The sequence below is a fragment of the Phyllobates terribilis genome, unplaced genomic scaffold, assembly GCF_046119375.1.
Source record: "Phyllobates terribilis strain yellow unplaced genomic scaffold, ASM4611937v1 Scaffold_4__5_contigs__length_816908805, whole genome shotgun sequence".
NCBI lineage: Eukaryota > Metazoa > Chordata > Amphibia > Anura > Dendrobatidae > Phyllobates > Phyllobates terribilis.
Genome location: NW_027362764.1, coordinates 11,188,497 through 12,193,545, shown reverse-complemented (window position 1 = coordinate 12,193,545; position 1,005,049 = coordinate 11,188,497). Strand labels below are relative to the sequence as shown.

The following is a 1,005,049-nucleotide window of genomic DNA, read 5'->3' as shown; positions in this document are numbered from 1 at the left end:
TAGCATGACTCCCACAGAGCTCCTGATCTTTCTTTCCTATTACTGCTTCTCTTCTTCTCTCTACTCTTCTGACTAACCCTGCCTCAGCCCCAGGTTTATATAGGGGAAGTCCTTCCCCTCCCAGGACTGGGCAGGAGGTGTGGCATGCATAGGATTCCTGACCAAGAGACCTCCCACCTGCTCTCAGACATAACATTGCTGTTACTGTGGAAACCAGACCCCTGGGGTGCCACATTCCCCCCTAGTGAAATTTAGTACTCCGGGACTAAACATATTTTTAAACATAACAAGGTATAAACAATAATAGTACAATAAGAAAAACATATAAAGATGGTCACGGCGTGTCCGCAACCGGGTGCAGTTTTTTGAAGAAAAGCAAGGTGTCCATTTCACCAAAACAGGGAGACGTAACCAGGTAGGGGTCTGTCCTGCCCCGAGTCCTTAACAGTCTTTAGTCCGTCCTGGGTTACGCTCCAACTATGTACAAAGGATTCCCGGTAAATCCACCAAAGACTCCCATAAATTACTAGAAACACATAATTATTTACAGGATATGGCCGCTCTCAGTCCTCGGCCAGTGGGGATAAGGAATGGCTGCTCACAGTCCTCAGCCTGGTTTAAGATAGGGGCACATGGGGAACAATTCACTAATCCCAACGGGGACCATATTTTAATTAGCAGCAGTCCTTGTACCCTTACGGGTAACTATTTACAGCTCTTTATTCACGCTACTTCCCTTCAGTAGCTATGTCCTCTTTGTGCTCCCTCCTGAGGGTAGTCCTCAGACCGGTCCGGGTCCTCTTGGCTTTCCTCGTATTGGTAGTACTGCAGCTCCTCCTCGGTTAGCTGGGTTAGTATCTCTGCGACAGTCCTCCTCCCAGGTGGCCAGGACTTTACCTCCCTTTGGGCTGCCCCGGTTAATTGGGCCACCAGGATGCTCACTTTTTGCTCCTCTGTGAGGGGGTACACCTGGAAGAGGCTATCCAGCTTTTCTCTAAAGTCATGCAGGGTATGTGACTCCCCTGAGTACTGGGGTAGCCAGGCTGCCCCCGGGATATAGGGCATGGTGAAAGGCATGACCGCAACAGCGGTGGCGCTGGCGGGGGTTGAAGCGGTGAAGCTCTCCTCCGTATCCGACATCTTCCTCCCCCCTAGTGGACCGTCGCCTACCTTGCGATGATCCTCTTCCGTAGGCCGCGGCTCCGCAGTGGATCGTCAGGGTTGAGGACCTTCCGTCGCGCTCCTGTGACGTCAGCGTCTGCTGGGCTCCTTCCAGGACCTTACGCGACGTCTGGACGTGAGGCGGAGCTTCAGTTCTCGCGCGCTTTCGGAGTCCACGCCCCTCTTCTTCCCGCGCGGCGTCTTCAAGATGGCGTCCAACGGCAGGAAAACTCCACGGATGGCGGGAAGAAGGCAAAAGATGGCGCCGGATGGTGGGAATCTTCACGGATGGCGGGAAGATGGCGCCGGATGGCGGGAATCTTCACCACTGGTAAGTTTGAACAGTCTTTTTCAGGCACGCAGTACCCGGTGGTTGCGGGCACGAAATCCTGCCGACTACGCCAAAAGTTGACGCGCCCCTGGGCCTGTGTCGCGCTGCGTTGCGCACGCGGGAGCTTACCCGGAGCCGGATCTCTTGAGGGTTGTAGTCTCGTGGCGGTGACCCGGTCCGTGCCCAGGGAGTCAGACTAAGTGGCGCCTGTATTAGCAGTAGATGTTGGACGACTACGCCACCCGTTGAATGCAGCGAAGGAGCTGCCGCTGCAGGGCAGACCGCTGAGGCCGGTGGTAGGATTGTGCAGCGTGATAGTATCACCCCCAACGGGAGGGGTATGGCCTCAGGGCAGCCGACGTGGATGATGGGGGTAGCAGGAACCACTCGGAGACGGTACGGTGTAGTTCAGGGTCTTTACTGGTGACAAAGATAGACCCTCCCGGAGTACTGGCTAGCGATTGGGGCCTGGTCAGTCCTTGAGCAGATGGGATCTCCCCTGGCCAGGCGGAGTTGTAGGCCTCCCAAACTGACTGTACTCTTCTGGCTACCTTGCTAGAAGCGAGTATAAGTAGCCCACGTCCCTGAGTGTACCGTGTGGTGCTCACCCGTATGGCCGGTGACTCGGGGCCTTCTAGTAGCTTCCGCTCCACGACGGCGGTGCTGGTCCCATGCGTGTGACCGTGCCTTCGGGTTTCTTGGCCAGAGGACCTGAAATCTCCTGCCTGACGGATTCTGCTGCTGGGTAGGAGTTGGTCCCCACAGCCTCGGACTCCGGGTCCGGCAAGAAATCTTCAATCAGGGCGACCTCTACAGCTTCCAGCCCTGACCTCCTCTTAGCACGACTCCCACAGAGCTCCTGATCTTTCTTTCCTATTACTGCTTCTCTTCTTCTCTCTACTCTTCTGACTAACCCTGCCTCAGCCCCAGGTTTATATAGGGGAAGTCCTTCCCCTCCAGGACTGGGCAGGAGGTGTGGCATGCATAGGATTCCTGACCAAGAGACCTCCCACCTGCTCTCAGACATAACATTGCTGTTACTGTGGAAACCAGACCCCTGGGGTGCCACACCCCCCCGCGTCCTTTGTTTGTGCCCTGGTGACTGCTGTACCACCCCCGCGTCCTGTGTTTGTGATCTGGTGACTGCTGTACCCCCCCCCCCCCCCCCGCGTCCTGTGTTTGTGCCCTGATGACTGCTGTACAACCCCCCACCCCCACCCCGCGTCCTGTGTTTGTGCTCTGGTGACTGCTGTACCCCCCCCCCCCCCCCCCGCGTCCTGTGTTTGTGCTCTGGTGACTGCTGTTCCCCCCCCCCCCCCCGCGTCCTGTGTTTGTGCCCTGGTGACTGCTGTACCCCCCCGCGTCATGTGTTTGTGCCCTGGTGACTGCTGTACCCCCCCCCCCCCCCCCCCGCGTCCTGTGTTTGTGCCCTGGTGACTGCTGTACCTCCCCCCGCGTCCTGTGTTTGTGCTCTGGTGACTGCTGTACCCCCCCCTGCGTCCTGTGTTTGTGCCCTGGTGACTGCTGTACCCCCCCCTGCGTCCTGTGTTTGTGCTCTGGTGACTGCTGTACCCCCCCCCTGCGTCCTGTGTTTGTGCCTTGGTGACTGCTGTACCCCCCCCCCTGTGTCCTGTGTTTGTGCCCTGGTGACTGCTGTACCCCCCCCCCCTGTGTCCTGTGTTTGTGCCCTGGTGACTGCTGTACCCCCCCCCCGTGTCCTGTGTTTGTGCCCTGGTGACTGCTGTACCCCCCCCTGCGTCCTGTGTTTGTGCTCTGGTGACTGCTGTACCCCCCCCCCCCCTGCGTCCTGTGTTTGTGCTCTGGTGACTGCTGTACCCCCCCCGCCCGCGTCCTGTGTTTGTGCCCTGGTGACTGCTGTACCCCCCCCCTGCGTCCTGTGTTTGTGCCCTGGTGACTGCTGTACCCCCCCGCCCGCGTCCTGTGTTTGTGCCCTGTTGACTGCTGTACCCCCCCCTGTGTCCTGTGTTTGTGCCCTGGTGACTGCTGTACCCCCCCCTGCGTCCTGTGTTTGTGCTCTGGTGACTGCTGAACCCCCCCCCCCTGCGTCCTGTGTTTGTGCTCTGGTGACTGCTGTACCCCCCCTGCGTCCTGTGTTTGTGCTCTGGTGACTGCTGTACCCCCCCCGCCCGCGTCCTGTGTTTGTGCCCTGGTGACTGCTGTACCCCCCCCCCTGCGTCCTGTGTTTGTGCCCTGGTGACTGCTGTACCCCCCTGCGTCCTGTGTTTGTGCTCTGGTGACTGCTGTACTCTCTCCCCCCTGCGTCCTGTGTTTGTGCTCTGGTGACTGCTGTACCCCCCCCCCCCCGCGTCCCGTTTTTGTGCCCTGGTGACTGCTGTACCCTCTCCCCCCGCGTCCCGTTTTTGTGCCCTGGTGACTGCTGTACCCCCCGCGTCCCGTGTTTGTCCTCTCCTCTGGTGACTGCTGTACCCCCCCCCCCCCGCGTCCCGTGTTTGTGCTCTGGTGACTGCTGTACCCCCCCCCCCCCCGCGTCCTGTGTTTGTGCTCTGGTGACTGCTGTACCCCCCCCTGCGTCCTGTGTTTGTGCCCTGGTGACTGCTGTACCCCCTCCTGCGTCCTGTGTCTGTGCCCTGGTGACTGCTGTACCCCCCCCTGCGTCCTGTGTTTGTGCTCTGGTGACTGCTGTACCCCCCCCTGCGTCCTGTGTTTGTGCCCTGGTGACTGCTGTACCCCCTCCTGCGTCCTGTGTCTGTGCCCTGGTGACTGCTGTACCCCCCCCTGCGTCCTGTGTTTGTGCTCTGGTGACTGCTGTACCCCCCCCTGCGTCCTGTGTTTGTGCCCTGGTGACTGCTGTACCCCCCCGCCCGCGTCCTGTGTTTGTGCCCTGGTGACTGCTGGACCCCCCCCTGCGTCCTGTGTTTGTGCTCTGGTGACTGCTGTACCCCCCCTGCGTCCTGTGTTTGTGCTCTGGTGACTGCTGTACCCCCCCCTGCGTCCTGTGTTTGTGCTCTGGTCACTGCTGAACCCCCCCCCCTGCGCCCTGTGTTTGTGCTCTGGTGACTGCTGTACCCCCCCTGCGTCCTGTGTTTGTGCCCTGGTGACTGCTGTACCCCCCCCTGCGTCCTGTGTTTGTGCTCTGGTGACTGCTGAACCCCCCCCCCTGCGTCCTGTGTTTGTGCTCTGGTGACTGCTGTACCCCCCCTGCGTCCTGTGTTTGTGCTCTGGTGACTGCTGTACCCCCCCTGCGTCCTGTGTTTGTGCTCTGGTGACTGCTGTACCCCCCTGCGTCCTGTGTTTGTGCTCTGGTGACTGCTGTACCCCCCCCGCCCGCGTCCTGTGTTTGTGATCTGGTGACTGCTGTACCTCCCCCTGCGTCCTGTGTTTGTGCTCTGGTGACTGCTGTACTCTCTCCCCCCTGCGTCCTGTGTTTGTGCCCTGGTGACTGCTGTACCCCCCCCCCCGCGTCCTGTGTTTGTGCCCTGGTGACTGCTGTACCCCCCTGCGTCCTGTGTTTGTGCTCTGGTGACTGCTGTACTCTCTCCCCCCTGCGTCCTGTGTTTGTGCTCTGGTGACTGCTGTACCCCCCCCCCTGCGTCCTGTGTTTGTGCTCTGGTGACTGCTGTACTCTCTCCCCCCTGCGTCCTGTGTTTGTGCCCTGGTGACTGCTGTACCCCCCCCCCCTGCGTCCTGTGTTTGTGCTCTGGTGACTGCTGTACTCTCTCCCCCCTGCGTCCTGTGTTTGTGCCCTGGTGACTGCTGTACCCTCTCCCCCCGCGTCCCGTTTTTGTGCCCTGGTGACTGCTGTACCCCCCCGCGTCCCGTGTTTGTCCTCTCCTCTGGTGACTGCTGTACCCCCCCCCCCCCCGCGTCCCGTGTTTGTGCTCTGGTGACTGCTGTACCCCCCCCCCCCCCGCGTCCTGTGTTTGTGCTCTGGTGACTGCTGTACCCCCCCTGCGTCCTGTGTTTGTGCCCTGGTGACTGCTGTACCCCCTCCTGCGTCCTGTGTCTGTGCCCTGGTGACTGCTGTATCCCCCCCTGCGTCCTGTGTTTGTGCTCTGGTGACTGCTGTACCCCCCCTGCGTCCTGTGTTTGTGCCCTGGTGACTGCTGTACCCCCCCGCCCGCGTCCTGTGTTTGTGCCCTGGTGACTGCTGGACCCCCCCCTGCGTCCTGTGTTTGTGCTCTGGTGACTGCTGTACCCCCCCTGCGTCCTGTGTTTGTGCTCTGGTGACTGCTGTACCCCCCCCTGCGTCCTGTGTTTGTGCTCTGGTCACTGCTGAACCCCCCCCCCTGCGTCCTGTGTTTGTGCTCTGGTGACTGCTGTACCCCCCCTGCGTCCTGTGTTTGTGCCCTGGTGACTGCTGTACCCCCCCCTGCGTCCTGTGTTTGTGCTCTGGTGACTGCTGTACCCCCCTGCGTCCTGTGTTTGTGCTCTGGTGACTGCTGTACTCCCCCTGCATCCTGTGTTTGTGCTCTGGTGACTGCTGTACCCCCCCCCCCCCCCCGCGTCCTGTGTTTGTGCTCTGGTGACTGCTGTACCCCCCCCTGCGTCCTGTGTTTGTGCCCTGGTGACTGCTGTACCCCCTCCTGCGTCCTGTGTCTGTGCCCTGGTGACTGCTGTACCCCCTCCCCCCGCGTCCTGTGTTTGTGCCCTGGTGACTGCTGTACTCTCTCCCCCCTGCGTCCTGGGTTTGTGACGCGCCCCCTGGGCCGTGTTGAGGGGAAACCCGGAGCCGGATCTGGATAGGGGTAGTAGTCCTTGTGGCGGTGACCCGGTCCGTGCCCAGGGTGTCAAACTCAGTGTGTGGCAGTCTTGATAGGTGTTATTTGAGTGTCGACTACGCCACCCGTTGATTTGCAGCTATGGAGCTGCCGCTGCAGGGCAGACCACTGAGGCCGGTGTAGAATTGTGCAGCGTGATAGTATAACCCCCAACGGGAGGGGTATGGCCTCAGGGCAGCCGACGTGGAAGATGGGGGTAGCAGGAACCACTCAGAGACGGTGCGGTGTAATTCAGGGTCTTTACTGGTAACAACGATAGACCCTCCCGGAGTACTTGCTAGCGAACGGGGCCTGGTCAGTCCTTGAGCAGATGGGATCTCCCCTGGCCAGGCGGAGTTGTAGGCCTCCCAAACTGACTGTACTCTTCTGGCTACCTTGCTAGAAGCGGATATAAGTAGCCCACGTCCCTGAGTGTGCCGTGTGGTGCTCACCCGTATGGCCGGTGACTCGGGGCCTTCTAATGGCTTCCGCTCCACGATGGCGGTGCTGGTCCCACGCGTGTGACCTTGCCTTCGGGTTTCTGGGCCTGAGGACCTGAAATCCCCTGCCGGTCGGCTTCTGCTGCTGGGTAAGAGTTAGTCCCCACAGCCTCGGACGCCGGGTCCGGTAAGAAAGCTTCTCAGTCAGGGCGAGCTCTGCAGCTGCCAGCCCCTGACTCGTAGTAGTATTGCTCCCACTGAGCTTCTGCTGTTTCTTCCTATGACTGTTTCTCGTCTCTACTCTCCTTGACTCCTAACCCTGCCTCAGCCCCGGGTTTATATAGGGGAAGTTCTTCCCCTCCCCAGACTGGGCAGGAGGTGTGGCATGCACAGGATCCCTGACCAAAGGACCTCCCACCTGCTCTCAGACATAACATTACATTACTGTGGAAACCAGACCCCTGGGGTGCCACATTCCCCCCTAGTGAAATTTAGTACTCCGGGACTAAACATATTTTAGGAAAACATAACAAGATATAACAACAATAACAGTACAATAAGAAAAAAAAACACATAAAGGTGGTCACGGCGTGTCCGTAACCGGGTGCAGTCTTTGAAGAAAAGCAAGGTGTCCATTTCACCAAAACAGGGAGACGTAACCAGGTAGGGGTTTGTCCTGCCCCGAGTCCTTAACAGTCTTTAGTCCATCCTGGGTTACGCTCCAACTATGTACAAAGGATTCCCGGTAAATCCACCAAGGACTCCTACAAATAACTAGAAACACAAAATTATACACAAGCAACAATACACAGATAAACATAAATAAAACAATTTATACACTTCAAATCCTCCAACGTGCGGGTAACTGGCCTCTAGTGGCCCTAGTGGACCTACGGAGCTGACTGTCTAGCCCTGAACTACAGGGTGTAGGAGCTGTCAAGGGTAAACTGGGCAGCTGTCTACCGGCTCTTTGGCTCACTAGGGATATGGCAGGCTCACTGCAAGCAGAGGGTTGATCCTCCTGGTCTGCGGGTGTGGGGTCTTCTGCCTCCTGGACCGGCTGTTCTTCCAGCTCTACCTGTTGCTCCGTAGGTGCTTGGGATGCTGGTTGGAGGAAGGTGAGTACGGGTACCACAACTGCACCATTGACTTGAGTCCAAGACCGAGGGAAGTCCCCGAGCACAGTACTAACCATATCTTCCCTTTCCTCTACGGGTCGATGGTCTTCTTGTTCCTCTTCAGGGTTCCTCAGTTGTTCGGGACACTTCTTCAGGTGGTCCCGGGATACAATGGCTGTGGTTTCCCCTCAGTCTTTACTGATGGTACAAACCTTCGGGTTCTCGTGGCTTGAGGGCAGTACGGTGTACGGGTCCTTCTCCCACTGGTCGTCCAACTTGTGGAGCCGTCTCTTCCTCTTCAAGACCTGCTCTCCGGGTACCAGGGGAACAGCGGGAGCATACTGGTTGTAAGTTTTCTCTTGTTTTTCCCTAGCCTGACAGAGACTTCGCTCCACGCTCTCCTGTACTCTCCGGTACTGCTGCTGCCTTTCTGTGTCCCAGTCTGTTTCTGGTGAAGTGTCCTCGGGTGTCAGGACTCCCATTTCCAGGTCAACAGGTAACTTACCAGGTCTTGCCCTCATTAGGTAAGCCGGGGTACAGTTGGTGGAACCTACCGGGATATGGTTGTATAGGTCCACCAGATCGGGCAACTTCTCAGGCCACAGACTGCGTTCTTCCAGGGGCAACGTTTTTAGAAGATCCATTACCACCTGGTTCATTTTCTCACAAAGTCCATTAGTTTGCGGATGGTAGGGTGTCGTCCTTATCTTCCGGCAGCCATACAGATTGCAGAATTCCTGGAAGACCTCCGCTTCAAAGGCAGGTCCCTGGTCCGTCAGCACTTGGTCCGGGTACCCGTGTGGACGGCAGAAGTGCTGCTGGAAGGTTCTAGCTGCTGTTTGAGCCGTTAAGTCCTTGACGGGGACGACAACCAAGAACCGGGAGTAATGATCCACGATGGTTAACGCGTAGACGTAGCCACTTCTGCTTGGGGTCAGTTTTACATGATCCAAGGCTACCAGTTCCAACGGTTGCCGGGTGACGATGGACTGCAGGGGAGTCTTCTGGCTGGCACGGTCCTTCCTTCTCAGGTTGCACGGGCCACAGTCTCTGCACCACTTCTCAATGGTTCCCCTCATGCCTACCCAGTGGAATCGCTCGCGCAGCAGGAACTCCAGCTTCTTCCACCCGAAGTGTCCAGCTCCGTCGTGGTATGCCTCCATCACCATGGCTGCGTCTCTTCGTGGCACCACTACTTGCCAGAGTAGTTCATGCGTCCGGGAGTTAACCATTCTGCGGCACAACTTCCCCTTGTAAAGGAACAGTCGACTCTTCTCTGCCCATAGTTGTTTGGCTTCCTCCGGAGCGTCTGGTTCAAGGCAAGCCTCCGGGCGAGTCAGCATCTCCTTCACCAGTCGGACGGCAGGGTCGCTGTCTTGCGTTTCCGCCCAGTTGTAGTGAGGTAAGGGGTTCAACGTAGCAGTCTGCTTACTCCTTACCCGGTGGGAATACTGGATAGTCCCATGACGGTGGAACGCAGGGAGTTCAACTTCTTCCAGTCCCTCCGGATCTTCTCCTTCGTCCGGCAGGTTGGGCATCCTGGACAGGGCGTCCCCGTTGGTATTGGAGCGTCCGGCCCGGTATTTGATTGTGAACTCGTAGTTGGACAGACGGGCCATCCACCTCTGTTCCAGGGCACCGAGTCTTGCCGTGTCCAGGTGTGTCAACGGGTTGTTATCCGTGTACACGGTGAACCGGGAAGAAGCGAGGTAATGCTTAAAGCGCTCGGTGACTGCCCATACTACGGCCAGGAACTCTAGCTTAAATGAGCTGTAATTCTCGGGGTTCCTTTCGGTGGGTCGCAGCTTTCGGCTGGCGTAGGCGATTACTCGTTCCTTCCCCTGCTGGATCTGGGACAGTACGGCTCCTAGCCCGATGTTACTGGCGTCGGTGTAGAGGATAAAGGGCTGGCTATAATCCGGGTACGCCAGGATTTCGTCCCCTGTGAGGGCCATCTTCAGCTGGCGGAAGGACTCTTCTTCCAGCTCCTCCCATTTGAAGGGCGGCTTCTGGTTCTTGGCCTTCCGGGACTGGCATATCAGGAGGTCATGCATAGGTGCTGCCTTTTTGGTGAAACCGGGAATAAACCTTCGGTAGTAGCCTACCAACCCGAGGAACTGCCGCACTTCTTTTACGCTGGAGGGGCTTGGCCATTCCTTAATTGCGGTGATCTTATCAGGGTCGGGAGCCACTCCGTCAGCGCTCACCACGTGTCCCAGGTACTGCACCTTTGGTTTCAGGAGGTGACACTTGGAGGGTTTCACCTTTAGGCCGTAACTCGCCAGAGCTTCGAACACTTCCGCCAGGTGTTTCAGGTGGTCCTCATACGTCTTGGAATATACGATGACATCGTCCAGGTACAACAGGACCGTCTCGAAGTTTCTGTGGCCCAGACAACACTCCATTAGTCGTTGGAAGGTTCCTGGTGCGTTGCAGAGTCCGAACAGCATGCAGGTGAACTCGCTAAGTCCCATCGGGGTGGTGAATGCGGTCTTCTCCCGGTCCGCCTCTGCTACAGGAACCTGCCAGTACCCGCTAGTGAGATCCAAGGTAGAGAAGAAGTTAGCAGATCTTAAAGCAGCCAATGACTCCTCTATCCTTGGTAAGGGGTACGCATCCTTGTGTGTGATACGGTTGATTTTCCGGTAATCTACACACATCCTCATGGTGTTGTCTTTTTTTCTGACTAAGACTAGTGGAGCTGCCCAGGGGCTACAGCTATCCCTGATCACCCCAGCCTCCTTCATGTCTCTAAGCATCCCCTTGGCGTGTTGGTAGTGGGCAGGGGGTACGGGTCGATACCTCTCTTTTTTATAGGAGGATGGTCTCCCGTGGGGATGTGGTGTTCTACCCCCTTGACTCGCCCGAAGTCTAACGGGTGTTTACTGAACACTCTCTCGTACTCTTGAACCACCCGATAGACTCCTTGTTTCTGGTGTGCGGGAGTGGAGTCAGTACCCAGATGTAGTTGCTGACACCAGTCCTCCATGTTTTTCTTAGAGCCGTTACCTTCCTCCGGGTGAGATGGAGGCAAGGGTTCCACAGATTGTATAGAATTTTGGTTAATGGTATATAATTTGGCTAGCGTGGCATACCGGGGCAGGTACACTTCCCTCTCCCCGATATTTATTATGCGAACGGGCACCCTCCCATGGCGTACATCAACCACCCCCCCGTGCTGTCAAAATGGTGGGCCTACTGTCCGAGTAAACTGGTTCTACCATTGCCTGGTAATCCCTACCTCTCAGACCAATAGCTGCCCGACACCAAATCATCATTTCACTTTTCGGGGGCATGGCAATAGGAAAAGGGTCACACATTCTTACGCTACCAATCTCACCGCCGGAGAGTTCCACCTGTTGCCGTCGCATCAGTGCCCGGATCTCTTTCTGGAGCACCCGCTGCTCGCCGGAGCTGGCGTTCTTGGCAACCTGTTGTAAAAGGAAAATCACCTCTGCAAGACAATTTTCAATTACATTAGTTCCTAGCGTTATCTTTGGGTGACTCTCGTGTTTGTCAATATCTACAATGATCAGTCCCTGTGCTGCTAGTTCGACTCTACCAATTTTAATGGTCGCCTCTTTAAATCCGATCTGTGGCACGGGCTGACCATTGCTGGCGATGATACTCAAGTCGTCGTCAGGGTAGCGGGTTATATCCGAGTCATTCCAGTACTGCTTGAAGAGCACGTACGGGATGGTGGTGACCTGTGACCCGGTGTCCAGTAGGGCACTCATAGGGATGCCATCCAGTACCACAGGCAAGACTGGACGTCCTCCGACATATTTGTCGCGCCAGTTCGATGGGCCTGGTGATCTTTTTCCTGGGGGTTGGCCCTCTACCCCCAGGTTGTGCCAGTTTAAAGGACAGTACCTTGCCATATGTCCGGGTTGATTGCAGCGGCGGCAGATGGGTCGTCCGTCCTCGTTGTACCGGTCACTGGGTCTTCCTCTGGCCGGTGGGGCCCTCCTTGGTCGACGCCACGGGATGTTCTCCGGTCCGGATGCCAGCTGGATCTTCCCTGGAGTGGAAGCCTGTAAAGACTGCACAGTTCGGGTTAACGCAGCAACGCTTTTAGCTAGCTCTTGGACCTGATGGTGCAGGTCTGGAGCCGGGTCATTGTTCAAAGCCTGCGCATCAGCCCCTACAGGCCCTGCCGACAAGGGCGCCGCCTCCTGGTGGTAAGTGATAGCTGGGCGCCTGTGGGTCACAACGCCATCCGGTGCCGGTTCTCGGAGCACCCGGATGGCTCTGTCCTTGAACTGTGCAAATCCCAGATGAGGGTCCTGTAGGGCCATTGCCCGCAACTGGGTTCGGTGGGCATTGCAATATAAACCCTCTATAAATTGTTCAGTCAACAGCCTGTCCTCGTCTCCCACGCCGTCAGGGTCGGTCTGCTTAACGGCTCTCAGGGCCTCTTGTAGGTTCAGGGCATAGTCCCTTATACTCTCATGGGCCCGCTGTTTGCACCCGTAGAATCTAAGCTTGATCTCGGCTGAGGTGCGGGTATCAAAGGTGTCCCTCAGCCGGGTTAGTATCCCTGCGACAGTCCTCTCCCCAGGTGGCCAGGACTTTACCTCCCTTCGGGCTGCTCCGGTTAATTGGGCCACCAGGATGCTCACTTTTTGCTCTTCTGTGAGGGGGTACACCTGGAAGAGGCTATCCAGCCTTTCTCTAAAGTCCTGCAGGGTATGTGACTCCCCTGAGTACTGGGGTAGCCAGGCTGCCCCCGGGATATAGGGCATGGTGAAAGGCATGACCGTGACAGCGGTGACGCTGGCGGGGGTTGAAGCGGTGAAGCTCTCCTCCGTATCCGACATCCTTCTCCCCCCTAGTGGACCGTGGCCTACCTTGCGATGATCCTCTTCCGTAGGCCGCGGCTCCGCAGTGGATCGTCAGGGTTGAGGACCTTCCGTCGCGCTCCGGTGACGTCGGCGTCTGCTGGGCTCCTTCCAGGACCTTACGCAATGTCCGGACGTGAGGCGGGGCTTCAGTTCTCGCGGGCTTTTCGGAGTCCACGCCCCTCTTCTTCCCGCGCGGCGTCCTCAAGATGGCGTCCAACGGCGGGAAAACTCCACGGATGGCGGGAAGAAGGCTGAAGATGGCGCCGGATGGCGGGAATCTTCACCACAGGTGAGTTTGAAAGTCTCTTTTTCAGGCACGCAGTACCCGGTGGTTGCGGGCACGAAATCCTGCTGACTACGCCAAAAGTTGACGCGCCCCCTGGGCCGTGTTGAGGGGAAACCCGGAGCCGGATCTGGATAGGGGTAGTAGTCCTTGTGGCGGTGACCCGGTCCGTGCCCAGGGTGTCAAACTCAGTGTGTGGCAGTCTTGATAGGTGTTATTTGAGTGTCGACTACGCCACCCGTTGATTTGCAGCTATGGAGCTGCCGCTGCAGGGCAGACCACTGAGGCCGGTGTAGAATTGTGCAGCGTGATAGTATAACCCCCAACGGGAGGGGTATGGCCTCAGGGCAGCCGACGTGGAAGATGGGGGTAGCAGGAACCACTCAGAGACGGTGCGGTGTAATTCAGGGTCTTTACTGGTAACAACGATAGACCCTCCCGGAGTACTTGCTAGCGAACGGGGCCTGGTCAGTCCTTGAGCAGATGGGATCTCCCCTGGCCAGGCGGAGTTGTAGGCCTCCCAAACTGACTGTACTCTTCTGGCTACCTTGCTAGAAGCGGATATAAGTAGCCCACGTCCCTGAGTGTGCCGTGTGGTGCTCACCCGTATGGCCGGTGACTCGGGGCCTTCTAATGGCTTCCGCTCCACGATGGCGGTGCTGGTCCCACGCGTGTGACCTTGCCTTCGGGTTTCTGGGCCTGAGGACCTGAAATCCCCTGCCGGTCGGCTTCTGCTGCTGGGTAAGAGTTAGTCCCCACAGCCTCGGACGCCGGGTCCGGTAAGAAAGCTTCTCAGTCAGGGCGAGCTCTGCAGCTGCCAGCCCCTGACTCGTAGTAGTATTGCTCCCACTGAGCTTCTGCTGTTTCTTCCTATGACTGTTTCTCGTCTCTACTCTCCTTGACTCCTAACCCTGCCTCAGCCCCGGGTTTATATAGGGGAAGTTCTTCCCCTCCCCAGACTGGGCAGGAGGTGTGGCATGCACAGGATCCCTGACCAAAGGACCTCCCACCTGCTCTCAGACATAACATTACATTACTGTGGAAACCAGACCCCTGGGGTGCCACATTTGTGCTCTGGTGACTGCTGTACCCCCCCCTGCGTCCTGTGTTTGTGCCCTGGTGACTGCTGTACCCCCCCCCCTGCGTCCTGTGTTTGTGCCCTGGTGACTGCTGTACCCCCCCGCGTCCCGTGTTTGTGCTCTGGTGAATGCTGTACCCCCCCGCGTCCCGTGTTTGTGCTCTGGTGACTGCTGTACCCCCCCCCCCCCCGCGTCCTGTGTTTGTGCTCTGGTGACTGCTGTACCCCCCCCCCCGCGTCCTGTGTTTGTGCTCTGGTGACTGCTGTACCCCCCCCCCGCGTCCTGTGTTTGTGCTCTGGTGACTGCTGTACCCCCCCCTGCGTCCTGTGTTTGTGCCCTGGTGACTGCTGTACCCCCCCCCCTGCGTCCTGTGTTTGTGCTCTGGTGACTGCTGTACCCCCCCCCCCCCCGCGTCCTGTGTTTGTGCCCTGGTGACTGCTGTACCCCCCCCCCCTGCGTCCTGTGTTTGTGCCCCGGTGACTGTTGTACCCCCCCCCGCGTCCTGTGTTTGTGCCCTGGTGACTGCTGTACCCCCCCCCCTGCGTCCTGTGTTTGTGCTTTGGTGACTGCTGTCCCCCCCCCCCCCGCGTCCTGTGTTTGTGCTCTGGTGACTGCTGTACCCCCCCGCGTCCTGTGTTTGTGCCCTGGTGACTGCTGTACCCCCCCCCTGCGTCCTGTGTTTGTGCTTTGGTGACTGCTGTTCCCCCCCCCCCCCCCGCGTCCTGTGTTTGTGCTCTGGTGACTGCTGTACCCCCCCGCGTCCTGTGTTTGTGCCCTGGTGACTGCTGTACCCCCCCCCCCCCCCCGCGTCCTGTGTTTGTGCCCTGGTGACTGCTGTACCCCCCACCCCGCGTCCTGTGTTTGTGCTCTGGTGACTGCTGTACCCCCCCCTGCGTCCTGTGTTTGTGCCCTGGTGACTGCTGTACCCCCCCCGCGTCCTGTGTTTGTGCCCTGGTGACTGCTGTACCCCCCCCCCCGCGTCCTGTGTTTGTGCCCTGGTGACTGCTGTACCCCCCCCGCGTCCTGTGTTTGTGCCCTGGTGACTGCTGTACCCCCCACCCCGCGTCCTGTGTTTGTGCTCTGGTGACTGCTGAACCCCCCCCCCCTGCGTCCTGTGTTTGTGCCCTGGTGACTGCTGTACCCCCCCCCCCTGCGTCCTGTGTTTGTGCTTTGGTGACTGCTGTACCCCCCACCCCGCGTCCTGTGTTTGTGCCCTGATGACTGCTGTACCCCCCCCGCGTCCTGTGTTTGTGCCCTGGTGACTGCTGTACCCCCCCCCCCGCGTCCTGTGTTTGTGCTCTGGTGACTGCTGTACCCCCCCCCTGCGTCCTGTGTTTGTGCCCTGGTGACTGCTGTACCCCCCCCCCCTGCGTCCTGTGTTTGTGCTCTGGTGACTGCTGTACCCCCCCCCCCGCGTCCTGTGTTTGTGCTCTGGTGACTGCTGTACCCCCCCCCCTGCGTCCTGTGTTTGTGCTCTGGTGACTGCTGTACCCCCCTGCGTCCCGTGTTTGTGCCCTGGTGACTGCTGTACCCCCCCGCGTCCCGTGTTTGTGCCCTGGTGACTGCTGTACCCCCCCCCGCGTCCCGTGTTTGTGCTCTGGTGACTGCTGTACCCCCCCCCCCGCGTCCTGTGTTTGTGCTCTGGTGACTGCTGTACCCCCCCGCGTCCTGTGTTTGTGCTCTGGTGACTGCTGTACCCCCCCCCCTGCGTCCTGTGTTTGTGCCCTGGTGACTGCTGTACCCCCCCCCCTGCGTCCTGTGTTTGTGCTCTGGTGACTGCTGTACCACCCCCCCCCCCCCCCCGCGTCCTGTGTTTGTGCCCTGGTGACTGCTGTACCCCCCCCCCTGCGTCCTGTGTTTGTGCTCTGGTGACTGCTGTACCCCCCCCTGCGTCCTGTGTTTGTGCCCTGGTGACTGCTGTACCCCCCCCCCCTGCGTCCTGTGTTTGTGCTCTGGTGACTGCTGTACCCCCCCCCCTGCGTCCTGTGTTTGTGCCCTGGTGACTGCTGTACCCCCCTGCGTCCTGTGTTTGTGCCCTGGTGACTGCTGTACCCCCCCGCGTCCTGTGTTTGTGCTCTGGTGACTGCTGTACCCCCCCCCCCGCGTCCTGTGTTTGTGCCCTGGTGACTGCTGTACCCTCCCCCCCCCCCCCCCGCGTCCTGTGTTTGTGCTCTGGTGACTGCTGTACCCCCCCGCGTCCTGTGTTTGTGCCCTGGTGACTGCTGTAACCCCCCCCCCCAGCGTCCTGTGTTTGTGCCCTGGTGACTGCTGTACCCCCCCCCCCCCGCGTCCTGTTTTTGTGCCCTGGTGACTGCTGTACCCCCCCCCCCCCCCTGCGTCCTGTGTTTGTGCCCTGGTGACTGCTGTACCCCCCTGCGTCCTGTGTTTGTGCCCTGGTGACTGCTGTACCCCCCTGCGTCCTGTGTTTGTGCCCTGGTGACTGCTGTACCCCCCCGCGTCCTGTGTTTGTGCTCTGGTGACTGCTGTACCCCCCCCCCCGCGTCCTGTGTTTGTGCCCTGGTGACTGCTGTACCCTCCCCCCCCCCCCCCCGCGTCCTGTGTTTGTGCTCTGGTGACTGCTGTACCCCCCCGCGTCCTGTGTTTGTGCCCTGGTGACTGCTGTAACCCCCCCCCCCCAGCGTCCTGTGTTTGTGCCCTGGTGACTGCTGTACCCCCCCCCCCGCGTCCTGTTTTTGTGCCCTGGTGACTGCTGTACCCCCCCCCCCCCTGCGTCCTGTGTTTGTGCCCTGGTGACTGCTGTACCCCCCTGCGTCCTGTGTTTGTGCCCTGGTGACTGCTGTACCCCCCATCCCCCCGCGTCCTGTGTTTGTGCCCTGGTGACTGCTGTACCCCCCCCCCCGCGTCCTGTTTTTGTGCCCTGGTGACTGCTGTACCCCCCCCCCCGCGTCCTGTGTTTGTGCCCTGGTGACTGCTGTACCCCCCCCCCCGCGTCCTGTGTTTGTGTTCTTGTGACTGCTGTACCCCCTCCCCCCTGCTTCCTGTGTCTGTGCCCTGGTGACAGCCGTACCCTCCGCGTCCTGTGGTGGTCATTCCCCCACGTCCTGTGTTCACCCGGGTGATGGCTGCTGTTCGGGTGTCTCATCTTTTAATGTTGTACTGGACTGTGAGATTTTCGTCGAGGACCAGTGGAGGGGGACGCGTTTGCTTCAGGGGAGCTGGTGCCATGTTAGGTTACCGAATATTACAGACTGTGCTGAGGACGGGATCTCTCCAGCCATAGTGTTTGATGGCTGGATGGTAGGAACATGACGCTGCGTCTCTGCTGCCACTGAATGAAAAACCCACAGCCAACACCAGGGGGCAGCATCTTCTGTCACCCTCATCATCGAGTGGGTGCCATCGCTCCTATGACGAGTGAGGACTGCAATGCTCCGGACCACCTCCCACCGTTTATTGGTAGTGCGGGGCGATCTGGTGTTGCCGCAGTCTCGTCCTTACGTTGTTGGTGACGGTTCTCGGTGTAACGTGGTTGTTCTAATCCCACCACGTTCCTGTCTCTGATCACATTGTTGCAGGGATTATACTTCATCCTTTGGATTTACTCCGTGGTCCTCCTCAGCCACCCACACACACTAGACCTCATCTTCACCCGCCTTTGCTCCCTTTCTAACCTCCCTCCTCCCCCTATCTGACCACCACCTACTCACCTTCTCATCCCTGTCCTAACCTGTCACCCATGTCTAGCAACTGGCACACCCCCATAGAAACCTTGCACATCTAGACACCCACACACACACTCTGACTCTGTTCTACCACTGACATCCATATCCTCACTCCATGACACAGACAGCGCCACTGCTTTCTACAATGCCACCCTCGCATCAGCTATTGACTTGGTCGCCCCTCTTGTGTATGGCAGAGCGCGACGTGTCAACAGGCAACCCAGGCACAACAACCTCACTAAACAGCTCCGACAAGCGTCCAGGGTTGCGGAGCGGCGTTAGAAGAAAACACATTCGCAAGATGACTTCACTGCATTCAAACAAGCAACACTCGCATTCAAATCAGCACTCACCTCTGCTAAACAGGCCTACTTCACAACCCTCATATCCCCCCTATCCTACAACCCCAAACAGCTATTCAACACTTTTATCTCCCTCCACTGCCCCCTCCGACCTCTGACATCTCTGCTGAGGAGTTTGCCACACACTTCAAAAACAAGATTGACCAAACAAGCAAGTCTACTGTCCGACCACCACAACCCTTTTGTTTTCCACACCATTGCCCTTCCCCCATAATCTCCCTTCCCAACATCAGGGAAAGAGACCTTACTCGTCTCCTCAACAAATCACACCTCACCACATGTGCACTCGACCCCATCCCACCTCCTCCCCAACCTCACCCCCACACTCATCCCATCCCTAACCCATCTCTTCAACTTATCACTACTGGTACCTTCTTCGCAACCTCCAAACATGCCACAATCACGCCCATCCTCAAAAAGCCATCCTTCGACCCAACCGCCTCGTCCAGCTATCGCCTCATATCGTTGCTCCCATTCGCCTCCAAACTCCTTGAGCAACACGTTCACGCTGAACTTTCCTCCCACTTTTCATCTAACTCTCTCTTCGACAACCAACAATCTGGCTTCGCTTCCACTATTCCACCGAAACTGCCCTTACCAAAATCACCAATGACCTACTCACAGCCAAAGCTAACTGACAATTCTCTGTACTACTTCTACTTGACCTGTCCTCTGCTTTCGATACATTTGACCACTGCCTCCTACTACAGATCCTCTCTTCCTTTGGCGTCAAAGACCTTGCCCTATCCTGAATCTCCTCATATCTTTCTAACCGCACATTTAGTGTCTCCCACTCCCACACTACCTCCTCACCCTGCCCCCTCTCTGTTGGAGTCCCTCAAGGCTCTGTCCTAGGACCCCTACTCTTCTCAATCTATACCCTTGGCCTGGGACAGCTCATAAAATCCCATGGCTTCCAGTACCATCTGTACGCGGATGACACCCAGATCTACCTCTCTGGCCCAGACGTCACCTCTCTGCTGTCCAGAATCCCAGCATGTCTATCAGCCATATCCTCCTTCTCCTCCCGCTACCTCAAGCTCAATGTGGACAAAACTGAACTCATCATCTTTCCCCCATCTCGCATATCTTCCCCACCTGATCTTTCTATCACAATAAATGACATTACTCTTTCCCCTGTACCGACAATCCGCTGCCTCAGAGTAACCCTCGACTCTGCCCTGTCCTTCAAATCCCACATGCAAGCTCTCACCACCTCCTGTCGCCTCCAGCTCAAAAATATTTCCAGAATCCGTCCTTGCCTCAACCCTAACTCTACTAAACTGCTTGTGCATGCCCTCATCATCTCCCGCCTCCACTACTGCAACATCCTCCTACCTGCTAACACTCTCGCACCCCTCCAGTCCATAACTCTGCTGTGTGACTGGTCCATCTCTCGCCTCACTACTCCTCTGCTACCTCACTTTACAAATCCCACCACTGGCTCCCAATTGCCCAGCGCATCCAGTTCAAACTACTAACACTGATCTACAAAGCCGTCCATAACCTCTCTGCTCTGTACATCTCTGAACTAATCTCCCGATACATTCCCTCACGTAACCTCCGGTCCTCCCAAGATCTCCTTCTCTCCTCCACACTTATTCGTTCCTCACCCAATCACATCCAAGATTTCTCCTGATTATCCCCCGTCCTATGGAATTCTGTGTCCCAACACGTCCGATTATCCACCACACCTGGATCATTCAGAAGGAACCTGAAAACCCATCTCTTCAAGAAAGCTGCAACCTGCCATGACCCCGCTGCCTCCTCAACACCGGAGCTACTGCAACCCCCTCAACCTACTATCTCCTTCCCCGTTCCTGTAGCATGTAAGCCCGCGAGGACAGGGCTTCCCTCTGTACCCGTCTATCATTGTTAGTTTGTCTACTGTAAGTGATATATGTATTTGATATGTAACCCCTTATGTACAGCACAATGGAATCAATGGTGCTATATAAATGAATAATAATTATTTATTTATATAGCACCATTGATTCTATGATGCTGTACATAAGGGGTTACATAATTATACCGATCAGCAGAGAAGTCCTGACAGACATGAGGTTGTTGCGTCATGTGAGCCCCGCGCCGATCAGCTGGCGTCACTGTCCTCACCTCCGACATATTGGTAATCAGGAGGAAGTGATCTGCGGCCCCGTCTCCTCCCCATCGGCTGCCGCGGCTCCCGTCTCCTCCCCATCGGCTGCCGCGGCCCCCGTCTCCTCCCCATCGGCTGCCGCGGCCCCCGTCTCCTCCCCATCGGCTGCCGCGGCCCCCGTCTCCTCCCCATCGGCTGCCGCGGCCCCGTAGAACAAAGGAATCTGAACATTGGCTGCTTGGAGATTCCATTGCTGTAGCCGGGAACCTAAGAGCTCAGCATTACAGCTATAGCCCTGGGAACCTAAGAGCTCAGCATTACAGCTATAGCCCCGGGAACCTAAGAGCTCGGCCTTGGAGCTGTAGCCCCGGGAACCTAAGAGCTCGGCCTTGGAGCTGTAGCCCCGGGAACCTAAGAGCTCGGCCTTGGAGCTGTAGCCCCGGGAACCTAAGAGCTCGGCCTTGGAGCTGTAGCCCCGGGAACCTAAGAGCTCGGCCTTGGAGCTGTAGCCCCGGGAACCTAAGAGCTCGGCCTTGGTGCTGTAGCCCCGGGAACCTAAGAGCTCGGCCTTGGAGCTGTAGCCCCGGGAACCTAAGAGCTCGGCCTTGGAGCTGTAGCCCCGGGAACCTAAGAGCTCAGCCTTACTCATGGGCAGATTTAAATCTCTAACAAGTTTGTTCAGTTCACTTTTGTGTTATAAGGTTTGGTTCAGATGAGATTGCTGACAAAAAGTCGGGGTCATAAGAGGAAGATCCTTCATGACACCAAGCGTCCTCTTCTTCCTCGCTTGACTGGACTAAAAATGTTCAGAAATGGCAATTGGTAGTATGATCGATTGGCTCTCCAGATCAATAGGACTGCAAAAGGCATAGTTTGCCTCTTTCCATGCAACCACTGGGTGAGATGTGACGCACATATGCATGAAAGGCTCCACCCAGAATCTCGGTCTGAGTTTTAACTTAGTTTAAATTAGTCCTCACATGTGCACAAACCCGCTGATTGGTGGCTCCACAGCATAAATGGTTGCGCTTACTACTGTGATGACAACCCCAGAAGAAGGCAGACGCCGAAACGTACGTCGGGGTTTTTTGGGACCTGGGATTGGCACCACACTCCCCTACAGGTATTATACCCTATTTTTACAAGGTTGAACTTACAGGTGGTTACGGGCTTTATCTGGCAATGACGGCGGGAGTAATATCAGATTGCTAATGGGGTATATACTGAGCACCAGTGCAGTCACTTGCCCATTCAAATCAAATGAGGTGAGGTTGTGGTGCCACCTAGTTGTTACCTAATTGTTCATATGTCTTTTATGTGATTTTTAACTTTAGTGTAATTTTTCTAAAAGAGTTGATATGGTTACTTTATTTATGTGTTGTTGTTTTTTTGTACATGTTTGTCTTATTGGATATATAAGATGTGATGCACATTGTAGAGGATAACATCCAGGGTGGTCGCACAGATCCCACCACTGTCACCAGTTTGTCCAGGAAAGCAACTCCGCTGCCGCCAGTCGTCAGGACAATTACACAATTGACTGACGAGTGATGGAAGAGGCCGCGGCTGCTTCCATTACTAGGCCAGTTATTGGGGAACTCTGTGAATGTATGGTATATACACTTCCAATTTCAACACATATATATATATATATATATATATATATATATATATATATATATATATATATATATATATATATATATATATATATATATATATATATATATATATATATATATATATATTCTATATACCCTGTGCGGTTACTGCCAGCTCCACAATAACAAAGGAAGCAGTACTAGCTGCCACCACCAATCGTTTACGAGGGGCGTTTATTAAAGATTTCCCCTGACCCACTTCTATTTATCACAGGATGCTGAAACTTCACATGTGTAATGATAGAAGTCTTTATAGGTTACGTGTAGTGATGGGCGAGCACTAAAATGCTCGGGTCGAGCACATTGGAATACTCGGGTGCTCGACCCGAGCAACGAGCCCAATGTAAGTCTATGAGAAACTCCAGCATTTATCCGGCAGCTCCCCCCGGCGGTCTGCAGAGGACCTAAAAAATTGCCCAAATCGATGGGAACAGTGCTCAAATGACATGGGAACAGCATGGGGAAGACCCCTGGAAGCATCTCTGACTCCCAGGTCACTGCTGTGAACAACGTTGTCAGAGTATTACGCCACTTTTACGGACTCACAATAAAACATACAAAAACGAAACCAAAATGCATTTTCCTGGGAAATATGTTAAGGAACATCCTTTCCAGGGTAATGACTTGTATATAAGGCAAAATAAATAACCAAAAACAAAAATACTCCTCCACACCTTGGGCTATGTTCACACGTAGCGTTTTTGATGCGTTTTTGCACTTTTGCATTGCTTTCAACGGAGAAAAATGCATTCACTGGGAAATGTCATTTTAACATTTTACAACCTTATCTGGCCATGTGGTGCATACAGTGCTGAAAAGACATGGGAACAGCATGGGGAAGACCTCTGGAAGCATCTCTGACTCCCAGGTTACTGCCTAAAAGTGTGCCCATCAGAAGTGATCCTTGCCGCATCAGAAGATGCCTCCCACCATGCACCTGTCATTGCAGACTTGCAACAATCACCGTCCACGTCCTTGTCCCAGTGCAGCGTTCAGTTGTCCCTACCCCATTCCTTGGAATGCAAGCGCAAGTATGCAGCCAGCCACCCACCCTCCCACAGGCTGCAATAATATACTACCAAATTTTTGACAGCTGCTTGCACTTGAAATGTGGCCTTTTAGGCTCGTGGAGGCGGAAGCTGTCCACAATCTTATGGCAGCGGCGACCGGGTATCCATACTCGGTTCGCAGCCACCACTATTTGTCCCGGTGTCGTCTCCGCCTTCCACAAGCACGGGTCCCACAACATTACCCGTACTCTCCCCAGTGCACTTACTGGGAAGGACCGCCTAACCACAAACACGTGGACAGGTGAATGTGGCCAGGGACGGTACGTAGACAGTCCACAGCTTGTCGGTGAGTTGTATTTCACCACAGCCATTTTCTTTAGCTTGGTGAAAGGACTTGGGAAACCGTATCTACCCAGCTGTGATTTCTCCCAGGAAGTCCTCTAAAGCTGCTTTCACTTGAAATGTGGCCTTTTAAGCTCGGGGAGGCGGAAGCTTTTCACAACCTCATGCCGGCGGCGGCCGGGTGTCCATACTCGGTCCCCAGCCGCCACTATTTCTCCCGGTGCTGTCTCCGTCTTCTACAAGCGCGGGTCACTGAACATTACTGCTGGTACTTTTCTGTGGGAATTTGCTTGCCTCCTACCAGCCTGGAATATTTCCAGCAAACTATGGTACGACGCCATGGTGTTAGCACTGCCCCCAGTACCAGTAGCGAAGCCATCCCCAATTTCCTTCTCAGGAATTTTATTTGGTAGACTGAGTGGCTGCCCAAATACATTTTCTCACAAAGGAGCTGAAGATAGAGTGGCAGTAGGTGCAAGTTTCTCCAGCCTGTTACATATTAGAGGGTGAACGGCAGCACATTGGATCAGTGGTTAGCACTGAAGACTTGCAGCGCTGGGATCCTGGGTTCAAATCCCAGCAAGGACAACATCTGCAAGGACTTTGTATGTTCTTCCCGTGTTTGCGTGGATTTCCGCCTCAGTAAGAAAGCAGCCATAGAGTGTCCGGGAACCTTCCCACACACTTTTCTTAGCCAGGACTGCTTCTCGGCAGGGTTGGACTGTCCCACCAGAGAATCCTCTGGTGTGCCCTGGCTTCTACCTCAGGAGAGTTCATGATAGCGCTAACTTTGCAGCTGCTATGGGGTAGGGGAGAAAGGTGAGCCCTCAGAATCAAATCCTCTGGTGGGCACAATATTTTTCAATCTGATACAGCTTCTCAGTGGGAGTTGTATTTCACCACAGCCATATTCTTTAGCTCGGTGAAAGGGCTGGCATAGAGGGAAACCGTATCTACCCCGGCTTTCGTTTCTCCGTCACCAGGTTCCGCCCATTGTCACACACGACCATGCCTGGCTGTATGTTCAGCGGTGAGAGCCACAGATCAGGCTGCTGTGCTACAGCTTTCAACAACTCTGCAGCGCTGGGCGGTTTGTCACCTAAGCATTAAGCATGTTATCTTCAGCACAGCCTGTTGCCGCTTGGCCAAGGCCGTGCTGCAGTGCTGTCAGCTTGTGACTGATGTGATCAATTCGGAGATGGAGGAGGACATGCAGCTGAACAATGTGATTACATTGAGGTTAAATTGGCGACTGTTTTTTATACTAAAGAAAGATCCTACTGTTTGTTTTTTTAAGACAAATGCATTCACCGGGAAATGTCATTTTAACATTTTACAACCTTATCTGGCAATGTGGTGTGTGACACATCATCAGGCACATCCTGTTTTATTTATGATGGAGGGACTCTGAAAGTCACAAAGCCTATTTTTATAGGGCCATCAGATGGCCCTTACTATTCTTAAAAGGCCAGCAGTCGGCCCTCGTTATTGTTAGCCATCAGCCGGCTATGCTTTGTTGTTCTCATTATTAACAAGTGGGTCTCCTATACGGTTATTGCGTATGCAGTGACTGCAAGGGCTGCCAAAAATTCGGACGCAACCCAATACCCCTTTGAAGAGACATAGAGGAGGGTCTCAGTAAAAAAAATGTTCCCATTATAAAGGAGCGGGTCTCCTATAGTGGTAATGCCCATGCTGTGACTGAAAGGGCTGCCAAAATTTGGGAAAAACCCCACTAAGAATTTAAAGACAAACAGAGCGGGGCCACAGTAACGACAAATTCCCATTAGAAAGAAGCGTGTCACCCATAGTGTTGGCCTATGCAGTGAATGCAAGGGCTGCCAAAAATTGGGAGACACTCCAATGCCCCTTGGAAGAGACGTGGAGGAGGGCCTCATAAAAAATGTTCCCATTAGAAAGGAGCGAGCCTCCTATACTTGTAATGCTCATGCACTAAGTGTATGGGCTGACAAACATTTACCCCTGGGGGGTATACATGAACATACTGTATAATTTTTTTTTTTTACGGGCATCATAAACACCCTTTATAAAAATGATGCGGGTGTTGCATCACGGACCACGGTCACCCTGGTGATATGGTGATGGAGGATGAGGAGAAGGAGGAGGACAAGAGCAAATAGCCAAAATCAGGAATCGTATACCCATGTCTGGGTGTGAAGAGGTGCATGGGAATACACCTCCCAAGAAAAGCCACTGGATTGGAGTTTATGTTACGCTGCTGTCATTCGGTGGTGTTGAGAAGTCTGGCCCAATCCAGCCCTTGTTCATTTTTATAAGAGTCAGCCTGTCAGCATTTTCAGTTGACAGGCGGATGGATCAGTTATAATTCCACCAGCGGCACTAAATACACGCTCTGATAAAACGCTGGCGGCAGGGCAGGCCAGGACCTCCAAGGCGTAGAGAGCCAGTTCATTCCACGTGTCCAGCTTGGATACCCAATAATTATAAGGCACAGAGGAATCACGGAGGATGTTGGTGCGGTCGGCAAGGTACTTTCTCAGCATCTTCCCAAACGTTGCTCTCCTTGTGAGAGTACCCCGCGCCTCAGTGTGTGTGCGATGGGAGGGTCTGAGAAAACTCTCCCAGAACTTTGACAGTGTTCCCCTGTCTCTGCTGGATTGAAGTTGTGTCTCTCTCGCCTGTACTCCTTGGTTGTCCAACGAACTGTGACCTCTGCCGCCAGCGTTTTCAGATGGAAATTTTTTTTAATAGTTCTGCAGCAAGGGCCATCTCGTACTGCCCCATTTTTGTAGACCTGTCCGCCTCAGGAATAAGAGATATAAAGTTCTCCTTGTAGCGTGGGTCTAGAAGTGTCACCAACCAGTAATGACTGTCACCCAAAATTTTGAGAACGCGAGGGTCATGGGAAAGGCAGCGTAACATAAACTCAGCCATGCGTGCCAGACTGCTAACAGGCAAGACTTCCGTGTCCTCAACAAGAGGACGACTGACCATGCTCTCCTCCTCCTCCTCTCTGTCCTCCGGCCATCCACACTGAACAGACGGTATGACAGTTGTGCAGGTAGTACCGTCTATAGCGCATGAAACTAGCTCCTGTCCTTCCTCCTCCTCCTCCTCTTCATTGTCACCCAATCCACGTTTGGATGAGATGAGGCTGGGTTGTGTGTAATCACCCTGTATGGTTCCTTGCTCCATCTCACCATGCTCCGCCTGCAATGCATCCTCTTTGATTGTGAGCAGACAGCGTTTCAGAAGACAGAGAAGCAGGATGGTGACACTAATTATGGGTCATCGCCGCTCACCATCTTGGTGGAGTCCTCAAAGTTTTGGAGGATGGTACAGATGTCTGACATCCATGTCCTCGCCTGAGGTGTTATGTGTGGAGTCTGAACTGAATACCGACGGCCTTGTTGATGCTGGTACTCAACAACTGCCCTCTTCTGCTCACAAATCCTTCCCAACATCTGCAGTGTAGAGTTCCAATGCGTGGGGACATCACACACCAGTCGGTGAGCCGGAAGCTGCAAACGCTGCTGAAACATGGAAAGGGCGGCGGCAGCTGTAGCTGACTTTCTAAAATGGGCACACAAGCGGCGTACTTTAACAAGCAGATTCGGCAGCTCCGGGTAGGTTTTGAGAAACCGCTGAACCACTAGGTTGAGCACATGGGCCAGGCATGGTACGTGTGTGAGCTCGCCTCGCCTCAGAGCCGCCACTAGGTTCCGGCCATTGTCACACACGACCATGCCTGGATATCCAAGGACACGGCTGAACTTTGTGGTTTTGGTGCTTTTTTTTCTCTCTCGTCTTCTATTTGGAGCCTAAAAAAAAAACGCAGATACTTCATTAAATGCGGAATCCAAGCTTTTCTGTACTATAAAAAGCACATTAAAAACGCAGCTTCACATCTGCACCAGAAACGCATTAAATAAGGGGGAGAAGATGGTTATTGAGGAGTTTGGTGCGGATCCTGCAGAAAACAAAAAACACAGGATTTCTGTACTGTGTGAACACGGCCTTACAGAAGCCGGATGTCGTATAGTGACGCTACATAAAGATGAGAAAGTTCTGGCGGCTCCGACTGTGAATGAGGGACAAGAAATAATCCGAGAGATGAGCCGGACGCACAGAGGACGTCGCCCCGGCCCGGAAGATAAGAGATTCGCGGCCTCCTATCCAGTCGCCGGGGACCACTGACCTGGACGCTGGACCGGAGACCCGGGAATCCATCCGCTTATCTCTAGGCCCAGCTGTCCTAGATACAGCGGACAGTCCTGGATTTGCGTCTGCACCCTGCAGTCTCGGGCGTCTGCTGAATTTCCCTCACTGCCGGCGTCCCTCTGACAACTCCTCCTGGCAGGGGAGAAATATAATGGTAAATGGGCATGGATTGGGGTGTGGCCAGGGGCGTGGTCAAAATTAGCTGGGTATGTGCTCCATGTACAGACCCCTGTAATACACCTGTAACTATTGTTAGGGTCCATGTTGCAACCACAATTCCCAGCCGCCAGACGGTGGGATTCCCTAATCGGACCTGCTAATACAGATGTGTGCTGCAGTCTTTACCTGGTGCGATTATATAGTCAAGAGACCCCCGACATACGAACATCCATAAAGCCTGATCCTGCTTCCCCCAACATCTGTTGACATCATTAGAGATGAGTGAACCTTTCAAGGTTTGATTCCTTTCAGGTCGGTGAACATCCCGAATATATCCAGATCCCACTGCATTCAATGGGGGGCAAAACCAAACGCATACGCAACACCTTCAAAGGGGCCCAAAAGCTGCCAACACAGCTCAAATTGGGGGCAGACACCAGGAAAGTGGCATCAATTGACCCCAAGTACAAATTTTATAATCGCACAGCAGCAGTCAGCCACGGGCCACGCGTGAGGCATCAGGGTCTGGGCCACGCCTGAGGCATCAGGGTCTGGGCCACGCCTGAGGCATCAGGGTCTGGGCCACGCCTGAGGCATCAGGGTCTGGGCCACGCCTGAGGCATCAGGGTCGGGGCCACGCCTGAGGCATCAGGGTCGGGGCCACGCCTGAGGCATCAGGGTCGGGGCCACGCCTGAGGCATCAGGGTCGGGGCCACGCCTGAGGCATCAGGGTCTGGGCCACGCCTGAGGCATCAGGGTCTGGGCCACGCGTGAGGCATCAGGGTCTGGGCCACGCGTGAGGCATCAGGGTCTGGGCCACGCGTGAGGCATCAGGGTCTGGGCCACGCGTGAGGCATCAGGGTCGGGGCCATGTGTGAGGCATCAGGGTCTGCCCAGCATTTACAGCTTTGTATTGAACTTCACGTTAAGAGGAGGTGGGTGAGGGATCGGTGTAGACCTGCGGTGCTGGGAGCCCTGATGCCTCATGCTACAGCTCAAGCTGCTTTTCTGCTCAGCTGCACTCAGACGGCAGAAAAATCAGTTTTGTAGATGACTAATGTTAGAAAAATGTAAGGATAGTTCCGCGGGTAGTTGACTGAAAGTAAGTGCCGGCCTGCCAGTCTGGGAGCCCCACTGCTACAGGCAACACACATGAAGGAGACCCAACCACGAGTCCAAACATTTCCAAAAATCATTGGTACAGCAACAGCAGCAGGCGCCGAGGCCACAACAACGGTATCACAGACTGCAATAACACGAGATCAATGCAGCACACTATAAACGACACCATCGCCTCGTATGCACAGTCTGCGACTGGGGTGCAAAAGTCATTGGAGATCCATGACTTGTTCATCTTTATGAAAGTTAGGCGGTCTACACTTTCAGGGGACAGCCTGTTGCGCTTATCCACCAAAATGTAAAAGGGTCCAAATCGTCCCTGATGGTATTGATATTGACTAACAATAATTTGTTAGTTGTATATAGAGGTAGCTGCTCCTAGTAAGCACCTGTTCACACCTATTTCTTGTTTTGGAAGTGCCGGCCAGTTTTCTCTGTTTCTAGGTATTGATATTGAGCTTGAGATACTCCTCCACCATCCTCTCCAGTCGTTCACCACGTGTCAAACTTGTACTCTGTTGTGCTGGTGCACGAGCTGGTCTAAAAAATGTGTGAAACAACTCACAAAAATTGCTTTTGCCACTTACACTGCTGCTGCTGCTAATGTTTTTGCGTTGACGAATTGACGTTCCCGAGGTTGGAAGTCTACAGCTGCGATGCACACTGTGTGCCTCACTCCTATCTTGGGGAACACCTCTCTTACGGTTGCTTAACAGCTTGTTTCGATTCTCCAACATAAGTGGGTCCTTTTCCAGGGCGGGAAGCATCTGGCAAAATTTACTCTTATAACGTGGATCAAACAGGGTGGCCACCCAGTAGTCAGCACTTTTTCTAATCCTAACAATACGAGGATCATGTTGCATGTTTAACACTGATGCTTGTTTCCTCTGTCCCCTCCTGCCAACCACGTTCAACAGAGAGGGGATGATTATCCTCTTCATCTCCTGACTGCGGCTCTCCCATCATCTCTTTCTCCTCCATTTGTTCCTCGGCTCTTGCACCTTCACTAACAGTTTGTCTGGTATCAACAGCCCCCTCAATCAAGGTAATCCACCCTCCCGCGACACCCGCCTGTGTGAGGACAGTCTGGAACTTAGAGACATTGTTATCCCTTCGGCATCCCCCTCTTCTTCCTCAGGGACCACCACCTCCTTCCGCAGACTATTCAAACTGTGCTCCAGCATGTAGATGACCGGAATAGTGAAGCTGATGATGGCATCGTCAGCGCAAACCATCTTAGTAGCCATTTCAAAACTGCAGAAGGATGCAGACGTCCTTAATCTGTCCCCACTCCGTAAACGTGATTTGTACCACATCCGTACTGCGTTTGCCCAGGCTATATGACATGATATTCTGCATCAGGGCTCGTTGCTGCTGCCACAGTCACTGAAACATGTGCAGAGTGGATTCCACCATGGCGGCACATCACATATCAATCGGTTAACTGGCATGGAAGCGGAAGTGAGCCCACAGCGACCGTGCTTTCTGCAGCAGCTCATCCAGACTGGAATAATGGCGGAGAAATTTCTGTACCACCAGGTTGAGGACGTGAGCCATGCAAGGCACGTGTATGAGCTGTCCTGGGCGTAGGGCCGCCAACAGGTTCACACCGTTATCGCACACGGCCTTCCCTGGCTCCAGGTGGAAACAGCTACTGCTCAAACTCTGCCTAGAGAGCTGTCCACAACTCTTCACTGGTATGACTGCGATCTCCAAGGCATATTAATTTGAAGACTGCCTGACTGCGGTGATCCCTGGCTGCGCAGTACGGAGGTGGTGTGGATTCATTCTGCACTGTTGGAACGCGTGTCTTGTTAAGGCAGAGGTTGATTGCGCAGGTGGAGGCTCTAGAGGAGGTGGAGGACGCAGAAGCTGTGGAAGAAGTGGGAAATGCAGAGGTTTCTTCTAAAAACCTTGGGGATTCCAAGATTTGTGGAGCAGCCCCTTCCCCGCCTGCCCTCACAGCCACCAGAGTCACCCAGTGCCCAGTCAGTGAGATGTAACGCCCTTGGCCATGGTTACTCGTCCAGGTGTCTGTGGTGAAATGCACCCTGGCACACGTAGATTTAGACAAGGAACGGGTGATGTTGTCTGCAACATGCTGGTGTAGCGCAGGCACAGCTTTCATAGAGAAGTAATGGCGACTGGGCAACTGGTACTGGGGGACTGCGACGGCCATCAACCGTCAGTATCTACCAGGCGGAAAGGCAACATTTCCGTGGCCAACAGCTTGGAGATGGTGGAGTTCAACCTCTTCGCTTTCTCATGTGTGGGAGGAAACAATCTTTTATGTGACCACAACTGTGGGACCGAGGGCTGACTCCAGTGCTGAGAGAGAGCGGAGTATGGGGAACCGGACAAACTGGTGGAGCGTGAGTGAGGTGCCGATGTTACGGTGGATTGAGAAACATGTGGTGTGCTCGGTGAAACAAACACAGCAGGCGTGTCCGCTTCCTTTACAGCTGACGGGCTGTCACTCGGCCTGACTGGAGCGGGTAAAGAAGTGGAGATTTTGGGGCCAGAGACCTGTCTGAGAACACTTGGCACAGTGACGGAGGAGGAAGAAGCAGCAGATGCTGTTGATGGGACGGCCGGTGGTTGGCGAGGTCCCGCTAGTCCGCATTTTATCGCAGTGAGATTGCCAGTGTAACACATGTTGATTGCGCATGTGACGGTTCATTGCATGTAGTAGTCAAATTATTATAATTTTTGCCTCTACTAAGTCGTTTTTTGCAAAGTGTGCAGATAACACGAGTTGGCTCATCCTTTGCGGTCTCAAAAAAGGCCCAGGCTAGGCAACCCTTGCTGCCCCTGCGAGCTGCAGACCCGCGACCGCTGCTGGCCACGGCCACAGCTGTGGCTGAGGATGCAGTGCTCCTCCTGGTTGCATCACTTCGTGTCATCCTCTCTGTTCTCCCACTCCTCGCCCTGAGAGTCACCGTCCTCCTCTTCCTGCCCTGACAGCACAGTACAGTCCGCGTGCGCCTCAGGTATCTGAATCTCATCAGGATCACCTCTCCCCAGGGGGTTAACGTCTGGTGACGGTGCAGATGCTTTCCTCCTCCTCTTGACTCTGTGAATCTTTGGATCACACTTCTGATGCCCATGGTGTAGAATGGGTGAACAGTTCTACAAACTCACCCATCTGTGTTTCCCTACAGTCATTTGGGCAGTTAGAGAGTTGTGACATGGGGGGAAACAAGGGTAATCGGGGTGCCACCTCTGAGGACTGTACTGCATGTGATGAAGAGGAGAGGCCACTTGAAGCAATGCTTGCCATCCATTGGAGCACAGGCTCTTTCTGGGCCTTATCAACAAGGCGTATCGCTGTGCGGCTGCCAAAGAAAGGGAGTGGAGTAGCCCGTCCAGTAACAGAAGTTGACAGTTGTCTTTGGATAGGACATGACGGTGTTGGTTCACTAGTGTTTTCACTAACATTACCACCTACCCCACTTACACCTTGAACACCAAGCCTATTCCCCCCTTCCACCACGACCTCGCTTTTTCCCACTTATATTGGATCTACCCTTCTCCTCTTTTAACCAGCTGTTTAACAAACCTATGCCCAGGCCTGAGAGTCACCTGTCACTAAATTACCAATCACTATTTATTGGCTCAGATAGTGTGGCTGGAGCACGCTATTAGCAACAAACGTTTAGATTTTTGACTGTGGAGTCCTGGATACAGCAGATTCTCAGCGCAAAACAATTACAAGGTCAGATGTGGCCTGCTTTATGTAGCATGGTACGAACAGGAAAAATTAGAGTTTCAAAGGTGTACTCCTGCATGGAGCACAATATCAGCACAACAGACTTCTATGCTGAAATGTGGCCTGGTGTCTGTGTCTGGACCTCACTAATAGCAAAAATGATTGATCTGCTGCAAGGTCGATTTCACAGCCACACAGGATCCTATCTATGTAAACTATCTGACTTAGAAGCAACCGCCCAGCTAACTATCTCACTCAGGATCCAGGAGCAGCCGCTCTACGCTGTTATACTGACAAAATGGCGCTAAAACAACATGTCCGCTATTTATATAGAGAGGCACATGTGACTTCAGCAGCCAATGGCACAAGCCCTTGTGTCTGGACATTGTGGATGCTTCCTGCTCCCTGATTGGCTGTCGGAATCTCCACACACTAACTTAAGAAAATAAAAAGTGTAAGATTAACAGTCCGCCGCTCCTCTGACCTCTCCCCACTCCCCATGAGGGGATCATCCTACAGCACCACTATCCTAGCCAAAGGGATAAAAAATACAGTCGTGGTCAAACGTGATCATTTACCGCACTTTGGCCGAATGTTGCCGATTTTGAGTAAAAACGCCCGGCTGTCTGAACACGAATCCGAATGTGCAATGTTCCTGCGGAAATTAAAAAGATGGAATATTTTCTGAACGTGTTCGCTCATCTCCTGACACCACCATCGCTGCTTCTACTTAATGCTGATGGTCATGAGAAAATATCACTTCTTACATTTTCCAAAAGCCCAATATCCCTAACGTCTTGTGCGTGGTGAATAATTCCATCCTTAGAAGCCCGGGTTATACCAGCACCGGCCAGTCTGTTTCTATTATGTGGGGGGCAGTTACTTTTCCGTTGACATGTTCATCCCTTGGGGGCTCAGAAAGTCTAATATTGGAGGATCTGTGGGGTCGGATCCTGGTGACGGGGGATTGTTTGGCGCGGGGGGTAATCCTGACATCCTGGTTACGGGGGGATCTGACATCTCGGCTGCTGTCACTTCTCATCTGCTCAGTGACAGCAAATATTAGCTGGCTGCTGTGTGCGGGGTGACAGCTCCGGATCCGCGCCCCTTGTCTCCAGCTACACAACCAAACAAGCCTGTGTACAGAATCCCCCACCAGCTGCGCTCCCCTCCCCCCGAGGCTGAGCCCCCACACAGCTCTGATCTCTGATCGGGGGCTGTACTGCTGTATACTGCTGTATACTGGAGCTACACCATCATCACCAGTAACATCCATCAGTGATCATAGTGACCATCACTGATAAATCCACAGATAACCCGTCATCGGAGCAACCACCTCCACCAGAAATGACGCCTCCAGTAGTGGGAGCGCAGTCACTGCTTGTACCCCGTTATCAGGGGCAGACACAAGGCTGCTGCCCCCTGATGATCTACGATGTCAACCTGACACCCAAAACATCCGACAACCCATCCATCAGTAACATCATCAATAGCAGCACAAGCCTGAGCTCAGGGGCAACAGCAGCATCCAGAGCGTATCACACAGGCTCAGATACACCAGCGAAAGATCACACAGGATTAGATACACTCAGACTGAAATTAAAGATAATAAGCTTAGATACACCAGAACAGTATCACACTATTGCCTTAGATACTCAAAGAAAGTATCACACCATGGGCTTAGATACACCAGCACAGTATCACACCATGGGCTTAGATACACCAGCACAGTATCACACCATCGGCTTAGATACACCAGCACAGTATCACACCATGGGCTTAGATACACCAGCACAGTATCACACCATGGGCTTAGATACACCAGCACAGTATCACACCATGGGCTTAGATACACCAGCACAGTATCACACCATCGGCTTAAATACACCAGAATAGTATTGGTGGTTTATTACAACTATGTTGCATTGTAGCGTTCCAATCAAAACTAAATTCAGACAAGACCTGATGACCGCTGCAGAAGAAAAGAGATCAGAGACTGAGGAGGAAGGAGAGAGATCAGAGACTGAGGAGGAAGGAGAGAGAGATCAGAGACTGAGGAGGAAGGAGAGAGAGAGATCAGAGACTGAGGAGGAAGGAGAGCGAGATCAGAGACTGAGGAGGAAGGAGAGAGAGATCAGAGACTGAGGAGGAAGGAGAGAGAGATCAGAGACTGAGGAGGAAGGAGAGAGAACAGAGACTGAGGAAGAAGGAGAGAGATCAGAGACTGAGGAAGAAAGAGAGAGAGATCAGAGACTGAGGAGGAAGGAGAGAGAGATCAGAGACTGAGGAGGAAGGAGAGAGAACAGAGACTGAGGAGGAAGGAGAGAGATCAGAGACTGAGGAGGAAGGAGAGAGAGATCAGAGACTGAGGAGGAAGGAGAGAGAGATCAGAGACTGAGGAGGAAGGAGAGAGAACAGAGACTGAGGAGGAAGGAGAGAGATCAGAGACTGAGGAGGAAGGAGAGAGAGATCAGAGACTGAGGAGGAAGGAGAGAGAGATCAGAGACTGAGGAGGAAGGAGAGAGAGAGAGATCAGAGACTGAGGAGGAAGGAGAGCGAGATCAGAGACTGAGGAGGAAGGAGAGAGAGATCAGAGACTGAGGAGGAAGGAGAGAGAGATCAGAGACTGAGGAGGAAGGAGAGAGAACAGAGACTGAGGAAGAAGGAGAGAGATCAGAGACTGAGGAAGAAAGAGAGAGAGATCAGAGACTGAGGAGGAAGGAGAGAGAGATCAGAGACTGAGGAGGAAGGAGAGAGAACAGAGACTGAGGAGGAAGGAGAGAGAGAGATCAGAGACTGAGGAGGAAGGAGAGAGAGATCAGAGACTGAGGAGGAAGGAGAGAGAGATCAGAGACTGAGGAGGAAGGAGAGAGAGATCAGAGACTGAGGAGGAAGGAGAGAGAGAACAGAGACTGAGGAGGAAGGAGAGAGAGAGAGATCAGAGACTGAGGAAGAAGGAGAGAGAACAGAGACTGAGGAAGAAGAGAGAGAGATCAGAGACTGAGGAGGAAGGAGAGAGAGATCAGAGACTGAGGAGGAAGGAGAGAGAGATCAGAGACTGAGGAGGAAGGAGAGAGAGAGAGATCAGAGACTGAGGAGGAAGGAGAGAGAGAGATCAGAGACTGAGGAGGAAGGAGAGAGAGATCAGAGACTGAGGAGGAAGGAGAGAGAGAGATCAGAGACTGAGGAGGAAGGAGAGAGAGAGATCAGAGACTGAGGAGGAAGGAGAGAGAGATCAGAGACTGAGGAGGAAGGAGAGAGAGAGATCAGAGACTGAGGAGGAAGGAGAGAGAGATCAGAGACTGAGGAGGAAGGAGAGAGAGATCAGAGACTGAGGAGGAAGGAGAGAGATCAGAGACTGAGGAGGAAGGAGAGAGAGATCAGAGACTGAGGAGGAAGGAGAGAGAGATCAGAGACTGAGGAGGAAGGAGAGAGAGATCAGAGACTGAGGAGGAAGGAGAGAGAGATCAGAGACTGAGGAGGAAGGAGAGAGAGAACAGAGACTGAGGAGGAAGGAGAGAGAACAGAGACTGAGGAAGAAGGAGAGAGATCAGAGACTGAGGAGGAAGGAGAGAGAGATCAGAGACTGAGGAGGAAGGAGAGAGAGATCAGAGACTGAGGAGGAAGGAGAGAGAGATCAGAGACTGAGGAGGAAGGAGAGAGAGAACAGAGACTGAGGAGGAAGGAGAGAGAACAGAGACTGAGGAAGAAGGAGAGAGATCAGAGACTGAGGAGGAAGGAGAGAGAGATCAGAGACTGAGGAGGAAGGAGAGAGAGATCAGAGACTGAGGAGGAAGGAGAGAGAGATCAGAGACTGAGGAGGAAGGAGAGAGAGATCAGAGACTGAGGAGGAAGGAGAGAGAGATCAGAGACTGAGGAGGAAGGAGAGAGAACAGAGACTGAGGAAGAAGGAGAGAGATCAGAGACTGAGGAGGAAGGAGAGAGAGATCAGAGACTGAGGAGGAAGGAGAGAGAGATCAGAGACTGAGGAGGAAGGAGAGAGAGATCAGAGACTGAGGAGGAAGGAGAGAGAACAGAGACTGAGGAAGAAGGAGAGAGATCAGAGACTGAGGAGGAATGAGAGAGAGATCAGAGACTGAGGAGGAAGGAGAGAGAGATCAGAGACTGAGGAGGAAGGAGAGAGAGATCAGAGACTGAGGAGGAAGGAGAGAGAACAGAGACTGAGGAAGAAGGAGAGAGATCAGAGACTGAGGAGGAAGGAGAGAGAGATCAGAGACTGAGGAGGAAGGAGAGAGAGATCAGAGACTGAGGAGGAAGGAGAGAGAGATCAGAGACTGAGGAGGAAGGAGAGAGAACAGAGACTGAGGAAGAAGGAGAGAGATCAGAGACTGAGGAGGAATGAGAGAGAGATCAGAGACTGAGGAGGAAGGAGAGAGAGATCAGAGACTGAGGAGGAAGGAGAGAGAGATCAGAGACTGAGGAGGAAGGAGAGAGAGATCAGAGACTGAGGAGGAAGGAGAGAGAGATCAGAGACTGAGGAAGAAGGAGAGAGAACAGAGACTGAGGAGGAAGGAGAGAGAGATCAGAGACTGAGGAGGAAGGAGAGAGAGATCAGAGACTGAGGAGGAAGGAGAGAGAGATCAGAGACTGAGGAAGAAGGAGAGAGAACAGAGACTGAGGAGGAAGGAGAGAGATCAGAGACTGAGGAGGAAGGAGAGAGAGATCAGAGACTGAGGAGGAAGGAGAGAGAGATCAGAGACTGAGGAGGAAGGAGAGAGAGAACAGAGACTGAGGAGGAAGGAGAGAGAGAGATCAGAGACTGAGGAAGAAGGAGAGAGAGATCAGAGACTGAGGAGGAAGGAGAGAGAGAGAGATCAGAGACTGAGGAGGAAGGAGAGAGAGAGATCAGAGACTGAGGAGGAAGGAGAGAGAGAGATCAGAGACTGAGGAGGAAGGAGAGAGAGAGAGATCAGAGACTGAGGAGGAAGGAGAGAGAGAGATCAGAGACTGAGGAGGAAGGAGAGAGAGAGATCAGAGACTGAGGAGGAAGGAGAGAGAGAGATCAGAGACTGAGGAGGAAGGAGAGAGAGAGAGATCAGAGACTGAGGAGGAAGGAGAGAGAGAGATCAGAGACTGAGGAGGAAGGAGAGAGAGAGATCAGAGACTGAGGAGGAAGGAGAGAGAGATCAGAGACTGAGGAGGAAGGAGAGAGAGTGTAATGCAGGTGCCGGAATGCAACGCACAGAGACACAAGGCGAGAACAGTCAGATGTTTGTAAACAGTTTTATACAGCAGGTACACTGAAACAAGGGATTAGCAACAAGGGTAATGAACAGTCATTTGAAACATCAGAAAAATACGAAATTTCTCAAAGTAAGGCGCAGTCTCTCAAAGTAAGGCGCAGTCTCTCAAAGTAAGGTGATGCCCTCAATCATGGGAGACACCACACAAGTTCTTTAACTGTGCATTTGGCCCTAGCGGGGGTCACCAGTTATTCCCGCTAGGCCGTGAGTCTCTTCCAAACAAATTCAATTAGATCACGTTGTGCTACTTTAGCCCCAACCGTTCCCCTCCCAACCTGAGTACCTAAACCCAATTGTCCCCAGTACCATGGGTAAACAGTGGAAGTGACGGCCCTGCTCACGTATGCAGCTCCTCTCTGCTTGGCCGTTGGAGGCAGTCTCTCGAGCCTTGGATAGGGGGGTCCAGGCCTCGTCTGTCGGCGGGCGACGTCGGGTTCCGCGAACTCACTCAGCACCGATCAGGTTCCTAGTATCCTCAGCAGGCACAGCACTCGGGTCACAACTGTGATGGATCCGGAGCGCTTTTACCGGTGCCCGGCTGGAGCACCTCTCAGGCCTCTGGATTTGGCCTGTCACGCGGGGTTTCTCAGGACGCAGGGAGCACGTCTGCTCCTTTCTGCTGCTTGGCGCCAAAGACCCCTCAGGTTTGGCGCGCTGGAATCCTATCTCCCTGAACTCCTTCCTGGAAGTCACCTGATCGGGTCCAGCGTCTGAACCTGCTCTCCCTGCAACTTCCCTTGCATATTTTGTTTCCGCTTGACTGTATCTGTCCAGTAGCTGGCAGTCTCGCACCATCCTTGAAACGTCATGTTGAAGTTCTTTTACAAGCTTTCTTGCCTGTTCTACAAGAGCAGAGACTGAGGAGGAAGGAGAGAGAACAGAGACTGAGGAAGAAGGAAAGAGATCAGAGACTGAGGAGTAAGGAGAGAGAGAGAGATCAGAGACTGAAGAGTAAGGAGAGAGAGAGAGAGATCAGAGACTGAGGAGGAAGGAGAGAGAGAGAGATCAGAGACTGAGGAGGAAGGAGAGAGAGAGAGAGATCAGAGACTGAGGAGGAAGGAGAGAGAGAGAGAGATCAGAGACTGAGGAGGAAGGAGAGAGAGAGAGAGATCAGAGACTGAGGAGGAAGGAGAGAGAGAGAGAGAGAGAGAGATCAGAGACTGAGGAGGAAGGAGAGAGAGAGAGATCAGAGACTGAGGAGGAAGGAGAGAGAGAGATCAGAGACTGAGGAGGAAGGAGAGAGAGAGAGATCAGAGACTGAGGAGGAAGGAGAGAGAGAGAGATCAGAGACTGAGGAGGAAGGAGAGAGAGAGATCAGAGACTGAGGAGGAAGGAGAGAGAGAGAGATCAGAGACTGAGGAGGAAGGAGAGAGAGAGAGATCAGAGACTGAGGAGGAAGGAGAGAGAGAGAGATCAGAGACTGAGGAGGAAGGAGAGAGAGAGAGATCAGAGACTGAGGAGGAAGGAGAGAGAGATCAGAGACTGAGGAGGAAGGAGAGAGATCGGAGACTGAGGAAGGAGAGAGATCGGAGACTGAGGAGGAAGGAGAGAGAGATCAGAGACTGAGGAGGAAGGAGAGAGAGATCAGAGACTGAGGAGGAAGGAGAGAGATCAGAGACTGAGGAGGAAGGAGAGAGAGATCAGAGACTGAGGAGGAAGGAGAGAGAGATCAGAGACTGAGGAGGAAGGAGAGAGAACAGAGACTGAGGAGGAAGGAGAGAGAGATCAGAGACTGAGGAGGAAGGAGAGAGAGATCAGAGACTGAGGAGGAAGGAGAGAGAGATCAGAGACTGAGGAGGAAGGAGAGAGATCAGAGACATTATATATGGATATCCTCTGTATAAGGTTGTGTCTTCCTGTATATCGGGCCGGCCTTGCTCTTGTGCTGGAGTTAGACGCCTCTGCTTCTTGGAGATGTTCGCGCCTCTTCATGATTGAGCAGCATCTGACGAGTGTCGTTCGCCTCCGAACGCTGCGCGATCTCATTGCAGTCAGATCCTGAAGTGACATTTTTGGCGTAGGGAACATCACCGATTGTTATGAATTAGTCAAGATGTGGTGTCTCGCTCCCTCCGAGCCTCCATCCAATCCCCAATGTGTCCCACCTCATCGCGCCTCTCCTATACCAGCCTCCATCCTTTCCCATCTCCACCCATTTCGGCAGAGTTGTGAAAAACCGAAGACGCCAAAAGATGCAAAATTTCGTCGCAACTCTGATTCGTGCCTAAATCTTGTGAGTTTTCAAAGCTCGTAACCCAGAAATCTGTCTAGAAAGCTGTGATGAAGCGAGGCCGAAGACTCTGGAGGAGACGTCTGAGCAGTGACGGATCACACGTCTCTATCTGCGTCTGATGGAGGGGTCCATCAGGAGGACGTTACCCCCCGACACCACTGTGCTGTACAGATGGTGGAGGAGAATAACGCTATGGGCTGTTATCAGGGGGCGGCCGCGGACCCTCAGCTCCAGTGATGGGAAATCTTCATCTTCAGCACAAGACAATGGGGACAATTGTAGCTTCAGCTTTGTGGGAACCGTTTGAGGAAGACCCTTATCTGTCCCCCATGTGCCCAGTGCAGATGAAGGACAGAGAAGCCCCCGGAGGTGGATGTGGGGGGCACATACTTTTCTCCATATTAATGTCTATGGATGTAGATGAGGACAGAGAAGCCCCCGGAGGTGGATGTGGGGGGCACATACTTTCTCTATATTAATGTCTATGGATGTAGATGAGGACAGAGAAGCCCCCGAAGGTGGATGTGGGGGGCACATACTTTACTCCATATTAATGTCTATGGATGCAGATGAAGGACAGAGAAGCCCCCGGAGGTGAATGTGGGGGGCACATACTTTTCTCCATATTAATGTCTATGGATGTAGATGAGGACAGAGAAGCCCCCGAAGGTGGATGTGGGGGGCACATACTTTCTCCATATTAATGTCTATGGATGTAGATGAGGACAGAGAAGCCCCCGAAGGTGGATGTGGGGGGCACATACTTTCTCCATATTAATGTCTATGGATGTAGATGAGGACAGAGAAGCCCCTGGAGGTGGATGTGGGGGGCACATACTTTACTCCATATTAATGTCTATGGATATAGATGAGGACAGAGAAGCCCCTGGAGGTGGATGTGGGGGGCACATACTTTTCTCCATATTAATGTCTATGGATGTAGATGAGGACAGAGAAGCCCCTGGAGTTGGATGTGGGGGGCACATACTTTACTCCATATTAATGTCTATGGATGTAGATGAGGACAGAGAAGCCCCCGGAGGTGGATGTGGGGGGCACATACTTTTCTCCATATTAATGTCTATGGATGTAGATGAGGACAGAGAAGCCCCTGGAGGTGGATGTGGGGGGCACATACTTTTCTCCATATTAATGTCTATGGATGTAGATGAGGACAGAGAAGCCCCCGGAGGTGGATGTGGGGGGCACATACTTTTCTCCATATTAATGTCTATGGATGTAGATGAGGACAGAGAAGCCCCCGGAGGTGGATGTGGGGGGCACATACTTTCTCTATATTAATGTCTATGGATGTAGATGAGGACAGAGAAGCCCCCGGAGGTGGATGGGGGTGGGGGGCACATACTTTTGGACATGAGGATGTATCTGTTGTTTCCCACCCCCTCATTCCCATCACTTATCCCCCTAGTGGAGATGAATGCGGCCCCATGACAACTCCAATAGTCCGGCCCTGCGGGGGGTGAGCTCAGGTCCGGGCTCCTGTGGACGCAGCTGTGCCTGGAGCCGACGACCAATCCCGGCTGTGACATCTGCTGCGGCTGCCGGGATATAAGAGCGGAGCTGCCAGACCCCGAGAGAGGAGAGCGGCCGACAGGTGAGTGCTCACTGTACGCTATATACTCACCCTGTGCGCTATATACTCACCCTGTGCACTATATACTCACCCTGTGCGCTATATACTCACCCTGTACGCTATATACTCACCCTATATACTCACCCTGTATACTATGTACTGACCCTGTACACTATATACTCACCCTGTACGCTATATACTCACCCTGTGCGCCATATACTCACCCTGTGCGCCATATACTCACCCTGTGCGCCATATACTCACCCTGTACGCCATATACTCACCCTGTACGCCATATACTCACCCTGTACGCCATATACTCACCCTGTACGCCATATACTCACCCTGTACGCTATATACTCACCCTGTACGCTATATACTCACCCTGTACGCTATACACTCACTATATACTGACCCTGTATACTATATACTCACCCTGTACACTATATACTGACTATATACTCACCCTGTATGCTATATACTCACCCTGTGCGCTATATACTCACCCTGTGCGCTATATACTGACCATATACTCACCCTGTATACTATATACTCACCCTGTGCGCTATATACTCACCCTGCATACTATATATTCACCCTGTACGCTATATACTCACCCTGTATACTATATACTGACCATATACTCACCCTGTATACTATATAGTCACCCTGTATACCATATACTCACCCTGTATGCCATATACTCACCCTGTACGCCATATACTCACCCTGTATACTATGTACTGACCCTGTACACTATATACTGACTATATACTCACCCTGTACACTATATACTCACCCTGTACACTATATACTGACTATATACTCACCCTGTATACTATATACTGACCATATACTCACCCTGTATACTATATACTCACCCTGTGCGCTATATACTCACCCTGCATACTATATATTCACCCTGTACGCTATATACTCACCCTGTACACTATATACTGACCATATACTCACCCTGTATACTATATACTCACCCTGTATGCTATATACTCACCCTGTACGCTATATACTGACCATATACTCACCCTGTGCGCTATATATTCACCCTGTACGCTATATACTCACCCTGTACGCTATGTACTCACCCTGTACACTATGTACTCACCCTGTACGCTATGTACTCACCCTGTACGCTATGTACTCACCCTGTACGCTATGTACTCACTATATACTGACCCTGTATACTATGTACTGACCCTGTATACTATATACTGACTATATACTCACCCTATATGCTATATACTCACCCTGTGCGCTATATACTCACCCTGTGCGCTATATACTCACCATATACTCACCCTGTATACTATATACTCACCCTGTATACCATATACTCACCCTGTACACTATATACTGACCATATACTCACCCTGTATACTATATACTCACCCTGTATACCATATACTCACCCTGTACGCCATATACTCACCCTGTACGCCATATACTCACCCTGTACGCCATATACTCACCCTGTATACTATGTACTGACCCTGTACACTATATACTGACTATATACTCACCCTGTACACTATATACTCACCCTGTATACTATATACTCACCCTGTACACTATATACTGACCATATACTCACCCTGTATACTATATACTCACCCTGTGCGCTATATACTCACCCTGCATACTATATACTCACCCTGTATACTATATACTCACCCTGTATACTATATACTCACCCTGTACGCTATATACTCACCCTGTATACTATATACTCACCCTGTATACTATATACTCACCCTGTATGCTATATACTCACCCTGCATGCTATATACTCACCCTGTATACTATATACTCACCCTGTATACTATATACTCACCCTGTACACTGTACACTCACCCTGTATACTATATACTCACCCTGTATGCTATATACTCACCCTGTACGCTATATACTCACCCTGTACGCTATATACTGACCATATACTCACCCTGTGCGCTATATACTCACCCTGTACACTATATACTCACCCTGTACACTATATACTCACCCTGTACGCGTCTATACTGACCATACACTCATCCTGTATACTATATACTGACCCTGTACGCTATATACTCACCCTATATACTATATACTGACCCTGTACACTATATACTGACCATATACTCACCCTGTATGCCATATACTCACCCTATATGCTATATACTCACCCTATACACTCACCCTGTACGCTATATACTGACCCTTTATACTATATATTGACCCTATATACTATATACTGACCATATTCTCACCCTCTATACTATATACTCACCCTCTATACTACATACTCACCCTCTATACTACATACTCACCCTCTATACTCACCCTGTATACCATATACTCACCCTGTATACCATATACTGACCCTGTATACTATATACTCACCCTGTACACTATATACTGACTATATACTCACCCTGTACACTATATACTGACCATATACTCACCCTGTATACTATATACTCACCCTGTATACCATATACTCACCCTGTACACCATATACTCACCCTGTACACTATGTACTGACTATATACTCACCCTGTACACTATATACTCACCCTGTACACTATATACTCACCCTATATACTCACCCTGTACACTATATACTGACTATATACTCACCCTGTATACTATATACTCACCCTGTACACTATATACTCACCATATACTCACCCTGTATACTATATACTCACCCTGCATACTATATATTCACCCTGTACGCTATATACTCACCCTGTACGCTATATACTCACCCTGTATACTATATACTCACCCTGTATACTATATACTCACCCTGTACGCTATATACTGACCATATACTCACCCTGTGCGCTATATACTCACCCTGCATACTATATACTCACCCTGCATACTATATACTCACCCTGTACACTATATACTCACCCTGTACACTATATACTCACCCTGTACACTATATACTGACCATACACTCATCCTGTATACTATATACTGACCCTGTACGCTATATACTCACCCTGTACACTATATACTCACCCTATATACTATATACTGACCATATACTCACCCTGTATGCCATATACTCACCCTGTGCGCTATATGCTCACCCTATATGCTATATACTCACCCTATACACTCACCCTGTACGCTATATACTGACCCTTTATACTATATATTGACCCTATATACTGACCCTATATACTATATACTCACCCTCTATACTATATACTGACCATATTCTCACCCTCTATACTATATACTCACCCTCTATACTACATACTCACCCTCTATACTACATACTCACCCTCTATACTCACCCTGTATACCATATACTCACCCTGTATACTCACCCTGTATACTCACCCTGTATACTATGTACTGACCCTGTATACTATATACTCACCCTGTACACTATATACTGACTATATACTCACCCTGTGCGCTATATACTCACCCTGTGCGCTATATACTCACCCTGTGCGCCATATACTCACCCTGTATACTATGTACTGACCCTGTATACTATATACTCACCCTGTACACTATATACTGACTATATACTCACCCTGTGCGCTATATACTCACCCTGTACGCTATATACTCACCCTGTACGCTATATACTCACCATATACTCACCCTGTATACTATATACTCACCCTGTGCGCTATATACTAACCCTGCATACTATAAATTCACCCTGTACGCTACTCACCCTGTATACTATATACTGACCATATACTCACCCTGTATACCATATACTCACTCTGTATACCATATACTCACCCTGTATACCATATACTGACTATATACTCACCCTGTACACTATATACTCACCCTATATACTATGTACTGACCCTGTATACTATATACTGACTATATACTCACCCTGTATACTATATACTCACCCTGTACACTATATACTCACCCTGTACACTATATACTCACCCTGTACACTATATACTGACCATATACTCACCCTGTGCGCTATATACTCACCCTGCATACTATATATTCACCCTGTACGCTATATACTCACCCTGTATACTATATACTCACCCTGTATACTCACCCTGTATACTATATACTCACCCTGTATGCTATATACTCACCCTGTACGCTATATAATCACCCTGTACGCTATATACTGACCATATACTCACCCTGTGCGCTATATATTCACCCTGTAGACTATATACTCACCCTGTACGCTATATACTCACCCTGTACGCTATATACACACCCTGTATACTATGTACTGACCCTCTATACTTTATTCTGACCCTGTATACTACGTACTGACCCTCTATACTATATACTCACCCTGTATACTATGTACTGACCCTCTATACTATATACTCACCCTCTATACTATATACTGACTATATACTGACCCTGTATACTATGTACTGACCCTGCATACTATCTCTGTTTACTATATACTGACCCTGTATACTGTACACTTATCCTGTATACTATATACTGACCATATAGTGACCCTGTATACTATATACTGACCCTGTTTAATATACACTGACCATGTATATTATATACTATATACTGACTCTCTATACTATATACTGACCCTGTATACTCAATACTGACTTTGTATACTATATACTGACCATACCCATGCTCCCAGGAAGAAGTGATTGCAAAACGCGCGTCGGGGCTTTTTTGCCTACCCCAGCAGACACATCATCTTACAGGTATGCCCTCTATGCCTTTGATCACTTTTGACTTTACTATCCACCTCTTGGATCCGATCCCTCTACTCTTTGCATGAGAACTTTATTGTCTACCATCTCATATATATATTTGTATACTTTTACCTTTGCACTTTATACTTCTGATATGATTATGAATGGATATTAGCTTTTGTGCTGCTGGGCATTTGTATATTTTCCTCTGCATTGAAATCTCAGCATATTACCATATCTGTGCGCTGTGCTTCTGTTTGCAGCCTCATTAACGTTGTAATGTAAACTTCATCAAACGCATCTATCCCCGATAGATATATATGGTGGCTTCACTGCATAATTTAAGATTTACTTTTTGATATGCCGTACCCCAATATAACATCTCTCGGAATAGTATTGTTTTTTCACTAGTTGTCCACTAGATGGCTCCATCTCATCACAGTAATTTTCTGTTGGCAGCTTTTACTACCGGAGGATTTACCTGCGCTTATTACATTGTGATGGTGATGGTGGTGGTGATTGGTGGATGGTGATTGGTGGATGGTGAATGGTGGTGATGGTGATGATGGTGATTGTGATGGTGATTGGTGGTGATGGTGATTGGTGTATGGTGAATGGTGGTGATTGGTGGATGGTGATGATGGTGATTGTGATGGTGATTGGTGGTGATGGTGATTGGTGTATGGTGAATGGTGGTGATTGTGATGGTGATTGGTGGATGGTGATTGATGGTGGATGGTGATGGTGATTATGGTGATTGATGGTGGATGGTGATGGTGATTGGTGGTGATGGTGATTGATGGTGGATGGTGATGGTGATTATGGTGATTGATGGTGGATGGTGATGGTGATTGGTGATGATGGTGATTGATGGTGGATGGTGTAAGGCAGCGCTTGTCATTATCCTGGGGGATACTCGCTTCGCTGCGTTAATTTAAAACACACCAGCCATATTTTCCGGTGTTTCTCAACTCCGCAGTTTATTAACTCCATAAACTGCTGATTTCCGGGTCCAACTCCGTGGCCCACCGACACACATAGAAAGTCCACGAGCCCAAGTGGCAGACCGGCCCACTTGGCTCTAGTTACAGCCTCCCGCAAGGTAATAATAAAACAATGTCCATGACACAAATAGTATTACCTACGTCGGGCTTTAGCTGCTTTGGTCCATTTGTTTCCCAGATGGGGTCTCTAGCCTCTGGCCCTCCAAGGCTTACTGACATCCACACAGGATCCAGGCTTCAGACAAACAGTGTCCAACCCACCCGGGGAACAGGCCTCAGGCCTCTCTCACAGGAACACTGCACAAATCACCAGGGCTTTATATCCTGTAGAAACAGCCACAGGACCTGTGCTTATCTCACAGTCACGTGTCCATACCTTCTGTGAGCAAAAGGACCTGTGTGATGTCACAGTCATGTGACCAGTCAGCTGAGGGGGAGGAAATAGCATAAACAGACATACTAGATCATTATAGCAATGCTACTGCACCACGATGGTGATTGTGATTGGTGATTGGTGATGGTGATTGATTGTGATGGTGATGGTGATGGTGATTGATGGTGATTGGTGATGATGGTGATTGATGGTGATGGTGATTGATGGTGATGGTGATTGATGGTGATGGTGATTGATGGTGATGGTGATTGATGGTGATTGTGATGGTGATGGTGATTGATAGTGATGGTGATGGTGATTGATGGTGATTGTGATGGTGATGGTGAATGGTGATGGTGATTGGTGATGGTGATGGTGATTGGTGATGGTGATGCTGATTGGTGATTGATGGTGATTGGTGATGGTGATGATGGTGATTGATGATGATTGTGATTGGTGATTGTGATGGTGAATGGTGATTGGTGATGGTGATGCTGATTGGTGATGGTGATTGATGGTGATGGTGAGTGTGATGGTGATTGTGATTGGTGAATGGTGATGGTGATTGGTGATTGTGATTGGTGATGGTGATTGTGATGGTGATGGTGATTGATTGTGATTGTGATGGTGAATGGTGATTGTGATTGATGGTGATTGTGATGGTGATGGTGAATGGTGATGGTGATGGTGATTGATGGTGATGGTGATTGATGGTGATGGTGATGGTGCCTGGCTTCGCTCTGCTCTGAATCCCCCTCCTCTTATAATATAATATTTTATTGGGTTTGAAAAGAATTGTTCAATAAAGATTGTTATACTTTACTCTTTGGGGTCATGCGCTTCCTTTTCTTTCTCTTGGTTCTTATATACTGACTATATTCTGACTCTTTAAAAGGCTGTCAGTCACAGCACATATATAATTAATTACCAAAGACAACCTAGTGCCGAGATATCTGCATGGAACAAAGGCCAGGTTCAATCCCATACGAGCATCCTGTGCCAGCCATGTTGGCTTTGCTCCTGGGGCCTCCAGGTCACATGTGCCGGGTAGAAGTTCTGTATGTACAGCTGCATCTCACTAAATTAGAATATCATCAAAAAGTGACACTCCTATATTATATAGAGTCACTACACGCAGAGGGATCTATTATATAGTCATTACACACAGAGGGATCTATTCTATAGAGTCATTACACGCAGAGGGATCTATTCTATAGAGTCATTACACGCAGAGGGATCTATTCTATAGAGTCATTACACACAGAGGGATCTATTATATAGAGTCATTACACGCAGAGGGATCTATTCTATAGAGTCATTACACACAGTGATCTATTCTATTGAGTCATTACACACAGAGGGATCTATTCTATAGAGTCATTACACACAGAGGGATCTATTATATACAGTCATTACACACAGAGGGATCTATTATATAGAGTCATTACACACAGAGGGATCTATTATATAGAGTCATTACACACAGAGCGATCTATTCTATAGAGTCATTACCCTGAGAGGGATCTATTATATAGAGTCATTACACACAGAGTGATCTATTATATAGAGTCATTACAGACAGAGCGATCTATTATATAGAGTCATTACACACAGAGGGATCTATTGTATAGAGTCATTACACACAGAGGGATCTATTATATAGAGTCATTACACACAGAGGGATCTATTATATAGAGTCATTACACACAGAGGGATCTATTATATAGAGTCATTACACACAGAGGGATCTATTCTATAGAGTCATTACACACAGAGGGATCTATTCTATAGAGTCATTACACACAGAGGGATCTATTATATAGAGTCATTACACACAGAGGGATCTATTCTATAGAGTCATTACACACAGAGGGATCTATTATATAGAGTCATTACACACAGAGGGATCTATTATATAGAGTCATTACACACAGAGGGATCTATTATATAGAGTCATTGCACCCAGCTTGTCGTCCTCCTGAAATGTCTGTTCAGTAAATGCCTCAATACTTGGTCGGCTCCTTGTGCATCAATTACTGCATCAATGCGGCAATGTGGCATGGAGGGATCAGCCTGTGGCATGGAGGGATCAGCCTGTGGCATGGAGGGATCAGCCTGTGGCATGGAGGCGATCAGCCTGTGGCATGGAGGCGATCAGCCTGTGGCATGGAGGGATCAGCCTGTGGCATGGAGGGATCAGCCTGTGGCATGGAGGGATCAGCCTGTGGCCCTGCTGAGGTGTTATGGAAGCCCAGGTGGCTTTGATAGCAGCCTTCAGCTCGTCTGCATTGTTGGCTCTGGGGTCTCATCTTCCTCTTGACAATACCCCATAGATTCTCTATAATAGATCCTCTATGGGGTTAAGGTCAGACGAGTTTGCTGCCAATCAAGCACAGTGATCCTGTTGTGTGTAAACCAGGTACTGGTTCTTTTGGCCGTGTGAACAGGGGCCAAGTCCTGCTGGAGAATGACATTTCCATCTCCATAAAGCTTGTTGGCAGAGGGAAGCATGAAGCGCTGTAAAATGTCCTGGTAGACGGCGGCGCTGACTTTGGTCTTGATAAAACACAGTGGACCTCCACCAGCAGATGACATGGCCCCCCAAACCATCACTGATGGTGGAGACTTCACACCAGACCTCCAGCAGCTTGGATTGTGGCCTCTCCACTCTTCCTCCAGACTCTGGCACCTTGATTTCCAAAATAAATGCAAAATTTACTTTCATCTGAAAACACCTTGGACCACTGAGAACAGTCCAGGTCTTCTTCTCCGTGGCCCAGGGAAGACGCTTCTGGTGTTGTCTATTGGTCATGAGCGGCCTGACACAAGGAATGCGACACTTGTCGCCCATGTCCTGGATACGTCTGCGTGTAATGACTCTATATAATAGATCCCTCTGCGTGTAATGACTCTATATAATAGATCGCTCTGTGTGTAATGACTCTATATAATAGATCCCTCTGTGTGTAATGACTCTATATAATAGATCCCTCTGCGTGTAATGACTCTATATAATAGATCGCTCTGTGTGTAATGACTCTATATAATAGATCCCTCTGCGTGTAATGACTCTATATAATAGATCCCTCTGTGTGTAATGACTCTATATAATAGATCCCTCTGTGTGTAATGACTCTATATAATAGATCCCTCTGTGTGTAATGACTCTATATAATAGATCGCTCTGTGTGTAATGACTCTATATAATAGATCGCTCTGTGTGTAATGACTCTATATAATAGATCGCTCTGTGTGTAATGACTCTATATAATAGATCGCTCTGTGTGTAATGACTCTATATAATAGATCCCTGTGTGTAATGACTCTATATAATTGATCGCTCTGTGTGTAATGACTCTATATAATAGATCCCTCTGTGTGTAATGACTCTATATAATAGATCCCTCTGTGTGTAATGACTCTATATAATAGATCTCTCTGTGTGTAATGACTCTATATAATAGATCCCTCTGTGTGTAATGACTCTATATAATAGATCCCTCTGTGTGTAATGACTCTATATAATAGATCGCTCTGTGTGTAATGACTCTATATAATAGATCGCTCTGTGTGTAATGACTATATAATGGATCGCTCTGTGTGTAATGACTCTATATAATAGATCCCTCTGTGTGTAATGACTCTATATAATAGATCCCTCTGTGTGTAATGACTCTATATAATAGATCCCTCTGTGTGTAATGACTCTATATAATAGATCCCTCTGTGTGTAATGACTCTATATAATAGATCCCTCTGTGTGTAATGACTCTATATAATAGATCGATCTGTGTGTAATGACTCTATATAATAGATCGCTCTGTGTGTAATGACTCTATATAATGGATCGCTCTGTGTGTAACGACTCTATATAATGGATCGCTCTGTGTGTAATGACTCTATATAATAGATCCCTCTGTGTGTAATGACTCTATATAATAGATCCCTCTGTGTGTAATGACTATATAATAGATTCCTCTGTGTGTAATGACTCTATATAAGAGATCCCTCTCTGTGTAATGACTCTATATAATAGATCCCTCTGTGTGTAATGACTCTATATAATAAATCGCTGTGCGTAATGACTCTATATAATAGATCCCTCTGTGTGTAATGACTCTATATAATAAATCGCTGTGCATAATGACTCTATATAATAGATCCCTCTGTGTGTAATGACTCTATATAATAGATCCCTCTGTGTGTAATGACTCTATATAATAGATCCCTCTGTGTGTAATGACTCTATATAATAGATCCCTCTGTGTGTAATGACTCTATATAATAGATCCCTCTGCGTGTAATGACCCTATATAATAGATCCCTCTGCGTGTAATGACTCTATATAATAGATCCCTCTGCGTGTAATGACTCTATAAAATAGATCCCTCTGTGTGTAATGACTCTATATAATAGATCCCTGTGTGTAATGACTCTATATAATAGATCCCTCTGTGTGTAATGACTCTATATAATAGATCGCTCTGTGTGTAATGACTCGATATATTGAATCCCTCTGTGTGTAATGACTCTATATAATAGATCCCTCTCTGTGTAGTGACTCTGTATAATAGATCCCTCTGTGTGTAATGACTCTATATAATAGATCGCTGTGTGTAATGACTCTATATAATAGATCCCTCTGTGTGTAATGACTCTATATAATAGATCGTTCTGTGTGTGATGACTCTATATAATAGATCCTTCTGTGTGTAATCACTCTATATAATAGATCCCTCTGTGTGTAATGACTCTATATAATAGATCCCTCTGTGTGTAATGACTCTATATAATAGATCGCTCTGCGTGTAATGACTCTATATAATAGATCCCTCTGCGTGTAATGACTCTATATAATAGATCACTCTGTGTGTAATGACTCTATATAATAGATCCCTCTGTGTGTAACGACTCTATATAATAGATCCCTCTGTGTGTAATGACTCTATATAATAGATCCCTCTGTGTGTAATGACTCTATATAATAGATCCCTGTGTGTGTAATGACTCTATATAATAGATCCCTCTGTGTGTAATGACTCTATATAATAGATCCTTCTGTGTGTAATGACTCTATATAATAGATCGCTCTGTGTGTAATGACTTTATATAATAGATCCCTCTGTGTGTAATGACTCTATATAATAGATCTCTCTGTGTGTAATGACTATATAATAGATCGCTCTGTGTGTAATGACTCTATATATTAGATCCCTCTGTGTGTAATGACTCTATATAATAGATCCCTCTGCGTGTAATGACTCTATATAATAGATCGCTCTGCGTGTAATGACTCTATATAATAGATCCCTCTGCGTGTAATGACTATATAATAGATCGCTCTGTGTGTAATGACTCTATTTAATAGATCCCTCTGTGTGTAATGACTCTATATAATAGATTCCTCTGTGTGTAATGACTCTATATAATAGATCCCTCTGTGTGTAATGACTCTATATAATAGATCCCTCTGTGTGTAATGACTCTATATAACAGATCACTTTGTGTGTAATGACTCTATATAACAGATCCCTCTGTGTGTAATGACTCTATATAATAGATCCCTCTGTGTGTAATGACTCTATATAATAGATCCCTCTCTGTGTAATGACTCTATATAATAGATCCCTCTGTGTGTAATGACTCAATATAATAGATCGCTGTGTGTAATGACTCTATATAATAGATCCCGCTGTGTGTAATGACTCTATATAATAGATCCCGCTGTGTGTAATGACTCTATATAATAGATTCCTCTGTGTGTAATGACTCTATATAATAGATTCCTCTGTGTGTAATGACTCTATATAATAGATCCTTCTGTGTGTGATGACTCTATATAATAGATCCTTCTGCGTGTAATGACTCTATATAACAGATCCCTCTGCGTGTAATGACTCTATATAATAGATCCCTCTGTGTGTAATGACTCTATATAATAGATCGCTCTGTGTGTAATGACTCTATATAATAGATCGCTCTGTGTGTAATGACTATATAATAGATCGCTCTGTGTGTAATGACTCTATATAATAGATCCCTCTGTGTGTAATCACTCTATATAATAGATCCCTCTGTGTGTAATGACTCTATATAATAGATCGCTCTGTGTGTAATGACTCTATATAATAGATCGCTCTGTGTGTAATGACTCTATATAATAGATCCCTCTGTGTGTAATGACTCTATATAATAGATCCCTCTGTGTGTAATGACTCTATATAATAGATCGCTCTGTGTGTAATGACTCTATATATTAGATCCCTCTGTGTGTAATGACTCTATATAATAGATCCCTCTGTGTGTAATGACTCTATATAATAGATCCCTCTGTGTGTAATGACTCTATATATTAGATCCCTCTGTGTGTAATGACTCTATATAATAGATCCCTCTGTGTGTAATGACTCTATATAATAGATCCCTCTGTGTAATGACTCTATATAATAGATCTCTCTGTGTCTAATGACTTTATATAATAGATCCCTCTGCGTGTAATGACTCTATATAATAGATCGCTCTGCGTGTAATGACTCTATATAATAGATCCCTCTGCGTGTAATGACTATATAATAGTTCCCTCTGTGTGTAATGACTCTATTTAATAGATCCCTCTGTGTGTAATGACTCTATATAATAGATTCCTCTGTGTGTAATGACTCTATATAATTGATCCATCTGTGTGTAATGACTCTATATAATAGATCCTGCTGTGTGTAATGACTCTATATAATAGATCCCTCTGTGTGTAATGACTCTATATAATAGATCCCTCTGCTTGTAATGACTCTATATAATAGATCCTTCTGTTTGTGATGACTCTATATAATAGATCCCTCTGTGTGTAATGACTCTATATAATAGATCCCTCTGCTTGTAATGACTCTATATAATATATCCCTCTGTGTGTAATGACTCTATATAATAGATCCCTCTGTGTGTAATGACTCTATATAATAGATTCCTCTGTGTGTAATGACTCTATATAATTGATCCATCTGTGTGTAATGACTCTATATAATAGATCCTGCTGTGTGTAATGACTCTATATAATAGATCCCTCTGTGTGTAATGACTCTATATAATAGATCCCTCTGCGTGTAATGACTCTATATAATAGATCCCTCTGCGTGTAACGACTCTATATAATAGATCCCTCTGCGTGTAACGACTCTATATAATCCCTCTGCGTGTAATGACTATATAATAGATCCCTCTGTGTCTAATGACTCAATATAATAGATCCCTCTGTGTGTAATGACTCTATATAATAGATCACTCTGTGTGTAATGACTATATAATAGATCCCTCTGTGTGTAATGACTCTATATAATAGATTCCTCTGTGTGTAATGACTCTATATAATAGATCCCTCTGTGTGTAATGACTCTATATAATAGATCACTCTGTGTGTAATGTCTCTATATAATAGATCCCTCTGTGTGTAATGGCTCTATATAATAGACCCCTCTGTGTGTAATGACTCTATACAATAGATTCCTCTGTGTGTAATGACTCTATATAATAGATCCCTCTGTGTGTAATGACTCTATATAATAGATCCCTCTGTGTGTAATGACTCTATATAATAGATCCCTCTGTGTGTAATGACTCTATATAATAGATTCCTCTGTGTGTAATGACTCTATATAATAGATCCCTCTGTGTGTAATGACTCTATCTAATAGATCCCTCTGTGTGTAATGACTCTATATAATAGATCCCTCTGTGTGTAATGACTCTATATAATATAGGAGCTTCACTTTTCGTATTGAAGAACTGAAATAAATTAACTTTTTGGTGATATTCTAATTTAGCGAGATGCTCCTGTATATGGTGGGGCATATCTCACAATTTTTCAGTCCTTACAAAGACATTTTTCTCCTATTGAAGCCCCTAGATTCCCCTCTAATTACCCTCATAAAGTATGATGCCAACAGAAGTACCCCCAAACACAGTGTGATACCGCCACAGTGAATTCTTCCACATGCTCAGTATGATGAGCCTTCTGTACCCCTCTCACTCCCTGACAAAGTTTGCTGACCCCAACACAGTATGATGCCCCAACTGTGATCCTAACATATTCCTCCATTCAGTATAATGGCCCCACTAAGTCCTCCATACAGTATTATGGCCCCACATAGTCCTCCATACAGTATAATGGCCCCACTAAGTCCTCCATACAGTACAATGGCACCACATAGTCCTCCATACAGTATAATGGCCCCACATAGTCCTCCATACAGTATAATGGGCCCCACATAGTCCTCCATACAGTATAATGGCCCCACTAAGTCCTCCATACAGTATAATGGCCCCACTAAGTCCTCCATACAGTATAATGGCCCCACAATTCCACAGGCAATCTTGGGAACCGGCACCAGGCAGGAAGTCTTCCATAGCACTGTTACTCTCTTTGATTGTAAGCTCTGGTTAAAGAGTTGCTGGAAGACAGTACACAACTCATTTGCACACACTCTGAGGACACGTGGACTGAGACTGTCAGGCCCTGCTGCTTTGCCAATGGCCAGCTTACTAAACTGGTCACTCACGTCATTTTTGGAGACCGAGAAATGATCTATTTCACCCCCTGTTAATTTAGCTAGTTGTTCCCAGGCCTCCTCCCCCTTCCCTGCTGCTACCGCACCTTTATTGCTGAATCTATTGAAGAACTTATTCATTTCATTAGCCATTCTAAGTCCACCACCCCCCTGCTCCGACCTTGCCTTAAACCCAGTCACTATCTTCATTCCAGCCCACACCTCTCTGGAGCTTTTTTTGTGCAAATTGATTTTCTAATTTAACTCTGAATGCCTCACGGGCAATCTTAATTTTCCCCTTTAGGTCTCGCTGTATAATTTTCAATGCCTCCTTGTCCTTCCTTTTAAAAGCCAGTTTTTCATGTTTAGTAAATGTTTCAACTCTTTTGTAATCCATGGCTTATTGTTTGCATAACACAGAATCTCTTGAACAGGTACTACAATGTCCATACAGAAGTTGATGTAATCAGTAACTCTGCCAGTAATCTCATTAACATCACAATTCTCTTTCATGGTACACAACACCTCCCAGTCTGTACAATCAAAGCAGTCTTGTAACTCCTCCTCTGCTGCTGGACACCACTTCCTTATCTTTTTAATTGTCACTGGTTGTTTGCGGACGTCTGGTTGGTAAGCAGGAGACAATAGTATGAGATTGTGGTCAGATTTCCCCAGGGGGGGTAATGCAGCCGATGAATAAGCATTCTTAACATTAGCAAAGAGGAGATCCAGTGTGTTGTTGTCCCGTGTAGGACATTTGACATATTGATAGAACTTTGGTATTGCAGATGAGATCTTTACTCGATTGAAATCCCCAGAAATTACAGTTAGAGAGTTTGGGTGTTTAGTCTGAAGCCGGGCCATCACCCCTGACAACACATCCCCAGCACCCTCTGGGTTCGCAGATAGTGGTATATACAGTACAGACCAAAAGTTTGGACACACCTTCTCATTTAAAGATTTTTCTGTATTTTCTTGACTATGAAAATTGTACATTCACACGGAAGGCATCAAAACTATGAATTAACCCATGTGGAATTATATACTTAACAAAAAAGTGTGAAACAACTGAAAATATGTGTTATATTCTAGGTTCTTCAAAGTAGCCACCTTTTGCTTTGATGACTGCTTTGCACACTCTTGGCATTCTCTTGATGAGCTTCAAGAGGTAGTCACCGGAAATGGTCTTCCAACAATCTTGAAGGAGTTCCCAGAGATGCTTAGCACTTGTTGGCCCTTTTGCCTTCACTCTGCGGTCCAGCTCACCCCAAACCATCTTGATTGGGTTCAGGTCTGATGACTGTGGAGGCCAGGTCATCTGGCGTAGCACCCCATCACTCTCCTTCTTGGTCAAATAGCCCTTACACAGCCTGGAGGTGTGTTTGGGGTCATTGTCCTGTTGAAAAATAAATGATGGTCCAACTAAACGCAAACCGGATGGAATAGCATGCCGCTGCAAGATGCTGTGGTAGCTATGCTGGTTCAGTATGCCTTCAATTTTGAATAAATCCCCAACAGTGTCACCAGCAAAGCACCCCCACACCATCACACCTCCTCCTCCATGCTTCACGGTGGGAACCAGGCATGTAGAGTCCATCCGTTCACCTCTTCTGCGTCACACAAAGAAACGGTGGTTGGAACCAAAGATCTCAAATTTGGACTCATCAGACCAAAGCACAGATTTCCACTGGTCTAATGTCCATTCTTTGTGTTCTTTAGCCCAAACAAGTCTGTTCTGCTTGTTGCCTGTCCTTAGCAGTGGTTTCCTAGCAGCTATTTTACCATGAAGGCCTGCTGCACAAAGTCTCCTCTTAACAGTTGTTGTAGAGATGTGTCTGCTGCTAGAACTCTGTGTGGCATTGACCTGGTCTCTAATCTGAGCTGCTGTTAACCTGCGATTTCTGAGGCTGGTGACTCCGATAAACTTATCCTCAGAAGCAGAGGTGACTCTTGGTCTTCCTTTCCTGGGGCGGTCCTCATGTGAGCCAGTTTCTTTGTAGCGCTTGATGGTTTTTGCAACTGCACTTGGGGACACTTTCAAAGTTTTCCCAATTTTTCGGACTGACTAACCTTCATTTCTTAAAGTAATGATGGGCACTCCTTTTTCTTTACTTAGCTGCTTTTTTCTTGCCATAATACAAATTGTAACAGTCTATTCAGTAGGACTATCAGCTGTGTATCCACCTGACTTCTGCACAACACAACTAATGGTCCCAACCCCATTTATAAGGCAAGAAATCCCACTTATTAAACCTGACAGGGCACACCTGTGAAGTGAAGACCATTTCCGGTGACTACCTCTAGAAGCTCATCAAGAGAATGCCAAGAGTGTGCAAAGCAGTCATCAAAGCAAAAGGTGGCTACTTTGAAGAACCTAGAATATAAGACATATTTTCAGTTGTTTCACACTTTTTTGTTAAGTATATAATTCCACATGTGTTAATTCATAGTTTTGATGCCTTCAGTGTGAATGTACAATTTTCAAAGTCATGAAAATACAGAATAATCTTTAAATGAGAAGGTGTGTCCAAACTTTTGGTCTGTACTGTACATCACAACTACAATAACAAGAGTGAATTCTCTAGGCAGATAGTAAGGCCTGAGGCCCACTGCTAACAGTTCAATATTTGGACAGCAATGTTTCTCCTTAACAGTTACATGCCCCTGATTGCACCATCTGTTGTTAATGTAGAGTATCACTCCTCCACCTTTTTTCTTGCCGCATCTAACTCTCTCTCTATCAGCCCGAACCATTTGAAACCCTGGTACCGAGACACATGAATCTGGGACCTCCTCATGCAGGCAGGTTTCTGTAAAGCACATGAGACTGCATTCCCTAAACTCCTTCTGGGTCTTACTCAGAGCCAGCAGTTCATCCGACTTATTTCCCAGCGATCGTACGTTACCCATGATAATGGATGGGACCACTGGTTTAAACCTTCTCCTCCAGGACTTGATCTTCTTGCCTGCTCTGCAGCCTCTGAAAGGTCTCCTTATTTCCCGTGGAACATTCCGTATTGCCACTGCTGGAGAAGACTATCCTGCGCAGTTCCAGAAGACGATCCCTAGAATACACTGCTCGTTTAGCAACAGACCTAGGGTCCACCATCCCGTCATTGTTTCCACCCGTCACACCAGTCCTCTCCATGGCAAATCGTATGCAGTGACCTCCACCGCTCACATATGGCTGTATCCCTGTCACAGGCTGTGGGTAGCAGCATGCATCCTTCAGTAGCATTAGCTGAGATGGTCCGTATTGCGTGCCCCAGAGTGTCTGTACCTGCAGGAGACTTGTAAGTGGTGGAAGAAGATCCAGGTGCAGATCTCGTGCTGTGTGCCCAGCAGCAGTTGATAGTGTGGGAAGTGTTGTATCTTCCATCCCCAATAGACGAGTATACAGGAACGCTGCAATCCAGAGAAGGTAATAAAATAATAAAATAAAATAACTGTAACAAAACTGTAACTGAAATAAAGTAGAAGCTTCTGCTGCTGCAATGGGCTGCCAGTAGTCCGGCGCCGTATTGTCTCCACAATCTAGCAGAGAGGCAGACAGGCATGTCCACACCCTCCGGAGTCAGCCCCACTAAGTCCTCCATACGGTATAATGGCCCCACTAAGTCCTCCATACGGTATAATGGCCCCACTAAGTCCTCCATACAGTATAATGGCCCCACTAAGTCCTCCATACAGTATAATGGCCCCACATAGTCCTCCATACAGTATAATGGCCCCACTAAAACCTCCATACGGTATAATGGCCCCACTAAGTGCTCCATACAGTATAATGGCCCCACTAAGTCCTCCATACAGTATAATGGCCCCACTAAGTCCTCCATACAGTATAATGGCCCCACTAAGTTCTCCATACGGTATAATGGCCCCACTAAGTCCTCCATACAGTATAATGTCCCCACTAAGTCCTCCATACAGTATAATGGCCCCACATAGTCCTCCATACAGTATAATGGCCCCACATAGTCCTCCATACAGTATAATGGGCCCCACATAGTCCTCAATACAGTATAATGGGCCCCACATAGTCCTCCATACAGTATAATGGGCCCCACATAGTCCTCCATACAGTATAATGGGCCCCACATAGTCCTCCATACAGTATAATGGCCCCACATAGTCCTTCATACAGTATAACGGCCCCACTAAGTCCTCCATACGGTATAACGGCCCCACTAAGTCCTCCATACAGTATAATGGCCGCACTAAGTCCTCCATACAGTATAATGGCCCCACTAAGTCCTCCATACAGTATAATGGCCCCACATAGTCCTCCATACAGTATAATGAGCCCCACATAGTCCTCCATACAGTATAATGAGCCCCACATAGTCCTTCATACAGTATAATGGGACCCACATAGTCCTCCATACAGTATAATGGCCCCACATAGTCCTCCATACAGTATAATGGGCCCACATAGTCCTCCATACAGTATCATGGGCCCCACATAGTCCTTCATACAGTATAATGGGACCCACATAGTCCTCCATACAGTTTAATGGGCCCCACATATTCCTCCATACAGAATAATGGCTCCACATAGTCCTCCATACAGTATAATGGGCCCCACATAGTCCTCCATACAATATAGTGAGCCCCACATAGTCCTCCATACAGTATAATGAGCCCCACATAGTCCTCCATACAGTATAATGAGCCCCACATAGTCCTCCATACAGTATAATGAGCCCCACATAGTCCTTCATACAGTATAATGGGACCCACATAGTCCTCCATACAGTATAATGAGCCCCACATAGTCCTCCATACAGTATGAGCCCCACATAGTCCTTCATACAGTATAATGGGACCCACATAGTCCTCCATACAGTATAATGGCCCCACATAGTCCTCCATACACTATAATGGGCCCCACATAGTCCTCCATACAGTATAATGGGCCCCACATATTCCTCCATACAGTATAATGGGCCCCACATAATCCTCCATACAGTATAATGGCCCCACATAGACCTCCATACAGTATAATGGCCCCACATAGACCTCCATACATTATAATGGCCCCACATAGACCTCCACACAGTATAATGGCCCCACATAGACCTCCATACAGTATAATTGGCCCCACATAGTGCTCCATACAGTATAAGGGGCCTCACATAGTCCTCCATACAGTATAATTGGCCCCACATAGTCCTCTATACAATATAATGGCCCCACATAGTCCTCCATACAGTATAATGGCCCCACATAGTTCTCCATACAGTATAATAGGCCCCACATAGTCCTCCATACAGTATAATGGCCTCTCAAAGTCCTCCATACAGTATAAGGGGACCCACATATTCGTCCATACAGTATAATGGCCTCACATAGTCCTCCATACAGTATAATGGGCCTACATAGTCCTCCATACAGTATAATGGCCCCACATAGTGGTCTATACAGTATAATGGGTCCCACATAGTGGTCTATACAGTATAATGGGTCCATGTGGTCCTCCATACAGTATAATGGGCCCACATAGTCCTCCATACAGTATAATGGGCCCACATAGTCCTCTATACAATATAATGGCCCCACTAAGTCCTCCATACAGTATAATGGCCCCACATAGTCCTCCATACAGTATAATGGCCCCACTAAGTCTTCCATACGGTATAATGGCCCCACTAAGTCCTCCATACGGTATAATGGCCCCACTAAGTCCTCCATACGGTATAATGGCCCCACATAGCCCTCCATACAGTATAATGGCCCCACTAAGTCCTCCATACGGTATAATGGCCCCACTAAGTCCTCCATACGGTATAATGGCCCCACATAGTCCTCCATACAGTATAATGGGCCCCACATAGTCCTCAATACAGTATAATGGGCCCCACATAGTCCTCCATACAGTATAATGGGCCCCACATAGTCCTCCATACAGTATAATGGGCCCCACATAGTCCTCCATACAGTATAATGGCCCCACATAGTCCTCCATACAGTATAATGGCCCCACTAAGTCCTCCATACGGTATAACGGCCCAACTAAGTCCTCCATACTGTATAATGGCCCCACTAAGTCCTCCATACAGTATAATGGCCCCACTAAGTCCTCCATACAGTATAATGGCCCCACATAGTCCTCCATACAGTATAATGGCCCCACTAAGTCCTCCATACGGTATAATGGCCCCACTAAGTCCTCCATACGGTATAATGGCCCCACTAAGTCCTCCATGCAGTATAATGGCCCCACTAAGTCCTCCATACAGTATAGAGGCCCCACTAAGTCCTCCATACAGTATAATGGCCCCACTAAGTCCTCCACACAGTATAATGGCCCCACTAAGTCCTCCATACAGTATAATGGCCCCACTAAGTCCTCCATACAGAATAATGGCCCCACATAGTCCTGCATACAGTATAATGGGCCCCACATAGTCCTCCACACAGTATGATGGGCCCCACATAGTCCTCCATACAGTATAATGGGCCCCACATAGTGCTCTATACAGTATAATGGCCCCACATAGTCCTCCATACAGTATAATGGGCACCACATAGTCCTCCATACAGTATAATGGCCCCACATAGTCCTCCATACAGTATAATGGGCACCACATAGTCCTCCATACAGTATAATGGCCCCACATATTCCTCCATACAGTATAATGGCCCCACTAAGTCCTCCATACAGTATAATGGGCCCACATATCCCTCCATACAGTATAATGTGCCCCACATAGTCCTCCATACAGTATATTGGGCCCCACATAGTCCTCCATACAGTATAATGGGCCCACATAGTCCTCCATACAGTATCATGGGCCCCACATAGTCCTTCATACAGTATAATGGGACCCACATAGTCCTCCATACAGTATAATGGCCCCACATAGTCCTCCATACAGTATAATGGGCCCACATAGTCCTTCATACAGTATAATGGGACCCACATAGTCCTCCATGCAGTTTAATGGCCCCACATAGTCCTCCATACAGAATAATGGCTCCACATAGTCCTCCATACAGTATAATGGGCCCCACATAGTCCTCCATACAACATAGTGAGCCCCACATAGTCCTCCATACAGTATAATGAGCCCCACATAGTCTTCCATACAGTATAATGAGCCCCACATAGTCTTCCATACAATATAGTGAGCCCCACATAGTCCTCCATACAGTATAATGAGCCCCACATAGTCTTCCATACAGTATAATGAGCCCCACATAGTCCTCCATACAGTATAATGAGCCCCACATAGTCTTCCATACAGTATAATGAGCCCCACATAGTCCTCCATACAGTATAATGAGCCCCACATAGTCCTTCATACAGTATAATGGGACCCACATAGTCCTCCATACAGTATAATGAGTGTAACAGGTCTGGGAGGCGGCAGGTAAGGGAGCGGGTGGCGACCAGGCAGGCAGTCACAGCAGGTGACCGGGACAGTCTCTGGGTGTACGGGCAGGAGGTCACGGCAAGTGATCAGGGCAGTCTCTGGAAGAACGGGCTGGAGGTCACGGCAAGTGACCGGGGCAGTCTCTGGAAAAACGGGCTGGAGGTCACGGCAAGTGATCAGGGCAGTCTCTGGGTAAAGGGTAGGTACGACCTGTGATGGCTGAACCTCCAGGTAGGCTAGCAAGGCAGATGGAGGATGTGTGCTCCCAGGTGAGCAAGCGAGAGTCTCTGGAATAGCAGGTGGTCACAGCACGTGACGGCGGAGCCTCCAGGTAGGCAAGCAGGCAGGTAGCGGAGAAGCGCTCCCAGGTGAGCGGGCAAGAGTCTGGAATAGCTGGTGGTCACAGCACGTGACAGCGGAGCCTCCGGGCTGGCAAGCAGGCAGGTAGCGGAGAAGCGCTCCCAGGTGAGCGGGCAAGAGTCTGGAATAGCTGGTGGTCACAGCACGTGACAGCGGAGCCTCCGGGCAGGCAAGCAGGCAGGTAGCGGAGAAGCGCTCCCAGGTGAGCGGGCAAGCTGGTCCATAGACAGACTGACCGGAGTTGTAAGGCAGACCGTCGGACCTCAGGCAAGCAGGCAGGTAGCTGATGTGCGCTCCCAGGTGAGCGGGCAAGTTGGTCCTTAGACAGACTGACCGGAGTTGTAAGGCAGACCGTCGGACCTCAGGCAGGCAGGTAACAGGAAATCAGGCAGTATTAGGACAGCAAGCTGGCAGGAATCTGGCAGGTAACTGGCAGGTAACTGGCAAGGGACCTGAGGGCTGAAGCAGAGTAGAACGGTGCAACAACATTGCTCGGGCACCTCCATTTTGGAGGAGGTGCCTTATATATGGTAAAGTCCTCCGGCCATTGGCCGGGGACTCCTTAGGACGGCGCGCGCGGCCCCTTTAAGAGGGAGGGAGGGCGCGCGCGCGCGCCCTAAGCACAGTGGCCGGGAAGGAGCGCGCGCTGCCAGCAGAGCGGGAGAGGGACGCCGGGCACGGAGCAGAGCGGTGAGGGGAACAGCGTCCCTGCCTAGCAGAGGGCAGGGACGCCGGCACTACAATGAGCCCCACATAGTCCTCCATACAGTATAATGAGCCCCACATAGTCCTTCATACAGTATAATGGGACCCACATAGTCCTCCATACAGTTTAATGGGCCCCACATAGTCCTCCATACAATATAATGAGCCCCACATAGTGCTCCATACAGTATAATGGGCCCCACATAGTCCTCCATACAGTATAATGGGCCCCACATAGTCCTCCATACAGTATAATGGGCCCCACATAGTCCTCCATACAGTATAATGGGCCCCACATAGACCTCCACACAGTATAATGACCCCACATAGACCTCCATACAGTATAATTGGACCCACATAGTGCTCCATACAGTATAAGGGGCCTCACATAGTCCTCCATACATAATAATGGCCCCACATAGTCCTCCATACAATATTATGGCCCCACATAGTCCTTCATACAGTATAATGGGCCCCACATAGTTCTCCATACAGTATAATGGGCCCCACATAGTCCTCCATACAGTATAAGGGGCCCCTCAAAGTCCTCCATACAGTATAAGGGGCCCCACATATTCCTCCATACAGTATAATGGCCTCACATAGTCCTCCATACAGTATAATGGGCCCACATAGTCCTCCATACAGTATAATGGCCCCACATAGTGGTCTATACAGTATAATGGGTCCCACATAGTGGTCTATACAGTATAATGGGTCCATGTGGTCCTCCATACAGTATAATGGGCCCACATAGTCCTCCATACAGTATAATGGGCCCACATAGTCCTCCATACAGTATAATGGCCCCACATAGTCCTCCATACAGTATAATGGCCCCACATAGTCCTCTATATAGTATAATGGCCCCACATAGTCCTCCATACAGTATAATGGGCCCCACATAGTCCACCATACAGTATAATGGCCCCACAGAGTCCTCCATACAGTATAATGTCCCCACATAGTCCTCCATATAGAATAATGGCTCCACATAGTCCTCCATACAGTATAATGGCCCCACATAGTCCCCCATACAGCATAATGGCCCCACATAGTCCTCCATACAGAATAATGTCTCCACATAGTCCTCCATACAGTATAATGGGCCCCACCTAGTCCTCCATACAGTATAATGGCCCCACATAGTCCTCTATATAGTATAATGGCCCCACATAGTCCTCCATACAGTATAATGGCCCCACATAGTCCACCATACAGTATAATGGCCCCACATAGTCCTCCATACAGTATAATGAGCCCCACATAGTCCTCCATATAGAATAATGGCTCCACATAGTCCTCCATACAGTATAATGGCCCCACATAGTCCCCCATACAGTATAATGGCCCCACATAGTCCTCCATACAGAATAATGTCTCCACATAGTCCTCCATACAGTATAATGGGCCCCACCTAGTCCTCCATACAGTATAATGGCCCCACATAGTCCTCCATACAGTATAATGGCCCCACATAGCCCTCCATACAGAATAATGGCCCCACATAGTCCTCCATACAGAATAATGGGCCACATAGTCTGGAAAACAGTATAGTGGCCCCCACAAGCTCTCTAAATAGTATAATGGCCCCTGAATAGCCTTCCATATAGTAAAATGGGCCCCATAATGTTCTGATTGGTTTAAAATAAAATAAACAAATACTCACCTCTCCCCGGTACCCCGCTGCTCTGGTTTCTTCAGCGTGTTCTCTGCAGCGCTGCATTGTCGGCACAGCTGGCACAAACTAGTGACATCATTGCACCCGCTGCGCTGAGACGTCAGTGATCAGACATACAGGGAGGATGATGGAGGAGGGCGTGGACGGTTCCCTCTGTCACCATTGCTTTCCACTGTGTCGGCATCCAGGATTCCAATACAGTGGGAAACTGGAATACCGGGTGCTAAGGGGGTGGTGCGACTCATGGGCGCCATAGCGGGCATGTGGTCCGCCACCATTGGTACGACACTGTTATACTATGTTCTGCCCTGTTTACCACAATGACTTCTTTTTATTCCTGGACTTTTTATCACCAGAGGGTTAAAGCTTTCAACAAGATTCTCTGAGGTGGACATATTATCCAGCCTGGGCAGCCACACAGGGGCCCAAGAGATAGGGGGCCACATCCTCCTCCACAGCAGATAGACATGTGCATTATGAGGAGCCATTGGACTGACTTGTTCTTGCACCGGGGCCTCGTCTGTCTGTGACGGCACTGACTATTCCAGCACTAAATGTATACACGCTCCCCATCTATGTCCCCAGTTGCCAGGACCATTGATTTTGGTCGAGGCGGTGACGGTGGAGCGATGCGGAGAAATGTCGGGCTGTAGGTTGTGGAACAGCGAGTTACAGTAGATTAAGTGGGAGGAAAGTTCAGCCCGGACAAGGTGTTTGAGGGGTTTCAGGGGAGGACACCACAGTGAAGGACCCCTGTGCATGACTTGTGTCTGGGCCCCTATCAAGCCACATAAACACACAGATTAACAAGTATATTAACATTCAGCACAATATAATAAAGTATGCACATACCCATTTACACATTATCATTGTGCACAGTACACACATGTATAAAAGCATACACTGTATACTGTATAATATGCACATACACATTGCGACAAAGTCACTGGCACAGTAATGAAGGGGAGATATGTAGCACTGAGATTATTAGCTCTGGTAATTAAACATAGGGAAAAGGTTCCAGCACACAAAGGAATAAGGGGTTAATCAGCCATATTTAGTGCTAGGGTGATTAAACACCTGTAGAGACTGAGGAGGTCAGAGGATAGATTCCCAGCCTTTTAGAGCATTTCGTGTGGGGTGGGCCTGGAGTTGAAAGCTGTGGAGCTGATTTGTCATGTGAAGGAAAGATAAACCTTGGGTTGTTTGTTCCTGAAGCGGGCCATTTCCCATAGCAACAAGGACTGTGCCATATGTTATGTTTTGTTTTTCCTGTTAGGCCGGGAAAGAAAGAGACAGTATTCCTGTGTCTACCTCTATGTTCAGCGAATGAGCCGATCTACCACACCATTTACACATTATTATTGTACATAGTACACCCATGTATAAAAGTACATACTGTATACTATATAATATGCACATACACATTGACATTATTGGGATGCACTTGTTCACTAGGTGTTTTTTTCGATTCATTCATAGTTGTAGCAGCCACCTTTTATTTATGTAAGTTTCACTACATAAGGACTTGTTTTTTGTGAGATGAGCTGTAATTTTGTTATGTACCAGTTTTACAAACACGTATATAAGTTGCCAGGGATCACCACAGGGACGACACCGGGGAGATCACGCAATATCTCGCTGTTGCCGTCACGCTATCAGTATTTCGCCCAGAATCGTGAGCACACAATCCAGACTACTCGCTGCGTAGGTAAGTGACCAGTGAGCATATGGCGTCACACCTCTGAGTTCCAAAGCATGGAATATGTGTTTACGCCCTCCGTACGGTCACTGTCAGCTTCACGATAGCCCGATCATTAATATTATTCGCTGCCGAGTTTGAAATATAATACAGGCCTGGCCTGACGCCTGCGTTTTGGTAACGTATATGGCTTTGGGTAAGGGAACAATTACAGGACAAAAGAAACAGAACTATTACATTTTATATTTAATCCAAAAGGGAGGCAGTGTTTAAGAAAAACATATACAAGATTGTTACAAAGGAGACATTAAAATACATAAGCAGTTACATAAATAAAACAGGATAAAAAAAGAGACACTTACACTATAAAGACCGCTACGATGATTCAATATAGGTGGAGGGGAGACGCTCCGTTTACTGTTATCGAACAGGGTCCTCCGCTATGATAGACATATACTCCCGGGGAAAGAACACGGCTGCACTCTCAACAAACTATTTTATGCTGAAGGGAGAGACCACACCCCAGTGATGACATCACAGGGGCTGGGCTCCACCCTTCAGATTTGTATTAAAAACCTGTTTTTTTGGGATAACTCATTGCGCGTTGATCCCAGAAGCCCAAAAGTGATATAATATTTTCTATTATGATTTTACCCTCATTTAGAGACCACACATCGCATAGTTGCAGTCTGCTATTCTGGTGTTTTTGCGCTACAGCTCCCTGATTTTGCTCCAGCAATGAAAAACTATGCATACGTCCCTTGGTTGATCCTGCCACTAAAAATATAGGTCCCGTTATTGCCGGATGTATGGAACTCACAATATTTCATATTTCGTTTCGGAGTCAAAGTGTCTTTAAACTTCTTTTTGAAGCTCGGGAAACCAGCTTTCCCAGTTACACGCAAATTATGGCAATCCTTCGTTTTAATCACCTGCTGCGTCTTCCAGGGACAAGATGCTCGCATGTTAACTAAGTTATAACACTTCTTCGCTGCCACCAGTTTGTTTAAGGCCTTACTCATGACTGTGTTAATTGGGGCTTTGTGCTGGGATTTTTATAGAGACAGCTTTGTACTGACCAAAAGGGGAATAAGGGAGAAATGGTCAATATCTATTACAGACTTTCAATATTCCTCAATATTTCCCTGACATAAGTGTTGCAATTTTAGTAACTTTATTATTCATTGTGAAGGTTTTCTTCTCATGTGGTGGCTTTTGAGGTCGGCACAGGAAGTGGTTTCAGTAAAACGTCCGGGCTGGTTTATTAAGACTCCATAAACCACTCAGGATAACAAACAAAACAGCATTTTTTGTCACAAAGAGAAAACCTAAAATTAATAGTCCGTACAGGGGTGCAAGTTCGCTCACTAGGGTTAATGACCAGCTCTTAAGTACTTATCAAAGTCAAACAACACTGGAGGTCTGCACACCTCCACACACAAACCCTGAATGAGACAACTAGTCTTCTTTTTATTGGCCGTACCATGCCGCAGGGTGGGGATATGTGAGCAGCCAGTCCCACCCATCTCTCTGACTGCTCGGAAACCCTGCCCTATTAACTCTCAGCACTATACATGCTGGAGCTTGCTTTTCCGGGCTTACATCATTGAGGCTACCAGCCTTGATGATACATATCTACCCTTGAGGACCTGTCCGAGGGCCACCTTATATAATGTAATGGAATAAAAAAAACATAAACATTTTTTCCGCAATTTACCAATCAATCACAGTAAACATATCGTTATTTGCTTACTTTATTGCATAGGTTGTTATGATTATTGGGATGCAAAAGTGTCCTTCTTATTTTCTGGTTTGTAATGTTTATTTTTAAAAAGTGTATTAAAAATGTGATTATTACTATGTTACAGGCACACAGAGATACCCTGTTATATAGAGTTGTATCTCTATGTACCAGTACAATGTGTCTTAAAAAGAATCTGACAGGTCCCCCATACTCCCCAAACCGCCACCATGTGTTTATCCTTATGTTAAGAAGGTGGCTGTGTCCACCGACCACCGAAACGCGTTGTGTGTATTAATAAACCAGTCCTTTTAATATTTTTGCCCTGTTATTGGCGCTCTGGTACCGCTATTCATATTCACTGATTATTCTTATGTTAAGGGCTCGTTCATATGGCCGTATGTTCTCTTATGCGAGAGAATCGCACCGATTATGCTAATGACACTTGGATTAACCTCTGTCAGCATCGAGTGTGATCCGATTCTCTTGCATGAGAGAATCACAGCTCAGGTACAGAGAAGACGGAGAACTTAATTTCTCCATCCTCTGCATTCTCTGTGTTCGTGGATGTCGCACTGTGATAACATCCAGGTGTGGTCCGATGTGTTGCATGCTCCCATAGATTTGTATGATCCGATGATCCCTTACACTCTGCCTTAAAAGCCCTTTGTACAGTATAAGTGATTGCAAAAAAGAAAGTTAAAAATCCATTTCTAATTTGTTAATTAGTTTCAGACTAGTTGAGGGGGCATTGGTTTGCCCAGACTAGTCGCCCCTGTAAATCATGCTACCGATCCCCTGTGGGCGTGTGGCTTTCCTCCTTTCATGTCAGCGTGCAGTGAAGCCGGGGGACATTCCCAGCATCATCGCCGCCCACATCAGTGTGACTGAAATCCAGCATGTGCCGGCAGGAGGAAAAGAGGGACCAACATAATACCGGCATGATTACCGAGGTTATTGGATATCAGAAGGCTGGTGAAGCGCTCCTTTTAGTGTTAAATCATTTCAGGTTCCAGTAAAATTGTGAAAAAAAAATGGGACCCTTAACGTTTTATTTTTCCATTGTTGCCCCTGGGTGAGGGTTCGTTTTCTGCATGGCGAGTTGTATTTTCTATTGCTATTATTGTTGGCAGAAGATGGTTTGATCACTTTTTATTGCATTTTCTTTGAGAATGTTTTGTACGAAAAAAGTCTTGTTGGAGTCTTGTTTTTTTTCTTTTTACTACATTTTCTCTTCATGTTATATGATAGCAGATCAGTAATTTATTGTACCAGCAAAACCAAATATATATTTTGCTGGCAAAAAAAGTTATATATATGTGTATATAAAATATATATACAGTCATATGAAAAAGTTTGGGCACCCCTATTAATCTTAAGCTTAATGTTTTATAAAAATTGGTGTTTTTGCAACAGCTATTTCAGTTTGATATATGTAATAACTGTTGGACACAGTAATGTTTCTGCCTTGAAATGAGGTTTATTGTACTAACAGAAAATGTGCAATCTGCATTCAAACAAAATTTGAAAGGTGCATAAGTATGGGCACCCTTATCATTTTCTTGTTTTAAATACTCCTACCTACTTTTTACTGACTTACTAAAGCACTTTTTTTGGTTTTGTAACCTCATGGAGCTTTGAACTTTATAGCCAGGTGTATGCAATCATGAGAAAAGCTACTTAAAGTGGCCACTTGCAAGTTGTTCTCCTGTTTGAATCTCCTCTGAAGAGTGGCATCATGTGCTCCTCAAAACAACTGTCAAATGATCTGAAAACAAAGATTATTCAACATAGTTGTTCAGGGGAAGCATACAAAAAGCTGTCTCAGAGATTTAACCTGTCAGTTTCCACTGTGAGGAACATAGTAAGGAAATGGAAGAACACAGGGACAGTTCTTGTTAAGGCCAGAAGTGGCAGGCCAAGAAAAACATCAGAAAGGCAGAGAAGAAGAATGGTGAGATCAGTCAAGGACAATCCTCAGACCACCTCCAGAGAGCTGCAGCATCAACTTGCTGCAGATGGTGTCACTGTGCATCGGTCAACTATACAAGGCACTTTGCACAAGGAGAAGCTGTATGGGAGAGTGATGCGAAAGAAGCCGTTTCTGCAAGCACGCCACAAACAGAGTTGGCTGAGGTATGCAAAAGCACATTTGGAGAAGCCAATTTCTTTTTGGAAGAAGGTCCTGTGGACTGATGAAATCAAGATTGAGTTATTTGGTCATACAAAAAGGCGTTATGCATGGTGGCAAAAAAACACAGCATTCCAAGAAAAACACTTGCTACCCACAGTAAAATTTGGTGGAGGTTCCATCATGCTTTGGGGCTGTGTGGTCAATGCTGGCACTGGGAATCTTGTTAAAGTTGAGGGACGCATGGATTCCACTCAGTATCAGCAGATTCTTGACAATAGTGTTCAAGAATCAGTGATAAATATGAAGTTACAAAGTGGATGGATCTTTCAGCAAGACAATGATCCAAAACACCGCTCCAAATCTACTCAGGCATTCATGCAGAGGAACAACTACAATGTTCTGGAATGGCCATCCCAGTCCCCAGACCTGAATATCATTGAACATCTGTGGGATCATTTGAAGAGGGCTGTCCATGCTCGGCGACCATCAAACTTAACTGAACTGGAATTGTTTTGTAAAGAGGAATGGTCAAAAATACCTTCATCCAGGATCCAGGAACTCATTAAAAGCTACAGGAAGCGACTAGAGGAATATATTTTTGCAAAAGGAGGATCTACTAACTATTAATGTCACTTTTCTGGTGAGGTGCCCATACTTATGCACCTGTCAAATTTTGTTTGAATGCAGATTGCACATTTTCTGTTAGTACAATGAACCTCATTTCAAGGCAGAAACATTACTGTATCCAACAGTTATTACATATATCAAACTGAAATAGCTGTTGCAAAAACACCAATTTTTATAGAACATTAAGCTTAAGATTAATAGGGGTGCCCAAACTTTTTCATATGACTGTATATATATATAGTCCACTATCACTAGTGATTAGATAATGCTGTATGTTACACGCACGCCGCTAGGTTCAGATAGGGGCGAGACGGGTTTCATGAATTCTTTGGAATCCTGGGGGAACCGTTACTCAGGGCGACCATAGGCTGCTGCTTCTCTCAGGCACATGATAGGTTCAGTTGCTGACCAGACACATCTGACAAGAGTCTTCATAAATGCTAAAATACTCCCCTTCTCCTGTGACTATGTTAACCCCTCTAGTTGCTGGATGCTTTTAAAGCAACAGCACTACTTCTGCACGTCACACTCTTCCCTCCTTTTTGAATGTCGTCTTCGACATTCGTCTTAATTGGTCAATCTGACCAATTCTGAGACAGTGGTGAAAGTTGGATAGCTTTATATACAAATTGGCATTGTGAAATTGGTATAACATTCATAAACATTGATAACAACCTATTCTTACGACCTTTTTCTTGTAGGACGCCTGTAAGAAATAAACAATTAACACAATTAAAACAATCAGCATCTCTTCAGCTGGAGCTTTTCGTACGTCTTCAACCAGCACTCTCTCTCTCTATGCTTTAACAGTTCTTTGTTTCTACAAAGTCTTTTAAGCAAAATCAAAGCATGATAACAAGTCTTTCCACCAGGCAACATCTTCCATACTGCCTCTCGGTGGTGAATACCACTCAAGTGGGCTTACCTGATCCACAGGCAGAGATACCTATTTCCAGTCGACAGTCCTTGGCACTTGACTCGGTTCACCAAGTGTCTCATACGTCAGCATCACGGGCCTCCTCACTTCTCGAGCCGACATCCCCCTGGTGGGTTGTTCCTCAGAGACCGCGGGTTCTTTGGTCACAGAAGTTTCTTCCGCCGCACTCATTCCCCGTGCTTCCTCAGATGCTCTTGGAGCTGCCTCTGGAAGTTCCTGTACTTCTCCTGAGTCGCTTGTTTCCACACGGTCTGGTAATTCCGCTCCTCCTGAGTGTCGATCAGTCTCTTCAGGGGCCGGTGTTCGATCATCAGATCGGAACTGGACTTCATCTGTACTCCTTGTTGCAAACTCTGAAGCCTCAGGACTTAGTCAACTCTCCTGAGGATGGTACATCCCTCTCCTTGCCGGTCTGAGAAATACAACGGTGTGTTCTTCTCCATCGAAACTTTCAAGGTCACTATCCACCTCCGGATCTTCAGTCTGTGGTGGTCCCTTAGTCGATCTCGGACGATGTCGGTCTACTTCTGGAAAGTCTTGTTGTGGTGGGAGATAATCACAGGGTAGTAGTAAATTCCGATGAACTATTCTGGTTTTCTTGTCTCTCATTTCCAATCGCATTTCATACACTGGGCTGTCATCAGCTTTTCTCATTATGACCACATACACCTTGTCTTCCCAGTACAAACAAAGTTTTCCTGGACCGCCTTTCTCACGTACATTCTTGACTAGCACCTGGCTTTTAGATCATAGTACTCCTTGCTCTTGCTCTGTCCTTGCATAACCACTTTGGACGCTATGTTGTATGCCTCTGCCATCCGTTCCTTCCATTTCTGAACTTACTCCGGATACGTTCTGGAAGTCTCTGACACCGGAGTATTGAACATGATCTTGGCAGTCTTGGCGATCGTCCATACAACAGAAAAAAGGATGAAGGGTGAGTAACCTGTTGCATCGCTCTTTGTACAGTTATAGGCATGTACCACTTTTGACAGCGAACTCTTCTAGTCTTTCTTCTCATCAGCTGTTAAAGTGCGCAACATCGGCAATAATGTCCAGTTAAAATGTTCCACTTGTCCATTACCCTCTGGGTGAAAGGGTGTTGTGTGGGATCTCTGAATTCTACAGTACTTTCCTAGCTTGGCAAAGAGCTGGTTATCAAATTCTCTTCCTTGGTCGTAGTGTAACCTCGTAGGGAACCCAAACCTCAAAGCAAAATCATTGAAGATCTTCTCTGCCGCTGTTCGACCAGCTTTATTGGTGGTGGCATATGCTTGGCCAAATCGAGTAAAATGGTCCATCACCACCAATATGTATTCGTAACCACCCTTGCACATCTCGAGATGTAGAAAGTCTATTGAGACCATCTCAAACGGATACGTAGTTTGGATGTTGCCCATAGGGGCCCGGGTTGATGTGTTGGAACGTTTATCTTTCAGACACCCACACTGTCTGGTCATGTACCTCTCAATATCTCTCTGCATGTACGACAGAAGAAACGTTCACGGATCAAATTTGTTGTCCTTTCCACTCCCAGGTGTCCAATGTTTTCATGGAGTTCTTTGAAGACAATCCTACGGAATACTCTGGGTAGTACCAACTGCCGGTTTTGTCCTCCTTTACGATACAGGAAACCTTCTTCACTGAGGTAGAGCTTCGTCCATTATTTAACTAAAACAGATACTGATGGTGACTCATTATCTCTCTCCCGTTTACTTGGAAACCGATTTTGGTCCACATAAAGTAGTATTCTACCAATTATCCGATCTTCCCGTTGTGCTCTACAGATTTTCCCTTTTTGTAGTTGTTGAATAGACCGGGGGTGGTCTTGTTATTTTTCTGCGAGAGGTTAATGAGTCGATGGAACAATTCTGAAGTAGTCTCTTCTTTATAGTGCCCTTTTAAAATCATCTTCAACTGTTGCAAGGTCAATTGACTCTTCATTTCTAGCATACTACGGAGGTTCAGTCCTGGGCTGATCGCTTTCACCACCCCCACAACGATCTCATCTGGCTGGTAACCTTTCTGTAACCCTGCATCAATCTGGTGCAACAAGTTCCTATAAGACAGTCTCTTTTTCTGTTCACACTCTCCAATCTGTCGCAGGATCTTGAATTCTTTCCTTATGGTGATTTGTGGTGTTAGAGAGGACTGTCTTCCTGGTATATCTAACCCGAGCAGGTTAAAGGTCCTGTCTGAGTCTGTCACCCGTTCAGAGGTTTTGGTTGATTCCTGCAGGGCTGTTGTTAGGGCTTTGAATTGTTCTTTCCTGTAGTTCTGTCTGTGGATGGAGATTCCCGCTTTTGGTAATTGGTGCCGCCCCTCCATCCTCCAACTTCAACCTAATTAGAAACTGTGTTAGTTCCTAAAGGAAAGTTCCCAATTACGTCTTCAGCTTCTTTCTCCCCCAGCTCATCCATTTTTGCATTAATGGCAGCTAACAGTTGCCTGCGGTTGTGCGCTTTAGAAATCTGTTCTTCTGACATCTTTATATGTTCTGCTACTGTTCTCAATTCTTCACAGGTTAACTGAAGAAGCAGCTCACTAATTCTGTCCATTTGTATTTCCACATCCATTGCTGCTAGTGAGTTTTCTTTAGGGCTGGTCCCCTTTAACTGGTGTAGCAGAGTTGAATTGAGGTTCTGTGCTGCTGTGTTTTTCAAGACACTTTTCCTCTTCTCCCTCTACACGCTAATTCCTGCTCAGGATTCCCCGTACGGGCCACCAATGTTACACGTACGCCGCTAGGTTCAGATAGGGGCGAGACGGGTTTCATGAATTTTTTGGAATCCTGGGGGAACCGTTATTCAGGGCGATCATAAGCTGCAGCTTCTCTCAGGCACACAATAGATTCAGTTGCTGACCAGACACATCTGACAAGTGTCTTCATGTAATGCACACGCCCGGGCTGAGTGGCGTGTGCGTGTGTATGCAGTGATTCCACTGTGCCATGAACCGGAGAGTGCCTGGAGGGGCGTAACTAAGTATCTGCCCGATCCGACCAAGGTTGCACGACGGCATGCGACGCCAGTGCACCAGGGAGGAAACGGGCAGAGGGACCAGGTGCTACTCCAGGTCAGACCCCGGACATGGCTGTTGACCCACATAGGGGAATACTGGAACAGGCAGGTTAGGCTGGCACACAGACTGGTGGGTATAGGCAGACACGGCTGGAATACAGACGGGTGGATGCTGGCGAGCACAACTGGTATGCAGGCAGGGAGGTACTGGCTGGTATGACAGGTTGGAGCACAGAGTGGATAGGACCCAGTTCAGACTGGGACTCAGGAACAGAACCGCAGATGCAGCGGACAAACACAGCAGAGTGAGACCACCCGGAGCGGCGAGCAAGAGCAGAGCAAGACGAGGCCGCCAGTAGCGGTGAGCGAGAGTAGAGCAGGACAAGGCCGCCTGGAGCGGTGAGCAAAGGGTCAGAGCAGAGCGAGACTGCCGGAGCAGTGAGCAAGGAGTCAGAGCAGAGCGAGACTGCCGGAGCAGTGGGCAAAGGAGTCAGAGCAGAGCGAGACGACCGGAGCAGTGAGCAAAGGGTCAGAGCAGAGCGATACTGCCAGGGCAGTGAGCAAAGGGTCAGAGCGGAGCGAGACTGCCGGAGCAGTGAGCAAAGGGTCAGAGCGGAGCGAGACTGCCAGAGCAGTGAGCAAAGGGTCAGAGCGGAGCGAGACTGCCGGAGCAGTGAGCAAAGGGTCAGAGCAGGCCAGAACCGCTGGAGCGGTGAGCAAAGGCAGAGCAGGCTAGAACCGCTGGAGCGGTGAGCAAGGCAGAGCAGGCTAGAACCGCCGGAGCGGTGAGCAAGGCAGAGCAGGCTAGAACCGCCGGAGCGGTGAGCAAGGCAGAGCAGGCAAGAACCACCGGAGCGGTGAGCAAGGCAGAGCAGGGGGGACAGGGCTCTGTGCACACGGAACAGACAGGATGGGAAAGGCAGAACCAGATACCCACAGGGTACTTGCAGTGAAGTAGCGAGGGGACCACTAACTCCCAAACGGAAGTACAGTGACAACGAACAGGAGTTAGGTACGAGTTCAGACTCTGCAGAAAAAGGGAAGGTACGGATATAGAGAAAAACAGGAAACAGGCTAGGAGAGTATTCAGACAAGAACAGACACAGCAGCAAGATACAGGAGCGGGTCTAGGTATGCGGCCCCTAGAAGGCAGAACGAACAGGCTAGGAGCGTGTTCAGACAGGAACAGGCAAGATACAGGAACGGTTCTAGGTATGCGGCCCCTAGAAGGCGGAAAGAACAGGCTAGGAGCGAGTTCACACTGGCCTGGATATACAGCCTCCAGGATAGGCAGAAGACAACAGGCTAGAAGATAGTTCAGACAGGACACAGTTCAGACATGGGAACTGATACCGCAAGGCAGGAAACATAGACAGGACCTGGCACATCAGTGACTAAGCGCCAACTGACAGAACACAATGCTCAGGCATGGATTCCAGGGAGGAGCTGGGTTAAATACCAGGTGACAGACAGCAATAGGCTGAGGATCCACAAGGGGTGTGCCTGCAGCAGATACGAAAAGCAGGAAGTGATCGGGCGCCGCCCTTAAGCAGCAGAAACAGAGGCAAGCAAACAGCATGGAGGGAAGCCAGGCTAGCAGACTGGACTGGAGATCAAGTGCGCGCTCTTGCACAGTGGTAGATGGACCACTATGCAAGGACGCCGCCAGATATGTTACAGTACCCCCCCCTTACACCCCCTCTTCTTCAGGCCTGCCAGAATGTTCCGCAGGGAATTCGAGGGCCAATCCTTCACTTCAAGGAGATCACTTCCACTGTCCACCGGAAAAACTGGTCTCCTCTGAGTAGCTAGGATGCTACCTCCTATCCAGCCATCCTCAGCAACAGACGAAACGGGTGGAGTACTAGGAACAGCACACAAGGAAGTCTCTCTCCACTTATTATCAGGTAGCACCCCAGAGGGTTCAGGAGACAACTGGAAGTCCTTTGCCGGGTTGGAGGGGTGCAGAGACTCGGGAGTAACCTCTGCTTCGGGGTACATCTTGTCAAGCTCACAGGATGAAATGGGCGAGGTATCAGGTACAAGGTGTAAAAAAGTCACTGTCTCTTGGTTATCTGGTGGTACCCCGGAGGATTCAGGAAACAACTGGGGGTCCTCCGCCGGGTCAGAAGAGTGCAGAGACTCGGAGGCAACCTCTGCTTCGGAGTACACTAGGTCGGACTCACTGGAAGAAGCGGGCGAGGTATCAGGTACCGAGTATAAGAGAGTCCCTGTCCATTCGCTATCAGGTAGCACCCCGTAGGGTTCAGGAGACAACTGGAGGTCCTCCGCCTGATCGGAGGGGTGTAGAGACTCGGGGATAACCTCTGCTTCGGAGTACACTAGGTCGGACTCACTGGACGAAGCGGGCGAGGTATCAGGTACAGAGTATAGGGAAGACTCTGTCCATTCGCTACCAGGTAGCACCCCGAAGGATTCTGGAGACAACTGGAGGTCCTCCGCCTGGTTGGAGGGGTGTAGAGACTTGGGGTTAACTACCGCTTTGAGGTACCCATTGTCAGGCTCACAGGACGGAGCGGACGAAGTATCGGGTGTAGGGAAGTCTCTCTCCATTTGTCATCAGGTGGTATCCCGGAGGATTCAGGAGGCAACAGGGGGTCCTCCGCCAGGTAGTAGAGATGCACAGACTCGGAGGTAATCACTGCTTCGGAGTACCCTTGGACAGGCTCACCGGTTAAAGTGGGTGAAGCATCAGATACCGGGTGCAGGAAGTCCTCCTGTGTGGATTCTAGGTGGGCAGAAGTCTCTTCGGGCAGGAGAACTGGTGCACTACCCACGCACATTACCCGTCGGGGCTGCTCCGGGATACTGGGAAGTGAAGCTTCAGCAGGGACTTCAAGGTTGGGGTCAGGAGGTCTTTGGGAGGACAGACCCTGGCGTGACGGCTTGCCTCTACGCCTAGCACGTCTGGACTGCCTCTTGAGGTTGGGAGAAGTATTCCGGAGAGCGTAGTCATCCTGTGTGTATTCTGGGTGGGCAGTAGTCTCTTCGGGCAGGAGGACTAGTGCGCTACCCACACACATTACCCAATGGGGCTGCTCCGGGTTATTGGGAAGTGAAGCTTCAGCAGGAGCCTCTGGATTAGGGTCATCGAAGACCTTTAGAAAGGCCACCAGGAAGGCCTGAAGGTCCAGGAGGATAGGATCCTGAGCTTCCCATAGGGGGTTGATCCATTCCAAGGCATCACCCTTAGGTAAGACATCATGAATCCCACCTTAACCCGATCGGTGGGAAAACAAAGAGGGTAGAACTTGAAGTGTAGCATGCATTGCTCCACAAATGCACGACTCAGTCTTGGATCCCCATAGTACTGTGGCGGATCCGCAGGAACGAGTGCTGATAGATCCATCTGGACGGATGCGTAATTCACCTGGAACTCAGCTGGTAGCAAAAAAAAATAAATTTCTTCTAGAAGCACGTATTCGCTGGAAAACGTCTCAGAGAGCGAAGGCCGTGGGACTCAACGGGAACCATGGCCTGAGCATGCTGTAATGCACACGCCCGGGCTGAGTGGCGTGTGCGTGTGTATGTAGTGATTCCACTGTGCCATGAACCGGAGAGTGCCTGGAGGGGCGTAACTAAGTATCTGCCCGATCCGACCAAGGTCGCACGACGGCATGCGACGCCAGTGCACCAGGGAGGAAACGGGCAGAGGGACCAAGTGCTACTCCAGGTCAGACCCCGGACACGACTGTTGACCCACACAGGGGAATACTGGAACAGGCAGGTTAGGCTGGCACACAGACTGGTGGGTATAGGCAGACACGGCTGGAATACAGACGGGTGGATGCTGGCGAGCACGACTGGTATGCAGGCAGGGAGGTACTGGCTGGTATGACAGGTTGGAGCACAGAGTGGATAGGACCCAGGTCAGACTGGGACTCAGGAACAGAACCGCAGATGCAGTGGACAAGCACAGCAGAGTGAGACCGCCCGGAGCGGCGAGCAAGAGCAGAGCAAGACGAGGCCGACAGTAGCGGTGAGCGAGAGTAGAGCAGGACAAGGCCGCCTGGAGCGGTGAGCAAAGGGTCAGAGCAGAGCGAGACTGCCGGAGCAGTGAGCAAGGAGTCAGAGCAGAGCGAGACTGCCGGAGCAGTGAACAAAGGAGTCAGAGCAGAGAGAGACTGCCGGAGCAGTGAGCAAAGGAGTCAGAGCAGAGCGAGACTGCCGGAGCAGTGAGCAAAGGGTCAGAGCGGAGCGAGACTGCCGGAGCAGTGAGCAAAGGGTCAGAGCGGAGCGAGACTGCCGGAGCAGTGAGCAAAGGGTCAGAGTGGAGCGAGACTGCCGGAGCAGTGAGCAAAGGGGCAGAGCGGAGCGAGACTGCCGGAGCAGTGAGCAAAGGGTCAGAGCGGAGCGAGACTGCCGGAGCAGTGAGCAAAGGGTCAGAGCGGAGCGAGACTGCCAGAGCAGTGAGCAAAGGGTCAGAGCGGAGCGAGACTGCCGGAGCAGTGAGCAAAGGGTCAGAGCAGGCCATAACCGCCGGAGCGATGAGCAAAGGCAGAGCAGGCTAGAACCGCTGGAGCGGTGAGCAAGGCAGAGCAGGCTAGGACCGCCGGAGCGGTGAGCAAGGCAGAGCAGGCTAGAACCGCCGGAGCGGTGAGCAAGGCAGAGCAGGCAAGAACCGCCGGAGAGGTGAGCAAGGCAGAGCAGGGGGGACAGGGCTCTGTACACACGGAACAGACAGGAAGGGAAATGCAGAACCAGATACCCACAGGGTACTTGCAGTGAAGTAGCGAGTGGACCACAAACTCCCAAACGGAAGTACAGTGACAACGAGCAGGAGTTAGGTACGAGTTCAGACTCTGCAGAAAAAGGGAAGGTACGGACATAGAGAGAAACAGGAAACAGGCTAGGAGAGTATTCAGACAAGAACAGACACAGCAGCAAGATACAGGAGCGGGTCTAGGTATGCGGCCCCTAGAAGGCGGAACGAACAGGCTAGGAGCGTGTTCAGACAGGAACAGGCAAGATACAGGAACGGGTCTAGGTATGCGGCCCCTAGAAGACGGAAAGAACAGGCTAGGAGCGAGCTCACACTGGCCTGGAAATACAGCCTCCAGGATAGGCAGAAGACAACAGGCTAGAAGATAGTTCAGACAGGACACAGTTCAGACACGGGAACTGATACCGCAAGGCAGGAAACATAGACAGGACCTGGGACATCAGTGACTAAACGCCAACTGACAGAACACAATGCTCAGGCAGGGATTCCAGGGAAGAGCTGGGTTAAATACCAGGTGACAGACAGCAATAGGCTGAGGACGCACAAGGGGTGTGCCTGCAGCAGATACAAAAAGCAGGAAGTGATCGGGCACCGCCCTTAAGCAGCAGAAACAGAGGCAAACAGACAGCATGGAGGGAAGCCAGAGTGATAGTCTGGACTGGAGATCAAGTGCGTGCTCTTGCACAGTGGGAGATGGACCACTATGCAAGGATGCCGCCAGGTATGTTACACTTCATAAACAGTAGAACAGTAACATTTAATGAGGCACGACCAGTGCAATGCAGATGTCTCTTTGAGAAACAGGCTCCAGTAATCACAGTACAGTCTCCTTTGCAGCACAGCAGTATACAGTCTATTATCCGGTAGCACAGTACAGCACAGTTTTAATGCATACACAACCACAGGCTTTTCCTTCACAAGGACTCAACAGTACACAGCATTCTTTATCCTGTATGGAGATGGAGTGGGGAAGGGTGTGATCAGGCAGATAATCTCTATGACAGGCTTCCTTCCAGTCCTTATCTTCCTGGCCGATAATACTCCACCCTGTTATCTCAAGGAGTCTAACTGACCTTTGTTTGGCTTCCCTCCTGACCTGAATTCTGTTCTCTTGCCTTCTGTGAGATACAGATCATAAACCACCTTTCTCTTTGGCTCCAGACAGACAGTAAACAACTTCCCCACAATCCCCCTGGGGCTCTGCTAAAACACTCCCTGTCTCATGTGACTGTGTTAACCCCTTTAGTTGCTGAATGCTTTTAAAGGAAGAGCACTACTTCTGCATGTCACATGTAGTTTACTATCACTAATGATCAGATAACGCTGTAGTCCACTATCACTTGTGATCAGATAATTCTGTAGTCCACTATCACTAGGGATCAGATAATTCTGTAGTCCACTATCACTAGTGATCAGATAACACTGTAGTCCACTATCACTAGTGATCAGATAATTCTGTAGTCCACTATCGCTAGTGATCAGATAATTCTGTAGTCCCTATCACTAGTGATCAGATAATTCTGTAGTCCACTATCACTAGTGATCAGATAACGCTGTAGTCCACTATCACTAGTGATCAGATAATTCTGTAGTCTACTATCACTAGTGATCAGATAATGCTGTAGCCCACTATCACTAGTGATCAGATAATTCTGTAGTCCACTATCACTAGTGATCTGATAACACTGTAGTCCACTATCACTAGTGATCAGATAATTCTGTAGTCCACTATCACTAGTGATCAGATAATGGTGTAGTCCACTATCACTAGTGATCAGATAATGGTGTAGTCCACTATCACTAGTGATCAGATAATTCTGTAGTCCACTATCACTAGTGATCAGATAATTCTGTAGTCCACTATCACTAGTGATCAGATAATTCTGTAGTCCACTGTCAGGAATGGCACCGGCAGCATCACACAGTATCCCACCGCTGCCGCCAATTTGTCAGGAACGGCACCGGCAGGATCACACAGTATCCCACCGCTGCCACCAATTTGTCAGGAAAATGCCGGCCAGTGGGTGCAGCTCTCTGGCGCCCCCTTGCCTCTCAGGTCAGTCAAGGTACTGCACCTAGAGTAAGTAGTGCCAGGAAACTGCTACCAGCGGGGGAAAACACGGTGGTGTGTTGTCCCTTACACGTCACCAATCTGTGACGCCACAATACAGGCACAACTCTCTGGCGCCCCCTCGCCTCTCAGGTCAGTCAAGGTACTGCACCTAGAGCGAGTGGTCGCCGGAGAGGCCGTCCTGTAGCCCACTGGGTATTTGAGGCCCTCTGCAGTGAGGGCAGTATATATATATTTCCCTGGCTGCGCCAGTAATATATATCCACACCTCCGACCGTCACTGCCTGCCTTCCTCAAATCCCCCAGATGGTATGCTGCCACCAGTTCTGGTTTGATACAGCCCGGTATTAATGGACTTGTATCGGGTCAGGAACCAACCCGGTAGCGTTTATGGCTTCGGGGAGGAGAACGATTACAGAACAAAAGAAACAGAACTATTAAATTTTATATTTAATCCAAAAGGGAGGCAGTGTTTAGGAAAAATATATACAAGGATGTTACAAAGGAGACATTAAAATAAATAAACAGTTATATAAAACAGGGTAAAGAGTGAAAATTACTTACACTACACGATCGCAGAGACGATTCAATATAGTGGGGGGGGGGGGGGTTCTCCAGATTGCTGTTATTGAACAGGACCCTTTGTGTATAATTCGTATTCCCCCCAGCAATGAGAGCCCCTGTCTTCTCCATAGACTCTTTTATGCCTAAGGGAGATCTGGCCACACGCCCCTTGTGGTGACATCATGTGGGCCGGTCTCCAGCCTGTACATTTTTATTAGAAAATGCTAGCTTCTGTGATAACTCATCGTTTGTTGATCGCAGAAGCTCACAAACTACGCCATGTTTTCCCTCACAATTTTATCTTTCTTTTGATATCACACATCCCACAGCTGCAGTCTACTATTCGGGTGTTTTTGCGCTGCTGCTCCCTGATTGTGGTTACAGCCGTGGAAAAATACCTGCATATTCTGGGGCTGATTTGGTCACTACCCATTTGGGTCTCGTTATTGTCGGACCTATGGAACTCATATTATTTCATAACTAATATCGGAGTCAGTGAGTCTGCAAATTCCCCTTTGAAGCTCGGGGAAGATCCTTAACAGTTACACACAAATTAGGGAAGCCTGCATTTTAAGTACCTCCTGCGTCTTTCAGGGACAAGAGGCCTGCTTCCTAACGAAGTTTTCACACTTCTTCCCTGGCCGTGTGTGAATAACTATTTATCAGTCGTGCGTTAATTGGGGCTTTTGTGCTGAGCAGAAAGGGAATAAGGGAGGGGGGTGAACATCTGTGTCACGCAGGTGGAAGGACATTTTCCTGATATTAATATTTTCCTTACATCCACTATCACTAGTGATCGGATAACACTGTAGTCCACTATCACTAGTGATCAGATAATTCTGTAGTCCACTATCGCTGGTGACTGTGATCATAGAACGCTCTAGTCCACTATCACTAGTGATCAGATATTATTATTATTTATATAGCGCCATTGATTCCATGGCGCTGTACATGAGAAGGGGTTACATACCAGATACAGATATCACTTACAGTAAAGAAACTAACAATGATAGACGGGTACAGAGGGAGGAGGACCCTGCCCCTGGGGGCTTACATTCTACAGATACATTGTATATTATTATTATTTATATAGCTCCATTGATTCCATGGTGCTGTACATGAGAAGGGGTTACATACCAGATACAGATATCACTTACAGTAAAGAACTAACAATGATAGACGGGTACAGAGGGAGGAGGACCCTGCCCCTGCGGGCTTACATTCTACAGATACATTGTATATTATTATTATTTATATAGCGCCATTGATTCCATGGTGCTGTACATGAGAAGAGGTTACATACCAGATACAGATATCACTTACAGTAAAGAACTAACAATAATAGACGGGTACAGAGGGAGGAGGACCCTACCCCTGGGGGCTTACATTCTACAGATACTTTGTATATTATTATTATTTATATAGCTCCATTGATTCCATGGTGCTGTACATGAGAAGAGGTTACATACCAGATACAGATATCACTTACAGTAAAGAACTAACAATAATAGACTGGTACAGAGGGAAGAGAACCCTGCCCCTGGGGGCTTACACTCTACAGGATGGTGGGGACGGAGACATTAGTTTGGGGGGTTGCGGTAGCTCCGATGTTGTTGAGGTGGCAGCAAGCAAGGTCATGGCAGGCTGTAAGCTTAAGATAAGGCTGTAGTCCACTATCACTAGTGAACAGATAATGCTGTAGTCCACTATCACTAGTGACTGTGATCAGAAAACACTGTAGTCCAGTTTCACTGGTGTCTGCGATCAGATAATGCTGTAGTCCAGTATCACTAGTGATCAGATAATGCTTTAGTCCACTATCACTAGTGATCAGATAATGCTGTAGTCCACTATCACTAGTCATCAGATAATGCTGTAGTCCACTATCACTAGTGATCAGATAATGATGTAGTTCACTATCACTAGTGATCAGATAATGCTGTAGTCCACTATCACTAGTGATCAGATAACGCTGTAGTCCACTATCACTAGTGATCAGATAATGCTTTAGTCCACTATCACTAGTGATCAGATAATGCTGTAGTCCACTATCACTAGTGATCAGATAATGATGTAGTCCACTATCACTAGTGATCAGAAAATGATGTTGTCCACTATCACTAGTGATCAGATAATGATGTAGTCCACTATCACTAGTGATCAGATAATGATATTGTCCACTATCACTAGTGATCAGATAATGCTGTAGTCCACTATCACTAGTGATCAGATAATGCTTTAGTCCACTATCACTAGTGATCAGATAATGCTGTAGTCCACTATCACTAGTGATCAGATAATGATGTAGTCCACTATCACTAGTGATCAGATAATGATGTTGTCCACTATCACTAGTGATCAGATAATGCTGTAGTCCACTATCACTAGTGATCAGATAACACTGTAGTCCACTACTACTAGTGAACAGATAATGCTGTAACCCACTCTCACTAGTGATCAGATAACGCTGTAATCCACTATCACTAGTGATCAGATAACACGCTATTCCACTCTCACTGGTGTCTGTGATCAGATAACACTATAGTCGATTATCACTAGTAATCAGATAACGCTGTAGTTCACTATCACTAGTGATCACAAAATGCTGTTGTCCACTATCACTAGTGATCAGATAACGCTGTAGTCCACTATCACTAGTGATCAGATAATGCTGTAGTGTATTACCAATAGTGATCAGAAAACACTATAGTCCATTATCACTAGTGATCAGATAACACTGTAGTTCACTATCACTAGTGATCAGAAAATGCTGTAGTGTATAACCAATAGTGATCAGATACCGCTGTAGTCCATTATCACAAGTGATCAGATAACACTGTAGTGTATTACCAATAGTGATCAGATAACGCTGTAGTCCATTATCACTAGTGATCAGATAACACTGTAGTCCACTATCACTAGTGACTATGATCAGATAAGGCTTTAGTCTACTATCACTGCTGACTATTGATCAGAGAACGCTGTAGTCCACAATCACTAGTGATCAGATAACACGGTTATCCACTATCACTAGTGATCAAAGAACACTGTAATCCACTATAACTAGTGATCAGATAACGCTGTAGTCCACTATTACTAGTGATCAGATAACACTGTAGTCCACTATCACTAGTGATCAGATAACGCTGTAGTCCACTATCACTAGTGCTCAGATAACACTGGAGGCCACTCTCACTGGTGTCTGTGATCAGAAAACACTATAGTCCTTTATCACTAGTGATCAGATAAAGCTGTAGTTCACTATCACTAGTGATCAGAAAATGCTGTAGTCCACTATCACTAGTGATCAGATAATGCTGCAGTCCACTATCACTAGTGATCAGATAATGATGTTGTCCATTATCACTAGTGATCAGATAACGCTGTAGTTCACTATCACTAGTGATAAGAAAATGCTGTAGTCCACTATCACTAGTGATCAGATAACACTGTAGTCCACTATTACTAGTGACTATGATCAGATAAGGCTTTAGTCTACTATCACTGCTGACTATTGATCAGATAACGCTGTAGTCCACTATCACTAGTGGTAAAAGAACACTGTAATCCACTATAACTAGTGATCAGATAATGCTGTAGTCCACTATAACTAGTGATCAGATAACGCTGTAGTCCACTATCACTAGTGATCAGATAATGCTGTAGTCCACTATGACTAGTGATCAAATAACATTGTAGTCCACTATCACTAGTGATCAAATAATGCTGTAGTCCACTATAACTAGTGATCAGATAACGCTGTAGTCCACTATCACTAGTGATCAGATAACACTGTAGTCCACTCTCACTGGTGTCTGTGATCAGAAAACACTATAGTCCATTATCACTAGTGATCAGATAACGCTGTAGTCCACTATCACTAGTGATCAGAAAATGCTGTAGTCCACTATCACTAGTGATCAGATAATGCTGTAGTGTATTACCAATAGTGATCAGATAATGCTGTAGTCCATTATCATTAGTGATCAGATAACACTGTAGTCCACTATCACTAGTGATCAAAGAACACTGTAATCCACTATAACTAGTGATCAGATAACGCTGCAGTCCACTATAACTAGTGATCAGATAACACTGTAGTCCAATATCACTAGTGATCAGATAACACTGTAGTCCACTATAACTAGTGATCAGATAACACTGTAGTCCACTATCACTAGTGATCAGATAATGCTGTAGTCCACTATCACTAGTGATCAGATAATGTTGTAGTCCACTATCACTAGTGATCAATTAACACTGTATTCCACTATCATTAGTGACTGTGATCAGATAGTGCTATAGTCCACTATAACTAGTGATCAGAAAACACTATAGTCCATTATCACTAGTGATCAGATAATGCTGCAGTCCACTATCACTAGTGATCAGATAACACTGTAGTCCACTATCACTAGTGATCAGATAACGCTGTAGTCCACTATCACTAGTGATCAGATAATGATGTAGCCCACTATCACTAGTGATCAGATAATGCTGTAGCCCACTATCACTAGTGATCAGATAACGCTGTAGTCCACTATCACTAGTGATCAGATAACGCTGTAGTCCACTATCACTAGTGATCAGAAAATGCTGTAGTCCACTATCACTAGTGATCAGATAATGCTGTAGTGTATTACCAATAGTGATCAGATAATGCTGTAGTCCATTATCATTAGTGATCAGATAACACTGTAGTCCACTATCACTAGTGATCAAAGAACACTGTAATCCACTATAACTAGTGATCAGATAACGCTGCAGTCCACTATAACTAGTGATCAGATAACACTGTAGTCCAATATCACTAGTGATCAGATAACACTGTAGTCCACTATAACTAGTGATCAGATAACACTGTAGTCCACTATCACTAGTGATCAGATAATGCTGTAGTCCACTATCACTAGTGATCAGATAATGCTGTAGCCCACTATCACTAGTGATCAGATAACGCTGTAGTCCACTATCACTAGTGATCAGATAACGCTGTAGTCCACTATCACTAGTGATCAGATAATGATGTAGTCCACTATCACTAGTGATCAGATAACACTGTAGTCCACTATCACTAGTGATCAGATAACGCTGTAGTCCACTATCACTAGTGATCACATAATGTTGTAGTCCACTATCACTAGTGATCAATTAACACTGTATTCCACTATCATTAGTGACTGTGATCAGATAACGCTATAGTCCATTATCACTAGTGATCAGATAATGCTGTAGTCCACTATCACTAGTGAACAGATAACACTGTAGTCCACTATCACTAGTGATCAGATAACGCTGTAGTCCACTATCACTAGTGATCAGATAATGATGTAGTTCACTATCACTAGTGATCAGATAATGCTGTTGCTCACTATCACTAGTGATCAGATAATGATGTAGTTCACTATCACTAGTGATCAGATAATGATGTAGTCCACTATCACTAGTGATCAGATAATGATGTAGTTCACTATCACTAGTGATCAGATAATGCTGTAGCCCACTAGTGATCATATAATGATGTAGTTCACTATCACTAGTGATCAGATAATGCTGTAGTCCACTATCACTAGTGATCAGATAATGATGTAGTCCACTATCACTAGTGATCAGATAATGCTGTAGCCCACTATCACTACTGATCAGATAATGATGTAGTCCACTATCACTAGTGATCAGATAATGATGTAGTCCACTATCACTAGTGATCAGATAATGATGTAGTCACTATCACTAGTGATCAGATAATGCTGTATCCCACTAGTGATCATATAATGATGTAGTTCACTATCACTAGTGATCAGATAACGCTGTAGTCCACTATCACTAGTGATCAGATAATGATGTAGTCCACTATCACTAGTGATCAGATAATGATGTAGTTCACTATCACTAGTGATCAGATAATGCTGTAGCCCACTATCACTAGTGATCAGATAATGATGTAGTCCACTATCACTAGTGATCAGATAATGATGTAGCCCACTATCACTAGTGATCAGATAATGATGTAGTTCACTATCACTAGTGATCAGATAATGATGTAGCCCACTAGTGATCATATAATGATGTAGTTCACTATCACTAGTGATCAGATAATGCTGTAGTCCACTATCACTAGTGATCAGATAACGCTGTAGTCCACTATCACTAGTGATCAGATAATGATGTAGTTCACTATCACTAGTGAACAGATAATGCTGTAGTCCACTATCACTAGTGATCAGATAATGCTGTAGTCCATTATCACTAGTGATCAGATAACACTGTAGTCCACTATCACTAGTGACTATGATCAGATAAGGCTTTAGTCTACTATCACTGCTGACTGTTGATCAGATAATGCTGTAGTCCACTATCACTAGTGACTATGATCAGATAAGGCTTTAGTCTACTATCACTGCTGACTATTGATCAGATAATGCTGTAGTCCATTATCACTAGTGATCAGATAACACTGTAGTCCACTATCACTAGTGACTATGATCAGATAAGGCTTTAGTCTACTATCACTGCTGACTATTGATCAGATAATGCTGTAGTCCACTATCACTAGTGATCAAAGAACACTGTAATCCACTATAACTAGTGATCAGATAATGCTGTAGTCCACTATAACTAGTGATCAGATAACGCTGTAGTCCACTATCACTAGTGATCAGATAATGCTGTAGTCCACTAAAACTAGTGATCAAATAAAGTTGTAGTCCACTATCACTAGTGATCAAATAATGCTGTAGTCCACTATCACTAGTGATCAGATAACGCTGTAGTCCACTCTCACTGCTGTCTGTGATCAGAAAACACTATAGTCCATTATCACTAGTGATCAGAAAATGCTGTAGTCCACTATCACTAGTGATCAGATAACGCTGTAGTCCATTATCACTAGTGATCAGATAACACGGGAGGAGTCCTGAGGAGATAATTTGCATATTCCCACTGCATTTTGGGGTAAGTGAAGAGTCTCCGCAAGCTCAAAGAACACTGGATTTTGGCTGTTGAAGCTGAAAAGAGGACATCGGTAAACCAGGGAAGGAGTCCTGAAGAGATAATTTGCATATTCCCACTGCATTTTGGGGTAAGTGAAGAGTCTCCGCGAGCTCAAAGAACACTGGATTTTGGCTGTTGAAGCTGAAAAGAAGACATCGGTAAACCAGGGGAGGAGTCCTGAAGAGATAATTTGCATATTCCCACTGCATTTTGGGGTAAGTGAAGAGTCTCCGCGAGCTCAAAGAACACTGGATTTTGGCTGTTGAAGCTGAAAAGAGGTCATCGGTAAACCGCGCGCCGGTTTTGATCAGATAATGCTGTAGCCCACTATCACTAGTGATCAGATAATGATGTAGTCCACTATCACTAGTGATCAGATAATGATGTAGCCCACTATCACTAGTGATCAGATAATGATGTAGTTCACTATCACTAGTGATCAGATAATGATGTAGCCCACTAATGATCATATAATGATGTAGTTCACTATCACTAGTGATCAGATAATGCTGTAGCCCACTATCACTAGTGATCAGATAATGCTGTAGCCCACTGTCACTAGTGATCTTATAACACTGTAGTCCACTATCTCTAGTGATCAGATAACGCTGTAGTCCACTATCACTAGTGATCAGATAACTATGTAGTTCACTATCACTAGTGATCAGATAATGCTGTAACCCACTCTCACTAGTGATCAGATAACACTGTAGTCCACTATCACTAGTGATCAGATAACACTGTAGTCCACTACCACTAGTGATTAGAAAACACTGTGGTCCACTATCACTAGTGATCAGAAAACAATGTAGTCCACTATCACTAGTGATCAGATAACACTGTAGTCCACTATCACTAGTGATCAGAAAATGCTGTAGTCCACTATCACTAGTGATCAGGTAATGCTGTAGTCCACTATCACTAGTGATCAGATAACACTGTAGTCAACTATTACTAGTGACTATGATCAGATAATGCTGTAGTCCACTATCACTAGTGACTATGATCAGATAATGCTGTATTCCACTATCACTAGTGACTATGATCAGATAATGCTGTAGTCCATTATCACTAGTGACTATGATCCGATAACGCTGTAATCCACTATCACTAGTGACTATGATCAGATAATGCTGTAGTCCATTATCACTAGTGACTATGATCAGATAATGCTGTAGTCCACTATCACTAGTGACTATGATCAGATAACGCTGTAATACACTATCACTAGTGACTATGATCAGATAATACTGTAGTCCATTATCACTAGTGACTATGATCAGATAATGCTGTAGTCCACTATCACTAGTGACTATGATTAGATAACGCTGTAATCCACTATCACTAGTGACTATGATCAGATAATGCTGTAGTCCACTATCACTAGTGACTATGATTAGATAATGCTGTAGTCCACTATCACTAGTGACTATGATCAGATAACGCTGTAATCCACTATCACTAGTGACTATGATCAGATAATGCTGTAGTCCATTATCACTAGTGACTATGATCAGATAATGCTGTAGTCCACTATCACTAGTGACTATGATTAGATAACGCTGTAATCCACTATCACTAGTGACTATGATCAGATAACGCTGTAGTCCACTATCACTAGTGACTATGATCAGATAACGCTGTAGTCCATTATCACTAGTGACTATGATCAGATAACGCTGTAGTCCATTATCACTAGTGACTATGATCAGATAACGCTGTAGTCCATTATCACTAGTGACTATGATCAGATAACGCTGTAGTCCATTATCACTAGTGACTATGATCAGATAATGCTGTAATCCACTATCACTGGTGACTATGATCAGATAATGCTGTAGTCCATTATCACTAGTGACTATGATCAGATAACGCTGTAGTCCACTATCACTGGTGACTATGATCAGATAATGCTGCAGTCCATTATCACTGGTGACTATGATCAGACAATGCTGCAGTCCACGATCACTAGTGACTGTGATCAGATAATGCTGTAGTCCATTATCACTAGTGACTATGATCAGATAATGCTGTAGTCCACTATCACTAGTGACTATGATTAGATAATGCTGTAGTCCATTATCACTAGTGACTATGATCAGATAACGCTGTAGTCCATTATCACTGGTGACTATGATCAGATAATGCTGTAGTCCATTATCACTGGTGACTATGATCAGATAATGCTGTAGTCCATTATCACTGGTGACTATGATCAGATAATGCTGTAGTCCATTATCACTGGTGACTATGATCAGATAATGCTGTAGTCCACGATCACTAGTGACTATGATCAGATAATGCTGTAATCCACTATCACTAGTGACTATGATCAGATAATGCTGTAATCCACTATCACTAGTGACTATGATCAGATAATGCTGCAGTCCATTATCACTAGTGACTATGATCAGATAATGCTGTAGTCCATTATCACTAGTGACTATGATCAGATAATGCTGTAGTCCATTATCACTAGTGACTATGATCAGATAATGCTGTAGTCCACTATCACTAGTGACTATGATCAGATAATGCTGCAGTCCATTATCACTAGTGACTATGATCAGATAATGCTGTAGTCCATTATCACTAGTGACTATGATCAGATAATGCTGTAGTCCATTATCACTGGTGACTATGATCAGATAATGCTGTAGTCCACTATCACTAGTGACTATGATCAGATAATGCTGTAGTCCACTATCACTGGTGACTATGATCAGATAATGCTGTAGTCCACTATCACTAGTGACTATGATCAGATAATGCTGTAGTCCACTATCACTAGTGACTATGATCAGATAATGCTGTAGTCCATGATCACTGGTGACTATGATCAGATAATGCTGTAATCCATTATCACTGGTGACTATGATCAGATAATGCTGTAGTCCACTATCACTAGTGACTATGATCAGATAATGCTGTAGTCCACTATCACTAGTGACTATGATCAGATAATGCTGTAGTCCACTATCACTAGTGACTATGATCAGATAACGCTGTAGTCCACTATCACTAGTGACTATGATCAGATAATGCTGTAGTCCATTATCACTGGTGACTATGATCAGATAATGCTGTAGTCCATTATCGCTAGTGACTATGATCAGATAATGCTGCAGTCCACTATCACTAGTGACTATGATCAGATAATGCTGTAGTCCACTATCACTAGTGACTATGATCAGATAATGCTGTAGTCCATGATCACTGGTGACTATGATCAGATAATGCTGTAATCCACTATCACTAGTGACTATGATCAGGTAATGCTGTAGTCCATTATCACTAGTGACTATGATCAGATAATGCTGTAGTCCACTATCACTAGTGACTATGATCAGATAATGCTGTAGTCCACGATCACTGGTGACTATGATCAGATAATGCTGTAATCCACTATCACTAGTGACTATGATCAGATAATGCTGTAGTCCACTATCACTAGTGACTATGATCAGATAACGCTGTAGTCCACTATCACTAGTGACTATGATCAGATAATGCTGCAGTCCATTATCACTGGTGACTATGATCAGATAATGCTGTAATCCACTATCACTAGTGACTATGATCAGATAATGCTGTAGTCCACTATCACTAGTGACTATGATCAGATAATGCTGTAGTCCATGATCACTGGTGACTATGATCAGATAATGCTGTAATCCACTATCACTAGTGACTATGATCAGATAATGCTGTAGTCCATTATCACTAGTGACTATGATCAGATAATGCTGTAATCCACTATCACTAGTGACTATGATCAGATAATGCTGTAATCCACTATCACTAGTGACTATGATCAGATAACGCTGTAGTCCACTATCACTAGTGACTATGATCAGATAAGGCTGTAGTCCACTATCACTAGTGACTATGATCAGATATCACTGTAGTCCACTATGCATTACCCTATGACACGTATGATACTTTCCTGGTGTATCTAAGCTTCTCATCTATGACGTGGCTCTCAGAACCATAGAGTGGTACATTCTATGGTGGTGCGGTGTATCTCAGCTCACTATTTCCCATTCCAGGTGAAGTTTGGATCGTCCTCAGCAGACTAGATGATGAGATTCACGCTGCTGCTTCTGGTTCTGTGGATGAAGGTGACGTCCTGCCGTGGGTGAGTCTGATATTTGATGTGTCAGTAATGGGGATGACACTGGAGCCAGAGATTCAGACTGTTCTGATTCACGAGTAGCGATAATGATAATCCAATCCTGCCACCAATACAATAAAATATGTAGATTATAACCGCTGTGTATGTATCATGCGGAATAAACGCTTTATACCACACTCTCTTTAGTCAGTGCTGTGAGATGGTGTTTCTCATGCTGGGCAGCAGATTGTGCGGAGTCTTGTGCATCTTACAGCACTACTTTACCTTAGAACAGAAGGCATCTCTGAGGGGGGAGTTGAATCATGGGAACCAGAGGTGATCCTAGCCTGTCGTGTATATACCAGGGCAAATATCTAGTTTTCTGCCCCTATACGCTTTTTTTTTAATTGCTTGTGTTCATATCTTTTACTGCCGTGTTGCATTTTTTGATGCACTAGAAACGTAATATTTATTGGAGTGATTTTGAAAAAAATGGTAAAATGATGTGTCAAAAAAGTGAACATAGCCTTAAAGGTAACCTGTGAGGTCCCTCATGCCCTCCAAACTCACCAGCTTTTGTGTATTTATTGCTAAATTCCCAGCCTCACCGGCCCTTTATCTTGATAGTCACCTAAACACATGCTGAAAAAAAGTATTTATAGGCTCCGTTATTCTTATGCTTATTAAGCCTAACTAGTCAATGAAGCTTTAGTTTCCCCAGAGGAGCCGTTCCTTTTTGCATTTTATCCCGCCCCCGTGGGCGTAATAACATGATTTGCAAGAGCTGGTGATGACGCCAGCTCTCTACAAGCCTCGCGCATGTGCACGGTCTTCTTCAGGCATGTCATTGTGCCTCTGAAGTCAGGTGTAAGTTTCCTTCCCTGCTTCGGAGGCGCACTGTGCATGACCGGCAGTGCAGAAGATGGCTCACGTACACCCAGCTTCAGAGGCACACTGTGCATGACTGGAAGTGCAGAAGAGGGCTCACGTGCCCCAGTTTCAAAGGCGTACTGTGCATGACTGGAAGTGCAGAAGACGGCTCACATACACCTGGCTTCAGAGGCACACTGTGCATGACCGGAAGTGCAGAAGACGGCTCACGTACACCTGGCTTCAGAGGCTCATGGTGCATGACTGGAAGTGCAAAAGATGTCTCATGTACACCTGGCTTCAGAAGCGCACTGTGCATGACCGGAAGTGCAGGAGACTGTTCATGTACATCGGGCTTCAGAGGCGAACTTTGCATGACCAGAAGTGTAGAAGATGGTTCACGTACATCGGGCTTCAGAAGCGCACTGTGCATGACCGGAAGTGCAGAAGACGGTTCATGTACATGGGGCTTCAGAGGCGCACTGTGCATGACCAGAAGTGTAGAAGATGGTTCACGTACATCAGGCTTCAGAGGCACACTCTGCATGACCAGAAGTGCAGAAAACGGTTCCCGTACACCGAGCTTCAGAGGCGCAATTTTCATAACCATAAGTGCAGAAGACGGTTAACGTACACCCGGCTTCAGAGGTGCACTTTGCATGACAAGAAGTGCAGAAGACAGCTGACGTACACCCAGCTTCAGAGGCGCAAAGTGCATGACTGGAAGTGCAGAAGACGGCTCACATTCACCCGGCTTCAGAGGTGCACTGTGCATGACCGGAAGTGCAGAAGACGGCTCACATACACCTGGATTCAGAGGCGCACTGTGCATGACCAGAAGTGCAGAAGATGGCTCACATACACCTGACTTCAGATGTGCACTGTGCATGACCGGAAGTGCAGAAGATGGCTCACATACACCTGGCTTCAGAGGCGCACTGTGCATGACCAGAAGTGCAGAAGATGGCTCACATACACCTGGCTTCAGAGGTGCACTGTGCATAACTGGAAGTGCAGAAAACATCTCACGTACCTCCAGTTTCAGGGGCGCACTGTGCATGACCGGAAGTGTATAAGACTTCTCCTGCACTTTCGGTCATGTGCAGGGCACCTCTGAAGCAGGGGAGGGTACACCTGGCATCATAGGTGCAATGACGTGCCTGAAGAAAGTCACACGAGGTTTGCAGAGAGCTGATGATGACAATGATCACAGATAATGTGGTGATATTGCTGATACAAAGCCAGTTTTCTGGGTCACGCTGTTTTGCCTTCCGTCTATGTCTTGTCCCCCAGCAGCTTCCATAGCTGCAGCTCTGCTGTATATCGATGTATGACACAGCCGCAGTGTATCGTGTCCTCTCTCGGACATCTAGAGGGGTCTGTCCTGCCTCAGAAGGGTAACAGAGTAAGCTGTTAGCCCCTTCCTGACTGGTCACTTTGGTTTGTCCTCCCCTTCTTCCCATAACTTGTTTTGTTTTTTTCGCGGCCCTTTTGTTATTTACAAGACATTTTGCACTTTTAAGTTCCAAGTTTGGTAAAAATCGCGGTAAATTCTGCATTTCTGCCGGCGTCTTTTGAGTTTTGTTTTACATTGTTTATTGTGCAGTAAAAATGAGGTGGTAACGTGATTCTTCAGGTCTGCACAATTACGCCGATACTTGTACAAGTTTTTTTTAAGTAGTGAACAAAAAATTCATAATTTTGTAAGAAAAAATAATTTTGATTCAGGTCAGCATTTTCTGAGTCCTGATCCGTTTCATTTCTCTGTTGACAGAGCAGGGTCGGGGCCTGTTTTTTTTGTGGCGAGCTGATGTTTTTTATAGAAGGAGAAACACAGACACACTGTCCTTTTAAAAAAATTGTGTGCTGATGTTTTTATTTTGATCACTTTTTATTGCTTTTTTTTTCAGATTTGTGTCTGATAATTTTAGATTTTGATAGATGGACTTTTATGGTTGCTTCGATTCTAAATATGTTCATTTTTTTTCTTATTTCTTTATTTTTAATGGATGATTTAAATTTATTTTTTGTTGTTCCTTCGGTTGTCTGATCACTTGTACTTTCTACTGAAATACGTGGTGAAAATGAAGCTTTATTATCTGACACCTTCTTCAGCTCATTGAAAAAGACAGAATCAGACAAACTCTGTAACACGAGGACCAAGATGTTAGAGCACTGGCCCCACCAGACAATCAGTAGGCTCCGAGCACTGGGCGATCAGTAGGCTCCAACTACTGGGCGATCAGTAGGCTCTGAGCATTGGGTGAACAATAGGCTCCGACTATTGGGTGATCAGTAGGCTCCAACCATTGGGCAATCAGTAGGCTCTGAGCATTGGACGGTCAGTAGGCTTCAACCATTGGGTGATCAGTAGACTCCTACCATATGGCAATCAGTAAGTTCTGAGCATTTGGGCGATCAGTAGGTTCTGAGCATTGGGCGATCAGTAAGCTGTGAGCATTTGGTGATCAGTAGGTTCTGAGCACTGGGTGATCAGTAGGTTCTGACCATTGGGTGCTCAGTAGGCTCTGAGCATTGGATGATCAGTAGACTCTGAGCATTGAGCGATCAGTAGGTTCTGCACATTGGGTGATCAGTAGGCTCTGAGCATTGGACGGTCAGTAGGCTCCAACCATTGGGTGATCAGTAGGCTTCGACCATTGGGTGATCAGTAGGGTCTGACCATTGGGCAAACAGTAGGCTCTGAACATTGGGTGATCAGTAGGCTCTGAGCATTGGGTGATCAGTAGGCTCTGAGCATTGGGTGATCAGTAGGCTCTGAGCATTGGGCGATCAGTAGGCTCTGAGCATTGGGCGATCAGTAGGCTCTGAGCATTGGGTGAACAATAGGCTCCGACTATTGGGTGATCAGTAGGCTCCAACCATTGGGCAATCAGTAGGCTCTGAGCATTGGACGGTCAGTAGGCTTCAACCATTGGGTGATCAGTAGACTCCTACCATATGGCAATCAGTAAGTTCTGAGCATTTGGGCGATCAGTAGGTTCTGAGCATTGGGCGATCAGTAAGCTGTGAGCATTTGGTGATCAGTAGGTTCTGAGCATTGGGTGATCAGTAGGTTCTGACCATTGGGTGCTCAGTAGGCTCTGAGCATTGGATGATCAGTAGACTCTGAGCATTGAGCGATCAGTAGGTTCTGCACATTGGGTGATCAGTAGGCTCCGAGCACTGGGCGATCAGTAGGCTCTGAGCATTGGGCGATCAGTAGGCTCTGAGCATTGGACGGTCAGTAGGCTCCAACCATTGGGTGATCAGTAGGCTTCGACCATTGGGTGATAAGTAGGGTCTGACCATTGGGCAAACAGTAGGCTCTGAACATTGGGTGATCAGTAGGCTCTGAGCATTGGGTGATCAGTAGGCTCTCAGCATTGGGCGATCAGTAGGCTATGAGCATTGGGTGATCAATAGGCTCCAAATATTGGGTGATCAGTAGGCTCCAACCATTGGGCAATCAGTAGGCTCTGAGCATTGGGCGATCAGTAGGCTCTGAGCATTGGGCGATCAGTAGGCTCTGAGCATTGGACGGTCAGTAGGCTCCAACCATTGGGTGATCAGTAGGCTTCGACCATTGGGTGATAAGTAGGGTCTGACCATTGGGCAAACAGTAGGCTCTGAACATTGGGTGATCAGTAGGCTCTGAGCATTGGGTGATCAGTAGGCTCTGAGCATTGGGCGATCAGTAGGCTCTGAGCATTGGGCGATCAGTAGGCTCTGAGCATTGGGCGATCAGTAGGCTCTGAGCATTGGGCGATCAGTAGGCTCTGAGCATTGGGCGATCAGTAAGCTCTGAGCATTGGGCGATCAGTAGGCTCCAACCATTGGGCAATCAGTAGGCTCTGAGCATTGGGCGATCAGTAGGCTCTGAGCATTGGGCGATCAGTAGGCTCTGAGCATTGGACGGTCAGTAGGCTCCAACCATTGGGTGATCAGTAGGCTTCGACCATTGGGTGATCAGTAGGGTCTGACCATTGGGCAAACAGTAGGCTCTGAACATTGAGTGATCAGTAGGCTCTGAGCATTGAGTGATCAGTAGGCTCCAACCATTGGGCGATCAGTAGGCTCTGAGCATTGGGCGATCAGTAGGCTCTGAGCATTGGACGGTCAGTAGGCTCCAACCATTGGGTGATCAGTAGGCTTCGACCATTGGGTGATCAGTAGGGTCTGACCATTGGGCAAACAGTAGGCTCTGAACATTGGGTGATCAGTAGGCTCTGAGCATTGGGTGATCAGTAGGCTCTGAGCATTGGGTGATCAGTAGGCTCTGAGCATTGGGTGATCAGTAGGCTCTGAGCATTGGGCGATCAGTAGGCTCTGAGCATTGGGTGATCAGTAGGCTCTGAGCATTGGGTGATCAGTAGGCTCCAACCATTGGGCAATCAGTAGGCTCTGAGCATTGGGCGATCAGTAGGCTCTGAGCATTGAACGGTCAGTAGGCTCCAACCATTGGGTGATCAGTAGGCTTCGACCATTGGGTGATCAGTAGGGTCTGACCATTGGGCAAACAGTAGGCTCTGAACATTGGGTGATCAGTAGGCTCTGAGCATTGGGTGATCAGTAGGCTCTGAGCATTGGGTGATCAGTAGGCTCTGAGCATTGGGCGATCAGTAGGCTCTGAGCATTGGGCGATCAGTAGGCTCTGAGCATTGGGTGATCTGTAGGCTCTGACCATTGGGCGATCAGTAGGCTCTGAGCATTGGGCGATCAGTAGGCTCTGAGAATTGGGCGATCAGTAGGCTCTGAGCATTGGGCGATCAGTAAGCTCTGAGCATTGGGCCATCAGTGGGCTCTGAGCATTGGTTGATCAGTAGGCTACGACCATTGGGTGATCAGTAAGCTCCAACCATTGGGTGATCAGTAGACTCCTACCATATGGCAATCAGTAAGTTCTGAGCATTTGGGCGATCAGTAGGTTCTGAGCATTGGGCGATCAGTAAGCTGTGAGCATTTGGTGATCAGTAGGTTCTGAGCATTGGGTGATCAGTAGGTTCTGAGCATTGGGTGCTCAGTAGGCTCTGAGCATTGGATGATCAGTAGACTCTGAGCATTGAGCGATCAGTAGGTTCTGCACATTGGGTGATCAGTAGGCTCCGAGCACTGGGGGATCAGTAGGCTCTGAGCATTGGGTGATCAGTAGGCTCCAACCATTGGGTGATCAATAGGCTCTGAGCTTTGGATGATCAGTAAACTATGAACATTGGGCAATCAGTAGTGTTATGATCTGCTACAAGCACTAAGGAAAGACAGGAGATCTGTCCCTACAATAGAACTAAGCTGGATCCCTACGATGTAACGGGGAACCTGATCCTGCGATCAGACCCGCTAAAGTCCTCAGCTAGTCTGTACGAAGACCTATAGATGCAAGGGAGGGATCCCTACAAGAACTAGGGACTGGGATAAAGTTGGACACCTCCTAGCAGAAATTGTAGCAGTCAAAGACAAACACACAACAAAGAACATAGAGGTCCGAAGACCTAGCACAACTAACAGAGAACGGTAACAGAGCACCAAGCTAGCTCAAGAGTAGTAAATACAATGAAGTCCAGCAAGGCCAGGAGGGCGGAGCCGGATTAAATAGGTAAAAATGGTCATGTGACCAGCAAACTAGAAAAAACCTAACAGGAGAGTTCTAACAAGTAGGCTCTGAGCATTGGACGATCAGTAGGCTCTGAGCATTGGGCGATCAGTAGGCTCTGAGAATTGGGCGATCAGTAGGCTCTGAGCATTGGGCGATCAGTAAGCTCTGAGCATTGGGCCATCAGTGGGCTCTGAGCATTGGTTGATCAGTAGGCTACGACCATTGGGTGATCAGTAAGCTCCAACCATTGGGTGATCAGTAGACTCCTACCATATGGCAATCAGTAAGTTCTGAGCATTTGGGCGATCAGTAGGTTCTGAGCATTGGGCGATCAGTAAGCTGTGAGCATTTGGTGATCAGTAGGTTCTGAGCATTGGGTGATCAGTAGGTTCTGACCATTGGATGCTCAGTAGGCTCTGAGCATTGGATGATCAGTAGACTCTGAGCATTGAGCGATCAGTAGGTTCTGCACATTGGGTGATCAGTAGGCTCCGAGCACTGGGCAATCAGTAGGCTCTGAGCATTGGGCGATCAGTAGGCTCTGAGCATTGGGCGATCAGTAGGCTCTGAGCATTGGACGGTCAGTAGGCTCCAACCATTGGGTGATCAGTAGGCTTCGACCATTGGGTGATAAGTAGGGTCTGACCATTGGGCAAACAGTAGGCTCTGAACATTGGGTGATCAGTAGGCTCTGAGCATTGGGTGATCAGTAGGCTCTGAGCATTGGGTGATCAGTAGGCTCTGAGCATTGGGTGATCAGTAGGCTCTGAGCATTGGGTGATCAGTAGGCTCTGAGCATTGGGTGATCAGTAGGCTCTGAGCATTGGGTGATCAGTAGGCTCTGAGCATTGGGTGATCAGTAGGCTCTGAGCATTGGGCGATCAGTAGGCTCTGAGCATTGGGCGATCAGTAGGCTCTGAGCATTGGGTGATCTGTAGGCTCTGAGCATTGGGCGATCAGTAGGCTCTGAGCATTGGGCGATCAGTAGGCTCTGAGCATTGGGCGATCAGTAGGCTCTGAGAATTGGGCGATCAGTAGGCTCTGAGCATTGGGCGATCAGTAGGCTCTGAGCATTGGGCGATCAGTAGGCTCTGAGCATTGGGCGATCAGTAGGCTCTGAGCATTGGGCGATCAGTAGGCTCTGAGCATTGGGCGATCAGTAAGCTCTGAGCATTGGTCGATCAGTGGGCTCTGAGCATTGGTTGATCAGTAGGCTACGACCATTGGGTGATCAGTAAGCTCCAACCATTGGGTGATCAGTAGACTCCTACCATATGGCAATCAGTAAGTTCTGAGCATTTGGGCGATCAGTAGGTTCTGAGCATTGGGCGATCAGTAAGCTGTGAGCATTTGGTGATCAGTAGGTTCTGAGCATTGGGTGATCAGTAGGTTCTGAGCATTGGGTGATCAGTAGACTCTGAGCATTGAGCGATCAGTAGGTTCTGCACATTGGGTGATCAGTAGGCTCCGAGCACTGGGCGATCAGTAGGCTCTGAGCATTGGGTGATCAGTAGGCTCCAACCATTGGGTGATCAATAGGCTCTGAGCTTTGGATGATCAGTAAACTATGAACATTGGGCAATCAGTAGTGTTATGATCTGCTACAAGCACTAAGGAAAGACAGGAGATCTGTCCCTACAATAGAACTAAGCTGGATCCCTACGATGTAACGGGGAACCTGATCCTGCGATCAGACCCGCTAAAGTCCTCAGCTAGTCTGTACGAAGACCTATAGATGCAAGGGAGGGATCCCTACAAGAACTAGGGACTGGGATAAAGTTGGACACCTCCTAGCAGAAATTGTAGCAGTCAAAGACAAACACACAACAAAGAACATAGAGGTCCGAAGACCTAGCACAACTAACAGAGAACGGTAACAGAGCACCAAGCTAGCTCAAGAGTAGTAAATACAATGAAGTCCAGCAAGGCCAGGAGGGCGGAGCCGGATTAAATAGGTAAAAATGGTCATGTGACCAGCAAACTAGAAAAAACCTAACAGGAGAGTTCTAACAAGTAGGCTCTGAGCATTGGACGATCAGTAGGCTCCAACCATTGGGTGATCAGCAGGCTCCGAGCACTGGGCGATCAGTAGACTCTGAGCATTGGGTGATCAATAGGCTTTGAGTGATCAGTAGGCTCCGAGCATTGGGTGATCAGTAGGCTCCGTGCATTGGGTGATCAGTAGGCTCTTAGCACTGGGTGATCAGTAGGCTCTGGCCTCTAGATGGGCTTAGGATGTATCACAGAGGAGCTACATATTTATGAACCCGCAGCATGACGGGATCTATATATGATACTCTACTATTTCTCTTGATTCCACGTCATTCACAATGACAATATCGGATGATTCTATAATCGATGGTTCATTATAACGATTCACCTCTGTTTATAACATATCATATATGTCAGTAATGTCGCATCTAAGTAGACTGACCGTCCTCTGTACTGTGTTCCGGCTGACAGGCGATGGTGCGAGCGCACAGTACAGGTGATGGAGGAGGAGGTGGTCATCCCCCGGAGGGAGAAGGAGGTGCCATGTCACAGCCTCTATCAGTACAACATGGAAGGCTGGAGACTGGACCAGGAGAAGATGAGGCTCCAATATGGAGGAGACGCAGCGCATGGAGATGCCGGCATGTGCTTTATATACAGGTCAGTATAATGTGACCCCCAGAGGGGCAGATCTTCCTATATACCTCGCCCCTCACTCATTATATAGTACCTGTCTGTTATACAGTGTCTCATATATCATGTGCTCACTGCACCCTCTGCTGGTGGTTTGGTGTGGTACTGGTCATCTTTACATCAGCATATTGCCCTACACCCATACCCCATATATATTGTACATGTTTATAACATCCCTCTGTTCTCATCCTAGTCCACAGTCCACCAAACCAGCTGTTGAGAACCGGAAAATACTGGCGTGCTGCGAGGGCTGGACGGGTGAGGACTGCACACAAGGTATGGTATTAGGGAACATGTTTGCTGCTGAGTGCTCTACACACTGAGCTGCAGGTACAATGCTCTGTGCTGGACGCTCATCGGCTGAATGGTCATTGCTGGATATATGAGATTGGATCATTGGTGCTGGGCATTCTGGTTTACACGCTCAGGGATGATACTTGGTGCTGGATGCTCATTGCTTGGCACTTGGTGCTGGGGACTCTGGGGTGGGTGCTCAAGGCAGGACGTTCATGGATGACACTTGGTGCTGGATGCTCATTGCTTGGCACTCGATGCTGAGGACTCTGGGCTGGGTGCTCAAGGCTGGACATTCGTAGTTGATACTTGGTGGTGGATGCTCATTGCTTGGCACTTGGTGCTGAGGACTCTGGGCTGGGTGCTCAAGGCTGGACGTTCATGGATGACACTTGGTGCTGGATGCTCATTGCTTGGCACTCGATGCTGAGGACTCTGGGCTGGGTGCTCAAGGCTGGACATTCGTGGTTGATACTTGGTGCTGGATGCTCATTGCTTTTCACTTGGTGCTGGGGACTCTGGGGTGGGTGCTCAAGGCTGGACATTCGTGGCTGATACTTGGTGGTGGATGCTCATTGCTTGGCACTCGATGCTGAGGACTCTGGGCTGGGTGCTCAAGGCTGGACATTCGTGGTTGATACTTGGTGGTGGATGCTCATTGCTTGGCACTCAGTGCTGAGGACTCTGGGCTGGGTGCTCAAGGCTGGACGTTCATGGATGACACTTGGTGCTGGATACTCATTGCTTGGCACTCGATGCTGAGGACTCTGGGCTGGGTGCTCAAGGCTGGACATTCGTGGCTGATATTGGTGCTGGATGCTCATTGCTTGGCACTCGGTGCTGAGGACTCTGGGCTGGGTGCTCAAGGCTGGACATTCGTGGCTGATATTGGTGCTGGATGCTCATTGTTTGGCACTTGGTGCTGGGGACTCTGGGCTGGGTGCTCAAGGCTGGACATTCGTGGCTGATACTTTGTGCTGGATGCTCATTGCTTGGCACTCGATGCTGAGGACTCTGGGCTGGGTGCTCAAGGCTGGACATTCGTGGCTGATACTTGGTGCTGGATGCTCATTGTTTGGCACTTGGTGCTGGGGACTCTGGGCTGGGTGCTCAAGGCTGGACATTCGTGGCTGATACTTGGTGCTGGATGCTCATTGCATGGCACTCAGTGCTGGGGACTCTGAGCTGGGTGCTCAAGGCTGGACATTCGTGGCTGATATTGGTGCTGGATGCTCATTGCTTGGCACTCGGTGCTGAGGACTCTGGGCTGGGTGCTCAAGGCTGGACATTCGTGGCTGATACTTTGTGCTGGATGCTCATTGCTTGGCACTCGATGCTGAGGACTCTGGACTGGGTGCTCAAGGCTGGTCATTCGTGGCTGATACTTGGTGCTGGATGCTCATTGTTTGGCACTTGGTGCTGGGGACTCTGGGCTGGGTGCTCAAGGCTGGACATTCGTGGCTGATACTTGGTGCTGGATGCTTATTGCTTGGCACTTGGTGCTGAGGACTCTGGGCTGGGTGCTCAAGGCTGGACATTCGTGGCTGATCCTTGGTGCTGGAGGATCATTACTTGGCACTCAGTGCTGGGGACTCTGGGCTGGGTGCTCAAGGCTGGACATTCGTGGCTGACACTTGGTGCTGGATGCTCATTGCTTGGCACTCAGTGCTGGGGACTCTGGGCTGGGTGCTCAAGGCTGGACATTCATGGCTGATACTTGGTGCTGGATGCTCATTGTTTGGCACTTGGTGCTGGGGACTCTGGTCTGGGTGCTCAAGGCTGGACATTCGTGGCTGATACTTGGTGCTGGATGCTCATTGCTTGGCACTCAGTGCTGGGGACTCTGAGCTGGGTGCTCAAGGCTGGACATTCGTGGCTGATACTTGGTGCTGGATGCTCATTGCTTGGCACTCGGTGCTGAGGACTCTGGGCTGGGTGCTCAAGGCTGGACATTCGTGGCTGATACTTGGTGCTGGATGCTCATTGCTTGGCACTCGATGCTGAGGACTCTGGACTGGGTGCTCAAGGCTGGACATTCGTGGCTGATACTTGATGCTGGATGCTCATTGCTTGGCACTCAGTGCTGAGGACTCTGGGCTGGGTGCTCAAGGCTGGACGTTCATGGATGACACTTGGTGCTGGATACTCATTGCTTGGCACTCGATGCTGAGGACTCTGGGCTGGGTGCTCAAGGCTGGACATTCGTGGCTGATATTGGTGCTGGATGCTCATTGCTTGGCACTCGGTGCTGAGGACTCTGGGCTGGGTGCTCAAGGCTGGACATTCGTGGCTGATATTGGTGCTGGATGCTCATTGTTTGGCACTTGGTGCTGGGGACTCTGGGCTGGGTGCTCAAGGCTGGACATTCGTGGCTGATACTTTGTGCTGGATGCTCATTGCTTGGCACTCGATGCTGAGGACTCTGGGCTGGGTGCTCAAGGCTGGACATTCGTGGCTGATACTTGGTGCTGGATGCTCATTGTTTGGCACTTGGTGCTGGGGACTCTGGGCTGGGTGCTCAAGGCTGGACATTCGTGGCTGACACTTGGTGCTGGATGCTCATTGCTTGGCACTCAGTGCTGGGGACTCTGGTCTGGGTGCTCAAGGCTGGACATTCATGGCTGATACTTGGTGCTGGATGCTCATTGTTTGGCACTTGGTGCTGGGGACTCTGGTCTGGGTGCTCAAGGCTGGACATTCGTGGCTGATACTTGGTGCTGGATGCTCATGGCTTGGCACTCAGTGCTGGGGACTCTGGTCTGGGTGCTCAAGGCTGGACATTCGTGGCTGATACTTGGTGCTGGATGCTCATTGCTTGGCACTCAGTGCTGGGGACTCTGAGCTGGGTGCTCAAGGCTGGACATTCGTGGCTGATACTTGGTGCTGGATGCTCATTACTTGGCACTCGGTGCTGAGGACTCTGGGCTGGGTGCTCAAGGCTGGACATTCGTGGCTGATACTTGGTGCTGGATGCTCATTACTTGGCACTCGATGCTGAGGACTCTGGACTGGGTGCTCAAGGCTGGACGTTCGTGGCTGATACTTGGTGCTGGATGCTCATTGCTTAGCACTCGATGCTGAGGACTCTGGGCTGGGTGCTCAAGGCTGGACATTCGTGGCTGATACTTGGTGCTGGATGCTCATTGCTTGGCACTCGGTGCTGAGGACTCTGGGCTGGGTGCTCAAGGCTGGACATTCGTGGCTGATACTTGGTGCTGGATGCTCATTGCTTGGCACTCGATGCTGAGGACTCTGGACTGGGTGCTCAAGGCTGGACATTCGTGGCTGATACTTGGTGCTGGATGCTCATTGCTTAGCACTCGATGCTGAGGACTCTGGGCTGGGTGCTCAAGGCTGGACATTCGTGGCTGATACTTGGTGCTGGATGCTCATTGTTTGGCACTTGGTGCTGGGGACTCTGGGCTGGGTGCTCAAGGCTGGACATTCGTGGCTGATACTTGGTGCTGGATGCTTATTGCTTGGCACTTGGTGCTGGGGACTCTGGGCTGGGTGCTCAAGGCTGGACATTTGTGGCTGATCCTTGGTGCTGGATGATCATTGCTTGGCACTCAGTGCTGGGGACTCTGGGCTGGGTGCTCAAGGCTGGACATTCGTGGTTGATACTTGGTGGTGGATGCTCATTGCTTGGCACTCAGTGCTGGGGACTCTGGGCTGGGTGCTCAAGGCTGGACATTCATGGAAGATAATTGGTGCTGGATGCTTATTGTTTGGCACTCAGTGCTGGGGACTCTGGGCTGGGTGCTCAAGGCTGGACATTCATGGCTGATGCTTTGCGCTGGATGCTCATTGCTTTGCACTCGGTGCTGAGGACTCTGAGCTGGGTGCTCAAGGCTGGACATTCGTGGCTGATACTTGGTGCTGGATGCTCATTACTTGGCACTCGGTGCTGAGGACTCTGGGCTGGGTGCTCAAGGCTGGACATTCGTGGCTGATACTTGGTGCTGGATGCTCATTACTTGGCACTCGATGCTGAGGACTCTGGACTGGGTGCTCAAGGCTGGACGTTCGTGGCTGATACTTGGTGCTGGATGCTCATTGCTTAGCACTCGATGCTGAGGACTCTGGGCTGGGTGCTCAAGGCTGGACATTCGTGGCTGATACTTGGTGCTGGATGCTCATTGCTTGGCACTCGATGCTGAGGACTCTGGACTGGGTGCTCAAGGCTGGACGTTCGTGGCTGATACTTGGTGCTGGATGCTCATTGCTTAGCAGTCGATGCTGAGGACTCTGGGCTGGGTGCTCAAGGCTGGACATTCGTGGCTGATACTTGGTGCTGGATGCTCATTGTTTGGCACTTGGTGCTGGGGACTCTGGGCTGGGTGCTCAAGGCTGGACATTCGTGGCTGATACTTTGTGCTGGATGCTTATTGCTTGGCACTTGGTGCTGGGGACTCTGGGCTGGGTGCTCAAGGCTGGACATTCGTGGTTGATACTTGGTGGTGGATGCTCATTGCTTGGCACTCAGTGCTGGGGACTCTGGGCTGGGTGCTCAAGGCTGGACATTCATGGAAGATAATTGGTGCTGGATGCTTATTGTTTGGCACTCAGTGCTGGGGACTCTGGGCTGGGTGCTCAAGGCTGGACATTCATGGCTGATGCTTTGCGCTGGATGCTCATTGCTTTGCACTCGGTGCTGGGGACTCTGAGCTGGGTGCTCAAGGCTGGACATTCGTGGCTGATACTTGGTGCTGGATACTCATTACTTGGCACTCGGTGCTGAGGACTCTGGGCTGGGTGCTCAAGGCTGGACATTCGTGGCTGATACTTGGTGCTGGATGCTCATTGCTTGGCACTCGATGCTGAGGACTCTGGACTGGGTGCTCAAGGCTGGACGTTCGTGGCTGATACTTGGTGCTGGATGCTCATTGCTTAGCACTCGATGCTGAGGACTCTGGGCTGGGTGCTCAAGGCTGGACATTCGTGGCTGATACTTGGTGCTGGATGCTCATTGCTTGGCACTCGATGCTGAGGACTCTGGACTGGGTGCTCAAGGCTGGACGTTCGTGGCTGATACTTGGTGCTGGATGCTCATTGCTTAGCACTCGATGCTGAGGACTCTGGGCTGGGTGCTCAAGGCTGGACATTCGTGGCTGATACTTGGTGCTGGATGCTCATTGTTTGGCACTTGGTGCTGGGGACTCTGGGCTGGGTGCTCAAGGCTGGACATTCGTGGCTGATACTTTGTGCTGGATGCTTATTGCTTGGCACTTGGTGCTGGGGACTCTGGGCTGGGTGCTCAAGGCTGGACATTCGTGGCTGATCCTTGGTGCTGGATGATCATTGCTTGGCACTCAGTGCTGGGGACTCTGGGCTGGGTGCTCATGGCTGGACATTCGTGGCTGACACTTGGTGCTGGATGCTCATTGCTTGGCACTCGATGCTGAGGACTCTGGGCTGGGTGCTCAAGGCTGGACATTCGTGGACATTCGTGGCTGATACTTGGTGCTGGATGCTCATTGCCTGGCACTTGGTGCTGGGCCTCTGGGCTGATTGCACAAGGCTGGACTTTCGTGCCTGATACTTGGTTCTGGATGCTTATTGCTTGGTGAATAACCTGTGCTTGATGGTTCTTTACTGTATGCTCAAGGTTAGGCGATTGGTGCTGGACGCTGAGTGCTGATGCTCCTTGCTTGGTACTTGTGCCTAGATGCTTGTGACTGCATGCTTGTGTTGCAATTGGACTCTCGGGACTGGACACTCAGAGCTGGGCACTTGGTGCTCAAAGCTCTGTGGTCGGTGGTGGAAGTTCTGTGCTCGTTGGTGGAATCTCTGTACTTGATGTTGGACACTGTGCTGGACACTGTTTGGTCATTGCTGGTCACTCAGTGGTGTTAGCTCTGTGCTCAATGCTGGATGTTCTGAGCTCAGTGGTGGGCTTGAACTGGTGAGGTGACCTTTTGCTGTTTCCCTCTCTGTTGAGCCACAGCCTGATGTTTCTTTCATCCTTGCTTTCCTTTTCTTGGTTTGCTTCACTTCAAGTGTTTTCCATTTTCTCTTTTAATTCTGTCCTATCACATTTTGGGATCGGGTTTATATAATTGTCTCTCACTGACTTTCTTTGCTGGCTACACATTTATGTAGATTGTGTTAGGAGTTCCAGCTCCTCGGTTAGGGATTATCTTGCCTGATTAACCCATGTTGCTTTTCCTGCTGCCTGACTGTGAGTCCTCCTCCCCAGCACCCTTTCCTTTCTTTTATGTTTTGGGGTCTGGGATTTTTTTCACCTCTGTTTATTACAGTTAAATTAGATAAAATGTACAATTGGGGGAGGAAGGTTGAACTTGATAAACCTAAGTAACCTATGTTACTATGTTCCCTGTATTTTTTCCTGTCTAACCTGTGTGAACATGTTTAGCTCCTTACCCTGGGTTCTCATGTCTCCCTACACGCTCTCCTTTCCCTTTGTAGGATTTTTGTTGCGGCCTCCCCCTTTCTTTTTTTTTTTTAGTTATGTGGTTAGGGACTTTCTTATTCTGAACAGGGACCAATTGGGTGCAGGCATGGTGTCTCTCTTGGTAAATCCTTTCCTTCTACTGCTACTCTGTGCTCAGTGTTGGACACTGTGCTGGAGACTCTTTGGTCGTTGCTGGACGCTCGGTGTTGGACGCTCGGTGATTGGTGTTGGACACTGTGCTGGAGGCTCTTTGGTCGTTGCTGGATGCTCAGCATTGGACACTGTTCTCAGTGTTGGACTGTGTGCTAGAGGCTCTTTGGTAATTGCTGGATGCTCGGCGTTGGACACTGTGCTGGAGGCTCTTTGGTCGGTGCTGGACGCTTGGTGTTGCACACTGTGCAGGAGGTACTCTGGTCGGTGCTGGACGCTCGTTGTTGCACACTCTGTACTCGGTGTTGGAAAAAGTGCTGGAGGCTCTTTGGTCAATGGCGGACACTCCAGGACAGCTACTCACGTGTTGCTGAAGCTCGGCCACCTCCAGAGACAATCCCTGCAGGCGTTGAGCCAAATCCTGGACAGAAACCATACTGATCCCCGAATTTCTTTCCATTTAGCTTTTTTGTTTTTTTTTGGGCTGGACTTACTGTTACAGTATGATCTGCAACAAAACTAAGGAAAGATAAGGAAAGCTGTCCCTACAATAGACTAAGCTGAATCCCTACGATGTAGCGGGCTGCCTGTTCCTTGTGAACAGACCCGCCTTCGTCCTCGGCTAGTCTGAACGGAGACCTATAGAATTAAGGGAGGGGTCCCTAAAAGAACTAAGGACTGGGACAAAAATGGGACACCTCCTAAACAGAAGTTGTTGCAGAGCAAAAAGGACAAACTGACAAAAAGTACTAACGGTCCCAGAGGACCAAGAACTGACAGAGATAGGCACCGAAGCCCCTGGCTAGAGAGACAGTCAAAACAACACTGAAGTCCAGCAAAGCCAGAAGGGCGGAGCTGGAATATATAGGCATCTGGTCACGTGACCGCAAAATACAAGATAGCAAAAACAGGAGGGTTCTAACACTGTGTTGGACACTGCGCTGGAGGCTCTTTGGTCATTGCTGAACGCTTGGCGTTGGACTTTCTGTGCTCGGTGTTGAACACTGTGCTGGAGACTGTTTGGTCATTGCTGGACGCTCAGTGTTGGATGCTCGGAGCTCGGTGTTGGACACTGCGCTGGAGGCTCTTTGGTCATTGCTGGACGCTCGGTGTTGGACGCTTGGTGCTTGGTGTTGGACACTGTGCTGAAGGCTCTTTGGGCGTTGCTGGATGCTCAGCATTAGACACTGTGCTCGGTGTTGGACACTGTGCTGGAGGCTCTTTGGTCATTGCTGGATGCTCGGTGTTGGACACTGTGCTGGAGGCACTTTGGTCATTGCTGGATGCTTGGTGTTGGACACTGTGCAGGAGGCACTTTGGTCGGTGTTGGACGCTCGTTATTGCACACTCTGTGCTCGGTGTTGGACACTGTACAAGAGGCTCTTTGGTTGTTGCTGGATGCTCAGCAATCGACACTATGCTCGGTGTTGGACACTGTGCTGGAGGCACTTTGGTTGTGCTGGACGCTTGTTGTTGCACACTCTGTGCTCGGTGTTGGACACTGTGCTGGAGGCTGTTTGATCATTGCTGTACGTGCAGTGTTGGACGCTTGGTGCTTGGTGTTGGACACTGTGCTGGAGGCACTTTGGTCATTGCTGGATGCTCGGTGTTGGACACTGTGCTGGAGGCTCTTTGGTCATTGCTGGACACTCTTTGTTGCACACTCTGTGCTCAGTATTGGACACTGTGCTGGAGTCTCTTTAGTCATTGGTGGACTTTCGGCATTGGACACTCTGTGCTCGGTGTTGGACACTGTGCTGGAGGCTCTTTGGTCATTGGTGGATGCTCGGCATTGGACACTCTGTGCTCTGTGTTGGACACTGTGCTGGAGGATCTTTGGTTGTTGCTGGATGCTTGGCATTGGACACTCTGTGCTCGGTGTTGGACACTGTGCTGGAGGCTCTTTGGTAATTGCTGGACGTTCGGCATTGGACACTCTGTGCTCTGTGTTGGACACTGTGCTGGAGGCTCTTTGGTTGTTGCTGGATGCTTGGCATTAGACTCTCTGTGCTCGGTGTTGGACACTGTGCTGGAGGCTGTTTGGTCATTGCTGGACACTTGTTATTGCACACTCTGTGCTCAGTATTGGACACTGTGCTGGAGGCTCTTTAGTCATTGGTGGACTTTCGGCATTGGACACTCTGTGCTCGGTGTTGGACACTGTGCTGGAGGCTCTTTGGTCATTGGTGGACGTTCGGCATTGGACACTCTGTGCTCTGTGTTGGACACTGTGCTGGAGGCTCTTTGGTCATTGCTGGATGCTCGTTGTTGCCCACTCTGTGCTCTGTGTTGGACACTGTGCTGGAGGATCTTTGGTTGTTGCTGGATGCTTGGCATTGGACACTCTGTGCTCTGTGTTGGACACTGTGCTGGAGGCTCTTTGGTCATTGGTGGATGCTCGGCATTGGACACTCTGTGCTCTGTGTTGGACACTGTGCTGGAGGATCTTTGGTTGTTGCTGGATGCTTGGCATTGGACACTCTGTGCTCTGTGTTGGACACTGTGCTGGAGGATCTTTGGTTGTTGCTGGATGCTTGGCATTGGACACTCTGTGCTCTGTGTTGGACACTGTGCTGGAGGCTCTTTGGTCATTGGTGGATGCTCGGCATTGGACACTCTGTGCTCTGTGTTGGACACTGTGCTGGAGGATCTTTGGTTGTTGCTGGATGCTTGGCATTGGACACTCTGTGCTCGGTGTTGGACACTGTGCTGGAGGCTCTTTGGTAATTGCTGGACGTTCGGCATTGGACACTCTGTGCTCTGTGTTGGACACTGTGCTGGAGGCTCTTTGGTTGTTGCTGGATGCTTGGCATTAGACTCTCTGTGCTCGGTGTTGGACACTGTGCTGGAGGCTGTTTGGTCATTGCTGGACACTTGTTATTGCACACTCTGTGCTCAGTATTGGACACTGTGCTGGAGGCTCTTTAGTCATTGGTGGACTTTCGGCATTGGACACTCTGTGCTCGGTGTTGGACACTGTGCTGGAGGCTCTTTGGTCATTGGTGGACGTTCGGCATTGGACACTCTGTGCTCTGTGTTGGACACTGTGCTGGAGGCTCTTTGGTCATTGCTGGATGCTCGTTGTTGCCCACTCTGTGCTCTGTGTTGGACACTGTGCTGGAGGATCTTTGGTTGTTGCTGGATGCTTGGCATTGGACACTCTGTGCTCTGTGTTGGACACTGTGCTGGAGGCTCTTTGGTCATTGGTGGATGCTCGGCATTGGACACTCTGTGCTCTGTGTTGGACACTGTGCTGGAGGATCTTTGGTTGTTGCTGGATGCTTGGCATTGGACACTCTGTGCTCTGTGTTGGACACTGTGCTGGAGGATCTTTGGTTGTTGCTGGATGCTTGGCATTGGACACTCTGTGCTCTGTGTTGGACACTGTGCTGGAGGCTCTTTGGTCATTGGTGGATGCTCGGCATTGGACACTCTGTGCTCTGTGTTGGACACTGTGCTGGAGGCTCTTTGGTCATTGCTGGATGCTCGTTGTTGCCCACTCTGTGCTCGGTGTTGGACACTGTGCTGGAGGCTGTTTGGTCATTGCTGGACGCTCGTTGTTGCACACTCTGTGCTCAGTATTGGACACTGTAGGAAGCTCTTTGGTCATTGCTGGACGCTGTGTGCTGGACGCTCTTTGCTCCATATACGAACTTTGCAGCTGGGAACTTGGGGTTGGATTTGCGATGCTTGGTGTATGGGTTTTGACTTCTTTAAATTTCTTCTGTTGAACTCATCTATTTCCTTTTTTAGCCGAAGGATTTTTGGGCCGATGTTTCTCCAACTGGAACTGTCAGGATATCGGGGTCCCCAATAATGTGACCCTCATGACTATGGCTGAATGCTGCCTTCTCTCCTGGAGCCACAGCTGGAATAATGTCACCTCTGAGCTCTGCTTCAGCTGCTCCTACATGTCGCCCACTGGTGAGAGCTAAACCCTTCACTACTCAGTGATGTCAGTGGGGCTGACAATCTGTCACACAGGTGGGTTGTCAGCAGTAATAGGTGAATTACATCGGTGATGTAATATTGGGGTGTTGTATCTTCTCATTGTCTGCAGAACTGCCGTCTCCCTTCCTGATGAGGCCGTATCTCTCCACCGCTCTGATTGGTGGGCCCTTGCACAGACCTTTCTCCACTTGCGTCACGTGGGGCGGTTTCCATTATCGGACGTTTGATGGGCGACATTATAACTTCCATGGGCAGTGTATGTATAACCTGGCGTCCTCCTCTGATGCCAACTGGGCCGTGTTTGTCTCTGGGGAGCCATGCAGCGGAGCCGGTGTCTGTCCCAAGGTATGGAGGTTCATAGTCCTGCACTGATCCAGCAGTGAGCCAGTGTCCTCTGTGCTGCTGTGGATCATACACTTACCCGCACCTCTGCAGCTTCTCATCCTCTGATCTGTCGGCCTCCAGGTGCTGAAGATGATCTTTGGGTTGGATCAGGTTATAATGAAGGGGCGGTCAGTGATGGTGAATGATGATGTGGTACCAGACGGAGACCCCCATCTGCAAAATGGTGAGTTTTTGGAGCTTCTTGGGGGGGGTCGCAGGACGCCGTATTGTTAAATATCAATTATGGTAATTCATTTTTTACTCTCAATTCTGTACTGGATAGATTGTATTAGCCTCGTGGTAGCTTTTAGCTGACATGACATGTTATTTCTGTACTTAGCTCAGGCTAAATGGTTAAGGCCATATATAGAAAAACAGGTGCTATGTGGGACGTATATAACCCCCGTGACACATCGGGGGGTCGCTTCACTCTTCACTCACTTCATTCTATGTGCAGCAGCTGAGATGTGTTCCTCTTGGATAAAGTCCTAACCCACGTGTTCCTATTCAGCAACGTGCTTGACACAGACAGATGCAGTCTACCATTCAGGAACCCAGGAAAAGATAAATGAACTTCAACTAATAAGCTAACTATGGACAAATTGACAATCTCTTTGTAACTACTTCACCTATTTTAAGTTTTGCTGCAATTATTCTTTTTAATGGACAATCCAAGAATAAGCCGCTACATTTTTTATAAGATTATCGTGATATGTTCTTTGGATTATCGCATCTGGTAAACGGTCCTATATAAATAAATATACAAAATTAGCATATTTAACATTTACACGGGGGAATTCCCCCTTTTGAGGGTGACAGACATCAATTGGAACCCTCAAAGTAGATAAGTTTATTAGGATAACAGAATATTCTTAATTCTTTTCTTCTTCTTTGGCAATATAATTTAATGTGCATAATAATATTAATAATAATAATAATAATATCATTATCAGATTATTGTTATACTTATTCAATAGCATAATGGTGTGAATTCATGTTATTGTAAGCTGTGGCTAATATTCATTTAACATGTATAATTATACTTTCCTAAATCTAAATCAAAGTCAATCCAATCGTCATCATGTGATGTCATCGGGTCTTCTTCTCGTCTTCTTCTTTTTTATAACAGTCTTTAGATGAAAACTCCTTTGAAATAAATTATAACATGTAGATATTGTACAGTCCATAGTTGTATTCATTATTGTTCAGTCCATAAACTGTATTCTTTAATGGAAAGTTCATATGTGTCAATCAGTGTCCACAAATTAAATGTGCATGAAGCTTTAATATCTGTGCAGTGTCACCTGAACTTACATGGGACTGCCTTGAATATTTCTGGAATCCCTCCATGTCATCTGCACTGGACTTGTGTCAGTTTTGGAACAGATGTGACGTCTTTGGTCAGAAAAGCAAGGGTTAACTTGACATTTCCCTGCTTTATATCGCACCATAACCAGTAATTAGTCCTTAATGCACAGGACACATGTCAGGGTGGAAGAGTCCTGACACTCCTTTATTGTTCACCAGCTTTCATTGAAGCTTTGGAGGTGATAGAAAACCACTAGAACTTGCCAAAACTTGAAAACAACCCAGTTCCTTTAGAATCATAGGATCATCGTCTTCTGCAGTCCTGGTGGTCAGTGAGATCCTCGTCCTCTGCAGTCCTGGTGGTCAGTGAGATCATCATCCTCTGCAGTCCTGGTGGTCAGTGAGATCATCATCCTCTGCAGTCCTGGTGGTCAGTGAGATCCTCGTCCTCTGCAGTCCTGGTGGTCAGTGAGATCCTCGTCCTCTGCAGTCCTGGTGGTCAGTGAGATCCTCGTCCTCTGCAGTCCTGGTGGTCAGTGAGATCATTGTCCTCTGCAGTCCTGATGGTCAGTGAGATCCTCATCCTCTGCAGTGCTGGTGGTCAGTGAGATCATCGTCCTCTGCAGTCCTGGTGGTCAGTGAGATCCTCGTCCTCTGCAGTCCTGGTGGTCAGTGAGATCATCATCCTCTGCAGTCCTGGTGGTCAGTGAGATCCTCGTCCTCTGCAGTGCTGGTTGTCGGTGAGATCATCGTCCTCTGCAGTCCTGGTGGTCAGTGAGATCATTGTCCTCTGCAGTCCTGATGGTCAGTGAGATCCTCATCCTCTGCAGTGCTGGTGGTCAGTGAGATCATCGTCCTCTGCAGTCCTGGTGGTCAGTGAGATCCTCGTCCTCTGCAGTCCTGGTGGTCAGTGAGATCCTCGTCCTCTGCAGTCCTGGTGGTCAGTGAGATCCTCGTCCTCTGCAGTGCTGGTTGTCGGTGAGATCATCGTCCTCTGCAGTCCTGGTGGTCAGTGAGATCATTGTCCTCTGCAGTCCTGATGGTCAGTGAGATCCTCATCCTCTGCAGTGCTGGTGGTCAGTGAGATCATCGTCCTCTGCAGGCCTGGTTGTCAGTGAGATCATCGTCCTCTGCAGTCCTGGTGGTCAGTGAGATCATCGTCCTCTGCAGTCCTGGTGGTCAGTGAGATCCTCGTCCTCTGCAGTGCTGGTTGTCGGTGAGATCCTCGTCCTCTGCAGTCCTGGTTGTCAGTGAGATCCTCATCCTCTGCAGTCCTGGTTGTCAGTGAGATCATCGTCCTCTGCAGTCCTGGTGGTCAGTGAGATCATCGTCCTCTGCAGTCCTGGTGGTCAGTGAGATCCTCGTCCTCTGCAGTCCTGGTGGTCAGTGAGATCATCGTCCTCTGCAGTCCTGGAGGTCAGTGAGATCCTCATCCTCTGCAGTCCTGGTTGTCAGTGAGATCATCATCCTCTGCAGTCCTGGTTGTCAGTGAGATCCTCGTCCTCTGCAGTCCTGGTTGTCAGTGAGATCCTCATCCTCTGCAGTCCTGGTTGTCAGTGAGATCATCGTCCTCTGCAGTCCTGGTTGTCGGTGAAATCCTCGTCCTCTGCAGTCCTGGAGGTCAGTGAGATCATCGTCCTCTGCAGTCCTGGTGGTCAGTGAGATCATCGTCCTCTGCAGTCCTGGTTGTCAGTGAGATCATCGTCCTCTGCAGTCCTGGAGGTCAGTGAGATCCTCATCCTCTGCAGTCCTGGTTGTCGGTGAGATCCTCGTCCTCTGCAGTGCTGGTGGTCAGTGAGATCCTCATCCTCTGCAGTTCTGGTGGTCAGTGAGATCCTCGTCCTCTGCAGTCCTGGTTGTCAGTGAGATCATCATCCTCTGCAGTCCTGGTTGTCAGTGAGATCCTCGTCCTCTGCAGTCCTGGTGGTCAGTGAGATCATCGTCCTCTGCAGTCCTGGTTGTCAGTGAGATCCTCGTCCTCTGCAGTCCTGGTTGTCAGTGATATCCTCGTCCTCTGCAGTCCTGGTGGTCAGTGAGATCATTGTCCTCTGCAGTCCTGGTGGTCAGTGAGATCCTCGTCCTCTGCAGTCCTGGTGGTCAGTGAGATCATTGTCCTCTGCAGTCCTGGTGGTCAGTGAGATCATCGTCCTCTGCAGTCCTGGTGGTCAGTGAGATCCTCGTCCTCTGCAGTCCTGGTTGTCAGTGAGATCCTCGTCCTCTGCAGTCCTGGTTGTCAGTGAGATCATCGTCCTCTGCAGTCCTGGTTGTCAGTGAGATCCTCGTCCTCTGCAGTCCTGGTTGTCAGTGAGATCCTCGTCCTCTGCAGTCCTGGTTGTCAGTGAGATCCTCGTCCTCTGCAGTCCTGGTTGTCAGTGAGATCCTCGTCCTCTGCAGTCCTGGTGGTCAGTGAGATCATTGTCCTCTGCAGTCCTGGTGCTCAGTGAGATCCTCGTCCTCTACAGTCCTGGTTGTCAGTGAGATCATCGTCCTCTGGAGTCCTGGTTGTCAGTGAGATCCTCGTCCTCTGCAGTCCTGGTGGTCAGTGAGATCCTCGTCCTCTGCAGTCCTGGTTGTCAGTGAGATCATCGTCCTCTGCAGTGCTGGTGGTCAGTGAGATCATTGTCCTCTGCAGTCCTGGTGGTCAGTGAGATCCTCATCCTCTGCAGTCCTGGTGGTCAGTGAGATCCTCGTCCTCTGCAGTCCTGGTTGTCAGTGAGATCCTCGTCCTCTGCAGTCCTGGTGGTCAGTGAGATCCTCTTCCTCTGCAGTCCTGGTTGTCAGTGAGATCATCGTCCTCTGCAGTCCTGGTTGTCGGTGAAATCCTCGTCCTCTGCAGTCCTGGAGGTCAGTGAGATCATCGTCCTCTGCAGTCCTGGTGGTCAGTGAGATCATCGTCCTCTGCAGTCCTGGTGGTCAGTGAGATCATCGTCCTCTGCAGTCCTGGAGGTCAGTGAGATCATCGTCCTCTGCAGTCCTGGTGGTCAGTGAGATCATCGTCCTCTGCAGTCCTGGTTGTCAGTGAGATCATCGTCCTCTGCAGTCCTGGAGGTCAGTGAGATCCTCATCCTCTGCAGTCCTGGTTGTCGGTGAGATCCTCGTCCTCTGCAGTGCTGGTGGTCAGTGAGATCCTCATCCTCTGCAGTTCTGGTGGTCAGTGAGATCCTCGTCCTCTGCAGTCCTGGTTGTCAGAGAGATCATCATCCTCTGCAGTGCTGGTGGTCAGTGAGATCATTGTCATCTGCAGTCCTGGTGGTCAGTGAGATCCTCATCCTCTGCAGTCCTGGTGGTCAGTGAGATCCTCGTCCTCTGCAGTCCTGGTTGTCAGTGAGATCCTCGTCCTCTGCAGTCCTGGTGGTCAGTGAGATCATTGTCCTCTGCAGTCCTGGTGGTCAGTGAGATCCTCGTCCTCTGCAGTCCTGGTGGTCAGTGAGATCCTCGTCCTCTGCAGTCCTGGTTGTCAGTGAGATCATTGTCCTCTGCAGTCCTGGTTGTCAGTGAGATCCTCGTCCTCTGCAGTCCTGGTGGTCAGTGAGATCCTCGTCCTCTGCAGTCCTGGATATCAGTGAGATCATCGTCCTCTGCAGTCCTGGTGGTCAGTGAGATCCTCGTCCTCTGCAGTCCTGGTGGTCAGTGAGATCCTCGTCCTCTGCAGTCCTGGTGGTCAGTGAGATCCTCGTCCTCTGCAGTCCTGGTTGTCAGTGAGATCATTGTCCTCTGCAGTCCTGGTGGTCAGTGAGATCCTCGTCCTCTGCAGTCCTGGTTGTCAGTGAGATCCTCGTCCTCTGCAGTCCTGGTTGTCGGTGAGATCCTCGTCCTCTGCAGTCTTGGTGGTCGGTGAGATCCTCGTCCTCTGCAGTCCTGGTTGTCGGTGAGATCCTCGTCCTCTGCAGTCCTGGTGGTAAGTGAGATCCTCGTCCTCTGCAGTCCTGGTTGTCAGTGAGATCCTCGTCCTCTGCAGTCTTGGTGGTCGGTGAGATCCTCGTCCTCTGCAGTCCTGGTTGTCGGTGAGATCCTCGTCCTCTGCAGTCCTGGTGGTAAGTGAGATCCTCGTCCTCTGCAGTCCTGGTTGTCAGTGAGATCCTCGTCCTCTGCAGTCCTGGTTGTCAGTGAGATCCTCGTCCTCTGCAGTCCTGGTGGTCAGTCAGATCCTCATCCTCTGCAGTCCTGGATATCAGTGAGATCCTCGTCCTCTGCAGTCCTGGTGGTCAGTGAGATCCTCATCCTCTGCAGTCCTGGTTGTCAGTGAGAACCTCGTCCTCTGCAGTCCTGGTGGTCAGTGAGATCCTCGTCCTCTGCAGTCCTGGTGGTCAGTGAGATCCTCGTCCTCTGCAGTCATGGTGGTCAGTGAGATCATCGTCCTCTGCAGTCCTGGTGGTCAGTGAGATCCTCGTCCTCTGCAGTCCTGGTTGTCAGTGAGATCCTCGTCCTCTGCAGTCCTGGTTGTCAGTGAGATCCTCGTCCTCTGCAGTCCTGGTTGTCAGTGAGATCCTCGTCCTCTGCAGTCCTGGTGGTCAGTGAGATCCTCGTCCTCTGCAGTCCTGGTTGTCAGTGAGAACCTCGTCCTCTGCAGTCCTGGTGGTCAGTGAGATCCTCGTCCTCTGCAGTCCTGGTTGTCAGTGAGATCCTCGTCCTCTGCAGTCCTGGTTGTCAGTGAGATCATTGTCCTCTGCAGTCCTGGTGGTCAGTGAGATCCTCATCAGCTGCAGTCCTGGTTGTCGGTGAAATCCTCATCCTCTGCAGTCCTGGTTGTCTGTGAGATCCTCATCCTCTGCAGTCCTGGTGGTCAGTGAGATCCTCGTCCTCTGCAGTCCTGGTTGTCAGTGAGATCCTCGTCCTCTGCAGTCCTGGTTGACAGTGAGATCCTCGTCCTCTGCAGTCCTGGTTGTCAGTGAGATCCTCGTCCTCTGCAGTCCTGGTGGTCAGTCAGATCCTCATCCTCTGAAGTACTGGATATCAGTGAGATCCTCGTCCTCTGCAGTCCTGGTGGTCAGTGAGATCCTCGTCCTCTGCAGTCCTGGTTGTCAGTGAGAACCTCGTCCTCTGCAGTCCTGGTGGTCAGTGAGATCCTCGTCCTCTGCAGTCCTGGTTGTCAGTGAGATCCTCATCCTCTGCAGTCCTGGTGGTCAGTGAGATCATCGTCCTCTGCAGTCCTGGTTGTCAGTGAGATCCTCGTCCTCTGCAGTCCTGGTGGTCAGTGAGATCCTCATCAGCTGCAGTCCTGGTTGTCGGTGAAATCCTCATCCTCTGCAGTCCTGGTTGTCAGTGAGATCCTCGTCCTCTGCAGTTCTGGTGGTCAGTGAGATCCTCGTCCTCTGCAGTCCTGGTGGTCAGTGAGAACCTCGCCCTCTGCAGTCCTGGTGGTCAGTGAGATCCTCATCCTCTGCAGTCCTGGTTGTCAGTGAGAACCTCGTCCTCTGCAGTCCTGGTTGTCAGTGAGATCATCGTCCTCTGCAGTCCTGGAGGTCAGTGAGATCCTCATCCTCTGCAGTCCTGGTTGTCAGTGAGAACCTCGCCCTCTGCAGTCCTGGTGGTCAGTGAGATCCTCATCCTCTGCAGTCCTGGTTGTCAGTGAGAACCTCGTCCTCTGCAGTCCTGGTGGTCAGTGAGATCCTCATCCTCTGCAGTCCTGGTGGTCAGTGAGATCATCGTCCTCTGCAGTCCTGGTTGTCAGTGAGATCCTCATCCTCTGCAGTCCTGGTTGTCAGTGAGATCATTGTCCTCTGCAGTCCTGGTGGTCAGTGAGATCATTGTCCTCTGCAGTCCTGGTGGTCAGTGAGATCCTCATCAGCTGCAGTCCTGGTTGTCGGTGAAATCCTCGTCCTCTGCAGTCCTGGTTGTCAGTGAGATCATCGTCCTCTGCAGTCCTGGAGGTCAGTGAGATCCTCATCCTCTGCAGTCCTGGTTGTCGGTGAGATCCTCGTCCTCTGCAGTCCTGGTGGTCAGTGAGATCCTCGTCCTCTGCAGTCCTGGTTGTCAGTGAGATCCTCGTCCTCTGCAGTCCTGGTGGTCAGTGAGATCCTCATCCTCTGCAGTCCTGGTGGTCAGTGAGATCATCGTCCTCTGCAGTCCTGGTTGTCAGTGAGATCCTCATCCTCTGCAGTCCTGGTTGTCAGTGAGATCATTGTCCTCTGCAGTCCTGGTGGTCAGTGAGATCATTGTCCTCTGCAGTCCTGGTGGTCAGTGAGATCCTCATCAGCTGCAGTCCTGGTTGTCGGTGAAATCCTCGTCCTCTGCAGTCCTGGTTGTCAGTGAGATCCTCGTCCTCTGCAGTTCTGGTGGTCAGTGAGATCCTCGTCCTCTGCAGTCCTGGTGGTCAGTGAGATCATCGTCCTCTGCAGTCCTGGAGGTCAGTGAGATCCTCATCCTCTGCAGTCCTGGTTGTCGGTGAGATCCTCGTCCTCTGCAGTCCTGGTGGTCAGTGAGATCCTCGTCCTCTGCAGTCCTGGTTGTCAGTGAGATCCTCGTCCTCTGCAGTGCTGGTTGTCAGTGAGATCCTCGTCCTCTGCAGTCCTGGTGGTCAGTGAGATCATCGTCCTCTGCAGTCCTGGAGGTAAGTGAGATCCTCATCCTCTGCAGTCCTGGTGGTCAGTGAGATCCTCGTCCTCTGCAGTCCTGGTTGTCAGTGAAATCCTCATCCTCTGCAGTCCTGGTGGTCAGTGAGATCATTGTCCTCTGCAGTCCTGGTGGTCAGTGAGATCATTGTCCTCTGCAGTCCTGGTGGTCAGTGAGAACATCGTCCTCTGCAGTCCTGGTGGTCAGTGAGATCCTCGTCCTCTGCAGTCCTGGTGGTCAGTGAGATCCTCGTCCTCTGCAGTCCTGGTTGTCAGTGAGATCATCGTCCTCTGGAGTCCTGGTTGTCAGTGAGATCCTCGTCCTCTGCAGTCCTGGTGGTCAGTGAGATCCTCGTCCTCTGCAGTCCTGGTGGTCAGTGAGATCATCGTCCTCTGCAGTCCTGGTGGTCAGTGAGATCCTCATCCTCTGCAGTCCTGGTGGTCAGTGAGATCCTCGTCCTCTGCAGTCCTGGTGGTCAGTGAGATCATCGTCCTCTGCAGTCCTGGTGGTCAGTGAGATCCTCATCCTCTGCAGTCCTGGTGGTCAGTGAGATCCTCATCCTCTGCAGTCCTGGTGGTCAGTGAGATCCTCATCCTCTGCAGTCCTGGTGGTCAGTGAGATCCTCATCCTCTGCAGTCCTGGTGGTCAGTGAGATCATCGTCCTCTGCAGTCCTGGTTGTCAGTGAGATCATCGTCCTCTGCAGTCCTGGATATAAGTGAGAAACTCGTCCTCTGCAGTCCTGGTGGTCAGTGAGATCCTCGTCCTCTGCAGTCCTGGTTGTCAGTGAGATCATCGTCCTCTGGAGTCCTGGTTGTCAGTGAGATCCTCGTCCTCTGCAGTCCTGGTGGTCAGTGAGATCCTCGTCCTCTGCAGTCCTGGTGGTCAGTGAGATCATCGTCCTCTGCAGTCCTGGTGGTCAGTGAGATCCTCATCCTCTGCAGTCCTGGTGGTCAGTGAGATCCTCGTCCTCTGCAGTCCTGGTTGTCAGTGAGATCATCGTCCTCTGGAGTCCTGGTTGTCAGTGAGATCCTCGTCCTCTGCAGTCCTGGTGGTCAGTGAGATCCTCGTCCTCTGCAGTCCTGGTGGTCAGTGAGATCCTCGTCCTCTGCAGTCCTGGTGGTCAGTGAGATCATCGTCCTCTGCAGTCCTGGTGGTCAGTGAGATCCTCATCCTCTGCAGTCCTGGTTGTCAGTGAGATCCTCATCCTCTGCAGTCCTGGTGGTCAGTGAGATCCTCGTCCTCTGCAGTCCTGGTTGTCAGTGATATCCTCGTCCTCTGCAGTCCTGGATATAAGTGAGAAACTCGTCCTCTGCAGTCCTGGTGGTAAGTGAGAACTTTTTCTCCCCTCATGGTTATTGGTTGGGTGAAGCCATTTATTGTCAAACTACTGTGTTTTCTCTTTTTAAATATTAATGACAATCAAAAACATCCAAATGACCCCGATCAAAAGTTCACATACCCTGGTGATTTTGGCCTGATAACATGCACAGAATTTGTCACAAATGGGTTTGATTGGCTACTAAAGGTAACATCCTCACCTGTGACCTGTTTGCTTGTAATCAGTGTGTGTGCATAAAATCTGAGTGAGTTTCTGGGATCCAGACAGACTCTTACATCTTTCATCCAGCCACTGATGTTTCTGGATTGTGAGTCATGGGGAAAGCAAAAGAATTGTCAACGGATCAACGGGAAAAGGTAGTTGAACTGTATAACACAGGAAAGGGATACAAAAAAATATCCAAGAAATTGATAATCCCAGTCAGCAGCATTAAAACTGTGATTAACAAATGGAAAATCAGGAGCTCTGTAAAAACCAAACCACGGTCAGGTAGACCAACAAAAATTTCGGCCACAACTGCCAGGAAAATTGTTTGGGATTCAAAGAAAAACCCACAAATAACATCAGCTGAAATTCAGGACTCTCTGAAAACTAGCGGTGTGGCTGTTTCAAGATGCACAATAAGGAGGCACTTGAAGAAAAATGGGCTGCATGCTCCAAGAAAGCCATTACTGCACAAATGCCACAAAGTATCTCGCCTACAATACGCCAAACAGCACAGAGACAAGCCTCAAAACTTCTGGAACAAGGTAATTTGGAGTGATGAGACCAAAATTGAACTTTTTGGCTGCAACAATAAACGTTAGTTTTGGAGAGAGGTCAACAAGGCCTATGATGAAAGGAACACCATTCCTACAGTAAAGCATGGAGGTGGATCGCTGATGTTTTGGGGATGCGTGAGCTACAAAAGTCACAGGAAACTTGCTAAAAGTTGAAGGAAAGATGAATGCAGCAGGTTATCAGCAAATACTGGAGGCAAATTTGCACTCATCAGCCCGGAAGCTGCGCATGGAACGTACCTGGACGTTCCAACACGACAACGATCCAAAACACAAGGCCAAGTCGACCTGTCATTGGCTACAGTAGAACAAAGTGGAGGTTCTGGAGTGGCCATCTGAGTCTCCTGACCTCAATATCATTGAGCCACTCTGGGGAGATCTCAAGAGCGCAGCTCATGCCAGACAGCCCAGGAATTTACAGGAGCTGGAGGCTTTTTGCCAAGAAGAATGGGCGGCTTTACCATCTGAGAAAATAAAGAACCTCATCCACAACTACCACAAAAGACTTCAAGCTGTCATTAATGTTAGAGGGGGCAATACACGGTATTAAGAACTGGGGTATGTGAACTTTTGATCAGGGTCATCTGGATGTTTTTGGTCGTCATTAAGATTTTAAAAGAGAAAACACAGTAGTTTGACAATAAATGGCTTCACTCAACCAATAACCATGAGTGGAGGAAAAGTTTTTTTTGTTATCATTCATATTCTCGGAAACAATGCCAAGAAAGGAAACATTCTGCCGGGGTATGTAAACTTTTGAGCACAACTGTAGGTGTAATTATCTTTTCAACCCATAGGTGTCAGTGCGTTTTGATGTAACAAGTGTTTATATCTTTATTACTCAGACTATATTAACTAGATATATTTATTAAACCAATAATACTAAAGAATGTATGATCATGAACCAAAATAAATATATGAACGAATGAATGAAAGAAAGAAAGACTTGTTGTATTTACTCAGAAAATTGGAACATTTTTCTTCTAGTGGAACCAGATCATTATATTTAATGAAGCAATATTATTATACCAGACATTACTTAAATATTGACGTGTTTCATCTTGAGATGTTGAAATGAAATAAAATAAAACATGAGAATTAAAATTAAAAATGAAAAATAAGAATAAGAATAAGGCCTTTATATATTAATGACTAATGCAAAGTAGTTATATTCTCAGTAACCCATAAATAAACACGTGAAATAGATCCCTCTGTGTGTAATGACTCTATATAATAGATCCCTCTGCGTGTAATGACTCTATATAATAGATCCCTTTGTGTGTAATGACTCTATATAATAGATCCCTCTGTGTGTAATGACTCTATATAATAGATCCCTCTGTGTGTAATGACCCTATATAATAGATCACTCTGCGTGTAATGACTCTATATAATAGATCGCTCTGTGTGTAATGACTCTATATAATAGATCCCTCTGTGTGTAATGACGCTATATAATAGATCCCTCTGTGTGTAATGACTCTATATAATAGATCCCTCTGCGTGTAATGACTCTATATAATAGATCCCTCTGTGTGTAATGACTCTATATAATAGATCCCTCTGTGTGTAATGACTCTATATAATAGATCCCTCTGCGTGTAATGACTCTATATAATAGATCCCTCTGTGTGTAATGACTCTATATAATAGATCCCTCTGTGTGTAATGACTCTATATAACAGATCCCTCTGTGTGTAATGATTCTATATAATAGATCCCTCTGTGTGTAATGACTCTATATAATAGATCCCTCTGTGTGTAATGACTCTATATAATAGATCCCTCTGTGTGTAATGACTCTATATAATAGATCCCTCTGTGTGTAATGACTCTATAAAATAGATCCCTCTGCGTGTAATGACTATATAATAGATCGCTCTGCGTGTAATGACTCTATATAATAGATCCCTCTGTGTGTAATGACTCTATATAATAGATCACTCTGCGTGTAATGACTATATATAATAGATCCCTCTGTGTGTAATGACTCTATATAATAGATCGCTCTGCGTGTAATGACTCTATATAATAGATCCCTCTGTGTGTAATGACTCTATATAATAGATCACTCTGCGTGTAATGACTATATATAATAGATCCCTCTGCGTGTAATGACTCCATGTAATAGATCCCTCTGTGTGTAATGACTCTATATAATAGATCACTCTGTGTGTAATGACTCTATATAATAGATCCCTCTGTGTGTAATGACTATATAATAGATCCCTCTGTGTGTAATGACTCTATATAATAGATCCCTCTGTGTGTAATGACTCCATGTAATAGATCTCTCTGTGTGTAATGACTCTATATAATAGATCCCTCTGTGTGTAATGACTCTATATAATATATCCCTCTGTGTGTAATGACTATATAATAGATCCCTCTGTGTGTAATGACTCTATATAATAGATCACTCTGCGTGTAATAACTATATATAATAGATCCCTCTGCGTGTAATGACTCCATGTAATAGATCCCTCTGTGTGTAATGACTCTATATAATAGATCGCTCTGTGTGTAATGACTCTATATAATAGATCCCTCTGTGTGTAATGACTCTATATAATAGATCCCTCTGTGTGTAATGACTATATAATAGATCCCTCTGTGTGTAATGACTCTATATAATAGATCACTCTGCGTGTAATGACTATATATAATAGATCCCTCTGCGTGTAATGACTCCATGTAATAGATCCCTCTGTGTTTAATGACTCTATATAATAGATCCCTCTGTGTGTAATGACTCTATATAATAGATCCCTCTGTGTGTAATGACTCTATATAATAGATCCCTCTGTGTGTAATGACTCTATATAATAGATCCCTCTGTGTGTAATGACTCTATATAATAGATCCCTCTGTGTGTAATGACTCTATATATTAGATCCGTCTGTGTGTAATGACTCTATATAATAGATCCCTCTGTGTGTAATAACTATATAATAGATCCCTCTGCGTGTAATGACTCTATATAATAGATCGCTCTGTGTGTAATGACTCTATATAATAGATCGCTCTGCGTGTAATGACTCTATATAATAGATCACTGTGTGTGTAATGACTCTATATAATAGATCCCTCTGCGTGTAACAACTCTATATAATAGATCCCTCTGTGTGTTATGACTCTATATAATAGATCCCTCTGTGTGTAATGACTCTATATAATAGATCCCTCTGCGTGTAATGACTCTATATAATAGATCCCTCTGCGTGTAATGACTCTATATAATAGATCCCTCTGCGTGTAATGACTCTATATAATAGATCCCTCTGCGTGTAATGACTCTATATAATAGATCCCTCTGTGTGTAATGACACTATATAATAGATCCCTCTGTGTGTAATGACTCTATATAATAGATCGCTCTGTGTGTAATGACTATATAATAGATCCCTCTGTGTGTAATGACTCTATATAATAGATCCCTCTGTGTGTAATGACTCTATATAATAGATCCCTCTTTGAGTAATGACTCTATATAATAGATCCCTCTATGTGTAATGACTCTATATAATAGATCCCTCTGTGTGTAATGACTCTATACAATAGATCCCTCTGTGCGTAATGACTCTATATAATAGATCCCTCTGTGTGTAATGACTCTATATAATAGATCCCTCTGTGTGTAATGACTCTATATAATAGATCGCTCTGTGTGTAATGACTATATAATAGATCCCTCTGTGTGTAATGACTCTATATAATAGATCCCTCTGTGTGTAATGACTCTATATAATAGATCCCTCTTTGAGTAATGACTCTATATAATAGATCCCTCTGCGTGTAATGACTCTATATAATAGATCCCTCTGTGTGTAATGACTCTATATAATAGATCCCTCTGTGTGTAATGACTCTATATAATAGATCCCTCTGCGTGTAATGACTCTATATAATAGATCCCTCTGTGTGTAATGACTCTATATAATAGATCCCTCTGTGTGTAATGACTCTATATAATAGATCCCTCTGCGTGTAATGACTCTATATAATAGATCCCTCTGTGTGTAATGACTCTATATAATAGATCCCTCTGTGTGTAATGACTCTATATAACAGATCCCTCTGTGTGTAATGATTCTATATAATAGATCCCTCTGTGTGTAATGACTCTATATAATAGATCCCTCTGTGTGTAATGACTCTATATAATAGATCCCTCTGTGTGTAATGACTCTATATAATAGATCCCTCTGTGTGTAATGACTCTATAAAATAGATCCCTCTGCGTGTAATGACTATATAATAGATCGCTCTGCGTGTAATTACTCTATATAATAGATCCCTCTGTGTGTAATGACTCTATATAATAGATCACTCTGCGTGTAATGACTATATATAATAGATCCCTCTGTGTGTAATGACTCTATATAATAGATCGCTCTGCGTGTAATGACTCTATATAATAGATCCCTCTGTGTGTAATGACTCTATATAATAGATCACTCTGCGTGTAATGACTATATATAATAGATCCCTCTGCGTGTAATGACTCCATGTAATAGATCCCTCTGTGTGTAATGACTCTATATAATAGATCACTCTGTGTGTAATGACTCTATATAATAGATCCCTCTGTGTGTAATGACTATATAATAGATCCCTCTGTGTGTAATGACTCTATATAATAGATCCCTCTGTGTGTAATGACTCCATGTAATAGATCTCTCTGTGTGTAATGACACTATATAATAGATCCCTCTGTGTGTAATGACTCTATATAATATATCCCTCTGTGTGTAATGACTATATAATAGATCCCTCTGTGTGTAATGACTCTATATAATAGATCACTCTGCGTGTAATAACTATATATAATAGATCCCTCTGCGTGTAATGACTCCATGTAATAGATCCCTCTGTGTGTAATGACTCTATATAATAGATCGCTCTGTGTGTAATGACTCTATATAATAGATCCCTCTGTGTGTAATGACTCTATATAATAGATCCCTCTGTGTGTAATGACTATATAATAGATCCCTCTGTGTGTAATGACTCTATATAATAGATCACTCTGCGTGTAATGACTATATATAATAGATCCCTCTGCGTGTAATGACTCCATGTAATAGATCCCTCTGTGTTTAATGACTCTATATAATAGATCCCTCTGTGTGTAATGACTCTATATAATAGATCCCTCTGTGTGTAATGACTCTATATAATAGATCCCTCTGTGTGTAATGACTCTATATAATAGATCCCTCTGTGTGTAATGACTCTATATAATAGATCCCTCTGTGTGTAATGACTCTATATATTAGATCCGTCTGTGTGTAATGACTCTATATAATAGATCCCTCTGTGTGTAATAACTATATAATAGATCCCTCTGCGTGTAATGACTCTATATAATAGATCGCTCTGTGTGTAATGACTCTATATAATAGATCGCTCTGCGTGTAATGACTCTATATAATAGATCACTGTGTGTGTAATGACTCTATATAATAGATCCCTCTGCGTGTAACAACTCTATATAATAGATCCCTCTGTGTGTTATGACTCTATATAATAGATCCCTCTGTGTGTAATGACTCTATATAATAGATCCCTCTGCGTGTAATGACTCTATATAATAGATCCCTCTGCGTGTAATGACTCTATATAATAGATCCCTCTGCGTGTAATGACTCTATATAATAGATCCCTCTGCATGTAATGACTCTATATAATAGATCCCTCTGCGTGTAATGACTCTATATAATAGATCCCTCTGTGTGTAATGACACTATATAATAGATCCCTCTGTGTGTAATGACTCTATATAATAGATCGCTCTGTGTGTAATGACTATATAATAGATCCCTCTGTGTGTAATGACTCTATATAATAGATCCCTCTGTGTGTAATGACTCTATATAATAGATCCCTCTTTGAGTAATGACTCTATATAATAGATCCCTCTATGTGTAATGACTCTATATAATAGATCCCTCTGTGTGTAATGACTCTATACAATAGATCCCTCTGTGCGTAATGACTCTATATAATAGATCCCTCTGTGTGTAATGACTCTATATAATAGATCCCTCTGTGTGTAATGACTCTATATAATAGATCGCTCTGTGTGTAATGACTATATAATAGATCCCTCTGTGTGTAATAACTCTATATAATAGATCCCTCTGTGTGTAATGACTCTATATAATAGATCCCTCTTTGAGTAATGACTCTATATAATAGATCCCTCTATGTGTAATGACTCTATATAATAGATCCCTCTGTGTGTAATGACTCTATACAATAGATCCCTCTGTGCGTAATGACTCTATATAATAGATCCCTCTGTGTGTAATGACTCTATATAATAGATCCCTCTGTGTGTAATGACTCTATATAATAGATCACAGTGTGTAATGACTCTATATAATAGATCCCTCTGCGTGTAATGACTCTATATAATAGATCCCTCTGCGTGTAATGACTCTATATAATAGATCCCTCTGCGTGTAATGACTCCATATAATAGATCCCTCTGCGTGTAATGACTCTATATAATAGATCCCTCTGTGTGTAATGACTCTATATAATAGATCCCTCTGTGTGTAATGAATTTATATAATAGATCGCTCTGTGTGTAATGACTCTATATAATAGATCACTCTGTGTGTAATGACTCTATATAATAGATCCCTCTGTGTGTAATGACTCTATATAATAGATCCCTCTGTGTGTAATGACACTATATAATAGATCCCTCTGTGTGTAACGACTCTATATAATAGATCCCTCTGTGTGTTATGACTCTATATAATAGATCCCTCTGTGTGTAATGACTCTATATAATAGATCCCTCTGTGTGTAATGACTCTATATAATAGATCCCTCTGTGTGTAATGACTCTATATAATAGATCCCTCTGTGTGTGATGACTCTATATAATAGATACCTCTGTGTGTAATGACTCTATATAATAGATCCCTCTGTGTGTAATGACTCTATATAATAGATCCCTCTGTGTTTAATGACTCTATAATAGATCCCTCTGTGTGTAATGACTCTATATAATAGATCCCTCTGTGTGTAATGACTCTATATAATAGATCCCTCTGCGTGTAATGACTCCATATAATAGATCCCTCTGTGTGTAATGACTCTATATAATAGATCCCTCTGTGTGTAATGACTATATAATAGATCCCTCTGTGTATAATGACTCTATATATTAGATCCCTCTGTGTGTAATGACTATATAATAGATCCCTCTGTGTGTAATGACTCTATATAATAGATCCCTCTGCATGTAATGACTCTATATAATAGATCACTCTGCGTGTAATGACTCTATATAATAGATCCCTCTGCGTGTAATGACTCTATATAATAGATCCCTCTGTGTGTAATTACTCTATATAATAGATCACTCTGCGTGTAATGACTCTATATAATAGATCCCTCTGCGTGTAATGACTCTATATAATAGATCACTCTGTGAGTAATGACTGTATAATAAATCCCTCTATGTGTAATGACTCTATATAATAGATCCCTCTGCGTTTAATGACTCTATATAATAGATCCCTCTGTGTGTAATGACTCTATATAATAGATCCCAGTGTGTAATGACTCTATATAATAGATCCCTCTGTGTGTAATGACTCTATATAATAGATCCCTCTGTGTGTAATGACTCTATATAATAGATCACTCTGTGTGTAATGACTCTATATAATAGATCTCTCTGTGTGTAATGACTCTATATAATAGATCCCTCTGTGTGTAATGACTATATAATAGATCACAGTGTGTAATGACTCTATATAATAGATCCCTCTGTGTGTAATGACTCTATATAATAGATCCCTCTGCGTGTAATGACTCTATATAATAGATCCCTGTGCGTGTAATGACTCTATATAATAGATCCCTCTGTGTGTAATGACTCTATATAATAGATCCCTCTGTGTGTAATGACTCTATATAATAGATCCCTCTGTGTGTAATGACTCTATATAATAGATCCATCTGTGTGTAATGACTCTATATAATAGATCCCTCTGTGTGTAATGACTCTATACAATAGATCCCTCTGTGTGTAATGACTCTATATAATAGATCCCTCTGTGTGCAATGACTATTTAATAGATCCCTCTGTGTGTAATGACTCTATATAATAGATCCCTCTGTGTGTAATGACTCTATATAATAGATCCCTCTGTGTGTAATGACTCTATATAATAGATCCCTCTGTGTGTAATGACTCTATATAATAGATCCCTCTGTGTGTAATGACTCTATATAATAGATCCCTCTGTGTGTAATGACTCTATATAATAGATCCCTCTGTGTGTAATGACTCTATATAATAGATCCCTCTGTGTGTAATGACTCTATATAATAGATCCCCCTGTGTTTAATGACTCTATATAATAGATCCCTCTGTGTGTAGTGACTCTATATAATAGATCCCTCTGTGTGTAATGACTCTATATAATAGATCCCTCTGTGTGTAGTGACTCTATATAATAGATCCCTCTGTGTGTAATGACTCTATATAATAGATCCCTCTGTGTGTAATGACTATATAATAGATACCTCTGCGTGTAATGACTCTATATAATCGATCCCTCTGTGTGTAATGACTCTATATAATAGATCCCTCTGCGTGTAATGACTCTATATAATAGATCCTTCTGTGTGTAATGACTCTATATAATAGATCCCTCTGTGTGTAATGACTATATAATAGATCCCTCTGCGAGTAATGACTCTATATAATAGATCACTCTGTGTGTAATGACTCTATATAATAGATCCCTCTGCGTGTAATGACTCTATATAATAGATCCCTCTGCGTGTAATGACTCTATATAATAGATCCCTCTGTGTGTAATGACTCTACATAATAGATCCCTCTGTGTGTAATGACTCTATATAATAGATCCCTCTGTGTGTAATGACTCTATATAATAGATCCCTCTGTGTGTAATGACTCTATATAATAGATCACTCTGTGTGTAATGACTCTATATAATAGATCCCTCTGTGTGAAATGACTCTATATAATAGATCCCTCTGTGTGTAATGACTATATAGTAGATCCCTCTGTGTGTAATGACTCTATATAATAGATCCCTCTGTGTGTAATGACTCTATATAATGGATCCCTCTGCGTGTAATGACTCCATATAATAGATCCCTCTGCGTGTAATGACTCTATATAATAGATCCCTCTGCGTGTAATGACTCTATATAATAGATCACTCTGTGTGTAATGACTCTATATAATAGATCCCTCTGCGTGTAATGACTCTATATAATAGATCCCTCTGCGTGTAATGACTCTATATAATAGATCCCTCTGTGTGTAATGACTATATAATAGATCCCTCTGTATGTAATGACTCTATATAATAGATCCCTCTGTGTGTAATGACTATATAATAGATCCCTCTGCATGTAATGACTCTATATAATAGATCCCTCTGCGTGTAATGACTCTATATAATAGATCCCTCTCCGTGTAATGACTCTACATAATAGATCACTCTGCGTGTAATGACTCTATATAATAGATCCCTCTGCGTGTAATGACTCTATATAATAGATCACTCAGTGAGTAATGACTCTGTATAATAGATCCCTCTATGTGTAATGACTCTATATAATAGATCCCTCTGCGTTTAATGACTCTATATAATAGATCCCTCTGTGTGTAATGACTCTATATAATAGATCCCAGTGTGTAATGACTCTATATAATAGATCCCTGTGTGTAATGACTCTATATAATAGATCCCTCTGTGTGTAATGACTATATATAATAGATCCCTCTGTGTGTAATGACTCTATATAATAGATCACTCTGTGTGTAATGACTCTATATAATAGATCTCTCTGTGTGTAATGACTCTATATAATAGATCCCTCTGTGTGTAATGACTCTATATAATAGATCCCTCTGTGTGTAATGACTCTATATAATAGATCCCTCTGTGTGTAATGACTCTATATAATAGATCCCTCTGTGTGTAATGACTCCATATAATAGATCCCTCTGCGTGTAATGACTCTATATAATAGATCCTTCTGTGTGTAATGACTCTATATAATAGATCACTCTGTGTGTAATGACTTTATATAATAGATCACTCTGTGTAATGACTCTATATAATAGATCCCTCTGCGTGTAATGACTCTATATAATAGATCCCTCTGCGTGTAATGACTCTATATAATAGATCCCTCTGTGTGTAATGACTCTATATAATAGATCCCTCTGTGTGTAATGACTCTATATAATAGATCCCTCTGTGTGTAATGACTCTATATAATAGATCCCTCTGTGTGTAATGACTCTATATAATAGATCCCTCTGTGTGTAATGACTCTATATAATAGATCCCTCTGCGTGTAATGACTCTATATAATAGATCCCTCTGCGTGTAATGACTCTATATAATAGATCCCTCTGCGTGTAATGACTCTATATAATAGATCCCTCTGCGTGTAATGACTCTATATAATAGATCACTCTGCGTGTAATGACTCTATATAATAGATCCCTCTGCGTGTAATGACTCTATATAATAGATCACTCTGTGAGTAATGACTCTGTATAATAGATCCCTCTATGTGTAATGACTCTATATAATAGATCCCTCTGCGTTTAATGACTCTATATAATAGATCCCTCTGTGTGTAATGACTCTATATAATAGATCCCAGTGTGTAATGACTCTATATAATAGATCCCTGTGTGTAATGACTTTATATAATAGATCCCTCTGTGTGTAATGACTCTATATAATAGATCACTTTGTGTGTAATGACTTTATATAATAGATCCCTCTGTGTGTAATGACTCTATATAATAGATTCCTCTGTGTGTAATGACTCTATATAATAGATCACTCTGTGTGTAATGACTCTATATAATAGATCACTCTGTGTGTAATGACTCTATATAATAGATCCCTCTGTGTGTAATGACTCTATATAATAGATCCCTCTGTGTGTAATGAATCTATATAATAGAACACTCTGTGTGTAATGACTCTATATAATAGATCCCTCTGTGTGTAATGACTCTATATAATAGAACACTCTGTGTGTAATGACTCTATATAATAGATCACTCTGTGTGTAATGACTCTATATAATAGATCCCTCTGTGTGTAATGACTCTATATAATAGATCCCTCTGTGTGTAATGACTCTATATAATAGATCACTCTGTGTGTATTGACTCTATATAATAGATCCCTCTGTGTGTAATGACTCTATATAATAGATCCCTCTGTGTGTAATGACTCCATATAATAGATCCCTCTGCGTGTAATGACTCTATATAATAGATCCCTCTATGTGTAATGACTCTATATAATAGATCCCTCTGTGTGTAATGACTCTATGTAATATAGGAGTTTCACTTTTTGTATCGAAGAACTGAAATAAATTCACTTTTTAATGATATTATAATTTAGTAAGATGCACCTGTATGTATACTGTGTATATATATACAGTACAGACCAAAAGTTTGGACACACCTTCTCATTTAAAGATTTTTCTGTATTTTCATGACTATGAAAATTGTACATTCACACTGAAGGCATCAAAACTATGAATTACCACATGTGGAATTATATACTTACCAAAAAAGTGTGAAACAACTGAAAATATGTCTTATATTCTAGGTTCTTCACAGTAGCCACCTTTTGCTTTGATGACTGCTTTGCACACTCTTGGCATTCTCTTGATGAGCTTCAAGAGGTAGTCACCGGAAATGGTCTTCACTTCACAGGTGTGCCCTGTCAGGTTTAATAAGTGGGATTTCTTGCCTTATAAATGGGGTTGGGACCATCAGTTGTGTTGTGCAGAAGTCTGGTGGATACACAGCTGATAGTCCTACTGAATAGACTGTTAGAATTTGTATTATGGCAAGAAAAAAGCAGCTAAGAAAAGAAAAACGAGTGGCCATCATTACTTTAAGAAATGAAGGTCAGTCAGTCCGAAAAATTGGGCAAACTTTGAAAGTGTCCCCAAGTGCATTTGCAAAAACCATCAAGCGCTACAAAGAAACTGGCTCACATGAGGACCGCCCCAGGAACGGAATACCAAGAGTCACCTCTGCTTCTGAGGATAAGTTTATCCAAGTCACCAGCCTCAAAAATCGCAGGTTAACAGCAGCTCAGATTAGAGACCAGGTCAATGCCACACAGAGTTCTAGCAGCAGACATATCTCTACAACAACTGTTAAGAGGAGACTTTGTGCAGCAGGCCTTCATGGTAAAATAGCTGCTAGGAAACCACTGCTAAGGACAGGCAACAGGCAGAAGAGACTTGTTTGGGCTAAAGAACACAAGGAATGGACATTAGACCAGTGGAAATCTGTGCTTTGGTCTGATGAGTCCAAATTTGAGAAATTTGGTTCCAACCACTGTGTCTTTGTGAGACGCAGAAAAGGTGAAAGGATGGACTCTACATGCCTGGTTCCCACCGTGAAGCATGGAGGAGGAGGTGTGATGGTGTGGGGGGGCTTTGCTGGTGACACTGTTGGGGATTTATTCAAAATTGAAGGCATACTGAACCAGCATGGCTACCACAGCATCTTGCAGTGGCATGCTATTCCATCCGGTTTGCGTTTAGTTGGACCATCATTTATTTTTCAACAGGACAATGACCCCCAAAACACCTCCAGGCTGTGTAAGGGCTACTTGACCAAGACTGAGAGTGATGGGGGGGCTACGCCAGATGACCTGGCCTCCACAGTCACCAGACCTGAACCCAATCGAGATGGTTTGGGGTGAGCTGGACCGCAGAGTGAAGGCAAAAGTGCCAACAAGTGCTAAGCATCTCTGGGAACTCCTTCAAGATTGTTGGAAGACCATTTCCGGTGACTACCTCTTGAAGCTCATCAAGAGAATGCCAAGAGTTTGCAAAGCAGTCAGCAAAGCAAAAGGTGGCTACTGTGAAGAACCTAGAATATAAGACATATTTTCAGTGGTTTCACACTTTTTTGTTAAGTATATAATTCCACATGTGATAATTCATAGTTTTGATGCCTTCAGTGTGAATGTAAAATTTTCATAGTCAAGAAAATACAGAAAAATCTTTAAATGAGAAGGTGTGTCCAAACTTTTGGTCTGTACTGTATATATATATATATATTTTTTTTAACCCAAAATTATTGTATCCTAATTATCAATGCACATTGTAAACTATTAAATTTAATATCTTTATATTTCTTTGAATATTCCCTGAATACACATAACATAAGTTTTATTACTTTACAAACCCAAAACCAGTCTATAGATACAAGGACACACAAGATGAATGGGTATAGCCTGTGACTATAATTGGTCCAGGGTTGCAATTGTATCCGAACCCTGAAACTTAGGAGGCTTAAAAAATACCTTTTATTTGCAAAGATTGAAACTAGCTTTAAGCTACACAACTGAAAATTGGGTGAGTGGGATCCTTATTATTAGCCCAAAGTTCCAATGTCACATGCTGCACCTGTCACACATGTCATGCCGCAAGATTACCTTACTCTGCAAAACACCACTCCGCAGACAGAAAATATAAGCAGCACAAAAAAAAATTCATAAATGTTACACATAATATAATTCAATTAGTTATATATTATTATTATTTTTTTAAACGTTACATACATAAAATCATGCAGTTATTACAACTTCCTGTGTAAATAAAGAAATAAATCCATTTAATAGGGTTTGACCAAATCCTGCTTTGAAATGAAAATTCTAAGGAAACATAAAAGATAAGATTAAATATCAAATTCATACACAAACTTAACAATTTAAATATCTTATACATATATATTATATATACTGTATATTGGTTCTAATGTAATTCAAAATATTGTTTGTTTAGTTTATATATGAAATCCTAATTTATTAATGAATTAAACTTTAACTATATGAGACTATAAATATATAAATACAGTTATACACAATCTCTACTTATACAATTATACTGTCTATACTATATAAATATATATATATATATATACTTACAGAAAACTATTTAAAAACACAATTATACTGTATAAAATAATTACAAATAACTATATGATACATGGTATAACACTTTTATACAACATATAATTACAGGGTTTTATTTATCACGGACATTTTTACATTAACGGATTCTTTGAAGAGCTCAGATAATTGAGTCTTCAGTTTACACCCCATGATGTCACTCTGAGATCTCACCTACTTCTGTTTGTTAATTTCTGCCATTTGTCTTTTTAGAGAGAGAAGGTCAGAACTTTGAATTTTTAACTCTTTCTGTGAAGAAATTGACTTTTGAATCATCTCATACGGTTTATAACATACAGTGGGGGAAATAAGTATTTGATCCCTTGCTGTTTTTGTAAGTTTGCCCACTGACAATGACATGAACAGTCTATAATTTTGAGGGTGGGTTAATTTTAACATTGAGAGACAGAATATCCCAAAAAAATCAAGAAAATCACATTGTATAAATTAGATAATTTTTTTGCATTTTGCAGTGAGAAATAAGTATTTGATCCCCTACAAACCATTATGAGTTCTGGCTCCTACAGACCAGTTAGACGCTCCTAATCAACTCGTTACCTGCATTACAGACAGCTGTCTTACATAGTCACCTGTATAAAAGACTCCTGTCCACAGACCCAAATAATTAGTCAGACTCTAACCTCTACAACTTGGGCAAGACCAAAGAGCTTTGTAAGGCTGTCAGGGACAAGATCATAGACCTGCACAAAGCTGGAATGGGCTACAAAACCATAAGTAAGACGCTGGGTGAGAAGGAGACAACTGTTGGTGCAATAGTAAGAAAATGGAAGAAATACAAAATGACTGTTAATCGACATCGATCTGGAGCACCATGCAAAATCTCACCTTATGGGGTATCCTTGATCATGAGGAAGGTGAGAGATCAGCCTAAAACTACACGGGGGGGAACTTGTTAATGATCTCAAGGCAGCTGGGACCACAGTCACCAAGAAAACCATTGGTAACACATTACGCCTTAAAGGTTTAAAATCCTGCAGTGTCCACAAGGTCCCCCTGCTCAAGAAGGCACATGTGCAGCCCATCTGAAGTTTACCAATGAACACCTGGATGATTCTGTGAGTTATTGGTAGAAGGTGCTGTGGTCAGATGAGACAAAAATTGAGCTTTTTGGCATTAACTCAACTCGCCGTGTTTGGAGGAAGAAGAAGGATGAGTACAACCCTAAGAACATTGTCCCAACCTTGAAGCATGGTGGGGGAAACATTAATAATAATAATACTACTAATAATAATTGTTATAGCGCCAACATATTCCGCAGCACTTTACACATTTTAGGGGGGACATATACAGACAATACAGGATAAGCATATCTCATATCGAAAGGAGTGAGGGTCCTGCTCGCGAGCTTACAGTCTATGAGGAAATGGGGGAGACACAAAAGGTAGAATGTACATATATTGTATAATGCAGCCTTGATATACTGAATAAGATAAATAATAAGGGGTGCTTTTCTGCAAAGGGGACATGACGACTGCAGCATACTGAAGGGAAGATAGATGGGGTCATGTATCGCGAGATTTTGGCCAACAACCTCCTTCCCTCAGTAAGAGCATTGAAGATGGGTGGTGGCTGGGTCTTCCAGCAAGACAATGATCCAAAACATACAGCCAAGGCAACAAAGGAGTGGCTCAAAAAGAAGCACAGTAAGGTCATAGAGTGGCGTAGCCAGTCTCCAGACCTTAATCCAATAGAAAACTTATGGAGGGAGTTGAAGCTCCAAGTTGCCAAGTGACAGCCTCAAAATCTTAATGATTTAGAGATGATCTGCAAAGAGGAGTGGACCAAAAACTCCTCCTGACATGTGCTCAAACCTCATCATCAACTACAAACAACGTCTGACTGCTGTGCTGCCAACAAGGGTTTTGCCACCAAGTATTAAGTGTTGTTTGCCAGAGGGATCAAATACTTATTTCTCACTGCAAAATGCAAAAAAAAAAATTACCTGATTTATACAATGTGATTTTCTTTATTTTTTATTTTTTGGATATTCTATCTCTCAATGTTAAAATTAACCTACCCTTAAAATTATAGACTGTTCACGTCTTTATCAGTGGGCAAACGTACAACAACAGCAAGGGATCAAATACTTATTTCCCCCACTGTATATTAAATCTCCTTTTTACTTCATAGATTTCATTACGGGGGTGACTCAATTTAGGAGAGTTTGATATGGGCTTCTGATTCGATTTTACTCTTTCTGATTTTACAAAATTATCTCTAGTTATTTTCCTTTCACGATTCTCATGTTTCCTAGCAGAATCCTGAAATTGTGATCATTTAAATAAAGAACTCGAGATGCCGAATTCAAAAATTGAAATTTGTTTACAAAAGTTTTTCTCATTTGCTGCGATTTCCCACTTTTAATGAGAGTTCCGTAAAGTCGTTCAAACATGGACATGAATGTATACGTACATTCTTTCCGACCAATCCTTAATTGTCTTCATGTCTCCATGTTTCCTTCTACGTCAGTTTCTCATGTGTCCGTCCCTATCATCAGACACCAGGTCACCTTTAGTAGCTGTTACAGACACGCGTCTCACATCTTGTTGAATTTCCTCCTTACAGTCACAATCAGTAACATCATTCGTATCCTTTGACGCTATTTCTACACAGTCGTCCTGTTTAGATTTCTCTGACACAAACTTGTGAAATACGTCAACCAACTTTAAAATATTTTTCAATTTCTCTTTTTCTCTATTGACCCCTTCCCGACGCGCGCCGTACATGTACTGCTCTGCGGGAGTTGCGTTCCCGCAAAGAGCAGTACATAGAATCATAGAATCATAGAATCATAGAATGGTTGAGTTGGAAGGGACCTCCTGGGTCATCTGGTCCAACCCCCTGCTCAAAGCAGGATTCACTAGATCATCTCAGACAGATGTCTGTCCAGCCTCTGTTTGAAGACGTCCATTGAAGGGGAACTCACCACCTCTCGTGGCAGCCTGTTCCACTCATTAATCACCCTAACTGTCAAAAAGTTTTTTCTAATATCTAATCTGTGTCTCCTCCCATTTAGTTTCATCCCATTGCTTCTAGTCTTTCCTTGTGCAAATGAGAATAAAGATGATCCTTCTACAATGTGACAGCCCTTGACATATTTGTAGACAGCTATTAAGTCTCCTCTCAGTCTTCTTTTTTGCAAGCTAAACATTCCCAAATCCTGCAACCGTTCCTCATAGGACATGGTTTGCAGACCAGTCACCATTCTGGTCGCTTTTCTGTGAACTTGCTCCAGTTTGTCTATGTCTTTTTTAAAATGTGGTGCCCAAAACTGTACACCGTATTCCAGATGAGGTCTGACCAAAGAGGAGTAAAGACCGATAATGACTTCACGTGATCTAGACTGTATGCTTCTGTTAATACATCCCAGAATTGTATTTGCCTTTTTTGCTGCTGCATCACACTGTTGACTCATGTTTAGTCTATGATCTATTAGTATACCTAAGTCTTTTTCACATGTACTGTTGCTTAGCTCTATTCCTCCCATTCTGTATATGCTTTTTTCATTTTTATTGCCCAGATGTAGTACTTTGCATTTTTCCCTGTTAAAAACCATTCTGTTGGTTGCTGCCCACTGCTCCAGTTTATTTAGGTCTTTTTGAATCCTCTCTCTCTCTTCTCTAGTATTAGCTATCCCTCCTAGCTTTGTGTCATCAGCAAATTTAATCAGTTTACCCTCAATTCCTTCATCTAAATCATTGATAAAGATGTTGAACAATACAGGTCCCAGGACGGAGCCCTGTGGTACCCCACTTGAGACATTCATCCAGCTGGATGTGAAGCCATTTACAACCACCCTTTGAGTCCGATCACTAAGCCAGTTATGAATCCACCTAACAGTTGCCTGGTCCATTGCATACTTGGTCATTTTTTCAATAAGGATGGTGTGAGATACTTTGTCAAATGCTTTGCTGAAGTCAAGATATACTATATCTACAGCATTTCCCTGATCCACCCAGTCAGTGATTCTGTCATAGAAGGAAATTAAGTTAGTCTGACATGACTTCTTAGTTACAAACCCATGCTGACTCTGGTTAATCACTTCATTCTTATCCATGTACTTACATACATGTTGTTTAATAATTTGTTCAAAGATCTTTCCTGGTATACAAGTCAGACTCACCGGCCTATAGTTCCCTGGGTCCACCTTCTTCCCCTTTTTGAAGATAGGAACAACATTTGCTCTTCTCCAGTCTTCTGGGACTTCTCCTGTTCTCCAAGAATTTTCAAAGATTATGGAGAGTGGTTCTAAAATTTCTTCTACGATCTCCTTCAGTACTCTGGGGTGTAATTCATCTGGACCTGGAGACTTGAACTCATTTATGTTAGCTAAATATTCCCTCACAATCTTTCTGTTTACAGATAACTTTGATTCCTCTATTCCTTTAAAAGGACAGTGAAGATCAGTTGATGTTACATTTTCTTTCTGAGAGAAAACAGATGCAAAATAGGAATTAAAAAGTTCGGCCTTCTCAACATCCTCTCTTACCATTTCTCCATTTTCATCCTGTAAAAATCCTATAGCATCTTTGACTTTTCTTTTACTTTTGACATACCCCCAAAATCCTTTTTTATTGCTTTTGACATCTCTTGCAAGCCTTAATTCATTGTCAGCTTTAGCTAACCTGATACGTGCCCTGCAGGATCTGCAGACTGCATTATAATCTTCTTTAGATATGCCTCCCTCTTTCCATTTAATAAACATTTCTTTCTTTCTTTTTAGCATGTGTTTAAGTTCTGTGTTCATCCATCCTGGTTTCCTTAAATGCTTCCCATTCTTCCTACTTTTCGGGATTGTTAACGATTGTGCTTTGAGAATCTCATTTTTAAAAATTTCCCATCCTTCCTGGACATTTTTGTCCTTAAGGACATCCAGCCATTGGATCCCTCCTATTCTCTTTCTGAGTCTCTTAAAATCTGCCTTTCTAAAATCTAACCTTGAAGTTTGAGTCTTCATGTACGGCACAGTGATCGGGCGGGCTCACGCTGAGCGCCGCCGCGATCACATGCAGGTGTCAGCTCTGTGTGAGAGCTGACACCCCGCAGCAACGCCCACGATCAGTGCTAGCACCAGTCGTGGGCATTTAATCCCTCTGATGCCGCTGTCATTAGTGTGTGTCTCCATGGTGACCCCCGGTCCCAAGATGGCCGGGGGGTCTTTCAGGGTCCTGCAGGAAGGTGGCCACTCAGTGCCTGCTCAGAGAGAAAGAGCTGAGGCGCCTCCTTCCTGCCTGTCAGACGCTGATCTGATGCTCTGCAGTGTAGATGCATTGCAGAGCATCAGATCAGCGATCTGAAAGTTTGATAATGATGTCCCACCCTGGGACAATGTAGAAAAGTAATAAAACATTTAATAAAAATTGTAAAAATATAAAAAAAAAAATAATCACAAAATAAAGAAAAAATATTAATACAATAAATATATCCCACTAGTTAACCCCTTCCGTGATCACCGTAAAAAAAAAAAGAGTAAAAAACAAGGCAAAAAACTATGCTTTATCATCATACCGCCAAACAAAAAGTGGAATAAAATGCAATCAAAAAGACGCCTGTAAATAAATATGGTACCGCTGAAAACATCATCTTGTCCTGCAAAAAAACAAGCTGCCATACAGCTCCATCAGCCGAAAAATAAAAAGTTATAGCTCTCAGAATAAAGCGATGCCAAAATAATAATTTTTTCTATAAAATAGTTTTTATTGTGTAAAAGCGCCAAAACATAAAAAAGATATAAATGTGGTACCGCTGTAATTGCACCGACCCGATGAATAAATCTGCCTTATTAATTTTACCACACGCGGCACAGCATAAAAATACCCAAAAAACAATTCCTGAATTGCTGGATTTTGTTCATTCTGCCTCCCAAAAAATGGAAGACAAAGTGATCAAAAAATGTCACATACCCGATGGTTCTTTGTGCCTCCCAAAGATCGCAGTATAGCTTGGCTCACATTTATCCTTTGCTCTGCGCTGAGCGCTTACACCGGGGTTTCCGTGTAAATCTCTGAAATATGTGATTCAGACCCCCGGTGGAAGATTCCCTGTAATGAGGCAGATGAAGGCACTGTGGATGCCGTCTCAGCACGTCTGATACTTGTAGTACATCTGTTACTTGTAGTACTTTTGATACTTGTCAATCCAACTGGTATGTCTCTTAGTCCTCACTCATCTGTAGGTTCTTTCTGATTCTTGTGACTTGAAGTTTGGTGGATTTCCTGACGCTTGGACAAGTTCTTATCAAAGCTCTCTTCCCTTGTGTACAAGGCAGTATAGGTACCGTCCCAATTTAGGGTCACCTTGCCGCTGGTGGGACGGCTTGTATACTTTTTTTGATCAAAAATAGTTCACTAAGTACCCTATATTTATTATGCAATTTTGCTTTACATTTATATATAATTATGGTAGGGTATGAGATATATTTTTGTCTTGCTTCTTTTTTGTTAGTGTGAACATGCCTCTGTTTCTTGTATGTCTGCCATCTTAGACCTCAGTTCACATTGTCTGGTTTTTTGACTTGTTTGCATTCTGTGCAATTTAAGGGTGTGGCATGCCCTTTGTTGAGCTGATTGGTGTATATGTAGCTTACCACGGGCCTAGGTGGTCTGGAGTTGGGACCCTGTCCTATTTGTCTACCCTTTTATATGCATTACTTCAACTTTGATATACAGTAAGGTTTTTAATATAGGCAGTATAGGTACCGTCCCAATTTAGGGTCACCTTGCCGCTGGTGGGACGGCTTGTATACTTTTTTTGATCAAAAATAGTTCACTAAGTACCCTATATTTATTATGCAATTTTGCTTTACATTTATATATAATTATGGTAGGGTATGAGATATATTTTTGTCTTGCTTCTTTTTTGTTCTTGTGTACAAGGAGAAGGAATCCACATAAAAACACAAAAAACAGGACTGGCTGGCACGCCAAATGTTAAATATGCTAATTTTGTATATTTATTTATATAGGACCGTTTACCAGATGCGATAATCCAAAGAACATATCACGATAATCTTATAAAAAATGTAGCGGCTTATTCTTGGATTGTCCATTAAAAAGAATAATTGCAGCAAAACTTAAAATAGGTGAAGTAGTTACAAAGAGATTGTCAATTTGTCCATAGTTAGCTTATTAGTTGAAGTTCATTTATCTTTTCCTGGGTTCCTGAATGGTAGACTGCATCTGTCTGTGTCAAGCACGTTGCTGAATAGGAACACGTGGGTTAGGACTTTATCCAAGAGGAACACATCTCAGCTGCTGCACATAGAATGAAGTGAGTGAAGAGTGAAGCGACCCCCCGATGTGTCACGGGGGTTATATACGTCCCACATAGCACCTGTTTTTCTATATATGGCCTTAACCATTTACCCTGAGCTAAATACAGAAATAACATTTCATGTCAGCTAAAAGCTACCACGAGGCTAATGCAATCTATCCAGTACAGAATTGAGAGTAAAAAATGAATAAGAAAAATTGATATTTAACATGTGTCCACACTGATGACTGGTGTCTAATATCTGGTAATGGATCCTATTGCTGTTGATGGATCGTATATGTGTCAGCATACAGTACTTGATGCCTTGAGCGGTGTTGATTGATCTTGTTGCTGCTGATAGATTCTGCTTTGGTCATCGGTGGCCACTTCTCTGAATGAAACAGAGTTTGGCCATCTACTCAGTGTCATGAATACAGTGGGGTATGTCCTTTTTGGACTTGGTCTATTGTTGGGGGTGGTATGAGGGTTGTGGGGTCAGTAAACATCCACGACCTCTCACATCAGGTATCAGCATCCTCTGGCTCGGAGACTTCGTCTTCATAGAGAGTGGTCTGGGGATCAGGGTGAAGTTCGATGGCAGACACGACATTTATGTGACGGTGAACTCCGACCTCCAGGGCAGAACCAGTGGACTGTGTGGGACCTACAATGAGAACACAGAAGGTGGGTATCTGTGCGGCCTGTGTGTGGCTGGTGGGGGGGCACTGGGACCCTCACTAACAATGTCTCCTAGATGACTTCACCATGGCCGGGGGTGCCGTGTCTCTGAATGCTGCCGGGTTTGGGAACTCCTGGAAGATCCAAGACATCCACAGCAGGGTGAGTTCAGAAAATGCAGACCTCCAGGATGAGCGGAGGATGGGAGGAGTTATATATATGATGGGTGTTGGATTGGAGGCGTTATGTGAATGATGGGGGTTGTTCTTATACTGAGGCCTCCTGACTTCTCTCTTTCCGCCCGGAGCAGCACACATGTTCTGATGTTCCTGAGTTCGGTCACAGCTGCGAAATTCCTGGAAGAGATGCCATCAGAGCAGAGGCAGAATCTGTCTGCAGGAAGCTCTTAATTACCCCCTTTAGTCACTGTCACCACAAGGTAAGGTAGTCGGAGTAGATATAGGGTGCCCGCGTAGTGCACCACGATGATTGTGCCACTAATGGTAAGATCTCTGGGCTTCCCACCATCACTCTGATTGCCAGTGGTCTGGGCTGTGCCAGGCACTCTGCCATTACTGGTCGATCTCGGCGCTGCCCATCATCACTCTGATAGTTACTGTCTGGGTCTTTCCAGGCACTCGACCACAGCTGGTGGATCTCTGGGCATCCCACTGTCACTCTAATTGCCACATCAGGGCTGTGCTGGGCACTCTGCCATTGCTGGTGGATCTCTGGGCTGCCCGCCGTTACTATTCTTATTGACACTGGTCTGGGCTATGACTGGCACTCTACCATTTTTGACGGAGCTCTGCGCAACCCACCGTCACTTTGATTGCTTCTGGTCTGGGCTGGGCTGAGTCATTCTGCCATTACTCGGCCCTAATGTCTGTCCCGCTGACTGTTCTCTGGTCTGGACAGTACTGATGCTCTCTGTCATTCATTAATAGGTGGATCCCCGCAGCTTCTATGACACATGTATGTATACCTACTGCCAGCACAAGGGCCAGAACAGGACTTCCACCGTGTGTCCAACATTTACCAGCTACTCCCGGGAGTGTTCCCAGCACAAGATTGCAATCTCCTGGCGCAGGCCTGACTTCTGTGGTGAGTACGGTGATGCCACTCACCAAAAAGCACATAAAATGTAAAAAAAATGACAGAAATAAGGCGGCTGTACTCACCAACATGACAAGACTAATGCACTGTGTTAAGGATCACAACCAGGGGGGTCGCGCTTAAGCTACCACGCTGTTACCTTTTTTTCACTGTCAGGGATCACCACATCAAAGACACGGGGGAGATCACGCAATATCACGACCGTTGCCGTCACGCTGTCAGTATTTCGTCTAGAATCGCAAGCACACGATCCAGACTACTCGCTACGTGGGGGGTATGGCGTCACACCTCTGGGTTCCAAAGCATGGAATCCATGTTTACGCCCTCCGTACTGTCACTATCAGCTTCACGATAGCCCAATTATTATTATTCTCTGCCACCACCGGCCGAGTTTGAAATATAATGCCGGCCTGGCTGGACGCCTGCGTTTTGGTAGCGTGTATGACTTCGGGGAAGGGAACGATTACAGAACAAAAGAAACAGAACTATTAAATTTTGTATTTAATCCAAAAGGGCGGCAGTGTTTAGGAAAAATATATACAAGGGTGTTACAAAGGAGACATAAAAATACATAGGCAGTTACACAAAATAAACAAGATAAAAGAAGACAACTTACTCTATAAAGATCGCTGCGACGATTCAATATGGGTGAAGGGGAGACGCTCCGTTTAAACTGTTTTCGAACAGGGTCCTCCGCTATGATAGACATATACTCCCGGGCAAAGAAACGGCTTCAGTCTCAACAAACTATTTTATGCTGAAGGGAGAGACCACACCCCAGTGATGACATCACAGGAGCTGAGCTCTACCCTTCAGATTTGTATTAAAAACCTGTTTTTTGGGATAACTCATCGCGCTTTGATCCCAGAAGCCCAAAAGTGATATAATATTTTCTATTATGATTTTACCTTCATTTAGAGACCACACATCGCATAGTTGCAGTCTGCTATCCTGGTGATTTTGCGCTACAGCTCTATCTAGCCTTTTTTCAGCGCCAGAAAAATATCCCTATCATCCCTAGCTGGTCCTACCCCTAAAAATGTGTCCCGTTATCATCGGAATTATGGAACTTCAGTTATTCCATATTTCATATCAGAGTCGAAGTGTCTGGAGATTTCTTTTTGAAGCTCGAGAAACAAGCTCCAACAGTTAAACGTAAATTATTGCAATCCTGCCACTAATTACCCCCTGCGTCTTTCAGGGACAAGATGCTCGCATTCTAAGTAGCTTGGTGGCACATCTTGGCTGCCATTTGTTTGTGTAAGCTCTTACTCATGGCTGTGTTAATTGGGGCTTTGTGCTGGGCAAAGGGGGAATGAGGGAGAAATGGTCAATATCTATGACAGACTTATTCTTCAAAATTTCTCTGACATCTCCCCCTCTTTGAGGTGGAGTAAGGGGTGATTTACCAATCACCCCTTTAAGCCCACTTCCTGGCCCACCCTTCCTGCTGATCCAACAAGCTGGGGATCCAGCTTTCCGATCACCCTGACAGGTTCGGGATACTTTTTCCCCATACCTCTGACAGGCTATGGGTGCCTTCCTCCTACCTTGCCTGGTTGTGGGGCCTACCCTTCCTGCCATCATTTACTGTGCTCTCTAGGGGGGAGCTATGACCGGCCATGTCACAGTCCGTCGTGACACTGGTCGTCGGCACGGGACCACTTTCCTTATGATCTCCGTGCTTCCCCCCATCCTTCCTCATCACCTCTGGAGCCGTCCTAATCATGGGGCAGCTACCATTGACCTTGCCACTATCTGGTGTGACACTGCTCACCTGCATAGGACGACCTGCTTCCTGGTGTCTGTGCCTGCTCACCTTGCCCCTAGCACTTATGCTGGCTCGCTTTAATGGATCCTCAGCAGCGGGGTGAGGTTGCTGAGTTCCCCTTTACCACAACACACATTTTAATTATACATCACATTGACATTTTTGACAGTGGCATTATGTGACATATCAGATCTGGGAGGGTTGTCAGGAATGTTTCGGGCAACCAACCGTCCCAGATCAGTTCTCAATAGCACATTAGTGGGGAAAATTCTCAGACACCCCCACTTCCCTTAACCCCCTCCCCGCACCCCAGTCCAGGAAAACTCGGGCCATCGGTATAGGACGGCGAACACCCCCAAACTCGGTGACAGTCAGGGTCTTCCCAGGAATGAGTTCCTCTGGTAACACAAACTCAGGGAGGATGAGGGTACTTTCTGCACCAGTATCCTTAAGGCCGACAGTGACGGTGTTGCCCACAGCAACAGATTGTAAGTTCTCCTGGGCCCGGCCAACCTCCCCACACACAAAAGAATGGCTGCAGTAGGCCCTGAGTCCTCAGGTGTGGGGTTCATCTTCTGCCTCTCTGGGCAGACAAGGCTGATGTGACCCGTTTGGTCACAAGTATAGCACTTACGGGAGTCAAATGCAGTCCAGGTGCTGGAAGATGGGGCAGAACCTGCTGAGGGCCGGCTGGCTGAAACACTGGGGTTGGTTGTAGACTTACCCCCTTTCAAGATGGCGGCGGCTGACTTCCGCACCTCTGGTGTGCGGTTGGCCTCATAGGTATCCGCGATCTGGGCTGCTTTGGCGCTTCCTTCGGCTCCCGGTCCAGCACAAACTGTCGCACTTCCACTGGGCAAAGATGAAGAAACTGGTCCTTCACGATCAGATCCTTCATGTCCTCGAAGGTGGTGACTGACAGTCCTTGGATCCACTGCTCAAAGTTGGTTCTGAGCCCGTCTACCACATCACTGTATGTGTCATGTGGTCCACGTTGGAGGGCTCTGAACTTTTCCGGTAAACCTCCGGAGTCAGCAGGAACTTTCTTATCAGGGCCTGCTTGACGGCCTCGTAGTCTCCATCTTGTTTTCGAGGGAGGGAAGCAAACACCTCCAGAGCTTTTCCTCGGAGCCCTGGAGTTAAGTACCTGGCCCACTGGTCCGTGGGCAGCTGATACTGCCTGCAGACCTTTTCAAAGCCTCACAGAAATATGTCCAAGTCCCCATCCTTTTCCATTACAGAAAAAGTCTCAGGACGGGGTTATAAGCAGTTGACACAGTTGGACTCACAGGGCTGTGTGGAAGATGACTCCTTCTGAATCCGGGCTAGCTCCAGCTGGTACTGTCGCTGCTGCTCAGCAGCCTGTCGGTCAGCTTTGGTCTGGCGCTCCGCTCGGTCAGCTTTGGCCTGGCACTCCTCTCGGTCAGCTTGGTCCTGGCACTCAGCTCTCTCAGCCTCTCGCTCCTGGAATTTCAGGATCAGCTGCAGTCGTCCGTCATGATCGTCTGCGGTGAACTGCTCCAAGCCCATCTGCAGATGCTGGTCCACACTATCCTGCTGCGGGTATGGCTGGCAATCACAGGTGGGACCCCTGCAGCAGTGCCATCCGGGCCTTGGCTGGCCTCCCCATCATCAGGGCTCTGCTGTCAGACGGGCTCTGTGGCACCTTGCAACAGTTCAGCAATCATCTGGGCCTTGTTTTTTGCCATGGGGTCAATCTGCCTCAGCTCACAGAGGGCAGTGAGAGTGGGCTTCGTCTGCTGGTGATACCAGGGCTCTCCACGTGTAGCCATCATTGCCAAATAAAAGATAGGACAGAAAAACAAGAGAAGGGGGGATGCAACTGCTACACATACAGTAATGTCCCAGATACAGAAATATTAAAACACTGAGTTTGATTTCTTAAATCTCAGCATAGAATTCTCGTATGAACCGTGCAAGTTTTCAGTGACAGAAATGATTGCTTAATCCAGCCACTGATGTTCTGTAATATCCCACCGCTGCCACCAATTTGTCAGTGATCACCACAGCGACGACCTCAGGAAGATCACGCAATATCTCACCTTTGCCGTCATGCTGTCAGTATTTCGTCCAGAGTCGCGAGCACACGATCCTGACTACTCGCCACGTGGGTATCGGCAAGCGACCAGTGAGCATATGGCGTCACACCTCTGGGTTCCAAAGCATGGAATCCGTGTTTACACCCTCCGTACGGTCACTGTCAGCTTCACGATAGCCCAATTATTATTATTCTATGCCACCCCCGGCCGAGTTTGAAATATAATACAGGCATAGCTGGACGCCTGCGTTTTGGTAGCGTATATGGCTTCGGGGAAGGGAACGATTACAGGACAAAAGAACCAGAGCTATTAAATTTTATATTTACTCCAAAAGGGAGGCAGTGTTTAGGAAAAATATATACAAGGATGTTACAAAGAAGACATTAAAATACATAAGCAGTTACATAAAGTAAACAGAATAAAAGAAGAAACTTACGCTACACGATCACGGAGGCGATTCAATATAGATGAAGGGGAAATGCTCCGTTTAAACTGTTATCGAACAGGGTCCTCCGCTATGATAGACATATACTCCCAGGCAAAGAAACGGCTTCAGTCTCAACAAACTATTTCATGCTGAAGGGAGAGACCCCCCCCCCTGTAATGACATCACAGGGGCTGGGCTCCACCCTTCAGATTTGTATTAAAAACCTGTTTTTTGGGATAATTCATCGCGTGTTGATCCCAGAAGCTCAAAATTGATATAATATTTTCTATTATGATTTTACCTTCATTTAGAGACCACACATCGCATAGTGCAGTCTGCTATCCTGGTGATTTTGCGCTACAGCTCTATCTAACGTTTTTTCAGCACCAGAAAAATATCCTTATCATGCCTAGCTGGTCCTTCCCCTAAAAATATGGGTCCCGTTATCATCAGAATTATGGAACTTCAGTTATTCCACATTTCATATCGGAGTCGAAGTGTCTGGAGTTTTACTTTTGAAGCTCGGGAAACAAGCTCCAACAGTTACACGCAAATTATTGCAATCCTGCCACTAATTACCCCCTGCGTCTTTCAGGGACAAGATGCTCGCATTCTAAGTAGCTTGGTGGCACCTCTTGGCTGCCATTTGTTTGTGTAAGCTCTTACTCATGGCTGTGTTAATTGGGGCTTTGTGCTGGGCAAAGGGGGAATGAGGGAGAAATGGTGAATATCTATGACAGACTTTCAATATTCCTCAATATTTCCCTGACAGTCACAAACAGCTCTCTGCTGCCTCCTATTGTCAGGACAATTACACAATTGACCAATCAACAGAGGAGGCCGCAGACTGTTTTCACTAATAGACCTTTTATTGGAGCACTAGCAGTGAACGTATGGTATATAAACCTCCAATTCCAACGCATGGAATATATGTATATACCCCATATTATCACTGCTAACGCCACAAAAACCCAAGAAAGATTATTAGCTTCTACCACCAGTTGGGTTTTATACAGGCTGACTGGAAGCCTGGTTCTGATTCTGGTAGCTTATGGCTTTAGGGTGCGGTTTACCAAACAAGAGGAACAGAGCTATTACATTTTATATTAATAATCCAGAATAATAGGCAGTGTTAATAAAAAAATATACAAAAGATTTTACAAAGGGAACAAAACAATACAGAATATACAGTTACATAATATAAAAGGATAAACCAAGGAAACTTACTAAATCTGTCATCACAGCAATGGTTTCAGATTTATGGAGGGAAGCACTCCGGGGAAAATGGACAGGGACAGCACCCACAGTGAACTGTGCCTTCAAGTACTGACGACGCCCAAAAGTTGCATTTGTCTTTTATTAGCTCCTAAGTTAAACCCACACAACGTCCCTTCATGACTCTTTAGAGGGTTGGACGTGGGATGTACGCCTGCGTCTGGGTAAATTAAACATTGACAAATGCCCAGATGGTATTCATCCACGGATACTGAGGGAGCTGAGCTCAATAATTGACAGACCGCTGTATCTCATATTGTTAGACTCTCTTTATAACAGGGGTAGTGCCACAGGATTGGAGGATAGCTGATGTGGTACCGATATTTAAGAAAGGTAAGAAGGTGGATCCAGTTAACTACTTTGTAGTAAGTCTGACATTGGTAGTGTGCAAAGTTTTTGAGGACATCATACGAGGTGACCTGCAGAGTTATATAGTGCAGAGAATAATATAATAAATGATATTCAGCATGGGTTCATGAAAAATAAGTTGTGTCTGACAACATGTCGGGTCTATGAGGAGGTGAGTGCAGATCTGGATGGTGGATGCAGCTGATGTGATTTATCTGAACTTTGATCCTGTACCACATAACAGCCTTATACTGAAGCTACAGAAGTCAGGACTGGGGGAAACTATATGTAGATGGATGAGGAATTGGCTAAATGATAGGAAACAAAGGCTCGTCATAAATGGTACGTTCTCTAAATGGGACATAGTCAGCAGTGGGGACCGCCGGGATCTGTACTGGGAGCAGTGGGGACGTATTATTATACAAGGATTTCAGAAAGGGGACATTTACAGTTCAAAATATACAGTTACACAAAATAAACAGAATTAAAGAAGACTTACTATAAAGATCGCTGAGACGATTCAGTATAGATGGAGGGGAGGCACTCCAATTTGACCGTTATCGAATGTGACCCCTTGCTATATGAAATATATACTACCGGCAATGAGTATTGATCCATCCTCAGTGGGGTCTTTTATGCTGAAGCGGGAGGCCGGCCCACACACCCCTTGTGCTGACATCATGTGGGCTGGGCTCCAGCCATCACATTTTTATTAAAATCGCTAACTTCTGGGATAACTTATCGCTTGTTGATCGCAGAAGCTTGCAAACTACACCATAATTTCCATTATGAATTTGCCTTTCTTTAGAGACCACACATGATGTAGTTGTGGTCTGCTATTTTGTTACTTTTGCGTTACCACTCCTCAGAGGGGCTTGCAGCTACGGAAAAATAAGCATATTGTTCCTTAGCTGACCCTGCAACTAAAAATATAGGTCCCGTTATTATCGGACGTATGGAACTTGAGATATTCCATATTCTGTATTGGTGCTGGCCCGGCTACATATTGCAGCTGGAAATTGTTCTGGTTATTGCGAGTGTATTTGAAGCCTAAACAAGCTTTCCTCCTCACCCAGGTGTAAATTATCGCAGGCCTGCGTCAGTGAAAACTACCCTCGCATTTTAATTGGATTGATAGCACCCTTTGTGCTAGCATTTGCTTACAAGGCACTTCTCATGTGTGTGTTAATTTGCATACAGACAGATGGTAGATTGTCAGCTCTTCTCCTCTGACAAATACTATAGGGGAGGGGGGATGAAGAGGAGTCTGGGAGGGAGAAATTCTTAATATTTTTCTTAATATTTTTCTGACACAGGGCTGTATCCTGTAGTACATCAGTATATACCCTATGCTGCCTCATCCTTTATCTTGGGCTGTATCCTGTATACATCAGTATATACCCTGTGCTGCCCCCTCATTTATCCTGGGCTATATCCTGTAGCACATCAGTATATACCCTATGCTGCCTCCTCATTTATTCTGGGCTGTATCCTGTAGTACATCAGTATATACCCTGTTCTGCCTCATCCTTTATCCTGGGGCTGCTGCATCCAGCAGGGCATTAGTATTGTGTCCGGGTGTTGGTAAATGCCTTATTTTGTGATGCTTTTTGAGTAGTGTTGATGGTGATGGGGTGATGCCCCTCTAGATTATCTATGACATCCTATGGTTTTCTCTCTTCCAGAAAAGCGATGTCTGATGGGTAAGCAGTACTCAGACTGTGTGTCCGCCTGTCCCGCCAGCTGCACCTCGGTAGGGAACTATGAGGATGGTCAGTGCCGGGATGAGTGTGTCAGTGGCTGTGAGTGTCCGTCAGGCCTTTACCTGGAGGATGGGCATTGTGTCCGGAAAGAGGAATGTCCGTGTTACCACCGCAGACAGCGATATTCCGCGGGGGAGGTCATCAAGCAGAGGTGTAACCAATGGTGAGCCCTCCCTTCCGTCCACACCAGACCTCTCCAAACGCCACGCCAACAGGGTCTGTGCTGATTGTCTTGTCTTCCTCTCTACAGCACGTGCGGGGGTGGACGTTGGCGGTGCACTCAGGACCGGTGTGCAGCTGAGTGCTCGGTGGTGGGAGATTTGCACTATGCGACATTCGATCGCAGGAGGTTTACCTTCCTTGGCTCGTGTGAATACGTCCTGGTTCAGGTGAGAACTCTCATACGTGTCTGGTTGTGTAGGTGTCCAGTCACATGCACCCTCCCATGTAGGGATGAGCGGACCCATGGAAGTTCTGGTTCGAAAATTCCTCTCTCCCGTCCCACGTGTCTGTGCCCTGTAAAATGGACTACCAGGAGAAGTCTGTGTTCGGAGTTCAGCACCGGACATTTACAGTTCGGGTTCGCTCATCTCTACTCCCGTGTTCTTCCGCTTCCCACTCTCTTCCCGCAGGATTATGTCGATGGAAAACTGCTCATCTCCACAGAGAACGAGGGCTGCAGCAGTCGGGGGTCTGTTGGCTGTCTCCAAGCCGTCACTATAACCGTCCACAAAACATCAGTCAGACTCCGAGCATCAGGTACTTTTGGGGACACATGTGCATCATGGCATATGCACATCATCATCTGTGTCCTTTGTGAATGTATAACCCCTGTCCTCTGTGTCCCGGGTGTAACCCCCAACCTCTGTGTGCCCCAGGTTTAATTCCCGTTCTCTGTGTGCTCTGAGTGTAACCCCCGACCTCTGTGTGTCCCGGTTGAAACCCCCATCTTTTGTGTGTCCCGGGTGTAACTCTAGGGGGTCAGCCCCAGCCAGGAACTGAATTGCACTGACTTTGAGAGACGATGCTCCCTTCTGATTTGTGTGCACTTGGACTAGTCCTTTTCCCCCTGCAGTTTGCTGTGTGTTGGTTTGAGCAAGAAGCAGGAATTGTCTGTTCGGGAAGTGAAGCGAGACTCATGCCTGTGTCAGGGAGACAGGACAATAAGTGTGTCCTAACACTGAGAGAATGGTAAATGAACTATTGGCTTCAAGGGAGAAGATAGTGCCCCTTTACTGCAGCACCGTGGCATAAGGAAAGAGTTGTGTTATGGATCCGGGTGATGGAACCTCTGTGCTGCGGTGCAAGGAGGGAACAGAGGGGCATAACTAGGAATCAACTCGGACTAACCAAGGTCGTAAGGCGGCTCAATCGACTCCGTGACCAGGGAAGGACCGAGCAGAGGGACCAGGTGCTACTCTGGGCCAGACCTTGTATGAGAGCAGGTGACTCCCACGGGTCAGAAGGCAGGGACTGACCGGTACAGCAGACGAGCACGGCAGGCAGGCTGACGGGTGATCTGGATAGACGGACTGGCAGAAACGGCAGGTAACAAGCAGGAGCCTCCAGGTAGGCTGGCTGGTAGGCACGGCAGGTAACAGGCAGGTGCTTCCAGGTAAGCAGGCTGGCAGGCACGGCAGGTAACAGGCAGGTGCTTCCAGGTAAGCAGGTGGGCAAGGCCCATAGACAGACTGGCGGACTGGACTGTAGACAGACTGTCGGGCTGGAGAGTAGACAAGCTGGCGGACAGGACTGGTAGTCAGGCTGGCGGACTGGACTGGTAGTCAGGCTGGCGTACTGGACTGGTAGTCAGGCTGGCGGGCTGGACTTGTAGTCAGGCTGGTGGACTGGACTTGTAGTCAGGCTGGCGGGCTGGACTGGTAGTCAGGCTGGCAGCGGGACCTGAGGGCTGAAGCAAAGTTTAACACACAAAGCTACAACCTTGCACGGGCACCTGCATTTTGGAGGAGGTGCCTTTTATATCAGAGGTCCTCCGGCCATTGGCCGGGGACTTCTTAGGATGGCGCGCGCCGGCAGCAGCAGTAGCAGGAGCGGCAGAGGATGCCGGGCGGGGAGCGCGGCGGTAAGAGGGATGGCATCTCTGCCTGTCAGGGGGCAGAGACGCTGATACTACAGTACCCCCCCTCCTTTACGCCCCCTCTTTTTTAGGCCTGAAAGAAATTTTTTAAGGAGAAGCGGGGTGTGAATGTTCTCCCTGGGTTCCCAAGTTCTCTCCTCTGCCAAACCCCTTCCAATCCACCAGAAAAAAAGGTTTTTCCTCTTACCCTCTTGGTGGCCAGAATGTTCTCTACCTCATAGATGTCCTCAGCGGAGACTGGAGCTGGGGAGGTACCTGGATTGTCGGAAAAAGAATTAAGCACAACTGGTTTGAGGAGAGATACGTGGAAGGAGTTGGGAATCCGTACGGTGGCCGGGAGTTTTAACTTGTAGGCTACTGGGTTGATTTGTTTGAGGACTTCAAATGGACCGATGAACCGAGGACCCAACTTGTAGGAGGGTATTTTGAGAAGAACATGTTTGGAGGAGAGCCAAACCTTGTCTCTTGGACGGAATTGAGGTGGATCCAGACGTCTCTTATCAGCATGCTTCTTCATCCGCTCAGAGGATTGAAGAAGTGCAAATCTAGTGTCCTCCCAAATAGTGGAAAATTCGCTGACCAGAGACTCCGCGGCAGGGTTGTCCACTGAAGCGGAGACGGGAAACAGAATCCGGGGATGTTGACCGTAGACCACAAAGAACGGGTGTAGTATCGGCGTCTCTGCCCCCTGACAGGCAGAGACACCGTCCCTCTTACTGCCGCACTCCCCGCCTGGCGTCCTCCTGCTTCTGCTGCTGCCGGCGCACGCAGCTTCCCGGGCACTGTGCTTAGGGGCTGCGCGTGCCGTCCTAAGGAGTCACTGGCCAATGGCTGGAGGACCTCTGATATAAAAGGCACCTCCTCCAAAATGGAGGTGCCCGTGCAAGGTTGTAGCTTTGTGTGTTAAGCTCTGCTTCAGCCCTCAGGTCCCGCTGCCAGCCTGACTACCAGTCCAGCCCGCCAGCCTGACTACCAGTCCTGTCTGCCAGCCTACCAGTCCTGTCTGCCAGCCTGACTACCAGTCTAGTCCGCCAGCCTAACTACAAGTCCAGTCCGCCAGCCTGACTACCAGTCCTGTCCGCCAGCTTGTCTACTCTCCAGCCCGACAGTCTGTCTACAGTCCAGTCCGCCAGTCTGTCTATGGGCCTTGCCTGCCTGCTTACCTGGAAGCACCTGCCTGTTACCTGCTGTGCCTGCCAGCCCACTTACCTGGAGGCTCCTGCTTGTTACCTGCCGTGTCTGCCAGTCCGTCTACCCGGACCACCCGTCAGCCTGCCTGCCGTGCTCATCTGCTGTACCGGTCAGTCCCTGCCTTCTGACCCGTGGGAGTCACCTGCTCTCATACAAGGTCGTCCCCAGAGTAGCACCTGGTCCCTCTGCTCGGTCCTTCCCTGGTCACGGAGTCGATTGAGCCGCCGTACGCCCTTGGTCGGTCCGAGTTGATACCTAGTTACGCCCCTCTGGTCCCTCCTTGCACCGCAGCACAGAGGTTCCACCACCCGGGTCCGTAACAACGGGGACTTGGAAAAATATTCGCTCTCATGGTTGTTATAGGAGAACTCGGCCCATGGTAGGAGCTCCACCCAATCGGTATGGTGAGCGTTGACGGAGTGCCGGAGGAAGCTGGTAAGGATCTGGTTGATACGTTCCACTTGGCCATTGGACTGTGGATGGTGAGCAGAGGAGAAATCCTGGGTGACATCCAGCAGCTTACATGTAGCTCTCCAGAAGCGCAAACTGACCTGGACCCCCCGATCAGACACAATGTGGAGGGGTTGGCCGTGGAGACGAAAGATGTGATGGATGAAGTCCTTAGCCAGCACAGATGCAGATGGGAGACCAGGCAGAGGGATGAAGTGGGTCATTTTAGAAAAGCGGTCAGCGACCACCCAAATGACCATACAACCAGCAGAAACAGGGAGATCAGTAATAAAGTCCATAGCAATGTGTTGCCACGGGGCAGCAGGCACGGGAAGAGGCAGGAGACGGCCGGCTGGAAGATGTCTGGGAACCTTGTTGCGGGCACAGGACGAACAGGCCGTGACGAAGTCTACCACATCCTTGCGCAGGGAAGGCCACCAGTAATGCCGGGTAATGAGCAGGAAGGTCTTCTTCTGGCCAGCATGGCCGGCTAGTTTGGATGAATGACCCCAGTGAAGAACCTTCTTATGATCCGGAACCACTACAAACGTCTTACCGGGTGGGAAACGAGACAGGTCCAAGGGGGCCACATTCATCACTTTGGAGGGATCGATGATATGCATAGGCTCCTCCTCTTGTTCAGAAGACAGGAAGGATCGGGACAAGGCGTCGGCTTTAACGTTCTTGTCCACCGGGCGGTAATGTAGGGTAAAGTTGAAGCGGGCGAAGAACAAAGACCACCGGGCCTGGCGCGGATTGAGTTTTTGGGCATTCTGTAGATATGCCAAGTTTTTGTGGTCAGTATAGATGATCACTGGGTATAGAGCCCCTTCAAGCAGGTAACGCCACTCCTCCAGCGCCAATTTGATGGCTAGCAGTTCTTGGTCTCCTATGGAGTAGTTGCACTCAGATGAGGAGAAGAGCCTGGAGAAGAAGCCGCAGGTTACCATTCTCCCGGAAGGAGATTTCTGGGTGAGCACCGCTCCGGCTCCAGAAGAGGAAGCATCAACCTCCAGAAAGAACTGTTTGTTGCTATCCCGACTGTGCAGGACGGGGGCAGAAGAGAAGGCTTGTTTAAAGGAGAGGAAGGCCTCCTCTGCTTCGGACTGCCATTCCTTAGGATTTGCTCTCTTTCGGGTGAGCACAGAGATGGGAGCAGTCCGGGAAGAGAAATGTGGGATGAAGAGACGGTAATAGTTGGCGAAGCCCAGGAATCGCTGAATCGCCTTCAACCCCTCCGGACAGGGCCACTTTAAGATGGCAGAGACCTTCTCAGGGTCCATCCGTAAACCTGCCTTAGAGATAATATAGCCCAGGAACGGAAAAGAGGTCTGCTCGAAGAGGCATTTCTCAAATTTTGCATATAGGTGATTCTGTCTGAGCCTAAGCAGGACCTGACGAACATCCCTCCGGTGTGTGGGAAGGTCCGGAGAGAAGACCAAGATGTCGTCCAGGTACACCACCATGCAAGAATATAAGAGGTCACGGAAGATGTCGTTAACTAATTCTTGGAAGACGTCTGGAGCATTACAGAGACCGAAGGGCATCACACGGTATTCATAGTGACCGTCCCGGGTATTGAATGCTGTCTTCCACTCGTCTCCTTGGCGGATCTGGACCAAGTTATACACCCCAAGAAGATCGAGCTTGGTGAAGATCTTCGCACCTTTAAGGCGGTCGAACAGCTCAGAAATGAGCGGCAGGTGGTATTTGTTTTTGATAGTAATTTGGTTGAGTCCTCTATAATCGATACCGGGGCATAGTGAACCGTCTTTCTTTTTTACGAAGAAGAATCCTGCTCCAGCTGGGGAGGAAGATTTCCGGATGAATCCCCTAGCCAGATTTTCTTCGATGTACTCCGACATGGCCCGGGTTTCGGCCAATGACAACGGGTAAATACGCCCAAGCGGTGGAGTGGCACCGGGTGCCAGGTCGATAGGACAATCATATGGCCTATGAGGTGGCAGTGTCTCTGCCTCCTTCTTGTCGAAGACATCAGCATAGGACCAGTAAGGTGCCGGTAGACCAGGTAAATTAGCCGGAGTCGATGGAGGTCAAGCCGGGCAAACCGGAACCAGGCAGGTCTCATGGCAATTCTGCCCCCAACGGAGCACCTCACCGGATTGCCAACTCAGAACGGGTTCATGTCTCTGTAGCCAGGGTAGACCTAGCAAAAGTGGGTGAGAGAGTCTGAAAAGGACATGGAAGGAGATCCTCTCTGAGTGCAGCATTCCCACCTGCAGGGTTACGGGCTCTGTGACGAGCAAGATGGTCACCGTAAGGAGTCTTCCATCCACGGAAGCGACTGCCAATGGTTCAGCCAGAGGTTTGGTGGGAATCTAATACTTCTCTACAAGGGACTGGGAAATGAGATTCCCAGCGGCTCCGGAATCCAGATGTGCGGTTTCAAAGAAGCGGTTCTCTCCACAGGAGATAGAGATGGACAAAGTCAAGAACGGAGAGGATTTACTCTTGCCTAGGACGACCTCTCCGAGCGGTCCTAGACACTGGAGTTTCCCTGCTTCACCGGACAGGAACGGATCAGGTGCTCCTTACTACCACAGTAGAAACAGCTCCCCTCGGCTCGGCGTGTTTCTTGGCGAGACTTGACCATCTTGGTCTGGTCGATCTGCATAGGTTCGGGCGAGCATGACCGGGGAGTTGCTGGTTGGGAAGACGGTTTCTGGAAAACAGGAGCAAGACGAGGAAATCTTCTCTCCCGGGTAGTCTCCTTAGCACGTTCTAGGAAACGGATGTTAATCCAGGTAGCTAGTGACACCAGGTCATCCAGGGTGGTAGGAATGTCCGGGCCAGCTAACTCGTCCTTAATCTGACCGGAAAGACCCTCCCAGAAGGTGGACACCAGGGCCTCGTTGTCCCAGGCAATCTCAGAAGCGAGGGTACGGAACCGTATGGCATACTGGCCCACGGTGAGACTCCCTTTGCGGAGACGGAGCAAGGCAGTAGAAATCCTTAGTCCGGGTTCATCGAAGACCCTCTGGAAGGCAGTGAGGAAAGCCGGAAGATCGGACACCAGGGAATCCCCTCTCTCTCATAGAGGTATGTCAGGATGGTTTCCTGTTGGGATCTCTGACGAGAAACCTCCTGGTACAGGTCAGCAAGCGAAGGGGCCTGGGGGCCACCGGGTTCCATGGCCCGTGCAAACTGTTACGGATCCGGGTGGTGGAACCTCTGTGTTGCGGTGCAAGGAGGGACCAGAGGGGCATAACTAGGTATCAACTCGGACTGACCAATGTCATACGGCGGCTCAATCTTCTCACTTGAAGCCTGTCATGGAAGTATTAAGAAAATATTAACAATTATTTCTCCCCCTGAAGCCCCTCTCACGCCTCCCCTATAGTATTTGTCACAAGAGAAGAGATGACAATCTAAAGTGGCTCCAATGCAAATTAACACCCACAGCAGAAGTGTCTTAGACAGATGCTAGCACATATAGAGGTGCTACATACCCATTTAGCAGACAAGTGTGTTTTCCTCACAGAGAGGAGGACGCAGCTCGTTAAGATCAAATGCACTCACAATAATTAAGACAATTTCCCAGCTGCAAACGGCAGGATTTTCAGCTCAGATATGAAATATGGAATAACTAAAGTGCCATTCGTCCGATAATAACGGGACCTATATTTTTTAGTGGCAGGGTCAGCCAAGGAACAATATGCTTATTTTTCCTTAGCTGTGAGCCCCTCCGGGGAGTGGTAATGCAAAAGTACCAGAATAACGGATCGCAGATACACCAAGCTTGGTCTCTACGGAAAGGTAAATTCATACCGGAAAATATGGCGTCGCTTGCAAGCTTCTGCGAGCAACCAGGGATAAGTTATCACGGAAGTTAGATATTTTAATAAAAACATGAAGGATGGAGCCCAAACCCACATGATGTCATCACAGGGGTGTGTGGGCCGGTCTCCCCCCTGGCATAAAAGAGTCAACTGAAGATTGATCCATATTTATTACGAGAGTATATATTTATTATATGCAACGGATCGTGTTCACTGAACGGTCATAGGAGAGCTCCCCTCCAGCTTTATTGAGTCGTCTCTGTGAACGTATAGTAAGTCTCTTCTTTAATCCTGTTTTATTTGTGTAACTTCGTATGTATTGTATTGTCCTCTTTTGTAAAATCTTGTATATTTTTCATAACACTGCCTCCCTTTTGGATTAAATATACATTTTTATAGTCCTGTTTCTTTTGCTCTGTAATTGCTCCCTACCCTGAAGCCATATATGTTACCAGAAAGCAGACGTCCGGCCAGTCCAATATTATAATTCAAACTTGGCCGGTGGTTGCAGCGAATAATATTAATTGGGCTATCGTGAAGCTGGCAGAACCATACGGGGTGTATACACATATTCCATGCATTGGAATCCAGAGGTGTGACGCCATATGCTTTCTGCTCGCTTGTCGATAGCGGCGTAGTGAGTAGTTGGGATCGTGTGCTCGTGAATCCCTGACGAAATCCTGACAGAGGGATCGCAACGGTGAGATTATGTGTGATCTCCCTGGTGTCGTCTCTGTGGAATCCTGACAAAGCCAATAGTTAATTTACCAGTCTCTCAGTGTTGGGACACACTTATTGTCCTCACATCCTGACACAGGCACGAGTCTATCTCTTTACTTCCCGAACAGACACTTCCTGCTTCTTGCTCAAACCAGCACAAAGCAAGCTGCAGGGGGGGGGGGGGAAGGACTAGTCCAAGTGCACACAAATCTGAGGGGAACATCTTCTCAAAGTCTGAGTGCAATTCAGTTCCTGACAGAGGCTGACCCCCTACATAACCCCCATCTTTTGTGTGTTCCGGGTGTAGCCTCCGTCTTCTGTGTGTTCTGATGTCAGAATTCCTGTTGCCGTTCTACATTTTGACCTCTAGTGGCTGCTATTGTTCATCTTAATAATTGTGCTGCAATCCCACTCCTTACCACTGGAGGCTGTGTTGTGTTGTGTTCTGCAATTGCACTTTACTAAGATGGCAGATTGTGAACCTGTGGAATCCATCTTGGTTCCTGTTTGGGCCTACTTAAAGCCACATTGATCTCTCACTCATTTCTTGAGTATTCTGTCTAGCTGTTAGCCTATTTCCAGTCTCCAACTCCAGGACTGTCTTACCCAGACTGTTCTCACCTATCTACGGATTGTTTCCTACAACTCCTTTGCTATATCCAAGTACATCTATAAGAGCTTGCTGTTCCTGCTCGTGCTTCTTTGGCCACTGGTTTACAGCAGTGCTACGCCAGTATCGTAAAACTCGGGTGTAGCTCTCGTCTTCGGTGTGCCCCGGGTGTAGCCCCCATCTTATGTGTGCCCCGGGAGTAGCCCTCGTCTTCTGTGTGCCCTGGGAGTAGCCCTCGTCTTCTGTGTGCCCTGGGTGTAGCCCTCGTCTTCTGTGTGCCCTGGGTGTAGCCCTCGTCTTCTGTGTGTTCCGGGTGTAGCCCCCATCTTCTGTGTGTCCCGGGAGTAGCCCTCGTCTTCTGTGTGCCCTGGGTGTAGCCCTCGTCTTCTGTGTGCCCTGGGTGTAGCCCCCATCTTCTGTGTGTCCCCGGAGTAGCCCTCGTCTTCTGTGTGTTCCGGGTGTAGCCCTCGTCTTCTGTGGGTCCCGGGAGTAGCCCTCGTCTTCTGTGTGCCCTGGGTGTAGCCTTCGTCTTCTGTGTGTTCCGGGTGTAGCCCCCATCTTCTGTGTGTCCCGGGAGTAGCCCTCGTCTTCTGTGTGTCCCGGGAGTAGCCCTCGTCTTCTGTGTGTTCCGGGAGTAGCCCTCGTCTTCTGTGTGTTCCGGGAGTAGCCCTCGTCTTCTGTGTGTTCCGGGAGTAGCCCTCGTCTTCTGTGTGTTCCGGGAGTAGCCCTCGTCTTCTGTGTGTCCCGGGAGTAGCCCTCGTCTTCTGTGTGTTCCGGGAGTAGCCCTCGTCTTCTGTGTGTTCCGGGTGTAGCCCTCGTCTTCTGTGTGTTCCGGGTGTAGCCCTCGTCTTCTGTGTGTCCCGGGTGTAGCCCTCATCTTCTGTGTGTTCCGGGTGTAGCCCCCATCTTCTGTGTGTCCCGGGAGTAGCCCTCGTCTTCTGTGTGCCCTGGGTGTAGCCCTCGTCTTCTGTGTGTCCGGGGAGTAGCCCTCGTCTTCTGTGTGTCCCGGGAGTAGCCCTCGTCTTCTGTGTGTCCCGGGTGTAGCCCTCGTCTTCTGTGTGTCCCGGGTGTAGCTCCCATCTTCTGTGTGCCCTGGGTGTAGCCCTCGTCTTCTGTGTGTCCCGGGTGTAGCCCCCATCTTCTGTGTGTCCCGGGAGTAGCCCTCGTCTTCTGTGTGCCCTGGGTGTAGCCCTCGTCTTCTGTGTGTCCCGGGTGTAGCCCCCATTTTCTGTGTGCCCTGGGTGTAGCCCTCGTCTTCTGTGTATCCCGGGAGTAGCCCTCGTCTTCTGTGTGCCCTGGGTTTAGCCCTCGTCTTCTGTGTGCCCTGGGTGTAGCCCCCATCTTCTGTGTGCCCCGGGTGTAGCCCTCGTCTTCTGTGTGTTGCGGGTGTAGCCCTCGTCTTCTGTGTGCCCCGGGTGTAGCCCCCATCTTCTGTGTGTCCCGGGTGTAGCCCTCGTCTTCTGTGTGTTCCGGGTGTAGCCCTCGTCTTCTGTGTGCCCTGGGTGTAGCCCTCGTCTTCTGTGTGCCCTGGGTGTAGCCCCCATCTTCTGTGTGCCCCGGGTGTAGCCCTCGTCTTCTGTGTGTTCCGGGTGTAGCCCTCGTCTTCTGTGTGTTCCGGGTGTAGCCCTCGTCTTCTGTGTGCCCCGGGTGTAGCCCTCGTCTTCTGTGTGTCCCGGGTGTAGCCCTCGTCTTCTGTGTGCCCTGGGTGTAGCCCTCGTCTTCTGTGTGCCCTGGGTGTAACCTCCGTCTTCTGTGTGCCCTGGGTGTAGCCTCCATCTTCTGTGTGCCCTGTGTGTAGCCCTCGTCTTCTGTGTGTTCCGGGTGTAGCCCTCGTCTTCTGTGTGCCCCGGGAGTAGCCCTCGTCTTCTGTGTGCCCTGGGTGTAGCCCTCGTCTTCTGTGTGCCCCGGGTGTAACCTCCGTCTTCTGTGTGCCCTGGGTGTAGCCCTCGTCTTCTGTGTGCCCCGGGTGTAACCTCCGTCTTCTGTGTGCCCTGGGTGTAGCCCCCATCTTCTGTGTGTCCCGGGTGTAACCTCAGTCTTCTCCCCACAGGAGACCCCACAGTGGGTGGACACGTGGTGACACTGCCTTTTCTCAGCCCTGATATCTCCATCAGACGTGTCTCGTCCTCCCTCCTCCTCCTACAGACGTTCGGGGCTCATGTCATCTGGAACATGGAGTTTCCATCGGTTCACATCAATCTGCAGCCGACATTTGCCAATAAGGTGACGCCTGCAGGGTATAAGGAGTGTGTACACTGCCCCGGGGGAAGCGCTGCAGACCCCTTCATCTTGTACATTTCCACATAGGTCATTTCAGAAAAAAATAGGGCAAATGATGGGAGACGTGTATAATGGTGTCACATCACTGAGTCACAAGGACAGCAGGACAGGTGACAGCATCAAAGATGACAGTAGTACAGGTGACAACAGAGCAGGTGACGGCAGTGATAGCAGAGAAGGTGACGGCAGTGATAGCAGAGAAGGTGACGGCAGTGATAGCAGAGCAGGTGACGACAGTGATAGCAGAGCAGGTGACGGCAGTGATAGCAGAGCAGGTGACATTAGTGACTGCACAGAGGGTGACAGCACAGCAGGTGATGGTAGTGATAGCCGAGCAGGTGACAGCAGTGATAACAGAGAAGGTGACATTAGTGACTGCACAGAGGATGACAGCAGAGCAGGTGACGGCAGTGATAGCAGAGAAGGTGACAGCAGTGACTGCACAGAGGGTGACAGCAGAGCAGGTGACAGCAGTGATAGCAGAGCAGGTGATGGCAGTGATAGCAGAGCAGGTGACGGCAGTGATAGCAGAGCAGGTGACGGCAGTGATAGAGCAGGTGACGGCAGTGATAGAGCAGGTGACGGCAGTGATAGCAGAGCAGGTGACATTAGTGTCTGCACAGAGGGTGACAGCAGAGCAGGTGACGGCAGTGATAGCAGAGCAGGTGACGGCAGTGATAACAGAGAAGGTGACGGCAGTGATAACAGAGCAGGTGACGGCAGTGATAGCAGAGCAGGTGACGGCAGTGATAGCAGAGCAGGTGACGGCAGTGATAACAGAGCAGGTGACGGCAGTGATAGCAGAGCAGGTGACGGCAGTGATAGCAGAGAAGGTGACGGCAGTGATAGCAGAGCAGGTGACGGCAGTGATAGCAGAGCAGGTGACGGCAGTGATAGCAGAGAAGGTGACGGCAGTGATAGCAGAGCAGGTGATGGCAGTGATAACAGAGCAGGTGACGGCAGTGATAACAGAGCAGGTGACGGCAGTGATAGCAGAGCAGGTGATGGCAGTGATAGCAGAGCAGGTGACGGCAGTGATAGCAGAGCAGGTGACGGCAGTGATAACAGAGCAGGTGACGGCAGTGATAGCAGAGCAGGTGACGGCAGTGATAGCAGAGCAGGTGACGGCAGTGATAGCAGAGCAGGTGACGGCAGTGATAGCAGAGCAGGTGACGGCAGTGATAGCAGAGCAGGTGATGGCAGTGATAGCAGAGCAGGTGACGGCAGTGATAGCAGAGCAGGTGACGGCAGTGATAACAGAGCAGGTGACGGCAATGATAGCAGAGCAGGTGACGGCAGTGATAGCAGAGCAGGTGATGGCAGTGATAGCAGAGCAGGTGACGGCAGTGATAGCAGAGCAGGTGACGGCAGTGATAGCAGAGCAGGTGATGGCAGTGATAGCAGAGCAGGTGACGGCAGTGATAACAGAGCAGGTGACGGTAGTGATAGCAGAGCAGGTGACGGCAGTGATAGCAGAGCAGGTGACGGTAGTGATAGCAGAGCAGGTGACGGTAGTGATAGCGGTAGTGATAGCAGAGCAGGTGACGGCAGTGATAGCAGAGCAGGTGATGGCAGTGATAGCAGAGCAGGTGATGGCAGTGATAGAGAAGGTGACTGCAGTGATAGCAGAGCAGGTGACGGCAGTGATAACAGAGCAGGTGACGGCAGTGATAGCAGAGCAGGTGATGGCAGTGATAGCAGAGCAGGTGACAGCAGTGATAACAGAGCAGGTGACGGCAGTGATAGCAGAGCAGGTGACGGCAGTGATAGCAGAGAAGGTGATGGCAGTGATAGCCGAGCAGGTGATGGCAGTGATAGCAGAGCAGGTGACGGCAGTGATAGCAGAGCAGGTGATGGCAGTGATAGCAGAGCAGGTGATGGCAGTGATAGCAGAGCAGGTGACGGCAGTGATAACAGAGCAGGTGACGGCAGTGATAACAGAGCAGGTGACGGCAGTGATAGCAGAGAAGGTGATGGCAGTGATAGCAGAGCAGGTGATGGCAGTGATAACAGAGCAGGTGACGGCAGTGATAACAGAGCAGGTGACGGCAGTGATAACAGAGCAGGTGACGGCAGTGATAACAGAGCAGGTGACGGCAGTGATAGCAGAGAAGGTGATGGCAGTGATAACAGAGCAGGTGACGGCAGTGATAACAGAGCAGGTGACGGCAGTGATAGCAGAGAAGGTGATGGCAGTGATAGCAGAGCAGGTGATGGCAGTGATAACAGAGCAGGTGACGGCAGTGATAACAGAGCAGGTGACGGCAGTGATAGCAGAGCAGGTGATGGCAGTGATAACAGAGCAGGTGACGGCAGTGATAACAGAGCAGGTGACGGCAGTGATAACAGAGCAGGTGACGGCAGTGATAGCAGAGAAGGTGATGGCAGTGATAGCAGAGCAGGTGATGGCAGTGATAGCAGAGCAGGTGACAGCAGTGATAACAGAGCAGGTGACGGCAGTGATAACAGAGCAGGTGACGGCAGTGATAACAGAGCAGGTGACGGCAGTGATAACAGAGCAGGTGACGGCAGTGATAGCAGAGAAGGTGATGGCAGTGATAGCAGAGCAGGTGACGGCAGTGATAGCAGAGAAGGTGATGGCAGTGATAGCAGAGCAGGTGACGGCAGTGATAACAGAGCAGGTGACGGCAGTGATAACAGAGCAGGTGATGGCAGTGATAGCAGAGCAGGTGACGGCAGTGATAGCAGAGCAGGTGATGGCAGTGATAGCAGAGCAGGTGATGGCAGTGATAGCAGAGCAGGTGACAGCAGTGATAACAGAGCAGGTGACGGCAGTGATAACAGAGCAGGTGACGGCAGTGATAACAGAGCAGGTGACGGCAGTGATAGCAGAGAAGGTGACGGCAGTGATAGCAGAGCAGGTGACGGCAGTGATAGCAGAGCAGGTGACGGCAGTGATAGCAGAGCAGGTGACGGCAGTGATAGCAGAGAAGGTGATGGCAGTGATAGCAGAGAAGGTGACGGCAGTGATAGCAGAGCAGGTGACGGCAGTGATAGCAGAGCAGGTGACAGCAGTGATAACAGAGCAGGTGACGGCAGTGATAGCAGAGAAGGTGATGGCAGTGATAGCAGAGAAGGTGATGGCAGTGATAGCAGAGAAGGTGATGGCAGTGATAGCAGAGAAGGTGATGGCAGTGATAGCAGAGAAGGTGATGGCAGTGATAGCAGACCAGGTGACGGCAGTGATAGCAGAGCAGGTGATGGCAGTGATAACAGAGCAGGTGACAGCAGTGATAGCAGAGAAGGTGATGGCAGTGATAGCAGAGCAGGTGACAGCAGTGATAACAGAGCAGGTGACGGCAGTGATAGCAGAGAAGGTGATGGCAGTGATAGCAGAGAAGGTGATGGCAGTGATAGCAGAGAAGGTGATGGCAGTGATAGCAGAGAAGGTGATGGCAGTGATAGCAGAGCAGGTGACGGCAGTGATAGCAGAGCAGGTGACGGCAGTGATAGCAGAGAAGGTGATGGCAGTGATAGCAGACCAGGTGACGGCAGTGATAGCAGAGAAGGTGATGGCAGTGATAGCAGACCAGGTGACGGCAGTGATAGCAGAGAAGGTGATGGCAGTGATAGCAGACCAGGTGACGGCAGTGATAGCAGAGCAGGTAACAGCAGTGATAACAGAGCAGGTGACGGCAGTGATAGCAGAGCAGGTGACGGCAGTGATAGCAGAGCAGGTGACGGCAGTGATAGCAGAGCAGGTGACAGCAGTGATAACAGAGCAGGTGACGGCAGTGATAGCAGAGCAGGTGACATTAGTGACTGCACAGAGGGTGACAGCAGTGATAGCAGAGCAGGTGACGGCAGTGATAGCAGAGCAGGTGACGGCAGTGATAGCAGAGCAGGTGATGGCAGTGACAGCAGAGCAGGTAACAGCAGTGATAACAGAGCAGGTGACGGCAGTGATAGCAGAGAAGGTGACGGCAGTGATAGCAGAGCAGGTGACGGCAGTGATAGCAGAGCAGGTGACGGCAGTGATAACAGAGCAGGTGACGGCAGTGATAGCAGAGCAGGTGACAGCAGTGATAACAGAGCAGGTGACGGCAGTGATAGCAGAGCAGGTGATGGCAGTGACAGCAGAGCAGGTAACAGCAGTGATAACAGAGCAGGTGACGGCAGTGACAGCAGAGCAGGTGATGGCAGTGATAGCAGAGCAGGTGATGGCAGTGACAGCAGAGCAGGTGATGGCAGTGATAGCAGAGCAGATGACGGTAGTGATAACAGAGCAGGTGATGGCAGTGATAGCAGAGCAGGTGACGGCAGTGATAGCAGAGCAGATGACGGCAGTGATAGCAGAGCAGGTGACGGCAGTGATAGCAGAGCAGGTGACGGCAGTGATAGCAGAGCAGGTGACGGCAGTGATAGCAGAGCAGGTGACGGCAGTGATAGCAGAGCAGGTGACGGCAGTGATAGCAGAGCAGGTGACGGCAGTGATAGCAGAGCAGGTGATGGCAGTGATAGCAGAGCAGGTAACAGCAGTGATAACAGAGCAGGTGACGGCAGTGATAGCAGAGAAGGTGACGGCAGTGATAGCAGAGCAGGTGACGGCAGTGATAGCAGAGCAGGTGACGGCAGTGATAGCAGAGCAGGTGACGGCAGTGATAACAGAGCAGGTGACGGCAGTGATAGCAGAGCAGGTGACAGCAGTGATAACAGAGCAGGTGACGGCAGTGATAGCAGAGCAGGTGATGGCAGTGACAGCAGAGCAGGTAACAGCAGTGATAACAGAGCAGGTGACGGCAGTGACAGCAGAGCAGGTGACGGCAGTGATAGCAGAGAAGGTGATGGCAGTGATAACAGAGCAGGTGATGGCAGTGATAGCAGAGCAGGTGACGGCAGTGATAGCAGAGCAGATGACGGCAGTGATAGCAGAGCAGATGACGGCAGTGATAGCAGAGCAGGTGACGGCAGTGATAGCAGAGCAGGTGACGGCAGTGATAGCAGAGCAGGTGACGGCAGTGATAGCAGAGCAGGTGACGGCAGTGATAGCAGAGCAGGTGACGGCAGTGATAGCAGAGAAGGTGACGGCAGTGATAGCAGAGCAGGTGACGGCAGTGATAACAGAGCAGGTGACGGCAGTGATAGCAGAGCAGGTGACGGCAGTGATAGCAGAGAAGGTGACGGCAGTGATAGCAGAGCAGGTGACGGCAGTGATAACAGAGCAGGTGACGGCAGTGATAGCAGAGCAGATGACGGCAGTGATAGCAGAGCAGGTGACGGCAGTGATAGCAGAGCAGGTGACGGCAGTGATAGCAGAGCAGGTGACGGCAGTGATAGCAGAGCAGGTGACGGCAGTGATAGCAGAGCAGGTGACGGCAGTGATAGCAGAGCAGATGACGGTAGTGATAACAGAGCAGGTGACGGCAGTGATAGCAGAGCAGGTGACGGCAGTGATAGCAGAGCAGATGACGGCAGTGATAGCAGAGCAGGTGACGGCAGTGATAGCAGAGCAGGTGACGGCAGTGATAGCAGAGCAGGTGACGGCAGTGATAGCAGAGCAGATGACGGCAGTGATAGCAGAGCAGGTGACGGCAGTGATAGCAGAGCAGGTGACGGCAGTGATAGCAGAGCAGGTGACGGCAGTGATAGCAGAGCAGGTGACGGCAGTGATAACAGAGCAGGTGAAGGCAGTGATAGCAGAGCAGGTGACGGCAGTGATAGCAGAGCAGGTGACGGCAGTGATAGCAGAGCAGGTGACGGCAGTGATAGCAGAGCAGGTGACGGCAGTGATAACAGAGCAGGTGACGGCAGTGATAGCAGAGCAGGTGACGGCAGTGATAGCAGAGCAGGTGATGGCAGTGATAGCAGAGCAGGTGATGGCAGTGATAACAGAGCAGGTGACGGCAGTGATAGCAGAGCAGGTGACGGCAGTGATAGCAGAGCAGGTGACGGTAGTGATAGCAGAGCAGGTGACGGCAGTGATAGCAGAGCAGGTGATGGCAGTGATAGCAGAGCAGGTGAAGGCAGTGATAGCAGAGCAGGTGACGGCAGTGATAGCAGAGCAGGTGACGGCAGTGATAGCAGAGCAGGTGACGGCAGTGATAGCAGAGCAGGTGACGGCAGTGATAGCAGAGCAGGTGATGGCAGTGATAGCAGAGCAGGTGACGGCAGTGATAGCAGAGCAGGTGAAGGCAGTGATAGCAGAGCAGGTGACGGCAGTGATAGCAGAGCAGGTGACGGCAGTGATAACAGAGCAGGTGACGGTAGTGATAGCAGAGCAGGTGACGGCAGTGATAGCAGAGCAGGTGATGGCAGTGATAGCAGAGCAGGTGACGGCAGTGATAACAGAGCAGGTGACGGCAGTGATAGCAGAGCAGGTGACGGCAGTGATAGCAGAGCAGGTGATGGCAGTGATAGCAGAGCAGGTGATGGCAGTGATAGCAGAGCAGGTGATGGCAGTGATAACAGAGCAGGTGACGGCAGTGATAGCAGAACAGATGATGGCAGTGATAGCAGAGCAGGTGATGGCAGTGATAACAGAGCAGGTGACGGCAGTGATAGCAGAGCAGGTGACGGCAGTGATAGCAGAGCAGGTGATGGCAGTGATAGCAGAGCAGGTGACGGCAGTGATAGCAGAGCAGGTGACGGCAGTGATAGCAGAGCAGGTGACGGCAGTGATAGCAGAGCAGGTGATGGCAGTGATAACAGAGCAGGTGACGGCAGTGATAGCAGAGCAGGTGATGGCAGTGATAGCAGAGCAGGTGATGGCAGTGATAGCAGAGCAGGTGATGGCAGTGATAGCAGAGCAGGTGACGGCAGTGATAGCAGAGCAGGTGACGGCAGTGATAGCAGAGCAGGTGATGGCAGTGATAACAGAATAGGTGATGGCAGTGATAGCAGAATAGGTGACGGCAGTGATAACAGAGCAGGTGACGGCAGTGATAGCAGAGCAGGTGACGGCAGTGATAGCAGAGCAGGTGACGGCAGTGATAGCAGAGCAGGTGACGGCAGTGATAGCAGAGCAGGTGACGGCAGTGATAACAGAGCAGGTGATGGCAGTGATAACAGAGCAGGTGACGGCAGTGATAGCAGAATAGGTGATGGCAGTGATAGCAGAGCAGGTGATGGCAGTGATAGCAGAGCAGGTGACGGCAGTGATAACAGAGCAGGTGACGGCAGTGATAGCAGAGCAGGTGACGGCAGTGATAGCAGAGCAGGTGACGGCAGTGATAGCAGAGCAGATGACGGCAGTGATAGCAGAGCAGGTGACGGCAGTGATAGCAGAGCAGGTGACGGCAGTGATAGCAGAGCAGGTGACGGCAGTGATAGCAGAGCAGGTGACGGCAGTGATAACAGAGCAGGTGAAGGCAGTGATAGCAGAGCAGGTGACGGCAGTGATAGCAGAGCAGGTGACGGCAGTGATAGCAGAGCAGGTGACGGCAGTGATAGCAGAGCAGGTGACGGCAGTGATAACAGAGCAGGTGACGGCAGTGATAGCAGAGCAGGTGACGGCAGTGATAGCAGAGCAGGTGATGGCAGTGATAGCAGAGCAGGTGATGGCAGTGATAACAGAGCAGGTGACGGCAGTGATAGCAGAGCAGGTGACGGCAGTGATAGCAGAGCAGGTGACGGTAGTGATAGCAGAGCAGGTGACGGCAGTGATAGCAGAGCAGGTGATGGCAGTGATAGCAGAGCAGGTGAAGGCAGTGATAGCAGAGCAGGTGACGGCAGTGATAGCAGAGCAGGTGACGGCAGTGATAGCAGAGCAGGTGACGGCAGTGATAGCAGAGCAGGTGACGGCAGTGATAGCAGAGCAGGTGATGGCAGTGATAGCAGAGCAGGTGACGGCAGTGATAGCAGAGCAGGTGAAGGCAGTGATAGCAGAGCAGGTGACGGCAGTGATAGCAGAGCAGGTGACGGCAGTGATAACAGAGCAGGTGACGGTAGTGATAGCAGAGCAGGTGACGGCAGTGATAGCAGAGCAGGTGATGGCAGTGATAGCAGAGCAGGTGACGGCAGTGATAACAGAGCAGGTGACGGCAGTGATAGCAGAGCAGGTGACGGCAGTGATAGCAGAGCAGGTGATGGCAGTGATAGCAGAGCAGGTGATGGCAGTGATAGCAGAGCAGGTGATGGCAGTGATAACAGAGCAGGTGACGGCAGTGATAGCAGAACAGATGATGGCAGTGATAGCAGAGCAGGTGATGGCAGTGATAACAGAGCAGGTGACGGCAGTGATAGCAGAGCAGGTGACGGCAGTGATAGCAGAGCAGGTGATGGCAGTGATAGCAGAGCAGGTGACGGCAGTGATAGCAGAGCAGGTGACGGCAGTGATAGCAGAGCAGGTGACGGCAGTGATAGCAGAGCAGGTGATGGCAGTGATAACAGAGCAGGTGACGGCAGTGATAGCAGAGCAGGTGATGGCAGTGATAGCAGAGCAGGTGATGGCAGTGATAGCAGAGCAGGTGATGGCAGTGATAGCAGAGCAGGTGACGGCAGTGATAGCAGAGCAGGTGACGGCAGTGATAGCAGAGCAGGTGATGGCAGTGATAACAGAATAGGTGATGGCAGTGATAGCAGAATAGGTGACGGCAGTGATAACAGAGCAGGTGACGGCAGTGATAGCAGAGCAGGTGACGTCAGTGATAGCAGAGCAGGTGACGGCAGTGATAGCAGAGCAGGTGACGGCAGTGATAGCAGAGCAGGTGACGGCAGTGATAACAGAGCAGGTGATGGCAGTGATAACAGAGCAGGTGACGGCAGTGATAGCAGAATAGGTGATGGCAGTGATAGCAGAGCAGGTGATGGCAGTGATAGCAGAGCAGGTGACGGCAGTGATAACAGAGCAGGTGACGGCAGTGATAGCAGAGCAGGTGACGGCAGTGATAGCAGAGCAGATGATGGCAGTGATAGCAGAGCAGGTGACGGCAGTGATAGCAGAGCAGGTGACGGCAGTGATAACAGAGCAGGTGACGGTAGTGATAGCAGAGCAGGTGATGGCAGTGATAACAGAGCAGGTGACGGCAGTGATAGCAGAGCAGGTGATGGCAGTGATAGCAGAGCAGGTGACGGCAGTGATAGCAGAGCAGGTGACGGCAGTGATAACAGAGCAGGTGACGGCAGTGATAGCAGAGAAGGTGATGGCAGTGATAGCAGAGCAGGTGACGGCAGTGATAGCAGAGCAGGTGACGGCAGTGATAGCAGAGCAGGTGATGGCAGTGATAGCAGAGCAGGTGACGGCAGTGATAACAGAGCAGGTGACGGCAGTGATAGCAGAGCAGGTGACGGCAGTGATAGCAGAGCAGATGATGGCAGTGATAGCAGAGCAGGTGACGGCAGTGATAGCAGAGCAGGTGACGGCAGTGATAGCAGAGCAGATGATGGCAGTGATAGCAGAGCAGGTGACGGCAGTGATAACAGAGCAGGTGACGGCAGTGATAGCAGAGCAGGTGACGGCAGTGATAGCAGAGCAGGTGACGGCAGTGATAGCAGAGCAGGTGATGGCAGTGATAGCAGAGCAGGTGACGGCAGTGATAGCAGAGCAGGTGGCTCTTCTTTCTGTTGTTATTTCACTGTTTGGAGCTGGAGTTTCTGTGCTGGAAACCTCCGGGTGGTCCGCACCTCCCCACTCTACAGCCTATAATAATCACTCTCTTCCTATATAAAGGTTCGGGGTCTATGTGGAACATACAACTGGAACCAGAACGATGATTTCACCACGCCTGAGGGAGACATTGAGAGCAGCCCCTCTGACTTTGCCAATAAATTCAAGGTTTCTGCAGACTGTCCGGATGTGGGGTCCCGAAGCTTTGACCCCTGCGGGACCTACACTCAGCAAAGGGAGTTTGCAGAGGAAGTGTGTGCCCTGATATCAGGACCCGTGTTTCAGGTAATGGCCGGGGCGCACATAGAAATCATGGGGCTCCATAGCAGAAGTCCTAATTTCTCCCACCCACAGAAAGAATAATATTCAGGGGGGCAATAGAGGAGTGTAACTCAATACTTTGCGGTCCTTACAAAGTAATTTTCCTCCTATTGTAGCCCCTTAGTGTTCCTACACAATATACCTCTCTCTTGGACCCCATGGAGTATGATGCCAATAAAAATGTTTCCTAAACACCGGAAGATACCCCCATTGTGAATTCCTACACAGCACCCTCCAGACGCACAGTATGATGAGCCTACAGCACCCCCCTGCAAAGTATTGACGCGCCCCCAGGGCAGTGGGGTACTCGGTGTCCGGGCCTATGGATGCTGGGGGGGGAATATGTCACAGTGGCTGGCCCGGTCCGTGGCCCAGGACGGTCAACAAAAAGGGGAAAGTTTATATGGGATTTGTAGTTTGAGCGTGACGCCACCTGTGGTTTCTGGTAATTTGTACCGGCGCTGCTGCAGACCTCTGAGGCAGTTGCTAGGGCAGCTAGGATGGAACAGCTCCCCACAGGTGGAGCGGGGATCAGGGCAGTGTAAAGTTTGATGGTGGGTGGTGATGCTGGGACTTGTGGTGCAGAAAGGATGGCGCAGCTTGAAATAACTGACGGAGGCAGTGGAGTGCAGTCATCCGAGTTTTACTCACAGTTCTTATTCATGGTTCTCAGGTACACTGTACGGGTGTCCACCTCCGCGTAACACTGCGTCTACCAGACCAGGGGTTCAGCACTTTCTCAAATATATCAGGAGCACTTGATGGAGCCACGATTTCTTTATGTTCCTAACTAGACCGACTTCCCGCGCTGGGTCTTCTCCCTCCTGCCCTGCGCTTCCCACACACAGTCCCGATCGGGTGCTCTGAAGTCCCTCTGGGCAACCTGGAGTTCCAGGACCTACTTGACCCTCACGGTGACTAGGTTGAGACTGTGGCGACTGCACCATGGAAGTGCAGAAGCCTCCGGTTTTTCCAGCCGAGACCTGGAGTAACACGGCTAGTCCAGGGGCCGGTCCCCTTCTTGCGGCCTGATCCCTCTGACACCTGGCAGATTCTGGGCATACGGGTGCCGTCCTGCACTCACCGTACCCCCTGGGATCCCTTCTGTAGAACGGAGAATTCCTCCTCTGCTCCCCTCCTGGGCCTCTATCACTAGGCCCCACTTGTGGAGCAGAGCTCCTAACGAGACTCTGCTCCCTGACTGACTGTCCTCACTCACTGATCTATCTAGCCTGCCACCCTAAGATGGCTTCCCTTTAAATATACCTCCTGTAAAAGTGCTCCCCTAAACTGCTTCCTCCACCCACACCCACTACTGGTCCCCCCTACCTTTGGTTCCCCCACTCCAGCCAGGGACAGGGCTCAGCAGGAGACACAGTGCATCTTGCCCTTCCAGCCGGCCTGGAGTAGTGTAGTGTTGAATGTGGGTGTTGGGGTTCCGGGCAGCACTCCCTCCTTACCTGAGAGAAGAGAGACACCACACCTCTGGGTGAGGTGCAGTACCTCTGTGGCGACTGAACCCTCAGGGGCGCCATACTCCCCCCTGGTGAAACACAGCACGTCCGAGGGCTGGAACTGAGCAAATACACGGTATTTAGACATACAAAATTTTTAGAATGCATTCCCATATAAGATTATAAACAAAACATTTCTTCCCTTTATGGGAGGCACTTTTCTTTGAACGTTACAGGTTACCATTATTACAAACATTATAAACATTTTCAGCTGACTACAGCGCGATTGGCAGCCAGGTGTCCATTCCTTTTTCAACCTGGTGCAAAAGTAGCAGCTTGAGGGACCCGTCCGAAAACCCTCAACGGAGGCTCTGGGCGTGGCTGCAGGGCTTAAGTGATCCTGGTGCTGGACCACGTCTTCGGCCACGCCAAACGGGTTTTTGTTCTGAGGTCTGCGGTTGCAATATAAAACCAATAGAGAGCACTTTAAGAAGCGCAAACTATATACAAAGTCAGTTCTTGGCTGCTCACAGTCCTCAGACTGAAGTCTGTATACCCTGACGGGTAATTATGCACACAAAAAAAATGAAACAAATTTTCTGTTGGTACCCTTACGGGTAACTATATACAATGTTCAGTTCCACTTACTGTTATCTAGTAGTGGGGTCCCCGTCGGGGGTACTTTTGATTTTTGCTGGCTGACCCAGCCGGGTCATCAGCCATGAACTGCGGGGGCATGTCCTCTTCCTCCTTGACCACGTGGTATACCTGGAGGACATACCACCCGCGTTCCCCGTGGTGTCTGGTATAGGTGACACGGTCTCCAGGGTACAAATTCCGGTCGGGATGGCCCTGCTCCAGTTGGGGCTCAACACCTGCCGGTTGACAAAGATGTCCCTGCTGAAGTGGGGATCGCGGATGAAGCCCCACCCAGCCTTCAACTTGAATTTTACGACCAGTCCCTCTTCACGGGGACTAGGATGGGCAGATTCCGCTTGCCGGACCTGGGCTTTTGCGGCCTTGTTCAGGGCCTCCAACTGCCCGCAGCATGCCCACCGGGTGCGCCGCTCCTTCTCCAGTTGTAGGAGCTCCCGTTTGCAGAACTCCTTTCTCACCAGCGCCTGGGCTTGGGTCTCCTGCGGGAACCCCATCAGGTCCCCCCCTTGGTTGTCCCAACTAAACTCTTCTCCTCCGGGGCAGGCAACCAGGGGCGCTGGTGTCGGGAGTAGTGGGCACTGTTGCTTGTCCTCAAACCTGGCGGACCAGTCGAAGGAGGGCGCGCCGTACACCCACTCGGGTGCCGGAGGTGGCTGTTCCGGGAGGGAGCCGAGCAAGAGGTCCACGGAGTCATCGCCCAGGGCTGGAGGTTCCGGGAGGGAGCCGAGCAGGAGGTCCTCGGAGTCAGTGCCCGGGGCTGGAGGTTCCAGGCTTAGCAGCTGCTCCAGGGTGTACATGCCTGGGTACGTGGGGTGCTGCTGTAGGAGGCCCAGGAACAGGTCGGCGCTTGCAGCGCCCAGGACAGGGGATCTCTTCCTACCTGCTCCTGTGCTGCACACGGCCTCCTGGTGCTCATCTGGCTCCGCCGGGGCTGGGGCGCCGCTGATGGTACCCGGGGCTGGCTGCCGCCGAGCTGCTAACTTCTCCAGCAGCTCCTTCTTCCACCTGGCGACCGCTGCTTGCTGGGCCCATTCCACCTGCTGGCTCAGCTCATGGATCTCGCTCTGGAGGAATTCAGCATCCTCCAGGGAAAGTTTGTTTGTCGCTCCCTCCAGGGTGAGGGGGGGCACTTGCTGCTGCAGGCCAGAGGTGGAGGCTTGATCCTGGCTTCCGTCCAAGCTGGCTGGTGGGTGCGGTCTGTCTAGACTTGTTAAGGTCACACCCTGTCTCCATTCCTTCTCTCCTCCTCCCCTCCCCTTTCAGGGGCGGTTCCATGGCAGCCTGCTGTCGGTCACTCCCAGGGACGTCCTCCCCGCCTTGACGGACACATCTATGTTAACAGTCACAGTTGCAAGAGGCGGGTTGTGCTTTTGGCGCCATTCTGGGACCCGGCCCACGATGGGAGGTTCCATATTGTTGTCTTTGATCACGCACATAATGGCGCCCGTTCTTCCGGGGCAGGCGCCACATTCAATGTGGAAAAACAGTCCATGTAAGGGACACAGTACCCGGTGGCAACGGGCACGAAATCCTGTTCGTGACGTCAGAGTTGACGCGCCCCCTGGGTAGTGAGGTACTCGGTATCCGGGCCTATGGAAGCTGGGGGGGGGAATATGTCACAGTGGCTGGCCCGGTCCATGGCCCAGGGCGGTCAACAAAAAGGGGATAGTTTATATGGGATTTGTAGTTTGATCGTGACGCCATCTGTGGTTTCTGGTAATTTGTACCAGCGCTGCTGCAGACTTCTGAGGCAGTTGATAGGCAGCTAGGATGGAACAGCTCTCCACAGGTGGAGCGGGCCTCAGGGCAGTGTAAAGTTTGATGGTGGGTGGTGATGCTGGGACTTGTGGTGCAGGAGGGATGGCGCAGCTTGAAATAACTGACGGAGGCAGTGGAGTGCAGTCATCCGAGTTTTACTCACAGTTCTTATTCAAGGTTCTCAGGTACACTGTACGGGTGTCCACCTCCGCGTCGCACTGCGTCTACCAGACCAGGGGTTCAGCACTTTCTCAGATATATCAGGAGCGCTTGACGAAACCCCGCTTTCTTTATGTTCCTAACTAGACCGACTTCTCGCGCTGGGTCTTCTCCCTCCTGCCCTGCGCTTCCCACACACAGTCCCGATCGGGTGCTCTGAAGTCCCTCTGGGCAACCTGGAGTTCCCGGACCTACTTGACCCTCACGGTGACTAGGATGAGACTGTGGCGACTGCACCATGGAAGTGCAGAAGCCTCCGGTTTTTCCAGCCGAGACCTGGAGTAACACGGCTGGTCCAGGGGCCGGTCCCCTTCTTGCGGCCTGATCCCTCTGACACCTGGCAGATTCGGGGCGTACGGGTGCCGTCCTGCACTCACCATACCCCCTGGGATCCCTTCTGTAGAACAGAGCCTTCCTCCTCTGCTCCCCTCCTGGGCCTCTATCACTAGGCCCCACTTGTGGAGCAGAGCTCCTGAAGAGACTCTGCTCCTCAGACTGCTCACTGACTCTTCTCCACTGACTGCTCTGCCACCCTAAGATGGCCTCCCTTTAAATATACCTCCTGTAAAAGTGCTCCGGTAAACTGCTTCCTCCACCCACACCCACTACTGGTTCCCCCTACCTTTGGTTCCCCCCACTCCAGCCAGAGACAGGGCTCAGCAGGAGACACAGTGCATCTTGCCCTTCCAGCCTGCCTGGAGTAGTGTAGTGTTGAATGCGGGTGTTGGGGTTCTGGGCAGCACTCCCTCCTTACCTGAGAGAAGAGAGACACCACACCTCTGGGTGAGGTGCAGTACCTCTGTGGCGACTGAACCCTCAGGGGCGCCACGGTATCATACCCACACAGTGACCCCCACATAGCCTTCCACACAGTACAATGGCCCCACACATAGCCCTGCAAACAATATAATGGCCCACCACACACTGTGTCCTGCAAACAGTCTAATGGCCCCCATATAGCTCTCCAAAAATTATAATGGCCCCCACCCCACATAGACCTACAGTACAAACACAATAATGACTCTCACATAGCCTTCCAAACACTATAATGTCCCCAGATTAACCCTGCAAATAGTCTAATGGTCCCCACATAGCCGTGCAAGCAGTCTGATGGACCCCACATAGCCGTGCAAGCAGTCTGATGGACCCCACAATGTACTCATCGATAACAATTTATAAACTAAATACTGACCTCTCCTCGTCCCACCAGTGCTCTGGTCTCCGCAGCATGTGGTCTGCAGCTCGGCATTGCTCGGCACTGCTCGGCACAGTGGGTGTGACGTAGTGATGTCATCGCGCCCACTGTGCTGAGACGTCACATGCACCTGGAGAATGATGGAGGAGGGAACGGACGGCTCTCTGTTCCATCATTGCTTTCAACTGTATCCGGATACAGGATGATACAGCCGAAAGTGCGATTCAGGGGAGGGTGGGCGGCGCCAACGTGGCTGGGTGGTCTGCCGTTATTAGCAGAAAGCCATTCACTACTGGGGTCCTTTAAGAGACCCTGTCACTTGCCATAAACATGTAATGTTTTTCCCGGCCTCCATGCGTCCGTCTGTATCTGCCCGGCTCCTCTCCAATCTGAAGATTTGGGCCATAAATGTAAATCTACTCGGTGAAGGGGACGTGATCCTCAAGAAGTCGTCACAGAAGAAAAGACGAGGATGACGCTGCCTTCACAAAAAAGGTGCAGAAAGGAAGAGGAGCCATGTCTCAAAGACTCTACATAGAAATAGTGCAGACATGGGACGTGACCATCGGGGAGACATCAGGACGAAAATCCAGGAAGTGACAACAAAAAGCAGAAAAATGGCGGCATCACATGTGTCACCACGGGAGAAGCACTAATTACAGATATACTAGCCAGTCTGTAATTACTGGGGTCCTCCATGTTCACCAAGGTGTAGAATATTGCATTACAATCCCTGCACCTGCAGTCACAATCCCTGCGCCCGCAGCCACAATCCCTGCTCCCGTAGTCACAATCCCTGCCCCTGCAGCCACAATTCCTGCGCCCGCAGCCACAATCCCTGCGCCCGGAGCCACAATCCCTGCGCCCGGAGCCACAATCCCTGCACTTGCAACCACAATCCCTGCGCCTGCAGCCAAAATCCCTGCGCCCGGAGCCTCAATCCCTGCGCCTGCAGCCGCAATCCCTGCACCTGCAGCCACAATCCCTGCGCCCAGAGCCACAATCCCTGCACTTGCAGCCACAATCCCTGCGCCCGCAGCCACAATCCCTGCGCCCGGAGCCACAATCCCTCCACTTGCAGCCACAATCCCTGCGCCCGCAGCCACAATCCCTGCGCCCGCAGCCACAATCCCTGCGCCCGGAGCCACAATCCCTGCGCCCGCAGCCACAATCCCTGCGCCCGGAGCCACAATCCCTGCACTTGCAGCCACAATCCCTGCGCCCGGAGCCACAATCCCTGCACTTGCAGCCACAATCCCTGCACTTGCAACCACAATCCCTGCGCCTGCAGCCACAATCCCTGCGCCCGCAGCCACAATCCCTGCTCCCGTAGTCACAATCCCTGTGCCTGCAGCCACAATCCCTGCGCCCGCAGCCACAATCCCTGCGCCCGCAGCCACAATCCCTGCGCCCGCAGCCACAATCCCTGCGCCCGCAGCCACAATCCTTGCGCCTGCAGCCACAATCCCTGCTCCCGTAGTCACAATCCCTGCGCCTGCAGCCACAATTCCTGCGCCCGCAGCCACAATCCCTGCGCCCGGAGCCACAATCCCTGCACTTGCAGCCACAATCCCTGCGCCCGGAGCCACAATCCCTGCGCCTGCAGCCACAATCCCTGCGCCCGGAGCCACAAGCCCTGCGCCTGCAGCCACAATCCCTGCGCCCGGAGCCACAATCCCTGCACTTGCAGGCACAATCCCTGCGCCCGGAGCCACAATCCCTGCGCCTGCAGCCACAATCCCTGCGCCCGGAGCCACAATCCCTGCGCCTGCAGCCACAATCCCTGCGCCCGGAGCCACAATCCCTGCACTTGCAACCACAATCCCTGCGCCTGGAGCCACAATCCCTGCACCTGCAGCCACAATCCCTGCGCCCGGAGCCACAATCCCTGCACTTGCAGCCACAATCCCTGCGCCCGCAGCCACAATCCATGTGTCGATAATCACAATCCCTGTACCCACAGTCACAATCCTTGTACTTATAGTAAAGTTAGAAATTTATTAGGAAGGAGGGTCACGACTTAACTGAACTTTTGGCAAAATATTTGGTGAGGTGGTGACTGGCATCGGCCTATGCACTCTAACACACATAATTACCGCCAGGGCCAGGCTAGGGCGAAAAAGCAGCCGTGGCACAAATCCCACCAGCCCCCATTTTACAACACGTCATTGTCAAGGATAACAGCCTGGGGGGTCACGCAGATCCTACCGCTGCCACCATTTAGTCACAGATGACACCAGAGAGATCCCACAGATCCCACCGCTGCCATCAGTTTGCCAGGGTAGCGCAACTCCGCTGCCTTCAATCGTCAGGACAATTAGGCAATTGTCTGATGAGTAATGGACAAAGCCGCAGCTGCTTCCACTACTAGGCCAGTTATTGGGGAACTAACAGTGAGTGTATGGTATATAAACCTCCGATTCCAACACGGGATATGGAATATATGTATACCCCGATACGGACACTGCCAACTCCACAATAACGAAAAGAACCACTAGCTGCCATCACCAATTGTTTATACGGGCCGATTGGACACCCGTTACAGGTGGCATATGGTTTCAGGGGTGCGATTTACAGAGCAAGAGGAACAGAGCTATTACAATTTATATATTTAATCCAGAAAGATAGGCAATAAAAATATACAAAGATGATACAAAATGGGAACAAACAATACGATATATACAATTACACTAAATAAAAGGGATAACTAAAGAAAATTACTATTTTCCCAATCGCTCAGATTGGGAAAATGGACAGAACCATAGCGAATCATGTCTTCCAATATGAACAATGACCCAAACCCAAATTCAGCTTTTTATTAGCTGAATGCTACACCCACATACCTCCCCTTGATGATCTCATGTAGGGGATGATTGTGGGATATGCTAGGTCTATTAGAATTTTAGAAGATTCCCAACTTACAGGATATCTTTTCCCCTGGAGGTCCCAGGTGGTAGATATTGTCGTCACATGTCTTAGCGTGATTTTACGTTTATATAGAGATCAAACATGGCCTGTATAGCATCATCCATCAATCCGATAGGCCTTACAGTGATGTGAGTGAATGCGTTCTATTCTTCCCTTTGCTACGATGCCAAAAAAAGTATCTCCCATAATTATCGGATAAATGCAAACCCCAGTATTCATCACTGGACATCGGAGACAAAGTGTCTACGAAAGATGCTTTGATGAGCGGAAGTTTATGCCTGGGAAGGCAGTTCTCCTCCTCTGCATAAACGAATCTCAGACTGGTTGTCTCTTTCCCTGCGGTAATTACCTGGCCACTCCAGGGGGATGCTACTTCAATGGAGATGGAGGTGTTAGCTCTCTTTACCTCTTCCCATGTTATAATTAGTTTTTCTCTCTTTCCCATATGTTCAATATGAAGGTGATGTGTCCCCTTCTCTGGAGTGTCTGTATGGATTTTAATTTTTCTATATGACAGCCATCAAGGCATAACAAAATGTTCAGTGAATTTTGTTTTAGTTTGGAAGCTGTTACCTACCCATGTATATAATGGATAACATTATATATGTTGGTGCTGTGTATCAGATAGGAGATGCTGGGACTGCTGTATATGCATCACATAGGAGACACTGAGACTGCTGTATATATATCACATAGGAGATACTGAGACTGCTGTCTATGCATCACATAGGAGATGCTGAGAGTGCTGTATATACACTACATCACATAGGGGATGCTGAGACTGCTGTATATACATCACATAAGAGACACCGAGCCTGCTGTTTATAGCACATAGAAGACGAGCCTCTGAGACTCGAGTTTGCAAAAAAGTACGAAAAGTGAACAGTAGAGGATTGGAAACGGTGATTTGGAGCGATGAGATGAAAGTCGATGGACTAGGCTCTGATGGGTGCAAATGGGTCTGGAAGAAACAAGGGGAGAAAGGGGCTAATGGATCGAGAGATTGAAGGAACTGTCAAGTTCGGTGGAGGAAGTCTGATGATATGGGGTTCTTTCACAGCCAAAGGCACTGGATACTTGACCAGGGTCGATGGTGGTCTCAATGCTAAGCTACAGTATATGTGAGTATCTTACTAGACGAGTTACTTCGTACTCTCGAGTACTATGGCTATGAAAAGGACGACATAGTTTTCCAGCAGGAAAATGACCAGAAGCATATGTTGAGAGGGGAGAAAAAATGGTTCAATGACAATGAAGTAGAGATGCTGGATTGGCCCCCCACAGTCCCCAGACATCAATCCAATCGAACACTTGTGGGTAGAATTGAAGAAAAAACTGTATACATACCCAAGTGGGTCGACCAGTCTGCACCAACTTTGGGAACGTGTAGAAAAGACCTGGGATCAGATTTCTGTTGAGACATACTTGAATCTGATTGTGAGCATGCCAAGGAGGATTCGGGTGTGTTGAAAGCCAAAGGTGGATTTACAAAATACTAAGAAAATAATTAAAATTTTATTTTGATTTTTAAAAGCAAAACAGTAACAATGCAGTGACATGACAAGAATCTGCATAACTAATCATATGCTAAATAGCTGCAAGTCAAATTTATGTATGAGATAGTCAAGATGATTGTCTGTAAAATTATGGTAGTCTCATGTTCGAAGCAGTAGTGGATGGTGAGATATGGAGCCTGAAAGTCAAAAGTTCAAAACATTGTTACCCTTTTGCTCATCAGTGTATATGCATCGCATAGGAGACACCGAGACTGCAGTATATACATCAAATAGGAGACATTGAGACAGCTGTATATACATCCCATAGGATACACTGAGACTTCTGTATGTATCTCATAGAAGACACTGAGACTGCTGAATATACATCACATAGAAGACACCGAGACTGCAGTATATACATCAAATAGGAGACATTGAGACTGCTATATATACATCACATAGGAGACACTGAGACTTCTGTATGTATCTCACAGAAGACACTGAGACAGCTGTATATACATCACATAGAAGACACCGAGACTGCAGTATATACATTAAATAGGAGACATTGAGACAGCTGTATATACATCCCATAGGATACACTGAGATGGCAGCCCACACGACGAGCGGTGGATACCGCGTCTATTGCCTTCAGCTCTTCAATCACACCACAGGACTCAGTCCAGATACAGAGTCTGTCCTCACTGCCTGTTTATATTTCCCTCACGCAATCTGCACATATTGAGGAAGGTCTACCATTTTGTTGTGCCTAAGCTGCTATTAAAATTTATGAAATTCATCCCTCCTGAGTGCCCAGTTTTACTTCATATAGGCTACACTGAGACTTCTGTATGTATCTCATAAAAGACACTGAGACTGCTGTATATACATCACATAGAAGACACCGAGACTGCAGTATATACATAAAATAGGAGACATCGAGACTGCTGTATATACATTCCATAGGATACACTGAGACTTCTGTATGTATCTCATAGAAGACCCTGAGACTTCTGTATATATATCACATACAAGACACCGAGACTGCAGTATATACATCAAATAGGAGACATTGAGACTGCTATATATATATCACATAGGAGACACTGAGACTGCTGTATATACATCACATAGAAGACACCGAGACTGCAGTATATACATCAAATATGAGACATTGAGACTGCTGTATATACATCCCATAAGATACACTGAGACTTCTGGATGTATCTCATAGAAGACACGGAGACTGCTGTCTATACATCACATTGGAGATGCTGAGACTGCTGTATACACACTACCGTTCAAAAGTTTGGGGTCACCCAGAAAATTTTGTGTTTTCCATGATACTTTTATTTATCAAATGAGTTGCAAAATGAATAGAAAATATCGTCCAGACATTGAGAAGGTTAGAAATAATGATTTTCATCTGAAAGAATAATTTTCTCCTTCACACTTTGCTCCTTTGCAGCAATTCCAGCATTGCAGACCTTTGGCATTCTAGCTGTTAATTTGCTGAGGTAATCTTGAGACATTTCCCCCCATGCTTCCTGAAGCCCCTCCACAAGTTGGATTGGCTTGATGGGTTCTTTTTGTGCACCATACGGTGAAGCTGCTCCCACAACAGCTCAATGGGGTTGAGATCTGGTGACTGCGCTGGCCACTCCATTACAGATAGAATACCAGCCGTCTGCTTCTTCCCTAAATAGTTCATGCATAATTTGGAGGTGTGCTTTGGGTCATTGTCCTGTTGTGGGATGAAATTGGCTCCAATCAAGCGCTGTCCACAGGGGATGGCATGGCGTTGCAAAATGGAGTGATGGCCTTCCTTATTCAATATCCCATTTACCTTGTACAAATCTCCCACTTTACCAGCACCCAAGCAACCCCAGACCATCACATTACCTCCACCATGCTTGACAGATTGCGTCAGCCACTCTTCCAGCATCTTTTCAGTTGTTCTGCATCTCACAAATGTTCTTCTGTGTGATCCAAACACCTCAAACTTTGATTCGTCTGTCCATAAAACTTTTTTCCAATCTTCCTCTGTCCAATGTCTGTGTTCTTTTGCCCATATTAATCTTTTCCTTTTATTAGCCAGTCTCAGATATGGCTTTTTCTTTGCCACTTAGCCCTGAAGGCCAGCATCCTGGAGTCGCCTCTACACTGTAGACGTTGACACTGGCGTTTTGCGTGTACTATTTAATGAAGCTGCCAGTTGAGGAGCTGTGAGGCGTCGGTTTCTCACACTAGAGACTCTATTGTACTTGTCTTGTTGCTCAGTTGTGCAGCGCGGCCTCCCACTTCTCTTTCTACTCTGGTTAGAGCCTGTTTGTGCTCTCCTCTAAAGGGACTAGTACACACCGTTGTAGGAAATCTTCAGTTTCTTGGCAATTTCTCATAAGGAATAGCCTTCATTTCTAAGAACAAGAATAGACTGTCGAGTTTCACATGAAAGTTCTCTTTTTCAGGCCATTTTGAGAGTTTCATAGAACAAACAAATGTAATGCTCCAGATTCTCAACTAGCTCAAAGGAAGGTCAATTTTATATCTTCTCAAATCAGCCAAACCGTTTTCAGCTGGGCTAACATACTTGTGCAAGGGTTTTCAAGGGTTTTCTAAACATCCATTAGCTTCTTACACAGTCAGCAAACACAATGTACCATTAAAACACTGGAGTGGTGGTTGTTGGAAAAAGGCCTCTATACACCTATGTAGATATGGCAATAAAAACAAGACGTTTGCAGCTAGAATAGTCATTTACCACATTAACAATGTATAGAGTGGATTTCTGATTCATTTAATGTTAGCTTCATTGAAAAAAAACGGGATTTTCTTTAAAAAATAATGACATTTCTAAATGACCCCAAACTTTTGAACGGTAGTGTACATCACATTGGAAACACCGAGACTGCAGTATATACATCAAGTAGGAGACACTGAGACTGCAGTATTATATACATCACATAGAAGACTCTGAGACTGCTGTATATACATCACGTAGGAGATACTGAGACTTCTGTATGTATCTCATATAAGACACTGAGACTGCTGTATATACATCACATGGGAGACTCTGAGACCACCAGGAATCTTCCCGGTCGGGCATATGGCCAGTCCAAACCTGACTACCGCTCTCTGCAGAGAACTGTCAGAAAGGAGACCATAGCCTCTGTCATTAATTTACACTGGTGTGGAAAACTCAAAACTGAGCTCTGATTGGTTGCTATGGATCACTGTACATTTAGCATCATCCTTACAAGCTGCACAGGGCTGCACTGCCTGCACTGCAGACATTACTAGTAGTTGTACTATTATTATATATCACTAAGGGTATATCCAGCATTCTCATCACCTTGTTTTCCCTTATTCTGTGTGACCCTCAGCCTTGTCATCATGTTGTGGACTGGGAACCCTTTCTTCAGCTTTGCCTCTATGATGTATGTAGCTGTTCCTTCAGTGAGAACTGTCTATGTAGTCCTGTCTCCACCTATGCCAGGCAGTGTGCCCAGGAGGGGGTGCCGATATCCTGGAGGAATGAGACCATCTGCCGTAAGTCTGGATTATCACCGCTTCTTTGTTGACACAGTCCCTCCCTGTCATGTCGGTGGGCCCTCTCCCTGTGCTGCTGATGACCCTCTCACTTTCTATTGCCAGTGGGTCCCCTTTCTCTCTGTGTTGCCGGTGGGCTCCCTCTTTCTTGCCGGTGGGCCCCCTCTTTGTCTTGCCGGTGGGCTCCCTCTTTGTGATGCTGATGGGTCCCCTCTTTGTATTGTTGGTGTCATCCCCTCTCAGCATTGTCAATGGGACCCCCTCTCTGTGTTGTCGGTGGGCCCCTTCCATGTGTTGGTGGGCCTCCTCTCTGTGTTGTCAGTGAGTCCCCCCTGTATTGCTGGTGGGCTCCCTCTTTGTGTCTGTGGACCCCCTCTGTGTGTTGTCGGCGGGCCCCTTCCCTTTGTTGTCATCGGTCCCCTTCCCTGTGTTGTCGGCGGGCCCCTTCCCTTTGTTGTCATCGGGCCCCTTCCCTGTGTTGTTGATGGGCCCCTTCCCTGTGTTGTCGGTGGGCCCCTTCCCTGTGTTGTCGGTGGGCCCCTTCCTTGTGTTGTCGGTGAGCCCCTTCCTTGTGTTGTCGATGGGCCCCTTCCCTGTGTTGTCGGTGGGCCCCTTCCTTGTGTTGTTGGTGAGCCCCTTCCTTGTGTTGTCGGTGGGCCCCTTCCTTGTGTTGTCGGTGAGCCCCTTACTTATGTTGTCGGTGGGCCCCTTACTTATGTTGTCGGTGAGCCCCTTCCTTATGTTGTCGGTGGGCCCCTTCCCTGTGTTGTCGCCGGGCCCCTTCCCTGTGTTTTAGGCAGGCCCCCTCCCTCTGTTGCCGGTGGTCCCCTCTCTCACTGTGTTGCCGGTGGGCTCCCTCCCTCATTGTCTTATTCTCCTATTTTCCATGTTCCACGTTTTTTTCAGTTTCTCTATAAATCTTCTGCTTCTTCTCCAGCTGCTGAGTGCTCCGGAGGACAGGTCTACCAGGAATGTGCTCCTCCCTGTAAGAAGACCTGTGCTGACCTTCGTATGGCAGATTTGGGATCCTGCCAGGAGCTTGCTGGCTGTGTAGCTGGATGTAACTGTCCAGAGGGTCTAGTCTTGGATGACAATGGACAATGTGTCCAACCCTCAATGTGTCCGTGTCTTCATGGAGGACAAACCTATCAACCTGGAGGCACCATCAAGCAAAAGTGTAAAGACTGGTAAGACAGTGGTGAAGGGGGATATTGACGTATAGATCAAATAAACCTGAAAAATTCAGAGTTAGGGATCTCATCTCCGGCACAGCAGACATGGTGGAAGCAGATGCATGAAGACAGTGCTCTCTACAGACATCATATGTGATTGACTTCAGCTCTGAAGATGTATTATATTGATCCAGCAGATGAAATCACCAAATGATGGAGGAGTGGTGGGAATTGTCTGATAATATCACTATATGATGGAGCAGGTGGTGAAGATGAAATTAATAATGAAAGACTTGATCTAAGATCTCTGATGACATTGCCCTGCGATGAAGGAGGTGGTTGGAGGTGTCTGATGAAATTATCCTATGATGGAAGAGGTGGTGGAAGATGTCAGATGAAATTGCCCTATGATGAAGCAGATAGTGGAATATGTCGGATGAAATCACCTTGAGGTAGAAGAGGTAGTGGGAGATATCTGACGATATCACCCTATAAAAGAGGAGGTGGTGGGAGACGTCTGATGAAATCACCCTATGACCTGTTTACTCTTCCTCACAGGATAGGTTGATTTCATTGAATGTCTCAGCCACATGACCATGTTTCACCCCTTACAGAACCTCATACGACTCGAAAGGCAGAAATCTTAATGTAAAAAGGGAAATTACCCACAATGTCTTGAACTACAAGATATTGCAAAAGTGGATGCATCATTGCCTATCTGAGATAAATTCAGCACTGGTGGTACAGTATATATGTGTTGAAAGATGGAGAGTGTATCTTGGATTCTCTCCATCCACGATCTTCTCCTGTCTTCTCATGCTTTATGGTCTTCTTCTCTGTTGTCTTGTGATTTCTGGTCTTTTGCTCTGTTATCTCATGAATTTTGGTCTTCAACCTACTCATCTATTGATCCCGAGGCTTCTTCTCATGGTTTCAAATTTTCAAAGTTATTTCATGATATCCACAGTTCTTATTTTCACTTGATTTCTGGTTCTCTTCTGTTATCTCATGGTTTATCGTCTTCTCCTCTGTAATCCCATGATTTCTGGCCTTATCTTCTGTCATCTCATGATATCTGGTTTTCTACTTTTGTAATCTACTGATATCTGGCCTTCTAATCTCATGATTTCCAATTTTCTCTGTCATCTCATGATTTCAGGCCTCATGCTCTGTTATCTCTTGATTTCTGGACTTCTCTGTCATCTCATGGTTTGCAGACTTCTCTATAATCTCTTGTTTTCTGGTCATCTCCTCTATCATCTCATGCTTTACGATCTCCTCCTTTGTCATCTAATAATATCTGTCCTTATCCTCTTCATCTCATAATTTCCAGTCTTCTCCTTTATCATCTCATAGTTTCCTGTCTTCTCCTCTGTAATCTAATGAGGTCTGTCTATCTTGCTTTATCCACTCTCATCTCGTAATTTCCAGTCTCCTCAATTATCTCATGGTTTCCGGTCTTCTTCTTTATCATCTCATGGTTTCCGGTCTTCTTCTTTATCATCTCATGATTTCCGGTCTTCTTCTTTATCATCTCATGGTTTCCGGTCTTCTTCTTTATCATCTCATGGTTTCCGGTCTTCTTCTTTATCATCTCATGATTTCCGGTCTTCTTCTTTATCATCTCATGGTTTCCCGTCTTCTTCTTTATCATCTCATGGTTTCTGGTCTTCTTCTTTATCATCTCATGGTTTCCGGTCTTCTTCTTTATCATCTCATGATTTCCGGTCTTCTTCTTTATCATCTCATGGTTTCCTGTCTTCTTCTTTATCATCTCATGGTTTCTGGTCTTCTTCTTTATCATCTCATGGTTTCCAGTCTTCTTTTTTATCATCTCATGGTTTCCGGTCGTCTTCTTTATCATCTCATGGTTTCCGGTCTTCTATTCTGTTATCTCATGATTTCTGATCTTCTCATGATTTTTGGTCTTCTCCTCTATCATCTCATGGTCTCCAGACTTCTCCTCTGTTATCTCTTGATTCTGGTCTTCATCTCTGTGTCATTATTTTATTATTATTTATTTATATATCGCCATTGATTCCATGGTGCTGTACATAAAGGGTTACATACCAAATACAGATATCACTTACAGTAAAGAACTAACAATGATAGACGGGTACAGGGGGAAGAGGACTCTGTCCTCGCGGGCTTACATTCTACAGGATGTAAGTGTCATCATGATTTCTTGTCGTCTGTGTCATCTTATGATTTTGAGTCTCCTCTGCCATCTCATGATTTCCGGCCTTCTACTGTTATCTGATGGTTTCTGGTCTTCTCCACTGTTATCTCATTACTTACATAGTTACATAGAATGAAAAAAGACCTAGATCCATCAAGCTCAACCTTTCTCCACCAATTATACATTTTGTCTCTAATTTAGCAATAACCCGCAATATTATTTGACGTGAGGAAATCATCCAGCCCTTTTTCAAAAGCCGTTATAGTGTCGGCCCCTGTATAAAGCTGTTATAGTGTCGGCCCCTGTATAAAGCTGTTATAGTGTCGGCTCCTGTATAAAGCTGTTATAGTGTCGGCCCCTGTATAAAGCTGTTATAGTGTCGGCCCCTGTATAAAGCTGTTATAGTGTCGGCCCCTGTATAAAGCTGTTATAGTGTCGGCTCCTGTATAAAGCTGTTATAGTGTCGGCCCCTGTATAAAGCCGTTATAGTGTCGCCCCTGTATAAAGCTGTTATAGTGTCGGCCCCTGTATAAAGCTGTTATAGTGTCGGCCCCTGTATAAAGCTGTTATAGTGTCGGCTCCTGTATAAAGCTGTTATAGTGTCGGCCCCTGTATAAAGCTGTTATAGTATCGGCCCCTGTATAAAGCTGTTATAGTGTCGGCCCCTGTATAAAGCTGTTATAGTGTCAGCCCCTGTATACAGCTGTTATACTGTCGGCCCCTGTATAAAGCTGTTATAGTGTCAGCCCCTGTATAAAGCTGTTATACTGTCGGCCCCTGTATAAAGCTGTTATAGTGTCGGCCCCTGTATAAAGCTGTTATACTGTTGGCCCCTGTATAAAGCTGTTATAGTGTCAGCCCCTGTATAAAGCTGTTATACTGTCGGCCCCTGTATAAAGCTGTTATAGTGTCGGCCCCTGTATAAAGCCGTTATAGTGTCAGCCCCTGTATAAAGCTGTTATACTGTCGGCCCCTGTATAAAGCTGTTATAGTGTCGGCTCCTGTATAAAGCCGTTATAGTGTCAGCCCCTGTATAAAGCTGTTATACTGTCGGCCCCTGTATAAAGCTGTTATAGTGTCGGCCCCTGTATAAAGCTGTTATAGTGTCGGCTCCTGTATAAAGCTCTTATAGTGTCAGCCCCTGTATAAAGCTGTTATACTGTCGGCCCCTGTATAAAGCTCTTATAGTGTCAGCCCCTGTATAAAGCTGTTATAGTGTCGGCCCCTGTATAAAGCTGTTATAGTGTCGGCCCCTGTATACAGCTGTTATAGTGTCGGCCCCTGTATAAAGCTGTTATACTGTCGGCCCCTGTATAAAGCTGTTATAGTATCAGCCCCTGTATAAAGCTGTTATACTGTCGGCCCCTGTATAAAGCTGTTATAGTGTCAGCCCCTGTATAAAGCTGTTATAGTGTCGGCCCCTGTATAAAGCTGTTATAGTGTCGGCCCCTGTATACAGCTGTTATAGTGTCGGCCCCTGTATAAAGCTGTTATACTGTCGGCCCCTGTATAAAGCTGTTATAGTGTCAGCCCCTGTATAAAGCTGTTATACTGTCGGCCCCTGTATAAAGCTCTTATAGTGTCAGCCCCTGTATAAAGCTGTTATAGTGTCGGCCCCTGTATAAAGCTGTTATAGTGTCGGCCCCTGTATACAGCTGTTATAGTGTCGGCCCCTGTATAAAGCTGTTATACTGTCGGCCCCTGTATAAAGCTGTTATAGTGTCAGCCCCTGTATAAAGCTGTTATACTGTCGGCCCCTGTATAAAGCTGTTATAGTGTCAGCCCCTGTATAAAGCTGTTATAGTGTCGGCCCCTGTATAAAGCTGTTATAGTGTCGGCCCCTGTATACAGCTGTTATAGTGTCGGCCCCTGTATAAAGCTGTTATAGTGTCAGCCCCTGTATAAAGCTGTTATACTGTCGGCCCCTGTATAAAGCTGTTATAGTGTCGGCCCCTGTATACAGCTGTTATAGTGTCGGCCCCTGTATAAAGCTGTTATACTGTCGGCCCCTGTATAAAGCTGTTATAGTGTCAGCCCCTGTATAAAGCTGTTATACTGTCGGCCCCTGTATAAAGCTGTTATAGTGTCAGCCCCTGTATAAAGCTGTTATACTGTCGGCCCCTGTATAAAGCTCTTATAGTGTCAGCCCCTGTATAAAGCTGTTATAGTGTCGGCCCCTGTATACAGCTGTTATAGTGTCGGCCCCTGTATAAAGCTGTTATACTGTCGGCCCCTGTATAAAGCTGTTATAGTATCAGCCCCTGTATAAAGCTGTTATACTGTCGGCCCCTGTATAAAGCTGTTATAGTGTCAGCCCCTGTATAAAGCTGTTATAGTGTCGGCCCCTGTATAAAGCTGTTATAGTGTCGGCCCCTGTATACAGCTGTTATAGTGTCAGCCCCTGTATAAAGCTGTTAAACTGTCGGCCCCTGTATAAAGCTGTTATAGTGTCAGCCCCTGTATAAAGCTGTTATAGTGTCGGCCCCTGTATAAAGCTGTTATAGTGTCGGCCCCTGTATACAGCTGTCATAGTGTCGGCCCCTGTATAAAGCTGTTATACTGTCGGCCCCTGTATAAAGCTGTTATAGTGTCAGCCCCTGTATAAAGCTGTTATACTGTCGGCCCCTGTATAAAGCTCTTATAGTGTCAGCCCCTGTATAAAGCTGTTATAGTGTCGGCCCCTGTATAAAGCTGTTATAGTGTCGGCCCCTGTATACAGCTGTTATAGTGTCGGCCCCTGTATAAAGCTGTTATACTGTCGGCCCCTGTATAAAGCTGTTATAGTGTCAGCCCCTGTATAAAGCTGTTATACTGTCGGCCCCTGTATAAAGCTGTTATAGTGTCGGCCCCTGTATAAAGCTGTTATAGTGTCGGCCCCTGTATACAGCTGTTATAGTGTCGGCCCCTGTATAAAGCTGTTATAGTGTCAGCCCCTGTATAAAGCTGTTATACTGTCGGCCCCTGTATAAAGCTGTTATAGTGTCGGCCCCTGTATACAGCTGTTATAGTGTCGGCCCCTGTATAAAGCTGTTATACTGTCGGCCCCTGTATAAAGCTGTTATAGTGTCAGCCCCTGTATAAAGCTGTTATACTGTCGGCCCCTGTATAAAGCTGTTATAGTGTCAGCCCCTGTATAAAGCTGTTATAGTGTCGGCCCCTGTATAAAGCTGTTATAGTGTCGGCCCCTGTATACAGCTGTTATAGTGTCGGCCCCTGTATAAAGCTGTTATACTGTCGGCCCCTGTATAAAGCTGTTATACTGTCGGCCCCTGTATAAAGCTGTTATAGTGTCAGCCCCTGTATAAAGCTGTTATACTGTCGGCCCCTGTATAAAGCTGTTATAGTGTCAGCCCCTGTATAAAGCTGTTATACTGTCGGCCCCTGTATAAAGCTGTCATAGTGTCAGCCCCTGTATAAAGCTGTTATAGTGTCGGCCCCTGTATAAAGCTGTTATAGTGTCGGCCCCTGTATACAGCTGTTATAGTGTCGGCCCCTGTATAAAGCTGTTATACTGTCGGCCCCTGTATAAAGCTGTTATAGTGTCAGCCCCTGTAAAAAGCTGTTATACTGTCGGCCCCTGTATAAAGCTGTTATAGTGTCAGCCCCTGTATAAAGCTGTTATAGTGTCGGCCCCTGTATAAAGCTGTTATAGTGTCGGCCCCTGTATACAGCTGTTATAGTGTCGGCCCCTGTATAAAGCTGTTATACTGTCGGCCCCTGTATAAAGCTGTTATACTGTCGGCCCCTGTATAAAGCTGTTATAGTGTCGGCCCCTGTATAAAGCTGTTATACTGTCGGCCCCTGTATAAAGCTGTTATACTGTCGGCCCCTGTATAAAGCTGTTATACTGTCGGCCCCTGTATAAAGCCGTTATAGTGTCGGCCCCTGTATAAAGCTCTTATAGTGTCAGCCCCTGTATAAAGCTGTTATAGTGTCGGCCCCTGTATAAAGCTGTTATAGTGTCGGCCCCTGTATACAGCTGTTATAGTGTCGGCCCCTGTATAAAGCTGTTATACTGTCGGCCCCTGTATAAAGCTGTTATACTGTCGGCCCCTGTATAAAGCTGTTATAGTGTCAGCCCCTGTATAAAGCTGTTATAGTGTCGGCCCCTGTATAAAGCTGTTATAGTGTCAGCCCCTGTATAAAGCTGTTATAGTGTCGGCCCCTGTATAAAGCTGTTATAGTGTCGGCCCCTGTATACAGCTGTTATAGTGTCGGCCCCTGTATAAAGCTGTTATACTGTCGGCCCCTGTATAAAGCTGTTATAGTGTCAGCCCCTGTATAAAGCTGTTATACTGTCGGCCCCTGTATAAAGCTGTTATAGTGTCAGCCCCTGTATAAAGCTGTTATACTGTCGGCCCCTGTATAAAGCTGTTATAGTGTCAGCCCCTGTATAAAGCTGTTATACTGTCGGCCCCTGTATAAAGCTGTTATAGTGTCGGCCCCTGTATACAGCTGTTATAGTGTCGGCCCCTGTATAAAGCTGTTATAGTGTCGGCCCCTGTATAAAGCTGTTATACTGTCGGCCCCTGTATAAAGCTGTTATAGTGTCGGCCCCTGTATACAGCTCTTATAGTGTCGGCCCCTGTATAAAGCTGTTATAGTGTCGGCTCCTGTATAAAGCTGTTATAGTGTCGGCCCCTGTATAAAGCTGTTATAGTGTCGGCCCCTGTATAAAGCTGTTATAGTGTCGGCCCCTGTATAAAGCTGTTATACTGTCGGCCCCTGTATAAAGCTGTTATAGTGTCGGCCCCTTGTATAAAGCTGTTATAGTGTCGGCCCCTGTATAAAGCTGTTATAGTGTCGGCTCCTGTATAAAGCTGTTATAGTGTCGGCCCCTGTATAAAGCTGTTATAGTGTCGGCTCCTGTATAAAGCTGTTATAGTGTCGGCCCCTGTATAAAGCTGTTATAGTGTCGGCCCCTGTATAAAGCTGTTATACTGTCGGCCCCTGTATAAAGCTGTTATAGTGTCGGCCCCTTGTATAAAGCTGTTATAGTGTCGGCCCCTGTATAAAGCTGTTATAGTGTCGGCTCCTGTATAAAGCCGTTATAGTGTCGGCCCCTGTATAAAGCCGTTATAGTGTCGGCCCCTGTATAAAGCTGTTATAGTGTCAGCCCCTGTATAAAGCTGTTATACTGTCGGCCCCTGTATAAAGCTGTTATAGTGTCGGCTCCTGTATAAAGCTGTTATACTGTCGGCCCGTGTATAAAGCTGTTATAGTGTCAGCCCCTGTATAAAGCTGTTATACTGTCGGCCCCTGTATAAAGCTGTTATACTGTCGGCCCCTGTATAAAGCTGTTATAGTGTCAGCCCCTGTATAAAGCTGTTATACTGTCGGCCCCTGTATAAAGCTGTTATAGTGTCGGCCCCTGTATAAAGCTGTTATACTGTCGGCCCCTGTATAAAGCTGTTATAGTGTCGGCCCCTGTATAAAGCTGTTATAGTGTCGGCTCCTGTATAAAGCTGTTATAGTGTCGGCCCCTGTATAAAGCTGTTATAGTGTCGGCCCCTGTATAAAGCTGTTATACTGTCGGCCCCTGTATAAAGCTGTTATAGTGTCGGCCCCTTGTATAAAGCTGTTATAGTGTCGGACCCTGTATAAAGCTGTTATAGTGTCGGCCCCTATATAAAGCTGTTATAGTGTCGGCCTCTGTATAAAGCTGTTATAGTGTCGCCCCTGTATAAAGCCGTTATAGTGTCGGCCCCTGTATAAAGCTGTTATAGTGTCGCCCCTGTATAAAGCTGTTATAGTGTCGGCCCCTGTATAAAGCTGTTATAGTGTCGGCTCCTGTATAAAGCTGTTATAGTGTCGGCCCCTGTATAAAGCTGTTATAGTGTCGGCCCCTGTATAAAGCTGTTATAGTGTCGGCCCCTGTATAAAGCCGTTATAGTGTCGGCCCCTGTATAAAGCTGTTATAATGTCGGCCCCTGTATAAAGCTGTTATAGTGTCGGCCCCTGTATAAAGCTGTTATAGTGTCGGCCCCTGTATAAAGCCGTTATAGTGTCGGCCCCTGTATAAAGCTGTTATAGTGTCGGCCCCTGTATAAAGCTGTTATAGTGTCGGCCCTTGTATAAAGCTGTTATAGTGTCGGCTCCTGTATAAAGCCGTTAAAGTGTCGGCCCCTGTATAAAGCCGTTATAGTGTCGGCCCCTGTATAAAGCTGTTATAGTGTCGGCCCTTGTATAAAGCTGTTATAGTGTCGGCTCCTGTATAAAGCTGTTATAGTGTCGGCCCCTGTATAAAGCTGTTATAGTGTCGGCCCCTGTATAAAGCTGTTATAGTGTCGGCCCCTGTATAAAGATGTTATAGTGTCGGCCCCTGTATAAAGCTGTTATACTGTCGGCCCCTGTATAAAGCTGTTATAGTGTCGGCCCCTGTATCCAGCTGTTATAGTGTCGGCCCCTGTATAAAGCTGTTATAGTGTCGCCCCTGTATAAAGCCGTTATAGTGTCGGCCCCTGAATAAAGCTGTTATAGTGTCGGCCCCTGTATAAAGCTGTTATACTGTCGGCCCCTGTATAAAGCTGTTATAGTGTCGGCCCCTTGTATAAAGCTGTTATAGTGTCGGCCCCTGTATAAAGCTGTTATAGTGTCGGCCCCTGTATAAAGCTGTTATAGTGTCGGCCCCTGTATAAAGCTGTTATAGTGTCGCCCCTGTATAAAGCTGTTATAGTGTCGCCCCTGTATAAAGCTGTTATAGTGTCAGCCCCTGTATAAAGCTGTTATAGTGTCGGCCCCTGTATAAAGCTGTTATAGTGTCGGCCCCTGTATAAAGCTGTTATAGTGTCGCCCCTGTATAAAGCTGTTATAGTGTCGGCCCCTGTATAAAGCTGTTATAGTGTCGGCCCCTGTATAAAGCCGTTATAGTGTCGGCCCCTGAATAAAGCTGTTATAGTGTCGGCCCCTGTATAAAGCTGTTATAGTGTCGGCCCCTGTATAAAGCCGTTATAGTGTCGGCCCCTGAATAAAGCTGTTATAGTGTCGGCCCCTGTATAAAGCTGTTATAGTGTCGGCCCCTGTATAAAGCTGTTATAGTGTCGGCCCCTGTATAAAGCTGTTAGTGTCGGCTCCTGTATAAAGCTGTTACAGTGTCGGCCCCTGTATAAAGCTGTTATAGTGTCGGCCCTTGTATAAAGCTGTTATAGTGTCGGCCCCTGTATAAAGCTTTTATAGTGTCGGCCCCTGTATAAAGCTGTTATAGTGTCGGCCCCTGTGTAAAGCTGTTATAGTGTCGGCTCCTGTATAAAGCTGTTATAGTGTCGGCCCCTGTATAAAGCTGTTATAGTGTCGGCCCCTGTATAAAGCTGTTATAGTGTCAGCTCCTGTATAAAGCTGTTATAGTGTCGGCCCCTGTATAAAGCTGTTATAGTGTCGGCCCCTGTATAAAGCTTTTATAGTGTTGGCCCCTGTATAAAGCTGTTATAGTGTCGGCCCCTGTATAAAGCTGTTATAGTGTCGGCCCCTGTATAAAGTTGTTATAGTGTCGGCCCCTGTATAAAGCTGTTATAGTGTCGGCCCCTGTATAAAGCTTTTATAGTGTTGGCCCCTGTATAAAGCTGTTATAGTGTCGGCCCCTGTATAAAGCTGTTATAGTGTCGGCCCCTGTATAAAGCTGTTATAGTGTTGGCCCCTGTATAAAGCTGTTATAGTGTCGGCCCCTGTATAAAGCTGTTATAGTGTCGGCCCCTGTATAAAGCTGTTATAGTGTCGGCCCTAGTATAAAGCTGTTATAGTGTGGGCCCCTGTATAAAGCTGTTATAATGTCGGCCCTGTATAAAGCTGTTATAGTGTCGGCCCCTGTATAAAGCTGTTATAGTGTTGGCCCCTGTATAAAGCTGTTATAGTGTCGGCCCCTGTATAAAGCTGTTATAGTGTGGGCCCCTGTATAAAGCTGTTATAGTGTCGGCCCCTGTATAAAGCTGTTATAGTGTCGGCTCCTGTATAAAGCCGTTATAGTGTCGGCACCTGTATAAAGCTGTTATAGTGTCGGCCCCTGTATAAAGCCGTTATAGTGTCGGCTCCTGTATAAAGCCGTTATAGTGTCGGCACCTGTATAAAGCTGTTATAGTGTCGGCCCCTGTATAAAGCTGTTATAGTGTCGGCCCCTGTATAAAGCCGTTATAGTGTCGGCCCCTGTATAAAGCTGTTATAGTGTCGGCCCCTGTATAAAGCCGTTATAGTGTCGGCACCTGTATAAAGCTGTTATAGTGTCGGCCCCTGTATAAAGCTGTTATAGTGTCGGCGCCTGTATAAAGCTGTTATAGTGTCGGCCCCTGTATAAAGCCGTTATAGTGTCGGCACCTGTATAAAGCTGTTATAGTGTCGGCCCCTGTATAAAGCTGTTATAGTGTCGGCTCCTGTATAAAGCTGTTATAGTGTCGGCCCCTGTATAAAGCTGTTATAGTGTCGGCCCCTGTATAAAGCTGTTATAGTGTCGGCACCTGTATAAAGCTGTTATAGTGTCGGCCCCTGTATAAAGCCGTTATAGTGTCGGCACCTGTATAAAGCTGTTATAGTGTCGGCCCCTGTATAAAGCTGTTATAGTGTCGGCTCCTGTATAAAGCTGTTATAGTGTCGGCCCCTGTATAAAGCCGTTATAGTGTCGGCACCTGTATAAAGCTGTTATAGTGTCGGCCCCTGTATAAAGCTGTTATAGTGTCGGCACCTGTATAAAGGTGTTATAGTGTCGGCCCCTGTATAAAGCTGTTATAGTGTCGGCCCCTGTATAAAGCTGTTATAGTGTCGGCCCCTGTATAAAGCTGTTATAGTGTCGGCCCCTGTATAAAGCTGTTATAGTGTCGGCCCCTGTATAAAGCTGTTATAGTGTCGGCACCTGTATAAAGCTGTTATAGTGTCGGCCCTTGTATAAAGCTGTTATAGTGTCGGCCCCTGTATAAAGCTGTTATAGTGTCGGCCCTTGTATAAAGCTGTTATAGTGTCAGCCCCTGTATAAAGCTGTTATAGTGTCGCCCCTGTATAAAGCTGTTATAGTGTCGCCCCTGTATAAAGCTGTTATAGTGTCGGCCCCTGTATCAAGCTGTTATAGTGTCGGCCCTTGTATAAAGCTGTTATAGTGTCGGCCCCTGTATAAAGCCGTTATAGTGTCGGCCCTTGTATAAAGCCGTTATAGTGTCAGCCCCTGTATAAAGCTGTTATAGTGTCGGCCCTTGTATAAAGCTGTTATAGTGTCGGCCCCTGTATAAAGCTGTTATAGTGTCGGCCCTTGTATAAAGCTGTTATAGTGTCAGCCCCTGTATAAAGCTGTTATAGTGTCGCCCCTGTATAAAGCTGTTATAGTGTCGCCCCTGTATAAAGCTGTTATAGTGTCGGCCCCTGTATAAATCTGTTATAGTGTCGGCCCTTGTATAAAGCTGTTATAGTGTCGGCCCCTGTATAAAGCTGTTATAGTGTCGGAGCCTGTATAAAGCTGTTATAATGTCGGCCCCTGTATAAAGCTGTTATAGTGTCGGCCCCTGTATAAAGCTGTTATAGTGTCGGCCCCTTTATAAAGCCCCTGTATAAAGCTGTTATAGTGTCGCCCCTGTATAAAGCTGTTCTAGTGTCGGCCCCTGTATAAAGCTGTTATAGTGTCGGCCCCTGTATAAAGCTGTTATAGTGTCGGCCCCTGTATAAAGCCCCTGTATAAAGCTGTTATAGTGTCGGCCCCTGTATAAAGCTGTTATAGTGTCGGCCCCTGTATAAAGCCCCTGTATAAAGCTGTTATAGTGTCGGCCCCTGTATAAAGCCCCTGTATAAAGCTGTTATAGTGTCGGCCCCTGTATAAAGCCCCTGTATAAAGCTGTTATAGTGTCGGCCCCTGTATAAAGCCCCTGTATAAAGCTGTTATAGTGTCGGCCCCTGTATAAAGCTGTTATAGTATCGGCCCCTGTATAAAGCCCCTGTATAAAGCTGTTATAGTGTCGGCCCCTGTATAAAGCCCCTGTATAAAGCTGTTATAGTGTCGGCCCCTTTATAAAGCCCCTGTATAAAGCTGTTATAGTGTCGGCCCCTGTATAAAGCCCCTGTATAAAGCTGTTATAGTGTCGGCCCCTGTATAAAGCCGTTATAGTGTCGCCCCTGTATAAAGCTGTTATAGTGTCGGCCCCTGTATAAAGCTGTTATAGTGTCGGTCCCTGTATAAAGCCCCTGTATAAAGCTGTTATAGTGTCGCCCCTGTATAAAGCCGTTATAGTGTCGGCCCCTGTATAAAGCTGTTATAGTGTCGGCCCCTATATAAAGCTGTTATAGTGTCGGCCCCTGTATAAAGCTGTTATAGTGTCGGCCCCTGTATAAAGCTGTTATAGTGTCGGCCCCTGTATAAAGCTGTTATAGTGTCGGCCCCTGTATAAAGCTGTTATAGTGTCGGCCCCTGTATAAAGCCGTTATAGTGTCGGCCCCTGTATAAAGCTGTTATAGTGTCGGCTCCTGTATAAAGCTGTTATAGTGTCGCCCCTGTATAAAGCTGTTATAGTGTCGGCCCCTGTATAAAGCTGTTATAGTGTCGCCCCTGTATAAAGCTATTATAGTGTCGCCCCTGTATAAAGCTGTTATAGTGTCGGCCCCTGTATAAAGCTGTTATAGTGTCGGCCCCTGTATAAAGGTGTTATAGTGTCGGCCCCTGTATAAAGCTGTTATAGTGTCGGCCCTTGTATAAAGCTGTTATAGTGTCGGCCCTTGTATAAAGCTGTTATAGTGTCGGCCCCTGTATAAAGCTGTTATAGTGTCGGCCCCTGTATAAAGCTGTTATAGTGTCGGCCCCTGTATAAAGCTGTTATAGTGTCGGCTCCTGTATAAAGCTGTTATAGTGTCGGCCCCTGTATAAAGCTGTTATAGTGTCGGCCCCTGTATAAAGCTGTTATAGTGTCGGCCCCTGTATAAAGCTGTTATAGTGTCGGCCCCTGTATAAAGCCGTTGTAGTGTCGGCCCCTGTATAAAGCCGTTATAGTGTCGGCTCCTGTATAAAGCTGTTATAGTGTCGGCCCCTGTATAAAGCTGTTATAGTGTCGGCTCCTGTATAAAGCTGTTATAGTGTCGGCCCCTGTATAAAGCCGTTATAGTGTCGGCCCCTGTATAAAGCTGCTATAGTGTCGGCCCCTGTATAAAGCTGTTATAGTGTCGGCCCCTGTATAAAGCTGTTATAGTGTCGGCCCCTGTATAAAGCTGTTATAGTGTCCGCCCCTGTATAAAGCTGTTATAGTGTCGGCTCCTGTATAAAGCCGTTGTAGTGTCGGCCCCGGTATAAAGCTGTTATAGTGTCGGCCCTTGTATAAAGCTGTTATAGTGTCGGCCCCTGTATAAAGCTGTTATAGTGTCCGCCCCTGTATAAAGCTGTTATAGTGTCGGCCTCTGTATAAAGCTGTTATAGTGTCGGCCCCTGTATAAAGCTGTTATAGTGTCGCCCCTGTATAAAGCTGTTATAGTGTCGCCCCTGTATAAAGCTGTTATAGTATCGGCCCCTGTATAAAGCCGTTATAGTGTCGGCCCCTGTATAAAGCTGTTATAGTGTCGGCCCCTGTATAATGCTGTTATAGTGTCGGCCCCTGTATAAAGCTGTTATAGTGTCGGCTCCTGTATAAAGCTGTTATAGTGTCGCCCCTGTATAAAGCTGTTATAGTGTCGCCCCTGTATAAAGCCGTTATAGTGTCGGCCCCTGTATAAAGCTGTTATAGTGTCGGCCCCTGTATAAAACCGTTATAGTGTCGGCCCTGTATAAAGCTGTTATAGTGTCGGCCCTTGTATAAAGCTGTTATAGTGTCGGCCCCTGTATAAAGCTGTTATAGTGTCGGCCCCTGTATAAAGCTGTTATAGTGTCGGCCCCTGTATAAAGCTGTTATAGTGTCGGCCCCTGTATAAAGCTGTTATAGTGTCGGCTCCTGTATAAAGCCGTTGTAGTGTCGGCCCCTGTATAAAGCTGTTATAGTGTCAGCCCCTGTATAAAGCTGTTATAGTGTCGGCTCCTGTATAAAGCCGTTGTAGTGTCGGCCCCGGTATAAAGCTGTTATAGTGTCGGCCCTTGTATAAAGCTGTTATAGTGTCGGCCCCTGTATAAAGCTGTTATAGTGTCCGCCCCTGTATAAAGCTGTTATAGTGTCGGCCTCTGTATAAAGCTGTTATAGTGTCGGCCCCTGTATAAAGCTGTTATAGTGTCGCCCCTGCATAAAGCTGTTATAGTGTCGCCCCTGTATAAAGCTGTTATAGTGTCGGCCCCTGTATAAAGCCGTTATAGTGTCGGCCCCTGTATAAAGCTGTTATAGTGTCGGCCCCTGTATAATGCTGTTATAGTGTCGGCCCCTGTATAAAGCTGTTATAATGTCGGCCCCTGTATAAAGCTGTTATAGTGTCGCCCCTGTATAAAGCCGTTATAGTGTCGGCCCCTGTATAAAGCTGTTATAGTGTCAGCCCCTGTATAAAGCTGTTATAGTGTCGGCTCCTGTATAAAGCCGTTGTAGTGTCGGCCCCGGTATAAAGCTGTTATAGTGTCGGCCCTTGTATAAAGCTGTTATAGTGTCGGCCCCTGTATAAAGCTGTTATAGTGTCCGCCCCTGTATAAAGCTGTTATAGTGTCGGCCTCTGTATAAAGCTGTTATAGTGTCGGCCCCTGTATAAAGCTGTTATAGTGTCGCCCCTGCATAAAGCTGTTATAGTGTCGCCCCTGTATAAAGCTGTTATAGTGTCGGCCCCTGTATAAAGCCGTTATAGTGTCGGCCCCTGTATAAAGCTGTTATAGTGTCGGCCCCTGTATAATGCTGTTATAGTGTCGGCCCCTGTATAAAGCTGTTATAATGTCGGCCCCTGTATAAAGCTGTTATAGTGTCGCCCCTGTATAAAGCCGTTATAGTGTCGGCCCCTGTATAAAGCTGTTATAGTGTCCGCCCCTGTATAAAGCTGTTATAGTGTCGGCTCCTGTATAAAGCCGTTGTAGTGTCGGCCCCGGTATAAAGCTGTTATAGTGTCGGCCCTTGTATAAAGCTGTTATAGTGTCGGCCCCTGTATAAAGCTGTTATAGTGTCCGCCCCTGTATAAAGCTGTTATAGTGTCGGCCTCTGTATAAAGCTGTTATAGTGTCGGCCCCTGTATAAAGCTGTTATAGTGTCGCCCCTGTATAAAGCTGTTTTAGTGTCGCCCCTGTATAAAGCTGTTATAGTGTCGGCCCCTGTATAAAGCCGTTATAGTGTCGGCCCCTGTATAAAGCTGTTATAGTGTCGGCCCCTGTATAATGCTGTTATAGTGTCGGCCCCTGTATAAAGCTGTTATAATGTCGGCCCCTGTATAAAGCTGTTATAGTGTCGCCCCTGTATAAAGCCGTTATAGTGTCGGCCCCTGTATAAAGCTGTTATAGTGTCGGCCCCTGTATAAAACCGTTATAGTGTCGGCCCCTGTAAAAAGTTGTTATAGTGTCGGCCCCTGTATAAAGCTGTTATAGTGTCGGCCCTTGTATAAAGCTGTTATAGTGTCGGCCCCTGTATAAAGCTGTTATAGTGTCGGCCCCTGTATAAAGCTGTTATAGTGTCGGCCCCTGTATAAAGCTGTTATAGTGTCGGCCCCTGTATAAAGCTGTTATAGTGTCGGCTCCTGTATAAAGCCGTTGTAGTGTCGGCCCCTGTATAAAGCTGTTATAGTGTTGGCCCCTGTATAAAGCTGTTATAGTGTCAGCCCCTGTATAAAGCCGTTATAGTGTCGGCCCCTGTATAAAGCTGTTATAGTGTCGGCCCCTGTATAAAGCTGTTATAGTGTCGGCCCCTGTATAAAGCTGTTATAGTGTCGGCCCCTGTATAAAGCTGTTATAGTGTCCGCCCCTGTATAAAGCTGTTATAGTGTCGGCTCCTGTATAAAGCCGTTGTAGTGTCGGCCCCGGTATAAAGCTGTTATAGTGTCGGCCCTTGTATAAAGCTGTTATAGTGTCGGCCCCTGTATAAAGCTGTTATAGTGTCCGCCCCTGTATAAAGCTGTTATAGTGTCGGCCTCTGTATAAAGCTGTTATAGTGTCGGCCCCTGTATAAAGCTGTTATAGTGTCGCCCCTGTATAAAGCTGTTATAGTGTCGCCCCTGTATAAAGCTGTTATAGTGTCGGCCCCTGTATAAAGCCGTTATAGTGTCGGCCCCTGTATAAAGCTGTTATAGTGTCGGCCCCTGTATAATGCTGTTATAGTGTCGGCCCCTGTATAAAGCTGTTATAATGTCGGCCCCTGTATAAAGCTGTTATAGTGTCGCCCCTGTATAAAGCCGTTATAGTGTCGGCCCCTGTATAAAGCTGTTATAGTGTCGGCCCCTGTATAAAACCGTTATAGTGTCGGCCCCTGTAAAAAGTTGTTATAGTGTCGGCCCCTGTATAAAGCTGTTATAGTGTCGGCCCTTGTATAAAGCTGTTATAGTGTCGGCCCCTGTATAAACCCGTTATAGTGTCGGCCCCTGTATAAAGCTGTTATAGTGTCGGCCCCTGTTTAAAGCTGTTATAGTGTCGGCCCCAGTATAAAGCTGTTATAGTGTCGGCCCCTGTATGAAGCTGTTATAGTGTCGGCCCTTGTATAAAGCTGTTATAGTGTCGGCCCCTGTATAAAGCCGTTATAGTGTCGGCCCCTGTATAAAGCTGTTATAGTGTCGGCCCCTGTTTAAAGCTGTTATAGTGTCGGCCCCAGTATAAAGCTGTTATAGTGTCGGCCCCTGTATAAAGCCGTTATAGTGTCGGCTCCTGTATAAAGCTGTTATAGTGTCGGCCCCTGTATAAAGCCCCTGTATAAAGCTGTTATAGTTTCGGCCCCTGTATAAAGCCCCTGTATAAAGCTGTTATAGTGTCGGCTCCTGTATAAAGCCGTTGTAGTGTCGGCCCCGGTATAAAGCTGTTATAGTGTCGGCCCTTGTATAAAGCTGTTATAGTGTCGGCCCCTGTATAAAGCTGTTATAGTGTCCGCCCCTGTATAAAGCTGTTATAGTGTCGGCCTCTGTATAAAGCTGTTATAGTGTCGGCCCCTGTATAAAGCTGTTATAGTGTCGCCCCTGTATAAAGCTGTTATAGTGTCGCCCCTGTATAAAGCTGTTATAGTGTCGGCCCCTGTATAAAGCCGTTATAGTGTCGGCCCCTGTATAAAGCTGTTATAGTGTCGGCCCCTGTATAATGCTGTTATAGTGTCGGCCCCTGTATAAAGCTGTTATAGTGTCGGCCCCTGTATAAAGCTGTTATAGTGTCGCCCCTGTATAAAGCCGTTATAGTGTCGGCCCCTGTATAAAGCTGTTATAGTGTCGGCCCCTGTATAAAGCTGTTATAGTGTCCGCCCCTGTATAAAGCTGTTATAGTGTCGGCCTCTGTATAAAGCTGTTATAGTGTCGGCCCCTGTATAAAGCTGTTATAGTGTCGCCCCTGTATAAAGCTGTTATAGTGTCGCCCCTGTATAAAGCTGTTATAGTGTCGGCCCCTGTATAAAGCCGTTATAGTGTCGGCCCCTGTATAAAGCTGTTATAGTGTCGGCCCCTGTATAATGCTGTTATAGTGTCGGCCCCTGTATAAAGCTGTTATAATGTCGGCCCCTGTATAAAGCTGTTATAGTGTCGCCCCTGTATAAAGCCGTTATAGTGTCGGCCCCTGTATAAAGCTGTTATAGTGTCGGCCCCTGTATAAAACCGTTATAGTGTCGGCCCCTGTATAAAGCTGTTATAGTGTCGGCCCCTGTAAAAAGTTGTTATAGTGTCGGCCCCTGTATAAAGCTGTTATAGTGTCGGCCCTTGTATAAAGCTGTTATAGTGTCGGCCCCTGTATAAAGCCGTTATAGTGTCGGCCCCTGTATAAAGCTGTTATAGTGTCGGCCCCTGTTTAAAGCTGTTATAGTGTCGGCCCCAGTATAAAGCTGTTATAGTGTCGGCCCCTGTATGAAGCTGTTATAGTGTCGGCCCTTGTATAAAGCTGTTATAGTGTCGGCCCCTGTATAAAGCCGTTATAGTGTCGGCCCCTGTATAAAGCTGTTATAGTGTCGGCCCCTGTTTAAAGCTGTTATAGTGTCGGCCCCTGTATAAAGCCGTTATAGTGTCGGCTCCTGTATAAAGCTGTTATAGTGTCGGCCCCTGTATAAAGCCCCTGTATAAAGCTGTTATAGTTTCGGCCCCTGTATAAAGCCCCTGTATAAAGCTGTTATAGTGTCGGCTCCTGTATAAAGCCGTTGTAGTGTCGGCCCCGGTATAAAGCTGTTATAGTGTCGGCCCTTGTATAAAGCTGTTATAGTGTCGGCCCCTGTATAAAGCTGTTATAGTGTCCGCCCCTGTATAAAGCTGTTATAGTGTCGGCCTCTGTATAAAGCTGTTATAGTGTCGGCCCCTGTATAAAGCTGTTATAGTGTCGCCCCTGTATAAAGCTGTTATAGTGTCGCCCCTGTATAAAGCTGTTATAGTGTCGGCCCCTGTATAAAGCCGTTATAGTGTCGGCCCCTGTATAAAGCTGTTATAGTGTCGGCCCCTGTATAATGCTGTTATAGTGTCGGCCCCTGTATAAAGCTGTTATAGTGTCGGCCCCTGTATAAAGCTGTTATAGTGTCGCCCCTGTATAAAGCCGTTATAGTGTCGGCCCCTGTATAAAGCTGTTATAGTGTCGGCCCCTGTATAAAGCTGTTATAGTGTCGGCCCCTGTATAAAGCTGTTATAGTGTCGGCTCCTGTATAAAGCTGTTATAGTGTCGGCCCCTGTATAAAGCTGTTATAGTGTCGGCCCCTGTATAAAGCTGTTATAGTGTCGCCCCTGTATAAAGCCGTTATAGTGTCGGCCCCTGTATAAAGCTGTTATAGTGTCGGCCCCTGTATAAAGCTGTTATAGTGTCGGCCCCTGTATAAAGCTGTTATAGTGTCGGCCCCTGTATAAAGCTGTTATAGTGTCGGCCCCTGTAAAAAGTTGTTATAGTGTCGGCCCCTGTATAAAGCTGTTATAGTGTCGGCCCTTGTATAAAGCTGTTATAGTGTCGGCCCCTGTATAAAGCCGTTATAGTGTCGGCCCCTGTATAAAGCTGTTATAGTGTCGGCCCCTGTTTAAAGCTGTTATAGTGTCGGCCCCAGTATAAAGCTGTTATAGTGTCGGCCCCTGTATAAAGCCGTTATAGTGTCGGCCCCAGTATAAAGCTGTTATAGTGTCGGCCCCTGTATAAAGCTGTTATAGTGTCGGCTCCTGTATAAAGCTGTTATAGTGTCGGCCCCTGTATAAAGCTGTTATAGTGTCGGCCCCTGTATAAAGCCCCTGTATAAAGCTGTTATAGTTTCGGCCCCTGTATAAAGCCCCTGTATAAAGCTGTTATAGTGTCGGCACCTGTATAAAGCCCCTGTATAAAGTTGTTATAGTGTCGGCCCCTGTATAAAGCCCCTGTATAAAGCTGTTATAGTGTCGGCCCCTGTATAAAGCCCCTGTATAAAGCTGTTATAGTGTCGGCTCCTGTATAAAGCCCCTGTATAAAGCTGTTATAGTGTCGGCCCCTGTATAAAGCCCCTGTATAAAGCCCCTGTATAAAGCTGTTATAGTGTCGGCCCCTGTATAAAGCCCCTGTATAAAGCTGTTATAGTGTCGGCCCCTGTATAAAGCCCCTGTATAAAGCTGTTATAGTGTCGGCCCCTGTATAAAGCCGTTATGGTGTCGGCTCCTGTATAAAGCTGTTATAGTGTCGGCCCCTGTATAAAGCTGTTATAGTGTCGGCCCCTGTTTAAAGCCCCTGTATAAAGCTGTTATAGTGTCGGCCCCTGTATAAACCCCCTGTATAAAGCTGTTATAGTGTCGGCCCCTGTATAAAGCCCCTGTATAAAGCTGTTATAGTGTCGGCCCCTGTATAAAGCCCCTGTATAAAGCTGTTATAGTGTCGGCCCCTGTATAAAGCCCCTGTATAAAGCCGTTATAGTGTCGGCTCCTGTATAAAGCTGTTATAGTGTCGGCCCCTGTATAAAGCTGTTATAGTGTCGGCCCCTGTATAAAGCTGTTATAGTATCGGCCCCTGTATAAAGCCGCTGTATAAAGCTGTTATAGTGTCGGCCCCTGTATAAAGCCCCTGTATAAAGCTGTTATAGTGTCGGCCCCTGTATAAAGCCCCTGTATAAAGCTGTTATAGTGTCGGCCCCTGTATAAAGCCGTTATAGTGACGCCCCTATATAAAGCTGTTATAGTGTCGGCCCCTGTATAAAGCTGTTATAGTGTCGGCTCCTGTATAAAGCTGTTATAGTGTCGGCCCCTGTATAAAGCCCCTGTATAAAGCTGTTATAGTGTCGCCCCTGTATAAAGCTGTTATAGTGTCGGCCCCTATATAAAGCTGTTATAGTGTCGGCCCCTGTATAAAGCTGTTATAGTGTCGGCCCCTGTATAAAGCTGTTATAGTGTCGACCCCTGTATAAAGCTGTTATAGTGTCGGCCCCTGTATAAAGCTGTTATAGTGTCGGCCCCTGTATAAAGCCGTTATAGTGTCGGCCCCTGTATAAAGCTGTTATAGTGTCGGCTCCTGTATAAAGCTGTTATAGTGTCGCCCCTGTATAAAGCTGTTATAGTGTCGCCCCTGTATAAAGCTGTTATAGTGTCGGCCCCTGTATAAAGCTGTTATAGTGTCGGCCCCTGTATAAAGGTGTTATAGTGTCGGCCCCTGTATAAAGCTGTTATAGTCTCGGCCCCTGTATAAAGCTGTTATAGTGTCGGCCCCTGTATAAAGCCCCTGTATAAAGCTGTTATAGTGTCGCCCCTGTATAAAGCTGTTATAGTGTCGGCCCCTGTATAAAGCTGTTATAGTGTCGGCCCCTGTATAACGCTGTTATAGTGTCGGCCCCTGTATAAAGGTGTTATAGTGTTGGCCCCTGTATAAAGCTGTTATAGTGTCGGCCCTTGTATAAAGCTGTTATAGTGTCGGCCCCTGTATAAAGCTGTTATAGTGTCGGCCCCTGTATAAAGCTGTTATAGTGTCAGCCCCTGTATAAAGCCGTTATAGTGTCAGCCCCTGTATAAAGCCGTTGTAGTGTCGGCCCCTGTATAAAGCTGTTATAGTGTCGGCCCTTGTATAAAGCTGTTATAGTGTCGGCCCCTGTATAAAGCTGTTATAGTGCCGGCCCCTGTATAAAGCTGTTATAGTGTCGGCCCCTGTATAAAGCTGTTATAGTGTCGGCCCCTGTATAAAGCTGTTATAGTGTCGGCCCCTGTATAAAGCTGTTATAGTGTCGGCCCCTGTATAAAGCCGTTGTAGTGTCGGTCCCTGTATAAAGCTGTTATAGTGTCGGCCCTTGTATAAAGCTGTTATAGTGTCGGCCCCTGTATAAAGCTGTTATAGTGTCCGCCCCTGTATAAAGCTGTTATAGTGTCGGCCTCTGTATAAAGCTGTTATAGTGTCGGCCCCTGTATAAAGCTGTTATAGTGTCGCCCCTGTATAAAGCTGTTATAGTGTCGCCCCTGTATAAAGCTGTTATAGTGTCGGCCTCTGTATAAAGCTGTTATAGTGTCGGCCCCTGTATAAAGCTGTTATAGTGTCGCCCCTGTATAAAGCTGTTATAGTGTCGCCCCTGTATAAAGCTGTTATAGTGTCGCCCCTGTATAAAGCCGTTATAGTGTCGGCTCCTGTATAAAGCCGTTGTAGTGTCGGCCCCTGTATAAAGCTGTTATAGTGTCGGCCCTTGTATAAAGCTGTTATAGTGTCTGCCCCTGTATAAAGCTGTTATAGTGTCGGCCTCTGTATAAAGCTGTTATAGTGTCGGCCCCTGTATAAAGCTGTTATAGTGTCGCCCCTGTATAAAGCTGTTATAGTGTCGCCCCTGTATAAAGCTGTTATAGTGTCGGCCCCTGTATAAAGCCCCTGTATAAAGCTGTTATAGTGTCGCCCCTGTATAAAGCCGTTATAGTGTCGGCCCCTGTATAAAGCTGTTATAGTGTCGGCCCCTGTATAAAGCTGTTATAGTGTCGGCCCCTGTATAAAGCTGTTGTAGTGTCGGCCCCTGTATAAAGCTGTTATAGTGTCGGCCCTTGTATAAAGCTGTTATAGTGTCGGCCCCTGTATAAAGCCGTTATAGTGTCGGCCCCTGTATAAAGCTGTTATAGTGTCGGCCCCTGTATAAAGCTGTTATAGTGTCGGCCCCAGTATAAAGCTGTTATAGTGTCGGCCCCTGTATAAAGCTGTTATTGTGTCGGCCCCAGTATAAAGCTGTTATAGTGTCGGCCCCTGTATAAAGCCGTTATAGTGTCGGCCCCTGTATAAAGCCGTTATAGTGTCGGCCCCTGTATAAAGCTGTTATAGTGTCGGCCCCAGTATAAAGCTGTTATAGTGTCGCCCCTGTATAAAGCTGTTATAGTGTCGGCCCTGTATAAAGCCGTTATAGTGTCGGCTCCTGTATAAAGCTGTTATAGTGTCGGCCCCTGTATAAAGCTGTTATAGTGTCGGCCCCTGTATAAAGCCCCTGTATAAAGCTGTTATAGTGTCGGCCCCTGTATAAAGCCCCTGTATAAAGCTGTTATAGTGTCGGCCCCTGTATAAAGCTGTTATAGTATCGGCCCCTGTATAAAGCCCCTGTATAAAGCTGTTATAGTGTCGGCCCCTGTATAAAGCCCCTGTATAAAGCTGTTATAGTGTCGGCCCCTGTATAAAGCCCCTGTATAAAGCTGTTATAGTGTCGGCCCCTGTATAAAGCCGTTATAGTGTCGGCTCCTGTATAAAGCTGTTATAGTGTCGGCCCCTGTATAAAGCTGTTATAGTGTCGGCCCCTGTATAAAGCCCCTGTATAAAGCTGTTATAGTGTCGGCCCCTGTATAAAGCCCCTGTATAAAGCTGTTATAGTGTCGGCCCCTGTATAAAGCCCCTGTATAAAGCTGTTATAGTGTCGGCCCCTGTATAAAGCCCCTGTATAAAGCTGTTATAGTGTCGGCCCCTGTATAAAGCCCCTGTATAAAGCTGTTATAGTGTCGGCCCCTGTATAAAGCCCCTGTATAAAGCTGTTATAGTGTCGGCCCCTGTATAAAGCCGTTATAGTGTCGCCCCTGTATAAAGCTGTTATAGTGTCGGCCCCTGTATAAAGCTGTTATAGTGTTGGCCCCTGTATAAAGCCCCTGTATAAAGCTGTTATAGTGTCGCCCCTGTATAAAGCCGTTATAGTGTCGGCCCCTGTATAAAGCTGTTATAGTGTCGGCCCCTGTATAAAGCTGTTATAGTGTCGGCCCCTGTATAAAGCTGTTATAGTGTCGGCCCCTGTATAAAGCTGTTATAGTGTCGGCCCCTGTATAAAGCTGTTATAGTGTCGGCACCTGTATAAAGCCGTTATAGTGTCGGCCCCTGTATAAAGCTGTTATAGTGTCGGCTCCTGTATAAAGCTGTTATAGTGTCGCCCCTGTATAAAGCTGTTATAGTGTCGGCCCCTGTATAAAGCTGTTATAGTGTCGCCCCTGTATAAAGCTATTATAGTGTCGCCCCTGTATAAAGCTGTTATAGTGTCAGCCCCTGTATAAAGCTGTTATAGTGTCGGCCCTTGTATAAAGCTGTTATAGTATCGGCCCCTGTATAAAGGTGTTATAGTGTCGGCCCCTGTATAAAGCTGTTATAGTGTCGGCCCTTGTATAAAGCTGTTATAGTGTCGGCCCCTGTATAAAGCTGTTATAGTGTCGGCCCCTGTATAAAGCTGTTATAGTGTCGGCCCCTGTATAAAGCTGTTATAGTGTCGGCCCCTGTATAAAGCTGTTATAGTGTCGGCCCCTGTATAAAGCTGTTATAGTGTCGGCCCCTGTATAAAGCCCCTGTATAAAGCTGTTATAGTGTCGGCTCCTGTATAAAGCCCCTGTATAAAGCTGTTATAGTGTCGGCCCCTGTATAAAGCCCCTGTATAAAGGTGTTATAGTGTCGGCCCTTGTATAAAGCTGTTATAGTGTCGGCCCCTGTATAAAGCTGTTATAGTGTCGGCCCCTGTATAAAGCTGTTATAGTGTCGGCCCTGTATAAAGCTGTTATAGTGTCGGCCCCTGTATAAAGCTGTTATAGTGTCGGCCCCTGTATAAAGCTGTTATAGTGTCGGCCCTTGTATAAAGCTGTTATAGTGTCGGCTCCTGTATAAAGCCGTTGTAGTGTCGGCCCCTGTATAAAGCTGTTATAGTGTCGGCCCTTGTATAAAGCTGTTATAGTGTCGGCTCCTGTATAAAGCCGTTATAGTGTCGGCCCCTGTATAAAGCCGTTGTAGTGTCGGCCCCTGTATAAAGCTGTTATAGTGTCGGCCCTTGTATAAAGCTGTTATAGTGTCGGCTCCTGTATAAAGCCGTTATAGTGTCGGCTCCTGTATAAAGCCGTTATAGTGTCGGCCCCTGTATAAAGCTGTTATAGTGTCGGCTCCTGTATAAAGCTGTTATAGTGTCGGCCTATGTATAAAGCCGTTATAGTGTCGGCTCCTGTATAAAGCTGTTATAGTGTCGGCCCCTGTATAAAGCTGTTATAGTGTCGGCTCCTGTATAAAGCTGTTATAGTGTCGGCCCCTGTATAAAGCTGTTATAGTGTCGACCGCTGTATAAAGCTGTTATAGTGTCGGCTCCTGTATAAAGCCGTTGTAGTGTCGGCTCCTGTATAAAGCTGTTATAGTGTCGGCCCCTGTATAAAGCTGTTATAGTGTCGGCCCCTGTATAAAGCCCCTGTATAAAGCTGTTATAGTTTCGGCCCCTGTATAAAGCCCCTGTATAAAGCTGTTATAGTGTCGGCACCTGTATAAAGCCCCTGTATAAAGTTGTTATAGTGTCGGCCCCTGTATAAAGCCCCTGTATAAAGCTGTTATAGTGTCGGCCCCTGTATAAAGCCCCTGTATAAAGCTGTTATAGTGTCGGCCCCTGTATAAAGCCCCTGTATAAAGCTGTTATAGTGTCGGCCCCTGTATAAAGCCCCTGTATAAAGCTGTTATAGTATCGCCCCTGTATAAAGCCCCTGTATAAAGCTGTTATAGTGTCGGCCCCTGTATAAAGCCCCTGTATAAAGCTGTTATAGTGTCGGCCCCTGTATAAAGCCCCTGTATAAAGCTGTTATAGTGTCGGCCCCTGTATAAAGCCGTTATGGTGTCGGCTCCTGTATAAAGCTGTTATAGTGTCGGCCCCTGTATAAAGCTGTTATAGTGTCGGCCCCTGTATAAAGCCCCTGTATAAAGCTGTTATAGTGTCGGCCCCTGTATAAACCCCCTGTATAAAGCTGTTATAGTGTCGGCCCCTGTATAAAGCCCCTGTATAAAGCTGTTATAGTGTCGGCCCCTGTATAAAGCCCCTGTATAAAGCTGTTATAGTGTCGGCCCCTGTATAAAGCCCCTGTATAAAGCCGTTATAGTGTCGGCTCCTGTATAAAGCTGTTATAGTGTCGGCCCCTGTATAAAGCTGTTATAGTGTCGGCCCCTGTATAAAGCTGTTATAGTATCGGCCCCTGTATAAAGCCGCTGTATAAAGCTGTTATAGTGTCGGCCCCTGTATAAAGCCCCTGTATAAAGCTGTTATAGTGTCGGCCCCTGTATAAAGCCCCTGTATAAAGCTGTTATAGTGTCGGCCCCTGTATAAAGCCGTTATAGTGACGCCCCTATATAAAGCTGTTATAGTGTCGGCCCCTGTATAAAGCTGTTATAGTGTCGGCTCCTGTATAAAGCTGTTATAGTGTCGGCCCCTGTATAAAGCCCCTGTATAAAGCTGTTATAGTGTCGCCCCTGTATAAAGCTGTTATAGTGTCGGCCCCTATATAAAGCTGTTATAGTGTCGGCCCCTGTATAAAGCTGTTATAGTGTCGGCCCCTGTATAAAGCTGTTATAGTGTCGACCCCTGTATAAAGCTGTTATAGTGTCGGCCCCTGTATAAAGCTGTTATAGTGTCGGCCCCTGTATAAAGCCGTTATAGTGTCGGCCCCTGTATAAAGCTGTTATAGTGTCGGCTCCTGTATAAAGCTGTTATAGTGTCGCCCCTGTATAAAGCTGTTATAGTGTCGCCCCTGTATAAAGCTGTTATAGTGTCGGCCCCTGTATAAAGCTGTTATAGTGTCGGCCCCTGTATAATGCTGTTATAGTGTCGGCCCCTGTATAAAGCTGTTATAGTGTCGGCTCCTGTATAAAGCTGTTATAGTGTCGGCCCCTTTATAAAGCTGTTATAGTGTCGGCTCCTGTATACAGCTGTTATAGTGTCGGCCTCTGTATAAAGCTGTTATAGTGTCGGCCCTGTATAAAGCTGTTATAGTGTCGGCTCCTGTATAAAGCTGTTATAGTGTCGGCTCCTGTATAAAGCTGTTATAGTGTCGGCCCCTGTATAAAGCTGTTATAGTGTCGGCCCCTGTATAAAGCCCCTGTATAAAGCTGTTATAGTGTCGCCCCTGTATAAAGCTGTTATAGTGTCGGCCCCTGTATAAAGCTGTTATAGTGTCGGCCCCTGTATAAAGCTGTTATAGTGTCGGCCCCTGTATAAAGCTGTTATAGTGTCGGCCCCTGTATAAAGGTGTTATAGTGTCGGCCCCTGTATAAAGCTGTTATAGTGTCGGCCCTTGTATAAAGCTGTTATAGTGTCGGCCCCTGTATAAAGCTGTTATAGTGTCGGCCCCTGTATAAAGCTGTTATAGTGTCAGCCCCTGTATAAAGCCGTTATAGTGTCGGCTCCTGTATAAAGCCGTTGTAGTGTCGGCCCCTGTATAAAGCTGTTATAGTGTCGGCCCTTGTATAAAGCTGTTATAGTGTCGGCCCCTGTATAAAGCTGTTATAGTGCCGGCCCCTGTATAAAGCTGTTATAGTGTCGGCCCCTGTATAAAGCTGTTATAGTGTCGGCCCCTGTATAAAGCTGTTATAGTGTCGGCCCCTGTATAAAACTGTTATAGTGTCGGCCCCTGTATAAAGCCGTTGTAGTGTCGGTCCCTGTATAAAGCTGTTATAGTGTCGGCCCTTGTATAAAGCTGTTATAGTGTCGGCCCCTGTATAAAGCTGTTATAGTGTCCGCCCCTGTATAAAGCTGTTATAGTGTCGGCCTCTGTATAAAGCTGTTATAGTGTCGGCCCCTGTATAAAGCTGTTATAGTGTCGCCCCTGTATAAAGCTGTTATAGTGTCGCCCCTGTATAAAGCTGTTATAGTGTCGGCCTCTGTATAAAGCTGTTATAGTGTCGGCCCCTGTATAAAGCTGTTATAGTGTCGCCCCTGTATAAAGCTGTTATAGTGTCGCCCCTGTATAAAGCTGTTATAGTGTCGCCCCTGTATAAAGCCGTTATAGTGTCGGCTCCTGTATAAAGCCGTTGTAGTGTCGGCCCCTGTATAAAGCTGTTATAGTGTCGGCCCTTGTATAAAGCTGTTATAGTGTCTGCCCCTGTATAAAGCTGTTATAGTGTCGGCCTCTGTATAAAGCTGTTATAGTGTCGGCCCCTGTATAAAGCTGTTATAGTGTCGCCCCTGTATAAAGCTGTTATAGTGTCGCCCCTGTATAAAGCTGTTATAGTGTCGGCCCCTGTATAAAGCTGTTATAGTGTCGGCCCCTGTATAAAGCCCCTGTATAAAGCTGTTATAGTGTCGGCTCCTGTATAAAGGTGTTATAGTGTCGGCCCCTGTATAAAGCTGTTATAGTGTCGGCCCTTGTATAAAGCTGTTATAGTGTCGGCCCCTGTATAAAGCTGTTATAGTGTCGGCTCCTGTATAAAGCCGTTGTAGTGTCGGCCCCTGTATAAAGCTGTTATAGTGTCGGCCCTTGTATAAAGCTGTTATAGTGTCGGCTCCTGTATAAAGCCGTTATAGTGTCGGCTCCTGTATAAAGCTGTTATAGTGTCAGCCCCTGTATAAAGCTGTTATAGTGTCGGCTCCTGTATAAAGCCGTTGTAGTGTCGGCTCCTGTATAAAGCTGTTATAGTGTCGGCCCCTGTATAAAGCTGTTATAGTGTCGGCCCCTGTATAAAGCCCCTGTATAAAGCTGTTATAGTTTCGGCCCCTGTATAAAGCCCCTGTATAAAGCTGTTATAGTGTCGGCACCTGTATAAAGCCCCTGTATAAAGTTGTTATAGTGTCGGCCCCTGTATAAAGCCCCTGTATAAAGCTGTTATAGTGTCGGCCCCTGTATAAAGCCCCTGTATAAAGCTGTTATAGTGTCGGCCCCTGTATAAAGCCCCTGTATAAAGCTGTTATAGTGTCGGCCCCTGTATAAAGCCCCTGTATAAAGCTGTTATAGTATCGGCCCCTGTATAAAGCCCCTGTATAAAGCTGTTATAGTGTCGGCCCCTGTATAAAGCCCCTGTATAAAGCTGTTATAGTGTCGGCCCCTGTATAAAGCCCCTGTATAAAGCTGTTATAGTGTCGGCCCCTGTATAAAGCCGTTATGGTGTCGGCTCCTGTATAAAGCTGTTATAGTGTCGGCCCCTGTATAAAGCTGTTATAGTGTCGGCCCCTGTATAAAGCCCCTGTATAAAGCTGTTATAGTGTCGGCCCCTGTATAAACCCCCTGTATAAAGCTGTTATAGTGTCGGCCCCTGTATAAAGCCCCTGTATAAAGCTGTTATAGTGTCGGCCCCTGTATAAAGCCCCTGTATAAAGCTGTTATAGTGTCGGCCCCTGTATAAAGCCCCTGTATAAAGCCGTTATAGTGTCGGCTCCTGTATAAAGCTGTTATAGTGTCGGCCCCTGTATAAAGCTGTTATAGTGTCGGCCCCTGTATAAAGCTGTTATAGTATCGGCCCCTGTATAAAGCCGCTGTATAAAGCTGTTATAGTGTCGGCCCCTGTATAAAGCCCCTGTATAAAGCTGTTATAGTGTCGGCCCCTGTATAAAGCCCCTGTATAAAGCTGTTATAGTGTCGGCCCCTGTATAAAGCCGTTATAGTGACGCCCCTATATAAAGCTGTTATAGTGTCGGCCCCTGTATAAAGCTGTTATAGTGTCGGCTCCTGTATAAAGCTGTTATAGTGTCGGCCCCTGTATAAAGCCCCTGTATAAAGCTGTTATAGTGTCGCCCCTGTATAAAGCTGTTATAGTGTCGGCCCCTATATAAAGCTGTTATAGTGTCGGCCCCTGTATAAAGCTGTTATAGTGTCGGCCCCTGTATAAAGCTGTTATAGTGTCGACCCCTGTATAAAGCTGTTATAGTGTCGGCCCCTGTATAAAGCTGTTATAGTGTCGGCCCCTGTATAAAGCCGTTATAGTGTCGGCCCCTGTATAAAGCTGTTAGAGTGTCGGCTCCTGTATAAAGCTGTTATAGTGTCGCCCCTGTATAAAGCTGTTATAGTGTCGCCCCTGTATAAAGCTGTTATAGTGTCGGCCCCTGTATAAAGCTGTTATAGTGTCGGCCCCTGTATAATGCTGTTATAGTGTCGGCCCCTGTATAAAGCTGTTATAGTGTCGGCCCCTGTATAAAGCTGTTATAGTGTCGGCTCCTGTATAAAGCTGTTATAGTGTCGCCCCTGTATAAAGCTGTTATAGTGTCGGCCCCTGTATAAAGCTGTTATAGTGTCGCCCCTGTATAAAGCTGTTATAGTGTCGGCCCCTGTATAAAGCTGTTATAGTGTCGCCCCTGTATAAAGCTGTTATAGTGTCGGCCCCTGTATAAAGCTGTTATAGTGTCGGCCCCTGTATAATGCTGTTATAGTGTCGGCCCCTGTATAAAGCTGTTATAGTGTCGGCCCCTGTATAAAGCTGTTATAGTGTCGGCTCCTGTATAAAGCTGTTATAGTGTCGGCCCCTGTATAATGCTGTTATAGTGTCGGCCCCTGTATAAAGCTGTTATAGTGTCGGCCCCTGTATAATGCTGTTATAGTGTCGGCTCCTGTATAAAGCTGTTATAGTGTCGGCCCCTTTATAAAGCTGTTATAGTGTCGGCTCCTGTATACAGCTGTTATAGTGTCGGCCTCTGTATAAAGCTGTTATAGTGTCGGCCCTGTATAAAGCTGTTATAGTGTCGGCTCCTGTATAAAGCTGTTATAGTGTCGGCTCCTGTATAAAGCTGTTATAGTGTCGGCCCCTGTATAAAGCTGTTATAGTGTCGGCCCCTGTATAAAGCCCCTGTATAAAGCTGTTATAGTGTCGCCCCTGTATAAAGCTGTTATAGTGTCGGCACCTGTACAAAGCTGTTATAGTGTCGGCCCCTGTATAACGCTGTTATAGTGTCGGCCCCTGTATAAAGGTGTTATAGTGTCGGCCCCTGTATAAAGCTGTTATAGTGTCGGCCCTTGTATAAAGCTGTTATAGTGTCGGCCCCTGTATAAAGCTGTTATAGTGTCGGCCCCTGTATAAAGCTGTTATAGTGTCAGCCCCTGTATAAAGCCGTTATAGTGTCGGCTCCTGTATAAAGCCGTTGTAGTGTCGGCCCCTGTATAAAGCTGTTATAGTGTCGGCCCTTGTATAAAGCTGTTATAGTGTCGGCCCCTGTATAAAGCTGTTATAGTGCCGGCCCCTGTATAAAGCTGTTATAGTGTCGGCCCCTGTATAAAGCTGTTATAGTGTCGGCCTCTGTATAAAGCTGTTATAGTGTCGGCCCCTGTATAAAGCTGTTATAGTGTCGCCCCTGTATAAAGCTGTTATAGTGTCGCCCCTGTATAAAGCTGTTATAGTGTCGGCCTCTGTATAAAGCTGTTATAGTGTCGGCCCCTGTATAAAGCTGTTATAGTGTCGCCCCTGTATAAAGCTGTTATAGTGTCGCCCCTGTATAAAGCTGTTATAGTGTCGCCCCTGTATAAAGCCGTTATAGTGTCGGCTCCTGTATAAAGCCGTTGTAGTGTCGGCCCCTGTATAAAGCTGTTATAGTGTCGGCCCTTGTATAAAGCTGTTATAGTGTCTGCCCCTGTATAAAGCTGTTATAGTGTCGGCCTCTGTATAAAGCTGTTATAGTTTCGGCCCCTGTATAAAGCTGTTATAGTGTCGCCCCTGTATAAAGCTGTTATAGTGTCGCCCCTGTATAAAGCTGTTATAGTGTCGGCCCCTGTATAAAGCCCCTGTATAAAGCTGTTATAGTGTCGCCCCTGTATAAAGCCGTTATAGTGTCGGCCCCTGTATAAAGCTGTTATAGTGTCGGCCCCTGTATAAAGCTGTTATAGTGTCGGCCCCTGTATAAAGCTGTTGTAGTGTCGGCCCCTGTATAAAGCTGTTATAGTGTCGGCCCTTGTATAAAGCTGTTATAGTGTCGGCCCCTGTATAAAGCCGTTATAGTGTCGGCCCCTGTATAAAGCTGTTATAGTGTCGGCCCCTGAATAAAGCTGTTATAGTGTCGGCCCCAGTATAAAGCTGTTATAGTGTCGGCCCCTGTATAAAGCTGTTATAGTGTCGGCCCCAGTATAAAGCTGTTATAGTGTCGGCCCCTGTATAAAGCCGTTATAGTGTCGGCCCCTGTATAAAGCCGTTATAGTGTCGGCCCCTGTATAAAGCTGTTATAGTGTCGGCCCCTGTATAAAGCCGTTATAGTGTCGGCCCCTGTATAAAGCCGTTATAGTGTCGGCCCCTGTATAAAGCTGTTATAGTGTCGCCCCTGTATAAAGCTGTTATAGTGTCGGCCCTGTATAAAGCCGTTATAGTGTCGGCTCCTGTATAAAGCTGTTATAGTGTCGGCCCCTGTATAAAGCTGTTATAGTGTCGGCCCCTGTATAAAGCCCCTGTATAAAGCTGTTATAGTGTCGGCCCCTGTATAAAGCTGTTATAGTATCGGCCCCTGTATAAAGCCCCTGTATAAAGCTGTTATAGTGTCGGCCCCTGTATAAAGCCCCTGTATAAAGCTGTTATAGTGTCGGCCCCTGTATAAAGCCCCTGTATAAAGCTGTTATAGTGTCGGCCCCTGTATAAAGCCGTTATAGTGTCGGCTCCTGTATAAAGCTGTTATAGTGTCGGCCCCTGTATAAAGCTGTTATAGTGTCGGCCCCTGTATAAAGCCCCTGTATAAAGCTGTTATAGTGTCGGCCCCTGTATAAAGCCCCTGTATAAAGCTGTTATAGTGTCGGCCCCTGTATAAAGCCCCTGTATAAAGCTGGTATAGTGTCGGCCCCTGTATAAAGCCCCTGTATAAAGCTGTTATAGTGTCGGCCCCTGTATAAAGCCCCTGTATAAAGCTGTTATGGTGTCGGCCCCTGTATAAAGCCCCTGTATAAAGCTGTTATAGTGTCGGCCCCTGTATAAAGCCGTTATAGTGTCGCCCCTGTATAAAGCTGTTATAGTGTCGGCCCCTGTATAAAGCTGTTATAGTGTTGGCCCCTGTATAAAGCCCCTGTATAAAGCTGTTATAGTGTCGCCCCTGTATAAAGCCGTTATAGTGTCGGCCCCTGTATAAAGCTGTTATAGTGTCGGCCCCTGTATAAAGCTGTTATAGTGTCGGCCCCTGTATAAAGCTGTTATAGTGTCGGCCCCTGTATAAAGCTGTTATAATGTCGGCTCCTGTATAAAGCTGTTATAGTGTCGCCCCTGTATAAAGCTGTTATAGTGTCGGCCCCTGTATAAAGCTGTTATAGTGTCGCCCCTGTATAAAGCTATTATAGTGTCGCCCCTGTATAATGCTGTTATAGTGTCGGCCCTGTATAAAGCTATTATAGTGTCGCCCCTGTATAAAGCTGTTATAGTATCGGCCCCTGTATAAAGGTGTTATAGTGTCGGCCCCTGTATAAAGCTGTTATAGTGTCGGCCCTTGTATAAAGCTGTTATAGTGTCGGCCCCTGTATAAAGCTGTTATAGTGTCGGCCCCTGTATAAAGCTGTTATAGTGTCGGCCCCTGTATAAAGCTGTTATAGTGTCGGCCCCTGTATAAAGCTGTTATAGTGTCGGCCCCTGTATAAAGCCCCTGTATAAAGCTGTTATAGTGTCGGCTCCTGTATAAAGGTGTTATAATGTCGGCCCCTGTATAAAGCTGTTATAGTGTCGGCCCTTGTATAAAGCTGTTATAGTGTCGGCCCCTGTATAAAGCTGTTATAGTGTCGGCTCCTGTATAAAGCCGTTGTAGTGTCGGCCCCTGTATAAAGCTGTTATAGTGTCGGCCCTTGTATAAAGCTGTTATAGTGTCGGCTCCTGTATAAAGCCGTTATAGTGTCGGCTCCTGTATAAAGCCGTTATAGTGTCGACCCCTGTATAAAGCTGTTATAGTGTCGGCTCCTGTATAAAGCCGTTGTAGTGTCGGCCCCTGTATAAAGCTGTTATAGTGTCGGCCCTTGTATAAAGCTGTTATAGTGTCGGCTCCTGTATAAAGCCGTTATAGTGTCGGCTCCTGTATAAAGCCGTTATAGTGTCGACCCCTGTATAAAGCTGTTATAGTGTCGGCCCTTGTATAAAGCTGTTATAGTGTCGGCTCCTGTATAAAGCCGTTATAGTGTCGGCTCCTGTATAAAGCTGTTATAGTGTCGGCCCCTGTATAAAGCTGTTATAGTGTCGGCTCCTGTATAAAGCTGTTATAGTGTCGGCTCCTGTATAAAGCCGTTATAGTGTCGGCTCCTGTATAAAGCTGTTATAGTGTCGGCTCCTGTATAAAGTTGTTATAGTGTCGGCCCCTGTATAAAGCTGTTATAGTGTCGGCTCCTGTATAAAGCCGTTGTAGTGTCGGCCCCTGTATAAAGCTGTTATAGTGTCGGCCCTTGTATAAAGCTGTTATAGTGTCGGCCCCTGTATAAAGCTGTTATAGTGTCGGCCCCTGTATAAAGCTATTATAGTGTCAGCCCCTGTATAAAGCCGTTATAGTGTCGGCTCCTGTATAAAGCCGTTGTAGTGTCGGCCCCTGTATAAAGCTGTTATAGTGTCGGCCCTTGTATAAAGCTGTTATAGTGTCGGCCCCTGTATAAAGCTGTTATAGTGTCGGCCCCTGTATAAAGCTGTTATAGTGTCGGCCCCTGTATAAAGCTGTTATAGTGTCGGCCCCTGTATAAAGCTGTTATAGTGTCGGCCCCTGTATAAAGCCGTTATAGTGTCGGCTCCTGTATAAAGCCGTTGTAGTGTCGGCCCCTGTATAAAGCTGTTATAGTGTCGGCCCTTGTATAAAGCTGTTATAGTGTCGGCCCCTGTATAAAGCTGTTATAGTGTCCGCCACTGTATAAAGCTGTTATAGTGTCGGCCTCTGTATAAAGCTGTTATAGTGTCGGCCCATGTATAAAGCTGTTATAGTGTCGCCCCTGTATAAAGCTGTTATAGTGTCGCCCCTGTATAAAGCTGTTATAGTGTCGGCCCCTGTATAAAGCTGTTATAGTGTCGCCCCTGTATAAAGCTGTTATAGTGTCGCCCCTGTATAAAGCTGTTATAGTGTCGCCCCTGTATAAAGCTGTTATAGTGTCGGCCCCTGTATAAAGCCCCTGTATAAATCTGTTATAGTGTCGCCCCTGTATAAAACTGTTATAGTGTCGCCCCTGTATAAAGCCGTTGTAGTGTCGGCCCCTGTATAAAGCTGTTATAGTGTCGGCCCTTGTATAAAGCTGTTATAGTGTCGCCCCTGTATAAAGCCGTTGTAGTGTCGGCCCCTGTATAAAGCTGTTATAGTGTCGGCCCTTGTATAAAGCTGTTATAGTGTCGCCCCTGTATAAAGCTGTTATAGTGTCGGCCCCTGTATAAAGCTGTTATAGTGTCGCCCCTGTATAAAGCTGTTATAGTGTCGCCCCTGTATAAAGCCGTTATAGTGTCGGCCCCTGTATAAAGCTGTTATAGTGTCGGCCCCTGTATAAAACCGTTATAGTGTCGGCTCCTGTTTAAAGCCGTTGTAGGGTCGGCCCCTGTATAAAGCTGTTATAGTGTCAGCCCTTGTATAAAGCTGTTATAGTGTCGGCCCCTGTATAAAGCTGTTATAGTGTCGGCCCCTGTATAAAACCGTTATAGTGTCGGCTCCTGTATAAAGCTGTTATAGTGTCGGCCCTTGTATAAAGCTGTTATAGTGTCGCCCCTGTATAAAGCTGTTATAGTGTCGGCCCCTGTATAAAACCGTTATAGTGTCGGCTCCTGTATAAAGCTGTTATAGTGTCGGCCCTTGTATAAAGCTGTTATAGTGTCGCCCCTGTATAAAGCTGTTATAGTGTCGGCCCCTGTATAAAACCGTTATAGTGTCGGCTCCTGTATAAAGCTGTTATAGTGTCGGCCCTTGTATAAAGCTGTTATAGTGTCGCCCCTGTATAAAGCTGTTATAGTGTCGGCCCCTGTATAAAACCGTTATAGTGTCGGCTCCTGTATAAAGCTGTTATAGTGTCGGCCCTTGTATAAAGCTGTTATAGTGTCGCCCCTGTATAAAGCTGTTATAGTGTCGCCCCTGTATAAAGCTGTTATAGTGTCGGCCCCTGTATAAAGCCGTTGTAGTGTCGGCCCCTGTATAAAGCTGTTATAGTGTCGGCCCTTGTATAAAGCTGTTATAGTGTCGCCCCTGTATAAAGCTGTTATAGTGTCGGCCCCTGTATAAAGCTGTTATAGTGTCGCCCCTGTATAAAGCCGTTATAGTGTCGGCCCCTGTATAAAGCTGTTATAGTGTCGGCCCCTGTATAAAACCGTTATAGTGTCGCCCCTGTATAAAGCTGTTATAGTGTCGGCTCCTGTATAAAGCTGTTATAGTGTCGGCCCCTGTATAAAGCTGTTATAGTGTCGGCCCCTGTATAAAGCTGTTATAGTGTCGGTCCCTGTATAAAGCTGTTATAGTGTCGCCCCTGTATAAAGCTGTTATAGTGTCGGCTCCTGTTTAAAGTCGTTGTAGGGTCGGCCCCTGTATAAAGCTGTTATAGTGTCGGCCCCTGTATAAAGCTGTTATAGTGTCGCCCCTGTATAAAGCTGTTATAGTGTCGGCTCCTGTTTAAAGCCGTTGTAGGGTCGGCCCCTGTATAAAGCTGCTATAGTGTCAGCCCTTGTATAAAGCTGTTATAGTGTCGGCCCCTGTATAAAGCTGTTATAGTGTCGGCCCCTGTATAAAGCTGTTGTAGTGTCGGCCCCTGTATAAAGCTGTTATAATGTCGGCCCTTGTATAAAGCTGTTATAGTGTCGCCCCTGTATAAAGCTGTTTTAGTGTCGGCCCCTGTATAAAGCTGTTAGAGTGTTGGCCCCTGTATAAAGCCGTTATAGTGTCGGCTCCTGTATAAAGCCGTTGTAGTGTCGGCCCCTGTATAAAGCTGTTATAGTGTCGGCCCCTGTATAAAGCTGTTATAGTGTCGGCCCCTGTATAAAGCTGTTATAGTGTCGGCCCCTGTATAAAGCTGTTATAGTGTCGGCCCCTGTATAAAGCTGTTATAGTGTCGGCCCCTGTATAAAGCTGTTATAGTGTCGGCCCCTGTATAAAGCTGTTATAGTGTCGGCCCCTGTATAAAGCTGTTATAGTGTCGGCCCCTGTATAAAGCTGTTATAGTGTCGGCCCCTGTATAAAGCTGTTGTAGTGTCGGCCCCTGTATAAAGCTGTTATAGTGTCGGCCCCTGTATAAAGCTGTTATAGTGTCGGCCCCTGTATAAAGCTGTTATAGTGTCGGCCTCTGTATAAAGCTGTTATAGTGTCGGCCCCTGTATAAAGCTGTTATAGTGTCGCCCCTGTATAAAACTGTTATAGTGTCGCCCCTGTATAAAGCTGTTATAGTGTCGGCCCCTGTATAAAGCTGTTATAGTGTCGGCCTCTGTATAAAGCTGTTATAGTGTCGGCCCCTGTATAAAGCTGTTATAGTGTCGGCCCCTGTATAAAGCTGTTATAGTGTCGGCCCCTGTATAAAACCGTTATAGTGTCAGCCCCTGTATAAAGCTGTTATAGTGTCGGCTCCTGTTTAAAGCCGTTGTAGTGTCGGCCCCTGTATAAAGCTGTTATAGTGTCGGCCCTTGTATAAAGCTGTTATAGTGTCGGCCCCTGTATAAAGCTGTTATAGTGTCGGCCCCTGTATAAAGCTGTTATAGTATCGGCCCCTGTATAAAGCTGTTGTAGTGTCGGCCCCAGTATAAAGCTGTTATAGTGTCGGCCCCTGTATAAAGCCGTTATAGTGTCGGCCCCTGTATAAAGCCGTTATAGTGTCGGCCCCTGTATAAAGCCGTTATAGTGTCGGCCCCTGTATAAAGCTGTTATAGTGTCGGCCCCTGTATAAAGCTGTTATAGTGTCGCCCCTGTATAAAGCTGTTATAGTGTCGGCCCCTGTATAAAGCTGTTATAGTGTCGGCCCCTGTATAAAGCTGTTATAGTGTCGGCCCCTGTATAAAGCTGTTATAGTGTCGGCCCTGTATAAAGCCGTTATAGTGTCGGCTCCTGTATAAAGCCGTTATAGTGTCGGCCCCTGTGTAAAGCCGTTATAGTGTCGGCCCTGTATACAGCTGTTATAGTGTCGGCCACTGTATAAAGCTGTTATAGTGTCGCCCCTGTATAAAGCTGTTATAGTGTCGCCCCTGTATAAAGCTGTTATAGTGTCGGCCCCTGTATAAAGCTGTTATAGTGTCGCCCCTGTATAAAGCTGTTATAGTGTCGCCCCTGTATAAAGCTGTTATAGTGTCGCCCCTGTATAAAGCTGTTATAGTGTCGGCCCCTGTATAAAGCTGTTATAGTGTCGGCCCCTGTATAAAGCTGTTATAGTGTCGCCCCTGTATAAAGCTGTTATAGTGTCGGCCCCTGTATAAAGCTGTTATAGTGTCGCCCCTGTATAAAGCTGTTATAGTGTCGGCCTCTGTATAAAGCTGTTATAGTGTCGGCCCCTGTATAAAGCTGTTATAGTGTCGGCCCCTGTATAAAGCTGTTATAGTGTCGGCCCCTGTATAAAGCTGTTATAGTGTCGCCCCTGTATAAAGCTGTTATAGTGTCGGCCTCTGTATAAAGCTGTTATAGTGTCGGCCCCTGTATAAAGCCGTTATAGTGTCGGCCCCTGTATAAAGCTGTTATAGTGTCGGCCCCTGTATAAAGCTGTTATAGTGTCGCCCCTGTATAAAGCTGTTATAGTGTCGGCCTCTGTATAAAGCTGTTATAGTGTCGGCCCCTGTATAAAGCTGTTATAGTGTCGGCCCCTGTATAAAGCTGTTATAGTGTCGGCCCCTGTATACAGCTGTTATAGTGTCGGCCCCTGTATACAGCTGTTATAGTGTCGGCCCCTGTATCAAGCTGTTATAGTGTCGGCTCTTGTATAAAGCTGTTATAGTCTCGGCCCCTGTATAAAGCCGTTATAGTGTCGGCCCCTGTGTAAAGCCGTTATAGTGTCGGCCCCTGTATAAAGCTGTTATAGTGTCGGCCCCTGTATAAAGCTGTTATAGTGTCGGCCCCTGTGTAAAGTCGTTATAGTGTCGGCCCCTGTATAAAGCTGTTATAGTGTCGGCTCTTGTATAAAGCTGTTATAGTCTCGGCCCCTGTATAAAGCTGTTATAGTGTCGGCCTTTGTATAAAGCTGTTATAGTGTCGGCCCCTGTATAAAGCTGTTATAGTGTCGGCACCTCTATACAGCTGTTATAGTGTCGGCCCCTGTATAAAGCTGTTATAGTGTCGGCCCCTGTATCAAGCTGTTATAGTGTCGGCCCTTGTATAAAGCTGTTATAGTGTCAGCTCCTGTATAAAGCTGTTATAGTGTCGGCCCCTGTATGAAGCTGTTATAGTGTCAGCTCCTGTATAAAGCTGTTATAGTGTCGGCCCCTGTATAAAGCTGTTATAGTGTCGGCCCCTGAATAAAGCTGTTATAGTGTCGGCCCCTGTATAAAGCTGTTATAGTGTCAGCTCCTGTATAAAGCTGTTATAGTGTCGGCTCCTGTATAAAGCTGTTATAGTGTCGGCCCCTGTATAAAGCTGTTATAGTGTCAGCTCCTGTATAAAGCTGTTATAGTGTCGGCCCCTGTATAAAGCTGTTATAGTGTCGGCCCCTGTATAAAGCTGTTATAGTGTCGGCTCCTGTATAAAGCTGTTATAGTGTCAGCTCCTGTATAAAGCTGTTATAGTGTCGGCTCCTGTATAAAACTGTTATAGTGTCGGCCCTTGTATAAAGCTGTTATAGTGTCAGCTCCTGTATAAAGCTGTTATAGTGTCGGCCCCTGTATAAAGCTGTTATAGTGTCGGCCCCTGTATAAAGCTGTTATAGTGTCGGCTCCTGTATAAAGCTGTTATAGTGTCGGCCCCTGTATAAAGCTGTTATAGTGTCGGCTCCTGTATAAAGCTGTTATAGTGTCGCCCCTGTATAAAGCTGTTATAGTGTCGGCTCCTGTATAAAGCTGTTATAGTGTCGGCTCCTGTATAAAGCTGTTATAGTGTCGGCCCCTGTATAAAGCTGTTATAGTGTCGGCTCCTGTATAAAGCTGTTATAGTGTCGCCCCTGTATAAAGCTGTTATAGTGTCGGCCCCTGTATAAAGCTGTTATAGTGTCGGCCCCTGTATAAAGCTGTTATAGTGTCGGCCCCTGTATAAAGCTGTTATAGTGTCGGTCCCTGTATAAAGCTGTTATAGTGTCGGCCCCTGTATAAAGCTTGTTATAGTGTCGGCCCCTGTATAAAGCTGTTATAGTGTCGGCCCCTGTATAAAGCTGTTATAGTGTCGGCCCCTGTATAAAGCTGTTATAGTGTCGGCCCCTGTATAAAGCTGTTATAGTGTCGGCCCTTGTATAAAGCTGTTATAGTGTCGGCCCCTGTATAAAGCTGTTATAGTGTCGGCCCCTGTATAAAGCTGTTACACTGTCGGCCCCTGTATAAAGCCGTTATAGTGTCGGCCCCTGTATAAAGCCGTTATACTGTCGGCCCCTGTATAAAGCTGTTATAGTGTCGTCCCCTGTATAAAGCTGTTATAGTGTCGGCTCCTGTATAAAGCTGTTATAGTGTCAGCCCCTGTATAAAGCTGTTATAGTGTCGGCCCCTGTATAAAGCTGTTATAGTGTCGGCCCCTGTATAAAGCTGTTATAGTGTCGGCCCCTGTATAAAGCTGTTATCGTGTCGGCCCCTGTATAAAGCTGTTATAGTGTTGGCCCCTGTATAAAGCTGTTATAGTGTCGTCCCCTGTATAAAGCTGTTATAGTGTCGGCCCCTGTATAAAGCTGTTATAGTGTCGGCCCCTGTATAAAGCTGTTATAGTGTCGGTCCCTGTATAAAGCTGTTATAGTGTCGGCCCCTGTATAAAGCTGTTATAGTGTCGGCCCCTGTATAAAGCTGTTATAGTGTCGCCCCTGTATAAAGCTGTTATAATGTCGGCCCCTGTATAAAGCTGTTATAGTGTCGGCCCCTGTATAAACCTCCTGTATAAAGCTGTTATAGTGTCGGCCCCTGTATCAAGCTGCTATAGTGTCGGCCCCTGTATAAAGCTATTATAGTGTCGGCCCCTGTATAAAGCTGTTATAGTGTCGGCCCCTGTATAAAGCTGTTATAGTGTCGGCCCCTGTATAAAGCTGTTATAGTGTCGGCCCCTGTATCAAGCTGTTATAGTGTCGGCCCCTGTATAAAGCTGTTATAGTGTCGGCCTTTGTATAAAGCTGTTATAGTGTCGGCCCCTGTATAAAGCTGTTATAGTGTCGGCCCCTGTATAAAGCTGTTATAGTGTCGGCCCCTGTATAAAGCTGTTATAGTGTCGGCCCCTGTATAAAGCTGTTATAGTGTCGGCCCCTGTATAAAGCCCCTGTATAAAGCTGTTATAGTGTCGGCCCCTGTATAAAGCTGTTATAGTGTCGGCCCCTGTATAAAGCTGTTATAGTGTCGGCCCTTGTATAAAGCTGTTATAGTGTCGGCCCCTGTATAAAGCTGTTATAGTGTCGGCCCCTGTATAAAGCTGTTATAGTGTCGCCCCTGTATAAAGCTATTATAGTGTCGCCCCTGTATAATGCTGTTATAGTGTCGGCCCTTGTATAAAGCTGTTATAGTATCGGCCCCTGTATAAAGGTGTTATAGTGTCGGCCCCTGTATAAAGCTGTTATAGTGTCGGCCCTTGTATAAAGCTGTTATAGTGTCGGCCCCTGTATAAAGCTGTTATAGTGTCGGCCCCTGTATAAAGCTGTTATAGTGTCGGCCCCTGTATAAAGCTGTTATAGTGTCGGCCCCTGTATAAAGCTGTTATAGTGTCGGCCCCTGTATAAAGCCCCTGTATAAAGCTGTTATACTGTCGGCTCCTGTATAAAGGTGTTATAGTGTCGGCCCCTGTATAAAGCTGTTATAGTGTCGGCTCCTGTATAAAGCTGTTATAGTGTCGGCCCCTGTATAAAGCTGTTATAGTGTCGGCCCCTGTATAAAGCTGTTATAGTGTCGGCCCCTGTATAAAGTTGTTATAGTGTCAGCCCCTGTATAAAGCTGTTATAGTGTCGGCCCCTGTATAAAGTTGTTATAGTGTCAGCCCCTGTATAAAGCCGTTATAGTGTCGCCCCTGTATAAAGCTGTTATAGTGTCGGCCCCTGTATAAAGCCCCTGTATAAAGCTGTTATAGTGTCGCCCCTGTATAAAACTGTTATAGTGTCGCCCCTGTATAAAGCTGTTATAGTGTCGCCCCTGTATAAAGCCGTTATAGTGTCGGCTCCTGTATAAAGCCGTTATAGTGTCGGCTCCTGTATAAAGCTGTTATAGTGTCGGCCCTTGTATAAAGCTGTTATAGTGTCGGCCCCTGTATAAAGCTGTTATAGTGTCGGCCCCTGTATAAAGCTGTTATAGTGTCGGCCCTGTATAAAGCTGTTATAGTGTCGCCCCTGTATAAAGCCGTTGTAGTGTCGGCCCCTGTATAAAGCTGTTATAGTGTCGGCCCTTGTATAAAGCTGTTATAGTGTCGGCCCCTGTATAAAGCTGTTATAGTGTCGGCCCCTGTATAAAGCTGTTATAGTGTCGGCCCCTGTATAAAGCTGTTATAGTGTCGGCTCCTGTATAAAGCTGTTATAGTGTCGGCCCTTGTATAAAGCTGTTATAGTGTCGGCCCCTGTATAAAGCTGTTATAGTGTCGGCCCCTGTATAAAGCTGTTATAGTGTCGGCCCTGTATAAAGCTGTTATAGTGTCGCCCCTGTATAAAGCCGTTGTAGTGTCGGCCCCTGTATAAAGCTCTTATAGTGTCGGCCCTTGTATAAAGCTGTTATAGTGTCGCCCCTGTATAAAGCTGTTATAGTGTCGGCCCCTGTATAAAGCTGTTATAGTGTCGCCCCTGTATAAAGCTGTTATAGTGTCGCCCCTGTATAAAGCCGTTATAGTGTCGGCCCCTGTATAAAGCTGTTATAGTGTCGGCCCTGTATACAGCTGTTATAGTGTCGGCCCCTGTTTAAAGCCGTTGTAGGGTCGGCCCCTGTATAAAGCTGTTATAGTGTCGGCCCTGTATACAGCTGTTATAGTGTCGGCTCCTGTTTAAAGCCGTTGTAGGGTCGGCCCCTGTATAAAGCTGTTATAGTGTCAGCCCTTGTATAAAGCTGTTATAGTGTCGGCCCCTGTATAAAGCTGTTATAGTGTCGGCCCCTGTATAAAACCGTTATAGTGTCGGCTCCTGTATAAAGCTGTTGTAGTGTCGGCCCCTGTATAAAGCTGTTATAATGTCGGCCCTTGTATAAAGCTGTTATAGTGTCGCCCCTGTATAAAGCTGTTTTAGTGTCGGCCCCTGTATAAAGCTGTTAGAGTGTCGGCTCCTGTATAAAGTTGTTATAGTGTCGCCCCTGTATAAAGCTGTTATAGTGTCGGCCCCTGTATAAAGCCGTTATAGTGTCGGCTCCTGTATAAAGCCGTTGTAGTGTCGGCCCCTGTATAAAGCTGTTATAGTGTCGGCCCTTGTATAAAGCTGTTATAGTGTCGGCCCCTGTATAAAGCTGTTATAGTGTCGGCCCCTGTATAAAGCTGTTATAGTGTCGGCCCCTGTATAAAGCTGTTATAGTGTCGGCCCCTGTATAAAGCTGTTATAGTGTCGGCCCCTGTATAAAGCTGTTGTAGTGTCGGCCCCTGTATAAAGCTGTTATAGTGTCGGCCCTTGTATAAAGCTGTTATAGTGTCGGCCCCTGTATAAAGCTGTTATAGTGTCGGCCCCTGTATAAAGCTGTTATAGTGTCGGCCTCTGTATAAAGCTGTTATAGTGTCGGCCCCTGTATAAAGCTGTTATAGTGTCGCCCCTGTATAAAACTGTTATAGTGTCGCCCCTGTATAAAGCTGTTATAGTGTCGGCCCCTGTATAAAGCTGTTATAGTGTCGGCCTCTGTATAAAGCTGTTATAGTGTCGGCCCCTGTATAAAGCTGTTATAGTGTCGGCCCCTGTATAAAGCTGTTATAGTGTCGGCTCCTGTATAAAGCTGTTATAGTATCGGCCCCTGTATAAAACCGTTATAGTGTCAGCCCCTGTATAAAGCTGTTATAGTGTCGGCTCCTGTTTAAAGCCGTTGTAGTGTCGGCCCCTGTATAAAGCTGTTATAGTGTCGGCTCCTGTTTAAAGCCGTTGTAGTGTCGGCCCCTGTATAAAGCTGTTATAGTGTCGGCCCTTGTATAAAGCTGTTATAGTGTCGGCCCCTGTATAAAGCTGTTATAGTGTCGGCCCCTGTATAAAGCTGTTATAGTATCGGCCCCTGTATAAAGCTGTTGTAGTGTCGGCCCCAGTATAAAGCTGTTATAGTGTCGGCCCCTGTATAAAGCCGTTATAGTGTCGGCCCCTGTATAAAGCCGTTATAGTGTCGGCCCCTGTATAAAGCCGTTATAGTGTCGGCCCCTGTATAAAGCTGTTATAGTGTCGGCCCCTGTATAAAGCGGTTATAGTGTCGCCCCTGTATAAAGCTGTTATAGTGTCGGCCCTGTATAAAGCTGTTATAGTGTCGGCCCCTGTATAAAGCTGTTATAGTGTCGGCCCCTGTATAAAGCTGTTATAGTGTCGGCTCCTGTATAAAGCTGTTATAGTGTCGGCCCCTGTATAAAGCCGTTATAGTGTCGGCCCCTGTATAAAGCCGTTATAGTGTCGGCCCCTGTATAAAGCCGTTATAGTGTCGGCCCCTGTATAAAGCCGTTATAGTGTCGGCCCCTGTATAAAGCTGTTATAGTGTCGGCCCCTGTATAAAGCGGTTATAGTGTCGCCCCTGTATAAAGCTGTTATAGTGTCGGCCCTGTATAAAGCTGTTATAGTGTCGGCCCCTGTATAAAGCTGTTATAGTGTCGGCCCCTGTATAAAGCCGTTATAGTGTCGGCTCCTGTATAAAGCTGTTATAGTGTCGGCCCCTGTATAAAGCCGTTATAGTGTCGGCCCCTGTGTAAAGCCGTTATAGTGTCGGCCCTGTATACAGCTGTTATAGTGTCGGCCACTGTATAAAGCTGTTATAGTGTCGCCCCTGTATAAAGCTGTTATAGTGTCGCCCCTGTATAAAGCTGTTATAGTGTCGGCCCCTGTATAAAGCTGTTATAGTGTCGCCCCTGTATAAAGCTGTTATAGTGTCGCCCCTGTATAAAGCTGTTATAGTGTCGCCCCTGTATAAAGCTGTTATAGTGTCGCCCCTGTATAAAGCTGTTATAGCGTCGGCCCCTGTATAAAGCTGTTATAGTGTCGCCCCTGTATAAAGCTGTTATAGTGTCGGCCTCTGTATAAAGCTGTTATAGTGTCGGCCCCTGTATAAAGCTGTTATAGTGTCGGCCCCTGTATAAAGCTGTTATAGTGTCGGCCCCTGTATACAGCTGTTATAGTGTCGGCCCCTGTATACAGCTGTTATAGTGTCGGCCCCTGTATCAAGCTGTTATAGTGTCGGCTCTTGTATGAAGCTGTTATAGTCTCGGCCCCTGTATAAAGCCGTTATAGTGTCGGCCCCTGTGTAAAGCCGTTATAGTGTCGGCCCCTGTATAAAGCTGTTATAGTGTCGGCCCCTGTATAAAGCTGTTATAGTGTCGGCCCCTGTGTAAAGCCGTTATAGTGTCGGCCCCTGTATACAGCTGTTATAGTGTCGGCTCTTGTATAAAGCTGTTATAGTCTCGGCCTTTGTATAAAGCTGTTATAGTGTCGGCCCCTGTATAAAGCTGTTATAGTGTCGGCCTTTGTATAAAGCTGTTATAGTGTCGGCCCCTGTATAAAGCTGTTATAGTGTCGGCTCTTGTATAAAGCTGTTATAGTCTCGGCCCCTGTATAAAGCTGTTATAGTGTCGGCCTTTGTATAAAGCTGTTATAGTGTCGGCCCCTGTATAAAGCTGTTATAGTGTCGGCCCCTGTATACAGCTGTTATAGTGTCGGCCCCTGTATAAAGCTGTTATAGTGTCGGCCCCTGTATCAAGCTGTTATAGTGTCGGCCCTTGTATAAAGCTGTTATAGTGTCAGCTCCTGTATAAAGCTGTTATAGTGTCGGCCCCTGTATAAAGCTGTTATAGTGTCGGCTCCTGTATAAAGCTGTTATAGTGTCGGCCCCTGTATAAAACTGTTATAGTGTCGGCCCTTGTATAAAGCTGTTATAGTGTCAGCTCCTGTATAAAGCTGTTATAGTGTCGGCCCCTGTATAAAGCTGTTATAGTGTCGGCCCCTGTATAAAGCTGTTATAGTGTCGGCTCCTGTATAAAGCTGTTATAGTGTCGGCCCCTGTATAAAGCTGTTATGGTGTCGGCTCCTGTATAAAGCTGTTATAGTGTCGCCCCTGTATAAAGCTGTTATAGTGTCGGCTCCTGTATAAAGCTGTTATAGTGTCGGCTCCTGTATAAAGCTGTTATAGTGTCGGCCCCTGTATAAAGCTGTTATAGTGTCGGCTCCTGTATAAAGCTGTTATAGTGTCGGCCCCTGTATAAAGCTGTTATAGTGTCGGCCCCTGTATAAATCTGTTATAGTGTCGGCCCCTGTATAAAGCTGTTATAGTGTCGGTCCCTGTATAAAGCTGTTATAGTGTCGGCCCCTGTATAAAGCTTGTTATAGTGTCGGCCCCTGTATAAAGCTGTTATAGTGTCGGCCCCTGTATAAAGCTGTTATAGTGTCGGCCCCTGTATAAAGCTGTTATAGTGTCGGCCCCTGTATAAAGCTGTTATAGTGTCGGCCCCTGTATAAAGCTGTTATAGTGTCGGCCCCTGTATAAAGCTGTTATAGTGTCGGTCCCTGTATAAAGCTGTTATAGTGTCGGCCCCTGTATAAAGCTGTTATAGTGTCGGCCCCTGTATAAAGCTGTTATAGTGTCGCCCCTGTATAAAGCTGTTATAATGTCGGCCCCTGTATAAAGCTGTTATAGTGTCGGCCCCTGTATAAAGCTCCTGTATAAAGCTGTTATAGTGTCGGCCCCTGTATCAAGCTGTTATAGTGTCGGCCCCTGTATAAAGCTATTATAGTGTCGGCCCCTGTATAAAGCTGTTATAGTGTCGGCCCCTGTATAAAGCTGTTATAGTGTCGGCCCCTGTATAAAGCTGTTATAGTGTCGGCCCCTGTATCAAGCTGTTATAGTGTCGGCCCCTGTATAAAGCTGTTATAGTGTCGGCCTTTGTATAAAGCTGTTATAGTGTCGGCCCCTGTATAAAGCTGTTATAGTGTCGGCCCCTGTATAAAGCTGTTATAGTGTCGGCCCCTGTATAAAGCTGTTATAGTGTCGGCCCCTGTATAAAGCTGTTATAGTGTCGGCCCCTGTATAAAGCCCCTGTATAAAGCTGTTATAGTGTCGGCCCCTGTATAAAGCTGTTATAGTGTCGGCCCCTGTATAAAGCTGTTATAGTGTCGGCCCTTGTATAAAGCTGTTATAGTGTCGGCCCCTGTATAAAGCTGTTATAGTGTCGGCCCCTGTATAAAGCTGTTATAGTGTCGCCCCTGTATAAAGCTATTATAGTGTCGCCCCTGTATAATGCTGTTATAGTGTCGGCCCTTGTATAAAGCTGTTATAGTATCGGCCCCTGTATAAAGGTGTTATAGTGTCGGCCCCTGTATAAAGCTGTTATAGTGTCGGCCCTTGTATAAAGCTGTTATAGTGTCGGCCCCTGTATAAAGCTGTTATAGTGTCGGCCCCTGTATAAAGCTGTTATAGTGTCGGCCCCTGTATAAAGCTGTTATAGTGTCGGCCCCTGTATAAAGCTGTTATAGTGTCGGCCCCTGTATAAAGCCCCTGTATAAAGCTGTTATACTGTCGGCTCCTGTATAAAGGTGTTATAGTGTCGGCCCCTGTATAAAGCTGTTATAGTGTCGGCCCTTGTATAAAGCTGTTATAGTGTCGGCCCCTGTATAAAGCTGTTATAGTGTCGGCCCCTGTATAAAGTTGTTATAGTGTCAGCCCCTGTATAAAGCCGTTATAGTGTCGGCTCCTGTATAAAGCCGTTGTAGTTTCGGCCCCTGTATAAAGCTGTTATAGTGTCGGCCCTTGTATAAAGCTGTTATAGTGTCGGCCCCTGTATAAAGCTGTTATAGTGTCGGCCCCTGTATAAAGCTGTTATAGTGTCGGCCCCTGTATAAAGCTGTTATAGTTTCGGCCCCTGTATAAAGCTGTTATAGTGTCGCCCCTGTATAAAGCTGTTATAGTGTCGCCCCTGTATAAAGCTGTTATAGTGTCGGCCCCTGTATAAAGCCCCTGTATAAAGCTGTTATAGTGTCGCCCCTGTATAAAACTGTTATAGTGTCGCCCCTGTATAAAGCCGTTATAGTGTCGGCTCCTGTATAAAGCTGTTATAGTGTCGGCCCTTGTATAAAGCTGTTATAGTGTCGGCCCTGTATAAAGCTGTTATAGTGTCGCCCCTGTATAAAGCCGTTGTAGTGTCGGCCCCTGTATAAAGCTGTTATAGTGTCGGCCCTTGTATAAAGCTGTTATAGTGTCGCCCCTGTATAAAGCTGTTATAGTGTCGCCCCTGTATAAAGCCGTTATAGTGTCGGCCCCTGTATAAAGCTGTTATAGTGTCGGCCCTGTATACAGCTGTTATAGTGTCGGCCCTGTATAAAACCGTTATAGTGTCGGCTCCTGTTTAAAGCCGTTGTAGGGTCGGCCCCTGTATAAAGCTGTTATAGTGTCAGCCCTTGTATAAAGCTGTTATAGTGTCGGCCCCTGTATAAAGCTGTTATAGTGTCGGCCCCTGTATAAAACCGTTATAGTGTCGGCTCCAGTATAAAGCTGTTGTAGTGTCGGCCCCTGTATAAAGCTGTTATAATGTCGGCCCTTGTATAAAGCTGTTATAGTGTCGCCAATGTATAAAGCTGTTTTAGTGTCGGCCCCTGTATAAAGCTGTTAGAGTGTCGGCTCCTGTATAAAGTTGTTATAGTGTCAGCCCCTGTATAAAGCCGTTATAGTGTCGGCTCCTGTATAAAGCCGTTGTAGTGTCGGCCCCTGTATAAAGCTGTTATAGTGTCGGCCCTTGTATAAAGCTGTTATAGTGTCGGCCCCTGTATAAAGCTGTTATAGTGTCGGCCCCTGTATAAAGCTGTTATAGTGTCGGCCCCTGTATAAAGCTGTTATAGTGTCGGCCCCTGTATAAAGCTGTTATAGTGTCGGCCCCTGTATAAAGCTGTTGTAGTGTCGGCCCCTGTATAAAGCTGTTATAGTGTCGGCCCTTGTATAAAGCTGTTATAGTGTCGGCCCCTGTATAAAGCTGTTATAGTGTCGGCCCCTGTATAAAGCTGTTATAGTGTCGGCCTCTGTATAAAGCTGTTATAGTGTCGGCCCCTGTATAAAGCTGTTATAGTGTGGCCCCTGTATAAAACTGTTATAGTGTCGCCCCTGTATAAAGCTGTTATAGTGTCGGCCCCTGTATAAAGCTGTTATAGTGTCGGCCTCTGTATAAAGCTGTTATAGTGTCGGCCCCTGTATAAAGCTGTTATAGTGTCGGCCCCTGTATAAAGCTGTTATAGTGTCGGCTCCTGTATAAAGCTGTTATAGTGTCGGCCCCTGTATAAAACCGTTATAGTGTCAGCCCCTGTATAAAGCTGTTATAGTGTCGGCTCCTGTTTAAAGCCGTTGTAGTGTCGGCCCCTGTATAAAGCTGTTATAGTGTCGGCCCTTGTATAAAGCTGTTATAGTGTCGGCCCCTGTATAAAGCTGTTATAGTGTCGGCCCCTGTATAAAGCTGTTATAGTATCGGCCCCTGTATAAAGCTGTTGTAGTGTCGGCCCCAGTATAAAGCTGTTATAGTGTCGGCCCCTGTATAAAGCCGTTATAGTGTCGGCCCCTGTATAAAGCCGTTATAGTGTCGGCCCCTGTATAAAGCCGTTATAGTGTCGGCCCCTGTATAAAGCTGTTATAGTGTCGGCCCCTGTATAAAGCGGTTATAGTGTCGCCCCTGTATAAAGCTGTTATAGTGTCGGCCCTGTATAAAGCCGTTATAGTGTCGGCTCCTGTATAAAGCTGTTATAGTGTCGGCCCCTGTATAAAGCTGTTATAGTGTCGGCCCCTGTATAAAGCTGTTATAGTGTCGGCCCTGTATAAAGCCGTTATAGTGTCGGCTCCTGTATAAAGCTGTTATAGTGTCGGCCCCTGTATAAAGCCGTTATAGTGTCGGCCCTGTATACAGCTGTTATAGTGTCGGCCACTGTATAAAGCTGTTATAGTGTCGCCCCTGTATAAAGCTGTTATAGTGTCGCCCCTGTATAAAGCTGTTATAGTGTCGGCCCCTGTATAAAGCTGTTATAGTGTCGCCCCTGTATAAAGCTGTTATAGTGTCGCCCCTGTATAAAGCTGTTATAGTGTCGCCCCTGTATAAAGCTGTTATAGTGTCGCCCCTGTATAAAGCTGTTATAGCGTCGGCCCCTGTATAAAGCTGTTATAGTGTCGCCCCTGTATAAAGCTGTTATAGTGTCGGCCTCTGTATAAAGCTGTTATAGTGTCGGCCCCTGTATAAAGCTGTTATAGTGTCGGCCCCTGTATAAAGCTGTTATAGTGTCGGCCCCTGTATACAGCTGTTATAGTGTCGGCCCCTGTATACAGCTGTTATAGTGTCGGCCCCTGTATCAAGCTGTTATAGTGTCGGCTCTTGTATAAAGCTGTTATAGTCTCGGCCCCTGTATAAAGCCGTTATAGTGTCGGCCCCTGTGTAAAGCCGTTATAGTGTCGGCCCCTGTATAAAGCTGTTATAGTGTCGGCCCCTGTATAAAGCTGTTATAGTGTCGGCCCCTGTGTAAAGCCGTTATAGTGTCGGCCCCTGTATACAGCTGTTATAGTGTCGGCTCTTGTATAAAGCTGTTATAGTCTCGGCCTTTGTATAAAGCTGTTATAGTGTCGGCCCCTGTATAAAGCTGTTATAGTGTCGGCCTTTGTATAAAGCTGTTATAGTGTCGGCCCCTGTATAAAGCTGTTCTAGTGTCGGCCCCTGTATACAGCTGTTATAGTGTCGGCCCCTGTATACAGCTGTTATAGTGTCGGCTCTTGTATAAAGCTGTTATAGTCTCGGCCCCTGTATAAAGCTGTTATAGTGTCGGCCTTTGTATAAAGCTGTTATAGTGTCGGCCCCTGTATAAAGCTGTTATAGTGTCGGCCCCTGTATACAGCTGTTATAGTGTCGGCCCTTGTATAAAGCTGTTATAGTGTCAGCTCCTGTATAAAGCTGTTATAGTGTCGGCCCCTGTATAAAGCTGTTATAGTGTCGGCTCCTGTATAAAGCTGTTATAGTGTCGGCCCCTGTATCAAGCTGTTATAGTGTCGGCCCTTGTATAAAGCTGTTATAGTGTCAGCTCCTGTATAAAGCTGTTATAGTGTCGGCCCCTGTATAAAGCTGTTATAGTGTCGGCTCCTGTATAAAGCTGTTATAGTGTCGGCCCCTGTATAAAACTGTTATAGTGTCGGCCCTTGTATAAAGCTGTTATAGTGTCAGCTCCTGTATAAAGCTGTTATAGTGTCGGCCCCTGTATAAAGCTGTTATAGTGTCGGCCCCTGTATAAAGCTGTTATAGTGTCGGCTCCTGTATAAAGCTGTTATAGTGTCGGCCCCTGTATAAAGCTGTTATAGTGTCGGCTCCTGTATAAAGCTGTTATAGTGTCGCCCCTGTATAAAGCTGTTATAGTGTCGGCTCCTGTATAAAGCTGTTATAGTGTCGGCTCCTGTATAAAGCTGTTATAGTGTCGGCCCCTGTATAAAGCTGTTATAGTGTCGGCTCCTGTATAAAGCTGTTATAGTGTCGGCCCCTGTATAAAGCTGTTATAGTGTCGGCCCCTGTATAAATCTGTTATAGTGTCGGCCCCTGTATAAAGCTGTTATAGTGTCGGTCCCTGTATAAAGCTGTTATAGTGTCGGCCCCTGTATAAAGCTTGTTATAGTGTCGGCCCCTGTATAAAGCTGTTATAGTGTCGGCCCCTGTATAAAGCTGTTATAGTGTCGGCCCCTGTATAAAGCTGTTATAGTGTCGGCCCCTGTATAAAGCTGTTATAGTGTCGGCCCTTGTATAAAGCTGTTATAGTGTCGGCCCCTGTATAAAGCTGTTATAGTGTCGGCCCCTGTATAAAGCTGTTACACTGTCGGCCCCTGTATAAAGCCGTTATAGTGTCGGCCCCTGTATAAAGCCGTTATACTGTCGGCCCCTGTATAAAGCTGTTATAGTGTCGTCCCCTGTATAAAGCTGTTATAGTGTCGCCTCCTGTATAAAGCTGTTATAGTGTCGGCCCCTGTATAAAGCTGTTATAGTGTCGGCCCCTGTATAAAGCTGTTATAGTGTCGGCCCCTGTATAAAGCTGTTATAGTGTCGGCCCCTGTATAAAGCTGTTATCGTGTCGGCCCCTGTATAAAGCTGTTATAGTGTTGGCCCCTGTATAAAGCTGTTATAGTGTCGTCCCCTGTATAAAGCTGTTATAGTGTCGGCCCCTGTATAAAGCTGTTATAGTGTCGGCCCCTGTATAAAGCTGTTATAGTGTCGGTCCCTGTATAAAGCTGTTATAGTGTCGGCCCCTGTATAAAGCTGTTATAGTGTCGGCCCCTGTATAAAGCTGTTATAGTCTCGCCCCTGTATAAAGCTGTTATAATGTCGGCCCCTGTATAAAGCTGTTATAGTGTCGGCCCCTGTATAAAGCTCCTGTATAAAGCTGTTATAGTGTCGGCCCCTGTATAAAGCTATTATAGTGTCGGCCCCTGTATAAAGCTGTTATAGTGTCGGCCTTTGTATAAAGCTGTTATAGTGTCGGCCCCTGTATAAAGCTGTTATAGTGTCGGCCCCTGTATAAAGCTGTTATAGTGTCGGCCCCTGTATAAAGCTGTTATAGTGTCGGCCCCTGTATAAAGCTGTTATAGTGTCGGCCCCTGTATAAAGCCCCTGTATAAAGCTGTTATAGTGTCGGCCCCTGTATAAAGCTGTTTTAGTGTCGGCCCCTGTATAAAGCTGTTATAGTGTCGGCCCTTGTATAAAGCTGTTATAGTGTCGGCCCCTGTATAAAGCTGTTATAGTGTCGGCCCCTGTATAAAGCTGTTATAGTGTCGGCCCCTGTATAAAGCTGTTATAGTGTCGGCCCCTGTATAAAGCTGTTATAGTGTCGGCCCTTGTATAAAGCTGTTATAGTGTCGGCCCCTGTATAAAGCTGTTATAGTGTCGGCCCCTGTATACAGCTGTTATAGTGTCGGCCCCTGTATAAAGCTGTTATAGTGTCGGCCCCTGTACAAAGCTGTTATAGTGTCGGCCCCTGTATAAAGCTGTTATAGTGTCGGCCCTTGTATGAAGCTGTTATAGTGTCGGCCCCTGTATAAAGCTGTTATAGTGTCGGCCCCTGTATAAAGCTGTTATAGTGTCGGACCCTGTATAAAGCCCCTGTATAAAGCTGTTATAGTGTCGGCCCCTGTATAAAGCTGTTATAGTGTCGGCCCCTGTATAAAGCTGTTATAGTGTCGGCCCCTGTATAAAGCTGTTATAGTGTCGGCCCCTGTATAAAGCTGTTATAGTGTCGGCCCCTGTATAAAGCCGTTATAGTGTCGGCCCCTGTATAAAGCTGTTATAGTGTCGGCCCCTGTATAAAGCTGTTATAGTGTCGGCCCCTGTAAAAAGCTGTTATAGTGTCGGCCCCTGTATAAAGCTGTTATAGTGTCGGCCCCTGTATAAAGCTGTTATAGTGTCGGCCCCTGTATAAAGCTGTTATAGTGTCGGCCCCTGTATAAAGCTGTTGTAGTGTCGGCCCCTGTAAAAAGCTGTTATAGTGTCGGCCCCTGTATAAAGCTGTTATAGTGTCGGCCCCTGTATAAAGCTGTTATAGTGTCGGCCCCTGTATAAAGCTGTTATAGTGTCGGACCCTGTATAAAGCCCCTGTATAAAGCTGTTATAGTGTCGGCCCCTGTATAAAGCTGTTATAGTGTCGGCCCCTGTATAAAGCTGTTATAGTGTCGGCCCCTGTATAAAGCTGTTATAGTGTCGGCCCCTGTATAAAGCTGTTATAGTGTCGGCCCCTGTATAAAGCCGTTATAGTGTCGGCCCCTGTATAAAGCTGTTATAGTGTCGGCCCCTGTATAAAGCTGTTATAGTGTCGGCCCCTGTAAAAAGCTGTTATAGTGTCGGCCCCTGTATAAAGCTGTTATAGTGTCGGCCCCTGTATAAAGCTGTTATAGTGTCGGCCCCTGTATAAAGCTGTTATAGTGTCGGCCCCTGTATAAAGCTGTTGTAGTGTCGGCCCCTGTAAAAAGCTGTTATAGTGTCGGCCCCTGTATAAAGCTGTTATAGTGTCGGCCCCTGTATAAAGCTGTTATAGTGTCGGCCCCTGTATAAAGCTGTTATAGTGTCGGTCCCTGTATAAAGCTGTTATAGTGTCGGCCCCTGTATAAAGCTGTTATAGTGTCGGCCCCTGTATAAAGCTGTTATAGTGTCGGCCCCTGTATAAAGCTGTTATAGTGTCGGCTCCTGTATAAAGCTGTTATAGTGTCGGCCCCTGTATAAAGCTGTTATAGTGTCGGCCCCTGTATAAAGCTGTTATAGTGTCGGCCCCTGTATAAAGCTGTTATAGTGTCGGCCCCTGTATAAAGCTGTTATAGTGTCGGCCCCTGTATAAAGCTGTTATAGTGTCGGCCCCTGTATAAAGCTGTTATAGTGTCGGCCCCTGTATAAAGCTTGTTATAGTGTCGGCCCCTGTATAAAGCTGTTATACTGTCGGCCCCTGTATAAAGCTGTTATAGTGTCGGCCCCTGTATAAAGCCCCTGTATAAAGCTGTTATAGTGTCGGCCCCTGTATAAAGCTGTTATAGTGTCGGCCCCTGTATAAAGCTGTTATAGTGTCGGCCCTTGTATAAAGCTGTTATAGTGTCGGCCCCTGTATAAAGCTGTTATAGTGTCAGCCCCTGTATAACGCTGTTATAGTGTCGGCCCCTGTATAAAGCCGTTATAGTGTCGGCCCCTGTATAAAGCCGTTATAGTGTCGGCCTCTGTATAAAGCTGTTATAGTGTCGGCCTCTGTATAAAGCTGTTATAGTGTCGGCTCCTGTATAAAGCTGTTATAGTGTCGGCCTCTGTATAAAGCTGTTATAGTGTCGGCCCCTGTATAAAGCTGTTATAGTGTCGGCCTCTGTATAAAGCTGTTATAGTGTCGGCTCCTGTATAAAGCTGTTATAGTGTCGGCCCCTGTATAAAGCTGTTATAGTGTCGGCCTCTGTATGAAGCTGTTATAGTGTCGGCCCCTGTATAAAGCTGTTATAGTGTCGGCCCCTGTATAAAGCTGTTATAGTGTCGGCCCTTGTATAAAGCTGTTATAGTGTCGGCCCCTGTATAAAGCCGTTATAGTGTCGGCCCCTGTATAAAGCTGTTATAGTGTCGGCCCCTGTATAAAGCTGTTATAGTGTCGGCCCCTGTATAAAGCTGTTATAGTGTCGGCCCCTGTATAAAGCTGTTATAGTGTCGGCCCCTGTATAAAGCTGTTATAGTGTCGGCCCTTGTATAAAGCTGTTATAGTGTCGGCCCCTGTATAAAGCCGTTATAGTGTCGGCCCCTGTATAAAGCCGTTATAGTGTCGGCCCCTGTATAAAGCTGTTATAGTGTCGGCCCCTGTATAAAGCTGTTATAGTGTCGGCCTCTGTATGAAGCTGTTATAGTGTCGGCCCCTGTATAAAGCTGTTATAGTGTCGGCCCCTGTATAAAGCTGTTATAGTGTCGGCCCTTGTATAAAGCTGTTATAGTGTCGGCCCCTGTATAAAGCTGTTATAGTGTCGGCCCCTGTATAAAGCCGTTATAGTGTCGGCCCCTCTATAAAGCTGTTATAGTGTCGGACCCTGTATAAAGCTGTTATAGTGTCGGCCCCTGTATAAAGCTGTTATAGTGTCGGCCCCTGTATAAAGCTGTTATAGTGTCGGCCCCTGTATGAAGCCGTTATAGTGTCGGCCCCTGTATAAAGCTGTTATAGTGTCGGCCCCTGTATAAAGCTGTTATAGTGTCGGCCCCTGTATAAAGCTGTTATAGTGTCGGCCCCTGTATAAAGCTGTTACAGTGTCGGCCCCTGTATAAAGCCGTTATAGTGTCGGCCCCTGTATAAAGCTGTTATAGTGTCGGCCCCTGTATAAAGCTGTTATAGTGTCGGCCCCTGTATAAAGCTGTTATAGTGTCGGCCCCTGTATAAAGCTGTTATAGTGTCGGCCCCTGTATAAAGCCGTTATAGTGTCGGCCCCTGTATAAAGCCGTTATAGTGTCGGCCCCTGTATAAAGCTGTTATAGTGTCGGCCCCTGTATAAAGCCGTTATAGTGTCGGCCCCTGTATAAAGCTGTTATAGTGTCGGCCCCTGTATAAAGCCGTTATAGTGTCGGCTCCTGTATAAAGCTGTTATAGTGTCGGCTCCTGTATAAAGCCGTTATAGTGTCGGCTCCTGTATAAAGCTGTTATAGTGTCGGCCCCTGTATAAAGCTGTTATAGTGTCGGCTCCTGTATAAAGCTGTTATAGTGTCGGCCCCTGTATAAAGCCGTTATAGTGTCGGCTCCTGTATAAAGCCGTTATAGTGTCGGCCCCTGTATAAAGCTGTTATAGTGTCGGCCCCGGTATAAAGCTGTTATAGTGTCGGCTCCTGTATAAAGCTGTTATAGTGTCGGCTCCTGTATAAAGCTGTTATAGTGTCGGCCCCTGTATAAAGCTGTTATAGTGTCGGCCCCTGTATAAAGCCGTTATAGTGTCGGCCCCTGTATAAAGCCGTTATAGTGTCGACTCCTGTATAAAGCTGTTATTGTGTCGGCCCCTGTATAAAGCTGTTATAGTGTCGGCCCCTGTATAAAGCTGTTATAGTGTCGGCCCCTGTATAAAGCTGTTATAGTGTCGGCCCCTGTATAAAGCTGTTATAGTGTCGGCCCCTGTATGAAGCCGTTATAGTGTCGGCTCCTGTATAAAGCTGTTATAGTGTCGGCCCCTGTATAAAGCTGTTATAGTGTCGGCCCCTGTATAAAGCTGTTATAGTGTCGACTCCTGTGTAAAGCTGTTATAGTGTCGGCCCCTGTATAAAGCTGTTATAGTGTCGGCCCCTGTATAAAGCTGTTATAGTGTCGGCCCCTGTATAAAGCTGTTATAGTGTCGGCCCCTGTATAAAGCTGTTATAGTGTCGGCTCCTGTATAAAGCTGTTATAGTGTCGGCCCCTGTATAAAGCTGTTATAGTGTCGGCTCCTGTATAAAGCTGTTATAGTGTCGACTCCTGTGTAAAGCTGTTATAGTGTCGGCCCCTGTATAAAGCTGTTATAGTGTCGGCCCCTGTATAAAGCCGTTATTGTGTCGGCTCTTGTATAAAGCTGTTATAGTGTCGACTCCTGTGTAAAGCTGTTATAGTGTCGGCCCCTGTATAAAGCCGTTATAGTGTCGGCCCCTGTATAAAGCTGTTATAGTGTCGGCTCCTGTATAAAGCTGTTATAGTGTCGGCCCCTGTATAAAGCCGTTATAGTGTCGGCCCCTGTATAAAGCTGTTATAGTGTCGGCCCCTGTATAATGCTGTTATAGTGTCGGCTCCTGTATAAAGCTGTTATAGTGTCGGCCCCTGTATAAAGCTGTTATAGTGTTGGCTCCTGTATAAAGCTGTTATAGTGTCGGCCCCTGTATAAAGCTGTTATAGTGTCGGCCCCTGTATAAAGCTGTTATAGTGTCGGCTCCTGTATAAAGCTGTTATAGTGTCGGCCCCTGTATAAAGCTGTTATAGTGTCGGCTACTGTATGAAGCTGTTATAGTGTCGGCCCCTGTATAAAGCTGTTATAGTGTCGGCCCCTGTATAAAGCTGTTATAGTGTCGGCTCCTGTATAAAGCTGTTATAGTGTCGGCCCCTGTATAAAGCTGTTATAGTGTCGGCCCCTATATAAAGCTGTTATAGTGTCGGCTCCTGTGTAAAGCTGTTATAGTGTCGGCCCCTGTATAAAGCTGTTATAGTGTCGGCTCCTGTATAAAGCTGTTATAGTGTCGGCCCCTGTATAAAGCTGTTATAGTGTCGGCCCCTGTATAAAGCTGTTATAGTGTCTGCTCCTGTATAAAGCTGTTATAGTGTCGGCCCCTGTATAAAGCTGTTATAGTGTCGGCCCCGGTATAAAGCTGTTATAGTGTCGGCCTCTGTATAAAGCCGTTATAGTGTCGGCCACTGTATAAAGCTGTTATAGTGTCGGCCCCTGTATAAAGCTGTTATAGTGTCGGCCCCTGTATAAAGCTGTTATAGTGTCGGCCCCTGTATAAAGCCGTTATAGTGTCGGCCCCTGTATGAAGCCGTTATAGTGTCAGCCCCTGTATAAAGCTGTTATAGTATCGGCCCCTGTATAAAGCCGTTATATTGTCGGCCCCTGTATAAAGCTGTTATAGTGTCGGCCCCTGTATAAAGCTGTTATAGTGTCGGCCCCTGTATAAAGCTGTTATAGTGTCGGCTCCTGTATAAAGCTGTTATAGTGTCGGCCCCTGTATAAAGCTGTTATAGTGTTGACCCCTGTATAAAGCTGTTATAGTGTTGGCCCCTGTATGAAGCTGTTATAGTGTCGGCTCCTGTATAAAGCTGTTATAGTGTCGGCGTCTGTATAAAGCCGTTATAGTGTCGGCCTCTGTATAAAGCTGTTATAGTGTCGGCTCCTGTATAAAGCCGTTATAGTGTCGGCTCCTGTATAAAGCCGTTATAGTGTCGGCCCCTGTATAAAGCTGTTATAGTGTCGGCCCCTGTATAAAGCTGTTATAGTGTCGGCTCCTGTATAAAGCTGTTATAGTGTCGGCCCCTGTATAAAGCTGTTATAGTGTCGGCCCCTGTGTAAAGCCGTTATAGTGTCGGCCCCTGTATAAAGCTGTTATAGTGTCGGCTCCTGTATAAAGCCGTTATAGTGTCGGCCCCTGTATAAAGCTGTTATAGTGTCGGCCTCTGTATAAAGCTGTTATAGTGTCGGCCTCTGTATAAAGCCGTTATAGTGTCGGCCCCTGTATAAAGCTGTTATAGTGTCGGCTCCTGTATAAAGCCGTTATAGTGTCGGCCCCTGTATAAAGCTGTTATAGTGTCGGCCTCTGTATAAAGCTGTTATAGTGTCGGCCTCTGTATAAAGCCGTTATAGTGTCGGCCCCTGTATAAAGCTGTTATAGTGTCGGCCCCTGTATGAAGCCGTTATAGTGTCGGCCCCTGTATAAAGCCGTTATAGTGTCGGCCCCTGCATAAAGCCGTTATAGTGTCGGCCCCTGTATAAAGCCGTTATAGTGTCGGCCCCTGTATAAAGCCGTTATAGTGTCGGCTCCTGTATAAAGCTGTTATAGTGTCGGCCTCTGTATAAAGCCGTTATAGTGTCGGCCCCTGTATAAAGCCGTTATAGTGTCGGACCCTGTATGAAGCCGTTATAGTGTCTGCCCCTGTATAAAGCCGTTATAGTGTCGGCCCCTGTATGAAGCCGTTATAGTGTCGGCCCCTGTATAAAGCCGTTATAGTGTCGGCCCCTGTATAAAGCTGTTATAGTGTCGGCCCCTGTATAAAGCCGTTATAGTGTCGGCTCCTGTATAAAGCTGTTATAGTGTCGGCCCCTGTATAAAGCTGTTATAGTGTCGGCCCCTGTATAAAGCTGTTATAGTGTCGGCCCCTGTATAAAGCCGTTATAGTGTCGGCCCCTGTATAAAGCCGTTATAGTGTCGGCCCTGTATAAAGCTGTTATAGTGTCGGTCCCTGTATAAAGCTGTTATAGTGTCGGCCCCTGTATAAAGCTGTTATAGTGTCGGCTCCTGTATAAAGCTGTTATAGTGTCGGCCTCTGTATAAAGCTGTTATAGTGTCGGCCCCTGTATAAAGCCGTTATAGTGTCGGCCCCTGTATAAAGCCGTTATAGTGTCGGCCTCTGTATAAAGCTGTTATAGTGTCGGCCTCTGTATAAAGCTGTTATAGTGTCGGCTCCTGTATAAAGCTGTTCTAGTGTCGGCCTCTGTATAAAGCTGTTATAGTGTCGGCCCCTGTATAAAGCCGTTATAGTGTCGGCTCCTGTATAAAGCCGTTATAGTGTCGGCCCCTGTATAAAGCCGTTATAGTGTCGGCTCCTGTATAAAGCCGTTATAGTGTCGGCCCCTGTATAAAGCTGTTATAGTGTCGGCCCCTGTATAAAGCTGTTATAGTGTCGGCCCCTGTATAAAGCTGTTATAGTGTCGGCTCCTGTATAAAGCCGTTATAGTGTCGGCCCCTGTATAAAGCTGTTATAGTGTCGGCCTCTGTATAAAGCTGTTATAGTGTCGGCCCCTGTATAAAGCCGTTATAGTGTCGGCCCCTGTATAAAGCCGTTATAGTGTCGGCCCCTGTATAAAGCTGTTATAGTGTCGGCCTATGTATAAAGCTGTTATAGTGTCGGCTCCTGTATAAAGCCGTTATAGTGTCGGCTCCTGTATAAAGCCGTTATAGTGTCGGCTCCTGTATAAAGCCGTTATAGTGTCGGCCTCTGTATAAAGCCGTTATAGTGTCGGCCCCTGTATAAAGCTGTTATAGTGTCGGCTCCTGTATAAAGCTGTTATAGTGTCGGCCCCTGTATAAAGCTGTTATAGTGTCGGCCCCTGTATAAAGCTGTTATAGTGTCGGCCCCTGTATAAAGCCGTTATAGTGTCGGCCCCTGTATAAAGCTGTTATAGTGTCGGCCCCTGTATAAAGCTGTTATAGTGTCGGCCCCTGTATAAAGCCGTTATAGTGTCGGCCCCTGTATAAAGCCGTTATAGTGTCGGCCCCTGTATAAAGCTGTTATAATGTCGGCCCCTGTATGAAGCTGTTATAGTGTCGGCCCCTGTATAAAGCTGTTATAGTGTCGGCCCCTGTATAAAGCCGTTATAGTGTCGGCCCCTGTATAAAGCCGTTATAGTGTCGGCCCCTGTATAAAGCTGTTATAGTGTCGGCCCCTGTATAAAGCCGTTATAGTGTCGGCTCCTGTATAAAGCTGTTATAGTGTCGGCTCCTGTATAGAGCTGTTATAGTGTCGGCCCCTGTATAAAGCTGTTATAGTGTCGGCTCCTGTATAAAGCTGTTATAGTGTCGGCCCCTGTATAAAGCTGTTATAGTGTCGGCCCCTGTATAAAGCTGTTATAGTGTCGGCTCCTGTATAAAGCTGTTATAGTGTCGGCCCCTGTATAAAGCTGTTATAGTGTCGGCCTCTGTATAAAGCTGTTATAGTGTCGGCCTCTGTATAAAGCTGTTATAGTGTCGGCTCCTGTATAAAGCTGTTATAGTGTCGGCCCCTGTATAAAGCTGTTATAGTGTCGGCTCCTGTATAAAGCTGTTATAGTGTCGGCTCCTGTATAAAGCTGTTATAGTGTCGGCCCCTGTATAAAGCTGTTATAGTGTCGGCCTCTGTATAAAGCTGTTATAGTGTCGGCCTCTGTATAAAGCTGTTATAGTGTCGGCCTCTGTATAAAGCTGTTATAGTGTCGGCCCCTGTATAAAGCCGTTATAGTGTCGGCTCCTGTATAAAGCTGTTATAGTGTCGGCCCCTGTATAAAGCCGTTATAGTGTCGGCTCCTGTATAAAGCTGTTATAGTGTCGGCCCCTGTATAAAGCTGTTATAGTGTCGGCCCCTGTATAAAGCTGTTATAGTGTCGGCCCCTGTATAAAGCTGTTATAGTGTCGGCCCCTGTATAAAGCTGTTATATTGTCGGCCCCTGTATGAAGCCGTTATAGTGTCGGCCCCTGTATAAAGCTGTTATAGTGTCGGCCTCTGTATAAAGCTGTTATAGTGTCGGCCCCTGTATAAAGCCGTTATAGTGTCGGCCCCTGTATAAAGCTGTTATAGTGTCGGCCTCTGTATAAAGCTGTTATAGTGTCGGCCCCTGTATGAAGCTGTTATAGTGTCGGCCCCTGTATAAAGCTGTTATAGTGTCGGCCCCTGTATAAAGCTGTTATAGTGTCGGCCCCTGTATAAAGCCGTTATAGTGTCGGCTCCTGTATAAAGCTGTTATAGTGTCGGCCCCTATATAAAGCCGTTATAGTGTCGGCTCCTGTATAAAGCTGTTATAGTGTCGGCCCCTGTATAAAGCTGTTATAGTGTCGGCCCTTGTATAAAGCTGTTATAGTGTCGGCCTCTGTATAAAGCTGTTATAGTGTCGGCCCCTGTATAAAGCTGTTATAGTGTCGGCCCCTGTATACAGCTGTTATAGTGTCGGCCCCTGTATAAAGCCGTTATAGTGTCGGCCCCTGTATGAAGCCGTTATAGTGTCGGCCTATGTATAAAGCCGTTATAGTGTCGGCCCCTGTATAAAGCTGTTATAGTGTCGGCTCCTGTATAAAGCTGTTATAGTGTCGGCCTATGTATAAAGCCGTTATAGTGTCGGCCTCTGTATAAAGCTGTTATAGTGTCGGCCCCTGTATAAAGCCGTTATAGTGTCGGCTCCTGTATAAAGCCGTTATAGTGTCGGCCCCTGTATAAAGCTGTTATAGTGTCGGCCCCTGTATAAAGCTGTTATAGTGTCGGCCCCTGTATAAAGCTGTTATAGTGTCGGCCCCTGTATAAAGCCGTTATAGTGTCGGCCCCTGTATAAAGCTGTTATAGTGTCGGCCCCTGTATAAAGCTGTTATAGTGTCGGCCCCTGTATAAAGCCGTTATAGTGTCGGCCCCTGTATAAAGCCGTTATAGTGTCGGCCCCTGTATAAAGCTGTTATAGTGTCGGCCCCTGTATAAAGCTGTTATAGTGTCGGCCCCTGTATAAAGCTGTTATAGTGTCGGCCCCTGTATAAAGCCGTTATAGTGTCGGCTCCTGTATAAAGCTGTTATAGTGTCGGCCCCTGTATAAAGCTGTTATAGTGTCGGCCCCTGTATAAAGCTGTTATAGTGTCGGCCCCTGTATAAAGCTGTTATAGTGTCGGCCCCTGTATAAAGCCGTTATAGTGTCGGCTCCTGTATAAAGCTGTTATAGTGTCGGCCCCTGTATAAAGCTGTTATAGTGTCGGCTCCTGTATAAAGCTGTTATAGTGTCGGCCCCTGTATAAAGCTGTTATAGTGTCGGCCTCTGTATAAAGCTGTTATAGTGTCGGCCTCTGTATAAAGCTGTTATAGTGTCGGCCCCTGTATAAAGCCGTTATAGTGTCGGCCCCTGTATAAAGCTGTTATAGTGTCGGCTCCTGTATAAAGCTGTTATAGTGTCGGCCCCTGTATAAAGCTGTTATAGTGTCGGCCCCTGTATAAAGCTGTTATAGTGTCGGCCCCTGTATAAAGCTGTTATAGTGTCGGCCCCTGTATAAAGCTGTTATAGTGTCGGCCCCTGTATAAAGCCGTTATAGTGTCGGCCCCTGTATAAAGCTGTTATAGTGTCGGCCCCTGTATAAAGCTGTTATAGTGTCGGCTCCTGTATAAAGCCGTTATAGTGTCGGCTCCTGTATAAAGCTGTTATAGTGTCGGCCCCTGTATAAAGCCGTTATAGTGTCGGCTCCTGTATAAAACTGTTATAGTGTCGGCCCCTGTATGAAGCCGTTATAGTGTCGGCCCCTGTATAAAGCTGTTATAGTGTCGGCCTCTGTATAAAGCTGATATAGTGTCGGCCCCTGTATAAAGCCGTTATAGTGTCGGCCTCTGTATAAAGCTGTTATAGTGTCGGCCCCTGTATAAAGCCGTTATAGTGTCGGCCCCTGTATAAAGCTGTTATAGTGTCGGCCCCTGTATAAAGCCTTTATAGTGTCGGCTCCTGTATAAGGCTGTTATAGTGTCGGCCCCTGTATAAAGCTGTTATAGTGTCGGCCCCTGTATAAAGCTGTTATAGTGTCGGCCCCTGTATAAAGCTGTTATAGTGTCGGCCCCTGTATGAAGCCGTTATAGTGTCGGCCCCTGTATAAAGCTGTTATAGTGTCGGCCCCTGTATAAAGCCGTTATAGTGTCGGCCCCTGTATAAAGCCGTTATAGTTTCGGCCCCTGTATAAAGCTGTTATAGTGTCGGCCCCTGTATAAAGCCGTTATAGTGTCGGCCCCTGTATAAAGCTGTTATAGTGTCGGCCCCTGTATAAAGCTGTTATAGTGTCGGCTCCTGTATAAAGCTGTTATAGTGTCGGCTCCTGTATAAAGCCGTTATAGTGTCGGCTCCTGTATAAAGCTGTTATAGTGTCGGCCCCTGTATAAAGCTGTTATAGTGTCGGCTCCTGTATAAAGCTGTTATAGTGTCGGCCCCTGTATAAAGCTGTTATAGTGTCGGCCCCTGTATAAAGCTGTTATAGTGTCGGCCTCTGTATAAAGCTGTTATAGTGTCGGCCCCTGTATAAAGCTGTTATAGTGTCGGCCCCTGTATAAAGCTGTTATAGTGTCGGCTCCTGTATAAAGCTGTTATAGTGTCGGCCCTGTATAAAGCTGTTATAGTGTCGGCCTCTGTATAAAGCTGTTATAGTGTCGGCCCCTGTATAAAGCTGTTATAGTGCCGGCCTCTGTATAAAGCTGTTATAGTGTCGGCTCCTGTATAAAGCTGTTATAGTGTCGGCCTCTGTATAAAGCTGTTATAGTGTCGGCCCCTGTATAAAGCCGTTATAGTGTCGGCCCCTGTATAAAGCTGTTATAGTGTCGGCCTCTGTATAAAGCTGTTATAGTGTCGGCCCCTGTATAAAGCTGTTATAGTGTCGGCCCCTGTATAAAGCCGTTATAGTGTCGGCCCCTGTATGAAGCCGTTATAGTGTCGGCCCCTGTATAAAGCCGTTATAGTGTCGGCCCCTGTATAAAGCTGTTATAGTGTCGGCCTCTGTATAAAGCTGTTATAGTGTCGGCCCCTGTATAAAGCTGTTATAGTGTCGGCCCCTGTATGAAGCCGTTATCGTGTCGGCCTCTGTATAAAGCTGTTATAGTGTCGGCTTCTGTATAAAGCTGTTATAGTGTCGGCCCCTGTATAAAGCCGTTATAGTGTCGGCCCCTGTATAAAGCTGTTATAGTGTCGGCCTCTGTATAAAGCTGTTATAGTGTCGGCCCCTGTATAAAGCTGTTATAGTGTCGGCCCCTGTATAAAGCCGATATCGTGTCGGCCTCTGTATAAAGCTGTTATAGTGTCGGCTTCTGTATAAAGCTGTTATAGTGTCGGCCCCTGTATAAAGCTGTTATAGTGTCGGCCCCTGTATAAAGCTGTTATAGTGTCGGCCCTGTATAAAGCTGTTATAGTGTCGGCCTCTGTATAAAGCTGTTATAGTGTCGGCCCCTGTATAAAGCCGTTATAGTGTCGGCCCCTGTATAAAGCTGTTATAGTGTCGGCCCCTGTATAAAGCTGTTATAGTGTCGGCCCCTGTATAAAGCTGTTATAGTGTCGGCCCCTGTATAAAGCCGTTATAGTGTCGGCTCCTGTATAAAGCTGTTATAGTGTCGGCCCCTGTATAAAGCTGTTATAGTGTCGGCCCCTGTATACAGCTGTTATAGTGTCGGCCTCTGTATAAAGCTGTTATAGTGTCGGCCCCTGTATAAAGCTGTTATAGTGTCGGCCCCTGTATACAGCTGTTATAGTGTCGGCCTCTGTATAAAGCTGTTATAGTGTCGGCCTCTGTATAAAGCTGTTATAGTGTCGGCCCCTGTATAAAGCTGTTATAGTGTCGCCCCTGTATAAAGCTGTTATAGTGTCGGCCCCTGTATAAAGCTGTTATAGTGTCGGCCTCTGTATAAAGCCGTTATAGTGTCGGCCCCTGTATGAAGCCGTTATAGTGTCGGCTCCTGTATAAGGCTGTTATAGTGTCGGCCCCTGTATAAAGCTGTTATAGTGTCGGCCCCTGTATAAAGCTGTTATAGTGTCGGCCGCTGTATAAAGCCGTTATAGTGTCGGCTCCTGTATAAGGCTGTTATAGTGTCGGCCCCTGTATAAAGCTGTTATAGTGTCGGCCCCTGTATAAAGCTGTTATAGTGTCGGCCCCTGTATAAAGCTGTTATAGTGTCGGCCCCTGTATAAAGCCGTTATAGTGTCGGCCCCTGTATAAAGCCGTTATAGTGTCGGCCCCTGTATAAAGCCGTTATAGTTTCGGCCCCTGTATAAAGCTGTTATAGTGTCGGCCCCTGTATAAAGCCGTTATAGTGTCGGCCCCTGTATAAAGCCGTTATAGTGTCGGCCCCTGTATAAAGCTGTTATAGTGTCGGCCCCTGTATAAAGCTGTTATAGTGTCGGCCCCTGTATACAGCTGTGATAGTGTCGGCCCCTGTATAAAGCTGTTATAGTGTCGGCCCCTGTATAAAGCTGTTATAGTGTCGACCCCTGTATAAAGCCGTTATAGTGTCGGCCCCTGTATAAAGCTGTTATAGTGTCGGCCCCTGTATAAAGCCGTTATAGTGTTGGCCCCTGTATAAATCCGTTATAGTTTCGGCCCCTGTATAAAGCCGTTATAGTGTCGGCCCCTGTATAAAGCCGTTATAGTGTCGGCCCCTGTATAAAGCTGTTATAGTGTCGGGCCCTGTATAAAGCCGTTATAGTGTCGGCTCCTGTATAAAGCTGTTATAGTGTCGGCCCCTGTATAAAGCCGTTATAGTGTCGGCTCCTGTATACAGCTGTTATAGTGTCGGCCTCTGTATAAAGCTGTTATAGTGTCGGCCCTGTATAAAGCCGTTATAGTGTCGGCCCCTGTATGAAGCCGTTATAGTGTCGGCTCCTGTATACAGCTGTTATAGTGTCGGCCTCTGTATAAAGCTGTTATAGTGTCGGCCCCTGTATAAAGCCGTTATAGTGTCGGCCCCTGTATAAAGCCGTTATAGTGTCGGCCCCTGTATAAAGCTGTTATAGTGTCGGCCCCTGTATAAAGCTGTTATAGTGTCGGCCCCTGTATAAAGCCGTTATAGTGTCGGCTCCTGTATAAAGCTGTTATAGTGTCGGCCCCTGTATAAAGCCGTTATAGTGTCGGCCCCTGTATAAAGCTGTTATAGTGTCGGCCCCTGTATAAAGCCGTTATAGTGTCGGCTCCTGTATAAAGCTGTTATAGTGTCGGCCCCTGTATAAAGCTGTTATAGTGTCGGCTCCTGTATACAGCTGTTATAGTGTCGGCTCCTGTATACAGCTGTTATAGTGTCGGCCTCTGTATAAAGCTGTTATAGTGTCGGCCCTGTATAAAGCTGTTATAGTGTCGGCCCCTGTATAAAGCTGTTATAGTGTCGGCTCCTGTATACAGCTGTTATAGTGTCGGCCTCTGTATAAAGCTGTTATAGTGTCGGCCCTGTATAAAGCTGTTATAGTGTCGGCTCCTGTATACAGCTGTTATAGTGTCGGCCCCTGTATAAAGCCGTTATAGTGTCGGCTCCTGTATAAAGCTGTTATAGTGTCGGCTCCTGTATACAGCTGTTATAGTGTCGGCCTCTGTATAAAGCTGTTATAGTGTCGGCCCCTGTATAAAGCTGTTATAGTGTCGGCCCCTTTATAAAGCTGTTATAGTGTCGGCTCCTGTATAAAGCTGTTATAGTGTCGGCCTCTGTATAAAGCTGTTATAGTGTCGGCCCCTGTATAAAGCTGTTATAGTGTCGGCCCCTGTATAAAGCTGTTATAGTGTCGGCTCCTGTATAAAGCTGTTATAGTGTCGGCCCCTTTATAAAGCTGTTATAGTGTCGGCTCCTGTATACAGCTGTTATAGTGTCGGGCTCTGTATAAAGCTGTTATAGTGTCGGCCCTGTATAAAGCTGTTATAGTGTCGGCTCCTGTATAAAGCTGTTATAGTGTCGGCCCCTGTATAAAGCTGTTATAGTGTCGGCTCCTGTATAAAGCTGTTATAGTGTCGGCCCCTGTATAAAGCTGTTATAGTGTCGGCCCCTGTATAAAGCTGTTATAGTGTCGGCCTCTGTATAAAGCTGTTATAGTGTCGGCCCCTGTATAAAGCCGTTATAGTGTCGGCTCCTGTATAAAGCCGTTATAGTGTCGGCCCCTGTATAAAGCTGTTATAGTGTCGGCCCCTGTATAAAGCTGTTATAGTGTCGGCCCCTGTATAAAGCTGTTATAGTGTCGGCCTCTGTATAAAGCTGTTATAGTGTCGGCCCCTGTATAAAGCCGTTATAGTGTCGGCTCCTGTATAAAGCTGTTATAGTGTCGGCTCCTGTATAAAGCTGTTATAGTGTCGGCCCCTGTATAAAGCTGTTATAGTGTCGGCCCCTGTATAAAGCTGTTATAGTGTCGGCCCCTGTATAAAGCTGTTATAGTGTCGGCCTCTGTATAAAGCCGTTATAGTGTCGGCTCCTGTATAAAGCTGTTATAGTGTCGCCCCCTGTATAAAGCCGTTATAGTGTCGGCCCCTGTATGAAGCCGTTATAGTGTCGGCCTCTGTATAAAGCTGTTATAGTGTCGGCCCCTGTATAAAGCCGTTATAGTGTCGGCTCCTGTATAAAGCTGTTATAGTGTCGGCCCCTGTATAAAGCCGTTATAGTGTCGGCTCCTGTATACAGCTGTTATAGTGTCGGCCTCTGTATAAAGCTGTTATAGTGTCGGCCCTGTATAAAGCTGTTATAGTGTCGGCCCCTGTATAAAGCTGTTATAGTGTCGGCTCCTGTATACAGCTGTTATAGTGTCGGCCTCTGTATAAAGCTGTTATAGTGTCGGCCCTGTATAAAGCTGTTATAGTGTCGGCCCCTGTATAAAGCTGTTATAGTGTCGGCTCCTGTATAAAGCTGTTATAGTGTCGGCTCCTGTATAAAGCTGTTATAGTGTCGGCCCCTGTATAAAGCTGTTATAGTGTCGGCCCCTGTATAAAGCTGTTATAGTGGCGGCTCCTGTATAAAGCTGTTATAGTGTCGGCCCCTGTATAAAGCTGTTATAGTGTCGGCTCCTGTATACAGCTGTTATAGTGTCGGCCCCTGTATAAAGCCGTTATAGTGTCGGCTCCTGTATAAAGCTGTTATAGTGTCGGCTCCTGTATACAGCTGTTATAGTGTCGGCCTCTGTATAAAGCTGTTATAGTGTCGGCCCCTGTATAAAGCTGTTATAGTGTCGGCCCCTTTATAAAGCTGTTATAGTGTCGGCTCCTGTATAAAGCTGTTATAGTGTCGGCCTCTGTATAAAGCTGTTATAGTGTCGGCCCCTGTATAAAGCTGTTATAGTGTCGGCCCCTGTATAAAGCTGTTATAGTGTCGGCTCCTGTATAAAGCTGTTATAGTGTCGGCCCCTTTATAAAGCTGTTATAGTGTCGGCTCCTGTATACAGCTGTTATAGTGTCGGCCTCTGTATAAAGCTGTTATAGTGTCGGCCCTGTATAAAGCTGTTATAGTGTCGGCTCCTGTATAAAGCTGTTATAGTGTCGGCCCCTGTATAAAGCTGTTATAGTGTCGGCTCCTGTATAAAGCTGTTATAGTGTCGGCCCCTGTATAAAGCTGTTATAGTGTCGGCCCCTGTATAAAGCTGTTATAGTGTCGGCCTCTGTATAAAGCTGTTATAGTGTCGGCCCCTGTATAAAGCTGTTATAGTGTCGGCCCCTGTATAAAGCTGTTATAGTGTCGGCCTCTGTATAAAGCTGTTATAGTGTCGGCCCCTGTATAAAGCTGTTATAGTGTCGGCTCCTGTATAAAGCTGTTATAGTGTCGGCCCCTGTATAAAGCCGTTATAGTGTCGGCTCCTGTATAAAGCCGTTATAGTGTCGGCCCCTGTATAAAGCTGTTATAGTGTCGGCCCCTGTATAAAGCTGTTATAGTGTCGGCCCCTGTATAAAGCTGTTATAGTGTCGGCCTCTGTATAAAGCTGTTATAGTGTCGGCCCCTGTATAAAGCCGTTATAGTGTCGGCTCCTGTATAAAGCTGTTATAGTGTCGGCCCCTGTATAAAGCTGTTATAGTGTCGGCTCCTGTATAAAGCTGTTATAGTGTCGGCCCCTGTATAAAGCTGTTATAGTGTCGGCCCCTGTATAAAGCTGTTATAGTGTCGGCCCCTGTATAAAGCTGTTATAGTGTCGGCCTCTGTATAAAGCCGTTATAGTGTCGGCTCCTGTATAAAGCTGTTATAGTGTCGGCCCCTGCATGAAGCCGTTATAGTGTCGGCCCCTGTATGAAGCCGTTATAGTGTCGGCCCCTGTATGAAGCCGTTATAGTGTCGGCCCCTGTATGAAGCCGTTATAGTGTCGGCCCCTGTATGAAGCCATTATAGTGTCGGCCTCTGTATAAAGCTGTTATAGTGTCGGCTCCTGTATAAAGCTGTTATAGTGTCGGCCTCTGTATAAAGCTGTTATAGTGTCGGCCCCTGTATAAAACTGTTATAGTGTCGGCCTCTGTATAAAGCTGTTATAGTGTCGGCCCCTGTATAAAGCTGTTATAGTGTCGGCCCCTGTATGAAGCCGTTATAGTGTCGGCCCCTGTATAAAGCCGTTATAGTGTCGGCCCCTGTATAAAGCCGTTATAGTGTCGGCTCCTGTATAAGGCTGTTATAGTGTCGGCCCCTGTATAAAGCTGTTATAGTGTCGGCCCCTGTATAAAGCTGTTATAGTGTCGGCCCCTGTATAAAGCTGTTATAGTGTCGGCCCCTGTATAAAGCTGTTATAGTGTCGGCCCCTGTATAAAGCTGTTATAGTGTCGACCCCTGTATAAAGCCGTTATAGTGTCGGCCCCTGTATAAAGCTGTTATAGTGTCGGCCCCTGTATAAAGCCGTTATAGTGTCGGCCCCTGTATAAAGCCGTTATAGTTTCGGCCCCTGTATAAAGCCGTTATAGTGTCGGCCCCTGTATAAAGCCGTTATAGTGTCGGCCCCTGTATAAAGCTGTTATAGTGTCGGGCCCTGTATAAAGCCGTTATAGTGTCGGCTCCTGTATAAAGCTGTTATAGTGTCGGCCCCTGTATAAAGCCGTTATAGTGTCGGCTCCTGTATACAGCTGTTATAGTGTCGGCCTCTGTATAAAGCTGTTATAGTGTCGGGCCCTGTATAAAGCCGTTATAGTGTCGGCTCCTGTATAAAGCTGTTATAGTGTCGGCCCTGTATAAAGCCGTTATAGTGTCGGCCCCTGTATACAGCTGTTATAATGTCGGCCTCTGTATAAAGCTGTTATAGTGTCGGCCCCTGTATAAAGCCGTTATAGTGTCGGCTCCTGTATACAGCTGTTATAGTGTAGGCCTCTGTATAAAGCTGTTATAGTGTCGGCCCCTGTATAAAGCCGTTATAGTGTCGGCCCCTGTATAAAGCCGTTATAGTGTCGGCCCCTGTATAAAGCTGTTATAGTGTCGGCCCCTGTATAAAGCTGTTATAGTGTCGGCTCCTGTATAAAGCTGTTATAGTGTCGGCCCCTGTATAAAGCCGTTATAGTGTCGGCCCCTGTATAAAGCTGTTATAGTGTCGGCCCCTGTATAAAGCTGTTATAGTGTCGGCCCCTGTATAAAACTGTTATAGTGTCGGCCCCTGTATAAAGCCGTTATAGTGTCGGCTCCTGTATAAAGCTGTTATAGTGTCGGCCCCTGTATAAAGCTGTTATAGTGTCGGCCCCTGTATAAAACTGTTATAGTGTCGGCTCCTGTATAAAGCTGTTATAGTGTCGGCCCCTGTATAAAGCCGTTATAGTGTCGGCTCCTGTATAAAGCTGTTATAGTGTCGGCCCCTGTATAAAGCTGTTATAGTGTCGGCCCCTGTATAAAGCTGTTATAGTGTCGGCTCCTATATAAAGCTGTTGTAGTGTCGGCCCCTGTATAAAGCTGTTATAGTGTCGGCCCCTGTATAAAGCTGTTATAGTGTCGGCTCCTGTATAAAGCTGTTATAGTGTCGGCCCCTGTATAAAGCCGTTATAGTGTCGGCCCCTGTATAAAGCTGTTATAGTGTCGGCCCCTGTATAAAGCTGTTATAGTGTCGGCCCTGTATAAAGCTGTTATAGTGTCGGCCCCTGTATAAAGCCGTTATAGTGTCGGCTCCTGTATAAAGCCGTTATAGTGTCGGCCCCTGTATAAAGCTGTTATAGTGTCGGCCCCTGTATAAAGCCGTTATAGTGTCGGCTCCTGTATAAAGCCGTTATAGTGTCGGCCCCTGTATAAAGCCGTTATAGTGTCGGCTCCTGTATAAAGCTGTTATAGTGTCGGCCCCTGTATAAAGCCGTTATAGTGTCGGCTCCTGTATACAGCTGTTATAGTGTCGGCCCTGTATAAAGCTGTTATAGTGTCGGCCCTGTATAAAGCTGTTATAGTGTCGGCCCTGTATAAAGCTGTTATAGTGTCGGCTCCTGTATAAAGCTGTTATAGTGTCGGCTCCTGTATACAGCTGTTATAGTGTCGGCCCCTGTATACAGCTGTTATAGTGTCGGCCTCTGTATAAAGCTGTTATAGTGTCGGCCCCTGTATAAAGCTGTTATAGTGTCGGCCCCTTTATAAAGCTGTTATAGTGTCGGCTCCTGTATAAAGCTGTTATAGTGTCGGCCTCTGTATAAAGCTGTTATAGTGTCGGCCCCTGTATAAAGCTGTTATAGTGTCGGCCCCTGTATAAAGCTGTTATAGTGTCGGCTCCTGTATAAAGCTGTTATAGTGTCGGCCCCTTTATAAAGCTGTTATAGTGTCGGCTCCTGTATACAGCTGTTATAGTGTCGGCCTCTGTATAAAGCTGTTATAGTGTCGGCCCTGTATAAAGCTGTTATAGTGTCGGCTCCTGTATAAAGCTGTTATAGTGTCGGCCCCTGTATAAAGCTGTTATAGTGTCGGCTCCTGTATAAAGCTGTTATAGTGTCGGCCCCTGTATAAAGCTGTTATAGTGTCGGCCCCTGTATAAAGCTGTTATAGTGTCGGCCTCTGTATAAAGCTGTTATAGTGTCGGCCCCTGTATAAAGCCGTTATAGTGTCGGCTCCTGTATAACGCCGTTATAGTGTCGGCCCCTGTATAAAGCTGTTATAGTGTCGGCCCCTGTATAAAGCTGTTATAGTGTCGGCCCCTGTATAAAGCTGTTATAGTGTCGGCCTCTGTATAAAGCTGTTATAGTGTCGGCCCCTGTATAAAGCCGTTATAGTGTCTGCTCCTGTATAAAGCTGTTATAGTGTCGGCCCCTGTATAAAGCTGTTATAGTGTCGGCTCCTGTATAAAGCTGTTATAGTGTCGGCCCCTGTATAAAGCTGTTATAGTGTCGGCCCCTGTATAAAGCTGTTATAGTGTCGGCCCCTGTATAAAGCTGTTATAGTGTCGGCCTCTGTATAAAGCCGTTATAGTGTCGGCTCCTGTATAAAGCTGTTATAGTGTCGCCCCCTGTATAAAGCCGTTATAGTGTCGGCCCCTGTATGAAGCCGTTATAGTGTCGGCCTCTGTATAAAGCTGTTATAGTGTCGGCTCCTGTATAAAGCTGTTATAGTGTCGGCCTCTGTATAAAGCTGTTATAGTGTCGGCCCCTGTATAAAGCTGTTATAGTGTCGGCCTCTGTATAAAGCTGTTATAGTGTCGGCCCCTGTATGAAGCTGTTATAGTGTCGGCCCCTGTATGAAGCCGTTATAGTGTCGGCCCCTGTATGAAGCCGTTATAGTGTCGGCCCCTGTATAAAGCCGTTATAGTGTCGGCCCCTGTATAAAGCCGTTATAGTGTCGGCTCCTGTATAAGGCTGTTATAGTGTCGGCCCCTGTATAAAGCTGTTATAGTGTCGGCCCCTGTATAAAGCTGTTATAGTGTCGGCCCCTGTATAAAGCTGTTATAGTGTCGGCCCCTGTATAAAGCTGTTATAGTGTCGGCCCCTGTATAAAGCTGTTATAGTGTCGGCCCCTGTATAAAGCCGTTATAGTTTCGGCCCCTGTATAAAGCTGTTATAGTGTCGGCCCCTGTATAAAGCCGTTATAGTGTCGGCCCCTGTATAAAGCTGTTATAGTGTCGGCCCCTGTATAAAGCTGTTATAGTGTCGGCCCCTGTATAAAGCCGTTATAGTGTCGGCTCCTGTATAAAGCTGTTATAGTGTCGGCCCCTGTATAAAGCTGTTATAGTGTCGGCCCCTGTATAAAGCTGTTATAGTGTCGGCTCCTGTATAAAGCTGTTATAGTGTCGCCCCTGTATACAGCTGTTATAGTGTCAGCCCCTGTATAAAGCCGTTATAGTGTCGGCTCCTGTATAAAGCTGTTATAGTGTCGGCCCCTGTATAAAGCTGTGATAGTGTCGGCTCCTGTATAAAGCTGTTATAGTGTCGGCCCCTGTATAAAGCTGTTATAGTGTCGGCCCCTGTATAAAGCCGTTATAGTGTCGGCTCCTGTATAAAGCTGTTATAGTGTCGGCCCCTGTATAAAGCTGTTATAGTGTCGGCCCCTGTATACAGCTGTTATAGTGTCGGCCTCTGTATAAAGCTGTTATAGTGTCGGCCCCTGTATAAAGCTGTTATAGTGTCGGCCCCTGTATACAGCTGTTATAGTGTCGGCCTCTGTATAAAGCTGTTATAGTGTCGGCCTCTGTATAAAGCTGTTATAGTGTCGGCCCCTGTATGAAGCCGTTATAGTGTCGGCCCCTGTATAAAGCTGTTATAGTGTCGGCTCCTGTATAAAGCCGTTATAGTGTCGGCCCCTGTATAAAGCTGTTATAGTGTCGGCCTCTGTATAAAGCTGTTATAGTGTCGGCCTCTGTATAAAGCTGTTATAGTGTCGGCTCCTGTATAAAGCTGTTATAGTGTAGGCTCCTGTATGAAGCCGTTATAGTGTCGGCTCCTGTATAAAGCTGTTATAGTGTCTGCCCCTGTATAAAGCCGTTATAGTGTCGGCCCCTGTATAAAGCTGTTATAGTGTCTGTCCCTGTGTAAAGCTGTTATAGTGTCGGCCCCTGTATGAAGCCGTTATAGTGTCGGCCCCTGTATAAAGCTGTTATAGTGGCGGCTCCTGTATAAAGCCGTTATAGTGTCGGCCCCTGTATACAGCTGTTATAGTGTCGGCCTCTGTATAAAGCTGTTATAGTGTCGGCCTCTGTATAAAGCTGTTATAGTGTCGGCCCCTGTATAAAGCTGTTATAGTGTCGGCCCCTGTATAAAGCTGTTATAGTGTCGGCCCCTGTATAAAGCCGTTATAGTGTCGGCTCCTGTATAAGGCTGTTATAGTGTCGGCCCCTGTATAAAGCTGTTATAGTGTCGGCCCCTGTATAAAGCTGTTATAGTGTCGGCCCCTGTATAAAGCTGTTATAGTGTCGGCCCCTGTATAAAGCCGTTATAGTGTCGGCCCCTGTATAAAGCTGTTATAGTGTCGGCCCCTGTATAAAGCCGTTATAGTGTCGGCCCCTGTATAAAGCCGTTATAGTTTCGGCCCCTGTATAAAGCTGTTATAGTGTCGGCCCCTGTATAAAGCCGTTATAGTGTCGGCCCCTGTATAAAGCTGTTATAGTGTCGGCCCCTGTATAAAGCTGTTATAGTGTCGGCCCCTGTATAAAGCCGTTATAGTGTCGGCTCCTGTATAAAGCTGTTATAGTGTCGGCTCCTGTATAAAGCTGTTATAGTGTCGGCCCCTGTATAAAGCTGTTATAGTGTCGGCCCCTGTATAAAGCTGTTATAGTGTCGGCTCCTGTATAAAGCTGTTATAGTGTCGGCCCCTGTATAAAGCTGTTATAGTGTCGGCCCCTGTATAAAGCTGTTATAGTGTCGGCCTCTGTATAAAGCTGTTATAGTGTCGGCCCCTGTATAAAGCCGTTATAGTGTCGGCTCCTGTATAAAGCTGTTATAGTGTCGGCCCCTGTATAAAGCTGTTATAGTGTCTGCTCCTGTATAAAGCTGATATAGTGTCGGCCCCTGTATAAAGCTGTTATAGTGTCGGCCCCTGTATAAAGCTGTTATAGTGTCGGCCTCTGTATAAAGCTGTTATAGTGTCGGCCCCTGTATAAAGCCGTTATAGTGTCGGCTCCTGTATAAAGCTGTTATAGTGTCGGCCCCTGTATAAAGCTGTTATAGTGTCGGCTCCTGTATAAAGCTGTTATAGTGTCGGCCCCTGTATAAAGCTGTTATAGTGTCGGCCCCTGTATAAAGCTGTTATAGTGTCGGCCTCTGTATAAAGCTGTTATAGTGTCGGCTCCTGTATAAAGCCGTTATAGTGTCGGCTCCTGTATAAAGCTGTTATAGTGTCGCCCCCTGTATAAAGCCGTTATAGTGTCGGCCCCTGTATGAAGCCGTTATAGTGTCGGCCTCTGTATAAAGCTGTTATAGTGTCGGCCTCTGTATAAAGCTGTTATAGTGTCGGCCCCTGTATAAAGCCGTTATAGTGTCGGCCTCTGTATAAAGCTGTTATAGTGTCGGCTCCTGTATAAAGCTGTTATAGTGTCGGCCCCTGTATAAAGCTGTTATAGTGTCGGCTCCTGTATAAAGCTGTTATAGTGTCGGCCCCTGTATAAAGCTGTTATAGTGTCGGCCTCTGTATAAAGCTGTTATAGTGTCGGCCCCTGTATAAAGCCGTTATAGTGTCCGCTCCTGTATAAAGCCGTTATAGTGTCGGCCCCTGTATAAAGCTGTTATAGTGTCGGCCCCTGTATAAAGCTGTTATAGTGTCGGCCCCTGTATAAAGCTGTTATAGTGTCGGCCCCTGTATACAGCTGTTATAGTGTCGGCCTCTGTATAAAGCTGTTATAGTGTCGGCCCCTGTATAAAGCTGTTATAGTGTCGGCCCCTGTATACAGCTGTTATAGTGTCGGCCTCTGTATAAAGCTGTTATAGTGTCGGCCTCTGTATAAAGCTGTTATAGTGTCGGCCCCTGTATAAAGCTGATATAGTGTCGGCCCCTGTATAAAGCTGTTATAGTGTCGGCCTCTGTATAAAGCTGTTATAGTGTCGGCCTCTGTATAAAGCTGTTATAGTGTCGGCCCCTGTATAAAGCCGTTATAGTGTCGGCCCCTGTATGAAGCCGTTATAGTGTCGGCCCCTGTATAAAGCCGTTATAGTGTCGGCTCCTGTATAAGGCTGTTATAGTGTCGGCCCCTGTATAAAGCTGTTATAGTGTCGGCTCCTGTATAAGGCTGTTATAGTGTCGGCCCCTGTATAAAGCTGTTATAGTGTCGGCCCCTGTATAAAGCTGTTATAGTGTCGGCCCCTGTATAAAGCCGTTATAGTGTCGGCCCCTGTATAAAGCCGTTATAGTGTCGGCCCCTGTATAAAGCTGTTATAGTGTCGGCCCCTGTATAAAGCCGTTATAGTGTCGGCCCCTGTATAAAGCTGTTATAGTGTCGGCCCCTGTATAAAGCTGTTATAGTGTCGGCCCCTGTATAAAGCCGTTATAGTGTCGGCTCCTGTATAAAGCTGTTATAGTGTCGGCTCCTGTATAAAGCTGTTATAGTGTCGGCCCCTGTATAAAGCTGTTATAGTGTCGGCCCCTGTATAAAGCTGTTATAGTGTCGGCTCCTGTATAAAGCTGTTATAGTGTCGCCCCTGTATACAGCTGTTATAGTGTCAGCCCATGTATAAAGCCGTTATAGTGTCGGCTCCTGTATAAAGCTGTTATAGTGTCGGCCCCTGTATAAAGCTGTTATAGTGTCGGCTCCTGTATAAAGCTGTTATAGTGTCGGCCCCTGTATAAAGCTGTTATAGTGTCGGCCTCTGTATAAAGCTGTTATAGTGTCGGCCCCTGTATAAAGCCGTTATAGTGTCCGCTCCTGTATAAAGCCGTTATAGTGTCGGCCCCTGTATAAAGCTGTTATAGTGTCGGCCCCTGTATAAAGCTGTTATAGTGTCGGCCCCTGTATAAAGCCGTTATAGTGTCCGCTCCTGTATAAAGCCGTTATAGTGTCGGCCCCTGTATAAAGCTGTTATAGTGTCGGCCCCTGTATAAAGCTGTTATAGTGTCGGCCCCTGTATAAAGCTGTTATAGTGTCGACCCCTGTATAAAGCTGTTATAGTGTCGGCCCCTGTATAAAACCGTTATAGTGTCGGCTCCTGTATAAAGCTGTGATAGTGTCGGCCCCTGTATAAAGCCGTTATAGTGTCGGCCCCTGTATAAAGCTGTTATAGTGTCGGCTCCTGTATAAAGCTGTTATAGTGTCGGCCCCTGTATAAAGCTGTTATAGTGTCGGCCCCTGTATAAAGCTGTTATAGTGTCGGCCCCTGTATAAAGCTGTTATAGTGTCGGCCCCTGTATAAAGCCGTTATAGTGTTGGCCCCTGTATAAAGCTGTTATAGTGTCGGCTCCTGTATAAAGCTGTTATAGTGTCGGCCCCTGTATAAAGCTGTTATAGTGTCGGCCCCTGTATAAAGCTGTTATAGTGTCGGCCCCTGTATAAAGCTGTTATAGTGTCGGCCTCTGTATAAAGCTGTTATAGTGTCGGCTCCTGTATAAAGCCGTTATAGTGTCGGCTCCTGTATAAAGCTGTTATAGTGTCGCCCCCTGTATAAAGCTGTTATAGTGTCGGCCCCTGTATAAAGCTGTTATAGTGTCGGCCCCTGTATAAAGCTGTTATAGTGTCGGCCCCTGTATAAAGCTGTTATAGTGTCGGCCCCTGTATAAAGCTGTTATAGTGTCGGCCCCTGTATAAAGCCGTTATAGTGTCGGCCCCTGTATAAAGCTGTTATAGTGTCGGCCCCTGTATAAAGCTGTTATAGTGTCGGCTCCTGTATAAAGCCGTTATAGTGTCGGCCCCTGTATAAAGCTGTTATAGTGTCGGCCCCTGTATAAAGCTGTTATAGTGTCGGCCCCTGTATAAAGCTGTTATAGTGTCGGCTCCTGTATAAAGCCGTTATAGTGTCGGCTCCTGTATAAAGCTGTTATAGTGTCGGCCCCTGTATAAAGCCGTTATAGTGTCGGCCCCTGTATAAAGCTGTTATAGTGTCGGCCCCTGTATAAAGCTGTTATAGTGTCGGCCCCTGTATAAAGCTGTTATAGTGTCGGCCCCTGTATAAAGCTGTTATAGTGTCGGCCCCTGTATAAAGCCGTTATAGTGTCGGCCCCTGTATAAAGCTGTTATAGTGTCGGCCCCTGTATAAAGCTGTTATAGTGTCGGCCCCTGTATAAAGCTGTTATAGTGTCGGCCCCTGTATAAAGCTGTTATAGTGTCGGCCCCTGTATAAAGCCGTTATAGTGTCGGCCCCTGTATGAAGCTGTTATAGTGTCGGCCCCTGTATAAAGCTGTTATAGTGTCGGCCCCTGTATAAAGCTGTTATAGTGTCGGCCGCTGTATAAAGCCGTTATAGTGTCGGCCCCTGTGTAAAGCTGTTATAGTGTCGGCTCCTCAGTAAAGCTGTTATAGTGTCGGCCCCTGTATAAAGCTGTTATAGTGTCGGCCCCTGTATACAGCTGTTATAGTGTCGGCTCCTGTATAAAGCTGTTATAGTGTCGGCTCCTGTATAAAGCTGTTATAGTGTCGGCCCCTGTATAAAGCTGTTATAGTGTCGGCTCCTGTATAAAGCTGTTATAGTGTCGGCCCCTGTATAAAGCTGTTATAGTGTCGTGTCCTGTATAAAGCCGTTATAGTGTCGGCCCTGTATAAAGCTGTTATAGTGTCGTGTCCTGTATAAAGCTGTTATAGTGTCGGCTCCTGTATAAAGCTGTTATAGTGTCGGCCCCTGTATAAAGCTGTTATAGTGTCGGCCCCTGTATAAAGCTGTTATAGTGTCGTGTCCTGTATAAAGCTGTTATAGTGTCGGCTCCTGTATAAAGCTGTTATAGTGTCGGCCCCTGTATAAAGCTGTTATAGTGTCGGCCCCTGTATAATGCTGTTATAGTGTCGGCCCCTGTATAAAGCTGTTATAGTGTCGGCCCCTGTATAAAGCTGTTATAGTGTCGGCCCCTGTATAAAGCCTTTATAGTGTCGGCCCCTGTATAAAGCTGTTATAGTGTCGGCCCCTGTATAAAGCTGTTATAGTGTCGGCCCCTGTATAAAGCCGTTATAGTGTCGGCCCCTGTATAAAGCCGTTATAGTGTCGGCCCCTGTATAAAGCCGTTATAGTGTCGGCCCCTGTATAAAGCTGTTATAGTGTCGGCCCCTGTATAAAGCTGTTATAGTGTCGGCCCCTGTATAAAACTGTTATAGTGTCGGCCCCTGTATAAAGCTGTTATAGTGTCGGCCCCTGTATAAAGCCGTTATAGTGTCGGCCCCTGTATAAAGCTGTTATAGTGTCGGCCCCTGTATAATGCTGTTATAGTGTCGGCCCCTGTATAAAGCTGTTATAGTGTCGGCCCCTGTATAAAGCTGTTATAGTGTCGGCCCTGTATAAAGCTGTTATAGTGTCAGCCCCTGTATAAAGCTGTTATAGTGTCGGCCCCTGTATAAAGCTGTTATAGTGTCGGCCCCTGTATAAAGCTGTTATAGTGTCGGCCCCTGTATAAAGCTGTTATAGTGTCGGCCCCTGTATAAAGCTGTTATAGTGTCGGCTCCTGTATAAAGCTGTTATAGTGTCGGCCCCTGTATAAAGCTGTTATAGTGTCGGCCCCTGTATAAAGCCGTTATAGTGTCGGCCCCTGTATAAAGCTGTTATAGTGTCGGCCCTTGTATAAAGCTGTTATAGTGTCGGCCCCTGTATAAAGCTGTTATAGTGTCGGCTCCTGTATAAAGCCGTTGTAGTGTCGGCCCCTGTATAAAGCTGTTATAGTGTTGGCCCCTGTATAAAGCTGTTATAGTGTCGGCCCCTGTATAAAGCTGTTATAGTGTCGGCTCCTGTATAAAGCTGTTATAGTGTCGGCCCCTGTATAAAGCTGTTATAGTGTCGGCCCCTGTATAAAGCCGTTATAGTGTCGGCCCCTGTATAAAGCCGTTATAGTGTCGGCCCTGTATAAAGCTGTTATAGTGTCGGCCCTGTATACAGCTGTTATAGTGTCGGCTCCTGTATAAAGCTGTTATAGTGTCGGCCCCTGTATAAAGCTGTTATAGTGTCGGCCCTGTATAAAGCTGTTATAGTGTCAGCCCCTGTATAAAGCTGTTATAGTGTCGGCCCCTGTATAAAGCTGTTATAGTGTCGGCCCCTGTATAAAGCTGTTATAGTGTCGGCCCCTGTATAAAGCTGTTATAGTGTCGGCCCCTGTATAAAGCTGTTATAGTGTCGGCCCCTGTATAAAGCTGTTATAGTGTCGGCTCCTGTATAAAGCCGTTGTAGTGTCGGCCCCTGTATAAAGCTGTTATAGTGTTGGCCCCTGTATAAAGCTGTTATAGTGTCGGCCCCTGTATAAAGCTGTTATAGTGTCGGCTCCTGTATAAAGCTGTTATAGTGTCGGCCCCTGTATAAAGCTGTTATAGTGTCGGCCCCTGTATAAAGCCGTTATAGTGTCGGCCCCTGTATAAAGCCGTTATAGTGTCGGCCCTGTATAAAGCTGTTATAGTGTCGGCCCTGTATACAGCTGTTATAGTGTCGGCTCCTGTATAAAGCTGTTATAGTGTCGGCCCCTGTATAAAGCCGTTATAGTGTCGGCCCTGTATACAGCTGTTATAGTGTCGGCCCCTGTATAAAGCTGTTATAGTGTCGGCCCTGTATACAGCTGTTATAGTGTCGGCCCTGTATACAGCCGTTATAGTGTCGGCCCTGTATAAAGCTGTTATAGTGTCGGCCCTGTATACAGCTGTTATAGTGTCGGCTCCTGTATAAAGCTGTTATAGTGTCGGCCCCTGTATAAAGCTGTTATAGTGTCGGCTCCTGTATAAAGCTGTTATAGTGTCGGCCCTGTATAAAGCTGTTATAGTGTCGGCCCCTGTATAAAGCTGTTATAGTGTCGGCCCCTGTATAAAGCTGTTATAGTGTCGGCCCCTGTATAAAGCTGTTATAGTGTCGGCCCCTGTATAAAGCCGTTATAGTGTCGGCCCCTGTATAAAGCTGTTATAGTGTCGGCTCCTGTATAAAGCTGTTATAGTGTCGGCTCCTGTATAAAGCTGTTATAGTGTCGGCTCCTGTATAAAGCTGTTATAGTGTCGGCCCCTGTATAAAGCTGTTATAGTGTCGGCCCCTGTATAAAGCTGTTATAGTGTCGGCTCCTGTATAAAGCTGTTATATTGTCGGCCCCTGTATAACGCTGTTATAGTGTCGGCCCCTGTATAAAGCTGTTATAGTGTCGGCTCCTGTATAAAGCTGTTATAATGTCGGCCCCTGTATAAAGCTGTTATAGTGTCGGCCCTGTATAAAGCTGTTATAGTGTCGGCCCCTGTATAAAGCTGTTATAGTGTCGGCTCCTGTATAAAGCTGTTATAGTGTCGGCCCCTGTATAAAGCTGTTATAGTGTCGGCTCCTGTATAAAGCTGTTATAGTGTCGGCCCCTGTATAAAGCTGTTATAGTGTCGGCCCCTGTATAAAGCTGTTATAGAGTCGGCCCCTGTATAAAGCTGTTATAGTGTCGGCTCCTGTATAAAGCTGTTATAGTGTCGGCCCCTGTATAAAGCGTTATAGTGTCGGCCCCTGTATAAAGCTGTTATAGTGTCGGCTCCTGTATACAGCTGTTATAGTGTCGGCCCCTGTATAAAGCTGTTATAGTGTCGGCCCCTGTATAAAGCTGTTATAGTGTCGGCCCCTGTATAAAGCTGTTATAGTGTCGGCCCCTGTATAAAGCTGTTATAGTGTCGGCCCCTGTATAAAGCTGTTATAGTGTCGGCTCCTGTATACAGCTGTTATAGTGTCGGCCCCTGTATAAAGCTGTTATAGTGTCGGCCCCTGTATAAAGCTGTTATAGTGTCGTCTCCTGTATAAAGCTGTTATAGTGTCGGCTCCTGTATAAAGCTGTTATAGTGTCGGCCCCTGTATAAAGCTGTTATAGTGTCGGCCCCTGTATAAAGATGTTATAGTGTCGGCTCCTGTATAAAGCTGTTATAGTGTCGGCCCCTGTATAAAGCTGTTATAGTGTCGGCTCCTGTATACAGCTGTTATAGTGTCGGCCCCTGTATAAAGCTGTTATAGTGTCGGCTCCTGTATAAAGCTGTTATAGTGTCGGCTCCTGTATAAAGCCGTTATAGTGTCGGCCCCTGTATAAAGCCGTTATAGTGTCGGCCCCTGTATAAAGCCGTTATAGTGTCGGCTCCTGTATGAAGCCGTTATAGTGTCGGCCCCTGTATAAAGCTGTTATAGTGTCGGCTCCTGTATAAAGCTGTTATAGTGTCGGCCCCTGTATAAAGCTGTTATAGTGTCGGCCCCTGTATAAAGCTGTTATAGAGTCGGCCCCTGTATAAAGCTGTTATAGTGTCGGCTCCTGTATAAAGCGTTATAGAGTCGGCCCCTGTATAAAGCTGTTATAGAGTCGGCCCCTGTATAAAGCTGTTATAGTGTCGGCCCCTGTATAAAGCGTTATAGTGTCGGCCCCTGTATAAAGCTGTTATAGTGTCGGCTCCTGTATAAAGCTGTTATAGAGTCGGCCCCTGTATAAAGCTGTTATAGTGTCGGCTCCTGTATAAAGCTGTTATAGTGTCGGCCCCTGTATAAAGCTGTTATAGAGTCGGCCCCTGTATAAAGCTGTTATAGTGTCGGCTCCTGTATAAAGCTGTTATAGTGTCGGCCCCTGTATAAAGCGTTATAGTGTCGGCCCCTGTATAAAGCTGTTATAGTGTCGGCTCCTGTATAAAGCTGTTATAGAGTCGGCCCCTGTATAAAGCTGTTATAGTGTCGGCTCCTGTATAAAGCTGTTATAGTGTCGGCCCCTGTATAAAGCTGTTATAGTGTCGGCCCCTGTATAAAGCTGTTATAGTGTCGGCCCCTGTATAAAGCTGTTATAGTGTCGGCCCCTGTATAAAGCTGTTATAGTGTCGGCTCCTGTATACAGCTGTTATAGTGTCGGCCCCTGTATAAAGCTGTTATAGTGTCGGCCCCTGTATAAAGCTGTTATAGTGTCGGCCCCTGTATAAAGCTGTTATAGTGTCGGCTCCTGTATACAGCTGTTATAGTGTCGGCCCCTGTATAAAGCTGTTATAGTGTCGGCCCCTGTATAAAGCTGTTATAGTGTCGGCCCCTGTATAAAGCTGTTATTGTGTCGGCCCCTGTATAAAGCTGTTATAGTGTCGGCCCTGTATAAAGCTGTTATAGTGTCGGCCCTGTATAAAGCTGTTATAGTGTCGGCCCCTGTATAAAGCTGTTATTGTGTCGGCCCCTGTATAAAGCTGTTATAGTGTCGGCCCTGTATAAAGCTGTTATAGTGTCGGCCCCTGTATAAAGCTGTTATAGTGTCGGCCCCTGTATAAAGCTGTTATAGTGTCGGCCCCTGTATAAAGCTGTTATAGTGTCGGCCCCTGTATAAAGCTGTTATAGTGTCGGCCCTGTATAAAGCTGTTATAGTGTCGGCCCTGTATAAAGCTGTTATAGTGTCGGCCCCTGTATAAAGCTGTTATAGTGTCGGCCCCTGTATAAAGCTGTTATAGTGTCGGCTCCTGTATAAAGCTGTTATAGTGTCGGCCCCTGTATAAAGCTGTTATAGTGTCGGCCCTGTATACAGCTGTTATAGTGTCGGACCCTGTATAAAGCTGTTATAGTGTCGGCCCCTGTATAAAGCTGTTATAGTGTCGGCCCTGTATACAGCTGTTATAGTGTCGGCCCCTGTATAAAGCTGTTATAGTGTCGGCCCTGTATAAAGCTGTTATAGTGTCGGCCCTGTATACAGCTGTTATAGTGTCGGCCCCTGTATAAAGCTGTTATAGTGTCGGCCCTGTATACAGCTGTTATAGTGTCGGCCCCTGTATAAAGCTGTTATAGTGTCGGCCCCTGTATAAAGCTGTTATAGTGTCGGCCCTGTATACAGCTGTTATAGTGTCGGCCCCTGTATAAAGCCGTTATAGTGTCGGCTCCTGTATAAAGCTGTTATAGTGTCGGCCCCTGTATAAAGCCGTTATAGTGTCGGCTCCTGTATAAAGCTGTTATAGTGTCGGCCTCTGTATAAAGCTGTTATAGTTTCGGCCCCTGTATAAAGCTGTTATAGTGTCGCTCCTGTATAAAGCCGTTATAGTGTCGGCTCCTGTATAAAGCTGTTATAGTGTCGGCCCCTGTATAAAGCTGTTATAGTGTCGGCCCTGTATAAAGCTGTTATAGTGTCGGCTCCTGTATAAAGCTGTTATAGTGTCGGCCCCTGTATAAAGCTGTTATAGTGTCGGCCCCTGTATAGAGCTGTTATAGTGTCGGCCCCTGTATAAAGCTGTTATAGTGTCGGCCCCTGTATAGAGCTGTTATAGTTTCGGCCCCTGTATAAAGCTGTTATAGTGTCGCTCCTGTATAAAGCCGTTATAGTGTCGGCTCCTGTATAAAGCTGTTATAGTGTCGGCCCCTGTATAAAGCTGTTATAGTGTCGGCCCTGTATAAAGCTGTTATAGTGTCGGCTCCTGTATAAAGCCGTTATAGTGTCGGCTCCTGTATAAAGCTGTTATAGTGTCGGCCCCTGTATAAAGCCGTTATAGTGTCGGCTCCTGTATAAAGCTGTTATAGTGTCGGCCCCTGTATAAAGCCGTTATAGTGTCGGCTCCTGTATAAAGCTGTTATAGTGTCGGCCCCTGTATAAAGCTGTTATAGTGTCGGCCCCTGTATAAAGCCGTTATAGTGTCGGCTCCTGTATAAAGCTGTTATAGTGTCGGCCCCTGTATAAAGCTGTTATAGTGTCGGCCCCTGTATAAAGCCGTTATAGTGTCGGCTCCTGTATAAAGCCGTTATAGTGTCGGCTCCTGTATAAAGCTGTTATAGTGTCGGCACCTGTATAAAGCTGTTATAGTGTCGCTCCTGTATAAAGCCGTTATAGTGTCGGCCCCTGTATAAAGCTGTTATAGTGTCGGCTCCTGTATAAAGCCGTTATAGTGTCGGCTCCTGTATAAAGCTGTTATAGTGTCGCTCCTGTATAAAGCCGTTATAGTGTCGGCCCCTGTATAAAGCTGTTATAGTGTCGGCTCCTGTATAAAGCCGTTATAGTGTCGGCTCCTGTATAAAGCCGTTATAGTGTCGGCTCCTGTATAAAGCTGTTATAGTGTCGCTCCTGTATAAAGCCGTTATAGTGTCGGCCCCTGTATAAAGCTGTTATAGTGTCGGCTCCTGTATAAAGCCGTTATAGTGTCGGCACCTGTATAAAGCTGTTATAGTGTCGCTCCTGTATAAAGCCGTTATAGTGTCGGCCCCTGTATAAAGCCGTTATAGTGTCGGCTCCTGTATAAAGCCGTTATAGTGTCGGCTCCTGTATAAAGCTGTTATAGTGTCGGCACCTGTATAAAGCTGTTATAGTGTCGCTCCTGTATAAAGCCGTTATAGTGTCGGCTCCTGTATAAAGCTGTTATAGTGTCGGCCCCTGTATAAAGCTGTTATAGTGTCGCTCCTGTATAAAGCCGTTATAGTGTCGGCTCCTGTATAAAGCCGTTATAGTGTCGGCTCCTGTATAAAGCTGTTATAGTGTCGGCTCCTGTATAAAGCTGTTATAGTGTCGGCCCCTGTATAAAGCTGTTATAGTGTCGGCCTCTGTATAAAGCTGTTATAGTGTCGGCTCCTGTATAAAGCTGTTATAGTGTCGGCCCCTGTATAAAGCTGTTATAGTGTCGGCTCCTGTATAAAGCCGTTATAGTGTCGGCTCCTGTATAAAGCCGTTATAGTGTCGGCTCCTGTATAAAGCTGTTATAGTGTCGGCCCCTGTATAAAGCTGTTATAGTGTCGGCTCCTGTATAAAGCTGTTATAGTGTCGGCCCCTGTATAAAGCTGTTATAGTGTCGGCTCCTGTATAAAGCTGTTATAGTGTCGGCTCCTGTATAAAGCTGTTATAGTGTCGGCCCCTGTATAAAGCTGTTATAGTGTCGGCCCCTGTATAAAGCCGTTATAGTGTCGGCTCCTGTATAAAGCCGTTATAGTGTCGGCTCCTGTATAAAGCTGTTATAGTGTCGGCTCCTGTATAAAGCTGTTATAGTGTCGGCTCCTGTATAAAGCTGTTATAGTGTCGGCTCCTGTATAAAGCTGTTATAGTGTCGGCCCCTGTATAAAGCTGTTATAGTGTCGGCCCCTGTATAAAGCCGTTATAGTGTCGGCTCCTGTATAAAGCCGTTATAGTGTCGGCTCCTGTATAAAGCCGTTATAGTGTCGGCTACTGTATAAAGCTGTTATAGTGTCGGCCCCTGTATAAAGCTGTTATAGTGTCGGCCCCTGTATAAAGCCGTTATAGTGTCGGCTCCTGTATAAAGCTGTTATAGTGTCGGCTCCTGTATAAAGCCGTTATAGTGTCGGCTCCTGTATAAAGCTGTTATAGTGTCGGCCCCTGTATAAAGCCGTTATAGTGTCGGCTCCTGTATAAAGCCGTTATAGTGTCGGCCCCTGTATAAAGCTGTTATAGTGTCGGCTCCTGTATAAAGCCGTTATAGTGTCGGCCCCTGTATAAAGCTGTTATAGTGTCGGCCCCTGTATAAAGCCGTTATAGTGTCGGCCCCTGTATAAAGCCGTTATAGTGTCGGCTCCTGTATAAAGCTGTTATAGTGTCGGCCCCTGTATAAAGCTGTTATAGTGTCGGCCCCTGTATAAAGCCGTTATAGTGTCGGCCCCTGTATAAAGCCGTTATAGTGTCGGCTCCTGTATAAAGCTGTTATAGTGTCGGCCCCTGTATAAAGCTGTTATAGTGTCGGCCCCTGTATAAAGCCGTTATAGTGTCGGCTCCTGTATAAAGCCGTTATAGTGTCGGACCCTGTATAAAGCCGTTATAGTGTCGGCTCCTGTATAAAGCCGTTATAGTGTCGGCTCCTGTATAAAGCTGTTATAGTGTCGGCCCCTGTATAAAGCCGTTATAGTGTCGGCCCCTGTATAAAGCCGTTATAGTGTCGGCCCCTGTATAAAGCCGTTATAGTGTCGGCTCCTGTATAAAGCTGTTATAGTGTCGGCCCCTGTATAAAGCTGTTATAGTGTCGGCCCCTGTATAAAGCTGTTATAGTGTCGGCCCTGTATAAAGCCGTTATAGTGTCGGCTCCTGTATGAAGCTGTTATAGTGTCGGCCCCTGTATAAAGCCGTTATAGTGTCGGCTCCTGTATAAAGCTGTTATAGTGTCGGCCCCTGTATAAAGCCGTTATAGTGTCGGCTCCTGTATAAAGCTGTTATAGTGTCGGCCCCTGTATAAAGCTGTTATAGTGTCGGCCCTGTATACAGCTGTTATAGTGTCGGCCCTGTATACAGCTGTTATAGTGTCGGCCCCTGTATAAAGCTGTTATAGTGTCGGCCCCTGTATAAAGCCGTTATAGTGTCGGCTCCTGTATAAAGCTGTTATAGTGTCGGCCCCTGTATAAAGCTGTTATAGTGTCGGCCCTGTATAAAGCTGTTATAGTGTCGGCTCCTGTATAAAGCCGTTATAGTGTCGGCCCCTGTATAAAGCTGTTATAGTGTCGGCTCCTGTATAAAGCCGTTATAGTGTCGGCTCCTGTATAAAGCTGTTATAGTGTCGGCCCCTGTATAAAGCTGTTATAGTGTCGGCCCCTGTATAAAGCCGTTATAGTGTCGGCTCCTGTATAAAGCTGTTATAGTGTCGGCCCCTGTATAAAGCTGTTATAGTGTCGGCCCCTGTATACAGCTGTTATAGTGTCGGCCCCTGTATAAAGCCGTTATAGTGTCGGCCCCTGTATAAAGCCGTTATAGTGTCGGCTCCTGTATAAAGCTGTTATAGTGTCGGCCCCTGTATAAAGCTGTTATAGTGTCGGCCCCTGTATAAAGCTGTTATAGTGTCGGCTCCTGTATAAAGCCGTTATAGTGTCGGCTCCTGTATAAAGCTGTTATAGTGTCGGCCCCTGTATAAAGCCGTTATAGTGTCGGCTCCTGTATAAAGCCGTTATAGTGTCGGCTCCTGTATAAAGCCGTTATAGTGTCGGCTCCTGTATAAAGCTGTTATAGTGTCGGCCCCTGTATAAAGCCGTTATAGTGTCGGCCCCTGTATAAACCTGTTATAGTGTCGGCCCCTGTATAAAGCCGTTATAGTGTCGGCCCCTGTATAAAGCTGTTATAGTGTCGGCCCCTGTATAAAGCCGTTATAGTGTCGGCCCCTGTATAAACCTGTTATAGTGTCGGCCCCTGTATAAAGCCGTTATAGTGTCGGCCCCTGTATAAAGCCGTTATAGTGTCGGCCCCTGTATAAAGCCGTTATAGTGTCGGCCCCTGTATAAACCTGTTATAGTGTCGGCCCCTGTATAAAGCCGTTATAGTGTCGGCCCCTGTATAAAGCTGTTATAGTGTCGGCCCCTGTATAAAGCTGTTATAGTGTCGGCCCCTGTATAAAGCTGTTATAGTGTCGGCCCCTGTATAAACCTGTTATAGTGTCGGCCCCTGTATAAAGCCGTTATAGTGTCGGCTCCTGTATAAAGCCGTTATAGTGTCGGCCCCTGTATAAAGCTGTTATAGTGTCGGCTCCTGTATAAAGCCGTTATAGTGTCGGCCCTGTATACAGCTGTTATAGTGTCGGCTCCTGTATAAAGCTGTTATAGTGTCGGCCCCTGTATAAAGCTGTTATAGTGTCGGCCCCTGTATAAAGCTGTTATAGTGTCGGCCCCTGTATAAAGCCGTTATAGTGTCGGCCCCTGTATAAAGCCGTTATAGTGTCGGCTCCTGTATAAAGCTGTTATAGTGTCGGCCCCTGTATAAAGCCGTTATAGTGTCGGCTCCTGTATAAAGCTTTTATAGTGTCGGCTCCTGTATAAAGCTGTTATAATGTCGGCCCCTGTATAAAGCTGTTATAGTGTCGGCCCCTGTATTAAGCTGTTATAGTGTCGGCCCTGTATAAAGCTGTTATAGTGTCGGCCCCTGTATAAAACTGTTATAGTGTCGGCCCCTGTATAAAGCTGTTATAGTGTCGGCTCCTGTATAAAGCCGTTATAGTGTCGGCTCCTGTATAAAGCTGTTATAGTGTCGGCCCCTGTATAAAGCTGTTATAGTGTCGGCCCCTGTATTAAGCTGTTATAGTGTCGGCCCCTGTATAAAGCCGTTATAGTGTCGGCCCCTGTATAAATCCGTTATAGTGTCGGCTCCTGTACAAAGCCGTTATAGTGTCGGCCCCTGTATAAAGCCGTTATAGTGTCGGCCCCTGTATAAATCCGTTATAGTGTCGGCTCCTGTATAAAGCCGTTATAGTGTCGGCCTCTGTATAAAGCTGTTATAGTGTCGGCCCCTGTATAAAGCCGTTATAGTGTCGGCTCCTGTATAAAGCTGTTATAGTGTCGGCTCCTGTATAAAGCCGTTATAGTGTCGGCTCCTGTATAAAGCTGTTATAGTGTCGGCCCCTGTATAAAGCCGTTATAGTGTCGGCCCCTGTATAAAGCTGTTATAGTGTCGGCTCCTGTATAAAGCTGTTATAGTGTCGGCTCCTGTATAAAGCTGTTATAGTGTCGGCCCCTGTATAAAGCCGTTATAGTGTCGGCCCCTGTATAAAGCCGTTATAGTGTCGGCCCCTGTATAAATCTGTTATAGTGTCGGCCCCTGTATAAAGCCGTTATAGTGTCGGCCCCTGTATAAAGCTGTTATAGTGTCGGCTCCTGTATAAAGCTGTTATAGTGTCGGCTCCTGTATAAAGCTGTTATAGTGTCGGCCCCTGTATAAAGCCGTTATAGTGTCGGCCCCTGTATAAAGCCGTTATAGTGTCGGCTCCTGTATAAAGCTGTTATAGTGTCGGCTCCTGTATAAAGCTGTTATAGTGTCGGCTCCTGTATAAAGCCGTTATAGTGTCGGCTCCTGTATAAAGCTGTTATAGTGTCGGCCCCTGTATAAAACTGTTATAGTGTCGGCCCCTGTATAAAGCTGTTATAGTGTCGGCTCCTGTATAAAGCCGTTATAGTGTCGGCTCCTGTATAAAGCTGTTATAGTGTCGGCCCCTGTATAAAGCTGTTATAGTGTCGGCCCCTGTATTAAGCTGTTATAGTGTCGGCCCTGTATAAAGCCGTTATAGTGTCGGCCCCTGTATAAAGCTGTTATAGTGTCGGCCCCTGTATAAAGCCGTTATAGTGTCGGCTCCTGTATAAAGCCGTTATAGTGTCGGCCCCTGTATAAAGCTGTTATAGTGTCGGCTCCTGTATAAAGCCGTTATAGTGTCGGCCCTGTATACAGCTGTTATAGTGTCGGCTCCTGTATAAAGCTGTTATAGTGTCGGCCCCTGTATGAAGCCGTTATAGTGTCGGCCCCTGTATAAAGCCGTTATAGTGTCGGCTCCTGTATAAAGCTTTTATAGTGTCGGCTCCTGTATAAAGCTGTTATAGTGTCGGCCCCTGTATAAAGCTGTTATAGTGTCGGCCCCTGTATAAAGCCGTTATAGTGTCGGCTCCTGTATAAAGCTGTTATAGTGTCGGCCCCTGTATAAAGCCGTTATAGTGTCGGCTCCTGTATAAAGCCGTTATAGTGTCGGCCCTGTATAAAGCTGTTATAGTGTCGGCCCCTGTATAAAGCTGTTATAGTGTCGGCCCTGTATAAAGCCGTTATAGTGTCGGCCCCTGTATAAAGCTGTTATAGTGTCGGCCCTGTATAAAGCTGTTATAGTGTCGGCTCCTGTATAAAGCTGTTATAGTGTCGGCCCCTGTATAAAGCTGTTATAGTGTCGGCCCTGTATAAAGCTTTTATAGTGTCGGCTCCTGTATAAAGCTGTTATAGTGTCGGCCCTGTATAAAGCTGTTATAGTGTCGGCCCCTGTATAAAGCTGTTATAGTGTCGGCCCTGTATAAAGCCGTTATAGTGTCGGCTCCTGTATAAAGCTGTTATAGTGTCGGCCCCTGTATAAAGCCGTTATAGTGTCGGCTCCTGTATAAAGCTGTTATAGTGTCGGCCCTGTATACAGCTGTTATAGTGTCGGCCCCTGTATAAAGCTGTTATAGTGTCGGCCCCTGTATAAAGCTGTTATAGTGTCGGCCCTGTATAAAGCTGTTATAGTGTCGGCCCCTGTATAAAGCCGTTATAGTGTCGGCTCCTGTATAAAGCTGTTATAGTGTCGGCCCCTGTATAAAGCTGTTATAGTGTCGGCCCCTGTATAAAGCTGTTATAGTGTCGGCCCCTGTATAAAGCTGTTATAGTGTCGGCCCTGTATAAAGCTGTTATAGTGTCGGCCCTGTATAAAGCTGTTATAGTGTCGGCTCCTGTATAAAGCTGTTATAGTGTCGGCCCTGTATAAAGCTGTTATAGTGTCGGCCCCTGTATAAAGCTGTTATAGTGTCGGCCCCTGTATAAAGCTGTTATAGTGTCGGCCCCTGTATAAAACTGTTATAGTGTCGGCTCCTGTATAAAGCCGTTATAGTGTCGGCTCCTGTATAAAGCTGTTATAGTGTCGGCCCTGTATAAAGCTGTTATAGTGTCGGCCCCTGTATAAAGCTGTTATAGTGTCGGCTCCTGTATAAAGCTGTTATAGTGTCGGCTCCTGTATAAAGCTGTTATAGTGTCGGCCCCTGTATAAAGCTGTTATAGTGTCGCCTCCTGTATAAAGCCGTTATAGTGTCGGCTCCTGTATAAAGCTGTTATAGTGTCGGCTCCTGTATAAAGCTGTTATAGTGTCGGCCCTGTATAAAGCTGTTATAGTGTCGGCCCCTGTATAAAGCTGTTATAGTGTCGGCCCCTGTATAAAGCTGTTATAGTGTCGGCCCCTGTATAAAACTGTTATAGTGTCGGCTCCTGTATAAAGCCGTTATAGTGTCGGCTCCTGTATAAAGCTGTTATAGTGTCGGCTCCTGTATAAAGCCGTTATAGTGTCGGCTCCTGTATAAAGCTGTTATAGTGTCGGCCCCTGTATAAAGCTGTTATAGTGTCGGCCCCTGTATAAAGCTGTTATAGTGTCGGCCCCTGTATAAAGCTGTTATAGTGTCGGCCCTGTATAAAGCTGTTATAGTGTCGGCTCCTGTATAAAGCTGTTATAGTGTCGGCCCTGTATAAAGCTGTTATAGTGTCGGCCCCTGTATAAAGCTGTTATAGTGTCGGCCCCTGTATAAAGCTGTTATAGTGTCGGCCCCTGTATAAAACTGTTATAGTGTCGGCTCCTGTATAAAGCCGTTATAGTGTCGGCTCCTGTATAAAGCCGTTATAGTGTCGGCCCCTGTATAAAGCTGTTATAGTGTCGGCTCCTGTATAAAGCCGTTATAGTGTCGGCTCCTGTATAAAGCTGTTATAGTGTCGGCCCCTGTATAAAGCTGTTATAGTGTCGGCCCCTGTATTAAGCTGTTATAGTGTCGGCCCTGTATAAAGCCGTTATAGTGTCGGCCCCTGTATAAAGCTGTTATAGTGTCGGCCCCTGTATAAAGCTGTTATAGTGTCGGCCCCTGTATAAAGCCGTTATAGTGTCGGCCCCTGTATAAAGCTGTTATAGTGTCGGCCCCTGTATAAAGCTGTTATAGTGTCGGCCCTGTATAAAGCCGTTATAGTGTCGGCCCCTGTATAAAGCTGTTATAGTGTCGGCCCCTGTATAAAGCTGTTATAGTGTCGGCCCCTGTATAAAGCCGTTATAGTGTCGGCCCCTGTATAAAGCTGTTATAGTGTCGGCCCCTGTATAAAGCCGTTATAGTGTCGGCTCCTGTATAAAGCCGTTATAGTGTCGGCCCCTGTATAAAGCCGTTATAGTGTCGGCTCCTGTATAAAGCTGTTATAGTGTCGGCTCCTGTATAAAGCTGTTATAGTGTCGGCCCCTGTATAAAGCCCCTGTATAAAGCTGTTATAGTGTCGGCCCCTGTATAAAGCCGTTATAGTGTCGGCCCCTGTATAAAGCCGTTATAGTGTCGGCTCCTGTATAAAGCTGTTATAGTGTCGGCCCCTGTATAAAGCCCCTGTATAAAGCTGTTATAGTGTCGGCTCCTGTATAAAGCCGTTATAGTGTCGGCCCCTGTATAAAGCCGTTATAGTGTCGGCTCCTGTATAAAGCCGTTATAGTGTCGGCTCCTGTATAAAGCTGTTATAGTGTCGGCCCCTGTATAAAGCCGTTATAGTGTCGGCTCCTGTATAAAGCCGTTATAGTGTCGGCCCCTGTATAAAGCTGTTATAGTGTCGGCCCCTGTATAAAGCTGTTATAGTGTCGGCCCCTGTATAAAGCCGTTATAGTGTCGGCTCCTGTATAAAGCCGTTATAGTGTCGGCTCCTGTATAAAGCTGTTATAGTGTCGGCCCCTGTATAAAGCTGTTATAGTGTCGGCTCCTGTATAAAGCTGTTATAGTGTCGGCTCCTGTATAAAGCTGTTATAGTGTCGGCTCCTGTATAAAGCTGTTATAGTGTCGGCCCCTGTATAAAGCCGTTATAGTGTCGGCCCCTGTATAAAGCTGTTATAGTGTCAGCCCCTGTATAAAGCCGTTATAGTGTCGGCTCCTGTATAAAGCTGTTATAGTGTCGGCTCCTGTATAAAGCTGTTATAGTGTCGGCTCCTGTATAAAGCTGTTATAGTGTCAGCCCCTGTATAAAGCCGTTATAGTGTCGGCTCCTGTATAAAGCTGTTATAGTGTCGGCCCCTGTATAAAGCCGTTATAGTGTCAGCCCCTGTATAAAGCCGTTATAGTGTCGGCTCCTGTATAAAGCTGTTATAGTGTCGGCCCCTGTATAAAGCTGTTATAGTGTCGGCTCCTGTATAAAGCTGTTATAGTGTCGGCCCCTGTATAAAGCTGTTATAGTGTCGGCCCTGTATAAAGCTGTTATAGTGTCGGCTCCTGTATAAAGCTGTTATAGTGTCGGCCCCTGTATAAAGATGTTATAGTGTCGGCTCCTGTATAAAGCTGTTATAGTGTCGGCCCCTGTATAAAGCTGTTATAGTGTCGGCCCCTGTATAAAGCTGTTATAGTGTCGGCCCCTGTATAAAGCTGTTATAGTGTCGGCCCCTGTATAAAGCTGTTATAGTGTCGGCCCCTGTATAAAGCTGTTATAGTGTCGGCTCCTGTATAAAGCTGTTATAGTGTCGGCCCCTGTATAAAGCTGTTATAGTGTCGGCCCCTGTATAAAGCTGTTATAGTGTCGGCTCCTGTATAAAGCTGTTATAGTGTCGGCTCCTGTATAAAGCTGTTATAGTGTCGGCTCCTGTATAAAGCTGTTATAGTGTCGGCCCCTGTATAAAGCTGTTATAGTGTCGGCCCCTGTATAAAGCTGTTATAGTGTCGGCCCCTGTATAAAGCTGTTATAGTGTCGGCCCCTGTATAAAGCTGTTATAGTGTCGGCTCCTGTATACAGCTGTTATAGTGTCGGCCCCTGTATAAAGCTGTTATAGTGTCGGCTCCTGTATACAGCTGTTATAGTGTCGGCCCCTGTATAAAGCTGTTATAGTGTCGGCTCCTGTATACAGCTGTTATAGTGTCGGCCCCTGTATAAAGCTGTTATAGTGTCGGCCCCTGTATAAAGCTGTTATAGTGTCGGCTCCTGTATAAAGCTGTTATAGTGTCGGCTCCTGTATAAAGCTGTTATAGTGTCGGCTCCTGTATACAGCTGTTATAGTGTCGGCCCCTGTATAAAGCTGTTATAGTGTCGGCTCCTGTATAAAGCTGTTATAGTGTCGGCCCCTGTATAAAGCTGTTATAGTGTCGGCCATCTCTTCCTCTTGTGGTCGGTATTCCGCAGTCTCTGCTCTGACTGTAGAGAATCCTTTCCTATTTAGCTGCAGGAATCTCCTTTCTTCCCCTGTAATGAGCCCCCTGGTCCTTAGTGGGGTCTATAGAAGGAATAAGTCCTGTGCCGTCCTCTGTACTGAAACCACATATATTATACATGTAAATGAGATCCACTCTGAGACGTCTTTTTTTCCCTGCGGTCCCTACTGCTCCCGGTACAGATCCCTGCAGTCCCCACCGCTCCCAGTACAGATCCCTGCGGCCCCCACTGCTCCCAGTACAGATCTCTGCGGCCTCCACTGCTCCCGGTACAGATCCCTGCGGTCCCTACTGCTCCCGGTACAGATCCCTGCAGTCCCCACCGCTCCCAGTACAGATCCCTGCAGTCCCCTCTGCTCCTGGTACAGATCCCTGCGGTCCCCTCTGCTCCCAGTACAGATCCCTGCGGTCCCCACTGCTCCCGGTACAGATCCCTGCGGTCTCCACTGCTCCCAGTACAGATCCCTGCGGCCCCCACTGCTCCCAGTACAGATCCCTGCTGTCCTCACTGCTCCCAGTACAGATCCCTGCGGCCCCCACTGCTCCTGTCACAGATCCCTGCGGTCCCCACTGCTCCCAGTACAGATCCCTGCGGTCCCCACTGCTCCCAGTACAGATCCCTGCGGTCCTCACTGCTCCCAGTACAGATCCCTGCGGTCCCCACTGCTCCCAGTACAAATCCCTGTGGTCCCCACTGCTCCCAGTACAGATCCCTGCGGTCCCCACTGCTCCCAGTACAGATCCCTGCGGTCCTCACTGCTCCCAGTACAGATCCCTGCGGTCCCCACTGCTCCCAGTACAGATCCCTGCGGTCCTCACTGCTCCCAGTACAGATCCCTGCGGTCCCCACTGCTCCCAGTACAGATCCCTGCGGTCCCCACTGCTCCCGGTACAGATCCCTGCGGTCCCCACTGCTCCCAGTACAGATCCCTGCGGCCCCCACTGCTCCCAGTACAGATCCCTGCTGTCCTCACTGCTCCCAGTACAGATCCCTGCGGCCCCCACTGCTCCTGTCACAGATCCCTGCGGTCCCCACTGCTCCCAGTACAGATCCCTGCGGTCCCCACTGCTCCCAGTACAGATCCCTGCGGTCCTCACTGCTCCCAGTACAGATCCCTGCGGTCCCCACTGCTCCCAGTACAGATCCCTGCGGTCCCCACTGCTCCCAGTACAGATCCCTGCGGTCCCCACTGCTCCCAGTACAGATCCCTGCGGTCCTCACTGCTCCCAGTACAGATCCCTGCGGTCCCCACTGCTCCCAGTACACATCCCTGCGGTCCCCACTGCTCCCAGTACAGATCCCTGCGGTCCTCACTGCTCCCAGTACAGATCCCTGCGGTCCCCACTGCTCCCAGTACAGATCCCTGCAGCCCCCACTGCTCCTGTCACAGATCCCTGCGGTCCCCACTGCTCCTGTCACAGATCCCTGCGGTCCCCACTGCTCCCAGTACAGATCCCTGCGGTCCTCACTGCTCCCAGTACAGATCCCTTCGGTCCCCACTGCTCCCAGTACAGATCCCTGTGGTCCCCACTGCTCCCAGTACAGATCCCTGTGGTCCCCACTACTCCCAGTACAGTTCCCTGCGGTCCTCACTGCTCCCAGTACAGATCCCTGCGGTCCCCACTGCTCCCAGTACAGATCCCTGCGGTCCCCACTGCTCCCAGTACAGATCCCTGCGGTCCCCACTGCTCCCAGTACAGATCCCTACGGTCCCCACTGCTCCCAGTACAGATCCCTGCGGTCCTCACTGCTCCCAGTACAGATCCCTGCGGTCCCCACTGCTCCCAGTACAGATCCCTGCGGTCGCCACTGCTCTTGTCACAGATCCCTGTGGTCCCCACTGCTCCTGGTACAGATCCCTGCGGTCCCTACTGCTCCCAGTACAGATCCCTGCTGTCCCCTCTGCTCCCGGTACAGATCCCTGTGGTCCCCACTGCTCCCGGTACAGATCCCTGTGGTCCCCACTGCTCCCGGTACAGATCCCTGTGGCCCCCACTGCTCCCGGTACAGATCCCTGTGGTCCCCACTGCTCCCAGTACAGATCCCTGCGGTCCCTACTGCTCCCAGTACAGATCCCTGTGGTCCCCACTGCTCCCAGTACAGATCCCTGCCGTCCCCTCTGCTCCCGGTACAGATCCCTGCGGTCCCCACTGCTCCGGGTACAGATCCCTGTGGTCCCCACTACTCCCAGTACAGATCCCTGCGGTCCCTACTGCTCCTGGTACAGATCCCTGTGGTCCCCACTGCTCCCGGTACAGATCCCTGTGGTCCCCACTGCTCCCGGTACAGATCCCTGCGGCCCCCACTGCTCCAGGTACAGATCCCTGTGGTCCCCACTGCTCCCAGTACAGATCCCTGCGGTCCCTACTGCTCCCAGTACAGATCCCTGTGGTCCCCACTGCTCCCAGTACAGATCCCTGCTGTCCCCTCTGCTCCCGGTACAGATCCCTGCGGTCCCCACTGCTCCCGGTACAGATCCCTGTGGTCCCCACTGCTCCCAGTACAGATCCCTGCGGTCCTACTGCTCCCGGTACAGATCCCTGTGGTCCCCACTGCTCCCGGTACAGATCCCTGCGGTCCCCACTGCTCCCGGTACAGATCCCTGCAGTCCCCACTGCTCCCGGTTCAGATCCCTGTGGTCCCCACTGCTCCCGGTACAGATCCCTGCGGTCACCACTGCTCCTGTCACAGATCCCTGTGGTCCCCACTGCTCCCAGTACAGATCCCTGCTGTCACCTCTGCTCCCGGTACAGATCCCTGTGGTCCTCACTGCTCCCAGTACAAATCCCTGCGGCCCCCACTGCTCCCGGTACAGATCGCTGCGGCCCCCACTGCTACCGGTACAGATCCCTGCGGTCCCCACTGCTCCCAGTACAGATCCCTGCGGCCCCCACTGCTCCCAGTATAGATCCCTGCGGTCCCCTCTGCTCCCGGTACAGATCCCTGCAGTCCCCTCTGCTCCCGGTACAGATCCCTGTGGTCCCCACTGCTCCCGGTATAGATCCCTGCTGTCCCCACTGCTCTCAGTACAGATCCCTGCGGTCCCCACTGCTCCCGGTACAGATCCCTGTGGTCCCCACTGCTCCCGGTACAGATCCCTGTGGTCCCCACTGCTCCCGGTACAGATCCCTGCGGTCCCCACCGCTCCCAGTACAGATCCCTGCAGTCCCCACCGCTCCCGGTACAGATCCCTGTGGTCCCCACCGCTCCTGGTACAGATCCCTGCGGTCGCCACTGCTCCCGGTACAGATCACTACGGTCCCCACTGCTCCCAGTACAGATCCCTGCGGTCCCCACTGCTCCCGGTAAAGATCCCTGTGGTCCCCACTGCTCCCAGTACAGATCCCTGTGGTCCCCACTGCTCCAAGTAAAGATCCCAGTGGTCCCCACTGCTCCCAGTACAGATCCCTGCAGCCCCGCTGCTCCCAGTACAGATCCCTGCAGTACAGATCCCTGCGGTCCCCACTGCTCCCGGGACAGATCCCTGTGGTCCCCACTGCTCCCGGTACAGATCCCTGCAGTCCCCACCGCTCCCAGTACAGATCCCTGCGGTCCCCACCGCTCCCGGTACAGATCCCTGCGGTCCCCACTGCTCCCGGTACAGATCCCTACGGTCCCCACTGCTCCCAGTACAGATCCCTGCGGTCCCCTCTGCTCCCGGTACAGATCCCTGCGGTCCCCTCTGCTCCCAGTACAGATCCCTGCGGTCCCCACTGCTCCCGGTACAGATCCCTGCGGTCCCCACTGCTCCCAGTACAGATCCCTGCGGCCCCCACTGCTCCCAGTACAGATCCCTGCGGTCCCCACTGCTCCTGTCACAGATCCCTGCGGTCCCCACTGCTCCCAGTACAGATCCCTGCGGACCCCACTGCTCCCAGTACAGAGCCCTGCGGTCCTCACTGCTCCCAGTACAGATCCCTGCGGTCCCCACTGCTCCCAGTACAGATCCCTGTGTGCCCCACTGCTCCCAGTACAGATCCCTGCGGTCCCCACTGCTCCCAGTACAGATCCCTGTGGGCCCCACTGCTCCCAGTACAGATCCCTGCGGTCCCCACTGCTCCCAGTACAGATCCCTGCGGTCCCCACTGCTCCCAGTACAGATCCCTGCGGCCCCCACTGCTCCCGGTACAGATCACTGCGGTCTCCACTGCTCTTGATGCAGATCCCTGCGGTCCTCACTGCTCCCAGTACAGATCCCTGCGGTCCCCACTGCTCCCAGTACAGATCCCTGTGTGCCCCACTGCTCCCAGTACAGATCCCTGCGGTCCCCACTGCTCCCAGTACAGATCCCTGTGGGCCCCACTGCTCCCAGTACAGATCCCTGCGGTCCCCACTGCTCCCAGTACAGATCCCTGCGGTCCCCACTGCTCCCAGTACAGATCCCTGCGGCCCCCACTGCTCCTGGTACAGATCACTGCGGTCTCCACTGCTCCCGGTACAGATCCCTGCGGCCCCCACTGTTCCCGGTACAGATCCCTGCAGTCCCCACTGCTCCCAGTACAGATCCCTGTGGCCCCCACTGCTCCCAGTACAGATCCCTGCAGTCCCCACTGCTCCCAGTACAGATCCCTTCAGTCCCCACTGCTCCCAGTACAGATCCCTGCGGCCCCCACTGCTCCCAGTACAGATCCCTGCGGCCCCCACTGCTCCCAGTACAGATCCCTTCAGTCCCCACTGCTCCCAGTACAGATCCCTTCAGCCCCCACTGCTCCCAGTACAGATCCCTTCAGTCCCCACTGCTCCCAGTACAGATCCCCGCGGTCCCCACTGCTCCCAGTACAGATCCCTGCGGCCCCCACTGCTCCCAGTACAGATCCCTGCAGTCCCCACTACTCCCAGTACAGATCCCTGCAGCCACGCTGCTCCCAGTACAGATCCCTGCGGTCCCCACTGCTCCCAGTACAGATCCCTGCGGTCCCATCTGCTCCCAGTACAGATCCCTGCGGTCCCCACTGCTCCCAGTACAGATCCCTGCGGCCCCCACTGCTCCCGGTACAGATCACTGCGGTCTCCACTGCTCCCGGTACAGATCACTGCGGTCCTCACTGCTCCCAGTACAGATCTCTGCGGTCCCCACTGCTCCCAGTACAGATCCCTGTGTGCCCCACTGCTCCCAGTACAGATCCCTGCGGTCCCCACTGCTCCCAGTACAGATCCCTGTGGGCCCCACTGCTCCCAGTACAGATCCCTGCGGTCCCCACTGCTCCCAGTACAGATCCCTGCGGTCCCCACTGCTCCCAGTACAGATCCCTGCGGCCCCCACTGCTCCTGGTACAGATCACTGCGGTCTCCACTGCTCCCAGTACAGATCCCTGCGGCCCCCACTGTTCCCGGTACAGATCCCTGCAGTCCCCACTGCTCCCAGTACAGATCCCTGTGGCCCCCACTGCTCCCAGTACAGATCCCTGCAGTCCCCACTGCTCCCAGTACAGATCCCTTCAGTCCCCACTGCTCCCAGTACAGATCCCTGCGGCCCCCACTGCTCCCAGTACAGATCCCTGCGGCCCCCACTGCTCCCAGTACAGATCCCTTCAGTCCCCACTGCTCCCAGTACAGATCCCTTCAGTCCCCACTGCTCCCAGTACAGATCCCCGCGGTCCCCACTGCTCCCAGTACAGATCCCTGCGGCCCCCACTGCTCCCAGTACAGATCCCTGCAGTCCCCACTACTCCCAGTACAGATCCCTGCAGCCACGCTGCTCCCAGTACAGATCCCTGCGGTCCCCACTGCTCCCAGTACAGATCCCTGCGGTCCACTCTGCTCCCAGTACAGATCCCTGTGGTCCCCACTGCTCCTGGTACAGATCCCTGCGGTCCCTACTGCTCCCAGTACAGATCCCTGTAGTCCCCACTGCTCCCGGTACAGATCCCTGTGGTCCCCACTGCTCCCGGTACAGATCCCTGCGGCCCCCACTGCTCCCGGTACAGATCCCTGCGACCCCACTGCTCCCGGTACAGATCCCTGTGGTCCCTACTGCTCCCAGTACAGATCCCTGTGGTCCCTACTGCTCCCAGTACAGATCCCTGCTGTCCCCTCTGCTCCCGGTACAGATCCCTGCGGTCCTCACTGCTCCCCCTGTGGTACCCACTGCTCCCGGTACAGATCCCTTCGGTCCCTACTGCTCCCGGTACAGATCCCTGTGGTCCCCACTGCTCCCGGTACAGATCCCTGCGGTCCCCACTGCTCCCGGTACAGATCCCTGTGGTCCCCACTGCTCCCAGTACAAATCCCTGCGGTCCCTACTGCTCCCAGTACAGATCCCTGTGGTCCCCACTGCTCCCAGTACAGATCCCTGCTGTCCCCTCTGCTCCCGGTACAGATCCCTGCTGTCCCCTCTGCTCCCGGTACAGATCCCTGCGGTCCCCACTGCTCCCGGTACAGATCCCTGTGGTCCCCACTGCTCCCAGTACAGATCCCTGCGGTCCCTACTGCTCCCGGTACAGATCCCTGTGGTCCCCACTGCTCCCAGTACAGATCCCTGTGGTCCCCACTGCTCCCAGTACAGATCCCTGTGGTCCCCACTGCTCCCGGTACAGATCCCTGCGGTCCCCACTGCTCCTAGGACAGATCCCTGCGGCCCCCACTGCTACCGATACAGATCCCTGCGGTCCCCACTGCTCCCAGTACAGATCCCTGCAGTCCCCACTGCTCCCAGTACAGATCCCTGCGGTCCCCACTGCTCCCGGTACAGATCCCTGCGGTCCCCACTGCTCCTGTCACAGATCCCTGTGGTCCCCACTGCTCCCGGTACAGATCCCTGCGGTCCCCACTGCTCCCAGTACAGATCCCTGCTGTCCCCTCTGCTCCCGGTACAGATCCCTGTGGTCCCCACTGCTCCCAGTACAGATCCCTGCGGCCCCCACTGCTCCCGGTACAGATCCCTGCGGCCCCCACTTCTCCCGGTACAGATCCCTGCGGTCCCCACTGCTCCCAGTACAGATCCCTGCGGCCCCCACTGCTCCCAGTACAGATCCCTGCGGTCCCCTCTGCTCCCGGTACAGATCCCTGCAGTCCCCTCCGCTCCCGGTACAGATCCCTGTGGTCCCCACTGCTCCCGGTATAGATCTCTGCTGTCCCCACTGCTCCCGGTACAGATCCCTGTGGTCGCCACTGCTCTCAGTACAGATCCCTGCGGTCCCCACTGCTCCCGGTACAGATCCCTGTGGTCCCCACTGCTCCCGGTACAGATCCCTGCAGTCCCCACGGCTCCCAGTACAGATCCCTGTGGTCCCCACCTCTCCCGGTACAGATCCCTGCGGTCCCCACTGCTCCCGGTACAGATCCCTACGGTCCCCACTGCTCCCAGTACAGATCCCTGCGGTCCCCTCTGCTCCTGGTACAGATCCCTGCGGTCCCCTCTGCTCCCAGTACAGATCCCTGCGGTCCCCACTGCTCCCGGTACAGATCCCTGCGGTCCGCACTGCTCCCAGTACAGATCCCTGTGGTCCCCACTGCTCCCAGTGCAGATCCCTGCGGTCCCCACTGCTCCTGTCACAGATCCCTGCTGTCCCCACTGCTCCCAGTACAGATCCCTGCGGTCCCCACTGCTCCCAGTACAGATCCCTGCGGTTCTCACTGCTCCCAGTACAGATCCCAGCGGTCCCCACTGCTCCCAGTACAGATCCCTGCGGCCCCCACTGCTCCCGGTACAGATCCCTGCTGTCCCCACTGCTCCCAGTACAGATCCCTGTGGGCCCCACTGCTCCCAGTACAGATCCCTGTGGGCCCCACTGCTCCCAGTACAGATCCCTGTGGGCCCCACTGCTCCCAGTACAGATCCCTGCGGTCCCCACTGCTCCCAGTACAGATCCCTGCGGCCCCCACTGCTCCCAGTACAGATCCCTGCGGTCCCTACTGCTCCCAGTACAGATCCCTGCTGTCCCCTCTGCTCCCGGTACAGATCCCTGCGGTCCCCACTGCTCCCGGTACAGATCCCTGTGGTCCCCACTGCTCCCAGTACAGATCCCTGCGGTCCCTACTGCTCCGAGTACAGATCCCTGCGGCCCCCACTGCTCCCGGTACAGATCCCTGTGGTCCCCACTGCTCCCGGTACAGATCCCTGCGGCCCCCACTGCTCCCGGTACAGATCCCTGCAGTCCCCACTGCTCCCAGTACAGATCCCTTCAGTCCCCACTGCTCCCAGTACAGATCCCCGCGGTCCCCACTGCTCCCAGTACAGATCCCTGCGGCCCCCACTGCTCCTGTCACAGATCCCTGTGGTCCCCACTGCTCCTAGTACAAATCCCTGCGGTCCCTACTGCTCCCAGTACAGATCCCTGCTGTCCCCTCTGCTCCCGGTACAGATCCCTGTGGTCCCCACTGCTCCCGGTACAGATCCCTGTGGTCCCCACTGCTCCCGGTACAGATCCCTGCGGCCCCCACTGCTCCCGGTACAGATCCCTGTGGTCCCCACTGCTCCCAGTACAGATCCCTGGGGTCCCTACTGCTCCCAGTACAGATCCCTGCTGTCCCCTCTGCTCCCGGTACAGATCCCTGCGGTCCCCACTGCTCCCGGTACAGATCCCTGTGGTCCCCACTGCTCCCAGTACAGATCCCTGCGGTCCCTACTGCTCCCGGTACAGATCCCTGTGGTCCCCACTGCTCCCAGTACAGATCCCTGCGGTCCCCACTGCTCCCAGTACAGATCCCTGCTGTCCCCTCTGCTCCCGGTACAGATCCCTTTGGTCCCCACTGCTCCTGGTACAGATCCCTGCGGCCCCCACTGCTCCCGGTACAGATCCCTGCGGCCCCCACTGCTCCCGGTACAGATCCCTGCGGCCCCCACTGCTCCCAGTACAGATCCCTGCGGTCCCCACTGCTCCCGGTACAGATCCCTGCGGCCCCCACTGCTCCCAGTACAGATCCCTGCGGTCCCCTCTGCTCCCGGTACAGATCCCTGTGGTCCCCTCTGCTCCCGGTACAGATCCCTGTGGTCCCCACTGCTCCCGATACAGATCCCTGCTGTCCCCACTGCTCTCGGTACAGATCCCTGTGGTCCCCACTGCTCTCAGTACAGATCCCTGCGGTCCCCACTGCTCCCGGTACAGATCCCTGTGGTCCCCACTGCTCCCGGTACAGATCCCTGCAGTCCCCACCGCTCCCAGTACAGATCCCTGTGGTCCCCACCGCTCCCGGTACAAATCCCTGCGGTCCCCACTGCTCCCGGTACAGATCCCTACGGTCCCCACTGCTCCCAGTGCAGATCCCTGCGGTCCCCTCTGCTCCCGGTACAGATCCCTGCGGTCCCCTCTGCTCCCAGTACAGATCCCTGCGGTCCCCACTGCTCCCGGTACAGATCCCTGCGGTCCCCACTGCTCCCAGTACAGATCCCTGCGGCCCCCACTGCTCCCAGTACAGATCCCTGCGGTCCCCACTGCTCCCAGTACAGATCCCTGCGGTCCCCTCTGCTCCCAGTACAGATCCCTCCTGTCCCCTCTGCTCCCGGTACAGATCCCTGCGCCCCCCACTGCTCCCAGTACAGATCCCTGCGGTCCCCTCTGCTCCCAGTACAGATCGCTGCAGTCCCCACTACTCCCAGTACAGATCCCTGCAGCCCCGCTGCTCCCAGTACAGATCCCTGCGGTCCCCACTGCTCCCAGTACAGATCCCTGCGGTCCCCACTGCTCCCAGTACAGATCCCTGCAGTCCCCACTACTCCCAGTACAGATCCCTGCAGCCCCGCTGCTCCCAGTACAGATCCCTGCGGTCCCCACTGCTCCCGGCACAGATCCCTGCGGTTCCCACTGCTCCCGGTACAGATCCCTGCGGTCCCCTCTGCTCCCAGTACAGATCCCTGCGGATCCCACTGCTCCCAGTACAGATCCCTGCGGTCCCCACTGCTCCCAGTACAGATCCCTGCGGCCCCCACTGCTCCCAGTACAGATCCCTGCGGTCCCCTCTGCTCCCAGTACAGATCCCTGCGGTCCCCACTGCTCCCAGTACAGATCCCTGCGGCCCCCACTGCTCCCGGTACAGATCCCTGCAGTCCCCACTGCTCCCGGTACAGATCCCTGCGGCCCCCACTGCTCACCGTACAGATCCCTGCGGCCCCCACTGCTCCCGGTACAGATCCCTGCGGCCCCCACTGCTCCCGGTACAGATCCCTGCAGTCCCCACTGCTCCCGGTACAGATCCCTGCGGTCCCCACTGCTCCCAGTACAGATCCCTGCGGCCCCCACTGCTCACCGTACAGATCCCTGCGGCCCCCACTGCTCCCGGTACAGATCCCTGCTGTCCCCACTGCTCCCGGTACGGATCCCTGCGGTCCCCACTGCTCCCGGTACAGATCCCTGCGGTCCCCACTGCTCCCAGTACAGATCCCTGCGGTTCCCACTGCTCCCAGTACAGATCCCTGCGGCCCCCACTGCTCCCAGTACAGATCCCTGCGGCCCCCACTGCTCCCAGTACAGATCCCTGCGGTCCCCTCTGCTCCCAGTACAGATCCCTGCGGTCCCCACTGCTCCCAGTACAGATCCCTGCGGCCCCCACTGCTCCCAGTACAGATCCCTGCGGCCCCCACTGCTCCCGGTACAGATCCCTGCAGTCCCCACTGCTCCCAGTACAGATCCCTGCGGTCCCCACTGCTCCCAGTACAGATCCCTGCAGTCCCCACTGCTCCCGGTACAGATCCCTGCGGCCCCCACTGCTCCCAGTACAGATCCCTGCGGCCCCCACTGCTCACCGTACAGATCCCTGCGGCCCCCACTGCTCCCGGTACAGATCCCTGCTGTCCCCACTGCTCCCGGTACGGATCCCTGCGGTCCCCACTGCTCCCGGTACAGATCCCTGCGGTCCCCACTGCTCCCAGTACAGATCCCTGCGGTTCCCACTGCTCCCAGTACAGATCCCTGCGGCCCCCACTGCTCCCAGTACAGATCCCTGCGGCCCCCACTGCTCCCAGTACAGATCCCTGCGGTCCCCTCTGCTCCCAGTACAGATCCCTGCGGTCCCCACTGCTCCCAGTACAGATCCCTGCGGCCCCCACTGCTCCCAGTACAGATCCCTGCGGCCCCCACTGCTCCCGGTACAGATCCCTGCAGTCCCCACTGCTCCCAGTACAGATCCCTGCGGTCCCCACTGCTCCCAGTACAGATCCCTGCAGTCCCCACTGCTCCCGGTACAGATCCCTGCGGCCCCCACTGCTCCCAGTACAGATCCCTGCGGCCCCCACTGCTCACCGTACAGATCCCTGCGGCCCCCACTGCTCCCGGTACAGATCCCTGCTGTCCCCACTGCTCCCGGTACGGATCCCTGCGGTCCCCACTGCTCCCGGTACAGATCCCTGCGGTCCCCACTGCTCCCAGTACAGATCCCTGCGGTTCCCACTGCTCCCAGTACAGATCCCTGCGGCCCCCACTGCTCCCAGTACAGATCCCTGCGGCCCCCACTGCTCCCAGTACAGATCCCTGCGGTCCCCTCTGCTCCCAGTACAGATCCCTGCGGTCCCCACTGCTCCCAGTACAGATCCCTGCGGCCCCCACTGCTCCCAGTACAGATCCCTGCGGCCCCCACTGCTCCCGGTACAGATCCCTGCAGTCCCCACTGCTCCCAGTACAGATCCCTGCGGTCCCCACTGCTCCCAGTACAGATCCCTGCAGTCCCCACTGCTCCCGGTACAGATCCCTGCGGTCCCCACTGCTCCCAGTACAGATCCCTGCAGTCCCCACTGCTCCCCCTGTGGTACCCACTGCTCCCGGTACAGATCCCTGCAGTCCCCACTGCTCCCGGTACACATCCCTGCAGTCCCCACTGCTCCCGGTACACATCCCTGCAGTCCCCACTGGCCTCAGCCAGAGCCGCTCAGTGAGCTCTAGACTCCTCTCCAGGTTTACAATGCCCCTGAGTGTTGCTCGCTGCACATTTAGATCCAGTATCTGGGCTTCAAACATGTAACTCGCTGACATCGAGCGCGGACATATTCACCCTCAAACGGCTGCTCAAGGCCTGGAGACATCTCACAAGACGCAGCTGGTAGCATCGTCCATGGAGCTCATATTAAACGGGGATGAATGGTACAGATAAAAAGCAGAAAAACAATGGAAAACCAGTGAGGAAGACACCAAACTATGCTCTTGTGTTACATGATGATATTGTGCGTAATCTGCAGCCCCCGCTCCGCGCAGCAGCCTCACTTAGAGTCACTGAATCTTGTAGTTCTCCAACCAGCATCTTCTGGCCTTCTTCCATTATCTCGTGATTTCCTCTCTGCGTCCCTTTCCTTGGTTATAATGTCTGATTTTCATGATTTTTTACTCCTCTTTTTTTCAGTGCCTGTGTGAATGGTTTGTGGAACTGTACTGAGAACAGATGTCCAGAGGTGGCTTTCTGCCCCGGTGACTTAGTCTATAAATTTGGGGCATGTCTGCTCACTTGCGAAAACCTGGAGCTGAACAAGAGCTGCTCTGACAATGGTTGTGTGTGCCCAGACGGAACCGTGTTCCTGGTATGTATCCCCTCACCAACATCACCCACTTATCGGGCCACCTCACCAACATCACCCGCTTATCGGGCCACCTCACCAACATCACCCGCTTATCGGGCCACCTCACCAACATCACCCGCTTATCGGGCCACCTCACCAACATCACCCGCTTATCTGGCCACCTCACCAACATCACCCGCTTATCTGGCCACCTCACCAACATCAGCCGCTTATCTGGCCACCTCACCAACATCACCCGCTTATCTGGCCACCTCACCAACATCACCTGCTTATCGGGCCACCTCACCAACATCACCCGCTTATCTGGCCACCTCACCAACATCACCCGCTTATCGGGCCACCTCACCAACATCACCCGCTTATCTGGCCACCTCACCAACATCACCCGCTTATCGGGCCACCTCACCGACATCACCCGCTTATCCGGCCACCTCACCAACATCACCCGCTTATCAGGCCACCTCACCAACATCACCCGCTTATCGGGCCACCTCACCAACATCACCCACTTATCTGGCCACCTCGCCAACATCACCCACTTATCGGGCCACCTCACCAACATCACCCGCTTATCGGGCCACCTCACCAACATCACCCGCTTATCGGGCCACCTCACCAACATCACCCGCTTATCTGGCCACCTCACCAACATCACCCGCTTATCTGGCCACCTCACCAACATCACCCACTTATCGGGCCACCTCACCAACATCACCCGCTTATCGGGCCACCTCACCAACATCACCCGCTTATCTGGCCACCTCACCAACATCACCCGCTTATCTGGCCACCTCACCAACATCACCCGCTTATCTGGCCACCTCACCAACATCACCCGCTTATCTGGCCACCTCACCGACATCACCCGCTTATCTGGCCACCTCACCAACATCACCCGCTTATCTGGCCACCTCACCAATATCACCCGCTTATCTGGCCACCTCACCAACATCACCCGCTTATCTGGCCACCTCACCAACATCACCCGCTTATCTGGCCACCTCACCAACATCACCCGCTTATCTGGCCACCTCACCAACATCACCCGCTTATCGGGCCACCTCACCAACATCACCCGCTTATCTGGCCAGCTATAATGTGACTTGTTCATTACTGGGGCAAATAATTCTATAATAATTCTCAATGTAAATGTTCCGGTTGACTTTTGCTGGTTTATGTTGGTCCTTGGTGTTGTAGCACTATAAGAGTGATGGGATCATGGCTACTCATTTCATTTATCTATGTTATCTATTTATCAATGTATTGTTGTCACAGATGGACAGATGTCTTCCACCCGAGGAGTGTCCCTGCCACCACCATGGGAAACTCTACCACACAAATGAAACCATCACCAAAAATTGTAATACCTGGTGAGAAAATCTTTATTCCCATAGCTTATTCCATACTAGTGGGCGAAGACTAAGGCCAGGATAACTCATTTAAGAATCCTCCAGTGGACTGCTGCTGTTCTCGGTAATGATGGATGTGGAGGACAGTGGAGATGTTCACTGTAGTGATTAATGAGGAGGAGGATGGAGAAGATCTCTGTAGTAATTAATGTAGAGGATGGTGGACATGATCTCTGTAAGGCCACGGCCCCACTATCAGTATTTGGTCAGTATTTTTTCTCAGGAGTGGGAACCAAAACCAGGTGAGGAACAATCAGAGAAAAGGTAGAATAGAAACAAGTCTCCAATTTTGCATTTATCACCCACTCCTGAGAAATAATACTGACAGAACACTGACCAAATACTGATAGTGGGGCCGTGGCCTAATGATGGATGTGGAGGATGGTGAAGATGTTCCCTGTAATGATGATGGAGATGATCTTTATAATGATGGATGTGGAGGATGGTGGAGATGTTCCCTGTAATGATTGGTGTTGAGGATGGTGGAGATGTATCCTGTAATGATGATGGAGATGATCTTTACAATGATGGATGTGGAGGATGGTTGAGATGTTCCCTGTAATGATTCATGTGGAGGTTGGTGGAGATGTTCCCTATAGTGATTAATATGGAGAACGGTGAAGATGTTCCTTGTAATGATGATGGAGATGATCTTTATAATGATGGATGTGGAGGATGGTGGAGATGTTCCCTGTAATGATTGGTGTTGAGGATGGTGGAGATGTATCCTGTAATGATGATGGAGATGATCTTTACAATGATGGATGTGGAGGATGGTTGAGATGTTCCCTGTAATGATTCATGTGGAGGTTGGTGGAGATGTTCCCTATAGTGATTAATATGGAGAACGGTGAAGATGTTCCTTGTAATGATGATGGAGATGATCTTTATAATGATGGATGTGGAGGATGGTGGAGATGTTCCCTGTAATGATTAATGTGGAGGATGGTGGATATGTTCCCTGTAATGATGATGGAGATGATCTTTATAATGATGGATGTTGAGAATTGTGGAGATGTTCCCTGTAATGATTGGTGTGGAGGATGGTGGAGATGTTCCCTGTAATGATTGGTGTGGAGGATGGTGGAGTTGTTCCCTGTAATGATGATGAAGATGATCTTTATAATGATTGGTGTGAAGGATGGTGGATATGTTCCCTGTAATGATTGGTGTGGAGGATGGTGGAGATGTTCCCTGTAATGATGATGGAGATGATCTTTATAATGATGGATGTGGAGGATAGTTGAGATGTTCCCTGTAGTGATTAATGTGGAGGATGGTGAAGATGTTCCCTGTAATGATGGATGTGGAGGATGGTGGAGATGTATCCTGTAATGATGGATGTGGAGGATGGTGGAGATGTTCCCTGTAATGATGATGGAGATGATCTTTATAATGATGGATGTGGAGGATGGTGGAGATGTTCCCTGTAATGATTGGTGTTGAGGATGGTGGAGATGTATCCTGTAATGATGATGGAGATGATCTTTACAATGATGGATGTGGAGGATGGTTGAGATGTTCCCTGTAATGATTCATGTGGAGGATGGTGGAGATGTTCCCTATAGTGATTAATATGGAGAACGGTGAAGATGTTCCTTGTAATGATGATGGAGATGATCTTTATAATGATGGATGTGGAGGATGGTGGAGATGTTCCCTGTAATGATGATGGAGATGATCTTTATAATGATGGATGTGGAGGATGGTGGAGATGTTCCCTGTAATGATTAATGTGGAGGATGGTGGATATGTTCCCTGTAATGATGATGGAGATGATCTTTATAATGATGGATGTTGAGAATTGTGGAGATGTTCCCTGTAATGATTGGTGTGGAGGATGGTGGAGATGTTCCCTGTAATGATTGGTGTGGAGGATGGTGGAGATGTTCCCTGTAATGATTGGTGTGGAGGATGGTGGAGTTGTTCCCTGTAATGATGATGAAGATGATCTTTATAATGATTGGTGTGGAGGATGGTGGAGATGTTCCCTGTAATGATTGGTGTGGAGGATGGTGGAGATGTTCCCTGTAATGATGATGGAGATGATCTTTATAATGATGGATGTGGAGGATGGTGGAGATGTTCCCTGTAATGATTGGTGTGGAGGATGGTGGAGATGTTCCCTGTAATGATGATGGAGATGATCTTTATAATGATGGATGTGGAGGATGGTTGAGATGTTCCCTGTAATGATTAATGTGGAGGATGGTGAAGATGTTCCCTGTAATGATGGATGTGGAGGATGGTGGAGATGTATCCTGTAATGATGGATGTGGAGGATGGTGGAGTTATATCCTGTAATGATGGATGTGGAGGATGGTGGAGATGTATTCTGTAATGATGGATGTGGAGGATGGTGGAGATGTTCCCTGTAATGATGGATGTGGAGGATGGTGGAGATGTTCCCTGTAATGATTGGTGTGGAGGATGGTGGAGATGTTCCCTGTAATGATGATGGAGATGATCTTTATAATGATGGATGTGGAGGATGGTGGAGATATTCCCTGTAATGATGATGGAGATGATCTTTATAATGATGGATGTGGAGGATGGTGGAGATGTTCCCTGTAATGATTGGTGTGGAGGATGGTGGAGATGTTCCCTGTAATGATTGGTGTGGAGGATGGTGGAGATATTCCCTGTAATGATGATGGAGATGATCTTTATAATGATGGATGTGGAGGATGGTGGAGATGTTCCCTGTAATGATTGGTGTGGAGGATGGTGGAGATATTCCCTGTAATGACGATGGAGATGATCTTTATAATGATGGATGTGGAGGATGGTGGAGATGTTCCCTGTAATGATTGGTGTGGAGGATGGTGGAGATGTTCCCTGTAATGTGTTAGAACTCTCCTGTTAGGTTTTTTCTAGTTTGCTGGTCACATGACCTTTTTTGCCTATTTAATCCTGCTCCGCCCTCCTGGCTTTGCTGGACTTCATTATAATTTCTACTCTTAAGTTAGCCTGGTGCTTAGTTACCTTTCTCAGTCAGTTTAGCTAGGTCTTCGGACCTTTATGTCCTATGTTGTGTGTTTGTCTTTTACTGCTACATTTTCTGATAGGAGGTGTCCAACTTTATCCCAGTCCCTAGTTCTTGTAGGGATCCCTCCCTTGCATCTATAGGTCTTCGTACAGACTAGCCGAGGACTTTAGCGGGTCTGATCGCAGGATCAGGTTCCCCATTACATCGTAGGGATCTAGCTTAGTTCTATTGTAGGGACAGATCTCCTTTCTTTCCTTAGTGCTTGTAGCAGATCATAACATAATGATGATGGAGATGATCTTTATAATGATGGATGTGGAGGATGGTGGAGATGTTCCCTGCAATGATTGGTGTGGAGGATGGTGGAGATGTTCCCTGTAATGATGATGGAGATGATCTTTACAATGATGGATGTGGAGGATGGTTGAGATGTTCCCTGTAATGATTCATGTGGAGGATGGTGGAGATGTTCCCTATAGTGATTAATATGGAGAACGGTGAAGATGTTCCTTGTAATGATGATGGAGATGATCTTTATAATGATGGATGTGGAGGATGGTGGAGATGTTCCCTGTAATGATGATGGAGATGATCTTTATAATGATGGATGTGGAGGATGGTGGAGATGTTCCCTGTAATGATTAATGTGGAGGATGGTGGATATGTTCCCTGTAATGATGATGGAGATGATCTTTATAATGATGGATGTTGAGAATTGTGGAGATGTTCCCTGTAATGATTGGTGTGGAGGATGGTGGAGATGTTCCCTGTAATGATTGGTGTGGAGGATGGTGGAGATGTTCCCTGTAATGATTGGTGTGGAGGATGGTGGAGATGTTCTCTGTAATGATTGGTGTGGAGGATGGTGGAGTTGTTCCCTGTAATGATGATGAAGATGATCTTTATAATGATTGGTGTGGAGGATGGTGGAGATGTTCCCTGTAATGATTGGTGTGGAGGATGGTGGAGATGTTCCCTGTAATGATGATGGAGATGATCTTTATAATGATGGATGTGGAGGATGGTGGAGATGTTCCCTGTAATGATTGGTGTGGAGGATGGTGGAGATGTTCCCTGTAATGATGATGGAGATGATCTTTATAATGATGGATGTGGAGGATGGTTGAGATGTTCCCTGTAGTGATTAATGTGGAGGATGGTGAAGATGTTCCCTGTAATGATGGATGTGGAGGATGGTGGAGATGTATCCTGTAATGATGGATGTGGAGGATGGTGGAGTTATATCCTGTAATGATGGATGTGGAGGATGGTGGAGATGTATTCTGTAATGATGGATGTGGAGGATGGTGGAGATGTTCCCTGTAATGATGGATGTGGAGGATGGTGGAGATGTTCCCTGTAATGATTGGTGTGGAGGATGGTGGAGATGTTCCCTGTAATGATGATGGAGATGATCTTTATAATGATGGATGTGGAGGATGGTGGAGATATTCCCTGTAATGATGATGGAGATGATCTTTATAATGATGGATGTGGAGGATGGTGGAGATGTTCCCTGTAATGATTGGTGTGGAGGATGGTGGAGATGTTCCCTGTAATGATTGGTGTGGAGGATGGTGGAGATATTCCCTGTAATGATGATGGAGATGATCTTTATAATGATGGATGTGGAGGATGGTGGAGATGTTCCCTGTAATGATTGGTGTGGAGGATGGTGGAGATATTCCCTGTAATGACGATGGAGATGATCTTTATAATGATGGATGTGGAGGATGGTGGAGATGTTCCCTGTAATGATTGGTGTGGAGGATGGTGGAGATGTTCCCTGTAATGTGTTAGAACTCTCCTGTTAGGTTTTTTCTAGTTTGCTGGTCACATGACCTTTTTTGCCTATTTAATCCTGCTCCGCCCTCCTGGCTTTGCTGGACTTCATTATAATTTCTACTCTTAGGTTAGCCTGGTGCTTAGTTACCTTTCTCAGTCAGTTTAGCTAGGTCTTCGGACCTTTATGTCCTATGTTGTGTGTTTGTCTTTTACTGCTACATTTTCTGATAGGAGGTGTCCAACTTTATCCCAGTCCCTAGTTCTTGTAGGGATCCCTCCCTTGCATCTATAGGTCTTCGTACAGACTAGCCGAGGACTTTAGCGGGTCTGATCGCAGGATCAGGTTCCCCATTACATCGTAGGGATCTAGCTTAGTTCTATTGTAGGGACAGATCTCCTTTCTTTCCATAGTGCTTGTAGCAGATCATAACATAATGATGATGGAGATGATCTTTATAATGATGGATGTGGAGGATGGTGGAGATGTTCCCTGCAATGATTGGTGTGGAGGATGGTGGAGATGTTCCCTGTAATGATGATGGAGATGATCTTTACAATGATGGATGTGGAGGATGGTTGAGATGTTCCCTGTAATGATTCATGTGGAGGATGGTGGAGATGTTCCCTATAGTGATTAATATGGAGAACGGTGAAGATGTTCCTTGTAATGATGATGGAGATGATCTTTATAATGATGGATGTGGAGGATGGTGGAGATGTTCCCTGTAATGATGATGGAGATGATCTTTATAATGATGGATGTGGAGGATGGTGGAGATGTTCCCTGTAATGATTAATGTGGAGGATGGTGGATATGTTCCCTGTAATGATGATGGAGATGATCTTTATAATGATGGATGTTGAGAATTGTGGAGATGTTCCCTGTAATGATTGGTGTGGAGGATGGTGGAGATGTTCCCTGTAATGATTGGTGTGGAGGATGGTGGAGATGTTCCCTGTAATGATTGGTGTGGAGGATGGTGGAGATGTTCTCTGTAATGATTGGTGTGGAGGATGGTGGAGTTGTTCCCTGTAATGATGATGAAGATGATCTTTATAATGATTGGTGTGGAGGATGGTGGAGATGTTCCCTGTAATGATTGGTGTGGAGGATGGTGGAGATGTTCCCTGTAATGATGATGGAGATGATCTTTATAATGATGGATGTGGAGGATGGTGGAGATGTTCCCTGTAATGATTGGTGTGGAGGATGGTGGAGATGTTCCCTGTAATGATGATGGAGATGATCTTTATAATGATGGATGTGGAGGATGGTTGAGATGTTCCCTGTAGTGATTAATGTGGAGGATGGTGAAGATGTTCCCTGTAATGATGGATGTGGAGGATGGTGGAGATGTATCCTGTAATGATGGATGTGGAGGATGGTGGAGTTATATCCTGTAATGATGGATGTGGAGGATGGTGGAGATGTATTCTGTAATGATGGATGTGGAGGATGGTGGAGATGTTCCCTGTAATGATGGATGTGGAGGATGGTGGAGATGTTCCCTGTAATGATTGGTGTGGAGGATGGTGGAGATGTTCCCTGTAATGATGATGGAGATGATCTTTATAATGATGGATGTGGAGGATGGTGGAGATATTCCCTGTAATGATGATGGAGATGATCTTTATAATGATGGATGTGGAGGATGGTGGAGATGTTCCCTGTAATGATTGGTGTGGAGGATGGTGGAGATGTTCCCTGTAATGATTGGTGTGGAGGATGGTGGAGATATTCCCTGTAATGATGATGGAGATGATCTTTATAATGATGGATGTGGAGGATGGTGGAGATGTTCCCTGTAATGATTGGTGTGGAGGATGGTGGAGATATTCCCTGTAATGACGATGGAGATGATCTTTATAATGATGGATGTGGAGGATGGTGGAGATGTTCCCTGTAATGATTGGTGTGGAGGATGGTGGAGATGTTCCCTGTAATGTGTTAGAACTCTCCTGTTAGGTTTTTTCTAGTTTGCTGGTCACATGACCTTTTTTGCCTATTTAATCCTGCTCCGCCCTCCTGGCTTTGCTGGACTTCATTATAATTTCTACTCTTAAGTTAGCCTGGTGCTTAGTTACCTTTCTCAGTCAGTTTAGCTAGGTCTTCGGACCTTTATATCCTATGTTGTGTGTTTGTCTTTTACTGCTACATTTTCTGATAGGAGGTGTCCAACTTTATCCCAGTCCCTAGTTCTTGTAGGGATCCCTCCCTTGCATCTATAGGTCTTCGTACAGACTAGCCGAGGACTTTAGCGGGTCTGATCGCAGGATCAGGTTCCCCATTACATCGTAGGGATCTAGCTTAGTTCTATTGTAGGGACAGATCTCCTTTCTTTCCTTAGTGCTTGTAGCAGATCATAACATAATGATGATGGAGATGATCTTTATAATGATAGATGTGGAGGATGGCGGAGATGTTCCCTGCAATGATTGGTGTGGAGGATGGTGGAGATGTTCCCTGTAATGATGATGGAGATGATCTTTATAATGATGGATGTGGAGGATGGTGGAGATGTTCCCTGTAGTGATTAATGTGGAGGATGGTGGAGATGTTCCCTGTAATGATGATGGAGATGATCTTTATAATGATGGATGTGGAGGATGGTGGAGATGTTCCCTGTAATGATTGGTGTGGAGGATGGTGGAGATGTTCCCTGTAATGATGATGGAGATGATCTTTATAATGATGGATGTGGAGGATGGTGGAGATGTTCCCTGTAATGATTGGTGTGGAGGATGGTGGAGATGTTCCCTGTAATGATGATGGAGATGATCTTTATAATGATGGATGTGGAGGATGGTTGAGATGTTCCCTGTAGTGATTAATGTGGAGGATGGTGAAGATGTTCCCTGTAATGATGGATGTGGAGGATGGTGGAGATGTATCCTGTAATGATGGATGTGGAGGATGGTGGAGTTATATCCTGTAATGATGGATGTGGAGGATGGTGGAGATGTATTCTGTAATGATGGATGTGGAGGATGGTGGAGATGTTCCCTGTAATGATGGATGTGGAGGATGGTGGAGATGTTCCCTGTAATGATTGGTGTGGAGGATGGTGGAGATGTTCCCTGTAATGATGATGGAGATGATCTTTATAATGATGGATGTGGAGGATGGTGGAGATATTCCCTGTAATGATGATGGAGATGATCTTTATAATGATGGATGTGGAGGATGGTGGAGATGTTCCCTGTAATGATTGGTGTGGAGGATGGTGGAGATGTTCCCTGTAATGATTGGTGTGGAGGATGGTGGAGATATTCCCTGTAATGATGATGGAGATGATCTTTATAATGATGGATGTGGAGGATGGTGGAGATGTTCCCTGTAATGATTGGTGTGGAGGATGGTGGAGATATTCCCTGTAATGACGATGGAGATGATCTTTATAATGATGGATGTGGAGGATGGTGGAGATGTTCCCTGTAATGATTGGTGTGGAGGATGGTGGAGATGTTCCCTGTAATGTGTTAGAACTCTCCTGTTAGGTTTTTTCTAGTTTGCTGGTCACATGACCTTTTTTGCCTATTTAATCCTGCTCCGCCCTCCTGGCTTTGCTGGACTTCATTATAATTTCTACTCTTAAGTTAGCCTGGTGCTTAGTTACCTTTCTCAGTCAGTTTAGCTAGGTCTTCGGACCTTTATATCCTATGTTGTGTGTTTGTCTTTTACTGCTACATTTTCTGATAGGAGGTGTCCAACTTTATCCCAGTCCCTAGTTCTTGTAGGGATCCCTCCCTTGCATCTATAGGTCTTCGTACAGACTAGCCGAGGACTTTAGCGGGTCTGATCGCAGGATCAGGTTCCCCATTACATCGTAGGGATCTAGCTTAGTTCTATTGTAGGGACAGATCTCCTTTCTTTCCTCAGTGCTTGTAGCAGATCATAACATAATGATGATGGAGATGATCTTTATAATGATAGATGTGGAGGATGGCGGAGATGTTCCCTGCAATGATTGGTGTGGAGGATGGTGGAGATGTTCCCTGTAATGATGATGGAGATGATCTTTATAATGATGGATGTGGAGGATGGTGGAGATGTTCCCTGTAGTGATTAATGTGGAGGATGGTGGAGATGTTCCCTGTAATGATGATGGAGATGATCTTTATAATGATGGATGTGGAGGATGGTGGAGATGTTCCCTGTAATGATTGGTGTGGAGGATGGTGGATATGTTCCCTGTAATGATTGGTATGGAGGATGGTGGAGATGTTCCCTGTAATGATTGGTGTGGAGGATGGTGGAGATGTTCCCTGTAATGATGATGGAGATGATCTTTATAATGATGGATGTGGAGGATGGTTGAGATGTTCCCTGTAGTGATTAATGTGGAGGATGGTGAAGATGTTCCCTGTAATGATGGATGTGGAGGATGGTGGAGATGTATCCTGTAATGATGGATGTGGAGGATGGTGGAGATGTATCCTGTAATGATGGATGTGGAGGATGGTGGAGATGTATCCTGTAATGATGGATGTGGAGGATGGTGGAGATGTATCCTGTAATAATGGATGTGGAGGATGGTTGAGATGTTTACTGTAATGATTTATGTGGAGGATGGTGGAGATGTTCCCTGTAATGATTGGTGTGGAGGATGGTGGAGATGTATCCTGTAATGATGGATGTGGAGGATGGTGGAGATGTTCCCTGTAATGATGATGGAGATGATTTTTATAATGATGGATGTGGAGGATGGTGGAGATGTTCCCTGTAATGATTGGTGTGGAGGATGGTGGATATGTTCCCTGTAATGATTGGTGTGGAGGATGGTGGAGATGTTCCCTGTAATGATTGGTGTGGAGGATGGTGGAGATGTTCTCTGTAATGATGATGGAGATGATCTTTATAATGATGGATGTGGAGGATGGTTGAGATGTTCCCTGTAGTGATTAATGTGGAGGATGGTGAAGATGTTCCCTGTAATGATGGATGTGGAGGATGGTGGAGATGTAATCTGTAATGATGGATGTGGAGGATGGTGGAGATGTATCCTGTAATGATGGATGTGGAGGATGGTTGAGATGTTTACTGTAATGATTTATGTGGAGGATGGTGGAGATGTTCCCTGTAATGATTGGTGTGGAGGATGGTTGAGATGTATCCTGTAATGATGGATGTGGAGGATGGTGGAGATGTTCCCTGTAATGATTGGTGTGGAGGATGGTGGAGATGTTCCCTGTAATGATGATGGAGATGATCTTTATAATGATGGATGTGGAGGATGGTGGAGATGTTCCCTGTAATGATTGATGTGGAGGATGGTGGAGATGTTCCATGTAATGATTGGTGTTGAGGATGGTGAAGATGTTTCCTGTAATGATGATGGAGATGATCTTTATAATGATGGATTGGGAGGATGGTGAAGATGTTTCCTGTAATGATGATGGAGACAATCTCTGTAATGATGGATGTGGAGGATGGTGGAGTTGTTCTATGCAATGATGGATGTGGAGGATGTTGGTAATGATCTCTGTAGTGATGGATGTGGAGGCTGATGGAGATGATCTTAATAATGATGGATGTGGAGGATGGTTGAGATGTTCCCTGTAGTGATTGATGTGGAGGATGGTGGAGATTTTCCCTGTAATGATGGAGATGATCTTTATAATGATGGATGTGGAGGATGGTGGAGATGTTCCCTGTAATGATTGGTGTGGAGGATGGTGGATATGTTCCCTGTAATGATGTGGTGGATAGTGGAGATGTTTCTTGTAGTGATTAATGTGAAGGATGGTGAAGTTCCCTGTAGAGATTGATGTGGTGGAGGGTGGATATGTTCCCTGTAGTGATTATTGTGGAGGATGGTGAAGATGTTCCCTGTAATGATGATGGAGACGATCTCTGTAATGATGGATGTGGAGGATGGTGGAAATGATCTCGGTAGTGATGGATGTGGAGGCTGATGGGGAGGATCTTCATAATGATGGATGTGGAGGATGGTTGAGATGTTCCCTGTAGTGATTGATGTGGTGGACAGTGGAGATGCTCCCTGTAGTGATTGATGTGGTGGACAGTGGAGATGTTCCCTGTAGTGATTGATGTGGTGGACAGTGGAGATGTTCCCTGTAGTGATTGATGTGGTGGACAGTGGAGATGTTCCCTGTAGTGATTGATATGGTGGACAGTGGAGATGTTCCCTGTAGTGATTGATGTGGTGGATAGTGGAGATGTTTCCTGTAGTGATTAATGTGAAGGATGGTGAAGTTCCCTGTAGAGATTGATGTGGTGGAGGGTGGAGATGTTCTCTGTAGTGATTATTGTGGAGGATGGTGAAGGTGTTCTCTGTAATGATGGTGGAGATGATTTCTGTAATGATATGATCTCTGTAATGATGGAGTAGATATTCTCTGTAATGATTGATGTGGAGGATGGTGGAGATGTTCCCTGTAATGATGGAGAAGTTCTCTGCAATGATCCATGTGGAAATGTTCTCAGTAATGGTGGATGTGGAGATGAGCTCTGTAATTGCAGATGTGTTTTTATGTTGGGTTGGTTGGGTCAGGCACATAGTTATTTGCTCAGCACAGCAGTTCTTGAGAATTTTTGACTCAACCTGCACATGTTAATGACTTGGGACACCACTAATTTCTGCAGTGGGTTAAGTTCCTGATTTTTAGTCACAGCAAACTCATTCTTATTGTGACATGCAGAAGTAGTGCTTTTTCACAGTGTGACATGCTGAAGTAGTGCTGGTGCTTTAAAAGCATCCAGCAATTAGAGGGGTTAACACAATCACAGGAGAAGGGGAGTGTTTTAGCAGAGCCCCAGGGGGATTGTGGGGAAGTTGTTTACTGTCTGTCTGGAGCCGAAGAGAAAGGTGGTGTGTGTGTTCTGTATCTTACAGAAGCGTCCCTGCAATTGAAAAGGATTCAAGTCAGGAGTGAAGCTAAGCACGGGTCAGGTATAGTTCCTGAACTAGCAGTGCAGAGTATTCTCAGGCAGAAAGATAAGGACTGGAAGAAATGGTGTCACATGGATCATCTCCCTCAGCAAACCCTGCCCCCTCATCCATCTCACTGTGCTGTAAAGAATTCTGTGTTTATTAATGTGCCTTTGCATTAGAACTGTGCTGTCCTGTACTACTGGGAAGACTGTGAACTGCTGTGCTGCTAAGGAAACTGTACTGTTTGTCACTGGAGCCTGTTGCTCATAAGACTTAACTTGCACTGGCTGTGCGGCTTCTTATTAAATGCTACTGTTCTACCGTTTATGAGGACTCTTGTCAAGTGTGTCTGGTCAGCAAGTGAAACAATCTACGTGTCTGTGCCTGAGGGTCAATACCCCTGTGTGCGCCTGAGGGTCAATACCCCTGTGTGCCTGAGAAAAGCTGCAGCACATGGTCTATGGTCGCCCTGAGTAACAGTTCCCCCAGGATTCCAAAGGATTCATGTAACCTGTCTCACCCCTATCTGAACCTAGCGGCGTGTGCGTATTATTATGTTGATCCCCTTTCCTTGAATCATTGTTCTCCCTCTACTCTAGTGTGTGTAAGAACCGGCGCTGGGAATGCACCAATCACCAATGTCCTGGAATCTGTACCGCCAGCGGGGACCCCCATTACATCACCTTTGATGGGCGCTCTTTCACCTTCCTGGGAGATTGTCAGTATGTTCTGGCCAGAGAGAAGGATGGACTCTTTACAGTCACTGCAGAGAACGTACCGTGCGGCAGCAGTGGCATCACCTGCACCAAGTCTGTGATTGTGAAAATCCAAAACACATTAGTGCATCTGCTGAGAGGTAAATGATAATAGTAGGGTTATAGTAGTGCTCAATATGATGGTGGTTGTACTGGTTGTATTGTTACTAGTGTCTTCTTACTGCTCCATAGCTGCCTTATGCTTTCTGCTGCTTCATAGCTGCCTTATGCTTCCTGCTGCTTCATAACTGTCCTGTGCTTCCTGCAGCTTCATAGCTGCCCTGTGCTTCCTGCTGCTTCATAGCTGCCCTCTGCTTCCTGCTGCTTCATAGCTGCCTTGTGCTTCCTGCTGCTTCATAGCTGCCCTGTGCTTCCTGCTGCTTCATAGCTGCCCTGTGCTTCCTGCAGCTTCATAGCTGCCCTGTGCTTCCTGCTGCTTCATAGCTGCCCTCTGCTTCCTGCTGCTTCATAGCTGCCTTGTGCTTCCTGCTGCTTCATAGCTGCCCTGTGCTTCCTGCTGCTTCATAGCCTCCCTGTGGTTGCTGCTGCTTCATAGCTGCCCTGTACTTCCTGCTGCTTCATAGTTGCCCTGTGCTTCCTGCTGCTTCATAGCTGCCCTCTGCATCCTGCCGCTTCATAGCTGCCCTGTGCATTCCTGTTGCTTTATAGCTGCCCTGTGCATACTGCCGCTTCATAGCTGCCCTGTGCATTCCTGTTGCTTCATAGCTGCCCTGTGCTTCCTGCTGCTTCATAACTGCCCTGTGCTTCCTGCTGCTTCATAGCTGCCTTGTGCTTCCTGCTGCTTCATAGCCTCCCTGTGGTTCCTGCTGCTTCATAGTTGCCTTGTGCTTCCTGCTGCTTCATAACTGTCCTGTGCTTTCTGCTATTTCATAGCTGCCTTGTGCTTCCTGCTGCTTCATAGCCTCCCTGTGGTTGCTGCTGCTTCATAGCTGCCCTGTACTTCCTGCTGCTTCATAGTTGCCCTGTGCTTCCTGCTGCTTCATAGCTGCCCTGTGCATCCTGCTGCTTCATAGCTGCATTGTGCATTCCTGTTGCTTCATAGCTTCCCTGTACTTCCTGCTGCTTCATAGCTGCCCTGTGCATCCTGCTGCTTCATAGCTGCCCTGTGCTTCCTGCTGCTTCATAGCTACCCTGTGCTTCCTGCTGCTTTATAGCTGCCCTGTGCTTCCTGCAGCTTCATAGCTGCCCTGTGCTTCCTGCTGCTTCATAGCTGCCCTGTGCTTCCTTCTGCTTCATAGCTTCTCTGTGCTTCCTGCTGCTTCATAGCTGCCCTGTGCTTCCTGCTGCTTCATAGCTGCCCTGTGCTTCCTTCTGCTTCATAGCTTCTCTGTGCTTCCTGCTGCTTCATAGCTGCCTTGTGCTTCCTGCTGCTTCATAGCTGCCTTGTGCTTCTTGTGGCTTCTTAGCTGCCTTGTGCTTCTTGTGGCTTCATAGCTGCCCTGTGCTTCCTGCTGCTTCATAACTGTCCTGTGCTTCCTGCTGCTTCATAGCTGCCCTGTGCTTCCTGCTGCTTCATAGCTGCCCTGTGCTTCCTGCTGCTTCATAGCTGCCTTGTGCTTCCTGCTGATTCATAGCCTCCCTGTCGTTGCTGCTGCTTCATAGCTGCACTGTACTTCCTGCTGCTTCCTATTTGCCCTGTGCTCCCTGCTGCTTCATAGCTGCCCTATGCATCTTGCCGCTTCATAGCTGCCCTGTGCATTCCTGTTGCTTCATAGCTGCCCTGTACTTCCTGCTGCTTCATAGCTGCCCTTTGCTTCCTGCTGCTTCATAGCTGCCCTGTGCTTCCTGCTGCTTCATAGCTGCCCTGTGCTTCCTTCTGCTTCATAGCTGCCCTGTGCTTCCTGCTGCTTCATAGCTGCCTTGTGCTTCCTGCTGCTTTATAGCTGCCCTGTGCTTCCTGCAGCTTCATAGCTGCCCTGTGCTTCCTGCTGCTTCATAGCTGCCCTGTGCTTCCTTCTGCTTCATAGCTGCCCTGTGCTTCCTGCTGCTTCATAGCTGCCCTGTGCTTCCTGCTGCTTCATAGCTGCCCTGTGCTTCCTGCTGCTTCATAGCTGCCCTGTGCATCCTGCTGCTTCATAGCTGCCCTGTGCATTCCTGTTGCTTTATAGCTGCCCTGTGCATCCTGCCGCATCATAGTTGCCCTGTGCTTCCTGCTGCTTCATACCTGCCCTGTGCATACTGCCGCTTCATAGCTGCCCTGTGCATTCCTGTTGCTTCATAGCTGCCCTGTGCTTCCTGCTGCTTCAAGACTGCCCTGTGCTCCCTGCTGCTTTATAGCCTCCCTGTGGTTCCTGCTGCATCATAGATGCCCTGTGCTTTCTGCTGCTTCATAGCTGCCCTGTGCTTCCTACTGCTTCATAATTGTCCTGTGCTTTCTGCTGCTTCATAGCTGCCTTGTGCTTCGTGCTGATTCATAGCCTCCCTGTGGTTTCTGCTGCTTCATAGCTGCCCTGTGCTTCCTGCTGCTTCATAGTTGCCCTGTGCTTCCTGCTGCTTCATAGCTGCCCTGTGCATCCTGCCGCTTCATAGCTGCCCTGTGCATTCCTGTTCCTTCATAGCTGCCCTGTACTTCCTGCTGCATCATAGCTGCCCTGTGCTTCCTGCTGCTTCATAGCTGCCCTGTTCTTCCTGCTGCTTCATAGCTGCCCTGTGCTTCCTGCTGCTTTATAGCTGCCGTGTGCTTCCTGCAGCTTCATAACTGCCCTGTGCTTCCTGCTGCTTCATAGCTGCCCTGTGCTTCCTTCTGCTTCATAGCTGCCCTGTGCTTCCTGCTGCTTTATTGCTGCCCTGTGCTTCCTGCTGCTTCATAGCTGCCCTGTGCTTCCTGCTGCTTTATAGCTGCCTTGTGCTTCCTGCAGCTTCATAGCTGCCCTGTGCTTCCTGCTGCTTCATAGCTGCCTTGTGCTTCTTGTGGCTTCATAGCTGCCCTGTGCTTTGTGCTGCTTCATAGCTGCCCTGTGCTTCCTGCTGATTCATAGCTGCCCTGTACTTTCTGCTGCGTCATAGCTGCCCTGTCCTTCCTGTGGCTGCATATCTGCCCTGTGCACGCCTGTTGCTTCATAGCTGCCCTGTACTTCCTGCTGCTTCATAGTTGCCCTGTGCTTCCTGCTGCTTCATAGCTGCCCTGTACTTCCTGCTGCTTCATAGCTCCCCTGTGCTTCCTACTGCTTCATAACTGTCCTGTGCTTTCTCCTGCTTCATAGCTGCCTTGTGCTTCCTGTTGCTTTATAGCCTCCCTGTGGTTCCTGCTGCTTCATAGTTGCCATGTACTTCCTGCTGCTTCATAGTTGCCCTGTGCTTCCTGCTGCTTCATAGCTGCCCTTTGCATCCTTCCGCTTCATAGCTGCCCTGTGCATTCCTGTTGCTTCATAGCTTCCCTGTACTTCCTGCTGCTTCATAGCTGCCCTGTGCATCCTGCTGCTTCATAGCTGCCCTGTGCTTCCTGCTGCTTCATAGCTACCCTGTGCTTCCTGCTGCTTTATAGCTGCCCTGTGCTTCCTGCAGCTTCATAGCTGCCCTGTGCTTCCTGCTGCTTCATAGCTGCCCTGTGCTTCCTTCTGCTTCATAGCTTCTCTGTGCTTCCTGCTGCTTCATAGCTGCCCTGTGCTTCCTGCTGCTTCATAGCTGCCCTGTGCTTCCTGCAGCTTCATAGCTGCCCTGTGCTTCCTGCTGCTTTATAGCTGCCCTGTGCTTCCCGCAGCTTCATAGCTGCCCTGTCCTTCCTGCTGCTTCATAGCTGCCTTGTGCTTCTTGTGGCTTCATAGCTGCCTTGTGCTTCTTGTGGCTTCATAGTTGCCCTGTGCTTCCTGCTGCTTCATAGTTGCCCTGTGGTTCCTGCTGCTTCATAGCTGCCCTGTGCTTCCTGCTACTTCATAGCTGCCCTGTGCTTCCTGCTGCTTCATAGCCTCCCTGTAGTTCCTGCTGCTTCATAGCTGCCCCGTGCTTCCTGCTGCTTCATAGCTGCCCTGTGCTTCCTGCTGCTTAATAACTGTCCTGTGCTTCCTGCTGCTTCATAGCTGCCCTGTGCTTCCTGCTGCTTTATAGCTGCCTTGTGCTTCCTGCTGCTTCATAACTGTCCTGTGCTTTCTGCTGCTTCATAGCTGCCTTGTGCTTCCTGCTGATTCATAGCCTCCCTGTGGTTCCTGCCGCTTCATAGCTGCCCTGTGCATTCCTGTTACTTCATAGCTTCCCTGTACTTCCTTCTCCTTCATAGCTTCTCTGTGCTTCCCGCAGCTTCATAGCTGCCCTATGCTTCCTGCTGCTTCATAGCTGCCTTGTGCTTCTTGTGGCTTCATAGCTGCCTTGTGCTTCTTGTGGCTTCATAGTTGCACTGTGCTTCCTGCTGCTTCATAGTTGCCCTGTGCTTTCTGCTGCTTCATAGCTGCCCTGTGCTTCCTGCTGCTTCATAGCTGCCCTTTGCTTCCTGCTGCTTCATAGCCTCCCTGTGGTTCCTGCTGCTTCATAGCTGCCCTGTACTTCCTGCTGCATCATAGCTGCCCTGTGCTTCCTGCTGCTTCATAGCTGCCCTGTGCTTCCTGCTGCTTTATATCTGCCCTGTGCTTCCTGCTGCTTCATAGCTGCCCTGTGCTTCCTGCTGCTTCATAACTGTCCTGTGCTTCCTGCTGCTTCATAGCTGCCCTGTGCTTCCTGCTGCTTTATAGCTGCCTTGTGCTTCCTACTGCTTCATAAGTGCCCTGTGCTTTCTGCTGCTTCATAGCTGCCTTGTGCTTCCTGCTGATTCATAGCTGCCCTGTCGTTCCTGCTGCTTCATAGCTGCACTGTACTTCCTGCTGCTTCCTAGTTGCCCTGTACTTCCTGCTGCTTCATAGCTGCCCTTTGCTTCCTGCTGCTGCATAGCTGCCCTGTGCTTCCTGCTGCTTCCTGCTGCTTTATAGCTGCACTGTACTTCCTGCTGCTTCCTAGTTGCCCTGTACTTCCTGCTGCTTCATAGTTGCCCTGTGCTTTCTGCTGCTTCATAGCTGCCCTGTGCTTCCTGCTGCTTCATAGCTGCCCTTTGCTTCCTGCTGCTTCATAGCCTCCCTGTGGTTCCTGCTGCTTCATAGCTGCCCTGTACTTCCTGCTGCATCATAGCTGCCCTGTGCTTCCTGCTGCTTCATAGCTGCCCTGTGCTTCCTGCTGCTTTATATCTGCCCTGTGCTTCCTGCTGCTTCATAGCTGCCCTGTGCTTCCTGCTGCTTCATAACTGTCCTGTGCTTCCTGCTGCTTCATAGCTGCCCTGTGCTTCCTGCTGCTTTATAGCTGCCTTGTGCTTCCTACTGCTTCATAAGTGCCCTGTGCTTTCTGCTGCTTCATAGCTGCCTTGTGCTTCCTGCTGATTCATAGCTGCCCTGTCGTTCCTGCTGCTTCATAGCTGCACTGTACTTCCTGCTGCTTCCTAGTTGCCCTGTACTTCCTGCTGCTTCATAGCTGCCCTTTGCTTCCTGCTGCTGCATAGCTGCCCTGTGCTTCCTGCTGCTTCCTGCTGCTTTATAGCTGCCCTGTGCTTCATGCAGCTTCATAGCTGCCCTGTGCTTCCTGCTGCTTCCTGCTGCTTTATAGCTGCCCTGTGGTTCATGCAGCTTCATAGCTGCCCTGTGCTTCATAGCTGCCCTGTGCTTCATAGCTGCCCTGTGCTTCCTGCTGCTTCCTGCTGCTTTATAGCTGCCCTGTGCTTCATGCAGCTTCATAGCTGCCCTGTGCTTCATAGCTGCCCTGTGCTTCCTGCTGCTTCCTGCTGCTTTATAGCTGCCCTGTGCTTCATGCAGCTTCATAGCTGCCCTGTGCTTCATAGCTGCCCTGTGCTTCCTGCTGCTTCCTGCTGCTTCATAGCTACCCTGTGCTTCCTACTGCTTCATAGCTGCTCTGTGATTCCTTCTGCTTCATAGCTGCCCTGTGCTTCTTTCTGCTTCATAGCTGCCCTGTGCTTCCTGCTGCTTCATAGCTGCCCTGTGCTTCCTGCTGCTTCATAGCTGCCCTGTGCTTCCTGCTGCTTCATAGCTGCCTTGTGCTTCCTGCTGCTTTATAGCTGCCTTGTGCTTCCTGCAGCTTTATAGCTGCCCTGTGCTTCCTGCTGCTTCATAGCTGCCCTGTGCTTCCTGAGGCTGCATAGCTGCCATGTGCTTCCTGCTGCTTCGTAGCTGCCCTGTGCTTCCTGCTGCTTCATAGCTGCCCTGTACTTCCTGCTGCTTCATAGCTGCCCTGTGCTTCCTGCGTCTGCATAGCTGCCCTGTGCTTCCTTCTGCTTCATGGCTGCCCAGTGCTTCCTGCTGCTTCATAGCTGCCCTGTACTTCCTGCTGCTTCATAGCTGCCCTGTGATTCCTGCTGCTTCATAGCTGCCCTGTGCTTCCTGCTGCTTCATAGCTGCCCTTTGCTTCCTGCTGCTTCATAGCCTCCCTGTGGTTCCTGCTCCTTCATAGCTGCCCTGTACTTCCTGCTGCATCATAGCTGCCCTGTGCTTCCTGCTGCTTCATAGCTGCCCTGTGCTTCCTGCTGCTTTATATCTGCCCTGTGCTTCCTGCTGCTTCATAGCTGCCCTGTGCTTCCTGCTGCTTCATAACTGTCCTGTGCTTCCTGCTGCTTCATAGCTGCCCTGTGCTTCCTGCTGCTTTATAGCTGCCTTGTGCTTCCTACTGCTTCATAAGTGCCCTGTGCTTTCTGCTGCTTCATAGCTGCCTTGTGCTTCCTGCTGATTCATAGCTGCCCTGTCGTTCCTGCTGCTTCATAGCTGCACTGTACTTCCTGCTGCTTCCTAGTTGCCCTGTACTTCCTGCTGCTTCATAGCTGCCCTTTGCTTCCTGCTGCTGCATAGCTGCCCTGTGCTTCCTGCTGCTTCCTGCTGCTTTATAGCTGCCCTGTGCTTCATGCAGCTTCATAGCTGCCCTGTGCTTCCTGCTGCTTCCTGCTGCTTTATAGCTGCCCTGTGGTTCATGCAGCTTCATAGCTGCCCTGTGCTTCATAGCTGCCCTGTGCTTCATAGCTGCCCTGTGCTTCCTGCTGCTTCCTGCTGCTTTATAGCTGCCCTGTGCTTCATGCAGCTTCATAGCTGCCCTGTGCTTCATAGCTGCCCTGTGCTTCCTGCTGCTTCCTGCTGCTTTATAGCTGCCCTGTGCTTCATGCAGCTTCATAGCTGCCCTGTGCTTCATAGCTGCCCTGTGCTTCCTGCTGCTTCCTGCTGCTTCATAGCTGCTCTGTGATTCCTTCTGCTTCATAGCTGCCCTGTGCTTCTTTCTGCTTCATAGCTGCCCTGTGCTTCCTGCTGCTTCATAGCTGCCCTGTGCTTCCTGCTGCTTCATAGCTGCCCTGTGCTTCCTGCTGCTTCATAGCTGCCTTGTGCTTCCTGCTGCTTTATAGCTGCCTTGTGCTTCCTGCAGCTTTATAGCTGCCCTGTGCTTCCTGCTGCTTCATAGCTGCCCTGTGCTTCCTGAGGCTGCATAGCTGCCATGTGCTTCCTGCTGCTTCGTAGCTGCCCTGTGCTTCCTGCTGCTTCATAGCTGCCCTGTACTTCCTGCTGCTTCATAGCTGCCCTGTGCTTCCTGCGTCTGCATAGCTGCCCTGTGCTTCCTTCTGCTTCATGGCTGCCCAGTGCTTCCTGCTGCTTCATAGCTGCCCTGTACTTCCTGCTGCTTCATAGCTGCCCTGTGATTCCTTCTGCTTCATAGCTGCCCTGTGCTTCCTTCTGCTTCATGGCTGCCCAGTGCTTCCTGCTGCTTTATATCTGCCCTGTGCTTCCTGCCACTTCATAGCTGCCCTGTGCTTCCTGCTGCTTCATAGCTGCCTTGTGCTTCCTGCTGCTTCATAGCCTCCCTGTGGTTCCTGCTGCTTCATAGCTGACCTGTGCTTCCTGCTGCTTCATAGCTGCCTTGTGCTTCCTGCTGCTTCATAGCCTCCCTGTGGTTCCTGCTGCTTCATAGCTGCCTTGTGCTTCCTGCTGCTTCATAGCCTCCCTGTGGTTCCTGCTGCTTCATAGCTGCCCTGTGCTTCCTGCTGCTTCATAGCTGCCCTGTGCTTCCTGTGGCTGCATTGCTGCCCTGTGCTTCCTTCTGCTTCATAGCTGCCCTGTGCTTCCTGTGGCTGCATAGCTGCCCTGTGCTTCCTTCTGCTTCATAGCTGCCCTGTGCTTCCTGTGGCTGCATAGCTGCCCTGTGCTTCCTTCTGCTTCATAGCTGCCTTGTGCTTCCTGCTGCTTCATAGCCTCCCTGTGGTTCCTGCTGCTTCATAGCTGCCCTGTGCTTCCTGCTGCTTCATAGCTGCCTTGTGCTTCCTGCTGCTTCATAGCCTCCCTGTGGTTCCTGCTGCTTCATAGCTGCCCTGTGCTTCCTGCTGCTTCATAGCCTCCCTGTGGTTCCTGCTGCTTCATAGCTGCCCTGTGCTTCCTGCTGCTTCATAGCTGCCCTGTGCTTCCTGTGGCTGCATAGCTGCCCTGTGCTTCCTGTGGCTGCATAGCTGCCCTGTGCTTCCTTCTGCTTCATAGCAACCCTGTGCTTCCTGCTGCTTCATAGCTGCCCTGTGCTTCCTTCTGCTTTATAGCTGCCCTGTGCTTCCTGTGGCTGCATAGCTGCCCTGTGCTTCCTTCTGCTTTATAGCTGCCCTGTGCTTCCTGTGGCTGCATAGCTGCCCTGTGCTTCCTTCTGCTTCATAGCTGCCCTGTACTTCCTGCTGCTTCATAGCTGCCCTGTGCTTCCTTCTGCTTCATAGCTGCCCTGTACTTCCTGCAGCTTCATAGCTGCCCTGTGCTTCCTGCTACTCCAATTGTTGCGCTGTGGCTCTCTTTTGTTGCTCCCCTGTGCTTTCTTTCATGGCTGCCCCATGCTTTCTTTCATGGCTGCCCCATGCTTTCTTTCATGGCTGCCCAGTGCTTTCTTTCATGGCTGCCCCATGTTTTCTTTCATGGCTGCCCAGTGCTTTCTTTCATGGCTGCCCTTTGCTTCCTGCTGCTCCATTGCGGCCCTGAGCTTTCCCTCTTGGCTGCCCTGTGCTTCCTGCACCACCATTACTGCCTATGCTTTCCTTCATGGCTGCCTGGTGCTTCCTGCTGCTTCGTTGCAGCCCTGTGCTTTCCGTCATTGCTGCCCTGTGCTTCCTGCTGCACCATTGCTTCCCTGTGCTTTCAGTCATTGCTACCTTGTGCTTCCTGCTGCACCATTGCTTCCCTGTGTTTTCAGTCATTGCTGCCTTGTGCTTCCTGCTGCACCATTGCTTCCCTGTGCTTTCAGTCATTGCTGCCTTGTGCTTCCTGCTGCACCATTGCTTCCCTGTGCTTTCAGTCATTGCTGCCTTGTGCCTCCTGCTGCACCATTGCTTCCCTGTGCTTTCTGTCATTGCTGCCTTGTGCTTCCTGCTGCACCATTGCTTCCCTGTGCTTTCAGTCATTGCTGCCTTGTGCTTCCTGCTGCACCATTGCTTCCCTGTGCTTTCAGTCATTGCTGCCTTGTGCTTCCTGCTGCACCATTACTTCCCTGTGCTTTCTGTCATTGCTGCCTTGTGCTTCCTGCTGCACCATTGCTTCCCTGTGCTTTCAGTCATTGCTGCCTTGTGCTTCCTGCTGCACCATTGCTTCCCTGTGCTTTCAGTCATTGCTGCCCTGTGCTTCCTGCTGCACCATTGCTTCCCTGTGCTTTCTGTCATTGCTGCCTTGTGCTTCCTGCTGCACCATTGCTTCCCTGTGCTTTCTGTCATTGCTGCCTTGTGCTTCCTGCTGCACCATTGCTTCCCTGTGCTTTCAGTCATTGCTGCCTTGTGCTTCCTGCTGCACCTTTGCTACCCTGTGCTTTCCGTCATTGCTGCCCTGTGCTTCCTGCTGCACCATTGCTTCCCTGTGCTTTCCGTCAATGCTGCCCTGTGCTTCCTGCTGCACCATTGCTTCCCTGTGCTTTCAGTCATTGCTGCCTTGTGCTTCCTGCTGCACCATTGCTTCCCTGTGCTTTCTGTCATTACTGCCTTGTGCTTCCTGCTGCACCATTGCTTCCCTGTGCTTTCAGTCATTGCTGCCTTGTGCTTCCTGCTGCACCATTGCTTCCCTGTGCTTTCAGTCATTGCTGCCTTGTGCTTCCTGCTGCACCATTGCTTCCCTGTGCTTTCAGTCATTGCTGCCTTTTGCCTCCTGCTGCACCATTGCTTCCCTGTGCTTTCTGTCATTGCTGCCTTGTGCTTCCTGCTGCACCATTGCTTCCCTGTGTTTTCAGTCATTGCTGCCTTGTGCTTCCTGCTGCACCATTGCTTCCCTGTGCTTTCAGTCATTGCTGCCTTGTGCTTCCTGCTGCACCATTGCTTCCCTGTGCTTTCAGTCATTGCTGCCTTGTGCTTCCTGCTGCACCATTGCTTCCCTGTGCTTTCAGTCATTGCTGCCTTGTGCTTCCTGCTGCACCATTGCTTCCCTGTGCTTTCAGTCATTGCTGCCTTGTGCCTCCTGCTGCACCATTGCTTCCCTGTGCTTTCTGTCATTGCTGCCTTGTGCTTCCTGCTGCACCATTGCTTCCCTGTGTTTTCAGTCATTGCTGCCTTGTGCTTCCTGCTGCACCATTGCTTCCCTGTGCTTTCAGTCATTGCTGCCTTGTGCTTCCTGCTGCACCATTGCTTCCCTGTGCTTTCAGTCATTGCTGCCTTGTGCCTCCTGCTGCACCATTGCTTCCCTGTGCTTTCAGTCATTGCTGCCTTGTGCTTCCTGCTGCACCATTGCTTCCCTGTGCTTTCAGTCATTGCTGCCTTGTGCTTCCTGCTGCACCATTGCTTCCCTGTGCTTTCAGTCATTGCTGCCTTGTGCTTCCTGCTGCACCATTACTTCCCTGTGCTTTCTGTCATTGCTGCCTTGTGCTTCCTGCTGCACCATTGCTTCCCTGTGCTTTCAGTCATTGCTGCCTTGTGCTTCCTGCTGCACCATTGCTTCCCTGTGCTTTCAGTCATTGCTGCCCTGTGCTTCCTGCTGCACCATTGCTTCCCTGTGCTTTCTGTCATTGCTGCCTTGTGCTTCCTGCTGCACCATTGCTTCCCTGTGCTTTCTGTCATTGCTGCCTTGTGCTTCCTGCTGCACCATTGCTTCCCTGTGCTTTCAGTCATTGCTGCCTTGTGCTTCCTGCTGCACCTTTGCTACCCTGTGCTTTCCGTCATTGCTGCCCTGTGCTTCCTGCTGCACCATTGCTTCCCTGTGCTTTCCGTCAATGCTGCCCTGTGCTTCCTGCTGCACCATTGCTTCCCTGTGCTTTCAGTCATTGCTGCCTTGTGCTTCCTGCTGCACCATTGCTTCCCTGTGCTTTCTGTCATTGCTGCCTTGTGCTTCCTGCTGCACCATTGCTTCCCTGTGCTTTCAGTCATTGCTGCCTTGTGCTTCCTGCTGCACCATTGCTTCCCTGTGCTTTCAGTCATTGCTGCCTTGTGCTTCCTGCTGCACCATTGCTTCCCTGTGCTTTCAGTCATTGCTGCCCTGTGCCTCCTGCTGCACCATTGCTTTTTTCTCTGGGCACCTCTCTTTTCTCTCCCTACTTTGCAGCTAGTGGGCAGCAGCTGGTGATAATCTTGGGTTTTAGCATCTGCGCCTTCTTATGTGAGATCTGGCACATAGGGGATCAGTGCTATAAGTGAGCAGGGCAGGGAGGCAACGAGGGACCGGCTGCCCCCACAGTCAGATCACATAGACTGAACCCTTATTATGTATCTCCCCTTATCCACAGGTCAGGAGGTGATGGTGAACGGTGCAGCCGTGCGACTTCCCAAAGTCTATAGTGGTAATGGGATCATGCTGGATCAGGTCGGGTTATTCACCGTCCTCATCGCACACCTGGGATTGACGATTCTGTGGGATGGAGGTAAGAACACGGATGTGTTTTTTTTGTCCGAAGACCCAATAATCTGTTAATATCCTTAACCCCTTCTCCATGGTTCTTCACCGTTTTCATCAGGGCTCAGCACTGTGCTGTGTGACAGTTCATACAACGGCCTCTAGAGGCAGACTCTGAACACTTCTTGTTTACTAGATCTCACTTTCTGGTGTGCTGTAAAGACTGAATATTGTAATGTTATCACACAGACAAGGGGGAGTATCTCAGGGCCTATAAAAGCAGCGCTATTTTAGGATTTTTCCAGCGTAGAGATAAAAGGTCAGCGTGCTCATTCCACATCGGGATAGAAAAGGCCCTAGTCTGACTGTGCTCTACTACTACAGTGCTGAAGCAGGTTGAAAATGGGAGTGGTAGTCTCAGTCTGCAAATAATAATCCAAAGTGATAGGGACGATGTGGAAAATCCAGCAAAGATCCAGTCTTCACATGTGATACGAATAAAAGGAAATATATTTATAATAAAGTCACAATTAAAAGAGATAAAGATACGATAGAAAAGGCGTAAACGGGGACCCTATCAATATGGGAGACGGCTCTGACGTGTAGCGGAGGGGTGCAGGCCTGGAGCTTCTGCACGGGGCCAGACCGGAGAAGGTTGAACATCAGTAATAATTAAACAATTATTAAGGAAAACATAAAAAATTATTCGTTTTCAAGAATATTTCTGGCGCAGGAGACCTCCAGACGCCTGGTTTCTGTGAGAATATCCTATCTATGAAACAACATCTTACAAAACCCTCGGACGGTATCTGCAGGTTTAGCCGTGGTTTCTTATATCAGATATCAAACATTGATTTTATAAAGCTGACAAACTACTCACATAGGGGTTGATTAATACCCCTCTATCCTAATTTTGCTTCTGAAGAAAAATCCTGAACCCAAGGCTTGTGTGTCACAGAAAGTGTCCTTCCCGGCTTGCGAGACACCATTTTATGTTAAAAGACAAAAGAAAAATCTCCACATTCCAGAAATATGAACGCAACGATCAATCTCAAAGTGTGAAAAATGATTTTTATTCTTATGCACACTTGCATGTTGTAATAGTCAAAGCTTTGACCCGTACACGCCTCTCACATACAGCGGCCCATTGATGATGATTGTTTTTGGGATATGAAACTATCTAGGTTTTCTTGTACCATCCATTGTTTCAAAGTCCAGGACCGTTATTCTTTTTTTTATAAGTCTTTTAAAGGAAGGCCATGTTTTACTATGTGAATACCTGTCTTAATTGTCCCGCATCCCATTACCATATTGCATGTTGTTGCCACATGTTCATTTCCGGGTGGGAACAAATGTGTAGCTGCCTCGCAACGTATCCTTTTAGGATTACAGAAGTTACATTGCCTTTTTGTTCAAGCGTCGATAAGGAAAAAAAATTATAAAATAAGATATAAAAAAGTTAAGGTTTTGCAACTGTTTTACTGGCTGTACGCACCACAAGTTCCATGCGTGCATCTACCAAGCAATGTAGCATTCATGGTTCCGTTTTTTATTCGGGAGGATAATGGTGTTTTATAAAGTATATACACATTTTACTTGTATAGCTGTTTTAATATTTGGCAACAGTACAACCCAGAACTATACCGTGGGCTGTTGCTCCATTTTTAGGCTGCTTTCTTGCCTCCTGTCACGTGTTGTTGCGTCGTCCTTTTTGGTCAGGAGAAATTCATCTATTTTAACCTAAAATCTGCAAAAAATGAATACAATAGCAGGAGACATTTAAGATCCAGTTCACACTGATTTACTGCAGTGCGTCTGGGGGGGGGGGGTCCGTCTGAATACCTGTGAAAGATCACAGCCAGTGAGATCACGCAGATCCCACCACTGGGAGCAGCACTTTGCTGCTTCCAATCATCAGGACAATTACACAATTGACTGATACATGATGGACGAGGCCACGGCTGTTTCCACTAGTAGGCCGGTTATTGGGGACTCACAGTGAGCATATAGTATATACACATCTGATTCCAAAGCATGGAATATATATATATATATATATACATATATATATATATATATATATATATATATATATATATATATATATATATATATATATAAATATATATATATACAGTGGTGGCCAAAAGTATTGGCACCCCTGCAATTCTGTCAGATAATACTCAGTTGCTTCCTGAAAATGATTGCAATCACAAATTCTTTGGTCTTATTCTCTTCATTTAATTTGTCTTCAATGAAAAAAACACAAAAAGAATTGTCCTAAAGCCAAATTGGATATAATTCCACACCAAACCTAAAAAAGGGGGTGGACAAAAGTATTGGCACCCCTTGAAAAATCCTGTGCTGCTTCTGTAATTGGTGTAATTAACAGCACCTGTAACTTACCTGTGGCACCTAACAGGTGTTGGCAATAACTAAATCACACTTGCAGCCAGTTAACATGGATTAAAGTTGCCTCAACCTCTGTCCTGTGTCCTTGTGTGACCACATTGAGCATGGAGAAAAGAAAGAAGACCAAAGAACTGTCTGAGGACTTGAGAAACCAAATTGTGAGGAAGCATGAGCAATCTCAAGGCTACAAGTCCATCTCCAAAGACCTGAATGTTCCTGTGTCTTCCGTGCGCAGTGTCATCAAGAAGTGTAAAGCCCATGGCACTGTGGCTAACCTCCCTAGATGTGGACGGAAAAGAAAAATTGACGAGAGATTTTAACACAAGATTGTGCGGATGGTGGATAAAGAACCTCGACTAACATCCAAACAAGTTCAAGCTGCCCTGCAGTCCGAGGATACAACAGTGTCAACCCGTACTATCCATCGGCGTCTGAATGAAAAGGGACTGTATGGTAGGATACCCAGGAAGACCCCACTTCTTACCCCGAGACATAAAAAAGCCAGGCTGGAGTTTGCCAAAACTTACCTGAGAAAGCCTAAAACGTTTTGGAAGAATGTTCTCTGGTCAGATGAGACAAAAGTAGAGCTTTTTGGGAAAAAGCATCAACATAGAGTGTACAGGAAAAAAAAAGAGGCATTCAAAGAAAAGAACACGGTCCCTACAGTCAAACATGGCGGAGGTTCCCTGATGTTTTGGGGTTGCTTTGCTGCCTCTGGCACTGGACTGCTTGACTGTGTGCATGGCATTATGAAGTCTGAAGACTACCAACAAATTTTGCAGCATAATGTAGGGCCCAGTGTGAGAAAGCTGGGTCTCCCTCAGAGGTCATGGGTCTTCCAGCAGGACAATGACCCAAAACACACTTCCAAAAGCACTATAACATGGTTTGAGAGAAAGCACTGGAGACGTCTAAGGTGGCCAGCAATGAGTCCAGACCTGAATCCCATAAAACACCTGTGGAGAGATCTCAAAATGGCAGTTTGGAGAAGGCACCCTTCAAATATCAGGGACCTAGAGCAGTTTACCAAAGAAGAATGGTCTACAATTCCAGCAGAGCATTGTAAGAAACTCATTGATGGTTACCGGAAGCGGTTGTTCGCAGTTATTTTGGCTAAAGGTTGTGCAACCAAGTATTAGGCTGAGGGTGCCAATACTTTTGTCCGGCCCTTTTTTGGAGTTTTGTGTGAAATGATCAATGATTTGATTTTTGCTTCATTCTCTTTTGTGTTTTTTCCTTGCAAGAAAATTAAATGAAGATAATAATACCAAAGAATTTGTGATTGCAATCATTTTCAGGAAGCAACTTAGTATTATTGCAGGGGTGCCAATACTTTTGGCCACCACTGTATATATATATATATATATATATATATATATATATATATGACGCGCCCCCTGGGCCATGTTCAGGGGATACCCGGAGCCGGATCTGTATGGGGGTAGTAGTCCTTGTGGCGGTGACCCGGTCCGTGCCCAGGGTGTCAAACTAAGTGTGTGGCAGTCTTTGTAGATGTTGTTAAGTGTCGACTACGCCACCCGTTGAGTGCGGCTTTGAAGCCGCCGCTGCAGAGCAGTCCGCTGAGGCCGGTGGTATATGTGCAGCAGTGATGGTATAACCCCCAACGGGAGGGGTATGGCCTCAGGGCAGCAGGTGTGGATGATGGGGGTTGTGATGATGCAGGAAGGAGAGGCAGAGTCAGGAGATGCAGTTTCAGGGTTTTTACTCACTGATGTTGCTTTAGTCACTCTGGCCTTGAGTGATCACCCGAGTCGTGCTGCGTCCACCAGGTCCTGGACTCGGCCAACCCCCAGGCAGTCCGGAGCGTGGTCCTGAGCTTCCCTGTCTCTCTCTCTTCCTCCTGGCCGTTCCCACCAGGGATCCACCTTTGGCCGGCTCCCTCGGGTCTCTTGGTGGTCAAACCTCCTCTGGGTTCCCTGGCCCTATGCTTGGTGTGCCTTTCTGGTGGATTTGGTGAGGGTCGTGGCAAATCTTGACCACGACCTCCGGTTCCTGGCTAAGGGTTACTTCTGCCTCTGCCAGCTTGGGTTCCGGTACCCGTGTCCGCCAACCCCTCACCCTTTCTGGTCTGTTTCTGGGTTCTTGGGGTTCCTTCTGTCTTTCTCTCTGGGTCCTTCTGACTCCTCTCTCTCTCTCTCTCTCTCTGCAGGCCTTGCTCTGGAGCTGGGCCCAGCCGGAGCCACAGCTCCCTGTCAGCCCTCCTGGCTGAGCTCCTCTGCTCTTCTCCTCCTGCCTGAACTGAACTGAACCCTGATCTAAGATGGTGCCCACCTTATATACTCCCTCTATGTGTGAGCCCAGGTGACCAGCACCCAATGGGCTCCTAGCTTTACCCAGACTACTCCCCCTATCTGCCCCTACACTACTGGGATGTTCCACCCCCCCTCCCACTCCAGCTAGGGACAGACGCTGTCGTACCTGCACATTTACTTGGTGGGAGTACCGTAGTTCTGTCCCCCGGAAATGGGATGTATGTAGTGCATGCAGCCTACTAAGCTCAGTTCCACACTCCATCCTTACCCGGGAGTGGAATACCACACCTCTGGAGTGAGGTGCAATACCCCTGTAGCAGCCGAATCCTCAGGGTGCTACATTCCCCCCTGGTAAATCACAGCACGTCCTTGGGCTGTAAAAGAATAAACATTCCAAAACATACAATTTTTTTCAAAACATCATAAACATATTAAACATTATAAACATTATCAGCAGCAATAAACTCTTCATATAAAACTTTTCATTATAAACATTCTTGTTCCTCCGGCCACGGTGCAACTTGTGACCGGATAAAGTGCAACAGTCTCTTCTGAAAAAAACACAGTTTCCTATAAAACCAGTAGGGGGCGCCTTAGAAAGCGCAACTATATACAAGGGAGGTGGCCGCTCTCAGTCCTCGGCCAATGGGGAACAGGAATGGCTGTTCACAGTCCTCAGCCTGTGGGGAGATGGGACACACTGGAACAGTTCACACTTGTCCCAACGGGGAACTCATTTTAATTAAGCAGCATGGCATATACCCTTACAGGTAACTATATACAGTTTCAGTTCACCTCTTAATGGTGACGATGCCCTCCTGCTCCTTCCTGAGGGTAGGCTTCAGACCCGTCCGGGTCCTCTTGGGTGAACCCGATGAGGTCTTCTCCAGTGGGGTCCCACGCGAACTGCGCCTCCTCTAACGAGAGCGGGGTCATCTTGACGGGCGCCGGAGCCGGGATCAGGGGTTCATCCAGAGGTCTTTCTTTCCGGAGTCGGGGATGGTGGTACTCCGGTGGCCACACAAAGGGCTGCCCATCCGGGCAAGTGTGCTGGGCCAACAAGTCCTCACCCAGGTGCGGCACAGTGGAAGTTGAGGGCGCGGTGGTGGTAGCGGCGCCCAGGTTTACCAGGCCTTGCGACCAGGCTTGGGGCACCCTGAACGTAAAGGGCACCGTGAAGACGGCGGCGCCCGGGGTTACTTGACCTTGCGACCAGGCCGGTGACTCAGCAGAGGTAGAGGGCGCTGTTGGTACTGCGGCGCCCGGGGGTACTCGGCCTTGCGACCAGGCCGGTGGCGTCTCCCGCTTGGCCGCGCTCAGGGTTGAGGCGCGTGACGTCAAAGGGGGCGTGGCCGCGGCTTCTGTTTGAGGCCTAGTCGGGAGCGGCGACGGTGCAACGACGGGCACGGCAGGGGAAATTTCGGGCTCTGCGACGGGGAGCTGGGGCAGGCTCACGGCTTCTGGGCTCGGGGTAGTGACGTCCCCTTTACCTGCCTCCGTTTCTTTAGCTCCTTCCTCGGCGTCGTCTCCGGCCTTGATTCCTCCTGCGCCATCCTCAGAGGCGGTCTGACTCCTCGTCTCGGGTGGCGTGCTCCGTTGGCGGGTTCCTGCCTGCAGGGCCATCTCTCTGCTCCATGTGGCCAGTACGTCTCGCTGCACTCGGGCCATCCTCTGAGCCAAGCCCTCCAGTGCGGTCCGTGCATGCTCCCGATCTCTGGGAAGCTGCGCCAGGATCTCCACCAGGCCTTCTGGGGTTGTCGCTTGCAACAGGCTCCTGACCGCTGGGTCGGTGCTGCCTGCCTCCCCCTCCATCTCCGGGTACGACTCCTCCAGACTCCTCCAAGCTGCTCCCATCTTCTCTCGTTTGTTCTCTCTCCGCCCCCATTGAGGGCGGTCCTGGGGCAACTTGGTGATTGTCAGTTCCAGGGGCAGACCCCCCACGCTGATGGACATCTCAATCATTGCAGTCTCTGCTGGTGGGGGCGGTCTTCGTTTTTGGCGCCATTCTTGGTCCTGGCCCACGATGGGAGGTGGCCTCTTGCCACCCTCTGGCACGCCCATAATGGCGTCCGCTCTGCCAAGGCGGGAAATCTTCTCAGATGGCGGGAACCGCTTCCCAATGGCGGGAAACTCTGTGGATGGCGGGAAAAGACTGCAGATGGCGGGCAAACGGCGGGAAATGATCCGAGATGGCGTCCGATGGCGGGGACCCTCCGGAATTGGCGGGAGACTTCTTTTTACGGTAAATATGAACTTTTCTTCAGGCACGCAGTACCCGGTGGTTGCGGGCACGTTATCCTGCCGACTACGCCAAAGTTGACGCGCCCCCTGGGCCATGTTCAGGGGATACCCGGAGCCGGATCTGTATGGGGGTAGTAGTCCTTGTGGCGGTGACCCGGTCCGTGCCCAGGGTGTCAAACTAAGTGTGTGGCAGTCTTTGTAGATGTTGTTAAGTGTCGACTACGCCACCCGTTGAGTGCGGCTTTGAAGCCGCCGCTGCAGAGCAGTCCGCTGAGGCCGGTGGTATATGTGCAGCAGTGATGGTATAACCCCCAACGGGAGGGGTATGGCCTCAGGGCAGCAGGTGTGGATGATGGGGGTTGTGATGATGCAGGAAGGAGAGGCAGAGTCAGGAGATGCAGTTTCAGGGTTTTTACTCACTGATGTTGCTTTAGTCACTCTGGCCTTGAGTGACCACCCGAGCCGTGCTGCGTCCACCAGGTCCTGGACTCGGCCAACCCCCAGGCAGTCCGGAGCGTGGTCCTGAGCTTCCCTGTCTCTCTCTCTTCCTCCTGGCCGTTCCCACCAGGGATCCACCTTTGGCCGGCTCCCTCGGGTCTCTTGGTGGTCAAACCTCCTCTGGGTTCCCTGGCCCTATGCTTGGTGTGCCTTTCTGGTGGATTTGGTGAGGGTCGTGGCAAATCTTGACCACGACCTCCGGTTCCTGGCTAAGGGTTACTTCTGCCTCTGCCAGCTTGGGTTCCGGTACCCGTGTCCGCCAACCCCTCACCCTTTCTGGTCTGTTTCTGGGTTCTTGGGGTTCCTTCTGTCTTTCTCTCTGGGTCCTTCTGACTCCTCTCTCTCTCTCTGCAGGCCTTGCTCTGGAGCTGGGCCCAGCCGGAGCCACAGCTCCCTGTCAGCCCTCCTGGCTGAGCTCCTCTGCTCTTCTCCTCCTGCCTGAGCTGAACTGAACCCTGATCTAAGATGGTGCCCACCTTATATACTCCCTCTATGTGTGAGCCCAGGTGACCAGCACCCAATTGGCTCCTAGCTTTACCCAGACTACTCCCCCTATCTGCCCCTACACTACTGGGATGTTCCACCCCCCCTCCCACTCCAGCCAGGGACAGACGCTGTCGTACCTGCACATTTACTTGGTGGGAGTACCGTAGTTCTGTCCCCCGGAAATGGGATGTATGTAGTGCATGCAGCCTACTAAGCTCAGTTCCACACTCCATCCTTACCCGGGAGTGGAATACCACACCTCTGGAGTGAGGTGCAATACCCCTGTAGCAGCCGAATCCTCAGGGTGCTACATTCCCCCCTGGTAAATCACAGCACGTCCTCGGGCTGTAAAAGAATAAACATTCCAAAACATACAATTTTTTTCAAAACATCATAAACATATTAAACATTATAAACATTATCAGCAGCAATAAACTCTTCATATAAAACTTTTCATTATAAACATTCTTGTTCCTCCGGCCACGGTGCAACTTGTGACCGGATAAAGTGCAACAGTCTCTTCTGAAAAAAACACAGTTTCCTATAAAACCAGTAGGGGGCGCCTTAGAAAGCGCAACTATATACAAGGGAGGTGGCCGCTCTCAGTCCTCGGCCAATGGGGAACAGGAATGGCTGTTCACAGTCCTCAGCCTGTGGGGAGATGGGACACACTGGAACAGTTCACACTTGTCCCAACGGGGAACTCATTTTAATTAAGCAGCATGGCATATACCCTTACAGGTAACTATATACAGTTTCAGTTCACCTCTTAATGGTGACGATGCCCTCCTGCTCCTTCCTGAGGGTAGGCTTCAGACCCGTCCGGGTCCTCTTGGGTGAACCCGATGAGGTCTTCTCCAGTGGGGTACCACGCGAACTGCGCCTCCTCTAACGAGAGCGGGGTCATCTTGACGGGCGCCGGAGCCGGGATCAGGGGTTCATCCAGAGGTCTTTCTTTCCGGAGTCGGGGATGGTGGTACTCCGGTGGCCACACAAAGGGCTGCCCATCCGGGCAAGTGTGCTGGGCCAACAAGTCCTCACCCAGGTGCGGCACAGTGGAAGTTGAGGGCGCGGTGGTGGTAGCGGCGCCCAGGTTTACCAGGCCTTGCGACCAGGCTTGGGGCACCCTGAATGTAAAGGGCACCGTGAAGACGGCGGCGCCCGGGGTTACTTGACCTTGCGACCAGGCCGGTGACTCAGCAGAGGTAGAGGGCGCTGTTGGTACTGCGGCGCCCGGGGGTACTCGGCCTTGCGACCAGGCCGGTGGCGTCTCCCGCTTGGCCGCGCTCAGGGTTGAGGCGCGTGACGTCAAAGGGGGCGTGGCCGCGGCTTCTGTTTGAGGCCTAGTCGGGAGCGGTGACGGTGCAACGACGGGCACGGCAGGGGAAATTTCGGGCTCTGCGACGGGGAGCTGGGGCAGGCTCACGGCTTCTCGGCTCGGGGTAGTGACGTCCCCTTTACCTGCCTCTCCGTTTCTTTAGCTCCTTCCTCGGCGTCGTCTCCGGCCTTGATTCCTCCTGCGCCATCCTCAGAGGCGGTCTGACTCCTCGTCTCGGGTGGCGTGCTCCGTTGGCGGGTTCCTGCCTGCAGGGCCATCTCTCTGCTCCATGTGGCCAGTACGTCTCGCTGCACTCGGGCCATCCTCTGAGCCAAGCCCTCCAGTGCGGTCCGTACATGCTCCCGATCTCTGGGAAGCTGCGCCAGGATCTCCACCAGGCCTTCTGGGGTTGTCGCTTGCAACAGGCTCCTGACCGCTGGGTCGGTGCTGCCTGCCTCCCCCTCCATCTCCGGGTACGACTCCTCCAGACTCCTCCAAGCTGCTCCCATCTTCTCTCGTTTGTTCTCTCTCCGCCCCCATTGAGGGCGGTCCTGGGGCAACTTGGTGATTGTCAGTTCCAGGGGCAGACCCCCCACGCTGATGGACATCTCAATCATTGCAGTCTCTGCTGGTGGGGGTGGTCTTCGTTTTTGGCGCCATTCTTGGTCCTGGCCCACGATGGGAGGTGGCCTCTTGCGACCCTCTGGCACGCCCATAATGGCGTCCGCTCTGCCAAGGCGGGAAATCTTCTCAGATGGCGGGAACCGCTTCCCAATGGCGGGAAACTCTGTGGATGGCGGGAAAAGACTGCAGATGGCGGGCAAACGGCGGGAAATGATCCGAGATGGCGTCCGATGGCGGGGACCCTCCGGAATTGGCGGGAGACTTCTTTTTACGGTAAACATGAACTTTTCTTCAGGCACGCAGTACCCGGTGGTTGCGGGCACGTTATCCTGCCGACTACGCCAAAGTTGACGCGCCCCCTGGGCCATGTTCAGGGGATACCCGGAGCCGGATCTGTATGGGGGTAGTAGTCCTTGTGGCGGTGACCCGGTCCGTGCCCAGGGTGTCAAACTAAGTGTGTGGCAGTCTTTGTAGATGTTGTTAAGTGTCGACTACGCCACCCGTTGAGTGCGGCTTTGAAGCCGCCGCTGCAGAGCAGTCCGCTGAGGCCGGTGGTATATGTGCAGCAGTGATGGTATAACCCCCAACGGGAGGGGTATGGCCTCAGGGCAGCAGGTGTGGATGATGGGGGTTGTGATGATGCAGGAAGGAGAGGCAGAGTCAGGAGATGCAGTTTCAGGGTTTTTACTCACTGATGTTGCTTTAGTCACTCTGGCCTTGAGTGACCACCCGAGCCGTGCTGCGTCCACCAGGTCCTGGACTCGGCCAACCCCCAGGCAGTCCCGGAGCGTGGTCCTGAGCTCCCTTCTCTCTCTCTGTCTCTGGCCGTTCCCACCAGGGATCCACCTTTGGCCGGCTCCCTCGGGTCTCTTGGTGGTCAAACCTCCTCTGGGTTCCCTGGCCCTATGCTTGGTGTGCCTTTCTGGTGGATTTGGTGAGGGTCGTGGCAAATCTTGACCACGACCTCCGGTTCCTGGCTAAGGGTTACTTCTGCCTCTGCCAGCTTGGGTTCCGGTACCCGTGTCTGCCAACCCCTCACCCTTTCTGGTCTGTTTCTGGGTTCTTGGGGTTCCTTCTGTCTTTCTCTCTGGGTCCTTCTGACTCCTCTCTCTCTCTCTCTCTGCAGGCCTTGCTCTGGAGCTGGGCCCAGCCGAAGCCACAGCTCCCTGTCAGCCCTCCTGGCTGAGCTCCTCTGCTCTTCTCCTCCTGCCTGAACTGAACTGAACCCTGATCTAAGATGGTGCCCACCTTATATACTCCCTCTATGTGTGAGCCCAGGTGACCAGCACCCAATGGGCTCCTAGCTTTACCCAGACTACTCCCCCTATCTGCCCCTACACTACTGGGATGTTCCACCCCCCCTCCCACTCCAGCCAGGGACAGACGCTGTCGTACCTGCACATCTACTTGGTGGGAGTACCGTAGTTCTGTCCCCCGGAAATGGGATGTATGTAGTGCATGCAGCCTACTAAGCTCAGTTCCACACTCCATCCTTACCCGGGAGTGGAATACCACACCTCTGGAGTGAGGTGCAATACCCCTGTAGCAGCCGAATCCTCAGGGTGCTACATATATATATACCTTGGTACAGTTACTGCCAAACTCCACAATAACAAGAAATTTTAGAAAATTATGGGATCCCTAACTTCTACAATATCTTCACCCCTGGAGGGAGGTCCCAGGCGGGAGATATTACTGTCATGTTTCCTCCCGCCTTACATAGATAAGAAACATGGCATGGATGGCATCATCCATCTAATACTTTGGAGGTGCTGCCACAACCATCCAGTGACATAAGACAATATGTTACTTTCACCACAACGTCAAAACATGTCTTTCATAACCGTAGGACCTTTACTGTTCATAATAAAAACTCACTATTCATGACTGTAATTGATAAAAGCAGCTTAATGTAGTTTGCCTGTCAGTTATGGTCACGCTGAGGCTGAGGCCATAAATCTGTCACCTCCCTCATTCTTCTGCAGTTGAAGATAAAGGTGATAGGTTAGCTCTACCTGCCATAAATCTATCGTATCCCCTAATTCCTCTGTTAGCCATACCTGATCTGCATCCATTAGCTAATCCTCTTTAATTACCTGTTCACATCAGGGGCTCCCATTGCACTGAGGTCATCTGGAGGACATTGCCTTGCTTCAATATCCACTATCAACTATGAAATGGTTTATAGATTTTACAGTTAACGCTATAACAACACCCCTAAACATAGGACTCAGATGATTCACCGATGGGGCCTTAGGATACAAGGGCACGAACAGAAAAACCTGTCAGCCTGAACAAACGGACACCTTCAAAGAAAAGCACGAACTGAGTTCATTTAAACTCTGTGTCATTGCTTTCCATGGCCTCACCCCCACCCCAGATGCACTGCAGAGATGTAGTGTGAATAGAAGCTAACTCTGCAGGTCAGCTTTGCCACACTTGTTTAAATTGTCAAATTGGAGACACATACGCGCTAGACCGATATTCTCGGCACGCTGTGCTGCATTAGCCTTTTTGGCCGTCATGTGAACCCTTGCCAGTGCTTAACATGTCTGGCTGATTCCATATTTTTCCAAGGTAAAACATTTTTGTAAATTACTTAAACATTGTATTTGTGTCCAAAATGTATATTAACCAAAACGTGACATGAGCAACAGACGTGGCAGCAGGAGAAAAGAAAAGAAACCACTGCTCAAAATATGAGGACTGCTAGCAGCCACACCACCAGCACTAATGGCTACAACCATCCCTGCAGTAGTTATATTAAAAGACTTGGCCACATTTAACCTCATGTTACACGCACGCCGCTAGGTTCAGATAGGGGTGAGACGGGTTTCATGAATTCGTTGGAATCCTGGGGGAACCGTTACTCAGGTCGACCATAGGCTGCAGCTTCTCTCAGGCACACGATAGATTCAGTTGCTGACCAGACACATCTGACATCTTAGTCTTTTTCAACAGTTTAACAGTGGAATTTAGTCTGAAGCACGGCCAGTGCAATCCAGGGATATTACAGCAACAATCTTCACCACAGTACAGTCTATTAAAGCAGGCACAGTAACATCAGACTCTTCAGTAGTATAATTCAGCACAGATTAGATCTCTTAGTAGCACACTTCTATGCATACACAACCACAGGCTTTTCCTTCACAAGGACTCAATAGTACACAGCATTCTTTATCCTGCATGGAGATGGAGGGGGGGAGGGTTTGATGAGGTAGAAGATCCCTATGACACGATTCCTTCCAGTCCTTATTTTTCTGCCTGATAATACTCCACACCGTTAACTCAGGGAGTCTATCTGACCTGTGTTTAGCTTCCGTCCAGACCTGAATTCTGTTCCCTTGCCTTCTGTGAGATACAGATCACACACCACCTTTCTGTTCGGCTCCAGCCAGACAGTAAATAACTTCCCCACAATCCCTCTAGGGCTCTGCTAAAACACTCCCTGTCTCCTGTGACTGTGTTAACCCCTCTAGTTGCTGGATGCTTCTGAAGCACAACACTTTCTGTCTCATGTGCTTGTGTTACTTCTAAAAGTTGCTGGACGCTTTTGTAGCCACAGCACTACTTCTGCATGTCACACTCTTCCCTCCTTTTTGAATGTCATCCTCGACATTCGTCTTAATTGGTCAATCTGACCAATTCTGAGACAATGGTGAAAATTTAATAACTTTATATACAAATTGACATTGTCAAATTGGTATAACGTTCATAAACTTTGATAACAATATATTCTTACAATCTTTTTCTTGTAGAACGCCTGTAAGATATAAACAATTAACACAATTAAAACAATCAGCATCTCTTCAGCTGGAGCTTTTCGTACGTCTTCAACCAGCTCTCTCTCACTAGGCTTTAACAGTTATTTGTTTCTACAAAGTCTTTTAAGGAAAATCAAAGCATGAAAACAAGTCTTTCCACCAGGCAACATCTTCCATACTGCCTCTCGTTTGTGAATACCACTCCAGTGGGCTTACCTGGTCCTTAGACAGACATACCTGTTTCCAGTCAACAATCCTTGGCACTTGACTCAGTTTACCAAGTGTCTCATATGTCAACATCACGGGCCTCCTCCCTTCTCGAGTCGACATCCTCCTGGTGGGTTGTTCCTCAGAGACCACGGTTCTTCGGTCACAGAAGTTTCTTCCGCCGCACTCATTTCCCGTGCTTCCGCAGATGCTCTTGGAGCTGCCTCTGTAAGTTCCTGTACTTCTCCTGAATCGCCTGTTTCCGCACGGTCTGGTGATTCCGCTCCTCCTGAGTGTCGATCGGTCTCTTCAGGGACCGGTATTCGATCATCAGATCTGAATTGGACTTCATTTGTACTCCTTGGTACAAACTCTGGAGCCTCGGGACTTAGTTCACTCTCCTGAGGATGGTACATCCCTCTCCTTGCCGGTCTGAGAAATACAACGGTGTGCTCTTCTTCATCGAAACTTTCAAGGTCACTATCCTCCTCAGGAGCTTCAGTCTGTGGTGGTCTCTTAGTCGATCTCGGTCGATGTCGGTCTACTTCTGGGAAGTCTTGCTGTGGTGGGAAATAATCACAGGGTAATAGTAAATTCCGATGGACTATTCTGGTTTTCTTGTCTCCCGTTTCTAATCGGATTTCATACACTGGACTGTCATCGGCTTTCCTCCTTACGACCACATACAGCTTGTCTTCTCAGTAAGAACAAAGTTTTCCTGGACTGCCTTTTTCACGTATGTTCTTGACTAGCACCTGGCTTCCCGGTGCCAATTCTGCTCCATAACATTTTCGATCATAGTACTCCTTACTCTTGCTCTGTCCTTGTGTAACCACTTTGGACGCTATGTTGTATGCCTCTGCCATCCATTCCTTTAATTTCCGAACGTACTCCGGATACGTTCTGTAAGTCTCTGACACCGGAGTATCGAACATGATGTCGATTGGCAATCTTGGCGATTGTCAATACAATAGGAAGAAGGGTGAGTAACCCGTTGCATCGCTCTTTGTACAGTTATAGGCATGTATCACTTTTGACAGAGAACTCTTCCAGTCTTTCTTCTGGTCAGCTGTTAAAGTGTGCAACATCAACAATGATGCCCGTTTAAAACGTTCCACTTGTCCATTAACCTCTGGGTGATAGGGTGTTGTGTGGGATCTCTGAATACTACAGTACTTTATTAGCTTGGCAAAGAGCTGGTTCTCAAATTCTCTTCCTAGGTCGTGGTGTAACCTCGTAGGGAACCCAAACCTCAAAGCAAAATCATTTAAGATCTTCTCTGCTGCTTTTCGACCCGATTTATTGGTGGTGGCATATGCTTGAGCAAATCGAGTGAAATGGTCCACCACCAAGATGTATTCGTAACCACCCTTGCACGTCTCGAGATGTAGGAAGTCTATTGAGAGCATCTCAAACGGATACGTAGTTTGGATGTTGCCCATAGGTGCCCGGGTTGATGTGTTGGGACGTTTATCTTTCAGGCACCCACACTTCCTGGTCACGTACCTCTCAATATCTCTCTGCATGTACGGCCAGAAGAAACGTTCACAGATCAAATTTGTTGTCCTTTCAACTCCCAGGTGTCCCATGTTTTCATTGAGTTCTTTGAAGACCAACCTACGGAATACTGTGGGTAGTATCAACTGCCAGTTTTGTCCTCCTTTACGATACAGGATACCGTCTTCACTGAGATAGAGCTTCGTCCATTCTTTTACTAAAACAGATACTGCTGGTGACTCATTATCTTTCTCCCGTTTACTTGGAAACCGATTTTGGTCCAAATAAAGTAATATTCTACCAATTATATGATCTTTCCATTGTGCTCTATGGATTTTTCCTTTTGGTAGTTGTTAAATAGACCGGGAGTGATCTTGTTCTCTCGCTTTTATTGTGGTTTCCACCGTCAACGGACACCATAATGGTGTGTCTTCCTCCTGATAAGCTTGCACTGCTTGGGTAGTGCTCTCAATTGCTTCCAGACTGACTTCCTCAGAGCATTCTTGCATGAACTCCTCAGGCTCTAGTGGCATTCTCGACAATCCGTCCACATCCGCATTGCTTTTTCCTGGCCTGTACTTGATGCTGAAATTGAAGTCAGCTAGTTCAGAAACCCATCTCTGACCCATTGCATTCAGTTTGGCTGTAGTGAGGACATAGGTCAAGGGGTTGTTGTCAGTGTATACCTCAAACTCTTTGCTGTAGTAGAGATAATCTCTAAATCGTTCATAGATAGCCCAGTTCAATGCCAGGAACTCCAATTTTCCAGAATGTAGATGGCAATTCTTCTCGGCGTCTGTCATCGTTCTAGAACCGTAACTGATGACTCTCAATTTTCCATCTTTGATGCTGATACAGAGCAGCTCCCAGTCCAACTTGAGAAGCGTCACAATGAAGAACAAACGGTAAGTTAAAATCAGGATATCCCAAGATGGGTGGTTTTGCCAGGTAGTCTATTAGTTCTTCTAATACATCCTGGTGGTCTGCTTTCCAGAGAATGGGCTGTTGGGACGAAACGGCGTTGTTTCTTTTAAGCCCAGTCCTACCCGTGTTCTTCTTTTTCTCCGTGGGTGTTGTTGATTCTGTCGCCCCCCCCTCAAGAGAAAATTTAGTGGGGCGGCAATGCTGGAGACGTTTCGAAAGTAAGTACAATAGTAGGAGTGGAATCCTAATATCTGCCTCAACTCCCCGACAGTAGAGGGCCACTTGTCTTTTAAGGCCAGTACCGGAGCGATTTTTGCTGGGTCCATGGTATATCCTTCTCCGGACACAATTTTCCCTAGAAATCGGACTTGCCATTTGAACAGTTCACACTTCTTTGGGGTCAACTTAACTCTGTGTTGTTGATACCGCTGTAATACGGTCCTCACGTGTTCAACATGCTCCCGGAAAGGTTTTGCTGTGTCCCACATTGTCATCCAAGAACGGCTGCCAGATATCGTCCCTCAATCCTTCTAAACATGTCTCCATGCTCCTCTGGAATTCTGCTGGAGCTGAGCCCAAACGATATGCGGATCCACTCATATAACCCCCACGATGTGATGTATGCTGTCAAAGGTCTAGTGGATTCTTCAACAAACCCTTGGTGGTATGCTTTACCCTGATCGAGGACAGAGAACCAGGTACTTCCAGATAAGCTATCCAGCATATCTTGAATCTTTGGTATACGGTGCCGATCAGATACTGACTTTCAGTTTAGTTCCCGGTAATCACAGCAGAGTCTCAACGTACCGTCCTTCTTCCTAACATAAACAATAGGAGAGGAATAAGACGACTTTGACTTTTGGACCCAACCTCTGTTGATTAGGTCTTGTAAATACTCTTTCACTACACGGTGTAATGGTTTCGGCACAGACAAGTAACTTCTGGTTACTGGGGTCTTGTCTTTCAAATTGATTTTCAACTGCAATGACAGAATACAGCCTATATCAGAGTCATCTTTAGAGAATGCATGACACTCTTCTCTCAGCATCTGTTTTGCTATCGCTAGATCTTCAGCACACAAGTGTTCCAGCGGTACTGGGGGATCCCAGGACCCTGAGGTGGGTCGTGCAATTTCCTCCCCTGGGCAACTCCTGTTCCTTGGTGGGGAGACTGAATTCACGTAAGACCCCTGAGCGGGTCGCACACTGGCTGGATATACTGTTTTAATGGTTTTGATGTGACCTAACACAGTCTTTGGATCCAGTCTAATTTTGTGTTTCGTAGTATTCATCACCGGTACTGTCACTCGAGTAATCCCACCAGTAGGAATCGTAAGCACAGTCTCACCTTGAACTCGGCCTTCCGGAAGTTCTGAGGAGTCTTTTGGCACAAACAGTCTTTTCTGGACTTTTCTTCCCAGTTCTACCCGGACTCCACACCTCACCCCCACCATTTGGTTTGCAGGGACAATGGTTGGGCGCCAGCCTACCTTGACTTCTTTTAGGTTCATTGTATTTTGTGCTTTCTTTACTCTATGAATCACATTTTCCGCCATGGCGTTGGGTATGGCAAGTGATGTGGCGATTGCATCAACCACCAGCGCCCCTGACTTGTGTTTCGTGATGACCTCACTAATTACCTTATAACCCAGGATAGGATCCTCTGCCACTTTCTGATCACTGGTCACGAGAAAAGGTACCAAAAGCTCAATGGTGTTGCTGTTCTTCGTGGCCCTCAGTTGGAAAGTCACTTCCACCCAGCCTATCAAAAGGATTTCGGTCTGGTTGACAGCTTTGCCATGGAGTTCCACTGGTCCTAAGAGTTCTTTTAGCGACCGAAGGCAAGTGTGTGGCAGGTAGCGCCTTCTCCATTCTTCATTTAAAAGGTTCGCTTGGGCTCCTGTGTCCCACAGTGCTTTTACCAGGAGTCCATCTAGCTGGCACTCTATAAAGCACCTTTCACCGATTAGGTTGATGAGGCTATCTTTACTGACCGAGGAATCCTCCTCCCAGGAGTACATCGTTTGACCTCCGTACTGGGCATTAAGTAACTGATGCCCCTGTTTCTCTTGCAGCTGTTGTAGACGGGAACACACTTGGGGATAGTACTGAAGCAGCCGTTTTACCTCATGCGCCGTTCTGGGGTTTGTTGAGATTTGGATTTGCTTCTGGGGCCTCCTCCGTGTTGCGGTTACCTGTCACCCCACACTGGTAACCTCCTGTCTTTTAACCCAAACGACCGTGACCATTGGCATTCCTTGGCATAATGTCCTTCCTCACCACATCTTAGACAGTGGACACACCGTACTCTGGTTTGATGAACAGCACGCTTCACAGGCCGGGTATCTTCTGTTTTGGAACCCACTCCAGGGTCTGAGGGATGCAGGTTCTGGCCTGGAAAGAATCAACTTTTTCACCTCAATCAACTCGGCTCGCAGTTCTCCTACTACTTCCTCCCAGTCAGCGCAGGCAGGCCTCTCTTTTGTTGGTGCTTTAAGGTTCCCTCTCGGAGGCGGCACTGGAGGGTCTCTATGATGATCTTCGGACTGGCCACAGGGGGTCTCCAACTTCAGCTGACTCATTTTGGTGATTTTAGGAGCAGAGCCTTTCTTTAACTTTTGTTCGCTCTCTGACTCCAAACTAGCTGCCTCATTAATTTTTTCAATTAGGACTGCGTCCAGAATGACAGGATCTTCTAGGTACTGTTTCAGCTGCAACTTGTTGTCTTTGCTGATTCCCAATGATCTCAATAACTTCTTCTGGATTAGTCCAGCATCAAACTTCTCCTCCACTTGTATATCTCTGGATGCAAACAACAGTCTATCCTTCAGTTCAATTGCTCTGAACAAGAAACTTTGGGGTGATTCATTATTTTTCTGTGAGAGGTTAATGAGTCGGTGGAACAATTCTGAAGTACTCTCTTCTTTATTGTGCCCTTTTAAAAACCATCTTCAGCTGTTGCAAGGTCAATTGACTCTTCATTTCTAGCATACTACGGAGGTTCAGTCCTGGGCTGATCGCTTTCACCACCCCCTCAACTATCTCATCTGGCTGGTAGCCTTTCTGTAAGCCTGCATCGATCTGGTGCAACAAGTTCTTATAAGACAGTCTCTCTTTCTGTTCACACTCTCCAATCTGTCCCAGGATCTTGAATTCTTTCATGATGGTGATTTGTGGTGTTAGACAGGACTGTCTTCCTGATTTATCTAACCGGAGCAGGTTAAAGGTTCTGTCTGAGTCTGTCACCCGTTCAGAGATTTTGGTCGATTCCTGGCAGGGCTGTTGTTAGGGATTTTAATTGTTCTTTCAATTCCTGTAGTTCTGTCTGCGGACGGAGATTCCCACTTTTGGTAATTGGTGCCGCCCCTCCATCCTCCAACTTCAACCTGGTTAGAAACTGTGTTAGCTCCTGGAGCAATGTCCCCATGACGTCTTCAGCTTCTTTCTCCCCCAGCTCATCCATTTTTGCATTAATAGCAGCTAACAGTTGCCTGCGGTTGTGTGATTTAAAAATCTGTTCTACTGACATCTTTATATGTTCTGCTACTGTTCCCAATTCTTCATAGGTTAACTGAAGAAGCAGCTCACTAAGTCTGTCCATTCGTATTTCCACATCCATTGCTGCTAGTGAGTTTTCTTTAGGGCTGCTCCCCTTTAACTGGTGTAGCAGAGTTGAATTGAGGTGCTGTGCTGCTGTGTTTCCAGACACTTTTCCTCTTCTCCCTCTACATGCTAATTCCTGCTCAGGATTCCCCGTACAGGCCACCAATGTTACAGGCACGCCGCTAAGTTCAGATAGGGCAAGATGGGTTTCATGAATTTGTTGGAATCCTGGGGGAACTGTTACTCAGGGCGACTATAGACCATGTGCTGCAGCTTCTCTCAGGCACACGATAGATTCAGTTGCTGACCAGACACATCTAACAAGAGTCTTTTTCAAGAGTTTAGTTGTGGAATTTAATCTGAAGCACGGCCAGTGCAATTCAGGGATATTACAGCATCAATCTTCATTACAGTACAGTTTAATAAAGCAGGCACAGTAACGTCAGTCTCTTCAGTAGTATAATTCAGCACAGATTAGATCTCTTAGCAGCACACTTCTATGCATACACAACCACAGGCTTTTCCTTCACAAGGACTCAATAGTACACAGCATTCTTTATCCTGTATGGAGATGGAGGGGGGAGGGTTTGATGAGGGAGAAGATCCCTATGACACAATTCCTTCCAGTCCTTATTTTTTGCCCGATAATACTCCACACTGTTAACTCAGGGAGTCTATCTGACCTGTGTTTAGCTTCCCTCCTGACCTGAATTCTATTCCCTTGCCTACTGTGAGATATAGATCACACACCACCTTTCTCTTCGGCTCCAGCCAGGCAGTAAACAACTTCCCCACAATCTCCTTTGGGCTCTGCTAAAACACTCCCCTTCTCCTGTGACTGTGTTAACCCCTCTAGTTGCTGGATGCTTCTGGAGCACAACACTTCCTGTCTCCTGTGCTTGTGTTACTTCTAATAGTTGCTGGATGCTTTTGAAGCAACAGCACTTCTTTTGCATGTCACACTCATTTGCATTTGCAAGTGTATCAGTGGGAAGGAAACAAAGGGCATAATGGAATATATTTCACATTACTCATCTCAGTCACAGAAGGACGATGTTACCTCTGACAGCGACACTATCAGCTTTGAGTGTTCTGCTCAGTTCACCTCCTCCATAACATTTATACAGCTACAACACCTCCCTATGTATCACACTGAGTGACGATATATCTGCAGCACTTGCCGGTATATATCACTGAGTGATTATACAGCTGCCATAGTACCCTATATATCACACTTCGTAATTATACTGCTGCCGCACTACCCTATATATCACACTAAGTGATTATAAAGCTGCAGCAATTCCCTATATATCACACTGAGTGACTATACAGCTGCCGCACTTCCCTATATATCACACTGAGTGATTATGCAGCTGCAGCACCTCCTTATATATCACACTGAGTGATTATACAACTACAGCACTTCCCTATACATCACACTGAGTTATTTTTCAGCTGCCACCCTACCCTATATATCACATTAAGTGATTATAAAGCTGCAGCACCTCCTTATATATCACACTGAGTGATTATACATTCCACAACTTCCCTCTTGGTGTTGTAATTTCAGTTTTTAGGAGCGTATATTACATACAGACACATAATGGACACGAGCCACCTCAGAGGCAGCCTCATTCCTCTTCTGCTTTCAACAGGTCAGGGCCCACTTTTCTGCACACTAATTCACTATCATACCACTGCCCCCTTAGGTACACGGGTCTACATCAAGCTGGATCCTGGTTTCCGTGGCCACGTCAGTGGACTGTGCGGGAACTTTGATGGTGACACGGAGAATGATTTCACAAGTCGTCAGGGGATCATGGAGCCCACGGCAGATCTGTTTGGAAACAGCTGGAGGATGAGCCTTCTGTGCCCCGAGGTCCACAGCGATGACTTTGAGCACCCGTGCACGGTATGGGACCCATTTCTCAGTAGATCCTGGGGTTATATATAAAAATGTCTGCCTGACCATCGGAGTATATTCCTTCATCTACCAGGAGAACAGTCACAGGGTGACGTGGGCCAGGAAGAGCTGCGCCATCCTCATGCAGCCGCTGTTTTCTCAGTGCCACCAGGAGGTGCCCTGCCAGCAGTACTATGATTGGTGTGTGTATGATGCCTGCGGGTAGGTGATGGTGGAGTACTATGGATGTCATATAAATGTTCTTCTCTCCAGTGCCGACTCTCATTTTGTCCTCCTCTTACCCCAGTTGTGACTCCGGTGGAGACTGCGAATGTCTGTGTACAGCCATTGCTACGTACGTGGAGGAGTGTAACCAACGCGGGGTCTACATCCGGTGGAGGTCGCAGAGCTTGTGTCGTAAGTCTCCCCTCATATAGGACCCTGGGCACTGCCCTCCTATTCTATGCTGCCGTCACCACATGACTCTGCAGGCTACCCCGAAACACAGTGTCTGCAAATTGAGCTTCTGGTTCTGGCTTAAATCCTAAGTCATGTTATAAGGCTTGTTAAAGGGTCACTATTGACTTTTAGGATTGCTACTTCCTGTAGGTGGCACTAGAGTTCTGGTCCTCTTCCTCTCTGAAGAGACAATTTGCATATTTCCCAGAGGAGCATTGCGGCTTTAAAAGTCTCCTCACCGTGACATGCTTAACATGTCACTCTCTGCAAGGAGAAATGTTATCCCTTAGATACAGACTTCACCAGGAACCTTCAGTGAGGGGCAAAAGGACAGACCAGCGATAAGGAGATTGGAGTCTGCAATCTGACCTGATCTGCAATCACAGGAGCTCCTTCCTGAGATGACACGAGTCTGGGCCTTCCTGCAGAATATTCTGGACAAGGCCTCACAGGAAGGTGTTATTGAAAACTTACTGATTGCCTGTAGGGTTTAGTACAATGCCAATATCTGGACTGGATCTGACATCAGGCTGGGACGTCCCGTAAGAAGGAGACAAACTGAATGTGGGGCTCTGGTCCAAACCACCTTTGTGTTCCATTGCAGCAGTGCCGGCCTAGTGACCCTATAACCCATCTTCTCGCCCACAGCCATGCAGTGTGATAATGGCCTGGTGTATGAGGCTTGTGGTCCCGCCTGCCCTCAGACCTGTATGAACCTGGGTCTGGACCCTGCGCTGCACTGTGCACATCTGTCTTGCTTTGAAGGCTGCTTCTGTCCTCCAGGGACAATCCTGCATGGTGAGTGGACTGTACGCAGCCATAAGGACTTGAGTATAATCCTCCGCGTCTGTAATACTGTTATAATCTACTGGTTTGGGAATCCCATGTATACTGTGTATATGCCCGGACTGGCAAGCGGGACAACCTGGATTTATCTCATCTTTATATTAATGACCGTCTCTCTCTCCCTGATAGATGGCGGTTGCATCGACCCCTCTGAATGTCCATGTTACTGGGAGAGTTTAGCATTTCCAATTGGTGCCACTGTGGAGCAAGGGTGTCACAATTGGTATGTACCATATTATTCCTCACATCTGACCTCCAGACTCCTGCACTCCTGGTATCTTATGCCTCATTACTGATAGATGACCTCTGAAGATCTACCTTCCCGGTGGTCTCATTCCTCATATCTGATCTCTGAGGTTCAACCCTCATGGGGCCTCTCATCTGAATCCACCGGTTTTCTTGCAGTACCTGTCAGTCTGGCCGGTGGCATTGTTCAGATGAGGTGTGCTCTGCTGCTTCCCGATGTGGAGTGGATGAATTTGCCTGCCGGTTGAGTGACCGCTGTGTCCCTGCGGCCTGGGTCTGTGACAACGAGGACGATTGTGGAGATGGATCTGATGAGATCTGTTCATTGACTTGTGCCCCTGAAGAGCACCGCTGCGCTAACGGACAGTGCATCCCCCTGGCCCACCGCTGTGATGGCAGAGCCGACTGTGTAGATCACTCCGATGAATGGGGCTGTCCCGCTCCCTCCTGCACAGACAGCGAGTTCCGATGTTCCAATGGCCGCTGCATTCCCCTCTCACATGTCTGTGATGGAGACCTGGACTGCGGTTTTGCTGATGACTCCGATGAATCAGGTGGGTCCTGTATCGGTAACAACTTACATTCATGATTGATTACAGTATAGGTTACCCATATCTCATGGCCAGGCCAGTGCCAGCCGCTGTCAGGCTGATCATCAGTCAGGATGACCTCACAGCAGATCTGATCTATAGCCAGAAAGTGTGAGGACAGGACACACAGATACAATGCCATGATGCCATGCAGAGAGCTCTGTGTCCCCAGTGTGAATGGAGCAGCTCTCTCCTCCCCTCTCACAGCAGATCTGATCTATAGCCAGGATGTGTGAGGACAGGACACACAGATACAATGCCATGTAGAGAGCTCTGCATCCTCAGTGTGAATGGAGCAGCTCTCTCCTCCCCTCTCACAGCAGATCTGATCTATAGCCAGGAAGTGTGAGGACGGGACACACAGATACAATGCCATGTAGAGAGCTCTGCATCCTCAGTGTGAATGGAGCAGCTCTCTCCTCTCCTCTCACAGCAGATCTGATCTATAGCCAGGATGTGTGAGGACAGGACACAGATACAATGCCATGTAGAGAGCTCTGCATCCTCAGTGTAAATGGAGCAGCTCTCTCCTCCCCTCTCACAGCAGATCTGATCTATAGCCAGGATGTGTGAGGACAGGACACACAGATACAATGCCATGTAGAGAGCTCTGCATTCTCAGTGTGAATGGAGCAGCTCTCTCCTCCCCTCTCACAGCAGATCTGATCTATAGCCAGGAAGTGTGAGGACGGGACACACAGATACAATGCCATGTAGAGAGCTCTGCATCCTCAGTGTGAATGGAGCAGCTCTCTCCTCTCCTCTCACAGCAGAACCAATCTATAGCCAGGATGTGTGACGACAGGACACACAGATACAATGCCATGTAGAGAGCTCTGCATCCTCAGTGTGAATGGAGCAGCTCTCTCCTCCCCTCTCACAGCAGATCTGATCTATAGCCAGGATGTGTGAGGACAGGACACAGATACAATGCCATGTCCAGAGCTATGTGTCCTCAGTGTGAATGGAGCAGCTCTCTCCTCCCCTCTCACAGCAGATCCGATCTATAGCCAGGATGTGTGAGGACAGGACACACAGATACAATGCCATGTAGAGAGCTCTGCATCCTCAGTGTGAATGGATCAGCTCTCTCCTCCCCTCTCACAGCAGATCCAATCTATAGCCAGGATGTGTGACGACAGGACACACAGATACAATGCCATATGGAGAGCTCTGCATCCTCAGTGTGAATGGAGCAGCTCTCTCCTCCCCTCTCACAGCAGATCTGATCTATAGCCAGGATGTGTGAGGACGGGACACCCAGATACAATGCCATGTCCAGAGTTATGCATCCTCAGTGTGACTGGAGCAGCTCTCTCCTCCCCTCTCACAGCAGATCTGATCTATAGCCAGGTTGTTTGAGGACAGGACACACAGATACAATGCCATGTAGAGAGCTATGTGTCCTCAGTGTGAATGGAGCAGCTCTCTCCTCCCCTCTCACAGCAGATCTGATCTATAGCCAGGATGTGTGAGGACAGGACACAGATACAATGCCATGTAGAGAGCTCTGCATCCTCAGTGTGAATGGAGCAGCTCTCTCCTCCCCTCTCACAGCAGATCCAATCTATAACCAGGATGTGTGACGACAGGGCACACAGATACAATGCTATATGGAGAGCTCTGCATCCTCAGTGTGAATGGAGCAGCTCTCTCCTCCCCTCTCACAGCAGATCTGATCTATAGCCAGGTTGTTTGAGGACAGGACACACAGATACAATGCCATGTCCAGAGCTATGTGTCCTCATTGTGAATGGAGCAGCTCTCTCCTCTCCTCTCACAGCAGATGCGATCTATAGAAAGGAAGTGTGAGGACGGGACACACAGATACAATGCAATGTAGAGAGCTCTGCATCCTCAGTGTGAATGGAGCAGCTCTCTCCTCTCCTCTCACAGCAGATCTGATCTATAGCCAGGAAGAGTGAGGACAGGTCACACATATACAATGCCATGTCCAGAGATATGCGTCCTCAGTGTGAATGGAGCAGCTCTCTCCTCCCCTCTCACAGCAGATCCGATCTATGGCCAGGATGTGTGAGGACAGGACACACAGATACAATGCCATGTCCAGAGCTATGTGTCCTCAGTGTGAATGGAGCAGCTCTCTCCTCCCCTCTCACAGCAGATCCGATCTATGGCCAGGATGTGTGAGGACAGGACACACAGATACAATGCCATGTCCAGAGCTATGTGTCCTCATTGTGAATGGAGCAGCTCTCTCCTCTCCTCTCACAGCAGATGCGATCTATAGAAAGGAAGTGTGAGGACGGGACACACAGATACAATGCAATGTAGAGAGCTCTGCATCCTCAGTGTGAATTGAGCAGCTCTCTCCTCCCCTCTCACAGCAGATCCGATCTATAGCCAGGATGTGTGAGGACAGTACACACAGATACAATGCCATGTAGAGAGCTCTGCGTCCTCAGTGTGAATGGAGCAGCTCTCTCCTTCCCTCTCACAGCAGATCTGATCTATAGCCAGGATGTGTGAGGACGGGACACACAGATACAATGCCATGTCCAGAGATATGCGTCCTCAGTGTGAATGGAGCAGCTCTCTCCTCTCCTCTCACAGCAGATCCGATCTATAGCCAGGAAGTGTAAGTACAGGACACACATATACAATGCCATGCAGAGAGCTCTGCGTCCTCAGTGTGAATGGAGCAGCTCTCTCCTCCCCTCTCACAGCAGATCTGATCTATAGCCAGGTTGTGTGAGGACAGGATACACAGATACAATGCCATGTAGAGAGCTCTGTGTCCTCAGTGTGAATGGAGCAGCTCTCTCTTCTCACAGCAGATCTGATCTATAGCCAGGATGTGTGAGGACAGGATACACAGATACAATGCCATGTAGAGAGCTCTGCATCCTCAGTGTGAATGGAGCAGCTCTCTCCTCCCCTCTCACAGCAGATCTGATCTATAGCCAGGTTGTTTGAGGACAGGACACCCAGATACAATGCTATGCAGAGAACTCGGCGTCCTCAGTGTGAATACAGCAGCTCTCTCCTCCCCTCTCACAGCAGATCCAATCTATAGCCAGGATGTGTGAGGACAGGACGCACAGATACAATGCCATGTAGAGAGCTATGTGTCCTCAGTGTGAATGGAGCGGCTCTCTCCTCCCCTCTCACAGCAGATCTGGTCTATAGCCAGGATGTGTGAGGACTGGACACACAGATACAATGCCATGTAGAGAGCTCTGTGTCCTCAGTGTGAATGGAGCAGCTCTCTCCTCCCCTCTCACAGCAGATCTGATCTATAGCCAGGAAGTGTGAGGACGGGACACACAGATACAATGCCATGTAGAGAGCTCTGCATCCTCAGTGTGAATGGAGCAGCTCTCTCCTCTCCTCTCACAGCAGAACCAATCTATAGCCAGGATGTGTGACGACAGGACACACAGATACAATGCCATGTAGAGAGCTCTGCATCCTCAGTGTGAATGGAGCAGCTCTCTCCTCCCCTCTCACAGCAGATCTGATCTATAGCCAGGATGTGTGAGGACAGGACACAGATACAATGCCATGTAGAGAGCTCTGTGTCCTCAGTGTGAATGGAGCAGCTCTCTCCTCCCCTCTCACAGCAGATCTGATCTATAGCCAGGAAGTGTGAGGACAGTACACACATATACAATGCCATGTAGAGAGCTCTGCATCCTCAGTGTGAATGGAGCAGCTCTCTCCTCTCCTCTCACAGCAGATCTGATCTATAGCCAGGAAGAGTGAGGACGGGCCACACAGCTACAATGCCATGTAGAGAGCTCTGCATCCTCAGTGTGAATTGAGCAGCTCTCTCCTCCCCTCTCACAGCAGATCCAATCTATAGCCAGGATGTGTGAGGACAGGACAAACAGATACAATGCCATGTAGAGAGCTCTGCGTCCTCAGTGTGAATGGAGCAGCTCTCTCCTCCCCTCTCACAGCAGATCTGATCTATAGCCAGGAAGTGTGAGGACGGGACACACAGATACAATGCCATGTAGAGAGCTCTGTGTCCTCAGTGTGAATGGAGCGTCTCTCTCCTCCCCTCTCACAGCAGATCTGATCTATAGAAAGGAAGTGTGAGGACAGAACACACAGATACAATGCCATGTAGAGAGCTCTGCATCCTCAGTGTGAATTGAGCAGCTCTCTCCTCCCCTCTCACAGCAGATCTGATCTATAGCCAGGAAGTGTAAGGACGGGACACACAGATACAATGCCATGTAGAGAGCTCTGCGTCCTCAGCTCTCTCTTCCCCTCTCACAGTAGAACGTCCCAGCTTGTAGGCACTGATCAGTAGCTGAGTAGCATTTCATGTCTCCTCTTTCCTTCTGTCCAGGTTGCACCTCCGGCTGCAGCTCTGCTCATTTCCGGTGCTCTCTGGGTAAGTGCATTCCCTACATTCATCGTTGTGATGGGCACGATGACTGCGGTGATTTCAGCGATGAGAGGGGATGCTCTTGTCCATCTTGGGAGTTTCAGTGTCCAGAGGGGCTGTGTCTGTCCAAGGAGAGAGTGTGTGATGGTCACCAAGACTGCAGCAATGGAGCGGACGAGACTCTCTGCACAGGTAACGCAGGTCGGGAATCTCTCAGGGTGTAAGTATAATTGCCCCAATTCAGCCAGCTAGCAGATTAGCAGAGAAGACAGTAAGATATAAGTGGTGACCCCGCAGCCTCCACCAGTGGTGAGGTCCACTTTGTGTATGTGTAGGTGTTGATGGACACCTACACATACATAAGGAGATCCTGAGTGTGTCCATGGTCTTATCTTGACGGTCATATGTGAGATATCATCATTTCTGATAATGGCAGTCGTCTGTGTTTTTTCAGGTCTCGGAACGTGTTTTCCGGGGTTCTGGGTCTGTGGAGATGGATCCTGCATCAGGCAAGATAAGTTGTGTGATGGTAAATATGACTGCATGGATGAATCAGATGAGGAACCGTCCCAGTGTTCGTCTCCACCACCGGAGAACACGCGGATAACGCCATCGGGATCTTCAAGTCATGCATCAGGTGAATAATGACACACCATGGGGCGGCTCCATGCTCTTCAGACTGTAAGTCAATATATTATCGATCACAACCTCCAGTCACAGGATCTTTTCTCACTGCAGATCTATGTCGCCTCTCAGTTTAGATCCCTGTCTCTTTCTTCTGTAGCTTACTTGTGGCCCATGGGCCTCCACTAGCTCCAGGTTTTCAACTTCCGGAGACTTCACAGCACACAATCCAGGGGACACCGAATATGTTAAAACAGTCAAACTTTTAATTTGCCGTATACGGCCATTACGATTGAGCATGTAGGATAGGGCACAACAGGGTATGGTCTTTCCCGGCAGGTACCAGACATAACTTCAGCCCAGGTTCTCGGTTTTGGTAGAGCGTCCCTCTTGCTAACTCTTTTAGCAATAGGAATTTCTCTCTACCACTAGCAGTGCACGCGGATTCCTTTCCCTCCTGCCTCTTAGAGTATGAGTCCATCTTTCCCTGCGGCACCGCAGGCTTAGTGCGCCCAAAGCCCCGAGGCCGACAGATATATTTGCATGGAAGGGTTCTATGGAAATCCACTGCTCCCACTAACAGGCTCATGTTGACCCTAGCAGCCCACAGCTTATAACCACTGCTATCACTTCTCCTTACTTCTCGTAACTGAACTTGACACTTCCTGAACTTGGCACTAACTCTCAGTCCCCCCCCCCAACTGGGCCAGCTGTTATAGTTAAACCTGTCTAGGCTAAACTGCAGCCCCAGGGGGTTTTACTTTCATATTACATACATTACTATAAAATACATTTAAAGCCTTGGGGCGTCAGAGGGTGGAGCATCATCTCATCTCCACCACTCCTACATGGTCTCTCTAGATTCCTGCTTGTTTGCTCTTTAGATCCGTGCCTTCTGTTTCTCTAGATCCCTGACTGTCTACTGTCTCTCTAGATCCCTGACTGTCTACTGTCTCTCTTGATCCCTGGCTGCTGTTTCTCTACACCCTAGCTTGCTGACACTCTAGATCGCTGTCTGCTTTTGTTCGCTGCCGCTCCAGGTTGCTGTCGCTTTGGATCGCTGTTTACTTTCTTTTGCTCGCTGTTGCTCCTGTCACTCCAGATTGTTGCCTTTCTCTTGCTCGCTGTTGCTCTATGATGCTGCCTCCTGTCACTCCAGATTGTTGCCTTTCTCTTGCTCGCTGTCTGTTTTAGTTCGCTGTTGTTCTATGTCAAGATTATCGCAGCCCAGGAAGGTCACGATAAACCACCCGCTGTGGTCTCTTGAGCGAACAGCTCTCTGCTGCCAGTTATTGGAAAACTAAAAGTTCTCCTCCCCTGTGGAGAAGGAATCCACATAAAAACACAAAAAATCAGCACTGGCTGGCTCTCCATATGTTAAATATGCTTATTTTTGTATATTTATTTGTACAGAACTTGTTACCAAATGCGATACTCCAAAGAACATATCACGATAATCTTAGAAAAAAAATGCATTCATGAGTGTCCATCTTTCCCTTGGTCCTGAATGGTAGTTTTCGTCTGTCTGTGTTGAGCACATGTCCGGCCTACATGTCAGCTGCCCTCAGCATACAGCCCCTCCGCCTGGTGTAGTGTGAAGTGTAAAGGCCAGCCCCCCTGTCTCTCACGTGGGTTATATACTTTCCACATAGCACCTGTTTTTCTATATATGGCCTTAACCATTTACTCTGAGCTAAGTACAGAAATAACATGTCATGTCAGCTAAAAGCTACCACAAGGCTAATACAATCTATCCAGTACAGAATTGAGATTAGAAATTAATATTTGATTATTTAACATGTATATACTAGTGATGAGCGAGCACTAAAATGCTCCGGTGCTCGTTGTTCGGGTCGAGCAAATTGGAATGCTAGAGTGCTCGGTCCGAGTAACGAGCCCAATTTAAGTCTATGGGAAAATCGAGCATTTATCCGGCGCCTCCCCCCCCCCCCCCCCGACGTTCTGCAGAGGGCCTAAAAATTTCCCAAATTGATGGGAACAGTGCTCAAATGACATGGGATCAGCATAGGGAAGACCCCTGGAAGCATTTCTGACTCCCAGGTCACTGCTGTCAACAATGTTGTCAGAGTATTACGCCACTTTTACGGAATCACAATAAATCATGCAAAAACTAATCCAAAATGGATTTTCCTGGCAAATATGTTAAGGAACATCCTTTCCAGAGTAATGGCTTGTATATAAGGCAAAATAAATAACCAAAAACAAAAATGCTCCTCCACACCTTGGGCTATGTTCACATGTAGCGTTTTTGATGCTTTTTTGCAGTTTTGCATTGCTTTCAACCAAGACAAATGCATTCACCTGGAAATATAGTTTTAACACTTTACAACCTTATCTGGCCATGTGGTGTGTGACACATCATCAGACACATCCTGTTTCATTTATGATGGAGGGATTGTGAAAGTCTAAAATACTATTTTTATAGGGCCATCAGATGGCCTTTACTATTCTTAAAGGGCCAGCAGTCGGCCCTCACTATTGTTAGAGAGCCATCAGTCGGCTATGCTTTGTTGTTCCCATTATTAACGAGAGGGTCTCCTATACTGTTATTGCATATGCAGTGACAGCAAGGGCTGGCAAAAATTTGGACGCAACCCAATACCCCATTTGAAGAGACATAGAGGAGGGTCTCAGTAAAAAATGTTCCCATTATAAAGGAGCGGGTCTCCTATAGTGGTAGTGCCCATGCTGTGACTGCAAGGGCTGCCAAAATTTTGGAAAAAAACCCACTAACAATTTAAAGACACATAGAGCTGGGCCACAGTAACGACATGTTCCCATTAGAAAGGAGAGGGTCTGCTATCCAGTTATAGGGTATGCAGTGAGTGCAACAGCTGCCAAAATTTAGGAAAAACCCCCCTAACAATTTAAAGACACACAGAGCAGGGCCACAGTAACAAGTACGACATGTTCCCATTAGAAAGGAGCAGGTCTGCTATATAGTTATAGGGTATGCAGTGAGTCCAACGGCTGCCAAAATTTAGGAAAAACCCCACTAACAATTTAAAGACACATAGAGGTGGGCCTCAGTAACGACATATTCCCATTAGAAAGGAGAGGGTCTCCCATACTGTTTGCCTATGCAGTGAAGCAACGGCTGCCAAAAAATTGGAGGAACTCCAATGTCCCTTGCAAGAGATGTAGATATGTTGATATGGTACATATGGTGGTGATATGGTGGTGGAGGATGAGGATGCGGAGAAGGAGGAGGACAAGAGCAAATAGACAAAATCAGGACGCGTATACCCATGTGTGGGAGTGAAGACAGAGGTGCATGGGAATAGAGTTAGACCTCCCCAAAAAAAGACACTGGATTGGAGTTTATGTTACGCTGCTATCATTTGGTGGTGTTGAGAAATCTGGCCCAATCCAGCCCTTGTTCATTTTTATAAGAGTCAGCCTGTCAGCATTTTCAGTTGACAGGCGGATGGATCAGTTATAATTCCACCAGCGGCACTAAAACCCGCTCTGACAAAATGCTAGCTGCAGGGCAGGCCAGGATCTCCAAGTCAAAACCAGGGGAGGAGTCCTGAGGAGATAATTTGCATATTCCCACTGCATTTTGGGGTAAGTGAAGAGTCTCCGCGAGCTCAAAGAACACTGGATTTTGGCTGTTGGAGCTGAAAAGAGGTCATCGGTAAACCGCGCGCATATTGGCGCGCGCATTTTTAAGCTTTTTTCACTGTTTTCAGAACATTAACAATAAGAACATGGAAGAGTCCAGGAGCCATTTGATGAGCTGCATATCCTGCTACATGTTCACAGACTTGCCAGTGGAAAAGCCAAACTTCACATGCCAGAAATGCAGCTTGTGTCCCTGTTGGAGGAAAAGTTGCGAAATCTAGAAGAGAGGTTAACTACCTTGAAAATCATTAAGGAAGGTGAAGAGTTCTTAGACAGAGCAGAATTATCTCTTCATGATTCAGAAAGAGAAGAAATTCTCACTGCACCTGAGGAAACAGAGGAATGGAAGCCTGTGACCCAGAGAAGCAGGAGGATCGAGAGGCAGTCAGCACCCATACTGCTCAGGAACCAGTACCAGGCTCTCACGCAGGAGAACCAGGAAGAAATACAGCAAGATAAGACTCTGCCAGCAATGAATAACCTTGTAAGCCCTCAGAATCCTCCTGGATGGAGAAAGAAGAATGTTGTGAAGAAAAAACGGAGAGTGGTGGTCATGGGGGATTCCCTGTTAAGAGGAACAGAGGCCGCTATCTGCAGACCAGACATAACCTCAAGAGAAATGTGCTGTCTTCCAGGAGCAAAAATTAAAGATGTGTCTGACAGGATATCAAGACTCTTCAGACCTACAGATCACTACCCATTCCTGCTAATACATGTGGGGACAAATGACACCGCAAGAAAGGACCTGGAAACCATCTGCAGTGACTTTGAAGACTTAGGCAAGAAAGTGAAAGAATTGGGAGCGCAGGTGGTCTTCTCATCCATCCTCCCAGTGGATGGCCATGGAACAATGAGGTGGAATAAGATTCTACAGGTGAACAACTGGCTACGTCGATGGTGCCGTCAACAAGGATTTGGATTTCTGGATCACGGAATGAATTACCTATACGATGGACTACTTGCTAGAGATGGGGTGCACCTTACGAAGACTGGAAAACATGTATTTGGAAGTCGCCTTGCTGCACTCATCAGGAGAGCTTTATACCAGAACAATGTGGGAAGGGAAGCAAAAGGCCAGAAAAAGCCATACAGCTGACAAATACTATTGAGATCTCTGCTACTGGAAGTGGAAAGGAAGAACAAAGACAAAACAATCTAAATAATAAAAATATGGGAGGAAGAGAAACCAATCACAAACTAAAATGTTTTTATACAAATGCACAAAGCATGGGCAACAAACAAGGAGAATTGGAACTACTAATGCAGGAAAAGGAATATGATGTCATTGGAATCACTGAAACTTGGTGGGACGATACACATGATTGGAATAAAAGGCTAAAAGGATACAACTTATTTGCAAGAAACAGACTTGATAAACGAGGAGGAGGTGTCGCATTGTATGTTAGAAAAGCGTATATCTGCACAGAGATTGAAGCTTCAGAGACTGGGAGTTCTGTGGAAACTGGGTAAGAATACAAGGAGAGAACAACGGAAAGGACACCATTGTAGGCATTTACTACAGGCCACCTGGGCAAGCTGAAGATATGGATGAACTCTTTATGTATCAAATGACCAAGTTCTCCAAAAAATATGACGTAGTGGTCATGGGAGATTTCAACTATCCAGACATTTGTTGGGAATCTCTCTCAAGTAAAACTAACAGGTCAAGAAAATTCTTATCCTCTCTTGCTGACAACTTTATCTTCCAAAAGGTAGGGGAGAAAACAAGGGGATCTGCTACTTTGGATCTAATCCTTATAAACAGGGAGGAAATGGTTGAGGAGGTAAAAGTGGCTGGGACCCTAGGAGGCAGCGATCATGCTATCATAGAATTTTGGATAACTAGAGGAGGAAGACATGTGAAGACTCAAACTTCAAGGTTAGATTTTAGAAAGGCAGATTTTAAGAGACTCAGAAAGAGAATAGGAGGGATCCAATGGCTGGATGTCCTTAAGGACAAAAATGTCCAGGAAGGATGGGAAATTTTTAAAAATGAGATTCTCAAAGCACAATCGTTAACAATCCCGAAAAGTAGGAAGAATGGGAAGCATTTAAGGAAACCAGGATGGATGAACACAGAACTTAAACACATGCTAAAAAGAAAGAAAGAAATGTTTATTAAATGGAAAGAGGGAGGCATATCTAAAGAAGATTATAATGCAGTCTGCAGATCCTGCAGGGCACGTATCAGGTTAGCTAAAGCTGACAATGAATTAAGGCTTGCAAGAGATGTCAAAAGCAATAAAAAGGGATTTTGGGGGTATGTCAAAAGTAAAAGAAAAGTCAAAGATGCTATAGGATTTTTACAGGATGAAAATGGAGAAATGGTAAGAGAGGATGTTGAGAAGTCCGAACTTTTTAACTCCTATTTTGCATCTGTTTTCTCTCAGAAAGAAAATGTAACATCAACTGATCTTCACTGTCCTTTTAAAGGAATAGAGGAATCCAAGTTATCTGTAAACAGAAAGATTGTGAGGGAATATTTAGCTAACACAAATGAGTTCAAGTCTCCAGGTCCAGATGAATTACACCCCAGAGTACTGAAGGAGATCGTAGAAGAAATTTTAGAACCACTCTCCATAATCTTTGAAAATTCTTGGAGAACAGGAGAAGTCCCAGAAGACTGGAGAAGAGCAAATGTTGTTCCTATCTTCAAAAAGGGGAAGAAGGTGGACCCAGGGAACTATAGGCCGGTGAGTCTGACTTCTATACCAGGAAAGATCTTTGAACAAATTATTAAACAACATATATGTAAGTACATGGATAAGAATGAAGTGATTAACCAGAGTCAGCATGGGTTTGTAACTAACAAGTCATGTCAGACTAACTTAATTTCCTTCTATGACAGAATCACTGACTGGGTGGATCAGGGAAATGCTGTAGATATAGTATATCTTGACTTCAGCAAAGCATTTGACAAAGTATCTCACACCATCCTTATTGAAAAAATGACCAAGTATGCAATGGACCAGGCTACTGTTAGGTGGATTCATAACTGGCTTAGTGATCGGACTCAAAGGGTGGTTGTAAATGGCTTCACATCCAGCTGGATGAATGTCTCAAGTGGGGTACCACAGGGCTCTGTCCTGGGACCTGTATTGTTCAACATCTTTATCAATGATTTAGATGAAGGAATTGAGGGTAAACTGATTAAATTTGCTGATGACACAAAGCTAGGAGGGATAGCTAATACTAGAGAAGAGAGAGAGAGGATTCAAAAAGACCTAAATAAACTGGAGCAGTGGGCAGCAACCAACAGAATGGTTTTTAACAGGGAAAAATGCAAAGTACTACATCTGGGCAATAAAAATGAAAAAAGCATATACAGAATGGGAGGAATAGAGCTAAGCAACAGTACATGTGAAAAAGACTTAGGTATACTAATAGATCATAGACTGAACATGAGTCAACAGTGTGATGCAGCAGCAAAAAAGGCAAATACAATTCTGGGATGTATTAACAGAAGCATACAGTCTAGATCACGTGAAGTCATTATCGGTCTTTACTCCTCTTTGGTCAGACCTCATCTGGAATACTGTGTACAGTTTTGGGCACCACATTTTAAAAAAGACATAGACAAACTGGAGCAAGATCAGAGAAGAGCGACCAGAATGGTGACTGGTCTGCAAACCATGTCCTATGAGGAACGGTTGCAGGATTTGGGAATGTTTAGCTGCAAAAAAGAAGACTGAGAGGAGACTTAATAGCTGTCTACAAATATGTCAAGGGCTGTCACATTGTAGAAGGATCATCTTTATTCTCATTTGCACAAGGAAAGACTAGAAGCAATGGGATGAAACTAAATGGGAGGAGACACAGATTAGATATTAGAAAAAACTTTTTGACAGTTAGGGTGATCAATGAGTGGAACAGGCTGCCACGAGAGGTGGTGAGTTCCCCTTCAATGGACGTCTTCAAACAGAGGCTGGACAGACATCTGTCTGAGATGATTTAGTGAATCCTGCTTTGAGCAGGGGGTTGGACCAGATGACCCAGGAGGTCCCTTCCAACTCTACCATTCTATGATTCTATAAGTCGTAGAGAGCCAGTTAATGCCACATGTCCAGTTTGGATACCCATTAATTATAAGGCACGGAGGAATCACAGAGGACGTTGGTACGGTTGGCAAGGTACTCCCTCAGCAGCATCCGAAACTTGTCCCTCCCTGTGAGAGTACCCCGCGCCTCAGGGCCTGTGTGATGGGAGAGGCTGAGAAAACTCTCCCAGAACTTTGGCAGTGTTCCCCTGCTGGATTGCATTTGTGTCTCTCTTGCCTGTACTCCTTGGTTGTCCAACGAACTGTGACCTCTGCCGCCAGCGTTTTCAGATGGGAATTGTTTTAATAATTCCGCAACAAGGGCCTTCTTGTACTGCACCATTTTATTAGGCTTGTCCAGCGTGGGAATAAGAGACAGAAAGTTTTCCTTGTAGCGTGGGTCTAGAAGTGTCACCAACCAGTAATGACTGTTACCAAAAATTTGGACAACGTGAGGGTCACGGGAAAGGCAGCGTAACATAAACTCAGCCATGTGTGCCAGACTGCAAAGAGGCAAGACTTCGGTGTCCTCACAAGAGGATGACTGATCATGCTCTCCTCCTCATCCTCCTCCTCCTCCCTGTCCTTAGGCCATCCACGCTGAACAAATGATATGTCATTTGTGCGGGTAGTACCGTCTATAGCGCAGGAAACTAGCTCCTGTTCTTCCTCCTTCTCCTCCTCCTCTTCCTCATTGTCGCCCAATCCACGTTGGGATGAGATGAGGCTGGGCTGTGTGTAATCACCCTGTGTGGTTCCTTGCTCCATCTCATCGTGCTCCTCCTGCAATGCATCCTCTTTAATTGTGAGCAGAGAGTGTTTCAGAAGACAGAGAAGCAGGATGATGAAGCTAATTATGGCATCATTGCTGCTCATCATCTTGGTGGAGTCCTCAAAGTTTTGGAGGATGGTACATATGTCTGACATCCATGTCCACTCCTGAGGTCTTATGTGTGGAGTCTGAACTGAATACCTACGGCCTTGTTGATACTAGTAGTCACCAACTGCCCTCTTCTGCTCACAAATCCTTCCCAGCATCTGCAATGTAGAGTTCCAACACGAGGGGACATCGCAGATCAGTCAGTGAGCTGGAAGCTGCAAACGCTGCTGAAGCATGGCAAGGGCGGCGGAAGCTGTAGCTGACTTTCTAAAATGGCCACACAGGCAGCTTACTTTGATATGCAGATCTGGCAGATCCGGGTAGATTTTGAGAAACCGCTGAACAACGAGTTTAAGCACATGGGCCAGGTATGGTACGTGTGTGAGCTTGCCTCGCCTCAGAGCCGCCACCAGGTTCCGGCCATTGTCACACACGATCATGCCTGGCTGTAGGTTCAGCGGTGTTAGCCACAAATCTGCCTGCTCTTTCAGAGCTGTCCCTAACTCTTCAGCGTTGTGCGGTTTTTCACCTAAGCATATTAGCTTCAGCACAGCCTGTTGCCGCTTGGCCGAGGCAGTGCTGCAGTGCTTCAAGCTTGTGACTGATGTGGTTATTTCGGAGATGGAGTCTGAGGAAGAGAAGGTGTAGGAGCTGTAGAATTTGGAGGCAACCCTGATTGATCCAGGGCCAGCTATCCTCGGCGTCGGGAAAACATGTTCCGTCCCAAGGTCCAACTGGGTCCCGGCTTCCACTATATTAACCCAGTGTGCCGTCAGCGAGATGTACTGTACCTGCCCACAAGCACTTGTTCACGTGTCCGTGGTTACGTGATCTTCCCAGCAACTGCGTTGTTGTGGGACACGTGCTCGTGTAATGCGGGGACGGCACACAACAGGAGAAAGAGTGGCGGCTGGGGACCGAGTACCGAGGGATCACCTCCACCTTCAGGTTGCGGAAAGGTTCCGTCTCCATGAGCCCAAAAGGCAACATTTCGAGTCCAAGCATTCGCAAAATGTGTGAATTTAGTAGTGTGGCCTGTGGGGCGTTGGCTGAGTATTTGCGTTTACGTTCCAAAGACTGGGGTAGGGACAACTGAACACTGTGCTGTGACAAGGACGTGGACATGCTTGCTGATGGTGCTAGTTGACAGGTGCAGGGCGGGAGGCATCTTGGCATGCGCCATGGACAGGGGATTCGTGTGCACGCGCAGCAGCAGAATAAGCAGTGGTGTCACCCACAGACACTGTTTCTGGACCCTGGGGTTTGGCCCACTTAGTCGGGTGCTTTGCTGCCATGTGCCTGATCATGCTGGTAGTGGTCAGGCTGCTAGTTTTGCTACCCCTGCTGATGCTGGCCTGGCAGGTAGTGCAAATGGCCTTTTTGGGGTTACCTGCAAAGTCTTTAAAAAATAACCAGACTCGGGAAGACCTAACAGTTGTACTGGCAACGTCTGTCGTGTTGGCGTTACGAGGAACGCTTTCCCGCCTTGTGTCTTCGGCCACCACTCTGCTTCTTCCTGCCTGTTGTGGTGCTACGCCTCCCTCCCCTTGTTTGCTGTTGTCCTCGCTCTGTATGGCCCCCTGCCAGGTTTGGTCAGTTACTATATCATCCACCACCTCGTCTTCCACTTCCGCACCCTGGTCCTCCTCCTCACTTTCTGGCAATTGTGTCTCATCCTCATCATCATCCAGCTCTTGCAACAGTAATTGCATTTTCCCTCCGTCGCCATCATGTGACCGTGGCTGCTCCAATATTTAGGCATCGCTACACGCGTTCTCCTCTTGACTCGGTTGAAGCTGGCCGGGCGAGAGTCCCGTATCTACAAATGGAAAAGTGAACAGCTCTTCTGAGTGTCCAAGTGTGGGATCAGTTGTCTCTGGGCACTCGGCGTGGTGGGAGGAAGGAGGATCAGGGTGAGGAATATGCGGTCCAGACTCACGGCTACTGAGACTTGACCGTGTGGAAGACAGGGTGGTGGAGGTGGTGGCAAAGTGACTGGAAGCATTATCCGCTATCCAACCAACAACCTTTTGACACTGCTCTGGGTTCAATAGTGGTGTGCTGCAGTCCCCTAGTAATTGGGACAGGAAGGTTGAGCGACAAGATGTGGGTGTTTGTTGTGGCACAATTTCAGCTTGCCCACGGCCACGTCCTCGGCCTCAGCCTCTGCATGCACCAACACCATCACGTCCACTTCCTCATCCCTTGCCACACACCTTGCCCATTTTAAATGGAGGACAATATTTTCCACGTTCACGAGAAATGGCTGATTTTGGAACGCAGTTATATGTGATACGTCTGACAGAGAACCACGATTTTAAATAGCAGGCCTGTAATTTACTAATACTATTCTTCACAGACACCTAGTGTTAATAGCTTGACCAACACACTGCAACAGAATGGAAAAGGAAGCCAATATTTTCCACGTTCATTTCAAATTTCTGAATTTTTATCGCTGAAATATGGAACAGATCTGGCTTTATTCTGCAGTGAGAACAAGCAAATTAAGGAGAAAAATGGTGTACTCTGGATTGCTTTTTAAACAAATAACCAGGATTAAGATAAAAAAAATATTGCCCTGGCCCCTGATATCTGGGGCTATGTCTAGAAATATCTGTAATTATTACAGCAGCAGCAGACAGGACGTTCAATGGAGCCTATTGTGCTGTATCATACACTGAAGTCTGCCACATACACTGCCTGCTTACCTAGCACTGATTATATGCAGCTGGATTAGTCCTCAGAAGGCTGTTAGTTCAGTTATATATACTGTATATATATATATGTATTTGTTGTGGAATACCTATACTAACTATAAACAAGCAAATCTCTCCCTAGCTCAGCAGCTCCTCTCCCTACACTGTTGATCCGGAGTGACTGTGACGAGCATGGCGGCACCAGGTCTGATATAGACCTGATGACGCTGTGCGGCCAGCCAATCACTGTAATGCCCACAACCAATATGGCTATGGCATTACAGTGCATGGCAGGCAATCCCTGCATGTGTGGCACCCTGCTACACCAGGTACCACAGGACCCAAAAGGGTGCATGGACGGACTTCTCCACAAGAGGCCCTCACTACAAACAAACACCTCCACCCTTTCACCTCATACCACCAGAGGGAGCCCTGTTAGGGATATATATATGGAGGGTGCAGTCAGGCAGGCAGAGAGAGTTCAGTCAGAGTGTGCTGGCACTTAGACCAGTGAAGACGCAGCACGTCTGCTGCTGTTCTGAGGGCCCCGAGTGTGGCCGGAGGCAAAGAGGAGAAAGGAGAGAGGAGTTGAGGGGGCAGAGGAGCATCATAGGCTCACCCCAAGACACAAACCGGACACCGGGTCCGCGCCTACAGGGTCCTCTATACCCAGTAGGGACTACCGGCATACCAGGAGGCTTCCAGACCCCTGGTCATCTTGAAGCTACCAGCAATAACAGGACTAGGAACCACGAAGGCCCCGGCGTCCAGGGATAGTGGTTGCCAAAGAAAGGTCCTACTACCAAGCGGTCAGGTGAGAGAGCAACACAACACATAAGCTAGGCCCAGTTCCAGGCTGGCTAGAAGCTTAGAGAGAGGGAGACACGGATCAGGAGGCCTTATACCCGCTCACTGGGGAGAAGTCCTGAAGTGCACCCTTCCTAGCAAGTACCCTGGACCGTACCTGACATCCGCACCAGTAAAGGTACTGAAGCGAATCCCCCTGTGTGCGTGTCCCTCATTCCCCCTGACCCGACCGGGCCATCTCTCACCTGCATCCCTTCCATCAACCCTGCCCCGGGGGTCCGCTCCACCTGTGGGGAGCAGAAACATCCCAGCTGCCATCCCATCACCCCCGGAGGTCTGCAGCAGCACCGGTAACCATTACCGGAAACCACAGGTGGCGTCACAAGACAAAAACTGTTATTAACCAAAAACCCCTTTTTCAAGAGAGACCCCAGAGTACGGGCCCGAGAGCCGACTGCCGTGACATCCTAAAGCAAGGTAAAAGGCCCGGGTACCGAGTCCCCTATATTCCCCTGGGCGAGACACATGTTCATTGGCTCTCTAAAGAGCGCCAAACATGCAGGGAGGGGATCCGAGTTCCCGCCCGAGCAACCCAGAAATACTCGCCGAGTGCCGAGCTTGGCGAGTACCGAGCATTGGTGAGCAGGTTCGCTCATCACTAGTATATACCTCCATATGATCACTGCTAACTTCACGATAACCCAAGAAAGATTATTAGCTGCAACCTCCAGTTGTGTTTTTACAGGCCGACTTGACGCCTGGTTCTGGTAGCGTATGGCTTCGGGCGCAGTTTACAGAACAAGAGGAACAGAACTATTAAATTTTATATTTTCTCCAGAATGATAGGCAATGTTTATAAAAATATACAAAAGATTTTACAAAGGGGACAAAACAATACAGAATATACAGTTACATAAAATAAAAGGATAAACCAAGAAAACTTATTAGACCTGTCGTCATAACACTGGCTTCAGGTATATGGAGGGAGGCTTCTCCAGAAAAACGGACAGCACCTACAGTGAACTGTGCCTCCAAGTACTGACATGCCCAAAACTTGGTAGTTGCCTTTTATTAGCTCCTAAATTACACCCACATCCCCTCCCATCATTACTCCTACAGGGGTGGACTTTTCAGTTTCAGAAAATTCTGAGATTCCCTAAATTGACGATATCTTTGCTTCGGAAAATCGCATGTGCTCGAAATCGACGTCATAATTTGTATCATGATTTTATCTTTACATAGAGACCAAATACGCCAGGTGTAGCCTCGTCTATCAGGTCCATATTTAATTGACAGGATTCTGGTGCATTCGCCACTTCATCATGTTTCCGAAAATATGATTTTCCTATCTATTTTATCGATGCAGTTCATGCAAACCTCCTTTTTTACTTTTCTAATAAGCAGACAAAGATATTCCAGAAATGTAGTTTCTAAAATGCTTATCTCAGTTGTAAATCTGCTCCCCATTCCTGAAGCGGGGCCTCACATCTGTTTAGCCATTGGCGTATCTACGGTTACCTAATTCTAAAGGAGGGGTCAGCTGCGCAAAGGAGAGTGCAAGCTCTTCTCTGTAATCTCTGAAAGCATTTTACTTTTATCCATGACATTCTAGATCACTGTCTGCTTTCTCTCACTGTCAGTCTAGATCGCTGTCTGCTTTCTCTCACTGTCAGTCTAGACCGCTGTCTGCTTTCTCTCACTGTCAGTCTAGATCGATGTCTGCTTTCTCTCACTGTCAGTCTAGATCACTGTCTGCTTTCTCTCACTGTCAGTCTAGATCACTGTCTGCTTTCTCTCACTGTCAGTCTAGATCGCTGTCAGCTTTCTCTCACTGTCAGTCTAGATCGCTGTCTGCTTTCTCTCACTGTCAGTCTAGATCGCTGTCTGCTTTCTCTCACTGTCAGTCTAGATCGCTGTCTGCTTTCTCTCACTGTCAGTCTAGATCACTGTCTGCTTTCTCTCACTGTCAGTCTAGATCGCTGTCAGCTTTCTCTCACTGTCAGTCTAGATCACTGTCTGCTTTCTCTCACTGTCAGTCTAGATCGCTGTCAGCTTTCTCTCACTGTCAGTCTAGATCACTGTCTGCTTTCTCTCACTGTCAGTCTAGATCGCTGTCAGCTTTCTCTCACTGTCAGTCTAGATCGCTGTCTGCTTTCTCTCACTGTCAGTCTAGATCGCTGTCTGCTTTCTCTCACTGTCAGTCTAGATCGCTGTCTGCTTTCTCTCACTGTCAGTCTAGATCGCTGTCAGCTTTCTCTCACTGTCAGTCTAGATCGCTGTCTGCTTTCTCTCACTGTCAGTCTAGATCGCTGTCTGCTTTTGTTCGCTGTCGCTCTAGATTGCTGTCTGCTTTCTCTCACTGTCAGTCTAGATCACAGTCTGCTTTCTTTCACTGTCAGTCTAGATCGCCGTCTGCTTTCTCTCACTGTCGCTCTAGATCGCTGTCTGCTTTCTCTCACTGTCGCTCTAGATCGCTGTCTGCTTTCTCTCACTATCGCTCTAGATCGCCGTCTGCTTTCTCTCACTGTCGCTCTAGATCGCTGTCTGCTTTCTCTCACTGTCGCTCTAGATCGCTGTCTGCTTTCTCTCACTGTCGCTCTAGATCGCTGTCTGCTTTCTCTCACTGTCAGTCTAGATCGCTGACTGCTTTCTCTCACTGTCAGTCTAGATCGCTGTCTGCTTTTGTTCGCTGTCGCTCTAGATTGCTGTCTGCTTTCTCTCACTGTCAGTCTAGATCACAGTCTGCTTTCTTTCACTGTCAGTCTAGATCGCTGTCTGCTTTCTCTCACTGTCGCTCTAGATCGCTGTCTGCTTTCTCTCACTGTCAGTCTAGATCACTGTCTGCTTTCTCTCACTGTCAGTCTAGATCACTGTCTGCTTTCTCTCACTGTCGCTCTAGATCGCTGTCTGCTTTCTCTCACTGTCGCTCTAGATCGCCGTCTGCTTTCTCTCACTGTCGCTCTAGATCGCTGTCTGCTTTCTCTCACTGTCGCTCTAGATCGCTGTCTGCTTTCTCTCACTGTCAGTCTAGATCGCTGTCTGCTTTCTCTCACTGTCGCTCTAGATCGCCGTCTGCTTTCTCTCACTGTCGCTCTAGATCGCCGTCTGCTTTCTCTCACTGTCGCTCTAGATCGCTGTCTGCTTTCTCTCACTGTCGCTCTAGATCGCTGTCTGCTTTCTCTCACTGTCAGTCTAGATCACTGTCTGCTTTCTTTCACTGTCAGTCTAGATCGCTGTCTGCTTTTGTTCGCTGTCGCTCTAGATTGCTGTCTGCTTTCTCTCACTGTCGCTCTAGATCGCTGTCTGCTTTCTCTCACTGTCAGTCTAGATCACTGTCTGCTTTCTGTCACTGTAAGTCTAGATCGCTGTCTGGTTTTGTTCGCTGTCGCTCTAGATCGCTGTCTGCTTTCTCTCACTGTCAGTCTAGATCGCTGTCTGCTTTTGTTCGCTGTCGCTCTAGATTGCTGTCTGCTTTCTCTCACTGTCAGTCTAGATCGCTGTCTGCTTTCTCTCGCTGTCGCTCTAGATCGCTGTCTGCTTTTGTTCGCTGTCGCTCTAGATTGCTGTCTGCTTTCTCTCACTGTCAGTCTAGATCGCTGTCTGCTTTCTCTCACTGTCAGTCTAGATCGCTGTCTGCTTTCTCTCACTGTCAGTCTAGATCGCTGTCTGCTTTTGTTCGCTGTCGCTCTAGATTGCTGTCTGCTTTCTCTCACTGTCAGTCTAGATCGCTGTCTGCTTTCTCTCACTGTCGCTCTAGATCGCTGTCTGTTTTTGTTCGCTGTCGCTCTAGATCGCTGTCTGCTTTCTCTCACTGTCAGTCTAGATCGCTGTCTGCTTTTGTTCGCTGTCGCTCTAGATTGCTGTCTGCTTTTTCTCACTGTCAGTCTAGATCGCTGTCTGCTTTCTCTCGCTGTCGCTCTAGATCGCTGTCTGCTTTTGTTCGCTGTCGCTCTAGATTGCTGTCTGCTTTCTCTCACTGTCAGTCTAGATCGCTGTCTGCTTTCTCTCACTGTCAGTCTAGATCGCTGTCTGCTTTCTCTCACTGTCAGTTTAGATCGCTGTCTGCTTTTGTTCGCTGTCGCTCTAGATTGCTGTCTGCTTTCTCTCACTGTCAGTCTAGATCGCTGTCTGCTTTCTCTCACTGTCGCTCTAGATCGCTGTCTGTTTTTGTTCGCTGTCGCTCTAGATCGCTGTCTGCTTTCTCTCACTGTCGCTCTAGATTGCTGTCTGCTTTCTCTCACTGTCAGTCTAGATCGCTGTCTGCTTTCTCTCACTGTCAGTCTAGATCGCTGTCTGCTTTCTCTCACTGTCAGTCTGGATCGCTGTCTGCTTTCTCTCACTGTCAGTCTAGATCGCTGTCTGCTTTCTCTCACTGTCAGTCTAGATCGCTGTCTGCTTTTGTTCGCTGTCAGTCTAGATCGCTGTCTGCTTTCTCTCACTGTCAGTTTAGATCGCTGTCTGCTTTCTCTCACTGTCAGTCTAGATCGCTGTCTGCTTTCTCTCACTGTCAGTCTAGATCGCTGTCTGCTTTCTCTCACTGTCAGTCTAGATCGCTGTCTGCTTTCTCTCACTGTCAGTCTAGATCGCTGTCTGCTTTCTCTCACTGTCAGTCTAGATCGCTGTCTGCTTTTGTTCGCTGTCAGTCTAGATCGCTGTCTGCTTTCTCTCACTGTCAGTCTAGATCGCTGTCTGCTTTCCCTCACTGTCAGTCTAGATCGCTGTCTGCTTTCTCTCACTGTCAGTCTAGATCGCTGTCTGCTTTCTCTCACTGTCAGTCTAGATCGCTGTCTGCTTTCTCTCACTGTCAGTCTAGATCGCTGTCTGCTTTCTCTCACTGTCAGTCTAGATCGCTGTCTGCTTTCTCTCGCTGTCGCTCTAGATCGCTGTCTGCTTTTGTTCGCTGTCGCTCTAGATTGCTGTCTGCTTTCTCTCACTGTCAGTCTAGATCGCTGTCTGCTTTCTCTCACTGTCAGTCTAGATTGCTGTCTGCTTTCTCTCACTGTCAGTCTAGATCGCTGTCTGCTTTTGTTCGCTGTCGCTCTAGATTGCTGTCTGCTTTCTCTCACTGTCAGTCTAGATCGCTGTCTGCTTTCTCTCACTGTCGCTCTAGATCGCTGTCTGTTTTTGTTCGCTGTCGCTCTAGATCGCTGTCTGCTTTCTCTCACTGTCGCTCTAGATCACTGTCTGCTTTCTCTCACTGTCGCTCTAGATTGCTGTCTGCTTTCTCTCACTCTCAGTCTAGATCGCTGTCTGCTTTCTCTCACTGTCAGTCTAGATTGCTGTCTGCTTTCTCTCACTGTCAGTCTAGATCGCTGTCTGCTTTTGTTCGCTGTCGCTCTAGATTGCTGTCTGCTTTCTCTCACTGTCAGTCTAGATCGCTGTCTGCTTTCTCTCACTGTCGCTCTAGATCGCTGTCTGTTTTTGTTCGCTGTCGCTCTAGATCGCTGTCTGCTTTCTCTCACTGTCGCTCTAGATCACTGTCTGCTTTCTCTCACTGTCGCTCTAGATTGCTGTCTGCTTTCTCTCACTCTCAGTCTAGATCGCTGTCTGCTTTCTCTCACTGTCAGTCTAGATCGCTGTCTGCTTTCTCTCACTCTCAGTCTAGATCGCTGTCTGCTTTCTCTCACTGTCAGTCTAGATCGCTGTCTGCTTTTGTTCGCTGTCGTTCTAGATTGCTGTCTGCTTTCTCTCACTGTCAGTCTAGATCGCTGTCTGCTTTCTCTCACTGTCGCTCTAGATCGCTGTCTGTTTTTGTTTGCTGTCACTCTAGATCGCTGTCTGCTTTCTCTCACTGTCGCTCTAGATTGCTGTCTGCTTTCTCTCACTGTCAGTCTAGATCGCTGTCTGCTTTCTCTCACTGTCAGTCTAGATCGCTGTCTGCTTTCTCTCACTGTCAGTCTAGATCGCTGTCTGCTTTCTCTCACTGTCAGTCTAGATCGCTGTCTGCTTTCTCTCACTGTCAGTCTAGATCGCTGTCTGCTTTCTCTCACTGTCAGTCTAGATCGCTGTCTGCTATTGTTCGCTGTCAGTCTAGATCGCTGTCTGCTTTCTCTCACTGTCGCTCTAGATCGCTGTCTGCTTTCTCTCACTGTCAGTCTAGATCGCTGTCTGCTTTCTCTCACTGTCAGTCTAGATCGCTGTCTGCTTTCTCTCACTGTCAGTCTAGATAGCTGTCTGCTTTCTCTCACTGTCAGTCTAGATCGCTGTCTGCTTTCTCTCACTGTCAGTCTAGATCGCTGTCTGCTTTCTCTCACTGTCAGTCTAGATCGCTGTCTGCTTTCTCTCACTGTCGCTCTAGATCGCTGTCTGCTTTCTCTCACTGTCGCTCTAGATCGCTGTCTGCTTTCTCTCACTGTCAGTCTAGATCGCTGTCTGCTTTCTCTCACTGTAAGTCTAGATCGCTGTCTGCTTTCTCTCACTGTCGCTCTAGATCGCTGTCTGCTTTCTCTCACTGTCAGTCTAGATCGCTGTCTGCTTTCTCTCACTGTCAGTCTAGATCGCTGTCTGCTTTCTCTCACTGTCAGTCTAGATCACTGTCTGCTTTCTCTCACTGTCGCTCTAGATCGCTGTCTGCTTTCTCTCACTGTCGCTCTAGATCGCCGTCTGCTTTCTCTCACTGTCGCTCTAGATCGCTGTCTGCTTTCTCTCACTGTCGCTCTAGATCGCTGTCTGCTTTCTCTCACTGTCAGTCTAGATCGCTGTCTGCTTTCTCTCACTTTAAGTCTAGATCGCTGTCTGCTTTCTCTCACTGTCGCTCTAGATCGCTGTCTGCTTTCTCTCACTGTCAGTCTAGATCGCTGTCTGCTTTCTCTCACTGTCAGTCTAGATCGCTGTCTGCTTTTGTTCGCTGTCGCTCTAGATCGCTGTCTGCTTTCTCTCACTGTCAGTCTAGATCGCTGTCTGCTTTTGTTCGCTGTCGCTCTAGATTGCTGTCTGCTTTCTCTCACTGTCAGTCTAGATCGCTGTCTGCTTTCTCTCACTGTCAGTCTAGATCGCTGTCTGCTTTCTCTCACTGTCAGTCTAGATCGCTGTCTGCTTTTGTTCGCTGTCGCTCTAGATTGCTGTCTGCTTTCTCTCACTGTCAGTCTAGATCGCTGTCTGCTTTCTCTCACTGTCGCTCTAGATCGCTGTCTGTTTTTGTTCGCTGTCGCTCTAGATCGCTGTCTGCTTTCTCTCACTGTCGCTCTAGATTGCTGTCTGCTTTCTCTCACTGTCAGTCTAGATCGCTGTCTGCTTTCTCTCACTGTCAGCCTAGATCGCTGTCTGCTTTCTCTCACTGTCAGTCTAGATCGCTGTCTGCTTTTGTTCGCTGTCGCTCTAGATCGCTGTCTGCTTTTGTTCGCTGTCAGTCTAGATCGCTGTCTGCTTTCTCTCACTGTCAGTCTAGATCGCTGTCTGCTTTCTCTCACTGTCAGTCTAGATCGCTGTCTGCTTTCTCTCACTGTCAGTCTAGATCGCTGTCTGCTTTTGTTCGCTGTCAGTCTAGATCGCTGTCTGCTTTCTCTCACTGTCAGTCTAGATCGCTGTCTGCTTTTGTTCGCTGTCAGTCTAGATCGCTGTCTGCTTTCTCTCACTGTCGCTCTAGATCGCTGTCTGCTTTCTCTCACTGTCGCTCTAGATTGCTGTCTGCTTTCTCTCACTGTCAGTCTAGATCGCTGTCTGCTTTCTCTCACTGTCAGTCTAGATCGCTGTCTGCTTTCTCTCACTGTCAGTCTAGATCGCTGTCTGCTTTTGTTCGCTGTCAGTCTAGATCGCTGTCTGCTTTCTCTCACTGTCAGTCTAGATCGCTGTCTGCTTTCTCTCACTGTCAGTCTAGATCGCTGTCTGCTTTCTCTCACTGTCGCTCTAGATTGCTGTCTGCTTTCTCTCACTGTCAGTCTAGATCGCTGTCTGCTTTCTCTCACTGTCAGTTTAGATCGCTGTCTGCTTTCTCTCACTGTCAGTCTAGATCGCTGTCTGCTTTCTCTCACTGTCAGTCTAGATCGCTGTCTGCTTTCTCTCACTGTCAGTCTAGATCGCTGTCTGCTTTCCCTCACTGTCAGTCTAGATCGCTGTCTGCTTTCTCTCACTGTCAGTCTAGATCGCTGTCTGCTTTCTCTCACTGTCAGTCTAGATCGCTGTCTGCTTTCTCTCACTGTCAGTCTAGATCGCTGTCTGCTTTCTCTCACTGTCGCTCTAGATCGCTGTCTGCTTTCTCTCGCTGTCGCTCTAGATCGCTGTCTGCTTTTGTTCGCTGTCGCTCTAGATTGCTGTCTGCTTTCTCTCACTGTCAGTCTAGATCGCTGTCTGCTTTCTCTCACTGTCAGTCTAGATTGCTGTCTGCTTTCTCTCACTGTCAGTCTAGATCGCTGTCTGCTTTTGTTCGCTGTCGCTCTAGATTGCTGTCTGCTTTCTCTCACTGTCAGTCTAGATCGCTGTCTGCTTTCTCTCACTGTCGCTCTAGATCGCTGTCTGTTTTTGTTCGCTGTCGCTCTAGATCGCTGTCTGCTTTCTCTCACTGTCGCTCTAGATCACTGTCTGCTTTCTCTCACTGTCGCTCTAGATTGCTGTCTGCTTTCTCTCACTCTCAGTCTAGATCGCTGTCTGCTTTCTCTCACTGTCAGTCTAGATCGCTGTCTGCTTTCTCTCACTCTCAGTCTAGATCGCTGTCTGCTTTCTCTCACTGTCAGTCTAGATCGCTGTCTGCTTTTGTTCGCTGTCGTTCTAGATTGCTGTCTGCTTTCTCTCACTGTCAGTCTAGATCGCTGTCTGCTTTCTCTCACTGTCGCTCTAGATCGCTGTCTGTTTTTGTTTGCTGTCACTCTAGATCGCTGTCTGCTTTCTCTCACTGTCGCTCTAGATTGCTGTCTGCTTTCTCTCACTGTCAGTCTAGATCGCTGTCTGCTTTCTCTCACTGTCAGTCTAGATCGCTGTCTGCTTTCTCTCACTGTCAGTCTAGATCGCTGTCTGCTTTCTCTCACTGTCAGTCTAGATCGCTGTTTGCTTTCTCTCACTGTCAGTCTAGATCGCTGTCTGCTTTCTCTCACTGTCAGTCTAGATCGCTGTCTGCTTTCTCTCACTGTCAGTCTAGATCGCTGTCTGCTTTCTCTCACTGTCAGTCTAGATCGCTGTCTGCTATTGTTCGCTGTCAGTCTAGATCGCTGTCTGCTTTCTCTCACTGTCGCTCTAGATCGCTGTCTGCTTTCTCTCACTGTCAGTCTAGATCGCTGTCTGCTTTCTCTCACTGTCAGTCTAGATCGCTGTCTGCTTTCTCTCACTGTCAGTCTAGATAGCTGTCTGCTTTCTCTCACTGTCAGTCTAGATCGCTGTCTGCTTTCTCTCACTGTCAGTCTAGATCGCTGTCTGCTTTCTCTCACTGTCAGTCTAGATCGCTGTCTGCTTTCTCTCACTGTCAGTCTAGATCACTGTCTGCTTTCTCTCACTGTCGCTCTAGATCGCCGTCTGCTTTCTCTCACTGTCGCTCTAGATCGCCGTCTGCTTTCTCTCACTGTCGCTCTAGATCGCTGTCTGCTTTCTCTCACTGTCAGTCTAGATCGCTGTCTGCTTTCTCTCACTGTCAGTCTAGATCGCTGTCTGCTTTTGTTCGCTGTCGCTCTAGATTGCTGTCTGCTTTCTCTCACTGTCAGTCTAGATCACTGTCTGCTTTCTTTCACTGTCAGTCTAGATCGCTGTCTACTTTCTCTCACTGTCAGTCTAGATCGCTGTCTGCTTTCTCTCACTGTCGCTCTAGATCGCTGTCTGCTTTCTCTCACTGTCGCTCTAGATCGCTGTCTGCTTTCTCTCACTGTCAGTCGAGATCGCTGTCTGCTTTCTCTCACTGTCAGTCTAGATCACTGTCTGCTTTCTCTCACTGTCAGTCTAGATCGCTGTCTGGTTTTGTTCGCTGTCGCTCTAGATCGCTGTCTGCTTTCTCTCACTGTCAGTCTAGATCGCTGTCTGCTTTTGTTCGCTGTCGCTCTAGATTGCTGTCTGCTTTCTCTCACTGTCAGTCTAGATCGCTGTCTGCTTTCTCTCACTGTCAGTCTAGATCGCTGTCTGCTTTCTCTCACTGTCAGTCTAGATCGCTGTCTGCTTTCTCTCACTGTCAGTCTAGATCGCTGTCTGCTTTTGTTCGCTGTCGCTCTAGATTGCTGTCTGCTTTCTCTCACTGTCAGTCTAGATCGCTGTCTGCTTTCTCTCACTGTCGCTCTAGATCGCTGTCTGTTTTTGTTCGCTGTCGCTCTAGATCGCTGTCTGCTTTCTCTCACTGTCGCTCTAGATTGCTGTCTGCTTTCTCTCACTGTCAGTCTAGATCGCTGTCTGCTTTCTCTCACTGTCAGTCTAGATCGCTGTCTGCTTTCTCTCACTGTCAGTCTAGATCGCTGTCTGCTTTTGTTCGCTGTCGCTCTAGATCGCTGTCTGCTTTCTCTCACTGTCAGTCTAGATCGCTGTCTGCTTTCTCTCACTGTCAGTCTAGATCGCTGTCTGCTTTCTCTCACTGTCAGTCTAGATCGCTGTCTGCTTTCTCTCACTGTCAGTCTAGATCGCTGTCTGCTATTGTTCGCTGTCAGTCTAGATCGCTGTCTGCTTTCTCTCACTGTCGCTCTAGATCGCTGTCTGCTTTCTCTCACTGTCAGTCTAGATCGCTGTCTGCTTTCTCTCACTGTCAGTCTAGATCACTGTCTGGTTTCTCTCACTGTCAGTCTAGATCACTGTCTGCTTTCTCTCACTGTCAGTCTAGATCGCTGTCTGCTTTCTCTCACTGTCAGTCTAGATCGCTGTCTGCTTTCTCTCACTGTCAGTCTAGATCGCTGTCTGCTTTCTCTCACTGTCAGTCTAGATCGCTGTCTGCTTTCTCTCACTGTCAGTCTAGATCGCTGTCTGCTTTCTCTCACTGTCAGTCTAGATCGCTGTCTGCTTTCTCTCACTGTCAGTCTAGATCGCTGTCTGCTTTCTCACTGTCGCTCTAGATCGCTGTCTGCTTTCTCTCACTGTCGCTCTAGATCGCCGTCTGCTTTCTCTCACTGTCGCTCTAGATCGCTGTCTGCTTTCTCTCACTGTCGCTCTAGATCGCTGTCTGCTTTCTCTCACTGTCGCTCTAGATCGCTGTCTGCTTTCTCTCACTGTCAGTCTAGATCGCTGTCTGCTTTTGTTCGCTGTCGCTCTAGATTGCTGTCTGCTTTCTCTCACTGTCAGTCTAGATCACTGTCTGCTTTCTTTCACTGTCAGTCTAGATCGCTGTCTGCTTTCTCTCACTGTCAGTCTGGATCGCTGTCTGCTTTCTCTCACTGTCAGTCTAGATCGCTGTCTACTTTCTCTCACTGTCAGTCTAGATCGCTGTCTGCTTTCTCTCACTGTCGCTCTAGATCGCTGTCTGCTTTCTCTCACTGTCAGTCTAGATCGCTGTCTGCTTTCTCTCACTGTCAGTCTAGATCACTGTCTGCTTTCTCTCACTGTAAGTCTACATCGCTGTCTGGTTTTGTTCGCTGTCGCTCTAGATCGCTGTCTGCTTTTGTTCGCTGTCAGTCTAGATCGCTGTCTGCTTTCTCTCACTGTCAGTCTAGATCGCTGTCTGCTTTCTCTCACTGTCAGTCTAGATCACTGTCTGCTTTCTCTCACTGTAAGTCTAGATCGCTGTCTGGTTTTGTTCGCTGTCGCTCTAGATCGCTGTCTGCTTTCTCTCACTGTCAGTCTAGATCGCTGTCTGCTTTCTCTCACTGTCAGTCTAGATCGCTGTCTGCTTTTGTTCGCTGTCGCTCTAGATTGCTGTCTGCTTTCTCTCACTGTCAGTCTAGATCGCTGTCTGCCTTCTCTCGCTGTCGCTCTAGATCGCTGTCTGCTTTTGTTCGCTGTCGCTCTAGATTGCTGTCTGCTTTCTCTCACTGTCAGTCTAGATCGCTGTCTGCTTTCTCTCACTGTCAGTCTAGATCGCTGTCTGCTTTCTCTCACTGTCAGTCTAGATCGCTGTCTGCTTTCTCTCACTGTCAGTCTAGATCGCTGTCTGCTTTCTCTCACTGTCAGTCTCGATCGCTGTCTGCTTTCTCTCACTGTCAGTCTAGATCGCTGTCTGCTTTCTCTCACTGTCAGTCTAGATCGCTGTCTGCTTTTGTTCGCTGTCGCTCTAGATTGCTGTCTGCTTTCTCTCACTGTCAGTCTAGATCGCTGTCTGCTTTCTCTCACTGTCAGTCTAGATCGCTGTCTGCTTTCTCTCACTGTCAGTCTAGATCGCTGTCTGCTTTTGTTCGCTGTCGCTCTAGATTGCTGTCTGCTTTCTCTCACTGTCAGTCTAGATCGCTGTCTGCCTTCTCTCGCTGTCGCTCTAGATCGCTGTCTGCTTTTGTTCGCTGTCACTCTAGATTGCTGTCTGCTTTCTCTCACTGTCAGTCTAGATCGCTGTCTGCTTTCTCTCACTGTCAGTCTAGATCGCTGTCTGCTTTCTCTCACTGTCAGTCTAGATCGCTGTCTGCTTTTGTTCGCTGTCGCTCTAGATTGCTGTCTGCTTTCTCTCACTGTCAGTCTAGATCGCTGTCTGCTTTCTCTCACTGTCGCTCTAGATCGCTGTCTGTTTTTGTTCGCTGTCGCTCTAGATCGCTGTCTGCTTTCTCTCACTGTCGCTCTAGATCGCTGTCTGCTTTCTCTCACTGTCAGTCTCGATCGCTGTCTGCTTTCTCTCACTGTCAGTCTAGATCGCTGTCTGCTTTCTCTCACTGTCAGTCTAGATCGCTGTCTGCTTTTGTTCGCTGTCGCTCTAGATTGCTGTCTGCTTTCTCTCACTGTCAGTCTAGATCGCTGTCTGCTTTCTCTCACTGTCGCTCTAGATCGCTGTCTGTTTTTGTTCGCTGTCGCTCTAGATCGCTGTCTGCTTTCTCTCACTGTCGCTCTAGATTGCTGTCTGCTTTCTCTCACTGTCAGTCTAGATCGCTGTCTGCTTTCTCTCACTGTCAGTCTAGATCGCTGTCTGCTTTCTCTCACTGTCAGTCTAGATCGCTGTCTGCTTTCTCTCACTGTCAGTCTAGATCGCTGTCTGCTTTCTCTCACTGTCAGTCTAGATCGCTGTCTGCTTTCTCTCACTGTCAGTCTAGATCGCTGTCTGCTTTCTCTCACTGTCAGTCTAGATCGCTGTCTGCTTTCTCTCACTGTCAGTCTAGATCGCTGTCTGCTTTCTCTCACTGTCAGTCTAGATCACTGTCTGCTATTGTTCGCTGTCAGTCTAGATCGCTGTCTGCTTTCTCTCACTGTCGCTCTAGATCGCTGTCTGCTTTCTCTCACTGTCAGTCTAGATCGCTGTCTGCTTTCTCTCACTGTCAGTCTAGATCTCTGTCTGCTTTCTCTCACTGTCAGTCTAGATAGCTGTCTGCTTTCTCTCACTGTCAGTCTAGATCGCTGTCTGCTTTCTCTCACTGTCGCTCTAGATCGCTGTCTGCTTTCTCTCACTGTCGCTCTAGATCGCCGTCTGCTTTCTCTCACTGTCGCTCTAGATCGCTGTCTGCTTTCTCTCACTGTCGCTCTAGATCGCTGTCTGCTTTCTCTCACTGTCAGTCTAGATCGCTGTCTGCTTTCTCTCACTGTCAGTCTAGATCGCTGTCTGCTTTTGTTCGCTGTCGCTCTAGATTGCTGTCTGCTTTCTCTCACTGTCAGTCTAGATCACTGTCTGCTTTCTTTCACTGTCAGTCTAGATCGCTGTCTGCTTTCTCTCACTGTCGCTCTAGATCGCTGTCTGCTTTCTCTCACTGTCGCTCTAGATCGCTGTCTGCTTTCTCTCACTGTCAGTCTAGATCGCTGTCTGCTTTCTCTCACTGTCAGTCTAGATCGCTGTCTGCTTTCTCTCACTGTCGCTCTAGATCGCTGTCTGCTTTCTCTCACTGTCAGTCGAGATCGCTGTCTGCTTTCTCTCACTGTCAGTCTAGATCACTGTCTGCTTTCTTTCACTGTCAGTCTAGATCGCTGTCTACTTTCTCTCACTGTCAGTCTAGATCGCTGTCTGCTTTCTCTCACTGTCGCTCTAGATCGCTGTCTGCTTTCTCTCACTGTCAGTCTAGATCGCTGTCTGCTTTTGTTCGCTGTCGCTCTAGATTGCTGTCTGCTTTCTCTCACTGTCAGTCTAGATCGCTGTCTGCTTTCTCTCACTGTCAGTCTAGATCGCTGTCTGCTTTCTCTCACTGTCAGTCTAGATCGCTGTCTGCTTTTGTTCGCTGTCGCTCTAGATTGCTGTCTGCTTTCTCTCACTGTCAGTCTAGATCGCTGTCTGCTTTCTCTCACTGTCGCTCTAGATCGCTGTCTGTTTTTGTTCGCTGTCGCTCTAGATCGCTGTCTGCTTTCTCTCACTGTCGCTCTAGATCGCTGTCTGCTTTTGTTCGCTGTCGCTCTAGATCGCTGTCTGCTTTCTCTCACTGTCAGTCTAGATCGCTGTCTGCTTTCTCTCACTGTCAGTCTAGATCGCTGTCTGCTTTTGTTCGCTGTCAGTCTAGATCGCTGTCTGCTTTCTCTCACTGTCAGTCTAGATCGCTGTCTGCTTTCTCTCACTGTCAGTCTAGATCGCTGTCTGCTTTCTCTCACTGTCAGTCTAGATCGCTGTCTGCTTTTGTTCGCTGTCAGTCTAGATCGCTGTCTGCTTTCTCTCACTGTCAGTCTAGATCGCTGTCTGCTTTCTCTCACTGTCGCTCTAGATTGCTGTCTGCTTTCTCTCACTGTCAGTCTAGATCGCTGTCTGCTTTCTCTCACTGTCAGTTTAGATCGCTGTCTGCTTTCTCTCACTGTCAGTCTAGATCGCTGTCTGCTTTCTCTCACTGTCAGTCTAGATCGCTGTCTGCTTTCTCTCACTGTCAGTCTAGATCGCTGTCTGCTTTCCCTCACTGTCAGTCTAGATCGCTGTCTGCTTTCTCTCACTGTCAGTCTAGATCGCTGTCTGCTTTCTCTCACTGTCAGTCTAGATCGCTGTCTGCTTTCTCTCACTGTCAGTCTAGATCGCTGTCTGCTTTCTCTCACTGTCAGTCTAGATCGCTGTCTGCTTTCTCTCGCTGTCGCTCTAGATCGCTGTCTGCTTTTGTTCGCTGTCGCTCTAGATTGCTGTCTGCTTTCTCTCACTGTCAGTCTAGATCGCTGTCTGCTTTCTCTCACTGTCAGTCTAGATTGCTGTCTGCTTTCTCTCACTGTCAGTCTAGATCGCTGTCTGCTTTTGTTCGCTGTCGCTCTAGATTGCTGTCTGCTTTCTCTCACTGTCAGTCTAGATCGCTGTCTGCTTTCTCTCACTGTCGCTCTAGATCGCTGTCTGTTTTTGTTCGCTGTCGCTCTAGATCGCTGTCTGCTTTCTCTCACTGTCGCTCTAGATCACTGTCTGCTTTCTCTCACTGTCGCTCTAGATTGCTGTCTGCTTTCTCTCACTCTCAGTCTAGATCGCTGTCTGCTTTCTCTCACTGTCAGTCTAGATCGCTGTCTGCTTTCTCTCACTCTCAGTCTAGATCGCTGTCTGCTTTCTCTCACTGTCAGTCTAGATCGCTGTCTGCTTTTGTTCGCTGTCGTTCTAGATTGCTGTCTGCTTTCTCTCACTGTCAGTCTAGATCGCTGTCTGCTTTCTCTCACTGTCGCTCTAGATCGCTGTCTGTTTTTGTTTGCTGTCACTCTAGATCGCTGTCTTCTTTCTCTCACTGTCGCTCTAGATTGCTGTCTGCTTTCTCTCACTGTCAGTCTAGATCGCTGTCTGCTTTCTCTCACTGTCAGTCTAGATCGCTGTCTGCTTTCTCTCACTGTCAGTCTAGATCGCTGTCTGCTTTCTCTCACTGTCAGTCTAGATCGCTGTTTGCTTTCTCTCACTGTCAGTCTAGATCGCTGTCTGCTTTCTCTCACTGTCAGTCTAGATCGCTGTCTGCTTTCTCTCACTGTCAGTCTAGATCGCTGTCTGCTTTCTCTCACTGTCAGTCTAGATCGCTGTCTGCTATTGTTCGCTGTCAGTCTAGATCGCTGTCTGCTTTCTCTCACTGTCGCTCTAGATCGCTGTCTGCTTTCTCTCACTGTCAGTCTAGATCGCTGTCTGCTTTCTCTCACTGTCAGTCTAGATCGCTGTCTGCTTTCTCTCACTGTCAGTCTAGATAGCTGTCTGCTTTCTCTCACTGTCAGTCTAGATCGCTGTCTGCTTTCTCTCACTGTCAGTCTAGATCGCTGTCTGCTTTCTCTAACTGTCAGTCTAGATCGCTGTCTGCTTTCTCTCACTGTCAGTCTAGATCACTGTCTGCTTTCTCTCACTGTCGCTCTAGATCGCTGTCTGCTTTCTCTCACTGTCGCTCTAGATCGCTGTCTGCTTTCTCTCACTGTCGCTCTAGATCGCTGTCTGCTTTCTCTCACTGTCAGTCTAGATCGCTGTCTGCTTTCTCTCACTGTCAGTCTAGATCGCTGTCTGCTTTTGTTCGCTGTCGCTCTAGATTGCTGTCTGCTTTCTCTCACTGTCAGTCTAGATCGCTGTCTGCTTTCTCTCACTGTCGCTCTAGATCGCTGTCTGTTTTTGTTCGCTGTCGCTCTAGATCGCTGTCTGCTTTCTCTCACTGTCGCTCTAGATCGCTGTCTGCTTTTGTTCGCTGTCGCTCTAGATCGCTGTCTGCTTTCTCTCACTGTCAGTCTAGATCGCTGTCTGCTTTCTCTCACTGTCAGTCTAGATCGCTGTCTGCTTTTGTTCGCTGTCAGTCTAGATCGCTGTCTGCTTTCTCTCACTGTCAGTCTAGATCGCTGTCTGCTTTCTCTCACTGTCAGTCTAGATCGCTGTCTGCTTTCTCTCACTGTCAGTCTAGATCGCTGTCTGCTTTTGTTCGCTGTCAGTCTAGATCGCTGTCTGCTTTCTCTCACTGTCAGTCTAGATCGCTGTCTGCTTTCTCTCACTGTCGCTCTAGATTGCTGTCTGCTTTCTCTCACTGTCAGTCTAGATCGCTGTCTGCTTTCTCTCACTGTCAGTTTAGATCGCTGTCTGCTTTCTCTCACTGTCAGTCTAGATCGCTGTCTGCTTTCTCTCACTGTCAGTCTAGATCGCTGTCTGCTTTCTCTCACTGTCAGTCTAGATCGCTGTCTGCTTTCCCTCACTGTCAGTCTAGATCGCTGTCTGCTTTCTCTCACTGTCAGTCTAGATCGCTGTCTGCTTTCTCTCACTGTCAGTCTAGATCGCTGTCTGCTTTCTCTCACTGTCAGTCTAGATCGCTGTCTGCTTTCTCTCACTGTCAGTCTAGATCGCTGTCTGCTTTCTCTCGCTGTCGCTCTAGATCGCTGTCTGCTTTTGTTCGCTGTCGCTCTAGATTGCTGTCTGCTTTCTCTCACTGTCAGTCTAGATCGCTGTCTGCTTTCTCTCACTGTCAGTCTAGATTGCTGTCTGCTTTCTCTCACTGTCAGTCTAGATCGCTGTCTGCTTTTGTTCGCTGTCGCTCTAGATTGCTGTCTGCTTTCTCTCACTGTCAGTCTAGATCGCTGTCTGCTTTCTCTCACTGTCGCTCTAGATCGCTGTCTGTTTTTGTTCGCTGTCGCTCTAGATCGCTGTCTGCTTTCTCTCACTGTCGCTCTAGATCACTGTCTGCTTTCTCTCACTGTCGCTCTAGATTGCTGTCTGCTTTCTCTCACTCTCAGTCTAGATCGCTGTCTGCTTTCTCTCACTGTCAGTCTAGATCGCTGTCTGCTTTCTCTCACTCTCAGTCTAGATCGCTGTCTGCTTTCTCTCACTGTCAGTCTAGATCGCTGTCTGCTTTTGTTCGCTGTCGTTCTAGATTGCTGTCTGCTTTCTCTCACTGTCAGTCTAGATCGCTGTCTGCTTTCTCTCACTGTCGCTCTAGATCGCTGTCTGTTTTTGTTTGCTGTCACTCTAGATCGCTGTCTGCTTTCTCTCACTGTCGCTCTAGATTGCTGTCTGCTTTCTCTCACTGTCAGTCTAGATCGCTGTCTGCTTTCTCTCACTGTCAGTCTAGATCGCTGTCTGCTTTCTCTCACTGTCAGTCTAGATCGCTGTCTGCTTTCTCTCACTGTCAGTCTAGATCGCTGTTTGCTTTCTCTCACTGTCAGTCTAGATCGCTGTCTGCTTTCTCTCACTGTCAGTCTAGATCGCTGTCTGCTTTCTCTCACTGTCAGTCTAGATCGCTGTCTGCTTTCTCTCACTGTCAGTCTAGATCGCTGTCTGCTATTGTTCGCTGTCAGTCTAGATCGCTGTCTGCTTTCTCTCACTGTCGCTCTAGATCGCTGTCTGCTTTCTCTCACTGTCAGTCTAGATCGCTGTCTGCTTTCTCTCACTGTCAGTCTAGATCGCTGTCTGCTTTCTCTCACTGTCAGTCTAGATAGCTGTCTGCTTTCTCTCACTGTCAGTCTAGATCGCTGTCTGCTTTCTCTCACTGTCAGTCTAGATCGCTGTCTGCTTTCTCTCACTGTCAGTCTAGATCGCTGTCTGCTTTCTCTCACTGTCAGTCTAGATCACTGTCTGCTTTCTCTCACTGTCGCTCTAGATCGCTGTCTGCTTTCTCTCACTGTCGCTCTAGATCGCTGTCTGCTTTCTCTCACTGTCAGTCTAGATCGCTGTCTGCTTTCTCTCACTGTCAGTCTAGATCGCTGTCTGCTTTTGTTCGCTGTCGCTCTAGATTGCTGTCTGCTTTCTCTCACTGTCAGTCTAGATCACTGTCTGCTTTCTTTCACGGTCAGTCTAGATCGCTGTCTACTTTCTCTCACTGTCAGTCTAGATCGCTGTCTGCTTTCTCTCACTGTCGCTCTAGATCGCTGTCTGCTTTCTCTCACTGTCAGTCGAGATCGCTGTCTGCTTTCTCTCACTGTCAGTCTAGATCACTGTCTGCTTTCTCTCACTGTAAGTCTAGATCGCTGTCTGGTTTTGTTCGCTGTCGCTCTAGATCGCTGTCTGCTTTCTCTCACTGTCAGTCTAGATCGCTGTCTGCTTTTGTTCGCTGTCGCTCTAGATTGCTGTCTGCTTTCTCTCACTGTCAGTCTAGATCGCTGTCTGCTTTCTCTCACTGTCAGTCTAGATCGCTGTCTGCTTTCTCTCACTGTCAGTCTAGATCGCTGTCTGCTTTCTCTCACTGTCAGTCTAGATCGCTGTCTGCTTTTGTTCGCTGTCGCTCTAGATTGCTGTCTGCTTTCTCTCACTGTCAGTCTAGATCGCTGTCTGCTTTCTCTCACTGTCGCTCTAGATCGCTGTCTGTTTTTGTTCGCTGTCGCTCTAGATCGCTGTCTGCTTTCTCTCACTGTCGCTCTAGATTGCTGTCTGCTTTCTCTCACTGTCAGTCTAGATCGCTGTCTGCTTTCTCTCACTGTCAGTCTAGATCGCTGTCTGCTTTCTCTCACTGTCAGTCTAGATCGCTGTCTGCTTTTGTTCGCTGTCGCTCTAGATCGCTGTCTGCTTTCTCTCACTGTCGCTCTAGATTGCTGTCTGCTTTCTCTCACTGTCAGTCTAGATCGCTGTCTGCTTTCTCTCACTGTCAGTCTAGATCGCTGTCTGCTTTCTCTCACTGTCAGTCTAGATCGCTGTCTGCTTTCTCTCACTGTCAGTCTAGATCGCTGTCTGCTATTGTTCGCTGTCAGTCTAGATCGCTGTCTGCTTTCTCTCACTGTCAGTCTAGATCGCTGTCTGCTTTCTCTCACTGTCAGTCTAGATCGCTGTCTGCTTTCTCTCACTGTCAGTCTAGATCGCTGTCTGCTTTCTCTCACTGTCAGTCTAGATCACTGTCTGCTTTCTCTCACTGTCAGTCTAGATCGCTGTCTGCTTTCTCTCACTGTCAGTCTAGATCGCTGTCTGCTTTCTCTCACTGTCAGTCTAGATCGCTGTCTGCTTTCTCTCACTGTCAGTCTAGATCGCTGTCTGCTTTCTCTCACTGTCAGTCTAGATCGCTGTCTGCTTTCTCTCACTGTCAGTCTAGATCGCTGTCTGCTTTCTCTCACTGTCAGTCTAGATCGCTGTCTGCTTTCTCTCACTGTCGCTCTAGATCGCTGTCTGCTTTCTCTCACTGTCGCTCTAGATCGCCGTCTGCTTTCTCTCACTGTCGCTCTAGATCGCTGTCTGCTTTCTCTCACTGTCGCTCTAGATCGCTGTCTGCTTTCTCTCACTGTCGCTCTAGATCGCTGTCTGCTTTCTCTCACTGTCAGTCTAGATCGCTGTCTGCTTTCTCTCACTGTCAGTCTAGATCGCTGTCTGCTTTTGTTCGCTGTCGCTCTAGATTGCTGTCTGCTTTCTCTCACTGTCAGTCTAGATCACTGTCTGCTTTCTTTCACTGTCAGTCTAGATCGCTGTCTGCTTTCTCTCACTGTCAGTCTGGATCGCTGTCTGCTTTCTCTCACTGTCAGTCTAGATCGCTGTCTACTTTCTCTCACTGTCAGTCTAGATCGCTGTCTGCTTTCTCTCACTGTCGCTCTAGATCGCTGTCTGCTTTCTCTCACTGTCAGTCTAGATCGCTGTCTGCTTTCTCTCACTGTCAGTCTAGATCACTGTCTGCTTTCTCTCACTGTCAGTCTAGATCGCTGTCTACTTTCTCTCACTGTCAGTCTAGATCGCTGTCTGCTTTCTCTCACTGTCGCTCTAGATCGCTGTCTGCTTTCTCTCACTGTCAGTCTAGATCGCTGTCTGCTTTCTCTCACTGTCAGTCTAGATCGCTGTCTACTTTCTCTCACTGTCAGTCTAGATCGCTGTCTGCTTTCTCTCACTGTCAGTCTAGATCGCTGTCTGGTTTTGTTCGCTGTCGCTCTAGATCGCTGTCTGCTTTCTCTCACTGTCAGTCTAGATCGCTGTCTGCTTTCTCTCACTGTCAGTCTAGATCGCTGTCTGCTTTTGTTCGCTGTCGCTCTAGATTGCTGTCTTCTTTCTCTCACTGTCAGTCTAGATCGCTGTCTGCCTTCTCTCGCTGTCGCTCTAGATCGCTGTCTGCTTTTGTTCGCTGTCGCTCTAGATTGCTGTCTGCTTTCTCTCACTGTCAGTCTAGATCGCTGTCTGCTTTCTCTCACTGTCAGTCTAGATCGCTGTCTGCTTTCTCTCACTGTCAGTCTAGATCGCTGTCTGCTTTCTCTCACTGTCAGTCTAGATCGCTGTCTGCTTTCTCTCACTGTCAGTCTAGATCGCTGTCTGCTTTCTCTCACTGTCAGTCTCGATCGCTGTCTGCTTTCTCTCACTGTCAGTCTAGATCGCTGTCTGCTTTTGTTCGCTGTCGCTCTAGATTGCTGTCTGCTTTCTCTCACTGTCAGTCTAGATCGCTGTCTGCTTTCTCTCACTGTCAGTCTAGATCGCTGTCTGCTTTTGTTCGCTGTCGCTCTAGATTGCTGTCTGCTTTCTCTCACTGTCAGTCTAGATCGCTGTCTGCCTTCTCTCGCTGTCGCTCTAGATCGCTGTCTGCTTTTGTTCGCTGTCGCTCTAGATTGCTGTCTGCTTTCTCTCACTGTCAGTCTAGATCGCTGTCTGCTTTCTCTCACTGTCAGTCTAGATCGCTGTCTGCTTTCTCTCACTGTCAGTCTAGATCGCTGTCTGCTTTCTCTCACTGTCAGTCTAGATCGCTGTCTGCTTTCTCTCACTGTCAGTCTAGATCGCTGTCTGCTTTCTCTCACTGTCAGTCTCGATCGCTGTCTGCTTTCTCTCACTGTCAGTCTAGATCGCTGTCTGCTTTTGTTCGCTGTCGCTCTAGATTGCTGTCTGCTTTCTCTCACTGTCAGTCTAGATCGCTGTCTGCCTTCTCTCGCTGTCGCTCTAGATCGCTGTCTGCTTTTGTTCGCTGTCGCTCTAGATTGCTGTCTGCTTTCTCTCACTGTCAGTCTAGATCGCTGTCTGCTTTCTCTCACTGTCAGTCTAGATCGCTGTCTGCTTTCTCTCACTGTCAGTCTAGATCGCTGTCTGCTTTTGTTCGCTGTCGCTCTAGATTGCTGTCTGCTTTCTCTCACTGTCAGTCTAGATCGCTGTCTGCTTTCTCTCACTGTCGCTCTAGATCGCTGTCTGTTTTTGTTCGCTGTCGCTCTAGATCGCTGTCTGCTTTCTCTCACTGTCGCTCTAGATTGCTGTCTGCTTTCTCTCACTGTCAGTCTCGATCGCTGTCTGCTTTCTCTCACTGTCAGTCTAGATCGCTGTCTGCTTTCTCTCACTGTCAGTCTAGATCGCTGTCTGCTTTTGTTCGCTGTCGCTCTAGATTGCTGTCTGCTTTCTCTCACTGTCAGTCTAGATCGCTGTCTGCTTTCTCTCACTGTCGCTCTAGATCGCTGTCTGTTTTTGTTCGCTGTCGCTCTAGATCGCTGTCTGCTTTCTCTCACTGTCGCTCTAGATTGCTGTCTGCTTTCTCTCACTGTCAGTCTAGATCGCTGTCTGCTTTCTCTCACTGTCAGTCTAGATCGCTGTCTGCTTTCTCTCACTGTCGCTCTAGATCACTGTCTGCTTTCTCTCACTGTCGCTCTAGATTGCTGTCTGCTTTCTCTCACTCTCAGTCTAGATCGCTGTCTGCTTTCTCTCACTGTCAGTCTAGATCGCTGTCTGCTTTCTCTCACTCTCAGTCTAGATCGCTGTCTGCTTTCTCTCACTGTCAGTCTAGATCGCTGTCTGCTTTTGTTCGCTGTCGTTCTAGATTGCTGTCTGCTTTCTCTCACTGTCAGTCTAGATCGCTGTCTGCTTTCTCTCACTGTCGCTCTAGATCGCTGTCTGTTTTTGTTTGCTGTCACTCTAGATCGCTGTCTGCTTTCTCTCACTGTCGCTCTAGATTGCTGTCTGCTTTCTCTCACTGTCAGTCTAGATCGCTGTCTGCTTTCTCTCACTGTCAGTCTAGATCGCTGTCTGCTTTCTCTCACTGTCAGTCTAGATCGCTGTCTGCTTTCTCTCACTGTCAGTCTAGATCGCTGTCTGCTTTCTCTCACTGTCAGTCTAGATCGCTGTCTGCTTTCTCTCACTGTCAGTCTAGATCGCTGTCTGCTTTCTCTCACTGTCAGTCTAGATCGCTGTCTGCTTTCTCTCACTGTCAGTCTAGATCGCTGTCTGCTTTCTCTCACTGTCAGTCTAGATCGCTGTCTGCTTTCTCTCACTGTCAGTCTAGATCGCTGTCTGCTATTGTTCGCTGTCAGTCTAGATCGCTGTCTGCTTTCTCTCACTGTCGCTCTAGATCGCTGTCTGCTTTCTCTCACTGTCAGTCTAGATCGCTGTCTGCTTTCTCTCACTGTCAGTCTAGATCTCTGTCTGCTTTCTCTCACTGTCAGTCTAGATAGCTGTCTGCTTTCTCTCACTGTCAGTCTAGATCGCTGTCTGCTTTCTCTCACTGTCAGTCTAGATCGCTGTCTGCTTTCTCTCACTGTCAGTCTAGATCGCTGTCTGCTTTCTCTCACTGTCAGTCTAGATCACTGTCTGCTTTCTCTCACTGTCGCTCTAGATCGCTGTCTGCTTTCTCTCACTGTCGCTCTAGATCGCCGTCTGCTTTCTCTCACTGTCGCTCTAGATCGCTGTCTGCTTTCTCTCACTGTCGCTCTAGATCGCTGTCTGCTTTCTCTCACTGTCAGTCTAGATCGCTGTCTGCTTTCTCTCACTGTCAGTCTAGATCGCTGTCTGCTTTTGTTCGCTGTCGCTCTAGATTGCTGTCTGCTTTCTCTCACTGTCAGTCTAGATCACTGTCTGCTTTCTTTCACTGTCAGTCTAGATCGCTGTCTACTTTCTCTCACTGTCAGTCTAGATCGCTGTCTGCTTTCTCTCACTGTCGCTCTAGATCGCTGTCTGCTTTCTCTCACTGTCAGTCTAGATCGCTGTCTGCTTTCTCTCACTGTAAGTCTAGATCGCTGTCTGGTTTTGTTCGCTGTCGCTCTAGATCGCTGTCCGCTTTCTCTCACTGTCAGTCTAGATCGCTGTCTGCTTTTGTTCGCTGTCGCTCTAGATTGCTGTCTGCTTTCTCTCACTGTCAGTCTAGATCGCTGTCTGCTTTCTCTCACTGTCAGTCTAGATCGCTGTCTGCTTTCTCTCACTGTCAGTCTAGATCGCTGTCTGCTTTTGTTCGCTGTCGCTCTAGATTGCTGTCTGCTTTCTCTCACTGTCAGTCTAGATCGCTGTCTGCTTTCTCTCACTGTCGCTCTAGATCGCTGTCTGTTTTTGTTCGCTGTCGCTCTAGATCGCTGTCTGCTTTCTCTCACTGTCGCTCTAGATTGCTGTCTGCTTTCTCTCACTGTCAGTCTAGATCGCTGTCTGCTTTCTCTCACTGTCAGTCTAGATCGCTGTCTGCTTTCTCTCACTCTCAGTCTAGATCGCTGTCTGCTTTTGTTCGCTGTCGCTCTAGATCGCTGTCTGCTTTCTCTCACTGTCAGTCTAGATCGCTGTCTGCTTTCTCTCACTGTCAGTCTAGATCGCTGTCTGCTTTTGTTCGCTGTCAGTCTAGATCGCTGTCTGCTTTCTCTCACTGTCAGTCTAGATCGCTGTCTGCTTTCTCTCACTGTCAGTCTAGATCGCTGTCTGCTTTTGTTCGCTGTCAGTCTAGATCGCTGTCTGCTTTCTCTCACTGTCAGTCTAGATCGCTGTCTGCTTTCTCTCACTGTCGCTCTAGATTGCTGTCTGCTTTCTCTCACTGTCAGTCTAGATCGCTGTCTGCTTTCTCTCACTGTCAGTTTAGATCGCTGTCTGCTTTCTCTCACTGTCAGTCTAGATCGCTGTCTGCTTTCTCTCACTGTCAGTCTAGATCGCTGTCTGCTTTCTCTCACTGTCAGTCTAGATCGCTGTCTGCTTTCCCTCACTGTCAGTCTAGATCGCTGTCTGCTTTCTCTCACTGTCAGTCTAGATCGCTGTCTGCTTTCTCTCACTGTCAGTCTAGATCGCTGTCTGCTTTCTCTCACTGTCAGTCTAGATCGCTGTCTGCTTTCTCTCACTGTCAGTCTAGATCGCTGTCTGCTTTCTCTCACTGTCGCTCTAGATCGCTGTCTGCTTTTGTTCGCTGTCGCTCTAGATTGCTGTCTGCTTTCTCTCACTGTCAGTCTAGATCGCTGTCTGCTTTCTCTCACTGTCAGTCTAGATTGCTGTCTGCTTTCTCTCACTGTCAGTCTAGATCGCTGTCTGCTTTTGTTCGCTGTCGCTCTAGATTGCTGTCTGCTTTCTCTCACTGTCAGTCTAGATCGCTGTCTGCTTTCTCTCACTGTCGCTCTAGATCGCTGTCTGTTTTTGTTCGCTGTCGCTCTAGATCGCTGTCTGCTTTCTCTCACTGTCGCTCTAGATCACTGTCTGCTTTCTCTCACTGTCGCTCTAGATTGCTGTCTGCTTTCTCTCACTCTCAGTCTAGATCGCTGTCTGCTTTCTCTCACTGTCAGTCTAGATCGCTGTCTGCTTTCTCTCACTCTCAGTCTAGATCGCTCTCTGCTTTCTCTCACTGTCAGTCTAGATCGCTGTCTGCTTTTGTTCGCTGTCGTTCTAGATTGCTGTCTGCTTTCTCTCACTGTCAGTCTAGATCGCTGTCTGCTTTCTCTCACTGTCGCTCTAGATCGCTGTCTGTTTTTGTTTGCTGTCACTCTAGATCGCTGTCTGCTTTCTCTCACTGTCGCTCTAGATTGCTGTCTGCTTTCTCTCACTGTCAGTCTAGATCGCTGTCTGCTTTCTCTCACTGTCAGTCTAGATCGCTGTCTGCTTTCTCTCACTGTCAGTCTAGATCGCTGTTTGCTTTCTCTCACTGTCAGTCTAGATCGCTGTTTGCTTTCTCTCACTGTCAGTCTAGATCGCTGTCTGCTTTCTCTCACTGTCAGTCTAGATCGCTGTCTGCTTTCTCTCACTGTCAGTCTAGATCGCTGTCTGCTTTCTCTCACTGTCAGTCTAGATCGCTGTCTGCTATTGTTCGCTGTCAGTCTAGATCGCTGTCTGCTTTCTCTCACTGTCGCTCTAGATCGCTGTCTGCTTTCTCTCACTGTCAGTCTAGATCGCTGTCTGCTTTCTCTCACTGTCAGTCTAGATCGCTGTCTGCTTTCTCTCACTGTCAGTCTAGATAGCTGTCTGCTTTCTCTCACTGTCAGTCTAGAGCGCTGTCTGCTTTCTCTCACTGTCAGTCTAGATCGCTGTCTGCTTTCTCTCACTGTCAGTCTAGATCGCTGTCTGCTTTCTCTCACTGTCAGTCTAGATCACTGTCTGCTTTCTCTCACTGTCGCTCTAGATCGCTGTCTGCTTTCTCTCACTGTCGCTCTAGATCGCCGTCTGCTTTCTCTCACTGTCGCTCTAGATCGCTGTCTGCTTTCTCTCACTGTCGCTCTAGATCGCTGTCTGCTTTCTCTCACTGTCAGTCTAGATCGCTGTCTGCTTTCTCTCACTGTCAGTCTAGATCGCTGTCTGCTTTTGTTCGCTGTCGCTCTAGATTGCTGTCTGCTTTCTCTCACTGTCAGTCTAGATCACTGTCTGCTTTCTTTCACTGTCAGTCTAGATCGCTGTCTACTTTCTCTCACTGTCAGTCTAGATCGCTGTCTGCTTTCTCTCACTGTCGCTCTAGATCGCTGTCTGCTTTCTCTCACTGTCAGTCTAGATCACTGTCTGCTTTCTCTCACTGTAAGTCTAGATCGCTGTCTGGTTTTGTTCGCTGTCGCTCTAGATCGCTGTCTGCTTTCTCTCACTGTCAGTCTAGATCGCTGTCTGCTTTTGTTCGCTGTCGCTCTAGATTGCTGTCTGCTTTCTCTCACTGTCAGTCTAGATCGCTGTCTGCTTTCTCTCACTGTCAGTCTAGATCGCTGTCTGCTTTCTCTCACTGTCAGTCTAGATCGCTGTCTGCTTTCTCTCACTGTCAGTCTAGATCGCTGTCTGCTTTTGTTCGCTGTCGCTCTAGATTGCTGTCTGCTTTCTCTCACTGTCAGTCTAGATCGCTGTCTGCTTTCTCTCACTGTCGCTCTAGATCGCTGTCTGTTTTTGTTCGCTGTCGCTCTAGATCGCTGTCTGCTTTCTCTCACTGTCGCTCTAGATTGCTGTCTGCTTTCTCTCACTGTCAGTCTAGATCGCTGTCTGCTTTCTCTCACTGTCAGTCTAGATCGCTGTCTGCTTTCTCTCACTGTCAGTCTAGATCGCTGTCTGCTTTCTCTCACTGTCAGTCTAGATCGCTGTCTGCTTTTGTTCGCTGTCGCTCTAGATCGCTGTCTGCTTTCTCTCACTGTCAGTCTAGATCGCTGTCTGCTTTCTCTCACTGTCAGTCTAGATCGCTGTCTGCTTTCTCTCACTGTCAGTCTAGATCGCTGTCTGCTTTCTCTCACTGTCAGTCTAGATCGCTGTCTGCTATTGTTCGCTGTCAGTCTAGATCGCTGTCTGCTTTCTCTCACTGTCGCTCTAGATCGCTGTCTGCTTTCTCTCACTGTCAGTCTAGATCGCTGTCTGCTTTCTCTCACTGTCAGTCTAGATCACTGTCTGCTTTCTCTCACTGTCAGTCTAGATCACTGTCTGCTTTCTCTCACTGTCAGTCTAGATCGCTGTCTGCTTTCTCTCACTGTCAGTCTAGATCGCTGTCTGCTTTCTCTCACTGTCAGTCTAGATCGCTGTCTGCTTTCTCTCACTGTCAGTCTAGATCGCTGTCTGCTTTCTCTCACTGTCAGTCTAGATCGCTGTCTGCTTTCTCTCACTGTCAGTCTAGATCGCTGTCTGCTTTCTCTCACTGTCAGTCTAGATCGCTGTCTGCTTTCTCTCACTGTCAGTCTAGATCGCTGTCTGCTTTCTCTCACTGTCGCTCTAGATCGCTGTCTGCTTTCTCTCACTGTCGCTCTAGATCGCCGTCTGCTTTCTCTCACTGTCGCTCTAGATCGCTGTCTGCTTTCTCTCACTGTCGCTCTAGATCGCTGTCTGCTTTCTCTCACTGTCAGTCTAGATCGCTGTCTGCTTTCTCTCACTGTCAGTCTAGATCGCTGTCTGCTTTTGTTCGCTGTCGCTCTAGATTGCTGTCTGCTTTCTCTCACTGTCAGTCTAGATCACTGTCTGCTTTCTTTCACTGTCAGTCTAGATCGCTGTCTGCTTTCTCTCACTGTCAGTCTGGATCGCTGTCTGCTTTCTCTCACTGTCAGTCTAGATCGCTGTCTACTTTCTCTCACTGTCAGTCTAGATCGCTGTCTGCTTTCTCTCACTGTCGCTCTAGATCGCTGTCTGCTTTCTCTCACTGTCAGTCTAGATCGCTGTCTGCTTTCTCTCACTGTCAGTCTAGATCACTGTCTGCTTTCTCTCACTGTAAGTCTAGATCGCTGTCTGGTTTTGTTCGCTGTCGCTCTAGATCGCTGTCTGCTTTTGTTCGCTGTCAGTCTAGATCGCTGTCTGCTTTCTCTCACTGTCAGTCTAGATCGCTGTCTGCTTTCTCTCACTGTCAGTCTAGATCACTGTCTGCTTTCTCTCACTGTAAGTCTAGATCGCTGTCTGGTTTTGTTCGCTGTCGCTCTAGATCGCTGTCTGCTTTCTCTCACTGTCAGTCTAGATCGCTGTCTGCTTTCTCTCACTGTCAGTCTAGATCGCTGTCTGCTTTTGTTCGCTGTCGCTCTAGATTGCTGTCTGCTTTCTCTCACTGTCAGTCTAGATCGCTGTCTGCCTTCTCTCGCTGTCGCTCTAGATCGCTGTCTGCTTTTGTTCGCTGTCGCTCTAGATTGCTGTCTGCTTTCTCTCACTGTCAGTCTAGATCGCTGTCTGCTTTCTCTCACTGTCAGTCTAGATCGCTGTCTGCTTTCTCTCACTGTCAGTCTAGATCGCTGTCTGCTTTCTCTCACTGTCAGTCTAGATCGCTGTCTGCTTTCTCTCACTGTCAGTCTCGATCGCTGTCTGCTTTCTCTCACTGTCAGTCTAGATCGCTGTCTGCTTTCTCTCACTGTCAGTCTAGATCGCTGTCTGCTTTTGTTAGCTGTCGCTCTAGATTGCTGTCTGCTTTCTCTCACTGTCAGTCTAGATCGCTGTCTGCTTTCTCTCACTGTCAGTCTAGATCGCTGTCTGCTTTCTCTCACTGTCAGTCTAGATCGCTGTCTGCTTTTGTTCGCTGTCGCTCTAGATTGCTGTCTGCTTTCTCTCACTGTCAGTCTAGATCGCTGTCTGCCTTCTCTCGCTGTCGCTCTAGATCGCTGTCTGCTTTTGTTCGCTGTCACTCTAGATTGCTGTCTGCTTTCTCTCACTGTCAGTCTAGATCGCTGTCTGCTTTCTCTCACTGTCAGTCTAGATCGCTGTCTGCTTTCTCTCACTGTCAGTCTAGATCGCTGTCTGCTTTTGTTCGCTGTCGCTCTAGATTGCTGTCTGCTTTCTCTCACTGTCAGTCTAGATCGCTGTCTGCTTTCTCTCACTGTCGCTCTAGATCGCTGTCTGTTTTTGTTCGCTGTCGCTCTAGATCGCTGTCTGCTTTCTCTCACTGTCGCTCTAGATTGCTGTCTGCTTTCTCTCACTGTCAGTCTCGATCGCTGTCTGCTTTCTCTCACTGTCAGTCTAGATCGCTGTCTGCTTTCTCTCACTGTCAGTCTAGATCGCTGTCTGCTTTTGTTCGCTGTCGCTCTAGATTGCTGTCTGCTTTCTCTCACTGTCAGTCTAGATCGCTGTCTGCTTTCTCTCACTGTCGCTCTAGATCGCTGTCTGTTTTTGTTCGCTGTCGCTCTAGATCGCTGTCTGCTTTCTCTCACTGTCGCTCTAGATTGCTGTCTGCTTTCTCTCACTGTCAGTCTAGATCGCTGTCTGCTTTCTCTCACTGTCAGTCTAGATCGCTGTCTGCTTTCCCTCACTGTCAGTCTAGATCGCTGTCTGCTTTCTCTCACTGTCAGTCTAGATCGCTGTCTGCTTTCTCTCACTGTCAGTCTAGATCGCTGTCTGCTTTCTCTCACTGTCAGTCTAGATCGCTGTCTGCTTTCTCTCACTGTCAGTTTAGATCGCTGTCTGCTTTCTCTCACTGTCAGTCTAGATCGCTGTCTGCTTTCTCTCACTGTCAGTCTAGATCGCTGTCTGCTTTCTCTCACTGTCAGTCTAGATCGCTGTCTGCTTTCTCTCACTGTCAGTCTAGATCGCTGTCTGCTTTCCCTCACTGTCAGTCTAGATCGCTGTCTGCTTTCTCTCACTGTCAGTCTAGATCGCTGTCTGCTTTCTCTCACTGTCAGTGTAGATCGCTGTCTGCTTTCCCTCACTGTCAGTCTAGATCGCTGTCTGCTTTCTCTCACTGTCAGTCTAGATCGCTGTCTGCTTTCTCTCACTGTCAGTCTAGATCGCTGTCTGCTTTCTCTCGCTGTCGCTCTAGATCGCTGTCTGCTTTTGTTCGCTGTCGCTCTAGATTGCTGTCTGCTTTCTCTCACTGTCAGTCTAGATCGCTGTCTGCTTTCTCTCACTGTCAGTCTAGATTGCTGTCTGCTTTCTCTCACTGTCAGTCTAGATCGCTGTCTGCTTTTGTTCGCTGTCGCTCTAGATTGCTGTCTGCTTTCTCTCACTGTCAGTCTAGATCGCTGTCTGCTTTCTCTCACTGTCGCTCTAGATCGCTGTCTGTTTTTGTTCGCTGTCGCTCTAGATCGCTGTCTGCTTTCTCTCACTGTCGCTCTAGATCACTGTCTGCTTTCTCTCACTGTCGCTCTAGATTGCTGTCTGCTTTCTCTCACTCTCAGTCTAGATCGCTGTCTGCTTTCTCTCACTGTCAGTCTAGATCGCTGTCTGCTTTCTCTCACTGTAAGTCTAGATCGCTGTCTGCTTTTGTTCGCTGTCGTTCTAGATTGCTGTCTGCTTTCTCTCACTGTCAGTCTAGATCGCTGTCTGCTTTCTCTCACTGTCGCTCTAGATCGCTGTCTGTTTTTGTTCGCTGTCGCTCTAGATCGCTGTCTGCTTTCTCTCACTGTCGCTCTAGATTGCTGTCTGCTTTCTCTCACTGTCAGTCTAGATCGCTGTCTGCTTTCTCTCACTGTCAGTCTAGATCGCTGTCTGCTTTCTCTCACTGTCAGTCTAGATCGCTGTCTGCTTTCTCTCACTGTCAGTCTAGATCGCTGTCTGCTTTCTCTCACTGTCAGTCTAGATCGCTGTCTGCTTTCTCTCACTGTCAGTCTAGATCGCTGTCTGCTTTCTCTCACTGTCAGTCTAGATCGCTGTCTGCTTTCTCTCACTGTCAGTCTAGATCGCTGTCTGCTTTCTCTCACTGTCAGTCTAGATCGCTGTCTGCTTTCTCTCACTGTCAGTCTAGATCGCTGTCTGCTTTCTCTCACTGTCAGTCTAGATCGCTGTCTGCTTTCTCTCACTGTCAGTCTAGATCGCTGTCAGCTTTCTCTCACTGTCAGTCTAGATCGCTGTCTGCTTTCTCTCACTGTCAGTCTAGATCGCTGTCAGCTTTCTCTCACTGTCAGTCTAGATCGCTGTCTGCTTTCTCTCACTGTCAGTCTAGATCGCTGTCTGCTTTCTCTCACTGTCAGTCTAGATCGCTGTCTGCTTTCTCTCACTGTCAGTCTAGATCGCTGTCAGCTTTCTCTCACTGTCAGTCTAGATCGCTGTCTGCTTTCTCTCACTGTCAGTCTAGATCGCTGTCTGCTTTCTCTCACTGTCAGTCTAGATCGCTGTCTGCTTTCTCTCACTGTCAGTCTAGATCGCTGTCAGCTTTCTCTCACTGTCAGTCTAGATCGCTGTCTGCTTTCTCTCACTGTCAGTCTAGATCGCTGTCTGCTTTCTCTCACTGTCAGTCTAGATCGCTGTCAGCTTTCTCTCACTGTCAGTCTAGATCGCTGTCTGCTTTCTCTCACTGTCAGTCTAGATCGCTGTCTGCTTTCTCTCACTGTCAGTCTAGATCGCTGTCTGCTTTCTCTCACTGTCAGTCTAGATCGCTGTCAGCTTTCTCTCACTGTCAGTCTAGATCGCTGTCAGCTTTCTCTCACTGTCAGTCTAGATCGCTGTCTGCTTTCTCTCACTGTCAGTCTAGATCGCTGTCTGCTTTCTCTCACTGTCAGTCTAGATCGCTGTCAGCTTTCTCTCACTGTCAGTCTAGATCGCTGTCTGCTTTCTCTCACTGTCAGTCTAGATCGCTGTCTGCTTTCTCTCACTGTCAGTCTAGATCACTGTCTGCTTTCTCTCACTGTCAGTCTAGATCGCTGTCTGCTTTCTCTCACTGTCAGTCTAGATCGCTGTCTGCTTTCTCTCACTGTCAGTCTAGATCGCTGTCTGCTTTCTCTCACTGTCAGTCTAGATCGCTGTCAGCTTTCTCTCACTGTCAGTCTAGATCGCTGTCTGCTTTCTCTCACTGTCAGTCTAGATCGCTGTCTGCTTTCTCTCACTGTCAGTCTAGATCGCTGTCTGCTTTCTCTCACTGTCAGTCTAGATCGCTGTCTGCTTTCTCTCACTGTCAGTCTAGATCGCTGTCTGCTTTCTCTCACTGTCAGTCTAGATCGCTGTCTGCTTTCTCTCACTGTCAGTCTAGATCGCTGTCTGCTTTCTCTCACTGTCAGTCTAGATCGCTGTCTGCTTTCTCTCACTGTCAGTCTAGATCACTGTCTGCTTTCTCTCACTGTCAGTCTAGATCGCTGTCTGCTTTCTCTCACTGTCGCTCTAGATCGCTGTCTGCTTTCTCTCACTGTCAGTCTAGATCGCTGTCTGCTTTCTCTCACTGTCAGTCTAGATCGCTGTCTGCTTTCTCTCACTGTCAGTCTAGATCGCTGTCTGCTTTCTCTCACTGTCAGTCTAGATCGCTGTCTGCTTTCTCTCACTGTCAGTCTAGATCTCTGTCTGCTTTCTCTCACTGTCAGTCTAGATCGCTGTCAGCTTTCTCTCACTGTCAGTCTAGATCGCTGTCTGCTTTCTCTCACTGTCAGTCTAGATCGCTGTCTGCTTTCTCTCACTGTCAGTCTAGATCGCTGTCTGCTTTCTCTCACTGTCAGTCTAGATCGCTGTCTGCTTTCTCTCACTGTCGCTCTAGATCGCTGTCTGCTTTCTCTCACTGTCAGTCTAGATCGCTGTCTGGTTTTGTTCGCTGTTGCTCTAGATCGCTGTCTGCTTTCTCTCACTGTCAGTCTAGATCGCTGTCTGCTTTCTCTCACTGTCAGTCTAGATCGCTGTCTGCTTTCTCTCACTGTCAGTCTAGATCGCTGTCTGCTTTCTCTCACTGTCAGTCTAGATCGCTGTCTGCTTTTGTTCGCTGTCGCTCTAGATTGCTGTCTGTTTTCGCTTCCTGACGCTCTAGAATTTTGCTTCCTCTGGCTCCAGATTCCTGCCTGCTGTCACTTTAGATTCCTTTCTGGGTTTCGTGACTTGTATGTACAGAGGTACAAATATTGCTGCCGTGTCTTATATACGTCTGACGCGTTGCATGAAAACCATCACAGCATATAATTTCTATAGGACGACGTGGATGTATTTCCCGATTGTGTTTCTCAGTTGGCGAGCCCGGCAGCCATTGCAGCCACTACGAGTTCCAGTGCGGCAGCGGGGAGTGCAGACCCCGGGGCTGGCTGTGCGACCATGAGGTGGACTGTATGGATGGCAGCGACGAGCACGACTGCAACAAAACATGTGACTGGGACCACTTCAAATGTACGCAGAGTGACGAGTGTGTCGGCTACAGCCAGCTGTGTGATGGAGCCCCCCACTGCCGGGACCAAACAGATGAAAGCATGGACAACTGCGGTAAGAGACCTGGCGCTACTAGAATAATTTACTGCAGTCACAGTATATAAAACTCACAAAATGTTATAACCACTAACAAATCCACAGTAAATAGAAACCTGCAAGGAAGGGATTCTGCCAAAGCTTCTCTCCCTCAGTGTGTGAGACTGCCAGCTGTGAGAGGGGAGGAGGGGGATGCAGCTGAAGCTTCTCTCCCTCAGTGTGTGAGACTGCCAGCTGTGAGAGGAGAGGAGGGGGATGCAGCTGAAGCTTCTCTCCCTCAGTGTATGAGACTGTCAGCTGTGAGAGGGGAGGAGGGGGATGCAGCTGAAGCTTCTCTCCCTCAGTGTATGAGACTGTCAGCTGTGAGAGGAGAGGAGGGGGATGCAGCTGAAGCTTCTCTCCCTCAGTGTATGAGACTGTCAGCTGTGAGAGGGGAGGAGGGGGATGCAGCTGAAGCTTCTCTCCCTCAGTGTATGAGACTGTCAGCTGTGAGAGGGGAGGAGGGGGATGCAGCTGAAGCTTCTCTCCCTCAGTGTATGAGACTGTCAGCTGTGAGAGGGGAGGAGGGGGATGCAGCTGAAGCTTCTCTCCCTCAGTGTGTGAGACTGCCCGCTGTGAGAGGGGAGGAGGGGGATGCAGCTGAAGCTTCTCTCCCTCAGTGTGTGAGACTGCCCGCTGTGAGAGGGGAGGAGGGGGATGCAGCTGAAGCTTCTCTCCCTCAGTGTGTGAGACTGCCAGCTGTGAGAGGAGAGGAGGGGGATGCAGCTGAAGCTTCTCTCCCTCAGTGTATGAGACTGTCAGCTGTGAGAGGGGAGGAGGGGGATGCAGCTGAAGCTTCTCTCCCTCAGTGTGTGAGACTGCCCGCTGTGAGAGGGGAGGAGGGGGATGCAGCTGAAGCTTCTCTCCCTCAGTGTATGAGACTGTCAGCTGTGAGAGGAGAGGAGGGGGATGCAGATGAAGCTTCTCTCCCTCAGTGTATGAGACTGCCCGCTGTGAGAGGGGAGGAGGGGGATGCAGCTGAAGCTTCTCTCCCTCAGTGTATGAGACTGCCCGCTGTGAGAGGGGAGGAGGGGGATGCAGCTGAAGCTTCTCTCTCTCAGTGTATGAGACTGCCCGCTGTGAAAGGGGAGGAGAGGGATGCAGCTGAAGCTTCTCTCCCTCAGTGTGTGAGACTGCCCGCTGTGAGAGGGGAGGAGGGGGATGCAGCTGAAGCTTCTCTCTCTCAGTGTATGAGACTGGCAGCTGTGAGAGGGAAGGAGGGGGATGCAGCTGAAGCTTCTCTCCCTCAGTGTATGAGACTGCCAGCTGTGAGAGGGGAGGAGGGGGATACAGATGAAGCTTCTCTCTCTCAGTGTGTGAGACTGTCAGCTGTGAGAGGGGAGGAGGGGGATGCAGCTGAAGCTTCTCTCCCTCAGTGTATGAGACTGCCCGCTGTGAGAGGGGAGGAGGGGGATGCAGCTGAAGCTTCTCTCCCTCAGTGTATGAGACTGCCCGCTGTGAGAGAGGAGGAGGGGGATGCAGCTGAAGCTTCTCTCTCTCAGTGTATGAGACTGCCCGCTGTGAGAGGGGAGGAGAGGGATGCAGCTGAAGCTTCTCTCCCTCAGTGTGTGAGACTGCCCGCTGTGAGAGGGGAGGAGGGGGATGCAGCTGAAGCTTCTCTCCCTCAGTGTGTGAGACTGCACACTGTGATAGCGGAGGAGGGGGATGCAGCTGAAGCTTCTCTCCCTCAGTGTATGAGACTGCCCGCTGTGAGAGGGGAGGAGGGGGATGCAGCTGAAGCTTCTCTCCCTCAGTGTATGAGACTGCCCGCTGTGAGAGGGGAGGAGGGGGATGCAGCTGAAGATTCTCTCTCTCAGTGTATGAGACTGCCCGCTGTGAGAGGGGAGGAGGGGGATGCAGCTGAAGCTTCTCTCTCTCAGTGTATGAGACTGCCAGCTGTGAGAGGAGAGGAGGGGGATGCAGATGAAGCTTCTCTCCCTCAGTGTGTGAGACTGCCCGCTGTGAGAGGGGAGGAGGGGGATGCAGCTGAAGCTTCTCTCCCTCAGTGTATGAGACTGCCCGCTGTGAGAGAGGAGGAGGGGGATGCAGCTGAAGCTTCTCTCTCTCAGTGTATGAGACTGCCCGCTGTGAGAGGGGAGGAGAGGGATGCAGCTGAAGCTTCTCTCCCTCAGTGTGTGAGACTGCCCGCTGTGAGAGGGGAGGAGGGGGATGCAGCTGAAGCTTCTCTCTCTGTGTATGAGACTGCCCGCTGTGAGAGGGGAGGAGGGGGATGCAGCTGAAGCTTCTCTCCCTCAGTGTGTGAGACTGCCCACTGTGATAGCGGAGGAGGGGGATGCAGCTGAAGCTTCTCTCCCTCAGTGTATGAGACTGCCCGCTGTGAGAGGGGAGGAGGGGGATGCAGCTGAAGCTTCTCTCCCTCAGTGTATGAGACTGCCCGCTGTGAGAGGGGAGGAGGGGGATGCAGCTGAAGCTTCTCTCTCTCAGTGTATGAGACTGCCAGCTGTGAGAGGAGAGGAGGGGGATGCAGATGAAGCTTCTCTCCCTCAGTGTGTGAGACTGCCCGCTGTGAGAGGGGAGGAGGGGGATGCAGCTGAAGCTTCTCTCCCTCAGTGTATGAGACTGCCAGCTGTGAGAGGAGAGGAGGGGGATGCAGCTGAACCTTCTCTCCCTCAGTGTGTGAGACTGCCAGCTGTGAGAGGGGAGGAGGGGGATGCAGATGAAGCTTCTCTCTCTCAGTGTGTGAGACTGTCAGCTGTGAGAGGGGAGGAGGGGGATGCAGCTGAAGCTTCTCTCCCTCAGTGTATGAGACTGCCAGCTGTGAGAGGAGAGGAGGGGGATGCAGCTGAAGCTTCTCTCCCTCAGTGTATGAGACTGCCAGCTGTGAGAGGAGAGGAGGGGGATGCAGCTGAAGCTTCTCTCTCTCAGTGTGTGAGACTGCCAGCTGTGAGAGGGGAGGAGGGGGATGCAGCTGAAGCTTCTCTCCCTCAGTGTGTGAGACAGCCACCTGTGAGAGGGGAGGAGGGGGATGCAGCTGAAGCTTCTCTCCCTCAGTGTGTGAGACTGTCAGCTGTGAGAGGGGAGGAAGGGGATGCAGCTGAAGCTTCTCTCTCTCAGTGGATGAGACTGCCAGCTGTGATAGCGGAGGAGGGGGATGCAGCTGAAGCTTCTCTCTCTCAGTGTGTGAGACTGTCAGCTGTGAGAGGGGAGGAGGGGGATGCAGCTGAAGCTTCTCTCCCTCAGTGTGTGAGACTGCCAGCTGTGAGAGGGGAGGAGGGGGATGCAGCTGAAGCTTCTCTCCCTCAGTGTATGAGACTGCCCGCTGTGAGAGGGGAGGAGGGGGATGCAGCTGAAGCTTCTCTCCCTCAGTGTGTGAGACTGCCCGCTGTGAGAGGGGAGGAGGGGGATGCAGCTGAAGCTTCTCTCCCTCAGTGTGTGAGACTGCCAGCTGTGAGAGGAGAGGAGGGGGATGCAGCTGAAGCTTCTCTCCCTCAGTGTATGAGACTGTCAGCTGTGAGAGGGGAGGAGGGGGATGCAGCTGAAGCTTCTCTCCCTCAGTGTGTGAGACTGCCAGCTGTGAGAGGGGAGGAGGGGGATGCAGCTGAAGCTTCTCTCCCTCAGCGTGTGAGACTGCCCGCTGTGAGAGGGGAGGAGGGGGATGCAGCTGAAGCTTCTCTCCCTCAGTGTATGAGACTGTCAGCTGTGAGAGGAGAGGAGGGGGATGCAGATGAAGCTTCTCTCCCTCAGTGTATGAGACTGCCCGCTGTGAGAGGGGAGGAGGGGGATGCAGCTGAAGCTTCTCTCCCTCAGTGTATGAGACTGCCCGCTGTGAGAGGGGAGGAGGGGGATGCAGCTGAAGCTTCTCTCTCTCAGTGTATGAGACTGCCCGCTGTGAAAGGGGAGGAGGGGGATGCAGCTGAAGCTTCTCTCCCTCAGTGTATGAGACTGCCAGCTGTGAGAAGGGAGGAGGGGGATTCAGCTGAAGCTTCTCTCCCTCAGTGTGTGAGACTGCCCGCTGTGAGAGGGGAGGAGGGGGATGCAGCTGAAGCTTCTCTCTCTCAGTGTATGAGACTGGCAGCTGTGAGAGGGGAGGAGGGGGATGCAGCTGAAGCTTCTCTCCCTCAGTGTATGAGACTGCCAGCTGTGAGAGGGGAGGAGGGGGATACAGATGAAGCTTCTCTCTCTCAGTGTGTGAGACTGTCAGCTGTGAGAGGGGAGGAGGGGGATGCAGCTGAAGCTTCTCTCCCTCAGTGTATGAGACTGCCCGCTGTGAGAGGAGAGGAGGGGGATGCAGCTGAAGCTTCTCTCTCTGTGTATGAGACTGCCCGCTGTGAGAGGGGAGGAGGGGGATGCAGCTGAAGCTTCTCTCCCTCAGTGTGTGAGACTGCCCACTGTGATAGCGGAGGAGGGGGATGCAGCTGAAGCTTCTCTCCCTCAGTGTATGAGACTGCCCGCTGTGAGAGGGGAGGAGGGGGATGCAGCTGAAGCTTCTCTCCCTCAGTGTATGAGACTGCCAGCTGTGAGAGGAGAGGAGGGGGATGCAGCTGAAGCTTCTCTCTCTCAGTGTATGAGACTGTCAGCTGTGAGAGGGGAGGAGGGGGATGCAGCTGAAGCTTCTCTCCCTCAGTGTGTGAGACTGCCAGCTGTGAGAGGGGAGGAGGGGGATGCAGCTGAAGCTTCTCTCCCTCAGCGTGTGAGACTGCCCGCTGTGAGAGGGGAGGAGGGGGATGCAGCTGAAGCTTCTCTCCCTCAGTGTATGAGACTGTCAGCTGTGAGAGGAGAGGAGGGGGATGCAGATGAAGCTTCTCTCCCTCAGTGTATGAGACTGCCCGCTGTGAGAGGGGAGGAGGGGGATGCAGCTGAAGCTTCTCTCCCTCAGTGTATGAGACTGCCCGCTGTTAGAGGGGAGGAGGGGGATGCAGCTGAAGCTTCTCTCTCTCAGTGTATGAGACTGCCCGCTGTGAAAGGGGAGGAGGGGGATGCAGCTGAAGCTTCTCTCCCTCAGTGTATGAGACTGCCAGCTGTGAGAAGGGAGGAGGGGGATTCAGCTGAAGCTTCTCTCCCTCAGTGTGTGAGACTGCCCGCTGTGAGAGGGGAGGAGGGGGATGCAGCTGAAGCTTCTCTCTCTCAGTGTATGAGACTGGCAGCTGTGAGAGGGGAGGAGGGGGATGCAGCTGAAGCTTCTCTCCCTCAGTGTATGAGACTGCCAGCTGTGAGAGGGGAGGAGGGGGATACAGATGAAGCTTCTCTCTCTCAGTGTGTGAGACTGTCAGCTGTGAGAGGGGAGGAGGGGGATGCAGCTGAAGCTTCTCTCCCTCAGTGTATGAGACTGCCCGCTGTGAGAGGAGAGGAGGGGGATGCAGCTGAAGCTTCTCTCTCTGTGTATGAGACTGCCCGCTGTGAGAGGGGAGGAGGGGGATGCAGCTGAAGCTTCTCTCCCTCAGTGTGTGAGACTGCCCACTGTGATAGCGGAGGAGGGGGATGCAGCTGAAGCTTCTCTCCCTCAGTGTATGAGACTGCCCGCTGTGAGAGGGGAGGAGGGGGATGCAGCTGAAGCTTCTCTCCCTCAGTGTATGAGACTGCCAGCTGTGAGAGGAGAGGAGGGGGATGCAGATGAAGCTTCTCTCCCTCAGTGTGTGAGACTGCCCGCTGTGAGAGGGGAGGAGGGGGATGCAGCTGAAGCTTCTCTCCCTCAGTGTATGAGACTGCCAGCTGTGAGAGGAGAGGAGGGGGATGCAGCTGAACCTTCTCTCCCTCAGTGTGTGAGACTGCCAGCTGTGAGAGGGGAGGAGGGGGATGCAGATGAAGCTTCTCTCTCTCAGTGTGTGAGACTGTCAGCTGTGAGAGGGGAGGAGGGGGATGCAGCTGAAGCTTCTCTCCCTCAGTGTATGAGACTGCCAGCTGTGAGAGGAGAGGAGGGGGATGCAGCTGAAGCTTCTCTCCCTCAGTGTATGAGACTGCCAGCTGTGAGAGGAGAGGAGGGGGATGCAGCTGAAGCTTCTCTCTCTCAGTGTGTGAGACTGCCAGCTGTGAGAGGGGAGGAGGGAGATGCAGCTGAAGCTTCTCTCCCTCAGTGTGTGAGACAGCCACCTGTGAGAGGGGAGGAGGGGGATGCAGCTGAAGCTTCTCTCCCTCAGTGTGTGAGACTGTCAGCTGTGAGAGGGGAGGAAGGGGATGCAGCTGAAGCTTCTCTCTCTCAGTGGATGAGACTGCCAGCTGTGATAGCGGAGGAGGGGGATGCAGCTGAAGCTTCTCTCTCTCAGTGTGTGAGACTGTCAGCTGTGAGAGGGGAGGAGGGGGATGCAGCTGAAGCTTCTCTCCCTCAGTGTGTGAGACTGCCAGCTGTGAGAGGGGAGGAGGGGGATGCAGCTGAAGCTTCTCTCCCTCAGTGTATGAGACTGCCCGCTGTGAGAGGGGAGGAGGGGGATGCAGCTGAAGCTTCTCTCCCTCAGTGTGTGAGACTGCCCGCTGTGATAGGGCAGGAGGGGGATGCAGCTGAAGCTTCTCTCCCTCAGTGTGTGAGACTGCCAGCTGTGAGAGGGGAGGAGGGGGATGCAGCTGAAGCTTCTCTCCCTCAGTGTATGAGACTGCCCGCTGTGAGAGGGGAGGAGGGGGATGCAGCTGAAGCTTCTCTCCCTCAGTGTGTGAGACTGCCCGCTGTGAGAGGGGAGGAGGGGGATGCAGCTGAAGCTTCTCTCCCTCAGTGTGTGAGACTGCCCGCTGTGAGAGGGGAGGAGGGGGATGCAGCTGAAGCTTCTCTCCCTCAGTGTGTGAGACTGCCAGCTGTGAGAGGAGAGGAGGGGGATGCAGCTGAAGCTTCTCTCCCTCAGTGTATGAGACTGTCAGCTGTGAGAGGGGAGGAGGGGGATGCAGCTGAAGCTTCTCTCCCTCAGTGTGTGAGACTGCCAGCTGTGAGAGGGGAGGAGGGGGATGCAGCTGAAGCTTCTCTCCCTCAGCGTGTGAGACTGCCCGCTGTGAGAGGGGAGGAGGGGGATGCAGCTGAAGCTTCTCTCCCTCAGTGTATGAGACTGTCAGCTGTGAGAGGAGAGGAGGGGGATGCAGATGAAGCTTCTCTCCCTCAGTGTATGAGACTGCCCGCTGTGAGAGGGGAGGAGGGGGATGCAGCTGAAGCTTCTCTCCCTCAGTGTATGAGACTGCCCGCTGTGAGAGGGGAGGAGGGGGATGCAGCTGAAGCTTCTCTCTCTCAGTGTATGAGACTGCCCGCTGTGAAAGGGGAGGAGGGGGATGCAGCTGAAGCTTCTCTCCCTCAGTGTATGAGACTGCCAGCTGTGAGAAGGGAGGAGGGGGATTCAGCTGAAGCTTCTCTCCCTCAGTGTGTGAGACTGCCCGCTGTGAGAGGGGAGGAGGGGGATGCAGCTGAAGCTTCTCTCTCTCAGTGTATGAGACTGGCAGCTGTGAGAGGGGAGGAGGGGGATGCAGCTGAAGCTTCTCTCCCTCAGTGTATGAGACTGCCAGCTGTGAGAGGGGAGGAGGGGGATACAGATGAAGCTTCTCTCTCTCAGTGTGTGAGACTGTCAGCTGTGAGAGGGGAGGAGGGGGATGCAGCTGAAGCTTCTCTCCCTCAGTGTATGAGACTGCCCGCTGTGAGAGGGGAGGAGGGGGATGCAGCTGAAGCTTCTCTCCCTCAGTGTATGAGACTGCCCGCTGTGAGAGAGGAGGAGGGGGATGCAGCTGAAGCTTCTCTCTCTCAGTGTATGAGACTGCCCGCTGTGAGAGGGGAGGAGAGGGATGCAGCTGAAGCTTCTCTCCCTCAGTGTGTGAGACTGCCCGCTGTGAGAGGGGAGGAGGGGGATGCAGCTGAAGCTTCTCTCCCTCAGTGTATGAGACTGCCCGCTGTGAGAGGGGAGGAGGGGGATGCAGCTGAAGCTTCTCTCCCTCAGTGTATGAGACTGCCCGCTGTGAGAGAGGAGGAGGGGGATGCAGCTGAAGCTTCTCTCTCTCAGTGTATGAGACTGCCCGCTGTGAGAGGGGAGGAGAGGGATGCAGCTGAAGCTTCTCTCCCTCAGTGTGTGAGACTGCCCGCTGTGAGAGGGGAGGAGGGGGATGCAGCTGAAGCTTCTCTCTCTCAGTGTATGAGACTGCCCGCTGTGAGAGGGGAGGAGGGGGATGCAGCTGAAGCTTCTCTCCCTCAGTGTGTGAGACTGCACACTGTGATAGCGGAGGAGGGGGATGCAGCTGAAGCTTCTCTCCCTCAGTGTATGAGACTGCCCGCTGTGAGAGGGGAGGAGGGGGATGCAGCTGAAGCTTCTCTCCCTCAGTGTATGAGACTGCCCGCTGTGAGAGGGGAGGAGGGGGATGCAGCTGAAGATTCTCTCTCTCAGTGTATGAGACTGCCCGCTGTGAGAGGGGAGGAGGGGGATGCAGCTGAAGCTTCTCTCTCTCAGTGTATGAGACTGCCAGCTGTGAGAGGAGAGGAGGGGGATGCAGATGAAGCTTCTCTCCCTCAGTGTGTGAGACTGCCCGCTGTGAGAGGGGAGGAGGGGGATGCAGCTGAAGCTTCTCTCCCTCAGTGTATGAGACTGCCCGCTGTGAGAGAGGAGGAGGGGGATGCAGCTGAAGCTTCTCTCTCTCAGTGTATGAGACTGCCCGCTGTGAGAGGGGAGGAGAGGGATGCAGCTGAAGCTTCTCTCCCTCAGTGTGTGAGACTGCCCGCTGTGAGAGGGGAGGAGGGGGATGCAGCTGAAGCTTCTCTCTCTGTGTATGAGACTGCCCGCTGTGAGAGGGGAGGAGGGGGATGCAGCTGAAGCTTCTCTCCCTCAGTGTGTGAGACTGCCCACTGTGATAGCGGAGGAGGGGGATGCAGCTGATGCTTCTCTCCCTCAGTGTATGAGACTGCCCGCTGTGAGAGGGGAGGAGGGGGATGCAGCTGAAGCTTCTCTCCCTCAGTGTATGAGACTGCCCGCTGTGAGAGGGGAGGAGGGGGATGCAGCTGAAGCTTCTCTCCCTCAGTGTGTGAGACTGCCCGCTGTGAGAGGGGAGGAGGGGGATGCAGATGAAGCTTCTCTCCCTCAGTGTATGAGACTGCCAGCTGTGAGAGGAGAGGAGGGGGATGCAGCTGAACCTTCTCTCCCTCAGTGTGTGAGACTGCCAGCTGTGAGAGGGGAGGAGGGGGATGCAGATGAAGCTTCTCTCTCTCAGTGTGTGAGACTGTCAGCTGTGAGAGGGGAGGAGGGGGATGCAGCTGAAGCTTCTCTCCCTCAGTGTATGAGACTGCCAGCTGTGAGAGGAGAGGAGGGGGATGCAGCTGAAGCTTCTCTCCCTCAGTGTATGAGACTGCCAGCTGTGAGAGGAGAGGAGGGGGATGCAGCTGAAGCTTCTCTCTCTCAGTGTGTGAGACTGCCAGCTGTGAGAGGGGAGGAGGGGGATGCAGCTGAAGCTTCTCTCCCTCAGTGTGTGAGACAGCCACCTGTGAGAGGGGAGGAGGGGGATGCAGCTGAAGCTTCTCTCCCTCAGTGTGTGAGACAGCCAGCTGTGAGAGGGGAGGAGGGGGATGCAGCTGAAGCTTCTCTCCCTCAGTGTATGAGACTGCCAGCTGTGAGAGGGGAGGAGGGGGATGCAGCTGAAGCTTCTCTCCCTCAGTGTGTGAGACTGCCCGCTGTGAGAGGGGAGGAGGGGGATGCAGCTGAAGCTTCTCTCCCTCAGTGTGTGAGACTGCCAGCTGTGAGAGGGGAGGAGGGGGATGCAGCTGAAGCTTCTCTCCCTCAGTGTGTGAGACAGCCAGCTGTGAGAGGGGAGGAGGGGGATGCAGCTGAAGCTTCTCTCTCTGTGTATGAGACTGCCAGCTGTGAGAGGGGAGGAGGGGGATGCAGCTGAAGCTTCTCTCCCTCAGTGTGTGAGACAGCCAGCTGTGAGAGGGGAGTAGGGGGATGCAGCTGAAGCTTCTCTCTCTCAGTGTATGAGACTGCCAGCTGTGATAGCGGAGGAGGGGGATGCAGCTGAAGCTTCTCTCTCTCAGTGTGTGAGACTGTCAGCTGTGAGAGGGGAGGAGGGGGATGCAGCTGAAGCTTCTCTCTCTCAGTGTGTGACACTGTCAGCTGTGAGAGGGGAGGAGGGGGATGCAGCTGAAGCTTCTCTCCCTCAGTGTATGAGACTGCCAGCTGTGAGAGGAGAGGAGGGGGATGCAGCTGAAGCTTCTATCCCTCAGTGTGTGAGACTGCCAGCTGTGAGAGGGGAGGAGGGGGATGCAGCTGAAGCTTCTCTCTCTCAGTGTATGAGACTGCCAGCTGTGAGAGGTGAGGAGGGGGATGCAGCTGAAGCTTCTCTCCCTCAGTGTGTGAGACTGCCAGCTGTGAGAGGGGAGGAGGGGGATGCAGATGAAGCTTCTCTCTCTCAGTGTGTGAGACTGCCAGCTGTGAGAGGGGAGGAGGGGGGTGCAGCTGAAGCTTCTCTCCCTCAGTGTGTGAGACTGTCAGCTGTGAGAGGGGAGGAGGGGGATGCAGCTGAAGCTTCTCTCCCTCAGTGTGTGAGACAGCCAGCTGTGAGAGGGGAGGAGGGGGATGCAGCTGAAGCTTCTCTCTCTGTGTATGAGACTGCCAGCTGTGATAGCGGAGGAGGGGGATGCAGCTGAAGATTCTCTCTCTCAGTGTGTGAGACTGTCAGCTGTGAGAGGGGAGGAGGGGGATGCAGCTGAAGCTTCTCTCCCTCAGTGTATGAGACTGCCAGCTGTGAGAGGAGAGGAGGGGGATGCAGCTGAAGCTTCTCTCTCTCAGTGTATGAGACTGCCCGCTGTGAGAGGGGAGGAGGGGGATGCAGCTGAAGCTTCTCTCTCTCAGTGTATGAGACTGCCCGCTGTGAGAGGGGAGGAGGGAGATGCAGCTGAAGCTTCTCTCCCTCAGTGTATGAGACTGCCAGCTGTGAGAGGGGAGGAGGGGGATGCCGCTGAAGCTTCTCTCTCTCAGTGTATGAGACTGCCCGCTGTGAGAGGGGAGGAGGGGGATGCAGCTGAAGCTTCTCTCTCTCAGTGTGTGAGACTGCCCGCTGTGAGAGGGGAGGAGGGGGATGCAGCTGAAGCTTCTCTCCCTCAGTGTATGAGACTGCCCGCTGTGAGAGGGGAGGAGGGGGATGCAGCTGAAGCTTCTCTCCCTCAGTGTATGAGACTGCCCGCTGTGAGAGGGGAGGAGGGGGATGCAGCTGAAGCTTCTCTCTCTCAGTGTATGAGACTGCCAGCTGTGAGAGGGGAGGAGGGGGATGCAGCTGAAGCTTCTCTCCCTCAGTGTATGAGACTGCCCGCTGTAAGAGGGGAGGAGGGGGATGCAGCTGAAGCTTCTCTCCCTCAGTGTATGAGACTGCCAGCTCTGAGAGGGTAGGAGGGGGATGCAGCTGAAGCTTCTCTCCCTCAGTGTATGAGACTGCCCGCTGTGAGAGGGGAGGAGGGGGATGCAGCTGAAGCTTCTCTCTCTCAGTGTATGAGACTGCCCGCTGTGAGAGGGGAGGAGTGGGATGCAGCTGAAGCTTCTCTCTCTCAGTGTGTGAGACTGCCAGCTGTGAGAGGGGAGGAGGGGGATGCAGCTGAAGCTTCTCGCCCTCAGTGTATGAGACTGCCCGCTGTGAGAGGGGAGGAGGGGGATGCAGCTGAAGCTTCTCTCCCTCAGTGTGTGAGACTGCCCGCTGTGAGAGGGGAGGAGGGGGATGCAGCTGAAGCTTCTGTCCCTCAGTGTATGAGACTGCCAGCTGTGAGAGGAGAGGAGGGGGATGCAGCTGAACCTTCTCTCCCTCAGTGTGTGAGACTGCCAGCTGTGAGAGGGGAGGAGGGGGATACAGATGAAGCTTCTCTCTCTCAGTGTGTGAGACTGTCAGCTGTGAGAGGGGAGGAGGGGGATGCAGCTGAAGCTTCTCTCCCTCAGTGTATGAGACTGCCAGCTGTGAGAGGAGAGGAGGGGGATGCAGCTGAAGCTTCTCTCCCTCAGTGTGTGAGACTGCCCGCTGTGAGAGGGGAGGAGGGGGATGCAGCTGAAGCTTCTCTCCCTCAGTGTGTGAGACTGCCAGCTGTGAGAGGGGAGGAGGGGGATGCAGCTGAAGCTTCTCTCCCTCAGTGTGTGAGACAGCCAGCTGTGAGAGGGGAGGAGGGGGATGCAGCTGAAGCTTCTCTCTCTGTGTATGAGACTGCCAGCTGTGAGAGGGGAGGAGGGGGATGCAGCTGAAGCTTCTCTCCCTCAGTGTGTGAGACAGCCAGCTGTGAGAGGGGAGGAGGGGGATGCAGCTGAAGCTTCTATCTCTCAGTGTATGAGACTGCCAGCTGTGATAGCGGAGGAGGGGGATGCAGCTGAAGCTTCTCTCTCTCAGTGTGTGAGACTGTCAGCTGTGAGAGGGGAGGAGGGGGATGCAGCTGAAGCTTCTCTCTCTCAGTGTGTGAGACTGTCAGCTGTGAGAGGGGAGGAGGGGGATGCAGCTGAAGCTTCTCTCCCTCAGTGTATGAGACTGCCAGCTGTGAGAGGGGAGGAGGGGGATGCAGCTGAAGCTTCTATCCCTCAGTGTGTGAGACTGCCAGCTGTGAGAGGGGAGGAGGGGGATGCAGCTGAAGCTTCTCTCTCTCAGTGTGTGAGACTGCCAGCTGTGAGAGGTGAGGAGGGGGATGCAGCTGAAGCTTCTCTCCCTCAGTGTGTGAGACAGCCAGCTGTGAGAGGGGAGGAGGGGGGTGCAGCTGAAGCTTCTCTCTCTCAGTGTATGAGACTGCCAGCTGTGATAGCGGAGGAGGGGGATGCAGCTGAAGCTTCTCTCTCTCAGTGTGTGAGACTGTCAGCTGTGAGAGGGGAGGAGGGGGATGCAGCTGAATCTTCTCTCTCTCAGTGTATGAGACTGCCAGCTGTGAGAGCGGAGGAGGGGGATGCAGCTGAATCTTCTCTCTCTCAGTGTGTGAGACTGTCAGCTGTGAGAGGGGAGGAGGGGGATGCAGCTGAAGCTTCTCTCTCTCAATGTGTGAGACTGTCAGCTGTGAGAGGGGAGGAAGGGGATGCAGCTGAAGCTTCTCTCCCTCAGTGTATGAGACTGCCAGCTGTGAGAGGAGAGGAGGGAGATGCAGCTGAAGCTTCTCTCCCTCAGTGTGTGAGACTGCCCGCTGTGAGAGGGGAGGAGGGGCATGCAGATGAAGCTTCTCTCTCTCAGTGTGTGAGACTGTCAGCTGTGAGAGGGGAGGAGGGGGATGCAGCTGAAGCTTCTCTCCCTCAGTGTATGAGACTGCCAGCTGTGAGAGGAGAGGAGGGGGATGCAGCTGAAGCTTCTCTCCCTCAGTGTATGAGACTGCCAGCTGTGAGAGGAGAGGAGGGGGATGCAGCTGAAGCTTCTCTCCCTCAGTGTGTGAGACTGCCAGCTGTGAGAGGAGAGGAGGGGGATGCAGCTGAAGCTTCTCTCCCTCAGTGTGTGTGAGACAGCCAGCTGTGAGAGGGGAGGAAGGGGATGCAGCTGAAGCTTCTCTCTTTGTGTATGAGACTGCCAGCTGTGATAGCGGAGGAGGGGGATGCAGCTGAAGCTTCTCTCTCTCAGTGTGTGAGACTGTCAGCTGTGAGAGGGGAGGAGGGGGATGCAGCTGAAGCTTCTCTCTCAGTGTGTGAGACTGTCAGCTGTGAGAGGGGAGGAGGGGGATGCAGCTGAAGCTTCTCTCCCTCAGTGTATGAGACTGCCAGCTGTGAGAGGGGAGGAAGGGGATGCAGCTGAAGCTTCTCTCTCTCAGTGTATGAGACTGCCAGCTGTGATATCGGAGCAGGCGGATGCAGCTGAAGCTTCTCTCTCTCAGTGTGTGAGACTGTCAGCTGTGAGAGGGGAGGAGGGGGATGCAGCTGAAGCTTCTCTCCCTCAGTGTATGAGACTGCCAGCTGTGAGAGGAGAGGAGGGGGATGCAGCTGAAGCTTCTCTCCCTCAGTGTGTGAGACTGCCAGCTGTGAGAGGAGAGGAGGGGGATGCAGCTGAAGCTTCTCTCCCTCAGTGTATGAGACTGCCAGCTGTGAGAGGAGAGGAGGGGGGTGCAGCTGAAGCTTCTCTCCCTCAGTGTGTGAGACTGCCAGCTGTGAGAGGGGAGGAGGGGGATGCAGCTGAAGCTTCTCTCCCTCAGTGTGTGAGACAGCCAGCTGTGAGAGGGGAGGAGTGGGATGCAGCTGAAGCTTCTCTCCCTCAGTGTATGAGACTGCCCGCTGTGAGAGGGGAGGAGGGGGATGCAGCTGAAGCTTCTCTCTCTCAGTGTATGAGACTGCCAGCTGTGAGAGGAGAGGAGGGGGATGCAGCTGAAGCTTCTCTCCCTCAGTGTATGAGACTGCGAGCTGTGAGAGAAGAGGAGGGGGATGCAGCTGAAGCTTCTCTCCCTCAGTGTGTGAGACTGCCAGCTGTGAGAGGAGAGGAGGGGGATGCAGCTGAAGCTTCTCTCCCTCAGTGTGTGAGACTGCCAGCTGTGAGAGGAGAGGAGGGGGATGCAGCTGAAGCTTCTCTCCCTCAGTGTGTGAGACTGCCAGCTGTAAGAGAGGAGGAGGGGGATGCAGCTGAAGCTTCTCTCCCTCAGTGTGTGAGACTGCCAGCTGTGAGAGGGGAGGAGGGGGATGCAGCTGAAGCTTCTCTCTCTCAGTGTATGAGACTGCCAGCTGTGAGAGGGGAGGAGGGGGATGCAGCTGAAGCTTCTCTCCCTCAGTGTATGAGACTGCCAGCTGTGAGAGGAGAGTAGGGGGATGCAGCTGAAGCTTCTCTCCCTCAGTGTGTGAGACTGCCAGCTGTGAGAGAAGAGGAGGGGGATGCAGCTGAAGCTTCTCTCCCTCGGTGTGTGAGACTGCCAGCTGTGAGAGGGGAGGATGGGGATGCAGCTGAAGCTTCTCTCCCTCAGTGTGTGAGACTGCCAGCTGTGAGAGGGGAGGAGGGGGATGCAGCTGAAGCTTCTCTCCCTCAGTGTGTGAGACAGCCAGCTGTGAGAGGAGAGGAGCGGGATGCAGCTGAAGCTTCTCTCCCTCAGTGTGTGAGACTGCCAGCTGTGAGAGGGGAGGAGGGGGATGCAGCTGAAGCTTCTCTCCCTCAGTGTGTGAGACTGCCAGCTGTGAGAGGGGAGGAGGGGGATGCAGCTGAAGCTTCTCTCCCTCAGTGTGTGAGACAGCCAGCTGTGAGAGGGGAGGAGTGGGATGCAGCTGAAGCTTCTCTCTCTCAGTGTATGAGACTGCCAGCTGTAAAAGGGGAGGAGGGGGATGCAGCTGAAGCTTCTCTCCCTCAGTGTGTGAGACTGCCAGCTGTGAGAGGAGAGGAGGGGGATGCAGCTGAAGCTTCTCTCCCTCAGTGTGTGAGACTGCCAGCTGTGAGAGGGGAGGAGGGGGATGCAGCTGAAGCTTCTCGCCCTCAGTGTATGACACTGCCAGCTGTGAGAGGGGAGGAGGGGGATGCAGCTGAAGCTTCTCTCCCTCGGTGTATGAGACTGCCCGCTGTGAGAGGGGAGGAGGGGGATGCAGCTGAAGCTTCTCTCTCTCAGTGTATGAGACTGCCCGCTGTGAGAGGGGAGGAGGGGGATGCAGCTGAAGCTTCTCTCTCTCAGTGTGTGAGACTGCCAGCTGTGAGAGGGGAGGAGGGGGATGCAGCTGAAGCTTCTCGCCCTCAGTGTATGAGACTGCCCGCTGTGAGAGGGGAGGTGGGAGATGCAGCTGAAGCTTCTCTCCCTCAGTGTGTGAGACTGTCAGCTGTGAGAGGGGAGGAGGGGGATGCAGCTGAAGCTTGTCTCCCTCAGTGTGTGAGACTGCCTGCTGTGAGAGGGGAGGAGGGGGATGCAGCTGAAGCTTCTCTCTCTGTGTGTGAGACTGTCAGCTGTGAGAGGGGAGGAGGGGGATGCAGCTGAAGCTTCTCTCCCTCAGTGTATGAGACTGCCCGCTGTGAGAGGGGAGGAGGGGGATGCAGCTGAAGCTTCTCTCCCTCAGTGTATGAGACTGTCAGCTGTGAGAGGGGAGGAGGGGGATGCAGCTGAAGCTTCTCTCTCTCAGTGTGTGAGACTGTCAGCTGTGAGAGGGGAGGAGGGGGATGCAGCTGAAGCTTCTCTCCCTCAGTGTGTGAGACTGCCAGCTGTGAGAGGAGAGGAGGGGGATGCAGCTGAAGCTTCTCTCCCTCAGTGTGTGAGACTGCCTACTGTGAGAGGGGAGGAGGGGCATGCAGATGAAGCTTCTCTCTCTCAGTGTGTGAGACTGTCAGCTGTGAGAGGGGAGGAGGGGGATGCAGCTGAAGCTTCTCTCCCTCAGTGTATGAGACTGCCAGCTGTGAGAGGAGAGGAGGGGGGTGCAGCTGAAACTTCTCTCCCTCAGTGTATGAGACTGCCAGCTGTGAGAGGAGAGGAGGGGGATGCAGCTGAAGCTTCTCTCCCTCAGTGTGTGAGACTGCCAGCTGTGAGAGGAGAGGAGGGGGATGCAGCTGAAGCTTCTCTCCCTCAGTGTATGAGACTGCCAGCTGTGAGAGGAGAGGAGGGGGATGCAGCTGAAGCTTCTCTCCCTCAGTGTGTGAGACTGCCAGCTGTGAGAGGTGAGGAGGGGGATGCAGCTGAAGCTTCTCTCCCTCAGTGTGTGAGACTGCCAGCTGTGAGAGCGGAGGAGGGGGATGCAGCTGAAGCTTCTCTCCCTCAGTGTATGATACTGCCAGCTGTGAGAGGGGAGGAGGGGGATGCAGCTAAAGCTTCTCTCCCTCAGTGTATGAGACTGCCAGCTGTGAGAGGGGAGGAGGGGGATGCAGCTGAAGCTTCTCTCCCTCAGTGTGTGAGACTGCCAGCTGTGAGAGGGGAGGAGGGGGATGCCGCTGAAGCTTCTCTCTCTCAGTGTGTGAGACTGCCAGCTGTGAGAGGTGTGGAGGGGGATGCAGCTAAAGCTTCTCTCCCTCAGTGTATGAGACTGTCAGCTGTGGGAGGGGAGGAGGGGGATGCAGCTGAAGCTTCTCCCCCCTGCTGTGTTTGAGACTGCTGCTGTGAGAGGGGAGGAAGGGGATGCAGCTGAAGCTTCTCTCTCAGTGTGTGAGACTGCCAGCTGTGAGAGGGGAGGAGGTGGATGCAGCTGAAGCTTCTCTCCCTCAGTTTGTGAGACTGCCAGCTGTGAGAGGGGAGGAGGGGGATGCCGCTGAAGCTTCTCTCCCTCATTGTGTGAGACAGCCAGCTGTGAGAGGGGAGGAAGGGGATGCAGCTGAAGCTTCTCTCTCAGTGTGTGAGACTGCCAGCTGTGAGAGGGGAGGAGGTGGATGCAGCTGAAGCTTCTCTCCCTCAGTGTATGAGACTGCCAGCTGTGAGAGGGGAGGAGGGGGATGCAGCTGAAGCTTCTCTCTCTGTGTATGAGACTGTCAGCTGTGAGAGGGGAGGAGGGGGATGCAGCTGAAGCTTCTCTCCCTCAGGAGTGAGACTGCCAGCTGTGAGAGGGGAGGAGGGGGATGCAGCTGAAGCTTCTCTCCCTCATTGGGTGAGACTGCCAGCTGTGAGATGGGAGGAGGGGGATGCAGCTAAAGCTTCTCTCCCTCAGTGTGTGAGACTGCCAGCTGTGAGAGGGGAGGAGGGGGATGCCGCTAAAGCTTCTCTCCCTCATTGGGTGAGACTGTCAGATTTGAGAGGGGAGGAGGGGGATGCCGCTGAAGCTTCTCTCCCTCATTGGGTGAGACTGCCAGCTGTGAGAGGGGAGGAGGGGGATGCAGCTGAAGCTTCTCTCCCTCAGTTTGTGAGACTGCCAGCTGTGAGAGGGGAGGAGGGGGATGCAGCTGAAGCTTCTCTCCCTCAGTGTGTGAGACTGCCAGCTGTGAGAGGGGAGGAGGGGGATGCAGCTGAAGCTTCTCTCCCTCATTGTGAGACAGCCAGCTGTGTGAGGGGAGGAGGGGGATGCAGCTGAAGCTTCTCTCTCTCAGTGTATGAGACTGCCAGCTGTGAGAGGGGAGGAGGGGGATGCAGCTGAAGCTTCTCTCTCTTAGTTTGTGAGACTGCCAGCTGTGAGAGGGGAGGAGGGGGATGCAGCTGAAGCTTCTCTCCCTCAGTGTGTGAGACTGTCAGCTGTGTGAGGTGAGGAGGGGGATGCAGCTGAAGCTTCTCTCCCTCAGTGTGTGAGACAGCCAGCTGTGAGAGGGGAGGAGGGGGATGCAGCTGAAGCTTCTCTCTGTGTGTGTGAGACTGCCAGCTGTGAGAGGGGAGGAGGGGGATGCAGCTGAAGCTTCTCTCCCTCAGTGTGTGAGACTGTCAGCTGTGAGAGGGGAGGAGGGGGATGCAGCTGATGCTTCTCTCCCTCAGTGTGTGAGACTGCCAGCTGTAAGAGGGGAGGAGGGGGATGCAGCTGAAGCTTCTCTCCCTCAGTGTATGAGACTGCCAGCTGTGAGAGGGGAGGAGGGGGATGCAGCTGAAGCTTCTCTCTCTCTGTGTGAGACTGCCAGCTGTGAGAGGGGAGGAGGGGGATGCAGCTGAAGCTTCTCTCCCTCAGTGTATGAGACAGCCAGCTGTGAGAGGGGAGGAGGGGGATGCAGCTGAAGCTTCTCTCCCTCAGTGTGTGAGACTGCCAGCTGTGAGAGGGGAGGAGGGGGATGCAGCTGAAGCTTCTCTCTCTCAGTGTGTGAGACTGCCAGCTGTGAGAGGGGAGGAGGGGGATGCAGATGAAGCTTCTCTCCTCCGCTGTGTGAGACTGCCAGCTGTGAGAGGGGAGGAGGGGGATGCAGCTGAAGCTTCTCTCTCTCAGTGTATGAGACTGCCAGCTGTGAGAGGGGAGGAGGGGGATGCAGCTGAAGCTTCTCTCTCTCAGTGTATGAGACTGCCAGCTGTGAGAGGGGAGGAGGGGGATGCAGCTGAAGCTTCTCTCTCTTAGTTTGTGAGACTGCCAGCTGTGAGAGGGGAGGAGGGGGATGCAGCTGAAGCTTCTCTCCCTCAGTGTGTGAGACTGTCAGCTGTGTGAGGTGAGGAGGGGGATGCAGCTGAAGCTTCTCTCCCTCAGTGTGTGAGACAGCCAGCTGTGAGAGGGGAGGAGGGGGATGCAGCTGAAGCTTCTCTCTGTGTGTGTGAGACTGCCAGCTGTGAGAGGGGAGGAGGGGGATGCAGCTGAAGCTTCTCTCCCTCAGTGTGTGAGACTGTCAGCTGTGAGAGGGGAGGAGGGGGATGCAGCTGATGCTTCTCTCCCTCAGTGTGTGAGACTGCCAGCTGTAAGAGGGGAGGAGGGGGATGCAGCTGAAGCTTCTCTCCCTCAGTGTATGAGACTGCCAGCTGTGAGAGGGGAGGAGGGGGATGCAGCTGAAGCTTCTCTCTCTCTGTGTGAGACTGCCAGCTGTGAGAGGGGAGGAGGGGGATGCAGCTGAAGCTTCTCTCCCTCAGTGTATGAGACAGCCAGCTGTGAGAGGGGAGGAGGGGGATGCAGCTGAAGCTTCTCTCCCTCAGTGTGTGAGACTGCCAGCTGTGAGAGGGGAGGAGGGGGATGCAGCTGAAGCTTCTCTCTCTGTGTGTGAGACTGCCAGCTGTGAGAGGGGAGGAGGGGGATGCAGATGAAGCTTCTCTCCTCCGCTGTGTGAGACTGCCAGCTGTGAGAGGGGAGGAGGGGGATGCAGCTGAAGCTTCTCTCCTCCGCTGTGTGAGACTGCCAGCTGTGAGAGGGGAGGAGGGGGATGCAGCTGAAGCTTCTCTCCTCCGCTGTGTGAGACTGCCAGCTGTGAGAGGGGAGGAGGGGGATGCAGCTGAAGCTTCTCTCCCTCAGTGTGTGAGACTGCCAGCTGTGAGAGGGGAGGAGGGGGATGCAGCTGAAGCTTCTCTCCCTCAGTGTGTGAGACTTCCAGCTGTGAGAGGGGAGGAGGGGGATGCAGCTGAAGCTTCTCTCCTCCGCTGTGTGAGACTGCCAGCTGTGAGAGGGGAGGAGGGGGATGCAGCTGAAGCTTCTCTCCCTCAGTGTGTGAGACTGCCAGCTGTGAGAGGGGAGGAGGGGGATGCAGCTGAAGCTTCTATCCCTCAGTGTGTGAGACTGGCAGCTGTGAGAGGGGAGGAGGGGGGTGCAGCTGAAGCTTCTCTCCCTCAGTGTGTGAGACAGCCAGCTGTGAGAGGGGAGGAGGGGGATGCAGCTGAAGCTTCTATCCCTCAGTGTGTGAGACTGGCAGCTGTGAGAGGGGAGGAGGGGGATGCTGCTGAAGCTTCTCTCCCTCAGTGTGTGAGACAGGCAGCTGTGAGAGGGGAGGAGGGGGATGCAGCTGAAGCTTCTCTCCCTCAGTGTGTGAGACTGCCAGCTGTGAGAGGGGAGGAGGGGGATGCAGCTGAAGCTTCTATCCCTCAGTGTGTGAGACTGGCAGCTGTGAGAGGGGAGGAGGGGGGTGCAGCTGAAGCTTCTCTCCCTCAGTGTGTGAGACAGCCAGCTGTGAGAGGGGAGGAGGGGGATGCAGCTGAAGCTTCTATCCCTCAGTGTGTGAGACTGCCAGCTGTGAGAGGGGAGGAGGGGGATGCTGCTGAAGCTTCTCTCCCTCAGTGTGTGAGACAGCCAGCTGTGAGAGGGGAGGAGGGGGATGCAGCTGAAGCTTCTCTCCCTCAGTGTGTGAGACTGCCAGCTGTGAGAGGGGAGGAGGGGGATGCAGCTGAAGCTTCTATCCCTCAGTGTGTGAGACTGGCAGCTGTGAGAGGGGAGGAGGGGGATGCTGCTGAAGCTTCTCTCCCTCAGTGTGTGAGACTGCCAGCTGTGAGAGGGGAGGAGGGGGATGCAGCTGAAGCTTCTCTCCCTCAGTGTGTGAGACTGTCAGCTGTGAGAGGGGAGGAGGGGGATGCAGCTGAAGCTTCTATCCCTCAGTGTGTGAGACTGGCAGCTGTGAGAGGGGAGGAGGGGGGTGCAGCTGAAGCTTCTCTCCCTCAGTGTGTGAGACAGCCAGCTGTGAGAGGGGAGGAGGGGGATGCTGCTGAAGCTTCTCTCCCTCAGTGTGTGAGACAGCCAGCTGTGAGAGGGGAGGAGGGGGATGCAGCTGAAGCTTCTCTCCCTCAGTGTGTGAGACTGCCAGCTGTGAGAGGGGAGGAGGGGGATGCAGCTGAAGCTTCTCTCCCTCAGTGTATGAGACTGCCAGCTGTAAAAGGGGAGGAGGGGGATGCAGCTGAAGCTTCTCTCCCTCAGTGTGTGAGACTGCCAGCTGTGAGAGGGGAGGAGGGGGCTGCAGCTGAAGATTCTCTCCCTCAGTGTGTGAGACTGCCAGCTGTGAGAGGGGAGGAGGGGGATGCAGCTGAAGCTTCTCTCCCTCAGTGTGTGAGACTGTCAGCTGTGAGAGGGGAGGAGGGGGATGCAGCTGAAGCTTCTCTCCCTCAGTGTGTGAGACTGTCAGCTGTGAGAGGGGAGGAGGGGGCTGCAGCTGAAGATTCTCTCCCTCAGTGTGTGAGACTGCCAGCTGTGAGAGGGGAGGAGGGGGATGCAGCTGAAGCTTCTCTCCCTCAGTGTGTGAGACTGTCAGCTGTGAGAGGGGAGGAGGGGGATGCAGATGAAGCTTCTCTCCCTCAGTGTGTGAGACAGCCAGCTGTGAGAGGGGAGGAGGGGGATGCAGCTGAAGCTTGTCTCCCTCAGTGTGTGAGACAGCCAGCTGTGAGAGGGGAGGAGGGGGATGCAGCTGAAGCTTCTCTCCCTCAGTGTGTGAGACTGCCAGCTGTGAGAGGGGAGGAGGGGGATGCAGATGAAGCTTCTCTCCCTCAGTGTGTGAGACTGTCAGCTGTGAGAGGGGAGGAGGGGGATGCAGCTGAAGCTTCTCTCCCTCAGTGTGTGAGACTGTCAGCTGTGAGAGGGGAGGAGGGGGATGCAGCTGAAGCTTCTCTCCCTCAGTGTGTGAGACTGCCAGCTGTGAGAGGGGAGGAGGGGGATGCAGATGAAGCTTGTCTCCCTCAGTGTGTGAGACTGTCAGCTGTGAGAGGGGAGGAGGGGGATGCAGCTGAAGCTTCTCTCCCTCAGTGTGTGAGACTGCCAGCTGTGAGAGGGGAGGAGGGGGATGCAGCTAAAGATTCTCTCCCTCAGTTTATGAGACTGCCAGCTGTGAGAGGGGAGGAGGGGGATGCAGCTGAAGTTACTCTCCCTCAGTGTGTGAGACTGCCAGCTGTGAGAGGGGAGGAGGGGGATGCAGCTGAAGCTTGTCTCCCTCAGTGTGTGAGACAGCCAGCTGTGAGAGGGGAGGAGGGGGATGCAGCTGAAGCTTCTCTCCCTCAGTGTGTGAGACTGCCAGCTGTGAGAGGAGAGGAGGGGGATGCAGATGAAGCTTGTCTCCCTCAGTGTGTGAGACAGCCAGCTGTGAGAGGGGAGGAGGGGGATGCAGCTGAAGCTTCTCTCCCTCAGTGTGTGAGACTGCCAGCTGTGAGAGGGGAGGAGGGGGATGCAGCTGAAGCTTCTCTCCCTCAGTGTATGAGACTGCCAGCTGTGAGAAGGGAGGAGGGGGATGCAGCTAAAGCTTCTCTCCCTCAATTTATGAGACTGCCAGCTGTGAGAGGGGAGGAGGGGGATGCAGCTGAAGTTACTCTCCCTCAGTGTGTGAGACTGCCAGCTGTGAGAGGGGAGGAGGGGGATGCAGCTGAAGCTTCTCTCCCTCAGTGTGTGAGACTGTCAGCTGTGAGAGGGGAGGAGGGGGATACAGCTGAAGCTTCTCTCTCTCATTGTGTGAGACTGCCAGCTGTGAGAGGGGAGGAGGGGGATGCAGCTGAAGCTTATCTCCCTCAATGTGTGAGACTGCCAGCTGTGAGAGGGGAGGAGGGGGGTGCAGATGAAGCTTCTCTCCCTCAGTGTGTGAGACAGCCAGCTGTGATAGGGGAGGAGGGGGATGCAGCTAAAGCTTCTCTCCCTCAGTGTATGAGACTGCCAGCTGTGAGAGGGGAGGAAGGGGATACAGCTGAAGCTTCTCTCCCTCAGTGTATGAGACTGCCAGCTGTGAGAGGGGAGGAGGGGGATGCAGCTGAAGCTTCTCTCCCTCAGTGTATGAGACTGCCCGCTGTGAGAGGGGAGGAAGGGGATACAGCTGAAGCTTCTCTCCCTCAGTGTATGAGACTGGCAGCTGTGAGAGGGGAGGAGGGGGATGCATATGAAGCTTCTCTCCCTCAGTGTGTGAGACCGCCAGCTGTGAGAGGGGAGGAGGGGGATGCAGATGAAGCTTCTCTCCCTCAGTGTGTGAGACTACCATTTGTGAGAGGGGAGGAGGGGGATGCAGCTGAAGCTTCTTTCTCTCAGTGTGTGAGACTGCCAGCTGTGAGAGGGGAGGAGGGGGATGCAGATGATGCTTCTCTCCCTCAGTGTGTGAGACTGCCAGCTGTGAGAGGGGAGGAGGGGGATGCAGCTGAAGCTTCTCTCCCTCAGTTTGTGAGACTGCCAGCTGTGAGAGGGGAGGAGGGGGATGCAGCTGAAGCTTCTCTCCCTCAGTGTGTGAGACTGCCAGCTGTGAGAGGGGAGGAGGGGGATGCAGCTGAAGCTTCTCTCTCTGTGTGTGAGACTGCCAGCTGTGAGAGGGGAGGAGGGGGATGCAGCTGAAGCTTCTCTCCTCCGCTGTGTCAGACTGCCAGCTGTGAGAGGGGAGGAGGGGGATGCAGCTGAAGCTTCTCTCCCTCAGTGTGTGAGACTGCCAGCTGTGAGAGGGGAGGAGGGGGATGCAGCTGAAGCTTCTATCCCTCAGTGTGTGAGACTGGCAGCTGTGAGAGGGGAGGAGGGGGGTGCAGCTGAAGCTTCTCTCCCTCAGTGTGTGAGACAGCCAGCTGTGAGAGGGGAGGAGGGGGATGCTGCTGAAGCTTCTCTCCCTCAGTGTGTGAGACTGCCATCTGTGAGAGGGGAGGAGGGGGCTGCAGCTGAAGATTCTCTCCCTCAGTGTGTGAGACTGCCAGCTGTGAGAGGGGAGGAGGGGGATGCAGCTGAAGCTTCTCTCCCTCAGTGTGTGAGACTGTCAGCTGTGAGAGGGGAGGAGGGGGATGCAGATGAAGCTTCTCTCCCTCAGTGTGTGAGACAGCCAGCTGTGAGAGGGGAGGAGGAGGATGCAGCAGAAGCTTCTCTCCCTCAGTGTGTGAGACTGTCAGCTGTGAGAGGGGAGGAGGGGGATGCAGCTGAAGCTTCTTTCCCTCAGTGTGTGAGACTGCCAGCTGTGAGAGGGGAGGAGGGGGATGCAGCGGAAGCTTCTCTCCCTCAGTGTGTGAGACTGCCAGCTGTGAGAGGGGAGGAGGGGGATGCAGCTGAAGCTTCTTTCCCTCAGTGTGTGAGACTGCCAGCTGTGAGAGGGGAGGAGGGGGATGCAGCGGAAGCTTCTCTCCCTCAGTGTGTGAGACTGTCAGCTGTGAGAGGGGAGGAGGGGGATGCAGCTGAAGCTTCTTTCCCTCAGTGTGTGAGACAGCCAGCTGTGAGAGGGGAGGAGGGGGATGCAGATGAAGCTTGTCTCCCTCAGTGTGTGAGACAGCCAGCTGTGAGAGGGGAGGAGGGGGATGCAGCTGAAGCTTCTCGCCCTCAGTGTATGAGACTGCCAGCTGTGAGAGGGGAGGAGGGGGATGCAGATGAAGCTTCTCTCCCTCAGTGTGTGAGACTGCCAGCTGTGAGAGGGGAGGAGGGGGATGCAGATGAAGCTTCTCTCCCTCAGTGTGTGAGACAGCCAGCTGTGAGAGGGGAGGAGGGGGATGCAGCTGAAGCTTCTCTCCCTCAGTGTGTGAGACTGCCAGCTGTGAGAGGGGAGGAGGGGGATGCAGCTGAAGCTTCTCTCCCTCAGTGTATGAGACTGCCAGCTGTGAGAGGGGAGGAGGGGGATGCAGCTGAAGTTACTCTCCCTCAGTGTGTGAGACTGCCAGCTGTGAGAGGGGAGGAGGGGGATGCAGCTGAAGCTTCTCTCCCTCAGTGTGTGAGACTGGCAGCTGTGAGAGGGGAGGAGAGGGATGCAGCTGAAGCTTCTCTCCCTCAGTGTATGAGACTGTCAGCTGTGAGAGGGGAGGAGGGGGATGCAGCTGAAGCTTATCTCCCTCAATGTGTGAGACTGCCAGCTGTGAGAGGGGAGGAGGGGGATGCAGATGAAGCTTCTCTCCCTCAGTGTGTGAGACAGCCAGCTGTGAGAGGGGAGGAGGGGGATGCAGCTAAAGCTTCTCTCTCTCAGTGTATGAGACTGGCAGCTGTGAGAGGGGAGGAGGGGGATGCAGCTGAAGCTTCTCTCCCTCAGTGTATGAGACTGCCAGCTGTGAGAGGGGAGGAGGGGGATGCAGCTGAAGCTTCTCTCCCTCAGTGTGTGAGACTGGCAGCTGTGAGAGGGGAGGAGGGGGATGCAGCTGAAGCTTCTCTCCCTCAGTGTGTGAGACTGCCAGCTGTGAGAGGGGAGGAGGGGGATGCAGCTAAAGCTTCTCTCCCTCAGTTTATGAGACTGCCAGCTGTGAGAGGGGAGGAGGGGGATGCAGCTGAAGTTACTCTCCCTCAGTGTGTGAGACTGCCAGCTGTGAGAGGGGAGGAGGGGGATGCAGCTGAAGCTTCTCTCCCTCAGTGTATGAGACTGGCAGCTGTGAGAGGGGAGGAGGGGGATGCAGATGAAGCTTGTCTCCCTCAGTGTGTGAGACAGCCAGCTGTGAGAGGGGAGGAGGGGGATGCAGCTGAAGCTTCTCTCCCTCAGTGTGTGAGACTGCCAGCTGTGAGAGGGGAGGAGGGGGATGCAGCTGAAGCTTCTCTCCCTCAGTGTGTGAGACTGCCAGCTGTGAGAGGAGAGGAGGGGGATGCAGATGAAGCTTGTCTCCCTCAGTGTGTGAGACAGCCAGCTGTGAGAGGGGAGGAGGGGGATGCAGCTGAAGCTTCTCTCCCTCAGTGTGTGAGACTGCCAGCTGTGAGAGGGGAGGAGGGGGATGCAGCTGAAGCTTCTCTCCCTCAGTGTATGAGACTGCCAGCTGTGAGAGGGGAGGAGGGGGATGCAGCTAAAGCTTCTCTCCCTCAATTTATGAGACTGCCAGCTGTGAGAGGGGAGGAGGGGGATGCAGCTGAAGTTACTCTCCCTCAGTGTGTGAGACTGCCAGTTGTGAGAGGGGAGGAGGGGGATGCAGCTGAAGCTTCTCTCCCTCAGTGTGTGAGACTGTCAGCTGTGAGAGGGGAGGAGGGGGATACAGCTGAAGCTTCTCTCTCTCAGTGTGTGAGACAGCCAGCTTTGAGAGGGGAGGAGGGGGATGCAGATGAAGCTTCTCTCCCTCAGTGTGTGAGACAGCCAGCTTTGAGAGGGGAGGAGGGGGATGCAGCTGAAGTTACTCTCCCTCAGTGTGTGAGACTGCCAGCTGTGAGAGGGGAGGAGGGGGATGCAGCTGAAGCTTCTCTCCCTCAGTGTGTGAGACTGTCAGCTGTGAGAGGGGAGGAGGGGGATACAGCTGAAGCTTCTCTCTCTGTGTATGAGACTGCCAGCTGTGAGAGGGGAGGAGAGGGATGCAACTGAAGTTATTCTCCCTCAGTGTGTGAGACTGCCAGCTGTGAGAGGAGAGGAGGGGGATGCAGCTGAAGCTTCTCGCCCTCAGTGTATGAGACTGCCAGCTGTGAGAGGAGAGGAGGGGGATGCAGCTGAAGCTTCTCTCCCTCAGTGTGTGAGACTGCCAGCTGTGATAGGGGAGGAGGGGGATGCAGCTGAAGCTTCTCTCCCTCAGTGTATGAGACTGCCAGCTGTGAGAGGGGAGGAAGGGGATACAGCTGAAGCTTCTCTCCCTCAGTGTATGAGACTGCCAGCTGTGAGAGGGGAGGAGGGGGATGCAGATGAAGCTTCTCTCCCTCAGTGTGTGAGACCGCCAGCTGTGAGAGGGGAGGAGGGGGATGCAGATGAAGCTTCTCTCCCTCAGTGTGTGAGACTACCAGCTGTGAGAGGGGAGGAGGGGGATGCAGCTGAAGCTTCTCTCTCTCTGTGTGAGACTGCCAGCTGTGAGAGGGGAGGAGGGGGATGCAGATGATGCTTCTCTCCCTCAGTGTGTGAGACTGCCAGCTGTGAGAGGGGAGGAGGGGGATGCAGATGAAGCTTCTCTCCCTCAGTGTGTGAGACTACCAGCTGTGAGAGGGGAGGAGGGGGATGCAGCTGAAGCTTCTCTCTCTGTGTGTGAGACTGCCAGCTGTGAGAGGGGAGGAGGGGGATGCAGCTGAAGCTTCTCTCCCTCAGTGTATGAGACTGCCAGCTGTGAGAGGGGAGGAGGGGGATGCAGCTGAAGCTTCTCTCCCTCAGTGTATGAGACTGTCAGCTGTGATATCGGAGGAGGGGGATGCAGCTGAAGCTTCTCTCCCTCAGTGTATGAGACTGCCAGCTGTGAGAGGGGAGGAGGGGGATGCAGCTGAAGCTTCTCGCCCTCAGTGTATGAGACTGCCAGCTGTGAGAGGGGAGGAGGGGGATGCAGCTGAAGCTTCTCTCCCTCAGTGTGTGAGACTGCCAGCTGTGAGAGGGGAGGAGGGGGATGCAGCTGAAGCTTCTCTCCCTCAGTGTATGAGACTGCCAGCTGTGAGAGGGGAGGAGGGTGATGCAGCTGAAGCTTCTCTCCCTCAGTGTGTGAGACTGTCAGCTGTGAGAGGGGAGGAGGGGGATGCAGCTGAAGCTTCTCTCTCTGTGTGTAAGACTGCCAGCTGTGAGAGGAGAGGAGCGGGATGCAGCTGAAGCTTCTCTCCCTCAGTGTATGAGACTGCCAGCTGTGAGAGGGGAGGAGGGTGATGCAGCTGAAGCTTCTCTCCCTCAGTGTGTGAGACTGTCAGCTGTGAGAGGGGAGGAGGGGGATGCAGCTGAAGCTTCTCTCCCTCAGTGTATGAGACTGCCAGCTGTGAGAGGGGAGGAGGGGGATGCAGCTGAAGCTTCTCTCTCTCAGTGTGTGAGACTGCCAGCTGTGAGAGGGGAGGAGGGGGATGCAGCTGAAGCTTCTCTCTCTCAGTGTGTGAGACTGCCAGCTGTGAGAGGGGAGGAGGGGGATGCAGCTGAAGCTTCTCTCCCTCAGTGTGTGAGACTGCCAGCTGTGAGAGGAGAGGAGGGGGGTGCAGCTGAAGCTTCTCCCTCAGTGTGTGAGACTGCCAGCTGTGAGAGGGGAGGAAGGGGATGCAGCTGAAGCTTCTCTTCCTCAGTGTGTGAGACTGCCAGCTGTGAGAGGGGAGGAGGGGGATGCAGCTGAAGCTTCTCTCTCTGTGTGTAAGACTGCCAGCTGTGAGAGGAGAGGAGGGGGATGCAGCTGAAGCTTCTCTCCCTCAGTGTGTGAGACTGCCAGCTGTGAGAGGGGAGGAGGGGGATGCAGCTGAAGCTTCTCTCCCTCAGTGTGTGAGACTGTCAGCTGTGAGAGGGGAGGAGGGGGATGCCGCTGAAGCTTCTCTCCCTCAGTGTATGAGACTGCCAGCTGTGAGAGGGGAGGAGGGGGATGCAGCTGAAGCTTCTCTCCCTCAGTGTGTGAGACTGCCAGCTGTGAGAGGGGAGGAGGGGGATGCAGCTGAAGCTTCTCTCCCTCAATGTGTGAGACTGCCAGCTGTGAGAGGGGAGGAGGGGGATGCAGCTGAAGCTTCTCTCCCTCAGTGTGTGAGACTGTCAGCTGTGAGAGGGGAGGAGGGGGATGCAGCTGAAGCTTCTCTCCCTCAGTGTATGAGACTGCCAGCTGTGAGAGGGGAGGAGGGGGATGCAGCTGAAGCTTCTCTCCCTCAGTGTATGAGACTGCCAGCTGTGAGAGGAGAGGAGGGGGATGCAGCTGAACCTTCTCTCCCTCAGTGTGTGAGACTGCCAGCTGTGAGAGGGGAGGAGGGGGATGCAGCTGAAGCTTCTCTCTCTCAGTGTGTGAGACCGCCAGCTGTGAGAGGGGAGGAGGGGGATACAGCTGAAGCTTCTCTCTCTCAGTGTATGAGACTGCCAGCTGTGAGAGGGGAGGAGGGGGATGCAACTGAAGCTTCTCTCCCTCAGTGTGTGAGACTGTCAGCTGTGAGAGGGGAGGAGGGGGATGCAGCTGAAGCTTCTCTCTGTGTGTGAGACTGTCAGCTGTGAGAGGAGAGGAGGGGGATGCAGATGAAGCTTCTCTCCCTCAGTGTATGAGACTGCCAGCTGTGAGAGTGGAGGAGGGGGATGCAGCTGAAGCTTCTCTCCCTCAGTGTATGAGACTGCCAGCTGTGAGAGTGGAGGAGGGGGATGCAGCTGAAGCTTCTCTCCCTCAGTGTGTGAGACTGGCAGCTGTGAGAGGGGAGGAGGGGGATGCAGCTGAAGCTTCTCTCTCAGTGTGTGAGACTGTCAGCTGTGAGAGGAGAGGAGGGGGATGCAGCTGAAGCTTCTCTCCCTCAGTGTGTGAGACTGGCAGCTGTGAGAGGGGAGGAGGGGGATGCAGCTGAAGCTTCTCTCTCTCAGTGTATGAGACTGCCAGCTGTGAGAGGGGAGGAGGGGGATGCAGCTGAAGCTTCTCTCTCAGTGTGTGAGACTGTCAGCTGTGAGAGGGGAGGAGGGGGATGCAGCTGAAGCTTCTCTCTCTCAGTGTATGAGACTGCCAGCTGTGAGAGGGGAGGAGGGGGATGCAGCTGAAGCTTCTCTCTCAGTGTGTGAGACTGTCAGCTGTGAGAGGAGAGGAGGGGGATGCAGCTGAAGCTTCTCTCCCTCAGTGTATGAGACTGCCAGCTGTGAGAGGGGAGGAGGGGGATGCATCTGAAGCTTCTCTCCCTCAGTGTGTGAGACTGTCAGCTGTGAGAGGGGAGGAGGGGGATGCAGCTGAAGCTTCTCTCTCAGTGTGTGAGACTGTCAGCTGTGAGAGGACAGGAGGGGGATGCAGATGAAGCTTCTCTCCCTCAGTGTGTGAGACTGTCAGCTGTGAGAGGGGAGGAGGGGGATGCAGCTGAAGCTTCTCTCTCAGTGTGTGAGACTGTCAGCTGTGAGAGGGGAGGAGGGGGATGCAGCTGAAGCTTCTCTCTCAGTGTGTGAGACTGTCAGCTGTGAGAGGGGAGGAGGGGGATGCAGCTGAAGCTTCTCTCTCAGTGTGTGAGACTGTCAGCTGTGAGAGGGGAGGAGGGGGATGCAGCTGAAGCTTCTCTCCCTCAGTGTGTGAGACTGTCAGCTGTGAGAGGGGAGGAGGGGGATGCAGCTGAACTTCTCTCTCAGTGTGTGAGACTGTCAGCTGTGAGAGGAGAGGAGGGGGATGCAGATGAAGCTTCTCTCCCTCAGTGTATGAGACTGCCAGCTGTGAGAGGAGAGGAGGGGGATGCAGATGAAGCTTCTCTCCCTCAGTGTATGAGACTGCCAGCTGTGAGAGGGGAGGAGGGGGATGCAGATGAAGCTTCTCTCCCTCAGTGTGTGAGACTGCCAGCTGTGAGAGGGGAGGAGGGGGATGCAGCTGAAGCTTCTCTCCCTCAGTGTGTGAGACAGTCAGCTGTGAGAGGGGAGGAGGGGGATGCAGCTGAAGCTTCTCTCCCTCAGTGTGTGAGACTGCCAGCTGTGAGAGGGGAGGAGGGGGATGCAGCTGAAGCTTCTCTCCCTCAGTGTGTGAGACTGCCAGCTGTGAGAGGGGAGGAGGGGGATGCTGTGAGAGGGGAGGAGGGGGATGCAGCTGAAGCTTCTCTCTCTCAGTGTGTGAGACTGTCAGCTGTGAGAGGGGAGGAGGGGGATGCAGCTGAAGCTTCTCTCCCTCAGTGTGTGAGACTGCCCGCTGTGTGAGGGGAGGAGGGGGATGCAGCTGAAGCTTCTCTCCCTCAGTGTATGAGACAGCCAGCTGTGAGAGGGGAGGAGGGGGATGCAGCTGAAGCTTCTCTCTCTCAGTGTGTGAGACTGCCAGCTGTGAGAGGGGAGGAGGGGGATGCAGCTGAAGCTTCTCTCCCTCAGTGTGTGAGACTGCCAGCTGTGAGAGGGGAGGAGGGGGATGCAGCTGAAGCTTCTCTCTCTCAGTGTGTGAGACTGTCAGCTGTGAGAGGGGAGGAGGGGGATGCAGCTGAAGCTTCTCTCTCTCAGTGTATGAGACTGCCAGCTGTGAGAGGTGAGGAGGGGGATGCAGCTGAAGCTTCTCTCCCTCAGTGTGTGAGACTGCCAGCTGTGAGAGGGGAGGAGGGGGATGCAGCTGAAGCTTCTCTCCCTCAGTGTATGAGACTGCCAGCTGTGAGAGGGGAGGAGGGGGATGCAGCTGAAGCTTCTCTCCCTCAGTGTGTGAGACTGGCAGCTGTGAGAGGGGAGGAGAGGGATGCAGCTGAAGCTTCTCTCCCTCAGTGTATGAGACTGCCAGCTGTGAGAGGGGAGGAGGGGGATGCAGCTGAAGCTTCTCTCTCTCAGTGTATGAGACTTGCAGCTGTGAGAGGGGAGGAGGGGGATGCAGCTGAAGCTTCTCTCTCTCGGTGTATGAGACTGGCAGCTGTGAGAGGGGAGGAGGGGGATGCAGCTGAAGCTTCTCTCCTCCGCTGTGTGAGGCTGTATACAGTCAGTGGAAAAGTGAAGCAGCATGGCAGACATTGTGCAGACCACACTGTGGGTGCAGATGTGTTTCGTCGGTATTATGTGATGTGTTAGGATAGTTTTGTGTCCTTATTATTTATCACATTGAGGGTAGCTTGATCTCGTCCTCAGGTTCCTCACAGATCCCCCCCTGCCCTGGACACTTCATCTGCACCAACTGGATGTGTGTGAACATCTCCCTGGTGTGTGACGGCTTTCCGGACTGTCCTCAGGGGGAAGACGAGAGGACTTGTGGTGAGACACCCACCTAATGGGCGAGAGGTGTCTGCGGGGTCGGGGCCTGGATGTACAATGTTCATCTCTTCTATTCTATAAACCTTCCCTTGACTTGTAGAGAAGAGTCCAACGACCACAACTCTGACCAACCAGACGTCTCCAGCCGGCTGCCCAGAATATATGTGCCTGGATGGCCGCTGTCTGAGGTTTACACAGGTACATGGGGCGGCGTGACAGATGAGGCATGAAAGATTAAGTATGAGAGACAAGGCATGAGGGACCAGGTGTGAGAGATGAGGTGTGAGATGTGAGAGACAAGGCATTAGGCCTGAGAGATAGGCATAAGGAAGGAGGCGTGAGATGGGAGAGATGAGGTGTGAGAGACAAGGCGTGAGGGACTCGTCATGAGATGTGAGAGACAAAGTGAGGGACATGAGGTGTGAGAGACAAGGCGTGAGGGACGCGGCATGAGATGTGAGAGACAAAGTGAGGGACATGAGGTGTGAGAGACAAGGCATGAGGGACGCGGTGTGAGATGTGAGAGACAAAGTGAGGGACATGAGGTGTGAGAGACAAGGCGTGAGGGACGCGGCATGAGATGTGAGAGACAAAGTGAGGGACATGAGGTGTGAGAGACAAGGCATGAGGGACGCGGTGTGAGATGTGAGAGACAAAGTGAGGGACATGAGGTGTGAGAGACAAGGCATGAGGGACGCGGCGTGAGATGTGAGAGACAAAGTGAGGGACATGAGGTGTGAGAGACAAGGCATGAGGGACGCGGTGTGAGATGTGAGAGACAAAGTGAGGGACATGAGGTGTGAGAGACAAGGCGTGAGGGACGCGGCATGAGATGTGAGAGACAAAGTGAGGGACATGAGGTGTGAGAGACAAGGCATGAGGGACGCGGCGTGAGATGTGAGAGACAAAGTGAGGGACATGAGGTGTGAGAGACAAGGCATGAGGGACGCGGCTTGAGATGTGAGAGACAAAGTGAGGGACATGAGGTGTGAGAGACAAGGCATGAGGGACGCGGTGTGAGATGTGAGAGACAAAGTGAGGGACATGAGGTTTGAGAGACAAGGCATGAGGGACGCGGTGTGAGATGTGAGAGACAAAGTGAGGGACATGAGGTTTGACAGACAAGGCATGAGGGACGCGGCGTGAGATGTGAGAGACAAAGTGAGAGACATGAGGTGTGAGAGACAAAGCATGAGGGACGCGGCTTGAGATGTGAGAGACAAAGTGAGGGACATGAGGTGTGAGAGACAAGGCATGAGGGACGCGGCGTGAGATGTGAGAGACAAAGTGAGGGACATGAGGTTTGAGAGACAAGGCATGAGGGACGCGGCTTGAGATGTGAGAGACAAAGTGAGGGACATGAGGTGTGAGAGACAAGGCATGAGGGACGCGGTGTGAGATGTGAGAGACAAAGTGAGAGACATGAGGTTTGAGAGACAAGGCATGAGGGACATGGCATGAGATGTGAGAGACAAAGTGAGAGACATGAGGTGTGAGAGACAAGGCATGAGGGACGCGGCGTGAGATGTGAGAGACTAGGTATGAAGCATGAGAGGTGAGACGTGAGAGACAAGGCATGAGGGACGCGGCGTGAGATGTGAGAGACAAAGTAAGGGACATGAGGTGTGAGAGACAAAGCGTGAGGGACATGGCATGAGATGTGAGGGACATGAGGTGTGAGAGACAAGGCGTGAGGGACATGGCATGAGATGTGAGAGACAAAGTGAGGGACATGAGGTGTGAGAGACAAAGTGAGGGACATTAGGAGTGAGAAACAAGGCGTGAGGGACATGGCATGAGATGTGAGAGACAAAGTAAGGGACATGAGGTGTGAGAGACAAGGCGTGAGGGACATGGCATGAGATGAGAGAGACAAAGTGAGGGACATGAGGTGTGAAAGACAAGGCATGAGGGATGCGGCGTGAGATGTGAGAGACAAAGTAAGGGACATGAGGTGTGAGAGACAAGGCATGAGGGACGCGGCGTGAGATGTGAGAGACTAGGTATGAAGCATGAGAGGTGAGACGTGAGACAAGGCATGAGGGACGCGGCGTGAGATGTGAGAGACTAGGTATGAAGCATGAGAGGTGAGACGTGAGAGACAAGGTGTTCGAGTTGAGGTGTGACATGTGAGTCCTCTTATGTCTTCAGGTCTGTAATGGGGTCCCTGACTGCAAAGATGAATCCTTGGCCTCGGATGCCTCTGATGAGCAAGAATGTGGATTCTGGGGTCCGTGGGGGTCGTGGAGCATCTGTAGCCAATCCTGTGGGAACGGAGTGCAGAGCAGACGCCGAACATGCATCATCCGGTCCAGTGATATCCTGAGGCAGTGCCGAGGAGAGGAGGGCGAAGCGCAGCAGTGCTTCTCTTTGTCCTGCCCAGGTGGGAAGACTCACCTCAGTGTCACAGAATATATTGGAGATCACTCAATAGGTCAGACCATTCCTTATGCTCTAAGTCACGAATCCCAGAGTCTCTGCAGTCACAGAATATTGGAGATCATTGGTAGGATGGGGAAGAATATTCTTTATGCTCCAGGTCACAAATCCCAGAGTCTCTGGAGTCAAATAATTCTCTAGATCATTTTTGGGGGTGGGGAGGATAGGTAAGATTTATTATCATCACAACTTTGTCTTGTCTTTCCAGTTGATGGCTCATGGACTCCATGGACAGCGTGGTCAAACTGTACTCAGGACTGCAGCGGGGTGGTGATTCGGCGCAGGGAGTGTACCCCTCCACAAAGCGGGGGGCACCATTGTTCTCTTCTTCCAGGATCTTCATCTTTATCTCTGGAGATTGGTGAGGATGGATACAATCGTGTCCGCACTGGGTTTACATTAGGATAGTGACTGTGACCTGGCGACACTGATCACTGGGGAACTCCATTTTCATTGAGTTGGATCTGACACTTGTTTTTGACTAACTTTTGGCTTCTGAATCCATAAGTGACCCTCGTTTTTCTCTATCACAACAGCTTTTTAAGCTACAGGATTCCTTTCCTTTGTCTCTAAAACCGTACAAAATACATATACAATGGAAAATGATGTAGAGAATCACCTGAATGTAATGTTCATATAAAGCTCTTTTGTTCATACATAGGATATATTTTTACTGTACATTGTGCAAGTGGTGAAGTTAGGGAGCAGTTACGGTAATTTACTCTTTCCTGGAGTGTTCAATCTGTGGACAATCTCGCCTGATGCACCACCAATAGTCATCCATCATATGTCCATGCCATCTACCCTAATACTGGCCCTCCATGACCTTCACATCTTGGTGGAACCGTTCTCCTTGCTCATCACTGACTGCACCAAGGTTTTCAGGGAAGTTAGCAACATGGTTGCAGAAAATGCAGCTTGAACCTGTGCGCAGCAGGGCGCCACACCCCGATGAAATGTTCATCTTTGATGAGCTGCCTAATCTATGTACCATCAAACACATTGGCCTTTTACTAATGACAGGCTAGGAAATGCCAAAATGAGAAACTGGAAACAGTCTCCTTCAGTTGGCAAAGCTTTAATGAATGGCTTCATGAGACCCAGTTTCATGCGCAGAGGTGGGAATACAATTTTCTGTCAACAAGTGGCCCATGTAGGATGTTTGGATCACCAAGTTTGAGGTCAGATCTTGGAGGCCAATTCCTCTCGACCCAGTGCTTCTCGCGAGTTCTGCTGTCCCACATGCACCGAATACAAGGATACTTGGTGTATCTACGTTGCTGATCAAGAAGTAAAATATGATTTTCAGGTCAACACAGATGATCCAATTGTGTTTTGTGATATTGCAGCAAGTCAAGGACTCTCTTTATGTCTCCGTATTCTTCACAAAGAGAAACTGAATAGCCAATTGGGACTGCACCAAATAAATTGCCATTGAGGAGGAGGACGCACTTCATACTCCGCTGCGAGCTATCGATGGACAGTCGCCATTGATGTCAGTCATAGATTGGAATCCCAGTTCCTCAGTTAAGCCATGAATGTTCTGGCGAAACACTTCACTTCTACAGTGTTGCAGAAATGCACTTTCTCTGGATGGAGAAAGCTTTGCTCATTTTTCGAGCAGGTTTCTCTCATGCCGTCTTGTTGTTAGGAATTCTGAAGCCTTTCTTGATAGTCCCAAATCTAGCGCCAAATAGTTAAACTCATGGAGGTAAAATCCCTAATGAACATCTTCAATTTCAGAATCTTCCTCATTGCTGTCACTTTGTTCTTCATCATAACGCTGTTCTTGAAAAGAGGGAAGTTCAAGGAAAACTGCCAGTACGTATCGCTGACAGTACGCATCGCTGACAGTACGCATCGCTGACAGTATGTATCGCTGACAGTACGCACTGCTGACAGTACGCACCGCTGACAGTACGCACCGCTGACAGTACGTATGACTGACAGTACGCACCGCTGACAGTACGCACCGCTGACAGTACGCACCGCTGACAGTACGCACCGCTGACAGTACGCACCGCTGACAGTACGTATCGCTGACAGTACGTATCGCTGACAGTACGCACCGCTGACAGTACGCACCGCTGACAGTACACATCGCTGCCAGTACGCACCGCTGACAGTACGTATCGCTGACAGTACGTATCGCTGACAGTACACATTTCTGACAGTACGCACCGCTGACAGTACGTATCGCTGACAGTACGCACCGCTGACAGTACGCACCGCTGACAGTACGCACCAGGAGACCCAATTTTATATTTATTTTTCTTGTTCTATTCTGAAGTTTTCACTTTACAAAAATAACAGTCACTTGAATAATCTCTGGCTCTCGCCAAACCATAGGTATATAGCAAATGGTGTCTTATCACGTGTTCCCTTCATCCGTAAGCTCTGGACACGCTGCTCGCACCTTGTGAGGGGTCCAAGACTTATCTTGATCATCACGTTTTACTTTGAAATGTGCAAAATAGGCTGGTGTGACAATATACTGATGACATCCTGTGACTGGTGAAACTGCCACAGATAGAACTAAAGGAATCAGGGCTGTTTAGGCTTTTACCAGGAGAACTAGCAGAGACGGACGTGATCTGAAAGAAAGGAGATAAGCGTGTAAATAAAAAAATATCATCTGCTAACCCTTTGTATACAGACTTTGGGATATGTGTCACTATATAGAGCGGCACACGACCTCTCGCCACATTGTCTCACATGTAACTGAATAGCCGAGACAAATAAAAACCTGCAGCTGGTCACCGAAGTCGTCCTCCATACTCCCAATGAGGGCGGTTCACACTCGTCAGGGATTAGAGATTGTCAGGCAAAATGTATTTTTGTCCTAGTTTTAAAAATGAGAGATGTCTTAAATCCCCACCCCCTGCTCATTTGGAAGAGGCTACATAGAACTCACTCTTGCTTTCCTCCTAACAAGGAATTTTTATTACTGCCATAAAACGGTAGCAAGCATACTGGTATACCCTGGATTTTCCCTCCAATCCTATTGTATAACTGTACAAACTTTTAATGTCGAGTTTAATAATGCACATGACTGTCACAAACACCGGGACCACATTTTTGGAATGCTCACCTTTTTCCAATTATAATAGTATATATTACATAACTGGGAGACCACCGGAAGCCCGGGAAATGGGTTCTGAGCTTCTGAGCATCATAGAGATATTATATTTGATATCCATCTTCATGAATATTGGTGACGGCAAACATGATGTCTCCATCTTGGATGTGGGACCCCCCCATACCAAGATATGAAATCTGAAGGATTTTTATGTCTTGTGCAGCTGGGTAGGTTCACAAAACCGAGCCCCCGTGTGAGGTAAACAACATGGGTGTCTCTTAGTGTTTTGGCCCCTTACTAAAAACCAGAACGGCCATTTTAATTCATTCTTTCCCCGGGACGTCAGACGCATGCACTCCTCGCTGCGTGGAGGAATCACACCTAATTTCCGGGGAGCCGTCCCCCCCAACAGAATCTGAGACCATCACCTCGTGGCGCAGGTTTTGCTATTACTTATCCCTTTTATTTTAATAACTGTTTTATGCATATATGTAAATTGTCTCTTTTATAATATCTTGTATATCTTTTGTAAACACTGCCCACTTTCGGGAGTAAATCATTATTATTTACAGTGGTGGCCAAAAGTATTGGCACCCCTGCAGTTCTGTCAGATAATCCTCAGTTTCTTCCTGAAAATGATTGCAATCACAAATTCTTTGGTCTTATTCTCTTCATTTAATTTGTCTTCAATGAAAAAACACACAAAAAATTGTCCTAAAGCCAAATTGGATATAATTCCACACCAAACCTAAAAAAGGGGGTGGAGAAAAGTATTGGCACTGTTTGAAAAATCATGTGATGCTTCTCTAATTGGTGCAATTAACAGCACCTGTAACTTACCTGTGGCACCTAACAGGTGTTGGCCATAACTAAATCACACTTGCAGCCAGTTAACATGGATTAAAGTTGACTCAACCTCTGTCCTGTGTCCTTGTGTGTACCACATTGAGCATGGAGAAAAGAAAGAAGACCAAAGAACTGTCTGAGGACTTGAGAAACCAAATTGTGAGGAAGCATGAGCAATCTCAAGGCTACAAGTCCATCTCCAAAGACCTGAATGTTCCTGTGTCTTCCGTGCGCAGTGTCATCAAGAAGTGTAAAGCCCATGGCACTGTGGCTAACCTCCCTAGATGTGGACGGAAAAGAAAAATAGACGAGAGATTTCAACGCAAGATTGTGCAGATGGTGGATAAAGAACCTCGACTAACATCCAAACAAGTTCAAGCTGCCCTGCAGTCCGAGGGTACAACAGTGTCAACCCGTACTATCCGTCGGTGTCTGAATGAAAAGGGACTGTATGGTAGGATACCCAGGAAGACCCCACTTCTTACCCCGAGACATAAAAAAGCCTGGCTGGAGTTTGCCAAAACTTACCTGAGAAAGCCTAAAATGTTTTGGAAGAATGTTCTCTGGTCAGATGAGACAAAAGTAGATGGGAAAAAGCATCAATAATAATAATAATAGTTTATTTTTATAGTGCCAACATATTCCGCAGCACTTTACAAATTTTAGGGGGGACTTATACAGACAATACAGAATAAGCATATCTCATATCGAACGGAGTGAGGGCCCTGCTCGCGAGCTTACAGTCTATGAGGAAGTGGGGGAGACACAAAAGGTAAAAGGTACATATATTGTATAATGCAGCCTTGATATACTGAATAGGATAAATAATAATACATGGACTGGTCGCCAGCCAGTATGTGTGCAGTCCTGACAGAGGCTTTTATGTGCATGGTTGGTTTGAACCCGAAGTTGAAGAAGATTTTAATATGGGGGAAAGCTGGGATGGACAGAGTGTGTTTAGGTGATACGCCAGTCTAAAGAAATGTGTTTTTAGGGTTCGCTTGAAACTGTGGGTATTGGGAATTAATCGAACTGTCCTGGGTAGTGCATTCCAGAGAATTGGCGCAGCACGCGAGAAATCTTGGAGACGGGAGTGGGAAGTTCGGATTATGGAGGATTTTAGTTTCAAGTCATTTGCAGAACGGAGGGCACGTGTAGGGTGGTAGACTGAGACAAGGGAGGAGATGTAGGGGGTACTGAAGCATGGAGCGCTTTGTGGGTAAGCGTGATAAGTTTAAAACGAACTCTATATTGGATGGGCAACCAATGCAATGACTGGCACAGGGAAGAGGCATCCGAGTAGCAGTTGGCGAGGAATATGATCCTGGCTGCTGCGTTCAGGACGGATTGGAGAGGGGAGAGTTTAGTAAGAGGGAGACCGATTAGTAGAGCGTTGCAATAGTCAAGACGAGAATGAATAAGAGCGACAGTAAGAGTTTTTGCCGAGTCAAAGGTAAGAAAAGTCCTGATTCTTGAGATGTTTTTGAGGTGTAGATGACATGAACGAGCGAGTGATTTGATGTGAGGAGTGAAAGAAAGATCTGAATCAAAAATGACCCCAAGACAGCGGGCTTGTAGCTGGGGAGTAATGGTTGAGCCACAAACGGAGATGGCAATATTGGCCACAGGTAGATTAATGGAGGGAGGAAAGACGAGTAGTTCAGTTTTTGACAGATTCAGTTTTAGGTAGAGGGAGGACATAATGTTAGACACAGCAGAAAGACAATCACTGGTCTTTTGTAGTAATGCAGGGGTGATGTCCGGAGCAGAGGTGTATAATTGGTGTCATCAGCATAGAGATGGTACTGAAAACCGAATCTACTGATTGTTTGTCCAATAGGAGCGGTGTATAAGGAGAAAAGAAGGGGGCCTAGGACTGATCCTTGAGGAACCCCGACAGTAAGAGGAAGTAGGGAGGAGGAGGAGCCGGCAAAGGACACAGAGAAGGAGCGGTCAGAGAGATAAGAGGAGAACCAGGAGAGAACCGTGTCCTTGAGGCCAATAGTGCGGAGCATAGTGAGGAGGAGCTGGTGATCCACAGTGTCAAATGCTGCAGAGAGATCCAGGAGAATCAGCAGGGAGTAGTGACCATTAGATTTAGCGGTTAGTAGATCATTAGAGACTTTAGTGAGGGCAGTTTCAGTAGAATGTAAAGAGCGGAAACCAGATTGTAAAGGGTCAAGAAGAGAGTTGTCTGAGAGATAGCGGATTAGACGGGAGTGGACCAGGCGTTCCAGGAGTTTAGAGATAAAGGGAAGATTGGAAACAGGTCTGTAGTTGGCCGTGCAGTTCTGGTCGAGGGATGGTTTTTTAAGTAATGGTTGTATGCTGGCGTGTTTAAAAGAAGAGGGAAAGATACCAGATGAGAGGGAAAGGTTGAAAATTTTAGTTAGGTGAGAGGTGACAGCTGGAGCAAGGGACTGAAGGAGATGTGAGGGAATAGGGTCGCTGGTGCAGGTGGTAGGGCGAGAAGATGCAAGGAGCCTGATCACTTCATCTTCCGTGACTGGTTCGAAGTCAGAAAATGAGCAAGATACAATGTGGCGGGGGGGAGCATGCATAACATTTGGGGATTGGGAGAAAATTTCCTGTCGGATATGGTCAATTTTTTCTTTGAAATAGTTAGCCAGATCGTCAGCGCTGAGGTCGGTGGTCGGGGCCTGTGCTGTTTGATTGAGGAGAGAATGAAACGTGTCAAAGAGTCGTTTAGGATTATTGGAAAGTGAGATGATGAGGTTGTTAAAGTAGGTTTGTTTGGAGAGGTGAAGGGCAGAGTTATATGTTTTCAGCATAAATTTATAGTGGAGGAAATCTTCGGGCAGATTTGATTTTCTCCACAGCCGTTCAGCGCACCTGGAGTACCTCTGGAGAAGACGTGTTTGAGGCGTGTGCCAGGGTTGTCGCCGTCTATGCCGAATTGTTCTTTGTGTAGGAGGTGCGGCTTCATCCAGGGTGCATAGCATTATTTTGTTATAATGCTTCAATGCAGATTCAGGACATGAGAGGGAGGAGATTGGGGCCAATGATGATTGCAACCTTTTTATAAATTTCTGGGTGTTAATGGCGCGTAAATTTCTATAAGTGTGGACGGTGGGAGTGTCTTGAGTAGAGTCACAGTTCTTGACAGAGAATGAAAGAAGATTATGGTCAGAGAGTGGAAGGGGAGAGTTAGTAAAGTCATGTACTGAGCAAAGCCGGGAGAAGATCAGGTCCAATGTGTTCCCATCCTCATGTGTAGGAGAATTAGCAAGCTGTGAGAGGCCGAAGGAGGAGGTTAATGATAAAAGATGCGTGGCAGATGGGGAAAGAGGATCGCCAATTGGGATGTTAAAGTCTCCCATGATTATCGTGGGGATGTCGCAGGATAGAAAATTTGTAAGCCAGGCAGCAAAGTGATCCAGGAATTGACGGGGGGGACCTGGGGGGCGATAGACAACCGCCACTCGCAGGGAGAAGGGCCGGTAGAGTCTGACTGTGTGGGCCTCAAAGGATGGGAAGATAAGGGAGGGTACAGGGGGGATAACCTGAAAAGTACATTTTGTTGAAAGAAGCAGACCAACACCTCCACCTGATCTGTTGTCAGGTCGCGGGGTATGAGAGAAATGTAGGCCACCATAGGAGAGAGCTGCAGCGGCGGTGGTGTCCGACTGCTGGATCCAGGTTTCAGTGAGAGCCAGAAGGTTGAGGGAATTAGAGAGGAAAAAGTCATGGATGTAAGAGAGTTTATTACAAGCTGAGCGTGCATTCCAAAGGGCACAGTTGAATGAGACAGAAGATATGCAGGGAATATTAATGAGATTAGCAGGGTTTCTGAATGTAACAGGGAAAGAGTTAGTGTTATTATTACTGGAGGGTCCTGGGTTGGGAGAAATATCACCTGCGACTAATAGAAGGAAGATACAGAGAGTGAGCAGATGATTGAGTGATTTGTGAGAGCGTTTCCTGCGTTGTATGGTGGGAATGAATGGATCTGCGTGGTATAACATTGTGAAGAGAGCATGACAACTGTACATAGGAGAAGAGAGGAGTGAGGGATTAATATGGATGAAGTGTGCCGCATTTGTGGGAGAACGGTGAATGTGGATGATTGTAGCAACCAGAGTATAAATGGCACAGATACAAATGGTGAATACTGTTTGCCAAAAAGATGACCTGGAAGCAAGTTTGTTTAATTGTCTTGCATGTCTTACCTGTCTCCTGCCCTGTCCAACTGCCATTTTCTAACTGCCAGGGCACTTTGCTAAATTATGGCACTTCGATAAAGTATGCATAAATGCTATATGCATAAATGCCCCCGCATAAATGCCTCCCCTTAACTAAGTCTCAATATATAGGGACGTATCTGCTTAGATCTGCACAGATTTAACTCATTAACAATCAATCACTAGCTTAAAAGACAACAGGAGACCATAAAGTGCAGGGAAAAAAAAAAAAAAAAAACAGACTAGTAAACTCGGCATGGATCATAAACTCTTAAAGTAAGTGTGATGACCTTTAAGTATCATGGAATAAAAAAGCTAGAGGAGTGAAAAAATATATACCAGAAATTGATAGGCTGCAGAGCATTGCATGGAGATATAATGCAGTTTTCAGGACAGATCACACAAGCAGTGAAAAATATATACCAGAAATTGATAGGCTGCAGAGCATTGCATGGAGATATAATGCAGTTTTCAGGACAGATCACACAAGCAGTGAAAAATATATACCAGAAATTGATAGGCTGCAGAGCATTGCATGGAGATATAATGCAGTTTTCAGGACAGATCACACAAGCAGTGAAAAATATATACCAGAAATTGATAGGCTGCAGAGCATTGCATGGAGATATAATGCAGTTTTCAGGACAGATCACACAAGCAGTGAAAAATATATACCAGAAATTGATAGGCTGCAGAGCATTGCATGGAGATATAATGCAGTTTTCAGGACAGATCACACAAGCAGTGAAAAATATATACCTGTAAGAAGAGAAGAAAGATGAATATTAGCAATGCCATTTTCTAACTGCCAGGGCACTTTGCTAAATTATGGCATATCAACATAGAGTGTACAGGAAAAAAAAAGAGGCATTCAAAGAAAAGAACACACTCCCTACAGTCAAACATGGCGGAGGTTCCCTGATGTTTTGGGGTTGCTTTGCTGCCTCTGGCACTGGACTGCTTGACCGTGTGCATGGCATTATGAAGTCTGAAGACTACCAACAAATTTTGCAGCATAATGTAGGGCCCAGTGTGAGAAAGATGGGTCTCCCTCAGAGGTCATGGGTCTTCCAGCAGGACAATGACCCAAAACACACTTCCAAAAGCACTATGAAATGGTTTGAGAGAAAGCACTGGAGACTTCTAAGGTGGCCAGCAATGAGTCCAGACCTGAATCCCATAGAACACCTGTGGAGACATCTCAAAATGGCAGTTTGGAGAAGGCACCCTTCAAATATCAGGGACCTGGAGCAGTTTGCCAAAGAAGAATGGTCTACAATTCCAGCAGAGCATTGTAAGAAACTCATTGATGGTTACCGGAAGCGGTTGTTCGCAGTTATTTTGGCTAAAGGTTGTGCAACCAAGTATTAGGCTGAGGGTGCCAATACTTTTGTCTGGCCCATTTTTGGAGTTTTGTGTGAAATGATCAATGATTTGATTTTTATTTCATTCTCTTTTGTGTTTTTTTCTTGCAAGCAAATTAAATGAAGATAATAAGACCAAAGAATTTGTGATTGCAAGAAACGGAGCATTATCTGTCAGAATTGCAGGGGTGCCAATACTTTTGGCCACCACTGTACCAGCTTCGTTCTTCTTGTCCTATGTCGAGCAAACACGTTCCTCACCCGCTAATTCACGTTACCTACCAGGTACCCGATCCACCTGTTAAGCGATCGGTGGTGGCAGTATACCAGTATTTATGTGATATTGTGGTTTGAGGGTGGCTGGACGGAGGTATATATACGTTCCTGGAAGGAACTGGTGGTATATATACGTCCTGTCACATCACGTGCCGCAATAGTCGACATAAATTAGAGCAGCTGCGCCCTGTTGCTTATCCTCGGTCAATACCGTGTTTGACCAGCAGGATAAGGGGGCGCCAGAGGGCTGCAAGGTCTGACCAAGTGTGTTTTCGTGACAATTGGTGGCAGCGGTGGGATCATAGGACATTAGTGATCTGGTTTCAGCAATCATTCCTCTCACTAAAAACTTGCACGGTTCTTACCTGGACCCTGCACAAAAGTTTTGAAGATCGAACTCAGTGTTTATTAGATCTGAGACAATACTGTATGTGTAGCAGTTACCCCTACCCTTCTTCGTTTTTTTTTTTCTATCTGTATTTTGGTGATCATGGTCATAGTTGGGGAGCTCTGGTACAGCCAGCAGAAAAAGGACACTCTTATTGGAATATGTATAACCAGAGGCATTGACCCCCTCGGCAAAAACAAAGAACAAATGGCTGCTGCACTGGGGCAACTGGAGGCAGAGCAAGCCCGTCTCCAGACCTCAGCAGGGCCAGAGGTCAGCCGAGATATGGACAGTACTGCTGCAGGGGTCCCACCTGTAGACGCACGCCGCGTCAGCGACCAGGGCAGTGTGGACCCCTATCTGCAGATGGCTCTACAGCAACTTCCTGCAGAGGATCATGAAGGACGGCTGAAAGTCATTCAGCAGCACCAGGAGGCCGAGAGATCCGAGCGAGAGGCCGAGAGAGCCCAGCGAGAGGCTGAGCGAAAGGCCGAGAGGGCCCAGCGAGAGGCCAAGAGAGCCGAGAGAGCCGAGCGAGAGGCCGAGAGAGCCCAGTGAGAGGCCGAGCGAGCCGAGCGAGAGGCCCAAGCCCAGAGGGCCCATGAACTGCAGATGGCCCAACTCAGGATCCCAGCATCCACCTCACGGAACGGTGAGACCAACAATGCGACCCTGTTTAAGCCTCGTCCAGACCATTTTCCTGTGATGGAGAAGGACGGCGACCTCGACACCTTTCTGAGGGGTTTTGAAAAGACTTGCAGACAATACCAGCTGCCTGAGGAACAGTGGGCCCGATACTTAACTGCAGCGCTGCGAGGCAAAGCTCTGGATGTGTTTGTGGCTCTTCCTCCGAGCCTCGATGGGAACTATGATGCCATTAAGCAGGCCCTAATCCAGAGGTTCCAACTGACTCCTGAGGTGTACCGTAAAAAGTTCCAGAACCTCCAACGTGGACCGCATGACAGTTACAGCGATGTGGTGCATGGGCTCCAAACCAACTTTGAGCAGTGGATCCAAGGACTGTCAGCGACCACCTTTGAGCAGCTAAAGGATCTGATGGTGAAAGACTAGTTCCTGCATCTGTGTCCGACTGAGGTATGGCAGTTCGTGATGGATCAGGAGCCACCAGATGCCAATAAAGCAGCGCAGATCGCAGACACCTACGAGGCCGACCGGAGGTGTGGAAGCCGGTCGTCACCAGCTGGAAAGGGGGTAAGCCATCAACCACCATCCCTGCCCCTGCCAGCCGACCTTCCGGAGGCCTTTTTCCCGTTGCCAAGGCCCTGTCTGCATCTGATGCCCGCAGGTGTTATTTCTGCAACCAGACTGGTCATCTCAGCGCCATTTGCCCAGAGAAGCAGAGGAAGAACCCCCCATCCAAGGCCCCAGGGCCTAGTGCCTCAGTTCTTTTGGTGGGTGGGCCGGTTGGGAGGGCCTGTGAAAATTTGCAGTCTGTCCTGGTGGGGGACACTGTCACTGTAGGCCTCAAGGACACTGGGGCCGAACGAACCCTCATCCGACCCGAACTGGCGTCCGCTGAAGAGCTTATTCCGGGAAAGACCCTGACTGTCACCGGGATTGGGGGCGTCCGATGCCCCTTGCCCATGGCCCGGGTTTTTATTGATTGGGGTGCGGGGAGTGGGGTGAAGGAAGTGGAAGTATTTGAAAATCTACCTGCAAATGTTTTGTTGGGAACTGATTTGGGGAGGATGTTTTTTTATTATGTCCCTGACACCCCTCCCAGATCTGATACGGTTGGTAAGGTTAATGCTGATAATGTGAATGTCAATGCTTTACCTGATGATGATGATGATGATGATGATGATGATGATGATGTTGTTGTATTGGAAGGTACAGGAGAACTCAGCCATGTCACGCTGCTGGGTGATATTGCTGAGGATCCCCTAGCAGGAGCAAAGGTCAGTGCTAAGGGTAATGGGGAGAGGCACGAGGACCATGGCGCAGGTGGGGCTGTGCCAGTGACCAGTGTCACAACAGATGGTGACCTGGCTGATGGTAGCTGCCCCATACGTAGTACTGTGCCTGAGGTAATGGAGGAGGATGGGGAAGTAGTACTCATAGCCGCGAGGCTGATGGGGCGGTGTTATTCCCCGGGGAGACGGCCTATATAGCCGCTGTTACCCGCAGTCAGAGTGCCCAGAACGCAAGTAACGCCCTCTGGACCCTCCTCGGACAGAGGAATAACGGAATCAGGTATGGACCCAGAGCCGGTCCCAGAGGGTCCCAGTGAGGACGTGGCCTTAACCTCACCTCTGGCTTCCTCCAGCCAGGAGTTTCAGGCAGCTCTGCACTCAGATGCTAGCCTAGAGACGTTAAGGAGCCTCGCTGAGAAACCCACCTCCGAGTCGGATAAGGAGAGGGTATTCTGGGACCAAGGGAGGTTGTACTGGGAGACAGTTCCCTGTACACCCCAACAGGAGTGGCTGAGGGAAAGACAGCTGGTCGTCCCCTACCAATTCAGGGATGAGTTGTTGCGGATCGCCCATGAGATTCCACTCGCTGGACACTTGGGGGTCAGCAAAACCAAGGCCCGGCTGTCTCACCACTTTTATTGGCCCAAAATGAGGACGGATGTGGTGAACTATGGTCGCTCCTGTACCACGTGTCAAAGAGTGGGAAAGTCAGGGCCGGCTCCCAAAGCCCCCCTGATCTCTTTGCCAGTGATAGAGGAGCCTTTCCAGAGGATTGCTGTGGACATTGTGGGACCACTGGCCATACCCAGCAGCTCTGGAAAACGATTCATCCTTACCGTGGTAGACTATGCTACCCGGTATCCGGAGGCAGTAGCCTCGTTCTCAATTAGGGCGGATAAGGTGGCGGACACCCTCTTGGCCATCTTTTCGCGAGTAGGCTTCCCCAGGGAGATGCTTACCGACCAGGGGACCCAGTTCATGTCTCGCTTAATGGAGGCCCTATGTAAGAAAATGCAGGTGCAGCATCTGGTATCGAGCGCGTATCATCCACAAACCAATGGTTTGTGTGAGCGATTCAACTTTACCCTCAAACAGATGTTAAAAATGCTGGTTGAGACCCAGGGACGCGACTGGGAGCGTTACCTCCCACACCTGCTATTTGCTTACAGAGAGGTTCCACAGGCCTCGACGGGGTTCTCCCCCTTTGAGCTCCTGTATAGCAGGCGTGTCCGAGGGCCCCTTGGGTTGATAAGGGAATTCTGGAAGGAAGAGCCGAGCTCCCCAGGAGTGTCCATCGTGGAGTATGTCATGCACTTCCGTGACAAGATGCAGACCTTAACACAGTTGGTGCATGACAACATGGCGCAAGCCCAGGCTGACCAGAAGTATTGATACGACCAGAACGCCCGAGAGCGGACCTACCAGGTGGGTCAGAAGGTGTGGGTGCTGGTCCCCGTACCAAAGGACAAGCTTCAGGCAGCCTGGGAAGGCCCGTACATCATTCACCAACAGCTCAACCCGGTCACCTACGTGATCACTCTTGACCACGCGCGGGGTAGGCGGAAGGCTTTTCACGTTAATATGATGAAGGCTCATCAAGAACGTGGAGCCTGCGTCCTACCGGTCTGCAGCCTGCCCGAGGACATGCTGGCCCAAGCGAAGGCCAGCGGGTCCCTATAGGATGTAGAGATAAGCGCCTTGCTATCCGCAGACCAGAGGTCTCAGATGCGAGCAGTGCTGAAACCCTTGCAAGCAATGTTCACCAACTTGCCTTGGCAGGATTAAAGTGGCGATCCATGGAGTGGACACCGGGAATCATGCCCCACTCCGGTGGACAGCCTATCGAATCTCCGACGAGGTGCAGCATGTCATGCGCCAGGAGGTCGAGGAGATGCTGAAGTTGGGGGTGATTAAGCGGTCCAAGAGCGCGTGGGCCTCACCGGACCACCCGGTTCTGTGTGGACTACAGGGGGCTCAACGCTATCACAGCCTATGACGCACAACCAATGCCACGCATTGAGGAGCTGCTGGAGCGGTTAGCCAGCGTGAGCTATCTCTCCATTATGGATCTGAGTCGGGGATATTGGCAGATTCCCTTGAGCCCCGGGGCCTAGGAGAAGTCCGCCTTTATCCCCCCCTTCGGATTGTATGAATCCACGGTCATGCCTTTTGGCATGAAAAATTCCCCTGCCACTTTCTAGCGAATGGTCAACCACCTGCTCCAGGGACTGGAGAGGTACACAGTGGCGTACCTGGATGATATTGCCGTCTTCAGTCCCACCTGGGAGGATCACCTCGAGCATCTGCAGCAGGTGCTCGGGCGCATTCACCAGGCGGGCTTGACCATCAAGCCAGGAAAGTGCCAGATGGGCAAGAACGAGGTCCACTACCTGGGGCACCGGGTAGGTGGGGGTACTCTGAAGCCAGAGCCTGGGAAGGTGGACACTATCGTGTCCTGGCCCACCCCCAGGACCAAGAAGCAGATGCAGTCCTTCTTGGGCACCGCAGGGTACTATAGATGCTTTGTACAAGACTATAGTAGTCTTGCGAAGCCCTTGACAGACCTCACCAGGAGGAGCCTACCCTATTCAGCCAAATGGACAGATGAATGCGAGGTGGCCTTTCGGGCTTTGAAGACTGCCCTGAGCAGCTCTCCTGTGCTAAAGGCGGTCGACGGCACATGGCCACTCTTCGTACAGACCGACGCCAGTGAGTTTGGCCTCGGTGCTGTATTCAGCCAGGTCGACTCGGGGAACCAAGAACACCCCGTGTTGTACCTAAGTCGGAAACTGCTGCCGAGGGAAGTGGCCTATTCCACCATAGAGAAGAAGTACCTGCCCATTGTATGGGCCCTCAACCGTTTACAGCCTTACTTGTACCGGCACCCCTTCACTGTCGTGACTGACCACAACCCCCTAAGTTGGCTGCACACCATGTCCGGTGCCAACGGAAGGTTGTTACGCTGGAGCCTCACCCTCCAGCAGTACGACTTTACCGTTCAACACCGCAAAGGCAGTGAGCATGGCAATGCCGATGGGTTGTCCCGGCGAGGGGATCTCCAGAGATACGCTTGGAGGAGTACCAGAAGGTCCTACCTCCATAGCGCAGTCTAAAAAGGGGGAGGTGTCAGGCAAAATGTATTTTTGTCCTAGTTTTAAACATGAGAGATGTCTTAAATCTCCACCCCCTGCTCATTTGGAAGAAGCTACATAGAACTCACTCTTGCTTTCCCCCCAACAAGGAATTTTTATTACCGCCATAAAACGTCAGCAAGCATACTGGTATACCCTGGATTTTCCCTACAATCCTATTGTATAACTGTACAAACTTTTAATGTCAAGTTTAATAATGCACATGACTGTCACAAACACAGGGACCACATTTTTGGAATGCTCACCTTTTTCCAATTATAATAGTATACCTTATGTAACATACCTGGCGGCGTCCTTGCATAGTGGTCCATCTCCCACTGTGCAAGAGCGCGCACTTGATCTCCAGTCCAGTCTGCTAGCCTGGCTTCCCTCCATGCTGTCTGTTTGCCTCTGTTTCTGCTGCTTAAGGGCGGTGCCCGATCACTTCCTGTTTCTTGTACCTGCTGCGGGCACACCCCTTGTGCGTCCTCAGCCTATTGCTGTCTGTCATCTGGTATTTAACCCAGCTCCTCCCAAGAAACCCTGCCTGAACATTGTGTTCTGTCAGTTGGCTTCTGGTCACTGATATGCCAGGTCCCGTTTATGTTTCCTGCCTTCGGTATCAGTTCCCGTGTCTGAACTGTGTCCTGTCTGTATTATCTTCTAGCCTGTTGTCTTCTGCCTATCCTGGAGGCTGTATTTCCAGGCCTGTGTGAGCACGCTCCTAGCCTGTTCGTTCCGCCTTCTAGGGGCCGCATACCTAGACCCGCTCCTGTATCTTGCTGCTGTGTCTGTTCTTGTCTGAATACTCTCCTAGCCTGTTTCCTGTTTTTCTCTATGTCCATACCTTCCCTTTTTCTGCATAGTCTGAACTCGTACCTAACTCCTGCTCGTTGTCACTGTACTCCCGTTTGTGAGTTTAGAGTCCACTCGCTACTTCACTGCAAGTACCCTGTGGGTATCTGGTTCTGCCTTTCCCTTCCTGTCTGTTCCGTGTGTACAGAGCCCTGTCCCTCCTGCTCTGCCTTGCTCACCGCTCCGGCGGCTCTTGCGCGCTCAGCCCTGTCCACCGCATCTGCGGTTTCGCTTTGCTCAGTCCTGTCCACCGCGTCTGCGGTTTCGCTTTGCTCAGTCCTGTCCACCGCGTCTGCGGTTTCGTTTTGCTCAGCCCTGTCCACCGCGTCTGCGGTTTCGCTTTGCTCAGCCCTGTCCACCGCGTCTGCTGTTTCGCTTTGCTCAGCCCTGTCCACCGCGTCTGCGGTTTCGCTTTGCTCAGCCCTGTCCACCGCTTCTGCGGTTTCGCTTTGCTCAGCCCTGTCCACCGCGTCTGCGGTTTCGCTTTGCTCAGCCTTGTCCACTGCGTCTGCGGTTTCGCTTTGCTCAGCCTTGTCCACCGCGTCTGCGGTTTCGCTTTTCTCAGCCCTGTCCACCGCGTCTGCGGTTTCGCTTTGCTCAGCCCTGTCCACCGCGTCTGCGGTTTCGCTTTGCTCAGCCCTGTCCACCGCGTCTGCGGTTTCGCTTTGCTCAGCCCTGTCCACCGCGTCTGCGGTTTCGCTTTGCTCAGCCCTGTCCACCGCGTCTGCGGTTTCGCTTTGCTCAGCCCTGTCCACCGCGTCTGCGGTTTCGCTTTGCTCAGCCCTGTCCACCGCTTCTGCGGTTTCGCTTTGCTCAGCCCTGTCCACCGCGTCTGCGGTTTCGCTTTGCTCAGCCCTATCCACCGCGTCTGCTGTTTCGCTTTGCTCAGCCCTGTCTACTGCGTCTGCGGTTTTGCTCTGCTCAGCCTTGTCTACCGCGTCTGCGGTTCTGCTCTGCTGAGCCTTGTCTACCGCGTCTGCGGTTCTGCTCTGCTCAGCCTTGTCTACCGCACCTGCGGTTTCGCTTTACTCTGTTTGTTTACCGCATCTGCGGCTCTGAATTTGTCTCCCAGTCTGTACTGGACCCTACCTAGCCTGCGCTCTAGTCTGCCTGTTCCTGTATTCCCCGGTGTGGGTCAACAGCCGTGTCCGGAGTCTGACCTGGAGTAGACCCTGGTTCCTCTGCTCGGTTCCTCCCTGGTGCACTGGCGTCGTATGCCGTCGTGCGACCTTGGTCGGATCGGGCAGATACTTAGTTACGCCCCTCCAGGCACTCTCTGGTTCATGGCACAGTGGAACCACTAAACACGCACACGCCAGTCAGTCCGGGCGTGTGCATTACATCTTACATAACTGGGAGACCACCGGAAGCCCGGGAAATGGGTTCTGAGCTTCTGAGCGTCATTGAGATATCATATTTGATATCCATCTTCATGAATATTGGTGACGGCAAAGATGATGTCTCCATCTTGGATATGGGACCCCCCCCCATACCAAGATTTGAAATCTGAAGGATTTTTATGTCTTGTGCAGCTGAGTGGGTTCACAAAACCGAGCCCCCGTGTGAGGTAAACAACATGGGTGTCTCTTAGTGTTTTGGCCCCTTACTAAAAACCAGAATGGCCATTTTAATTCATTATTTCCCCGGGACGTCAGACGCATGCACTCCTCGCTGCGTGGAGGAATCACACCTAATTTCCGGGGAGCCGTCCCCCCGACAGAATCTGAGACCATCACCTTGTGGCGCAGGTTTTGCTATTACTTATCCCTTTTATTTTAATAACTGTTTTATGCATACATGTAAATTGTCTCTTTTATAATATCTTGTATATCTTTTGTAAACACTGCACACTTTTGGGAGTAAATCATTATTATTTACCAGCTTCGTTCTTCTTGTCCTATGTCGAGCAGATACATTCCTCACCTGCTATTTCACGTTACCTAACGGGTACCCGATCCACCTGTTAAGCGATCGGTGGTGGCAGTATACCAGTATTTATGTGATATTGTGGTTTGAGGGTGGCTGGACGGAGGTATATATATGTTCCTAGAAGGAACTGGTGGTATATATACGTCCTGTCACATCACGTGCCACAATAGTCGACATAAATTAGAGCAGCTGTGCCCTGTTGCTTATCCTCGGTCAATACCGTGTTTGACCAGCAGGATAAGGGGACGCCAGAGGGCTGCAAGGTCTGACCAAGTGTGTTTCTGTGACAGAGATCACAGGCCGGGAGTCACGTAGAACCACCCACTGATCTTTGGAGCGTACAGCTCTCTGCTGCCTCCTATCGTCCGGACAATTACACAATTAGCCAACAATTAACGGAGAAAGCAGCAGACTGTTCCCATTAATTAGTTACCGGGAAACTAACAGTGAGCGTATCTCATATACACTTCCGGATTCCAACGCATGGAATATGTGTATATACCGCCGTATGATCACTACTCACTCCACGATAACCTCACTCTACTCGCTGCCACCACCAGTCGGTTTTTAAAATACAGTCTGACTGGACGCCTGGAATAGGTAGCGTATGGCTTTGAGGCGAGGTGCGATTACAGAACAAAAGGAAAAGAACTGTTAAATTTTATGTTTACTAAAAAGGGAGGCAGTGTTAAGAAAAATATACAAAAGATTTTACAAAGGGGACAATACAATACAGCATATGCAATTACAGAAAATAATAGGGATTAACAGAAGAACTTACTACGTCGATCGCAGAGATGATTCAATTTAGGAGAGCACTTCTATGGGCCATTTCAGTGAACCAGGTTCCTGCATACACGAACAATGCATGTCTCCACACGAACCCAGATCATAATTCGGCTGGATGTTTTATCAGCCCCTGAGTCCCACCCATATACTCCCCCATGATGGGTCAGGTTGTGGGCTGGTCTCAGCCCTTCATGATTTTATGAAATCCCCAACTGATACGATAACTCCTCTCTGGATGATATTTTTTATAGGGATTTTATCTTTACTTAGAGACCACGCATGGTATAGCTGCTGTCAGTTACATATCCCTAGAACGCATGACCATAAAAATCTACACTTTCACATACCTGGGGCCTTTTAGGCCCGTGTGCAAATAACATGGAATAACGCAAACAAAAATGACAAACAACTATATACCTGAGGAATACCTAGAGTATCAAAATTCTAACTAAAGTAATCTTGCAGAAAATAGAAAACAATTAACAGGGCGGGCCTGCGAGGCCCCAGGTATGCGTTCTAGGGTTATACATAGTAACATAGTAACATAGTTTTTAAGGTTGAAGGAAGACTAAGTCCATCTAGTTCAACCCATAGCCTAACATGTTGATCCAGAGGAAGGCAAAGAAAACCCATATGGCAAACACTAAGCTCCACATTGGGGGAAAAAATTCCTTCCCGACTCCATACGACAATCAGACTAGATCCCTGGATCAACGCCCTATCAAGGAATCTAGTATATATAACCTGTAATATATAAGGCACTTCTTACATGTTAGTAGTGAATCCCTCATTACACATCATGCGGCAGAGAGCTCCATAGTCTCACTGCTCTTACAGTAAAGAATCCCCGTCTGTGATTATGATTAAACCTTCTTTCCTCCAGACGTAGAAGATGCCCCCTTGTCCCCGTCTCTGGCCTCAGAGTAAAAAGATCAGTAGAAGGGTCTTTGTACTGTCCCCTCATATACTTGTACATAGTAATAAGATCCCCCCTAAGCCTTCGCTTTTCCACAGTAAATAACCCCAAGTGTAATAACCTGTCTTGGTATTGCAGACCCCTCAGTCCTCTAATAACCTGTCTTGGTATTGCAGACCCCTCAGTCCTCTAATAACCTGTCTTGGAATTGCAGACCCCTCAGTCCTCTAATAACCTGTCTTGGTATTGCAGACCCCTCAGTCCTCTAATAACCTGTCTTGGTATTGCAGACCCCTCAGTCCTCTAATAACCTGTCTTGGAATTGCAGACCCCTCAGTCCTCTAATAACCTGTCTTGGTATTGCAGACCCCTCAGTCCTCTAATAACCTGTCTTGGAATTGCAGACCCCCAAGTCCTCTAATAACCTGTCTTGGTATTGCAGACCCCCCAGCCCTCTAATAACCTGTCTTGGTATTGCAGACCCCCCAGCCCTCTAATAACCTGTCTTGGTATTGCAGACCCCCCAGCCCTCTAATAACCTGTCTTGGTATTGCAGACCCCCCAGCCCTCTAATAACCTGTCTTGGTATTGCAGACCCCCCAGTCCTCTAATAACCTGTCTTGGTATTGCAGACCCCCTAGTCCTCTAATTACCTGTCTTGGTATTGCAGACCCCCCAGTCCTCTAATAACCTGTCTTGGTATTGCAGACCCCTCAGTCCTCTAATAACCTGTCTTGGAATTGCAGACCCCTCAGTCCTCTAATAACCTGTCTTGGTATTGCAGACCCCTCAGTCCTCTAATAACCTGTCTTGGTATTGCAGACCCCTCAGTCCTCTAATAACCTGTCTTGGAATTGCAGACCCCTCAGTCCTCTAATAACCTGTCTTGGTATTGCAGACCCCTCAGTCCTCTAATAACCTGTCTTGGAATTGCAGACCCCCCAGTCCTCTAATAACCTGTCTTGGTATTGCAGACCCCCTAGTCCTCTAATAACCTGTCTTGGTATTGCAGACCCCCTAGTCCTCTAATAACCTGTCTTGGTATTGCAGACCCCCCAGTCCTCTAATAACCTGTCTTGGTATTGCAGACCCCTCAGTCCTCTAATAACCTGTCTTGGTATTGCAGACCCCCCCGTCCTCTAATAACCTGTCTTGGTATTGCAGACCCCCCAGTCCTCTAATAACCTGTCTTGGTATTGCAGACCCCCCAGTCCTCTAATAACCTGTCTTGGTATTGCAGACCCCCCAGTCCTCTAATAACCTGTCTTGGTATTGCAGACCCCCTAGTCCTCTAATAACCTGTCTTGGTATTGCAGACCCCCCAGTCCTCTAATAACCTGTCTTGGTATTGCGGAGCCCCCAGTCCTCTAATAACCTGTCTTGGTATTGCGGACCCCCCAGTCCTCTAATAACCTGTCTTGGTATTGCGGACCCCCCAGTCCTCTAATAACCTGTCTTGGTATTGCAGACCCCCCAGTCCTCTAATAACCTGTCTTGGTATTGCGGAGCCCCCAGTCCTCTAATAACCTGTCTTGGTATTGCGGACCCCCCAGTCCTCTAATAGCCTGTCTTGGTATTGCAGACCCCCTAGTCCTCTAATAACCTGTCTTGGTATTGTGGACCCCCCAGTCCTCTAATAACCTGTCTTGGTATTGCGGACCCCCCAGTCCTCTAATAACCTGTCTTGGTATTGTGGACCCCCCAGTCCTCTAATAACCTGTCTTGGTATTGCAGACCGCCCAGTCCTCTAATAACCTGTCTTGGTATTGCGGACCCCCCAGTCCTCTAATAACCTGTCTTGGTATTGCAGACCGCCCAGTCCTCTAATAACCTGTCTTGGTATTGTGGACCCCCCAGTCCTCTAATAACCTGTCTTGGTATTGCAGACCGCCCAGTCCTCTAATAACCTGTCTTGGTATTGCGGACCCCCCAGTCCTCTAATAACCTGTCTTGGTATTGCAGATCCCCCAGTCCTCTAATAACCTTGGTCGCTCTTCTCTGCACCCGCTCTAGTTCATCTATGTCTTTCTTATACACCGGAGACCAGAACTGTACACAGTATTCTAAGTGTGGTCGCACTAATGACTTGTATAGAGGTAAAATTATCTTCTCCTCATGAGCATCTATGCCTCTTTTAATGCATCCCATTATTTTATTTGCCTTTGCAGCAGCTGCCTGACACAGGCCACTAAACGTGAGCTTGTCGTCCACCAATACACCCAGGTCTTTTTCAGTGACAGTTTTGCCCAGTGTTTTACAATTAAGCATATAATTATACATTTTATTTCCTCTGCCCAAGTGCATTACCTTACATTTATCCCCATTAAAGCTCATTTGCCATTTATCAGCCCAAGCTTCTAGTTTACATAGATCCTCCTGTAATATAAAATTGTCCTCCTCTGTATTGATTACCCTGCAGAGTTTAGTGTCATCTGCAAATATTGAAATATTACTCTGTATGCCCCCGACAAGGTCATTAATAAATATGTTAAAAAGAAGGGGGCCCAATACTGACCCCTGTGGTACCCCACTGTTAACTGAGACCCAGTCTGAGTGTTTTCCATTAATAACCTCCCTTTGTTTCCTATCACTGAGCCAGTTCTTAACCCACATACATATATTTTCCCCTCTCCCCATTGTTCTCATTTTATGTATCAACCTTTTGTGTGGAACCGTATCAAAAGCTTTTGAAAAGTCCATACACACAACATCTACTACATTTCCTCGGTCCAGTCCGGAACTTGCCTCCTCATAAAAGCTGATCAGATGAGTCTGACAGGAACGGTCCCTCGTAAACCCATGTTGATATTGGGTCATGAGGTTCTTCTTCTTCAGATACTCTAGTATAGCATCTCTTAGGAAACCCTCCAGGATTTTACCCACAGTAGAGGTTAAGCTTACCGGCCTATAATTTCCAAGTTCGGTTTTTGTCCCCTTTTTGAATATTGGCAGCACATTTGCTATACGCCAGTCCTGTGGTACAGACCCTGTTATTATGGAATCTTTAAAGATTAAAAACAATGGTCTATCTATGACGTTACTTAATTCCTGCAGTACTCGCGGGTGTATCCCATCCGGGCCCGGGGATTTGTCAACTTTAGTGATTTTTAGACGCCGCTGTACTTCCTGCTGGGTGAAGCAAGTGACATTTACTGGAGAATTTTTGTTATCACTAGTCATGTTTTCTGTCATGCGATTTTCTTGTGTAAATACGGTTGAAAAATAATCATTTAGCTTTTTCCTCATCCTCATCCACCATTTCACCCAGACTATTTTTAAGGGGGCCAACACTATCATTTTTTAGTTTTTTACTATTTATGTAGTTAAAGAATATTTTGGGGTTATTTTTACTTTCTCTGACAATGATTCTCTCTGCCTCAATCTTTGCTGCCTTGATTTGTTTTTTACATAATTTATTTAATTTTCTATATTTATTTAATGCCTCATAACTACCTATTTGCTTTGGTTCTCTAAATGCTTTCTTTTTGTCACTTATTGCGCCCCTTACAGCTCTATTTAGCCATACTGGTTTCCTCCTATTTCTAGCATGTTTATTCCCATAGGGTATATATTGTGCACAGGTCCTATTCAGGATGTTAATAAATGTCTCCCATTTGCTTTGTGTAGCTTTATGTCTCAGGATATCGTCCCAGTTTATTGCACTAAGATCATCTCTCAACCGTTGGAAATTTGCCATCCTGAAGTTTAGTGTCCTTGTAACCCCTCTACTACACATCTTATTAAAGGATACATGAAAACTTATTATTTTGTGATCACTATTACCCAAGTGACCCCAAACTCGTATATTTGATATGCGGTCTGGCCTATTGGTTAATATTAGGTCTAGCAGTGCCCCCCTTCTTGTGGGGTCCTGAACCAGTTGTGAAAGGTAATTGTCTCTCATACTTGTCAAAAACCTATTGCCTTTGCTTGAACTACATTGTCAGGCAAAATGTATTTTTGTCCTAGTTTAAAAAATGAGAGATGTCTAAAATCTCCACCCCCATGCGCATTTAGAAGAAGCTACATAGTACTCATTCGTACTTCCCCCAAAACCAGGAATTTTTATGAGCGCCATGAAGCCTCAGCCCAGAGCAAGCCTTCTGGTAAACTGGAAATTCCCTCCAAAAATCCTATTGTCTATCTGTACAAACTTTTAATGTCGATTTTAATAATGCACATGGCGGTGACAAACACAGGGACCACATTTTTGAGATGTTCACCTTTTTTCAATTGTGATGGTGTGGTTTTCGTGGCTGGGAGACCACCGGAAGCCCGGGAAATGGGTTCTGAGCTTCTGGGCGACATAGGGATATCATATTTGATATCCATCCTCATGAATAGTGATGACGGCAAACATGATGTCTCCATCTTGAATGTGGGACTCCCCCATACCAAGATATGAAATCTGAAGGATTTTTATGTCTTCTGCAGCTGGGTGGGATCACAAAACCGAGCCCCCGTGTGAGGTAAACAACAGGGGTGTCTCCCAATGTTTTGGCCCCTTACTAAAAACAAGAACGGCCATTTTTAAGTCATTCTTGCCAGGGACGTCAGACGCATGCACACCTCGCTGCGTGGAAGAATCACATCTAATTTCCGGGGAGCCGTCCTCACCACAGAATCTGAGACCATCACCTCGTGGCGCAGGTTTTGCTATTACTTATCCCTTTTATTTTAATAACTGTTTATGCATATATGTAAATTGTCTCTGTTATAATATCTTGTATATCTTTTGTAAACACTGCCCACTTTCGGGAGTAAATCATTATTATTTACCAGCTTCGTTCTTCTTGTCCTATGTCGAGCAAACACGTTCCTCACCCGCTAATTCACGTTACCTAACAGGTACCCGATCCACCTGTTAAGCGATCGGTGGTGGCAGTATACCAGTATTTATGTGATATCGTGGTTTGAGGGTGGCTGCACGGAGGTATATATACGTTCCTGGAAGGAACTGGTGGTATATATACGTCTTGTCACATCACGTGCCACAATAGTCGACATAAATTAGAGCAGCTGCGCCCGTGCTTATCCTCGGTCAATACCGTGTTTGACCAGCAGGATAAGGGGGCGCCAGAGGGCTGCAAGGTCTGACCAAGTGTCGTCTCTGACATACATGTTTCTGTCCCCCAATGTATTTCAGGGTAGTTGAAGTCTCCCATAATAATGACTTCTCCTTGAGTCGCTGCTTCATCTATTTTCTTTACGAGGATATTCTCCGCTGCTTCCATTATTTTTGGAGACTTATAACAAACCCCTATCAGTAATTTATTATTTTTTCCCCCTCCCCTTATCTCCACCCACAGGGACTCTACATTTTCATTAGATTCACATATATCCTCCCGCAAGACAGGTTTTAAGGATGATTTTACATATAAACACCCCCCCCTCGCTTATTTGTACGGTCATTTCTGAACAGACTATAGCCCTGTAAATTAACTGCCCAGTCATGGCTCTCGTCCAGCCACATCTCAGATATCCCTACCATGTCATAATTATTTTATGTATCTCTCTGTACCTCTATTCCTTCTTACTTTATTGACTGTTCTAACCCCACCCCCAATTTCTTTATTTGTGCCCAGGTCACTATCTGCACTATCTTCCCCACCTATAAAATGAATACCCCCCCCAATCCCTAGTTTAAACACTCCTCCTACCTTCTAGCCATTTTCTCCCCCAGCACAGCTGCACCCTCCCCATTGAGGTGCAGTTGGTCCCTAGCATAGAGTCTGTAGCCAACTGAGAAGTCGGCCCAGTTCTCCAGGAACCCAAATCCCTCCTTCCTACACCAGTTCTTGAGCCACTTATTTATCTCCCTAATCTCTCGTTGCCTCTCTGGCGTGGCACGTGGTACCGGTAGTATTTCAGAGAATACCACCTTGGAGGTCCTTGCTTTCAGCTTGCAGCCTAATTCCCTGAAATCATCTTTAAGGACCTTCCACCTACCTCTAACTTTGTCATTTGTGCCAATGTGCAACATGACCGCTGGGTCCTCACCAGCCCCTCCCAGTAATCTGTCAACCCGATCAGCGATGTGCCGGACTCGAGCGCCAGGTAGGCAGCACACTGTTCGACGATCCCTGTCTTTGTGACAGATTGCCCTATCTGTTCCCCTAATAATTGAGTCCCCCACTACCAGCACCTGCCTGGCCTGCCCTACTCTCCTATTTCCCTCTTTACTGGAGCTGACACTCCTCCGGCTTTCAGGGGACATGCCTTGCTGCAGCAGTGCTACCCCTGTACCGTCACTCCCCTCATCTGCCAACTTTGCAAACTTATTGGGGTGTGCCAGATCAGGACTAGCCTCCCTGGCACTCTTCCCTCTACCCCCCCTTCTAACTGTTACCCAACTAGCGGCCTCACTGTCCTGCAGCTCCCGACTACCACCCTCCCCCACATCTACCCCTGTGAGCTGCTGCTCAGTGAGCAGCAGACTCCTTTCCATATTGTCAATGGATCTCAGTGTTGCCAGCTGCTCATTTAGATCCAGTACCTGGGCTTCCAAACACACAACGTGCACACATCTCGCGCAGCAGTAAGCAACTCCGACCGGCTGTTCAAGGAATGCATACATGTGGCAAGATGTACACTGGATAGCATTGCCAATAATGGAGCTCATTTTCTAATGGGGATTGCAATTGACAGAATGTTAAGTAAAAAGAAAAGTAAAGAATTAATAAAATACAGACAGCAATTCAGTCCAAAGTCCTCCCTTCCAAACTCCCTGAATCACAAGTCACCGAAAAACAAGTCACACACTTACTTTCATTCGCACTTACGCTCCGGTCACACTCGCAAACTAAGAGATTTAACCCCTTAAGCCCCGGAGCATTTTTCGTTTTTGCATTTTCGTTTTTGCTCCCCTTGTTCCCAGAGCCATAGCGTTTTTATTTTTCGGTCAATATGGCCATGTGAGGGCTTATTTTTTGCGGGACGAGTTGTACTTTTCAACGCCATTACTAGTTTTACCATATCCTGTACGGGAAAACAGGAAAAAAATTCCAAGTGCGGTAAAATTGCAAAAAAAGTGCAATACCACAGTTGTTTTTTATTTATTTTTTTTATCACGTTCACTGAATGCTAAAACTGACCTGCCCTTCTTATTCTACAGGTCATTACGAGTTCATAGACACCAAACATGTATAGGTTCTTTTATATTTAAGTGGTGAAAAAAAATTCCAAAATTTGGTAAAAAAATAAATAAAAAAATAGAGCCATTTTCTAAGACCCGTAGTGTCTCCATTTTTCGTGATCTGGGGCTGGTTGATGGCTTATTTTTTGCGCGCCGGGCTGACGTTTTTATTGATAACATTTGGGGTAGATCCGATGTTTTGATCGCCCGTTATTGCATTTTATTGCAATTTTGCGGCGACCAAAAAACGTAATTCTGGCGTTTAGAATTTTTTTCTCGTTACGCCGTTTACCGATCGGATTAATTCTTTTTTTATATTGATAGATCGGGCGATTCTGAATGCGGCGATACCAAATATGTGTATGTGGGGGGTTTTTTTATATATTTTATTTTGAATGGGGCGAAAGGGGGGTGATTTAAACTTTTATATTTTTTTATTTTTTTAAAAACTTTTTTTTTTTACTTTTTGCATGCTTCTATAGTCTCCATAGGAGACTAGAAGCAGCAACTGTCCGATCGCCTCTGCTACATACAGGGGACGAGCAGGTCCCCTGCATGCAGCAGAAATGGTCCTGTGCTATGAGCGCCGACCACTAGGTGGCGCTCATAGCGACAAGATCATGACAACCACAGGCGTCTGCTGCAGACCCTGGGTTGTCATGCACGCCCATCGGCGACCCGCGATCACGTGACGGGGTCGCCGGTGGGCGGGGCTTATGACGCGCTACCCGGAAGCGCGCGTTAAATGCTGCTGTCGGAGATTGACAGCAGCATTTAACATGTTAACAGCCGCGGGTGGATCGCGATTCCACCTGCGGCTGTTGCGGGCACATGTCAGCTGTAAGAATCAGCTGACATGTGCTCCGTTCAGTGAGGGCTCAGCGCAGCAGCCCTCACTGAACGGGCAGTACGCAAATATGCGTACTAATACGTCTCCGGTAAGTAAGGGTTAAAGAGTTTTTTTTTTTTTTACCCTTTTCCAGCAATGCACCCTACAGCTCAATGCACTTCCAAAGGGAAGTTATCTGGTTATTGTGGATTTATGGCTCATAGGCAGGTACCATAGATATGAAAAAATATGCATATTCTTCCCCACTTTGACCTGGCAATGAAAATGTATATCCCATCCCTGTCAGGTTTATAGAACCTCCAATGTCTACCTAGTGCTAGTGCTGCCCTCGATCTACTTAGTGCTATCCTCAATCTATGTAGTGCTGCCCCCGCTCTACCTAGTGCTAGTGCTGCCCTCTATCTACCTAGAGTAATCATAGAATCATAGAATGGTAGAGTTGGAGGGGACCTCCTGGGTCATCTGGTCCAACCCCCTGCTCAAAGCAGGATTCACTAAATCATCTCAGACAGATGTCTGTCCAGCCTCTGTTTGAAGACATCCATTGAAGGGGAACTCACCACCTCTCGTGGCAGCCTGTTCCACTCATTAATCACCCTAACTGTCAAAAAGTTTTTTCTAATATCTAATCTGTGTCTCCTCCCATTCAGTTTCATCCCATTGCTTCTAGTCTTTCCTTGTGTAAATGAGAATAAAGATGATCCTTCTACAATGTGACAGCCCTTGAGATATTTGTAGACAGCTATTAAGTCTCCTCTCAGTCTTCTTTTTTGCAAGCTAAACATTCCCAAATCCTGCAACCGTTCCTCATAGGACATGGTTTGCAGACCAGTCACCATTCTGGTCGCTCTTCTCTGAACTTGCTCCAGTTTGTCGATGTCTTTTTAAAAATGTGGTGCCCAAAACTGGACGCAGTATTCCAGATGAGGTCTGATCAAAGAGGAGTAAAGTCCGATAATGACTTCACGTGATCTAGACTGTATGCTTCTGTTAATACATCCCAGAATTGTATTTGCCTTTTTTGCTGCTGCATCACACTGTTGACTCATGTTCAGTCTATGATCTATTAGTATACCTAAGTCTTTTTCACATGTACTGTTGCTTAGCTCTATTCCTCCCATTCTGTATATGCTTTTTTCATTTTTATTGCCCAGATGTAGTACTTTGCATTTTTCCCTGTTATAAACCATTCTGTTAGTTGCTGCCCACTGCTCCAGTTTATTTAGGTCTTTTTGAATCCTCTCTCTCTCTTCTCTAGTATTAGCTATCCCTCCTAGCTTTGTGTCATCAGCAAATTTAATCAGTTTACCCTCAATTCCTTCATCTAAATCATTGATAAAGATGTTGAGCAATACAGGTCCCAGGACAGAGCCCTGTGGTACCCCACTTGAGACATTCATCCAGCTGGATGTGAAGCCATTTACAACCACCCTTTGAGTCCGATCACTAAGCCAGTTATGAATCCACCTGACAGTTGCCTTGTCCATTGCATACTTGGTCATTTTTTCAATAAGGATGGTGTGAGATACTTTGTCAAATGCTTTGCTGAAGTCAAGATGTACTATATCTACAGCATTTCCCTGATCCACCCAGTCAGTGATTCTGTCATAGAAGGAAATTAAGTTAGTCTGACATGACTTGTTAGTTACAAACCCATGCTGACTCTGGTTAATCACTTCATTCTTATCCATGTACTTACATACATGTTGTTTAATAATTTGTTCAAAGATCTTTCCTGGTATAGAAGTCAGACTCACCGGCCTATAGTTCCCTGGGTCCACCTTCTTCACCTTTTTGAAGATAGGAACAACATTTGCTCTTCTCCAGTCTTCTGGGACTTCTCCTGTTCTCCAAGAATTTTCAAAGATTATGGAGAGTGGTTCTAAAATTTCTTCTATGATCTCCTTCAGTACTCTGGGGTGTAATTCATCTGGACCTGGAGACTTGAACTCATTTATGTTAGCTAAATATTCCCTCACAATCTCTCTGTTTACATATAACCTGGATTCTTCTATTCCTTTAATAGGAGAGTGAAGATCAGTTGATGTTACATTTTCTTTCTGAGAGAAAACAGATGCAAAATAGCAATTAAAAAGTTCGGTCTTCTCAACATCCTTTCTTACCATTTCACCATTTTCATCCTGTAAAAATCCTATAGCATCTTTGACTTTTCTTTTACTTTTGACATACCACCAAAATCCTTTTTTATTGCTTTTGACATCTTTTGCAAGCCTTAATTCATTGTCCGCTTTAGCTAACTTGATAAGTGCCCTACAGGTTCTGCAGACAGCATTATAATCTTCTTGAGATGTGCCTCCCTCTTTCTATTTGATAAACATTTCTTTCTTTCTTTTTAGCATGTTTTTAAGTTCTGTGTTCATCCATCCTGGTTTCCTTAAATGCTTCCCATTCTTCCTACTTTTTGGGATTGTTAACGATTGTGCTTTGAGAATCTGATTTTTAAAAATTTCCCATCCTTCCTGGACATTTTTGTCCTTAAGGACATCCAGCCATTGGATCCCTCCTATTCTCTTTCTGAGTCTCTTAAAATCTGCTTTTCTGAAATCTAACCTTGAAGTTTGAGTCTTCACATGTCTTCCTCCTCTAGTTATCCAAAATTCTTTGATAGCATGATCACTGCCTCCTAGGGTCCCAGCCACTTTTACCTCCTCAACCATTTCCTCCTTGTTTATAAGGATTAGATCCAAAGTAGCAGATCCCCTTGTTTTCTCCCCTACCTTTTGGAAGATAAAGTTGTCAGCAGGAGAGGATAAGAATTTGCTTGACCTGTTAGTTTTACTTGAGAGAGATTCCCAACAAATGTCTGGATAGTTGAAATCTCCCATGACCACTACGTCATATACGTCATATTTTTTGGAGCACTTGGTCATTTGATACATAAAGAGTTCATCCATATCTTCAGCTTGCCCAGGTGGCCTGTAGTAAATGCCTACAATGGTGTCCTTTCCGTTGTTCTCTCCTTGTATTCTTACCCAGACAGTTCCCACAGAACTCCCAGTCTCTGAAGCTTCAATCACTTTACAATGAGCTGGAGAGGAAAAAACTGACGTGATAGAAGAAAAATAACCGCAGTGTTGAAATCAGCGAAAAATCTAACTCAACAAAAATGATGTTCAAAATTGTTCCTCAGTGTTATTGATGACATCATAATGTCCCCGTCGTGCTCCGCAGATACATGTCACCTGGACGGCTGCCCTCAGCCTGCATCTTGTCCTCCTGACCTGGAATACAAAGCCTGTGCCCGGTGTCCAATGACCTGTTTGGACCTGAGCCATAATCGGGTCTGCCTCAGTGACCAGCCCTGCGTCTCCGGTACGTGGAGGGACGGGGTCTGATTCTGCATGGGACGCTTCCTGCATCATTTTAGTTAACCCCTTCGTGTACCTGCTCAGGTTGTCGGTGTCCGGATGGCTATGTGCTGGACGGCTTGAATCACTGTGTACGGCCGGAGGAATGTCCATGTGAGGTGGACGGGGCCACCTACTGGCCGGGACAACTGGTGAAGGCCAACTGCCAGATCTGCAGCTGTCAGGACGGCACAATGAAGCAATGCAGGCAAAACCCAGAATGCAACGGTCAGTGTCTAGAAGCCTGGATAGGGGGCAGTGTCTAGATCCTTGGGTTGGGGCAGAATTTAGAATCCTCAATGTGTGGGGGGTTCAGCATCTAGAACCCTTGATGTGGGGCTGGAGGGCTCAGTTTCTAAAACCCTTGCTGTAAAAGGAGGGGGGGGAGCTGAAATTAAAGCCCTGGATGTGAGGTCAGTATCTAAAACCCTAAACATGGTTGTCATTATCTAGAACCCTGGATGAGGGATGCCGGTAGCTAGAACTCTTGATGGGAGGGTTTGTCAGAATCTAGAACCCTTGATGGTGGTTATAAATATCTAGAACCTTTGATGTTGGCCATGGGTATGTATAACCCTGGATTGGGATGTCAGTATCTAGAACCCTGAATGATGGCTGTCAGCATCTAAAACCCTGGATAGGGGGTTAGTATCTAGAACCCTGGATGGGGGTGGTCAGTATCTAGAACCCTGAATGATGGCTGTCAGCATCTAAAACCCTGGATAGGGGGTTAGTATCTAGAACCCTGGATGGGGGTGGTCAGTATCTAGAACCCTGAATGGGGGTTGTCAGTATCTAGAGCCCTAATGAGGGTTATCAATATCTAGAACTCTGGATGAGGGTGGTCAGTATCTAGAGCCCTGGATGGGGGGTGTCAGTATCTAGAGCCATGGACCAGGGTGGTCAGTATCTAGAGCCCTGGATGGGGGGGGATGTCAGTATCTAGAGCCCTGGACCAGGGGTGTCGTTATCTAGAGCCCTGGACGGGGGGGTGTCAGTATCTAGAGCCTTGGACGGGGGGTGTCAGTATCTAGAGCCCTGGACGAGGGTGGTCAGTATCTAGAGCCCTGGATGGGGGGTGTCTGTATCTAGAGCCCTGGATGGGGGGTGTCCGTATCTAGAGCCCTGGACGAGGGGTGTCCGTATCTAGAGACGTGGACCGGGGGTGTCAGTATCTAGAGCCCTGGACGGGGGGTGTCAGTATCTAGAGCCCTGGACGGGGGTGTCAGTATCTAGAGCCCTGGACGGGGGGTGTCAGTATCTAGAGCCCTGGACGGGGGGTGTCAGTATCTAGAGCCCTGGACGGGAGGTGTCAGTATCTAGAGCCCTGGACGGGGGGGTGTCAGTATCTGGAGCCCTGGAAGGGGGGTGTCAGTATCTAGAGCCCTGGACGGGGGGTGTCAGTATCTAGAGCCCTGGACGGGAGGTGTCAGTATCTAGAGCCCTGGACGGGAGGTGTCAGTATCTAGAGCCCTGGATGGGAGGTCTCAGTATCTAGAGCCCTGGACGGAGGGTGTCAGTATCTAGAGCCCTGGACGGGGGGTGTCAGTATCTAGAGCCCTGGACGGGGGGTGTCAGTATCTAGAGCCCTGGACGGGGGGTGTCAGTATCTAGAGCCCTGGACGGGGGTGTCAGTATCTAGAGCCCTGGACAGGGGGTGTCAGTATCTAGAGCCCTGGACGGGGGTTGTCAGTATCTAGAGCCCTGGACGGGGGGTGTCAGTATCTAGAGCCCTGGACGAGGGGTGTCAGTATCTGGAGCCCTGGATGAGGGGTGTCAGTATCTAGAGCCCTGGACGGGGGGTGTCAGTATCTAGAGCCCTGGACGGGGGGTGTCAGTATCTGGAGCCCTGGACGGGGGGTGTCAGTATCTAGAGCCCTGGACGGGGGGTGTCAGTATCTGGAGCCCTGGACGGGGGGTGTCAGTATCTAGAGCCCTGGACCGGGGGTGTCAGTATCTAGAGCCCTGGACCGGGGGTGTCAGTATCTAGAGCCCTGGACAGGGGGTGTCAGTATCTGGAGCCCTGGACGGGGGGTGTCAGTATCTGGAGCCCTGGACGGGGGGTGTCAGTATCTGGAGCCCTGGACGGGGGGTGTCAGTATCTAGAGCCCTGGACGGGGGGTGTCAGTATCTGGAGCCCTGGACGGGGGGGTGTCAGTATCTGGAGCCCTGGACGAGGGGTGTCAGTATCTAGAGCCCTGGACGGGGGGTGTCAGTATCTAGAGCCCTGGACCGGGGGTGTCAGTATCTGGAGCCCTGGACGGGGGGTGTCAGTATCTGGAGCCCTGGACGGGGGGTGTCAGTATCTGGAGCCCTGGACGGGGGGTGTCAGTATCTGGAGCCCTGGACGGGGGGTGTCAGTATCTGGAGCCCTGGACGGGGGGTGTCAGTATCTAGAGCCCTGGACCGGGGGTGTCAGTATCTAGAGCCCTGGACCGGGGGTGTCAGTATCTAGAGCCCTGGACGGGGGGTGTCAGTATCTAGAGCCCTGGACTGGGGGTGTCAGTATCTAGAGCCCTGGACGGGGGGTGTCAGTATCTGGAGCCCTGGACGGGGGGTGTCAGTATCTAGAGCCCTGGACGGGGGGTGTCAGTATCTAGAGCCCTGGACGGGGGGTGTCAGTATCTAGAGCCCTGGACGGGGGGTGTCAGTATCTAGAGCCCTGGACGGGGGGTGTCAGTATCTAGAGCCCTGGACGGGGGGTGTCAGTATCTAGAGCCCTGGACGGGGGGTGTCAGTATCTGGAGCCCTGGACGGGGGGTGTCAGTATCTGGAGCCCTGGACGGGGGGTGTCAGTATCTGGAGCCCTGGACGGGGGGTGTCAGTATCTAGAGCCCTGGATGGGGGGTGTCAGTATCTGGAGCCCTGGACGAGGGGTGTCAGTATCTAGAGCCCTGGACGGGGGGTGTCAGTATCTAGAGCCCTGGACGGGGGGTGTCAGTATCTGGAGCCCTGGACGGGGGGTGTCAGTATCTAGAGCCCTGGACGAGGGGTGTCAGTATCTGGAGCCCTGGACGGGGGGTGTCAGTATCTAGAGCCCTGGACGGGGGGTGTCAGTATCTAGAGCCCTGGACGGGGGGTGTCAGTATCTGGAGCCCTGGACGGGGGGTGTCAGTATCTGGAGCCCTGGACGGGGGGGTGTCAGTATCTAGAGCCCTGGACGGGGGGTGTCAGTATCTAGAGCCCTGGACGGGGGGTGTCAGTATCTGGAGCCCTGGACGGGGGGTGTCAGTATCTAGAGCCCTGGACGGGGGGTGTCAGTATCTGGAGCCCTGGACGGGGGGTGTCAGTATCTGGAGCCCTGGACGGGGGGTGTCAGTATCTAGAGCCCTGGACGGGGGGTGTCAGTATCTAGAGCCCTGGACGGGGGGTGTCAGTATCTAGAGCCCTGGACGGGGGGTGTCAGTATCTGGAGCCCTGGACGGGGGGTGTCAGTATCTGGAGCCCTGGACGGGGGGTGTCAGTATCTGGAGCCCTGGACGGGGGGTGTCAGTATCTGGAGCCCTGGACGGGGGGTGTCAGTATCTGGAGCCCTGGACGGGGGGTGTCAGTATCTAGAGCCCTGGACGGGGGGTGTCAGTATCTGGAGCCCTGGACGGGGGGTGTCAGTATCTGGAGCCCTGGACGGGGGGTGTCAGTATCTGGAGCCCTGGACGGGGGGTGTCAGTATCTGGAGCCCTGGACGGGGGGTGTCAGTATCTAGAGCCCTGGACGGGGGGGTGTCAGTATCTGGAGCCCTGGACGGGGGGTGTCAGTATCTAGAGCCCTGGACGGGGGGTGTCAGTATCTGGAGCCCTGGACGGGGGGGTGTCAGTATCTGGAGCCCTGGACGGGGGGTGTCAGTATCTGGAGCCCTGGACGGGGGGTGTCAGTATCTGGAGCCCTGGACGGGGGGGGTGTCAGTATCTAGAGCCCTGGACGGGGGGTGTCAGTATCTGGAGCCCTGGACGGGGGGTGTCAGTATCTAGAGCCCTGGACGGGGGGTGTCAGTATCTAGAGCCCTGGACGGGGGGTGTCAGTATCTAGAGCCCTGGACGGGGGGTGTCAGTATCTGGAGCCCTGGACGGGGGGTGTCAGTATCTGGAGCCCTGGACGGGGGGTGTCAGTATCTAGAGCCCTGGACGGGGGGTGTCAGTATCTGGAGCCCTGGACGGGGGGTGTCAGGTTGATGATCTGTGATCACCGGCGTCTGTCTCTGCAGTGCACTGCGGCTGGTCTGCCTGGTCGCCCTGGGGCGAGTGCATGGGTCCGTGCGGGGTGCAGAGTATACAGTGGTCCTTCCGCAGTCCCAACAATCCCAGCAAGCACGGGAATGGGAAGCAGTGCCGGGGAATCTACCGCAAGGCGCGCAGGTAACCGTCGCTCTCCACAACGGCGCCCCACACCCACAGAATAAAATGGGTTAATAGATTCCTGCACCCGATCAACGTATCCTCATACTGAGTGATCAACCAAATAATGTCCCCTCCCCCGCCCTTCAAAATCCCAGGGGGAGATCTCTGGACTCCGCACAGCGGAAAACTCCGCAGACTCTGGTGAACTGTGTACTACTCCGCTGTGTGCGGCTCCGCTGTGTACATGTGCTGTATATGGCTCCGCTGTGTACTGCTCCGCTGTGTACTGCTCCGCTGTGCATGTGCTGTATATGGCTCCGCTGTGTACTGCTCCGCTGTGTACTGCTCCGCTGTGCATGTGCTGTATATGGCTCCGCTGTGTACTGCTCCGCTGTGTGCGGCTCCACTGTGTACATGTGCTGTATATGGCTCCGCTGTGTACTGCTCCGCTGTGCATGTGCTGTATATGGCTCCGCTGTGTACTGCTCCGCTGTGTGCGGCTCCGCTGTGTACTGCTCCGCTGTGTGCGGCTCCGCTGTGTGCTGCTCCGCTGTGTACTGCTCCGCTGTGTACTGCTCCGCTGTGCATGTGCTGTATATGGCTCCAGTGTGTACTGCTCCGCTGTGCATGTGCTGTATATGGCTCCAGTGTGTACTGCTCCGCTGTGCATGTGCTGTATATGGCTCCAGTGTGTACTGCTCCGCTGTGCATGTGCTGTATATGGCTCCAGTGTGTACTGCTCCGCTGTGCATGTGCTGTATATGGCTCCAGTGTGTACTGCTCCGCTGTGTACTGCTCTGCTGTGTACTGCTCCGCTGTGCATGTGCTGTATATGGCTCCGCTGTGTACTGCTCCGCTGTGCATGTGCTGTATATGGCTCCAGTGAGTACTGCTCTGCTGTGTACTGCTCCACTGTGTACATGTGCTGTATATGGCTCCGCTGTGTACTGCTCCGCTGTGCATGTGCTGTATATGGCTCCGCTGTGTACTGCTCCGCTGTGTGCGGCTCCGCTGTGTACTGCTCCGCTGTGTGCGGCTCCACTGTGTACATGTGCTGTATATGGCTCCGCTGTGTACTGCTCCGCTGTGCATGTGCTGTATATGGCTCCACTGTGTACTGCTCCGCTGTGTGCGGCTCCGCTGTGTACTGCTCCGCTGTGTGCTGCTCCGCTGTGTACTGCTCCGCTGTGCATGTGCTGTATATGGCTCCAGAGTGTACTGCTCCGCTGTGCATGTGCTGTATATGGCTCCAGTGTGTACTGCTCCGCTGTGCATGTGCTGTATATGGCTCCAGCGTGTACTGCTCCGCTGTGCATGTGCTGTATATGGCTCCAGTGTGTACTGCTCTGCTGTGTACTGCTCCGCTGTGTACTGCTCTGCTGTGTACTGCTCCGCTGTGCATGTGCTGTATATGGCTCCAGTGTGTACTGCTCCGCTGTGCATGTGCTGTATATGGCTCCAGTGTGTACTGCTCTGCTGTGTACTGCTCCGCTGTGTACTGCTCTGCTGTGTACTGCTCCGCTGTGCATGTGCTGTATATGGCTCCAGTGTGTACTGCTCCGCTGTGCATGTGCTGTATATGGCTCCAGTGTGTACTGCTCCGCTGTGTACTGCTCCGCTGTGCATGTGCTGTATATGGCTCCAGTGTGTACTGCTCCGCTGTGTACTGCTCCGCTGTGCATGTGCAGTATATGGCTCCGCTGTGTACTGCTCCGCTGTGCATGTGATGTATATGGCTCCAGTGTGTACTGCTCCGCTGTGTACTGCTCCACTGTGCATGTGCTGTATATGGCTCCAGTGAGTACTGCTCCGCTGTGTACTGCTCCGCTGTGCATGTGCTGTATATGGCTCCAGTGTGTACTGCTCCGCTGTGTACTGCTCCGCTGTGTACTGCTCTGCTGTGTACTGCTCCGCTGTGCATGTGCTGTATATGGCTCCGCTGTGCATGTGCTGTATATGGCTCCAGTGTGTACTGCTCCGCTGTGTACTGCTCCACTGTGCATGTGCTGTATATGGCTCCACTGTGTACTGCTCCGCTGTGCATGTGCTGTGTACTGCTCCGCTGTGTGCGGCTCCGCTGTGTACTGCTCCGCTGTGTACTGCTCCGCTGTGCATGTGCTGTATATGGCTCCAGTGTGTACTGCTCCGCTGTGCATGTGCTGTGTACTGCTCCGCTGTGTGCGGCTCCGCTGTGTACTGCTCCGCTGTGTACTGCTCCGCTGTGTACTGCTCTGCTGTGTACTGCTCCGCTGTGCATGTGCTGTATATGGCTCCGCTGTGTACTGCTCCGCTGTGCATGTGCTGTATATGGCTCCAGTGTGTACTGCTCCGCTGTGTACTGCTCCGCTGTGCATGTGCTGTATATGGCTCCAGTGTGTACTGCTCCGCTGTGCATGTGCTGTATATGGCTCCAGTGTGTACTGCTCCGCTGTGCATGTGCTGTATATGGCTCCAGTGTGTACTGCTCCGCTGTGCATGTGCTGTATATGGCTCCAGTGTGTACTGCTCCGCTGTGCATGTGCTGTATATGGCTCCAGTGTGTACTGCTCTGCTGTGTACTGCTCCGCTTTGCATGTGCTGTATATGGCTCCAGTGTGTACTGCTCCGCTGTGCATGTGCTGTATATGGCTCCAGTGTGTACTGTTCCGCTGTGTACTGCTCCGCTGTGCATGTGCTGTATATGGCTCCAATGTGTACTGCTCCGCTGTGCATGTGCTGTATATGGCTCCAGTGTGTACTGCTCTGCTGTGTACTGCTCCGCTGTGCATGTGCTGTATATGGCTCCAGTGTGTACTGCTCCGCTGTGCATGTGCTGTATATGGCTCCAGTGTGTACTGCTCCGCTGTGCATGTGCTGTATATGGCTCCAGTGTGTACTGCTCCGCTGTGTACTGCTCCGCTGTGCATGTGCTGTATATGGCTCCAGTGTGTACTGCTCCGCTGTGCATGTGCTGTATATGGCTCCAGTCTGTACTGCTCCGCTGTGCATGTGCTGTATATGGCTCCAGTGTGTACTGCTCCGCTGTCTACTGCTCCGCTGTGCATGTGCTGTATATGGCTCCAGTGTGTACTGCTCTGCTGTCTACTGCTCCGCTGTGCATGTGCTGTATATGGCTCCAGTCTGTACTGCTCCGCTGTGCATGTGCTGTATATGGCTCCAGTGTGTACTGCTCTGCTGTGTACTGCTCCGCTGTGCATGTGCTGTATATGGCTCCAGTGTGTACTGCTCTGCTGTCTACTGCTCCGCTGTGCATGTGCTGTATATGGCTCCAGTGTGTACTGCTCTGCTGTGTACTGCTCCGCTGTGCATGTGCTGTATATGGCTCCAGTGTGTACTGCTCCGCTGTGCATGTGCTGTATATGGCTCCAGTGTGTACTGCTCCGCTGTGCATGTGCTGTATATGGCTCCAGTGTGTACTGCTCTGCTGTCTACTGCTCCGCTGTGTACGTCTCTGCTGTCTATTTCTCCACAGTCTCTGAGTTTTGTACGGCTCCACTTTATAAGGATCCGCTTTGTCTGTGCTGTGTACTGCTCTGCTGTCTCTGCGCTGTGTATGGCTCTGCTGTCTCTGCACTCTGAAGTTGACGCGCCCCCTGGGCCATATTCTTTAGGGGGAATATCCGGAGCCGGATCAGATGGGAGTTGTAGTCTTCCGAGTGGCTGTGACCCGGTCCGTGCCCAGGGTGTCAAACTCAGTTGTATGTGGCAGTCCTACAGATGTTATAAGTTCTTTATTGTCGACTACGCCACCCGTTGTGTTGCGGTCACTATGGCCGCCGCTGCAGCAGGGTCCGCTGAGGCTGATGGTGTTGGTGCAGCTTTTGGTGGTATAACCCCCAACGGGTGGGGTATAGCCTCAGGGGGTCAGGTGCAGAGGATGGGGGTTGTGGTGGTGCAGCATAGATGTTAAAGGAAGACAGAGTCGGGTTGTGCAGTTTAGGGTATTTACTCACTGCTGATGTTCCGGTCACTCCAGCTTCAAGTGACCTCCCGAGCCGCGCTGCGTCCACCAGGTCCTGGATCCAGCCAACCCCCAAGCGAGTCCGGAGCGTGACCCTGAGCTCTCCTTCTGTCCTTTCTCTGGCCGTCCCCACTATTGATCCACCCAGGTCCAGCTCCCTCGGGCCTTCTGTTGGGTGACCCTTGGCCTTGGGTTCCCTGACCCTCCACGTGGTATGCCTTCGTGGTGGATGTGGTGGGTGGCCGTGGCAGACGCTGCCCACGGCCTCCGGTCTCTGGCTGGGGTGTGTTTTTGCCCCCACCAGCTTGGGTTCCGGTACCCTGATGCCGACTCTTCACCCGTGGATTGGATTTGGGGTCTTAGAGTCCTCTCTTCTGCTTCCCCCTCTGGGTCTCTCCTTCTTTCTCCTCTCTCTCTCTCTCTCTAGGGCTTCTCTGCTCCTCTTCCTCTGACTCCTCTCTGCAAAAGGCTGACAGACTGACCCTGATCTCTGATGGTGCCCACCTTATATACACCCTCTATGTGTGAGCTCAGGTGACCAGCACCCAATGAGCTCCTATCTTTACCCAGGCTGCTCCCCCTATCTGCCCCTACACTACTTGGGATGTACCACCCCCCTCCCACTCCAGCCAGGAACAGACTCGGTCGTACCTGCACATTTCTAAGTGGGAGTACCGTCGGTCTGCTCCTCGGAAATGGGATGTGTGTAGTGCATGCAGCCTACCGAGCTCAGATCCACACTCCATCCTTACCCGGGAGTGGAATATCACACCTCTGGATTGAGGTGCAATACCCCTGTAGCAGCCGAATCCTCAGGGTGCTACATTCCCCCCTGGTAAATCACAGCACGTCCTCGGGCTGTAAGACATAAAACAACACCAAACATACATTTTTTTTTTATAAACATATAAAACATATTAAACAACATATCTTAGCAGATAAAACATTCTCGTCGCCTCAGGCTCCTCCTCCGGTCACTGTGCAACGTGTGACCGGGTAAAGTGCGACAGTCTCTTAGAAAACTGGTTTTCCCTATAAAACCGGTAGGGGGCGCTTTAGGACGCGCAACTATATACAGGGGAAGTGGCCGCTCTCAGTCCTCGGCCAGGTATTGGGGAGGAATGACCGCTCTCAGTCCTCGGTCAGTGGGATTTAGGGGTTAAACGGGTAACAGTTCACACTTGCTGGTCCCAACGGGGACTATATTAGCAGCAGTAACAGTTTCAGTTTCAGTTTATGGTGCCCCGACGGGCAACTATATACAGCTCCTGCTTCGCTGTACTTAACGACGGCGTCCTCCTGCTCTTTCTTTATTGTTACCTTTAGCTCTAGATTCAGACCCGTCCGGGCACGTATGCTGGGCGAACAGGTCCTCTCCCAGATGCGGCACTCTTGGTCTTATGGGCGCGGTGGTGTTAGCGCCCGGGTTGCCCGGGCCTTGCGGCCAGGCCTGGGGTATCTGGAAGGTGAAGGGCACCGTAAGGACTGCGGCGCCCTGGGCTACTTGGCCCTGCGACCAGGCCGGGGGCTCCGCGGAGGTAGGGGGCGCTGTTGGTATTGCGGCGCCCGGGGGTACTAGGCCTTGCGACCAGGCTGGTGGTACTTCCTGCTTGGTCACGCTCGGGGTCGAGGCGTGTGACGTCACAGGGGTCGCGGCTCCCGTTTGAGGCCTAGTCTGCGGCGGTGACGTTGCAGCGACGGGCACGGCAGGATAGACTTCGGGCTCTGCGACGGGGAGCTGGGGCAGGTACGCGGTTTCCCGGTTTGGGGTATAGACGTCCCCTTTACCTGCCTCCACTCGTTCGGCTCCCTTCTCGGCGCCGTCTCCGGCCTTCAGTCCTCCCGCGCCATCCTCAGAGGCGGTCGGTCTCCTCGTCTTGGGTGGCGTGCTCCGCTGACAGGTCTCGGTCTGCTGGGCCATCTCTCGGCTCCACTCCGCCAACGTCTCTCGCTGCACCCGGGCCATCCTCCTTGCGAGGCCCTCCAGAGCGGTCTGCGCACACTCCCGATCTCGGGGGAGCTGTGCTAGGACCTCCACTAGGCCTAGTGGGGTCGTTGTTTCCAGCAGGCTCCTGACCAACGGGTCGGTGCTGCTCTGCTCTCCCTCTTCTGTTTCTAGCAGGCTCCTGGCCAACGGGCCGGTGCTGCTCTGCTTTCTCGCCATCTCCGGGTAAGCTCCTCCGAAACTCTTCTCCCGGCTTCTTGCCTCCGGGTGCGCTCGCTCTAGACTGCTCCAGGCGGCACCCATCTTCGTTCTCTCCTTTCGTCTCCTCCCCCTTCGAGGGCGGTCCCGGGGCCACTTGGTGACTGTCAGCTCCAGGGGCTGTTCTTTCACACTGACAGACACCTCTAGCATCACAGTCTCTGTTGGTGGGGGCGGTTTCCACTTTTGGCGCCATTTTCGGTCCTGGCCCACGATGGGAGGTGGCCTCTCGCCACCCTCTGGCACGCCCATAATGGCGTCCGCTCTTCCAAGGCGGGAGACCTTTGGAAATGGCGGGAATCGCTTCCCAGTGGCGGGAAACTCTGCAGATGGCGGGAAAAAGCTGTTAATGGCGGACAACCGGCGGGAATCGACCTGTGATGGAGTCCGATGGCATGGACCCTCCGGAACCGACAGGAGACTTCTTTTTGAGGTAAATTCGTTCTTTTCTTCAGGCACGCAGTACCCGGGTGTTGTGGGCACGTAATCCTGCCGACTACGCCAAAGTTGACGCGCCCCCTGGGCCATATTCTTTAGGGGGAATATCCGGAGCCGGATCAGATGGGAGTTGTAGTCTTCCGAGTGGCTGTGACCCGGTCCGTGCCCAGGGTGTCAAACTCAGTTGTATGTGGCAGTCCTACAGATGTTATAAGTTCTTTATTGTCGACTACGCCACCCGTTGTGTTGCGGTCACTATGGCCGCCGCTGCAGCAGGGTCCGCTGAGGCTGATGGTGTTGGTGCAGCTTTTGGTGGTATAACCCCCAACGGGTGGGGTATAGCCTCAGGGGGTCAGGTGCAGAGGATGGGGGTTGTGGTGGTGCAGCATAGATGTTAAAGGAAGACAGAGTCGGGTTGTGCAGTTTAGGGTATTTACTCACTGCTGATGTTCCGGTCACTCCAGCTTCAAGTGACCTCCCGAGCCGCGCTGCGTCCACCAGGTCCTGGATCCAGCCAACCCCCAAGCGAGTCCGGAGCGTGACCCTGAGCTCTCCTTCTGTCCTTTCTCTGGCCGTCCCCACTATTGATCCACCCAGGTCCAGCTCCCTCGGGCCTTCTGTTGGGTGACCCTTGGCCTTGGGTTCCCTGACCCTCCACGTGGTATGCCTTCGTGGTGGATGTGGTGGGTGGCCGTGGCAGACGCTGCCCACGGCCTCCGGTCTCTGGCTGGGGTGTGTTTTTGCCCCCACCAGCTTGGGTTCCGGTACCCTGATGCCGACTCTTCACCCGTGGATTGGATTTGGGGTCTTAGAGTCCTCTCTTCTGCTTCCCCCTCTGGGTCTCTCCTTCTTTCTCCTCTCTCTCTCTCTCTAGGGCTTCTCTGCTCCTCTTCCTCTGACTCCTCTCTGCAAAAGGCTGACAGACTGACCCTGATCTCTGATGGTGCCTACCTTATATACACCCTCTATGTGTGAGCTCAGGTGACCAGCACCCAATGAGCTCCTATCTTTACCCAGGCTGCTCCCCCTATCTGCCCCTACACTACTTGGGATGTACCACCCCCCTCCCACTCCAGCCAGGAACAGACTCGGTCGTACCTGCACATTTCTAAGTGGGAGTACCGTCGGTCTGCTCCTCGGAAATGGGATGTGTGTAGTGCATGCAGCCTACCGAGCTCAGATCCACACTCCATCCTTACCCGGGAGTGGAATATCACACCTCTGGATTGAGGTGCAATACCCCTGTAGCAGCCGAATCCTCAGGGTGCTACACACTCTGTATGGCTCCGCTGTGTCTGTGCTGTGTACTGCTACACTATGTATGGCTCTGCTGTCTCCGCACTGTGTACGTCTCTGCTGTCTCCGCACTGTGTACGTCTCTGCTGTCTCTGCGCTGTGTACGTCTCCGCTGTCTCTGCGCTGTGTATGTCTCTGCTGTCTCCGCGTTGTGTACGTCTCTGCTGTCTCCGCGCTGTGTACTGCTCCACTGTCTCCATTGTGCACATGTATACCTGGCCCCCGGGGCCCCACATCATGTCCGGTCTGACTGCCCTCCTGTGTCCTTCTTTTTCCATCCTCAGGTGTCAGACGGCTCCATGTGAGGCCTGTTCACATCACGGGAGGACGCACGGCGTCGGGGAGCGCTGGAGATCTGGAGCCTGCCATGTGTGCCAGTGCCTGCCCAACCTGACCGCCCAGTGCTCCCACTACTGCCAGCTCACCAGTAAGGGCTGCCCAGAGGTGAGTGACCTCCTCTCCACTGGGGGTGCTCTAACAACACAAGACCAAGTACATAACGGAGGCTCCTCCTCTCCTCACACAGAACAGAGGCTCCTCCTCTCCTCACACAGAACAGAGGCTCCTCCTCTCCTCACACAGAACAGAGGCTCCTCCTCTCCTCACACAGAACAGAGGCTCCTCCTCTCCTCACACAGAGCAGAGGCTCCTCCTATCCTCACACAGAACAGAGGCTATTACTCTCCTCACACAGAACAGAGGCTCCTCCTCTCCTCCCACAGAACAGAGGCTCCTCCTCTCCTCCCACAGAACAGAGGCTCCTCCTCTCCTGACACAGAACAGAGGCTCCTCCTCTCCTGACACAGAACAGAGGCTCCTCCTCTCCTCACACAGAACAGAGGCTCCTCCTCTCCTCCCACAGAACAGAGGCTCCTCCTCTCCTGACACAGAACAGAGGCTCCTCCTCTCCTGACACAGAACAGAGGCTCCTCCTCTCCTGACACAGAACAGAGGCTCCTCCTCTCCTGACACAGAACAGAGGCTCCTCCTCTCCTGACACAGAACAGAGGCTCCTCCTCTCCTGACACAGAACAGAGGCTCCTCCTCTCCTCACACAGAACAGAGGCTATTACTCTCCTCACACAGAACAGAGGCTCCTCCTCTCCTCACACAGAGCAGAGGCTCCTCCTCTCTTCACACAGAACAGAGGCTCCTCCTCTCCTCACACAGAGCTGAGGCTCCTCCTCTCCTCACACAGACAAGAGACTCCTCCTCTCCTCACACAGAGCAGAGGCTCCTCCTCTCCTCACACAGAGCAGAGGCTCCTCCTCTCCTCACACAGAACAGAGGCTCCTCCTCTCCTCACGCAGAACAGAGGCTCCTCCTTTCCTCGCACAGAACAGAGGCTCCTCCTCTCCTGACACAGAACAGAGGCTCCTCCTCTCCTGACACAGAACAGAGGCTCCTCCTCTCCTGACACAGAGCAGAGGCTCCTCCTCTCCTCACACAGAGCAGAGGCTCCTCCTTTCCTCACACAGAACAGAGGCTACTCCTCTCCTGACACAGAACAGAGGCTCCTCCTCTCCTGACACAGAACAGAGGCTCCTCCTCTCCTGACACAGAACAGAGGCTCCTCCTCTCCTGACACAGAACAGAGGCTCCTCCTCTCCTCGCACAAAACAGAGGCTCCTCCTCTCCTCGCACAAAACAGAGGCTCCTCCTCTCCTGACACAGAACAGAGGCTCCTCCTCTCCTGACACAGAACAGAGGCTCCTCCTCTCCTGACACAGAACAGAGGCTCCTCCTCTCCTGACACAGAACAGAGGCTCCTCCTCTCCTGACACAGAACAGAGGCTCCTCCTCTCCTGACACAGAACAGAGGCTCCTCCTCTCCTGACACAGACCAGAGGCTCCTCCTCTCCTGACACAGACCAGAGGCTCCTCCTCTCCTGACACAGAACAGAGGCTCCTCCTCTCCTGACGCAGAACAGATGCTCCTCCTCTCCTGACACAGAACAGAGGCTCCTCCTCTCCTGACACAGAACAGAGGCTCCTCCTCTCCTGACACAGAACAGAGGCTCCTCCTCTCCTCACACAGAGCAGAGGCTCCTCCTCTCCTCACACAGAACAGAGGCTCCTCCTGTCCTCACACAGAATAGAGGCTCAGGCTGACGCCCCCCCTGGGCCGTGGGGTACTCGGCAGCCGGGCTTCGGTGTATGCCGGTGGGGGATATTATGGTGGCTGGCCTGGTCCGTGACCCAGGGCGGTCAGTAAAAAAGGGGATATTTATAAGGGATTTAAAGTGTTCGTGACGCCACCTGTGTAATGCGGCTAAGGGGTCCCGCCGCTGCGGAGCAGTCCCCTGGAGCTGGTGTTACGGCAGCAGGGATGGTGTGGCTCTCCACAGGTAGAGCTAGCTCCAGGGCAGCATGGGGTGTAATGGATGGTGGTGCAGGGGAGAGACAGCAGGACGGTCCCGGAGGAAAGACGGACACTCACACGGGAGTAAGCTTCTGTACCTTTACTGGTGATGGTGCAGGCACGGTCCAGGGTACTCCGGACGAAGGGCGCACTTTTGGACTCTCCCCAGTGAGTGGGTATAGGGCCTACTGATCCGTGGCTTTACTCGCTAAGCTTCTGACCTGCCTGGAGCTAGGCCTAGCTTGGTTACTGTCTCTCTTAGCACCTGCTGACCTGGTGGTAGGGCCTTCTCTTGGATATCACTCTCCCTGGACACTTGGGCCTCCGTGACTCCTAGCCCTGGTACTGTAATCAGCGTTTGGTGAACCTGGGACCTGTAGTCCTCCAGGGGTTCCGGTGATTCCTACTGGGTGTAAAGGGTCCCTGTAGGCGCGGACCTGGTGTCCGGTATATATATCGGGGTGAGCCTGGTATGCTCCTCTGCCCCCTCGCTACTTCTTCCTTCTCCTCTCGCCTTCAGCCACACTCAGGGCCCTCACTAGACTTTCACACGTGCTGTAGGCCTCACCTTGCCTCACACAGCAGCCTGCGTGCTGCTCTCTCACTGAGCACACTAAACTCTAAACTAGAACTGAGCTACCTGGCTCCACCCTCCCTATATATATCCTTAACGGGCTCCCTCTGCTGGTCTGAGGTGGTAGGGTGGAGGTGTGTGAATGTAGTGAGGGCTTCTTGTGGAGAAGTCCATCCATGCACCCTTCTGGGTTCTGTGGCACCAAAGCGCAGCAGGGCGCCACATTCCCTCCTAGTAAAACTCAGTACTCCTGGACTGAAGCATTTTTTCTCAAAACTGGTTAAACAATTATAATAGCAACAACAAATATAATAATAACAATGAAGTTACAGCAAGTCCCGTAACCTGGTGTCCATTTCACCGATGAAGGAACATGAGGGACCAACCTGAAAACCCTCAACGTAGGCCTTGGGCGTGGCTACAGGGCATATGTGATCCAGGTGCTGGACCACGTCTTCGGCCACGCCAAACGGGTTTTTGTTCCATGGTCAAATAAGGGGCACTTTGATAAGTGCAAACTATATACAAGGACAGTTTTTGGCTGCTCACAGTCCTCAGCCTACAAGTCTTTGTACCCTGACGGGTAACTAAATGTACATATATTTAATTTCAGTTTATACAATAAACATTATGCAATACCCTACTGGGTAACTATTTATACTGTCAGCGTTTCTCTATTCACTCTCTACACCTGACAGGGGTCTGGCCTTTTGTGCTACGCGATGACCTACGTAGTACTGGGATGCGTGTAGTGTGGATGCTTGCGCTATTTTCCGCTCTATGAGTGGGTGGACTGCAAGACTGCCTTAACCTCTCTACGGGACTGGCAAGTACACTGGTTACTGGGCCTACTGGCTCTGCTTCTGCCGGTGATCCTTCTTCCGGGGATTCTTCCTGAGCAGGCTCTTCCGGGGCACTTACAGGTCTTACTTGCAGTGGAGAGTCTTCTGGCTGTTGGTAGAAGTGTAGCTCAGGTATTATTACCAGTCCATCCAGTTGAGGCCAATCTGCCGGGAAATCTAAGACAGTATGGAGTACTTCTTCTTTAGGCTCCTCCGGTACGGTGAGAGGCACTTCCTCCTGGGGCTTCAGCGGACTTGGGTACAACTTCAGATGGTCTCTTGATACCGTTGCAGTTGTTCTTCCTCCGTCTTTGCTAATTAGACAGGTTTTTCTATTGTCGAATCTGGAATTCAACACAGTGTAAGGTTCTCTTTCCCACTGGTCGTCAAGCTTGTGGCTTCTTCTCTTTCATTCCAGCACAACTTCTTCAGGTGTCAAGGGTTCTGCGGGTGCACTCTTGTTGTACTGTGCTTCCTGTTTATCTCTCACCCTACTTAGATTGTCTTCGACACAGGCCTGTACTCTCTTGTACTGCTCCTGTCGAGTCGTATCCCAGTCTTCGGTGGACATGTCCGCTTCTGGCTCTACCACTCCAAGCTCCAGGTCCATGGGCAACTTTCCGGGTCTTGCTCTCATGAGGTACGCTGGAGTACAATTGGTGGAACTCACAGGTATGTGGTTGTACAGATCTACAGCTTAACGTCTGTTGTGGGTAAATTGTTTGAAGGATTTCTTAGAGATGCTATTGTAGAATATCTTAATGATAATAACTGTCTAACTCCATATCAACATGGATTCATGAGGGATCGCTCCTGATGGCCTTCTACGAGGAGGTGAGCTCACAGCTGGACCGGGGAGAGTCAGTGGATGTTGTAGACCTTGACTTCTCCAAAGCGTTTGATACCGTGCCACACAAAAGGTTGGTCTATAAAATGAGAATGCTGGTCTGGGGGATAATGTGTGCAAGTGGGTAAATAGCTGGCTGAGTGATAGAAAGCAGAGGGTGTTTATCAATGGAGTAACCTCAGGGGGTGTCAGGGTTACTAGCGGGGGGCCTCAAGGGTCTGTCTTGGGCCCTATATTATTTAATATATTTATTAATGATCTAGTGGAAGGGTTGCATAGTAAAATAGCAATATTTGCAGATGATACTAAACTTTGTAAAGTAGTTAATACAGATGAGGATAGGGCACAGCTACAGGAGGATTTAGATAAATTGGGGAGTTGGGCCAAAAAATGGCAAATGGGGTTCAATGCCGATAAATGTAAGGTCATGCACATGGGAAAGAAAAACAGCAGTCACCCATACATATTAAATGGGAAACCGTTGGGGAAATCTGACATGGAGAAGGACCTGGGCGTCTTGGTTAACAGCAAATTAAATTGAAGTGCCCAGTGTCAGGCAGCAGCTGCGAAGGCAAATAGAGTCATGGCATGCATCAGAAGAGGAGTAGGGGCATATGATGAGAACATTGTTCTTCCTCTGTATAAAGCGCTGGTAAGGCCGCACTTAGAATATTGTGCACAGTTCTGGCCTCCGGTGCTCAGGGAAGACATATTGGAGCTAGAGAGGGTACAAAGGAGGGCGACTAAGGTAATAAAGGGAATGGAGGGACTAGAATACCCAGAGAGGTTGTCAAAATTAGGCCTATTTACGTTGGAAAAGAGAAGGCTTAGGGGAGACCTCATAAACATGTATAAATACATCAGGGGGCAGTACAGAGATCTCTCCCATGACCTCTTTATACCAAGGATGGTGACAAAGACGAGGGGGCACACTATGCGTCTGGAGGAAAGGAGGTTCCTGCACCAGCATAGAAGGGGATTCTTTATGGTCAGAGCCGTGAGACTCTGGAACTCTCTGGGAGAGGAAGTGGTGATGTCCAACTCACTTAATGAGTTCAAGAGAGGCCTGGACGCCTTTCTTGAGAACAATAAAATTACATCTTATGCTTAGTTAATTAATCCAGGGATTTAATCTGACTGCCAGATTGGAGTCGGGAAGTGAATTTTTCCTCAATGATGTAAATTGGCCTATACCGCATGGTAAAGGAATAGCGGAATAGCTGCAGTGCACAAAAAATAGGCTGAACTGGATGGACGCTTGTCTTTTTTCGGCATTATAAACTATGTGCCAGGTCAGGTAGTTTGTCTGGCCACTGGTTTCTTTCTTCTAGAGGTAAGGTCTTCAACAGGTCGATGACTATATTATTCATCTTTTCACAAACCCATTGGTTTGGGGGTGGTACGGTGTAGTCCAGATCTTCTTACACCCGTACAGATGGAAAAACTCTTTGAACAGCTCGGCTTCAAAGGCAGGGCCTTGATCCGTCAGCACTTTATCCGGGTATCCATGGGGCCTGCAGAAATAGGCTTGAAACGTCCTTGCTGCAGTTTCTGCTGTCAGATCCTTGATGGGGGCTACCACCAGGAACCTGGAGTAGTGATCCACCATGGTCAGGGCATACGAGTAGCCTGACCTGCTGGGTGACAGCTTGACGTGATTCAGGGCGACGATCTCCAGGGGCTGGGTTGTCTTGATGGACTGCAAGGGTGCCTTCTGGCTGCTGTAGTCCTTTCTTCTGAGGCTACAAGGTCCACAATCCCGGCACCACCTCTCTATGGAGCTTCGCATTCCAACCCAATAAAACTGACTCTTCAGGAGGGTTTCCAGCTTCTTCCAGCCAAAGTGCCCGGCTTGATCGTGGTAGGCCTCCAACACCATCTGGATGTCCGTCCTGGGCACTCCGATCTGCCATACCATCTCATGGGTCCTAGGGTTGACATACCTTCGGCACAGCTTCTCTCTATAGATGAACAGCCGGCTTCTCTCATTCCACAGTTGCTTGGCTTGTGGAGATGCCTCCTTCTCCAGGGAGGAACCTTCCTGGGTTATCAGTTCTTTGATACAGCTGACAACCGGGTCACTGTCCTGGGTCTCCTTCCAACTATGATGAGGTAAAGGGTTTAGTGTCTTACCACGATACCTTCTGGAGGTGCGCTGCTCGTGGACCATCCCATTTCTATGGAAGGCAGGTAGCTCAATCTCCTCCAGGTCATCCACTTCTTCTTCAGTGTCCGACTGGTGAGGCATTCTGGATAGGGCATCGGCGTTGGCGTTCTTGTGGCCTGCCCGGTACTTGATGGTGAACTGATAGTTTGACAGACGGGCCATCCAACGCTGTTCCATGGCTCCCAACTTGGCTGTCTCTAGATGTGTCAAGGGGTTGTTGTCAGTATAGTGTTAGAACCTTGCTGTTAGGTTTTTTTTCCTTTGCTGGTCACATGACCTTGTTGGCCTATTTAATCCTGCTCCGCCCTTCTGGCTTTGCTGGACTTCATTGTATATCTACTTTCTAGCTAGCCTGTGCTCTGTATCTAACTCTGTTAGTTTGCTTGGTCTACGGACCTCTAGGTTCTATCTATTTTGTTTGTTCGTCTGTCTGCTGCTATTTCTGTTAGGAGGTGTCCCATATTCCTCCCAGTCCTTAGTACTTGTAGGGATTCCCTCCCCAAATCTATAGGTCTCCGTACAGACTAGATTAGGACTTTAGCAGGTCTGATCGCAGGATCAGGTTCCCTGTTACATCGTAGGGATTCAGCTGAGTCTTATAGTAGGGACAGATCTCCTCTCTTTCCTTAGCTTTGGTAGCAGAACATAACAGTAAGTCCAGCCTGTAAATTCTCTAAGGAAAGATTTTTTTTTGTTCCATCATGGTGTCGGTTCAGGATTTGGCTAAACACCTGCAGGGACTCTCTCTGGAAGTGGCCGAGCTCCGTCAGCACGTGAGTAACTGTCCTGGAGCATATTTCTTGGAGCCTAAGGTATGTTTGCCGGATTTATTTTTTGGTGAACATCGAGAATTTTTTTCATTTAAAAATGCTTGCTTATTGTATTTTCGTTTGAGACCCAAGTCCTCTGGGGATGAATCCCAGCGCGTAGGGTTCATAATGTCACTTTTGCGCAAAGAGCCTCAGGAGTGGGCCTTTTCTTTGCAACCTAGTGATACATGCTTCAGATCAGTGGATAGTTTTTTTTCTGCTTTAGGACTATTATATGATGATCCTGACCGTGTGGCATCAGCTGAGACTGAGTTGAGACGTTTAAAACAAGGATCAGGTAATATGGAAAAATATTGTACACATTTTCGTCGTTGGTCCACTCAAACAGGGTGGAACGATTCTGCTCTGAAAAGTCTATTTCTTGCTGGGCTCAGTGAAAAGGTTAAAGACCTGCTAATTGCTTATCCTACACCTGAGGATTTGCAACAGGCTATGCAATTAGCTATACGGGTGGACAGAAGACTGCGTGCTAGGGTTAATGAGAGCAAATCCTCTGCTATGTCAGTTTCTGGTTATGATAATGTGTGTACTAACAGTGGTGAACCGATGGAGATTGGATCGGTGGCACCTCGCTCTCAAGAAAAACACCGTCGTTTTTCAGAAGGCTTGTGTTTCTATTGTGGAAAATCTGGTCATTTGATTAAAGGCTGTGAGCTTCGTATGAAGAAAGAAAAAAAAATGGTCAGTCACGCCCGTATTGCCTGTTTAAATTCCAAGGGTGTATTTTTAGCTGCTTCCACGATTGCTCAGGAAAAATTAATGGAATTTCGGGTGTTTGTTGATTGCGGGTCTACACTGAATGTTATTGATGGGGGATTCGTGGAAAAACTCAATTTAGAACCTGAACCTTTATCATCCCCCATTGCTGTGGTTTCTGTGGATGGCTCCCCTTTGAAGAATATTACTCTCAAGGTCAGTGAATTTCCTCTCACTATTAATGGTGTTCACCATGAGAAATTGGATTTGGTAGTGTTGAATAACTTGCCTTCTCCAGTAATATTGGGTTTGCCCTGGTTAAAATTTCACAATCCTGTACTGGATTGGTCTACCAGTGAAATTAAATCCTGGAGCCATAAATGTTATGACAAGTGTTGTAACGGGCGTATTGCAGCTTTGGATAGGGGAGAATTGCCTGTTCCTATTCAGGATTTTTGGAGAGTTTTTTCTGAGAAGGAATCGCAGGTTTTGCCTCCCCATAGAGACTATGATTGTTCTATTGAATTTGTCCCTGGAGCGACTCTTCCTAAAAGTCGTTTATTTAACCTTACTATTCCTGAGAGGAAGGCTTTGGAGGAATACATACAGACAAGTTTGGCCGCCGGTCACATTAGGCCCTCTAAGTCTCCTGTGGCGGTTGGATTTTTTTTTGTAAAAAAAAAGGACGGCGGTTTACGTCCTTGTCTGGATTTTCGTGAGATTAACAAAATTACGGTACGCAATCCTTACCCACTGCCATTGATTCCTGATCTGTTTAACCAGTTATTGGGGGCCAAGTGGTTCTCTAAAATTGACCTTAAGGGGGCATACAATCTGTTGCGCATGAAGGAGGGTGATGAATGGAAGACTGCTTTTAACACTCCTGTGGGTCATTTTGAGAATCTGGTTATGCCTTTTGGTCTTACTAATGCTCCTGCATTTTTTCAGAATCTGATTAATGACATCCTTAGACCTTTGATCGGTAAAAATGTGGTTGTGTATTTGGATGACATTTTGATTTATTCGCCAGATCTGGAGTCTCATTGGCGGAGCGTGCGTGAGGTATTACAGTTATTAATGGACAATTCGCTTTTTGCTAAGCTGGAGAAATGTGAGTTCGCTGTACAGAGAATTAGTTTTTTGGGCTACATTATCTCCAGCGAGGGCTTTGAGATGGATCCGGTTAAGGTTCAGGCTGTGCAGGAATGGCCTAGGCCTATTGGTTTGAAATCAATACAGAGGTTTTTGGGTTTCGCCAATTACTATAGAAAATTCATAAAAAATTTTTCTAGTATTGTCAAACCTCTGACTGATCTCACCAGGAAAGGTGCTGATGCGGTTCAGTGGTCTTCTGAGGCCATTGAAGCTTTTGTGTATCTCAAGGAGAGGTTCACCTCTGCTCCCATCCTTATGCAGCCTGATGTTACTAGGCCGTTTTTGGTTGAGGTTGATGCTTCCTCTGTGGGGGTTGGCGCAGTATTGTCTCAGGATAACGGGGATGGATTACATCCCTGTGCATTTTTTTAAAAAAAATTTTCGGAGACTGAATTGAATTACGATATTGGTAATCGGGAATTATTGGCTATTAAACTCGCATTTGAACACTGGCGCCACTTCTTGGAAGGTGCGGAATTTCCCGTTCAGGTTCTTACGGATCATAAAAATCTGATATATCTTGACGCTGCCAAGCGCCTGAATGCCCGTCAGGCTAGGTGGGCACTGTTTTTCTCGCGGTTTAATTTCTCCGTTACTTACATCCCTGGTACTAAGAATGTTAAGGCGGATGCCTTGTCTCGCAGTTTTTCTCCCATAGTCGGTGCTGAGAAAGAGGAAAACATTTTACAAGAAGGTGTTGTGATAGCTGCTTTAGACTCCGTTTTGGAAGATGAGATTCTTAAAGCTCAGGAGAATGCCCCATCTAACACTCCTCATGGGAGGTTGTTTGTGCCTGGGACCTTTAGGAGAGATTTGTTTGTTGAGTGTCACGAATCTCGGTTGGCAGGTCATCCCGGAATCTCTGAGACCAAGAGACTGGTGGGTCGCAGTTTTTGGTGGCCTGGATGGCAGAAGGAAGTCATTAAGTGGGTGCGCCAATGTACTATATGTGCTAGATCTAAGTCCTCACATACTCCTGCTGCGGGGTTGCTTTGTCCTTTGGAGGTCCCCAGTGCTCCTTGGACACATTTGGCTATGGACTTTATAACTGACCTTCCCCCCTCTGAGGGTTTTACTGTCATCTGGGTGGTCGTGGACCGTTTTAGCAAGATGTGTCACTTGGTTCCCTTCGTCAAACTGCCCTGCGCTAAAACTCTCGCTAAGGCCTTTGTCAAGGAAATTGTCAGACTTCATGGCGTTCCTACTGACATTGTTTCTGATAGGGGTCCTCAGTTCGTGGCTCGTTTTTGGCGTGCCTTTTGTGACAGGTTGGGAATTCATTTGTCGTTGAGCAGTTCTTGCGTTGTTTTGTGGCAGACAATCAAGAGGGGTGGTCTGAGTTTCTGCCACTTGCCGAATTTGCTCTGAACAATCATACATCTTCTTCTGCTGGTTGTTCGCCTTTTTTTTGTTGTTCTGGGAGACATCCGTCGTTTGGGTCGTTCTCCAAGTTGGGATCTGCCGTGCCTGAGGAGGAGAATTTTTCCGGTGATTTGGAAAGAGTTTGGACGGATGTGCGTGGTAATCTTCAGGAGGCCAACAGAAAATCTAAAGACTACTTTGATAGGAAACGACAGGAGGTTTTGTTCGCTGTTGGTGACATGGTTTGGTTGTCCTCTAGGAATCTGCGGTTGAGGATTCCTTCTAAGAAATTGGGTCCCAAGTTTGTAGGGCCCTTTAAGGTGCTTCAGGTTGTCAACCAATCTGCTGTTAGGTTGGAGGTTCCTACCTCCTGGAGAATTAATCCGGTCTTTCATGTCTCTCTGTTAAAAAAAGCTGTTGTGTCGGATGGTGACGCCTCTGCCTCTGTTCCTCCGGTGGTGGAGGACGGGGAATATGAAATTTCTCGCATCCTTGACTCTAGACGGTATAGAGGTAGTTTGCAGTATCTTGTGGCCTGGAAAGGTTTCGGACCCGAGGATAACTCTTGGGTGAGGTCAGATGATGTTTCCGCGTCCAGACTTATCAGAGCGTTTCACAGGAGATTTCCTGATAAGCCTGGTCCTAGGGGATCCGGAGGATCCTCTTAGAAGGGGGGGTACTGTTAGAACCTTGCTGTTAGGTTTTTTTTCCTTTGCTGGTCACATGACCTTGTTGGCCTATTTAATCCTGCTCCGCCCTTCTGGCTTTGCTGGACTTCATTGTATATCTACTTTCTAGCTAGCCTGTGCTCTGTATCTAACTCTGTTAGTTTGCTTGGTCTACGGACCTCTAGGTTCTATCTATTTTGTTTGTTCGTCTGTCTGCTGCTATTTCTGTTAGGAGGTGTCCCATATTCCTCCCAGTCCTTAGTACTTGTAGGGATTCCCTCCCCAAATCTATAGGTCTCCGTACAGACTAGATTAGGACTTTAGCAGGTCTGATCGCAGGATCAGGTTCCCTGTTACATCGTAGGGATTCAGCTGAGTCTTATAGTAGGGACAGATCTCCTCTCTTTCCTTAGCTTTGGTAGCAGAACATAACATATAGGCCATGAACTTAGTGGAGGCCAGGTAGTGCTTGAATCGTTCAGTGATGGCCCAGACCAAGGCCAGGAGCTCCAACTTGAAGGAGCTATAGTTTTCTGGATTCCTCTCGGTAGGGCGGAGCTTCCTGCTGGCATAGGCAATCACCTTCTCTTTGCTATACTGCTTCTGGTTTAACACAGCTCCTAGTCCCTCGTTGCTGGCATCAGTGTACAGCAGGAAAGGTTGGCTGTAGTCAGGGTAGGCCAGGATTTCTTCGCCAGTCAGGATCTCTTTCATCACTGCAAAGGACTCAGCCTGCTCTTTTCCCCACTGGAAGGGGGGTTTTGCCTCTGTAGGACTGTCCTACCAGGAGATCTTGCAAAAGTGCTGCCTTCTTGGTGCAGTCTTTTACAAACCTCCGGTAATACCCGACCAGTCCCAGGAACTGACGTACAGTACAGACCAAAAGTTTGGACACACCTTCTCATTTAAAGATTTTTCTGTATTTTCATGACTATGAAAATTGTACATTCACATTGAAGGCATCAAAACTATGAATTAACACATGTGGAATTATATACTTAACAAAAAAGTGTGAAACAACTGAAAATATGTCTTATATTCTAGGTTCTTCAAAGTAGCCACCTTTTGCTTTGATGACTGCTTTGCACACTCTTGGCATTCTCTTGATGAGCTTCAAGAGGTAGTCACCGGAAATGGTCTTCCAACAATCTTGAAGGAGTTCCCAGAGATGCTTAGTACTTGTTGGCCCTTTTGCCTTCACTCTGCGGTCCAGCTCACCCCAAACCATCTCGATTGGGTTCAGGTCTGGTGACTGTGGAGGCCAGGTCATCTGGCGTAGCACTCCATCACTCTCCTTCTTGGTCAAATAGCCCTTACACAGCCTGGAGGTGTTTGGGGTCATTGTACTGTTGAAAAATAAATGATGGTCCAGCTAAACGCAAACCGGATGGAATAGCATGCCGCTGCAAGATGCTGTGGTAGCCATGCTGGTTTGGTATGCCTTCAATTTTGAATAAATCTCCAACAGTGTCACCAGCAAAGCACCCCCACACCATCACACCTCCTCCTCCATGCTTCACGGTGGGAACCAGGCATGTAGAGTCCATCCTTTCACCTTTTCTGCGTCGCACAAAGGCACGGTGTTTGTGTCACACTGTCACAGAATACTGGAGGTAGGGGGCCTAAGCTGACCCTAAGCTGGGACCCTGACTAACCCCTCAACCTGGAGGTACTGTTAAAGGTACAGAGGTCCAGGCCGCCAGCGTAACCCCTACCTCCTGAGGATCCCTGCACCTAAGTAATCTAGTCCTGAGAAGGACCCCGATCACAACAATAGGGAACCAGAAATAATATGCCCACACACAGTATTTAGACGAACGAGACAGTACAAGGGAAAAACCAAAACCACCTTGCATACAACTTCTACACAACTACAACAGAGGGAACACCAACGGGAAAGGAGATAAATGATAAAGCGAGGAAAGGGAAAAAACACTTCCAAATACACTTATCTCAGCAACTCCAAACACCACGATCCGCTCTGTAAGTCTGAATGAAAAGCTTTCACCGACACCTCCCAAACAGACCTGCAGGAATATAAAGGAGTCTCACTAAAGAAGCATTGATTGCAGCTGGGCGAGGCTGGACCTCAGCTAGCCCAGAGAGAGAGAGAATTAACTCCTACACTGCCGAGAAAACACAAAGCACCAACAAGTCAGCTGCGAGAAGTCAGGCTGTGTACTCGTGACGATCTTCGTGGCAACACACCCGTGACAGTACCCCCCCTTCTACGAGGAGCCTCCGGACCCTCAGGGCCAGGTTTATCCGGGTGAGTCGAGTGGAAGGCCCGAACTAATCGGTCTGCGTTAATATCCGATGCAGGAACCCACATCCTCTCCTCAGGACCATACCCCTTCCAATGAACCAAGTACTGAAGGGACCGGCGATTAAAGCGTGAATCAATGACCCTCGATACCTGGAACTCCAAGTTACCATTGACAACCACAGGAGGGGGAGGTAAAGGTGACGGTACCACCGGCGCCACATACCTCTTAAGCAATGATCTGTGAAACACGTTGTGAATTTTAAACGTAGGGGGGAGGTCAAGACGGAATGCCACCGGATTAATAACAGAACTGATTCTGTACGGCCCGATGAACCTGGGACCCAGTTTCCAGGAGGGAACCTTAAGTTTAATATTCCTGGTAGACAACCATACCTGATCGTTCACACTTAGGTCCGGACCAGACACTCTCCTCCTATCAGCCATACGTTTGTATCGGTTCCCCATAGTATTCAGATTCTTCAGCACCCCTCTCCATACTGAAGCGAGAGATGAGGAAAATCGTTCCTCCTCCGGAACCCCCGAAGAGCCCCCCCTACTGAAAGTACAAAACTGGGGGTGAAAACCATATGCCCCAAAAAACGGGGACTTACCAGTGGACTCGCTCCGCCTATTATTGAGAGCAAACTCTGCCAGAGGTAGGAAAGAAGCCCAGTCCTCCTGGTTCTCTGACACAAAACACCGAAGATATGTCTCCAAGCTCTGGTTCATACGTTCCGTCTGACCATTGGTCTGAGGATGAAAAGCCGACGAGAATGACAAATGCATCCCCCGCCGAGCACAAAACGCCTTCCAGAACTTGGACACAAACTGAGACCCCCGATCAGACACCACCTCGGAGGGTACCCCGTGAAGCCTCACAATCTCCCCAATGAACACCTGCGCAAGAGTTTTAGCATTAGGGAGAGCCGGAAGAGCGATAAAATGTGCCATCTTGCTGAACCTGTCCACTACAACGAGTATGACCGTTTTACCCGAAGACGGAGGGAGGTCCGTAATAAAGTCCATAGACAGATGAGTCCAAGGACGCTCCGGGATCTTCAAAGGTAAGAGGGCCCCAGACGGACGGGTATGTGAGGTCTTAGAGCGCGCACAAACCCCACAGGACGCGACAAAAGTTACCACCTCTTTATGTAAGTTAGGCCACCAAAACCGACGCGAGAGGAGATCCACAGTTGCTTTACTCCCCGGGTGTCCTGCAAAAACTGAGTTATGGTGTGCCTCGATCACCTTTTGTCGCAACTGATCTGGAACGAACAGTCTCCCCGAAGGTCCAACAGGGGCGTCCCCCTGAGCCTCCAATATCTCCTCCTCCAGCTCAGAGCATACTGCCGAAACCACCACCCCCTCCTGAAGAATAGGAATCGGGTCGTCCGTATTCCCGGCCCCAGGGAAACTGCGAGATAAGGCATCCGCCTTTACATTTTTAGACCCAGGACGATATGTAACGACGAAATTAAACCTGGTAAAAAACAATGACCACCTAGCTTGTCTGGGATTCAGACGTTTAGCGGACTCCAGATATAGCAGGTTCTTGTGATCGGTGATGACGGTGACCGGATGAACTGCCCCCTCCAAAAAATGGCGCCACTCCTCAAAAGCTAACTTAATGGCCAAGAGTTCCCTATTGCCGACATCGTAATTCCTCTCAGCGGACGACAACTTTTTAGAGAAAAAGGCGCACGGATGCCACTTACCAGGGGACGAACCCTGTGACAATACTGCTCCCACCCCTACCTCGGAAGCGTCTACCTCTACAAAGAATGGCTGAGACGCATCAGGTTGAATGAGTATGGGTGCCGAGGCAAAACATTTTTTCAAGGAGGAGAATGCTTGACAAGCCTTGTCAGACCACCTAGAAAAATCCGTCCCCTTTTTAGTCATGTCTGTGAGAGGCTTAACCATGGACGAGAAATTACGAATGAACTTCCGGTAATAGTTAGCAAACCCCAGGAAACGTTGTAGTGCCTTAAGATTCTCCGGCCGATCCCACTCAAGAACTGCCCGCACTTTCCCAGGGTCCATACGAAAACCGGACGCTGAAACCAGGAAGCCTAAAAACTGGAGTTCCTGTACGGCGAACACACACTTTTCCCACTTGGCATACAGTTTATTATCCCGCAAGATCTGTAACACCTGTCTAACGTGCTCCTGATGAGACACCAGATCCGGCGAGTAAATTAAGATATCATCCAGATATATGACAACAAACTGTCCCACCAGGTGGCGAAAAATATCATTAACAAAGTGTTGAAACACCGCCGGGGCATTAGTCAGACCGAATGGCATGACAAGGTTCTCATAATGCCCCTCCGGAGTGTTAAAAGCCGTCTTCCACTCATCCCCCTCCTTCATCCTAATCAGATTGTACGCCCCCCTGAGATCCAACTTAGAGAACCATTTGGCGCCCACGATCTGATTAAAGAGATCGGGAATAAGTGGGAGCGGATACGGATCTCGGACCGTAATCCGATTAAGTTCACGGAAATCCAGGCAAGGGCGTAGGCCTCCATCTTTCTTCTTAACAAAGAAGAACCCCGCGGCCACCGGTGAAGATGAAGGTCTAATATGCCCCTTAGCCAGACTTTCAGAAATATAATCCTTCATGGCCTGCCTCTCAGGACCAGAAAGGTTATACAACCTAGCTTTAGGTAACTTGGCCTCAGGGAGCAGTTTTACAGAACAGTCATACTCGCGATGAGGAGGTAGTTCCTGACACCCATTCTCCGAGAATACATCCTCAAAGTCCGCCAGAAATGGAGGTAAGACCCAAGGAGTAACCACACCGATGACCGTGTTCATGCAGTTTTTATTACAGAATTTACTCCATTGGCTTATCTCTCTGGTTTGCCAATTAATAACCGGGTTATGCTTAGCTAACCAAGGAAGGCCCAACACTATAGGAGTGGGAAGACCCTCCAACACGTAGCAAGACAACAGTTCTTTATGTATTGCCCCCACTTGAAGTTTTACACCATGCACAGCTTGCAAAAAACTTCCCTGACCGAGAGGCCTGGCATCGATCGAGAATATGGGGATGGGTTTAGCCAACTCACTCAATCGCATACCTTGAACCCGGGCAAACCGAGCATCAACCAGATTAGCCCCGGCCCCACTATCCAGAAGAACAGATATCCTCTCAGTTCTCGTACCCACCACCACCTCCGCCGGTACGAGAAACTGAGACGAACCTAGGGACGAAATACCTACTCCCAGATTGCCGTCCACCACACAACCTGGGATCAACAGTTTTTTCGACGACTCTTTACTCTGCAAGGGACGGGATGGACACCCCCCAATAAAATGTCCCTTTTTCCCGCAGAGGAAACACCTTCCTGTCTTATGGCACACCACCGGTCCCCTTCCCCGAAATGATGTCCCTCCTAATTGCATAGGCTCCTCCGGACTGACCAGGGGAACCACCATATGAGGGGACCTTGTAGGAGGTGGAGACATTACAGGGGGTAGAGTTATCCCGCACCTCTCCCGAAGCCGTCTGTCAACACGAATAGCAAGGGCCATAGCGGCTTCCAGTGACGCGGGAGAGTCATACTGTGCCAACACATCCTGTAATTTGTCGGATAAACCATGACAAAACTGGCTCCTAAGAGCCGGGTCATTCCACTGGGTGTCCGTGGCCCACCTACGGAACTCCGAACAGAATTCCTCCGCCGGATGATCTCCCTGCTGAATCCTACGTAACTTAGACTCAGCAAGGGAGATCCGATCTGGGTCATCATATACGAGTCCCAGAGCAGCGAAAAACCTATCCACTGACTGGAGAACCGGGGAGCTTGGGGGAAGAGAGAACGCCCAAGATTGAGGGTCCCCTTGTAGGAGCGAGATGACAATTCCCACCCTTTGTTCTTCACTGCCCGATGACCGAGGCCGCAGCCGAAAGTACAATTTGCATGCCTCCCGGAAAACAAAAAACTTGTCCCGCCCCCCAGTGAACTTGTCAGGGAGAGCTACTTTAGGTTCTGGTCCGGCTTGCTCCAGAGGATGCAAAACCTTGGACTTAACGTCCGCCAGCCCCATGGACAAACTCTGCAACTGCCGAGCTAGACCGGCTACTGGATCCATGGTAGCTGGAGAAAACTAAGTGGGTCGGTGAAAATGTCACACTGTCACAGAATACTGGAGGTAGGGGGCCTAAGCTGACCCTAAGCTGGGACCCTGACTAACCCCTCAACCTGGAGGTACTGTTAAAGGTACAGAGGTCCAGGCCGCCAGCGTAACCCCTACCTCCTGAGGATCCCTGCACCTAAGTAATCTAGTCCTGAGAAGGACCCCGATCACAACAATAGGGAACCAGAAATAATATGCCCACACACAGTATTTAGACGAACGAGACAGTACAAGGGAAAAACCAAAACCACCTTGCATACAACTTCTACACAACTACAACAGAGGGAACACCAACGGGAAAGGAGATAAATGATAAAGCGAGGAAAGGGAAAAAACACTTCCAAATACACTTATCTCAGCAACTCCAAACACCACGATCCGCTCTGTAAGTCTGAATGAAAAGCTTTCACCGACACCTCCCAAACAGACCTGCAGGAATATAAAGGAGTCTCACTAAAGAAGCATTGATTGCAGCTGGGCGAGGCTGGACCTCAGCTAGCCCAGAGAGAGAGAGAATTAACTCCTACACTGCCGAGAAAACACAAAGCACCAACAAGTCAGCTGCGAGAAGTCAGGCTGTGTACTCGTGACGATCTTCGTGGCAACACACCCGTGACAGTTTGGAACCAAAGATCTCAAATTTGGACTCATCAGACCAAAACACAGATTTACACTGTCAATGTCAATTCCTTGTGTTCTTTAGCCCCAACAAGTCTCTTCTGCTTGTTGCCTGTCCTTAGCAGTGGTTTCCTGGCAGCTATTTTACCATGAAGGCCTGCTGCACAAAGTCTCCTCTTAACAGTTGTTGTAGAGATGTGTCTGCTGCTAGAACTCTGTGTGGCATTGACCTGGTCTCTAATCTGAGCTGCTGTTAACCTGCGATTTCTGAGGCTGGTGACTCGGATAAACTTATCCTCAGAAGCAGAGGTGACTCTTGGTCTTCCTTTCCTGGGGCGGTCCTCATGTGAGCCAGTTTCTTTGTAGCGCTTGATGGTTTTTGCAACTGCACTTGGGGACACTTTCAAAGTTTTCCCAATTTTTCGCACTGACTGACCTTCATTTCTTAAAGTAATGATGGCGACTCGTTTTTCTTTACTTAGCTGCTTTTTTCTTGCCATAATACAAATTCTAACAGTCTATTCAGTAGGACTATCAGCTGTGTATCCATAAGACTTCTGCACAACACAACTGATGGTCCCAACCCCATTTATAAGGCAAGAAATCCCACTTATTAAACCTGACAGGGCACACCTGTGAAGTGAAAACCATTTCCGGTGACTACCACTTGAAGCTCATCAAGAGAATGCCAAGAGTGTGCAAAGCAGTCATCAAAGCAAAAGGTGGCTACTGTGAAGAACCTAGAATATAAGACATATTTTCAGTTGTTTCACACTTTTTTGTTAAGTATATAATTCCACATGTGTTAATTCATAGTTTTGATGCCTTCAGTGTGAATGTACAATTTTCATAGTCATGAAAATACAGAAAAATCTTTAAATAAGAAGGTGTGTCCAAACTTTTGGTCTGCACCACAGCGGCTCTCTGCTTATCAGTCATAGAATACATGTCTAGCACACCGCATATTTTTCTCTTGAATCCGGACAGGGTGTCTGGTTTGCCATTATACTGGGGAAGCCATTTCGCTCCAGGGATATACCGCAGGGCCATGGGTATCAATGGAGTCACGACCCCTGCTGGCGGAGCGGCTGCTACGGCCTGCGCAGCACCGGGCGCAGGTTGGGCCTCAAGTGCGTTAACCGGTGCTCCGGCGGCTTGCTGGTCGTCGGCCATGGTTGCGCCCCCCTAGTGAACTGGAGCCTACCTTCTTCACTTTCTTATCAGGTAGGCCGCAGCTCCGCGGACGATGGTCTTCTTCCAGGACCTTGCGTCGCTCGCGTCTGACGTCAGAGCGTCCTCTGGACTCCTTCCAGGACCTAACGCTTCCTGGTTCGACGCCAGGGGCGGGGCGTGTCCTGGGCTTCGCGCGCTTCCAGCGGTTACACCTCTCCGATTCCCGCGGTTACACCCCTCTTCTTCCCGCGCAGCGACAGGAAGATGGCGGACAATTGCGAGAAATCTCGGGAATGGCGGGAAAACTTCACAACAGTGAGTATTACAGTCTCTTAAGGTGCACAGTACCCGGTGGCAATGGGCACGGAATCCTGTTCGTGACGCCAAGGCTGACGCCCCCCCTGGGCCGTGGGGTGCTGGGCAGCCGGGTGTCGGTGTATGCCGGTGGGGGATATCACTGAGGCTGGCCCGGTCCGTGACCCAGGGCGGTAAGTAAAAAGGGGGATATTTATAAGGGATTTAAAGTGTTCGTGACGCCACCTGTGGAATGCAGCTAAGGGGTGCCGCCGCTGCGGAGCAGTCCCCTGAAGCTGGTGTTACTGCAGCAAGGATGGTGTGGCTCTCCACAGGTAGAGCTAGCTCCAGGGCAGCGTGGGGTGTAATGGATGGTGGTGCAGGGGAGAGACGGCAGGATGGTCCCGGAGGAAAGACGAACACTCAAACGGGGATAAGCTTCAGTACCTTTACTGGTGATGGTGCAGGCACGGTCCAGGGTACTCCGGACGAAGGGCGCACTTTTGGACTCTCCCCAGTTAGCGGGTATAGGGCCTCCTGATCCGTGGCTTTACTCGCTAAGCTTCTGACCTGCCTGGAGCTAGGCCTAGCTTGGTTACTGTCTCGCTTTGCACCTGCTGACCTGGTGGTAGGGACTTCTCTTGGAGATCACTCTCCCTGGACGCTGGGGCCTCCATGACTCCTAGTCCTGGTACTGTAATCAGCGTTTGGTGAACCTGGGACCTGTAGTCCTCCAGGGGTTCCGGTGATTCCTACTGGGTGTAAAGGGTCCCTGTAGGCGCAGACCCGGTGTCCGGTATATATATCGGGGTGAGCCTGGTATGCTCCTCTGCTCCCTCGCTGCTTCTTCCTTCTCCTCTCGCCTTCGGCCACACTCAGGGCCCTCACTAGGCTTTCACACGTGCTGTAGGCCTCACCTTGCCTCACACAGCAGCCTGCGTGCTGCTCTCTCACTGAGCACACTAAACTCTAAACTAGAACTGAGCTACCTGGCTCCACCCTCCCTATATATATCCCTAACGGGCTCCCTCTGCTGGTCTGAGGTGGTAGGGTGGAGGTGTGTGAATGTAGTGAGGGCCTCTTGTGGAGAAGTCCATCCATGCACCCTTCTGGTGTTCTGTGGCACCAATGCGCAGCAGGGCGCCACACGCCTCTCCTCACGCAAAACAGAGGCTCCTCCTCTCCTCACACAGAACAGAGGCTCCTCCTCTCCTGACACAGAACAGAGGCTCCTCCTCTCCTCACACAGAACAGAGGCTCCTCCTCTCCTCATACAGAACAGAGGCTCCTCCTCTCCTCACACAAAACAGAGGCTCCTCCTCTCCTGACACAGAACAGAGGCTCCTCTCCTGACACAGAACAGAGGCTCCTCCTCTCCTCACACAGAACAGAGGCTCCTCCTCTCCTCACACAGAACAGAGGCTCTTCCTCTCCTGACACAGAACAGAGGCTCCTCTCCTCACACAGAACAGAGGCTCCTCCTCTCCTCACACAGAACAGAGGCTCCTCCTCTCCTCACACAGAACAGAGGCTCCTCTCCTCACACAGCACAGAGGCTCCTCCTGTCCTCCCACAGAGCAGAGGCTCCTCCTCTCCTCCCACAGAACAGAGGCTCCTCCTCTCCTCCCACAGAACAGAGGCTCCTCCTCTCCTCACACAGAACAGAGGCTCCTCCTCTCCTCGCACAGAACAGAGGCTCCTCTCCTCACACAGAGCAGAGGCTCCTCCTCTCCTCACACAGAACAGAGGCTCCTCCTCTCCTCACACAGAACAGAGGCTCCTCCTCTCCTCACACAGAACAGAGGCTCCTCCTCTCCTCACACAGAACAGAGGCTCCTCCTCTCCTCACACAGAACAGAGGCTGCTCCTCTCCTCCCACAGAACAGGCTCCTCCTCTCCTCCCACAGAGCAGAGGCTCCTCCTCTCCTCACACAGAACAGAGGCTCCTCCTCTCCTCACACAGAACAGAGGCTCCTCCTCTCCTGACACAGAACAGAGGCTCCTTCTCTCCTCACACAGAGCAGAGGCTCCTCCTCTCCTCACACAGAACAGAGGCTCCTCCTCTCCTCACACAGAACAGAGGCTCCTCCTCTCCTCACACAGAACAGAGGCTCCTCCTCTCCTGACACAGAGCAGAGGCTCCTCCTCTCCTCACACAGAACAGAGGCTCCTCCTCTCCTGACACAGAACAGAGGCTCCTCCTCTCCTGACACAGAACAGAGGCTCCTCCTCTCCTGACACAGAACAGAGGCTCCTCCTCTCCTGACACAGAACAGAGGCTCCTCCTCTCCTGACACAGAACAGAGGCTCCTCCTCTCCTCACACAGAGCAGAGGCTCCTCCTCTCCTGACACAGAGCAGAGGCTCCTCCTCTCCTCACACAGAACAGAGGCTCCTCCTCTCCTCACACAGAACAGAGGCTCCTCCTCTCCTCACACAGAACAGAGGCTCCTCCTCTCCTCACATAGAACAGAGGCTCCTCCTCTCCTCACACAGAGCAGAGGCTCCTCCTCTCCTCACACAGAACAGAGGCTCCTCCTCTCCTGACATAGAACAGAGGTTCCTCTCCTCACATTATGGCCATTCCTTGTGTGATTTATCTTCCAGGGTCAGTTCCTGGTGCAGGGATCAGGGGACGTCTGCTGCTTCTGCTCTGAGTCCGGTCAGTCCTTGCTTTTATGATCAGCTGCATTACATATTTTCATAAAGTTCATGATGTCTCTGTGTATTCAGTCCCTCGCACTCTCCGCCGTCACCATACACTCATCACTTATCATTCTCTAAGATTACATGACCTATGCAATTTAGAGGGGGGCACATATTTATGCAGCATTCATTTGTTTTTTCAGCTCCTTACGGATCTGAAACTGCCAACCCAAGTCCTGCATCTCTGCCTGGAAGTGCAGCTGTCCCTGCCCTGGTAACCTACCCCATGCCGGGGGCAGGAAGTAAGTGTACTTGGGTTGGGTGTAATCCTCGTCATTATGCCTTCTGCCATTTCATCTATCTATAGCTTTAGTTATGACCATATATTCTCCTCGGGCCATCTTTGGGTTGTCCTCGGGCCATCTCTGGGTTGTCCTCGGGCCATCACTGGGTTGTCCTCGGGCCATCTCTGGGTTGTCCTCGGGCCATCACTGGGTTGTCCTCGGGCCATCTCTGGGTTGTCCTCGGGCCATCACTGGGTTGTCCTCGGGCCATCTCTGGGTTGTACTCGGGCCATCACTGGGTTGTCCTTGGGCAATCTCTGGGTTGTCCTCGGACCATCACTGGGTTGTCCTCGGGCCATCTCTGGGTTGTCCTCGCGCCATCTCTGGGTTCTCCTCGGGCCATCTCTGGGTTCTCCTCGGGCCATCACTGGGTTGTCCTCGGGCCATCTCTGGGTTGTCCTCCGGCCATCACTGGGTTCTCCTCGGGCCATCACTGGGTTGTCCTCGGGCTATCTATGGGTTCTCCTCGGGCCCTCTCTGGGTTGTCCTCGGGCCCTCTCTGGGTTCTCCTCGGACCATCTCTGGGTTCTCCTCGGGCCATCACTGGGTTGTCCTTGGTCCATCTCTGGGTTCTCCTCGGGCCATCTCTGGGTTGTCCTCAGGCCATCACAGGGTTGGCTATCTATAGCTCTTGTTTGGACCATTCATAGGCTTTCCATGCACCATCCACGTATATATTCTATTTGGGCCATCGGTAGGTTATCTTCAGGTCAGCTGTAGGTTCACCTCCGGCCTTCTCTAATCTTCTCTAGGCTCTCTTCTTGTCAGCTTTAAGTTCTCCTCAGTCCATCTCTAGGTTGTGCTGTTCCACCATCATAACTAGTGTCAGATATAGGGCAGAAGACGTGGCGTGCAGGTACTTGGGCTATTAAGGCCCAACGCTATTTGATCCCCACACAAATTACTCACCTAATAATTGACTGCAGAAAGTCTTGTGATCTTGAGATACACTGGTCTCTCTTACTCCTCACAGGTGATTGTTACACACCCCTGAGAATCTCACTTCTACCGCTCAGCAGCTTCACATCCTCTTCACAAGTCACTGACCACCCGGCATACACAGCACAGCTCAACCACATCTCCCTGACTGTGGAGAATCAGGGGTGGAGCCCCCAGGAGGAGGATTACCCCAATCCTCCATCCAGGTTACCGTACCTCCAGATTGACCTGCTAAAGCCATGGAACCTTACAGGTAGTTGACATGGAGAAAATACTTGTGTGTTCTATGTTCTTCCCAATTTTTCCCTATGTATTTTCTTTTTTCTTCAAGTGTTTTTCCCATGTTCTCCCTGTTATTTCTATATTCTCCATATGTTCTTCCTATGTTCCCTGTGTTCACCCTATATTTTCCCCTTGGTCTTCTGGTATTCTATTCTCTATGTTCTCGCCATGTTCTTCTGGTATTTTCCCTGTGTTCTCGTGGTGTACTTCTTGTATTCTTCCTATGTTCTTGCAGTATTCTCCCTATATTCTCGCCGTGGTTTTCCATTATTCTCCCTTTGTTCTCCCCATGTTATTTTGGTGTTCTCCCTGCGTTCTCATCATGTAATTCTTATATACTCCCTATGTTCTCGCCGTATTCTTCCAGTGTTCTCCGTATGTTCTCGCCGCGGTCTTCCGGTATTCTCCCTATGTTCTCACCGTGTTCTCCGTATGTTCTCGCCGCGGTCTTCCGGTATTCTCCCTATGTTCTCACCGTGTTCTCCGTATGTTCTCGCCGCGGTCTTCCGGTATTCTCCCTATGTTCTCACCGTGTTCTCCGTATGTTCTCGCCGTGGTCTTCCGGTATTCTCCCTATGTTCTCACCGTGTTCTCCGTATGTTCTCGCCGTGGTCTTCCAGTATTCTCCCTGTGTTTTCGCTGTGTACTTCTTGTATTCTCCCTGTGTTTTCCCCATGTTCTTGTAGTTTCCCTATATTCTTGCCATATAATTCTTGTATTCTCCCTATGTTCTACCAACGGTCTTCTCGCCGTGGTCTTCCGGTATTCTCCCTATGTTCTCGCCGTGTTCTCCGTATGTTCTCGCCGTGGTCTTCCGGTATTCTCCCTATGTTCTCACCGTGTTCTCCGTATGTTCTCACCATGTTCTTCCGGTATTGTCCCTGTGTGCTCGCCGTATATTTCTTGTATTCTCGCTATGTTCTTGCCATGTTTTTCCAGTGTTCTCCCGGTGTTCTCGCCGTGTACCTTTTGTATTCTCTCCTTGTTCTCCCCTTATTTTTTTGTTTTCCCCTTTGTTGCTTTGTTCTCCCCATCTTCTCTCTGTTCTCCCCTTGTTTTTTCTCTATTTTCCCCTTCTTCTTGATCTGTTCTCGACATTTTCTCTCCGTTTCCTCCGTCTTCTCTCTCTGTTCTCCTCGCCTTCTCATGGATCTTATATTTTGATGTGTTATCCTTTTTTTGGCCTCTGTTGTTGTCTTTTATGTTCATTATTTATGACTTTTCTTCAGTTCTGTCCACTGATGTTTGGACTACATATTCACTTCTGCCCTGAGCCACAGGTGGGTCATGTGACCTGTGCCATGTGACCTGCGTCACGTGACTTGTGCAGTGTGACCTGCGTCATGTGACCTGTGCGGTGTGACCTGCATTGTGTGACATGTGACCTGCGTCATGTGACCTGTATTGTGCAACATGTGACCTGTGCCGTGTAACCTGTGCCGTGTAACCTGTGTCATGTGACCTGTGCCGTATAACCTGTGTCATGTGACCTGTGCCATGTTACCTGCATTGTGTGACATGTGACCTGCGTCATGTGACCTGTGCCGTGTGACATGGGACCTGCGTCTTTCCTTCCTTCTATATTTTGCTCCTCTTCGTGTGCTCTCAGGTGTCAGCCGTTACATGAGATAGTTTGGTGTTTCAGGGATCGTGACGCAGGGCGCCGGCTCCTCGGATTACTTTGTAACCAGTTTTGAAGTTCAGTTCAGCATCGATCAGAAGATCTGGTACAACTACACGGAGATAAAGAGCGACCGTGAGCCGAAGACCAAGGTGTGTGCCGCGGACGGGAGACAGCCGCCGCCTCACTGTGCGGAGGGAGAGGTGGCTGCTCCTTTTTGTTGGTGTGAATTAGTGACCACTGGGGAGTGAAGTCCTGAACATCATCATCAGGGGAGCAGGATGCAAATGGGGAGAGCGGTGGGAAGGTGCAGCATGGTGGACATCTGTGTCACCCCGGCTCCATTCGCTGTCAGTGACTTGTGTTCTCCCCATTGTAGATTTTCCAGGGTAACTTCGATGGCTCCACACCTGTTGCCACAAGCTTTGAGGCGGTGATCAGCGCTCAGTATATCCGGATCCTTCCACAGGATTATCACGGCAGAATATTCATGCGCCTGGAGCTGCTGGGCTGCGGAGAAGGTAAAAAGTCCTGTGGGCAGAGCTATGAACCAGTGGGGAAGGCACGAGGGGGTCACATGACATCATATGAGGGCTGCCAAAAAGTTACAGCGCCTCCAGAGGAGACACCAGGCATTACACAATCCTCACCAAAATCAATAAGATGTTTAGTTTATTGAAGGGCTCATATCAGGTCCTCCAGAGAGCTAGACACTCATGTTCTCCAGAAAAGGAGAGATGCTCGTTGGGTCTTCCAAAGAGAAAGAGATGTTCAGGTCCTCCTGAGAGGGAGAGAAACTCGGGTCCTCCATGGTGGGAGAGACTCTTGGTCCTCCAGAGTGGGAGAGACTCTTGGGTCTTCCAGAGTGGGAGAGACTCTTGGGTCTTCCAGAGTGGGAGAGACTCTTGGGTCTTCCAGAGTGGGAGAGACTCTTGGGTCTTCCAGAGTGGGAGAGACTCTTGGGTCTTCCAGAGTGGGAGAGACTCTTGGGTCTTCCAGAGTGGGAGAGACTCTTGGGTCTTCCAGAGTGGGAGAGACTCTTGGGTCTTCCAGAGTGGGAGAGACTCTTGGGTCTTCCAGAGTGGGAGAGACTCTTGGGTCCTCCAGAGTGGGAGAGACTCTTGGGTCCTCCAGAGTGGGAGAGACTCTTGGGTCCTCCAGAGTGGGAGAGACTCTTGGGTCCTCCAGAGTGGGAGAGACTCTTGGGTCCTCCAGAGTGGGAGAGACTCTTGGGTCCTCCAGAGTGGGAGAGACTCTTGGGTCCTCCAGAGTGGGAGAGACTCTTGGGTCCTCCAGAGTGGGAGAGACTCTTGGGTCCTCCAGAGTGGGAGAGACTCTTGGGTCCTCCAGAGTGGGAGAGACTCTTGGGTCCTCCAGAGTGGGAGAGACTCTTGGGTCCTCCAGAGTGGGAGAGACTCTTGGGTCCTCCATCTCGGGAGAGACTTTTGGGTCCTCCAGAGTGGGATAGGCACTCGGTTCCTCCAGAGGGGAAGAGACACTCAGGTCCTCCAGAGGGGGAGAGACACTTGGGTCCTCCAGAGTGGGAGAGACTCTTGGGTCCTCCAGAGTGGGAGAGACTCTTGGTCCTCCAGAGTGGGAGAGACTCTTGGGTCCTCCAGAGTGGGAGAGACTCTTGGGTCCTCCAGAGTGGGAGAGACTCTTGGGTCCTCCAGAGTGGGAGAGACTCTTGGGTCCTCCAGAGTGGGAGAGACTCTTGGGTCCTCCAGAGTGGGAGAGACTCTTGGGTCCTCCAGAGTGGGAGAGACTCTTGGGTCCTCCAGAGTGGGAGAGACTCTTGGGTCCTCCAGAGTGGGAGAGACTCTTGGGTCCTCCAGAGTGGGAGAGACTCTTGGGTCCTCCAGAGTGGGAGAGACTCTTGGGTCCTCCAGAGTGGGAGAGACTCTTGGGTCCTCCAGAGTGGGAGAGACTCTTGGGTCCTCCAGAGTGGGAGAGACTCTTGGGTCCTCCAGAGTGGGAGAGACTCTTTGGTCCTCCAGAGTGGAAGAGACTCTTGGGTCCTCCATCTCGGGAGAGACTTTTGGGTCCTCCAGAGTGGGATAGGCACTCGGTTCCTCCAGAGGGGAAGAGACACTCAGGTCCTCCAGAGGGGGAGAGACACTCGGGTCCTCCATAGGGGGAGAGACACTCGGGTCCTCCAGAGTGGGAGAGACTCTTGGGTCCTCCAGAGTGGGAGAGACTCTTGGGTCCTCCAGAGTGGGAGAGACTCTTGGGTCCTCCAGAGTGGGAGAGACTCTTGGGTCCTCCAGAGTGGGAGAGACTCTTGGGTCCTCCAGAGTGGGAGAGACTCTTGGGTCCTCCAGAGTGGGAGAGACTCTTGGGTCCTCCAGAGTGGGAGAGACTCTTGGGTCCTCCAGAGTGGGAGAGACTCTTGGGTCCTCCAGAGTGGGAGAGACTCTTTGGTCCTCCAGAGTGGAAGAGACTCTTGGGTCCTCCATCTCGGGAGAGACTTTTGGGTCCTCCAGAGTGGGATAGGCACTCGGTTCCTCCAGAGGGGAAGAGACACTCAGGTCCTCCAGAGGGGGAGAGACACTCGGGTCCTCCATAGGGGGAGAGACACTCGGGTCCTCCAGAGTGGGAGAGACTCTTGGGTCCTCCAGAGTGGGAGAGACTCTTTGGTCCTCCAGAGTGGAAGAGACTCTTGGGTCCTCCATCTCGGGAGAGACTTTTGGGTCCTCCAGAGTGGGATAGGCACTCGGTTCCTCCAGAGGGGAAGAGACACTCAGGTCCTCCAGAGGGGGAGAGACACTCAGGTCCTCCAGAGGGGGAGAGACACTCAGGTCCTCCAGAGGGGGAGAGACACTCGGGTCCTCCATAGGGGGAGAGACACTCGGGTCCTCCAGAGTGGGAGAGACTCTTGGGTCCTCCAGAGTGGGAGAGACTCTTTGGTCCTCCAGAGTGGAAGAGACTCTTGGGTCCTCCATCTCGGGAGAGACTTTTGGGTCCTCCAGAGTGGGATAGGCACTCGGTTCCTCCAGAGGGGAAGAGACACTCAGGTCCTCCAGAGGGGGAGAGACACTCAGGTCCTCCAGAGGGGGAGAGACACTCGGGTCCTCCATAGGGGGAGAGACACTCAGATCCTCCAGAGAGAGAAATAGATGCCCGAGTCGTGCAGAGAGAGAGATGCTTGGGTGCTCAAGAGATGGGGACATTCAGATCCTCCAGATCAGGACAGAGACTAGGGGGTCCTTCAGAATGTGAGAGTGGGAGTGAGAGATGTTCAGGTCCTCTATGAGGGAGAGAGGGACTCTGGGGTCCTCCAGAGAGGGGTGTTCTGTGTGTCCTCTGTAGCTAATCAGTGAGGGATGTGATCAGGTGATGATCTGTTGGCAGCCCCCAACCGCTGCCCATTATTACAGAATATCACGTGTCTCCATATACCTCCTTACTGCGATTCCCTGTGGAGTGAATGATAGGACCCCCTTGTTATCATTATTATCACTGACCCCCATTCTTTCCCTACAGTGCCGGTCAGACCCCCTGCACCTTCGCGCCCCGGGGACCAGTGTCAGGTGGGGCAGTTCCAGTGTCACAATGGTCACTGTGTCCCGGCCGGGCCGCTCGGAGTCGTCTGTAATGGAATCAATGATTGTGGAGATCAGTCAGATGAGATCTATTGTGGTAATGTCACTGTATCTGGGATCTGTGGGGGGATCGGTCAGAGTGTAGTGCCAGGGTTGATAGAGAGTAGAGAGTCCCCCCATCCTCTTGATGATACCCACTCATCACAAGGGGCACTGTAATGGGAGGGGGTACGTACTAATAGCATAAGGATGAAATATGAAGGGGTGATAGCTGGAGATTATAATCATTCTCTTCCCCACCCTCGGAGGGCAGGTACCGCCCCGTCACCTCTGTCTCCAGCAAAGTGGGGCTGCCATCGTTCCCAGTTCTACTGCCGATCCTCCGGTCGCTGCATTGAGGTGGAGCAGCGATGTGACGGTCACCTGGACTGTGCTGATGGATCCGATGAGGTGGGATGTGTGTCCGGGATCCGCAGCACTGTCAGCCCCAACACCACATGGAGGTGAGGAGCGAACAGTCAAACCAGGGTGGAGGATGGAGGATGAAGAGGCCCCACTTACCGCTCTCCATTGTTCCTCAGAAAGGAAAATGAGAGCCGCCCTGGTGTCAGCACACACGGAGCAGAGAGTCCACCTTGGGCCGGGGGCCCCACCCCACCACCTAGTACACCCGCCACACTACAGGTGAGTGATGACTTCATTCAGTGTCGTCAGTGCTAAGCACAGTGTTAGTTCCAGTGTCCTCAGTGCTAAGCACAGTGTTAGTCCCAGTGCCCTCAGTGCTAAGCACAGTGTTAGTTCCAGTGTCCTCAGTGCTAAGCACAGTGTTACTCCCAGTGTCCTCAGTGCTAAGCACAGTGTTAGTCCCAGTGTCCTCAGTGCTAAGCACAGTGTTAGTTCCAGTGTCCTCAGTGCTAAGCACAGTGTTAGTCCCAGTGCCCTCAGTGCTAAGCACAGTGTTAGTTCCAGTGTCCTCAGTGCTAAGCACAGTGTTACTCCCAGTGTCCTCAGTGCTAAGCACAGTGTTAGTCCCAGTGCCCTCAGCGCTAAGCACAGTGTTAGTCCCAGTGCCCTCAGTGCTAAGCACAGTGTTAGTCCCAGTGCCCTCAGCGCTAAGCACAGTGTTAGTCCCAGTGCCCTCAGTGCTAAGCACAGTGTTAGTCCCAGTGCCCTCAGCGCTAAGCACAGTGTTAGTCCCAGTGCCCTCAGTGCTAAGCACAGTGTTAGTCCCAGTGCCCTCAGCGCTAAGCACAGTGTTACTCCCAGTGCCCTCAGTGCTAAGCACAGTGTTAGTCCCAGTGCCCTCAGTGCTAAGCACAGTGTTAGTCCCAGTGCCCTCAGTGCTAAGCACAGTGTTAGTCCCAGTGCCCTCAGCGCTAAGCACAGTGTTAGTCCCAGTGCCCTCAGTGCTAAGCACAATGTTACTCCCAGTGTCCTCGGTGCTAAGCACAGTGTTAGTCCCAGTGCCCTCAGCGCTAAGCACAGTGTTAGTCCCAGTGCCCTCAGTGCTAAGCACAGTGTTACTCCCAGTGTCCTCGGTGCTAAGCACAGTGTTAGTCCCAGTGCCCTCAGCGCTAAGCACAGTGTTAGTCCCAGTGCCCTCAGTGCTAAGCACAGTGTTAGTCCCAGTGCCCTCAGTGCTAAGCACAATGTTACTCCCAGTGTCCTCGGTGCTAAGCACAGTGTTAGTCCCAGTGCCCTCAGCGCTAAGCACAGTGTTAGTCCCAGTGCCCTCAGTGCTAAGCACAGTGTTAGTCCCAGTGCCCTCAGCGCTAAGCACAGTGTTAGTCCCAGTGCCCTCAGTGCTAAGCACAGTGTTAGTCCCAGTGCCCTCAGCGCTAAGCACAGTGTTACTCCCAGTGCCCTCAGTGCTAAGCACAGTGTTAGTCCCAGTGCCCTCAGTGCTAAGCACAGTGTTAGTCCCAGTGCCCTCGGTGCTAAGCACAGTGTTACTCCCAGTGTCCTCAGTGCTAAGCACAGTGTTAGTCCCAGTGTCCTCAGTGCTAAGCACAGTGTTACTCCCAGTGTCCTCAGTGCTAAGCACAGTGTTAGTCCCAGTGCCCTCAGTGCTAAGCACAGTGTTAGTCCCAGTGCCCTCAGCGCTAAGCACAGTGTTACTCCCAGTGCCCTCAGTGCTAAGCACAGTGTTAGTCCCAGTGCCCTCAGTGCTAAGCACAGTGTTAGTCCCAGTGCCCTCAGTGCTAAGCACAGTGTTAGTCCCAGTGCCCTCAGCGCTAAGCACAGTGTTACTCCCAGTGCCCTCAGTGCTAAGCACAGTGTTACTGCCAGTGTCCTCAGTGCTAAGCACAGTGTTAGTCCCAGTGCCCTCAGTGCTAAGCACAATGTTACTCCCAGTGTCCTCAGTGCTAAGCACAGTGTTACTCCCAGTGTCCTCAGTGCTAAGCACAGTGTTAGTCCCAGTGCCCTCAGTGCTAAGCACAGTGTTAGTCCCAGTGCCCTCAGTGCTAAGCACAGTGTTAGTCCCAGTGTCCTCAGTGCTAAGCACAGTGTTAGTCCCAGTGCCCTCAGTGCTAAGCACAGTGTTAGTCCCAGTGCCCTCAGTGCTAAGCACAGTGTTAGTCCCAGTGCCCTCAGTGCTAAGCACAGTGTTTGTCCCAGTGCCCTCAGTGCTAAGCACAGTGTTAGTCCCAGTGCCCTCAGTGCTAAGCACAGTGTTAGTTCCAGTGTCCTCAGTGCTAAGCACAGTGTTAGTCCCAGTGCCCTCAGTGCTAAGCACAGTGTTAGTCCCAGTGCCCTCAGTGCTAAGCACAGTGTTAGTCCCAGTGCCCTCAGTGCTAAGCACAATGTTAGTCCCAGTGTCCTCAGTGCTAAGCACAGTGTTAGTCCCAGTGCCCTCAGTGCTAAGCACAGTGTTAGTCCCAGTGCCCTCAGTGCTAAGCACAGTGTTAGTCCCAGTGCCCTCAGTGCTAAGCACAGTGTTTGTCCCAGTGCCCTCAGTGCTAAGCACAGTGTTAGTCCCAGTGCCCTCAGTGCTAAGCACAGTGTTAGTCCCAGTGCCCTCAGTGCTAAGCACAGTGTTAGTTCCAGTGTCCTCGGTGCTAAGCACAGTGTTAGTCCCAGTGCCCTCGGTGCTAAGCACAGTGTTACTCCCAGTGTCCTCGGTGCTAAGCACAGTGTTAGTCCCAGTGCCCTCAGTGCTAAGCACAGTGTTAGTCCCAGTGCCCTCAGTGCTAAGCACAGTGTTAGTCCCAGTGCCCTCAGTGCTAAGCACAGTGTTACTCCCAGTGTCCTCAGTGCTAAGCACAGTGTTAGTCCCAGTGCCCTCGGTGCTAAGCACAGTGTTACTCCCAGTGCCCTCGGTGCTAAGCACAGTGTTACTCCCAGTGTCCTCGGTGCTAAGCACAGTGTTAGTCCCAGTGTCCTCAGTGCTAAGCACAGTGTTAGTCCCAGTGCCCTCAGTGCTAAGCACAGTGTTTGTCCCAGTGCCCTCAGTGCTAAGCACAGTGTTAGTCCCAGTGCCCTCAGTGCTAAGCACAGTGTTAGTTCCAGTGTCCTCAGTGCTAAGCACAGTGTTAGTCCCAGTGCCCTCAGTGCTAAGCACAGTGTTAGTCCCAGTGCCCTCAGTGCTAAGCACAGTGTTAGTCCCAGTGCCCTCAGTGCTAAGCACAATGTTAGTCCCAGTGTCCTCAGTGCTAAGCACAGTGTTAGTCCCAGTGCCCTCAGTGCTAAGCACAGTGTTAGTCCCAGTGCCCTCAGTGCTAAGCACAGTGTTAGTCCCAGTGCCCTCAGTGCTAAGCACAGTGTTTGTCCCAGTGCCCTCAGTGCTAAGCACAGTGTTAGTCCCAGTGCCCTCAGTGCTAAGCACAGTGTTAGTCCCAGTGCCCTCAGTGCTAAGCACAGTGTTAGTCCCAGTGCCCTCAGTGCTAAGCACAGTGTTAGTCCCAGTGCCCTCAGTGCTAAGCACAGTGTTAGTTCCAGTGTCCTCAGTGCTAAGCACAGTGTTACTCCCAGTGCCCTCAGTGCTAAGCACAGTGTTAGTCCCAGTGTCCTCAGTGCTAAGCACAGTGTTAGTTCCAGTGCCCTCAGTGCTAAGCACAGTGTTAGTTCCAGTGCCCTCAGTGCTAAGCACAGTGTTAGTCCCAGTGCCCTCAGTGCTAAGCACAGTGTTAGTTCCAGTGCCCTCAGAGCTAAGCACAGTGTTAGTTCCAGTGCCCTCAGAGCTAAGCACAGTGTTACTCCCAGTGCCCTCAGTGCTAAGCACAGTGTTAGTTCCAGTGCCCTCAGTGCTAAGCACATTGGTACTCCCAGTGCCCTCAGTGCTAAGCACAGTGTTAGTTCCAGTGCCCTCAGTGCTAAGCACAGTGGTACTCCCAGTGCCCTCAGTGCTAAGCACAGTGTTACTCCCAGTGCCCTCAGTGCTAAGCACAGTGTTAGTCCCAGTGCCCTCAGTGCTAAGCACAGTGTTACTCCCAGTGCCGTCAGTGCTAAGCACAATGTTAGTCCCAGTGCCCTCAGAGCTAAGCACAGTGTTAGTTCCAGTGCCCTCAGTGCTAAGCACAGTGTTAGTTCCAGTGCCGTCAGTGCTAAGCACAGTGTTAGTTCCAGTGCCCTCAGTGCTAAGCACAGTGGTACTCCCAGTGCCCTCAGTGCTAAGCACAGTGTTACTCCCAGTGCCCTCAGTGCTAAGCACAGTGTTAGTCCCAGTGCCCTCAGTGCTAAGCACAGTGTTACTCCCAGTGCCGTCAGTGCTAAGCACAGTGTTAGTCCCAGTGTCCTCAGTGCTAAGCACAGTGTTAGTTCCAGTGCCCTCAGTGCTAAGCACAGTGTTAGTTCCAGTGCCGTCAGTGCTAAGCACAGTGTTAGTTCCAGTGCCCTCAGAGCTAAGCACAGTGTTACTCCCAGTGCCCTCAGTGCTAAGCACAGTGTTAGTTCCAGTGCCCTCAGTGCTAAGCACATTGGTACTCCCAGTGCCCTCAGTGCTAAGCACAGTGTTAGTTCCAGTGCCCTCAGTGCTAAGCACAGTGTTAGTTCCAGTGTCCTCAGTGCTAAGCACAGTGTTAGTCCCAGTGCCCTCAGTGCTAAGCACAGTGTTACTCCCAGTGTCCTCAGTGCTAAGCACAGTGTTAGTTCCAGTGCCCTCAGTGCTAAGCACAGTGTTAGTTCCAGTGCCCTCAGTGCTAAGCACAGTGTTAGTTCCAGTGCCCTCAGTGCTAAGCACAGTGTTAGTTCCAGTGCCCTCAGTGCTAAGCACAGTGGTACTCCCAGTGCCCTCAGTGCTAAGCACAGTGTTACTCCCAGTGCCCTCAGTGCTAAGCACAGTGTTAGTCCCAGTGCCCTCAGTGCTAAGCACAGTGTTACTCCCAGTGCCGTCAGTGCTAAGCACAGTGTTAGTCCCAGTGTCCTCAGTGCTAAGCACAGTGTTAGTTCCAGTGCCCTCAGTGCTAAGCACAGTGTTAGTTCCAGTGCCGTCAGTGCTAAGCACAGTGTTAGTTCCAGTGCCCTCAGAGCTAAGCACAGTGTTACTCCCAGTGCCCTCAGTGCTAAGCACAGTGTTAGTTCCAGTGCCCTCAGTGCTAAGCACATTGGTACTCCCAGTGCCCTCAGTGCTAAGCACAGTGTTAGTTCCAGTGCCCTCAGTGCTAAGCACAGTGTTACTCCCAGTGTCCTCAGTGCTAAGCACAGTGTTAGTTCCAGTGCCCTCAGTGCTAAGCACAGTGTTAGTTCCAGTGCCCTCAGTGCTAAGCACAGTGTTAGTTCCAGTGCCCTCAGTGCTAAGCACAGTGTTAGTCCCAGTGCCCTCAGTGCTAAGCACAGTGTTAGTCCCAGTGCCCTCAGTGCTAAGCACAGTGTTAGTCCCAGTGTCCTCAGTGCTAAGCACAGTGTTACTCCCAGTGTCCTCAGTGCTAAGCACAATGTTAGTCCCAGTGCCCTCAGTGCTAAGCACAGTGTTAGTCCCAGTGCCCTCGGTGCTAAGCACAGTGTTACTCCCAGTGTCCTCAGTGCTAAGCACAGTGTTAGTCCCAGTGCCCTCAGTGCTAAGCACAGTGTTAGTCCCAGTGCCCTCAGTGCTAAGCACAGTGTTAGTTCCAGTGTCCTCAGTGCTAAGCACAGTGTTAGTCCCAGTGCCCTCAGTGCTAAGCACAGTGTTAGTCCCAGTGCCCTCAGTGCTAAGCACAGTGTTAGTCCCAGTGCCCTCAGTGCTAAGCACAGTGTTAGTCCCAGTGCCCTCAGTGCTAAGCACAGTGTTTGTCCCAGTGCCCTCAGTGCTAAGCACAGTGGTAGTCCCAGTGCCCTCAGTGCTAAGCACAGTGTTAGTCCCAGTGCCCTCAGTGCTAAGCACAGTGTTAGTCCCAGTGCCCTCAGTGCTAAGCACAGTGTTAGTTCCAGTGCCCTCAGTGCTAAGCACAGTGTTAGTCCCAGTGCCCTCAGTGCTAAGCACAGTGTTAGTCCCAGTGCCCTCAGTGCTAAGCACAGTGTTAGTCCCAGTGTCCTCAGTGCTAAGCACAGTGTTACTCCCAGTGCCCTCAGTGCTAAGCACAGTGTTAGTTCCAGTGCCCTCAGTGCTAAGCACAGTGTTAGTTCCAGTGCCCTCAGTGCTAAGCACAGTGTTAGTCCCAGTGCCCTCAGTGCTAAGCACAGTGTTAGTCACAGTGCCCTCAGTGCTAAGCACAGTGTTAGTCCCAGTGCCCTCAGTGCTAAGCACAGTGTTAGTCCCAGTGCCCTCAGTGCTAAGCACAGTGTTAGTCCCAGTGCCCTCAGTGCTAAGCACAGTGTTAGTCCCAGTGCCCTCAGTGCTAAGCACAGTGTTACTCCCAGTGCCCTCAGTGCTAAGCACAGTGTTAGTTCCAGTGCCCTCAGTGCTAAGCACAGTGGTACTCCCAGTGCCCTCAGTGCTAAGCACAGTGTTAGTTCCAGTGCCCTCAGTGCTAAGCGCAGTGTTAGTCCCAGTGCCCTCAGTGCTAAGCGCAGTGTTAGTCCCAGTGCCCTCAGTGCTAAGCACAGTGTTAGTCCCAGTGCCCTCAGTGCTAAGCGCAGTGTTAGTCCCAGTGCCCTCAGTGCTAAGCACAGTGTTTGTCCCAGTGCCCTCAGTGCTAAGCACAGTGTTAGTCCCAGTGCCCTCAGTGCTAAGCACAGTGTTAGTCCCAGTGCCCTCAGTGCTAAGCACAGTGTTAGTCCCAGTGCCCTCAGTGCTAAGCGCAGTGTTAGTCCCAGTGCCCTCAGTGCTAAGCACAGTGTTTGTCCCAGTGCCCTCAGTGCTAAGCACAGTGTTAGTCCCAGTGTCCTCAGTGCTAAGCACAGTGTTAGTCCCAGTGCCCTCAGTGCTAAGCGCAGTGTTAGTCCCAGTGCCCTCAGTGCTAAGCACAGTGTTTGTCCCAGTGCCCTCAGTGCTAAGCACAGTGTTTGTCCCAGTGCCCTCAGTGCTAAGCACAGTGTTAGTCCCAGTGCCCTCAGTGCTAAGCACAGTGTTAGTTCCAGTGCCCTCAGTGCTAAGCACAGTGTTAGTTCCAGTGCCCTCAGTGCTAAGCACAGTGTTAGTCCCAGTGCCCTCAGTGCTAAGCACAGTGTTAGTCCCAGTGCCCTCAGTGCTAAGCACAGTGTTTGTCCCAGTGCCCTCAGTGCTAAGCACAGTGTTAGTCCCAGTGCCCTCAGTGCTAAGCACAGTGTTAGTCCCAGTGCCCTCAGTGCTAAGCACAGTGTTAGTCCCAGTGCCCTCAGTGCTAAGCACAGTGTTAGTCCCAGTGCCCTCAGTGCTAAGCACAGTGTTAGTCCCAGTGCCCTCAGTGCTAAGCACAGTGTTAGTCCCAGTGCCCTCAGTGCTAAGCACAGTGTTAGTCCCAGTGCCCTCAGTGCTAAGCACAGTGTTTGTCCCAGTGCCCTCAGTGCTAAGCACAGTGTTAGTCCCAGTGCCCTCAGTGCTAAGCACAGTGTTAGTCCCAGTGCCCTCAGTGCTAAGCACAGTGTTAGTCCCAGTGCCCTCAGTGCTAAGCACAGTGTTAGTCCCAGTGCCCTCAGTGCTAAGCACAGTGGTACTCCCAGTGCCCTCAGTGCTAAGCACAGTGGTACTCCCAGTGCCCTCAGTGCTAAGCACAGTGGTACTCCCAGTGCCCTCAGTGCTAAGCACAGTGGTACTCCCAGTGCCCTCAGTGCTAAGCACAGTGGTACTCCCAGTGCCCTCAGTGCTAAGCACAGTGTTAGTCCCTGTGCCCTCAGTGCTAAGCACAGTGTTAGTCCCAGTGCCCTCAGTGCTAAGCACAGTGTTACTCCCAGTGCCCTCAGTGCTAAGCACAATGTTAGTTCCAGTGCCCTCAGTGCTAAGCACAGTGTTAGTCCCAGTGCCCTCAGTGCTAAGCACAGTGTTAGTCCCAGTGCCCTCAGTGCTAAGCACAGTGTTTGTCCCAGTGCCCTCAGTGCTAAGCACAGTGTTAGTCCCAGTGCCCTCAGTGCTAAGCACAGTGTTTGTCCCAGTGCCCTCAGTGCTAAGCACAGTGTTTGTCCCAGTGCCCTCAGTGCTAAGCACAGTGTTAGTCCCAGTGCCCTCAGTGCTAAGCACAGTGTTTGTCCCAGTGCCCTCAGTGCTAAGCACAGTGTTAGTCCCAGTGCCCTCAGTGCTAAGCACAGTGTTAGTTCCAGTGCCCTCAGTGCTAAGCACAGTGTTAGTTCCAGTGCCCTCAGTGCTAAGCACAGTGTTAGTCCCAGTGCCGTCAGTGCTAAGCACAGTGTTTGTCTCAGTGCCCTCAGTGCTAAGCACAGTGTTAGTCCCAGTGCCCTCAGTGCTAAGCACAGTGTTAGTTCCAGTGCCCTCAGTGCTAAGCACAGTGTTAGTCCCAGTGTCCTCAGTGCTAAGCACAGTGTTAGTTCCAGTGCCCTCAGTGCTAAGCACAGTGTTAGTCCCAGTGCCCTCAGTGCTAAGCACAGTGTTAGTCCCAGTGCCCTCAGTGCTAAGCACAGTGTTTGTCCCAGTGCCCTCAGTGCTAAGCACAGTGTTAGTCCCAGTGCCCTCAGTGCTAAGCACAGTGTTAGTTCCAGTGCCCTCAGTGCTAAGCACAGTGTTAGTCCCAGTGTCCTCACTGCTAAGCACAGTGTTTGTCCCAGTGCCCTCAGTGCTAAGCACAGTGTTAGTCCCAGTGTCCTCAGTGCTAAGCACAGTGTTAGTTCCAGTGCCCTCAGTGCTAAGCACAGTGTTAGTCCCAGTGCCGTCAGTGCTAAGCACAATGTTAGTCCCAGTGCCCTCAGTGCTAAGCACAGTGTTAGTCCCAGTGTCCTCAGTGCTAAGCACAGTGTTAGTTCCAGTGCCCTCAGTGCTAAGCACAGTGTTAGTTCCAGTGCCCTCAGTGCTAAGCACAGTGTTAGTTCCAGTGCCCTCAGTGCTAAGCACAGTGTTAGTCCCAGTGCCCTCAGTGCTAAGCACAGTGTTAGTCCCAGTGTCCTCTGTGCTAAGCACAGTGTTAGTTCCAGTGCCCTCAGTGCTAAGCACAGTGTTAGTCCCAGTGTCCTCAGTGCTAAGCACAGTGTTAGTTCCAGTGCCCTCAGTGCTAAGCACAGTGTTAGTTCCAGTGCCCTCAGTGCTAAGCACAGTGTTAGTTCCAGTGCCCTCAGTGCTAAGCACAGTGTTAGTCCCAGTGCCCTCAGTGCTAAGCACAGTGTTAGTCCCAGTGTCCTCTGTGCTAAGCACAGTGTTAGTTCCAGTGCCCTCAGTGCTAAGCACAGTGTTAGTCCCAGTGTCCTCAGTGCTAAGCACAGTGTTAGTTCCAGTGCCCTCAGTGCTAAGCACAGTGTTAGTCCCAGTGCCCTCAGTGCTAAGCACAGTGTTAGTCCCAGTGTCCTCTGTGCTAAGCACAGTGTTAGTTCCAGTGCCCTCAGTGCTAAGCACAGTGTTAGTCCCAGTGCCCTCAGTGCTAAGCACAGTGTTAGTCCCAGTGCCCTCAGTGCTAAGCACAGTGTTAGTCCCAGTGCCCTCAGTGCTAAGCACAGTGTTAGTCCCAGTGCCGTCAGTGCTAAGCACAATGTTAGTCCCAGTGCCCTCAGTGCTAAGCACAGTGTTACTCCCAGTGCCCTCAGTGCTAAGCACAGTGTTACTCCCAGTGCCCTCAGTGCTAAGCACAGTGTTAGTTCCAGTGCCCTCAGTGCTAAGCACAGTGGTACTCCCAGTGCCCTCAGTGCTAAGCACAGTGTTAGTTCCAGTGCCCTCAGTGCTAAGCACAGTGTTAGTCCCAGTGCCCTCAGTGCTAAGCACAGTGTTAGTCCCAGTGTCCTCAGTGCTAAGCACAGTGTTAGTCCCAGTGTCCTCAGTGCTAAGCACAGTGTTAGTCCCAGTGCCCTCAGTGCTAAGCACAGTGTTAGTCCCAGTGCCCTCAGTGCTAAGCACAGTGTTAGTCCCAGTGCCCTCAGTGCTAAGCACAGTGTTTGTCCCAGTGCCCTCAGTGCTAAGCACAGTGTTAGTCCCAGTGCCCTCAGTGCTAAGCACAGTGTTAGTTCCAGTGCCCTCAGTGCTAAGCACAGTGTTAGTCCCAGTGCCCTCAGTGCTAAGCACAGTGTTAGTCCCAGTGCCCTCAGTGCTAAGCACAGTGTTAGTCCCAGTGCCCTCAGTGCTAAGCACAGTGTTAGTCCCAGTGCCCTCAGTGCTAAGCACAGTGTTAGTCCCAGTGTCCTCAGTGCTAAGCACAGTGTTTGTCCCAGTGCCCTCAGTGCTAAGCACAGTGTTAGTCCCAGTGCCCTCAGTGCTAAGCACAGTGGTACTCCCAGTGCCCTCAGTGCTAAGCACAGTGGTACTCCCAGTGCCCTCAGTGCTAAGCACAGTGGTACTCCCAGTGCCCTCAGTGCTAAGCACAGTGGTACTCCCAGTGCCCTCAGTGCTAAGCACAGTGGTACTCCCAGTGCCCTCAGTGCTAAGCACAGTGGTACTCCCAGTGCCCTCAGTGCTAAGCACAGTGTTAGTCCCTGTGCCCTCAGTGCTAAGCACAGTGTTAGTCCCAGTGTCCTCAGTGCTAAGCACAGTGTTACTCCCAGTGCCCTCAGCGCTATCCACAATGTTAGTTCCAGTGCCCTCAGTGCTAAGCACAGTGTTAGTTCCAGTGCCCTCAGTGCTAAGCACAGTGTTAGTCCCAGTGCCCTCAGTGCTAAGCACAGTGTTAGTTCCAGTGCCCTCAGTGCTAAGCACAGTGTTAGTTCCAGTGCCCTCAGTGCTAAGCACAGTGTTAGTCCCAGTGCCCTCAGTGCTAAGCACAGTGTTACTCCCAGTGCCCTCAGTGCTAAGCACAATGTTAGTTCCAGTGTCCTCAGTGCTAAGCACAGTGTTAGTCCCAGTGCCCTCAGTGCTAAGCACAGTGTTACTCCCAGTGCCCTCAGTGCTAAGCACAGTGTTAGTTCCAGTGTCCTCAGTGCTAAGCACAGTGTTAGTCCCAGTGCCCTCAGTGCTAAGCACAGTGTTAGTTCCAGTGTCCTCAGTGCTAAGCACAGTGTTAGTCCCAGTGCCCTCAGTGCTAAGCACAGTGGTACTCCCAGTGCCCTCAGTGCTAAGCACAGTGTTACTCCCAGTGCCCTCAGTGCTAAGCACAATGTTAGTTCCAGTGCCCTCCGTGCTAAGCACAGTGTTAGTCCCAGTGCCCTCAGTGCTAAGCACACTGTTAGTCCCAGTGTCCTCAGTGCTAAGCACAGTGTTACTCCCAGTGCCCTCAGTGCTAAGCACAATGTTAGTTCCAGTGCCCTCCGTGCTAAGCACAGTGTTAGTCCCAGTGCCCTCAGTGCTAAGCACAGTGTTAGTCCCAGTGCCCTCAGTGCTAAGCACAATGTTAGTTCCAGTGTCCTCAGTGCTAAGCACAGTGGTACTCCCAGTGCCCTCAGTGCTAAGCACAGTGGTACTCCCAGTGCCCTCAGTGCTAAGCACAGTGGTACTCCCAGTGCCCTCAGTGCTAAGCACAGTGTTAGTCCCAGTGTCCTCAGTGCTAAGCACAGTGTTAGTCCCAGTGTCCTCAGTGCTAAGCACAGTGTTACTCCCAGTGCCCTCAGTGCTAAGCACAGTGTTAGTTCCAGTGCCCTCAGTGCTAAGCACAATGTTAGTTCCAGTGTCCTCAGTGCTAAGCACAGTGTTAGTCCCAGTGCCCTCAGTGCTAAGCACAGTGTTAGTTCCAGTGCCCTCAGTGCTAAGCACAGTGTTAGTCCCAGTGTCCTCAGTGCTAAGCACAGTGTTACTCCCAGTGCCCTCAGTGCTAAGCACAGTGTTACTCCCAGTGCCCTCAGTGCTAAGCACAGTGTTACTCCCAGTGCCCTCAGTGCTAAGCACAGTGTTAGTCCCAGTGCCCTCAGTGCTAAGCACAGTGTTAGTTCCAGTGCCCTCAGTGCTAAGCACAGTGTTAGTCCCAGTGCCCTCAGTGCTAAGCACAGTGTTAGTCCCTGTGCCCTCAGTGCTAAGCACAGTTTTAGTTCCAGTGTCCTCAGTGCTAAGCACAGTGGTACTCCCAGTGTCCTCAGTGCTAAGCACAGTGTTACTCCCAGTGCCCTCAGTGCTAAGCACAATGTTAGTTCCAGTGTCCTCAGTGCTAAGCACAGTGTTAGTCCCAGTGCCCTCAGTGCTAAGCACAGTGTTAGTCCCAGTGTCCTCAGTGCTAAGCACAGTGTTAGTCCCAGTGTCCTCAGTGCTAAGCACAGTGTTACTCCCAGTGCCCTCAGTGCTAAGCACAGTGTTAGTTCCAGTGTCCTCAGTGCTAAGCACAGTGTTAGTCCCAGTGTCCTCAGTGGTAAGCACAGTGTTAGTTCCAGTGTCCTCAGTGCTAAGCACAGTGTTAGTTCCAGTGCCCTCAGTGCTAAGCACAGTGTTAGTTCCAGTGTCCTCAGTGCTAAGCACAGTGTTAGTTCCAGTGCCCTCAGTGCTAAGCACAGTGTTAGTTCCAGTGCCCTCAGTGCTAAGCACAGTGTTAGTCCCAGTGCCCTCAGTGCTAAGCACAGTGTTAGTTCCAGTGTCCTCAGTGCTAAGCACAGTGTTACTCCCAGTGCCCTCAGTGCTAAGCACAGTGTTAGTCCCAGTGTCCTCAGTGCTAAGCACAGTGTTAGTTCCAGTGTCCTCAGTGCTAAGCACAGTGTTAGTTCCAGTGCCCTCAGTGCTAAGCACAGTGTTAGTTCCAGTGCCCTCGGTGCTAAGCACAGTGTTAGTCCCAGTGCCCTCGGTGCTAAGCACAGTGTTAGTTCCAGTGTCCTCAGTGCTAAGCACAGTGTTAGTCCCAGTGTCCTCAGTGCTAAGCACAGTGTTAGTCCCAGTGTCCTCAGTGCTAAGCACAGTGTTAGTTCCAGTGTCCTCAGTGCTAAGCACAGTGTTAGTTCCAGTGCCCTCAGTGCTAAGCACAGTGTTAGTTCCAGTGCCCTCAGTGCTAAGCACAGTGTTAGTCCCAGTGCCCTCAGTGCTAAGCACAGTGTTAGTTCCAGTGCCCTCAGTGCTAAGCACAGTGTTAGTTCCAGTGCCCTCAGTGCTAAGCACAGTGTTAGTCCCAGTGCCCTCAGTGCTAAGCACAGTGTTAGTTCCAGTGCCCTCAGTGCTAAGCACAGTGTTAGTTCCAGTGCCCTCAGTGCTAAGCACAGTGTTAGTTCCAGTGCCCTCAGTGCTAAGCACAGTGTTAGTCCCAGTGCCCTCAGTACTAAGCACAGTGTTAGTCCCAGTGTCCTCAGTGCTAAGCACAGTGTTAGTCCCAGTGCCCTCAGTGCTAAGCACAGTGTTAGTCCCAGTGTCCTCAGTGCTAAGCACAGTGTTAGTTCCAGTGCCCTCAGTGCTAAGCACAATGTTAGTCCCAGTGTCCTCAGTGCTAAGCACAGTGTTACTCCCAGTGCCCTCAGTGCTAAGCACAGTGTTACTCCCAGTGTCCTCAGTGCTAAGCACAGTGTTAGTTCCAGTGTCCTCAGTGCTAAGCACAGTGTTACTCCCAGTGTCCTCAGTGCTAAGCACAGTGTTAGTTCCAGTGTCCTCAGTGCTAAGCACAGTGTTAGTTCCAGTGTCCTCAGTGCTAAGCACAGTGTTAGTTCCAGTGCCCTCAGTGCTAAGCACAGTGTTAGTCCCAGTGCCCTCAGTACTAAGCACAATGTTAGTCCCAGTGTCCTCAGTGCTAAGCACAGTGTTAGTTCCAGTGTCCTCAGTGCTAAGCACAGTGTTAGTTCCAGTGTCCTCAGTGCTAAGCACAGTGTTAGTTCCAGTGCCCTCAGTGCTAAGCACAGTGTTAGTCCCAGTGCCCTCAGTACTAAGCACAATGTTAGTCCCAGTGCCCTCAGTGCTAAGCACAGTGTTAGTTCCAGTGTCCTCAGTGCTAAGCACAGTGTTAGTTCCAGTGTCCTCAGTGCTAAGCACAGTGTTAGTTCCAGTGCCCTCAGTGCTAAGCACAGTGTTACTCCCAGTGCCCTCAGTGCTAAGCACAGTGTTAGTCCCAGTGCCCTCAGTGCTAAGCACAGTGTTAGTTCCAGTGTCCTCAGTGCTAAGCACAGTGTTAGTCCCAGTGTCCTCAGTGCTAAGCACAGTGTTACTCCCAGTGTCCTCAGTGCTAAGCACAGTGTTAGTTCCAGTGTCCTCAGTGCTAAGCACAGTGTTAGTTCCAGTGCCCTCAGTACTAAGCACAGTGTTAGTCCCAGTGCCCTCAGTGCTAAGCACAGTGTTAGTTCCAGTGTCCTCAGTGCTAAGCACAGTGTTACTCCCAGTGTCCTCAGTGCTAAGCACAGTGTTAGTTCCAGTGTCCTCAGTGCTAAGCACAGTGTTAGTCCCAGTGTCCTCAGTGCTAAGCACAGTGTTAGTTCCAGTGCCCTCAGTACTAAGCACAGTGTTAGTTCCAGTGTCCTCAGTGCTAAGCACAGTGTTAGTTCCAGTGTCCTCAGTGCTAAGCACAGTGTTAGTTCCAGTGTCCTCAGTGCTAAGCACAGTGTTAGTTCCAGTGCCCTCAGTACTAAGCACAGTGTTAGTCCCAGTGTCCTCAGTGCTAAGCACAGTGTTAGTTCCAGTGCCCTCAGTACTAAGCACAGTGTTAGTTCCAGTGTCCTCAGTGCTAAGCACAGTGTTAGTTCCAGTGTCCTCAGTGCTAAGCACAGTGTTAGTTCCAGTGTCCTCAGTGCTAAGCACAGTGTTAGTTCCAGTGCCCTCAGTACTAAGCACAGTGTTAGTCCCAGTGCCCTCGGTGCTAAGCACAGTGTTAGTTCCAGTGTCCTCAGTGCTAAGCACAGTGTTACTCCCAGTGTCCTCAGTGCTAAGCACAGTGTTAGTTCCAGTGTCCTCAGTGCTAAGCACAGTGTTAGTTCCAGTGCCCTCAGTACTAAGCACAGTGTTAGTTCCAGTGTCCTCAGTGCTAAGCACAGTGTTAGTCCCAGTGTCCTCAGTGCTAAGCACAGTGTTAGTCCCAGTGTCCTCAGTGCTAAGCACAGTGTTAGTCCCAGTGTCCTCAGTGCTAAGCACAGTGTTACTCCCAGTGCCCTCAGTGCTAAGCACAGTGTTACTCCCAGTGTCCTCAGTGCTAAGCACAGTCTTAGTTCCAGTGTCCTCAGTGCTAAGCACAGTGTTAGTTCCAGTGCCCTCAGTGCTAAGCACAGTGTTACTCCCAGTGTCCTCAGTGCTAAGCACAGTGTTAGTCCCAGTGTCCTCAGTGCTAAGCACAGTGTTAGTCCCAGTGCCCTCAGTGCTAAGCACAGTGTTAGTTCCAGTGCCCTCAGTGCTAAGCACAGTGTTAGTTCCAGTGTCCTCAGTGCTAAGCACAGTGTTAGTTCCAGTGCCCTCAGTACTAAGCACAGTGTTAGTTCCAGTGTCCTCAGTGCTAAGCACAGTGTTACTCCCAGTGTCCTCAGTGCTAAGCACAGTGTTAGTTCCAGTGTCCTCAGTGCTAAGCACAGTGTTAGTTCCAGTGTCCTCAGTGCTAAGCACAGTGTTAGTTCCAGTGCCCTCAGTGCTAAGCACAGTGTTAGTTCCAGTGTCCTCAGTGCTAAGCACAGTGTTACTCCCAGTGTCCTCAGTGCTAAGCACAGTGTTAGTCCCAGTGTCCTCAGTGCTAAGCACAGTGTTAGTTCCAGTGTCCTCAGTGCTAAGCACAGTGTTAGTCCCAGTGCCCTCAGTGCTAAGCACAGTGTTAGTTCCAGTGCCCTCAGTGCTAAGCACAGTGTTAGTTCCAGTGTCCTCAGTGCTAAGCACAGTGTTAGTCCCAGTGCCCTCAGTGCTAAGCACAGTGTTACTCCCAGTGTCCTCAGTGCTAAGCACAGTGTTAGTTCCAGTGTCCTCAGTGCTAAGCACAGTGTTATTCCCAGTGCCCTCAGTGCTAAGCACAGTGTTAGTCCCAGTGCCCTCAGTGCTAAGCACAATGTTACTCCCAGTGCCCTCAGTGCTAAGCACAGTGTTAGTTCCAGTGCCCTCAGTGCTAAGCACAGTGTTAGTCCCAGTGTCCTCAGTGCTAAGCACAGTGTTAGTCCCAGTGCCCTCAGTGCTAAGCACAGTGTTAGTTCCAGTGCCCTCAGTGCTAAGCACAGTGTTAGTTCCAGTGCCCTCAGTGCTAAGCACAGTGTTAGTCCCAGTGCCCTCAGTGCTAAGCACAGTGTTAGTTCCAGTGCCCTCAGTGCTAAGCACAGTGTTAGTCCCAGTGCCCTCAGTGCTAAGCACAGTGTTAGTTCCAGTGCCCTCAGTGCTAAGCACAGTGTTAGTTCCAGTGTCCTCAGTGCTAAGCACAGTGTTACTCCCAGTGCCCTCAGTGCTAAGCACAGTGTTACTCCCAGTGTCCTCAGTGCTAAGCACAGTGTTACTCCCAGTGTCCTCAGTGCTAAGCACAGTGTTAGTCCCAGTGTCCTCAGTGCTAAGCACAGTGTTAGTTCCAGTGTCCTCAGTGCTAAGCACAGTGTTAGTCCCAGTGCCCTCAGTGCTAAGCACAGTGTTAGTTCCAGTGCCCTCAGTGCTAAGCACAGTGTTAGTTCCAGTGTCCTCAGTGCTAAGCACAGTGTTAGTCCCAGTGCCCTCAGTGCTAAGCACAGTGTTACTCCCAGTGCCCTCAGTGCTAAGCACAGTGTTAGTTCCAGTGTCCTCAGTGCTAAGCACAGTGTTATTCCCAGTGCCCTCAGTGCTAAGCACAGTGTTAGTCCCAGTGCCCTCAGTGCTAAGCACAATGTTACTCCCAGTGCCCTCAGTGCTAAGCACAGTGTTAGTTCCAGTGCCCTCAGTGCTAAGCACAGTGTTAGTCCCAGTGTCCTCAGTGCTAAGCACAGTGTTAGTCCCAGTGCCCTCAGTGCTAAGCACAGTGTTAGTTCCAGTGCCCTCAGTGCTAAGCACAGTGTTAGTTCCAGTGCCCTCAGTGCTAAGCACAGTGTTAGTCCCAGTGCCCTCAGTGCTAAGCACAGTGTTAGTTCCAGTGCCCTCAGTGCTAAGCACAGTGTTAGTCCCAGTGCCCTCAGTGCTAACCACAGTGTTAGTTCCAGTGCCCTCAGTGCTAAGCACAGTGTTAGTTCCAGTGCCCTCAGTGCTAAGCACAGTGTTACTCCCAGTGTCCTCAGTGCTAAGCACAGTGTTAGTCCCAGTGCCCTCAGTGCTAAGCACAGTGTTAGTCCCAGTGCCCTCAGTGCTAAGCACAGTGTTAGTTCCAGTGTCCTCAGTGCTAAGCACAGTGTTAGTTCCAGTGCCCTCAGTGCTAAGCACAGTGTTAGTTCCAGTGCCCTCAGTGCTAAGCACAGTGTTAGTCCCAGTGTCCTCAGTGCTAAGCACAGTGTTAGTTCCAGTGTCCTCAGTGCTAAGCACAGTGTTACTCCCAGTGTCCTCAGTGCTAAGCACAGTGTTAGTTCCAGTGCCCTCAGTGCTAAGCACAGTGTTAGTCCCAGTGCCCTCAGTACTAAGCACAGTGTTAGTCCCAGTGTCCTCAGTGCTAAGCACAGTGTTACTCCCAGTGTCCTCAGTGCTAAGCACAGTGTTAGTTCCAGTGTCCTCAGTGCTAAGCACAGTGTTACTCCCAGTGTCCTCAGTGCTAAGCACAGTGTTAGTCCCAGTGCCCTCAGTGCTAAGCACAGTGTTAGTTCCAGTGTCCTCAGTGCTAAGCACAGTGTTAGTTCCAGTGCCCTCAGTGCTAAGCACAGTGTTAGTTCCAGTGTCCTCAGTGCTAAGCACAGTGTTAGTCCCAGTGCCCTCAGTGCTAAGCACAGTGTTAGTTCCAGTGTCCTCAGTGCTAAGCACAGTGTTAGTTCCAGTGTCCTCAGTGCTAAGCACAGTGTTAGTCCCAGTGCCCTCAGTGCTAAGCACAGTGTTAGTTCCAGTGTCCTCAGTGCTAAGCACAGTGTTAGTTCCAGTGCCCTCAGTGCTAAGCACAGTGTTACTCCCAGTGCCCTCAGTGCTAAGCACAGTGTTAGTCCCAGTGTCCTCAGTGCTAAGCACAGTGTTACTCCCAGTGTCCTCAGTGCTAAGCACAGTGTTAGTTCCAGTGTCCTCAGTGCTAAGCACAGTGTTAGTTCCAGTGCCCTCAGTACTAAGCACAGTGTTAGTTCCAGTGTCCTCAGTGCTAAGCACAGTGTTACTCCCAGTGTCCTCAGTGCTAAGCACAGTGTTGGTTCCAGTGTCCTCAGTGCTAAGCACAGTGTTAGTCCCAGTGTCCTCAGTGCTAAGCACAGTGTTAGTTCCAGTGCCCTCAGTACTAAGCACAGTGTTAGTTCCAGTGTCCTCAGTGCTAAGCACAGTGTTAGTCCCAGTGTCCTCAGTGCTAAGCACAGTGTTAGTCCCAGTGTCCTCAGTGCTAAGCACAGTGTTAGTCCCAGTGTCCTCAGTGCTAAGCACAGTGTTTGTCCCAGTGCCCTCAGTGCTAAGCACAGTGTTACTCCCAGTGCCCTCAGTGCTAAGCACAGTGTTACTCCCAGTGTCCTCAGTGCTAAGCACAGTGTTAGTTCCAGTGTCCTCAGTGCTAAGCACAGTGTTAGTTCCAGTGCCCTCAGTGCTAAGCACAGTGTTACTCCCAGTGTCCTCAGTGCTAAGCACAGTCTTAGTTCCAGTGTCCTCAGTGCTAAGCACAGTGTTAGTTCCAGTGCCCTCAGTGCTAAGCAGAGTGTTACTCCCAGTGTCCTCAGTGCTAAGCACAGTGTTACTCCCAGTGTCCTCAGTGCTAAGCACAGTGTTAGTCCCAGTGTCCTCAGTGCTAAGCACAGTGTTAGTTCCAGTGCCCTCAGTGCTAAGCACAGTGTTAGTTCCAGTGCCCTCAGTGCTAAGCACAGTGTTAGTTCCAGTGTCCTCAGTGCTAAGCACAGTGTTAGTTCCAGTGCCCTCAGTGCTAAGCACAGTTACTCCCAGTGTCCTCAGTGCTAAGCACAGTGTTAGTTCCAGTGTCCTCAGTGCTAAGCACAGTGTTAGTTCCAGTGTCCTCAGTGCTAAGCACAGTGTTAGTTCCAGTGCCCTCAGTGCTAAGCACAGTGTTAGTCCCAGTGTCCTCAGTGCTAAGCACAGTGTTAGTTCCAGTGTCCTCAGTGCTAAGCACAGTGTTAGTCCCAGTGCCCTCAGTGCTAAGCACAGTGTTATTCCCAGTGCCCTCAGTGCTAAGCACAGTGTTAGTCCCAGTGCCCTCAGTGCTAAGCACAGTGTTAGTCCCAGTGCCCTCAGTGCTAAGCACAGTGTTAGTTCCAGTGCCCTCAGTGCTAAGCACAATGTTGCTCCCAGTGCCCTCAGTGCTAAGCACAGTGTTAGTCCCAGTGCCCTCAGTGCTAAGCACAGTGTTAGTCCCAGTGTCCTCAGTGCTAAGCACAGTGTTACTCCCAGTGCCCTCAGTGCTAAGCACAATGTTACTCCCAGTGTCCTCAGTGCTAAGCACAGTGTTAGTCCCAGTGTCCTCAGTGCTAAGCACAATGTTAGTCCCAGTGCCCTCAGTGCTAAGCACAGTGTTAGTCCCAGTGTCCTCAGTGCTAAGCACAGTGTTAGTCCCAGTGTCCTCAGTGCTAAGCACAATGTTAGTCCCAGTGCCCTCAGTGCTAAGCACAGTGTTAGTTCCAGTGTCCTCAGTGCTAAGCACAGTGTTAGTCCCAGTGCCCTCAGTGCTAAGCACAATGTTAGTTCCAGTGCCCTCAGTGCTAAGCACAATGTTAGTTCCAGTGCCCTCAGTGCTAAGCGCAGTGTTAGTCCCAGTGTCCTCAGTGCTAAGCACAGTGTTAATTCCAGTGCCCTCAGTGCTAAGCACAGTGTTAGTCCCAGTGTCCTCAGTGCTAAGCACAGTGTTACTCCCAGTGCCCTCAGTGCTAAGCACTGTGTTAGTCCCAGTGCCCTCAGTGCTAAGCACAGTGTTAATTCCAGTGCCCTCAGTGCTAAGCACAGTGTTAGTCCCAGTGTCCTCAGTGCTAAGCACAGTGTTACTCCCAGTGCCCTCAGTGCTAAGCACTGTGTTACTCCCAGTGTCCTCAGTGCTAAGCACAGTGTTAGTTCCAGTGTCCTCAGTGCTAAGCACAGTGTTAGTCCCAGTGCCCTCAGTGCTAAGCACAATGTTAGTTCCAGTGCCCTCAGTGCTAAGCACAGTGTTAGTCCCAGTGTCCTCAGTGCTAAGCACAGTGTTAGTCCCAGTGTCCTCAGTGCTAAGCACAATGTTAGTTCCAGTGTCCTCAGTGCTAAGCACAGTGTTAATTCCAGTGTCCTCAGTGCTAAGCACAGTGTTACTCGCAGTGCCCTCAGTGCTAAGCGCAGTGTTAGTCCCAGTGCCCTCAGTGCTAAGCACAGTGTTAGTCCCAGTGCCCTCAGTGCTAAGCACAGTGTTAGTTCCAGTGCCCTCAGTGCTAAGCACAGTGTTAGTCCCAGTGTCCTCAGTGCTAAGCACAGTGTTAGTCCCAGTGCCCTCAGTGCTAAGCGCAGTGTTAGTCCCAGTGCCCTCAGTGCTAAGCACAGTGTTAGTCCCAGTGCCCTCAGTGCTAAGCACAGTGTTAGTTCCAGTGCCCTCAGTGCTAAGCATAGTGTTAGTCCCAGTGCCCTCAGTGCTAAGCACAATGTTAGTTCCAGTGCCCTCAGTGCTAAGCACAGTGTTACTCCCAGTGCCCTTATTGTTAAGAACAGTGTTAGTCCTAGTGATCCAAGTGCTAAGCACAGTGCTAGTCCAGAGCTCCCAGTTCTAAGTACAGTGCTTGTAATAAAAAAAGCTAAGCATGGCTATAGTCTCAGTGCTCCCCGTGCTAAGCACAGCCCTAGTCCAGTGCTCCCGGTGCTATGCACAGCCCTAGTCCAGTGCTCCCGGTGCTATGCACAGCCCTAGTCCAGTGCTCCCGGTGCTAAGCACAGCCCTAGTCCAGTGCTCCCGGTGCTAAGCACAGCCCTAGTCCAGTGCTCCCGGTGCTAAGCACAGCCCTAGTCCAGTGCTCCCGGTGCTAAGCACAGCCCTAGTCCAGTGCTCCCGGTGCTAAGCACAGCCCTAGTCCAGTGCTCCCGGTGATAAGCACAGCCCTAGTCCAGTGCTCCCGGTGCTAAGCACAGCCCTAGTCCAGTGCTCCCGGTGCTAAGCACAGCCCTAGTCCAGTGCTCCCGGTGATAAGCACCGCCCTAGTCCAGTGCTCCCGGGGCTAAGCACAGCCCTAGTCCAGTGCTCCCGGTGATAAGCACAGCCCTAGTCCAGTGCTCCCTGGGCTAATCACTGGACTAAGCACCGGGAGCACTGGACTAGGGCTGTGATTAGCCCCGGGAGCACTGGACTAGGGATGTGCTTATCACCGGGAGCTCTGGACTAGGGCTGTGCTTATCACCGGGAGCACTGGACTAGGTCTGTGCTTAGCACCGGGAACACTGGACTAGGGCTGTGCTTAGCACCGGGAGCACTGGACTAGGGCTGTGCTTAGCACCGGGAGCACTGGACTAGGGCTGTGCTTAGCACCGGGAGCACTGGACTAGGGCTGTGCTTAGCACCGGGAGCACTGGACTAGGGCTGTGCTTAGCACCGGGAGCACTGGACTAGGGCTGTGCTTAGCACCGGGAGCACTGGACTAGGGCTGTGCTTAGCACCGGGAGCACTGGACTAGGGCTGTGCTTAGCACCGGGAGCACTGGACTAGGGCTGTGCTTAGCCCCGGGAGCACTGGACTAGGGCTGTGCTTAGCCCCGGGAGCACTGGACTAGGGCTGTGCTTAGCACCGGGAGCACTGGACTAGGGCTGTGCTTAGCACCGGGAGCACTGGACTAGGGCTGTGCTTAGCACCGGGAGCAATGGACTAGGGCTGTGCTTAGCACCGGGAGCACTGGACTAGGGCTGTGCTTAGCACCGGAAGCACTGGACTAGGGCTGTGCTTAGCACCGGGAGCACTGGACTAGGGCTGTGCTTAGCACCGGGAGCACTGGACTAGGGCTGTGCTTAGCACCGGGAGCACTGGACTAGGGCTGTGCTTAGCACCGGGAGCACTGGACTAGGGCTGTGCTTAGCACCGGGAGCACTGGACTAGGGCTGTGCTTAGCACCGGGAGCACTGGACTAGGGCTGTGCTTAGCACCGGGAGCACTGGACTAGCGCTGTGCTTAGCTCTGGGAGCACTGGACTAGCGCTGTACTTAGCACCGGGAGCACTGGACTAGCGCTGTGCTTAGCACCGGGAGCAGCCGACTAGGGCTGTGCTTAGCATCGGGAGCGCCGGACTAGGGCTGTGCTTAGCACCGGGAGCACCGGACTAGGGCTGTTCTTAGCACCGGGAGCAATGGACTAGGGCTGTGCTTAGCACCGGGAGCAATGGACTAGGGCCATGCTTAGCCCCGGGAGCACTGGACTAGGGCCATGCTTAGCACCGGGAGCACTGTACTAGGGCCGTGCTTAGGACCGGGAGTACTGGACTAGGGCCGTGCTTAGCACCGGGAGAACTGGACTAAGGCCGTGCTTAGCCCTAGTCCAGTGCTCCCGGGGCTAAGTACAGCTCTAGTCCTGTGCTCCCGGGGCTAAGTACAGCTCTAGTCCTGTGCTCCCGGGGCTAAGTACAGCCCTAGTCCAGTGCTACCGGGGCTAAGCACAGCCCTAGTCCAGTGCTCCCGGGGCTAAGCACAGCCCTAGTCCAGTGCTCCCGGGGCTAAGCACAGCCCTAGTCCAGTGCTCCCTGGGCTAAGCACAGTCCCTAGTCCAATGCTCCCAGGGCTAAGCACAGCCCTAGTCCAGTGCTCACGGTGCTAAGCACAGCCCTAGTCCAGTGCTCCCAGTGATACGTACAGCCCTAGTCCAGTGCTCCTTGTGTCAATCACAGCCCTAGTCCAGTGCTCCCGGTGCTAAGCACAGCCCTAGTCCAGTGCTCCCGGTGCTAAGCACATCCCTAGTCCAGTGCTCCTGGGGCTAAGCACAGCCCTAGTCCAGTGCTCCTGGGGCTAAGCACAGCCCTAGTCCAGTGCTCCCGGGGCTAAGCACAGCCCTAGTCCAGTGCTCCCGGGGCTAAGCACAGCCCTAGTCCAGTGCTCCCGGGGCTAAGCACAGCCCTAGTCCAGTGCTCCCGGGGCTAAGCACAGCCCTAGTCCAGTGCTCCCGGGGCTAAGCACAGCCCTAGTCCAGTGCTCCCGGGGCTATGCACAGCCCTAGTCCAGTGCTCCCGGGGCTAAGCACAGCCCTAGTCCAGTGCTCCCGGGGCTAAGCACAGCCCTAGTCCAGTGCTCCCGGGGCTAAGCACAGCCCTAGTCCAGTGCTCCCGGGGCTAAGCACAGCCCTAGTCCAGTGCTCCCGGGGCTAAGTATAGCGCTAGTCCAGTGCTCCCGGGGCTAAGCACAGCCCTAGTCCAGTGCTCCCGGGGCTAAGCACAGCCCTAGTCCAGTGCTCCCAGGGCTAAGCACAGCCCTAGTCCAGTGCTCCCGGGGCTAAGCACAGCCCTAGTCCAGTGCTCCCAGGGCTAAGCACAGCCCTAGTCCAGTGCTCCCGGGGCTAAGCACAGCCCTAGTCCAGTGCTCCCTGGGCTAAGCACAGCCCTAGTCCAATGCTCCCAGGGCTAAGCACAGCCCTAGTCCAGTGCTCCCGGTGCTAAGCACAGCCCTAGTCCAGTGCTCCCAGTGCTACGTACAGCACTAGTCCAGTGCTCCTTGTGTCAATCACAGCCCTAGTCCAGTGCTCCCGGTGCTAAGCACAGCCCTAGTCCAGTGCTCCCGGTGCTAAGCACAGCCCTAGTCAAGTGCTCCCGGGGCTAAGCACAGCCCTAGTCCAGTGCTCCCGGGGCTAAGCACAGCCCTAGTCCAGTGCTCCCGGGGCTAAGCACAGCCCTAGTCCAGTGCTCCCGGGGCTAAGCACAGCCCTAGTCCAGTGCTCCCGGGGCTAAGCACAGCCCTAGTCCAGTGCTCCCGGGGCTAAGCACAGCCCTAGTCCAGTGCTCCCGGGGCTAAGCACAGCCCTAGTCCAGTGCTCCCGGGGCTAAGCACAGCCCTAGTCCAGTGCTCCCGGGGCTAAGCACAGCTCTAGTCCAGTGCTCCCGGGGCTAAACACAGCTCTAGTCCAGTGCTCCCGGGGCTAAGCACAGCCCTAGTCCAGTGCTCCCGGGGCTAAGCACAGCCCTAGTCCAGTGCTCCCGGGGCTAAGCACAGCCCTAGTCCAGTGCTCCCGGGGCTAAGCACAGCCCTAGTCTAGTGCTCCCGGGGCTAAGCACAGCCCTAGTCTAGTGCTCCCGGGGCTAAGCACAGCCCTAGTCCAGTGCTCCCGGGGCTAAGCACAGCCCTAGTCCAGTGCTCCCGGGGCTAAGCACAGCCCTAGTCCAGTGCTCCCGGGGCTAAGCACAGCCCTAGTCCAGTGCTCCCGGGGCTAAGCACAGCCCTAGTCCAGTGCTCCCGGGGCTAAGCACAGCCCTAGTCCAGTGCTCCCGGTGCTAAACACAGCCCTAGTCCAATGCTCCCAGTGCTAAACACAGCCCTAGTCCAGTGCTCCCGGTGCAAAGCAATGCGCTAGTCCCAGTACTAATAAAGTAACGGTCTTGGTGGCCCGGCACAGACTCCAGGTTCCTCTTCTTATGTAAACAGGGGAATGTCTTCTTGTATGAAGCGTTCTGCACAGAGCTCATCTGCCAGGACTGAGGAATATTCATGGGCAGTAGGACTATCCTGGATCATTTGGGGCTATAGCGCCATGCCATGTCCCCTCACTAATGAAGCCCACCACACAGAGTGGCGCTGATCTAGTAACTCCTGATACTTCTGTAGTAGATCCGCCATCATTACTGGTCCTCTTCAACAATAAACCAATAAAGACCTAGATACCAGTATTAGTCCTGTGTTTTCTATCATAGGGACAATCAGGACCAGATCAGTCTGGGACGCCGGAGATCTCCACCCCACCTGGTAAATATATATAGATCATATAGTGACCCACATGTGGGGAATTAAGAGGGTAAGGAACAGTGAAAGTCTAGTTTAGCGGTGCCAAGAAAGACCGCAGTGGGCGATACTGAGGGATGGTGAATCTGAGCGATCAGTGGGATGGACACCTGAAACAGGAGACCATTAATGATGTGAGATAAAGATCTGTGGGATGAGACGAGTGTCAGGCAAAAGGTATTTTTGTCCTAGTTTTAAAAATGTTAAAAGGACAGCCAGAGATGTCTTAAATCTCCACCCCCTGCTCATTTGGAAGAGACCTAGATAGAACTCACTCTTGCTTTCCTGCAAACCAGGAATTTTTTATAACCGCTATAAAACCTCAGCCCAGAGCAAGCATTCTGGTCTAAACTGGAAATCCCCTCCAAAATCCTATTGTCTAACTGTACAAACTTTTAATGTCGATTTTAATAATGCACATGACTGTCACAAGCACAGGGACCACATTTTTGAGATGTTCACCTTTTTCCAATGGTGATGGTGTGGTTTTCGTGGCTGGGAGACCACCGGGAACCTGGGAAATGGGTTCTGAGCTTCTGAGCATCATAGAGATATCATATTTGATATCCATCTTCATGAATATTGTTGACGGCAAACATGATGTCTCCATCTTGGCTGTGGGACCCCCCCATACCAAGATATGAAATCTGAAGGATTTTTATGTCTTGTGCAGCTGGGTGGGTTCACAAAACCGATCCCCCATGTGAGGTAAACAACATGGGTGTCTCCTAGAGTTTTGGCCCGTTACTAAAAACCAGAACGGCCATTTTACTTCATTGTTACCCCGGGACGTCAGATGCATGCACTCCTCGCTGCGTGGAGGAATCACACCTAATTTCCGGGGAGCCGTCCCCCCCACAGAATCTGAGACCATCACCTTGTGAAGCAGGTTTTGCTATTACTTATCCCTTTTATTTTAATAACTGTTTATGCATACATGTAAATTGTCTCCTTTATAATATCTTGTATATATTTTGTAAACACTGCCCACTTTCGGGAGTAAATCATTATTATTTACCAGTTTCTTTCTTCTTGTCCTATGTCGAGCAAACACGTTCCTCACCTGCTAATTCACGTTACCTACCAGGTACCCGATCCACCTGTTAAGCGATCGGTGGTGGCAGTATACCAGTATTTATGTGATATTGTGGTTTGAGGGTGGCTGGTCGGAGGTATATATACGTTCCTGGAAGGAACTGGTGGTATATATACGTCCTGTCACATCGCGTGCCACAATAGTCGACATAAATTAGAGCAGCTGCACCCGTGCTTATCCTCGGTCAATACCGTGTTTGACCAGCAGGATAAGGGGGCGCCAGAGAGCTGCAAGGTCTGACCAAGTGTTTTTCGTGACAACGAGAAACCTGACGTAAGTCATCCAATGTGGAGCTTTTAGAAGTCCCTTTCCTTTTTTTGTCTTGTATTTACTGACATTTTCTGTTCTAAATTCATCAACATGGCTCATGTGGTTCGTGAAATCTCCATAAAGTTAAAAAATGGGCTTTTTCTCTCTTTAACCGTTTTGTGACTTTCTGTTGCAAAAAGATACATGTTTTGTAAAATATGTAAAAAATAGCTGACTACTGAAGGACTGGAGAACATGTGCGACTATTTTTGTGAGTTTTTTTTTGAAAAGTTTCAAATGATGAATAAGGCACAAACTTCTGGAAGCAAATAGGAAAAAAACACATAAAGAAGTGCAAAACACCAAAAACTCAGCAAAAACAGGCATAAGTGCATTAATCAACTGGCCCTGTGGGTTCTCCATGTGGGATTTCTCTGGTCTCTTCCACGCTCCCCGTGAAATCGTCCCCAGTTATAGGATTAGATTGTGAGCTCCTGGGACCACACATAGTTTTGACTGATGATAATCTATGTTCTGCACCATCCATTATGGTGGAGGTGTCTCCAGAGAGGGTTTGGTGTTACGTGTGACTGTCCTTGTGGGTTGGGGTGAAGATCCATTGTATGAAGCCTGGAGGGGAGGGCTGTGTTCTCCATATATAATCCACTGGTCTTCTCAGGTCCATGTGATAGTCCTCTGGGCTTGGAAGATGGCCGGGTACACTACAAGCAAATGAGTGCATCCTCGCACAAGGAGAATAACCCACCAGATGCCGGACGCCTGAACATCGTGCCAAACATGTAGGTAACCTGTTATATTCAGATCACTAAGATAGACAAGAGCGGGGGCATTATCTGGGAGTGAAGGTAGAGGGTGTGGAGTACAGCAGGGGTGTGGAGGAGGCCTGTAGGCATAATCTGGGCACTGAGACATGTGGACCATTGGTGGGTGGTGGAGAGCAATGGGTCTAGTCTGTGTGTGGGGACATGTAGACGATGGATGGATGAAGGATCAAGGGGCATTATCTGAGTGAGGAGACATGTAGATGATGGGTGAATGGAAGATGGAGAGAGTGAGGGGACATGTCCACAATAAGTGGATGGAGGATTGTGGGTCATTATGTAAGTGAGGGGATATGTAAACAATGAGTGGATGGTGGACCGGGGGCATTATGGGTGTGGGGACACGTAGACGATGGGTGGATGGATGACTGGGGGTACTATCAGTGTGCGGGGACATTTAGACGATGCGTGGATAGAGGCCCGGGTGGGGCTTTCCGAGTGTAGGGACATGTAAACGATGGGTAGATGGAGGCCCAGTTGGCATTATCAGAATCAGGAGACATGCAGACGATGGGTAGATGGAGGCCCAGGGGGCATTATCAGTCAGGGGACATGTAGACTATGGATGGCTGGAGGCCCGGGGGGCATTATCAGAGTCGGGGGACATGTAGATGACGGGTGGATGGAGTACAGGGGGAATTAACAGAGTCAGGGGACATGCAGACGATGGGTTGATGGAGGCCGAGGAGGCATTATCGGGGTCATTGGACATGTAGACGATGGGTGGACAGAGGCCCGGGGGGGCATTATCAGGGTGCGGGGACATGTAGACTATGGGTGGTTGGAGGCCCGGGGGGCATTATCAGAGTCAGGGGACATGTAGACGATGGGTGGATGGAGGACAGGGGGGGCGTTATCGGGGTCAGGGGACATGTAGACGATGGGTGGATGGAGGAAGAGGGGCATTATCAGAATCAGGGGACATGCAGACGATGGGTTGATGGAGGCCCATTTGGCATTATCGGGGTCATTGGACATGCAGACGATGGGTGGACGGAGGCCCGGGGGGCATTATCAGGGTGCGGGGACATGTAGACTATGGGTGGTTGGAGGCCAGGGAGACATTATCAGAGTGCGGGAACATGTCGACGATGGGTGGATGGAGGACAGGGGGGCGTTATCGGGGTCAGGGGACATGTAGATGATGGGTGGATGGAGGCCCGGGGGGCATTATCGGGGTCATTGGACATGCAGACGATGGGTGGACGGAAGCCCGGGGGGCATTATCTGTGTGCCGGGACATGTAGACTATGGGCGGATGGAGGCCCGGGGGGCATTATCTGTGTGCGGGGACATGTAGACTATGGGTGGATGGAGGCCCGGGGGGCATTATTTGTGTGCGGGGACATGTAGATGATGGGTGGTTGGAAGACAGGGGGCATTATCTGTGTGCGGGGACATGTAGACAATGGGTGGATGGAGGAAGGGGGCATTATCAGGCTGCGGGGACATGTTGATGATGGCTGGATGAAGTAAGAGGGCATTATCTGTGTGTGAGGACATGTAGATGAATGGTGGATGGAGGACAGGGGGCATTTTCTGTGTTTGAGGACATGTAGACAATGGGTGGATGGAGGCCCAGGGGGCATTATCTGAGTGAGGAGACATGTAGATGATGGGTGAATGGAAGATGGGGAGCGTGAGGGGACATGTCCACAATAAGTGGATGGAGGATTGTGGGGCATTATGTAAGTGAGGGGATATGTAAACAATGAGTGGATGGTGGACCGGGGGCATTATGAGTGTGGGGACACAAAGACGATGGGTGGATGGATGACTGGGGGCACTATCAGTGTGCGGGGACATGTAGACGATGCATGGATAGAGGCCCGGGTGGGGTTTTCAGAGTGTAGGGACATGTAAACGATGGGTGGATGGAGGCCCAGTTGGCATTATCAGAATCAGGAGACATGAAGACGATGGGTGGATGAAGGCCCAGGGGGCATTATCAGTCAGGGGACATGTAGACTATGGATGGCTGGAGGCCCGGGGGGCATTATCAGAGTCGGGGGACATGTAGATGATGGGTGGATGGAGGACAGGGGGAATTATCAGAGTCAGGGGACATGCAGACGATGGGTTGATGGAGGCCGAGGGGGCATTATCGGGGTCATTGGACATGTAGACGATGGGTGGACAGAGGCCCGGGGGGGCATTATCAGGGTGCGGGGACATGTAGACGATGGGTGGATGGAGGACAGGGGGGCATTATCGGGGTCAGGGGACATGTAGACGATGGGTGGATGGAGACCCAGTTGGCATTATCAGAATCAGAAGACATGAAGACGATGGATGGATGGAGGCCCAGGGGGCATTATCAGTCAGGGGACATGTAGACTATGGATGGATGGAGGCCCGGGGGGCATTATCAGAGTGCGGGAACATGTAGACGATGGGTGGATGGAGGACAGGGGGGCATTATCGGGGTCAGGGGACATGTAGATGATGGGTGGATAGAGGCCCAGTTGGCATTATCTGTGTGCGGGGACATGTAGACTATGGGTGGATGGAGGCCCGGGGGGCATTATCTGTGTGCGGGGACATGTAGACTATGGGTGGATGGAGGCCCGGGGGGCATTATTTGTGTGCGGGGACATGTAGATGATGGGTGGTTGGAAGACAGGGGGCATTATCTGTGTGCGGGGACATGTAGACAATGGGTGGATGGAGGAAGGGGGCATTATCTGTGTGCGAGGACATGTAGATGAATGGTGGATGAAGGACAGGGGGCATTTTTTGTGTTTGAGGACATGTAGACAATGGGTGGATGGAGGCCCAGGGGGCATTATCTGAGTGCGGGGACAAGTAGGTTATGGGTGGATGGAGGCCCGGGGGCCATTATCTGTGTGCGGGGACATGTAGATGATGGGTGGTTGGAGGACAGGGGCATCATCTGTGTGCGGGGACATGTAGACAATGGGTGGATGGAGGCCCGGGGGCCATTATCTGTGTGCGGGGACATGTAGATGATGGGTGGTTGGAGGACAGGGGCATCATCTGTGTGCAGGGACATGTAGACGATGGGTGGATGGAGGCCCAGGGGCTTCATCTGGGTGCGGGGTCATGTAGACGATGGGTGGTTGGAGGACAGGGGGCATTATCTGTGTGCGGGGACATGTAGACAATGGGTGGATGGAGGCCCAGGGGCTTCATCTGGGTGCGGGGTCATGTAGATGATGGGTGGTTGGAGGACAGGGGGCATTATCTGTGTGCGGGGACATGTAGACAATGGGTGGATGGAAGAAGGGGGCATTATCAGGCTGCGGGGACATGTTGATGATGGCTGAATGGCGTAAGGGGGCTTTATCTGTGTGCGAGGACATGTAGATGAATGGTGGATGGAGTAAGGGGGAATTTTCTGTGTATGAGGACATGTAGACAATGGTTGGATGGAGGCCCGGGGGGCATTATCTGTGTGCGGGGACATGTAGATGATGGGTGGATGGAGGCCCAGGGGCTTCATCTGGGTGCGGGGACATGTAGATGATGGGTGGTTGGAGGACAGGGGGCATTATCTGTGTGCAGGAACATGTAGACGATGGGTGGATGGAGGCCCAGGAGCTTCATCTGGGTGCGGGGTCATGTAGACGATGGGTGGTTGGAGGACAGGGGGCATTATCTGTGTGCGGGGACATGTAGACAATGGGTGGATGGAGGCCCAGGGGCTTCATCTGGGTGCGGGGTCATGTAGATGATGGGTGGTTGGAGGACAGGGGGCATTATCTGTGTGCGGGGACATGTAGACAATGGGTGGATGGAGGAAGGGGGCATTATCAGGCTGCGGGGACATGTAGATGATGGGTGGATGGAGACCCGGGGGGGCGTGTTATGGAGACCCTCTTTGTTATTAGGGAGACCTTTGGAATAGACAGCAAAGGGTCTTCACAATGCCAGTGAGATTCAAATTAAAATACTTCATTGATGAAGGGAGAGAGACAGAATACATGTGACATGCACTGTCAGCAGGTAGAGTCTTCTGTGTGACTCACCACATTTATTAGCTAGACAAAAATGGAACTGCAGTTCTTACATACAACTGAACAGGAAACAGAAATAGACTATCAGTGATAAAACACTTGCCTTGGCCCAACGTAAAACCTTCTTGTCAGGGAATTCACAGGAAACCAGTATCTTCGTCAGACGTTCCATGATGCAAGTCTTATTCAGAGGCTTCATAGAATAGATTGTGTCCTAAATAAATAATGAATCTAGATATAAAATATTAAATATAACAGGCGTTATCTGCGTTGGGGCTTGTGGGGGTGCACACTTCACCTTCCTGCCTTTTTCTCAGCCTGAACATTGTCCCTGGGTGGAGCCCTCTGGATTCAGACAGACATCCCTTCCTCCAAGTCGACTTCTTGCAGCCAACCTTCATCTCCGCTGTTGTCTCTCAGGGGGGCCGGCAGTCGGGGGGTTATGTCACCAAATATCGCCTGATGTACAGCAATGATGGGATTGTGTTCCACAACTACACCGGTGAAGGGGGTGACTCCTTGCGGGATCCTCTGGTAAGGCGGCCTCCGTCTTCTCTCCAGCCTCTTTTTGTCTCTGAAATCTTCTTGAGTTTCTGTTCTTTTTCTCGATCTAGCTCTTTGATGGTAACACTGACAGTAACACGGTGGTGAGACGGGGGTTGAGCGGTGTCTTACTGACGCGTTTCCTTCGCCTCCTTCCTGTGGAGTTTCACTCAGCGATCTACCTGCGGAGTGAGATCATCGGATGCTCGTACGGTGAGTCTGGAGAAGCTTGCTACCCTACTAGACTGGCCGACTCCGGAGCACACTGTCTGCCCTCAGAGGTGAGGCCGGCCGACTCCGGAGCACACTGTCTGCCCTCAGAGGTGAGGCCGGCCGACTCCGGAGCACACTGTCTGCCCTCAGAGGTGAGGCCGGCCGACTCCGGAGCACACTGTCTGCCCTCAGAGGTGAGGCCGGCCGACTCCGGAGCAGACTGTCTGCCCTCAGAGGTGAGGCCGGCTGACTCCGGAGCAGACTGTCTGCCCTCAGAGGTGAGGCCGGCCGACTCCGGAGCACACTGACTGCCCTCAGAGGTGAGGCCGGCTGACTCCGGAGCACACTGTCTGCCCTCAGAGGTGAGGCCGGCTGACTCCGGAGCAGACTGTCTGCCCTCAGAGGTGAGGCCGGCTGACTCCGGAGCAGACTGTCTGCCCTCAGAGGTGAGGCCGGCCGACTCCGGAGCACACTGTCTGCCCTCAGAGGTGAGGCCGGCCGACTCCGGAACACACTGTCTGCCCTCAGAGGTGAGGCCGGCCGACTCCGGAGCAGACTGTCTGCCCTCAGAGGTGAGGCCGGCTGACTCCAGAGCACACTGTCTGCCCTCAGAGGTGAGGCCGGCCGACTCCGGAGCACACTGTCTGCCCTCAGAGGTGAGGCCGGCTGACTCCGGAGCAGACTGTCTGCCCTCAGAGGTGAGGCCGGATGACTCCAGAGCACACTGTCTGCCCTCAGAGGTGAGGCTGGCTGACTCCGGAGCTCACTGCCCTCAGAGGTGAGGCCGGCTTACTCCGGAGCACACTGTCTGCCCTCAGAGGTGAGGCCGGCTGACACCGGAGCACACTGTCTGCCCTCAGAGGTGAGGCCGGCTGACACCGGAGCACACTGTCTGCCCTCAGAGGTGAGGCCGGCTGACACCGGAGCAGACTGTCTGCCCTCAGAGGTGAGGCCGGCTGACTCCGGAGCACACTGTCTGCCCTCAGAGGTGAGGCCGGATGACTCCGGTGCACACTGTCTGCCCTCAGAGGTGAGGCCGGCTGACACCGGAGCAGACTGTCTGCCCTCAGAGGTGAGGCCGGATGAGTCCGGAGCAGACTGTCTGCCCTCAGAGGTGAGGCCGGATGACTCCGGAGCACACTGTCTGCCCTCAGAGGTGAGGCCGGCTGACACCGGAGCAGACTGTCTGCCCTCAGAGGTGAGGCCGGATGACTCCGGAGCAGACTGTCTGCCCTCAGAGGTGAGGCCGGATGACTCCGGAGCACACTGTCTGCCCTCAGAGGTGAGGCCGGCTGACTTCGGAGCCGACTGTCTGCCTGCAGAGGTGAGGCCGGCTGACTCCGGAGCAGACTGTCTGCCCTCAGAGGTGAGGCCGACTGACTTCGGAGCCGACTGTCTGCCTGCAGAGGTGAGGCCGGCTGACTCCGGAGCACACTGTCTGCCCTCAGAGGTGAGGCCGGCTGACTCCGGAGCACACTGTCTGCCCTCAGAGGTGAGGCCGGATGACTCCGGAGCAGACTGTCTGCCCTCAGAGGTGAGGCCGGCCGACTCCGGAGCACACTGTCTGCCCTCAGAGGTGAGGCCGGCCGACTCCGGAGCCGACTGTCTGCCTGCAGAGGTGAGGCCGGATGACTCCGGAGCAGACTGTCTGCCCTCAGAGGTGAGGCCGGCTGACTTCGGAGCCGACTGTCTGCCCTCAGAGGTGAGGCCGGCTGACTTCGGAGCCGACTGTCTGGCCTCAGAGGTGAGGCCGGCTGACTTCGGAGCCGACTGTCTGCCCTCAGAGGTGAGGCCGGCCGACTTCGGAGCACACTGTCTGCCCTCAGAGGTGAGGCCGGCTGACTCCGGAGCACACTGTCTGCCCTCAGAGGTGAGGCCGGCTGACTTCGGAGCCGACTGTCTGCCCTCAGAGGTGAGGCCGGCCGACTTCGGAGCACACTGTCTGCCCTCAGAGGTGAGGCCGGCTGACTTCGGAGCACACTGTCTGCCCTCAGAGGTGAGGCCGGATGACTCCGGAGCACACTGTCTGCCCTCAGAGGTGAGGCCGGCCGACTCCGGAGCAGACTGTCTGCCCTCAGAGGTGAGGCCGGCCGACTCCGGAGCAGACTGTCTGCCTGCAGAGGTGAGGCCGGCTGACTCCGGAGCAGACTGTGGGGCTGCAGATCGTTGTGGTGTGAAAGTCATGGTGTCGTTACCCTCTGGCAGAGCCACCAGGAATTCCGGTCACCAGGACCCCCAGCACAGTCTCCTATATCCCTGCTGTAGAAGCGGTGCCATCCACCTGCCAGCCGGGGGAGTTCCGGTGCCGCAGCGGCGAGTGCGTGACGGCCTCCAGGTCCCTGTGTGACGGGAAAGCGGACTGCCGAGACTTCTCCGATGAGGAAGGATGTGGTAAGACGACGTCCTGATATGTCTGCTGTGGCCGGACACTCTCGGCTCCCTCCATTCACTTCTATAGGGGATCCAGCCATGGTCAGCACATTGCAGACATCCTATAATGTACCAGAAGGGGCAGCGCCCATATAGGGTCCTGACCTGCACTCCCACCCTATAGCGCCCCTCATTGAGATGCTTATACTTTCTCGTCTGTCTTTTCTTGCCAGGTGTGGTTTCCCCAGCGCTGAACACGGCCGCTCCAGGTAAGCTTCTGTGTGAAAAACTAGTAGAGGTGGAACTGCCCCATAAGAGACTCCCGCCAAAAAAACGTAGGATGACGTCATAGTCCCAGAGACCCTCAGGACAATGTCACCCAACAGAGGCTGAAATCTGCCCCCTCCCAGCAGGACCACGCCAGGGGAGGGTAGTGTGTAATACCGCCTCCTCCCTACATTGTACTGTCATACACCATAGATGTACAGTGCCCAGAGCCATCCTAGCTACCAGAATAGCAACGACACTGCCAAAAGTAGCAGTCACATACAGTGCACAAATAATACCGCCATACTGTGACCAGAGAACTCTTCCATACACAGTGATCTAAAGATAGCGCTATACAATGTCTAAATAATAATACCACCATACAGTGACCAGACATAGTGATCTAGTGATAGCACTATACAATGTCTAAATAATAATGCCGCCATACAGTGACCAGACATAGTGATCTAGTGATAGCACTATACAATGTCTATATAATAATACCATCATACAGTGACCAGACATAGTGATCTAGTGATAGCACTATACAATGTCTATATAATAATACCGCCATACAGTGACCAGATATAGTGATCTAGTGATAGCACTATACAATGTCTATATAATAATACCACCATACAGTGACCAGACATAGTGATCTAGTGATAGCACTATACAATGTCTATATAATAATACCGCCATACAGTGACCAGACATAGTGATCTAGTGATAGCACTATACAATGTCTATATAATAATGAAGCCATACAGTGACCAGATATAGTGATCTAATGATAGCACTATACAATGTCTATATAATAATGCCGCCATACAGTGACCAGACATAGTGATCTAGTGATAACACTATACAATGTCTATATAATAATACCACCATACAGTGACCAGACATAGTGATCTAGTGATAGCGCTATACAATGTCTATATAATAATACCACCATACAGTGACCAGACATAGTGATCTAGTGATAGCGCTATACAATGTCTATATAATAATGAAGCCATACAGTGACCAGATATAGTGATCTAATGATAGCACTATACAATGTCTATATAATAATGCCGCCATACAGTGACCAGACATAGTGATCTAGTGATAGCACTATACAATGTCTATATAATAATACCACCATACAGTGACCAGACATAGTGATCTAGTGATAGCGCTATACAATGTCTATATAATAATGAAGCCATACAGTGACCAGATATAGTGATCTAATGATAGCACTATACAATGTCTATATAATAATGCCGCCATACAGTGACCAGACATAGTGATCTAGTGATAGCACTATACAATGTCTATATAATAATACCACCATACAGTGACCAGACATAGTGATCTAGTGATAGCGCTATACAATGTCTATATAATAATACCGCCATACAGTGACCAGACATAGTGATCTAGTGATAGCACTATACAATGTCTATATAATAATACCACCATACAGTGACCAGACATAGTGATCTAGTGATAGCGCTATACAATGTCTATATAATAATACCACCATACAGTGACCAGACATAGTGATCTAGTGATAACACTATACAATATCTATATAATAATACCGCCATACAGTGACCAGACATAGTGATCTAGTGATAGCGCTATACAATGTCTATATAATAATACCACCATACAGTGACCAGACATAGTGATCTAGTGATAACACTATACAATATCTATATAATAATACCACCATACAGTGACCAGACATAGTGATCTAGTGATAGCACTATACAATGTCTATATAATAATACCGCCATACAGTGACTAGACATAGTGATCTAGTGATAGCACTATACAATGTCTATATAATAATACCGCCATACAGTGACCAGACATAGTGATCTAGTGATAGCACTATACAATGTCTATATAATAATACCACCATACAGTGACCAGACATAGTGATCTAGTGATAGCGCTATACAATGTCTATATAATAATACCACCATACAGTGACCAGACATAGTGATCTAGTGATAGCACTATACAATGTCTATATAATAATACCACCATACAGTGACCAGACATAGTGATCTAGTGATCACACTATACAATGTCTATATCATAATACCGCCATACAGTGACCAGACATAGTGATCTAGTGATAGCACTATACAATGTCTATATCATAATACCGCCATACAGTGACCAGACATAGTGATCTAGTGATAGCACTATACAATGTCTATATAATAATGAAGCCATACAGTGACCAGACATAGTGATCTAGTGATAGCGCTATACAATGTCTATATAATAATACCACCATACAGTGACCAGACATAGTGAAATAGTGATAACGCTATACAATGTCTATATAATAATACCACCATACAGTGACCAGACATAGTGAAATAGTGATAACGCTATACAATGTCTATATAATAATACCACCATACAGTGACCAGACATAGTGATCTAGTGATAGCGCTATACAATGTCTATATAATAATACCGCCATACAGTGACCAGATATAGTGATCTAGTGATAGCGCTATACAATGTCTATATAATAATACCGCCATACAGTGACCAGACATAGTGATCTAGTGATAGCACTATACAATGTCTATATAATAATACCACCATACAGTGACCAGACATAGTGATCTAGTGATAGCACTATACAATGTCTATATAATAATACCGCCATACAGTGACCAGACATAGTGATCTAGTGATAGCACTATACAATGTCTATATAATAATACCACCATACAGTGACCAGACATAGTGATCTAGTGATAACACTATACAATGTCTATATAATAATACCACCATACAGTGACCAGACATAGTGATCTAGTGATAGCACTATACAATGTCTATATAATAATACCGCCATACAGTGACCAGATATAGTGATCTAGTGATAGCACTATACAATGTCTATATAATAATACCGCCATACAGTGACCAGACATAGTGATCTAGTGATAGCACTATACAATGTCTATATAATAATACCGCCATACAGTGACCAGACATAGTGATCTAGTGATAACACTATACAATGTCTATATAATAATACCGCCATACAGTGACCAGACATAGTGATCTAGTGATAGCACTATACAATGTCTATATAATAATACCGCCATACAGTGACCAGACATAGTGATCTAGTGATAGCACTATACAATGTCTATATAATAATACCGCCATACAGTGACCAGACATAGTGATCTAGTGATAGCACTATACAATGTCTATATAATAATGCCGCCATACAGTGACCAGACATATTGATCTAGTGATAACACTATACAATGTCTATATAATAATACCGCCATACAGTGACCAGACATAGTGATCTAGTGATAGCACTATACAATGTCTATATAATAATGCCGCCATACAGTGACCAGACATAGTGATCTAGTGATAGCACTATACAATGTCTATATAATAATACCACCATACAGTGACCAGACATAGTGATCTAGTGATAGCGCTATACAATGTCTATATAATAATACCACCATACAGTGACCAGACATAGTGATCTAGTGATAGCGCTATACAATGTCTATATAATAATACCACCATACAGTGACCAGACATAGTGATCTAGTGATAGCACTATACAATGTCTATATAATAATACCACCATACAGTGACCAGACATAGTGATCTAGTGATAGCACTATACAATGTTTATATAATAATACCGCCATACAGTGACCAGACATAGTGATCTAGTGATAGCACTATACAATGTCTATATAATAATACCACCATACAGTGACCAGACATAGTGATCTAGTGATAGCACTATACAATGTCTATATAATAATACCACCATACAGTGACCAGACATAGTGATCTAGTGATAGCGCTATACAATGTCTATATAATAATACCACCATACAGTGACCAGACATAGTGATCTAGTGATGGCAATATACAATGTCTATATAATAATACCGCCATACAGTGACCAGACATAGTGATCTAGTGATAGCACTATACAATGTCTATATAATAATACCGCCATACAGTGACCAGACATAGTGATCTAGTGATAGCACTATACAATGTCTATATAATAATACCGCCATACAGTGACCAGACATAGTGATCTAGTGATAGCGCTATACAATGTCTATATAATAATACCGCCATACAGTGACCAGACATAGTGATCTAGTGATAGCACTATACAATGTCTATATAATAATGCCGCCATACAGTGACCAGACATAGTGATCTAGTGATAGCACTATACAATGTCTATATAATAATACCGCCATACAGTGACCAGACATAGTGATCTAGTGATAGCACTATACAATGTTTATATAATAATACCACCATACAGTGACCAGACATAGTGATCTAGTGATAGCGCTATACAATGTCTATATAATAATACCACCATACAGTGACCAGACATAGTGATCTAGTGATCACACTATACAATGTCTATATAATAATGCCACCATACAGTGACCACATATAGTGATCTAGTGATCACACTATACAATGTCTATATATTAATGCCGCCATACAGTGACCAGACATAGTGATCTAGTGATGGCAATATACAATGTCTATATAATAATACCGCCATACAGTGACCAGACATAGTGATCTAGTGATAGCACTATACAATGTCTATATAATAATACCACCATACAGTGACCAGACATAGTGATCTAGTGATAACACTATACAATGTCTATATAATAATGCCGCCATACAGTGACCAGACATAGTGATCTAGTGATAGCTCTATACAATGTCTATATAATAATACCATCATACAGTGACCAGACATAGTGATCTAGTGTTCACACTATACAATGTCTATATAATAATACCACCATACAGTGACCAGACATAGTGATCTAGTGATAGCGCTATACAATGTCTATATAATAATACCGCCATACAGTGACCAGACATAGTGATCTAGTGATCACACTATACAATGTCTATATAATAATGCCACCATACAGTGACCAGATATAGTGATCTAGTGTTCACACTATACAATGTCTATATAATAATACCACCATACAGTGACCAGACATAGTGATCTAGTGATAGCGCTATACAATGTCTATATAATAATGCCGCCATACAGTGACCAGACATAGTGATCTAGTGATAGCACTATACAATGTCTATATAATAATACCGCCATACAGTGACCAGACATAGTGATCTAGTGATCACACTATACAATGTCTATATAATAATGCCACCATACAGTGACCAGACATAGTGATCTAGTGATCACGCTATACAATGTCTATATAATAATGCCGCCATACAGTGACCAGACATAGTGATCTAGTGATAGCGCTATACAATGTCTATATAATAATACCACCATACAGTGACCAGACATAGTGATCTAGTGATGGCAATATACAATGTCTATATAATAATACCGCCATACAGTGACCAGACATAGTGATCTAGTGATAGCACTATACAATGTCTATATAATAATACCGCCATACAGTGACCAGACATAGTGATCTAGTGATAGCACTATACAATGTCTATATAATAATACCGCCATACAGTGACCAGACATAGTGATCTAGTGATAGCACTATACAATGTCTATATAATAATACCACCATACAGTGACCAGACATAGTGATCTAGTGATAACACTATACAATGTCTATATAATAATACCACCATACAGTGACCAGACATAGTGATCTAGTGATAGCACTATACAATGTCTATATAATAATACCGCCATACAGTGACCAGATATAGTGATCTAGTGATAGCACTATACAATGTCTATATAATAATACCGCCATACAGTGACCAGACATAGTGATCTAGTGATAGCACTATACAATGTCTATATAATAATACCGCCATACAGTGACCAGACATAGTGATCTAGTGATAACACTATACAATGTCTATATAATAATACCGCCATACAGTGACCAGACATAGTGATCTAGTGATAGCACTATACAATGTCTATATAATAATACCGCCATACAGTGACCAGACATAGTGATCTAGTGATAGCACTATACAATGTCTATATAATAATACCGCCATACAGTGACCAGACATAGTGATCTAGTGATAGCACTATACAATGTCTATATAATAATGCCGCCATACAGTGACCAGACATAGTGATCTAGTGATAGCACTATACAATGTCTATATAATAATACCACCATACAGTGACCAGACATAGTGATCTAGTGATAACACTATACAATGTCTATATAATAATACCACCATACAGTGACCAGACATAGTGATCTAGTGATAGCACTATACAATGTCTATATAATAATGCCGCCATACAGTGACCAGACATAGTGATCTAGTGATAGCACTATACAATGTCTATATAATAATGCCGCCATACAGTGACCAGACATATTGATCTAGTGATAACACTATACAATGTCTATATAATAATACCGCCATACAGTGACCAGACATAGTGATCTAGTGATAGCACTATACAATGTCTATATAATAATGCCGCCATACAGTGACCAGACATAGTGATCTAGTGATAGCACTATACAATGTCTATATAATAATACCACCATACAGTGACCAGACATAGTGATCTAGTGATAGCGCTATACAATGTCTATATAATAATACCACCATACAGTGACGAGACATAGTGATCTAGTGATAGCTCTATACAATGTCTATATAATAATACCACCATACAGTGACCAGACATAGTGATCTAGTGATAGCACTATACAATGTCTATATAATAATACCACCATACAGTGACCAGACATAGTGATCTAGTGATAGCACTATACAATGTTTATATAATAATACCGCCATACAGTGACCAGACATAGTGATCTAGTGATAGCACTATACAATGTCTATATAATAATACCACCATACAGTGACCAGACATAGTGATCTAGTGATAGCGCTATACAATGTCTATATAATAATACCACCATACAGTGACCAGACATAGTGATCTAGTGATGGCAATATACAATGTCTATATAATAATACCGCCATACAGTGACCAGACATAGTGATCTAGTGATAGCACTATACAATGTCTATATAATAATACCGCCATACAGTGACCAGACATAGTGATCTAGTGATAGCACTATACAATGTCTATATAATAATACCGCCATACAGTGACCAGACATAGTGATCTAGTGATAGCGCTATACAATGTCTATATAATAATACCGCCATACAGTGACCAGACATAGTGATCTAGTGATAGCACTATACAATGTCTATATAATAATACCATCATACAGTGACCAGACATAGTGATCTAGTGATAGCGCTATACAATGTCTATATAATAATACCGCCATACAGTGACCAGACATAGTGATCTAGTGATAGCACTATACAATGTCTATATAATAATACCGCCATACAGTGACCAGACATAGTGATCTAGTGATAGCACTATGCAATGTCTATATAATAATACCGCCATACAGTGACCAGACATAGTGATCTAGAGATAGCACTATCCAATGTCTATATAATAATGCCGCCATACAGTGACCAGACATAGTGATCTAGTGATAGCACTATACAATGTCTATATAATAATACCGCCATACAGTGACCAGACATAGTGATCTAGTGATAGCACTATACAATGTTTATATTATAATACCACCATACAGTGACCAGACATAGTGATCTAGTGATAGCGCTATACAATGTCTATATAATAATACCGCCATACAGTGACCAGACATAGTGATCTAGTGATAGCACTATACAATGTTTATATAATAATACCACCATACAGTGACCAGACATAGTGATCTAGTGATCACACTATACAATGTCTATATAATAATGCCACCATACAGTGACCACATATAGTGATCTAGTGATCACACTATACAATGTCTATATATTAATGCCGCCATACAGTGACCAGACATAGTGATCTAGTGATGGCAATATACAATGTCTATATAATAATGCCGCCATACAGTGACCAGACATAGTGATCTAGTGATAGCACTATACAATGTCTATATAATAATACCACCATACAGTGACCAGACATAGTGATCTAGTGATAGCGCTATACAATGTCTATATAATAATGCCACCATACAGTGACCAGACATAGTGATCTAGTGATAGCACTATACAATGTCTATATAATAATACCGCCATACAGTGACCAGACATAGTGATCTAGTGATCACACTATACAATGTCTATATAATAATGCCACCATACAGTGACCAGACATAGTGATCTAGTGATCACACTATACAATGTCTATATAATAATGCCGCCATACAGTGACCAGACATAGTGATCTAGTGATAGCGCTATACAATGTCTATATAATAATACCACCATACAGTGACCAGACATAGTGATCTAGTGATGGCAATATACAATGTCTATATAATAATACCGCCATACAGTGACCAGACATAGTGATCTAGTGATAGCACTATACAATGTCTATATAATAATACCGCCATACAGTGACCAGACATAGTGATCTAGTGATAGCGCTATACAATGCCTATATAATAATACCATCATACAGTGACCACATATAGTGATCTAGTGTTCACACTATACAATGTCTATATAATAATACCACCATACAGTGACCAGACATAGTGATCTAGTGATAGCGCTATACAATGTCTATATAATAATACCGCCATACAGTGACCAGACATAGTGATCTAGTGATAGCACTATACAATGTCTATATAATAATACCGCCATACAGTGACCAGACATAGTGATCTAGTGATAGCACTATACAATGTCTATATAATAATACCACCATACAGTGACCAGACATAGTGATCTAGTGATCACACTATACAAAGTCTATATAATAATGCCGCCATACAGTGACCAGACATAGTGATCTAGTGATGGCAATATACAATGTCTATATAATAATACCGCCATACAGTGACCAGACATAGTGATCTAGTGATAGCACTATACAATGTCTATATAATAATACCACCATACAGTGACCAGACATAGTGATCTAGTGATAGCGCTATACAATGTCTATATAATAATACCGCCATACAGTGACTAGACATAGTGATCTAGTGATAGCGCTATACAATGTTTATATAATAATACCACCATACAGTGATTAGACATAGTGATCTAGTGATAGCGCAATACAATGTCTATATAATAATACCGCCATACAGTGACCAGACATAGTGATCTAGTGATAGCACTATACAATGTTTATATAATAATACCACCATACAGTGACCAGACATAGTGATCTAGTGATAGCGCTATACAATGTCTATATAATAATACCGCCATACAGTGACCAGACATAGTGATCTAGTGATAGCACTATACAATGTCTATATAATAATACCACCATACAGTGACCAGACATAGTGATCTAGTGATCACACTATACAATGTCTATATAATAATGCCACCATACAGTGACCACATATAGTGATCTAGTGATCACACTATACAATGTCTATATATTAATGCCGCCATACAGTGACCAGACATAGTGATCTAGTGATGGCAATATACAATATCTATATAATAATACCGCCATACAGTGACCAGACATAGTGATCTAGTGATAGCACTATACAATGTCTATATAATAATACCACCATACAGTGACCAGACATAGTGATCTAGTGATAGCTCTATACAATGTCTATATAATAATACCATCATACAGTGACCAGATATAGTGATCTAGTGTTCACACTATACAATGTCTATATAATAATACCACCATACAGTGACCAGACATAGTGATCTAGTGATAGCGCTATACAATGTCTATATAATAATACCACCATACAGTGACCAGACATAGTGATCTAGTGATAGCACTATACAATGTCTATATAATAATGCCACCATACAGTGACCAGACATAGTGATCTAGTGATCACACTATACAATGTCTATATAATAATGCCACCATACAGTGACCAGACATAGTGATCTAGTGATCACACTATACAATGTCTATATAATAATGCCGCCATACAGTGACCAGACATAGTGATCTAGTGATAGCGCTATACAATGTCTATATAATAATACCACCATACAGTGACCAGACATAGTGATCTAGTGATGGCAATATACAATGTCTATATAATAATACCGCCATACAGTGACCAGACATAGTGATCTAGTGATAGCACTATACAATGTCTATATAATAATACCGCCATACAGTGACCAGACATAGTGATCTAGTGATAGCACTATACAATGTCTATATAATAATACCGCCATACAGTGACTAGACATAGTGATCTAGTGATAGCGCTATACAATGTTTATATAATAATACCACCATACAGTGATTAGACATAGTGATCTAGTGATAGCGCTATACAATGTCTATATAATAATACCGCCATACAGTGACCAGACATAGTGATCTAGTGATAGCACTATACAATGTCTATATAATAATGCCGCCATACAGTGACCAGACTTAGTGATCTAGTGATAGCACTATACAATGTCTATATAATAATGCCGCCATACAGTGACCAGACATAGTGATCTAGTGATAGCACTATACAATGTCTATATAATAATACCACCATACAGTGACCAGACATAGTGATCTAGTGATAAGACTATACAATGTCTATATAATAATACCGCCATACAGTGACCAGACATAGTGATCTAGTGACAGCACTATACAATGTCTATATAATAATACCGCCATACAGTGACTAGACATAGTGATCTAGTGATAGCACTATACAATGTCTATATAATAATACCACCATACAGTGACCAGACATAGTGATCTAGTGATAGCACTATACAATGTCTATATAATAATACCGCCATACAGTGACCAGACATAGTGATCTAGTGATAGCACTATACAATGTCTATATAATAATGCCGCCATACAGTGACCAGACATAGTGATCTAGTGATAGCACTATACAATGTCTAAATAATAATGCCGCCATACAGTGACCAGACATAGTGATCTAGTGATAGCACTATACAATGTCTAAATAATAATGCCGCGATACAGTGACCAGACATAGTGATCTAGTGATAGCACTATACAATGTCTAAATAATAATGCCGCCATACAGTGACCAGACATAATGATCTAGTGATAGCACTATACAATGTCTATATAATAATACCGCCATACAGTGACCAGACATAGTGATCTAGTGATAGCACTATACAATGTCTATATAATAATACCGCCATACAGTGACCAGACATAGTGATCTAGTGATCACACTATACAATGTCTATATAATAATGCCTCCATACAGTGACCAGACATAGTGATCTAGTGATCACACTATACAATGTCTATATAATAATGCCGCCATACAGTGACCAGACATAGTGATCTAGTGATAGCACTATACAATGTCTATATAATAATGCCACCATACAGTGACCAGACATAGTGATCTAGTGATCACACTATACAATGTCTATATAATAATGCCACCATACAGTGACCAGACATAGTGATCTAGTGATCACACTATACAATGTCTATATAATAATACCGCCATACAGTGACCAGACATAGTGATCTAGTGATGGCAATATACAATGTCTATATAATAATACCGCCATACAGTGACCAGACATAGTGATCTAGTGATAGCACTATACAATGTCTAAATAATAATACCGCCATACAGTGACCAGACATAGTGACCTAGTGATAGCACTGTACAATGTCTATATAATAATGCCACCATACAGTGACCAGACATGGTGATCACACTATACAATGTCTATATAATAATGCCGCCATACAGTGACCAGACATAGTGATCTAGTGATGGCAATATACAATGTCTATATAATACCGCCATACAGTGACCAGACATAGTGATCTAGTGATAGCACTATACAATGTCTATATAATAATACCACCATACAGTGACCAGACATAGTGATCTAGTGATAGCGCTATACAATGTCTATATAATAATACCGCCATACAGTGACTAGACATAGTGATCTAGTGATAGCGCTATACAATGTTTATATAATAATACCACCATACAGTGATTAGACATAGTGATCTAGTGATAGCGCTATACAATGTCTATATAATAATACCGCCATACAGTGACCAGACATAGTGATCTAGTGATAGCACTATACAATGTCTATATAATAATGCCGCCATACAGTGACCAGACTTAGTGATCTAGTGATAGCACTATACAATGTCTATATAATAATGCCGCCATACAGTGACCAGACATAGTGATCTAGTGATAGCACTATACAATGTCTATATAATAATACCACCATACAGTGACCAGACATTGTGATCTAGTGATAACACTATACAATGTCTATATAATAATACCGCCATACAGTGACCAGACATAGTGATCTAGTGACAGCACTATACAATGTCTATATAATAATACCGCCATACAGTGACTAGACATAGTGATCTAGTGATAGCACTATACAATGTCTATATAATAATACCACCATACAGTGACCAGACATAGTGATCTAGTGATAGCACTATACAATGTCTATATAATAATGCCGCCATACAGTGACCAGACATAGTGATCTAGTGATAGCACTATACAATGTCTAAATAATGCCGCCATACAGTGACCAGACATAGTGATCTAGTGATAGCACTATACAATGTCTAAATAGTAATGCCACCATACAGTGACCAGACATAGTGATCTAGTGATCACACTATACAATGTCTATATAATAATGCCGCCATACAGTGACCAGACATAGTGATCTAGTGATAGCACTATACAATGTCTATATAATAATGCCACCATACAGTGACCAGACATAGTGATCTAGTGATCACACTATACAATGTCTATATAATAATGCCACCATACAGTGACCAGACATAGTGATCTAGTGATCACACTATACAATGTCTATATAATAATACCACCATACAGTGACCAGACATAGTGATCTAGTGATAGCACTATACAATGTCTATATAATAATACCACCATACAGTGACCAGACATAGTGATCTAGTGATGGCAATATACAATGTCTATATAATAATACCGCCATACAGTGACCAGACATAGTGATCTAGTGATAGCACTATACAATGTCTAAATAATAATACCGCCATACAGTGACCAGACATAGTGACCTAGTGATAGCACTATACAATGTCTATATAATAATGCCACCATACAGTGACCAGACATAGTGACCTAGTGATAGCACTATACAATGTCTATATAATAATACCACCATACAGTGACCAGACATAGTGATCTAGTGATAGCACTATACAATGTCTATATAATAATGCCGCCATACAGTGACCAGACATAGTGATCTAGTGATCACACTATATAATGTCTATATAATAATGCCGCCATACAGTGACCAGACATAGTGATCTAGTGATAGCAATATACAATGTCTATATAATAATACCACCATACAGTGACCAGACATAGTGATCTAGTGATGGCAATATACAATGTCTATATAATAATACCGCCATACAGTGACCAGACATAGTGATCTAGTGATAGCACTATACAATGTCTATATAATAATACCGCCATACAGTGACCAGACATAGTGATCTAGTGATAGCGCTATACAATGTCTATATAATAATACCATCATACAGTGACCAGACATAGTGATCTAGTGATAGCGCTATACAATGTCTATATAATAATACCACCATACAGTGACCAGACATAGTGATCTAGTGATAGCACTATACAATGTTTATATAATAATACCACCATACAGTGACCAGACATAGTGATCTAGTGATAGCGCTATACAATGTCTATATAATAATGAAGCCATACAGTGACCAGACATAGTGATCTAGTGATAGCACTATACAATGTCTATATAATACCACCATACAGTGACCAGACATAGTGATCTATTGATAGCGCTATACAATGTCTATATAATAATACCGCCATACAGTGACCAGACATAGTGATCTAGTGATAGCACTATACAATGTCTATATAATGATACCGCCATACAGTGACCAGACATAGTGATCTAGTGATAGCGCTATACAGTGTCTATATAATAATACCACCATACAGTGACCAGATATAGTGATCTATTGATAGCGCTATACAATGTCTATATAATAATACCGCCATACAGTGACCAGACATAGTGATCTAGTGATAGCGCTATACAATGTCTATATAATAATACCACCATACAGTGACCAGACATAGTGATCTATTGATAGCGCTATACAATGTCTATATAATAATACCGCCATACAATGACCAGACATAGTGATCTAGTGATAGCACTATACAATGTCTATATAATAATACCGCCATACAGTGACCAGACATAGTGATCTAGTGATAGCGCTATACAGTGTCTATATAATAATACCATCATACAGTGACCAGACATAGTGATCTAGTGATAGCACTATACAATGTCTATATAATAATACCGCCATACAGTGACCAGACATAGTGATCTAGTGATAGCACTATACAATGTCTATATAATAATACCGCCATACAGTGACCAGACATAGTGATCTAGTGATAGCACTATACAATGTTTATATAATAATACCACCATACAGTGACCAGACACAGTGATCTAGTGATAGCGCTATACAATGTCTATATAATAATACCACCATACAGTGACCAGACATAGTGATCTAGTGATAGCACTATACAATGTCTATATAATAATACCGCCATACAGTGACCAGACATAGTGATCTAGTGATAGCACTATACAATGTTTATATAATAATACCACCATACAGTGACCAGACATAGTGATCTAGTGATAGCGCTATACAATGTCTATATAATAATACCGCCATACAGTGACCAGACATAGTGATCTAGTGATAGCACTATGCAATGTCTATATAATAATACCGCCATACAGTGACCAGACATAGTGATCTAGTGATAGCACTATACAATGTCTATATAATAATGCCGCCATACAGTGACCAGACATAGTGATCTAGTGATAGCACTATACAATGTCTATATAATAATACCACCATACAGTGACCAGACATAGTGATCTAGTGATCACACTATACAATGTCTATATAATAATGCCACCATACAGTGACCAGACATAGTGATCTAGTGATCACACTATACAATGTCTATATAATAATGCCACCATACAGTGACCACATATAGTGATCTAGTGATCACACTATACAATGTCTATATATTAATGCCGCCATACAGTGACCAGACATAGTGATCTAGTGATGGCAATATACAATGTCTATATAATAATACCACCATACAGTGACAAGATATAGTGACCTAGTGATAACGCTATACAATGTCTATATAATAATACCATCATACAGTGACCAGATATAGTGATCTAGTGTTCACACTATACAATGTCTATATAATAATACCACCATACAGTGACCAGACATAGTGATCTAGTGATAGCGCTATACAATGTCTATATAATAATGCCACCATACAGTGACCAGACATAGTGATCTAGTGATAGCACTATACAATGTCTATATAATAATACCGCCATACAGTGACCAGACATAGTGATCTAGTGATAGCACTATACAATGTCTATATAATAATGCCACCATACAGTGACCAGACATAGTGATCTAGTGATCACACTATACAATGTCTATATAATAATGCCACCATACAGTGACCAGACATAGTGATCTAGTGATCACACTATACAATGTCTATATAATAATGCCGCCATACAGTGACCAGACATAGTGATCTAGTGATAGCGCTATACAATGTCTATATAATAATACCACCATACAGTGACCAGACATAGTGATCTAGTGATGGCAATATACAATGGCTATATAATAATACCGACATACAGTGACCAGACATAGTGATCTAGTGATAGCGCTATACAATGTCTATATAGTAATACCATCATACAGTGACCAGATATAGTGATCTAGTGTTCACACTATACAATGTCTATATAATAATGCCGCCATACAGTGACCAGACATAGTGATCTAGTGATAGCGCTATACAATGTCTATATAATAATGCCACCATACAGTGACCAGACATAGTGATCTAGTGATAACACTATACAATGTCTATATAATAATTCCGCCGTACAGTGACCAGACATAGTGATCTAGTGATAGCGCTATACAATGTCTATATAATAATACCACCATACAGTGACCAGACATAGTGATCTAGTGATGGCAATATACAATGTCTATATAATAATACCGCCATACAGTGACCAGACATAGTGATCTAGTGATAGCACTATACAATGTCTATATAATAATGAAGCCATACAGTGACCAGACATAGTGATCTAGTGATAGCGCTATACAATGTCTATATAATAATACCGCCATACAGTGACCAGACATAGTGATCTAGTGATAGCACTATACAATGTCTATATAATAATACCGCCATACAGTGACCAGACATAGTGATCTAGTGATAGCACTATACAATGTCTATATAATAATACCACCATACAGTGACCAGACATAGTGATCTAGTGATAGCACTATACAATGTATATATAATAATACCGCCATACAGTGACCAGACATAGTGATCTAGTGATCACACTATACAATGTCTATATAATAATGCCGCCATACAGTGACCAGACATAGTGATCTAGTGATGGCAATATACAATGTCTATATAATAATACCGCCATACAGTGACCAGACATAGTGATCTAGTGATAGCACTATACAATGTCTATATAATAATACCACCATACAGTGACCAGACATAGTGATCTAGTGATAGCGCTATACAATGTCTATATAATAATACCGCCATACAGTGACTAGACATAGTGATCTAGTGATAGCGCTATGCAATGTTTATATAATAATACCACCATACAGTGACCAGACATAGTGATCTAGTGTTAGCGCTATACAATGTCTATATAATAATACCGCCATACAGTGACCAGACATAGTGATCTAGTGATAGCGCTATACAATGTCTATATAATAATACCGCCATACAGTGACCAGACATAGTGATCTAGTGATAGCGCTATACAATGTCTATATAATAATACCACCATACAGTGACCAGACATAGTGATCTAGTGATAGCGCTATACAATGTCTATATAATAATACCGCCATACAGTGACCAGACATAGTGATCTAGTGATAGCGCTATACAATGTCTATATAATAATACCGCCATACAGTGACCAGACATAGTGATCTAGTGATAGCGCTATACAATGTCTATATAATAATACCACCATACAGTGACCAGACATAGTGATCTAGTGATAGCGCTATACAATGTCTATATAATAATACCGCCATACAGTGACCAGACATAGTGATCTAGTGTTCACACTATACAATGTCTATATAATAATGCCGCCATACAGTGACCAGACATAGTGATCTAGTGATAGCACTATACAATGTCTATATAATAATACCGCCATACAGTGACCAGACATAGTGATCTAGTGATAGCACTATACAATGTCTATATAATAATACCACCATACAGTGACCAGACATAGTGATCTAGTGATAGCGCTATACAATGTCTATATAATAATACCACCATACAGTGACCAGACATAGTGATCTAGTGATAGCGCTATACAATGTCTATATAATAATACCGCCATACAGTGACCAGACATAGTGATCTAGTGTTCACACTATACAATGTCTATATAATAATGCCGCCATACAGTGACCAGACATAGTGATCTAGTGATAGCACTATACAATGTCTATATAATAATACCACCATACAGTGACCAGACATAGTGATCTATTGATAGCGCTATACAATGTCTATATAATAATACCACCATACAGTGACCAGACATAGTGATCTAGTGATAGCGCTATACAATGTCTATATAATAATACCACCATACAGTGACCAGACATAGTGATCTAGTGATAGCACTATACAATGTCTGTATAATAATACCGCCATACAGTGACCAGACATAGTGATCTAGTGATAGCACTATACAATGTCTATATAATAATACCACCATACAGTGACCAGACATAGTGATCTAGTGATAGCGCTATACAATGTCTATATAATAATACCGCCATACAGTGACCAGACATAGTGATCTAGTGATAGCGCTATACAATGTCTATATAATAATACCGCCATACAGTGACCAGACATAGTGATCTAGTGATAGCGCTATACAATGTCTATATAATAATACCACCATACAGTGACCAGACATAGTGATCTAGTGATAGCGCTATACAATGTCTGTATAATAATACCGCCATACAGTGACCAGACATAGTGATCTAGTGTTCACACTATACAATGTCTATATAATAATGCCGCCATACAGTGACCAGACATAGTGATCTAGTGATAGCACTATACAATGTCTATATAATAATACCGCCATACAGTGACCAGACATAGTGATCTAGTGATAGCACTATACAATGTCTATATAATAATACCGCCATACAGTGACCAGACATAGTGATCTAGTGATAGCACTATACAATGTTTATATAATAATACCACCATACAGTGACCAGACATAGTGATCTAGTGATAGCGCTATACAATGTCTATATAATAATGCCGCCATACAGTGACCAGACATAGTGATCTAGTGATAGCGCTATACAATGTCTATAAAATAATGAAGCCATACAGTGAGCAGACATAGTGATCTAGTGATAGCACTATACAATGTCTATATAATAATACCACCATACAGTGACCAGACATAGTGATCTAGTGATAGCACTATACAATGTCTATATAATAATACCACCATACAGTGACCAGACATAGTGATCTAGTGATGGCACTATACAATGTCTATATAATAATGCCGCCATACAGTGACCAGATATAGTGATCTAGTGATAGCGCTATACAATGTCTATATAATAATACCACCATACAGTGACCAGACATAGTGATCTAGTGATAACACTATACAATGTCTATATAATAATACCACCATACAGTGACCAGACATAGTGATCTAGTGATAGCACTATACAATGTCTATATAATAATACCACCATACAGTGACCAGACATAGTGATCTAGTGATAGCACTATACAATGTCTATATAATAATACCACCATACAGTGACCAGACATAGTGATCTAGTGATAACACTATACAATGTCTATATAATAATACCACCATACAGTGACTAGACATAGTGATCTAGTGATGGCACTATACAATGTCTATATAGTAATGCCGCCATACAGTGACCAGATGTAGTGATAACACTATACAATGTCTATATAATAATACCACCATACAGTGACCAGACATAGTGATCTAGTGATGGCACTATACAATGTCTATGTAATAATGCCGCCATACAGTGACCAGATATAGTGATCTAATGATAGCGCTATACAATGTCTATATAATAATACCACCATACAGTGACCAGACATAGTGATCTAGTGATCACACTATACAATGTCTATATAATAATACCACCATACAGTGACCAGACATAGTGATCTAGTGATCACACTATACAATGTCTATATAATAATGCCGCCATACAGTGACCAGACATAGTGATCTAGTGATAACACTATACAATGTTTATATAATAATGCCGCCATACAGTGACCAGACATAGTGATCTAGTGATAGCACTATACAATGTCTATATAATAATACCACCATACAGTGACCAGACATAGTGATGTAGTGATAGCACTATACAATATCTATATAATAATGCCGTCATACAGTGACAAGACATAGTGATCTAGTGATAGCACTATACAATGTCTATATAATAATGCCACGATACAGTGACCAGATATAGTGATCTAGTGATAGCACTATACAATGTCTATATAATAATGCCGCCATACAGTGACCAGACATAGTGATCTAGTGATAACACTATACAATGTCTATATAATAATACCACCATACAGTGACCAGATATAGTGATCTAGTGATAGCGCTATACAATGTCTATATAATAATACCACCATACAGTGACCAGACATAGTGATCTAGTGATCACACTATACAATGTCTATATAATAATACCACCATACAGTGACCAGATATAGTGATCTAGTGATAGCGCTATACAATGTCTATATAATAATACCACCATACAGTGACCAGACATAGTGATCTAGTGATAACACTATACAATGTCTATATAATATTGCCGCCATACAGTGACCAGACATAGTGATCTAGTGATAACACTATACAATGTCTATATAATAATGCCGCCATACAGTGACCAGACATAGTGATCTAGTGATAACACTATACAATGTTTATATAATAATGCCGCCATACAGTGACCAGATATAGTGATCTAGTGATAGCACTATACAATGTCTATATAATAATGCCGCCATACAGTGACCAGATATAGTGATCTAGTGATAGCGCTATACAATGTCTATATAATAATACCACCATACAGTGACCAGACATAGTGATCTAGTGATCACACTATACAATGTCTATATAATAATACCACCATACAGTGACCAGATATAGTGATCTAGTGATAGCGCTATACAATGTCTATATAATAATACCACCATACAGTGACCAGACATAGTGATCTAGTGATCACACTATACAATGTCTATATAATAATACCACCATACAGTGACCAGATATAGTGATCTAGTGATAGCGCTATACAATGTCTATATAATAATACCACCATACAGTGACCAGATATAGTGATCTAGTGATAGCGCTATACAATGTCTATATAATAATACCGCCATACAGTGACCAGACATAGTGATCTAGTGATCACACTATACAATGTCTATATAATAATACCACCATACAGTGACCAGATATAGTGATCTAGTGATAACACTATACAATGTCTATATAATAATACCACCATACAGTGACCAGACATAGTGATCTAGTGATCACACTATACAATGTCTATATAATAATACCACCATACAGTGACCAGATATAGTGATCTAGTGATAACACTATACAATGTCTATATAATAATACCACCATACAGTGACCAGATATAGTGATCTAGTGATAGCGCTATACAATGTCTATATAATAATACCACCATACAGTGACCAGACATAGTGATCTAGTGATCACACTATACAATGTCTATATAATAATACCACCATACAGTGACCAGATATAGTGATCTAGTGATAGCGCTATACAATGTCTATATAATAATACCACCATACAGTGACCAGACATAGTGATCTAGTGATAACACTATACAATGTCTATATAATAATGCCGCCATACAGTGACCAGACATAGTGATCTAGTGATAACACTATACAATGTCTATATAATAATGCCGCCATACAGTGACCAGACATAGTGATCTAGTGATAACACTATACAATGTCTATATAATAATGCCGCCATACAGTGACCAGATATAGTGATCTAGTGATAGCACTATACAATGTCTATATAATAATACCACCATACAGTGACCAGACATAGTGATCTAGTGATAACACTATACAATGTCTATATAATAATGCCGCCATACAGTGACCAGACATAGTGATCTAATGATAACACTATACAATGTTTATATAATAATGCCGCCATACAGTGACCAGACATAGTGATCTAGTGATAGCACTATACAATGTCTATATAATAATACCGCCATACAGTGACCAGACATAGTGATCTAGTGATCACACTATACAATGTTTATATAATAATGCCGCCATACAGTGACCAGACATAGTGATCTAGTGATCACACTATACAATGTTTATATAATAATGCCGCCATACAGTGACCAGACATAGTGATCTAGTGATAACACTATACAATGTCTATATAATAATGCCGCCATACAGTGACCAGACATAGTGATCTAGTGATAACACTATACAATGTTTATATAATAATACCACCATACAGTGACCAGACATAGTGATCTAGTGATAACACTATACAATGTCTATATAATAATGCCGCCATACAGTGACCAGACATAGTGATCTAGTGATAACACTATACAATGTTTATATAATAATGCCGCCATACAGTGTCCAGACATAGTGATCTAGTGATCACACTATACAATGTCTATATAATAATACCGCCATACAGTGACCAGATATAGTGATGTAGTGATAGCACTATACAATATCTATATAATAATGCCGTCATACAGTGACAAGACATAGTGATCTAGTGATAGCACTATACAATGTCTATATAATAATGCCACCATACAGTGACCAGATATAGTGATCTAGTGATAGCACTATACAATGTCTATATAATAATGCCGCCATACAGTGACCAGACATAGTGATCTAGTGATAACACTATACAATGTCTATATAATAATACCACCATACAGTGACCAGATATAGTGATCTAGTGATAGCGCTATACAATGTCTATATAATAATACCACCATACAGTGACCAGACATAGTGATCTAGTGATAGCACTATACAATGTCTATATAATAATACCACCATACAGTGACCAGACATAGTGATCTAGTGATAACACTATACAATGTCTATATAATAATGCCGCCATACAGTGACCAGACATAGTGATCTAGTGATGGCACTATACAATGTCTATATAATAATGCCGCCATACAGTGACCAGACATAGTGATCTAGTGATAGCGCTATACAATGTCTATATAATAATACCACCATACAGTGACCAGACATAGTGATCTAGTGATAGCACTATACAATGTCTATATAATAATACCACCATACAGTGACCAGATATAGTGATCTAGTGATCACACTATACAATGTCTATATAATAATGCCGCCATACAGTGACCAGACATAGTGATCTAGTGATAGTGCTATACAATGTCTATATAATAATACCACCATACAGTGACCAGATATAGTGATCTAGTGATAGCACTATACAATGTCTATATAATAATGCCGCCATACAGTGACCAGACATAGTGATCTAGTGATAGCGCTATACAATGTCTATATAATAATACCACCATACAGTGACCAGACATAGTGATCTAGTGATAGCACTATAAAATGTCTATATAATAATGCCGCCATACAGTGACCAGACATAGTGATCTAGTGATCACACTATACAATGTCTATATAATAATACCACCATACAGTGACCAGACATAGTGATCTAGTGATGGCACTATACAATGTCTATATAATAATACCGCCATACAGTGACCAGACATAGTGATCTAGTGATAGCACTTTACAATGTCTATATAATAATACCGCCATACAGTGACCAGACATAGTGATCTAGTGATAGCACTATACAATGTCTATATAATAATACCGCCATACAGTGACCAGACATAGTGATCTAGTGATCACACTATACAATGTCTATATAATAATACCACCATACAGTGACCAGACATAGTGATCTAGTGATAGCACTATACAATGTCTATATAATAATACCACCATGCAGTGACCAGACATAGTGATCTAGTGATAGCACTATACAATGTCTATATAATAATACCACCATACAGTGACCAGACATAGTGATCTAGTGATAGCACTATACAATGTCTATATAATAATACCACCATACAGTGACCAGACATAGTGATCTAGTGATAACACTATACAATGTCTATATAATAATACCACCATACAGTGACCAGACATAGTGATCTAGTGATAGCACTGTACAATGTCTATATAATAATACCACCATACAGTGACCAGATATAGTGATCTAGTGTTCACACTATACAATGTCTATATAATAATACCACCATACAGTGACCAGACATAGTGATCTAGTGATAGCACTATACAATGTCTATATAATAATACCACCATACAGTGACTAGACATAGTGATCTAGTGATAACACTATACAATGTCTATATAATAATACCACCATACAGTGACCAGATATAGTGATCTAGTGTTCACACTATACAATGTCTATATAATAATACCACCATACAGTGACCATATATAATGATGTAGTGATAGCACTATACAATGTCTATATAATAATACCACCATACAGTGACCATATATAATGATGTCGTGATAGCACTATACAATGTCTATATAATATTACCACCATACAGTGACCATATATAATGATGTAGTGATAGCACTATGCAATGTCTATATAATAATACCACCATACAGTGACCATATATAATGATGTAGTGATAGCACTGTACAATGTCTACATAGAAATAATAGGATTGATGGTAGGCCAGGTGTTCTGTGGCGCCCTTTCAGTCAGGGTAGCTCATGTCGCTGACCCCTAATGCCTGCCCTTCTTCAGAATGTTATTTCCTGCCTCATAGTGATGTTATAGAGGTGTGGCGTATATTGGAGATTCTACCGTAGACTCCGGACCCCCATGCTCTCATGTCCTCTTCTTCCACAGAATTACCCACTGCCCCTGAGCACCTCTCCCCTCCTCCCTGGAGTCAGCAGCCACCTGGCACTCTACTCCCAGGATATATCGGAGAACCTGGAATTCATCACCATTCGCAGCCGACTGGAAGTCCAGGTATATTTAGTGTAAACTCCGGTCAGCAGACGACAGCAGCTACCTCTCCACCCGACCATCAGGAAGAGAATCCTGTCAGTGGAAAATCTGGAGTCAGAGTCCCAGAAAGACCTGAGCAGACAGTGGAGACTGCCTCCAGGAGCCCAACACCTTCCCTGGGGTCGCCTGTTTCTTTAGGACCTGTCGGGACTGTTCCTCCACCACCAGTGACTACAGATACATCAAGAAGTGCTCCACTGATGGCTGCAGTCACGTATACAAGATGGGGTATATCCGGAGGTCCTGGCCTTCACCCCGATGAATATCAGACCGGCATACCTGGGCTGGCCACACCATCTGCTGGTAAGGACACATGGACATTGGACACCAATGTAGATGAAAGTTCCCCTCAGAGGGGTATAAAACCAGGAGTGACCGGAATGAGGCCTTCTCTCACGAAAACTCCTGGACCAGGTGAAGATGTTTTACATCACACCACATCACCTGGTGGTGAGAGCTTTACATCTCCATTCGGGGTACGGACTGACCACACGGGTCCATCAGTGGAGAGTTTTCCAGGACAAATGCAGGGTAGGCTCGACGGTCCAATCACAAAAGAACCTCCAGCCAAGATCCCAAGTCATACCTGGTCCTCTCTATATGACCTGTCAGGTCCAACCACCTCCCCCATGCCATTTACCGAAGTGGCGACCCAGAGTACCCTTACCCCTACCCTGAGAACGGCCTTTACGGTCCCGGGGGACGTAGGTCTGAGGCCCGATGTCTTTGTTGTACCGGATGGACATCATTCTAGCTTGAAGCCTGGTTCTGGTACATTGGTTGTTTGGAAGGAGCCCATCGAGGTTCCACGAGAAGGGAGCACAGAGGAGGGGCACAATAGACCAGGGGATCGTGAAGGACATCATATCATGCATACATATGAAGGTTTGTATAAAGTTATGCTCTAGGTTATTGTTCTAGAGTATCTAGACTGTATGACAACTGTGCAAAGCCTGAATGTTTAGGTGGAACTTACAAAATCCTTAGGACCCAGAAAGTGTCCAATCCACAGGAGCTGTGAAATATATAATACATTCAAGCGAGGGAATGTCTCCATTCTACAGGAGCATCTGGAGAAGTGTCCAATCCATAGGAGTGCGGGAAATGTCCTCATATGAGCGGGGAAAATGTCCAATCCATAGGAGCGGGGAGAACATCCAATCCATAGGAGCGGGGTAACATCCAATCCATAGGAGCGGGGTAACATCCAATCCATAGGGGCTGGGAGAACATCCAATCCATAGGGGCTGGGAGAACATCCAATCCATAGGAGCGGGGTAACATCCAATCCATAGGAGCGGGATAACATCCAATCCATAGGACGGGGAGAACATCCAATCCATAAGAGTGCGGGAAATGTCCTCATATGAGCGGGGAAAATGTCCAATCCATAGGAGCGGGGTAACATCCAATCCATAGGAGCGGGGTAACATCCAATCCATAGGACGGGGAGAACATCCAATCCATAGGAGCTGGGAGAACATCCAGTCCATAAGAGTGCGGGAAATGTCCTCATAGGAGCGGGGAGAACATCCAATCCATAGAACCTGTGGGAGAAGTGTCAAATTCATAGGAGCGAGGGAAACGTCTAATCTACAGGAGTGGAGGAAGCGTCCAATCTACAGGAGTGGAGGAAGCGTCCAATCTACAGGAGTGGAGGAAGCGTCCAATCTACAGGAGTGGAGGAAGCGTCCAATCTACAGTAGCAGTGAAAACATCCAAACCATAGGAGCGGGGAAAATATCCAATCCATAAAAGAGGGGGGGGGATATCTAATGTAGAGGATTGTGGGAAAGGTCTCATCCACAGAACTGGGGGACACATTTAATCTACAGGGTCGAGAAAAATGTCTAATCCACTGGATCGGGGGAAAGTGTCCAATCCATAGGAGCATGGGGAGGCCATCCTTCCCAGATCAGTGGGTGACATGCCCTCAGACCATGGAGCTTCTCTCCTACATTTTGTCTCTGTTCTTTATGGGATTTTTTGATGCACTGATGTTCTAATACTCCAGTCACATCTAAAGCTGCTGCCCGTCAGACTTGTTCAGCATTGTACTAGGGAGCGTGCTCAGCATCGACGGCTGCGAGGGGTAAAGCCTGAGAGATAGCAGCTGAAGAGTGACTGCGGTATAGGACATGATAAAGCTTCCGGTCAGATACAGGATTAGGAAGATGCTCCTCAGCCTTTCTAGATATGTATGTTCTGGTGCCTTACATGCTGGAGAAGATGTAACTGGTGGCCCTGTCTCCTCACAAAGCCTCCACCATAGACCAGCTACTGTTATATCACTGGTCCATATGTTTATTGCAGGGACCACCAGTACTTTACTTGTGGACCTGTCCTCTGAAGCCACCAGGACTCTATGTAGTTTCGGTCAGTTTGCCTGTGCCGTGTTCGGTTGCATCAATGGATCTGAGGTGTGTGATGGACGAGACAACTGCGGTGATGGCTCCGATGAGCAGCATTGTGGTGGGTGACCTTCCCTCTATTCAAAGCATTTCTCCTGCATTCTATGATGGTACTGATACTTCTGCTTGTTGTCTTTCAGGGTCCTCATCTGTGGTCTCTACTCTTGCCCCGTCACAGTACATGCCTACCCTTGGACCCATCATGTGCTCCTCCAGACAATTCATCTGTGGCTCAGGAGAATGTATCTCCATGGAGAGACAATGTGACCTCCAGAAGGACTGTGCCGACAGCTCTGACGAGGACGACTGTGGTGGGTGCCTGGTCTTATCTCTACTGATCTAACGAGTAGAACATTGTAGGAGTAGAGACGTTCTAGTGATAGACATCTTTAATACACCGGACGGTGCTCGTCATCGAAGTGTCAGTCTGTTACTCTAAACTTGTGGAATTGTAAAATATATGGAATTATATTGATTGTAGGAACTTCTTCCTATCACAAGAAAATGTGCTGTGAGATCTGGACTGTCCCCTCGTCTGAATGAGTCTGAGGAAGACATGGCCAGACAATAGATGTTGATGTTGAGTTTCATCATGGGGTTCAATGTCTAGATACCATGGGGATTATAGATGCTTTTAGAACCTGGACCCAGACAGCAGGGTCATACGTATATCGGGTCTTTTCCTGAGTGTCAATGTTCCTTCTCATCAAAACTTGTCAGACCCAGAACATCGCCATCTCTATCTATACGTCTTCTTTGAGGTCTCCTGCGCCAGGGATTGGCCCATATCTCTTCTATGATCTCCATTGCACTGACTTTCTTGACTCTACGGTCTTCTTCCATTCCAACAGTGGATTGTATCCTGTCCCCCTGGACGTCATGGAGTGACTGCAGCCGGTCCTGTGGCGTTGGGGTGATGTTTCGTCGCAGAGATGTGCTACGGGAGCGTTTGCCAGGAGGACATTGTGCAGGAGCCCAGTTTGACAGTAAAAGCTGCTTTTTGAAGGCTTGTCCAGGTAAAGGGAGCTGTAGATGCTGATGATTGGTGGGGGGGGGGGGTGCTGAGAGATGTCATGGGTGAGATATTTGTTCACATTCTCGTTCACATCCATATAGATTTTAATGCACATTTATAGAAATGTCCATAATAACCTCAGATGTACTCATATGGGGAATGTTTGTGCCCCCAGTGAATGGAGACTGGTCCCAATGGGGAGAGTGGTCAATGTGTGATGTCGAATGTCAAGCAGGAACCCGTTCTAGAAGAAGAAAGTGTGAAGACCCTCCGCCTAAAAACGGGGGTCTCCCGTGTATTGGGGAACCTGAGCAGACTGAGTCCTGTAACTTACAGCCCTGTGGGGACACAGAAGGTGGGTAGGTGGGGAATGTCCCCCCCGGATGGTGTAGGCACTCAGATTCCTGGCTGATGACCATATGATCGTGTGACATTACAACATGCTTTGTGATGACAGATTGTGGCCCTGAGATGATTTATCTTCACGCTGGAGATTGTGAATCCCACCACATGGAGCCATGTCCCCTGACGTGCCGTGGCCTGCATGGTGAGACCCTCTGTGACAGTGACTGTATGGAAGGTGGGCATCAACTTCAGGACTCTCAGCCACGTTGTTGTAATCTGGCAATTCTCGTATGACTCCACCACTTTATCCTCACAGGTTGTCGCTGCCCCTGGGGTCTGTACCTCCAGGACGGTCACTGTGTGAACATCAGTCAGTGTCGCTGTCATGTGGAGCTCGTATCTCAGCTTCCCGGGAAGACGTCCAGTCATGATGACTGCCGTGTGTGGTGAGGACCAGACATACTCAATCTCGCACCTTCCGTACATAATGAACTCTTCCTCCTCTCCTGTTTCCGTTTATTCATGCGGTATCTCTCTTTTCTTGCATGCCGCCATCTTGTGCTCATTGTCTTTATCTTTCCAGTCAATGTCAGAATGGGAAAGTGAGATGTGACAGCTCGGCCTGCGCCGTGGACTGTGGCTGGTCTGCGTGGTCTCAGTGGACTCCATGTGATCAAACATGTGGGAGTGGAGTCCAAGAAAGATTCAGGTAAGTGTGTGGTGAACTCCTCCTGTCACTCCCTACGTCCTCCTGGTAATGGATCTGTCCTGGATCATTGATGGTTTGGCCGGTAGCAGCAGGTGATTGTCTCAATTCCTCCAGGTCTCCATCCAACCCAACCAGCACCAACGGTGGCAGTCTGTGCCAGGGGGACACCCGGGACGTGCGAGAGTGCTACTCCCTCTGCACCAATGGTGAGATGGTCCTCCGAACATTCTACTAGTGAGACCCTCAAAGTGAGGGAGGATGTGACGCTGAGTCCGACTGTTTGGCAACATAACTATGAGGTTTTAAGCAGAGGCGGTCCTTATAGAGGTGGGAGTGTCTGTGTGACTAGTGCTAAGTGGGGGCAAGGTCTGTGGAGAAGAGAACTTCCTGTCTCATTCTAACAGTGTGATCTCTAAGATCATACCTCAAATTGACGCCTGTAACACCACCGGACATCACACTGACGCCTGTAACACCCCCGGACATGACACTGACGCCTATAACACCCCCGGACATCACACTGACACCTGTAACACCCCCGGACATCACACTGACACCTGTAACACCCCCGGACATCACACTGACATCTGTAACACCGCCAGACATCACACTGACGCCTGTAACACCCCCTGACATGACACTGACGCCTATAACACCCCCGGACATCACACTGACACCTGTAACACCCCCGGACATCACACTGACGCCTGTAACACCCCTGGACATCACAATGACGCCTATAACACCCCCGGACATCACACTGACGCCTGTAACACTCCTGGACATCACAATGACGCCTATAAGACCCCCTGACATCACACTGACGCCTATAACACCCCCGGACATCACACTGACTCCTGTAACACCCCCGGACATCACACTGACTCCTGTAACACCCCCGGACATCACACTGACACCTGTAACACCCCCGGACATCACACTGACGCCTGTAACACCCCCGGACATCACACTGACGCCTGTAACACCCCCGGACATCACACTGACATCTGTAACACCGCCGGACATCACACTGACGCCTGTAACACCCCCTGACATGACACTGACGCCTGTAACACCCCCGGACATCACACTGACATCTGTAACACCCCCGTACATCACACCAACGCCAGTAACGCCCCCAATACATTACACTGATGCCTGTAACGCCCCCGGTACATCATACTGACGCCTGTAACACCCCCGTATATTACACTGATGCCTGTAACACCCCCTTACATCACACTGATGCCTATAACACCCCCTGACCTCACACTGACTCTTGTAACACCCCCGTACATCATACTGACGCCTATAACACCCCCGGACATCACACTGACGCCTGTAACACCCACAGACATCACACTGATGCCTGTAACACCCCCGGACATCACACTGACGCCTATATCACCCCCGGACATCACACTGGGGCCTGTAACACCCCCGGATATCACACTGACGCGCCTGTAACACCCCCGGACATCACACTGACGCCTCTAACACCCCCGGACATCACACTGACGCCTGTAACACCCCTGGACATCACACTGACGCCTATAACACCCCCGGACATCACACTGACGCCTGTAACACCCCCGGACATCACACTGACGCCTGTAACACCCCCGGACATCACACTGACGCCTGTAACACTCCCGGACATCACACTGACACCTGTAACACCCCCGGACATCACACTGGCACCTGCAACACTCCCGAACATCACACTGACGCCTGCAACACCCCCGGACTTCACACTGACTCCTGTAACACCCCCGGACATCACACTGACGTCTGTAACACTCCCGGACATGACACTGACGCCTGTAACACCCCCGGACATCGCACTGACGCCTGTAACACCCCCGGACATCGCACTGACGCCTGTAACACCCCCGGACATCGCACTGACGCCTGTAACACCCCCGGACATCGCACTGACGCCTGTAACACCCCCGGACATCACACTGACGCCCGTAACACTCCCAAACATCACACTGACGCCTGTAACACCCCCGGACATCACACTGACACCTGTAACACTTCCAAACATCACACTGACGCCTGTAACACCCCCGGACATCATACTGACGCCTGTAACACCCCCGGACATCACACTAACGCCCGTAACACTCCCGGACGTCACACTGACGCCTGTAACACTCCCGGACATCATACTGGAACCTGTAATACTCCGGGACATCACACAAACGCCTGTAACGCCCCCCCCCCCGTACATCACACTGACGCCTGTAACACCCCCGTACATCACACCAACGCCTGTAAGGCCCCGGTACATTAAACTGACGCCTGTGACATCCCCGTACATCACACTGATGCGTGTAACACCCCTGGAGATCACACTGACTCTTGTAACACCCCCGTACATCATACTGACGCCTATAACACCCCCGGACATCACACTGACGCCTGTAACACCCACAGACATCACACTGATGCCTGTAACACCCCCGGACATCACACTGACGCCTGTAACACTCCCGGACATTACACTGACACCTGTAACACCCCCGGACATCACACTGGCACCTGCAACACTCCCGAACATCACACTGACGCCTGCAACACCCCCGGACTTCACACTGACTCCTGTAACACCCCCGGACATCACACTGATGTTTGTAACACTACCGGACATGACACTGACACCTGTAACACCCCCGGACATCACACTGGCACCTGCAACACTCCCAAACATCACACTGACGCCTGTAACACCCCCGGACATCACACTGACGCCTGTAACACCCCCGGACATCACACTGACGCCTGTAACACCCCCGAACATCACACTGACGCCTGTAACACCCCCGGACATCACATTGACGCCTCTAACACCCCCGGACATCACACTGACGCCTGTAACACCCCCGCACATCACACGAACGCCTGTAACGCCCCCATACATTACACTGACGCCTGTAATGCCCCCGTACATCACACCAACGCCAGTAACGCCCCCAATACATTACACTGACGCCTGTAACGCCCCCGGTACATCATACTGATGCCTGTAACACCCCCGTACATTACACTGATGCCTGTAACACCCCCTTACATCACACTGATGCCTGTAACACCCCCTTACATCACACTGATGCCTATAACACCCCCTGACCTCACACTGACTCTTGTAACACCCCTGTACATCATACTGACGCCTATAACACCCCCGGACATCACACTGACTCCTGTAACACCCACAAACATCACACTGATGCCTGTAACACCCCCGGACATCACACTGACGCCTGTAACACTCCCGGACATCACACTGACGCCTGTAACACCCCCGGACATCACACTGACGCCCGTAACACTCCCGGACGTCACACTGACGCCTGTAACACTCCCGGACATCATACTGGAACCTGTAACACCCCCGTACATCACGCTAACGCCTGTAACGCCCCCCCCCCGTACATCACACTGACGCCTGTAACACCCCCGTACATCAAACCAACGCCTGTAAGGCCCCGGTACATTAAACTGACGCCTGTGACATCCCCGTACATCACACTGATGCGTGTAACACCCCTGGACATGACACTGACACCTGTAACACCCCCGTACATCAAACTGATGCCTGTAACACCCCCGGACATCACACTGACGCCTGTAACTCCCACAGACATCACACTGATGCCTGTAACACCCCCGGACATCACACCGACTCCTGTAACACCCCCGTACATCACACTGACACCTGTAACACTCCCGGACGGCACACTGACGCCTGTAACATCCCCGACATCACACTGACGCCTGTAACATCCCCGGACATCACACTGACGCCTGTAACACTCCCGGACATCACACTGACGTCTGTAACACTCCGGGACATCACACTGACGCCTGTAACACCCCTGTACATCACACTGATGCCTGTAACGCCCCCCGTACATTACACTGACCCCTGTAACAACCCCGTACATCACACTGATGCTTGTAACACCCCCGTACATCACACCGACACCTGTAACATTCTCGTACATCACACTGATGCCTATAACACCCCTGTACATCACACTGACGCCTGTAACACCCCAGGACATCACACTGATGCCTGTAATACCCCCGTACATAATACTGACTCCTATAACATCCCCGTACTTCATACTGGCCCCTGTAACACCCCCGGACATGACACTAACACTTGTAACACCCCCGGACATCACACTGACGCCTGTAACACCCCCGGATATCATACTGATGCCTGTAACACCCCCGTACATCACACTGACGCCTGTAGCATCCCCAGACATCATACCGATGCCTGTAACACCCCCGGACATCATACCGACGCCTGTAACACCCCCGGACATCATACCGACGCCTGTAACACTCCTGGACATCATACTGGGACCTGTAATACTCCGGGACATCACACTGATGCCTGTAACACCCCGGACATCACACTGACGCCTGTAACACCCCCGGACATCACACTGACGCCTCTAACACCCCCGGACATCACACTGGCACCTGCAACACTCCCGGACATCACACTGACGCCTGTAACACCCCCGGACATCACACTGACGCCTGTAACACCCCCGGACATCACACTGGCACCTGCAACACTCTCGAACATCACACTGACGCCTGTAACACCCCCGGACATCACACTGACGTCTGTAACACTCCGGGACATCACACTGACGCCTCTAACACCCCCGGACATCACACTGACATCTGTAACACTCCGGGACATCAAACCGACGCCTGTAACACCCCCGGACATCACACTGACATCTGTAACACTCCGGGACATCATACTGACGCCTGTAACACCCCCGGATATCATACCGATGCCTGTAACACCCCCGGACATCATGCCGACGCCTGTAACGCTCCCGGACATCACACTGGCACCTGCAACACTCCCGGACATCACACTGACGCCCGTAACACCCCCGGACATCACACTGGCACCTGCAACACTCTCAAACATCACACTGACGCCTGAAACACCCCTGGACATCACACTGACGTCTGTAACACTCCGGGACATCACACTGACACCTGTAACACCCCCAGACATCACACTGACACTTGTAACACCCCCGTACATCATACTGACGCCTGTAACACCCCCAAACATCACACCAACGCCTGTAACGCCCCCGTACATTACACTGACGCCTGTAACACTCCCGGACATCATACTGGGACCTGTAATACTCCGGGACATCACACTGACGCCTGTAACACCCCCGTACATCACACTAACGCCTGTAACGCCCCACCCCCGTACATCACACTGACGCCTGTAACATCCCCGTACATCACACTGATGCGTGTAACACCCCCGACATGACACTGACACTGACACCTGTAACACCCCCAGACATCACACTGACACCTGTAACACCCCCGTACATCACGCTAACGCCTGTAACGCCCCCCCCCCGTACATCACACTGACGCCTGTAACATCCCCGTACATCACACTGATGCGTGTAACACCCCCGACATGACACTGACACTGACACCTGTAACACCCCCAGACATCACACTGACACTTGTAACACCCCCGTACATCATACTGACGCCTGTAACACCCCCGAACATCACAACAACGCCTGTAACGCCCCCGTACATTACACTGACGCCTGTAACACCCCCGGACATGACTCTGACACCTGTAACACCCCCAGACATGACTCTGACACCTGTAACACCCCCAGACATGACTCTGACACCTGTAACACCCCCAGACATCACACTGACATTTGTAACACCCCCGTACATCATACTGACGCTTGTAACACCCCTGGACATCACACTGACGCCTGTAACACCCACAGACATCACACTGATGCCTGTAACACCCCCGTACATCACACTGACGCCTGTAACACCCCCGGACATCACACCGACTCCTGTAACACCCCCGGACATCACACCGACTCCTGTAACACCCCCGTACATCATACTGACGCCTGTAACACCCCTGGACATCACACTGTTGCATGTAACACCCACAGACATCACACTGATGCCTGTAACACCCCCGTACATCACACTGACCCCTGTAACACCCCCGGACATCACACTGACACCTGTAACATCCCCGGACATCACACTGATGCCTGTAACACCGATGGACATCACACTGACATCTGTAACACTCCGGGACATCACACTGACGCCTGTAACATCCCCGGACATCACACCGACTCCTGTAACACTCCCGGACGTCACACTGACACCTGTAACACCCCCAGTACATCACACTGACACTTGTAACACTCCCGGACATCACACTGATGCCTGTAACATCCCCGGACATCACACTGACACCTGTAACACTCCGGGACATCACACCGACGCCTGTAACACCCCTGGACATCACACTGACACCTGTAACTTCCCCTGACATCACACTGACGCCTGTAACACCCCCGGACATCACACTGACGCCTCTAACACCCCCGGACATCACACTGACGCCTGTAACACCCCCGTACATCATACTGACGCCTGTAACACCCCCGGACATCACACTGGCACCTGCAACACTCTCGAACATCACACTGACGCCTCTAATACCCCTGGACATCACACTGACATCTGTAACACTCCGGGACATCACACCGACGCCTTTAGAACCCCCGAACATCACACTGACATCTGTAACACTCCGGGACATCACACTGACGCCTGTAACACCCCCGGACATCATACCGACGCCTGTAACACCCCCGGACATCATGCCGACACCTGTAACGCTCCCGGACATCACACTGGCACCTGCTACACTCCCGGACATCACACTGACGCCCGTAACACCCCCGGACGTTACACTGGCACCTGCAACACTCTCAAACATCACACTGACGCCTGTAACACCCCTGGACATCACACTGACGTCTGTAACACCCCCGTACATCATACTGACGCCTGTAACACCCCCGGACATCACACTGGCACCTGCAACACTCTCGAACATCACACTGACACCTGTAACACTCCCGGACATCACACTGACGCCTCTAATACCCCTGGACATCACACTGACATCTGTAACACTCCGGGACATCACACCGACGCCTTTAGAACCCCCGAACATCACACTGACATCTGTAACACTCCGGTACATCACACTGACGCCTGTAACACCCCCGGACATCATACCGACGCCTGTAACACCCCCGGACATCATGCCGACACCTGTAACGCTCCCGGACATCACACTGGCACCTGCTACACTCCCGGACATCACACTGACGCCCGTAACACCCCCGGACGTTACACTGGCACCTGCAACACTCTCAAACATCACACTGACGCCTGTAACACCCCTGGACATCACACTGACGTCTGTAACACTCCGGGACATCACACTGATGCCTCTAACACCCCCGGACATCACACTGACATCTGTAACACTCCGGGACATCACACCGACGCCTGTAACACCCCCGGACATCACACTGACATCTGTAACACTCCGGGCCATCACACTGACGCCTGTAACACCCCCGGACATCATACCGACGCCTGTAACACCCCCGGACATCATACCGACGCCTGTAACACCCCCGGACATCATACTAACGCCTGTAACACCCCCGGACATCACACTAACGCCTGTAACACCCCCGGACATCATACCGACACCTGTAACACCCCCGTACATCGCACTGATGCCTACAACACCCCCGTACATCACACTGATGCCTGTAACACCCCCGTACATCACACTGACACCTGTAACACCCCCGTACATCACACTGACACTTGTAACACCCCCGTACATCACACTGACGCCTGTAACACTCCCGGACATCACACTGACGCCTGTAATGCCCCCGTACATTACACTGACGCCTGTAACGCCCACATACATCACACTGACGTCTGTAACGCCCACATACATCACACTGACACCTGTAATGCCCCCATACATCACAGCAACGTCTGTAAAGCACCCGTACATTACACTGACGTCTGTATCGCCCCCGTACTTCACACTAATGCCTGTAATGCCCCCGTATATTACACTGATGCCTGTAACGCCCCCGTACATCACACTGATGCCTACAACACCCCCGTACATCACACTGATGCCTGTAACACCCCCGTACATCACACTGACACCTGTAATACCACCGTGCATCACACTGACACCTGTAACACCCCCGTACTTCATACTGACGCCTGTAACACTCCCGGACATCACACTGACACCTGTAATACCACCGGACATGACACTGACACTTGTAACACCCATGTACATCACACTGACGCCTGTAACACTCCCGGACATCACACTGATGCCTGTAATGCCCCCGTACATTACACTGACGCCTGTAATGCCCCTGTACATTACATTGACGCCTGTAACGCCCCTGTACATTACATTGACGCCTGTAACGCCCCCGTACATTACACTGACGCCTGTAACGCCCACATACATCACACTGACACCTGTAATGCCCCCGTACATTACACTGACGCCTGTAACGCCCACATACATCACACTGACACCTGTAATGCCCCCGTACATTACACTGACGCCTGTAACGCCCCCGTATATTATACTGATGCCTGTAACGCCCCCGTACATTTCCCTGATGCCTGTAATGACCCCCGTACATCAAACTCACGCCTGTAATTCCCCCGTACATTTTCCTGATGCCTGTAACACCCCCGGACATCACACTGACACCTGTAACACCCCCAGACATCATACCGATGCCTGTAACACCCCCGGACATCACACTGACGCCTGTAGCATCCCCAGACATCATACCGATGCCTGTAACACCCCCGGACATCATACCGACGCCTGTAACACCCCCGGACATCATACCGACGCCTGTAACACTCCTGGACATCATACTGGGACCTGTAATACTCCGGGACATCACACTAACGCCGGTAACGCACCCCCCCCCCCCCGTACATCACACTGACGCCTGTAACATCCCCGTACATCACACTGATGCGTGTAACACCCCCAGACATGACACTGACACTGACACCTGTAACACCCCCAGACATCACACTGACACTTGTAACACCCCCGTACATCATACTGACGCCTGTAACACCCCCGAACATCACACCAACGCCTGTAACGCCCCCGTACATTACACTAACGCCTGTAACACCCCCGGACATCACACTGACGCCTCTAACACCCCCGGACATCACACTGGCACCTGCAACACTCCCGGACATCACACTGGCACCTGCAACACTCCCGGACATCACACTGATGCCTGTAACACCCCGGACATCACACTGACGCCTGTAACACCCCCGGACATCACACTGACGCCTGTAACACCCCCGGACATCACACTGACGCCTCTAACACCCCCGGACATCACACTGGCACCTGCAACACTCCCGGACATCACACTGACGCCTGTAACACCCCCGGACATCACACTGACGCCTGTAACACCCCCGGACATCACACTGACGCCTGTAACACCCCCGGACATCACACTGGCACCTGCAACACTCTCGAACATCACACTGACGCCTGTAACACCCCCGGACATCACACTGACGTCTGTAACACTCCGGGACATCACACTGACGCCTCTAACACCCCCGGACATCACACTGACATCTGTAACACTCCGGGACATCAAACCGACACCTGTAACACCCCCGGACATCACACTGACATCTGTAACACTCCGGGACATCACACTGACGCCTGTAACACCCCCGGATATCATACCGACGCCTGTAACACCCCCGGACATCATGCCGACGCCTTTAACGCTCCCGGACATCACACTGGCACCTGCAACACTCCCGGACATCACACTGACGCCCGTAACACCCCCGGACATCACACTGGCACCTGCAACACTCTCAAACATCACACTGACGCCTGAAACACCCCTGGACATCACACTGACGTCTGTAACACTCCGGGACATCACACTGACACCTGTAACACCCCCAGACATCACACTGACACTTGTAACACCCCCGTACATCATACTGACGCCTGTAACACCCCCAAACATCACACCAACGCCTGTAACGCCCCCGTACATTACACTGACGCCTGTAACACTCCCGGACATCATACTGGGACCTGTAATACTCCGGGACATCACACTGACGCCTGTAACACCCCCGTACATCACACTAACGCCTGTAACGCCCCACCCCCGTACATCACACTGACGCCTGTAACATCCCCGTACATCACACTGATGCGTGTAACACCCCCGACATGACACTGACACTGACACCTGTAACACCCCCAGACATCACACTGACACCTGTAACACCCCCGTACATCACGCTAACGCCTGTAACGCCCCCCCCCGTACATCACACTGACGCCTGTAACATCCCCGTACATCACACTGATGCGTGTAACACCCCCGACATGACACTGACACTGACACCTGTAACACCCCCAGACATCACACTGACACTTGTAACACCCCCGTACATCATACTGACGCCTGTAACACCCCCGAACATCACACCAACGCCTGTAACGCCCCCGTACATGACTCTGACGCCTGTAACACCCCCGGACATGACTCTGACACCTGTAACACCCCCAGACATGACTCTGACACCTGTAACACCCCCAGACATCACACTGACACTTGTAACACCCCCGTACATCATACTGACGCTTGTAACACCCCTGGACATCACACTGACGCCTGTAACACCCACAGACATCACACTGATGCCTGTAACACCCCCGTACATCACACTGACGCCTGTAACACCCCCGGACATCACACCGACTCCTGTAACACCCCCGGACATCACACCGACTCCTGTAACACCCCCGTACATCATACTGACGCCTGTAACACCCCTGGACATCACACTGTTGCATGTAACACCCCCGTACATCACACTGACCCCTGTAACACCCCCGGACATCACACTGACACCTGTAACATCCCCGGACATCACACTGATGCCTGTAACACCGATGGACATCACACTGACATCTGTAACACTCCGGGACATCACACTGACGCCTGTAACATCCCCAGACATCACACCGACTCCTGTAACACTCCCGGACGTCACACTGACACCTGTAACACCCCCAGTACATCACACTGACACTTGTAACACTCCCGGACATCACACTGATGCCTGTAACATCCCCGGACATCACACTGACACCTGTAACACTCCGGGACATCACACCGACGCCTGTAACACCCCTGGACATCACACTGACACCTGTAACTTCCCCTGACATCGCACTGACGCCTGTAACACCCCCGGACATCACACTGACGCCTCTAACACCCCCGGACATCACACTGACGCCTGTAACACCCCCGGACATCACACTGACACCTGCAACACTCCCGGACATCACACTGATGCCTGTAACATCCGCGGACATCACACTGACACTTGTAACACCCCCGTACATCATATTGACGCCTGTAACACCCCCGGACATCACACTGGCACCTGCAACACTCTCGAACATCACACTGACACCTGTAACACTCCCGGACATCACACTGACGCCTCTAATACCCCTGGACATCACACTGACATCTGTAACACTCCGGGACATCACACCGACGCCTTTAGAACCCCCGAACATCACACTGACATCTGTAACACTCCGGGACATCACACTGACGCCTGTAACACCCCCGGACATCATACCGACGCCTGTAACACCCCCGGACATCATGCCGACACCTGTAACGCTCCCAGACATCACACTGGCACCTGCTACACTCCCGGACATCACACTGACGCCCGTAACACCCCCGGACGTTACACTGGCACCTGCAACACTCTCAAACATCACACTGACGCCTGTAACACCCCTGGACATCACACTGACGTCTGTAACACTCCGGGACATCACACTGATGCCTCTAACACCCCCGGACATCACACTGACATCTGTAACACTCCGGGACATCACACCGACGCCTGTAACACCCCCGGACATCACACTGACATCTGTAACACTCCGGGCCATCACACTGACGCCTGTAACACCCCCGGAAATCATACCGACGCCTGTAACACCCCCGGACATCACACCGACGCCTGTAACACCCCCGGACATCACACTAACGCCTGTAACACCCCCGGACATCACACTAACGCCTGTAACACCCCCGGACATCATACCGACACCTATAACACCCCCGGACATCGTACTAACGCCTGTAACACCCCCGTACATCACACTGACGCCTGTAACACTCCCGGACATCACACTGACGCCTGTAACACCCCCGTACATCACACTGACGCCTGTAACGCCCACATACATCACACTGACGTCTGTAACGCCCACATACATCACACTGACACCTGTAATGCCCCCATACATCACAGCAACGTCTGTAAAGCACCCGTACATTACACTGACGTCTGTATCGCCCCCGTACTTCACACTAATGCCTGTAATGCCCCCGTATATTACACTGATGCCTGTAACGCCCCCGTACATCACACTGATGCCTACAACACCCCCGTACATCACACTGATGCCTGTAACACCCCCGTACATCACACTGACACCTGTAATACCACCGTGCATCACACTGACACCTGTAACACCCCCGTACTTCATACTGACGCCTGTAACACTCCCGGACATCACACTGACACCTGTAATACCACCGGACATGACACTGACACTTGTAACACCCCTGTACATCACACTGACGCCTGTAACACTCCCGGACATCACACTGATGCCTGTAATGCCCCCGTACATTACACTGACGCCTGTAATGCCCCTGTACATTACATTGACGCCTGTAACGCCCCTGTACATTACACTGACGCCTGTAACGCCCCCGTCATTACACTGACGCCTGTAACACCCACATACATCACACTGACACCTGTAATGCCCCCGTACATTACACTGACGCCTGTAACGCCCACATACATCACACTGACACCTGTAATGCCCCCGTACATTACACTGACGCCTGTAACGCCCCCGTATATTATACTGATGCCTGTAACGCCCCCGTACATTTCCCTGATGCCTGTAATGACCCCCGTACATCAAACTCACGCCTGTAATTCCCCCGTACATTTTCCTGATGCCTGTAACACCCCCGGACATCACACTGACACCTGTAACGCCCCAGTACATCACACTGACATCTGTAGCGCCCCCGTACATTTGCCTGACGCGTGTAACGCCCCCGTACATCACAGTGACGCTTGTAACGCCCCCGTACATTTTCCTGACACCTATAACACCCCCGGACATTACACTGACGCCTGTAACGCCCCCTCCATCATACTGACACCTGTAACGCCCCCCTACATCATACTGACACCTGTAACGCCCCCGTACATTTCCCTGACGCCTGTAATGTCCCCGTACATTACACTGACACCTGTAATGTCCCCATACATCACACTGACACCTGTAACGCCCCCGTACATTTCCCTGATGCCTGTAACACCCCCGTACTTCATACTGATGCCTGTAACATCCCCGAACATCACACTGATGCCTGTAACACCCCCGTACATTTCCCTGACGCCTGTAACCCCCCTGTACATCACACTGACGCTTGTAACGCCCCCGTACATTTCCCTGACGCTTGTAACGCCCCCATACTTTTCCCTGACGCCTGTAACCCCCCTGTACATCACACTGACGCTTGTAACACTCCCGTACATTTCCCTGACGCTTGTAACTCCCCCGTACATTTCCCTGACACCTGTAACCTGTAACGCCCCTGTACATTACACTGACGCCTGTAACGCCCCCGTACATTTCCCTGACGCCTGTAACACCCTCGTACATTACACTGACGCCTGTAACGCCCCCGTACATTTCCCTGACGCCTGTAACGCCCTCGTACATCACACTGACACCTGTAACGCACCTGTACATTACACTGACGCCTGTAACGCCCCTGTACATTACACTGACACCTGTAACGCCCCCGTACATTTCCCTGACGCCTGTAACGCCCTCGTACATCACACTGACACCTGTAACGCACCTGTACATTACACTGACGCCTGTAACGCCCCTGTACATTACACTGACGCCTGTAACGCCCCTGTACATTACACTGACGCCTGTAACGCCCCTGTACATTACACTGACGCCTGTAACGCCCCTGTACATTACACTGACACCTGTAATGCCCCGTACATCTCCCTGACGCCTGTAACGCCCTCGTACATCACACTGACACCTGTAACGCACCTGTACATTACACTGACGCCTGTAACGCCCCTGTACATTACACTGACGCCTGTAACGCCCCCGTACATTTCCCTGACGCCTGTAACACCCTCGTACATTAAACTGACGCCTGTAACCCCCCTGTACATCACACTGACACCTGTAACACCCCAGTACATTACACTGACGCCTGTAACTCCCTCGTACATTTCCCTGACGCCTGTAACGCCCTCGTACATTACACTGACGCCTGTAACGCCCCCGTACATTTCCCTGACGCCTGTAACGCCCTCGTACATCACACTGACGTCTGTAACACTCCGGGACATCACACTGACGCCTCTAACACCCCCGGACATCACACTGACATCTGTAACACTCTGGGACACCACACCGACGCCTGTAACACCCCCGGACATCACACTGACATCTGTAACACTCCGGGACATCACACTGACGCCTGTAACGCTCCCGGACATCACACAGGCACCTGCAACACTCCCGGACATCACACCGACGCCTGTAACACCCCCGTACATCACACTGACGTCTGTAACACTCCGGGACATCACACTGACGCCTCTAACACCCCAGGGCATCACACTGACATCTGTAACACCCCCGGACATCATACCGTCGCCTGTAACACCCCCGGACATCATACCGACGCCTGTAGCACCCCCGGACATCATACCAACGCCTGTAACACCCCCGGACATCATACCGACACCTGTAACACCGCCGGACATCATACTAACACCTGTAACACCCCCGGACATCACACTGATGCCTACAACACCCCCGTACATTACACTGATGCCTGTAACACCCCCGTACATCACACTGACACCTGTAACACCCCCGTACATCACACTGATGCCTACAACACCCCCGTTCATCACACTGACACCTGTAACACCACCGGACATGACACTGACACTTGTAACACCCCCGTACATCACACTGACGCCTGTAACACTCCCGGACATCACACTGACGCCTGTAATGCCCCGGTACATTACACTGACGCCTGTAACGCCCCCGTACATTACACTGACGCCTGTAACACTCCCGGACATCACACTGACGCCTGTAATGCCCCCGTACATTACACTGACGCCTGTAACGCCCCCGTACATCACACTGACGTCTGTAACGCCCAAATACATCACACTGACACCTGTAATGCCCCCATGCATCACAGCAACGCCTGTAAAGCCCCCGTACATTACACTGACGCCTGTATCGCCCCCGTACTTCACACTAATGCCTGTACCGCCCCCGTATATTACACTGATGCCTGTAACGCCCCCGTACATCACACTGATGCCTACAACACTCCCGGACATCACACTGACACCTGTAATACCACCGGACATGACACTGACACTTGTAACACCCCCGTACATCACACTGACGCCTGTAACACTCCCGGACATGACACTGACGCCTGTAATGCCCCCGTACATTACACTGACCTCTGTAACGCCCACATGCATCACACTGACACCTGTAATGCCCCCATACATCACAGCAACGCCTGTAACGCCCCCGTATATTACACTGATGCCTGTAACGCCCCCGTACATTTCCCTGATGCCTGTAATGACCCCCGTACATCAAACTGACGCCTGTAATTCCCCCGTACATTTTCCTGATGCCTGTAACACCCCCGGACATCACACTGACACCTGTAACACCCCCGTACATCACACTGACACCTGTAACGCCCCGATACATCACACTGACATCTGTAGCTCCCCCGTACATTTGCCTGACGCGTGTAACGCCCCCGTACATCACAGTGACGCTTGTAACACCCCCGTACATTTCCCTGACGCCTATAACACCCCCGGACATCACACTGAAGCCTGTAACGCCCCCCTACATCATACTGACACCTGTAACGCCCCCCTACATCATACTGACACCTGTAACGCCCCCGTACATTTCCCTGATGCCTGCAATGTCCCCGTACATTACACTGACACCTGTAATGTCCCCATACATCACACTGACACCTGTAACGCCCCCGTACATTTCCCTGATGCCTGTAACACCCCCGTACTTCATGCTGACGCCTGTAACATCCCCGGACATCACACTGACGCCTGTAACACCCCCGTACATTTCCCTGACGCCTGTAACCCCCCTGTACATCACACTGACGCCTGTAACGCCCCCGTACATTTCCCTGATGCCTGTAACCCCCCCATACATTTCCCTGACACCTGTAACCTGTAACGCTCCTGTACATTACACTGACGCCTGTAACGCCCCCGTACATTACACTGACGCCTGTAATGCCCCCGTACATTTCCCTGACGCCTGTAACGCCCTCGTACATCACACTGACACCTGTAACCCCCCTGTACATTACACTGACGCCTGTAACCCCCCTGTACATTACACTGACGCCTGTAACCCCCCTGTACATCACACTGACGCCTGTAACGCCCCTGTACATTACACTGACACCTGTAACGCCCTCGTACATTTCCCTGACGCCTGTAACCCCCCTGTACATCACACTGACGCCTGTAACCCCCTGTACATCACACTGACGCCTGTAACGCCCCCGTACATTTCCCTGACGCCTGTAACGTCCTCGTACATTTCCCTGACGCCTGTAGCGCCCTCGTACATTTCCCTGACGCCTGTAACCCCCCTGTACATCGCAATGACGCCTCTAACACCCCCGGACATCACACTGACGCCTGTAACACCCCCGGACATCACACTGACACCTGTAACACCCCCGGACATCACACTGATGCCTGTAACACCCCCGGACATCACACTGATGCCTGTAACACCCCCGGACATCACACTGATGCCTGTAACACCCCCGGACATCACACTGACGCCTGTAACACCCCCTGACATCACACTGACGCCTGTAACACCCCCGGACATCACACTGACACCTGTAACACTCCCGGACATCACACTGACGCCTGTAACACCCCCGGACATCACACTGACGCCTGTAACACTCCCGGACATCACACTGACACCTGTAACACTCCCGGACATCACACTGACGCCTGTAACACTCCCGGACATCACACTGACGCCTGTAACACCCCCTGACATCACACTGACGCCTGTAACACCCCCGGACATCGCACTGACGCCTGTAACACTCCCGGACATCACACTGACGCCTGTAACACCCCCGGACATCACACTGACGCCTATAACACCCCCGGACATCACACTGACGCCTGTAACACCCCCGGACATCACACTGACGCCTGTAACACCCCCGGACATCACACTGACGCCTGTAACACCCCCGGACATCACACTGACGCCTGTAACACCCCCGGACATCACACTGACGCCTGTAACACCCCCGGACATCACACTGACGCCTCTAACACGCCCGGACATCACACTGACGCCTGTAACACCCCCGGACATCACACTGACGCCTGTAACACCCCCGGACATCACGCTGACGCCTGTAACACCCCCGGACATCACGCTGACGCCTGTAACACCCCCGGACATCACGCTGACGCCTGTAACACCCCCGGACATCACACTGACGCCTGTAACACCCCCGGACATCACACTGACGCCTGTAACACCCCCGGACATCACACTGACGCCTGTAACACCCCCGGACATCACACTGACGCCTGTAACACCAACCGGACATCACACTGAAGCCTGTAACACTCCCGGACATCACACTGAAGCCTGTAACACTCCCGGACATCACACTGACGCCTGTAACACCCCCGGACATCACACTGACGCCTGTAACACTCCCTGACATCACACTGACGCCTGCAACAACCCCGGACATCACACTGACGCCTGCAACACCCCCGGACATCACACTGACGCCTGTAACACCCCCGGACATCACACTGACGCCTGTAACACCCCCGGACATCACACTGACATCTGTAACACCCCCGTACATCACACTGACGCCTGTAACACCCCCGTACATCACACTGACGCCTGTAACACCCCCGTACATCACACTGAAGCCTATAACACTCCCGGACATCCCACTGACGTCTGTAACACCCCCGGACATCACACTGACGCCTGTAACACTCCTGAACATCACACTGACGCCTGTAACACCCCCGGACATCACACTGACGCCTGTAACACCCCCGGACATCACACTGACGCCTGTAACATCCCCGGACATCGCACTGAAGCCTATAACACCCCCGGACATCACACTGATGCCTGTAACACCCCCGGACATCACACTGACGCCTGTAACACCCCCGGACATCACACTGAAGCCTATAACACTCCCGGACATCACACTGATGCCTGTAACACCCCCGGACATCACAATGACGCCTGTAACACTCCTGGACATCACACTGACGCCTGTAACACCCCCGGACATCACACTGACGCCTGTAACACCCCCGGACATCACACTGACGCCTGTAACACTCCTGGACATCACACTGACGCCTGTAACGCCCTCGTACATTTCTCTGACGCCTGTTTGTTATACATTCATGTTTCCTGTGTGGCAGAGGTGGATTTGCTGTGGAGTCAGTGGACGGCTTGGGCTTCGTGCTCCAGGACCTGCTTCTATAATGTGGATGATACCGGCCTGCGGAGAAGGTTCCGGCACTGTAACAGCTCAGCGCCGCTCTGCCTAGGAGAGTCCGTGCAGGAGGAGGAGTGCGACATATCCCCCTGCCCTGGTCAGTAATCAGCCATGTAATATACCATATATACCCTGTACACTGTACGTACATCATTATACAGTGTACAGATACAGCCTGTGCTGACTCTCCTGATCACCCCCATATACAGTACAGCGCAGTCAGAAGCTTCATATACAGAAGTTATGACAGATTATTGGTATCAATCAGTAAAATACAGAGTGACAGAAGAAAAGAGAAATATCACTCCCATCAGCACGGACCCTGTTACTGTTCAGGCACGGACCCTGTTACTGTTCAGGCACGGACCCTGTTACTGTTCAGGCACGGACCCTGTTACTGTTCAGGCACGGACCCTGTTACTGTTCAGGCACGGACCCTGTTACTGTTCAGGCACGGACCCTGTTACTGTTCAGGCACGGACCCTGTTACTGTTCAGGCACGGACCCTGTTACTGTTCAGGCACGGACCCTGTTACTGTTCAGGCACGGACCCTGTTACTGTTCAGGCACGGACCCTGTTACTGTTCAGGCACGGACCCTGTTAATGTTCAGGCATGGACCCTGTTAATGTTCGGGTTCGGTGTTTCCCGCGCTGTCACTTGTGTGACAGCGCAGGATACACAGTCTCTGCTGGGCGGTAATAGTGTTACCATGGTCAGGGCGCTGTGGCATCGCACTGACAGGTGTTAGCATGATGCCACAGCTCTGACAGTGACCAGGCGGTAAAAAGCTTGGCGAGTCATAGGCGCCGGCTGATGGTACTACTACCACCATCAGCCGGCGCTTGCTGCCAAAGGAAACAGCGAGTGCAGGCACCGCTGGATGGGAGTAGGAGTCTTCCATCCGCCGGAGCCTGTGCTCTGCTAAGTGTGAAAAAAAATATTAAAATATTAAAATAAAACACATTATACTCACCTACACCTTGTCCCGAATGTTCGCCGCCCCTGCAAAAAATAAAAAAACACCATATACTCACCTTACACCTAATCCAAAAAGCCCATGATCACCTATAATAAAAGTAAAACAATAAACCAACCTCATCCTCACCTGTCCGCCGCAGTCCAAATAGCGAGGGTCCCACGAAGATCCCATGGACAGAGCGGCCACATTGTAAAATGTGACCGCTCTGGTCAGAGTCCAACTTATTGCCAGCGTGGGAAAACACTCCCTGCGCATGCGCAGACCTCACAATACTGAGTCAGTGTATCGCCCCCTGCTGAGCAGAGCCGGTACAGTTTACAATGTGGCCGCTCTGTCCATGGGATCTTCGTGGGACCCTCGCTATTTGGACTGCGGCGGACAGGTGAGGATGAGGTTGTTTTATTGTTTTACTTTTATTATAGGTGATCATGGGCTTTTTGGATTAGGTGTAAGGTGAGTATATGGTGTTTTTTTATTTTTTGCAGGGGCGGCGAACATTCGGGACAAGGTGTAGGTGAGTATAATGTGTTTTATTTTTATTTGAACATTTTTTTTACTAATTTTATCATTTTTTTTTTACTTTCAGCAGAGCACAGGCGCCGGCGGATGGGAGATTACTGTTCCCATCCAGTCGTGCCTGTGCTCGCTGTTCCCTATGGCAGGAGGCGCCAGCTGATGGTGGTAGTAGTACCATCAGCTGGCGCCTATGACCCGTCGTAAGCTTTTTACCGAGGGTCACTGCCACAGTGCTCTGACCACGGTAGCGCTATTACCCCCGATCAGAGCCTGTGTTTCCTGCGCTGTCACACAAGTGGCAGCACGGGAAACCAGGGATATTCGCCTCCTTTATTCACATGAATGGGTCCGTGTTTGGGTTCGGGGTTCGAGTACTGTTTTCGTACCCAAACCCGAACTTTTAAGAAAACTGTTCGGCGTTCTGCTCAATTAGCCAAACCCGAACAGTCACGGGTTCGCCCATCACTATCCGTTGCTTCCATCATCAGTATCTGGTGACCACCTGTCAACTCCATCATGAGCGTGTGGTGACCACCCGTCACCTCCATCATCAGTATCTGGTGACCGCCCGTCCCCTCCATCATCAGTATATGGTGACCACCCGTCACCGCCATCGTCAGTATCTGGTGACCGCCCGTCACCTCCATCATCAGTATCTGGCGACCGCCCGTCACCTCCATCATCAGTATCTGGTGGCCGCCCCTTACCTCCATCGTCAGTATCTGGTGACCACCCCTTACCTCCATCGTCAGTATCTGGTGGCCGCCCCTTACCTGCATTGTCAGTATCTGGTGGCCGCCCCTTACCTCCATCGTCAGTATCTGGTGGCCGCCCCTTACCTCCATCGTCAGTATCTGGTGGCCGCCCTTTACCTCCATCGTCAGTATCTGGTGGCCGCCCCTTACCTCCATCGTCAGTATCTGGTGGCCGCCCCTTACCTCCATCGTCAGTATCTGGTGGCCGCCCCTTACCTCCATCGTCAGTATCTGGTGGCCGCCCCTTACCTCCATCGTCAGTATCTGGTGACCGCCCCTTACCTCCATCTTCAGGTAACAATTAACCCTTCTGTGTATGAGGCTTCTTACTGCGCTGCATTTATTCCACCCCGTCTAAGACTTTTGCACAGCACTGTGTGTATATGTGTATATACCTCTGCTATAACTGCAGCCACACAGGGGCCCAGAACATCTGGGGGCCACCAGCACCTCCTGGTATTCTGATGAGCTCTGCAGAGGGCCCACATAGCGTTCCTGTATATACAGTACACTGATGTCTGCATGCACTCGCTGTATACTGTGTATATACAGTGTATATATATATACCCCTCTCCGCACAGTGCTCGGCGGCTGGTCCTCCTGGGGCTCCTGGACAGAATGTACTGCGACCTGCGACTCTGGAGTCCAAACCCGAAACCGCTCCTGTTCCAGGCCTGTGCCACGTCATGGGGGCCCAAAATGCCAGGGGCCCCACATCCAGACCAGGGAGTGCAACACGCAGCTCTGCAGAGGTGAGCAGCAGGGGCGGAGCCTGGAGACGAGGGAGGAGTCATGTGCCCACAAAGGATTGTAACAAACCCTCAGCTGTGAGAAGTATTAGCTGCAGCGAGTCAGAGAGGCCACATCCGCCCGCAGCGAGCCAGAGGGGCCACGTCCGCCCGCAGCGAGTCAGAGGGGCCACATCCGCCCGCAGCGAGTCAGAGGGTGCACGGCGGTCTGCAGGGAGTCAGAGGGTCCACAGCGGTCTGCAGGGAGTCAGAGGGGCCACATCCGCCCACAGCGAGTCAGAGGGGCCACATCCGCCCGCAGCGAGTCAGAGAGGCCACGTCCGCCCGCAGCGAGCCAGAGGGGCCACGTCCGCCCGCAGCGAGCCAGAGGGGCCACGTCCGCCCGCAGCGAGTCAGAGGGGCCACATCCGCCCACAGCGAGCCAGAGGGGCCACGTCCGCCCGCAGCGAGTCAGAGGGGCCACGTCCGCCGGCAGCGAGTCAGAGGGGCCACGTCCGCCCGCAGCGAGTCAGAGGGGCCACGTCCGCCGGCAGCGAGTCAGAGGGGCCACGTCCGCCCGCAGCGAGTCAGAGGGTGCACGGCGGTCTGCAGGGAGTCAGAGGGTCCACAGCGGTCTGCAGGGAGTCAGAGGGGCCACATCCGCCCACAGCGAGTCAGAGAGGCCACGTCCGCCCGCAGCGAGTCAGAGAGGCCACGTCCGCCCGCAGCGAGTCAGAGGGGCCACGTTCGCCCGCAGCGAGTCAGAGGGGCCACATCCGCCCACAGCGAGTCAGAGAGTGCATGGCGGTCTGCAGGGAGTCAGAGGGTCCACAGTGAGTCAGAGGGGCCACGTCCTCTCACAACGAGTCAGAGAGGCCACGTCCACCCTCAGCGAGTCAGAGGGTGCTCGGCGGTTTGCAGGGAGTCAGAGGGTCCACATCCGCCTGCAGCGAGTCAGGGAGGCCACGTCCTCCCACAACGAGTCAGAGGGGTCATGTATGCCACTGAGAGACATAGGGGCCACATCCACCCGCAGCAAGTCAGAGAGGCCACATTGGCCCACAACGAGTCAGAGGAGCCACATCCGTCACAGCGAGTCAGAGAGGCCACGTCTGCCCGCAGCGAGTCAGAGAGGCCACGTCTGCCCGCAGCGAGTCAGAGAGGCCACGTCTGCCCGCAGCGAGTCAGAGGGGCCACATCCGTCACAGCGAGTCAGAGAGGCCACGTCTGCCCGCAGCGAGTCAGAGAGGCCACGTCTGCCCGCAGTGAGTCAGAGGGGCCACATCCGCCGGCAGCGAGTCAGAGGGGCCACATCCGTCACAGCGAGTCAGAGGGGCCACATCCGTCACAGCGAGTCAGAGGGGCCACATCCGTCACAGCGAGTCAGAGAGGCCACTTCCGCCCGCAGTGAATGATATTGAGGGGAGCTGAGAGAAGTTGCAATTTTTGGCCTTTTCTGTGGTTTTGTTGCCCAGTTTCCCTTGGACACTGCTATCTGTAGACCAGTCTGTGCAGATTTCTCCTTCCATTCAGACTTGTGTCCACCACACATGATGTACCAGACGGTGGAGGAGTGCCGCAGGGGCGGAGGAGCCTGTCCGCGGCTCTGCCTGGACCAGACAGCCTATGTGGAGTGTGCCTCCGACTGCTATGAGGGCTGCTACTGTCCAGAGGGGCTCTACCTCCAGAATTACAGCTGTGTCCCCCGCAGTGAGTGTTCCTGCTACCACCAGGGGGAGTTTCTGCTGCCGGGGGAGAATAGGACACTGGACACCTGCAATAACTGGTCAGTGACTGCCATGTGCTGCCTAACCATGTGTGCGGCCTTTTCCCCCCATGTGCCTCCCGTTCCCCCTTGTGCTGCCTGTTCCATTGTGTACCGCTCAGTCCTCCTTGTGTGAAACCCTGGTTTGCTATCTGTTCCCCCATGTGCCGCTCGTTCCCCCGTGTGCCACTCGTTCCCTCGTGTGTTGCCCGTTTCCCCATGTGCTGCTTGTGCCCCTGTGTTCTGCCCGTTTCCCTGTGTTCCGCCCATTTCCCCGTGTTCCACCCGTTTTCCCATATTCCGCCCGTTTTCCCGTGTTCCGCCCGTTTTCCCGTGTTCTGCCCGTTTTCCCGTGTTCCGCCCGTTCCCCCGTGTGCCGCCCGTTCCCCCGTGTGCCGCCCTTTCCCCCGTGTGCCGCTCTTTCCCCCGTGTGCCGCCCGTTCCCCCGTGCGCTGCCCGTTCCCCCGTGTGCCGCCCGTTCACCAGGGTGCCACCTGTTCCTCATGTGCCATGTGAGCGGACACTCAGTCATGTTCTCATGTTTGTCTCCAGCACGTGTGTTTCTGGGAAGATGGTGTGCGGCACCGAGCACTGTCCAGGTAACAACAGCTTGTTTCATCACGTGTGAGCCATAAACAGAGGGGCCAAATGCATTGCATCACACTGGCGTCATGATAAACTTGAACAAGAGGGGGCGACAATGCTCGGACCTGGGGGGTAACATGACACTTCCCTACAGCCCTAACTTCTTAGAAACTGGAAGTGGTTTTTTTCTGTCCCTTGATTGTGGGTCCATATACTGGATGAATAGTCACATTCTACAGACAATTATTTTCTTAGTGTATGTTAGAGAAGGTCCTGGGACTGAGGATAACTCTTCTCCCTTTTTACTCTTCCTGATCCCGGGGGCTGAGGATAACTCTTCTCCCTTTTTACTCTTCCTGATCCCAGGGGCTGAGGATAACTCTTCTCCCTTTTTACTCTTCCTGATCCCGGGGGCTGAGGATAACTCTTCTCCCTTTTTACTCTTCCTGATCCCGGGGGCTGAGGATAACTCTTCTCCCTTTTTACTCTTCCTGATCCCGGGGGCTGAGGATAACTCTTCTCCCTTTTTACTCTTCCTGATCCCAGGGGCCGAGGATAACTCTTCTCCCTTTTTACTCTTCCTGATCCCGGGGGCTGAGGATAACTCTTCTCCCTTTTTACTCTTCCTGATCCCAGGGGCTGAGGATAACTCTTCTCCCTTTTTACTCTTCCTGATCCCGGGGGCTGAGGATAACTCTTCTCCCTTTTTACTCTTCCTGATCCCGGGGGCTGAGGATAACTCTTCTCCCTTTTTACTCTTCCTGATCCCGGGGGCTGAGGATAACTCTTCTCCCTTTTTACTCTTCCTGATCCCAGGGGCTGAGGATAACTCTTCACTAGTGATGAGCGAGCATGCTCGTTACTCAAGATTTCCGAGCATGCTCGGGTGTTTTCCGAGTATCTTCAGCGTGCTCGGGTGTTATGTTTCAGTCACTCCGTGCTCATAATTTGCGACTGTTTGACAGGTTTAATACATGTGAGGAATGCTTGTTTCTTAGGCATTCCTCACATGTATTAAAGGTGTCAAACAGTCACAAATCATGAGCACAGAGTGACTGAAACTTAACACCCGAGCACGCTGAAGATACTTGGCGAGCACCCGAGCATGTGCGCCTAAAGGGTTAACAGAACATACTCGCTCATCACTACTCGTCACCCTTTTTACTGTTCCTGATCCCGGGGGCTGCGGATAACTCTTGATCCTTGTTATTTTTCCTGATCCCGGGGGCTGAGGATAACCCTTCTTCCTACTCTGCTATAACACGTAATATATTGCCATGTCTTCATCCCCATTCTTGCAGTGGATTGTGGCTGGAGCAGCTGGATGGCTTGGAGTTCCTGCAGCAGGACTTGTAATGTGGGGACTAGACGTCGCTACCGTTCGGGAACCAACCCACCGCCAGCCTTTGGGGGGAAGCTCTGTGAGGGCTCCAGTGTTGTCATAGAATTTTGCAGCTTGCAGCCTTGTAAAGGTAGGTCCAGTAGGGGACAGCCCCATAGGAATGGTACTGACAGCAGGGTCAAAGACTCTGCAGCTCCTAGTCCTCACCGTGCATGACCTACACATTTGCCCTTGGTATTGTATTGTGAATTCACCTTGTAGAATCATTGTTAATGTTTTACAGTTGTGCTCAAAAGTTTACATACCCCGGCAGAATTTTTCCTTTCTTGGCCTTGTTTCAGAGAATATGAATGATAATAAAAACCTTTTCCTCCCCTCATGGTTATTGGTTGGGTGAAGCCATTTATTGTCAAACTACTGTGTTTTCTCTTTTTATATCTTAAAGACAACTAAAAACATCCAAATGACCCTGATCAAAAGTTCACATACCCCAGTTCTTAATACCGTGTATTGCCCCCTCTAACATCAATGACAGCTTGAAGTCTTTTGTGGTAGTTGTGGATGAGGTTCTTTATTTTCTCAGATGGTAAAGCTGCCCATTCTTCTTGGCAAAAAGCCTCCAGTTCCTGTAAATTCCTGGGCTGTCGAGCATGAACTGCGCTCTTGAGATCTCCCCAGAGTGGCTCAATGATATTGAGGTCAGGAGACTGAGATGGCCTCTCCAGAACCTCCACTTTGTTCTGCTGTAGCCAATGACAGGTCGACTTGGCCTTGTGTTTTGGATCGTTGTCGTGTTGGAACGTCCAAGTACGTCCCATGCGCAGCTTCCGGGCTGATGAGTGCAAATTTGCCTCCAGTATTTGCTGATAACGTGCTGTATCCATCTTTCCTTCAACTTTTACCAAGTTTCCTGTGCCTTTGTAGCTCATACATCCCCAAAACATCAGCGATCCACCTCCGTGCTTTACTGTAGGAATGGTGTTCCTTTCATCATAGGCCTTGTTGACCTCTCTCCAAATGTAACATTTATGGTTGTGGCCAAAAAGTTCAATTTTGGTCTCATCACTCCAAATTACCTTGTTCCAGAAGTTTTGAGGCTTGTTTCTGTGCTGTTTGGAGTATTGTAAGCGAGATACTTTGTGGCATTTGCGCAGTAATAGCTTTCTTCTGGCGACTCGACCATGCAGCCCATTTTTTCAAGTGCCTCCTTATTGTGCATCTTGAAACAGCCACACCGCTAGTTTTCAGAGAGTCCTGAATTTCAGCTGATGTTATTTGTGGGTTTTTCTTTGCATCCCGAACAATTTTCCTGGCAGTTGTGGCCGAAATCTTTGTTGCTCTATGTCAGGCAAAATTTATTTTTGTGCTAGTTTTAAAAATGTTGAAAGGACAGCCAGAGATGTCTTAAATCTCCGCCCCCTGTTTACTTGGAAGGGACCTCCATAGAAATCTACTCTTGCTTCCCCCAAACAAGGAATTTTTATAACCGCCAAGAAAAACCTCAGCCCAGAGCAAGCATTCTGGTCTACACTGGATTTCCCCTCCAAAGCCCTATTGTGTAACTGTACAAACTTTTAATGTCGAGTTTAATAATGCACATGACTGTCACAAACCCATGGACCACATTTTTGGGATGCTCACCTTTTTCCAGTTATGATGGTGTATCTTTCATAACTGGGAAACCACCAGAAACCTAGGATATGGGTTCTGAGCTTCTGAACATCATAGAAATATCATATTTGATATCAATCTTCATGAATATTGGTGACGGCAAACATGATGTATCCATCTTGGATGTGGGCCCCCCCCCATACCAAGATATGAAAGATGAAGGATTTTTATGTCTTGTGCAGCTGGGTGGATTCACAAAACCGAGCCCCCGTGTTAGGTAAACAACATGGGTGTGTCCTAGTGTTTTGCCTCCTTACTAAAAACAAGAACCTCCATGTTGGCTCATTCCAACCCAGGGACGTCAGACGCAAGCACTCCTCGCTGCGTGGAGGCATCACACCTAATTTCCGGGGAGCCGTCCCCCACACAGAATCTGAGACCATCACCTCGTGGCGCAGGTTTTGATATTATTTACCCCTTTTATTTTAATAACTGTTTTATGCATATATGTAAATTGTCTCTTTTATAATATCTTGTATATCTTTTGTAAATACTGCCCACTTTTGGGAGTAAATTAGTATTATTTACCAGCTTCGTTCTTCTTGTCCTATGTCGAGCAAACACGTTCTTCACCCGCTAATTCACGTTACCTAACGGGTACCCGATCCACCTGTTAAGAGATCGGTGGTGGTCGCATACGGTGTATTTATGTGATATTGTGGTTGAGGGTGGCTGGATTGAGGTATATATACGTTCCTTGAAGGAACTGGTGGTATATATACGTCCTGTCACATCACGTGCCACAATAGTCGACATAAATGAGAGCAGCTGCGCCCTGTTGCTTATCCTCGGTCAATACCGTGTTTGACCAGCAGGATAAGGGGGCGCCAGAGGGCTGCAAGGTCTGACCAAGTTTTCCTGACAGTCTACCTGACCGTGGTTTGGTTTTTACAGAGCCCCTGATTTTCCATTTGTTAATCACAGTTTGAACGCTGCTGACTGGCATTATCAATTCCTTGGATATCTTTTTGTATCCCTTTCCTGTGTTATACAGTTCAACTACCTTTTCCCGTAGATCCGTTGACAATTCTTTTGTTTTCCCCATGACTCACAATCCAGAAACGTCAGTGGCTGGATAAATGATGCAAGAGTCTGTCTGGATCCCAGAAACTCACTCAGCTTTTATGTACATACACTGATTAAAAGCAAACCGGTCACAGGTGAGGATGTTACCTTTAGTAGCCATTCAAACCCATTTGTGTCCAATTCTGTGCATGTTATCAGGCCAAAATCACCAGGGTATGTGAACTTCTGATCAGGGTCAGTTGGATGTTTTTGGTCGTCATTAAGATTTAAAAAGAGAAAACACAGTAGTTTGACAATAAATGGCTTCACCCAACCAATAACCATGAGGGGAGAAAAAATTTTTTTGTTATCATTCATATTCTCTGAAACAAGGCCAAGAAAGGAAAAATTCTGCCGGGGTATGTAAACTTTTGAGCACAACTGTATATTGGATATTGAGTAGCATTGCTATACACCATACATGGCAAACTCTGGCCCATGGGCCAAATCTGGCCCGCAGGGTGGTTTTATTTGGCCCGCGACACCAAAACCACCACCGAGACTTTGACCATGTTTTTGGCCCTCCCATCCCTGCTATACACTGACCAATCATATAAACACAGCACATTTCTTTTTTCTCCCATTTTTCACAAGCTGAACACAAAGATCTAAGACTTTTTCAATGGACACAAAAAGTCTTTTTCTCTCAGATATTGTTCACAAATGTCTAAATCTGTGTTAGTGAGATCTTCTCCTCTGCCGAGATCATCCGTCCTCCTCACCGGTGTGACATATCCAGATAATGTGTCTAGATCTGTGTTAGTGAGCTCTTCTCCTCTGCCGAGATCATCCGTCCTCCTCACCGGTGTGACATATCCAGATAATGTGTCTAGATCTGTGTTAGTGAGATATTCTCCTCTGCCGAGATCATCCGTCCACCTCACCGGTGTGACATATCCAGATAATGTGTCTAGATCTGTGTTAGTGAGCTCTTCTCCTCTGCTGATATCATCCGTCCACCTCACCGGTGTGACATATCCAGATAATGTGTCTAGATCTGTGTTAGTGAGATCTTCTCCTCTGCCGAGATCATCCGTCCTCCTCACCGGTGTGACATACCCAGATAATGTGTCTAGATCTGTGTTAGTGAGATCTTCTCCTATGCCGAGATCATCCGTCCACCTCACCAGTGTGACATATCCAGATAATGTGCCTAGATCTGTGTTAGTGAGCTCTTCTCCTCTGCCGAGATCATCCGTCCACCTCACCGGTGTGACATGTCCAGATAATGTGTCTAGATCTGTGTTAGTGAGATCTTCTCCTCTGCTGAGATCATCCGTCCTCCTCACCGGTGTGACATATCCAGATGATGATTCGACACATGATTATTGCACAGGTGCCGCTGGCTGATGTCAACGTTGAGAATCGGGTGTCCCATGGTGGCGGTGGGGTTATGGTACGGGCAGGCGTATGCTATGGACAATAGTGCATTTTATTGATGCCTTTGTGAATGCACAGAGATACCGTGACGAGATCCTGAGGCCATTGTTGTCCTATTCATCCACCAACACCACCCCATATTGCAGCAGGATGACAACGCACGGCCCCATGTTACAGCATGATAACGCACGGCCCCATGTTGTAGCATGGTAACGCACGGCCCCATGATGCAGTATGATTACGCACAGCCCCATGTTGTAGCATGATAATGCACGGCCCCATGTTGCAGCATGATAATGCACGGCCCCATGTTACAGCATGATAATACACGGCCCCATGTTGCAGCATGATAACGCACGGCCCCATGTTACAGCCTGATAATGCATGGCCCCATGTTACAGCATGATAACGCACGGCCCCATGTTGCAGCATGATAACGCACGGCCCCATGTTACAGCATGATAACGCACGGCCCCATGTTGCAGCAGGATAATGCATGGCCCCATGTTACAGCATGATAACGCACGGCCCCATGTTGCAGCATGATAATGCACGGCCCCATGTTGCAGCATGATAACGCACGGCCCCATGTTGCAGCATGATAATGCACGGCCCCATGTTGCAGCATGATAATGCACGGCCCCATGTTGCAGCATGATAACGCACGGCCCCATGTTGCAGCATGATAATGCACGGCCCCATGTTGCAGCATGACAATGCACGACCCCATGTTGCAGCAGGATAACGCATGGCCCCATGTTGCCACAATTCCTGGAGAAAATCTCAGATTTAGACACATTTATTAACAATATTTGTGAGAGAAAGGCCTTTTGTGTCCATAGAAAAACACTTAGATCTTTGAGTTCAGCTCATGAATATAAAAGCAGCACTTGTTTCTCCAGTGTCTGTTCTCCATGTTGTTCTGTTATTTGGACACTGATAACATGTTTACTATATAGCACTAAGGACCATTATATCGGCCCTATGTGGCCCTATGATATAGAGCTCTGATAGATAGCACTGTGATGCACACACCATATGGCGCTATGAAATAGCCATTGGGGGCAGTCTATGACCTTCTGTCATCCTGGCTGGCACCATGATGGGACCCTCTCTGGTAATATCCTGCAAGCTAGGATTTGACCTTTTTCCTCTGTGATATTTTGGAACGTGTACTCTTTTTCTAGGTGCTGCTGGGGACTGGAGTCCATGGTCAGAATGTTCTGTACCCTGCGGAGGAGGATACAGGAATCGCAGCCGGGTCAGCATTGTGCTGCGCGGGATTGAGTTCTCCACCTGTAACCGGATGCCGTGTTCAGGTTAGAGACCTCTTACCATGTGTCACACCAGATCCGTGACTCTGCAGATCTTCTCTGCCTGGAAATTATCTCTTCTCCTTTGATGTCCCCAGTCATCTCCAGAACATCTCACTGGAGACATCTCCAAATAGGTCGTCTGTATCCTAGTAAAATCAGTGATGGGCCTTTCTAAAGAGTTATTTTTAGGCAACTCTCTGGGTTAGTGCATTCCAGAGAACTGATGCATTACTGTGGAGAGGTCTAGTAGGTGGTAGATAGAGATGAAGAGGAGATGTAGGGCGGTGCAGCGCTGTGGAGAGGCCGGGTAAGTGGTAGATAAAGATGAGTAGAAGATGTAGGGTGGCGCAGAACTGTGGAGAGGATGGGTTGTAGACAGATGAGGAGGAGATGTAGAGTGGTGCTGCACTGTGGAGAGGTCAGGTAGGTGGTAGACAGAGATGAGGAGATGTAGGGCGGTGCAGCACTGTGGAGAGGACGGGTAGGTGGTAGGCAGAGATGAGGAGGAGATGTAGAGCGGTGCAGCACTGTGGAGAGGACGGGTAGGTGGTAGACAGAGATGAGGAGCAGATGTAGAGCGGTGCAACACTGTGGAGAGGACGGGTAGGTGATAGATAGAGATAAGGAGGAGATGTAGGGTGGTGCAGCACTGTGGAGAGGACAGGTAGGTGGTAGACAGAGATGAGGAGCAGATGTAGAGCGGTGCAACACTGTGGAGAGGACGGGTAGGTGGTAGATAGAGATGAGGAGGAGATGTAGGGCGGTGCAGCATTATGGAGAGAACAGTTAGGGTGGTAGACAGATGAGAAGGAGATGTAGGGTGGTGCAGCACTGTGGAGAGGACAGGTAGGTGGTAGACAGAGATGAGAAGGAGATGTAGGGCGGTGCAGCGGTGTGGAGAGGACAGGTAGGTGGTAGACAGATGAGGAGATGTAGGGCGGTGCCGCACTGTGGAGAGGACGGGTAGGTGGTAGTCAGCGATGAGGAGGAGATGTAGGGCAGTGCAGCACTGTGGAGAGGACGAGTAGGGTGGTAGACAGAGATGAGAAGGAGATGTAGGGCGGTGCAGCACCATGGAGAGAACAATTAGGGTGGTAGACAGATGAGAAGGAGATGTAGGGCGGTGCAGCACTATGGAGAGGACGGGTAGGTGGTAGTCAGCGATGAGGAGGAGATGTAGGGCGGTGCAGCACAGTTGAGAGGATGGGTAGGGTGGTAGACAGAGATGAGGAGGAGATATATGGCGGTGCCGCACTGTGGAGTGGACGAGTAGGGTGGTAGACAGAGATGAGAAGGAGATGTAGGGCGGTGCAGCACTGTGGAGAGGACAGGTAGGTGGTAGACAGAGATGAGGAGGAGACGTAGAGCGGTGCAACACTGTGGAGAGGACGGGTAGGTGGTAGATAGAGATGAGGAGGAGATGTAGGGCGGTGCAGCATTATGGAGAGAAAAGTTAGGGTGGTAGATAGAGATGAGAAGGAGATGTAGGGCGGTGCAGCACTATGGAGAGGACGGGTAGGTGGTAGTCAGAGATGAGGAGGAGATGTAGGGCGGTGCAGCACAGTTGAGAGGATGGGTAGGGTGGTAGACGGAGATGAGGAGGAGATGTAGGGCGGTGCAGCACTGTGGAGCGGACGGGTAGGTGGTAGACAGATGAGGAGGAAATGTACAGCGGTGCAGCACTATGGAGAGTGTTACGGATCCGGGTGGTGGAACCTCTGTGCTGCGGTGAAAGGAGGGACGCAGAGGGGCGTAACTAAGTATCAACCAGGACAGACCCTGGTCGTACGGCGGCTAACGACTCCGTGACCAGGGAGGGACCGAGCAGAGGGACCAGGTGCTACTCTGGGGACCGACCTTGTAAGAGAGCAGGTGACTCCCACGGGTCAGATGGCTGAGACTGACCGATACCTCAGATGGGCACAGCAGGCAGGCTGACGAGAGGTCCGGGTAGAAGAACTGGCAGAGACAGCAGGTGATAGGCGGAAGTCTCTAGGTAGGCTGTCAGGTGGTCACGGCAAGTGACAGGCGGGAGCCTCTAGGTAGGCTGCCAGGTGGTCACGGCAAGTGACGGGCAGGAGCCTCCGGGTAGGCTGTCAGGTGGTCACGGCAAGTGACAGGCGGGAGCCTCTAGGTAGACTGTCAGGTGGTCACGGCAAGTGACAGGCAGGAGTCTCCGGGTAGGCAGACAGGTGATCACGGCAAGTGACGGGCAGGAGCCTCCGGGTAGGCAGACAGGTAACAGGCAGGTGCTTCCAGGTAAGCTGGTGGGTGAGGCCCATAGACAGACTGGCGGACTGAATGGAAGACAGACTGTCGGGCTGGAGAGTAGTCAGGCTGGCGGACTGGACTGATAGTCAGGCTGGCAGGCAGGACTAGTAGTCAGGCTAGCAGCGGGACCTGAGGGCTGAAGCAGAGTTAAGTACACTGTGCATCAACTATTGATCAGGCACCTCCATTTTGGAGGAGGTGCCTTATATATGGGAGGACCTCCGGCAATTGGCCGGGGACTCCTTAGGGTGGCGCGTGCGGCCCTTTTAAGAGGAAGGGAGCGCGCGCCCTAAGCACAGTGCCCGGGAAGCTGCGCGTGCCGGCAGCAGAAGCAGGAAGAGGAGCGCTGGAGGACGCCGGGCAGGGAGCGCGGCAGTGAGAGGGATGGCGTCTGCCTGGCAGAGGGCAGAGACGCCGATGCTACAGTACCCCCCCCCCTTACGCCCCCTCTTTTTTAGGCCAGAAAGAAATTTTTCAAGAAGAAGCGGGGCATGAATGTTCTCCCTGGGTTCCCAAGTTCTCTCCTCTGGGCCAAACCCCTTCCAATCTACCAGAAAAAAGGTTTTTCCTCTTACCCTCTTGGTGGCCAGAATGTTCTCTACCTCATAGACGTCCTCAGCAGAGACCGGAGCTGGAGAGGTACCTGGATTGTTGGAAAAAGAATTAAACACAACAGGTTTGAGGAGAGATACGTGGAAGGAGTTGGAAATCCGTAAGGTGGCCGGGAGTTTTAACTTGTAGGCCACTGGGTTGATTTGTTTGAGGACTTCAAATGGACCGATGAACCGAGGACCTAACTTGTAGGAGGGTATTTTGAGCCGAACATGTTTGGAGGAGAGCCAAACCTTGTCACCGGGATGGAATTGAGGCGGATCCAGATGTCTCTTGTCAGCATATCTCTTCATCCGCTCGGAGGACTGAAGAAGTGCGGACCTAGTATTCTCCCAAATGGTGGAAAATTTGCTGACCAGAGACTCCGTGGCAGGGTTGTCCACAGAAGCGGAGACGGGAAACGGAATCCGGGGATGTTGACCATAGACTATAAAGAATGGGGATTTGGAAGTCGATTCGCTCTCATGGTAGTTGTAGGAGAATTCGGCCCATGGTAGGATATCCACCCTATCGGTATGGTGAGCATTAACAAAGTGCCGGAGGTAGCTGGTAAGGATCTGGTTGATACGCTCCACTTGGTCATTGGACTATGGATGGTAAGCGGAGGAGAAATCTAGGGTGACATCCAGCAGCTTACACGTAGCTCTCCAGAAGCGTGAGGTGAGCTGAACCCCTCGATCCGACACAATGTGGAGGGGTTGGCCATGGAGACGGAAAATGTGAAGGAAGAAGTTCTTAGCCAGCTCTGATGCAGACAGGAGACCAGGCAGAGGAATGAAGTGGGCCATTTTAGAAAAGTGGTCGGCAACCACCCAAATGACTGTACAGCCGGCAGAAACAGGGAGATTTGTAATAAAGTCCATAGCAATGTGTTGCCAAGGGGCAGCCGGTACGGGAAAAGGCAGGAGGTGACCGGCTGGAAGATGTCTGGGGACTTTGTTGCGGGCACAAGACGAACAGGCCGAGACAAAGTCAACTACATCCTTGCGCAGGGTGGGCCACCAGTAATGCCAAGTAATGATCAGGAAAGTCTTCTTCTGACCGGCATGGCCGGCTAGTTTAGATGAATGACCCCAGTGAAGAATCTTCCCCCGATCTGGAACTGCTACAAACGTCTTACCGGGTGGGAGACGAGTCAGATCTAAGGGGGCCATACTCATTACTTTGGAGGAATCGATGATGTGCGTAGGCTCCTCCTCTAGATCGGAGGACAGGAAGGATCGGGACAAGGCGTCAGCTTTAACATACTTGTCTGCCGGGCGGAAATGTAGAATAAAGTTGAAGCGAGCAAAGAACAAAGACCACCGGGCCTGATGCGGATTGAGTCTTTGGGCATTCTGGAGATATGCAAGATTTTTGTGATCAGTATAGATGATCACTGGGTATAGAGCCCCTTCAAGCAGGTAACGCCACTCCTCCAGCGCCAATTTGATGGCTAGCAGTTCTCGGTCTCCTATGGAGTAGTTGCGCTCAGATGAGGAGAAGAGTTTGGAGAAGAAGCCGCAGGTTACCATTCTCCCGGATGAAGATTTTTGGGTGAGCACTGCTCCGGCTCCGGAGAAGGAAGCATCAACCTCCAGGAAGAACTGTTTGTTGCAGTCCGGACGGTGCAGCACTGGGGCAGAGGAGAAGGCTTGCTTTAAGGAAAGGAAGGCCTCCTCAGCTTCGGGCGGCCATACCTTGGGATTTGCTCCCTTACGGGTGAGCACAGAGATGGGAGCAGTCCGAGAAGAGAAGTGCGAGATGAAGAGACGGTAGTAGTTGGCGAAGCCCAGGAATCGCTGAATCGCCTTCAACTCCTCCGAATGGGGCCATTTTAAGACAGCAGAGAGCTTCTCGGGGTCCATTCGTAGACCTGTCTGGGAGATAATATAACCCAGGAATGGAAGGGAGGTCTGCTCGAAGAGGCACTTCTCAAATTTGGCATAGAGGTGATTCTGCCTGAGCCTAAGCAGGACCTGACGAACATCCCTCCGGTGTGTGGGAAGGTCCGGAGAGAAGTCCAAGATGTCGTCCAGGTACACCACCACGCAAGAATATAAGAGGTCACGGAAGATGTCATTGACTAATTCTTGGAAGACGGCGGGGGCATTGCAGAGACCGAAGGGCATTACACGGTATTCATAGTGACCGTCCCGGGTATTGAATACCGTCTTCCACTCGTCTCCTTGACGGATCCGGACCAGGTTATACGCCCCACGTAGATCCAGCTTGGAGCAGATCCTGGCGCCCTTAAGGCGGTCAAACAACTCGGAGATGAGTGGCAGGGGGTATTTGTTTTTGACCGTGATTTGGTTAAGTCCTCGATAGTCTATACAGGGACGTAGTGAACCATCTTTCTTCTTGACGAAGAAGAATCCAGCTCCAGCCGGGGAGGTAGATTTCCAGATGAATCCCCTAGCTAGATTCTCCTTAATGTATTCCGACATGGCCCGGGTTTCGGCCGACGACAACGGGTAAATACGCCCACGGGGTGGAGTGGCACCGGGTACCAGGTCGATCGGGCAATCATATGGCCTATGAGGTGGCAGTGTCTCTGCTTCCTTTTTGTCGAAGACATCTGCATAGGACCAGTAAGGTGCCGGTAAACCGGGTAGATTAGTCAGGGTGAGGGGCAGACGAACCGGGCGGACCGGGACCAGGCAGGTCTCATGGCAATCCTGTCCCCAACGGAGAACTTCACCAGATTGCCAGTTCAGCACGGGTTCATGTCTCTGAAGCCAGGGTAGACCTAGCAGAAGGGAGTGAGAGAGACCGGAAAGCACATGGAAGGAGATCCTCTCAGAGTGCAGCATTCCCACCTGCAGGGTTATAGGTTCTGTGACGAGCAGGATGGTCACCGGAAGGAGTCTTCCATCCACGGAGGCGACTGCCAATGGTTCAACCAGAGGTTTGGTTGGAATGTGATATTTCTCTACCAGGGACTGGGAAATGAGGTTCCCAGCAGCTCCGGAATCTAGGTGTGCAATTTCAAAGTAGCGGTTCTCTCCCCAGGAGATGGAGACAAGCAAAGTCAGGGAAGGAGAGGGTTTACTTTTGTCTAGGACGACCTCTCCGAGCGGTCCTAGACACTGGCGTTTCCCGGCTTCACCGGGCAGGTACGGATGAAGTGCTCCTTACTGCCACAATAGAAACAGCTCCCCTCGGCTCGGCGTGACTCTTGGCGAGATTTGACCATCTTGGTCTGGTCGACCTGCATAGGTTCGGGCGAGCGTGCCCGGGGAGTTGCTAATTGAGAGACAGGTCTCTGGAAAGTAGGAGCAAGGCGAGGAAATCTTCGCTCCCGGGTAGTCTCTTTGGTACATTCTTGGAAACAGATGTCAATCCGGGTAGCTAGTGACACCAGGTCATCCAGGGTGGTAGGAATGTCCCGACCGTCTAACTCGTCCTTAATCCGACCGGAAAGACCCTCCCAGAAGACGGACACCAGAGCCTCGTTGTCCCAGGCAAGCTCAGAAGCGAGGGTACGGAACTGTATGGCATATTGGCCCACGGTGAGACTCTCTTGGCGGAGACGTAGCAGAGAGGAGGCTGAAGAGGACTTTCGTCCTGGTTCATCGAAGACTTTCCGGAAAGCAGCGAGGAAAGACGATAGGTCGGACACCAGGGGATCCCCTCTCTCCCACAGGGGATTTTGCATGCCAGTGCTTCCCCAGTGAGATGGGACATGATGAATGCCACCTTGGCCCAGTCAGAGATGAACTGATGTGCCAAGAGTTCAAAGTGCAGGTTGCACTGGTTTATGAAACCTCAAGCTAAAGCGGGGTTGCCAGCAAAATGTGGAGGTGCCGAGAGCCGTGGTCCATAGCCGGACGCCATAATAGGAATGGGTTGTGGTGCCGCGGAAGCAGGCGCTACTTGACCAGAGACGGACAGTGACGGGTCTGACAATGCGCCTAGGCGAGAGTTAACAGACCGCAGGAAGGACAGGACCGACTCCTGTTGAGCCCTCTGACGTAAGACCTTCTGGTGCAGGTCGGAGATTGCGGGGGTCTGGGGGCCACCGGGTTCCATGGCCCGAGCAAACTGTTACGGATCCGGGTGGCGGAACCTCTGTGCTGCGGTGAAACGTGGGACCCAGAGGGGCGTAACTAAGTATCAACCCGGACCGACCCTGGTTGTACGGCGTCTAACGACTCCGTGACCAGGGAGGGACCGAGCAGAGGGACCAGGTGCTACTCTGGGGACGACCTTGTAAGAGAGCAGGTGACTCCCACGGGTCAGATGGCTGAGACTGACCGATACTGCAGATGGGCACAGCAGGCAGGCTGATGAGAGGTCCGGGTAGAAGAACTGGCAGAGACAGCAGGTGATAAGGCGGAAGTCTCTAGGTAGGCTGTCAGGTGGTCATGGCAAGTGACAGGCGGGAGCCTCTAGGTAGGCTGTCAGATGATCATGGCAAGTGACGGGCAAGAGCCTCCGGGTAGGCAGACAGGTGGTCACGGCAAGTGACGGGCAGGAGACTCCGGGTAGGCAGACAGGTGGTCACGGCAAGTGACGGGCAGGAGCCTCCGGGTAGGCAGACAGGTGGTCACGGCAAGTGACAGGCAGGAGCCTCCGGGTAGGCAGACAGGTGGTCACGGCAAGTGACAGGCGGGAGCCTCTAGGTAGGTTGTCAGGTGATCATGGCAAGTGACGGGAAGAAGCCTCCGGGTAGGCAGACAGGTAACAGGCAGGTGCTTCCAGGTAAGCAGGCGGGTGAGGCCCATAGACAGACTGGCGGACTGAATGGAAGACAGACTGTTGGGCTGGAGAGTAGTCAGGCTGGTGGACTGGACTAGTAGTCAGGCTAGCAGCAGAACCTGAGGGCTGAAGCAGAGGTAAGTACACTGTGTATCAACTATTGCTCGGGCACCTCCATTTTGGAGAAGGTGCGTGCCTTATATATGGGAGGACCTCCGGCAATTGGCCGGGGACTCCTTAGGGCGGCACGCGTGGCCCCTTTAAGGCAGCAGAAGCAGGAAGAGGAGCGCTGGAGGACACCGGGCAGGGAGCGCGGTGGTGAGAGGGACGGCGTCTCTGCCTAGCAGAGGTTAGAGACGCTGATGCTACAGAGAGGACAGGTAGGTGGTAGACAGAGATGAGGAGGAGATGTAGTGCGGTGCAGTACTGTGGAGAGGACAGGTAAGGTGGTAGACAGAGATGAGGAGGAGATGTAGGCACTGTAATGCCGTAGCCATGTTGGTTATGGGCAGTACAGTGATTGGCTGGTCACACAGCGTCATCAGGTGTATCTAAGACCCAGGACCTTATGCTCGTCAGAGTCTACCCCGGAAACAAGCAGAGTAGGGAGAGATGCTGCTGAGTCAGGGAGAGATTTGCTTGTTTATAGTTAGTATAGGTATTCCACAACATATATCTATATATCCATCTGAACTAACAGTCCTTCTGAGGACTAATCCAGCTGCATATAATTAGTGGTGAATGGTGATAGCAGAAGTTAGGCAGGCAGTGTATGTGGCAGACTGCAGTGCATATAGCACAAGGGGGTTCATTGCACTTTCTGTCTGCTGCTGCTGTTGTTACAGATATTTGTAGATATAGCCCCAGATATCACGGGTCAGGGCTAATTTTTTTTATCTTAATCCTGGTTATTTGCTTAAAAAGCAAGGCGGCAGTGTACAGTATGTGGCAGACTGCATAACCCCAGATGTCAGGGGCCAGGGCTAATTTTTTTTTAATCTTAATTGTCAGAGATTCACAGGGATGACACCGGGGCGAACACACAATATCTCACCCTGCTGTCACTCTGTCAGGAATTCACAGGATTGAGTAGGTATGCGCAAGCACACGATCCCGACTAACTACGTAGGTATTGGCAAGCGACCAGTGAGTGTATGGCGTCACATCTCCGGATTCCAACACATGGAATATGTGTATACGCCCCGTACAGTCACTGTCAGCTTCACGATAGCCCAATTATTATTATTCGCTGCCACCATCAGACGAGTTTCAAATATAATACAGGCCTTGCCGGATGCCTGTGTTCTGGTAGCGTATATGGCTACGGGGGAGGGAATGACTACAGAACAAAAGAAACAGAACTATTACATTTTATATTTATTCCAAAAGGGAGGCAGTGTTTATGAAAAATATACAAGATTTTACAAAAGGGGACATTACAATACAGAATATACAGTTACAAAAAATAAACAGGATTAAAGAAGACTTATCTACTAGACAGATCGCAGAGACGATTCCGTTTAGATAGGAGGAGGGGTGCCCCACTTATTGATTTGACTGTTATCGAACAGGATCCATTGCTTATAGTCTCTATACCCCCTGGCAGTGAATATGGATCAACCTTCAGTTGGATCTTTTATGCCGAAGTAGGAGACCAGCCCACACACCCCCCTGGTATGACATCATGTGGGCTCAGCTCCACTCTTCATGCTTTTATTAAAAACGTTAACTTCTGCGATAACTCATCCCTGAATGCTCACAGAAGCTTGCAAACGACACCATATTTTTCGTTATGAATTTACCTTTCCATAGAGATTACACATGGCATATCTGTGATCCGTTATTCTGGCACTTTTGCGCCACAGCTCCAAGGAGGGGCTTACAGCGACGGGAAAATAAGCATATTGTTCCTTGGCTGACCCTGCCACTAAACATATGGGTTTCGTTATTATCAGAATTATGGAACTTTAGTTATTCCATATTTCGTGTTGGTGTCGAACGTGTGGTGGTCCTCTGTTCAATTCCCTTTGAGGTGCTGGGAACATTACCTTCTCAGCTAGAGGTAGATTTATCGCATGCCTGTGTCTAATTATCCCCTGCCTCTGCCAGGGGAAAATACACTCGCATTTTAATTATGTTGGTAGCACCTCTCTTGTGCCAGCATATGTTTACAAGTCACTACTGCTGTGTGTGTTAATTTGCATAGGAGCAGTTGGCCAAGTGTCAGCTCTTGGTCCTTTGACAAATACTATAGGGTAGGGGTCAGAGGGGCTTCAGGGGGAGAAAGAATTGTTAATATTTTCTTAATACTTCCATGACATTAATCCTGATTATTTGCTTAAAAAGCAGTCCAGAGTACACCACTTTTCTGCTCCATTTGCTTGTTAGCACTGCAGAATACAGCCAGATCTTTTACATATTACAGCGATAAAAATTCAGAAATTTTAACTGAATGTGGAAAATGTTGGCCTCCATTTCCATTTTGTTGCAGTGTGTCGGTGAAGCTATTCACACGAGGTCGCTGTGAAGAATAGTATTAGTAAACTACAGGCCCGTTTTTTAAAACCGTCATTCTCCGTCAGACGTATCACATATAACTGCGGTTGTTGAGACACAATTGCCAGAAAGTCAGGAGTAGGACCAGGTTGTGGAAGTAGGAGACGAGGTGGTGGATGATATAGTAACTGACCCAACCTGGCAGGAGGACATGCAGAGCGAGGACAGCAGCACACGGGGAGGGAGGCGTAGCACCACAGCAGGCAGGAAGAAGCAGTGTTGTAGCCACAGACACAAGGCGGGAAAGCGTTCCCTGAAATGCCAACACGATGGAAGTTACCGGTACAACTGTTAGGTCTTCCCGAGTCTGGTTGTTTTATAAAGACTCTGCCGATAACCCCAAAAAGGCCATTTGCACCACCTGCCAGGCCAGCATCAGCAGGGGTAGCAAAACGACCAGCATGACCACCACCACCAGCATAATCAGGCAGAAACAGTGTCTGCGGGTGGCACCACTGCTTCTTCCGCTGTTGTGAGTGCACGAAATCCCCTGTCCATGGTGCATGCGAAGATGCCTCCCGCCCTGCACCTGTCGTTGCACACTCTCAACTTGCACCATCAGCAAGCACGTCCACGTCCTTATCCCAGCGCAGTGTTCAGTTGTCCATACCCCAGTCCTTGGAACGCAAACGCAAATATGCAGCCAACGCCCCACAGGCCACACTACTAAATTCACACATTTTGGGAATGCTTGCGCTCGAAATGTTGCCTTTTAGGCTCGTGGAGACGGAACCTTTTCACAACCTGATGGCGGTGGCCGTCCGTCGGTACTCGGTCCCCAGCCACCACTATATGGCTGTGTGCCCACTATGCGTTTTTTCAAGCGTTTTTGCCACGGAATTTCCGTAGTGAAAATGCTTAAAAAACGCTTGGTAATACGTGCCCCATGGTCCCCAATGATAATCCGCTGCGTTCTACCCTATGGTTTGCGTTCCAGATACCGGATATACCAGCCCACGTGACCGGAAGTGTTGTAGCGGCGTGTCGTTTAGAGCGGCAGTTTAAAGGAGACACGGTGTAGGAAGGGACAGGTGGAACCCTTTTGAAAGGAGGATAAGGGCTGTTTGAAATGGTGGAGACCCTCAGCCCCCTTTTTCAGTCTCCCCTGATGAATCTACTTTAGGAGGAAACGCGTTGGGAGCAGGATACCTCCAGAATGTTTTTGTCATGAAGTTTAGGATGACATTATACCAGGATGAATCAAGCCATGATGCACTTTAGGATTGGGTGAGATTGTTTCAATTTGTTTGATATGACAACAACCCGAAGGATTCCTTCAGTGGTGGCTTTGTTGATTCTCCCTGACATAGTCCACGGTACCTTATTGAATAGAGGTCATGTGGGATTCTATTGTATAATCCGTGGTACCTTCTGTGTTTAAAGGACACATGGGAGTTTATTGTATACCTAATTTTTTGAGCGCACACATGGTATCCCTATATGATTGGTATTTTAAAAAAAAAAGTCAAACAATACTAGCAAGGATAGTGCCTAAATCCCATGCTCTGGATGAATGAGGTTGATTTTTCTAAAACCCTATACACTTGGCATTTGACATGTTGAGGTGTGGTTCGCATGTATACACTATCGTAATTTATTGATGGTAATTCAAAAGACCCAGGGTTCACTATCTGGTCCATTAGGGTTCTTTACTTAAAAGAAAATAATTTTAATGTATATCTAATAAATGTTATATTTTAACTATCTTGCATAAAAATTTTGAGTATTCTGGTGGTTACCCCGATAGCTTGTTATATATTCTTTGTTTCCACGGTAGGCAAGAGTCTGATGTGTTGGGGTAGAGAGTTCCAGAGTAGGGGGGGTGCACTGGAGAAATCTTGTATGCGATTGTGGGAAGAGGAGATAAGAGGGGAGTAGAGAAGGAGATCTTGTGAGGATCGGAGGTTGCATACAGGTATGTACCGGGAGACTAGGTCAGAGATGTATGGGGGAGACAGGTTGTGGATGGCTTTGTATGCCATGGTTAGGGTCTTGAACTTGAGTCTCTGGGCAATGGGGAACCAGTGCAGTGAATGACAGAGAGGAGAGTCCTGGGAATAGCGGGGGGACAGGTGGATTAGTTGGGCAGCAGAGTTTAGGATCGATTGGAGGGGTGCAAGAGTGTTAGAAGGGAGGCCACAGAGCAGGAGGTTGCAGTAGTCGAGGCGGGAGATGATGAGGGCATGCACTAGGGTTTTTGCGGATTCATGGTTGAGGAATGTGCGGATCCGGGAAATATTTTTGAGTTGGAGTCGTCATGAAGTGTAAAGACCTTGGATATGATGTTTGAAGGAGAGATCAGAGTCCAGGGTTACCCCGAGGCAGCGGGCTTGCGGGACTGGGTAGAGTGGGCAGCCATTGACTTTGATAGATAGGTCATATGGGGGGTTAGAGTGAGATGGTGGAAAGATGATGAATTCAATTTTATCCATATTAAGTTTTAGGATCTAACAGAGAAGAAAGATGAAATAGCAGACAGACATTGTGGGATTTTGTGGGATTTTGGTTAGTAAGGAGGTGATATCAGGTCCTGAGAGGTAGATCTGTGTGTCATCAGCATAAAGGTGATACTGAAAGCTGTGAGACTCTATGAGCTGTCCCAGGCTGAAGATGTAGATGGAGAAGAACATGGGTCCTAGAACTGAGCCTTGGGGGACACCGACAGATAGGGGGCGAGATGAGGCGGTGGTGTGTGAGTGGGAGACACTGAATGTCCTGTCTGTCTGTTAGGTATGAGGAGATCCAAGATAGGGCCAAGTCTGTGATGCCGAAAGATGAGAGAGTCTGTAGTAAGAGGGAATGGTCCACTGTGTCAAAAGCAGATGACAGGTCTAGGAGGAGGAGGACAGAGTAGTGTTGGTTGGATTTGGCGGTCAGTAGGTCGTTGGTGACTTTAGTCAGGGCTTTTTCAGTGGAGTGATGCGGTCGGAAGCCAGATTGTAAGCTTTCAAAGAGGGAGTAGGAGGACAGGTGGGAGGACAGTTCAAAATGGATGTGTTGTTCCAGTAGTTTTGAGGCATAGGGGAGAAGTGAGATAGGGTGATAGCTAGTCAGAGAGGATGGGTCAAGGGAGGGCTTTTTGAGGATGGGTGTGATCGAGGCATGTTTGAAGCATGAGGGGAAGACGCCAGTTGTTAGTGACAGGTTGAAGAGGTGGGTTAGGGTTGGGGTGAAGACTGCAGTGAGGTTTGGGATGAGGTGGGACGGGATTGGGTCAAGTTCACAGGTGGTGAGATGTGATTTGGAAAGTAAAGAGGAAAGTTGATCTTCCGTGATGGCGCAGAAGCTGGTTTTGGAGGTGGAGAGTTGAGTAGTTATGAGAAGGGGCTGTGGGGACTTATGGCCAGAGCTTTGCCTTATGTTGTCAATCTTCTGCTTGAAGAATGAGGCAAAATCTTCAGCTGAAATGAGTGGGGAGGGAGGTGGAGCTGGGGGATGGAGGAGAGAATTGAAAGTACTGAATATCTGTTTAGGGTTGTGAGACAGGGAGGATATGAGCGATGAGAAGTAGGTTTGTTTTGCTGCAGTTAGTGTGGACTTGAAAGTAGTGAGGGCTTGTTTGAATGCGATGAAGTGCTCGTTGGAGTAGGACCTTTTCCATCTCCGTTCAGCAACTCTGGAAGCCCGTCTCAGTTCTTTAGTCAGGCTGGTGTGCCAGGGTTGCCTGTTGATTGTGCGAGATTTGGTTTGTGTGAGGGGGCGACCGAATTGAGAGCTGCAGCTGTTGTGGTGTTTTATAAAACAGCAGCAGCATCTGCGTCGCGTAAGGGATTTATGTCTGTAAGAGGGAGAAGGGACTCAGAGAGTGAGTGTAGGTCAAGATGTTTCAGATTTCTGCGAGGGTGTGCAAGTTTCTGAATGGGGGATTGCGGACCTGGAAAGGAGAGGGAAGCGAATGTGAGTAAGTTGTGATCAGAAAGAGGGAGAGTTGAGTTAGAAAGGTTAGATAGGGAACAGAGGCGGGTGAGGATGAGGTCCAGTGTGTGTCCATCTTTGTGAGTGGCTGCGGAAGACCATTGAGGCCGAAGGAGGAAGTGAGGGATGGAAGCTTAGAGACAGATGATTGGGAAGTGTCAGTGGGGATGTTGAAGTCACCCATGATAATAGTGGGGATGTCAGCGGAAAGGAAATGGAGTAGCCAGGTGGTGAAGTGGTCTAAGAAGGTGGTAGCTGGCCCTGGGAGGTGGTAAATGACAGTCAGTTGGAGGTTGGAGGGGGTGTAGATGCGCACACAGTGCACTTCAAAAGAGGGGAGGGTAACGCAGGGTGGCAATGGGATATGTGAGAAGGAGCAGTTGTCTGACAGGAGAAAGCCAAATCCTCCACCATGCTTGCTGCTGGGCAGGGTGTGTGATAGAGGTGGAATCCGCCATACGAAAGTGCAGATGGCGAGGCTGTGTCAGAGGGGGTGAGCCAGGTTTCACTGATGCCGAGGAAGGAAAGTTTGTTAGTAATGAAAAGACCATGGATGTAGGAAAGTTTGTTGCAGACAAAGCGTGCGTTCCATAGAGCTCCTGTTAGTGGGACTGGGGATGAAACAGGATGTGTCTGATCATGTCTCGCACAACATATGGCCAGATAAGGTAGTAAAATGTTAAAATGACATTTTCCGGTGAATTTATTTTTCACCGTTTAAAGCAATGCAAAAGTGCAAAAACTCATCAAAAACGCTACGTGTGAACATAGCCCAAGGTGTGGAGGAGCATTTTTGTTTTTGGTTATTTATTTTGCCTTATATACAAGTCATTACCCTGGAAAGGATGTTCCTTAACATTTTTCCCAGGAAAATCCATTTTGGTTTTGTTTTTGTATGTTTTATTGCGAGTCCGTAAAAGTGGCGTAATACTCTGACAACGTTGTTGACAGCATTGACCTGGGAGTCAGAGATGCTTCCAGGGGTCTTCCCATGCTGTTCCCATGTCATTTCAGCACTGTTTCCATCGATTTGGGCAATTTTTAGGCCCTCTGCAGACCGCCGGGGGGAGCCGCCTGAAAAATGCTCAAGTTTCCCATAGACTTACATTGGGCTCGTTGCTTGGGTCGAGCGCCCGAGTATTCCAATGTGCTCGACCCGAGCATCGAGCACCCGAGCATTTTAGTGCTCGCCCATCACTAGTTGTATTCTGACGCGAATGGCCATAAAGTGAAAGAATTTTGAGACTGGATGCAGTTGTGTATTGGCAGTTTTCAGGGTGATAAAGGACCCATTTTGGAGATGTTTTTGAGGTGCGGATATTCTCAGAAGTGATCTTCTCCTTACAGGTGAGGCGCCTGGGATCTGCTCTGATGATAAAGTTTGGAAGGAATGTGCTGAGGGACCCTCATCCTGTGCTGACCTGGACACCGGAGGCCCCAACAGGATGTGTCAGCCAGGTTGTTACTGCCCGGATGAGAAAGTCCTACTAGTGAGTAGTCATCATGTATGGAGGGGACCATGGTCCTGTCGTCATCTTCTGTGTAAAGTATAGGGAGCCCCCAGGTACAGTGTTGTCATGAAGACTCCATCCACATTAATATCTACACATAACTACTCTAGCCTGTTCGCCAGGCTATCTCTGTATGTGTCACAGCTGTCTAACAGCCGTGACACTTGCAGGCGCGGCGAAAATGAATGAAACACCGAGCATGCCAAAATACTCTGCGAGCACAAAAGGGTTAATGAGGCATACTCGATCATCACTGCTAGTAATACATGACCCTTGTTTCATAGAGTAATCGTTGCATCCCCCCCACTGATTGCCCCTGCACTGATGACGGAGCGTTGTATCATTCCGGAGACCCCGTGCAGCGAGACTGTAATAACTGGTGAGTGGTTACACCCGGCACGGAGCTCTGCTGTAATCATGTAATAGGAAATAATAATTATCATTGAGAAGATCCATCAGTCATAACAAAGAAGAGGGAGGTCTGGGGTAAGTGTCACTGGGTGAGTAGTTGTCACTTTCACTGGGTGGAGAGATGTCCCTAGGTGGAAGGTTGTCACTGTCACTGGGTGGATAGTTGTCAATGGATGGAGGGTTGTCACTGTCACTGGATGGGGGATGTCACTGGCTGTAGGTTTGTCATTGTCACTTTGTGGGTAGTTTTCACAGTGTGGGTAGTTATTACTTTCTCTGTGTGGGGAGATGTCACTGGGCAGGTGGATGTCATTTGGCGGGTAGTTGTCACTGGGTGAGTTGTTGCTCATGTCCCTGGATGGAGGTTTGTCACTTGGTCAAAGCTTGCAACTTTCACTGGGTGGGTATTTGTCACTTTCACTGTCTGCATAGTGGTCACTGTCACTCGGTGGAGAGATGTCATTGGGTGGAGGATTTTTACTGTGTTGATAGTTGTCACTGGGTGAAGAAATATAAGTGGAGAGTTGTCAGTGCGTGATGGTGGTGTCTGGATGGTAGAATCGCCCTCGGTGGCTGGTTTGTTAGATGGTGAAGACTCGTTACTGGGTGAGGAGTTGGTTAATTTCTCCTCCCAGTCACGCGCATAATACAATACATAAACACACCAGTGGCTTTTGGCAGAATGGCATTAATGAAAAACTGCTGCAGGGTTAAGACATGACCGTGTATAAGCTCGTGATCTCCAGGCCCTCCGGCTGCACTGCATTACATACAGGCATGAATCACTGCATGGGCTCAAGAATAATCCAGAAACTATAGTCTGTAATCACAGGTCGCCGTAAAATTCACAAATGTAAGAGAAAGCTCCATCATGTAAAGAAGAAGCCTTAGAATCCAGAAACACTGCCATCTTCTCTGCACCAAAGCTCATTTACAAAGGCAAAAATGCAAAACTGTTCTGTGGTGGGATGAAGCAAAATGTGAAACCCCGGACACTGTGTCCTGTGGAGTCAGGATTATCCAGCTTGTCATCAAGGAGAGGGACCATCCAGCTTGTCACCGAGGAGAGGGACCATCCAGCTTGTCACCAAGGAGAGGGACCATCCAGCTTGTCATCGAGGAGAGGGACCATCCAGCTTGTCATCGAGGAGAGGGACGATCCAGCTTGTCATCGAGGGGAGGGACCATCCAGCTTGTCATCGAGGAGAGGGACCATCCAGCTTGTCACCAAGGAGAGGGACCATCCAGTTTGTCATCGAGGAGAGGGACCATCCAGCTTGTCATCGAGGAGAAGGACCATCCAGCTTGTCACCAGCGCACAGTTCACATCTCTGATATATGGGGGCATTAGTGTCTATGGCAGGGACAGAGCAAACAGGAGAGGAGCCATCAATGCTGTACGTTATATAGAAGTGTTAGAACAACATTGTCATGAAAACAACACCCACTCTTGGGTCAGACCTTGCAGCTCTCTGGCACCCCCTTATCCTGCTGGTCAAACACGGTATTGACAGAGGATAAGCACGGGTGCAGCTGCTCTAATTTATGTCGACTATTGCGGCACGTGATGTGACAGGACGTATATATACCACCAGTTCCTTCCAGGAACGTATATATACCTCCGACCAGCCACCCTCAAACCACAATATCACATAAATACTGGTATACTGCCACCACCGATCGCTTAACAGGTGGATCGGGTACCTGGTAGGTAACGTGAATTAGCGAGTGAGGAACGTGTTTGCTCGACATAGGACAAGAAGAAAGAAACTGGTAAATAATTAATGATTTACTCCCAAAAGGTGGGCAGTGTTTACAAAATATATACAAGATATTATAAAGGAGACAATTTACATGTATGCATAAACAGTTATTAAAATAAAAGGGATAAGTAATAGCAAAACCTGCTTCACAAGGTGATGGTCTCAGATTCTGTGGGGGGGACGGCTCCCCGGAAATTAGACTTGATTCCTTCACGCAGCGTGTAGTGCATGCGTCTGCGTCCCTGGTTGGAATGGCTTGAAAAATGGCCAATCTGGTTTTTAGCAAGCAGCCAAAACTCTGGGGAACACCCCTTATTTACCTTACAAGGGGGCTCGGCTTTGCGAGCCCACCCAGCTGCAGAAGACCTAAAAAATCCTTCAGATTCCATATCTTGGTGTGGGGGGGTCCCACATCCAAGAGGGAGACATCATCTTGACCGTCACCAATATTCATGAAGATAGATATTAAATATGAAACCTCTATGACGCTCAGAATCTCAGAATCCATTATCTCAGTTCCCGGTCATTCCTCAGTTATGCAAGTTATACTATTGTAATGGGAAAAAGGTGAGCATTCAAAAAACGTGGTTCCGATGTTTCTGTCAGACCTGTGCGTGATTAAAATTGGCATAAAATGTTTGTACAATTAAGCAATGGGATTTTTTTGGAGGGATTTTCCGGTTTGTACCAGCGCTTGCCCTGGACTGAGGTTTTATGGCGGGTCATAAAAATTCCTGGTTTGGGGAAAAGCAAAAGTGAGTTCTATGTCTTCACTTACAAACAGATAGGGGGTGGGTTTTTTTTTCCTTTTTTAAAACATCTCTGATTTTTAAAAACTCGGGCAAAAATACCTTTTGCCTGACACCTCCCCCTTTTTGACTGCGCTATGGAGGTAGGACCTTCTGGTACTCCTCCAAGCGTATGTCTGGAGGCTCCCCTCGCCGGGACAACCCATCGGCATTGCCATGCTCGCTGCCCTTGCGGTGTTGAACGGTAAAGTCGTACTGCTGGAGGGTGAGGCTCCAGCGTAACAACCTTCCGTTGGCACCTGACATGGTGTGCAGCCAACTCAGGGGGTTGTGGTCAGTCACGACAGTGAAGGGGCGCCCGTACAAGTAAGGCTGTAAGCGGTTGAGGGCCCATACAATGGCCAGGCACTCCTTCTCTATGGTGGAATAGGCCACTTCCCTCGGCAGCAGTTTCCGGCTTAGGTACAACACGGGGTGTTCTTGGTTCCCCGAGTCGACCTGGCTGAGTACAGCACCGAGGCCAAACTCACTGGCGTCGGTCTGTACTAAGAGTGGCCGTGTGCCGTCGACCGCCTTTAGTACAGGAGAGCTGCTCAGGGCAGTCTTCAAAGCCCTAAAGGCCACCTCGCATTCATCCGTCCATTTGACGGAATGGGGTAGGCTCTTCCTGGTGAGGTCTGTCAAGGGCTTCGCAAGGCTACTATAGTCCTGCACAAAGCGTCTATAGTACCCTGCGGTGCCCAAGAAGGACTGCACCTGCTTCTTGGTCCTGGGGGTGGGCCAGGACACGATAGCGTCCACCTTCCCAGGCTCTGTGTCACACTGTCACAGAATACTGGAGGTAGGGGGCCTAAGCTGACCCTAAGCTGGGGCCCTGACTAATCCCTCATCCTGGAGGTACTGTTAAAGGTACAGAGGTCCAGGCCGCCAGCGTAACCCCTACCTCCTGAGGATCCCTGCACCACAGTAATCTAGTCCTGAGAAGGACCCCGATCACAACAATAGGGAACCAGCAATAATATGCCCACACACAGTATTTAGACGAACGAGACAGTACAAGGGAAAAACCAAAACCACCTTGCATACAACTTCAACAAAACTACAACAGAGGGAACACCAACGGGAAAGGAGATAAATGATAAAGCGAGGAAAGGGAAATAACACTTTCAAATACACTTATCTCAGCAACTCCAAACACCACGATCCGCTCTGTAAGTCTGAATGAAAAGCTTTCACCGACACCTCACAAACAGACCTGCAGGAATATAAAGGAGTCTCACTAACGAAGCATTGATTGCAGCTGGGCGAGGCTGGACCTCAGCTAGCCCAGAGAGAGAGAGAATTAACTCCTTCACTGCCGAGAAAACACAAAGCACCAACAAGTCAGCTGCGAGAAGTCAGGCTGTGTACTCGTGACGATCTTCGTGGCAACACACCCGTGACAGTACCCCCCCTTCTACGAGGGGCCTCCGGACCCTCAGGGCCAGGTTTATCCGGGTGAGTCGTGTGGAAGGCCCGAACTAATCGGTCTGCGTTAATATCCGACGCAGGAACCCACATCCTCTCCTCAGGACCATACCCCTTCCAATGAACCAAGTACTGAAGGGACCGGCGATTAAAGCGTGAATCAATGACCCTCGATACCTGGAACTCCAAGTTACCATTGACAACCACAGGAGGGGGAGGTAAAGGTGACGGTACCACCGGCGCCACATACCTCTTAAGCAATGATCTGTGAAACACGTTGTGAATTTTAAACGTAGGGGGGAGGTCAAGACGGAATGCCACCGGATTAATAACAGAACTGATTCTGTACGGCCCGATGAACCTGGGACCCAGTTTCCAGGAGGGAACCTTAAGTTTAATATTCCTGGTAGACAACCATACCTGATCGTTCACACTTAGGTCCGGACCAGACACTCTCCTCCTATCAGCCATACGTTTGTATCGGTTCCCCATAGTATTCAGATTCTTCAGCACCCCTCTCCATACTGAAGCGAGAGATGAGGAAAATCGTTCCTCCTCCGGAACCCCCGAAGAGCCCCCCCTACTGAAAGTACAAAACTGGGGGTGAAAACCATATGCCCCAAAAAACGGGGACTTACCAGTGGACTCGCTTCGCCTATTATTGAGAGCAAACTCTGCCAGAGGTAGGAAAGAAGCCCAGTCCTCCTGGTTCTCTGACACAAAACACCGAAGATATGTCTCCAAGCTCTGGTTCATACGTTCCGTCTGACCATTGGTCTGAGGATGAAAAGCCGACGAGAATGACAAATGCATCCCCCGCCGTGCACAAAACGCCTTCCAGAACTTGGACACAAACTGAGACCCCCGATCAGACACCACCTCGGAGGGTACCCCGTGAAGCCTCACAATCTCCCCAATGAACACCTGCGCAAGAGTTTTAGCATTAGGGAGAGCCGGAAGAGCGATAAAATGTGCCATCTTGCTGAACCTGTCCACTACAACGAGTATGACCGTTTTACCCGAAGACGGAGGGAGGTCCGTAATAAAGTCCATAGACAGATGAGTCCAAGACGCTCCGGGATCTTCAAAGGTAAGAGGGCCCCAGACGGACGGGTATGTGAGGTCTTAGAGCGCGCACAAACCCCACAGGACGCGACAAAAGTTACCACCTCTTTATGTAAGTTAGGCCACCAAAACCGACGCGAGAGGAGATCCACAGTTGCTTTACTCCCCGGGTGTCCTGCAAAAACTGAGTTATGGTGTGCCTCGATCACCTTTTGTCGCAACTGATCTGGAACGAACAGTCTCCCCGGAGGTCCAACAGGGGCGTCCCCCTGAGCCTCCAATATCTCCTCCTCCAGCTCAGAGCATACTGCCGAAACCACCACCCCCTCCTGAAGAACAGGAATCGGGTCGTCCGTATTCCCGGCCCCAGGGAAACTACGAGATAAGGCATCCGCCTTTACATTTTTAGACCCAGGACGATATGTAACGACGAAATTAAACCTGGTAAAAAACAATGACCACCTAGCTTGTCTGGGATTCAGACGTTTAGCGGACTCCAGATATAGCAGGTTCTTGTGATCGGTGATGACGGTGACCGGATGAACTGCCCCCTCCAAAAAATGGCGCCACTCCTCAAAAGCTAACTTAATGGCCAGGAGTTCCCTATTGCCGACATCGTAATTCCTCTCAGCGGACGACAATTTTTTAGAGAAAAAGGCGCACGGATGCCACTTACCAGGGGACGAACCCTGTGACAATACTGCTCCCACCCCTACCTCGGAAGCGTCTACCTCTACAAAGAATGGCTGAGACGCATCAGGTTGAATGAGTATGGGTGCCGAGGCAAAACATTTTTTCAAGGAGGAGAATGCTTGACAAGCCTTGTCAGACCACCTAGAAAAATCCGTCCCCTTTTTAGTCATGTCTGTGAGAGGCTTAACCACGGACGAGAAATTACGAATGAACTTCCGGTAATAGTTAGCAAACCCCAGGAAACGTTGTAGTGCCTTAAGATTCTCCGGCCGATCCCACTCAAGAACTGCCCGCACTTTCCCAGGGTCCATACGAAAACCGGACGCAGAAACCAGGAAGCCTAAAAACTGGAGTTCCTGTACGGCGAACACACACTTTTCCCACTTGGCATACAGTTTATTATCCCGCAAGATCTGTAACACCTGTCTAACATGCTCCTGATGAGACACCAGATCCGGCGAGTAAATTAAGATATCATCCAGATATATGACAACAAACTGTCCCACCAGGTGGCGAAAAATATCATTAACAAAGTGTTGAAACACCGCCGGGGCATTAGTCAGACCGAATGGCATGACAAGGTTCTCATAATGCCCCTCCGGAGTGTTAAAAGCCGTCTTCCACTCATCCCCCTCCTTCATCCTAATCAAATTGTACGCCCCCCTGAGATCCAACTTAGAGAACCATTTGGCGCCCACGATCTGATTAAAGAGATCGGGAATAAGTGGGAGCGGATACGGATCTCGGACCGTAATCCGATTAAGTTCACGGAAATCCAGGCAAGGGCGTAGGCCTCCATCTTTCTTCTTAACAAAGAAGAACCCCGCGGCCACCGGTGAAGATGAAGGTCTAATATGCCCCTTAGCCAGACTTTCTGAAATATAATCCTTCATGGCCTGCCTCTCAGGACCAGAAAGGTTATACAACCTAGCTTTAGGTAACTTGGCCTCAGGGAGCAGTTTTACAGAACAGTCATACTCGCGATGAGGAGGTAGTTCCTGACACCCATTCTCCGAGAATACATCCTCAAAGTCTGCCAGAAATGGAGGTAAGACCCAAGGAGTAACCGCACCGATGACCGTGTTCATGCAGTTTTTATTACAGAATTTACTCCATTGGCTTATCTCTCTGGTTTGCCAATTAATAACAGGGTTATGCTTAGCTAACCAAGGAAGGCCCAACACTATAGGAGTGGGAAGACCCTCCAACACGTAGCAAGACAACAGTTCTTTATGTATTGCCCCCACTTGAAGTTTTACGCCATGCACAGCTTGCAAAAAACTTCCCTGACCGAGAGGCCTGGCATCGATCGAGAATATGGGGATGGGTTTAGCCAACTCACTCAATCGCATACCTTGAACCCGGGCAAACCGAGCATCAACCAGATTAGCCCCGGCCCCACTATCCAGAAGAACCGATATCCTCTCAGTTCTCGTACCCACCACCACCTCCGCCGGTACGAGAAACTGAGACGAACCTAGGGACGAAATACCTACTCCCAGATTGCCGTCCACCACACAACCTGGGATCAACAGTTTTTTCGACGACTCTTTACTCAGCAAGGGGCGGGATGGACACCCCCCAATAAAATGTCCCTTTTTCCCGCAGAGGAAACACCTTCCTGTCTTATGGCGCACCACCGGTCCCCTTCCCCGAAATGATGTCCCTCCTAATTGCATAGGCTCCTCCGGACTGACCAGGGGAACCACCATATGAGGGGACCTTGTAAGAGGTGGAGACATTACAGGGGGTAGAGTTATCCCGCACCTCTCCCGAAGCCGTCTGTCAACGCGAATAGCAAGGGCCATAGCGGCTTCCAGTGACGCGGGAGAGTCATACTGTGCCAACACATCCTGTAATTTGTCGGATAAACCATGACAAAACTGGCTCCTAAGAGCCGGGTCATTCCACTGGGTGTCCGTGGCCCACCTACGGAACTCCGAACAGAATTCCTCCGCCGGACGATCTCCCTGCTGAATCCTACGTAACTTAGACTCAGCAAGGGAGATCCGATCTGGGTCATCATATACGAGTCCCAAAGCAGCGAAAAACCTATCCACTGACTGGAGAACTGGGGAGCTAGGGGGAAGAGAGAACGCCCAAGAATGTGGGTCCCCTTGTAGGAGCGAGATGACAATTCCCACCCTTTGTTCTTCACTGCCCGATGACCGAGGCCGCAGCCGAAAGTACAATTTGCATGCCTCCCGGAAAACAAAAAACTTGTCCCGCCCCCCAGTGAACCTGTCAGGGAGAGCTACTTTAGGTTCTGGTCCGGCTTGCTCCAGAGGATGCAAAACCTTGGACCTAACGTCCGCCAGCCCCATGGACAAACTCTGCAACTGCTGAGCTAGACCGGCTACTGGATCCATGGTAGCTGGAGAAAAACTAAGTTGGTCGGTGAAAATGTCACACTGTCACAGAATACTGGAGGTAGGGGGCCTAAGCTGACCCTAAGCTGGGGCCCTGACTAATCCCTCATCCTGGAGGTACTGTTAAAGGTACAGAGGTCCAGGCCGCCAGCGTAACCCCTACCTCCTGAGGATCCCTGCACCACAGTAATCTAGTCCTGAGAAGGACCCCGATCACAACAATTGGGAACCAGCGATAATATGCCCACACACAGTATTTAGACGAACGAGACAGTACAAGGGAAAAACCAAAACCACCTTGCATACAACTTCAACAAAACTACAACAGAGGGAACACCAACGGGAAAGGAGATAAATGATAAAGCGAGGAAAGGGAAATAACACTTTCAAATACACTTATCTCAGCAACTCCAAACACCACGATCCGCTCTGTAAGTCTGAATGAAAAGCTTTCACCGACACCTCACAAACAGACCTGCAGGAATATAAAGGAGTCTCACTAACGAAGCATTGATTGCAGCTGGGCGAGGCTGGACCTCAGCTAGCCCAGAGAGAGAGAGAATTAACTCCTTCACTGCCGAGAAAACACAAAGCACCAACAAGTCAGCTGCGAGAAGTCAGGCTGTGTACTCGTGACGATCTTCGTGGCAACACACCCGTGACACTCTGGCTTCAGAGTACCCCCACCTACCCGGTGCCCCAGGTAGTGGACCTCGTTCATGCCCATCTGGCACTTTCCCGGCTTGATGGTCAAGCCCGCCTGGTGAATGCGCCCGAGCACCTGCTGCAGATGCTCGAGGTGATCCTCCCAGGTGGGACTGAAGATGGCAATGTCATCCAGGTACGCTACTGCGTACCTCTCCAGTCCCTGGAGCAGGTGGTTGACCATTCGCTGGAACGTGGCAGGGGCATTTTTCATGCCGAAGGGCATGACCGTGGATTCATACAATCCGAAGGGGGTGATAAAGGCGGACTTCTCCTGGGCCCCGGGGCTCAAGGGAATCTGCCAATATCCCCGACTCAAATCCATAATGGAGAGATAGCTTGCGCTGGCTAACCGCTCCAGCAGCTCCTCAATGCGTGGCATTGGTTGTGCGTCAGAGGCGGTGATAACGGTGAGCCCCCTGTAGTCCACACAGAACCGGGTGGTCCGGTCCTTCTTAGGCACCAGGACTACAGGTGAGGCCCACGCGCTCTTGGACTGCTTAATCACCCCCAACTGCAGCATCTCCTCGACCTCCTGGCGCATGACATGCTGCACCTCGTCGGAGATTCGATAGGCTGTCCGCCGGAGTGGGGCATGATTCCCGGTGTCCACTTCATGGACCGCCACTTCAGTCCTGCCAGGCAGGTTGGTGAACACTGCTTGGAAGGGTTTCAGCACTGCTTGCATCTGAGACCTCTGGTCTGCGGATAGCAAGTCGCTTAGCTCTACATCCTCTAGGGACCCGCTGGCCTTCGCTTGGGCGAGCATGTCCAAGAGGGGGTCATCCTCCCCATCCTCGGGCAGGTTGCAGACCGGTAGGACGCAGGTTCCACGTTCTTGATGAGCCTTCATCATATTAACGTGAAACGCCTTCCGCCTACCCCGCTCGTGGTCAAGTGTGATCACGTAGGTGATCGGGTTGAGCTGTTGGTGAATGACGTACGGGCCTTCCCAGGCCGCCTGAAGCTTGTCCTTTGGTACGGGGACCAGCACCCACACCTTCTGACCCACCTGGTAGGTCCATTCTCGGGCGTTCTGGTCGTACCAATGCTTCTGGTCAGCCTGGGCTTGCGCCATATTGTCATGCACCAACTGCGTCAAGGTCTGCATCTTGTCACGGAAGCGCATGACATACTCCACGATGGACACTCCTGGGGAGCTCGGCTCTTCTTCCCAGAATTCCCTTATCAACCCAAGGTGTCCTCGGACACGCCTGCCATACAGGAGCTCAAAGGGGGAAAACCCCGTCGAGGCCTGTGGAACCTCTCTGTAAGCAAATAGCAGGTGTGGGAGGTAACGCTCCCAGTCGCGACCCTGGGTCTCAACCAGCATTTTTAACATCTGTTTGAGGGTACCGTTGAATCGCTCACACAAACCATTGGTCTGTGGGTGATACGCACTCGATACCAGATGCTGCACCTGCATTTTCTTACATAGGGCCTCCATTAAGCGTGACATGAACTGAGTCCCCTGGTCGGTAAGCATCTCCCTGGGAAATCCTACTCGCGAAAAGATGGCCAAGAGGGCGTCCGCCACCTTATCCGCCCTAATTGAGGACAGGGCTACTGCCTCCGGATACCGGGTAGCATAGTCTACCACGGTAAGGATGAATCGTTTTCCAGAGCTGCTGGGTATGGCCAGTGGTCCCACAATGTCCACAGCAATCCTCTGGAAAGGCTCCTCTATCACTGGCAAAGAGATCAGGGGGGCTTTGGGGGCCGGCCCTGACTTTCCCACTCTTTGACACGTGGTACAGGATCGACAGTAGTTCACCACATCTGTCCTCATTTTGGGCCAATAAAAGTGATGAGACAGCCGGGCCTTGGTTTTGCTGACCCCCAAGTGTCCAGCGAGTGGAATTTCATGGGCGATCCGCAACAACTCATCCCTGAATGGGTAGGGGACGACCAGCTGTCTTTCCCTCAGCCACTCCTGTTGGGGTGTACAGGGAACTGTCTCCCGGTACAACCTCCCTTGGTCCCAGAATACCCTCTCCTTATCCGACTCGGAGGTGGGTTTCTCAGCGAGGCTCCTTAACGTCTCTAGGCTAGCATCTGAGTGCAGAGCTGCCTGAAACTCCTGGCTGGAGGAAGCCAGAAGTGAGGTTAAGGCCACGTCCTCACTGGGACCCTCTGGGACCGGCTCTGGGTCCATACCTGATTCAGTTATTCCTCTGTTCGAGGAGGGTCCAGAAGGCAGGGCGTTACTTGCGTTCTGGGCACTCTGACTGCGGGTAACAGCGGCTATATAGGCCGTCTCCCCGGGGAATAACCCCGTCTCATTAGCCGGCGAGGCCATGAGAACTACTTCTCCATCATCCTCCATTACCTCAGGCACAGTGCTACGTATGGGGCAGCGACTATCAGCCAGGTCACCATCTGTTGTGACACTGGTCACTGGCACAGCCCCACCTGCGCCATGGTCCTCGTGCCTCTCCCCATTACCCTTGGCACTGACCGTTGCTCCTGCTAGGGGATCCTCAGCAACATCACCCCGCAGAGTGACATGGCTGAGTTCTCTTGCACCTTCCAATACAACAACATCATCATAATCATCATCATCATCATCATCATGTAAAGCATTGACATTCACATTATCAGCATTAACCTTACCAACCGTATCAGATCGGGGAGGGGTGTCAGGGACATAATAAGCAAACATCCTCCCCAAATCAGTTCCCAACAAAACATTTGCAGGTAGGTTTTTGGATACTCCCACTTCCTTCACCCCACTCCCCGCACCCCAATCAATAAAAACCCAGGCCATGGGCAAGGGGCATCGGACGCACCCAAGCCCAGTGACAGTCAGGGTCTTTCCTGGAATAAGCGCTTCAGGGGACATCAGTTCGGGTCGGATGAGGGTTCGTTCGACCCCAGTGTCCTTGAGGCCTACAGTGAGTGTTCCCCACCCTGACAGACTGAAAGTTTTCACAGGCCCTCCCAACCGGCCCACCCACCAAAAGAACTGAGGCATTAGGCCCTGGGGCCTTGGATGGGGGGTTCTTCCTCTGCTTCTCTGGGCAAGTGGCGCTAAGATGACCAGTCTGGTTGCAGGAATAACACCTGCGGGCATCGGATGCAGGCAGGGCCTTGGCAATGGGAAAAAGGCCTCCGGAAGGTCGGCTGGCAGGGGCAGGGATGGTGGTTGATGGCTTACCCCCTTTCCAGCTGGCGACGACCGGCTTCCGCACCTCTGGTCTCCGGTTGGCCTCGTAGGTGTCTGCGATCTGCGCTGCTTTATTGGCATCAGGTGGCTCCCGATCCATCACGAACTGCCGTACCTCAGTCGGACACAGATGCAGGAACTGGTCTTTCACCATCAGGTCCTTTAGCTGCTCAAAGGTGGTCGCTGACAGTCCTTGGATCCACTGCTCAAAGTTGGTTCTGAGCCCGTCTACCACATCACGGTAGGTGTCCTGTGGTCCACGTTGGAGGGTTCTGAATTTTTTCCGGTAAACCTCCGGAGTCAGCTGGTACTTTTTTTATCAGGGCCTGCTTGACGGCCTCATAGTCTCCATCCTGCTCTCGAGGGAGGGAAGCAAACACCTCCAAAGCTTTTCCTCGGAGCCCTGGAGTCAAATATCTTGCCCATTGGTCGATGGGCAGCTGATACTGCCTGCAGGCCTTTTCAAAGCCTCGCAGAAATGTGTCCAAGTCCCCATCCTTTTCCATCACAGGGAAGTGCTCAGGACGAGGTTTAAAGCAGCTGGCACTGTTGGACTCACGGGTCGGCGTAGAGGGCGACTCCTTCTGAATCCGGGCTAGCTCCAGCTGGTGTTGTCGGTCAGCTTGGGCTTGTCGCTCAGCAGCGTAGAGGGCGACTCCTTCTGAATCCGGGCTAGCTCCAGCTGGTGTTGTCGGTCAGCTTGGGCTTGTCGCTCAGCAGCCTCTCGGTCAGCTTGGGCTTGTCGCTCAGCCCGCTCCTGGAATTTCAGGATCAGCTCCAGTCGTCCATCATGATTGTCTGTGGCGAGCTCCTCCAAGGCCATCTGCAGGTGGGGGTCCACACTACCCTGGTTGCGGGTATGGCTGGCAATCACTGGTTGGACCCCGGCAGCAGCGCCATCCGGGCCTTGGCTGGCCGCCCCCTCATCAGGGCTCTGCTGTCGGACGGGCTCTGCAGCATCTTGTAACAGTTCAGAAATCATTTGTTCTTTGCTTTTGCCGTGGGGGTCAATGCCTTTGATTATACATATTCCAGTAAGAGTGTCCTTTTTCTGCTGGTGATACCAGGACTCCCCAACTACGACCATGATCACCAAAATAAAAATAGAAAAGAAAAATCGAAGAAGGGTAGGGGTAACTGCTACACATACAGTATTGTCTCAGATCTAATAAACACTGAGTTCGATCTTCAAAACTTTTGTGCAAGTTTTTAGTGAGAGGAATGATTGCTCAAACCCGATCACTAATGTCCTATGATCCCACCGCTGCCACCAATTTGTCATGAAAACAACACCCACTCTTGGGTCAGACCTTGCAGCTCTCTGGCGCCCCCTTATCCTGCTGGTCAAACACGGTATTGACAGAGGATAAGCACGGGTGCAGCTGCTCTAATTTATGTTGACTATTGCGGCACGTGATGTGACAGGACGTATATATACCACCAGTTCCTTCCAGGAACGTATATATACCTCCGACCAGCCACCCTCAAACCACAATATCACATAAATACTGGTATACTGCCACCACCGATCGCTTAACAGGTGGATCGGGTACCTGGTAGGTAACGTGAATTAGCGAGTGAGGAACGTGTTTGCTCGACATAGGACAAGAAGAAAGAAACTGGTAAATAATTAATGATTTACTCCCAAAAGGTGGGCAGTGTTTACAAAATATATACAAGATATTATAAAGGAGACAATTTACATGTATGCATAAACAGTTATTAAAATAAAAGGGATAAGTAATAGCAAAACCTGCTTCACAAGGTGATGGTCTCAGATTCTGTGGGGGGGACGGCTCCCCGGAAATTAGACTTGATTCCTTCACGCAGCGTGTAGTGCATGCGTCTGCGTCCCTGGTTGGAATGGCTTGAAAAATGGCCAATCTGGTTTTTAGCAAGCAGCCAAAACTCTGGGGAACACCCCTTATTTACCTTACAAGGGGGCTCGGCTTTGCGAGCCCACCCAGCTGCAGAAGACCTAAAAAATCCTTCAGATTCCATATCTTGGTGTGGGGGGGTCCCACATCCAAGAGGGAGACATCATCTTGACCGTCACCAATATTCATGAAGATAGATATTAAATATGAAACCTCTATGACGCTCAGAAGCTCAGAATCCATTATCTCAGTTCCCGGTCATTCCTCAGTTATGCAAGTTATACTATTGTAATGGGAAAAAGGTGAGCATTCAAAAAACGTGGTTCCGATGTTTCTGTCAGACCTGTGCGTGATTAAAATTGGCATAAAACGTTTGTACAATTAAACAATGGGATTTTTTTGGAGGGATTTTCCGGTTTGTACCAGCGCTTGCCCTGGACTGAGGTTTTATGGCGGGTCATAAAAATTCCTGGTTTGGGGAAAAGCAAAAGTGAGTTCTATGTCTTCACTTACAAACAGATAGGGGGTGGGGTTTTTTTTTCCTTTTTTAAAACATCTCTCATTTTTAAAAACTCGGGCAAAAATACCTTTTGCCTGACAAACATCTGCTTTATCCAGACAACATCTGTTTCAAGAAAGATCTTGCCTGCAGTCTGGACCTTCCACCAATACAAAAACATTTCTTGCATTAAGAAAGGAGAAATCTGACGAAGAGCCCGAAACTGAGGAGCAGTGAGAAACTGTCATCAGACAAGAAAGGGACAAAGTTCTCCTCCCAAAAATCCAGTGATTGTCTTCTCACTTCCCTGACGTCTACAGACAGCTGTAAGAAGAGGGGACGGTGCACGATGATGGACACGGCCCAGGAACAATAGGGGGCCAGGGCCCGGGCACAATGGGGGACAGGGCCCGGGCACAATTGGAGACATGGCCAGGGCACAATGGTGGACACGGCCCGGGCACAATGGGGGACACGGCCTGGGCACAATGGGGGACAGTGCCCTGGCACAATTAGGGGACACAGCCAGGGCACAATGGGGGACAGTGCCCTGGCACAATGGTGGACACGGCCTGAGCACGATGGGGGATACGGCCTGGGCACGATGGGGGACACGGCCTGGGCACGATGGGGGACACGGCCAGAGCACGATGGGGGACACGGCCTGGGCACGATGGGGGACACGGTCCGGGCACGATGGGGGACACGGCCTGGGCACGATGCGGGACACGGCCTGGGCACGATGGGGGACACGGCCAGAGCACGATGGGGGACACGGCCTGGGCACGATGGGGGACACGGCCAGAGCACGATGGGGGACACGGCCCGGGCACGATGGGGGACACGGCCAGGGCACGTATCTATTAAGATTTGTCGCTGCCATCATTTTCTAATTGAGGTGATTAACCAAATGTAAAGGAGAAATGTCCAATGTCCAGTCTGTTCTGTGTGATAAAACATGAAGACAAGAGCCTTCCTGATCATCACATTCGTGTTTCCTTTACATTTTACACAAAGGCCCAATGTTTTAGGGAATGGAGTTATAAATCTCCCCGTCCTCTTCTTTTCCTCAGCACCTGTCTATCAGGCCGGATCACCAACTGCTCGAACGTGACCTGTAACGGTAAGAACCTGACTCCATACTCCACCAGTCCGTTCCCCACGCCTTATCTCCGTCTGGTCCCGGTGGTTGCCATTCTTGGTGGCACCTCCTCATCTTGTTTCTTCTCCTTGCGGTGCTAGGCCTGCACTGGTCTCTGTGGACCCCCTGGAGCGAGTGTTCTGTGTTGTGCGGGGGAGGATTCCAGAACCGGTACCGCTTCTGTACAGAGCTTTCTCCTTCTGTTGCCGGGTTACCATGTGAAGGTCCAGATCGTGAAGAGGAGCCCTGCAGTCTGGAGCCTTGTCCTGGTGAGGGCAAGGAACAGTCTATCACCCTGAAGAGCACGCTGCATCTCACTGCCCGATACAAAGAGATTGTACAGTGAGACACAAGCTGTGTGCCCCCTAGGGAGAGACCCGAGCTGTGCGCCCCCTTGTGATAGATCGGAACTATGCGCCCCCTAGTGAGAGACCCGAGTTCTGCGCCCCCTAGTGATAGACCCCAGCAGTGCGCCCCCCTAGTTAGAGACCCGAACAGTGCGCCCCCCTAGTGAGAGACCCGAGTTCTGCGCCCCCTAGTGATAGACCCGAGCAGTGCGCCCCCCTAGTTAGACCCGAACTGTGCGCCCCCCTAGTGAGAGACCCGAGTTCTGCGCCCCCTAGTGAGAGAACCGATCAGTGCTCCCACTAGTGAGACACTCGAGCTGTGAGCCCCCTAGTGAGACACCTGAGTTGTGCGCCCCCTAGTGAGAGAACCGAGCAGTGTGCCCCCCTAGTGATAGACCGAGCAGTGTGCCACCCTAGTGATAGACCCAAGCTGTGCACCCCCTAGTGAGAGACCCGAGCAATGCGCCCCCTAGTGAGAGACCCGAGCTGTGCACCCCCTAGTGAGAGACCCGAGCAGTGCGACCCCTAGTGAGAGACCCGCGCAGTGCGCCCCCTAGTGATAGACCAGAGCAGTTCGCCCCCCTAGTGATAGACCGAGCAGTGTGCCCCCCTAGTGAGAGACCCGAGCTGTGCGCCCCCTAGTGATAGACCAGAGCAGTGCGCCCCCTAGTGATAGACCAGAGCAGTGCGCCCCCTAGTGATAGACCAGAGCAGTGCGCCCCCTAGTGAGAGACCAGAGCAGTGCGTCCCCCTAGTGATAGACCAGAGCAGTGCACCCCCTAGTGATAGACCAGAGCAGTGCGCCCCCCTAGTGAGAGACCCGAGCTGTGCGCCCCCTAGTGATAGACCAGAGCAGTGCGCCCCCTAGTGATAGACCAGAGCAGTGCGCCCCCTAGTGAGAGACCAGAGCAGTGCGTCCCCCTAGTGATAGACCAGAGCAGTGCGCCCCCTAGTGATAGACCAGAGCAGTGCGCCCCCCTAGTGAGAGACCCGAGCAGTGCGCCCCCTAGTGATAGACCCGAGCAGTGCGCCCCCTAGTGATAGACCCGAGCAGTGCGCCCCCTAGTGATAGACCAGAGCAGTGCGCCCCCTAGTGATAGACCAGAGCAGTGCGCCCCCCTAGTGAGAGACCCGAGCAGTGCGCCCCCTAGTGATAGACCCGAGCAGTGCGCCCCCTAGTGATAGACCAGAGCAGTGCGCCCCCCTAGTGAGACACCCGAGCAGTGCGCCCCCTAGTGATAGACCAGAGCAGTGCGCCCCCCTAGTGAGAGACCCGAGCAGTGCGCCCCCTAGTGATAGACCAGAGCAGTGCGCCCCCCTAGTGAGAGACCCGAGCAGTGCGCCCCCTAGTGATAGACCAGAGCAGTGCGCCCCCCTAGTGATAGACCGAGCAGTGCGCCCCCCTAGTGAGAGACCCGAGCAGTGCGCCCCCCTAGTAAGAGAACCAAGCAGTGCGCCCCCCTAGTGAGAGAACCAAGCAGTGCGCCCCTCTAGTGATAGACCGAGCAGTGTGCCCCCTAGTGAGAGAACTGAGCAGTGCGCCCCCTAGTGATAGACCAGAGCAGTGCGCCCCCCTAGTGAGAGACCCGAGCAGTGCGCCCCCTAGTGATAGACCAGAGCAGTGCGCCCCCCTAGTGATAGACCGAGCAGTGCGCCCCCCTAGTGAGAGACCCGAGCAGTGCGCCCCCCTAGTGAGAGAACCAAGCAGTGCGCCCCCCTAGTGAGAGAACCAAGCAGTGCGCCCCTCTAGTGATAGACCGAGCAGTGTGCCCCCCTAGTGAGAGAACTGAGCAGTGCGCCCCCTAGTGATAGACCAGAGCAGTGCGCCACCCTAGTGAGAGACCCGAGCAGTGCGCCCCCCTAGTGAGAGACCCGAGCAGTGCTCCCCCTAGTGACAGACCAGAGCAGTGTGCCCCCTAGTGATAGACCAGAGCAGTGCGCCCCCCCTAGTGAGAGACCCGAGCAGTGCGCCCCCTAGTGATAGACCAGAGCAGTGCGCCCCTTAGTGATAGACCAGAGCAGTGCGCCCTCTAGTGATAGACCAGAGCAGTGCGCCCCCCTAGTGATAGACCAGAGCAGTGCTCCCCCCTAGTGGGAGACCCGAGCAGTGCGCCCCCTAGTGATAGACCAGAGCAGTGCGCCCCCTAGTGATAGACCAGAGCAGTGCGCCCCCCTAGTGAGAGACCCGAGCAGTGCGCCCACTAGTGAGAGACCCGAGCAGTGCGCCCCCTAGTGATAGACCCGAGCAGTGCGCCCCCTAGTGATAGACCAGATCAGTGCGCCCCCCTAGTGAGACACCCGAGCAGTGCGCCCCCTAGTGATAGACCAGAGCAGTGCACCCCCCTAGTGAGAGACCCGAGCAGTGCGCCCCCTAGTGATAGACCAGAGCAGTGCGCCCCCCTAGAGAGAGACCCGAGCAGTGCGCCCCCTAGTGATAGACCAGAGCAGTGCGCCCCCCTAGTGATAGACCGAGCAGTGCGCCCCCCTAGTGAGAGACCCGAGCAGTGCGCCCCCCTAGTGAGAGAACCAAGCAGTGCGCCCCCCTAGTGAGAGAACCAAGCAGTGCGCCCCTCTAGTGATAGACCGAGCAGTGTGCCCCCCTAGTGAGAGAACTGAGCAGTGCGCCCTCTAGTGATAGACCAGAGCAGTGCGCCACCCTAGTGAGAGACCCGAGCAGTGCGCCCCCCTAGTGAGAGACCCGAGCAGTGCGCCCCCTAGTGACAGACCAGAGCAGTGCGCCCCCTAGTGATAGACCAGAGCAGTGCGCCCCCCCTAGTGAGAGACCCGAGCAGTGCGCCCCCTAGTGATAGACCAGAGCAGTGCGCCCCTTAGTGATAGACCAGAGCAGTGCGCCCCCTAGTGATAGACCAGAGCAGTGCGCCCCCCTAGTGATAGACCAGAGCAGTGCTCCCCCCTAGTGGGAGACCCGAGCAGTGCGCCCCCTAGTGATAGACCAGAGCAGTGCGCCCCCTAGTGATAGACCAGAGCAGTGCGCCCCCTAGTGATAGACCAGAGCAGTGCGCCCCCCTAGTGATAGACCAGAGCAGTGTGCACCCTTAGTGAGAGACCCGAGCAGTATGCCCCCTAGAGATAAACCAGAGCAGTACGCCCCCTAGTGATAGACCAGAGCAGTATGCCCCCCTAGAGATAGACCAGAGCAGTATGCCCCCCTAGAGATAGACCAGAGCAGTACGCCCCCTAGTGATAGACCAGAGCAGTATGCCCCCCTAGAGATAGACCAGAGCCGTGCACCCCCTAGTGATAGACCAGAGCAGTACGCCCCCTAGAGATAGACCAGAGCAGTACGCCCCCTAGTGATAGACCTGTGCTGTCTGCACTTCTACTTTGATTGAGATGGTCTTTCCTATAAAACTTTACAGAAATTGGGAATTGGGGTGTGTGGAGCAGCTGGACAGACTGTACGAAGACGTGTGGGGAAGGGGTGAGAGTACGGAGCCGGAGCTGCAACAGTCCTTCACCCATTGGGGATGGAGATTACTGTGAGGGGCTGAGCAATGAGCTGGAGCCCTGCGAGCTGGTGCCATGTCCGGGTAAGAGCAGAGCTCCTCCATAATCTGTCTATGCCACACTGTACCCCCACATCTCGTCACACCCGTCATCTCCTGTGCCCCCACATCTCGTCACACCCGTCACCTCATGTGCCCCCACATCTCGTCACCCCCGTCACCTCCTGTGCCCCCACATGTCGTCACCTCCTGTGCCCCCACATCTCATCACCCCCGTCATCTCCTGTGCCCCCACATCTCGTCACACCCGTCACCTCCTGTGCCCCCACATCTCGTCACCTCCTGTGCCCCCACATCTCGTCACACCCGTCACCTCCTGTGCCCCCACATCTCGTCACCCCCGTCATCTCCTGTGCCCCCACATCTCGTCACACCCGTCACCTCCTGTGCCCTCACATCTCGTCACACCCGTCACCTCCTGTGCCCCCACATCTCGTCACCCCCGTCACCTCCTGTGCCCTCACATCTCGTCACCCCCGTCATCTCCTGTGCCCCGACATCTCGTCACACCCGTCACCTCCTGTGCCCTCACATCTCGTCACACCCGTCACCTCCTGTGCCCTCACATCTCGTCACCCCCGTTATCTCCTGTGCCCCCACATCTCGTCACACCCGTCACCTCCTGTGCCCTCACATCTCGTCACACCCGTCACCTCCTGTGCCCCCACATCTCGTCACCCCCGTCATCTCCTGTGCCCCCACATCTCGTCACACCCGTCACCTCCTGTGCCCTCACATCTCGTCACACCCGTCACCTCCTGTGCCCTCACATCTCGTCACCCCCGTCATCTCCTGTGCCCCCACATCTCGTCACACCCGTCACCTCCTGTACCCCCACATCTCGTCACACCCGTCACCTCCTGTGCCCCCACATCTCGTCACCCCCGTCATCTCCTGTGCCCCCACATCTCGTCACACCCGTCACCTCCTGTGCCCTCACATCTCGTCACCCCCGTCATCTCCTGTGCCCCGACATCTTTTCACCCGTCATCTCCTGTACCCCCACATCTCGTCACACCCGTCACCTCCTGTGCCCTCACATCTCGTCACACCCGTCACCTCCTGTGCCCCCACATCTTGTCACACCCGTCACCTCTTGTGCCCCCACATCTCGTCACACCCGTCACCTCCTGTGCCCCCACATCTCGTCACCCCCGTCACCTCCTGTGCCCCCACATCTCGTCACCCCCGTCACCTCCTGTGCCCCCACATCTCGTCACCCCCGTCACCTCCTGTGCCCCCACATCTCGTCACCCCCGTCACCTCCTGTGCCCCCACATGTCGTCACACCCGTCACCTCCTGTGCCCCCACATCTCGTCACACCCGTCACCTCCTGTGCCCTCACATCTCGTCACACCCGTCACCTCCTGTGCCCCCACATCTCGTCACACCCGTCACCTCCTGTGCCCCCACATCTCGTCACACCCGTCACCTCCTGTGCCCCCACATCTCGTCACCCCCGTCACCTCCTGTGCCCCCACATCTTGTCACACCCGTCACCTCCTGTGCCCTCACATCTCGTCACCCGTCCTCTCCTGTGCCCCCACATCTCGTCACCCCCGTCATCTCCTGTGCCCCGACATCTTTTCACCCGTCATCTCCTGTACCCCCACATCTCTTCACACCCGTCACCTCCTGTGCCCTCACATCTCGTCACACCCGTCACCTCCTGTGCCCCCACATCTCGTCACACCCGTCACCTCTTGTGCCCCCACATCTCGTCACACCCGTCACCTCCTGTGCCCCCACATCTTGTCACCCCCGTCACCTCCTGTGCCCTCACATCTCGTCACACCCGTCACCTCTTGTGCCCCCACATCTCGTCACACCCGTCACCTCCTGTGCCCCCATATCTCGTCACACCCGTCATCTTCTGTACCCCCACATCTCGTCACCCGTCCTCTCCTGTGCCCCCACATCTCGTCACACCCGTCACCTCTTGTGCCCCCACATCTCGTCACACCCATCACCTCCTGTGCCCCCACATCTCGTCACCCCCGTCACCTCCTGTGCCCTCACATCTCGTCACACCCGTCACCTCTTGTGCCCCCACATCTCGTCACTCCCGTCACCTCCTGTGCCCCCATATCTCGTCACAACCGTCCTCTCCTGTGCCCCCACATCTCGTCACCCCCGTCACCTCCTGTGCCCTCACATCTCGTCACCCCCGTCACCTCCTGTGCCCTCACATCTCGTCACCCCCGTCACTTCCTGTGCCCCCACATCTCGTCACACCCGTCCTCTCCTGTGCCCCCACATCTCGTCACACCCGTCACCTCCTGTGCCCTCACATCTCGTCACACCCGTCACCTTCTGTGCCCCCACATCTCGTCACACCCGTCACCTTCTGTGCCCTCACATCTCGTCACACCCGTCACCTCCTGTGCCCCCACATCTCGTCACACCCGTCCTCTCCTGTGCCCCCACATCTCGTCACACCCGTCACCTCCTGTGCCCTCACATCTCGTCACCCCCGTCACCTCCTGTGCCCCCACATCTCGTCACACCCGTCCTCTCCTGTGCCCTCACATCTCGTCACCCCCGTCACCTCCTGTGCCCTCACATCTCGTCACCCCCGTCACCTCCTGTGCCCTCACATCTCGTCACCCCCGTCACCTCCTGTGCCCTCACATCTCGTCACCCCCGTCACCTCCTGTGCCCTCACATCTCGTCACCCCCGTCACCTCCTGTGCCCTCACATCTCGTCACCCCCGTCACCTCCTGTGCCCTCACATCTCGTCACCCCCGTCACCTCCTGTGCCCTCACATCTCGTCACCCCCGTCACCTCCTGTGCCCTCACATCTCGTCACCCCCGTCACCTCCTGTGCCCTCACATCTCGTCACACCCGTCACCTCCTGTGCCCTCACATCTCGTCACCCCCGTCACCTCCTGTGCCCTCACATCTCGTCACCCCCGTCACCTCCTGTGCCCTCTTATGTCAATGATATTTTGTTCCAGAGTTCATTTCTTCAGTGACAAACTGTTCGGCCATTGCCGGGTCCGTGTATAGCAGCTGCGGTCCTTCCTGCCCCCGCTCTTGTGATGAGGTGACGCTCCGTCAGGTGAGAGTGATGCGTGTGTGCGATGTGGAAAATATCCGCTCCCAGAGACAAGGATGGTGGGAGTCATTGATTGTATCATGTATGAAATCTCCCAAATTTGAGCATTGTGGGTAATCTCGGTCCTCTGCTCTCCCCCCGCACCGAGCATTGTGGGTAATCTCGGTCCTCTGCTCTCCTCCCGCACCGAGCATTGTGGGTAATCTCGGTCCTTTGCTCTCCTCCCGCACCGAGCACTGTGGGTAATCTCAGTCCCGTGCTATCCTCCCGCACCCAGCATTGTGGGTAATCTCAGTCCTTTGCTGTCCTCCCGCACGAAGCATTGTGGGTAATCTCAGTCCTTTGCTCTCCTCCCACTCCGAGCATTGTGGGTAATCTCAGTCCCATGCTCTCCTCCCGCACCCAGCATTGTGGGTAATCTCAGTCCTTTGCTCTCCTCCCGCACCAAGCATTGTGGGTAATCTCGGTCCTTTGATCTCCTCCCGCACCGAGCATTGTGGGTAATCTCGGTCCCGTGCTCTCCTCCCGCACCGAGCATTGTGGGTAATCTCAGTCCTTTCCTCTCCTCCCACACCGAGCATTGTGGGTAATCTCGGTCGTGTGCTCTCCTCCCGCACCGAGCATTGTCGGTAATCTCGGTCCTTTGCTCTCCTCCCGCACCGAGCATTGTGGGTAATCTCAGTCCTCTGCTCTCCTCCCGCACCGAGCATTGTGGGTAATCTCAGTCCTGTACTCTCCTCCCGCACCCAGCATTGAGGGTAATCTCGATCCTCTGCTCTCCTCCCGCACCGAGCATTGTGGGTAATCTCAGTCCTTTGCTCTCCTCCCGCACCCAGCATTGTGGGTAATCTCAGTCCTTTGCTCTCCTCCCGCACCGAGCATTGTGGGTAATCTCGGTCCTCTGCTCTCCTCCCGCACCGAGCATTGTAGGTAATCTCAGTCCTTTGCTCTCCTCCCGCACCAAGCATTGTGGGTAATCTCAGTCCTTTGCTCTCCTCCCGCACCCAGCATTGTGGGTAATCTCAGTCCTTTGCTCTCCTCTTGCAACGAGCATTGTGGGTAATCTCGGTCCTCTGCTCTCCTCCCGCACCGAGCATTGTGGGTAATCTCAGTCCTTTGCTCTCCACCCGCACCGAGCATTGTGGGCAATCTCAGTCCTTTGCTCTCCTCCCGCACCAAGCATTGTGGGTAATCTCAGTCCTTTGCTCACCTCCCGCACCCAGCAGTGTAGGTAATCTCGGTCCTCTGCTCTCCTCCCGCACCGAGCATTGTGGGTAATCTCAGGCCTTTGCTCTCCTCCCGCACCGAGCATTGTGGGTAATCTCGGTCGCGTGCTCTCCTCCCTCACGGATCATTGTGGGTAATCTCGGTCCTTTGCTCTCCTCCCGCACCGAGCATTGTGGGTAATCTCAGTCCTCTGCTCTCCTCCCGCACCGAGCATTGTGGGTAATCTCAGTCCTGTACTTTCCTCCCGCACCCAGCATTGTGGGTAATCTCGATCCTCTGCTCTCCTCCCGCATCGAGCATTGTGGGTAATCTCAGTCCTTTGCTCTCCTCCCGCACCAAGCATTGTGGGTAATCTCGATCCTCTGCTCTCCTCCCGCACCGAGCATTGTGGGTAATCTCAGTCCTTTGGTCTCCTCCCGCACCAAGCATTGTGGGTAATCTCAGTCCTTTGCTCTCCTCCCGCACCGAGCATTGTGGGTAATCTCGGTCCTCTGCTCTCCTCCCGCAGCGAGCATTGTGGGTAATCTCAGTCCTTTGCTCTCCTCCCGCACCGAGCATTGTGGGTAATCTCAGTCCTTTGCTCTCCTCCCGCACCCAGCATTGTGGGTAATCTCAGTCCTTTGCTCAACTCCCGCACCGAGCATTGTGGGTAATCTCGGTCCTCTGCTCTCCTCCCGCACCGAGCATTGTGGGTAATCTCAGTCCTTTGCTATCCTCCCGCACCGAGCATTGTGGGTAATCTCAGTCCTTTGCTCTCCTCCCGCACCGAGCATTGTGGGTAATCTCAGTCCTTTGCTCTCCTCCCGCACCGAGCATTGTGGGTAATCTCAGTCCTTTGCTCTCCTTCCTCACTGAGCATTGTGGGTAATCTCAGTCCTTTGCTCTCCTTCCTCGCCGAGCATTGTGGGTAATCTCGGTCCTTTGATCTCCTCCCACACTGAGCATTGTGGGTAATCTCGGTCGCGTGCTCTCCTTCCTCACCGAGCATTGTGGGTAATCTCAGTCCTTTGCTCTCCTCCCGCACCAAGCATTGTGGGTAATCTCAGTCCTTTGCTCACCTCCCGCACCGAGCATTGTGGGTAATCTCAGTCCTTTGCTCTCCTCCCGCACCGAGCATTGTGAGTAATCTCAGTCCTTTGCTCTCCTCCCTCACCGAGCATTGTGGGTAATCTCATTCCTTTGCTCTCCTCCCGCATCGAGCATTGTGGGTAATCTCAGTCCTTTGCTCTCCTCCCGCACCGAGCATTGTGGGTAATCTCAGTCCTTTGCTCACCTCCCGCACCCAGCATTATTGATAATCTCAGTCCTCTGCTCTCCTCCCGCACCGAGCATTGTGGGTAATCTCAGTCCCGTGCTCTCCTCCCGCACTTAGCATTGTGGGTAATCTCAGTCCTTTGCTCTCCTCCCGCACCGAGCATTGTGGGTAATCTCGGTCCTCTGCTCTCCTCCCGCAGCGAGCATTGTGGGTAATCTCAGTCCTTTGCTCTCCTCCCGCACCGAGTATTGTGGGTAATCTCAGTCCTTTGCTCTCCTCCCGCACCCAGCATTGTGGGTAATCTCAGTCCTTTGCTCAACTCCCGCACCGAGCATTGTGGGTAATCTCGGTCCTCTGCTCTCCTCCCGCACCGAGCATTGTGGGTAATCTCGGTCCTTTGCTATCCTCCCGCACCGAGCATTGTGGGTAATCTCAGTCCTTTGCTCTCCTCCCGCACCGAGCATTGTGGGTAATCTCAGTCCTTTGCTCTCCTCCCGCACCGAGCATTGTGGGTAATCTCAGTCCTTTGCTCTCCTTCCTCACTGAGCATTGTGGGTAATCTCAGTCCTTTGCTCTCCTTCCTCGCCGAGCATTGTGGGTAATCTCGGTCCTTTGATCTCCTCCCACACTGAGCATTGTGGGTAATCTCGGTCGCGTGCTCTCCTTCCTCACCGAGCATTGTGGGTAATCTCAGTCCTTTGCTCTCCTCCCGCACCAAGCATTGTGGGTAATCTCAGTCCTTTGCTCACCTCCCGCACCGAGCATTGTGGGTAATCTCAGTCCTTTGCTCTCCTCCCGCACCGAGCATTGTGAGTAATCTCAGTTCTTTGCTCTCCTCCCTCACCGAGCATTGTGGGTAATCTCATTCCTTTGCTCTCCTCCCGCATCGAGCATTGTGGGTAATCTCAGTCCTTTGCTCTCCTCCCGCACCGAGCATTGTGGGTAATCTCAGTCCTTTGCTCACCTCCCGCACCCAGCATTATTGATAATCTCAGTCCTCTGCTCTCCTCCCGCACCGAGCATTGTGGGTAATCTCAGTCCCGTGCTCTCCTCCCGCACTGAGCATTGTGGGTAATCTCAGTCCTTTGCTCTCCTCCCGCACCGAGCATTGTGGGTAATCTCAGTCCTTTGCTCTCCTTCCTCGCCGAGCATTGTGGGTAATCTCAGTCATTTGCTCTCCTTCCTCACCGAGCATTGTGGGTAATCTCAGTCCTTTGCTCTCCTTCCTCACTGAGCATTGTGGGTAATCTCAGTCCTTTGCTCTCCTTCCTCGCCGAGCATTGTGGGTAATCTCAGTCCTTCGCTCACCTCCCGCACCGAGCATTGTGGGCAATCTCAGTCCTTTGCTCTACTCCCGCACCGAGCATTGTGGGTAATCTCAGTCCTTTACTCTCCTTCCGCACCGAGCATTGTGGGTAATCTCAGTCCTTTACTCTCCTTCCTCGCCGAGCATTGTGAGTAATCTCAGTCCTTTACTCTCCTTCCTCGCCGAGCATTGTGGGTAATCTCAGTCCTTTACTCTCCTTCCTCGCCGAGCATTGTGGGTAATCTCAGTCCTTCGCTCACCTCCCGCACCGAGCATTGTGGGCAATCTCAGTCCTTTGCTCTACTCCCGCACCGAGCATTGTGAGTAATCTCAGTCCTTTACTCTCCTCCCGCACCGAGCATTGTGGGTAATCTCAGTCCTTTACTCTCCTTCCTCGCCGAGCATTGTGAGTAATCTCAGTCCTTTGCTCTCCTTCCTCACCGAGCATTGTGGGTAATCTCAGTCCTTTGCTCTCCTTCCTCACTGAGCATTGTGGGTAATCTCAGTCCTGTGCTCTCCTTCCTCGCCGAGCATTGTGGGTAATCTCAGTCCTTTGCTCTCCTTCCTCACCGAGCATTGTGGGTAATCTCAGTCCTTTGCTCTCCTTCCTCACTGAGCATTGTGGGTAATCTCAGCCCTGTGCTCTCCTCCCACACTGAGCATTGTGGGTAATCTCAGTCCTGTGCTCTCCTCCCACACCGAGTATTGTGGGTAATCTCAGTCCTTTGCTCTCCTTCCTCACTGAGCATTGTGGGTAATCTCAGTCCTGTGCTCTCCTCCCACACTGAGCATTGTGGGTAATCTCAGTCCTTTGCTCACCTCCCGCACCAAGCATTGTGGGTAATCTCGGTCCTCTGCTCTCTTCCCGCACCGAGCATTGTGGGTAATCTCGGTCCTTTGCTCTCCTCCCGCACCGAGCAATGTGGGTAATCTCAGTCCTTTGCTCTCCTCCCGCATCGAGCATTGTGGGTAATCTCAGTCCTTTGCTCTCCTCCCGCACCCAGCATTGTGGGTAATCTAAGTCCTTTGCTCTCCTCCCGCACCCAGCATTGTGAGTAATCTCAGTCCTTTGCTCTCCTCCCGCACCGAGCATTGTGGGTAATCTCAGTCCTTTGCTCTCCTCCCGCACCGAGCATTGTGGGTAATCTCAGTCCTTTGCTCTCCTCCCGCACCGAGCATTGTGAGTAATCTCAGTCCTTTGCTCTCCTCCCGCACCGAGCATTGTGGGTAATCTCGGTCCTCTGCTCTCCTCCCGCACCGTGCATTGTGGGTAATCTCGGTCCTTTGCTCTCCTCCCGCACCGAGCATTGTGAGTAATCTCGGTCCTTTGCTCTCCTCCCGCACCGAGCATTGTGGGTAATCTCAGTCCTTTGCTCACCTCCCGCACCGAGCATTGTGGGTAATCTCAGTCCTTTGCTCTCCTCCCGCACCGAGCATTGTGAGTAATCTCAGTCCTTTGCTCTCCTCCCGCACCGAGCATTGTGGGTAATCTCATTCCTTTGCTCTCCTCCCGCATCGAGCATTGTGGGTAATCTCAGTCCTTTGCTCTCCTCCCGCACCGAGCATTGTGGGTAATCTCAGTCCTTTGCTCTCCTTCCTCGCCGAGCATTGTGGGTAATCTCAGTCCTTTGCTCTCCTTCCTCACCGAGCATTGTGGGTAATCTCAGTCCTTTGCTCTCCTTCCTCACTGAGCATTGTGGGTAATCTCAGTCCTTTGCTCTCCTTCCTCGCCGAGCATTGTGGGTAATCTCAGTCCTTTGCTCACCTCCCGCACCGAGCATTGTGGGTAATCTCAGTCCTTTGTTCTCCTCCCGCACCGAGCATTGTGAGTAATCTCAGTCCTTTGCTCTCCTCCCGCACCGAGCATTGTGGGTAATCTCAGTCCTTTGCTCTCCTCCCGCATCGAGCATTGTGGGTAATCTCAGTCCTTTGCTCTCCTCCCGCACCGAGCATTGTGGGTAATCTCAGTCCTTTGCTCACCTCCCGCACCCAGCATTATTGGTAATCTCAGTCCTCTGCTCTCCTCCCGCACCGAGCATTGTGGGGAATCTCAGTCCCGTGCTCTCCTCCCGCACTGAGCATTGTGGGTAATCTCAGTCCTTTGCTCTCCTCCCGCACCGAGCATTGTGGGTAATCTCAGTCATTTGCTCTCCTTCCTCACCGAGCATTGTGGGTAATCTCAGTCCTTTGCTCTCCTTCCTCACTGAGCATTGTGGGTAATCTCAGTCCTTTGCTCTCCTTCCTCGCCGAGCATTGTGGGTAATCTCGGTCCTTTGATCTCCTCCCACACTGAGCATTGTGGGTAATCTCGGTCGCGTGCTCTCCTTCCTCACCGAGCATTGTGGGTAATCTCAGTCCTTTGCTCTCCTCCCGCACCGAGCATTGTGGGTAATCTCAGTCCTTTGCTCACCTCCCGCACCGAGCATTGTGGGTAATCTCCGTCCTTTGCTCTCCTCCCGCACCGAGCATTGTGGGTAATCTCAGTCCTTTGCTCTCCTTCCTCGCCGAGCATTGTGGGTAATCTCAGTCCTTTGCTCTCCTCCCGCACCGAGCATTGTGGGTAATCTCAGTCCTTTGCTCTCCTCCCGCACCGAGCATTGTGGGTAATCTCAGTCCTTTGCTCTCCTCCCGCACCGAGCATTGTGGGTAATCTCAGTCCTTTGCTCTCCTTCCTCGCCGAGCATTGTGGGTAATCTCAGTCATTTGCTCTCCTTCCTCACCGAGCATTGTGGGTAATCTCAATCCTTTGCTCTCCTTCCTCACTGAGCATTGTGGGTAATCTCAGTCCTTTGCTCTCCTTCCTCGCCGAGCATTGTGGGTAATCTCAGTCCTTTGCTCACCTCCCGCACCGAGCATTGTGGGCAATCTCAGTCCTTTGCTCTCCTCCCGCACCGAGCATTGTGGGTAATCTCAGTCCTTTGCTCTCCTCCCGCACCGAGCATTGTGGGTAATCTCAGTCCTTTGCTCACCTCCCGCACCGAGCATTGTGGGTAATCTCCGTCCTTTGCTCTCCTCCCGCACCTAGCATTGTGGGTAATCTCAGTCCTTTGCTCTCCTTCCTCGCCGAGCATTGTGGGTAATCTCAGTCCTTTGCTCTCCTCCCGCACCGAGCATTGTGGGTAATCTCAGTCCTTTGCTCTCCTCCCGCACCGAGCATTGTGGGTAATCTCAGTCCTTTGCTCTCCTCCCGCACCGAGCATTGTGGGTAATCTCAGTCCTTTGCTCTCCTTCCTCGCCGAGCATTGTGGGTAATCTCAGTCATTTGCTCTCCTTCCTCACCGAGCATTGTGGGTAATCTCAATCCTTTGCTCTCCTTCCTCACTGAGCATTGTGGGTAATCTCAGTCCTTTGCTCTCCTTCCTCGCCGAGCATTGTGGGTAATCTCAGTCCTTTGCTCACCTCCCGCACCGAGCATTGTGGGTAATCTCAGTCCTTTGCTCTACTCCCGCACCGAGCATTGTGAGTAATCTCAGTCCTTTGCTCTCCTCCCGCACCGAGCATTGTGGGTAATCTCAGTCGTTTGCTCTCCTCCCGCACCGAGCATTGTGGGGAATCTCAGTCCCGTGCTCTCCTCCCGCACTGAGCATTGTGGGTGATCTCAGTCCTTTGCTCTCCTCCCACACCGAGCATTGTGGGTAATCTCAGAGCTTTGGTCTCTTCGTGCTTCACCTTTGATGTTCTGCTCAGGATTCAGGAAGTGATGTCATCTCGGTGATAGTGACATCACCATTACTTGTCCCCCCAGCTGTGCCCGGAGCTCTGCCTGCCTGGCTGTCACTGCCCCTCCGGGAAGCTGCTGGCTGACAATGGCTCCTCATGTGTGGAGCTGGAGGACTGCACCTGCCTGGACATCCTGACCGGAGAGAGACGCCTCCCTGGAGAGACTGTGCCCCGAGGAGACGGGTGTAATAACTGGTGAGATCCCATCACATCCCGTCATGTCACAACACACACATCCCGTGACTGCTGTGATCAATGTCTGATGTCTCTACAGCACCTGTGTGAACGGCACCATGAAGTGCAGCAGTGCAGTCTGTGCCGGTGAGTCCTGCAGGCGTGAGGGGGCACAGGGTGAGGGGGCACAGGGTGAGGGGGCACAGGGTGAGGGGGCACAGGGTGATCGTGGCTGATGTGGTCTCTTTGTCTCATAAGTGGACAGAACGTGGCATTCGAGTAGTGTGACTTCTTGGGTTCCAGCAATCCTGGGGGGTCCGGTACTCCTGGGGGGTCCGGTACTCCTGGGGGGTCCGGTACTCCTGGGGGGTCCAGTACTCCTGGGGGGTCCAGTACTCCTGTGGGGTCCAGCACTCTTGGGGGGTCCAGCACTCTTGGGGGGTCCGGCACTCCGGGGGGATCCGGCACTCCTTGGGGGTCTGGCACTCTGGGGGTCTGGCACTCTGGGGGTCTGGCACTCTGGGGGTCCGGCACTCTGGGGGTCCGGCACTCTGGGGGTCCGGCACTCTGGGGGTCTGCCTGCCTCTTCTTTGTCTGCACAGGGTGAAGTTACCTCTCTAGTCCATGCTGTATGTACTGGGAAGCCCCTCGTTACTGCACATGCTCAGTAGTTACTGACCGCTAACTCCTAGTAAAAGAGACCGGCTGGCCGCCCCCATAGACACCTCTCGTTCCCATGTATAACTCCCATCATGTTTGTCAGTGGCTGGCAGCTGGTGTGAGTGGTCAGAGTGGACTCCCTGCTCCAGGACGTGTGGAACTGAGGTGGTGACCCGGTACCGGAGCTGTGCTTGTCCCAGTCCCCAAGGTGCTGGAGAAGAGTGTCAGGATGTTCAGCAGTACTATGGTGACACAGGGGTGCAGATGGAGCACCGGCACTGTCCACATCCATCCTTCTGTCCAGGTAAACTGTGAGGAGATGCCGTGTCCCCGGCGGGAGCATCTAGGTGTTGTGTAACTTCCAGTCCTATCTCCACAGTCAATGGTCACTGGGGTCCATGGAGTCCGTGGTCGTATTGTGAGGCCTGTTCAGGAGATGCTGTGAGAAGCCGGCAGTGTAATAACCCACCGGCTCGGTTTGGGGGTTCACCATGTGCAGGGGAGTCCATACAGAGCCGGGTCTGCGAGGACAACACCACCCAGTGCTCAGGTAATGGGGGTTAGTTCTGCTCTCAGGATGCTGTGAACATTTCAGGGGTCAGATTCGCTCCACCACGGAGATTCCCGGAGTCTCAGGACTGGAGTCCATCCACTGACCCGCCATAGCGGACATCACGCCAATGTGCTGTGGACATGACGCTGCCTTCTCTCCCATGCAGAGTGTGGCAGAGGATTGGTGAATTTCACCTGCGGTAAACCCTGCCCCCGATCCTGTGACCATCTTCATGGAGACGGCGTGTGCCTGGACAGTGAGGAGTGCCAGCCGTCATGTGGATGTCCTGAGGGGCTTCTCATGCAAGATGGGGGGTGCGTGTCTCCCAATGACTGCAGATGCAAGTACCAGAACAGCACTCTGGGTAAGTCTAGCTGGGGGCGACTGTGGCACCGTCCCCAGAAGGGAGTAATCCACAAGAAATGGCCCCTTCTGTTTTCAGGTTCTTCGAACTCTGGTTCTGCTTGGCCTGGTCCTGTCCATTGGGAATATGTGCAGCCTGGAGAAGTGGTGACGGGCCCGTGCCAGAACTGGTGAGTGCGCGGCCCGGTGGCTGGCATGTACTTTGCTGGCTCAGCTCGCCCCGCAAGCTGCCATTGTTCTGCAGGAATTTCTCCCAGATTTAGTTCAGTTTCTATTTTCTCTCGGATCAAGAATATTAGTTTCTAGGTATTGGGGCGAATGTGGCTGCAGGTGTCTTGCCTATCTGGTTTTCTGGAAGTGCTGGATTTGGCAGGTTCATTAATCCGGAGGATCACATGGGGATCGCTGTGCGGCCTCACCAGATAGATACGGTATTGGATGAATTCCATCAATGTAGCCTTCCCATCTGAGGTCTATGATGGTGCGCTCACGTTCTTGGATCTACGCATGGTGGCAGATAGTAAGACAGGATTTCTGTCTACCAGAACACACCGTAAATTGGTAGCCAGGAATCCTGTAATGCAGCCGAATCCGCACACACTAAGAAAGCTAAAAGATAAAAAGACCAAGACATGATTGACTGGGAACATAGAGAAAACCTCGAGTTATCTGCATGGACGATCAATAATCCAATCGAGGCAGTACGTGTCAGGAATCGTGATCTGTCAATGCAAAACGAATAAAAACTAAAAAGCTGCAGGTGCTATAACTAGAGCTATTAGTCTGGAGATCAGTCGCATAAAAGAAATAATCTCATGCTGTGTCCTGCGTAGTGACTGGGTGGAATGGTGGACAATACTGCAGGTGGTGTCGGGGTCATTCCATCCTGGGACATAAGTCATCTGCCGTCTGGGAACAATTCTTGTGCACATGTTTCCTTAGATGCGGTCACAGGCCACGTCTCTGGAGCCAGGTCACACGTTCACATCCACCGATAACCGAACATCAAATAAACACAACATATACAACCACAAGCAGACACACAGAATAAACTCCAAGCTGTAATAAACACAACATATACAGCCACAAGCAGACACGCAGAATAAACTCCAAGCTGTAATAAACACAACATATACAGCCACAAGCAGACACGCAGAATAAACTCCAAGCTGTAATAAACACAACATATACAGCCACAAGCAGACACACAGAATAAACTCCAAGCTGTAATAAACACAACATATACAGCCACAAGCAGACACACAGAATAAACTCCAAGCTGTAATAAACACAACATATACAGCCACAAGCAGACACACAGAATAAACTCCAAGCTGTAATAAACACAACATATACAACCACAAGCAGACACGTAGGATAAACTCCAAGCTGTAATAAACACAACATATACAGCCACAAGCAGACACACAGAATAAACTCCAAGCTGTAATAAACACAACATATACAACCACAAGCAGACACGCAGGATAAACTCCAAGCTGTAATAAACACAACATATACAGCCACAAGCAGACACACAGGATAAACTCCAAGCTGTAATAAACACAACATATACAGCCACAAGCAGACACACAGAATAAACTCCAAGCTGTAATAAACACAACATATACAGCCACAAGCAGACACGCAGAATAAACTCCAAGCTGTAATAAACACAACATATACAGCCACAAGCAGACACGTAGGATAAACTCCAAGCTGTAATAAACACAACATATACAGCCACAAGCAGACACGCAGAATAAACTCCAAGCTGTAATAAACACAACATATACAGCCACAAGGAGACACATAAGATAAACTCCAAGCTGTAATAAACACAACATATACAGCCACAAGCAGACACGCAGGATAAACTCCAAGCTGTAATAAACACAACATATACAGCCACAAGCAGACACGCAGGATAAACTCCAAGCTGTAATAAACACAACATATACAACCACAAGCAGACACACAGAATAAACTCCAAGCTGTAATAAACACAACATATACAGCCACAAGCAGACACATAGGATAAACTCCAAGCTGTAATAAACACAACATATACAGCCACAAGCAGACACATAGGATAAACTCCAAGCTGTAATAAACACAACATATACAGCCACAAGCAGACACGTAGGATAAACTCCAAGCTGTAATAAACACAACATATACAGCCACAAGCAGACACGTAGGATAAACTCCAAGCTGTAATAAACACAACATATACAGCCACAAGCAGACACGCAGAATAAACTCCAAGCTGTAATAAACACAACATATACAACCACAAGCAGACACACAGAATAAACTCCAAGCTGTAATAAACACAACATATACAGCCACAAGCAGACACGCAGAATAAACTCCAAGCTGTAATAAACACAACATATACAGCCACAAGCAGACACACAGAATAAACTCCAAGCTGTAATAAACACAACATATACAGCCACAAGCAGACACGTAGGATAAACTCCAAGCTGTAATAAACACAACATATACAGCCACAAGCAGACACGCAGAATAAACTCCAAGCTGTAATAAACACAACATATACAGCCACAAGCAGACACACAGGATAAACTCCAAGCTGTAATAAACACAACATATACAGCCACAAGCAGACACACAGGATAAACTCCAAGCTGTAATAAACACAACATATACAGCCACAAGCAGATACACAGGATAAACTCCAAGCTGTAATAAACACAACATATACAGCCACAAGCAGACACACAGAATAAACTCCAAGCTGTAATAAACACAACATATACAACCACAAGCAGACACTCAGAATAAACTCCAAGCTGTAATAAACACAACATATACAGCCACAAGCAGACACGTAGGATAAACTCCAAGCTGTAATAAACACAACATATACAGCCACAAGCAGATACACAGGATAAACTCCAAGCTGTAATAAACACAACATATACAGCCACAAGCAGACACGTAGGATAAACTCCAAGCTGTAATAAACACAACATATACAGCCACAAGCAGACACTCAGAATAAACTCCAAGCTGTAATAAACACAACATATACAGCCACAAGCAGATACACAGGATAAACTCCAAGCTGTAATAAACACAACATATACAACCACAAGGAGACACACAGAATAAACTCCAAGCTGTAATAAACACAACATATACAGCCACAAGCAGACACACAGAATAAACTCCAAGCTGTAATAAACACAACATATACAGCCACAAGCAGACACGTAGGATAAACTCCAAGCTGTAATAAACACAACATATACAGCCACAAGCAGACACGTAGGATAAACTCCAAGCTGTAATAAACACAACATATACAGCCACAAGCAGACACACAGGATAAACTCCAAGCTGTAATAAACACAACATATACAGCCACAAGCAGATACACAGGATAAACTCCAAGCTGTAATAAACACAACATATACAGCCACAAGCAGACACTCAGAATAAACTCCAAGCTGTAATAAACACAACATATACAGCCACAAGCAGACACACAGAATAAACTCCAAGCTGTAATAAACACAACATATACAGCCACAAGCAGACACACAGAATAAACTCCAAGCTGTAATAAACACAACATATACAGCCACAAGCAGACACACAGAATAAACTCCAAGCTGTAATAAACACAACATATACAGCCACAAGCAGACACGTAGGATAAACTCCAAGCTGTAATAAACACAACATATACAGCCACAAGCAGACACACAGGATAAACTCTAAGCTGTAATAAACACAACATATACAACCACAAGCAGACACACAGGATAAACTCCAAGCTGTAATAAACACAACATATACAGCCACAAGCAGACACACAGAATAAACTCCAAGCTGTAATAAACACAACATATACAGCCACAAGCAGACACACAGAATAAACTCCAACCTGTAATAATCACAACATATACAACCACAAGAAGACACGCAGGATAAACTCCAAGCTGTAATAAACACAACGTATACAGCCACAAGCAGACACGTAGGATAAACTCCAAGCTGTAATAAACAAAACATATACAGCCACAAGCAGACACGTAGGATAAACTCCAAGCTGTAATAAACACAACATATACAGCCACAAGCAGACACGTAGGATAAACTCCAAGCTGTAATAAACACAACATATACAGCCACAAGCAGACACGTAGGATAAACTCCAAGCTGTAATAAACACAACATATACAGCCACAAGCAGACACGCAGAATAAACTCCAAGCTGTAATAAACACAACATATACAGCCACAAGCAGACACGCAGAATAAACTCCAAGCTGTAATAAACACAACATATACAGCCACAAGCAGACACACAGAATAAACTCCAAGCTGTAATAAACACAACATATACAGCCACAAGCAGACACGCAGGATAAACTCCAAGCTGTAATAAACACAACATATACAGCCACAAGCAGACACACAGAATAAACTCCAAGCTGTAATAAACACAACATATACAGCCACAAGCAGACACGTAGGATAAACTCCAAGCTGTAATAAACACAACATATACAGCCACAAGCAGACACGTAGGATAAACTCCAAGCTGTAATATACACAACATATACAGCCACAAGCAGACACGCAGGATAAACTCCAAGCTGTAATAAACACAACATATACAGCCACAAGCAGACACGCAGAATAAACTCCAAGCTGTAATAAACACAACATATACAGCCACAAGCAGACGCAAAGGATAAACTCCAAGCTGTAATAAACACAACATATACAGCCACAAGCAGACACGTAGGATAAACTCCAAGCTGTAATAGACACAACATATACAGCCACAAGCAGACACGCAGGATAAACTCCAAGCTGTAATAAACACAACATATACAGCCACAAGCAGTCACGCAGGATAAACTCCAAGCTGTAATAAACACAACATATACAGCCACAAGCAGACACACAGAATAAACTCCAAGCTGTAATAAACACAACATATACAGCCACAAGAAGACACGCAGGATAAACTCCAAGCTGTAATAAACACAACATATACAGCCACAAGCAGACACGTAGGATAAACTCCAAGCTGTAATAAACACAACATATACAGCCACAAGCAGACACGTAGGATAAACTCCAAGCTGTAATAAACACAACATATACAACCACAAGCAGACACGTAGGATAAACTCCAAGCTGTAATAAACACAACATATACAGCCACAAGCAGACACACAGAATAAACTCCAAGCTGTAATAAACACAACATATACAGCCACAAGCAGACACACAGGATAAACTCCAAGCTGTAATAAACACAACATATACAGCCACAAGCAGACACACAGAATAAACTCCAAGCTGTAATAAACACAACATATACAGCCACAAGCAGACACACAGAATAAACTCCAAGCTGTAATAAACACAACATATACAGCCACAAGCAGACACACAGGATAAACTCCAAGCTGTAATAAACACAACATATACAGCCACAAGCAGACACACAGAATAAACTCCAAGATGTAATAAACACAACATATACAGCCACAAGCAGACACACAGAATAAACTCCAAGCTGTAATAAACACAACATATACAGCCACAAGCAGACACACAGAATAAACTCCAAGCTGTAATAAACACAACATATACAGCCACAAGCAGACACGCAGAATAAACTCCAAGCTGTAATGAACACAACATATACAGCCACAAGCAGACACGCAGAATAAACTCCAAGCTGTAATAATCACAACATATACAGCCACAAGCAGACACACAGAATAAACTCCAAGCTGTAATAAACACAACATATACAGCCACAAGCAGACACACAGAATAAACTCCAAGCTGTAATAAACACAACATATACAGCCACAAGCAGACACACAGAATAAACTCCAAGCTGTAATAAACACAACATATACAGCCACAAGCAGACACGCAGAATAAACTCCAAGCTGTAATGAACACAACATATACAGCCACAAGCAGACACGCAGAATAAACTCCAAGCTGTAATAATCACAACATATACAGCCACAAGCAGACACACAGGATAAACTCCAAGCTGTAATAAACACAACATATACAGCCACAAGCAGACACGTAGGATAAACTCCAAGCTGTAATAGACACAACATATACAGCCACAAGCAGACACGCAGGATAAACTCCAAGCTGTAATAAACACAACATATACAGCCACAAGCAGACACGTAGGATAAACTCCAAGCTGTAATAAACAGAACATATACAGCCACAAGGAGACACATAAGATAAACTCCAAGCTGTAATAAACACAACATATACAGCCACAAGGAGACACATAAGATAAACTCCAAGCTGTAATAAACACAACATATACAGCCACAAGCAGACACGCAGGATAAACTCCAAGCTGTAATAAACACAACATATACAGCCACAATCAGACACGCAGAATAAACTCCAAGCTGTAATAAACACAACATATACAGCCACAAGCAGACACACAGGATAAACTCCAAGCTGTAATAAACACAACATATACAGCCACAAGCAGACACACAGGATAAACTCCAAGCTGTAATAAACACAACATATACAGCCACAAGCAGACACGCAGGATAAACTCCAAGCTGTAATAAACACAACATATACAGCCACAAGCAGACACGCAGGATAAACTCCAAGCTGTAATAAACACAACATATACAGCCACAAGGAGACACATAAGATAAACTCCAATCTGTAATAAACACAACATATACAGCCACAAGCAGACACGTAGGATAAACTCCAAGCTGTAATATACACAACATATACAGCCACAAGCAGACACGCAGGATAAACTCCAAGCTGTAATAAACACAACATATACAGCCACAATCAGACACGCAGAATAAACTCCAAGCTGTAATAAACACAACATATACAGCCACAAGCAGACACACAGGATAAACTCCAAGCTGTAATAAACACAACATATACAGCCACAAGCAGACACGTAGGATAAACTCCAAGCTGTAATAAACACAACATATACAGCCACAAGCAGACACACAGGATAAACTCCAAGCTGTAATAAACAGAACATATACAGCCACAAGGAGACACATAAGATAAACTCCAAGCTGTAATAAACACAACATATACAGCCACAAGCAGACACGTAGGATAAACTCCAAGCTGTAATAAACACAACATATACAGCCACAAGCAGACACACAGAATAAACTCCAAGCTGTAATAAACACAACATATACAGCCACAAGCAGACACGCAGGATAAACTCCAAGCTGTAATAAACAGAACATATACAGCCACAAGGAGACACATAAGATAAACTCCAAGCTGTAATAAACACAACATATACAGCCACAAGCAGACACGTAGGATAAACTCCAAGCTGTAATAAACACAACATATACAGCCACAAGCAGACACACAGAATAAACTCCAAGCTGTAATAAACACAACATATACAGCCACAAGCAGACGCAAAGGATAAACTCCAAGCTGTAATAAACACAACATATACAGCCACAAGCAGACACGTAGGATAAACTCCAAGCTGTAATAGACACAACATATACAGCCACAAGCAGACGCAAAGGATAAACTACAAGCTGTAATAAACACAACATATACAGCCACAAGCAGACACGTAGGATAAACTCCAAGCTGTAATAGACACAACATATACAGCCACAAGCAGACACGCAGGATAAACTCCAAGCTGTAATAAACAGAACATATACAGCCACAAGGAGACACATAAGATAAACTCCAAGCTGTAATAAACACAACATATACAGCCACAAGCAGACACGTAGGATAAACTCCAAGCTGTAATAAACACAACATATACAGCCACAAGCAGACACACAGAATAAACTCCAAGCTGTAATAAACACAACATATACAGCCACAAGCAGACACGCAGGATAAACTCCAAGCTGTAATAAACAGAACATATACAGCCACAAGGAGACACATAAGATAAACTCCAAGCTGTAATAAACACAACATATACAGCCACAAGCAGACACGTAGGATAAACTCCAAGCTGTAATAAACACAACATATACAGCCACAAGCAGACACACAGAATAAACTCCAAGCTGTAATAAACACAACATATACAGCCACAAGCAGACGCAAAGGATAAACTCCAAGCTGTAATAAACACAACATATACAGCCACAAGCAGACACGTAGGATAAACTCCAAGCTGTAATAGACACAACATATACAGCCACAAGCAGACACGCAGGATAAACTCCAAGCTGTAATAAACACAACATATACAGCCACAAGCAGACGCAAAGGATAAACTCCAAGCTGTAATAAACACAACATATACAGCCACAAGCAGACACGCAGGATAAACTCCAAGCTGTAATAAACACAACATATACAACCACAAGCAGACACACAGAATAAACTCCAAGCTGTAATAAACACAACATATACAGCCACAAGCAGACACGTAGGATAAACTCCAAGCTGTAATAAACACAACATATACAGCCACAAGCAGACACGTAGGATAAACTCCAAGCTGTAATAAACACAACATATACAGCCACAAGCAGACACGTAGGATAAACTCCAAGCTGTAATAAACACAACATATACAACCACAAGGAGACACGTAGGATAAACTCCAAGCTGTAATAAACACAACATATACAGCTACAAGCAGATACGCAGAATAAACTCCAAGCTGTAATAAACACAACATATACAGCCACAAGGAGACACGCAGAATAAACTCCAAGCTGTAATAATCACAACATATACAGCCACAAGCAGATACGCAGAATAAACTCCAAGCTGTAATAAACACAACATATACAGCCACAAGGAGACACGCAGAATAAACTCCAAGCTGTAATAAACACAACATATACAGCCACAAGCAGACACGCAGAATAAACTCCAAGCTGTAATAAACACAACATATACAACCACAAGCAGACACGCAGAATAAACTCCAAGCTGTAATAAACACAACATATACAGCCACAAGCAGACACGTAGGATAAACTCCAAGCTGTAATAAACACAACATATACAGCTACAAGCAGATACGCAGAATAAACTCCAAGCTGTAATAAACACAACATATACAGCCACAAGGAGACACGCAGAATAAACTCCAAGCTGTAATAATCACAACATATACAGCCACAAGCAGATACGCAGAATAAACTCCAAGCTGTAATAAACACAACATATACAGCCACAAGGAGACACGCAGAATAAACTCCAAGCTGTAATAAACACAACATATACAGCCACAAGCAGACACACAGAATAAACTCCAAGCTGTAATAAACACAACATATACAACCACAAGGAGACACGCAGAATAAACTCCAAGCTGTAATAAACACAACATATACAGCCACAAGCAGACACGCAGAATAAACTCCAAGCTGTAATAAACACAACATATACAACCACAAGCAGACACGCAGAATAAACTCCAAGCTGTAATAAACACAACATATACAGCCACAAGCAGACACACAGAATAAACTCCAAGCTGTAATAATCACAACATATACAGCCACAAGCAGATACGCAGAATAAACTCCAAGCTGTAATAAACACAACATATACAGCCACAAGGAGACACACAGAATAAACTCCAAGCTGTAATAATCACAACATATACAGCCACAAGCAGATACGCAGAATAAACTCCAAGCTGTAATAAACACAACATATACAGCCACAAGGAGACACACAGAATAAACTCCAAGCTGTAATAATCACAACATATACAGCCACAAGCAGACACACAGAATAAACTCCAAGCTGTAATAAACACAACATATACAGCCACAAGCAGACACGCAGAATAAACTCCAAGCTGTAATAAACACAACATATACAACCACAAGCAGACACACAGAATAAACTCCAAGCTGTAATAATCACAACATATACAGCCACAAGCAGATACGCAGAATAAACTCCAAGCTGTAATAAACACAACATATACAGCCACAAGGAGACACACAGAATAAACTCCAAGCTGTAATAATCACAACATATACAGCCACAAGCAGACACGCAGAATAAACTCCAAGCTGTAATAATCACAACATATACAGCCACAAGCAGACACGCAGAATAAACTCCAAGCTGTAATAATCACAACATATACAGCCACAAGCAGACACACAGAATAAACTCCAAGCTGTAATAATCACAACATGTACAACCACAAGCAGACACACAGAATAAACTCCAAGCTGTAATGAACACAACATATACAGCCACAAGCAGACACGCAGAATAAACTCCAAGCTGTAATGAACACAACATATACAGCCACAAGCAGACACGCAGAATAAACTCCAAGCTGTAATAATCACAACATATACAGCCACAAGCAGACACACAGGATAAACTCCAAGCTGTAATAAACACAACATATACAGCCACAAGCAGACACGTAGGATAAACTCCAAGCTGTAATAAACACAACATATACAGCCACAAGCAGACATGTAGGATAAACTCCAAGCTGTAATAAACACAACATATACAGCCACAAGCAGACACACAGGATAAACTCCAAGCTGTAATAAACACAACATATACAGCCACAAGCAGACACACAGAATAAACTCCAAGCTGTAATAAACACAACATATACAGCCACAAGCAGACACTCAGGATAAACTCCAAGCTGTAATAAACACAACATATACAGCCACAAGCAGACACGCAGAATAAACTCCAAGCTGTAATAAGCACAACATATACAGCCACAAGGAGACACACAGAATAAACTCCAAGCTGTAATAAACACAACATATACAGCCACAAGCAGACACGTAGGATAAACTCCAGGCTGTAATAAACACAACATATACAGCTACAAGCAGATACGCAGAATAAACTCCAAGTTGTAATAAACACAACATATACAGCCACAAGCAGACACACAGAATAAACTCCAAGCTGTAATAAACACAACATATACAGCCACAAGCAGACACGTAGGATAAACTCCAAGCTGTAATAATCACAACATATACAACCACAAGCAGACACGCAGAATAAACTCCAAGCTGTAGTAATCACAACATATACAGCCACAAGCAGACACACAGAATAAACTCCAAGCTGTAATAAACACAACATATACAGCCACAAGCAGACTCACAGGATAAACTCCAAGCTGTAATAAACACAACATATACAGCCACAAGCAGACAGGTAGAATAAACTCCGAGCTGTAATAAACACAACATATACAGCTACAAGCAGACACGCAGAATAAACTCCAAGCTGTAATAAACACAACATATACAGCCACAAGCAGACACACAGAATAAACTCCAAGCTGTAATAAACACAACATATACAGCCACAAGCAGACACATAGGATAAACTCCAAGCTGTAATAAACACAACATATACAGCCACAAGCAGACACACAGAATAAACTCCAAGCTGTAATAAACACAACATATACAGCCACAAGCAGACTCACAGGATAAACTCCAAGCTGTAATAAACACAACATATACAGCCACAAGCAGACAGGTAGAATAAACTCCGAGCTGTAATAAACACAACATATACAGCTACAAGCAGACACGCAGAATAAACTCCAAGCTGTAATAAACACAACATATACAGCCACAAGCAGACACACAGAATAAACTCCAAGCTGTAATAAACACAACATATACAGCCACAAGCAGACAGGTAGAATAAACTCCGAGCTGTAATAAACACAACATATACAGCTACAAGCAGACAGGTAGAATAAACTCCGAGCTGTAATAAACACAACATATACAGCTACAAGCAGACACGCAGAATAAACTCCAAGCTGTAATAAACACAACATATACAGCCACAAGCAGACACACAGAATAAACTCCAAGCTGTAATAAACACAACATATACAGCCACAAGCAGACAGGTAGAATAAACTCCAAGCTGTAATAAACACAACATATACAGCCACAAGCAGACACACAGAATAAACTCCAAGCTGTAATAAACACAACATATACAGCCACAAGCAGACACGTAGGATAAACTCCAAGCTGTAATAAACACAACATATACAGCTACAAGCAGATACGCAGAATAAACTCCAAGCTGTAATAAACACAACATATACAGCCACAAGGAGACACGCAGAATAAACTCCAAGCTGTAATAATCACAACATATACAGCCACAAGCAGATACGCAGAATAAACTCCAAGCTGTAATAAACACAACATATACAGCCACAAGGAGACACGCAGAATAAACTCCAAGCTGTAATAAACACAACATATACAGCCACAAGCAGACACACAGAATAAACTCCAAGCTGTAATAAACACAACATATACAGCCACAAGCAGACACACAGAATAAACTCCAAGCTGTAATAAACACAACATATACAACCACAAGCAGACACGCAGAATAAACTCCAAGCTGTAATAATCACAACATATACAGCCACAAGCAGATACGCAGAATAAACTCCAAGCTGTAATAAACACAACATATACAGCCACAAGCAGACACGCAGAATAAACTCCAAGCTGTAATAAACACAACATATACAGCCACAAGCAGACACACAGAATAAACTCCAAGCTGTAATAAACACAACATATACAACCACAAGCAGACACGCAGAATAAACTCCAAGCTGTAATAATCACAACATATACAGCCACAAGCAGATACGCAGAATAAACTCCAAGCTGTAATAAACACAACATATACAGCCACAAGGAGACACACAGAATAAACTCCAAGCTGTAATAATCACAACATATACAGCCACAAGCAGACACGCAGAATAAACTCCAAGCTGTAATAATCACAACATATACAGCCACAAGCAGACACACAGAATAAACTCCAAGCTGTAATAATCACAACATGTACAACCACAAGCAGACACACAGAATAAACTCCAAGCTGTAATGAACACAACATATACAGCCACAAGCAGACACGCAGAATAAACTCCAAGCTGTAATGAACACAACATATACAGCCACAAGCAGACACGCAGAATAAACTCCAAGCTGTAATAATCACAACATATACAGCCACAAGCAGACACACAGGATAAACTCCAAGCTGTAATAAACACAACATATACAGCCACAAGCAGACACGTAGGATAAACTCCAAGCTGTAATAAACACAACATATACAGCCACAAGCAGACATGTAGGATAAACTCCAAGCTGTAATAAACACAACATATACAGCCACAAGCAGACACGCAGAATAAACTCCAAGCTGTAATAGACACAACATATACAGCCACAAGCAGACACGTAGGATAAACTCCAAGCTGTAATAAACACAACATATACAGCCACAAGCAGACACTCAGGATAAACTCCAAGCTGTAATAAACACAACATATACAGCCACAAGCAGACACGCAGAATAAACTCCAAGCTGTAATAAGCACAACATATACAGCCACAAGGAGACACACAGAATAAACTCCAAGCTGTAATAAACACAACATATACAGCCACAAGCAGACACGTAGGATAAACTCCAGGCTGTAATAAACACAACATATACAGCTACAAGCAGATACGCAGAATAAACTCCAAGTTGTAATAAACACAACATATACAGCCACAAGCAGACACACAGAATAAACTCCAAGCTGTAATAAACACAACATATACAGCCACAAGCAGACACGTAGGATAAACTCCAAGCTGTAATAATCACAACATATACAACCACAAGCAGACACGCAGAATAAACTCCAAGCTGTAGTAATCACAACATATACAGCCACAAGCAGACACACAGAATAAACTCCAAGCTGTAATAAACACAACATATACAGCCACAAGCAGACACATAGGATAAACTCCAAGCTGTAATAAACACAACATATACAGCCACAAGCAGACACACAGAATAAACTCCAAGCTGTAATAAACACAACATATACAGCCACAAGCAGACTCACAGGATAAACTCCAAGCTGTAATAAACACAACATATACAGCCACAAGCAGACAGGTAGAATAAACTCCGAGCTGTAATAAACACAACATATACAGCTACAAGCAGACAGGTAGAATAAACTCCGAGCTGTAATAAACACAACATATACAGCTACAAGCAGACACGCAGAATAAACTCCAAGCTGTAATAAACACAACATATACAGCCACAAGCAGACACACAGAATAAACTCCAAGCTGTAATAAACACAACATATACAGCCACAAGCAGACACGCAGAATAAACTCCAAGCTGTAATAAACACAACAAATACAACCACAAGCAGACACGCAGAATAAACTCCAAGCTGTAATAAACACAACATATACAACCACAAGCAGACACGCAGGATAAACTCCAAGCTGTAATAAACACAACATATGCAGCCACAAGCAGACACGCAGGATAAACTCCAAGCTGTAATAAACACAACATATACAGCCACAAGCAGACACGCAGAATAAACTCCAAGCTGTAATAAACACAACATATACAGCCACAAGCAGACACGCAGGATAAACTCCAAGCTGTAATAAACACAACATATACAGCCACAAGCAGACACACAGAATAAACTCCAAGCTGTAATAAACACAACATATACAGCCACAAGCAGACACACAGAATAAACTCCAAGCTGTAATAAACACAACATATACAACCACAAGCAGACACGCAGGATAAACTCCAAGCTGTAATAAACACAACATATACAACCACAAGCAGACACGCAGGATAAACTCCAAGCTGTAATAAACACAACATATACAGCCACAAGCAGACACACAGGATAAACTCCAAGCTGTAATAAACACAACATATGCAGCCACAAGCAGACACGCAGGATAAACTCCAAGCTGTAATAAACACAACATATACAGCCACAAGCAGACACGCAGAATAAACTCCAAGCTGTAATAAACACAACATATACAGCCACAAGCAGACACACAGAATAAACTCCAAGCTGTAATAATCACAACATATACAGCCACAAGCAGATACGCAGAATAAACTCCAAGCTGTAATAGACACAACATATACAGCCACAAGGAGACACACAGGATAAACTCCAAGCTGTAATAAACACAACATATACAGCCACAAGCAGACACACAGGATAAACTCCAAGCTGTAGTAATCACAACATATACAGCCACAAGCAGATACGCAGAATAAACTCCAAGCTGTAATAAACACAACATATACAGCCACAAGGAGACACGCAGAATAAACTCCAAGCTGTAATAAACACAACATATACAGCCACAAGCAGACACGTAGGATAAACTCCAAGCTGTAATAATCACAACATATACAGCCACAAGCAGATACGCAGAATAAACTCCAAGCTGTAATAAACACAACATATACAGCCACAAGGAGACACGCAGAATAAACTCCAAGCTGTAATAATCACAACATATACAGCCACAAGCAGACACGTAGGATAAACTCCAAGCTGTAATAATCACAACATATACAGCCACAAGCAGACACGCAGAATAAACTCCAAGCTGTAATAATCACAACATATACAGCCACAAGCAGACACACAGAATAAACTCCAAGCTGTAATAATCACAACATATACAGCCACAAGCAGATACGCAGAATAAACTCCAAGCTGTAATAAACACAACATATACAGCCACAAGGAGACACGCAGAATAAACTCCAAGCTGTAATAATCACAACATATACAGCCACAAGCAGACACGCAGGATAAACTCCAAGCTGTAATAATCACAACATATACAGCCACAAGCAGACACGCAGAATAAACTCCAAGCTGTAATAAACACAACATATACAGCCACAAGCAGACACGCAGGATAAACTCCAAGCTGTAATAATCACAACATATACAGTCACAAGCAGACACACAGAATAAACTCCAAGCTGTAATAAACACAACATATACAACCACAAGCAGACACGTAGGATAAACTCCAAGCTGTAATAATCACAACATATACAGCCACAAGCAGACACGCAGAATAAACTCCAAGCTGTAATAATCACAACATATACAGCCACAAGCAGACACACAGAATAAACTCCAAGCTGTAATAAACACAACATATACAGCTACAAGCAGACACTCAGGATAAACTCCAAGCTGTAATAATCACAACATATACAGCCACAAGCAGACACACAGAATAAACTCCAAGCTGTAATAAACACAACATATACAGCCACAAGCAGACACGCAGAATAAACTCCAAGCTGTAATAATCACAACATATACAGCCACAAGCAGACACACAGAATAAACTCCAAGCTGTAATAAACACAACATATACAGCTACAAGCAGACACTCAGGATAAACTCCAAGCTGTAATAAACACAACATATACAGCCACAAGCAGACACACAGGATAAACTCCAAGCTGTAATAAACACAACATATACAACCACAAGCAGACACGCAGAATAAACTCCAAGCTGTAATGAACACAACATATACAGCCACAAGCAGACACGCAGAATAAACTCCAAGCTGTAATAATCACAACATATACAGCCACAAGCAGACACACAGGATAAACTCCAAGCTGTAATAAACACAACATATACAGCCACAAGCAGACACGTAGGATAAACTCCAAGCTGTAATAAACACAACATATACAGCCACAAGCAGACATGTAGGATAAACTCCAAGCTGTAATAAACACAACATATACAGCCACAAGCAGACACACAGGATAAACTCCAAGCTGTAATAAACACAACATATACAGCCACAAGCAGACACACAGAATAAACTCCAAGCTGTAATAAACACAACATATACAGCCACAAGCAGACACGCAGGATAAACTCCAAGCTGTAATAAACACAACATATACAGCCACAAGCAGACACGCAGAATAAACTCCAAGCTGTAATAAACACAACATATACAGCCACAAGCAGACACTCAGGATAAACTCCAAGCTGTAATAAACACAACATATACAGCCACAAGCAGACACGCAGAATAAACTCCAAGCTGTAATAAGCACAACATATACAGCCACAAGGAGACACACAGAATAAACTCCAAGCTGTAATAAACACAACATATACAGCCACAAGCAGACACGTAGGATAAACTCCAGGCTGTAATAAACACAACATATACAGCTACAAGCAGATACGCAGAATAAACTCCAAGTTGTAATAAACACAACATATACAGCCACAAGCAGACACACAGAATAAACTCCAAGCTGTAATAAACACAACATATACAGCCACAAGCAGACACGTAGGATAAACTCCAAGCTGTAATAATCACAACATATACAGCCACAAGCAGACACGTAGAATAAACTCCAAGCTGTAATAAACACAACATATACAACCACAAGCAGACACGCAGAATAAACTCCAAGCTGTAGTAATCACAACATATACAGCCACAAGCAGACACACAGAATAAACTCCAAGCTGTAATAAACACAACATATACAGCCACAAGCAGACACATAGGATAAACTCCAAGCTGTAATAAACACAACATATACAGCCACAAGCAGACACACAGAATAAACTCCAAGCTGTAATAAACACAACATATACAGCCACAAGCAGACTCACAGGATAAACTCCAAGCTGTAATAAACACAACATATACAGCCACAAGCAGACAGGTAGAATAAACTCCGAGCTGTAATAAACACAACATATACAGCCACAAGCAGACACATAGGATAAACTACAAGCTGTAATAAACACAACATATACAGCCACAAGCAGACACGTAGGATAAACTCCAAGCTGTAATAAACACAACATATACAGCCACAAGCAGACACACAGAATAAACTCCAAGCTGTAATAAACACAACATATACAGCTACAAGCAGACACGCAGAATAAACTCCAAGCTGTAATAAACACAACATATACAGCCACAAGCAGACACGCAGAATAAACTCCAAGCTGTAATAAACACAACAAATACAACCACAAGCAGACACGCAGAATAAACTCCAAGCTGTAATAAACACAACATATACAGCCACAAGCAGACACGTAGGATAAACTCCAAGCTGTAATAAACACAACATATACAGCCACAAGCAGACATGTAGGATAAACTCCAAGCTGTAATAAACACAACATATACAGCCACAAGCAGACACACAGGATAAACTCCAAGCTGTAATAAACACAACATATACAGCCACAAGCAGACACACAGAATAAACTCCAAGCTGTAATAAACACAACATATACAGCCACAAGCAGACACGCAGGATAAACTCCAAGCTGTAATAAACACAACATATACAGCCACAAGCAGACACGCAGAATAAACTCCAAGCTGTAATAAACACAACATATACAGCCACAAGCAGACACGCAGAATAAACTCCAAGCTGTAATAAACACAACATATACAGCCACAAGCAGACACGTAGGATAAACTCCAGGCTGTAATAAACACAACATATACAGCTACAAGCAGACACGCAGAATAAACTCCAAGCTGTAATAAACACAACATATACAGCCACAAGCAGACACGTAGGATAAACTCCAGGCTGTAATAAACACAACATATACAGCTACAAGCAGACACGCAGAATAAACTCCAAGTTGTAATAAACACAACATATACAGCCACAAGCAGACACGTAGGATAAACTCCAAGCTGTAATAATCACAACATATACAACCACAAGCAGACACGCAGAATAAACTCCAAGCTGTAGTAATCACAACATATACAGCCACAAGCAGACACACAGAATAAACTCCAAGCTGTAATAAACACAACATATACAGCCACAAGCAGACACATAGGATAAACTCCAAGCTGTAATAAACACAACATATACAGCCACAAGCAGACACACAGAATAAACTCCAAGCTGTAATAAACACAACATATACAGCCACAAGCAGACAGGTAGAATAAACTCCGAGCTGTAATAAACACAACATATACAGCCACAAGCAGACACATAGGATAAACTACAAGCTGTAATAAACACAACATATACAGCCACAAGCAGACACGTAGGATAAACTCCAAGCTGTAATAAACACAACATATACAGCCACAAGCAGACACACAGAATAAACTCCAAGCTGTAATAAACACAACATATACAGCTACAAGCAGACACGCAGAATAAACTCCAAGCTGTAATATACACAACAAATACAACCACAAGCAGACACGCAGAATAAACTCCAAGCTGTAATAAACACAACATATACAACCACAAGCAGACACACAGGATAAACTCCAAGCTGTAATAAACACAACATATGCAGCCACAAGCAGACACGCAGGATAAACTCCAAGCTGTAATAAACACAACCTATACAGCCACAAGCAGACACGCAGAATAAACTCCAAGCTGTAATAAACACAACATATACAACCACAAGCAGACACGCAGGATAAACTCCAAGCTGTAATAAACACAACATATACAGCCACAAGCAGACACACAGGATAAACTCCAAGCTGTAATAAACACAACATATGCAGCCACAAGCAGACACGCAGGATAAACTCCAAGCTGTAATAAACACAACATATACAACCACAAGCAGACACGCAGAATAAACTCCAAGCTGTAATAAACACAACATATACAACCACAAGCAGACACGCAGGATAAACTCCAAGCTGTAATAAACACAACATATGCAGCCACAAGCAGACACGGAGGATAAACTCCAAGCTGTAATAAACACAACATATACAACCACAAGCAGACACGCAGAATAAACTCCAAGCTGTAATAAACACAACATATACAGCCACAAGCAGACACGCAGAATAAACTCCAAGCTGTAATAAACACAACATATACAACCACAAGCAGACACGCAGGATAAACTCCAAGCTGTAATAAACACAACATATACAACCACAAGCAGACACGCAGAATAAACTCCAAGCTGTAATAAACACAACATATACAACCACAAGCAGACACGCAGAATAAACTCCAAGCTGTAATAAACACAACATATACAGCCACAAGCAGACACGCAGAATAAACTCCAAGCTGTAATAAACACAACATATACAGCCACAAGCAGACACACAGAATAAACTCCAAGCTGTAATAAACACAACATATACAGCCACAAGCAGACACACAGGATAAACTCCAAGCTGTAATAAACACAACATATACAGCCACAAGCAGACACACAGGATAAACTCCAAGCTGTAATAAACACAACATATACAGCCACAAGCAGACACACAGGATAAACTCCAAGCTGTAATAAACACAACATATACAGCCACAAGCAGACACGCAGGATAAACTCCAAGCTGTAATACACACAACATATACAGCCACAAGCAGACACACAGAATAAACTCCAAGCTGTAATAAACACAACATATACAGCCACAAGCAGACACACAGGATAAACTCCAAGCTGTAATACACACAACATATACAGCCACAAGCAGACACACAGAATAAACTCCAAGCTGTAATAAACACAACATATACAGCCACAAGCAGACACACAGAATAAACTCCAAGCTGTAATGAACACAACATATACAGCCACAAGCAGACACGCAGAATAAACTCCAAGCTGTAATAATCACAACATATACAGCCACAAGCAGACACACAGAATAAACTCCAAGCTGTAATAAACACAACATATACAGCCACAAGCAGACACGCAGGATAAACTCCAAGCTGTAATAAACACAACATATACAGCCACAAGCAGACACACAGGATAAACTCCAAGCTGTAATAAACACAACATATACAGCCACAAGCAGACACACAGGATAAACTCCAAGCTGTAATAAACACAACATATACAGCCACAAGCAGACACGTAGGATAAACTCCAAGCTGTAATAAACACAACATATACAGCCACAAGCAGACACACAGGATAAACTCCAAGCTGTAATAAACACAACATATACAGCCACAAGCAGACACGTAGGATAAACTCCAAGCTGTAATAAACACAACATATACAGCCACAAGCAGACACGTAGGATAAACTCCAAGCTGTAATAAACACAACATATACAGCCACAAGCAGACACGCAGAATAAACTCCAAGCTGTAATAAACACAACATATACAGCCACAAGCAGACACGCAGGATAAACTCCAAGCTGTAATAAACACAACATATACAGCCACAAGCAGACACGCAGAATAAACTCCAAGCTGTAATAAACACAACATATACAGCCACAAGCAGACACGTAGGATAAACTCCAAGCTGTAATAAACACAACATATACAGCCACAAGCAGACACACAGAATAAACTCCAAGCTGTAATAAACACAACATATACAGCCACAAGCAGACACGCAGGATAAACTCCAAGCTGTAATAAACACAACATATACAGCCACAAGCAGACACGTAGGATAAACTCCAAGCTGTAATAAACACAACATATACAGCCACAAGCAGACACACAGAATAAACTCCAAGCTGTAATAAACACAACATATACAGCCACAAGCAGACACGCAGGATAAACTCCAAGCTGTAATAAACACAACATATACAGCCACAAGCAGACACGCAGAATAAACTCCAAGCTGTAATAAACACAACATATACAGCCACAAGCAGACACTCAGGATAAACTCCAAGCTGTAATAAACACAACATATACAGCCACAAGCAGACACGCAGAATAAACTCCAAGCTGTAATAAACACAACATATACAGCCACAAGCAGACACACAGAATAAACTCCAAGCTGTAATAAACACAACATATACAGCCACAAGCAGACACTCAGGATAAACTCCAAGCTGTAATAAACACAACATATACAGCCACAAGCAGACACGCAGAATAAACTCCAAGCTGTAATAAGCACAACATATACAGCCACAAGGAGACACACAGAATAAACTCCAAGCTGTAATAAACACAACATATACAGCCACAAGCAGACACGTAGGATAAACTCCAGGCTGTAATAAACACAACATATACAGCTACAAGCAGATACGCAGAATAAACTCCAAGCTGTAATAAACACAACATATACAGCCACAAGCAGACACGTAGGATAAACTCCAAGCTGTAATAATCACAACATATACAACCACAAGCAGACACGCAGAATAAACTCCAAGCTGTAATAATCACAACATATACAGCCACAAGCAGACACGCAGAATAAACTCCAAGCTGTAATAAACACAACATATACAACCACAAGCAGACACACAGAATAAACTCCAAGCTGTAATAAACACAACATATACAGCCACAAGCAGACACGCAGGATAAAATCCAAGCTGTAATAAACACAACATGTACAGCCACAAGGAGACACACAGAATAAACTCCAAGCTGTAATAAACACAACATATACAGCCACAAGGAGACACACAGGATAAACTCCAAGCTGTAATAAACACAACATATACAACCACAAGCAGACACACAGGATAAACTCCAAGCTGTAATAAACACAACATATACAGCCACAAGGAGACACACAGGATAAACTCCAAGCTGTAATAAACACAACATATACAGCCACAAGCAGACACGCAGAATAAACTCCAAGCTGTAATAAACACAACATATACAGCCACAAGCAGACACGTAGGATAAACTCCAAGCTGTAATAAACACAACATATACAGCCACAAGCAGACACGCAGGATAAAATCCAAGCTGTAATAAACACAACATGTACAGCCACAAGGAGACACACAGAATAAACTCCAAGCTGTAATAAACACAACATATACAGCCACAAGCAGACACGCAGAATAAACTCCAAGCTGTAATAAACACAACATATACAGCCACAAGCAGACACGTAGGATAAACTCCAAGCTGTAATAAACACAACATATACAGCCACAAGCAGACACGCAGGATAAAATCCAAGCTGTAATAAACACAACATGTACAGCCACAAGGAGACACACAGAATAAACTCCAAGCTGTAATAAACACAACATATACAGCCACAAGGAGACACACAGGATAAACTCCAAGCTGTAATAAACACAACATATACAACCACAAGCAGACACACAGGATAAACTCCAAGCTGTAATAAACACAACATATACAGCCACAAGGAGACACACAGGATAAACTCCAAGCTGTAATAAACACAACATATACAACCACAAGCAGATACGCAGAATAAACTCCAAGCTGTAATAAACACAACATATACAGCCACAAGGAGACACACAGAATAAACTCCAAGCTGTAATAAACACAACATATACAGCCACAAGCAGACACGTAGAATAAACTCCAAGCTGTAATAAACACAACATATACAGCCACAAGCAGACACGCAGGATAAACTCCAAGCTGTAATAAACACAACATATACAGCCACAAGCAGACACGCAGGATAAAATCCAAGCTGTAATAAACACAACATGTACAGCCACAAGGAGACACACAGAATAAACTCCAAGCTGTAATAAACACAACATATACAGCCACAAGCAGACACACAGAATAAACTCCAAGCTGTAATAAGCACAACATATACAACCACAAGCAGACACGTAGAATAAACTCCAAGCTGTAATAAACACAACATATACAGCCACAAGCAGACACACAGAATAAACTCCAAGCTGTAATAAACACAACATATACAACCACAAGCAGACACGCAGAATAAACTCCAAGCTGTAATAAACACAACATATACAGCTACAAGCAGACACGTAGGATAAACTCCAAGCTGTAATAAACACAACATATACAGCCACAAGGAGACACACAGAATAAACTCCAAGCTGTAATAAACACAACATATACAGCCACAAGGAGACACACAGAATAAACTCCAAGCTGTAATGAACACAACATATACAGCCACAAGCAGACACACAGGATAAACTCCAAGCTGTAATAAACACAACATATACAGCCACAAGCAGACACACAGGATAAACTCCAAGCTGTAATAAACACAACATATACAGCCACAAGCAGACACACAGGATAAACTCCAAGCTGTAATAAACACAACATATACAGCCACAAGCAGACACGCAGGATAAACTCCAAGCTGTAATAAACACAACATATACAGCCACAAGCAGACACACAGAATAAACTCCAAGCTGTAATAAACACAACATATACAGCCACAAGCAGACACGCAGGATAAACTCCAAGCTGTAATAAACACATCATATACAGCCACAAGCAGACACGCAGGATAAACTCCAAGCTGTAATGAACACAACATATACAGCCACAAGCAGACACGCAGAATAAACTCCAAGCTGTAATAATCACAACATATACAGCCACAAGCAGACACACAGGATAAACTCCAAGCTGTAATAAACACAACATATACAGCCACAAGCAGACACACAGAATAAACTCCAAGCTGTAATAAACACAACATATACAGCCACAAGCAGACACGTAGGATAAACTCCAAGCTGTAATAAACACAACATATACAGCCACAAGCAGACATGTAGGATAAACTCCAAGCTGTAATAAACACAACATATACAGCCACAAGCAGACACGTAGGATAAACTCCAAGCTGTAATAAACACAACATATACAGCCACAAGCAGACACACAGAATAAACTCCAAGCTGTAATAAACACAACATATACAGCCACAAGCAGACACGTAGAATAAACTCCAAGCTGTAATAAGCACAACATATACAGCCACAAGGAGACACACAGAATAAACTCCAAGCTGTAATAAACACAACATATACAGCCACAAGCAGACACGTAGGATAAACTCCAGGCTGTAATAAACACAACATATACAGCTACAAGCAGATACGCAGAATAAACTCCATGCTGTAATAAACACAACATATACAGCCACAAGCAGACACACAGAATAAACTCCAAGCTGTAATAAACACAACATATACAGCCACAAGCAGACACGTAGGATAAACTCCAAGCTGTAATAATCACAACATATACAACCACAAGCAGACACGCAGAATAAACTCCAAGCTGTAATAATCACAACATATACAGCCACAAGCAGACACACAGAATAAACTCCAAGCTGTAATAAACACAACATATACAGCCACAAGCAGACTCACAGGATAAACTCCAAGCTGTAATAAACACAACATATACAGCCACAAGCAGACACATAGGATAAACTACAAGCTGTAATAAACACAACATATACAGCCACAAGCAGACACACAGAATAAACTCCAAGCTGTAATAAACACAACATATACAGCCACAAGCAGACACGCAGAATAAACTCCAAGCTGTAATAAACACAACAAATACAACCACAAGCAGACACACAGAATAAACTCCAAGCTGTAATAAACACAACAAATACAACCACAAGCAGACACACAGAATAAACTCCAAGCTGTAATAAACACAACATATACAGCCACAAGCAGACACGCAGAATAAACTCCAAGCTGTAATAAACACAACAAATACAACCACAAGCAGACACACAGAATAAACTCCAAGCTGTAATAAACACAACATATACAGCCACAAGCAGACACACAGAATAAACTCCAAGCTGTAATAAACACAACATATACAACCAAAAGCAGACACGCAGGATAAACTCCAAGCTGTAATAAACACAACATATGCAGCCACAAGCAGACACACAGAAGAAACTCCAAGCTGTAATAAACACAACATATACAGCCACAAGCAGACACACAGAATAAACTCCAAGCTGTAATAAACACAACATATACAACCACAAGCAGACACGCAGGATAAACTCCAAGCTGTAATAAACACAACATATACAGCCACAAGCAGACACGCAGAATAAACTCCAAGCTGTAATAAACACAACATATACAGCCACAAGCAGACACGCAGAATAAACTCCAAGCTGTAATAAACACAACAAATACAACCACAAGCAGACACGCAGAATAAACTCCAAGCTGTAATAAACACAACATATACAACCACAAGCAGACACGCAGGATAAACTCCAAGCTGTAACAAACACAACAAATACAACCACAAGCAGACACACAGAAGAAACTCCAAGCTGTAATAAACACAACATATACAGCCACAAGCAGACACGCAGGATAAACTCCAAGCTGTAATAAACACAACATATACAGCCACAAGCAGACACGCAGAATAAACTCCAAGCTGTAATAAACACAACATATACAGCCACAAGCAGACACGCAGAATAAACTCCAAGCTGTAATAAACACAACATATACAGCCACAAGCAGACACGGAGGATAAACTCCAAGCTGTAATAAACACAACATATACAGCCACAAGCAGACACACAGGATAAACTCCAAGCTGTAATAAACACAACATATACAGCCACAAGCAGACACGGAGGATAAACTCCAAGCTGTAATAAACACAACATATACAGCCACAAGCAGACACACAGGATAAACTCCAAGCTGTAATAAACACAACATATACAGCCACAAGCAGACACACAGGATAAACTCCAAGCTGTAATAAACACAACATATACAGCCACAAGCAGACACACAGGATAAACTCCAAGCTGTAATAAACACAACATATACAGCCACAAGCAGACACGGAGGATAAACTCCAAGCTGTAATAAACACAACATATACAGCCACAAGCAGACACACAGGATAAACTCCAAGCTGTAATAAACACAACATATACAGCCACAAGCAGACACGTAGGATGAACTCCAAGCTGTAATAAACACAACATATACAGCCACAAGCAGACACACAGGATAAACTCCAAGCTGTAATAAACACAACATATACAGCCACAAGCAGACACACAGGATAAACTCCAAGCTGTAATAAACACAACATATACAGCCACAAGCAGACACACAGGATAAACTCCAAGCTGTAATAAACACAACATATACAGCCACAAGCAGACACACAGAATAAACTCCAAGCTGTAATAAACACAACATATACAGCCACAAGAAGACACGCAGAATAAACTCCAAGCTGTAATAAACACAACATATACAACCACAAGCAGACACGCAGGATGAACTCCAAGCTGTAATAAACTCAACATATACAGCCACAAGCAGACACGTAGGATAAACTCCAAGCTGTAATAAACACAACATATACAGCCACAAGCAGACACGCAGGATGAACTCCAAGCTGTAATAAACTCAACATATACAACCACAAGCAGACACGTAGGATAAACTCCAAGCTGTAATAATCACAACATATACAACCACAAGGAGACACACAGGATAAACTCCAAGCTGTAATAATCACAACATATACAACCACAAGGAGACACACAGGATAAACTCCAAGCTGTAATAATCACAACATATACAACCACAAGCAGACACACAGGATAAACTCCAAGCTGTAATAATCACAACATATACAACCACAAGGAGACACACAGAATAAACTCCAAGCTGTAATAAACACAACATATACAGCCACAAGCAGACACGCAGGATAAACTCCAAGCTGTAATAAACACAACATATACAGCCACAAGCAGACACACAGGATAAACTCCAAGCTGTAATAAACACAACATATACAACCACAAGCAGACACGTAGGATAAACTCCAAGCTGTAATAAACACAACAAATACAGCCACAAGCAGACACACAGAATAAACTCCAAGCTGTAATAAACACAACATATACAGCCACAAGCAGACACGCAGGATAAACTCCAAGCTGTAATAAACACAACATATACAGCCACAAGCAGACACGTAGGATAAACTCCAAGCTGTAATAAACACAACAAATACAGCCACAAGCAGACACACAGAATAAACTCCAAGCTGTAATAAACACAACATATACAGCCACAAGCAGACACGTAGGATAAACTCCAAGCTGTAATAAACACAACATATACAGCCACAAGCAGACACGCAGAATAAACACCAAGCTGTAATAATCACAACATATACAACCACAAGCAGACACACAGAATAAACTCCAAGCTGTAATATACACAACATATACAGCCACAAGCAGACACACAGAATAAACTCCAAGCTGTAATATACACAACATATACAGCCACAAGCAGACACGCAGAATAAACTCCAAGCTGTAATAAACACAACATATACAGCCACAAGCAGACACACAGAATAAACTCCAAGCTGTAATATACACAACATATACAGCCACAAGCAGACACGCAGAATAAACTCCAAGCTGTAATAAACACAACATATACAGCCACAAGCAGACACACAGAATAAACTCCAAGCTGTAATAAACACAACATATACAACCACAAGCAGACACGCAGGATAAACTCCAAGCTGTAATAAACACAACATATACAACCACAAGCAGACACACAGGATAAACTCCAAGCTGTAATAAACACAACATATACAACCACAAGCAGACACACAGGATAAACTCCAAGCTGTAATAAACACAACATATACAACCACAAGCAGACACACAGGATAAACTACAAGCTGTAATAAACACAACATATACAACCACAAGCAGACACACAGGATAAACTCCAAGCTGTAATAAACACAACATATACAGCCACAAGCAGACACACAGAATAAACTCCAAGCTGTAATATACACAACATATACAGCCACAAGCAGACACGCAGAATAAACTCCAAGCTGTAATAAACACAACATATACAGCCACAAGCAGACACGCAGAATAAACTCCAAGTTGTAATAAACACAACATATACAGCCACAAGCAGACACACAGGATAAACTCCAAGCTGTAATAAACACAACATATACAGCCACAAGGAGACACACAGAATAAACTCCAAGTTGTAATAAACACAACATATACAGCCACAAGCAGACACACAGGATAAACTCCAAGCTGTAATAAACACAACATATACAACCACAAGCAGACACGCAGAATAAACTCCAAGCTGTAATAATCACAACATATACAGCCACAAGCAGACACGCAGAATAAACTCCAAGTTGTAATAAACACAACATATACAGCCACAAGCAGACACACAGGATAAACTCCAAGCTGTAATAAACACAACATATACAGCCACAAGCAGACACGTAGGATAAACTCCAAGCTGTAATAAACACAACATATACAGCCACAAGCAGACACGCAGAATAAACTCCAAGCTGTAATAATCACAACATATACAACCACAAGCAGACACACAGAATAAACTCCAAGCTGTAATAAACACAACATATACAGCCACAAGCAGACACGCAGGATAAACTCCAAGCTGTAATAATCACAACATATACAGCCACAAGCAGACACACAGAATAAACTCCAAGCTGTAATAAACACAACATATACAGCCACAAGCAGACACACAGAATAAACTCCAAGCTGTAATATACACAACATATACAGCCACAAGCAGACACGCAGAATAAACTCCAAGCTGTAATAAACACAACATATACAGCCACAAGCAGACACACAGAATAAACTCCAAGCTGTAATAAACACAACATATACAACCACAAGCAGACACGCAGGATAAACTCCAAGCTGTAATAAACACAACATATACAACCACAAGCAGACACGCAGGATAAACTCCAAGCTGTAATAAACACAACATATACAGCCACAAGCAGACACGCAGGATAAACTCCAAGCTGTAATAAACACAACATATACAACCACAAGCAGACACACAGGATAAACTCCAAGCTGTAATAAACACAACATATACAACCACAAGCAGACACACAGGATAAACTCCAAGCTGTAATAAACACAACATATACAACCACAAGCAGACACACAGGATAAACTACAAGCTGTAATAAACACAACATATACAACCACAAGCAGACACACAGGATAAACTCCAAGCTGTAATAAACACAACATATACAGCCACAAGCAGACACACAGAATAAACTCCAAGCTGTAATATACACAACATATACAGCCACAAGCAGACACGCAGAATAAACTCCAAGCTGTAATAAACACAACATATACAGCCACAAGCAGACACGCAGAATAAACTCCAAGTTGTAATAAACACAACATATACAGCCACAAGCAGACACACAGGATAAACTCCAAGCTGTAATAAACACAACATATACAGCCACAAGGAGACACACAGAATAAACTCCAAGTTGTAATAAACACAACATATACAGCCACAAGCAGACACACAGGATAAACTCCAAGCTGTAATAAACACAACATATACAACCACAAGCAGACACGCAGAATAAACTCCAAGCTGTAATAATCACAACATATACAGCCACAAGCAGACACGCAGAATAAACTCCAAGTTGTAATAAACACAACATATACAGCCACAAGCAGACACACAGGATAAACTCCAAGCTGTAATAAACACAACATATACAGCCACAAGGAGACACACAGAATAAACTCCAAGTTGTAATAAACACAACATATACAGCCACAAGCAGACACACAGGATAAACTCCAAGCTGTAATAAACACAACATATACAACCACAAGCAGACACGCAGAATAAATTCCAAGCTGTAATAATCACAACATATACAGCCACAAGCAGACACGCAGGATAAACTCCAAGCTGTAATAATCACAACATATACAACCACAAGCAGACACGTAGGATAAACTCCAAGCTGTAATAAACACAACATATACAGCCACAAGCAGACACACAGAATAAACTCCAAGCTGTAATAAACACAACATATACAACCACAAGCAGACACGCAGGATAAACTCCAAGCTGTAATAAACACAACATATACAACCACAAGCAGACACGCGGATAAACTCCAAGCTGTAATAAACACAACATATACAGCCACAAGCAGACACGCAGGATAAACTCCAAGCTGTAATAAACACAACATATACAACCACAAGCAGACACACAGGATAAACTCCAAGCTGTAATAAACACAACATATACAGCCACAAGCAGACACACAGGATAAACTCCAAGCTGTAATAAACACAACATATACAACCACAAGCAGACACACAGGATAAACTCCAAGCTGTAATAAACACAACATATACAACCACAAGCAGACACGCAGGATAAACTCCAAGCTGTAATAAACACAACATATACAGCCACAAGCAGACACACAGAATAAACTCCAAGCTGTAATAAACACAACATATACAGCCACAAGCAGACACACAGAATAAACTCCAAGCTGTAATATACACAACATATACAGCCACAAGCAGACACACAGGATAAACTCCAAGCTGTAATAAACACAACATATACAGCCACAAGCAGACATGCAGAATAAACTCCAAGCTGTAATAAACACAACATATACAGCCACAAGCAGACACGCAGAATAAACTCCAAGCTGTAATAAACACAACATATACAGCCACAAGCAGACACGCAGAATAAACTCCAAGTTGTAATAAACACAACATATACAGCCACAAGCAGACACGCAGGATAAACTCCAAGCTGTAATAAACACAACATATACAACCACAAGCAGACACGCAGAATAAACTCCAAGCTGTAATAATCACAACATATACAGCCACAAGCAGACACGTAGAATAAACTCCAAGCTGTAATAAACACAACATATACAGCCACAAGCAGACACGCAGGATAAACTCCAAGCTGTAATAAACACAACATATACAGCCACAAGCAGACACGCAGGATAAACTCCAAGCTGTAATAATCACAACATATACAACCACAAGCAGACACGTAGGATAAACTCCAAGCTGTAATAAACACAACATATACAGCCACAAGCAGACACGCAGAATAAACTCCAAGCTGTAATAAACACAACATATACAACCACAAGCAGACACGCAGAATAAACTCCAAGCTGTAATAAACACAACATATACAGCCACAAGCAGACACGCAGGATAAACTCCAAGCTGTAATAAACACAACATATACAGCCACAAGCAGACACGCAGAATAAGCTCCAAGCTGTAATATACACAACATGTACAGCCACAAGCAGACACGCAGGATAAACTCCAAGCTGTAATAAACACAACAAATACAGCCACAAGCAGACACACAGAATAAACTCCAAGCTGTAATAAACACAACAAATACAGCCACAAGCAGACACACAGAATAAACTCCAAGCTGTAATAAACACAACATATACAGCCACAAGCAGACACGCAGGATAAACTCCAAGCTGTAATAAACACAACATATACAACCACAAGCAGACACACAGGATAAACTCCAAGCTGTAATAAACACAACATATACAACCACAAGCAGACACACAGAATAAACTCCAAGCTGTAATATACACAACATATACAACCACAAGCAGACACACAGAATAAACTCCAAGCTGTAATAAACACAACAAATACAGCCACAAGCAGACACACAGAATAAACTCCAAGCTGTAATAAACACAACGTATACAGCCACAAGCAGACACACAGGATAAACTCCAAGCTGTAATAATCACAACATATACAACCACAAGCAGACACACAGGATAAACTCCAAGCTGTAATAAACACAACATATACAACCACAAGCAGACACGTAGAATAAACTCCAAGCTGTAATAAACACAACATATACAACCACAAGCAGACACGTAGAATAAACTCCAAGCTGTAATAGACACAACATATACAGCCACAAGCAGACACACAGAATAAACTCCAAGCTGTAATAAACACAACATATACAGCCACAAGCAGACAAGCAGAATAAACTCCAAGCTGTAATAATCACAACATATACAGCCACAAGCAGACACACAGAATAAACTCCAAGCTGTAATAAACACAACATATACAACCACAAGCAGACACACAGAATAAACTCCAAGCTGTAATAAACACAACATATACAGCCACAAGCAGACACGTAGGATAAACTCCAAGCTGTAATAAACACAACATATACAGCCACAAGCAGACACACAGGATAAACTCCAAGCTGTAATAAACACAACATATACAACCACAAGCAGACACGCAGAATAAACTCCAAGCTGTAATAAACACAACATATACAGCCACAAGCAGACACACAGGATAAACTCCAAGCTGTAATAAACACAACATATACAGCCACAAGCAGACAAGCAGAATAAACTCCAAGCTGTAATAATCACAACATATACAGCCACAAGCAGACACACAGAATAAACTCCAAGCTGTAATAAACACAACATATACAACCACAAGCAGACACACAGAATAAACTCCAAGCTGTAATAAACACAACATATACAGCCACAAGCAGACACGTAGGATAAACTCCAAGCTGTAATAAACACAACATAAACAGCCACAAGCAGACACGCAGAATAAACTCCAAGCTGTAATAAACACAACATATACAGCCACAAGCAGACACACAGAATAAACTCCAAGCTGTAATAGACACAACATATACAGCCACAAGCAGACACGCAGAATAAACTCCAAGCTGTAATAAACACAACATATACAGCCACAAGCAGACACGTAGGATAAACTCCAAGCTGTAATAAACACAACATAAACAGCCACAAGCAGACACGCAGAATAAACTCCAAGCTGTAATAAACACAACATATACAGCCACAAGCAGACACACAGAATAAACTCCAAGCTGTAATAAACACAACATATACAGCCACAAGCAGACACACAGGATAAACTCCAAGCTGTAATAAACACAACATATACAGCCACAAGCAGACACACAGGATAAACTCCAAGCTGTAATAAACACAACATATACAGCCACAAGCAGACAAGCAGAATAAACTCCAAGCTGTAATAAACACAACATATACAACCACAAGCAGACACGTAGGATAAACTCCAAGTTGTAATAAACACAACATATACAGCCACAAGCAGACACGCAGAATAAACTCCAAGCTGTAATAAACACAACATATACAACCACAAGCAGACACGCAGAATAAACTCCAAGCTGTAATAAACACAACATATACAACCACAAGCAGACAAGCAGAATAAACTCCAAGCTGTAATAAACACAACATATACAACCACAAGCAGACACGCAGAATAAACTCCAAGCTGTAATAAACACAACGTATACAGCCACAAGCAGACACGTAGGATAAACTCCAAGCTGTAATAAACACAACATATACAGCCACAAGCAGACACACAGAATAAACTCCAAGCTGTAATAATCACAACATATACAGCCACAAGCAGACACGTAGGATAAACTCCAAGCTGTAATAAACACAACATATACAGCCACAAGCAGACACGTAGGATAAACTCCAAGCTGTAATAAACACAACATATACAACCACAAGCAGACACGTAGGATAAACTCCAAGTTGTAATAAACACAACATATACAGCCACAAGCAGACACGCAGAATAAACTCCAAGCTGTAATAAACACAACATATACAACCACAAGCAGACACGCAGAATAAACTCCAAGCTGTAATAAACACAACATATACAACCACAAGCCGACACGCAGAATAAACTCCAAGCTGTAATAAACACAACATATACAACCACAAGCAGACACACAGGATAAACTCCAAGCTGTAATAAACACAACATATACAGCCACAAGCAGACAAGCAGAATAAACTCCAAGCTGTAATAAACACAACATATACAACCACAAGCAGACACACAGGATAAACTCCAAGCTGTAATAAACACAACATATACAACCACAAGCAGACACACAGAATAAACTCCAAGCTGTAATAATCACAACATATACAGCCACAAGCAGACACGTAGGATAAACTCCAAGCTGTAATAAACACAACATATACAACCACAAGCAGACACACAGAATAAACTCCAAGCTGTAATAAACACAACGTATACAGCCACAAGCAGACACGCAGGATAAAGTCCAAGCTGTAATAAACACAACATATACAGCCACAAGCAGACACACAGAATAAACTCCAAGCTGTAATAAACACAACATATACAGCTACAAGCAGACACGCAGAATAAACTCCAAGCTGTAATAAACACAACATATACAGCCACAAGCAGACACACAGAATAAACTCCAAGCTGTAATAAACACAACATATACAGCCACAAGCAGACACGTAGGATAAACTCCAAGCTGTAATAAACACAACATATACAGCCACAAGCAGACACACAGAATAAACTCCAAGCTGTAATAAACACAACATGTACAGCCACAAGCAGACACACAGAATAAACTCCAAGCTGTAATAAACACAACATATACAGCCACAAGCAGACACACAGAATAAACTCCAAGCTGTAATAAACACAACATATACAGCCACAAGCAGACACGCAGGATAAACTCCAAGCTGTAATAAACACAACATATACAGCCACAAGCAGACACGCAGGATAAACTCCAAGCTGTAATAAACACAACATATACAGCCACAAGCAGACACACAGAATAAACTCCAAGCTGTAATAAACACAACATGTACAGCCACAAGCAGACACACAGAATAAACTCCAAGCTGTAATAAACACAACATATACAGCCACAAGCAGACACGCAGGATAAACTCCAAGCTATAATAAACACAACATATACAGCCACAAGCAGACACACAGAATAAACTCCAAGCTGTAATAAACACAACATATACAGCCACAAGCAGACACACAGAATAAACTCCAAGCTGTAATAAACACAACATATACAGCCACAAGCAGACACACAGAATAAACTCCAAACTGTAATAAACACATCGTATACAGCCACAAGCAGAAACGCAGAATAAACTCCAAGCTGTAATAAACACAACATATACAGCCACAAGCAGACACGCAGAATAAACTCCAAGCTGTAATAAACACAACATATACAGCCACAAGCAGACACGCAGAATAAACTCCAAGCTGTAATAAACACAACATATACAGCCACAAGCAGACACGCAGAATAAACTCCAAGCTGTAATAAACACAACATATACAGCCACAAGCAGAAACGCAGAATAAACTCCATGCTGTAATAAACACAACATATACAGCCACAAGCAGACACGCAGAATAAACTCCAAGCTGTAATAAACACAACATATACAGCCACAAGCAGACACGTAGGATAAACTCGAAGCTGTAATAAACACAACGTATACAGCCACAAGCAGACACACAGAATAAACTCCAAGCTGTAATAAACACAACATATACAGCCACAAGCAGACACGCAGAATAAACTCCAAGCTGTAATAAACACAACATATACAACCACAAGCAGACACGCAGAATAAACTCCAAGCTGTAATATACACAACATATACAGCCACAAGCAGACACGCAGAATAAACTCCAAGCTGTAATAAACACAACATATACAGCCACAAGCAGACACACAGAATAAACTCCAAGCTGTAATAAACACAACATATACAGCCACAAGCAGACACACAGAATAAACTCCAAGCTGTAATAAACACAACATATACAGCCACAAGCAGACACACAGAATAAACTCCAAACTGTAATAAACACATCGTATACAGCCACAAGCAGAAACGCAGAATAAACTCCAAGCTGTAATAAACACAACATATACAGCCACAAGCAGAAACGCAGAATAAACTCCAAGCTGTAATAAACACAACATATACAGCCACAAGCAGACACGTAGGATAAACTCCAAGCTGTAATAAACACAACATATACAGCCACAAGCAGACACACAGAATAAACTCCAAGCTGTAATAAACACAACGTATACAGCCACAAGCAGAAACGCAGAATAAACTCCAAGCTGTAATAAACACAACATATACAGCCACAAGCAGACACGCAGAATAAACTCCAAGCTGTAATAAACACAACATATACAGCCACAAGCAGACACGTAGGATAAACTCGAAGCTGTAATAAACACAACGTATACAGCCACAAGCAGACACACAGAATAAACTCCAAGCTGTAATAAACACAACATATACAGCCACAAGCAGACACGCAGAATAAACTCCAAGCTGTAATAAACACAACATATACAACCACAAGCAGACACGCAGAATAAACTCCAAGCTGTAATATACACAACATATACAGCCACAAGCAGACACGCAGAATAAACTCCAAGCTGTAATAAACACAACATATACAGCCACAAGCAGACACACAGAATAAACTCCAAGCTGTAATAAACACAACATATACAGCCACAAGCAGACACGCAGAATAAACTCCAAGCTGTAATAAACACAACGTATACAGCCACAAGCAGATACGCAGGATAAACTCCAAGCTGTAATAAACACAACGTATACAACCACAAGCAGACAAGCAGAATAAACTCCAAGCTGTAATAAACACAACGTATACAGCCACAAGCAGATACGCAGGATAAACTCCAAGCTGTAATAAACACAACGTATACAACCACAAGCAGACACGCAGGATAAACTCCAAGCTGTAATAAACACAACATATACAGCCACAAGCAGACACACAGAATAAACTCCAAGCTGTAATAAACACAACATATACAGCCACAAGCAGACACACAGAATAAACTCCAAGCTGTAATAAACACAACCTATACAGCCACAAGCAGACACACAGGATAAACTCCAAGCTGTAATAATCACAACATATACAACCACAAGCAGACACGCAGAATAAACTCCAAGCTGTAATATACACAACATATACAGCCACAAGCAGACACACAGGATAAACTCCAAGCTGTAATAAACACAACATATACAACCACAAGCAGACAAGTAGAATAAACTCCAAGCTGTAATAAACACAACATATACAACCACAAGCAGACACGCAGAATAAACTCCAAGCTGTAATATACACAACATATACAGCCACAAGCAGACACGCAGAATAAACTCCAAGCTGTAATAAACACAACATATACAGCCACAAGCAGACACGCAGAATAAACTCCAAGTTGTAATAAACACAACATATACAGCCACAAGCAGACACGCAGGATAAACTCCAAGCTGTAATAAACACAACATATACAGCCACAAGCAGACACGCAGAATAAACTCCAAGCTGTAATAAACACAACATATACAGCCACAAGCAGACACGTAGGATAAACTCCAAGCTGTAATAAACACAACATATACAGCCACAAGCAGACACGCAGAATAAACTCCAAGCTGTAATAAACACAACATATACAGCCACAAGCAGACACAAAGGATAAACTCCAAGCTGTAATAATCACAACATATACAACCACAAGCAGACAAGCAGAATAAACTCCAAGCTGTAATAAACACAACATATACAACCACAAGCAGACAAGCAGAATAAACTCCAAGTTGTAATAAACACAACATATACAGCCACAAGCAGACACACAGAATAAACTCCAAGCTGTAATAAACACAACATATACAGCCACAAGCAGACAAGCAGAATAAACTCCAAGTTGTAATAAACACAACATGTACAGCCACAAGCAGACAAGCAGAATAAACTCCAAGCTGTAATAAACACAACATATACAACCACAAGCAGACACGCAGAATAAACTCCAAGCTGTAATAAACACAACATATACAACCACAAGCAGACACGCAGAATAAACTCCAAGCTGTAATAAACACAACATATACAACCACAAGCAGACACACAGGATAAACTCCAAGCTGTAATAAACACAACATATACAGCCACAAGCAGACACGCAGAATAAACTCCAAGCTGTAATAAACACAACATATACAACCACAAGCAGACACACAGGATAAACTCCAAGCTGTAATAAACACAACATATACAGCCACAAGGAGACACACAGAATAAACTCCAAGCTGTAATATACACAACATATACAGCCACAAGCAGACAGACAGGATAAACTGCAAGCTGTAATAAACACAACATATACAGCCACAAGCAGACACACAGAATAATCTCCAAGCTGTAATAAACACAACATATACAGCCACAAGCAGACACGTAGGATAAACTCCAAGTTGTAATAAACACAACATATACAGCCACAAGCAGACACACAGAATAAACTCCAAGCTGTAATAAACACAACATATACAGCCACAAGCAGACACACAGAATAAACTCCAAGCTGTAATAAACACAACATATACAGCTACAAGCAGACACACAGGATAAACTCCAAGCTGTAATAAACACAACATATACAGCCACAAGCAGACACACAGAATAAACTCCAAGCTGTAATAAACACAACATATACAGCTACAAGCAGACACACAGGATAAACTCCAAGCTGTAATAAACACAACATATACAGCCACAAGCAGACACACAGGATAAACTCCAAGCTGTAATAAACACAACATATACAGCTACAAGCAGACACGTAGGATAAACTCCAAGCTGTAATAAACACAACATATACAGCCACAAGCAGACACGCAGAATAAACTCCAAGCTGTAATAAACACAACATATACAGCCACAAGCAGACACAAAGGATAAACTCCAAGCTGTAATAATCACAACATATACAACCACAAGCAGACAAGCAGAATAAACTCCAAGCTGTAATAAACACAACATATACAACCACAAGCAGACAAGCAGAATAAACTCCAAGTTGTAATAAACACAACATATACAGCCACAAGCAGACACGCAGGATAAACTCCAAGCTGTAATAATCACAACATATACAGCCACAAGCAGACACACAGAATAAACTCCAAGCTGTAATAAACACAACATATACAGCCACAAGCAGACAAGCAGAATAAACTCCAAGTTGTAATAAACACAACATGTACAGCCACAAGCAGACAAGCAGAATAAACTCCAAGCTGTAATAAACACAACATATACAACCACAAGCAGACACGCAGAATAAACTCCAAGCTGTAATAAACACAACATATACAACCACAAGCAGACACACAGGATAAACTCCAAGCTGTAATAAACACAACATATACAGCCACAAGCAGACACACAGGATAAACTCCAAGCTGTAATAAACACAACATATACAGCCACAAGCAGACACGCAGAATAAACTCCAAGCTGTAATAAACACAACATATACAACCACAAGCAGACACACAGGATAAACTCCAAGCTGTAATAAACACAACATATACAGCCACAAGGAGACACACAGAATAAACTCCAAGCTGTAATATACACAACATATACAGCCACAAGCAGACAGACAGGATAAACTCCAAGCTGTAATAAACACAACATATACAGCCACAAGCAGACACACAGAATAATCTCCAAGCTGTAATAAACACAACATATACAGCCACAAGCAGACACGTAGGATAAACTCCAAGTTGTAATAAACACAACATATACAGCCACAAGCAGACACGTAGGATAAAATCCAAGCTGTAATAAACACAACATATACAGCCACAAGCAGACACGTAGGATAAACTCCAAATTGTAATAAACACAACATATACAGCCACAAGCAGACACACAGAATAAACTCCAAGCTGTAATAAACACAACATATACAGCCACAAGCAGACACACAGAATAAACTCCAAGCTGTAATAAACACAACATATACAGCTACAAGCAGACACACAGGATAAACTCCAAGCTGTAATAAACACAACATATACAGCCACAAGCAGACACACAGAATAAACTCCAAGCTGTAATAAACACAACATATACAGCTACAAGCAGACACACAGGATAAACTCCAAGCTGTAATAAACACAACATATACAGCCACAAGCAGACACACAGGATAAACTCCAAGCTGTAATAAACACAACATATACAGCTACAAGCAGACACACAGGATAAACTCCAAGCTGTAATAAACACAACATATACAGCCACAAGCAGACACGTAGGATAAACTCCAAGTTGTAATAAACACAACATATACAGCCGCAAGCAGACACGCAGAATAAACTCCAAGCTGTAATAAACACAACATATACAACCACAAGCAGACACGCAGAATAAACTCCAAGCTGTAATATACACAACATATACAGCCACAAGCAGACAGACAGGATAAACTCCAAGCTGTAATAAACACAACATATACAGCCACAAGCAAACACGCAGAATAAACTCCAAGCTGTAATAAACACAACATATACAACCACAAGCAGACACGCAGAATAAACTCCAAGCTGTAATGAACACAACATATACAGCCACAAGCAGACACACAGGATAAACTCCAAGTTGTAATAAACACAACATATACAGCCACAAGCAGACACGTAGGATAAACTCCAAGCTGTAATAAACACAACATATACAGCCACAAGCAGACACACAGGATAAACTCCAAGCTGTAATAAACACAACATATACAACCACAAGCAGACACACAGAATAAACTCCAACCTGTAATAAACACAACATATACAGCCACAAGCAGACACGTAGGATAAACTCCAAGCTGTAATAAACACAACATATACAACCACAAGCAGACACGCAGAATAAACTCCAAGCTGTAATAAACACAACATATACAGCCACAAGCAGACACGTAGGATAAACTCCAAGCTGTAATAAACACAACATATACAACCACAAGCAGACACGCAGAATAAACTCCAAGCTGTAATAAACACAACATATACAGCCACAAGCAGACACGTAGGATAAACTCCAAGCTGTAATAAACACAACATATACAACCACAAGCAGACACGTAGGATAAACTCCAAGTTGTAATAAACACAACATATACAGCCACAAGCAGACACACAGGATAAACTCCAAGTTGTAATAAACACAACATATACAGCCACAAGCAGACACACAGGATAAACTCCAAGCTGTAATAAACACAACATATACAGCCACAAGCAGACACGCAGAATAAACTCCAAGCTGTAATAAACACAACATATACAGCCACAAGCAGACACATAGGATAAACTCAAAGCTGTAATAAACACAACATATACAGCCACAAGCAGACACACAGGATAAACTCCAAGCTGTAATAAACACAACATATACAACCACAAGCAGACACGCAGAATAAACTCCAAGCTGTAATAAACACAACATATACAGCCACAAGCAGACATATAGGATAAACTCCAAGCTGTAATAAACACAACATATACAACCAGAAGCAGACACGTAGGATAAACTCCAAGTTGTAATAAACACAACATATACAGCCACAAGCAGACACGCAGAATAAACTCCAAGCTGTAATAAACACAACATATACAGCCACAAGCAGACACGCAGAATAAACTCCAAGCTGTAATAAACACAACATATACAGCCACAAGCAGACACATAGGATAAACTCCAAGCTGTAATAAACACAACATATACAACCACAAGCAGACACGTAGGATAAACTCCAAGTTGTAATAAACACAACATATACAGCCACAAGCAGACACGCAGAATAAACTCCAAGCTGTAATAAACACAACATATACAGCCACAAGCAGACACGCAGGATAAACTCCAAGCTGTAATAAACACAACATATACAGCCACAAGCAGACACGCAGAATAAACTCCAAGTTGTAATAAACACAACATATACAGCCACAAGCAGACACACAGAATAAACTCCAAGTTGTAATAAACACAACATATACAGCCACAAGCAGACACACAGAATAAACTCCAAGCTGTAATAAACACAACATATACAACCACAAGCAGACACGCAGGATAAACTCCAAGCTGTAATATACACAACATATACAGCCACAAGCAGACACGCAGGATAAACTCCAAGCTGTAATAAACACAACATATACAGCCACAAGCAGACACGCAGAATAAACTCCAAGCTGTAATAAACACAACATATACAGCCACAAGCAGACACGTAGTATAAACTCCAAGCTGTAATAAACACAACATATACAGCCACAAGCAGACATACAGATTAAACTCCAACCTGTAATAATCACAACATATACAGCCACAAGCAGACACACAGAATAAACTCCAAGCTGTAATAAACACAACATATACAGCCACAAGCAGACACGCAGGATAAACTCCAAGCTGTAATAAACACAACATATACAGCCACAAGCAGACACGCAGGATAAACTCCAAGCTGTAATAAACACAACATATACAGCCAAAAGCAGACACGCAGAATAAACTCCAAGCTGTAATAAACACAACATATACAGCTACAAGCAGACACGCAGGATAAACTCCAAGCTGTAATAAACACAACATATACAGCCACAAGCAGACACGCAGAATAAACTCCAAGCTGTAATAAACACAACATATACAGCCACAAGCCGACACGCAGGATAAACTCCAAGCTGTAATAGACACAACATATACAGCCACAAGCAGACACACAGAATAAACTCCAAGCTGTAATAGACACAACATATACAGCCACAAGCAGACACGCAGAATAAACTCCAAGCTGTAATAAACACAACATATACAGCCACAAGCCGACACGCAGGATAAACTCCAAGCTGTAATAGACACAACATGTACAGCCACAAGCAGACACACAGAATAAACTCCAAGCTGTAATAAACACAACATATACAGCCACAAGCAGACACGCAGAATAAACTCCAAGCTGTAATAAACACAACATATACAGCCACAAGCAGACACGCAGAATAAACTCCAAGCTATAATAAACACAACATATACAGCCACAAGCAGACACACAGGATAAACTCCAAGCTGTAATAAACACAACATATACAGCCACAAGCAGACACGTAGGATAAACTCCAAGCTGTAATAAACACAACATATACAGCCACAAGCAGACACGCAGAATAAACTCCAAGCTGTAATAAACACAACATATACAGCCACAAGCAGACACACAGAATAAACTCCAAGCTGTAATAAACACAACATATACAGCCACAAGCAGACACGCAGAATAAACTCCAAGCTGTAATAAACACAACATATACAGCCACAAGCAGACACGCAGAATAAACTCCAAGCTGTAATAAACACAACATATACAGCCACAAGCAGACACGCAGAATAAACTCCAAGCTGTAATAAACACAACATATACAGCCACAAGCAGACACGCAGAATAAACTCCAAGCTGTAATAAACACAACATATACAGCCACAAGCAGACACGCAGAATAAACTCCAAGCTGTAATAAACACAACATATACAGCCACAAGCAGACACACAGAATAAACTCCAAGCTGTAATAAACACAACATATACAGCCACAAGCAGACACGCAGAATAAACTCCAAGCTGTAATAGACACAACAAATACAGCCACAAGCAGACACACAGAATAAACTCCAAGCTGTAATAAACACAACATATACAGCCACAAGCAGACACGTAGGATAAACTCCAAGCTGTAATAAACACAACATATACAGCCACAAGCAGACACGCAGGATAAACTCCAAGCTGTAATAAACACAACATATACAGCCACAAGCAGACACGTAGGATAAACTCCAAGCTGTAATAAACACAACATATACAGCCACAAGCAGACACGTAGGATAAACTCCAAGCTGTAATAATCACAACATATACAGCCACAAGCAGACACGTAGGATAAACTCCAAGCTGTAATAAACACAACATATACAGCCACAAGCAGACACGTAGGATAAACTCCAAGCTGTAATAAACAAAACATATATAGCTACAAGCAGACAAGCAGAATAAACTCCAAGCTGTAATAAACACAACATATACAGCCACAAACAGACACACAGAATAAACTCCAAGCTGTAATAAACAAAACATATACAGCTACAAGCAGACACGCAGAATAAACTCCAAGCTGTAATAAACACAACATATACAGCCACAAGCAGACACACAGAATAAACTCCAAGCTGTAATAAACACAACATATACAGCCACAAGCAGACACGCAGAATAAACTCCAAGTTGTAATAAACACAACATATACAACCACAAGCAGACACGTAGGATAAACTCCAAGCTGTAATAGACACAACATATACAGCCACAAGCAGACAAGCAGAATAAACTCCTAAGCTCCAAGCTGTAATAAACACAACATATACAGCCACAAGCAGACACGTAGGATAAACTCCAAGCTGTAATAGACACAACATATACAGCCACAAGCAGACAAGCAGAATAAACTCCAAGCTGTAATAAACACAACATATACAGCCACAAGCAGACACGTAGGATAAACTCCAAGCTGTAATAGACACAACATATACAGCCACAAGCAGACACGTAGGATAAACTCCAAGCTGTAATAAACACAACATATACAGCCACAAGCAGACACGTAGGATAAACTCCAAGCTGTAATAAACACAACATATACAGCCACAAGCAGACACGTAGGATAAACTCCAAGCTGTAATAGACACAACATATACAGCCACAAGGAGACACGTAGGATAAACTCCAAGCTGTAATAGACACAACATATACAACCACAAGCAGACACGTAGGATAAACTCCAAGCTGTAATAAACACAACATATACAGCCACAAGCAGACACGCAGGATAAACTCCAAGCTGTAATAAACACAACATATACAGCCACAAGCAGACACGCAGGATAAACTCCAAGCTGTAATAAACACAACATATACAGCCACAAGCAGACACACAGAATAAACTCCAAGCTGTAATAAACACAACATATACAGCCACAAGCAGACACGCAGAATAAACTCCAAGCTGTAATAGACACAACATACACAGCCACAAGCAGACACACAGAATAAACTCCAAGCTGTAATAAACACAACATATACAGCCACAAGGAGACACGTAGGATAAACTCCAAGCTGTAATAAACACAACATATACAGCCACAAGCAGACACACAGGATAAACTCCAAGCTGTAATAAACACAACATATACAGCCACAAGCAGACACGCAGGATAAACTCCAAGCTGTAATAAACACAACATATACAGCCACAAGCAGACACACAGAATAAACTCCAAGCTGTAATAAACACAACATATACAGCCACAAGCAGACACGTAGGATAAACTCCAAGCTGTAATAAACACAACATATGCAGCCACAAGGAGACACACAGAATAAACTCCAAGCTGTAATAAACACAACATATACAGCCACAAGCAGACACACAGAATAAACTCCAAGCTGTAATAAACACAACATATACAGCCACAAGCAGACACGCAGGATAAACTCCAAGCTGTAATAAACACAACATATACAGCCACAAGCAGACACACAGGATAAACTCCAAGCTGTAATAAACACAACATATACAACCACAAGAAGACACGCAGAATAAACTCCAAGCTGTAATAAACACAACATATACAGCCACAAGCAGACACACAGGATAAACTCCAAGCTGTAATAAACACAACATATACAGCCACAAGCAGACACGCAGAATAAACTCCAAGCTGTAATAAACACAACATATACAGCCACAAGCAGACACACAGAATAAACTCCAAGCTGTAATAAACACAACATATACAGCCACAAGAAGACACGTAGGATAAACTCCAAGCTGTAATAAACACAACATATACAACCACAAGCAGACACGTAGGATAAACTCCAAGCTGTAATAAACACAACATATGCAGCCACAAGAAGACACGTAGGATAAACTCCAAGCTGTAATAAACACAACATATACAACCACAAGGAGACACGCAGGATAAACTCCAAGCTGTAATAAACACAACATATACAGCCACAAGAAGACACGTAGGATAAACTCCAAGCTGTAATAATCACAACATATACAGCCACAAGGAGACACGCAGGATAAACTCCAAGCTGTAATAAACACAACATATACAACCACAAGGAGACACGCAGGATAAACTCCAAGCTGTAATAAACACAACATATACAGCCACAAGAAGACACGTAGGATAAACTCCAAGCTGTAATAAACACAACATATGCAGCCACAAGGAGACACGCAGGATAAACTCCAAGCTGTAATAAACACAACATATGCAGCCACAAGCAGACACACAGAATAAACTCCAAGCTGTAATAAACACAACATATACAACCACAAGCAGACACACAGAATAAACTCCAAGCTGTAATAAACACAACATATACAGCCACAAGCAGACACGCAGGATAAACTCCAAGCTGTAATAAACACAACATATACAGCCACAAGCAGACACACAGAATAAACTCCAAGCTGTAATAAACACAACATATACAGCAACAAGCAGACACACAGAATAAACTGCAAGCTGTAATAAACACAACATATACAGCCACAAGCAGACACACAGGATAAACTCCAAGCTGTAATAAACACAACATATACAGCCACAAGCAGACACGCAGAATAAACTCCAAGCTGTAATAGACACAACATATACAGCCACAAGCAGACACACAGGATAAACTCCAAGCTGTAATAAACACAACATATACAGCCACAAGCAGACACGCAGGATAAACTCCAAGCTGTAATAGACACAACATATACAGCCACAAGCAGACACGCAGGATAAACTCCAAGCTGTAATAAACACAACATATACAACCACAAGCAGACACACAGAATAAACTCCAAGCTGTAATAAACACAACATATACAGCCACAAGCAGACACGCAGGATAAACTCCAAGCTGTAATAAACACAACATATACAGCCACAAGCAGACACACAGAATAATCTCCAAGCTGTAATAAACACAACATATACAGCCACAAGCAGACAAGCAGAATAAACTCCAAGCTGTAATAGACACAACATATACAGCCACAAGGAGACACGTAAGATAAACTCCAAGCTGTAATAAACACAACATATACAGCCACAAGCAGACACGTAGGATAAACTCCAAGCTGTAATAAACACAACATATACAACCACAAGCAGACACGCAGAATAAACTCCAAGCTGTAATAGACACAACATATACAGCCACAAGCAGAAACACAGGATAAACTCCAAGCTGTAATAAACACAACATATACAACCACAAGGAGACACGTAAGATAAACTCCAAGCTGTAATAGACACAACATATACAGCCACAAGCAGACACACAGAATAAACTCCAAGCTGTAATAAACACAACATATACAGCCACAAGCAGACACGCAGGATAAACTCCAAGCTGTAATAAACACAACATCTACAACCACAAGGAGACACGTAAGATAAACTCCAAGCTGTAATAAACACAACATATACAGCCACAAGCAGACACGTAAGATAAACTCCAAGCTGTAATAGACACAACATATACAGCCACAAGCAGACACGTAGGATAAACTCCAAGCTGTAATAGACACAACATATACAGCCACAAGCAGACACGTAGGATAAACTCCAAGCTGTAATAAACACAACATATACAGCCACAAGCAGACACGCAGGATAAACTCCAAGCTGTAATAAACACAACATATACAACCACAAGGAGACACGTAAGATAAACTCCAAGCTGTAATAGACACAACATATACAACCACAAGGAGACACGTAAGATAAACTCCAAGCTGTAATAGACACAACATATACAACCACAAGGAGACACGTAAGATAAACTCCAAGCTGTAATAGACACAACATATACAGCCAAAAGCAGACACGTAGGATAAACTCCAAGCTGTAATAAACACAACATATACAACCACAAGCAGACACGCAGGATAAACTCCAAGCTGTAATAAACACAACATATACAGCCACAAGCAGACACGCAGGATAAACTCCAAGCTGTAATAAACACAACATATACAGCCACAAGCAGACACGCAGGATAAACTCCAAGCTGTAATAAACACAACATATACAGCCACAAGCAGACACGCAGAATAAACTCCAAGCTGTAATAAACACAACATATACAGCCACAAGCAGACACACAGAATAAACTCCAAGCTGTAATAAACACAACATATACAGCCACAAGCAGACACGCAGAATAAACTCCAAGCTGTAATAAACACAACATATACAGCCACAAGCAGACACACAGAATAAACTCCAAGCTGTAATAAACACAACATATACAGCCACAAGCAGACACACAGAATAAACTCCAAGCTGTAATAAACACAACATATACAGCCACAAGCAGACACACAGGATAAACTCCAAGCTGTAATAAACACAACATATACAGCCACAAGCAGACACGCAGGATAAACTCCAAGCTGTAATAAACACAACATATACAACCACAAGGAGACACGTAGGATAAACTCCAAGCTGTAATAAACACAACATATACAGCCACAAGCAGACATGTAAGATAAACTCCAAGCTGTAATAAACACAACATATACAGCCACAAGGAGACACGTAAGATAAACTCCAAGCTGTAATAGACACAACATATACAGCCAAAAGCAGACACGCAGAATAAACTCCAAGCTGTAATAAACACAACATATACAGCCACAAGCAGACACGCAGGATAAACTCCAAGCTGTAATAAACACAACATATACAGCCACAAGCAGACACGCAGAATAAACTCCAAGCTGTAATAAACACAACATATACAGCCACAAGCAGACACGCAGGATAAACTCCAAGCTGTAATAAACACAACATATACAGCCACAAGCAGACACGCAGGATAAACTCCAAGCTGTAATAAACACAACATATACAGCCACAAGCAGACACGCAGAATAAACTCCAAGCTGTAATAAACACAACATATACAGCCACAAGGAGACACACAGGATAAACTCCAAGCTGTAATAATCACAACATATACAGCCACAAGCAGACACGCAGAATAAACTCCAAGCTGTAATAAACACAACATATACAGCCACAAGCAGACACGCAGAATAAACTCCAAGCTGTAATAAACACAACATATACAACCACAAGCAGACACGCAGGATAAACTCCAAGCTGTAATAAACACAACATATACAGCCACAAGCAGACACGCAGGATAAACTCCAAGCTGTAATAAACACAACATATACAGCCACAAGCAGACACACAGGATAAACTCCAAGCTGTAATAATCACAACATATACAGCCACAAGCAGACACGCAGAATAAACTCCAAGCTGTAATAAACACAACATATACAACCACAAGCAGACACGCAGGATAAACTCCAAGCTGTAATAAACACAACATATACAGCCACAAGCAGACACGCAGGATAAACTCCAAGCTGTAATAAACACAACATATACAGCCACAAGCAGACACACAGAATAAACTCCAAGCTGTAATAAACACAACATATACAACCACAAGCAGACACGCAGGATAAACTCCAAGCTGTAATAAACACAACATATACAGCCACAAGCAGACACACAGAATAAACTCCAAGCTGTAATAAACACAACATATACAGCCACAAGCAGACACACAGAATAAACTCCAAGCTGTAATAGACACAACATATACAGCCACAAGCAGACACGTAGGATAAACTCCAAGCTGTAATAAACAGAACATATACAGCCACAAGCAGACACGCAGGATAAACTCCAAGCTGTAATAAACACAACATATACAGCCACAAGCAGACACGCAGAATAAACTCCAAGCTGTAATAGACACAACATATACAGCCACAAGCAGACACGTAGGATAAACTCCAAGCTGTAATAAACAGAACATATACAGCCACAAGCAGACACGCAGGATAAACTCCAAGCTGTAATAAACACAACATATACAGCCACAAGCAGACACACAGAATAAACTCCAAGCTGTAATAGACACAACATATACAGCCACAAGAAGACACGTAGGATAAACTCCAAGCTGTAATAGACACAACATATACAGCCACAAGCAGACACACAGAATAAACTCCAAGCTGTAATAAACAGAACATATACAGTCACAAGCAGACACGTAGGATAAACTCCAAGCTGTAATAAACAGAACATATACAGCCACAAGCAGACACGCAGGATAAACTCCAAGCTGTAATAAACACAACATATACAGCCACAAGCAGACACGCAGAATAAACTCCAAGCTGTAATAGACACAACATATACAGCCACAAGAAGACACGTAGGATAAACTCCAAGCTGTAATAAACACAACATATACAGCCACAAGCAGACACGTAGGATAAACTCCAAGCTGTAATAAACACAACATATACAGCCACAAGAAGACACGTAGGATAAACTCCAAGCTGTAATAAACACAACATATACAGCCACAAGCAGACACGCAGAATAAACTCCAAGCTGTAATAGACACAACATATACAGCCACAAGCAGACACACAGAATAAACTCCAAGCTGTAATAAACACAACATATACAGTCACAAGCAGACACACAGGATAAACTCCAAGCTGTAATAAACACAACATATACAGCCACAAGCAGACACACAGGATAAACTCCAAGCTGTAATAAACACAACATATACAGCCACAAGCAGACACACAGAATAAACTCCAAGCTGTAATAAACACAACATATACAGCCACAAGCAGACACGTAGGATAAACTCCAAGCTGTAATAAACACAACATATACAGCCACAAGAAGACACACAGAATACACTCCAAGCTGTAATAAACACAACATATACAGCCACAAGAAGACACACAGAATACACTCCAAGCTGTAATAAACACAACATATACAGCCACAAGAAGACACACAGAATAAACCCCAAGCTGTAATAAACACAACATATACAGCCACAAGCAGACACACAGAATAAACCCCAAGCTGTAATAGACACAACATATACAGCCACAAGCAGACACGCAGGATAAACTCCAAGCTGTAATAAACACAACATATACAACCACAAGCAGACACACAGAATAAACTCCAAGCTGTAATAAACACAACATATACAGCCACAAGCAGACACGTAGGATAAACTCCAAGCTGTAATAGACACAACATATACAGCCACAAGCAGACACGTAGGATAAACTCCAAGCTGTAATAGACACAACATATACAGCCACAAGCAGACACACAGAATAAACTCCAAGCTGTAATAAACACAACATATACAGCCACAAGCAGACACGTAGGATAAACTCCAAGCTGTAATAGACACAACATATACAGCCACAAGCAGACACGTAGGATAAACTCCAAGCTGTAATAAACACAACATATACAGCCACAAGCAGACACGTAGGATAAACTCCAAGCTGTAATAGACACAACATATACAGCCACAAGCAGACACGTAGGATAAACTCCAAGCTGTAATAGACACAACATATACAGCCACAAGCAGACACACAGAATAAACTCCAAGCTGTAATAGACACAACATATACAGCCACAAGCAGACACGCAGGATAAACTCCAAGCTGTAATAAACACAACATATACAGCCACAAGCAGACACGCAGGATAAACTCCAAGCTGTAATACACACAACATATACAGCCACAAGCAGACACGCAGAATAAACTCCAAGCTGTAATAGACACAACATATACAGCCACAAGCAGACACACAGAATAAACTCCAAGCTGTAATAAACACAACATATACAACCACAAGCAGACACGCAGCATAAACTCCAAGCTGTAATACACACAACATATACAGCCACAAGCAGACACGCAGAATAAACTCCAAGCTGTAATAAACACAACATATACAGCCACAAGCAGACACGCAGGATAAACTCCAAGCTGTAATAAACACAACATATACAGCCACAAGCAGACACGCAGGATAAACTCCAAGCTGTAATAAACACAACATATACAGCCACAAGGAGACACGTAAGATAAACTCCAAGCTGTAATAGACACAACATATACAGCCACAAGCAGACACGCAGAATAAACTCCAAGCTGTAATAAACACAACATATACAGCCACAAGCAGACACGCAGGATAAACTCCAAGCTGTAATAAACACAACATATACAGCCACAAGCAGACACACAGAATAAACTCCAAGCTGTAATAAACACAACATATACAGCCACAAGCAGACACACAGGATAAACTCCAAGCTGTAATAAACACAACATATACAGCCACAAACAGACACACAGAATAAACTCCAAGCTGTAATAGACACAACATATACAGCCACAAGCAGACACGCAGGATAAACTCCAAGCTGTAATAAACACAACATATACAGCCACAAGCAGACACGCAGGATAAACTCCAAGCTGTAATACACACAACATATACAGCCACAAGCAGACACGCAGAATAAACTCCAAGCTGTAATAGACACAACATATACAGCCACAAGCAGACACACAGAATAAACTCCAAGCTGTAATAAACACAACATATACAGCCACAAGCAGACACACAGAATAAACTCCAAGCTGTAATAAACACAACATATACAGCCACAAGCAGACACACAGAATAAACTCCAAGCTGTAATAAACACAACATATACAGCCACAAGCAGACACGTAGGATAAACTCCAAGCTGTAATAAACACAACATATACAGCCACAAGCAGACACACAGAATAAACTCCAAGCTGTAATAAACACAACATATACAGCCACAAGAAGACACACAGAATAAACTCCAAGCTGTAATAAACACAACATATACAGCCACAAGGAGACACGTAAGATAAACTCCAAGCTGTAATAGACACAACATATACAGCCACAAGCAGACACGCAGAATAAACTCCAAGCTGTAATAAACACAACATATACAGCCACAAGCAGACACGCAGGATAAACTCCAAGCTGTAATAAACACAACATATACAGCCACAAGGAGACACGTAAGATAAACTCCAAGCTGTAATAGACACAACATATACAGCCACAAGCAGACACGCAGAATAAACTCCAAGCTGTAATAAACACAACATATACAGCCACAAGCAGACACGCAGGATAAACTCCAAGCTGTAATAAACACAACATATACAGCCACAAGGAGACACGTAAGATAAACTCCAAGCTGTAATAGACACAACATATACAGCCACAAGCAGACACACAGAATAAACTCCAAGCTGTAATAGACACAACATATACAGCCACAAGCAGACACGCAGAATAAACTCCAAGCTGTAATAAACACAACATATACAGCCACAAGCAGACACGCAGGATAAACTCCAAGCTGTAATAAACACAACATATACAGCCACAAGGAGACACGTAAGATAAACTCCAAGCTGTAATAGACACAACATATACAGCCACAAGAAGACACGCAGGATAAACTCCAAGCTGTAATAAACACAACATATACAGCCACAAGGAGACACACAGAATAAACTCCAAGCTGTAATAAACACAACATATACAGCCACAAGCAGACTCACAGAATAAACTCCAAGCTGTAATAAACACAACATATACAGCCACAAGCAGACACACAGGATAAACTCCAAGCTGTAATAAACACAACATATACAGCTACAAGCAGACACGTAGGATAAACTCCAAGCTGTAATAAGCACAACGTATACAGCCACAAGCAGACACGCAGGATAAACTCCAAGCTGTAATAAGCACAACATATACAGCCACAAGGAGACACACAGAATAAACTCCAAGCTGTAATAAACACAACATATACAGCCACAAGCAGACACACAGGATAAACTCCAAGCTGTAATAAACACAACATATACAGCCACAAGCAGACACGCAGGATAAACTCCAAGCTGTAATAAACACAACATATACAGCCACAAGCAGACACACAGAATAAACTCCAAGCTGTAATAAACACAACATATACAGCCACAAGCAGACACGCAGGATAAACTCCAAGCTGTAATAAACACAACATATACAACCACAAGGAGACACGTAAGATAAACTCCAAGCTGTAATAGACACAACATATACAACCACAAGGAGACACGTAAGATAAACTCCAAGCTGTAATAAACACAACATATACAGCCACAAGGAGACACGTAAGATAAACTCCAAGCTGTAATAGACACAACATATACAGCCAAAAGCAGACACGTAGGATAAACTCCAAGCTGTAATAAACACAACATATACAGCCACAAGCAGACATGCAGGATAAACTCCAAGCTGTAATAAACACAACATATACAGCCACAAGCAGACACGCAGAATAAACTCCAAGCTGTAATAAACACAACATATACAGCCACAAGCAGATACACAGGATAAACTCCAAGCTGTAATAAACACAACATATACAGCCACAAGCAGACACGCAGGATAAACTCCAAGCTGTAATAAACACAACATATACAGCCACAAGCAGACACGCAGGATAAACTCCAAGCTGTAATAAACACAACATATACAGCCACAAGCAGACATGCAGGATAAACTCCAAGCTGTAATAAACACAACATATACAGCCACAAGCAGACACGCAGGATAAACTCCAAGCTGTAATAAACACAACATATACAGCCACAAGCAGACACGCAGGATAAACTCCAAGCTGTAATAAACACAACATATACAGCCACAAGCAGACACGCAGAATAAACTCCAAGCTGTAATAAACACAACATATACAACCACAAGCAGACACGCAGGATAAACTCCAAGCTGTAATAAACACAACGTATACAGCCACAAGCAGACACGCAGAATAAACTCCAAGCTGTAATAAACACAACATATACAACCACAAGCAGACACGCAGGATAAACTCCAAGCTGTAATAAACACAACATATACAGCCACAAGCAGACACACAGAATAAACTCCAAGCTGTAATAAACACAACATATACAACCACAAGCAGACACGTAGGATAAACTCCAAGCTGTAATAAACACAACATATACAGCCACAAGCAGACACGCAGAATAAACTCCAAGCTGTAATAAACACAACATATACAACCACAAGCAGACACGCAGAATAAACTCCAAGCTGTAATAAACACAACATATACAGCCACAAGCAGACACACAGAATAAACTCCAAGCTGTAATAAACACAACATATACAGCCACAAGCAGACACACAGAATAAACTCCAAGCTGTAATAAACACAACATATACAACCACAAGCAGACACACAGGATAAACTCCAAGCTGTAATAAACACAACATATACAGCCACAAGCAGACACACAGAATAAACTCCAAGCTGTAATAAACACAACATATACAGCCACAAGCAGACACACAGAATAAACTCCAAGCTGTAATAAACACAACATATACAACCACAAGCAGACACGTAGGATAAACTCCAAGCTGTAATAAACAGAACATATACAGCCACAAGCAGACACGCAGGATAAACTCCAAGCTGTAATAAACACAACATATACAGCCACAAGCAGACACGCAGAATAAACTCCAAGCTGTAATAGACACAACATATACAGCCACAAGAAGACACGTAGGATAAACTCCAAGCTGTAATAAACACAACATATACAACCACAAGCAGACACACAGAATAAACTCCAAGCTGTAATAAACACAACATATACAGTCACAAGCAGACACACAGGATAAACTCCAAGCTGTAATAGACACAACATATACAGCCACAAGCAGACACGCAGAATAAACTCCAAGCTGTAATAAACACAACATATACAGTCACAAGCAGACACACAGGATAAACTCCAAGCTGTAATAAACACAACATATACAGTCACAAGCAGACACACAGGATAAACTCCAAGCTGTAATAAACACAACATATACAGCCACAAACAGACACACAGGATAAACTCCAAGCTGTAATAAACACAACATATACAGCCACAAGCAGACACACAGGATAAACTCCAAGCTGTAATAAACACAACATATACAGCCACAAGCAGACACACAGAATAAACTCCAAGCTGTAATAAACACAACATATACAGCCACAAGCAGACACACAGAATAAACTCCAAGCTGTAATAAACACAACATATACAGCCACAAGCAGACACACAGAATACACTCCAAGCTGTAATAAACACAACATATACAGCCACAAGAAGACACACAGAATACACTCCAAGCTGTAATAAACACAACATATACAGCCACAAGCAGACACACAGAATAAACCCCAAGCTGTAATAGACACAACATATACAGCCACAAGCAGACACGCAGGATAAACTCCAAGCTGTAATAAACACAACATATACAGCCACAAGCAGACACACAGAATAAACTCCAAGCTGTAATAAACACAACATATACAGCCACAAGCAGACACACAGGATAAACTCCAAGCTGTAATAAACACAACATATACAACCACAAGCAGACACACAGAATAAACTCCAAGCTGTAATAAACACAACATATACAGCCACAAGCAGACACGCAGGATAAACTCCAAGCTGTAATAAACACAACATATACAGCCACAAGCAGACACGTAGAATAAACTCCAAGCTGTAATAAACACAACGTATACAGCCACAAGCAGACACGCAGGATAAACTCCAAGCTGTAATAAACACAACATATACAGCCACAAGCAGACACGTAGAATAAACTCCAAGCTGTAATAGACACAACATATACAGCCACAAGCAGACACACAGAATAAACTCCAAGCTGTAATACACACAACATATACAGCCACAAGCAGACACGCAGAATAAACTCCAAGCTGTAATAGACACAACATATACAGCCACAAGCAGACACGCAGAATAAACTCCAAGCTGTAATAAACACAACATATACAGCCACAAGCAGACACGCAGAATAAACTCCAAGCTGTAATAAACACAACATATACAGCCACAAGCAGACACGCAGGATAAACTCCAAGCTGTAATAGACACAACATATACAGCCACAAGCAGACACGCAGAATAAACTCCAAGCTGTAATAAACACAACATATACAGCCACAAGCAGACACGCAGCATAAACTCCAAGCTGTAATAAACACAACATATACAGCCACAAGCAGACACGCAGCATAAACTCCAAGCTGTAATAAACACAACATATACAGCCACAAGGAGACACGTAAGATAAACTCCAAGCTGTAATAGACACAACATATACAGCCACAAGCAGACACGCAGAATAAACTCCAAGCTGTAATAAACACAACATATACAGCCACAAGCAGACACGCAGGATAAACTCCAAGCTGTAATAAACACAACATATACAGCCACAAGGAGACACGTAAGATAAACTCCAAGCTGTAATAGACACAACATATACAGCCACAAGCAGACACGCAGAATAAACTCCAAGCTGTAATAAACACAACATATACAGCCACAAGCAGACACACAGAATAAACTCCAAGCTGTAATAAACACAACATATACAGCCACAAGCAGACACACAGGATAAACTCCAAGCTGTAATAAACACAACATATACAGCCACAAGGAGACACGTAAGATAAACTCCAAGCTGTAATAGACACAACATATACAGCCACAAGAAGACACGCAGGATAAACTCCAAGCTGTAATAAACACAACATATACAGCTACAAGCAGACACGTAGGATAAACTCCAAGCTGTAATAAACACAACATATACAGCCACAAGCAGACACACAGAATAAACTCCAAGCTGTAATAAACACAACATATACAGCCACAAGCAGACACACAGGATAAACTCCAAGCTGTAATAAACACAACATATACAGCCACAAGGAGACACACAGAATAAACTCCAAGCTGTAATAAACACAACATATACAGCCACAAGCAGACACACAGGATAAACTCCAAGCTGTAATAAACACAACATATACAGCCACAAGGAGACACACAGAATAAACTCCAAGCTGTAATAAACACAACATATACAGCCACAAGCAGACACGCAGAATAAACTCCAAGCTGTAATAGACACAACATATACAGCCACAAGCAGACACGTAGGATAAACTCCAAGCTGTAATAAACAGAACATATACAGCCACAAGCAGACACGCAGGATAAACTCCAAGCTGTAATAGACACAACATATACAGCCACAAGCAGACACGTAGGATAAACTCCAAGCTGTAATAAACAGAACATATACAGCCACAAGCAGACACGCAGGATAAACTCCAAGCTGTAATAAACACAACATATACAGCCACAAGCAGACACACAGAATAAACTCCAAGCTGTAATAGACACAACATATACAGCCACAAGAAGACACGTAGGATAAACTCCAAGCTGTAATAGACACAACATATACAGCCACAAGCAGACACACAGGATAAACTCCAAGCTGTAATAAACAGAACATATACAGTCACAAGCAGACACGTAGGATAAACTCCAAGCTGTAATAAACACAACATATACAGCCACAAGCAGACACGCAGGATAAACTCCAAGCTGTAATAAACACAACATATACAGCCACAAGCAGACACGCAGAATAAACTCCAAGCTGTAATAGACACAACATATACAGCCACAAGAAGACACGTAGGATAAACTCCAAGCTGTAATAAACACAACATATACAGCCACAAGAAGACACGTAGGATAAACTCCAAGCTGTAATAAACACAACATATACAGCCACAAGCAGACACGCAGAATAAACTCCAAGCTGTAATAGACACAACATATACAGCCACAAGCAGACACACAGAATAAACTCCAAGCTGTAATAAACACAACATATACAGTCACAAGCAGACACACAGGATAAACTCCAAGCTGTAATAAACACAACATATACAGCCACAAGCAGACACACAGGATAAACTCCAAGCTGTAATAAACACAACATATACAGCCACAAGCAGACACACAGAATAAACTCCAAGCTGTAATAAACACAACATATACAGCCACAAGCAGACACGTAGGATAAACTCCAAGCTGTAATAAACACAACATATACAGCCACAAGAAGACACACAGAATACACTCCAAGCTGTAATAAACACAACATATACAGCCACAAGAAGACACACAGAATACACTCCAAGCTGTAATAAACACAACATATACAGCCACAAGAAGACACACAGAATAAACCCCAAGCTGTAATAAACACAACATATACAGCCACAAGCAGACACACAGAATAAACCCCAAGCTGTAATAGACACAACATATACAGCCACAAGCAGACACGCAGGATAAACTCCAAGCTGTAATAAACACAACATATACAACCACAAGCAGACACACAGAATAAACTCCAAGCTGTAATAAACACAACATATACAGCCACAAGCAGACACACAGAATAAACTCCAAGCTGTAATAAACACAACATATACAGCCACAAGCAGACACGTAGGATAAACTCCAAGCTGTAATAGACACAACATATACAGCCACAAGCAGACACGTAGGATAAACTCCAAGCTGTAATAAACACAACATATACAGCCACAAGCAGACACGTAGGATAAACTCCAAGCTGTAATAGACACAACATATACAGCCACAAGCAGACACGTAGGATAAACTCCAAGCTGTAATAGACACAACATATACAGCCACAAGCAGACACACAGAATAAACTCCAAGCTGTAATAAACACAACATATACAGCCACAAGCAGACACGCAGGATAAACTCCAAGCTGTAATAAACACAACATATACAGCCACAAGCAGACACGCAGGATAAACTCCAAGCTGTAATACACACAACATATACAGCCACAAGCAGACACGCAGGATAAACTCCAAGCTGTAATAAACACAACATATACAGCCACAAGCAGACACGCAGGATAAACTCCAAGCTGTAATACACACAACATATACAGCCACAAGCAGACACGCAGAATAAACTCCAAGCTGTAATAGACACAACATATACAGCCACAAGCAGACACACAGAATAAACTCCAAGCTGTAATAAACACAACATATACAGCCACAAGCAGACACGCAGAATAAACTCCAAGCTGTAATAAACACAACATATACAGCCACAAGCAGACACGCAGGATAAACTCCAAGCTGTAATAAACACAACATATACAGCCACAAGCAGACACGCAGGATAAACTCCAAGCTGTAATAAACACAACATATACAGCCACAAGGAGACACGTAAGATAAACTCCAAGCTGTAATAGACACAACATATACAGCCACAAGCAGACACGCAGAATAAACTCCAAGCTGTAATAAACACAACATATACAGCCACAAGCAGACACGCAGGATAAACTCCAAGCTGTAATAAACACAACATATACAGCCACAAGCAGACACACAGAATAAACTCCAAGCTGTAATAAACACAACATATACAGCCACAAGCAGACACACAGGATAAACTCCAAGCTGTAATAAACACAACATATACAGCCACAAGCAGACACACAGAATAAACTCCAAGCTGTAATAGACACAACATATACAGCCACAAGCAGACACGCAGGATAAACTCCAAGCTGTAATAAACACAACATATACAGCCACAAGCAGACACGCAGAATAAACTCCAAGCTGTAATAGACACAACATATACAGCCACAAGCAGACACACAGAATAAACTCCAAGCTGTAATAAACACAACATATACAGCCACAAGCAGACACGCAGGATAAACTCCAAGCTGTGATAAACACAACATATACAGCCACAAGCAGACACACAGAATAAACTCCAAGCTGTAATAGACACAACATATACAGCCACAAGCAGACACGCAGGATAAACTCCAAGCTGTAATAAACACAACATATACAGCCACAAGCAGACACGCAGAATAAACTCCAAGCTGTAATAGACACAACATATACAGCCACAAGCAGACACACAGAATAAACTCCAAGCTGTAATAGACACAACATATACAGCCACAAGCAGACACGCAGGATAAACTCCAAGCTGTAATACACACAACATATACAGCCACAAGCAGACACGCAGAATAAACTCCAAGCTGTAATAGACACAACATATACAGCCACAAGCAGACACACAGAATAAACTCCAAGCTGTAATAAACACAACATATACAGCCACAAGCAGACACACAGAATAAACTCCAAGCTGTAATAAACACAACATATACAGCCACAAGCAGACACGCAGGATAAACTCCAAGCTGTAATAAACACAACATATACAGCCACAAGGAGACACGTAAGATAAACTCCAAGCTGTAATAGACACAACATATACAGCCACAAGCAGACACGCAGAATAAACTCCAAGCTGTAATAAACACAACATATACAGCCACAAGCAGACACGCAGGATAAACTCCAAGCTGTAATAAACACAACATATACAGCCACAAGGAGACACGTAAGATAAACTCCAAGCTGTAATAGACACAACATATACAGCCACAAGCAGACACACAGAATAAACTCCAAGCTGTAATAGACACAACATATACAGCCACAAGCAGACACGCAGAATAAACTCCAAGCTGTAATAAACACAACATATACAGCCACAAGCAGACACGCAGGATAAACTCCAAGCTGTAATAAACACAACATATACAGCCACAAGGAGACACGTAAGATAAACTCCAAGCTGTAATAGACACAACATATACAGCCACAAGCAGACACGCAGAATAAACTCCAAGCTGTAATAAACACAACGTATACAACCACAAGCAGACACACAGGATAAACTCCAAGCTGTAATAAACACAACATATACAGCCACAAGCAGACACGCAGGATAAACTCCAAGCTGTAATAAACACAACATATACAGCCACAAGGAGACACGTAAGATAAACTCCAAGCTGTAATAGACACAACATATACAGCCACAAGCAGACACGCAGGATAAACTCCAAGCTGTAATAAACACAACATATACAGCCACAAGGAGACACGTAAGATAAACTCCAAGCTGTAATAGACACAACATATACAGCCACAAGAAGACACGCAGGATAAACTCCAAGCTGTAATAAACACAACATATACAGCCACAAGGAGACACACAGAATAAACTCCAAGCTGTAATAAACACAACATATACAGCCACAAGCAGACACACAGGATAAACTCCAAGCTGTAATAAACACAACATATACAGCTACAAGCAGACACGTAGGATAAACTCCAAGCTGTAATAAGCACAACGTATACAGCCACAAGCAGACACGCAGGATAAACTCCAAGCTGTAATAAGCACAACATATACAGCCACAAGGAGACACACAGAATAAACTCCAAGCTGTAATAAACACAACATATACAGCCACAAGCAGACACACAGGATAAACTCCAAGCTGTAATAAACACAACATATACAGCCACAAGCAGACACGCAGGATAAACTCCAAGCTGTAATAAACACAACATATACAGCCACAAGCAGACACACAGAATAAACTCCAAGCTGTAATAAACACAACATATACAGCCACAAGCAGACACACAGAATAAACTCCAAGCTGTAATAAACACAACATATACAGCCACAAGCAGACACACAGAATAAACTCCAAGCTGTAATAAACACAAAATATACAGCCACAAGCAGACACACAGAATAAACTCCAAGCTGTAATAAACACAACATATACAGCCACAAGCAGACACGCAGGATAAACTCCAAGCTGTAATAAACACAACATATACAACCACAAGGAGACACGTAAGATAAACTCCAAGCTGTAATAGACACAACATATACAACCACAAGGAGACACGTAAGATAAACTCCAAGCTGTAATAAACACAACATATACAGCCACAAGGAGACACGTAAGATAAACTCCAAGCTGTAATAGACACAACATATACAGCCAAAAGCAGACACGTAGGATAAACTCCAAGCTGTAATAAACACAACATATACAACCACAAGCAGACACGCAGAATAAACTCCAAGCTGTAATAAACACAACATATACAGCCACAAGCAGATACACAGGATAAACTCCAAGCTGTAATAAACACAACATATACAGCCACAAGCAGACACGCAGGATAAACTCCAAGCTGTAATAAACACAACATATACAGCCACAAGCAGACACGCAGGATAAACTCCAAGCTGTAATAAACACAACATATACAGCCACAAGCAGACATGCAGGATAAACTCCAAGCTGTAATAAACACAACATATACAGCCACAAGCAGACACGCAGGATAAACTCCAAGCTGTAATAAACACAACATATACAGCCACAAGCAGACACGCAGGATAAACTCCAAGCTGTAATAAACACAACATATACAGCCACAAGCAGACACGCAGAATAAACTCCAAGCTGTAATAAACACAACATATACAACCACAAGCAGACACGCAGGATAAACTCCAAGCTGTAATAAACACAACGTATACAGCCACAAGCAGACACGCAGAATAAACTCCAAGCTGTAATAAACACAACATATACAACCACAAGCAGACACGCAGGATAAACTCCAAGCTGTAATAAACACAACATATACAGCCACAAGCAGACACACAGAATAAACTCCAAGCTGTAATAAACACAACATATACAACCACAAGCAGACACGTAGGATAAACTCCAAGCTGTAATAAACACAACATATACAGCCACAAGCAGACACGCAGAATAAACTCCAAGCTGTAATAAACACAACATATACAACCACAAGCAGACACGTAGGATAAACTCCAAGCTGTAATAAACACAACATATACAGCCACAAGCAGACACGCAGGATAAACTCCAAGCTGTAATAAACACAACATATACAGCCACAAGCAGACACACAGAATAAACTCCAAGCTGTAATAAACACAACATATACAGCCACAAGCAGACACACAGAATAAACTCCAAGCTGTAATAAACACAACATATACAACCACAAGCAGACACACAGGATAAACTCCAAGCTGTAATAAACACAACATATACAGCCACAAGCAGACACACAGAATAAACTCCAAGCTGTAATAAACACAACATATACAGCCACAAGCAGACACACAGAATAAACTCCAAGCTGTAATAAACAGAACATATACAGCCACAAGCAGACACGCAGGATAAACTCCAAGCTGTAATAAACACAACATATACAGCCACAAGCAGACACGCAGAATAAACTCCAAGCTGTAATAGACACAACATATACAGCCACAAGCAGACACGCAGGATAAACTCCAAGCTGTAATAAACACAACATATACAACCACAAGCAGACACACAGAATAAACTCCAAGCTGTAATAAACACAACATATACAGTCACAAGCAGACACACAGGATAAACTCCAAGCTGTAATAGACACAACATATACAGCCACAAGCAGACACACAGGATAAACTCCAAGCTGTAATAAACACAACATATACAGTCACAAGCAGACACACAGGATAAACTCCAAGCTGTAATAAACACAACATATACAGTCACAAGCAGACACACAGGATAAACTCCAAGCTGTAATAAACACAACATATACAGCCACAAACAGACACACAGGATAAACTCCAAGCTGTAATAAACACAACATATACAGCCACAAGCAGACACACAGGATAAACTCCAAGCTGTAATAAACACAACATATACAGCCACAAGCAGACACACAGAATAAACTCCAAGCTGTAATAAACACAACATATACAGCCACAAGCAGACACACAGAATAAACTCCAAGCTGTAATAAACACAACATATACAGCCACAAGCAGACACACAGAATACACTCCAAGCTGTAATAAACACAACATATACAGCCACAAGAAGACACACAGAATACACTCCAAGCTGTAATAAACACAACATATACAGCCACAAGCAGACACACAGAATAAACCCCAAGCTGTAATAGACACAACATATACAGCCACAAGCAGACACGCAGGATAAACTCCAAGCTGTAATAAACACAACATATACAGCCACAAGCAGACACACAGAATAAACTCCAAGCTGTAATAAACACAACATATACAGCCACAAGCAGACACACAGGATAAACTCCAAGCTGTAATAAACACAACATATACAACCACAAGCAGACACACAGAATAAACTCCAAGCTGTAATAAACACAACATATACAGCCACAAGCAGACACGCAGGATAAACTCCAAGCTGTAATAAACACAACATATACAGCCACAAGCAGACACGTAGAATAAACTCCAAGCTGTAATAAACACAACGTATACAGCCACAAGCAGACACGCAGGATAAACTCCAAGCTGTAATAAACACAACATATACAGCCACAAGCAGACACGTAGAATAAACTCCAAGCTGTAATAGACACAACATATACAGCCACAAGCAGACACACAGAATAAACTCCAAGCTGTAATACACACAACATATACAGCCACAAGCAGACACGCAGAATAAACTCCAAGCTGTAATAGACACAACATATACAGCCACAAGCAGACACGCAGAATAAACTCCAAGCTGTAATAAACACAACATATACAGCCACAAGCAGACACGCAGAATAAACTCCAAGCTGTAATAAACACAACATATACAGCCACAAGCAGACACGCAGGATAAACTCCAAGCTGTAATAGACACAACATATACAGCCACAAGCAGACACGCAGAATAAACTCCAAGCTGTAATAAACACAACATATACAGCCACAAGCAGACACGCAGCATAAACTCCAAGCTGTAATAAACACAACATATACAGCCACAAGCAGACACGCAGCATAAACTCCAAGCTGTAATAAACACAACATATACAACCACAAGCAGACACGTAGGATAAACTCCAAGCTGTAATAAACACAACATATACAGCCACAAGAAGACACACAGAATAAACTCCAAGCTGTAATAAACACAACATATACAGCCACAAGGAGACACGTAAGATAAACTCCAAGCTGTAATAGACACAACATATACAGCCACAAGCAGACACGCAGAATAAACTCCAAGCTGTAATAAACACAACATATACAGCCACAAGCAGACACGCAGGATAAACTCCAAGCTGTAATAAACACAACATATACAGCCACAAGGAGACACGTAAGATAAACTCCAAGCTGTAATAGACACAACATATACAGCCACAAGCAGACACGCAGAATAAACTCCAAGCTGTAATAAACACAACATATACAGCCACAAGCAGACACACAGGATAAACTCCAAGCTGTAATAAACACAACATATACAACCACAAGCAGACACGTAGGATAAACTCCAAGCTGTAATAAACACAACAAATACAGCCACAAGCAGACACACAGAATAAACTCCAAGCTGTAATAAACACAACATATACAGCCACAAGCAGACACACAGGATAAACTCCAAGCTGTAATAAACACAACATATACAACCACAAGCAGACACGTAGGATAAACTCCAAGCTGTAATAAACACAACATATACAGCCACAAGCAGACACACAGGATAAACTCCAAGCTGTAATAAACACAACATATACAACCACAAGCAGACACGTAGGATAAACTCCAAGCTGTAATAAACACAACATATACAGCCACAAGCAGACACACAGAATAAACTCCAAGCTGTAATAAACACAACATATACAGCCACAAGCAGACACACAGGATAAACTCCAAGCTGTAATAAACACAACATATACAGCCACAAGGAGACACGTAAGATAAACTCCAAGCTGTAATAGACACAACATATACAGCCACAAGAAGACACGCAGGATAAACTCCAAGCTGTAATAAACACAACATATACAGCTACAAGCAGACACGTAGGATAAACTCCAAGCTGTAATAAACACAACATATACAGCCACAAGCAGACACACAGAATAAACTCCAAGCTGTAATAAACACAACATATACAGCCACAAGCAGACACACAGGATAAACTCCAAGCTGTAATAAACACAACATATACAGCCACAAGGAGACACACAGAATAAACTCCAAGCTGTAATAAACACAACATATACAGCCACAAGCAGACACACAGGATAAACTCCAAGCTGTAATAAGCACAACGTATACAGCCACAAGCAGACACACAGAATAAACTCCAAGCTGTAATAAACACAACATATACAGCCACAAGGAGACACGCAGAATAAACTCCAAGCTGTAATAAACACAACGTATACAGCCACAAGCAGACACACAGAATAAACTCCAAGCTGTAATAAACACAACATATACAGCCACAAGCAGACACACAGAATAAACTCCAAGCTGTAATAAACACAACATATACAGCTACAAGCAGACACGTAGGATAAACTCCAAGCTGTAATAAACACAACATATACAGCCACAAGGAGACACACAGAATAAACTCCAAGCTGTAATAAACACAACATATACAGCCACAAGCAGACACACAGAATAAACTCCAAGCTGTAATAAACACAACATATACAGCCACAAGCAGACACGCAGAATAAACTCCAAGCTGTAATAAACACAACATATACAGCCACAAGGAGACACACAGAATAAACTCCAAGCTGTAATAAACACAACATATACAGCCACAAGCAGACACGCAGAATAAACTCCAAGCTGTAATAAACACAACATATACAGCCACAAGGAGACACACAGAATAAACTCCAAGCTGTAATAAACACAACATATACAGCCACAAGCAGACACACAGGATAAACTCCAAGCTGTAATAAACACAACATATGCAGCCACAAGCAGACACACAGAATAAACTCCAAGCTGTAATAAACACAACATATACAGCCACAAGCAGACACACAGGATAAACTCCAAGCTGTAATAAACACAACATATACAGCCACAAGGAGACACACAGAATAAACTCCAAGCTGTAATAAACACAACATATACAGCCACAAGCAGACACACAGGATAAACTCCAAGCTGTAATAAACACAACATATACAGCCACAAGCAGACACGCAGAATAAACTCCAAGCTGTAATAAACACAACATATACAGCCACAAGGAGACACACAGAATAAACTCCAAGCTGTAATAAACACAACATATACAGCCACAAGCAGACACGCAGAATAAACTCCAAGCTGTAATAAACACAACATATACAGCTACAAGCAGACACACAGAATAAACTCCAAGCTGTAATAAACACAACATATACAGCCACAAGGAGACACACAGAATAAACTCCAAGCTGTAGTAAACACAACATGTACAGCCACAAGCAGACACACAGAATAAACTCCAAGCTGTAATAAACACAACATATACAGCCACAAGCAGACACGCAGAATAAACTCCAAGCTGTAATAAATACAACATATACAGCCACAAGCAGATACACAGAATAAACTCCAAGCTGTAATAAACACAACATGTACAGCCACAAGCAGACACACAGAATAAACTCCAAGCTGTAATAAACACAACATATACAGCCACAAGCAGACACACAGAATAAACTCCAAGCTGTAATAAACACAACATATACAGCCACAAGCAGACACACAGAATAAACTCCAAGCTGTAATAAACACAACATATACAGCCACAAGCAGACACACAGAATAAACTCCAAGCTGTAATAAACACAACATATACAGCCACAAGCAGACACACAGAATAAACTCCAAGCTGTAATAAACACAACATATACAGCCACAAGCAGACACACAGAATAAACTCCAAGCTGTAATAAACACAACATATACAGCCACAAGCAGACACACAGAATAAACTCCAAGCTGTAATAAATACAACATATACAGCCACAAGCAGACACACAGAATAAACTCCAAGCTGTAATAAACACAACATATACAGCCACAAGCAGACACACAGAATAAACTCCAAGCTGTAATAAACACAACATATACAGCCACAAGCAGACACGCAGAATAAACTCCAAGCTGTAATAAACACAACATATACAGCCACAAGCAGACACGTAGGATAAACTCCAAGCTGTAATAAACACAACATATACAGCCACAAGGAGACACGTAGGATAAACTCCAAGCTGTAATAAACACAACATATACAGCCACAAGCAGACACGTAGGATAAACTCCAAGCTGTAATAAACACAACATATACAGCCACAAGCAGACACACAGAATAAACTCCAAGCTGTAATAAACACAACATATACAGCTACAAGCAGACACACAGGATAAACTCCAATCTGTAATATACACAACATATACAGCTACAAGCAGACACGTAGGATAAACTCCAAGCTGTAATAAACACAACATATACAGCTACAAGCAGACACGTAGGATAAACTCCAAGCTGTAATAAACACAACATATACAACCACAAGCAGACACACAGGATAAACTCCAAGCTGTAATAAACACAACATATACAGCCACAAGCAGACACGTAGGATAAACTCCAAGCTGTAATAAACACAACATATACAGCCACAAGCAGACACACAGGATAAACTCCAAGCTGTAATAAACACAACATATACAGCCACAAGCAGACACGTAGGATAAACTCCAAGCTGTAATAAACACAACATATACAGCCACAAGCAGACACACAGAATAAACTCCAAGCTGTAATAAACACAACATATACAGCCACAAGCAGACACTCAGGATAAACTCCAAGCTGTAATAAACACAACATATACAGCCACAAGCAGACACGTAGGATAAACTCCAAGCTGTAATAAACACAACATATACAGCCACAAGCAGACACGTAGAATAAACTCCAAGCTGTAATAAACACAACATATACAGCCACAAGCAGACACACAGGATAAACTCCAAGCTGTAATAAACACAACATATACAGCCACAAGCAGACACGTAGGATAAACTCCAAGCTGTAATAAACACAACATATACAGCCACAAGCAGACACGTAGAATAAACTCCAAGCTGTAATAAACACAACATATACAGCCACAAGCAGACACACAGGATAAACTCCAAGCTGTAATAAACACAACATATACAGCCACAAGCAGACACGTAGGATAAACTCCAAGCTGTAATAAACACAACATATACAGCCACAAGCAGACACACAGGATAAACTCCAAGCTGTAATAAACACAACATATACAGCCACAAGCAGACACACAGGATAAACTCCAAGCTGTAATAAACACAACATATACAGCCACAAGCAGACACGTAGGATAAACTCCAAGCTGTAATCAACACAACATATACAGCCACAAGCAGACACACAGAATAAACTCCAAGCTGTAATAAACACAACATATACAGCTACAAGCAGACACACAGGATAAACTCCAATCTGTAATATACACAACATATACAGCTACAAGCAGACACGTAGGATAAACTCCAAGCTGTAATAAACACAACATATACAGCTACAAGCAGACACGTAGGATAAACTCCAAGCTGTAATAAACACAACATATACAGCCACAAGCAGACACGTAGGATAAACTCCAAGCTGTAATAAACACAACATATACAGCCACAAGCAGACACACAGGATAAACTCCAAGCTGTAATAAACACAACATATACAGCCACAAGCAGACACGTAGGATAAACTCCAAGCTGTAATAAACACAACATATACAGCCACAAGCAGACACACAGGATAAACTCCAAGCTGTAATAAACACAACATATACAGCCACAAGCAGACACGTAGGATAAACTCCAAGCTGTAATAAACACAACATATACAGCCACAAGCAGACACACAGGATAAACTCCAAGCTGTAATAAACACAACATATACAGCCACAAGCAGACACACAGGATAAACTCCAAGCTGTAATAAACACAACATATACAGCCACAAGCAGACACGTAGGATAAACTCCAAGCTGTAATCAACACAACATATACAGCCACAAGCAGACACGTAGGATAAACTCCAAGCTGTAATAAGCACAACATATACAGCCACAAGCAGACACGTAGGATAAACTCCAAGCTGTAATAAACACAACATATACAGCCACAAGCAGACACGCAGAATAAACTCCAAGCTGTAATAAACACAACATATACAGCTACAAGCAGACACGCAGGATATACTCCAAGCTGTAATAAACACAACATATACAGCTACAAGCAGACACACAGAATAAACTCCAAGCTGTAATAAACACAACATATACAACCACAAGCAGACACACAGGATAAACTCCAAGCTGTAATAAACACAACATATACAACCACAAGCAGACACACAGAATAAACTCCAAGCTGTAATAGACACAACATATACAGCCACAAGCAGACACACAGAATAAACTCCAAGCTGTAATAAACACAACATATACAGCCACAAGGAGACACGTAAGATAAACTCCAAGCTGTAATAAACACAACATATACAACCACAAGCAGACACGCAGGATAAACTCCAAGCTGTAATAGACACAACATATACAGCCACAAGCAGACACACAGAATAAACTCCAAGCTGTAATAGACACAACATATACAGCCACAAGCAGACACGCAGAATAAACTCCAAGCTGTAATAAACACAACATATACAACCACAAGCAGACACACAGAATAAACTCCAAGCTGTAATAGACACAACATATACAGCCACAAGCAGACACGCAGGATAAACTCCAAGCTGTAATAAACACAACATATACAGCCACAAGCAGACACACAGGATAAACTCCAAGCTGTAATAAACACAACATATACAGCCACAAGCAGACACACAGGATAAACTCCAAGCTGTAATAAACACAACATATACAACCACAAGCAGACACACAGGATAAACTCCAAGCTGTAATAAACACAACATATACAGCCACAAGCAGACACACAGAATAAACTCCAAGCTGTAATAAACACAACATATACAACCACAAGCAGACACGCAGGATAAACTCCAAGCTGTAATAGACACAACATATACAGCCACAAGCAGACACACAGAATAAACTCCAAGCTGTAATAGACACAACATATACAGCCACAAGCAGACACGCAGAATAAACTCCAAGCTGTAATAAACACAACATATACAGCCACAAGCAGACACACAGAATAAACTCCAAGCTGTAATAAACACAACATATACAGCCACAAGCAGACACGCAGGATAAACTCCAAGCTGTAATAAACACAACATATACAGCCACAAGCAGACACACAGGATAAACTCCAAGCTGTAATAAACACAACATATACAGCCACAAGCAGACACACAGAATAAACTCCAAGCTGTAATAAACACAACATATACAGCCTCAAGGAGACACGCAGAATAAACTCCAAGCTGTAATAAACACAACATATACAGCCACAAGCAGACACACAGGATAAACTCCAAGCTGTAATAAACACAACATATACAGCCACAAGCAGACACACAGAATAAACTCCAAGCTGTAATAAACACAACATATACAGCCTCAAGGAGACACGCAGAATAAACTCCAAGCTGTAATAAACACAACATATACAGCCACAAGCAGACACGTAGGATAAACTCCAAGCTGTAATAGACACAACATATACAGCCACAAGCAGACACACAGAATAAACTCCAAGCTGTAATAAACACAACATATACAGCCACAAGCAGACACACAGAATAAACTCCAAGCTGTAATATACACAACATATACAGCCACAAGGAGACACGTAAGATAAACTCCAAGCTGTAATAGACACAACATATACAGCCACAAGCAGACACACAGAATAAACTCCAAGCTGTAATAAACACAACATATACAGCCACAAGGAGACACACAGAATAAACTCCAAGCTGTAATAAACACAACATATACAGCCACAAGGAGACACACAGAATAAACTCCAAGCTGTAATAAACACAACATATACAGCCACAAGCAGACACACAGAATAAACTCCAAGCTGTAATAAACACAACATATACAGCCACAAGGAGACACACAGAATAAACTCCAAGCTGTAATAAACACAACATATACAGCCACAAGGAGACACACAGAATAAACTCCAAGCTGTAATAAACACAACATATACAGCCACAAGCAGACACACAGAATAAACTCCAAGCTGTAATAAACACAACATATACAGCCACAAGGAGACACACAGGATAAACTCCAAGCTGTAATAAACACAACATATACAGCCACAAGGAGACACACAGAATAAACTCCAAGCTGTAATAAACACAACATATACAGCCACAAGCAGACACACAGAATAAACTCCAAGCTGTAATAAACACAACATATACAGCCACAAGGAGACACACAGAATAAACTCCAAGCTGTAATAAACACAACATATACAGCCACAAGGAGACACACAGAATAAACTCCAAGCTGTAATAAACACAACATATACAGCTACAAGCAGACACGTAGGATAAACTCCAAGCTGTAATAAACACAACATATACAGCCACAAGGAGACACACAGAATAAACTCCAAGCTGTAATAAACACAACATATACAGCCACAAGCAGACACGCAGAATAAACTCCAAGCTGTAATAAACACAACATATACAGCCACAAGCAGACACGTAGGATAAACTCCAAGCTGTAATAAACACAACATATACAGCCACAAGCAGACACGCAGGATAAACTCCAAGCTGTAATAAACACAACATATACAGCTACAAGCAGACACGCAGGATAAACTCCAAGCTGTAATAAACACAACATATACAGCCACAAGCAGACACGCAGAATAAACTCCAAGCTGTAATAAACACAACATATACAACCACAAGCAGACACACAGAATAAACTCCAAGCTGTAATAAACACAACATATACAGCCACAAGCAGACACGTAGGATAAACTCCAAGCTGTAATAAACACAACATATACAGCCACAAGCAGACACGTAGGATAAACTCCAAGCTGTAATAAACACAACATATACAGCCACAAGCAGACACGTAGGATAAACTCCAAGCTGTAATAAACACAACATATACAGCTACAAGCAGACACTCAGGATAAACTCCAAGCTGTAATAAACACAACATATACAGCCACAAGCAGACACGTAGGATAAACTCCAAGCTGTAATAAACACAACATATACAGCCACAAGCAGATACACAGAATAAACTCCAAGCTGTAATAAACACAACATATACAGCCACAAGCAGATACACAGAATAAACTCCAAGCTGTAATAAACACAACATATACAGCCACAAGCAGACACGCAGGATAAACTCCAAGCTGTAATAAACACAACATATACAGCTACAAGCAGATACACAGAATAAACTCCAAGCTGTAATAAACACAACATATACAGCCACAAGCAGATACACAGAATAAACTCCAAGCTGTAATAAACACAACATATACAGCCACAAGCAGATACACAGAATAAACTCCAAGCTGTAATAAACACAACATATACAGCCACAAGCAGACACGTAGGATAAACTCCAAGCTGTAATAAACACAACATATACAACCACAAGCAGACACGTAGGATAAACTCCAAGCTGTAATAAACACAACATATACAGCCACAAGCAGACACGTAGGATAAACTCCAAGCTGTAATAAACACAACATATACAACCACAAGCAGACACACAGGATAAACTCCAAGCTGTAATAAACACAACATATACAGCCACAAGCAGACACGCAGAATAAACTCCAAGCTGTAATAAACACAACATATACAGCCACAAGCAGACACACAGGATAAACTCCAAGCTGTAATAAACACAACATATACAGCCACAAGCAAACACGTAGGATAAACTCCAAGCTGTAATAAACACAACATATACAGCCACAAGCAGACACGCAGAATAAACTCCAAGCTGTAATAAACACAACATATACAGCTACAAGCAGACACGCAGGATATACTCCAAGCTGTAATAAACACAACATATAAAGCTACAAGCAGACACGTAGGATAAACTCCAAGCTGTAATAAACACAACATATACAGCCACAAGCAGACACACAGGATAAACTCCAAGCTGTAATAAACACAACATATACAGCCACAAGCAGACACGCAGAATAAACTCCAAGCTGTAATAAACACAACATATACAGCCACAAGCAGACACACAGAATAAACTCCAAGCTGTAATAAACACAACATATACAGCCACAAGCAGACACGCAGAATAAACTCCAAGCTGTAATAAACACAACATATACAGCCACAAGCAGACACACAGAATAAACTCCAAGCTGTAATAAACACAACATATACAGCCACAAGCAGACACGCAGAATAAACTCCAAGCTGTAATAGACACAACATATACAGCCACAAGCAGACACGCAGGATAAACTCCAAGCTGTAATAAACACAACATATACAACCACAAGCAGACACACAGGATAAACTCCAAGCTGTAATAAACACAACATATACAGCCACAAGCAGACACACAGGATAAACTCCAAGCTGTAATAAACACAACATATACAGCCACAAGCAGACACGCAGAATAAACTCCAAGCTGTAATAATCACAACATATACAGCCACAAGCAGACACGCAGAATAAACTCCAAGCTGTAATAAACACAACATATACAGCCACAAGCAGACACGCAGAATAAACTCCAAGCTGTAATAAACACAACATATACAACCACAAGCAGACACACAGGATAAACTCCAAGCTGTAATAAACACAACATATACAACCACAAGCAGACACGTAGGATAAACTCCAAGCTGTAATAAACACAACATATACAGCCACAAGCAGACACACAGGATAAACTCCAAGCTGTAATAAACACAACATATACAGCCACAAGCAGACACACAGGATAAACTCCAAGCTGTAATAAACACAACATATACAGCCACAAGCAGACACGCAGAATAAACTCCAAGCTGTAATAAACACAACATATACAGCCACAAGCAGACACACAGGATAAACTCCAAGCTGTAATAAACACAACATATACAACCACAAGCAGACACACAGAATAAACTCCAAGCTGTAATAAACACAACATATACAGCCACAAGCAGACACGCAGGATAAACTCCAAGCTGTAATAAACACAACATATACAGCCACAAGCAGACACGCAGAATAAACTCCAAGCTGTAATAAACACAACATATACAGCCACAAGCAGACACACAGGATAAACTCCAAGCTGTAATAAACACAACATATACAGCCACAAGCAGACACACAGGATAAACTCCAAGCTGTAATAAACACAACATATATGCATGATGCTTCACATGTGTCCTAAACGGTAGAATTAGGAGACCGTTTTCAGATATTAATAATGCGTGCAACCCCTCAGCGGTATCCAAACATTAATGCCAAAGGCCTTATGTCTCAGTCATGACTGTGGAGCCTCTGTGCTGACTGTGTGTCCTCTTTTTTGACCGTGGGGCCTCTCTGTTGACCGTGGGGCCTCTCTGTTGACCGTGGGGCCTCTGTGCTGACTGTTGAGCCTCTGTTCTGACTGTGGAGCCTCTGTGCTGACTGTGGAGCCTCTGTGCTGACTGTGGAGCCTCTTTGCTGACTGTGTGGACTCTGTGCTGACTGTGGGGCCTCTTTGTTGACCGTGGAGCCTCTCTGTTGACCGTGGGGTCTCTGTGCTGACTTTGGGGCCTCTGTGCTGACTGTGGGGCCTCTGTGCTGACTGTGGGGCCTCTGTGCTGACTTTGGGGCCTCTTTGTTGACCTTGGGGCCTCTCTGTTGACCGTGGGGTATCTGTGCTGACCATGGGGCCTCTGTACTGACTGTGGCGCCTCTGTGCTGAGTGTGGAGCCTCTGTGCTGACTGTGGAGCCTCTGTGCTGACTGTGGAGCCTCTGTGCTGACTGTGGGGCCTCTTTTTTGACCGTGGGGGCCTCTCTGTTGACCTTGGGGTCTCTGTGCTGACCGTGGGGCCTCTGTGCTGACTGTGGGGCCTCTGTGCTGACTGTGGGGCCTCTGTGCTGACTGTGGGGCCTCTGTGCTGACTGTGGGTTCTCTGTGCTGACTGTGGGGCCTCTGTGCTGACTGTGGGGCCTCGGTGCTGACTGTGGGGCCTCGGTGCTGACTGTGGGGCCTCGGTGCTGACTGTGGGGTCTCTGTGCTGACTATGGGGCCTCTGTGCTGATTGTGGGGCCTCTGTGCTGATTGTGGGGCCTCTCTGTTGACCGTGGGGCCTCTCTGTTGACCGTGGGGTCTCTGTGCTGACCGTGGGGCCTCTGTGCTGACTGTGGAGCCTCTGTGCTGACTGTGGAGCCTCTGTGCTGACTGTGGGGCCCCTGTGCTGACTGTGGGGCCTCTGTGCTGACCGTGGGGCCTCTGTGCTGACTTTGGGGTCTCTGTTCTGACTGTGGTGTCTCTGTGCTGACTGTGGGGTCTCTGTGCTGACTGTGGGGTCTCTGTGCTGACTGTGGGGTCTCTGTGCTGACTGTGGGTCCTCTGTGCTGACTGTGGGGCCTCTTTGTTGACCTTGGGGTCTCTGTGCTGACCTTGGGGTCTCTGTGCTCTCCGTGGGGCCTCTCTGCTGACCGTGGGGTCTCTGTGCTGACCGTGTGGTCTCTGTGCTGACCGTGTGGTCTCTGTGCTACCCGGGGGCCTCTGTGCTGACTGTGGGGTCTCTGTGCTGACTGTGGGGTCTCTGTGCTGACTGTGGGGTCTCTGCTGACTGTGGTGTCTCTGTGCTGACTGTGGGGTCTCTGTGCTGACTGTGGGGCCTCTTTGTTGACCGTGGGGGCCTCTCTGTTGACCTTGGGGTCTCTGTGCTGACCGTGGGGCCTCTGTGCTGACCGTGGGGCCTCTGTGCTGACCGTGGGGCCTCTGTGCTGACTGTGGGGCCTCTGTGCTGACTGTGGGGCCTCTGTGCTGACTGTGGGGCCTCTGTGCTGACTGTGGGGTCTCTGTGCTGACTGTGGGGTCTCTGTGCTGACTGTGGGGCCTCTGTGCTGACTGTGGGGCCTCTGTGCTGACTGTGGGGCCTCGGTGCTGACTGTGGGGCCTCGGTGCTGATTGTGGGGCCTCTGTGCTGATTGTGGGGCCTCTCTGTTGACCGTGGGGCCTCTCTGTTGACCGTGGGGTCTCTGTGCTGACCGTGGGGTCTGTGTGCTGACCGTGGGGCCTCTGTGCTGACTGTGGAGCCTCTGTGCTGACTGTGGGGCCTCTGTGCTGACTGTGGGGCCTCTGTGCTGACCTTGGGGTCTCTGTTCTGACTGTGGTGTCTCTGTGCTGACTGTGGGGCCTATTTGCTGACTGTGGGGTCTCTGTGCTGACTGTGGGGTCTCTGTGCTGACTGTGGGGCCTCTGTGCTGACTGTGGGGCCTCTGTGCTGACTGTGGGGCCTCTTTGTTGACCTTGGGGTCTCTGTGCTGACCTTGGGGTCTCTGTGCTCTCCGTGGGGCCTCTCTGCTGACCGTGGGGTCTCTGTGCTGACCGTGTGGTCTCTGTGCTGACCGTGTGGTCTCTGTGCTACCCGGTGGCCTCTGTGCTGACTGTGGGGTCTCTGTGCTGACTGTGGGGTCTCTGTGCTGACTGTGGTGTCTCTGCTGACTGTGGTGTCTCTGCTGACTGTGGTGTCTCTGTGCTGACTGTGGGGTCTCTGTGCTGACTGTGGGGCCTCTGTGCTGACTGTGGTGTCTCTGTGCTGACTGTGGGGTCTCTGTGCTGACTGTGGGGCCTCTGTGCTGACTGTGGGGCCTCTGTGCTGACTGTGGGGCCTCTGTGCTGACTGTGGGGCCTCTGTGCTGACTGTGGGGCCTCAGTGCTGACTGTGGGGCCTCTGTGCTGATTGTGGGGCCTCTGTGCTGATTGTGGGGCCTCTCTGTTGACCGTGGGGCCTCTCTGTTGACCGTGGGGTCTCTGTGCTGACCGTGGGGTCTCTGTGCTGACCGTGGGGCCTCTGTGCTGACTGTGGAGCCTCTGTGCTGACTATGGAGCCTCTGTGCTGACTGTGGGGCCTCTGTGCTGACTGTGGGGCCTCTGTGCTGACCTTGGGGTCTCTGTTCTGACTGTGGTGTCTCTGTGCTGACTGTGGGGCCTATTTGCTGACTGTGGGGTCTCTGTGCTGACTGTGGGGTCTCTGTGCTGACTGTGGGGCCTCTGTGCTGACTGTGGGGCCTCTTTGTTGACCTTGGGGTCTCTGTGCTGACCTTGGGGTCTCTGTGCTCTCCGTGGGGCCTCTCTGCTGACCGTGGGGTCTCTGTGCTGACCGTGTGGTCTCTGTGCTGACCGTGTGGTCTCTGTGCTACCCGGGGGCCTCTGTGCTGACTGTGGGGTGTCTGTGCTGACTGTGGGGTCTCTGTGCTGACTGTGGTGTCTCTGCTGACTGTGGTGTCTCTGTGCTGACTGTGGTGTCTCTGTGCTGACTGTGGGGTCTCTGTGCTGACTGTGGGGTCTCTGTGCTGACTGTGGGGCCTCTGTGCTGACTGTGGTGTCTCTGTGCTGACTGTGGTGTCTCTGTGCTGACTGTGGGGCCTCTGTGCTGACTGTGGTGTCTCTGTGCTGACTGTGGTGTCTCTGTGATGACTGTGGGGTCTCTGTGCTGACTGTGGGGCCTCTGTGCTGACTGTGGGGCCTCTGTGCTGACTGTGGGGCCTCTGTGCTGACTGTGGTGTCTCTGTGCTGACTGTGGGGCCTCTGTGCTGACTGTGGGGTCTCTGTGCTGACTGTGGGGCCTCTGTGCTGACTGTGGGGCCTCTGTGCTGACTGTGGTGTCTCTGTGCTGACTGTGGGGCCTCTGTGCTGACTGTGGGGTCTCTGTGCTGACTGTGGGGCATCTGTGCTGACTGTGGGGCCTCTGTGCTGACTGTGGGGCCTCTGTGCTGACTGTGGGGCCTCTGTGCTGACTGTGGGGCCTCTGTGCTGACTGTGGGGCCTCTGTGCTGACTGTGGTGTCTCTGTGCTGACTGTGGGGCCTCTGTGCTGACTGTGGGGTCTCTGTGCTGACTGTGGGGCCTCTGTGCTGACTGTGGGGCCTCTGTGCTGACTGTGGGGCCTCTGTGATGACCTTGACGTCTCTTCAGTATGATTTCTCCAAAATTAATGACACCATCCATCTTTGTTCAGCACCTGTTCCCATGGCCTTCTACTCTGCACACCGGACCCTCAGTGTCGTTTGGATGGGCACTGGGGGGTGTGGACCTCCTGGTCCTCATGTTCTGTCAGCTGTGGAGAAGGAACCCAGACTCGGTCTAGGCAATGTGACAGTCCTGTACCCCAGAATGGCGGCCACGGTTGTGTAGGGGATCCTAAAGACAAGAGATATTGCCAGGTCCCCAGCTGTCCAGGTAAGCACAGTCCAAACATGGAGTGGATCTTCTCTGGCCCTCACTGAGACTTCTGGTCTGGGATCTTTCTGTGTCAGTGATTAGTTCTTGTTGTTGTCTCTTCACATTTGGGGTCTTATGGGGTCACTGTTGTGCTCTGTTCTGGATATAGAGCTGGATCCATGGAGTGATTGGTCCTCATGGTCACCATGTAGCATGAGCTGTGGAGGAGGAGAGCAGATCCGGGTACGAGAGTGTCAGCATCAGGGATGTGAAGGAAACGCCATGCAGAGCCGGATGTGCAACACCCAAGTGTGTCTAGGTAAAGTAAGGTGGACGGGTATCTATGGTTCAGAAATTAAGCAGATATGACCTTCCAGAATTATATCATCCACCACCAATTCTCGGAGACTACCTTTAGTCCATATCTGAGAGGAGGTGGCTGCAGACGACCCTGACCTTGAGAGACCACTCCTTGTCTTTGCAGGGTTTCCAGTACACCCCCATCTACGGATGGGTGTCACTGGTCTGGCTGACCATGTGCACCTTTACATTCGGGTGTAGATCCCTATAGCTCCCTATTCTCTGTAGGATCTCGCTGCTGTCTTGTCCTGATCATATCGCTGACTCTACCGCACCTTCTCCAGATATCGGCTGTCCTGTGGACCGTCTGTACCGAGAGTGCGGGAAGGACGACAGCTGTCCGTACAGTTGTGCTCATCTGACGCGGCAGGTGGAATGCTTCCCGGACGACTGTGAGGAGGGATGTCACTGCCCGCAGGGCACCTACTACCACAATGGCTCCTGCGTCACGGTCAGACACTGCGCTGCTGAGACTTCTGCTTGTTGTCAGTGAATGTGAAATATTATTGTTGGCGTCCGGGGATGACAATCTATCCTGGCCATGTGGTGTAAGAGAAGTGTCATGTAACAAGCTGTACACCTACAGTACAGACCAAAAGTTTAGACACACCTTCTCATTTAAAGATTTTTCTGTATTTTCATGACTATGAAGATTGTACATTCACACTGAAGGCATCAAAACTATGAATTACCACATGTGGAATTATATACTTAACAAAAAAGTGTGAAACCACTGACAATATGTCTTATATTCTAGGTTCTTCACAGTAGCCACCTTTTGCTTCGATGACTGCTTTGCACACTCTTGGCATTCTCTTGATGAGCTTCAAGAGGTAGTCACCGGAAATGGTCTTCCAACAATCTTGAAGGAGTTCCCAGAGATGCTTTGCACTTGTTGTCCCTTTTGCCTTCACTCTGCGGTCCAGCTCACCCCAAACCATCTCGATTGGGTTCAGGTCTGGTGACTGTGGAGGCCAGGTCATCTGGCGTAGCCCCCCATCACTCTCCTTCTTGGTCAAATAGCCCTTACACAGCCTGGAGGTGTGTTTGGGGTCATTGTCCTGTTGAAAAATAAATGATGGTCCAACTAAACGCAATCCGGATGGAGTAGCATGCCGCTGCAAGATGCTGTGGTAGCCATGCTGGTTCAGTATGCCTTCAATTTTGAATAAATCTCCAACAGTGTCACCAGCAAAGCCCCCCACACCATCACACCTCCTCCTCCATGCTTCACGGTGGGAACCAGGCATGTAGAGTCCATCCGTTCACCTTTTCTGCGTCGCACAAAGAGACGGTGGTTGGAACTAAAGATCTCAAATTTGGACTCATCAGACCAAAGCACAGATTTCCACTGGTCTAATGTCCATTCCTTGTGTTCTTTAGCCCAAACAAGTCTCTTCTGCTTGTTGCCTGTCCTTAGCAGTGGTTTCCTAGCAGCTATTTTACCATGAAGGCCTGCTGCACAAAGTCTCCTCTTAACAGTTGTTGTAGAGATGTGTCTGCTGCTAGAACTCTGTGTGGCATTGACCTGGTCTCTAATCTGAGCTGCTGTTAACCTGCGATTTCTGAAGCTGGTGACTCAGATAAACTTATCCTCAGAAGCAGAGGTGACTCTTGGTCTTCCTTTCCTGGGGCGGTCCTCATGTGAGCCAGTTTCTTTGTAGCGCTTGATGGTTTTTGCAACTGCACTTGGGGACACTTTCAAAGTTTGCCCAATTTTTCGCACTGACTGACCTTCATTTCTTAAAGTAATGATGGCCACTCGTTTTTCTTTACTTAGCTGCTTTTTTCTTGCCATAATACAAATTCTAACAGTCTATTCAGTAGGACTATCAGCTGTGTATCCACCAGACTTCTGCACAACACAACTGATGGTCCCAACCCCATTTATAAGGCAAGAAATCCCACTTATTAAACCTGACAGGGCACACCTGTGAAGTGAAGACCATTTCCGGTGACTACCTCTTGAAGCTCATCAAGAGAATGCCAAGAGCGTGCAAAGCCGTCATCAAAACAAAAGGTGGCTACTGTGAAGAACCTAGAATATAAGACATATTTTCAGTAGTTTCACACTTTTTTGGTAAGTATATAATTCCACATGTGGTAATTCATAGTTTTGATGCCTTCAGTGTAAATGTACAATTTTCATAGTCATGAAAATACAGAAAAATCTTTAAATGAGAAGGTGTGTCCAAACTTTTGGTCTGTACTGTATATGTCCATCACATGACTAGGACAGGAGGATTGCCATCTTCTGAAACTAGACAGCAAGCAGAGAGATGACTTTCTGTGCCCTGTGTGCTGGTCAGGACTGTCCTTGCCTGGTGACAGAGGACATTCTCCATGGACTGAGGAGCAACTTATCTGATGATCTGCACCTCCAGCCAGGAGACGAGATGCCGCCAGGAGACGAGATCCATCTGGGCTGCAGCTCATGGTATGGAGGATGGTGGCCGCTCACAGAGCCCTGCTCTTGCTCTCATACAGCTTACTTCTCACCCTCATAATCCTTTTCTTTCTCCATCTTCTTATCCCCTTTTCTATTCCTCTTCTTCCCCTTCTGAATCATCTCATTCTTCTCCTTTTCCTTCTGCTTATCTTCTTCTCCATTTTCTCCTTCTTTTGCTTCTGTTTTTCCTACCTTCTCTTCTTTTTGTTCTTCAGCTTCTTTTCTTCTCTTCTTCTCATTTCCCTCCTTCTCCTCCTCCTTCTTCTCATTCTTTTACTCCTTCTTATGCTTTTTCTCTTTTCCCTTCAGCTTTTTCTTTCCCCCTTATTCTCCGTCTCCTTCTTCCTTCTGATTCTCTTCTCCATCTTCTTTCTTATTCTTATTGATCCGGGGTTCTAGGACTTTTCGCCTTTTCTCAGGGTCAAGAAGGAATTTTTCCCCGTGATGCAAATTGGCTGAATGTGTCCTGGGGTTTTTGCCTTCTTCTGGATCAATACTGTAGATTTAGGCAGAGGGATTTTAGTAATACTATTATTAGAATCACAAGAGTAATACAAAATATAAAACTAACTAAAAAAATTATAAACAGGTTCATTTTTAATTGTAATAGTGCAGCAATAATAAAAATGCTAATAATAATAATAATAATAATAATACATTTGTGAGGCCTAGTCCCAGTTAGTGTAGTGTTAGTGCAGGGAGGACAATTGGGGGAGAAAGGTTGAATTTGATGGACCGAGGTCTTTATTCAACCTACTTTACTATGTTATTCTGTTTCACCTTTTCCTTCCTTCCATTCTCCTTCTCCCTCTTCAGCTTCTTCTTTTGTTCTCATTTTCCTTTCCCCCCTTTTTTTCCTCCTAGTTATTATCATTCTTCTCCTTCTTCTTTTTCTTTCTACTTTGTCTTTTTTTGTCACCCTCCTCATTCTCCCCGTTTCTCTTCTCCATCTTCTCTTCCTTTCCTTTCCCTATTTTTCCTGATTGTCCTTGTTCATCTCCTCTACTTCTCATCTTTCTTCTCTGTTTTTTCTTTTCTTCCGCTTCTCTTTTTCTCTTCCATATTCTCCTGTTTTTATTCTTCTACACCTTTTTTTTCTTCTACTTTCTCCTTTCACATCATTTCTTTTTTTTTTCCTTATTATCTCAATTCATTTCCTCCTTCTTTTCCTTCTCCTACTGCTTGACCCTTCTCCTCTCCTCTACCTCTCCTTGTTCTTTTCCTTCAGGTTTTCTTCCCCCTTTTGTTTCTTCATCTCTTTCTCCATCTTCTTCTTTTCCTTCTGCTTCTCTTCTTCTTTTCATTCTTCTCTTCCATTTTCCCCATTTTCTTGGTCCCTTCTGTCTTGTTCTTCTTTTTCTCCTTATCATTCCACTCTTCTTTTTCCTCTCCTCTATCTTTTCTTTCCCATTCCTCTTGTCCTTCTTCATCTCCTTCCATCTTCTAGTTATCCTCCCTCTTGTTTTTCTTCCTCTCATACCAACTTTTCACTCTCCCCCTCTTGTCATTTTTATTATATTTTTATTTTATTGTTCCCATCCCTCTTGTCCTTTTTCCTCTCCTTCCTTGTCCTTCTTCTGTCATCTTGTTCCCCTCCCTGTCGTTCTTCTTCCTCTCTTTCCATCTTCTCCTTCTCCTCCCTCTTGTCCTTCTTCCTCAGTATGAGGAGATGGCCTTGTTTTAAAGACTATTGGACTATTGGACCAATGAACGTAGAGCGGACTCTAAGGGATGCAGACTTTTTCCAGCACGGAGCACCGGTTACGTTAATCTTATTACTGTGTTCTATTAGAGATTTGCTTGCCCGTCAGCTCAGCCTCTGGAATCAATGTTTCGATTCAGTGATAGTAAGCAGAGGAAGACGTGCCAGCTGGATCTTATGCATACATAAGGCCAGACCCAAGATTGGTAATCAAGGAAAGAAATCAAGTCATTGTTCTCCCAGCCACTAGTCCCATTGTGTGAATGGGGAAAGTAGACCCAGTGGAGCCGACACCACAGGAGGTCTCACATGCAGTTTCAGGTGATGGATTTGACCTGAGGACAATTCCTCCACCAATGCACAGTTAGCTTTGGGGGAGGAGAGTGTGAACACTTTTGCCCATTCAGGTAGCTGATCCCAGGGAGGGAGGACAATAAACCATGTGTTTAGTGAGGCGTTGGTGGAGTCACGTAGAGGGGCGAGGATCTATTGCTGAGGTCCTGGTGCCCATGTATGGATGGCCTATGGAGTTTGGAGATCGGTTGCAGGATGGGCTGGATCCATGTGCTACGGTTGAGGGATCTGTCTTCTGGATTTTAGGAAGTTTCTTAAGGACTGTTGCTGCTGTATACATGTGCTTCAATCGTGACGTCTGGAGGAGCATGGAGTGTGACTACAGACTATACTGGCAGGAGATAGTTGGGAGACAGTGAGTATCGCCTGGTACGGGGGCAGTGGGACTACTTGCCCTGGTGAGGGGATCGTGTGGACTGGGGGGGCAATGTATTTTTGCCATCTACCCGGAGTTGTTGTAAAACCATGGATGTAAGGAATAAAAAATAGTTGCATCGTTAACCTGCCTAGGTGATTATTACAACCCACAACCTCACATCTTCACACTGTTCTTCCATCTTCTTGTTTCCCTTCCTTTTGTCTTTCTTCATCTCCTTCCATCTTCTCGTTGCCCTCCCTCTTGTCCTTCTTCCTCTACTTCCATCTTCTCGTTCCCCTTCCTGTCGTCCTTCTTCCTCTCCTTCCATCTTCATGTTTTCCTCCCTCTTGTCCTTCCTCTCCTTCCAGTTTCCCTTTCCCCTTCCTATTTTCCTTCTTCCTCTCATTCCATCTTCACGTTCCGCTCCCTCTCGTCCTTCTTCCTCTCCTTTCATCTTCTCGTTCCCATTCCTCTTGTCCTTCTTCCTCTCCTTCCATCTTCTTGTTTCCCTCCTTCTTGTCCTTCTTCCTCTCCTTCCAGCTCCTCATTTCCCTTCCTCTTGTCCTTCTTCCTCTCCTTCCCCTCCCTCTCATCCTTCTTTCTCTCCTTCTGTCTTTTCCTTCCCCTCCCTCTTGTCCTTCTTCCTCTCCTTCCATCTTGTTCCCCTCTCTCTCATCCTTCATCCTCTCCTACCATCTTCTTGTTCCCCTCCCTCTTATCCTTCTTCCTCTCCTTCCAGCTCCTCATTTCCCTTCCTCTTGTCCTTCTTCCTCTCCTTCCCCTCCCTCTCATCCTTCTTTCTCTCCTTCTGTCTTTTCCTTCCCCTCCCTCTTGTCCTTCTTCCTCTCCTTCTATCTTCTCTTTACCCTCCCTCTCGTCCTTCATCCTCTCCTGCCATCTTCTTGTTCCCCTCCCTCTTATCCTTTTTTCTCTCCTTCCAGCTTCTCATTTCCCTTCCTCTTGTCCTTCTTCCTCTCCTTCCCCTCCCTCTCATCCTTCTTCCTCTCCTTCCGTCATTTCCTTCCCCTCCCTCTTGTCCTTCTTCCTCTCATTCCAACTTCTTGTTCCCCTCCCTTTCATTCTTCTTCCTCTCCTTCCATCTTCTCGTTCCCCTCCCTCTCGTCCTTCATCCTCTCCTTCCATATTGTTGTTCCCCTCCCTCTCGTCCTTCTTCCTCTCCTTCCATCTTCTTGTTCCCCTCCCTCTCGTACTTCTTCCTCTCCTTTCATCATCTTGTTCCCTTCCCTCTCGCCCTTCATCCTCTCCTTCCATCTTCTTGTTCCCCTTCCTCTTATCCTTTTTCCTCTCCTTCCAGCTTCTCATTTCCCTTCCTCTTGTCCTTCTTCCTCTCCCTCTCATCCTTCTTCCTCTCCTTCCATCTTTTCCTTCCCCTCCCTCTTGTCCTTCTTCCTCTCCTTCCATCTTCTTGTTGCCCTCCCTCTTGTCCTTCTTCCTCTACTTTCATCTTCTCGTTGCCCATCCTGTCGTCCTTTTTCCTCTCTTTCCATCTTCATGTTTTCCTCCCTCTTGTCCTTCCTCTCCCTCCAGTTTCCCATTGCCCTTCCTATTTTCCTTCTTCCTCTCCTTCCATCTTCTTGTTCCCCTCCCTTTCATCCTTCTTCTTCTCCTTTCATCTTCACGTTCCCCTCCCTCTCATCCTTTTTCTTCTCCTTTCATCTTCACGTTCCCCTCCCTCTCGTCCTTCTTCCTCTCCTTCCATCTTCTCGTTCCCCTACCTCTCGTCCTTCTTCCTCTCCTTCCATCTTCACATTCCCCTCCCTCTCATCCTTCTTCCTCTCCTTCCATCTTCTCGTTCCCCTCCCTCTCGTCCTTCTTCCTCTCCTTCCATCTTCTTGTTCCCCTCCCTTTCATCCTTCTTCTTCTCCTTCCATCTTCTTGTTCCCCTCCCTCTCGTCCTTCATCCTCTCCTTCCATCTTCTTGTTCCCCTCCCTCTCGTCCTTCTTCCTCTCCTTCCATCTTCTTGTTCCCCTTCTTCTTGTCCTTCTTCCTCTCCTTCCATCTTCTTGTTCCCCTTCTTCTCGTCCTTCTTCCTCTCCTTCCATCTTCTTGTTCCCCTCCCTCTCGTCCTTCATCCTCTCCTTCCATCTTCTCGTTCCCCTTCTTCTCGTCCTTCTTCCTCTCCTTCCATCTTCTCGTTCCCCTCCCTCTCGTCCTTCATCCTCTCCTTCCATCTTCTTGTTCCCCTCCCTCTCGTCCTTCTTCCTCTCCTTCCATCTTCTTGTTCCCCTTCTTCTTGTCCTTCTTCCTCTCCTTCCATCTTCTTGTTCCCCTCCCTCTCGTCCTTCTTCCTCTCCTTCCATCTTCTCGTTCCCCTCCCTCTCGTCCTTCATCCTCTCCTTCCATCTTCTTGTTCCCCTTCTTCTCGTCCTTCTTCCTCTCCTTCCATCTTCTCGTTCCCCTCCCTCTTGTCCTTCATCCTCTCCTTCCATCTTCTTGTTCACCTTCTTCTTGTCCTTCTTCCTCTCCTTCCATCTTCTTGTTCCCCTCCCTCTCGTCCTTCTTCCTCTCCTTCCATCTTCTCGTTCCCCTCCCTCTCGTCCTTCATCCTCTCCTTCCATCTTCTTGTTCCCCTTCTTCTCGTCCTTCTTCCTCTCCTTCCATCTTCTCGTTCCCCTCCCTCTTGTCCTTCTTCCTCTCCTTCCATCTTCTTGTTCACCTTCTTCTTGTCCTTCTTCCTCTCCTTCCATCTTCTCGTCCACTTCTTCTCGTCCTTCTTTCTATTCTTGTTCTATAACTCGGCCTCTCACTTTCACCATTGTCCCCATTGCAGCACGTGTGTGAGCGGGTTCATGAACTGCACATTCTCCGCTTGTCCGGTGGACGGAGGCTTCACCCCTTGGACACCCTGGAGCCCTTGCTCAGTGACCTGTGGAGGACTGGGTAACATGACGCGATCACGTCACTGTACCAACCCTGCCCCGATCAGTGGGGGCAAAATCTGTGAGGGGCCTGGGATGGACATAAAGTACTGTCAAACAGCAGAGTGTGGGGGTGAGTGCGACCCACCCTGAGCCCCGTGCTGAGACAACCTCATGAATATTATATTCAACCTGCCTTCTTGTCTTCCAGATATGATGGAGCCGACAATGGAGACGACCACGGCGTCCACAGGTAACGGCAGAACCATCAAAGTGCAGCTGCCATTCTGGACGGGGATTGCAGGTTATATGTCTGTAGTAAGAGTAGAGACAATGTTCAGAGAAGAGCGACCAGAATGGTGACTGGTCTGCAAACCATGTCCTATGAGGAACGGTTGCAGGATTTGGGAATGTTTAGCTTGCAAAAAAGAAGACTGAGAGGAGACTTAATAGCTGTCTACAAATATGTCAAGGGCTGTCACATTGTAGAAGGATCATCTTTATTCTCATTTGCACAAGGAAAGACTAGAAGCAATGGGATGAAACTAAATGGGAGGAGACACAGATTAGATATTAGAAAAAACTTTTTGACAGTTAAGGTGATTAATGAGTGGAACAGGCTGCCACGAGAGGTGGTGAGTTCCCCTTCAATGGACGTCTTCAAACAGAGGCTGGACAGACATCTCTCTGAGATGATCTAGTGAATCCTGCTTTGAGCAGGGGGTTGGACCAGATGACCCAGGAGGTCCCCTCCAACTCTACCATTCTATGATTCTATGATTCTATGAGTCTCCCCATACTTTACACTGCAGCTCCACTCCATTAAGACATAGGGCCTAATTCATGAAGGTGTTTTCGCGCTAGAATTCATATTTTGTAAAATTTAGCAACTTTTGACATTTGTGTGCCGGTTGTGGCCAACTCCGCTAAGGTGGGCAGAGCTCGAGTGGGACAGGGTGGGGCAAAGCCCACCGACTAATTCCTCAAAGTGGTGGCGTAACTTACTCCAGAAAGTTTCTTCTCGATCCCTCCCCCTTGTTCTTTTTCCTCTCTGTCTTTTATGGCTGCCATTGTCTGCGCTGCCGCACGACCTGCACATTCCCTTATGGTCGTAAGATGCGCCTAATTCATTATGTGGCGGGAGCGACACCAGTCCTGGTGATCCGGGCTCTGGTCCCGGGAGAAGCTCATTCAGGGGTTAATTATATGGACGCTCTGGTCCCATCCAGGTCCTGGGGAGGAGCTGAGCGCCTGGTCGCAGTGGACGCCATGTTCTAAGAGCTGTTCAGACACCCGGCATCCTGCGGTGAAGACGCGCTTCCGATACTGCCCCGGAGGAAGGAACTGCAGCGGAGAGGCGGAACAGGAGGACGTGTGCAACCTGCCCCAGTGTGCCGGTAATACCGCCCACCCCAGCTCAGCAGTGCCCCTCACTCACCTCCAGAGCTGCGCCCACCCCAGCTCAGCAGTGCCTTCCACTCCCCTCCAGGGCTGAGCCCACCCCAGCTCAGCAGTGCCCTCCACTCCCCTCCAGAGCTGCACCCACCCCAGCTCAGCAGTGCCCTCCACTCCCCTCCAGAGCTGCACCCACCCCAGCTCAGCAGTGCCTCCCACTCCCCTCCAGAGCTGAGCCCACCCCAGCTCAGCAGTGCCCTCCACTCCCCTCCAGGGCTGAGCCCACCCCAGCTCAGCAGTGCCCTCCACTCCCCTCCAGAGCTGAGCCCACCCCAGCTCAGCAGTGCCCTCCACTCCCCTCCAGAGCTGCACCCACCCCAGCTCAGCAGTGCCCTCCACTCCCCTCCAGAGCTGAGCCCACCCCAGCTCAGCAGTGCCCTCCACTCACCTCCAGAGCTGAGCCCACCCCAGCTCAGCAGTGCCCCCCACTCACCTCCAGAGCTGCACCCACCCCAGCTCAGCCGTGCCCTCCACTCCCCTCCAGAGCTGCACCCACCCCAGCTCAGCAGTGCCCTCCATTCCCCTCCAGAGCTGCACCCACCCCAGCTCAGCAGTGCCCCCCACTCACCTCCAGAGCTGAGCCCACCCCAGCTCAGCAGTGCCCCCCACTCACCTCCAGAGCTGAGCCCACCCCAGCTCAGCAGTGCCCCCCACTCACCTCCAGAGCTGAGCCCACCCCAGCTCAGCAGTGCCCCCCACTCACCTCCAGAGCTGAGCCCACCCCAGCTCAGCAGTGCCCCCCACTCACCTCCAAAGCTGCACCCACCCCAGCTCAGCAGTGCCCTCCACTCCCCTCCAGAGCTGCGCCCACCCCAGCTCAGAAGTGCCCCCCACTCACTTCCAGAGCTGAGCCCACCCCAGCTCAGCAGTGCCCTCCACTCCCCTCCAGAGCTGAGCTCACCCCAGCTCAGCAGTGCCCTCCACTCCCCTCCAGAGCTGAGCCCACCCCAGCTCAGCAGTGCCCTCCACTCCCCTCCAGAGCTGAGCCCACCCCAGCTCAGCAGTGCCCTCCACTCCCCTCCAGAGCTGCGCCCACCCCAGCTCAGCAGTGCCCTCCTCTCTCCTCTAGAGCTGCGCCCACCCCAGCTCAGCAGTGCCCCCCACTCACCTCCATAGCTGCGCCCACCCCAGCTCAGCAGTGCCCCCCACTCACCTCCAGAGCTGAGCCCACCCCAGCTCAGCAGTGCCCCCCACTCACCTCCAGAGCTGAGCCCACCCCAGCTCAGCAGTGCCCCCCACTCACCTCCAGAGCTGCACCCACCCCAGCTCAGCAGTGCCCTCCACTCCCCTCCAGAGCTGCGCCCACCCCAGCTCAGAAGTGCCCCCCACTCACTTCCAGAGCTGAGCCCACCCCAGCTCAGCAGTGCCCTCCACTCCCCTCCAGAGCTGAGCTCACCCCAGCTCAGCAGTGCCCTCCACTCCCCTCCAGAGCTGAGCCCACCCCAGCTCAGCAGTGCCCTCCACTCCCCTCCAGAGCTGAGCCCACCCCAGCTCAGCAGTGCCCTCCACTCCCCTCCAGAGCTGCGCCCACCCCAGCTCAGCAGTGCCCTCCTCTCTCCTCTAGAGCTGCGCCCACCCCAGCTCAGCAGTGCCCCCCACTGACCTCCATAGCTGCGCCCACCCCAGCTCAGCAGTGCCCTCCACTCCCCTCCAGAGCTGCACCCACCCCAGATCAGCAGTGCCCTCCACTCCCCTCCAGTGCTGCACCCACCCCAGCTCAGCAGTGCCCCCCACTCACCTCCAGATCTGCGCCCACCCCAGCTCAGCAGTGCCCTCCACTCCCCTCCAGAGCTGCGCCCACCCCAGCTCAGCAGTGCCCTCCACTCCCCTCCAGAGCTGCACCCCCCCAGCTCAGCAGTGCCCTCCACTCCCCTCCAGAGCTGCACCCACCCCAGCTCAGCAGTGCCCCCTACTCACCTCCAGAGCTGAGCCCACCCCAGCTCAGCAGTGCCCTCCACTCCCCTCCAGAGCTGCACCCACCCCAGCTCAGCAGTGCCCCCCACTCACCTCCAGAGCTGCGCCCACCGCAGCTCAGCAGTGCCCTCCACTCCCCTCCAGAGCTGCACCCACCCCAGCTCAGCAGTGCCCTCCACTCCCCTCCAGAGCTGCACCCACCCCAGCTCAGCAGTGCCCCCCACTCACCTCCAGAGCTGAGCCCACCCCAGCTCAGCAGTGCCCTTCACTCCCCTCCAGAGCTGCGCCCACCCCAGCTCAGCAGTGCCCTCCACTCCCCTCCAGAGCTGCACCCACCCCAGCTCAGCAGTGCCCTCCACTCACCTCCAGAGCTGCGCCCACCCCAGTTCAGCAGTGCCCTCCACTCCCCTCCAGAGCTGCACCCACCCCAGCTCAGCAGTGCCTCCCACTCCCCTCCAGAGCTGAGCCCACCCCAGCTCAGCAGTGCCCTCCACTCCCCTCCAGGGCTGAGCCCACCCCAGCTCAGCAGTGCCCTCCACTCCCCTCCAGAGCTGAGCCCACCCCAGCTCAGCAGTGCCCTCCACTCCCCTCCAGAGCTGCACCCACCCCAGCTCAGCAGTGCCCTCCACTCCCCTCCAGAGCTGAGCCCACCCCAGCTCAGCAGTGCCCTCCACTCACCTCCAGAGCTGAGCCCACCCCAGCTCAGCAGTGCCCCCCACTCACCTCCAGAGCTGAGCCCACCCCAGCTCAGCAGTGCCCCCCACTCACCTCCAGAGCTGAGCCCACCCCAGCTCAGCAGTGCCCCCCACTCACCTCCAGAGCTGAGCCCACCCCAGCTCCGCAGTGCCCCCCACTCACCTCCAAAGCTGCACCCACCCCAGCTCAGCAGTGCCCTCCACTCCCCTCCAGAGCTGCGCCCACCCCAGCTCAGAAGTGCCCCCCACTCACTTCCAGAGCTGAGCCCACCCCAGCTCAGCAGTGCCCTCCACTCCCCTCCAGAGCTGAGCTCACCCCAGCTCAGCAGTGCCCTCCACTCCCCTCCAGAGCTGAGCCCACCCCAGCTCAGCAGTGCCCTCCACTCCCCTCCAGAGCTGAGCCCACCCCAGCTCAGCAGTGCCCTCCACTCCCCTCCAGAGCTGCGCCCACCCCAGCTCAGCAGTGCCCTCCTCTCTCCTCTAGAGCTGCGCCCACCCCAGCTCAGCAGTGCCCCCCACTCACCTCCATAGCTGCGCCCACCCCAGCTCAGCAGTGCCCCCCACTCACCTCCAGAGCTGAGCCCACCCCAGCTCAGCAGTGCCCCCCACTCACCTCCAGAGCTGAGCCCACCCCAGCTCAGCAGTGCCCCCCACTCACCTCCAGAGCTGCACCCACCCCAGCTCAGCAGTGCCCTCCACTCCCCTCCAGAGCTGCGCCCACCCCAGCTCAGAAGTGCCCCCCACTCACTTCCAGAGCTGAGCCCACCCCAGCTCAGCAGTGCCCTCCACTCCCCTCCAGAGCTGAGCTCACCCCAGCTCAGCAGTGCCCTCCACTCCCCTCCAGAGCTGAGCCCACCCCAGCTCAGCAGTGCCCTCCACTCCCCTCCAGAGCTGAGCCCACCCCAGCTCAGCAGTGCCCTCCACTCCCCTCCAGAGCTGCGCCCACCCCAGCTCAGCAGTGCCCTCCTCTCTCCTCTAGAGCTGCGCCCACCCCAGCTCAGCAGTGCCCCCCACTCACCTCCATAGCTGCGCCCACCCCAGCTCAGCAGTGCCCTCCACTCCCCTCCAGAGCTGCACCCACCCCAGATCAGCAGTGCCCTCCACTCCCCTCCAGTGCTGCACCCACCCCAGCTCAGCAGTGCCCCCCACTCACCTCCAGATCTGCGGCCACCCCAGCTCAGCAGTGCCCTCCACTCCCCTCCAGAGCTGCGCCCACCCCAGCTCAGCAGTGCCCTCCACTCCCCTCCAGAGCTGCACCCCCCCAGCTCAGCAGTGCCCTCCACTCCCCTCCAGAGCTGCACCCACCCCAGCTCAGCAGTGCCCCCTACTCACCTCCAGAGCTGAGCCCACCCCAGCTCAGCAGTGCCCTCCACTCCCCTCCAGAGCTGCGCCCACCCCAGCTCAGCAGTGCCCCCCACTCACCTCCAGAGCTGCGCCCACCGCAGCTCAGCAGTGCCCTCCACTCCCCTCCAGAGCTGCACCCACCCCAGCTCAGCAGTGCCCTCCACTCCCCTCCAGAGCTGCACCCACCCCAGCTCAGCAGTGCCCCCCACTCACCTCCAGAGCTGAGCCCACCCCAGCTCAGCAGTGCCTTTCACTCCCCTCCAGAGCTGCGCCCACCCCAGCTCAGCAGTGCCCTCCACTCCCCTCCAGAGCTGCACCCACCCCAGCTCAGCAGTGCCCTCCACTCACCTCCAGAGCTGCGCCCACCCCAGTTCAGCAGTGCCCTCCACTCCCCTCCAGAGCTGCGCCCACCCCAGCTCAGCAGTGTCCTCCACTCACCTCCAGAGCTGCGCCCACCCCAGCTCAGCAGTGCCCTCCACTCCCCTCCAGAGCTGCGCCCACCCCAGCTCAGAAGTGCCCCCCACTCACCTCCAGATCTGCGCCCACCCGAGCTCAGCAGTGCCCTCCACTCCCCTCTTGAGCTGCGCCCACTCCAGCTCAGCAGTGCCCTCCACTCACCTCCAGATCTGCGCCCACCCCAGCTCAGCAGTGCCCTCCACTCACCTCCAGAGCTGCGCCCACCCCAGCCCAGCAGTGCCCTCTGTTGGTATCCTCCATTCACTTCCAGAGCTGCGCCCACTATTCTGATGGTATCCCCCAGAGCTGCGCCCACTATTCTGCGGGTATCCTCCACTCACCTCCAGAGCTGCGCCCACTATTCTGATGGTATCCTCCAGAGCTGCGCCCACTATTCTGCGGGTATCCTCCACTCACCTCCTGAGCTGCGCCCACTATTCTGATGGTATCCTCCAGAGCTGCGCCCACTATTCTGCGGGTATCCTCCACTCACCTCCAGAGCTGCGCCCACTATTCTGTTGGTATCCTCCAGTCACCTCCAGAGCTGCGCCCACTATTCTGCTGGTATCCTCCAGTCACCTCCAGAACTGCACGCACTATTCTGCTGTTATACTCCACTCACCCCCAGAGCTGCGCCCACTATTCTGCTGTTATCCTCCACGCACCTCCAGAGCTGCAGTCACTATTCTGCTGTTACATCGTGTCTCATCCTCCAGTCACCTCCAGAGCTGCAGTCACTATTCTGCTGTTACATCATGTCCTGCAGCTCTGGATGTGAGTGGAGTGACAGTTGTCTTGCCTCCCGGGGACAGGTCCGGACTCTCCTCTCTGTGACTCGGAGGACTGTCGTGGCAGGAACTGCTCGTGGAATCCCTGGTCAGAGTGGGGCGAGTGTTCTCGGTCTTGTGGAGTCGGGCAGCAGAGACGTTTCCGCACATACAACCCCCCTGGGGACGGAGGCCTGTGGTGCGAGGACATCCTGACCGGGCACCTGGAGCGGCACTTCTGTAACCTGCAGGCTTGTAAAGGTAACAGAGCAAAGAAGTGGTGCTGATGGCACTGGTGGTGGGCACAGTGGTGGTGATGGCACTGGTGGTGGGCACAGTGGTGTGATGGCACTGGTGGTGGGCACAGTGGTGTGATGGCAATGGTGGTGGGCACAGTGGTGTGATGGCACTGGTGGTGTGGCACAGTGGTGGTGATGGCACTGGTGGTGGGGCACAGTGGTGGTGATGGCACTGGTGGTGGGGCACAGTGGTGGTGGGCACAGTGGTGGTGGGCACAGTGGTGGTGGGCACAGTGGTGGTGATGGCACTGGTGGTGTGGCACAGTGGTGGTGATGGCACTGGTGGTGGGGCACAGTGGTGGTGATGGCACTGGTGGTGGGGCACAGTGGTGGTGGGCACAGTGATGGTGATGGCACTGGTGGTGGGGCACAGTGGTGGTGATGGCACTGGTGGTGGGGCACAGTGGTGGTGGGCACAGTGATGGTGATGGCACTTGTGGTGGGGCACAGTGGTGGTGATGGCACTGGTGGTGGGGCACAGTGGTGGTGGGCACAGTGGTGGTGGGCACAGTGGTGGTGATGGCACTGGTGGTGGGCACAGTGGTGGTGATGGCACAGTGGTGGTGGGCACAGTGGTGGTGATGGCACTGGTGGGGCACAGTGGTGGTGGGGCACAGTGGTGGTGATGGCACTGGTGGTGGGGCACACTGGTGGTGGGCACAGTGGTGGTGATGGCAGACTGGTGGTGTGGCACAGTGGTGGTGATGGCACTGGTGGTGGGACACAGTGGTGGTGGGCACAGTGGTGGTGATAACACTGGTGGTGGGCACAGTGGTGGTGATGGCACTGGTGGTGGGACATAGTGGTGGTGGGCACAGTGGTGGTGATAACACTGGTGGTAGGCACAGTGGTGGTGTGGAACAGTGGTGGTGATGGCACTGGTGGTGGGACACAGTGGTGGTGGGCACAGTGGTGGGGCACAGTGGTGGTGGGCACAGTGGTGGTGGACACAGTGGCGGTGATGGCACTGGTGGTGGGCACAGTGGTGGTGATGGCTCTGGGGGTGGGGCACAGTGGTGGTGGGGCACAGTGGTGGTGATGGCACTGGTGGTGGGGCACAGTGGTGGTGATGGCACTGGTGGTGAGGGCACAGTGGTGGTGATGGCACTGGTGGTGTGGCACAGTGGTGGTGATGGCACTGGTGGTGGGGCACAGTGGTGGTGATGGCACTGGTGGTGGGGTACAGTGGTGGTGATGGCACAGTTTTGGAGGGCACAGTTTTGGTGGGCACAGTGTAGGTGATGGCACGGGTGGTGGGGCACAGTGGTGGTGGGCACAGTGGTGGTGATGGCAGACTGGTGGTGTGGCACAGTGGTGGTGATGGCACTGGTGGTGGGACACTGGTGGTGGGCACAGTGGTGGTGATAACACTGGTGGTGGGCACAGTGGTGGTGTGGAACAGTGGTGGTGATGGCACTGGAGGTGGGCACAGTGGTGGTGATGGCACTGGTGGTGGGACACAGTGGTGGTGGGCACAGTGGTGTGGCACAGTGGTGGTGGGCACAGTGGTGGTGGACACAGTGGTGGTGATGGCACTGGTGGTGGGCACGGTGGTGGGCACAGTGGTGGTGTACACAGTGGTGGTGGGCACACTGGTGGTGGGCACAGTGGTGGTGATGGCTCTGGGGCACAGTGGTGGTGATGGCACAGTGGTGATGGCACTGGTAGTGGGCACAGTGGTGGTGATGGCACTGGTGGTGGGGCACAGTGGTGGTGATGGCACTGGTGGGGGGCACAGTGGTGGTGATGGCACTGGTGGTGGGCACAATGGTGGTGATGGCACTGCTGGTGGGGCACAGTGGTGATGATGACACTGGTGGGGGGCACAGTGGTGGTGATGGCACTGGTGATGGGGCACAGGGTGTTGGGCACAGTGGTGGTGGACACAGTGGTGGTGATGGCACTGGTGGTGGGGCACAGTGGTGGCGATGGCACTGGTGGTGGGGCACAGTGGTGATGGGGCACAGTGGTGGTGATGGCACTGGTGGTGGGGCACAGTGTTGGTGGGCACAGTGGTGGTGATGGCACTGGTGGTGGGGCACAGTGGTGGTGATGGCACTGGTGGTGGGCACAGTGGTGGTGGGGCACTGGTGGTGATGGCACTGGTGGTGGGGCACAGTGGTGGTGATGGCACTGGTGGTGGGACACAGTGATGGTGATGGCAGTGGTAATGGCACTGGTGGTGGGGCACAGTGGTGGTGATGGCACTGGTGGTGTGGCACAGTGGTGGTGGTGGGACACAGTGGTGGTGGGGCACAGTGGTGGTGATGGCACTGGTGGTGGGCACAGTGGTGGTGATGGCAGTGGTGGTGATAGCACTGGTGATGTGGCACAGTGGTGGTGATAACACTGGTGGTGGGCACAGTGGTGGTGATGGCACTGGTGGTGGGCACAGTGGTGGTGATGGCACTGGTGGTGGGCACAGTGGTGGTGATGGCAGTGGTGGTGGGGTACAGTGGTGGTTATAGCACTGGTGATGGGGCACAGTGGTGGTGATAACACTGGTGGTGGGCACAGTGGTGGTGATGGCACTGGTGGTGGGCACAGTGGTGGTGATGGCACTGGTGATGGGCACAGTGGTGGTGGTGGCACTCGTGGTGGGCACAGTGGTGGTGATGGCACTGGTGGTGGGCACAGTGGTGGGGATGGCACTGGTGGTGGGCACAGTGGTGGTGGGGCACTGGTGGTGGGGCACAGTGGTGGTGATGGCACTGGTGGGGGGCACAGTGGTGGTGATGGCACTGGTGGTGGGGCACAGTGGCGGTGATGGCACTGGTGGTGGGGCACTGGTGGTGTGGCACAGTGGTGGGTCACTGGTGATGGGGCACAGTGGTGGTGACGGCACTGGTGGTGGGGCACAGTGGTGGTGATGGCACTGGTGGTGGGCACAGTGGTGGTGATAACACTGGTGGTGGGCACATTGGTGGTGATGGCACTGGTGGTGGGCACAGTGGTGGTGATGGCACTGGTGGTGGGGCACAGTGGTGGTGATGGCACTGGTGGTGGGCACAGTGGTGGTGATGGCAGTGGTGGTGGGGCACAGTGGTGGTGATAGCACTGGTGATGTGGCACAGTGGTGGTGATAACACTGGTGGTGGGCACAGTGGTGGTGATGGCACTGGTGGTGGGCACAGTGGTGGTGATGGCACTGGTGGTGGGCACAGTGGTGGTGATGGCAGTGGTGGTGGGGTACAGTGGTGGTTATAGCACTGGTGATGGGGCACAGTGGTGGTGATAACACTGGTGGTGGGCACAGTGGTGGTGATGGCACTGGTGGTGGGCACAGTGGTGGTGATGGCACTGGTGATGGGCACAGTGGTGGTGGTGGCACTGGTGGTGGGCACAGTGGTGGGGATGGCACTGGTGGTGGGCACAGTGGTGGTGGGGCACTGGTGGTGGGGCACAGTGGTGGTGATGGCACTGGTGGGGGGCACAGTGGTGGTGATGGCACTGGTGGTGGGGCACAGTGGTGGTGATGGCACTGGTGGTGGGGCACTGGTGGTGTGGCACAGTGGTGGGTCACTGGTGATGGGGCACAGTGGTGGTGACGGCACTGGTGGTGGGGCACAGTGGTGGTGATGGCACTGGTGGTGGGGCACAGTGGTGGTGGGCACAGTGGTGGTGATAACACTGGTGATGGCACTGGTGGTGGGCACAGTGGTGGTGATGGCACTGGTGGTGGGGCACAGTGGTGGTGATGGCACTGGTGGGGGGCACAGTGGTGGTGAGGGCACTGGTGGTGGGGCACAGTGGTGGTGATGACACTGGTGGTGGGGCACTGGTGGTGGGACACAGTGATGGTGATGGCACTGGTGATGGCACTGGTGGTGTGGCACAGTGGTGGTGATGGCACTGGTGGTGGGGCACAGTGGTGGTGGGACACAGTGTTGGTGATGGCAGTGGTGATGGCACTGGTGGCGTGGCACAGTGGTGGTGGGGCACAGTGGTGGTGGTGCACAGTGGTGGTGGAACACAGTGATGGTGATGGCAGTGGTGATGGCACTGGTGGTGGGGCACAGTGGTGGTGATGGCACTGGTGGTGTGGCACAGTGGTGGTGATGGCACTGGTGGTGGGGCACAGTGGTGGTGATGGCACTGGTGGTGGGGCACTGGTGGTGATGGCACTGGTGGTGGGGCACAGTGGTGGTGATGGCACTGGTGGTGGGGCACAGTGGTGGTGATGGCACTGGTGGTGTGGCACAGTGGTGGTGATGGCACTGGTGGTGGGGCACAGTGGTGGTGGGGCACTGGTGATGGGGCACAGTGGTGGTGATGGCACTGGTAGTGGGGCACAGTGGTGGTGATGACACTGGTGGTGGGCACAGTGGTGGTGAAGGCACTGGTGGGCACAGTGGTGTTGATGGCACTGGTGGTGGGCACAGTGGTGGTGATGGCACTGGTTGTGGGCACAGTGGTGGTGATGGCACTGGTGGTGGGGCACAGTGGTGGTGATGGCACTGGTGGTGGGGCACAGTGGTGGTGATGGCACTGGTGGTGGGCACAGTGGTGGTGATGGCACTGGTGGTAGGGCACAGTGGTGGTGGGCACAGTGGTGTTGATGGCACTGGTGGTGGGGTACAGTGGTGGTGATGGCACTGGTGGTGGTGGCACTGGTGGTGGGGCACAGTGGTGGTGATGGCACTGGTGGTGGGCACAGTGGTGGTGATGGCACTGGTGGTGGGCACAGTGGTGGTGATGACACTGGTGGTGGGACACAGTGATGGTGATGGCAGTGGTGATGGCACTGGTGGCGTGGCACAGTGGTGGTGATGGCACTGGTGGTGGGGCACAGTGGTGGTGGGGCACTGGTGGTGGGGCACTGGTGGTGGTGCACAGTGGTGGTGGAACACAGTGATGGTGATGGCAGTGGTGATGGCACTGGTGGTGGGGCTCAGTGGTGGTGGGGCACTGGTGGTGGGGCACAGTGGTGGTGATGGCACTGGTGGTGGGCACAGTGGTGGTGATGGCACTGGAGGTGGGCACAGTGGTGGTGATGGCACTGGTGGTAGGGCACAGTGGTGGTGGGCACAGTGGTGTTGATGGCACTGGTGGTGGGGTACAGTGGTGGTGATGGCACTGGTGGTGGGCACAGTGGTGGTGATGGCACTGGTGGTGGGGCACAGTGGTGGTGATGGCACTGGTGGTGGGCACAGTGGTGGTGAGGGCACTGGTGGTGGGGCACAGTGGTGGTGATGGCACTGGTGGTGGGCACAGTGGTGGTGATGGCAGTGGTGGTGGGGTACAGTGGTGGTTATAGCACTGGTGATGGGGCACAGTGGTGGTGATGGCACTGGTGGTGGGCACAGTGGTGGTGATGGCACTGGTTGTGGGCACAGTGATGGTGATGGCACTGGTGGTGGGGCACAGTGGTGGTGATGGCACTGGTGGTGGGCACAGTGGTGGTGATGGCACTGGTGGTGGGCACAGTGGTGGTGATGGCACTGGTGGTGGGCACAGTGGTGGTGATGGCACTGGTGGTGGGGCACAGTGGTGGTGGGCACGGTGGCGGTGGCGGCAGTGGTGGTGGAACTTACAGTGGTGGCAGTGATAGTGATGATGATGGTGGTGGCACCTGTGGACTCTGCAGTTTTCTCCCCGTCTCCCTTTAGTCAATGGCGTTTGGTCCAAGTGGAGCCCGTGGTCGTGGTGTGAGCGCTCGTGCGGTGGAGGGCGGTCAGTGAGGAGCAGGACCTGTACCAGCCCACCACCCAAAAATGGAGGAAAGGAGTGCGCCGGCGAGAAGCTCCAAGTGCGGATCTGTAACCCCCGGCCTTGTGGTAAGAGTGGGCAGAGACGGTGCAGGGTGGCTGAGGATAATGGCGCAGTGACGAGGGGCCGCAGACTGGCAGCGGCTGCCCAGCTCACAGAGCATGGTCTGCACTGATACATTACAGCATATCCTCAGCAGTGTCCAGCTTCAGCATGTCCCCGCTCACTGACAGTAAGCAGAGATAGTGCAGATCAGAGAGGGACATTATACAGTGACGAGGCTTTATTTACATGGGACTGCACTGGCCATTACCATTTCTGATGAAACCTATGACGTCTTTGTCCCCCTCTCGTGGTCTCTTCCGTGCAGCGGATGGTTGCCCCCCAGGTATGGAGCAGGTGGGGTGCGCTAATCGTTGCCCCCGTCGTTGTGCGGATCTTCAGCAGGGGATGGTGTGTCTGGACGCAGAGTGGTGTGAGCCGGGCTGCCGCTGTCCTCCAGGTCAGTCCCCTCTTATGGTGGCGGGGGGTAGCACTCAGGGCCACACTCACCCTCTCCACATGTTCTCAGGGTCACTGGAGCAGGACGGGCGGTGTGTCCCCATCACCCAGTGTGAGTGCACCGACAGCCGCGGGCAGAGCTGGACACCCCAGAGCTCCCTGCAGGACGACTGCAACAACTGCACCTGCGCAGAGGGCCGAATGCAGTGCAGCAAGGACCCCTGCCCCCACCCCGACTGTGCCTGGAGCCAGTGGTCCGCCTGGTCCCAGTGCTCCTCCACCTGCAGAAGAGGCAGCCAGGCACGCTTCAGGTGACTCCGCGAGTATGCCCTGTAAATATCACCTGCCCCAGTGCCCCCAACACTGCCACCCACAGTGCCCCCCAACACTGCCAGCCATAGTGCCCCCCCAACACTGCTAGCCACAGTGCCCCCAACACTGCCAGCCATAGTGCCCCCAACACTGCCAGCCATAGTGCCACCAACACTGCCAGCCATAGTGCCACCAACACTGCCAGCCATAGTGCCCCCAACACTGCCAGCCGTAGTGCCCCAACACTGCCAGCCGTAGTGCCCCCAACACTGCCAGCCATAGTGCCCTCAACACTGCCAGACATTGTGCCCCCCCAACACTGCCAGCCACAGTGCCCCCCAACACTGCCAGCCACAGTGCCCCCAACACTGTCAGCCACAGTGCCCCCAACACTGCCAGCCACAGTGCCCCCCCAACACTGTCAGCCATAGTGCCCCCAACACTGCCAGCCACAGTGCCCCCAACACTGCCAGCCACAGTGCCCCCAGCACTGCCAGCCACAGTGCCCCCGACACTGCCAGCCACAGAGCCCGTGACACTGTCAGCCACAGTGCCCGCGACACTGTCAGCCACAGTGCCCGCGACACTGTCAGCCACAGTGCCCGCGACACTGCCAGTCACAGTGCCCCCCAACACTGCCAGCCACAGTGCCCCCAACACTGCCAGCCACAGTGCCCCCCAACACTGCCAGCCACAGTGCCTCCCAACACTGCCAGCCACAGTGCCCCCCAACACTGCCAGCCACAGTGCCCCCAACACTGCCAGCCACAGTGCCCCCAACACTGTCAGCCATAGTGCCCCCAACACTGTCAGCCACAGTGCCCCCAACACTGCCAGCGATAGTGCCCCCCAACACTGCCAGCCATAGTGCCCCCAACACTGCCAGCCACAGTGCCCCCAACACTGCCAGCCACAGTGCCCCCAACACTGCCAGCCACAGTGCCCCCAACACTGTCAGCCACAGTGCCCCCAACACTGCCATCCATAGTGCCCCCCACACTGCCAGCCATAGTGCCCCCCCAACACTGCCAGCCACAGTGCCCCAACACTGCCAGCCATAGTGCCCCCAACACTGCCAGCCATAGTGCCCCCAACACTGCCAGCCACAGTGCCCCCAACACTGCCAGCCACAGTGCCCCCCCAACACTGCCAGCCACAGTGCCCCCCCAACACTGCCAGCCATAGTTCCCCCCCAACACTGCCAGCCATAGTTCCCCCAACACTGCCAGCCACAGTGCCCCCAACACTGCCAGCCACAGTGCCCCCAACACTGCCAGTCACAGTGCCCCCAACACTGTCAGCCACAGTGCCCCCAACACTGCCAACCATAGTGCCCCCAACACTGCCAGCCACAGTGCCCCCAACACTGCCAGCCATAGTGCCCCCAACACTGCCAGCCACAGTGCCCCCCCAACACTGCCAGCCACAGTGCCCCCCCAACACTGCCAGCCACAGTGCCCCCCCAACACTGCCAGCCACAGTGCCCCCAACACTGCCAGCCACAGTGCCCCCCAACACTGCCAGCCACAGTGCCCCCCCAACACTGCCAGCCACAGTGCCCCCAACACTGCCAGCCACAGTGCCCCCCCAACACTGCCAGCCACAGTGCCCCCCCAACACTGCCAGCCACAGTGCCCCCCCAACACTGCCAGCCACAGTGCCCCCAACACTGCCAGCCACAGTGCCCCCCCAACACTGCCAGCCACAGTGCCCCCAACACTGCCAGCCACAGTGCCCCCCCAGCACTGCCAGCCACAGTGCCCCCCCAACACTGCCAGCCATAGTGCCCCCCCAACACTGCCAGCCATAGTGCCCCCCCAACACTGCCAGCCACAGTGCCCCCCCAACACTGCCAGCCACAGTGCCCCCCCAACACTGCCAGCCACAGTGCCCCCCCAACACTGCCAGCCATAGTGCCCCCCCAACACTGCCAGCCATAGTGCCCCCCCAACACTGCCAGCCACAGTGCCCCCAACACTGCCAGCCACAGTGCCCCCCCAACACTGCCAGCCACAGTGCCCCCAACACTGCCAGCCATAGTGCCCCCATGACTGCTTGCTGCACTGTCACTCACCGTGTAGTGGACCCCAAACACAGAGGCCTTAAATGTTTCACAGTTGAGGCAGAGACCCCACAGCCTCAGAGCGTCATTGCAACATGACGACCATCACACACTTTGTCTAGGACCCCTCTCAGCTGCGGCCCCTTGATGAGACCCCCACTCATTATCATATTTGTGTTTTTTTATAGATCTCCCATAATGGAGTCCGGCAGAAGTCAGTGTCCTCCTCCAGAGCAGCAATCTCGCCCATGTTACCTGGAGATGTGCCCCACGCTGTGCCCACACAATGGCTCCGAGAGGAATGTGGGTGACATGTGGCTGGTGGGAGAATGTCAGCAGTGGTCAGTACCTGTGGCCGAGAGGAATCTATAACTGGTGGTCACCCCGTATTATGTCACTCACCATCTGTGTCTTACCCCCAGTATCTGCACCCCGGAGGGCAATTACTGCCAGGACATCGAGTGCAGGGGTAAGGCCTCCTCAGAACATGTCTGACCTTCAGGGCTTTAAGTTCTAAAGCTACTATGAGCTGGTTTATTTACACCAGGAAGCTCAGGGGCGGAGTCTGGCTCCTCGTAGCCACGCCCACAATTACATTGATTGACACTAGACCAAAAACTCGCACTAATATACATTCACGCAATGCAGAGCTGTGCTCCAACCTGGACCCCGGAAACATCACGCAATGTAAAGCCGTGTATCAGGCTAGACCCCCTCGAGACATCCTGCCCCCAATATAGAGCCTTCCATCAGCCTGGACCCCCAGAGATATCACACCCCCAATATAGAGCCTTCCATCAGCCCGGACCCCCAGAGACATCCTACCCCCAATATAGAGCCTTCCATCAGCCTGGACCCCCAGAGACATCACACCCCCAATACAGAGCCTTCCATTAGCCTGGACCCCCAGAGCCATCACACCCCCAATATAGAGCCTTCCATCAGCCTGGACCCCCAGAGACATCACACCCCAATATAGAGCCTTCCATCAGCCCGGACCCCCAGAAACATCCTACCCCCAATATAGAGCCTTCCATCAGCCTGGACCCCAGAGACATCACACCCCCAATATAGAGCCTTCCATCAGCCTGGACCCCCAGAGACATCACACCCCCAATATAGAGCCTTCCTTCAGCCTGGACCCCAGAGACATCACTCCCCCAATATAGAGCCTTCCATCAGCCTGGACCCCCAGAGACATCACACCCCAATATAGAGCCTTCCATCAGCCCGGACCCCCAGAGACATCACACCTCCAATATAGAGCCTTCCATTAGCCTGGACCCCCAGAGACATCTTACCCCCAATATAGAGCCTTCCATCAGCCTGGACCCCCAGACACATCCTACCCCCAATATAGAGCCTTCCATCAGCCTGGACCCCCAGAGACATCACACCCCCAATATAGAGCCTTCCATCAGCCTGGACCCCCAGAGACATCACACCCCCAATATAGAGCCTTCCATCAGCCTGCACACCCAGAGACATCACACCCCCAATATAGAGCCTTCCATCAGCCTGGACCCCCAGAGACATCACACCTCCAATATAGAGCCTTCCATCAGTCTGGACCCCCAGAGACATCACACCCCCAATATAGAGCCATCCATCAGCCTGGACCCCCAGAGACATCACACCCCCAATATGGAGCCTTCCATCAGCCTGGACCCCCAGAGACATCCTGCCCCCAATATAGAGCCTTCCATCAGCCCGGACCCCCAGAGACATCACACCCCCAATATAGAGCCTTCCATCAGCCTGGACCCCCAGAGACATCGCACCCCCAATATAGAGCCTTCCATCAGCCTGGACCCCAGAGACATCACACCCCCAATATAGAGCCTTCCATCAGCCTGGACCGTCAGAGACATCACACCCCAATATAGAGCCTTCCATCAGCCCGGACCACCAGAGACATCACACCTCCAATATAGAGCCTTCCATCAGCCTGGACCCCCAGAGACATGTTACCCCCAATATAGAGCCTTCCATCAGCCTGGACCCCCAGAGACATCCTACCCCCAATATAGAGCCTTCCATCAGCCTGGACCCCCAGAGACATCACACCCCCAATATAGAGCCTTCCATCAGCCTGGACACCTAGAGACATCACACCCCCAATATAGAGCCTTCCATCAGCCTGGACCCCCAGAGACATCACACCCCCAATATAGAGCCTTCCATCAGCCTGGACCCCCAGAGACATCACACCTCCAATATAGAGCCTTCCATCAGTCTGGACCCCCAGAGACATCACACCCCCAATATAGAGCCATCCATCAGCCTGGACCCCCAGAGACATCACACCCCCAATATGGAGCCTTCCATCAGCCCGGACCCCCAGAGACATCCTGCCCCCAATATAGAGCCTTCCATCAGCCCGGACCCCCAGAGACATCACATCCCCAATATAGAGCCTTCCATCAGCCTGGACCCCCAGAGACATCGCACCCCCAATATAGAGCCTTCCATCAGCCTGAACCCCCAGAGACATCACACCCCCAATATAGAGCCTTCCATCAGCCTGGACCCCCAGAGACATCGCACCCCCAATATAGAGCCTTCCATCAGCCTGAACCCCCAGAGACATCGCACCCCCAATATAGAGCCTTCCATCAGCCCGGACCCCCCAGAGACATCACACCCCCAATATAGAGCCTTCCATCAGCCCGGACCCCCAGAGACATCACACCCCCAATATAGAGCCTTCCATCAGCCTGAACCCCCAGAGACATCACACCCCCAATATAGAGCCTTCCATCAGCCTGGACCTCCAGAGACATCACACCACAATATAGAGCCTTCCATCATCCCGGACCCCCAGAGACGTCCTACCCCCAATATAGAGCCTTCCATCAGCCTGGACCCGGAGAGACATCACACCCCAATATAGAGCCTTCCATCAGCGCGGACCCCCAGAGACATCACACCCCAAATACAGAGCCTTCCATCAGCCCGGACCCCCCAGAAACATCATACCCCCAATATAGAGCCTTCCATCCAGCCTGAACCCCCAGAGACATCACACCCCCAATATAGAGCCTTTCATCAGCCTGGACCCCCCAGAGACATCCTACCCCCAATATAGAGCCTGCCATCAGCCTGGACCCCCAGAGACATCCTACCCCCAATATAGAGCCTTCCATCAGCCCGGACCCCCCAGAGACATCACACCCCCAATATAGAGCCTTCCATCAGCCTAGACCCCCCAGAGACATCACACCCCCAATATAGAGCCTTCCATCAGCCCGGACCCCAGAGACATCACACCCCCAATATAGAGCCTTCCATCAGCTTGGACCCCCAGAGACATCACACCCCCAATATAGAACCTTCCATCAGCCTGGACCCGCAGAGACATCACACCCCCAATATAGAGCCTTCCATCAGCTTGGACCCCAGAGACATCACACCCCCAATATAGAGCCTTCCATCAGCCTGGACCCCCAGAGACATCCTACCCCCAATATAGAGCCTTCCATCAGCTTGGACCCCAGAGACATCACACCCCAATATAGAGCCTTCCATCAGCCTGGACCCCCAGAGACATCACACCCCAATATAGAACCTTCCATCAGCCTGGACCCCCAGAGACATCACACCCCAATATAGAGCCTTCCATCAGCCCAGACCCCCCAGAGAAATCACTCCCCCAATATAGAGCCTTCCATCAGCCTGGACCCCCAGAGACATCACACCCCAATATAGAACCTTCCATCAGCCTGGACCCCCAGAGACATCACACCCCAATATAGAGCCTTCCATCAGCCCAGACCCCCCAGAGAAATCACTCCCCCAATATAGAGCCTTCCATCAGCCTGGACCCCCCAGAGACATCCTACCCACAATATAGAGCCTTCCATCAGCCTGGACCCCCAGAGACATCACACCCCAATATAGAGCCTTCCATCAGCCTGGACCCCCCAGAGACATCCTACCCACAATATAGAGCCTTCCATCAGCCTGTACCCCCAGAGACATCACACCCCAATATAGAGCCTTCCATCAGCCTGGACCCCCCAGAGCCATCACACCCCCAATATAGAACCTTCCATCAGCCTGGACCCCCAGAGACATCACACCCCCAATATAGAGCCTTCCATCAGCCTGGACCCCCAGAGCCATCACACCCCCAATATAGAGCCTTCCATCAGCCCGGACCCCCAGAGACATCACACCCCCAATATAGAGCCTTCCATCAGCCTGGACCCCCAGAGCCATCACACCCCCAATATAAAGCCTTTCATCAGCTCGAACCCCGAGAAGAGCAGCAGGAAGCCATGACATGTTGCACTGTGCCCCCTCTAGTTAACGGCTCGTGGACCCCGTGGTCTCCGTGGTCGGGATGTCCAGTCACTTGTGGATCCGCCGTTCAGATTCGGAGCCGAGCTTGTATCAACCCTCCCCCCCGGAACAATGGTTCAGACTGCGAGGGTCCAGACACAGAGAGGCGGGAATGTACCAACCAGCCTTGTGAAGGTAAGACATGTGGTCAGCCCACACCTGATATCTGAGGTCTCTGGGGGTCCGAGTTCTCTGATTCCGTGACTGACCCCCTGTCCAGCTGTCACTGACATCTGCTACGGTTGTGAGCTGCCAGTACATAAATACGACCAGCAGATCAGAGAGAGATCCTTAACGATTAGGCAGATTGTTCAGGATCGGGCATGTTGTAGAAATTATTATAATGTGAATATGTGATCCAGAGATAGATCAGGGGATGAAGGAGATCGTAGGGATCGGGGATGGGGCAGATCGAAGGGTTCATGGATGGGGCATATCGTAGGGATCGGGGGATGGGGCAGATCGTAGGGATCAGGGGATGGGGCAGATCGTAGGGATCGGGGTAGGGGCAGATCGTAGGGATCAGGGGATGGGGCAGATCGTAGGGATCGGGGTAGGGGCAGATCGTAGGGATCGGGGATTAGGCAGATTGTAGGGATCGGGGATGGGGCAGATTGTAGGGATTGGGGATGGGGCAGATTGTAGGGATCGGGGATGGGGCAGATTGTAAGGATCTGGGATGGGGCAGATTGCGGGGATGGGTCAGATTGTAGGGATCGGGGATGGGGCAGATCGTAGGGATCGGGGATGGGGCAGATTGTAGGGATCGGGCAGATTGTAGGGATCGGGGATGGGGCAGATTGTAGGGATTGGGGATGGGGCAGATTGTAGGGATCGGGGATGGGGCAGATTGTAAGGATCTGGGATGGGGCAGATTGCGGGGATGGGGCAAATTGTAGGGATCGGGGATGGGGCAGATCGTAGGGATCGGGGATGGGGCAGATTGTAGGGATTGGGGATGGGGCAGATTGTAGGGATCGGGGATGGGGCAGATCGTAGGGATCGGGGGATGCTCAGACTCATATGTCTCTCGCCTGCAGGCAGCGCTCTCTGTGGCTGGGCAGCCTGGAGTCTCTGCTCCCGCGGCTGTGGTACCGGCCTCCGCAGCCGGACATGGCGCTGTGATTGCCCGAACACAGAGACACCAAACGGACAGTGTGACGGCAGAGAGCAGGAGCAGAGCGAGGCGTGTTACCTGCAGCCGTGTGAAGGTCGTCACCGGTCATACGTGTCCCTGTCCTGTAGTGATGTCACCGGTCATACATGTCCCTGTCCTGTAGTGATGTCATACATGTCCCTGTCCTGTAGTGATGTCACCGGTCATACATGTCCCTGTCCTGTAGTGATGTCATACATGTCCCTGTCCTGTGTTGATGTCAACGGTCATACATGTCCCTGTCCGGTAGTGATGTCACCGGTCATACATGTCCCTGTCCTGTAGTGATGTCATACATGTCCCTGTCCTGTAGTGATGTCACCGGTCATACATGTCCCTGTCCGGTAGTGATGTCATACATGTCCCTGTCCTGTAGTGATGTCACCGGTCATACATGTCCCTGTCCTGTAGTGATGTCACCGGTCATACATGTCCCTGTCCTGTAGTGATGTCATACATGTCCCTGTCCTGTGTTGATGTCAACGGTCATACATGTCCCTGTCCTGTAGTGATGTCATACATGTCCCTGTCCTGTGTTGATGTCAACGGTCATACATGTCCCTGTCCTGTAGTGATGTCATACATGTCCCTGTCCTGTGTTGATGTCAACGGTCATACATGTCCCTGTCCTGTAGTGATGTCATACATGTCCCTGTCCTGTGTTGATGTCAACGGTCATACATGTCCCTGTCCTGTAGTGATGTCAACGGTCATACATGTCCCTGTCCGGTAGTGATGTCAACGGTCATACATGTCCCTGTCCTGTAGTGATGTCATACATGTCCCTGTCCTGTAGTGATGTCACCGGTCATACATGTCCCTGTCCGGTAGTGATGTCACCGGTCATACATGTCCCTGTCCTGTAGTGATGTCATACATGTCCCTGTCCTGTAGTGATGTCACCGGTCATACATGTCCCTGTCCTGTAGTGATGTCATACATGTCCCTGTCCTGTAGTGATGTCAACGGTCATACATGTCCCTGTCCGGTAGTGATGTCAACGGTCATACATGTCCCTGTCCTGTAGTGATGTCATACATGTCCCTGTCCTGTAGTGATGTCACCGGTCATACATGTCCCTGTCCTGTAGTGATGTCATACATGTACCTGTCCTGTAGTGATGTCATACATGTCCCTGTCCTGTGTTGATGTCACCGGTCATACATGTCCCTGTCCTGTAGTGATGTCATACATGTCTCTGTCCTGTAGTGATGTCACCGGTCATACATGTACCTGTCCTGTAGTGATGTCATACATGTCTCTGTCCTGTAGTGATGTCACCGGTCATACATGTACCTGTCCTGTAGTGATGTCACCGATCATACATGTACCTGTCCTGTAGTGATGTCACCGATCATACGTGTACCTGTCCTGTAGTGATGTCACCGGTCATACATGTACCTGTCCGTAAGTGATGTCACGGTCATACATGTCCCTGTCCTGTAGTGATGTCATACATGTCCCTGTCCTGTAGTGATGTCACCGGTGATACATGTACCTGTCCTGTAGTGATGTCACCGGTCATACGTGTACCTGTCCTGTAGTGATGTCACCGGTCATACATGTCCCTGTCCTGTAGTGATGTCACCGGTCATACATGTCCCTGTCCTGTAGTGATGTCACCGGTCATACATGTACCTGTCCTGTAGTGATGTCACCGGTCATACATGTACCTGTCCTGTAGTGATGTCACCGGTAATACATGTCCCTGTCCTGTAGTGATGTCACCGGTGATACATGTCCCTGTCCTGTAGTGATGTCATACATGTACCTGTCCTGTAGTGATGTCACCGGTCATACATGTCCCTGTCCTGTAGTGATGTCATACATGTCCCTGTCCTGTAGTGATGTCATACATGTCCCTGTCCTGTAGTGATGTCACCGGTCATACATGTACCTGTCCTGTAGTGATGTCACCGGTCATACATGTCCCTGTCCTGTAGTGATGTCATACATGTCCCTGTCCTGTGTTGATGTCAACGGTCATACATGTCCCTGTCCTGTAGTGATGTCACCAGTCATACATGTCCCTGTCCTGTAGTGATGTCATACATGTCCCTGTCCTGTGTTGATGTCAACGGTCATACATGTCCCTGTCCTGTAGTGATGTCACCGGTCATACATGTCCCTGTCCTGTAGTGATGTCATACATGTCCCTGTCCTGTAGTGATGTCATACATGTCCCTGTCCTGAAGTTATGTCACCGGTCATACATGTCCCTGTCCTGTAGTGATGTCACCGGTCATACATGTACCTGTCCTATAGTGATGTCACCGGTCATACATGTCCCTGTCCTGTAGTGATGTCACCGGTCATACATGTACCTGTCCTATAGTGATGTCACCGGTCATACATGTCCCTGTCTTGTAGTGATGTCATACATGTCCCTGTCCTGTAGTGATATCATACATGTACCTGTCCTGTAGTGATGTCATACATGTCCCTGTCCTGTAGTGATGTCACCGGTCATACATGTCCCTGTCCTGTAGTGATATCATACATGTCCCTGTCCTGTAGTGATGTCATACATGTCCCTGTCCTGTAGTGATGTCACCGGTCATACATGTCCCTGTCCTGTAGTGATGTCATACATGTACCTGTCCTGTAGTGATGTCACCGGTCATACATGTCCCTGTCCTGTAGTGATGTCACCGGTCATACATGTACCTGTCCTGTAGTGATGTCACCGGTCATACATGTCCCTGTCCTGTAGTGATGTCATACATGTCCCTGTCCTGTAGTGATGTCACCGGTCATACGTGTACCTGTCCTGTAGTGATGTCACCGGTCATACATGTACCTGTCCGTAAGTGATGTCACCGGTCATACATGTCCCTGTCCTGTAGTGATGTCACCGGTCATACATGTACCTGTCCTGTAGTGATGTCACCGGTCATACATTTACCTGTCCTGTAGTGATGTCACCGGTCATACATGTACCTGTCCTGTAGTGATGTCACCGGTCATACATGTACCTGTCCTGTAGTGATGTCATACATGTCCCTGTCCTGTAGTGATGTCACCGGTGATACATGTACCTGTCCGTAAGTGATGTCACCGATCATACATGTACCTGTCCTGTAGTGATGTCACCGGTCATACATGTCCCTGTCCTGTAGTGATGTCACCGGTCATACATGTACCTGTCCTGTAGTGATGTCACCGGTCATACATGTCCCTGTCCTGTAGTGATGTCACTGGTCATACATGTCCCTGTCCTGTAGTGATGTCATACATGTCCCTGTCCTGTAGTGATGTCATACATGTACCTGTCCTGTAGTGATGTCACCGGTCATACATGTACCTGTCCTGTAGTGATGTCACCGGTCATACATGACCCTGTCCTGTAGTGATGTCATACATGTCCCTGTCCTGTAGTGATGTCACCGGTCATACATGTCCCTGTCCTTTAGTGATGTCATACATGTCCCTGTCCTGTAGTGATGTCATACATGTACCTGTCCTGTAGTGATGTCACCGGTCATACATGTACCTGTCCTGTAGTGATGTCACCGGTCATACATGACCCTGTCCTGTAGTGATGTCATACATGTCCCTGTCCTGTAGTGATTTCATACATGTCCCTGTCCTGTAGTGATGTCACTGGTCATACATGTACCTGTCCTGTAGTGATGTCACCGGTCATACATTTACCTGTCCTGTAGTGATGTCACCGGTCATACATGTACCTGTCCTGTAGTGATGTCACCGGTCATACATGTCCCTGTCCTGTAGTGATGTCATACATGTCCCTGTCCTGTAGTGATGTCACCGGTGATACATGTACCTGTCCTGTAGTGATGTCACCGGTCATACATGTACCTGTCCTGTAGTGATGTCACCGGTGATACATGTCCCTGTCCTGTAGTGATGTCACCGGTCATACATGTCCCTGTCCTGTAGTGATGTCATACATGTCCCTGTCCTGTAGTGATTTCATACATGTCCCTGTCCTGTAGTGATGTCACCGGTCATACATGTACCTGTCCGTAAGTGATGTCACCGGTCATACATGTCCCTGTCCTGTAGTGATGTCACCGGTCATACATTTACCTGTCCTGTAGTGATGTTACCGGTCATACATGTACCTGTCCTGTAGTGATGTCACCGGTCATACATGTCCCTGTCCTGTAGTGATGTCATACATGTCCCTGTCCTGTAGTGATGTCACCGGTCATATGTGTACCTGTCCTGTAGTGATGTCACCGGTCATACATGTACCTGTCCGTAAGTGATGTCACCGGTCATACATGTCCCTGTCCGGTAGTGATGTCACCGGTCATACATGTACCTGTCCTGTAGTGATGTCACCGGTCATACATTTACCTGTCTGGTAGTGATGTCACCGGTCATACGTGTACCTGTCCGGTAGTGATGTCACCGGTCATACATGTACCTGTCCTGTAGTGATGTCACCGGTCATACATGTCCCTGTCCTGTAGTGATGTCACTGGTCATACATGTCCCTGTCCTGTAGTGATGTCATACATGTCCCTGTCCTGTAGTGATGTCATACATGTACTTGTCCTGTAGTGATGTCACCGGTCATACATGTACCTGTCCTGTAGTGATGTCACCGGTCATACATGACCCTGTCCTGTAGTGATGTCATACATGTACCTGTCCTGTAGTGATGTCATACATGTCCCTGTCCTGTAGTGATGTCACCGGTCATACATGTCCCTGTCCTTTAGTGATGTCATACATGTCCCTGTCCTGTAGTGATGTCATACATGTACCTGTCCTGTAGTGATGTCACCGGTCATACATGTACCTGTCCTGTAGTGATGTCACCGGTCATACATGTACCTGTCCTGTAGTGATGTCACCGGTCATACATGTCCCTGTCCTGTAGTGATGTCACTGGTCATACATGTCCCTGTCCTGTAGTGATGTCATACATGTCCCTGTCCTGTAGTGATGTCATACATGTACTTGTCCTGTAGTGATGTCACCGGTCATACATGTCCCTGTCCTGTAGTGATGTCACCGGTCATACATGTCCCTGTCCTTTAGTGATGTCATACATGTCCCTGTCCTGTAGTGATGTCATACATGTACCTGTCCTGTAGTGATGTCACCGGTCATACATGTACCTTTCCTGTAGTGATGTCACCGGTCATACATGACCCTGTCCTGTAGTGATGTCACCGGTCATACATGACCCTGTCCTGTAGTGATGTCATACATGTCCCTGTCCTGTAGTGATGTCATACATGTCCCTGTCCTGTAGTGATGTCATACATGTACCTGCCCTGTAGTGATGTCATACATGTACCTGTATACCATCTAGTCTGTTTCCATATCAGGGGTCTGCTCCTGGACACCGTGGAGTCGGTGGTCTGACTGCTCCTGTCACTCGTTGCTCCAGAAGCGGTACCGGGAGCCTGTGGGCCTTGTGTTTGGAGACACATGTGATGCGCCAGACTCTGATGTTCTTCTGTGTAACACGTCCCAGTGCACCGGTGATAACCGTCACATCTTATAATATTGTGGGGGGGTGAGCATGTGACCTCGGGATGTGACCCGGGGTGTGTGGTGACCTCGGGATGTGACCCGGGTTGTGTGGTGACCTCGGGATGTGTCCCGGGTGTATGGTGATGTCAGGATGTGACCCAGGGGGTAGGGTGACCCCGGGATGTGACCTGGGGTGTGTGGTGACCTTGGGATGTGACCTCTAGATGTAACTCGGGGTGTTTGTTGACTTCGGGATGTGTGGTGACCTCTGAATCTGACCTGGGGTGTGTGGTGACCTCTGAATCTGACCTGGGGTGTGTGGTGACCTCTGAATCTGACCTGGGGAGTGTGGTGACCTCAGGATGTGACCCTTGGTGTGTTGTGACCCTAGGTGTGTGGTGACCACTGAATCTGACCCGGGGTTTGTGGTGACCTCGGGATGTGAGCCTAGGTGTGTGGTGACCTCGGGATGTGACCCGAGCATTGTGGTGACCTTGCGATGTGACCCGAGCATTGAGGTGACCTTGGGATGTGACCCGGGGTTTGTGGTGACCTCAGGATGTAACCCGGGGTGTGTGGTGACCTCGGGATGTGACCCGGCATCTGGGGTGACTCCAGGATGTGACTTGGTTTTTCCTCTCCGGTTATAGAGTCCAGCTGTCCGCCGCCATTTGTATTCAGCCCGTGTGGATCTCCCTGCGGCAGTCTCTGCTCCTACAGACAAGGGTCAGACGGGTGTCCGGATTTACCCACCTGTCACCCCGGGTGTTACTGTCCCCTGGTGAGTAGTGGTGAGACTCTCACATCTAACAGCACTTCACACTGTAGCGGGCAGTGGGTTCATTTATCTTGTGAAGGGAGAATGATGGGATGTGTAGTCGGTTGATAGGGCGTGTAGTTGAATGATGGGGCGTGTGGTCAGAAGATGGGCCTGTGGTCAGAAGATGGGGCGTGTGGTCAGAAGATGGGGCGTGTGGTCAGAAGATGGGCCTGTGGTCAGAAGATGGGGCCTGTGGTCAGAAGATGGGGCCTGTGGTCAGAAGATGGGCCTGTGCTCAGAAGATGGGCCTGTGGTCAGAAGATGGGCCTGTGGTCAGAAGATGGGGCGTGTGGTCAGAAGATGGGGCGTGTGGTCAGAAGATGGGGCGTGTGGTCAGAAGATGGGGCGTGTGGTCAGAAGATGGGCCTGTGGTCAGAAGATGGGGCCTGTGGTCAGAAGATGGGGCCTGTGGTCACAAGATGGGGCGTGTGGTCAGAAGATGGGGCGTGTGGTCAGAAGATGGGCCTGTGGTCAGAAGATGGGGCCTGTGGTCAGAAGATGGGGCGTGTGGTCAGAAGATGGGGCGTGTGGTCAGAAGATGGGGCGTGTGGTAAGAAGATGGGGCCTGTGGTAAGAAGATGGGGCTTGTGGTCAGAAGATGGGGCGTGTAGTTGAATGATGGGGTGTGTGCTCAGAAGATGGGGCGTGTGGTCGGGGTTATCAGTGGGTCACACTGTGACGTCCCCCCGCAGGGACTGTTGGAGCAGGACGGTACATGTGTGCCCCCTGAAGACTGCCGATGCCTCTACATCTCCCAGTCACAGACGATGTATCTGAGCCCCGAGCAGGTGGTCCAGGACGGGTGCAGGGAATGGTGAGTCCCATATAGGGCGGCAGAAGGCCGATACAAGGAGAAGTCCTGGTCATGTGACCACTGATATCCTATCTCTTACAGCACCTGCCAGCAGGGGGAGCTGAAGTGTAACAGGAAACACTGCCAGGGTAAGTAACGGGGACGGTACTGAGCAAGGTTGTACATGTGTGATGCTTTCAGTGCCAGCCCAAGAGGAAAGATTCAGTGCAGCACCTGAACATAACCACACCCACCATCCATGAGCTCCACCCCAATGAATCTAGATTACACCCACCACCCACAAAGCCCCACCCAGATTAATGTGAACCACACCCACCACCCATGAGCTCCACCCCAATGAATCTAGATTACACCCACCACCCACAAAGCCCCACCCAGATTAATGTGAACCACACCCACCACCCATGAGCTCCACCCCAATGAATCTAGATTACACCCACCACCCACAAAGCCCCACCCAGATTAATGTGAACCACACCCACCACCCATGAGCTCCACCCCAATGAATCTAGATTACACCCACCACCCACAAAGCCCCACCCAGATTAATGTGAACCACACCCACCACCCATGAGCTCCACCCCAATGAATCTAGATTACACCCACCACCCACAAAGCCCCACCCGGATTAATGTGAACCACACCCACCACCCATGAGCTCCACCCCAATGAATCTAGATTACACCCACCACCCACAAAGCCCCACCCAGATTAATGTGAACCACACCCACCACCCATGAGCTCCACCCACAATTAATCTAGATTACTCCCACCACCCACAAGCCCCACCCGGATTAATGTGAACCACACCCACCACCCATGAGCTCCACCCACAATGAATCTAGATTACACCCACCACCCACAAGTCCCACTCGGATTAATGTGAACCACAGCCACCACCCATGAGCTCCACCCACAATGAATCTAGATTACACCCACCACCCACAAGTCCCACTCGGATTAATGTGAACCACACCCACCACCCATGAGCTCCACCCACAATGAATCTAGATTACACCCACCTCCCACAAGCCCCACCCGGATTAATGTGAACCACACCCACCACCCATGAGCTCCATCCCCAATGAATCTAGATTACTCCCACCACCCACAAGTCCCACTCGGATTAATGTGAACCACACCCACCACCCATGAGCTCCACCCACAATGAATCTAGATTACACCCACCACCCACAAGTCCCACTCGGATTAATGTGAACCACACCCACCACCCATGAGCTCCACCCACAATGAATCTAGATTACACCCACCACCCACAAGCCCCACCCGGATTAATGTGAACCACACCCACCACCCATGAGCTCCACCCACAATGAATCTAGATTACACCCACCACCCACAAGTCCCACTCGGATTAATGTGAACCACACCCACCACCCATGAGCTCCACCCACAATGAATCTAGATTACACCCACCACCCACAAGCCCCACCCGGATTAATGTGAACCACACCCACCACCCATGAGCTCCATCCCCAATGAATCTAGATTACTCCCACCACCCACAAGCCCCACCTGGATTAATGTGAACCACACCCACCACCCATGAGCTCCACCCACAATGAATCTAGATTACACCCACCACCCACAAGCCCCACCCGGATTAATGTGAACCACACCCACCACCCATGAGCTCCACCCACAATGAATCTAGATTACACCCACAAGTCCCACTCGGATTAATGTGAACCACACCCACCACCCATGAGCTCCACCCTCAATGAATCTAGATTACACCCACCACCCACAAGCCCCACCCGGATTAATGTGAACCACACCCACCACCCATGAGCTCCACCCACAATTAATCTAGATTACACCGACAAAGCCCCACCAGGATTAATGTGAACCACACCCACCACCCATGAGCTCCACCCACAATGAATCTAGATTACTCCCACCACCCACAAGCCCCATCCGGATTAATGTGAACCACACCCACCACCCATGAGCTCCACCCACAATGAATCTAGATTACTCCCACCACCCACAAGCCCCACCCGGATTAATGTGAACCACACCCACCACCCATGAGCTCCACCCACAATGAATCTAGATTACACCCACCACCCACAAGCCCCACCCGGATTAATGTGAACTACACCCACCACCCATGAGCTCCACCCACAATGAATCTAGATTACACCCACAAAGCCCCACCCGGATTAATGTGAACCACACCCACCACCCATGAGCTCCACCCACAATGAATCTAGATTACACCCACCACCAACAAGCCCCACCTGGATTAATGTGAACCACACCCGCCACCCATGAGCTCCACCCACAATGAATCTAGATTACACCCACCACCCACATGCCCCATCCGGATTAATGTGAACCACACCCACCACCCATGAGCTCCACCCACAATGAATCTAGATTACACCCACAAGCCCCACCCGGATTAATGTGAACCACACCCACCACCCATGAGCTCCACCCACAATGAATCTAGATTACACCCACAAGCCCCACCCGGATTAATGTGAACCACGCCCACCACCCATGAGCTCCACCCACAATGAATCTAGATTACTCCCACCACCCACAAGCCCACCCGGATTAATGTGAACCACACCCACCACCCATGAGCTCCACCCACAATGAATCTAGATTACACCCACCACCCACAAGCCCCACCCGGATTAATGTGAACCACACCCACCACCCATGAGCTCCACCCACAATGAATCTAGATTACACCCACCACCCACAAGCCCCACCCGGATTAATGTGAACCACACCCACCACCCATGAGCTCCACCCACAATGAATCTAGATTACACCCACAAGCCCCACCCGGATTAATGTGAACCACGCCCACCACCCATGAGCTCCACCCACAATGAATCTAGATTACTCCCACCACCCACAAGCCCCACCCGGATTAATGTGAACCACACCCACCACCCATGAGCTCCACCCACAATGAATCTAGATTACACCCACCACCCACAAGCCCCACCCGGATTAATGTGAACCACACCCACCACCCATGAGCTCCACCCACAATGAATCTAGATTACACCCACAAGCCCCACCCGGATTAATGTGAACCACACCCACCACCCATGAGCTCCACCCACAATGAATCTAGATTACACCCACCACCCATGAGCTCCACCCACAATGAATCTAGATTACACCCACCACCCACAAGCCCCACCCGGATTAATGTGAACCACACCCACCACCCATGAGCTCCACCCACAATGAATCTAGATTACTCCCACCACCCACAAGCCCCACCCAGATTAATGTAAACCACACCCACCACCCATGAGCTCCACCCACAATGAATCTAGATTACACCCACCACCCACAAAGCCCCACCCAGATTAATGTGAACCACACCCACCACCCATGAGCTCCACCCACAATGAATCTAGATTACTCCCACCACCCACAAGCCCCACCCAGATTAATGTAAACCACACCCACCACCCATGAGCTCCACCCACAATGAATCTAGATTCCACCCACAAAGCCCCACCCAGATTAATGTGAACTACACCCACCACCCATGAGCTCCACCCACAATGAATCTAGATTACACCCACCACCCACAAGCCCCACCCGGATTAATGTGAACCACACCCACCACCCATGAGCTCCACCCACAATGAATCTAGATTACACCCACCACCCACAAGCCCCATCCGGATTAATGTGAACCACACCCACCACCCATGAGCTCCATCCCCAATGAATCTAGATTACACCCACCACACAATAATGAAACTAGACACAGATGTCAGGGCTCGCCTGGTGAGGGGCATTAGCCAAATTGTAGGCCAGGGTGAGCAGCACGGACTGGAGGTGTTGATGCAGAGGAACTGGACTTGGGCAGCCAGGACCAGTAGAGCTGGATATGCAGGATGGCAGGTGAATGAGAACTGGATGTGCTAGATGCAGCAGAGCCAAATGTACAGACAGCACAAGAACAGCAGAGAAGTGTATGCAATCGGGTACCTTGTTGTAACTATTCACACTGAGGACAAGATGCTGCAAACTCTGATGTCTTGTTTCTATTGAGGCCACTAATAGAAAGGGAAACAGAGTTCTCAAATTGTAACTGGAGAGAAGATAAGAATGGGCCCAAGACTAGACCTTTCAGCAAAGCGCTTTAGAGATGAGAGCATGTTTGGGGCGTGACCGGAAGCCTCGTCACTGGTACGTGTGACCGGAAGCCGCGTCACTTGTACGTGTGACCGGAAGTCGCTTCATTGGAGCGCAGCTGCGTTACACCAGGACACGGCGGCAATACGTCAAATGCCTTATTGGGTATAGGAGCATGATGGCTCCTCCCGGATATGACCCTTAGACTCCTGGCTCTAGTTGGTGGGTGGTTTTTGGCGCGCTATTGCGGCTATATGGCTGGGGGTTTCTGCTACGATGGTGAATCAGGCATTCACTCTGATGGTTCATGGCGGATACATTGCTATTGCCGATGCTCCTACTATGGTGTATCTCCTAATCTGTCCCCTGATGAACCCTGAATGAGGAGAGGGTGAAACGCGTTGGGATAGCTGCTGGCATCATCTATGCCTGTGTTTTTGGGACCTTTTCCCATGCACTGGTACAACCTATAGGACTCTGTCTGAATTATCCGGCCTTTATCTGCACACAATCTACTACCTACTACAGATAAGTTCATTCTTTCTCTTATAGTATTCTGAAGTGGGTCTTTCTCTTTTCTGAGATTATTGATTATCTCTTCATGTATATCTTTTGACAGGGAGCAGAGTATATGCAGTATTTGGAGTATATGCAGCATTAATTATATGCATATAGACAATTTATTTTTGATCTGGGTGGTAGCACTGCATAGGATAAAGAAAATATTTCTATGTTAATGTATGTTTGGTGCAAGGGCCTAATAGGGCAAGTAAGGGACAGCCGACGTGGAGCGGGGACACCAAATCGTCTCGCTAGGGTGATGAACGTCCGCTGCTAGGCAGGGTCTCAGTTGTTTTAGGGCTACCTAGGGCCAGCCTGAATGACATGATCTTAACATACTTTTGATCAATATCCTCTTTTGCACGAACATTTTTATGCTTTTTGTCCATTATGTGACCATTAGTTGGTCTTTTAAAGTATCTATTAAAAGTTATATCTTATTCTGTTTTTTTTCCTTATTCTGTCCCAGTATTTGTATAACCCTGAATGTTGAATTTTATTTGTTTGGAAACAATCATATGTTAACTATGCTAATGGCAAATTGTACTAAAAGTCAGCTAGATGTTTATTTACAATAGCCCCTGTGATACCAATATGTAAATTGATTAGCTCAAACTATGAGACCTGGTGAGCCCTGCACCTTTTCCTCTTACCTGTGACTGATGACCTTACACAGATGTAAATATAAACAGGGATGTCTGTAGTGCTGGAAGAGAATCAAGGAGGATCAGAAAGACTTTACAACGAGAATGAGAGACATCCTTCAGGAAAGTAGATGGATAGCATGGCATCCCAAGAGACACAGATTTGGATTTTACATGATTCTAGTCTAAGGGTATCGGCTCTGACTGGAAAGATTCGGATCTGGTCCATTGACCATCAGAGTGACATGGATACATTATGGGGAGATCAGGATGGGACGAGAAAGTCACCTGGCCACATGTATATATTGTTTGGGGTTGCCAAGGAGGGACCCACTGGTCACTTGGAACCCATGGACTCATTTGGAGAAGCCAGATTGGGACCAGCCGGTCATCTGGCCCCATGGAAACTCTGAGAGGCCAGGTTGGGACCCTCGGGTGTCCTAGCCTTGTACCTTGATGGACTGCTAGCTTCCTAAGCTTGCCGCTACCTCCTCTCTGTGGGGGCCCTCCAGAAGCTGGGGGGGCCACTGGTTGAGGTAGTCGGCCCTGGAAGTCTCCAAAGTCGCAGCTGTTCTTTCCCAGGCGGGCAGAGAAGGAAGGGTGAGACTGTGTAACGTTGCACCATCTTGGGTATTTACTGGGACTGTTCTATGTGTTTATTGTCCGCTTTCTGGTTCAGTAAATTATTGTTACGCTGTTTTACCCGCACCCTGTGTTGTCTGAGTAGCGTTACGCTCACGGAAGACCCCGGGTCTTCACAGCGGTAATTCACCCTATGGGCCGACTGAAGATTCTCCCAATGTTTATGGTCACTGGAAACTTAGTTTATTTAAGTAGATGGTGACACCCTTACAAAGCTAATTTCATAACTAAAAGTTCTCAATCACCAGTAGAGTAATTCTGATCTGCTAGAGGGAATTTCCTGGAGAAGAAACCGCAGGGACAGTTTCTAGATTCAGAAGAAGTTTGTGGCACAGCTGCTCCTACACCATTAGGAGAGGCATCCACTTCAAGGAAGTATGTGGTGTAGAAGACTGGAAAGACAAGACTTCAGTTTCTTGAAGACCTGAGTAGCAGAATCTCTCCAGTTCATGGGAATTCGTCATGCTCCAAAATATATTTGTATGGGTGATTTTGTCTCATTCTCTTAAAAAACAGAGCAGACATGAAGCCGGGCAGACAAGGTCTTTGGAGAAGGTTAGATGTCATCCAGGTCGACTAAGACACGCTAGTACAGGAATTCATGAACGATGGATCAAAGTGTTGGTGCATTGCATAATCCAGACGACATGACGAGATGTTCACGACAACTATCACGAGTGTTGAACGTGCTCTTCCATTCGTGACCCTCTTGAATGTAGATCATACTGTTGGCTTCACCTAGATCTAATGTCACATAGATGGTAGGCATCCTTAATGGAATCACAAAGTTTGGAGATGAGAGGCGAGGGATAGTGATCTTTCAGAGTGACTTTATTAGTCAATTCACTTCCCAAAAAGCCTGCACTGGTCGAAGAAATAGAATTATGGATAAACCCACGTTTCAGATTCTCTTTAAAGGGAATCTGTCCTTAAGATCAACCCCCACCTTCCTGATAAGAAGAAGGCAAGTTGGAGGAAGCAGAATAGAGCTTCAGAGAAGGTCTATGTGGGCGAGAGGTGTCGCACAGCCTAGACGACCCTTCATTGACTCACAGCAAATTGCATAACCACTCAGGATAAGTCCTCCATGTGAGGTGGCAGTGGTGGTAAAGCCACCCACTCAAACCAAGGAAACCATGGCCTGAGTATTCTTTTAGTTCTCACCTGGTGAGGTGGCTTCATCAAGCCGTATGTCAGGATGAGCCCTACGGACCATAGGCGATGATGCAGTAGAGCTGACGATGCAGCAGAGCTGGATGTGCCGCCGGCATGTGGAGCAGTGAGGACCAGTAGAGCTGGATATGCAAGATGGCTGGTGGCTCTACAAAGCTAGAAGTAGTAGATGCAGCAGAGGCAAATGTGCGGAAAGCACAGGAACAGCAAAGAAGTATAGGCACTATGGTACCTTGTTGCAGGAGTCTTGAAAGACTGAAACAGCAGAGTTGTGAGTGGGTCAGTCACCAAGAATAGCAGAGACAATTTAGCCATCTGGTAACTTGATTCAGCACAATATGTCAGGACAGAGCTTGGTAGTAGCTGGATAGTTAGGAGCAGCTGTTGACTAGACACCTGCCTGGAGGAGAACCACGTGGAAAGTAAGGTGTGACTCCTAGAAACCACGTGGCAACAGAGTGCACCACTACCTGAATACTCTGGTGGCGCACAGCATTCATAGGTCAGGCATGATCTCCTCAGAGGCGAATAGTAACATGGCATGGATTACACAGAGGAAGCAAACAATGAAGGAGGAAGAGAACAGAGCCCGGAACTGAAGCCAGGACAGGTCACTAATCCTAGACCACACCCACCACTCCATGGCCCCACCCTGATAAGTGTACACCACACCCACCACTCCGTGGTCCCACCCTGATAAATGTACACCACACCCACCACTCCGTGGTCCCACCCTGATAAGTGTACACCACACCCACCACTCCGTGGTCCCACCCTGATAAGTGTACACCACACCCACCACTCCGTGGTCCCACCCTGATAAATGTACACCACACCCACCACTCCGTGGTCCCACCCTGATAAGTGTACACCACACCCACCACTCCGTGGTCCCACCCTGATAAGTGTACACCACACCCACCACTCCGTGGTCCCACCCTGATAAATGTACACCACACCCACCACTCCGTGGTCCCACCCTGATAAGTGTACACCACACCCACCACTCCGTGGTCCCACCCTGATAAATGTACACCACACCCACCACTCCGTGGCCCCACCCTGATAAGTGTACACCACACCCACCACTCCGTGGTCCCACCCTGATAAATGTACACCACACCCACCACTCCGTGGTCCCACCCTGATAAATGTACACCACACCCACCACTCAGTGGTCCCACCCTGATAAATGTACACCACACCCACCACTCCGTGGCCCCACCCTGATAAATGTACACCACACCCACCACTCCATGGCCCCACCCTGATAAATGTACACCACACCCACCACTCCGTGGTCCCACCCTGCTAAATGTACATCACACCCACCACTCCGTGGTCCCACCCTGATAAATGTACACCACACCCACCACTCCGTGGTCCCACCCTGATAAATGTACACCACACCCACCACTCCGTGGCCCCACCCTGATAAACGTACACCACACCCACCACTCTGTGGCCCCACCCTGATAAGTGTACACCACACCCACCACTCCGTGGCCCAACCCTGATAAGTGTACATCGCACCCACCACTCCATGGCCCTACCCTAAGTGTACATCACACCCACCACTCCGTGGCCCCACCCTGATAAGTGTACACCACACCCACCACTCCGTGGTCCCACCCTGATAAGTGTACACCACACCCACCACTCTGTGGCCCCACCCTGATAAGTGTACACCACACCCACCACTCCGTGGCCCCACCCTGATAAGTGTACACCACACCCACCACTCCGTGGCCCCACCCTGATAAGTGTACATCACACCCACCACTCCGTGACTCCACCCTGATAAGTGTACACCACACCTGATGCGCCCCCTGGGCCGTGGGGTACTCGGTAGCCGGGCCAGTCGGTGCTGGGGGATGTCGCGGTGGCAGTGACCTGGTCCGTGACCCAAGGCGGTCAATTAAAGGGAAAGTAAAAGGGGAATAAAGTTTTTAGAGATAATGTTCGTGACGCCACCTGTGGTATGCGGCTATATGGAGCCGCCGCTGCGGTGCAGATCCACTGGAGCTGATGGTGACGCAGCAGAGTTGGTTCAGCTCTCCACAGGCAGAGCTTAGCTCCAGGGCAGTATATGAAGAATTGTGGAGGCAGATGTCGTTGGTGCGGTGTAATGCAGGTGATGGCGCAGATAATGACCAGTCAACAGATCATTGGCGGTTTCTTCTATATTTATTTGCGGTTTGTTATAGCAGACCGGGGCACGGGTACTAGCTGGTAGTGGAGGCCTGGGTGACCTGGAAGCAAGTTAGGGGATCCACCTCGCCAGGTGAAGTTGTAGGCCTTCCCTTTTGCGCTACCTCTTTGGCCCTGCTGCGTATAGCTGTGCTGTGGCCCTCGTCCCTGAGTAAAACGTCTTTGTGCTCACCCGTATGGCAGGCAGCTCGGGCCTTCCTCTAGTTTTGCTCCCACGTGGCGGTGCTGGGCCCTATGTGCTGCTGTGCCGCCGGGCGTCTGGTGGGGCCAGGAGACCTGCAGTCTCCTGCCCTCCGGTTTCTGCTGCTGGGCCTTCAGTGCCCCACAACCTCGGACTCCGGTGTCCGATTCTTCTACGCTCCTCTCTGGGGTGAGCTGCCGTGCAGCTCCACTCCCCAGGTCCTTCCTCTTCGCTGTCCTGTCTCCAACTCCTTTCCACTCACTCTAGCTAACCCCGCCTCCAGATCCAGTTGCTAAGGGGAGGAGCTCCCCTTGCTGGTCTGGAGCCAGGAAAGTGTTGGATGCTGGTAAACCTGATTAGGGGACCCCTCCTTGCTTCCAGGCATGGCATCACCCCTTGTGAGGGAGGCAATGCCACTGTGGCAACCGGACCCCTGGGGTGCCACATTCCCCTCTAGTTAAATTCAGTACTCCCGGACTGAGGACACCTTTTGAATTAACAATCAACAATAACAATTCACATTACAAATAGTTTACAAAGTCTTAAAAAGGCAAAAATCACAAAAACCCAACAAAAACTGCTAGTAGTCACTGTGGCGCTTAGTCTTTACGCCGCTATCCGGGAATTGTCTTTTTTTTTTTTCGGGCTTCTGAAGGTTGGTTGGTGGGAACCGCCTCAACCCACTTAGTGTACCGTCCCTGGGCGTGGCTTCAGGGCACTCTGTTCTTGGGCGTGGGTTTCGGGCACGCCTGCGGTTTATTTTCAAGGCCAACAATTAACTTTATTCAACATTGTCCTGACCACACCTAGTCCTGTGGTCCATTTGTCCATAAATTTAATAACTATATATACTCACTTTTATTTTATTACACTTTAGTCCCTATAATGGGCAGGGAGCTGACCTATGGTACGATGGGTTGATCTACGCAGTACAGTTGTTGCCAATGACCTACCCGGGTCTATAGTGTCTACCGCTGGTGTTTAGTCTGAGGTAACACCAGTAGGCTTGGTAGTCTTCTACGACCTCTTTGACTCACCATGGGTACGACAGATTCACCGCTAGCAAAGGGTAGATTCTCCTGATCCGTTGCTGATGAACCATCTGTTTCTGGGGCCGACTGGTCTCTCAGCTGTTCTGGAATCTCTGCGGCTTCCGGTGAGGCTACTTGGGGAAAGGTCAGGACAGGTACTACGATTGCTTGGTTCACCTGCGTCCAAGACCGGGGAAATTCTCCAAGGATGGTTTGAACCGTCTCTTCCACCTTTTCTGTGTGCTGGGGGCTGTTTTGGTCTTCTTCTTGGTGTCTCAACTGATCAGGGCATATCTTCAGGTGGTCTCTTCAGACTGCCACTGAAGTTTCCCCTCCATCTTTACTGATGAGACATACCTTGGTGTTGTCGAAATTTGAAGGCAAGATGGTGTATGGCTCAACCTCCCACTGATCATCTAATTTGTGAACTCGTCTCTTCCTTTTGAGTATTTGTTCTCCAGGTGATAAGGGAACGGCAGGTGCGTGCTGATTATAAGTTCTTTCCTGCCTCTGTCTCGCCTGGGACAAGCTTCTCTCCACACACTCTTGCACCTTGCGGTATTGTTGCTGCCGCTCCTTATCGCAGTCTGCATCTGGTGATGTCGTCTCAGGTGTTAAAACTCCCATGTCTAAGTCAATGGGCAACTTGCCAGGTCTTGCTCTCATCAGGTAAGCGGGTGTACAGTTGGTGGAGTTCACCGGGATGTGGTTATATAGGTCTACCAAATCCGGTAACTTTTCTGGCCCAGGCTATGTTCTTCAAAGGACAACGTCTTCAACAGGTCTATTACCACCTGGTTCATCTTCTCGCACAACCCGTTGGTCTGGGGACGATACGGCGTCGTCCTTATTTTCTTGCAGCCATACAAGTTACAGAATTCCTGAAACACTTCTGCTTCAACGGCTGGACCTTGGTCGGTAAGCACTCGTTCAGGGTAACCTTGCGGGCGACAAAAGTGTTGTTGAAACGCTTTGGCTGCCGTCTTAGCCATCTGATCTTTCACTGGCACTACTACCAGGAATCGGGAGTAGTGATCTACTATGGTGAGGGCGTAGACATACCCTGACCAGCTTGGGGCTAGCTTCACGTGGTCCAAGGTTACCAGTTCAAGTGGTTGTTTTGTGATTATGGGCTGCAGGGGAGACCTCTGGCTATCATGGTCTTTCCGTCTCAGGTTGCATGGACCACATTCTCGACACCATCTCTCGATTGCTTTCCTCATGCTAACCCAGTACAATCGCTCACGTAGCAGGACTTCCAACTTCTTCCACTCGAAGTGTCCTGCTCCATCATGGTACGCCTCTAAGACCATTGGCGCATCCCGCCTCGGGACTACCACTTGCTAAACCAGTTTGTGTGTCCGGGAGTTGATGCTTCTTCAACACAGCTTTCCCTCATAGATGAACAGCTTGCCCTTCTCCTTCCACAACTATTGGGTCTCCTGTGGAGCATCTGGATCAGGGTGTAAGTCAGCTTGTGTCAGCAACTCCTTTACTAGGTGGACAGCCAGGTCGCTATCCTGCGTCTCTGCCCATCCATGGTGGAGCAATGGGTTGAACGTGGCCTCTCTGTTGGCGGGGCGCTTGTCCGTCACACAGTGGGAGCACTGGGTCACCCCGTGACGATAGAAAGCGGGTATCTCTATCTCCTCCAGCTCTTCCGGGTCTTCTCCCCCATCTGGCAAATTGGGCATCCTGGACAGCGCATCAGCATTAGCGTTTTCATGCCCCGCCCTATACTTGATGGTAAACTCGTAGTTGTACAGTCGAGCCATCCATCATTGTTCTAGGGCACCAAGTTTCGCAGTCTCCAGGTGCATCAGCGGGTTGTTATCTGTGAAGACTGTAAATTTGGAGGAGGCGAGGTAGTGCTTGAAGCGCTCTGTTACAGCCCAAACTATGGCGAGAAACTCCAACTTGAAGGAACTATAGTTGTCACGGTTCCTTTCCGTGGGCCGGAGCTTCCTGCTGGCGTAGGCAATCACTGTCTCTCTGCCCTGCTGTACCTGGGGCAGCACCGCTACCAATCCCACGTTGCTGGCATCTGTATAGAGTATAAAGGGTTGGCCATAGTCGGGGTAGGCCAGGACTTCATCTCCTGTAAGAGCCACTTTCAGTCGAGTGAAGGATTCGTCTTCTGTTTTACCCATTTGAATGGAGGATTCGGGTTCTTGGCCTTCTTGGACTGGCCCGCCTTGAGGTCCTGCATGGGTGCCACTATCTTGGTGAAACCCTTGATGAATCTCCTGTAGTAGCCTACCAGCCCGGGGAACTGCCGCACTTCCTTGACAGTGGAGGGTCTTGGCCAGTCCTTGATCACGGTGACTTTTACAGGGTCTGGTGCTACACCTTCGGCGCTTACCACATGACCTAGGTACTTAGACGGCTTTACTTTCAGGCCAAAATCAGATAGGGCTTCGAACACCTCGGCCAGGTGCTCCAGGTGGTCTTTATATGTCTTTGAATAGACAATTACATCGTCTAGGTACAGCACAACGGTTTCGAAGTTTTTGGAGTGTCCTAGTCAACACTCCATTAACCGCTGGAATGTTCCCAGGCCGTTGCAGAGCCCGAATGGCATGCAGTTGAACTCGCAGAGGCCCATTGGTGTCGTAAACGTGGTCTACTCTCTGTCTGCCTCTGCCATGGGAACCTGCCAATACCCACTGGTGAGATCCAAAGTGGAGAAATAGTTAGTGGATCTCAGTGCTGCTAATGATTCCTCAATTCTGGGTAATGGGTAGGCGTCCTTATGTGTAATGCAGTTAATCTGCCTATAATCAACACACATCCTCATTGTACCATCTTTCTTTCTAACGAGGACTAATGGAGCTGTCCAGGGGCTACAACTATCTCTGATCACCCCAGCCTCCTTCATCTCCCGTAACATCCCTTTGGCACATTGATAGTGAGCTGGGGGTATATTCCAGTACCTCTCTTTAATGGGCGGATGATCTCCTGTGGGGATATGATGTTGGACCCCTTTTACCTGCCCAAAGTCTAGTGGGTGTTTGCTAAAGACTCGCTCATATTCTTGGAACACCCGGTACACTCCATGCTTTTGGTGCAAAGGGGTTGAGTCAGTGCCTACTTGTAGCTTCTGACACTAATCCTGGAATCCTTCTCTGCCGTCACCACGGGACTTCATCTGGACTGGAAGCCAGCTGGATCCTTTCCTTTGGAGACACTTGCATGGCCTGCACGGTTTTGGTTAGTGTAGTCACACTTTTGGTCAGCTCCTGGACCTGAAGGCGTAGGTCTGCAGAGGGGTCATTATCTAGGGCCTGCTCATCAGCCTCCACAGGTGCCGGGGAAAAGGACGTTGCCTCCTGGTGGTAGGTGATAGCTGGGCGCCGGAGGGGTGCAGTGCCGCTTGGGGTTGATTCTCGCAGCACCCGGATGGCCCGGTCTTTAAATTGCACAAAGTCCAGATGAGGGTTTTGCAGAGCCATAATGCGCAGCTGTGTCCGGTGAGCGTTAGACAGGAGCCCCTCAATAAACTGTTCGGTTAGCAATCTCCTCGTCTCGCACACTGTCGGGGTCTACCTGTTTAATGGCCCACAGAGCCTCCTGTAGATTTAGAGCATAGTCCCGTACACTGTCCTGCACACTTTGTTTGCACGCGTAGAACTTCATTTTAATCTCTGCTGCGGTGCAGGTGTCAAAGGTATTCTTCAACCGGGCCAGTATTTCCTTGATAGTGCCTTTGTCCCTGCCCGGCCAAGACTTCACCTCTCTCTGGGCTGCACCGATTAGCTGGCCTATGAGGATGCAGACTTTTTGCTCCTCAGACAGGGGGTACACTTGGAACAAACTGCGCAGTCTCTCCTCAAAGTCGTTCAGGGTGTGCGACTTCCCTGAGTACTGGGGCAACCACGCGGCTGAATCCTCTCCCAGGTTGGGCATCTTCCTCCCCCCTAGTGAACCTCAGCCAGGTCCTGGGTTTCTGCTGACGTACCAGTATGCTGCTCTGCAGGCGAGAGGGATCTCTTACCCGGCGGTTCCGGATCGGGGCCTCCTGCTTCACCTCGGCTGACGGCAAATGACGTGATGACACAGTTCAGCAAAGTCTATGGTACACAGGACCCCGTTATACCGGGCTCCGTTTATCCTGTTCGTGACGCCAAGTTGACGCGCCCCCTGGGCCGTGGGGTACTCAGTAGCTGGGCCTTTTGGTGCTGGGGGTGTCGCGGTGGCAGTGACCCGGTCCGTGACCCAAGGCGGTCAATTAAAGGGAAAGTAAAAGGAGAATAAAGTTTTTAGAGATAATGTTCGTGACGCCACCTGTGGTATGCGGCTATATGGAGCCGCCGCTGCGGTGCAGATCCTCTGGAGCTGATGATGACGCAGCAAAGTTGGTTCAGCTCTCCACAGGCAGAGGTAAGCTCCGGGGCAGTGTAGATGATTTGAAGTGTAGATGTTGTCGGCTGGGACAGTGTCGTGCAGGGCTGAGGGCGCAGGTAATGAACAGACAACACATTAATGGCGGTTTCCTCTTAGCTTTACTTGCGGTTTGTTAGAGTAGACCGGGGCACGGGTACTACCTGGTGGTGGAGGCCCGGGCGGCCTGGAAGCAAGTTGGGGGATCCACCCCACCAGGTGAAGTTGGAGGCCTTCCCTTTGCGTTCCCTCTTTGACCCTGCTGCGTATAGCTATGCTGCGGCCCTCGTCCCTGAGTAAAACGTCTTTGTGCTCACCCTTATGGCAGGCAGCTCGGGCCTTCCTCTAGTGTTGCTCCCACGTGGCAGTGCTGGGCCCTATGTGCTGCTGTGCCGCCGGGCGTCTGGTGGGGCCAGGAGACCTGCAGTCTCCTGCCCTCCGGATTCTGCTGCTGGGCCTTCAGTGCCCCACAACCACGGACTCCGGTTCCGGTTCACCTGCACTTCTCTCCTCTGGGGCGAGCTTGTTCACAGCTCCCTTCCCCAGGTCCTTCCTAGGCGCTGCCTTGTCTCCAACTCCTCTCAACTCACTCTAACTAACCCCGCCTCCAGGTTCCAGTTGCTAAGGGGAGGAGCTGCCCTTGCTGGTTAGGAAAGTGTTGGATGCTGGTAAACCTGATTAGGGAACCCCTCCTTGCTTCCAGGTATGGCATCACCCCCTGTGAGGGAGGCAATGCCACTGTGGCAACTGGACCCCTGGGGTGCCACACACCCACCACTCCGTGGCCCCACCCTGATGAGTGTACATCACACCCACCACTCCGTGGCCCCACCCTGATAAGTGTACATCACACCCACCACTCCGTGGCCCAACCCTGATAACTGTACATCACACCCACCACTCCGTGGCCCAACCCTGATAAGTGTACATCACACCCACCACTCTGTGGCCCCACCCTGATAAGTGTACATCACACCCACCACTCCGTGGCCCAACCTAGATAAGTGTACATCACACCCACCACTCCGTGGCCCAACCCTGATAAGTGTACATCACACCCACCACTCCGTGGCCCAACCCTGATAAGTGTACATCACACCCACCACTCCGTGGCCCAACCCTGATAAGTGTACATCACACCCACCACTCCGTGGCCCAACCCTGATAAGTGTACATCACACCCACCACTCTGTGGCCCCACCCTGATATGTGTACATCACACCCACCACTCCATGGCCCAACCTAGATAAGTGTACATCACACCCACCACTCCGTGGCCCCATCCTGATAAGTGTACATCACACCCACCACTCCGTGGCCCCACCCTGATAAGTGTACACCACACCCACCACTCCGTGGCCCCACCCTGATAAGTGTACATCACACCCACCACTCCATAGCCCCACCCTGATAAGTGTACATAACACCCACCTCTCTGTAACCCCACCCTAATAAGTGTACACCACACCCACCACTCCGTGGCCCCACCCTGATAAGTGTACATCACACCCACCACTCCGTGGCTCCACCCTGATAAGTGTACACCACATCCACCACTCCTTGGCCCCACCCTGATAAGTGTACACCACTCCATGGCCCCTACCTGATAAGTTTACGTCACACCCACCAATCACTGATAACTTTAAACCACTCCCACAAATCAGACCCACATTTCTATTTATTCCTCTCAGTATTTCATTATATTTGTTCTGAGGCGAATAGATCAGTACAGTAATGGGGGCAGACCGATCATTGTGGGGTACAGTAATGGGGGCGGACAGATCATTGTGGGGTAACTATAATGGGGCGAATAGATCATTGTGGGGAACAGTAATGGGGGCAGACAGATCAGTGTGTTGGGTATAGTAATGGGGGCAGACAGATCGGTGTGGGGTAACTATATTGGGGTGAATAGATCATTGTGGGGAACAATAATGGGGGCAGACAGATCATTGTGGGGTACAGTAATGGGGGCAGACAGATTGGTGTGGGGTAACTATAATGGGGGCTGACTGATCGGTGTGAGGTAACTATAATGGGGGCAGACGGATCGGTGTGGGGTAACTATAATGGGGACGGACGGATCGGTGTGGGGTAACTATAATGGGGGCAGACGGATCGGTGTGAGGTAACTATAATGGGGGCGGACGGATCGGTGTGGGGTAACTAAAATGGGAGCGGACACATCAGTGTGGGGTAACTATAATGGAGGCGGGCAGATCAGTGTGGGGTAACTATAATGGGGGCGGACAGATCGGTGTGGGGTAACGATAATGGTGTGGACGGATCGGTGTGGGGTAACTATAATGTGAGCGGACGGATCGGTGTGGGGTAACTATAATGGGGGCGGGTGGATCGGTGTGGGGTAACTATAATGGGGCGGACGGATCGGTGTGAAGTAACTATAATGGGGGCAGGCGGATCGGTGTGGGGTAACTATAATGGGGCGGGCAGATCAGTGTGGGGTAACTATAATGGGGCGGACAGATCGGTGTGGGGTAACTATAATGGGGCGGACTCATCGGTGTGGGGTAACTATAATGGGGCGGACTGATCGGTGTGGGGTAACTATAATGGGGGCGAGCGGATCGGTGTGGGGTAACTAAAATGGGGGCGGACAGATCGGTGTGGGGTAACTATAATGGGGACAGGCAGATCGGTGTGGAGTAACTATAATGGGGCGGATGGATCGGTGTGGGGTAACTATAATGGGGCGGGCGGATCGGTGTGGGGTAACTATAATGGGAGCGGACGGATTGGTGTGGGGTAACTAATGGGGGCGGACGGATCGATGTAGGGTAACTATAATGGGGCGGATGGATCAGTGTGGGGTAACTGTAATGGGGGCAGACGGATCGGTGTAGGGTAACTATAATGGGGCGGATGGATCAGTGTGGGGTAACTGTAATGGGGGCAGACGGATCGGTGTAGGGTAACTGTAATGGGGGCGGATGGATCGGTGTGGGGTAACTATAACGGGGCGGATGGATCAGTGTGGGGTAACTGTAATGGGGGCAGACGGATCGGTGTAGGGTAACTATAATGGGAGCGGACGGATCGGTGTGGGGTAACTAATGGGGGCGGACGGATCGGTGTAGGGTTCGGGTGCTGTTGTCCTCAGATATCTATGTGGGGGTCTTGTGATAATCCCATCACTATCCTCTTGTATTTCAGGGGTCGGGGACCTCAGACATTGCTCCTGTCCTTGCTCCGTGTTCATGTCTTCATGGTCCTGTCCCCGCAGGTGAAGCCGCCCTCAGTGAGTGGTCAGAGTGGTCCTCGTGTAGCCCCTGCCTCCCATCACCTCACAATCACTCCGGGACCCCCGCTCTCTTCTCGATTCAGCAGAGACATCGCTTGTGTCTCAGTGTGCAGAGCGGCTTCCCGTGGAGCGGAGCGCCCCCACAGTGTCGGGGGGAGATGACCGAGGAGAGACTGTGCCCGGACATCTGTAATGGTACGCACCCCGTCATCCTCACACATGGCCATGTGATTGTGGTGGTCCGCAGCAATACAACACTCCTTTCTACATCACAGATCTGTGTGTCTGGAGTCAGTGGGGGGAGTGGAGCCCCTGCCGGGAGCCCTGCAGCGGCGGCTTCCGCTCACGATGGCGTCATGTCCACCACCCTGTAGACAGCACAGGGTGTCCAGGACCGCGCTTCCAGTCTGAGAGCTGTAACACAGCGGCCTGTCCGGGTAAGTGCCGGGGTGCAAAGACGGCGTCATACCGACCTGCTCCTGGACGCCCCCTGCTGACCACTCTGTACCCCCAATCTGTAGGAGAGAATTGTGAGGATCGGGGGAAGGCGTTCAAGAATTCATGTGCCAACCAGTGTCCACGCGCCTGCGCCGACCTGTGGGACCACGTGGAGTGTCTGCAGGGCGAGTGCCGTACAGGTAGGAGAGCAGCTGGTATAAGGTGCCCCCCAATATATATCGTGCCTCCTCAATATATAACGTGCCCCCTCAATATATAAGGTGTCCCCTCAATATATGTGTCCCCTCAATATATGTGTCTCCTCAATATAAAAGGTGTCCCCCAATATATAAGGTGCCCCCCAATATATAAGGTGTCTCCTCAATATATAAGATGCCCCGCCAATATATAAGATGCCCCCCAATATATAAGGTGTCCCCCCAATAAATAAGGCGCCCCTCAATATATAAGGTGTCCCCTCAATATATAAGATGTCCCCCCAATATATAAGGTATCCCCCCCAATATATAAGGTGTCCCCTCAATATATAAGATTCCCCCCCAATATATAAGGCGCCCCTCAATATATAAGGTGTCCCCCCAATATATAAGGCGCCCCTCAATATATAAGGTATCCCCCCAATATATAAGGTGTCTCCTCAATATATAAGATGCCCCCCCAATATATAAGATGCCCCCCAATATATAAGGTGTCCCCCCAATATATAAGGCGCCCATCAATATATAAGATGTCCCCCAATATATAAGGTGTCCCCCCAATATATAAGGTGTCTCCTCAATATATAAGGTGTCTCCCAATATATAAGGTGTCCCCCCAATATATAAGGCGCCCCTCAATATATAAGGTGTCCCCTCAATATATAAGATGTTCCCCCAATATATAAGGCGCCCCTCAATATATAAGGTGTCCCCCCAATATATAAGGTGTCTCCTCAATATATAAGATGCCCCCCAATATATAAGGTGTCCCCCCAATATATAAGGCGCCCCTCAATATATAAGGTGTCCCCTCAATATATAAGATGTTCCCCCAATATATAAGGTGCCCCCCAATATATAAGGTGTGCCCCTCAATATATAAGGTGTGCCCCTCAATATATAAGGTGTGCCCCTCAATATATAAGGTGCCCCCCAATATATAAGGTGCCCCCCAATATATAAGGTGCCCCTCAATATATAACATGTTCCCCCAATATATAAGGTGTCTCCTCAATATATAAGGTATTCCCCCAATATATAAGGTGCCCCCCAATATATAAGGTGTGCCCCTCAATATATAAGGTGTGCCCCTCAATATATAAGGTGTGCCCCTCAATATATAAGGTGCCCCTCAATATATAAGGTGTCCCCTCAATATATAGCATGTCCCCCCAATATATAAGGTGTCTCCTCAATATATAAGGTATTCCCTCAATATATAAGGTGTCCCCTCAATATATAACATGTTCCCCCAATATATAAGGTATCCCCCCAATATATAAGGTGTCTCCTCAATATATAAGGTATTCCCTCAATATATAAGATGTCCCCTCAATATATAAGATGTCCCCCCAATATATAAGGTATCCCCCCAATATATAAGATGCCCCCCCAATATATAAGATGCCCCCCCAATATATAAGGTGTCTCCTCAATATATAAGGTGTCCCCCAATATATAAGGTGTCCCCCCAATATATAAGGTGTCTCCCAATATATAAGGTGTCCCCCCAATATATAAGGTGTCCCCCCAATATATAAGGTGTCTCCTCAATATATAAGGTGTCTCCCAATATATAAGATGCCCCCCAATATATTAGGTGTCCCCCCAATATATAAGGTGTCTCCTCAATATATAAGATGCCTCCCAATATATAAGGTGTCCCCCCAATATATAAGCCGCCCCTCAATATATAAGGTGTCCCCCCAATATATAAGGTGTCTCCTTAATATATAAGGTGTCCCCCCAATATATAAGGCGCCCCTCAATATATAAGATGTCCCCCAATATATAAGGTGTCTCCTCAATATATAAGATGCCTCCCAATATATAAGGTGTCCCCCCAATATATAAGATGCCTCCCAATATATAAGGTGTCTCCTCAATATATAAGATGCCTCCCAATATATAAGGTGTCCCCCCAATATATAAGGCGCCCCTCAATATATAAGATGTCCCCCAATATATAAGGTGTCTCCTCAATATATAAGATGCCTCCCAATATATAAGGTGTCCCCCCAATATATAAGGTGTCTCCTCAATATATAAGGTGTCCCCCCAATATATAAGGTGTCTCCTCAATATATAAGGTGTCTCCTCAATATATAAGGTGTCCCCCCAATATATAAGGTGTCTCCTCAATATATAAGGTGTCCCCCCAATATATAAGGTGTCTCCTCAATATATAAGGTGTCCCCCCAATATATAAGGTGTCCCCACAATATAAAAGGTGTCCCCCCAATATATAAGATGTCCCCCCAATATACAGGTGACACCAGCAGTTTCCATCCACTATATATAAAGACACATCTGATGTTTTTCTCAATATCTGACATGAAATCAGAATAAACCTTTCCCGCTTTAGGACAATTAGGATTTTACCATAATGTTTAATATTTGCCCAATGGCAGAATAATGAGAGCGAGAGAAGGTTTAAGGCATTTTTATTACTTACTGCAGAGTCAGAAGTTTCCATCCATCTCATTAGTATTTGGGACCATCGCCCTTAACCTGAATGACTTGGGTCACACGTCTGGGATCTCCTTCCACAGCTTCTCACTATAGTTGGTTGGAATTTGGGCCGATTCCTCCTGACTGGTGTACCTGATCCCGGTCTGTAGGTCGCCTTGCTCTGGTGTACCTGATCCAGGTTTGGAGGTCGTCTTGGTCTGGTGTACCTGATCCAGGTTTGGAGGTCGTCTTGCTCTGGTGTACCTGATCCAGGTCTGTAGGTTGCCTTGCTCTGGTGTACCTGATCCAGGTTTGGAGGTCGTCTTGGTCTGGTGTACCTGATCCAGGTTTGGAGGTCGTCTTGCTCTGGTGTACCTGATCCAGGTTTGGAGGTCGTCTTGCTCTGGTGTACCTGATCCAGGTCTGTAGGTCGCCTTGCTCTGGTGTAGCTGATCCAGGTGTGTAGGTCTTCTTGCTCTGGTGTACCTGATCCAGGTTTGGAGGTCGTCTTGCTCTGGTGTACCTGATCCCGGTCTGTAGGTCGTCTTGCTCTGGTGTACCTGATCCAGGTTTGGAGGTCGTCTTGCTCTGCTGTACCTGATCCAGGTCTGTAGGTCGCCTTGCTCTGGTGTACCTGATCCCGGTCTGTAGGTCGTCTTGCTCTGCTGTACCTGATCCAGGTTTGGAGGTCGTCTTGCTCTGCTGTACCTGATCCAGGTGTGTAGGTCGCCTTGCTCTGGTGTACCTGATCCAGGTTTGGAGGTAGTCTTGCTCTGGGGTACCTGATCCCGGTCTGTAGGTCGTCTTGCTCTGGTGTACCTGATCCAGGTTTGGAGGTCGTCTTGCTCTGCTGTACCTGATCCCGGTCTGTAGGTCGCCTTGCTCTGGTGTACCTGATCCAGGTCTGTAGGTCGTCTTGCTCTGGTGTACCTTATCCAGGTCTGTAGGTCGTCTTGCTCTGGTGTACCTGATCCAGGTTTGGAGGTCGTCTTGCTCTGGTGTACCTGATCCAGGTGTGTAGGTCGCCTTGCTCTGGTGTACCTGATCCAGGTTTGGAGGTAGTCTTGCTCTGGGGTACCTGATCCAGGTTTGGAGGTCGTCTTGCTCTGCTGTACCTGATCCCGGTCTGTAGGTCGCCTTGCTCTGGTGTACCTGATCCAGGTCTGTAGGTCGCCTTGCTCTGGTGTACCTGATCCAGGTCTGTAGGTCGCCTTGCTCTGGTGTACCTGATCCAGGTTTGGAGGTCGTCTTGCTCTGCTGTACCTGATCCCGGTCTGTAGGTCGCCTTGCTCTGGTGTACCTGATCCAGGTCTGTAGGTCGCCTTGCTCTGGTGTACCTGATCCAGGTCTGTAGGTCGCCTTGCTCTGGTGTACCTGATCCAGGTTTGGAGGTCGTCTTGCTCTGCTGTACCTGATCCAGGTTTGGAGGTCGCCTTGCTCTGGTGTACCTGATCCCGGTCTGTAGGTCGTCTTGCTCTGGTGTACCTGATCCCGGTCTGTAGGTTATCTTGCTCTGGTGTACCTGATCCAGGTTTGGAGGTAGTCTTGCTCTGGTGTACCTGATCCAGGTCTGTAGGTCGTCTTGCTCTGCTGTACCTGATCCAGGTTTGGAGGTCGTCTTGCTCTGCTGTACCTGATCCAGGTTTGGAGGTCGCCTTGCTCTGGTGTATCTGATCCAGGTCTGTAGGTCGTCTTGCTCTGGTGTACCTGATCCAGATTTGGAGGTCGTCTTGCTCTGGTGTACCTGATCCCTGTCTGTAGGTCGTCTTGCTCTGCTGTACCTGATCCAGGTGTTATGTTCTGCTACCAGAGCTAAGGAAAGAGAGGAGATCTGTCCCTACGATAGAACTCAGCTGAATCCCTACGATGTAACAGGGAACCTGATCCTGCGATCAGACCTGCTAAAGTCCTAAGCTAGTCTGTACGGAGACCTATAGATGTGGGGGAAGGAATCCCTACAAGTACTAAGGACTGGGAGGAAAATGGGACACCTCCTAACAGAAATAGTAGCAGACAGACGAACAAACAAAATATATAGAACATAGAGGTCCGTAGACCAAGCAAACTAACAGAGTTAGATACAGAGCACAGGCTAGCTAGAAAGTAGATATACAATGAAGTCCAGCAAAGCCAGAAGGGCGGAGCAGGATTAAATAGGCCAACAAGGTCTTGTGACCAGCAAAGGAAAAAACCTAAGAGCAAGGTTCTAACAGTACCCCCCCTTCTAAGAGGATCCTCCGGATCCCCTAGGACCAGGCTTATCAGGAAATCTCCTGTGAAACGCTCTGATAAGTCTGGACGCGGAAACATCATCTGACCTCACCCAAGAGTTATCCTCGGGTCCGAAACCTTTCCAGGCCACAAGATACTGCAAACTACCTCTATACCGTCTAGAGTTAAGGATGCGAGAAATTTCATATTCCCCGTCCTCCACTACCGGAGGAACAGAGGCAGAGGCGTCACCATCCGACACAACAGCTTTTTTTAACAGAGAGACATGAAATACCGGATTAATTCTCCAGGAGGTAGGAACCTCCAACCTAACAGCAGATTGGTTGACAACCTGAAGCACCTTAAAGGGCCCTACAAACTTGGGACCCAATTTCTTAGAAGGAATCCTCAACCGCAGATTCCTAGAGGACAACCAGACCATGTCACCAACAGCGAACAAAACCTCCTGTCGTTTCCTATCAAAGTAGTCTTTAGATTTTCTGTTGGCCTCCTGAAGATTACCACGCACATCCGTCCAAACTCTCTCCAAATCACCGGAAAAATTCTCCTCCTCAGGCACGGCAGATCCCAACTTGGAGAACGACCCAAACGACGGATGTCTCCCAGAACAACAAAAAAAAGGCGAACAACCAGCAGAAGAAGATGTATGATTGTTCAGAGCAAATTCAGCAAGTGGCAGAAACTCAGACCACCCCTCTTGATTGTCTGCCACAAAACAACGCAAGAACTGCTCAACATCCTGGTTTTTCCTTTCTGTCTGGCCATTAGATTCAGGATGATATCCGGACGAGAACGACAGATGAACTCCCAACCTGTCACAAAAGGCACGCCAAAAACGAGCCACGAACTGAGGACCCCTATCAGAAACAATGTCAGTAGGAACGCCATGAAGTCTGACAATTTCCTTGACAAAGGCCTTAGTGAGAGTTTTAGCGCAGGGCAGTTTGACAAAGGGAACCAAGTGACACATCTTGCTAAAACGGTCCACGACCACCCAGATGACAGTAAAACCCTCAGAGGGGGGAAGGTCAGTTATAAAGTCCATAGCCAAATGTGTCCAAGGAGCACTGGGAACCTCCAAAGGACAAAGCAACCCCGCAGCAGGAGTATGTGAGGACTTAGATCTAGCACATATAGTACATTGGCGCACCCACTTAATGACTTCCTTCTGCCATCCAGGCCACCAAAAACTGCGACCCACCAGTCTCTTGGTCTCAGAGATTCCGGGATGACCTGCCAACCGAGATTCGTGACACTCAACAAACAAATCTGTCCTAAAGGTCCCAGGCACAAACAACCTCCCATGAGGAGTGTTAGAAGGGGCATTCTCCTGTGCCTTAAGAATCTCATCTTCCAAAACGGAGTCCAAAGCAGCTATCACAACACCTTCCTGTAAAATGTTCTCCTCTTTCTCAGCACCGACTATGGGAGAAAAACTGCGAGACAAGGCATCCGCCTTAACATTCTTAGTACCAGGGATGTAAGTAACGGAGAAATTAAACCGCAAGAAAAACAGTGCCCACCTAGCCTGACGGGCATTCAGGCGCTTGGCAGCATCAAGATATATCAGATTTTTATGATCCGTAAGAACCTGAACGGGAAATTCCGCACCTTCCAAGAAGTGGCGCCAGTGTTCAAATGCGAGTTTAATAGCCAATAATTCCCGATTACCAATATCGTAATTCAGTTCAGTCTCCGAAAATTTTTTTGAAAAAAAGGCACAGGGATGTAATCCATCCCCGTTATCCTGAGACAATACTGCGCCAACCCCCACAGAGGAAGCATCAACCTCAACCAAAAACGGCTTAGTCACATCAGGCTGCATAAGGATGGGAGCAGAGGTGAACCTCTCCTTGAGATACACAAAAGCTTCAATGGCCTCAGAAGTCCACTGAACCGCATCAGCACCTTTCCTGGTGAGATCGGTCAGAGGTTTGACAATACTAGAAAATTTTTTTATGAATTTTCTGTAATAATTGGCGAAACCTAAAAACCTCTGTATCGATTTCAAACCAATAGGCCTAGGCCATTCCTGCACAGCCTGAACCTTAACCGGGTCCATCTCAAAGCCCTCGCTGGAGATAATGTAGCCCAAAAAACTAATTCTCTGTACAGCGAACTCACATTTCTCCAGCTTAGCAAAAAGCGAATTGTCCATTAATAACTGTAATACCTCACGTACGCTCCGCCAATGAGACTCCAGATCCGGCGAATAAATCAAAATGTCATCCAAATACACAACCACATTTTTGCCGATCAAAGGTCTAAGGATGTCATTAATAAGATTCTGAAAAAATGCTGGAGCATTGGTAAGACCAAAAGGCATAACCAGATTCTCAAAATGACCCACAGGAGTGTTAAAAGCAGTCTTCCATTCATCACCCTCCTTCATGCGCAACAGATTGTATGCCCCCTTAAGGTCAATTTTAGAGAACCACTTGGCCCCCAATAACTGGTTAAACAGATCAGGAATCAATGGCAGTGGGTAAGGATTGCGTACAGTAATTTTGTTAATCTCACGAAAATCCAGACAAGGACGTAAACCGCCGTCCTTTTTTTTTACAAAAAAAAATCCAACCGCCACAGGAGACTTAGAGGGCCTAATGTGACCGGCGGCCAAACTTGTCTGTATGTATTCCTCCAAAGCCTTCCTCTCAGGAATAGTAAGGTTAAATAAACGACTTTTAGGAAGAGTCGCTCCAGGGACAAATTCAATAGAACAATCATAGTCTCTATGGGGAGGCAAAACCTGCGATTCCTTCTCAGAAAAAACTCTCCAAAAATCCTGAATAGGAACAGGCAATTCTCCCCTATCCAAAGCTGCAATACGCCCGTTACAACACTTGTCATAACATTTATGGCTCCAGGATTTAATTTCACTGGTAGACCAATCCAGTACAGGATTGTGAAATTTTATCCAGGGCAATCCCAATATTACTGGAGAAGGCAAGTTATTCAACACTACCAAATCCAAATTCTCATGGTGAACACCATTAATAGTGAGAGGAAATTCACAGACCTTGAGAGTAATATTCTTCAAAGGGGAACCATCCACAGAAACCACAGCAATGGGGGATGATAAAGGTTCGGGTTTTAAATTGAGTCTTTCCACGAATCCCCCATCAATTACATTCAGAGTAGACCCACAATCAACAAACACCCGAAATTCCATTAATTTTTCCTGAGCAATCGTGGAAGCAGCTAAAAATACACCCTTGGAATTTAAACAGGCAATACGGGCGTGACTGACCATTTTTTTTTCTTTCTTCATACGAAGCTCACAGCCTTTAATCAAATGACCAGATTTTCCGCAATAGAAACACAAGCCTTCCGAAAAACGACGGTCTTTTTCTTGAGAGCGAGGTGCCACCGATCCAATCTCCATCGGTTCACCACTGTTAGTACACACATTCTCATAACCAGAAACTGACATAGCAGAGGATTTGCTCTCATTAACCCTTGCACGCAGTCTCCTATCCACCCGTATAGCTAATTGCATAGCCTGTTGCAAATCTTCAGGTGTAGGATAAGCAATTAGCAGGTCTTTAACCCTTTCATTGAGCCCAGCAAGAAATAGACTTTTCAGAGCAGAATCGTTCCACCCTGTTTGAGTAGACCAACGACGGAAATGAGTACAATATTTTTCCACATTACCTGATCCCTGTTTCAAACGTCTCAACTCAGTCTCAGCTGATGCGACACGGTCAGGATCATCATATAATAGTCCCAAAGCAGAAAAAAAACTATCCACTGATCTGAAGCATGTATCACTAGGTTGCAAAGAAAAGGCCCACTCCTGAGGCTCTTTGCGCAAAAGTGACATTATGAACCCTATGCGCTGGGATTCATCCCCAGAGGACTTGGGTCTCAAACGAAAATACAATAAGCAAGCATTTATAAATGAAAAAAATTCTCGGTGTTCACCAAAAAATAAATCCGGCAAACATACCTTAGGCTCCAAGAAATGTGCTCCAGGACAGTTACTCACGTGCTGACGGAGCTCGGCCACCTCCAGAGAGATTCCCTGCAGGCGATGAGCCAAATCCTGAACCGACACCATGATGGAACAGAAAAATCTTTCCTTAGAGAATTTGCAGGCTGGACTTACTGTTATGTTCTGCTACCAGAGCTAAGGAAAGAGAGGAGATCTGTCCCTACGATAGAACTCAGCTGAATCCCTACGATGTAACAGGGAACCTGATCCTGCGATCAGACCTGCTAAAGTCCTAAGCTAGTCTGTACGGAGACCTATAGATGTGGGGGAAGGAATCCCTACAAGTACTAAGGACTGGGAGGAATATGGGACACCTCCTAACAGAAAAAGTAGCAGACAGACGAACAAACAAAATATATAGAACACTGAGGTCCGTAGACCAAGCAAACTAACAGAGTTAGATACAGAGCACAGGCTAGCTAGAAAGTAGTTATACAATGAAGTCCAGCAAAGCCAGAAGGGCGGAGCAGGATTAAATAGGCCAACAAGGTCATGTGACCAGCAAAGGAAAAAACCTAAGAGCAAGGTTCTAACACCAGGTTTGGCGGTCGTCTTGCTCTGGTGTACCTGATCCAGGTCTGTAGGTCGTCTTGCTCTGCTGTACCTGATCCAGGTTTGGAGGTCGCCTTGCTCTGGTGTACCTGATCCCTGTCTGTAGGTCGTCTTGCTCTGGTGTACCTGATCCAGGTGTGTAGGTCTCCTTGCTCTGCTGTACCTGATCCAGGTTTGGAGGTCGCCTTGCTCTGGTGTACCTGATCCCTGTCTGTAGGTCGTCTTGCTCTGCTGTACCTGATCCCGGTCTGTAGGTCGCCTTGCTCTGGTGTACCTGATCCAGGTCTGTAGGTCACCTTGCTCTGGTGTACCTGATCCAGGTCTGTAGGTCGCCTTGCTCTGGTGTACCTGATCCAGGTTTGGAGGTCGTCTTGCTCTGCTGTACCTGATCCAGGTTTGGAGGTCGCCTTGCTCTGGTGTACCTGATCCCGGTCTGTAGGTCGTCTTGCTCTGGTGTACCTGATCCCTGTTAGAACCTTGCTGTTAGGTTTTTTTTCCTTTGCTGGTCACATGACCTTGTTGGCCTATTTAATCCTGCTCCGCCCTTCTGGCTTTGCTGGACTTCATTGTATATCTACTTTCTAGCTAGCCTGTGCTCTGTATCTAACTCTGTTAGTTTGCTTGGTCTACGGACCTCTATGTTCTATCTATTTTGTTTGTTCGTCTGTCTGCTACTATTTCTGTTAGGAGGTGTCCCATATTCCTCCCAGTCCTTAGTACTTGTAGGGATTCCCTCCCCACATCTATAGGTCTCCGTACAGACTAGATTAGGACTTTAGCAGGTCTGATCGCAGGATCAGGTTCCCTGTTACATCGTAGGGATTCAGCTGAGTCCTATAGTAGGGACAGATCTCCTCTCTTTCCTTAGCTTTGGTAGCAGAACATAACAGTAAGTCCAGCCTGCAAATTCTCTAAGGAAAGATTTTTTTTTTTTGTTCCATCATGGTGTCGGTTCAGGATTTGGCTAAACACCTGCAGGGACTCTCTCTGGAAGTGGCCGAGCTCCGTCAGCACGTGAGTAACTGTCCTGGAGCATATTTCTTGGAGCCTAAGGTATGTTTGCCGGATTTATTTTTTGGTGAACATCGAGAATTTTTTTCATTTAAAAATGCTTGCTTATTGTATTTTCGTTTGAGACCCAAGTCCTCTGGGGATGAATCCCAGCGCGTAGGGTTCATAATGTCACTTTTGCGCAAAGAGCCTCAGGAGTGGGCCTTTTCTTTGCAACCTAGTGATACATGCTTCAGATCAGTGGATAGTTTTTTTTCTGCTTTAGGACTATTATATGATGATCCTGACCGTGTGGCATCAGCTGAGACTGAGTTGAGACGTTTAAAACAAGGATCAGGTAATGTCGAAAAATATTGTACTCATTTTCGTCGTTGGTCCACTCAAACAGGGTGGAACGATTCTGCTCTGAAAAGTCTATTTCTTGCTGGGCTCAGTGAAAGGGTTAAAGACCTGCTAATTGCTTATCCTACACCTGAGGATTTGCAACAGGCTATTCAATTAGCTATACGGGTGGATAGAAGACTGCGTGCTAGGGTTAATGAGAGCAAATCCTCTGCTATGTCAGTTTCTGGTTATGATAATGTGTGTACTAACAGGGGTGAACCGATGGAGATTGGATCGGTGGCACCTCGCTCTCAAGAAAAAGACCGTAGATTTTTTGAAGGCTTGTGTTTCTATTGCGGAAAATCTGGTCATTTGATTAAAGGCTGTGAGCTTCGTATGAAGAAAGAAAAAAAAATGGTCAGTCACGCCCGTATTGCCTGTTTAAATTCCAAGGGTATATTTTTAGCTGCTTCCACGATTGCTCAGGAAAAATTAATGGAATTTCGGGTGTTTGTTGATTGCGGGTCTACACTGAATGTAATTGATGGGGGATTCGTGGAAAAACTCAATTTAAAACCTGAACCTTTATCATCCCCCATTGCTGTGGTTTCTGTGGATGGTTCCCCTTTGAAGAATATTACTCTCAAGGTCAGTGAATTTCCTCTCACTATTAATGGTGTTCACCATGAGAAATTGGATTTGGTAGTGTTGAATAACTTGCCTTCTCCAGTAATATTGGGTTTGCCCTGGTTAAAATTTCACAATCCTGTACTGGATTGGTCTACCAGTGAAATTAAATCCTGGAGCCATAAATGTTATGACAAGTGTTGTAACGGGCGTATTACAGCTTTGGATAGGGGAGAATTGCCTGTTCCTATTCAGGATTTTTGGAGAGTTTTTTCTGAGAAGGAATCGCAGGTTTTGCCTCCCCATAGAGACTATGATTGTTCTATTGAATTTGTCCCTGGAGCGACTCTTCCTAAAAGTCGTTTATTTAACCTTACTATTCCTGAGAGGAAGGCTTTGGAGGAATACATACAGACAAGTTTGGCCGCCGGTCACATTAGGCCTTCTAAGTCTCCTGTGGCGGTTGGATTTTTTTTTGTAAAAAAAAAGGACGGCGGTTTACGTCCTTGTCTGGATTTTCGTGAGATTAACAAAATTACTGTACGCAATCCTTACCCACTGCCATTGATTCCTGATCTGTTTAACCAGTTAATGGGGGCCAAGTGGTTCTCTAAAATTGACCTTAAGGGGGCATACAATCTGTTGCGCATGAAGGAGGGTGATGAATGGAAGACTGCTTTTAACACTCCTGTGGGTCATTTTGAGAACCTGGTTATGCCTTTTGGTCTTACTAATGCTCCTGCATTTTTTCAGAATCTGATTAATGACATCCTTAGACCTTTGATCGGTAAAAATGTGGTTGTGTATTTGGATGACATTTTGATTTATTCGCCGGATCTGGAGTCTCATTGGCGGAGCGTGCGTGAGGTATTACAGTTATTAATGGACAATTCGCTTTTTGCTAAGCTGGAGAAATGTGAGTTCTCTGTACAGAGAATTAGTTTTTTGGGCTACATTATCTCCAGCGAAGGTTTTGAGATGGATCCGGTTAAGGTTCAGGCGGTTCAGGAATGGCCTAGGCCTATTGGTTTGAAATCGATACAGAGGTTTTTGGGTTTCGCCAATTACTACAGAAAATTCATAAAAAATTTTTCTAGTATTGTCAAACCTCTGACTGATCTCACCAGGAAAGGTGCTGATGCGGTTCAGTGGTCTTCTGAGGCCATTGAAGCTTTTGTGTATCTCAAGGAGAGGTTCACCTCTGCTCCCATCCTTATGCAGCCTGATGTTACTAGGCCGTTTTTGGTTGAGGTTGATGCTTCCTCTGTGGGGGTTGGCGCAGTATTGTCTCAGGATAACGGGGATGGATTACATCCCTGTGCCTTTTTTTTCAAAAAAATTTTCGGAGACTGAACTGAATTACGATATTGGTAATCGGGAATTATTGGCTATTAAACTCGCATTTGAACACTGGCGCCACTTCTTGGAAGGTGCGGAATTTCCCGTTCAGGTTCTTACGGATCATAAAAATCTGATATATCTTGATGCTGCCAAGCGCCTGAATGCCCGTCAGGCTAGGTGGGCACTGTTTTTCTCGCGGTTTAATTTCTCCGTTACTTACATCCCTGGTACTAAGAATGTTAAGGCGGATGCCTTGTCTCGCAGTTTTTCTCCCATAGTCGGTGCTGAGAAAGAGGAGAACATTTTACAAGAAGGTGTTGTGATAGCTGCTTTAGACTCCGTTTTGGAAGATGAGATTCTTAAAGCTCAGGAGAATGCCCCATCTAACACTCCTCATGGGAGGTTGTTTGTGCCTGGGACCTTTAGGAGAGATTTGTTTGTTGAGTGTCACGAATCTCGGTTGGAAGGTCATCCCGGAATCTCTGAGACCAAGAGACTGGTGGGTCGCAGTTTTTGGTGGCCTGGATGGCAGAAGGAAGTCATTAAGTGGGTGCGCCAATGTACTATATGTGCTAGATCTAAGTCCTCACATACTCCTGCTGCGGGGTTACTTTGTCCTTTGGAGGTCCCCAGTGCTCCTTGGACACATTTGGCTATGGACTTTATAACTGACCTTCCCCCCTCTGAGGGTTTTACTGTCATCTGGGTGGTCGTGGACCGTTTTAGCAAGATGTGTCACTTGGTTCCCTTCGTCAAACTGCCCTGCGCTAAAACTCTCGCTAAGGCCTTTGTCAAGGAAATTGTCAGACTTCATGGCGTTCCTACTGACATTGTTTCTGATAGGGGTCCTCAGTTCGTGGCTCGTTTTTGGCGTGCCTTTTGTGACAGGTTGGGAATTCATTTGTCGTTTTCGTCCGGATATCATCCTGAATCTAATGGCCAGACAGAAAGGAAAAACCAGGATGTTGAGCAGTTCTTGCGTTGTTTTGTGGCAGACAATCAAGAGGGGTGGTCTGAGTTTCTGCCACTTGCCGAATTTGCTCTGAACAATCATACATCTTCTTCTGCTGGTTGTTCGCCTTTTTTTTGTTGTTCTGGGAGACATCCGTCGTTTGGGTCGTTCTCCAAGTTGGGATCTGCCGTGCCTGAGGAGGAGAATTTTTCCGGTGATTTGGAAAGAGTTTGGACGGATGTGCGTGGTAATCTTCAGGAGGCCAACAGAAAATCTAAAGACTACTTTGATAGGAAACGACAGGAGGTTTTGTTCGCTGTTGGTGACATGGTTTGGTTGTCCTCTAGGAATCTGCGGTTGAGGATTCCTTCTAAGAAATTGGGTCCCAAGTTTGTAGGGCCCTTTAAGGTGCTTCAGGTTGTCAACCAATCTGCTGTTAGGTTGGAGGTTCCTACCTCCTGGAGAATTAATCCGGTCTTTCATGTCTCTCTGTTAAAAAAAGCTGTTGTGTCGGATGGTGACGCCTCTGCCTCTGTTCCTCCGGTGGTGGAGGACGGGGAATATGAAATTTCTCGCATCCTTGACTCTAGACGGTATAGAGGTAGTTTGCAGTATCTTGTGGCCTGGAAAGGTTTCGGACCCGAGGATAACTCTTGGGTGAGGTCAGATGATGTTTCCGCGTCCAGACTTATCAGAGCGTTTCACAGGAGATTTCCTGATAAGCCTGGTCCTAGGGGATCCGGAGGATCCTCTTAGAAGGGGGGGTACTGTTAGAACCTTGCTGTTAGGTTTTTTTTCCTTTGCTGGTCACATGACCTTGTTGGCCTATTTAATCCTGCTCCGCCCTTCTGGCTTTGCTGGACTTCATTGTATATCTACTTTCTAGCTAGCCTGTGCTCTGTATCTAGCTCTGTTAGTTTGCTTGGTCTACAGACCTCTATGTTCTATATATTTTGTTTGTTCGTCTGTCTGCTACTATTTCTGTTAGGAGGTGTCCCATATTCCTCCCAGTCCTTAGTACTTGTAGGGATTCCTTCCCCCACATCTATAGGTCTCCGTACAGACTAGATTAGGACTTTAACAGGTCTGATCGCAGGATCAGGTTCCCTGTTACATCGTAGGGATTCAGCTGAGTCCTATAGTAGGGACAGATCTCCTCTCTTTCCTTAGCTTTGGTAGCAGAACATAACAATCCCGGTCTGTAGGTTGTCTTGCTCTGGTGTACCTGATCCAGGTCTGTAGGTCGTCTTGCTCTGCTGTACCTGATCCAGGTTTGGAGGTCGTCTTGCTCTGCTGTACCTGATCCAGGTTTGGAGGTCGCCTTGCTCTGGTGTACCTGATCCCTGTCTGTAGGTCTCCTTGCTCTGCTGTACCTGATCCAGGTTTGGAGGTCGCCTTGCTCTGGTGTACCTGATCCCTGTCTGTAGGTCGTCTTGCTCTGCTGTACCTGATCCAGGTTTGGAGGTCGTCTTGCTCGGCGCTCGCAGCCTTTTCAGCTTTGCCCATAAATTTTCAATAGGATTCAGATCAGAGCTTTGTGATGGCCGCTCCAGAACATTGACTTTGTTATCCTTAAGCCACTTTGTTACTATTTTGGCCGTATGCTTCAGGTCATTGTCCATTTGGAAGACCCCAAGAAAAGAAAAGCCACGCTATAAATAGGGATCATCATATGAAATGTGAAAAAACATATAATTTTATTAACAAAAACTGTAAAAACAATTTAAAAAAAAATGAAAACTGTCCTACAAGACTGGAAGAAGCCCGCAACAATAGGGTAAGAAGTGCCGGGTAAATATACACGCTCAATAACAATAGATAAATGGTCCAGAAAAATATAATAAAGAAGAATAACATCTAATCATAAACTTATACTAGTAAGTGCTCCATAAATAAATGAGAACCACAGGTACGTCCAATGATGAGAATAATATAGTCACACTGGGAGAGTCCATACATAAGTGCCGGAAGTGCTGGATAATCAATGCAGAGATCAAACCCTGTAGAAAGGGAGCAAAAAACTCCTGCTAAGACCTGAGGTAAGTGTGTATGAGGAGTGAGCCAAGGAAAGGTGTAAAGTACCCAGGACCATAGAGAATGCAGATAGAACAGGCAGGGCACACCGCCCAACGCGCGTTGCCACCGCGTGGCTTCCTCAGGGGCTTGTGGGTGAGCTCTCACAGTCCGCAGTGTATATATATATATATATATCAGAATAATCAGTAAGATCAGCTGTTCGGACCTACCAGAGAGTAAGCGTAAGGATCATAAAGGCGAACCGGCGCCTGCGCCGCAGGACCGGAAGTGGATGTAAGCGTGTGATGCTGAGACCAAGGACAGGCCGTAATATCATGAGACTTTGAGCGCACATGCGCCAAAAGTCAGTTTAACAGAGTGAATTACCCTGAATATAGCGCATGCTCCAATGCTGTCCACAAGGCGGCGCAAACAGGGACACAGGGTCCGCAAGGCAGCGCACACAAGGACCAAGGGAAGATATGTACACTGCTCAAAACAATAAAGGGACCCCTAAAATCCCCCCTCCTAGATGTGAATGAATGAAATCTTCTCATTGAATACTTTGTTCTGTAGAAGCTGAATGTGCTGACAACAAAATCACCCAAAAATCATCAATGGAAATCACATTTATTAACCAATGGAGGCCTGGATGTGGAGTCACCCCCAAAATTACAGTGGAAAAACACCCTACAGGCTGATCCAACTGTGATGTAATGTCCTTAAAACAAGTCACAATGAGGCTGAGTATTGTGTGTGGCCTCCACGTGCCTGTATGACCTCCCTACAACGCCTGGGCATGCTCCTGATGAGGCTGAGTATTGTGTGTGGCCTCCACGTGCCTGTATGACCTCCCTACAACGCCTGGGCATGCTCCTGATGAGGCTCAGTATTGTGTGTGGCCTCCACGTGCCTGTATGACCCCCTACAACGCCTGGGCATGCTCCTGATGAGGCTGAGTATTGTGTGTGGCCTCCATGTGCCTGTATGACCTCCCTACAACGCCTGGGCATGCTCCTGATGAGGCTGAGTATTGTGTGTGGCCTCCATGTGCCTGTATGACCTCCCTACAACGCCTGGGCATGCTCCTGATGAGGCTGAGTATTGTGTGTGGCCTCCACGTGCCTGTATGACCTCCCTACAACGCCTGGGCATGCTCCTGATGAGGCTGAGTATTGTGTGTGGACTCCACGTGCCTGTATAATCTCCCTACAACGCCTGGGCATGCTCCTGATGAGGCTGAGTATTATATGTGGCCTCCACGTGCCTGTATGACCTCCCTACAACGCCTGGGCATGCTCCTGATGAGCCTGAGTATTGTGTGCGGCCTCCACGTGCCTGTATGACCTCCCTACAACGCCTGGGCATGCTCCTGATGAGGCTGAGTATTGTGTGTGGCCTCCACGTGCCTGTATGACCTCCCTACAACGCCTGGGCATGCTCCTGATGAGGCTGAGTATTGTGTGTGGCCTCCACGTGCCTGTATGACCTCCCTACAACGCCTGGGCATGCTCCTGATGAGGCTGAGTATTGTGTGTGGACTCCACGTGCCTGTATGACCTCCCTACAACGCCTGGGCATGCTCCTGATGAGGCTGAGTATTGTGTGTGGCCTCCACGTGCCTGTATGACCTCCCTACAACGCCTGGGCATGCTCCTGATGAGGCTGAGTATTGTGTGTGGCCTCCATGTGCCTGTATGACCTCCCTACAACGCCTGGGCCTGCTCCTGATGAGGCTGAGTATTGTGTGTGGCCTCCATGTGCCTGTATGACCTCCCTACAACGCCTGGGCATGCTCCTGATGAGGCTGAGTATTGTGTGTGGCCTCCATGTGCCTGTATGACCTCCCTACAACGCCTGGGCATGCTCCTGATGAGGCTGAGTATTGTGTGTGGCCTCCATGTGCCTGTATGACCTCCCTACAACGCCTGGGCATGCTCCTGATGAGGCTGAGTATTGTGTGTGGACTCCACGTGCCTGTATAATCTCCCTACAACGCCTGGGCATGCTCCTGATGAGCCTGAGTATTGTGTGCGGCCTCCACGTGCCTGTATTGTAGCACCCTGAGGATTCGGCTGCTACAGGGGTATTGCACCTCAACCCAGAGGTGTGATATTCCACTCCCGGGTAAGGATGGAGTGTGGAACTGAGCTCGGTAGGCTGCATGCACTACACACATCCTATTTCCGAGGAACAGGCCGACGGTACTCCCACTTAGAAATGTGCAGGTACGACCGAGTCTGTTCCTGGCTGGAGTGGGAGGGGGGTGGTACATCCCAAGTAGTGTAGGGGCAGATAGGGGGAGCAGCCTGGGTAAAGATAGGAGCTCATTGGGTGCTGGTCGCCTGAGCTCACACATAGAGGGAGTATATAAGGTGGGCACCATCTTAGATCAGGGTCAGTCAGTCTGTCAGCCTTTGCAGAGGAGTCACAGGAAGAGGAGCAGAGCAGATCCAGAGAGAGAGAGGAGAAAGAAAGAGAGACCCAGAGGGGGAAGCAGAAGAGAGGACTCTAAGACCCCAAATTCAAACAACGGGTGAAGAGCCGGCATTAGGGTACCGGAACCCAAGCTGGTGGGGGCAAAAACACACCCCAGCCAGAGACCGGAGGCCGTGGGCAGCGTCTGCCACGGCCACCCACCACATCCACCACGAAGGCATACCACGTGGAGGGTCAGGGAACCCAAGGCCAAGGGTCACCCAACAGAAGGCCCGAGGGAGCTGGACCTGGGTGGATCACTAGTGGGGACGGCCAGAGAAAGGACAGAAGGAGAGCTCAGGGTCACGCTCCGGACTCGCTTGGGGGTTGGCTGGATCCAGGACCTGGTGGACGCAGCACGGCTCGGGAGGTCACTTGAAGCTGGAGTGACCGGAACATCAGCAGTGAGTAAATACCCTAAACTGCACAACCCGACTCTGTCTTCATTTAACACCTATGCTGCACCACCACAACCCCCATCCTCTGCACCTGACCCCCTGAGGCTATACCCCACGCGTTGGGGGTTATACCATCACAAGCTGCACCTACACCATCAGCCTCAGCGGACCCTGCTGCAGCGGCGGCCATAGTGACCGCGACACAACGGGTGGCGTAGTCGACAATAAAGAACTTATAACATCTGTAGGACTGCCACATACAACTGAGTTTGACACCCTGGGCACGGACCGGGTCACAGCCACTCGGAAGACTACAACTCCCATCTGATCCGGCTCCGGATATTCCCCCTAAAGAATATGGCCCAGGGGGCGCGTCAACTTTGGCGTAGTCGGCAGGATTACGTGCCCGCAACACCCGGGTACTGCGTGCCTGAAGAAAAGTGCGAGTTTACCTCAAAAAGAAGTCTCCTGCCGGTTCCGGAGGGTCCCCGCCATCGGACTCCATCACCAGTCGATTCCAGCCGGTTGTCCGCCATTAACAGCTTTTTCCCGCCATCTGCAGAGTTTCCCGCCACTGGGAAGCGATTCCCGCCATTTCCAAAGGTTTCCCGCCTTGTCAGAGCGGACGCCATTATGGGCGTGCCAGAGGGTGGCGAGAGGCCACCTCCCATCGTGGGCCAGGACCGAAAATGGCGCCAAAAGTGGAAACCGCCCCCACCAACAGAGACTGTGATGCTAGAGGTGTCTGTCAGCGTGAAAGAACAGCCCCTGGAGCTGACAGTCACCAAGTGGCCCCGGGACCGCCCTCGAGGTGGGAGGAGACGAAAGGAGAGAGCAAAGATGGGTGCCGCCTGGAGCAGTCTAGAGCGAGCGCACCCGGAGGCAAGAAGCCTGGAGAAGAATATCGGAGGAGCTTACCCGGAGATGGCGAGAAAGCAGAGCAGCACCGGCCCGTTGGCCAGGAGCCTGCTAGAAACAGAAGAGGGAGAGCAGAGCAGCACCGGCCCGCTGGCCAGGAGCCTGCTGGAGACAACAGGAGGAGAGCAGAGCAGCACCGACCCGTTGGTCAGGAGCCTGCTGGAAGCAACGACCCCACTAGGCCTAGTGGAGGTCCTAACACAGCTCCCCCGAGACCGGGAGTGTGCTCAGACCGCTCTGGAGGGCCTCGCAAGGAGGATGGCCCGGGTGCAGCGAGAGACGTTGGCGGAGTGGAGCCGAGAGATGGCCCAGCAGATCGAGACCTGTCAGCGGAGCACGCCACCCAAGACGAGGAGACCGACCGCCTCTGAGGATGGCGCGGGAGGACTGAAGGCCGGAGACGGCGCCGAGAAGGGAGCCGAACGAGTGGAGGCAGGTAAAGGGGACGTCTATACCCCAAACCGGGAAACCGCGTACCTGCCCCAGCTCCCCGTCGCAGAGCCCGAAGTCTATCCTGCCGTGCCCGTCGCTGCAACGTCACCGCCGCAGACTAGGCCTCAAACGGGAGCCGCGACCCCTGTGACGTCACACGCCTCGACCCCGAGCGTGACCAAGCAGGAAGTACCACCAGCCTGGTCGCAAGGCCTAGTACCCCCGGGCGCCGCAATACCAACAGCGCCCCCTACCTCCGCGGAGCCCCCGGCCTGGTCGCAGGGCCAAGTAGCCCAGGGCGCCGCCGTCCTTACGGTGCCCTTCACCTTCCAGATACCCCAGGCCTGGCCGCAAGGCCCGGGCAACCCGGGCGCTAACACCACCGCGCCCATAAGACCTAAAGTGCCGCATCTGGGAGAGGACCTGTACGCCCAGCATACGTGCCCGGATGGGCAGCCATTTATATGGCCACCGGAGTTCCACCATCCCGACTCCGGAGAGAGAGACCCCTGGATGAACCCCTGATCCCGGCTCCAAAGCCTGTAAGGAGGATCTCGCCCCCGCTAGCAGAAGCGCAGTTCGAGTGGGACCCCACCGGAGAAGATCTCATGGGGTTCACTCAAGAGACTCGGGCAGCTGCAGCGGAGCGTGCTGAGTGCTGCCGCCAACAGCTCGAGGACTTTGAGAGGGAGCGGAGAGAGAGGCGGGTCCGGGAACAGCAAGCTCAAGTAAGGAGCGCGGAGCAGAAGAGCCGGGCCAGGAGAGACCCCCGTGCAGCGCATAGTCCCCGCACCACCGGGACTGTGATAAAGTTTAACATGCAGCATGGGTGGGGCTTCATCCGAGACCACCGCACCCTAGGCGACGTCTTCGTGACCAGGAGAGACGTTGAGTCCCACCTACCGGAGGGACACAGAGGTCGTGACCTTTACATCGGGGACGAGGTCACCTTCACCCGGCACAAGTGTGCCAAAGGACCCTACGCCCTCCATGTGCATCGTCTGACGGAGGAAGAGCTGCGGTGTGAGGAGGAAGAACAAGAGGACCCGGACGGGTCTGAAACTAGAGCCAAAGGTAACAATAAAGAAAGAGCAGGAGGACGCCGTCGTTAAGTACAGCGAAGCAGGAGCTGTATATAGTTGCCCGTCGGGGCACAGTAAACTGAAACTGTTACTGTTGCTAATGTAGTCCCCGTTGGGACCAGCAAGTGTGAACTGTTACCCGTTTAACCCCTAAATCCCACTGACCGAGGACTGAGAGCGGTCATTCCTCCCCAATACCTGGCCGAGGACTGAGAGCGGCCACTACCCCCTGTATATAGTTGCGCGTCCTAAAGCGCCCCCTACCGGTTTTTAGGAAAACCAGTTTTCCAGAGAGACTGTCGCACTTTACCCGGTCACACGTTGCACAGTGACCGGAGGAGGAGCCAGAGGCGACGAGAATGTTTTATGCTGCTAATATATGATGTTTTATTATGTTTATGTTTATGCAAAAATTTGTATGTTTTGGTGTTGTTTTTATCTTACAGCCCGAGGACGTGCTGTGATTTACCAGGGGGGAATGTAGCACCCTGAGGATTCGGCTGCTACAGGGGTATTGCACCTCAACCCAGAGGTGTGATATTCCACTCCCGGGTAAGGATGGAGTGTGGAACTGAGCTCGGTAGGCTGCATGCACTACACACATCCCATTTCCGAGGAACAGGCCGACGGTACTCCCACTTAGAAATGTGCAGGTACGACCGAGTCTGTTCCTGGCTGGAGTGGGAGGGGGGTGGTACATCCCAAGTAGTGTAGGGGCAGATAGGGGGAGCAGCCTGGGTAAAGATAGGAGCTCATTGGGTGCTGGTCGCCTGAGCTCACACATAGAGGGAGTATATAAGGTGGGCACCATCTTAGATCAGGGTCAGTCAGTCTGTCAGCCTTTGCAGAGGAGTCACAGGAAGAGGAGCAGAGCAGATCCAGAGAGAGAGAGGAGAAAGAAAGAGAGACCCAGAGGGGGAAGCAGAAGAGAGGACTCTAAGACCCCAAATTCAAACAACGGGTGAAGAGCCGGCATTAGGGTACCGGAACCCAAGCTGGTGGGGGCAAAAACACACCCCAGCCAGAGACCGGAGGCCGTGGGCAGCGTCTGCCACGGCCACCCACCACATCCACCACGAAGGCATACCACGTGGAGGGTCAGGGAACCCAAGGCCAAGGGTCACCCAACAGAAGGCCCGAGGGAGCTGGACCTGGGTGGATCACTAGTGGGGACGGCCAGAGAAAGGACAGAAGGAGAGCTCAGGGTCACGCTCCGGACTCGCTTGGGGGTTGGCTGGATCCAGGACCTGGTGGACGCAGCACGGCTCGGGAGGTCACTTGAAGCTGGAGTGACCGGAACATCAGCAGTGAGTAAATACCCTAAACTGCACAACCCGACTCTGTCTTCATTTAACACCTATGCTGCACCACCACAACCCCCATCCTCTGCACCTGACCCCCTGAGGCTATACCCCACCCGTTGGGGGTTATACCATCACAAGCTGCACCTACACCATCAGCCTCAGCGGACCCTGCTGCAGCGGCGGCCATAGTGACCGCGACACAACGGGTGGCGTAGTCGACAATAAAGAACTTATAACATCTGTAGGACTGCCACATACAACTGAGTTTGACACCCTGGGCACGGACCGGGTCACAGCCACTCGGAAGACTACAACTCCCATCTGATCCGGCTCCGGATATTCCCCCTAAAGAATATGGCCCAGGGGGCGCGTTAGTATGACCTCCCTACAACGCCTGGGCATGCTCCTGATGAGGCTGAGTATTGTGTGTGGCCTCCACGTGCCTGTATGACCTCCCTACAACGCCTGGGCATGCTCCTGATGAGGCTGAGTATTGTGTGTGGCCTCCACGTGCCTGTATGACCTCCCTACAACGCCTGGGCATGCTCCTGATGAGGCTGAGTATTGTGTGTGGCCTCCACGTGCCTGTATGACCTCCCTACAACGCCTGGGCATGCTCCTGATGAGGCTGAGTATTGTGTGTGGCCTCCACGTGCCTGTATGACCTCCCTACAACGCCTGGGCATGCTCCTGATGAGGCTGAGTATTGTGTGTTGCCTCCACGTGCCTGTATGACCTCCCTACAACACCTGGGCATGCTCCTGATGAGGCTCATTATTGTGTGTGACCTCCACGTGCCTGTATGACCTCCCTACAACGCCTGTGCATGCTCCTGATGAGGCTGAGTATTGTGTGTGGCCTCCACGTGCCTGTATGTCCACCCTACAACGCCTGGGCATGCTCCTGATGAGGCTGAGTATTGTGTGTGGCCTCCACGTGCCTGTATGACCTCCCTACAACGCCTGGGCATGCTCCTGATGAGGCTGAGTATTGTGTGTGGCCTCCACGTGCCTGTATGACCTCCCTACAACGCCTGGGCATGCTCCTGATGAGGCTGAGTATTGTGTGTGGCCTCCACGTGCCTGTATGACCTCCCTACAACGCCTGGGCATGCTGCTGATGAGGCTGAGTATTGTGTGTGGCCTCCACGTGCCTGTATGACCTCCCTACAACGCCTGGGCATGCTCCTGATGAGGCTGAGTATTGTGTGTGGCCTCCACGTGCCTGTATGACCTCCCTACAACGCCTGGGCATGCTCCTGATGAGGCTGAGTATTGTGTGTGGCCTCCACGTGCCTGTATGACCTCCCTACAACGCCTGGGCATGCTCCTGATGAGGCTGAGTATTGTGTGTGGCCTCCACGTGCCTGTATGACCTCCCTACAACGCCTGGGCATGCTCCTGATGAGGCTGAGTATTGTGTGTGGCCTCCACGTGCCTGTATGACCTCCCTACAACGCCTGGGCATGCTCCTGATGAGGCTGAGTATTGTGTCTGGCCTCCACGTGCCAGTATGACCTCCCTACAACGCCTGGGCATGCTCCTGATGAGGCTGAGTATTGTGTGTGGCCTCCACGTGCCGGTATGACCTCCCTACAACGCCTGGCCATGCTCCTGATGAGGCTCAGTATTGTGTGTGGCCTCCACGTGCCTGTATGACCTCCCTACAACGCCTGGACATGCTCCTGATGAGGCTCAGTATTGTGTGTGGCCTCCACGTGCCTGTATGGCCTCCCTACAATGCCTGGGCATGCTCCTGATGAGGCTGAGTATTGTGTGTGGCCTCCACGTGCCTGTATGACCTCCCTACAACGCCTGGGCATACTCCTGATGAGGCTGAGTATTGTGTGTAGCCTCCACGTGACTGTATGACCTCCCTACAACGCCTGGGCATGCTCCTGATGAGGCTGAGTATTGTGTGTGGCCTCCACGTGCCTGTATGACCTCCCTACAACACCTGGGCATGCTCCTGATTCATGCTCAGTATTGTGTGTTGCCTCCACGTGCCTGTATGACCTCCCTACAACGCCTGGGCATGCTCCTGATGAGGCTGAGTATTGTGTGTGGCCTCCACGTGCCTGTATGACCTCCCTACAACGCCTGGGCATGCTCCTGATGAGGCTGAGTATTGTGTCTGGCCTCCACGTGCCAGTATGACCTCCCTACAACGCCTGGGCATGCTCCTGATGAGGCTGAGTATTGTGTGTGGCCTCCACGTGCCTGTATGACCTCTCTACAACGCCTGGGCATGCTCCTGATGAGGCTGAGTATTGTGTGTGGCCTCCACGTGCCTGTATGACCTCCCTACAACGCCTGGGCATGCTCCTGATGAGGCTGAGTATTGTGTGTGGCCTCCACGTGCCTGTATGACCTCCCTACAACGCCTGGGCATGCTCCTGATGAGGCTGAGTATTGTGTGTGGCCTCCACGTGCCTGTATGACCTCCCTACAACGCCTGGGCATGCTCCTGATGAGGCTGAGTATTGTGTGTGGCCTCCACGTGCCTGTATGACCTCCCTACAACGCCTGGGCATGCTCCTGATGAGGCTGAGTATTGTGTGTGGCCTCCACGTGCCTGTATGACCTCCCTACAACGCCTGGGCATGCTCCTGATGAGGCTGAGAATTGTGTCTGGCCTCCACGTGTCTGTATGGCCTCCCTACAACGCCTGGGCATGCTCCTGATGAGGCTGAGTATTGTGTGTGGCCTCCACGTGCCTGTATGACCTCCCTACAATGCCTGGGCATGCTCCTGATGAGGCTGAGTATTGTGTGTGGCCTCCACGTGCCTGTATGACCTCCCTACAACGCCTGGGCTTGCTCCTGATGAGGCTGAGTATTGTGTCTGGCCTCCACGTGTCTGTATGGCCTCCCTACAACGCCTGGGCATGCTCCTGATGAGGCTGAGTATTGTGTGTGGCCTCCACGTGCCTGTATGACCTCCCTACAATGCCTGGGCATGCTCCTGATGAGGCTGAGTATTGTTTGTGGTCTTCACGTGCCTGTATGACCTCCCTACAACGCCTGGGCATGCTCCTGATGAGGCTGCGTATTGTGTGTGGCCTCCACGTGCCTGTATGACCTCCCTACAATGCCTGGGCATGCTCCTGATGAGGCTGAGTATTGTGTGTGGCCTCCACGTGCCTGTATGACCTCCCTACAATGCCTGGGCATGCTCCTGATGAGGCTGAGTATTGTGTGCGGCCTCCACGTGCCTGTATGACCTCCCTACAATGCGTGGGCATGCTCCTGATGAGGCTGAGTATTGTGTGTGGCCTCCACGTGCCTGTATGACCTCCCTACAACGCCTGGCCATGCTCCTGATGAGGCTGAGTATTGTGTGTGGCCTCCACGTGCCTGTATGACCTCCCTACAACGCCTGGGCATGCTCCTGATGAGGCTGAGTATTGTGTGTGGCCTCCACGTGCCTGTATGACCTCCCTACAACGCCTGGGCATGCTCCTGATGAGGCTCAGTATTGTGTGTGGCCTCCACGTGCCTGTATGACCTCCCTACAACGCCTGGGCATGCTCCTGATGAGGTTGCGGATTGTCTCCTGTGGGATCTCCTCCCAGACCTGGACTAAAGCATCCCCCAACTCCTGGACAGCCTGTGGTGCAACGTGACGTTGGTGGATGGAGCGAGACATGATGTCCCAGATGTGCTCAATCGGATTCAGGTCTGGGGAACGGGCGGCCAGTCCATAGCTTCAATGCCTTCATCTTGCAGGAACTGCTGACACACTCCAGCCACATGTGGTCTGGCATTGTCCTGCATTAGGAGGAACCCAGGGCCAACCGCACCAGCATATGGTCTCACAAGGGGTCTGAGGATCTCATCTCGGTACCTAATGGCAGTCAGGCTACCTCTGGCGAGCACATGGAGGGCTGTGCGGCCCTCCAAAGAAATGCCACCCCACACCATTACTGACCCACTGCCAAACCGGTCATGCTGAAGGATGTTGCAGGCAGCAGATCGCTCTCCACGGCGTCTCCAGACTCTGTCACGTCTGTCACATGTGCTCAGTGTGAACCTGCTTTCATCTGTGAAGAGCACAGGGTGCCAGGGGCCACTTTACCAATCCTGGTGTTCTGTGGCAAATGCCAAGCGTCCTGCACGGTGTCGGGCTGTGAGCACACCCCCATCTGTGGATGTCGGGCCCTCATACCACCCTCATGGAGTCGATTTCTAACCGTTTGTGCAGACACATGCACATTTGTGGCCTGCTGGAGGTCATTTTGCAGGGCTCTGGCAGTGCTTCTCCTGTTCCTCCTTGCACAAAGGCAGAGATAGCGGTCCTGCTGCTGGGTTGTTGCCCTCCTACGGCCCCCTCCACGTCTCCTGGTGTACTGGCCTGTCTCCTGGTAGCCCCTCCAGCCTCTGGACACTACGCTGACAGACTCAGCAAACCTTCTTGCCACAGCTCGCATTGATGTGCCATCCTGGATGAGCTGCACTACCTGAGCAACTTCTGTGGGTTGTAGAGTCCGTCTCATGCTACCACGAGTGTGAAAGCACAACCAACATTCAAAAGTGACCAAAACATCAGCCAGAAAGCATTGGTACTGAGATGTGGTCTGTGGTCCCCACCTGCAGAACCACTCCTTTATTGAGGGTGTCTTGATAATTGCCAATAATTTCCATCTATTGTCTATTCCATTTGCACAACAGCATGTGAGATTGATTGTCAATCAGTGTTGCTTCCTAAGTGGACAGTTTGATTTCACAGAAGTTTCATTTACTTGGAGTTATATTCTTTTGTTTAAGTCTTCCCGTTTTTTTTTGGAGCAGTGTAGAATAGATACTGTTATGGAGACCCTCTTTGTTATTAGGGAGAACTTTAGAATAGACCGCAAAGGGTCTTCACATTGCCAGTGAGATTCAAATTAAAATACTTCATTGATGAAGGGAGAGAGACAGAATACATGTGACATGCACTGTCAGCAGGTAGAGTCTTCTGTGTGACTCACCACATTTATTAGCTAGACAAAAATGGAACTGCAGTTCTTACATACAACTGAACAGGAAAGCGAAATAGACTATCAGTGATAACACACTTGCCTTGGCCCAACGTAAAACCTTCTTGTCAGGGAATTCACAGGAAACCAGTATCTTCGTCAGACGTTCCATGATGCAAATCTTATTCAGAGGCTTCATAGAATAGATTGTGTCCTAAATAAATAATGAATCTAGATATAAAATATTAACCATAACGATACATAGGGTGACTGTAACGGGTCTGGGAGGCGGAACCTCTGAGCAACTATACAAGGGGGCGGTCCTTGTAAGGAAGCGGGTGGCTCCCAGGGAAGACAGGCAGGTAGTCACGGCAAGTGACAGGGACAGTCTCTGGGTAGAAGGACGGGTACTCACGGCAAGTGACAGGGACATTCTCTGGGTAGAAGGACAGCAGGCAGGTGGCTGGTGAGTGCTCCCAGGTGAGCGGGCGAGAGTCTTTGGACAGGCAGGTGGTCACGGCAAGTGATGGCAGAGCCTCCAGGTAGGCTAGCAGACAGGTAGCAGGTGAGCGCTCCCAGGTGAGCGGGCAAGAGTCTCTGGACGGGCAGGTGGTCACGGCAAGTGACGGCAGAGCCTCCAGGTAGGCTAGCAGGCAGGTAGCAGGTGAGCGCTCCCAGGTGAGCGGGCAAGAGTCTCTGGACGGGCAGGTGGTCACGGCAAGTGACGGCAGAGCCTCCAGGTAGGCTAGCAGACAGGTAGGTGAGCGCTCCCAGGTGAGCAGGCAAGAGTCTCTGGACAGGCAGGTGGTCACGGCAAGTGACGGCAGAGCCTCCAGGTAGGCTAGCAGGCAGGTAGCAGGTGAGCGCTCCCAGGTGAGCGGGCAAGACTCTCTGGACGGGCAGGTGGTCACGGCAAGTGACGGCAGAGCCTCCAGGTAGGCTAGCAGGCAGGTAGCAGGTGAGCGCTCCCAGGTGAGCAGGCAAGAGTCTCTGGACAGGCAGGTGGTCACGGCAAGTGACGGCAGAGCCTCCAGGTAGGCTAGCAGACAGGTAGCAGGTGAGCGCTCCCAGGTGAGCAGGCAAGAGTCTCTGGACAGGCAGGTGGTCACGGCAAGTGACGGCAGAGCCTCCAGGTAGGCTAGCAGACAGGTAGCAGGTGAGCGCTCCCAGGTGAGCAGGCAAGAGTCTCTGGACAGGCAGGTGGTCACGGCAAGTGACGGCAGAGCCTCCCTGGGAGCGCTCACCTGCTACCTGTCTGCTAGCCTACCTGGAGGCTCTGCCGTCACTTGCCGTGACCACCTGCCCGTCCAGAGACTCTTGCCCGCTCACCTGGGAGCGCTCACCTGCTACCTGTCTGCTAGCCTACCTGGAGGCTCTGCCGTCACTTGCCGTGACCACCTGCCCGTCCAGAGACTCTTGCCTGCTCACCTGGGAGTGCACATCTGCTACCTGCCTGCTAGCCTACCTGGAGGCTCTGCCGTCACTTGCCGTGACCACCTGCCTGTCCAAAGACTCTCGCCCGCTCACCTGGGAGCGCTCACCAGCCACCTGCCTGCTGTCCTTCTACCCAGAGACTGTCCCTGTCACTTGTCGTGAGTACCCGTCCTTCTACTCAGAGACTGTCCCTGTCACTTGCCGTGACTACCTGCCTGTCTTCCCTGGGAGCCACCCGCTTCCTTACAAGGACCGCCCCCTTGTATAGTTGCTCAGAGGTTCCGCCTCCCAGACCCGTTACAGTTTGCTCGGGCCGGCTGGTCCATAGACAGACTGACAGGTGTCGGAAGGCAGACCGTCGGACCGCAGGCTTGCAAGCAGGTAAGCGGATATCAGGCAGGTAACAGGCAGGACTCTGGCAGGTGACTGGTAACGGGACCTGAGGGCTGAAGCAGAGTAGTGAACAGTGCAACAACATTGCTCGGGCACCTCCATTTTGGAGGAGGTGCCTTATATATGGTGAAGTCCTCCGGCCATTGGCCGGGGACTCCTAAGCACCGTGGCCGGGAAGCAGCGCGCGCTGCCAGCAGAGGAGAGGAGGGGAACAGAGGGAGGAGGACGCCGGGCACAGAGCGGAGAGGTGAGGGGAACAGCGTCCCTGCCTAGCAGGAGGCAGGGACGCCGACGCTACAGTGACCACCTCATACACACTTACCTCAGGTCTTAGCAGGAGTTTTTTGCTCCCTTTCTACAGGGTTTGATCTCTGCATTGATTATCCAGCACTTCCGGCACTTATGTATGGACTCTCCCAGTGTGACTATATTATTCTCATCATTGGACGTACCTGTGGTTCTCATTTATTTATGGAGCACTTACTAGTATAAGTTTATGATTAGATGTTATTCTTCTTTATTATATTTTTCTGGACCATTTATCTATTGTTATTGAGCGTGTATATTTACCCGGCACTTCTTACCCTATTGTTGCGGGCTTCTTGTACTTCCAGTCTTGTAGGACAGTTTTCATTGTTTTTAAATTGTTCTTACAGTTTTATTTCAATAAAATGATATATTTTTTCTGTATTTCTTATGGTGATCCCTATTTATGGCTTTTCTTTTTTTGTTGTCATATTTGGTATGTACTTGCTATAGGCGATGCCAGTACTATATCTGGTGGTGACCTTTTTTTTGCCTCTTTAACCATTTGGAAGACCCATTTCCGCTCAAGCTTTAACTTCCTGGCTGATGTCTTGAGATGTTGCTTCAGTATTGCCACATAATCTTCCTTTCTCATGATGCCATCTATTTTGTGAAGTGCACCAGTCCCTCCTGCAGCAAAACAACCCCACAACATGATGCTGCCACCCCCGTGTTTCACAGTTGGGATGGTGTTTTTAGGCTTCCAAGCTTCACCCTTTTTCCTCAAAATGTAACGATGGTCATTATGCCCAAAAAGTTCAATTTTAATTTCATCAGACCACAGGACATACAGTACAGACCAAAAGTTTGGACACACCTTCTCATTTAAAGATTTTTCTGTATTTTCATCACTATGAAAATTGTACATTCACATTGAAGGCATCAAAAGTATGAATTACTACATGTGGAATTATATACTTAACAAAAAAGTGTGAAACAACTGAAAATACGTCTTATATTCTAGGTTCTTCAAAGTAGCCACCTTTTGCTTTGATGACTGCTTTGCACACTCTTGGCATTCTCTTGATGAGCTTCAAGAGGTAGTCACCGGAAATGGTCTTCCAACAATCTTGAAGGAGTTCCCAGAGATGCTTAGCACTTGTTGGCCCTTTTGCCTTCACTCTGCGGTCCAGCTCACCCCAAACCATCTCGATTGGGTTCAGGTCTGGTGACTGTGGAGGCCAGGTCATCTGGCGTAGCCCCCCATCACTCTCCTTCTTGGTCAAATAGCCCTTACACAGCCTGGAGGTGTTTGGGGTCATTGTCCTGTTGAAAAATAAATGATGGTCCAACTAAACGCAAACCGGATGGAATAGCATGCCCCTGCAAGATGCTGTGGTAGCCATGCTGGTTCATTATGCCTTCAATTTTGAATAAATCCCCAACAGAGTCACCAGCAAAGCCCCCCGACACCATCACACCTCCTCCTCCACGCTTCACGGTGTGAACCAGGCATGTAGAGTCCATCCGTTCACCTTTTCTGCGTTGCACAAAGACACGGTGGTTGGAACCAAAAATCTCAAATTTGGACTCATCAGACCAAAGCACAGATTTCCACTGGTCTAATGTCCATTCCTTGTGTTCTTTAGCCCAAACAAGTCTCTTCTGCTTGTTGCCTGTCCTTAGCAGTGGTTTCCTAGCAGCTATTTTACCATGAAGGCCCGCTGCACAAAGTCTCCTCTTAACAGTTGTTGTAGAGATGTGTCTGCTGCTAGAACTCTGCGTGGCATTGACCTGGTCTCTAATCTGAGCTGCTGTTAATCTGCGATTTCTGAGGCTGGTGACTCGGATAAACTTATCCTCAGAAGCAGAGGTGACTCTTGGTCTTCCTTTCCTGGGGCGGTCCTCATGTGAGCCAGTTTCTTTGTAGCGCTTGATGGTTTTTGCAACTGCACTTGGGGACACTTTCAAAGTTTGCCCAATTTTTCGCACTGACTGACCTTCATTTCTTAAAGTAATGGTGGTCACTCATTTTTCTTTACTTAGCTGCTTTTTTCTTGCCATAATACAAATTCTAACAGTGTATTCAGTAGGACTATCAGCTGTGTATCCACCAGACTTCTGTACAACACAACTGATGGTCCCAACCCCATTTATAAGGCAAGAAATCCCACTAGTTAAACCTGACAGGGCTCACCTGTGAAGTGAAGACCATTTGCGGTGACTACCTCTTGCAGCTCATCAAGAGAATGCCAAGAGTGTGCAAAGCAGTCATCAAAGCAAAAGGTGGCTACTTTGAAGAACCTAGAATATAAGACATATTTTCAGTTGTTTCACACTTTTTTGTTAAGTATATAATTCCACATGTGGTAATTCATAGTTTTGATGCCTTCAGTGTGAATGTACAATTTTCAAAGTCAGAAAAATACAGAAAAATCTTTAAATGAGAAGGTGTGTCCAAACTTTTGGTCTGTACTGTATCTCCAAAAGTTTCTTTTGGAGTAATGGCTTCTTCCTGGCAGAGTGGCCTTTCAGCCCATGTTGATACAGTACTCATTTCACTGTGGATATTGACACTATCTTACCAGCTTCCGCCATCATCTTCACAAGGTCTTTTGCTTTTGTCCTTGGGTTGATGTGCACATGTTGGACCAAAGGACGTTCATCTCTGGGGCACAGAACCCGTCTCCTTCGTGAGCGGTATGATGGCTGGACATTCCCATCTTGTTTGTGCTTGCGTATAATTGTTTGTACAGATGAACGAGGCATCTTCAGGTATCTTGAAATTGTACCCAAGGATGAGCCAGACTTGTGCAAGTCCACAATTCTCTTCCTGATATCTTGGCTGATTTCTTTAGACTTTCCCATGATGCTACACAAAGAAGCAGTGTGTTTCAGGTGTGCATTAAAATACATCCACAGGTGTGTCTCTAATTAACTCAGATGTTGCCAAAAAATCAGAAGCTTCCAAACACATGACCTCATCATATGGGCCGTCCAGAATTGTTTAAAGGCATAGTAATCTTAGTGTATGGAAACTTTTAACTTTGCAGTAAGTAATAAAAATGCCTTAAAACCTTCTCTCTCTCTCATTATTCCGGCATTTGGCAAATGCTAAACATTATGGTAAAATCCTAATTGTCCTAAAACGGGAAAGGTTTATTCTGATTTCATGTCAGATATTGAGAAAAACATCAGATGTGTCTGTATATATAGTGGATGGAAACTGCTGGTTTCAGCTGTATAAGGTGCCCCCCAATATATAAGGTGCCCCCCAATATATAAGGTGCCCCCCAATATCCTCTGTGTCTCTGGAGGTATCGGACCCCTGTGCTGGTGATCACCACCTTCCTCCTCTCGTGGGGTCAGGTTGTCGCTGTCCGGATGGCTGGCTCCTGCAGGATAAGCGGTGTGTGCCCATAACGGAGTGTCGCTGCGGTCTGCCCACGTCGGACACCACGGTGGAGTACGAGCCCGGAGACATGGTGCTCCTCAGCTGTAATAACTGGTAGGTGACCGGCAGCCACATACGAGACACACGAGACGGGTGAGGTCTGTTCTCCATTCATCCCGGTCCTCGCTCCTCAGCACCTGTGTGAACGGGACCTTCTCCTGCGCGGAGGGGCTGTGCCCTGTGTATGGACCCTGGTCTGACTGGAGCCCCTGCTCCGCTACATGTGGTGGTGGCTACCGGTGGAGGAATCGAGCCTGTACAGAAGGCGATGCAGGAGGGGTCACCTGTGGAAATGAGACCCACGAGGAAGAGGAGTGTAACAGCTCAGCATGTCCAGGTAATCCTCTACATCAGCTCCAGGTCTGTGCGTTGCTCCGCTGGTGCTGTGTACATTGTGCCCAGGTCTGTGCATTGCTCCGCTGGGCTGTGTACATTGTGCCCAGGTCTGTGCATTGCTCCGCTGGGCTGTGTACATTGTGCCCAGGTCTGTGCATTGCTCCGCTGGTGCTGTGTACATTGTGCCCAGGTCTGTGCGTTGCTCCGCTGGTGCTGTGTACATTGTGCCCAGGTCTGTGCGTTGCTCCGCTGGGCTGTGTACATTGTGCCCAGGTCTGTGCATTGCTCCGCTGGTGCTGTGTACATTGTGCACAGGTCTGTGCGTTGCTCCGCTGGTGCTGTGTACATTGTGCCCAGGACTGTGCATTGCTCCGCTGGGCTGTGTACATTGTGCCCAGGTCTGTGCGGTGCTCCGCTGGGCTGTGTACATTGTGTCCAGGTCTGTGCATTGCTCCGCTGGTGCTGTGTACATTGTGCCCAGGTCTGGGCATTGCTCCGCTGGTGCTGTGTACATTGTGCCCAGGTCTGGGCATTGCTCCGCTGGTGCTGTGTACATTGTGCCCAGGACTGTGCATTGCTCCGCTGGGCTGTGTACATTGTGCCCAGGTCTGTGCGGTGCTCCGGTGGGCTGTGTACATTGTGTCCAGGTCTGTGCATTGCTCCGCTGGTGCTGTGTACATTGTGTCCAGGTCTGTGCATTGCTCCGCTGGTGCTGTGTACATTGTGCCCAGGTCTGGGCATTGCTCCGCTGGTGCTGTGTACATTTTGTCCAGGTCTGTGCATTGCTCCGCTGGTGCTGTGTACATTGTGCCCAGGTCTGTGCATTGCTCCGCTGGTGCTGTGTACATTGTTCCCAGGTCTGTGCGTTGCTCCGCTGGAGCTGTGTACATTGTGCCCAGGTCTGTGCGTTGCTCCGCTGGAGCTGTGTACATTGTGCCCAGGTCTGTGCTTTGCTCCGCTGGTGCTGTGTACATTGTGCCCAGGTCTGTGCGTTGCTCCGCTGGGCTGTGTACGTTGTGCCCAGGTCTGTGCATTGCTCCGCTGGTGCTGTGTACATTGAGCCCAGGTCTGTGCGTTGCTCCGCTGGTGCTGTGTACGTTGTGCCCAGGTCTGTGCATTGCTCTGCTGGAGCTGTGTAGATTGTGCACAGGTCTGTGCATTGCTCCGCTGGTGCTGTGTACATTGTGCCCAGGTCTGTGCATTGCTCCGCTGGTGCTGTGTACATTGTGCCCAGGTCTGTGCATTGCTCCGCTGGTGCTGTGTACATTGTGCCCAGGTCTGTGCGTTGCTCCGCTGGTGCTGTGTACATTGTGCCCAGGTCTGTGCATTGCTCCGCTGGTGCTGTGTACATTGTGCCCAGGTCTGTGCATTGCTCCGCTGGTGCTGTGTACATTGTGCACAGGTCTGTGCGTTGCTCCGCTGGTGCTGTGTACATTGTGCCCAGGTCTGTGCGTTGCTCCGCTGGAGCTGTGTACATTGTGCACAGGTCTGTGCGTTGCTCCGCTGGTGCTGTGTACATTGTGCCCAGGTCTGTGCGTTGCTCCGCTGGAGCTGTGTACATTGTGCCCAGGTCTGGGCATTGCTCCGCTGGTGCTGTGTACATTTTGTCCAGGTCTGTGCATTGCTCCGCTGGTGCTGTGTACATTGTGCCCAGGTCTGTGCATTGCTCCGCTGGTGCTGTGTACATTGTTCCCAGGTCTGTGCGTTGCTCCGCTGGTGCGGTGTACATTGTGTCCAGGTCTGTGCATTGCTCCGCTGGTGCTGTGTACATTGTGCCCAGGTCTGTGCGGTGCTCCGCTGGGCTGTGTACATTGTTCCCAGGTCTGTGCGTTGCTCCGCTGTTGCTGTGTACATTGTGCCCAGGTCTGTGCGTTGCTCCGCTGGAGCTGTGTACATTGTGCCCAGGTCTGTGCTTTGCTCCGCTGGTGCTGTGTACATTGTGCCCAGGTCTGTGCGTTGCTCCGCTGGGCTGTGTACGTTGTGCCCAGGTCTGTGCATTGCTCCGCTGGTGCTGTGTACATTGAGCCCAGGTCTGTGCGTTGCTCCGCTGGTGCTGTGTACGTTGTGCCCAGGTCTGTGCATTGCTCTGCTGGAGCTGTGTACATTGTGCCCAGGTCTGTGCATTGCTCCGCTGGTGCTGTGTACATTGTTCACAGGTCTGTGCATTGCTCCGCTGGTGCTGTGTACATTGTGCCCAGGTCTGTGCGTTGCTCCGCTGGTGCTGTGTACATTGTGCCCAGGTCTGTGCATTGCTCCGCTGGTGCTGTGTACATTGTGCCCAGGTCTGTGCATTGCTCCGCTGGTGCTGTGTACATTGTGCACAGGTCTGTGCGTTGCTCCGCTGGTGCTGTGTACATTGTGCCCAGGTCTGTGCGTTGCTCCGCTGGAGCTGTGTACATTGTGCACAGGTCTGTGCGTTGCTCCGCTGGTGCTGTGTACATTGTGCCCAGGTCTGTGCGTTGCTCCGCTGGAGCTGTGTACATTGTGCCCAGGTCTGGGCATTGCTCCGCTGGTGCTGTGTACATTGTGTCCAGGTCTGTGCATTGCTCCGCTGGTGCTGTGTACATTGTGCCCAGGTCTGTGCATTGCTCCGCTGGTGCTGTGTACATTGTGCCCAGGTCTGTGCGTTGCTCCGCTGGTGCTGTGTACATTGTGCCCAGGTCTGTGCGTTGCTCCGCTGGTGTTGTGTACGTTGTGCCCAGGTCTGTGCGTTGCTCCGCTGGTGCTGTGTACATTGTTCCCAGGTCTGTGCGTTGCTCCTCTGGTGCTGTGTACATTGTTCCCAGGTCTTCGCTCCCTACCTGCTGACTTCCTCCTGGTCTTTCCTCAGTGGACTGTGCCCTCAGTGACTGGACGGAGTGGAGCGAGTGCAGCGTCAGCTGTGGCGGAGGAACGTCAGAGAGGAAGCGGACAGTCCTGGTGGCTGCGGATCCTGGTGGAGAACCCTGCCCCGCAGCCCTCAGCCTCCACCGCACCTGTAACTCCCACAACTGCACCCCAGGTATGAGCGACGCTCCACAGTGTCCCCCTCTGCTCCACAGTATCCCCCTCTGCTCCACATTATCCCCCTCTGCTCCACAGTGTCCCCCTCTGCTCCACAGTGTCCCCCTCTGCTCCACAATATCCCCCTCTGCTCCACAGTATCCCCCTCTGCTCCACAGTGTCCCCCTCTGCTCCACAGTGTCCCCCTCTGCTCCACAATATCCCCCTCTGCTCCACAGTATCCCCCTCTGCTCCACAGTATCCCCATCTGCTCCACAGTGTCCCCCCTCTGCTCCACAGTATCCCCCTCTGCTCCACAGTATCCCCCTCTGCTCCACAGTGTCCCCCTCTGCTCCACAATATCCCCCTCTGCTCCACAGTATCCCCCTCTGCTCCACAGTATCCCCCTCTGCTCCACAGTGTCCCCCTCTGCTCCACAGTGTCCCCCTCTGCTCCACAATATCCCCCTCTGCTCCACAGTATCCCCCTCTGCTCCACAGTGTCCCCCTCTGCTCCACAATATCCCCCTCTGCTCCACAGTATCCCCCTCTGCTCCACAGTATCCCCCTCTGCTCCACAGTGTCCCCCTCTGCTCCACAGTGTCCCCCTCTGCTCCACAATATCCCCCTCTGCTCCACAGTATCCCCCTCTGCTCCACAGTGTCCCCCCTCTGCTCCACAGTATCCCCCTCTGCTCCACAGTATCCCCCTCTGCTCCACAGTGTCCCCCTCTGCTCCACAGTATCCCCCTCTGCTCCACAGTATCCCCCTCTGCTCCACAGTGTCCCCCTCTGCTCCACAGTGTCCCCCTCTGCTCCACAATATCCCCCTCTGCTCCACAGTATCCCCCTCTGCTCCACAGTGTCCCCCTCTGCTCCACAGTGTCCCACTCTGCTCCACAATATCCCCCTCTGCTCCACAGTATCCCCCTCTGCTCCACAGTGTCCCCCTCTGCTCCACAGTGTCCCCCTCTGCTCCACACTATCCCCCCTGCTCCACACTATCCCCCCCTGCTCCACAATATCCCCCACTGCTCCACAATATCCCCCACTGCTCCACAGTGTCCCCCTCTGCTCCACAATATCCCCCCCTGCTCCACAATATCCCCCACTGCTCCACAGTGTCCCCCCTCTGCTCCACAATATCCCCCCCTGCTCCACAATATCCCCCACTGCTCCACAATATCCCCCTCTGCTCCACAGTGTCCCCCCTCTGCTCCACAGTGTCCCCCTCTGCTCCACAATATCCCCCTCTGCTCCACAATATCCCCCCTGCTCCACAATATCCCCCCTGCTCCACAATATCCCCCCTGCTCCACACTATCCCCCCCTGCTCCACAATATCCCCCTCTGCTCCACAATATCCCCCGCTGCTCCACAATATCCCCCCCTGCTCCACAATATCCCCCTCTGCTCCACAGTGTCCCCCTCTGCTCCACAATATCCCCCACTGCTCCACAGTGTCCCCCCTCTGCTCCACAGTGTCCCCCCTCTGCTCCACAATATCCCCCTCTGCTCCACAGTGTCCCCCTCTGCTCCACAGTATCCCCCTCTGCTCCACAATATCCCCCTCTGCTCCACAATATCCCCCCTGCTCCACAATATCCCCCCTGCTCCACACTATCCCCCCTGCTCCACAATATCCCCCTCTGCTCCACAATATCCCCCCCTGCTCCACAATATCCCCCCCTGCTCCACAATATCCCCCCCTGCTCCACAATATCCCCCCCGCTCCACAATATCCCCCACTGCTCCACAGTGTCCCCCTCTGCTCCACAGTGTCCCCCTCTGCTCCACAGTGTCCCCCTCTGCTCCACAATATCCCCCTCTGCTCCACAGTATCCCCCTCTGCTCCACAGTGTCCCCCTCTGCTCCACAGTGTCCCCCTCTGCTCCACACTATCCCCCCTGCTCCACACTATCCCCCCCTGCTCCACAATATCCCCCCCTGCTCCACAATATCCCCCACTGCTCCACAGTGTCCCCCTCTGCTCCACAATATCCCCCCCTGCTCCACAATATCCCCCACTGCTCCACAGTGTCCCCCCTCTGCTCCACAATATCCCCCCCTGCTCCACAATATCCCCCACTGCTCCACAATATCCCCCTCTGCTCCACAGTGTCCCCCCTCTGCTCCACAGTGTCCCCCTCTGCTCCACAATATCCCCCTCTGCTCCACAATATCCCCCCTGCTCCACAATATCCCCCCTGCTCCACAATATCCCCCCTGCTCCACACTATCCCCCCCTGCTCCACAATATCCCCCTCTGCTCCACAATATCCCCCCCTGCTCCACAATATCCCCCCCTGCTCCACAATATCCCCCTCTGCTCCACAGTGTCCCCCTCTGCTCCACAATATCCCCCACTGCTCCACAGTGTCCCCCCTCTGCTCCACAGTGTCCCCCCTCTGCTCCACAATATCCCCCTCTGCTCCACAGTGTCCCCCCTCTGCTCCACATTATCCCCCTCTGCTCTACAGTGTCCCCCCTCTGCTCCACACTATCTCCCTCTGCTCCACAGTGTCCCCCTCTGCTCCCCTGTGTCCCCCTCTGCTCCACAATATCCCCCTCTGCTCCAAACTATCCTCCCTGCTCCACAATATCCCCCTCTGCTCCACAATATCCCCCTCTGCTCCACAATATCCCACTCTGCTCCACAGTGTCCCCCCTCTGCTCCACAGTATCCCCCTCTGCTCCACAGTGTCCCCCCTCTGCTCCACAGTGTCCCCCTCTGCTCCACAGTGTCCCCCCTCTGCTCCACAGTGTCCCCCCTCTGCTCCACAGTGTCCCCCTCTGCTCCACAGTGTCGCCCTCTGCTCCACACTATCCCCCTCTGCTCCACACTATCCCCCTCTGCTCCACACTATCCCCCTCTGCTCCACACTATCCCCCTCTGCTCTACAATATCCCCCCTCTGCTCCACAATATCCCCCTCTGCTCCACAGTGTCCCCCCTCTGCTCCACAGTACCCCCCTCTGCTCCACAGTATCCCCCTCTGCTCCCCAGTGTCCCCCTCTGCTCCACACTATCCCCCTCTGCTCCCCAGTATCCCCCTCTGCTCCACAGTGTCCCCCTCTGCTCTACAGTATCCCCCTCTGCTCCAGTGTCCCCCCCTGCTCCATAGTATCCCCCCTCTGCTCCACAGTGTCCCCCCTCTGCTCCACACTATCCCCCTCTGCTCCACACTATCCCCCTCTGCTCCACAATATCCCCCTCTGCTCCACACTATCCCCCTCTGCTCCACAATATCCCCCTCTGCTCCACAATATCCCCCTCTGCTCCACACTATCCCCCTCTGCTCCACACTATCCCCCTCTGCTCCACAATATCCCCCTCTGCTCCACAGTATCCCCCTCTGCTCCACATTGTCCCCCCTCTGCTCCACACTATCCCCCTCTGCTCCACACTATCCCCCTCTGCTCCACACTATCCCCCTCTGCTCCACACTATCCCCCTCTGCTCCACAGTATCCCCCTCTGCTCCACACTATCCCCCTCTGCTCCACACTATCCCCCTCTGCTCCACAATATCCCCCTCTGCTCCACAGTATCCCCCTCTGCTCCACATTGTCCCCCCTCTGCTCCACACTATCCCCCTCTGCTCCACACTATCCCCCTCTGCTCCACAGTATCCCCCTCTGCTCCAGTGTCCCCCTCTGCTCCACAGTATCCCCCCTCTGCTCCACAGTGTCCCCCCTCTGCTCCACAGTGTTCCCCTCTGCTCCACAGTGTCCCCCTCTGCTCCACAGTATCCCCCTCTGCTCCACAGTATCCCCCCTCTGCTCCACAGTATCCCCCCTCTGCTCCACACTGTCCCCCTCTGCTCCACACTGTCCCCCTCTGCTCCACAGTACCCCCCTCTGCTCCACAGTATCCCCCTCTGCTCCCCAGTGTCCCCCTCTGCTCCACACTATCCCCCTCTGCTCCACAGTGTCCCCCCTCTGCTCCACACTATCCCCCTCTGCTCCACAGTGTCCCCCCTCTGCTCCACACTATCCCCCTCTGCTCCACACTATCCTCCTCTGCTCCACAGTGTCCCCCTCTGCTCCACAGTGCCCCCCTCTGCTCCACAGTATCCCCCCTCTGCTCCACAATATCCCCCTCTGCTCCACAGTGTCCCCCTCTGCTCCACAGTGTCCCCCCTCTGCTCCACAGTATCCCCCCTCTGCTCCACACTATCCCCCTCTGCTCCACAGTGTCCCCCCTCTGCTCCACACTATCCCCCTCTGCTCCACAGTGTCCCCCCTCTGCTCCACACTATCCCCCTCTGCTCCACAATATCCCCCCCTGCTCCACAATATCCCCCCCTACTCCACAATATCCCCCACTGCTCCACAGTGTCCCCCTCTGCTCCACACTATCCCCCCTGCTCCACAATATCCCCCTCTGCTCCACAATATCCCCCTCTGCTCTACAGTATCCCCCTCTGCTCCACAATATCCCCCACTGCTCCACAGTGTCCCCCTCTGCTCCACAATATCCCCCCCGCTCCACAATATCCCCCACTGCTCCACAGTGTCCCCCTCTGCTCCACAATATCCCCCTCTGCTCCACAGTGTCCCCCCTCTGCTCCACAGTGTCCCCCCTCTGCTCCACAGTGTCCCCCTCTGCTCCCCTGTGTCCCCCTCTGCTCCACAATATCCCCCTCTGCTCCACAGTGTCCCCCTCTGCTCCACAGTGTCCCCCTCTGCTCCACAATATCCCCCTCTGCTCCACAGTGTCCCCCCTCTGCTCCACACTATCCCCCTCTGCTCCACAGTGTCCCCCCTCTGCTCCACAGTATCCCCCTCTGCTCCACAGTGTCCCCCTCTGCTCCCCTGTGTCCCCCTCTGCTCCACAATATCCCCCTCTGCTCCACAGTGTCCCCCCTCTGCTCCACATTATCCCCCTCTGCTCTACAGTGTCCCCCCTCTGCTCCACACTATCCCCCTCTGCTCCACAGTGTCCCCCTCTGCTCCCCTGTGTCCCCCTCTGCTCCACAATATCCCCCTCTGCTCCAAACTATCCTCCCTGCTCCACAATATCCCCCTCTGCTCCACAATATCCCCCTCTGCTCCACAATATCCCCCTCTGCTCCACAGTGTCCCCCCTCTGCTCCACAGTATCCCCCTCTGCTCCACAGTGTCCCCCCTCTGCTCCACAGTGTCCCCCTCTGCTCCACAGTGTCCCCCCTCTGCTCCACAGTGTCCCCCTCTGCTCCACAGTGTCCCCCTCTGCTCCACAGTGTCGCCCTCTGCTCCACACTATCCCCCTCTGCTCCACACTATCCCCCTCTGCTCCACACTATCCCCCTCTGCTCTACAATATCCCCCCTCTGCTCCACAATATCCCCCTCTGCTCCACAGTGTCCCCCCTCTGCTCCACAGTACCCCCCTCTGCTCCACAGTATCCCCCTCTGCTCCCCAGTGTCCCCCTCTGCTCCACACTATCCCCCTCTGCTCCCCAGTATCCCCCTCTGCTCCACAGTGTCCCCCTCTGCTCTACAGTATCCCCCTCTGCTCCAGTGTCCCCCCCTGCTCCATAGTATCCCCCCTCTGCTCCACACTATCCCCCTCTGCTCCACAGTGTCCCCCCTCTGCTCCACACTATCCCCCTCTGCTCCACACTATCCCCCTCTGCTCCACAGTGTCCCCCTCTGCTCCACAGTGTCCCCCTCTGCTCCACAGTGCCCCCCTCTGCTCCACAGTATCCCCCCTCTGCTCCACAATATCCCCCTCTGCTCCACAGTGTCCCTCTCTGCTCCACAGTGTCCCCCCTCTGCTCCACACTATCCCCCTCTGCTCCACAGTGTCCCCCCTCTGCTCCACACTATCCCCCTCTGCTCCACAGTGTCCCCCCTCTGCTCCACACTATCCCCCTCTGCTCCACACTATCCTCCTCTGCTCCACAGTGTCCCCCTCTGCTCCACAGTGCCCCCCTCTGCTCCACAGTATCCCCCCTCTGCTCCACAATATCCCCCTCTGCTCCACAGTGTCCCCCTCTGCTCCACAGTGTCCCCCCTCTGCTCCACAGTATCCCCCCTCTGCTCCACACTATCCCCCTCTGCTCCACAGTGTCCCCCCTCTGCTCCACAGTGTCCCCCCTCTGCTCCACACTATCCCCCTCTGCTCCACAGTGTCCCCCTCTGCTCCACACTATCCCCCCTGCTCCACAATATCCCCCTCTGCTCCACAATATCCCCCCCTGCTCCACAATATCCCCCACTGCTCCACAGTGTCCCCCTCTGCTCCACAATATCCCCCCCGCTCCACAATATCCCCCACTGCTCCACAGTGTCCCCCTCTGCTCCACAATATCCCCCTCTGCTCCACAGTGTCCCCCCTCTGCTCCACAGTGTCCCCCCTCTGCTCCACAGTGTCCCCCTCTGCTCCCCTGTGTCCCCCTCTGCTCCACAATATCCCCCTCTGCTCCACAGTGTCCCCCTCTGCTCCACAGTGTCCCCCTCTGCTCCACAATATCCCCCTCTGCTCCACAGTGTCCCCCCTCTGCTCCACACTATCCCCCTCTGCTCCACAGTGTCCCCCCTCTGCTCCACAGTATCCCCCTCTGCTCCACAGTGTCCCCCTCTGCTCCCCTGTGTCCCCCTCTGCTCCACAATATCCCCCTCTGCTCCACAGTGTCCCCCCTCTGCTCCACATTATCCCCCTCTGCTCTACAGTGTCCCCCCTCTGCTCCACACTATCCCCCTCTGCTCCACAGTGTCCCCCTCTGCTCCCCTGTGTCCCCCTCTGCTCCACAATATCCCCCTCTGCTCCAAACTATCCTCCCTGCTCCACAATATCCCCCTCTGCTCCACAATATCCCCCTCTGCTCCACAATATCCCCCTCTGCTCCACAGTGTCCCCCCTCTGCTCCACAGTATCCCCCTCTGCTCCACAGTGTCCCCCCTCTGCTCCACAGTGTCCCCCTCTGCTCCACAGTGTCCCCCCTCTGCTCCACAGTGTCCCCCCTCTGCTCCACAGTGTCCCCCTCTGCTCCACAGTGTCGCCCTCTGCTCCACACTATCCCCCTCTGCTCCACACTATCCCCCTCTGCTCCACACTATCCCCCTCTGCTCTACAATATCCCCCCTCTGCTCCACAATATCCCCCTCTGCTCCACAGTGTCCCCCCTCTGCTCCACAGTACCCCCCTCTGCTCCACAGTATCCCCCTCTGCTCCCCAGTGTCCCCCTCTGCTCCACACTATCCCCCTCTGCTCCCCAGTGTCCCCCTCTGCTCCACACTATCCCCCTCTGCTCCACAGTATCCCCCTCTGCTCCACAGTGTCCCCCTCTGCTCTACAGTATCCCCCTCTGCTCCACACTATCCCCCTCTGCTCCACAGTGTCCCCCCTCTGCTCCACACTATCCCCCTCTGCTCCACACTATCCCCCTCTGCTCCACAGTGTCCCCCTCTGCTCCACAGTGTCCCCCTCTGCTCCACAGTGCCCCCCTCTGCTCCACAGTATCCCCCCTCTGCTCCACAATATCCCCCTCTGCTCCACAGTGTCCCTCTCTGCTCCACAGTGTCCCCCTCTGCTCCCCAGTGTCCCCCCTCTGCTCCACAGTGTCCCCCCTCTGCTCCACACTATCCCCCTCTGCTCCACACTATCCCCCTCTGCTCCACAGTGTCCCCCCTCTGCTCCACACTATCCCCCTCTGCTCCACACTATCCCCCTCTGCTCCACAGTGTCCCTCTCTGCTCCACAGTGTCCCCCTCTGCTCCCCAGTGTCTCCCCTCTGCTCCCCAGTGTCCCCCCTCTGCTCCACACTATCCCCCTCTGCTCCCCAGTGTCTCCCCTCTGCTCCACAGTGTCCCCCTCTGCTGCCTGTGACACTTGGAGTACACTGACCCCCGGATAATGGGATGTAAGCGGCTCATGGCCCAGACGCTGTGTATACAGTATATCCTCCATCACTATGGACAAGATCCCCAGACGCTATAAATTATATAGAACTGAGCTCTATGGAGGGGAGAGTATACAGAGGGGAGAGTATACAGAGGGGAGAGTATACAGAGGGGAGAGTATACAGAGGATGGTGTATATAGAGGGGACAGTATATAGAGGGGAGAGTATACAGAAGGGAGAGTATACAGAGGGGAGAGTATACAGAGGGGAGAGTATACAGAGGGGAGAGTATACAGAGGGGAGAGTATACAGAGGGGAGAGTATACAGAGGATGGTGTATATAGAGGGGACAGTATATAGAGGGTGGTGTATATAGAGGGGAGAGTATATAGAGGGTGGTGTATATAGAGGGGAGAGTATATAGAGGGGAGAGTATATAGAGGGTGGTGTATATAGAGGGGACAGTATATAGAGGGGAGAGTATATAGAGGGTGGTGTATATAGAGGGGATGGTATATAGAGGGTGGTGTATATAGAGGGGAGAGCATATAGAGGGGACAGTATTTAGAGGGAACAGTATATAGAGGGTGGTGTATATAGAGGGGAGAGTATATAAAGGGGACACTATATACATACATATAGAGTATATACAGCTGCAATATGTACATTCGATAATTAGTGACGTTTTCCACCTTTCTGCTGTTTGTTCTTGTTTCGTTGCTTCATTACAATGGAAATATCTGGACAGGACTAATGTAACGAGAGGTTTCTCCACATTCACCGCACAATGGCTCCTCCTACAGTGGTGGGATCATTCACCCCTTACTCAGCAGAGCCCCTCTGGCTGTTATCACCTGCTGTAGATGCGATGCTTTGCCAGTCACTGACTTCTGGCAGCATTCCTGAGGAATATTATCCCAGACCTCATGTGCAGTAGTCCCCGCTGTGCTTCACTGTAATCACCGAGACCCCGCCATGCTTCACTGTAATCACCGAGACCCCGCCACGCTTCACTGTAATCACCACGCTTCACTGTAATCACCGAGACCCCGCCATGCTTCACTGTAATCATCGAGACCCCGCCATGCTTCACTGTAATCACCGAGACCCCGCCATGCTTCACTGTAATCATCGAGACCCCGCCATGCTTCACTGTAATCACCGAGCCCCCGCCATGATTACAAGGAAGTCAGAACAGCTCCTTCCTACTTTTCATGCAATGAGCACTGCTGAAATCGATCACAGCTGACCTCTTCTCCACGACGGCAATTTAGACTCCACTGCCATCCACAAACTCATGTCTCCTTGGCGCCTGATTTTCTGACATACGTGGTTGAGTGGGACCCTTGCAGACATACACTGCAGCCGCAGCACCTGCCACTTCTGTTAGGTAGGAGGCCTTGGTTCTGCCCGTGGAAGAAGCATGGCTGGATGCCATCTCCCCACTGCTCCTACGGGAAGTGTAGAGCTTGGAGGTGTACGAGCCTTGACCGCCGGTTACTCGTTCTGGGCCTTCCTCTCTGACCGTCCTGGGACTCTGTGGAGTGTGATGCCATAAAACCACCCATCATGCTCAATAGGGTAACTGTACCGCTCCATCACGACTTGTTCTCTGCTATGCTTGCTCTCCCACAATGGCGCCGGCTCGCTCTCCTGTGGGTGTACTCTTCGTCACTCCACCCTTTCATGGGTGGAGCTACTTCCAGCTCACCTGCCTGTTTTCTGCGAGTTTCCGCCCATTCTCCGCTGACTCACCCCAGTGGCCGGGGTTTCTTTCTCTTCCAGTGCACCCATCGCCGGTGAGCACCGCTCACTACAAGCTGACCTCTCCAGACAGGCCACTTCCCAGGCCGGACGAGTCTTTGCGCCAGTTTGACTTGCCAACACCCACGATAGGTGGAGCTTCTTCTGCCTTGTGCGCAAACTTCCGTGATCTTGGGCCTAGTCGCAGTCGCCATCTTTGTTTTCTCAAGAATCTTCCCTTCATCCATCAAGTCTTCTTGATCCATGATTCCATCATGCCGACTACGGCACTTGTAAGGTGCCAGAGGGCGGTAGCCGTGGTCGAGCTGCTGCTCCACGACACGCTGGCGCTTTATAGGAAAATCGTGTCCCAGTGTGTTGTCATGTGTGAGGTGGGTCACACTCACTTGCAGGCCGCAGGCCTCAGCTATCTCCACATCAACGGTTATAGGAGCCACCACACACGGATCAGGGGACGACACACAGTTCGTTTTAACACTCAATAGTTTACTGGACAGTTCAAGTACATCAGATTGTAAAAGACAGTATCGGGCACAGCTCCCTCCGGTTCTTGTTTCAGTAACACAGTACATTTTCTGCTTTCCATCTTTTCCTGAACTATCCCTACATCCACTGATCCTGTCAGTCCCAGCGATTTTCCCGTTCATTCCCGCAGTACATCTGAGATCTGTTACCTTTCCCTCACGCAGTTCCACATCCCTCTTTCTCTGTACGGAAGGGGTTAAGGTGCTCTCCATAGTAACTGTTTCGAGCCTTAGGCTCCGGACGTTGCAGGGAGACTTGTAAGGCTTCATACCGCCCAGAACACTTTGTACTCGCTTCTGCTATCAGTCCACTACACCGTGAACATCACCCTGTCACTTAGCAAACAAACTCTCTACATCTCACTCTAACTAACAATCAGAAAGTACCTTATTTTTCGGACTATAAGACGCACCGGACCATAAGATGATGCGTCTTATAGTCCGGAAAATTGAAGCAAACAGTGTCGTCATGATGCACTGTTATGGGGGAGGGGGTCTGCTGCTGACACTGTTATAGGGGAAATGTCCCCTGATTCTGTACTAATATCCCACATCCTGGTATATATGGCCCCCCTTCCTGTTATATGTGGCCCCCATCCCCAGCCTGATATACATGGCCCTCATCCACATCCTGGTATACGTGGCCCTCATCCACATCCTGGTATACATGGCCCTCATCCCCATCCTGGTATACATGGCCCACATCCTCATCCTGGTATACATGGCCCACATCCACATCCTGGTATACATAGCCCTCATCCACATCCTGGTATACATGGCCCTCATCCACATCCTGGTATACATGGCCCTCATCCACATCCTGGTATACATGGCCCACATCCTCATCCTGGTATACATGGCCCACATCCTCATCCTGGTATACATGGCCCACATCCTGATCCTGGTATACATGGCCCACATCCACATCCTGGTATACGTGGCCCTCATCCTCATCCTGTTATATGTGGCCCCCATCTCCATCCTGGTATACATGGCCCTCATCCCCATCCTGGTATACATGGCCCTCATCCACATCCTGGTATACACAGCCCTCATCCACATCCTGGTATACACGGCCCTCATCCACATCCTGGTATACATGGCCCTCATCCACATCCTGGTATACATGGCCCACATCCTCATCCTGGTATACATGGCCCACATCCTCATCCTGGTATACATGGCCCACATCCTCATCCTGGTACACATGGCCCACATCCACATCCTGGTATACATGGCCCTCACCCACATCCTGGTATACATGGCCCTCATCCTCATCCTGTTATATGTGGCCCCCATCTCCATCCTGGTATACATGGCCCTCATCCCCATCCTGGTATACATGGCCCTCATCCACATCCTGGTATACACGGCCCTCATCCACATCCTGGTATACATGGCCCTCATCCACATCCTGGTATACATGGCCCTCATCCACATCCTGGTATACATGGCCCACATCCCCATCCTGGTATACATGGCCCACATCCTCATCCTGGTATACATGGCCCACATCCCCATCCTGGTATACATGGTCCACATCCTCATCCTGGTATACATGGCCCACATCCACATCCTGGTATACATGGCCCACATCCACATCCTGGTATACATGGCCCTCATCCACATCCTGGTATACATGGCCCACATCCTCATCCTGGTGTACATGGCCCACATCCTCATCCTGGTATACATGGCCCTCATCCCCATCCTGGTATACATGGCCCACATCCTCATCCTGGTATACATGGCCCACATCCTCATCCTGGTATACATGGCCCTCATCCCCATCCTGGTATACATGGCCCACATCCACATCCTGGTATACATGGCCCTCATCCACATCCTGGTATACATGGCCCTCATCCCCATCCTGGTATACATGGCCCACATCCACATCCTGGTATACATGGCCCTCATCCACATCCTGGTATACATGGCCCTCATCCCCATCCTGGTATACATGGCCCTCATCTCCATCCTGGTATACATGGCCCTCATCCACATCCTGGTATACATGGCCCACATCCACATCCTGGTATACATGGCCCACATCCTCATCCTGGTATACATGGCCCACATCCTCATCCTGGTATACATGGCCCACATCCTCATCCTGGTATACATGGCCCTCATCCACATCCTGGTATACATGGCCCTCATCCCCATCTTGGTATACATGGCCCTCATCCCCATCTTGGTATACATGGCCATCACCCACATCCTGGTATACATGGCCCACATCCTCATCCTGGTATACATGGCCCACATCCTCATCCTGGTATACATGGCCCTCATCCCCATCCTGGTATACATGGCCCACATCCACATCCTGGTATACATGGCCCTCATCCACATCCTGGTATACATGGCCCTCATCCCCATCCTGGTATACATGGCCCTCATCCTCATCCTGGTATACATGGCCCTCATCCCCATCCTGGTATACATGGCCCTCATCCACATCCTGGTATACATGGCCCTCATCCCCATCTTGGTATACATGGCCCTCATCTCCATCTTGGTATACATGGCCATCACCCACATCCTGGTATACATGGCCCACATCCTCATCCTGGTATACATGGCCCACATCCTCATCCTGGTATACATGGCCCTCATCCCCATCCTGGTATACATGGCCCACATCCACATCCTGGTATACATGGCCCTCATCCCCATCCTGGTATACATGGCCCTCATCCCCATCCTGGTATACATGGCCCTCATCCCCATCCTGGTATACATGGCCCACATCCCCATCCTGGTATACATGGCCCACATCCTCATCCTGGTATACATTGTACTCCCATCCCCATCCTGGTATACATGGCCCACATCCCCATCCTGGTATACATGGCCCTCATCCCCATCTTGGTATACATGGCCCTCATCCTCATCCTGGTATACATGGCCCACATCCTCATCCTGTTATATGTGGCCCCCATCTCCATCCTGGTATACATGGCCCTCATCCCCATCCTGATATACATGGCCCTCATCCTCATCCTGGTATACGTGGCCCACATCCTCATCCTGGTATACATGGCCCACATCCTCATCCTGGTATACATGGCCCTCATCCCCATCCTGGTATACATGGCCCTCATCCTCATCCTGGTATACGTGGCCCTCATCCCCATCCTGGTATACGTGGCCCTCATCCACATCCTGGTATACATGGCCCTCATCCCCATCCTGGTATACATGGCCCACATCCTCATCCTGGTATACATGGCCCACATCCTCATCCTGGTATACATGGCCCACATCCTCATCCTGGTATACATGGCCCTCATCCCCATCCTGGTATACATGGCCCACATCCTCATCCTGGTATACATGGCCCTCATCCACATCCTGGTATACATGGCCCACATCCTCATCCTGGTATACATGGACCTCATCCCCATCCTGGTATACATGGCCCTCATCCACATCCTGGTATACATGGCCCTCATCCCCATCCTGGTATACATGGCCCTCATCCACATCCTGGTATACATGGCCCACATCCTCATCCTGGTATACATGGCCCTCATCCACATCCTGGTATACATGGCCCTCATCCACATCCTGGTATACATGGCCCTCATCCCCATCCTGGTATACATGGCCCTCATCCCCATCCTGGTATACATGGCCCACATCCTCATCCTGGTATACATGGCCCTCATCCCCATCCTGGTATGCATGGCCCTCATCCACATCCTGGTATACATGGACCTCATCCCCATCCTGGTATACATGGCCCTCATCCACATCCTGGTATACATGGCCCACATCCCCATCCTGGTATACATGGACCTCATCCCCATCCTGGTATACATGGCCCTCATCCACATCCTGGTATACATGACCCTCATCCACATCCTGGTATACATGGCCCTCATCCCCATCCTGGTATACATGGCCCTCATCCACATCCTGGTATACATGGACCTCATCCCCATCCTGGTATACATGGCCCACATCCTCATCCTGGTATACATGGCCCACATCCCCATCCTGGTATACATGGCCCTCATCCACATCCTGGTATACATGGCCCACATCCTCATCCTGGTATACATGGCCCTCATCCACATCCTGGTATACATGGCCCTCATCCACATCCTGGTATACATGGCCCTCATCCCCATCCTGGTATACATGGCCCTCATCCACATCCTGGTATACATGGACCTCATCCCCATCCTGGTATACATGGCCCTCATCCACATCCTGGTATACATGGACCTCATCCCCATCCTGGTATACATGGCCCTCATCCACATCCTGGTATACATGGCCCTCATCCCCATCCTGGTATACATGGCCCTCATCCACATCCTGGTATACATGGACCTCATCCCCATCCTGGTATACATGGACCTCATCCCCATCCTGGTATACATGGCCCTCATCCACATCCTGGTATACATGGCCCTCATCCCCATCCTGGTATACATGGCCCACATCCTCATCCTGGTATACATGGCCCTCATCCACATCCTGGTATACATGGCCCTCATCCCCATCCTGGTATACATGGCCCTCATCTCCATCCTGGTATACATGGCCCTCATCCACATCCTGGTATACATGGCCCACATCCACATCCTGGTATACATGGCCCACATCCTCATCCTGGTATACATGGCCCACATCCTCATCCTGGTATACATGGCCCACATCCTCATCCTGGTATACATGGCCCTCATCCACATCCTGGTATACATGGCCCTCATCCCCATCTTGGTATACATGGCCCTCATCCCCATCTTGGTATACATGGCCATCACCCACATCCTGGTATACATGGCCCACATCCTCATCCTGGTATACATGGCCCACATCCTCATCCTGGTATACATGGCCCTCATCCCCATCCTGGTATACATGGCCCACATCCACATCCTGGTATACATGGCCCTCATCCACATCCTGGTATACATGGCCCTCATCCCCATCCTGGTATACATGGCCCTCATCCTCATCCTGGTATACATGGCCCTCATCCCCATCCTGGTATACATGGCCCTCATCCACATCCTGGTATACATGGCCCTCATCCCCATCTTGGTATACATGGCCCTCATCTCCATCTTGGTATACATGGCCATCACCCACATCCTGGTATACATGGCCCACATCCTCATCCTGGTATACATGGCCCACATCCTCATCCTGGTATACATGGCCCTCATCCCCATCCTGGTATACATGGCCCACATCCACATCCTGGTATACATGGCCCTCATCCCCATCCTGGTATACATGGCCCTCATCCCCATCCTGGTATACATGGCCCTCATCCCCATCCTGGTATACATGGCCCACATCCCCATCCTGGTATACATGGCCCACATCCTCATCCTGGTATACATTGTACTCCCATCCCCATCCTGGTATACATGGCCCACATCCCCATCTTGGTATACATGGCCCTCATCCTCATCCTGGTATACATGGCCCACATCCTCATCCTGTTATATGTGGCCCCCATCTCCATCCTGGTATACATGGCCCTCATCCCCATCCTGATATACATGGCCCTCATCCTCATCCTGGTATACGTGGCCCACATCCTCATCCTGGTATACATGGCCCACATCCTCATCCTGGTATACATGGCCCTCATCCCCATCCTGGTATACATGGCCCTCATCCTCATCCTGGTATACGTGGCCCTCATCCCCATCCTGGTATACGTGGCCCTCATCCACATCCTGGTATACATGGCCCTCATCCCCATCCTGGTATACATGGCCCACATCCTCATCCTGGTATACATGGCCCACATCCTCATCCTGGTATACATGGCCCACATCCTCATCCTGGTATACATGGCCCTCATCCCCATCCTGGTATACATGGCCCACATCCTCATCCTGGTATACATGGCCCTCATCCACATCCTGGTATACATGGCCCACATCCTCATCCTGGTATACATGGACCTCATCCCCATCCTGGTATACATGGCCCTCATCCACATCCTGGTATACATGGCCCTCATCCCCATCCTGGTATACATGGCCCTCATCCACATCCTGGTATACATGGCCCACATCCTCATCCTGGTATACATGGCCCTCATCCACATCCTGGTATACATGGCCCTCATCCACATCCTGGTATACATGGCCCTCATCCCCATCCTGGTATACATGGCCCTCATCCCCATCCTGGTATACATGGCCCACATCCTCATCCTGGTATACATGGCCCTCATCCCCATCCTGGTATACATGGCCCTCATCCACATCCTGGTATACATGGACCTCATCCCCATCCTGGTATACATGGCCCTCATCCACATCCTGGTATACATGGCCCACATCCCCATCCTGGTATACATGGACCTCATCCCCATCCTGGTATACATGGCCCTCATCCACATCCTGGTATACATGACCCTCATCCACATCCTGGTATACATGGCCCTCATCCCCATCCTGGTATACATGGCCCTCATCCACATCCTGGTATACATGGACCTCATCCCCATCCTGGTATACATGGCCCACATCCTCATCCTGGTATACATGGCCCACATCCCCATCCTGGTATACATGGCCCTCATCCACATCCTGGTATACATGGCCCACATCCTCATCCTGGTATACATGGCCCTCATCCACATCCTGGTATACATGGCCCTCATCCACATCCTGGTATACATGGCCCTCATCCCCATCCTGGTATACATGGCCCTCATCCACATCCTGGTATACATGGACCTCATCCCCATCCTGGTATACATGGCCCTCATCCACATCCTGGTATACATGGACCTCATCCCCATCCTGGTATACATGGCCCTCATCCACATCCTGGTATACATGGCCCTCATCCCCATCCTGGTATACATGGCCCTCATCCACATCCTGGTATACATGGACCTCATCCCCATCCTGGTATACATGGACCTCATCCCCATCCTGGTATACATGGCCCTCATCCACATCCTGGTATACATGGCCCTCATCCCCATCCTGGTATACATGGCCCACATCCTCATCCTGGTATACATGGCCCTCATCCACATCCTGGTATACATGGCCCTCATCCACATCCTGGTATACATGGACCTCATCCCCATCCTGGTATACATGGCCCACATCCTCATCCTGGTATACATGGCCCACATCCTCATCCTGGTATACATGGCCCTCATCCACATCCTGGTATACATGGACCTCATCCCCATCCTGGTATACATGGCCCTCATCCCCATCCTGGTATACATGGCCCTCATCCACATCCTGGTATACATGGACCTCATCCCCATCCTGGTATACATGGCCCACATCCTCATCCTGGTATACATGGCCCACATCCCCATCCTGGTATACATGGCCCTCATCCACATCCTGGTATACATGGCCCACATCCTCATCCTGGTATACATGGCCCTCATCCACATCCTGGTATACATGGCCCTCATCCACATCCTGGTATACATGGCCCTCATCCCCATCCTGGTATACATGGCCCTCATCCACATCCTGGTATACATGGACCTCATCCCCATCCTGGTATACATGGCCCTCATCCACATCCTGGTATACATGGACCTCATCCCCATCCTGGTATACATGGCCCTCATCCACATCCTGGTATACATGGCCCTCATCCCCATCCTGGTATACATGGCCCTCATCCACATCCTGGTATACATGGACCTCATCCCCATCCTGGTATACATGGACCTCATCCCCATCCTGGTATACATGGCCCTCATCCACATCCTGGTATACATGGCCCTCATCCCCATCCTGGTATACATGGCCCACATCCTCATCCTGGTATACATGGCCCTCATCCACATCCTGGTATACATGGCCCTCATCCACATCCTGGTATACATGGACCTCATCCCCATCCTGGTATACATGGCCCACATCCTCATCCTGGTATACATGGCCCACATCCTCATCCTGGTATACATTGTACTTCCATCCCCATCACACTGCACACATAAAAAAATAAAGGAGTCTACTCACCTTCCCTCTGCTTCAGCACTGCGTCCTGTTCTGCTGCCAGCAGCTGATCTCACTGTGTGAGCAGCACATGTCCTAAAACGGGAAAGGTTTATCCTGATTTCATGTCAGATATTGAGAAAAACCTGCAGATGTGTCTTTATATACAGTACAGACCAAAAGTTTGGACACACCTTCTCATTTAAAGATTTTTCTGTATTTTCTTGACTATGAAAATTGTACATTCACACTGAAGGCATCAAAACTATGAATTACCACATGTGGAATTATATACTTAACAAAAAAGTGTGAAACAACTGAAAATGTGTCTTATATTCTAGGTTCTTCAAAGTAGCCACCTTTTGCTTCGATGACTGCTTTGCACACTCTTGGCATTCTCTTGATGAGCTTCAAGAGGTAGTCAGCGGAAATGGTCTTCCAACAATCTTGAAGGAGTTCCCAGAGATGCTTAGCACTTGTTGGCCCTTTTGCCTTCACTCTGCGGTCCAGCTCACCCCAAACCATCTCGATTGGGTTCAGGTCTGGTGACTGTGGAGGCCAGGTCATCTGGCGTAGCCCCCCATCACTCTCCTTCTTGGTCAAATAGCCCTTACACAGCCTGGAGGTTGTTTGGGGTCATTGTCCTGTTGAAAAATAAATGATGGTCCAACTAAACGCAAACCGGATGGAATAGCATGCCGCTGCAAGATGCTGTGGTAGACATGCTGGTTCAGTATGCCTTCAATTTTGAATAAATCCCCAACAGTGTCACCAGCAAAGCCCCCCCACACCATCACACCTCCTCCTCCATGCTTCACGGTGGGAACCAGGCATGTAGAGTCCATCCGTTCACCTTTTCTGTGTCGCACAAAGACACGGTGGTTGGAACCAAAGATCTCAAATTTGGACTCATCAGACCAAAGCACAGATTTCCACTCGTCTAATGTCCATTCCTTGTGTTCTTTAGCCCAAACAAGTCTCTTCTGCTTGGTGCCTGTCCTTAGCAGTGGTTTCCTAGCAGCTATTTTACCATGAAGGCCGGCTGCACAAAGTCTCCTCTTAACAGTTGTTGTAGAGATGTGTCTGCTGCTAGAACTCTGTGTGGCATTGACCTGGTCTCTAATCTGAGCTGCTGTTAACCTGATTTCTGAGGCTGGTGACTCGGATAAACTTATCCTCAGAAGCAGAGGTGACTCTTGGTCTTCCTTTCCTGGGGCGGTCCTCATGTGAGCCAGTTTCTTTGTAGCGCTTGATGGTTTTTGCAACTGCACTTGGGGACACTTTCAAAGTTTGCCCAATTTTTCGGACTGACTGACCTTCATTTCTTAAAGTAATGATGGCCACTCGTTTTTCTTTACTTAGCTGCTTTTTTCTTGCCATAATACAAATTCTAACAGTCTATTCAGTAGGACTATCAGCTGTGTATCCACCAGACTTCTGTACAACACAACTGATGGTCCCAACCCCATTTATAAGGCAAGAAATCCCACTTATTAAACCTGACAGGGCACACCTGTGAAGTGAAGACCATTTCCGGTGACTACCTCTTGAAGCTCATCAAGAGAATGCCAAGAGTGTGCAAAGCAGACATCAAAGCAAAAGGTGGCTACTGTGAAGACCCTAGAATATAAGACATATTTTCAGTTGTTTCACACTTTTTTGTTAAGTATATAATTCCACATGTGGTAATTCATAGTTTTGATGCCTTCAGTGTGAATGTACAATTTTCATAGTCATGAAAATACAGAAAAATCTTTAAATGAGAAGGTGTGTCCAAACTTTTGGTCTGTACTGTATATATATATATATATATATATATACACGTGTGCATTTGTCCATTATATGGTAACCTTTCCTCCTGCAGGTCAGTATATAGTGCGGTATATATGTATGGGTTGATTTTATTATTTTTCATCCTCTTATTTTTGCAGCGTTTTCTTTGCACTTTTTCCCTCCTATGACTGTTGTACGGGACTGTGTGTATATTCTGATATATTGGTCCTTTGTGTATAATCCTCTCCCCTCCCCCAGGCTGCCCCGGCGATCAGCTCTTCAGCAGTTGTGCCAGCTCTTGCCCCCGCACCTGTGCCGACCTCCGACCCGAGACCCCGTGCATCAGTGATGCCTGTGAGCCCGGCTGCTCCTGCCCGCCAGGAAAGGTGGGTGACGAGGATATTGGGGCTCAGAGATGCGGGTGTATATAGATGTATACAGTGCCATGTAAAAGTTTGTGCACCCCTGGTCAAAATGACTGTTATTGTGAAGAGTTAAGCAAGTTGAAGATGAAATGATCTAAAAGACCTGAAGTTACAGATGACTCATTTCCTATTTCCTTTGTATTTTAGGCAAAAAATATATAATGTCATCTTTTACATTTTAAAAATTACAAAAGGGAAAATAGTCCGATGTAAAAGTTTGTGCCCCCGGCATGGTCAGTACCTAGTAGCGCCCCCTTCTGCAGGTATCACAGCTTGTAAACGCTTTTTGTAGCCAGATGAGGGTCTTTCAATCCTTATTTGAGGGATTTCCATCCATTCTTCCTTGGAGAATTCTTCCAGTTCTGTGAGATTCCTGGGGCGTCTTGCATCTTCTGCTCTATTGAGATCTAGCCACAGATTTTCAATGATGTTCAGATCAGGGGACTGTGAGGGCCTTTGTAAAACCTTCAGCTTGCGCCTTTTGAGGTCGTCTATTGTGGATTTTGACGTGTGTTTAGGATCATTAGCCATTTGTAGAATCCTCTTTTCATCTTCAGCTTTTTACAGATGATTTTATGTTTGCATCAAGAATTTGTTGAAATTTTATTGAATTCATTCTTCCCTCTATCCGTGAAATGTTCCTCATTCCATTGGCTGTAACACAACCCCAAAGCAGAGGTGTATCTAGGTTTTCTTGCACCCAGGGCAAGAATCCAGTTTGGCGCCCCCCCCAGCACACATGAGATTTGCGCACTTTGTCACGTGCCGACGAGCTGCTCTCCTAATCCTGTCAATGTTCAGTGAAAAACAGAAAAGTAGGAAGAAAAGCTCGATGTCACATGACTGTACGTATGAAAATCTCATATGAGTGAGGTGGCCATGTGATGCCTGCTGGAACCAGCAAGCAGAGCTGAATCCTGACAGTGAGGATATTACACTGTTAGGATCGGCTACAGGGCTTCATTTTACAATTAAAGTGTTCGTCAAGGGTTCAGATGAAAGTCTGTAGTCATTCTAGGTGCCCACTACCTTCTGAATTCTCTCAGCTCATGCACTGCACGCTTTTAGGATTCTCTCTTGCACAAGTATGAGATCTGTATACTATACTGAGCTGCAATTGTATCAGCTTGACAGCTGGCTCAGAGAACGGCCGACTCCCAGTCCAGGGGGGCGCCAGAATGCAGCCGCCAGGCAATTTGGACCGCCACATTAGGCGGCCCGACTGCGCTCCCCTGCCGGCACACACAACGGCTGCCCCCCCCCCCCAGATACGCCTCTGCCCCAAAGCATGATTAATCCACCCCCATGCTTAATGGTTGGCGGGATGTTCTTTTTCTGAAATTCTGTGGCCTTTTTTCTCCACACATACCTTTGATCATTGTAGCCAATTTTAACCTCATCAGTCCACAGGACTTGTTTCCACAATACTTCAGGCTTGTTTAGATGTTCTTTTCCATACTTCTGACGCTGAATTTTATGGTGAGGACGCAGGAGAGGTTTTCTTCTGATGACTCTTCCATGAAGGCAAATGTTCGTGCAGGTGTCTCTGAACAATAGAACAATTTACCACAACTCTAGAGTCTGTTAAATCTCTCTGAAGGTATTTTGCAGTCAAGCGGGGGTTCTGATTTGCCTCCCTAGCAGTCCTACGAGCAGCTCTCAATGAAATTTTGCTTGGTATTCCAGACCTTATCTTGACCACCACTGTTCCTGTTAACAGTCATTTCTTAATTACATTTCAAACTTAGGAAAGGACAACTTTGCTATCTTCTTATAGCCTTCTCCTGCTTTGTGGGCCTCCACCATTGTCATTTTCAGAGTGCTCGGCAGCTGCTTATGAGAACCCATGGCTGCTGTTTTTTGGCACAAGGTTAGAGGAAGTTGGTTTTATAAAGTTGGGAAATTTGCATAACCTAACCTTTCCTATCGATGATAGTGAACAAGCTATAACCCTAACAGGCCAATTAAGGTCTGAAACCTTGGTCACACAAATCTACAAGGGTGCCCAAACTTTTATATCGGCCCATTCTCCTTTTTGTAATTTTTAAAATGTAAGAAATGAGTATATATATGTATTTTTTGCCTAAAATGCAAAGGAAATGTGTCATCTTTAACTTTAGGCTGTAACGGGTCTGGGAGGCGGAACCTCTGAGCTACTATACAAGGGGGCGGTCCTTGTAAGGGAGCGGGTGGCGACCAGGGTAGACGGGCAGGAGGTCACAGCAGGTGACTGGGACAGTCTCTGAATGAACGGACAGGAGATCACGGCAAGTGACCGGGGCAGTCTCTGGATGAACGGGCAGGAGGTCACGGCAAGTGACCGGGGCAGTCTCTGGGTGAACGGGCAGGAGGTCACGGCAAGTGACCGGGGCAGTCTCTGGATGAACGGGCAGGAGGTCACGGCAAGTGACCGGGGCAGTCTCTGGGTAAAGGATTGGTACGACCTGTGGCGGCAGATGATAGACGTGAGCTCCCAGGTGAGCAGGCGAGAGTCTCTGGATAATCGGGTGGTCACAGCATGTGACGGCGGAGCCTCCAGGAAGATCAACAGACAGGTAGCAGATGAGCGCTCCCAGGTGAGCGGGCAAGAGTCTCTGGACAGGCGGGTGGTCACAGCACGTGACGGCGGAGCCTCCAGGAAGGCTAGCAGGCAGGTAGCAGATGTGCGCTCCCAGGTGAGCGGGCAAGCTGGTCCATAGACAGACTGACAGGAGTTGGAGGGCAGACCGTCGGACCTCAGGCTAGCAAGCAGGTAGCAGGAATATCAGGCAGGAAACAGACAGCAAACTGGCAGGACTCTGGCAGGAATCAGGCAGGTAACTGGCAACGGGACCTGAGGGCTGAAGCAGAGTAGTGAACAGTGCAACAACATTGCTCGGGCACCTCCATTTTGGAGGAGGTGCCTTATATATGGTGAAGTCCTCCGGCCATTGGCCGGGGACTCCTTAGGACGGCGCGCGCGGCCCCTTTAAGAGGGAGGGAGCGCGCGCGCGCCCTAAGCACAGTGGCCGGGAAGGAGCGCGCGCTGCCAGCAGAGCGGGAGGAGGACGCCGGGCTCGGAGCAGAGAGGTGAGGGGAACAGCGTCCCTGCCTAGCAGAGGGCAGGGACGCCGACGCTACATAGGCCTTTTAGAGATCATTTCATCTTCAACTTGCTTATCTGTTCACAATAACAGTACTTTTGACCAGGAGTGCCTAACGTTTTACATGCTACTGTATGTATAGGTATACACTGTGTACAGTAGATGTTTGTATACTGTATGTGTATATTGGTGTGCACTGTGCTTATGTAATGTGTGTGTACTGTGTATATATGTGTTCTGTGCCTATGTAATGTGTGTGTACTGTGTATATATATATATATGTTCTGTGCCTATGTAATGTGTGTGTACTCTGTATATATGTGTTCTGTGCCTATGTAATGTGTGTGTACTGTGTATATATGTGTTCTGTGCCTATGTAATGTGTGTGTACTGTGTATATATGTACTGTGTATGTGTTGTGAGACAGTGAGGGGAATCATATGCGAGAGCCATTATGTATCTCTCAGAATGTGCTTAGAAGCATACTGAACCGCCTGGAGAGCATTGTAATTACAGCCTTGTCTGTGGTTACCATGCAAAATTAAAGTGTGGACTGAGTCAAGTTATTTGACCAAGTGAGTTTAGGAAAACCTGTCTTGGGCTTTTATTTTTGGAGAGATCTATAGGATCGGTAGTGGGATGGGTCTCTCCCTCCAGTCCGGGTCTTAAAAGTGATTTTCATTTAAACCTGCAGTTAATGTTTGGGTGTGTCCGTTTGTATTTGGATTTCACATGTAGCAGAGCTGAAGGTGCTGTGGTCGTATGCCTGGCTGTGTGTAGCCAATACAGGCCAGAGCCAGCGATGTGGGTAACCACGATAGCACCCATGAACCTCACAAGGCTGCAAGTGCCAGCTGCCCTAGATTTTATTTACATGTTCCCGGAGGTGAGCGATTGCATGTGTGCAGTATTTGGACAATAAAGGACTTTTACTAACTTGCCTGGGTCACTGTCTCACTAAATTCACTGGCGGAAACGCTGCTGCCTTACATATGCTGGAGAATGCAGAAGCGTGAATTGAGACTTACCCCGAAGAAAATTGCATATCAGTGATCAAGACTGCAAAATTACAAATCAAGCCCATGGACAATATGGAGGAGCTACTGAAGCAGCACCCAGCAACAGCAACTGCAGTTTAAGCGGCAACAGCAGGAGCAGCACCAACAGCAGCAGCGGCAACAGCAGGAGTAGCACCAACAGCAGCAGCGGCAACAGCAGGAGCAGCACCAACAGCAGCAGCGGCAACAGCAGGAGTAGCACCAACAGCAGCAGCGGCAACAGCAGGAGCAGCACCAACAGCAGCAGCAGCAGCAACAGCAGGAGTAGCACCAACAGCAGCAGCAGCAGACGAACAACCTGATTCTGCAACAGATTGCAGCCCGGCGAGAGCCGTCCCCACCGCCGACTCGATTCGTCCAGTGGCCTGGGACAAAGTCAAGTCTGCACTAAGGAAGATGAGTCCCAAAGACGACTTGGAAGCTTTTCTCACCGTGTTTGAAAGAACAGTGGGCTGAAGTGGTGGCCCCTTTCATGATGGGAGATTCCTAGAAGCCTACTTTGACCTCAGCCGGGTGGATGCCCAGAACTATGGGAAACTCAATGTGAGATCCTTGCCCAACTAGGGGTTAATACTTATGTACAGGCACAATGTTTGTACCAGTGGTCCATTGTGGAGACCTACCCCACTTGTTGCAGTTAGTAAAGAAATGGCTCCAGCCTGAGACCTTGAGCTCAGCCCTGATGGTAGAGAGTGTAGTAGTCGTACGGGTGGTGCGAACTCTGCCAGTAGCCATACAGCGCTGGGTGGGGCAAGGGGACCCGGGCAACCTAGGTCAGGTGGTTAGCCGCATCGAGCTTTATGTGGCCACCTAGGATTTCGTATGGAACTCTACCCCACTGTGAGTATCACACCGGGCCCTACAAGCCCAGGAGCCTGGGAAAGGGATATAACCCTCTGCTGGGGTTAACCCGAACTGCGCCACAACTGAGGGGAGGAGCCCATTATCCTCTAAACTGATCCCGCGTACCAGTGGTGCCACCACTATCATGTGCTGGCGGTGCCAAGGGTCAGGACTTGTGGCTGCCAACTGTCCCCTGACTGCTGAGCCATGGACTGCGGGTTTACTAGACGGGTATCTATGTATGCCCAGACTGTCTGCACCGTGGATGTGGACGCCACACGAAGAGAACCCATTTGTGCCAGGTACACGTCAATGAGTACCAGGCAGAGGATCTCTTGGACTCAAGGATCCTAGTGACACTTCTCAATGGGTCATTGGTTGCCGGGTTAAACCCCATTGGTCGGAAAATCGGGGTTGTTTGTACACATGGGGATCTCCAGGAATATCAGATGGCGGAGGTTACCTTTTCCACCCTGTGTGGGGAGCTTAAACATACAGTGGGATTGGTAAAGTCTCCTCCATACGAGACTGTTTTGGGAAGAGACTTGCCCCTGTTCTGGTCCCTATGGGAGAGCAAAACAAACCCTCCCGATCGCTGAACCCAAAGATCCCAAGTCAGGGATACCTGCCGTAGGTGTCAACATCATAGGGAAAGAGTGTAATCCCGATAGGTTTCACCTAGAGGTCTTGGCAGGAGAGGTCGAAGAGACCACATCAATTCCGGAGCTGGAAGTATCCCGGGGTACTTTTGGGACAGCTCAGCTGCAGGATCCCACACTAGCCTGGGCATGGGAACAGGTGATAATGATAAATGGGGTGGCACAGCAACCTGGGGCAGAGGCATTTTTTCCTCATATGGCGGTCAACCAGGATTTGTTATACCTGGTTGACAAATCCGCAACAAAATAATAAATCAGCTGGTAGTGCCCCAATCAAAGGTGCTTGAGATGGCCCTCAAACCCATGCTGGGAAGTCATCTGTGAGCTAAAAAAGCACAAGAGCGTATTCCACAGCTGTTCTTTTGGCCTGAGGTTTAGGCCGAGGTTCAGAGGTTTTGTGAGTCGTGCCGTGAATGTCAGCTGACCGCACCCACCGAAGGCTTCCATAGTCCACTGGTTCCTCTGCCTGTTATACAGATACCTTTTGAGTGGATTGCTATTGATATGGTAGGGCCAATAGTGAAATCAGCCCGGGGCCACCAACACATATTGGTCGTAGTGGATTATGCGACTCTTTACCCGGAAGCGATTCCTCTTTGTCATATCTCGGCAAAACTTATTGCCCAGGAGCTGTTTGCCATGTTCTGCCAAATTGGACTACCAAAGGAGATCCTTACCGATCAGGGGACCGCTTTTATGTCCACGGTCACTAAAGAATTGTGTAAGCTGCTCCACATCAAACAGTTGCACACATCAGTCTACCACCCACAGACCGATGGTCTAGTGGAAAGATTTAATAAGACCCTAAAATTTATGTTAAAAAAGGTGGTAGCTAAAGATGGAAAGGACTGGGATAGGTTGTTGCCGTATCTAATGTTCGCCATCCGGGAGGCACCGCAGTCTTCTACGGGATTCTCTTCATTCAAACTTTTATATGGTAGACATCCCAGGGGCCTGTTGGCCACTGCCAAAGAGACAGGAGCCCACTCCTCACATAAAAGCGTTATAGAGCACGTTGAGAGTATGCAGGACCAAATTACGTCCATGATGCCCATTGTAAAGGAACATCTCCTGAATGCCCAGGCAGCGCAGAGCCGAGGCTACAATAAAAAGGCCACTGTTAGGTCCTTTAAACAGGGGTATAGAGTGTTGGTTTTGGTACCCACTGCAGAAAGTAAGTTCTTAGCCAGGTGGCAAGGCCGATATGAAGTCTGGGAAAAAATTGGGGAGATGAACTACAGGGTGCATCAGCCCAGGAAGAGGAAACCGGAGCAAATTTACCATGTGAATCTATTAAAGGCATGGAAAGACTGGGAATGTATGGTTACTGAGGCGACTCCGGTTGCATCTCCTATAGTCCCTCCGACACTGGCCCGGGAAAAGGCTGTGAACGAGGTAAAGATTAGAGAAAGTCTCTCGAAACAGCAGCGACGATAGGCTCGGAAATTAGTGCAGCGGCATACGGATGTATTCTCAGAACTGTCCGGTTGGACATCTGTGATCCAGCAGGACATTATCTCAGTGCGTTTAGTAAGGGTGCGGGAGGCCCGGAGGCAAGCCATCTCGGAAGAGATAAAGAAGATGCTCCAGTTAGGAGTCATGGAGGAGTCCAGGAGTGAGTGGGCTAGTCCCATTGAACTGATTCCAAAGCCGGACGGATCATTACAGTTCTGTAATGATTTTCAGAAATTGAATGAGATGTCAAAATTTGACCTTTGTCCAATGCCCCGGGTGGACGAGCTGATTGAGAGACTGGGACAGGCCCAGTACTTCACGACGCTCGATCTGACCAAGGGTTACTGGCAGGTGCCACTGACAGAATCGGCCAAAGAAAAGACCGCCTTCGTAACCCCAGAAGGTCTCTATCGCACTGTCGTCTTCTCTTTTGGGTTATATGGGGCCCCGGCCACATTTCAAAAGCTGATGGACATAGTGTTAGAGCCCCATCAGAAGTATGCGTCGGCGTACTTGGATAATATCATCGTCTATAGTAGCGATTGACATACCCACTTGTCCCCGTCACAAGCGGTGGTGGATTCGGTCACAGCCGCGGGCTTGACCGCGAACCCCAAAAAATGTGTGATAGGTCTTGAGGAAGCCCGGTATTTGGGGTACGTAATTGGCCGTGGGGTTATCACACCCCAAGTAAATAAAATCGAAGCCATTCAAAATTGACCCCGGCCTCTCTATACGAAACAGGTGAGAGCGTTCCTTGGTATCAGTGGATATTATAGACGGTTTGTTCCTAATTTTGCTGGGAGATCGGCACTGTTGACCGATCTCTTAAAGGGACGGAAATCGGTCATGGTGCGGTGGAATCCTCAGGCGGAGGACCCCTTACAGTCCATGAAGTTGGTATTGTGCGGACCGCCCATCCTTATCAATTCCAACTTTAGGAATGGGTTTATTGTGCAAACGGACGCCTCTGAGGTAGGGCTAGGAGTGGTTCTGTCGCAAGAGGTGAACAGAGAAGAACATCCGGTCACCTATTTGAGCAGGAAATTTACCCCGGGGTCTCTCCTTCCTGTCCGGGTCTTACAAGTGGCCCATGGCCACGGTTTTCATTTAAACCTGCAGTAAGGTTTGGGTGTGTCAGTTTGTGTTTGGATTTCACATGTAGCAGAGCTGAAGGTGTTGTGGTCGTATGCCTGCCTGTGTGTAGCCAATACAGGCCAGAGCCAGCAATGTGGGTCACCACGATAGCACCTGAGAACCTTACGGGGCTGTAAGTGCCAGCGGCCCTGGCCTTTATTTATGTGTCCCCCGCTGCGATCTGGAGCGATTGCATGTGTGCAGTATCTGGACAATAAAATACTGATACTGTGCCCCCCGTGTGTATCTGTGTCCCTTGTGTATCTGTGTCCTGTGTATATCTGTGTGTATCTGTGCCCCCCGTGTGTATCTGTGTCCCTTGTGTATCTGTGTCCTGTGTATATCTGTGTGTATTTGTGCCCCCCGTGTGTATCTGTGCCCCGTGTGTATTTGTGTCCCGTGTATATATCTGTGCCCCGTGTATACCTATGTCCCGTGTGTATCCGTGCCCCCCGTGTGTATCCGTGCCCCCCATGTAAATGCTCATGTGGCGCCCCTGAGGGTTCGACCGCCACAGGGGTGCTGCACTTCTCTAATGGAGTGTAGTGTTCCTCCTCTGAGGTAAGAACAGTGTGATAGTCGTGACCCAACCTTTGCATCCAACACCACATTTCTCCACCAGAGGGGGCTGGTATGCACTAGGTGCTGCTCCCCTGGTTACAGAGAGACTGGGGAACCAAGAGTTATGGGAGCCAGTTAGTGGGTGAGGGTGGAGGACTCACAAACTAGTGACACTTTAAATTTCATATTTAATAAAAGGCCATCTTGGGTCTAGGTTCTTTGACTGTCTTTATGCTGTCAATTGCGGAGGGTACTGTGACCTCCCGCCCTAACGCGGATCCTGTGTGGGCCCGCATTGGATGGGGACACAGCCCTCGTGCCCCAGCTTTGGGACGAGAGGGAGGTTGTAGACAAGGAATGTCTCGACCCGGTCAAGGACCAGGACCAAGAGGGCCCGGAGCTTAAGAGTGTGGCTCCGTATCAAATAGATGCCAGGGAGGATGCAGACGGAGCGGTGTACGCCACCTGTCCTCGCCAACCTGATATATTCAGAGGGAGTCCGGCTGCAAGAGGGGTACCGGCCCCCGACACCTGACCTTGCTACTCTACGTCCTGGTCAGGGAAGCCCGGTAGGCCCTGAGGATCCCACCGGGTAATGGAAGGAGCGGAGCTGCCACCCGTACCCTTGTTCTGAGAGGAGCTCAGAGGGAGACCCGGCCTATTCACACACACGGACAGGAGAGGATACGGTCTGTAGTTCAGGACCTCTCTGGTGTAGGGTCCTGACTGAATGCTGGACTTACTCGGAGGTTGTCGGACGACCCCTGTCCCTGGTGACCGCAGGACTCCGCGGGGAGCAGGGAGTCGCCTTCCTACTGCCATCTCTAAAGTGAGTAAAGCCTTGGAAGTTCACCCCTATGGCCTCCGGACTGTTTATTCTGCGCTACACCGCACGACGCGGTGCCCGTTCTCCTCTACTGCTACTACCTCCATCCTGTCCCTCGGCCCTGAGGCCTTGCTCCGCCTGTGGGGAGTAGTAAGAACTCTGGCCGCCATAACACCATGCCTCAGCGGACTGCAGCGGCGCTGGTGGCCCTTCACCAGGTGCCACAGGTGGTGTAGTCGAGATCAGCCACTCAACCCGGATAAGCACACACCATCCTTTTCAATGTGATGGCCCTGAGCACGGGTCGGGTCCGGGCCACGGCTGCACCCCATCTCTTCATCACAGGACCCGACTCTGAGTCCCCCATCTCCCAGGGTAAATAAAGGACTTTTCGAGTAGAGGCGTCACACTCATGTACTTATTATTCTGATGTTCATAATGTGAATATGCATGTATATGTGCGTGTGTTACATGGGTGGGGTCTGACAGAGGGGCCCCGATACAAGTAATGCACAGAGGCTCTCCACTGTCAGTGTCCGTTCCTGGGGGAGTAGTCCTCCCTGCTCGTCATTTAGTCATTGTCCTCCTGATTATCACCAGGTTGTACAGGGTGACAGCTGTGTGGCCCCGGAGCAGTGCCCGTGTGTCCTCCCCTCAGGGCCCAGGTTCCTCTGGATGGAGAATCTCACTATGGAAGAAAGAAGAAGAGAATACCCAGCAGGCACAACTCTACTGTACCAGTGTAATAACTGGTGAGAGGCGGGGGAGGAGGAGGCGGAGGGGAGGTGGAGGCAGCGGAGGCAGAGGAGAGGCGGGGAGGTGGAGGAGGGGCAGGGAGGAGGAGGCGGAGGGGAGGTGGGGCAGGGAGGAGGAGGCGGGCAGGAAGAAGGAGGGGAGGTGGGGCAGGAAGGAGGAGGAGGCGGAGGGGAGGTGGGGAAGGAAGGAGGAGGAGGCGAGGATGGGGTGCGGGAGAGGTAGAGGCGGGGCAGGGGAGGCAAGGGAGGTGGAGGCGGGGCAGGGGAGGAGGCGGTGGGGAGGTGGAGGCAGCAGAGGGGAGGTGGAGGAGGGGCAGGTGAAAAGGAGGCGGCGGGGAGGTGGAGGAGGGGCAGGGGAAAAGGAGGAGGCGGAGGAGAGGCGGGGAGGCGGATTAGGGGCAGGGAGGAGGAGGGGGCGGGGCAGGGGAGGAGGAAGCGGAGGAGAAGTGGGACAGGCAGGAGGCATAGGGGAGGCGGGCAAGGGCTGAGGAGGCGGGGGAGGTAGAGGTGGGGCAGTGGAGGCGTGGCAGGGGAGGAGGAGGCGGCGGCAGGGGAAAAGGAGGCGGCAGGGGAGGTGGAGGAGGGGCAGGGGAAAAGGAGGCGGCAGGCAGGTGGAGGCGGGGAGGGGAGGTGGAGGCTGCGGAGGAGATGCGGCGAGGTGGAGGCGGGGCAAGGGATGAGAAGGTGGGTTAGGAGGAGGCGGAGGGGAGGTGGGGGAGGTAGAGGTGGAGCAGGGGAGGCGGAGGGGAGGCAAGGGAGGTAGAGGCGTGGCTGGGGAGGAGGAGGCAGAGTGGAGGCGGGCAGGAATAAGGAGGAGAGGCAGGGGAGGAGTCAGGGCAGTAGTAAGCGGGGCAGTGAAGGAGGAGGAGATGGGGCAGGTGCAGGAAGGAGTAATATCCCTTTAATAGTCATGTTGCTCTCTCCTGCAGCTCCTGCCATACTGGAAGCTTTGTGTGCTCCGCTCTGGACTGTGCGGGTGAGATTCTCTGCGCTGCGGTGGTTCTGCGCTCCACCCTGTCTCCGGGGGTGACTGACACGTGTCTGTCTTGCAGTGGACTGTCAGTGGTCACAGTGGTCCTCATGGAATTCATGTTCTGTAACTTGTGGCAGTGGAGTCCAAACCTCACAGCGGCATCAGATCCGACCGCGACTGTATGACGGGGAGGAATGTGCCGGGCCCACGACCCGCCGCAGGGAGTGTGAGACCCCCGACTGCAGTAAGTAGTGGGGTCCACCTAACACTGCACCAGCTCTGTCTGGTAGACTGCCCCCAATCCACAGCCCCGATACATGGTGAGGGGTACACGCACGGCCCCGATACATGGTGAGGGGTACACGCACGGCCCCGATACATGGTGAGGGGTACACGCATGGCCCCGATACATGGTGAGGGGTACACGCACGGCCCCGATACATGGTGATGGGTACACGCACGGCCCCGATACATGGTGAGGGGTACACGCACGGCCCCGATACATGGTGAGGGGGTACACGCATGGCCCCGATACATGGTGATGGGTACACGCACGGCCCCGATACATGGTGATGGGTACACGCACGGCCCCGATACATGGTGATGGGTACACGCACGGCCCCGATACATGGTGAGGGGTACACGCATGGCCCCGATACATGGTGAGGGGTACACGCACGGCCCCGATACATGGTGAGGGGTACACGCATGGCCCCGATACATGGTGAGGGGTACACGCACGGCCCCGATACATGGTGAGGGGTACACGCATGGCCCCGATACATGGTGAGGGGTACACGCACGGCCCCGATACATGGTGAGGGGTACACGCATGGCCCCGATACATGGTGAGGGGTACACGCACGGCCCCGATACATGGTGAGGAGTACACGCATGGCCCCGATACATGGTGAGGGGTACACGCATGGCCCCGATACATGGTGAGGGGTACACGCATGGCCCCGATACATGGTGAGGGGTACACGCATGGCCCCGATACATGGTGAGGGGTACACGCACGGCCCCGATACATGGTGAGGAGTACACGCATGGCCCCGATACATGGTGATGGGTACACGCATGGCCCCGATACATGGTGAGGGGTACACGCACGGCCCCGATACATGGTGAGGAGTACACGCATGGCCCCGATACATGGTGATGGGTACACGCATGGCCCCGATACATGGTGAGGGGTACACGCACGGCCCCGATACATGGTGAGGAGTACACGCATGGCCCCGATACATGGTGAGGGGTACACGCATGGCCCCGATACATGGTGAGGAGTACACGCATGGCCCCGATACATGGTGAGGGGTACACGCATGGCCCCGATACATGGTGAGGAGTACACGCATGGCCCCGATACATGGTGAGGGGTACACGCATGGCCCCGATACATGGTGAGGAGTACACGCATGGCCCCGATACATGGTGATGGGTACACGCATGGCCCCGATACATGGTGAGGAGTACACGCATGGCCCCGATACATGGTGAGGGGTACACGCACGGCCCCGATACATGGTGAGGAGTACACGCATGGCCCCGATACATGGTGAGGGGTACACGCATGGCCCCGATACATGGTGAGGAGTACACACATGGCCCCGATACATGGTGATGGGTACACGCATGGCCCCGATACATGGTGAGGGGTACACGCACGGCCCCGATACATGGTGAGGAGTACACGCAGGGCCCTGATACATGGTGAGGGGTACACGCATGGCCCCGATACATGGTGAGGAGTACACGCAGGGCCCCGATACATGGTGAGGGGTACACGCACGGCCCCAGGTACACACACGGCCCCGATATATGGTGAGGGGTACACACACGGCCCCGATATATGGTGAGGGGTACACGCACGGCCCCGATACATGGTGAGGGGTACACGCACGGTCCCGATACATGGTGAGGGGTACACGCACGGCCCCGATACATGGTGAGGGGTACACGCACGGCCCCGATACATGGTGAGGGGTACACGCACGGCCCCGATACATGGTGAGGGGTACACACACTGCCCCGGGTACACACACGGCCCCTATACATGGTGAGGGGTACACGCACGGCCCCGATACATGGTGAGGGGTACACGCACGGCCCCGGATACACACGGTCCCGATACATGGTGAGGGGTACACGCACTTCCCCGGGTACACGCACGGCCCCTATACATGGTGAGGGGTACACGCACGGCCCCTATACATGGTTATGGGTGCACGCACGGCCCCTATACATGGTGAGGGGTACACGCACGGCCCCGATACATGGTGAGGGGTGCACGCACGGCCCCGATACATGGTGAGGGGTACACGCATGGCCCCGATACATGGTGAGGGGTACACGCATGGCCCCGATACATGGTGAGGGGTACACGCATGGCCCCGATACATGGTGAGGAGTACACGCAGGGCCCCGATACATGGTGAGGGGTACACGCACGGCCCCAGGTACACACACGGCCCCGATATATGGTGAGGGGTACACACACGGCCCCGGGTACACACACGGCCCCGATATATGGTGAGGGGTACACACACGGCCCCGATATATGGTGAGGGGTACACGCACGGCCCCGATACATGGTGATGGGTACACACACGGCCCCGATACATGGTGAGGGGTACACGCATGGCCCTGATACATTGTGATGGGTACACGCATGGCCCCGATACATGGTGAGGGGTACACGCATGGCCCCGATACATGGTGAGGGGTACACGCACGGCCCCGATACATGGTGATGGGTACACGCACGGCCCCGATACATGGTGAGGGGTACACGCACGGCCCCGATACATGGTGAGGGGGTACACGCATGGCCCCGATACATGGTGATGGGTACACGCACGGCCCCGATACATGGTGATGGGTACACGCACGGCCCCGATACATGGTGATGGGTACACGCACGGCCCCGATACATGGTGAGGGGTACACGCATGGCCCCGATACATGGTGAGGGGTACACGCACGGCCCCGATACATGGTGAGGGGTACACGCATGGCCCCGATACATGGTGAGGGGTACACGCACGGCCCCGATACATGGTGAGGGGTACACGCATGGCCCCGATACATGGTGAGGGGTACACGCACGGCCCCGATACATGGTGATGGGTACACGCATGGCCCCGATACATGGTGAGGGGTACACGCACGGCCCCGATACATGGTGAGGGGTACACGCACGGCCCCGATACATGGTGAGGGGTACACGCATGGCCCCGATACATGGTGAGGGGTACACGCACGGCCCCGATACATGGTGAGGGGTACACGCACGGCCCCGATACATGGTGAGGGGTACACGCATGGCCCCGATACATGGTGAGGGGTACACGCACGGCCCCGATACATGGTGAGGAGTACACGCATGGCCCCGATACATGGTGAGGGGTACACGCATGGCCCCGATACATGGTGAGGGGTACACGCATGGCCCCGATACATGGTGAGGGGTACACGCATGGCCCCGATACATGGTGAGGGGTACACGCACGGCCCCGATACATGGTGAGGAGTACACGCATGGCCCCGATACATGGTGATGGGTACACGCATGGCCCCGATACATGGTGAGGGGTACACGCACGGCCCCGATACATGGTGAGGAGTACACGCATGGCCCCGATACATGGTGATGGGTACACGCATGGCCCCAATACATGGTGAGGGGTACACGCACGGCCCCGATACATGGTGAGGAGTACACGCATGGCCCCGATACATGGTGAGGGGTACACGCATGGCCCCGATACATGGTGAGGAGTACACGCATGGCCCCGATACATGGTGAGGGGTACACGCATGGCCCCGATACATGGTGAGGAGTACACGCATGGCCCCGATACATGGTGAGGGGTACACGCATGGCCCCGATACATGGTGAGGAGTACACGCATGGCCCCGATACATGGTGATGGGTACACGCATGGCCCCGATACATGGTGAGGAGTACACGCATGGCCCCGATACATGGTGAGGGGTACACGCACGGCCCCGATACATGGTGAGGAGTACACGCATGGCCCCGATACATGGTGAGGGGTACACGCATGGCCCCGATACATGGTGAGGAGTACACACATGGCCCCGATACATGGTGATGGGTACACGCATGGCCCCGATACATGGTGAGGGGTACACGCACGGCCCCGATACATGGTGAGGAGTACACGCAGGGCCCTGATACATGGTGAGGGGTACACGCATGGCCCCGATACATGGTGAGGAGTACACGCAGGGCCCCGATACATGGTGAGGGGTACACGCACGGCCCCAGGTACACACACGGCCCCGATATATGGTGAGGGGTACACACACGGCCCCGATATATGGTGAGGGGTACACGCACGGCCCCGATACATGGTGAGGGGTACACGCACGGTCCCGATACATGGTGAGGGGTACACGCACGGCCCCGATACATGGTGAGGGGTACACGCACGGCCCCGATACATGGTGAGGGGTACACGCACGGCCCCGATACATGGTGAGGGGTACACACACTGCCCCGGGTACACACACGGCCCCTATACATGGTGAGGGGTACACGCACGGCCCCGATACATGGTGAGGGGTACACGCACGGCCCCGGATACACACGGTCCCGATACATGGTGAGGGGTACACGCACTTCCCCGGGTACACGCACGGCCCCTATACATGGTGAGGGGTACACGCACGGCCCCTATACATGGTTATGGGTGCACGCACGGCCCCTATACATGGTGAGGGGTACACGCACGGCCCCGATACATGGTGAGGGGTGCACGCACGGCCCCGATACATGGTGAGGGGTACACGCATGGCCCCGATACATGGTGAGGGGTACACGCATGGCCCCGATACATGGTGAGGGGTACACGCATGGCCCCGATACATGGTGAGGAGTACACGCAGGGCCCCGATACATGGTGAGGGGTACACGCACGGCCCCAGGTACACACACGGCCCCGATATATGGTGAGGGGTACACACACGGCCCCGGGTACACACACGGCCCCGATATATGGTGAGGGGTACACACACGGCCCCGATATATGGTGAGGGGTACACGCACGGCCCCGATACATGGTGATGGGTACACACACGGCCCCGATACATGGTGAGGGGTACACGCATGGCCCTGATACATTGTGATGGGTACACGCATGGCCCCGATACATGGTGAGGGGTACACGCATGGCCCCGATACATGGTGAGGGGTACACGCATGGCCCCGATACATGGTGAGGGGTACACGCAGGGCCCCGATACATGGTGATGGGTACACGCACGGCCCCGGATACACACGGCTCCGATACATGGTGAGGGGTACACACACTGCCCCGGGTACACACACGGCCCCGATACATGGTGAGGGGTACACACACGGCCCCTATACATGGTGAGGGGTACACGCACGGCCCCGGATACACACGGTCCCGATACATGGTGAGGGGTACACGCACTTCCCCGGGTACACGCACGGCCCCTATACATGGTGAGGGGTACACGCACGGCCCCTATACATGGTTATGGGTGCACGCACGGCTCCTATACATGGTGAGGGGTACACACACGGCCCCTATACATGGTGAGGGGTACACGCACGGCCCCGGATACACACGGTCCCGATACATGGTGAGGGGTACACGCACTTCCCCGGGTACACGCACGGCCCCTATACATGGTGAGGGGTACACGCACGGCCCCTATACATGGTTATGGGTGCACGCACGGCTCCTATACATGGTGAGGGGTACACACACGGCCCCGGGTACATACCTGATACGTTCCAGTGACGTCCTCAGCCCGTGTTTGTGCCGCCCTCTGTGCAGGTTGCCCTGATGGAGAGCGATGGAGGCGGCCGGTCCCCGGTGAGGACTCCTGTGAGCCGACCTGTCAGGAGGTTTATGAAGAGCGGAGCAGGAACTGCAGTGCGGGGACCACAGGCGGCTGTGTGTGTGAGGCAGGGAGGTACCGCAGCAGCCGAGGCACGTGTGTGACCGCCGAGCACTGCGAGTGTCAGCATGGAGGACAGGACTATCTGGTGAGTAACCCCATCATCACTACAGTGTTCTGCAGGGACTAGAGGGACCCCGATAATCACCCTGCAGCCCCGATAGTCACCCTGCAGCCCCGACACCGCGATAGTCACCCTGCAGCCCCGACACCCCATAATCACCCTGCAACCCCGACACCCCGATAATCACCCTGCAACCCCGACACCCCGATAATCACCCTGCAGCCCCGACACCCCATAATCACCCTGCAACCCCGACACCCCGATAATCACCCTGCAACCCCGACACCCCGATAATCATCTTGCAGCCCCGACACCCCATAATCACCCTGCAGCCCCCGACACCCCGATAATCACCCTGCAGCCCCGACACCCCATAATCACCCTGCAGCCCCGACACCCCGATAATCACCCTGCAACCCCGACACCCCGATAATCACCCTGCAACCCCGACACCCCGATAATCACCCTGCAGCCCCGACACCCCGATAATCATCTTGCAGCCCCGACACCCCATAATCACCCTGCAGCCCCGACACCCCGATAATCACCCTGCAACCCCGACACCCCGATAATCACCCTGCAACCCCGACACCCCGATAATCACCCTGCAGCCCCCTACACCCAATAATCACCCTGCAGCCCCCGACGCCCCGATAATCACCCTGCAGCCCCCGACGCCCCATAATCACCCTGCAGCCCCCGACACCCCGATAATCACCCTGCAGCCCCCGACGCCCCATAATCACCCTGCAACCCCGACACCCCGATAATCACCCTGCAGCCCCGACACCCCGATAATCACCCTGCAGCCCCGACACCCCATAATCACCCTGCAACCCCGACACCCCATAATCACCCTGCAGCCCCCGACACCCCGATAATCACCCTGCAGCCCCCGACGCCCCATAATCACCCTGCAACCCCGACACCCCATAATCACCCTGCAGCCCCCGACACCCCGATAATCACCCTGCAGCCCCGACACCCCATAATCACCCTGCAACCCCGACACCCCGATAATCACCCTGCAACCCCGACACCCCGATAATCACCCTGCAACCCCGACACCCCGATAATCACCCTGCAGCCCCGACACCCCGATAATCATCTTGCAGCCCCGACACCCCATAATCACCCTGCAGCCCCGACACCCCGATAATCACCCTGCAACCCCGACACCCCGATAATCACCCTGCAACCCCGACACCCCGATAATCACCCTGCAGCCCCCTACACCCAATAATCACCCTGCAGCCCCCGACGCCCCGATAATCACCCTGCAGCCCCCGACGCCCCATAATCACCCTGCAGCCCCCGACACCCCGATAATCACCCTGCAGCCCCCGACGCCCCATAATCACCCTGCAACCCCGACACCCCGATAATCACCCTGCAGCCCCCGACGCCCCATAATCACCCTGCAGCCCCCGACACCCCGATAATCACCCTGCAGCCCCCGACGCCCCATAATCACCCTGCAACCCCGACACCCCGATAATCACCCTGCAGTTCTCTCATAGACTCTGTGTTGTGTTCTGTGCAGCCTGGAGAGGACTGGCAGGACGGCTGCCACATGTGTCGCTGTGTGAACGGGATCGGAGTCTGTGCCACAAAATGTCCACCGCTCCAGTGTGCCGAGGTGAGGAGGCCAGACACCGACACCGGGGTAACGAGGATCATTACATCACACCGACACCGGGGTAACGAGGATCATTACATCACACCGACACCGGGGTAACGAGGATTATTACATCACACCGACACCGGGGCAACGAGGATTATTACATCACACCGACACCGGGGTAACGAGGATCATTACATCACACCAACACCGGGGTAACGAGGATCATTACATCACACCGACACCGGGGTAACGAGGATCATTACATCACACCGACACCGGGGTAACGAGGATTATTACATCACACCGACACCGGGGTAACGAGGATCATTACATCACACCGACACCGGGGTAACGAGGATCATTACATCACACCGACACCGGGGTAACGAGGATTATTACATCACACCGACACCGGGGTAACGAGGATTATTACATCACACCGACACCGGGGTAACGAGGATCATTACATCACACCGACACCGGGGTAACGAGGATTATTACATCACACCGACACCGGGGTAACGAGGATCATTACATCACACCGACACCGGGGTAACGAGGATCATTACATCACACCGACACCGGGGTAACGAGGATCATTACATCACACCGACACCGGGGTAACGAGGATCATTACATCACACCGACACCGGGGTAACGAGGATTATTACATCACACCGACACCGGGGTAACGAGGATTATTACATCACACCGACACCGGGGTAACGAGGATCATTACATCACACCGACACCGGGGCAACGAGGATCATTACATCACACCGACACCGGGGTAACGAGGATCATTACATCACACCGACACCGGGGTAACGAGGATCATTACATCACACCGACACCGGGGTAACGAGGATCATTACATCACACCGACACCGGGGTAACGAGGATCATTACATCACACCGACACCGGGGTAACGAGGATTATTACATCACACCGACACCGGGGTAACGAGGATTATTACATCACACCGACACCGGGGTAACGAGGATCATTACATCACACCGACACCGGGGCAACGAGGATTATTACATCACACCGACACCGGGGTAACGAGGATCATTACATCACACCGACACCGGGGCAACGAGGATTATTACATCACACCGACACCGGGGTAACGAGGATTATTACATCACACCGACACCGGGGTAACGAGGATTATTACATCACACCGACACCGGGGTAACGAGGATTATTACATCACACCGACACCGGGGTAACGAGGATTATTACATCACACCGACACCGGGGTAACGAGGATTATTACATCACACCGACACCGGGGCAACGAGGATTATTACATCACACCAACACCGGGGTAACGAGGATCATTACATCACACCGACACCGGGGTAACGAGGATCATTACATCACACCGACACCGGGGTAACGAGGATCATTACATCACACCTACACCGGGGTAACGAGGATCATTACATCACACCGACACCGGGGTAACGAGGATTATTACATCACACCGACACCGGGGTAACGAGGATTATTACATCACACCGACACCGGGGTAACGAGGATTATTACATCACACCGACACCGGGGTAACGAGGATCATTACATCACACCGACACCGGGGTAACGAGGATCATTACATCACACCGACACCGGGGTAACGAGGATCATTACATCACACCGACACCGGGGTAACGAGGATCATTACATCACACCGACACCGGGGTAACGAGGATCATTACATCACACCGACACCGGGGTAACGAGGATCATTACATCACACCGACACCGGGGTAACGAGGATTATTACATCACACCGACACCGGGGTAACGAGGATCATTACATCACACCGACACCGGGGTAACGAGGATCATTACATCACACCGACACCGGGGCAACGAGGATCATTACATCACACCGACACCGGGGTAACGAGGATCATTACATCACACCGACACCGGGGCAACGAGGATTATTACATCACACCGACACCGGGGTAACGAGGATCATTACATCACACCGACATCGGGGTAACGAGGATCATTACATCACACCGACACCGGGGTAACGAGGATCATTACATCACACCGACACCGGGGTAACGAGGATTATTACATCACACCGACACCGGGGTAACGAGGATTATTACATCACACCGACACCGGGGTAACGAGGATCATTACATCACACCGACACCGGGGTAACGAGGATTATTACATCACACCGACACCGGGGTAACGAGGATTATTACATCACACCGACACCGGGGTAACGAGGATCATTACATCACACCGACACCGGGGTAACGAGGATCATTACATCACACCGACACCGGGGTAACGAGGATCATTACATCACACCGACACCGGGGTAACGAGGATCATTACATCACACCGACACCGGGGTAACGAGGATCATTACATCACACCGACACCGGGGTAACGAGGATTATTACATCACACCGACACCGGGGTAACGAGGATTATTACATCACACCGACACCGGGGTAAAGAGGATCATTACATCACACCGACACCGGGGTAACGAGGATCATTACATCACACCGACACCGGGGTAACGAGGATTATTACATCACACCGACACCGGGGCAACGAGGATTATTACATCACACCGACACCGGGGTAACGAGGATCATTACATCACACCGACACCGGGGTAACGAGGATTATTACATCACACCGACACCGGGGTAACGAGGATTATTACATCACACCGACACCGGGGTAACGAGGATCATTACATCACACCGACACCGGGGTAACGAGGATTATTACATCACACCGACACCGGGGTAACGAGGATCATTACATCACACCGACACCGGGGTAACGAGGATCATTACATCACACCGACACCGGGGTAACGAGGATCATTACATCACACCGACACCGGGGTAACGAGGATTATTACATCACACCGACACCGGGGTAACGAGGATCATTACATCACACCGACACCGGGGTAACGAGGATCATTACATCACACCGACACCGGGGTAACGAGGATCATTACATCACACCGACACCGGGGTAACGAGGATCATTACATCACACCGACACCGGGGCAACGAGGATCATTACATCACACCGACACCGGGGTAACGAGGATCATTACATCACACCGACACCGGGGTAACGAGGATCATTACATCACACCGACACCGGGGTAACGAGGATCATTACATCACACCGACACCGGGGTAACGAGGATCATTACATCACACCGACACCGGGGTAACGAGGATCATTACATCACACCGACACCGGGGTAACGAGGATCATTACATCACACCGACACCGGGGTAACGAGGATCATTACATCACACCGACACCGGGGTAACGAGGATTATTACATCACACCGACACCGGGGTAACGAGGATTATTACATCACACCGACACCGGGGCAACGAGGATTATTACATCACACCGACACCGGGGTAACGAGGATCATTACATCACACCGACACCGGGGTAACGAGGATCATTACATCACACCGACACCGGGGTAACGAAGATTATTACATCACACCGACACCGGGGTAACGAAGATTATTACATCACACCGACACCGGGGTAACGAGGATTATTACATCACACCGACACCGGGGTAACGAGGATTATTACATCACACCGACACCGGGGCAACGAGGATTATTACATCACACCGACACCGGGGTAACGAGGATCATTACATCACACCGACACCGGGGTAACGACGATTATTACATCACACCGACACCGGGGTAACGAGGATTATTACATCACACCGACACCGGGGTAACGAGGATTATTACATCACACCGACACCGGGGCAACGAGGATCATTACATCACACCGACACCGGGGTAACGAGGATCATTACATCACACCGACACCGGGGTAACGAGGATTATTACATCACACCGACATCGGGGTAGCGAGGATTATTACATCACACCGACACCGGGGTAGCGAGGATCATTACATCACACCGACACCGGGGTAACGAGGATCATTACATCACACCGACACCGGGGTAACGAGGATCATTACATCACACCGACACCGGGGTAACGAGGATCATTACATCACACCGACACCGGGGTAACGAGGATTATTACATCACACCGACACCGGGGTAACGAGGATCATTACATCACACCGACACCGGGGTAACGAGGATCATTACATCACACCGACACCGGGGTAACGAGGATTATTACATCACACCGACACCGGGGTAACGAGGATCATTACATCACACCGACACCGGGGCAACGAGGATCATTACATCACACCGACACCGGGGTAACGAGGATCATTACATCACACCGACACCGGGGTAACGAGGATCATTACATCACACCGACACCGGGGTAACGAGGATTATTACATCACACCGACACCGGGGTAACGACGATTATTACATCACACCGACACCGGGGTAACGAGGATTATTACATCACACCGACACCGGGGTAACGACGATTATTACATCACACCGACACCGGGGTAACGAGGATTATTACATCACACCGACACCGGGGTAACGACGATTATTACATCACACCGACACCGGGGTAACGACGATCATTACATCACACCGACACCGGGGTAACGAGGATTATTACATCACACCGACACCGGGGCAACGAGGATCATTACATCACACCGACACCGGGGTAACGAGGATTATTACATCACACCGACACCGGGGTAACGAGGATTATTACATCACACCGACACCGGGGTAACGAGGATTATTACATCACACCGACACCGGGGTAACGAGGATCATTACATCACACCGACACCGGGGTAACGAGGATTATTACATCACACCGACACCGGGGTAACGAGGATTATTACATCACACCGACACCGGGGTAACGAGGATCATTACATCACACCGACACCGGGGTAACGAGGATCATTACATCACACCGACACCGGGGTAACGAGGATCATTACATCACACCGACACCGGGGTAACGAGGATTATTACATCACACCGACACCGGGGTAACGAGGATTATTACATCACACCGACACCGGGGTAACGAGGATCATTACATCACACCGACACCGGGGTAACGAGGATTATTACATCACACCGACACCGGGGTAACGAGGATCATTACATCACACCGACATCGGGGCAACGAGGATCATTACATCACACCGACACCGGGGCAACGAGGATTATTACATCACACCGACACCGGGGTAACGAGGATCATTACATCACACCGACACCGGGGTAACGAGGATTATTACATCACACCGACACTAGGGATATAAATGTTTATGGTGTAATGACTAGTTTGTATGTGACAGGCGGAGGTGAAGGTGCAGGAGGCCGGAGGTTGCTGCCCCGTGTGCCGTAGACTGATAGCAGGTAGGATTGTACGTTGTACTATATAGTTAGGGGGCGTCTTAAGCTCCCGTCTCACATAGCGATATCGCTATGTGTGACACTTTGCAGCGGCCCCTGCTGTGAGGTCGCTGATCGTTGCAAAGTGTCCTGGACCATTTTTTGGTCGTTGGCCTCCCGCTGGCCAGCACACATCGCTGTGTGTGACCAGCGGTACCAACGATCAGGCTGGTATCCATGGTAAACATCGGGTTACTAGGGGCATGCGCGCACTTAGTAACCCGATGTTTACCATGGATACCACTCTGCTACGGTGCGCGGGAGGTTACCGTTCACCTTAGCAGAGTGGTATCCATGGTAAACAGCGGGTTACTAGGGGCACACGCGCACTTAGTAACCCGATGTTTACCATAGTTACCAGCCTGCTCCTGCTTGCAGCAGGCTGGTAACGGGAGCAGGACATCGTGGAACGATCCTTTCCACGATATCGCTGCTCCCCTGATCGCTGGTGATCCTGCCTGTTTGACAGCTCACCAGCGATGTATTAGCGATGCAGCAACGATCCCTGACAGGTCGTATCATTGTCGGGATCGCTGCTGCATCGCTTAGTGTGACGGGGCCTCTAGGATCTTGTGCCCGGAGGGCATGTCATCATTGAATAGTCACAACTGTGGAGCTCAGGGTTTGTTTTAGTGGGCAGGGCCAGTCTGTGGTGTCTGGCTATTTATGTGAGGCGGGGCCAGTCTAGTGTCTCCTGGCTGGTCACATGGGGTGGAGCCAGTCTAGTGGTGCCTAGCTGGTCACAAGCGGCCAGTCTAGTGGCTCCTAGTCACATGGGTCGGGGCCAGTCTAGTGGCTCCTAGTCACATGGGCGGAGCTAGTCTTGTGGTCTCTGGGTAATCACGTGGGGTGGGGCCAGTCTAGTGGCGCTTGGCTGGTCACATGAGTCGGGGCCAGTCTAGTGGCTCCTAGCTCTTGTATTCGACTATGAAATAGACATGTGGAGGCAATGACTTTTGATGGATTCACCAGTGAGAACCTCATGTGTTTGGTGGTTCCTGGGCTCATGTTCACCCATTATAATATAAAGTAATGTGGTCATCTCTCTACAGATGGCTCCCCAGTCTGCAAACTCCACACTGAGGTCAGGAACATCACCAAAGGCAGCTGCTACCTGGAGAATGTGGAGGTCCGCTTCTGTCGTGGTCAGTGCTCATCCTGGACGAATGTCATAGCAGAGGTAAAAGGTCATAGATGGGGTTTAGAGGTCAAATATAATGGCAGGGATTACAGGCAGGATGACGGAGGGAAAATAGGGGATCAGAGGCGGGATGACGGAGGGAAAATAGGGGATCAGAGGCGGGATGACGGAGGGAAAATAGGGGATCAGAGGCGGGATGACGGAGGGAAGGTAGGGGATCAGAGGTGGGATGACGGAGGGAAGGTAGGGGATCAGAGGTGGGATGACGGAGGGAAGGTAGGGGATCAGAGGTGGGATGACGGAGGGAAGGTAGGGGATGAGAGGTGGGATGACGGAGGGAAGGTAGGGGATCAGAGGTGGGATGACGGAGGGAAGGTTGGGGTTTACAGGCAGAACATCAGCGGGAAGGTCAGTGATTACAGGTGGAATGACCAAGGGAAGGTCGGGAATTACAGGTGGGACGATGGAGTGAAGGTTGAGAATTACAGGTGGGATGACAGAGGGAAGGTCAGTCTTTACAAGCAAGACATCGGAGGGAAGGTCAGTGATTATAGGTGGGACGACAGAGAGAAGTTTAGGGTATACAGGTACACATGACAGAAAGAAGGTTAGGCAATATAGGCGGGACAACTGAGGGAAGTTTGGGGATTACAAGCAGGACGACAGAGGGAACGTCTGAGTTTACAGGCGGAATGACGGGAAGGTCGAGGATTACAGGCGGGATGACGGAGGCAAGGTCGTGGATTACAAGCGGGACAGCGGAGGAAAGGCCAGGAAATACAGGCAGGACAACTGAGGGAAGATCGGCGCTAACAGGCGGGATGTCAGAGGGAAGGTCAGTGATTACAGGTTTGATGACTGGAAGAACATTTTGTATTACAGGCGGGATGACAGAGAGAAGGTTGGGAATACAGGTGGGATGTCGGAGGGAAGGTCAGTGATCAGAGGCAGGATAATGAAGGGAAGTTTGGGGTCACAGACAGGTCAATGGAGGGAAGGTTGGTGATTACAGGGGGGCGAAGGAGGGAAGGTCAGGGATTACAGGCAGGATGATGAAGGGAAGGTCCGTGATTACAGGCGGGATATCGGAGGGAAGGTCAGTTACTACAGGTGGGATGACGGAGGGAAGGTCGGGGATTACAGGCGGAACATCGGAGGGAAGGTCGGGGACTATAAGCGGGATGACGCACGGAAGATCGGGGTTTACAGGCGGAATGACGGGAAAGGATGGAGATTACAGGTGGTATTAGAGGGTTTGGCATACATTATGTTATCACCCAGCCTCATTGACTCGGCAGGAACCGTATCTCCAGACTATGTGTGACTGCTGCAGCTACAGACTGGACCCCGAGAGCCCGGTGAAGATCCTGAACCTCCTCTGTGAGGACGGCAAGGAGGAGCCAGTGGTTCTCCCCATGATTCACAGCTGCGAGTGCACCAGCTGTCAGGGTGTGTAGCAATAAAGAGGGGGGGAGGGGAACGCCTGCCGAACACCAGTCACAGATCTCACTACTGTCTGGTATCAGCCATTATTATCTGTTATCCTCCTTTAGTTTCATCGTTGCCCAGAGTGATGATCTTCAGTTTTTTAGAATTGGATTGAATTTAATTTTGCGCAGGAATCTCTTAGGTTTTGCCTCTTGTATGATCACTAAAATATCGGTCATGTAATAATCCTCACTGTCTATACAGGTGGAGACTTCTCCAAGCGCTGATCCCTCCGCCGCTGATCCCTCCGCCGGTGATCCCTCCACCGCTGATCCCTCCGCTGCTGATCCCTCCGCCGGTGATCCCTCCGCCGGTGATCCCTCCACCGCTGATCCCTCCGCCGGTGATCCCTCCACCGCTGATCCCTCCGCTGCTGATCCCTCCGCCGGTGATCCCTCCGCCGGTGATCCCTCCGCCGGTGATCCCTCCACCGCTGATCCCTCCGCTGCTGATCCCTCCGCCGGTGATCCCTCCGCCGGTGATCCCTCCACCGCTGATCCCCAGTTCTCTGGCTCGTCCTCCCTTGTGCTGCAGTCACACTGAATGTATATAATTTTAATAAACCCGTTTTTGCAACAAATTTTGCATCTTTTCTTCATTTTTATGGCTGTTGTGCGTCTCCCCATTTCCTCTCGGGTGCTGAGAATCTCCCCTCAGTTCTCTCCCTTCTCTTTCCTCATGTGGAGCAATCTTCTATCCTCGGAGAATTATCCATCCCCCAAATGATGAGAAGACCTCATGACATGATTGATGAATAACTGTGCGAAAATGAGACATTATCAGGACCCTCGTCTGACTGCTTGGTCTGGTGACGGCTTGGTGATGGCTCGGCCCGGTAACTGCCCAGTGATGGCTTGGCCCGATGACTGCTCGGCCTGGTGATGGCTCGGCCCGGTAACTGCCCAGTGATGGCTTGGCCCGATGACAGCTCGGCCAGGTGATGGCTCGGCTCGGTGACTACCCAGTGATGGCTTGGCCCGATGACTGCTCGGCCTGGTGACAGCTCGGTCCGGTGATGGCTCGGCTCGGTGACTGCCTAGTGATGGCTCGGCTGGTAATACAAATCCCGATTTTGTGATGATTGTGAATATTGTGGAAAGAACAATAAAAAGTTCCCACATTTTTGAGCAAAGAAGACTGAATAATTAAAACAGAGGAAAGCATTCAAATGACGAGAAGTAAAGGGGACAACGTGTCCTGCTGGTTCCCAATGTGTCAAGATGATGAATAATCCCATCAGCTGGTGACCCTGACGCGATCTGGGAGAAAGGATCCACAACATTACAGACCCAAGAGCCACTTACTGGGTGTGAATACAACCCTCACTGGACTACATACTGTACACATCGGCCCCTCCGAGTTGGACAGATAACCATGTGGGATCATCCACAGCGGGGGATTGGTGAGGACGCTATAATAAGGACGCTATAATGGATAAGCTGGGTAGGTGGAGCATTAAATGGCAAATGAGGTTTAACGAGGAGAAATGTAAGGTCATACATATGGGAAGGAAAAATGGAAGTCACCAGTACTCACTGAATGGGAAATCATTGGGGAATTCAGAGATGGAGAAGGACTTGGGCATCTTGATTGATAGCAAACTAAATTGGAGTGCCCAAAGTCAGGCGGCTGCTGTAAGGGCAAACAGGGTAATGGGATGTATCAGAAGAGGTATAGCTGCAAAGGAGGAGAACATTGTTCTTCCACTGTACAAAGCACTGGTCAGACCACACTTGGAATACTGTGCTCAGTTATGGGCCCCAATATATAGAAAGGATAGAAATGAGCTTGAAAAGGTACAAAGGAGGGCAACAAAATTAATAAAGGGAATGGAGGGACTGCAATACCCAGAGAGGTTGGCAAAACTAGGACTATTCAGCCTGGAAAAGAGAAGGTTGAGGGGGGACATAATAAATGTGTACAAATATGTTAGGGGACAGTATAGAGACCTTGCCCGGGATTTGTTCAAAAGGAGGGATATTACGGTAACAAGAGGGCATTCACTAAGACTGGAAGAGAAAAGGTTTCAGCACCAGCATAGGAAGGGGTTCTTTACGGTAAGAGCAGTGAGAATATGGAATTCACTGAGTGAGGAGACGGTAATGTCGGATTCACTACACCAGTTCAAGCGGGGACTGGATGCATTTCTAGATACCAGGCAGATTTCTGCATATACTTAAAAATAGAATAAAATAGTAGGTTGATACAGGGATTTATTCTGACTGCTGGTTTCAGAGTCGGGAGGGAATTTTTCCTCAGGTGAAGATTGGCCAAATCATTTGGGGTTTTTGCCTCCTCTGGATCAACTTTAGCAATTACAGAACTAACAGGTCGAACTTGATGGACGCAAGTCTTTATTCGGCTTTACTAACTATGTTACTATGTTAATCACAGGGTCCGACGGACTGGCGCATAGAAAATGTGAGGCTAATATCCAAAAGTGAGAAATTATCATCCAGAAGGTGTAACGTCAATTCTAAGAGGCGATAATAAAAATAACCAGAAAATCTAACATTAGCATGGATATATGAGGACCGGTCGGGTCATACAAATTTGATAACTATATATATATCAGACTGGGGTGAGGCCACAAATTTGTATACACAGTGGATATAAAAAGTCTACACACCCCTGGTAATTGGCAGGTTTTTGTCATGTTATAAAATCCTACCAAAAAGAATCTTTTCAGAACTTTTTCTCCCCTTTTAATGTCGCCCACAATCTGAACAAATCCACTGAAAAACAAAATGAAATCTTGTCAGGTGGGAAAAGAAAAATCAGTAAAATCTGCACCCTCTTACACTAATTCTGCACCCCCTTACACTAATACTTTGCTGCAGTCCCTGTGTCTTTCTGGCAGCGTTTTCGGGTCGGGGTCTATCACACGGCACATCTAGAATTGGCCATCTTTGCCGGCTCCTCCTTGCAGCAGCTCCACATCTGTCAGATTGCCGGGCCATCTCCTGTGTACAGCGCCCTCTTCAGGTCACCACAGATTGTCTCTTGGGTTCAGGTCTGGGCTCGGCTGCTCCAGAACCTCCATCTTTCTCTGGTGAAGCCGTTTTTCGGTGATTTGGAGGTAGCTTAGGGTCGTTGATGGGCCAATATACATTTAGGGGAGAAATATTTTATTGTCTTTGGACGCAAGGAAAAATTGTTCTTATCGCCTTCACACATTTCCCTGAAGATTTAGGGAATTTCTCCCCCACGTCGACTCTCAGTCCAAGAAATTTTCACTGAAATCCGGGCATAATTTTTCGGAGTGCAGTGTCACATAATAGACCGTGCCCATCTGTAGTAAACCACTCCACCTGCCAGCGGGGCCACGTGTCTCAGGGATCGGTCTAAAACAGATGTCATTGAACCATGTCAGCTTTTTCCTCCACGTTCTCCACTCTCCTCCCGCACTCCAAAGACATAGAGATAGGGAATTTAGATTGAGAGCCCCGATGGGGACAGCAATGATGATATCTGTACAGCTCTGCGGCATTAAGTAAGCATAATAAAGAGCATTCCTGTTATGTCTGGTGAGGGGCATCCTCCAGACCACTGGGCCCAGATAAGCTGCTGTTACACAACATGGAAAGATGGCGTTGGTGCAGCAGGGCGACACAGATGGAACAACGGAGGCCGCTGAGGCTGGACAGTAACGTGAGGAGCAGAGCGGAGTTTGCAGTAGAATCCAAGGCAGAGCTTTTACAGCGGTATAGCATATTGGGCTCAGCAGCAGAGCTAGGTTTGTCATGTAGTGAGGGCAGAACTGACATTCACATAGCAGAGTTGACTCAGAACCAGAGTAGAGTTTAACAGAGAGTCGTAAAGCAGAACCAGTAGAGTCAACAGTGGCAAAGCTGAGTTTATCAGAGCTAAGCATGACAAACCATGTCTATCAGCCATATCCTCCTCCTTCTAAACTGAACTCATTATCTTTCCTCCATCTCACCTCAACCCCTACCTAATCTATCTATCACAATAATGACACCGTTCTCTCTGTAGTACCTGAAGTCCACTGCCTCGGAGTAACCCTCGATTCTGCCTTGCTCCTCACGCATCCAAGCTCTTACCACCACCTCCTGTCACTTCAGGCTCAAAAATATTTCCAGAATTTGTCCTTTCCTCAACCCTGAATCTAGTGAAAGGTTCCTGCTGCCCTCTTCATCTCCCACCTGGACTACTGCAACATCCTCCTCTGTGGACTCGCCGCTAACAGTCTCACACCTCTCCAGTCCGTCCTTAACTCTACTGCCCAACTAATCCACCTTTCTCCTTGCTTCTCCCCTCTGCAAATCCTTTCATTGGCTCCCAATTCCTCAACGAATCCAGTTCAAACCACTCCCGCTAACCTACAAAGCCATCCATAACCTGTCTCTTCCAAATATCTCCGAACTAATCTCCCGATATCTTCCAACACGTAACCTCCGGTCCTCCAAGACCTCCTCCCCTCTCATACATTCCTCACCCAATCACCTGCAAGATTTCTCCTGAGTATCCCCTATCCAACACACCCGATTATCCGCCACACTCACAACTTTCAGACAGAACTCGAAAACCCATCTCTTCAAGAAGGCTACAGCCTGTAATGACTCCGCTGCCTCCTCACCATCACTGGAGCCATAACGTCACCACCGCGGGAGCTGCCATCTCACCACCACCGGAGCTGCCATCTCACACCACCGGAGCTGACGCATCCCCCCAACCACCATTATCCTATAGACTGTAAGACCATGGCGGCAGGGTCCTCTCACCCTGTACCTGTCATTGTTAGTTTGTTCTCTGTAATTTATATTTGTATTTCGTATATGACCTCATCACATGTACAACACCGTGAGTCAATGGTGTATAATAATAATAACCTGTGCACAGAGGAGCAGAGGGAGCCGGCGACCACGGATGGAGGATGAAGCTCGGCTATGGATCCAAGAGAAGTAAATTCTCATTCAGAAGATTTTTTTTTCTTGTACATAAAAGAAAAATAACCAATTTTTGTAAATGTGCTGGACCCGACTTTCTCCAGTTCTGGAACCGTGAAAACCAGACAGCAATAGATGCAACCTGAGCGTCCTCCATGTGCCGTCCCATGTCTCCAAGCTGTCCGCGTGCTGTCCAAGTTTTCACAGACCCTTAGACTTGCACTGGTGAGCTTGATTTGGAACTTGGATCAAAAATGGACATATCTAAGTTTTGGGGGGAGTTTTCCCACTACTTTGCCAATGTTCTGCTCCCCAGTTACCTCTCTAATCTAACTTCCAGTCTGTGGATGATTCGTTTGCGTCTTCCAGCATGCCATGGGTATTCTCAAACAGAAAATCATCAGGGGGCCGCGCTGCGGTCACTCCCTACAATTTCTCTGCCCACCATGAATCGGGCATCATCAGGCAAGTCCTTTCCGGAGGCAGAGCATGCACAGTTGGTCAATTCAGACCCTACTCATTGAGCCCTCCCTGATTGCCACGTTCTGACCCTCTTTCGCTCGTTCGCCAGTTCCCTTTTCTGAGCATGCTCATTACTGTTTTCCTAGTTTCTGCAATTGATTGATTGTGTGTGCCGCGCCCCACTGTTTAACCCTTACAAGTCTCATCGGTGCCACGCACTGTTTATCTTTACGGGGCACGCTGTGTTGTGTTGTGACCCGCATGCCCAGTAATGTCAAGGGGCCACATACTGGCTGCCTGGGTCGTTACCAACCTCGTGTAGCCAATCCCCGTATTACAGACAATGAAAACATATAAAATACGGGCGAACAATGGGGCATGACATGCAGGCACATTGAAGCAATTGAGGGGAGTAGGAAGAAGATGATGAAGTCCGGCGCATGCACAGTAAAGGGAACTGGCTAACTGGGGAAGGAGCGCAACGAAAGTGAGAGGATGCGGGAAGAAGGGACACCTCACCGAACAGGGTCCGAATAGACCGCCAGCACAGGTCCAGCAAAAATGTCACTACCTGGCCCCTGAAGAGGACTTCCCTGATGACTTCTCGCTATGGGGCAGGGAGATCAATAGTGGGGAGTGACCACAGCGCTGCGGGAAGTTAGAGATGGAACTGGGGGAGGTTTATAAATGAACATTACACGTTGCACATTAGAAAAGAGGTTTGATTATTACATTGAAGAGTTTGACGTTTAGTAGGAGATTCACTGTAAGTATCGACCACTCCTTTAAGTAAAACCCAATAAAATATATGATAAAAGTAAAGATGGTGTCATCATATCAATATGGACAACGCGTTCCGGGGATTTATAAACACTTTATCAAACCAGCAAAAGTTACACATAGTAAGTCACAGGTGAAACATCTCTGGCCACAAAAGGCGGCAAGGGAGAGGGAATCATAGAATGGTAGAGTTATAAGGGACCTCAGGGGTCCTCGTGTCCAGGGCCGGCCTTTGGGGCGTGCCAGCTGTGCAACTGCACAGGGCGCCTCAAACTTGAGAGTGAAGGGGGGCGCTGCGCTGGCTCCCTCCCCGTCGGTATTTTTCTTATGGAAGAGCAGAGAGGGAGCGCCCAGCGTTTCTTCTGTGCTCAGGCGCCGGCGCCCCCTCTCTGCTCTGAAATGTCCGGCCGGGACCCGGGCGCGCTGCACTCTCTCCTCCTCACACACTTACCCCCAGCGCTGGAGACAGTGCGGGAGGCGCCGCCTGCAGCATCTCTCGTCTCCTTCCATTGGCGCGGGCACGGCACTGTGACGTCACACAGCTCAGACACAGTGCCGCGCCGGGGATGCTGCAGGCAGCTCAGCTACAAAGTGGTGGTGACTGGTGAGTGCTGTGCTGCTGAGCCTGATATGATGAACAAACTTGAATAAAGACGTTAACAATAAGGTGCAGACAGACAGACATCCCCCCAATGTCCCCATTGCCACCCTGTGAGTCAGCCATTGCAAAACTACGACTCCCATCATAAATGGACAGCCTTTGTTGGTAGAAGATCAGTTCCCTGACTATCTGTTCTTTGTTGCTGCATTATAATAAAAAGATGAAGAATATTTAGAATATTTAAGTTTCAATAATAATAGTGTTATTATTATATACATTTTTCAGTTTAATTATGGGCCCCAAAAAACTATCAGGAGCACAAAATCGAAAACGAAAAGCACTTAAAGAAGTTGAAGACAAAAAATGTGCAGAGTCTTTCAAAAAGCTTTTTCAGAAATCCAGCGACCAATGCTCTTCTAAAGAGACAGCTGCAGAACAATATGAAAGTGTAGCGACACATAGAGAAGGTCCAATAGAAATCGATTTGGATGAACCTTCCACGTCAGGACAATTTTCAAACCCTGATGGCTCTCTAAACGATGAATCAGAGATAGCAGAGGATCCTCAATTTTTAGAAAATTTAACTGAAAATGTTGAAAATCCAGAGGAACATTCTGCAGCTGACACAGGCACTGGTCACCAGGAAACTGATATCCCAGAATTTCCAAGCAATCAAGATCTAATACTGATTGACACTGATCCCGCTCTATGGCCTTCATTGACTACCAAAGTTATAGATCATGTTGTGGAAACTGGGCCTGTTCATATAACAGATATGGAGTTTAAAAAAGATTCAAATGACCGTCACTTTTCTGCTAAATTCTATAAGAGAGTTTTGGTTAATGGACAACACTGCAAGAGACAGTGGTTGGTTTACTCAAAATCTGCAAACAAAGTATTCTGCTTTTGTTGTAAATTATTTGATAGAAAACCAAGGTCATCTCTTGCTTTAGATGGATCTCAAGACTGGCAACATATATCATCTATATTAAAATCACACGAGTCCTCACCAAATCATTTTTTAGCAGAACGTAAATGGTTGGAGACTCAGGTTCGGCTCAAGACGAATACAACAATAGATTCCAACATGCAAACTCTTATGAATAGAGAAAGACAACACTGGAGAGGAGTGTTGGAAAGGCTTGTATGTATTATTCAATTTCTTGCAGAACGCAATTTGGCATTCAGAGGAAGTTCTGATCGTCTTTTTACCCCCAATAATGGAAACTTTTTGGGGTTTGTGCAGGTACTTGGAAAGTTTGATAGAGTGATGTCAGAACACCTGCATCGTGTTGTCTCCAAAGAAATATCAGACCACTATTGTGGTAAAACTATTCAAAATGAAATTATTGCTCTGATGGCAAGCCAAGTCATTAACCACATTGTAACGCGCTGCAACCAGGCTAAATATTACTCTATAATACTAGACTGCACCCCTGATTTAAGCCACAAGGAGCAAATGTCATTTACCATTCGCTTTTTGGATGAAGTATGTGGCATATACACAATTAAGGAACATTTTATTGGATACAAAAATGTTGTAGACACAACAGGAAAGGGATTGACCGATGCCCTTCTTGACTTTCTGAGTGAGAAAAATTTAGATATTACTAATTGTCGTGGTCAAGGCTACGATAATGGTGCCAATATGGCAGGAAAACACAACGGTGTTCAAGTTCAAATTTTAGAGAAAAATTCTCGTGCTGTCTTTGTACCATGTGGATGCCATTGTCTTAATCTTGTGGTTGGAGATGCAGCAAGATCTAGTAAAGACTCAAAGGACCTTTTTGGTTTAATCCAGTGTATTTATGTTCTTTTTTCTGGCTCTGTTAAAAGGTGGAAAATCTTGACTGACCATATTTCAGGTCTGACTTTGAAACCCATGTCTACTACAAGATGGGAATGCAGAATAGACTGCCTTAAACCCTTTCGTTATCATTTAGGAGACATACATGAGGCACTAATTGCACTATCTGAGGAAGAGAGAGTTGAGCCAAATGTATCTTTTGAAGCCAAGACTCTTGCTCAGAAGATTACGGACTTTAAGTTTATCATGTCGTTTATCATTTGGTATGACATATTGTTTCAAATAAATATCGTAAGTAAAGCCATGCAAAGACAAACTTCTGATCTCAGTACAGTGACAGAACTAATTCACAAGTGTCTAGAATTTATTAGAAACTTTCGTGAAAAAGGATTTGACATGGCACTGCAGAGTGCAAAGGAGATTGCTGAGAATTTGAATTTGGAGCCAGTGTTTAGGCCAGAAAAGCGCATCAGAGTGAAGAAAGCTAGTTTTAGTTATGAAGGACGGGACGAAGCAATAACAGACCCGCAATCTAAATTCAAGGTAGATTTTTTTTTCGTTTTAGTAGACACAGCGTCAGCATCATTGGAGGAGCGCTTCAAACAATTAGAAAACCATAACGGAGTATGGGGATTCTTATACAACATAAAAAATAATAGTTTTTCTAGAGAAGACCTGACAAGAAGTTGCCTAAATCTACAAGCTGCATTGGTTAGTGGAACTGAATCTGACGTAAACGGAGAAGAGTTGGCCCAGGAATTCTACCACATTCAAAGTCTTTTACCTAGTGATACCATAAATCCTCTTGATGTGCTAAACTTCATAAACAAAAATAGTCTGACTGACACTTTCCCCAATCTGTGGGTAGCACTTCGTATTTTGCTGACAATTCCTGTCACGGTGGCTTCAGGAGAACGTAGCTTTTCCAAATTAAAACTGATAAAAACTTACTTGAGGTCGTCAATGTCAGATGACAGACTAACAGCTTTAGCAGTCCTGTCCATTGAAAATGACATTCTTCAGAGTCTGGACATGACCACCACTATCGATGAGTTTGCAAGAACAAAAGCCCGAAAAGTTATTTTCTAAGCACATTCATTTGGGACTCTTTGCAATGCACTTTGAATGTGTATTTTATGGTTGAAATTGATTGTTTCAGAAATAAAAATTGTACCTGTTCAAAACACTTTATACTTTATAATGACCGTCTGTTCAACTTTTGTTGCTTGTTATTACTTGATCATTTGATTAATAAAAAATGCACTTGTTGTTTTCACCTACATGAGTTTAATTTTTTTTCTTTGGGGGGGGGCGCCAAGAGGGATTTCGCACAGGGCGCCATATACCCTAAGGCCGGCCCTGCTCGTGTCCATCCCCCTGCTCAATGCAGGATTCACTAAATCATACAGGATCCTCTGTGTGAAGACGTCCATTGAAGGAGAACTCACCACCTCTCATGGCCGCCTGTTCCACTCATTGACCACCTCACTGTTATACAGTGTCTTCTAATATCTAATCTGTGTCTCCTCCCATTTAGTTTCATCCCATTGCTTCTAGTCTTTCCTTGTGCAAATGAGAATAAAGATGATCCTTCTACAATGTGACAGCCCTTGAGATGTTTGTAGACAGCTATTAAGTCTCTTCTCAGTCTTCTTTTTTTGCAAGCTAAACATTCCCAGATCCTCTAACCGTTCCTCATAGGACATGGTTTGCAGACCGGTCACCATTCTGGTCGCTCTTCTCTGAACTTGCTCCAGTTTGTCGATGTCTTTTTTAAGATGTGGTGCCCAAAACTGGACGCAGTATTACAGATGAGGTCTGACCAAGGAGGAGTAGAGGGGGATAATGACTTCATGTGATCTAGACTGTATGCTTCTGTTAATACATCCCAGAATTGTATTTGCCTTTTTTGCTGCTGCATCACACTGTTGACTCATGTTTAGTCTATGATCTATTAGTATACCTAAGTCTTTTTCACACGTGCTGTTGCTTAGCTCTATTCCTCCCATTCTGTAGATGTCATTTTCGATTTTCTTTCACAGATGTAGAATCTTGCATTTCTCCGTTAAATGCCATTCTATTAATCGTTGCCCATTGTTCAAGCTTATCTAGATCCTTCTGAATCTTTTCTCTGTCTTCTCAGCTATTCCTTCTAGCTTTGCATCGTCTGCAGATATGATTAGTTTACCTTCAGTTTCCTTACCTAGATCATGTATAAAAATGTTGAACAGCACTGAGGCCAGGACAAAGCCTTGAGGTACCCCACTTCAAACACTCTTCCAATTGGATGTGCAACCATTTATTATCACTCTTTGGAGTACGATCACAGAGCCAGTTATGAATCCACCTAACCGTAACCTTGTCAATCCCAAACTCGGTCATTTTATCAGTAAGGATAGTATGAAATACTTTACCAAATGTGTTGCTGATGTCGAGATATATTATATCTGCCACATTTCCCTGATCCACCCAGTCAGTAATTCCATAGAATAGAAGGAAATTAGTCTGACATGACTTGTTTTCTACAAACCCATGCTGGCTCTGGTTAATTACTGTATTCTTATCCAAGTACTTACATAGATGCTGTGTAATAATTTGTTGAAAGATCTTTCCTGGTATAGAAGTAAGGCTCACTGGTCTGTCATTTCCTGGCTCCATCTTCTTTCCTTTTTTGAAGATAAGGACAATATTTGCCCTTCCCCAATCTTCTGGTACTTCTCTTGTTCTCCAGGATTTTTCAAAGATTCTGGCTAGTGGTTCTGCAACTTCCTCTGCTATCTCTTTCAGTACCTTAGGGTGTAATTCATCTGGGAGCAGGAGATGTAAATTCATGTAAATTAGCTAAGTGTTCCCTCATCATCTCTCTGTTTATAGATAGTGTGGATTCTTCTATTCCTTTGATAGCACCGTGAAGATCAGTTGATGTTAGATTTGCTTTCTTCTCCTACCCTGGTGTAGAGGATCATGTGCAGTACAACCATTGTTGTCACTGTGAGGTGACGGTAGGCATGGATAGTGTAGAGGAGCATGCACAGTATGACCATTATTGTCATGGTGAGGTGGCATTAGAAAAGGATCATGTAACGGAGCATGCACAGTACAATGTTGTAATGGTGAAGTGACGCTAGGTATGGATCGTGTAGAGGAGCATGTGCAGTACAATGTTGTCATGGTGAAGTGACGCTAAGCATGGATCACTTAGAGGAGCATGTGCAGTACGATGTTGTCATGGTGAAGTGACACTAAGCATGGATCATGTAGAGGAGCATGTGCAGTATGATGTTGTCATGGTGAGGTGACGCTAGGCATGGATTGCATAGAAGAGCATGCGTAGTATGGCCATTGTTGTCATGGTGAGGTGACGCTAGGCATGGATCACGTAGAAGAGCATGCGTAGTATGACGATTGTTGTCATGGTGAGGTGACGCTAGGCATGGTTCGTGTAGAGGAGCATGAGCAGTATGGCCACTGTTGTCATGTTGGTGTCAAGATTATCCCAATATCACAGCCCAGGTAGGTCACTCAGAATCACCCACTGTGATCTTTGGAGCGAACAGCTCTCTGCGGCCCCCTATCGTCCGGACAATTACATGATTGGCAGACAATTAACAGAGGAGGCCGCAGGCTATGTGCACTAACAGAAAACTAACAGTGAGCATATGGTATATACACCTCCGGATTCCACCTCATGGAATATGTGTATATACCCCCGTACGATCACTGCTATCTCCACGATAACCCCAGACTCGCTGCCACCACCAGTCATTTAAGTAGCGTATATGGCTTCGAGACACGGTTACAGAACAAAAGGAACAGAACTATTACATTTTATATTTAATCCAAAGAGAGGCAGTGTTTATAAAAAATATACAAAAGATTTTACAAAGAGGATAAAACAATACAGAATATACAGTCACAGAAAATAAAAAGAGATTAACAAAAGAACTTACTACACCTATCACAGATATGATTTGGCCTAACGAAGGACAGCGCTTCACTTGAAGAAAGTCCAGCGGATGGGAATCATGCATATACCGAAATGTATCTCTCTAGAGGAACCCAGATCATAATTAGGCTTGATCTTATATCAGCCTGAGTTCCACCCACACCTCCACCCCCATGATGACCCCAATGTGGTATAATGAGAGTTATCCCTCTTACATCAGCAGTCATGGATTGGACATATTAACCAACCATCGGCCCATATTCACAGACGACGCTTTGTTGTGAGATACAATCCCGAACAGACCCTTGATCACTTCTCTGGGGCCTCCAGATTACACAAAGGACCCAGTGGAATTCTCTTCCCAAATTTGAAATACAGCGTTAAATGTAAAAATGAAAATGTTGCGCTGATATCCGACCCAGTATGTCGTCCTCCTGAGCAGCTCCCGGGGTGACAAGCTTAATACTACAGTTTGTGGATCTTCACGGGATTTTCTGGTAGAATGTGATTTTTTGGCCACAATATGGCAGGCGCCGTAACTCTAACGGGAAGTGTTGACGAGCACCGATAAAATATTAGGAATGGCCACATGATGAAGCCTCTCCTGGCATCTCACACTGGTCATTATTGAGCTTTCAGTTTATCCCTAGGACATATTCCAAACCGTGTGCGAGAAATCTCCGGATATTCCATGAACGGCAGCTGTGGGATCAGTGACAGCAGTTTTCACTGATGTGTGTCATGCGTCAGGGTTCGATTCCTTGAGCCTGTGCTTTGTGGTCAGTTTCTCTGTCCCCTGAGCCACAGCAGATACACCATTTCTCCAGGCGTTTAGTTTCTATTATCCTTGCTTCAGTCTTTTTAGGGTAACAGATGTTTTCATTTACTCATTTGTCTGCCTTCTCACCTTTTGGGTGCGGCTTTATATACTTTCTCCCTGCTTGTATTCCTTGCTGGTGATAGTCTTAAAGTGATGAGCGAGCATACTCGCAACTACTCGGTACTCGCCCAAGCATCTCAGTATTCGAGATGCTCGGCGCTCGCCGAGTATTTCCGAGATGCTTGGGCGGATGCTCGGGTCTCCTCCCTGCATGTTTGGTGCTCTTTAGAGCACCAATCAACATGTAGGGATTGCCTGCCACTCATTGTAATGCCGCAGCCATGTTGGTTGTGGCATTACAGTGATTGGCTGGCCGCACAGCGCCATCAGGTATATATCAGACCTGGCTCCGCCATGCTTGTCACAGTCACTCCGGAATCAGACAGTGCAGGTTTAAGTGCTGCTGAGCTAGGGAGAGATTTGGTTGTTTATTAGTTTGTGTAGGTATAACAGACTATATTAGAGACACATATCCATCTCAACAAACAGTCCTTCTGAGGACTAATCCAGCTGCAGAGATATCAGGCAGGCAGTGTATATAGGCAGGCAGGCAGTGCACAAAGCAAGAGGGTCCATTCCAGTTCTGTCTGCTGGTGCTTTTATAGATATTTGTAGAAATAGCCCCAGGTCTCAGGGGCCAGGAATAATTTTTTTTTGTATTAATCCTCATTATTTGCTTAAAAAGCAATCCAGAGAACACAGTTTTTATGCTCCATTTGCTTGTTGCACTGCAGAATACAGCCAGGTCCTTTCCATATTACAGCGCTAAAAATCCAGCTATTTAAAACTGTGGTTTGTCCGTCACACGGATCACATATAATTGCGCTCAAAATTAAGCCATTTCTGCCCTCCATTGAAATTTTTTTGCAGTGTGTCAGTGAAGTTATTGACACAAGGTCGCTGTTAAAAATAGTTACCCACAGGCCAGCTATTTAAAACTGTGGTTTATCTGTCACACGAATCACATATAATTGCGCTGAAAATTCTGCCATTTCTGGCCTCCATTAAAATTTTGTTTCAGTGTGTCAGTGAAGTTATTGACACCAGTTTGCTGTTAAAAATAGTTACCTACAGGCAAGGAATTTAAAACTGTGGTTTGTCCTTCACACGGATCACATATAAGTTCTCTCCAAATTCAGCCATTTGTAGTGAGCGTGGAAGATATTGTCCTCCATTTAAAATGGGGAAGGCGGGTGGCAAGGGACAGGGAACTGGACATGATGGTGATGGTGCATGCAGAGGCCGAGGCCGTGGGCAAGCTGAAATTGTGCCACAACAAACACCCACATTTTCTCACCCGACCTTCCTGTCCCAATTACTAAGGATCGCAGAACACCACTATTGAACCCAGAGCAGTGTCAAAAGGTTATTGGTTGGATAGCAGATACTGCTTCTAGTCACTTTTCCACCACCACCACCTTGTCTTTCACACGGTCAAGTCTCAGTAGCCGTGAGTCTGGACCGCATATTCCTAGCCCTAATCCTCCTTCTTCCCACCATGCTTAGTGTACTTAGTGCCCGGAGACAACTGATCCCACACTTGGACACTCCGAAGAGCTATTCACTTTTCCATTTATAGATTCGGGTCTCTCGCCCGGTCCACTTGAAGTGGGGCAAGAGGAGATCGCATGTAGCGATGGCCAAATATTTGAGCAGCCACGGTCATATGAAGGCGACGGTGGAGAAAGTGTCACAAGAGGTGGACGATGATGAGACACAATTGCCAGAAAGTCAGGAGGAGGCCCAGGGTGCGGAAGTGGAAGACGAGGTGGTGGATGATATAGTAACTGACCCACCCTGGCAGGAGGAAATGCAGAGCGAGGAGAGCAGCACACAGGGAGAGAGAGGCAGAGCACCCCAACAGGCAGGAAGAAGCAGTGTGGTGGCCGCAGACAGAAAGTGGGCAACCGTTCCCCGTAACACCAACACGACGGAAGTTGCCAGTACAACTATTAGGTCTTCCCAAGTCTGGTTGTTTTTTAAAGACTCTGCCGATAACTCCAAAAAGGCCATTTGCACCACCTGCCAGGCCAGCATCAGCAGGGGTGGCAAAACTACCAGTCTGACCACCACTAGAATGATCAGGCATATGGCAGCAAAGCACCCAACTTTGTGGGCCGAACCCCAGGGTCCAGGCACAGTGTCTACGGGTGACACCATTGCTTCTTCCACTGTTGTGTGTGCAAGCCAATCCCCTGTCCATAGTGCATGCGAAGATGCCTCCTGCCCTGCACCTGTCTTTGCACACTCTCAACTAGCACCATCAGCAAGCACGTCCTTGTCCCAGCGTGGCGTTCAGTTGTCCATACCCCAGTCCTTGGAATGCAAACGCAAATACGCAGCTAACTCCCCACAGGCCACACTACTAAATTCCCACATTTTTGAGACTGCTTGCGCTCTAAATGTTGCCTTTTAGGCTCGTGGAGACCGAAGCTTTCCGCAACCTGATGGCGGCAGCCATCCCTGGGTACTCGGTCCCCAGCCGCCACTATTTCTACCGGTGTGCCATCCCCGAATTACACAAGCACGTGTCCCACAACATTAGCCGTGCCCTCAACAATGCAGTTACTGGGAAAGTCCACCTAACCACGGACACGTGGACAAGTGCTTGTGGGCAGGGACGGTACATCTCGCTGACGGCACACTGGGTTAACATAGTGGAAGCCAGGACCCAGTCGGACCTTGGGACGGAACACATCTTCCCGACACTGAAGATTGCGGGCCCTAGGTCAATCAGGGTTGCCCCCACAGTCTACAGCTCCTGCACCTCATCCTCCTCAGCCTCCTCCTCCTCTTCAGCCTCCATCTCCAAAATGACCACGCCCAGTGGCGTACCGCCAATGGCGGCAGACCACACCACTGCTATGGGGCCTGTGGCCGGAGGGGGCCCGTGAGGGCCCCAAGCAGCGTGGGAACGAGGTGGATAGGTGAGTAGGAGGTTGCGGCGGCAGAGGAGCGGGTTGCGGCAGTGGGGGAGCGGGGCACACGCTGTAGCCGCTGCTGCAGCTATCACATGTGCCCGCTGCTAAAGGGACATGAATATTCCCTCTTCTCCACTCCCATGGGTGTGGAGAAGACGGAATATTCATTCTCTTTAGTAGCGGGCACGGAGGAGCGCTGAGCCCCGGCTCCTGCTGTCAGTGCCCGCTGCTAAAGAGAAAGCATATTCACGCTTCTCCACGCCCATAGTCCCGGCGTGGAGAGGAGTGAATGTGCCGGCAGCAGCTCATCTCGGCTTCTGAGAGCGCGCGCAGCTCAGATGCCGACATGAGCTACTGCAGACAGGACTCAGCGCTGGAACAGAGGTGAGGAAGGAAGGTGAGTATAAGGGTTTATTGTTTTATGTGTGCAGTGATTGGGGGGATGAGGAAGCCACACATACCAGGATACTTGGATTGAGGAGGCCACACATACCAGGAATGGGGGATTGAGGAGGCCACACATACCAGGAATGGGGGATTGAGGAGGCCACACATACCAGGAATGGGGAATTGAGGAGGCCACACTTACCAGGATTTGGGGATTGAGGAGGCCACACATACCAGGGATTAGGGGATTGAGGAGGCCACACATACCAGGATACTTGGATTGAGGAGGCCACACATACCAGGAATGGGGGATTGAGGAGGCCACACATACCAGGATTTGGGAATTGAGGAGGCCCACATACCAGGATTTGGGGATTGAGGAGGCCACACATACCAGGATTTGGGGATTGAGGAGGCCACACATACCAGGATTTGGGGATTGAGGAGGCCACACATGCTAGGAATGGGGGATTGAGGAGGCTACACATACCAGGATTGGGGGGTTGAGGAGGCCACACATACGAGGAATGGGGGATTGAGGAGGCCACACATACCAGGATTGGGGGGTTGAGGAGGCCACACATACCAGGAATGGGGGATTGAGGAGGCCACACATACCAGGATTGGGGGATTGAGGAGGCCACACATACCAGGATTGGGGGATTGAGGAGGCCACACATACCAGGATTGGGGGATTGAGGAGGCCACACATACCAGGATTGGGGGATTGAGGAAGCCACACATACCAGGATTTGGGGATTGAGGAGGCCACACATACCAGGATTTGGGGATTGAGGAGGCCACACTTACCAGGATTGGGGGATTGAGGAGGCCACACATACCAGGGATTGTGGGATTGAGGGGGCCACACTTACCAGGGATTGTGGGATTGAGGGGGCCACACTTACCAGGGATTGTGGGATTGAGGGGGCCACACATACCAGGGATTGTGGGATTGAGGGGGCCACACATACCAGGGATTGTGGGACTGAGGGGGCCACACATACCAGGGATTGTGGGATTGAGGGGGCCACACATACCAGGGATTGTGGGATTGAGGGGGCCACACATACCAGGAATTGTGGGATTGATGGGGCCACACATACCAGGGATTGTGGGATTGATGGGGCCACACATACCAGGGATTGTGGGATTGAGGGGGCCACACATACGTGGATGGGGAAATTTACCAGTAGCTGCTGCATTTCCCACACTCAAGTCAATAGGTTTTCCCATTTTTATGTGGTAAAATTAGGGGCCTCGGCTTATATTCGGGTCGGCTTATTTAAAATATACGGTATTTTAAAATCAGTGAGTACGTGGTGCCCATAATACTGCAGGACTGTGGCGTGCATTATACTATATGGGGGCTGCATTTTACCCTATGGGGTGTGTAATATACTGTATGGAGGACTATGGGGAGTGCATTATATTCTATGGAGGACCATGGGAAGTTCATTATACTATATGGAGGATTATGGGGGGCGCATTATACTATATGGAGGTTTATGGGAGGAGCATTATACTATATGGAGGATTATGGGGGCGCATTATACTATATGGAAGATTATTGGTGGTGCATTATACTATATAGAAGGCTATGTGGGGCCATTATAATATTTTGAGGGCTATGTGGGGGGCCATTATACTGTATGAAAGCAATTATACAGTGTGAATGTTTGTGTGGAGTCATTATACTGTTTGGAGGGCTGTGTGGGGGCCATTATACTGTTTGGAGGGCTGTGTGGGGCCATGAGAGTGTATGGAGGGCTCTGTGGGGTTCATAGTTGGGGGATTATACTGTGTTAGGGTCACCATACTTTGCCGTGGGAGTTGAAGTGGGGTACAATAGGGTCATTATACTGTGCATGTGGAGGAATGCACCATAGGGGTATCATACTGTTTGGGGGGCACTTTTGTTGGCATCATACTTTATGGGGGCAATGAAGGAGGAATCTACGACTTCAGAAGGAGGTAAATTACTATGTAAAGGCTGGAAAGTTATGAGATCTGCTCTTCTGTGACACAGACAAATATATTTTTTTTGTAGGGGGGGGGCCCAATTAGAGCTTCTGCTATGGGGCCCCATGACTTCTATGTACGCCCCTGACCACGTCAGTCACAAGCTGGAAGCACTGCCGCACTGCCTCTGCCGCTGAGGAGTTGTGGACAGCTCTGAAAGAGCAGGCAGATCTGTGGCTGACACCGCTGAACCTACAGCCAGGCATGGTCGTGTGTGACAATGGCCGGAACCTGGTGGCGGCTCTGAGGCGAGGCGAGCTCACAGAAGTACCATGCCCCTGTGCTTAACCTCGTTGTTCAGCGGTTTCTCAAAACCTACCCGGAGCTGCTGGATCTGCTTGTCAAAGTAGTGTGCCCATTTTAGAAAGTCAGATACAGCTTCCGCCGCCCTTGCCCTGCTTCAGCAACGTTTGCAGCTTCCGGCTCACCGACTGGTGTGTGATGTCCCCACGCGTTGGAACTCTACACTGCAGATGTTGGGAAGGATTTGTGAGCAGAAGAGGGCAGTTGTTGAGTACCAGCATCAACAAGACCGTCGGTATTCAGTTCAGACTCCACACATAAGACCTCAGGAGTGGACATGGATGTCAGACATCTGTACCATCCTCCAAAACTTTGAGGACTCCACCAAGATGGTGAGCGGTGATGACGCCATAATTAGCGTCACCATCCCGCTTCTCTGTCTTCTGAAACGCTCTCTGCTCACAATCAAAGAGGATGCATTGCAGGTGGAGCACGATGAGATGGATCAAGCAACCATACAGGGTGATTACACACAGCCCAGCCTCATCTCATCCCAACATAGATTGGGTGACGATGAGGAAGAGGAAGAGGAGGACGAGGAAGAACAGGAGCTAGTAGACGGTACTACCTGCACAACTGTCATACCGTCTATTCAGCGTGGATGGCCTGAGGACAGGGAGGAGGAGGAGAGCATGGTCAGTCGTCCTCTTGTTGAGGACACGGAAGTCTTGCCTGTTAGCAGTCTGGCACGCATCACTGAGTTTATGTTACACTGCCTTTCCCATGACCATCGCGTTCTCAAAATTTTGGGTAACAGTCATTACTGGTTGGTGACACTTCTAGACCCACGCTACAAGGAGAACTTTATATCTCTTATTCCTGAAACGGACAGATCTACAAAAATGGGGCAGTACCAGAAGGCCCTCGTTGCGGAACTATTAAAAAAATTCCCATCTGAAAATGCTGGCGGCAGAGGTCACAGTTCGTTGGACAACCAAGGAGTACAGGCGAAAGAGACACAAATGAAATCCAGCAGAGGCAGGGGAACACTGTCAAAGTTCTGAGAGAGTTTTCTCAGACCCTCCCATCGGACAGGCCCTGAGGCGCGGGGTACTCTCGCAAGGAGTGCAAAGTTTGGTAAGATGCTGAAGGACTACCTTGCCGACCGTACCAACATCCTCCGTGATTCCTTTGTGCCTTATAATTATTGGGTATCCAAGCTGGATACGTGGAATGAACTGGCTCTCTACGCCTTGGAGGTCCTGGCCTGCCCTGCCGCCAGCGTTTTATCAGAGCGGGTTTTTAGTGTCGCTGGAGGAATTATAACTGATAAGCGCATCCGCCTGTCAACTGAAAATGCTGACAGCTGACTCTTATAAAAATGAACAAGGGCTGGATTGGGTCAGACTTCTCAACACCACCGAATGACAGCAGCGTAACATAAACTCCAATCCAGTGTCTTTTCTTGGGAGGTGTATTCCCATGCACCTTTTCACACCCACACATGGGTATATGCTTCCTGATTTTGGCTATTTGCTCTTGTCCTCCTCCTTCTCTTCAACCTCCACCACCATATCACCAGGGTGACCGTGGTCCATGATGCAACACCCACATAATTTTTTTAAAGGCTGTTTATGATGCCCGTAAAAAAAACTTTTTATACAGTATGTTCATGTATACGCACCAGGGGTAAATGTTTGTCAGCTCATACACTTAGTGCATGAGCATTACAAGTATAGGAGGCCCACTCCTTTCTAAAGGGAACATTTTTTTATGAGGCCCTCATCCGCGTCTTTTCCAAGGTGCATTGGAGTGGGTCCCAATTTTTGGCAGCTCTTGCATTCACTGCATAGGCCAACACTATGGGAGACCCACTTCCTAATAATGGGAGCATTTTTTCATGAGACCCTCTACGTCTCTTCCAAGGGGCATTGGAGTGCCTCCCATTTTTTGGCAACCCTTGCATTCACTGCATAGGCAAACACAATGGGAGACCCACTTCCTAATAATGGGAACATTGTTTTCAGGAGGCCCGCTGACCTCCACGTCTCTTCCAAGGGGCATTGGAGTGCCTCAAAATTTTTGGCAACCCTTGCATTCACTGCATAGGCAAACACAATGGGAGACCCACTTCCTGATAATGGGAACATTGTTTTCAGGAGACCCGCTGACCTCCACGTCTCTTCCAAGGGGCATTGGAGTGCCTCCAAATTTTTGGCAACCCTTGCATTCACTGCATAGGCAAACACAATGGGAGACCCACTTCCTAATAATGGGAACATTGTTTTGAGGAGGCCCTCTGACCTCCACGTCTCTTCCAAGGGGCATTGGAGTGCCTCCAAATTTTTTGAAACCCTTGCATTCACTGCATAGGCAAACACAATGGGAGACCCAGTTCCTAATAATGGGAACATTTATTTCAGGAGGCCCTCCTCTACATCTCTTCCAAGGGGCATTGGAGTAGGTCCAAATTTTTGGCAGCCCTTGCATTCACTGCATAGGCAAACAGTATGGGAGAACCACTTCCTAATAATGGAAACATTGTTTTCAGGAGGCCCTCCTCTAAGTCTCTTCAAAGGGGTATTGGGGTGTGTCCAAATTTGGGGCAGCCTTGCCACTGCATACGCAAGAACAGTATAGGAGACCCACTCTTTAGTAATGGAAACAACAAAGCATAGCCGGCTGATGGCTCTCTAAGAATAGTGAGGGCCGGACTGATGGCCCTTTAAGAATAGTAAAGTTTGCCTGATGACCCTATAAGAATAGGCTTTGTGACTTTCAGAGTCCCTCCATCATAAATGAAACAAGATGTGTCTGATGATGTGTCACACACCACATGACCAGATAAGGTTGTAAAATGTTAAAATGACATTTTCCGGTGAATTCATTTGTCTTAATTGAAAGCAATGCAAAAGTGCAAAAACGCATCAAAAATGCTACGTGTGAACATAGCCTATGGTGTGGAGGAGCATTTTTGTTTTTGGTTATTTATTTTGCCTTATATACAAGTCATTACCCTGGAAAGGATGTTCCTTAACATATTTCCCAGTTAAATCCATTTTGGTTTCGTTTTTGTATGTTTCATTGTGAGTCCGTAAATGTGGTGTAATACTCTGACAACGTTGTTCACAGCAGTGACCTTGGAGTCAGAAATGCTTCCAGGGGTCTTCCCCATGCTGTTCCCATTTCATTTGAGCACTGTTCCCGTCGATTTTGGCAATTTTTAGGCCCTCTGCAGACTGCTGGGGGGAGCCGCCTGAAAAATGCTTGAATTTCCCATAGACTTACATTGGACTCGTTACTCGGTCTGACCACTCGAGTATTCGAATGTGCTCGACCCGAGCAACGAGCACCCGAGCATTTTAGTGCTCGCCCATCACTAATATCCAGTCATACTGCTGTAGTTTAAGCCAGTCAGTAAAAGACCAGCTAGGGTTTATCTCTTTAAGGTTTCTGTTCTTTACCCTGCACCTATCTTCTGTTTCTTTTTAGGAAGTAGGCGGAATATTATCTAAAAGTATGTATTTAATCATTTATTTTTTATTTCTTGGTTTGTTTTACTCATTCTAAGGACTTTTCCTTTTTCAACACTCTTTGCCTTCTGCAGGTAATTTACATTCTGCTCTGCCCTCCGGTTCTTTAGGAGGAACATTTAGCCGTCGATGGCCTTTCAGGCAGCATAGGTCAAAGTTGCCATCGTCTAGTCTGTGGTTAGAGCTTTCTCAGCTGTCGCAGAAACCACTAGGGACTTTTGGGTCAGGATTAGTGATGGGCAAGCGTGCTCACAACTGCTCGGTACTCGCCCGAGCATCTCACTGTTCGAGATGCTTGGCGCTCGGCGAGTACTTCCTGCATGTTCAGGCGGGAGCTCAAGTCCCCGCCACACATGTTTGGCGCTGTTTTAACAGTGAATAAACATGCAGGGATTGCCTGCCACTCACTGTAATGCCGTAGCCATGTTGGTTGTGGCATTACAGTGATTGGCTGGCCGCATAGGGTCATTGGGTCTATATCAGACCTGGTGACCCTATGCTCGTCAAAGTCTACCTTTCAGACTGGCAGAGTAGGGAGAGCTGCTGCTGAGCTAGGGGGAGAACTAGCGGTTTATTAGTTAGGCATTAGGTATTCCACAGCTATATATACATCTAAACTAACAGTCCTTCTGAGGACTAATCCAGCTGCTTATATTACTGGTGATAGCAGGAGTTAGGCAGATTTTGTGGAGAGTGTATGAGCAGAATAGGGTCCATTGCACGTTCTGTCTGCTCTGCTGCTGTTACTGATATCCATAGCCCTGGATATCAGGGCAATTTTTTTTTGCTCTTAATCCTGATTATTTGCTTAAAAAGCTATACAGTATACCATTTTTCTGCTCTACTTGCTTGTTAGCAGAATACAGTCAGATTTTTTTTTATTTTATTCGCATTGCTGTATTGTGGAAGCAGAGAAACTTGTCCATCATCAGATGTGATCCAATACTACTGCAGTAATAATCGTGGCATTTTTTGGAGAGCGCCAAATATTACACTCCAGTTAAAGTCTGCCAGTTGTGTGTTGTTCAACCTATTCACACTTGGTCACTGATCAATACCATATCTCTAACGCCACTGCCTAAAACTGTTATAGAAGGGTTAATGTTTTCCCTCTCTGCTCTATATTTCTCTACATACTCTAGATTCCTGACCTTTCTCTATCTCATACTTTTTTTAAAGTTACCCCGTCTCGCAGTCTTCGCTCAAGGATCTTATGCTTCTTATCTGCATAGGTAACATTCTGGAGGAGGGCAATTGCTCCCCGGAACACCAACATGAGGGAAGTTCCTAGTCCAACTGTTAGGTCTTCCAGAGTCTGGCTCTTTTTTAAAGACTGTCCAGATAACCCCAGAAAGGCCTTTTGCAACATCTGCCATGCCAGCGTCAGCAGGGGCAGCAAAACTACCAGCCTGACCACCACCAGCATGATCAGGCACGTGACAGCAAAGCACCCGATTAGTTGGGCCGAACGCCAGGGTCCAGGAACAGTGTGTGCAGGTGACACCACTGCCTGTTCTGCTGTTGTGCGTGCACGCCTATCCCCTGTTCATGTCACAGGCGAAGACGCCTCCCGCCCTGTATCTGTCGTTGCACACTCGCAACCACCACCATCAGAAACCACGTCCACATCCTTGTCCCAGCACAGAGTTCAGTTGTCCCTACCCCAGTCCTTTGAACGCAAGTGCAAATACACAGCCAACCACCCACAGTCCACAGCGCTAAACTGCCACATTTCTAGACTGCTTGCACTTGAAATGTTGCCTTTTAGGCTCGTGGGGACGGAATCTTTTTGCAACCTCATGGGGGCAGCCATCCCTCTGTACTCGGTCGCCAGCCACCACTATTTCTCCCGGTGTGCCATCCCCGCCTTACACAAGCACGTGTCCCAGAACCTTACCCGTGCCCTCAACAACGCAGTTACTGGGAAGGTCTACCTAACCACAGACACGTGGACAAGTGCTTGTGGCCAGGGATGGTACATCTTGTTGACGGCACACTGGGTTAATATAGTGGAAGCCGGGACCCAGTTGGACCCTAGGACGGAACACGCCCTCCTGACGATGACGATTGTGGGCCCTGGGTCAATCAGGGTTGCCCCTACATTCTACAGCTCCTGCACCACCTCCTCCTCTTCAGCCTCCATCTCCAAAATGACCACATCAGTCAGAAGCTGGAAGCACTGCAGCACTGCCTTGGCCAAGCGGCAACAAGCTGTGCTGTAGCTAATATGCTTAGGGAACAAACCGCACACCGCTGTGAAGTTGTTGACAGCTGTAACAGAGCAGGTAGATCTATGGCTGGCACCGCTGAAGCTACAGCCAGGCACAGTCGTGTGTGACAATGGCCAGAACCTGGTGGCGGCTCTGAAGCTTGGCAACCTCGCACACATACCATGCCTGGCCCATGTGCTCAACCTAGTGGTTCAGCGGTTTCTCAAAACCTACCCTAATCTGCCTGAGCTGCTTGTACGCCATGGGTCTGCCCATTTTAGAAAGTCACCTACAGCTTCCTCCTCCCCTGCCGTGCTTCAGCAGCGTTTTCAGATTCCAGCTCATTGACTGGTGTGCGATGTCACCACTCATTGGAACTCAACCTAGCATATGTTGGGAAGGATTTGTGAGCAGCACAGGGCAGTTGTTGAGTACCAGCTTCAACACACCAGTTGGTATTCAGGTCAGCCTCCGCACATAAAAGCAGTTAAGTGGTCATGTCTGACATCTGTGCCATGCTCTGAAACTTTGAGTACTCCACCAAGATGGTGAGCGGCGATGACGTCATAATTAGTGTCACCTTCCCGCTTCTCTGTCTACTGAAATGCTCGCTGCTCTCAATTAAAGAGGAGGCATTGCAGGCGGAGCACGATGAGATGGAGCAAGGAACTATACAGGGTGATGCTACACAGCCCAGCCTCATCTCATCTCAACGCGTATTGGGTGATGACGAGGAGGAGAACATGAACAGTTGTCCTCTTGGTGAGGACAGGGAAGTCTTGGCTGTCTTGGAAGTCTTGATACTCCTCTTAGTTTCGCTTAATGATACCGTCCGTGGCCTAAACCGTGGTTTTGCTTATGCATGTTATTTCTCAAAACTGTAAGGTAGTGTGACACCCCAGGGGTCTGGTTGCCACAGTGATAGAGATATTACGTCTGAGAGCAGGTGGGAGGTCTCTTGGTCAGGGATCCTATGCATGCCACACCTCCTGCCTAGTCCTGGGAGGGGAAGAACTTCCCCTATATAAACCTAGGGCTGAGGCAGGGTTAGTGAGTAGAGAAGAAGTAGAGAAGAGAAGCAGCATAGGAAGAAACAACAGGAGCTCTGTGGGAGCAGTGCTACAAGGAGTCAGGGGCTGGCAGCTGCAGAGCTCGCCCTGACTGAGAAGTTATCACCGGACCCGGAGTCCGAGGCTGTGGGGACTAACTCCTATCCAGCAGCAGAAACCGACCGGCAGGGGATTGCAGGTCCTCTGGCCCAGAAACCCGAAGGCACGGCCACACGCGTGGGACCAGCACCGCCGTCGTGGAGCGAAAGCTACTAGAAGGCCCCGAGTCACCGGCCATACGGGTGAGCACCACACGGTACACTCAGGGACGTGGGCTACTTATACCCGCCTCTAGCAAGGTAGCCAGAAGAGTATCATTAGTTTGGGAGGCCTACAACTCCGCCTGGCCAGGGGAGATCCCATCTGCTCAAGGACTGACCAGGCCCCAATCGCTAGCCAGTACTCCGGGAGGGTCTATCTTTGTCACCAGTAAAGACCCTGAACTACACCGTACCGTCTCCGAGTGGTTCCTGCTACCCCCATCATCCACGTCGGCTGCCCTGAGGCCATACCCCTCCCGTTGGGGGTTATACTATCACGCTGCACAATCCTACCACCGGCCTCAGCGGTCTGCCCTGCAGCAGCAGCTCCTTAGCTGTACTCAACGGGTGGCGTAGTCGTCCAACATCTACCGCTGATACAGCGCCACTTAGTCTGACTCCCTGGGCACGGACCGAATCACCGCCACGAGACTACAACCCTCAACAGATCCGGCTCCGGGTAAGCTCCCGCGTGCGCAACGCTGCACGACACAGGCCCAGGGGCGCGTCAACTTTTGGCGTAGTCGGCAGGATCTCGTGCCTGCAACCACCGGGTACTGCGTGCCTGAAAAAGACTGTTCAAACTTACCTGTGGTGAAGATTCCCGCCATCCGGCGCCATCTTCCGCTTCCTTCCCGCCATCGGTGGAGTTTTCCCGCCATCCGGCGCCATCTTCAGCCTTCTTCCCGCCACACGTGGAGTTTTCCCGCCATTGGACGCCATCTTGAGGACGCCGCGCGGGAAGAAGAGGGGCGTGGACTCCGAAAGCGCGCGAGAACTGAAGCCCCGCCTCACGTCCGGACGTTGCGTAAGGTCCTGGAAGGAGCCCAGCAGACGCCGACGTCACAGGAGCGCGACGGAAGGTCCTCAACCCTGACGATCCACTGCGGAGCCGCGACCTACGGAAGAGGATCATCGCAAGGTAGGCCACGGTCCACTAGGGGGGAGAAGGATGTCGGATACGGAGGAGAGCTTCACCGCTTCAACCCCCGCCAGCGCCACCGCTGTTGCGGTCATGCCTTTCACCATGCCCTATATCCCGGGGGCAGCCTGGCTACCCCAGTACTCAGGGGAGTCACATACCCTGCATGACTTTAGAGAAAAGCTGGATAGCCTCTTCCAGGTGTACCCCCTCACAGAGGAGCAAAAAGTGAGCATCCTGGTGGCCCAATTAACCGGGGCAGCCCAAAGGGAGGTAAAGTCCTGGCCACCTGGGGGGAGGACTGTCGCAGGGATACTAACCCGGCTGAGGGACACCTTTGATACCCGCACCTCAGCCGAGATCAAGCTTAGATTCTACGGGTGCAAACAGCGGGCACATGAGAGTATAAGGGACTATGCCCTGAACCTACAAGAGGCCCTGAGAGCCATTAAGCAGACCGACCCTGACGGCGTGGGAGACGAGGACAGGCTGTTGACTGAACAATTTATAGAGGGTTTATATTGCAATGCCCACCGAACCCAGTTGCGGGCAATGGCCTTACAGGACCCTCATCTGGGATTTGCACAGTTCAAGGACAGAGCCATCCGGGTGCTTCGAGAACCGGCACCAGGTGGCGTTGTGACCCACAGACGCCCCACTACCACTTACCACCAGGAGGCGGCGCCCTTGTCGGCAGGGCCTGTGGGAGCTGATGCGCAGGCTTTGAACAATGACCCGGCTCCAGACCTGCACCATCAGGTCCAAGAGCTAGCTAAAAGCGTTGCTGCGCTAACCCGAACTGTGCAGTCTTTACAGGTTTCCACTCCAGGGAAGATCCAGCTGGCATCCGGACCGGAGGACATCCCGTGGCGTCGACCAAGGAGGACCCCACCGGCCAGAGGAAGACCCAGCGACCGATACAACGAGGACGGACGACCCATCTGCCGCCGCTGCAATCAACCCGGACATATGGCAAGGTACTGTCCTTTAAACTGGCACAACCTGGGGTAGAGGGCCAACCCCCAGGAAAAAGATCACCAGGCCCATCGAACTGGCGCGACAAATATGTGGGAGGACGTCCAGTCTTACCCGTGGTACTGGATGGCATTCCTATGAGTGCCCTACTGGACACCCGAGGACACTTCACCAGAAGCAGACTGGGACACAGAGAGGCAGCAGCAGTACCGGAAAGTACAGGAGAGCGTGGAGCGAAGTCTCTGTCAAGCTAGGGAAAGACAAGAGAAAACTTACAACCAGTATGCTCCCGCTGTTCCCCTGGTACCCGGAGAGCAGGTCTTGAAGAGGAAAAGGCGGCTCCACAAGTTGGACGACCAGTGGGAGAAGGACCCGTACATCGTACTGCCCTCAAGCCACGACAACCCAAAGGTCTGTACCATCAGTAAAGACGGAGGGGAAACCACAACCATTGTATCCCGGGATCACCTGAAGAAGTGTCCCGAACAGCTACGGAACCCTGAAGAGGAACAAGAAGACCCTCGACCCGTAGAGGAAAGGGAAGACATGGTTAGTACTGTGCTCGGAGACTTCCCTCGGTCTTGGACTCAAATCAATGGCGCAGTTGTGGTACCCGTACTCACCTTCCTCCAACCAGCATCCCAAGCACCTACGGAGCAACAGGTAGAGCTGGAAGAACAGCCGGTCCAGGAGGCAGAAGACTCCACACAAGCAGAACAGGAGGATCAACCCTCTGCTTATAGTGAGCCTGCCGTACCCCTAGTGAGCCAAAGAGCCGGTAGACAGCTGCCCAGTTTACCCTTGACAGCTCCTACACCCTGTAGTTCAGGGCTAGACAGTCAGCTCCGTAGGTCCACTAGGGCCACTAGAGGCCAGTTACCCGCACGTTGGAGGATTTAAAATGTATAAATTGTTTTATTTGTGGTTACCTGTTTTTCTTGTTGCTTGTAAATAATTATGTGTTTCTAGTTATTTTTAGGAGTCCTTGGTGGATTTACCGGGAATCCTTGTACAATTAGTTGGAGCGTAACCCAGGATGGACTAAAAGACTGATAAGGACTCGGGGCAGGACAGACCCCTACCTGGTTACGTCTCCCTGTTTTGGTGAAATGGACACCTTTGTTTTCTTCAAAACTGCACCCGGTTGCGGACACGCCGTAACCATCTTTATGTGTTTTTCTTATTGTATTATTATTGTTTATACCTTGTTATGTTTTTCTAAAAATATGTTTAGTCCCGGAGTACTAAATTTCACTAGGGGGGAATGTGACACCCCAGGGGTCTGGTTGCCACAGTGATAGAGATATTACGTCTGAGAGCAGGTGGGAGGTCTTTGGTCAGGGATCCTATGCATGCCACATCTCCTGCCCAGTCCTGGGAGGGGAAGAACTTCCCCTATATAAACCTAGGGCTGAGGCAGGGTTAGTGAGTAGAGAAGAAGTAGAGAAGAGAAGCAGCATAGGAAGAAACAACAGGAGCTCTGTGGGAGCAGTGCTACAAGGAGTCAGGGGCTGGCAGCTGCAGAGCTCGCCCTGACTGAGAAGTTATCACCGGACCCGGAGTCCGAGGCTGTGGGGACTAACTCCTATTCAGCAGCAGAAACCGACCGGCAGGGGATTGCAGGTCCTCTGGCCCAGAAACCCGAAGGCACGGTCACACGCGTGGGACCAGCACCGCCGTCGTGGAGCGAAAGCTACTAGAAGGCCCCGAGTCACCGGCCATACGGGTGAGCACCACACGGTACACTCAGGGACGTGGGCTACTTATACCCGCCTCTAGCAAGGTAGCCAGAAGAGTATCGTTAGTTTGGGAGGCCTACAACTCCGCCTGGCCAGGGGAGATCCCATCTGCTCAAGGACTGACCAGGCCCCAATCGCTAGCCAGTACTCCGGGAGGGTCTATCTTTGTCACCAGTAAAGACCCTGAACTACACCGTACCGTCTCCGAGTGGTTCCTGCTACCCCCATCATCCACGTCGGCTGCCCTGAGGCCATACCCCTCCCGTTGGGGGTTATACTATCACGCTGCACAATCCTACCACCGGCCTCAGCGGTCTGCCCTGCAGCAGCAGCTCCTTAGCTGTACTCAACGGGTGGCGTAGTCGTCCAACATCTACCGCTGATACAGCGCCACTTAGTCTGACTCCCTGGGCACGGACCGAATCACCGCCACGAGACTACAACCCTCAACAGATCCGGCTCCGGGTAAGCTCCCGCGTGCGCAACGCTGCGCGACACAGGCCCAGGGGCGCGTCAGTAGCGCTATTCATCACGCTGGGGGACACTCACTTCACAGGGTTAATTAAAGCACACCAGCCACGTTTTCTGATAACACGACATCCAGCAGTTTTTTACACTTCATAACTGCACATAACATAGTCCATCTCAGTGGCTCACCGGCATGGTTATACACATAACATCCAGGAGACCTTTCCAATGGCATACATGCCCGCTTGGCTTTAGATACTGACTTCAGCAAGGTACAACATCAATGTCCATATAAAGAACCATTTTTACCTTTGCCGGGTCTTAGCTGCTTCTCTCAGCTCTGTTCTGCCACAGCTGTGGCTTTAATGCTTCCCAGCCGTGGTCTCCAAGCCACGTGCCTTCCAGGGCTACTGCATCCCAAACACAGGGATTTAGCCTCTTGCCTAACCAGGCCTCACCAGGCCTCTCTCTTCCAGCCTCTTCAGGCTAATGGTGTCCCACACACAGTGATCAGGCCTCATGCCTTTCACACCTGTTTCAAAACTACCAGGGTTTATATATCTTTCAGTGCACATAGGACCTGTGATGATGTCACAGTCATGTGATCAGTCACCTGAGGGGAGGTACATGGTCAGCTAGAACACACCCCCTGGACATTTTAGCAATGCAGCAAGGCGCTGCATTACAAAACACATTGCAGATCAGGCCATTCTCAACTCTGTAGTCATGAAATTCAAGGCGTAAAGATCTTGTTGAAGCACCGAGAAGTGTGAGCTGATATTGGGACGGGCTGCCATTGCTTATGGAACAAGCTGCAATAGAGGACTTCCTGGGAGAAATGACAGCCGGAGTAGAACCGGTTTCCCTCTATGCCAGTCCTTTCACCGAGCTAAAGAATATGACTGTGGTGAATTACAACTCCCACTGAGAAGCAGCCCTGACTAAGAAAAGTCTGTGTGAAGGTTCCCGGACACTCTATGGCTGATTTTTTACTGTGGACTGGCTCCAGCAATCTATAAGACTTAAGATGCAATCTGGCATCTTTGCAAAGCCCAATTCTGTTCTCTCTCTGATATCTAACAAACAGGTCATGCTGGAGAAACTTGCACCTACTGCCACTCAGTGTCTTCAGCTCCTTTGCGGGAAACTAGTGTTTGGGCAGCCATTCAGTCTACCAAATAAAATTCCTGAGATATGGAAATTGTGGATTACTGAGTGCTAATACCAAACCATGGCGTGCCATTCACTGGGTATTCCTGGCTGGTTGGAGACCAGCTCATTCCCACAGAAAAGTACCAGCAAGCTAAGGAGATGGTGGCCTCTATCATCATGAAGGAGTTTGCTCATTGTCTAGGAGACCGACCACCGCTGCTGTCTACCTTGTGAACATTGTGTTGATGCTTGCTAGGATTAAGAGGTTACATTGGTGAGTCTGGTTTTTATACCAAAGATCGTGCTGTGCTTTTATAGGTTTTTTTTTACGTCTCTTCAAATGTGTATTGGAGTGTGTTCTAATTTTTGGCAGCCCTTGAAATTGCTACATATGCAATAACAGTATAGGAGACCCACTCCTTAATAATGGGAAGGACAATTCAAATAGATTCTATATTCTAGAATATTACCCGACTTATCGTGAAATTTGTTTACGGGTGAGCTATCACAGTATGGATAGCATAGTACACTGATCCATCCATGTATTATTGCCTTATACTGTGTGCTGCTGGTGCTGCAGAAAAAAAATACAAATTATTCTATTCCCTATAGATACCGCTGTTAGATGTATTTACAATAGGTACAGGTGCTGCTAGGTGGTATCATCAGCTCCAGATTCCAGATGAGTGTTCATTCTGGTCTCATAAATCTCTTCCACAGTTGATACCTTTTTTTTTTTATTTGACTTTATATACAAGTCATGACCCTGCAAAGAATGTTTTTTAATATTTCTTCCAGGAAAATCCATTTTAGCTTTGTTTTTGTATGGTTTATTGTGAGTCCGTAATACCCTGACAACATTGTTCACAGCAGTGACCTGGGAGTCAGAGATGCTTCCAGGGGTCTTCCCCATGCTGTTCCCATGTCATTTGAGCACTGTTCCCATCAATTTGGCCAATTTTTAGGCCCCCTCCGTGGGGGCTGCCGGAAAATTTTTCGAGTTTCCCATTGACTTACATTGGGCTCGTTGCTCGGGTCAAGCACCCGAGTATTACGGTTTGCTCTACACGAGCAATGAGCACCGGAGAATTTTCGTACTCGCTCATCACTAGTCAGGATCTCTACTCTGTACAGGAACCGGCAGGGTCAGTTGCAGTTTTTGGTGTGTTACCTATTTTCCCAAGTGAGTTGCTACACTATCATAACAATGTGCGGGTTTTCTCTGTACTTTTTTGTTTTTTACCCCCCTCAGTTCGGATCGCTCTGGCTGCTGATTGCTGTGCGGGGTCATCATGGTCACACACGTTGCCTTTGGTAAGCACCAGCGTCCCTCGCCCGCCTTGTGGCATTGCTCGTCTACTCTCAGTTACCACTGATAAATAACATATTTGCTGTATACAGCCTGTACATTATATAGATACATACTTTCATGTATTTCTGTAGTTTTTTAAATAATTTTCTACTATATTTTACACCAAGGTTCATTATTATCGGCTGTCCATCTTTTCACGCCGTGTCCCTATTTGATTGACACCTCTCCATCACTGACTATTACTGTCTCCGCTATATACATTTTTGGCATGTTAGTTGTCTTAGCTGTCAGTCACCATTATCACATTATGTGCCAATATTTCATTTTCTTTGCAATGACCAGAGCATGCTAGGTGTATAGCCCCCACATATGAAGCACATCGGACACTTCCCATCATGATTTATTATTATTATTCACGTGATTTGACCACGTTAGTGCTGAGCGCTCTGTAACTCCATTGACGATATTGTGTGCAGCAGTAAATCAGCTCTCTGCACCCACTCGCTCAATCTCATCACTCTAATGTTCTCACTGCGCATGCTCTTCTACACGATCCATGCTTAGCGTCACCTCACCATGACAACAATGGTCACACTGCGTATGCTCTTCTACACGATCCATGCTTAGCGTCACCTCACCATGACAACAATGGTCACACTGCGTATGCTCCTCTACACGATCCATGCTTAGCGTCACCTCACCATGACAACAATGGTCACACTGCGTATGCTCCTCTACACGATCCATGCTTAGCGTCACCTCACCATGACAACAATGGTCATACTGCGTATGCTCCTCTACACGATCCATGCTTAGCGTCACCTCACCATGACAACAATGGTCACACTGCGTATGCTCCTCTACACGATCCATGCCTAGCGTCACCTCACCATGACAACAATGGTCACACTGCGTATGCTCCTCTACACGATCCATGCTTAGCGTCACCTCACCATGACAACAATGGTCACACTGCGCATGCTCCTCTACACAATCCATGCCTAGCGTCACCTCACCATGACAACAATGGTCACACTGCGTATGCTCCTCTACACGATCCATGCCTAGCGTCACCTCACCATGACAACAATGGTCACACTGCGTATGCTCCTCTACATGATCCATGCCTAGCGTCACCTCACCATGACAACAATGGTCACACTGCGTATGCTCCTCTACACGATCCATGCCTAGCGTCACCTCACCATGACAACAATGGTCACACTGCGTATGCTCCTCTACACGATCCATGCCTAGCGTCACCTCACCATGACAACAATGGTCACACTGCGTATGCTCCTCTACACGATCCATGCTTAGCGTCACCTCACCATGACAACAATGGTCACACTGCGCATGCTCCTCTACACAATCCATGCCTAGCGTCACCTCACCATGACAACAATGGTCACACTGCGTATGCTCCTCTACACGATCCATGCCTAGCGTCACCTCACCATGACAACAATGGTCACACTGCGTATGCTCCTCTACACGATCCATGCCTAGCGTCACCTCACCATGACAACAATGGTCACACTGCGTATGCTCCTCTACACGATCCATGCCTAGCGTCACCTCACCATGACAACAATGGTCACACTGCGTATGCTCCTCTACACGATCCATGCCTAGCATCACCTCACCATGACAACAATGGTCACACTGCGTATGCTCCTGTACACAATCCATGCCTAGCGCCACCTCACTGCACAATTCATAGGGCATAACAATCCCAGGCTCCACAGCACTGTTTTCTCCTGGCATCTTTCTTCACTAGCAATCCGTCTGATTAAGATCGAAGTTGTATGACCGAAACGTTACTTTATGGATTTCATTTCATGAATACTTTATGGATCGCATTTTCATGAATAAATCATCCCTTTCTGCAAATGAGTGCCGGATTCATTTTCTATGTGATTAAGGAGTGGTTTCCTTTCTGTGCACCATTACATGGAGTGACGTATATCCTGATTCTTAGCGTTATCTCATCATGTCAACAATGATCATACTGTGCATGCTCCTCTACATGATCCATGTCTAGTGTCACCTCACTATGACAACATTTTTCTGTGCATGATCCTCTACACCATCCATGCCTAGCGTCACCTCATGTCATAGAAAATATTAGCAGCTGCAGGCCCACCAGAGAGGGATATTCTCTCCCCTCCTTCCTCCCCTCTTTCAGTTGCAGTAAGAGAAAAGAGCTGACACTCTTAGATGTAGGATTGTACAATAGACAAAGAGATGTGAACCATCTTAGTTAAAATGCATGAAGTCCTTTTGAGATCCAGATGGCTGAAATAAGATGCCTTTGTGAGAAAGAAAGAGATTTAAAATAGACAGGATTACTCTTTTCAAATAGATAGACAAGACAACAAAAGGGTACATGTGTTTATACATAAGCAGGGCAGTGGAAGAAACCTTTTGTCCACAGGAAATACATTGTCCATCCAAGGGAAATAATTTACACTAAACAACTTTGTCTCTGTAAGAGAAGTATTACACCTGCAGCAGACTTAAAGAGGTATTCCTATCTCCAAGATCCTATCCCAATATGTAGTAGGTGTAATAATAGTAATATTAGCAAATATCTCCAATTAGAAATGTAGTATATTTTTTCTGATTCGCTATCTCTCTTTCCTCATGTGCAGGCAATACAGGACCTTAGGTATCCATGGTTACATCCACTAGCAGCAAGCTAACTAACTGTGACTTTATCAGTGGATGTAACCATGGATACCTGAGGTCCTGCAATGCCTGCACATGAGGAAAGAGACATAGTGAATCAGAAAAAATATACTACATTTATAATTAGAGATATTTGCTAATATTACTATTATTACACCTACTACATATTGGGATAGGATCTTGGAGATGGGAATACCCCTTTAATGTCTCCGAAAGGAAATATTGAATATCGAAATTTGTATAAATCCGATTGTGATGAGACATATATTTTTAGCAGCAGGGCTAACAGGGGGAAAAGACGCATCATTTTTCATAACTGTAACCCCTGCCAATAAGCCACAAATCCACAGTGAACAGATAACTGACAACAGCTATGCCATGTTTGCTAAGTAAAGATTAAATCCCAATGCAAAATATGGCGTCAATCTCAAACTTCTGAGATAATTCGGTGAGGAGTTATCGCATAAGTTGGAATTTTATAAAATTCTGAAGGACTGAGAACAGCCCACAACCCTGCCCAGTTCTCGAAGAAAGCAAGAACTGCCAAAAACTAGATGGAGGAGGGGCGCAGATACACTCTGTGTTAGACATAAAGGAGGGCCTCATACACATTCTGTTCAAATTGTCATGTAGTGGTACTCCTAGACTCATACAGGCTATGCACTAAGTGCAAAGCCTGCCAAAAATTCCAAGCAGGGCCATCCATACAACCTTGAAGGCACCAACTGCAGTGCCTCATTCAAATATTGTGAACAAAGTGTACAGTAGTTGTGTTACTCCTACACTCATAAAAGCTCTGCACACAGTGCAAAGCCTGCCAAAAATTACAAGCAGAGTCATCCACAAACCCTTGAAGGCGCCAACTGTAGTGCCTCATAAAAAAAATAAGAAAGGGTAGTTGTGGTACCTCTACACTCATAAATGCTTTGCACAAAGTGTAAATCCAGGAAAAAAATATAAGGAGGGTCATCCATACACCATTGAAGGCAACATCAGGAGGGCCTCATTCAAATATTGAACATTAAAAGCACATTATGTGCTGCTGTCATCTGGTGATGCCGAAAAGTAGGGGCTAATCCAGGCTTTGTTCATTTTTATCAGCAGGAGCCTTTCAGCATTCTCTTTTGACAGGCGAAAGCGCCTGTCTGTTAGGATTCCCCTGGGAGAATCCCTGCTCAGACAAGACGCTAGCGGGAGGGCAACTCATGCCCGGTGTCCAGCTTTGAGACCCAATAGTTGAAGGTCGCAGAGGAATTAGGGAGTACGCTGGTTTGGTCGGCCAGGTATTGCTTGACCAATTTTAAAAACTTTTCCCTCCTTGCCAAAAATACCCGGTCATCAGGCCCTGGATGCTGCGATGGTGATCTCTGCTGTGTGTCTGCCTCGCCACTCCTCCTTGGTTGGGCAAAGAAGCTTGCCCCCTGCCGCCAGCGTTGTCTGATGGGAATTTTTTCAACATATTTTTCACAATGGCCGTCTGGTATAGCACCATTTTAGGAGACCTCTCCACCTCAGTATGGAGAGATGCAAAGTTCTCTTTGAGCGTGGGTCTATCAGGGTGAACAACCAGTACTCTTTTTTTGAACAAGATAAATATAACGCGAGGGTCATGCATAGTTGTATCTAGGTTTTTTGGCACCTGGGGCAAGAATTCAGTTTAGCGCCCACCTCTTCCCCATCCCAAGCACATATGCAATTTGCACCCTTAGCCACGTGCAGACGAGCTGCTCTCCCGAATTCAATGTTCAGTGAAAATCTGAAAAAAGCTGGAAGAAAAGCTCATTGTCACGTTACCGTAAACAACAAAATCACATATGACTGAAGTGGCCATGTGATGACTGCTGGAACCTGCAAGCAGAGCTGAATCCTGACAGTGAGGATACTACACACTGTTAGGATTGGTTACAGGGCTTCATTTTATAATTAAAGGGCTCGTCCAGGTTTGACATGAAAGTCTGCAGTCTCTCTATGTGTCTTCAGGCTTCTGAATTCTCACAGCGCCGGCACTGCACTCTTTTAGGATTCTCCCTTGCTGGCGGCAAGAGTGGACGATCATGTCAGCACAAGTATGCCATTTGTATACTTATGGCCACATTCCAACTAGACTTGTCCAGCCTCGAACAATTCATTTTCACTGAGTAAGACCACTGTAAGATGGCCGCCGGACATATCCTTGAGGGGAGATATGTATCGCTGAGTTCAGAAGCTTCAGTGATGTAAAACTGGGAAAGCATGCTCCAGTCACATAGTGCTGAGAGGGTTAATTAGGTGTATCAGGGCTGGTTTTTACGAGCAGTCATAAGAGACAGGTGGGATTGGCTGCTCACATATCCCCACCCCAGGGCGTGTGTATAAAATGGAGACCAAGTGTCTCATTTAGTGTCTGTGGCTGGAGATGTGGAGACCTCCAGAGTGTCTGTGCTACGGGACATTGACTGTGAGCGGGCGAACCCGCAGTACTATATGGACTGTTCATTTTCCTGTTTTGTTACTCTGTGCCGGAGAAGGCTGTGTTTTGTTTCCTTTGAAAGTGTGGTTTATTAGCCTGTATAAACCTGTCTTGGACATTTTAAAGAGACAGTATCCTGTGCCTACCTCTAACGCAGCTGAGTGAGTACAAAACCCTACAATTGGTGCTAGAAGCACGGGCACGAATCCCAAAGGGCAGTGTGACTGATACAGGAAACCATTTATGTCCTGGGTAAAGGCCGCCAGCCAGCCAGGGACACCAGACAAAATGGAGGACCTGCTTAAACATTTGTTGCAGGCACAGCAAACACAGCACCAGCAAAGCATGCAGCAGTACCTGCAGAGCCAGCAGAACATGCAACAGCAGCATCGGGAGCAGTTGCAGAACCAGCATAACATACAGCAGCAGCAACCAGAGCAGCAGCAGGAGACAAATAGACTTCTGATGAAGCAAATCCAACAGCAGCAAAGACAGGTGGAACTCCTAGCAGAGCAGATCCCTGGCAGGACAACTGCCCCACCCCCAACTCCAGATGTTGACTCTCACGTGAGGAAAACGGTAAGAGGGGGATTATAAAAGATGACCCCAGGTGATGACGTTGAGGCGTTCCGGACGATCGTTGAGAGGGTGGCAGAGCGGGAGACATTGCCTCCGGAGCAGTGGGCGGAGGTGCTGGCGCCATATTTAACAGGGGAGCCGCTTAAGGCCTATTATGACCTGGCCTTGCAGGGCGGAAAAGAGTACGCCAAACTGAAAACTGAGATTTTGGCTTCCTTGCAAGTGACTCTGACTGTCAGGGCGCAACGGGTGCACAACTAGGCCTATTGGAGTGACAAACCTCCCCGGTCCCAAATGTTCGACCTCCTACACCTGGTCCAAAAGTGGTTGCAACCTGAATCTTCCTCCCCAGCACAGATGGTGGAGAGGGTCGTTATAGACAGGTTCATACACTCTCTTCCGAGGTTGATGCAATCCTGGGTTGCCCAGGGAAATCCCCGTAATGCCGATGACTTGGTGGGGTTGGTGGAAAGGTACCAGGCGGTTGAGAGTTCCTTGGGGAAACAAGAGGTCATAGCCTTTCCATACTGGAGTTCCCAAACGGGGGCGGACACCAAAAAGTGGGGAGCTAGAGCCACACCTGGGGGGCATCGTAAAGTTCAGGAGGGGTCTGAGTTGCTGCCCAAGGTCCCGCCCCATAACGTAGTGTGTTGGAGATGTCATACCCCAGATCACATAACCGCCCGTTGCCCCATGACTAACGTGCCAATGGACTGCAGCGCAGGCCGGCGCTGCTCGTACTTTGCATATGACGCGCACCCTGGGCCATGTGGGGAACCCGGAACCGGGCCTTTTTGTAGATGCTGCGGGTTGTAGTCGCCGTGGCAGTGACCCGGTCCCATGGCTCAGGGTGGTCAAACTAAATGGCAGACTATAAGCTGAATGTCCGACTACGCCACCCGTGGATTGCGGTCAGAGTGAACCGCCGCTGCACGGCAGACCGCTGAGGCTGGTGTTGTGGGTGCAGCTGAGCGTAGTATAACTCCCCACGGGAGGAGTATAGCCTCAGGGGAGTAAATAGGGATGTTGGGGGTGATGGTGCGCGGGAGCAGCAGTAACCACACGGAGTCTGTCATGCAATTCAGGGTCTTTACTGTTGGTGGTATTAAGGGACCCGTCCGGAATACAGGTTAACAATGGAGGCCTGGTCAGTCTGAGAGCTACTGGGAAATCCCACTGGTCAGGGGGAGTTTGTAGGCCTACCGTGCTGACTTCACTCTTCCTTGGCTATTCTGCTGTAGTGTAGTGGTAGCCCACGTCTCTGAGTGTACCGTGTTGTTCTTACCCGTATGACTGGCGACTTAGGCCTTCTGTACTTCTCACCCCTCCAGGGCAGTAGTGGTCCCTCTCGTGTGGCTGAGCCTCCGGGCTTCCTTGGGCCAGAGGCCTTGAAGTCCCCTGCGTGGTGGTTTTCTGCTGCTGGGCTTATAACCCTCACAGCCTCGGACTCCAGTGTCCGGCTTAGTAAGTCTCTGGTCAGGACGAACTCTGCTAGTTCCCCTCCTGGCCTCGTGTTCCTCCTCTGCCTACAGGAACTCCAGCTTCTTCCATCCGAAGTGCCCTGCTCCGTCATGGTATGCTTCTAGGACCATAGCCGCATCCTGCCTGGGGACCACTACCTGCCAGATCAGCTCATGTGTTCGAGAGTTGACGGTTCTGCGGCACAGCCTCCCCTCGTATAGAAACAGCTTGCTCCTCTCCTTCCACAGCTGTTTGGCCTCTTCCGGAGCATCCGGATCAAGGTGGGCATCAGCCTGGATCAGCATCTCTTTCACCAGGCGGACTGCGGGGTCACTATCTTGCGTCTCGGCCCAGCCGTGGTGGGGTAAGGGATTGAACGTAGCGGTAGCAGAGCACCTCTCCTTTATGCAGTGGGAACACTGGGTGATCCCATGACGGTGGAATGCAGGAAGTTCAATTTCTTCCAGTTCTTCTGGGTCCTCTCCCCCGTCCTGCAAGTGAGGCATTCTGGACAATGCATCTGCGTTGGCATTCGCGCCCTGTCCGGTATTTGATGGTAAATTCATAATTGGACAGCCGGGCCATCCATCTCTGCTCTAGGGCACCAAGTCTTGCAGTGTCCAGGTGTGTCAACGGGTTGTTGTCCGTGTACACAGTCAACTTAGAAGAAGCCAGGTAATGCTTGAAGCGTTCGGTGACCGCCCACACCACTGCCAGGAACTCTAGCTTGAAGGAGCTATAATTCTCAGGGTTTCTCTCTGTGCGTCTCAGCTTTCTGCTAGCATAAGCAATTACCCGTTCTCAGCCCTGCTGGATCTGGGACAGTACGGCTCCTAGCCCCACGTTACTGGCGTCAGTGTGGAGGATAAAAGGCTGGCCGTAATCAGGGTATGCCAGGATCTCATCCCCCGTGAGGGCCATCTTCAGCTGGCGGAAAGACTCCTCCTCCTGCTTGTCCCACTTAAAGGGCGACTTCTGACTTTTAGTCTTTGACTGACCTAACAGGAGGTCCTGCATAGGGGCCGCCATTTTGGTGAACCCGGAGATGAACCTTCGGTAGTAGCCTACCAACCCGAGGAACTGCCGCACTTCCTTTATGCTGGAGGGTCTTGGCCAGTCCTTAATCACCGTGACCTTGTCAGGGTCTGGGGCTACTCCGTCAGCACTCACCACGTGTCCCAGGTACTGTACTTTTGGCTTCAGTAGATGACACTTGGAGGGTTTCACCTTTAGGCCGAAGTCTGCCAGGGCGTCAAACACCTCTGCCAGGTGCTTTAGATGGTCCTCATAGGTCTTGGAATATACGATGACATCGTCCAGGTAGAGTAGGACTGTCTCGAAATTTCTGTGCCCCAGACAGCACTCCATCAGCCTCTAGAAGGTCCCTGGTGCATTGCAGAGTCCGAACGGCATACAGTTGAATTCGCTGAGACCCATCGGGGTGGTGAAGGCGGTCTTCTCCTTGTCCGACTCTGCTACAGGAACCTGCCAGTACCCGCTAGTGAGATCCAAAGTAGAGAAGAAGTTAGCAGATTTTAATGCAGCCAAAGACTCCTCTATCCTAGGTAACGGGTACGCATCTTTGTGTGTTATTCTGTTGACCTTTCTATAATCTACACACATCCTCATTGTGCCATCCTTCTTTTTTACAAGAACTAGAGGAGATGCCCAGGGTCTACAGCTATCCCTGATTACCCCAGCCTCCTTCATTTCTCGTAACATACCCTTGGCATTCTGATAGTGTGCAGGGGGTACAGGCCGGTATCTTTCTTTTATGGGTGGATGGTCTCATGTGGGGATTTGGTGTTCTACCCCCTTTACTTGCCCAAAGTCTAGCGGGTGTTTACTAAAGACTCTTTCGTACTCCTGAACCACCCGGTAGACTTCCTGTTTTTGGTGTGAGGGAGTGGAGTCGGTGCCCACATGTAGTTTCTGACACCAGTCCTCCATTTGTTTCTTGGAGCCGTTACCTTCCTCTGGTTGAGATGGAGGCAAGGGTTCCACGGCCTTTACAGAGTTCTTGTTAATGGTGAACAATTTGGCTAGCGTGGCATACCAGGGCAAGTGGACTTCTCTTTCCCCAATATTTAGGATGCGGACTGGTACCCTCCCATGGCGGACATCAACCACCCCCCGTGCTGTCAAAAAGGTGGGCCTACTGTAAATGGGTTCTACCATAGCTTGGTAGTCTCTACCTCTTAACCCGATTGCAGACCGGCACCAGATCATCATTTCACTTTTTGGGGGCATGGCGATAGGGAATGGGTCACTCATCCTAATGCTACCAATCTCACCACCAGACAGTTCTACCTGTTGCCGCTTCATTAGGGCTCTGATCTCCTTTTGTAAGACACGCTGCTGGCTGGAGCTGGCATTCATTGCGACCGGCTGTAATATAACAATTATCTCTGAAAGACAATTTTCAATCACGCTAGTACCCAAGGTTATTTTAGGGTGACTTTCACGACGGTCAATGTCCACAATAATCAGTCCTTGCGCCGGCAGTTCAACTTTACCAATCTTGTTGGTCACCTCCTTGAACCCCACCTGCGGCACGGGCTGACCATTGCTGGCGATGATGCTCAAGTCATTATCTGGGTAGCGGGTAATATCCGTGTCATCCCAGTACCACTTGAAAAGTACATAAGGGATTGTGGTTACCTGTAACCCGGTGTCCAACAGTGCACTCATAGGAATGCCATCCAGTACCACAGGCAAGACCGGTTGTCCCCCCACATACTTGTCACGCCAGTTTGACGAGCCTGATGATCTCACACCTGGAGGTTGGGCCCGTTTAAATTACAGTACCTCGCAATATGTCCTGGCTGGCTGCAGCGGCGGCAGATGAGTTGTCCATCCTGGTCGTAGCGGTCCGTTGGCTTCCCTCTGAACGGCGGGATTCTCTTCTGTCGGCGCCATGGGACGTCCTCCGGAATGGTAGCCAGCTGGATCTTTCCTGGAGAGGATACCTGTAATGACTGCACAGTCCTGGTTAGTGCGGCAACGCTTTTAGTCAGTTCTTGGACCTGATGGTGCAGGTCTGTAGACGGAGTACTATTCTGTGCGTTGGCTCCTGCAGATTCTGTAGACTGGGGCGCCGCCTCTTGGTGATAAGTGATAGCAGGGCACCTGGAAGCCGCAACGCCACCGGTTGCGGGTTCTCGGAGTACCTGGATGGCTCTGTCCTTAAACTGTTCAAAGTCTAACCCAGGGTTCTGCAGGGCCATCAGGCGTAACTGAGTTCGGTGGGCGCTGGACAGCAGACCCTCAATGAATTGTTCAGTCAGCAGTTCATTTGCATTCCTCACACTGTCAGGGTCTGCCTGCTTGATGGCTCTCAGGGCCTCTTGCAAATTCAAAGCATAGTCTCTTATACTGTCTTGGGCCCGCTGCTTGCACCCATAAAATCTCATTTTGATCTCTGCTGAGGTGCGGGTATCAAAAGTGTCCTTTAGATGGGCCAAAATCTCCTTCACGGTCCCCTTGTCCCTGACTGACCAGGACTTTACTTCTCGTTGGGCCGCGCCGGTTAACTGGCCTATCAGTATGGTCACTTTTTGCTCCTCTGTCAGGGGGTATACCTTGAATAGGCTATATAGTCTCTCTTTAAAGTCGCTCAGGGTATGCGACTCCCCTGAGTACTGGGGCAACCAGGCCGCTCCGGGGATATAAGGCATCGTGAACGGCATTACTGCGGCAGCTGCCGCGCTGGCGGTGACAGTTCCCGCCGCTTCCGTCATCCTCTTCCCCCCTAGTCAACCGTGGCCTACCTTCCGTTGCTTTTCTTCTTTTCTTCTGTAGGCCTCGGCTTCCCAGGTGACCGTCGGGGTTGAGGACCTTGCGTCGTGTCCTGGTGACGTCAGCGTCCGCTCGGCTCCTTTCAGGACCTTGCGCAGCGTCCGTGCGTAAGGCAGGGCTCCAGTTTCCAGTTCTCGCGCGCTTTCGTCGTCCACGCCCCTCTTCTTCCCGCGCGGCGTCCCGAAGATGGCGTCCGATGGCGGGAAAACGGCTGCGGATGGCGGGAAACGGCTGCGGATGGCGGGAAACTCCACCAAGGTAAGTTTTACAGTCTTTCCTCAGGCACGCAGTACCCGTTGGTGGCGGGCACGAAATCCTGCCGACTACGCCAAAAGATGACGCGCCCCCTGGGCCGTGTGGGGAACCCGGAACCGGGCCTTTTTGTAGATGCTGGGGGTTGTAGTCACCATGGCAGTGACCCGGTCCCGTGGCTCAGGGTGGTCAAACTAAATGGCAGACTATAAGCTGAATGTCCGACTACGCCACCCGTGGATTGCGGTCAGAGTGAACCGCCGCTGCACGGCAGACCGCTGAGGCTGATGTTGTGTGCGCAGCTGAGCATAGTATAACTCCCCACGGGAGGAGTATAGCCTCAGGGCAGTAAATGGGGATGTTGGTGGTGATGGTGCGCGGGAGCAGCAGTAACCACACGGAGTCTGTCATGCAATTCAGGGTCTTTACTGTTGGTGGTATTAAGGGACCCGTCCGGAATACAGGTTAACAATGGAGGCCTGGTCAGTCTGAGAGCTACTGGGAAATCCCACTGGTCAGGGGGAGTTTGTAGGCCTACCGTGCTGACTTCACTCTTCCTTGGCTATTCTGCTGTAGTGTAGTGGTAGCCCACGTCTCTGAGTGTACCGTGTTGTTCTCACCCGTATGACTGGCGACTCGGGCCTTCCGTACTTCTCACCCCTCCAGGGCAGTAGTGGTCCCTCTCATGTGGCTGAGCCTCCGGGCTTCCTTGGGCCAGAGGACTTGAAGTTCCCTGTGTGGTGGTTTTCTGCTGCTGGGCTTATAACCCTCACAGCCTCGGACTCCAGTGTCCGGCTTAGCAAGTCTCTGGTCAGAACGAACTCTGCTAGTTCCCCTCCTGGCCTCGTGTTCCTCCTCTGCCTACAGGGACTCCTCAGCCTGCTACTGACCTGTCCCTATCTCTGGAACTAGACTGGAACTTGTCTCTGGCTTCACTGAACTGGACTCGACCCTCTAACCCCGCCCCAGATCCAGTTTATAAAGGGCAGGTTTCTCCCCTCCCTGGACTGAGACAGGAGGTGCTGCATGCTAATTGTCCCCAACCAGGGAACCTCCCACCTGTTCTCAGACATGACATTGCTGCCACTGTGGCAACCAGACCTTGGGGTGCCACACATATCCTGCCTGCAGTGCTGTTCCTCAACCAGGCAAGGGGCCACAGGCATGCTCCGTATCGGTGAATGGAGTGCAAGTGACTGATCTGTTAGACTCGGGGAGTCTGGTAACCCTAGTGCGGGCCACAGTTCCTCATCAACTGGTTCCGGGGAAAAAGATTGGCGTCCGTTGTATCCATGGGGACACTAAGGACTACCCTGTGGCCCGAGTGGTCATAGACACAAACTGTGGTGCCGAGTCCCATGAGGTGGGCGTAGTCAAGGACCTGTTGCACCCGGTTATAATAGGGCGGGACTTTGCCTTGTTTTGGGACTTGTGGGAGGGAGGGAGGAAGCCAGGTTGTCTGGACAACAACCCGGACGCTCCTAAAGAAACTGCATCACAGGCCGCCGCCGCCGGGTTTCCTTTTTGTGTGCTTGTTGGGGATGAGGATGAGGCGGCATCACCAGAGGCCAACATCCCTGAGGTGGAGGTGTCCGGGGGAAACTTTGGAACTGCCCAGCTCAGAGACTTGACTCTAAAAGGGGCATTTGATAATGTCACTGTCTTGAATGGTGTTGCTCAAGAGCCAGGGTGCTGACACCCGATATCCATACTTTGTTGTCAATGGGGAGATACTATATTGGGTCAACAAGCTCAGAGGAGAGGTAATTGAGCAGTTACTGGTGCCAAAACTCCACAGGCGCAGGGCGTTAGATATGGCCCATACACATGTGTTGGGTGGTCATCTGGGGGTAGAGAAAACCCAGGAAAGGATCCTTCAAAGGTTCTATTGTAGGTCATATCCCACCTGCCAGCTGACCTCCCGGGTGGCCCACTTCCGTAGCCCCTTAGTGCCATTGGTAATCATTGAGGTGCCATTTGATCGCATAGCCATGAATCTAGTGGGACCCCTGGTCAAGTCCGCCAGAGGACATCAGTATATCCTTTTGGTACTGGACTATGCTACGCAGTATCCGGAAGCCGTGCCACTATGTAACTCCTCTGCCAAATGTATAGCCTGGGAGTTGGTCCATATCTTCTCTAGAACGGGGTTGTCTAAGGAGATCCTAGCAGACCAAGGGACCCCATTTATGTCACGGGTGATGAGGGAGTTGTACAAAACCCTGCAGATCACACAACTCAAGACCTCAGTCTACCACCCCCAGACAGATGGCTTAGTGGAGAGGTTTAATAAAACCTTGAAGGCCATGTTAAAGAAGGTCGTGGAGAAAGACGGCCGAGACTGGGACTGTCTACTACCGTACCTTCTATTCTCCATCAGAGAAGTCCCACAGGCCTCTACGGGGTTTTCTCGTTTGAGCTGTTATATGGCTGACACCCCCGCAGACTCCTGGACATGGCAAAGGAGACCTGGGAGGCAGTCTACACCGTACAGGAGTGTGATCGAACATGTGGCCCAGATGCAAGAGAGAATTGCAGAGGTGATGCCCATTGTGAAAGAACACCTCCTCCAAGCACAAGAGGCACAGTCGAGGGTGTACAATAGATCAGCGAGAGTGATACACTTCAACCCTGGGGATCGGGTACTATTGCTGGTACCTACGGTGGAGAGCAAGTTCCTGGTCAAGTGGCAGGGCCCTATGAAGTAGTTGAAAAGCTTGGCGACGTCAACTATAGGGTCCACCAACCTGGGAGAAGAAAGCCCTACCAGGTGTACCACGTCAACCTCATTAAGCCGTGGAGAGACAGGGAGCTGGTGGAAGGAAGTCAAGGTGGCAGAGTCGCTGTCACGTGCCCTGAAGCAACAATGCCGAGAGTTGCTGCAGTGGAACAGGGACCTGTTCTTGGATCTACCGGGCTGTACTCAGGTCATAGAGCATGAGGTACTTACAGAGCCTCATGTCCTAGTGAATATGAAGCCATATCGGATTCCTGAAGCCCGCTGAGAGGTAATCTCGAAGGAGGTGAAGCGCATGCTGAATCTGGGGGTCATCGAGGAGTCCAAGAGTGGCTGGTCCAGTCCCATAGTCTTAGTGCCGAAACCAGATGGAGAATGGCGGTTCTGCAATGACTATAGGAAACAGAATGAGGTCTCTAAGTTTGATTCATACCCAATACCCAGGGTAGAAGAAAAAGGGGAAGAGTTGGGACAAATCGAGGGCACCAAGTATAGTCAATAATCAGATTTGAAGACGGTAATATACAAATTAGTGCAAAATTTTATTAATCTCAAGACATAAGACACTGAACAATATCATAAGAAACATGATTAAAAAACACATAGGAGAACAAAAGAACCAAAAAAAGTTGTGGACAAAAAAGGATCCCCCAGGAAAAAGAGGAATTATAAATAGACATATCAGTCAGATGTAGTATACAATAAACCTGTGCAAATTCAATATATTCCAATGAAAATGGTACATAATTCCAGTGTCACTACAATATAAATGGCATGATTCAGGTAGAGCAGTTAAAGAAAGGTAATAATAGAAATATACAGTACAGTTTAATCTCAATCAGAGCTCCACAATTCATGCCCACAAACGACATCAAGTGTGTGACAATATAGGAATAAGAAAAAGGAACCATATAGTCAGAATGCACAGAGAAAAAGAGAAATAGTAGATAACCTACGCGTTACGCCAAGTGATTATGGCTGCATCAGGGGTACAAGGTTGATGTCCCAGATATTAGAGATATATATACTGCAAAAAGATCACATGTCCCAAATGGTCAGAAGAGAGAGATCAAAAAGAAAATGCGAGCTGGATTATAGAGGGTTAAAATCATCCCATAATCTACACCTTAGGTAACAGCGAGAAAAGCCCAGTTACTGATCCCAAATCCACAGTTTTGCGCTCCCCACTCAGGCCATACGTGTGCAAGCTGTATCACATTAATGGAGGATGGGGTGCGGTTCACAGTGGAACGCACCGCCATAGAGACAGATCAGAGAACGCCCAGATGAATACAGGCCAATAAGGAAAGGATCCACATACGTATCCACAGCTATACAGGCCAATAAGGAAAGGATCCACATACGTATCCACAGCTATACAGGCCAATAAGGAAAGGATCCACATACGTATCCACAGCTATACAGGCCAATAAGGAAAGGATCCACATACGTATCCACAGCTATACAGGCCAATAAGGAAAGGATCCACATACGTATCCACAGCTATACAGGCCAATAAGGAAAGGATCCACATACGTATCCACAGCTATACAGGCCAATAAGGAAAGGATCCACATACGTATCCACAGCTATACAGGCCAATAAGGAAAGGATCCACATACGTATCCACAGCTATACAGGCCAATAAGGAAAGGATCCACATACGTATCCACAGCTATACAGGCCAATAAGGAAAGGATCCACATACGTATCCACAGCTATACAGGCCAATAAGGAAAGGATCCACATACGTATCCACAGCTATACAGGCCAATAAGGAAAGGATCCACATACGTATCCACAGCTATACAGGCCAATAAGGAAAGGATCCACATACGTATCCACAGCTATACAGGCCAATAAGGAAAGGATCCACATACGTATCCACAGCTATACAGGCCAATAAGGAAAGGATCCACATACGTATCCACAGCTATACAGGCCAATAAGGAAAGGATCCACATACGTATCCACAGCTATACAGGCCAATAAGGAAAGGATCCACATACGTATCCACAGCTATACAGGCCAATAAGGAAAGGATCCACATACGTATCCACAGCTATACAGGCCAATAAGGAAAGGATCCACATACGTATCCACAGCTATACAGGCCAATAAGGAAAGGATCCACATACGTATCCACAGCTATACAGGCCAATAAGGAAAGGATCCACATACGTATCCACAGCTATACAGGCCAATAAGGAAAGGATCCACATACGTATCCACAGCTATACAGGCCAATAAGGAAAGGATCCACATACGTATCCACAGCTATACAGGCCAATAAGGAAAGGATCCACATACGTATCCACAGCTATACAGGCCAATAAGGAAAGGATCCACATACAGCTAGGCATGTCAGCGCGAGACACAGCGCCAGAAGAGCAGAGGGGCTAAAGATGAAAAGAGCCAGATCTGGAAAAAGATAAGTCTGACAGTCACAACAATAAAGAAGATATATATACATGTAAGGCAAGACCCAACCAACCTACTTAGGCACACATAAAGTACACAAAATGTATTACATTCATCAAGTGGGAAAGTAATAGCACCATGTATTCTCAACACTTTAGTGTTGTCCACAACTTTTTTGGGCTCTTTTGTTCTCCTATGTGTTTTTTTAATCATTTTTTTTATGATAGTGTCTGTTGGAGGCCCACAGGTCCAATATATATATATATATCATAGGAATGACTGAACTCTGTATTGAATTTATGAGTGCTGGATATTTCCAGGACTCTATCAAGAGATACTAGGTACAAGGTTGTGAACCTGCTGGGCGAGAAGGCCGGTGTTCTTTGTGTGATGTCCTTTGTATTAGTGATAGAGTAAAGGTTGCATCTACATATGGAATGAGTATAGGCGCTCCAGCCTCCTGGGTGATACAGGCACACACACCTTCTGTGGTGAACGTGAATACAGATCCTGTTTTTATGTCCTAGTGTAATCTATATATGTGCACTGCCCCTGTGGATTTGGATTGTATACCATTGCTCCTGAGGTAGACATCCTGTCTCCAGCCTATGGATATGTATATTGGTGCACAATGCTTTTGATGAACATCTTGGGGCCAGCCCAAATGGAGTTGAACCTACACAAGGACTTTCTTCCAGAAGTACAAGAGTGCCATCTGCAGGAAGGTGTTGACCAATGCAGCCAATGACAATGCTCATACTACCCTGAAGATGATTGGATATTTGCCACAGAAGATACCGGAGAAGAAGGGCGGAGTCGTGGGTTGTATGTGGGTGTGGATGTGAAATTTTTAGTATAAAATGAAGTAGAGTCAAGACTATCTCTCTCTCTCTCTCTCTCTGCCATGAAGGATCATTGCTAAGTATACTTATAATTGTATTTGTATTTTCTCTAATTAGAGGACATTGAAGAAAGGTTCTATTGTGAAATTGTTGATTGAATTGCTTTATTATTATTATCTTATTTTTCTTGCTATTAAACATCTGTATTATTTTCCCAAACTTGAGTTATTGATTATATAGAAAAGGTTCAGGACCGGATATAGAACGGGAAATCACAACCTACAGTGTCCAATGTCTTATGTCGTGAGATTAATAAAATTTTGCACTAATTTGTATATTACTGTTTTCAAATCTGATTATTGACTATACTTGCTGCCCTCAATTTGTCCCAACTCTTCCCCTTTTTCTTCCGCTCTTTGCATTAAATTGGGACATTGGCACATTGGCAGGGTAAATGAACTAATTGAGAGACTAGGGCCGGCCAGGTACATTACCACCCTTGACCTCACAAAAGGGTATTGGCAGATTCCTATGTCCCAAGAGGCCAAGGAGAAGACGTCCTTTTCAATGCCAGATGGGTGTTTCCAATACACCAGAATGCCATTTGGATTGCAAGGACCGGATTCTAGCTACCGACAAGAAGTATGCAGCAGCCTACCTGGATGATGTCGTGATCTACAGCCAGGATTGGGTTAGCCATCTGAGCAAAGTCCAGGCGATATTCTATGTTCTACAGAAGGCGAGGTTTTCCATCAACCCTAAGAAATGTGCCATGGGCATGGAGGAGGCCAGACATTTGGGCTATGTTGTAAGTAGAGGCGTGATAAAGCCCCAAATAAATAAAATTGACGCAATCCAGTGTTGACCACAACCTCTCACAAAAAAGCAGGTCAAAGCGTTCCTGGGCATCGTGAGCTACTACCGCCGGTTAATCCCTAACTTTGCCATGACAGCTGCCCCTTTGACAGACCTCCTTAAGGGGACAAAATCGGCTATGGCTAAGTGGTCTCCAGAAACCGAGACAGCCTTCCAGAAACTCAAGCAAGCCCTGTGTAAACAATCGGTGTTGATGGCACCGGATTTCTTGAAGAAGTTTGTGGTCGAGATGGACACGTCAGATGTCGGGCTGGGTGCGGTTCTTTCACAAGAGATGAACGGCGAAGAGCACCCTGTAATGTATTTAAGCCGGAAGCTGACGGCTTGTGAGAGAAATTAATCCACAGTGGAGAAGGAATGTTTGGCCATCAAGTGGGCGCTAGACATTCTAAGATACTACCTCTTAGGCAAGAAGTTCAGGCTGGTATCAGACCATGCCCCACTAAGGTGGATGAGCAAGAAGGGGAACAATGCTCAAGTGACCAGGTGGTTCCTAGCTCTTCAGGAGTTCAGCTTCCAGGTAGAGCATAGGCCTGGGAAACTGCATGGCAATGCTGACGCATTGTCAAGGGTCCACTGTATGTTATCGGAAGGTGCTAAGCCCAGGGGGGGGTGTATGTAAGATAAATCAAGCGAGCCAAGTCTGGCACAGACAAGTCTGGCTTTTAAAGGGTTGCTTTTTAGGGGGCTAAAAATGAAGTATGCCGGAAATCGGCCAGAAGTGACCAGAAGGTACGGATAACTATTTACTATTTGTACTTAGATTCTCTTTCTCATTCTCCCTTACACTTTCATCATGCTTACATATGCCCTTAATGTTTTTGCCCCACTAATCCTCACTCTCCTTCGCTATCCCCAAACCCCAGCACCCTCTAACCAAATCATCATCTCTCCTTCCCTCTTACCTCCCCACCTGACATCATCTACAGACCTGCTCTTCAACCTCAGATCGATCCTACCAAAACATAAAACAAGCCGGACACTCTCCTTCTCCCACCTGCTCTCCTTCTCTCTGCTTCTCCTGACTTCTGTCGACATATCTCCCAATCCTGGAACCCCACAGCTTGCACCTTCCACCAATTCCCCCACCTATCGCATCAATCCAACTGCAAACTACCACAACCTCTCTTACGTAAAACAGGTCCCCCTGACGCCCATCCCTCCCCCGCTCCCTCTCTCTGGAGCACTCTGGAATACCCGCTCTGTCTGCAACAAGCTCCATTTTGTCTACGACCTCTTTACCTCTCGTCATCTCTCCTTCCTGTGCATCACAGAGACATGGCTGACACCCTCTGACACTGCCTCCCCTGCTGCGCTGTGTTACGGTGGTTTGCACTTCACCCACACTCCTCGCCCTGGTAACAGACATGGTGGAGGAGTGGGTCTTCTCCTCTCTAACAATTGCACCTTTAGCCCTACTCCTCCTCTTCCCTCCCTTATTCTCCCTTCTTTTGAAGTCCACTCTGTCCGCATCTACTCATCCTCCAACCTCCAAGTGGCTGTCATATACCGACCTCCAGGCTCGGTCACTGCCTTTATTGACCAATTCTCCACCTGGCTTCTTCACTTTCTCTCGGCTGACATTCCCACAATCATCATCGGCGATTTCAACATCCCCACTGACACTCGCCAGTCAGCAGTATCCAAACTGCTGTCGCTTACTTCATCCTTTGAACTTACTCAGTGGTCCTCCTCAGCCACCCACACAGACGGACACACACTAGACCTCATCTTCACAGACTCTGCTCCCTATCTAACCTCAGGACCTCCCCCCTACCCCTATCTGACCACCTTCTACTCACTTTCTCATCCCTGTCCTCCTCACCTGTCACCCATGTCTAGCAACTAGCACACCCCCACAGAAACCTTGCACATCTAGACACCCACACACTCTCTGACTCTGTTCTACCACTGACATCCATATCTTCACTTTATGACACAGACAGCGCCACTGCTTTCTACAATGCCACTCTCGCATCAGCTATTGACTCGATCGCCCCTCTTATGCATGGCAGAGCACGACGAGCCAACAGGCAACCCAGGCACAACAACCTCACTAAACAGCTTCGACAAGAGTCCAGGGTTGCGGAGCGGCGTTGGAAGAAAACACATTCTCAAGATGACTTCACTGCATTCAAACAAGCAACACTCGCATTCAAATCAGCCCTCACCTCTGCTAAACAGGCCTACTTCACAACCCTCATATCCTCCCTATCCTACAACCCCAAACAGCCCTTCAACACTTTTAACTCTCTCCTCCGCCCACCACTGCCCCCTCCCACCTCCGTCATCTCTGCTGAGGAGTTTGCCACACACTTCAAAAACAAGATTGACCAAACACGGCAAGTCTTTACTGTCCGACGACCACAACCCTTTGTTCTCCACACCATTGCCCTACCTCCATAACCTCCCTTCCCAACATCACGGAGAGACCTTACTCGTCTCCTCCCCAAATCACACCTCACCACAAGTGCACTCGACCCCATCCCACCTCCTCCCCAACCTCACCCCCACACTCAACCCATCTTTTCAACCTATCACAATCTTCTGGTACCTTCCCCACTACCTTCAAACATGCCACAATCACGCCCATCCTCAAAAAGCCATCCCTCGACCCAACCACCTTGTCCAGCTATCGCCCCATATTGTTGCTCCCATTTGCCAAACTCCTTGAGCAAGACGTTCACGCTGAACTTTCCTCTCACTTCTCATCTAACTCCCTCTTCGACAACTGACAATCCGGCTTCCCCCCCACCATTCCACCTAAACTGCCCTTACCAAAATCACCAATGACTTACAGCCAAAGCTAACAGACAATTCTCTGTACTCCTTCTACTTGACCTGTCCTCTGCTTTCGATACATTTGACCACTGCCTCCTACTATATATCCTCTCTTCCTTTGGCGTCAAAGACCTTGCCCTATCCTGAATCTCCTCATACCTTTCTAACCGCACATTTAGTGTCTCCCACTCCCACACTACCTCCTCACCCTGCCCCCTCTCTGTTGGAGTCCCTCAAGGCTCTGTCCTAGGACCCCTACTCTTCTCAATCTATATCCTTGGCCTGGGACAGCTCATAAGACCCCATGGCTTCCAGTACCATCTGTACGCTGATGACACCCAGATCTACCTCTCTGGCCCAGACGTCACCTCTCTGCTGTCCAGAATCCCAGCATGTTTATCAGCCATATCCTCCTCCTTCTCCTCCCGCTACCTCAAGCTCAATATGGACAAAACTGAACTCATCATCTTTCCCCCATCTCGCATATCTTCCCCACCTGATCTTTCTATCACAATAAATGACATCATGCTTTCCCCTGTACCGACAATCTGCTGCCTCGGAGAAACCCTTGACTCTGCCCTGTCCTTCAAACCCCAAATTCAAGCTCTTGCCACCTCCTGTCGCCTCCAGCTCAAAAATATTTCCAGAATCCCTCCTTTCCTCAACCCTCAATCTACTAAACTGCTTGTGCATGCCCTCATCATCTCCGGCCTAGACTACTGCAACATCCTCCTCTGTGGCCTACCTGCTAACACTCTCGCACTCCTCCAGTACATCCTTAACTTTGCTGCGTGACTGGTTCATCTCTCGCCTCGCTACTCCTCTGCTACCCCCCTTTGAAAAGCCCTTCACTGGCTCCCAATTGCCCAGCGTATCCAGTTCAAACTACTAACACTGACCTACAAAGCCATCCATAATCTCTCTCCTCCGTACATCTCTGAACTAATCTCCCATTATATTCCCTCACGTAATCTCCGGTCCTCCCAAGACCTCCTTCTCTCCTCCATATTTATTTGTATCCTTATGTAGGGGAGTCAGTAGAGTCACACACTGAGCTGAGCCAGGAGAAGAGCAGGTCCAGAGTATTCCCATCCTCATGTAGAGGAGTCAGTAGAGTCACACACTGAGCAGAGCCGGGAGAAGAGCAGGTCCAGAGTATTCCTGTCCTCATGTATGGGAGTCAGTAGAGTCACACACTGAGCAGAGCCGGGAGAAGAGCAGGTCCAGAGTATTCCCGTCCTCATGTAGGAGAGTCAATAGAGTCACACACTGAGCAGAGCCGGGAGAAGAGCAGGTCCAGAGTATTCCCATCCTCATGTAGGGGAGCCAGTAGAGTCACACACTGAGCAGAGCCGGGAGAAGACCAGGTCCAGAGTATTCCCATCTTCATGTAGGGGAATCAGTAGAGTCGCACACTGAGCAGAGCCGGGAGAAGAGCAGGTCCAGAGTATTCCTGTCCTCATGTAGGGGAGTCAGTAGAGTCACACAGTGAGCAGAGCCAGGAGAATAGCAGGTCCAGAGTATTCCCATCGTCATATAGGAGAGACAGTAGAGTCACACACTGAGCAGAGCCGGGAAAAGAGCAGGTCCAGAGTATTCCCGTCCTCATGTAGGGGAGTCAGTAGAGTCGCACACTGAGTAGAGCCGGGAGAAGAGCAGGTCCAGAGTATTCCCGTCCTCATGTAGGGGAGTCAGTAGAGCCACAAATTAAGCAGAGCCGGGAGAAGAGCAGGTCCAGAGTATTCCCGTCCTCAAGTAGGGGAGTCAGTAGAGTCGCACACTGAGCAGAGCAGGGAGAAGAGCAGGTCCAGAGTATTCCCGTCATCATGTAGGGGAGTCAGTAGAGCCACAAATTAGGCAGAGCCGGGAGAAGAGCAGGTCCAGAGTATTCCCGTCCTCAAGTAGGGGAGTCAGTAGAGTCGCACACTGAGTAGAGCTGGGAAAAGAGCAGGTCCAGAGTATTGCCGTCCTCATGTAGGGGAGTCAGTAGAGCTACAAATTAAGCAGAGCCGGGAGAAGAGCAGGTCCAGAGTATTCCCGTCCTCAAGTAGGGGAGTCAGTAGAATCGCACACTGAGCAGAGCCAGGAAGAAGAGCAGGTCCAGAGTATTCCCATCCTCATGTAGGGGAGTCAGTAGTCACACACTGAGCAGAGCCAGGAGAAGAGCAGGTCCAGAGTATTCCCATCCTCATGTAGGGAAGTCAGTAGTCAAACAGTGAGCAGAGCCGGGAGTAGAGCAGGTCCAGAGTATTCCTATCCTCATGTAGGGGAGTCAGTAGAGTCACACACTGAGTAGAGCTGGGAAAAGAGCAGGTCCAGAGTATTCCCATCCTCATATAGGGAAGTCAGTAGTCACACACTGAGCAGAGCCTGGAGATGAGCAGGTCCAGAGTATTCCCATCCTCCTGTAGGGAAGACAGTAGAGTCGCATACCGAGCAGAGCCGGGAGAAGAGCAGGTCCAGAGTATTCCCATCCTCATGTAGGGAAGTCAGTAGAGTCACACACTGAGCAGAGCCGAGAGATGAGCAGGTCCAGAGTATTCCCATCCTCATGTAGGGAAGTCAGTAGAGTCGCACACTGAGCAGAGCCGGGAGAAGAGCAGGTCCAGAGTATTCCCATCCTCATGTAGGGGAGTCAGTAGAGTCACACACTGAGCAGAGTCGGGAGAAGAGCAGGTCCAGAGTATTCCCGTCCTCATGTAGGGGAATCAGTAGAGTCACACACTGAGCAGAGCCGGGAGAAGAGCAGGTCCAGAGTATTCCCGTCCTCATGTAGGGGAATAAGTAGAGTCGCACACTGAGTAGAGCCGGGAGAAGAGCAGGTCCAGAGTATTCTCATCCTCATGTAGGGAAGTCAGTAGAGTCGCACACTGAGCAGAGACGGGAGAAGAGCAGGTCCAGAGTATTCCCATCCTCATGTAGGGGAGTCAGTAGTCACACACTGAGCAGAGCCAGGAGAAGAGCAGGTCCAGAGTATTCCCATCCTCATGTAGGGAAGTCAGTAGTCAAACAGTGAGCAGAGCCGGGAGTAGAGCAGGTCCAGAGTATTCCTATCCTCATGTAGGGGAGTCAGTAGAGTCACACACTGAGTAGAGCTGGGAAAAGAGCAGGTCCAGAGTATTCCCATCCTCATATAGGGAAGTCAGTAGAGTCACACACTGAGCAGAGCCTGGAGATGAGCAGGTCCAGAGTATTCCCATCCTCATGTAGGGAAGACAGTAGAGTCGCACACTGAGCAGAGCCGGGAGAAGAGCAGGTCCAGAGTATTCCCATCCTCATGTAGGGAAGTCAGTAGAGTCACACACTGAGCAGAGTCGGGAGAAGAGCAGGTCCAGAGTATTCCCGTCCTCATGTAGGGGAATCAGTAGAGTCACACACTGAGTAGAGCCGGGAGAAGAGCAGGTCCAGAGTATTCTCATCCTCATGTAGGGAAGTCAGTAGAGTCGCACACTGAGCAGAGACGGGAGAAGAGCAGGTCCAGAGTATTCCCGTCCTCATGTAGGAGAGTCAGTAGAGTCACACACTGAGCAGAGCCGGGAGAAGAGCAGGTACAGAGTATTCCCATCATCATGTAGGGGAGTCAGTAGAGTCACACACTGAGCAGAGCCGGGAGAAGACCAGCTCCAGAGTATTCCCATCATCATGTAGGAGAGTCAGTAGAGTCACACACTGAGCAGAGCCGGGAGAAGAGCAGGTCCAGAGTATTCCCATCCTCATGTAGGGGAGTCAGTAGAGTCACACACTGAGCAGAGTCGGGAGAAGAGCAGGTCCAGAGTATTCCCGTCCTCATGTAGCGGAATCAGTAGAGTCACACACTGAGCAGAGCCGGGAGAAGAGCAGGTCCAGAGTATTCCCGTCCTCATGTAGGGGAGTCAGTAGAGTCGCACACTGAGTAGAGCCGGGAGAAGAGCAGGTCCAGAGTATTCCCATCCTCATGTAGGGGAATCAGTAGAGTCACACACTGAGCAGAGCCTGGAGATGAGCAGGTCCAGAGTATTCCCATCCTCCTGTAGGGAAGACAGTAGAGTCGCACACTGAGCAGAGCCGGGAGAAGAGCAGGTCCAGAGTATTCCCATCCTCATGTAGGGAAGTCAGTAGAGTCACACACTGAGCAGAGCCGAGAGATGAGCAGGTCCAGAGTATTCCCATCCTCATGTAGGGAAGTCAGTAGAGTCGCACACTGAGCAGAGCCGGGAGAAGAGCAGGTCCAGAGTATTCCCATCCTCATGTAGGGGAGTCAGTAGAGTCACACACTGAGCAGAGTCGGGAGAAGAGCAGGTCCAGAGTATTCCCGTCCTCATGTAGGGGAATCAGTAGAGTCACACACTGAGCAGAGCCGGGAGAAGAGCAGGTCCAGAGTATTCCCGTCCTCATGTAGGGGAATCAGTAGAGTCGCACACTGAGTAGAGCCGGGAGAAGAGCAGGTCCAGAGTATTCTCATCCTCATGTAGGGAAGTCAGTAGAGTCGCACACTGAGCAGAGCCGGGAGAAGAGCAGGTCCAGAGTATTCCCGTCCTCATGTAGGAGAGTCAGTAGAGTCACACACTGAGCAGAGCCGGGAGAAGAGCAGGTACAGAGTATTCCCATCATCATGTAGGGGAGTCAGTAGAGTCACACACTGAGCAGAGCCGGGAGAAGACCAGCTCCAGAGTATTCCCATCATCATGTAGGAGAGTCAGTAGAGTCACACACTGAGCAGAGCCGGGAGAAGAGCAGGTCCAGAGTATTCCCGTCCTCATGTAGGGGAATCAGTAGAGTCACACACTGAGCAGAGCCGGGAGAAGAGCAGGTCCAGAGTATTCCTGTCCTCATGTAGGGGAGTCAGTAGAGTCGCACACTGAGTAGAGCCGGGAGAAGAGCAGGTCCAGAGTATTCCCGTCCTCATGTAGGGGAGTCAGTAGAGCCACAAATTAAGCAGAGCCGGGAGAAGAGCAGGTCCAGAGTATTCCCGTCCTCAAGTAGGGGAGTCAGTAGAGTCGCATACTGAGCAGAGCAGGGAGAAGAGCAGGTCCAGAGTATTCCCGTCATCATGTAGGGGAGTCAGTAGAGTCACACACTGAGCAGAGCCGGGAGAAGAGCAGGTCCAGAGTATTCCCATCCTCATGTAGGGGAGTCAGTAGAGTCACACACTGAGCAGAGCCGGGAGAAGAGCAGGTCCAGAGTATTCCCGTCCTCATGTAGGGGAATCAGTAGAGTCACACACTGAGCAGAGCCGGGAGAAGAGCAGGTCCAGAGTATTCCCATCCTCATGTAGGGGAGTCAGTAGAGTCACACACTGAGCAGAGCCAGGAGATGAGCAGGTCCAGAGTATTCCCATCCTCATGTAGGGGAGTCAGTAGAGTCACACACTGAGCAGAGCCAGGAGAAGAGCAGGTCCAGAGTATTATCATCCTCATGTAGGGGAGTCAGTAGAGTCACACACTGAGCAGAGCCAGGAGAAGAGCAGGTCCAGAGTATTCTCATCCTCATGTAGGGGAGTCTGTAGAGTCACACACTCAGCAGAGCCGGGAGAAGAGCAGGACCAGAGTATTCCCATCCTCATGTAGGGGAGTCAGTAGAGTCACACACTGAGCAGAGCCGGGAGAAGAGCAGGTCCAGAGTATTCCCATCCTCATGTAGGGGAGTCAGTAGAGTCACACACTGAGCAGAGCCGGGAGAAGAGCAGGTCCAGAGTATTCCCATCCTCATGTAGGGGAGTCAGTAGAGTCACACACTGAGCAAAGCAGGGAGAAGAGCTGGTCCAGAGTATTCCCATCCTCATGTAGGGGAGTCAGTAGAGTCACACACTGAGCAGAGCCGGGAGAAGAGCAGGTCCAGAGTATTCCCATCCTCATGTAGAGGAGTCAGTAGTCACACATTGAGCAGAGCCGGGAGAAGAGCAGGTCCAGAGTATTCCCGTCCTCATGTAGGGGAGTCAGTAGAATCACACACTGAGCAGAGCCAGGAGAATAGCAGGTCCAGAGTATTCCCATCCTCATGTCAGGGAGTCAGTAGAGTCACACACTGAGCAGAGCCGGGAGAAGAGCAGGTCCAGAGTATTCTCATCCTCATGTAGGAGAGTCAGTAGAGTCGCACACTGAGCAGAGCCGGGAGAAGAGCAGGTCCAGAGTATTCCCATCCTCATGTAGGGGAGTCAGTAGAGTCGCACACTGAGCAGAGCCGGGAGAAGAGCAGGTCCAGAGTATTCCCATCCTCATGTAGGGGAGTCAGTAGAGTCGCACACTGAGCAGAGCCGGGAGAAGAGCAGGTCCAGAGTATTCCCGTCCTCATGTAGGGGAGTCAGTAGAGTCACACACTGAGCAGAGCCGGGAGAAGAGCTGGTCCAGAGTATTCCCATCCTCATGTAGGGGAGTCAGTAGAGTCACACACTGAGCAGAGCCGGGAGAAGAGCAGGTCCAGAGTATTCCCATCCTCATGTAGAGGAGTCAGTAGTCACACACTGAGCAGAGCCGGGAGAAGAGCAGGTCCAGAGTATTCCCGTCCTCATGTAGGGGAGTCAGTAGAATCACACACTGAGCAGAGCCAGGAGAATAGCAGGTCCAGAGTATTCCCATCCTCATGTCAGGGAGTCAGTAGAGTCACACACTGAGCAGAGCCGGGAGAAGAGCAGGTCCAGAGTATTCTCATCCTCATGTAGGAGAGTCAGTAGAGTCGCACACTGAGCAGAGCCGGGAGAAGAGCAGGTCCAGAGTATTCCCATCCTCATGTAGGGGAGTCAGTAGAGTCGCACACTGAGCAGAGCCGGGAGAAGAGCAGGTCCAGAGTATTCCCATCCTCATGTAGGGGAGTCAGTAGAGTCACACACTGAGCAGGAGATCGCAGATAACGGCATCCTTTCATTTCAATCTATCTCCTACACTGCACAGCTGGTTTCCATGCCGCCAGCCTCCAGTGACTGCTCCTCAATGGTCGCATTCCAGGAAAGTTAATGTCAATGTCAAAGATCGCAGCCAGAGGGGTCATATTTCTACCTGCCCGCTGTTGTCTTTGGCTCTGCTGCCCCCTATCGTCCGGACGATTACATGATTGGCCAGTGATTGGGAGACTAACAGTGAGCGTATGATATATACACCTCTGATCCCCACGCCTGGGGATATGTGTAGATATTCCCGGTATGGTCACGGTTAGCTCCATGATAACCCAAGTGCTACTCGCTCCCACCACCAGACATTTGTTATATACAGACTGACTGGACGCCTGGTTCTGGTAGCGTATATGGCTTCAGGGTGCGGTTTACAGAACACAACGAACAGAACAATCAAATTTTATATTTAATCCAAAATGAGGCAGTGTTTATAAAAAATACACAAAAGATTTAACAAAGGGGGCAAAACAATACAGAATATACAGTCACAGAAAATAAAACGGATAAAACAAAAGAACTTTCTACGCCGCTCACAGAGATGATGTAGTATAAATTAACTCATCGCCCGTTCAGGTGAAGAAAAGCAAAATCTATTTATTGGTACAACAAACCCAGAAAGAAAATAATAATATCAAACCAATAGTGAGTGGCGACTCAAGAGAAGACGTTTCGGCCTTTTACGTGGCCTTATTCATTTCTGTCTCTACTGTAAAAGAGGAGAATAGGTATGTAAATCACATAATGTCAATTCAGACAATAAATAAAATCATAAGGGTAAATCCAATTGATTGCAATCATAGTAAAACAACAGAGTAGCAAAAACAACATGTGGTAGAAGTAGGGGGGAAAAGGGGGGTGAAGAGAGGAAAAGGGGGGGAAAGGGGAGGAGGGGAGAGAGGAAAAGGGGGAGGGGGAGAGGAAAAGGGGAGGGGGGAGAGAGGGAAAAGGGGAGGGGGGAGAGAGGAAAAGGAGGGGAGAGGGAAAGGTGGCGGGAAAAGGGGGGTGAAGAGAGGAAAAGGGGGGGGGAAAGGTGGAGGGAAAAGGGGGGTGAAGAGAGGAAAAGGGGGGGAGGTGGAGGGAAAAGGGGGGAGAGAGGGAAAGGTGGAGGGAAAAGGGGGGTGAAGAGCAGAAAAGGGGGGGGAGAGGGAAAGGTGGAGGGAAGGGGGGGTGAAGAGAGGAAAAGGGGGGGAGAGGGAAAGGGAGGGGAAAGGTGGAGGGAAAAGGGTGAAGAGCGGAAAAGGGGGGGAGAGAGGGAAAGGTGGAGGGAAAAGGGGTGAAGAGGAAAAGGGAGTACGGAGAAGGGACATGAGAGCATGGGGATACACAATTGTATTGGTATATACAATCCCATATTCCTATAGAGATATAAGCGTAAAAATCCTTTGTATTGGTTTGTGCAAAACCTGGGGTTTAAGTTGTAGTGAGTGATGGGACCACAGAGCTGGAGACCTAAAAGGCAATGTAGGGGTATAATGCATTAGAAAAGATCCATAAAGTTGGAGGAAGGGGAATAGTGCACTACTTAAGGCCACCTTGTAAAGGTCCAGGTGCTTGAGGACCACAAGCCTGGAGGGAATATATTAAGGGAGGGTTACTAATGGAGTGCTTGAGAGCACATGTGACAGCAGGTAGATTGGGTAGTCGGCGGATCCAGTGTTACATGTATGTGCGCACTACTGGAGCCAGTATCCTGACTGGAGGAGGGTGTAGCGGCGCTCCCGCGCCTCACTAGAGGGGGATGTGGCATAGCAGATGGAGCGCGGGCTTTTTGCAGGGAGCGCAGGCGCCAAACCGAAAGCGCGTCACCAGAAGGGGGCGTGACGCCGCGCTAGTGTGCCCCTGTTAGGGGAAGCTGCCGGCTTGTAAGTAGTCATGGTATCGGAGCTGGTCAGTAGGCGCTTGTGCAGTGTGTGGGGGATCTGATACGTTAGTGCCAGTGTAGCTGCAGAACGCCCTGTAAGGGTTAAAAGGTAGTCATGGTGACAGCTGTACATCTGACTCGCCGGGGGGGGGGTTGGCGCATGGGCAGTAAGTGGGAAGCCAGACATAGTAGAGACAGGTAGTCATGGTAACAACTGTAAACGGTGCTCGTAGGTCGGCGCGCACGCACCGTGGGAGGTCTGCTTCATTAGAGCCAGTGTAGCTGCTGGAAGTACAGAACGGATTGAGGGCTACCCAAGGTGACTGATGTCGATCTAATTCGCCGGAAAGTTGGTGCATGGGCAGCATGAGGGACGCCGGGCATGGTGGAGACATACAGTACTGACAGCTGCTACGTAGGCTTCTTTTCAGTTTGCTCTGTGTCCATGCGGGGGCTGCTTAGATAGTTTGGGTGGTAGGGTCTCATTGCTGTTATTACCAGGTACGTGGCATCAGGTTTGATAGGAGGTGGCTCAAGAGGGTATTGTGGGTACACTGTGACGATTTCGCATAGTAGAGAGGAGGGGGGACGGGAAAGGGGGGGGGTGTACTTACCCCTGAAGATGGAGTGAAGTCATTGTGTCTGTCAAGAGAAAGGGGGGGAGGGGTTTAGTAGATCCAGTCAATTTCCCTGTTGAGTCCACTAGGGGATAATGTTTGCAAAGTGTAAATCCAAAATTATTCCCGTTCTTTAAGCTTTCTTACATGATCGCCACCCCATCTTGGTCTCGGGACGTGCTCTATAACTTGAAAACGGAGTTGGGCTACTGTGTGTTTGAATTTAGAGACGTGGTCTGGAAGTGGAAGCCAAGTTTTGCCACAGCGGATGGTGGACTTGTGGCTGGCAATGCGGACTCTAATATGTTCTGTTCTCTCGTCTACATAGAGCAGACCACAAGGGCACTTGATAAACTACAAAATTGGAGTCACAATTTTGCTGTATCAAGGGCTTCCCATCTGCACCTCGCCTCTGATTGAGTGCACGCCAATTATCTCTACTATTTATGATCCACACAATGAGCAGAGCCGGGAGAAGAGCAGGTCCAGAGTATTCCCATCCTCATGTAGGGGATTCAGTAGAGTCACACACTGAGCAGAGCCGGGAGAAGAGCAGGTCCAGAGTATTCCCATCCTCATGTAGAGGAGTCAGTAGAGTCACACACTGAGCAGAGCCGGGAGAAGAGCTGGTCCAGAGTATTCCCATCCTCATGAAGGGGAATCAGTAGAGTCACACACTGAACAGAGCCGGGAGAAGAGCAGGTCCAGAGTATTCCCATCCTCATGTAGGGGAGTCAGTAGAGTCACACACTGAGCAGAGCCGGGAGAAGAGCAGGTCCAGAGTATTCCCGTCCTCATGAAGGGGAATCAGTAGAGTCACACACTGAGCAGAGCCGGGAGAAGAGCAGGTCCAGAGTATTCCCATCATCATGTAGGGGAGTCAGTAGAGTCACACACTGAGCAGAGCCGGGAGAAGAGCAGGTCCAGAGTAATCCCATCCTCATGTAGGAGAGTCAGTAGAGTCACACACTGAGCAGAGCCGGGAGAAGAGCAGGTCCAGAGTAATCCCATCCTCATGTAGGAGAGTCAGTAGAGTCACACACTGAGCAGAGCCGGGAGAAGAGCAGGTCCAGAGTATTCCCATCCTCATGTAGGGGAGTCAGTAGAGTCACACACTGAGCAGAGCCGGTAGAAGAGCAGGTCCAGAGTATTCCCGTCCTCATGTAGGGGAGTCAGTATAGTCGCACACTGAGCAGAGCGGGGAGAAAAACAGGTCCAGAGTATTCCCATCCTCATGTAGGGGAGTCAGTAGAGTCACATACTGAGCAGAGCCGGGAGAAGAGCAGGTCCAGAGTATTCCCATCCTCATGTAGGGGAGTCAGTAGAGTCGCACACTGAGCAGAGCCGGGAGAAGAGCAGGTCCAGAGTATTCCCATCCTCATGTAGGGAAGTCAATAGAGTCACACACTGAGCAGAGCCGGGAGAAGACCAGCTCCAGAGTATTCCCATCTTCATGTAGGGGAGTCAGTAGAGTCACACACTGAGCAGAGCCAGGAGAATAGCAGGTCCAGAGTATTCCCATCCTCATGTAGGGGAGTCAGTAGAGTCACACACTGAGCAGAGCCAGGAGATGAGCAGGTCCAGAGTATTCCCATCCTCATGAAGGAGAATCAGTAGAGTCACACACTGAGCAGAGCCGGGAGAAGAGCTGGTCCAGAGTATTCCCATCCTCATGCAGGGGAGTCAGTAGAGTCACACACTGAGCAGAGCCGGGAGAAGAGCAGGTCCAGAGTATTCCCGTCCTCATGTAGGGGAGTCAGTAGAGTCACACACTGAGCAGAACAGGGAGAAGAGTAGGTCCAGAGTATTCCTGTCCTCATGTAGGGAAATCAGTATAGTCACACACTGAGCAGAGCCGGGAGAAGTGCAGGTCCAGAGTATTCCCATCATCATGTAGGGGAGTCAGTAGAGTCACACATTGAGCAGAGCCGGGAGAAGAGCAGGCCCAGAGTATTCCTGTCCTCATGTCAGGGAGACAGTAGAGTCACACACTGTGCAAAGTCGGGAGAAGAGCAGGTCCAGAGTATTCCCATCATCATGTAGGGGAGTCAGTAGAGTCACACACTGAGCAGAGCAAGGAGAAGAGCAGGTCCAGAGTATTCCTGTCCTCATGTCAGGGAGTCAGTAGAGTCACACACTGAGCAGAGCCGGGAGAAGAGCAGGTCCAGAGTATTCCCATCATCATGTAGGGGAGTCAGTAGAGTCACACACTGAGCAGAGCAAGGAGAAGAGCAGGCCCAGAGTATTCCTGTCCTCATGTCAGGGAGTCAGTAGAGTCACACACTGAGCAGAGTCGGGAGAAGATCAGGTCCAGAGGATTCCCGTCCTCATGAAGGGAATCAGTAGAGTCACACACTGAGCAGAGCCGGGAGAAGAGCAGGTCCAGAGTATTCCCATCCTCATGTAGGAGAGTCAGTAGAGTCACACACTGAGCAGAGCCGGGAGAAGAGCAGGTCCAGAGTATTCCCATCCTCATGTAGGAGAGTCAGTAGAGTCACACACTGAGCAGAGCCGGGAGAAGAGCAGGTCCAGAGTATTCCCGTCCTCATGTAGGGGAGTCAGTAGAGTCACACAGTGAGCAGAGTCGGGAGAAGATCAGGTCCAGAGGATTCCCGTCCTCATGAAGGGGAATCAGTAGAGTCACACACTGAGCAGAGCCGGGAGAAGAGCAGGTCCAGAGTATTCCCATCCTCATGTAGGGGAGTCAGTAGAGTCACACACTGAGCAGAGCTGAGAAAAGAGCAGGTCCAGAGTATTCCCATCCTCATGAAGGGTAGTCAGTAAAGTCACACACTGAGCAGAGCCGGGAGAAGAGCAGCTCCAGAGTATTCCCATTCTCATATAGGGGAGTCAGTAGGGTCACACACTGAGCAGAGCCGGGAGAAGAGCAGGTCCAAAGTAATCTCATCCTCATGTAGGAGAGTCAGTAGAGTCGCACACTGAGCAGAGCCGGGAGAAGAGCAGGTCCAGAGTATTCCCATCCTCATGTAGAGGAGTCAGTAGAGTCACACACTGAGCAGAGCCGGGAGAAGAGCAGGTCCAGAGTATTCTCATCCTCATGTCAGGGAGTCAGTAGAGTTGAACACTGAGCAGAGCCGAGAGAAGAGCAGGTCCAGAGTATTCCCGTCCTCATGTAGGTGAGTCAGTGGAGTCGCACACTGAGCAGAGCCAGGAGAAGAGCAGGTCCAGAGTATTCCCATACTCATGTAGGGGAGTCAGTAGAGTCACACACTAAGCAGAGCCGGGAGAAGAGCAGGTCCAGAGTATTCTCATCCTCATGTACTGGAGTCAGTAGGGTCACACACTGAGCAGAGCCGGGAGAAGAGCTGGTCCAGAGTATTCCCGTCCTCATGTAGGGGAGTCAGTAGAGTCACACACTGAGCAGAGCCGGGAGAAGAGCAGGTCCAGAGTATTCCCATCATCATTTAGGTGAGTCAGTAGAGTCGCACACTGAGCAGAGCCGGGAGAAGAGCAGGTCCAGAGTATCCTCATCCTCATGTAGGGGAGTCAGTAGAGTCACACACTGAGCAGAGACGGGAAAAGAGAAGATCAAGAGTATTCCCATCCTCATGTAGGGGAGTCAGTAGAGTCGCACACTGAGCAGAGCCGGGAGAAGATCAGGTCCAGAGTATTCCCGTCCTCCTATCGGGGAGTCAGTAGAGTGGAACACTGAGCAGAGCAGGGAGAAGAGCAGGTCCAGAGTATTCCCATCCTCATGTAGAGGAGTCAATAGAGTCACACACTGAGCAGAGCTGGGAGAAGAGCAGGTCCAGAGTATTCCCGTCCTCCTATCGGAGAGTCAGTAGAGTCACACACTGATCAGAGCCGGGAGAAGAGCAGGTCCAGAGTATTCCCGTCCTCATGTAGGGGAGTCAGTAGAGTCACACACTGAGCAGGGCCGGGAGAAGAGAAGATCCAGAGTATTTCCGTCCTCATATCGGGGAGTCAATAGAGTCACACACTGAGCAGAGCCGGGAGAAGAGCAAGTCCAGAGTATTCCCGTTCTCCTGTCGGGGAGTCAGTAGAGTCACACACTGAGCAGAGCCGGGAGAATAGTAGGTCCAGAGTATTCCCATCCTCATGTAGGGGAGTCAGTAGAGTCACACACTGAGCAGAGCCGAGAGAAGAGCAGGTCCAGAGTATTACCGTCCTCATGTAGGGGAGTCAGTAGAGTCGCACACTGAGCAGAGCCGAGAGAAGAGCAGGTCCAGAATATTCCCATCCTCGTGTAGGGGAGTCAGTAGAGTCGCACACTGAGCAGAGCCGAGAGAACAGCAGGTCCAGAATATTCCCGTCCTCATGTAGAAGAGTCAGTAGAGTCACACACTGAGTAGAGCGGGGAGAAAAGCAGGTCCAGAGTATTCCCATCCTCATGTAGGGGAGTCAGTAGAGTCACACACTGAGCAGAGCCAGGAGATGAGCAGGTCCAGAGTATTCCCGTCCTCATGTAGGAGAGTCAGTAGAGTCACACAGTGAGCAGAGACGGGAAAAGAGCAGGTCCAGAGTATTCCCGTCCTCCTATCGGGGAGTCAGTAGAGTGGAACACTGAGCAGAGCCGGGAGAAGAGCAGGTCCAGAGTATTCCCGTCCTCATGAAGGGGAGTCAGTAGAGTGGAACACTGAGCAGGGCCGGGAGAAGAGCAGATCCAGAGTATTCCCGTCCTAATGTAGGGGAGTCTGTAGAGTCACACACTGAGCAGAGCCAGGAGAAGAGCAGGTCCAGAGTATTCCCGTCCTCCTATCGGGGAGTCAGTAGAGTCACACACTGAGCAGAGCCAGGAGAAGAGCAGGTCCAGAGTATTCCCGTCCTCATGTAGGGGAGTCAGCAGAGTCACACACTGAGCAGAGCCGAGAGAAGAGCAGGTCCAGAGTATTCCCATCCTCATGTAGGGGAGTCAGTAGAGTTACACACTGAGCAGAGCCGGGAGAAGAGCAGGTCCAGAGTATTCCCATCCTCATGTAGGGGAGTCAGTAGAGTCGCACACTGAGCAGAGCCGGGAGAAGATCAGGTCCAGAGTATTCCCGTCCTCCTATCGGGGAGTCAGTAGAGTGGAACACTGAGCAGAGCCGGGAGAAGAGCAGGTCCAGAGTAATCCCATCCTCATGTAGAGGAGTCAATAGAGTCACACACTGAGCAGAGCTGGGAGAAGAGCGGGTCCAGAGTATTCCCGTCCTCCTATCGGGGAGTCAGTAGAGTCACACACTGAGCAGAGCCGGGAGAAGAGCAGGTCCAAAGTATTCCCGTCCTCCTATCGGGTAGTCAGTAGAGTCACACACTGAGCAGAGCCGGGAGAAGAGCAGGTCCAGAGTATTCCCGTCCTCATGTAGGGGAGTCAGTAGAGTCACACACTGAGCAGAGCCGGGAGAAGAGCAGGTCCAGAGTATTCCCATCCTCATGTAGGGGAGTCAGTAGAGTCACACACTGAGCAGAGCTGAGAGAAGAGCAGGTCCAGAGTATTCCCGTCCTCATGTAGGGGAGTCAGTAGAGTCACACACTGAGCAGAGCCGGGAGAAGAGCAGCTCCAGAGTATTCCCATCCTCATGTAGGGGAGTCAGTAGAGTCGTACACTGAGCAAAGCCGAGAGAAGAGCAGGTCCAGAATATTCCCATCCTCATGTAGTGGAGTCAGTAGAGTCACACACTGAGCTGTGCCAGGAGATGAGCAGGTCCAGAGTATTCCCGTCCTCATGTAGGGGAGTCAGTAGAGTCACACACTGAGCAGAGCCGGGAGAAGAGCAGGTCCAGAGTATTCCCATCCTCATGTAGGGGAGTCAGTAGAGTCGCACACTGAGCAGAGCCGGGAGAAGAGCAGGTCCAGAGTATCCTCATCCTCATATAGGGGAGTCAGTAGAGTCACACACTGAGCAGAGACGGGAAAAGAGAAGATCAAGAGTATTCCCATCCTCATGTAGGGGAGTCAGTAGAGTCGCACACTGAGCAGAGCCGGGAGAAGAGCAGGTACAGAGTATTCCCGTCCTCATGTAGGGGAGTCAGTAGAGTCACACACTGAGCAGAGATGGGAAAAGAGAAGATCAAGAGTATTCCCATCCTCATGTAGGGGAGTCAGTAGAGTCACACACTGAGCAGAGCCGGGAGAAGATCAGGTCCAGAGTATTCCCGTCCTCCTATCGGGGAGTCAGTAGAGTGGAACACTGAGCAGAGCAGGGAGAAGAGCAGGTCCAGAGTATTCCCATCCTCATGTAGAGGAGTCAATAGAGTCACACACTGAGCAGAGCTGGGAGAAGAGCAGGTCCAGAGTATTCCCGTCCTCCTATCGGGGAGTCAGTAGACTCACACACTGAGCAGAGCCGGGAGAAGAGCAGGTCCAAAGTATTCCCGTCCTCCTATCGGAGAGTCAGTAGAGTCACACACTGATCAGAGCCGGGAGAAGAGCAGGTCCAGAGTATTCCCGTCCTCATGTAGGGGAGTCAGTAGAGTCACACACTGAGCAGGGCCGGGAGAAGAGAAGATCCAGAGTATTCCCGTCCTCATATCGGGGAGTCAATAGAGTCACACACTGAGCAGAGTCGGGAGAAGAGCAAGTCCAGAGTATTCCCGTCCTCCTATCGGGGAGTCAGTAGAGTCACACACTGAGCAGAGCCGGGAGAAGAGCAGGTCCAGAGTATTCCCATCCTCATGTAGGGGAGTCAGTAGAGTCACACACTGAGCAGGGTCGGGAGAAGAGCAGATCCAGAGTATTTCCGTCCTCATATCGGGGAGTCAATAGAGTCACACACTGAGCAGAGCCGGGAGAAGAGCAAGTCCAGAGTATTCCCGTCCTTCTATCGGGGAGTCAGTAGAGTCACACACTGAGCAGAGCCGGGAGAATAGTAGGTCCAGAGTATTCCCATCCTCATGTAGGGGAGTCAGTAGAGTCACACACTGAGCAGAGCCGAGAGATGTGCAGGTCCAGAGTATTCCCGTCCTCATGTAGGGGATTCAGTAGAGTCGCACACTGAGCAGAGCCGAGATAAGAGCAGGTCCAGAATATTCCCATCCTCATGAAGGGGAGTCAGTAGAGTCGCACACTGAGCAGAGCCGGGAGAAGAGCAGGTCCAGAATATTCCCGTCCTCATGTAGGAGAGTCAGTAGAGTCATACACTGAGTAGAGCGGGGAGAAAAGCAGGTCCAGAGTATTCCCATCCTCATGTAGGGGAGTCAGTAGAGTCACACACTGAGCAGAGCCAGGAGATGAGCAGGTCCAGAGTATTCCCGTCCTCATGTAGGGGAGTCAGTAGAGTCACACAGTGAGCAGAGACGGGAAAAGAGCAGGTCCAGAGTATTCCCATCCTCATGTAGGGGAGTCAGTAGAGTCACACACTGAGCAGAGACGGGAAAAGAGAAGGTCAAGAGTATTGCCATCCTAATATAGGGGAGTCAGTAGAGCTGCACACTGAGCAGAGACGGGAAAAGAGAAGGTCAAGAGTATTCCCATCCTCATGTAGGGGAGTCAGTAGAGTCGCACACTGAGCAGAGCCGGGAGAAGAGCAGGTCCAGAGTATTCCCGTCCTCCATTCGGGGAGTCAGTAGAGTGGAACACTGAGCAGAGCCGGGAGAAGAGCAGGTCCAGAGTATTCCCGTCCTCATGAAGGGGAGTCAGTAGAGTGGAACACTGAGCAGGGCAGGGAGAAGAGCAGATCCAGAGTATTCCCGTCCTCATGTAGGGGAGTCTGTAGAGTCACACACTGAGCAGAGCCAGGAGAAGAGCAGGTCCAGAGTAATCCCGTCCTCCTATCGGGGAGTCAGTAGAGTCACACACTGAGCAGAGCCAGGAGAAGAGCAGGTCCAGAGTATTCCCGTCCTCATGTAGGGGAGTCAGCAGAGTCACACACTGAGCAGAGCCGAGAGAAGAGCAGGTCCAGAGTATTCCCATCATCATGTAGGGGAGTCAGTAGAGTTACACACTGAGCAGAGCCGGGAGAAAAACAGGTCCAGAGTATTCCCATCCTCATGTAGGGGAGTCAGTAGAGTCACACACTGAGCAGAGCCGGGAGAAGAGCAGGTCCAGAGTATTCCCATCCTCATGTAGGGGAGTCAGTAGAGTCACACACTGAGCAGAGCCGGGAGAAGAGCAGGTCCAGAGTATTCCCATCCTCATGTAGGGGAGTCAGTAGAGTCGCACACTGAGCAGAGCCGGGAGAAGATCAGGTCCAGAGTATTCCCGTCCTCCTATCGGGGAGTCAGTAGAGTGGAACACTGAGCAGAGCCGGGAGAAGAGCAGGTACAGAGTATTCCCATCCTCATGTAGAGGAGACAGTAGAGTCACACACTGAGCAGAGCCGGGAGAAGAGCAGGTCCAAAGTATTCCCGTCCTCCTATCGGGGAGTCAGTAGAGTCACACACTGAGCAGAGCCGGGAGAAGAGCAGGTCCAGAGTATTCCAGTCCTCATGTCGGGGAGTCAGTAGAGTCACACACTGAGCAGGGCCGGGAGAAGAGCAGGTCCAGAGTATTCCCATCCTCATGTAGGGGACTCAGTAGAGTCGCACACTGAGCAGAGCCAGGAGAAGAGCAGGTCCAGAGTATTCCCGTCCTCATGTAGGGGAGTCAGTAGAGTCACACACTGAGCAGAGCCGGGAGAAGAGCAGGTCCAGAGTATTCCCATCCTCATGTAGGGGAGTCAGTAGAGTCACACACTGAGCAGAGCCGAGAGAAGAGCAGGTCCAGAGTATTCCCGTCCTCATGTAGGGGAGTCAGTAGAGTCACACACTGAGCAGTGCCGGGAGAAGAGCAGCTCCAGAGTATTCCCATCCTCATGTAGGGGAGTCAGTAGAGTCGTACACTGAGCAAAGCCGAGAGAAGAGCAGGTCCAGAATATTCCCATCCTCATGTAGGGGAGTCAGTAGAGTCACACACTGAGCAGAGTCGGGAGAAGAGCAGGTCCAGAGTATTCTCATCCTCATGTAGGGGAGTCAGTAGAGTCACACACTGAGCAGAGCCGGGAGAAGAGCAGGTCCAGAGTATTACCGTCCTCATGTAGGGGAGTCAGTAGAGTCACACACTGAGCAGAGACGGGAAAAGAGCAGGTCCAGAGTATTCGCATCCTCATGTAGGGGAGTCAGTAGAGTCACACACTGAGCAGAGCCAGGAAAAGAGCAGGTCCAGAGTATTCGCATCCTCATGTAGGGGAGTCAGTAGAGTCACACAGTGAGCAGAGACGGGAAAAGAGCAGGTCCAGAGTATTCGCATCCTCATGTAGGGGAGTCAGTAGAGTCACACACTGAGCAGAGCCAGGAAAAGAGCAGGTCCAGAGTATTCGCATCCTCATGTAGGGGAGTCAGTAGAGTCACACAGTGAGCAGAGACGGGAAAAGAGCAGGTCCAGAGTATTCGCATCCTCATGTAGGGGAGTCAGTAGAGTCGCACACTGAGCAGAGACGGGAAAAGAGAAGGTCAAGAGTATTCCCATCCTCATGTAGGGGAGTCAGTAGAGTGGCACACTGAGCAGAGCCGAGAGAAGAGCAGGTCCAGAATATTCCCGTCCTCCTAACGGGGAGTCAGTAGAGTGGAACACTGAGCAGAGCAGGGAGAAGAGCAGGTCCAGAGTATTCCCGTCCTCATGAAGGGGAGTCAGTAGAGTCACACACTGAGCAGAGGCGGGAGAAGAGCAGGTCCAGAGTATTCCCATCCTCATGTAGGGGAGTCAGTAGAGTCGCACACTGAGCAGAGCCGGGAGAAGGGCAGGTCCAGAGTATTCCCATCCTCCTATCGGGTAGTCAGTAGAGTCACACACTGAGCAGAGCCAGGAGAAGAGCAGGTCCAGAGTATTCCCGTCCTCATGTAGGGGAGTCAGCAGAGTCACACACTGAGCAGAGCCGAGAGAAGAGCAGGTCCAGAGTATTCCCATCCTCATGTAGGGGAGTCAGTAGAGTTACACACTGAGCAGAGCCAGGAGAAAAACAGGTCCAGAGTATTCCCATCCTCATGTAGGGGAGTCAGTAGAGTCACACACTGAGCAGAGCCTGGAGAAGAGCAGGTCGAGAGTATTCCCATCCTCATGTAGGGGAGTCAGTAGGGTCACACAGTGAGCAGAGCCGGGAGAAGAGCAGGTCCAGAGTATTCCCATCCTCATGTAGGGGAGTCTGTAGAGTCACACACTGAGCAGAGACGGGAGATGAGCAGGTCCAGAGTATTCCCATCCTCATGTAGGGGAGTCAGTAGAGTCACACACTGAGCAGAGCCGGGAGAAGAGCAGGTCCAGAGTATTCCCATCCTCATATCGGGGAGTCAGTAGAGAGGAACACTGAGCAGAGCCGGGAGAAGAGCAGGTCCAGAGTATTCTCATCCTCATGTAGGGGAGTCAGTAGAGTCGCACACTGAGCAGAGACGGGAAAAGAGAAGGTCAAGAGTATTCCCATCCTCATGTAGGGGAGTCAGTAGAGCTGCACACTGAGCAGAGACAGGAAAAGAGAAGGTCAAGAGTATTCCCATCCTCATGTAGGGGAGTCAGTAGAGCTGCACACTGAGCAGAGCTGGAAGAAGAGCAGGACCAGAGTATTCCCGTCCTCATGTAGGGGAGTCAGGAGAGTCACACACTGAGCAGAGCCGAGAGAAGAGCATGTCCAGAGTATTCCCGTCCTCATGTAGTTGGGCTACTGTGTGTTTGAATTTAGAGACGTGGTCTGGAAGTGGAAGCCAAGTTTTGCCACAGCGGATGGTGGACTTGTGGCTGGCGATGCGAATTGTAATATGTTGTGTTCTCTCGTCTACATAGAGCAGACCACAAGGGCACTTGATAAACTACAAAATTGGAGTCACAATTTTGCTGTATCAAAGGCATCCCATCTCTACCTCGCCTCTGACTGAGTGCACGCCAATTATCTCTACTATATATGATCCACACACTGAGCTGAGCCGGGAGAAGAGCAAGTCCAGAGTATTCTCATCCTCATGTCTGGGAGTCAGTAGAGTCGAACACTGAGCAGAGCTGAGAGAAGAGAAGGTCCAGAGTATTCCCGTCCTCATGTAGGGGAGTCAGTAGAGTCGCACACGGAGCAGAGCCGGGAGAAGAGCAGGCCCAGAGTATTCCCATCCTCATGTAGGGGAGTCAGTAGAGTCACACACTGAGCAGAGCCAGGAGATGAGCAGGTCCAGAGTATTCCCGTCCTCATGTAGGGGAGTCAGTAGAGTCGAACACTGAGCAGAGCCGAGAGAAGAGCAGGCCCAGAGTATTCCCATCCTCATGTAGGGGAGTCAGTAGAGTCACACACTGAGCAGAGCCAGGAGATGAGCAGGTCCACAGTATCCCCATCCTCATGTAGGGGAGTCAGTAGAGTCACACACTGAGCAGAGCCGGGAGAAGAGCAGGTCCAGAGTATTCCCATCCTCATGTAGGGAAGTCAATAGAGTCACACACTGAGCAGAACCGGGAGAAGAGCAGGTCCAGAGTATTCCCATCCTCATGTAGGGGAGTCAGTAGAGTCACACACTGAGCAGAGCCAGGAGATGAGCAGGTCCACAGTATCCCCATCCTCATGTAGTGGAGTCAGTAGAGTCACACACTGAGCAGAGCCGGGAGAAGAGCAGGTCCAGAGTATTCCCATCCTCATGTAGGGAAGTCAATAGAGTCACACACTGAGCAGAGCCGGGAGAAGAGCAGGTCCAGAGTATTCCCATCCTCATGTAGGGGAGTCAGTAGGGTCACACACTGAGCAGAGCCGGGAGAAGAGCAGGTCCAGAGTATTCCCATCCTCATGTACTGGAGTCAGTAGGGTCACACACTGAGCAGAGCCGGGAGAAGAGCAGGTCCAGAGTTTTCCCATCCTCATGTAAGGGAGTCAGTAGGGTCACACACTGAGCAGAGCTGGTAGAAGAGCAGGTCCAGAGTATTCCCGTCCTCATGTAGAGGAGTCAGTAGAGTCGCACACTGAGCAGAGCCGGGAGAAGAGCAGGTCCAGAGTATTCTCATCCTCATGTAGGGGAGTCAGTAGGGTCACACACTGAGCAGAGTCGGGAGAAGAGCAGGTCCAGAGTATTCCCATCCTCATGTAGGGGAGTCAGTAGAGTCGCACATTGAGCAGAGCGGGGAGAAAAGCAGGTCCAGAGTATTCCCATCCTCATGTAGGGGAGTCAGTAGAGTCACACACTGAGCAGAGCCGGGAGAAGAGCAGGTCCAGAGTATTCCCATCCTCATGTAGGGGAGTCAGTAGAGCTGCACACTGAGCAGAGCTGGAAGAAGAGCAGGTCCAGAGTATTCCCATCCTCATGTAGGGGAGTCAGTAGAGTCGCACAATGAGCAGAGCCGGGAGAAGAGCAGGTCCAGAGTATTCCCATCCTCACATAGGGGAGACAGTAGAGTCACACACTGAGCAGAGCCGGGAGAAGAGCAGCGCCAGAGTATTCCCATCCTCATGTAAGGGAGTCAGTAGAGTCACACACTGAGCAGAGCCGGGAGAAGACCAGCTCCAGAGTATTCCCGTCCTCATGTAGGGGAGTCAGTAGAGTCACACACTGAGCAGAGCTGAGAGAAGAGAAGGTCCAGAGTATTCCCATCCTCATGTAGGAGAGTCAGTAGAGTCACACACTGAGCAGAGCCGGGAGAAGAGCAGGTCCAGAGTATTCCCATCCTCATGTAGGGGAGACAGTAGAGTCACACACTGAGCAGAGTCGGGAGAAGAGCAGGTCCAGATTATTCCCGTCCTCATGTAGGGGAGTCAGTAGAGTCACACACTGAGCAGAGCTGGGAGAAGAGCAGGTCCAGAGTATTCCCGTCCTCATGTAGGGGAGTCAGTAGAGTCACACACTGAGCCGAACCAGGAGAATAGCAGGTCCAGAGTATTCCCATCCTCATGTAGGGGAGTCAGTAGAGTCACACACTGAGCAGAGCCAGGAGATGAGCAGGTCCAGAGTATTCCCGCCCTCATGTAGGGGAGTCAGTAGAGTCATACACTGAGCAGAGCCAGGAGATGAGCAGGTCCAGAGTATTCCCGTCCTCATGTAGGGGAGTCAGTAGAGTCACACACTGAGCAGAGCCAGGAGATGAGCAGGTCCAGAGTATTCCCGTCCTCATGTAGGGGAGTCAGTAGAGTCACACACTGAGCAGAGCCGGGAGAAGAGCAGGTCCAGAGTATTCCCGTCCTCCTATCGGGGAGTCAGTAGAGTGGATCACTGAGCAGAGCCGGGAGAAGAGCAGGTCCAGAGTATTCCCGTCCTCATGTAGGAGAGTCAGTAGAGTCACACACTGAGCAGAGCCGGGAGAAGAGCAGATGCAGAGTATTCCCTTCCTCATGTAGGGGAGTCAGTAGAGTCACACACTGAGCAGAGCCAGTAGAAGAGCAGGTCCAGAGTATTCCCGTCCTCATATAGGGGAGTCAGTAGAGTCGCACACTGAGCAGAGCCGGGAGAAGAGCAGGTCCAGAGTATTCCCATCCTCATTTAGGGGAGTCAGTAGAGCTGCACACTGAGCAGAACCGAGAGAAGAGCAGGTCCAGAGTATTCCCATCCTCATGTAAGGGAGTCATGAGAGTCGCACACTGAGCAGAGCCGAGAGAAGAGCAGGTCCAGAGTATTCCCGTCCTCATGTAGGGGAGTCAGTAGTCACACACTGAGCAGAGCCGGGAGAAGAGCAGGTCCAGAGTATTCCCATCCTCTTGTAGGGGAGTCAGTAGAGTCGCACACTGAGCAGAGCCGGGAGAAGAGCAGGTCCAGAGTATTCCCGTCCTCATGTAGGGGAGTCAGTAGAGTCGCACACTGAGCAGAGCCGGGAAAAGAGCAGGTCCAGAGTATGCTAGTCCTCATATAGGGGAGTCAGTAGAGTCGCAAACTGAGCAGAGATGGGAAAAGAGAAGGTCCAGAGTATTCCCATCCTCATGTAGGGGAGTCAGTAGAGCTGCACACTGAGCAGAGACGGGAAAAGAGAAGGTCAAGAGTATTCCCGTCCTCCTATCGGGGAGTCAGTAGAGTCACACACTGAGCAGAGCCGGGAGAAGAGCAGGTCCAAAGTATTCCCGTCCTCATGTAGGAGAGTCAGAGTCGCACACTGAGCAGAGCCGGGAGAAGAGCAGGTCCAGAGTATTCCCATCCTCATGTAGAGGAGTCAGTAGAGTTACACACTGAGCAGAGCCGGGAGAAGAGCAGGTCCAGAGTATTCCCATCCTCATGTAGAGGAGTCAATAGAGTCACACACTGAGCAGAGCTGGGAGAAGAGCAGGTCCAGAGTATTCCCGTCCTCCTATCGGGGAGTCAGTAGAGTCACACACTGAGCAGAGCCGGGAGAAGAGCAGGTCCAAAGTATTCCCATCCTCCTATCGGGGAGTCAGTAGAGTCACACACTGAGCAGAGCCGGGAGAAGAGCAGGTCCAGAGTATTCCCCTCCTCATGTAGGGGAGTCAGTAGAGTCACACACTGAGCAGAGCCGGGAGAAGAGCAGGTCCAAAGTATTCCCGTCCTCCTATCGGGGAGTCAGTAGAGTCACACACTGAGCAGAGCAGGGAGAAGAGCAGGTCCAGAGTATTCCCGTCCTCATGTAGGGAAGTCAGTAGAGTCACACAATGAGCAGAGCCGGGAGAAGAGCAGGTCCAGAGTATTCCCGTCCTCATGTAGGGGAGTCAGTAGAGTCACACACTGAGCAGGGCCGGGAGAAGAGCAGATCCAGAGTATTCCCGTCCTCATATCGGGGAGTCAGTAGAGTCACACACTGAGCAGAGCCGGGAGAAGAGCAAGTCCAGAGTATTCTCATCCTCATGTCAGGGAGTCAGTAGAGTCGAACAATGAGCAGAGCCTAGAGTAGAGCAGGCCCAGAGTATTCCCATCCTCATGTAGGGGAGTCAGTAGAGTCGCACACTGAGCAGAGCCGGGAGAAGAGCATGTCCAGAGTATTCCCATCCTCATGTAGGGGAGTCAGTAGAGTCACACACTAAGCAGAGCCGGGTGAAGAGCAGGTCCAGAGTATTCCCATCCTTATGTAGGGGAGTCAGTAGAGTCACACACTAAGCAGAGCCGGGAGAAGAGCAGGTCCAGAGTATTCCCGTCCTCATGTAGGGGAGTCAGTAGGGTCACACACTGAGCAGAGTCGGGAGAATAGTAGGTCCAGAGTATTCTCATCCTCATGTAGGGGAGTCAGTAGGGTCACACAGTGAGCAGAGCCGGGAGAAGAGCAGGTCCAAAGTATTCCCATCCTCATATTGGGGAGTCAGTAGAGTGGAACACTGAGCAGAGCCGGGAGAAGAGCAGGTCAAGAGTATTCCCGTCCTCATGTAGGGGAGTCAGTAGAGTCGAACACTGAGCAGAGCCGAGAAAAGAGCAGGTCCAGAGTATTCCCATCCTCATGTACTGGAGTCAGTAGATTCACACACTGAGCAGAGCCGGGAGAAGATCAGGTCCAGAGTATCCTCATCCTCATGTAGGGGAGTCAGTAGAGTCGCACACTGAGCAGAGACGGGAAAAGAGAAGGTCAAGAGTATACCCATCGTCATGTAGAGGAGTCAGTAGAGTCACACACTGAGCAGAGCCGGGAGAAGAGCAGGTCCAGAGTATTCCCATCCTCATGTAGGGGAGTCAGTAGAGTCACACACTGAGCAGAGCCGGGAGAAGAGCAGGTCCAGAGTATTCCCATCCTCATGTAGGGAAGTCAATAGAGTCACAAACTGAGCAGAGCTGAGAGAAGAGAAGGTCCAGAGTATTCCCATCCTCATGTAGAGGAGTCAGTAGAGTCACACACTGAGTAGAGCCGGGAGAAGAGTAGGTCCAGAGTATTCTCATCCTAATGTAGGGGAGTCTGTAGAGTCGCACACTGAGCAGAGCCGGGAGAAGAGCAGGTCCAGAGTATTCCCCTCCTCATGTAGGGGAGACAGTAGAGTCACACACTGAGCAGAGACGGGAAAAGAGAAGGTCAAGAGTATACCCATCCTCATGTAGAGGAGTCAGTAGAGTCACACACTGAGCAGAGCCGGGAGAAGAGCAGGTCCAGAGTATTCCCATCCTCATGTAGGGGAGTCAGTAGAGTCACACACTGAGCAGAGCCGGGAGAAGAGCAGGTCCAGAGTATTCCCTTCCTCATGTAGGGGAGTCAGTAGTCGCACACTGAGCAGAGCCGGGAGAAGAGCAGGTCCAGAGTATTTCCGTCCTCATGTAGGGGAGTCAGTAGAGTCACACACTGAGCAGAGCCAGGAGATGAGCAGGTCCAGAGTATTCCCGTCCTCATGTAGGGGAGTCAGTAGAGTCACACACTGAGCAGAGCCAGGAGATGAGCAGGTCCAGAGTATTCCCGTCCTCCTATCGGGGAGTCAGTAGAGTGGATCACTGAGCAGAGCCGGGAGAAGAGCAGGTCCAGAGTATTCCCGTCCTCATGTAGGAGAGTCAGTAGAGTCACACACTGAGCAGAGCCGGGAGAAGAGCAGGTCCAGAGTATTCCCATCCTCATGTAGGGGAGTCAGTAGAGTCACACACTGAGCAGAGTCGGTAGAAGAGCAGGTCCAGAGTATTCCCGTCCTCATGTAGGGGAGTCAGTAGTCGCACACTGAGCAGAGCCGGGAGAAGAGCAGGTCCAGAGTATTCCCGTCCTCATGTAGGGGAGTCAGTAGAGTCGCACACTGAGCAGAGCCGAGAGAAGAGCAGGTCCAGAGTATTCCCGTCCTCATGTAGGGGAGTCAGTAGAGTCACACACTGAGCAGAGCCGGGAGAAGAGCAGGTCCAGAGTATTCCCATCCTCATGTAGGGGAGTCAGTAGAGTCACACACTGAGCAGAGTCGGTAGAAGAGCAGGTCCAGAGTATTCCCGTCCTCATGTAGGGGAGTCAGTAGTCGCACACTGAGCAGAGCCGGGAGAAGAGCAGGTCCAGAGTATTCCCGTCCTCATGTAGGGGAGTCAGTAGAGTCGCACACTGAGCAGAGCCGAGAGAAGAGCAGGTCCAGAGTATTCCCGTCCTCATGTAGGGGAGTCAGTAGAGTCACACACTGAGCAGAGCCGGGAGAAGAGCTGGTCCAGAGTATTCCCTTCCTCATGTAGGGGAGTCAGTAGAGTCGCACACTGAGCAGAGCCGAGAGAAGAGCAGGTCCAGAGTATTCCCGTCCTCATGTAGGGGAGTCAGTAGAGTCACACACTGAGCAGAGCCGGGAGAAGAGCTGGTCCAGAGTATTCCCTTCCTCATGTTGGAGAGTCAGTAGAGTCACACACTGAGCAGAGCCGGGAGAAGAGCTGGTCCAGAGTATTCCCTTCCTCATGTAGGGGAGTCAGTAGAGTCGCACACTGAGCAGAGCCGAGAGAAGAGCAGGTCCAGAGTATTCCCGTCCTCATGTAGGGGAGTCAGTAGTCGCACACTGAGAAAAACCGGGAGAAGAGCAGGTCCAGAGTATTCCCATCCTCATGTAGGGGAGTCAGTAGAGTCGCACACTGAGCAGAGCCGGGAGAAGAGCAGGTCCAGAGTATTCACGTCCTCATGTAGGGGAGTCAGTAGAGTCGCACACTGAGCAGTGCCGGGAAAAGAGCAGGTCCAGAGTATGCTAGTCCTCATATAGGGGAGTGAGTAGAGTCGCACACTGAGCAGAGACTTGAAAAGAGAAGGTCCAGAGTATTCCCATCCTCATGTAGGGGAGTCAGTAGAGCTGCACACTGAGCAGAGACGGGAAAAGAGAAGGTCAAGAGTATTCCCATCCTCATGTAGGGGAGTCAGTAGAGTCGCACACTGAGCACAGCCGGGAGAAGATCAGGTCCAGATTATTCCCGTCCTCCTATCGGGGAGTCAGTAGAGTCACACACTGAGCATAGCCGGGAGAAGAGCAGGTCCAGAGTATTCCCATCCTCATGTAGAGGAGTCAATAGAGTCACACACTGAGCAGAGCCGGGAGAAGAGCAGGTCCAGAGTATTCCTGTCCTTCTATCGGGGAGTCATTAGAGTCGTACACTGAGCAGAGCCGGGAGAAGACCAGCTCCAGAGTACTCCCATCATCATGTAGGAGAGTCAATAGAGTCACACACTGAGCAGAGCTTGGAGAAGAGCAGGTCCAAAGTATTCCCGTCCTCCTATCGGGGAGTCAGTAGAGTCACACACTGAGCAGAGCCGGGAGAAGAGCAGATCCAGAGTATTCCCGTCCTCCTATCGGGGAGTCAGTAGAGTCACACACTGAGCAGAGCCGGTAGAAGAGCAAGTCCAGAGTATTCTCATCCTCATGTCAGGGAGTCAGTAGAGTCGAACACTGAGCAGAGCCGAGAGAAGAGCAGGCCCAGAGTATACCCATCCTCATGTAGGGGAGTCAGTAGAGTCGCACACTGAGCAGAGCCAGGAGAAGAGCAGGTCCAGAGTATTCCCATCCTCATGTAGAGGAATAACTAGAGTCACATACTGAGCAGAGCCGGGAGAAGAGCAGGTCCAGAGTTTTCCCGTCCTCATGTAGAGGAGTAACTAGAGTCACATACTGAGCAGAGCTGGGAGAAGAGCAGGTCCAGAGTATTCTCATCCTCATGTCAGGGAGTCAGTAGAGTCACACACTAAGCAGAGCCGGGAGATGAGCAGGTCCAGAGTATTCCCATCATCATGTAGGGGAGTCAGTAGAGTCGCACACTGAGCAGAGCCGGGAGAAGAGCAGGTCCAGAGTATTCCCATCCTCATGTAGAGGAGTAACTAGAGTCACATACTGAGCAGAGCCGGGAGAAGAGCAGGTCCAGAGTTTTCCCGTCCTCATGTAGAGGAGTAACTAGAGTCACATACTGAGCAGAGCTGGGAGAAGAGCAGGTCCCGAGTATTCCTGTCCTTCTATCGGGGAGTCAGTAGAGTCACACACTGAGCAGAGCCGGGAGAAGAGCAGGTCCAGAGTATTCCCGTCCTCATGTAGGGGAGTCAGTAGAGTCACACACTGAGCAGAGCCAGGAGATGAGCAGATCCAGAGTATTCCCGTCCTCATGTAGGGGAGTCAGTAGAGTCACACGCTGTTATGCACACGCCCGGGCTAAGCGGCGTGTGCGTGTGATTGGTAGTGATTCCACTGGACCGTGCCAGAGAGTGAATGCCTGGAGGGGCGTGACTAAGTATTCACCCGATCCGACCAGGGTCGCACGACGGCATACGACGCCAGTGCACCAAGGAGGAACCGAGCAGAGGGACCAGGTGCTACTCCAGGACAGACCCCGGACACGGCTGTTGACCCACACAGGGGAATACAGGAACAGGCTGGTAGGCTGGCACACAGACTGGTGGGTATAGGCAGGCACGACTGGTATGCAGGCAGGCGGGTATGCAGGCAGGGGGGTAAAGGCAAGCACAGCTAGAGTGCAGACAGGGAGGCACTAGCAGGTAGGAACACAGGCGGGATAGAACCCAGTACACACCGGGACTCAGGAACAATACAGGCAGAGGGTTACAGGCAAGCACAGCTAGAGTGCAGACAAGGCTGAGCAGGGAGGACAGGGCTCTGTTCACACGGAACAGACAGGAAGGGAAAGACAGAGCCAGATACTCACACAGTACTTGCAGAGACAACAAGCAGGAGTTAGGTACGAGTTCAGACTCTGCAGAAAAAGGAAGGGAACGGACATAGAGGCAAAAACAGGTAAAGGACAGGAGAGAGTTCAGACTGGAACTGAGTGAACGGAGGAGACCGACACTGCAGAGGGATACAGGAGCGAGTCTGGGAATACGGCCCCCAGAGAGGCGGAACGAACAGGCAAGGAGTGTGTTCAGACAGGACAGACCAGACGCAGGAGCGGGTCTAGGAAATCGGCCACTAGAAGGCGGAACGAACAGGCAAGGAGCGTGTTCAGACAGGACAGACCAGACACAGGAGCGGGTCTAGGAAATCGGCCACTAGAAGGCGAGAGGAACAGGCTAGGAGCGTGTTCAGACAGGACAGACAAGAGAACACAGAAAGGAGTCAGTTCAGACACGGGAGCTGATACCGCAAAGCAGGAGACATACAGGACTCAGTTCAGACACGGGAGCTGATACCGCAAAGCAGGAGACATACAGGACTCAGTTCAGACACGGGAGCTGATACCGCAAAGCAGGAGACATACAGGACACAGTTCAGACACGGGAGCTGATACCGCAAAGCAGGAGACATACAGGACTCAGTTCAGACACGGGAACTGATACAAAAAGCAGGAGACAAGAGACGGGACCTGGCACCTTCAGAGTGCAAGCACACACTGAAGGAAACACTTTGCTCAGGCAGGGATAGAAGGGAGCTGCTGAGCTATATACCAAGTGACAGACAGCAATAGGCTGAGGACGCACAAGGGGTGTGACCCACAGCAGGTACAAAAGGCAGGAAGTGATCGGGCGCCGCCCTTAAGCAGCAGAAACAGACACAAACAGACAGCATGGAGGGAAGCCAGAGAGACATTCTGGACAGGAGATCAAGTGCGCCCTCTTGCACAGTGGGAGATGGACCACCATGCAAGGACGCCGCCAGGTATGTTACACACACTGAGCAGAGCCAGGAGAAGAGCAGGTCCAGAGTATTCCCGTCCTCATGTAGGGGAGTCAGTAGAGTCACACACTGAGCAGAGCCAGGAGATGAGCAGGTCCAGAGTATTCCCATCCTCATGTAGGGGAGTCAGTAGAGTCACACACTGAGCAGAGCCGGGAGAAGAGCAGGTCCAGAGTATTCCCGTCCTCATGTAGGGGAGTCAGTAGAGTCACACACTGAGCAGAGCCAGGAGATGAGCAGGTCCAGAGTATTCCCGTCCTCATGTAGGGGAGTCAGTAGAGTCACACACTGAGCAGAGCCGGGAGAAGAGCAGGTCCAGAGTATTCCCGTCCTCATGTAGGGGAGTCAGTAGAGTCACACACTGAGCAGAGCCAGGAGATGAGCTGGTCCAGAGTATTCCCATCCTCATGTAGGGGAGTCAGTAGAGTCACACACTGAGCAGAGCCGGGAGAAGAGCAGGTCCAGAGTATTCCCGTCCTCATGTAGGGGAGTCAGTAGAGTCACACACTAAGCAGAGCCGGGAGAAGACCAGCTCCAGAGTATTCCCATCTTCATGTAGGGGTGTCAGTAGAGTCACACACTGAGCAGAGCCAGGAGAATAGCAGGTCCAGAGTATTCCCATCCTAATGTAGGGGAGTCAGTAGAGTCACACACTGAGCAGAGCCAGGAGATGAGCAGGTCCAGAGTATTCCCGTCCTCATGTAAGGGAGTCAGTAGAGTCACACACTGAGCAGAGCCAGGAGATGAGCAGGTCCAGAGTATTCCCGTACTCATGTAGGGGAGTCAGTAGAGTCGCACATTGAGCAGAGCCGGGAGAAGAGCAGGTCCAGAGTATTCCCGTCCTCATGTAGGAGAGTCAGTAGAGTCACACACTGAGCAGAGCCGGGAGAAGAGCTGGTCCAGAGTATTCTCATCCTCATGTCAGGGAGTCAGTAGAGTCGAACACTGAGCAGAGCCGAGAGAAGAGCAGGCCCAGAGTATACCCATCCTCATGTAGGGGAGTCAGTAGAGTCACATACTGAGCAGAGCCGGGAGAAGAGCAGGTCCAGAGTTTTCCCGTCCTCATGTAGAGGAGTAACTAGAGTCACATACTGAGCAGAGCTGGGAGAAGAGCAGGTCCAGAGTATTCTCATCCTCATGTCAGGGAGTCAGTAGAGTCACACACTAAGCAGAGCCGGGAGATGAGCAGGTCCAGAGTATTCCCATCATCATGTAGGGGAGTCAGTAGAGTCGCACACTGAGCAGAGCCGGGAGAAGAGCAGGTCCAGAGTATTCCCATCCTCATGTAGAGGAGTAACTAGAGTCACATACTGAGCAGAGCCGGGAGAAGAGCAGGTCCAGAGTTTTCCCGTCCTCATGTAGAGGAGTAACTAGAGTCACATACTGAGCAGAGCTGGGAGAAGAGCAGGTCCAGAGTATTCCTGTCCTTCTATCGGGGAGTCAGTAGAGTCACACACTGAGCAGAGCCGGGAGAAGAGCAGGTCCAGAGTATTCCCATCTTCATGTAGGGGAGTCAGTAGGGTCACACACTGAGCAGAGCCGGGAGAATAGTAGGTCCAGAGTATTCTCATCCTCATGTAGGGGAGTCAATAGAGTCACACACTGAGCAGAGCCGGGAGAAGAGCAGGTCCAGAGTATTCCTGACCTCATCAGAGGGGAGTCAGTAGAGTCACACACTGAGCAGAGCCGGGAGAAGAGCAGGTCCAGAGTATTCCCATTCTCATGTAGGGGAGTCAGTAGAGTCACACACTGAGGAGAGCCGGGAGAAGAGCAGGTCCAGAGTATTCCCATCCTCATTTAGAGGAGTCAGTAGAGTCACACACTGAGCAGAGCCGGGAGAAGAGCAGGTCCAGAGTATTCCCATCCTCATGTAGAGGAGTCAGTAGGGTCACACACTGAGCAGAGCCAGGAGAATAGTAGGTCCAGAGTATTCTCATCCTCATGTAGGGGAGTCAGTAGGGTCACACAGTGAGCAGAGCCGGGAGAAGAGCAGGTCCAGAGTATTCCCATCCTCATATCGAGGAGTCAGTAGAGTGGAACACTGAGCAGAGCCGGGAGAAGAGCAGGTCAAGAGTATTCCCGTCCTCATGTAGGGGATTCAGTAGAGTCGAGCACTGAGCAGAGCCGAGAAAAGAGCAGGTCCAGAGTATTCCTATCCTCATGTACTGGAGTCAGTAGATACACACACTGAGCAAAGCCGGGAGAAAAGCAGGTCCAGAGTATTCCCATCCTCATGTAGGGGAGTCAGTACAGTCGCACACTGAGCAGAGCCGGGAGAAGAGCAGGTCCAGAGTATCCTCATCCTCATGTAGGGGAGTCAGTAGAGTCACACACTGAGCAGAGCCGGGAGAAGACCAGCTCCAGAGTATTCCCATCTTCATGTAGGGGAGTCAGTAGAATCACACACTGAGCAGAGCTAGGAGAATAGCAGGTCCAGAGTATTCCCATCCTCATGTAGGGGAGTCAGTAGAGTCACACACTGAGCAGAGCCAGGAGATGAGCAGGTCCAGAGTATTCCCGTCCTCAAGTAGGGGAGTCAGTAGAGTCACACACTGAACAGAGCCAGGAGATGAGCAGGTCCAGAGTATTCCCGTACTCATGTAGGGGAGTCAGTAGAGTCGCACACTGAGCAGAGCCGGGAGAAGAGCAGGTCCAGAGTATTCCCGTCCTCCTATCGGGGAGTCAGTAGAGTGGATCACTGAGCAGAGCCGGGAGAAGAGCAGGTCCAGAGTATTCCCGTCCTCATGTAGGGGAGTGAGTAGAGTCGCACACTGAGCAGAGCCGGGAGAAGAGCAGGTCCAGAGTATTCCCATCCTCATGTAGGGGAGTCAGTAGAGTCGCACACTGAGCAGAGCCGGGAGAAGAGCAGGTCCAGAGCATTCCCGTCCTCATATAGGGGAGTCAGTAGAGTCGCACACTGAGCAAAGACGGGAAAAGAGAAGGTCCAGAGTATTCCCATCCTCATGTAGGGGAGTCAGTAGAGTCGCACACTGAGCAGAGCCGGGAGAAGAGCAGGTCCAGAGTATTCCCGTCCTCCTATCGGGGAGTCAGTAGAGTGGATCACTGAGCAGAGCCAGGAGAAGATCAGGTCCAGAGTATTCCCGTCCTCATATAGGGGAGTCAGTAGAGTCGCACACTGAGCAAAGACGGGAAAAGAGAAGGTCAAGAGTATTCCCATCCTCATGTAGGGGAGTCAGTAGAGTCACACACTGAGCAGAGCCGGGAGAAGACCAGCTCCAGAGTATTCCCATCTTCATGTAGGGGAGTCAGTAGAGTCACACACTGAGCAGAGCCAGGAGAATAGCAGGTCCAGAGTATTCCCATCCTAATGTAGGGGAGTCAGTAGAGTCACACACTGAGCAGAGCCAGGAGATGAGCAGGTCCAGAGTATTCCCGTCCTCATGTAAGGGAGTCAGTAGAGTCACACACTGAGCAGAGCCAGGAGATGAGCAGGTCCAGAGTATTCCCGTACTCATGTAGGGGAGTCAGTAGAGTCGCACATTGAGCAGAGCCGAGAGAAGTGCAGGTCCAGAGTATTCCCGTCCTCATGTAGGGGAGTCAGTAGTCGCACACTGAGAAAAACCGGGAGAAGAGCAGGTCCAGAGTATTCCCATCCTCATGTAGGGGAGTCAGTAGAGTCGCACACTGAGCAGAGCCGGGAGAAGAGCAGGTCCAGAGTATTCACGTCCTCATGTAGGGGAGTCAGTAGAGTCGCACACTGAGCAGAGCCGGGAAAAGAGCAGGTCCAGAGTATGCTAGTCCTCATATAGGGGAGTGAGTAGAGTCGCACACTGAGCAGAGACGGGAAAAGAGAAGGTCCAGAGTATTCCCATCCTCATGTAGGGGAGTCAGTAGAGCTGCACACTGAGCAGAGACGGGAAAAGAGAAGGTCAAGAGTATTCCCATCCTCATGTAGGGGAGTCAGTAGAGTCGCACACTGAGCACAGCCGGGAGAAGATCAGGTCCAGATTATTCCCGTCCTCCTATCGGGGAGTCAGTAGAGTCACACACTGAGCATAGCCGGGAGAAGAGCAGGTCCAAAGTATTCCCATCCTCATGTAGAGGAGTCAGTAGAGTCACACACTGAGCAGAGCCGGGAGAAGAGCAGGTCCAGAGTATTCCCATCCTCATGTAGAGGAGTCAATAGTGTCACACACTGAGCAGAGCTGGGAGCAGAGCAGGTCCAGAGTATTCCTGTCCTTCTATCGGGGAGTCATTAGAGTCGTACACTGAGCAGAGCCGGGAGAAGACCAGCTCCAGAGTACTCCCATCATCATGTAGGAGAGTCAATAGAGTCACACACTGAGCAGAGCTTGGAGAAGAGCAGGTCCAAAGTATTCCCGTCCTCCTATCGGGGAGTCAGTAGAGTCACACACTGAGCAGAGCCGGGAGAAGAGCAGGTCCAGAGTATTCCCGTCCTCATGTAGGGGAGTCAGTAGAGTCACACACTGAGCAGGGCCGGGAGAAGAGCAGATCCAGAGTATTACCGTCCTCCTATCGGGGAGTCAGTAGAGTCACACACTGAGCAGAGCCGGTAGAAGAGCAAGTCCAGAGTATTCTCATCCTCACGTCAGGGAGTCAGAAGAGTCGCACACTGAGCAGAGCCGGGAGAAGAGCAGGTCCAGAGTATTCCCATCCTCATGTAGAGGAGTAACTAGAGTCACATACTGAGCAGAGCCGGGAGAAGAGCAGGTCCAGAGTTTTCCCGTCCTCATGTAGAGGAGTAACTAGAGTCACATACTGAGCAGAGCTGGGAGATGAGCAGGTCCAGAGTATTCCTGTCCTTCTATCGGGGAGTCAGTAGAGTCACACACTGAGCAGAGCCGGGAGAAGAGAAGGTCCAGAGTATTCCCATCCTCATGTAGGGGAGTCAGTAGGGTCACACACTGAGCAGAGCCGGGAGAATAGTAGGTCCAGAGTATTCTCATCCTCATGTAGGGGAGTCAGTAGAGTCACACACTGAGCAGAGCCGGGAGAAGAGCAGGTCCAGAGTATTCCTGACCTCATCAGAGGGGAGTCAATAGAGTCACACACTGACCAGAGCCGGGAGAAGAGCAGGTCCAGAGTATTCCCATTCTCATGTAGGGGAGTCAGTAGAGTCACACAATGAGCAGAGCCGGGAGAAGAGCAGGTCCAGAGTATTCCCATCCTCATGTAGAGGAGTCAGTAGAGTCACACACTGAGCAGAGCCGGGAGAAGAGCAGGTCCAGAGTATTCCCATCCTCATGTAGGGGAGTCAGTAGAGTCGCACACTGAGCAGAGCCGGGAGAAGAGCAGGTCCAGAGTATTCCCATCCTCATGTAGGGGAGTCAGTAGGGTCACACACTGAGCAGAGCCGGGAGAATAGTAGGTCCAGAGTATTCTCATCCTCATGTAGGGGAGTCAGTAGGGTCACACAGTGAGCAGAGCCGGGAGAAGAGCAGGTCCAGAGTATTCCCATCCTCATATCGAGGAGTCAGTAGAGTGGAACACTGAGCAGAGCCGGGAGAAGAGGAGGTCAAGAGTATTCCCGTCCTCATGTAGGGGAGTCAGTAGAGTCGAACACTGAGCAGAGCCGAGAAAAGAGCAGGTCCAGAGTATTCCTATCCTCATGTACTGGAGTCAGTAGATTCACACACTGAGCAAAGCCGGGAGAAGAGCAGGTCCAGAGTATTCCCATCCTCATGTAGGGGAGTCAGTACAGTCGCACACTGAGCAGAGCCGGGAGAAGAGCAGGTCCAGAGTATCCTCATCCTCATGTAGGGGAGTCAGTAGAGTCGCACACTGAGCAGAGACGGGAAAAGAGAAGGTCAAGAGTATTCCCATCCTCATGTAGGGGAGTCAGTAGAGCTGCACACTGAGCAGAGACAGGAAAAGAGAAGGTCAAGAGTATCCTCATCCTCATGTAGGGGAGTCAGTAGAGTCACACACTGAGCAGAGCCGGGAGAAGAGCAGGTCCAGAGTATTCCCATCCTCATGTAGGGGAGTCAGTAGAGTCACACACTGAGCAGAGCCGGGAGAAGAGCAGGTCCAGAGTATTCCCATCCTCATGTAGGGGAGTCAGTAGAGTCGCACACTGAGCAGAGCCGGGAGAAGATCAGGTCCAGAGTATTCCCGTCCTCCTATCGGGGAGTCAGTAGAGTCACACACTGAGCAGAGCCGGCAGAAGATCAGGTCCAGAGTATTCCCATCCTCATGTAGGGGAGTCAGTAGAGTGGAACACTGAGCAGAGCCGGGAGAAGAGCAGGTCCAGAGTATTGCCATCCTCATGTAGGGGAGTCAGTAGAGTCACACACTGAGCAGGGCCGGGAGAAGAGCAGATCCAGAGTATTCCCGTCCTCATATCGGGGAGTCAATAGAGTCACACACTGAGCAGAGCCGGGAGAAGAGTAAGTCCAGAGTATTCCCGTCCTCCTATCGGGGAGTCACTAGAGTCACACACTGAGCAGAGCCGGGAGAATAGTAGGTCCAGAGTATTCCCATCCTCATGTAGGGGAGTCAGTAGAGTCACACACTGAGCAGAGCCGAGAGAAGAGCAGGTCCAGAGTATTCCCATCCTCATGTAGGGGAGTCAGTAGAGTCACACACTGAGCAGAGCCGAGAGAAGAGCAGGTTCAAAGCATTCCCGTCCTCATGTAGGGGAGTCACTAGAGTCGCACACTGAGCACAGCCGGGAAAAGAGCAGGCCCAGAGTATTCCCATCCTCATGTAGGGGAGTCAGTAGAGTCGCACACTGAGCAGAGCCGGGAGAAGACCAGGTCCAGAGTATTCCCATCCTCATGTAGGGGAGTCAGTAGAGTCACACACTGAGCAGAGCGGGGAGAAAAGCAGGTACAGAGTATTCCCATCCTCATGTAGGGGAGTCAGTAGAGTCACACACTAAGCAGAGCCAGGAGATGAGCAGGTCCAGAGTATTCCCATCCTCATGTAGGAGAGTCAGTAGAGTCACACACTGAGCAGAGCCGGGAGAAGAGCAGGTCCAGAGTATTCTCATCCTCATGTAGGGGAGTCAGTACAGTCACACAATGAGCAGAGACGGGAAAAGAGAAGGTCAAGAGTATTCCCATCCTCCTATCGGGGAGTCAGTAGAGTGGAACACTGAGCAGAGCCGGGAGAAGAGCAGGTCCAGAGTATTCCCGTCCTCATGAAGGGGAGTCAGTAGAGTCGCACACTGAGCAGTGACGAGAAAAGAGAAGGTCAAGAGAATTCCCATCCTCATGTAGGGAAGTCAGTAGAGTCGCACACTGAGCAGAGCCGGGAGAAGAGCAGGTCCAGAGTATTCCCATCCTCATGTAGGGGAGTCAGTAGAGTCGCACACTGAGCAGTGACGGGAAAAGAGAAGGTCAAGAGTATTCCCATCCTCATGTAGGGGAGTCAGTAGAGTCGCACACTGAGCAGAGACGGGAAAAGAGAAGGTCAAGAGTATTCCCATCCTCATGTAGGGGAGTCAGTAGAGCTGCACACTGAGCAGAGACGGGAAAAGAGAAGGTCAAGAGTATCCCCATTCTCATGTAGGGGAGTCAGTAGAGTCGCACACTGAGCAGAGCCGGGAGAAGAGCAGGTCCACAGTATTCCCGTCCTCCTATCGGGGAGTCAGTAGAGTGGAACAATTAGCAGAGCCGGGAGAAGAGCAGGTCCAGAGTATTCCCGTCCTCATGAAGGGGAGTCAGTAGAGTCACACACTGAGCAGAGCCGGGAGAAGAACAAGTCCAGAGTATTCCCATCCTCATGTAGGGGAGTCAGTAGAGTCGCACACTGAGCAGAGCCGGGAGAAGAGCAGGTCCAGAGTATTCCCGTCCTCATGTAGGGGAGTCAGTAGAGTCACACACTGAGCAGAGCCAGGAGAAGAGCAGGTCCAGAGTATTCCCATCATCATGTAGGGTAGTCAGTAGAGTCACACACTGAGCAGAGGCGGGAGAAGAGCAGGTCCAGAGTATTCCCGTCCTCCTATCTGGGAGTCAGTAGAGTCACACACTGAGCAGAGCCAGGAGAAGAGCATGTCCAGAGTATTCCCATCCTCATGTAGGGGAGTCAGTAGAGTTAGACACTGAGCAGAGCCGGGAGAAAAACAGGTCCAGAGTATTCCCGTCCTCATGTAGGGGAGTCAGTAGAGTCACACACTGAGCAGAGCCAGGAGAAGAGCAGGTCCAGAGTATTCCCATCATCATGTAGGGGAGTCAGTAGAGTCACACACTGAGCAGAGCCGGGAGAAGAGCAGGTCCAGAGTATTCCCATCCTCATGTAGGGGAGTCAGTAGGGTCACACAGTGAGCAGAGCCGGGAGAAGAGCAAGTCCAGAGTATTCTCATCCTCATGTCTGGGAGTCAGTAGAGTCGAACACTGAGCAGTTCCGAGAGAAGAGCAGGCCCAGAGTATTCCCATCCTCATGTAGGGGAGTCAGAAGAGCTGCACACTGAGCAGAGCCGGTAGAAGAGCAGGTCCAGAGTATCCTCATCCTCATGTAGGGGAGTCAGTAGAGTCGCACACTGAGCAGAGCCGAGAGAAGAGCAGGTCCAGAGTAATCCCGTCCTCGTGTAGGGGAATCAGTAGAGTCGCACACTGAGCAGAGCCGGGAGAAGAGCAGGTCCAGAGTATTATCATCCTCATGTAGAGGAGTCAGTAGAGTCGCACACTGAGCAGAGCCGGGAGAAGAGCAGGTCCAGAGTATTCCCGTCCTCGTGTAGGGGAGTCAGTAGAGTTAGACACTGAGCAGAGCCGGGAGAAAAACAGGTCCAGAGTATTCCCGTCCTCATGTAGGGGAGTCAGTAGAGTCACACACTGAGCAGAGCCAGGAGAAGAGCAGGTCCAGAGTATTCCCATCATCATGTAGGGGAGTCAGTAGAGTCACACACTGAGCAGAGCCGGGAGAAGAGCAGGTCCAGAGTATTCCCATCCTCATGTAGGGGAGTCAGTAGGGTCACACAGTGAGCAGAGCCGGGAGAAGAGCAAGTCCAGAGTATTCTCATCCTCATGTCTGGGAGTCAGTAGAGTCGAACACTGAGCAGTTCCGAGAGAAGAGCAGGCCCAGAGTATTCCCATCCTCATGTAGGGGAGTCAGAAGAGCTGCACACTGAGCAGAGCCGGTAGAAGAGCAGGTCCAGAGTATCCTCATCCTCATGTAGGGGAGTCAGTAGAGTCGCACACTGAGCAGAGCCGAGAGAAGAGCAGGTCCAGAGTAATCCCGTCCTCGTGTAGGGGAATCAGTAGAGTCGCACACTGAGCAGAGCCGGGAGAAGAGCAGGTCCAGAGTATTATCATCCTCATGTAGAGGAGTCAGTAGAGTCACACACTGAGCAGAGCCGGGAGAAGAGCAGGTCCAGAGTATTCCCATCCTCATGTAGGGGAGTCAGTAGAGTCGCACACTGAGCAGAGCCGGGAGAAGAGCAGGTCCAGAGTATTCCCATCCTCATGTAGGGGAGTCAGTAGAGTCGCACAGTGAGCAGAGCCGGTAGAAGAGCAGATCCAGAGTATTCGCGTCCTCATGTAGGGGAGTCAGTAGAGTCACACACTGAGCAGAGCAGGGAGAAGAGCAGGTCCAGAGTATTATCATCCTCATGTACGGGAGTCAGTAGAGTCACACACTGAGCAGAGCAGGGAGAAGAGCAGGTCCAGAGTATTCGCGTCCTCATGTAGGAGAGTCAGTAGAGTCGCACACTGAGCAGAGCCGGGAGAAGAGCTGGTCCAGAGTATTCCCATCCTCATGTAGGGGAGTCAGTAGAGTCACACACTGAGCAGAGCCGGGAGAAGTGCAGGTCCAGAGTATTCCCATCCTCATGTAGGGGAGTCAGTAGAGTCACACACTGAGCAGAGCCGGGAGAAGAGCACGTCCAGAGTATTCCCATCCTCATGTAGGGGAGTCAATAGAGTCACACACTGAGCAGAGCAGGGAGAAGAGCAGGTCCAGAGTATTCCCATCCTCATGTAGGGAAGTCAGTAGAGTCGCACACTGAGCAGAGCCGGGAGAAGAGCAGGTCCAGAGTATTCCCATCCTCATGTAGGGAAGTCAGTAGAGTCACACACTGAGCAGAGCCAGGAGAAGAGCAGGTCCAGAGTATTCTCATCCTCATGTAGGGGAGTCAGTAGAGTCACATACTGAGCAGAGCCGACAGATGAGCAGGTCCAGAGTATTCCCATCCTCATGTAGGGAAGTCTGTAGAGTCGCACACTGAGCAGAGCCGGGAGAAGATCAGGTCCAGAGTATTCCCATCCTCATGTAGGGAAGTCAGTAGAGTCACACACTGAGCAGAGCCGAGAGATGAGCAGGACCAGAGTATTCCCATCCTCATGTAGGGAAGTCAGTAGAGTCGGACACTGAGCAGAGCCGGGAGAAGATCAGGTCCAGAGTATTCCCGTCCTCATGTAGGGGAATCAGTAGAGTCACACACTGAGCAGAGCCGGGAGAAGAGCAGGTCCAGAGTATTCCCGTCCTCATGTAGGGGAGTCTGTAGAGTCGCACACTGAGCAGAACCGGGAGAAAAGCAGGTCCAGAGTATTCCCATCCTCATGTAGGGGAGTCAGTAGAGTCGCACACTGAGCAGAGCCGGGAGAAGAGCAGGTCCAGAGTATTCCCGTCCTCATGTAGGGGAGTCTGTAGAGTCGCACACTGAGCAGAGCCGGGAGAAGAGCAGGTCCAGAGTATTCCCATCCTCATGTAGGGGAGTCAGTAGAGTCGCAAACTGAGAAGAGCCGGGAGAAGAGCAGGTCCAGAGTATTCCCGTCCTCATGTAGGGGAATCAGTAGAGTCACACACTGAGCAGAGCCGGGAGAAGAGCAGGTCCAGAGTATTCCCGTCCTCATGTAGGGGAGTCTGTAGAGTCGCACACTGAGCAGAGCCGGGAGAAGAGCAGGTGCAGAGTATTACCATCCTCATGTAGGGGGGTCAGTAGAGTCACACACTGAGCAGAGCCGGAAGAAGAGCAGGTCCAGAGTATTCCCATCCTCATGTAGGGGAGTCAGTAGAGTCGCACACTGAGCAGAGCCGAGAGAAAAGCAGGTCTAGAGTATTCCCATCCTCAAGTAGGGGAGTCAGTAGAGTCACACACTGAGCAGAGCCGGGAGAAGAGCAGGTCCAGAGTATTCCCATCCTCATGTAGGGGAGTCAGTAGAGTCACACACTGAGCAGAGGCGGGAAAAGACCAGCTCCAGAGTATTCCCTTCTTCATGTAGGAGAGTCAGTAGAGTCACACACTGAGCAGAGCCGGGAGAAGAGCAGGTCCAGAGTATTCCCATCGTCAAGTAGGGGAGTCAGTAGAGTCACACACTGAGCAGAGCCGGGAGAAGAGCAGGTCCAGAGAATTCCCATCCTCATGTAAGGGAGTCAATAGAGTCACACACTGAGCAGAGCAGGGAGAAGAGCAGGTCCAGAGTATTCCCATCCTCATGTAGGGAAGTCAGTAGAGTCGCACACTGAGCAGAGCCGTGAGAAGAGCAGGTCCAGAGTATTCCCATCCTCATATAGGGAAGTCAGTAGAGTCACACACTGAGCAGAGCCGGGAGAAGAGCAGGTCCAGAGTATTCCCGTCCTCATGTAGGGGAGTCCATAGAGTCACACACTGAGCAGAGCCGGGAGAAAAGCAGGTCCAGAGTATTCCCTTCTTCATGTAGGAGAGTCAGTAGAGTCACACACTGAGCAGAGCCGAGAGAAGAGCAGGTCCAGAGTATTCCCATCCTCATGTAGGGGAGTCAGTAGAGTCACAAACTCAGCAGAGCTGGGAGAAGAGCAGGTCCAGAGTATTCCCGTCCTCATGTAGGGGAGTCAGTAGAGTCACACACTAAGCAGAGCTGGGAGAAGAGCAGGTCCAGAGTATTCCCGTCCTCATGTAGGTGAGTCTGTAGAGTCGCACACTGAGCAGAGTCGGGAGAAGAGCAGGTCCAGAGTATTCCCATCCTCATGTAGGGGAGTCAGTAGAGTCGCACACTGAGCAGAGCCGGGAGAAGAGCAGGTCCAGAGTATTCCCGTCCTCATGTAGGGGAATCAGTAGAGTCACACACTGAGCAGAGCCAGGAGAAGAGCAGGTCCAGAGTATTCCCGTCCTCATGTAGGGGAGTCTGTAGAGTCGCACACTGAGCAGAGCCGGGAGAAGAGCAGGTCCAGAGTATTCCCATCTTCATGTAGGGGAGTCAGTAGAGTCACACACTGAGTAGAGCTGGGAAAAGAGAAGGTCCAGAGTATTCCCATCCTCATGTAGGGGAGTCAGTAGAGTCACACATTGAGCAGAGCCAAGAGAAGAGCAGGTCCAGAGTATTCCCATCCTCATGTAGGGGAGTCAGTAGAGTCACACACTGAGCAGAGCTGGGAGAAGAGCAGGTCCAGAGTATTCCCATCCTCATGTAGGGGAGTCAGTAGAGTCACACACTGAGCAGAGCCGGGAGAAGAGCAGGTCCAGAGTATTCCCATCCTCATGTAGGGGAGTCTGTAGAGTCACACACTGAGCAGAGCCGGGAGAAGAGCAGGTCCAGAGTATTCCCATCCTCATGTAGGGGAGTCAGTAGAGTCGCACACTGAGCAGAGCCGGGAGAAGAGCAGGTCCAGAGTATTCCCGTCCTCATGTAGGGGAATCAGTAGAGTCACACACTGAGCAGAGCCGGGAGAAGAGCAGTTCCAGAGTATTCCCGTCCTCATGTAGGGGAGTCTGTAGAGTCGCACACTGAGCAGAGCCGGGAGAAGAGCAGGTCCAGAGTATTCCCATCCTCATGTAGGGGAGTCAGTAGAGTCACACACTGAGTAGAGCTGGGAAAAGAGCAGGTCCAGAGTATTCCCATCCTCATGTAGGGGAGTCAGTAGAGTCACACATTGAGCAGAGACGGGAGAAGAGCAGGTCCAGAGTATTCCCATCCTCATGTAGGGGAGTCAGTAAAGTCGCACACTGAGCAGAGCCGGGAGAAGAGCAGGTCCAAAGTATTCCAGTCCTCATGTAGAGGAGTCAGTAGAGTCACACACTGAGCAGAGCCGGGAGAAGAGCAGGTCCAGAGTATTCTCATCCTCATATCGGGGAGTCAGTAGAGTCGCACACTGAGCAGAGCCGAGAGAAGAGCAGATCCAGAGTATTCCCATCCTCATGTAGGGGAGTCAGTAGAGTCGCACACTGAGCAGAGCCGAGAGAAGAGCAGGTCCAGAGTATTCCCATCCTCATGTAGGGGAGTCAATAGAGTCACACACTGAGCAGAGCCGGGAGAAGAGCAGGTCCAGAGTATTCCCATCCTCATGTAGGGAAGTCAGTAGAGTCACACACTGAGCAGAGCCGGGAGAAGAGCAGGTCCAGAGTATTCTCGTCCTCATGTAGGGGAGTCAATAGAGTCACACACTGAGCAGAGCCGGGAGAAAAGCAGGTCCAGAGTATTCCCTTCTTCATGTAGGAGAGTCAGTAGAGTCACACACTGAGCAGAGCCGAGAGAAGAGCAGGTCCAGAGTATTCCCATCCTCATGTAGGGGAGTCAGTAGAGTCACAAACTAAGCAGAGCTGGGAGAAGAGCAGGTCCAGAGTATTCCCGTCCTCATGTAGGGGAGTCAGTAGAGTCACACACTAAGCAGAGCTGGGAGAAGAGCAGGTCCAGAGTATTCCCGTCCTCATGTAGGGGAGTCTGTAGAGTCGCACACTGAGCAGAGTCGGGAGAAGAGCAGGTCCAGAGTATTCCCATCCTCATGTAGGGGAGTCAGTAGAGTCGCACACTGAGCAGAGCCGGGAGAAGAGCAGGTCCAGAGTATTCCCGTCCTCATGTAGGGGAATCAGTAGAGTCACACACTGAGCAGAGCCGGGAGAAGAGCAGGTCCAGAGTATTCCCGTCCTCATGTAGGGGAGTCTGTAGAGTCGCACACTGAGCAGAGCCGGGAGAAGAGCAGGTCCAGAGTATTCCCATCTTCATGTAGGGGTGTCAGTAGAGTCACACACTGAGTAGAGCTGGGAAAAGAGAAGGTCCAGAGTATTCCCATCCTCATGTAGGGGAGTCAGTAGAGTCACACATTGAGCAGAGCCGAGAGAAGAGCAGGTCCAGAGTATTCCCATCCTCATGTAGGGGAGTCAGTAGAGTCACACACTGAGCAGAGCTGGGAGAAGAGCAGGTCCAGAGTATTCCCATCCTCATGTAGGGGAGTCAGTAGAGTCACACACTGAGCAGAGCCGGGAGAAGAGCAGGTCCAGAGTATTCCCATCCTCATGTAGGGGAGTCTGTAGAGTCACACACTGAGCAGAGCCGGGAGAAGAGCAGGTCCAGAGTATTCCCATCCTCATGTAGGGGAGTCAGTAGAGTCGCACACTGAGCAGAGCCGGGAGAAGAGCAGGTCCAGAGTATTCCCGTCCTCATGTAGGGGAATCAGTAGAGTCACACACTGAGCAGAGCCGGGAGAAGAGCAGTTCCAGAGTATTCCCGTCCTCATGTAGGGGAGTCTGTAGAGTCGCACACTGAGCAGAGCCGGGAGAAGAGCAGGTCCAGAGTATTCCCATCCTCATGTAGGGGAGTCAGTAGAGTCACACACTGAGTAGAGCTGGGAAAAGAGCAGGTCCAGAGTATTCCCATCCTCATGTAGGGGAGTCAGTAGAGTCACACATTGAGCAGAGACGGGAGAAGAGCAGGTCCAGAGTATTCCCATCCTCATGTAGGGGAGTCAGTAAAGTCGCACACTGAGCAGAGCCGGGAGAAGAGCAGGTCCAAAGTATTCCAGTCCTCATGTAGAGGAGTCAGTAGAGTCACACACTGAGCAGAGCCGGGAGAAGAGCAGGTCCAGAGTATTCTCATCCTCATATCGGGGAGTCAGTAGAGTCGCACACTGAGCAGAGCCGAGAGAAGAGCAGATCCAGAGTATTCCCATCCTCATGTAGGGGAGTCAGTAGAGTCGCACACTGAGCAGAGCCGAGAGAAGAGCAGGTCCAGAGTATTCAGATCCTCATGTAGGGGAGTCAATAGAGTCACACACTGAGCAGAGCAGGGAGAAGAGCAGGTCCAGAGTATTCCCATCCTCATGTAGGGAAGTCAGTAGAGTCGCACACTGAGCAGAGCCGGGAGAAGAGCAGGTCCAGAGTATTCCCATCCTCATGTAGGGAAGTCAGTAGAGTCACACACTGAGCAGAGCCGGGAGAAGAGCAGGTCCAGAGTATTCCCGTCCTCATGTAGGGGAGTCAATAGAGTCACACACTGAGCAGAGCCGAGAGAAGAGGACGTCCAGAGTATTCCCATCCTCATGTAGGGGAGTCAGTAGAGTCACACACTAAGCAGAGCTGGGAGAAGAGCAGGTCCAGAGTATTCCCTTCTTCATGTAGGGGAGTCAGTAGAGTCGCACACTGAGCAGAGCCGGGAGAAGAGCAGGTCCAGAGTATTCTCATCCTCATGTAGGGGAGTCAGTAGAGTCACATACTGAGCAGAGCCGAGAGATGAGCAGGTCCAGAGTATTCCCATCCTCATGTAGGGTAGTCAGTAGAGTCGCACACTGAGCAGAGCCGGGAGAAGATCAGGTCCAGAGTATTCCCATCCTCATGTAGGGAAGTCAGTAGAGTCACACAGCGAGCAGAGCTGGGAGAAGAGCAAGTCCAGAGTATTCCCATCCTCATGTAGGGAAGTCAGTAGAGTCACACACTGAGCAGAGCCGGGAGAAGATCAGGTCCAGAGTATTCCCATCTTCATGTAGGAGAGTCAGTAGAGTCACACAATGAGCAGAGCCGGGAGAAGATCAGGTCCAGAGTATTCCCATCATCATGTAGGGGAATCAGTAGAGTCACACACTGAGCAGAGCCGAGAGATGAGCAGGTCCAGAGTATTCCCATCCTCATGTAGGGGAGTCAGTAGAGTCGGACACTGAGCAGAGCCGGGAGAAGATCAGGCCCAGAGTATTCCCGTCCTCATGTAGGGGAATCAGTAGAGTCACACACTGAGCAGAGCCGGGAGAAGAGCAGGTCCAGAGTATTCCCGTCCTCATGTAGGGGAGTCTGTAGAGTCGCACACTGACCAGAGCCGGGAGAAGAGCAGGTCCAGAGTATTCCCATCCTCATGTAGGGGAGTCAGTAGAGTCGCACACTGAGCAGAGCCGGGAGAAGAGCAGGTCCAGAGTATTCCCGTCCTCATGTAGGGGAATCAGTAGAGTCACACACTGAGCAGAGCCGGGAGAAGAGCAGGTCCAGTGTATTCCCGTCCTCATGTAGGGGAGTCTGTAGAGTCGCACACTGAACAGAGCCGGGAGAAGAGCAGGTCCAGAGTATTCCCATGCTCATGTAGGGGAGTCAGTAGAGTCACACACTGAGCAGAGCCGGGAGAAGAGCAGGTCCAGAGTATTCCCATCCTCATGTAGGGGAGTCAGTAGAGTCACACACTGAGTAGAGCTGGGAAAAGAGCAGGTCCAGAGTATTCCCATCCTCATGTAGGGGAGTCAGTAGAGTCACACATTGAGCAGAGACAGGAGAAGAGCAGGTCCAGAGTATTCCCATCCTCATGTAGGGGAGTCAGTAAAGTCGCACACTGAGCAGAGCCGGGAGAAGAGCAGGTCCAAAGTATTCCAGTCCTCCTATCGGGGAGTCAGTAGAGTCACACACTGAGCAGAGCCGGGAGAAGAGCAGGTTCAGAGTACTCTCATCCTCATATCGGGGAGTCAGTAGAGTCGCACACTGAGCAGAGCCGAGAGAAGAGCAGGTCCAGAGTATTCCCATCCTCATGTAGGGGAGTCAGTAGAGTCGCACACTGAGCAGAACCGAGAGAAGAGCAGGTCCAGAGTATTCCCATCCTCATGTAGGGGAGTCAGTAGAGTCACATATTGAGCAGATTCGGGAGAAGAGCAGGTCCAGAGTATTCCCGTCCTCATGTAGGGGAGTCAGTAGAGTCGCACACTGAGCAGAGCCGAGAGAAGAGCAGGTCCAGAGTATTCCCATCCTCATATAGGGAAGTCAGTAGAGTCGCACACTGAGCAGAGCCGAGAGAAGAGCAGGTCCAGAGTATTCCCATCCTCATATAGGGAAGTCAGTAGAGTCGCACACTGAGCAGAGCCGGGAGAAGAGCAGGTCCAGAGTATTCCCATCCTCATGTAGGGTAGTCAGTAGAGTCACACACTAAGCAGAGCTGGGAGAAGATCAGGTCCATAGTATTCCCATCCTCATGTAGGGAAGTCAGTAGAGTCACACACTGAGCAGAGCTGGGAGAAGAGCAGGTCCAGAGTATTCCCTTCTTCATGTAGGGGAGTCAGTAGAGTCGCACACTGAGCAGAGCCGGGAGAAGAGCAGGTCCAGAGTATTCCCATCCTCATGTAGGGGAGCCAGTAGAGTCACATACTGAGCAGAGCCGGGAGAAGAGCAGGTCCAGAGTATTCTCATCCTCATGTAGGGGAGTCAGTAGAGTCACATACTGAGCAGAGCCGGGAGAAGAGCAGGTCCAGAGTATTCCCATCCTCATGTCGGGGAGTCAGTAGAGTCACACACTGAGCAGAGCCGGGAGAAGAGCAGACCCAGAGTATTCCCATCCTCATGTAGGGAAGTCAGTAGAGTCGCACACTGAGCAGAGCCTGGAGAAGAGCAGTTCCAGAGTATTCCCGTCCTCTTGTAGGGGAATCAGTAGAGTCACACACTGAGCAGAGCCGGGAGAAGAGCAGGTCCAGAGTATTATCATCCTCATGTAGAGGAGTCAGTAGAGTCGCACACTGAGCAGAGCCGGGAGAAGAGCAGGTCCAGAGTATTCCCGTCCTCGTGTAGGGGAGTCAGTAGAGTCACACACTGAGCAGAGCCGGGAGAAGAGCAGGTCCAGAGTATTCTCCTCCTCATGTAGTGGAGTCAGTAGAGTCGCACACTGAGCAGAGCCGGGAGAAGAGCAGGTCCAGAGTATTCCCATCCTCATGTAGGGGACTCAGTAGAGTCACACACTGAGCAGAGCCGGGAGAAGAGCAGCTCCAGAGTATTCCCATCCTCATGTAGGGGAGTCAATAGAGTCACACACTCAGCAGAGCAGGGAGAAGAGCATATCCAGAGTATTCCCATCCTCATGTAGGGAACTCAGTAGAGTCGCACACTGAGCAGAGCCATGAGAAGAGCAGGTCCAGAGTATTCTCATCCTCATGTAGGGGAGTCAGTAGAGTCACACACTGAGCAGAGCCGGGAGAAGAGCAGGTCCAGAGTATTCTCATCCTCATGTAGGGGAGTCAGTAGAGTCACACACTGAGCAGAGCCGGGAGAAGAGCAGATCCAGAGTATTCCCGTCCTCATGTAGGGGAGTCAGTAGAGTCACACACTGAGCAGAGCCGGGAGAAGAGCACGTCCAGAGTATTCCCATCCTCATGTAGGAGAGTCAGTAGAGTCACACACTGAGCAGGAGATCGCAGATAACGGCATCCTTTCATTTCAATCTATCTCCTACACTGCACAGCTGGTTTCCATGCCGCCAGCCTCCAGTGACTGCTCCTCAACGGTCGCATTCCAGGAAAGTTAATGTCAATGTCAAAGATCGCAGCCAGAGGGGTCATATTTCTACCTGCCCGCTGTTGTCTTTGGCTCTGCTGCCCCCTATCGTCCAGACGATTACATGATTGGCCAGTGATTGGGAGACTAACAGTGAGCGTATGATATATACACCTCTGATCCCCACGCCTGGGGATATGTGTAGATATTCCCGGTATGGTCACGGTTAGCTCCATGATAACCCAAGTGCTACTCGCTCCCACCACCAGACATTTTTTATATACAGACTGACTGGACGCCTGGTTCTGGTAGCGTATATGGCTTCAGGGTGCGGTTTACAGAACACAACGAACAGAACAATCACATTTTATATTTAATCCAAAATGAGGCAGTGTTTATAAAAAATACACAAAAGATTTAACAAAGGGGGCAAAACAATACAGAATATACAGTCACAGAAAATAAAACGGATAAAACAAAAGAACTTTCTACGCCGCTCACAGAGATGATGTAGTATAAATTAACTCATCGCCCGTTCAGGTGAAGAAAAGCAAAATCTATTTATTGGTACAACAAACCCAGAAAGAAAATAATAATATCAAACCAATAGTGAGTGGCGACACAAGAGAAGAAGTTTCGGCCTTTTACATGGCCTTATTCATTTCTGTCTCTACTGTAAAAGAGGAGAATAGGTATGTAAATCACATAATGTGGGAGGATGAGGAATACTCTGGACCTGGTCTTCTCCCGGCTCTGCTAAGTGTGTGACTCTACTGACTCTCCTACATGAGGATGGGAATACTCTGGAGCTGGTCTTCTCCCGGCTCTGCTCAGTGTGTAATTCTACTGACTCCCCTACATGAGGATGGGAATACTCTGGACCTGCTCTTCTCCCTGTTCTGCTCAGTGTGTGACTCTACTGACTCCCCTACATGAGGACAGGAATACTCTGGACCTGCTCTTCTCCCGGCTCTGCTCAGTGTGTGACTCTACTGACTCCCCTACATGAGGATGGGAATACTCTGGACCTGCTCTTCTACCGGCTCTGCTCAGTGTGTGACTCTACTAACTCTCCTACCCATGAGGATAGGAATACTCTGGATCTGCTCTTCTCCCGGCACTGCTCAGTGTGCGACTCTACTGATTCCCCTACATGAGGATGGGAATACTCTGGACCTGCTCTTCTCCCAGCTCTGCTCAATGTGTGACTTTACTGATTCCTCTACATGAGGATGGGAATACTCTGGACCTGCTCTTCTCCCGGCTCTGCTCAGTGTGTGACTCTACTGACTCCCCTACATGAGGATGAGAATACTCTGGACCTGCTCTTCTCCCGGCTCTGCTCAGTGTGTGACTCTACTGACTCCCCTACATGAGGATGAGAATACTCTGGACCTGCTCTTCTCCTGGCTTTGCTCATTGTGTGACTCTACTGACTTCCCTACATGAGGATGGGAATACTCTGGACCTGCTCTTCTCCCGGCTCTGCTCAGTGTGTGACTCTACTAACTCCCCTACATGAGGATGGGAATACTCTGGAACTACTCTTCTCCCGGCTCTGCTCAGTGTGTGACTCTACTGACTCCCCTACATGAGGATGGGAATACTATGGCCCTGCTCTTCTCTCGGCTCTGCTCAGTGTGCGACTCTACTGACTCCCCTACATGAGGAGGGGAATACTCTGGACCTGGTCTTCTCCCGGCTCTGCTCAGTGTGTGACTCTACTAACTCTCCTACCCATGAGGATGGGAATACTCTGGACTTGCTCTTCTCCCGGCTCTGCTCAGTGTGTGACTCTACTGACTCCCCTACATGAGGATGGGAATACTCTGGACCTGCTCTTCTCCCGGCTCTGCTCAGTGTGCGACTCTACTGACTCCCCTACATGAAGACGGGAATACTCTGGAGCTGTTCTTCTCCCGGCTCTGCTCAGAGATACACTCTACTGACTCCCCGATAGGAGGACGGGAATACTCTGGACCTGCTCTTCTCCCGGCTCTGCTCAGTGTGCGACTCTACTGACTCCCCTACATAAGGATGGGAATACTCTGGACCTGCTCTTCTCCCGGCTCTGCTCAGTGTGCGACTCTACTGACTCCTCTACATGAGGATGGGAATACTCTGGACCTGCTCTTCTCCCGGCTCTGCTCAGTGTGTGACTCTACTGACTCCCCTACATGAGGACGGGAATACTCTGGACCTGTTCTTCTCCCGGCTCTGCTCAGTGTGCGACTCTACTGACTCTCCTACATGAAGATGGGAATACTCTGGACCTGCTCTTCTCCCGGCTCTGCACAGTGTGCGACTCTAATGACTCCCCTACATGAGGATGGGAATACTCTGGACCTGCTCTTCTCCCAGCTCTGCTCAGTGTGCGACTCTACTGACTCCCCTACATGAGGATGGGAATACTCTGGACCTGCTCTTCTCCCGGCTCTGCTCAGTGTGTGACTCTACTGACTCCCCTACATGAGGACGGGAATACTCTGGACCTGGTCTTCTCCCGGCTCTGCTCAGTGTGCGACTCTACTGACTCTCCTACATGAAGATGGGAATACTCTGGACCTGCTCTTCTCCCGGCTCTGCTCAGTGTGCGACTCTACTGACTCCCCTACATGAGGACGGGAATACTCTGGACCTGCTCTTCTCCCAGCTTTGCTCAGTGTGCGACTCTACTGACTCCCCTACATGAGGATGGGAATACTCTGGACAAGCTCATCTCCTGGCTCTCCTCAGTGTGTGACTCTACTGACTCCCCTACATGAGGATGGAAATACTCTGCACCGGCTTTTCTCCCCGCTCTGCTCAGTGTGCGACTCTACTGACACCCCTACATGAGGATGAGAATACTCTGGACCTGCTCTTCTCTCGGCTCTGCTCAGTGTGTGACTCTACTGACTCCCCTACATGAGGACGGGAATACTCTGGACCTACTCTTCTCCCGGCTCTGCTCAGTGTGTGACTCTACTGACTCCCCGATAGGAGGATGGGAATACTCTGGACCTGCTCTTCTCCCGGCTCTGCTCAGTGTGTGACTCTACTGACTCCCCGATAGGAGGATGGGAATACTCTGCACCTGCTCTTCTCCCGGCTTTGCTCAGTGTGCGACTCTACTGACTCCCCTACATGAGGATGGGAATACTCTGGACCTGCTCTTTTCCCGTCTCTGCTCAGTGTGCGACTCTACTGACTCCCCTACATGAGGATGGGAATCCTCTGGACCTGATCTTCTCCCGGCTCTGCTCAGTGTGTGACTCTACTGACTCCCCTACATGAGAATGGGAATACTCTGGACCTGCTCTTCTCCCGGCTCTGCTCAGTGTGCGACTCTACTGACTCCCCTGCATGAGGACGGGAATTCTCTAGACCTGCTCTTCTCCCGGCTCTGCTCAGTGTGTGACTCTACTGGCTTCCATACATGAGGATGGGAATACTCTGGACCTGCTCTACTCTCGGCTCTGCTCAGTGTGTGACTCTACTGACTCCCCTACATGAGGATGGGAATACTCTGGACCTGGTCTTCTCCCGGATCTGCTCAGTGTGCGACTCTACTGACTCTCCTATCTGAAGATGGGAATACTCTGGACCTGCTCTCCTCCCGGCTCTGCTCAGTGTGCGACTCTACTGACAACCCTACATGAGGATGGGAATACTCTGGACAAGCTCATCTCCTGGCTCTGCTCAGTGTGTGACTCTACTGTCTCCCCTACATGAGGATGGGAATACTCTGCACCTGCTTTTCTCCCCGCTCTGCTCAGTGTGCGACTCTACTGACTCCCCTACATGAGGATGAGAATACTCTGGACCTGCTCTTCTCTCGGCTCTGCTCAGTGTGTGACTCTACTGACTCTCCTACATGAGGACGGGAATACTCTGGACCTACTCTTCTCCCGGCTCTGCTCAGTGTGTGACTCTACTGACTCCCCGATAGGAGGACGGGAATACTCTGGACCTGCTCTTCTCCCAGCTCTGCTCAGTGTGTGACTCTATTGACTCCCCGATAGGAGGACGGGAATACTCTGGACCTGGTCTTCTCCCGGCTCTGCTCAGTGTGTGACTCTACTGACTCCCCTACATGAGAATGGGAATACTCTGGACCTGCTCTTCTCCCGGCTCTGCTCAGTGTGCGACTCTACTGACTCCCCTGCATGAGGACGGGAATTCTCTAGACCTGCTCTTCTCCCGGCTCTGCTCAGTGTGTGACTCTACTGAGTCCCCAACATGAGGACGGGAATACTCTGGACCTGCTCTTCTCCCGGCTCTGCTCAGTGTGTGACTCTACTGACTCTCCTACATGAAGATGGGAATACCCTGGACCTGCTCATCTCCCGGCTCTGCTCAGTGATCCACTCTACTGACTCCCCGATAGGAGGAGGAGAATACTCTGGACCTGCTCTTCTCCCGGCTCTGCTCAGTGTGTGACTCTACTGACTCCCCTACATGAGGACGGGAATACTCTGAACCTGCTCTTCTCTCGGCTCTGCTCAGTGTGTGACTCTACTGACTCCCCTACATGAGGACGGGAATACTCTGGACCTGCTCTTCTCCCGGCTCTGCTCAGTGTGCGACTCTACTGACTCCCCTGCATGAGGACGGGAATACTCTGGACCTGCTCTTCTCCCGGCTCTGCTCAGTGTGTGACTCTACTGACTCCCCTACATGAGGATGGGAATACTCTGGACCTGCTCTTCTCCCGGCTCTGCTCAGTGTGCGACTCTACTGACTCCCCTACATGAGGATGGGAATACTCTCGACCTGGTCTTCTCCCGGTTCTGCTCAGTGTGTGACTCTACTGACTCCCCTACATGAGGATGGGAATACTCTGGACCTGGTCTTCTCCCGGCTCTGCTCAGTGTGTGACTCAACTGACTCCCCTACATGAGGATGGGAATACTCTGGACCTAGTCTTCTCCCGGCTCTGCTCAGTGTGTGACTCTACTGACTCCCCTACATGAGGACGGGAATACTCTGGAGCTGGACTTCTCCCGGCTCTGCTCAGTGTGCGACTCTACTGACTCCCCTACTTGAAGATGGGAATACTCTGGACCTGCTCTTCTCCCGGCTCTGCTCAGTGTGTGACTCTACTGGTTTCCATACATGAGGATGGGAATACTCTGGACCTGCTCTACTCTCGGCTCTGCTCAGTGTGTGACTCTACTGACTCCCCTACATGAGGATGGGAATACTCTGGACCTGGTCTTCTCCCGGATCTGCTCAGTGTGCGACTCTACTGACTCTCCTATCTGAAGATGGGAATACTCTGGACCTGCTCTTCTCCCGGCTCTGCTCAGTGTGCGACTCTACTGACAACCCTACATGAGGATGGGAATACTCTGGACAAGCTCATCTCCTGGCTCTGCTCAGTGTGTGACTCTACTGTCTCCCCTACATGAGGATGGGAATACTCTGCACCTGCTTTTCTCCCCGCTCTGCTCAGTGTGCGACTCTACTGACTCCCCTACATGAGGATGAGAATACTCTGGACCTGCTCTTCTCTCGGCTCTGCTCAGTGTGTGACTCTACTGACTCTCCTACATGAGGACGGGAATACTCTGGACCTACTCTTCTCCCGGCTCTGCTCAGTGTGTGACTCTACTGACTCCCCGATAGGAGGACGGGAATACTCTGGACCTGCTCTTCTCCCAGCTCTGCTCAGTGTGTGACTCTATTGACTCCCCGATAGGAGGACGGGAATACTCTGGACCTGGTCTTCTCCCGGCTCTGCTCAGTGTGTGACTCTACTGACTCCCCTACATGAGGATGGGAATACTCTGGACCTGCTCTTCTCCCAGCTCTGCTCAGTGTGTGACTCTATTGACTTCCCTACATGAGGATGGGAATACTCTGGACCTGCTCTTCTCCCGTCTCTGCTCACTGTGTGACTCTACTGACTCCCCTACATGAGGATGAGAATACTCTGCACCTGCTCTTCTCCCGGCTTTGCTCAGTGTGTGACTCTACTGACTCCCCTACATGAGGATGAGAATACTCTGGACCTGCTCTTCTCCCGGCTCTGCTCAGTGTGTGACTCTACTGACTCCCCTACATGAGGATGAGAATACTCTGGACCTGCTCTTTTCCCGTTTCTGCTCAGTGTGCGACTCTACTGACTCCCCTGCATGAGGACGGGAATTCTCTGGACCTGCACTTCTCCCGGCTCTGCTCAGTGTGTGACTCTACTGACTCCCCTACATGAGGACGGGAATACTCAGGACCTGCTCTTCTCCCGGCTCTGCTCACTGTGTAACTCTACTGAGTCCCCGACATGAGGACGGGAATACTCTGGACCTGCTCTTCTCCCGGCTCTGCTCAGTGTGTGACTCTACTGACTCCCCTACATGAGGATGGGAATACTCTGGACCTGCTCTTCTCCCGGCTCTGCTCAGTGACCCACTCTACTGACTCCAGGATAGGAGGACGGGAATACTCTGGACCTGCTTTTCTCCCGACTCTGCTCAGTGTGCGACTCTACTGACTCCCCTACATGAGGATGGGAATTCTCTGGACCTGCTCTTCTCTCGGCTCTGCTCAGTGTGTGACTCAACTGACTCCCCTATATGAGGACTAGCATACTCTGGACCTGCTCTTTTCCTGTCTCTGCTCAGTGTGCAGCTCTACTGACTCCCCTACATGAGGATGGGAATACTCTTGACCTTCTCTTTTCCCGTCTCTGCTCAGTGTGCGACTCTACTGACTCCCCTACATGAGGATGAGGATACTCTGGACCTGCTCTTCTCCCGGCTCTGCTCAGTGTGCGACTGTACTGACTCCCCTACATGAGGATGGGAATACTCTGGACCTGCTCTTCTCCCGGCTTTGCTCAGTGTGTGAATCTACTGACTCCAGTACATGAGGATAGGAATACTCTGGACCTGCTCTTTTCTCGGCTCTGCTCAGTGTTCGACTCTACTGACTCCCCTACATGAGGACGGGAATACTCTTGACCTCCTCTTCTCCCGGCTCTGCTCAGTGTTCCACTCTACTGACTCCTCGATATGAGGATGGGAATACTCTGCACCTGCTCTTCTCCCGGCTTTGCTCAGTGTGCGACTCTACTGACTCCCCTACATGAGGATGGGAATACTCTGGACCTGCTCTTTTCCCGTCTCTGCTCAGTGTGCGACTCTACTGACTCCCCTACATGAGGATGGGAATCCTCTGGACCTGCTCTTCTCCCGGCTCTGCTCAGTGTGCGACTGTACTGACTCCCCTACATGAGGATGGGAATACTCTGGACCTGCTCTTCTCCCGGCTTTGCTCAGTGTGTGAATCTACTGACTCCAGTACATGAGGATAGGAATACTCTGGACCTGCTCTTTTCTCGGCTCTGCTCAGTGTTCGACTCTACTGACTCCCCTACATGAGGACGGGAATACTCTTGACCTCCTCTTCTCCCGGCTCTGCTCAGTGTTCCACTCTACTGACTCCTCGATATGAGGATGGGAATACTCTGCACCTGCTCTTCTCCCGGCTTTGCTCAGTGTGCGACTCTACTGACTCCCCTACATGAGGATGGGAATACTCTGGACCTGCTCTTTTCCCGTCTCTGCTCAGTGTGCGACTCTACTGACTCCCCTACATGAGGATGGGAATCCTCTGGACCTGATCTTCTCCCGGCTCTGCTCAGTGTGTGACTCTACTGACTCCCCTACATGAGAATGGGAATACTCTGGACATGCTCTTCTCCCGGCTCTGCTCAGTGTGCGACTCTACTGACTCCCCTGCATGAGGACGGGAATTCTCTAGACCTGCTCTTCTCCCGGCTCTGCTCAGTGTGTGACTCTACTGAGTCCCCGACATGAGGACGGGAATACTCTGGACCTGCTCTTCTCCCGGCTCTGCTCAGTGTGTGACTCTACTGACTCTCCTACATGAAGATGGGAATACTCTGGACCTGCTCTTCTCCCGGCTCTGCTCAGTGATCCACTCTACTGACTCCCCGATAGGAGGAGGAGAATACTCTGGACCTGCTCTTCTCCCGGCTCTGCTCAGTGTGTGACTCTACTGACTCCCCTACATGAGGACGGGAATACTCTGAACCTGCTCTTCTCTCGGCTCTGCTCAGTGTGTGACTCTACTGACTCCCCTACATGAGGACGGGAATACTCTGGACCTGCTCTTCTCCCGGCTCTGCTCAGTGTGCGTCTCTACTAACTCCCCTGCATGAGGACGGGAATACTCTGGACCTGCTCTTCTCCCGGCTCTGCTCAGTGTGTGACTCTACTGACTCCCCTACATGAGGATGGGAATACTCTGGACCTGCTCTTCTCCCGGCTCTGCTCAGTGTGCTACTCTACTGACTCCCCTACATGAGGATGGGAATACTCTCGACCTGGTCTTCTCCCGGTTCTTCTCAGTGTGTGACTCTACTGACTCCCCTACATGAGGATGGGAATACTCTGGACCTGCTCTTCTCCAGGCTCTGCTCATTGTGCGACTCTACTGACTCCCCTACATGAGGATGGGAATACTCTGGACCTGGTCTTCTCCCCGCTCTGCTCAGTGTATGACTCTACTGACTCCCCTACATGAGGATGGGAATACTCTGGACCTGGTCTTCTCCCGGCTCTGCTCAGTGTGTGACTCAACTGACTCCCCTACATGAGGATGGGAATACTCTGGACCTAGTCTTCTCCCGGCTCTGCTCAGTGTGTGACTCTACTGACTCCCCTACATGAGGACGGGAATACTCTGGAGCTGGACTTCTCCCGGCTCTGCTCAGTGTGCGACTCTACTGACTCCCCTACTTGAAGATGGGAATACTCTGGACCTGCTCTTCTCCCGGCTCTGCTCAGTGTGTGACTCTACTGGCTTCCATACATGAGGATGGGAATACTCTGGACCTGCTCTACTCTCGGCTCTGCTCAGTGTGTGACTCTACTGACTCCCCTACATGAGGATGGGAATACTCTGGGCCTGGTCTTCTCCCGGATCTGCTCAGTGTGCGACTCTACTGACTCTCCTACATGAAGATGGGAATACTCTGGACCTGCTCTTCTCCCGGCTCTGCTCAGTGTGCGACTCTACTGACTCCCCTACATGAGGATGGGAATACTCTGGACAAGCTCATCTCCTGGCTCTGCTCAGTGTGTGACTCTACTGACTCCCCTACATGAGGATGGGAATACTCTGGACCTGCTCTTATCCCGGCTCTGCTCAGTGTGCGACTCTACTGACTCCCCTACATGAGGATGGGAATACTCTGGACAAGCTCATCTCCTGGCTCTGCTCAGTGTGTGACTCTACTGTCTCCCCTACATGAGGATGGGGATACTCTGCACCTGCTTTTCTCCCCGCTCTGCTCAGTGTGCGACTCTACTGACTCCCCTACATGAGGATGAGAATACTCTGGACCTGCTCTTCTCTCGGCTCTGCTCAGTGTGTGACTCTACTGACTCTCCTACATGAGGACGGGAATACTCTGGACCTACTCTTCTCCCGGCTCTGCTCAGTGTGTGACTCTACTGACTCCCCGATAGGAGGACGGGAATACTCTGGACCTGCTCTTCTCCCAGCTCTGCTCAGTGTGTGACTCTATTGACTCCCCGATAGGAGGACGGGAATACTCTGGACCTGGTCTTCTCCCGGATCTGCTCAGTGTGTGACTCTATTGACTTCCCTACATGAGGATGGGAATACTCTGGACCTGCTCTTCTCCCGTCTCTGCTCACTGTGTGACTCTACTGACTCCCCTACATGAGGATGAGAATACTCTGCACCTGCTCTTCTCCCGGCTCTGCTCAGTGTGCGACTCTACTGACTCTCCTACATGAAGATGGGAATACTCTGGACCTGCTCTTCTCCCGGCTCTGCTCAGTGTGCGACTCTAATGACTCCCCTACATGAGGATGGGAATACTCTGGACCTGCTCTTCTCCCAGCTCTGCTCAGTGTGCGACTCTACTGACTCCCCTACATGAGGATGGGAATACTCTGGACCTGCTCTTCTCCCGGCTCTGCTCAGTGTGTGACTCTACTGACTCCCCTACATGAGGACGGGAATACTCTGGACCTGGTCTTCTCCCGGCTCTGCTCAGTGTGCGACTCTACTGACTATCCTACATGAAGATGGGAATACTCTGGACCTGCTCTTCTCCCGGCTCTGCTCAGTGTGCGACTCTACTGACTCCCCTACATGAGGACGGGAATACTCTGGACCTGCTCTTCTCCCAGCTTTGCTCAGTGTGCGACTCTACTGACTCCCCTACATGAGGATGGGAATACTCTGGACAAGCTCATCTCCTGGCTCTCCTCAGTGTGTGACCCTACTGACTCCCATACATGAGGATGGAAATACTCTGCACCGGCTTTTCTCCCCGCTCTGCTCAGTGTGCGACTCTACTGACTCCCCTACATGAGGATGAGAATACTCTGGACCTACTCTTCTCCCGGCTCTGCTCAGTGTGTGACTCTACTGACTCCCCGATAGGAGGATGGGAATACTCTGGACCTGCTCTTCTCCCGGCTCTGCTCAGTGTGTGACTCTACTGACTCCCCTACATAAGGATGGGAATACTCTGCACCTGCTCTTCTCCCGGCTTTGCTCAATGTGCGACTCTACTGACTCCCCTACATGAGGATGGGAATACTCTGGACCTGCTCTTTTCCCGTCTCTGCTCAGTGTGCGACTCTACTGACTCCCCTACATGAGGATGGGAATCCTCTGGACCTGATCTTCTCCCGGCTCTGCTCAGTGTGTGACTCTACTGACTCCCCTACATGAGAATGGGAATACTCTGGACCTGCTCTTCCCCGGCTCTGCTCAGTGTGCGACTCTACTGACTCCCCTGCATGAGGACGGGAATTCTCTAGACCTGCTCTTCTCCCGGCTCTGCTCAGTGTGTGACTCTACTGAGTCCCCGACATGAGGACGGGAATACTCTGGACCTGCTCTTCTCCCGGCTCTGCTCAGTGTGTGACTCTACTGACTCTCCTACATGAAGATGGGAATACTCTGGACCTGCTCTTCTCCCGGCTCTGCTCAGTGATCCACTCTACTGACTCCCCGATAGGAGGAGGAGAATACTCTGGACCTGCTCTTCTCCCGGCTCTGCTCAGTCTGTGACTCTACTGACTCCCCTACATGAGGACGGGAATACTCTGAACCTGCTCTTCTCTCGGCTATGCTCAGTGTGTGACTCTACTGACTCCCCTACATGAGGACCGGAATACTCTGGACCTGCTCTTCTCCAGGCTCTGCTCAGTGTGCGACTCTACTAACTCCCCTGCATGAGGACGGGAATACTCTGGACCTGCTCTTCTCCCGGCTCTGCTCAGTGTGTGACTCTACTGACTCCCCTACATGAGGATGGGAATACTCTGGATCTGCTCTTCTCCCGGCTCTGCTCAGTGTGCGACTCTACTGACTCCCCTACATTAGGATGGGAATACTCTCGACCTGGCCTTCTCCCGGTTCTGCTCAGTGTGTGACTCTACTGACTCCCCTACATGAGGATGGGAATACTCTGGACCTGCTCTTCTCCCGGCTCTGCTCATTGTGCGACTCTACTGACTCCCCTACATGAGGATGGGAATACTCTGGACCTGGTCTTCTCCCCGCTCTGCTCAGTGTGTGACTCTACTGACTCCCCTACATGAGGATGGGAATACTCTGGACCTGGTCTTCTCCCGGCTCTGCTCAGTGTGTGACTCAACTGACTCCCCTACATGAGGATGGGAATACTCTGGACCTAGTCTTCTCCCGCCTCTGCTCAGTGTGTGACTCTACTGACTCCCCTACATGAGGACGGGAATACTCTGGAGCTGGCCTTCTCCCGACTCTGCTCAGTGTGCGACTCTACTGACTCCCCTACTTGAAGATGGGAATACTCTGGACCTGCTCTTCTCCCGGCTCTGCTCAGTGTGTGACTCTACTGGCTTCCATACATGAGGATGGGAATACTCTGGACCTGCTCTACTCTCGGCTCTGCTCAGTGTGTGACTCTACTGACTCCCCTACATGAGGATGGGAATACTCTGGACCTGGTCTTCTCCCGGATCTGCTCAGTGTGCGACTCTACTGACTCTCCTACATGAAGATGGGAATACTCTGGACCTGCTCTTCTCCCGGCTCTGCTCAGTGTGCGACTCTACTGACTCCCCTACATGAGGATGGGAATACTCTGGACCTGCTTTTCTCCCCGCTCTGCTCAGTGTGCGACTCTACTGACTCCCCTACATGAGGATGGGAATACTCTGGACCTGCTCTTATCCCGGCTCTGCTCAGTGTGCGACTCTACTGACTCCCCTACATGAGGATGGGAATACTCTGGACAAGCTCATCTCCTGGCTCTGCTCAGTGTGTGACTCTACTGTCTCCCCTACATGAGGATGGGAATACTCTGCACCTGCTTTTCTCCCGGCTCTGCTCAGTGTGCGACTCTACTGACTCCCCTACATGAGGATGAGAATACTCTGGACCTGCTCTTCTCTCGGCTCTGCTCAGTGTGTGACTCTACTGACTCTCCTACATGAGGACGGGAATACTCTGGACCTACTCTTCTCCCGGCTCTGCTCAGTGTGTGACTCTACTGACTCCCCGATAGGAGGACGGGAATTCTCTGGACCTGCTCTTCTCCCAGCTCTGCTCAGTGTGTGACTCTATTGACTCCCCGATAGGAGGACGGGAATACTCTGGACCTGGTCTTCTCCCGGCTCTGCTCAGTGTGTGACTCTACTGACTCCCCTACATGAGGACGGGAATAGTCTGGACCTGCTCTTCTCCAGACTCTGCTCAGTGTGCGAATCTACTGACTCCCCTACATGAGGATGGGAATTCTCTGGACCTGCTCTTCTCTCGGCTCTGCTCAGTGTGTGACTCTACTGACTCCCCTACATGAAGATGGGAATACTCTGGACCTGCTTTTCTCCCCGCTCTGCTCAGTGTGCTACTCTACTGACTCCCCTACATGAGGATGAGAATACTCTGGACCTGCTCTTCTCTCGGCTCTGCTCAGTGTGTGACTCTACTGACTCCCCTACATGAGGACGGGAATACTCTGGACCTGCTCTTCTCCCGGCTCTGCTCAGTGTGCGACTCTACTGACTCCCCTGCATGAGGATGGGAATACTCTGGACCTGCTCTTCTCTCGGCTCTGCTCAGTGTGTGACTCTACTGACTCCCCTACATGAGGATGGGAATACTCTGGACCTGCTCTTCTCCCGGCTCTGCTCAGTGTGTGACTCTACTGACTCCCCTACATGAGGATGGGAATACTCTGGACCTGGTCTTCTCCCGGCTCTCCTCAGTGTGTGACTCTACTGACTCCCCTACATGAGGATGGGAATACTCTGGACCTGCTCTTCTCCCGAATCTGCTCAGTGTGTGACTCTACTGACTCCCCTACATGAGGATGGGAATACTCGGGACCTGCTCTTCTCTCGGCTCTGCTCAGTGTGTGACTCTACTGACTCCCCTACATGAGGATGGGAATACTCTGGACCTGCTCTTCTCCCGGCTCTGATCAGTGTGTGACTCTACAGACTCCCCTACATGAGGACGGGAATACTCTGGATCTGCTCTTCTCCCGGCCCTGCTCAGTGTTCCACTCTACTGACTCCCCTACATGAGGATGGGAATACTCTGGACCTGCTCTTCTCCCGGCTCTGCTCATTGTGTGACTCTACTGACTCCCCTACATGAGGATGGGAATACTCTTGACCTTCTCTTTTCCCGTCTCTGCTCAGTGTGCAGCTCTACTGACTCCCCTACATGAGGATAGGAATACTCTTGACGTTCTCTTTTCCCGTCTCTGCTCACTGTGCGACTCTACTGACTCCCCTAAATGAGGATGGGAATACTCTGGACCTGCTCTTCTCCCGGCTCTGCTCAGTGTGTGACTCTAGTTACTCCTCTACATGAGGATGAGAAAACTCTGGACCTGCTCTTTTCCCGTCTCTGCTCAGTGTGCGACTCTACTGACTCCCCTACATGAGGATGGGAATACTCTGGACCTACTATTCTCCCGGCTCTGCTCAGTGTGTGACTCTACTGAATCACCGATAGGAGGACAGGAATACTCTGGACTTGCTTTTCTCCCGGCTCTGCTCAGTGTGTGACTCTATTGACTCCCCGATAGGAGGACGGGAATACTCTGGATCTGCTCTTCTCCCGGCTCTGCTCAGTGTGTGACTCTACTGACTCTCCTACATGAGGACGGGAATACTCTGGACCTGCTCTTCTCCCGGCTCTGCTCAGTGTTCCACTCTACTGACTCCCCGATAGGAGGACGGGAATACTCTGGACCTGCTCTTCTCCTGGCTCTGCTCAGTATGTGACTCTATTGACTTCCCTACATGAGGATGGGAATACTCTTGACCTTCTCTTTTCCCGCCTCTGCTCAGTGTGCAGCTCTACTGACTCCACTACATGAGGATGGGAATACTCTTGACCTTCTCTTTTCCCGTCTCTGCTCAGTGTGCGACTCTACTGACTCCCCTATATGAGGACGGGAATACTCTGGACCTGCTCTTCTCCCGGCTCTGCTCAGTGTGCGACTCTACTGACTCCCCTACATGAGGACGGGAATACTCTGGACCTGCTCTTCTCCCGGCTCTGCTCAGTGTGTGACTCTACTGACTCCCCTACATGAGGACGGGAATACTCTGGACTTGCTCTTCTTCCGACTCTGCTCAGTGTGCGACTCTGACTCTCCTACATGAGGATGGGAATACTCTGCACCTGCTCTTCTCCCGGCTCTGCTCAGTGTGTGACTCTACTGACTCCCCTACATGAGGATGGGAATACTCTGGACCTGCTCTTCTCCCGGCTCTGCTCAGTGTGTGACTCTACTGACTCCCCTACATGAGGACGGGAATACTCTGGACTTGCTCTTCTCCCGACTCTGCTCAGTGTGCGACTCTGACTCTCCTACATGAGGATGGGAATACTCTGCACCTGCTCTTCTCTCGGCTCTGCACAGTGTGTGACTCTACTGACTCTCCTACATGAGGACGGGAATACTCTGGACCTGCTCTTCTCCCGGCTCTGCTCAGTGGGTGACTCTACTGACTCCGCTACATGAGGATGGGAATACTCTGGACCTGCTCTTCTCCCGGCTCTGCTCAGTGTGCGACTACTGCCTCCCCTACATGAGGACGGGAATACTCTGGACCTGCTCTTCTCCCGGCTCTGCTCAGTGTGCAACTCTACTGACTCCCCTACATGAGGACGGGAATACTCTGGACCTGCTCTTCTCCCGGCTCTGCTCAGTGTGCGACTACTGACTCCCCTACATGAAGATGGGAATACTCTGGACCTGCTCTTCTCCCGGCTCTGCTCAGTGTGCGACTCTACTGACTCCCCTACATGAGGACGGGAATACTCTGGACCTGCTCTTCTCCCGGCTCTGTTCAGTTTGTGACTCTACTGACTCTTCTACATGAGGACGGGAATACTCTGGACCTGCTCTTCTCCCGGCTCTGCTCAGTGTGCGACTACTGACTCCCCTACATGAGGACGGGAATACTCTGGACCTGCTCTTCTCCTGGCTCTGCTCAGTGTGCAACTCTACTGACTCCCCTACATGAGGACGGGAATACTCTGGACCTGCTCATCTCCTGGCTCTGCTCAGTGTGTGACTCTACTGACTCCCCTACATGAGGACGGGAATACTCTGGACCTGCTCTTCTCCCGGCTCTGCTCAGTGTGCGACTCTACTGACTCCTCTACATGAGGATGATAATACTCTGGACCTGCTCTTCTCCCGGCTCTGCTCAGTGTGTGACTCTACTGATTCCCCTACATGAGGATGGGAATACTCTGGACCTGCTCATCTCCTGGCTCTGCTCAGTGTGTGACTATACTGACTCCAATACATGAGGATGAGAATACTCTGGACCTGCTCATCGCCTGGCTCTGCTCAGTGTGCGACTCTACTGACTCCCCTACATGAGGATGGGAATACTCTGGACCTGCTCTTCTCCCCGCTCTGCTCAGTGTGCGACTCTACTGACTCCCTTACATGAGGAGGGGAATACTCTGGACCTGGTCTTCTCCCGGCTCTGCTCAGTGTGTGACTCTACTAACTCTCCTACCCATGAGGATGGGAATGCTCTGGACTTGCTCTTCTCCCAGCTCTGCTCAGTGTGTGACTCTACTGACTCCCCTACATGAGGATGGGAATACTCTGGACCTGCTCTTCTCCCGGCTCTGCTCAGTGTGCGACTCTACTGACTCCCCTACATGAAGACGGGAATACTCTGGAGCTGTTCTTCTCCCGGCTCTGCTCAGAGATACACTCTACTGACTCCCCGATAGGAGGACGGGAATACTCTGGACCTGCTCTTCTCCCGGCTCTGCTCAGTGTGCGACTCTGCTGACTCCCCTACATAAGGATGGGAATACTCTGGACCTGCTCTTCTCCCGGCTTTGCTCAGTGTGCGACTCTACTGACTCCTCTACATGAGGATGGGAATACTCTGGACCTGCTCTTCTCCCGGCTCTGCTCAGTGTGTGACTCTACTGACTCCCCTACATGAGGATGGGAATACTCTGGACCTGGTCTTCTCCCGGCTCTGCTCAGTGTGCGACTCTACTGACTCTCCTACATGAAGATGGGAATACTCTGGACCTGCTCTTCTCCCGGCTCTGCTCAGTGTGCGACTCTAATGACTCCCCTACATGAGGATGGGAATACTCTGGACCTGCTCTTCTCCCAGCTCTGCTCAGTGTGCAACTCTACTGACTCCCCTACATGAGGATGGGAATACTCTGGACCTGCTCTTCTCCCGGCTCTGCTCAGTGTGTGACTCTACTGACTCCCCTACATGAGGACGGGAATACTCTGGACGTGGTCTTCTCCCGGCTCTGCTCAGTGTGTGACTCTACTGACTCTCCTACATGAAGATGGGAATACTCTGGACCTGCTCTTCTCCCGGCTCTGCTCAGTGTGCGACTCTACTGACTCCCCTATATGAGGACGGGAATACTCTAGACCTGCTCTTCTCCCAGCTTTGCTCAGTGTGCGACTCTACTGACTCCCCTACATGAGGATGGGAATACTCTGGACAAGCTCATCTCCTGGCTCTCCTCAGTGTGTGACTCTACTGACTCCCATACATGAGGATGGAAATACTCTGCACCGGCTTTTCTCCCCGCTCTGCTCAGTGTGCGACTCTACTGACTCCCCTACATGAGGATGAGAATACTCTGGACCTGCTCTTCTCTCGGCTCTGCTCAGTGTGTGACTCTACTGACTCCCCTACATGAGGACGGGAATACTCTGGACCTACTCTTCTCCCGGCTCTGCTCAGTGTGTGACTCTACTGACTCCCCGATAGGAGGATGTGAATACTCTGGACCTGGTCTTCTCCCGGCTCTGCTCAGTGTGTGACTCTACTGACTCCCCTACATAAGGATGGGAATACTCTGCACCTGCTCTTCTCCCGGCTTTGCTCAGTGTGCGACTCTACTGACTCCCCTACATGAGGATGGGAATACTCTGGACCTGCTCTTCTCCCGGCTCTGCTCAGTGTGCGACTCTACTGACTCCCCTACATGAGGATGGGAATACTCTGGACCTGCTCTTTTCCCGTCTCTGCTCAGTGTGCGACTCTACTGACTCCCCTACATAAGGATGGGAATCCTCTGGACCTGATCTTCTCCCGGCTCTGCTCAGTGTGTGACTCTACTGACTCCCCTACATGAGAATGGGAATACTCTGGACCTGCTCTTCTCCCGGCTCTGCTCAGTGTGCGACTCTACTGACTCCCCTGCATGAGGACGGGAATTCTCTAGACCTGCTCTTCTCCCGGCTCTGCTCAGTGTGTGACTCTACTGAGTCCCCGACATGAGGACGGGAATACTCTGGACCTGCTCTTCTCCCGGCTCTGCTCAGTGTGTGACTCTACTGACTCTCCTACATGAAGATGGGAATACTCTGGACCTGCTCTTCTCCCGGCTCTGCTCAGTGATCCACTCTACTGACTCCCCGATAGGAGGAGGAGAATACTCTGGACCTGCTCTTCTCCCGGCTCTGCTCAGTGTGTGACTCTACTGACTCCCCTACATGAGGACGGGAATACTCTGAACCTGCTCTTCTCTCGGCTCTGCTCAGTGTGTGACTCTACTGACTCCCCTACATGAGGACGGGAATACTCTGGACCTGCTCTTCTCCCGGCTCTACTCAGTGTGCGTCTCTACTAACTCCCCTGCATGAGGACGGGAATACTCTCGACCTGGTCTTCTCCCGGTTCTGCTCAGTGTGTGACTCTACTGACTCCCCTACATGAGGATGGGAATACTCTGGACCTGCTCTTCTCCCGGCTCTGCTCATTGTGCGACTCTACTGACTCCCCTACATGAGGATGGGAATACTCTGGACCTGGTCTTCTCCCCGCTCTGCTCAGTGTGTGACTCTACTGACTCCCCTACATGAGGATGGGAATACTCTGGACCTGGTCTACTCCCGGCTCTGCTCAGTGTGTGACTCAACTGACTCCCCTACATGAGGATGGGAATATTCTGGACCTAGTCTTCTCCCGGCTCTGCTCAGTGTGTGACTCTACTGACTCCCCTACATGAGGACGGGAATACTCTGGAGCTGGCCTTCTCCCGGCTCTGCTCAGTGTGCGACTCTACTGACTCCCCTACTTGAAGATGGGAATACTCTGGACCTGCTCTTCTCCAGGCTCTGCTCAGTGTGTGACTCTACTGGCTTCCATACATGAGGATGGGAATACTCTGGACCTGCTCTACTCTCGGCTCTGCTCAGTGTGTGACTCTACTGACTCCCCTACATGAGGATGGGAATACTCTGGACCTGGTCTTCTCCCGGATCTGCTCAGTGTGCGACTCTACTGACTCTCCTACATGAAGATGGGAATACTCTGGACCTGCTCTTCTCCCAGCTCTGCTCAGTGTGCGACTCTACTGACTCCCCTACATGAGGATGGGAATACTCTGGCCCTGCTCTTCTCCCGGCTCTGCTCAGTGTGTGACTCTACTGACTCCCCTACATGGGGACGGGAATACTCTGGACCTGGTCTTCTCCCGGCTCTGCTCAGTGTGCGACTCTACTGACTATCCTACATGAAGATGGGAATACTCTGGACCTGCTCTTCTCCCGGCTCTGCTCAGTGTGCGACTCTACTGACTCCCCTACATGAGGACGGGAATACTCTGGACCTGCTCTTCTCCCAGCTTTGCTCAGTGTGCGACTCTACTGACTCCCCTACATGAGGATGGGAATACTCTGGACAAGCTCATCTCCTGGCTCTCCTCAGTGTGTGACTCTACTGACTCCCATACATGAGGATGGAAATACTTTGCACCGGCTTTTCTCCCCGCTCTGCTCAGTGTGCGACTCTACTGACTCCCCTACATGAGGATGAGAATACTCTGGACCAGCTCTTCTCTCGGCTCTGCTCAGTGTGTGACTCTACTGACTCCCCTACATGAGGACGGGAATACTCTGGACCTACTCTTCTCCCGGCTCTGCTCAGTGTGTGACTCTACTGACTCCGCGATAGGAGGATGGGAATACTCTGGACCTGCTCTTCTCCCGGCTCTGCTCAGTGTGTGACTCTACTGACTCCCCTACATAAGGATGGGAATACTCTGCACCTGCTCTTCTCCCGGCTTTGCTCAGTGTGCGACTCTACTGACTCCCCTACATGAGGATGGGAATCCTCTGGACCTGATCTTCTCCCGGTTCTGCTCAGTGTGTGACTCTACTGACTCCCCTACATGAGAATGGGAATACTCTGGACCTGCTCTTCCCCGGCTCTGCTCAGTGTGCGACTCTACTGACTCCCCTGCATGAGGACGGGAATTCTCTAGACCTGCTCTTCTCCCGGCTCTGCTCAGTGTGTGACTCTACTGAGTCCCCGACATGAGGACGGGAATACTCTGGACCTGCTCTTCTCCCGGCTCTGCTCAGTGTGTGACTCTACTGACTCTCCTACATGAAGATGGGAATACTCTGGACCTGCTCTTCTCCCGGCTCTGCTCAGTGATCCACTCTACTGACTCCCCGATAGGAGGAGGAGAATACTCTGGACCTGCTCTTCTCCAGGCTCTGCTCAGTGTGTGACTCTACTGACTCCCCTACATGAGGACGGGAATACTCTGAACCTGCTCTTCTCTCGGCTCTGCTCAGTGTGTGACTCTACTGACTTCCCTACATGAGGACGCGAATACTCTGGACCTGCTCTTCTCCCGGCTCTGCTCAGTGTGCGACTCTACTAACTCCCCTGCATGAGGACGGGAATACTCTGGACCTGCTCTTCTCCCGGCTCTGCTCAGTGTGTGACTCTACTGACTCCCCTACATGAGGATGGGAATACTCTGGACCTGCTCTTCTCCCGGCTCTGCTCAGTGTGCGACTCTACTGACTCCCCTACATGAGGATGGGAATACTCTCGACCTGGCCTTCTCCCGGTTCTGCTCAGTGTGTGACTCTACTGACTCCCCTACATGAGGATGGGAATACTCTGGACCTGCTCTTCTCCCGGCTCTGCTCATTGTGCGACTCTACTGACTCCGCTACATGAGGATGAGAATACTCTGGACCTGGTCTTCTCCCCGCTCTGCTCAGTGTGTGACTCTACTGACTCCCCTACATGAGGATGGGAATACTCTGGACCTGGTCTTCTCCCGGCTCTGCTCAGTGTGTGACTCAACTGACTCCCCTACATGAGGATGGGAATACTCTGGACCTAGTCTTCTCCCGGCTCTGCTCAGTGTGTGACTCTACAGACTCCCCTACATGAGGACGGGAATACTCTGGAGCTGGCCTTCTCCCGGCTCTGCTCAGTGTGCGACTCTACTGACTCCCCTACTTGAAGATGGGAATACTCTGGACCTGCTCTTCTCCCGGCTCTGCTCAGTGTGTGACTCTACTGGCTTCCATACATGAGGATGGGAATACTCTGGACCTGCTCTACTCTCGGCTCTGCTCAGTGTGTGACTCTACTGACTCCCCTACATGAGGATGGGAATACTCTGGACCTGGTCTTCTCCCGGATCTGCTCAGTGTGCGACTCTACTGACTCTCCTACATGAAGATGGGAATACTCTGGACCTGCTCTTCTCCCGGCTCTGCTCAGTGTGTGACTCTACTGACTCCCCTACATGAGGATGGGAATACTCTGGACCTGCTTTTCTCCCCGCTCTGCTCAGTGTGCGACTCTACTGACTCCCCTACATTAGGATGGGAATACTCTGGACCTGCTCTTCTCCCGGCTCTGCTCAGTGTGCGACTCTACTGACTCCCCTACATGAGGATGGGAATACTCTGGACAAGCTCATCTCCTGGCTCTGCTCAGTGTGTGACTCTACTGACTCCCCTACATGAGGATGGGAATACTCTGCACCTGCTTTTCTCCCCGCCCTGCTCAGTGTGCGACTCTACTGACTCCCCTACATGAGGATGGGAATACTCTGGACCTGCTCTTATCCCGGCTCTGCTCAGTGTGCGACTCTACTGACTCCCCTACATGAGGATGGGAATACTCTGGACAAGCTCATCTCCTGGCTCTGCTCAGTGTGTGACTCTACTGTCTCCCCTACATGAGGATGGGAATACTCTGCACCTGCTTTTCTCCCCGCTCTGCTCAGTGTGCGACTCTACTGACTCCCCTACATGAGGATGAGAATACTCTGGACCTACTCTTCTCTCGGCTCTGCTCAGTGTGTGACTCTACTGACTCTCCTACATGAGGACGTGAATACTCTGGACCTACTCTTCTCCCGGCTCTGCTCAGTGTGTGACTCTACTGACTCCCCGATAGGAGGACGGGAATACTCTGGACCTGCTCTTCTCCCAGCTCTGCTCAGTGTGTGACTCTATTGACTCCCCGATAGGAGGACGGGAATATTCTGGACCTGCTCTTCTCCCAGCTCTGCTCAGTGTGTGACTCTACTGACTCCCCTACATGAGGATGAGAATACTCTGGACCTGCTCTTGTCCCGTTTCTGCTCAGTGTGCGACTCTACTGACTCCCCTGCATGAGGACGGGAATTCTCTGGACCTGCTCTTCTCCCGGCTCTGCTCAGTGTGTGACTCTACTGACTCCCCTACATGAGGACGGGAATACTCAGGACCTGCTCTTCTCCCGGCTCTGCTCACTGTGTAACTCTACTGAGTCCCCGACATGAGGACGGGAATACTCTGGACCTGCTCTTCTCCCGGTTCTGCTCAGTGTGTGACTCTATTGACTCCCCTACATGAGGATGGGAATACTCTGGACCTGCTCTTCTCCCGGCTCTGCTCAGTGACCCACTCTACTGACTCCAGGATAGGAGGACGGGAATACTCTGGACCTGCTTTGCTCCCGACTCTGCTCAGTGTGCGACTCTACTGACTCCCCTACATGAGGATGGGAATTCTCTGGACCTGCTCTTCTCTCGGCTCTGCTCAGTGTGTGACTCTACTGACTCCCCTACATGAAGATGGGAATACTCTGGACCTGCTTTTCTCCCCGCTCTGCTCAGTGTGCTACTCTACTGACTCCCCTACATGAGGATGAGAATACTCTGGACCTGCTCTTCTCTCGGCTCTGCTCAGTGTGTGACTCTACTGACTCCCCTACATGAGGACGGGAATACTCTGGACCTGCTCTTGTCCCGGCTCTGCTCAGTGTGTGACTCTACTGACTCCCCTACATGAGGACGGGAATACTCTGGACCTGCTCTTCTCCCGGCTCTGCTCAGTGTGCTACTCTACTGACTCCCCTACATGAGGATGAGAATACTCTGGACCTGCTCTTCTCTCGGCTCTGCTCAGTGTGTGACTCTACTGACTCCCCTACATGAGGACGGGAATACTCTGGACCTGCTCTTCTCCCGACTCTGCTCAGTGTGCGACTCTACTGACTCCCCTACATGAGGATGGGAATTCTCTGTACCTGCTCTTCTCTCGGCTCTGCTCAGTGTGTGACTCTACTGACTCCCCTACATGAAGATGGGAATACTCTGGACCTGCTTTTCTCCCCGCTCTGCTCAGTGTGCTACTCTACTGACTCCCCTACATGAGGATGAGAATACTCTGGACCTGCTCTTCTCTCGGCTCTGCTCAGTGTGTGACTCTACTGACTCCCCTACATGAGGACGGGAATACTCTGGACCTGCTCTTCTCCCGGCTCTGCTCAGTGTGCGACTCTACTGACTCACCTGCATGAGGATGGGAATACTCTGGACCTGCTCTTCTCTCGGCTCTGCTCAGTGTGTGACTCTACTGACTCCCCTACATGAGGATGGGAATACTCTGGACCTGCTCTTCTCCCGGCTCTGCTCAGTGTGCGACTCTACTGACTCCCCTACATGAGGATGGGAATACTCTAGACCTGGTCTTCTCCCGGCTCTCCTCAGTGTGTGACTCTACTGACTCCCCTACATGAGGACGGGAATACTCTGGACCTACTCTTCTCCCGACTCTGCTCAGTGTGTGACTCTACTGACTCCCCTACATGAGGATGGGAATACTCTGGACCTGCTCTTCTCCCGGCTCTGCTCAGTGTGTGACTCTACTGACTCCCCTACATGAGGATGGGAATACTCTGGACCTGCTCTTCTCCCGGCTCTGATCAGTGTGTGACTCTACTGACTCTCCTACATGAAGATGGGAATACTCTGGACCTGCTCTTCTCCCGGCTCTGCTCAGTGTGTGACTCTACAGACTCCCCTACATGAGGACGGGAATACTCTGGATCTGCTCTTCTCCCGGCCCTGCTCAGTGTTCCACTCTACTGACTCCCCTACATGAGGATGGGAATACTCTGGATCTGCTCTTCTCCCGGCTCTGCTCAGTGTGCGACTCTACTGACTCCCCTACATGAGGATGGGAATACTCTGGACCTGCTCTTCTCCCGGCTCTGCTCATTGTGTGACTCTACTGACTCCCCTACATGAGGATGGGAATACTCTTGACCTTCTCTTTTCCCGTCTCTGCTCAGTGTGCAGCTCTACTGACTCCCCTACATAAGGATGGGAATACTCTTGACCTTCTCTTTTCCCGTCTCTGCTCAGTGTGCGACTCTACTGACTCCCCTACATGAGGATGGGAATACTCTGGACCTGCTCTTTTCCCGTCTCTGCTCACTGTGTGACTCTACTGACTTCCCTACATGAGGATGGGAATACTCTGGACCTGCTCTTCTCCCGGCTCTGCTCAGTGTGTGACTCTAGTTACTCCTCTACATGAGGATGAGAATACTCTGGACCTGCTCTTTTCCCGTCTCTGCTCAGTGTGCGACTCTACTGACTCCCCTACATGAGGATGGGAATACTCTGGACCTACTATTCTCCCGGCTCTGCTCAGTGTGTGACTCTACTGAATCACCGATAGGAGGACAGGAATACTCTGGACTTGCTTTTCTCCCGGCTCTGCTCAGTGTGTGACTATATTGACTCCCCGATAGGAGGACGGGAATACTCTGGATCTGCTCTTCTCCCAGCTCTGCTCAGTGTGTGACTCTACTGACTCTCCTACATGAGGACGGGAATACTCTGGACCTGCTCTTCTCCCGGCTCTGCTCAGTGTTCCACTCTACTGACTCCCCGATAGGAGGACGGGAATACTCTGGACCTGCTATTCTCCTGGCTCTGCTCAGTATGTGACTCTATTGACTCCCCTACATGAGGATGGGAATACTCTTGACCTTCTCTTTTCCCGCCTCTGCTCAGTGTGCAGCTCTACTGACTCCACTACATGAGGATGGGAATACTCTTGACCTTCTCTTTTCCCGTCTCTGCTCAGTGTGCGACTCTACTGACTCCCCTATATGAGGACGGGAATACTCTGGACCTGCTCTTCTCCCGGCTCTGCTCAGTGTGCGACTCTACTGACTCCCCTACATGAGGACGGGAATACTCTGGACCTGCTCTTCTCCCGGCTCTGCTCAGAGTGCGACTCTACTGACTCCCCTACATGAGGACGGGAATACTCTGGACTTGCTCTTCTCCCGGCTCTGCTCAGTGTGTGACTCTACTGACTCCCCTACATGAGGACGGGAATACTCTGGACCTGCTCTTCTCACGGCTCTGCTCAGTGTGTGACTCTACTGACTCCCCTACATGAGGACGGGAATACTCTGGACTTGCTCTTCTCCCGACTCTGCTCAGTGTGCGACTCTGACTCTCCTACATGAGGATGGGAATACTCTGCACCTGCTCTTCTCCCGGCTCTGCTCAGTGTGTGACTCTACTGACTCCCCTACATGAGGACGGGAATACTCTGGACTTGCTCTTCTCCCGACTCTGCTCAGTGTGCGACTCTGACTCTCCTACATGAGGATGGGAATACTCTGCACCTGCTCTTCTCCTGGCTCTGCTCAGTGTGTGACTCTACTGACTCCCCTACATGAGGATGGGAATACTCTGGACTTGCTCTTCTCCCGACTCTGCTCAGTGTGCGACTCTGACTCTCCTACATGAGGATGGGAATACTCTGCACCTGCTCTTCTCTCGGCTCTGCTCAGTGTGTGACTCTACTGACTCTCCTACATGAGGACGGGAATACTCTGGACCTGCTCTTCTCCCGGCTCTGCTCAGTGTGTGACTCTACTGACTCCCCTACATGAGGATGGGAATACTCTGGACCTGCTCTTCTCCCGGCTCTGCTCAGTGTGCGACTACTGCCTCCCCTACATGAGGACGGGAATACTCTGGACCTGCTCTTCTCCCGGCTCTGCTCAGTGTGCGAATCTACTGACTCCCCTACATGAGGACGGGAATACTCTGGACCTGCTCTTCTCCCGGCTCTGCTCAGTGTGCGACTACTGACTCCCCTACATGAAGATGGGAATACTCTGGACCTGCTCTTCTCCCGGCTCTGCTCAGTGTGCGACTCTACTGACTCCCCTACATGAGGACGGGAATACTCTGGACCTGCTCTTCTCCCGGCTCTGCTCAGTGTGTGACTCTACTGACTCCTCTACATGAGGACGGGAATACTCTGGACCTGCTCTTCTCCCGGCTCTGCTCAGTGTGCGACTACTGACTCCCCTACATGAGGACGGGAATACTCTGGACCTGCTCTTCTCCTGGCTCTGCTCAGTGTGCAACTCTACTGACTCCCCTACATGAGGACGGGAATACTCTGGACCTGCTCATCTCCTGGCTCTGCTCAGTGTGTGACTCTACTGACTCCCCTACATGAGGACGGGAATACTCTGGACCTGCTCTTCTCACGGCTCTGCTCAGTGTGCGACTCTACTGACTCCTCTACATGAGGATGATAATACTCTGGACCTGCTCTTCTCCCGGCTCTGCTCAGTGTGTGACTCTACTGATTCCCCTACATGAGGATGGGAATACTCTGGACCTGCTCTTCTCCCGGCTCTGCTCAGTGTGTGACTCTACTGACTCCCCTACATGAGGATGAGAATACTCTGGACCTGCTCATCTCCTGGATCTGCTCAGTGTGTGACTCTACTGACTCCCCTACATGAGGATGGGAATACTCTGGACCTGCTCTTCTCCCCGCTCTGCTCAGTGTGCGACTCTACTGACTCCCCTACATGAGGACGGGAATACTCTGGACCTGCTCTTCTACCGGCTCTGCTCAGTGTGTGACTCTACTGACTCCCCTACATGAGGATGGGAATACTCTGGACCTGCTCTTCTCCCAGCTCTGCTCAGTGTATGACTCTACTGACTTCCCTACATGAGGATGGGAATACTCTGGACCTGCTTTTCTCCCCGCTCTGCTCAGTGTGCGACTCTACTGACTCCCCTACATGAGGATGGGAATACTCTGGACCTGCTCTTCTCCCGGCTCTGATCAGTGTGTGACTCTACTGACTCTCCTACATGAAGATGGGAATACTCTGGACCTGCTCTTCTCCCGGCTCTGCTCAGTGTGTGACTCTACAGACTCCCCTACATGAGGACGGGAATACTCTGGATCTGCTCTTCTCCCGGCCCTGCTCAGTGTTCCACTCTACTGACTCCCCTACATGAGGATGGGAATACTCTGGATCTGCTCTTCTCCCGGCTCTGCTCAGTGTGCGACTCTACTGACTCCCCTACATGAGGATGGGAATACTCTGGACCTGCTCTTCTCCCGGCTCTGCTCATTGTGTGACTCTACTGACTCCCCTACATGAGGATGGGAATACTCTTGACCTTCTCTTTTCCCGTCTCTGCTCAGTGTGCAGCTCTACTGACTCCCCTACATAAGGATGGGAATACTCTTGACCTTCTCTTTTCCCGTCTCTGCTCAGTGTGCGACTCTACTGACTCCCCTACATGAGGATGGGAATACTCTGGACCTGCTCTTTTCCCGTCTCTGCTCACTGTGTGACTCTACTGACTTCCCTACATGAGGATGGGAATACTCTGGACCTGCTCTTCTCCCGGCTCTGCTCAGTGTGTGACTCTAGTTACTCCTCTACATGAGGATGAGAATACTCTGGACCTGCTCTTTTCCCGTCTCTGCTCAGTGTGCGACTCTACTGACTCCCCTACATGAGGATGGGAATACTCTGGACCTACTATTCTCCCGGCTCTGCTCAGTGTGTGACTCTACTGAATCACCGATAGGAGGACAGGAATACTCTGGACTTGCTTTTCTCCCGGCTCTGCTCAGTGTGTGACTCTATTGACTCCCCGATAGGAGGACGGGAATACTCTGGATCTGCTCTTCTCCCGGCTCTGCTCAGTGTGTGACTCTACTGACTCTCCTACATGAGGACGGGAATACTCTGGACCTGCTCTTCTCCCGGCTCTGCTCAGTGTTCCACTCTACTGACTCCCCGATAGGAGGACGGGAATACTCTGGACCTGCTATTCTCCTGGCTCTGCTCAGTATGTGACTCTATTGACTCCCCTACATGAGGATGGGAATACTCTTGACCTTCTCTTTTCCCGCCTCTGCTCAGTGTGCAGCTCTACTGACTCCACTACATGAGGATGGGAATACTCTTGACCTTCTCTTTTCCCGTCTCTGCTCAGTGTGCGACTCTACTGACTCCCCTTTATGAGGACGGGAATACTCTGGACCTGCTCTTCTCCCGGCTCTGCTCAGTGTGCGACTCTACTGACTCCCCTACATGAGGACGGGAATACTCTGGACCTGCTCTTCTCCCGGCTCTGCTCAGAGTGCGACTCTACTGACTCCCCTACATGAGGACGGGAATACTCTGGACTTGCTCTTCTCCCGGCTCTGCTCAGTGTGTGACTCTACTGACTCCCCTACATGAGGACGGGAATACTCTGGACCTGCTCTTCTCACGGCTCTGCTCAGTGTGTGACTCTACTGACTCCCCTACATGAGGACGGGAATACTCTGGACTTGCTCTTCTCCCGACTCTGCTCAGTGTGCGACTCTGACTCTCCTACATGAGGATGGGAATACTCTGCACCTGCTCTTCTCCCGGCTCTGCTCAGTGTGTGACTCTACTGACTCCCCTACATGAGGACGGGAATACTCTGGACTTGCTCTTCTCCCGACTCTGCTCAGTGTGCGACTCTGACTCTCCTACATGAGGATGGGAATACTCTGCACCTGCTCTTCTCCCGGCTCTGCTCAGTGTGTGACTCTACTGACTCCCCTACATGAGGACGGGAATACTCTGGACTTGCTCTTCTCCCGACTCTGCTCAGTGTGCGACTCTGATTCTCCTACATGAGGATGGGAATACTCTGCACCTGCTCTTCTCTCGGCTCTGCTCAGTGTGTGACTCTACTGACTCTCCTACATGAGGACGGGAATACTCTGGACCTGCTCTTCTCCCGGCTCTGCTCAGTGTGTGACTCTACTGACTCCCCTACATGAGGATGGGAATACTCTGGACCTGCTCTTCTCCCGGCTCTGCTCAGTGTGCGACTACTGCCTCCCCTACATGAGGACGGGAATACTCTGGACCTGCTCTTCTCCCGGCTCTGCTCAGTGTGCGACTCTACTGACTCCCCTACATGAGGACGGGAATACTCTGGACCTGCTCTTCTCCCGGCTCTGCTCAGTGTGCGACTACTGACTCCCCTACATGAAGATGGGAATACTCTGGACCTGCTCTTCTCCCGGCTCTGCTCAGTGTGCGACTCTACTGACTCCCCTACATGAGGACGGGAATACTCTGGACCTGCTCTTCTCCCGGCTCTGCTCAGTGTGTGACTCTACTGACTCCTCTACATGAGGACGGGAATACTCTGGACCTGCTCTTCTCCCGGCTCTGCTCAGTGTGCGACTACTGACTCCCCTACATGAGGACGGGAATACTCTGGACCTGCTCTTCTCCTGGCTCTGCTCAGTGTGCAACTCTACTGACTCCCCTACATGAGGACGGGAATACTCTGGACCTGCTCATCTCCTGGCTCTGCTCAGTGTGTGACTCTACTGACTCCCCTACATGAGGACGGGAATACTCTGGACCTGCTCTTCTCACGGCTCTGCTCAGTGTGCGACTCTACTGACTCCTCTACATGAGGATGATAATACTCTGAACCTGCTCTTCTCCCGGCTCTGCTCAGTGTGTGACTCTACTGATTCCCCTACATGAGGATGGGAATACTCTGGACCTGCTCTTCTCCCGGCTCTGCTCAGTGTGTGACTCTACTGACTCCCCTACATGAGGATGAGAATACTCTGGACCTGCTCATCTCCTGGATCTGCTCAGTGTGTGACTCTACTGACTCCCCTACATGAGGATGGGAATACTCTGGACCTGCTCTTCTCCCCGCTCTGCTCAGTGTGCGACTCTACTGACTCCCCTACATGAGGACGGGAATACTCTGGACCTGCTCTTCTACCGGCTCTACTCAGTGTGTGACTCTACTGACTCCCCTACATGAGGATGGGAATACTCTGGACCTGCTCTTCTCCCAGCTCTGCTCAGTGTATGACTCTACTGACTTCCCTACATGAGGATGGGAATACTCTGGACCTGCTTTTCTCCCCGGTCTGCTCAGTGTGCGACTCTACTGACTTCCCTACATGAGGACGGGAATACTCTGGACCTGCTCATCTCCCAGCTCTGCTCAGTGTGTGACTCTACTGACTTCCCTACATGAGGATGGGAATACTCTGGACTTGCTCTTCTCCCAGCTCTGCTCAGTGTGTGACTCTACTGACTCCCCTACATGAGGACGGGAATACTCTGGACTTGCTCTTCTCCCGACTCTGCTCAGTGTGCGACTCTGACTCTCCTACATGAGGATGGGAATACTCTGGACCTGCTCTTCTCCCGGCTCTGCTCAGTTTGTGACTCTACTGACTCCAGTACATGAGGATGGGAATACTCTGCACCTGCTCTTCTCCAGGCTTTGCTCAGTGTGTGACTCTACTGACTCTCCTACATGAGGATGGGAATACTCTGGACCTGCTCTTCTCCCGGCTCTGCTCAGTGTGCGACTCTACTGACTCCCCTACATGAGGATGGGAATACTCTGGACCTGCTCTTCTCCCGGCTCTGCTCAGTGTGTGACTCTACTGACTCCCCTACATGAGGATGGGAATACTCTGGACCTGCTCTTCTCCCGTCTCTGCTCAGTGTGCGACTCTACTGACTCTCCTACATGAGGATTGGAATACTCTGGACCTGCTCTTCTCTCGGCTCTGCTCAGTGTTCGACTCCACTGACTCCCAGACATGAGGATGAAAATACTCTGGACTTGCTCTTCTCCCGGCTCTGCTCAGTGTGTGACTCTACTGACTCCCCTACATGAGGATGGGAATACTCTGGACCTGCTCTTCTCTAGGCTCTGCTCAGTGTTCGACTCTACTGACTCCCTGACATGAGGATGAGAATACTCTGGACCTGCTCTTCTCCCGGCTCTGCTCAGTGTGTGACTCTACTGACTCCTCTACATGAGGATGGGAATACTCTGGACCTTCTCTTCTCCCAGCTCTGCTCAGTGTGTGACTCTACTGACTCCTTTACATGAGGATGGGAATACTCTGGACCTGCTCTTCTCCCAGCTCTGCTCAGTGTGTGACTCTACTGACTCCCCGATAGGAGGACGGGAATACTCTGGACCTGCTTTTCTCCCCGGTCTGCTCAGTGTGCGACTCTACTGACTTCCCTACATGAGGACGGGAATACTCTGGACCTGCTCTTCTCCCAGCTCTGCTCAGTGTGTGACTCTACTGACTTCCCTACATGAGGATGGGAATACTCTGGACTTGCTCTTCTCCCAGCTCTGCTCAGTGTGTGACTCTACTGACTCCCCTACATGAGGACGGGAATACTCTGGACTTGCTCTTCTCCCGGCTCTGCTCAGTTTGTGACTCTACTGACTCCAGTACATGAGGATGGGAATACTCTGCACCTGCTCTTCTCCAGGCTTTGCTCAGTGTGTGACTCTACTGACTCTCCTACATGAGGATGGGAATACTCTGGACCTGCTCTTCTCCCGGCTCTGCTCAGTGTGCGACTCTACTGACTCCCCTACATGAGGATGGGAATACTCTGGACCTGCTCTTCTCCCGGCTCTGCTCAGTGTGCGACTCTACTGACTCCCCTATATTAGGACTAGCATACTATGGACCTGCTCTTGTCCCGGCTCTGCTCAGTGTGCGACTCTACTGACTCCCCTATATGAGGACTGTAATACTCTGGACCTGCTCTTCTCCCGGCTCTGCTCAGTGTGCGACTCTACTGACTCCCCTACATGAGGAGGGGAATACTCTGGACCTGCTCTTCTCCCGGCTCTGCTCAGTGTGCGACTCTACTGACTCCCCTACATGAGGATGGGAATACTCTGGACCTGCTCTTCTCCCGGCTCTGCTCAGTGTGCGACTCTACTGACTCCCCTACATGAGGATGGGAATACTCTGGACCTGCTCTTCTCCCGGCTCTGCTCAGTGTGCGACTACTGACTCCCCTACATGAGGACGGGAATACTATGGACCTGCTCTTCTCTCGGCTCTGCTCAGTGTGCGACTCTACTGACTCCCCTACATGAGGACGGGAATACTCTGGACCTGCTCTTCTCCCGGCTCTGCTCAGTTTGTGACTCTACTGACTCCAGTACATGAGGATGGGAATACTCTGCACCTGCTCTTCTCCAGGCTTTGCTCAGTGTGTGACTCTACTGACTCTCCTACATGAGGATGGGAATACTCTGGACCTGCTCTTCTCCCGGCTCTGCTCAGTGTGCGACTCTACTGACTCCCCTACATGAGGATGGGAATACTCTGGACCTGCTCTTCTCCCGGCTCTGCTCAGTGTGTGACTCTACTGACTCCCCTACATGAGGATGGGAATACTCTGGACCTGCTCTTCTCCCGTCTCTGCTCAGTGTGCGACTCTACTGACTCTCCTACATGAGGATGGGAATACTCTGGACCTGCTCTTCTCTCGGCTCTGCTCAGTGTTCGACTCCACTGACTCCCAGACATGAGGATGAAAATACTCTGGACTTGCTCTTCTCCCGGCTCTGCTCAGTGTGTGACTCTACTGACTCCCCTACATGAGGATGGGAATACTCTGGACCTGCTCTTCTCTAGGCTCTGCTCAGTGTTCGACTCTACTGACTCCCTGACATGAGGATGAGAATACTCTGGACCTGCTCTTCTCCCGGCTCTGCTCAGTGTGTGACTCTACTGACTCCTCTACATGAGGATGGGAATACTCTGGACCTTCTCTTCTCCCAGCTCTGCTCAGTGTGTGACTCTACTGACTCCTTTACATGAGGATGGGAATACTCTGGACCTGCTCTTCTCCCAGCTCTGCTCAGTGTGTGACTCTACTGACTCCCCGATAGGAGGACGGGAATACTCTGGACCTGCTCTTCTCCCGGCTCTGCTCAGTGTGCGACTCTACTGACTCCCCTACATGAGGATGGGAATACTCTGGACCTTCTCTTTTCCCGTCTCTGCTCAGTGTGCAGCTCTACTGACTCCCCTACATGAGGATGGGAATACTCTGGACCTTCTCTTTTCCCGTCTCTGCTCAGTGTGCGACTCTACTGACTCCCCTATATGAGGACTAGCATACTATGGACCTGCTCTTGTCCCGGCTCTGCTCAGTGTGTGACTCTACTGACTCCCCTACATGAGGACGGGAATACTCTGGACCTGCTCTTCTCCCGGCTCTGCTCAGTGTGCGACTCTACTGACTCCCCTACATGAGGACGGGAATACTTTGGACCTTCTCTTCTCTCAGCTCTGCTCAGTGTGCGACTCTACTGACTCCCCTACATGAGGACAGGAATACTCTGGACCTGCTCTTCTCCCGGCTCTGCTCAGTGTGCGACTCTACTGACTCCCCTACATGAGGACAGGAATACTATGGACCTGTTCTTGTCCCGGCTCTGCTCAGTGTGCGACTCTACTGACTCCCCTACATGAGGACGGGAATACTCTGGATCTGCTCTACTCCCGGCCCTGCTCAGTGTGTGACTCTATTGACTCCCCTACATGAGGACGGGAATACTCTGGACCTGCTCTTCTCCCGGCTCTGCTCAGTGTTCCACTCTACTGACTCCCCGATAGGAGGACGGGAATACTCTGGACCTGCTCTTCTCCCGGCTCTGCTCAGTGTGCGACTCTACTGACTCCCCTATATTAGGACTAGCATACTATGGACCTGCTCTTGTCCCGGCTCTGCTCAGTGTGCGACTCTACTGACTCCCCTATATGAGGACTGTAATACTCTGGACCTGCTCTTCTCCCGGCTCTGCTCAGTGTGCGACTCTACTGACTCCCCTACATGAGGAGGGGAATACTCTGGACCTGCTCTTCTCCCGGCTCTGCTCAGTGTGCGACTCTACTGACTCCCCTACATGAGGATGGGAATACTCTGGACCTGCTCTTCTCCCGGCTCTGCTCAGTGTGCGACTACTGACTCCCCTACATGAGGACGGGAATACTATGGACCTGCTCTTCTCTCGGCTCTGCTCAGTGTGCGACTCTACTGACTCCCCTACATGAGGACGGGAATACTCTGGACCTGCTCTTCTCCCGGCTCTGCTCAGTGTGCGACTACTGACTCCCCTACATGAAGATGGGAATACTCTGGACCTGCTCTTCTCCCGGCTCTGCTCAGTGTGTGACTCTACTGACTCCCCGATAGGAGGACGGGAATACTCTGGACCTGCTCTTCTCCCGGCTCTGCTCAGTGTGTGACTCTACTGACTCCCCTACATGAGGTCGGGAATACTCTGGACCTGCTCATCTCCTGGCTCTGCTCAGTGTGTGACTCTACTGACTCCCCTACTTGAGGACGGGAATACTCTGGACCTGCTCATCTCCTGGCTCTGCTCAGTGTGTGACTCTACTGACTCTCCTACATGAGGACGGGAATACTCTGGACCTGGTCATCTCCTGGCTCTGCTCAGTGTGTGACTCTACTGACTCCCCTACATGAGGACGGGAATACTCTGGACCTGCTCATCTCCTGGCTCTGCTCAGTGTGTGACTCTACTGACTCCCCTACATGAGGATGGGAATACTCTGGACCTGCTTTTCTCCCCGCTCTGCTCAGTGTGCGACTCTACTGACTCCCCTACATGAGGATGGGAATACTCTGGACCTGCTCTTCTCCCGGCTCTGCTCAGTGTGTGACTCTACTGACTCCCCTACATGAGGACGGGAATACTCTGGACCTGCTCTTCTCCCGGCTCTGCTTAGTGTGTGACTCTACTGACTCCCCTACATGAGGACGGGAATACTCTGGACCTGCTCTTCTCCCGACTCTGCTCAGTGTGCGACTCTGACTCTCCTACATGTGGATGGGAATACTCTGGACCTGCTCTTCTCCCGGCTCTGCTCAGTGTGTGACTCTACTGACTCCCCTACATGAGGATGGGAATACTCTGGGCCTGCTCTTCTCTCGGCTCTGCTCAGTGTTCGACTCTACTGACTCCCAGACATGAGGATGAGAATACTCTGGACTTGCTCTTCTCCCGGCTCTGCTCAGTGTGTGACTCTACTGACTCCCCTACATGAGGATGGGAATACTCTGGACCTGCTCTTCTCTCGGCTCTGCTCAGTGTTCGACTCTACTGACTCCCAGACATGAGGATGAGAATACTCTGGACCTGCTCTTCTCCCGGCTCTGCTCATTGTGTGACTCTATTGACTCCCCTACATGAGGATGGGAATACTCTGGACTTGCTCTTCTCCCGGCTCTGCTCAGTGTGTGACACTACTGACTCCTCTACATGAGGATGGGAATACTCTGGACCTGCTCTTCTCCCGGCTCTGCTCAGTGTGTGACTCTACTGACTCCTCTACATGAGGATGGGAATACTTTGGACCTGCTCTTCTCCCAGCTCTGCTCAGTGTGTGACTCTACTTACTCCCCGATAGGAGGACGGGAATACTCTGGACCTGATCTTCTCCCGGCTGTGCTCAGTGTGCGACTCTACTGACTCCCCAACATGAGGATGGGAATACTCTTGACCTTCTCTTTTCCCGTCTCTGCTCAGTGTGCAGCTCTACTGACTCCCCTACATGAGGATGGGAATACTCTGGACCTTCTCTTTTCCCGTCTCTGCTCAGTGTGCGACTCTACTGACTCCCCTATATGAGGACTAGCATACTCTGGACCTGCTCTTCTCCCGGCTCTGCTCAGTGTGCGACTCTACTGACTCCCCTACATGAGGATGGGAATACTCTGGACCTGCTCTTCTCCCGCCTCTGCTCAGTGTGCGACTACTGACTCCCCTACATGAGGACGGGAATACTCTGGACCTGCTCTTCTCTCGGCTCTGCTCAGTGTGCGACTCTACTGACTCCCCTACATGAGGACGGGAATACTCTAGACCTGCTCTTCTCCCGGCTCTGCTCTGTGTGCGACTACTGACTCCCCTACATGAGGAAGGGAATACTCTGGACCTGCTCTTCTCCCGGCTCTGCTCAGTGTGCGACTCTACTGACTCCCCTACATGAGGACGGGAATACTCTGGACCTGCTCATCTCCTGGCTCTGCTCAGTGTGTGACTCTACTGACTCCCCTACATGAGGACGGGAATACTCTGGACCTGCTCATCTCCTGGCTCTGCTCAGTGTGTGACTCTACTGACTCCCCTACATGAGGATGGGAATACTCTGGACCTGCTCTTCTCCCAGCTCTGCTCAGTGTGTGGCTCTACTGACTCCCCGACATGATGATGGGAATACTCTGGAGCTGGTCTTCTCCCGGCTCTGCTCAGTGTGTGATTCTACTGACTCCCCTACATGAGGATGGGAATACTCTGGACCTGCTCTTCTCCCGGCTCTGCTCAGTGTGTGACTCTACTGACTCTCCTACATGAGGATGGGATTACTCTGGACCTGCTCTTCTCCCGTCTCTGCTCAGTGTGTGACTCTACTGACTCTCCTACATGAGGATGGGATTACTCTGGACCTGCTCTTCTCCCGGCTCTGCTCAGTGTGTAATTCTACTGACTCCCCTACCTAAGGATGGGAATACTCTGGACCAGCTCTTCTCCCGGCTCTGCTCAGTGTGTGACTCTACTGACTCCCCTACATGAGGATGGGAATACTCTGGACCTGCTCTTCTCCCGGCTCTGCTCAGTGTGCGACTCTACTGACCCCCCTACATGAGGACGGGAATACTCTGGACCTGCTCTTCTCTTGGCTCTGCTCAGTGTGTGATTCTGCTGACCCCCCTACATGAGGATGGGAATACTCTGGACCAGCTCTTCTACCGGCTCTGCTCAGTGTGTGACTCTACTGACCCCCCTACATGAGGACGGGAATACTCTGGACCAGCTCTTCTCCCGGCTCTGCTCAGTGTGTGACTCTACTGACTCCCCTACATGAGGACGGGAATACTCTGGACCAGCTCTTCTCCCGGCTCTGCTCAGTGTGTGACTCTACTGACTCCTCTACATGAGGATGGGAATACTCTGGACCTGCTCTTCTCCCGGCTCTGCTCATTGTGTGGATCATAAATAGTAGAGATAATTGGCGTGCACTCAATCAGAGGCGAGGTGCAGATGGGAAGCCCTTGATACAGCAAAATTGTGACTCCAATTTTGTAGTTTATCAAGTGCCCTTGTGGTCTGCTCTATGTAGACGAGAGAACAGAACATATTAGAGTCCGCATCGCCAGCCACAAGTCCACCATCCGCTGTGGCAAAACTTGGCTTCCACTTCCAGACCACGTCTCTAAATTCAAACACACAGTAGCCCAACTCCGTTTTCAAGTTATAGAGCACGTCCCGAGACCAAGATGGGGTGGCGATCATGTAAGAAAGCTTAAAGAACGGGAATCATTTTGGATTTACACTTTGCAAACATTATCCCCTAGTGGACTCAACAGGGAAATTGACTGGATCTACTAAATCCCTCCCCCCCTTTC

General features: G+C 49.6%; 2 protein-coding genes across 2 annotated transcripts; both read left to right on the top strand.

Moving 5' to 3' along the window:
* The first annotated feature begins 41,431 nt into the window (after positions 1 to 41,431).
* Positions 41,432 to 324,300, top strand: LOC141264134 (SCO-spondin-like). Its single transcript, XM_073676444.1, has 24 exons — positions 41,432 to 41,453; positions 46,070 to 46,132; positions 94,745 to 94,833; positions 103,736 to 103,924; positions 104,151 to 104,233; positions 114,570 to 114,740; positions 114,877 to 115,112; positions 115,233 to 115,335; positions 146,949 to 147,107; positions 147,178 to 147,263; positions 147,412 to 147,540; positions 148,049 to 148,205; positions 155,784 to 156,024; positions 156,112 to 156,250; positions 156,494 to 156,620; positions 166,781 to 166,953; positions 176,639 to 176,860; positions 189,987 to 190,152; positions 191,090 to 191,339; positions 297,946 to 298,120; positions 299,396 to 299,490; positions 311,799 to 312,055; positions 323,640 to 323,774; positions 324,131 to 324,300. The coding sequence occupies exons 3-24, from the start codon at positions 94,775 to 94,777 to the stop codon at positions 324,298 to 324,300; spliced, it is 3,522 nt and encodes a 1,173-aa protein (XP_073532545.1). The 5' UTR covers positions 41,432 to 41,453; positions 46,070 to 46,132; positions 94,745 to 94,774.
* A 20,895-nt stretch (positions 324,301 to 345,195) lies between these two features.
* Positions 345,196 to 866,871, top strand: LOC141264133 (SCO-spondin-like). The gene is made up of 94 exons (XM_073676443.1): positions 345,196 to 345,247; positions 345,302 to 345,504; positions 345,590 to 345,717; positions 345,803 to 345,912; positions 346,603 to 346,752; positions 346,930 to 347,023; positions 347,206 to 347,600; positions 351,958 to 352,188; positions 352,451 to 352,633; positions 397,905 to 398,153; positions 429,531 to 429,653; positions 429,754 to 429,851; positions 431,805 to 432,159; positions 432,301 to 432,453; positions 462,979 to 463,119; positions 463,200 to 463,382; positions 467,356 to 467,506; positions 475,671 to 475,830; positions 497,993 to 498,047; positions 498,235 to 498,333; positions 499,349 to 499,567; positions 501,242 to 501,369; positions 501,597 to 501,738; positions 504,701 to 504,856; positions 505,073 to 505,262; positions 505,341 to 505,443; positions 529,870 to 529,921; positions 531,982 to 532,102; positions 536,439 to 536,655; positions 536,736 to 536,877; positions 539,083 to 539,268; positions 539,481 to 539,516; positions 563,995 to 564,462; positions 566,473 to 566,631; positions 566,711 to 566,881; positions 567,422 to 567,586; positions 567,761 to 567,940; positions 568,043 to 568,165; positions 568,247 to 568,376; positions 568,514 to 568,639; positions 568,754 to 568,845; positions 587,348 to 587,521; positions 590,258 to 590,428; positions 591,938 to 592,190; positions 592,722 to 592,768; positions 594,056 to 594,226; positions 599,400 to 599,531; positions 614,913 to 615,055; positions 615,361 to 615,455; positions 630,914 to 630,963; positions 631,083 to 631,250; positions 634,709 to 634,879; positions 637,817 to 637,920; positions 645,451 to 645,620; positions 645,700 to 645,746; positions 646,363 to 646,563; positions 646,639 to 646,809; positions 646,979 to 647,176; positions 647,255 to 647,345; positions 727,759 to 727,979; positions 728,131 to 728,280; positions 728,606 to 728,772; positions 730,631 to 730,758; positions 735,977 to 736,197; positions 736,276 to 736,317; positions 737,294 to 737,461; positions 742,741 to 742,956; positions 748,604 to 748,771; positions 749,074 to 749,205; positions 749,275 to 749,515; positions 751,767 to 751,919; positions 752,001 to 752,047; positions 755,887 to 756,057; positions 756,963 to 757,133; positions 762,388 to 762,543; positions 763,186 to 763,316; positions 764,048 to 764,169; positions 764,251 to 764,297; positions 782,380 to 782,592; positions 782,673 to 782,834; positions 782,919 to 783,035; positions 815,564 to 815,702; positions 815,783 to 815,985; positions 818,815 to 818,985; positions 839,079 to 839,206; positions 849,468 to 849,619; positions 850,552 to 850,598; positions 850,675 to 850,839; positions 856,433 to 856,644; positions 858,164 to 858,259; positions 863,566 to 863,626; positions 864,715 to 864,842; positions 866,102 to 866,252; positions 866,496 to 866,871. Exons 1-94 carry the CDS (start codon positions 345,196 to 345,198, stop codon positions 866,516 to 866,518), a joined length of 14,196 nt encoding a protein of 4,731 aa, XP_073532544.1. The 3' UTR covers positions 866,519 to 866,871.
* The last annotated feature ends 138,178 nt before the right edge of the window (positions 866,872 to 1,005,049 follow it).

Bases quoted from the DNA above. Each gene is read 5' to 3' on its own strand.
- LOC141264134 (XM_073676444.1), top strand. From the start codon at position 94,775: ATGATGAGATTCACGCTGCTGCTTCTGGTTCTGTGGATGAAGGTGACG. The intron at 147,264-147,411 runs GTGAGTTCAGAA...CGCCCGGAGCAG, and splicing joins TCCAAGACATCCACAGCAGG to CACACATGTTCTGATGTTCC. The intron at 176,861-189,986 runs GTAATGGCCGGG...TGTGACCCTCAG, and splicing joins TATCAGGACCCGTGTTTCAG to CCTTGTCATCATGTTGTGGA.
- LOC141264133 (XM_073676443.1), top strand. From the start codon at position 345,196: ATGGACACGAGCCACCTCAGAGGCAGCCTCATTCCTCTTCTGCTTTCA. The intron at 532,103-536,438 runs GTAGGTAACCTG...CCTTTTTCTCAG, and splicing joins CTGAACATCGTGCCAAACAT to CCTGAACATTGTCCCTGGGT. The intron at 815,986-818,814 runs GTAATCCTCTAC...GTCTTTCCTCAG, and splicing joins TAACAGCTCAGCATGTCCAG to TGGACTGTGCCCTCAGTGAC.